Raw genomic sequence first — 1,153,433 nt, 5'->3', positions numbered from 1 at the left:
AGAATTTCTCAGCGTGTGCTGGGTGTTTCTTTGCAGAGCTCCTTATGGTGGCTAATGTGTCAGCCTGGCTGGGCGGGAGCATGCTCAGGGCTGGCAAAGCAGTGTCCCCGGCTCTGTCTGTGAAGGGATTTCCAGAAGAGATGAGCATCTGTACGGGTGACAGAGCAGGGGAGGTGGCCGTCCCAGAGTGGGGGTTTTGTCCTGTCTGCCGAGTCGCCCTCCACCACCATGAAGCACACGTGGAACAAGGGCAAATCCGCTCTCTGTTTGGATGTCCGTCTCCTGCTTCCCAGTGGTGCAGCTCCAGGTTCTTGGGCCTTTAGATTCGAAGGGTTATACCAGGGATGCTCCCCACCCCATGTTTTGTCCTTCAGCCTCTATATTGGGGGTACCTGATCTGCTCCTGTGGCTCTCAGGCCATTGGACTTGGGGTGAACTGTACCTCCTGCTTTTTGGAATCTCCAGCTTGCTTATGGTAGATGATAGCACTTCTCAACTTCTCCCCATCTCCCTCTTCCTGTCTCTCTCCCTCTCCTTGTACATGTATGTGCTTGTAGGTATATACATGTATATGCTCTATGTATATACATGTATGTGTTTGTATGTACATGTATGTGCTTGTATATACATGTATGTGTTGGTATGTATATACATGTTTGCATTTATGTGTACCTTTGTGGATATATATGAGAGTACTTCAAAAAGTTCACATAAACTGTAAATAGGACTTTTTGGTGCCAAATATTTGAAATCTATGCATACAAGGGATTTTTCGGAAGTTTACGGAAAATCTGTATTAGGAAGAAAAACTATACATTGATTTGAAAAATTTTGCACTGGAATAAACATTTTTAATTCCATATTCCATGAATTGCATGAAGCACCATCATGTGTGGGTACACAGAGACAGACATGCATGTTACGGGCACGCACACAGCCTTGGTCTGTTTGCCTGGGGACTCCGATCACACACACCCCCATGAGAGCCCTGTGGCTTTTCTGAGGCTCGGAGTGCAGTGACTTCGGGGGCTGGCACTGGAGCCTGCTGTGATGTTGGATTTCACACGGCTCTGGGATGCTGAAAACATGAGCCGTCTTTGCTTCTGCGTGTTGCATAGGTGCTTCAAAGGAGGCCGTGGTGAAAGAAAACAACAAAACATCACATTAAAGGAAAAAAAAAAAAACTGTGTGGAGGCGAGGTTCTCGGACCTGTGGCCCGCCGGCAGCACGTTCCTGGTTGCTCTTGTTTTTCTTGCTCTGAAGGTTTTATCTCATGCATGTGGGGTGGAAACGTGTGCACTCCAGAAGCAGAGGAGCAGACCTGGACAGAGCGCTCCAATGCACTGGCTGAGTGTGGAAACGCCAGCAAAGGCAGGGGACTCAATCCTGATCTGCCACACTGGGGTCAAGGTCTCCCCTGCCTGAGCCATGCTTCTGTCCCCTGTGCCCCCAAGACCTGCCTCAGCAGGAAACTGGACTCAGTAGCCAGAGCCGAGACTGGAACCCGGGGAGTCCCATGTGGGATGCTGGCATCTTAATAGCTCTAACACCTGTCCTGCTCTGGACATGTTGAATGCTGTGTGTGTGTGTGTGTCTTGTGGTTTTCAGGGTCACCCCATGATGGACTGGGTGTGGCACCCCCAGTGTCCAGCCGCTGCTGCTATGACAGCTTTGTCTTCGCCAGCTGTGGCAACCCACACAGCCTTTTGTACTTTGCTTGCACACTCTCCCGCTGTTCCTAGAAGTATCCTCCTCAAAGTAAGTCAGCAGCCTTCTTCCTGGCATTACCTGGCACTGAAGATGCTGCAAACCAGCCCATTCTGAAGAAAGTCTGCAACCTGTGAGGCATTTGCTGCCTTTACCCAAAGCCCAAGCCAGTGCATGCTCACTGTGTCACAGTGGATGAGAACTTACTGTCCTGGAATTTGTAAATTCTCTTTGGACGCTGACCACTTTGGAACACTTCCCAAGACTCACAGGAAGCCATGGCATCTCCTGGGCCCATGTCACCCATATCCTGCCCTCTCATTAAGCTTCCTGTAGGAGCTGTTTATTTCCACCAACATAGATTTGCATCTGCTTTTCTCATCTCCTTGCCTGGCAAACCTACAGATATTTTTCAGGGTGAGAATAGGAGCTTGCACGCTGTTAGCATCCCAGCCAGTCTGTCCTGGCTCTAACTGATGATGTACTTGTGAGACTATAGAGGAATCCACTTCACTAATGATGGGGTGGGATACGTTTCTTTCTAAGTGCTGGCTATTAATGAATAAAAATAATTACATGGTGTGGTCCAGAGCCAGTGTGATTGGTACTGTATAACAAGAGACACAATTAGCACGAGGCTTAGACACTGTAATTGTGATGAGTATTTGGTATGAAAAGATCATGAGTTTTAAAAAGGTAAAGGAAGAGGAGACTTGATAAGCCAGTTGGTGTCTGTAGACAGGATAAATGGCTTAATTATCACTGTTAGAAATCAGGTTCTGAAACTAAAGGACAAATTGCTGGGGCTGAACTTGGAGTGGATATCGCTGTCATCAGAGAAGAGAAGGGGAAAAGGGTAGGGTTAACGGGTGTGCTCCTGGGTCCTCTTCCCTGGTTCTTCTCATGGAATCCACCTAACAGCCTCACATGCCATTGATGGAGGCAAGCAGCAGAGTGTTAAAGATGCGGGGGGAGATACCAGGGGGCCCTGTGCGAAGAGAGGTGCTGAGGGCTCCTCGACAGCTGGGCTCAGCGGCGCCAGAGGGCAGGCCCCTTCTGAAGGCAGGTTGCAGCCTCTGTCCAGCTCTCTGCTGCGCTGGGAGGGACCTTACTCTTCTCACCCTCCAGAGCCTGCTCTGTGATCCCAGCAGCTTCGTCTTGCTCCTGAGCTCTCCTCCTGGAATCTCCCGCCCTTTGCAACTTTAAACCTAATCCTCCTCCTAAATCCATTAGAGGTGCATCTGAGCAGCGGGGATTTCCTGCAGAATCCTAGCCCACGGCGGAGCCCTCTGTCACTCTGGTCAGTCATGGCTGTGGTTCATCGGTGCTGTCCTATCATTGGCACTGTCTCTTCCACAGTTGCTTAAGCATTTTCATAGCAAGAACTGATCTAGGGAAAGAGGAGATGGATTGGGGCTCAGTGGGAAAGATGTGGAATGGGGGGGGGGGGGCCTCAGTCAGAAGGGATGGGAGACCCAAGCTGATGGTGGTGTAGGAAATGAGGGGATTGCTCTCTGTGTAAGCGAACTCAGTCTAGGGCTAACGTAATGCTTCTGTCATTTCAGAGACCTGGGCTCCTTCTACCTTGTGGCTCTTCATGTCTGACTTCCATTGCTAATTTCGGGATTCTGATTTATTTGATCTCTTTATGGAAGTAACAGTGAACATGTATGGAATAACTTCTGTATTCCAGTGGTCTAATTCTCCATCCCTGAAAAGCAGAAAAAAGACAAGAGCTTGCATTTGGGAACGTGGTGTTAGGGAGCTGTGTGAGGGCCAAGGCTGAGGGTGATCCGTGTGTGACACACTCAGGCTGGTGGTATTTCAACCCCTGGGACTTCCAAGGCTTCGACCTTGACCATTGCAGGTTTTGGGGAGTGAGTCAGCAGACGCAAAGCCTTCCCCTGCCCTACTTCTCCCTCTGTCTTCCCCCTCCCTCCCTGCCTCTTTCTCAAATCAATAAAACATTTAAGAGAGGGAGTGTGAAGAACAGACATGTTGACAAATCAGGAATATTAACATGAATGTGAAGCAGAAGCAAAGCTAGATTTTCCCTGGTGGGAAACTGAGTCTTCCGGACTGGATGGATTCCAGTGGTTTGTGGACACTGGCTCTTTGCCATTGCTGGCAGTTGTCTGTGATGGACAGGACCTAACACCGTGTGCAAGGACTCGGATAAGCCAGGGGCATCCTGTGGGGTCTGACTATACATCCATTCCCACAGGAGGCTGTGTTTTCCCTACAAACCCTGGGGAGATGCTCGGGAATTCACCCTGCTCTCAGAGACTGCCTGCCACCCCTGGGTCGCACCTGGGAGCATCAGCCTCTTTCCTGCCAGCGCCCCCCACCACGTTGGCAGTGAAATCTGGGTGCAGGAAGCATGAGAGACATGGTGCATGCTTCAGGTTACATCGCCACAAAGCTGGCCCGAGTGTGCATCGACCTGTTCACGGCAGCCAGCGCTGAGACAGCAGGTGGGGCCACAGACATTTGCATTGGCCACTTGCCATGTGTTACACCAGTCCTTCAGATCCCACTGTTGTGCAGACAGGAAGGCTGGGGCTCACAGGGCTTGCGTTCAGTTACCCAGGGGCACATAGATAATTCAGTGTGAGAATGCAGGTTCAAAGCCACATGGTCAGACTGCCCAGCCACCATCACCACTCTTGTGTTCACCTTGCTCTGAAATTGTGAGGCCAGATCCGAACTTGAGCCATTTCTTGGGCTAGAGTTTAAGTTCCTAATCTTGATGATTGCCACAGGGCAATCAAAGAAACTCTCCCGTGGCCAACCTGTTAGAACATCAGTGGCCACACTGATTGGTGTGGCCTGTTCTCAGAACCCTGCAGGGTCCCCTTGTCCCCAGGGCCTTCTCGGGGACACCTGTGTGCTTCCTCCTCCCAGAATGTACTGTATATGTGCGAATGGAATCTCTGGAGAGAGGAACAAGTTCGCCTTGGACAGAATCGCTCCAGCACCTTGGAATGTCTCTGTTAAAGAGAAACGTGAAATTGATGTGGCCCCTGTTGTCCCCAGCTGAACAAATGACCGCCCCAGTGTGTGTGCCGTGGAGCCGGGATGAGGAAGCTGCTGCTCGCAGAAGCGCTGGGTGATTGATCACGGCTCTCTGAGGATGTACAGGCTGGGCCAGGGGACACATCGAGACCTGGCTTATTTATCTGCATGCCGTAACTTCCAGATGGACTGTATTTATATACCTTCTTTTACTTTGTGATTTCTAGTCTTCTTGGGAAATATTTCTCAGTCTAAAAGTTATTTGAAGGGCTCAGCGTATCAGCCTCCTGTGGCTGCCCTGTGTCAGGTCACTTTGAGAGCAAGGTCTACGTCAATATTCATGACCTCAGTGCCACACAGCGGGTTTCAGCAAGCAGAGCCTGTGGAATGGAGCCATCTGGTCCCTTACATGGGAGCTCTGCCCTGGGCCAGAGACCCTGGTGCCTTCACCACTGGTGGATACCAGAGCTGACAACACTCACTGCCCTCACAGGGCCCGGAGGAGCATCCAAAGAGAACACTCTGGAAAGCACTTTGTACGCTGCAAGAGTGCCTCGAAAACTTCATAGAAAATGGGTTTTAGAAGACTCCCCGGGGATTTTAGGATTTTTTTGGTACCCAAGTAAACTTTTTTTTTTTTTTTTTGACAGTGAGAGGGAGACAGAGAGAAAGGTTTTCCTTCCATTGGTTTACCCGCCAAATGGCCGCCACGGCCGGTGCGCTGTGATGATCCGAAGCCAGGAGCCAGGTGCTTCCTCCTGGTCTCCCATGGGGTGCAGGGCCCAAGCACTTGGGCCATCCTCCACTGCACTCCCGGGCCACAGCAGAGAGCTGGCCTGGAAGAGGAGCAACCGGGACAGAATCCGGCACCCCAACCAGGACTAGAACCTGGGGTGCCAGTGCCGCAGGTGGAGGATTAGCCTAGTGAGCCGTGGCGCTGGCCCCAAGTAAACTTCTTGTGGTTCCATCATCCCATGAACTTAGAAAAGCCCCTGCGTGAAGTGCTGTGTTGCGTGAGATTTCGCCCACGCTGCACTGCGCGGATGGCACAGCAGCGGAGCCACCATTAGGAGGCCTACATCCATATTGTGGAGCCGGTTTTCCGTCTCACTTCCCCTTCCAATTCCAGCTTCTTGGTCATGCACACCACAGGAGGCGTCAGTACCTGGATCGCTACCAGCCGTGTGGGAGACACAGGTTGGGTTTCTGGCTCTCTGCTTTGGGCTATCCCACCTTTGGTGTGGGCATTTGGGGATTGAAGTAAGGGATGGAAGGACTCTATCTTTTTGCCTTTTGAATAAAAAAAAATTAATGAATGTTTAAAAATTGGGCAAATTCTGACATCTTTCTCTCTGACGCTCAACAAGAAAATGCTGAGGTCGAGGTCAGGAGGCAGGTGCACAGCCGATGCCACTGGGGTCTGCATTGAGTCACAGCGCCACCTAGGGGCAGGGAGGGAGGCACGCATGATTGCTTGTCTGGAAGGGCACTGGACGATCCAGTGACTGGGTCATTTGACGCAAACGGGCAGCGAGTGAGCAGAAAAAGCTGTGGACATGGTGATTCCGCCGGTGCCACGTTTCCCACTGGTGGGACATCTCCCACAGCTTTGGATTAAGAGAAGCAAGCACAGGAAGTGTTGAGACTGTTGTGGGGTTACGAAGGCCGGAATGCAGGTTCGCTGTGCCCACCAGGACACGGCACTGTGGGAACGCACCAGCCCTGTTTTCACTTCCTTTCCCTGGTGGCAAGCGCCATCATGGTCACAGATAGTTCAAGAAAATGGGAAAATTCCCCAGCATTCTCCATCAGACTGACTCAGAGGAGAGTGTGTGGAAACCAGTCTGAACCACCCATGCTCCACTGGAATGCGTGCTTGGTGGGAGGCACCGGGAGTCCCCTGGCTCTCCTGGTACTTGCTGTCAGAGCAGTGTCGGTGAATCCTGGCCGGGGTGGGCAGGGGGGATCTGCGGCGTGGGGCAGGTGCATCGGACGCGGTAGCCGTGACCAGCATGCTCTGATGTTGCTTCCGTCTCGCCGAGCTGCGAACAGAAATTTTCCCAACTGTGGATCCCTGGCCTTTCAATTCTTACAGCATTTACTTGAAAAACTTACAGTCTTTGTCTGCGCCCTTGAGAGGTGACCCTTCTCCGAGTCCTCTGCCAGTATTACGACCGGGAATGCCCTGCCGTGCTTCCAAATCCCATTGCATCACTGAAGGTTTGTTCAGCTTTCGGGGTCCACTCCCCTGTTCCCGTGTCCTGTACTGAGAGCATGCGACACCATCTTCCTGCACATGCTCAGTGCAGTTTTCCTTCTGCAGTGGATGGAATATTCCAGATGTTGACCAGGGCCTGGTGTTGTGGCCCAGTGGGTAAAACTGCCGCCTGCGATGCCAGCGTGCATGAATGCTGGTTTGAATCTCAGCTGTTGGGCTTCCTATCCAGCTCCCTGCTGGTGCACCTGTCAAGAGGCAGAAGAAGCCCAAATGCTTGGGTCCCTACACCCATGTGGGAGACCCTGATGGAGTCCCTGGCTCCTGGCTTCAACCTTGCCTAGCCCTGGCCATTGTGTTTGGGGAGTGAACCAGTAGATGGAAGATCTCCCTCTCCCTCTCCCTCTCCCTCTCCCTCTCCCTCCCCCTCCCCCTCCCCCTCCCTCCCCTCTCCCCCTCTTCCCCCCTCCCTCTCCCCCTCCCTCTCCCCCCTCCCTCCCTCCCCCTCCCCCTCTTCTCCTTCTCCCTCTCTCTGACTCTCCCTTTCAAATAAAATAAAATAAAATATTTTTAATAAAGAGCATTGACCAATAGGAAGCCATCCTGGCCTTGTATCTTTACCATACCCCTCAGTCAGTCCTTTAGGATGTTGGCCTGGCTCTCCTTCCAAAACCTACCTGACTCTGACCACTTCCCCCATGTTCCCATGTTCCCCTGTGTGGCCCTGGCGTGAGCTGCCATCCCTTCCTGCCTGGATTCCTGCACAGCGTCTCTGCTGGCTTACCTGTGTCCACCCTCACACCCATCCCCGTGGTCTGTGCTCCACGAAGCAGCCAGGGTGAGGCTGACTCCACTGTCTGCATGGAGACCCCCTGCCCCCATTGCCCCCCACCTTCCCCAGTGGTTCTCACCGTTTGGGCCTGGACTTACAACACCAGTGTCACCAGGGATGGCTAGAAATGCCGTTTCTCAGGCACCCACCCCAGAGCCCCTGAAGACTGAATTCTGGGGTGGGATCTGGTGATATGTGCTTTCCCAAGCCCAACAAATGGTGCTGAAGCTGGGTAGCCTTGGAGAGCCATTGCTCTGTTACATTGGCCAATGGACAAATCCCTGCCTGTCTCTCCACAGCTCTGGCTCTCCTGCTGCCTTGTGTACAGGAATTTCCCATCCTGCTTTGCTGTTGCTCGTGCCTCGGTTGCCCTGCCTCCCATGCTCCCTATTGGTATCTGACTTATTGTCTAATGAACGTGCTCCTTGTCTACTTAGGTTGTGCCTTGTCCTTCACCTGCCATGAGAGCCAGAATCCTGTATGTCTGTCTTAATTGATTATTTTTATGTATTTGGAAGGCAGAAAGAGAGAGTGAGAGCGAGAGCGAGAGAGAGTGAGAGCAAGTGAGAGAGCGAGTGAGCCATCTTTCATCTGCTGGTTCAGTTCTCAAATGCCTGAAGCAGCTGGGACTGGGCCAGGCTGAAGCCATCAACTACATCTCAGTCCAGTTTCCCACATGGGAGGCAGAGACCCATGTCCTTGAGCCGTCACTGCTGTCTCCCATGGGTGTTTTAGCAGGAATCTGGGTGGGATGCAGAGTTGCAGCTTGAACCCAGGCACCCTGATATGGGATATGGGCCATTTCCAGGTCTCCAGGGGCCTCCTCACCGTTTTGTTTGTTTGTTTGTTTGTTTGTTTTTTTGGACAGGCAGAGTTAGACAATGAGAGAGAGAGAGACAGAGAGAAAGGTCTTACTCCATTGGCTCAACCCCCAAATGGCCGCTACGGCCAGTGTGCTGGGCCAATCTGAAGCCAGGAGCCAGGTGCTTCTCCTGGTCTCCCATGCGGGTGCAGGGCCCAAGCACTTGGGCCATCCTCCACTGCTTTCCCGGGCCACAGCAGAGAGCTGGCCTGGAAGAGGGGCAACCGGGACAGAATCCGGCGCCCCAACCGGGACTAGAACCCGAGGTGCCGGTGCCACAGGTGGAGGATTTAGCCTAGTGAGCCGCGGCACTGGCCCTCCTCACTGGTTTTGTTCACTTTCTCTGCAGGCATCAAACACAGTCCCTGGTGTGCTGCCCACTTGAGAGCAAGTTGGTTAATGAGCTCTTAAGGAGAAAGCCACAGGTCGGATTAACACCTTTTAGCTCTTCTGCTGAGTTCTCTTTTTAATAGATCAGAGGTGGGTGTCTGGTATAGTGCCCATATCAGGGTTCCTGGGTGCACATGGCTCCTGGTTTTGGCTTCTTGCTAATATGCATCCTGGGAGGCAATGGTGATGGCTCAAGCAAATGCATTCCTGCCACCCATGTTGGAGACCCGGACTGAGCTCCTGGGTTTGGGCCCACTTTGCCACAGCGAGGGCCCCTTATCGATGGTTTCACACCACAAGCATCTTTGTGCTGGACAACCTGGGAGCAAAGTAGTCAGTTCAGAAAGAATCCCCTTCCGCCAGCAGCATCTGCATCACCCATCTTGGAGCTGAGACACCTGCCTAGTGCCTGTTGTTACAGAGCACTGTGTTAAACACCTACTGTGTGGCAGCTGATGGACCCTTTGTGCTAACAAAAATACGGGGCTTAAAAAACCCAGTCATTGGGACTTGGGCTGGCAGGGCATTAGAATGTCCTGGCCTCGCCTGGTGTTTCTCCTTTCCACAAGACGAGGCCAAGCAGAATCCCAACAAAGGCCAAAGGAGCTCAGACGTAGGTCAGCCTGCCTCCCACGCCCTCCAGGGAGAGGAGATCGCTGGCTCTTGTAACCTCCATTGCCTTTTGCAGTGGTGGGTGCTGGGAAGAATCAGTCCCCAGGAATCAGCACTGACGATGACGGGCAGTCCCTCGGGAAGTCTGTGCGTTAGTCAGCTGTGCCCTGGGTGCCTGGACTGGTGCCGGGGCAGGTGCACAGGACCAGCCTTACTCCTGGGCGACTCTGCACCATGGAAATGCAGAAGGGATTTTCTGTCTCCTTCTCAGAGGAAGAATTCCCCTCCTCTTCTTCCATCGTCTCGTCCTCAGTATTCCGTCTTCTGCCCTGTGCGTTCCCTGAGTTCTGTGTATAGTTCGGTGTGCCCACCGTAAAGTGGCGTAGAAAGTTCGCGGTCCAGGAACCCCCATTGGCCGCCTGCTGCTCCTTGTTCTCTGCCACCATCCCGGGCTGCCCCACTTTATCATGGACTCTTGATTGTCCTTGTTGCTTTAGGGCAAGTATTTCCACTCGTCCCTTTTTCCGGATAAGGAAAGCTGAGCCTTGCAGGAGTTGACTCAGTTCCTTGAGACCACGTGGCTCCTGGCTCAGAGAGAGGACATCACAGCCCTGCTCGCTTGAACTCTTCAAACTGGAGTTGCAGCAGCCTATCTCCCAGAGGAGAGCAGGAAGAGGCCAACACCAGCATCCCAAGCTGCTGTGCTGAGCCCAGTTCAAGGCACAGCCTCGCCTTCCTGCCTTCCTTGGATGGCCTAGGAGTGATGGCTTCAGTTTCGTCTGGGTATCAGCCCAAGCCGGGGAAGGTGGATGGAGGAGGCACAGTGAGGAAGCCGACTCTGGAGAAAGAAGATGATACAGAACTTCTCTCCATGCGTTAACTCGGCCCGTGTGTGTGTGTGTGTGGGGGGGGTCCCTGCTGGTAAGGACACGCCCCAGAGTTTGCTGTTGCAGCCTCGCTGAGTCCACATTTGGCACACACAGACAGCAGCAGCTGCGAGGCCTCGTGGTAGGTAAATCCTATCGCCAGCATATGCTGCCTGCCCTAGGCTGGGGGCCTTGGCCTTCGTTTTGCAAATCAAAACCCAAGCCAAGCACTTGGAGTTGCTTAAAGATTGATCCTCCGAGGTCGCTCAAAGCTGCTTAAGTGAATGTCCCCGCTTCCCATCTGTCCCTCTAATCACAGCCCCTGTGCTGCTTTTAGTCACAGCGAGTCCCCACACGGAGCGCGTGGGAGTGGGCCGGACCCGCGCCTGCCAATTCTGTGTGCGGCGCAATTTTCCGAAGGCTTCTGTCCAACCTCACAAGGAACCTGGAGCTGCTGGCTGGCATTCAGGTTCCCACTGCAGCGACTCAAAGCTGTCGTGTGGTCTGTACTAATTAGACCCGCCAAAGCCATTACCAAGGCGAGCCGGAGCGCTTGGGCAATTAGTGATGCCTTGGCCAGTGTCCACCGCGGCCAGATGGCCTCTGCGAGTTCCCTGCGCTCTCTGCAAAATTACTCGTGGAGGCGGAGCCGATGTCCTGGCGGCGGCAAGACTTGCAGTGGGAAGAGGAGCTGCTGCTGGGTCTTGGTTCTGCACAGAGCAGTGGTGATGTGCTGGGCTCTGAGCTGCACTGGTCACGCATCTGAAATCCCAACACCTACCCTGTCGCATAGCTGCTGATAGGATCCCCGTTGTACTGAAAACCGTGGCCTTGGTCCAGTGTTCAGGGTCGCCCAAGAAGAACAGCTGGAGTTGAGATTGAAATGCAGGTGCAGCAGGCTGGGATCACAGAGATTACTTAGGAAACCTCACTTCATTGGTGACGCTCCCTGCACACACAGGGCTTTTGATTTACGTGTTTACTGGGGGAGTCCTTCTCCTGCCCCCTGCTCCACTGCCCTTGTGCTGGGTTCGTGAAGGCAGGACTTTGTTTTGTTGTTTGGTATCCACCCCTAGAGGTCTGTACTGTGCCTTAGATACCACGGGTAGTCCACAACCACTCTGTTAGAGAAGTCGTTGTTTGAAACAGGCCAGGGAAAGAAAGAAGAGAGGAATCATGGGAGGATGGAAAGATAGTTGCCTTTCATATTTACCAATATGTAACAGTAACAGTGGTGTGCAGGTAAACCAACTCTCTGGGGAAAACTCCCCTGACTTGCTGGTTCCAGAGGTGTGGATCCTCCCTCCACAGCCCACTTCAGGCTCCCGATCTGATGTTGCTGAGTGCAGAGGTGTGAAGAGAAGCATGGGTTTGGCCGGAGACCAGGGGCCACCAGCTTCCCAGTTTCTGCTCTCTCCATCCTCTGGATTTGGGATTTCCACGTTTCCGCCATTGCCTCTTACCTCTGAGAGTGTACGCACAGTGTTTCCTGTTACTTTGTTCTCCCACTACACTGAACCAATAAGGATGGAGACCCAGACCCCAAGAAGGTCGGGGGAAGGGCTCAGAATACAGGGGTCTAGCACGTTGGCTTCCTGAGGGTCTTTCTCGGAAACATCTCCCAGTCCCTTCCAAAGTGTCTGAAGGAATCCAGCTGTTGCTTCCCTTGTCACATGCAGCTGCACTGCACAGATTTAAAAAACTGAGCGTCGTTGAATTTTGGAAAGCTAGCACTTAGCATTAGAAAATAGCTAAGGACAAAGCATCTTGCTACACTGCATTAGATAGGCATAGAGAGTTAGACTTTGTGCATCTGAGAAAGAGACATGGATGCAGTGGGCGTAGCTGACATCTCTGTCTGGTGTATGCCTTTGTGCTTAGCTAACCACTCCGTCTCCTCTTCCACCGATTCCTCCAAAGCACACAAGATCGCCACCCCAAGGGACACCCAGGGTGCTGCCTAGCACTGCACGGAGGCCAGGACACTGTCCGTGCACCTGCAGGATGCCAGAGCTGTGTTTCTGCCTCTGGAGTATTTACCACGGGAGCCCCTCCGTATCACAGGGCTGCTCCGTCACAAGGAGGAGGTTCAGCTCGCAGAACATTCAGAAAGCTAGGTTTGCAAAAACAGAGTTCTTTCAAACAGATGCCGTAATGTGGTAGCGTGCACAGAGAGCCTGTTTCCAGGGGCATGGGGATTTGGAGATGGAGAGTGAGCTGTGAGAAGTGTGCCCCCTTGCAGTACTGAGGGAAAGGGGGCCGTGGTGGGGTGCTGGCAGTCGCCCACACACTTAGCTCATTAGATCTTTCGCCTTGAAGTTTTTTTCCACCCTTAGTCCATAAGCATAATGCATTAATTTCACATTCAAAAGCAGGGCGCTTTGGTTGAACCATAGCATTTAGCAGCGTGTTAGCGTGGTGGGGAGAGGCACAAGGTGAAGAAAACCCAGTTTCTTTCCTCCAGTTGCTCTCAGTATGGCACCAGAGCACAGGGCTGTGGATGAATGATCCAGGAGCGATATACCATGGATGCAAATAAAAATATGTAGCAGATGGCCAGCGCCGTGGCTTAACAGGCTAATCCTCCGCCTTGCGGCGCCTGCACACCGGGTTCTAGTCCTGGTCGGGGTGCCGGATTCTATCCCGGTTGCCCCTCTTCCAGGCCAGCTCTCTGCTATGGCCCGGGAAGGCAGTGGAGGATGGCCCAGGTGCTTGGGCCCTGCACCTGCATGGGAGACCAGGAGAAGCACCTGGCTCCTGGCTTCAGATCAGTGAGATGCGCCGGCCGCAGCGGCCATTGGAGGGTGAACCAATGGCAAAGGAAGACCTTTCTCTCTCTCTCTCTCTCTCTCTATCTACTCTGCTTGTCAAAAAAAACAATATATATATATATATATATATATATATATATATATATATATATATATATCAGAAACACAGAGCTTTGCTACCTAAGTTCGGGAGAGAAGATTCTGGATTCGGACTTTGTTTCCTAGCCATGTAACCTAAAAGAAATTACTGGATCCTTCCTGTCTTCAGTTTTCTGGGGTGCAAATGGGATTGAAATAGGCGTGCCTGTCAGTCAGTTTTCAGGGTTGCAGGAGGTGATGCAGGTGTAACGCAAGCCACGTTCTGGACTCGTGGTGAGCACTTGATAAATACCAGCTTTTATCGGTGGTTGTCCTTGGGGGTAGCATTTGGAGTAAGAGCAGTGAGAGCAGTCATGGGTAGGAATGAGGATCTGGAAAGACATTGAGGTCACAGTGACAAAGATGTGAAGGCGTGCAGGAACATGGTACATCTGGGTAATAATAGGCCACGCTATTCCAGTGTTTGAGTGGGAAGGGATGGAGCTGGAAAAAGACCAGGAAGATTGTACAGGGTGGGCCTGATAGAGGGAGTGACCCAGCCCGAGGGCCAAGGCTACCCACTGGCACTTTGAAGGCAGTGGTTGTGAATGTGTGTCAGGAAGTATGTTGGCATGGTTCAGTGGATTGCTTGGGGGAGGGAGTTTAGGGTAGACACACTTAAGAGGAATTTGTGGGGGCCAGCACTGTGGCGTAGTAGGTAAAGCTGATGCCTGCAGTGCTGGCATCCCATAAGGGTGCCGGATTGAATCCCGGCTGCTCCAGTTCAGACCCAGCTTTCTGCTATGGACTGGGAAAGCAGTAGAAGATGGACCAAGGTGCACCTGCAGGGGAGACCCAGAAGAAGCTTCTGGCTTCGTATTGTCTCAGCTCCAGCCATGGTGGCCACCTAGAGAGTGAACCAACAGATGGAAGAAGACCTCTCTGACTCTCTCTGCTTCTGCCTCTCTATAACCTTGCCTTTCAAATAAATAAATCTTTTTTAAAAAATTGAATTTGGTGAGGACTCTGAACAGTCAGGGTGAGGGGTGCAGGATCCACCATGTCAGGTGAACAGAGACGGAATGGCTAGCAACCCTAATACAAGGGACACTTTGGGAGCAGTCAGCGGAGAGCTGAGGAACAGGAAGACAGCCTGGCTTCACAGAGCCAAGGCAAGAGGTGTCTCTGGGAGGCTGGGGTGGATTAGCAGCACCAGCTACCATGCTGATGTCCATAGACTGAGACTTGCAAAGAGGCCAACAGTCAGGCAGTTCGTGGTTCCCCGGTGGTGGGGCTGGAGTGGCTTGAGTGGAGTTTGACATTGCAGCCAAGAGAAGACAGGGGAAGGAATCAGCAAGTTCCCAGATAAGGAAGAAATAGACGATGTCGAGGACAGAGAAAGGGAGACATGAAATAACTTAAAAGCACTGAGATTCTCTAACAGCTTTGAAAGCAAAAGGGTTGGTTTCAAAAGAGGAATTGAAAAGATGGAAAGAAGGCATGCAGAGCCCATACTAGGGAAGACCCAGTGCTGCAATTGGACAGCAGGTCTCCAGAGGGCGGGGGACCTCTCCCTCTGGGTCAGCAGGGAGTAAGCGTGTGTGGTAGGATAGCTGAAATGGCTGAAATCAGAGGTGGTGGCCTGCTGGCCTGCAGGGACAGGGAGAGTCTTCCCAGAAGAAGGAGGTGGAGCCAGGTGGCTTGAACGCACCAGGAAACGGAGGAGCGGCCCCAGTGGCCAGTGTTAAAGAATGGGAAGCAAGGTTGAGGAGAGGACTCACTCGGAACCTTACTGAGCAGGCAATGGGAGGCAGCAAAGAGGGCCCTGCAGGAGGGGTTCGCTCCTGCCTTTGTGGTGCAGTTGCAGAAAAAACTGGCACATAGCATGCACTCAGCCCTCGTGATTGGCAGGTGGCATACACAGGAGAGACTGTGACAGGGTGATGGACTGGGGATCCCTACGTGGTTATCATCCTATGACTCACAGTTTGGGGGGGTGGGGTTAGGAGAAGTTGAGGGATTATATGCCAGGCGAATCAGGAATGGTTGAGAGATGTGCACATGTCATCTCCCCTCTTTTTCTCTCAGGACCCCCCCCCCCAACAACCTCTCTCTCTCTCTCCCATTACCATCGAACAGGAGGAAGTGATCAGAGAAACCCAGTGCTGCAGAATTAGAACTCAGGGCACTCTGCTAGTGGAGGGCACGAGACTTACTCACTGCGCAGGCCGTGGTGCCTGTTGGAATGCCGAGAGCTGTCACGGAGTCTCTGCGGGGAAGAACAAGCCCTGCACTCAGTAATCTTCTTGTTTGATTTTTAGTAGCTGCAGAGGGCATCGTGTCTTAATTTTTTCCATTTTGTTTCTTCTCAGCATTTGCAGGTGGAATGTACCGGCGGGGTCTCTGACACATGGCCACACAGGGCCTGAACACTGTGAGAGGGACCAGGCAGACTACCTGGCCCTTGTGTATCTTACCAGCCATCCCAGAAACTGCTCTGATGGTGAGTCCCAACCTGAGGCCAGGCCTCACCCTCTGGCTCTTCCAATGCAAAGATGCCCGGGTAGGGTGGAGTTGTCCCATCACACGTCGGGGTGAATGCATTCATCAGATACCTTCAGACATCTGAGGATTGCCTGCTTCTTACTAAATACAACCGTGTTTTGCAGGAGGACTGCAGAAGAGAGATGTCTTAGTAACAGAACACGATGGTGCCATTCACCCTACTCTTTCTGGGGAGAGAGGGGACAGCAGTGCCATCACAGAGTACCCAGGAGGGACGAAGGCTTCTTGAGGTTTGGACCCACACGGGCACCGTTTTTCTCTTCCGTATTCTCTATTCAGTTAGAATGAGTCCGTGCAGCTCTGAGGGCGATGGCCTTTGCCACAAGGCTCTGCTTCTACAACTTCTAAATCATAATTGCTGTTGGAGCGATTGTTTGGGGAAACTGTGTTTGCTGTCTGAGGCCACAAATGACCTGAACGCCTTTGGTGATTAACCCAGCCCTGCAGCACTGGAGGGACTGGCCTCCTGGTACGTGTGTTGGTGATGTTTTGTTGTCTCTCTCTTCTCGGGAGAGATGTGTAGAGGAAGAACATGCTGTCGTGCACAGGGGAGCAGGTGTCCAGGATGGAGGCCGAGGGAGTCCACACTCCTTATGGGGTATTGCTTTTGCCCGGAATGAGAGGCAGTGTTGCAGGGAGGGTTGTCCGGAGACAGAGCACACAGGGTACCTGTGTGCATTTTTGAGGAGCTATTTCATAGGGGTTGGCTTGCATGACAGTGGCAGGTGGAAGTGTGGCAACAGGTGGTCTCTGGGCCAGGGGCCCTGGGGCAGGGATCATGTGGCTCGGTCTGTGTGCAAGGAGAGCTCGAAGGCTGGGGCTGAAGGCCTGAGTCCGGGCAGAGGGGCTGCCAGTGCATGTCCAGGAGTTCTGCCGTCCACGGCAGGAGATGAGCAGGTGCCGCCCGTTCTTGAGGGGTGCTTGTTCCCTCCTCGGCCCCAGCTGATGGGACGCAGCCTGCGCATGTGGGGGCTGGGTCTTCCCCCCTGGTCCACTCAGACTCCAAGGCTGACTTCTGGGAAGACCCTCAGACATACACAGAATAACGTGTTTCTGGTATCGGGGCGGGGTAGGGGTGGGGGTCCTCACTGCAGCCGATCCATAATCCTAAAATCAGCATTACAGGGACAACACTGAATTCTGAGCGTCTGAATAATTTCTTCTGCCCTGAGAAGTCCTCAGTCATCTCACACTGATCTTAGTGAAAAGTCTAAAGTGTAACGCTTGGCCAGAGACTGTGGACCCACCTGTCCGTTTGGTCTGTGCAGCCTCCTTGTCCAGAGCATCCCATCTACACCAGTCTTCCTTCAGTGGCTCAAGTGCCACACGTGGTCTATCTCGGGACCCTGTTGTTGAAATCTTCACTTTATTTATTTGAAAAACAGAGAAGAAAAAGAAAGAGATCCAGGGCAAAGCCAGGATCCAGGAGCTCAATCCTGGTCTCTCCTGTAGCTGGCAGAGACTTGAGCCATCCCACACCACCTCCAGGGTGCCCGCTGGCAGGAGGCTGGATTCTGGAACGAAGCCACAAGTCGAACTCAGGTGCTGTGATGTGGCACGCGGGCGCCCAGCTGCTTCGGCCGAGGCCTGCCCTTGCCTCGGGATCCTTAAACTTCTTTTTCCTTCTGCCTGCACTGTCACGCCTCCTCCCATCACGGTTTCCATTTCTCCTCCTTAATTTCCCGCTCAGGTGCCATCTCTGCAGATATGCCTTCCCTGGCTCCTCACCTAAAATGCATCTGCTGCTGTTATTTTCATCCCACTGAAAGCCCTGTAGGATTCCCATCCTCACCACACCTCCTGTGGCTCGGAATCACTCTGAGACAGGATGGAAGGAACTTGTCCTGTTTTTCCCACTCTCCGTTCTTCTCACCCTGGAATCTGGTCCCATGGAAGCATTGAGTAGCTGGGTGTTGAGTGAGCGGTGCAGCAGTGAGAGTGACAGTAACCATAACCTTTCCGCACAGCGGGTGCCAGGCAAGGTGTTGGCACGTCTCCAAATTTCGGGCAGTTCCATCAGCATGTCCCAGGGAGGCTGCTGGTGTCACCATTACATGGAGCAGTAGGCAGTCACAGAGAGAGGACTTCATTTCCCCAGTGACTTCAAAGTGGCTCACCCAGGGTTCCACCTTTGACTGTTGTGACTTCAGTTTCTACCATCAGCCACCATGCTTTACTGCCATGTCCTTAGAATATCAGGTTAGAGACGCAGGTTCACGTAGTGTCCATCCGGAAATAGGCCAGTCTTTAAAATCCTGCAATTTTAGTTCCCCAGCTTCCTCAAATGGGCCTCGCTGTGGTGGCGTGGGGCCAGTCTCAATACTGAGTTTAATTATTGAAGCTGTTTCCTGCGGCATCTTCTCTCCTTTGATTCACATCTCATCTCTCTGTGGCCCACTGAGGAAGTGCGGTGACGCAAACAATGATCATGAAATGCACACTCTGATATCTGATAGGGCTTTCCACAGCACCGAGCTCACACGGAATTCTGAGAACACAGCGGCTCAGCCTCTGCAGAGCGAGTGTCGCTGGCATGTCGTCAGCCTGGGTTTTAATTCCTCCCAAGAACTCCCAGTCCCTGGAGCTGTTTTAATCTTGGTTCATTAAAAGTTAATATAATTTCCATTGGAGCTATTCATTTGGTTTCTGTCCACCTCATTTACCCAGTTCAGACCGGGCTTCTGGGCGCTGCACGTATGTGAAACACGGAGGGGTCCACTTTCCCTTCACTCACGGTGCGGACCCAGGCGGGAGCAGTCAATTGCTGATTGTTGATAAGTGATAATCATTACACAGACTGCAGATTCAGATGCCAGCCACGGAGTAGATGGCAGCTGTGTGCTGTGGGGTAATTCAAAGATGTCAGGGGGTAACAGAGAGATGGCTCTGCTGGGGTCGTTCCCAAGCTGGGGAAAGGTGTGCTGGACATTAACACTTGAACTGTGAAAGCACCAGGACCTTGATCCACAAACAGGCTTTGTAAAGGAGGTGGGAGCCTTCGGAAGCCCAGACGGCTTGGGCATAGGCTACAATTGATTCCTTAGGTTCATAACGCCCTGTCGCTGGTCAGTGTGCCCTGTCTGATGCCTGCAGTACTGGCACTGGTAGAACATTGATCTGGGGAATTTTTACTCTTGGGCATTAGATGGAGTGAACATTGGAGAGAAAGAGGACGGGAAATGCCGTATTTTTAGATTGGAGAGCGACATTCATTCATACCGTGCATAGCTTCCTAAGTGCTTAATACCATCTTCCTAGGGACCCATTGCATTTATTTGTCTATCTACTGGTCCATCCAAAACAGTGTGCAGAGCTCCTCATGTATCCAGACACTTACCATAAATAAGACCGAGATACAGATGCCTGTTTTTAAGGGAGGTGACTGATAGATGTCAACATAATAGTTGTAAGTACCTTGGGATACATGATAGAAGCTCACAGAAACTATCGGAACAAAACCTGAGAGTGTGTCTGGGGAGGGATGGGAGGTGTCCTTTGGGAAGAGAATTGAGATCCTGATCTTGATGCGTGAAACCTTCTTCACTCACCAGATGGGGAAGATAGGCAGTTTGGGAGCAGAGGGCAACCGCAAAGGCTGCTGGGATATGAGCAAGCCAATGCACCTGCTTGAAAAATGACAGTGTGTGAGTTGACAGAGTAGGGACTGAAATTTGGATAAGCAAGGGAATAGCACCATGCTGAGGAATGCTGTCTTGTCTTCTGGTGCCTCGTGGCCCTTGCAGGTTTTTCAGACAGGGAGTTGCTTTCTCAGGGTTTATAGGGAGCACCCCTTGACAGGTGTGCTGGGTGGACGTGGTTATGTCTTTGAAGCGAGGGCTTTGGGAGAGTCCAGCCCAGCACTGACACTTGGAGAAGCCGGGCTGAAGATGGAGGACACGGAGGGAACACAGGAGTGAGGGGGGAGGGCAGGGTCTGGAACAGGAACACGCTGCGTGTGACAGCACTGCGGGGCTGCCTGGTGGGGACGGAAGGGGGAGGTTGGGAGGCAGGAAGCAGTCTGAAATCTGCATCCCATGTCTCCTGATGGCGGATCCAGTTATGGAGCGAGGAGATCGTGGGTAGGTGAGCTGAGGATGAAGGATGGGGCTGAACAGTGGCCGGGAGCTAGAGGAACCCAGGAGAGGTGCTCCTGTCCCACGGCCGCGGTAGGCAACAGCCCAGTGAAGACGAGCCCGAGTTCGTGCTGTCAGAGGCTCTTAATGTAGATGCATGGCACCTACATTTCAAACTCTAGTCCAGATTAGGCTGAAACCAGTGGGAACGCAGGTCTCAGTGTTGCAGGTGGCATGCTGGGACTGGCTGAGCTGGGATGTTCTGTAGCCTCCGTGCACGCTGCTGGAGCCCTGTCTACCTCCCACACCTGACCGGTAGCACACAGGTGTTGAAGGCCTAGGATTGCTCCAGCCTCAGGAAACCTGGCCGCTGCCCCTATTCCCACTGGGCGTGTCTGGATACTGGAGAGGGAGAGCCGTGCTCAGTCGATGTCAGATGCTGCTGACTGCTTTGCAGGCGCGGGGCACAGCGAGGGGCAGACTTGACAGGCAGCCTTGGGCTTCCCAGCAGGAGCCTCCTGGGCCTCAGGTCTGTAGCCTGGGCAGGGCCCTAGCACAGAGCACCAGCTCTGAGCAGCGGCTGCTCTCGGGGCCCTGCTGCCTCCTCTGCTCTCTAGCACGTGGACACCAGTGGTCACTGCTCATGGACCCCGGGAACTCAGAGAGGTCCTCTTTGCCTTCCCAGCATCCTTCGTCTCCGGAGGGGATGTTTGCATGCAGCTGGCCGGCCTTAGCTTTCAAACATCCCAGAGAAAGGACAGCGTCCCGTGGCGCCCTCTCGTGGCGGATCTTTGCATCTCCTGCTTTTCTGTTTGCAGTGTTTGTTTCTGGTTTAATGTAAAAGACTTCGAGAAATGGTGACAGGGAGTGAGTGAGAGCATTGTTAAATAGTTTCTTCTCCTAGATGTTTTCCCCGGTCTCTCCCACATTCAATCTCCTCCCTTAGAACTGCTGCTAATAGTTTCTTTTCCTGTATTTGTTCATAGATGCATGACTAAGAGGTAGACTTGGACCCATTTGTACAGCATTCAGGAGACTTAACACTCTTGTTGTGTGAGCATATATGTGCTTCTGCGTTTTTGTCTTAGCTGCTCAGGAAGCACTATGGGAGCTGTGTGGGTCACCCAGCTAACAAAATCACGCGAGCTCGTCAGGGTTCCACACAGCGCCAGTGCAGTGGGGCTAACAGACCTCAGAATGTGCAGCCTCGAACATGGCAAAGCTGACCCGGATGTGGTCCAACTACAGAAGAAACTGTGATGTCAGCAGCCTTGCTTTGTGTCTCCAGTCCCCCCAGGTCTCCACTGTTGCTCATCCCCTGGTTTAAGAGAATCCCAGAGAAAACGTACCTCCTGAGATCCTGCCTCTGGCTGCCTTTCTGTCCTGGGAAACCGTGTCCTTCCTCATCCCAGGCCTTAAATTACAGAGGTTCACTTGGCACGCTTCAGTTAATTGCTCCTTCTTATAAATTTGCTTTTACAAGGGGGAATTTATATAATTATATGTGGAAAAAACTATGCATTCTTATAAATGAGCTGCAACTAGAAAAAAATAAATGCAATTAAATATTATTATTGAATTAACAGCTGGATTCCATTGTCTGCCAAGTCTCTGAGTCTGAAGCCTAATGTTTCTTTGTGTAAAAGAGAACAAAAAGAGGTATTTTTCCTTGAGGTCTTCAGAAATATGAAAGGAGATTTCAGACAGACGGGACTTACAAACACCTTTTTGGGATGCGTGGTGTGGCAAAGTGGGTTAAGCCATAACTGGGATGCCTATATCCATAGCACGGTGCTTGACATCAGTCCCAGCCCCACCTCTGTTCCATCTTCCTGCTATTTTGCACCCTGGGAGGCAGCAGGAGTTAACATCTGTAGCAGAAAATGCCTGTTTAACGACAAAAGCCCATCATAGAGCAACAGAGGAATAAAGGTGTCAGGAGACATCCTAGGCGACTTCAGCATTTTTGCACAGAAATGGACATCAAAGGTAATAAAAATACGAACACGGTCTCAGTATAACCTCCATGGAGTTCAAGGCACATGTTAGTGGCAATGCCCGTTGTTTAGCCCATTCACAGAGAGCTGAGGGTCCCGAGAACTTACCATCTCAATGAAGTCTTTATTACATCATCAACTGAAAAAAAGTGGGTGCAATTTAAAGATTTTTTTAAGATTTATTTATTTATTTGAAAGAGTTACACGGAGAGAGGAAAGGCAGAGAGAGAGAGAGAGAGAGAGAGAGAGAGAGAGAGAGAGAGTTCTTCCATCCCATGGTTCACTACACAAATAGCTGCAACAGCTAGAGCTTGGCCAATCTGAAGCCAGGAGCCAGGAGCTTCTTCTGGGTCTCCCACATGGGTGCAGGGACCCAAGGACCTGGGCCATCTTCTACTGCTTTCCTAGGCCACAGCAGAGAGCTGGATTGGAAGTAGAGCAGCTGGGTCTTGAACCAGCACCCATATGGGATGCTGGTGCTTCAGGCCAAGGTGTTAACCTGCTGTGCCACAGTGCTGACCCCTGCGATTTAGAGATTTTAAGATTTAAAGATAGGGAATCAGAATGAAGTCAGAAGGAGCCAGATCAGGACTTTAAGGTGGGCACCTAGGGATTTTGTCTCGAAATTCTTGCAAAGTGGTGCTTGTTTTTTTGTGTGGACTGAACAAGAGCATTGCTGTAATGGAGAAGGAAACCCTGGTAAGGCTAAAGCCTTGGCAGGTTTGTCAAAACCCCGACTCTCTCTTTTTTAAATATTTACTTTGTTTATCTTTTTTTTTTTGACAGGCAGAGTAAGACAGTGAGAGAGAGACAGAGAGAAAGGTCTTTCTTCTATTGGTTCACTCCCCAAATGGCTGCTGCGGCTGGTGCGCTGCGTCGATCCAAGCCAGGAGCCAGGTTCCTCCTCCTGGTCTCCCATGGGGTGCAGGGCCCAAGCACTTGGGCCATCCTCCACTGCCCTCCCAGGCCACAGCAGAGAGCTGGACTGGAAGAGGAGCAACTGGGACAGAATCCGCCGCCCCGACCAGGACTAGAACCCGGTGTGCCGGTGCCGCAGGCGGAGGATTAGCCTAGTGAGCCATGGTGCCAGCCTATTTTATTTACCTTAAAAGCAGAGTTACAGAGAGAGGGAGAAGGGGTGACAGGTTTCCATCTGCTGGTTTCACCCCCAAAATGGTCACCACAGCTGGGACTGGGCCAGGCTGAGCCAGGATCCAAGAACTTCATCTGGGTCTCCCACGTGGGTACGGAGACCCAAGTAGTTGGGCCATCTTCTGCTGCTTTTCCAGGCACGTTAGCAGGAAGCTTAATCAGAATTGGAGCAACAGCAACTCCAATCAGCAACCATGTGGGATGCTGGCACTGCAGGTGGTGGCTTTACCCACTATGCCACAGCACTGGCCCCTCCAAACCCCCTCCAGCAGCTCATTCCAGGGCCTTTGCTCCTGAATGGTTAACCTCTTGATGGGGCACTCTCTTCCTCTTGGAAGGTTTTACGTTGTGCTGTGTCTTTGGAGTTGTGCCTGTAAAGCCATCTTTCACCTCCTAGACTGCTTGTTCCAAGGAATGCCTCAGGATCTGGATCCCTGTTGCTCAGAATTCCGGTTGAATGCTTTGCTGTTTGCAGCTGACCTGGGTGGAGCAGCTTTGGCACCTGTTGAGTCGGTTAGCTCTGCACTAGCTTTTTGGGCAGAATGGTGTAAGCTGGAACAGTTGAGATGTCTACAGTATTGGCTATCGTGTCTGCTGTTAATTATTTTTGCTCCATGGGAGCACAGTTTTTTCTTCACAAATGGGTGAGGTTGGTCTGTGCCATGATCTTTGTCATCTCATTCTTCCTGGAAGTGAGTTACCATTTATAGATTGCTCGTGTCTTTGGAGGCACCGTCCTCATCCACTTTGTGGAGCGGCAGCGACTTCACCATTCTGCCACCGAAGCGTCTCCACCCATTTGGTGTTTGCTCCTGATCCACTCTCAGCAGATGGCGTGTTGCTCTGGGAAGGGGCTCTTTCCAGCTTGAGGCCTTCTCCTTCCTGCTGCCTCGGGCTCCATCCTGTTCAGACGATTACAGCAACTTGCAATGACTACCTTCATGGAGATAATTTTGGAATCTGTGCATGTTTGTTTACATCATATATACATATTTTTCTGTGAGATTATTGAAGATCCCCTTATATAGAACATAGGATAGTAACATGTCATATATAAATGTGAACTTGAAAAGTAATTATATTAACTATGAATGAATTAAGCATTCCAATCAAAACCCAGAGATTTTTATTTAAAATTTATTTTAATTTAAGGTCAATCAATTTCACGTAACTCATATATACAGATGAAGGAACTTAGTGATATTTCCCACCCTACCTTCCCTCCTGACTCCTCTCCCATCCTTCCTCCTCCTTCCTCTCTTATTTCCTCTCTTAATTTTTACAAGAATCTACTTTCAGTTTACTTTATACTCATAAGATTATCCCTACACTAAGTAAAGAGTTCAACAAAGAGTAATAAGTAAAAAAGAAATATTCCATCAACAGTAGAAAAAATGGGTGTAAACACTCATAGAATCTCAAAATGTGAATTTCAGTCCTATATATGACACTTCTGTTAGTTATCACAGATCATGGAAAACACATGGAATTTGTCTTTTGGGACTGGCTTATTTCACTAAATATAGTGCATCCACTTTGTTGTGAAAGATAGGATTTCATTCTTTTTAAGGCTGAGTAGTATTATATTCTCTCTCTCTCTCTCTTTCTCTCTCTCTATATATATATGTTTATATATATATATATAATACATACATATATATATATATATATATATATATATAATACACCATAATTTCTTTATCCAGTCATTGGTTAATGGACATATGGGTTGATTCCATATCTTAGCTATTACGAATTGGGCTGCAGTAAACATAGGGGTACAGATAATTCTTTCATATGCTGATTCCTTTTCATTTGGGTAAATTACCAGAAATGGAATTGTTGGGTCATCTGGTATATCTATTTTCAGCTTTTTAAGGAATCTCCATACTATCTTCTACAGTGCCTATCCTAGTTTACCCACCAACAATGGATTTGAGTACCTTTTCCCCTACATCCTCGGCAGCATTTATTGTTTATTGATTTCTGTATGAGAGCTGTTCTAGCTGGGGTGAGGTGAAACCTCATTGTGGTTTTGATCTGCATTTACCTCATAGCTAGTGATCCTGAGCATTTTCTCATGTGTCTGATGGCCATTTGGATTTTCTTTTTTTAGTTAGTGAAATAAGACCAGTTCCAAAAAAAGATAAATACCATATGTTTTTCCTGATTCATGGGAAGTAATAGAGTACCTAAAAGATAATCTATAGAAATGAAATTGACAGTTTATTTGATGATTATTTACAGCCCTTATCTCCACTGCTGAGGAACATTGTTTTTTTTTTCTTTATACTAATTTTATTAATTCTTTACTTAGTGTGGGGTTAATCTTATGAGTATAAAGTTTACTGAAAATAGATCTTTGTAAAAATTAGAATGGGAATAGGAGATGGAGGAGGAAGAAGGGTGTGAGCACAGGTGGGAGAGAAGGAAGGGTGGGAAGTATCTCTAGGTTCCTGATCTGTATATAGAAAATACATGAAACTTCTATTCCTTAAATAAAATGTAAGAAAATAAAGAAAAATGGGGAAATGCCTGTTGAAGTCATTTGCCCATTTCTTAATTGAATTGTTTGCTTTGTTGTTGAGTTTCTTGCGCTGTTTATAGATTCAGGATATTGATCCTTTATCAGTTTCATAGTTTGAGTTATTATCTCCCATTCTTCACTTTGCTGAGTGTTTCTTTTGCAGTGCAGAAGCTTCTCAGCTTATTTGTCTATTTTGGCTTTGATTGCCTGTGCTTCTGAGGTCTTTTCCAGTAAGTCTTTGCCTATGCCAGTGTCTTAAAGAGTTTCCCCAATGTTCTCCTCTATTAATTTGATGGTATCAGATTGTAGATTTAGATCCTTGATTGATTTTGAGTTGAATTTTTATAAGGTGTAAGGGAGGGCTCTTGTTTCATACTTCTGCGTGTGGAGATCCATTTTTCCCAGCACCATGTGTTGAAGAGACTGTCCTTTCTCCAGAGATTGATTTTACCTCCTTTGTCAAAGATTAGTTGGTTACAGATGTGTGGATTGATTTTTTGAGTTCCTATTCTGTTCCATTTGTCTACATGTCTATTTTTCTGCCAGTACCAGGATATTTTGATTATACCTGCCTTGTAGTAAGTCTTGAAATCTGGTATTATGATGCCTCCAGCTTTGCTTTTGTTGTATAAGGTTGCTTGAGCTTTTTGGGGTCTCTTGTGTTTCCATACAAATTTTAACATCATGTTTTCTAGATTTGAGAAGAATTTCACTTGTATTTTGATTGTGATTGCATTGAATCTGTAAATTGCTGTCAGTAGTATGGACATTTTGATAGTGTTATTTCTTTTAATCCATGAACATTAAAGACTTTTCCATTTCTTGTTTCTTCTATTTCTTTCTTTAATGTTTTATAATTTTCATTGCAGAGATCTTTCACCTACTTGGTTACATGTATTCCAAGGTATTTAATTTTTTGTAGCTATTGCAAATGGGATTAATCTTAGAAATTCTTTACAGCATGACACTGTCTGTATATACAAAGGCTGTTGATTTTGGTATGTTAATTTTATGTCCTGCCACTTTGCCAAACTCTTTTATGTGTTCCGATAGTCTCTTGGTTTAGTCTTTTGGTTCCCCTATGTATAACATCATCTCATCTACAAATAGAAGTACTCTGACTCCCTCCTTTCCAATATATATCTCTTTGATTTTCTTTTTCTTGCCTAATGGCTCTGGTTAAAACTTCCAGAACTATATTGAAAAGTAATGGCAAAAGTGGGCATCCTTGATCTTAGTGGAAATAATTCCAGCTTTTCCCCATTCAGTGAGATGCTGACTGTGGGTTTGTCATAAATTGCCAAAAAAATTGCCTTGATTGTGTTGAGGAATGTTTCCTCTACACCCAATTTGTTAAGGTTTTTTTTTTAATCTTGAAAAGATGTTGTATTTTATCAAATGCCTTCTCTGCACCTATTGAGATAATCACAGGTTTTTATTCTTCAGTTTGTTAATGTGATGTATCACATCTATTGCTTTGCAAATGTTGAACGATAAAGTGGACAAATACCACTTGGAGCAGGATCTTTCTGTTGTGTTGTTGGATTTGTTTAGCTAGTATTTTGTTGAGGATTTTTGAATCAATGTTCATCAAAGATACTGGGTTGTAGTTTTCTTTGTTGTATCATTTTTTGGTTTTGGAATCAAGGTGATGCTGGCCTCAGAGAAGAAGTTTGGTAGCATTCTCTCCCTTTCAGTTGTTTTTAATAGCTTGAGACGAATTGGAATTAGTACTTCTTTAAAAGTCTGGTAGAATTCAGCAGTGTCACCATCCAGTCCTGGGCTTTTCATTGTTGGGAGGGTGTTTACTAGTGATACAATTCCCTTTTTGGTTATTGGTCTGTTTAAGTTTTCTATGTCTTTATGACTAAATTCTGGTTGATGGTGTATGTCACAATCTAGCCATTTCTTCTAGATTTTTCAGTTTGCTAGCATATAGCTGTTTGTAGTAATTCCTGATGATTCTTTTTGTTTCTGTGGTATCCATTGTTATATATCTTTTTTCATCTCTGATTTTATTAATCTGGGTCTTCCTTTTATTTTCTGTTCAGGTGGGTGAATGGTGTATCAGTTTTGCTGATTTTTTTTTTCAAAAAATAAAACAACAACAACAAAAAAAAACCAGCTCCTCATTTCACAGATACTTTGTTTTTTGGTTTCAATTTTGTTTATTCTCTAGTTTGTCTTACTTCTTTTCTCCTATGAATTTTGGGTTTGGTTTGTTGTGGCTTTTCTAGGTAAAAAATCATAGATTTGCAAAATATATAGAAAATACTACTTTATACTATCTGAAAGAGACATACCTTAGGTTCAAAAATAGACATATAAGTCACTGGAATACAGTTGGGGGTCCAGAAATTGATTCATAAATTTTTGATAAACAGATTTCTATAAGTGTAAGAAGACTCAAGAACAGTCTTTTAAAAAAGCTTTAAGGTAACTAGATAACCACACAGAAAAGAACAGTGATAAGTCTCCGTTCATACCACACACAAATGTTAACACAGAATAAACCAGAGACACAAATGTAAGAGCTAAAATGATAAATCTGTTATAAGACAATCTTTATGTAGAACTGTGTGAAATTGGATCACAGAATAGTGTCAGATATGATATCCAAAGTGTTAATTAAAAAGAAAAAATGATAAATTGTTATTGATCAAAATAAAAAGTTTTCAGAAGACACTCTTGAGGGAATGAAAATAGTACAAACAGAATAAGAGAATATCCTTGCAAATAATATCTATAAGAAGGGGCTAGTATTGAGAAAATATTAAGTATTCTTATAATAAATCAAGATGAAAAACCTAATAACTTAAAAATGATCAGAGGACTTGGGTAGACATTTCTCCAAATAAAACATTCTCAAATAAGCCCATGAAAACATGCTCAACACCATTATTCGTTGTATAAATGCAGATCAAAACCTAATGAGTTACTTCTGCAGGCCCTCTAGGATGGCCATGTTGTTAAACCATATATATAACAATAAGAGTTGGTGAGGATGTGCAGAAATTGGAACCGTTGGCATTGCTGGTGGCAATGCAAAAGATGTAGCCACTTGGAGAACAGAGGCAGTTTAGAAGTTAAATAGTTGCCATGTAACCCACAGTTCCCCTGAATATGTATCCAAGAGAGCTGACAACATAGGTCCACTGAAAAACCTTATACACAGATGTGCATAGCAGCATTATTTTAATAGAAAAAAAAATGGAAACCGTGAGCGTCCATCAGCTGATGAATGGACAACCAAATTTGCTCTGTCCATAGAGAGAGATGATTGAGTCGTAAAAGAGATGGGTGTTCTTCTGATATTGCTGCAACATGGCTGAAGCCAGAAACCTAATTTCAAATAAAATAGGCCAAACGCTGGAGCCCTCATTATGTATGATTCCATTTATATAAAATGTCCAGAATTTACAACTTGATGGAGACAGGACGTAGTGTTTTCCAGAGACTCTAGAGACAGGAAACAGTGAGGGCTTGCTGTCGGTGTGGGAGTGTTTTTGGAGGGTCAGTGAAATGCTTCTGGAACTATAGAATGGTTATAGCTGCATAATTGTGTGAATATAACAAAAATTACTGAGCTGCATGCCTTAACTGTGTATTTTCTGGTTTATGAATTGTATTTCACTAATAAAATCATAGGATAGGTAAAAAAGGTAAGGAGTGAGTCAAATAAAAATACCGAGTTTGAGATGATCTTAAAACTCGACTTCCGGGAAAGACCACAGGGTTGAAACACATGAGAGGCACAGTGCCTGCCTCATTGGCTGTCAATTCCGCATCTTTGAGGGCTGCCCACACCCAGGAAGCTGAGAGTCAGCTCCCGAGCCCAGGAGCTGTGGGAGCAGAACGATGTAAGCCTGCTGGGGGCTGAGGTTTCTCCGTGGGAAGGTGAACCTGTGGCTCACACCCTCCAGGCAAAAGCATGATGGTCCATTTGCAACCAGTAGGCTGGAGCAAATGTCCCTGTCACTTCACATAGCAGTGACCGTAGCAGAGCACTGGTTCACATCCTGTTACAAGCCAGATGTTGCCATTTAATCCCTGATTCAGGTCATTTAATTCTTAGGGTAATCCTATCATATAGCATCCTGCAGCACAGTGATATAGAGAAACAAAATTGTCTATGGGGCCAGACCCTAGGGGAGCCCCATGTCCCCACCTCCTGGTGTGCATGCTCAGTGAGATTTCTTCTTGAATTGGGGCAGCGTTGCACTTTGCTCTAAGAGATGGAATGCAGCAAGGGTGATGGACTCGGGCCTCCTTGATGCCAGCTGTGCACCTGGGGTGCTGGGCACCTCCTGATGCAGCAGGACTGGAAGGTCCGTCAGCAGAGAACGTAGGGAGGGCAGTGTTCAGCCAGCAGCCGCGAGGAAAATGAAGCCTTCATTCCTTCACCCACAAGGAAATGAACGCAGCTAACATGCACATGAGCTTGAAAGCTCAGACCAGAGATGGGGCCACAGGCCTAGCTTGTTCCTGCATCATGGCTGGTGACACAGAAGAGAGGACCCAGCCCTGATTCCTGACTTAAGCCTCTGTGTGAGACGTGGTTTGTTGTGCAGTGATTGTTTTCCATGTACCTACCTGTTTGGGAGCAGGACACCTGGGCTGTTTTGTCCAGCAAAATGTCACTAGTCACAGGTGGCTAGTTGTCCAGCCAAGCCCCACAGAGCAATGTTCAGTCAATGGTGGGGGGCACGCACAGTGGTAGACCGTGAAACTGTACTGCCCAGTGACATCATAGCCACCTCAGTCTGGGCAGGGGTCCTCTGTGATCTCACACTCTGATGTTATCTCCTGGTGACACGTGTCTCAAATGTGTCCCTGGTGTTAAGTGATACCACACTGTAATTTAGAGTTGTCTTTTATTGAAATTTTCTAGGCCACCCCCTGCACCACCAGCATCCCGTATAGGTGCAGGTTCAAGTCCTGGCTGCTCCATTTCTGATCCAGTTCCCTGCTGATGTGCCTGGGAAAGCAGTGGAGTGTGGCTGAAGTACTTGGACCCCTGCACTGATGTGGGAAACTTGAATGAATCTCCTGGCTTCAGCCTGGCCCTACCCCGACAATTGTGGCCATCTGTTGAGTGAACCAACAGATGTTAAGATCTCTCTCTCTCTCTCTCTCTCTCTCCCTCCCTCCCTCTGCAACTGTGCCTTTAAAATAAATTTTTAAAAAATCTTAAAAATTTTACTTAATTTTTTATTAGAATTTAAGCATACAAATCACGTTATCCTTATTTGTTCTGTGTTTTTGTGCTCAGTCACAGGTGGCTAGTGTCCACTGGACACACGCAGTTGACTCAGGTTCATGGCCTTTGTCATGGTGAAGTCACCTTGAACCTAAATTAGTGAATGCTGAACCACTACTTCCAGGGCAGACACAGGGCTGGGTCCCTGTGAGCCTCTGATGGTAACACTTTCATCTCATATGGATACATAATTTTGTTTCGAGTTTATTTCTGTTTAAAGAAAACTTATCTAACCCATATTGTTGATTCCTTAACATTGATCATGGCCAATGCCACGGTACCTGACGCCTCAGTGAATCTTCTGTAATGTACTCCACTGCTCCTGGCACTGGGCACACTAGTCAGCACGTGAGCACGACCCTTGGGACCATTGGATTTTATTTTATTTAGAGAGAGAGGGCACACTCCCACCCACTGGCTCACTCCCCAAATGTCAGCAGTGCTCTTGAGAGCAGACACATGGCTGAGACCTAACTACTTGAGTTACCAGTCCTGCCTCCCAAGGAGTATGTTAGCAGGAAGCTGCAATCAGGGGTGGACCCTGGAGCCACCCCCAGGCACTCAAATGAGGGACAGAGGCGTCTTAACTGATGGGCCAAATGCGCACCCCTTGGAGACTCTTTTTTTAAAGATTTAGTTATGTATTTTGAATTGCACAGTTGCAGAGACAAAGGGAGAGACAGAGTTCTTCCATCACTCCCCAGATAGCCTCAATGGCCAGCACTGAACCAGGCCAAAGCCAGGAGCCAGGAGCTTCAGCTGAGTTTCCCACATGAGTGGCAAGAGCCCAAGTACTTGGGCCACCCTCTGCTGCTTTCCCAGGCCATTAACAGGGAGCCGGATCGTAAGTGGAGCAGCTGGGGCTTGAACTGGCGCCAGCATGATATATTGGCATCACAAGGGGTGGCTTTAACCATTTCGTCACGACGCTGGCCCCCAGGGACCGTTTTAAACAGGAAAGCCACCACGAAAATGTTCAAAGCTGCGAGAAACATAGCAGTAAAGAGAGCCTGGCAAGGATATTTGTTTACAGTAGGAGAGCTTAAACAAGCAGGCAGGGCTAGGAGGTGTGTGCGGGTAGTGACACAAAGTCCCCGCTCCCTTCACATGTGGCCACAGCACCGCTGGTGCGTGGGACTTGGAGATTCAATTAAGTTCTTACTGGGTTGGCACATTTGCCAGTTCAGAGCCTGGGAACGGCGAGGGCCTGCTGTGTTTCCATCAGGGCACACATCTCTGTTGCAGGCCCTGGTCCAGGGAATCCAGTGGCTCCTCCCGGCTGCAGGTCCCCAGCTTGAGCCCTGGGGGAGAAGGGAGTGAGGAGATGGCCTGTGTGGGGCGCAAGCAGCTGAAAAACCCAGGTCTGCTCCACTCGCACACTGTGTCAGGACGCCTGCACGTACTCCTGCTAAGCTCATTTGCCAAGGGTGGCCCACCTTGTCTCCAGGACTGTGTGGAGAGCTGTGGGGCTCTTCCAGCTGCGTTAGCAAGATAAGCGTCCTCTCTTCCCCAATGGACGGAGCTTCAACTTCAAGCTCACCTTTCATAATTACGGTTGTAGCTTGCTAAGCCTCTTTTTTTATTTAATCTCAAGTTCTGTGATGATGTAGGAAACAGCAGGCAGTGTTCAGCTCACGTTTGTGAAGTGTTTGAACTCTAAGAAGTGGTCGTCCGGCTTGTGGGCGTGTCCCAGACATCCGAGGAGTAAAATGCAGATTCCTAGGTCTCTTCCTTGAGTTTTTGGCTGCGGTGGTCTGGGGTGGGCCTGGGAACATGCATTCCAGCGAGCTTGCCCAGTGATCCTGACGTAGGGCAGGCCCACGGAGCAAAGTATGAAAGTCTGATTGAAATGTGGAGGGCTGCTCAGAGGGAGGGCTCACACGTCGTTTACAAAGTACACACGAAGTGACCAAAAGCAGCCTATAAAAGGGGTGTTTCCGAACATTCTGAACACAAGTGCTTGTGACAGTTCTCTGTGCTTCCAGGATGCATTTTTCCGATGCTGGGATTTGGGAATCATTTTGATGGTTCCTGGATGACAGCGCCAAGTAATTGAGATTGGAACAGCTTTAGGCATCCAGTCACGTGTGCTGCCCCGAGCTGACAAAGAAGCCTCGTGAGCACTGGGGAGCCTGGGGGGCCTGAGCACGTGTCCAGCTCTTGGAAAGCATCTCTCTCTCTCTCTCTCTCTCATTCATCAGTGATGTCTCCCACATCCCCAGCACCTTGGTCTGCAGTTGGCATAAGCAAGCATTCATTAAAAATGTGCTGAATTCAATCCCACTTTCCTTCCCCTGTTCACCTTCCCGTGGTTATGTCGTTAAGCAGTAAATTAATCCGAACAAGCCAAATTGGGGAAAAAGAAAACCGAAATAAATTACCCAGAGAGAGGTATGTGGGTCGCTGGCGTTCCCCAGATCACTCCCCCAGCCACCACTTTAGTCTTGGGGGAATCTTAGCTGAAGTCGCGTGCAGTGTGGTTGCTGCAGGGAGCCCTCTCTCCCGCATGCCCCCAGGGAGGCTGTGTGGCAGTCAGGTCCCTGGTTGTGAACCTGGGATTGCAGGAGTGTCTTCTCCTGGCATCAGCCTTGGGGATTAATTGAACAGTTCCTCCCAACCGTGGTTTCAAGCCCCGGGATGCCCTGCACGGATCCGCCTTGACAGGGTTTACAAATCAATTTCCTGCACAGACTTGGCGCTTTGTTTGGAAACTCATTTATGTGTGTGTGTGTATATTTTTTTCTTTTGTTCCTTTTGTTCCTTTCTGGCACCAATCCGAGCAGCGTCTTGAGAACAATGATACACCTAATTTGCTCCTGCAAATGAGAGCAATTAAAATAACTCAACAGAAGTGATGAGGCCTCTCCGATGATTTACAGGCCGGGAGCGAGCTTACCAGCTCCATGGGTCCCTCTCTGCCTCACCAGCTGCTGGGCAGCCCAGCGGGGACGTGCTCCTCACCAGCTTGGACTTGCCGGCTGTGGTGTGACCTCTTTGTGCAACACCACGGGGTCATCTTCATCGAGAAGCTCGGGCGGGTGGTGGGGATCTGCTCCCGACCTGACATAGGGTGTGTGTGTGTGTGTGTGTAAGAGAGAGAGAGAGAGGGAGAGAGGGAGGGAGGGAGGGAGGGAGATCTCAGTTGCCTTTCCTACATGTACGTATAGAGTTGAAAGAGCCACGCGAGCAGACGGGCCCTCCCGTTGGCTGTTTCTGGATTCCAGTCTAATCTTGGTCCCTTCCCTCTGGCTTCTTCGGCCGTGATACTTGACCGCTGTGCACCTTTGTTTGCTTCGTGAGCCGCTGGCCCTCATGGGCGCTCAGTCTGGGACCCTTTCTCCACTTCCTCAACTGCTCGCATTCCCTGAGCTACCCTCCCTGCTGGAGCCTTGTCCTTGTGCCTCCAGCAGCCCGAGGTCGGTCTGCCTCGTGCACTCACCTGTGCTGTTCCTCCTGCTGGCATCCTCTCTCCTACCCCGACTCCACTGCCAAACAGCCCCTCACCCAGCGCTCGCTGTTACCCACCTGTTGGTTCTTGGAGTCTCTGCTTCAAGACACCTTACTTTCATCCATCTTACCTGATATCCCCTCCCCCAAGTCTACATCAAGTTTAGCCTCAGTGGGCCAAGGATGGAACCTGTGCCACCTAGGTCCCTGGCACCACCTCTCTCCACCGGGTGCTGGGGAAGATGCTTCAGGCACTGGAGGGGTGAAGCGATCTCCAAGGGCACAAACTGAGAAGCCAGGCTGCAGCAGGTGCAGCGACACTGTCCACTGAGAGGGGACAGCAGTGACCGAACCTGACCTCCTGGGGGCTGGAAGTGGTTCGTGAGGGGTGCACGGAGTGAGTGCAGCTGGAAATGCTGGAGCAGCTGTCTACACAGCCCTGGCTCATACGAGCAATTCATGCCACGTGACTTGTGCTCTTGGCCTCTTTGACAGGAACTCAAGGTAGCAAATACAGTGGAGGTTCTGGACTCAGCCCTGCAAGATTTCGCGACTGAAACATCCAGGGCCCTTGGGATATCTCTCAATAAACACACTGGTGTAATTAACTGACAGCAGCAGTTGAAACTGGGATGCCTCATCCAAACACGTAGACTGCTGCTGACCTCCAGCACTGAGGATGTGGTGCACGGACTGTAACTTCGTCATGCCCGCCTCTTCCAGACAAGACTGGCTGCTCCAGGAGCTCATGGTTTTTGGTTTCAGATAATAATCTCACATTTCCTGATAATTTTGTTTCCTCCTCATGTTTTCTCTTTCTTGTCTTCCTGTTGGTCAAATGCTTCTTGGATGGATCTTCCCACTATTCTTAAATTTCATTCCAATTTTGCATCTAGTTGTTGATTTATTTTGTTTTCCAAGAGACCTTACCATCTTTATCTTTCAACCCTTCTGATGATTCTTCCCTGAATCTTTGCGATATTTTTTTTTTCATTTTCCAGAGTTGTTTTTCTTCGAAGCCAGAGTGATGATCTCTCATGGGTGTGCACCTGTCTATCCCTCTGGCAGGAGATTTGTGATCTGTTTAATTCTTCCTCCTGTCTAGATTGCCTCCCCCTCTCGTGGGTTCTTTTACTGCGTTAGCATTCTGCCATTGCGTGGTTGGATGTCTGTTGGTCTTTTGTGACACCAGGGTGAGGCAGGGCCTGTGTGTGGTCCTAAGACCTGCATGTCTGCAGGGAGCAGGCAGAGGGAGCTTGCTGAAGGGTGGGCTTCTCCACGGACTGATCAGACAGCTGCTTCATTCCAGGACCTGCCGGAGACAGCTGGTCTTGCCCAGAGAGGAGCCCTGGCCTTCTCACCTTGGGTGTCCACGTTGGGGCAGGAGCTGATCTCTCAGGGCTCTGGGAGCTGAGCTGCACAGAGTGGCTGAGGCTGTTACTAAGCTTTCACTGAAACATTTTGCGTTTCCTTCCAGATCTCTTCCCAGCCTTCTCGGAACTTGAATCTCACCGTTTAGAGCACTTCTGACTTAATTTCCCCATAGCTGAGGAAAAATAAAATAGAAGTTGCCCAGTTGCATTTGAATTTCAGATGAACGAAGAATCGTTTATAGTATGTCCCACGCAATTACTCACTCTCTGAAATTCAGATTTCCCTGGGCCAGTAGCATGTTACCTGGCAACCCTATCCAAAGTGTGTATCTGGTAGTGAGGGGAGGAGGAGGAGGAGAGGAAGAAGGTTCCATTCTTGTGGGAGGTGGCAGGGGTCTGAGGGGGTGCGTGCTTCTGTCCATCAACTTGTTCCCTCCCCACCTGAGGCCCCCTCTTCCCCTCCACCCTCGTGATCTGCGGTGCCCCCCAACACCCTGCCCCCTCTGAAGTTCTGATAGCTCAGGTTCCGCTCCCTCATGCAGCAGACTGGAGACATCCATGTTTCTCTGTCCTCTACTGTGTTTTCTTTCATCTAAGTTGTGGTAGATTGTAGGATCTGCCAGTCATTATCTAATGAATCATCAAAGAAGGAAAGAGAGACGCTGCCAATTGTGATCGCCAGATACCGCCGGTTGTAGGCATCGTCCTAGCTCAGAAATGGGAAGATGGGAGGAAACTGCTGCGCATTTTAGAACTGATGAGATGAGCTCAATCCTCCCTTGCCTCTCGCTCTTGCCAAAATCAATTAGCATCTCTCATTTACTGTTAGCCCTTCTTCCCCACTCCTGTCCCTGTTGGTTCATGCCTTTTTAAGAAACCCGTATTTGTCTCAAGATAGAACAATTCTTGAGCATGGCAGAAACTCCTGCGTGCATTTATCACCTTTGTTCCTTTGCTGCTCTTTCACTGAATGGTGATTTCGGGTGAATGTGGTATTCCTAATGAGGAGGAGGTACCGGCTCTGACTGTGTGCTCCCTTCATCATTCCTGCAGGTGTGTGGCAGCTCTGTAGGGGACAAGGTGGACCTAGAGCCCCTGCCCAGGTGTGGTCTGGCCTCACTGGGTGTCACCAAGCCCCAGCTGCAGCTCCATGACCCCCATGCCCCTGGACTGCTCTGTACCCCTCCTCTGTGCTGAGACCCTAACACAGTGGCACAGCAGAACTGCGAGGTCCGGGCCACGTTCTGTTGGGAAGGGACTCAGGGCAGAGGGTGGGATAGATGGGAACCATTGTCTCACTCTGCTTCATTCTGCCCTCTTACAGGCCCTCGTGCTCCCTTCCTTGTGCTCTCACCTTTGAAGTCCTCTTGGTATCTTAGTCCCCAAACTTGTCCCTCCTGCTTGGTATTTTCCTTTCTTATTCCTGTCCCTGAGTTGGCCTTTATTTTTTCTCTTGCATTCATTCATTTTCATTCCCTGGACTGCTCTGGGTGTAGTGGCACATCTGTGACCCAAACAGACAAATTTGACCACTCACAGGAGCTTACCTCCAGTGGGGATGAGGGTGGGGTGGAGGTGGAGACAGAGAATGGAAGACCAAGACATGTGGTGCGTTAGGAAGAGATCCGTGCTGAGTGGGGGAGAGCATGTAGGGTGAGTAGACATGACGGCTGGGGCCTTGCTATTACAGCAAGGCAATCTGGACACCCTCTCCCCAGGGGTGGGGACCTCTGAGGAAGGGGAGGTGAGCCAGAAAACGGCAAAGACAACTGCTCTGAGGCAGGAGCCTGCGTGAAAGTCAGGAAGAGCCTGGGCTGGCTGAGACCCTGGTTGGAAGAAGCCAGGACGCTGGTGATGGAGCATGACAGGAGAGGTGACCAGCGGGGACATGGCTCTGTTACCTTTTGACGTGGCTCATGTCTTCCTTATGATACTACTCGAGAGGCCCTGAGATGCTACCTCTGTCCATGTGAGGGCTGACCTAACCTGTGCCTTCTTTGTGTTTGTGTGGGACAACCGCAGTTTCTCTCACTTTCTAGAGATACTCTTCATCCTCAAAGAAAACAAACATGGCCATCACTTTCCATACCGAGGTCTTCCCTCTCAGGCCAAACCCAGTGCCTGGCTCAGTGACAACTCCAGTTTCAGAAAGTTAAGTTTATGTTTCTTCAGTCACCCCAGGGATTGAGGGTCATGAAGAACTTGTCCAGGGCCCTGGCTATGTGGGGGTATTGCTGTCCAGGTAATTGGCTGGCCATGTGTGGTGTAGCTGTCCAGGGTGTTGGCTGAGTGAATATTGTCATCCAGGGTCCTGGTTGTGTAGGTGTTGGTGTCTAGGGGTTCTAGCCACGTGGGTATTGCTATCCAGGGGTACTGGCTGTATAGTTGTTGTTATACAGGCTGTGTGGAGTAGTGCTGGTGTCCAGGATCCTGACTGTGAATGGGCCCTCTTTGTGTATAGGATATCACTGTGCAGAGCTGTAGCTATGGGGTGTCGCTGTCCTGCGTTCTACCCATGTGATGTTGCTATCCTGGATTCTGGCTGTGTATGGTGTTGCTGTCCAGGGTACTGGTTGTATGGGTATTGTCCTGAGTGCTTTGGTTTTTTTTTTTTTTTTAATGATTTATTTATTTATTGAAAAGTGTTTCAGTGAGAGAAAGGGGAGATTAGATAGAGATCTTCCTAGCACTGGTTCACTTCTCAGACGGCTGAAATGGCCAGTGTTGGGCTAGACTGAAGGCAGGAGTCAGGAGCTCCATCCGGGTTTTCCGCATGCCTGCAGGGGCCCAAGCACTTTGCCATCCTCTGCTGCTTTCTCCGGGTGTTATCAGGAGCTGGGTCAGAAGTGGGGCAGCTGGACATGAACCAGCACCCATATGGGATGCTGGCATCTGAGGTGGCAGTTTTACCCACTGTGCCACAATGTTGACCTCCAGGGTGTCATTATAAACCCAGATCTAATCATCTAGTGTGTACCTGATATAAACTCTGCGCTTGGAGAAGGACTTGATCAACAAGTGAGGCCTATCTTATATGTTGTCTGCCGACATTGATGATATAATAAACAAAGCTTTTACGGTTTTCTCCACCATGAGAGAGGGGCCACAAAACTCTTTTGGGCAGCATTCATTCAAGGACCAGCGTGACAAACCAGAAAAGACCAACAGAACAAAGTCCCTGGTGTTAGTCATTCCTTAGAGCCTTCTTCCCAGGGTGTGATCTCACCACTTAGTGCAACGAGGCAGAAGCGAGGCCTCTGTGGAGACAATGGCTCTACACTTGGCTGGATTTGGATTCCCCTGTGCTCCTCTGTTTCCTTATCTGAAAAGACAATTATAATAAAAATAATACTCCTGGTTTTCAGCTTCAAGCCCCACAAACCTAGGGGATGGTTTCTTGGGTGTATTCTGGCTGCAGAATCCTAGACAAAATGAAAAAAAAAAAAAGAATTCACTCTGCACATCCATTGCTGATACTGGCTTGGGGTTGGAAACTAGGAGTCTGAAGCTTTGGCTCAGCTCCAAGGTGGGGTCAGCAGAGCCACTGGATGGAATGCCCATCAAAATGTCATGTCCTGGCTCTTTTACATTTGCTGACCCAGTTGAGCCTGTCCCAATTTACTCTGGGTGGTACAAAGAATGGGAGTTGCACCTTCTTGTTCCTTCTCTGTTGTGGGTTCTGTTTCTTTCCTTTTTTTAAAAAAATTATTTATTTGAGAGGCAGAATTCTCAAGGTGCATGCGCATGCCTGCACACACACACACACACACAGAGAGAGAGAGAGAGAGAGAGAGAGAGAGAGAGAGAGAGAGTCTTCTATCTGGTGGTTCACTCCTCAAATGGCCACAACTGCTGGATCTGGGTTGGTCCAAAGCCAGGAGTCAGGACTGTCTTCTGGGTTTCCTATGTGGGTGCACTTGGGCCATCCTCCGCTGCTTTCTCAGGCCATTGCAAGAAGCCAGATCAGAAGCAGAGCAGCCAGGACTCAAACCGGTGCCCATGTGAGATGTTAGAAGGCAGAGGCTTAACCTACTATACCACAGCACCTGCCCTGTGGGTTCTTTCTTTGATCAGTGTTCCCCTCTCTCATGGTGGAGAAAACTCATGGCTAGAGGCACATGAGAGGCCCTTATGTGTCTTCTCTGGCCTCCCAGACCTGAGTCTCAGACTGCACTCTCCTCTCAACCACTGTGGCTGCTACTGAGTTCTGCTGTTACTATAGAGATGATGATTTTGTTGGTGGTTAGTGCCCAACTCATCTTGCAGCAGGTGGGGATACTGTCAAGTTAACAACAGGTTGTACATGGCTATGGTTACCCAACCTTCCCTAGATGGTCTTTATCTCTGACCCCACTCCAGGTGTTGGAGTGAACATAATTACCTGCAAGCCAGCACAACCACTCAGTTTGAGGCATCCAATTGAGTGGCCCCTTAGTTATGTTCAGGAAGAGAAAAGCAAGAAAGCTCCTGCTTGCCATGACACTAGGAGCACATAAACCATCCATTTTTCATGTCTTTTGTGTTTTCAGAATAGCTTTCAATCCTCCTTCCTGCAACAAATATTTAATGAGCACCTGCTCCGTGCTTGGCATTGTACTGGTTATTAGAGAGTGGTAGTGGTATTACAGATATTATCTCTGTGTCTGGGATTTTTTATGAGAACTGGATGTTTCTGCAGACATTATGAGCTTCCTGAAGAAGTCAGCCAGACCAGGAGGAAGCACTCAATGTCCCGTATGTTGACAAAGGTGTAGAATCTTGGGTTAAGAGGAAGATTGGCCTCGGGAATCTCATCCAATTTGCCTCCTTCAATCCTGTCTTAAGTGGTCTTCTTATCCCACTGCTATGAGTAAGATGCCTGATACTAGGTTCCTCTTTATTAAAAGTTTATTTATTTTACTTATTTTTAAAACCTTATTTTAAACAGTTGGTTTAGTTGTTTTTTTATTTATTTTGTAAGAGAGAGAGCTATCTTCCATCCTCTGACTCACTCTCAAAATGCCTGAAGTATCAGAAACTGAGCAAGGTTCAAGCCAAAGCCAGACATTACATCCACGACTCCTATGTGGGTACCAGGGACCCAACTGCATGAGCCATCGTCTGCTGCCTCCTACATGCATTAGCAGAAATGTGGATTGGAAGCAGAAGTCAAAGTGTCTCAATCTCAGACAGTCTGATGTGGAATGTCACCATCCCAGGTGGTGGCTTAACCCTCTCTGTACAACACTCACCCCTGCTGCGTTTTCAGAAGTCTGCAGTTTCCAGAGAAGAATCTCCTCTGCTTCTACTGGCCCTCTATCCTCACAGCATTCACTTCTCCCTTCTGGACCAATGTGGAACAAATTTGCTGTAACCTGTGATTTCCACCTGCTTTTCTGTTGGAAGCCAGATCTCGTGCAGTGAGGAGCTTCACCTTTGGAGAACAATTGCTTCAGTCCTTGCTCCTTTGGCTTAGATTGAAATTCCCTGAATGTCCTTTTAACCATTTGTTTGCTAACTAGTAGGTAGGGAAAGAGAGCTGTGCTGTGCCTTCTAGCTAATGCTTCTAGAAGATTCCAGGAGAACACTGCTACATCATGGCAGAAAATAAAACTTGGAAGTCTCATTAAATTGTATTCATTTCTGCTATGCCAAATAACATAGGATCTTGACACTTCAGAGAATTTCAGAGATAATATAGTCATAGACTGATTTTGTAGGAGAGAAACTGAGGCCCATGGAGAGGAAGTGCCTTGACAGACCATATGCAGAATAGAGATGACAGTGGTAGAGTTGAGAGTGAAACCACCATGCCCTGGCTGCAGCTCAGGGCTCTCCCCGTGGTGACACACTGCTCTTCCTGCCCCTTGGTGCTAGGCTCCAGCTGGGTACGTAGTTTCCCTAGTAAGCTGACTGAGGAGTGCTCCTCACTGGTGGAATTTCTACTCCTTTGAGAAGCACACAGCCTTGGGAAGGAGGCATTGGAGCATCAGGAAGGAAGACGCCCAACATCAAGCCAACCAGCTGCTGTGTTTGTACAAACAGATGGGGAGCTGGGTCTTCCTGCTCTTGTACTTCCGTAGGCAGAGTTTGGCAGGCAATAGCCTTTAGGCCAAAACTGCCAGTGTTCTGTTTTTATAAGCAAAGTTTTATAGGAACACAACTGTGCACGTCCACTTATGGGTTACCCATAGCTTTTTTTGATCTGCAACAGCAGACCTGATTATTGGCCATGGAGACCATACAGCCTTCAAATGAGGACAGTTTTACTCTTTGGCTCTCTGCAGAAATACACATTCTGCTGACCACTGCCTTAGGAGGTGACAGTTGTGTTTCTGGTCTCAGTCTTTGCATTTCTGATGGTGGGATCTCTATTGGAGTCCATGAATATGACCCCCGGTAATGCTGGTTTAATGCTGTAATTTAAATCACTGTGTGGAACGAAAAGGTGGAAAAGAATGTATGCTGTGGTATAACTTATATAGAAGCAGTAATCAACGCTCTATCTTATATGACTATAAGTACATTTATGAAATTGCACAAGAATGAACTGCCCAACTTTAGGGCAGTATTTCCTGTAATTGTATGACTGGGAGAGCAGGAATGGTGAGTTAGGGGTGGACGTTGGGAGCGCTGGTTAAGACATGCCTGCACCCCCGATCTTGTGCTTCTGGTCCGGCCTCCTGCCGATGCACATGTTGGGAGGCAGCACCTGATGGCTCAGACCTTTGGGTCCCTATTACCCATGGGGAGACCTGGATCGAGTTCTGAGCTCCTCATTCCAGCCTGGCCCAGCCATGATTTTTTTGAGTATTTGGGGAGTGAGCTGGTGGAAGCTCTGTTTGGTCTTCCTATTTCTGCCCTTCAAATAAAAGTAAAAATAAATAAAAATTAAAAGAAGATGGGTTCAGGTTGGGGTTCACTTTGCTTTAATTTTTGATTGGAAAGAGTTTTGAAGAAAACCTAATGGAAAGCAAACACGGGTTATCATTGGCCTGTGCGTCCCATTTTCTGTATTTGTTATATGTTATAAATATGTTATAAATAGAAGTAAAAACTTGGAGGAAGTCAGACAAGCAGTCACTCGCCCAAGTTATTCAGTGTTTTTGAGTTTTAGAGAAGCCTTTTAGGTGAAAGGTTTCCTAAAGTTCTTGATAGTGTTTGTTCCTCTAAGGAATGTGGGGTGACAGGTGTCACATTAATGAGAAAGAAATCTCTGTGAGCCGCTGTGTGCCTGGGTGTGTGTGATGCTCAGTACTTGTTCTGTGCATGCCTGCTTCAATCCCACTTCTCATCCCCAGCTCCACTGGTGGTGCCACCACGCATGGTGTTTAATGCAGGCCCTGTTGCCTCATTGCATACTTTTATGAATAAACAGACACATCTCCCCAACCCTGCCCCATTAGTAAGCATATGTTGTGTGTATTATTCAAGGACTTGTGTTATTCTAGGAGATACTTCTAATTTGTAACATATGTATCTAACTTTTTCCATATAACAATTCCAGAGCATTTCAGAGAAATGAGGGGAAAATATTTCTTTGTTGTGGGGCACTAGGATGCTTATCTGACCACGAAAAGTCCCAGCATCTGAAATACGGTGCTAGCTCATTCCATCATGCCTGTTCTGTTGGTTTCTTTGCTGAAGACAGCTAAAGTTGAATGGATACACACGCATACATATTATATATAAAATTAATGTTTATAAAAATACAAAGACTTTTTTCTACCTTTGCAAGAGCTCCTTGTTTTAAAAAGAGACTCAAAACACATCCTAGTTACCTTTCTGTTTCCCAAGAGAATTTAAAAGCTGTGGCAGCTTCTAACAAGCAGATTTGAGAAAGGTTTGTTTCAAAATGCTGATACCGGGACTTGTGCACAGTGACAGATGTAACTGCATTGGATATAGATTGGAAAGGATCTGTGACCGAAGAGAGGGCAGGAAATGCATAACTAAACCAGAGAGAAACCCTAAAACCCCAAATAGTTTCCTTTCCTTTGTAAAATGAAGCTTCAAGGGTATGGATTTAAAACAGAGAATATCCTCCCAAATTAATTGAGAATGAGGCAGGATTTAGCTCAGTGATGGTTGCCTAGCAACCAGGCTCCATGCTGGAAAGAGGATGAGGGTATTTCAACCCCTGGGTACCACTTAAGGTGCTGAGTGCCCTGAAGGATGTGAGGAAAACTCTGTGCTCTTTTGTGAGTCTCTCTTTAAAGATGTCATGATCTGGACTTGGGCTGCCTTTCCCCATCTAAATCAAATTCTGCATTAAATTAAATTATTTTATTGTCTTTTCCTCCATGAAGCATTCCCTGACTCTCCCGAGGAGCCCCAGATTCTGGGGCCACTGATATGCTTCCTCTGTGTCCCCTGATCCTGTGTATTTCATTACTGTTGTAGTCATCACAGCATCCTGGGATCTTCACTTGGTCACGTATCTCTGCCTGGCTCCCTATCCAGCCTCAATGCACTTAGAAACTGTCTCTTTTTCCTCTTTGTATATCCCGTGTGCAATCCCATGCTTTGTACTGACGTTGTTGGGTGGGTGGATGGAAGGATGGGTGACAGGCGCAAAAGCAAATGGCTGCACGAGCAAATGGTAAACTCCAAGCAGACTTCCCAGGGCTCATTACCGGGGTGGTGGCTGCATGGAGACCGCGTAGCGTGCATCAGTGCAACAGGAAGCCTGCTCTTTGGGATGAGTTTCTCTCAGGTCAAGTTCTGACAAGTGTGTGTGAATTAAGCTGCTTTGCCCTTATTTTCTGTTCTCTGCCCTACGGCTGCCTCAGTACTTGCGGCTGATTCTTGAACTGAGTCCACATTACCATCCAACTGGCCCTGATCCCTCATCCCTAGGCAGGCTTCTCCCTGCTGATCGGATGTTGCCTGTGGCTTATTGCTAGGTTTATTATTACTCAAGTGCTGCTTCCGCACTTTCATCCTGGCGTGAAATATTCTTCTTCTTGGGTTAGCACAAGAAAGTTTTCTTGGAGGACGTCGTGATTCCCTGTGGCTGTTAACATGTTTATTTATGGCTGTAATAACCCTCGAACTCCTTAAAGAAGACGCTACACCCAGGGCAGTTTCCTGGGGGAGCGAGCTGATGAGGAAGTTCATCTCTCAGACACGGCTCCTCACAGCCAAAGCATCTGAGGGGCTGTGCTTTGATGAGAGTCCTGGCAGGGAGCAGAAGGCACACAAGTTGTGTCATTTGAGGGCAGCTTTAGAAAGCGCCGAGGCAGAGGGAAACCAGGAGGGATGGGCACCGCCTAGGGCTGGAAGCAGTGTAGGTCTGAAAGAGGAGGAGAGCGGATGGCTGCAGAATCCCAGAGAAAAGGGAAATCGACGGAGCAGGAGAGTTGCAGTGGGGGGTGGGAGGGGCGGGGGTTGGCCAGGCAGGCGTGCCCTTTATTCCAGCCATGGGGTCCCTACACAGAGGCATCTGGGGGCGCAGTGCCCTGAGTAGCTCTCCTTCCTCTGGTCTCCTGCTGATGCGCGCCACTGGCCAGTTCCCCTGGGAACAGCTTACTCCTGCCAGCCTCTTGGAGCACAAAGCCAGCAGTGCAGAGAGGGTTCTGCAGGGATGCATGGGAGATGCTGCACACAGCCTCTGGGAGGGGTGTAGGTATAATGCGAGTGGAGGCCAAGTCTCATTTAAAAGAGGATTTCCAGGCTGGCGCCGTGGCTTAACAGGCTAATCCTCCGCCTTGCGGTGCCGACACACCGGGTTCTAGTCCTGGTTGGGGCGCCGGATTCTATCCCGGTTGCCCCTCTTCCAGGCCAGCTCTCTGCTATGGCCCGGGAAGGCAGTGGAGGATGGCCCAAGTGCTTGGGCCCTGCACCCGCATGGGAGACCAGGAGAAGCACCTGGCTCCTGGCTTTGGATCAGTGAGATGTGCCGACCGTGGCGGCCATTGGAGGGTGAACCAGCGGCAAAAAGGAAGACCTGTCTCTCTGTCTCTCTCTCACTATCCACTCTGCCTGTAAAAAAAAAAAAAAAGGATTTCCAAAAGTTAATGGAACATGGGATCAAAGAGTATGCTTGCTTTGGTGCAAAAATATTTGAAATCCATGCGTACTTTGTTTCATGATGGGGATTGTCCATGAACTCTTGGAAATACTCTCATAGCTTCACTTCAAAATAATGTTAAGGGGGGCCAGCCTTGTGGCATAGAGTAAAGCCGCTGCCTGCATTGCTGGCTACCCACACAGGCAACTGTTCATGTCCCAGCTGCTCCACTTCCCATCCAGCTCCCTGCTTATGGACTGGGAAAGCAGTGGAAGATGGCCATGTAAAGTGCCACTTTCCCTATGGAGGCCAAGCTCCAGCAAGGGAGGCGGAGTCTGGGTGTCTGGTCATTTTGGTGGCCGCCTGTCCTGTGGCAGGGCCCACTACCCAGGTCCCATGTTGCCCTTCCTTTTATCATCCCCAAGTGCCAGTTATGTGGGAAACCAGCATGAAACTCCTTGTTCCTGGCTTTGACTTGGCCAGTAGCCAAGCACTGGCTGCTGTGTCCATCTGGGGAGTGAACCAGCAGCTGGGAGATCTCTCTATATGTATATCTCTGCCTCTGTGTCTCTCCCTCCCTCTCCCTCCCTTTCTGTTACTCTGATTTTCAAATAAATAAATAACCCCCCCCCAAAAAAAAAAACCTCCAAAACCCAAAAATAACATTGAGGGACACTCTGACATTTTCTTACGTATCTTCAACAACTTCTGCAGATTTTTTAAATCTCGTTCCTCATTGACATTAGCCAACACAAGGATGCTAGCCCTCTATAAAAACTCATAAGCACACACTTCCTTGGTCTTGCTGTTGCCTCCAAGATAAAGTCTTACCTGAGTGTGGTATTTGAAACTCTTCAAATTCTGGCCCCAACTGTGCTTTGTGTGGGTAGCTCCTCTGCGACTCTCAATGCTTACCGACATGGATGTGTACTGGTTACAAGTGAGAAATCCACATGAAGCCGTGTGGGAAAGAGTACTGAGCTAGAAGGGCAGGTTCCCAGGAGGTCTGGAGTTTCAGCCCATAAGCTAGGAGCTGTTCACTAGAACACCAGCATTGATCTGAGCAGCTCCGCTCACCCAGGGTCTCTGTTTCAGTTCAAGTCCTCCTGGGAGAGAACCTCATTGGCTCAACTTGTGTTTGGGGTTCACCCTCAGTACAGTCAACAGAGATACAAAGTAGTCACCTTGTCCTTTGGAACAAGGTGATGGTGGAGGGGCTGGGAGTTCCTAGCAAAGAGAAGACCCCTGCTGAGTTGGGCGGATACTTTAAAAGCTTGTCTCCCACAAAGATTTCCTTACCTGAACTCTTTTTCATTGAGTTCTTTCCAGCTTCTCTTGGAAAATTCCATATCTTTTTCTGTTGCATACCTGCCTTGTTATAATCTAAGCTCTTAAACATTTATCTGTTGCTCTCCTGAGTTGTGAAATCAAGGCAAGGGACTGTATCTTATTTGCCTGTGTGTATAGTACTTTGATCATCGCCTTGCTCTTGGGGAGGCAAGTGGGCGGAAACCCTAAGGGCATTGGGAGCAGAAGGCTCACGCTGTGTTTCTTTATGTGTGCACTTGAGACTGCTGATGAACCCAGCTTTAAGCTTTCCAGCCCCAGTTTCTCCATCTTTAATAACAACCACCTGTAGAGGAATAAAGCTGGAGTCGTGTACTCACCAGCATTAACCCATAAAGGAAGGGTTTAGTTGTTGCGAGATTAAGGTTGTTTGGGACCAGACGGACTTGTTCTTGAATGACATCATTACTTCTTGTTTGGCATTGAGCAAGTCACTTCACTTTTGGAACCTCTGTGAGCACAAAGAAGATCACACTGGCTTCTTAAAGTTGTGATGCATATTACACTTGATCACCTGTCCAGTAAAACCCTGTCCTAGTGCTCCATGATTGCTCATGCAAAGTGCCACTTTCCCTATGGAGGCCATGCTCCAGCGAGGGAGGCGGAGTCTGGGTGTCTGGTCATTTTGGTGGCCACCCGTCCTGTGGCAGGGCCCACTACCCAGGTCCCATGTTGCCCTTCCTCTAATCATCTGATAGGGTCTTCCCCCTAAGCAACTCAGCCTGGGGAATTTCTTGCTGTCCCTGGACCTTTGTGAGACTGGGCTTCCCCTGGTGGCTCCTGACCTCCTACGGGAACCAGAGCATCAGCGGGTAAATCTAGAATCAACTTCTGATTGCATCATGAAGCAGAGTCATGGAGGCACATGTCTCAGGCCTCCATGCAGGGCAGCTTTCTGAGCACATTTGTGGAGGTTTGGGATCAGTGCAGCAAGGTGACTGCCTTTGGAGGTGTGCAGATGTGTGGCTTGGCCAGCGGGTGGAAGTCTGGAGACACATCTGCCTCTCGGCGCCCACAGATCTCCGTGGAGGGGAGCCGAATGACCCAGCTCGAGTGTCCTTTCAAAAACTCTTCTTCCTTCTCTAAGACAGAGTGGATTTTGGCATCATTGGAACAAGATGTCAGGATGTTTTCTTTGAGAGCGATAATGTTCCCTACTATCACAGCACAGACCTATCTCACCCTAACTGGCCTGGTCTTGCCATCTGAAATGGGGCTGTACCTCCATCCTAAAACATCTCCTGATAGGATAGTTGTGAAATCCAAGTACAGCACACCTGAGGCATTTTGTTAAAATGAAAGGACGTCTAGGACACGTTTCTGAAAGCCTGAAGTCCACGTATCTCAGAATTCACAGGGGGGTTCTTTAGTCTGTAAATGACGAGTCCTCAGATAGCCACCCTCCGCTCGCAAGGAGCCCCCTGGCCACACAGCATCGCGTTCCATGTTTCTGTGGAGGAAACTGACTGAGCCACCCGGGTTAGTGTTGCTGTCACGTTTTATCCAGGCTTGCCGGGGTCTGCAGCAGCCATATTTGCCACTTCCCCAAACTATCCTGTGTTTTGATGACATTAAAAAAGGAGTTTAGTTGTAAATGTTAGCAATACGACTTTTCTGTGTAAGTTTATTATAAATGTAGTTACATCTGGAGTCAGTAGCAGCTACAACTTGTAAAATTCCTTTGTTGATTAAACCAAGCCTTTTCCACAGTTTGCTGCAGAGTCCCAAGAGGTAGTTCACAGACTTCAATGTCTCGTCAGCACGGAGGTTTACGGGTCAGGTGCATTTAAACAAATTCTTCAGTAAAGTGACTTGAGGTTGGTTTCTTCACTTCTTTGCATCAAAGGACAGAAAATACCACTGAGGAGCTCTCGTGCTCGTAACTGAAGCTCTGCCGTGTTTCTGCCCTGGCTGGCTCCTCACCTAGCCGTGGTTCTCCGTGCCTGCATGTTGCAGATACTGAGCCTGTGTCTTCTCCATCAGCACAGCTGTGGAATTTAAAACCAGAGAACACCGGGATTTTCCCATTCGAGAGCCTTACTTCATGGGTTCCTTTCATTGGAATCAGTTCCTCTTTTCAGGAGAGATTCATTTTTCTGGTTTTGCATTTTCCCTCAAGCAGGGCACTTGTAATATTCTGCATGCAGGAGAGTAGGTGGGTTTTAAAGTATTTACTCTCTCGTTACTCCTTTGAAACCATTCTTCCCTGTGCTACCCAATTTGGGCCCTTCCTGTGCCCATCTTCTGCTTTTAAAAGGAGTGAGCATAGAGCTGTTGTGGAATCTGCAGAGTTAAATGGATGGACAGCAGTGAGCTACGGTGCTGTGTGGCACAGGGTCTGGGCTCCGTAGGCAGCCCCTAGTGCTGCGGTAGCTGCTACTGGCATCGCTGTCCCCTTTTGTCTTGGGCGCTTTTGGAACTTGACGGCTCATCACCCTGCGAGAGCATGAGTATCTGTAGGCTTCCTTTGTTTCATGCCTATCAGAAAGGTTATGTCAGCTGTGGGAGGGCTGTGGAAGTGAGGATGAGGTTGGAGCGCAGGAAAATTCCATTCTTTGGGAGACTTCCCCTTGAGAGGAGAGTGTTTGGAATATTCCAAAGCAGAATAAAAACAGTCCCTGGTCCTTTTTTCTCCGTTTCCTGCAGTTTTCCTGAGCCAGAAGCAGCTCTGGATTTTATTGTCGCTTTGGGATTCCCTAGCTATTCCTTTGGGCACCTTGCCTGACGCAGTTATGCTTTGTAAGTTTTAAAATATGATTGGAATCTGCATATGACTTTGTCCCTGAGTCTGAAGACTTTAAAGCTGGACAATACAGACGAAGCCTGTGTTCACTAAGACTCAGTTCAGCTGTGCATAGGGCTCCAATAACACTGGGTTAAGTAAGACAGACTTTTTTTTATTGCACTTACTAGATGTCCAGTGGTTGGGAGTGCAGAGTTAGGATGGTCCAAATTGACCAAGGACCCAGGACCCAGGCTTATCTTGATGTTACTTTAATTTCAAGGTGGCCTCATGGTCTTGAGGTGGCTATTAGAGCTCCAGCCATCACACTCATGTTCCAGTAGCAGAATGAAGGAAGGGGTAAGGGCAAAGGTAGGATATCCTACTCAGTGGGCTCCCATTTTTTGGAGTTTTTTTTTTTTTTTTTTTTTAAGAAACTCCACACTTCTGACATTTTTGCCTTCTGTCTACAGGGGAGACAGGAAATTCTTGTTTTATCTGTAGTTTGTCCAAAAGCCTTCCCAAGTTTGTAGAGTTAACTACACCATCTATACGAGCTGACCAAGCCAGAGCTGTATTTCTGGGCACAGTGGAACACATGGACTGTGGCATCAAACCCATCTACATGGGTTTCTGGCTCGCTCTCTGCCTGCCACTGCCCAGATGTTTTTATGAAAATCAGGGGATTTCTTTGAGATTTAATTTTTTCATGATTCATATGGAGATCACAATAGAGCAGCTCCACATGCTTTGGTACAGACTGGAAGGACTTCTGACCATGACTTGTGATCCTGGTGAACAACTCCAAAAAGAGAACCAGTTATTGCATTTCTTTTCATGCTCGTTGCAGGTCCTCAGCAAATGTCACATCCCCTCTACAAGCCTTTAAAGTGTTGACAGGTGCAGGAACCGGTATAAGCAGAAGGAGCTAAGGAAGTTGACTGTGCTTACATGAATGTGAAGCACAGAGCCCTTGCTCTGGTTTGAATATGGTTTGTCTTCCCCAAACTCATGTTGGGGGTTGGTCTGCAGCGTAGCAGTGTTGGGGGTGTGGGGCTGTTAGAAGAGGTGAGAGCTTTTCTGGAGGGACTTGGTCTTGTGGGACTGGATCCACCAGCATCAGTGTGTGTCATTGCACAGTGAGCGTGGTGCTGCCCTTTGGCCTCTCCTCCACAGCTGCTCTTCTGCACTCACCTGATCTCCATTTGTGTTTCTCCAGCGTCAGGTGATCTACGATGCAGCCCTCACTAGGACCCAGGCAGGTGTCAGTGCCACGCTGTTGGACCTGTAGATGTATGGTCCCAAATAAACCTCCATTCTATATAAATAACCCAGCCTCACCCACCACTAAACAGTAGCAGCACAAAAGCCCGGATCTTTCTGACTTTACCAATGTTTCCTTTTTCCTTCTAAACTCCATGGTTTCTTTCAGACCCAGGTTGCAGCTGACTCCATGGTGCTTTAAGGTTGTTACAGTAACAAACTGGATTCTAATAGCATGTAGTTCACAGGTTAGAGTCACTCAGCAGGTATCAGGAGCTACCGGAGGTGGTGAATGGGGGTTTTAAACCAAGACATTGGACTGGTTGGGTCCTGGGGAAAGAAATAGTCCTGATGCAGCAGAAAACTCAGAAATAGTTTTAGCTGCAGGTGGATTTCAAAGTCTGGCTCCTGCAGTTTGTGCCCTGATGACACTTGAACCTTCAACTCAACTAACCTGGCTGTGTTGCCAAATCCTGTTTCTCTTTCTTTCTCTCTCTTTCTCTTTCATCACTTATTTGAAAGACCGAGAGACAGACAGGGATGGTTACTGGTTCACTCCACAAATACCTACAACAGTTGGACCTGGGCCAGTTGAAACCTATGATCTGGGAGCTCATTGTAGGTGTTGCATGTGGATGGCAGAGACCCAAGTACTTGGATCATCCCCTGCTGCCTCCTAGGTGAGGTATAATTAGCAGGAAGTTGGAGTTGGGAACAGAGCTGGGACTTGAACCCAGGCCGTCTGATATGGAATGTGGATGTCTCAACGTCTAAGTGTTAAGCAAATTCCCGCCCACATCTTCTGATGTCAGTTCAGTATGAAAAATTATGAGTGGAGCTTCTGCTGTGCCAGTCTGGAGGCTGAGATGCACAGATAGGAGGAGTCCTTGGAAGACCTAGACCACACCCCTGTGATCTCCGTAGGTGGTGACAGCCACCATGATAGAAACGTTGAGGATTCTGTCAGTGCAACAGAAGGGTTCACTGAACTCACAGCTGAGAGTCTGAGCAGGGAGATGGATCTCGAACCTGAGATGGAGGCATAAATGGGAATCTCCCAGAGGCAGGGGTCTGGGAGAGCGTCCCAGGCCGAAGGGGCTCTGTGTGGCTTTAACTCTCAAACTCTGACGTCAGGACCCCCATTCTGTCATGATTCCTGTCCTTCCCTCTGACTTCCACCTTTCCTGGTAGAGTTGGCTTTTAGCCTTTGCAAATCCCACCATCAAGCTCGGAGGCTGCCGCCCTCCATTGGAAACCACTGGGATTTTAGCCCGGGAAAGCTAGTGCTAAGAAACCATTCTGCAGGCTTGCTTTAAAGCGAGCCAGTGGCTTTACATCATTCCCTGTGCCAATGCTCATAGCTTGCTGGTGGCAACCTGGGCAGATCGAAAGGACACTGAAGACCAAAGGAAAGAGTCCTACAATTAATTTCTGATGCTTCCTTAGGTTCAGATGCAGAATTCTGACCCAAAGGTGCTGGCTGGCTTTCTTGGGTCTAAAATTCTCTTTGCCTCTGTTCATTATGTTTGAACGGAACTGGAAAACTTGCCAGAGAAGCAGGGTTGCCAACCAGAGAGCACAGATGAGAATACCTCCCATCTCTTACTTGCGGTTTTTCCAACCCCAGCTTGGAAAACTTGACCCTTGGCAATGAAAAGCCACCTCTGTGTTCCCTGGGCCCTCTCCATGGGCCCTGAATTTTCAAGTGTCTTCACAGCCATCTGCTGTCCCTCACATACCTGCCAACAAGAATGCACCTGCTGCAGGGGCCGCCTGTGCGGGGCCAGCTGGGAAGAGTTGTGAGTATCATCAGAGGTCAAGACAGGAGATTGATGGTGGCCTGGGTGGATTTGATCCTGGGGCTTCATCCTGAGACACATTCCCTGATACCCCATGGAGGGACGAGCAGTTGACAGCATTCTCCTGTTGTGGGGAACATAGTTGTCTGATGAAAACTTTTCACTGATGTTATTCTCCCATGCCACCCCCTCCCACCCCTACATCTTATATTCTGCTTCCTAGCAGCATAAAAAATTCAAGTTTTCTTTCCTCTGTGCCTGTGCATCTGTTCATTATCCTCTACTAGAACCCTCTGCAAGCCTACATATGGTTGAACCGCACATATGGGATGCATCCTTGGAGGGAACAGACCATGTTCACAAGATCTTCACAGAGGGAGAAGGGAACCAACGTAGAAGAACTTTGGGTGCATTCCGTGCAGTGGACATTGTGACATTGTCCATGGAGGCATTCCTGTTCAGCTCCCAGATCTTGCTGGTCTCCCATCCTGCCCAGTTTCTCTCTCCCCAGGGCCATCTCCAGGCTGCTGATGGTCTTTCCTTATTGCAGAGATTGTCTCACTTGTAAATGAATCATTCTCCCTAGGGGAAGTGAGTTTCTCCAGGGGAGGGAGTCCATCACCCTTGCATTCCAACAGGTGCATAAGCCAGGTCACCACCACTTCCACTGGGGAATTTAACTTCCTTGCCAAGGGCAAAAAGAGTAAATTTCTCTTTATCTGCACTTTGCAGTGGGCTCCATACACGTCTGCTGGAGTCAGGAGACTTGTGGTTAATCAGACACAGAGTTATCTCCTGTTTCCTGTCTTCATTCTTGAATTCTTTCAGTCCGTGGAATCCACTCAGGAAAAGAAAGCCTGCATTAAAAGTCGACATTTTGAATTACTTCTCTGCAGTATGGATGGGCAGGAAGTGTTTATTTTTCCTTAAGATTTTTACCAAAGAGCTTTTATTTTTGTTTATCATAACAGGGCTTTTAAGCAACATCTTGTCTAATTATGTTAATTGAATCATTCAGATTTCTCATGAGTTAATATTATCTTATCCTTTGTTTCCAGCTCATTAGCTAATAACCAGCACCCCAAGTAATTAGGGTATTTAGCAAATGAATTTGATGTCACTCACTCCTTAATCTGTGGAAAGATTGGGAAGAAAACACTTGGCTTTTGTTTCCTATCTGGGCAGTCTGCATGGCCATGGCCACCTTCTGGTTCTCTGCTTCTCCCATTGTCTGCTGTGCTGTTTGAAAATTTGTGGTCAGGGTCACAAGAGAGGAAGGGATTAGATGATGAGGTCCCACACGTGCACATTTGCTTGTTTTCTTGCCTTTCAGTGTTTGATCAAGACAAAAACTGGTCTGACCAAAGTGACCTAGACACCATCAGTCTCTAATACAGAATAAACCTGAGTTTCTTTTTAAAATATTAGAATCACAGGCATGCCCAGAGCCCATCGTGTGTGATGAGAGAGGGCTCTGTATTTAAATTTTATTCCTGTGGATATCTGGATGTCCCCAGAGAATGCGTAATGACTCCCTGGTCCATGCCATCATTGCCCCCTGCTTCCTGCCTGGCCCTTGACCCATGTCCTCTTACACTGGGTGAGTCCATTGTTGCTGCAGCCATTCAGGCCAAGGACTCCTTCTTCAGCCACACCAGGGTCAGGGCACTGCCTCTGTCTAGTTCACTGCCAAGATCGCTCCTACAGGCCACAAATCCTGTGAACTACCGGAAGAAACTGCGGGATGGGGGTTGGGTATGAGTTCAGCCACTTCAGATCACAGGATGCACCTGCCCCTCTTCCAAGGACAGAGCTGAGTAGTTGCGGCCAAGTACAATGGTCCTAGAGCTGACAGTGTTACTGTCTGGCCCTCTGTCAGTGGTGGCTCATGGTTGCTCTCCGCGGTTCCAGTCCTGGGCACAGGTCTTGCTTGTTGGGTCTGCTCAGCACGCTTGCCGCATCCCATAGGACAGAGTACGTGGTGCTGTAGTCAGGACTCTCTCCATGACAGATCATGGAAATCCAAATCAGACAGTCCAGGGTGAGAGTAGAATTTGCCTTTGGGGATGACTTACTTTAGGTATGGAGGGATTCTCAGAGCCACGTTCCGTCTTCAAAAGAGTCTCCCTATCTTCCTTCAATCTTGCTAGGTCTCAGGCACCCAGGATTGCAGGTTGACCAGCAATCCCAATGGACTGATTGCCTCTGTGTCCCAGCAAGTCTAGCAAGACTTCCAGCATTCAGTATTAAGGGATCATTAGGTGTCTTTTTCTTTTTTTACTTTTTCTGACCAGTGTTGAGACTAAGGGGTATAACCAGCCTTGCTCAAATCATGGATTCTTCTCTGTAACCAGATGTAGTCAGTCCCGTCCAAATTATGTGAGGGTAATTATGGGGAAGACCTAATTCTCTTAAGTGCTCTCACCTGGATTAGAGATGGATGAGCTCAGTGGACATTTAAGGAGTGTCCAGTACCCCGGCCAGTGGGGACTCTAAGGCGGAAGAGAATTGAGAGGGGTGGAGGGCCTGGTCCCTCTAGGTTCCTTTCTAGGTTCCTGACTCAGTCTTGTGTCTGGCCAGCCATTGCAAGCCAGCTGAGAGAGCATCAGGGTTGTTTTGGATTGAGGTGCGAACAGGAAGGAAAGCGTGATGGGTGCAGGACGCCTCCCAGCTGTGCGAGGCAGCGTGTACTGCTCATAGCTTTGCAGGCTGTGGTTTCAACCCAAGAGTTTCTCCAGTGGCGCTGTCCCCGTGTCCATGCTGAAATGTTGTGTGATGATGCACCATCACCATAGACTCAATCGAGTGAGGGCACTGAAGCTCTGGAGAGGGGCTTTTCTCCATCATCTGCTGGAATCATGAGTTAAATGCCAGCTCCATCAATCCACAGAGTCACGGGTTCCTGAAGACCCCAACGTCACAAGGAGTCGGATCATGCCACACGGGGGTGAAAAACCTGGATTAAGTGTCAGCTAAGCTGCCACCATACTCTACGAAGGTACAAAAGTGTGGCACCTCCTCGAGCCTCACTTTATGTGAGATATGGGAGCATAATTTCTGTCTTATCAGGTCACTGGATTTTGAAAAGATGAGACATAAAATAAAAACAAATGCACAATCCTACGATGATTTCATGGTGGCTTTTCTCTGTCTAAATGGGAAAAGCCAGCAGGCTCAACCAGCGTAGCATTACAATATAAATACTTGAGTGAATCCCTTACATGTCTTTAATGATAAACCATGGGCGTCCTCTTTTTATGGAAGGTCCCCTCTGGTGCGAGGTGATTGTGGCAGCCGGGGCCGGTGCCATCTTTCTAGCAGATTAACTGCTTGTCTGGTGAGCCCTGGGGGGCTGGAAGCCTCCCTGTTTAACTCATCTGTTTTCATCTCTCGTGGTGAGAAGCCACTGCTGTGCCCAGGGTGTCGCTGCTCTCTGAAGGCTGCAATACTCATTTTACACACAGTGGCAGGTGGACCCTTCGATCCTCAGCTGAGGACCTAGCTGCCTAAAGACGGGGGAAGGAAATGACATTGGGAGTTCAGCTATTGTAAAACACATTGGAATGCCTTACACATTGGGAGTTAAACTCACTATCTCTCTCTGCCTACTTTGGGCATTCTTCAGTGTAGTGTTGGCAGCGTGCATCAGCGGTCATCAAAGTGGAGTTCTCAGATCATCAGCATCACCATACCCTGGTCACTCACAGGAAATGCAAATCTTTGTATGGAAAATCAATGCCTTCGGCAGCCCAAGTTGGGAGCCAGGATCTTCATCCGGGTCTGCCATGTGGGTTGCAGGGACCCAATTACTTTAGCCATCACCTGCTGATTCCTACGGTGCACATTACCAGAAACGTGGAACTGGAAATGGAGTGGGGACACCTTGAACCCCAGCACTCTGAAATGGAATTTGGGTGCACAAGTGGCATCTTAACCCTCGTGCCAAATGCCTGTCCCTGGAAACAGAAATCTTGAGCTGAGGCCTCGATGCTGTGAATCAGAAACTCTGGAGGTAGGGCCTGTGTTTTAACGAACATTCTGTGTGTTGCTAATGTGTGCTGAGACCTGAGAGGTAAAATAGAGCTCCAATTCACTCATTTCTGCCCCTTTAAGTAAGACAGGGACAAAAACAGTAGCACAGTTCACCTCCCTCCCTCCCTCCTCCTCCCTCTTTCCCTCTCCCTCCCTCCCTCCTCCCCTTTCCCTCCCTCCCTCCTCCCCTCTCCCCTCTCCCCTCTCCCACTCTCTTCCTCTCTCCCCCTCTCCCACTCTCCCCCCCTCCCCCCTCTCCCCCTCTCCCCCCCTCTCCCCTTCCCCCCTCCCCCCTCCCCCTCTCCCCCTCCCCCTCTCCCCCTCTTCCCCTCTCCCCCTCTCCTCTCTCTCTCTCTCCAGGTGTTTACTTAGGATTCTTCATCCAATATTCTCAAACTTGCTCATGGAACTTAATTGAATTAATCAGTTCTATGGACAGAGAAAATCAGGTGAAATCTTGAGGATCTAATGTACTATAAAATTTTTTTTTAAAACGTGCTGTCATATTCAGTTGGAAAAAATATTCTGAAAGATATGTGTTGGGGCACAGCACAGAGGTATGACCACGAGAGTCAAATGAACTAATCCTCTTGGGAAAAGAAAAATAAAAAGAGGTAGAACTTGCTTATACCAGGTCACTGCAGTCACCATTGATTGAATTTCATTTCCTTCCATGGTCACATCCAGTATGTGAGCAGATCCTTGCTTCTTCATCTGCAGGATAGATATTCGTCTCATTCACTCTCCAAGTGCACCCTGCCACGCTCAGGTCAAAGCCATTGTCCCATCTCCCTGGGCCACGCCCGGCCTCCCAACCTCCGTTCTCAAGTTTATTCTCCACACTTTCCGAATCACCTTCAGCCTCTACTCACTCGTCTCCAGTGCCTGTTCTTTGCATTTAGAACAAACATAGCCTGCAGACCTTGGCCGCACCTCCTGCCTACCCACCCCTCCCATCGTCCACTGCCCTATAGCTATGCAGTCTGCACCACCAGCGATGCTTGTTTGTCCTGGGCTGCAGCTGTTTTCTGTCACTCCGGCGTCCCAGGCTCCTTCTGGTCTCCAGGCATTAGCTAGTACTCTCGACTCTCCGTAGGGTGCCTTTTTCCCCTGAGTTCCCAGCCAGCCCCTCTTTCTGCTCTTGGGGGTTCTTTCCAAGGTGAGTTTCCACACACCGACACAGGACTCAACCTTGATGCCCCCTTTATTTCAGGCGCAGCGTTCGCCACATTTTGAAATGAAGGGTTTCTCTTTTTTTTTTTTTTTTTTTTGACAGGCAGAGTTAGACAGAAAGGCCTTCTTTTTGCCGTTGGTTCACCCTCCAGTGGCTGCTGTGGCTGGCGCACTGCGACCGGCGCACCACGCTGATCCGATGGCAGGAGCCAGGTGCTTCTCCTGGTCTCCCATGGGGTACAGGGCCCAAGCACTTGGGCCATCCTCCACTGCACTCGCGGGCCATAGCAGAGAGCTGGCCTGGAAGAGGGGCAACCGGGACAGAATCCAGCGCCCCGACCGGGACTAGAACCCGGTGTGCCGGCGCTGCTAGGCGGAGGATTAGCCTCGTGAGCCGCGGCGCCAGCCTGAAATGAAGGATTTCTTTCTTACCCTCTTAAGAAAGGTAAGACCACATCAGCTGGGCTCACAATCATCTTAGTCATGGTTTTGTCTCCGCCCATGACATGGGGATGGGCTCAGAGCACGGACTCACTGAGTGTTCAGATTGAATGGAGGAATTTGGGCATCTTTTGTGCTACACCACTCTGTAGGCATGGGGGCTGCTTTATTCTGCCAAGGGCCGTCTGGATATCTCTAACGTCGGACATGAACCTGCTGCTAGAGATTCACTGATGTTTCGAGTCCTCCCCACACTTGCTGTGGCAGGGCCAGGCCAGATGATCTCACGGGCCCTCCACAGCCTGCAGGCCAGGCGCTCCCCTCCCCTGCTTATGGCAGGTAGAATTCTTTAGGGAGTTTTGTGTTCTGGAACAACAGAACGATGTGTAGTAATTCTGCCAGTGCTGCTCTTCCAGGTTCTAAGCGAGATGTGTCATAGATACCCTCAGTGGTGCTAGAAGTGGCTCTCACTGACGGGGCCTCTCCCCGAGTCTGTGCCCTCGTAGTTGGGTGCAGCGTGAAGCCTGCAGTGGTGGGGGTCTCCACACCATGGAAGTCAGCAGCGGTTCAAGACTTCCCAGGGTGCTAAGCATACATGAGATCGACAGAGAGAGGCCTCACGGAACGTGGTGAGAATGAGTTCCAGGGAGAAGATACTGGTGCGGAGAGCAGATGCGGGGTGAGGCAGGAGAGAGGAGCAGGCAGGGATGTGAGGTCGGGCTGGGCCGCATGGAGCTGTCCTGTGGCTCAGTGGCATGAGGAAGCTTGGCAAACAGAGCTCAGGAGTGTCTGTCACCTGTCAGTCACTCGTGAAGGGCTGCCCCTTGGGGAACATCTACCTGTAAGCCCACCCTTTATCTGGTATGAAGGTAGAGTGAGTTCTGGCAGCCAGAGGGCACGCCTGCAGCAGAGACACTCAGATGCCCACGCGGGAGGGAAGAGCCGCAAAGGGAACCCAGGCTGACGGCCCTCCTGCCGACCCCCAGGCTGCGGCAAGCTTGCCTGGGCTGTGTGGGGCTCAGAAGTGGCAGATCTGAGGCTGTGCTTGGAGTCTGCAGGTCTCCCCAGTGCCCACCAGAGGCTGTTGATGGGACTCATGAACCACGCTTTGAGGAGCCACGTGCCCCAGTGGACCTTAGCGTGTTTTGTACCAGAAAACCCAGTTTCTTTTGGCTTGTTCAAGTCGGTGTTTAAGAAAATGGTTTACTGAAGAGTTTGAAATGGAATCGCTTCCCTGGAAGACGGGGGGCCATGCCACTGAATTCCTCCAACGTCTTCTCATGGCTTCAGATGTTCAGTATCTGCTCTGCAGGTCTGCGAGGGAGGGCGCAGGTGCCCAGCTCCTTCAGAAGGGGTGGATGAGACAGGAATCTGCCTAAGCCCAGCACAGGGCCAGTGGCCAAAGCTGGTGACAGGATTCCCAGGGACGTTCTCCCCCTGGATTTTGGATTCAAGCTCATTCATACTTTCAGCCAGTATCCATGGAGACCTTGTTCCTTGAAAGTCACTATGGACAGTTTCCCTGGGGACTTGCACACACACATGGATCAAATAAAAATGGCTCCTGCCCTCTGTGGCTTTCAGACTGGGGTGTCTGCCCGCAGAAAAAGCTGGAGAGCTGGTTTCAGATGCACCCAGCAGCTGCTGTGTCTCCCTTTGCTGGCGCTAATGGATGTCAGAGCTTGAATTACCTGAGTTGTATTTGTCTGGTACAGCCAACCGTAAGATGTAAAGTGGCTACATGTGACACAGTTCAACAAAGAAATAAAGTAGGAAATTATTTTTAAGCTTCATCATTGGAGATGTGAAGGCATAAACAATTTTTTCCTGCTAACTATATTCTTTATTTTTATATCCTTCAGTGAATGCTAATAAGACTTACCAGTACAGACTGCCTTGGGCAGAAATAAATATTATGCACTTGTGGTAATTAATTTATGGCAAAGTGTAGTCAGCAGAGTAAAGTGAATTTGTGAAATTCTCTGAGTTCTTGACAGCTTCTCATTGAAGCAGAAATAAAATGCTGTCACAAGATAGAAGAATGCTGAGGGAAGTATTTAGTTATCACCGCAAGGATTGTATTAAGTAATTGAGGGGTTCTTTGCTGGCCTGCTCAGCCCAAAGGTCACACATTGGTTTTATTGCAAAGTGAAAGCAATGTTTTCTCAACTCAGTCAATATGGAAGTGAGTGAAAGTGGGCTTCCTAGAAGGCTTTGTCCTTTGGGAATGGCTTTGCTCTAACAGTATGTAAGGGAGCTTCTAGATTTCTACACAGGCTTCCACTCAAGTGTTTGAGATCAGAGAATATCAGCGAAGAGCAGCTCATAAAGTATCATTTCACAGTCGTGTGAATGGGCTGGCAGTGGACACAGGCGTGGTGATTTTGAGTATGTCCAGAATTCCTTACCCCTAGCTGTGCACTCTTACTTGTCTTTTAAAAATATTTATTTATTTGCAGGGATGGAGAGAGAGAGACATCCCATGCTATCCTGTGGTTCACTCCCCAAAATACCTCCAGAGGCCAGGGCTTGGCCAGGTCCGAGGCTGGAGCTGGGAAGTTAATCCAGCTCTCCCACGTGGGTGGCAGGAACCCAGTGACCTCGGTCATCACTGTTGCTTCCCAGGGTTTGCATTAGGGGAAGCTGGAGTCGCCAGCCAGCCTGGAATTAAGCCCAGGTCCTCCGGTGTGTGATGGGCTATGCTGAGCAGCATCTTCATTGCTTGGCTAATGCATGCTCCTTCTGGGTCTTAATTCAGGTCCTCACAAGCAGAACCTGAGAACGGGGAATCTCCTGCAGTGGCTTATTAAGGGACTAAGCTGGAGAGGGGGGAAATGAAAGAAAAACTAGGAAAAATCGTGTTTCAGGGTAAGTCTGGCCTGACTTGACCCCACAGGGAGCTGTGGACTGTCAGTCACACATACCCTCATTGACCCACCTTCGGGTCGTGCTCCACTCCTCACACCCCCACATCAGGGGACCACAAGTGACTGCTGAGTGTAGGAAACACAGTGGCTCATTTTTCGCCAAGGACACTTCTCAGGAGGGCAAGCTCAGATCCAGTATGACAGCTGGCGGAGGGGTTGCCAGCCCAGCCCCTCGGCATCAACCCCTCTACTCGCATAGTGAGGAAAAGAGAACACACAGCAGCTTGGTTTGTGACCTAAATCCTGTGCTAAAATAGCAAAAAATAATGACCCTGCAATGATCATCAAGTTTGGCCTCAAGACTAATTTGATCCCTTTGTATGAGTAACTGTTTTTTTTTTTTCCTAAGCAAGCTACGAATTCATTCAATAATGATTATGCATGTCTTTGAGCAGCATAAAATATGCCAATTGGAAGTAAGTTGGTGGTTTTGACACTGGGGAATGTGAACCGTAAGGTGTGTGCTCTGCATCGGAAGGCAGAGTGGAGGTGAGCACTGTAGCAGGTCGATCAGCCCTGGGGCAGGAGTGGTGCCCCTGGCCCAGCCCACCACTTCTGTTCTCCATGGACATTGCCCCTGGCCCGGCCCACCACTTCTGTTCTCCATGGACATCTATGAACCAGACTCCTTAGACATCTCAGGAATAGGAGCTGGAGCAGGTACAGCCTAGGTTTCTTGGTGATGAAGGTCATGAATGCTTTGTTGTTGTCCACAGCCCACCCCTCCCCTGAGGGAGCCCCTGCGTGGTGAACACCCCTGCCTGGGAGCGTGGGTGTAAGAATCGGGGACATTTTTACCCTTGTCAGTGAAACTGCCGTGAAATAGTCATTGTCTCCCTTTTACAGGATCTCCTGGGGGTGAGAACTGGCAGGTGTATGCCAGGGAGAAGTCAGATGACTGCTGCCTTACGTGGTCGTCTTGGTGGCTTCCAGGGCGTTGGGAACCCCACTGCATGCTGAGCCTTGGCTTCTTCCTCCCCCTCCTCTATTCACCTCTCCTTTTTCTCTCTCCTGTTTTCTTTCCTCTCTCCCTCTTTCATAGCTTCCCCCACCCCCAATGACTTTCCCCCCTCCTCTATCCAGGCCACTCCTCTCCTTTCTTCCCTATTTCAGCCCCCTCCTTCCCCTTGTGCCCATTGCCTAGCTTGCATTTCCTCTGCCCACTCTGCTCTCTCCTTTCCCTGCTGCCTCTCCTGCCACCCTCCACAGCCCCTTGCTTCTGCTTGTTCAGTCCCCATCTTGCTTCACTAGCTTCTCTCTTCTTCCATTTCCAGTCTTAGATTTTCACAGTGAGTCAGCTCATCCCCAGGTAGCCAGGACACCTACCACACTCAGCCTGAGCCTTTGAGCCCTGCCTGACACAGAGGTTCAGCACAGGTAAAGGGTGCACTGTGTTTAACTGGGCACATGGCATGGGTCCTCATGATCTTAACATCCGTGTTTGTCACTCAGGGGAAGACTCTGAGGACAAGAGCAGAGGGCAGGTCACTCAGTAGGGCTGTGGCCTTCCTGCCACAGCTCCCTAGCACAGGCTTGGCTCCATCGGCCCTGATCTGCTGCAACCCAATGTCTGAGACAAGCCATTTCTTCAGGCGTCAAGATTCTTTTGTCAGATCCCTCAATTCTCAACGCTAGGTGTTCCATGACAGGTTCAGACAGTGCTGATATTGGACCCCACAGCCAGCTCCGAGCACAGTGCTCTCAGGAACTGCCCTTTGAGTGCCCGCTCTTCTGTCCCTCATGCTTCTTGTGCCAAGGAAGAACTGCACCTGTTAGACTTCTCATGATACTAGCATGATCATACAACCTCTAGGCTATCAGAGCCAGGAGCCTGGAAATAAAGGGTCCATTTCATCAAGGGCTTTCCCCTTAGTTTTAATGCCAAGGAAGAAAATGATATTTGTTGGAGAGCTCCACGTGGGAATAAAACACACAGAGTCACAAGTACAGACACACACTTGCACGCCGTGAAGATTGCCTTTGTCAGCTGCGTTGATAAGCTTGGAAATAGCATCACCTATCACAGGGTGACATGTTGGGCAGTGAGCGTTCACATGTACGAAGGTGATCCTATGGTGTGACAGGGTGTTGGCTTGTCCAGGTGTGTACAGTGGTCTCCCCATAATGACAAAATCACCCCGACCACATCCCTCACAGCCTCGTCACTCAGCGACAGATGACCACATTGCTTGTCTTTTGGGAAGAGCCTGCCAGTACCATTAACTGATTTTGTGATTCTGCAAAGTTGTACTGTGACGAAGGGCACGTGTCTGTGTATAAATGGAAGAGAGTTGTGGACACTGTCTCTTTTACGACAGGTTAGTGATACCCACTGAGGGATGTGTTAGCCATAAGTGGGAGTATGCGCTGGGTGAGCAGTGACCTCACACCATTTGTTGGCTGTTCTAAGAAAGCATCATTCTAGAGGCTCCTTACTTAATAGATCGTTTTAATGATCAGGAGGATGGAACTAATGAATACACAGTAAACTCTTGGGACAAATGGGCATGAGTCTGTGGCACACATGGCCAGTGTTGGGCACAGAGTGTGGTGCGAGGGAGGAGTAGGCTTTGGAGAGACTGGAGGAGGGGAGCTACAGGTGCGGAAGTCTGCTCCTCAAGGCTTGAACCCCCCAAACACACCCAGAAAATCAGGAGAGCTCTGCACACGCCCACAGGGCTTTGTTTGCTCTTTGCTGTCTTCAGGTTCCAGCCTCTAGAACTGGGCTGTGATGCACAAGCTGCCCGCAGCAAGTATGGGTCCTCCGGCTCCCGCAGTGTGGGGACATTGCCAGGACCACAGCCCTTTCCTTCCCCATCTTCCCTGGGGCCAGAAGTCCTCTGCCTCTCTACTTCCTTCATTTGCTGTCAGGAGAGGAGAGGCTTCTCTGATTGGCTGACATGGGAGCTGTCACGAGCACCCTCCAAATGGCATTGTTGGGCATCAGATCTGCATTTTGGCACAGATCTCCTTCCACAGCAAGTCTTCTAGTCTGTCCAGACCTGGGTGCCCGAGATCAGGAGACAGCTTCTTACTGGTTCACTTGGATCATGTGACTCCCTGTTATCCAATCAGCTGTGACCAAGAGATGGTGTCGCATGGTGAACCTGTGGCTGTTGAGTGGGGGTGGGCACGCAGTTCTCAGCACACTCAGATGTGGCTGGGAAGGCGCCTGCCAACACACCTGCCATGTCACTGTCGTGTTCCAACGGTGAGAGGAGGAGAAACGTCAGGATGGTGACAACGGGATGGGCCAGTGAAAGCTGAATTGAAATGAGGTCTTTTTATTATTAAAAGGAATGATCCTTGGGCCTCAAACTCTGTGAAGCTTTGTGGGTTGTACACAAATTTTAATTTATGGGCATTTACTACAATTCTCCACTCTTTGGTTAAATCTGATTAGTATTCAGAAAGGCAAACACATTTGATGCTAAAGCAGTCAGTATAAAGTTAGCAAATGTGTATGGTCATATATATATATATATATATACACACACACACACATATATATTATTTCCTTGAACTCAACATTGAGCAATATTCCCAATTATTTTATTCTGCCTTTAAAAAACTCTCAGAGCATCTACGCTGTGTGGCTTTCTCATTTCCCAACTCTCAGCATTTCCCTTGAAGACATTGGGTTTAATTCTCCACCTTTGAAGTTGACTTCACGGCTGAGCCAATAGCTTCTTAAATAACACAACTGACCTGCAGTAAACCCTGAGATATGAGTTTTATCAATAAAATCTGTGCTGTCATTGCTGCCTTTCATTCAAGCGGACAAACCCATAACTCTTCTTTGTCCAACCAGAATCAGCCAGCACGTCCCGCCACTCTGTCTTTCAGTAACTCTCTCCATCATTTGTGTGCGCGGCTGCTCCGTGAGGATTCCCAAGGCACAGTCTTGCCTTTGTCTCCTGTGCTACACACTTTGGCTCACCGTGACTTCAGAGTCATCACCTTTGTCACCACCCTGACGTCCCAGAATCTTCACGCTTCTCACCGTTACTCTGTTTCTTAGTAGTCTCTTTGCTAAACTACTCACGGATGCACTTGGGCATCTAGTAAAGCCAGGAGGCCAAGCAGTGTGCCTAAGACATCCTCAGAGGAATTTCACGCTTGCTGTATTTTTCGAGATTATCAGAATCTCCATGAGGAAAATGAAGACTGGTGGAGTGGATCCCCTTACACTTCTCTCACAGTTCAGTTTGGAGCTCGTGTGCATTGCTTATGGCCCACAATCACTGCCCCCTTTCTCGGAGCTGCTGCACGTCTTCCTTGGAACTGCTGCCTGCCCCTCTGCTTTTGTGGTGAGGTGCGGGACTGCCTGAGGTCCTTCCCTAGCCTGCCCTGCTCATCCTGCGTGCCGCTTCGTCTTGGAGGCTTTCCCAACCCATCGCCCTGGCTGCCCCTTAGGATTTCTGTGTTGCTCTCCGCTTTCTGAGTCCCTCAATTCTAAGACTTATGACTGCAAGGCAGGGGAAAGGGGCTGTCATGGTTTGACCCACTGAGCCACACCCCTGCCTGAAGCTGCTCCCTCTGACGGCTTTGTGTCCTGATTATCTTTTACGATGCGAAGACCCCTCACTGATGCCAAGATCCTGAGCCGGCAGTCATTCCCTTCTCTGTGGGACGATGGTGGAGATGGTAGTCCTTTGCTCACAAGGTGACGGTGAAGATTAAACAGGATCCTGTGTTAAGAAACATTCAGGGACCGGCGTCATGGCGCAGTAGGTTAATCCTCTGCCTGTGGCACTGGCATCCCGTATGGGTAGCAGTTCTAATCCCAGCTGCCCCTATTCCCATCCAGCTCTCTGCCATGGCCTGGGAAAGTAGTAGGAGATGGCCCAGGTGCTTGGGCCACTGCACTCACATGGGAGACCCAGAAGAAGCTCCTGGCCCCTAGCTTTGGATTGGCTTAGCTCCGGCCATTGCAGCCATTTGGAGAGTGAACTATCAGATGGAAGACCTTTCTCTCTCTGTCTCTACCTCTCACTGTCTGTAACTCTACCTCTCAAATAAATAAAGTCTTAAAAAAAATCCAGTGCAACAGGTTTAAAAGCTGGTGGTGTTGTTAGGTGTTGTTATTTCAGAAACAGAAGGGGTCAAGAGGTTGGAAACCACATAGTGCAAAGTGGAGTCCAAAGCTAAATCTGCTCATTCGGAGCCTTGATGTCCCTCCCCTGGAATGCAGGTGTGAGAGTGAGATTCCTCTTGAAATGTTGCTTCTGTCATTTCTGGAAATTTCTAGAATCACAGGGCGTGTAGGCAGCAGATGCTGCTTGCCTTCCCCTTCTGTCTCCCACATGCACGGGACTCCTGGATGGAAGGTTGCAAATAGGACCTCACTGAAAATGAGTGGGAAGAATTGTGCAGGAGCTCCACTCTGAGCTCACGTGTGTATCATGCTGTTTCGTCTTTTGGATCAACCTTATTCCCTTGGAAGCATCCCCAGTGTGTGGAGGAGAGGCGGCGTGACGGTCACAGAAATACAGGTGGCACAGCTGGAATTTGAAGGCACATCTGTTAGATACCAGAGCTCTTAGGTACCTTGCGTGAGGACAGAATTGAGCAAGGCATGACCTTGGGTGGAGCTGGGGCCGGCTCAGGTGAGGAAGCTGGGTGAGGAGAGGCAGGCCCCCCGCTGTCTCATGTACCTCATCTCCTCTTTTTCTTTGTTGGCACTCCAGTCCAGGGAATGATCGCAGAGCTTCCTGGTGTGTTCTCAGTGAGCCTGTGCACTGCTAGGACTCCTTATCCGTACCGTATCTCATTGCTCCCTTAGGGGAGGAGCAGGAAGGCAGTGTGCCAGACTTGATTTAAAAGCTTTTCCTGCATCTCCTCTTAAAATTCCTGGTTCTGCAATAAATGTTCGCTTGCATTTGCTCATAAAGGTGTTTTATACAGGGACTGCTTGGCAGTTATTTCATTATTTTTCCAACTATAGAGAAGATAAATTTTGATGTCTTTGTTTGTTCTTATATGGTCCTACATGTACATTTAAAGTTTTTTTTTAAAGAAAAGGTAAACACATAGTGATGGATTCATGTATTTCCGGAAAGAATTAGGGTATTTCTGGCTAGTGGTGGGGACGAAGACCCTGCCTGCTGAGTTCTGGCCCTGACCCCTAGATGCTCCCACACTTGCCTCTCAGTGAGGGGTGCGGGGATGGGAGCTGGACACCGTCACCTTGAAAGCATCTTGAAGTCCCAGCTCCTCTGCCCTCTTGAATCGCAAATTTGCAACCTTTGTAGAGTGGATGGTACTTGCCATGGATTCATAACAAACAGCTGTTTGGAACACCTACCAAGGAGTTAGGCTAAGGTTTCACTCAACCGTTACCAAATTGCAAGTCTATTTCCTACTAATAGCTGAGATCCTAACAGGTTGGTTATAGACTCTGAGTGCTTGTGGAAAAGGGTGTAGGGATAGAATACCAGCCAGACAGAATGCATTCTGACACAAAACAGTGACCAGGGCCTCAGCCTTTGCCTGTCCTGGCCTTTCCTACTAATTATGCCAGCGCAATGTAGAAACAGGCTGCTGTCCAAACCCCACTCAAACAGAACAGGCGCTCTGCACAGGATGTACTGAATGCTAGAGATGCAGCTGGGCACAAAGCAGGGGCTCTTCCCTGAACATACCCAGGATCTGTCAGGTGCATGGGGTGAGGAGGAAGAGGGGACCCATGTGAGCCAATACGTGTGCGCGTGTGAGCCCACCTCACCCTTCTTCTGCCCCTTCAGTCCTCCAACCTTCCTCCCAGTGCAAGCGGAGTGTCCTTTAGCATAGAACTTCTGGAATGTCCTCCCTGGGTGGCTCTGTCTCTCCCTGCCGCTCAGTCTACCAAATTAAAAGTAATAATAATAAGGGCAGGCGTTTGACCTGGTGGTCAAGATAGCAGTTAAGATACCAACATCAGGATGCCTGGGTTTGAGCCCTTTCCCCCTGTGACTCCAGGCTCATGTTAACGGAGACCCCGGGATGCAGCAGATCATAGCTCAAGTGGCTGGGTCTCTCCCGCCCACATGGGATACCCAAATGATGTCCCTGGTGTCCAGCTTTCTTTTGGCCTAGCCCCAGCCATTGTAGGGTTAGTGGAGCGAACCAGAGGGAGCTCTGTCTCTCTCTGCCACTCTGCTTCTCAAAACAGAAAAAAAAAATTTATCTGGGAGCTACAACTTAAGACGTGATCAATATTTCTATTACTTCTGATATGATTAACAGCCCTACGTAACCACTGACTTTTTAATATTTATGTGCCAAAGACTTTTTAAGTGCTTTATGTATATTATATCATTTATCCTTAAAATTACCCTGTGAGGTAGTTATCCTATTTACAGTTAAGGAAAATGATAACAGGAAATGTTAAGCAGTGTCCTCCATAATTGCTCAGAGACTTCATCTTGTAAAACGTGGGCTTTGTCTGCTTTGATGCCAGATGTCTTACTGTCTCAACCACGGGCACACAGGGCGGTTTTCTGTGGCCAGGGACTAGGTGAGGGCGGAGGTGTGGGCCCAGGAAGGGCAATAAGCGAAAAGTGGCTTAGGGGTGCCCATGCAAAGAGAGCCCGGGATGCCCTAATAAAGAAGCCAGGCCAAGAGTGGAGACATGGTTTGGTTTTGATGTCAAGCCCCTCTGAGCTTGGCTGGGGCCAACAATGATTTCTTGGGATGGGCTACCTGGGTATTGTGGTGCCTGTGGCATGTATCATTCGGCATCATTAGTCTAGAGAGAGAACTTTGGGGAGGAACTGGTCAGTTTGCTTGGCTTGAGGTTGGGATATGGGGGAGGCTTCTTGGTGGAGGTTGAGCCAATATTTACCCGGCAGAAACTGGGGGTGGGGCAGGGCATTTGTGCCGAGCAACAGCATGGGTGATGGCTCGGGGTTGGATGCTGTCTAGAGCGGCTTCATGAGCAGTGTGCCTCGATGGAGTTCACCCTCTGTGAGTAGGGCAGCTGAGCTCCGAGCACCCTGGAAACCACATTTTAGACTCAGACCAGACAGCTCTCAGGGACATTTCAGCAGAGGGGGCATCTGGCTGCATTTGGTTTCTAGGATGCTCTCTGGAAGGGTCCAGAAGATGGCTGGGGAGATACAGAATGCTTCTGCTTTGCTCCTGACTCCAACACCCCTCTGTGTACCCCTCTCAACTGGTCCTGACAGCCACGGAGTCCAGGGACAGCAGGTGCACGTCTTTGTGCCTTTGAGCTTCTCCATGGAATGGCAAACTGTCTGCTGCTCCCAGAGCTGCTGGAAGCTCATTTACAGTCTGTATGTGCATCTGTGAGGTGTACAGATGAGTAGGGTCAGTAGTAATTCTGTTGTGTGTTCTGTAGGGGTGTGATGGCCAAATGAAGTCAGCGCTGGTTGTAAAAACAAAATGTGCCACTCCTTCCTAAAGCCTTATTATTGAATGAACAGACATCAATGTCATGTTTACTTCATGCTGAATGGATACTGTACAGGGCACTGTGGAAGACACCAGAATTAATGCTTCTGCTGTTGATAACGATCATGGTAGGAACAGTTACTGAGGGTAACTCGTCAGACCTTTTGCTACATATTTTCTATGTCTGGTCTCACCTAACCCTCATGGGAACACTAAAAGACATTGTATTTTTATTACACTATGAGAAGACTCACCCAGAGACATCCAGTAGGAAATTACACAGGGAGTTGAAGGTAGAGCTAGGATTTTCATTTCCTGACACACAGAAGAACCTGAGCTATGAACATGATACCCAAAGACTGTGCATTGTAACTGGGGCTGTGAGCCAGTAAAGGAACAAGTAGAAACAGCCTCAGAAGATAGAGATGGACGTTCTGAGTTTGGGAAGATCCAGGAAAGTGTTGAGTGGGAGATGGTACCGTGTCTGAGGTTGAGTTTTGTTAGAAGTTGACCCCAGGGTAAGGAATGAAATGTATCAGGGCTTTGGCTGCTTCTGTCTCGTCCACTCAACTCTTCCACCGCTGCGTGAACTTCATGTCAGCTTCGCTCTCTTCGTGGTCCTAGGATGGGTGGCAGGAGCAGCAGGGGCACAGGTTGCTACGTTCTAGCAGAGGGAGATTGGTCCTCTCCCCAGCCAGTGGACGAGTGTCCCTCCCTGCTTTCTCACGGCTAACTCGCATGTGGCTCCTGAGCCACTCGTGGGTCTGTGGTGGTCACCAGGAGATTTCCCAGGTAAGTTTGGCTCAGGCTTGAAGTGCCTTCCGGGTCAGGGGTGAGAGGATGGCCAGCCATTGGCACCGTGTCATCCAGGAGCACTTCTGGAGGGGGAGATGGGCTTAGTTACAGGAGTGCAGGGAAATGCTGTAGGAAATCGTGACTTTGAAAGGCAGGAGGAAAGGAAAAATAATGTTAGAGTAACCAGCAGAATATTCCCTGTACTGTTCATTCTATCTGTTCTTCTTAATAGCCCCCAAACATGGTGCAAATAATTGCTACCTTTTTTTAAAAAATTTATTTTGAAAGAGTTATAGACAGCGAGAAAGAGAGACAGAGAAAAGTCTTCCTTCTGTAGGTCCACTCCCCAGATGGCCGCTACAGCTGGCTCTGTGCCGATCCGAAGGCAGGAGCCAGATGATTCCTCTTGGCCTCCCACATGGGTGCAGGGCCCAAGCACTTGGGCCATCCTCCACTGCCCTCCTGGGCCACAGCAGAGAGCTGGACTGGAAGAGGAGCAACCGGGACTAGAACTGGTGCCCACATGGGATGCCAGCGCCGCAGGCGGAGGATCAACCAAGTGAGCCATGGCACTGGCCAACTACCTTTCAAGGCATTAATTTCCTTGAAAATACTCACGTGAGACAGCTCTGTGTTGTCCCCCGTGTATGACCTGGGGCAGTTACTGTACAACCCTGCGTGTTATGTCATCTGTACAGTGGGCATTCTAGCCATCACCCCTGCCTTGGAGTGTTGTGCAGATGCTCTGAGGTGATGGTCTTTGCAGAAGCCTTGGGGCTTCCCTGAGCTCCTGCTCAGAACCCATCGACATGAGCTGGTGCTGTTACCTGTGTGCTCAGGACAAAAGGCTTCTACACCACTCATGCTACTGTAGAACTTGGACTTGTGATGTGGAAAGGAATTTCTGCCTCTAAGATACCTTTGGGAATTGGTGCAATTGATATGAATTTGAGATGATTCCCCTTAGATGTCCAGTTTACAAATCTAGGTTTAGGAAACGCAGTGGAGGCATTAAAGAGAGCTTTTCTGGTATAAATTCCTAACTGGGACATTGGACTTTCCAGGAACAGATGGGCTGAACTGCGAATGAGTACAGTGATAATGTGAGTGCCATCAGTGAGAAGGCATAGAGACACTGGGATTAGACTGGGCATCTGCAGAGTTAGCGGAGGCTCCACATGTCTGCCCTACGTGAACCACAGATCGTTAGTGGAGTCTGGGCTGGAAGACCTGGGGGAACCAGCTTCCCACGGAGGGTGCTGTTGCTTTTGCCAAAAACACCTCCAGCCGCTCTGCATCTTTGCACGTCTCTCTCCTGAGAGGGTGGGAAGATACGGTTTAAGGCAGTTAAGCCCACTTAGCTGCTAAAATGGAAATGGAATTAAAGGAATTGGTTTTATGGCCCCCTCCCACTCATCTGTAATAAATCATGCAGAACCAGAGTTCGGCATTCATCACACAGGTACTCCCTTTCTTCCTAACTGCCGCACTTCAGTCTTTAAACACCGGAGAAATGGAGTCACGGTCTGCAGCCTGTGAAAAGCTGGTCTTCACTCAAAAGCAGACAGCAAGGAGTCCTGCCCGTGCTGTCCAATCAGCACTTGGCTTTGGGCATGGGTGGGAGGACAGGGTTCAAACCGGAATGCACTATCAGCTCTATCCTCTGGATGTCTGTTGGCCACGCCCATCTAGTGGGAGTGCCTGGCCCCTCTGCCAGCAAAGCTGCATTGCGGGTGCATCCCTGTCTCTGTCTTTTCCCACGTAACTTCTATGGGAAGCTGGAAGCTGAAGCCTGGGGCGCTCAGGGGCTCTTGAACAAAAGGACAGTCGTGCTGGAGGGAAGACAGGGAAACCTGGTGCTGGGGCACAGCCTTTCATGTGTGATCTAAAAGGCCTGAGTGTCAGATGGGTTCATTGCTACTTCCCAGCCGCGCTAAGCCCAGCGCCAGGACCAAAGAGCCTCTCCGGTCTTTAGAGTTTGAACAGCTCCTTTGCTGAAGCTAAGCAAAGAGAAGGACTCTGGGCAAGAATGTGAGAGTGGTGGTGTTAGCCTGGGGCCATGGTTTTCGCTGAGCTCCATGGCGGGGTTGGGGGAGTTCTGACCTGCTGTGCCACCAAGTCTGCCTGGATTTCAGTATGGAGCATTTGTTCCCCCTGCGGGATTGTGTCTCAGCTAACCAAGGAACCAAGACAGTGCGTTAAATACACGCGGCTTTACCGTGCCCACACGAGGAGATCCTCACAATCAAGCAGTCTCAGGCACCCTGATATTTTTTCTGTCTTTTCACCTCCAGCAGCTGACCTGTAGCCATCAATAGCGTCAGCTTTTGTCTGATCTCCTGCCCCTTCGCATTACAGCACGGGCTGATCTGCGACCGGGGACTCAGGCTGTGTATAATGTGGGATGAGAGCAGGTGGTTGGGTAGTGCCGGCTGCCTCTGTCCCTTTTGAAAAGAAAGGCAAAGCTTCCCGGAATCCTCTTCCTGAAGATTCCACATCACGCCCAGCTGCGGGTTCAATGTCAGAAGTCTTCCCTTGCGCTTGGACCACATTTCCTAGCTGCCGTTGTAGAGCCACAGCCTGAGGGTGAGGACGGGGTGCTCTTTGTCTAGTTGCTCCCTCTTCTGCAGAGTGATTTAAAGGGACGCCATCCAGCCTCCGTGGGCACCCCTCAGCCCCCCTGATCTTCCACCAGGAGGGACTGAGTCATCAGCCTCTCATTCTCTATGTGAATTTCTTCCCAGCATGTAGACATGTAGAGGGTGGACAGTGTGGGCCACGAGGGGCCCCCCCCAGACCCTTCCCCAGCTCCGTGCTCCTGGTGCCAAACGGTCTCATGGCTTCAGTGCTTTGCGAATGACCTGACCTGACTGGCAGATTTTTTGCTCTCATTTCTAACTCGTTCTTCCTTACTCTGGCATTCTTTCCATGCCTGGTTTTCCCATGGAGATCTCCCCGCCCTTGTTTCCATTTCTGGAATGTTGGGTGCCGCACCCCTGCCCTAGGGTGCCCTGTGCTCCTGCTCATGGAGAGGCCAGCTGCACACAGAATACTTTTTGCAGGTGAGTATGACAGCATATAGGGGCTTACTTTTCAAACTTCAGGTATGAAACTCAGAAGTAAATATTGGAGCCGGCACTGTGGCCAAGAGGGTAAAGCTACCGCCTGCAGTGCCGGCATCCCATATGGGCGCCGGTTCTAGTCCCAGCTGCTTTTCTTCCGATCCAGCTCTCTGCTATGGCCTGGGAAAGCAGTAGAAGATGGCCCAAGGCCTTGGGCCCCTGTACCTGCATAGGAGACCTGGAAGAATCTCTTGGCTCCTGGCTTTGGATGGTGCAGCTCTGGAGATTGTGGCCAATTAGAGAGTGAATCAATAAATGGAAGACCTCTCTCTCTCTCTCTCTCAGCCTCTCCTTCTCTCTGTATAACTCTGACTTTCAAATAAATACATAAATCTTAAAAAGTAAATAGAAATAATTTTTTCAGAAAAAAATAGAGAACTATTTTCTCCTGTTTATTGTCTTTTTGCTTTATGATTTCCTTTGCTGTGCAAAAGCTTCTTATTTTGGTATAATCTCTCCATTTTTGCTTGCTGTTGGGATCTTATTGGAAAAGTCATTGCCTAATATCTTGAAGATTTTTTTTGCTATGTTTTCCTCTACTGGTTTGGTAGTTTTGGTCCCTAAGTTTAGATCCTTGATCAATTTTTAGTTGATTTTTCTGCATAGGGTTTAAGGTAGGTATCTGTTTTAAACTTCTGCATGTAGAAATTGCTTTCCCAATACCTTTTGTTGGAAAGACACTCCTTCCTCCCAGGAGTCTTAGATGCATTTGTAAAAGGTGTCTGTTGTAGGTGTGTGGATTTATTCCTGAGGTTGGGATTCTGTTTCATTGGTCCATGTGTGCATTTTTATGCCAGTACATTGTGGTGTGGTTGTTAACAGCTTCGTCGTATGTCTTCAATGTCTTGAAATCTGCTATTGTGATGCTGCTGCTTTTCTAAGCATACTTTTTTTAAAAAAAAATATTCATTTATTTATTTGAAAGGCAGAGTTACAGAGAGGGAGAGGGAGAGGGAGAGGGAGAGAGAGAGAGAGAGAGAGAGCTCCCATCCAGTGGTTCACTCCCTCAGACAGCTACTATGGCTGGAGTTGTGCTGATCCAAAGCCAGGGGCTAGGGTTCCCAGGAGCTGGGTCTCTCATGTGGGTGCAGGGGCCCAAGCACTTGGGCCAAATTGTGCTGCTTTCCCAAGCCCTAGTAGAGAGCTGGGTTGGAAGTGGAGCAACCAAGACGAACCAGTGCCCATATGGGATGCCGGCACTACAGGTGGCGGCTTAGCCACTATGCCACAATTCCAGCCCCATGCTGCTGGCTTTGTTTTTAAAACAAAGATGGCTTTGCTTATTTGAGGTCTTCCATGTTTAGATGTGAACTTTAGTGTTGCCTTTTCTAGTTCTGTGAATTGGTATTTTGATGGAAATTTCATTAAGTCTGTAAATTGCTTTCAGTATTATGGATATTTCATTATTAACCCTTCCAGTTCATGAAAATGAGTGATTTATTCTTTTTGTGCATGTGTCATCTTGTATTTATTTCATTAATGTTTTGTGATTTTTCTTGTACAGTTCTTCCACGTGCTTTGTTAAGCTTATCCCAAGGTATTCTATTTTTTATTTTTAGCTTTTGTCAATGGGACTGGTCTTATCCGTTCTTTCCTCCTCAGCCACACCGTTGTTGGTGAACAAGAATGATGCTGATTGCTGTGTGATGGTTTTGTATCCTGCAACTGAATTTGTAGATAGTTACGTAGTCTCCTGGAGAAGACGAGCCCTGTCCTTTGCCAACAGGGATAATGTGGCTTCCCCATTTTGATTTGTGTAACCTCTCTTTCTTTCTCTTGCCTGATGGCTTTGGCTAAAGCTTTCAGAATTATATTGAATAGAAGTGGTGGGAATGGAATCCTTGTCTAGTTCCAGATCTTAGTGGAAATGCTTCAAGCTTTTCCCCATTCATTTTGATGTTGGTTGGGATTTGCGGTGTACAGCCTTTGTTTGTTGAGGCACTTCCTATTAATATTTTACTTTATTTTTAACAATTTTATTAATATAAGGAGGACATATTTTATATATTACATAGGTACAATTCTAAGAAGATAACCATACTTTGCTCCCTCCATCTCTCCCTCCCTTAGTCCTCCTTCTCCCTTTCTTTTCCTTTCCCCCTTTAATTCTATACCTAATTTTTATAGGTTTTTTTTTATTTTATCATGAATGGATGCTATACACTATTTATTTATTTGGAAGGCAGAGTTAGAGAGAGAGAGAGAGAGAGAGAGAGAGAGAGAAAGAGAGAGAATCTTCCATCCACTGGTTAACACCCCAAATGGTTGCAATAACCAAGCTGGGTCAGGTTGAAGCTGGGAGCCAGCAGCCAGGAGCTAGGAGCTTCATCTAGGTCTTCTGTGAAGGCACAGTGACCCAAACACTTGGGCCATCCTCCGCTACTTTCCAGGGCACGTTAACAGGGAGCTGTATCAGAAGTGGAGCAGCCAAGACTAGAACCAGTACACATACGGGGTGCCAGAGTCTCGGGCAGTGGTTTAACCTGCTATGCCACAATGCAGCCCTCCTTGCCTGACTGACGCAGATGCTTTCTCTGCGTCTCTTGAAATGATCCTAGAATTTTTTATCCTTCATTCTATTGCTGTGATGTATCACATTTGTTGATTTGTATGTGTTGAGTCATCCCAGCATCCCTGGGATAAATCTCACTTGGGTAGAATGTGCTATCTTTTCGATGTGTTGTTGGATTCAGTTTGCTAGTACTTTGTTGAAGGTTTTTACAGATACTGGTGTGTATTTCTCATCTTCTTGTATCTGGTTCATCTTCTGGTTCTGAAATTAAGAAAATAATAGCATTGTAGAGTGAGTTTGGAAGCATTCCCTCCCTGTCAATAAGTTGGAATAGTTTGAGAAGAAAAGACATTTGTTCTTCCTTTTAGTTTGATAGAATTCAGCAGTGAAGCTATCTTTTGTTTTGTTTTGTTTTTTGAGAGGCAGAGTTAGACGGTGAGCGAGAGAGAGACAGAGAGAAAGGTCTTCCTTCCATTGGTTCACCCCCCAATTGGCTGCCACAGTCGGCGCGCCGATCCAAAGCCAGGAGCCAGGTGCTTCCTCCTGGTTTCCCATGCAGGTGCAGGGCCCAAGCACTTGGGCCTTCCTCCACTGCCTTCCAGGACCACAGCAGAGAGCTGGACTGGAAGAGGAGTATCAGGACAGAATCTGGCGCCCCAACTGGGACTAGAATCCGGGGTGCCGGTGCCGCAGGTGGAGGATTAGCCTAGTGAGCCATGGTGCTGGCCAAATCAAGCTATCTTGTCCAGCAATGCTCTCTGTTCAGAGACTTTTTATGACGGATTCAGGCCCATCATTTGTTTTTTTCTGTCTTCATGACTCAATTTTGGTAAATTATATGTACAGAAATCTATCAGTTTCTTCTAGATTTTCCAGTTCATTGGTATGCAGTTGTTTATAATAGTTCCAATGTTTATTTTTATTTCTCTGGTATCAGTTCAGTGTAACCCTTCTCATCTCTGACTTTATTGATGGCAGTCTTCTTCTCCCTCTCCCCTTTTATAAAGATTTATGTATTTACTTGAAAGAGCTACAGGCTGGTTCTGTGGCATAGGAAGTTAAGCTGCCTGTATTGCTGGCATCCCATAGGGGCACTTGTTTATGTCCTGGTGGCTGAACTTGCAGTTCCAACTCCCTGCTGTTTTGTCTGAGAAAACAGCAGAGGTTGGACCTTTGAGTCCGCATGGAGACCTGGAAAAAGCTCCTGGCTCCTGGCTATGGTTTGGCTCAGCCCCATTTATTACATCCTTTTGGAAAGTAAATCAGTAGATGGAAGATCTCTCTCTCTCTCTCTCTCTCTCTCTCTGTGTGTGTGTGTGTGTGCCTCCTCCCTTCTCTCTGTAACTCTGCCTTTCAGATAAATAATTAAAAAAAAAAAAGAAAGAAACAAAGAATTACAGAGAGAAGGGGGAGATCTGTCTGGTGGCCCAATCCCTAAATGGCTGCCATGGCCAGGTAGAAGCCAGGAACCAGAGACTTCAGACGTGGAGCAGTCTGGACATGAACCAGCACCCGGATGGCAGGCTGGACTCGCACATGGTGGCTTTTCCTGCTATACCATGAGGCTGTACCCATTCTTCTTTTTTGGGGGGAGGGATGTCAGGGGTTAATCTAGCTTATGGTTTATTAATTTTGCTTCTTTTAAACATCATCTCTTAATTTATCTTTGATATTTTCTAAAAATTTTCTCTTTTGTTTCTTCACTAATCTTTATTATTTCATTCCTTTTTTTAAAGATTTATTTTATTTATTTGAAATTCAGAATTACAGAAAGAGAGAATGAAAGTCCGAAGGGGGGTCCTCCATCCACTGGTTCACTCCTCGGCTGGTTGCAATGGCTGGAACTATGCCAATCCGAAGCCAGGAGCCTCCTCTGGGTCTCCCACGTGGGTGTGGGGGCCTAAGAACCTGGGCCAGTCTCCACTGCCTTCCCACGCCATAGCAGAGAGCTAGATAGGAAGTGGAGCAGTCAAGACTCGAACCGGTGCCGATATGGGATTCCAGCGCCCCAGATAGTGGCCCTACCTGGTACGCTACAGTGCTGGCCCCTCACTCCTTCTAATTTTGGTTTGGTTTATTCCTGTTCTTCTAAGTCCTAAAAAGGTGCTTTTTAGGTGATTTATTTGGTCCCCCCCCCCCCCATTTTTGATGTAGGCTCTTATTGCTATAGACTTTCCTCTTAACATAGCTCGTGTTGTATGCCATAGTTTTCATATGTCACCTTTCCACTTCCATTAGTTTCAAGGAATTTTTAAATTTCCCTTCTGATTTCTTCAATGACCCACTGTTCACTCAGGAGCATGTTGTTCAGTCTCCCATACATTTATATAATTGCTAAGATTTCTTTTCTTGTTTATTTCCAGCCATACTGCATTGTGTCAAGAAAAGATGCCTGATATGATTTCATTTTTTAAGAATTTGTTGAGATTTGTCCTTGCTAGTGCATGTCCCATGTGATGATGACAATAATATATATTCTATACCTGGATGGATTGTTCTGAAAACACCTATTTGGTCCATTTGGTCTGTGGAGTATAGATTAACTCTGTTGTTTCTTTGTTGATTTTTTTTGTCTGGTTGATCTGTGCATTGATGAACGTGGGGTTCAAGTCCCCTGGCATTATTGTATTGGAGCTTATGTTTCCTTTTTGATCTATTAATGTTTGTTTTATGAACTTGGGTGCTCTGGCCTCAGGTGCCTATGCATTTACAGTAGTTTGATCTTGTCGTTGAATTTATCCTTTGATCTTGACAGCATGATCATCCTGCTTCTGTCTGGAAATCTATATTGTCTGATGTAAGTATGGCTACTGCTCACCTTTGATTTCCTCTCGCATGGAATATCTTTTCCCATCCTTTCAGTCTTTGTGTGTCTTTAGTGGTGAAGTGTGTTTCTTGTATGCACAACATAGTTGGATCTTTTTTGTTTTTTTGTATTCATTCAACCAGTCCATGTCTTTTAATTGGGGAATTCAGAATATTACATTCAGGGTTCGTATTGGTATGTAATGACTTGCTCCTGCCATTTATACTTTAAAATTGCTGTTGTTTGTTTTGAATATCCTTTGCTCTTTTGTCAGCTGGTGTCCTGCTTCCACACTCTGTTATGATGCTCTATGCCTCTGTCTGCTTCTGTACAGAGTACATGCTAAATTTCATTTCTAAGGTGACCGGGCAGTAAGGGATTCTTTCAACTTTTGATTGTCTTGGAAGATCTTTATTTGACCTTCATTTATGAATGAGAGCTTTGTGCGTGAAGTTTCTGGGCTGGAAGTTTGTTTCTTTCAGAGCTTCAACTCTCTCTCCATTCTCTCCTCACCTGTCCATCTTCTGTTCAGAAACACACTGTCATCTAATCCGAATTCCTTTTAGGGTGACCTGGCTCTGTTTTTCTTGCTAACTTTAAGATACTTGCTGTGTGTTGTACTTGCTAAAGTTTATCTTGTCATGATGAGGTTTTATTCTGATCATGTCTATTTGGGGTCCTATGAGCTTCTTGTGTGTGAATGTCCATATCTTTCTCCACATTGGAAAAGTTTTCTGTTGTTATCTTATTGAATTAGTTTGTAAGTAATTCTTAGTTTCCATTTCTTCTAGAATCCCCAAGACTTGAATATTGACGGATTTGATGGTATAGCAGAGAGTTTCCTTCTGTGCTTTTTCTTTCTTTCTTTTCTTTTTGTTTTATTGCCCTGTTTCAAGGACTTCTCTTCCAGATTGGAAATTCTTCCTTCTGTCTGGTCAAGTCTGTTGTTAAGCCTTTGTACCTTACTTTTTATTTGAGTTATTGAGTTCTTCATTTCTGATGTTTCTATTTGGTCCTTTTTCAGTATCTCTGTCTTGCTGAATTTCTCTTTCCTGTCTTGTATTGATTTTCTAATTTCATTTAACTGTTTATCTGGATTCCCTTTGTATCTCTTTGAGTAACCTTACAATCGCTCTTTTGAATTCTTTTGTTGGCATTTCATTCATCCCCCTGTCTTCATGGTCTGATAGCAAAGCTTTATTTTTTTTTTTTCCAATGAAATCTTTTATTTAAGGAATACAATACCCTTATGCACTTCATAAGTACAACTTTAGGAAATAGTGATTCTTCCCACCATACCCCCCCTCACACCCCCACTTCCACCCCTCCTCCTAATCCTCTCCCATTCCCAGTCCCATTCTCCACTAAGATCCATTTTCAATTAACTTTATACACAGGAGACCAACTCTGTACTAAGTAAAGAGCTCAACAATTTGCAAAGCATTATTTTGCTCCTTTTGTAAAGCCCTGTGGTGTGGCTGATTCATAATGTGTATCTGTGCTGATTTTTGCACATCTGGGAGATCACTTGTTTCTGTCATTTTTAGAAGACGGTTTTAACTGATTGAAGGCTCTTTCCTGGGGAAATGCTTTTGGCTATTGGCTTGGCAGACTGCGTTAGCTGTGGCTCCAGCTGGATTTTTGTAGTATCGCTCTCCTGTACCTTTATTTGCTATGCTGGATGGTGGTGGTTGTAGGTATCTGGGGTGTCACTGGGCTCCCAGTTACACAGATCCCAGTCATCTTCAGAGAGGAACCTCTCCGGGGTTGGGAGCAGGCCCTGTTAGAGCCCTGCATGTGCCTGTCCTAGACTCCCAGCCAATATCGAAGTCAGAGCTGGCACTGCAAGGCCAGTGCTGACCCCAGCTCCAAGTGTGGTGTCAATGCTTAGAAGGGGAGGCAGGTCCCATAGACGCTGCTGTGAGGGTGGTTGGATCCAGGACAGAGACTTTGAAGCTGTGACAGTCACAGGCTGCTCTCTGAGGGTTGCCTGCTGGGCTGGGTCTGGTGCAGGATCCGAGGCCTGAGCCGCAAGTGAGCAGTAGCACCCAGAGCCTGGAAGCTTCTGTGTGAGGTTCTGGAGACCTAAGCCTCCTGCTGGGAGCAGGTAGATCATGCAAATTCTGCTAGTAACCCTAGCAAGCTGGGGTGATATGCTGTGTTAGGAGTGGCACAGAGACCCCAGTTCAAAGCCCCAGTGAGCAAGCCACAAGGTTGGGCCCGTTAAAGCCAAGTCAGAGTGGACAGGGAGTGTGCTCAGTGGGGCCAGAAATCTCTGGCAGCTGCTAGTGGGAGCCGTAGGAGAGCAGAGTGATAGCAGAGACAGGCGTGGGGCAGTTCCTCTGGCTACTGCCCATGGGAGGGGCTGGAGCCGACTGCTTTGAGCATAGACACCAGCCCTTCTCTATGCTCACATTGGGAGCAGAGTGAGTACTAGGTCCCAGGTGTCTTCACCCTCCCACACATGCACAATCTCCATCGAATTCAGCTTGTCCTGCAAGAACCATTTTCAGTGTGCCGGAAGCTCTGAGCCTCTGGAGGCAGACCTGGCAGGAGCATCGGAGCCTGGACTGAGTCCTGATATGCACAGGTTCCAGCCACAACTCATGTTTCCAGTGACTGGGGGAGAGGAGGCAGTGGCAAGGAGGCCTCGATATCCCAGCGACCCTTATGCAGGCAGGGAGGCAATGAGGAGGAACTGAGGCCCACCTGCATCTGCAACACAGCCCTGTGTGCACCACCAAAACTGCCTTGCGTGCAGACTCTGGTGCCTGGGATGTGCCAAATAGAAATATGCAACATGGCTGCAGGCTCAGCATTCCCACTGCTGTCTCGCACCTTAACCCCATTCCCAACATATACCTAGTGCCATGATACTTCCAAGATTTCCAAAACAAAGAGGGGGGGCATGGAAATGAGTGGTATTCAAGTCCCAGCCAAACTCCAGACCCTTTATATTCTTCTAAGCCCTGCTCTGGGCATACATGCTATTCTACAGAAGCACAACCCCAAGCTTTGTTAGTTAATATCCCCCTCCCATGAGGTTTCCCAAAACTGGCTTATGAGTGTGTACTTTCCCACGGTCTTCAAGTAAAGCTTGCTTTCCGTCTCACGCTTCTCTGTGTGGCATCTTTGAATTCTGGAGATAGGAACCCAGGTAGGAGAACCTGGATTGAGCTGAGCTGGGAGCCTCTCCTGCAGCAGCCCTGCCCCGCGTGTCCACGGAGGTGCAGAGCAGTGTGTGCGCTGGGTCGCCCCTGCTCTGCTGGGTCCCATGAGTCCCGCAGGGCTCCATTGGCCTTGCTGGAATGCAGGGCCATCCTCAGGGCCCCTGAGAAGGAGCTAGGGCAAGGCCCTTGTCTCCTGCTGCGTGCGGCTTGTAGTAGTGACTCCACTCAAGATGGAGCCGCAGCCCATGCTTTGCGGGTTGGGGCAGGGAAATGGGAATTTTCTCTCTGAAGCAAAGAGGAAATAGGTTTTTCAGGACTCTCTCCTCCCTGAGCTGCTGGTCTGTGGTGGCTGATTCTGCTGAGGCTTCCTGCTCACCTACTCCTCCCCAGCAGGGAATCCTCAGGCCGTGGGGCTGGGAATTCTGACGTTGTCCTTGGCTTGGCTGGGGCCATGCCTGGGTGGCGGTGTCCTTCTGTGTTTCCACTGTTCTCTTTTATTTATTTATTTATTTATTTATTTATTTATTTATTTTTTATTTTTGACAGGCAGAGTGGATAGTGAGAGAGAGACAGAGAGAAAGGTCTTCCTTTTTGCCGTTGGTTCACCCTCCAATGGCCGCCGCGGTAGCGTGCTGTGGCCGGCGCACCGCGCTGATCCGATGGCAGGAGCCAGGTGCTTATCCTGGTCTCCCATGGGGTGCAGGGCCCAAGGACTTGGGCCATCCTCCACTGCACTCCCTGGCCATAGCAGAGAGCTGGCCTGGAAGAGGGGCAACCGGGACAGGATCGGTGCCCCGACCAGGACTAGAACCCGGTGTGCCGGTGCCGCAAGGTGGAGGATTAGCCTAGTGAGCCGCGGTGCCGGCCCACTGTTCTCTTAATGCCCTGAGTTACTCTTGGGCACGCACCCCACAACATAGCTGCTTGGGTTTTCTCCAGAGAGGGTGAGGCAGCCATCTTGAATCAGAGCTCCTCTCTGCAGCTGTCTTGCATCAGTCTCTCTGGAGGTAAAGCTTCTTCTGGGTGAACACTGAAGGAATGCAGAGTTAGACCAGGCAATGCTCCTTGCTCCGGGAAGCTGTGCTCTGCAGAGCTTCTCTCTGATTGGGCATCTCTGCAGGCAGGGCTGGCTGCTGGCTGACTGGCGGTTCTGCTCCCCCCGCCCCACCCCTGTAACATTTGCTGCTCCTGCTTTGCACCCCAGCCTCTCTCATTGCTGTTACGGTCTTGATGCTGAACCTCCCTCCAAGTGCAGATCTCTGCCGCTTCCACATCTTGTTCACTGCCCATCGCGTTCCCTGGAGCTCACCAGGCACTCCACAGATACCCTGACTTTCAGTTTGCCTCCCATGGCTTGATATTTTTTGGAATACTCCCAGTTCATATTGACAGCACACTAATTATACTAGGGCAACTGTGCCTTTTCCCAAAGGGCTTGACTAAGCACGAAATCCAGACATTGGGAAGGAAAGCACACAATCTGAAGTGGAGAGGCCACTGGACCCGGTGCCAGGTGTGTCTCCAGTGCCTGGTTCTTCAGGAAGATGTAGTGGATGCTCATTGTCTAGCACAGTCACTCCTGGGAGATCTGCCTTGCCCTTGAACAAGGAAGGCTTTCATTCCACCTGGGCCTTGTTTTGTGAGAGGTCTGTCATCTCCTGTTTTGATTTCCTCCCAGTTTGCAAACAAGGGCTTGGAGCTCAGAATCCAGTTCAGGTGCCTTTCCTTCCCTAACCACCGTGACCTCCCTGGTGTCGTCTTAGCACCCACCCCCCTCTGGGGAAGGATGACACCCAGAGCCCCAGAGAGGCTGAACCTGTTCTCCAGGTACAGGTTTCAGATGAAGAAATGAATGGTGGGAGTGCCCTCTTCCAGCCACAGCTGGACTCCAGCACTCCCCTGGGCCTCCCGCGTTTATGGGCCAGCAAGTGTCCTTTGTGCTTGAGTTGATATTTTGTCATTGACAAATGAATAGTGATGACAGAATCTGTGATCAGATGTGAAATCGTCGTGACATAGTTGACGGACCGGAAGTCCCTTCTGAACCCCCATGGCCGGGGGTGGGAGGAGCGGTTCCCACCCAGACCACAGGAGAATCTGTTCTCAGCACAGGGGCCCGAGGTGCCAGGGGCTGAGCACGAGGTGTCCGCGTTGTCCGTTTCCTGTGGCCCTGCGTCGCCACAGCTTCAGACACAGTCACGCGTTGCCTTTATTTCTGAGGCTGGAACTGCCTTCAGGACAGTGGAAGGGGACGACTTTCTGGAGATTAATTCTTCAGACAACAGCTTGCCGAGACGGGTTTGCTGAAAGCCAATTTGTCAAAAGTCAATGTAAGTTTTAATTTAAATTCAAAAGTGCATGAAATAATTCAGGATTAGATAAAATATATCATATAATAAATCAAGATTAAAGGAACATTTCCATATCAGCTCTGACATTTTCGTTCCAAATGATGAAATGCATTTTTCTGAGTCACAGGCAACATTGAACACTTCTGTTGAAACAGACTTTTGTTAATGTTTGCAGAATTACGGGGAGTGCATTTGGCCTGGAGATCCCTTGACAGGGTTTTCTCTGCTGACCCAGACAGCCAGTCATAGGGTGACAGGGGTGTTTGCCTTTTCCTTACACTCCCTCACCCCAAGTGAATTTGCACACAGAGGTGGGATTTCTGTGGACAAGGGTTAGTCTAGCACTAGTGGGAAATGGTTGTGGGTGAAACAGTCCACTTCCAGGGCACGATATCCAATGTGCAGCTCTTCACACTTGGTCTTTCCTGCATCCACTTCACCCTGTCTCCAACTTTTTTTATTATCTCTTCCATTTTTGAGATAATCTTTCTTTGGTAAACATCAGGACCAACTCAGCCATTACTGTTCTGGGAGTTTGTAAGAGTCAGAATCAGCTAGGCTTTGCTCTGGTCAGGAATACTCCCACATCTCAATGGCTGCACACCATGGTGCTTTATTTCTTATGTATTTTCCACATCTCGCTGGGGTCATATTGTCACTGATTTCCCTGAGAGTTCCCCCCGAGGGCCACCAGCATGGGCCTGCTGTCTCTCAACGCCTGGCCTCTGTGGTTAGCTTAGCAGAGGAAGAGGGAATAGGGTTTCCAAGCTTCCTCTCACACTCTGTTGGCCAGGGCGTGTCACCTTGTTCCGCTTCAAGCACGCGAGGCGTTTTCATCCTCTTGGTCCCAGATTAGAAGAGAACTAGACATTGGCAAATGCTCCTCTTGTCACCCACAGATGATTAACTGTTCTGCCCCTCTGGTAACTCATCTGTGCTATCAGCAGGATGATGTCCCTGTCACAGATACTTGGGAAGTATGTAATGAATTAATGAAGGTGTGGAAACCCAGCCTGGTCCTGGGGAGTCAGAGACCAACCTCATTTCATTATTGCTGTTGAGATCGGTACTGTCTTGAGGGGAGACTGTTAGACTGAGTAGCATCATCTTAGCTTATATGTATGTATACAAACTACATATATGTTTATAAAGCATTTCTTACATGTGAGGTTGGATTAATTGCTTTTCTTGGGAATAAATAAGCGTCATGATGATCAAATCTGGTTTTTTTTAATCAATGACATCATCATCCACCCATCTGGAAACTTAGGCACTTCCCCTTCCCTCCCCTTCCTAATTCAGTCACTTCACGGAGTCCTGCCAATGCCACTTGTTTTTGTTCTCCATGGCCACCACCTAAGGCAGAACACCATAATGCTTACAGGCTTAGCTTTCCTGAACCCTTCCCCAACCCTGAATTCATATAGTTGAAGGTGTAATGCTAACGTTATGGTGTTAGGAGGTGGGGCCTTTGGGAGATAGCTTGGGTTATAAGACATCAGGGGGGCAGAGCCTCATGATAGGATTAGTGTCCTAATAAGAAGAGAACAGGATTCCAGAGCTCCCCTACCCCCTTCAAGGGAAGACACAGCAAGGAGGTGCCATCTGTGAGGCTGGAAGAGGGTGCTCCCCAGAACCTGGCCTCAACAGCCTCCCCGCCCCAGGCTCCCCTCCAGGGATGGGAGACACCTGCTGCTTTCAGCCCCCATCCGTGGCTTCCCTGGACTAAGCAGAAGCCTCCCCAGTGTTCTCGCCAGCGTCCACTCTCCCTCTTCTCCAACTCCTATGTCACTTAGGAGGAGGCACAGAGAGTTTTGAAATGCAACATGGTCCAGCTTCTCTAAGGTTCTATTCTGAGATGATTTCTCGTTTAGTCTCTCCCGAGGTGTACGAGGCAATCCATGGGCCTGGGCAGTCCTTCTGCATAGTGATGTCTCTGCTTCCCTGGGGGTGAGGGACTTGTCCTCGGTTTCTCCAGCTGCTTTCCCTGGATTCTGATGCATGCAGCTGGGGGTCCTGCTCACATCCAGGCTGCCAGGCAGGGTCATTGCTTCTTTCAAAGCCAACCGCAGCCAGCATGAGGTCAGCCAAGCCTGAAGACCTGGTTTTCCCAGTGGCTCCAGAGCCCTGATGTACTCAGCACGGACAGATGGAATAGTTTGCACCAGGAGCCCCAACTTCCTGTCTGAGGACTGCAAGCGATAGTGTCCATGCAGACGTGGGCCCACTGAAAACTTCAGTCAACATCTCTTTGTTTTTAGCCTGGCAGAATCAGACACAAGACAAATTAAAAATGATCGCATTTTACTTGGTGCCATCAGTCAACTTGGCTCAGTGTGATCCTGCAAGAAATAGTTTCTCCTCCCAAATAGGTCACACTTGTCACAACCTGACATTCCTAGTCTCGGCAGATCTGCAAATAGTTGTGGCTGTAAGCTGTTCTTTTTGCCTGAATTAGCTTTTTTTTTTTTTTTTTTTTTTTTTTTTTTTTTTTTAAGAGAGATCTATTGATTGTCTTGAAAGTCAGAGTTACAGGGAGAGAGAGAGAGGTCTTCCATACACTGGTTCACTCACCAAATGGTTGCAATGGCTGGGGCTGGGGCTGGGCCAGGCTGAAGCTAGGAGCCAGGAGCTTCTTCCAAGTCTCCCATGTGGGTGCAGGGGCCCAAGCACTAGGGCCATCTTCCACTGCTTTCCCAGTGTGGGAGCTGGATCAGACAAGGAACAGTTGGGACATGAACTGGCACCCATATGGGATCTTCTGCCCCTTTCTCAGTTCTCAGGTGCCTTAACAGGGAGCTGGATCACAAGTGGAGCATCCGGGTTGCAAACTGGAACCCATATGGGGGGCGGGCACTGCAGGCAGCAGCTTTACCCACTATACCACAACGCCAGCCCTTTGATGAAAATTTAAAGTAATATTATTTCTTTGGTATAATTAAGTATGTGCTACTTTGTTGCTTATGTCTACCAAACAAAATAGGTGGTATGGGCAATGTGTGTGGGGTATAAATGAGCAAAGTGATTTCTGCCTGGAAGACTCTGCATTCCAGGTGGGATGGATGAGTCCATGTGAATCCAAGGCTGAGTGGTGTGGTGCTCACCAGCCGTGAGTCAAGAGATCACAGAGACTGAATACTGGGCTGTGGTTGCCTGGGAAGCAGGTGGGGGTCTTGTGGACTGGGGGGCTCCTGGCTAGACGTACTGCAGTTCTTCCCTCAGTGAATGAAAGAACTCAGAGGTGGATACACAAAGAGGCATAGCAAAGCAGGATTTATTTGGCGTCAAATCAGAGCGTAAGCTTAAGAACCAAGTCATGCATGACCAAAACAGTCAAAAATGCAAAAAAGAAACAAAGAAAAACCGCTCTCCAAGGAGAAAACATACAGCAGTGAAAAAGCTTTCCACAAAGGAAAAAAAAAATCCTCAAAAAAAAAAAAAAGGAAAAAGCCCCATCTATGAGGTAGGGCCTTTACACCCTCCAGAGGCACAGAGGCACAGGGGTGATGCCTGGGGTGGAGCCTGATTGAATATTCAGAAGGGTCCAGAGTTGGAGGCGGGGCTTGAGCACCATCCATTTGCATGACTATTTTAGGAGATATTGGAAGTGTGGTAGCATCAGGTGCACAGTGGGAATGGGTGTGCCTTCCATGTTAATTTTATTATAAATGCATTTTAATGACCTATAGGTTGTAGAGTAGGGGAGAGAGGGGCTCCTCCTGCAGCCATGTTAGATTTGTCCAGCTTGTGCTGTTTGCAAGTTCACAATGCTGTGGAACTTGTGGTTTCCACTACTCAGACAGGGGCCAGGGCTTGCTGGTGCCTCAGAGGTGGACCAGCACCATCCAAGAGAAAGGGAGGCCTGACTTGAGCCTAGAAAGGGGAGGTAGCCTGGCTGGGGCACAGAAGGGGGCCTGTCATGTGGGCCAGGCCAGACTGTCACATAGGCCCAGCTGCCAATGTCCCACAGCAGTTCAGCTGTGGCTGGAGCCAAGGCCCTCCACTGGTCCGCAAGGGGCTGTCCACAGCGGTTTGGCTGGAGCTGTCAATCATGGAACTACACCCTACTACCTATAGCTCCCAAAAGGGCCTTCAAAGTGGGCTCACAGTAGGGGAGAAGATACTTCAGCATTGCTTCCCAAAGCAAAGAGCAATTGATGATCTGTTGGGTCAGAGTGGAGCTCAAATATGTGGACTTGTGGTTATTGTGTGAACACTGCAAGTGCGCATGTGGGGCTCACTCTCTGCTTGTCCGTGGTGGGGGGTGGATCAGTGGCTCCCATGAGACGGGGCACCTCTCATCATGTGGGTCCTGCAGGAATGCCTGCACTTTCTTGTGGATAGATCTGGGACAGTGATACCACATGATGTGTTTTTCTCTCAAGGATGTGCTGGGGGTTCCACCTGGCTTTTTCACTAGACCCACATCCAACAGATCCTGCCTTAGGTGATGGCTAATTGGGTTTCTGTGTTGCCCCTTCTTCTACTCTTCCTTGCCCCTAGCTCCTTGGAGAAGTTGTTGGGACTGAGAGTCCAAATTCACTGGCCATGACATCAGCAACATGCCACCCAGATGCTACCCTGTAAGTCCTGAACTAGGCTAAGATAGACCTTTTTGATGAGAAATAAGAACAAAGTGTGAAGCTTCAGACCATGCAGAGTTCAGTTCCAAGTTCACTGCTCCTGTAAGATTCAGAGTAACAAAAACAAGTCAGTTTACAATCTTTCATGTAGTGTTTCATCTTCAACACTTGATACTGGTAGCAAATTTCAGATCCCCTGCCTTGGACATCTGTAACCTGCTTTGTTATGAAGGCAGGCAGGAGCTCGAGGAGAGGGAGGGTCCAGGGCATCCCACCTAGTGTTGCTTGTTCCTTTAGATCTCCCGAACGCCTTCCCCAGTGTAGAACTGCAACAGCTCTATCATTGTCTCTCGTTGGCTGTTTGAGCAGGGAAGTGCAAAGTGCCTTTCACTGCCTAATTGTCCTTCAGTTCATGATTAATGGCTGCCCTGAGGACTCAGACGTGAACATCAAGGGCCAGTGCTGTTGAGCAGTGGGTTGAGCTGCCGGTTAGTGTGTCTGAATCCCATAACAAAGTGCTAGTTTGCGTCCTTGTTCCTTTGCTTCCAACACAGCTCCCTGCTAATGCACTCTGGGCAATCATAGATGGTGGCCCAAGTCCTTGGGCTCCTCCCACCTCTGTGGGAGACCCAGATGGAGTTCTGGGCTCCTGGCTTTAGCCTGACCCAGCCCTGGTTACTGAGGGTGTTTCCCCAAACACCCTTACTGGAGTAATCCAGTCGATGGAAGACCTCTGTCTACATACATATCCACAAAAATCTATCTCTACTTTCTCTTTCTCCCTCTCTCCTTCTCTCTCTGCCACTCTGCCTTTCAAAAAAATTTACAAAAAGATGAGGTTAATCAGAGCCTAGTGTGACAAAGCCTTGAGCTTGATTAGTAATGTCTGCCATGGGTGAGCACAGAGTGAACGGAGGCTGATTTTGTCACTCACCAGAACCTTCAGTACAGGTGGCAGCCTCTTCCTGGGGTCCCAGGGATCAGCTGGCTGGGGAGGACTTGATGTAGAGGAGCTTTAGCAGTGGTGGTAACCATTTATTTTCCCAGGCTGTCAGAAGGTTTAAACACTGACGGAAGTGGGAGCGTCCCTGTGAGGGAACTCCATCATTGTGCTCGGCAGGTGTGACGGTGGCTCCCGGTCTCTAACTCACTTTCAGTGCTGGAAATATTTTTATTTCTCTCTCATGGGCCACAAGAGCCACAAAAATATTCCATCTCAGGCAGAAGCTTTTTATTCCAAGGCCTCAGCACTGCAATGGGTAAATCCTTGGAAGATGCCTGCGGGAAGTGAGCAGCAGCAGTAGCTCACTCGCTCTCAGCCTGTTAAACCCATCCTGAACCTTGTAAATTGGAGGATGCCTTGCCCCCAAGAGTCTGCTCCTAGGTTGCCCCAGCTTGTAGGAAGTAACCCAGCAGAAGTAAACTCAGTGCCTGGGAAAACTGCAGACGAGTTTCAGCTGAGATGCAGAACACAGTTGCTTCCTTTGACGAGTCTGTTGGCAGACAAAGCCCGGGATCATGAAGCCAGCAGCTGGACCTGTTTACAGTCAGGGCCTTCAGGAAGGAGGCAGCTTTATCACCCCACAGAGTGATGATTAATAGCTCACCAGGATTGGAGAAGGTAGCACAGTGGGTGGGGACTCTTGACGGCTCATGCCACCGATTACAAAGCCACAGAAACCACATAAACACAACGAGTGCTTTCCTTTTATGTTAATTTTTTTTTTTTTGACAGGCAGAGTGGACAGTGAGAGAGAGAGACAGAGAGAAAGTTCCTCCTTTGCTGTTGGTTCACCTTCCAATGGTCGCTGCGGCTGGTGCACTGCGCTGATCCGATGGCAGGAGCCAGGTGCTTCTCCTGGTCTCCCATGTGGGTGCAGGGCCCAAGCACTTGGGCCTTCCTCCACTGCTTTCCCAGGCGCATTAGCAGGGAGCTGGATCAGAAGTGGGACAGCCAGGATTGAACAGATGTGTATATGGATGCTGGTGCTGTAACCTTCTATGCCACATTGGCAGCCTCTTAATGGATGTTCAGTTGGCTGGTGAAAAGGGACTCCTAGCAGGTTTAATGATGGAGGTTGATTCTGCTTTGCCAGTCTACCCCATCTGACAATAAATGTGTCTGTATCATATCCTTATTTCAACCCCATCTCTTTTCAACCTATGCTTTTTCAAGACTGGAGTGAGGAACTTGCCTAAGCTAGGGGGCCTTTGAAGTTGTGGCATGATTTTGGCAAGGCAGAAGGCTTGCCTTTCCTAACGCACAGAACGAATTAGAGGAATATTCTTGGCAACTTGACTGTCCTGACATTAATCCCTAGGCTTAGGCCAGTGTGCGAGGAACCTTTACTACTCAAGTTTTCATTACATGTGGTAGCAGTACCCGCGTTGGCTTCCATCACAGGCTCCAGCCGAATGCCACAAGGATATTTCAAGTTAGATTTGTTGTAATTGGAGCGAGAGTAGAACAGAAGTGTCATTTCAAATGCCAACTTCAAGCGACTGGTGTTGGTCTTCTGAGGCCCTATGTGGCAAGCCCAGACTCAGTGGAAAAAGTTAGGATCAATTAGCAGTGTCCTTCTGGGCAAGGGACCAGGACCAGGGACTGTGATGGGCATCTCCAGCCTTCCATTCGAGTTTGCATCCTTTTTTTTTTTTTTTTTGACAGGCAGAGTGGACAGTGAGAGAGAGACAGAGAGAAAGGTCTTCCTTTGCCGTTGGTTCACCCTCCAATGGCCACTGTGGCTGGCGCAGCGTGCTGATCCAAAGCCAGGAGCCAGGTGCTTCTTCTGGTCTCCCATGCGGGTGCGGGGCCCAAGCACTTGGGCCATCCTCCACTGCACTCCCTGGCCACAGCAGAGAGCTGGCCTGGAAGAGGAGCAACCGGGACAGAGTCAGGTGCCCCATCTGGTACTAGAACCCGGGGTTCCGGTGCCACAGGCAGAGGATTAGCCTATTGAGCCATGGCTCTGGCCCTTTTTTTTTAAAAAAAAAAAAAAGAATTATTTATTTATTTGAAAGGCGGAGTTACAGAGAGGCAGAGAAAGAGAGAGAGAGAGAGAGAGAGAGAGAGAGAGAGAGAGAGAGGTCTTCCATCCCCTGGTTCAATCCCCAGATGGCTGGAGCTGTGCCAATCCGAAGCCAGAAGCCAGGAGCTTCTTCCAGGTCTGCACATGAGTGTGGAGGCCCAAGGACTTGGGCCATCTTCCACTGCTTTCCCAGGCCGTAGCAGAGAGCTGGTCGGAAGTGAAGCAGCCAAGACTTGAACCAGCATGCATACAGGATGCTGGCACTGCAGGTGATGGCTCTACTGGCTGTGCTGCAGCACTGGCCCTGAGTTTGCATCCTTCTATCAGCCCAAGAGCTTCTGAGGACAAAAAGTCTATCCGACCTCCCTTGGTAGCCCAGCCCAGGCCCTCAACAGTTGCTCCCCCAGCAGCTAAGGTCACTGGGTCTGTTGTCTGAGCACTTGGGTTTCGTGGCCATCTTTGTGTGCTCATCACTCATGGAGTGGGCTTGGAAACATTTTAACATGCCTGTGGTTCCCCTTCCTCTTCTGCAGAAGGGGCATGAAGTGAGGTCTTCATTGCCAGGGTTGTCATCAGGGTTAAGGGGAGTAACACCTAGGACGTGCTGGGCGTGGGGCTGGGACTGAATCCATGCGGAAAGGAAGAGCATTGCTGCGCGATGTCTCCCTCGGGGCTTAGTTTCTATTTCTAGCCAGGCCTCGGAGGGAAGCAGCCGGTGCAGCCTTACAGGTGTAGGCGTTTACCACCCAAAGAGGTTCTGCTGTGATGATGTGGGCCAGAGCCTGATTATACCTGGCTGTGAGCTGATGTGAGGCCATTTCCGAGTTTGGAGAGAGAGCAGTAAATGGAGAGGCCAAGGGGGTGCAATTGGAAGTGGACTCTGTGGAAGAGGTTTGGCACGCTTTTGTGTGCCTTTTATCTCCGTGTGCACACTCCAGCTGCGACACCAATGTGAGTGACATCATTGTGCTGTGTTGTCCTCCTTGGAAAACAGGCACAGCAAATACCCCAGGCAAGGCTTAGCCGACAGCACCTGGGGCGGCCACCCACCTGTTGCCGCCGTGGCTGCCTGTCTCCCCCAAGGGTGCCTGGTGCCTCCTGCTGAGCTTGTGTCATTCTCCGCAAACCTGTATCATGGCCTTTCTTAGCCTCCTTTCTTTCTTTTTTTTTTTTTTATAAAGATTTATTTATTTATTTGAAAATCAGAGTTACACAGAGAAAGGAGAGGCAGAGATCTTCCATATGCTGGTTCACTCCCCAGATAGCCGCAATGGCGGAGCTGTGCTGATCCGAAGCCAGGAGCTTCTTCCTGGTCTCCCATGCAGGCGCAGGGGCCCAAGGACTTGGGCCATCTTCTACTGCTTTCCCAGGCCACAGCAGAGAGCCGGATTGGAAGAGGAGCAGCCAGGTCTCGAACCGGCAGCCATATGGGATGCCGGCGCTCCAGGCCACGGCGTTAACCCGCTGTGCCACAGCGCCGGCCCCAAGCCTCCTTTCAGAAGTAGGGAAATGGAGGCCCAAGGTTGAGATGCTGTCCCTATTCCGAGAACTGTTACTGCCAAAGACCAGGTGGCTGCTCACTCCCGCCATGGAGCAGGAACTGGCTGATGGCAGAGCCCTGGGCAGCCAGAACCTGGGAGCAGACGCCAATCACCTGGCCACGCCAGCCGCAGGTCGGCAGAGAGCCCACTCTTCACCTGTGACACAGTGACAATCCCTTGGAGCTGTGAAGCTGAGGAGAGTCCACGTGAGGAAAGTGACGTAAGACAAAGAGCAGTTCACAAATCGGCATCTCCCGGAGCTAGAGCAGGTTGTGAGACCTGGAACTCTGGACGGGACTCCAGCATTTCTACAGACAAGGAGCGAGAGACAGAAGACAGCTTCAGTGGCTACAGCTGATTCAGTGCACCGGTCAGTTATGGCTCAGCTAGTTAACTGTTTACAGCTTAGTTAACCGGCTGCAGGGCAGCTGCCCGAGCTCAGCGGCTGTGATAAAACTCAGCTTCGGTGTGGTCCATGGAGCTACGTGCAGGAAGGGGCCTGGTCCCAATTTCTTGGCTTCCAGTGCATTTTAATTAATGCTTGTTGAAGTTACCTGTGCGTTCACTTAGGGGTAGGGACAAAGCCGGTTAAACGACGTTTTAAAGCAAATTTCGAACATGTGAGTACAGAATCATTTTTTAGAATCTGGGTTCTGTGCTTCGTTGAATTCCAGCCCCTGCTTCCGTGAGGGCTGGATTGGACATGGCCTTGACCGGGTTATGGGTGCAGGCCGCTGTGGGCGGGGCTTGGGCTCAGGGCTTGCACAGGGGATGTGCCCGCCCCCTTCGGCTGGCACGGGATGACAGTGATTGGCGGGCAGCCCGGGCGTCTGTGAGCGCCTCTGCAGACATTGGTGCATGAGTGGGGCTCCGCCCCCCCCCACGTGGGTGGGGACCGTCCAATGGGCAGCGGGCTGGGCGGGAACCGGAAGTTGGAGGAAGGCCAAGTTCGGGCCTGCTTCCTGGAGCTTGCGGGCCTCGGGTCTCCCTCCTCAGAGCTGCCAACTCCGAGCTTTGTGGGTGTGGAGCCCGGTGGCCCCGGGGCTGAGGAGGAAGCCAGCAGCTTCGTGGGTTCTGAGTCCTTCGGGCGTGGTCTGAGCCTGGCTCCCGGCTCTCCTGGGACTTGGCAGCCTCCATCACCAGGTAGGCCAGTGCGGCTCCTCGGTCCTTGTGCTGCCTCTCTGTGTCCTGTGGCTCTGTCTGTCTGGAGAGCCGGGGCTAACACAGATCCCGAGGCGGGAACGTGCGTGGGAATCCTGCTGGCCGTGCAGATTCAGAGGAGGCGGGGCTGGGGTTTCCGCAGGTCCGGGAGTGCCCAGGGGGTGCACGGGGGGAAGACTTGGGGGGGCTGGGCGCAGACCCTTGCCTTGGGGTACGCGGCTGGGAGGGGGGCGGCAGCTGCCGGTGGCCCAGGCAGCCAGGGGCTTGGCTGCTCACTGACGGGCAGCGCCTTCCACACTCGCCCCGTGGTGAGAAGCACCTGCTGGTTGGAAGACGCAGTCCCAGGCATCAGGTCTCAAGAGTTGCAGGTGTTAGAGATCGCGATGGTTTCTTTTGGATCCTTGTAGCTGCCTGAGGCTAAGAACAGGTGCAGGAGGAAAAGCCCACAAAGGAGGAGGAGGTAGAGACCTGGGCAGGAGACACCTGTGTGAGAGCCGCCTCCTCCCAGATGGGGCAGCTGGAGACAGGATGTTGACCCGGGCGTGGCTGGGTGCCGGCAGATCTTGATGTGGGAACAGTAGTGGTTGGCCTGGGGTGGCACAGGAACCGTGGCTAACCGACCCCTGGAGGGAGGGCTTCCTAGGCGCTGCTTGGTGCCACTGCTCGCGCCTTACCTGTAGCACACCTGTGCCTGCGGTGTCTCCGAGTCCCATCACCTTAGGGGAGTGTCTGTGCGCTGTGGAAGTGGTGTTCCAGAATGTTCTGGCCGTTGGCTCTGTTGGTGGAGTTTGTGCTGCCAACGGTGATGGGCATTGAGTAAATGCAAAAAGGGCTTTGTGGGGCCGGTGCTGTGGCACAGTGGGTAAAGCCGCTGCCTGCAGTGCTGGTATCCCATATGGGCACCGGTTCGAATCCCAGCTGCTCCACTTCCGATGTAACTCTCTGCTGTGGCCTGGGAAAGCAGTGGAGGATGGCCCAAGTCCTTGGGCCCCTGCACCTGCATGGGAAGCCTGGAAGAGGCTGCTGGCTCCTGGCTTCGTATTGGCTCAGCTCCAGCCATTGCGGCACCTGGGGGGTGAACCAGCAGATGGAAGGCCTCCCTCCCCCGCCCCCTCCCCCTCCCTCTCTCTGCCTCTCTGTAACTCTTTCAAATAAGTAAATAAATCTTTAGAACACAAAACAAAAAAGCTCCACAGCCCAGTTCCTGTGTGCTTGGAAAACAGCTTGTCATTCAGAATATTAGAGTGTTTTATTACGGATTTTTCTCTTCACAGGGTGGTTGTTTGAGTCTGTGTATTTGCAAATACTTACAGGGAAATGGAGTTTGTATTCTCTGTTTGTCTTTTCATACTGGTACCTTAGTTCCCAAAAGCATTTTAGAGCCATTATGCGTTATAAAGTATTTTCTGGCTGATGGTAGGATGCGAGTTTGGAGATTGTGGTGGTTGTTTTTATTGCTTAGGTTTTAGATTTTGTTGAGATTTTCATTTAATGGTGACAGAGTGGGAAAAAGGGAGGTGGGTGGGGGAGAAGAGAGATCGATCTTCCTGGCTATAACAGCCAGGTCTGGGCCAGGCTTAAACCAGCTAAAATAGAATATTACAAAAACCAGTGACAGTCACACATGAATTTCATTGAAAATGAGAGGCAAGGCAACCGATCGGGACTGGCAACCGAGTTACACAGTTTTTTATAGTATTCTGTCCACTAGGGCTCACAATTTTGAACTGGACCCCTGGTATGCAGTGAACAATAAAAAGAAAACCAGAATCAGGTTGTTAAATAACAGTTAGCAATAACAAACCCAATAACAGATCCAAGATATGATGGTAAGATAACAGTGAAGGGCACACTTGTGTCAACCTAGTTCCTGGGAATGTGGGCCCCCATAGTTTCACAAGATCCACCCTTAGCCGTTAGCAAGCAAAGCTAACATGTACAGAAGCGAGAGATCTGTGATCAGTTTTTAGCCACACTCATTCCATTTTGATTTTGACTTTACACTAAGTGTCAGCTTAACCTGTTGTACCACAACACTGGCCTCAGCTCATAGATTTTATTTTATTTTAAAGATGTGTTTATTTTATTCGAAAGGCAGAGTTACAGAGAGGCAGAGAGAGAGAGGGAGATCTTCCATCCGCTGGTTCACTCCCGAGATGGCTGCAATGGCTAGAGCTGCGCTGATCTTAAGGCAGGAGCCAGGGGCATCTTCTGGGTCTCCCACGTGGACGCAGGGGCCCAAGGCATTGGGCCATCCTCCACTGCTTTCCCAGGCCACAGCAGAGAGCTGGATCTGAATTGGAGCAGCCAGGACCTGAACCGGCACCCACAGGGCATGCCAGCACTGCAGGCGGCGGCTTCACCCACTATGCCACAGCGCCAGGCTCTAAGCTCATAGATTTTAAAAACTAGTCTTTAATTATTTTTAATTAACTCCTTAGAAAGACCTGGGTTGCTAAGTCTTCTTTGTATTAACAGTAATAATTGTTGCAGAGTCATTTTCTGATTGTAGTCTGGGTGAATCTGCACTGGATTCTGGATGAACTTGCGTTAGGGTGACCGGGAGTTCGTTTTGCTGCTTAGGGCCTGGCTGGGGTGGGCGGATGCCTGGGGGATTTAAGAACTGGACAGAGAGGTGGGTTCTGCCACATAGGGAGGAGGAAAGCACAAGACCCTGTTGTCTGGCCGGTGTCACACTGCCTTTTCCATAGATTCTGAGAATTCCTCCACCATCCCAGATGACAGTAGCGTCTCCTTTGTCAACTGCTGTAATGGGAATATTAGCACAAACTCCTCCTTGCCAGCCAGCCCTGGGTCCTTTGTTCTGTGTCCTCAGTCTAGCAGCTCGCACAGACCCACTCTGTAGCATTCATCCTGCGTCCATCCAATTTGCCTTTCACCCTGGAGAGTGACTCACATCTTCACACAAATGAAACCTCCCAGTGCCTGGGATTTTCCATCCCCTGCCGCCTTTGACCTCATTCCGGAGATTCTGGGACTTGCCAGCTTTTCCAAGATTCAGTCTCTGTTTTTGTTGAGACTGCTGCACAATTCAGATTCCCTGTAACTTTCAACTGGACAGAAAAAAAAAAATTAATAGGGGAGAAGGGTAACTATTCGTTGCCTACTTATTCCTAATTTTTCCTAAATATGGGTGTTTTTAGTCAGGACATGTGATTGAGAACACGCTGGACGCAATGATCATTTGTTACTTGTTGGGGGCTTGTTCTTAGACCTGGACAGTCTTTGCACATGTTGTATTGATGGGCTTCAAGAGCGTTGAAATTCTCCCATACTCAAATCAAGAAGTTAGTTGCATTACTCAGTTCTTCTGTGTCTTTGCTGATTGTTTTTCGTCAGCCTTAGCTCCAGGTTCCTGAGGGAGCTGTGCCCTGTGCCAGAGCCCAAGGCTTGGGTGGTAAATTGTTGATTTCTCTGCAGTATCTTCTTGAAAACGTGATCACTGATCATTAGCTGATGACTTTCTTAGCCCTAATGATACTCCTTGATCTAAATGTTGTCTTCACTGCAGTCAATACAAATTGCCCAACTTTGAGCTGTTAAGTTTTTAAAACATTTTTATTGATTCTTAATTATTTGAGAAGCAGAGAATGAGCTGAGTTCCCATTTGCTGGTTAACTCCGCAAATTCCTGGAAACTCGAAAATGCATCTGAGTGTCCCATGTAGGAGCCAGGGACCTGCCCCCCTGGGCCATTGCCTGCTGCTTCCCATGCGTACATTAGCAGGGAGCTAGAGTTGGGAGAAGAGCTGGGTCTTGAACCCAAGCACTTGAGTCTGTGTTGTAGGTATCCCAAACACTGTGCCCCACACCTGCCCCTCACTGCTCTTTTTTTTTTCTTTTCTTAACTTTTATTTAATAAATATAAATTTCCAAAGTACAGCTTATGGATTACAATAGCTTTTTCCCCCCCACAACTTCCCTCCCACCCACAACCCTCCCATCTCCCGCTCCCTCTCCCATTCCATTCACATCAAGATTCATTTTCAGTTCTCTTTATATAAAGATCAATTTAGTATATATTAAGGTTTCACAAGTTTGCACCCTTACAGAACATAAAGTGTAAAATACTGCTTGAGTACTAGTTATAGCATTAGTTCACATTGGAAAACACATTAAGGACAGAGATCCCACATGAGGAGTAAGTGCACAGTGACTCCTGTTGTTGACTTAACAAATCCACACTCTTGTTTATGGCGTCAGTAATCACCCTAGGCTCTTGTCATGAGTTGCCAAGGCTATGGAGGCCTTTTGAGTTTGCCGACTTCTATCTTATTCCGATAGGGTCATAGTCAAAGTGTAAGTTCTCTCCTCCCTTCAGAGAAAGGTACCTCCTTCTTTGATGGCCCGTTCTTTCCACTGGGATCTCACTCACATTTTCTTTCATTTAGGTCTTCTTTTTTTTTTTTTTTTTCCAGAGTGTCTTGGCTTTCCATGCCTATAATACTCTCATGGGCTCTTCAGCTAGATTCGAATGCCTTAGGGGCTGATCTGAGGCCAGAGTGTTGTTTAGGACATCTGCCATTCTATGAGTCTGCTGTGTATCACATTTCCCATGTTGGATCATTCTCTCCTTTTTTATTCTATCAGTTAGTATTAGCAGACACTAATTTCTGACAGTTGTGGATTTGATATGCAGATTAACAGATTTTGCTTGTTGCATTTTCTTTCTTTTCTTTTTTTCTTTTTTCTTTTTTTTTGTCAGGCAGAGTGGATAGTGAGAGAGAAAGAGAGAAAGGTCTTCCTTTTTGCCGTTGGTTCACCCTCCAATGGCATCTGCGGCCAGCACATCGCGCTGATCCGAAGCCAGCAGCCAGGTGCTTCTCCTGGTCTCATGCGGGTGCAGGGCCCAAGGACTTGGGCCATCCTCCACTGCCTTCCCGGGCCATAGCAGAGAGCTGGCCTGGAAGAGGGGCAACCGGGATAGAATCTGGTGCCCTGACCGGGACTAGAACCCGGTGTGCCGGCGCCGCAAGGCTGAGGATTAGCCTGTTAAGCCACGGCGCTGGTGCTTGTTGCATTTTCAAGGTGGATTCTTTCAGGGTTGTTAAATCCTCTTGAAGTGACCCTTTTAGCACTACAAAACGCGTTTCTTTGGTAATGTTCTTTGCTACCTCACTGCTCTTTTTAATAGATGTCTTTCCATGGGTTCCCCTGTCAACTTCCTTATGTTTAAGAATGTTCATTGCCAGCCTAGAGCAGCGTTTTTAATCCAGTCTTTGTCTTTTAAATGGAGGTCCATTGTTTAGCCTGGCTTGTTTCAGGGAGGATGGAAGGAGATCTTCCATCTGCTGGGTCAGCTCTCCAAGATTGCAGCTGAGGCTGGGCCAGGCTGAACCCAGGAGCCAGGAGAGCTATCAGGCCTCCCACGTGGATGGAAGACCAGGCGGACGATATTTGGGCCATCGTCTCCTGCCTTCCCAGGTGCCTAGGCAGGGCAGTAGGTGAGGAGAAGAGTGGCCAGGACTCCATCACACGGGGCAGCCTAACCCTTTGCACCGTCATGCTGGCTTCTACTTGTCTTCTCTCATTTTCCTTAATGTTTTTCTTTCTGTTCCAGTGTTAAATGCTGTTTTGACTCCCTTTTTGTCTCATCTGATGTTGATTTTTTAAAAAAAAAAAAAGTTCTTTATCAGTGTGAACATGGCATTGTTTGTTTTTACCTTGACGGTTCCCCATGCCTTCTTAATCTTAACATATCCATCATCAATCACAGTCTTTTTTTTTTTTTTTTTTTTTTAGATTTATTTTAAAGACAGAGTTAAAGAAAAAGGTAGAGACAGAGAGGTCTTCCATCTGCTGGTTCGCTCCCCAATTGTCTGCAACGGCCGGTTGCTGTGCCTGGCTGGAACCAGGAGCTGCTTCTGGGTCTCCCATGCCAGTGCAGGGGCCCAAGGACTTGGGACTAGAACCAGTGCCCGTATGCTGGCACTTCAGGCCAGGGCTTTAACCCGCTGTGCCACAGCGACGGCCCCTCAGTCACAGTCTTGACAACATTTCCTGAGCAGTTCGGAGACGTTGTGCACAGGCACTGTTACTGTGCCGTGTTTGGAGGTCTTCACATTTTCTGTTAAACCCCACACCCTGTGTTACTGAGTGACACGCTCCGTGCCTGTGTGAGGCACTCACGCATTCCTTGGTCTGCTTTGCTCATGGTTCGTTACCGCCATCTCAGTCGTCTCTGCCTAGTGTATTATTTCTTCTTCCAAAAGTCAGTGTTTCAGGAGTTTCGTTAAGGAAGATTTGCTGTGGCTGAGCTGTGTGTTTCGGTTGATGTGAAGATAGCCTTTTAGTTTTTTCCTATGAGAAATGTTGGTTGGAGGCATCCGTACATCCGAAAGGAGCAGTATATGCACTCAGACCTTTGAACATGATATCCTGTTGTGTTCTGACATTGTAATTCTTTCTTCTTTTATGGCATCTGTATTTTTTTTTCCCTCTGCAGCTGTTTTCAGATCTTGGTCTTCAACATGCTTCAGTTTCACTGTTGACAGGAGAGGGGGAGACCCACTCTTCAACCCCCCCCTTTCTTAGGAGGGCTCTTTGGATGTATGAACCCATGAAGTGGAAAGTGTACAAGCTGCTTTGTCATGCACATGGGGATTTTCCCAGAGACAATAAGGTCCAGAGAACATGACTGAAGCAGGATGCATTTTGTTTGGGGTACAGCACTAGTAGGACAGAGGGGGCAGCTCCGCCTAGGAAACTGGGCTGCCAACAGGAGGAGCCTTTGCAAAAATTGGTGAAAAATTTATTTTGGTGCAGAATTTTAAATTTCCTTAAATGCTTATACAAGTGTATATGATGAGAAACGAGGCATGAATTTCAAAGTGTTTTTTTTTTTTTTTTTTTTTTTTTGCACCAGAACAAACTTACCTTTGATTCCATCTTTTAATGAACTTGCTGAAGTGCCTTCATATGTAGGAAGAATGTTGTAGATGAAGGCTTGTTTGAAGATGCTCTTTTACGTGGCTCGGAGCTGATAAAATTTTATTCAGGGAGAAAGAATTTCTGATCTGTCTCTAAAGAAAGAAAGAAAGAAAAAGTCTCTAGATTCTAACATTCTTCAGTTCAGCGCTTATCAGAATAGAGAACTCTGTGGCTTTCCTTTAATACGAATGTCAGTGGTGGGCTTGTCATTTAATTTTCTCAGTGTTCTTCGTGCTTCTAGAATCTGGAAATCTGCATTTTTCTTAATTGTGAAATTCTCAGACATTATTAATCTGTCCTGACGAACTGTGTGTGGTTGAAGTGCAATGTGTATTGGGTCAAGTGTGCTATGTTTAGTTCATGAGAGGTCAGTGGCTTGGTGGCTTGGTCCAACTGCCCTGTATTCTTGCTGGTTTTCTGTCTGTCAGCCATAAAGCTGATGACCATCTCTCAAACAGTGAGCATAGATACGTCTTTTTCTCTGCCTGGTTCTCTTAGTTTTGATCTATTTCAAAATGATTAGGTTCAGCCACATTTAAGATTTTTATATGCTTTTATAAATTGACTCTTGTTAACATTACCATATACCTTGGTTTTTATCTGAATTGAACAACCTAGCCAAATTCTATAGGTCTATCGGTGATACCCAGTTTGCTGATCATTAGAGGTAACATGGATTTATTTTAGACTTGATGTAGTTGAGCTTTGATGATGCTGGCTGAGACAAGATATCCTCCATGTGTTGATCTGAGAGGTACCGTGTAACCAGTTTGCAAGCCCGATACCCTATCTCTTCTTTGGATGAGAATTGGTCCAGAACGTGCACTAGCAGTGGCAGGCCCGAGCATGGGTGGCGTTCAGCAACATGGTGCTCAGCTTGGCAGGTGTCGCCTCGCTGCCCAGGCCCTGTTTCAGCGTTCGTCCTCAGGTGTGCTGCTCTGGTTCTGATGTCCAGGGCACTGACTGAAGTTGAGATGAGTCCGATGAGAGCCGCTGTTCGGGACTGGCTGCTTGTTTCAGTGGCTTTTTACAGTGTCACCTCTTACAGCCAGGCCACTCCTCAGAGCGCCAGAGATTTTACACAGCTGCTGACCTGGGCGGTGTGAAATCAGGAGGTTCAAAGGCCACGACTCCCTTTAGAGGGAAGAGAATACCTGCTCCTGTGCACCCGTGGGTCCTGTGAGGTGCCATCGCCTGCATTTGGGTGGCGCTGCTACCATTGCCCCTGAGTTATCTCTCCTTTATGGATCTGCTGAGAAGGGCAGAACAGTTTGAAAAATCCTTGGCCATTTGGTTTGGAATAAAAAATGTTGTCCCCGTTTTTGAGGTTGAAATTACAGAACTCTTCAGAGACCAAGAAGCTCACCGGATGTATTAAATCTGCGTTTACTATAATTGAGCTGCAAATGAGTATCACTGGTTATGCATATACATGGGTTTTGACTCATGTGCTGGAAAGTCAAAAAAAAAAAAAAAAAGTCCTACAAAGAAAGAAACCTGACTTCTGCTTTGGAGTCTGACTGCTAAGATCCTATTTGACCTCTGACAACTAAATTTAGGAGGTCCCTATATCCGTACCTGTTAAATAATGTTCTTGAAGTCGCTGGTCTCCCACAGAAGCTTATTCTTGCTATCTCAACATAGGCAAAAAAATAAAACTGTGAATATTGTCCAAGGTTGAAATTAAAATTCTGGATTTCTCATAAATCTTCTCTCCTGCGATTTGTTTTTCTGCTTTAGCAATGTTTTTCCCCTAAATTCAGCGTGATGACTTCATGATTTCTATGCTGTTGCTCCACAGCTTCTGCTTGGGAGAACTGTGTTTTTGGTACTGTCTGTACGTTTGCGTGCATGGTCTTCAGAAAACATGGTTTTTGTGCATTCTTGGTTGGGTCTTTGACCTTTCCTGAGCTGACTGGTGGAGTTTGCCAGCTGCCTGTGCCAGTGCACGGCTCAGGGCCACAGAGAAGGCTCATGGATGGGAACATTGCCCCATGCAAGGAGCCCTGCTAAGGTGAAGCAAACAGTGTGTCACATTCTTAAAAACAAAGGCTTCGCTTAATTATCTTGAAGAGCAGTCGTGGTGTTGAATGTGGCTCAGAGATGGGGGCCCTGAAGCGTGACTTCGGGAAGTTAGCTTTAGACCCCAGGAAGAGACACCTGCTTTGCCTCACTGAACATTGCCTCTTCCATGTCAGTGGGAACCACAGAATCTAAATCTGTGCAGCTGTTCTGAGGTTAAGTGACCTGAAGAATGGCAAAGCGTAGCCTGTGTGTGCTAAACTCACCTAGTTGGGACTTAAAATATGTTAATTTTGTCCTTTTATCTCTTTAAAGAAATCACTGACGGATCCGGTCATGAATTGTGATTATCTCAGTTATTTGATTTTTTGAAAGATTTTCATTTGTTTTTACTTACTGGAAAGGCAGAGGGACAGAGACAGATCTTCTGTGTGATAATTCACCCCCTGGATGTTTGCCGCAGCTGGAGCTGGGCCACGTTGAATTCACCAGGCCAGAACTCAGTCCCGTGTCCCAGGTGCGTGGCAGGGACCCAGCCACTTGAGCCATTTCCTGCTGCCTCCCAGGTGCATGTGAGCAGGTCACGGGGACTGGAACCCAGGCACTCCCATAAGGGACACAGGCTGTGGTGTCTTAACCAGTTTGTGGAAGGACTGTCTTTGCTTTTTACATATTGACCTCCCACTTCGGGTTTGCTGCTTCCTTGTCCTGAGGTTGTGTCACAGGACTCATAAGTAAAAGAAAGAGACAGCTGCTTTGGAGTGTGTCGGGCCAAGGGTTTGGATGAAGGTGGAACTGTGTGGCTCTCGTACAGTCACCATGACGTGTGTCGGAGCAGCAGGGGTGGCCCCTTTCCCAGCATTCCGTGCCACCTGCTCGTCTACCCCTCCTCCTCTTTGAGACTTTGTCTTCCATTTGCGGATCTGAGTTAGATGCTAGTAAGTTCACTCCAATCACAAGCATCTCACTCTTGCCTTTGATGATAGACGCTTTGCTAGTTTTCTTTTTTTTACTTTATTTTTTTATTTGACAGGCAGAGTTAGAGACACAGAAAGGTCTTCCTTCTGTTGGTTCACTCCCCATATGGACACTACAGCTGGCCTGCTGCGCTGATCCGAAGCCAGGTGCTTCCTCCCTGTCTCCCATGCAGGTGAAGGGCCCAAGCACTTGGGCCATCCTCCACTGCCCTCCCGGGCCACAGCAGAGAGCTGGGCTGGAAGAGGAGCATCCGGGACTACAACTACAACCCGGCGCCCATATGGGATGCTGGCGCCACAGGCGGAAGATTAACCAAGTGAGCCACGGCGCCGGACCCAACACTTTTCTAGTTTACTCCTGCCTTGCTGCGTCACTGCCAAACGACTTGGGTCTTAGTCCTCTTATTCGCTGAACACGGCTGCCCTGGGAGGTTTGAGCCAGTGCTTTTTTCCGTTACTTCTCACATTGTTGCTGCCCTCTCTGGTCCCTGAGCTCCAGGGCAGTACATCGAACCTCCTCCCTGATGTGCATACTGGACAATGTAGGTGGCCCCTAACCTGGGGCATGGCCAAGCCAGATGTCTGGGCCCCCATTCTCCTTCCGTCAAACCTTTCTCCCTTGCGGTGTCGCAGAGCCCCTGGTTTCTGAAGCCGAAGACCTAAGAATCCACCTCTTGCTCCCTTGCATTCACCACCCCCATTGAACTCAGCAGCAACTCTCATCCAATCTAGAGTTTGTCTTGACCCTTTTTTCTATCTGTTCTGTTGCTCATCTTGATGAAACCATTGTTGGTTGTCACCTGACCTTTCACTGTGACGTCCCAAATTGTCTCTGAACTTGAGTTCTTGTTTCCCAAGCAATCTTTCCTGTGTCTCTTAACTGAGGGATAGGTTTAAGAATGAAATCTTTGCTTCGCCACACCACTGTGTAAAGCTCTTTATTTGCCTCTTATTGCACTGAAAATACCTACATTTCTTTTCTTTTTTTTTAAGATACATGATTTGAAAGGCAGAGTGATGCCCGCACACACAGAGAAAGGGACAGCAAGGGCAAGAGTGATTGAGAGAGCACAGAGACCATGGTGGTGTTAGGGTGAGTAAGGAGAACATCTTTCATCACTCTCCAGGTGGCTGTAATGGCCACGCTGACGCGAGGAACCTGGAACTCCATCCTGGTCTCCCACATGGGTGGCAGGGGCCCAGATACCTGGACCATCTTCTTCCCCAGGAACAGTAGCAGGAAGCTGCATCAGAAGAGGAGCAGCTGGGACTGGAGCCTGCACTCTGATCCAGGGTGCAGGCTTCCTGTGTGGCAGTTTAATTTCTTAGTCACACACCTCGGGCCCTGTGTGGTGGGCCTCTGCTGACTGCTGTACCCTGAAACAAGCAGCCCCTCCCCTCCGTAGACTGCTCCGGCCGCTCTCCAGAATTTTCCTTTTTTCTGTTGTTGCCTCCGACGCTGCCTCCGTGACCTTGGCAGAACTATCCAACTGCCCTGGCACACACTGGGCACTGGCAGGAGATGCCAGGGGCTGACGACACAAAGGTGCTTTCAAAGAGTGACAGGAGGGGAGGAGAGTTTGTTTTGAATGTTTCCTGGGGAATGTGTAAATTTAAAAGTGCAGTTACGTCAGAGACAGAAAATTCCTAAAGTTAGGTGATGATTAGGAAGAAAATGTTCAGGTGATGTATTGGACACAGGGTGGGTATTGATAATGGGAATGTGCAATTTGTTATAAAGAACCTAGAAGAAAGCATTTTGGTTACTAGTGCCATGAAGAAAGGATTAATATGTGAGGAGGTAGGTACGTGTACCCTCAGTGGGTCATGGCATGTTGCGTGCGTGTGTTGGGACGTCACGGGATACCCCGTGGAGAGCTGCACCTTGATTGTGTCCCGTACCACTAAACAGGAGCCATCAGAAGCCGGGGGCAGCAGTACACGATGGGAAGATGAATAGCAATTCCAGAGACGTCCTCTTGAGGGTGTGACAGAGGAAGGAGGACCAGGTTCCCACAGCCTCTTCAAGAGAAGCAGTGATGGCGTGAGCCCTGGGGCACAGCCGGGCAGGGGCGTTACCCAGCGGAAGGGAAAGCTGGGTGGAGTCCCGCTGCCCTAGGCAGTTTCCCAGCTGTCCTGCCCTGGGCAGTTTCCCAGCTGTCCGGTGTTTTAAGATCAATTTCTAGAGAGCTTTGACTCCCGGAAATGGATCCAGTGACAGGGGTAAAGAGCTTATGCTGGTCATGGAGCATGAATACCTTGGGGCCATGGGGCGCTCTCCTGTTCAGGTTGGGGCTGCTTCAGGGATGTTGGCTACAACCGGTCAAGTGCGTAACCTTCAAGTGGGTTGTTGCCAACTTCTGTCTCATCGACTTTGAGAAGATGTGTAATGATTGCACAGGTAGTGATAGCTCCTAGAGAACCTCAGACTAAATGAATCTGACCACACATCGTTTCATGCAGTGTTCTTTCTTTATTAGAAAGGCAGAGTTACAGAGAGGGAGAGGCAGAGGCAGAGAGAGGAGGTCCTCCACACGCTGGTTCACTCCCTAAATGGCTACAATGGCCAGGGCTGGGCCAGTCTGAAGCCAGGAGCTTCATTCAGGTCTTCCACATGGGTATGGGGCCTAAGGACTTGGGCCATCTTCTGTTGCTTTCCCAGGTGTATTAACAGGGAGCTGGATCAGAAGTGGAACAGCCAGGACTTGAACCAGCGCCCATATGGTTTGCTGGCACTGCAGGTTGTGGCTTAACCTGCGATGCCACAGTGCCGACCCCTAATGCGATACTTGTAAAATTTGTTCACCCCGCACAAAAATAGAACATTTGAGCAAATAAACACATTTGAAATTAGTAAAAATATCCACAAAAGTCAGAAGCTCAAGTGACTTTTCTTTTTCTTTATTTTTAAAGACGTACTTGTTTACTTGAAAAGTAGAGTTACAAAGAGAAATGGAGAAACAGAGAGGGAGGGGTCTTCCATCTGCTGGTTTACTTCCCAGATAGTCACAATGGCCATGGCTAGGCCAGGCTGAAGCTAGGAGCCGGGAGCTTCATCTGGGTCTCTCACTTAGGTGTACGGGCATAAGTACTTGCACTGCTTTTCCCGGGCACATTAGAAGGCAGTTGGATCACAAGTGGAACAGCTGAGACTCAAAGTGGCATCCACGTGGAATGCTGACGTTGCAGGCGGCTGCTTCACCCACTATGCCAAAACACTGGCCCTAGGTCAGGTGATTTTTTAAAAAAAGTAACAGTAATTGCATCCTTAGGGAGATAAATTCTGAAGGAGAAAAATATAAAATAAACTTTAACAAGTGTGGAGTAGTTACATTTTTGGAAATGTTGATACTGCAATCTGGAAGTCAATATATTTAAATCACAGAGCATATAGATGTATTCCTGTAATTAGAAACCATGGTTACCCTTGCAAAAGAAGGTGCAAGTATAATACAGAACTCTTAGGTGACAACTCCTGGTGTTTAGTTGTTGTTACCTGTGTCCCATTTCTCATTGAAATAACCTCGGCTCTTGGGGAAATGGCAGATTTCATGTCTGCTACACTGGGTGTTGTGGTTATTCCTGGGATGTCTTGTTGGACTACAGAGCAGAGGATATTTAAAAACTAAAATGGTCCTTTAAAAAGACACAGAACCAATTTTCCAGGACTCTTAGTGTTCAAAATAACAATAAAAATGACTATAACTGATAAAAGCATAATTAATATATAAGATTACAGAAATTTACAGTCTTTCTAAAACAGAAATGCAAAGTAAAACCAAATAATTACAGCAATAAAAAAAGTCCCTTAGAGCTTTCAAGGCTAAGAGGTAAGTATTGATTTTGCCTTTTGTCTACAGACTACACAGTAAGGTGTCCAAATCCCCACGTTTGATGAGAGAAGGCTTAATGAAAAACCAGAATTCTAGTGGGCAGTAAACATAAAAGGAATGAAAGAATTGGAAAAAGTATCCCTTTGGAATCCCAAAGGCAGTATTGAGACAGTCCGACATCATCAGTTACACCATGTCATCAGTGGCGTGGTTCTCCTGGTGGGGAAAAGCTCCCGTAGTCCCTGGGAAGATGATCTAAGCTGCAGGATAGTTCAGTGTTCCTGCTGGAGAAGTTGATGTGGGCAATAGATTTCAGCTCAAGATAAGAAACCCAGATCAAGTTTCTGGAATGATTTCCAGGTAACCGTAGTCCCTTGGGATACTTGTTAATGCTGTGCAGCGGTCAAGCCCTGTGCCTGTGCTCCAGGCTGCTTCCAGCTCTCTTTCCAGATGCTTTGTGAACATGCGTATTCAGTGCTGTTTCCAAGTGGTGTCGCGGGTCTTCCCCTTCCTCTGCATCTCTTCCGCAGCCCCCAGCCCTGTACACCAACCATGTTTTCTTGAGGAAGTACAAGTGTTGGTTGCACCACTCTGAAGAGAAGGACGCTGTAGGCTAGATATCACACAAGCAAGTTCTCCTTAATGTGCACCTCTGTTCTGGGATTGGGATCGGGTGAGGTTGGCATCATGGCATAACCGGTAAAGGCTATTAGCAGCACCCACATGGGTGCTGGTTTGAGTCCTGTATGACCCACTTCCAATGCAGTTCCCTGCTAATGTGCCTGGGAAAGCAGCAGAAGATGGCCCAAGTGCTGGACCCCTACACCTGCACTGGAGACCAGATGAAGCTCCTGGCTCTTGGCTTCGATGTAATGCAACCCTGGCCATTGTGACCATTTGAAAGGTGAACCAGCAGATGCAATATCTCTTACTCTCTTTCCCTCTTTGTAACATTTCCCTTCAAATAAAGAAAATCCTTTAAAAAAATTGGGATGGGTTAAATATTCTAATTATCATCATTTCACAAGTCACTCTAATATTTAGTGGCATAAAATATTTGATCAAAATACATACAGGTCCACAGTTCCTAAAGTGTGCAGTTGGGATACTGGCCTCTGATGATGGTAGGAGCCTCAGCTTGGAAGCTCCTGTGGCTCGGATCATAAATCAACTAGAATTTGCTGATTCATGTGTCTGAGTCAGGTGGACTCTATTGGGACATTAAGCACGGTGCCTCTGTGACTTCACTGGTGGCTCAGGCTTCCTCACAGCACGGGAATGTGTGGATAGCTGGACTTGTCACCTAGGGCCTCAGGGCTCCCAGACAGCGTCCCAGTGAGCAGAGCAGAAGCTGTCGGGCCTAGGCTGGCACGTCTCGCCGTGTCACTTCCACCATCCTTACCTAGTAGTGTTGGTTGGAGCAGTCTCCAGTCTGCGCAGGCTCAAGGGGAGTGGGCTTGGATTTCCCTCTGGGAGGGCAGCCAAGAGTGTAAACATGCTTTAAAACTGCCATGCTTGGAGAAATGGTGCACAATCAGGAATACTGCCTGGGAATACTGATTAAAATTTGAGGGGACTTGGTGGGGGTGGTTCATAAAGTGTTTGGAACAGAATCTCACCTCTGTATCAGAGTCCCTGGGTTCAGGTGAGCACTCGACTGCTGATCCAGCCTGCTCCTGTAAGGAGGTGGTTAGATCATTGCCCAAGTACCTGGGTGTCTCCCACCTGCACGTAAGCCCCGCATTGCTTTCCGGTCTTAGGCCTTACCCTGGCCCATCCTCGGCTACTGGGGACATTTGGGAATGAACCAGGGGGCGGAAGATACCTGTCCCTGTTTGTCTCCCTCTGTGTCTCTGCCGTTCCAATAAATACAACTTGATAAACACGAGAGGACTTGAAGTTCTTGGAAGATGGCATTAAAGATAGTTATTTTTGGCGCAGAAATATTTTAATTCCAAATGTAATGTTCTTCATAGTAAGTATTCCCTGTGAACTGCTTGAAGATCCTAAGAAACAGGCTTACTCCCTGTCGTAGGCAGACTTGATTCAGAAGAGCAAGCCTGCAGCAGGGTTGTGCTCTGGGTTGCCTCTCAGTCAGTGAAGAATAGTGTATAAACGTGATTGTGACATCCCAGCTAACTACACTTTGCGGTGGGGAGTTCCAAATGTGGCTGCATCAAATACTTTAAAATCAGAGGGCAGATACATCAGCAGATCATTTGCTCAAAGATCAGTGGGCAGTGAATCTCTGATTCTGCGCTCGGTTTCTTGAGGAAAAGTCTCGAATGCCTTGTGTCAGCACCTGTAACCTGGAGCCCGTGCTGTCCGTCATCCAGTCACGATGCTTCGGTTGCGCGATGTTGGCCTCCCAAGGGGCGAAGCGCAGAGAGGGGTTTTGCCGGTTGTCCTGACGGCCCCGGCTAGTGAATCAGTTCTTGCCCAGCCACTGCCGATGCTGGCACACCTGTGCAGTTTGACAGGGCCTCTAACGTCCAGCCCCTTCAAGGAATGCTGTCAGGAAATTGCCTGCTGGAGAAGTGGTGGGACTCAGCTGGGTGACAGGCGTGTCACAGCAATCAATGCGGGGACAAAAAAAAAATCAAATATTAATGAAAGATGGATTTGTTCGTGCACAGGGTTAGTATTTTTTGGAAATGTCATTTTGTTTCTACTGCCTCCCTTGCAGTCCAGGCTGAGTGGAAGCACACTGACACTAAACTCAAGGTGACATTTCTCATTTCAATTATTTCCAAGAGCATGGTCCTGCTCCCCCTCCCTCTCCCACCTCTTGTCGGGAACTGCCGGCAACATAATGAGACACTCCATCAGCTGTGGGGTCGCGGGTCTGGAGACACGCAAGGGGATTTGCCTGAGCTTCCGAATGCAGAGTGGCTCCTAATTTGTAAGCCAGCAGGAGGCTTTGGGGAGGCTCTTGGCCTTGAAAATAAAATGCTATCAGGATGGTTTAACCTTGGAAGGAGCCCGGATTTCTTCGTGGAAAATTAGCTGTTAATTAGGGATAAGTTGACAGCTTTGGAGACAAGAATCTGAGGGATGTTTGCAATAATAGCTAACACTTCTTGAGTGTTTATGCTGCGAGTGGTTGTAGGATGCTTTGTTGTCTTTTTTAAGATTTTTTTTTATTTGAAAGGTAGAGATAACAATCTTGCACCTGCTGGTTTACTGTCCAAATGGCTGCATCAGTGAAGGCTGGGCCAGGCTGAAGCCAGGAGCTTCATCTGGGACTCTCAAGTTGGTGCAGCGGCCGAAGTACTTGGGCCATGTTCTACTGCTTTTCTCAGGCTAGCAGCAGGGAACTGGATGAAAAGTGGAGCAGCCAGAATTTGAACTTGCATCCGTATGGGATGGCAGCACTGTAGACAGTGGTTTAACCCACTGTGCCGGCCCTGCAGATTTTGTTTTCTAAGGAATTGGTGGTCATTTCTAATCAGTTGTGTATATGGAAACTGCTATACATTTTGTTTTTGATTGGCTATTTTATGTAATGTGACAGCAAGAAATTGCTGGAGGGACAGGGGAGGCAATGAGAGGGATCATTTAGTGTTTTGTAGCCTGACAGTGACGTGGGGAGTAGTTTCTGATGAGATGTGTTGACTAGGTGGAACTCAGTAGTGTAGGCACTGTAGACCCACTGAGCTCATTGATTGCATTAAAACGAGCAGATGCCCCCTCTCTTTGGAAGCATGAAATAAAGTGCATTGTAACCATTGGGGTCAATTTCCCAAGGACTCCTGACGTTCTGACTAATCTTGATTACAGATGGGTCATAATGACTCATTGTAGCATGGCATCATGAAAATGGGGTCGTTCTTGAAGTCTTTGAACAATGACTCAGTAAGACATGAGGCTGGGCATGGTGTTCCGGTCCCTTCAGTTCACAGGGATTGCAGCTGAGGACGGGAGTGGCAGCAGGTGCTAGAGCAGGTGGCGTTTGGGTGGAAGGCATTTTTGGGCAACCGGGTTTCAGCGGTGGCCCAGCATAAGAGAAGAGAGTGCTTGGGAGGGAGACTTAGACTTTTCCTCCCCTCCTGCTTCTCTGGTTCCTTCTGTTTATCCCTCAGAGAATCCTGGCCCATCAAAGTCATCCACTCTCTAATCCTTAGGCTTGTCACCTTAGATGATGAGAGGGGCTTCGCAGATGGGATGAGTTGAGGATCTTGACGTGCCAGGATGGCTGAGCTCCCCGGGTGTGCCTGGAGACCTTTTCCAGAGGGCGGCAGGAGAGTCGGATTTCTGGAGAAGGAAACAGAAGAGGTCTGGGAGGACAGAAGAGGTCAGGGTCAGGCCGAGGTGGCCACAAGCTGAGAACCAGAAGTGGCTTCAGAAACGGGAAGAAGCAGGGAGCATACTCTCCCAGTGCTTCTGCGAGGGAGGGCCCCCTGACAGCACCTTCTTCTCAGCCACGAGGGACCTCGTTCTGGATTTCTAACCTGCAGAGTTAGAAGATCATGAATCTGTTGTTTCGAGCCACTAGGTTTGTAGCCATTGACGATAGCAGAACCAGGAAGTCAATACCTTCTCTTCGGCACACCCTGCACGCTCTCTTCCAGCCTCCCCTCCCTTCTCACTTGGTCTGGTTCTCTCCCCTTTACCAGTAGTTCTGCAAGTGCACACCAGCGAAACAACGATTAGGACTGCTGCCTTTGTGGGTGCGTGTCAGTGCTTTGTAGTGAGCAATCCGTGGTCTGTGGCAATTTGCTAAGGAGGTGACGTGGTCGGGGCAGCCTCCACGCTGCTGGAGTGCCGTGTACACAGGAATGGTGGCTGGGTGGGGTGAGTGAGCTGAGGGTGTCGCCCGTCTGTGCAAAGAGCAGGGGCCAGCGAGAGGCTGTGAGGAGTAGGCAGGGCGGTTGGGGCTGCTCTGCAGGCCTCACACTCAGTCTTGTCGAGCCGTAATCATTCTTTTAACCTCCGTGAGTAGAAAAATCAATCTCCCTCTTACATGGGATTTCAGGCTCTCCACATTTAGCTCCTGCTGCCGAAATTCTTGTTCTTTAAGAAATGGAAACAGTTTGATGACTTGGTTTGGTTCCAAGTCCCATTCTCTGCTGGGCAATCACGTCTGGTAGAGTGGGGGGAGGGGGGAGTTGGCTGGCTTGGCTTTGAACTTGCTTGTTAAGGAAAGCAGCTTTGGGTGCAGCCTCTTAGCTTGTGCCGGCTGCATAATTAGGAGCTTCTCTTCCTGTGGTCTTTCTACCCTCATGCTTCAGTCCTTATTTGTGTGAGAGGTCTTTAACAGGACAACAGAGAGAGGTCTTCCTTCTGATGAACAGACTGGTCCCACTTAGGGTACTGGGTTGAGGATTGCGAATCCACTTCTGAGCCTGTTGGCATCTGCTCTCAGCGCCACCCCTCTCCTTAACAAGTGGAAGAAGGAGCAGATAATCAGGGGTCCTTCAAGTCCTTGAGCACTTTGGTTTTGTGCCATCCAGTAACTACCGCACGGGTGATTTCAGCCTTGAATTACATGGAGAAGCACCTTCGTGTAGCTGGTTCTGCTTCATACAGTTTTTGCTGGTGGGACTTCCCGTTAGAGGAGGTAGCAAGGTGTTGCGTGTATAAATAATAGAACAGGAATAACTTGGCAGTAGGTCAGGTCACTGACAGTGTCCCTTGGCCTCGGTGACTGCTGTTTTGTTTCTCTGCCCACTGCTATGTTGGAGACATCGAGTCCTGGATAGTGATGGTCAGTCCCACCGGCTGCTTCCTCTTTGCCTTCTCGTGTTTGCTCCAGTCACTACCTCGGGGGTCCCGGAGACCCTCCTGGTGATGACATTCCCTAACCTGCCACCCCGCAGTTCTCCTTACTTCTCGTTGTTCTTAGACATGACACTGTAGGGGGCTGCAGTGGCAGGACTTCCAAGGCGTGGTGCTTGGAGTCCTTGACACCCGTGATCTACAAGTGCAGGCCTAAGAAAAAGCTGTGGATTAGCTCACTTGGGTGCGTAGATCTACCGGGCAACGGGGTGGAGAGTGTTTGTAATCCCCTCCTGACCATGCTTCCTGTCCGTAGCTTCTCTGATGCTTTGTTCCTAACATTTCCTTACTTCCCTGGATTTTGTCCTTTGTCTCTAAACATTCATTCTTTGGCCCTTCTTCTACCCTTAAATGCAAGGTCTCCTCTAGGATCTGTCTTTGACTTTTTTCCCATATTTTTATACTTTTGACCTGACAACCCCATAACGTATTTCTCTGTGTCCCTCACTGGTTTTGCTTTTCTCCAAGTGTGAGTTCTACTGGGCTGTGTTTCCAAATGTCTGCAATAGACATCCACATTCAAGTTGCATCCTGCTGCCTGCCAGGGGCTTGCAAACACTTTCCACTTAGCTCCTCATTAGATCCAGCCAGCTAAGCGGGCACTTGTATGTCTCAGGCTGTTAAATCCCTACCTGTAGATCTCCAGGGCCCTGTGGCTGTAGTTCTAGGACTCTAAGCACCCTTTCCTGGGAGTTCTGCCACTGGGGCCTTCTGTATGTCAGTCAGCTTTTTGTTGCTCCAGTGAAACACTGGAGTCATCCAACATTGTAAAGAAAGGGAGCTTATGGGGCCAGCGCTGTGGCATAGTAGGCTAAGCCTTTGCTTGCAGTGCCAACATCCCATATCAGGTTCATACCTGCTGCTCCTTTTCCCACCCAGCTTTCTGCTTGTGGCCTGGGAAAGCAGTAGAAGATGACCCAAATGCTTGGGCCCCTATGCCCATGTGGGAGATCTGGAAGAAGCTCCTGGCTCAGGATCAGCCCAGCTCTGGCCATTGTGGCCATTTGGGAAGTGACCCAGCACATGGAAGACCTTTATCTCTGTCTCCCCCATCTGTATAGCGCTGCCTCTCAAATAAACAAATAAAATCTTAAAAAGAAAGAGAAAAAGGGACATTATTCTGGCTCATGATGCTGGAGGTTTGTAGTCCAAGACTGAGCGGTCCCATTGCTTTGGCCTCTGGTGACCACGTCCCTACTGGTAGAGCTGGAGGCGACCCAGAGCATCACGGGCTGGGGGAGTGTGCCTGCCTTGGTGTGTGTGGAATCTTTAAAAGCCCACCGGGATTAAGTGATCAGGGGTCCAGTGCAGTCACTTCCCAAAGCCACGCCTCCAAACTCCATTATCAGATAAAGGTTCAGCTTTCTGAATACATTGAGCATGAGGTCTTGGGGGCCACGCCCTGTGGGGGTTATTCCACATCCACACTGATTCCGAAGACAGGGTCTACACGGCAGCAGTCCTCTCTGCCAATGATGCCAGGTGTTGGCCCATGTCATTCTCACAGCACCACATGGTTGTAGCACCTGCTTGTAGCACTGTGGGCGTTCCCAGTGGACACATCACTGGCCTGAAGATGGGCCTGTGCTCCACCCTGTGCGTCTCCTCCCTGGTCATTGTTGATCTGTGCTTCATCTCCCTGCGCTGCTTCTGGTCACGGGATTTCTGTGTGGGGGTGGGAGAAATCAGGGGCAGTCCTTTCTGGTCTCTTCTTTACAATGACAAAAATTGGAATTTGAGAAATAGGCACTATGAAGACCTGCCCATCATGGACATGGCCCTAAAGCAGGCTTTTGTCTGTGTACTTTTTTTTTTAAAGGTTTATTTATTTAAAAGGCAGCGTTATAGAGAAGCAGAGGCAGAGAGGGAGACAGGTCTTCATCTTCACTCCCTAAGTGGCTGCAGTGGTTGGAGCTGGGCTGATTGGAAGCCAGGAGCCAGGAGCTTCTTCCAGGTCTCCCACGTGGGTGCAGGGCCCCAAGGACTTGGGCCACCTTCCACTGCTTTCCCAGGCCATAGTAGAGAGCTGGATTGGAAGTGGAGTAGCCGGGACTAGAACCAGCGCCCACATGGGATGCCGGCACTGCAGGCGGCGACTGTACCTGCTACACCACAGCGCCAGCCTCCTGTGTACCGTTGAACTCAGTAGCCCTCTCAATGCAGTAAATTTCTTTTTCCTGGTAGACTTCCTAAGTGAATGCCTTATTCATTCTTGAATATGTTGTTTTGTTTACTTGAGAGGGGACAAGGGAGGGAGTAGGAGAGAGACCACAAGCACAAGACGGCTCCTGTCAGCTGCTTGGTTCCTCAAGTGCCTGTGACAGGAGGGACTCTGCCACACTGAATCTGGGGGGTGGGCAGTCAGTCTGGGCCTGCCAGGTGGACGGCAGGACCCATCTCGTGAGCCCTCACTGCTGCCTTGCGGAGCATGCATGTATGGGAAACTTGACGCAGGACTGACATCAGAACTCTATTCCAAGTACTCCAGTCTGGGCTGCCAGGGTCTTAACCACAAGGCCGGGAGCCAGCCCTGAGTTCATTATCGGCTAGTGCAGTTACGTCTGTCATCCGGTCGCGTGCGCTGTGGATGGAAGCTCTGTCTTTGCTTCCTATTCAAATGCTACTGAGATGCCCTCGCTGGGTGATAAGGTTCTGTGTGCGCCAGAGCCATAACCGAGGGAAATGGAGGGGAGGGACTAGCGCAGCAAATGGCCGATGCGTTTAATGAGACTTGAGAGTTGGTTATGAAGAAAGGCTGAAGGGACGGGTGGCACTGGACAGCAGAGGCCGTGGTCACTGGGCCCTTATGTGCTGGGCAGCAGTCCAGGTTCTGCGCGTCGGAGATCCATGAAGGGATTGCATGTAGGTTAATGCTGCAGTTTTAGCCTGAACAGGTGGTGGGATCAGTGCTGCCCGGAGGAGGGTCCACAGATGAGTGTGGGTGCAAACCCTTGGCACACAGCTGTGACAGAGCGTGCAGAGAAGTGGACAGTACACACATGAAGCGATTCTGGCAAGTGGACAGAGTGGCTTTGGTAAATATAGTAACACAGTTTTGAGTTCTGTATTTTATGCTATGGCTTTTCTTAGCACTGCATCTGTAGTGCTTATGTTCATGTCGTGTTCTCCTAGCAAATGTGGGGTCTCTGGGTCACAAAGTAGATGATTGCTTCTGGTATCCTAGCACCTGTCCCTTGGGTGCACTCATTTCTGGGTGACACTGCGAGAGCAGGAGGGGAACCCTGAACTTAGGAGCCTTAGAGCAGAGATGGGGTGACCAGAACATGGACCTGGCCTGTGAGAGGGAGGGGAAGAGAAGTCGAGTGCTTTATTCTGGAATATTCTCCAGGTAGGCAAAGGGAATGATGTCTACAGCTTGCTTAGTCTGGAATAGGAAGCTACTTCAAAAAGTTTCTGGCAAAGTGAGGTTAGAAACATAAGCTTTTTGTGCAACATGTATTGAAGGCTGATACATAGTGCTTTTCAGAATGTGGGTTCTCCGTTCAGAGAGTGCTTGTGGAAGTCGGGAGGCACTCGGTGAGTTTGGGAGGGAGAAGAGCAACTTTGCAGGGCCATGGACAGCCTGCCTCTCCCGATGCACTGAGTGAATCTGTGCTGTGAAATCATTGATGACGACGAAATCTGAAGATATCCTAGGGGACTTGGCCCCATAGTATGAGTCCAAGATACAAGGATCAGTTTTAAGAAAGTCCCTCCATCCCCCTTCCCAACTTAGTAGTTTGAGAGAAGTGTACATTGTTTAAGTGGAATAAGGAAGAAAATAAAATACGAAACTCAGTTTGTTGAGGGGTAGGGCGAGGGATTAATTTCGATGATGTGTTCTGGACAGGCACTTCCAGAGGTTGGAGGAGAGGCGAGACAAACTTTTTTAAGATTTGTGTTATTTGCTTGAAAGAGAGAATAAGAGAGTAATAGTTATCTTCCGTCCACTAGTTCACTCCCCAGATGGACTCACTGGCTGGGCCTGAGCCAGGCTGGAGCCAAGATCCCACAACTCCATCTAGGTCTCCCACATGGGTGGCAGGGATCCAAGTACTTGGGCTGGCCCCAACTGCCATGCCAGGCCCATTAGCAGGAAACTGAGTCAGAAGTGGAACCGCTGGGCCTGGACCTCTTGCTCTGATATGCGATGCCGGCTTTACAAGTGGAATCACTGTGCTGGCCCCAGGCTGGACAGACTTCTGTGAAGTCATCAGAAGAAAGATGCTTGAGACAAGGAAACGTGGAAGCAATCTCCAGTAGTCTGAGAGGGAGGGAGAGAGGGAAAGCAAAGTCCATTGAGAAACCTGGGCTTAGCACTGGGGCTTGAGAAGGCAGTGAGGTGGGCGTCCGGGGGGGGGGGGGGAGCTGAGCAGATGCTGCAGACGGAGCCTGCTTCAGTCCCTCGCTCTTGGTGCAAGGCCACCCTGACACTGCAGAGCCCCAGCTGCCATCCCTTAGACCTCCTCCTTGGAAACCCTGTCTGCTGGGGTGTGGTGGTTCTCCCGGGGGTGGCCAAGCCTTAGACAAGCTGCCTCTGGCCAACACCTGAAGATCTGGAGCTTTGTCCTAAAATTTAACCTTCTTGGCCTTCCTCTCTCAGACCAAAACAGCTGTGCTGGGCCAGCATTTACCAGCAGGTGGGATGTCTGTCTGCAGGGCTCCGAAACCCTGGCGTGTTTGTGTACACATTGCTTTTCTTCCATCATGCTGGCTTTAGTTGCTGCCGTGACTGGTCGGCCCCCTTTCATGTATGGTATTTTTCTTGGAAGTTTTCTTTTTGAAGTGTATTTGATATCTTTAAAAAAAAAAAAGAAAAATGTCTGCAAAGCTTGATGCCACAGTCTCTTCTGGTGGCCTTTAAAGTACTGAGTTGTAGATCTTGGCTCTTGGCCATGGCGGCTCTGGGAGGGAGGGTGGGTGGCCCCAGGAGCTGAGGACCCTCTCTCTCTGTGGAGGGTGTACCTGTGGGGGAAGGGCACTCAGGCGCCTCCCATCAAGGCAGAGCCTTGTGGTTGGTGCTGGGCGGTAGAATGCCAGAACCAGCACTAGAAATGTCTCTTTGTCTTTAAAGACTTTCTTTCTGTAACTGAATTTTAAATACATAAGTAAGGGAGAGATAGAGAAAGAGATAGGGAGAGAGGGAGGGAGGGGTAAAGAGAGAGTGATCTTCCATCTGCTGGTTCACTCCTTAGATGGCCACAACAACTGCCAGTCCTGGGGCCAGAACTTCATTCAGGTCTCCCATGTGCGTGCAGGGGCCCAACATCTAGGGCCCTCTGGTGCTGCTTTTCCCAGGCCGTTAGCAGGAACTGGGTTGGAAGTGGAGCTCCTAGGACATGAAGCAGCACCAGTGTGGGATGCTGGTATCACAGGTGACAGCTTCAATTGCCACACCACAGTGCTGGCCTCATAGTCCTAGAAATTTCTAAAAAATTGAGTTTGTTTTCTCCACATTCCGTGCATATCAGTAATGCTCTCCTAGGCAATGTGTGAAAGCATTTAGCTTCCGAAAATGCACTAATCACTGCGCTGTTGAGTCATTTCATGAAAATTGAGTCACTTGACCTAAAATATTTATTTATTTTTTAAAGATTTACCTATTTATTTGAAAGGCATAGTTAGATCTTCTGTCCATTGGTTCACTCTCCGAGTGGCTGCAACAGCCAAGGCTTGACCAGGCTGAAGCCTGGAGCCAGGAGCTTCATATGCATGTTTCTCATGGGTGGCAGGGGCCCAGGCACTTGGACCATCTCCTTCTGCTTTCTTAGGCGCATAACCAGGGAGCTGGATTGGAAGTGGAGCAGCTGGGACTTGAGCTGGCGCCCATACGCCATAGTGTCATAGGTGGTAGCTTAACCCACTACGCCACAACGTGGACCCCGGACCCGGTACAATTTCACTTTGTTGGAGGGGTAAATACATGGTTTTTGCCTAGTTTGGTACAGCAGTTGGCCTCTTGGCTGGAACACCAGATGTATGACTTTGGGACGGGTTACTGCAATTCTCCGTACCTCAGTTTGCTCATCTGTATAGTGGAGGGGTGAACACAGAGCTGTGAGTATCGACTGGAGGGAAGTCGGGTTAAGCATTTAGCAGAGTGGCTGCCAAAGAGAAGACACTGGAAAGGAAGTCTCAGTTCTCGCCACTTGTTCATCATTATTTCTGCTTCATATACGGGACCAGAGCCCGTCTTTGGGGAAGCAGCCGGCATTCTCTTTGTTGCCAATGTGTGATCAGACCACAGAACCAAGTTAGACAGCACCTGTGATCTAACTCCAGAAATCCAGGCAGACATTTCCACGACGAGACTGGGAATCCTGTAGCCTGTGGCCTAGGATCTAGGCCATTGGGTGGCTCATTCTCAAAATGGCCTTCCCCATCTCAATTCCTTGCACTCCTTGGGCTGGGCTTATCCAGCTGTCAAGTTGATGACCAGTAGGGGAAAGTGGGGCAAACGCCACTGAAAGTGGACACCTCCTATTGGCATTTTCACCGAGAGCCTGCACAGCAGCAGGATGGGTAGGAATTGGTCATCGTCTCGAGCGTCTTACTCAGATGAGGTCTTCCCTGTGACCATGACACGCAGCGAAGGGCTGGGAGCCTCCGTGCAGGGACCTCTTCTCCCTGGGAGGCTTGGCCGATGGCTCGGGTCTCCCTGACCCCGGTTGTACAGGATCGCCACATTTTCCCCTTCAGCCCTCCTTGGTGTCATCCATGACCCTACAGGTGCTGGCGAGGGTGGAGCTGAGGAGCAGCACTTGGTGAAGCCTCCGGTGATGTGCGGAGGCACTGGGAAAGGAGGGTGGGCACATGTGGGTGGGCGTTCTCCATGAAACGCCCTCAGTGTCAGGATCCTGTCCCTTAGCGCACAGTGCACCTGTCTCTCCCTGTTGAAGCTGCATGAGCACTGCGAGGTCGTGAGCTGGGATCCTCGTGTCCATCATCCCTTTCTTTGTCCTCAGCAAGTTGCTTTGAGTTCATGTTCCATCCAAATTAAATATAATGGTCTTTGCCTTGATTTGATTAGATTAGAAACCAGCCCTGGCCTTATGTAAGCAACAAGGGAAGATAGAATTGGCTGACATGGACATCTCTGCATCAATGATGGATGGATGGATGGATGGATGGATGGATGGATGGAGTAGAGGACCACAGGCAGCTTGAGAGCACTTGACCCAGCCCATAACCCCCATCAGCACCCATAAGGATCATGGCTGACACCAAGGATGGTGGCATAGTGGAATATGGACGATGCAGAAATTCTGTCCCTTTGTCCCCACCATGTTCCTTAGACTGGTGTCCTCCCCAGGTGGCGTTGGGAAGGAAACCAAACGTATGATCAGGATGGAAAATACTCACCAGAGTTGATGGTTGGGGCACCTGAACTCAGGCTGCCAGATAAGTTGCTGCCTTGTTTAGTTAGACCTATAGCCCGGTGAAAGGCATTTCTATCTGAATTGGCTCCTAACTCCCATCAGCATGAATTTAGTAAAAATCACTCAGCAGACACATCCAACAACTGGAAAATGAGCCCAGACCCATGTGTGTTGATGTTGATACTGGTGGCTAAATAGGAGATGGGTCATTGATGGCAACGGGTTGTCTTTGCCTCTTACTCCCCGTCCCAAATAAAAGTAGAAAATCATTTTCCAGCTACTAAGGGCTTGACACCTGAACGAGGCTAGAGGAGCCCTGAGTGGCTTCGCTTTGTGTTGCTGTGTGTTGGTCGTGGTTTTCTTGCTGGGCTTCCCTCTGGGGCGAGTTTTTGGTCTGCTCAGTACCCAGCGCTGCCTGTGCTGCGTGGCTTAGCTCCCCCGGGAGTGCTGATGCCGCCTCTGCCTTTGTGGCTCTTAGGACAACTCCAGCCTCCTGAACTGTCACGAAACGTGGAGTTGCAATATAAGTTGGTTTTGGTACAAGAAAATTGAAATCTCTTCAAAGTTTTGCCATGATGAGTGTTTGCCATGATCTGTTTGAAGCCTGCTTAATATTTGTGGATTTCATTTTTTTGTTGTTGCGCTACAGTAGACATTTTGTGTGCCATTATTCATGAATGTTTTGAAGTACGCTCACAGACAGGCTCCAGATAGGTCAGTATGGAAACACCCTGGAGACCCCACCTGTCAGGATGCAGGTGGGAAAACACGAAAACAGGGACCAGAAACTTGGTACCCTTAGGCCTCTGGACATCCCAAAATGCAGCTTCCACAAAGATAGGTCATAGCATGTACATCAACCAGGTCATCTTTTACATTATTTATTTGTTTTTAAAAATATTTTTTTAGGGACCCAGAGAGAAATAAATGGAAATAGCCCGTATCTGCTGGTGGACTCCCCACATGGATACAGTAGCTGGGCCCAGGCCAGGATACAGCTTGGAGGCAGGAGCTGAGTCCAGGTCTCCCACGTGTGTGGCAGGGACCCCATTATGTGAGCCACCACTGTTGTCTCCCAGAGTCTGCACTGGCAGAAAGCTGACATCAAGAGCTCGAACCAAGAATCAAGCTTGAACACTGCAGTGTAAGAGGCAGGTGTCTAATCTGCTATCCTAAGCTCCTACCGCTATTCCGTGTGTGTGTGTGTGTGTGTGTTACTGATTTATGGCTGTTTGAAATGCAGAGTGACATGCATAGACACAGACAAAGAATGAGCTGGAAAGGAATGTTTGGTTCACTGGATCATTTCCAAATGCCTGTAGCAGCTGAGGTTGATGCAGACTGAAACCAGGAGTCTGGAACCCCATCCAGGTCTTCCACGTGGGAGACAGGAATTCAGATATGCGACCCATCACCTGCTGCCTCCCAGGATACTCAGCAGGAAGCTGGACCGGAAGGAAAGTGAGGATTTGAACTCGGACACAGGACATGGGCACCTGTGTGACATCCCAACTGTTGGACCACAACTCTGCTCTGTTTGGTTTTAAGTCAGGCTCAGCAGACTTCTGTTCCAAGAAATAGTTTGTCATCTGAAAATGTAAGTAAGAAGAAATTCAAGAGTTCTCTACAAAAAGTAATTGTAGCCTGAATATTAGAGAAAATACATACCCTTTGCAAGTTAACATATCATTTTCAGGAAGTAAAAAAAAATGGCCTTCTTATAAATACAAGATAAACAAGCATTAGTTTTGTTTAATTTATCAGCAAGGCGAGCAGTGAGGTGATAAAACTCTGGGGCGGGCTGGCGCCTTGCACAGCAGTTAAGACACCGCTCGGGACGGCTGTGTTCTGTATCAGAGAGCCCGAGCGTGAGTCCCAGCTCTGCTCCCGGTTCTGGCCTCATGCTGGCGCATGTCTTGCGAGGCAGAGGATGCCCCAGTTATCGGGGTCCCTGCCTCCCATGGGGGAGACCTGGCTCCTGGATCCTGGCTTCATCCTCTCCCAGTCCCAGCGATTGTGGGCGTTTGGAGAAGCAACCAGCACATGGCAGATCTTTCTTTCTGTATAATGTGAGGAATTAGGAGTTTAAAAACAGGAGCCTATGTTTGCTAGGTTTGACATGAAGCTGGTTAATGCTCCTCAGGGCAATGGCATGTGAGGGTACATAAAAAACTAATGAAAAATAGAATTAAAATAAGATAACTTAGGGTGGATGCAAAAATTTTGAAATGTATGCATAGTTGTTCATATATATGATTTCTTTGAGTCTTTTAAAGATCCTAGTTCTCTACTGGACGTGTCTACAAGTTAACATGTAAGTCAGTGAGTCTGGGCACCAGTCAAATGATAAATAGTGTCATCAAACATGGGTAGGGGCTTCTAGAGACAGATGGCCGTGCGCCACGTGATCATGGTTTGGTGGATGCTGGATTTTGTGCACAGCCGTGATCCCCTGAGATCCTACCACCCAGTGTCATAGCGGCTGTCTGCGATTGTGTTCATGTGCGCAGTGATTAAGTGACATTAACACTCCCTTCATGACCATTGCAGAATAGCATTCCATCATCACCAACACGTGACAGTCATCTTTGAGCTGAACTCACAGGGAAGGCCCGCCTGTGTCACTGCTGGGACCCGCCCCCTCTCCTGCCCCTCACCTTCCCAGATGGTGCATAGCAAGCAGATTGCCAAGTTTGGGGTCGAGATCACGGAGCTTGGCAGTCCCCCTTGGATGTTCTGCCTCTGCCTTCCCATTCTCTGCACTCAGAACCTTGGCTGCTGCGGACTGCCTTTCCGCTCCTTCTCCCGAGGTCCTTTCTCTTCCTTCCGCCAACTCAGGAATTCTTTCCCTGCCAGTGATAGTCTCACAGGCCCCTAGCACTTGGCACTGTTCCTCCTGTCCCGGCCACTGATCATTAAGGCCAAGACCAGTTATGCTAGAAACAGTTTTGGGGTGAAGATGAACAGTGGGGTCAGAGCCCGAACCTCAAAGCTGAATTGCTCTTGTGGAAGGCAAAAGGCCGGGATCCTTACACATGAGGTGTCGTCCGTGGCTAATTCCTGCCTAGCAGTGGGTGGGTCGCTCAGATAGATGGAGTTTCAGAGGAGCCGAGATGTTGGATTCTCTGATTCCGGGGAGCATCCGCCTTCACGTTGCATGAGCTGCGAGCCTTTGTGAGTTAGTCCTGCAGTGGAGTTCCCAGGACATTTCCTGGCTTTGAGTAGGAGCCTTGTGGGCTGACGGAGTTCCCTTGTATGGCTCTGTGTATTTGCATGCATCTCTAATGATTGTTAACCGCTTGGCCTGTCTAGGCAGGCGGAGACCTCAGTTGCCAAGGCGAGCTTCAGTATTTGGAGGAAATGTGTTTTTGAAGAGGACGCTTCGTTGGATTCCTCATAGGATCTAAGACACAGAACACATTTGCTGGGTATAAATAATTAACAACACGTCTGCCTTCACAGTGTGTGCAGCGTTCATTTGCTTTTGAAATAGATCAAGGAAGTAGAAGGGCTGTGGATTTTGAGGTTGGAAGACCCAGGTTGTCATCTAGGGAAACTTTTTTTTTTTTTAATAAAAATGGTATTTGAGAGAGAATTATAGAAAGCTTCCAGATGGGTTTCCCAGCCCACTGGATGCAGTGGCCCTGGCTGGGGCTGGGACCAGGTACTCAGCCCAGGTTTCCCGTGTTGTTGGTGGGAACCTAACTGCTTGAGCCATGCATGCTGCTGCTTTGGATTTGCGTTAGCTAGGAGATGCAGCCACGGGCTGGAGCTGGGACTGCAGTGCAGGAACTCCACAGTGGGGGACGCAGGTGTTTTACTGCTAGGCTACAGACTTGTCCTTATCTGGGGAGTCTCGCAGGTAGCTCCGAGAGAGGAGGCAACTCTGGCTGTGTGTGTGTGGAGCAGCTGTGGGGAAGCGGCACGGAAGCTGGCTCTTGTTTGCCAGTGTGCCTCATCTGACGGTTTGCACTTTCTCTCTGAGCAGTAGAATCGAGGGCTCTGCAGGACTGTACTTCCCTAATAAGCCTGAAGGAGATGGCATTTCCCTGTCCCTAACAGAGCTGTTTTGCTACTGATTTGCAAGGGCTCCAGGAGTGGGCAGTGGGCAGTCCCTCTGGGAGCCCCGACTCCTTTCCACTCCCTTTTATTCCTCACCCCTGAAGAATTGTGATGTCGAGTGAAGGGACTAGTGAGGGGCCCACCATCTCCTTCCAGAAAGTGCTGCACGTCCCCTGCCTGGCTGCGGTGTCCGCGTGTTGGCAGCATCGCCCCCTCCAGTTGCTGGGCTTCCCCAGTTGCTCTGTCTAGAGCAACTGCAGACAGGGCCTGTGGAAGTACGCACCTTGGCACCTGCAGCCTGTATCGGCGACATCCCATGGCCTCCAGCACAGTCATCTGATGGTGTTTGCCCACAGGAGTGAGTTACTCACTGAGTTACAGTTTTGGGGGCCTGCTAAGTGCCCAGGTATGAGGCTCATGCCTGCTCTCCATCTCAGTCCAGCCTCCTGCCCTGGATTTGCAGCCGTTGGACGGCTTCTTGCATCCTGGAGATTGGGCGCTCGGCCACCTCCCATCTCCCTGTGCTGTGTGCCTTGAGGCTCCTGGGATACCTTGGCTGTTAGAATGTGTGCAGGTGAGCACGGTGCACTTACAGGGCCTGTGGTGTTTGAGGCTTCTCACGAGAGAAGGATGCAGGCTGTCACCCTCAGTGACACTCAACAGCCTCTCCGAGGCGTAGGCTGGGGTTTAAATTTTCTAGTTCATTCCAGCCTAATATTTAAAAGAATACAGAAATGATGAAATTTAAAAATACGTAAAATGAGACATCTTGTTTTCTAAACTGTCAGACTTGGCCGGTGCCGCGGCTCACTTGGCTAATCCTCCGCCTGCAGTGCTGGCATCCCATGTAGGCGCTGGGTTCTAGTCCTGGTTGCTCCTCTTCCAGTCCAGCTCTCTGCTGTGGCCCGGGAAGGCAGTGGAGGATGGCCCAGGTGCTTGGGCCCTGCACCCGCATGGGAGACCAGGGGGAAGCACCTGGCTCCTGGCTTCGGATCGGCACAGCTCACCGGCCGTGGCGGCCATTTAGGGGGTGAACCAATGGAAGGAAGACCTTTCTCTCTGTCTCTCTCTCTCTCACTAACTCTGCCTGTCAGAATAATAAAATAAAAAATAAACCGTCAGACTCAATAGGCATAAAATTGTTCCTGGAGGTCTCTGTCATGGTTTTTAAGTGTTAGAAGGTATTTTTCTCAGCCTCCTCCTCACCTTGCAGCTGACCCCTGGGAAGCCCCTGCAGAGCAGCCCTGGGACAGCCCCCCCTGGGGTGGCTGACTATGAGGAGTGCAGCTGGAGACAGTCTCCAGCCCAATGCGCCTGGCCTTCTCCAGTGCAGGGGGAGGTATCGGAAGGTGTGGGCCTTTCGTCAAAGCTGCGAGTTCCTGCACCCTTCCCAGCCCTCCAGGGATCAGGACTCAGATGGGGAGACTCTGTTTCGTGCATCCACAATTCCTGTTGATGAGTGAGGGTCAGAGCTTAAAGGACACTGGAAATCTGCTGGAAGAAGGGAGATGAGAGCCTTCACCACCCCGACACCTTTGATGTTTAGGAGTCTTTTGCATATTTCTTTGAGGTTTTTTTTTTTTTTTTTTGAGTTTTTTTCCCCCAGTCCAATGTCAGGTGCCTACATGACAGAGAGTAGGTTTGTGCAGTGAAGCCTTAGCTCAAAGGCTGCTTACTGGCCTGGCTCTGTGGCTTGGTGGGTAAAGCTACCCTCTGCGATGCTGGCATCCCACACGGACACCAGTCTGTGTCCCGACTGCTCCACTTCCCATCCAGATCTTTCCTAATGGCCTGGGAAAGCAGCACAAGATGGTATGGGTATGGGCCTCTGCGTTCACGTGGGAGACCTAGAAGAAGCTCCTGGCTCCTGGCTTCGGCCTGACCTAGCCCCATCCCCAGCCATTGCAGCCATATGGAGAGTGAACCAGCAGGTGGAAGATAAATAAACCTTTTAAAAAAGAAGCCTCTTAAAGGAGGGAAGCAGGACTAAGGATCCTGCAGATGATCTTAGTAATCCCGTGTTTCCCGAACAAGCCACTTAGAGAAGGATGCAACTATAAATGCTGTTTAACATATAAAGACACCTTAGTAGGAGCCAGGTACTTTTTATTTTTAATTTACTTACTTATCTGAGAGGTAGAGTTACAGAAGGAGAGAGGGAGAGACAGAGAGAGAGAGAGGTCTTCCATCTCTTGGCTCATTCCCCAAATGCCCACCATGGCCAGAAATGGGCCAATCAAAAGCTGGGAGCCAGGAGCTACTTCGGGGGCTCCCATGCAGGTGCAGGGGTCCAAGCATTTGGGCGATCTTCCACTGTTTTCCCAGGCCATAGCAGAGAGCTGGGTGAGAAGAGGAGCAACTGGAACTTGAACTGACCCCCAAATGGGTTGCCGGCACCACAGGCAAAGGCTTAGCCCATTAGGAAACTGTGCCGGCCCATGTGCTTTTTATTTTTATTTTTTTAAAGATTTATCTACTTTTTTATTTGAAAGAGTTTCAGAGAGACAGAGGTTGAGAGAGTGAGAGTGATAGAGGTCTTCCCTCCTGCTGCTTCATTCCCCAGATGGCTGCAGTGACCAGAGCTGTGCCAGTCTGAAGCCAGAGCTTCCTCTGGGTCTCCCACACAGGTGCAGGGGCCCATGGACTTGGGCCATCTTCTACTGCTTTGCCAGGCCATTGCAGAGAGCTGGATGGGAAGTGAAGCAGCCAGGACTCAAACTGGCACCCATATGGGATGCCAACACTATAGGTGGTGGCTTACCAGCTATGCCACAGTGCCATTCCCTGGCCCCTGTACTTTAAAATTTAAAGAAGCCGATGACCTGAACTGAGTGTTCTACACAACAGCCAGAATACTACATTCAAGGGAGGGAGGAGAGGGAGAGGCAGAGAAACAGCTGGAAGTGGAGCAGCTGATGCCCCAGGAAGGAGGTGGACTTGAAGGGTCAGTCGTCATCTCTAGGTTCAGCATCATTAGTGTGTTTATGTACCCAGCAGAGCTTACGTTTCTTTGCTGCTCTCAGGAGCACGCGGGGTTAAGACAATGCATCACAGCATTAGCTGCATTCGGTGTGTTTGCTCAGGACCTGAAATCACTGCCTCCATCAAGGAGACGGCTGCTGGCTAGGTGTATAATGGGGGGAGTTACTTCTGAGACTGGACCTCCGTAGATGAGAGCAATAAACTGGAAAGCTAAGACAGTTATGTGAAAAACTTACGTGGAAGAAAGTCTCAGAGATGAGGCCATGAACTGTGGTTTGGGGAATCATTGAGCATGGTTGTCTACATCAGCATGTTGTGGACAGTTTGTGTTGATGCATTACATAACCTCTTACGATCTATGTCTCTATCTAGAGAGAGGGTGCACTCCCATCTCCTGGGTCACTCCCAAATGCCTGAAATGGGAGCTCAATGCAGCCTCCAACATGGGTGACAGGACTCATGTATTTGAACCATCACTGTCGGCTTCCAGGGTCTGCACTGGTAGGAATCTGAAGTCAGGAGTCAGAGCTGGGAATCAAACTCAGATTATTCAATGTGAGTTGCAGGCATCTTAACTGCTAGGCTAGTCTGACCAGCCTTACTCTGCAAGACTTAATAATAATAATAATAGGGCATGGGATGTCTGCCTTTTTGGAGCCCTTACAAAACTGACAGCCTGTTTCACGTTGAGACAAATCATATGCTAGACCTGACGGTATAAAATGCTGTAATAGAATGGACAAAGTCTTGCTCTTTCCACTTTTTCTGAGCACTTGAAATTGCTTGGAATGTTTCAGTAACGTGGATTCTAGGGCCCCAGACCCAGATATCATGAGTTGTTGGATGTACAGAGATGTACACTGCCTTCCCAAACGTGCCAGGTGAGTCGGCGACGAGTGGCTCCTAGAAGGTACCTTCAGCGTCCACACGACGTCCTCACTGTGTGAATGAGCAAGTGGAGATTCCTTCACGCACGCCCTTGGTGAAGCCCCAGAACTTCTCAGAGGCAGAACCACGCCTGGAACTCAGAGCTGCTGTCCTGCCCCCGGGGTTTCTAGCTCAACCGCATCTGCCCAGGTCTTGAAACCATCCGTATCTTTCTGACTTTGCAGCAAGAAGGGCTTGCCGAAACGAGGGCCGGTGAAGCAGGTCAAGTGCGTAGGAGGTCACTGAGGTTGCTTTTCAGCTCTAGGCTCCTCACGTCTGCTGACTGCCTCGTCACACGCAGCCCACGGAAGGGGCGTGGGGAGACCACCTCTCTTTCTGTTCTGGTTGGGTGATGTGGAAGTCACAAAAGGCAGTAACAGAACCCCACAATTCCCAGAGTCAAGTTATCAGTACGTAAAGGAAGGGTCAGAACCAACACTGTTTGCTGTCCAGGGCCCTAGAATTCAGTTCGGTGGTCCCAGAGACTGCACAGAATTAGCACAAGCAGTTTCAAGGGCTCAGGCACACCAGCCCACCCCAACTTCAGATGGTAACCCCGAGATCCGTGTGCCTGTCCACAAGCCACTGGTGCTTTTGCCTAAGCGGCTACAATTCGGGAAGCTTCTGTGAACTTTTCTCTTCAGGTCCGATGACGTCACTGAACTCAGGAAAGAGCTACCTGAGGGTCACACTTGTGTTTTAAAGAACGTAAACCCAGTAGAAGTCAAATGGCGCAGGTGCAGAGGGCCACACAGGAAGGTGCGCGAGCCTCCCCACGTGCACTGACTTCTGAGGACCTGAGCGTGTTCACCCCCGGAAAGGTCTCCACGCCTCATGTCCAGGTTTTTGTGGGAGTTTGATTTCAGAGGCACGATAATTGAAATGACTGGTCATGTGATTGAAATGTCTGCAGTCTGTCTCCCCTCCTCAGAGACTGGAGGGTAGGGCTGACAAGTCCCATTCCCTAAACACGGTAGGACTTTCTGATAAACGGTGCTTCTCTTGAAACCGTGTGGGAGCCTTGCCCCGAGTCACCTGCCAGAAATCACAGAGGTGTGATCTAAAGGTGTTATTAGAAAAAACTAGGAGATTCCAAAGCTTTGCTTGGAGACAGAGTAAATATGTGTTTTTATTATATCCCGTCTTTGAATTACGTTTTGAGTAAGTCCTGTTGTCAGAGCAGGCCATTTGTCTTACTGAGCAGTTGGCCGCTCTCGGTAAGGAGGTGTTCACTGCCTTGGTCTGGGATGCTGTGTAGAAGAGCGTTAGACATGATTATGTATGTAGTTTGCATTTCCTGTATTAAAAATGATGAGAAACAAGATGGCCTTATAGATTATTTCCTAACTGCCGAAATGCTATTACAATAGAGAAAGAAGAATAGATTTATGCTGGATGGCGCGTTACCTTATTGGGCATACAAGGCTGTAGTAATAAATTATACCCAAGTGGCACTTTCCAGTTTATAATGTATGCTCGTATCCTGCCTAATGATGACTCACATTTGTTGAGTACATCCCCGAGTCAGGCTCCATGCCAAGTGTTGTTATGTGTGACAACTCTGGCTTCTAGATACTGTAGCTCTGTTAAGTAGATGCTGTTATTCTGCTGTTCTGCGAATGAGAACACTGAGGTGCCCACAAGACAGAACAACTTCTCAAGGTCACAAGTTAGCATCACAAGTTGAACCCTGGTTCGTCTGAGCCAGGAGCTTTGAGTTAGACATTGGGTCTCTGAACTAGAACTTGGATATAGAAGAGGGAACCCTGGACTGACCGCCAGGATGGAGTCCAGCTCCTGTACAGATCTGTATCTGACCTCGTGTGATTCACTTTTCGGGAGGGGTGCCAGTGGAGGTCGATGCTCTCTGACGTTTTAAGTCTGTCTGTTTGTGTTCTGATTGCCTGCCTTTGGCTTTTACTATGCTAAGAGTGATGACTGACCAGTCCAGAGACTTGGGGGGTGAGGGGCAGGTTCCCTGAGATACCCCACAGCAGTGCCCCTAGCTCTTTGAAGGCCACAGCTCCTCATCCCACCGTCCTTACTGCCAGCTTATTTATTTTCTATTTTTCTCTCTGAATATAAGTAGGGAATGTAAGTGATGCAGACTTAGATTTTCAAAGGAGGAGTCCTGGAGAAATGCCATCAGATCTCACTGGTTTAAAACTGACTTTTTTTTCCCACTGAAGGTCTTCATCTGGAGTATTGGGTGTCTGCATCTCCCTCTGCTCTTGTAGAAGACCAGGTTTGTTCACATATGCTGGGGTGCTTGCTTTTTGCATCTCCTCTGCTGATGGAGTTGACCCTAATTAAGTGACTTCACTGCTCTGAACCTGAACTTGTTTGTGTTAAATGACAGCCATGGCACCCCTCATGGTATTACCAGGAGGACTGATGAGGTAGCTCACTGTGGATGATGGGTAAGGTGAACACATTGCATGTATTCCATATACAGAGTTAAGAGCATACTGATCCTTCCCCCAAGCTCCCACCTCCCTCCGCCTTCATTTCTTGTTTTTTCTTTTAGTTTTTTACAGTAACATATTTTGAGCTTATTTCATAATCACAAGCTTGGACCCTCTTCAGAATCATTCTTTGTTGCTTTTTCCCTTTTTCCTATGCTTGCACGTGGGCATTGCCCAGGTGGGTCTTTGATGGACATGCTCACATTTCCAGCTTAACCCACACATCTCCCCAGTAACCGTTTTAGAGATGAGGTTACAGAGAGGATTCTTCTTCCTCACCTCAGGGACAGAGCTCATCTCTGCCAGGGGTCCTCGCCCGAGAGCCTTCTGATGGCCTCAGACGTAGCCAGATGCTTGCTCTAAGGGGTCCTGATCTTCTGGTAGAGTTGATGTCATCCGAGGAAACCTGCGATGATATCGAGGGTTCTGGCTTCCCCACAGGGTCTCTTTCTCATAGCAAAAGGCAGAAAGTCCAGAGTCGTCTAGCTAAGGAAGGACCGACGCCTCGCGGTGAGGCAGTGTGGTGAGGACTTAAGTCTTTGGCCTCAGATGTCCTGGATTCCAGTCCTAGCTCTGATGCTCTGGCTCCATCGTCTTGGGCCATTTATTGAATTCCCTCATGCCTCACTTGTTCATCTGTACATTGGGGATGACAGCAGATACTTCGTAGATTCATGGCAAGGATACTTGACATGGGTCAACATAGGATTTTGCTACTACTCTTAGTATTTGCATCAGTATTGCAAAGGGAGTTGATGTTCCTCTCATTATGTTGTTTCAGTAATAAATAAGGAAAGTACGACCGAGAATCAGGCAACTTCGGCAAAATTTTACTTAAATCAGTTTCTCCAAAGGCAATATTGATGATGGCTTTGGATAATAGAAGCACACATTTTCTAATTTGGGATTGATGTTAATGTTCTTGGAAGAAGCACAAAAAACATACCTACTCCCTGAATTCATGGGTTTTCTTGGGATGAGGCTAAAGTGGTGTTGTGAGAGTGAGCCTCAGTATGCCTCAGCAAATAGAAATATCTGCTGAGAAATTCAAAACATGACGTGTTCTGATCTCAAATTACGGTTCTCTACGTGCAGAAAAATCTTGAGATGCAGAGTACAACAGAGGAACAAGTTGTCATTGAATTAAAAAAAGACAGAATCCTGGCATTTTAAAAACGACCTCACAGAGTACTTAGAATAACGTCACCCAAATTGGCTTAAAAATAAACTCAGATCCCTCCACTCCTGAAGTTGAGTTTCGTTAACTAAACTGTTACTCTTGGCCCAAGCCTGATCCTCAGATTCAATAGAATCCCTGTCATTTTTGCTGAAATTCCATTCCCTAGGAGAAATTGCCATTTCAAAGGGGTGTAGTGCAACAGGGGCTGACTAAAGGACAGGAGAGTTTGGTATGGAGTTGAGTCTACGTTGGTGACGTGGCACAGAATTGGGTCTACATTGGTGACATGGGACAGAGTTGGGTCTAAGTTGGTGACTTGGGACAGAGTTGGGTCTACATTGGTGATGTGGGACAGAATTGGGTCTAGGTTGATGATGTGGCATGGAGTTGGGTCTTTGATGATGTGGTGTGGGGTTGGGTCTATGTTGACAGTTGGTACTAAGTAGGATCTGTGTTAATCATGTGTTATGGGATTTGGGTCTGTGTTGATGACGTAGTACAGGGTTGGATCTGTAATGATACTTGGTACTAAGTAGGATCTGTGTTGATGATGTGGTACGGGGTTGGGTCTTTGTTGATGACATAGTACAGCGTTGGGTCTATGTTGACCCTTGGTACTAAGTAGAATCTGTGTTGATGATGTGGTATGGGGTTGGGTCTATGTTGACCCTTGGTAATAAGTAGGATCTGTGTTGATGACATGGTACGGGGTTGGGTGTACATTGACACTTAGTAGGATCTGTGTTGATGACATGGTACGGGGTTGGGTGTACATTGACACTTAGTAGGATCTGTGTTGATGACATGGTATGGGGTTGGGTGTACATTGACACTTAGTAGGATCTGTGTTGATGACATGGTACGGGGTTGGGTGTACATTGACACTTAGTAGGATCTGTGTTGATGTACATTGACACTTAGTAGGATCTGTGTTGATGACATGGTACAGGGTTGGGTGTACATTGACACTTAGTAGGATCTGTGTTGATGACATGGTATGGGGTTGGGTGTACATTGACACTTAGTAGGATCTGTGTTGATGACATGGTACGGGGTTGGGTGTACATTGACACTTAGTAGGATCTGTGTTGATGACATGGTATGGGGTTGGGTGTACATTGACACTTAGTAGGATCTGTGTTGATGACATGGTACGGGGTTGGGTGTACATTGACACTTAGTAGGATCTGTGTTGATGACATGGTACAGGGTTGGGTGTACATTGACACTTAGTAGGATCTGTGTTGATGTACATTGACACTTAGTAGGATCTGTGTTGATGTACATTGACACTTAGTAGGATCTGTGTTGATGTACATTGACACTTAGTAGGATCTGTGTTGATGACATGGTACGGGGTTGGGTGTACATTGACACTTAGTAGGATCTGTGTTGATGACATGGTACGGGGTTGGGTGTACATTGACACTTAGTAGGATCTGTGTTGATGACATGGTACGGGGTTGGGTGTACATTGACACTTAGTAGGATCTGTGTTGATGACATGGTACGGGGTTGGGTGTACATTGACACTTAGTAGGATCTGTGTTGATGACATGGTACGGGGTTGGGTGTACATTGACACTTAGTAGGATCTGTGTTGATGTACATTGACACTTAGTAGGATCTGTGTTGATGTACATTGACACTTAGTAGGATCTGTGTTGATGACATGGTACGGGGTTAGTCCATGTGATGACCTAGTATGGCGTTGGATCTTGGTGGCTGAGTCACCTCTGATTTTTACCCCGAGGATGTCCTGGTTCTGGGCTGTGCTGTGATGTGCTAGGAAAGGACTTGCCAAGAAAACCCGATCAGTTGCCTTTTGGGGCCGTGATCTGATGTGGAGAGTGTCATGCTGGGAGAGACCCTGGGTTCCATTTCCAGTTCTTTCTCTTTCTAAATGCCTGATTTGTGGAGCCCCGTTTCACAACCTCCAGAGCAGGAGGCTCTAAGGCCAGCACACAGGCTCAGGCATCACACCTGTTCATCTTGGGTCCAGGTATTGGATCTGAGAGAGCAGATTTCCTTCTGTGCTGCGGAGAGTTAAATGTAAGGAAACACTGCCTGCCAGACCTGGAAGACGCTGGGTCCCATGTTCCCGGGCAGTGCAACTCCGCAGGAGCAGGGTCTCAGATGCCTGTATGAGGTGTGGATCCTTAGTGCCACCACCCCGTCTCAGAGTGGCCTCCTGGAATCCATGACAGCACCTCGCTGGCCTCTGCAGGGGTGCAGTCTTGTGTTTTCTTGGTTGCTCTGGTATCTGTTTCTTTCTTCTTGGCTGCTTCAAGAACAGGCTGGGTTTGCTGGGTAAGAGTTACTAGACAAATGAAGCAAGCTCATGAGTTCATCAGAGTTTTCTGTATGCCCCTATTGATCCAAACTGTGACAGTGAACTCTAAGTTGTGTTTACTCTTTTAAAACTAGAGGTAACCCCCATACATAAAATTGATTTGCCATTTTAAAGTGCTGAGTGTTGATGTAGCTCTTAAATAATATCCAAATATCTTTTATTCTCTTAAATTATCAGTAAAGAATCAGAACTAACTTAGAGAAAATAAGTAGTGGAGGAGTGAGGGAAGCCCTGGTGTTCACTGTTCCGTCCTAATGTGTTACCTGTCTTCTGTCTTTAGGGAGTCCAGGAAAATGTAATTTCTTTTTAAGATTTATTTATTTGAGAGAGTTACACAGAGAGAGAAGGAAAGGCAGAGAGGGAGAGAGGTCTTCCATCTGCTGGTTCACTCCCCAATTGGCCACAATGGCTGGAGCTGCACTGATCTGAAGCCAGGAGCCAGAGCCGCCTCCAGGTTTCCCACACGGGTGCAGGAGCCCAAGGACTTGGGCCATCTTGTACTGCTTTCCCAGGCCATAGCAGAGAGCTGGATCAGAAGTGGAGTAGCCGGGTCTCGAACCGGTGCCCATATGGGATGCCGGCACTTCAGGCCAGGGTGTTAACCTGCTGTACCACAGCACTGGCCCCCAGGAAAATGTAATTGTGGAGGACAAAGGCTTGAGGTAGAATGCAAAGCTACCAGATCCAGAAAAAGCAAATGAGAAGCACTGACTTAATAATGGCATATTACGGTGTTGTGTATTTGTACCCACGTAGTTATCATGTAGCACAATCATATAACGAGAGCTTGTTTGTTGTCATGCAGGAAGTAGAATCAGGCCCACCACACCCTTGACTGTAACTTGGGCACATGCTATGGGATACAGATTTCTTCGAGAAATGTATTTAACTGTTTGACTATGTGGCGGGCAGTGAGTTCAGTATTTGCCAGACTCTGTTCAGCCGCTCAGCGTAGTGTTCTGGGCTCTCTGCTCAGCCAGGTGGAAGCAGTCTCCAGACTGGGTGTCCAACGGGAGTTGCCTGGGCTGTGACACTGATCCCTGTTGGGGCCGCAAGGGCAGTGAGCCCTCTGAGCCCATCTCCTGCTTTCTAAAAAGGACGAATGACAGGACTTGGTCCCGAGACTACAGAACTGGTCACGATCATTGTTCAGTCACCTTGTCTGACCTCAGGGGATGTTTGACTGCTGTCTTGAATACAAGTGCTCACAGTGGCTCACAGTGGATCCACGCTGCTTCCCACCAGCACTGCGTCGCCACGCTTGATGAGCACAGGCTTGTCACATTAACCCTCGCATCTGCCCCAGCCCCTACCTGCTCTGCATGTGACAGATGATGTAGCTGTCTGCTGCCAGAACTTTGTGTTTTGGTGACATTATGAGGCCTCAGCTCACCTGACCCGGCCCTGTGGCATAGTTAGGACTGGTGTGGGCGAGGGTACCGCTAGTGTAGACAGGAGTTGTGTGCCTGGCTCTTTGTCCCGTCCTCTGCTTGCGTTGGTGTCAGGTTTTTGGGATAACCCCACCCTTCTGGGTTGTTAGGAAGGATTGAACATGCGGTGAATGAAAACAGGCTACAGGAATGCAAACTCGCTTTCTGGATCCAGAGCGGGCAATGAGGTCGGAAGTGAACCCTGCCTCTGAGATGTATGTACAGAACTTAGGAGCCAAGCAGAGAGGAGCTCTCACCCAGAGGAGCACCAAAGCCACAGAGTTCACCTGAGTGACCACATCGCTTTCAGCTTCAGTCTTTGAGGCTACTACTTGGGGTCTCAACGTAATGCCTAACTTGGTTAAATAATAATAGTAATAATAATGTGCTGATGGATTACCTGTAAGGGCAAAGAGAATCGTTAGCTCTTGGTTTGGATTCAAAGGAAGTCTGCGTACCTACTGTATTCCTATTTCTGTACAATTATCGAAGGTATTCCTTTGTTGCTTCTTTGATTTGTTTGAGACTTTGTTTACACTTGATTTTAGCTGTGTTTGTTACAGGCACCATATAGCTAACTGTTACCCAGCCTTTAATAAAAGGATACAGTAAAGTGGCTATTCAGCATTATGGTGACTTCGATATTGTAGGTCTTTCTTCTTCCATGACGTTTTACTGATTCTTTCTATTTTCCTTACATTTGCATTCATAAGAGTGATGAGCGCTTTTTATTCTCTACTGTATTATATTCTCTGAATTTTAGCTGCCAGGCCATAGCAGAGAGTTGGATCAGAAGTGGAGCAGCCGGGTTTTGAACCGGCGCCCATATGGGATGCCAGCACTGCAGGCGGTGGCTTTACCGCCACAGTGCCGGCCCCTACCCGTTTGATTTTGAATTCCAGTTAGTGGCATTGCCTTCCACCGGCTATTCTAGAAGGGAATGTGATCTCTCTCTAGTGATGGTTCCCTTTCCTGCTTTCTTCTCACTGTGAGCAGGTTGGTGAATTCTCTTTATGGTGCTTCCAGTGCTATCAGGAGCTCCTGGCTCCTGGCTTCCGATCGGCAGAGCTCGGGCTGTTGCGGCCATCTAGGGAGTGAACCAGCAGATCGAAGACACCTCTCTCTCTCTCTCCTTCTCTCTCTCTCTCTCTCCTTCTCTCTCTGTGTAACTGACTTTCAACTAAAATAAATAAATCTTTAAAAAATAATCAAAGGAGTAAATTCTGAGTGAGGGAAATCTGGAGGCAACTCGATGTGGGGACATCACGACTTTCAATACCGAGGGGACATCAAGGCTGGTGCATCCTGGAGGCTTTGAGGTGCTCCAGTCTGAGTAAGGACAGAAATATGACTTAGTTACTTAGAAATAAATGCCAGTTCTGATCGTGTTAATTCCTTACAGCCCACCATGTAAGCGGATCTCATTGTTGGAACAGTGCCTGCTTTATCTTCCCACAGCCTTCTCTTCTCTTCTCTGGGTCTTGCTACAGAGCACATTTGGCCACTGCTGTAGTCACCTTAAAATTCTCAAGTGTGAACGTTCCTGGGCCTCTTTATTAGAACCATTTGTGATCCTGCGCCTCCATGTGTTTTGGGCCGCACTGTGCATGGTTGCCTGTACCCGTCACCTTGCCTGCTGCACGGCCTTGGCACTCACCATCCTGCAGATGCGTCATGTCCATCAGCCCACCACACCCGCTTGACCCTCTGCCCTTTTGTAACTTCCGTTCAATTGGTCTTGACCATTGCCACTCAAACTAGCTAATTCCCACCACCCCACCCTTCCAGATTTAGCTTAGAATTGACTTGGGATGGGATGACTTTTTGGGCAGCACGTTTGTACATTCTCTAAAGTTATATGGAGAAAGGAACAACAGATTCCTTATTCTGCTGTCAGTTCTCACTCACTCTCTTTGGAAGTTAAGGTCTTTGGTTGTAAACAGGCTAAATATGGACCAAACAGAGTGACATGACCTCCTGCTCATCTCCTATTCATTGCTGTGTTCTTGGATTAGCTTCCGTGTGCTGGATACCACCCCAGGCACCTGGCCAAAGGTAAGGCAGTAGCCCTGTTTGTGTGGAGCTCATGTTAACTCCCCAGCAGACAGAATTCTCATCAGTGGAAGAATTAGACAGCAAAGTGAAACAGCTCTTACTGAAGGCTTGGGAATCCATGAGAGTGATGGTAGCCAAGTACCACTCATTACTGTCTGTTTAGGAAGAAAAGTTTCTCCACTTAGTTGGACACACTGTGCATGCTCGTTGTGGGTTTCTCTGCCTCAAGGGATGTAACTCACTGTCTGCTCAGCGGACTGGCTGCTGTCCCAGCAGGTGGCTTGGAGCTGAGTGCTGGCCTCTGCTGCCTTTGCCTGGGCTGGCATGTGGCACGGGTCCTCTCCAGGCTGCAGGCCGACCACCTGGAGGGCTTTCCAGAGCTTCTCCCATGAAGGAGGTGCTGGGAGGGGACCTAGAAGTCACTGCCTTTCATCTGTGGTTCTCTGAAAGCAGAGTTGCTGCTTTGCAGGGTCTAGAAGCAGAGTTTAAGGGAGAGTGTGTGCAGAGGCTGCTGGCCCCCAGGTAGTCCAGAACCCCGAGGCACATGAGAAAGTGCGTTGATTGGCCACTGATCCTATGGCTGTCTCCTCATTTCAGCTGGTTCACTGTTTCCCTCCCATCTGGGGTTCAGCTGAGCAGTGCATTCCAAACTGCTCTTCCATCAGTGTTCCTGTCTCTGCTCAGTGTTTGCATGTGGCTTCATGTTTCCTCCTGGCATTTATCAGCCTCATTTGAGAAATACATTAAACTGTGATTCTTTTCTTTTCCTTTTTTTAATCATATTTTTAATGATTTATTTGAAAGAGTTACACAGAGAGGAGAGGCAGGGGAGAGGGGTCTTCCATCCGCTAGTATGCTCCCTAGATGGCTGCAGTGGCCGGAACTGCGCTGATCTGAACCCGGGAACCAGGAGCTTCCTCCAGGTCTCCCATGCAGGTTCAGGGGCCCAAGGATTTGCACCATCCTCTAATGCTTTCTCAGGTCACTAGCAGAGACTGGGATTGGACGTGGAGCAGCTGGGACTTGAACTGGCGCCCTTATGGTATGCCGGCACTGCAGGCAGAAGCTTAACCCACTACGCCACAGGTCTGGCCCCACCCTGTGACTGTTTTCTTCTGATAGCGTTGCCTACTCCTGGGTCAGATTCTAGTTGTGTGTGGCCCTGTGTGAGTTGAACTCTTCCCTTAACTACATTAACATCAGTGTTCATGTTAATAAAATTGAGAGAAAAACATTGTCCTCTGTGTCTACTGAGAAGATGGAAGTTAAGTGTGCAGGAGACCTCTGCAGACTGTGGGATGCTTGCCACATGTTCATATTCTATTAACGACATGGTGGAGGTGACACTTTAATATCTCAGCTATGACTGAAGGAGAAAGCCTAAGTAGGTGACAGGAACACAGGTTTTTAATGGTGCATACACCTAAACTGGCTCTCTGGTCTGCGATTCGGGGCTGGTGGTAACTGGGTCGCAGAGTTGACACACGAAGGTTAAGGAGGTTGTGCATACAATTGACATAGGTCTTGACTCCCATTTCAAGTCCTCAAAGCTCTAGGCAGATGACCTAACTTCTGTGAGCCCTCACCCCCTCATTTTGACAAGAAGGAGGACACAGGCTTTTACCCCTGTTGGGAGCGCTCAGTAAGATGCTGTACGTAATGTGTGCGGCCCGGGGTAGGCTTCTCGTAGATGTGAATTGTGGTTGTCCCTTACTTAGTATAGGAATATTTCCGGAATATTCCAAGGGTTCCAAGGGCTGGGGTGGGGTCACAATCCCATCTTTGCCCTTTCTAGTTTCCATGGGAGTGCCCTGCTTCTAGGAAGCTGGTTTCAGATGGAGTACAGAGATCCCGGCATTCCTGATGGGATGGCTCTGGGTGGGCTCTGTGCAGCGAGTGTCGGCAGTCCGATATAACAGTGCCATTGGCTGTAGGGCCATTATGGTTCCAAGTCTGCTTGTACTGTTCCCAGTTAGCTAATTCGTTACCTTGGTGCATTCAAGCATTAGCCTGTAGCATCTTGGGTGCAACAAGACCTTGCAGCACCTATCATGTAGCCAGTGTTCAGTTCTGGAGGTTTGCAAAGGTTGCTGTGAACACTGTGCAGGCAGTTTGATGACCTTTGCCCTGTGTTACATTAAGCCAGGATGATACATGGCAGGTCTGATAAACATCTCCTCTGGATAGTCAGCGCCTAAGGACTTCCAATTGTCTCTAAAAGCTTATTCTCCTTCTTGGTCCCCCATCCCTGCTATGCATCTTTGTTATAATCACCTGTTCTTCAATACGTATCTTAAGGTTGTTTGTTTATCCATTGTTTTCTCGCAAGTCCCACATGTTTATGAGTGATAGGATTTGAACTTCCCATTTGTTGCTTGTAGTCTGAAATAAGTTGAACCTAAGAGAAAAATGGAGAAGCGTGAGAGTTAGCATTACTTCATGAGAGTTACCTTACTCCACATCCCCCAGTCTACCGGCAGGGTTTTGACTCTGTTTTTTCCCCCTTTCTGTCTCTGTAACTCCCTTCTTCAACAGGGAGAAATCTAGTTGTTGTGGCCCATCCTTGGTTTTGTCTTTGAGCTCGGCCCCAATCTCCCGAGTCCCTGGGGTGTGGCTTTTCATGCTTTCTTTGTTGAGGCTTCAACCCTGGTAACTGCCAAAAGCAGAGGAAGAAGTCCAGGAGGTAGGGAGGTCGACCAGCTGAATCCCCACATGTCTGTAAATCAGTATTCAAAGTACCACATCAGCACAGACTTGAACATGCTCTTCTGTCACTTCGCTTCCAGGCCATGGTTGGGAGAAGCACCTTAACGTGTCTTCTCCCAACTTCTCATCGTTGAGTCTTTTTGTGCTTTTGGTATTTATAGTTTCCCGACCTCCAGGTCTGATGGGAGTGGTTTAGGCTGCACAGAATTGGAATCTTAGCAATCAGCTCGCAACACCCTCTTCTCATTAGCCTCTACATAGTCAGTGTTCTCTTGCGGAGTTGTGGAGGACTTTCTAATCATCATCTGAGCATCACAGAGGCTCCTAAATGAACGCTATGGCCTTGACCTGCATTAACCCCGTGATCCCCTATCCTACTGAACTTTGGTTAGAATCATGGTCCTGAATCTCACTCTTGGGAATGCTTTGCCTTGCATTCTGACAGTTTTGATACATCTACATGTACCTCTGTGAAGGACACCTTTTTCCCGTTGGTTCACTCCCCAAATGGCTGCCATGGCCAGCACTGCACCGATCCGAAGCCAGGAGCCAGGTGCTTCTTCTGGTCTCCCATGCGGGTGCAGGGCCCAAGCACTTGGGCCATCCTCCACTGCCCTCCTGGGCCACAACAGAGAGCTGGACTGGAAGAGGAGCAACCAGGACTAGAACCCGGCTCCTATATGGGATGCCGGTGTCACAGGTAGAGGATTAACCAAGTGAGCCACGGCACTGGCCCCAGGACACCTTTTAGTTGAATTGCGTTTTCCTTTATGGAAAGTGTGGTTCTGTTTGTTGTGTGTCATTGTTGCTGTGTTTCTGCTGTGCATCCAGCTTGCCATATGCCGTTTGCATGTGAGCTTTGTTTATGTGAACATCTTGTCATGTGTCCTGTAAAGATACAGGCGCAGGGTGGCAGCTGTTAATCTAGGTGTGGAATTACGTCATCAGATGGGTCACTCTTTTCCTTGAGCACAGGGTTCATCAGACTTGGCACTGTTGAGATTTGCGGCCAGATATCTTTGTTTTCGGGGTTGTGTGTGCACTATAGGACACTGAGCAGTTTTCCCGGTGCCTACTCAGGGTACCACTCCCCTGTAACATCACCCTGAGTGAATGCTGGTCACCTCTGCTGACGGAGGATCCCTGGTTTAAAAGATGCAGCTAAGGTAGTTTTCCACACGGCTGTACCAGTTGAAGCATTCAGTGGGAATGTGAGCATATCCCATGGTCCACACCAGCTGGGGCCCTTGGTTTGGTCACCCTCATGCATTTTTGCCCGTGTCCTTCAGTGTGGCAGGTTCACCAGAGCTGTCCTCATTTCCAGCGCTGCTCTTGTTCTGTGCTGTAACTAACCAGCCTGTTCTCTCTTGGTTAAAGCAACCCAGTTTTCTTAGTCGTGTAGTGATCCTGCAGACACCTGAGTAGCAACTTCTCGGGCGCGGGCCTGGCTTGGGAGCAGTGGTCACAGAAGCACGGGCGTTCCTGCCCCCGTGCTGCTGGCACCCCCATGGAGGACAGGGCAGTTACTGAGTTGCCATCCCGTTCACTGGACAGGGATTTGGTACTGAGACCTCCCTCTTGCAGGGAGCAGCAGAGGCAGCAACACACAGAGGAGGGACGAGGCCAGAGTTTCGTGGTTGGCAGGGGCAGTAGGGTGTAGGGGCACCTGTGGTGTGGGGGTGCATTTCAGGCTCTCAGCTGTGAGACAAGCAGGTCAGGTCTGATGACCATGTCTGTTGGGGGGATGTGGGGGGCTGTGCCTGGGAGGCCTGCGTAGCCCAGTGCGGGGCGTCTGGGAATCTGTTACGAGCCCTTGCCTGTATTCCTGTTAAACTCTGCTTAGTGGGATAGTAAGCCTTTGATTATTTTTTTTAAAGATTTATTTATTTGAAAGTCAGTGGGCTGGTGCTGTGGCCTCACTTGGTTAATCCTCCGCCTGCGATGCTGCATCCCATATAGGTGCCATGTTTTAGTCCGGCTGCCCCTCTTCCTGTCCAGCTCTCTGCTGTGGCCCGAGAGGGTAGCGGAGGATGGCCCAGGTCCTTGGGCCCTGCACCCGCATGGGAGATCAGGAAGAAGCACCTGGCTCCTGGCTTCGGATTGGCGCAGTGCCGGCCATGGCGGGCAAAAGAAGGAAGACCTTTCTCTCTTTCTGTCTCTCTCACTGTCTATAACTCAACCTGTCAAATAAAAAAGGATTCAGTGTGGAGCAGCTCTGTTTAGGGCTAGTAACAAAAATCAGTATATAAGAATACTAAAAAATGTCTGTACAAGGGGCCAGTGTTGCTGTATAGTGGGTAAAGCCACCACCTGCAACACTGGCATCCCATATGGGTGTCAGTTCAAGTTCCGGCTGCTCCACTTACAATCCAGCTCCCTACTAATGTGCCTGAGGAAGCAGTAGAGGATGGCCCAAGTCATTGGGAACCTGCACCCACATGGGAGTCAGAGAAGAGAGCTCTGTTTAAAAAAAAAAAAAATTACAGAGAGAGAGGTCTTCTATCTAATGGTTCACTCCCCAGTTGGCTGCAATGGCCAGAGCTGCACTGATAAGGAGCCAGGAGCTTTTTCCAGGCCTCCCACATGGGTACAGGGGCCCAAGGACTTGGGCCATCTTCTACTGCTTTCCTGGGCCATAGCAGAGAGCTGGATTGGAGGTGGAGCAGCCAGATCTTGAACTGGCGTCCATATGGGATGCCGGCACTGCAGGCCACGGCATTAATCTGCTGTGCCACAGTGCCGACCTAAAGGCTTTGATTATAACGTAGGTCTCTGATCCATCTTGAGGTGAATTTAGTGTATGGTGAGAGGTATGGGTCTAATGTCATCTTTCTGCATGTGGACATTTAATTTTGTCAGCACCTTTTATTGAGAGTCTCCTTACCCCATTGTATGGTCAGGGCACTTCTGTCAAAAGTCAGTTGGCTGTATGTACATGGATTAATTTCTGAGTTCTGTATTCTGTTCCGTTTGTCTATGTGTCAGGTTTTATGCCAGTGCCTTGCTGTTTTGATGACTGTAGCTTTGTGGTAAGCTTTGAAGTCGGGTATTAGGATGCCTCTAGCTTGATTTCCTCTCAAGATTGCATTGTCTATTCTGGGTGTTTTTTGATTCTGAATTTTAGGGTTGTTTTTTCCAATTCTTGAAAGAAAGTCATTGGTATTTTGAAAGGGATTGCATTGACTCTGCAATTGCTTTAGGTAGCATATGCATTTTACTGATGCTGATTGTCCTAATCCATGAGAAAAGGACACGGGCCAGGAACTCAAGGCAGGGGGAGGAAATAAGACCTCCGGAGGGGCTGGCCATCGGCTGTGACCAGTGTATGCTGAGTGTGTGTTGAAATACTGTACTGTAGCCCATAAAGCTGTGCAGGTATGACCCGCCGGTCCCAGATTTGAAATTACTCTACACTTTGTCTCATCACTGATTGACAGTCTTCACAGTCGTAGCTTACACTCAGTCCCAGATGTGTAAGTTTCTTTACCTTATCTGCTGGCAACGGGGTGCTTCCTTGATTTCCTTTCCGTATGACTCACTATCAGTACATAACCATGCTGCTGGGTTTTGAGTGCTGGCTTTGTGTCCGGCAGCTCTGTTGAGTTCATCAGTTCTGTCGGCTTTCTGGCGCAGTCTTTGGGGTTTCCTGTGTGTGAGAGTGCATCATTTGCAAACAATGGCAATTTGGCTTCCTCCTTTCCAATGTGGTTGCCTTGTATTTCTTTCTCTTGACTCAGTGTACTAGCTCGGATTTCCAGCAGTATGTTGAATAAAGTTGAGTGTGTGTGTGTGTGAGAGAGAGAGAGAGAGAGAGAGAGAGACAGACAGACAGAGAGAGAGAGAGAGAGAGAGAACGCACACACAGGCTGCTAGACACTTAACTTGCTAAGAGCTGATTTTGGATACGTTGACCAACACCAAGCAAGCTACCTGTGTGAGATGGTGGATACGCTAACTTCCTTGACTATAAAAACATTTCACTTAGCACAAGGCTATCAAAACATCATGTTGAGTATTTTAAATACATGGAACAACAAATACTGCATTAAAGTAAGAAAAATAAAAGCAGTTTTATTTTTTTAAATGCAAGGGAAGCTGTTTGCACAGATGAGCTGCTTCGCGGCAGGCACTTCTCAGAGGCAACTGGAAAGCAGCAAAGCTCTCCAGCAGTGCCGCCGGTCGGAAGATAGGTCACAGTAAAGTCTGGGCAAGCACACGAACAGAGTCAGTACGGGGCCTCCAGTGCAGACAGGTGCCATCTGAAGCCACACAGATGGCGGCAATCCTGTCCCGAAACAGCGAGGAGGAGCAGTGTCACCAGCCAAAGACTGAGGAGTGTCCGTGTAGCAGAGGCAGTCCCGGCTCAGCAGGCCAGGAGTCTTCCCCATCTCCTGCCGAGCAGGAAATTGGAAATGCACCATTTGGTGAACGATCACAGTTGCTTGCCAGGAGGTACGCAGTGGAGTCCGTAGCATGGATTTGACCATTTGCAACTAGCTGTTCTGTTTAATGATCTTCAAAATGTCCCCGGGTTAGAGAACTCCCAGCAGTGCCACGGGGAGAACCTGATGGACCCCTAAGTGGATCATTAGAACCCAGACTCTGGTGCTGACACTGGGCAAGTCATTTCTGCCCCTCAACACAAACAGCCTTCGCGTGTTTGTGACGTTGATTGTACAGAGAACACACTGCTCTGTTCGAGTGGATGCTGGCCGGCCAGAGCCGTTCTTCTGCACGTCCAGACACAGGTTTCTCACAGAGCAGCAAGCGTTAGATTCATCCCAGAGTTTCTGCAGGAGTGTGCACGTGGCAAATACCATCTATCAGAATGCAAATGCCTGTGTATATATTTGCACATGCACTTAGACTGTATTCATGAGGGAGGAATAAACCTGAGCAATTGCACCGAGAGAGATGCTATTTAATATTGCCTAATACATGTCAGCTGGCAGACAGAGAGGCAGAGCAGTGGGAGAAAATTAAGGCGTTTTGGAGTGTCGTAAATTAAGGCACAGTGTAGCTTGAAGGACTGCTAGGAAGTGGAGAGCGTCGTTCATCCTCTGTCTGGGAGCTCTCAGTGGAGCGCTGAGGCGTGCAGGTGGGCCGGTCAGGAGAAGTAGAGCCGCATTGCCTCCAGGGAGCCAGTCTCCATCAGCCGGAGCTGGGTGTCGCGCTGCTCCCTAGCGTTAGATGACAGGCACGGACTTCCCGGGGGCTCAGGGCACTCTTGTCGGCTGCTATGAGGATCTGCTCACGGTCTCACCTCCTGAAAAGAAAACTGCGTTTCCCCTCAGTCCCTCCCTGCTCGTGTTCAGGTTGCTAGGGGTGTGTGTTGCATCCGTCTAGCACGGACGAGGTGGCTTATACAGCCCGGGTTTGTTCTACAGCGCTAGAGGCTGCACATCGCGATGCCGGTGCCAGCAGGGCGAGTGAGCAGCAAGGCCCCTCTTGTAGCTGGTGGACGGCTGCTTTCTCCCTGTGTCCTCACGTGGTGCTTTGCTCTGTGTGCTCACTTCTGGGGACCCTGTTCTTAGGACTTCGCTTATCCTTAATTGCAGCAGCCCCACTTACCTGCAGGGGGCGCATTGCAGTGCCCTCCGAGCATGCGTGAAAACGTAGGCAGCAGTGACTCCTGTGTATCCACTGCTTTATTAGACCTGCGTGCCCGTGGCACAGTCTAATTTACCCAGTAGGCACAGGAAGTAGAGCTGCAATGACAGTACCTTGCAATGAACATTATGTGAATGTGGCGTGGCTCTCAGTATATTTGGGGACCATTTTTGACAGTGGGTGCACGACTGCACAGCAAGTGAAACTTCATAGGAGGAGACAGAAACCGCAGACACTGGGGCCTTGTGTGCCGTACAGTCCCGTGATGGGGAGAGGCTGTAGCCGCTGCACTGGGCGTGGGGGATGGGCCAAGTGGCCCTTTTGACAGAGGCAGGGGTTTTGGTGGTGACCAAAGAGTAAGGCGGGAATAAAATGCTCAGCTCTTACTGGAACAGTGGCTCAAGGGGGAGGGAATGGCTCAGCTCTTCCTGCTTTTCTGGGGTGAGGGCTCCCCAGCCTTCTCCTGTGCACCTTGCATTCTTCTCTGGGATCACGTGGTATTTAAGTTCCCAGACTCATCCTTGTTCTGCCTAATGTGGCTCTCTTTTTTCTTTTATTTATTAAAAAGAGGTCTGTTTAATTCATTTGAAAGGCAGAGTTACAGGGAGAGAGGGAGAGAGAAAGAGATCTTCCATCTGCTGGTTCTCTCCCCAAATGGGTGTGGCAGCTGGGGCTCGGACAGTCTGAAGTTGGAGCCTGGAACTCCATCTGGGTTTCCCATGTACCTGGCAGGGATCCAAGCTCTTGGGCCGTCTCCCGCTGCTTTTCCAGACACATTAGCGGGGAGCTGGATTGGAAGTGGAGTAGCTGGCACTTGAAGCAGTGTGCACGCCTGACCCCGATGGCTCTGGGTTTGATTCCCCGTTCCGGCATCTGATGCTATCTTGTTGCTAAGTGCACACCAAAGGAGGCAGTGCTGATGGCTGAGGTAGTTGGTTCCTTCCACTCCCTGCAAGTCCTTGACTGAGCTCCTGGTTGCAGCCCCTGCTGTCGTAGGCATTTGGAAAGGGAGCCAGCAGGTGGAGCATTCTCCCACTCTTTGTCTCTCCTCCTTTTCCTCCAGTTGAAAAATAAAAATAGAAGTATATGAGTTGATCAACGGATGGGTACCTGGGCACTGGCTGCCAGCCTGGCATACGCAGCCCCTTTGTGCTTGCTCTGCCCACGCAGTGGTTCTCCTGTTCTCCATGTCTGTGCCCAGCTCCTCCTTAACCATCCTTTCCTCACCTACCCCACACTGTCTGAGGCACATGAGCTCCCACTGCCTCAGCGGTTCCTTCCCCAGTTCACCTGGACCTTCTTCTACCCTCCCGGGAGCAAACACTTGGCCGTTTTCTCATAAATCTCCATTGTCAGCCTGCACGCCTCTCCTAAACCTTCTTCACAGTGCCAGTTGCCTGGATCAGAGGCTCCTCTTCACTCAAACTTAGGATGTTGGAGGCCTCATTCCTCACAGCCCTCCATACTTCCCAGCAATCTGTTAGCGGGAACATCGTGACTGTTGTTAGTAATCCTGTTTGTTAGCGGTTTTACCTCCTGGTCCTGGAAAACAAATCTAGTTTAAATTGCGATAAGGAGCAATAACGAAGCTTACCTGGTCCGTGGGAAGTATTCATTTTCCTAAGGAAGAAATGAGAAGGAAGGGGGATTACCTTCAGAGGTGCTGGCCAGCGCCTCGGCACGCTGTGGTCCTGGGCATGCTCTCTGCATTGCCACCGTCTTTGCCTTGGAGTCCAGAAAGCTGATTCTCTGAGACAGAGTAACCTTGAATATGTCACACAGCAGGTGCGTCGTGGGGCCGCCTTCCAGATCTGCATCGGAAGGATCATTTTCCATCCCACGGCAGGATGTCAAGGCCACCTTCTGCTCCAGAAAAAAAATAATAATTTGGGGTTTTATGGAGTTGGTGTTGGCTGAATTTTCTTTTCAGAAATATTTGTATCAATCAGAATTGCCCCAAGTATGCTGGGTTTGCCATGACTATGGCGGGAAGGCATCACTCTGCCTCCCTGTGCTGCAGGAAGAAGAAATGAGGATCACGCGCCCCACAGCTGGCCTTTGTTGACTGATCTGCTGCAGAGGTGCCCTGCCGGCTGCATGGCCCACAGCTTTACTTTTTCTGTCTCGACACTTCAGTGCTGGCTTTTTGGAAACTTTGGCAGATAAAGACAAGGAAGCTTAGAGAAATTGTAGTAATTTTCACGTAGTGACTTAACTAGCAAGTGATATGTAGGGGTGCCAATCTGGAACCTTCCACTGGAACATCTGTCAGCAAGAACATGCTTTTACGTATTGATCAGCCCCCGCTGTACGAGGAGGGGGATCTGTAACACCTCCCAGTTTCTTTGCCGGACCTGTTCCCAGGATGGCTGCTTTAAACCCATCTGTGTGTCCCCACTGGTTCCCGGTGTCCCCGACCACTTATCAGCGAACTCCTGTGGTCCTGCCCTGGCTATAGCTTAATGTGCTAGGGAAAGGTGTTACTAATTTGCTTCCTGGCTGGCTATGCCAGAAACAGTGGAATAACATTGAGATTTGGTGCTGTTGGTGTGGACTGCAGTGGTTGATCTTGGAGAGAAACGGACCCTGAGCCAGGGTCTTGAGCAATAGATGTTTGCAGAGAGCAAAAGGGCATCGGACATACCGGATGCTGAGTTAGTAGGGAGGTGTTCGGGAGGCAGTGAGCTCACGCTGATTTGCGATGGAGAGTATCTAGGGGAGAAGAGGCTGGACAAGTGCCCGTTCCACAGCGAGACATGTTACTCAGGGCCTCCGATGGGTGGGTCGCTGATGTCCTCATCGTCTTTGGCCCGAGTGGCAGAGGAGGGTTCAGCCCTAGGGCAGCCGCTCTGAGCGTCGGTCCCATTCATGCTTCTGCAGAGCACTTGGCTCTCAGGTTTGCAACACTGCTTTCCACCCCAGTCTTTATCACAGCAGGGTTGCTTTTGGTATAAACCTAAGTGGTAAATCCTCTGAAATGAACGTAAAGCAAAAAAATGTGAAACCCTTCTCAGAGCACCATATTGGGTGGACGATAAATTGTTAAAGCCCGGAAAGCATAACGGATGCTGGTGTTACTGTGTTAGCACTGCTGTCTCGCAGGTGCACCGCTTGAACTGCTGGAGTGGAGAGAAGCCCCTCCTGTTCTGCGCCCACGTGCCCTGGGTGGTCCACACGTCATGTGATGGTGACGTTACGAGAGCCCTGGCTGTGACAGCAGTGTCCCGTGTGCAGTACTCTCTGTTAGCCCTGGGAAGTGTGTCTGCAGTGTTAGTAAACCTGGCCTGGAAGTTGATTTTGTGATGTAAGCTGACCAGCAGACACTGCAAAAAAACAGCAGCCGGAGTTGTTAAAGAGGAAGTTATTACATTGAGTGCAGACTGATGCTTGGGTATTTGTTTATTCAATCATTTATTAGTGATTTTGAATTAATTGGTGGCACATGTGAAGTCCTCAGCAACGCAAGCATCATGTGTGATCACCGTGTGCATCTGAGGAAGGGGCAGTGCTCCCCGCATGGGTGTCACTCCTCACAGTACAGATTTTCCCATGATGCCTTGCTGGCTGAGGGCGAGGAGCTCAGCCTGATGTAGCAGACACAGATGTCTATGCTGGAAATGTGCCCATTGAGTCCTCACCTACATAATTTTTCTTGCAAGGGTAATCGGACATAAAACTGTCTGCAAACGCCCAGGGAGGAGCCTGTTCTGAGATAGACCTTGTGAGCACCTGCTCATGAGCCCAGCCCTGTGTCACCCAGAGGCCTTCATCCTTGGAAGAGAGCAGAAGGCATCGGAACCCTACCTCTCTGTCAGAACTTCGGATGCTCTTTAATTATTCAAAGTTGATGCCTTGGCCTGTTAAGAACCATACGAGTCAAAGAGGGAGCAGTGCCTTGGGTTGGGTCCTAACTTCTCTGGGGATGGGGGACCTCTGATTTGTACATCTTCCTATCGCCAACATGATCATGCTGCCTATGCAGGCCCTCCCTGATTTTTATGCCTTTTAGACAATATTGGTAGAAGACAATTATTTCCTGATATTTTTTTCCTTGACTTACATTTTCCCTGTGGTGAAAGTGTAGCTGCACGGGTGCAGATTCGTCCTGTGATGATGCATAGATGCTTGCCCACTCTCACTCTATGACGTTCACATGGTGTGACATGGCTGTAATACAGATGTCTGACCTCTGCAGCAGTACCTCTTGGCTCATTTGTAAAGCAAGGTGAGAGACTTGTGCCGTGCAGGAGCAGAGTTGACTGTGGCTCTGGTGATGCTCAAGTTTGCGTGAGCCACAAGCATGTGGGAGGCGTGCAAGTCAGCACTGCAGAGCCTGGCTCGTGTCTGGACCATCACAGCGGAAGTCTGGGGACTCGGGCAGCCTGGGCTGGTGGGTGCACTCAGCAGGGAGGTTTTTCAAGTGGAATGAGTGAGGACAAGACAGGCATGCTGCAGCTTCAGAAGACCACCCGGAAGTCAGACTTGGGGGAGTGGCTGCAAGGTCTTGGGGAGAAAACAGCTCCAGCGACAGGCTCTGCTTTCGTGAGCGTGTGATGAGGCGCGTGGGGTGTGTCCTGGTCAAGCCTGGGTCTCCCTTGCTGGGAAGTCTTCACTGCAGTGGGCAGTGGAGTAACGGCAGCAGGCAGCCCTCTGCTGTGCGGCCTCAGCTTTGCCTGACTTGTTGCACAAGCTCCGGGAGAGGTAACACTGAGGGAATGCCCACTTTACAGCTGAAGAAACCGAGGCTTCGAGTGTCTGTGCCAGGACCCACACTACACAGGCAGCCAAAGTAGAGTTGGGGCAGAAATCTCCCTCACTGTGTTCTCAAAATGCAGGCCATCAAGTAAGACTCTATGTCGGTTTGCTCCAAATCGTTTAAGAGACAAAAGGCTGCAGCGGCCATGAGGATGCTGGCACAGTGCCTTGAGTGTGAGTCAAGTACATGCTGGCACCTCTCTGCTTCCCTCCCCCTCCTCCTCCTCCTCCTCCTCCTCCTCCTCCTCTTTCTCCATAGCAGCTGAGTCCAGGCTCACACACCCCTCCAGGCATCAGGCATCAGTCTGGGCATTCTTTTTTTTTTTTTTTTTAAAGATTTATTTATTTATTTTGAAAGAATTAGATAGGGTAAGACAGAGAGATGGGGAGCAATTCCATTTATTGATTTATTCCCCACATGGCCACAATGACCAGGGCTGGGCCAGGCCAAAGCCAGGAGCTTCTTCCCAGTCTCCCATGTGGGAGTAGGGGCCCAAGCACTTCGGCCATCTTCTGCTGCTTTCCCAGGCCATTAGCAGGGAGCTGGATCAGAAGCGGTGCAGCTGGAACCCGAATCAGTGCCCATATGGGATGTCGGCATCGCAGAGAGCTTTACCTGCTTCCCCTAACCACCGGCCTTTGTCTTAGCATTCTGGAGCAGACCCCTCTTCGCTGCACACGTAGGAGTCATATGTCCACGTCTTTACTTACCCGGGTTCGTTCTCCATCCTCAGCCCCAGCATTTCTTACCCACTGGAACCCAGCCCCACTGGAACCCAGCTATTCACACACCACCAGCAGCAGGTCTCAGCTCTGGCTGTTCTTATGCGAGACGAGGTTTCAAGGGCTCGGATCTGCATCCCTGGAAACCTTTCCTGGAGGAGGCTTGGACCTCCCCGCTCTTAGCCACGGCAGCAACTCCGAGAGAAAACCTTCAGTGCAGACCAAGGCAGAGCAGAATCAGTGTCCCTACTTTGGACAGATTGTGGTGTTCCGGATTTTACAGAACTGACGAGACTGCTGCTCGGATGGGTCACGCAGACGGGTCGCGGCAGCTCCCTTGCTTCAAAAATAAGTCACAGCCAGAGGTTTGCTCCACATGCAATGGAGGGTTTTCCCACTGTTGAAAGATCATTAATGATAGAAAAAACCTGCATGCCCATTTCCAATTATCTGCAATAAGTAATGATGTTTTTTAAAAGGAATCACCAAGTACAAAGTGACAATAAAGGGACGAGCTGGGTAGGACCCATGAGCTGGGCACTGTAGACTCATGCGTACTGCACCCGTGCCTGCCCACGCTGGGACCAGGGCTCCTGTGCAGCAGTGAGACCTTGGGGGTGGCTGTGGTTGTGCAGGTGAAGTCACCCGTGCAGCGGTATCTGTAATGAGGGTGGCTGCTTCTTTCTTAGAATAGCCAGAAGTTAGGACACACATGGGCTTCAACTTTGAATGAAACTGGCCTTTGGATGTTCAATCTCACCCATTGGAAGACATCCAGTATCTTTCTGGCTATTTGAAATAAAACTGCTATACAAATTTGTACACAGATTTTTTTATCGGGTTCACTTCTTTTTTTTTTTTTCCAGAAAAATGCCCATGACTGAAGTTTGAGTTGTTTAGTAGTTACTTGTTGGTTGGTTTGTCTTTACGTAAGGAAATCGCCAAACCGTTCTGCAGAGTGCCTGTCCCCTCTTAGTTCTTGCCAGCACTGGAAGAGTCCCGTGTTGGTCGATTTAACCTAGTGGCAGCATAACGTCCTTTCTTGATGTTCCACCACGGTGTGTTATGAAGCATAATTGTCATCTCATGCCATAGTAGTGCTGCATGGCAAATGGTCCCGAAACTGAGTGGCACGCAGCAGTAAACACTCAGATCCTAGGTGCGTGGGTCAGCTGTCTTGTCTGCCTGGGGCTGGATGCGGCGCCGCAGCTGTATTTGAAGCTGCAGGGTCGCATGGTTAGCATCTCACTGTCTGATGGGGCCTGGGCTGGCTGCTTGTGTTCTGTCCAGTTGCCAGCTTCCCACAGATTCTGAAATGCTGTTATTGAGCCCATTTGGAAGTAGTTACTTAGTTGCACAGGGTAGTTCTCACTTGAGCATCCCTGTGGTGCTTCTAGGCTCCTCTGATGTGAGGGTGTGTGAGTAGTATTCAGTACTGTTACTATGGGATGGGGTTTCTCATTTTAAATCCTGGACGCGGTACATACTAGCTAAGCGGGAGTTGTACTGCTTCACACTATGTACGTGAAGGACCACGTCAGTTAGAAGGTGGAACAGCAATGCTTTGTGTTTGGTGTTAGTGCTGGATCAGTTGCTTTCCACAATGAATGTGTTTTTTTTCTTGATGTGACCTCATGGTTTTCTTTCTTTTTAAATATTTATGTGAAAGGCAGAGAGCTAGAGAAAGAGATCTTCCATGTGCTGGCTCACTCCCCAGATGGCTGCAGCAGCCTGGGCTGCACCAGGCAGAACTCGGGAGCCTGGAACTCCCTCTGCATCTCCCGTGTGGATGGCAGGGCCCAAGGACGTGGAGCATCCTCTGCTGCCTTCCCAGATGCAGGAGCAGGAAGCTGCGTCAATAGCAGAGCAGCCAGACTCAAACTGACACTCTGCCATGGGATGCCAGTGTTGCAGGCGGCGAGTGAACCTGCCATTCGACGACACAGGCCACACTCATGGTGTTCTTGCACTGTCCAAGCCAGGAAACTGCACCTCAGGAAGGAGACAGGAAAGGACCCACAGTTGATGAAGGAATGGGCAGTCTGTGAGGCCATAAACCTTTACATTTCGTGTTGTTGGAGCTTAGGAGACAAAATGATGTCACCTTGATGGATATGAGTAGGTTCACTGTGACCTTCTTTGTTGCCTCCAACACATTCTGAGTACCCAGCTCTATTTATTTATTTGAGAGAGTTACACACAGAGAGAGAGAGAGAGAGAGAGAGACAGAGGCAGCAAGATCTTCATCTGCTGGTTCACTCTCCAAATGAAAGCAATGGCTGGGGCTGGGCCAGCCTGAAGCCAGGAGTCAGGAACTTGTTCCAGGTCTCCCATGTGGGTGCAGGGGCCCAAGCACATGGGACATCCTCTGCTGCTTTCCTAAGCACTTTAACAGGGAGCTGGATGGGAAGTGGGTCAGCCAGGTCTTGAACCTGCACCTGTATGGGATGCTGGCATCACAGGTGTGGGTTTAGCCACCATGTCACAGCACTGGCCCCAAGTGCCCAGTGTTGCAAGTGCCCTTCTTGAACTTGCAAATGCGGAGTCCATGGCTGCGCTGGCACTAGTGCTGGTTTCCCCAGTTGATGGGGGACTCTGTTTAGACTCGATGGTTGCTGTGGTGTGAACAACATTTGGCTCCCAAACGTAGGCAGGTGTTTTAGCCCCCAAAGTTGTGCTGGGCAGTTGGAGACTTAATCTAGTCACAGCGTTTAGGAGGTGGGCCTGCCAGGAAGCCTCCAGGCCACTGTGGGTAAAGCCTTCAGGAAAGTAGATGTTGGAAGAGGATTGTGAGAACAGCCATGCCGAGCCCCGTGTCTGTGCCTCCTGCCACGCCACGTGGGCTTTCCTCCACCCATGCCCTGCCATAGTCTTCTGCCGCCTTCACCAGAGATCCACCCCGGGGGGCCAGGCACTGCCAGACTGGAGCCTCCAGAGCTCTGATCTAAATCGACCTTTCTGGTATGCAGTTAACTGCTTCCGGACTTATATCATAGTAGGGAAAAGCTGACCTGTTCCGTGGTTCTGCAAGGTGTGGTTCTGCATTCTTCATAGCAGTTGTCATTTTTGGTCCATCCTGGGTAGACAGGAAGACTGATTTTTTCTGGAATATGCATTTTCCAAGCTGCAAACAGAGCCCTATAGTGTCTCAAAAATGAGGTCTAAGTCTGCTCAGGCCACTGGCGGGGACTATGAACTTGGGGCTACCTGTTCAACCTGGGTATTGGTCTCCGGGATGTAGAAATGGCAGGGTGTAGCTTCATGGCAAGTGGGATCCAAGGTCCTGTGAATGTGCAGGGGGTTGTCAGAGCACCGTAACTGGCTTTCCTGCAAAGGATCATAGAGTATCAGTGAGTGCATATTCATTTTTCAGAGTGTGGTTAGACTAAGAGGGCTCAGATCCAGTCTTGGTCAGTGAAAGTAGGCTTGGAATCCAGTTGGATGATCGATCTTGCTCCTGAGACAGTTATTCAAAGCTTGTCTGGTCATCATACAGCTTGGCTTGTTTTTGTTTTGTAAATTAGACTTTCTGGGTATGTGTGTATGTGAGAATCATCATTTTACTTGGTGGTTCAGGATAAATTTTAAATTGCAGTCTTGTTCTCTAAACCAATACTTAAGAAAATAGTAAAGGACTAGTTTGTTGTTGTTTACTTTGTTTTAATTTCCCCTCTCTCGGAGACCTATACTTAGGAAATCCAGTGTTTGGATGTTGTGGCTGTGCTAAATTGCTATAAAACTTTCTAAATGCTAACTTTGAATTTTGTACATTTTCTATTTGCATATATGCATGGATCTCTTTCTGGATCCTCTAATTTGGTGCCGTGGGTATATTTGTCTGCTGCCGTACTGCTACTATAGTGTCTGAATTACCATGCTTTTAAAATGAGTCTCAGCGCGAGCTGCCTCTCCTCTGAGAGTTATTTTTCAGGAATCACTTGGTTATTTGTGGCTCGTCCATCTGAGTTGTGGAAGCAGCCCGTTGAGCTTTACAAAGAACCCATATGATTTAGACTCTTATGATTCTCTTACCAGTTTGCTAAGAATTTTGATATTTTCAATCATGTCGTATTTATGAAACTCGCATCTTTCATCAGTGAATTAAATGTTGGTGTTTTATAATTTTCCCCAAACTATGCACATATATTTTGTTTGTTCCTAGGTGGTTAATACCTACATTGCTATTAAACATGGCATGTTTTGGGGGTGGGCATAGAGAACAGTGGAATCATTGTCTCACTGATTTTCAGTAGAACTTGCTGAAAAATATCTCAGCCTCTCTCTTTTGAGAGTGTGTGGGAATACTGGGTTGTCTGTTTTTATTTAATTTTGTTACATTGATTTTTCTAGAAAAAAGTCCATTCTGGCTTTTTTGATTAATATTTATATGAAAGGTAGAATTAGAGGGAGGGAGGGAGAGAGAGAGAGAGAGATAGAGAATATGAATGAGAATTAATCTCTTCCCTTTGCTGGTTGGCTCTCAAATGGCCATAATGACTGGGTCTGGGCCAGGCCAAAGACAAGAGGCCTGAGATTCTTCCAGGTCTCCAAGTGGGTGAAGCAGCCCAAAACGCTAGGGCCACCCTCTGCTTTTCCCAGGCTATTAGCAGGAGGCTGGATCGGAAATGGAGCAGCCGTGACTCGAACTGGTTCCCATATGGGACGCTGGTGTCGTAGGTGACAGTTTAACCCACTATGTCACAATATTGTCCCTGATTTTGTCTGTTTTCATATTAGCATATAGAATTGTCTGGAAGCATAGATTGTGTGTTTTCAAACCGTAGAGCTGTTCTTAAGCCTTCCTTACAGTTCCTACTGCATCTCTAACTGCCTGCTCCTCTACAGATGTCCATGCGGTGGCTTCTGATACAGATGTTTCTTTTACCTAATTTTTAGTCTATATGCCAGATTATCTGCAATTTCCTGTGTCTATTGACAAGAGGATTGGGCTCATTTTTTATTATTTCCACTTTTCCTGTTTAATTGTTGGTTAGGCTGAGGGCTCCCTGGGTAATGTTAAATGATACAAATATTTTGCCTTTGCTGTATTTCCTCTAGTGTTGAGCAGTCATCGACTCAGAGGGGCGACTGGGGATAATGGCCCTTCTTGGACTTCTCCAGTTGCTGCTGGGATCTCAGTCTCAACATCGACTGGCCTGGTGGCCTTTGTTCCCCTAGGACACACATACATGGATCTTAGCAGTCGGCCAAATACAGCTCGTTACAACGAAGGCTCCCACTTGCACACAAGCAGAATGGAATTAGAATCCTGCTTTAGCAGCCTCCTCTTTGGGTGCTGTAAAGCAGGGTGTCACCCCCGTTCCCTCTTTTGTAAAACGAGAATGCGGCTAATCTCACGTGGTCTCCTGTGTGCCACCTTGGAGTACGTGCACAGCAAATGTTCTCTCTGTACCCTGAAGATACCAGGGTCTGCTCTCACAGCTGACTTACCGGTTTGATGTTCATGCAAAATTTACCATGTAAAGTCTTTGCAGGCCTTTCTGCTCCTGTAAATAATCTAATTAAGCTAAGTTTATAGGAGTAAAAGAAGGGGAGGTACTTTCTCTGCCTCTGCAGGTATATATTTTGAGGTGGAAGAAAAATCGAGATGTCACTGTGATAAATCTAGCTGCTTCTGTTTCTCCATATTTTACTACCTTTTCTTTCAGGAATAGTGGCTCCTAATCTCTTTTGTGTCACATACACCTTTGGGAACTAAGTTAAAAGCCTTCATCCTAGCAGCCCCACGATGAAAATTTGCACATTCTTTTATATGAATTATGTATTTGGTATCTTGTGGCTGGAGACCAGGAATTGAGGGATAATAATCCACTTTTGACAAAGTGACAGCTGTCTTTAAGGCTAACCAAACATTGCCTTTTTTAAAAAAAGATTCATTAATTTGAAAGGCAGATTTACAGAGAGGCAGAGGGAGAGAGAGGGAGAGAGAGGGAGAGAGAGGGAGAGAGAGGGAGAGAGAGGGAGAGAGAGGGAGAGAGAGGGAGAGAGAGAGAGGTCTTCCATCTGCTGGTTCACTCCCTAGATGGCCGCAAGGCCTGGAGGTGTCCAGATCTGAAGCCAGGAGCCAGGAGCTTCTTCTGGGTCTACCACATGGGTGCAGGGGCCCAAGGACTTGTGCCACCTTCTGCTGCTTTCCCAGGCTATAGCAGAGAGCTGGATTGGAAGAGGAGCCCATATGGGATGCCGGCACTGCAGGTGATAGCTTTACCTGCTGCACCACAGCATCGGCCCCCAAACATTGCCTTTTTGACAGCCGTGGTACTCCCGTTTCATCCAGACTATCAGCCTGGGCTGGAGGACGAGCTTCGCGGGGACAGGTGGATTTTCTGGTGCTGTTTTTCGTTATGGTGTCCATGTTGATGACCTTGAGAGGAAGCTTGAAACAGCTCTCGACTGGGAAATGATTTGTCGATGCTCAGATGTTCTAAGAAACACGCCCTTGTGACATCGCAATGAGTCATCAATTGAACACGTTTAAAGCTTTCAAAATCTTTTTTTTTTTTCTTTCTTCTTACTTTGGATTCTGAGTTATCCAGCGATGACTTTGTGTTAAAGCAATATTGAAGCCAGGAAATAATTAGTATGCTACCAATAGGAATGGAGCACCCTTTATTCTTGTTTCAGAAGCATGTAGGGTATTGTTTAATTACCACATGTGCACACACAAATACACCAGAGGGAGGGAGGGAGCAAAAGAAGGAGAGAGAGAGTGAAAATACTGTTTTTTCATTTTTCTCTAATTCTCAGAAGTAGAAAAAAAAAGTCTTCCTAAAATATTCTGAAATCACTAAAATAATGAGATATATACAAACACATAAAATTTAGAAGAAATACATTTGAAGCCTTCAATGTAAAACAGAATTGGTGAAGATGTAATATATTAATGGTCGCTGCTTCATGAGCTCGTCGTAAGGAATAAATGAGAGGATATCGGTGCATGTGTTTGGCACAGTACATAGAGCAGGCAATATTATTCCTACTGTTATTTAGAAATTGTTTATTTACAAAGCAGCTGGCTTGATTTTCTTTTGTTGCTTCTTTTGCAAAAGAAAGATTATGATGGAAGTAATTTTCCTGGGGGAACAATTAATCTTCTCAAATAAGCTATTTATTTCCTAGGATTTATTTTTTTATAGATAGGGCCATCTGCATAAGAAAAAGTATTTGCTAGCTAAAAAAGACACCTATATCCATTGCTTTCCATAATAGCACAAATTGTAGACTGGTTTTCAAGGATCTCTGGATATAGGATTAAAGCTCAGCGGATATTCAAATGCAGCATCTGAAAGTCTGAAGTGGAGGCACTAGAATATTGGCTGGAGGCAGGTGCAGGGGCAGTAAACAATGCACTTCACAGAAACAGTCATTGATGTAAGGTTATCCTTCTTAGACTCGGGAATTCGTAATAGAAACCTCAGGAGCAAGCGCTTAGCCTCGTGTGGCCCACATCAGAGGGCATGTTTTGAATTCCCAGCTGCAGCTTCCTGCTCTTGTAGACCCTGCAGGCCATGTGGATGGTTCAGCTGGTCCGACCCCTGGCACCAGCACGGACGACCTAGGACGAGTTCCCAGCTCCCAGGTGCAGCCTGACCGGCTTAGTTGTGGACATCGTGGGCATTTGGGGAGTGCACCAGTGGGTGGAACACTCTCTCCCTCTCCACCCTTCAGTCTCTCCCACCCTCCCTCTATCTGTAACTGCCTCTCAGGTAAATTTGGTTTTCAAAGTGTGTGTCACGAAGGACCTAGATGAATGGTAGCCCCTAGATTGTTCTATTGTGCAGAATGGCAGGTAACCCCTGCTAGGCATTTGTGTTCCTAGCTTCTTAAACAAGACCTTTAGCTAGGGACTCTCTTAAAAGAATGAAAAGATACTGTTGTCTTGTCGATAAAAAGACAATGTTGACCTCAGAAACAAGGTCTCCTCCTTGCATCCCATTTGCTGGTGAGTGTCTGTGGGAGTGTGTGTGAATTATGTCTCCAAATCTGAGTTCAGTGGGGCTCTGTATGTATCCCATACATGCAGATCAGTTGACATTGTCTGCTGTTGTTGATATGGTTATTGATCATTTAGATGTGAAGGCATTCTTACACCTCAAGGTAATTAGTTCAAAAAGCAGTTTGAGGGAAAGATAAAAACTTAAAGCAGTAGGAATGTTTATGTAGAGAGATGTAAGCAGGAGCATTGCATGCATGAATTGCCACACAGGGAGAACGTTGGAATGCTTCAGACAGCAGGGAGAGGTGAGAAATTCACCATCAGTTCTGGATGGGGGAGGGAAGTGAGGTTGGGGAGCTCCCCAGCTTCCAAGAAGTGACCCCTGGGGGCCTTAGCAGGGGTGGTGTTCCCCAGGGACAACCCCAGATGTCTTCCCATTCCTTCGTTTTTGTCACATCACCTTGGAAAAGTCACATGGTATCATTGGAACGACTATGATGCATGATGCCTCCGTCGGGATATGGTGGTGGTGATTTCCAAAGATCCTGTATCACTCGTCTTGAGGGGAAACCACGGCAGATACATGGGAATATTGTGAACTATTCACTACCTCTCACAGGAGAGCTGGGGTGGATATTCCTGTTGGTCAGCAGCTCGTGGCCTGCATGCTGACTGTGCTAGACACCTTCAGTGTCACCGCGAGAGCCGTTGATCTTGGCAGCCATGCTTGGGGTGCAGCAGTGAGCAGCCAGTGTGAGACCTCTCTGTGCATTGAGGGGCACCTGCTGAGGAACTTTGTGTTTGGGAAACACAAGTAGGATTTATTAATTTATGCATAGTAGACTTACAGGCTGTTGTAGAGCTTGCTATGCCCGCCAGATTCAGAGCCTAGCACAAAATAACTTGGCTTTAAAAAGAACAATGAATGTTACACTACAGTAGTTCTGACAATCCATGATTAATTTAGAATCTATTGCATATGGGCGAAATGGTCCCTTTTCCATCCAGTTATTGTTTATCGCTGTTGTCTATATTCCCAGTAAACTAGGGCCTTTTTGCTTTTTTACTTGTTAAACTTTTTATTTAGTGAAGTATTAAGCCTTTATACTGTAAGCGTAAAATGTTATTTCAAAAGCCAAAAAGGAGAAGGAAAGATGGTGGGAGGGAGAGCTGGGGAGTGAGGAAGGGAGGAAGGGCTATCATTATGTTCTTAGAATTGCATCTACAAATCACACTGAATCTCTTAAAAACTAATTAAAAATTAAAATAAAAAGTCTGAGAAAAAATGATACCAAAGCGAGAAATCAGTAAAATAGGACTTCTGGAAAGTGGTGTTGAAGTGATGGTCGTCACCTTTGCGGTCCATGTCTGTCGGGCATCACCTGAAACCGCCTGGACACTGAAACCTGCGCTGATTGCATCAGCAGTTAGTAAGTGCCTTCTGTGTACTAGAAAGACAAAGAGTGAGTGGCCCGCAGTCCGGTGCTGCTCCGGCTTGTAAGAAATTGGGAACCTGGGATGTGTGCAGTGTCAGAGGCTCTGGGGGAGTCTGTAGCCGCGGTGCCTGACTCTTCCTGAAGCAGCCACAGAGGTTTCCCAGTGGAGGGAAAGCCCCGGAATGATGTGTATGATGGACTGTGACGTGTACTTTTTGTGACAGTTTCTCATGACTGCACGTATCTGACCTTGCTACAGGAGTTGTTGTTGTTATTGTTGTTTTAAATTAAGGGCTACAAACGATGCATTCCATATACACAAATTTAGGAATATAGTGATACTTCCCACCCTACCAGGAGATTTTTAAAATAATTTCAGTCTGAGTTTGGAGATTCCTCAGAAACCTGAATATAGCCCTACCACACAACCCAGCCATCCTACTCCTTGGAATTTACCCAAGGGAAATTAAATTGGCAAATAAAAGAGCTGTCTGCACCTTAGTGTTTATTGCAGCTCAATTCACCATAGCTAAGACCTGGAATCAACCTAAATGCCCATCAACTGATGACTGAATAAACACATTATGGGATATGTACTCCATAGAATATTACACAGTGGTAAAAAATGAAATCCGCTCATTTGTAACAAAATGAAGGAATCTAGAAAACATCATGCTGAGTGAAATAAGCTAGTCCCAAAGGGACAAATATCATATGTTCTCCCTGATCTGTGACAACTAATGAGCGCCTAAAAGGAAACCTGTAAAAGTGAAACTGACACTATGAGAAGCAATGACTTGATCAATCCTTGTCCTGACTGTCAAAGAACAGCTTTTTTTTTTTTTTTTAGTATTTTCTTTTTCTACTAAATACCATTGGTTGAACTCTTTAATTAACACATAACTATTCTTAGGTGTTTAAATTTAACTGAAAATTGTTCGGCATAAGCTCACTTGGACTTACTCCTAATGGTAGAGCTAGAAACGTGCCCTGGGACTCCAAATTCCCTGAAGTTGGCATGTACCAATGCCATCTTACTAGTTAAAGTGACCAGTTTAAGTTCATAATTGATCATAAAGATAGGATTAAGTGTTAAAGGGATCACGTAAATAAGACCAGTGTCTGCTAATAATAATTGATATAGGGAACTATCCAACACAAGATGCAGGATACACAGCAGACTCATAGAATGGCAGATGTCCTAAACAGCACTCTGGCCTCAGAATCAGCCCTTAAGGCATTCAGATCTGGCTAAAAAGGCTTCCGTAGCCTTGGCAGCTCACGACAAGAGGCTCAGGTGATTACTGACATCATAAATAAGAGTGTCAGTTGTTAAATCAACAACAGGAGTCACTGTACATTTACTCCCCATGTAGGACCTCTGTTCTTATTGTGTTGTACTATGCGAATTAACAGTAAAACTAGTCTTCAAACAGTACTTTATAGTTTGTGTTTCTGTGTGGGTGCAAACTGTTGAAATTTTACTCAGTATAGAGTTGATCTTCTGTATATAAAGATAATTAAAAATCGATATTAATGAAGAATGGGATAGGAGAAGGAGTAGGAGATGGGATGGTTTGCGGGTGGGAGGGTGGTTATGGGGGGAAGAACCACTATAATCCAAAAGTTTTACTTTGAAAATTTATATTTCTTAAATAAAAGTTTTCTAAAAATATAATTTCAGTCTGACCAGCTAGCATTGAGGTCTAATGAGTAAAGCCGCCACCTGCAACACTGGCATCCCATATGGGTGCTGGTTCATGTCCCAGCTGCTTCATTTCTGATCCAGCTCCCTGCTGGTGTCCCAGAGAGAGCAGTGAAAGATGGAGCAAGTGTTCAGGCCTCTGCCACCCATGTGGGAGAACCCAGCTGAAACTCCTGGCTTCTTCTGCCCCAGCCATGGCCATTGCAGCCATCTAGGGAGTGAACCAGAGAATGGATGATATTCTCTATCTCTCTCTAACTCTGACTTTTGTATAAATAAATGCATATTTAAAAAGTAATTTCAGTATGACATGTTGAATCATTCAGAGTAAGTCTTGGAGAATCCTGAGGAAGATTTAGCCAGGTTAAACAATGGCAGTGTAGCAGCGTTTCCCAAGCCAAGGCCATCGGGCCAGTGGAATCTCCAGCCCAGTGATAGTCAGTACTCGGACCCCACACAATTCTTTCTCATGGGAGCTTGAAGTCTTGGATGCACAAGTTGAGGCTGTATGGTAATCACGGCCGGCTGAGGGTGGTCCTTGGGCGCCATTGCTCTGAGTGTCGTCTCTGCCTGGGCCCTGTCTCATTAATGGCCATGTGTCCATGTGTGTTGCTGGGCCTGCTGGACAGCGTGAAGTGAAGTGAGGCAAGCCTGAGAGGAGAGGTCCCAGCCGCCCACCATCGCATCAGCACCCCCCGGGCATGTGTTGCATCAGGAGGCAGCCCACAGCCAGCATGCCTGTGCGTGAGGAACAAGTGTGTGTTGCAGAACACCACTGACATGTGCGGGGTCACTTGTTCATAAAGCAAACTGTGGTTGCAGCTGGCTGTTAGGGTACGCTGTGTTTGGTGAAGTTGAAGGTTTTAGTAGGTACACTGTTGGTGAGCTGCAACATAAGTAGAAACTTGAGGATTTTTCACGGTGAGAGGTTTAACACAGGAAAGAGCCCTGTGGTGTGCACCCTGATACAGAACATTGCCAGCAGTCCAGAGCGTGTCCTCTCCTTTCACTTTAGGGGACTACCTGTTCCCTAAAGGTAACTGTTGCCATGGTTTTTAATACAACACAGCAATTTGAACTTTTTTATAAATGTAGAAATTGTTATGTACTCTATGTCTGAATTCCTTCTTTAAAGATTTATTTATGGGGCCAGCGCCATGGTGCAGTAGGTTAATCCTCTGCCTGTGGTGCCGGCATCCCATATGGATGCTGGTTCTAGTCCTGGCTGCTCCACTTCCAGTCCGGCTCTCTGCTATGGCCTGGGAAAGCAGTAGAAGATGGTCCAAGACCTTGGACCCCTGCACCCATGTAGGAGACCCGAAAGAAATGCCTGGCTCCTGGCTTTGGATCGGCGCAGCTCCAGCCGTTGTGGCCATTTGGTGAGTGAACCAATGGACAGAGGACCTTTCTCTCTGTCTCTCCCTCTTACTGTCTATAACTGTCAAATAAAATAAATAAAATCTTTAAAAAAAATAAAGATGTATTTATTTATTTGGGACCCAGACAGGTTACAAAGATACAGAGAGGATGGGAGGGAGTGGTTGATCTTCCATCCAATGGTCCGCTCTCCAGATGACTTTAATGGCAGGGTTGGGCCAGACTGAAGCCTGGAGCCAGGATCTTCACCAGAGCTTCGCAGGGGCCCAAGCACTTGGGCCATCTTCTGCTGCTGTTTCTAGGCTGTTAGCAGGAAGCTGGATCAGACGTGGAGCTGCCAGGACACGACTGATGCCCATTCGGGATGCCAGCGTTGCAGGTGGTGCCTTTACCTGCTGTGCCACAGTATTGACCCCGTGTGTGTGAATTCTTTGGCCAACATCTGTTTGTAGAATAATCCCTTATTTCCGTTGTCTGATGAGCTCTTGCTGGTTTGTGATCGTTCCAGATAGTGGTGTGACTTGTTGGTCATGCTGAGCTGGATGTGTGCTGAGAAGCTGTGGAGGTTTTGCCTGTGTTCGCCTTTAGTTGGTACTGCCAGGAGAGGTTTGGAGCCTCCGTTGCTTCCAACCATTTGCCATTGCGCATTGATTTTGCTCTTAGCCTGTCGAATTCACGTCTGTAGTAGATTCTCTCTCTTTCGTTTGCATTCCCTCAATGACAAGTAAGCTTGAGGAATCTTTAGAAGTACTTGTCTGCCATTTGAATGTCTGCTTTTGTGAAGTCTGTTCTACACTATTGAATTGGATTTCATCTTTTTCTTATGGCTTGGAATAACTTTGTGTGTACTCTAAATATGGGATCATTATCAATTCAAGGTGTCATGGACACTTTTCCTTCACTTTGGCTTTTTTTTTTTTTGGACAGGCAGAGTGGACAGTGAGAGACAGAGACAGAGAGAAAGGTCTTCCTTTTTCCAATGGCTGCTATGGTCGGCGCACAGCAGCCAGCGCACCATGCTGATCCAAAGCCAGGAGCCAGGTGCCTACCCTGGTCTCCCGTGCGGGTGCAGGGCTCAAGGACCTGGGCCATCCTCCACTGCCTTCCTGGGCCACAGCAGAGAGCTGGACTGGAAGAGGAGCGACCGGGACAGAATCCTGTGCCCCGACTGGGACTAGAACCTGGGGTGCCGGTGCCACAGGCAGAGGATTAGCCTAGTGAGCCACAGCGCTGGCCTTGGCTTGCTTTTTTTTTACTCTCTTGATAGTGTTTCAAGAAACCTAAATTATTTTTCTGGAAATATTTCTTTCTTTATTTGAAGGGCAGAATTACAGAGGGACACAGAGAGGCAGAGAGAGAGACCAAGAGAGAGACAGAGGGAGGGGGGGAGAGAGAGAGAGAGAGAAAGAGAGAGAGAGAGAGAGAGAGAGAGAGAGAGAGAGAGAGAGAGGTCTTCCACCTGCTGGTTCACTCCCCCAAATGGCTACAATAGCTGGAACTGGACCATTTTGAATCCACGAGATGGCTACCCTGTGGGTGCAGCGGCCAACCACCTGGGCCATCCTCTGTTGGTTTTTCAGGCAGAGAGCTGGATCAGAAGTGGAGCAGCCGGGACTCAAACTGGCACTCTTACATATGAAATGCCAGCACTGCAGGCAGTGGCTTCACCAGCTATGCCACAGCGCTGGGCCCGAAACCTAAATGCTTAAGTACAATGTTGTACACTTTGTCTACCTTTTTCACTTTGACAGCTGCCTTCTGCATCCTGAGGAAGGTGTGTGTGTCACCTTCGTGGACACAATATGTTATACTGCCGTTTATCTTCAGTTTATTTTGTGTATGGAGTTATTATACACATACTGTACACATATCGTACCATACCCAGTGGACTCAATTAGATTTATCCAAACTCCATCTATTCTTCCCTTCTCTATAGCACCCTTATTTTTACCATACATTAACTGTAAAGGCAAGTGAAAGTTTATTCATTTTTGGCATTTATTCAATTCTGGCATGTTGTTCTGTCAGTACCTGCAGTAATTCTATAGTATTTTATAAGTTATGGAAGCCTAGTTATCAGTGTAAATCCAGTAACTTTATTCTTGATAATTATTTTGTGTCATCCTGCTGTCTGTACTGGAGATAAGACTCTTTCCTGATTTACTTGTAATTGCATTCTGATTATATATATTGGCCTGAAGAGAATTAATAACTTAACAGTGTTTGTTTCCAGATGTCAGGCAGGGTATCAGAGTCCCCTCTGGAGCTTCCATTTCTCTAAAGAGTGTTTTGCATTCTGTTTGGATTTGATTTGTGTGAATTTTCTATGTAAATAACCTGCCAGATTTTCTTAGATCGATTCCTTGCTATTTGGTGAAGGACTTTTTGGTATTGTTGAATGTTTGCTTATTCTCCTATGCAGAACTACTATAACCTTAGAAGCAGCAGTATTCTGAAATTCATTTATTAATACGGCGGAGTTTGTTTATAGAGTCTCAACATTTCTAGGTGAACAGGGTGATAATCAGCAAACAGTGATCCTTTTAACTGTTTTTAAACTTTGTAGTTTGGAATAATTGCAGACGTAGAAAGAAATTGCAGTATGAATGTGGAGAAGACCCACAATACCCTTCAGAACAATTATTTCTTAACACTTTGTCCTGTTCTATTTGCTCAATTGTGAATTCTCAGTCTCTCATTATATGTGCATGGTAATTCTTCCTAATAAAATTGAGAGTAAGTTACAGAGATCGTAGACGTTTACCCCTAAGTACTGCGTGTTTAAGAATATGAGCCATTGTGGGCAGACTTTGCAGCACCAGGGTTAAGCTTGCATTTGGGACTCCTCCATCCCATATCACAATGCTTGGGTTTGAAACCCACTCTGCTTCCTCTCCACCTTCCTGCTAATGTATTGCATGGGAGGAGGAGTCGATGGCTTACTTGTCTGAGACCCTGCAGCCCACCTGGGAGACCTGGATGAGTTCCTGGCTCTTGACTTTGGACCAGTCGAGCCCTGGCTATGGCAGGCATTTGGGCCAGTGAAACAGCAAATGGCAGATGGATACTTCAGATTAATAAAAAAAAATTTTTTTACAATACAGTGAGTCATTGTCCCGTATAACAGGAAGAAGGTGCACGTCAGTGAACAGAATGCTTTAATTTACCAAATGATGGCAGTTTTGGTGCTTGACCCAGAGATTAGCATTTACAACACGTTTTCCTTGTACTTGGGAAACCAGTCTGTGGTTGGGAGTACCCTTTATCTCCATGTGTCATTCTCGGCTCTGATACCCATTGGTGCAGAAACCTCACTTCTTGCCTCTTGTCGTGGACATGTCTCACTTGGAGTGTGTCGGCTGAGAGGTAGGGAGAGGAGCTGTGTGCTGGTCAGAGCCTCACCTTCGGGGGCACTTGGCGCTCATGTGCCTTTTGTGGGTGGTGCCAGTTCAACCCCTTGGCATGATCTCCGATTCCTCCCCTGGGCAGTCACTGTGTCCCCTGTGAACTCGATGACATTCTGTGGGGAGATGTGTACAGGTCCAGTGCTCTGTTCCTTGTCAGAAGCCTCCGCCGTGTTCTGCATTCGTTGATGATTCTTGCCTGAACCATGGTTTCCTTTGACTGCTGTGAACGGTGATTGTCCAACACTGGCGCGTCTCCACATGCTTACCTGATGGCGCTCAGCACCTGTAGGAATGCACCCCTCTTCCTACCCTTTTATTCTTGCATTTGTCCATTCGGCATTGTTCTTGGACACCTCAGTGCTTGTGCTGGTTTGCGTTTTGATTTTTATTGTTATTGAATTATTTCGACACTCGTTTTGTCTCAGATGTGGCCCCTGGGACAGCTTCACGCTGTTTTTTGTCTGCACTGCTGCTGGCGCGTGTTGCTGCCTGTCCAGAGCCTTGCTGTCCGCAGCAGGGAGGGGAGGGCTGTTGGGTTTTACTTTTCTACTCTTAGGTAATGATGATAAGTAAGGTTTGTGTTTGCTAGTAAAATTCAAGGCATAGCTCGTGTGCTGTTCTTGACTGAAAGGTAATTTTGGCGAGAATGTAGGAATTTCCACATCAAACAGCTGCCATGTTCCCCCAAATTTATAAACCTGACATTTAAGATATTTCCAGTAATAATTACTGTATTTTTTCAAATTTTTGATGTTTGTTGATTGCATTTTCTTAGTATACAAGATTTCAAGTAACACTGGTAACTAAAAATGGTATCACAAGTTCTCACTTCACTGTCAGTCTCGGCAGGTTAGATGTAAATATTTCTCCATTAGTCAGAGATTTTCAGTAGAGAATCATCACTGTAAATCATAGCATAAAGTCGTTGGGTAGAAACTCATAATTAGGTCGCGGGAGGATCATTGGCGCAACTCTGAGCCCTGGAGTTTGTTTGATGCGAGGTGTTTTTGTCTGCCTCTAATTTCCTGGTTGGTACTTTTTTCTGAATAGAAGTCTATTCAGATTATCTCTTAGGTGAAGCTTAATGTACATTAAATGTGTTTTCAGTACTTCATTAGATTTTCTTAGTGGCACACAAGCTTGTGTAGATGAAGAATTTTCACACAGTTTATGGAAAACGCACATTGTTAAACTATGCATGTACGTCAGAAAAAGTTTTATACTAAAACAAATTCATCTTTATTTCCAATTTCACAAGCTTTTAAAGTACCCTCAAATATATCATGTGCAGTGTAATATTTTGAAGTACACATGCAGTGTATGATAATTAAATTAAACTAATTAATGTATTCCATCACTTGATTATTTTGTGATTAGAATACACAATATACACTCTTCTTGAATTTTCAAAAACACAGTGTATCATTACTAATTATGGCCGCCCTGCTACCTGATAGATCTCCTGAGGTTTATTCCTCCAGTCTAACTGCACATCCTTGGGGCAGCCTGTCCCTGCCTACCCTTCCCGTAACCCCTCTGGCCTCTGGGAATCCTCATTCTCAACTTTGTTGGGACCGGTTTTCAGCTTGCACATATAGGCGAGATCATGCAGTATTGGCCTTACTTTGACTGTTTTTGCTTGTGGATAATATATTCCAAATTGCTCTTGTCTTGTGTCCATTGTTGCAAACTGAAGTTGATTCCATATTATGGCTATTGAAATTGTCGCAATAAACTTGTGAGTGATGTCTCTGACACACCGATTTCAGTTCCTTTGAACATACATCTGGTGATGGGATTGCTGGATAAAACAGAGGTTCTGTGTCTAAGCTTTGAGGAGCTTTCCTATTGCTTTTCCATACGACTGTTGTAAGTGACACTTCTGTCAGGAGAAGGTTCTCCTGTCTCTGCATCCCGGCCAGCATTTGTCATCTGTTGTCTTTGTGCTAATAGCCGTTCTATCTGGACGACATTCTATCTTACTGTGTATATGTGGGTTTTCTATTTTCTTTTTGTTGTTGTTTTTAAATTTATTCCTGGGGCCAAGATTTCAGCACACAAAATTAAGTCTCCATGTGGGGTGCCTTTTCCCATGTAGGAATGTCCTGACCCCTCTGCTCCACATCCTGCTTCCTGCTAATTCTTCCTGGGAGGCAGCAGACATGGCTCAAGAGCTTGGGCCCTGCCACCCAAGTTGGTGACTCAGATGAAGTTCTGGGCTCCTGACTTTAGCCTTGTCTAGCTCTTGCTGTGTTAGCATTAGGGGAATGAACCAGCATATTAAAGATCTGTCTTTCTCTCTTGCTCTGCCTTTCAAGTAAATGAAAATAAACAGACATTGTAAAAGTAAAAAAAAAAAAAAATTTGAGAAGCACAAAGAGATCACTACCATCTATTGGTACATTCCCTAAATGCCCACAATGACCCTGCTTTGAAAAAACTACATTGTCAATTAAAAAGCAACAAAGAAAAACTTTGCCAAGATATGTTTACCTTATACATCCATGTTCATAAATTTTTTTAAATTTACTTTTTTTAAGATTTTATTTATTTAAAAGGTAGGGTTATAGACAGTGAGAGGGATAGACAGAGAGAAAGGTCTTCCTTTCATTGGTTCACTTCCCAGATGGCCACAACGGCTGGAGCTGTGCCCATCTGAAGCCAGGAGCCTCTTTCAGGTCTCCCATGTGGGTGCAGGGGCCCAAGCACTTGGGCCATCTTCCACTGCTTTTCCAGGCTACAGCAGAGAGCTGGATCAGAAGAGGAGCAGCCAAGACTAGAACTGGGCCATAAGGGATGCCGACACTGCAGGCAGAGGATTAACCTACTGCGCCACAGCACCAGCCCCATTAACTTTTTAAAGTACCCTTAGATTTTGAATGTAGGTAGTGTTTCATCTGTAGCTTTATTCTTTGTTGTCAGTACTGCAGAGATTGGTAGTTCCTAGGAATTTAGGATTTTTCCATTTTTGTGAAACTCGTTGGGATTGGGATAGGATAGAGTGGAGTCTGTAGATCACCTTGTGCAGTATAGTTAATGTAATAACACCTGTTCATCTTTTTTGTTTTTGCTGTTTTGTTTTAAAGAATGTATTATTTATTTGAGAGAGAGTTACAGTGAGAGGGAGAGACAGAGAGAAAGGTCTCCTGTCCACTGATTCACTCTCCAAATGGCCACAATGGCCGGAGCTGCGCTGATCGGAAGCCAGGAGCTTCTTCCAGTCTCCCTCATGGGTGCAGGGGCTGAAGGACTTGAGCTATCTTCTGCTGCTTTCCCAGGACTGGAAGAGGAGCAGTCAGGACTAGAACCAGCGCCCCTATGGGATGCTGGTGCTGCAGGCAGAGGAGTAACCTGCACCACAGCACTGGCCCCAATACCTGTTTTAATCCATGCACATAGCATGTCTGCCCATTTTTTTGTGTCTTACTTACTTTTCTTCATCAGTTTTTCATCTAGAAATCTTTGTCCCCTTTGGTAACTTTTTTTTTTTTATTGGAGCTGTTATAAATGGGATAGTGTGTTCGATTGTGTTTTCTTAAATATTTATTTAATAAAAAGAGAGCAAGAGACCGGATGGGGGAGGGGTTGGAGAGACCTTCCCTTCATGATTCACTCCCCAAATGGCTGCACTGGCAGGAACCCAGAGCTCCATCTAGGTCTTCGTGTGGGTGCAGGGACCCAAGCACTTGGGCCATCCTCTACTACTTTCCCAGGGGCATTAGCAGGGAGCTGCATCAGAAGTGAAAAAGCTGGAGAGCTGCTTAGCCCACTGCACCACAGCGCAGGCTCCTGGCAGAGTTACAGAGAGCGAGAGTCAGAGAGGTCCTACATGCGCTGTTTCACTCCTCAAATAGCTGCAATGACCAGGGTTGGGCAAGGCTGGAGCCAGGAGCTTCTCCTGGGTCTCCCACGTGGGTACAGAGGTCCAACCACTTCGACCATCCTCCGCTGCTTTCTCAGGTGTATTAGCAGGAAGCTAGATAAAAGTGGAGCACCCAGGCTTCGAACTGGCACCTACATGGGATGCCAGTGCCACTGGCCAGGGCTTTAACCTGCTGCACCTCAGTGCCAGCCACATCCTGGTTGCTTTTTTAAAATAGTCACTGTAGTATATAAATAAGCTACTGATTTTTCTGTGGTACTTACATACTTGATCCTAGCCAAAAGATGAAGCAATTCTGTTACTTTTGTGTTCTACAATTTTACTGAATTTATTTGACAATTTATTGGTGCAATTTTAGGATTTTCTGTATAAAAGATCATCTAAAATTCTTTTTAGCATTTTTAGTCTTAATGTTGAGTAAAATTGAAATGTCAAGAATGGTGTCCTTGTCTCATTCCAGGTCCTGGAGGAGAATCTTTGAAATTTTCCTCATTCAGTATTATGTTAGTTGGGGTTTTGTAATTCATGACTTTGTATTGAGCTCTGTTCCTTCTGTGTTGAATTTGAAGACAGTTTGCATGATGAAGAGATGGCAAATTATGTCAAATGGTCTCTTGGCATTTGCTGAAATTTGATAAGGCTTTATAATTTTATAATAATTCTCTAAGGCTTCGTTCTACATTGTGTTAGTATGATCTTTGAGGTGTGTTGATTTGCATAGGTTGAACAATCATTGCAAAGTCTTTCAGGTCTTTAGGTGCAAGGACTTCTCAGACGAATTCCTGTTGATCATGGTCAATACCCTTTTGAATGTGTTACCTTCAGCGTGTCACTATTCTGTTGAGGATTTTTGTGTCTGTATTTGTCAGGGGTATTTTTCTGTAGTTTTCGCTTTTTGTTCTACTGTTGTCTGCCTGTTATCAGTGTAATTTTGGTCTCATAGAATGAGTTTGGAAGTACTCCCTCATCCTCATGCTTGGAACCGTTTGAGAATAGTTGATATTGATTCATCTTTAAATGTTTTGTAGAATAACATTGAAATCATTGGATCCTCAGCTTTTCTTTGATAGGAGGCAATTTTATCAATGATTAAATTTCCATGTTACTGGTTCGTTAAGATTTTCTGTTTCTTCATAATTTGTTTTCGGTGGATTGTATATGTGTAGGAATTCATGCATGTTAGGCTATCCTTTTTCATGTATAATTTCTGTTAACAGTGTGTTAGGATACTTTGCACTTTTGTGCTATCAGTTGTAATGACTTCATTTAAATTCATTAACCCATTGATCAGAAACATGTTTAATTTCCATGATTTATAAAATTTGTCACGTTCTTCCTGTTATTTCTATTTTTATACTGCTAGAGTCAGAAAAGATAATTGGTGTGATTTCAGCCGTCTTGAATTTGTTAAGACTAATTTTATGATACAAGACTTGTTCTATCATGGAGAATTTTCCAAACGCAAATGGGAAGAATGTGTATTGTGTAGCTTTTAGATGAGATATTCCGTAGATGTGTATTAGATCTGTGTGCCCTGGAGCCCAGCTGATTTGACTGTTTCTCTGTTGGTTTCCTGTCTGGGTGTATCTGTTGCTTAGTGCAGTGTTAAGTTCCCTACCATGAATACATGGCAGTCTCTCTCTCCCTTCAGATCTTTTAACGTTTGGATTTTATATTTTGGTGATCAGATGTTGAGTCCATATACGTTCCCAAACATGACATATTCTTGCTGAACTGATCCCTTTGTCATTATATAATTACCGTTTTAAAAACGTCATTTATTTATTTGATGGAGTTACAGTCAGAGATACTGGAGAGACATCTTCTATCTGCTGGTTCACTCTCCAGGTGGCTGCAACAACCAGTGCTGGGCCAGGCTGATGCCGGGAGTCAGGAGCTTCATCCAGGTGTCCCTCATGGGTATCGGGGGCCCGAGTGCTTGGGACATCTTCCACTGCTTTTCCCTAGGCCATTGGCAGGGAGGTTTTTGTGTTTTGTTTTATTTTCTTCAATTTTTGCTACACCTGTTGCGGGTTTTTGCTTTGTGGTTGCTGTGCGGTTGATTATAAAACACACTACTCTGGAGCCAGAGCTGTGGTGCAGTGGGTAAAGCCGCTGCCTGCAGTGCCAGCATCCAGTATGGTCTCCGCTGCTCCACTTCCGATCCAGCTCTCTGCTGTGGCCTGGAAAGTGTAGTCTTAGCACAGGAGCACTCCCTCAGTGGTCATGTGGACTGTACATAAATGACAGAAGGCGTGAGTGGTTGTGTGATACCAAAGTCTCACATCTCACATCGTGGGTGCCGACTCTTAGTAAGGGACTGTGACTTTCTTCCTTGGTGCTGGGTTCTCCCTGTGGTGAGCTTGCGACATCTCTTTCCATGCTGTGCTGCCCTGGATTGCTTAGCTCTTGTGAAGGGGTTTTTTGTTGTTGTTGTTGTTCAGGAATAGTTCAGATTAATGAAGGAGGTACAGTTGCTGGGTGATCCTATGCCACCATCTTGCTCCATTCCCTGGAGAGTCCCCAGGCCATTTCAGCTTTGTCATGTCCTAGGAAGAGACAGCTGACATTTAGGAAGCAAAGAATGTGTGTCTTGTACTTAGTAGATTCCATGGCAGTATCTTTCCAAATATTGCTATTGGCACATTCTTTGTCTTTGCATTTTGTGAAAACTCTGATAACTTGAGTTACACCTTTTGACTGCACAATGTGTTTCTTTTGTTACTTACCGACCTTTGGAAAATCTCTTTCGGCTTTAATCTTAGTGTTTTGTACTGCATGATTTCCACATTTACAAATTCTGTCCTTTATTGTATTCAAGGCATCTAATTCCAGTTATTATACTTTTCAGTTCTACCATTAACATTTGGAGTTTTTTACAGTTTCTAATTATTTTCTGAAAATTCTCATTAAGTCTTCTAACTTTTGGGACTCACCACTAAGTTAAATGTTGTATGGCTCCAATGTCCAAGCCTCCTTTCAATCTTTTTTTAATCAAGAAATAGCTGCTTTTTATGCTCTTATCTTCTGACATGTATCATTGACCCCCTACACGTTAAGTCAGGTTTTAAAAGCTTTTACTCACCGTCAGGTACCGTGTGTGAGTCACTGAGATAACTCAGCGATTGGATCATTTCTTCTTGGAGATAAGGTTTCAAGTGGCTTTTAGTGCTCAGCTGACTAGGACCATGAGCCTCCGGAGCAGTCCGGGGTCGAGCTGGTTTGAACTGAGCTTTAGGCTTTGATGGTGCTGACTTGTGCTTTCCTCTTCCCCAGAGAACCCCGTCAGACGGCCCAGCTCAAAGCGCGCCCTTTGCTGATGACAGACAGCTCTAAAGGCTGATGTTCCCTTCACAGGGCACTGAGGTGGCCTCGTGTTCCGCTTCACGCCCGTGGTCGCCCTCTGGACTTTTCCTTGCACCCCCGCCACAGTCTTCATGCCCGTGGTCGCCCTCTGGACTTTTCCTTGCACCCCCGCCGCAGTCTGCTGCTCGTACAATTGGCCTGTGGGTTGCCAAGTTGAACAGGCGGAAGGTTGGCCTCAGCTTCAGGAGCACCTCCATATTCAACGTTGCTCCATATCTTCTGTCTTGACACTTCAGTCCCCACTCCTTGATTGCTCAATACTTTCAAATATGTAGTTTTAAAAGATTTTAATCCTCCTTTCCCACCCCCCCACCCCCCACCCCGCCCCAGGCGTAATTGATCTACTCCAACCTAGTTTGCAAAAGCTGGAACCCAAGAGCACATGGCATTCTTGGGGATAATTCTGATTATGTTATGTTACGTTAGCGTCCTGTTAGATGGTTAGGGTTAGATGGAGTAAAATGGAGGGATAAAGGGGAACCCAAGACTAGCTAGAATTCTGCACAGAAAACCATGTTGCATTTCAGTTCATTGCAGATGACTTTCATTAAAACTAGTGCTTTAAATCCTGTATAAAATGAAACCAACTCAGCTTCCTCTTTTGTGAATACTCAATCTTTATTTTCTAAGGCGAAGTACAAGTATTACTGCCCTTGATGCCATTTGATAATTTAAAAGTATTTTTAAATAAGAGATGAGCCTGATTGTGTGTGTGTGTATCTCCATCTCCCCATGGGCCTCTGAAATCTTGGGAGGACTACGTGCCTTTGTTTTTTCAGGCCCAGCATTCCAGGAACTACGCGTTTTTAAGAGATGATTTGCTGACACTTCAAATCTTGAATCCGGGCTGCTGATTCATGCAGTTTGAAGTTCCGGGAATTGCTTAAAGTTACAGCTTCCCAGGAAATAATCATGTTGATGTCAGAGAAAGTTTGTAGAGCTATGAAGAATTGTAATTGCGCAGTCTGCTGCCGTGCGCCGCAGTCTGATAGATAAGGGACAGTTTGCACAGTGGTGCTGGCAGCTGAGCCGTTATCGATCTTTTGTTTTTAAAGCTTGCAATGATGTAGCGTGTGCTACCAGCGCGATCCATAACCAATAAATATGAAGTTGCTAAAGGGAGACTGGGACACAGAGCCAGCAGGCTGGAAAACGTGCCCAGCTGTGCACAACCACAGAACACCAGTGTGTCACTGGTGGAGCCATGATTGCTCGAGACTGTTAGGCCACGTACGGTGTGTGTCGTACACTTCACAGGGCGTGAGATGTAAAATGCAGCAGCCACTAGATGGAGTGTCAGTCAGTCATGAGCTTGGGGCAATTTCTGAGTGTTCCATGAGATTAATAACTAGGTAAAATGCCTTCAGAACACCAGATGTGCCAGGTACGTATTGTTTTCAGAATTTTCTCTCTCTCAAGTGGGCACGTGTGTTTCGGTCTGCTGTGTTCTGAACTCCGACACTGAAGCCCCATCGCCAGTGTGATAACACGAGAGGGGCCGTGAGTCTGATCAGGGCACCAGGGCTGAACCTCCTGCCTTCCTGATGTGACCACACAGATATGCCTCACCCCTCCCCCGTACAGAGACACAGCAAGCTGACCATCTGTTGAAGAGGAAGATGTCAGATCGGCTGCCACCTTGGTCTGGGGCTTGCCTAACTCCAGAACTGTGAGCAGTCAGCGACAGCTGTTGCTAAGTCACCTTGCCGGTGAGGTTTATAGAAGCCTGCGCAGACGAAGCCACGGTTCCTGTTGTTAACTCTTTATAACTGAACGCTACAGAAGGAATCCTGCTCCACTCACAGAGTACACTGGTGTGTGTAAGAGGACGAGCAAGGGTTTCCATTCATTTTTTAAAAACATTTTAATTTTGTGTGGATTTACTTGTATGAAAGGCAGGGTGACAGAGATAGATTTTCCATCTGTGGGTTCACGCCCCCAGTAGCTGGACCATTCAGGACCGGAGCCAGGAACTCCATGCATCTTCCTCTGCATTCCCAGGTGTGTTAGCAGGAAGCTGGCTCAGAAACACAGCAGCCAGGGCATTAACCCACACTCTTAACGGGGATGCCAGTGTCACAAGCAGTGACTTAAACTGCTGGGCCACAACACCAGCCCCCAAGGGATTTAAGCTTTGCTCATGAACCATGCAAGTTGCTCGCTCTTCCATGAATATCCATTTTGAGGTTAATTTATGTAGATGTATTTCAAGAATCTATTGCCACATAGATCAGACATGAGTAAACCTATTCGTATTTCCCTTCCCCTGATCGTAGGCATTCAGGTTGTTGGCAGCGTTTTCACTGTTGCAGACCTCGTGTAGCGAGTGCTCTGCCCACCTGCCTGTTGGTCCAGGCAGTTCACCTGAAAGGGGGGCTCAGGCAGAAACACCCCACTTTGCTCTCTGAAGCAGCTGTAAAAATTGATGGTCACATCTGTACGTCATTTCTCGTTTCCTCAGTAGCCACTCACAGATGGCATTGTCCAGGATTAAAAAATAAAGTTTTAAAGAGAGATCTCCCAGTGACCTTCAAGTAAAAAGGTATTGTAAGCCACATGCAGAAGCTTGAAGCAAGACCCATACCTATCACCTTACACAAAAATTCACTCAACATGGATTAAAGACTTAAATCTACGACCCGAAACCATCAAATTATTAGAGAGCATTGGAGAAACCCTACAAGATATAGGCACAGGCAAAGACTTCCTGGAAAATACTCCAACAGCACAGGCAGTCAAAACCAAAATTAACATTTGGGATTGCATCAAATTGAGAAGTTTCTGTACTTCAAAAGAAACAGTCAGGAAAGTGAAGAGGCAACCAACAGAATGGGAAAAAATATTCGCAAACTATACTACAGATAAAGGATTGATAACCAGAATCTACAAAGAAATCAAGAAAATCCACAACAACAAAACAAACAACCCACTTAAGAGATGGGCCAAGGACCTCAATAGACATTTTTCGAAAGAGGAAATCCAAATGGCCAACAGAGACATGAAAAAATGTTCAAGATCACTAGCAATCAGAGAAATGCAAATCAAAACCACAATGAGGTTCCATCTCACCCCGGTGAGAATGGCTCACATTCAGAAATCTACCAACAACAGATGCTGGAGAGGATGTGGGGAAAAAGGGACACTAACCCACTGTTGGTGGGAATGCAAACTGGTTAAGCCACTATGGAAGTCTGTCTGGAGATTCCTCAGAAACCTGAACATAACCCTACCATACAACCCAGCCATCCCACTCCTTGGAATTTACCCAAAGGAAATTAATTTGGCAAATAAAAAAGCCATCTGCACATTAATGTTTATTGCAGCTCAATTCACAATAGCTAAGACCTGGAACCAACCCAAATGCCCATCAACAGTAGACTGGATAAAGAAATTATGGGACATGTACTCCATAGAATACTATACAGCAGTAAGAAACAACGAAACCCAGTCATTTGCAACAAGATGGAGCAATCTGGAAAACATCATGCTGAGTGAATTAAGCCAGTCCCAAAGAGACAGATATCATTTGTTTTCCCTGATCGGTGACAACTGAGCGCCAAAGGGGAAACCTGTTAAGTGAAATGGACACTATAAGCAACAATGAACTGATCAGCTCCTGTCCTGACTTTAGATGTACAATGTAATACTTTGTCCTTTTTAGTATTTGTTGTTGTTGTTGTTGTTCTAGTACTATTGGTTGAACTCAGTAATTAACACACAATTATTCTTAGGTGTTTAAATTTTAACTGAAAAGTGATCCCTGTTAAATCTAAGAGTGGAAAAAGAGGGAGGAGATGAACAATTTGGAACATGCTCAATCGGACTGGCCGCAAATGGTGGAGTTAGAAATGTGCCAGGAGATTCCAACACAATTCCATCAAGATGGCATGTACCAATGCCATCTCACTAGTCCAAGTGATCAATTTCAGCTCACAATTGATAGCCTGATAGGTCTAAGAGTCAAAGAGATCACACAAACAAGACAAGTATCTGCTAATACTAACTGATAGAATCAAAAAGGGAGAGAAAGATCCAACATGGGAAGTGGGATACACAGCAGACTCATAGGATGGCAAATGTCCTAAACAACACTCTGGCCTCAGAATCAGCCCTCAAGGCATTCAGATCTGGCTGAAGAGCCCATGAGAGTATAGCAGGCATGGAAAGCCAAGATATCATGGAAAAAAAAAAAAAGACCTAAATGAAAGATCTCTGTGAGTGAGATCCCAGTGGAAAGAACGGGGCCATCAAAGAAGGAGGTACCCTTCTCCGAAGGGAGGAGAGAACCTCCACTTTGACTATGACCCTATCGGAATAAGATCAAAGTCAACGAACTCTAAAGGCTTCCATAGCCCTGGCAACTCATGACTAGAGCCTAGGGAGATTACTGACGCCATGAACAGGAGTGTCAAATTGTTAAGTCAGCAACAGGAGTCACTGTGTACTTACACCCCATGTGGGATCTGTCCCTAATGTGTCATCTAAAGCCAAGTGATGCTATGACTGGTACTGAAACAGTATTTTTATACTTTGCGTTTCTGTGTGGGCACAGACTGATGAGGTCTTTTCTAATTATATACTGAAGTGATCTTCTGTATATAAAGAGAATTGGAAATGAAAAAAAAAAAAAAACAACCTGGTGTTAAAATGGAAATGGCATAGAAAATTAATTAATTTGAAAAAAAAATTATGTAGGATCTCTGTCTTTAATGTGCTGTACATTGCTATTTAATGCTATAGTTAGTAATCCAATGGTAGTTTTTTCACTTGATGTTGCTATATGGGCAAACTGTTGAAATCTTTACCTAATATATACTAAACTGATCTTCTGTATACAAAGAGAATTGAAAATGAATCTTTACATGAATGGAAGGGGAAAGGGAGCGGGAAAGGGGAGGGTTGCGGGCGGGAGGGAAGCTATGGGAGGGGGGAAGCCATTGTAACCCATAAGCTATACTTTGGAAATTTATATTCATTAAATAAAAGTTTAATAAAAAAAAAAAGGTATTGTAAGCTTCAGGACTAAAAGAAACAAAGGCACATGCTTTAATTGTGAAATACTAAAGAAAAGATCGCAGCTTTCCCACGCACACTCTGCCGGTTAACAAAAGCAACACCGTATCTCTGCTGGCCGGACCTGCTGCTGTAATTTCTGTGTATATTTATCCAGTGTGTTTGAGAGAAAGATGCAGAGAGCTTGCATCTGCTGGTTCTGTCCCCAAATACCCACAGTGGCTGGGGGCTGAGGCCAGGAGCCAGGATCTCAGTCCGGTTCTCCTACATGAGTGGCAGGAACCCAGTGCCTGGGGCTGTCATTGCTGCCTCACAGGTTCCTCCTTGGCAGGAGGGTGGAGTTGGATCCAGATCAGGGATGGCGACCAGGCACTTGGATGTAAATATGGCATCTTAACCACTACGCCTAAGGCCTATTCTCCACTCTAAGCATTTTATCTGGTAACAAAATCAGTCACTTTCCCCTCAAACATGGAGTGACTAACAAATAGTCAAGAAATTGCCATTGATAAGTGATAGAATGAGAAAACCTGTCTCATTTTCTTTAACTTTATGTTTCTCAAGGTTTAAAAATAGTTATGTGAATCCCAATGGTAGGGACACCATGGGAGAGACCAAACTCCCTCCAGCTGCTACCAGCACACGCTGAACATGAGAAGCTTGGGCTGAAATCCAGATTTTGTCCTTTATCTTGCGCCATAACCTGTGGCAAGTTTTTGACTATTTGTGAGTTTGAATGTGCTTTCCGCACAAGCCTCAGGTCTGCTTTACCAGTGAAGTTAACTGATGAAATGGTCCGCCCAAAGCCCCTGGTGTGACCTGACGTGTCCCTGTCATTCCCTGCATGCAGCAGTAGCCTGTGTTGCCGGCTTCTCTGGAGACTGTTGCTGTCGTTTGAACAGGCCCCGACTCCCCCATTTATGCAAGTATTTAACCCCCCAACTTGTAGGTTGATGGATGAAGGGTGGAGACTCCATCCACTTATGCTTCTAAAGGTCGGCCCTTTGGGGACTGAGTGAACTGGCTTGGGTTGCTGGCGTGGAGCCCTGTGAAGGAACTGTGTGGCTTTATAAGAAAGAACATATGGACACGCGTGTCCTGTGTGCCCCTGCTCCTCCGCTCTCCATGTGGTGCTTCTGGGATATGTGTTCTGCCGTGCGTGGCTTGCATCCTATGTCAGACTTATGAGGACCCCGTAATCTCCCACAGAGAGCTGTGTAACCTAGAGCCAAAATAACCTTCAGGCGGCACCAGTGTCGCGAGGCCGCAGGTGAAGTCCCTGTCAGATGCTGGCTCCCATGTTGGAGAGCCGGTTCCCATCCTGGCTGTCCTGCCTCTGATCCAGCTCCCTGCTAATGTACCTCGGAAGACAGAAGATGACCCAAGTCCTTGAGCCCCTGCCACCTATGTGGGAGACCAGGAAGAAGCTCCAGGCTCCTCACTCTGACCTGGCCCCAGCTCTTAAAACCACCTGTGGAGTGAACCAGAGGACTGAAGACCTCACTTCTCCCTTTTCCCTGCCCCTTTGTGGTGGAATGAGGTGAAAAGGTCATATCTAGATGGCTGCTGAGGTGAAAAGGTCATGCCAAGATGGCCGCTGACAACAGAAACTGCCTGGCAACAGGTCGTGATTGGATGGCTTCAGAAACCACATGACAACAGAGCCTGACTGACAGCAGGCCGTGATTGGATGGTTTCAGAAACTGCCTGGCGACAAGAGCCTGACTGGCAACAGGCTGTGATTGGATGGCTTTGGAAACTGCCTGGCAACAGGCTGTGATTGGTTGGGGCGTAGACCGCCCCTTGACTGGATTGGCTGGTCTTGACTATATATATAAGCTGTTGTACTAACTGAAATAAACGAGTCTGTGGGCTGCTTGCCTCAAGCCCACGTTCACCCAACTCCCAGGGTCTGTGTGGTGACTGCGCCTCTTGCCCCAACCACGCTCCTCCTCTCAGAATCGAATCCACTGCAACATTGTTGAGAAATCAACTGCAACATCCCCTTTCTTTCCTTTTTATCTCTGTCATGTTGCCTTTCAAATAAATACGTTAAAAAATAACAAGCCCTCTTTCCTAAGTAGCTTTCTCAGGTATTTGTTACACTGCTAACACAGGCAGTATGTCTCTTGAGTCTTTGTCCTGCAAGGTCACCCCTGCCGTGCATGTACACTGTGGCTGATGACATGTCCAGTGCCTAGGAAATCATCTTGGTTTGTAAATGTTGGGAGCTCACTCATAAGGGCCTTAATCTTTGCAACCTGTCCTACCTGGTCAGACTCGGGGGTTTCTTGAAAGCGCTTTAGCTTCTTAAGATTTTCTTTGAGTGTTCTGTATGTTGTTTGGGGACAATAAGGAGTGCATCCCCTAGTTTTTATTTCTGAGCCTCATAGAGCCCTCAAACTAAGGGACTCCTGCTCTAAGAATACCCACTTCCCTGTTGGTAGAGAAGAAATGGAGGTGTGAGCAAGGGCAGTGGGAACATTGTCCTAAAGGAAGGATCCTGTCCTGTGGTAGTCCCAGGTGGCGTGGCGTTCATCATGTGTCAGGGCGGCCACCCACATGTAAAAGGAAGAAAAGCCAACAGTTCACTCCAGCAGGTGATGGGAGGAATGGGAGGTGGTCCAGCACCAGGCAGGTCCGGAACGCTGCACAAAACACCATCATCATCCTGGAGGTGACTGACTTGGCATCACCTCTCTCTGCCCCAGAAGTCCCATGAGTTGACTGATGGTTTAGCTTCTTCCCAAGTTCAAGTTCTGGAAGAGTTAATGAAAGAACCGCGCTGACGAGGGTGTTGGATAGAAGTCACGATGTTGTGTTCCAGTTAGAAATGCGTCACATTAACTGCCATCAGATGCTCATCTCAGGAAGGTGCCTCTCTGCCTGGAACTGGGTTGAGCGTGTGTCTCTGTGCTGAGCGTCCTCCGCTGAGCTCCGTGTTCCCGCAGGTCAGACAGCCATAGGCACTGGCTCCGACCTTTCCTAGATTAGAACTTTTGCTCTTAGTGGTTGGTAGGAATTGAAGTAGGAAAGCAAAGTCCCTCTAGGCACAGAACTCAGTGTCAGGAGAGAGGGGTCAGTAATTCCATCACTGGCACACCTGATGGCTCGTGAGTTCCTGCGTGGGACACATGGCGATGCATGCGTTATACTCTTAGTGATTTCTGGTCACTCCACAGTTTCAGCATTTGTATGAGAGGGAACTGAGGGCTCCTAAGGTGGGCAGGGACCAATACCTTGCTCGTGGTAGGTGCTGGAGCAGGAATCTCAACCCAGTTTTGCTCTGACAGCACAGTCCCTGGGCCAGCCACTCTTGGAGTCTGTGGGAGGTGGGATCCATGGTCTTGATGCTTTTTTGTCACCATCCTGGGTTGAGTGCTCAGAGACTTAAGAGTTTGGAAAGTGGATTATATGTTCCCCATTGACTCCCAAAAGGTGGACTTTAAAATCCACATTGAACCTTTCAGAAGTCAATATGGGTTTCTTTTTTTTTTTTTTTTTAAACCTCTGCTGGTATAAACGTAACTTGTGCCTCTAGCATATTAATGTGAGAGAGCTTGAGAAATTCATTTACTCCTCATGCTAACCCTATGAGAAGTATATAATTACCCCCTCTTGAAGTGTGGGAGCTTAGGCATAGAAATAGCCAGAGCAAGGGCCTACAGCTGACAAGTGCAGAGGCCAGGATCCAACACAGGCCGTTTTCTTAGAAAGTTTCTGCTTCCAGGACTGGCGCCGTGGCTCACTTGGCTAATCCTCCGCCTGTGGTGCCGGCACCCCATATGGGCACTGGGTTCTAGTCCTGGTTGCTCCTCTTCTAATCCAGCTCTCTGCTGTGGCCCGGGAAGGCAGTGGAGGATGGCCCAAGTGTTTGGGCCCTGCACCCGCCTGGGAGACCAGGAGAAGCACCTGGCTCCTGGCTTCAGGTTGGCGCAGCGCTGGCCATAGCAGCCATCTGGGGCATGAACCAACAGAAGGAAGACCTTTCTGTGTTTCTCTCACTGTCTAACTCTACCTGTCAAATAAGTTAAAAAAGTTCCTGCTTCCACCAAGATAACTGTGATGCCTGCAGCAGACATGGTATCAACAACATAAAAATTAAAAGTGAGGAACCGCTGGCTCCAAGTAGCATATAGCATAGCGAGTTACATGCTGAATTGACTGGGTTTCTGATTGATAGCCCACGTCCATTCCTACCCGAAACTGCCGCTGTGTCATCTTAACACTGTGGAAGATTGACAAGTGCATTGACGCTCAGATGATGGAAACCAGAATTGAGTTCCTCTGTATCCCTAATGTGATGGAAAATGTTCTGTCTTCACTCGTGATTGATTGGCAGTAACCGGGCCCAGCGTCGTTCCTGTCTCTAGATTCTGCAGTGCGGGGAAGCAGCGGAGTGGATATTACCTGCAGAAGAGATTCAGAGCAGGCTTTGGGAGGCGTGGAGCACACGTCTTAAAGGCCCACCGGAGAATTTCCTGGGCTGGTGAATGTCACAGTTGAGGACAGAGGGCGAGGTTACCCCTCCGGGATCTCTGCCACGGCTTTGGTGCTCCTTCCTGGTAGCGTCGGCTTGGCCCAGCAGGCTGCCCTTGTGTCTGTAAGGGCTCTGGGAATGGGCGCTGGTGTGGACCTTCTTGCCTGTTAAAGAAGGCTCAGTCATTGGCATGATTGACTGAAATGAGCTTTCGAGCCAGAGCCGGTCGCGAAGTGCGAGGAAACAGTGCTAATCCTCCACTCTGGCCCCGTGTCCTGTTTCTGTTTTCTCAGGTATCTACACCCAGGAATAATAGTGCAGTCCCATGTTCCTGAACAAGATGATGTTTATGATATTGGGTTTCCAGTCGCCTTTGTAGCTTCTTATATATTAACATGGCCTGGAGTTCCTAGCAGATATTCTGTGTCAGCTGCAGGTGTGTGTATTTGTTCACTTTTAAAAATGCAGCAAATCTCTCAAGCTTCACAGCTTTAAGACATCACCCAGTTGTTCAGCTTGTGCCTGCTCAGATTGATGACTTGGATGGGCGGTAGCTGCTTACTTTGTGTGGTTTGGGCTGGGTTCACTGAGACACCTGTGGCCAGAAGCTGGATTGGCCAGGGGTGGCTGGACTCACATGGCCTCAGCTTGCACAGCTCATCTCTGCCCACGTTATCTGATATTCCAGTAAGTTTGCTTGCACACAGGCATGTAAGAGTTGAGCGTAAGCTTGAAACGTTTTTAGGCTTGGGCTCAGAACTGTGAAAATGTCATTTCTGCCCAACTCTCATGTTTTTCATAAGCCAGAATACCAGCTTGGATTCAAGGAGAAAATAGACTCTCTAATGATGGGTGCAGTGGCTGTAGGAGGGGGTGGGGTTCTCTGCTGCCCTCCGAAGGATCACAAGTGAACTGACAGGAGACAAGGGACCCGGAGCAAGGGCTGCACACTCATTGTGCAAGCAGAGGGGGATGGGAGAGTGATTGCTAAGGGCCCAGTGTGGTGCAAATGTGTGCGTACCCTTCTTCACCGGACACAGGGAGGTGTGGAATGTAGGTAGCATGGAGGGTGAGTAAATGATTTCAGGGGAGTTGGGTGAACCAGGAGACACGGGGAGCTTGGGAATGCTACGCTTCGGAGGCTGAGCAGGCAGAAGCTCGTGCGTGAGTTGTGGGGAGCAGAGGGGCAAGGCTGTGCTGGGAGCAGAGGTGGTCGCATGCAGATGGAGTCTTCCAGGTAGTATTGGCGCAGCGCTCAGGACCAGTGCAGGGTCCGCCTGGGCACCCAGGGCTCTGCGGCCCCTCTCTTCTCTAGGGGTCAGTCCTTCCTGGATGCCTAATGAGATGCCTTGGGCAGGGCCTTAGGGCTACTGCATGATTATAGAAGGCTCCTCGGGTAAGGGAATTGTACTGACAGCCTTGCTTTATGCTTGCAGGTGCAGGGGCTACAAGGGAACACGAGAGAAAGTCTCTGGTTCTGAGGAGCTTCTAGGGTCTCCTGGTGACTTCTGTTCAGTGACGCTGCATGAGCTGAGCAAGCTCACGTTGCACTATGGCTTTCTGAGCCACATCACTGCAGACACGCAGTGCGGGGCTTTCTCTGCCGCGCTCCATCTCTGAGCCGTCCTGTGCACTGACACTTGAGGTTCCTGCTGCTGCTTGGTTCCATAGGACTAGTGTGGGTGTGTTGGGGTGGAGGTTGAAGGTCATAAGAGCAGGTGTCTCCAACGGGCAACCCCTTCCACAATGCCCTGCTCTGTGACGCCAGCTCTGTTGACATGCCAACTGCAAGGAACCCGATCATGAGTTCATTCTGTTGCTGCAGCCCACCAGAGTGGCTCACAGAGGGTCTCAAAGAACTGCTTCTAAAAGTCATGGGCACCCTGACGAAGATGAGGCCGGGGACCTGTAGGAGTGAGGGCACTGGAAGGAAACTGGGGGCTGGTAGTGCCTGGAGGGGAGGTCTCAGGAAACTGCGGCTAAGCCAAGGCATGAGTGCAGCACAAAATAAATTGGTTTTATTTGGCTCCCAAATGCTGAGCTCGTCATAACAAGTGGGAATAACATGAGTTGGATGCTGGCTTATTATGTGGAGTCATGTATTCTAGGCCAGGAGGGCTTCTTGTAACTGGAGGGTGGTGTCCTCTGTTAGTTAATGGTGTGGCAAGTCTGGAGGCAAACTAACGGGGTTCAGGTCTTCCCTTCTGTGTTTCCTGGCTGGCTGTGACCTTGGCTGGCTATGACCTTGGCTATGTCGGTGAACCTCCATCATCTACGGAGCCATGCTCTTCAATGATTGCACCTTCTAGGTGTGAGAACCCATTGCTGTATGTATGGAGATCGCCAGTGTAGTACCTGGCAGGGTAAGTGCTCCATAGTTGAGAGTGAAGATGTGTGTACCCATATGTCTTCCACTAACCAGAGACCTCAGTCAATCTCACAGGCAGTAGAAAGTGGCAGTGTTTGGGTGTTTCCTGAGCAAATGACGTCTGTCTGTGCTCAGTCTCAGATTGTGACTTATTGCAGTTACTCCTGGGACCTCAGTAAAGATCCATGAGAACACCTTTTTATTCTCATTGTTACATTTTCACCCAGCTTTAATCACCATGCATTGCAACCCTATTTTGTCTTGTTGGCGCAATCAATAGTGCCTACTGTGCAAAGATACCACTTCTGACTATGACTATCTGAGAAATCATTATTTTAATGATCATAACAGCTCATTTTCTTCCTTTTTGCCAACATCATTCTTTACCAGATCGTTGCTTTAGGTGACTTCAAAAAATCAATTGGGGGCCGGAAATGCAGTGTCTGCGGGAGAGCTGGGTGATGGTAGATGGCGCCCACGGCAGTGGCTTCGATTGCTGACCCGCTGGAGTGGGGCTTGGGATTGGAAACAAATAATTCAGCCAGCGGCTGCCTGATCAGTTTGTTTGTAAATTGGGGCTATTTGAGTCCCAGAGCTTGGCAGAGCTTTAGCCATGCTCCTAAGGTGCTTAGGGGACCGGGATGAAAGATGCTAATAGCATTACCAGGGCAGCCAGGGTGTCTGAGTGATCGCCTGCTGACTTGTGTTGATGTTGGCCAGCAATTGGGAGTATTCAGTTGTAGCAGAAGAAAACATTGATTTCTTGTATCCAGCCTACCTTGCTTACAGGAAACACCTGTGAAAATTCCTACTCCATTCATCAAGAGACTACTGTAACAGTCCTTTGCATAATAGCTGCTCTGTGTTTATGTGTGGGGGGGAATGTGGGTGGGTATGCCATAGCCATCATTTTATAAAGGATACCAGGAAAGCTGCCGCGTTGTTGCGTAGTGCTAAAACCTACTTAGAAGAGATAGGGATTGCTAAAACGAAGCTCCTCACCAGGAGCAGCTGTGTGCTTGGCTTCTCTGTGCTCTGAGGCTTCATTGTAAGACTCCTTCCAGGGAAGAGATGCGCTGACCAGGGGGCCCTGGACACTGTTGGCTACCGAGCAAGTGCAGTGCACCTCTTCCAGTGGAGGTGTGAATATAAAGTGCATGTGGCGTTGTGTAGACATAGTGCAAACACCAGAATGCATTATTGATGTTTCCCAGATTGGTGTAGGGATGAAACTATTTCAGATTTATCGGGTTAAATAAGATGTTTAATCAGCATTGGACCTTCCCCTCTGCAGATTCTCCCCTAGCAAATGTGTATTGTGTGGAGGAGACCACAAAGGCTGTGTGTGTACTGAGCATGTGCGGATGTCTTTTCCCTACTGCTATTCCCTAAGTAATACAGTAGAAGGATTTGCGTTGGGTTAGGTACTATTAGTAACCCATAGATGATGTCAAGTGCACAGCAGGAGAAGTGTAGGTTATCTGCACATGCTGCGTCATTTTATGTGTGGGACTTGAGCGTGTGTGGAGTTTGGGGACAACTGTGTTGTGTCAGCAGAGTCTCTGTATCTTTTGCAAAGTCTGCCAGGACCGTGGAAATGCACATTTGCTCAGTGATTGTGAGCCACGTTTTGTTTCTGCTGTGCAGCGCTGGGCCACGGCTTTCTGACTCAGAGCGGCACCCCCAGACGGTGGCTTCAGCCTCCCCCACGTGCCTACTATGGTTGCACAGTCCTATGCCTCAGCCCAGTCCCGCTGGGTCAGAATCTTCACTTTGACAAGTTCCCCCTTCGGTCCGTGAGCGCACTGAGAGTTCAGTTTGTCCGTGCAAGGGGCTGTAGGGCTGCCGTGAGCTGGTTGCAGGAGAGGCTTCCAGAGAATCCTTCATGCCCTGGCTTCACCTGCAGTGCTGCTCTGACTTCTTGGCTTCCTCTGTGCAGTCTTGCCCACACACATTTTCCATGACACTCTTTTCGTGGTTTCGTAATGGAAAAAAACGTGCCTCCAGTACCAGAAAATTCACCATAGACACTTAAGCAGAAGCTCCTCCCGAAAGCTGTTTTTCCGCTGCTGATTTTGTCTTAGCTTTTTCTGGAGTGTTCTGTGTGATCCTTCCACAAGGGGTGAGGCCCAGGACCTGCTGCTCCCTGGTTCTCTCCATCTCTGAGTGTAGACTCTGGTTAGAAAGGCCTTCTGTGGCCAACTTTGCCTCTTCCTCCAGCCACCTGCTCCGCAGCATGTGAGCCTGCTGGGCCTTCAAGCTCTTGTCTGCTCATGCCATCTCGGCTCTTTCCTTCCCTGCTTGCTCCCCAGGCTCCTGAGGCCAGGGCATCTTCCTTGCTCATCTCTGCAGACTGTGGACCCTGGCTACCTTGAGCCAGGCCATGTGCCAATGGCATGGTTCCCATGAACTGCCTTTCTTCAGATTTGAGAGTCTCCAGGTCCCCTCCCTTCTGACCAGTTGACCACAAACTTGGCAGTTGGAGCCAGCTGATTGAGCTTGATACTTTGCTAAAATGACTCGGAACCATGGGGCCTGATGTCCTTAACTGTTAGTGTTACTGTAGCAGAAGGGTAGGAGCTGGAGCAAGGCACAAGAGATACGGAGGGTGCAGTCTGGGAAGGCCCAGGATATGACACTTCTCCTGTACTCAGTTCTCGTCTTCTGGCACTCACATGGACGCTTGATTGGAGTTTCGTTCGTGGCAACATAGATGAAGTCGCTGGCCATGACCTTGAGCTCGACCTCAATTCCTACCCTTTTCTGCAGAGGCCACTTGACATCTCATGACCCCAAGCTTCTGTCCTGTAGTCGCCCCCCTCCCAAGCCCCCTTATTAGCCTAAGCTAGGTAGGGACCTTGCTCACGTGTGGTCAGTGTGGTCTAAGGGGTCCACCATGAATGATGGCTTAGGAAACTGCAGGGGTTGAGATGCACCTGTGCACCCCAGGAACTGGAGACAAAGGTCAGGTCGATGATTGATTGGCCAGGCTTCTCCAACCTTACCACCCATAACAGTGCCTGGCAGGTAATGAGCACTCTTCAGACAGTTGAACGTATGAGCCCAGGTGTTTGGCACAGTGCTTTGCTCCAAATGAGTGCCTACTGAAGACATGTTCGTGGGGTGCTGGTGTATTTAACTGTCCGGCATACTGTCTGAGAGGCTAGCCAGAGACTGGCTCTTTGCAGGTAGCCTTTGAATACCATATAGGGATGCAGCATTGTTAAACAGAATTAATTACTATAATGGTGGCTAAGTATATAAACTTTTTACTACTTGTTCCAATGCCAGTATCCTGTTAATGGAAGGAAATCAGCTCTGTAAAATGACTATAAAATGGTAGTGGGCCTTTTTCTCTTGTAATTAATTATTGAGAGTTTATGCTCATTACACACACATTCGGGGAGAAAAACAACACCAATTATTATTAATACTTCCAGAAAGCTCACAAATGAGCCTGGGGTTGCTTTTCTTGGATGAATATTTTGTTGTCTTCAGAAGGAACATTGCCGCATCAAGAAATGGTTGTCACAGCCTTTCCGTGATTGCCAAATTACTGGTTGGCATGGCTGAGATGCCGCCTCTGCCTGTCAGTAGAAACAGCAAGGAGGAAAAAAAAAAACCACACAAGAGTTTTCAGCTTATAGAAGATTAAACCAGGCATGATATTGGATTGTGGCCCGATAGAGGTTCAGAACCCCTGGTGATTTCTGTGAAAGTGAGGGGAGTGCAGAGGAGCAAGAGCGGCATTGGGATGAGGGAGAGGGCAGACTGCCTGGGTGTCCACAGGTTGATGGCTTGGGATGCAGCTGCTCAGATTAAACCTGTTAGGAGGTTCAGGACACATACGGGTGTGGGATCCTTCGGTGTTCCTGAATCTGAATGCTGGCTCTAGCACCTGTTAGCTGAGTGACTTGCTGTAAGCTGCCTTAAGCCAGCCGCTGGTATTAGTTTCTTCATCTGTAAATGGGAAGAATAACTCCTGCCTGACAGTAGCATCTGTGCCATAGCATTGTTAGGAGGGTCCGTGGGGTGGTGCACATGGGGTCCACATGCAGGGTGTGGCACAGAGTTGCAGCCCAGGCACCGTCAGCCCTCCCTGGAGGTCCCAGCGTTTCCTGCATTATTTTATTTATACTTCACGGATGTGTGTGGTGAACTGTTTCCTAGAAAACTCATGGTTTCAGACCCTGTTTGTTGCCATGTTTCTATTCATCTGTCTGCTCTTTATCCCACTGCTACTGTTGGAAATATTTGCTCCCAAGAACATAAAGGTTTGATCCTCCAAGTCTTCAGTTAATGGTACTGAGAAGGTGGGAACATAGTCCAGTTGTGGTATTTGGGGGTGGGGGTCTTTGGAGGATGATTGGATTCGGTCGCTAACGTGAAGTCCCTGTGTTCAGTGCTGGTGAGAACGGAGATGACATCTTGATGCATTCCTTAGCATGTGGTAGCCTGTGTCATCACAGTGCCATGCCAGTCCCAAATCTATCACCCAAAGGCTGCACCAGTAGGGCAGTGAACTGCGCAAACTGTGGGCTATATAAACCCTTCCTCTTTTTAAGTGAAGTTGCCTTAGGTGTTTGCTTAATTAAAAGCCAAATAGCCTACTACCCTAGTGTAAAATACTGATGTTGATCTGTTTCTCTGAGCATTCGTTTCCCTGTAAGTTCTCTCATACAACGTAAAACCTAGATAAGCAGATCCTATGCTTTACTCTTACTGACCTGGCTTTGGTTTTTAGGGTTTCAGCCATGAACTCAGGATGGGTGGAAGGAAAGACTCGGGCACTCCTTCAGCGGCAGTGCTGGTCCATCTCCAGATTTCCAGTGGTAGAGCTAGCTAGCCACCTCAGAACGTCATTGTGTGCACAGTGGCTTAGCTCAGCTCTCAGCAATACTGAGGATGAAAGGGCTGGGGCAAAGCTGACCTTGAGCCATCAGGATAGGGGCTGAGGTCAAGGAGAAGGGGGCAGTGGCTGGGAGTCGTGCGTGGAATTTGGTAGAGAATGCTGCACTGTGCTGTCTTGGTTGGAGGAGGCCGTGAGTGGCTAGCTGAGGAAGTGCACAGTGGTGCAGGAAGTAGAGCTCTGCAGGAGAGAGCTCGAGTGGGCACAGCAGGGATGTGGGTAGGATGGGCTGACGGAGGGGGAAATGTCAAGCAAGGCTGCAGCAAGACCCAGAGCCCCAGTCGGGAGCAGATTCTTGACTTGTGGGGAAATCTGATAGACAAGTGGAAGGCAAGCACCCCAGGACTCCCTTTAATACTGGGATTTCACTGTTGAAGGGGTTTATAGACCACAAAGCAGGAACACAGAGCTGCAACTTGTTTCCAGAAGTGAGGCTCAGGGTGAGGCTTGTGTACACGGGAAGTAGTGAATCCCAGCTATTTCTTTGGTGTTGCCAGATCTCCATGAACATGGTATGTGGAGACATTGAGCCAAGGTCCCCTTAACTCCCTCTCTGGCCATTGACCACAATGATCAATAGAACTGATTGCCAAGGGGTATCAAAGTGTGGTTCAGTGGTTTCCTGGGGCGTGAGCTAGTTTTTTCTCTCTAGCATCCTCAGTCTTGGTAGATAATTCATGTGATCTTTGACATCAGGACGGGGTGTTTGGCTGAAGCAGTGTCACACATTGCATCCCAGGATTTTCCTTTTGTGGCTTTGGTTTTCCTGAGGCCAGTCTCTGAAAACCTCACCCATGACTGAGGGACGTAGCCCCGGTGCAGAGATGATAGGGGCCTGAGGACCTGTGGGCAGTGGGAACCCGTGGCCTTGACACTGCTCTGGGATGATGAGCAAGTCTACTAAGAAGAAAAAAACCTGAAATAAACCAAGAGGAGCACTGAGTGACTCCAGGGGGATCTGTGCCCGTGACTTCCTGTCTCCCTCTAGCCTCCCACTGCCCTTGAGCTCTTTTGAATTTACAGATAACTAATTTGAAGATAACGGATTGTAATGCAAACGTTCTTGGCCGTATCTGTGGGAATAAATTCTGTCCAGTGTGGAGTCCACAGCCTCCTCTCTCTGCTCCTGTGTCTACTTACAAATGCATTTCACTATCCTTTACTGCACATACATGGGTGCTGCTTTGACTTCTCCTTTGAACTTACAACATCTCAGCAAACCCTATATTAATAATGGATTCAATAAAATCTTTAACATGTCTTCATTTTGTATCAGTTCTTAAAAAGTCAAGTCAGGATTCTGCCTGTTTTGAGATTCAGCGTTCAGCAGTACGATGGGGCATGGCACCTGCTGTGCATCTAAGCAGTATTCCACAGGTTGCCGTTGCCAGCTTATCGTAGCTACTGGATATTGGGTTACCATTTTCTTTAGCTACATATCTGATTTTCCTTTTTTTTTTTTTTTTTTTTTGTTTTATTTGACAGAGTTACAGGCAGAGAGACAGAGGGAAAGGTCTTCCTTCCATTGGTTCACTCCCCAAATGGCTGCTATGGCCGGTGCTGCACCAATCCAAAGCCAGGAGCTAGGTGCTTCTTCCTGGTCTCTCATGCGGGTGCGGGGGCCCAAGGACTTTGGGCCATCCTCCACTGCCCCCCTGGGCTACAGCAGAAAGCTGGACTGGAAAAGCAGCAACAGGAACTAGAACCCAGTGCCCATATGGGATGCCGGCACTGCAGGCAGAGGATTAACCAAGTGAGCCACAGCACTGGCCCCACTGATTGTCCTTAACAGCTATGTGGAGAGGGGAGTTGGTCTTCCCTCCACCATGCTACTGGAGAACATGGTCAGAGGGAATTTGTCACTCACAAGAACAGTGTTGGTAAAGAGGCATGAGAAGAGAAGCCAGCTCCTGAGCACTCACTGAAGTGCTCCCTTGGTCCAGCACCTTGCACGAGATGGCCACTTCGCAGCAGGTGCGCTGATGGTCTCCTCATGTCTCATGGTCTTCTGGGTGGGTTAGGTAACGATGGTTCTCGGTGGAGGAAGAAAGACATAGGGGCAACTTGATCACCCTCACGTAGGAGACCACTGCAAAGTGTTTAAACTGCTGAAATCAACAAATCCTCAGGTATTGCCCATTGAGGGCAGAAGTGCGGATTCAGTTTCTCTGGCCACCTTGTGTTCTGGCTCTCATCCTTGCACCAGACTCCTGCTGCCATAGTTTACACCGTTTACCAAACCTGTTGTGGGCCGTTGAGATGCAGATGCACAAAGCACATCTTGTGGTTGGTGATCTGAGGGTGAATTGGCACACCCGTGTCACATCACACTCTGCTTACAAAATGTAAGGATCGTGGAATGGTGGCGTCTTGTGATCACGTGCCTCTAGTCCTTTCCTGTCCCTTTTCATCTCCTGGGATTTGTTGAGATGCATTCGTTGGCTCTGAGCTCTGGGATGGGACCTGATCCTGTGGAATTTTAATAAACTTCCCAGTGCCGCTGGTATTTCTGGAACATGGATCACACTGGTAGCAGGAGTTGACAACGCGGATCTGCCAGCTTGTCTGTGAAGGGCTGGGGAGTATGCTTGCTGGGTTTGTGGCTCCTGCCATCTCTGGCTCAGCTCTGTCCTTACCGTGTGACAGCAGTGCTCCCTGGGATGTGAATGAATGGACCAGACCGCGTTCCGATGTGAGTTAAAAGAGGGTTGTGTCTGGCTTGGAGGTCATGGCTTGCCAGTCCCTGGTTTGGAAAGAAGCATCCTGGCCGTGGGTGTAGGTGGCAGGAAAAAATGGAGGTGAGACTGGAATCAGGTAGCCCAGTGAGCAGGAGGGAATTTGAGCAAACACTAAGAACTGTGTAGGCGAGGGTGGAAGGATGGGGCTTAGAAAGGAGAGGAGCTGAAATTGGCCTTGATAGGGGGAGAGAAAATATGCAGTGCTGACATCAATCTTGGATGGGTTGGAGGACCACAGGTAATAAAATGAAGTCCACCCATCCCTGGGTGCGTTTTGGGAGCCTTAGCTCTTGGTCTGTCGCTTCTAGGACACGGCAGCCTGCATTAGACAGCCTTCAAGATTTACGGAAGTTCCCACAGCTTAATGCTCCCATTAACAATGCACAATTGGAAAGTTTTCAGGTTTGGGAGAAACAACATCCCAGCTAAGTCGTTTTAATACAGTAAAAGGCACATGTATGTTTTCTACGTTGATGGCGGCATTCAGAGTTGAAGAATGGATTGCAATTATTAGCCAGCTGAGTTGCTCTTCTGCTTGGGAGCTTCTGGTGGCTGGGGAAGGTGTATTCCCGAACAGGCACTCAGAATGTGTTAAGTTTCTGTGATGATTAAAAAGGTGCGCTGGACAGCCATGGCTGACACCTGAGACACTTGGTGTCTGGGTCGGGTGAGGGTTGCGGTCTGCATCCCTAAGTGAAGTAATAGACGCATTAGGTTCTCTTCCAGCTGGGACCCGTGGAATGCCAGTCCCACACTTCAGAATTCAGGAAGCACTGGTGGCCTGTTGCAACATCCCACTGAGGAGAAGAAGAGCACCCGCTGCTGCATGACGCTGATGCTGGGTTTCTAACTTCCCTTCCGGATTGCCTTCATAATCCCTGTAAAATCTTTGATAGTTTGTTTTAAAACTGGGGCCTGGCATCAGCTGCATCTGGTGGTTTCATTTCGAAGTCCAGTCTTTGGTCAGCGGCATCAGCATCAGCTGGGGACTTGTTAGAAGGGTGCTTTCCTAGGCCCAAGGTCAGACACTTGGGATGCCGACAGCCACCTGTGTTTGGAGACACCGCCAAGCCCTTGACGTTCAAGTCTGGGAAGCATGGCTCCACCGTGGTCTTGGCTGCATAATAGAATCACCCAGAGATGCTTTAGGGACCTAACATCCAGGTGCACCAGGCCGGGAGGATTAGACACTCTGGGTGGTGTTAGGAAAATGGCGCAGTTTTATCAATGGCACGATCTACATCTTGACACCATCCTAGGCTCTAGTCCCGCCGCCATTGCTGGAAGCCAGGTGGCCACAAGGCCCAACTGCTGGTGTGAAGCTTCACCCCCATCCTAATGGGATTCGCTGCTCCTGCTTCCCTGCCTGCCCTCAGGCAAAGTTTCAAAAGACGCTGTTCCTGAACACCTGGCTCTCTCATTCTCTCTCTGCGTGCTCTGCTCTGCTCTCCTCTCCTCTCCTTAACCCCTCTTGTCTCTCTCTTTACTGCATGCTCTGCTCTCCTCTCCCCCTCTCATCTCCTCTCGCTCCTCTCCTCCTTTGTCTTTTCCCTTCTTCGCCCCTTCCCTCTGGTCTGCTGGGCTTTCTCCAATAAACCCTTTCCCTTACTCTGGTGTTTGGTGTGTTTTGTGACTCTGTTACAGGTGGGAAACTTGGTCTTCCGCATTTTCCCAGCTCCCAGGTGGTTCCACTGCACAGCTAAGACCAAGGACCCTGGTTTCCATGTCCTTAAGCTTGAACTCTCTTGCCTTCTCTTTTATCTTACTAATTACCTTGCCTAGGAGGCCTGAATGTATACTTTGTTTAATCCTAGGTTTGCTTTTTGATCCTCTGTGGAGCATCCCATTTGAACAAATGAAAGGATAAAGCTTATGGTTGTTGTAATGCCTTCCCACAGTCACTCTAGGGTTGAATATTTCGTGCAAATGAAGCAGAGCATATTGCAACCATCGTCTTGGACTAAATGGGTATGCTTTTTAAGAACCAAGTGCGTCCGCTCTCTGCCACCTATTTGTTCTGTCTGCTAAGCCATATTATTACCACTGTGGCTTTCAATTCTGTTTTTCATTTCCAAGTTGATTTCTTGTGGAAAATCTCTTGAGAATTTCGCCCTTCTCTTCGTGGGTTTTATCAGCCATCTCCAGATGGTGCCCACTCATCCGTTTCGCTCACCTGACTCCTGTATCTCCAGCTGTGTTTGTTAGAGGATTTGTTTTCAGCATCTCATCTGGCCTTCCTGTGAGTCCAGTGGTGCCTGCCTTCTCACACATTCTTCGCCTGCAGTCAGTACAGATTGGGTGGCAGGCAGGGTGGTGGTGGGAGGGGGGAGGGTACCTCTGAAAGCTGAGTCTTTGGCTTCTACACTGACGTCACACTGAGTTTTTGTTCAGATTTGCAGGACAAAGCTGTGTAGTAGAGTTAATGTCTCTACATTCTCAAGGAAATCTCCAAGTCTCCTCAGGCGGGCTGTGTGGGTTTTTTTTTTTTTTTAACCCAGAACTCAGCAGTTCTGGGATATTGTACAGGGGGAACAGAGGGGTCAGGCAGAGGAGATGTGCATACCTGTTGGTAGTAACAGTAAGAAGCAGTAAAGAAAAATGTCGCACACTTGGAAGTCAAGTCAGGACTTGTGGACAGATGTAAAGGGAGCTCATGCTGCTGACGGGACAGCTTTGCCTCAATGAGGGGACCAGACTGGCAGTCGACTGGGTTCCTGGGAGAAGCCTCAGAGGCTCAGATGTACACGGGACATAGGAGGGGCAAGGTGAACATGCCCATGGGTGTCCACGAGCCCCTCCCCAGGGGAAAACAGGCAAATTCAGCTGAACATCCCGGGAGTGGCATCCCTCTAGGTCGAAAGGTAGATTTGTTTTATGTTACCATCAGTATTCATAACTTGGGGGTTGTAACAGAGCTGGAGGGCATCCACAGGCTAGAAGCAGGTAACTCAGCAGGTGGGCTCTAAATATTACACAGGATTGCACTGCCATCATCGGTTGTTCTTTTTGATATTTCCAAATGTCCTCACTGTGATGCTGTTTCTAAGAAACCAGGTGGCTCACAAGGCCCTTGGAAGTAGGTGTTCGGGCCATCAGCCACCTCGAGCTGTTTGGGTAGGCTGGGGGGTTCTTCCCCGAGCTTAGCTCTGGGAGGGGGCTCTAAATGCAGGCAGCAGCGTGCTGTATGGGGCAGGGCCTGCTCTGTAGTCTGTGGCTGTTGCATGGTCAGGAGGCAGTGACGGGTTGCAGTTCAGAAGGGGGACTTGGAGGTGATTCTACACATTGCTCCTCAACTCCCCTCACCTGTCCAGTGAGGGCATCATTACGACCAACCTCCTAGTGTTTACTGGAGGACAGGAGTTAGTTCGGATTAAGTGCAAGGAACAGTGGCTGGCTCAGTAAGTCCTGTCTTCAGTGGTCATTTTTGCTTGAGGTTTGAACATGGTGCCTGCTCTGCTGCAGCCTCTGCCAGAGATGGGGCTTGGTGAACCTGAGATGCATTGTTTGAAAAGGTCCCGATGCAACAGTGTTTTTATTTATTTATTTATTAGCTTCAGTGGGCTCTGTGGAGTGCAGGTTTTGCGTTTGCACCTGAGGAGACGGTTAGCCCTTAAGGAGACCCTTTCTTCTCATCCCATTCATCTCCTTGTCTGAGTGGAGCTGGCTTCACTGCGCTGGGGCAAAGATGAGGTCTGCCGTCGCCCAGTCCCTGCCACTTGATGCGGCTTTAGTAGAACCTGACCGGATCCTGCTCACTCTCAGGAGGGAGTTCGGTGAGAGTGGGCCAGGGGTCGTGCTTGGAAGGTCTGGTGATAAGCCACCTGCAGTGCGAGTTGGCTCCTCACTGAGCTCATCTGCACAGCAACTCTGGGGAACAGGTGTCATGGTGGCCATTACAGATGAGGGCCACTGGGGCCTGCAGTGGTCAGTTTCAGGCTGAGCAGCTAAGGGCTGCCCACAGGTCCGGCTTTGTGCTGGAAGAGATCAGCGTTTGAATGAGTAGACCAAGTAAGCAAAATCCTCCTCTACTCCCGCGGGTGAGCATCATGCAGCCTGCTGTGGGTGCACACAGAACAGAGAGGCAGGGGGCTTTGTCCTCCTTTCCTGCCCTTGGGCGACAGATCTGACTGCAGGACTCGGGCCAGGGCAGCTCTGCGACTTCCAGCCTCCATCGTTCCACATGCCAATCCCTGTAATCTGTCAGTCAGTCTCCTTCCTGACTTCCCTCTGTTGGTCATTGTCTGTCTCTGTCACAGTGTGTGTGTGACTGTATGTATGTGTTTGTGTGTGGATTTAAGTATGTGTGTCTGAGTGTGTGTGTGTGTGTGTATGGGTATCTGTGCATTACTATCCATCCTATTTGTTCTGTTGCTCAGGAGAACTCCAACCATCACAGGCCAAAGGATGTTGGCTGAGCAAAGCTGGGCTAGAATTCTGCGTCTGATTGCCATCGGTGCCTCTGGGGACTTCTCTGCCCCTGCTCATAGTGCAGCTCGTCCTGCGAGGCCCACACTGTGGGACAGTGGGGCAACGGCGTTCTTCGACAAGAAGCACCAGAGACAAGTTTTGGTGAACATGGCCGTTTATTAACGATCAGGCACAAGCTTTGAAAGGGCAAGCCAAAGGGAGTAGCTAGTTCAGGTAGCAGCGCTAATTCTATAGGATAAAGCAGATACTGGCGCCTCTACACTTCTCCATCAGCTTGAAGGTCACGTAGCCTATGTAGCCTTACAGGTGGTCCTAGGGGTCTCAGCCACACCCAGGGGCTGTTTACCTAGTACAAGGTCCTTCAGAGTGTGGGGGTGGGGGAAATGTACCTGGGGCCCCTGTCACCTCGCAGTCAGGGCCAGGCCCATGATCACCCACATTCATAGGAGCCTTGTGACCTGAGAGCTCAAGGGGAGGAAAAGCACCTGGCTCCTGCCTTCGGATCAGCATGGTGCCCTGGCCGTGGCAGCCATTGGAGGGTGAACCAATGGCAAAGGAAGACCTTTCTTTTTGTCTCTCTCTCTCTCTCTCTGTCCACTCTGCCTGTCAAAAAAAAAAAAAAGATTGGACAATTGAGCCCACGGCAGAGGCCCAGCTGCAAGAGTCGGGCCAGAGCCGTGAGAAGAGTGAGGTGCAGCGCTCAGCCTTCTGAGTGCTGGGTTGGAGCTGTTTGAGTCCCGCTGGGCCAGCATGGCTGAGTGCTGGGCAGGCCCTGGGAGGAGCCTGCGGAAGCCCGGCCGGGTTGGTCTCAGGCCGGCAGGATCCCTGAGAGTTGGTCTTGAGCAGCAAAAGTGGCGTCAAGTCCTCACCACACCAGGGTGTGGGACAGGTAGATGCTTGATTATGGAGAATTACTGGGGAAATGTTGGTGGTGCTGTGATTGACAGCTGCCTGCCGTCCATATGTTACCGGAGAAGCAAAGGGTCCTTGTCTTCGTGCAAGAAAAGAATTCAGGCTTGAGACAGAGAGCAGGGGAAAGCAACACAGCAAGGTTTATTAGGGTAGGGACGTCCCTATGAACGGATGGGCACCTCTCCAGACAGCCGGAGAGAGAGTGCGCAGTGCACATTTAGGCTGGGGTTTTTAAGGGGATGGGTCCTGACTTCCTGCCTCCTCTTCTCCCGGAACAAAGGACTTGTTGGCTGTAAATACAAACATTTCTTTCTGAGTTTTTCCCATGGAAGTTTCAGACAAGGGAAGCCTGGCTGGCGTTGCCCACCTTAGAGGAAGGATGTCTGTCAGGCCAGGTAGAAGGGGCAGGACCCCCTGCAAGGTCATCAGGATCAGGGCAGAACTTTTGAAATGTAGATACTGGGCTGCACCTGGAAGCTTATTGGGATGACTTTGAGATGCGGATGCTGGACCACTGTAGATGCCAATTCCTTAGGCCTTTGTCACACACACACAAGCTCATTTCTGACTTCCTACCTAACGCATACATCAGGGGAGAGAGGGTGGGTGGAGTAGATAGAGACGTACTGACATCCTCAGGAAAGAGGGAAATTGTTGGATGAGATGGAGGCTGCTCCGCGTGGCTAAGGCTCTAGGAAGGAGTAGAAGCAGGTGTGTCTGTGAAACATGTTCCCGGCAGGTGGCTGGGGGCCCTTCCGGACGTGGGGAGGTGTGAGGACAGCCTGGGAGGTGCTGTCACAAGGCCGCCAGCTCTGCCTCTTCTTGGAGGCTACGAACCCTTGGCCTCTGGTGTGGGTCCTCCAGGCTGTTGCCTGCTCCCTTCTCTGTAGCCCACACTGGAGTGCAGCCTTGCTGAACGTGGCAAGTTTGCATTGCCAGTGTTTGGTTATGTGCTTGTAATAGGCACACAGTCTACCCATGAGGAGAATAGGAGTGTGTTCTGACCCATGTCACACAGCAAACCCAGCAGGAGTGAAAGTCCCTGGGGTGTGGGCAGCAGTAGCGGCTGCCGGGCTGCCTGGTGGTGGTGTGTTCACCAGCCTTTTGTTACTGAGGCAGCCTCGCTTTATGAAGACAGATGTCTTGTCTTTGACTCACAGCTGTGGAGGTTCACAGTCCAAGATCATGGGCCCAGCTGTCTCCGCCTCTGATGACAGCTGCGTACTGCCAGCATCCTGAGGTGGCACAGCACAGCTCCTGGAAGAGATGGGAAGTTTGTGTGTGTCCTCACACAACTGCTGGCTGATCACGGGGGCTCCACCCCAACAACCCAGTGTGATGTAAGGGCTTCCCAAGGCCCCACAGCTAAACGCCACAATTGGTTTACATTTCTACCCCCAACACCATTGACAGCAGAGCTGCATTTCTGTGTTCAAGGGGACAAATGCTGCTTCTCTGTCTCATTGCTGTTGCTTTTGGTTTTCTGTCAGGCTTCTTTCTCCCTGGGCTAGTTTTCTTCTGCTTTCTTTGACTGCTTTGAGAAGAAGTTTGTTCAAGACAGAGAATAGGAACGGGGCTCTTGGATCTGCTCCATGCCCTTGTGCCGCTGCCCCTACCTGGCTGACATCCATAGACCCTTCTGCAGGACGGGCTCTGGGGCTAAGCCATCCACACATGTGGGATTCTGGAAGTCTAACCAAGTGTGTCCCACAGCTCCCCTCTGCTCAGCGTTCCTGAACCCAGCAGCATCCAGGGTTTTCCAGGAAGGACCTTAACTGACGTTTTTGTCATCTGTGTTGTCATTGTTTGGTCCTTTCCCCACAGGGTCTGCTCTGAACAGCGGGACCCAGGAGGCTGCAGCCGCGAAAGAAGGGGGCGCGCTTTGCCCTGCTGGTGGAGGAGCCTGCTGGCCTCCTAGAGCTGGAATAGCATCGTCCTCTTGGCTGCTTTTCCCAAGCATCCACGCCAGGCCTTGAAGGTGAGTGAGGCGAGCAGGGCGCTGTGCTTAATGTGTTCTGAAAGTCTTAAACCCTTCTTTAAAGAGTAACCCCCCGCAGAGGACAGATCCTGTCTTTTAAGCTCCTGCCCAGCATCTGAAACTCCCCACAGTTCCCTCCCTCCAAGATGATGGTGCAGGGGTCATCTTTGCGGCAGGGGTGCAGAATGGGTATTGATTGATCCCTTTCATCCACACTGATCTCCAGATTGAAACAAGTACAGCTTCCCGGTGGGGGATGGGATGAGGCCCCACCATCTTGACCTTGAATTTAGAGACTCTTGTTGGCCAGCATGGATTTACCTCTTCCACCCAATCTTGGCGGAGTCTCGCCTCCACACCGTCCTCCCTGCTGGTCTCAAGCCAGACGTCTTGTCTTCAGGATTTAATTACATGTTTCGTTCGAGGGGGGTTTGAGCTTTGATTGATGGAGAAGAAATTGGAAGATGGCATTCATGGTTAGATTTGGAATTAATCTTTGTTGGTGGTTAGCCATATTGATTGCACCTTTTTAAAAACCATCGATTTCTGTATGATTGCTCTGCTGCTAGCTTTAAAAAAAAAAACATTTTAATATGTGGGAAACAATGCTCCTGAAGATGGGAGATATTGCAGACACTGCTGCAGCTTTGTGTGGAGATGCCGGCCACTGCGGACTGCTGGGCAGCTTCGAGGGAGCGGCTGCCTCTCAGTCGCTTCATTCTTTAGAACTGATGACATGTGCTCTTACTCGATGTTTATTTTGCTTTACTTAAACAGTGTCACGCTGTGTGCACTGTTGGCTCATTGGCCTGTTTTCCTCCAGTTTTATTGGAAATGTGGCACTGCCCTTGCCCACTGTGTGTTTTGCTGACCTGTCGACCCGTTGCTGGGTCCCTGGGCTGTTAGGACGTGTTTGGGAAGCTGCAGAGAAAAGAGTTGCTGTTGAGTGTGTGCGTGAGCCTTCTCTGCCATGCGGAGCAGAGTGACCCCGGGCCCCGAGGTCTGCCCTCCCCAGTGTTCTGGTTGAGGTGTGTGCGTGGACTCTCTCTGCCACGCGGAGCAGAGTGACCCCGGACCCCCAGGTCTGCCCTCCCCAGTGTTCTGGTTGAGGTGTGTGTGAACCTTCTCTGCCACGCGGAGCAGAGTGACCCCGGACCCCCAGGTCTGCTCTCCCCAGTGTTCTGGTTGAGGTGTGTGTGTGAGCCTTCTCTGCCACGTGGAGCAGAGTGACCCTGGACCCCGAGGTCTGCCCTCCCCAGTGTTCTGGTTGAGGTGTGTGTGAACCTTCTCTGCCACGCGGAGCAGAGTGACCCCGGACCCCCAGGTCTGCTCTCCCCAGTGTTCTGGTTGAGGTGTGTGTGTGAGCCTTCTCTGCCACGTGGAGCAGAGTGACCCCGGGCTCCCAGGTCTGCCCTCCCCAGTGTTCTGGTTGAGGTGTGTGCGTGAGCCTTCTCTGCCGTGCGGAGCAGAGTGACCCCGGGCCCTGAGGTCTGCCCTCCCCAGTGTTCTGGTTGAGGTGTGTGCGTGAGCCTTCTCTGCCGTGCGGAGCAGAGTGACCCCGGGCCCCGAGGTCTGCCCTCCCCAGTGTTCTGGTTGAGCTGTGTGCGTGAGCCTTCTCTGCCATGCGGAGCAGAGTGACCCCGGACCCCCAGGTCTGCCTCCCCAGTGTTCTGGTTGAGCTGTGTGCGTGGGCTTTCTCTGCCGTGCGGAGCAGAGTGACCCCGGGCCCCGAGGTCTGCCTCCCCAGTGTTCTGGTTGAGGTGTGTGCGTGAGCCTTCTCTGTCACGCGGAGCAGAGTGACCCCGGGCCCTGAGGTCTGCCCTCCCCAGTGTTCTGGTTGAGGTGTGTGTGTGAGCTTTCTCTGCCACGCGGAGCAGAGTGACCCCGGGCCCCGAGGTCTGCCCTCCCCAGTGTTCTGGTTGAGGTGTGTGCGTGAGCCTTCTCTGCCGTGCGGAGCAGAGTGACCCCGGGCCCTGAGGTCTGCCCTCCCCAGTGTTCTGGTTGAGCTGTGTGCGTGAGCCTTCTCTGCCATGCGGAGCAGAGTGACCCCGGACCCCCAGGTCTGCCCTCCCCAGTGTTCTGGTTGAGGTTTGTGCATGAGCCTTCTCTGCTACGCGGAGCAGAGTGACCCTGGGCCCTGAGGTCTGCCCTCCCCAGTGTTCGGAGAGACTGCTCAGTTTCCTGACTCCAGAATGCCGTGCAGAGGGTGGCAAGAGTGACTGTCTAGGAATTGGCTGACCCCAGAGGAAGGCGGTCTCTCCAGGCTCAGCAAGGATCCAGCTACTAAGCAAAGCCTCAATATACCGACAACAGGAAGATGCTGTTAACAGCAACGGGTGGATGGATCAGCAAAACACACACAAAAAAATATTGCTGCTCTCCACTCAGGAAATGTGCTCTTGTCTCAGCCCTGACACGTGTACCCTCAGCCCAGAAGGTTCTTCACCAGTGTTCATAGAAAAAGGAGGAAGGAAAGTAAGTTGGGGAACTGGCCATGCTGAAAATGTCAGTGTGCTGCTAACAGAGTGAATGCTTTGTGGGAGATGCTCACGGCCTCACAGGGAGTGCGGAAGGCACGCGGGTGCATTGTCCTTTTACAGACAGCGTCTAGAGATGGAAAATGACTTCCCCAGTTGGTGCAGGAAGTTCTGGTCAGAAGCAGAACAGATTTCCACCCTCCTCGGTCACTGGCTCTGAGGATGGTGCTGGTGACAAGAGCACGGCTCTCGTCTTCCCCATGATCACCATCCGGGGTTGGGGGAGAACGGTGGTTGCCATTTTGTGAGTTTCTGCTTTTTCCAGGATTATCTTGGGTGCTTAGCACATACTCTCCAAGGGCTAGAATGGGGAGGGAATTTGGTGCTGCAGGTGATATGTAGCTTGGAGTTACGCGCCCCGTTGCAATGCCTGGGTTAAAGTCCAGGCTCTGCTCCTGATTTCCAGCGTCCTGCTGTTCACACCGTGGGAGGCAACGGGCCACAGTTCACATAATTGTGTCCCTGCCGCCCACATGGAGTGGAGTTGCAGGCTCCTGGCTTCAGCTTGGCCCAGCCCTGGCTGTTACAGGTGTACGGAGAGTGAACCAGCAGATGGGGGATTGCTCCATCTCTGCCTCTCTGCGTTTCAGGTCAACAAAATAATAAATCATTTTTAAAGGTTCAGCAAACAGAAGCCTGCTCCCCTTTTGGAAGATAAAGCTCGGCTGGGACGCAGCCACGCTGGGGTGCCCGCGTGTTGACTGCCGAGTTGAGTGCTTGCAGCAGAGAGCATCTGAGACTGTTCCTGCCTGGCCCTGTGCCAGTTTGCTGGCTCCTGCTCTGTGTCAGTCTCACGGCGGAGTGGGCCGTGCTGTGCCCTCTTCCCAGTGAGCAAATAGAGGCCCACAAAGCAACATGGCCCCATGTCAACACGCACACCGGAGTGGGGATTCTGTGCCTGCTGTTCTGTCCGTGATGAATCTGAGTAATCACGTGGATCATGTCTTATTGTGGCAATAGAGTAGATTATAACACGGGGACGTTTTTTCTCCCTTAAAATAAAGTGACCTTTTGGAATTGACTAATGGGAACTGGTCTCTAAAGGATAATCACATCTCCGCACCCTGTTTACGCTGAAGAATAACTCATGCTTTATGGAGTTGGCTATGTTAATGAAGTCATGGTACCACCGGCTAAGTGGGTTGTGTTATCCCAGGCTTGGTGCACCGCCAGAATAGCACCTGCGCCTGTGGGCAACGAAAGAACTGGAGAGAGATCTGAGCCTGAGGCCTGGGCTCTGTCTGCAGCTTTGCCTGCTCCTGGTGCCCTGGCAGGGGTTCTGGGTTGCTTTCGTCATTTCCAGCTCAGTCCTGGAATTCAGCCGATCTTACTCTGCGTTGTGCATCACAGTCACTGGAGTCTTTTTTTACGAAGTTAATTGCAAGTGTTGAGGAAGGTGTCAAGATGCCACCAACAGTGACTTCAATAGTTGAGGTTGTGTGCCCTGGTTATGGTCCCTGAGAGCCGGTGAAGTTAAACCCCACTTCCTGGAGTGGGCAGCAAGGCAAGCCACATGTTAGCTGGAGGCCCTGACCGCCCACTCTCCACATCCTCCCCTCTTTGCTTCCCCACTGGTCTCCGTTCCCTGGATGAGCCTAGGACGCTACAGCTTGGGCAGGTAAATTAGACACACACAGCTGTCAACTGTGGGGAGGGAGAAGTTTGTGCATGATGCAGATCCCTCCGTAAGTTCACACGTTGTTTCTTTGTTATTAGTGGTGGCACTGCTGCCTACAGCTTCCTAGGTTGCTTGCCACGCTGGCGGTTCCTGAGCCCTACTCAAGACTTGCTGGATCAGGATTTCTAGGAAGATGGTCAGGGCACTTTGTTGGGTGCTGTAAGGGGTAGTTCATGTCCTAGGTGTGGGTGTTCTTACATGGAAAGAGAAAAAGTAAGGGAAAGAGGCATGTAACCCTGCTTAGCAGGTGGAATGTCCCATTCACTGTGTCATGGACGTGTGCCTTACACTTGCACACGTCTGCGTGCACACACATACATTTCACAAGGCCATGAGATCAAGCACAAGTGCACTCATTCATTTGCACTTGACCTCTATCTTTTTTTTTTAAAGATTTATTTATTTATTTGAAACTCAGAGTTAAACAGAGGAGGAGAGAGAGGTCTTCCATCCACTGATTCACTCCCCAGTTGGCTGCAACAGCTGGAACTATGCCGATCAGGAGTCAGGAACTTCCTCCAGATCTTCCCATGTAGGTGCAGGGGCCCAAGGACTTGGGACATCTTATGCTGCTTTCCCAGGCCCTAGCAGGGAGCTGGATCAGAAGTGGAGCAGCCAGAACTCAAACCGGGTTGTTGGCACTGCGGGCAGCGGCTTTACCCGCTATGCCACAGCGCCGGCCCCCTGAGCCCCCTCTTGAACAGCTTTGCCTTCCTCCTGTTTTGCTCCAAGACGCAGCTCACGGTTGCTGCTCCAGAAAGTCCGGTCTTGCCTGTTGCGTTCGGTATATAGCAAACAAGTCCCTTACCTTTCTTCCTCCCGTGCTCTGTGCCTCTTGCCGTGCATCCTTGTAGCTTGTTTCTTCGCTGGGTGAGACCCATGTCCGCTCTTTGAATGTGGTGTGACCATTCTGAAACTCTGATATGGATGCTGAGCCCACAGAGGCCATGCATGCTTCCCTTGCTCTCTGGGAATTTGTTCCCCAGTATAAATAAGAACCAGCCAGTCTGCTGCATGTTGAGAGACACTGCCCACCCAGCTCAGCCAACCTTCAGATAGGTCAAGGCAGTCCTGTAACAGCCAGCCAGCAGGCCCTGTCTCACTTGACTGTAGTTTTTTTTTTTTTTTTTTTTTTTTTTGACAGGCAGAGTGGACAGTAGAGGGAGACAGAGAGAAAGGTCTTCCTTTTTGCCGTAGGTTCACCCTCCAGTGGCCGCCCCGGTATCCTGGTCTCCCATGGGGTGCGGGGCCCAAGCACTTGGGCCATCCTCCACTGCACTCCCTGGCCACAGCAGAGAGCTGGCCTGGAAGAGGGGAAACCGGGACAGGATCGGTGCCCCGACTGGGCCTAGAACCTGGGGTGCCGGCGCCGCAAGGCGGAGGATTAGCCTAGTGAGCCGCGGCGCCGGCGCTAGACTGCAGGATCTTGAGTAAGCCCGATCAGGTTTGCCTGTGCCTGGCCCAGATCTGCAGCGAGCATCCACACACCCTCATTCACCAGAAGTGAGTGGCTATCACGAGCTATTTAAAGGACATCCCATGGCTGGCTTACCCCTGGCAGCAGCATTCAATACCTAGAGGATGATCCGGCTCCTTTTGCTGGTTATCCCCTGACAGTGTTTCTCTTCTCTGGGTTGTGGGCTCTCGCCTCTACCTGACTGTTCATGCACAAGTGATGGATGTCAGGGAGCACCTGCTCTTGGGAAGCTGCCTTCTATCGTGGGCAGCGGAGCTCCTCTGATAACCCCTGGTGTGACCTCAGGCAAATCACATAGCGTTTCTGCGCCAGCATGGTGGTGGGTCTAGTGTAAGAATAAATGATGGAATCCACGTAAACCTGCTGCCCAGAGATGGGATACAGTTAAGAGTGCGGAAATTCAAATAGGGGTGTTGTTTCTGTTGGCATCTGTGATAGCCTTATTCCCGGAGAATAATTTTGGACAAAATTAGAATTACCAGGTTTCTGTAGTAGGGTCATTAATAGTACCAAATTTCAGTAGTGAACATTCCAGCCTGCAGTAGGCTGGATGCTAAGGCATTTTATATTCTGAGCAGGGTGGTCCTTGTGACATCCCCCATGAAACAGGCAGGAGTGTTTTCTGTTTTGAGGCTCCGAGGGGTTGGCCACCTTGCCCAAGGCCGCACAGAGTAAGCCAGGGTTTGCATCCAGGCAGTCTGAGCAGTTCTACCCATGAAGGAGTCACAGTGTAGCAAGGGAGAAGACCCCTGCCTGGGACACCTGGCTTAGCTGTGTCACTGCTGCTGTGGGATGCTGGGAACTCAGGTGTGTGCAGCACCTCTCAGCCCGGGACAGGTTTACACGCAGGCAGCCTCCTTCCCTCCAGGCTCATGACAGTTGGGAGTAAGGGGCTCTGTGTCTCCAGCAGTCTGGGAACTCAGGGTGGGGGAGAAAGTCGCTCACGTACTGCAAATCCCCCAGCTGCTCCGGGATAGCCCTGTGATCCTCTGGAAGCTCTAAATCCAAGCCCTACTTTGTGTCTGGATGAAGCTGTGCTAATGAACCAGCATTAGGTTACAGAGAGTTCTAATTTGCTTTTTACTTGATTTGAAAGGGGAGGAGGAGGAGGGAAGAGGAGAGAGAGAGAGAGAATGAGTGTTAGAGTTTTCTTCCATCTACTGATGTACGTGCAAATGCTTTCACCAGCCAGGGCTGGCCCAGGCCAGAAGCAGAAGCCTGGAGCTCTATCTGTGCTTCCCACGTGGGTGCCGTAACTCTGCCTGCCAGGATCCGCCTTAGCAGCCGGCTGAGTCAGAAGGGTAGACCGGGACTGACAGGGGACTTGGGCTTCGCAAGGAGCATCCTGAAGGCGGTGCCCAATGCCCCCACCCCCTTCCTTGCCTTTTTGACTGGCGTTTATCTAACTTTGAGTCTGTAACATTTGGAATGCACGCTGAGCAGTGTTTTACGATTTAGGCCAACAGGCTTCCTTAAAATGCATTTAGGCCTAAAATAGCACCTTGAAGAGGAGGGTTAACCTAATGAGAAGAGTGAAATATTTGTGGGGACTTTGGAAAACTCATTGCCTATATCTAACTAACATGTAATAGAGATCAGTCTTTAAAATCTGCTAATTAAACAGCATCTATAGCGAGGTCCTAATTCGACCTCTTGGTCATAGTCTAATTTCATACATTACAGAGCCCTGTTTTTGAAAAGGCTGCTGAAGGCAGATTTTAGATAGGAAAAACTTAATTACTGAAAAAGTCAAAGTCCGTGGAACTTGGAAAGATGTGGCATTGCTCAGATTTTACTTAAGGTTTATTTTTTTATTTGAAAGGCAGAGATAAAGAGAGAGGAGGGGGGAGAGAGACAGTGTGTGTGTGTGTGTGTGTGTGTGTGTGGCTGCAAGGGCTGCAGTGGGCCAGGCTGAAGCCAGGAGCCTCTTCCAAGTTTCCCACATGAGTGCAGGGACCCAAGCACTTCGTCCATCTTCCACTGCTTTCCCAGGCGCATTAGCAGGAAACTGGATCAGAAGTTCAGCATCAGGAACTCGAACTGGAGTCCCTGTGGGATGCTGGCACTGCAGGTGGCAACTTTCCCTGCAGTGCCACGGCACCAGCCCCATCACTCAGATTTCTTAGGGCTTTTCAGGGTCTTTACTGTGTCCTTGCCTGTGAGGAAATTCTGGAAAGAAAGCAGACAGCTGAGCAAGTCTGCTTGGCCATGGAAGCCCTGGCCTGGGGCGTGGCCAGCTGGGGCTCCCAGGTCAACCTGCAGCCTGCTGCTACTTACCCTGTGAGCCAAACAGAAAACATACGCAGTGGATCTCCTAGGGGAGTACAAGTGATCAAGAAAACCTGGGAGGGCTTGGCTGGGATCCGCAGAGCCTGCACTGTGTACTGTGTGGCCTTCTGATGGAGAAGCCGGTCAACACCGCTGGATCCTGCAGCAGCGGTGTCGCCGGCACCCTCAGCCCTTTCGCGACCTTGGCTGCACGGGAGCTGTGCTGACCGCCTCCCCCTCTCACCTTGCGTGCGGACATTCCATCCGGGGCTGGTGTCTGTCTCAGCATCCTTGGGCCGGGCCTGGACTCTGAGTTCTCTGGCAGTCTGGTGGGAGTGAGACTGCAGCAGTCGTCGGTGTAGCTGTTCAGCAGCTGCGCTTGGCACCTTGTCCCTTGGAATTCTGCTGGGGCATGTCAGAAATTCCACCCCGCTCCATGTGGGAGGGGTGGTCCTGCTGAGCCCGGCTCTCCAACTGTCCCCAGCCAACTTCCTAGAGGCTGGCCCAGATGCCAACAGGTGCCACTGTGGAGCCCTGTCTGAACAGACTACTGGGGAAAATGCACGTGGAACGTCCCAGAATATGAAAATGCAAGGCTCTCCAGTCTGACCCCTGTGGAGCACCAGCATGACTCCGGAACAGGGGACTTGGTTTTATGCACAGAATTATTAAAACTGCAAGGTTACATTCTAGGTACCAGTCCCTGTGTATGGCGTGAGACATCAGTGAATCTCCCATGTAACTGGGGCCTTCAGCTCCAGGACCTCCTGTTGTGTGTATGTAGATTTTCTGAAATTGGAAAGAAAGAAGAAAGTCTGGAATCCAAAACACTTCTGGTCCCAAGCCTGTTGGAAAAGGGGTTTTCAACCTGTAGTTGGTCTTTGAAGCTGGCCCCTCCTGCAGCTCCTTGTTCCACAGCAGGAGGTCAAAGACCCCCTCCCCACACCCCTCCCCCTCTCCCTGTCACCCCGTGCAGGTCATGTGCAGGAATAGTGGCACATGGCCATCCCTGGAGGCATTCGGCTCTTCACAGTGCAAGCTGCCTTTGCCGTTTTGGGGTTTTCATTAAGCCGTGTGGACCCTCCTCTCAGTGGCCTGTGTGGGTGAGGTTTGCCTTAGTAACTACCATCCTGTCTGAGGCCCTTATAGAGAAAGGAGATGTCAGATGCAAAGATAGGATAGCGGTACTCCTGAACCCCGAGGTCCTGCCTCCTCCCCACCTGTTTCCTGTTCCGAGGAGGAGCAGCTATCACAGTGCTCAACTTGCGCTGTTTCACTGTAGCGAGCTCTCAGTAGGGCTGTATGGGGTCTCTGCAGCAGGAGGCAGAGATGTGTGTGTGTGCCCCAGAGCTCACAGGTAGCAGGTGCTCAGTGATAGGGTCACGTGGCTGATTCAGAGTCAGGGGAGCGTCGTTGCTTCGCTTCTTGACGTTGGGGTGTTCTCCCAGCTGTTGATGACTCCGCTGTGTAGGCCGTGTGTGAGTGTGCCCCTGGGCACACCTGGATGGTTGCCTGTCACTGGTCACATTCCTGGTTATGAGCAGTTAGGTCCCTACGCTCAGTAGCATCTCCACCTTCTTCAGCTGGGCACCGCTGGCTTCCACAGTCCAGCCTACTCCCGCATCGGCTGCCTGTGCTCCAATGCTGTGAGCTTGTCTCTGTTTCCAGTACACACCACAGCGTCTCTGTAGCTCGTGACCGTGTGTTTTTGCACCCGCTTGTCCCTCTTCCTGCCTTATTCACACCTTGTCCACTTGCGAGTCTGCTGCTCGGCTTTTCAGTCTGCTTGGGAGCATCTGCCTGTCGGGCATTCATCAGTGTCTGGCTCAGGGCTTGCCTCTTCTGTTAACCTTTAACCTCTGGGGCTGAGTTACACTTTTCTGGGCCTCATTTTTTTTTTTTGTTTGTTTAGGTAGGATGGACATCCCATTGCTTCCCCTCGGGCTTGTTGGAAGGCCCAGACATGCGTGGTGGCCAGTGTAGGATCCCAGGAGTGCTAAGGAGAAGGCCCTCTGGACGTCTGGGCCAGCTTCCCCTCGTGTGTGTGGTGGGCTGTGCTCCGTCCTCCCCGTTACATAGTGAGCTGCTCACGGGCAGGCAGGGCACCTGTTGCGGTCCCCACCCACGTACCTGGCAGTGATGGGGCACTCAGTAGGTCAGTGTGGACCGCATTCTTTCTGGTCTGGGCCTGCCAGCGATCTGTGGGGGAGACCTTTTGAGTAGGAAGTGAGTATTGGGCTGTTTGGGAGCATTGTGATGTAGGGGAAACACCGTGGCAGATCCGGTCCTTGTCCCTCCATGATGGCAGCTATGCACAGGCCCTGTCTGCCATGAGTGAGGGTCCCTGGTGCGGGAAGAGAAACTGGGCCCACTCCCCACTGTTCTCCCAAATGGCTTGGAATGCCTTGCAAAGCAGGAAACCTGGAGACATAAGGGACTTAGGTAAGAATCTCTGGTTGGATTTCTGCGTCCTTGGGTCCCTTCTGCATGTGGCACGTTGGGATACAGCTTCGCTTGAACCTGCTTTGCTTCCTGTTGGTTGGTTCTGCAGTGCCGTGCCCTTTTTCTGCATATCACTTATTACGAACTCAGCCGAGGTTTTCTATATGAGGCTTTGCATTCTAAAGCTCTGTGAAGTGACTCAGGCTGGATGCCAGCGAGAGACACTAGGAACAAGTTGGGTTTGGGGGCACAGGGTGACAGAGACCTGTCATCCCTTGGCATTCTTCAGACAGGTGCGGCTGGGCCCCAGTGCAGCTGGCTGTGCAGGAGCAAAAACACTTGCTCCCTTCTGTGTCGCCTTTTCTGATCGGGCCAGGGAGAGCCGAATCGCCTGGACTCCAGGCAGCGTAGGCCTGTGTGCCAGGAGATCCAGGAGCTGCCAGCAGGAGTCCTGGGTCAGGCCGCCCTGCAGTACGGAGGGCTGTAAGTGCAGGGTGGGTCCCGTGGGGAGCCGACTGTGTCAGTGGCCTTCCAGCTGAGGCTGGGGAGCTGGCGTCCCAGGAAGCTGGGAGCCAAGGAGTTCGCCGACAGAAGCTGGGGCCGTCCTGTCTGTGGACAGCCCTGCTTGTGCCCACGTGCATGATGTCGTCATACTCTGCAGATGGCATCTGTAAATCCAAGGCCAGGGGTTCTCGGATTCTGTAAACATAGAGTACAAAAACCAGGCTCCGGGCAGCCTGTATACAATAAAATGAGAGTTTGTGTATTTTATCACTCACTGGGCGCCGTGAAAGGGAGCTGCAATGGCGATGGATTTAAAGCGGAAAGCTCACTCTTGGACGGTGTGTCGCTCACTTCCTTTTGCACATTCTTGTTACTGCCTGTGATTGGTGTGTGGCTTCAGTACTGGTGATGCTGGCACAGTAGTGTCTCAGTGTGGACTGTTGAGTGTGTGCAGTATGAGGCTGGAAGTTACTGTCAGTAGGATACCCTCCGTATTCACTGCCGTAAATGGGCTGAGTTGCTGGCCCGAGAGGGTATTGGCCGTCAGCCTGGTGGACAGTTCTGGGGCTCTGCTCACTCTCAGCCCTGCTGTTGTAGTAAGTCCTGGCTGACCTGAGCTGCCAGCATCTGCTTCCCACTAAAAGTCTTTAAGATGTGTTTATTTGAGAAGCAGAGAGAGAGAGAGAGAGAGAGGAAGAGAGAGCGCAAACTCCTGTTTGTCGTTCACTCCCCGCATGTTGCAGGTGGCTGTGGCTGGGCTGGAGCCACAGCCAGGAGACTGGAACTTAATCCAGGAGTCCCGTGTGGGTGGTCGGAATCCCATTACCTGCGCACCCACTGCTGCCTCCCAGGGTCTGCCTTAGCAGCAAGCTGGAGTCAGGAGCCAGAGTCGGGTCCCAAGCTCAGCTTCTGTGCTCTAGGGGCTGGGCTCCTAGGCTCTAGGCCAAACACCTGTGCCTGGGGAGCTCAGGGTCTGTGTCCTGGGGCTGGGGTCCTAGGCTCTAGGCCAAACACCTCTGCCTGGGGAGCTCAGGGTTTGTGTTCTAGGGGCTGGGCTCCTAGGCTCTAGGCCTAACGCCTGCCCCTGGGGAGGGCTTTTCCTGGTAGCTGAGGCTATTCTGTTCTCATAAGAGATGAAATCAAAGCCCCCTGAGACCAAGAATGAGGAGGAGTGGCTGGGCTCTCTGGTGGGGGCGATCTGGGGGCCTGGTTCTGCAGTGGTTCTCATGGTTCCTGGTGTGACGTTGCTCCGGTGACTCCCAGCAGGGCCTTGTCCATCACACACTCTCATCAGCTGCCTGTCCGTCTTGGTCTCAGGGCTCCGTCAGGCTGGTGTTGCATGGCTAGTGTCCCCTCCCAAGTACACCTGTCCTCTTTGTCTCCTCATAGAATCTGTTCTCGGGGAAAGCAAACCCAGACGTGCCCAGTGAGGAATCCGGTGTAAGAGCCCCCACATCTCAGAAGAGGGCCCAGGATCTAAAGAAACCGGGTGGAGAGTCCCTAGGGAGAGTGAGGTGACTCAGAGGCCAGCTACAAGAGGACAGCAGGTGTTGCCCTGATGGTCCCCAAAATTCTGAAAACAAGGCCGCTTTTGAGGCAGAGGGGACCTTTGTGGCATCTCCCAGGGGCAGCTCTGCAGGTGCTGCCTTCGCAGGGTATGCCTCTGCTGGCTCCTGGGTCCCCTCCTCCTGTCCCCTGTGGTTGGGGCACTGCACTACGTTGCCACCTTAGTCCCATGTGCCAGAGAGCCGTGCCTTTTACTGCAAAGGCGCTCCTGACATAGCCCATTAATCCATTCATTTCTGGGTAGATGCGTGAACTCACAGGGGCAAGGTCTCTAACACCCTTCACCTCCCCAGGTGCCGCCTCTGAACCCCGCCTTGTTTGGGGACCAATATTCTGATGCTTGCGCTTTTCAGGACTCTAAGCAGCCTGAGTGGCAGGGTGGAGTCTGTCTGTCCTCCCTCCCCTGTGGGTTCCCCAGGTGCACAGGGTAGTACCAGGTGCAGAAGTGAAACATTGACCCTGCAAAGAGGCGGCAGGCCTGCTGTTCCCAGCAGGGTTTCCCCAGGTGCCCTTTGCAGGTAGCTGAGGGGAGATGCTTCCTCTGGCTGAGGGCCAGTGCAGGTGGAGATCCCCGTGCTCAGGGTTTCCACTCACAGACGACTGGCTTTTGAAGCACCAGCTCTGTGGTGAGGTCCCAAAGAGAAGGTTCCTGGATATTCAGAGCACTTTCGAGACGAAACGTAAGCTGGCGTGACTACTTTAATGCCACACAGGTCTTTGTTAGTGATGATCTCTGATATACTTTAATTTTTTTTTAAAAGATTTATGTATTTATTTGTGAGGCAGAGTTAAAAGCAGAGAGGGGCAGAGACAGAGGGAGAGTTCTTTCATCCACTGGTTCACTCCCAAAATGGTGGCAACAGCAGGAACTGGGCTGATCTGAAGCCAGGAGCTGATTCTGGGTCTCCCACATGGGTGCAGGGATCCAAGGACTTAGGCCATCTTCTGCTGCTTTCCCAGGCTGTAGTAGAGAGCTGGATCGGAAACGGAATAGCTGGGATTCTACCCAACACCTGTATGGGATGCTGGCACTGCAGGTGGAGGCTTAGCCCACTGTGCCGCAGCGGCAGCCCCTCTGGTGCACTTTCTGATTGCTCAGTTTTCTCACCCCTGTTGCAGCTTACGACTGCCATGCTCAGAAGCCCCACCCCCACCCCACAGTCTCCCCTTTGCTCAGCACAGGGCTCTGTTTTATAGGACAGGACCTCAGAGTTCATGGAAGATAGAATTAAAAGATGAGTTTATTTTGGTGCACAGTATTTCAAATCTGTGCAGACTAGGAGTCTGAAAAGTTCATGGAAAACAAGGATTATCAGAATTCTATATGTGAGGCCGGCGCCGTGGCTCAACAGGCTAATCCTCCGCCTTGCGGCGCCGGCACACTGGGTTCTAGTCCCGGTCGGGGCACCGATCCTGTCCCGGTTGCCCCTCTTCCAGGCCAGCTCTCTGCTGTGGCCAGGGAGTGCAGTGGAGGATGGCCCAAGTGTCTGGGCTCTGCACCCCATGGGAGACCAGGATAAGCACCTGGCTCCTGCCATCGGAACAGCGCGGTGCGCCGGCCGCAGCGCGCTACCGCGGCGGCCATTGGAGGGTGAACCAACGGCAAAAAAGGAAGACCTTTCTCTCTGTCTCTCTCTCACTGTCCACTCTGCCTGTCAAAAAAAAAAAAAAAGAATTCTATATGTGACTTTCAAAAACTCTTTTTCACCAGGATAAACTTATCTTTAATTGCATTTCCTATGAACTTCTTGGAGTGCCCACATGTGGATTTCCCAGGGTACCACTCACCCTTCTTGCCAGGACAAGCGTGAATGGGACCCTGTATCTTGGCCAGCAGCAGATTCCAGGTCAGGGGCTGGCCATCTGCTCAGGCACAGACATCTTTCTATGGGTGTGTAATATCCCACGATGTGTAGAATGGCACATTTTTCGTACCTGCTCATCTGCTGGTGTATGTTTTGTTGGGGTCTGCATCTTGGCTGTTGATGACGGAGCTTGGTAGGCACAGAGTGCAGGTGTCTCTCTCTGGAACCCAGTAGAGGAACAGCTGCACCGTGTGGCCCTTCAGCCAGCTGTCTTGTAATGTCACTCTGTATCCACTCAGGTTTCGTCTGTCAGTTTGTCAGAAGCCCGGTCCTCTGCCTATGGAAACCCACTCTGCTGACCAGAATTTGCAGATCCTCTCTTGGGAGGTCCCGGACAGCTCACTCACAAGACCTTGCGGCTATAAAAGGCTGGGCTCAAGCTCTAGGAAGCTGAAAAAAAGCCAATCACAGCCTTTGAACAGCACTGGAAAGGTTCGGTGCTGGCTTTCAGGTGCGGGACTGTTGCCCAGGCGCGTTCCAGTTCAGGATCCGGTACCCTACCTGATTGCCCAGGTCCTCTTCTTCCCTGCTTGGTCGCTCTTGTTCTCTTTCCTTTCTTGCCTGGTTCCCAGGAACCTGGCCCACAGGTAAAGGGTTTATCGAGATGGGCATCTGTCAATCTGTTTCTGGCCATGAAGCTAGTCCATGGTTGTATCTCACTGCTGTGGATGGGGCACCTTTTTTTCTGCCCCATCCTTTGGATGTTTACAACACAGATTGAGTGAATTTCGAGTCCCACCTGAGTTTGCCCTGGCCTGATTTTGCAGGCTTTATATGGCTCATGGTCTGGGTGTTCCACACCCCTGCCCTCCTCTTAGAACTGCAGTTCTGCAGGAATGAGGTGAACCAGCTCAGGAAGCGGCACTGCCTCCGGCCGGGGTGGGAACGTGCTAGTCCGAAGTCGGACAGAATCTTCTAGGCGTGCTTCCAGTTTCCGGTGTGTGCTGGACCTGGGTGGTCTCCAAAATGGCCATTAGTGCTAACAGCCTGCTGTGCTCTCCTTGGCACTGGGTTCTGATAATTGCCTGGTGTAGACCGGCAGGCAACTTGGCAGGCGCCACTGTTGTAATGATTTCAATTATTCACTCGTTAGGTGTTTCTCAAGCCTCTTGGTGTGCACAAAAGATCAGGTGTTTGCAGGGCCAGGCTCCCTTTGGCGTTCCCAGGGGAGAATCCCTTGTCTGCTTCTTCCAGCTCCTCGGGCTGCAGCGTTCACTGATTTATGGTTGTTCACTGCGGTCTGCCATGATCCCTTTCTCATCTGTCCATGTCCCCCAGCCACCTGCTTATCAGATAATATGAGGTGACATTTGGGGCTTTCCCTGATAATCCACAATAATCTCCTGTCTGTAGATACTTAACTCCCCCCTGCAAAGATGCCTGGTCCAGACACAGTCATAATTCCAAATGTGGAGGGGGACCCGGTGCTCTCTGTCCAGCCCCCCATACAACCTTTTATTCTCAGACTGTCTGTGCTCTGTATTTAAGGAACGTAAGTTTTAAGTAGCTTCAAGTTGTTTTTCTGGCAGTCTTTGCTTTGTAATTGGTGTAGTTGTTTCCCATTCCAAAATTACCGAGTTGTCCCGTAGGTTTTAACCACCCGTCGCTACTCGCTTTCTTCCCAGGCTTTCTATAAATGACAGCGGTAAGTTGTATTTTCCCCGCGTTTCCTGTCAAAGTCCCGTGTGTGTGCTTCTGAAACGTGAAAACAATTTGCATCCAGAATTGGAGCTGCACAGGCAGGTGGGGACTGCCTGGCGTTCAGGTTTTCTGCAAGCCCCCTGAGAGCAGGTGAGGAAGGCAGATGTGAGAGGCGTCCCCAGGGCCCCTCACCCAGCCCACCAGTTAGCAGCACTGAGGTCTTTCCCACTCCCCTGTCATCATCACACAGCAGCAGCTACAAAGTATCCGTGGGGTTTCCTGAGCAGATCGCCTGGGGGCCTGGGGAGGGAGTGTGTGTGCCCTGGCATGGGGCTCAGTAGTACACACAAGCACTGATACTTCCGTAATACAAGGGTTCCTGAAAACAGCGGACTCATGGACAGTGGAGTTAACACATAAGTTGATCTGGGTGCAGAAAACTGGAAATTCGCGTACAGGCCCTTGATGATGTGCGTTTTCCATGAACTTGTTGAGGACCTCTTGGATTCAGTCTGCAGCATGGGCTACGCTGGGAGTCGCTGTGTGGCTTCTGTTTTGATGTTGAAGGAGTATCAGGAAGCCTTGGAATTACTAAAAAATGCACATCAAGGGTGCCTACAAGGTAGGAAATGCAGAGATTTTCCAAATCGGTGGATGATCTGGGCAGGCACAGACGAGTCTGTCTGCACCATGCATTTCAGGATCACGCATGTGATGTGCTCTGCTACTTTTTGCATGGAGACCTTGTGCTGCAAGTGAGACTGAAGCCTGATCGCATTCTCCACGTGGAGCACAGGGAAGTGGAGTAAGCAGAGGGGAAAATTGGTCCTATGCTGCATTCTCTCCCAGGAGTTGCAGTACAAGCCGCAGCCTGAAGTAGAACTGTCACTGTGAGTCCTTGTACACTCCTCCCGAGATGAACTGGCGATTTGCCTTAAATGACACAGAGCAGTGGGAGGGCATGTGGAGACAGTGCCTGCTTCCCAGAGAGCAAATGAGCTTCTGAACCAGCCTGGGATGATGGCTGTGGAGTGGGTCAGGGTGCATCGCGCCAGCCGTGAGGTTTGTCCTTGGTGAGTTTTAGATGTACTCTTTAAGATGTAATCACTTGAAAGGCATTGAGAGAGAGAGAGAGAGAATGAATGAGAATATGAATGAGAATATCTTGCATCCACTGTTTCACTCTCCAAATGGCTGCAACAGCCAGGGCTGGACCAGGCTGAAACCAGCAGGCCAGAACTCCACCTAGATCTCCCATGTGGATGCAGGGGCCTATGAACTTGAGCCATCCTTTGCTGCTTTCCCAGATGCACTAGCAAGGAGCCAGTTTGGAAGTGGAGCAGCCAGGACTTGAACGCGTGCCCACATGGGAAGCTGGCATTGCAGGCAGCAGCCTCAACTCGTCACGGCACAATGCCAGCCCCTCTCTTCTCACTTCGAGGCTGTTGCCTTTCAGAAGGGGCCACAAAATGCTCCTGGATCCAGAAAATCGTAAAGACTCCAAGGTGAGATTTCTCCTGCAGAAAACCACAGAGCCTCCTGCAAGAGGGCTCGGCTTGGAGTGTGGGTGTGGTGTCTGGAAGTGCAGCAGCCTTTTTATGAAAGTGAGGATGAAAGTCACACATCCAGGGGTCGGAGCAGGAGAAGAAAAATGACGCAAGAACCAGCTGCAGCAGATGTCCCATGTTAGCCTACATGCTTTGTGTTTGCTTTCCAGGAAAAAATGTTGCCTGAGTGTTAACTGAGTTTTCTGTTGCTTGTGACGAAATGCAGTCTTTCCTGATACAGTTCATTGAATATTTTCAGCTTTTGTATCCAGATCATCTGCCTGAGTGCTGGGAGCCAAATCCTGTTCAAAACCAAAGCAGATACAAATTAGTTCTCTTACGTAATTCCTTCCCAGATCCTAAGGGAAAACCACCGTGCATTTTAAATGAAAGAGTTTTGATGTAATCCCAGATATGCCTGAAAAAAGTACATTTGAAACTGGATTTTTCCCCCTAAAATTTTCATACAAAGCTTGGCAGAATACAGGGTAGAGAAATTATGTGGTGAACATTCTGTGTGACCAAGTGTCATCACGGGATCTTCACCTCGTGTCACTTGGGAGCTGGGAGGGTGTGCCAAGTGCCACTCCCTGAAGATGAATGGAGCCCCATGTTTGTATGCATTAGGATCTGTTAAAAGCTGGGCTGGCAGCTGGCACTGTGGCATAGCAGGTAAAGCCACCGCCTGCAGTGCTGGCATCTCATATGGGTGCCAGTTCATGTCCTGGCTGCTCCACTTCTGATCCAGTTCTCTGCTATGGTCTGGGAAAGCAGTGGAAGATGGCCCAAGTCCTTGGGGCCTTGCACCCATGTGGGAGACCTGGAGGAAGCGCCTGGCTTCTGAGTTTCCAGCCGGCGCACTTCTGACCGTTGGTACCAATTGGGGAGTGAACCAGCAGATGGAAGGCTCTCTCTCTCTCTCTCTCTCTCTCTCTGCTCCTCACTCTCTATGTAACTCTGACTTTCAAAACAAATTTTAAAAAACAAAACAAAACAAAACTGGGGCCAGTGTTGTGGTACAGTGGGTTAAGCTGCAGCTTTCAACACCAGCATCCCATATCTTATCTCTGGTTCAAGTCCTGGCTGCTCATCTTTCGATCCAGCTCCTACCAAGGTGCCTGGGAAAGCAGCAGAATATGGATCAAGTTCTTGGGCCCCTGCATCCACATTGGAGACCTGGATAGAGTTCCTGTCTCCTGGATTTCGCGTGGCCATTTGGGGAATAAAGCAGTGGATTATTCTCATTCTCTCTCTCTCTGGCTTTACCTTTTCAGTAAACAAATATTTATGTATGTGCAGCTCCTCCAGGTTCCCTCAGTTGAGGAGCCTGGGCCTTGTGTAGATGGAGAGCCCTGAGCTTGGGAGAAGGCATTACTTCGCTTCCCTCTCTAGAGCACTGTTCTCGGGCTATGATGCTTCCTGCACAGGCTCAGCAGTGGGAACTTGCTGGAACGGCAGATTCGTGGGGTTTGTGGCAGTGCCACAGAATCAGAGCCAGAGCCTGCCCATGAACCCAGCAGCCTGCCCGTGAACAAGCGTGCGCTCATAGTCCGTCCGAGTTGCTCTGGGGAAGCACCACCTCCTGAGTGTCTTGCCCACCGCAGGAGTCCAGGTCTCAGAGGCCCCTCCAGTGGGAGCAGAGCTGCCCGTCTAACCAGCACTGGTTCTGTGGGACAGTGGCAGTGGCTGTGACAGAGTTCACTGTCAGGCTTCCCGAGGCAGCGTGGCCTAGTGAATAATGTGAGAAACACCCTAGTCATGTCATTCACTGATGTGCAGTGGGAAGATTAGGGCCTTTGTTGCATTGGCCTCAACGGCTCTTGAGTGAGTCTCCATCTTTATGATACGTTGTGCCGTCATTGTTGACCCGAGCTCATCTGCTTTTCTCTCTGTTTCTCTGTTGCTGTCGAGGGAGATCTTGGTATCCTACACCACATCCGGGAACTCTGACAGCCTCAGAAGTTCACACCCATCTACAAATGTCTTCCTTCTTCCTTCTCCCCACTTCTGTCAAAAGTTCATCATGTTCCTGAATGGTATGGTCTTTTAGGCCTTGCTTTCTTCACCCTGAATGAAACTGACCTGGGTGATGTGACTGCGCGTGCTGCTACACAATATTCCATGAATGACTGCCCTGTGGTTTATGCCTTTTTTCCATTAATGAATTTAGGACTATTTCAAGTGGTTTTTTTAAAAATTTATTTTATTTATTTGAAAGGTAGAGTTACAGAAAGGAAGACGGAGAGTGAGAGAGAGAGATAGATAAAGAGATAGAGAGAGATCCTCCACCTGTTGGTTCATTCCCAAAAGGCTGCAGTGGCCAGGACTGGGCCAGGAGTTTCCTCTGGGTCTCCCACATGGGTGGATGGGCCCAAGCACTTGGGTCATCTTTGGCTGCTTTTCCAGGCCATGAGCAGGGAGCTGGATTGGAAATGGAGGGGTAGGGGCTGGAACAGGATGCCCACATGGGATCGCAGGTGGTGGCTTTAACCCAGTATGCAACAGTGCTGGCCACAGAGTTATTATTATTATTTTTTTGATAGTAAATACTACAGTTACTTTATAGACATCCTCACACTGGTGACCAGGGACATTTAAGAGAAAGTGCCTTTTGGGTCAGTGCTAACCAGGGTGCTGCTGGGTCTTGGGGAGCGCGAATGCTGAACATGAAATAAGAACTGCTTGCCCACTGGTGGTGATGAGGAATTCTCAGGGCAGCAGCAGGGGAGAGTTCTTTTCCTTGGCCACATTTTTTTTGTCACAGCCAGGTGTATGTCGGGGATGTAAAAGATTCCCTCCTGGTGGTCTTGCTGTTCTGCTGCTCAGTGGCTGATGACGGTGAACATCTTCATATGTTTCTCAGTGCTGGGATTCCCTGCGCTGTGATGGGCTTGCTCTTTGCACTGTTGTGTGTCTTTATCGTCCCAACTTGTAGGGGATGTAAATATTCCTAGTAATTGATGAGCACAGAAGTGTGTGTTTGCATGTGATCCCTACACACACAGTGCCTGGTCACCTGTACCCGGGGTTGGCCTATAGACAACAGTAGGTGGGCAGTCCACGGTTACGGATCCGGTTGGCCAGTTTGTTGGCGGAGACCCCTGTCCTGCTGCACAAGCCCCCGCTTCTTGCTGCACCTTCACACAGCACAGTCAGGGAGCTCTCTGGCGCCCCTTACAGGACACTGATTTTACTCACGAGGACTCCACCTTCACTCACTGACCCCCACCCCCCCATGGCTGTGGAAGGCGGGGTCTCAGTGCACAGGCAGTGTGAGGGTTGTACCTGCTGTGTATGATGTAGAAAATGTCTACGTACGCACGCACGCACACACACACACACACACACGTTCCTCGTAGTTGTCATATGTGTATTCCTAATACAGGACTCTCATATTAACCCTTTACGGTATATGCATTGCATGGGTCTTCTCCCAGATTGCAGCTTTGTTTCCATTCTATTTAAAGTGTTTTCAATGAACGGTAGCAGCCTTCATTATAAAGTGATCAAAATTAGCCATTGTTCTTTTCTGTTTTCTTCAAGAAACCCTTTTCTAGGTCTAAGGTTGGAGAGAGACCATCCCCCCACCCCGTTTTCTCTTAAATACGTTCCGTGTCCTGCCGTCTGCATCCTTGATCCATCTGGATCGAATGTTGTGTGTATCATAGGAACAAATTGTCCGAGGATTTCCCGCATGATCAATCGCTTGCCATGGGACAGGGTCTCTGTGTTTCTAGGATCTTATGGCCAAGGGGACACTGGCATCTCTGCCTGGCAGGGTGTGCCACAGCAGATGCGGCTGTGGGTAGAGGTGGTTGTCATTCCTTAGCCTCAGCATCCCCGCTTCTCTCAGGAACGTGCTCTGGGGAGGGTTGGAGACCTCCTCCTCCAGTTTCTGGGTCACCTCCTCTGGGGCAGGGCCCATGCCAGGGCTGCTTTCCCAGGGCCCCTAAACAGCTGTAATGTGGCGCCACATCCCGAACGCCTGCTCTGGGTCCGTGTCGAGGGCTGGCTTGAGAGCCAGCATCCTGTACCGTTCACCATCTTAGCAGCAATCTGCAGAATGATCGTGCAAGTTAACTTTTGCCCTGGAGGATGAAAACAGCAAATGGAAAGTACGGGGAAAATTGAGAATAATAATTCATGATCATAGAGCTTGTTTGGTGTGTTTCTTCCAAGCCATTTCCTGCTGTGGGTCTGCGTATATTTGTAGCTGAGATCGCTCTTGACAACGACTCTGAGCAGCATCTGTTTCAGGGAACACTTGTAACACTCAGCAGTCTGTGCTGTTGTTACCGTGCACTGTCCGTGTATATAAAACTCTGCTGTAAGGATCTTACTTCATCTAGTCAGAAATGGAGTGTAGTGACTGTAATTGTTATTCTTGGGTCAATGAGACATCACGTTCTGGGCGTTAGATTTTCGTGAGGAGTGCAGCATCTGGAGACCTTGATCAGCCATGTGGTGCAAGGGGAATTCTTCCGCCAGTCTGTCCTGCCTTCTGCTCTTTGTAATGAAGCTGATGTGGGCGCCTCCTGCCCGTAGCCTTTTTCATGATCACGTGGGATGGTGCCTTTGAGTTGCTTGGCACTGGGCTGAGCACACAAGTCCCCTGGGAGCATGTCTCCACGCCCCAGTCACACCAAGGGCAGCTCAGGGAGCGGTGTGGCTTGCGTGAGCCGGTTCCTGTTACTGGTGACCGGCCACAGTGCAGGAGGCAGCTCCGAAGAAGGACCAGGCCATGGTTCCGCTCAGCGGCCACGTGGGAAGCCCTGTTTGTTAGAAGGAGAAGGTGAAATAAGACAAATGCCAGTTACTGCAGCAGTGGACGTCGCGAGCTGGCTGGCTCCCAGCCTGCATGCTCCGGGGGAAACTGCCTTTCTCGCAGGGAATGCCCTCCTGCGGTTGCGAGGGAGGGCCATTTCTCTGCTGTGGGCCCAGGAGTGTGGACAGCGGGGGGTCTGAGTGCTCGGACAGAAATAAGACAAGGGCGTGTGCGGGGGGACAGTGGAGGAGCAGGTGGCTCAGAGCGAGGAAGGCACAGCCTGAGTCATACTGCTGCGCACAGTGCATCTAGAGGAGGTGTTCGTGGTGAGAACAGGGCCTCTGGGGGGTGCCGGGCCCTTCCTATAGAGTCTGCAGGGGCAGAGGCCTGGCTTCTTCTAACAGAGCCTGTGTCCAGTAAATGTCCAACCTCTGTGTACCGTGACACCGGGGACCAGTACCAAGGGAAAAAAGTGCTTTTCTGGGCCTCATGTGGCCCAGCAAGGAGGACTTGGAGAAAATGAACTGGGAGGAAAGAACACAGCGAGGCCGGCGCTCTCGAGGTAGGGGCAGGAGCCTGGGCACAGTGTGGTAGAAAGGTAAGGCTCCGGAAAGGATTTCAGATGGACAGAACCCGAGAGCTGACCTAGGGAGGGAGTGGGCAAGGCACTCGGGGCAGGGCTCTGAGTGCTTTGTTCTGAGTCCCAGGGAGGCTCCAGGGTGACAGCGAGGCTGCAGGCACACTGCTCAGGGAGGCAGGTTTCAGGACTTGCCCCACAGCTGTCAGGGAGAGAACACGGATGGCTGCCGGGCTGAGTCAGGGGTCCACTGGGAGGGTGTCGGGAATCCTGAAGTCCGGAGTGCAGGGGGTGTTGCAAGTTGTGTTGGAGCCAGTGAAAGAGTCATTGGCAGTTTCCTGAAGCACAAGGCCGCATGTGGGACGAGCAGTGGGGTTCCTTGGCTTTGACCGCGTCTGGTCCCTGGACCACCAGCAGCAGCAGCCAGGAAACAGTGAGAAGTATGAATGCTTGGCCTAACCCCAGACGTACCCAGTTAGATCTTGGGAGGGGCTCTAAAAGTGGGGGTCTTTATCAGCCCTCCAGAAGGTCTTGCTGTGTAGGAAAGTTGAAGACCTGCTGGACTGCAGTGTTGATTCTCGGGTCTACTCATTGACATCATCTGGGAAGCTTCTGGAGACAAAAATGCCCTATCTTTACCCCAGACTGATGAAAAAAAAGTTTTTTTGGAGTGAAGCCTGAGAACAATGTGTTTTTCAGAAAGATTTATTTATTTGAAAGGCGGAGTTACACAAAGAGGAGAGGCAGAGAGAGAGTCTTCCATCTGCTGGTTCACTCTCCAAATGGCCACAATGGCCAGACCTGCGCCAATCTGAAGCCAGGAGCTTCTTCCAGGTCTCCCATGTGGGTGCAGGGGCCCAAGGACTTGGACCATCTTCTGCTTTCCCAGGCCACAGCAGAGAGCTGGATTGGAAGTGGAGCAGCTGGACTCAAACTGGCACCCATATAGGATGACTGCACTGCAGGTGGTGGCTTTGCCTGCTACGATACAGCACTGGCCCCTACAACGTGTATTAAATTGCTAGAAATTCCCAGAGGCCATTGTCACAGACAAAGCTCCTGTGCTGGGCCAGGCTAAAGATCACAGTGCAGTCCCGTGGCCGCCCCTGAGCTGTTACTGAGCTGGTAAGTCAGGATTAGGGATGCAGCAGCCAGATCGCCCACGTGGGCTGCATGCAGCCAGCCTGGCAACAGTGTTCCCTCTGCCTCCATTCTTGCACGCCAGAGGAAGCCTGACGCCCCCCTGTCGGCTCTGTTGCTCCTGTTCTGTCTCCCTTTCCCCATTGTAGGGAGAATCTAACTTTGAAACACCAGATCCACTGTCCGTGCATTCGGCCTTTTCTCGGCTCCCTGGAAAGCTTCCTCTGTCGCCAGGAATGATGTGTTGCGTGATGCTAGCGTAGAGAACGAAGCCCGGTATGATTTTTGGGCCCCGTTGGTGTGACTGCCCCTGGCCGCTGGAGTGTGCTGTCAGCTGGGCGTTCCGATTCTCGGCCCCATGCTTCTGGCTGTCATACCTTCCTGCCTTGTCCCCGACTCCTGCAGGAGGGCCTGTGTCTGCTTGGGAGTAGCCAGCTGGGTGTATGGAGTTCCCACCTTATTTCTCAACAAGCCTGATGTATCCTCTGCTGGGAGGAAACCCACCTAACGTGAGAAGTAGCTCCACTGTCTTGTGCGAGGCTGGCTGTAAATGGCTCCCTTTCTGCTTTCTTCCTGTTGATCACCTGCCTTTGGTTTGCCCTTCAAGTCCCAGCTCCAGGCCCAGCGGCCAACACAGCTGCTCCGGCCTTCCTCTGATTTCTGTTCCCTCCCTGACACCATGTGTTCATTGTTCCGTGGGCTCACTCCCAGGTACACGCGGAGTGCTCCTGCTCGGCACGCAGCGAGCCAGTGCTAGGTTTCGGCACAGCAGAGGATATAGGGTCCCAGGTCACACTGCGGAGGAGAAAGCACGTCTCAGAAGTGAGAAAAGCCTGAGTGTGGTGAAGATAGGGCAGGGCAGTGGATGCGGTCAGGAAAGCTCTCAGGCATCGGGGATGCTCCAGAAGAAACTGGAGGAGGCTAAGCCATGTGGACAGTTGGGGGCTGGGAGGCAGGGAGCAGGAGAGCAGCATGCTGAGACTTTGGGGTCAGGTGGGGTTGGCGGAGAGGGAGAAGAGCAAGAAGTGCGTAACTGCAGGGGAGTGGGCACGGGTCGGGGTGCCTGGTGTGGGAGGTGCTTCCCGACAGCTACGCCCTGTGGCTGCAGACCCTCTCTCACTCAGTGCCCGGGGGGAGGGGAGGTGGAGTGGGGGAAGGCAGAACTGCGTATGGGAACGGAACACGTGGCTGTTCATAAAGCACGCATTGCAGGGAACGCGATACACATACAGGATGTGTGTCATGCTCTGGAGTTTTCTGTTTCTTTGCCTCCTGCCGTTATGATCACTGTGCGCTCCTTCCTAGCTTGTGGGTCCAAGGATGGAACAAAGGTCTGGCCGTCGTTTTACAGTGCAGCAGGCCTGGTGATGCAGGTGCTGGGAGCAGTGGCATTGGTGACCCTCAGAGCTCATCTGCATGGAGAGGGAGTCCTTTGTCAGGCATTGTTCTTAGCGTTTGCCCGAGTGTTCTCTCTTAACCATGGCAAGCCTGTGAGGTATTCTGTAACGTTGGAGGAAGTGGGACGTTGAGAAAGTTCCTGTGGCTTCCTCTGGGACCCTCAGCAGGAGCCAGAGTTGGTTTTAGGCTGGTTTGTTTGGCTCTATAGCTTGAGTATGTGGGCAATCCCGCACCCATTCTGCTCTGTTGGAATTTGTTCTGCAGGCTGTTGGTTGAGCAGTGTTCAAGAGAGAGGTCCATCTAAGGAGTATATTTGAATCTCTCCGTGTCACTTAGGAGCAAGCTTCCTGTTTTGTGTACACACTTGAGTGAGGCCGAGGGAGCTGAGGGGGCAGCCTCAGGAGTTGTGCAGGTGCCGGAGCTGGGAGGCAGATGCGGGGTTATTACTCCTGGTAGAAAATGAGTCACCATTGGATCCTCCATGGATTATCTGAATACATTTTGGATTTGGGAACTTGCTGTCTGAAAACACACAGTCCTTGGTGTTTCTCGAATTGAATTGATGCATGAGGACGTTTGTTACTGTTGACATCTGGGACGCCCGAGTCTTAATCTTGGCATCAGCAACAAGGCGTTGTACGCACTTGGAAACACAGACACACAGATCATAGCAGTCACCTTTACTGAGTTGTGTCCTTTGGTTAAATTCGGTGGAGATACATACCATTCCCCAAGATTACTGCCTGGCTACTAGGTACTACAAAAGCAAATAGTTCTATTTCATTTTCTTCTTCTGCCATTTTCTGTGTTTTATTTAAAAACTTCATTTACTTGAGAGCCAGAAAATCAGCAAAAAAAAAAAAAAAAAACCAAGAAGCAGAAAGAGAGAAGAGCACCTTTCCACTGGTCACTGGTTCACTCCCCAAGTGCCCACAGTGACCCCGGGCAGGGCCGGGTGAAAGCTGGGAACGCAGTCCCGGCCCCTGATGTGAGTGGCGGGAATCCACCCACTGGAGCCATCCCTGCTGCTCCCAGGATCCACAGCAGCAGGAAGTTGGAGTCAGAAGCCAAAGCCAGGATTTGAACCCAGGCTGTCTGATGGAGGAGGCAGGCGGCTTCCCCACCCCACCTCGGTGTTTGCAGTGAGAAAGTCGGGTCAGTGTGTGAGCTGTCACCTTCCAGCTGGGGTCAGGAAGAAAACCGTGCGTGAGGTTTGTGGTAGATCTGTTGGCGTCAGACCACAGCTCTGTAGGTGTTTCCTAAGTGTTTTCTGTGATTCAGAATCCGGTTTCTCAGGTAAAGCTCTCACAGTGTCTCGTGTAAAAGGTTTCATTCCCAATGTGTCCCGTCAGTGGTACTAAGAAGATGAACATGGGTCCCCTTATGCTTTACGGGTGTGGGCCATGGGAGGTGATTAGCTTGGGTCAGGTCACTGGGGCAGAGCTCCCTCATTGAAATCACTGTGGGTTTGTAGAAGCATAGACACCTGCTACATCTTGGCATGTGATAGCTCTGTGCTATCCAGCAAGAACCCCATCCCAGGGCCCAAACCAGTGGGGCCCTTGGATCTTGGGTAGGAGCCTCCAAGAGTATGAACTAAGCAAATCCCCTTCCTTTGCAAGTAGCCTAGCTAAGGTATGTCAGCGCAATAACAGAAGGCTGAGTCATGTTTCTGCTACCGGCTGTAATAGGGAATTGGACCAGGCCGCTTTGCCGAGGCTCGTCGTCCACCCTGCTCTCTGACCTCAGTCCTGGAGGAAGTAGAGTGTAACTGAAAAGGGGAAAAAACAACTAAAAATATTCAATGCAGGAAATAAAAAAGTTAACCAAAGTATTTTATTGATACATTCTTGGACAATATCACAGAATTGAAAGATAATGGAAAGAGGGAATTTTTCGGCAAAGGGTCTTTTTTGTTTTTTGTTTTTTGTTTTTTTTCACTAAATCGGCACATAAGCAGCAAGATTAACCAAAGTACTGATGACAAACAGTGGAAAACATCCATGCTTTTGTTAGAGTCCTTTGTCACACCGGTCAGCTGTGGAGCAAGAACGAAACGTCAAGACGTGGGAAACCCATAACCTGTCCTTCAAATAGCTTTACAAGTAATAAAATTATTGCAAAATATCCATACTCCCTAAGTAAAATAACAGAACACAAATACAAATATTGAACAGAAATGGTTGACGTGTACTATAAAATACGTTACTGGCATGCATCCGAAACATCAAGACCTCTATTCGGTTCAGCCCAGACCCGCCTTTTGGGCAACCCATCATGGACCAAATATAGGTGGGCAGCCTTTCTCAGCACAGTTTTTGGTCTTTAAACATCTTTTTTTTTTTTTTTTTGTCTTAAAAAAAAAAAACATGATTTGCAGTGGTGCTGTCATCGTAATGACACAGTCATGTACAGATGCATCACTTTTTTTTTTTTTCAGTCTGCCGAGATCTTTTGAAATTCTTAATCGTTCCAACACTTCCCCCTCTATTCCGCCATCTGAGAGAATAGGGCTCTATGAAAACAGGGCATTCGGAAACAAACAGTGAACCGAGGTACGACATTGGGTGGCAAAGTGCAAAAGTCCTCACAAACTGTACAGAAAAATCTCAAAACCTTGCAGCCTAGAAGTACAGACGTGGACAGACAGGGCAGCCCCACGCCGGTCCTGCAGTGCCCAGTGGTTCATCCCAAAGAGGCTGGGTGGGACTTGAGTCTCAACGCTCCCCTGTGTAGGGAAGGTCCAACATTAGCAGCCGGGTTGGCAGTGCTGATGCCAGTGACTTATTAAGCCAAGATAAAAGAAGGGTATTTCGTAAAGCAGCTGTTTAGGACACTTGGATCCTCTAACGTTGGTCTCCCGGCTGGGGAAGCTCCTCCCGTGATGTGAAGCGGGCGGGACCAAGGGAGTCCTATGCCAGGTGGGTGGCCGAAGAACTGAGGGTTTGCCCCCGTGGTTCCGTGGAATGGAACGGGTTAGATAACCAGGTTGTTATAACTGACATACTTCTTTTTTGCAGCAGGGCCTGAAACAAAAGAAACAGGCAGAGTCAGTTGGGGCAATGAGCCAGTTTCCCAAGCGGAATCTGAGTTAGAGCTGGGATGAGTTGAGATGCAAGGACGGGGTAGACTGGGGAGAACACGCACGTCTGCCTGGGCTGCGCATTTGTCCCTGACAACCTAAAATTCCCAGTGAATCTCTGCCTCGATGTCTCCAGCCACCCTCTTTATGCTCTGAAAGGTTGGAACATTTACCTTCCGTCTGCAGGCTCTCTGAGCCAACCCTGAGGGTACAGGGCCCCTGCGTGGGTCAGTGTGTTCTGCTGTGTGATCTTCCCTGAGACCTTTTTGGAACCGGTAGCCCTCGCTTGAGCAAGCTCTGTCCCGGGTCTCTGTGACTCGCGTAGGTTCACTTCAGCGTGCCTTCTCCAGGCCTGGCCCCCATAATCAGTGTGAATGGACTGTCCTCACACAGCCATCCTCAGTATGTTGCAAATGGTCGCTTGCACAAATGTTTCCATCGAGGGGTGACTCGCAGCGTGCACCCTGCGTGTTGGTTTTCCTTGGGTGCAGAAGGAATGATTTTTCCATTCGGCACAGTGATCTTGAGACCGGCCTCCACTCACTTTGTCCCTTGCTGAGTGAAGACGTATCGGTCACCTCCCCCAAACCACCGACACAGAGCTGGGCACTGGCAACTCTTTCCTGTCCTCACGCTGGGAGCAAAGACGCCGAGATCCAAGGTGATGGCCCTGCTTTCAATTCCGGTTCTCAGTGCCAAGACAGAAAGTCGCTGTCGTGTGGCCTTCTGAGATGCCTGACTTCCTTCCTGTTCTTAGGTTGTGAACAGAATTGTTCACTCAGTACCTCTACCACCACCAAAGCAGCAAGAATGCCTTCAGAACTCAAGAGGACTCTGGGTGTGGTTTCACATTTTTTGGTTCATTTATTTGAGACAGAGAGCACACGAGTGCCCACTGCGATTCATGAGGAGTTCACTCTCCAAAATGCCTCTAATGGTTGGGCTGGGCTGGGGCCAGAACCTCGAGCTTCCTGGGAATGCAGTCCAGGGATCGCAGGAACCCAATCACTTGAGCCAGTGCTGCCTCCCAGAGCCTACATCAGAAGGAAGCTGGAGACCCGAGCGAGAGCTGGGCGTCAGACGCAGACACCGCACTGTGGGATGTGGGCGTCTTAACCACTCGGCTCATGCGTGGTTTAGGAGGAACGGAGATCCTGCGTAACTCGCTGTGACAGTCGGCGTCTGAACTTGGCTGCTTCCCCCGTGTGTCACAGATGTGCGCACGCCTGTGTACAGTAGACAGAAGAGCGTACACTGTACAGAACAATGGAGCTGATGTCCTGATTGAAAGTTAGGACTCTCAGGGCTGCCGTTGTGGTGTAGCAGGTGAAGTTGCTGCCTGGCATTGCATATGGGCGCTGGTTCGAGTTCCCACTGCTCCGCTTGGGATTCGGCTCCCTGCTAATGCTCATGGGAAAGCAGCAGAAGATGGCTCAAGTGACTGGGCCTCTGCACCCACATGGGTGATTCATACTAAGGTCCTGGCATCGGCCTGGCCCAGCCACGGCTGTTGAGGCCATATGGGGAGTGAATCCAAAGGGAGAAGAACACACACACACACACACACTTTCTCTCTCTCTCTCTCTCTCTCTGTCTGTAACTCTTCCTTTTAAATAAGTAAAAAATAAATCTTAAGAAATGTTAGGAGTCTCCCTTCATTCTGATTGGAAGACTCATTTCACTGTTACATCATCACTGTTAACGTTATACTGTGTTCATTAACTTAAATGACAGAAAAGAATTACAGGGTGTCGAAGGCTCTCTTGGAGAACCCGGTCGGTAGGCTGGAGTCAGGGTGGCTAGACCCAGGGCCTTGACAATGGCCATGACTTCCAAGACGCTTCTTGGTGTCACCAGCGTGTCTCTTCTTTGGAAGTGTGCTTGCTTCGGGTACAGGGAAGGGAACCTTCCCGAGAGCTTTCTTGGCTCCGAAGCTTATTGACAGAGCTGTAGCTAGCAAGCGTGGGCTGATGGCTGAAAGGGATGAGGCCCGGTTTGCCTCACTACAAAAGGGGGCAGAGACAGAAAAACCGGAGGCTTGTTCTGACCCCTCTTCTGTGCAGTTCATCAAGGCTGTTTTCTATGGAAAACAAAACTGCCAAGGGAACAAAGCTACGGCCTTGGATTTCCCCACATAGGCGCTGTAGAGTGCTAGTCACTTTATCCAAGGGATAAGCAGTTACAGCAATGTTTTCCCTGTGCTGTTAAATTCATATCCCAACCCAGAAAAGATGAGGCTTCGTTTGAAAAACACGGAGATGATAATACAGGGACCTACTGATACTGCACAGGCTTTGTCTCACGTCCTCACGTAACCTGAGCTGGGCGTCATCTGGGACCTCCATCTGACACAGGGGGCCTCTGAGATGCCACGGAGCCAGCGTCGCAAAGCAGGCCCGGCAGGTGCATGGACCCGTGCCTCCCTGCCTGTGCCTGCTCAGACCGTGCTGCCGCTGAACTGGCCCTGCGTTTCGTGAGCTGCATCCCAGCCCCAGGCCAGGGGGCTGAGTTTTTCGGAGACTTTGTAAAATGAGAGAGTGATTTTTACCCTGCAGGGTGCTGATAGCCTGAGTGTGTGGAATATCCCAGTTTCTCATAGGGGGCTAAAATATATATATATGCATTTCTAAATTACTAAGTTCTGCACAAATGATAAGCTTCTGTGTATGCTTTCTGGGCAGAATTGCTCAGGAACATTGCAGGGAAATCGTAATGAAGTTTGCGCTCTACCTAAAATGGCAGTTTATGTACTTTTCGCAGCAATGTCCAATGTATTATAGTGCTTATTTTTAAACCATGCTAGCCTTATGAGTAAATAAAGTAAGTGCCCATGGGGTCTGATAATTCCATTTATTTTGAATATCAATGTACTTTATGGTCCAGGAAATAAAATTGCTTGGCTCAAAATAGTTTTCCAGTGAAATACTTGCCATGGAAACACACTTTTTAGTTTAAAATAGCTAACAGTTTTTTTTTTTTTCTTTTAGAAAGTTTAAGATTTAAGGAAGGGTTGTGGCAATGGCCCTGTCCCTACTGACAGTTTGAAGCCCTCTGATCGGTAGGTGCGAAGGAAGGAAGTGTGGGTGTCTTCCTAGAGTTCTGCATATGAAATGCATGAAATCTCCTTTTATATTGGTAGATTTTTTTTTAAACAAAAATACCAGAGGGTGTTATGGAGGCCTGGTTTTTTTGCACAGATATTTCGGGGTCCCTGGCTGTTGGGGGCCAGGACATGGGCACCTTTGCTGCTTAGGGAAGGTGAGCAGCTCGAGCTCACCCCGGGCGTCTCGTCCCCATGGGTGCACACTTTGAGGTGCCCATCAGCGAGTCAGTGTGGCTTCTCTCATGTTCTCGGAGCCCTTGAGCGAGTCACAGGAATGCTCTGGGTTCTCCGAGTGTTTTATCCTGTGGTGCATTCACAACCCAGAGTGAAGGAAGTGAAGACAACGAGGGGGAAAAGTGAAAAGCAGGAAGTGTCTCCTGGCTAGCGCGGTGTAAAAACGCCAGCCATACTGAACAACACTCTTTGCTCAACACGCTCTGTCATTTCTCTTGTTAGTGATAATTTCATCTTTCCTTAGCTACCTGCTACGTGGTCTCCAGAGCTGCTCTTAAAAAAATCCAGTGAGGGGCTGGCGCCGTGGCTTAACAGGCTAATCCTCCGCCTTGCGGCGCCGGCACACCGGGTTCCAGTCCTGGTCGGGGCGCTGGATTCTGTCCCTGTTGCCCCTCTTCCAGGCCAGCTCTCTGCTGTGGCCCGGGAGTGCAGTGGAGGGTGGCCCAAGTGCTTGGGCCCTACACCCCATGGGAGACCAGGACAGGCACCTGGATCCTGCCATCGGATCGGCGCAGTGCGCCGTCCGCGGCGGCCATTGGAGGGTGAACCAACGGCAAAAAGGAAGACCTTTTTCTCTGTCTCTCTCACTGTCCACTCTGCCTGTGGGGAAAAAAAAAATCCAGTGAGAACCTGTAGAGGTCTTTACATACAAGTGTGTGTGTGTGTGTGTGTGTGTGCGAGAAACGATTGAAACATTCACGAAAAGTGAAACCACATTGGGTCACAGCCCTGAGTGTGGCACCTGTCGGTGTATTGATACTTTCCCTTGAGGAATGGGTGAGGCCCACCGAGGAGCTGAAGGAGTGGGACGCCCCCTGCCCCTCCCTCCCTGCCCAGGGTTCCCCAGCGCCACCACCCCCCACCCCCACCCCCCCGCCGCCGCCATTGCCTCCTCCCTGAGGGTGGTGTGGACCCTGGGACTATGTGTTAGGGCAGATTATTTGCCATGTAGTAAACCAACAAAGGAGTGATATCCACGATTTTTTAAAAGCATGTGTATAGGAGTAAATAACAGGCTACCTAAATTGTTCAGAAAAATATAAATAGGTAATATGTATGATAAGAAACACAAATGCATGGAAAATATTCTACATCAGTTAAAGAAATGCGAGTTAATACAATTGTAAGACAGCACTTCTTGGCCGTGCTGTTACAAGAGAAAAGGCAGAGCAGCGTGAGACGCGGCGGTGGGGAGGAGCGGAGGTTCCCTAGAGCACAGCTGTGCGGCTGGCACGCTTGCCGTCACCGGTGGCCCTGTGGAATGACCCAGGAAAGCTGAGGCAGCAGCTGCACTTCCAGATCGCACCTGACGCTGTTGCACAGGGGCACCCAGACCGGTGTCGGTCTCCCCAGAGCTTTCCCCACATGACTCGGCTTTCTCGGGGCATTCTGTGGGCTGGGACCGCGGCGTGAGGGGCTGGAGTAGACTGACTATGCGACATGAAAAGCAGTGTGGGCCTTGTGACAGGCACAGTCTGTGCGGGATGCTCCCCAGGGCCCCCTCCTTCCTTCCTTCCTTGAGAGAAGCGGGACTTGCATATTTTTATGGTAGAAGTTTGCTTTTATACTCGGCCACCCAACAAGTTTGTTTATTGAGCGCTGTTCTGTTCAGGTTTTAGAAGTGGGCTCAGAGTCTTAGTATGGCATCAGTCAAGACAGCACTGGAGGCCATAAGCCAGATCGAGGCTCTGGGCGGGCCCTCGGCGATGCCCAGGCACCATCTCCGCCATTTCCCAAGCCTACTGGGTGTCACGGCGCTTCCTCCGCCTCCTTTCTTGAAGGAGCGCGTTGTACTGCCAAGGACAAACATCGGGCATGTCTTCACTGATGCTGCCAGCGCCGTTCGCCGTGTTCCACGCTCGGCAGATGCTGTGATGCTGGGGTTCTGGCCTGTGGGCAGGTGTCCAGGGCCCCTTTGCTGCGAGCCCATTCTGAGCACTGCCTGCCCCCTGCCACCCGCCACCCGGGGCTGCTGTTCACTGACCAAGTAGGATCCTTCCTGCTGCAGCCGGCAGTGACTGGGAGACACAGAGGCCTCTTAGGCCACTACTTCTGTGGTCAGTGGTCTGTTTCCGGCTCACTCCCGACACGAGGGCCTTGAGCCCTTCCCCACTAATGGCAAGAGAGCAGCTTTTGCCTTCAATTGTTAATTTCTTGCAAGCGACAGAAAGACATGGATAAACTTCATGTATTTTTGTAAAGCAAAAGGAATTTATTCTGTAATCATCTCCCCCAAATCCTTCAAGAGCAGCTCATCACTCAGCCACACAGGTGCACAGCAGGGCAGGCATGGAAAGCAGTTTACTGGGGAGTGAGGTTTTCACAGGCACTGGTCCACTCTGGACTAAGACACTGGGGTCTTCAGCCTCTGCAGCAGCTCCCAGGGAGGGTGTACACTTTTGTCCCCATCTTTCCCATCTTTATCAGTAGGGCTCCTGGACACACGAAGTCGGCTGTGGTAAAAATGCACCAAACGGGTATAATCCAAATGACCATTCGTTCTCACCTGATTGCAAACTCTGGGCGTCTTCCATCTGTTCAGCCATCTATCTGAGAAAGACACTGAACACTGCGTTGTAGGCAGTTACCTTCCCAATCAGACCTGGAGTCCATGTCCACTTCTCATTCATTGTCCGTTACTGTAACACATGGCTGCCACCTACCCTGAGCCATAGAGTGACAGTTTCTCCTCCTCCTCCTCTAGCTCCTCCCCTTCCTCTTCCCTCCTCCTCCTCTTCTTCATGTGACAAGAGTGAGTCCTGCATCTCACAAGGAGAGGAAACCCAAGGCCCTTTGTACCCTCCGCAGTACTGAGTGACGGAAGTGGCTTCTGTGGGCACTGGGTTGGCCCAGGAGCTGGGAGCTGGGCTCCCTATTCACCGACTCCCATAATCCAGTTCCCACAGAGGAAGCCGTGGCCTCGGCAGCCATCAACAAACCTGGACAGCCTTGGCTACCCTGTGCCCAGTGCTGCTCCTGTTAGTACCAGGACACAGAAATCGGCCAGCTGCCATCTCACCCGTGTCCCCAGCATTGGGACACGGCCTGTCTAGATGCCAGACACTTCCCTTGTGCTTTGGAGTTTAAAAACTAAGTTTACTGTGGTGCAAGAAAACAGTTGGTTTCCTTCCTAGTGCGCATTTTCCATGAACTTTCTGAAGATCCTTTTGAGGGGTCGGTGCTCTGTGTTGGTAGCCGGGGCGCCTGTGGAGGGCCTTTGGGCTCTGAAGTCCTGGGCAGTTCTCAGTGCATCTTCAGAGAGAGGAACCGCGCAGAAACGTGAGAGATCCCGGACTCGCCACCTTGGCCCATCTGCTTTCAGTGTCCTGCTGCTCCTGCATTCAAAGGGACCTGTCCCCCTTAAAGGCCTCACTTCCATTTGTAACTTTCAAATGATACCTGGTCACCCTGCTTTCGTGACACAGGCAGGGCCGAAACAGCCTGGCTAAAATAGAGAAGTGGGTTTTCAGTTCCGCCATAAAAAGAGTAAGTGATGTTCTGGTGTTTGGTTGTTAACAGCGTCCAGTTTGTACTTTCAGGTGTGAGTCATCAAGGAGAGGTTGCCAGGGTTCTTGAAAGATGTGTTTGAAGCAAATAAAGTCCGTCTCCTGAAAGGTCTTTAAGCTTGGCCAGGTGCAAGTCTGGCTGGTTGGATGGAGGCTGTGTATGACTGCTCCGCAGGAACCGCTCTTCTGGCACCAAGCACTGGGCCTCAGCTTGGCAAAGCTTTTGTGCGTTGTGTGTCCCTGGCATGTCGTGGATGCGCTGCAGTAACGCACTCAAGATGGAGGCTCCTCTCCAGGGTCTGTCTTAAGGCTGATGTTGCAAATAGGCAACAGAAGTAAAAGCTAGCAGAGTGGTACTTGGTGTTTCTGGGTGAAAACGTCCTACACAGTCCAGGCCTTGGTATTTGGGGATAGGAAATTCAGTCAGTCAGTTCTGTGCTTTTGAAATTATCCAGTGTTCACTAAGAGCTGACCATGTGGGGCTGACTCTGTGGCTTAGTGGGTTAATGCCCTGGCCTGCAGTGCCGGCATCCCATGTAGACACTGGTTCAAGACGTGGCTGCTCCGCTTCCAATCCAACTCTCTGCTATGGCCTGGGAAAGCAGTAGAAGATGGTGGAAGTCCTTGGATCCCTGCACCCGCGTGGGAGACCTGGAAGAAACTCCTAGATCTTTGGATCGGCGCAGCTCAGGCCATCATGGCCAGTTGGTGAATGAACCATCGCATGGAAGACTGCTCTCTCTCTCTCTCTCTCTCTCTCTCTCTCTCTCTGCCTCTCCTCTCTCTAACTCTGACTTTCAAATAAATAAATAAATCTTTAAAAAGAAAGAGCTGACTGTGTGCTAGTAGCTTGACTGTTCACGAGTGGCACAAAGGTAGGGAAAATAATCTCTTGGAACAACGTTTGGTTCAGGGCAGTTCAGCCCACATGTATGAGGCACCTACTCTGTGTCAGACACTCATCTAGGCAGTAGGAATATACCTGTGTACCAGCACAGGGACAGTCCTTGCTTATATGGAACTTAAATTGAGATAATTAGTATTAATAATTGGGGGCTGATATTGTGGTGCAGTGGGTTAAGCTCCCACTGGTGACAGTGACGCTGGCATCCCATAGCCAAGCTCTGGTTGTATCCTGGCTGCTCTGTTTCCACTCCAGTTCCCTGGTCAGGACCTGGGGAAGCAGTGCAGGAAGGCCCAAATGCTTGGGCCCCTGTCACCTATGTGGGACACTGGATCCAGTTCCAGGATCCTACTTTCAGCCGCGATCAGCCCCAGCTGTTGCAGCCAACTGGGGAGTGAGTCAGTGGGTGGAAGATTTCTTTCTTTCTTTCTTTCTTTTTTTTAAAAGATTTATTTATTCATTTGAAAGAGTTACACAAAGAGAGAAGAGGCAGAGAGAGTGAGAGAGAGATCCTCCATCCACTAATTCACTCCTCAAGTGGCTTCAGCGGCTGGAGCTGCACCAATCCAAAGCCAGGAGCCTCCTCCGGGTCTCCCACATGGGTGCAGGGGCTCAAGGACGTGGGCCGTCCTCCACTGCTTTCCCAGGCCACAGCTGACAGCTGGATCAGAAGTAGAGCAGCTGAGTCCCGAACTGGCGCCCATATGGGATGCTGGCACTGGCAGCGGCTTTACCCACTACACCACAGCGCCGGCCGCATATTTCTTTATCTCTGTGTATCTCCTTCTCTCTGTCACTCTGCCTTTCAAATAAATAGAATCTTTAACAACTAACAATAATAAGCAAATGCAGCCAATTCTCATTTACCGTAATATGTTTTGTAAAGTTGCCACACTCTGAAACAGCAAATACTGAACCATCACTCTTGGAAGCAGTAGGGGGTGAGGTACCTAGGAGCCTGGAGTCTGTACAAGACCTTGTTCTGTGTGCATATTTATTGAAAAACAGTGTTTCATGTACATGGTTGACTCACTAACGTTGAACTTGGAGCCAGCTAGTGTGTGCATGGAGCTTCCCTAACCCACGTTTGTTTTCCATGAACCATGCATGGCAGACCTGTCTCCACACTCGGAAACACAAGATAGCAGTTGTGTACTGTGCTGCTTAGAGTTCTTGAACTGCAACACAAGTATCGCCATGAGAAAGCACAAAAAGTACAAATCATGTATTCAGAGGACTGAGGAAGGAGCACTTGGTCACCTGTGCAAGCTAAGGAAGACGCCCACCTGTGCACTGGGGACTCAGACGCAGGAGTGTCACTGCCCCGTGCATGTCTGAATGCCAGCACAAGGGCCACGGTTGACCCCCTTAGGCGTGCTTTCACAGTCATGGTTTCAGTCACTTGGCCAGAAATACTGAATGGAAAATTCCAGAAATAAATGATTCCTGAGGTTTAAAGTGCAAACAGTTCTGAAAATGATAAAGAGGCACATTGTCCTGCTCTGTCCTCCCAGAGTTGGGAGCCATCCCTTGTCCAGTGTATCCGTAGACTGTATGCTACCCTCCCATTAGTCCCTCGGTGAATTCATCATTACACGCCCTGTATACAGGTAACACGTGCCTGTATTCAGGTAACTTTTATTTTACCTGAAGGTGTCCCAGAAGTGCTAAATTTGTGATTCGGGCAGTTTGGGTATGCCAAAAACTCTCAAACGCTGTATCTACAGAGTTTGGTGCTATCTTCCAAGCCAGACCGCCTCTGGGGTCTTAGCTATGGATAATGGTTATCTATTTTGTTGATCTCAGAGTAAAAAGTGAATTTTAGCAATCGTGTGAACGTACAAGTAAGGAATCTGAAAATGTTAAGAATCGACTGCAGCATGAGGCCAACCCCCAGTTCTGTGATGGGTGGGCTGTAAGAGGATTAAGTCACGGTTACTGGCATTGCCATCATAGGCAGGGAGGAGAAGATCAGAGAGGATGATGCCTGAGTGGAGATACGAAGGAGGGCACAGAAGCTCTGCAGAGTCTTGGATTGGAGAGTGAGTAGTGCAGGTGCACAGTCCAGAGCTGGCAGCTGAGAAGCTGGGCAGGTGGAGCAGCGTGATCAGGGATGGTGGACGTGGAGACTCCAGCCCTGGCCTGGGTGCTGCTGCACCACACATGGGTGTGGGGAAGGGCCAGGGATTGCCTGTGGAGCGAGGGGATATCTCAGAGGCGGGCAAAACCGAGCTGCCTCTTGAGCAGGGATCATGTGGACGTTTTCCCAGCAGGCAGTAGGAGCTGGGGGCACAGCCAATGTCGCAGATCGAGGATGCTGTATCAGCAAACGAATAACCAAAAAATTGCAAGAAGTTTGAATGTTGGCGAGCACAAGGTTGATTCAGAGAGAGAAAGAATGCTGGCAAAGAGATGGCAGTGAGGGGAACCCGAGGTTGCCAGGGACATTTCACAACCCCTGCAGGGTTCTGGATGTTGGGACCGCGCGGAAGGAGTTGAGCAGCATCGGAAAGGAGAGAGTTTGCTGTGGTAGCCTAGAAGACAGACTGCAGGTGGCTGTGGGCATGGGCATGGGGGAGGGGTCACTGCCGAGGAGGCCAGGCAGGCATTGATGGGGCGAGCGGGACGTCGTGCTCCATCAAGTCCGGGCGAGGACTGCCGCAGCGTGTCACAGGGCTGCCCTCCGTGTCACCAGCTCTGTAGTTGTTCAGTGGGGATAAGGTGGGTGAGGAGCTACTGAAGCCAGCCCGTCAGGGAAGCCCCTGAGACCCGAGTCTCTTTCTGCCATTGTTTGTTGGTTTTGTTAGTGTGAGAAGGAGATGTGTGCCCTGACATCAAGTTCAGTGGTCTCCTGTTTAGAGGGCAGACCTCAGAGGACCAGGCAGGCTCCAGTGAGAAAACCGGAAGGCCCCAGGCCTCAGGAAGAGAAAGGATGAAGGGGACCTTGAGTTTCCTTCCTCCCTGGAGCCCATCTCGGCCTAATCTGCTGGGCTAAGGCAGGGGCTCAGATCGCAATCCGCTGTTAAAGAGGCTGGAGAGCCCGAGGACTGTATATTAGGGGATCCATGCAGGTGGAGGGATTGGAGTCCAGTCCAGAAAATAGATGCCAGACCAGGTCTCCCTACAAAAATCACAAGGTCACTGAGGTTTGGACACAGGTTGCTTAGAGTTCAGAAGGAGGAGCCCTGTCTCTGTCCTGAGTCAGGACTGCTTTGCGTCCTGAGTGAGTGCCAAGTTTGAGAACCGAGCCCCAGCTGGGCCAGGGCTCCTGCCCTGGGGCCCTGAGCCACTCAAGCTCAGACCCAGAGCTGATGCATCGGTCTCCACAGAGAACTTTGTGGTAATGGAGACTTCCTTGTTTCCTCTATTATTTGCATACTAGTTTGTTACTTCTTTAAACAGTAACATCTCTTTATAATCAACGAGGTCACAATGAATTAAGTCCATTCTAATGTGTTTTTTTTGATGGGGACTTTTCAAGCTATTAAAAGTGATGGTTATTAGTTCTGTGGGGTAACCTGGAAAATGCTTATGTGTAGCATCAATGATGTTTAGTATAAAAAGGTTGCAAAATTTCGATTATTCTGTGATTAAAACTGCATCACAAACCTAGAATAAAGTAAATCATATTATTGAAAACTGTTGGAGTTTTCAAATATGTCGACATTGTAAGAGATAGAAAACCAAGAAAAGAAAGTTGTGGGCAGTCTGATATAAAAGGAGACTGCAGGGCCGACACAGCAAACGCAGGGCAGGATCCTTGATTAAATTCTGGGAAAGCTGGGAAGGTCTCATTCTGACTTGCCATTAAAGGATACCATTGCACTAGTACGTTTATTGGATGTAAAACGGTATTGAGGTTTTGTGGGGCAGAGCTAATGAGAAACCTCTGCCCCCTGACGTTGGCATGGACACAACCTTAGCAATTCTGTAACTGTTGAGCTTCTTTATGAATGCAGGCTTTAAACCTCACACATCACGTCAGGCTTCCGAGGTGGGAAGTGCCAGGGTGGACCGGCGATGTGTGTTCAGAGTAGGAAGTTGTCATGCTTGCCAGGGTGTTGTCCACTGTGGTCAAAGCCTCGCTTCTCCCAGCACACTCTCTCTTGTTTGGATGGAAGCCAGCAGCGGGGCACCCCTATGGCAGGCCTTTGGCCTTCCATGGACAGGGAGGTACTGGGCAGGGGTGAACAAGTGTGAGTTGTACACCGTGGCTCAGGGGGTCCTCACTGCCCATTATCTGCCCTGTTATTTTCCAACCCAGGTCCTTCACTCTGAACCTGTGTTTCTGTCGTCTGGGGAATTGACTTACTCAGAAGAACACTGTTAAAGATGGAGAAAACCTAGAAATGCAAGAGAGAAGCAGGAAAAACTGGTGGGGTCCCAGAGTTCTTAGGGAGTGAGGGGCTTCTTGATAAAACTGGTGCTGGCATCATGTGTGGGAGGAGGTGGCTGTGTAGGTCATGGCGTGGTCTGCTCCCAGTGTTCCTGGGGCGCTGCCTCTCCATCGTCAGGTTGGGTCTGAATGATGCCTCTCCTCGGCCATGCCCCCTGGACAGTAGAAGTCACCAGCTCCCAGCTGCGCTCCAGCAGTTGACAGCTTTTTGGTTGTCATCATTTACCAAGCTCTGATACGTTCTTGTTTGCTTGTGATCCCTTTTCTTTCTCGTCTCGACTCTAGACCATAAACTTCTCCTGTCTTAACTCGATCACCGTTGAGGCCACAGGGCCTGGACAGTGCCTGGCACACTATCACAGACAGGTGAATGGCAGCAGCTGGCCGATCCGTGGGTGGAAGGTGGTACGCCCTAGGTTGGGAATCACTGGAGCTGCTGACAGTGAAGCAAGCCCCAGCTCTGGTCTCTGTCTCAGATCCTTAAACCCTTCTGCCTTTTACTCTTTTCCCCTTGGTCTTCACTTTACTGCCTGCAGAGACAGAGGCAAAGTGTCAAGGAACCTGACAGCTCTGCCCCAGTCTGCTTCCTGGGGTGGGAACAGCTTCTGCCCTCCTAGCTGCTTCACAGTTCTTCTTCTAGATCCCCAGTCAGGGGGAGTGGACAGTGGATCGTTTATCCCCAGGCATGATCTGGCCTCGGCACAGCTGATCATTGAGGGCAGCAGGAGAGAGCCTGTTGGGCTCAACGTTGGGTGGAAAAGGTCCTAAATCCTCCGTGCTGGAGAGAGGGAGCACTGCTAGAGGAAGAGAGTAGCCTGGGAAATGGTTATGGCTGAGGGTGTTTGGAGCACGGTGAGGTGCATGGAGAATGTGAGGCCATCTCTGCCTTGGGCCTCACTAACTGAGTTACACATTCAATCCCATTATTACTGTGTTTTGTTACTTAGTGATGTGTAGGAGCAGGCTCGCTCCTGCAGCTATGGAGGTTCGTGGCCAATCAGAGCCACACAGCCTGTACCTGGCCACAAGGGCTCATGGCGGGTCTGTGTGTTCATCCTCAGTGCTGTCAGTGGAAATCCTTGATCCTTTGCTCCTGCAGGTGGCCAGTTAGTTGCTGCCAACTGAGCACAAAATCCCGGAAGGATGGGTAGAGTGATCCTGTGCCTTCAGTGAATACGTTAGCTACATGGAGTTTAAGACAGTTTAAAAAGCCCGGAGGTATTTATGCAATTTCGATTTTGGCAGTCATTTCTTTCCCCACACTGTGTTTGCTGTGTTGATATCTCACGGACCTGCTCTCACTACCCATTGCTTCTTGGACTCAGGCCTTGACTGTTTGTGGTGGGACGTGAGGACGTCTCACGGGAGCCTGAGCTCAGCAGGTGACTTGTGGCGATGAGCAGCTGGCTACGCTCGAGGCCTGGGTCTGCAGACTGAGGAGTCAGGGGGACAGCCTTGTGTCCAGGAGAAGAAAACCAACCCGAGGATGGGCGACCACGGAGCAGGTGTTGAATCATACTCTGGAGTTACTGTGCTCTCGGTTGGCTGTGGCAGTGTTATCATAGCCGTGTTGGGGACCATCTGTAGTCTGTGATAAGCTGAACCACTTTGGAGTAAAGTGCTGCTGTGTCTGTAATTTCAAGTAGTTCAAGACAGATACACATCAAGCCAACAGGGGGAGGTGTCTGCTGCTGTTCATCCTTGAAAGAGCTTTGCTTGGCTGTCGTTTTAGTTTTCCGAATGTTGGAAAAGTCGCACGATGAACTGGGGGCCCAGTGTCTCCAAGGAAGCCATCATCAGCCACGGTAGCATCTCCGTGGAAGTCTGATGTTGCAGTCCTGTGCTGTGAGAGGTTGTGTTACTCGACAAGATCCAGAAGTGGATTAGGGTTTGAAGCATCTATTATGTCAGCAGTGACAGTTTCTTCCTGTACAGAATGGTCTTGGACACATAATCAATAGCCATGCTCCCTTCCACACAGTCCTTGTCGGCAGTGTGCACCGTTGGATCTGGTGATCATTGATTCCAGGAACCCTCATTGTAGAACGACTGTGTTATTTGTAAAATCAATCGCTGGAGATTGTAGATGCACCTTTATTTGTATATCGCTTGTATCCATTTTGGCTTAATAAATTGGATGTCTACTGCATAGTATCAGAAGAACGTCAGATTAGCTGACATGGATTAGCTCCTGCTTAGCCACTACCCAGTTGCACGGCTGAGAATTACTGTGTCTGCATTGATAAAGCAAAGTGAAGATGCCGACGAGCAAGCTGATGCCGTTGAAAAGACTGCAGCTGAAGTTACCTGCGTGCGTCTGTGGCACACGCCTGTATGTGCACGTTGCTTCCGCATGATCCATGCTAGCTATGCAACAGACTTAGCGGCCACTCAAAATTCCACACACCCGAGGAAGCTTTTACGTACCCATCATCCAAAACAACCTTTTTATCCCTGAAGGGTGTCTCCCTTAAACAATTTGGTCAGAAGTTCTGTGGAGTGAATGTGTTCAGAATTGGTCAACATGGCTCAGACACAGGGACCCTAAGCAATAGATTCTCAAAAGCGCCTGTTTCCAAGCAGCTGCAAAGTTAAGTGTGGGTCCTGAATGTGGCAGCCGATGCTTGGGCTCTGACGGTAGCAGGATTTGTTGAGTGCTTGCAATGTGCTGTACACTGCGCCACACACTCGATGGTCACAAGCCCTTTGCATGATTGCAGCCAGCTCTACGAGTGGGTGCTGGTAGCATTCCTATTTTATGAGGGAGACCTGAGGTCCGGGAACACATCTACTATCATTTCAGAGAGCCCCATTGTAGTCTCTGGTGCTCATAAAGCCAAAGGAAGCTAAGAGAAGGCAGCACGGCGAGAATCCCGCTCGACACCATTTCCCACCCCTCGACTGTTTACCAGACTGCGTCTTGCAGTCAGCTCCAAGAGGTTCGGAACAGACTCCGCTGCACATTGCCTTCTGTCTGCAGCACCTGTTGCCTATTGGTTTCTTGCCTGAAATTCTGCCTCCCTGACTTCCATCAGCATCCAGCTTATCGTGGGAAGCAGCGGCTCCTGTGTGGTGCTCAGGACGTGAAGGTGACCTAAGGGTACTGAGAAGCACACACAGGTGGCCAGCAATATCCCTGACTCCGGAGCCTGGCAGGAGCCACTCTGCTCTTCAGCGTCACCTTCCTCCCCAGGGATCCAGGGCAGGGGAGACCCCTGGGTAGGACATGCAGCATTTGCTTGGACGTGGAGGGGACATCTATTTAAACAACACGGTCACTGGTCATTCTGTAAACTCAGAAAAGGTGCCAAATGGAAAACCAAGGTGAAGATCGTCTCGCTTGTGTGGTCCTTGAAAGGAGAAGCTGGGGTTGCCTCGGTCACCCATGGGAGAAGCCTCACAAGGTCATGGTTCAAGTGTGGCTGCTCCTGTCCACCTGCCTGGACTGCAATCCGGGCTTTGCTCCATCAACTCTGATAGTGTGACAGATTCCTAAGCCTCAGCTTCCTTGCCTTTAAAAGGTCTACAAAAAATCAGGGCAGTGATAACTTGGGGAGTGGGAAGGGTGCTTTGTGATGTGTGTCAGGTGTTGGGCACGGTGCTAGCCATTCCAGGAGGTCCTGCTCTCCTCTCCATCCTCACCACCACCACCTGCATCGGCTCCATAGCGCCACCCCTGGCTTCACCATACAGCTGTTCTCTGTTAAAGCCAGCCACCGAAGGTGACCTTGGAATTCAGAAGAGTGAGCACGGCACAACCCAGCTGGTTGGTTCACAGAATGAACCGTTTTCATTCACAGGATACCATTTCCAGAGGAAACTTGTGTGACCCTTGGAACAGTTGGGCTGTTACGTTCTGGAGCAGAGCAAGCTGTGAACCTGATCTTCAGTACAGTCCCTTTGGTTGTGACTGAGTGGCTGTGCGTGGGGAGCCTGAATTTTTGCAAAAGAGAGAGCAGGCACACAGTTACACTGGAGACTGCATCTCCCTTAGAGTAAGAGTGGCTGATATCTTTCCATGTTAGAGTTGGTCTAAAGAAGTATCTTATTTTGGAGAAAAAGCATTTTTGTTGATAGCAACACAAAATTCTTAAAATCAAGGTCATCTAGAATGTTTTGGTTGAGAACAGCAGTGCCTTTCCAGACAAGCACTTCCAAACAGTGACTCTTTGCTGGGATGGTTACTGCATCTGGGGACAAGCCATTGTCAATGTGCATGCCATTTCCGTCACCACAGCTCCTCATCTCAGTGGGCTAGGAGGATACACCTGTCTTCATCCAGTACATTTACCAAACCCTTGGTGCAAGTCATGCAGGACCAGGTGCAGGACTGTGGCGGATACAGGAGCATGGAGATCATCCCTGCCCTCAGAAACCTGGGAGACCTGGACCACGTGCACACATGTGGAGACTGTTGGACTTAGCAAGCTCTTCAGCAGAGACCTTGCTGTGCCCAAGGCAGTAGCTTAGCATAACTCAGTCCTGCCTCAGCTTCTTCCCAGAGACATAGATACCAGCCTGTCCACCACCTCCCAGCTAGGACGTCCTCCCTGTCTCCTTGCCTAGAGCCCTTGAATAAGTGTCTTCCTGATTAACTAAGCTTACAGTTTTCTCTGTGTTGACGATGCTCCATCACTGCCATGGCTTCAAGTCTGAGCCTTGGGTTCTCAGTGTTGCCTATTCAAAAGTTCCCTCTCTCATTATGCCGCACACCCAACCAGTTAGATACTTAGTTCTTTAGTCTCTTTCGAGAAAAATGTACAGAGAAGGAGCATAGGGGATACAGCAGGGCAAGCCCTCATGGGATATTAGCACTCAGCCATGGTACCCAAGCATTGTAGAGCAGTCACGCACAACGCTCTAAGAGGAGGCTTCCATTCTCCCATTTTGCAGGTGGGAACAGACACACAGAGTTTGGTACAGTTCCTAAAGTCACACAACTGGCAGATCCCAGCTGCCTGACTGCAGGGTACCTGTCTAAAACTCTGGGCACTGCTGCTTGTCCTGGGGGATATCACGCTTGCTCACCTCCACGATCTTGGAAAATGGAGCTTTTATAAACCAGAGTGGAGACGTGAGCTTGGTGGTACGTCACGTCCTTTCTGCTACTGTGCCCTGGCTTGCCTCTGATGCCACTGTGAGAACTTAAGGAATGATATGTGCTTTGAAAACCAGAGAGCAGAGTGCTGTCCACAGCGAGCACCCTAGGAAGGAGTGTAAGTCTTGAAAGCCCTTGGCCCTCCTCCTGGCCTCTGGCAGAGCTCACACTGGGCTCTGCATCTCCTTCCTGTCCAGCAGGGAGGCCTCGCCTTAGCTGTCGCTGGTGGACATTGCTCCTGCCAACAGATACCCAAAGCAGATACCTGACTTTGTGGATGGCACCGGGATTTTCTGGGTCTTTGACCACTTTGTGTGTGAACTCTGGGTCCATTCAGCATGTTCCAGATTCTGCATCTGAGGGTACCTGTGCTGCCTGTCTGCAGAGCACTTCAGAAACATGATAGATTGGAGCACCGTAGTATGCAAATCCTGCGGCTGCACGGCTGGCTCTCTGTGGGCTCTGAAGGGGGGGAAGGTACCAGTATTGTGCAGAACTTCGCTTATGCCTGCGGAATTGTGGTCTCTGGAACAGCAGTCTGCAAGAGGCTTGTGCTGTGGTTCTCTCCACCGGCAGACACATTTGTGTGATTTCATTATTTTTGAAGATAACGGTTTTGGAAGTGATTCCTCTCCAATTTCTTTTTCGCTAAAACTTCAAAATGAAAACCCCAGTTGGCTTATCTATAATTCATCTGTTTTTAGATGGGAAAAGAGAAAATGGATCAAAAATTCGTTTTGGAAAGAGAGAGGGGGAAGAATGGTCTGGCTGCCGGGAACAAAGAGGACCCCTGCTGGATGCCCGGTCCTCTGGCCTCTGCGTGCCGTTAGCACCAGGGGTCAGGAAAATGGACCCGAGGTCTTTCCACAAGTCCCACCTGGATAAAAATGATTAAGTAGTGCTCAGCCTGCTTCACCCAGTAAACAGAGATACATTTTTTTGAAAATGAGAATTTCAGCCATGAGGAATGAAACAAAGAGAGGTTATCAGCTAAGCCCAAGTCAACCAGAAAATTCAATAAACTCTAAGCACCCAATTTCCCTTGTTCACTCCTAAATCAGAGTGTTACTGGAATCAGTTTGAATGAATGCATTGCTTTTCAACTGGCTATTTTGATGTCCTGTAAGTACAGGCATCAAATATCAATTTCTGTAACAGAACCAGCCATAAAAATGAGATCGATAAATAATGCCCTTGAACCCACGGGATGAGGATGTCCAGATGAACCACGGTATGTGTTCAAGTTGGACCGAGCCTGTTTATTTTTCTCCGGCTCTTCATCCTCCATGACACTCCCTGAGCAAATTCTGGCCATCACTGCTCTGTCTGTGCCATATATTCTTCTTCATGAAGCCGGGCAGCTGCTCTCCCACTCCTAATACACGCCCTAGGCCTTGGGTCGTTGGCGTGTGAAGGACCCAACACTGCTCTCACTTGTGCTGGAAATGGATACTATGGCTCATGTTGCATTTGCAGACCCTGATCCGTATTCTGGGAAAGGATTATTTACCTTGTAGGCATTTTACAGTGGATCACAAGACAGAGACAGCTTGTGGCAAATGGGCACTGTCGTGTCCACACCATGTGTCCCCAGCCAGGGAATCATCCCTGTAGCCTGATGACAAAGCTCCTGAGTGGCCAAAGGCCACCTTGGAACTGAAGCTCGACTTGTCTCAGAGACCCCTGCATCTAGAGCGTGTGGAAGGGGCGGGGACTGTAAGGACTCTGGGGTGGGGGGTGGGGCGACACTGGGGGCTGCCCAGCTCCTGTGTACATTGTAGGGAGAGATGGAAGAATGCAAAGGAGGCATAAACGTGAATGGGACGTGTGAAGAAGGACTGGAAAGATGAATTTAAAAGGCCGAGTCGGCAGCCTTTGAGGTACAACCTATTTCTCTCTGAATATGAGACTCGGAACCAGAGCCTGGGCGTTAGAATCCCCGTTCTGCCACTTGCTATGTGACGTCTCTGTACTTTGGCTCGCATAACCATTCCAGAACAGCAACGATAGAACCTGCTCTTGTAGTGGTTCTGAGGATGTGCAAATCCTGCGGTTAATAAACACGCTGAGTACGCATCGGAGAAGTCCCTTGCGGTCGTAGTTTATCAGTACTGGGAAATGTTCACGTCTTAAGTTCCCTCTCTTCACTGCTTTGTTTCTGCCGTGGCACAGTAGGAAATACGGTAGAGAAAAAACTTTTTAATCACGAGAGAGGCACTACCAGGGTGATAAGGATTGTGGGACCAGTTTCCTTGTTAGCTTGCACGAGATCCTGAAGCAGTTTATAGGAAATAAAAAGAATGAAAAATGCATGCATTTTTTTTTAGAATGGCTTTTGCACTAAAATAACCATGCTTCCTAGTTAGGTTTTCATAGTGGATTGCAGAGTTCACATCTGCTTCCTGTGGGCTGGGTCTTGTGTTTGTGGATCTGTGTTGGCTTGTGTCGCAGTCCCTGGTGTCTCACCTGGCGAGTTAGGCCACAGCCTGGCCTGAGCAGATTGGCCTGGGGCAGCCTAGGTAAAGCTGGGAGCCTGCTCAGCGTGGAGTGGGTGCTGTGAGGATTTGTGTGGTTGGAAGTTTCTGGGTGTTCATTCAGGAAACGGCTGTGGGTGTCTGGGCCTGGGCTTTGACCTCTGGGAGCACCCAAGGCTCTTCACCCCATCCTGACTCTCCTGCTCCCATGGGAGATGACATTTGGGGGTGGTCACTGGGACGAGCAGATGCTCAGAGCAGTGGCATTTGAGACTTCTGTCCCCTCACAGCCTAGCAGCAGCATCATTGTCTTCATCATCCTCCCCCCCCCCCCCAATTTCCCTTCAGAGCCAATGGCTCTTCCTGCACATGGTATAGAGAACATGGAGCAGAGGTTGCTCCGTGGGCCAAAAGCCCTGGGAAGGACGGCAGAGCGGGTGGTGCTGTCGGTCAGAGCAGGAGCCGTCTGCTGCCCAGTGCCTTCCTCACCTCTGCCTTTGGCAGGATGCACGGTGCACCTGCTTCAGCTGCGGTTTTTGCACATGGGTGGATGACACCCACCGAGCGAGGGACCACCGATGATGTCCCCCTGCTGTTGGGGTCAGTGAAACAAATACAAGTGCGTTCAGGACTCTGTGCCTGATCAACACAAGGCGTTCATCTTTCTTCTTAGCCACCCCTTGACTTTATTCAGAGGTAGAGGCAGATTATCATCTGGTGGTGGCGTTTACCCATTGCTGTATAGTCATGGCTGACTGAGTGATGATCCCTGCAGAGAAAACAGGAAGTTCTTGTTCGAGTCCTTTAAGCTGCATGGCACACAGTACCGCCGTGGCGTGCATACGGCACTAACCCTGGGTGTGTGGCGTGTCAGGCTCTGAGAACCCTAGGACACCGCATTGGGTGTGCTGTGATCTGCGAGCAGAGAGAGCTCCCAGCTACGTGAGTGAGTTCCACGAAGCCTCTCCAGGAAGCTTCTACACCCCGGGAAGTATTTGTTGCTGCACTACAGTCATAAGCCACGTTTGTATTCAGATTGCTCCAAAGTTCCCTGTCACATCTCGAAGGAGGAGCTGTAGTATTTCGCTGATTCCCTTTGTAGACCACTGTGTGTGACTTGCCCCTGCTAAATGCACTGTTGGCAAGGAACTTGGTTACAAAACAAATAATCCTCTTAAATACATCCTTGAAATTTGAAAAATTTACATTCCATTATTATTTCTAGTCCTTGTCTGTATTCCCACTAAACTAGGGTCTTGCTGCTTTCTGTTTGTTCAGCTTCCTATTTGGTGAAGCATTAAGCCTTTTTACTGTAATGTAAATTTAAAAGGTGTTATCTCAAAAGCTAAAAAAGAAAAAAGAAAAAGAGGGAGGGAGGGAACATCATTATATTCTCCGAGTTTTATCTACAAACTGTATTGATTCTGTGAAAAACAAAATAAAAAAATTAAAAACCAAAAATTAATAAAAAGAAAGTTGGCAAACTTTATTCCTGCAAAAACCATTGTGTAAATCAGAAAAATGCAGGATGGAAATGAATGGGTTGCCAGCACAACAAAAATCAGATTGGGAGTTTAAGGGAGCAACCATCAGTGGCAGGTGCATTATTTTAGTAAGAAGGAGATTCTGCATCTTGCTTGCTGTAAGGGCTGAAAGGACTCTTCAAAAAGTTCACAGAATATATACGTTGTAAAAGACTATGCATTTGGGAGACCAGGAGAAGCACCAGGCTCCTGCCTTCCGATCAGTGCAGCGCGCTGGCCATGGCGGCCATTGGAGGATGAACCAACGGCAAAAGGAAGACCTTTCTCTCTGTCTCTCTCTCTCTCTGTCCACTCTGCCTGTCAAAAAAAAAAAAAAAAAAAAAAAAAGGACTATGCATGGATTCCGACCTTCTTTGTGCCACAGTACACTTCTGATCCCATTTTCCCATGGACGTTTTGGAATCCTCGATAAGTTCTCTCATCTGTGAGAAGTCCAGAAAGCGAAGTTTGTTGGAGGGAACAAGTTTGGGTGAATTCATGTTTGGCCTGCTGGAGGTCACAATGCCTTTAGGTTTCAGGTGACCCAAGTGTATCCTGGTGTTTATGTAAAGAACTGTGACGGAGAGAGGGAGAGAAGCAGCATGACCAGTGGGTACATGTCCCACCAGTCATGGGAGAGTGGGCCTGAAGCTTTGTCCCTTGAATGATGGGAAGAAGAGGTGAAACCAGTGCAGACAGGGCTCTGATACTGGAACCTAACACCAAAGAATTCCCCGGTGAGCGGTTTACGGAGAATCACCTTAAACCCCACCGAAGCAGTGAATTGGCCCTATCTCTGCCCCTGTTGGGAGTCTTGTCTGTACTCCTAGGAGAACAACTCCGGTGGCTGCATTGCTGACCGAGCAGGGAGTCTCCCCAGTGCCTCCCACATCCAGGCAGTCAGCTCTGGTGTAGGTCTCCCCACACCACTGTGGAAAGTCGAGTGGCTACCCTTCCTGTTCAGAGTCTGCCCTGAGCACCGGCCCCTTCCTGCAGCTCTGACCTCTTTGCTGTCTCCTGCTCACCTGAACACTGTGGTCTCTGGCCTTGTCATTGGCCACGCTGACCTTGCAGCTGCCTCGGGGGCTTTGAACTTGATCTTCAGCAGGCTCTGCCCTGACTGCCTTGACCCCCGCCCCAGAGGTTTTGCTTGGATTGTGCCTTCTCGCCTTTATGTCACCTCCTCAGGGATGCATTGTCGAACAGAGCCATTCCCAGCCCCAGTCTGTCTCCATAGCTGCCTTGATGGTTTCCTGAAAAGAAATCCTTTTTTAGCCACTAGAACCCACGGACTGTGCGGGTAAGGGCCTGTCCTAGACATTCTGGTAGTGGTACCTGCCACTTGGGAAGCACTGACCGAGGACGAGTGAAGGACACAGGATGAGCCCAGGAGGAGAGTGTGTGAGAGGCAGGTGTGGGGCTCAGGGCGTGGATGGGGGGCACTCTAGTCTCAGGAAGGGACTGCACACAGAGGCTGAGGCCAACACCAGGTCAGCAGGTGAGGAGGGCAGGTGCCGGGCGGAAAGTGGTCTAGTTGAAGGGTTTGGCACCAGCACCGTTCAGTGTGAGTACAGGTGAGGACCTTGGTGTCGGGAGATGAGACCAGGGCAGGCTTTTTCAGGGTTTCTGTCCCCCTCACTGAGGAGTTGTGGCAAATACGCCAAACACAAAGGAATAGTACTACCAGGATTGTACCCCGTGAGCCCTGCCATGCCCGTGCCGGTCCTGACTTGGGCGGAAGCTGTCTGGCCTGGAGGGCTCAGCTGGACCTTGGATAGATCTTCTGGGGCTGAGGTTCTAGTTTATCCCTGGTGGTAGCGTCTGGCACGGTCCCAGGGCCGTGAGTGACAGAACAAGGCCTCCTGAAGCTCTTGTAACGGCAGTGACTGGTGACTCCCAGGGTGGCTGCGCCGGGGAGAGACGGAGCTCTACTTTGGGCAGGGCCTTTTGCTGCAGCAAAAATGGGCCCTGTAGGGTTTTCCTGTTCCGTGTTTTTAGTTTGGGATGAGAATGGCATCAGAGTTTTAATGTCCACATCCTTTGCTTCAGTAGTGAGGCTGATTACAAATATTTTACTTTTGGGGGAAACATGCTAAAACTCTTAAAAAATGGGAACGTGAGTCAAGATGAGAGCAACAGCACAATCCCTGTGCTATTGAATAAGAAGAGTATACTTCATGCGCTGTGCTGCTATATTAAATATTCAGGTACAAATGGGAGTAAAAGTATGACTACTTTGGTGCTCATGTTTAATAATATATGAAAGACATATTATGAAAAAATCATGCATGGATTTCAAATTTTGCACCAAAAAGGCATTCATATGTGAAAATCCATTTCCATGAACTCTCTGCAGATCCCTCTTAAGTCTGTAACATGCATGTGCATGTGTGCATGTATGTATAAAACTTAGACTTCTCAGCACTTAGATTCCAGAGGTTCCCCAGCCATCATGAACCTGGGGATCACCCACAGGTCATGGGGGAGGAAGGAGTTTGGGCCCTGTGCAGATGGGCGTCACAGCGATGGGGTACGGGGAGTGAAGGGGAGCGCTGGGTGCCCAGGTGCTCGGTCCTCCTACACACATTGAGTGCCTCCACCTGGCAGCTTCTGTGTCACAGAAGAGCCCCCCTCCCCAGTCTAAGTTCCCGCAAACTGATGCGAGGCGTTTGAGACCTTGACAGTGACTGTTTTCCAGGAGATCGAGAACACTGGGCTGCTTTCCGAAAGGGGAGAGATTTCAGACTTGTTTGGAAACCTAGCAGACATGAAGCCCACTCGAGACCCCAAAACAGCAGAGGGTTGGGAGGTTGGCGTGTGTGACGCCGAGGGGCGGAGCTCCCTCAGCCACCTGCTACCCTGACCCCTCCTCTTCCTGCAGACACAGGTCGAGTGCACCGTCTGTAAACTGGGTACACACAAGTGTGTGCACAGACACACAAGTGAAGAGTTGCACAAAGTGTACATTTGCTGTAATCAGATTTGCAGTTTGCTTGTTATATGTATAAATAGTTTAGCAAATCATATTATAAATTATTTAAGGGAAGCCAACCTAGCCGCCCCCTAAGCTGTGCCTCCCTGGACGTGCCCCTGGATCCACAGCAGAGTGTAATGGGTGGGGGGGTCCTGCCCCTGGGTCCACAGCAGATTGTGATGGGGGGGGGGTCCTGCCCCTGGGTCCACAGCAGACTGTGATGGGGGGGGTCCTGCCCCTGGGTCCACAGCAGACTGTGATAGAGAGGGGGGGGTCCTGCCCCTGGGTCCACAGCAGACTGTGATGGGGGGGTCCTGCCCCTGGGTCCACAGCAGACTGTGATGGGGGGGGGTCCTGCCCCTGGGTCCACAGCAGACTGTGATGGGGGGGGTCCTGCCCCTGGGTCCACAGCAGACTGTGATGGGGGGGGGGTCCTGCCCCAGGGTCCACAGCAGACTGTGATGGGAGGGGTCCTGCCCCAGGGTCCACAGCAGACTGTGATGGGGGGCTCCTGCCCCTGGGTCCACAGCAGACTGTGATGGGGGGGGTCCTGCCCCTGGGTCCACAGCAGACTGTGATGGGGGGGGGGGTCCTGCCCCAGGGTCCACAGCAGACTGTGATGGGAGGGGTCCTGCCCCAGGGTCCACAGCAGACTGTGATGGGAGGGGTCCTGCCCCTGGGTCCACAGCAGACTGTGATGGGGGGCTCCTGCCCCTGGGTCCACAGCAGACTGTGATGGGGGGGGGGTCCTGCCCCTGGGTCCACAGCAGACTGTGATGGGGGGGGGGTCTTGTCCCTGGGTCCACAGCAGACTGTCATGGGAGGGTCCTGCCCCTGGGTCCACAGCAGACTGTCATGGGAGGGTCCTGCCCCTGGGTCCACAGCAGACTGTGATAGAGAGGGGGGGTCCTGCCCCTGGGTCCACAGCAGACTGTGATGGGGGGGGGTCCTGCCCCTGGGTCCACAGCAGACTGTGATGGAGGGGGGGGTCCTGCCCCTGGGTCCACAGCAGACTGTGATGGGGGGGGTCCTGCCCCTGGGTCCACAGCAGACTGTCATGGGAGGGTCCTGCCCCTGGGTCCACAGCAGACTGTGATAGAGAGGGGGGGTCCTGCCCCTGGGTCCACAGCAGACTGTGATGGAGGGGGGGGTCCTGCCCCTGGGTCCACAGCAGACTGTGATGGGGGGGGTCCTGCCCCTGGGTCCACAGCAGACTGTGATGGGAGGGTCCTGCCCCTGGGTCCACAGCAGACTGTGATGGAGGGGGGGTCCTGCCCCTGGGTCCACAGCAGACTGTGATGGGGGGGGTGGTCCTGCCCCAGGGTCCACAGCAGACTGTGATGGGAGGGGTCCTGCCCCTGGGTCCACAGCAGACTGTGATGGGGGGGGGGTCCTGCCCCTGGGTCCACAGCAGACTGTGATGGGTGGGGGGGTCCTGCCCCTGGGTCCACAGCAGACTGTGATGGGGGGGGGGGGTCCTGCTCCTGGGTCCACAGCAGACTGTGATGGGGGGTCCTCGCCATCACTATGCAGTGATTGCCAGCCCTGGAGCTGCTCTAGAATGCTCCGTCCCATCCGCACTGCCTCTTTTCCAGGCACCTGCCTTGGCTGCTAGGCAAGAAAGTGCCGGCTTGTTCTACATACTCTCACCAACTTCCTGCCCATGCCTGTGAACAGCACAGTATCCTTCCTAGCTCCATTCCCGACTATCACTGTATCCCACAGACTCCAAGCTCCTCCCCGCCAGCTCCTGGTCTCCCTGTCCTTGCTGACCATGCAGAAGGAGTTCCTCTCCCCTGTGTCTGTCCACAACCTCTGCTTGCCAGACAACCAGCTGCTCCACCACCTTGCTCGCTCTTTCCTTTACTTGCTAGTGCTCTGTAATATTACTTTTCACTGTGTTCTCTGTAGTAACCTGAAATCAACCCAAACTCCATCTCATTTTACATAACAATATTCATAGACTTAAAATAAAGGAAATAAACCTGTACAAAATCAAAACCTAGATATGTGGTGTTGGACTTGAAAGTCAAAAAATAAAAAAGAGATTTCCAAGGAAAAGAAACTGGCATAAGAGAAACTGGCACATTGTGTGAAACCCTGTAATTATGAGAAATTAGCCAGCGTGAGTGCCCTGTGAGTTTCCCCATTTGATACGCAGCTAAAAATTCAATTTTCTGAAGCTGGAAAAGTCAATAAAAAGCTTGTTTTATAGAGCATGGGAAAGGAGGAGAATTGAAACCATTACAGCAGTGTGCTCTGTTGTGCAGTCACAGATGTGGGACTCGTGGACCAGGAGCCCACAGTGGGGGCTGCCACTCGATGGGGACCCTGGGGGAAGAGACAGCATGACAGGAGCTGTGAAAGTCTGTGGCCGATGCCAGGGATGAAATTCGTTCCTGGGAATGCATTGGAGGCATCTGGCCTATGTGATTCTGGAAATTTCTGGTGACCATGAAGTCTCTACCATCTGCTAGTGTTTGGCAAATAATATTTTCAATCTGCTGCAAAATGGATAGTTTTAATTACAAAGAATTTTTTTTAAGAAGATGCCAGATCAGTGACCGTGCCAACCTCACATGGTGCTCCTGATAATCGCAGCATCACTTAAGCCTTGTGTCCAGCATCAGTCTCCATGGAAACTGCTAGATCTTGTTGAATGGAGTAGTTAGAACATAACTGCTACGTAACACGCAGAGGTTACACTTAACAGATGATCATCCTGCTGTCGAGTTCCCTTCTAGCTTCTCCTCCAGTCATGGAAGGGAAGCCCCTAGGAGCTGGACGCTGCCCAATTCCACAGGAACTAGAGTTCAGAGAAGGGTGAAGGTGCTAATGGGGGGGGGGGGCTGTGTGCATCTGGTGCACACACTAGATGCCACACCCCCTGTCAATATGCTGGATTTGAGCCCCAGCTCCTCTCCTGACACCAGCTTCCTGCAACCTGGGAGGCAGCAGGTGATGGCCTAAGTAGCCTGGATGAGTTCCAGATTCCTGTCCAGTCTGGCCCAGCCTTGGTTGTTGCGGGCATTTTAGAGAGTGAAATAGCAGATGGGAGATCTCTCCCTCTCTGGCTCTCGGTCCCTCTGTCTCTGCCTTTCAGAAAAATATTAAAGTAAATCAATTAAAACATCTAAAACAGTGCTGTTATTAAGCCTGTTTTTGGCAGTCTTTTCAAAGAATGCATTTTCTAAATTGACCAAAAGAAATAGGATTTTTGAAGCTAGCAAGGGACAAGAGAGAGTCTTAGAAGATGTTTTCTATCTTAGAGAATAAAGGCTAATTCTGGGGAAGGTGGAATCTAATCTGAGTTAGTTCATACTGCTCATTAGGAGAAGAGTAGTGTATTTCTACAAGCCTGCATACCAATTTGAATACACTGTTAACTGGTATGTCCTTGGTATATTGTTCATCAAGAATTGCACCATTCTCCAAAGAAGTCTTAGACTCTGTGCTCTCCTGCTAGCTGGGCAGTGGCAGTGTTTTTTAGGGTGGATGCTGGTCACGCAGGAGGGGATGCAATGAGACTCGAGGTGGATGCCTTGGAGCGGGCGTTCTTAGTTAACGGGAGATGGGGTGAATCACTTGTCAGTCACTGATCACGCGCGCAGAATGGAGCACCACGAAGCGCTCTGAAGACTGAGGCTCACGGAGCCTCCCTTGTTGGCAGTGCTCTGTGTGCTTTGAGACCCAGATGCACGGGGTAGGGTGCCCCCAACTGCATGGTGGGGAGGGACTCCATGCTTATTGCCTCTCCTGGACTCTTCTGCGTGCTGCTTCTGTGGCTGATAATCTGTATCCTTCCCCAGTGAAAAGCTATTGTGGGCGTAGCAACTTTCAATGAGCTTAGGGAGTTCTTCTAGCAAATTGTGAAAAAGGATGGTTTTGGGAAGCCGTCCAGGTTTGCAGTTTGTATGAGAATTGCAGGCGGTAGAAAGTTCACCCGTACTTTATCACCTGCGCTCTTCACACACGGACGGCAGGTCTTCGCCAAGTCCACAGAGAATGCGCGTTAGGAAAAAAACTGCTTAGATTTCAATTTTTTAGCTCCAGAGTAAACATTTTTTGCAGTCAAGTTTCCATGCGTTTTTTCCAGTTACTCCCGTATACAAAGAGCTAGAGGTATCCTTGTAAAGGTCTCAGGACAGCAGGCTTTGTGCGTGAGAGAAATCGCCCTGGTTTTCATAATGTAAAATCGCCTAAATTTGGGCATTACATTGCCATCAGTAAGCAGTCGAACTACTGAGTTTTGTGACTGTGGCCTTAGAAGTCCGTCTGGCATGCAGGGAAGTCCTGAATTCGCAGTGGGTAGCGTTTCTTGTGGGTAGAGAGATGGGCTGAGGTGCCCGGAGCTTGTTGCTCTGGAGGCTGAGATACTTTACTTCCTCTGTCTTCTCACTGTCTCTACGGCCTCTGGGGCCAAGGTCAGCTTCATCACCTCCACTAGCAGCACAGAAGTCTCGTCCTGATCGTCTGACCACTGCCCCTACAGCTGCTTGGGTAATTCTCTTCAGTGACACAGGTCAAGCTACTCTATTCTCTCATTTCCTCATCCATTCTATTTTTTTTTTTTTAAGATTTATTTATTTCAAAGGCAGAGTTACAGAGAGGCAGAGGTCGAGACAGAGAGAGGTCTTCCATCCACTGGTTCACTCCCCAGTTGGCCGCAACGGCTGGAGCTGCGCCAATGTGAGGCCAGGAGCTTCTTCCGGGTCTCCCATGTGCGTGCAAGGGCCCAAGGACTTGAGCCATCTTCTGCTTTCCCAGGCCACAGCAGAGAGCTGGATTGGAAGTGGAGCAGCCAGGACTCGAAGAAGCGCCCATATAGGATGCCGACACTGTGGGCGATGGCCTTAGCCACTACCCACAGTGCTGGCCCCTGATCCATTCTTTTTTTTTTTTTTTTTAACAGGCAGAGTGGACAGTGAGAGAGAGAGACAGAGAGAAAGGTCTTCCTTTTTGCCATTGGTTTACCCTCCAATGGCCGCCGTGGCCGGCGCACTTTGCTGATCCGAAGCCAGGAGCCAGGTGCTTCTCCTGGTCTCCCATGTGGGTGCAGAGCCCAAGGACTTGGGCCATCCTCCACTGCACTCCCTGGCCACAGCAGAGGGCTGTCCTGGAAGAGGGGCAACCGGGACAGAATCCGGCGCCCCGACCGGGACTAGAACCCGGTGTGCCGGCGCCACAAGGCGGAGGATTAGCCTAGTGAGCTGCGGCGCCAGCTCTGATCCATCCTTAAATAGATCTGTATTCTTAGAATAAAGGCAAAACATTTCAGGTTTGACCTACAGATGATGTGAGCCCTGGTGCTCATTCCTCTGCAGGCTTTCTCTTGATGTGCTTTCTGGGTCTCCTCTCTGTAGCCATCGCGGATGAGCTTTGGGCTTTGGGATTGGTTGCACATCACCACAGGGCCTTTGCACGTGTTCTTTTCTTTGTCTAGACGGCTTTCCCCCCAAACTTTTTTTTTTTTCTAATACCTGTATGGCCTCCAGGCAAACGTGTCTGAAGAAAGTCATTTTAAATTTCCACTGCTGCATTTTTAATCTCTTTCTCTTCTTACAGACTTCTCACAGTTGTGGTTGCTTCTTTGTTAGGCACTGTTGCGGGTGTGTGTCCCCAACTAAGCAAAGCTCTTCTGGTTTGCGTGCAGCCCTGGTTCTGCTTTGTACAAGAGCCCCAGGTCATTTTGATGCAGGTAGCTTCAGACTGGACTTCGTTCCGACAACGAACGTGAGGCAGGGTGGGAGCAGCCGTCACTTCTGCACCGGTTACTAGTTGGAAGCAGAGACCCCAGAATGCACGTGGGCAACCACAGTCGTCGTTGGCCTCTAGGAAGTGCCTTCGGTGATGTCCACCTGCTGAGTTTGTCCCGAGACATGTCTTTCCGAAGAGCTCCTGGGCATCCTGAGCAGAGAAGGGTCTGCTGGCTCGTTCCGGGATTTCTGTAGCTGAAGGCACAGGAATAAGGTTTGGCTCTTGCTACTCTGCCACGGAACATGGCCATGGCACATGGCCACGTGGGCAGGAAGGGCACCGTAATGTGTTCCCGTGCTGGCCAGGAGGCCCAGGGATCTGCAGGAGGAGTTCAGTCATGAAGTGGCCCAGAGAGCCAGGTGCGAGCAGACGGCAGGGCAAGACAGCTGGAAAAGCCCTGTGACAGGCCCAGGTCCTGATGTGGGTCCCCTGCATTTGCGTTCACTCGTACATTGGACACATTTCCATTTGTTACTGAGGGGCCTTTTCGGTGACACCCTTGGCTGTCTGCATGGTCATTGTTCTATCTAGGGGCTGGTGCTGTGCCTTAGTGGGTAAAGCCACCGCCTGTAGTGCCAGTATCCCACGTGGGTACTGGTTTGAGTCTAGGCAGCTCCACTTCCAATCCAGCTCTCTGACTATGGCCTGGGAAAGCAGTAGAAGTCCTTGGGCCCCTGCACCCATGTGGGGGACCTGAAAGAAGCTCCTGGCTTCGGATCAGTGTAGCTCTGGCAGGTGCGGCCATCTGGGGAGTGAACCAGCGGATGGAAGACATCTCTCTCTCTGTCTCTACCTCTCTGTAACTCTGCCTTTCAAATAAATAAATAAATCTTTAAAAAATTAATATATGTAAATCACAATCACGATTTAGCACACTGAGAAAAAATAGTTTGAACTGGATTAGACATTCTTTCGTAGTATCAGGTGACATTATAATATGACAACTTTTCAGTAAAGGGGACACTGTTGGTTTCTTACACTGTTTGCTATCTACCCATACAGAGTTTTTCATGTAGTTTTTAAATGAAGAATTTGTAGATAGCGAAGAAGGTTAAGAGGAGCATGGTGGTTCACAGTGTCTGTGGAGGGTGATGGGAGGCACAGACGGGAACAGATCAGTTAACCCATGCTGCATTGTAGTTGGGTGGGAGACAGGAGTTCCGGCATTCTTTGGCACAGTGGGGTGACTGTAGGTAAGGGGGATGTCCTGGGTATTTTTATAAAAAGCTGGAGGATTGCAAATGTTTTCATCATCAAGAAAGGATGAGTGTCTGAGAGGAGAGAAATGCTGACCTTGGCTGGAACATTACACAGTGTGTGTGTCCATTGAGACCTCATGTGGTGGTTCATAGATTTGTGCAATCTCTTTCGGTATCAGCTAAAAGTAGAAACGGAGAAGAGGTGTTCACGATGACGTGTTGACAAGGAACTGTTGCTAGCTATCCAGGCGCATGAGCTATGAAACAGCAAGCCCGAGTTTTCCTTTCAATATTTTGAAAATACTCAATTTGGGAGTTTGATACAACTAAAATGATGTATTTAATATGTTTTTGAAAACATCTGAACTCGGTTACTGTAAATAACACAAATTTTGTTTCCAGCAAACCTCACATGAGTGTCTGCATAGCCTCTGGATGCTAACACTGCAGGGGTCAGTGCAAGGGGTCAGTGCAAGCGTACCTGAGTCCTCTTAGAAAACTTCCTATAGGCTTCTTCCCAGTTAGCCTTGGGAGACGGAAAATACTGGGCCAGGAGGAGGTGGGCTCCGGGGGCGCAAGGTGTTCAGGCGTTAAGGGAGATCACATTTTGGGAGCAATGTAGCCCTCCTGAAGTTCTTAATTAAATAAAACTAAGATGCCTTCCATCAAGGAGATCTTAGGTTAGAAGTAGCATATCTGTCTTTAGACTGAACATCCTGGAGAGAGGCCACTGATCAGAACAAAAATGTCTCAACATCCAGTCTTCCCGTGGATCTCTGGAAGGGTCCTCAAGTAGGAACACTGAGTAGGGTCCTTCGCAGGACAGAACTTGTGTAAGAAACAACTCGATGAGTCCGAACCCCAGGGTTCTGATTCCAGTCTGGGCCAGGGCTCAGGAATGTGCAGTTCTAGGCAGATGCTACTGGTTGTAGGGTGGCAGTTGAAGATCTCTGTGTTAGAACAGTGGTCTCAGCCCCGGCTGCCCTGGAGGCACCTGGGGAGGAAGCTCATCCTCAACCAGTTACAGAGAACCCTGGAGGACATGCCCAAGCAGGGGCACTGTTCAAAGTGCCAAGTAATTCCAGTGAGCAGTCAGAGTCGCAGCTACAATGTCACAGCACCCCTGATTCACAGAGTGCTCATCTTGCTACGAGACTCCTTTGTTGAGTTAGCTGTATTAGCTTTTCTTTAAAAAAAAAATAGTTATCTTTATCTCTTGGATTTCTGTTTTAAAATGTAACAATGATATTTGAGAAACAAGAATGTTTTTGTACTGAGACTATTTCTAAGATAAGCTGAGACCTTCCTCCTCCCAATTATTCAAGACCTGACTTGTGTTCACAATTAGATGAAAATCTGTAGTCTGTAATTAAGATCCGTACATATGACAGTGTAAATGGGGTTTGGATATTTTCATTATTTATGCTTTTATTCCTTGAGGTGTTTTAAGCCATTGTACTTAGAAGAATAGCTTAAAACACCCCCGAAGTGGCATTATAACTTGCTGTATTTTAATGTTTCATGCTGAGAGACAGAACCACCTTCAGGTAACAATAGCCACTGAATCACACCAAGATTTCACATTCACTAAGTAAATGGTGCAACGACTCTGTGAGGTTAGATTGAAGCACTTATGTGTGGCAGACTCACATCTTCCATAGGGATTAGGATTTTTAGTTGGCATGCATAGTAGAAGTTGGGCAGAGTCAAAATTTTCCTTCAGGACCCTTTAAATACACCATCTCCCCAAGTGTGGTCCAAAAACCAGGAGTGTGGTCCTCCCCTGGGGGCCACCGGGGAGGTAGCCTCAGCACACTTTTCAGTTCAGTCCTGTTCTAACAAGACCCTTGGGTGATGGGATGGGCATTAATGTTTGAGAATTGCTGCCTTAAGTTATTCATTGATCACAAAGAATGCAAAGAGGATCCAAGTCAGGATTTCTGGAGTCTTTAGCTACTGAAGCCTTAGCCTCCGTGATTTATGAACTTGGATTCTCTTCGCATTTTTGCAAGCCTTCCCTCTCCCCATTGAATAGAGGCCTGGCTCGAGGCTGATCATGGAAAGCAGGAAGAGAAATGTTTTTGCTTGTTTGTCTCCTCTTTTCCACTCTTTCCTTATTTAAAATTTATGTGGCTCAGTGACGTCACATGGGTCATGTTAGTTACAAATGCATGCATTGAATTTCCCCTGTATTTTCTGTGCTGGCTCAAAAAAAAAAAAAAAAAATGGATGGCCCATCTAGCACGTGCGCAGGGCTATGCTGGAAGAGGAAAGTCCAGTGGCCAGGAGGAGTAGGCAGTGTCTGCTACCGTATCCAGAACTTAGGGGCTGAACTCGTCTACTCGCAGCTGGTGCGTGATGAGCAGGCCTGCAGAGCGTGAGTGATGCCACATCCTATTGAGCCCAGCGTCTGGCTTCCCAACACAGGCACGTCCAAAAGCTTGAAGAAAATTGGAATTGAAAGATGTTTTTTTGATGCAAGAAACTTTTTGTGATCCATACATGTGTTTCATAATGTGGATTTCCCGTGAACTCATTGAAGACCCCTCAAAGTTCCAGTAGAGAAATCTGCCATCAGGATTCCATCATCCGATGGTTTGGGATGAAAAGGAATTTTCCACTGGAAGCTCCATCACCAGTTAATGACAGTCCCTCCACTTTCACTGAGGTCAGAAGAGATGTGTGAATCAATGATAACTTGTGTGTTCTGCATGAGCTTCTAGAACCAGGCCTGCAACAGCCAAGGGAGCTAGTGGGCACTGCAGAAGAGAAACATCTTCACTGAAGGGCTGGGCTGTTTGCTAGTTCAGTCGCATTGTTGCCCTTGGGTGCCAGAGCCGCTCACTCTCCACCGGTTCCAGGCACGTCTCAGAACACTGCCAGCCCCACCGCTGCAGTCCCCGAATATTCTCAACGATTTCATGTTCCCGATTCCTGAGGGAAAGAGGGAACAAAGGCCTCATTTCCACCGCCCTGCTGGGGTTCTGGCTGCTTGCTTGCTCTCCCGCTCTCCTCTCTAGATTGATCCTAGAGAAGAAAGCAGTTTTGGTTTTTTTTTTCCTTCTTCTTAAGGGAATGAAGGAAGCACCTATGAATGGAACACTTAGTGGTTGATCCTATGATCTGAATTTCTTCCGTACATCCTAAGACTGTTTGCATTCATGCCAGCTGGTCACTGTTCTTAAAACACCATAAGACACTGCGCAGTGTCCTCTTTCCCCAACCAGGCATGGCAGATGTTTGGGGTTTGATGCCTTTAGATCCCTTGCACCAACGAGGAAATTGTGCTTCTTGCTGACTGTGGCCACTGGATCATGGTTTATCCTGCATAATCAGATAGTGCAACTGGCCTCCGAATAAGAGCAGCAAGCACATAGTAGAGGACATTTATGACTAAATCTATTTACCATTTATGACGAATATAAAAGCTTGGTGATCCTTTGCAGCGGCAAAGCATAAAGCTCGAAGAACCTCCAGTGGTTTACAGTTTCAGCTTCTTAGCAAAATGCCTGATCTAAACGAAGTCCTCCACCGTGAGGAACATTTTTAAACAAAGCTGTTGAAAACCATTTTCACTATTACTGTTTGTTCCAACTGCAGCGAAAGCTGAGAGCTGGTTGGTGTTCTAGGAGAGCTGCTGATGTGAGATGCTTGGATCATGAGTTTCCAGCCTGCACCATGTCCCCAGGCTGCCACCGAGACCACAGTGAGGTGGTTCTTAGGGGCAGGTTTCCACCTGGAATGGAGGAATGTGCACATTGTGTCTGGATATGCTTCTACCAAAGGCAGACCGCTTCCCTGTCTGAGTTCGGGAGGGATTGCTAAGATGGTCCATGGTATGTCTGATCCCCGAAAGTTCTCAGTGATTCTCTCAAATACAGTAGGGCTTCGTTAGGGCTATTAGTGACTGCCATAACACATCCCAGGAGCTTGGCTTGTGCCATTGTCCTTGAACTCAAAAGAACTTGTGTTGATAGAGGAGGCAGCTGAGTGGGAAGATCTTTGTGTTTGAGTGAAGTCGTGTCCGACCTCAAGGACAGGGACCCTGGACTGTGGCTGGCTGTCCAGCTGTCAAGGCTCTGCTCGCTTCCTCGGGGATCAGTTAACTTTTCTTAGGCAATCCAGTTCACTCTTTGGAAGAAAACATAAAGTCGGTTAGAAGCTTGTAGCTGCACTGGGTTCAAAATGGCCATGGCAGCCCTGTTACAGAGGGCTAAGAAAATATTTGTCTCTAAGCCTTCACAGTCATGTTATCAAGAACTTGATGGACGCCCATACAGGCAGTAGAAAAGGAGAAGGCTGCTTTGCAAAGCCCTGAATTAGGCGATTTAGTCCATGCTCTCAACTCGTCATATGATGTATGGTTCTTTGATTGATTTTAATTATAAAACCTGATTTAAAAACATAAGCTAGATTTTGTTTGATAAAAGTAGCATGTTCACTATAGAATATCGAGTGGATGACCAGATTTTCCTATCTTGGTACAAGGGAGCTGCTGTGAAAACCCATGAGGTGTGAAATTGTGTTGATGCAGAGGTGGCGGGAGAACACGTGCAGGCTTTCCATTGTCACGGAGCCTCCGGGAAAGAGTTCTGTCCACGCAGCTCCTCGCACACTTGTGGAGTAGGGTTCCCCTTACATGATGGCGTGAGGTCCAACACCACAGGGCCTTCCAAGGCTGAGCCGCCCCTTCCCCAGTTCACAAGCCTTCATACTGAAATCAGACTTGCAGCTTTCAGAGTCGGGACTGTGGCTGAAACATGTCCTTCGGGGCAGGATTCTTGCTCTCTGTAGCTCGAGGAATCACAGACTGTGAGCGCATCGTGTCCTGTTCGGAGGCCTCAAGAGTGCCTGTTGCAGCTCTCACAGAGGATACCCCCTCCCCGCCCTGCACCACCACCACCCCAGCCAGCAACTCTGACCCTGATCTTGTCTCCTCCGCAGTTGTTCAGACCCACGTGGTACCTTTCTCTCTAGAGGACTCATTCCCATAGCCTTCAGAATGGAATGTGAGGCCATTGTAGGCTACGTTTTTGATACATATGCTTTTCCTTTCTCCAGTCCTACATATCACACCTAGCCTTGTGATCCTCAGCTCGAAGCAATTTTGCCCCCAGAAGACACTGGGCGATAGCTGGAAAAATTGATGATTTTCTAAATGGTTTTGATGCTTACACCTCCAGGGTAGACGTTTTGCTGGCATCTACCGGGTAGAGGCCAAACACACCGCTAACATCTTGTAATACGCAGGTTAATCCCTGCAGCAAGGAACTGTCCAGCACTGGACCCCCTGCCACACGGAAGCCCCATGTCCAGGTATAATGAGAAATGGACCTATCTCACACCACAGGTCCCTGTCACCAGTGGCTAGTCCATTGTTAGGGCCTCTGGGCACAGAGAGCCTGCGTTTATCTCCAAAATCCAGTACTTGTTCGCTGTGCAACATTGGGGAAGTTGGCATTCAACGTGTCTGTGCTCAGCTTCCTCGTCCGTAAAATAAGCCCAATGATGTCGATTCCATGAAGTCACACAGTTAAATATGTTAATGCAGATGAAGTGCCTGGTGTGGCAGCTGGTGCATGGGCGCCACCCATGTTCAACCCTGGACGGGACTGTTGCTGCCACTGTTTCATGCACTCGATCTTGAAGTAGGATTGTCTGGCTGCATCCGTGCCATCTCACCTGCTGCCTCGGTCACTAAGGCGTGGGTGGAACGTGTCCTTGAAATGGCTACTCTCAGTCTTCTTGGCCCATCTCTTGTAGGCGTGAACACATACCGTGGTACAAAGAGACGCTTTCTATTCTGCCTCCTTGGGGCTGTGGCTCCCTGCATCTCAGCCTGTTGGCGAGTCCTCCGTTTGCTGGTTGGTTTGCAGTCGTGGTCCATGTTCTCTGTTCCCTAAAATACTCGCAGACAAAAGAAAGAGCAAGGTGTTTCCTTTCCTTTCAGACTGGCTGTAAACTTTAGAGTTGCCCGCACAGTACTGCTTGTTTGAAAATGAGGACCCTCATTTTACATGGGACGTTTGCAGTGGCTTTGTCGAGTGTGCAGTAATGTGGAAACGCTCAGATGGTTGGTGCTGAGAGGCGAAAGATCTCAGACACACTGCTCTGGACCACAGCCGTTTCCGCCTCCTGGCCCTTGAGAGACACGTAGCATACGTCGCTGTCTGGAGTCAGTAATTCACTCCTTCGTGGCCATCACTCTTCATTCTCCATTCTGAGCAGAGCTCTCTACTCTCTGCAGATAAGGGGACAAGTGGCCACTCATTGCTGCTGATCACCGGTGGGTGCAGGAAAGGGAGATATTTCTTCCAGACAGCACTGTAAATCTCCATCTTCTGTAATGAAAGCTGGAGGTTGTTGTGGTTGGACTCTCCTTGGCTCCAGATGAACTTGTCAGTTCAAAGATATTGCAGCTCCTTAATGAAGAGACGCCAGGGAGTCATGAGGTCGGGAATGAGTTCTGAAGCACTTCTGTCTCTAAGGCCCTGGGTGGTTTTCCTCAGCTTCTGGGGCCGTAGTTTGTACGTTGACAAATGAGGGTGAGGTGCCTGCCTCTGTGAGATGCCCTGTAGTTGAAATGAGGTGTAATGCGTGCAAGTAAATAATGAAGCACCAGGATACAATGTTGCAGAAGGGCAGGTTGATTGTAACAGCTAATTGGTGATGCAGTTTTAAAATAATTAGATTCTGTCTTTTTTTTTTTTATTATTTCTGGGCTGTAGCATCATTGACACTGCCTTATTGCCACGATTCATCAATACAACCGTTATTTTTCCTTAAGAGAAATGAATAGCTTGCATGCAAGTTGACGGGACGAAGGAATCATCTGTTCTCCCTCCCTCTGCCCTTACCTCGCCATGGTGTTGCCTGAGTTCTGCCTGGCTTGAGCACTCGCTGTCCAGGCACAGGTGTCGCCTAGCTGTAGCCTGCCCAGCTGGGTTGGTAGAGCAGGGCTGGCCTTTGTGTCTTACTCTGGCTCATAATCCCAGTTCTGCAGGCTTCTTTTGCCATAGGAGTTCATCTGGTGTCCAGTGATGACTGACAGCTGGGCCTCTTCTACCTGACGCCTGGCACTTCTGATGGTTCATGATTGACGTAACACTTGGGCTTGCTGGAAACAATGGCCAGGTCCCACTCTTTCCTAGGATTTTTGCCTCACTCTGAAATACGATCCAAATGTCCAGCAGACAGTGATGCACGAGACAAACAAGACCCATTCCCATCGGCATGGCTCCTGAGGGAAGGGGTTGGGCCTTTCCCGAGCAGGTGGAGAAACCCCAGATGGGCTGATCACAGGCAAAGCATGCCTGGGCATGCCCTGGTTCAGGTTGGGTAGAAGACTGTGTTCATACGGTTGAGGGATTAGCTTCATTTTTCTGTTGGCGACACACATGAATATCTGTAGAGTACAGGGTTCTACTGCAAGGCGGGGGACCTGGTCCTTTTCCAGAATCGTGTGCAGGGTCAAAGCGATAAAGGTGGGGCCTTGTAGACAACTGGACAGAAAACTATTTCTGGCAAATATTTTTCTCTCGTTAATTCTCGACATGCAATGTATACTGCTCAGTGTACACCGCACTTTAGGAAAAGACACAAAGCAATGGGTACCCACGTCCCAGAGACAGCCTGCAGCTTCTTCTCACAGAAGATGGAGGAGGCTGAGGACACACGGCACGTCTTCTGGGGAGGAGGTGCTTTTCCTGCCTTGACTTGGTCCAAGCCATGTTTCAGCTCTGGCAAGTGGGACTCTGTGATGACGGGAAGCTTCTGTCTCTTGTCTGTCGGGTGCAGTGGGTACAGCTGTGAGGCTGCTTCCAAAACTTCATGGAAAGGGGAATTGACACATAGATACTGCTGCAAAAATGATTTTCACATCCATGCACAGTCTTTTCATAACACAGCTTCTCCATGAAGGTTTGATGTGCCCTCATATGTTTGCCCGTTAAACCCTGGAAATGTGGCAGGTGCTACTGAGGAGCAAACTGTTGAGTTTCCTGGAGCCGCAATTCATTTAAACTAGATAGCCATATGTGGCTCATGGCTGTTTGTGGACTGACAGCCGTAGCTCACTTGGTGACAGTGACAAGAAGAGGAAGTCTAACAAACTGTGTAGCATCAGATTATACCCCAAGATTGGTATTCAACATTTTATATGTATTAGCTCATTTAATCCAAATGCCACTCCAATGATAGGGTTACGCAATGTTATGCCCAGTTTGCAGATGAGGTATAAGAAACACTCCTCCACGTTAATCTAGACCACAGACCTGTTGGCTTTGGCTTCCAGGAGTCCACACTTTAGCATTACCCGTCTTCACCTGGGTGTTGTGTGGTCTCTCCACAGATCATGGCTAACTTGTTCAGAGCAGTGGTTGAAGAAGATGATGTTCACCATTTTCACTATTCGATTTGGGCAGAAAAGCATAGACACCAGAAGTGAAGATTGACACCCAGTAATCTTTTAGGAGAGACGAGGACTGTGTCATTGCAATGTTGTTCGACTGTACTCAGTAGAATGCTTGTGTCAGGATACCTCCACTCACAGCACCTACAAGATGCACTTTGGCCCACATAGTATAGGAAAAAGAAACACTGACCTAGCTCAGCGTTGGAGTTACCCTGGGGACGTGGCTTTCAGCAAAGATGGCACTGGGTTTTCCTGCCCCAGACAGCAAGCCCAGCAGGAGGCCTCTTCTCTAGTCTGCAACACCAGGCTGTGGAGCCTCTTGGAAAGACCTTGAGCTAGCTTCTTGCAGAGCCAGCAGACAGCGCAAGGTGACTCCAACGGCATGTGCTCGATGCCACTTGTGAGATGAACCCAAATAACTTTTCAAAAATACAAAATTTTGATGTCCTGGAAGCACTTAAAAGTGATTGCCAGCACATCAATAGCACGTGAGTATTAGGCAAAACTGAAAAAAGAAAAAGAAGAAAAAAGTTTCGCAAACCTGGATCAAAATAATGGAGGAAGCATCCCTAATACAGGTGACCTTTTGGTGAGCAGTAGGTTGGGGGGACCAAAGCAAACAATTTAAATTAGACTGGCACAGCTATTAAGATGTGTTGCAGAAGATCAGAAGATTTTCTCCTGGTAAATTTTCTGCCATAAATAGGATTTTTAGAACTGGCCCTTTGCATTCCTGTAAATGCCTGAGTGCTAATATATAACCCTGCTTTAATAGAAACATCACTGTGATGTGATATCTTTACTTCTAACATCAGGAAGTAAGTTCTCTGTTACGAAATTAAATGAAATGTCATTGTGTTCGAATCAGGTCTTCCAGAGAGCTCGTTTGATAGTGCCGTGAAATGCTGGCTTTAAGGCATCATTGTTCCAAAAATGGTCAATAGTTAATAGGTTGAAGACAAGATAGGAGACATATGGATGTTTCAGTGTGGAAATCCTGCCGGTGTTTCCAGACACAGAGCAGTTGCACGTAGATGTCTTGACACTCTCAAACTTTATTGTTTATGGTACACAAGGGGAATGGGTACAAGAGAGCAAATGGTAGAGAGGTTGGAATCTCCAGAGGTGCTTCCTAGAAGAAACAGAGACAGGAAAACCGCGTGAATCCAAGGTGGCACAGTAACGGTATCCGTGGTGAACTTGCGAGCGGCTGCGGTGCCCAGCTCTGTTCTAGATGCTTTGCCTTTCCTCGGCCCTCACCACTAGCATGTGAGTTGCATTTCCCAGATCAGGAGACCGAGGCACAGAGAAGATCTCTTCTAAGGAGTCAGCATTTTCTTGCTTAGCATACACGATAGACTCACATGCTGTTCCCTTACTTAACCTGCCTTTTCTATAAAGGGGAGTAGGGTAGGTACCCTTCAAGGATGCTGCTCTTCTTGCTCACTTAACCCAAATAGACCAAGGATCCAGTACACTGTAAAGACTGGCTTTGTGCTCCGTGGCATCCACAGCTTCCGTAAATAAGCTCCTAGATAAGATTCTCTTGTGCCTGGTCTCAAGACCTGTCTGTGGGCACTTCTGTTATTTTGGGGAATTGAGAGGACAGCGCTATCACTGGACCATGAAGACGAACGTCATGCAGGCTAGACAGGGTCTCTCACTGACTGAGTTCATTGCTGGGCTACATAGCAAAGCTTCCTTAGGACACTTGAAGAAGGTAGAAAGACACTTGCCTTCGGCTGTGAGATCCAGGGGCCACGTCCAAGTGCAGAAGACACGTTGCCGTCACCCCTTTTACCTAAATAGAAACAACAGCTCGAGTCTCAGTTTGGACTTGGGCAAACCACAGGACAAAATGCACATGAAATCTGCAAGCACAGCATGGAATGAGGTCCCTAGAGCAAGTGCCCTGGCTTTTCCCTGCTAACCCTCAAAGGCCAGCTTCACCAAGGTTTCAGTTCAGCCTGATGCTAATGACCCAGGTGGTCGCTCTCTTTACAAAGCTCCGCTGTGGCAAAAGCAGAGTCGTCGGTGACGAAGCTGGGGTGGGAGCTAGTTGGCTCTTTTTCCTGTTAGTTCTGGAAATTGGCAGTTTTTAACAGTAGAGATCCTCTTCCAAGTCTGATGACTTTGGCTCTTGTCCCCATGCCAAGTTCCACCATCTTCAGCAGAGGTGGAGTCTGCGTGTGTCGACCCTGAGCACATCGCGCTCAGCTGAGCATTGCCTGTAGGCCTCATATGTGCTCCTCAGTGTATGTCAGTGAATTCCCACGAGTTAGACCTTTCTACCTCTGGAATGCCATGCTCATTTTATAAAGATAAAAAGTAAATGGTTTTGATTGATTTGAGAGGCAGAGATGGTGGGGTATGTGTGCTCCAGAGCTCTCTGTGCCATGCACTGGTTCAAACCCAAATGCTGGCACCCGCCAGAGCCGGGCCAAGCAAATGCCTGGAATGAGGAATTCAATCTGGGTCTCCCAAATGTCAGGAACCCAGCCATATGAGCCATCGCCTGCTGCCTCTCAGGTGATGGATTAGCAGGAAACCGATAACACGACTGGAGCTGGGCCCTAAGCTCCGTCGCTCTGAAATGAGTGTGGACGTGTTGCGCAGCTTCTTAAATGCTCGCTGCCCAATGCCTGCACCAGGACCCTGTTTTTGGAAGCAGGGACAGCAGCACTTAATTTTTCAGATCACCACAAGAATCCAACAGGGAGTGAAATTACGTCAAGTGGTTGTAGCACTTGCAAGACCACAGAGAACAAATGGAGGGTCCACCTTATTCCACAGTGGCCCTGCAGTCAAATTGAGATTTTTGCCTTGGGGGGGGGGTGTCCAAACCTTCACTAAATTCAAGTCCTTTAGAAGCGACTGCTGAGGACAGTAAATGCTGATGGGACGTATGATGTTCTGTCCTGCGAGGTTTGGGAGCAGGGTCCCTGAGCACAGGACCTGAGTCTCTGCTTTGGCCGCTCACTGGCGTGTGGTGCTAGGAGGATGCCTCACAGCTGCAAGCCTTTGTTTCCTTGTGTGTCAGCTGAGCGGATGGACACCCACATCCATGGGTCCTTGAGTGCTGCCCAGGCTCTGCAGCAGCGGGGACCCTAGCTTGCAGCTGTCCTCATTGTCACTGATACCGTTGTTGCTATTATCACTTAACTGCTGCATAGTACCCTTCTGGGCTGTAAGAATCAAGGTAAATGAGCGCCATCCTCAATGGCACTTCCTTGTTGGGTAGGTTGGAGAAATACTGGGCTTGAAAGTATCAGTGAAGATTTCTCAGAGGTTTTGCAAATTGATTTTGCTGTATCCTGGCCTCGAAAAGAAACCAAATTTGTTTTTACAAGGACACATTAAGGGCCTCTGATTCATTTAGTCAGTACTCCATTGTTCACGATGAACCCCAGAACTATGATTTGTAGTTAAACTCTCCTAAGCTTGCCAGCTAGCGTGCCTGTCGAAGTTGATTACATGGAGTGGTTCGTATATCAGGTGCTGCGAGTCTCTCTGTCCCACAGCAGCCTTGCTGAGTGACAGATCGCTTTCTCTGTGGATTTCTCCAAGCTGAAAGACTTGTAATGACCTGTCAGAAGACCACGGTGACTCATCTCAGAACCAGAACTTGTATCTAGAGAACAGACTCCTCAACTCCACTGCCAACCGAGATGTCATCCCTTCCAGCTCTGATGGTTCATGGTAGATGAAAGTGTAACCACAAAAAAGGAGGAAGGGAAGTCAATGAAAAGAAAACCTAGAGAGCTGAGCAGGGGCTAAGGCTTCCTTCTGTCTCCTCACGCAGGCACAGCCTTTGCAAAGGAGGGCTTTCTCCGAGAGGACTCGGAGGAGGCTCCGCAGTAATGCGTCTAGGAAAGGTGGCTTCTGTGTGACAGGAGGGGAAGATGACTCCCCCCGCCCCACCACAGGGACTGGCAGACAACCCCAGAGGGGCAGGGAAAGCCTTCCAGGCCACTTTGCCTTAGTTTGGGCCGAGGAACAAGACAGCAAGCACAAGGTCATCTGCAGTGTGTGGGATTCCACTTACAGAGAGCGAGGCTGTGGCTTCGTGCCCTGTTCTCCCGCGACCTGGCCCACTCAGCAAGAGCAGGCTTTTCAGCTGTTGCCTCCATGCCTCTCCTGCAGGCCAGGATCCTCGGGGGTCACGCTGAAGGAGGGCAGAGGGAGAAAGGGAATTCAAAACCAATCTTCAAGTTGAAAAGGAAAAAGTAATGAGAATATTCATGTAGATGATAAAGAGAAATAATGATTACCTTTGATTCCTAGAGAAAGTTAATTTAAAATGCATCCAAGCTCCACTGTACAGCCAAAAATTAAAGATTAAAAAAAAAAATCCTGCGAAGTTGAGCTACATCTTTAGTAGTGGAAACAAGAATCAGCATTAGCTGGATACTGAAGACATTCATTCGCAATAATTGGGGGGAGGAAAGATTTCAGTGATAAATTGACCTTGTTTTAGGATATGTGCTTGCTTCTTTTTCTGTGCAGCTGATACTTGGGAACCAAAAGACAAAAATCAGTACACAATGCGAGTCTCAAATTAAATGCACTCATAAATCAGAAAATTGCAACTCTGTTTTAGTTTTCCACTAAATCAGAATCTCTAACAACTTAAGGCAAATGCTTAGGATTCATGTCCAACGGGAATGGTCACATGCACTTGTCCTGTGAATGAAAATAGTCCATGGAAGTCAAGAAACAGCCTCTTGTACATGGGGTTAGCACACCCAGAGAGAGACTTCTTACAGCAGTGCAGGTGTAGCACTGACCCTAGGTGTAGAGTTGTGCGTAGAAACTTACGTACATCAGGCTAAAATGCTGCCCTTTCTAGGTGCTCTTTGTGACTGCAAAGGCTTTATCTGCAAGCATTCAGTCCCCCTGTGGAGGTCGCAGACTCAGTATTTTAATATTTTAGATAAGTAATCGTTTGTAGGTATCTACTGTGAACCTACCAGGTTCTGGGTAAGACTCATAGTCCTGGATCTAGGAGGTATTGGATTCTACTCACTCCACACACATTGTCTGGGGGTCAGCATTTGCCAGGCCCTGCGCTCAGGGTGCAAAGATAGAGAAGACCCAGCCCCAAGCTCTCAGGCTGCTTCCTGCACGTCATCCCCTGAGAGCCTCTGGCCCCAGACCCCAGACCCAGACCTCAGCTTCATGGAGCTGCATTCAAGGCTCAGAGCAGTCCTGTTCTCCTGTACCCCGGATTCATTGTGCGTCCTCTTCCCTGCCTCGGCGGCCTTTCCTCTTAGGGCTCCCCGGAGTCCTTCATCCTTCAGATGAGCTCAAGTGCAGCTTCAGATCACCGAGTGCGAACCTGCACCAGGAGCTCCTGCCACGCTGATGTGTTGTCGCTTCCTTCAATCTTTCCGTTAGCTCTCAGCTCCCAGAGGCACCGTCTGCTGCTGCCCCATTCCCAGTCTGTGCAGGGTGACCCATAGGACAGGTGCTCAGCAAACATTTCTTTCATTGGCCCAACTCAAGAATGCCCTTCTGCTTGGTCAGTCTGGACACACAGTGCAGGGTGAGCTTGAGCTGAAACCTTGATTTCATTCTTGTGACTTAGGGACATGATGTATGCCTCCCTCGTAGGCTAAGAACTGGTAGAAATGCCACCACGTGAACTTCGATCCCATTCCTTTAAGTCGAGCTCGAGTTGCAGGACAGAGATGGCAATTATTAATCACTTTTTGAGGAGACGCTGGGATAGCAAACCCTGAAAGGAGAAATTGTGGTGTTTCTCTGAGCTCTTAGGCAGAGGGAAATATGCCCAAAAGATTTATGGTTGCATTTATTTCTAGGGTGATTGAATGTCAGAGGTCAGATAATATATGAGTATATTCTTGGCTATGCTATACTTAGAGTGTTTCAAAGTGGATTTTAAATTGCACTGGTCTCCAGTTAGGGCAGGGACAGCACACTGAATGTTAAAAGGCAGAAAGACTCAACCTGATATTAAAAAAAAAAAAACTTGCACAGTTCCAAAATACTGAACATTGGCACATAATCTTGTTATAAGAAATAAGAGATCACTATTTTTATGTTACCATCTAATAATAATATGTCAGTAATGTTATAATCCATGCATTTGATCTGAAGAACAAAGCCCTGGGTATACATGGCTCATGGCTGTTTTGGCTCTGTATTTGCAAGGCTGAATTGAGTTCAGAGTCACTCTAACTAGAATGCTGCTCAGTGGGGTGAACACTGGCCTTCTCATAGTCTGTTTGGTGACCTGCTGATGATGCCAGGTGAGTCATGTTTTTTTTTTTTTTTAAACTTAATTTCATTTTTAAATGAAAGTCTTCAGATAGCACTTGGGCGAGTTATAAAATTTATAAACATTCAGATGCTAGATGCAGCTGTTGTCCGGTATGCTGATGTGCTCCTAGTGTCCGTGCAAGGCCAGTGTTTTCCAGTGGAAGTGTGGAGGAGTGGAAGGCATTTTCAGACCACACTAAGGTTCTTTGCTGTCTGCATTTGAACCTGTTTACTTTATCCCCCTTACAAATACGTGTTTAATTTGTTGTACATGGTGTGTGCGTTTATTGGGACACGGTAGCCAAAAGGGAGGTTTTAATTGCAGGTATTACAAAATTCACTCTCCAGTCTGTAACTTTCCCTTGCCTATTACGTAGCCCTAAACAAAATGAAATTTTTTTTATAGTTTTATTTATTTATTTATTTATTTGACAGGCAGAGTGGACAGTGAGAGAGAGAGAGACAGAGAGAAAGGTCTTCCTTTTTGCCGTTGGTTCACCCTCCAATGGCCGCCGTGGCTGGCGCGCTGCGGCCAGCGCACTGCGCTGATCCGAAGCCAGGAGCCAGGTGCTTCTCCTGGTCTCCCATGGGGTGCACAACCCAAGCACTTGGGCCATCCTCCACTGCACTCCCGGGCCATAGCAGAGAGCTGGCCTGGAAGAGGGGCAACCGGGACAGAATCCGGCGCCCCAACCCGGACTAGAACCCGGTGTGCCGGCGCTGCAAGGCGGAGGATTAGCCTAGTGAGCCGCGGCGCCGGCCACAAAATGAATTTTTACTCACAACATTAAGTGACTTCTCTGGCCTTCGGAGTTCGAGTCTCTTGGTTGACCTGAACAAGGTGATTCACCTGCTCTTTGAATAAAAATAACTCAGGACAACTTCCATTCCCAAATATTGTAAGCAGTTCTTCAAAAGGCATAGCACTAATTTGCAAAGCACATTTAAACTGGACAGAAAAGGACAGCAAGTGGCTGTACTACTTGTGTTCAAAATCCCACTACAGTAGCCAAGAGTGGGAGAAACAGACAAGAGCTAAGAAGGGCCTTGTGGTGTCAGCACCAGAAAGACAGTGAGTGGTCCACGTGGCAAAGCCGAATTTCCCTGATGTGACCTCGCTGCTGCCTGACCTCACTGCTTGCACTCTTGGAATCATTCCAGTCAGAGATCATTGAAGGAAGACAATTTTAGCAAAAAGCTGATTCCTAAACACCTCTTAACAGTATTTTTCAGCTGAAATATTGACTTAAAATATTTTCATCTCACTCCCTTTTAAACCCAAAGGCATCAGCTCAGAATGGACCTAAAGAGAATTTTTAATGGATTGAGATTAAATCTATCATTTTTACCCTGGGAAAATTCCTTCTCATTTATTCTAAGGCAGTCTCATGTAAAGGAACTATTAAAGTGATGAGCGACAGTGTTTTGACAAGCACTCATCCTGCAAAAACTTGAAATCTCACTGGAATACAGTTACGTATTTGCTCTGGAGAAGAATGCCCTATTGAAAAACTAGGACAGATCATGTTGATAGGAAAAAAAGGAGTAACTGTGTGAACAATACATCCAAAATTAAAGACTGAGTTACTGGCATCCATCTAAAATCAACAGGAAATGTAATTACTCTTGGAAAGCACTCTTGTCCTGCCTTAGAGTGATAAAGGAATTTTTTGTAAAAAAAAAATGAGCAATGTATTATTTGCATTCAAAGCATCTCCCCAAAACAAAGACGGAAACAAAAGGAGCGGCAATCTGATGGCCGCCCAGTGTTAGCCATGAAAGGGACAGTAAGACCGACCTGCCCAGTCCCGCGATAAGACCTCCCTGCTGACTGTCTTGGAGTCTCCCTAGAGACAGGTCTTCCTGGCTGCTGTACAAGCACTGTAGGAGGTTTAGAGGAAGCCAATAAGGATGCCTGCCTACCTTCCCCAGCCACTCCCTGTGCTGCTTGTTCTTTTTCCACCCCGTGGGATGCCCTGCCTGCAGCCAGATGAGGGTAGTTGATGAGCAACTGCTGTTTCCCACTCCAGCCTGACACTGCTCAGGCTGAACCAGGACAACGATGATCGTCACGGTGATGGCTGGCATTCAGAGCGCCCAGTCTTCCCTGAGAGCCGCAAGACATAAACACCCAAGGCCAATCAGTTACTATTTTTATGCCAGTCCATTCGTGTGGCTGGTTCACATCGTGTGAATGGCATGGTTTTCCTCTGAGCTATCAGTTGGAATACCCTTTTACGTCCTGGCAATTCCTGGGTGTGTCTGCAGAACCTGGTGATCTTTCAGGAGCTCCTTGCCTGTCCCTCTGAGATGAAGGAAGTTGGTTCTGTTTCTCAGAGGCAGACCATGAGCCACAGATCATCTCTGATTCACTGGCAAACCGAGCCCGTAAACCTCTGCTATTTCTTTGCTTCGAGAAAGGAAGCAACTCACCAACCAACCAAGCATACACTTGGATTTACAAGAGAAGAGTCATACAAGAGAAGAGTCATTTGTTCCTGTTTGGATGGATACATTTCTGGGAATGTGGACATTTCTTTGAAGGTGTTCAACAAACATCAGTCAGAATAAACAGTTTCACTAGGATTGTAAAACATCTCCCTTACACATTGGAAGTTTTCAACATTGCCAGAGTGTGAAAACATGCACTTAAAAATAATTTAAAATCGAGCACACATCAGAATTGCTAGCTCCCATCCTGTGCCGTCTCTGCCTGGCTGTCCACGACAGACAACTATACCTACACCCACAAATATTTTATCTGAAAAATGAGTCAGGCACAAGACTGAGGGCAGCTGTTGGCACAGAAGTATCAAACAGATGATCTCTACAAAAGCATTTGTTGATCTAGATAGACTGACAGGCCATCATGCACAGCTTTTACGGGAACATCTCTTATTGTCAGAGTAGACAAGAACACGCACACAAATAGAAATGAGGCTGTTGTCTTACCTTGTAGAAAGCGGTCAAAAGCTACACTGTTGGTGGGATAGTGTACCAAGTGACAGACTTTTGTACACTCTTTCTTACTGGTGGTATACAGTCTACAGGAAAAGTAAATATACAGCAAGTATGAAACACATGTGCACACAGCATTCCTTTCTGTTAGTATCATTGCTTCTTGCTCATTTGGAGAGGAGGCTGCGGTAGAGACCTTAGGCATTGGACCTACTCTCTGAGCAGGTGTGAGGGCCTTCGGCAGCCCCGTGCATCACAATTCAGGTACCTCTGAACATGGGAGTGCTGGGACCCCTTGAGGCCAGGCAGCTGGGTTTTACTTGATTGAGCTGGAGCCGAGGAGGGACCCAGCCCCAGGTCCTATCTGTCTGATTCAAGAGTTACTTTCTTCTGTTTCCCTTCCTTTGTGTCAGCCTAGTCCAGTCTTGCTGGCCAGCCTGCGTGGTGGTGAGTTCAGAAAGATGAAACAAGTAGCATAATGCAGAGAATGCCGGGGACCCAAACAAATGAAGAAGCCAAACAAAACAAGAGCCGTAACAGATTCACACAGCACGGGAGTAGGGTCTGGGATTTCCTAGGCATCACTTCTGTGTAGGTTTTGGTACCCACATCCATTTTCCAGCGGTCTAAGAGTTTAATTTATTTCTGTTGTGGTGTTTGTTAAATTTTACTTTTAACCAAATACCTGCTTATCTTGAAAGCTCTAGTTTATATAATAATCCCTTGCTTTGAGAACAGCCCAGTTTTTTATTTACATATTTTCTTTATAGTAGCTCAAAAATGGTAGTTAAACAGCATCAAAATACCAACTATACAAACTTGAATTGAAAAATAACTTATCCTATATTTTAGATGCACACTGTAACTCTTTCAATAGGTGCTTGACCATACAATGTGTTCATTGGCTTAAATCAGTCTTTTATGCAGTATTATGTCCAGCCTCTCTCCCGTGGTCATACATTGTCACAGCCACGGAAGGGGTGAGTCCTTAGCTGTCCACCTGCCTTCTGCCTCCAGATGCTACCCGTTGGCCACAGTGAATTGCCTATGACTGGCCAAGTATTTGGGGTGTCTTTCTGCACTGCCTGGCTGAGAAAATGGATGGTATCTTCAGATACAGGTAGCCCAGAGCCCCCTTGCAATTATGCATCGTCATCCTTTACCAAGGAAAGCATGTGGCCAGAGGGTCACTCACAGGGTCTCCCGAGCATGACCGGTCCAGGTGCGGAAGGCAGCAGGTCATACGCACTCATCCTGGCAATGCCACGTGGCCTGTGGTTTGATGCCACCCTCCGCCTTGACAGGAATCAGAGGGACCATTGGTAAACTGTGGCCAAAGCACAGCCCTCACGTTCCTGCTAATTGGGCATCTACATGTTGGCCTTGAACTTCCATCTGCAAGTCAACAGACCATGCAGGGGATGTGCCTGGACCAGGATGCAGGTGGCAGGGTCAGTTCAAGGTCCCCTTCTTCTTGGAAAGGAGCATTGAAGAGGCCTTGTGCTGACTAGCACTGCAGCTACCCAAATGCAGCCAGCCTCTTCTGCACCTCTCATGACAGAAATCTTACTCCTATAAATAAGCACTCAGTGTGCAACCGAACTGCATGCCGGTGCCCTCTGGGCTTGAGCTTTTCATGCTGAATTCAGAGCTCAGCAAACATTGACCCAGCTCTGAACCCATCTGATGTCAGAAGTCACAGATACTGAACATGTTGAGAAGTTGTTTTCTCCTTCAAACGATGGCATTTTTAACTGAAGAAGCAACCTAAGAGGAAAATCAAACTCCTTGAAGAAAAACCAGGCAGTCCTGGGATGGGTTTAGTGTGTGCCCACATGAAGCCAACAAGCAAATTCTGTTTTATGTAGATGCGTGGTTGCACGTGGAGTTGCATGAGCAAAAGCGCGCGTGCACCGGATGGCAGAGTGCGGTGATGGAGCAGAGTGTTCGATGAAAACACGGAGAGTAGAAATACACTGAGACCAAGTGTTGAGAGCACCAGTGAGAGAGGCCGTCTGTGGTCCATTAGTTCCCTGTGTTTGTCACTGTCAACTGGACTCCCTCTCAGACACCCAGAGTCCCTGGTCATACGCATGATCTGTGTTCTTATTTGTAACCAGATGGCTTACATTCAGGCAGTCATTCCTTTGTCTCTGTTACTAATGTTCAGATGCTAGAGATAATGGGAGCTCCATTTAGCTTTAAACCCAATTTGATGACATTTCCTAGCTCCAGGCTGGCTTTGTCCATTTTCCTTTATTGGATTTGTCAATAGTGCTTTTTTTTTTTTCATATGCATACACATTTTCACATAGATGGAGTCATTGTAACTAAGTGTAATTGTTATCTAGGATATCATTTTTTTTCCATCTGAATGGCTTTTTTGGGAGAATCTTCAATGATTATCTGTTGCATTTCTGTCTCAACTCATCTATCTTTTCCCAGAAGTGGTAAGGCTGTGGCATCTGTGTCCAGTGTGCACTCAGATGGAATACTCTAGAATGAAATCCTTGCCCATGAAGATGAACTAAGTGTCAGAGCTGTGCGCACGCACTGGGCACCAGCCCAGCGGCTGTGTGAATTAAAACAATACGCAGCACAGCTCAGTTGGCCTTAGCTAAAGCGAGTGGGGACATGTGCTCTGGCATGCACAGCCCTGGACAGCATGGGTACAGGATGCTGCAGTGGCTTCAGGAAGCTACAGGCTGAGGTTTTTTTCAGTCTTCCTTGGGACCTGCGAGAGCGGAGTCAGCAGAAACCCCAATGTTTGGAGGTACATGAATCTCCTCCTGTGTTTCAGTGATTAGCTCAGCAAAGTCACTGTGGTATTTTAGGGAGTGTCTACATAAAATCAGGCAATCTCAGGCAGCTTTTTAAAAATGCAGACTGGTTGTAGGACAAAGGCTATATTTGATTTTTTTTCTGAAGTATTTTTCTTGGCTCTGTGTAGACACCAGAGTAATAGCCATAAAAACCCATCCAAACTTTTTCAAGGATAAAAAAAACCACCAAATGATTCCCAAATGGGACTCATTCATTGCCGTGATTGCAATAGACAGCACAGTATTAGATATTTGACTCAGTAAGAAGCCTCTACCTGCGCAGCCTTCCATGAGCTCAGTTTACTCTTGCCTCTGTGGGCAACACAACAAGCAATATTCCGCATTCCATAGCATATTGAACTCAGTAACTTCCCTGCAAGCATCATTCTGTGCCACAAGTGGCCTCACCAAACCGGGAAGCTGGCTTGCTGCTCCTGCTCCGAGAACAGGGAGCCGAGAGGAGCTACCATGGTTCAGAGGTCAGAACTGGGAGCTGTCCAGCTTCCGCCAGTTACCGGTGACTGCGGCGATTCACCTGATCTTGCTGAGACCAGTACCTGCTCTACACACTGACTATGAGGAATAAGCTTCCAGAGCAAGCATTGACGTGATGCCTCAAAGGGGGCAGGTGCAACTCTTAGTATTAGCATTAGTATTTTAGCATGCAGTATCACACACCACAGGACACAAGGATTAGGCCTCGTCCTAGGAGTTAGTCACGGGAGAAGTGTCTGAAAGTAATTCTTAAGTAGTATAGCACTGAATTGTCCAAATTTAAACCCCCTAATTTAGGCCATTTTTTAAAGTACATGCCGACTTCCAACCATAATTTCTGTTTATTGATTTTGGGAAGTATCTCGTTAAATTTGTGTTGTGTGCATTCATGGGTGTGTTTGTGTCTGTATGTATGTGTACAGATATCTGAAATACCAGTGTTACAAGACATTCTAGAATAAGCAGCCAAAGAGGTGTAAATATGGAGATCTGTTTACCATCACAGGTATAGGTATAGGGAGATGCAGGTATACCTTGTTGCAAATACTTGTTTTCGGTACAAGTTTATCTGCCTGTTGGTGTATAGTGTGTTGCAACCACCAATGTGTCTACTTAAAAAAACCACACTGAAATTTGCTTCTATGCAAGGATTTTTCTTTCTCCTTCACATGGAATGCTCCAGCAGTTCACCCTTCTCTCAGCTGACAAACAGCTCCGCACAACCACAGAGCCCATGCAGAGGCCCCTCCCATCCTTTAGCTTTATCTCAGGGTCTCTCCTGTGGGAAGGGCAAAAGGCAGCCCATACATTGTGAGCTGACCTTGTGCACTTGTTTTTAGAGTTCCACAATATTCACTCAACTGTTTACAAATGGACAGAGGCCACGATCCCAGGGCCTTTCTACCAAACTTGTCAGGACTACACACGGAGGCTTGAGGCCTCTTGGTTTTTAAAGGTCAGTCTGTTCATCTCCCCGGCAGGGCAGAAAGGATTCCCTCGGCCATCTTCAAACTGGGGAATTATATTTTAGCTACAACAAGGTCAGTTCATAGTTGAAAAATAGTAATAGTAATGGCCTAATGGAAAACACACACTGGACTCTGCCACTAAGGGACTGGCTCACATATTCTTGAAAAATAAATACTAGAACCAGTATGTTAAATCTGAAATGCACGCTTACTAAAATTAGCCATTGAGAGTTCTGTGCGTTTCATCCCTGAGCTGTTCTGTGTACACATTTCTGTCTGCATGCTGATTACATGCGGGGTCCTTTTCAGGCATGAAGAAAGACTACGGGATTGTTGCATAAGCCACGTAGTAGCTTACTGCATCCACACTTCTTTTAGCCCTAAGATTTTGTCTTTAACAGAATCAGAGTCTACTGCAGTGGTGTGGGTGGTGGTTTTCCTGCATGGTGATTCCATTAGCATGATGGCGTCTGGGGTGTGTACTTCTGTGGAAGTTTGACTTCATCCAGTCTTTTGTGTCTTTCTTCCTAGAAGACTTGTTCAGTTAAAAATGATAACTATCTCCACGTGTGTGTGCTACTGGAAAGAAATAGTGCTTGCAAAGTTGTTAAATATTCTAGTTTCTGTCCTGCTGTTAGAGATTGTTAGGTTGGATGTTTCTCTAATAGGAGGTCATTTCCCTCGTAGGAGGAGGGCAAGGAAGGTAGCTTACACCCCGACAGGTGTGCTCGTAGCTTGGGTAGCAATGCACAAGAAGCCGAGACAGAGCCTTCACATCACTGAACTCTATAAAAGCTCTTTCAACATGGGACAGTAAACTCTAGAGGGACTGAAACTCTGGAAAGCAGAAGTCAGCATTCCCCATGACATTCCCCAGTCAGTGAGACCAGAACGGTTACAGTATTACTCCATAGAGAGCCAAGCACACCCCACGTTCTCTAGAGCTCTCTGAAGCAGAATGGGAATATGAAAGGCCCTTTACTTACTGTTTGGGTCTACGTTTTCACAGAGTTCTGTCTTTGCCTCACCGTTGGGTCTGTCACTGGGTTTGTGTGACAGCCTTGATGACATGGTGGCTGCTGTGACTACCGCCTTGAAGCTTCGCTTCCGTTTCTGGACGTTGAGTTCAGGGTGGAAAATGATGATGTACACTTTCGGCATGTATAGCATCCCCAGCGCCACCGACGCACTTAGGTTCATGGAGATGGTGAGCGTGGTAGTTTGTATGTAGAGCTAGGAGACACAACACACAAGGCACTATTACAAATCAAATGACTGCAGAGAGAGTCTGGACACTTTTAAAGCGATGTCAACAGTGACTAAGAGAGAAAACGTAGCAACCTTCCGGACTTTCTTTCTTTTTTTGACAGAGTTAGAGAAAAAGGTCTTCCTTTTTCTGTTGGTTCATTCCCCACCCCCCCAAATGGCCAGGAGCCAGGTTCTTCCTCCTGGTCTCCCATGTGGGTACAGGGCCCAAGCACTTGGACCATCCTCCACTGCCTTCCCGGGCCACAGCAGAGAGCTAGACTGGAAGAGGAGCAGCCGGGACAGAATCCAGCACCCAGACTGGGACTACAACTCGGGGTCCCGGCGCCGCAGGCGGAGGATTAGCCAAGGGAGCTGCGGTGCCGCCATCCTTCAGGACTTTCCGATTGAAAAGAAAGACAAAACAATTCTGGGAGAGTTTGTGCATATCTTAATTGGATGTCCTTAGGTAAATCCATTCGTATGCTTGCCCTGGAGAAATCTCTTACTTGGAAGGTCAGGGCTGATCATTAATCAGATTTAAAGTGCTTTGAATCATAATGGCAGCTGAAGAACAAGATCATAGAAATTCATAATCGTGACTAAGATGTGGATTTATTTTTAATCCCACACTGATACGTAAAGGGGTTAATGGTACATGGCTGTTTACAACACAGACATTCTGGGACCTCATCTGAAAGGTCTTTATGCAACTGTATGTGCGTTCTACTTTGTGATGGTTGAAATCCATCCTTTCCATACCTACTCAGTACCGAGTTCAGTTTTGCTGAGAAGTAAGCCGTTCGTACACAATCCTGTCTCTCACAGAACACACCCAATAGCAGGCGCTAAGGATGTTGCCATCTCCCATTTCTGCACATTGACACGTTGCTAGCAGGACCCACTGCCTTGCTTTATGGTGTGACTGGGAGTCTGGAGGGAACCTTAAGAGGTGTCCTCGTCTCCTTGTGTCCTCAGGAAGTCGGTGCATCAGCTGCCGGCTGTGGTCCAGGGTGTTAACTCACTGCCTCGGCTGTACATCCTCATGGGTACTGCGTGAGGGGTGTGGCCGGCTGTGTCTGCTTTCCTTCTTAGAGCCACCATGAAGAGGAAAGCCACAGGCGAGCTGCGTGGTGCATTTGGGTTTCTCACGTGCTCTCATCATGATCTCGGTCACGTGGTTCTCCACTTCTCCATCCAGGTACTAAGCTGCAGGAAGGCAGGGGCTGCCTCTGGGGGACATGGCCATGTGTGCCAAGCAGGCCAGTTGTAGGCCCCTGATCCATAGAGGACAGCTGTGCCCAGATGCTGGCACAATGGACCCCTCTTTTCTGTCTAGGACTCAGGGGTAAACAGCCTTTCTCTACGTAAACAATGTCTGTGCGACCCGCTGGCTCCTTGCACACTTCTGATCTTTTTCCTTTACATAGAGGCCCCGTGAGATTAAAAGCAAGTGTGCCATTGTGTCTGGCAGGAATACAGTTTGCTCTCAAGCCCCAATTTGAATGGCGAGGGGCTGCCAGCTGCTGACTGGGTGACGCTCGTGACTGTCGAGCCGAAAGGCAGCACTATAGTGACTCAGTGGTTGCTGTGTTGTGAACGAGGCCACGTCTGTAAAGGTCCTCTCCAGCTACCACAGCGCCTTCAGACTTTCACTGTGATGTCGCCTGCTCGCCCCTGCTGGTCAGGCGAGGCTTACGAGGCTCACAGAGCTCTGAGCACCTGCGGTGCTCCCCTTCCTTCCCTCCTGGTCCCGGCTGTTAGCTCCCTCGCTAGGGCTTTACAAACCATGGTTTCCATGGCATTACATGTTATATTTCTGTTTTTCTGCTTATGAGCATATTTTTCAGTTGCAATGATCACTCATGGAGTTTTTATTTTTCTTCCGTATATGTGGCTCTACATTACCTATATATGGTTACATATATATATATATATATGTATATATATATATATGGTTACATATATATATATATATAGTTACATATATATATGTATCTGTGTAAAAGGGTCTGCAAAAAGTTCATGGGAAGTGTGTAGTATGCAAAAAGCATGGATTTCAGCTTCCTGTGCCACAGTGAACTTAGCTTTTCATTTCATTTTTCTAAGGTCTTTTTGAAATATCCTTGTATTTGTAGATGTACATACTTTTCCTTAACAAGCACTATTGAGTTATTGAACAAAACTACATTGTTTATTTTATGACAAATTGAACAACCATTATTTGCAAACTAGAGTCCATCAAAACTTTGATATGTTTTATTGATTTTTTCTTCAGTCTCTGGGGATGCTTGAGAAATGTGTAAAGAGTGAGACCAATGTCCCTGAGCCAGATCCAGTTCCCGTCTGCTCCCTACCTTTGTCCCTACTATGAGGATCCTCTTTTTTCTAGAATACTGGTTAAGGAAGACAAATCTAGAGCTAGTCTGAGTTCAGTTCTCATTTGCTTGTTTTGTTTTTTACTTTTTGAGGTTTTCCATGAATTTATTGCAAAAATAGTGCAAACTTAATAAGTTCTAAAAACAAATGTGAAAGGACCCAGCTGCGCTGACACACACAACAGCAAGCGCTCTGGGGCACGGTGCTGATGAGCCTTGTTCCCCAGCTGCTCGTGCCCATCAAGACCTCTCCCCATGGGAGGCTGGCCCTGGGGACACCAGCTTGGTCTGGCCACCAAGCTCAGCAGCACCTTTGGGGCCTTGGTGTTCACTCCATGGCGCCTTGGTGAGGTCTGCGTTGAACACGGTTCAGATGCTCTGAGCTGTGACTCTGAGCTTTGAAGGAAGTTCCCGCACCTCTGGGTGACAGGGAGATGTGGATTCAGTAAGCAGCATGAGCAGAAGGGACTGGGAACACTACTGTCAAACACAGGAAACATCCGTTCCCCGTGGGGTGCATTTGGTAAAGTATTATTCTAACTCGGGGCAACTGTGGAACCAGATGGAGCAATAGGCTTAAAAAAAGATACTATATTGCTAAGAATAACTTGAATATTTCTTTCAACAGTGTATTGGAGCCCAAAAAGCTCATATATTTAAACAAAATAATAAAAACAGAACAAAATGCTATATGTAAGAGCTAATGAAACAAAATGCAGTAGATTGAGGTTTTTTCTTGCGGTACCTGTACATTTAATCACTACCCCTAACAAGTACTCTTGTTGGATGAGAAACAAAACACTAGCTGATGAGCTAACTGTAGGTGGAAGGCAGCTTACTCTTTACAAAGAAGACCTTAAGAATCAGCCTGATGGAAGTTAGGAAATTAAAACATTTAACCATTAGGAATGTTGCTTCTCTTGAAAAATTCAGAAATCACTCTCTTTTTTTTTTTTAGACTGGAGTACCATAACATTCTTGACCATTGGTTTCACAAAATTATAAAACAACTTTTGCAAAATGATATTTGCAGCAATACTGATATGCACATTTCTTTTTTTTTCTTTTTTTCTTTTTGTTTCTTTTCAAATTTTAGTTCCCACATGTAAGGGAGAACATGGGATATTTGTCTTTTTGGGTCTGAATTTTTTCATTCAATGTAATATCCTCCAGCTGCATCCAATTTGGTGCAAGGGGCAGAATTTCATTTTTTTTTATAGCCAAAAAATATTCCAGTGTGTATATCTGGCACATTTTCTTTATCCATTCATCTGAGGATAGACACCTGGATACATTTCAAATTTTAGCTATTGTGAACAGTGCTGCTATGAATAGGCTGGAGCAGGTATGTCTTGCAGACATTGTGTTGAAGTATATTCCCAGGAGTGGGATTGCTGGATCCTATGGCAAGTCTATTCCTAGTTTTTTACGAAGTTTCCACACTGTTTTCCACAGTGGCTGCACTAGTTTACATTCCCACCAACAGTGTGTTAAGTGTTCCTCTTTCTCCACATCCTCGTTAGCATTTGCTACTCCCTGTGTTTTGGGTTTCAGGCATCCGACAAGGGTGAGGTGCTATCCCGTTGTGGTTCCGATCGACATTTCCCTGATGGCTAGTGATGTTGGGTGTTTTCGCATTTATTTATTGGCCAGTTGTATTTGCTCTTTTGAGAACTATTAAAGTCTTTACAGATCTAGAAAAAGAAGTTCTAACATTTATACACAATCACAAAAGATCTAGAACAGCCAAAGTGATCCAAAACAAGACAAAAATCAAGCTGTAGGCATTCCTAATACTTGACTTCAAAGTATATGACAAAGCTACAGTGATTAAAACAGCTTGGTACCGACATAAAAAATGATACATAGGTCAGTGGAACAGAATAGAAAGCCCAGAAATGAATCCACATATATAAAGCCAACTAATTTTTGACAGATGTGCTCAGACCCTACAGTCAAGTAAGGATAATCTCCTAAACACACAGTGCTGGCAAAACTGGATTTATCTGTGTAGAAGAATGAAATTAGATCCATACCTCTCTCCATATACAAATATCAACTCAAAGTGGATCAAAGACCTAAATGTAAGACCTGAGACTATGTTGTTGCTGGAAGAGAACACTGGGGAAACAGTGCAAGACATTGGTGTAGGGATTACTTCTTGGTCAAGAACCCCAGAACAGGCAACACAAGCAAAACTAAGCGAGTGGGACACTTATCAAATTCAGAAGCTTTTGCCCAGCAATGGAAGTGATCAATTGAGTGACGAGACACCCAACAGAATGTGAAAAATATTTGCAAACCACCTATCTTTCTGACTAAGGATTAATATCCCAAATAAACCGGCAATTAAGGAAACTCAACATTGACAACAAGAACAAAAACCAACCAGTGTAGTTGAGAAATGGGCAAAGAGCTTCAATAGATGGATCTCATTCCCCGGTTTTGTGACCCTAAGCAAATTGCTTTGCCGCAGCTCATGCCTCTCTCAAATGGGAACACATGGGATCTGCCTCACGGTCTCATCCTGATGACTACATGAGGGTCTGTGAAGTACCTGGGATAGGACTTATGTAGGAAGCCTTTTTATTTTAATTTTTCACTTTATTTGAGAAGCAGGGAGAGAGAGAGAGGGAGAGATTTTCCATCCACTGGTTGATTCCCCAAATGTCTTCACCAGCTGTGACGAGGCCAGGCTGAAGCTGGGAGCCTGGAACTAACCACATTCAGGCCTTGTGTGTGGGTGGCAGGTGCCCAGGTGTTCGATCCATCCTCTGCCGTGTCTTAGCATGTGCAGTAGCAAGGTGCTAGATGGCAACATGTGTGTGGGCGTCCCAGTTGCCACAGAAGCCACTGTGTCAAATGCCCAGCCCTAAGTCTTGTTTTAAGTGCATAGGTAAAAGATGAGAAGGCTTTGCAGGGCAGCCATCTGGTGCAGGGATTAAAATGCTGGTTGAGACGCTGGCTTCCTCTGTTGCACTGCCTGGGTTCGAGTCCCACCTCTGCTCTTGTTTCCAGGTTCCTGCTAATGTGCACCCTGTGAGGCAGCAGGTGATGGCTCCAGTGCTTGGATTCCTGCCACACAGGACTGAGCTGCCAGCTCCTGACCAGGACCCATTCCAGTCCTGGCCAATGCATAAATGTGGAGAGTGAACCATATGACTGTCAGTCTATTTCTGTCTGCCAGTCAAATTCATTAATTAATCAGTCAACATTTGAAGAGACAAATAAAGGGTTCTGAGAGCAGGGAGCACACAGGTGCTGGTCCACAAGGACCCGCATGCCCTGAGCCTGGGAGAGGAACCAGAACCACATCACAGCCACCTTGCCTGCAGTCAGCAGCTCACGTGAAGCTCCACGTTGTCATGGCCATGTGCCCTCCTGTACTTCAACAAGCTCCAACACATTTCTGTATACCCTGTGATGGCTCCTCTTCCACTGATGCTTGCTCAACAGTGCATGGCCCTGTTTCTTCCTGGCTGTTTCACACTATCTTCTTGTTTGTGTCATTTCTTCAGTCCAACATCCAGTCCACTTTGTTGGAGACCACAGGGATCCTCAGAGTCATACTGAGCTGAAGCCTTGTCTGGGGCTGGCACTAAGTGAGTTCTGCCCTGTTGGGCCATCTGAGATCACCCCTGGTGCAGAACTGAGCCCGTCCCGCTGACCCAGTCCACAGTGGCTCCGAATCGTGGGAGGCAACAGATGGCTTTTGAATGTGCATGTCTTGTCACATAGAGCTTAGTTAATCCTCAACCTCAATGAATTTCATGGATCTAGTTTCTGCTCCTGGGTTGGATGTGGCTTTAACGATATCCAGTGTGTATGATTTAGGTTACAGAAATACAGAGCACTTAGGCAAGAAATTCGCAGTGAAACCAGGCTTGAATTGTTGATACATTTGAATGTGTGCTGTAACTAATCTCAGTTTCCTCATTCATAGAATACAGGCAGTAATAATTACTGTCTCTTATTATTGAATCGACAGTCTAAGCTAACTAATGTATGTAGGGGTGGGCATTGTGACACAGCTGGTTAAATCACTGGAACACCTCTGTCCCATATCAGAGTGCGGGTTCGTGTCCCGGCACCTCTGCTTTCGATGCGGCTTCCTGCTGAGGTATCGTGGGAGGCACCAGATGACAGTTCAAGTGCATGCATGGGATCCTGCCGCCCACATAGGAGACCTTGATGGAGCTCGGGCTCCTGGCCCTGCCCTGCCAGTGGTGGGCATTTGGGGAGTAAACCAGCAGAAAGGAATCTCTCTGCCATATTCTCTTGTCTCTCTCTCTCTGTGTCTCTCTGTGTCTGTCTCTCTCTCTCGCTCTCTCTCTTGCTCTGCTTTTGAAGTAGATGCAAAGAAATGAACAAGCATTTAAAAATGACTTAGCAGAGTACCCAGAAAATGTGAACTGATGACGTGTTGGCTGCTGATGGTTGTTCTCTGGCACAATGGCTGTTGGGCTGCAAATGTCAGCATAAGGCTGTCTCTGTAACCACTCTGAAGCCTTGCAAATACGTGTTGCCGAGTAGCCCGGCTATAGTGTCAGCCACGTCCATCCCTGTTCATGTCTCGTCACAAATATACCTGCCAGTGCACTGAAGGGATGGCCAGGCGTGTGGTCAGTCCAGTGCCAGGCAAAGCTCAGCTGTGATGCTGCCCGAGGATTCTCCCCTTGGCCTTCATGTTTGCTTGTTGTGTAAAATGGAAATGGGATCACAAGCCACCTTGTTCCTGCTGTGCCATGTCCTGCTTATGGTTGAGTTTTCCTTGCCTGATATTTGACTGCTAACCTTTCAGGGAGCTTGAACACTTACAAGGCGGTGCTGGTGAGCAGCCCGAGAACTGCCAGCTCCCCTGTGGGAGTTCCAGAAACCAGTGTAATTGCGGACGATTCCGAGATGGAAGGCACGCCGCAAATACCTGCACGAGTTTCAAGCTTTAAACTTTGAAAAATCAGAGGACTCTCAATGCTGTTCAAAAAGGACAAGAAAATGAAAGAAAAGCTCCCGGGGCACGAAGCTAGATTAAAGGCTGGAATTCTCGGGGAAAATGCAGTCTCCAATTGGGGGTTCTCAGGATAGCGTCTTAGAATAACCAGTGTCTTTCACGATGATCGCAGGCTATAGAAACAAGTCAGTGATATACTCATGAATGCCCGCCTTCGTCTGTGTTATAAACTGGACTGTTGAATGGCGAGTTCTGTAGAGTTGGTGGTGTAACATCCTGCTAGGCAGACTTGCTTTCTTGATGGCCATGGATGTAAGCCTGGGGTTAGTTCTGCTGTCCAGGTGGTGTTGAGGAACCCACGTTACACATTCATCCACTTAACACTTCACCATTTCTGTCAAGATACTGCTGAGTACCGAGCCGGCCCAGGTGCTGGGCACACGTGGTATAAAGGACAAGAGGGCCCTCTGTGTGTGGGAGCTGCTTTGTGGCAGCAGGAGGAAGGTGACAGAGAGAGATCACACAGCACAGTGGTGGGCAGTGGTAGCAATGCATTCGAACACGACTAAGAGAGCCATTTGCCAGTTTCTTTGCTACAAAACGGTACATGTATGAAGTGGTGCATGAATTAGCGTGAGTTACTCATGGTACAGTGTACATAAGAGACCACATCACCACAGTGTGCACATGAACCTACAGCTCCTACTTATGTCTGTCAGTGCAGTGAGGGATCACACAGTCCTTTTTCTCGCTCTGACCCTGGCTCTGGCCTGCCCTTCTCCTGGGTGCACCCAGTCCACCTGCCTTGCCTGTGACACCCAGCCTCTGTGCACTGCTCAGTCCCCTGGCCCCGTCTCTGGAAAGCGTCCTTTGTTTGGCCTGTCCCCAAGTTTGGCTGTAGTAGCACTTAACCCTGTCCTCCGAGCAGAGAGCAGCCCGCTGTGCTAGGAGGCTGGCCTGGAAGACAGAGATTCATTCAAGCAGAACAGTGCCATGGGGGACGATTTGAGTGTAATGCAGTTTGTGATTGCATCTGTGATTTTGTGTGTGGCAGGCACAGGGGGAGATACACGCCCACACACAGACACATGCCACCTGCAGCATGGCCAGTTTAACAAGAGGTCACCAGCAGCAAGCCTCCTGGCGTCCACTTCCAGGGGGAAACTTTGGGTCATTCATATAAGCTAAAGTGCCACGTTCATTGTGGCGTTCATGCACTTTGTAGTCATTTAAGCTGTGTTAAGCATGCCAGAGACTTGCAGGTCTTCTTTTGTATTTTGTGTCACTTGGTGCCATCTTTCCCTGTTGGATCACGTGGCGAGTGCTGAGAATACACGTGCCGTGGTAGAGAATGAACATAGTGTCCACCACGGGGCAGCAAGGTCCACACTTGAAGCAAGTGTGAGGTCGGACAAATGCCCGTGGAGTCCAGCACTGTGGATTTGTGTTCTGTCACCAACTGTTTTCCTAGGATTCGTGTGCTTCTCTGTCGTCATGGCTGCAGAGGGGAAAATGATGATGGGACCCAATGAGACAGCCAGTGAAGATACACAGATGGGTGCCCGGTGCGTTGTCACCACTCAACAAAGAATACTGCTGTCCTTGACTGATTGATTGGCTGTCACATGGAATAACTTGTTTTCTACACTGTTCTTTTTCCTACAATCTTAACACATTTTGAAATGCTTGTCTTTCTTGCAGAATCCACTGAATAACAGCCCATTTGGGGGAAAAATGTTGCATTTAGTTGCTTCTTATTTGTTTGAAAGCATACTCAGATCCCTCTTTGATCCATCACTGGCTTTTTTTTTTTTTTTTTTTTTTTATAAGACATAAGCCATTTTGTGTGTTCCCTGGTGACAGCTGCGAACTGGGCCAAGCAGGCCTTAATGGCATATTTAGGGTGAGACGAGAGAAGCTTCGTAATTGTCACGACATCCTCAGGTCTGGGTAATAAAAATGACAAACGTGGCTCACAGCGGGCTAAGAGGAATGGTGCGTCATTACCTGAGAGATGTCTGACGCGTGGGCGTGATGGCATTGAAGCAGAAGTCTGTGGTGGGGAACGCCACTGTCTGCCATCCGTACCACCTGTGCCCCTCGCGTCTGACCCACAGTGGATGCTGGGGAAGATGGACAATGGCAGGTGGTGTGGAGGGAGGCAGGGTGCCCGGCAGTGGGATTCACTGAGCCATCGGGATGGTCAGCACACGGCGCGTTTTCTTGATGGTGAGAAAACACACCATGAGAGAAGGACCCAGGGTTGGTGGGACTTTGAAACGGTCTGTGGAGGCCGTGGAGCACAATTTAAAAGACAGGTCTCTCCTAGGGCCTCGTCTCTGAAGCCTTGAAGCCTCTGCATTGCTTTTTTTTTTTTTTTCTTTCTTTTTTTTTTTTTTTGACAGGCGGAGTGGACAGTGAGAGAGAGAGACAGAGAGAAAGGTATTCCTTTTGCCGTTGGTTCACCCTCCAATGGCCGCCGCGGTAGCGCGCTGCGGCTGGCGCACCGCGCTGTTCCGATGGCAGGAGCCAGGTGCTTCTCCTGGTCTCCCATGGGGTGCAGGACCCAAGCACTTGGGCCATCCTCCACTGCACTCCCTAGCCACAGCAGAGAGCTGGCCTGGAAGAGGGGCAACCGGGACAGGATCGGTGCCCCAACCGGGACTAGAACCCGGTGTGCCGGCGCCGCAAGGCGGAGGATTAGCCTAGTGAGCCGCGGCGCCGGCCTCTGCATTGCTTTTGCACAGTGCACAGTTTTCAGAGGTTTCAAGATTGTTTGAGCCTGAATGAACTTAATTCTGTTTTTTGAGGAACTTGTTAATATACTTTCATAGACTAGGCGGGGAGGGGATTTTTTTTTTTTTTTTTTGTGGATGACTTAGATGGTTTAAAGGGAAAGATCTTGTTGTTAGGACAGATGGCAAATCCCGGCCTTGGGCAGGTGGTAGTGGTAGATGGGCTGGGGCAAGTAATCTAAACTCTAGGAAGTTGTGGCGTCAAGATACAGAGAGAAGCGTTTTGTTGCCAGAGTGTCTGGTCCAAAATCCTCCCCTGTGCTGCTCCTACCACAAAGCTCTGAAAGCTTGGAAGATGAAAGGAAATCATGTTTGAAAAGTATCTGCACATTTAAACATCACATTGTTCCCCATACGTCTGTAGCAATGTTTTGTGCCAATGAAAAATAAATGTGAAAAATAGTTAGCACAGCACCTGGCATTTATGGTGGCTGGCCAGAAAATGCAGGTATCACTATTGGAATCAGGCCCTGATACTCTGCAGATAACGGGCACGCTCTTCAATACAGACCTCCTAGCTTGGAATAGAAGACTGAGAGATGGATCACAGACAAAGAGACACACACCAGGTCACCTGTGCTAGGCATCTGGGCACATCTGTGCTAATAATGGCGGCAACTGGACCTCATGTCACTGTACCTGTTCTTGCTTTAACACCTCCAGGCACACCTGCTAGGCAGCACACACCCCCTTGTAGTATTTATTTGGATGGATGCAAGGCTGGCGCTCCAGGTGAATGCCAATGGGTTTCTGGAGCATAAGATGACAGAGTGACCCCCTGCGTCTCATTCCCCCGCTGCCCGCATCAGAAACCTGATGCTGTCTGTGTTCCCCCACGGCACCTTCAGAGAGACATTCTCCTTGCAGTTCACTATATCCTTGGAACAGCTCAGTGCTGTGCTCCTCGAGTCATTCTAGCAGGCTGTGTGTCCCCACAGCCGTGTGTTCCAGGCAGGTCGCTTTGGATTTGTGTGTGTGTGAGCAGGCACAGCCCACACAGGCTGATGCGCAGAATCTGCACCCTCAGGAAGTGTGGAGTGTGCTGCTAGGGGATTCCGTTCCCAGCCTTTGGCTGCATCCCTGTGTCATCTCAGAGAATAGACAGCCGAGCCCTGTGTGATGGCGAAGGAGAAGCAGCCCAAGGCGCACAGGCCTCACAGGGAGAAATTCCCAGCTCCCTGGAGGGAAGAGACTGCTGTGTTTGGGGTGGGGGTTGGGCGTGCTGCAGTTTCTAACTCGTCTTTCATATGTTCACTGACCCCCGAGAGCCTGTGTCCACAGTGGGAACCCAGCAACTCTGCCCCTCGGGGAGAGCTTGGAACCTTCTTTCCCAAAACCTAGGGCTCACACTTAGGTTAGCAACCTAACTGTCTGCTCACCATGGGAAATGGGTGGTTGCCATGACAATGCAGAGACAAGTTCTGGCATTGAGTATTGTATTTTTTTTTCCTGCATAGAGCTGCTGTCTTTGACTTAACTGAGGCCTCACATACACATGTTTTGGTTCTGTAGTTCTCCGTCTTCATCGAGTTTTTTGAAATTATGAATAAATATTGTTTTAAAAATCAACCTTCTTTAGGAAATGCAAAAGAGGGGGCCGATGCCATGACTCACTTGGTTAATTCTCTGCCTGTGGCACTGGCATCCCAAATCGGCACCAGGTTCTAGTCCTGGTTGCTCCTCTACCAGTCCAGCTCTCTGCTGTGGCAGTGGAGGATGATGGCCCAAGTACTTGGGCCCCTGCACCCACGTGGGAGACCAGGAAGAAGTACCTGGCTCCTGGCTTTGGATTGGCCCAGTGCCGGCTGTAGTGGCCATTTGGAGGTTGAACCAACAGAAGGAAGACCTTTCTCTCTGTCTCTCTCTCACTGTCTATAACTGTACGTGTCAAATAAATAAAAAGAAACGTAAAAGATATTTTAAAAAATGGTTAAGTGACAAGAATGCGTTGAAATTACTCTCTGCACAACCCAGAAACTTGCTTCAGGTCCACTTCCACAGTCACAACCCAGCTTGGGTGAAATTAATTGTGGCTGTGGAGCAAAGCCTTGTGTACAAATAAGGCTGTAGGGACTTGCTCTCCAGAGAAAAGTAGATATATACTGTAGATTTAGTAGATGTCCCATTGTCATAATCCTACTAAGTATAAGTGAAGAATAGGCAACAGATAAATGGGTATGACCTTAGTGTTTGAATGAGGCTCATGAAGAGAGTACGTACAATTAAACAAATAACAAACAAATAAAAGACAAACTTCTTAACACAAGTCTGTTGTTTGACCTGAGTGCTCAAATAGAACCATATCACACTTTGGGGTAACTTCAAAATCAAATGGATACAGTCTTTTTTTTTTTTAATTTATTTTTATTTTTATTTTTATTTTTTTATTTTTGACAGGCAGAGTGGACAGTGAGAGAGAGACAGAGAGAAAGGTCTTCCTTTTGCCGTTGGTTCACCCTCAAATGGCTGCCGCGGTAGGCGTGCTGCGGCCGGCACACCGCTGATCCAATGGCAGGAGCCAGGTGCTTCTCCTGGTCTCCCATGGGGTGCAGGGCCCAAGTACTTGGGCCATCCTCCACTGCACTCCCGGGCCATAGCAGAGAGCTGGCCTGGAAGAGGGGCAACCAGGACAGGATCGGTGCCCCAACCGGGACTAGAACCCGGTGTGCCGGCGCCGCAAGGCAGAGGATTAGCCTAGTGAGCCGCGGCGCCGGCAAAATCAAATGGATACAGTCTTTTAAAAATAATTTTGAAGGCTAATTTTGTCTTCAGTCTTAGTTTATGGAATCGCTATATGTTTTTAATTTATTTTTTATGTAGAAAGATAGCGCTTCCATCCACTGGTTTACTCCCCACGTGGCTGCAACAGCTGAGCTGGGACAGACCAATACCAGTAACCAGGAGCGTCTTTGGGGTCTCCCATATGGCTATGGAGGCCCGAGTACTTGGGCCATCCTCTGCTGCTTTCCTAAGCCATTAGCAGGGAGCTGGATTGGATGCAGAGCAGCCGGGGCTGGGACTGGTGCCACATGGAATGCCAGTGCTGCAGGCAGAGGCTTAACCTTCTGCAGCACAGTGCGGGCCCCCACTGTATTTTTTACAAGAGGAAAGAGAAGCAAAACCTCAAAGGGCTCCTCCCCCGTGCTCCCAGGGACCCGCCTGATGGGCCGGCCCACCTGTCACAGGACCTGCAGTGGAGGTCCTGGGGAAGGTGCTCACGGTTCCGTGCACATAGAAGAGTGTGTGATTTTTTTCTTTTTTTTTTTTTTAACTTTTATTTAATGAATATAAATTTCCAGTGTACAGCTTATGGATTACAATGGCTTCCCCCCCCCCAATAACTTCCCTCCCACCCGCAACCCTCCCCTCTCCCGCTCCCTCTCCCCTTCCATTTGCATCAAGATTCATTTTCAATTCTCTTTATATACAGAAGATCAATTTAGTATAAAGATTGCAACAGTTTGCACCCACATAGAAACACAAAGTGAAACGTACTGTTGGAGTACTAGTTATAGCATTAAATCACAATGTACAGCACATTAAGGACAGAGATCCCACATGAGGAGCAAGTGCACAGTGGCTCCTGTTGTTGACCCAACAAATTGACACTCTAGTTTATGGCGCCAGTAACCATCCTAGGCTGTCGTCATGAGTTGCCAAGGCTATGGAAGCCTTCCAAGTTTGCCGACTCTGCTCATATTTAGACAAGGTCATAAAAGACAGAGTGAGGATAGTAACCAATGATCCTAAGAGTGGCATTTACCAGGTTTGAACAATTATACAGCATTAAGTGGGGAAGAGGACCATCAGTACACACATGTTGGGAGTAGAGCCATTGGTGGTAGAGTAGAGGTTATGATTACAAAGGAATGAGGCCCAAGTGCACTAGACAGGGCCTAGAACAAAGGACAGAGTCATTATTAGAGGAGCTAAGAAAGGTGCTGTCTAAGCTACAATTAAGTTTTCTGATTGAGAGGCAAATAGAACCTGATAGAAGGGGCTTGATAATAATCTGGTGGGCTTTAGGCCTTGTAAATTCAGAGGCCCAGACCTATCTATCTCTTCACATGGGGTATATCCTAAGGGAGGTGTGAACCTCCTAGGGGAAGGCACTCTGTTGACTTTCATTACTTGGCTGGCCTGGGAGGAGAGCTGGCCAGGTAAAGGCAGGGGGCATCTCTAACAAGAAATTTACAGTTCTGCCTGCAATGTTGCTGACCCTACTTGACCATCCCCTCAGCTGCAGTGGTCACTTTGGAAGTTGGGCTGAGTGAAGGGCTTTTCAGCTTAGAGCCAATAAGATCTGTGGCTCTGACCTGGGCATCCTTCGACTCCAGGGCAGGTCCATTTCCAGTGATCCAACTCTTGGCAGAGCTGCCAGGGCTCTTCACAAGCTGACTTCTGCTGAAGCCCAGGCTTACCACATTGAAAGCCACTGCAGTGGACTGGCCTGTTGGGTCTCCTTGAGGGCAGATCACTGTACAGATCAGCCATGAATAGGCCTGCCACCCATTGCTTCTGATGCCAAGCTTTCTTTTCCTCCTGGTTTGTGTTAAAGCAGACCAGAGGATGCAAGTCAAGGGAGTGCCCGTGTCCCATCTCTAATCTTTGGTGGCCTGAACTACAAGTCTATAGTCACAGGGATGTTCTGTAGTAGTTTTTCTAAGGTAGACAATGCCCATGAGGAAAATTATATTCTCACTTTAAAACTTTCTTTCCCTTTGGTCTGAAAGGGAGGTTTTTTCTACTTACTGTATACTTCGCTGATGGCGAAGTGAATCTAGCTATGAGATTATTATTTGAGTTCTTATTTTGGCTATGCTATTGCAGAAAAATGTTAGTCATCTCTTTTATAAGGTCTAAAGATTAAATTGTGCATCCTACAGATTCCTTCATAATAGAATTAGTTTCCTACCTTGGAGAGAATAGAGAAATGAAAGAACAAGTTGGGCTTAGAATAGAGAAATGAGGGAGCAAGTCCTAGATCGCTTGCTGACAATAGCAATATCACATGAATACTTAGCAAACCGTTTCAACCATTAGATAACAACTTAAGAAAACATTTACCAGAAGGTCCAATGCCTTCTATAAATTTTAAGAATCATGTATTTGAAAACACCTCTTAAATATCTAACATGGTGTAGTTTGTTTAGCCAGTAAACTTAAGTACAACCATCTAAAATGTTTTTAGTTTCTTTCTACCAACAAGTCTAAAACATATGATACATTTGATATATTTGAGAGGTAGAGCTACAGAGTAGGAAAGACAGAGAGAGGGGTCTTTCATCCACCGATTCACTCCCCAAATGGCCTCAATGGCCGGAGCTGGGCTGAGCCAAAGCCAGGAGCCAGGAGACTCTTCTAGGTCTCCCATGTGGGTGTAGGGGCCCAAAGACTTGGGCCGTCTTCCACTGCTCTTCCAGGCCTTTAGCAAGGAGCTGGATCAGAAGACGAACAGTCAGGCCTCAAACCCTCATCCATATTGGATGCTGGCCCAGCACTGGCCCCAGATGTGTGCCCAGATGTGCGTCCTCTTTAATGAAGCCTTTTCATCTCCACCTTCTTACGTCAGTGTAGACACTCAAATGAGCATCTTAATGTTGAATACGGAGTGGGGTGCCTGGGGCAGTGTGGTGGTGTAGCAGGTAAAGCCGCCGCCTGCAGTGCCGCTGTCCCACAGGGGCCGCAGTTCAAGTCCGAGCTGCTCCACTTCCGGTCCAGCTCTCTGCTATGGCCCCAGAAAGCAGTAGAAGATGGCCCAAGTCCTTGGTTCCCTGCACCTTCTTGGGAGACCCGGAAGAAGCTCCTGGCTCCTGGCTTTGGATCGGTGCCAGGAGTAGCTATCTGGGGAATGAACCAGCGGATAGAAGACTTCTCTCTCTCTCTCTCTCTCTCTCTCTCTCTCTCTCTCTGCCTCTCCCTCTCTGTAACTCTGCCTTTCAAATAAATAAGTAAATCTTTAAAAAAAAAAAAAAAGTTGTGTGCCTCGTGCAGGGGCCTGGTAATCTGGGGCACAGCTAACAAGAAAATGTTGATTAGATGCTAAAGCTCACTCTATGTGGTGTCACTTTCAACGGAGAAGCCGAGTTAATAAAAGAGAAGATGGTGCAACTGTTTAATTTTTCATCCAGTAAAGCTTTAATTGCCAGTGCTTGAAAAAACAAACAGCCCCAACGATTTCTAAAGGGAACTGACAGAATATTCTGGTTCTTTGCCATAGTTTGCATAGCTGTGTATTATATTGAAGTCTGTATTCCCCACTAAGAATAATGAGCAAACATCCTCTGTATGCAGTCAAAACTCTCTGGTTTCCTTGCCAGAGCCAGCTTTGCAGCTTCCTGTCAAATGAAGGCAATGTTGTGAGCTTGTCCCCCAGTTGGATACAGCCTTACTTACACCCTGCCAGACAGCCTCAAATGAAAAACTGAAGTGCTTAAGCCAGGCACGTGGAGAAACAGATGAAAAAAAAAAAAGTAACACAGCAATGCAATGGAGATGTCTCAGGTGGCAGTGGCTAATGGTTCTGTTCACCTGTGGCTACAACACAGAAAGGTTTAAGTTGAGAACAGAATGGAGAAAGGCATTAGGCACTGAGGAAGAGAAAGGAGCTGATGCCACAGCGAGAAGATGGGAAGGAGTTCTCCAGCATCTTGATTATCTTCTGTGTGTGCCAGGGCCGCTTTGTGACCCTTCTAGCTCTTGAGCTAATGCAAAAGATGGAATAAAAACAGAGAGTGTTTGTAAATTCCAGAGCCCAGACTCTTGGGCAGTGTCACGCAGAAAGAGAGGTGTTCAAGGAGTCCCAGCCCTGACCCAGGAAAGGCCTGTTCCTTTACAGACACAAGGACTGGATCTGAGTTGAGGGAATGCCTGTGCCGGGAGCTGGGGAAAAACTGCTGGTGCCCTGGAGAAGGGGAACCAGGGGGGATTTATTGCTTCATGACAACGAGAGGCAGCCTTGGGGGGTGCCCTCAGAGGGAGGGCCTCTCACTTGTCACGGAGCTGAAGGATTAGCTGATCTGGGGAAGTGACCCTTACACCCATACTTCTGGTTCTGGGAAATGTGGATCACTGATGACAGGGTGTTAGGTAGCACGATGGCTAGCATCTTCCTTGCACTAGGAAGCTGGAATGTGGACCTTATGCTCCTCAAAGGTGTTTTAGGACAAGCTTACCCCGCCTTTGTGTCAGATACTTAAGCTTTGGAGCCAGATATATTCACGGTGTAGGGCTGGAGTGGTAGGACTTTCAGGTATGAGAATTCTGAATTCTAGCTTTTTCTTTGTCACTTAAGAATTGTGGGGATTGAGACGAGGCCATTAGTCAACCCTCATGTGCCACTCTGTGGTTTCCACTTCCCCTTTCAGCGTCAGAAACATTGTGTTCTTTCTCCAGCTGTTACTTTTCTCCTTTTTGATAAAATCCACAGTTTCCATATCCTGCTACAAATAGAGGAAAGTGCAGCCATGTGTTGGGGAAAACTAGAATTTTGCAGTAACTTAAATGGTAACAATGTTTAAATTTTATAAACACCTATATGCTGAGTATTCAATGAGCACTATTAACAGTCATCTCTGTGTGGACAGCCCTACCAAGACACAGAAGCCTTGTGTCTTGGATGTTACACTGCAAGATCCAGCCTTCTCCCTCCAGGACCGAGGCCACATTCCCACAGAGCCTGGCGTGGTAGTTGGGCTCTGCCTTAACTGAACAGCCTCAGACGTCCTCAGCTCACATGCCCTTCCCTGGGGCAGCTGCCAGCAAGCCCTGGGAGAGGGTGGGATAGAAAGGCCAGGTTGCCCCATGAGGGGCCAGCCCTTAACACAAGTCTCAGAGCAGCTGAGCCCTGCTAACTCCTCCTGCTTCCGCTGCCCAGTTCTTCTTCTTTCCCTTCTGCCCACTGATTGAGGTACGAAGGGCACGCCCAAATCCAGCCCCTGTCCCCTTGCCCCCTGGAAGCCCGGCCTGACTTGGGGTACCATTTGGGACCCTCAGAGGCATTTAAGTTCCAATCAGAATCAAGCGTTTGTCTAATTAGCATCTGTTCTCTAACGTCCTTTCCAGCCGTTGAGCACCCTACAGGTTGTTTGGCAGGTGGCAGGCAGGGTCAGTGTCTGTGCCGTGAAACTGCTTCCCTGTCCTTCTCAAATCCACGTGCGTGCAAACAAACACCGTACCTACACTTTCCCCAAAGTTTTACTTCAAAAAAATCCATATTTTCCGAAACTTTGGATGAAGGCAAAAAAAAAAAAAATGTGTATTTTCTTATCCATAGAACAATTTTTCTCTCTTTCATTCTCTTTCTGTTAAACTATTTAAAGGTTACATTCACCGTGGTATTTCACACTTTGTTTCTGCATGCATTGTCTAAGGAAATGCTCATACCCGTGAGGCCACTATTACAGCTAAGAAGAGTAGCAGTCATGGCGCAGTACCATCCAACACACGGAGCCAGTTTGTTTCAGACATTTCCATGTGATTACCCTGTCCACCCCCAAACATTTTAAAACTCAACCCAAGTTCATATGTGTTTAGTTTTGTGAGTTTAGTCTCAGTCTAGAACAGTCTCTCAGGTTTACTGAATAAAGTATAAGGTGCACCTACCTATTTAGAGAATAAAATCTCATCAAGTTACCGGGACTGAACCCATGGAATTCCCTTTTCATTGCCTTTCCCCCCTTTCTACCACCCCCACCACATGTAACCATTGATCTACTTTTTGCCATTCTAAATTGGTTTGCATTTTCTAAAAGTTTAAGTAAATAAAATCCTACAATATGGTTTTTTTAAAAAAATCAGCATGACTCTTTGAGATGCAATCATGTTGTTAGGTATGGCAATAGATCATTTGTATAACTTCATAATATTCCATTGTATGGATATACCACATTTTTAAATCCATTCGTCTGTTGATGAATGGTTGGGTTCTTTCTAGTGTTGATGGTTATTCTTCTGAATATTCATGTCCATGAGTTTGTAAGGATGTATTTTTAAGGAGCTGAATGGCTTGATCATGATAGTTACATGCTTAGACTTTGAAAAAAACTGAAAAGTATCAATGGTGCTGTTTTATAATTTTATCAGAGTGTATGGACGGTTCCACTTCTTCCAACACTTGATGTGGTCAGTCTTCATCATTGCAGCCATTTTAATAGGTATGTGATACAATTGTATTGTGGTTTTGCCCTTTTCCTATTCACTGGTAACATTCATGTTGTTATTTGCCATGCATGTACCTTCTTTAGGGACTTGTCTATTAAATATTTTGCCCAATGCTTTGTGCTGCTGCTGTTAGGTTTTCCTTTTGCTGAAATTTGAAGGTATATTCAGGACACAAAACCTTAATCAGAAATGTGTTTTGCAAAGATTTTTTCCCCTTATCTGAGACTTGAGTTTTCATTGATGTAACACTATGCTTTGAACAGCAGAAGTTTCTAATTTACCAGTCTGTTCTTTTAGAGATGGTGTTTTTTAATGTGATATCTAAGAAACCTTTGCCTAACCCAAGGTCACCGAGATTTTCTGCCATCTATTTGAGAAGGCTTTTTGGTTTAAAAGAAGTGCGTCTGTGTGGAGTGCAGTGTGAGATTCAGTAAGTCAGTGCCATGTGTACTGATGAGATCAGGGTTATTTTCCCCTGCTAATACTTCAGTTGTAGACACCTAGAGCCCCTCTCTCCTGCTTATTCATAAACTGTAAGAATGCATTGTGAACTCTGTGCTTTGCAACACTTGACCCTCTATTCTGTTCTTTCTGTATTTTGTTCCATTGGTCTCCGTGTCTGTCTACATGCCAGTATTGTGCTCTGTTGGCACTATAGCTCTGTGCTTTGTCTGAATGCCAGGCATTGTGATGCTTCCAGCTTTGTTCTTTTGGCACACCATTGCTGTGGCTACGTGGAGTCTTTGTTCCCGTTGAAATTTTGTGAATATTTTTTCTAGCTCTGGGAAAGTGTAATACCACTTTTGTGGGAACTGCAGTGAATCTATAAATTGCTTTGGTAGTATGGATCGTGTGCTAATACTGTTTTCAATCCATGAACGTGGGAGGTTTTTCTATTTTTGTGTCTACTTCAGTTTCTTTCATTAATATCGTGGAGTTTTCATTGTAGTGTTCTTTGTCATCCTTGTTTACATTTATGGCTAAGCATTATTATTTGTATCTATTGTGAATCAGACTGCTCTTAGAGTTTCTTTCTCAATGAGTCTGTTACTAGTGTATAAAAATGTTACTTTTTTAGAAAAGATTATTTTATTTACTGGAAGGTAGAGTTACAGAGAGAGGTAGAACCAGAGAGAGAGAGAAAGAGAGAACCATCTGCTGGTTCACTCCCCAAATGATTGCAATTGCCAGAGCTAAGTAGATCCAATGCCAAGTGCCAAGAGCTTCTTCCAGGTCTCCCACATGGGTGCAGGGGCCCAAGGACTTGTGCCATCTTCCACTGTTTTCCCAGGCCATAGCAGAGAGCTGGATTGGAAGTGGAGCAGCCGGGACTCAAACCAGCACCCATATGGGATGCTGGCTCTCCAGGCTGTGGCTTTAACCCGCTGTGCCACAGTGCCAGCCCCCTTTACTTGCTTTTAAATACTGATTTTTTTGTTAGTTTACAAACTTTATAAAGTTGGTTATACATGTCTAGCTCTAATAGTCTCTTGGTCAAGTGCACTGATTTTTCTTTATAGAAAATCATGCCACATGCAAACAAAGTTCTTCATTTCCTATTTGTATGTCTTTTATTTGTTTCTCTTACCTAATCGTTCCAGCTAAGATGTTCAGAGCTCTGTTGACTAAGAGCAGTGTTAGCGGATATCTTTATTTGGTTTTCAAATCTTCGTGGGAATGTTTTGGCTATGGGTTTGTCACATACAACGTTTATTATGATAAGGTCTGTTCCTTCGTACTTAATTTGTTTAATGTTTTAATTATGAGTGGGTGTTGAATTTCCCGAATGGTTTTCTCATCAGCTAGAGACACGATCACCTGACTTGGATGCTTCATTATGTTGTTGTGATGTGTTACATTCAGTGATCTGTGTATGTTGAACCACCCTTGCATCTCTGGGAAATATTCAACTTGATTATTCATATAATCATTCAGATATGTTGTTGGATTCAATTTGCTAGTTTTTGTTTTTAATTTGGCATCTGTGTTCATGAGTGAGACTGGTGGTATAGCTTTTTGCTGTTGTGCCATTTCCTCTTTTTTGTTGTTTTTTGTTTTATTCTTTTGGTATCTAGTTAATGCTGAACTGAAGGAATGAGTTTGCAAAGCCTGCCTCTCTTTCACTTTTTTGGGATCATTTGAAAAAAATACTGTTCGTTCCTTCTTACGCTCAGCATTGCAGCTGGGAGAATTTTTATCACAGACTCAGTCTCACAACTCGCTATTGGCCTTGTGAAGTTTCCTGCCTTACTGGCTCACTCTGGAGGTTAAGTGTGTGCAGAAATGAATCCACTTCTACATAATGCAATTTATTGGCATATAGTTGTTCACAGTAGCCCCCAGTGCTTCTTTATTTTTCTCAGTATCATTTGTACTGCCTCTTTTTTTCACCTATATATTGTTTATTTGAGTCTTTGTCTATTTGCCTCTTGTTTTTCTTTTGATGAGTCTGGTCAAAGGATTATCTTTAATCTTTAAAAAACCACTCTTCATATCACTGAACTTTTTACTTATGAATTTTTTCTTATTTTATTTATGCTCTGATCTTTCTTGCTTCTTCTGTCCCTTTAGTTGCATTGTTTGTTTCTGTGAAATCTTCGTTTCTTTCATGTGGTTGCTTCCTGCTATAAACCTCCCTTTCCGAACTCTCTTTGCTGCATACCACAAGTTTCGTTACATTTTGTTTCCATTTTTGGTTATATTAAGAAAACTTGTAATTTTTAGCTTCATTTTTCATTCAGCGACCCAGTGTTCATTCAGAAGCATGTTGTACCATCTCAATACATGAAGATACTCCACATTCTTCATGGAAAAAGGAATTAAAAGATACATTTATTTTGATGCTACACTTTTTGAAATCTGTGCATGGTTTTCTCATACTATGCCTTTTTGGGAACTCTTTGAAGACCCCATATGCTCATGGATTTCAAAAAGTTTCTCCACTTAACTAAGCTCAGCTTTGAGTTATTTTGTCCATGAAAAGAAAAAAAAAATATGTCTTTATTTGAAAGGCAGAGAGAGATGGATCAATCACTGGATGCCATGCCCCGGTTCGGTCCCCAGGTGGCCTTAGAGCAGCAGGTCGTCCGGGCCTGCCCAGTGGGTGGCAGTGACAGGGTCACTGGGGTGAGCACCTGCTGACTTCCAGTGGACACACTAGCGTGCAGCTGGAATCGGCAGAGCCAGGACTCAAATCAGGCAGTCCCACAGCGGAGGTAGGCACCCCAAACGGCATCCTAGCCAGTGTGCCAAACACCTACCCTCTACAAAGTTTTTTTTTTTTTTTTTTTTTCTCTTTTGACTTACTGAGTTACTCGTTTCCAGGATGGCTGTTTGGTCTTTTTCACGATCTCTGTATCTTCTATGAATTTCTCACTCACATGATACAGTGATTTCCTAGTTTTGTTAACATGCCTCTCTGCCTTCTCTTGCGTCTCACTGAGTTTTCTTATACTCATTCTTTTGATTTCTTTATGAGGAATATCAGCAGGCTCATTTTCCTTGGAGTCTGCCGCTAAAGAGCTCTGACTTCTTTGGAGCTGTTGTTTGGCTTGGCTGTTTCACACTTCTTGTGTGCCTACGTTGATACATGCATATCTCAAAGATACATTTCTGTATTGCATTCAAAGGGTGGCTTTTGTGGATGGAAGGCTTTCTTCAAAGATGTGCCTTTGAGTGCAAGTTTGTTAAGCTACTTTGACTCCGGTTCAAGCTGGATGCTATAGTGCAGTGTCTTCTTCCACTGGAACTGATAGCAGCCATGGTAGGGGCTTGGGGCACTTGTTTTGAGTCCCTCTGAGGTTGCATGTATTTGACAGGCCAGGGTTGCAAGCGTGCTGACTGGCAGAACTGCTGTACCTAGATCCTGCTGGGAAGGAGAATTGTGCTGAGTGGCACAGGGAAGGCAGAGTGGAAAAGAACAAGTTCCAAGTCCAAGAGGGCAAGAACACCTGCTTCCAGTGTGCTGGGGACAGGGTGCCCCTCCTGTTCTGAACTCTCTGTCTCTTGTATCACAGGGTGGTGGATTGGTGAGGCTTTTTGTTGTTTTTGCTAGGATGGTGGAATGTTTGTGCATGACCAAGGGTGAGGAAAAGTGGGGACTTTGATGCCCAAGGGGAGTATGGATTTCAACAGATGGTCCTTCTGCAAGATGGTACTGTACTGCTATGGGCTGTACTCTAGGATTTGGTTAGGAGGCAGTGTGAGTCCCTTCTCTGAAACAAAGCTCTTGTGCCTACAGTAAGTATAATTACAAGTAAATAGCTTTCTTCCAGGCCTCCAAACCTGTGCTGAGGATCCCTCCTCTGGCTAGGAGAGTTGGTGTCCCACACCCGTAGATACTGGCTCTTCTGGGGCTGTCCTTTTGAGCCTTCCCTCTGCAGTGGCATTTACCTCTGGTCTTACTCTTTTTAATTGTCACATCGTGTTAGTTGCGTTTATTACATTTTCATGTTGATTTTAGAATAAGCTCGCCAGTGTCTACAGCAGGTGCGTTGCACAGAATTTACAGAATCCTTGGGGAGCATTAGCTGATTAACAACACTGAGTCTTCCAGACCATCAGGAGATCACGTCTCACTATTGCCTGATGTCTGCCTTGGTTTCTGTGGGTCGTAGTCCACAGTTTTCCATATACTAGTCTGCCACACTTTTCAGGTTTTGGAAAGCTTTCATGCCCAGGAGAGTGCCCCATGTTCTGGACTTGGCTGTTTTCTCCTTACTCAGTTGAGGTCAAATGCATTTGCCAGAAATGCTTCATGGGTGCTCATACTGTCGGCATTTGAGTTCATCCTGGCCAGAAGCCACGCCAGCCTGTCTCTACTGATGAGGCTAGATTCCATGATGTGGTTAAGGAGGAGGGCAGCAGGTCTCACAATTATTATGCTGTGGTTACCTTTGGAACTGGGAAACCATCTAGGGATGACACATTGGGACAACTTTTTGAAAAATTAAATCATCAAGTTTTACTTCATACTATATTTTGTTTTTATTTATATTATATGCCTCATATAATTTGTTTTAAGCTATATATTCTCTTGGTGGGTATGACTCTAGTTTTCTCTGTATATTAGAAAAATATGGTAGTACTTCCTTTACCTTTGTTTGGCTTGGATGCAAGACTGCCAGGAATAATATGTACGAGACATTGTGCATAAGTAGTGTTACACTTACATGAGTATAAGTGCTTATACTATACAAGCGGTGTGAGTTTGGAGGGGTTTTCTGGGGGAAATCTGGGATTAACTCCCAAGATACTAGGCTGTTTAAACACCTACGTACTATGTTGTCAATCCACATTCAGTTCCCTTTTCAGCAATTTTTTTTAGCATTGTGGGGCCAGCAAGAGTGTGATCAGTTTTATAGGTTTCTAAACTCTAAACTCTAAAGACATCTATGTTATAGGCTGTCAGTCAGCATCACACAGAAAATGGAGGAATCTGGAAAACATTATGCTAAGTGAAATAAGCCAGTCCCAAAGAGAGAAATATTATATGTTCTCCCTGATCGGTGACAACTAATCGAGCACCAAAGGAGAAACCTGTTAAAGTGAAATGGACACTATGAGAAACAGTGACTTGATCAGCCCTGGTCCTGTCGATGAACAACTTAATCCCTCTTAGTATTTTTTTTTGTTTGTTCTACTTAATACTATTGGTTGAATTCTGTAAATAATACTCAGTTGTTCTTAAGTGTTGAACCTTAACTGAAAAGTGATCCCTGTTAAATATAAGAGTGGGAATAAGAGAGGGAAGAAATGTACAATTTGGGACATGCTCAAGCTGATTTGCCCCAAATAGTAGCGTTAGAAACATACCAGGGGATTCCAATTCAATCCCATCAAGGTGGCATGTACCAATGCCATCTCACTAATCCATGTGATCAATTTCTGTTCACAACTGATCATAATGATAGGACTAAAAGTCAAAGGGATCACATAAACAAGACTAGTGTCTGAATAATACTAACCAATAGAATAAAAAAGGGAGAGAACAATCCAACATGGGAAGTGGGATGCACAGCAGACTCATAGAATGGCAGATGTCTTAAACAGCACTCTGGCCTCAGAATCAGCCCTTAAGGCATTCGGATCTGGCTGAAGAGCCCATGAGAGTATTTCAGGCATGGAAACCCAGGACACTGTAAAAAAAAAAAAATGACCTACATGAAGGATCTCCACGCGTGAGATCCCAGTGGAAGGAACGGGTCACCAAAGAAGGAGGTACCTTTCTCTGAAGGGAGGAGAGAACTTCGACTTTGACTATGACCTTGTCTAAATATGATTGGAGTCAGTGAACTCAAAAGGCTTCCATAGCCTTGGCAACTCATGACAAGAGCCTAGGGTGTCTACTGATGCCATAAACAAGAGTGTCAATTTGTTAAGTAACACCCGGAGTTACTGTGCACTTACTCCTCATGTAGGATCTCTGTCCTAAATGTGCTGTACATTGTGATTTAATGCTATAACTAGTACTCCAACAGTATTTTCCACTTTGTGTTGCTATGTGGGTGCAAACTGTTGAAATCTTTATATACAGAAGATCAGTTTAGTATATATTAAGAGAATTGAAAATGAGTCTTAATGTGAATGGAAGGGGAGAGGGAGTGGGAAAGGGGAGGGTTGCGGGTGGGAGGGAAGTTATGGGGGGGAAAAGCCATTGTAATCCATAAGCTGTACTTTGGAAATTTATGTTCATTAAATAAAAGTTTAAAAAAAAAAGAAACAAGTGTCTTACCTACATAATGGTGTGTACTGCTATGGGTACATGCTGGTTTAGTAGGTGATCAGTTTCTTAGTAGGCAAGTTTCTATCTATTGAGCTTCTACTGTGTGTTATGCTGGGTGCTGTGGAATTTAACATAATTGTCCGGTCGTTATGGGAGCCACAAAAGGTGTTGTTGAATTGACTTCAGGCCCCTTGTCTTCTCCCATGGGCATCCTTTTCTCCACCCAGTACCTCATCACCCATCACTGTAAAGTGTATTCCTCTAAAACGTGTCTCCAGCTTGAAGCTGTAAGGATATTTTGCTAGGCGCTCCTGCCTGACTCCTTTACATCCTTGAGACCCAGAGTAAACAAGTGCAGTGCCAGGTACAGGGGGGCAGCAGGATTAATTTTTGCTCAAGGGGAAAATTTCCAAGATTCAGCAAGTTACAGCTCACTTCCACTTCGTTGATTTAAACCAGAGCAGATCTTAAAGGGTGACAGCTCTACAGAAAAATGAGCAACTCAGACAGAAGAACCCTCGGTAAATTAACTGAAGGATGGCTACTGCTCTCACTATTAAAAAAATTGCTTTGTAGAAATCTTAAAATATTTTATCAAAATGCAAAGAAATCTTTGCTATCAAATACCCCCATCATTATGGTTATGTAAAATGGTTAGTGTTGAATTTTACTTGGATGCCTTATTGGCTTTTTATAAATTAGCAAGATTGAAAAAAAAATACAAAGCTGACTTCATTGTCAAGAAAAACTGATGGGAAATTGTTGGTGGAGCTGGAAGACTTAAATGGAGGTCTCACAGATACTATACTACTTACTTGATTTTATTTAGAGTTTGTCATCCTGTAGACTGTACTATAAACAACCATATGGATTTTTCCCATGATATGCCATTACTGTTTACAGACTGTTGCCTTCCCTCTTTCAGGGACCCATCCTTAAACCATCTCTGCACATTTTTCACAGAAGGTATTGCTAACTTGCGTTCTGTCAGCTGCCTCTCTAAACACTGAGTCAGTTCCACTGGGTTTCACACATCCCTGCCAGCCCTATGCATTCGCTTTGCATCTGTCAATATCCTTTCCTTCTACTCAAGGCGTTGAGACACCACAAAGGGATGACTGTAACATTCACCTTGCTGTAAGTGCATTCTATTATTCCCATGTGTAACTGTGACATTATGGTGATGTCAGCAGGGGAGAATTGCAGAGTCCCACTTGCCAGGGAACCGTGGTGTCTGCAAAGCTCAGGTCACCACTTCTGGGCACACGTGCAGGAAGCACGGACATGGTGTTTATTTTCCTAAGCACACACTTTGCATTCATGTAGCACTCATGGCCGGGGATGCTCAGTAGTTTGTATGAAGCTCTGGAATTAATGTCCATTGTAGGTTATCTAATGGTTCAGCTGGTAGGGAGATAAGGCAGAGTCAGAAAGCATGGTGTTTCCTTGGTTTTTCTGGGCCTTTTATTGACTGCTTTTGTTTTTCAATGCCTCCCTTGCAAAATGACTTTCCTGAGTAGCTGGTGATTTACTTCTAACCAGAGGATCAGGTGGCTTGACTCAGGTCTCCGTGAGTGCCTCTGTGGGGAGGTGGAGTTGGACCCCTTAGCCAAGGGGCACGTACAATACTCCTGCCTTTCTTTTCTGTGTTCCGGCCACACACCCTGCATGCTGTAGGAGTACACACTTAATTACAGGGACACACACGCTGCACACATACACTTGCAGGTTTAGCTTATGGGGAGATGCAAACATCTAAAGACAGGAAGCAGGGCCGGCGACGTGGCTCAACAGGCTAATCCTCCACCTTGCAGTGCCGGCACACCGGGTTCTAGTCCCGGTTGGGGCACCGGATTCTATCCTGGTTGCCCTCTTCCAGGCCAGCTCTCTGCTATGGCCCTGGAAGGCAGTGGAGGATGGCCCAAGTCCTTGGGCCCTGCACCCGCATGGGAGACCAGGAGAAGTACCTGGCTCCTGGCTTCGGATCGGCGAGATGCGCCGGCCGCAGCGGCCATTGGAGGGTGAACCAACGGAAAAGGAAGACCTTTCTCTCTGTCTCTCTCTCTCACTATCCACTCTGCCTGTCAAAAAAAAAAAAAAAAAAAAAAAAAAAAAGGAAGCAAGCATTTGGTGCAGCAGTGACGTCACCAGCATTTCACATCCGAGTGCCCGGGACAGAGTCCTGGCTCTGCTTCCGCTTCCCGCTGATGTGCACCCTAGGAGGCAGCTGGTCATGGCTCAAGTAGCTGGGTCCCTGTTGCACATGCAGGAAAGCTGAATTGAGTTCTAGCTCCTGGCTTTGGCCTGGTGTGACCCTGGCTGTTGTATGGGCATCTTTGGAGTGAGCCAGGGCAAGGGAGATCTGTTTGTGGGTCTCTGGCTCTCTCTGTCTTTCTGTGTCTCTGCCTTTAAAATAAATAAAAAGAAAAGAAAAACATTTTTAAAAGCAACTGCTGTGGTTACATATCGAACAGCCACCGCAGGCCAGCTCTTGAAGATGCTGTATCCTGTGCCAACCACGGTACTACCTGCTTTTCGTGTATTCCCATGTCAGTCACGTGATAGAACACTCTGCTCATCCCGTGGGCTGGTAAGCTGTGGTTCTTATATAGAGTGGATATGGTCACAGAGCACGTTAGAGGAGGCCGCATATCTGTCTTCCACAATTCCTTGATAAAGAAACTGTGCAGATGGATCCCTTTATGTTTGCGTTTTCCCCCATGTCCGCATTTCTGTGGAGGGTGTGGATGAGCAGGTTTCTGCGCAGGGTGAGAACTGCTTCTCCAATTAGAAGCCATATATATGGTGCTTTGGGAAAGCGGAAGGTCACTGTGTCTCTTTTCTGTTACGAAATCCGTGTGCAGCAGCCATGGCGTTTGGCACACCTGCATGGCAGAAGTGACGGGAAGAAATCCTGGACCCCACTTCGTGGGCACCGCCCTTCTCCAGTGATAACCCCGAGTCCTGAATCCCAGATGCTTTCTCAAACTGAGCAGGCATTTGGGAGTGGGTGAGCACAGTGGCTCAAACTGTGCCCTACATCCAGAGATAGATCCTGGGTCTTCAGAAGTGACCATGCTGGGAAGAGTGTCTTGACAAATGTCATTAATTGTTGTGGCTCTGAATTGCATTTCTGGGAGTGATTTTGTGCCGGAAAAATCCTCTAAGCATCTCCCTCTAGTCATAGCGAAGGACAGAGCTAAAGAGTTGAGAATTTGTCATAAAAATTGTGCATTTGTATGGGAAACCATGGGATGATTTTATACATGTGTGTACTATGTAATATCCAGTTGGGGTAAAAATATATCCTCAAGCTTTTTAAGAACACATTTATATAAAAGGAACAAATTTCAGGTATATCACATAAACAGTTTTAAGAGACTATGTGAAAACTGTCAAAATTCTTTCTCTTAAATTTTTTTTTAGAGAAAAATACAGTGTATTATCACTGTCTCTAGTTACCCTACTATGCAGTACACTAGAACTACTTACTCCTTTATGACTCCTGGTATCCATTTCTTAATAAGCTCTTTCCTGTCCCATCCTGCCCTATACCCCTCCAGAGTGTAGTAACCAGCATTACATTCTTAAGTTCTGTGAGATCATTTTTTAAGGTTTTACATGAGCAATAGCAAGGGGGTGCTAGCCTTCTTTTTCTTTTTTAATATTTGTTTAATTTGAAAGGCAGAGGGACAGATTGAGAAGGAGAAAGGAGATATCTTCTACCTGCTGGTTCTCTCCCTTGATGCCCAGAGCAGCCAGGACTTATCAGACCCAGTCCTGGAGCCTGAAACTCCATCCGTGTCTCCCAAGTGAGTGGCAGGGACCCAAGTACTTGGGAGGTCATTGCTACCTCCTGGGATCCACAGTGGCAGGAAGCTGGACTGGAAGTGGAGACAGGACTCCCCCTAGGCACTCTGAGATGGGATGCAGGTGCAGGTGTCCCAAGCAGGGGGTTAGGCTCGTGCCCCACAGCCCTCATCCTGTGCTCGTCTTCCTGTGCTTAACACATTTCAGTTGACCTTGTGACCTCCAATGGCATCCACATTGCCGCACATCACAAGACTTCATCCGTCTCATGGGTGAATCGTATTTCACTGTGCACATACACTGCGTTTTCTTTTTCCATTCACCAGCTAATGGGCACTTAGCTTGTTGCTTCCATTTCTTGGCTGTTGTGTGTCGTGTAGTAAACTTGGGAGTACAGCTGTATCTTTGACAGAGTGATTTTATTTCCCTCGGATAGATATCAAGCAGTGGGACTGTCGGATCACATGTTGCTTCTACATTTACTTATTCACAAAATTGGGTTTGTTGGTTTATTTATTTATTTATTAGAATAGCAAGGAAGCAGAGCTTTGCAGTGTGCCAATTTTCTTTCCAAAGGCCACAGTGGCCAGGAATTGGGTGTCAGGCAGCCTGTTCAGGTCTCTGCATACATGATAGGGATCCAAGCACGAGAGCTGCTATCTGCTGCCTCCCAAAGTGTGTGGTAGCAGGAAGCTGGGATCAACAGCAGAGCTGAGCCCCAAACATCAGTTATTCCAGTATGGGATATGGGCTACGATGCCCAGCGTCGTAACAACTGCCAGAACCAAATGCCTGTCCCTGTTTGAATTTTCATTGTTGAGGAACCTCTATGCTGCTTGCACAGTGGCCGTGCTAATTGACATTCCTACTTTCTTCACTGGCACATGATAACTTCCGTCTTTCTAATAATAATCACTCTAACTGAAGTGAGGTGTACTCACTGTGGCTGTGATTTGCACTTCCCTGGCGATCGGCGGCAAGCGTCATTTCATGTACCTGTTGGCCATTTGTATGTCTTTCTCTTATAAATGCCTGTTTAAGGCCAGCGCCAATGCTCACTAGGCTAATCCTCCGCCTGCGGTGCCAGCACCCTGGGTTCTAGTCCCGGTCGGGGCGCTGGATTCTGTCCCAGTTGCTCCTCTTCCAGTCCAGCTCTCTGCTGTGGCCCAGGAAGGCAGTGGAGGATGGCCCAGGTGCTTGGGCCCTGCACTCGCATGGGAGACCAGGAGAAGCACCTGGCTCCTGGCTTCGGATCGGCAAAGTGCGATCATCCCACTTGGGGGGTGAACCAACAGAAAAAGGAAGACCTTTCTCTCTCTCTCTCTCACTAACTCTGCCTGTCAAAAAAATAAAAATAAAAAAATAAAAATAAGTGCCCGTCTAAATCTATTGCTCATTTTTAAAATGGGGTTACTTTTTTTTTTTTCGTTTTATTGAGTGTAGTTTCTCATCTCTTGCAGCATTTGTCCACTGTCAGATATTTACATTGCACATCTGCTCTCCTGTTCTGTAGGTCTCTTCACTCTGTTGGTCATTTCCTTTGCTGTGCAGAAGCTCCTTAGTGATGCCTTTTTTATTTCTGCTTTTTTTTTTTTTTAAATTTTTGACAGGCAGAGTGGACAGTGAGAGAGATAGAGAGAAAGGTCTTCCTTTTTGCCGTTGGTTCACCCTCCAATGGCCGCCGTGGTAGGCGCGCTGCGGCCGGCACACTGTGCTGATCCGATGGCAGGAGCCAGGGGCTTATCCTGGTCTCCCATGGGGTGCAGGGCCCAAGCACTTGGGCCATCCTCCACTGCACTCCCTGGCCACAGCAGAGAGCTGGCCTGGAAGAGGGGCAACCAGGACAGGATCGGTGCCCCGACCGGGACTAGAACCCGGTGTGCCGGCGCCGCAAGGCGGAGGATTAGCCTAGTGAGCCGCGGCGCCGACCTACTTCTGCTTTTATTTCCTATGCTTTTGAGTGCTTAACAAAAAACTCTTGCTGGTTCCAAAGTGAGGAAGCACTGTCCCCAGGTTTTCTTACAGCAGATTCAAAGTTTCTAGTTGTAGATTTAAGTCTATAGTCCATTGACCGTTGATTTTTGTACATGGTGAAGCGTGTGTGCAGAATCCATCTTTGTCTACATGGAAATATCCAGTTTTCTCTGAACCACTTATTGAAAAGACTGCTTTTTCCATTGCACATCCTCATTACCTTTGTACAAGATCAATTAGCAGTAGATGCATGGGTTTACTTCTAGAATCCCCATTCTTTGGCATTAGTCTGTCTGTTTTCAATGGCAATACCAGGCTCCTCTACTTAATGTTATGTTTGTAATGTATTCTTTTGTCCTTTTACTCACAATTACTTGGTGCCTTTCCACAAAGTTTAATACTTTTTTTTCTAGTTTTATAAATAATTTGGTATTTTGTTAAGGATTTCATTGCATCTGTGAATTGCTCCGAGTAGAATGGTTACCTTATTGTTACTGATTCTTTCATTCCATGAACATGGGATATCTTTCTATTTGTTCATGTCCTCTGATTTCTTTCATCAGTGTGTTAGTTTTAATTATACAGACATCTAACCCCTTTGATTAAATTATTCATATGCTTTTTTTAGTTCATGCAAATGGGATTGCTTTTTTGATGTCTTTTTCAGATAATTTGCTGTTGGGGAATAATCTAATTACTGTACACTGATTTTAGTGTAATGCTGGTGGTTTTATTTATTAGTTCTAATAGTTTTTGGTGCAGTCTATATGTAAATTATTTCATCTGCCAACAGTGAGCGTTTGACTTCTTACTCTCCAATTTGCATGCTGCTTGTTTTTTCTCACTTGTGTAGTTTTTCTTTCAAGTGCTGTGTTGAATAACAGTGGTGATAGTGGCCATCCTTGTCTTCCACAGGTCATAGTGGTAAAAATCTTCAGCACTTTTCCATTTATTATGATGTTAGCTATTGGCTTTTGCAGGTGGCTTTTGTTCTGTTGACATGTATTGCTTCTTTCCCTGTTTATTCAGAGTTTTCATCAAGAAAGCATGTTGGATTTTGTCTGATTCCTTTTCCGCGTCTGTTGATGTTTCTGTAGGACTCTGTTCTGCACTCTGGTGATGTGATGTATCACGTGTACTGATTTGCTTATGCTGAACCATCCTTGCTACACGTGGATGACTCCCACTTGATCATGGTGAATACTCTTTAATGAGCTGCTGGGTTTGGTTTGTTTGTATTCTGTTGAGGATTTTCAAGCATATCCACCATAGCTTTATCTTGTTGATGTGTCCTTGTCTACTTGGGTATCAAGGTAATGCTGACCTTGTAAAATGAAAGAATTTCTTTCTCTGAAATAGTTTTAAAAGATCTTAAAAGGAAGAGTGACAGGGAGAGTGGGAGGGGGGAAAGGGAGAGAGAAAGGAGTGGGGGAAGAGAGAGTAGGATCAAGATATCACTTCCCAAACGGCGGCTGCAAAGCCAGGGACTGGGCCAGACTGAAGCCAGAAACTTGATCCAGGTCTCCCACGTAGTGACATGGGCCCAAACACTGGGGCAGTCCCATGCTGCCTTCTCAGGAACACTAGCAGGAAGCTGGATCAGCAGTGGAGCATCCAGGACTCGATCCAGTGCTGTGATACGGGGTGCTTGCATTGTCGTCAGTGACTTCATCTGCTTTACCACAACCCTGCCCCTTCCTCTTCATTTTTTGGGAATAATTTAAGAAAAACTAGTGCCGGCACCACGGCTCACTAGGCTAATCCTCCGTCTGCGGCGCCGGCACCCCAGGTTCTAGTCTGGGTCGGGGCGCCGGATTCTGTCCCAGTTGCCCCTCTTCCAGGCCAGCTCTCTGCTGTGGCCCAGGAAGGCAGTGGAGGATGGCCCAAGTGCTTGGGCCCTGCACCCCATGGGAGACCAGGAGAACCACCTGGCTCCTGCCTTCAGATCAGCGCGGTGCGCCGGCCGTGGTGGCCATTGGATAGTGAACCAATGGCAAAAAGGAAGATCTTTCTCTCTCTCTCTCTCACTGTCCACTCTGTCTTTCAAAAAGAAAAAAAAAAGGAAGAAAGGAAGGAATTAAGGAAGGAAGAAAGAGAGAGAGAGAGAGAGAGAGAGAGAGAGAGAGAGAGAGAGAGAGAAACTAGTAGAATTCCATAGTGAAGCCATCTGGTTTTAGGCTTTTCTCTGAGGGGAGACTTTTTATTACTGATTTAATCTGCTTACTCATTGGTCTGTTTATATATTCTATTTTCTTCATGATTCAATCTTTGCAAGGAATTTGTCCATGCCTTCTTGGTTATCAGATTTGTTGGTGTGCAGTTGTCATAGTAACCTCTGGTAATCCTTTATTGTCCTATGGTGTCATTTGTAATACCTCCTCTTTTGTCTGATTATATTGTTCTTTTTTTCTTAGTTTGTTGAGACTGTGTGAATTCTGTCTCATTGATTTTTTTATTATAGTCATTTAAATCTATTTTATCTATGATTTTGTACCATCTTTCCATCTACTAATTTTGGGTTTCATTGGTTCTCATTTTTCTGATTGCTGAAATTACAGAGCTAAATCATTCCTGTTGTTGATGTAAGCATTCAGTGTTACAAACTTCCATCTTAGTACTGCTTGTGCTGTATCCCATAGATGTTGGTGTGTTTTGTTTCTTTGCTTTTGTGTGAAGGAATTTTTACATGTCCTCCTGAATTTCTTCCTTGATCCATGGGTTGTGAATGGTTTATGTCAGATGTTTACTGTTACGGCACATTCTGCATTTTTCTGTTGATCTACTCTTCCCACTGAATTGTGTACCTTCTGTCACTGTCTTCTCACCCCTTAGCATCTCTATCAGTTTGGAGCCCTGCCTTTAGATGTTATCTCAAAATAGGTGCTGGGTGGTGACAAATTCTCTCAGCTTTTGCTTGTGTATATCCTTCATGTTTAAAGTGCAGTTGTTCTTGGATTCAGATTCTTGGCTGGAAGTCCCCCTTCCTTTACCTGTTTAGTGCTGTGAAAATCCCACCCTACTCCTTGCTTGCTTAGCAACTCTCTGCTGAGAGGTGTGCAGCGTCATGAAGAGGGAGTCATTTACGTGTTCTTGATTTTTTGTTGCAGCTTTAAGAATCCCATTTATCACTGACTCTGGAGACCTGGATCATAAATTGTCTTGGACCAGACTGAGTTGAGTTAAATCTGCATGCAAATCTCTCCCTTTCCTGTACTTAGACAGTTGTATCTTTATCTAAAGTTTGGGATTTTCTATTAGTATATCCTTGCATACACCTGGTATCTGTTATTGTCAGACCTTCCTGGACCCCTGCTACTGAGATGTGTGTTCCTGTTATGCTGTCCCAACGTTCTCCTAAGCTGTCTTCCTTGCTCATCTCTTTTATTTTGTCTCCTATGTCTGCTTATTTTCAAACAGTCTGCCTGCAGGATCACTAATTTCTGCTGCTGGATTTATTGTATTAGTAATTTCTCTTGTGTTTTACATTTTGCTGGGGTGCTTTTCAGTTAAAAGTGTGTTTTCCTTAATTTCACTGAGTTTCTCCAAAATTACTAATTCACACTCTTTACTGGAGCTTTTGACAATGTTAGCTCCAAGGTGGCTGGTTTCTGCAGGTTCATTTTGTTAGGTGGGGTCATGGTATCATGTGAGTTCTTGATGCTTGCTGGTATATGTTGCCACCTGCACAGGAAATTATTTTTTCCCAGTCTTTATAATCTCAGTTTGTGGATGTTTTGTTCTAGAAACGGTAAGCAGTCTCCTTATTTTTTCCCAGAATGTTAACTCTTCCCCTACTTCAGCACTAGGTGGCACCCTGAGTCGTGGTTTGCTAAAGCTGGCTGGTAGTGCACCATCACTGTGTCAGTGATGCCGTGAGCTCAGATTTGTCTCAATCTGCCGTTCAAGAATGAACCGAGGAGCCCTCCATAAAGGGGCTGTCTGTCCTCACAAGCTTGCCCAGGGGCAGGGCAGACCTAGACACTCAGTCCTGTACCAGCAGTGCAATGCTGCCTTGCACATGGAGCCCACAGCCCACTGACAGCAGAGCGGTATGAGAACAGGACTGAAGCCCACACTGCCATGCTCTGTCTCCTGCTGACACGGACTCATAGCCCATGGCTGATGCATCCAGCCACAGGTAATGCTGCCTGGAATGTAAGTCCACCCTACCGGGACCACAGGATTCTGCTGGGCACCACGGCAGGTCAGAGGCCATGTCCACGGCACTGGCCTCGGGATAGGAGACTATTAGGATCCACCTGATGCTGGGTGCTTCCATCCCTGTACTGAGTCTCAGGACACAGTCCTGTGCTTGCTGTTGTCTGCCCAAGGACTGGGGGTGGGGAGTAATAAAAACAGCCCTTTTTCTACCCAGTCTTGTACTAAGCTAGGACATGCTTGGATCTCATAGTCATAGGCCCTGCACTGTCTCGGGGGGGCGGGGGTGCCAGGCCAACCTGAAGCTGGCAACCACCGTATGCCCAATCCAAGTCTGTCTCAGCAGGATACAGGCCTCCATCTGATAGGAGGCAGCGGGTGCCACCTGCAAGCACTGTTCTGGGAGCAGAGGCCGGATGTCACAGCAGCCCAACTCCATGCTCCCAAGCAAGTCCTGAGTTCCCTCCCTGTTACTTCCCAGTGCCTAGAATCTCACTGTGTGCCATAGGCAGGCAGAGGTGGCCCGTGAGCTGCCTGGTTAAGCAGTTAGTCTGCAGGTAGCAGCCTAGGACTGGGGCTGAGCAGCCTTTTGGGCGCTAGCTTTTGTCAGGTGGGGGCTACTATTGGATTTCAAGTCTAAGATCTAGATTTAACTCGAGATTTATCTTTGTGCTGTGGGACTTGGAGCTGGGGGAGGGCGACGTGGCCCCTCTTTGCTTTCGACTTCCTTTGTTGAATCTGGTCTTCCTCTTCTGCTACAATGAGGCACTGTGGTCTCACAGGGCTTGTTAAGCTCTTGTTGAGGTGATTTGGTGCAGGAACAGGTGTTCAAACTGGTGTCTCCATGGATAAAGGATGCTCTGAGCAGCTGTCTCAGTTACCATCTTGTTCCATGTCCACAGTTGAACTTTGTACCTTGGGTTGGACATGGATGTCTGGATGGTCAATATCATGTAGCACTATGGCTGTTTGATTTATTTTTTAAGCTAGAGATCTTCCCTCTGCTGGTTTACTCCCCAGATAGCCAGAACAGCTGGGCCTAGGCCAAGCTGACAGCAGGAGCCTGGAACTCCATCTGAGTCTCACACATGGGTGGCAGGGATCTAAGCACTGGAGCCAGCATCTCCCGCTTTCCCAGGCCCATCAGCAGGAAGCTGGATCAAAAACAGAGCAGCCAGGACTTGAACCATCACTTAAATGTGATGTCAGTGTCACAAGTTGTGGCTTAACACACTGTATCACCACACCAGGCCCCATGGATGTTCTTAATCCTTCGTAGAACATCAGCGTACCTGTGCGTTTCCCCCCATAGTCACTTCCAGAACAGGGCAGTCAAGTTTGTGGGATTTACCCCTGAAGCAACTATGGACAGGAGCTGCTGGGATATGTGTGTATTCTGTCCTATGTCCTATATGTGTGTATTGGTTTCCCATCACTAGAAAGGAAAATTTGGTCCATAATGGCGATTCTTCAATGTGGCATGCATAGCAGTTATTAGGAGCTAAATTCATTTCTACCACCTTCTTTAGTTCACTGGGTGTAGAGCAGGACTGGACGTTTGCATTTTAAATGATCCCATCATGTCTTGGCCAGTGGAGCTTGAATAGCGTTTGGAAAGAACCTGGCTTGGATCACTCTTGTCTGTCTGCAGTTCTGTCTGGACTCCACCTTCCTGGAGGGGTGTGGACCATCTTGACGGAAAGCATGGAACACCCACAGTATGCTCTGGTCTGTCCAGCACTGCCAAGGCACCTGCAGGCAGGACTCGAAATCCAATGCATCTGTAGCAGGCTGCTTGTCAAGTTGATGATGTTGTATGGTCCATGAATGCTGTGAATATGCGAATGGCCCTTGGCAGAAAACGGTTCCCTCCCCCGTAGGTGCTTAGTGGACATGGTCTAATGGACCTGGCAGGTGATGGGGCAGTCGTCTTCCAGAACCAGCCCTTCATGTCCACCATGATTTTTTTTCAGTCCACCTCCTGGTTTCAGTGGAGGGTGACCAGATTCCCCAGCCCTGACCCTCCATGGTTGCTGGGCCACGGCCAAATGGGGTGCTGTCTGTGTGCCTCCATTTCCTCTTTGTAAAATGGCTGTGAAGACGACTCTGAGGGTTGGCGGCTGGGACATCACTGGAATATCTGACACAGATGAAAGGCTGCGCCCCGCGCCCTGCTGTGGCTCCTGTTCCCGTTGCTGCTGTCCACTGCCCCTCCCTAGGCTCTCTCTGCCCTTCGGCTGTGACAGTCAGCTGCCCCATGTCTGCTATGCTCTCTGCAGGGATTACAGCAAAGGGATGGCCTCCCTGAGTCTGGAGAGCGCCTGGGCAGACGGGAGAAAGTCCCTAACACAATGCAGGCTGAACCCGCAGTGCAGCAGCCCCAGGCCTGGGAGATTTGCTCCCAGTAGGCTTCGGAAAGAAACTTGCAGCAAATACATTGGTGGGGGTGAATCATTAGAGAAGCTGAACAAACAGGCCTAGTAGTCCCAGCTTTGGGAATTTTATTAAAAAAGAATTCCACATTCTTCTGCATCAAATTTGACTGTAAATCTCATTTACATATTTGCTTAGACGGCAAAGAAAATCTTTTTTTGGGTGAAATTTTATCATCAGTGTACCCATTTTTCTACTTTTCTGCCCAGCCAGGCAGGATGTGGGCCTGTCCTTAGGCAGCTTCTTTGGTTCAGTTGCATCAGTTCCTAGAGTTGGAACTCGGGGACCACGGAGGGAGTGGTTAAGAGGGCCTTTCTGTTGCCATGAGCAGAGGGAAGGGAAAGGGAGTGAATTTCCCGTGTCATTAGAGGATGGCTGACCACACATACAACATTAGCGGACAGTCCTGGGGCTGTTTTCCAATGCAGAATTGAGAGGAGAGCAACGGCTGCTATTGCATCAGAAGAGTTACTCACGCCACAGTACTGAGGTGGTTACTCGGATGCAGGCCCTGCGCCGTGTACGATGCGCGTGATGCCTTAGCTCATGCAGTGCCACTCAGCTCATTCCCACGGATGGGGCCACAACGGTGAGGTGCTGGATCCACATCCGCCTGGTTGCTTATTTGGGGTGGGAGAAAAGGGGCAGGTTCACTCTCAGGGCTGCCAGGTAGCAAAGCCCATGCCTCAGGTTTTCACTTGACTGATTGCAAGGAAACATAATCTAAGAGAAGTGGATGAAACGGTGCAGCGCCAGTACCTGATGTGGGAAGCCAGTTTGTATGCCTCTGTCTGATCCCTTATTTTAAGAGGAATAAAAAAAAACTTATCCCCAGAGCCAAGGCAAGGTAGCAGTAGTGATTGGAGTTCGTGCTACTTTTAGCACAGAGGCCAAAGATGTCACTGGGCAGATGGGCGAGCGACAGAGGAGAGCAGTTATGGAAGGCTTTGTCCCTATTGTGTGTATAGGCAATGTGTTGAAAGGACAAACTGGAGTCCAGGATCCCTGGCGTTCGCACAGCATCAGTTCCTTTGCAGTTTATTTATGTGTCCTGTCTACTGGCACAAAGGTCTTTTTCAAAGATGTTTTGAGAGCCCCAGAAAAAAGCATTACAGAGAAAGGGGAAGTAGGCTGAATGGGAGCCCACGGTGGAGGCGCCACCAGCTCTGAGCGGCCATGGGTAATTCTGAGTCTCCTGCAGACAGAGAGGAAAGAAGCAATGTCCTATGTATATGCAGAAGGGTTAAGGTAGGGGGGCAGGGAATAGCCAGGGCGGGGGGGGGGGGGCGGACAGCAGACGCTGGAGAGCTCACCAGTGCCTCGAACCCTGGTTCTATCTCTCAGACGAGTTGTTTGTCTGGTTTATTTCAACATTGGTCCAGTGGGTAGACCAGTACCCCCTCTGCCTGCCCAGCGCTGTGGACACTTTAGCAAGTCCCACTCGGCAGGCGTGTTTCATTTTGGCGGGTACATTCTTGAGGTTTGAATGTCTTTCCTCAGAGCTTGCAACATCCACTTAAAATTCAGTGCTCATCCTGTTTTACATCCCACTGCTCCAGGAACCCGGACTCAACTCCTGGGGTTTGATGAAATTAGCCAGCCACGTGATGTGAGCTTCTGGATCTGTTTAGGTCCCTTGGCCATGGAGACTTGATAGCCAGGGTGCAGGGCAGGGCTGGTTGTGTGGACAGGGTCTTGAGGCAGCCTGAAGGTCTGGGTCAGAGCAGACCTGACCCTCAAACAGAGGGCTCCATCAGTGCCCGAACGTGCGTGCCCTGATAGGGTGTTTGGTGGTCAATCTGAAGTTTCTGACCTGGGGCCATATTTTAAACACTTTTAAAGACAGTGGCTCATTATTGCAAAATTTATAGCTGCTATTCCACACAGTAAGTTATTTCTCTCAGATATTAAAAAATATTTTTTAAAGATTTATTTATTTACGTGAAAGTCAGAGTTACACAGAGAGAGAGGTCTTCCATCCGCTGGTTCAATCCTCAATTGGCCGCCATGGCCGGAGCTGCATCGGTCCGAGGCCAGGAGCTTCTTCCAGGTCTCTCACGTGGGTGCAGGGGCCTAAGGACTTGGGCCATCTTCTACTGCTTTCCTAGGCCATAGCAGAGAGCTGGATAGGAAGTAGAGCAGCCAGGACTGGACCCGGCACTCATATGGGATGCAGGCACTGCAAGTGGCGGTTTTACCCGCTACGCCATAGCGCTGGCTCCAGAGTACATTTCTAAGTCAGAATTACATGTTTTCTGAAGACCAGCAGAGAGTGATTTTTTAAAGTTATTCATACCAATCATAAACCCTACTATTCATTGAGTGCTTGTCCTAGAGGCCTTTACAGTTTGAATTGCAAGTTCTTCTGCAGAGTGAGGGGCGGGCCTCTGTTATCTGCAACCCCCGGTTCCAGCCTGTTCATAATCACAGCGTGGAAAGCCCCTCGTGGTGACAGCTGTCAGCAACGCTGCGCCCCCCAGACCCGGGGCAGAGGATTCGTGGCAGGGATCTCTGGTGAGGTGTCTATAAATCTCCCACTCCCTGGCTCAGCATCGCTCGGCGCCTCATTCTCAGACCCAGCCAAATGGGCTCGAAGAAGCCTATAAATAATCATCGTAGCCTCACATATTGTGCAGGCGCACAGGGGCTGGCGCTGCAAACACATCAGCGGGCAGCCCAGGGACCGCGCAGATGAATCCCAGGGGGGCGGCTGGGGCGAGGCGTGGGGAAGCTGGAGCCGCTCTTTTTCTCCCCACTGTCTGCTCTGAGAACCGCGCCCCTCCGCGGGTCTGTGCCCCTCCATTGCAGCTGCATCCTAGAGATCACCCCCCAGGAGGTTTCCCTCCCCCCACCCCCCAGGCTCAAGTCCTAAGGCAGAGAGAAGCCCCCGAGTCCCTGCTCTGAGGGGCCGGCCGTGGGCTGCATGAGCACCCTGAATGGTTTCTGCTTCATCTGTAGTCTAGAAAGTAAGCCGCCTCCTTCCTCCTGCGTCTCCGGACAGCAGGGTTGCAGGCAGAGTGGAGGCCGGGGCTGGGATCAGGTGTGTTTTCCTTAGGGCCCTTGCTGCCGTGTTTAGGGCCCCTCTGCCTTTCTTGCGGGCTGATGTTGAACAGGATCAATGTTACGGAATGCACAGATAGCACTGTTCTCATTCTCCGTGGGTGCCTCTGAAGCAGACCTGGGGCCAGTGCTTCCCTGGGTTTGGAGGAAGAAGGAGCCCTGCGCTTGGCCAGCAGCAAGGGTTACGGAGAACTGACCCTCGCCCTGAGCAGAGCTGCCCCCCCGGCAGGACAGCAGCTGCCTTTGCTGGCAGGCTCAGCGCGGCACCCACAGCCTCTCTCTCAATCCCTGCCTGGCAGAGGGGGTCGGCACACTCCCAGGCACCGCGGCTCTCAGTGGAGTATGAGGCATGAGGGCTCTGAGGCTGGCTCCTTTTCTCAGGGTGGGAGCCATGCTGTGGCAGAGACCGCATTCCCACTGGGAGTGCCGTGTGCGTACAGCAGGCAAGGTCTGGAGAAACACCAGTTCCTTAGCGTCATTGGCCTCAGAGCATCAGTTCTAAAGTGACCTAATTCTCCTTCCGCAGGATAAAAGGTTTCCTGCCTTTGCTGAGTGCACTCAGTATCTAGATGTATGCATTCAAATACAAATAATGTGGAAAAGACGTAAAAACAAATAACTCACCCTATAATTAAGGCCTCAGATTTTCCAAGGGAAGCCTAGATAATGATGTGCTATAATCATTATAAAAATAACAATCTATTATCACCACTATGAAATTAACAATTATTACAGAATTCATGTTGGCATGGAACACCTCTCCTTGTTAAAAGAACATCACCATGCTCTTTTTTTTTTTTTTAACCAGCAGTAGAATTGAATTTGTGTGGAAAATTACACAACCCATATTATATGATGAGGGAGAATTTGGAGAAGGAAGGTGGTAAGCCTTGGGTTCACTCAGAAGGACAAATTATTTACAGTATAATAGAGGGAAAATAGCTCGTGGGAGCAGATAAGGGGCTGTGTGCTAGGCTGTGCCTTGGGCTCACCTCACCCACAGGTCTGTGCTACCTGCGACTTAGAAACGAAGACATGCACCAGGAGGAGGCAAGCAATGTGGATTTTCTGAACATTTCAGTAAGAAGGTTTATGTAAGCACCCCGGTCAAATGAAAGACGCTGTTGGTCTCTCCTTGTGGCATGAACTGGGCACCCTGGGGCAGACACGGAGCCAGCAGGCCAGGGTCGCAGGCCGCTCCTGTTGCGGGAATCGCTGGCATCTGTTCCAGCGGGGTCCCCTGCCGGCCCCGCCTGCCTCAGGTGACAGCACACTCTGGCCCTCCTCACAGCCCATGAGAACTAGTTTGGAGTCTTCCTAAGGCTGTTGTTGGGAACAGTGTACCCTGTAACGCGGCTGTACCGAATCTCAAGAGCGTTTCCAATCTTCACAGAGTAAGACTCCTCTCTGGGTCCCAGGGGAGATTGGCCCCTTCTTGCTTCTTCCATCCCAGATCTTTCAATCTTGTTCACACTATCAAAGGTTTTTTGCTTTTTCATCTGTCCCCTTGGTTCCTGAATCTCCACTAAAAATACGGTTTTTCTATTACAAATTCAGCAAGAAAGCAACTGCTATATTGGTAATAACCTGAAGCCATGGCCACATTAAGAGGATGGGTTAAGGGATTCTTCCATCCATTTCTTTGTTGGAGCATCTTTTAGGAACTGCCCCAAAGTCTCAAAGGAGACAGAGAGATCGCAGGTTGCTCTCTGCTAGTCCCTGCTGCTCAAGCAGCTTGTGTCCTGGTGTTCCCAGGTGTGCTGTTGAGCACATGGGGCGCTGTTGGAGGATGGTGCAGAGGGGGTGTCGGGCACGTAGCTTTGCTCCTCCTCTGAAACCTAAGCCAGTTTGTACAAGGTTAGCAATGGAAAGGGGTGGAACTGCAGACTGATGCATCCCCCATCCTGCGTCCCCCAAGTCTACCTCTCCTGTAGTCTGCCCTGTCTCTTTAAGTCGCGAGGTCATCTGCTCAGCCAGTGACTGTCCATCATCTCCTCCCTGTCTTTCACCAACACTTGTTTATTCCTAATTCACAGCTGGAATCTGCCTCTAGTGCCAGCATCCTTTGTCACTTCAGGACACCCCAGTGGTATCCCTCCTCTCTCCTGTCACCCATGCCATAGGAACAGAGTGAATTTGTTCCTTAAATGAAACCATGGACCCCCTTTGTTGAAAACCTCTGTAGTCCTGCTATGGTGTTTACCTTGAATTCCAAATTCTTCCATGCATGCCACACACTTCTGTATAGTCTGACCCTGGCTGCTTGTGCTGTGTCCCAGGACAACAGTGTCCTTGTCATTTTTCTAACCCTTCAACACGGTTCCTGGTTGAGTACATTGAGGGGGAGGCTTAGGGGGATGTGCTGTGTCCATGGGAGAGTTTAGGGAAAGTGAACAAGAAAGCTGCTGTCCGAGAAGGGGGAAGAAAGCAAAGGGGAGTGACCAAGGAAAACTCCATGGTTTGCCTCTGACTCTGGGCTGGGAAGCAGAGGACAAGGTCTTTCCAGGGTTGTTCTGAGGGGCTGGGCGGCCACGCCCTTCCTTTCATTCCTACTTGAGTTCTTTTTCCCTCCATCCATTGTCCTCTCAGTAAACCTCTCAGAGAACGCTACCTATGGGCCAGAAAGGGGATGTGCCGAGGGACCACGAGGGAGAGAGGATGTCTGTGGACAGCTCTCTGCCCGTTGACCTGCTCATGTCTCCCAAGTGCCTGCGGGTGGTTCAGATGTGAGGGCAATTGGTGGAAGAGCGGCGGCAGAGAGAAGTGTATTGTGAAGCAGAAGGTATTAGGAAACTATGCTTAGCTGTTTTTCAAGTGTATATTTTTATGAAGTTTCTGAAGACCGCTGGTGTATGTGGATTTCACAAACAGCTGGACTTCACACAACACCCTGGGGTAGTGCTGCCTTATTCATTCACTGTGGAACTGTATTTTTTTTTTTTAACCAAAAAATAGTTGACAATCCAATAGTGAATGATTCTGGATTGTCAACTATCATCAAGTTTCCAACCCTACGCTCCCTCTTCTTATAAATCTACTCCTATACAGAAAGTCTCCCCTTCAAACCAGGGCTCCATGCAGGGACGTGGGACTAGGCTGGCTTCGCTGAGCTCAAACCAGGGCTCTGTCCAGGGACGTGGGGCTGGGCTGGCTTCGCTGAGCACGGGAAACCTGGTGGAAGCTGTTGGCAAAGCATTACAAACTTGCTTTGGACCTGCGTGTACTATGTGACAGTAACAGGGCCCATCAGGAAGTTGGATGCTGGATCTGACAGGACCAAGTGCATCATGACTGCGTGAAAACCAGCCAGGGTGCACTCAGGTAGACACATGGAAGGAAGGGGAGAAGCTAGGAGTGAGATGGGCATGGTGCACGCACCCAGCACTGACAGACAGCCTCTCTGGGCCGTAGGTTAGGAAGCCGCTCATTAGACTACATTTCAAAACCAAGACGCAAGCCAAGAACTACAAGATCCTGGTAGAGCTTTGAATATGTTTATGAGGGCACAGCGAAAAGACCTTCTGAGTTAAAACCACCAACCGCAGGCTGCCCGCGCAGGGACAGCATCAGCTCCCTTCCTTACACAGGGAGTGCTGTGATAAATTCCATCTCGGTGCTCTTCTGCATAGCAGGAGGCCTTGGACAGGAGAGGAAAATTGGGGTCAGGTTCGAGAAGATGACCACCTGCCGGGGCCAAATGGGAGGCTGATGGCGGAGTCATAAGCAGGTCCAGGAGGGCTCATTTCCAATTTTCTGTCCCAGCGGCACACAGGCCCATGCCGCTGCTTCCAGCATCGCACTCTGGGAGCCAAGGCGTGGGCTTCATGCGCCTGGGAGGACAGGCTCTTTAGCTTTCATTCTGTTTTCCCAGGTACTGGCAGTGGGGAACTCGGCTTCTTTGGTTCCTCTCTCAGGGTACGGAGGTGCTAAAGACAGGGACGTTGTCGGTGGCTGTTGAGGCAAGGTCTGAGCAGTCCGTTCAGCCCGGGGGTAGGAGTGAGAGCAGGGGGAGGTAAGGACGTGGGACTCGGCTCCTTCTCGTCCTCCAGTTGGATGCTAAGCTCACAAGCAGAACAGCGCGCCTGCAGACGGGGATTATGATACGGAGGAAGCGAGGAGGGCAGCCGTGAGAGTCGGAGTGGGAAACCCCAGCAGGAGGCTGGCTGGGGGGGAGTTCAGCAAGGACCACTCAGCCTTCTGCCCAATACATGTGGCCCAGGAAGGGGGAGCGAAGCCAAAAAATGTGGAAAAGGAAACCATTTGCCTTGTAACTCAATACAATTATATAGGTTGTGTGGATGTTAGGAAGAAAGCTAGAAAGTAGCCTGTGTGTGTGTAAGGGGCCTACAGAAAAACAAGCATGTGTGGACAGGAAGGTAGGAGCCATGGAAGCAGCAGAGTATTTTACACAACGAACGTGGTTCCAGCACCCCAGGAACGTGCTGTCTGTCTGCAGCCAGGCAGGCTGCCCAGGCGGGTGACTCTGAGAGGCATTTCACATCAGGGAAGCCCTCGGTCTAGGAGGAGAAGGAGGTTGGGGGCGGGCACAGAGAAATGGTGGGGATCCGTGGATCCCACTCTCCTGTAGATCCCAGTCTGCAGGGCGCCTGGCTGGACGCCCTGTCTCAGATTCCCCTGGAGAGGCACCCACCCATTCTGACGGGTGTGCCACCTCATTCCACAGGGCTCCCGTCCTCACCCCTACTCTCGCCACATCTGATCATCAATCATCTCCACTAGAATCTCGATTGACAAAGCCTTGGGTGAGTTTCCCATGTAACAGAGATCCTAGAAAAACCTAGCTGATGGTGGTGGGTGTCTGGCAGGAGAAAGGTCTATATTCTTCTCCCTCCAGCTGGCGCTGTTATGACTTCCTTTTGCAGGGCCGTGAAGCAGGTGACCAGGGAGAAGTAGAGACCTGGGACTAAGGAATCATTTCTCAGCCTCAGCATGTTTTAATATTCTGGGGACTTGTCTGGGAGAGAATTGAATTATTCAGATAACTCGATAAACGCGCTAAGAAAAATCATGTTATTCTCTGGCATAATATATATCAAATTGTGACCAGGGGCAAACCGAGGGATGAGGTCTGTGCTATTAGAACTATTTGTGCAAATTAGATCATGAGAAGGTCTGTAGTCATAGCTACCTGTGCATGCATGCCTGTAGCATCGTCTCTACCCCTCTTCTGTGTGTTCTATTGGTATCTTGGCCATCGCACATGCTTAACTCTACTTTGTATGATTATCACCCGTGACCCTCTTAAGGGTTCCAATCTCACCATTTTCTCTGCAAGGCCATGGGTAGAAAAGCAAGACCAGGGCAGGTGCATGGCTCACTTGGTTAATCCTCCGCTTGCGGCGCCGGCATCCCTTATGGGCACCGGGTTCTAGTCCCAGTTGCTCCTCTTCCAGTCCAGCTCTCTGCTGTGGCCCAGGAAGGCAGTGGAGGATGGCCCAAGTGCTTGGGCCCCTGCACCTGCGTGGGAGACCAGGAGGAAGCTCCTGGCTTCAGATCGGTGCAGCTCCGGCTGTAGCGGCCAATGGAAGGAAAACCTTTCTCTCCTGTGTCTCTCTCTCACAGTCTAACTTTATCTGTCAAATTAGAAAAAAAAAAAACAGACCATAGGGTGACCTAGCCCTGTAGATGACCATCCATTCACTTCTCACCTAGGAAGCAGATCGTAAGTGAAGGGATACTGCTTCTGCCGTCAGTGGGCAAATGAACTTGGAAAAGAAAAAAAAAATCCTCCTTTTTCTCCTCTTGAACACATAACACACTTAGGCACAGTAGTTCAATGATTATGATAATGGTAATTATATTAATAGCCTCTTACTTTGATGCTTTATGATTTATAAAGTGCTTTGCATTTACATTATCTCTGACCCCTGCCACCCAGCCCTGCATAGTAAATGTGATTAGCCTCTTTGGCAGTTAAAGAGAAAGAACAAAGCTAAGCTTTAAGATAGGGTTCGTCACCCAGTGGCAAACGGATGGCTTCTGGCCTATGGAACAGCTTGCACAGTCCATTTGAAAAACTGTGAATGGGTTCACAGTGGTTTAAAGTCCGAAAGGGTCATGTAAAATGCTAGCTTTCCAGCTTCTTAGCTGCAGTCTCCGGTCTGGACCCCCACTGCTGAGTGGAGGGGAATGACCCTCGCACATCAGGCCAGGGTCATTCACTCTGCCCCCCGGGACTGCTCTGCTGGCTTCCTCCAGCGCCCTGCCTGGCCCTGTGCATGTGGGGTTTGCAGTCCGGTCTCTGGAAGATCAAGGAAGTGATAAATGGCAGGAGTGGACAGAGAAGCAGAGCTGCAGTCCCAGGCCTCCTACCTGTGCTCTGTGTCTGTGGCATCAGATCTCAAACAGATTCACTTGCTTTGTCTGCTGGAGTTCTGTGCACTGGGTCCAGGGATCTGTATTTTGAGTTGTTACCCAGGATATGATGCCATTAAACCACCATCTGACAAAATACAAGGAGCACCGTGCTGAGCAGGACATTTCCTGGGTCACTGGACTTAAATAAGTTGCCTTTCTTTATTGAGTCCTGAAGAATTTGGGAACCTGGGGAGTCAGACTCTTTCTGCCCCAGATGCTGAAATCATGCATCAGTAAAATGGGCTCAGAACATTTGCCGTTGCTGTGTAAGTGAAGCTTATGAGCTGTTCCTCACTCTTTGATTGTAGGTAACTATCGACTGCCTCCCTTGGGCTTCCGGGATCAATGCGACAATGAAAAGGTGGTCATCTGCTCAAGCTCTCCAACTCCTGAAGCCAAGGCGACCAAGGTAGGGCCCTGGGTTGTCCGGGAAGTCCTTGATGTCTAATGTATGTTGAACTCACATGTTTAAAACCACCCTGCACCCTCTCTTTCAAGGGAGCCATCAAATATTCCCAGTTACTTCACTAGAGGTCATCTTTTGCAAAAGACCACTCAAGGATTTCATTTCCCAGACAGTGCAGTGTGATGTAACAGTTTCTAGAAAGTTCTGTGGTCTCAGAGTTTCAGGAAGAGGTAGGAAGACTTGGGTTACAGTCAGCATTAGGAACCTGGCCGTTCCCTGATGATACTGGGTAAGGACTGAGTCAGTGACTGAGTGGAGGTGGCCTCGGGCAGTCATGGCTGCAGACAGCTCCGAACCTCCTCCTCCGTCCTCACAGAGGCTGCGGCGCTGGCTCTGCTGCTGGGTACGGGGACCAGGGGCTGTGGGGGCAGACCTGTGGGAGTCAGCTCTGCCTTGGCTGAGCTGCGGTCAGAGATGTTGGCACTGCTCCCTAGAGCCCTGCACTGAAGTTAGGAGACAAAACAGCGAGTCCTCTCCCCTTGAAAGCACATCGCTGCAGTAGGCTTCTCCCATTTCCACCCTTTCTCGCCGTGTTGAAGCTCTGTTAGACTGGCGACCAGTACAGAGGCTTACGCTTCAAGAGCCAGACTGCAGCCATTGCTATAAATAATCTCTCATACTTGCTCCACATTGACTTTACACAGAAACTCAAAGGGCAAATGGAATACATTTTCCTTCAGAGCGTATGCTTGACTGGCATTCAGACTTTGCAATCTTCAACTTTCATCACATTCTATTATTATTCAAGAACAAGTAGACTTTTTGACATTTCGGTTTGAGATTTGTGGTCATAAAACCCATGGAATTCAGGGCATGGTAATCTATCCCAGGCACGTGGTCACGTCAGGATGCAGAATTTCCCTCCACAAGGCGCTGAGTCTTTGCTGTCAGTCCTGGTGGACTACTGGAAGGTGCTGCAGGTGTTGCACCACGCCCAGGCAGCCCTCCTTGCTGTCACGCACCTGTCCCGCCAGCAGGGTGTTCCACACAGGACACACTGTGCTGCCTATATTTTTTTGCTGCTGAACTCTTCTGGTGATCCAAGAATGAAATGGATCGTTGGCTCATTTTAGGTCAACAAGTATATGTCAGGCATCGACTACACCTGAGAGGGGAACTGTAGGAGACGGCAAGGTAAGGTGGTTGCAGACTTTGCCCCTCAGAGTAGTCGGTCAGAGGTGAGAGGGAAAAAGACCACGGAGCGTAAGAAGCTCAGTGCTATGTGCACGTACTGACATGGCTCAGTCTCAGCCCACCATTGAGTACAGAACCCAGACACTCGAGGGTAGATACTGCGTGACTTAATTCGTAGGCTGTTCACAAGCACCTGCAACCAACCACCTGGCTAACATGGTGCTTGCACAGGAGATTGGGCAGTGGCTCAAAAGGAATAGAAGGGATTTTCAGAGTGATGCAAATGTGTATGTGGATATAGGTGACAGCTACACAAGTGCACACCTTTTTCTTAACTGATAATGGAATTTTTTATGTTTTTCAACACTTTGATTCATTTCATGAGTTCAACAGAAACTTGAAATCAGCACCTCCAAATTCTCTCTCAGAAAGACTGGAGCAGGTGAATAGCTCTCAGGAAGAGAGACCCAGACACTCTCAAGAAAGTGGCAAATAAGATTTGGAGACATGTAGAGCAACTCAGTGTTATTATTTTCTGTCATGCAGACATTCGCAATTGAAAATAGTTATATTAACAAGAAAATGAGTAAAAATCATCATACGGAGTAACTACTTTCTCATTTTGATAACACTAAACATGTGGCTCCTACAATTACTATTTTATACTCTACTTATATATTAGCTTTCACATCAGAGAAAAAAAAAACACAGAATTAGTCTGTGTCTGGCTTAATTCATGTAACATGGTGATCTACAGTTCCCTCCATTTGGCTGGAAATATCAGAATTTGATTCCTCTTTGTGGCTGAGTAATACTCCCACAGTTTCCTTAGCCCATCATCTGTTGATGGACATCCAGGTTGATTCCATTTGTTTGCTACTATGAATTGGGCGGGCACGTATCTCTTTCATATGCTGATGTCAGTTCTTTTGGCTATATTCCCAGAATTTGAAAGGCTGGGTCCTGTGTGAAACCTATTTTTAGATTTCTGAGGAATCTCTCTACTGATCTCTGCAGTCGTTGGTACTAATTTGTATTCCTATCAGCAGTGTATTATGCCACCCTGTGCTCTGTACCTTGCCAGTATTTCTTATTTTTTGACTTTTGGATGTGAGCCATTCCAGCTGGAGTGAGATGACGTGTCATTTGCATTCCCCTTAAGACTTATCTATTGAAACTTGAGGAAACATACAAGTATTTGCATGCACCCAGACATACATGGGAGTCCTTAGAAAAGCTTGTGGAAAACATAGAAGGTTAGAAATGTATTTTAGTGCATTTGGAAATTTATGTATCATTCTTTCATCGTTTTCTGAGGATCCCGAGTGTGTTTGTTTGCATTGCCAATGTAAAAGGGGGTTGTAATAGCTTAAAGAAAGGAGATGGTAGTTGAGGCAACTTGGACAACCTTGAATAGGTGGTGGATATGCGTGAGCTTCGTCGGGTGAATAGCACCTAATGCAGAAACTTTGTCTGAAAGTACAGAGTGTTCATGGAAGGATTAGCAATTCTATGAGCCTGGCAGGGTCAGCAACATTGTGAAAATACTACCAGGAATACAGCAATGGTATAGACAGAAGGGTGGCTTGGGGACTCAGAGTATCAGGTGGTGGGGAAGCCTCACTGTGACTCTGCTTGAACTAGATGTGTCTGTTGGCAATGTGTCTGTCTCACAGATGGGTCCAGGGAGAGAGGAGACTGGTAGACATAAGTTAGGCATCTGGTAGAGGTTCTAAGCAAGCAAACTTGGTCTACTCTTACGGAGTGAGAGTGAAAGAACACATTTTTTTTTTATGCACCTGCTGAGGATGCTGGGTTGTCTGGAAGTGAGAGGCTAGGGAGGCAGGACAAAGGTTGTGAGTGAAAAACAGGTCTGAGAGTGTTGTTGGACTTTGTTAGAAAAAAACCAGGGCAGGCACGCATCAGACACGCTGTCTGCAGCGAGCAGAGCCAGGAGACTCGGAATAGAATTTTGGATGGGATTGTGCCAGCTCCATCACTCTCTGTTCTGCTTGATTTCCTTTGACTCCCAGTCTGTGGCAGAGCCCTGGGATGCTGACCCAGCAGGGAACAAGAGCTGTGTCTGTGTTTCCATGTTACCTCTGCTGCGTGCCCTCTTGGTGTCGTGACGGCTCCGCTGTCAAATGCCCTGAAATGGGCCCCCAGCTGGACGACAGAAACAGTCTACCCTCAGTGGTGGTGGCAAGACAAGCTCCGTGAGACAGAGACCTCCCAGCACCCGGTCTATGCTCAAAAAAGAGAAGGGGCTGTCTTTCCCTGGTAGGCATCATTGCCTGTGTGTGGGCTGTGTGATCCAGGAGGTATCCATGGACCGCATTGGGCATCCCACGTCTGTGAGCTTGGGTCTGCCTTTTACAATCTGAGCTTTAGTTTCCTCTTCTGAAAAAAAAGAGGACCTTGATGTCTGCCCCCAGAGTCATTCTGAACATCACCGTTAATTGTGTCAAAATGCATTATGAAATGTGAATCCCAGTGGCACAGTCCCTGGATTTGGGGAGGTTTGACTTCCTTTATCAGGGACCGCATTCCCAGGACCTTGCAAAAGCAGCTGAATTCTGGAACTTAACCTTGGCCATCTCTACAAGCGTGTAGGCCTGAGAGAGTGAGGAAGTGAGGGAATGGGAAAGAAATGGCTGCTGCTGGTTCTCACAAATGAATCCGCCTCGGGATGAATTTCTTTGTCCTGCTTTCCTCTCTGGTGCCTGAAGTTTTGAAGATATGTCGGAGCGAAGTCCCCAAGCCTTGCTCCAGGGAGCACTCGGTGCCCAGGCACTGCAGTCCCCTCGTGGGCAAGTACAGCAAGGGTGATGTCACCACTGTCAGATCATGTTCTGTGCCTGCTGCCCATGAAGAGAGTGCCAGGGAGGCTCCCGCGGGAGGAGCTGCCTGTCAGTCTGTGCATTTGTGCTGTACCTGCTAATACTGTGCGAGCTGTTGCTGTTACTTCTGCACCAGGTTTACATGCTCCGCGACGGGCCCCCAGTGCTGGTCAGGCTACCCAAAAACGTCTCCACAGGGACGGGTGGGCCCCAGATGTCTCCAGCTAGGTGTGTGGGTGTGCTGTGTCTCCTCTGGATATTATTGAGAGATGTTTCATGTGAGACACACTGTTTTTAATAAAGTTTATTTTTCTTTATTTATTTGACATGAATAGAGAGTGAATGAGGTCTTTGGCCTACTGGTTCACTCCCCAACTGGCCACAACAACCTGAGCCGGGCTGATCTGAAGGTAGGAGCCAGGAACAACTTCTGGGTCTCTCATGCAGGTGCAGGGACCTAGGGACTTGGACCATCTTCCACTGCTGTCTCAGGCCCTAGCAGAGACCTGGCTTGGAAGAGGAGCAGCTGCGATGTGAACTAGTCCCTGTATGGGATGTTGGCACCGCAGGCTTAACCTAGTACACCCCAATGCCATCTCAGAGACCCACTTTTTAACAGGGAGTAGTAGCTGGACAATCAGAATGGAAGCCCTATGTGCTTTGCCTAAATGGCTGACGTAATCTCATTGCCTGTATTCTGTTCAAGTCACTTTCTAGAATGTCTGCTTTGCCAGGGGAGGGGGGATATCTACCCATCCGTTCCATTGTGCTAACCCCTCTTTTGATGCTCCTTGGGAAAAGATAGACCAAGAGGTGGGGATGAGTCAGGTCCTCGGGAGAATCCAGGGGAAAGATGATCTCAGTGAGGAAATGGCTTGGCATTGTCAGAAGTTGCCAATAACCCTTACAGGTCTACAGGGACTTGTCATCCTGCCACGGTCTCTTGCTGACGGCCTGGGGGTCACACTCTGTGAAAGAAAATGGGTGTGAGTCTGCATTCACCGGGGTCTAATGAGCAGGGAAAGACAAAGCAGCTCCCTCGGTGTTTCCAGCACTGTTCCGACCTTGAGGGGGAACCGGGACAAGAAACAATACTGCAAAGGATCCAAGACTCAAAGTAAGTTTGGAAGGAGGAAGAGGAGTCGGTGCAGTTGAGGCCAGACCGAAGCATGCATCAAGATCAACAACCTATCGTCAGCACTTTCCATGAACTTCTTGTTCTGAGATTTGCTGTTTGTTTTTTTGATAAGGTAGTGTATTTTTAAAGCGATGAATAAGCTGGATGTACTCTTTGTGACAAACTGAAATAGCTGGTAGAGATGTGCAGGGAGCTTGGCTTTGGATCAAGATGTAGCAAGGCAGAGGGCTCCGCGTGAGCAATTCCCAGCAAAGATCAACATAATTATCTACTGCAGGTGCCGCTCGCAAAGGAAGCAGGGCAGTGGAGAAAGAATAAATTAAACACTAGTGATGGTATCATCTCAAGAAGTTAATGAAAGATGTCATTTTTATTACAGAGGACGGCTGGTGTGACAGCCCCATGCCTCCAAGTTCTGGAGGAAATGGGCGCAGTGTTTAACATCTCTCAAGTTTTCTTGACTTCCGTCAAAGGAGAGATTTAATCCGTGTTCATCTCCCAAGTCCCCTTCATCAGGATTTCCAAATCCCGTCTATTCATGGCCTGCTCCACTACCCGTCGCTGTGCTGCCGGGCCTGTTTCAGTGTAAGGTGGGCACGATGATAGCTTAGTCCCTGCAGACTAATGCTCAATGTCCACACGAGGCCGTGGCTTCCAGGGTAACCGGAAGTTCCCTGGGCAGCCAAGGAAGGACCGGATAGCGAGTGTGCCCTGAGAGAACCCCTACCTCCCGTGAAGAATCACAAAGGTGCCAGGCAGGCAGATAAGCAAACTGCAAGCCCAGCTGCCTGGCTGAAGGGGAGCTCCTCATTGCTGGGAAAGAGTAAGTAGAAGCCCCACTGACCCGTACTGTCCCTGGAAACCAGCAGAACTGACCGCTGCACCTTCCTCCTAGCATTAGGATGAGACCAGGATGCTGATGGGGATCTCAGTCACTGCTCGGATCCCACACACAAGGAGCCTCCCTGGACCACATTAGGAATCTTTGGACTCCAGCACGGTCTCCAGGACTTGTACGCATAGCTCAGAGAGGAAGCACAGGCCCCCTGCGGCAGCAATCATCCCTGCAGGGACATGGTGAGTTCCCCTCCTTGTCTTGCTGCACCGACCTTTCACAGCCAATGCACAAGCCTGGTGGCCTGTCATTCTTAGCATCAGCTGCTCACCCTGGGGACGGCCCCATCTGCACGATGGGGGCTGCTATATGCTCCGTTGTCACCCATAGTGCCTCCAGGAGACATGGAAAGGGTATTTTATATCTTCTGGCCCTGCAAGCATGGTTGTTGTGGTCACAACCCCCAACATCACCAATGCTTACCTAGCAGGACCTGAAGACAGAGTTATACAACTACAGCACTTGAAGACATTGCTGCTTGTTACAGCCAAGGAGCTAATAACCCACCAAACGGAACTCCACATACTCCATGAACTGTACAGGTATCAACAGAGGAGCATAAGAAACATGAAGACCACCCTGCCAAAGAGATCCTAACTTGCAGAGAGGCTAAGAAATGCCTGAAAAAGGACTCACAACACTATCTTAAGGAAATTGGACAAAATGCAAGACAATAATCAAAGAAGTGAAGAAAAAAATCTCATGTGAATCAGAAATCCAAAGTTATACAAAAGGAATCTTGGAACTGTAAGCTACAGTTTGTTTCAAAAAATATCAAGTTCAGATATTACTTCTGATTCAAAGGGAAAAGATTACAACAGTGAAGAAAGCCTGACACTTAGGAGAGCCCACTGCATGGAGTAGAAGACAAAGTGAAGAGCATGGAAATCCTGTGTGATGAATTAAGTACTGAAAGAGATACGGACAGGCCAAGGGACCCCTTACCGGAATGACTCAAAAAGCAAGGGGGGTATGAATCCTGCTACTCCTGACTCTGGGAGGCAGTGGTGACAGTAATCCTTCAACCCTGGGTAGGGCTGTTGTGGGCATCTGGAGAGAGGTCCAGCAGAAGGAAGCTCGCTCTCTACTTGAAGTCAGGGATGTGGGAGTGAACTAGTGCACAGTAGCTCTGTGCCTCATTGAACAGACGCTCAGAGGAGACCAGAGCAGGCATTGTGCAACAGTGGGTGAACTGCTGCAGTCCCCACCCCTTCCCCTCCAGCTCTGGGCTGATGTGCCTGGGAAGCCACAGATGATGGCTTAAGTCCCAGCTGCTCAGCTTCTGATCGAGCTCCCTGCTCATGGGGGGATGGAGGTATCCAGTAGGAATTGTCCATACACAGGGCAGCCAACCGTACTGTCCACTCAAGATGCCCAGAACAGCAGTAGAGCAACACCCTCCACTTACTTAATGACCACCACCAGGGAGAACACTGCATGGGGCTAGAAATGCAGACGCTCTGCTGTAACTCCTGGTTCCCAGGGAGATTGTCTTTAATGTGCCACCTGCATTCTCTTATAGGACACTCCTCGGGACAAGCTCATTCCACATCTGGATGCCTGCCTTCCGTGCCAGCTCCTGTGCGCCCTACGAGGCCCCAGCAGTCGGACACCCAGATGCAGTCTGCACTCCTGGCTTTGGCCTGGCCCAGCCCTGACTGCTGGGGAAGGCAGCACCCGATGGAAGACGGATGTTTGCCATGAAAGCGGAGTAACAGATGGAAACAGCCTCTACAAGTTAGGGACAGAAAGTATATTGATGCTATGGGTTTGTCATATATAGTAGCGAATGAGAAAAAACTAAGAGCATTTCCTCTAGGATCTAGAACAAGACAAAGATGTGTATTTTCACCACTCATTCACTACAATATTGGAAGTCTTAGCAAGAACAATTATATAAGAGAAAGAAAGGATGAAGTCAACATGACATTTCACTGAGAGATACACTCATGGTTTGCCAACATGCAAGTGACAGGTCACGTTCCCTGAATGACCTTGAGGACAGAGAAATCAAAAAGGGAATTCCATTCACAACAGCTACAGCAACCAAGATAGTGAAAGGTCTTCATATGAAAATTACTAAACAGTAATAATAGGTACAGAAAGCATAGCGTGTCTGAAATAAATTTTAGACACAAAACACAGAAAGCTAGGACATATTCTGATACTTAAAGACTATTGTTAAGGTGATCTACAGATTCAATGTATTTCCTATCACAATGCCAGTAGCATTCTTCATAGAAAGAGGAAAAAGCTAGCCTACTAGCTAGAGTATTGGAGGCATCCCATTATCTCACTTCAAAGCATAATACAAAGTAATTTATTGGCATGAGAGCCCAGAAATCAATTCACACACATAAAGCCAACTGCTTTTTGACAAAGGTAGCGAAAACATACACTGGACGAAGAACACTATCTTCAATAATGCTGTCAACGCTAGATAGGTACATGTCAAGAAACGATATTAGATCCCTACCTCGCAGCTTACAGTGAAACCAACTCAAAGTGGATCAAAGACCTAAATGGAAGGCCTGAACTATGACACTGCTAGAATACAGTAATAGCAGAAGACACCTCAGTAGAGTAATACAGGCAGAGATTTTGTAGGTAACGTTCGGACACAGGTCACAAAGGTGAAAACAGACCCATAGCATTCTACCAAACTGAGAAACCTCCACATAGCAAAGGCACAAAGAAACATTTACAAACCATTCCTGTGACAAGGAATTAATAACCCAGAATATATAATCAGCTCAACAGACCAAAATCCACAAATAATCCAATGGTAAATGGGCAAATTATCTGAATGGGCTTTTCTCAGTGGCTACCAAGTTGATGAGAACAGGCAAATACAAATCAAAACTATTATTTTTGATAACAGCCACGACTCAGTCTAGACACTGGCAAGGGCAGACAGAGAGGAACTCTTCGGTTCTGTTGGTGGGACTCAAAATCGGTAGAACCACTGTGAAAGACAGAAGGCAGAGTGCTTTAAAAACTGTACTAGATCCCCCCTGTGCTCCAGTCACCCCGCTAGTTGGTACATACTCAAAATAAATAAAATCAGTGTATCAGAGAGAAGCTTGCATCCCTGTGTTTATCTTGGCTACTTCCGCAGTAAACAATCAGCCACAGCGTCCCTCAGCACATGACTGGATAGAATGGGATACACACACGCACAGTTTGTCTAGGCGTAAAACAATGAAATCTTGTCCCTGGCAGAACAGGGGGTGTTGCCCGTGTGCAGTGGGAAGTGCTAGGCCTACGAAGGCAAGGACCACATGCTCCCGTTTGTGCAAGCCACCCTGCAGGCTGGGGAGGCTGCAGAATGGGGGCCCTCTCCTTTTCTGTCTGATGGAGAACCGCAAGAGAGGGCCTCGAAGCCTCCACACAAAGCAAAGCTAAGGCAACGCAACAGCCAACACCCCTGCTGTGCTCACCTGTTGGCCCATCAAGCTGGGTCCCCTAAAATATACCCTATCGACACTTTTTTAGTCAAAGAAACTATGAAACAATGCCAGACCTTTGTGAAAACTTGACCATGTGCTGAATGGAATAATTTTCCAGTCTGCAGTGGGAAAAAAGACTTTCACAAGCTCCTTCCTGACCTCAAAAACAATGAGATGCTATTTGCCAAACAGCTGATGAAGCGGCCACAAATCAGAGTTAAATTAGGAGAACTTAGCAGCTTTCCTGCTCCAGGGCTGCATCTGCATTACTGTTACCTCAGCCAACTCATCCTGAGCAATGTCAGGCACAGGAGGGCAAGTGGCGCATACCTGTGCACAATACCGGGTACTGGGCACCGTGCTAGCATTTCCACAGGAGTGCACTCTGCAATGCTCTTCCAGTACTTAGCACATCTTGCTGAACAAAAAGCTAGCCCACCACACAAGACGAGAGGGGACAGCTCCTCTTAAACTGCTGACAGTGTCTCCTGCTGCATGTGCATTCCAAGGTCAAGGACTGGGACGCTGCTAATTACGAAAGAGCCCTATCCACTGGAATGTAATTAAGATGAGAAAAAGCTGTAACAAAGGAATCCAAAAACAAAAAAAAAATTAACCAAGAGAAGCAAGGGTCAGCTTGAAAGGGTTGTGTTGATAAGCGATGGAACACACAAAAATAAAGACACTGGTCTGGCCCGGCGTTCACAAGCCGACAAGAGCAGTGAGCAAAGGCGACAGTACCTGCAGCTAGGGTAACTCCAGGTGCAGGCTCCGAAGTGCCCACACACATCCTGTCCTGCACCGTCTCCACACACTGTCTGTTCCTCTCTTCCCTCTTCTGACTTGCAGCTGTAAACGTTAATGTGTAAGGCACAGCTTCTGATACGAAGCTCCGTCCATGCACGGTTCACTCCTGCATCTGCCAGCGGTGTGCCTTTGGCCAAGTTTCTGAACTTCAGGTCCTCAGCTGGCTCCTCCCAAGAATGAGGGTAATAATATCGACCTCACCTGGCTGCCGTGAGCCCGAGAGGACTCATGGTATCAGGAGTGGTTCCTGGGGCATGCTAAGTGCTCCCCAGCCTATGCCATCTTTAGAACAGTGCCCAGTCTTCTGTAAGGCTTGGCAGCACTGGTCCATAAAACCACGCCATGGCCCTGTGATGACCGTACGAACGCACATCTCACCTGCTGCACGGGCCTGGACCATCTCTCGACTTCCACACCCACTGGTTCCCAGCTCCAACTCCTACTTGTAGATGCATTTGTCTGTCTTTCCCAGATAACTAGTGAGAACACAGTTCCTTTTTTATTGTTTCTCTAAAAATATAATCCTGCCGTCTGCTCATCATTTTATGAAACTCGAGTCTGGCTACCAACACTGCATGAGATATTAAGAAGTAAAATTGTTCCATTGAAGGATTCCTTGCTCTGTAATTAATACGCTCTTTTCAAGACACACTGAACTATTTCTTTAAAAAATGATTTAAATGTGAACATTCATTGTAAAATTCAAGACAGAGCAGATGGATCTGAAAGATACATCCGAGGGAAAACTTGATATTTATAGGTAAGGAGCTCATGGTATTGTTCTTAATGGCAAGAATTAAAATACTCATGGCTGTAACTACCATTTTATGATGTGTGTCTCGCATCCCAATAAGGCTTTAATTAATTATGTCAGTCTTCATTAATTCCCGTGTAATACATTCCACGTTCATCTCCATGTCACTGAGTGGCAAACAGCCTCACAGCAGTATTCACATGGATCTGCACGGGCAGCAATTCTGAGTGTCGACCACCAGCATGTCAGTGGGAGTGTGCTATGTGCTGTGCTGCTGTGGGGATGACCAGCATGTGCCCTCCCGAGTTCCCTGTGCTGCAAGTGGGGTTCCCGCTGGGAGCAGTGGAGCTCTTAAGAGCTGTGATTGAGCCACTGCGGCCCCTGCATCCCTCTTGCTGCTCCCTCTGCCATGCTGACAGGCCGCGAAGAGGGGGTCCTCACTGCAGCCCAGTAGGTGGGGCTCCCCAGGCCTGGACTCTCTTCCTCCAACAGCGTGACCTGAACCAACCTCCCTTCCTTACCCTAGCCTCCTGTGTTTTGCAGCCACAGCAAATGGACTGAAACGGTGTAGCAGATTAAACTGGGCAGCAAACCCCTCTCCGCCTCCGGCCTTCACTTTCTGTTTGTCCTCCAAGTCCCCACCCTAAGTCTAACAAGAAAACGGCTGGCGTGTGCTCTCTGTACTACGGATGGGGATCTGTGGTTCTAAAAATGCCAGCCACGCCACATCCCTTCCTTGATGCAGAGTCTCCACAGACTTCCTTCCTACCATGACGAGGTGGGAATCCTTAGAGCCAGGCCTAGCCTCCTGCACAGACCTGCTGGAGTTCCCCGAGACCATGTCTGTCCTGCACATCTGGGCACTGTGGTCTTGCTCATTCCGGAACATTCCTGCATTCTCAATTCTTCTTAAAGGGATCGTCCCTAACCCGCACTGAATTAGGCCCATTCTCTGATCTCTCTCACACCTAGTGCTTGCTGTAGCTCATAGATACGCACATACAAACTCGTACTTACTTTGTTACTTTCCCCGTTTCCCCCTAGCTCAACCAAGGCCGGTTTGCCTCTACCCTGCCTGGGTAGAGGCCAGCGCTGGTGCTGCGTATCTCACGGTGCACAAGCCAGTCCCCTCCCTCTGTGCCAACAAATGATCTGGCCTAAACAGAATGTTAGCAATGCCCAAGTGGATCTGGCCTAGGTCCACCATCACGCTCAAGGGTTCAGAAGGCAGGGCCCATTCCTGACGTGTGCAACATCGGAGTTGCTAAAAAGCAGAGATTCTATCAGATGGAATATTGAAAGGAAAAATTAAAAGCGAATGAGGTACCTAACTTCTCTGGGCCCTGCAGCGGCTGCCGAATGGACACTGGGTCCCATTGCAATGTGGTGCTCCCTGTGAACATACGTGTCCTCCCTGAGCTGCAACCCCACAAGCTCCTCAGTGTCTGGCTGCTTCTACCCCAGACACCAGGCAGCCCGCCTGTGGTACCCTTGTCTTAGAGCAAGCCGGATATGTAGCTCAGGTTTCTCCCAAAGTGAGGACTGCAAGGCCCTGGCTGGTTGAGTGCCCCCTGGTGGTCAGGAGCAGTGCTGCACCACTGCGGGGACTTCACTCTGCACCAAGAGCAGAAAAGGCCTCCCAGGAATGCTTCCTTTTTAACAACGTGCACATCATTCAACAGAGAATTCCTTCTTTACCAACTGGACGAGACACTTGGCAGCACGATCAGTGATCAGACACAGAAACCCAGTCTCACACATTGGACGCCCTTGAATGCTGAGCCACGGGGACCGCTTCGCTCTGTCCTGAGACAGTAGAATGTTCTCCCCAGTCCTCCCGTCTGTGGTCTGGGGAGATGGGTTGGGGGCGTGACGGCTCTAGGGAACATTCCTCTCTCCCCTGCCATGCAGACACAGCCTGGCGTGGCTGCTCACGTGAAAAGCTCTCACGGGAAGCAGAAGTGCTGAGACGAGGGGCCCATCTCAAGAGCCACGAGGGACAAGCCACACTGTCTGGCAGCTGATTTCCCAGATGCAAGAGACAAGACGTTCTGGGAAGCACCTGTCTCTCCCCTCGTCAGCTTCAGTCTGGGTGTAGCGGGAAGCAGAGTGGGCTGGTGGTCCTGGCAGGGGGGTGGTCACACCAGGTCACACCACCTGTACCTGCCGTGACAGTCACGGCAAACTCAAACACCGGGCAGGTGCTGCAAACACTAGCCGGGAGAGGTTCTGTTGGCACCCTTCTCGCGTCAGACGCAACATCTCTGGAAGATTGCACAGCGTCACAGCACAGAGGAGGACCTGATGGCCACACCCTGCGATCCGGCTTCCTCGGGGTCTGTCTTTCCTCAGTCTCCTTCCTCCCCCAGCCCAGATTATTTGACCTTGAGCTTAGAAATCACACTTATCATCTATTTTATTTAAAAAAAGTAAAAATAAAGCAAGCCGAGTGTCAAGTTCACGTGTGGCCGTGCGCCGCGGGCTACATCTGAGGAGCTGGATTATCCTAGCAGTATAACTGCTGTTAAATACCACCTTGTTCCTAGCTCTAAAGATAGTCTAATGATTAATTTGCATTAAACTCCTCCACAGCCAAAGTGGTACATGTTAGAAAACACGAAAGTGAGCCAGCTGAAGAGAAAACGTCATTTTCCCTACTTATTAGCTATCTGTTCGGGAGACAGGCCGAAGGTGCTAATTTCCTGGGCTTCGTTTGTATTTTAACATTCTCAAAGGGACAGAGAGAAGCCCACCAAATGCAAAAGGATGTTCTCTTCTTGGAGACAGCATTAACCAACCCGGTCCTATCGTCAGACCCGTACAGGCTTGTGAGATACTGTTCTGGGTTCAGGCTGCAAGCTCCATGGGACGCGGCTTCCAGCTATCCCCTGAGGAAGAACTGAAGTATGTCTCCCAGCACGGCCCACCCCACCCATGCTAAGGCTGCCGCCCCAGTGCCAGGTGATGGCAGATGGGCCCTGAGGCAGGTAACAGAGATTGCATAAGACGACACGGGCCACGGGCCCATGCCCAAAGAGGAAGAGACCCCAGCACTCACGCTCCCTGTGATGCACAGAACAAAGCCCATGTGGGGACACAGCAGGCAGAGAATCACCTAACCTGCATAGGAGGCCTCACCAGAACCCAACGCTGACACCCCGATCTCCAACAGCAAATCCCAGCTCTGGGGAATACATGCCGATGCTTAATCCACCCAGCCTGTGATACTTTGCCGTATCAGCTTGGACTCACACAGGGGCCTCCATCTTTGCTCTGCACAGAGGGCAGCGTTCAGTGAAGTCTCACCCTTGGACCGGTGGCATAGAGATTTTTAGCCTCCCGGAAGAGCCGGCGTTACATGATGAAAGTGGCTCTCTCGAAAGACCAGGTATTTCAAACTCTGACAGCCACCCTAGCGCCTTCCTTAATGGGGCCTTCATGTACCAGTATCTGTTAGCCTGCTACTACCATCCTGTCTTCCCCTTTATGTACTATTTCAGCCTGCAAGACTGATCCTGTCTTTTCTGGATTGTGCCAAGGTTTTGGGAGGGGCTAGCAGGAGATTCTGGATCTATACGCTCGTGCCGATTCTCAGCAGCACAGCAGCAGCGGGTGAATGAGAGCAAGGCACAGACCCTACTAAGGACACTGACCTCACGGGGAAATGGTGCCAGACAGCCATATAACCCTGTGTGTGTGAACACCGCCTCTGTGTGCTCCTGGAGGTGAGCAGATGCCAACAGGGTCGCGTGAACCGGGGTCACGTCTGGGGAGCACACCTGAGTTTCTTCACTGTTGATCCTTTCACTGCCCCAGTCACCCCTCTCCTGGCCCTCCTGAGCCCCCCCCCCCACACACCTTCTCCAGGAAGGCTCCTCTGATTTCCCCAGAGTCAGGTGTGGAACAGTCCAAGAGCGAGTGCCTTTAGTGATGTCTCATCTAGATCACTTCTTTGGACTTTGAGGAGCTAAGGCAAGGAAGGCTGTGGGCAGTGCAGGACGGGGCCAGCACTTGAGCCAACTCCCGCTGAATGGCGACACCTGGAAATACTGACATTCCCATTAAATGCAGTTCTTAGAAACGCAGTTGAAATAGAAAACTGTGTAATGGGTGCTGAGTGCCAGACACCAGCAATGCAGAGATGAAGAAGAAATGACTCTAGGGCTTGCTGCAGGCGTGGACTAAACACATTGCGCAGCACGCAGAGGCTGTAAGAACATGGACTTGATCTGAAGACACTGGTGTAGCCCCCAGACTTGGCCAAAACTAGACCCTTATCTAGTTTTGAACAAATTAGCTAAAATCTGCAACAGGTTTCCAAACCATCTTGGGCACTGCGTATTACAAACACACCGTGCCTGGATCTTAAATTTTTGGGACCAGAGTAAACATTTAATTCCATTTTCATCAATCTTTTGAAGTCTCCATGTGTAACAGAACTGATTTATACACCACTCCCTTTATGAGGAAGGAAGAAATATCTTGATATATTAAAGAGAAATTGATTCAAGCTTAATAAACATCCTGTGAGCTATGCTCTGGGGTACGAATGTCAATGAGTGAGTATATTTCACACAGGCAAAGGTAAAGGACGTGGACTTGTTGGGGGCCGTGAGGGCAGAGTGTTAAGAACTGAATTTAATCTCCCAAAATGCCCGTGATGAAATCCTGCCTCCCAGAGCCTAACAAGAATGCGACGTCGTTTCTGCAAAGCTCATGAATTTAATCTTAGGTCACTGGTGGGGGTGCCTGCCCGCTGTGGCCCATGACCATTAGAGAAGAGGAGACTGGCGCACAGCTGTATGTGGAGGGAAGATGTCAGGGGGATGTGGGGACAGGATGTCCATCTGCAGGCCAGGGAGAGGCTGCCGAATCCAGCCCTGCTAGCGCTGGGAGACCTCCAGCTTCCAGGACGCTGTGAAAGCGCATCTCTGTGCTTTGAGCGCCCGAGTCTCTGGAGCTCTGTTGATGCGACCCTACAACACAGTGCAGTAAGGAGCACATGCCCTGAGCTGCAAGGGTTCTGTGGCAGGTTGCAGGAATACATTTCTTCTCTGAGCAGCTGAGAGTGACGGTTTCAAGTCCCTGCGAGTGCCTGCCATGCTGACCCTCCCACATCTGCAGAGAAAACTGTCTTCATGAACATGGGAGCTGTTCTCTCAACAGCGAATCATTATTTCCTAAGACATCTAACTTTAGTAAGCTAACAAGAGCCTCTGGAACAAGGGACAGGCGCTCTACTGCACTGGCACAGAGAGCTACGGTGTTAATTTGTACTTCAGGTAACATTTCTCAGACTAATTTGCCACTTCAGGCATGCACTTGATTTCAACCGTGTTCATCGGTAAGAGGGAAATTTCTTCCTGGTTTTGTACATATAAGCACTAAGGGATTAAAGAGCATGTTATTTTACAGCTCTTCCAACCTCTTCAGGCACTGCATTTGAGCCCTGCCTCTCTGACTTGGGAGGGTAAATGTGCAGCTTAAGGAAGGGAAAGATGAGGCTCACGGCCTACCCACAGCATGGGAGCAGCTCACGTGGGGCTGCAGGCCACGGATCCTTCTCCTGCCCACCCATCAGAATTCTGTGTTTGCCGAAGGAACACAACCTAGTCTTTGACTAAGAGCTTCTAGAAAATGAAAAAATGAAAGGAGGCATTGGGACCTGCGCGACTGCAAGATGTGGATGTCAGATCCTGACGTGATGACGATTCCGGGCTTCCTCACCAGTGGGACTGTGTCCTCCCAGAGTGTGGACTTTAACATCCCATGCCACGGTGTCTCAGAACGCAACCTTATTTACACACAGAGTAGATGTAGGCACCCACCGAGGGAGCACACCGTGGAGGTGAAGGCAGGCGTTGGGTGCTTTTCCTCCAGGGAGAGGCTGAGGGAGAAGCCAGGCACAGGTTTCTCCCTCACAGCTCTCTTAAGGAGCCAGCCTTGCTACTACCTCTCTTCCTTTCATTCTTCCAACCTCCAGACCTGGGAGACAGCACACTTGGTTACCTTGTCAAGACAGCTCTAGAGGCCCAAGGCGGCCTGGACCTCAGGTGCAGAGCTGAGAGGGAACCGCCTGCAGACATTTCATTCCCACTTCTGCACTGACCCTAGAGCACTCCCGCCAAGCATGTGCTAGCGAGCCCCTCGTCCAGGGCCCTAGGACGAAGGAAGGATCTCTCAGTAGGAGATGCGCTTGGCTTGAAGTTGACTTTGAAATTACATCTGGCCGGCGCTGTGGCTTAACAGGCTAATCCTCCACCTTGTGGTACTGGCACACTGGGTTCTAGTCCTGGTTGGGGTGCCGGATTCTATCCCGGTTGCCCCTCTTCCAGGCCAGCTTTCTGCTGTGGCCCGGGAGTGCAGTGGAGGATGGCCCAAGTCCTTGGGCCCTGCACCTGCATGGGAGACCAGGAGAAGCACCTGGCTCCTGGCTTCAGATCGAGATGTGCTGGCCGCAGCAGCCATTGGAGGGTGAACCAACGGCAAAAAGGAAGACCTTTCTCCCTCCCTCTCTCCCTCCCTCCCTCCCTCTCTCTCACTATCCACTCTGCCTGTCAAATAGAATAAAAAAAAAATTACATCTGGACATAAGTACTCACTATCGCATGATACTGGGAAGCCCAACACTTAGGAAAGCCACATACTTGCTTTCAGAATACGGAAGGCCTTGGATTCTACAAACCTGTGAAGCACAATTTACAGGCATGCAAGTTTTGTTACTGTCACAATTACCTGCCACAACCCTGGTAACATCGATCCATCTTGGGTTTTGCATTTACTAAGAGGACTTCCGTGTAGCAGCTGCCCCCTTGGAGGAAGCAGCTCAGAGCAGGGGCTCCCTTTGCTTCCTGGTTGTGGTTTGGAGATCTGCACTGGCCCAGAGAGTCCCCCCTTTCCTTGGAGAATGGCTGTCTCGTGCCCAACAGCCTGCAACCCAAATGCTCGCAGAATGTCCACTCACAGCAGCTGGGTCAGTTTTTAAACTGATGTCTCCTCCCTTCTTAGCTCGCTTCTTGTTCTTTTGGAACCCTAAGCCCATGCTCAGCCTCTTCTCTTGCACCCTTCGCCCATGTCTTAGGCTCAGTGTCTCGATACAAATGCCTGTTCTGGCTCCCTTCTCTGGAAATCCTAGCGTGGGAACAGACAATGACACAGCTGTCCCATGAGGACTGTAATCTTCCTGCAAATCTTGGTTGGTTGTTTGAAAGGCACATCGCGTACCCTGGCTCAGCATTCCAGAAGCACCACCAGTTGGCTCACCACAGCCATCAGCTACCTTAGGACACCTGAGAACATGTCCCCATCTCCAGCTATATGCAAGGCATGTACAAACTTTCCTCTCTGAATCGTTGTGCTGTTCAACTCCTACAAGGTGGCCAGCCAGAAGATTCTCAGGACGTCCGTCTGCAGAGGGTCTCTAAGATAGGTTCCTCCACATGGGCTAAGCCTCTTGAACGTTTTGATCCTGGGTTAGGCATTCATTCCATACACATTTTCTCATTAAATCTCCACAAAAATAAAGGGGGAGATTTTATCAGAGTTGTGACAGCTAAGTATGACAGGAACTAAATTTGCGTGCCTACTAATCATGCCAGCATCTCAGGAGCCTTACACATCCTGAGTGCAGTATATAGGTTTTAGCAGAAACTGCTGGAAATGTCCGTGTTATCAGACACTGATGATTTAAATCCAAATGGAATTACATAATTCGTGTAAAGCCAAGTGCAAATGTCCTACAGTTTGAGTCTGTGTCTGAAGTGTGACTCTGCAGATCCCACTGCAGATCCGCTACACCTGACTTCCTGACCCCCTCACAGTTAGATGCCTCCTGTCTGGAAGGCGTTTCTATCCCGGAGAAAGCAAGGACTCTGCTCTCATCCTCTGCCTAGCACGTCTTTGCTTCGGAGCAGTCATCACGGCCAACCTTGTACATCTCTCTCTGAATGCAACCCTAGAACAGTGGCTGAAACCAGTCACATGCCCTATCAGAAGCTCAAAACAACCTCATCAAATGGAAATGTTCACATCTGGGTTATAAAGAGCTCCACACCTGACTCACGACTGTAACCCCACCCTGGTACACGAGGCCCAGACGCTTGCCTGCTGCCCCACAGGATGCCCTCACAAAACCATCGCGCACTGCTCCCCCAACACTGGCCCATGCAAGTTCCCCGCCACAGCTGCACACACCAACACACATCAACACAGGCGAGACACACATGACTTCCAGGTAACTCAGTTACCCCTTCTTTGCTCCATAGAATCAACTCCACCCATAACTTATAGGTGCCTCAGGCTTTCTGTTCTCATGTGGTCATGTGTAGCCGCCTCTCATAGATACCATCTCTTATCAATAGCATCACATGTGTACATCTGATCATGTTGGCAAGACAACAATGAATGCCTTGGGGGCTGAGATGCCCTGTCCGGCTTGCATCCTGCAGGGATGGTGTGGAAGCATCGAGGCAGATGGCCAAGGGAGCAGGCTGCAGCTGCTCCGCCAGACTCGCTGGTCCTGAAGCCGCCCTGCATTCCCTCCCCATGTGCACCCAGGGACCGCGAGGCTGGTGCTGCTCTGCTTAAACGAGTTTTGATTCAATTGCACCTTGGCTTAGCTTTAGGCAAAGTGTGCTGGCAGGACTGCAAGACAGCGCTTCAGTGAGCTGCAATGCAAAGCAGGGATCATTCCCTCGCACCCCAGATCTGGATGGAAAAGACACCAAGTCCACAGAGGCAGCCACCTCTGAGAAGGAGCAGTCCCTGAGCCCCCTGAATTTTGCCTGCCGGACCCTCATAGTCCCTGGGCAGCCACATGGCCTCCTCTAGGCTGAGGCCTAAAGCAAGTTGTTATCAAGACTGCGAGGCGTTGGCTGGGCTGGCGTGAAGCACGCAGCCCACACACGTCTCCTGAATGATTTTCAGCTAACGTGGACCACAGGAGATTCCGGCATGGCCCACAGTCACCTATCTCCCCGCACTGCTCCTCTGACTCATGGGCAGCTGTGTGCATGTCCCGCCCTGGGACCTACGATCAAGGTCAGGTGCATCCTATTTTAGACCCCATCCCTCTCCTTCATAGCACAAAGGACCGCTGAACTCGCCATTCATGTGTGGTATTACACAGTTGCCTCTTCTATCTGACCACAGGCGTTAAACACAAGGTCCAGGTCTGCTTCACTCACTGCCATCTCCTCGTGGGACCTGTGCACTCCACTGGAGTCAGTGCCCTCTCTGTGAGCATGGAACAGACGTGTTCACAGGCAGGCTCTGTGTTGCATTCTGGAAGATGACCGTGTGCTGCTGTAAGTCAGAGGATATGCTACATTGTTGCATATGGCTACATTGTTTCTGATCGTTGCCTTCCATGTGACTACCAGAGAACAAGTGTGAAGCAAGTGTTTGTTGAGTGACTACACAAACTAGCACCCCTAAATTTCATGCTGAGTTGTTGATACAGCTCTGCTGGGCCTTCCCTGGGACAGGAGTTCCCCTGGCCTGGCAATCTGGGGTAAATGGTTTGCACTTTGCCAGCCTCAGTCTCCTACCCTGAAACAAGGAGACAGCATCTCCCTGTAGCACTGCACACAGCTGACAGGCTGGCAGGTAGGGGCTCATGCAGTCCAATACTCTGCATTTGCCTGGACTGCTCGGCAGAGTCTAGGAACCCCGTCCTGGCTGACCTCAGCCCAGTCTTGTGTGTTCCTAAACTCTCAGTGGAAGGTGCACCGGGCCCTCAGGGATGCAAGCCTGTCGCCGGGCTGCCACGGTTCTGTCTGTGTCAGCCTTTTCCATTATCAACTCCTATTTTCAGCCTCTCAGTGTGTCTGTGGAGCGTCTGTGGCTTCATCATTTTCTGTAATTGCTGCGAGCTGCTGTGAAACTTCCCCTATTTTCCTGGGCTGAACAGCAATAATAATAATAAGAAAGGGTTCCACTGATCAGTGCCGTTGTTTGACATTTGCAAACACACTTTAAAAATAAATGATAAAATAGTCCCATATAGATATGCGTAACAGAGACAAGTCCGGAGCCCGTGAGCTGAACCTCTGCCTCCCCTCGCCCTCCCAGGCCAGCCGACAGGGACCTGGCAATCCACATCTTACAGGTGCATTTTGGGGGGGTGCTAATTCCATCTATAATTCTTTTGGCAGAGTCCGAGTTTGTGTTTAATTACCTAAACAACCGGAGCCATCCGCATCTTGTTGCTACTAATGTATCACAATTAGAGCACACGGTAGCCATGGAAACCAGCGGCTCCATCGTAACTCGGCAAACAAGGATGGCTCACTTCTGAGCCCATCAGAGTGCCGTCTCGGCACAGCTCACGGTGATCGCTGAGCGGGGATCTGGTCCCCGTGGAAAGTAACGTGTAGCTCCTCGTTGCAAACACATGCCATCATGAGGTGTCTGCCATCTCACTGCCGTCTGCCAAGTTCCTGTCTTCCCACATCCCTCATGTTTATGTTCAATTAGGGAGATACTGCAGCCCATAAAAAGAGATAGGAATTCATTTCGAGGGTGGGGAAATGCATTTCTTTTCCCACAGTATAAAGAGAGAAAGAGATAAAAATCTGTGTGTTAGGTGGAAAGTGTGACAACCTTGGAATGAATTATCCAGCTCTTCCTGGAGATGAGCTTTCTCCCTACTCCCCTGTGCCGAGAATATTTCTCTCAGGTTTTTCACCAGCAGGGTCTGCCCCACCGCAAAAAAGAGCAGAGGTGCACTACTGACATTCCAGACGAGCCTACGAGAGCAGACAGGCAGGAAGATGGAGTCCAGGCTCCCAAGCAGGAGCCGCTAACCGGCAGTTTAAATCTGGGTCGCTGAGAGCAATTTCTGGGCTCTCAAAACACATAGAAAGATGAAGAGAAAAGTAACACGCTACATTTCTCCAACAGCAAATCGAAGTCACTCTGGAAATACACACCCACATGTAGTTACATGGTTGCATATCCAGTATCAGTGCTGGACCCAAGCACCAATCAGTCCCCTGCTGAGTGTCAGCTCAGAGGACATCTCTGCTCGACATTTGCTGCAGCTCTGTTCCTGACCGTAGACTATGGTTCTAAGTCGTAATAATTTACAAACAAGGTCGCTTAATTTACCTAGGGGCTGCGCTGGGCCATAGCAGGGGAAGCCACTGCCTGTAATGCCAGCACCCCATGTGGGCACCAGTTTGAGTCCAGGCAGCTGCACTTCCAACACAGCTCCCTGCTAATGGTCTGGGAAAGCAGTAGAGGATGGCTCACTGCTTGGGCCTGTGCACCTGTCTGGGAGACCCAGAGGAAGCCCCTGGCTCCTGGCTTCAGCCTGGCCCACTCCTTAGTGTTGTGGCCATTTGGGGTGTGAACCAGCAGATGGAAGATCTCTCTCTCTCTGTTTCACACTCACTCACTCTCCCTCTCTCTGTAACTCTGCCTTTCAAATAAAATAAATTTTATCTGAAATCCTAAAACATAATACTCTTTTCCCAAACTCGTGTTTAGCAGAGCAAATTGATAAAATAATTTATTTGCCCAGTGACATGGTACATGACCTCGAGTTTAAATTCTCAGATAAACAACCATTATTAGTTTAAGTATAGCCCCAGTAATACATATTTTGTACTAAAAATTCATCTTTTCAAAAAGAATAATTTAATTGGATACTCTATATTTTCATTTGCTACATTTGGCAATTCTTAGTTCTATCCACTTTGGTGCAAATATTAGGGTTAAGAGAGGCTGTGGAGGATGCGATCAGGGTGGTAGAAAGAGGTCAGGTAACAGGGTGCCAAGGTCAGTCAGTTCCAGGGGTCCCACATTACGGAGGGGTGACTGCAGTTCAAACTCAAGATAGTATGATTTTCCATATAAATAAAGAGAAGAGCTGGTTGACTCCAAACACAAAGGAAAGGTATGGAATTCGAAATGCTAATCCCCTTAATTAAGCGACTACGTACATGTAGTGTGTATCTATATACTACATGTACATATGTAACCTATATACACGTAGAAGTACCCCATAAACATGCACAAGCATTACACGGTAATCACACATCTGAAAACATTTTAAACGACTGACAACTCAGACGTACAAGGAGAGCACGTACCCTTTCCCTCTCTCCTGAGACACAGTTAATGGGCACTGTGTCTCTCTCTGCTCTCCTACTTCTTCCTTCAGTAGCCAATCCTCAGCTTTCCCCTGGCCAGGCAGCGCCAGGGCAGGGGCAGTGAGGCTCTGCAGGAGGAAGTGCAAGGAGGGCTCAGGGATGTGTGCTGTGGCATCAGCTCTCAGCTGCCAGATCTCAACCAGGCCAAGGCCAAGCTCGCAGAGAAATGGCGCTGCCTAGGAAACACGCGGCCAACATTGCCCACACTCATACAGACGACTGAGGCCAGACCCAGCCAAGACCGACAAGGTGCCCTTAGCTGGGAGGTGGCATGGGGAAGTTTCTTAAAATACTTGGGGCCTTTGACACAACACAACGTTTCCATCAGCATTTGTACTTGAGCCTATGACAACTCATTCCGAGGGAATGAGTATGGGATGAGAAACTGAGTTCTTTAAGTCTGCCTTGAGCGCGTCCTCCCTGTTCCGTGCAGCTACCAGTGGACCTCCATACCACACAGACTGTTCCTCTAAAATTAACCTCCAGGGAATTCTGTGTTCCCTGCTCTTGCTCAGAAGCCAACAGAAGCGACAGCAACCGACAGTGAGCCTGGCGGGAATGGCCACTCTGCAGCCTTGGAAGTTATACCTAACGGTTGAGTGTTGGTAGACAGTGAACAGACTCCATTGTATTTTGCTGTTGGGTAAACAGGCCCCAAATGTTGTGGTCTTAGGCTAGTCTCCTGAGACCAAGCAGATATTTCTATGTGAAAGCCAACATTTGCATGAATTCCATTCATTTCTACCAACTTTGTATCTGCACACAGGCTGACTCAGAGCCCTGGAACCGTCCAATTTAGACTTTTACTGACACCTGCCATTTGAGTAATAGCCCCACTCCTCAGTTTCATCAATTAGGGCCAATTTAGTCCTCACATTATGTTGATCACCGAAATTGTTAGCAGGAGCTGTGTCACCACTGGAGAGGAGAAACTTGTCTTCAAATTACATTTAATTGCCTTCATTAAGCACTCCCGCGTTCCCTGACACCTATTTGCAAAGTGGGCCGGCTGATACAAGCTCAGTGCATCTCATTTCCTGAAGATCTCCAACGTTCCTTCCTCTCTGTCCCTTCCATGTCTCTCCTTGTCCTCTGTGGCCAAAGGGGAAGCCATGCGCACACTCGCCAGTCAAAGGAGGACCGTTTTCTCAAAGTCAGTTCTCTACCCCATTCTGGACCTCTGAGCATCAACATTTATCTCCAGTAGCATTTACTGCAGTCTGCAGAAGCATCCTAAGGGAATAAAAGCGAGCGGTTTTAGCAGATCAGTGTTGAGGTCTGCAGATCTGCTCCTCCCAATGACCCCTCTGCACTATGGCAAGGAAGCGGCTGCTGACATGTCCAGCCTGCTGTAATTGGCACCTTTCAAGGGATGTCCCCCAGGGGAGTTCAGGAAGCAGCTGCTGGACAGCTCCTGGGAACACAGGGCTTGGTGGGGGCTGATCAGGCTGAGGGGTCTGGGTGACAGAGGAGCCCGCCAAAGAGTGTTCATCCAACTCAGGTTAATCTGTGCTTGCTCTATTCGCAATATTTCACTGTGTCCTTTAAAGTTCCAGTTGGCAAGTAAAATAAAACCCTATTAGCTACAAAAAGGGCAAAGAAATCAAGCTTTCCTGTCCCCGTCTCACTCACTCACAAAACGGTCACATTTCCTAACTGTTCTTTGCAGCGTTTACGCTTCTAGTCTTGATTGCCAGAAATATTTTTGGCTAGCTACATGTCATATTTTTCTTTTAACAAACACACACATGACACTTGCTTCATGCCATGCAAATGTGGAAATGCACCGTTAGTTTTCTGCACGTGTGTCCATGAAGAAAATGAAGCGATGAAGATTGTGATTTACTCAAAATACACCCAGCTCCTTCATGCACAGCTGGGTTTCAGTTCTTGCCTCCAAATGAAATGGAAGCACCAAAGTCATAATTAAGTCAGTCAATAGTTATTAAGGACTCGTTTGCCAGCCACTGAGGTAAACATTGTCCTTTCTGTTTTTTTAAAGATAGGCAGAAAGGGAAGGAGGGAGGAAGGGAGGGAGGGACAGAGGGAGTGAGGAAGAGAGAGAATCTTGAATCCCCTGATCTAATTCCCAAATGGCCACCAAGTTCAGGGTTGGTTAAGCTAAAGCCAGGAGTTAGGAACTCCACTCAGACCTCCCGCATGGGTGGCAGAGGCCCACGTACTTGGGTCATCCTTCACTGAGCTTGTTCAGTCAGGTAGATCAGACGTGGAGCAGCTGAGGCTTGGATTGGCACCCCTATGGGTTGCTGGCACCACAGTTGGTGGCTTACCCCATTCACCGCAACACGAGCCCCCAACATTACACATTCTTATCTTCAACAGAACTGCGCTACACCATTCCTAACCACCCTGCACCCCTAACTTTGCATGTGAGAACCTTAAGGCACCGAAGGGCTTAAAAAATGTGCCCAGGCTCTACATTTTCTTCTGCATACAATAGGTGAGCACCAGCATCCTTAACATCTGGAACCCCAACTTTTTTTTTTTTTTTTTTTTTTTGCCAGGCAGAGTGGACAGTGAGAGAGAGGGAGAGAGACAGAGAGAAAGGTCTTCCTTTGCCGTTGGTTCACCCTCCAATGGCCTCCGCGGCCGGCGCACCGCGCTGATCCGAAGGCAGGAACCAAGTACTTATCCTGGTCTCCCATGGGGTGCAGGGCCCAAGCATTTGGGCCATCCTCTTCTGCCCTCCCGGGCCATAGCAGAGAGCTAGCCCGGAAGAGGGGTAACCGGGACAGAATCCGGTGGCCCGACTGGGACTAGAACCCGGTGTGCCGGCACCGCTAGGTGGAGGATTAGCCTGTTGAGCCATGGCACCGGCAAACCCCAACTTCAAACAGAGTCCTAAGCTGTTTACTACTGCAGTTGGGTTTACTTACAAAAAACTTTATTTATTTATTTATTTATTCAAAAGGCAGAATTATAGAAATAGAGGTAGAGGCGGAGAGGTAGAGAGGCAGAAAGAGAAAGAGAGGAGAGAGGAGAGGAGAGAAAGGAGAGAGGAGAAAGAAAGAGAGAGAGAGAGAGAGAGAGGTCTTTCATCCACTGGTTCACTCCCCAAATGGCCACAATGGCCAGGGCTGGGACAGGTCAAAGGTTCATCCAGACCTCCCACATAGTTGGCAGGGGCCCAAGCACTGGGACCATTTTCTTTTGCTTTTCCCATCTGCATTAGGAGGTAGCTGGATGGAAAGTGGGGCAGCAGGGACTCAAACCCGCACCCATGAGACTTAACCTGCTATGCCACAGGTCCAGTCAATCCTATTCATTAACAGTGTTCACATTTGGCAGGTGTGTCACAAAGGCTCCACTGAATCTGGTCCAACTCTTCCCTGCTCTGGTAAGACAGTGTCTGCCTACCTCCAATGGCATTGTCTTTACAGGGTTCACCAGCCATGACACCTGGCGCAGGTGAGTGCTGGACACCTGTACCAAGTGTGTTCTAGTCCAGTGGTTTGCTCTCCTTGGTGTATTGTGTTTTCCTCACTTGCAGGAGTTGTTTCCACCTTGCTTCTCTTTCTTCCTTTCTTTGCTTCATACTTTTCATCCATTCAGCCAACACTTTGCTTTATGACTTCTTATTTTTATTTTAGATATTTCTGCCCATCCTAAAATTGTTCGGACTCCTATGCATGCTATTTTTTCCTGAATCTGAGCTGTTTTGTCTGTCCATAGATTCCTTTCTCTGAAGATACAAAGTGTGGGTGCTGGGTTTTTCCTTCCACAATGGCTCTCCAGCCCACCGCACATGATTCACTGTGTACAATCATCTGAACTTCATGATTCATAATGACACATCCATTATAAGCCAGCTTATCCCATTTATATGCATCTCTTGCCATACTCTCTCTTCTGCTCCATTCAGCTATTTGTCTACCCTTACAACAGCATGGCAGCATTTTAATTATGTTAGCTTTACTATATACCTTGTCAAATGATACACCAAGCCACTAACACTCCTTTTCCCAACTTGTCTTCATGGTTTATTCTCTTCTTCCTAGTGGATTCCCTTTAGAATCCATTTATTGACTGGCATTACTATTTTATCAAAATAATGTTGAGTCTACAAGTTAGTGTGGAACGGACACTCTTTCTTCTGACATCATTAATACCGGCAATAAAATGGAAGGAAACAAATTAACTAAATAAGGAGAAGATTTTAAATTCATCAGTGCTTCCAATCAGCCAGTAATGGTAAGATTTCCCGTGGTTATCATAAAACAATTTTGAGGACATTTTTAACTTTGCATACTTCTTAAAATGGTTATTAGAAATGCAAAGGAGATACCAGCTATGTGGTCTGATAAAGCAAACAAAACACAGGAAATGGAAGCATGTGAGCAAGTAGTCAAAGGATGAGCGCAGAGTCGTTTGCACTGACACTCGGCGTGGCTGTAGTCAAGATCGGCTACAGCAACGATGGGCAATCAGCCAGGTCCTAGAAGACCCAGAGAACATTGTCAAAGTGTTCATGAATTGTCAAAGCATCGTCTGACGAGGGGCACCTTGCAGTCTGCACTGGCATCCTGCATCTTTGTGAAGTCCAACACACAAACAAGACACCGATTCACATCCTCTGAGCCGTTCTAAGCTGTGAAGGAAACCACTGGAGGGTGTCCAGTCCATCTCACATTCAAAGATCTCTGTTTTTTTGGTGAAAAACTTAAAAAATATGCATGACATAGTGCAGTAGTCAAGTGGTTAGCTTGTGATATATACTCTATTTAAACAGTACATATCTTTACTTTAAATAGCATAATATCTACATGAGCATCTCTTACAAATCGTATTTCAGGGCATTCCTGCTGATAGCATACGAGGTAATGTCAGTTCAACGTTCCCATTGAGGACACGGAGAAAAACAGCACAGTATTAAAACTGTCTGCCCTGTAGATGTCTGTGCATGGGTGACATCATTCCACATGTGTTTTGGCAGGCAGAGAATTATGGAAAAAGGAGCCCAAGCCAGAAGGGAGTAAAGTCAGAAAGAGGTAATCCTGGTGTTCTGGGGAGTTTTCCTCCCCTTGTTAACGGTCTCCCCAACAGCCACCAGCTTATTCAGCAAAGCCACATATAAATCCAGACTTTGCTTTGAGACTCACGTGTTAGCGAGGATCAAGGACACACAGGTGCATCCACCCTCATGGGGGTCACCCTTGCTCAGGAGCAACAGCCATTCCGCTCTGGGTAAACAGCATCAGCCACTCCTCCACACTGCCCGCCTACCAGCGCCTGCACCACCTGCAGTGGGTAGCCGTTCTTAGGTGCTCAAGGTGAGACTTGAAAAAAAGACGGCACCAGATTCAGAACTTAGTGCACAGGTTTGGGGGTAGCTTAGGACACAAGAGGAGGCAGATGGACTCAAAGGTTGAGCAAAGGAAAACAAGACTCCAGGAAGACAGGAAGAAACATATGGAAGTCTGAGGAACGCAGTGGGACCTTCTGTCTTATTGAAACACAGGGTCCCAGGATCAAATAAACGTGTCAATAGAGAAGAAGTAATACTGAAACAGAAAATGAGAATTATCCACACTGGTGAGACAGTGAGAAACTGTCGACCCTCAGGCAAAGACAATGTGCACTAATATACATACAAAAAACATGCAGGATGAAACACACACTCATATAACATGCAGTTATGTATCACATACATATACTATAGACACATATGTAACAAGGACACATGTAACACATACATATACAGGCACACAACACATACACATACACATCACATACATGTACACAGAAACATGTAAACACATAACATACATACACATATAGACACATAATTAACACATGCATACAGGCACATAAATAACACATAGTCACACAAACGCATACAAAAAACACATATGCACATGAACCCTTAGACAAGATGACGTATAAACATATGGCCAAACACAAAAGTCTGATAAAACCCAGTTGGAAACATAGAAAGCAGATAGAGGAAATGAAAGACATACGCTCATCAAGGAGGAAGACTCTGATTGACTTCTCAGTAAAAAACAATGCAGTCCAAAGATCCCAAATGATATCTCAGACAGCGGTTAGTGACCATAATATAGAAGGAGCAGAACCAACTCAATAGCAAACAAATAATCTGATTAACAATGGGCAGCAGACATTTCTCAAAGAAAGGCACAGCCGGCATATGCCTGAAGCAAACTCAGCATCACTGACCCCAAGGGGAAGGCAAATCAAAGCCACACGGGAGAGACCTGCCTCCCGGGAGATCGGCTCTTGCAGAAAGACAAGGCGATGCGAGAGCTGCCGAGCACGTGGAAGAGCGAGAACCCTTGCACACTGTTGGAGTGAACGTCCGTTCACACAATGAAAACACGGAAGTGTGTGGAAAACAGAGTGGAGATTCTGTAGGATCCACGCGTCCCCCTGCTGGGTGTGAGTCCAACAGGAAGGCAGTGCGTGTGTGGCAGGATGTGAATTGCAGCACGGTGATGGGCACAAGGAAGCGAAGCAAGTGTGTATCCACCTCTGAATGGATCAAGCAGACAGAGCACACACACACTGTAGAAGACCACACAGCCTCAGATAGGTGCAGTCTTCTCCTTCACCATTATGAGTGAAACAAAGCACCTGATGTCACTCATTTGTGGACTCCAAACAATGGTGATCTCATAGAAGACTAGAAAGGCGGCTCCTGGAGGCCGGGAGAAAATGGGGAAAATTATTTATGGGGGCCTGGCTAACAGTTACGTAGTGTTCTGTTGCACAATAGCATTACTACAGAAAATGATAATTGCTGTACGCTTTTCTAAAAAAAAGAAGGATTTTGACTGTTTTCACCTAATGAAATGTGACATGTTCGAGGACAGAACAGGTGTGCCCTGTGCCCTGATTGACACTACACATGTAGGTATGTGTCACCACAGGACATGAAATTGCCACCTGCATGCAGGATATTTGTGCATCAGTTAATATTCTAAAACGATTTTAAACACCAGCAAAAATAAACTGGAGCTAAATTCCTACACAAACATTGAACTGCCCAAAAGGTCTGAGGTCAAAAGGATGAGCATGAACCTCAGATCACACAGTTCACAGGTTCAGGTAGAAACAAAGAGTCAGAAGGAACACAGAGATGAAGGTACAAACGAAGCTCCAATTCATTGTGCAGTAATTCTGACTTCAAGCTTGAGATGCAAAGCACAGTGGTGTATAAATAAGATAGTACATACAATTACTTTTCTCAACTCCAGTATATTGAGAAAATAGATGAAAGTAATAATTTTATTAGAATTAATTCAAGAATGACAATGAATTATAATTGCTGGATAAGTAGAATCATGTTTAACAGGTTACTGTGGAAGAGGGAAATGAAATATTCTGTTACTTTCTTGAGTTCCTTTGGAATAGTCAAGAATGACAAAGTAAAATATGAAGTTTATCAGATGAGATTCTAAGACGAAACCCAGCTGAAATGCCTTAAGTGTAAAGGTTCAGAAATTAGAGAGTCAAAGGGTAGAAACAGATACTGCTCTTGAATGTGGCCATTTACTCCACACCCATGCAAGCAGTGGGCTGGGCCTGTGGCTCCAGGGCTCCTGTCTCCACCTGGCTTGCTCAGTTGCTATCATCACCCAGGCCCACCCCGGGGTCAGGATGGGCAGAAAGCCCTGGGGTGACCTCTGGGAGGCTCATCATGTTCTGACATTTCATCTGGGTGCCTGTGCATTCGACTGTTTTCACTAAGCGTCTGTATGGATCAGGCACTTTAATTAACCATTTACGTTTTAAATTACCATTTTCCACAAGTGAAACAGCAGTAGCGAGGCATTCTAATCCAACCATGTTCTCTCTGAGTACTCCTCTGATGAGTCAAATTATCAAAACGTGGTGGCAGAAGTGATGATGGCTCTCTGGGTGGTTTGCCAACTGCTCTCACCACATGCTCACCTGCAAGGGGCCCTTCGAGGGATCCTGAGTCCAGGGCACCCCACTTTCCCAGTCAGAGGTCAGAGGAGCTTTGCCAAATTGCTAAAATACATCCTCTATGATTGCAAAAGCAGAATGTAAGCATGGTGCCACTTCCGGGGGAAAACCAGTGTATTTGCACACTGGAGGATGTGGACATTTTCTTCCACACTTCCCCACCCTGGGAGAAGGGGTGCCTTATGTTTATCTTCCCAGAGTCATGGATGAATAATGCCGCATATGTAGAGTGTTCACCAAAAGCCCAGTCACCATCTGGGCTGAAACGTAGCTGCCTTTACAAATATTTTGTCAGCTGTAATTGAGTCTGGTTGAAATATGCGTGACATATGTACGTTATGGTTGCAACTCTGCATGCAGAGACTGATCTCTCGCTGGCAGTTTGAGGACAGCAGTGGAGCTGAGTCGATCACTGATGGAGTAAGGCAAATATTTCTATTACGCATACCTTTACTCTCTAAGGACAACCTCAACTATGTGGTAGCCACTGAAGACAAATTTAGGTCCATTCTGGTGTGGTGCAAGTGGTAGAAGGTAGATGGATCATAGAAAATGGTAAATCCACCAGGAGATCATTTTTAAGGCTCTCACATCACCTTGAATATTTTTTTTAAAAAGATGTAGAAACACTAATTACATATTCATGTAGCTGATAATTTATATGTCCATATTATCTGTTCATTAAACCAGCTCATTAATTTACTCTGAAAAACTAATTGGTTTAAGTTACTCTGCATATTGCAAAGAAATGAAATCCTGCTTCCTTGAAGATAAGCAATGGATCTTTCATTGAATCTCATTGTCCTCGCCACAAACGAATTCAAATTTGTACAGTTATACTGCAGTGGTCCTTAAGAATTCTTCCTTGGCGCTCAAATTACTTTGATCCCTCTAGAGAAGTCTTCGTCATCTCAGTGGCCATTTCCCAAATCTCCACCAGTCACCCATCCCAAATCCCTTCACCCTTCATCTTAATTCTTCCCTTTGATGCTCCGGGGAGAGACCTGAGCCTCTGCACCCTGACAGCCCATTGTATTTGGACGACAGCTATTGTGTCTCTGCGCTGTCTTATCTCCTCCAGGTTAAATATACCCCGTTTCTCCCTGGAGTTAGACGCTGCTGTTTGTGTGATCTCCTTGACCTGGGCTGCCTTCTCTCAATCCAAGCCTCTCCTGCTTCCAGCAGTTCTCCAGGATTTCTGCTCAGAGTCCCTTCCACAAGGCAAACACACCATCCGTATGCTCACACCCCTGACCAGGGCCTGGCATATGAAATGCATACTATCCAATGGCTCGAAGTTCCCTGTGGTATTTATCTCAATTTCATTATGAAAACAATCTCAAGGAGGTAGCTACTACTGATACCGTACCCATTTGAAGGATGAAGAAAGACAAGGAGAGGTTAAAGCATCTCAACTAAGAGTGTACAAGTGCACTTCAAAAAGTTTGTGGAGGCCGGCACCATGGCTCAATAGGCTAATCCTCCACCTGCGGTGCCAGCACATCAGGTTCTAGTCCTGGTCGGGGTGCCAGATTCTGTCCCGGTTGCCCCTCTTCGAGGCCAGCTCTCTGCTGTGGCCCGGGAGTGCAGTGGAGGATGGCCCAAGTGCTTGGGCCCTGCACCCACATGGGAGACCAGGAGAAGCACCTGGCTCCTGGCTTCGGATCAGTGTGGTGTGCCGGCCGCAGTGGCCATTGGAGGGTGAACCAATGGCAAAGGAAGACCTTTCTCTCTGTCTCTCTCTCTCACTATCCACTCTGCCTATCAAAAAAAAAAAAAGTTTGTGTGATCCCTTTGACTCTTAGATCTATCAGTTGTGAATTGAAATTGATCACCTGGACTGGTGAGATGGCATTGGTACATGCCACATTGGTGGGATTGTATTGGAATCCCCTGGCACTTTTCTAACTCCATCATTTGGGGCAAGTCCAATTGAGCATGTCCCCAATTGTACATCTCCTCCACACAAACAAGATTAATGTCTGCTAATACTAACTGATAAAAAAAAAAAAAAGGAGAGAAGGATCCAATATGGGAAGGGGGAGACACAGCAGACTCATAGAATGACAGATGCCCTAAATAGCACTCTGGCCTCAGAATCAGCCCTTAAGGCATTTGGATCTGGCTGAAGAGCCTATGAGAGTATTTTAGGCATGGAAAGCCAAGACACTCTGGGGGAAAAAAAAAAAGAAAAAAGGAAAAAGAAGGGAGGAAGGAGGGAGGAAGGAGGGAGGAAGGAAGGGAGGAGGAGGAGGAGGATCCTCCCACTTTGACTATGGCCTTGTTGGAATAGGATCGAAGTCGGTGAACCCTAAAGGCTTCCATAGCCTCAGCAACTCATGGCTAGAGCCTAGGGAGATTACTGACGCCATAAACAAGAGTGTTAAATTGTTAAATCAACATCAGGAGTCACTGTGTACTTATGTCCCATGTGGGATCTGTCCTTAATAGGTTGTCCAAGGTGAAGTAATGATACAGCTAGTACTGAAACAGTATTTTTACACTTTGTGGTAATGTGTGGGTACAAACCGATGAAATCTTTACTTAGTATATACTAAAGCGATCTTCTGTATATAAAGATAATTGAAAATGAAAAAAAATACCCTTGGTTTTAAATTGGAAATTACATAGAAAAATAATCAATCTTTTAAGAAAATATCTTGCAGGATCTCTGTCATTAATGTGATATACACTGTTATTTAATGCTATAACTAGTACTCCAACAGTATTTTTTCACTTTGTGTTGCTATGTGAGGGCAAACTGTTGAAATCTTTATATATACTAAACTGATTTTCTGTATATAAAGAGAATTGAAAATGAATCTTGATGGGAATGGAAGGAGAGAGCGAGTGGGAAATGGGAGGGTTGTGGGTGGAGGGGAAGTTGTGGGGGGGAAGCCTTTGTAATCCATAAGCTGTACTTTGGAAATTTATATTCATTAAATAAAAAAAAAATCTGAAAAAAAAAGTTTGTGGATAATGAGACAAATTTTATTTTGCTGCAAGAATATGCATTCTATGTATACAAAGGGTCTTTAATACGTTCTTAGAGGTCTGTAATATGAAGAAATGTTGAGCGTTTCAAAGTTTCTTTGCAGCACAATAAACATGTAATTCCATTTTTCCGTTCACTTTTTGAAGTGACTTCTAATCACCCTAAAGTGATGACTCAGTCTCGACACCTTTGAAATCTGTAATCCATGCTCGCAACCACTACGCTACTCTCTATCCATCCTGCCATGCTGTGTCATCAGCACTATGACTACAGAATCACCGGGCAGGACCCTGGGCAGGCTGCGAGCAAGCACCCAGTGCAGCCACTCAGGTAAGAGAGGGAGACTGGGACGCCAAGGGACTCCAGGCTAACAGAAGTTGGATGGAAATTCCGGGCTACTGGCTTTTAGTGAGATGCCCATCTGAAATCTTCATGAGAATTGCGCATCTTTACAAACGTGCTCATGTCTTTTTCTACCTTCGGATTTCTCTGTTACTCTACAGTGAACTGACTGCAGGTTCCACACCTCAGGACTTCTCTTTGCAAAGACTTCTGGGCCTTACAGAGCCATGCATCTGCACCTGTCACAGGCACATGGGGATTTTCATCAAGTAGGACGCAGTGTGGCCTTGGAGACCGCATTTCTACAGTGTTTCCAGATGATGGCAATGAGGGTGGGCACAGCTATGCAGGTTCTGTGAGATCCACTTATCTTTTTCCAGCCTCTAGGAGGCTCGACCTCAGAAATCACAAAGGCCCCTTCCAGCTCGAGTCAGTCTGTGGCAATTTCACCTGCTTCCCTCTGGCCTTGTGGAGACAACTAAAACACTTTCTATCCCCGCCCCCCCCCCCCCCACCACACACACTGCCAATCTTTCATAAGATGCAGGCTCAGCCTCATCACCTGCCTCAGAAAACCTGCCTAGAGGGGCCGGTGCCGTGGTTCACTAGGCTAATCCTCCACCTGCGGTGCCAGGTTATAATCCCAGTTGCTCCTCTTCCAGTCCAGCTCTCTGCTGTGGCCCGGGAGGGCAGTGGAGGATGGCCCAAGTGCTTGGGCCCTGCACCACATAGGAGACCAGGAGGAAGCACCCGGCTCCTGGCTTTGGATTGGTGCAGCACCAGCCGTAGCGGCCATTTGGGGGTTGAACCAATGGAGGGAAGACCTTTCTCTCTGTCTCTCTCTAACTCTACCTGTCAAATAAAAAAAAAAAACCTGCCTAGAGGCAGCCAATAGCTTCATAAAGCTCACCACATGCACTGCCATCCTCGGGGGACAGAGAGGCTGCCATCACCATGACCCACCAACACACACCACTGCTCCTTTATCCTTAACTCAGCAACAGAGACAAGGATGGGTAAAGCCACCTTTTTAAAGGGTTTATTATTAGGTATTTATTTATTTGAAAGGCACAAAGAAGGAGAGACAGAGATCTGCCATCCACTGGTTTATCCCTCAATGGTTGCAATTGCCAGGCCTGGGCTACATCAAAGCAGGAGCCACGGAATCCATCCAGGTCTCCCAAGTGAGTGGCAGGGGTCCAAGAACGTGGGCCACCGTCTACTGCCTTCCCAGGTGCTCTAGCAGGGAGCTAGATGGGAGGAGTAGCCAGGACTCAAACAGAGAGTCTAATATGAATGCCCATGTAGCAGGTGGAGAGGCTATACCTCAATGCCTGCCCCAGCAAAGCCACCTTAAAAAGAGGGTAGACCAACACGAAAGAAGACCAAGAAAGACTCCAGGGGGCTAACAAACATCAAAGAAGAATGGGGTCACCAGCAAGGGAACTGATTTTCAAGGGAACTGGAGACAAAACATGACTTAAGAGCATGTTGGGGGCCGGCACTATGGTGTAGTAGGTTAAGTCTCCATCTGTGCTGCCAGCATCCCATGTGGGTGCCAGTCTTGTCCCAGCTACACCTCTTCCAATCTGGCTGTCTGCTTGTGCCGTGGGAAAGCAGTAGAAGATGGCCCAAATGCTTGGACCCCTGTACTCAGGTAGAAGACCTGGAGGAAACTTCTAGCTCCTGGCTTCAGATCAGCTCAGCTCCAGCTGTTACGGCCATTTGGGGAGTGAGCCAGTGGATGGAAGACCTTTCTGTCGCTCCCTCTCTCTGTCTGTAACTCTACCTCTCAAATACATAAATAAAATCTTGAAAAAAAAAAAGAAGAAGAACATGTTGTTGATGTGTCTGATTCTCCTGGAACAGTATCCTGCCTTAGGGAAGAGAAAGTTACTGGGTTAACTCAACCAAAGCCACCTTTCTGACTCCAAACCATGATTTGCTCATCATCAGGAAAGACAACACACCAGCCACTCTGAAACGGATATGCTGGTGCAGGGACAAGTCTGTTATCACATTGCAAACGAACACTCTGTATTCCAGTTCTAATACATCAGGCTCGTGAGTCTGGGTAATGCGTGTGAACCTATTACAAAGGTGATAATGGAATCCAGCGGCCACGGAGTTCACAGAAGCAGATGGAATTTCATCCACAGATGAGTCCTGTGGAGCTGACACAGCAGGACACCAGGACCTGCAATGATGCAGGAGGACATGAACCTGGTGCGGGGCGGGGACACTGTCCACAGTACTCATGGAAGGCTTCTTGGGGAAGAAGCACAAGTATGGGAGATGCTCCAGGACACCCCTAGGAGGTAGGCATGGCTGTACAGTTCATTGGGCTGCTGCTGGGGAGACCTGCATCCCATAATGAAGTGCCACTTCAAGTCCTGGCTACACCACCGCTGACCTAGCTCCCTGCTAGCGCACCTTGGAGGCAGCAGAGGAAGACCCAACACCGGGGTTCCTAGCACCCACATGGGAGAGACCCCCATGCAGTTCTCATTGCCCAGCCTGGGCTTGGACCAGCCCTGGCCACTGCGGCAATTCAGGTGCAAACCAGCAGATGGCAGATCTCTCTCCTCCGCCTCTCTGTCACTCTGCACTTCCCATACACACATATTTGTCCTTTTAAATCAATACAGCATTTCCTGTAATAAGCAGAGGGTTTCATGAGTACTGTGCTCCAAGAATAGAAAGAGAAAGCTTGGGAAAGAGACGGGCCAAAGCGACAGCTTGTGACTGTTTGCTTAAAGGGAGATAGGTATGGAATCCCATGGGGCCTTGTGTTCTTTTAACATTCTACACCTTGATGGACGGATACTGAGTTATAGCCAGATCGGAGTGGGATGTTCCAGGATACTCGTGCACAGGACGATGAAGACACTCAATGTAACTGTTTATTTCTCTATAAGAAACTGGAAGATAGGAATTTGGGATGTTTTCACTGTAACAAAAATGTTAACTGTTTGAAAGGATAAATGTATGTACCATGAATGAGACATGTAGTACACTATATATATATATATATATATATATATATATATATATATATAAATTTTTTACATCTGTTAAATGTCTTTAAACAATTCCAAACATGACCACACAGTGCAGTCAGGACAATGGACAGCCACTGGAAGTTTTAATGGGATATAAACCTAAGCTTGTGTATTGACAGAAAGCACTCTCACTGCCCTGTGTCGAAGGTCAGACAGCAGTAAGGAGAGGACTGGAGAAGCCAGTCCAGAAGTGGTCGCAGTGACGAGGAAGGCAGCAGTCTGTACCTGGTGGTACCATGGGAGACGGCGAGAACAGGTGGTTTGCAGAGATGTGTTAGAGGAGAACCGGCTCAGAGGCCATTTCCTGCCCAAGTGTTGTCTGCACCCACATAGTTATTTCCTCCCATGGCACACAGCTCATTCCTGCATGTATCACGGCTCCCAGGGCCCAGGCCCACTCCTCTACCAACCAAGTGGCCCCTGCAAACAACAGGGCGTGGCTGTCAGGACCAACTCTTGGCCAGGCGCTGTTCCAAGGAGTCTAGGTGGACTCGCTCATTCAGACCCTCACAAGCCAAGAAGAGAAGCACAGCAAGGCAAGAAGAGAAGCCCTCTTAGCGTCCCCACTTCACAGAAGAGGAGCAACAGGCTCAGCAAAACGACAGCCAGGTGAACAAGGTGTGGAATCCTCCCATGCATTTCTAGAAATAAACGAGACATGGTCCATGGGACGGAGCCCAAGGCCTTTTTATACAAGGGAATCACACAGCCAGCCTATCAGTGCAAAACTGTTTGGAATCCATGAATAAGAGAGATCTTAAAAAGCTTGTAGAATACGCACATGGTGGGCAGATTTCCAAAGTCATTTTCTACCACTTAGCTTTCCAGAAATTTCTGATGTACCTTCCTAGATTCTTGAAGGCAGCTTTGTATACAACTTCTACCGGCATATTTGAAGGTAGATAGTATTCTATTAGCTCCAGCAAGCCTCTGTGACCAAAATCTATGACGACATATTAAATAGCCTCTTAACTGTTATTTATTTTTACATTTTCGATGGCCAGCCCAGAGTGGCATAGGGAATGTGTCAGCTATTTCCTGTGGGTTGCAGTCTCCCACTCCAGTGCACAGTCTGATGACTACAGGGGAAACCAAAACACAAACACAAAAATATTTTACCTCAAAGAACATAGGGCCTTGGGGACTCTCCAGAGGTCTGGAAGATAAAGTTTGGATTTCTACAGGGACAAGAGAACTGGCCGGACGTCATGGCCTGAATTCATGAAAATGAGAAACAAAATCTCAAGCTACCTCTTTCAGATATCCCTTGAGCCTAAAGCCATCTACCACCTTCACAGAGGCTGACTGGGTTTTCTTGCTCTCAATCTTTCTGCTAGGCCAGTTGCCCTCTGCAAATCCATAGTTGGCCATTTAATTGTGCATCGTGGTATCACGGGCACAGCCTGTCCTTTTGATAGAAATGAGGACACAAATGGACAGGCCGGGGAGATCCAGAATGCTCGGAGAAGCATCCCTGTTGTGGCCAGTTCCGCATTCCACAGAGAGTCCACGCACGGCTCTGCACGTACTTAAACAAATTGCTCCTAGAGAGAACTGTCACCGCCAGGATTCAAATCCTGAACGACTTCACACTCAACATTCAACAGCTTTTTGCCCAAGGCAGGTAGCCGAGGGGTATTCCAAGTGCCTTCCTTCCGCCCCCCTCCCGTAACAGAGAGGACTCTTCACACTTGCCAAATGACCATCTCTGTCTCCACACAGGAAAACCAGAGCTGAAAAACTAACAACAAGCATACGCAGGCAACAGGTGATTCGGTTTGGTTGAAGTGAAACCAGGTCAACCAACGACCAGCATTAAAGACTGGGAATGTATTTGGCAAAAATACCCGAATAGAAATAGAGTAAGAGCACCTAGAACTGATTTCTTTCCACTGTCCCTTGTTGCATTATTTAGAGGAGTGATTTGCAAGTGGGGTTCCCAAGTTGGCTGGTTTCACTTCACAGTCACCACTGATGACTACAGATGAGACCCTGGTATTCCTGAGTCACTATTTCTAATCCTATGTGGTTCTGCTCTCCGGTGACCGTTTCAGTGCCCTCATCCCTGAAGGGCCCAAAGCTTCCTTCCCTGTACTCACTGGATGGCTTTGCTCTGTATTTCGCAGAATAGAAACTGTCAGAAAAAGATCCAGCAGTGTCCAACTCTGCACTCAGACACCTACCCACTCATGTGCAGTAGGGAAGCTGATACTTTGCCCCTGTAGCCTCGGTACCTGAGGCTGCTGGAAACACTGGCACCAGAAGAAGAACCATTACAAAGTCACATGATCACGGTTGTATGGGACATGGGGGCCTTCAGAACGAAGACCCCAGTGGCCAGGGTGAATGAGGGATCCGCTTCTACGGTCAGGTTCAGGGAGGCCCCGACAGCAGTGTAAGGAAATGATTGGACAAGGAGAGGTGCTCTAACAGATGATGGGGGGACCCTGCAAGGCTGAGGCCTGTCCAATTCTTCTTGGCCTCTCTGGACACCACTGTCTCCTTGGATATTTGAGAAGCAGTGGCAGGAGGTGGGGTGGGGTGGGGGTCGTCTTGACCTACAGTCAAACAAGGCAGATCACAGAATCTGTCCACAGACAACACCCACACCTGTGCTGAAAGGCAGGCACGGTCTGAGCCACGTTTGCAGGTTTCCTGGCTACTTTTGGGAGTTGGGGATCTGGTATCTACAACTTGCCTTGTCTGAGACAGAACAATTTTACTGTCTGTGGCTTGCCTGGGACAACCGTGAGGGGTGCACAAGAAGAGGGAGGAAGGTAGGGATACAGTCTGATTTGAAGGCCACTTCTGAGAGCCCAGCCTGGGACTTCCATCTCCTGAACCCTCCCTCTGACTGTGCACCCCCCCCCCCCCCCCGTGGCATGCCTGTCCCTGCCCAGTTCCGTCAGCTGCTCCGCCTGTGTTCTAAGCACCTCTGTTCTTTCCCATTCTACAGTCCCAGCATTCTCCACTCTGATTGTCCATCATCAGTTTCTGCTCTTCTGTTATCATCACCATCTGTCTCAATTCTCCCAACGCTAAATTTCATAGACCGACCCTCATTCCCTCCTTGTCACCATGCTACTTCCCAGCTTCTCTGTGGCGTGGGGGTATCCACATGATTTCTAGCTAAGAAACAAACACCCAACTACTGATGCAAGTGCTTTGACTTCCTGTGTTCAGGACCCATCTTAAGCCCTTTGGGCGAGTGTGCCATTCTCACCGCTGTGGGTCGTACATCACGGGCATCAAGGAACAAAGTGTGCCTCCCTGAGAAAATCATGAGGAAAAGCAACGTACGCTTCGGGAGGCTGTTAGGGGACCAGGACTCAGTCAAGTCTCCGGTTTCTGCCTCCAATGTGAACTCTAGGACTACAAGAACCATCCACATCCTCTCATGGGCACTGCAGCAGCCAAGTTTGCTTAGCGGTGGTCCGAGTGATCACCCAGCCCCGTGTGAGAACGGCCTGTCTGCACCGGTGAACAGTGGCTTCTCCCAGGTCCTCCACCTCTCTTTCCCTTTAAGACCTCTGTACGTGCATTTGGGAAGCACTAAGTCAGAGTTCTTCAAGCCTGTATCTTCGGAAGCGCAACGCCTAAGACTCCAGATTAAATTCTTTGATAGTTCCTGAACCTGACCTTGACAAAAGTTAACTGTGACCCCGAGTTCCCCGGGTCTGTGATAGGCAGTGTGCAGGTAGCCACCCTTAGTTTTCTCTGAAAGAGTGGCTATTTACTGTGGCCGCAAACAGTAATTAATCTAAGTGTCGCAGATCCTACTTCATAGCACAACACTTCAGGAAAACCTTTCAAGGCGAAAGGTAGTTTTGTTCCAAGGCGGTGATGGTGTTGTTTTTGTTTTGCTTTCGCACTTCTCTGCACTCCTGAACTGCTTTATATTCTTTACTTGCCTTCACTCTTAAAAACTGTTGATGCCTCCAAAGAGGTTTTATCTGTTGGCTGTAATTATCGATGCCACATCAGAAACTGCAAGTGAGCTATTTTTACAGGGCTTATATAATGACTCATGAAAGCAGTGCATATTAATAACATCCCATAATAGCATAAAGTTATTTCCAACATTATGGGCCCTCTGAGATCTGTCCTAAAAGAAAAGTGTCAATTTGTTGCAGTATGGGAAAGACGGCCCTAATGCACAGGACTGATGAAGTGAAACCTGTTTGCCTTGTCTTTCAAAAACCTCAATCCAGAAATGGATAAAACGCATTAAGTTATTAGAGCTCCTTCCGTTTTCATGGGCTTATTTTCTTCATTTAATAGTGAATGTTTTCCCAGGCCAGATGTTGTTCACTTTCTTTCTGTGCAAGCTGCCTAGATAGTAAATGTTCTTTTCTTACCAGAGGAACTTCTGTGCTGTGTGCTGACTTTGTTATGCCCTGGGTTTTTAAGAAAACAAGCAACTGTCCCTCTTTTTTTTTTAAAAAATAAGCTTTTACAGTTATACTACCCTCTGTGTACATTCATGCTTAAAGTTCCATCTTCATCATGAGTTCAAAATAATTTTGAAAAAAATTTTTAAAATTATCTTTCTCCATTCAGATCCTCAAGGGAGGAAAAATGAATAAAACACTCAGGGACTCTTACACCTACAGCTATCTTTGAGTGCCCAAGGAGGAAACCTGGGGGAAAAAGGAGGAAACTTTGTTCATATGATTTATAAAAGGGAATAATTAGATTCATTTGCTAGGCTAACAAATATGAGCTGCCCATCCTCCCCTAGGTTAGACTTATACAGGAGAAACGTAATTCACTCTAAGTATTCAGAAGTCCTCTACTCTGCTGGAAGTTCTGAGAGGCTCGTCAGTGTCTTCGCTGCGTGGGGTCTGATTCTATCTGTCAGAGGCCTGGCTGTGCTGTGTCTGACCATGGTACAGAGTCCATGCAATACTCACATCTGCCCACCTGCCAACCACAGGCCCCACTGCACGGTTTTTATAAATAAAGTTTTGTATTGGATCACAGAGAAGCTCAGTTGTTTATTTATTAGCCATGGTTGCTTTGGCAATGCAGTAGCAGCGTTGACCAAGACTTTATAACCCAGGAACTCACATATTTACCTGCTGCTCATTTACAGAAGAAGTGTACTGATGCCTGGGACGGTAGAGTCATTTACCACTTCAGTTACTATTTAAAATACGTCACTACAACCTCCCTTCTGTAAGGTCATTCTGGTGCTCGCTTGGCCAGTGGATTCCGTTAGGAAAACACAGAGGCATTACTGCAGGCTTTGTAAGAATGAAGATAGGGAGGAGCTCCACCAACTTCCTCCCCTCACCCCGTGCTGTGTCCTCACTGAGCTATGTACACTATGCCCTGGGTTTACTATGAGTTAGATATATCAAGGTTCTAGTCTATAAAAATTATGTTCATTCATCTGTACACATTTTATGTAGCTCCCCCCTCTTCTTTCAGAGTGCCCTGGAACATGATTTTATCTGAAGCATTTTCTGATTGGCTTTATTATTTTGCCTGTCACAGAAACAAGCCAGTCTCCTTGTCACTTGCATTATTCTAGACCTGAACCTTCACCTGGCCTTCCATGTCTGCACGTTGCAGTCACGCATGACCACAGCCCGCCAGGCACGCTGCCGCTGCACGTGGCTTTTGTTTCTCTCCCGCTCCCCCGGAAGGCTCTCCGAGCCCCCAAGGAAAGAACCGAGTAGGATGCAGTCTGGACATTATCAGACCCCTCCAGCTTTTCCAGGACTCTCTTTAAAGACACAGCAGGCAGCTTCCTGAGCCTGCTGCCGAAAGAGCCAATGGAAAAAGCATTAACTACCTAGGACCGAACGGACTAACGAAAGAATCTTACTGCATTACCTGCTCACAATATTACTGAGGTTGTTGTGCCTGAGCGAGTATGAATAAAGGAGCTCCATACATTGATAAAATTTGATGGTCCTTTATTTGCCGGCGGTGGAGAGTGGGCTCATGCCCTAAAGAACTCTCAACCCTGAAGCCTAAAGCAACAGGTTTATAAAGGCAAAAACCACAAAATCGGGAGGGGAATTCATGGTTGCTAGGAACAGGGGGGAATACATGGTTACCGGGGTCAAGCTGACCTAAAACCTATGCAAAACTAGTATTAATTATAATCTTGACAATACCAGTTACAATCTTATAATCCTGACATTAATCCAGGTATTGGTTTTAGTTATATGTAGGACATAGACAAATTACATTTTTATCATTAACCCAGGTGCAACCTTTTTACTTTTAAGCTTGAACAATTAGGGGGTTTCTATGCTCTGCCAAGTGTGATGTAGTGGACTGCTATTGTTCAACTGTTTTAGATCATAGTTTCAGACCAGGGTCTCACAGTGGGGGGGGGTGCTTTCCCAGAATGGAGTCTCAGTGCTCCAAAATGGACTCCCTACCTGTCAAGGTGCTACTTCAAGGTCACCCTGGTGTCTTGTTTCTAACAGATAAGAAAATGCGTTCTTCTCAAGCCTTTGGAAATGCACAACAAGTTGGCAGACAATGCTTTTGTCATCTGAAATGAAGCATTGGCAAGCGATCCTGGATTTTCACTTGGTCACAAACTAACTTTACAGGATGCACAGTTATGTCCACAGATTCAGTAAGAGGTCGCCCTCCTTCTTCCACAATGTAACAGACAACAATGGTTGTTCCACGTGAGGATGCTACTCACTTGGTCAAACCACCTCCAAGGAAGGAAAACAGACTTCCGGGGAGGCCTTGAGCGACAGCGAGCCTGGTACCTGGCTTCCAGGTCTCAGCATCACAGATAAAGAACGCTTCCTTCTAGCAGGCCACAAACACTGCAGAGTTTGATACCCGTGAGGAGGGAGAAATTTGCTTCACCTGATGGACAATGCGGGAAATCTGGCAAAGTGTCTGGGGTTGGACTCTGTCCCCAGCATGGAAAATGATACAACTTCTCAAAGCTCCATCTAAGATTTCTTGTGAAAACTTCCAGCAAATCAACTTGCACAATCCTATATACTACATCAACACCTGCTGCTCCATGTGGACAACAGGCTAAACTTAAAGGAATCAAACTTATTTTTAGGTTGTAAATAATTTTATGGGGTTATTTTAGGTCAGTAAGAGGGAACACTTTAGGAAAGTTAGCTATAAGCAAAATAATTACTGGGATCTCCAATGGAAAAATATGTATTGTTCAGAGAAAGCCCTTCTAAGTTATCCGATCATATCGTTCACTGCTTTTGAACTATTCCACAAATCTGTGACTTACTGTCAATTTGATGCAAAATATTGTGGTCTGAAGACCCAGATATATCTGGTCAGGATTTAGTAAGGTCAATTGAATTTTCTACCCTAGTCCTATAGCAAAAACCAATTTTTAAAAATATATTTGCATATTCATCTTGACTTTCCTTATTCCACATAAATTTATGTTTCTTTGATATCTCCTTTTAATGGGCTGCAATGCCTTCATTGAAAATGAGTTACATAATAAAATATTAAACATGTATTAATTTAAAAATATTTTCAAAGCTGAATTTTCAATCATGTCAAGTTAACTCAAACATCTCCCTACTTAACCTAAATGTGTGGCCAATACAACAAACAACAATAACCACAAAAGTCGGGAGAGAACAGAAAAAATCCCATCACGCTACACCTTGCTCCCTACAAGAGGCAAAGGAGAAATTCATCAAACAAGCACATGTCACTTAGTACATTTGAAGGAATGGGAGCTGTGAAGATAAATAAAATACCCCACTCTCTTGAATGAGTGCTTGGAAACTTAGTTGACTAGCAAGTTTTTTCTCATGGAAGTAACACAACCAGAATGATGGTGCTTGGACTTAGGACCTCTGTGACATGTGAGGGTCCCTGGAGAAGTTCATGGTCAGTGGAACTCAGTTTATTTTGGTGCAAGAGAATTGAAATCCATGCATAGTTTTCTCTTAATATGTACTTTACTTGAGCTTCTTAAAGACCCTTTATGTGCATGGATTGCAAAAAAATGTTTGCACCAGAGTAGACTTATCTTACATCAAAAGCCAGCAGAAGTTTGGGTTCTGGGGACAATGAGAAACCACACCCATCTCCAGTGACTGACACAACCCAGGGGCTGGTGATGGCTTTCTATTCTAGCGTGTAGTTACGAATGCTGATTTGGCAGGCATCTTGACTTTTTACTCATTCCACAAAGAAAGTTTGTATGCCCAGTGTGTGTCCAGCTGTTTGGGAAAGAAATCTAGGTTTCACTGCACCAACTGAAAACTGACACATTCGATCAGAAGGCAGCGTATCTGGGTATTAGGGCAAAATTCACTGGTAGTCCTATCTCGGCATAATGTCCTGTTTTCAGGTATAGAGCATGTGACAGACTCCTGAGACATCAAACAGCTGTGGACTTACATCCTATTTCCCCAAATGTACTGAGTTCACAAAATATCCCCTTTTGACAGTAGATGCTTTGCTTGTCGGAATAATCCATAACTTTTTTTTTTTTATTTCTGACAGGCAGAGTGGACAGTGAGAGAGAGACAGAGAGAAAGGTCTTCCTTTTTCCATTGGTTCACCCTCCAATGGCCGCCGCGGTAGGCACGCTGCGGCCGGCGCACCGCGCTGTTCCAATGGCAGGAGCCAGGTGCTTATCCTGGTCTCCCATGGGGTGCAGGGCCCAAGCACTTGGGCCATCCTCCACTGCACTCCTGGGCCACAGCAGAGAGCTGGCCTGGAAGAGGGGCAACCGGGACAGGATCGGTGCCCCGACCGGGACTAGAACCCGGTGTGCCGGCGCCGCAAGGCGGAGGATTAGCCTAGTGAGCCGCGGTGCCGGCCGGAATAATCCATAACTTTTAAGAGCTTCATTTGCTAACTCATCCTCAATATGCCAGGAAGCATCTAGAAATGGTCTAGGTGGCTGCACTAATTGATAACAGGTGGTAGGGATGGCAGAAGCTCCTGGTTTGATGTAAGGAACATTAAAGCCCAACACTTGCAAGCTTCAAAGAATTCCACATTGGCTGCCAGCCTACCTTAGAGAATTCTAACTTACACAAAGTAATTTTTCTGAAATAACGTCCATTATTATGAAACAGTAGCAGGCAAATTAGCTACAGTCACATCTTCATACACATTTCTATTCTAGGAGCTAAATTTTGGAAAATGCAAGGGAAGGCTAATTACACATAGTAGTCCCAGATGCTGACCGCATGGGTACAGGGGACGACATGCAAAGATGTCACCTCTGTGAGATACCATCCTTCCTTCTGGGGTAGGCACAGAGCTCTGTGAGTAATTACAGAAACACCCTGACTTCTAGCTCTTTGCTTTTCATCTCCTCTGTGGTTGATAATCAGAGAGATTGCTCCTGGATGAAAAGGAAGAATAGAGTATGAAAGAACAGAAGAGAAGTGCATTACATTTGGGTGCTCCCCCAGGATCCTTTATTTCATAGCGTGTCAAACATGACTCGGAGTGACACCTGTTCCCGTGTTGAGGTGTGTGTGTGGGGGGGTTTGGAAAAACAAGGAGCTCCTGCATCCCCTGCCTGTGCCTCTCCATAACGTCGTTCTGACAGCATCAAAAGCAGGGCTGCTTCAAAACACAGAAACATCATCCCCACACTGGCAAGCCTCTCTCTTAACCTGTATTCCAAAACTGAGTTTAACAAACAAAATGACATTTTTTGTTTCTGCTACTGCTTGTCTCCTGTTGCAAACACATGTGTCATTCACACTGACGGCTGGCTGTCCAACATCACAGCCTGCTTTCTTTCTAACAAGGAGTATTGTCTGCCTCCCCTCCTGAGCTGCCGAGATGGATGGTGATTCGTCATAGCCAATTAACACATGGCGGTACCCTGGCAACTGCTCTGGGCCGGGAGTGCCATCTATTCCAGTCTGGCTCAGGGATACTGAAGGGAAGGATACACTTTCCATGGTTGGGAGTGAGGATCTCTTCTGTGCCACGGAACAGACACCAAGAAGCTGGTAGTCCAGGGGCTACTGCCCAGCTCTTGTGAGCCTCGCACTGTGGACAGCGACAGAGACAAGGCAAAAACTCCTGGAGTTCTTCATGGAAACCCGAACTCCACCACACTTGGAGCCTGGCCGCCTATGGCCATCCTATGCATGACAGCATACATCTCCTTGGCATTCAAGCTACCATCAGCCAGGTGTCTGTTCTTTGCAGTCTAAAATGCTGTCATTAGATACAAGGTTTGATGTGCTTTTTCTTGCAAGAATTAAACCACAGCGAGTTACAGCCAGTGAGCAGATCTCTGAATGATGGGCCATCTTCCGGAATCTTCTGTTTCTGTATTCATTTACCCTCCATGCATTCATGTAATACCTGAAGTCTGCCAAGAGCTTTGATGAGCACAGATGCAAGTCATCTCTGTCACAGAAGGTCTAACACACACATTCCTAAGGATTTTGGTGTCAGAATCCTCTTTAGAAATCTAAGGAAACCTGTGGACCCCTTCTCAAAATCATGCCTTCTGATGATACAAAGGAAGCCAGACAGGTTGAAATACATACACCAAGATGCTTCCCATATTGCGTTATTCATATATGAACAAGGTTTTCTATACTGCCTTAAATAACAACTTCAAGCCAGCAAGTCTAGTAAGTGGCATAATTTCAGAGTAGTGGTGAACAGAAATGGTATTTTCAGACAGGTGCAGAGTGATGTCAGTGCATCTGTGACCTTTAACACGTTCAGAGATTCCACAGCAGGATACAACAAGGCAAATGACAGGCCAAAGGCCGGTGTGGCTGGACACAAATGCAGTTGCAATGCTGCACACCGACTGCCTCTTTCCCTTTCTCCCAGAGTAACTGCAGTAGGAAATCACATCTGAATGTGGAAAAACAACACATACAAGGACAATGAAACACATGCATGAGGAAGCCATGGTGTGGCCTCCGAGATGGATGCATCGATTCAGTTAAACCTGAGTTTTCCCAGACGCTAACTAGTCATCTATAAAGGGGCTTCCAAAAGTTCACGGAAAAATGGAATAAAAGATAAGTTTATTTGGATGAAAAAGAGTTTTTGGAATGCATGCAGTCTTTACCTATAATGCATTTTCCATGAACTTTCTGAAGAAATAAAAACATCTTGATTGAGAAGAAATGGGCAAGTGCTAAGAGGTTTTCACAGTTAAACTCCTGACTCACAGGCTAAAAGGCAACTTTGCCATCCATTTTCTGGGTCAGGGAAGCCGATGCCCAGGGGCCAAGGAGACTGCAGAGGGCACGCCTATGGACCCTGGGAGAGCCGGCCCGAGTGCTTATCCCTTCTACCTGTCTCACTAAACTTCCCAACACACGGTGCTGCAGGACAGCCATCACCATGTCACCTGTGTTGCTTCCCAAGAGCTTTTATTGACAACGAAGGGCCAGAAGCAGAAATCCTAACAGAGTTATCAAGATCGAAACCGGTCCTTCTGTTCCATCACACATCTCACCCCTGGGAAGAAGAAGGGGAGTTTTATTTGGTGTGTCTCATTTATGCTGCATTTCTGTGTGATAAAGGAAATCTATTTCCCACTAAATTAGAATTGCCTTTTCATCCTAACAAACACAACACCCCTGGTACACACCAGGATAAAAATAAATTGATTTTTAAGTAGGCATTGGAAAAAAGAAACAAGGAGAAGCATAAAAATCATGGTGCCATTGTGTGCCTTTCCAAGTGTTTAGCTAAGGAAACGGGGTCTTGTCTGGAGACAGCCATAGTGTTGCTCTGACGACAATGTTTCTGGGCGGTTCAGTAGCTCCCGTGACAACGTCAGTCTTCCAGATATTCTGTGTGAGCAACTTCTGTGACCTGCAGTTGGACTGTTGCTAAGGGCCAGGACAGTTAATGAGATATACCATTGCATCACCCTGAACAGCTTGGCAGGCTTATCTGCTCACTAGAGACTCCCCAGTGGTGTACAATGGGGGCCTGAGAAATAAACATTCACTGTGATCTCCTGGAACCCCAGCAGGCAGGCAGCAGCCTTATTTGTGGCTGCAGGGTTCAGCTTGTCACTGGCCCACTGGAAGTACCAGGAATTAAGAATTTGTGTCAGCTCATCTTCGCTGTCCTTCCGACAAGCCCTGCTCCATATCAGAGATGCAGAAGACATCAGCAGTCACAGACACTTAGCTCTTGGTGCACTGCACTGACAGTTATCCCCCTATCAACCTGCGGATGGGAGGCAGAGACAAACTCTCACCCCTGAAACTCACACAGCAGGTGTTACTGCAAAAACTAATGCCAATGCTGTGAGGAGCTGGATCCCCCATGCCTTGCCCAGGATTAAGTTTTAAAAGACGTCCACAATGGATCATCAAGTGATGCTCTGAGCGTCTTTGCAGTCATACAAGAACCAGGATCACCATGGAGGAGCTCTTGTGTCCAAGCAAGAAATACCTGCATGTAGTCCACTTTGCAGCACATCTGGTTACAAGCAGAACCATCAGCAGCATTTTCAGAAGCTTTAGAAAAAGCCACAGGGTTTTTTTAAAAATTAATTTTAAGGTGGTTCTGAGGATTACAAAGTCCTACTTTACTTAACACCTTATGGGCCAAATTCCAGACCCTTGTGACAGAAGCTCAGGAACCAGATTCCCTTGTATGCTTTGACAATTGAAGACTGACGACAACGTTTGAATCACAATTTCTGTGCTGTCGGACAGGGGTGGGAGGCAGGTCTTGGGTGGAAAGAATGCTGGATGACTGAGTGGGACATGAGTGTGGGGGTTGCCTGTGCCATATAAGGACAAGTTGCTGTAGTTGCCATAGGCTGGGGCAGAGGCTCTGTCCACCAAGTGCCCTTGGCTCCCTTTCTTCTTCCAGGCACTCTCTCTCCCCCTTCTACTCCTGCAGGCTTAGAAACTGAGGAGCTCAACCTTAATCACCCCGCCCTTGTTGCCACAATGTGGGATTCCTCCCTCAGTGCACCGTGCCCCCACTTCCACAGACCCTGGCACTCACCAGCTCTTCTGAGAGCAGTGTTGGTCTCTTCTAGGTTCCCCGGCTCTGTGCATCTCACCTGCCACATGTTAGTTACTACAACTGAAGAGCAGAATCCTGAGATCCACAGAGGCTCTGACATGTGTGCAATGTCTGTGGCTTGATATGACACAAACACGTGCATCCTTTGGCCAAGGACACTGTCCTGCTGGTCTGTGGAAGAATCACGTTCCCTCTCCATTCAAGGCAGTAGGCAATAAGAGAAGGGAAACTGACTGTGTCACATACAATGACACATACAACCAGGGGTCTGCTCCACCCGCAACTTCCTCTTTGCCTCATGGATGGAGTATTCTGCTCATTTACAGACCACATTGCATCCTGTCCTCGCTCCCTCACTCCTGGTATTGGCCACCACAACACAATTTACTTACTGAAAGTTGTAATTCTAACTTTTAATCTCTTCTAGGAATGCAACAAAAAACTTAAAAATCTCATCCTCATGGGGAAAAAAAATGAGCCACACCAAGCAATTATAGCACCATGGACCAGAACCACACCAACAACTACAGTACCATGAACCAGAACATGCTGTGCACTGTGTATGGACAGGGCTGGGATCTTCCACAGACACAGCTGCCAGAGCTGGCACGGGACAACCTGCATGGCCAAATCCAGTGAAGAAAGTCACTGAACAGCCCACGGGACAGCAGGGGTCCGCAGACAGCCACTGGGTGCAATCTCCCTGGTGGTCTGTTTCTATAAGCTGAGAATGGTTTGTCTGTCTCTACAAGGCGGTAAAAACAAGCCATAAACACTAAGCACGTACCACTGTAATAATGATCCCATTATTCTTTCAAATTTTGCTTATGCTTTTACAAGATGATTGTGTTCAGCAAAAACATGTTTAAAGACCCCTTCCTTGACCTTATAATCCACTCTAGCAACTGTGTGGGTCTTTAAAGCTGCAATTGTGTTCGACAGAATTGTGACATTAAAACTCCTGGCAAGAATGGGCATTTATCTTAGGAGTCCAGGTGCCTGTTTTCCCACATCAGAGTACCTGGGTTTGGTACCCAGCTCTGGGTCCTGACTCCAGCTTCCTGCTAACTCAGGTCCTGGGAGACAGCAGTGATGGCTCAAGTGACTGGGTTCCTGCTGCCCAGGTGGAGTGAGTTCACAGCCCCCAGCTCGAATCTCAGCCCACTCTGGGATTCTGCAAGTTGAAGAATGAACCCATAGAGGAAGCATTCTATTTGTCTCTCTCTTTACTCTGTGTGCATGTGTGTCCAAAGTCAATAAATAATTAAAAAGAAAAGTGACAACTCCTTGTCAGCCTTTGCCATGCTCCCTGACAGTCTCGTCACCAGCTCTGCTCAGGCCATCACTTCCACCGCTCCATCAAGCCACTCTTTATAGTTTCCAGTGTTGAGCCCACTGCCCAGTCAACAGTGAACCCTGCGTGCACTTACTGATGTCTCCTTCCCTGTCTTTCTGGGCCACTGTCCTTTCCGTTTCTCCTCCTCTCCATTTGCATGTCCTTGGCCAACTCCTGTGCCCCTTCCTCTCCTTCCTGAGCTCTGCTTACTGGGCACCTGGGCATTGTCCTGACGGTTCTGTCTACAGCGTGTCTGAAGCGTCTCATCTCAAGATCCAACGAATCACCTGTGGTCTGACAAATCCCAGCTCCTCTCCTGAATTCGATTCACAAATCCAACCCTACTTGGCATCTTCACCCTGATTCAGAGGGATCTCCAAGTTCATGTTCAACATCCCTCCTCCCTCCCCTAGCGTCTGCACTTCAGAAACGACTACCACTAACCAACATGTTCACACCAACAGCCAAAGAGACGTTTCAGTGGATGCATTTTGCCTGTACCTCATGTGGGGTCAATTTTCAAATTGGATCCAGTTCACTGGGAGGAGGAGAGAGATGAGAAAGGGGAGAAGTAAGAGGAAGAGGAAAAGGAGGAAGAGGAGGAAGAGGAGGAGGAGGAGGAAGGCAATAAAGGACATGGAGAGGATGGCACTCCGATGGGAATGAGTTTAACAGATATTGGCTGCCCTCTGGATCCTTCTCATCACTAACTCAGCTTCGGTATCTCATCCCCTCTTCGGTGACTGGTGACTTCCCTTTCGATGAAGTCTGAAGACGCTGTGTTCTGCAGACATCTTATTCACCCTCACCAGCGGGACTCTCTTCAGAGCTCATACCAAATGATCTAGTAATGCTTTCTCTCCTGACTGCATTTGTTCCTTGGAACTACCAACCTTAGCAGCACTGTTCACTGTCCCCAGACCCCAGACAGGGCCAGGGACCAAGCTGATAGTCACATTGTGTCCAGCCTTAATGGATGGATTAGAGAATCCTGAATCCTTCAACAAAGGATGAAAAATTTCTTTACAATGAAAGGTACCGTGTGGAACAGAATGGAAAGTGTGGACCACATCTCTCTCTCACACACACACACACACACACATACACACACACAGAGAAAGGCGGGAGGAGGCAGGACATGTTCTGGCTCCATCCACACTGATGCTGAGCCCTGTGAGAGGCCAGCAATTCACCACCTGCTGGTTTCTCCAACATTCAACCTCTCCTCTCGCTCCTGGAGAAAGGACTCTGCCCCTGGAGAGCAACCTGGAGGTATCTGAGCAGAGGCCCAGCTGGTGCCGTGGGTGCCCCTAGAATCTCCAATCAGTCTGGGCTGCAACCCACCTGCTGCCTGCCACACACACTCAGAGGTTTTGTGTCTTTGGCAATATGTCCATGCTGTCTGCCTAGCCACTTGTGCTTTGACATAAAGAGCACTGATTATCAAACGAAGTTACTGGAAAGTGAAAGCAAGGGTAATCAGTGGAACCCAAGTGTGTGGTGAGCCGCAGCACTGCCTTGGCCACCTCTATTCCCAGGACGGGGCAGAGTGGTAGGGGTAACACATACAGTTGTCCAGGCAACACACCTCACAGCCTCACGGAGCCTGGGGGAAAAGAAGAGCCTGGCCCTGTGTAACATGCCAACTGCACGGCCTGCTTTGTCACACCCGAGCACATCAAGGAGCCCGAGAAAACTTCCTGGATGAAGAGGAAGAAGGGAAGCTGCAGGCTGGAGGGCAGGTGCCTGGCATCCAAAATGGCCACATCGTTTGGGGAAGAAGGAAGAATGAGCTGCATCAGGCTAGGGAGCCCTAGGACGCTGCCCACAGGGCCTGGTTCCTTCCTGCAAGCTGTAGACCAGGCCCACCTAGCTGATGTGCTACAAGATACAAACATGTGACCCTTATTTTGTGAACACATCACTTGTATTTGGCTTAGTTTTGTGGCTGCTTCTGTGGACGGTGCCGGGGATGTAATTCCAGACAAGCTCCATGAAATGCTGAGGCGCTTAGGAAATTTCCACCTGGCCTCCTTTGGCCAACTCTTGCCCTGCTACAGACGTCTCCGTACAAGCAGCCCGGGGGGGAGGGGTTCTGAAGTGAGAACCAGGCTCCAGTGTCCTGCTGTTTCCCAGCTTGCTGGATCACACTGACTTCCCGAACCTTGTACAAACCTCGCAGACAGGCTTCTGTCTCCGGACCTGCACACCTGCTGCTCCCTCTGGCTGGAACTCTCTTCTCCTAGCTGTCCCCATGGTTGCTTCGTCATGTCTCATGGTGAAGGTCATCTTCCCACGGAGGCCCCTCTCTGCTGACTCACGGTGGTCAAGACCCACCCTGCCTCCAGCACCTCCTCTCCTGTTTACTTGGTTCCTCACTACCTGTGCCAGTGTGGCATCCTCTGTAATAGTCACTTATTTAAAGTCTGTCTTCCCTGCACTAGAACACAGATTGGGCAGTCTAACTCTTTAGCTGGTTCCCCAGCACTAACAAGCAGCCCTGGCATACACACTGCCGCCCACCCACTCACACAGAGACACTCACGAGGGCTTGCTCTGTGCATATTCCTATGGAACACACACACAATGTGACAACTTACTCAATCCTCATGATAACCTGGTATGAAAATGCTGCTGAAATTCTTACTTTGCGAATAAGAGGACGGAGGCACACACAGATCCAGTGATTTGTCCAGTACCAAAGAAACGATGCTTTCTATTGACACTTTCTGCTATCCATGTCCGCCTATGAGACCAGTGCGATTTTGTAAGACGGATCTAGCCAGCAACTTTCCTTGTGCCTCGCTGGCTCTGGGACCTTAGCCAAGTCCCCTGACCTCTGTAAGGCTCTGTTTTCTCATCTGTAAATGGGGATGTTGTCAGTTCCTCCTCACACACGGTGTGGAGTCCCAGTGAAACAGGGCACGGTGAGTGCTACGTGCAGGGACCGACACAGAGAGAAGGGCCAGGGACCAGCGGTCCAGACTCCACTTCATACCGTCAGCTGTAGGGCTAAGCTGTGTACTGGACAGTTCTCTACCATAAGGTACTTAACCACTTCCCCTTGGTTATTTAGGCTGTGGGAAAAGGTCTGGTACCTCCTCCTGTGGCAATGTTTCCAGATTCCAGGTTGTTGCTGAACCAGAAATGGAATGGCTCGGTGAGAAGTTTTCACATTCTGAAGGCTCTTGGTGCAGAAAGATTGGACCAGGGACAGATCCTGCTGTAACTGGTAAGGCTCTCCATTCCCCACACCTGCACCGTTACTGGGTCCCGGGCTCCTTTTCCTCTTCACTGATCTGACCACAGAACACAGTGTGAGATCTCTACACATGCACTGGTGAGCAACTCTCATAAATCATTTCAAAATTGACTCCTTCAGTTTTGAAAGCCTTGGTTGTTTCCCGGGGCCTGGCCCTGCTTATGGGGGAGCCTCGGCTGTGCAGTCTTCAGGAACATACTCCCCAGCACGGGGGCGGGGGTGAGAGGCACGCTGATATCCTGGAGTCGATCTGCTTTCTCACGGCTTCACTGACTGCGTGGCTCCCTCTACTTCTATTCGCTGAGGACAAGGACACAGATCTTACTCCCAAACTCACTCATCCATTCATTCCACAGACACTGATTGAGCACCTACTGAGTACCAACCGCCATGAGGAGCTCTGGGGATACAGAGAAGAACCAGATGGGCCAAGTCCTGGTGTTCAAGGTCCCTACACTGCAGTGAGGAGATGCAGGTGAACATCAGGTGAACCCTGACTGACAACAGGAAGCCACGGGAGGGGAGGTGGGTGGAGGTCGCTTCCACTTTGGGTGGTGAAGAGTTAACACCTGTGTGATGCACATCACTGGGCCAGATCTGAGCGGCAGGAAGGACGCAGCACGAGAGGGTGTATGGTATGGACAGTGTGGCTCCCTCCATCCCAAAGTCACGGACTGAAGGTACTCAGAGGACTGGCTTGATCCAGTTACAGTGTTAAGGATGTGGGCCTAGCAGGTGTCCGGAGGTCACTGCAGGTATGCCCTTGGAGTGCGGTTCTCAGGATCAGGTTGTTGAAGTAAGCTCAAGTCACACCCATTCCTTCTTTCTCTGTTTCCTGGCTCACTCTGGGACCCTCCCTCCTTACGTGTTCTGTTCTCTGCCACCCTCAACAGACAACCGATCAGTACGGCTGCCCAGTCTTGGGCTGTGGGAATCTCTGAAATTATGAGGCAAAACAAGGATTCTTCCTATCTAAGTAGATTTCCCTGGTATCTGTTGCAGTGACCAAAAGCTAACAAATTACGGAAGGTCTGGGTGACAACACCCTAGACAGAGGCAGGTGCAGTGCAACGACCCTGGGAAGCCCCTGGCCCTGCTGTGGTCAGAGGCAGACACAACATTAGCAAGACCTAAGAGAAGCCATGAGGATAAGAAGAACAGGAAATGGAGACTGGGAAGACAGGACGGCACCAGGGCCGCAGATAATCAAAGGCAGTTCTTGTTGCAAAGGCCCCGTCTATGAATATTGTCACTTTTGCAGGTCATATGATCTCTGTCTCAGCTAAGGAGCTCTACCTTGCAGTGTGAAAGTAGCCACTGGGAAGTCACAACGCAACACAGATGTGGAACAATGAATGCATGTGTTCTGATGGTGACTCCTTAGAACAGGCCAACAGGCAGGGCTTTGGATCCTTGATCCTGGCCTCACAAGCTCTAAGAAGAATGTAAATCCTGCTATAATTGTGATGGTGGCTAGAATGCAACATAGTGGTATCAGTGGGAAGCCCCTGGAAGGTAGAAGTAATTTGATCTCCAGTAGCTGGGGTCCCAGGTCATGTTACAGATGCTTAAAGTAGATTCTTAACTAACAGAGCCATTCTCAAAGAAAAGGAAACCACTTTAAAACCTGCTCACAAAGGATCTATCCCAGGGGTGGCATTCACTGGAAGAAGAAAGAGCAGCATTACGGGCGGGAACCCAAACCGTGCCCATTTGCTGGGTAAGTCCATCTACCAGTCAGGGTTTTTCTGTTGTGTAATGGGAAGTCTTGGGTCAGCAAACTCACAGCTGGATTCTACGCCAAGTCATCAATGCCAACGTGAAAAAGAAAACGGGCCCCCAGACAAGTTCCGGAGATGAGTCTCCATTTCCGGCACTGTGCCACCCATTAGAGATGCTTCTGACCCTGTGTCGGGTGGACGGACTGTCAGCGCCACCCTCTAGGAGTCATTTCTTACCTTCCCCCCTCCCTCCCCACAGCTGGGTAGCAAGCAGGATTTCCATGACAAATGGAAACCATAGCCTCCTCCATTTCCCAAAGCTCTCCCTGAGCCTGCTCAGCGGGAATCCTCACTTATCTTAGCTCTGGGAAAAAGTAGGGGTGCTGTGCCTGACATGAGCCTTTCTAGTTTTCAGTTCAGTGGCTGCATTAGCAATTTTCTTGTTTCTGGTTCATCTGTCAGATTTCTGTACTATAGCTTCAGCATCTGAAGACTCCAGTCCACTCTCTACAACATTAACCAGGAAACATCTCCATTTGGAGACAACTACAAAGGTACTGATATTCACAAAACACATACTTAACCCTGCTTACCTTATAAGCATTAGCAGGATACTGGATTCAGATTTCAATTACATTTCACTACCCAAATTAGAAAAATCTCTGTCTTCTCAAGCCGTTCAGCTGAATTTGTTGTTTTTTTAAAAATGTACCAGGAAAAAAAAAAAGCTGGTTTGCATCCCGGCTGCTCCACTTCCCATCCAGCTCTCCTCTATGGCCTGGGAAAGCAGTAGAAGATGGCCCAAGTGCCCCTGCACCCACATGGGAGACCAGGAAGAAGCTTCTGGCTTCTTCTTTAGACCAGTCCAGCTCTGGCCAGTCATGTGCACTCATTTGGGGAGTGAACCAGCACATGGAGGATCTCTCTCTGTCTCTCTGTCTCTCCCTCTCTCCCTGTAACTCTGCCTTTCAAATAAATAGTCTTTTTTAAAAAAAACACACTAGGTACTTCTACACTACCAGATCTTCAACTGGCACGCCCAACGCGGCCCTGAGCAGAGGTGGGGACGACCCAAAGCAGAGGTTAACTGCCCGGCCATCTGAAGTCCCTATGTCCACGCACATGGCACCTGCCCTGAGCTCTCAGCACCCACTCTCCAGGCCTCAGAGGTCAGCAGCAGTGCAGGCGCCTTGCACAGGAGCAGCTAGTGCCGTGGCAACACGCTGAGGAGACTCCCTTCAAGGGAGGGTGGGTGTGTACAGCACTTCCGGCACACGGGGCCTCCTGGAAACAACTCTTCCTAGGACTCCTGACTTAGGTGTGCCCGGTGCAGGGCAGGGCAGGGAGGAGGTGAGGTTTGCCGCCTTCTTTCCTGCTGCCAGCTCCCATCCCGACTCTCCTCCCAGACTCCTCATTTCCTCCTTCCCTCCACCTGTTGTCCACTGAAAGCTGAGCCCAGACCAAGTTCATTTCCATCCAGCCTGGGAACTACTGTCTGTCTTCCTAGGACAAAATTCCACATATTAACTACTGGCACAGTCCATTCCTCATGAATAATGGATAAGCTTTCTAGAGCATGCCCCAACCATGCCCCAACCTTGCCCTACACACAACTGCAGCACCCTGCACCCCCAAAATCAAGTCCCAACGCCTTGTCAGGCATCCTCCAGGATTTCAAGTCTGCTCCTCTGCCCAGTAGCCAGCTGGTGTCACCCACAATCCCTGCCTGTATTCCAGCCACCCTAAATATGAGAATCCTCTATCCTCTGCCCCTCTTCCTGCTGGTGTCTTCCCAGTCACCTCTGCCCAGGAGAGCCTGAGGCCGAAGGCAAAGTTCTTCTTTGCTGGCCACTGGCTATGTGCCACTGCCTACCGCAAAGCTCCCTCCGCACACTCAAAAATGTACCCCAAATCACTGTAGCAACTCTCAACGAGGGCAATCAGTATGAGGGTGCTCGATGATGAAGTTTAAGGCAAGGAGGAAGGGGGATGCGGAGGAAGGGGTTCCATGGGATTTTTAACAGCTCTGCGGAGGTGGAACTGATACTTAGTAACCAGTGGATCAGAGTCTACGTGGCGATGCCTGTCAAAGCATCACCAGGCGAAGACAATCAGTGCCTCCCTCATGCCCAAACTGTCCTCACACCCTTGGGAATCCTGCATTCCCACCCTGCCCATCAGTAGCCAATGGCGGATCTTCCTTCTGTCCCTACGGATAAATTAGAATTTTTTTAAAAAACCGATCTAAATGCAGTCATTGAGGGTGCTTTGTATTGTGTTCATCAGGGTTCTGTCTCTCAGCCTGCTTGCATTGGGAATTCCCAGTGTTGCTGACTGTGTCAGGGCACCACTGGTGCACATGGTGTGGTTCCATTTTACACACTGATCCAACCTGTTTATCCATTCAGCTGCTGCTGAATGCTGAGGTGTTACTGGGTGGGTGGGGGGGGCACTGTTACAAATAAAACTCCTCTGAGTCTCTGCGTAGACACACTGCTTCCCTACTTACGGGTACCCAAGGAAGAGGAAAGGCCAGGCAGACACGACAGGTGCACAGCTCAACTTGTTAAAATCCTGGCAAACTCCCCCGAAGTGCAGGTGCCATGTCTGATCTTCCCAGCAGCAGTACATCAGGGTTTCAGCTGTTCCTCATCCACCAGCACCAGTCATATCAAAACTTAGCAAGGAGTTGTGCTGACCAATGTCAAGGTCTCCTGGGCTCGGAAACCCATAAGTAGGGATAACTGGGTCCATTGTGGGGTGAAAGAACAGAGGACTGAAGAAGGAACATGGCTCGTACAAAACACACACTGCTAAGGTCTAGCACACTGCAGGATGCGGGGGGCGGGGGGGAGGGAAGCCCAGGAAAGGGCTACCCAGCCAGCTTCAAGGTCAGAGGAAGCTTAGAGGGTAAATGGGGCCTGGAACAAAGGGCAGGTGGACAGTACTGAGACGTCTCACAGGGGTCACAGGAGCCCACAACTGGATTGGGCAGTTGCCTCACTACCCCTGGCATGCTATGTTGTGCTGGCTATCCTGTGGTCTGAGAAAAGTTTTTTCTGAAAATTAAAGGTGGTCGGTGACTCTCTGCAAATAGCCAAAGGTCAGATACCGGCCTGGCTATCCTGGTCCTCCCAGCTCTCAGGGCCTGGGTTCTCGGGGCAGGGTCTCTTTAAGGCTGAGGCAGACTCCAGGGGGCGCTCCTGGTGGGGGTCATGGCGGATTCAAGGTTAAAAAAAATGATGAGGTCTTTACTAATTATATATTGAAGTGATCTTCTGTATGTAAAGAGAATTGGAAATGAAAAAAAAAAAAAACAACCTGGTGTTAAAATGGAAATGGCATAGAAAATTAATTAATTTGAAAAAAAATTATGTAGGTTCTCTGTCTTTAATGTGCTGTACATTGCTATTTAATGCTATAATTAGTAATCCAATGGTAGTTTTTTCACTTTATGTTGCTATATGGGCAAAATGTTGAAATCTTTATCTAATATATACTAAACTGATCTTCTGTATACAAAGAGAATTGAAAATGAATCTTTACATGAATGGAAGGGGAAAGGGAGCGGGAAAGGGGAGGGTTGCGGGCGGGAGGGAAGTTATGGGAGGGGGGAAGCCATTGTAACCCATAAGCTGTACTTTGGAAATTTATATTCATTAAATAAAAGTTTAATAAAAAAAATGTTCCAACTGGCACACAAACCTGCTCTCTTCTAACCCATCAGGCATTTATCAAACTGATGCTATCTTTCATCTATCTGCTACAATAAACATGCAACTTTCCTCTATCTGCTACAACAGACATGTAACTTGTTTACTTACCTCTAGCTGCTTCTCACCCTCATTTAGCCTAAAATACTACCCCCGAAATTGCTCGTGCCAATTACCCTCCGCTCATGCTGGTCCCCCACTCCCACTCGGTGCTGGCTATCCAGGGCTTGGAGGAGGAGGCCCCATCACAATGGAACTCTCACGGCTCTGACTGCCCTGCTGCCTGGGAATTGTGTCAGAGGGAAGATGCGGAAAAATTCAACAAGAGCTGAAGGCAAGATTTCCCCCTCAAGAAAGGACGGTGTATGTTTTGGCTTCCAACCTGCAGTCCTTAAAATGAACTTGGCCCACCACACGGAAAAGCTATGACGCTTGCCAAATGCTTCATTTGGGAGGGAGCTGTGAGAATTCACATTGTTTCGAAACTTGCCCAGAAAGTGAGGCTTCACTAATTTGTATTATATTCTCTCCTGTCTAAGAGAGCCACAGTTACCTAAGTGTCATCTTTTCTGTGCCTTGTGTCAAAACCCCTGCATCGGACGTGTGATATTATTTCTTACCGGGTGTTCACGTGGTTTTCTTTTGTTCACTGCAGCCCCCTTGTCATGGTTTTCATGGTGCTTTGGTACAAGCTGCTCCTCTGTGTACCTGTCTATCATTCTTTGTGGTGCGACTGCAGCCATGCCTCGCACTAGTCACAGTTTGCCTGAAGACCTACACGGATCTACGTTTTGAGTCCCTAATGGACATGAACAACGTCTTCCGAACCTCGCTCCCATAGAACCAGGAAGGGTAGCTGTTTTACCATACTCAGCTCAATGGTTGAAAGACCATGTGAAAATTTTAATCAAATCAAACATGGCAGAATTGTAACACATTATCTAAGAGAATGAGGACTGCTCCTTTAGGTACCCCGGTTGGCAGTCTACGATCAGAAACAGTAATTTTCTGATTTTCTGAGCTCTCCTTTCCCTTTAACTTGATTAATCTTAATGAAGGCCTCTCATTGGTGCTCTCCCAGTAATGTAAGCAGCTGGATGGGACATGTGTCAGGGACCATTGATGGGAGGCTGAAACTAAATCATAAACAACAGCTGGTTTTCTAATCCAGCTGGGACTGTGGTTACCTCTAGACTGTGCTGAGAAGGATTTCAAGACCACACCCAAATCCCAGGGAATGGTGCCAGGATTGATTAGTGATGTCTACCTTGGGCACTGATGGAGGAATATTCAGCTACATGCCAAAAGTTTCTTATCTGTCTGTGGAAAGCTAAACTAAAAGTTGAGTCTCTTTGGTTGTGAAAAATGTTGAAATCCATGCCTTGATTTTTATAATAAGCATTTTCCACGAACTTGTTGAACACCCTTTGTGTTTGTCCTAGGCCGATCTGGCTCTGTGTTCAGATTCTGGGAGACTCCATGTCACATGTGCAAGATCACATAATCTTCAGTCCTAACAGCCTCTCAAGAACTACCCCTGGGAAATACTCCCGCCTGCTTGTCCTGTTGCTATCCTTGGTCCCAGGGCCGGGGCCTTGCTTCTAGTTTTTCAAAGTCTCTGGCCCAAACCTTGGTGTTGAAACTTCATTTAGACCCCGGGGTCCTTGACTTCTGCCTTTGATCCTGGGTAGAGTCTCTCTGATCTCCTGATTACTTGATCCTTGCACCTCCTCTTTGCTTGGGATGGGAATTAATGTTTCTCCCAATGATCCCTAAAAGCAGAAATCAAGGGACTGCTCGGAGGCTGTCCTCTGCGGCTGGGAGGGAGGCATGAGGCCGTTTTAAGAAGTCTGCTTGATCTCCACTGGCATTTTCCCAGCAGACTTGTTAAAGATGAAGGCTTTTATGCTTTATTTTCGACCTATGGACTCTGCTGGGGGATGGAGGAGGAAGACATGACACAATTTTGAGAACCACTGAGTTAAGCATCCCAAACCAGGTCAGAAGTTTGACAACGGTTGTCCTACTTCTGTCACTTAGTGGCGTAGTGCTCCAATGGACATCAAAGAGTCCTAGCATTTGAGTTTGTTTTACATCCTGGTTCTTCTCTTATGTATGCAGAGGAGTTGCCCACGGATGCCCTTGTGAAAGATACACTCCTTCTTCCACGGCACTACTCTTTTCTAGTAATTTCTTCTGGAACCTCAGTTACTTCACATTTTTTTTTTCCTTTTTCACTTCTTATTGTCCTCTCTCCACACAACCGCTCCTGACTCAGGGCAGCCCTCTGGGGATCTCTGATCTCACTTTTATTCCAAGATCTACTGTCCTGGGCAGAGTCAAGTGGCACGAAGCCTGTCTCCCAGCCTCATGTAGGAGATGATGTAACAGGTTGTTGCCTAGGGAGCTTTCCAGACATCTGGCTAAGATGCTTTGGATGAAGGTGTCCTCCGGAAGATTTTCCGGATCCATCATCCCTACCTGAAGCATGCTAGCTTCCTGCATGCACAGTTCCCTGTGGAGGTAACACCCAGAAGCCAAAGACGATGATGGGGACCGGAGCAGTTGGTGCCAGGACATAGTAACGGACGTTACTGCTCTGCACTAGCCCAGCCAACTCGTGTGCTGTGGTTGTACCAGCTGGAGCCTCTGCCTGCACCATCACAGTCCCCTAAAAATACTTTCTGAATGATGGAATCATCTCTTGCAGCTTACTTTTCACACTTGCATCCCTAGCCATCTTGCAAGATCCTCACGGAAGAACTCCCAGGCCAGCAGTGATGGATCAAGGTGGCAGCGACCTCTCCCACCCTCCTGACGACAGAGAAGTAAATTCCATGGGAGCTGACGTTTCTGCAATGAACTAACAGCTTGCTGTGCCCATGCATTAAACTGATGAGAAATTTCACAAAGACATCCTTAGCATAATCAAGAATGAATTCGATTTCCAGAAAGAGAAAACAGTCACTACTGAACTCACTGACTAATCTTTACTGCTCTGCACTGTGAATTTCTTCCATTTAAAACAGTTAAACTGTTAGATCTGCCCCAAAATGGAAGAGCTTGGGTTCTTTAAGTTGCTAGCTTGGCAAAAAGATGGCTTTTGCCATGATCTATTTATAACATTTGGCAAAGTGCTGCCTTCTACAATTTGAATGCCATGGTTTAATGTAAGCAAAGTGATATTTTTTAATGGATTGCTCATGCTTATCTTGCCATATGCCTATCATTAGGGTGGGTGCATTTTTATATATCAATTCACTGCTGCCACGTGGCAACTCAGTACCTTTAACTGTGGCAGTCAACCATGCAAAACACCCTCAGTTTTCGAGATGATACAAAGGAAAACGTGGGCTTTCTGAAACTCAGATCACAGGCGCACTGCCTGGACACAGGTTACTTCTTCCCGCAGCTCGATTCTCCCAGCCCAACAAACTCTAGAACAAGTAGAACGGATGGATGCCAGTTCTGAAGCCTCGTCTCACTTCCAAGTTTTTAAATGAGCCATTATGCACATGACCTTATTGAAAAGATACACAGTCAAGACCAGAAAGAGCCAGAGATGCAAAATGACATGGAAGAGATAGAACCTGTCAAACAGGCGGCGCAAAACAGGATTCATTTAGAAAACACCGCAACTGTTTGTCCCTCTCATTCACTTAGAGGAAAGAAGTCCTGATGTCCTAAACACGTTACATAGGTGACCGTTTGCTGTAGTAACGTGGTAATTACTCCCAAAGGCCTGGATGGCACTACCACGTCCCAGAGGATGCCCAATACTTATCAATCTACCATCAGACGCTGGAGACTTCTTTCCCTCTCCACTGCATTTCACTACTCTGACTTACATTTTATTATTCTCCTGGCCCACAAGGAAATGGAAGAAATAAAATGAAATTCAAGTTGGTTTCACAGACAATAAACATGCATTATGAATTTGAAACATATATACTCAATGAGCATGTATTTTAGAAGAACTTACTCAGATACTTTATGGCTAAAATTACAATCTGGAAACATTTATTGTCTTTGATATTAGAATTCTGAATGATTTCATAAACTATTCACTTTTATTTTGTGAAAGATAGCCAAAATCTATAGCTTCTGAATCACACAATTTAGGTAACACATCTTTTCAGTTGGAAAACCAGCCAAATGCCATTACTCCTTTATATGCCTTTACAGAGAACAAAGTTTAGAATGAAAAATCAGATTCAGCTAATGCTTGGAATTGTAGCCTTTTGTAGATTTTTAAACATTCCCAATTTAATCCTTCTGTTTTTTCATTAAAGAAAGACATTTTTGAATGCTAATGAGATGCATTCAAAGTAATATGGAATGAAGTTAGACATCAGAAGTAGTGACACCTGATCAAGCTAGAACTCGGGTCTCTCCTACAGAGTGCCACTTAGGACTCTAGATCTCTGTCCCCGCCTCAGTTGCACCAGCCTGTCACAGCCCACATCTGGGGAGGACACTACAACTTATTAGGATTAACAGATCATGCTTGTAAGATGTGCAAATATACGAACCTACAGCCAGACTAGGTTATGATCAGGAATCATACATACATCAATCTTATCTAACTAAATATAATACTTCAAGTTTGCTAAATTAGCATGCATGTCAAACCTAGAGCTAGAAACCACATTAAAATCCACACAGGAGGGCTGCCTAATTTATGGATGCTTCAGCCTATAACTATATTGGGGAACTGTATCTTAGACAAACACAGCGTAGCCCCACATACTGGAGACCATGAACTTTGAAAACCTTGAACTTTCACAGCTGGATGACACACAACATCTCCCTTGGCAAGAAAGTTGGGTCTCTGATCTCATGATGCATTGCTTGCTGTGCTTAATGGACGGGTAGCTGTGAGCAGTCTAGGGTAGAATGATAACCAAAGCTTTTCTTCATTCACTCGTTGGGCCATATTTTATAATACACACTTGGCAACTCGAGTATGCTGTAGAGCTTATACATAAGATCCTGTTCACAGTGACAGCAAGGCAGTCACTAAAAAAGTGACAGAACATGACAGTGATTACCACGACACACTCCCCACTGCAGAATACGCTACTGTGGCTGTCTCCTCTCATCATAAAGAAATATGTGTGCAAGCAGAGGGGATATACTATGAGCAAATAGCATGATTTAATTTAGATAGATGAGATCATTTTATAGTAGATAATCTCTTGTTACACTGAATAATTCTATAGTAAATATAATTACCTTGAAAAGACCACTTCTAGTTGGTTTCCAGCGAGATAAATAGAGCACAATGATGAGTTTTAGACCCCTGGAGCATTCATGCCTAGTGACCCAAGTATTCCCAATTCCTGGAAATATAATCTGGTGCATGTAAAACCTCCAACTTGACACAACCCATTGGGTTTCAGTAATTACAAATACATTTTTGAAACGTATGATGAGCTGTGCATTTTCACTTACCTTTTCCGCTGACTGAGCAGTGCCGAAAAAAATCGGGATAAAGGCGAGCCACACTATACACGTCGTGTACATAGTGAATCCAATGGGCTTGGCTTCATTAAAGTTCTCGGGCACACCCCGAGTTTTGATGGCATACACGGTACACGTGACCATGAGAAGGATGCTATATCCCAAGGAGCAAATGATTTGGAGATCTGTAATGTCACATTTGAGAACTCCTCTGGCCTGGTCAGGGTTCATTGTCTTATGCTCGTCATAGTCTATGATGATGTTGGGTGGGTCAACGCCAAACCAAATGAAAACACCCAGAAGCTGAACTGATATTAAACTGGAAGTGATTGCCAGTTGAGACGTGGGGCTTATGAGTCTGGGGGCTGTCACTGATTTCTTGCCCTGCTCAAATATGCGATAAATCCGATTGGTTTTTGTCAAGAGGGCCGCGTAGCTGATGCACATACCCAACCCCAAGAAAACTCGCCGGAAAGAGCACACCGCTATGTCGGGTTTGGCTATCATCAGGAAAGTGATGATGTAGCAGAGAAAGATGCCTGTCAACAGGACGTAGCTGAGTTCCCGGCCAGATGCGCGGACGATGGGCGTGTCATTGTAGCGGATGAAAGTGGCCATGACGAAGATGGTGGCGATGATGCCCAGCATTGCCAGGAACACGGGGATGACAGCCCAGGGGGAGTGCCATTCCAGTTTGATGATGGGGATGTTCTGACAGCCGGTCCGATTCTCATTGGGCCGCTGGTCATAGGGGCAGTGCTGGCACGTCATCTCATCAAACTGGTACTGGTAACCATCGCAAGGCTCACACGTCCAGCAGCATGGGGTTCCCTTTTGTGTCTTCTTCCTTTGTCCAGGCTTACATGGCAGTGTGCACACAGAAGGGGGGATTTCCCGGACTCCTCTACCCCACTGCATGTCCTCTATCTGTGTTGTCAGAAATAAGAAGACAAAACAAGTTTGTTATTCAAGAGAGCAGAAAACTAACCATACAGCAAAAACCGTAATAGCAGTGAACACTTGTGAGGCCTGATGGAAGTAGCTTAACCCCTGTGAGTGAGAGCTACAACCATCATTTCACCCCATGACATATAAATGGATTAACAAACAGGACCCATCTTTATGCTGCTTGCAAGGAACTCACTTGCCCTATAAGGATACACACAGACTGAAAGGGAAAGGAGGGAACGAGATATTCCACGCCATTGGAACCCAAGAGAAATCAAGAGTTACCATACTTTCATCAGATTCCAGAGACTTTAGGTCAAAAGCAGTAATTGCAACAATCTAACAAAAGGAATTAACACTTACATACCCAGCCAATATAGCTCCAAACACAAAAAGCTAGTACTCATAGCTCTCAATGGATAGGCTCAATACAATAAGAGCAAGGGGCCTGAGCACCCTACATTCAGAAACATAGATCATCTCGACAGAAAATAGACAGTAGAGTTAAAATACACCCTAGATCAGTTGAAGCCACAGACATCTACAGAACTTTGTATCCAGCAATTACAGAATACACACTATTCTTAATGGGACACCGAAGGTTTTCTTGGAAAGGTCATAGGTTAGGGCAATAAACAAGTGTCAACAAATTCCAAAGAATAGAAATTATATCAAGTATCTTTTCTGACTACCATGCAATACAGCTTGAATTCAATAAGAAGAAAATTTATGGAAACTAAACATGGAAATTCAACATCTTATTCCTTGACAGGGGATCCAAGAAGAAATCAAGGAGGAAATAAAAAAAAATCCTGAAATGAATGAAAAAGAAACATAGTATACCAAAATCAAAAGCAGTACTAATGGTAAAGTTTATAATGATCAAAATTTGCATCAAAAACCCAGAAAGATGCCTAATAAGCAACTTAGTACTATACTTTAAGGAGACAGAGAAACACAAACAAATAAACCCACAGTTGGAACAAGTGATGATCCAGTAAACCTTGAATCCCCACAAAACACATAAAGACTAAAAATATACAAACAATGAGAGATGAAGAGTGGTGTACTTAAAGCAATAAACAAAAAGTACAAATCCTTAGCTAGATGAGCCATGAAGAGAGGGTTCAAAGACAGAGACTCAGAGGTGAAAATGGAGACATATTGACTGACACTACAGTAAGACAAAATGTTGCTAGATATTCCTATGAACAATTATATGGCAGCAAATTCAGTAACCTAGAAGACATGGACCGATTCACATATACCTTACCAAGACTGGTTCATGGGGAAATAGAACGCCTAACCAGACCAATTTTGGTTAGAAAGGCTGAATCGGCAATGAAAATGTTTCCCAGCAAAGAACATGGCCCCAGAAGGCTTCACTGCTGAACTCCATCAATGTCTGAAAGAAGGAATACCACCAATACTGCTATGGTTATTTCAAAAGTAGAAGAGCAGGGGTTCTTCCCAATGCATTCTATGAAGTCAGCACTAACTTGATAGCCAAAGCAGACAAGGACACAACAAAAACAGAAGCTATGAATCAATACCCTGATGAACACAGGAGCAAAAACCCTCAACAAAATACTGGCAAGTTGAATCCAACAGTACAAATTTGAAAAATCATCCACCATGATCAAGTGGGATTCAACCCAGAAATGCAAGGATGTTTCAACATTTGCAACGCAGTAAGAACACTATACCGCCTCTTCAGAACAGAGGACAAAAATCTTATGATAATCTCAACAGATTGAGAAAAGGGTTTTGATAAAACTCCACATCCTTCATGATAAAAACTCTGAACAAACGAAGTACAGAAGGAACACACTTCACATAGAACAGTGCACATGTAACAAGCCAACAGTTCATATTCTGAATAGGGAAAAGCTGAGGTTCTGCTCCCTGAGGTCTGCAGCAGCCGACGTCTGCTCACGCTCACCACTTTTTTGCATCACAGCATTAGAAGTCCCAGCTCCAGTCATTGGGCAAGAGAAAGAAAGGAAGGGGATTCACATTCAAAAACTAGAATTCACCTGTTTGCAGCTGACACGACCTTGTACAAAGAAAACATGAAAGACTTCACCAAAAAAACTGACAGAACTAATAAGCAAATTCAGCAAATTTGCAGGATACAAGTCAACAAATAAAAACCAGTAGCATTGTTACGCACCAATAGTGAATCATATGAAAAAGTAATCAACAAAACAATGCTATTTCCATATTGTTTCATAAAAAGGAAAAAAAAGAATATTGGTAATAAATTTAACCAGAGAGGTCAAAAAATCTCTACAATGAAAACTCTAAATCATTGATGAACGACACTGGAGAAGACAAAAGCAAATTGAAAGACACACATGCTCATGAATTTTAAGAGTAATAATGTTAAAATGCATACACTACCCAAAGCCACAAACAGATTCAACACAACCCCTAGCAAAACTCCAATGATATTTTTATATTGCCAGAAAAAATACCAAATTTGTATAAAGCCACAAAAGGGGCCAAACAGCCAAAGTGATCTTGAGTAAAAAGAACAAAACAGGAGCTATTACACTACCTCCCTTTAAAGCATACTTCAAACGTATCACAAAGCTAGAGTGATGAAGTACTAGCACGCTGTCAGTGTAAAAAGAGATCCACAGACCAAGAAAACAGAACAGAGACTCTATTTTTTAAAGATTTATCTATTTATTGGAAAGGCAGAGTGACAAAGAGGCAAGGCAGACAGAGAGAGGTCATCCATCTGCTGGTTCACTCCCCAGATGGCTGCAAGGGTTGGAGCTGGGCCGGTCTGAAGCCAGGAGCTTCTTCTGGGTCTCCCATATGGGTGCAGGTGCCCAAGGACTTGGGCCATCTTCTACTGCTTTCCCAGGCCACAGCAGAGAGCTGGATTGGAAATGGAACAGCCGGGTCTCTATCCAGGGCCCATACGGGATTCTGGAACCACAGGTAGCGGCTTTACCCGCTATGCCACAGTGCCAGCCCCAGCATACAGACTTCAGATATAAACCCAGGCATCTGCAGCCAGCTGACCTTTGCCAAAAGTACAAAGAACATGAAACTCAAGAAAAGTTTTACAAAATAAATGGTTTTGGTAAAGTTTGATATCCACATGCAGAGGAATCACAGTAGATCCCTATCTCTCTCACCATATACAAAAATCCACTCAAATTGGATTAAAGACCTAGATATGACAGATGAACCCTGAAACTATGAGACGAACATACAGGAAAAAAACTTCTGGACATTGGAATGGGCAAGGATTTTTAAGCTCAGATCCTAAATGCAAGGGAGATATAAGTGCAATTAGACAAATAGCATTCCATCAAGCTGAAGAGCTTTTCCACAGCAAAGCAAATAGTCAAAAGAATTGAGAGTTAACACACAGATTTGGAAAAAATATTCCTAAGCTACACGTCTAATAAGTGGTTACTAACCAGAACATTTAAGGAACTGGAAGTACTGCACAGCAAGAAACCAAATAATTCAGTCAAAAATGGGCAACAGAGCTAAATCAACATTTCTCGAAGTAAGATATACAATGGCCAATGGTACATTAAAAAAAAATCTCATTATCAGTAATCATTAGATAATTTTATGCAAATCAAAACCATGAGATATCATCTCACTCCAGTAGTATTGACTATCATCAAAAAGACAAAATACAGCAAGTGTTGTCCAGGGTGTGGAGAAAAGTGAACTCTCTCACACTGAGAGTAGGAACGTAAATTAGTACAGCCATTGTGAGAAACAGGAAGGTTCCTCAAAAACTAAACCCAGGGGCCAGTGTTGAGGCTTAGCAGGTTAAGCTACCACCAGCAGCACCAGTGTCTCATATGGGCGCTGGTATGAGTCCCAGCTGCTCCAGTTCCAATCCAGCTTCCTGCTAAGGTGCCTGGGAAAGCAGCGGACGATGGCCCAAGTTTTTGGGCCCCTGCACCCATGTGGGAGACATGGATGCAGCTCCTGGTTCTGCCTGGCTCAGAACCAATGGATGGAAGCACTCTCCTCTCTCCTCTCTGTCTCTCTTGTTTTCTCTCGCTCTCTTCAACTTCATTTTTCAAATAGATAAAAAAAATACAAAACACTAAAACTAAAAATAGAACTACCACCATATGATCCAGTATCCTATTCTTAGAGATAAATTAAAAGGAAATGAAACCCATTTCTGGAAGAGATTTCTGATCTCTCCTGTTTATATCTTCTGGCTGCTGTGAATAGGGCTGCAATAAACAATTTAAGTGCCCAGCCACTGAACAATGGGTAAAGAAAACAAACACAACAGAATGTTAATTGCTGATTCATAAGAAAAGATGAAATCTTGCATTTGCAACAACCTGGGTAGAACTGGAACTCATTATGTCCAGTGAAATAAGGCAACCACAGGAAGACAACTAGCACACAATCTAACCTATATGCAGAGGTTAATAGGTGACCTCACAGAAGTTAAAAAGTTAAATGTGGTTCCCAGAAGCTAAGGAGAACAGAAGGAACGGTTGACTGGTGAGTGCTAGGTTACAGCTAGAGAGGAGAAAGACGTTCTGGGATTCATTTGCACAACAGAATGACCACAAAGAACTTACTGAATATTTTTTTCTATTTAAAAAACTTAGAACATAGGATTTGGAATGCTTTCGCCATAAATAAATATTAAATGCTCAAGAGAATAAATATATTCACCCTGATTTGATATTACACAATTTATACATACAATGAACATTATAAAGTACCCCATAAATATACCTAATTTTTATGTTTGTTAATTTTTACAAAGATTGATTTATTTACTTGAAAGTGTTATAGGCGAGGGAGTGAAGGAGATAGACACACACACACACACACACACAGATTTTTCACCTGCTGGCTCACTCCCTAGATGGCCACAATAGCCAGTGTTAAGCCAGGTTGAAGCCAAGAGCGTCATCCTGGTTTCCCACATGGATGGAAGGGGCCCAAACACCGGGACCATCTTCTGCTTTTCCCAGGCCTTTAGCAGAGAGCGGGATTGGAAATGGAGCAGCCGGGACTTGAACTGGCGCCCACGTGGGATGCAGGTATCAGAGGCAGCAGCTCGGCATGCTACACCACCATCTTGCCCTACACGTCTGGGGATGTTGTAATTAAAAAATAGTGACAGCAGCTACACCTGAGGCTCGATGAAGCACTGATCAGCCCCCCAGTACTAGTGAGAGCTGTACCCATAATTTGACCCAACGTCATCCGACTCTACAGCCTCACTCTTCACCGTGCCAAGTTATGTCCAAATACGCCAGACTGCGAGAACCCCCTGAGATGATGCACAATCCCGGCTCACAACCCTAGCCTGCCACGTCAGAACACCCCGAAAACGAACGTCAGCATCTTTATCACAAGCACTGGAGGATTCCTGTGAGCAGACAGGGAACTCGCTGGTCTGAACTCTACTGCCTCCCCTGGATAAGAAGTGTAACTGCTACAGTCAAGTCACGCACACACACACACACACACATATATAACTCACACATGAACACATGCAGACACACACACACCAAACATACACACTCAACCACATACACACACCACATACACATACACTCACACACAGGCACACACATACCAAACATACGTAACTCACACACGTGCACACATGTGCACACACCACACACATTCACACAAACACACGCACTTACACACATGCACAAACTCACACACACAATATACACACATACCACACACATATACTCATACACACCACACACAAACATGTAACTCACACACAGGCATTCACACACACCATATACTTACTCACACACATGCACACACACCACACATATACTCACACACAAACACATAGACATCACACACACACATACGCTTGTAGTAACGGGGAATACCACACCCATCCCCTGTCAGATGCTGCCACCAGACTTTGTTTTCCAAGCGCTACGGTGACACTGCAGCACCGAACGCCCTCTCTACAGTGCTGTGGGCATCCCCGCCGTTTCCAAGGGGACCTGTGACGCTCAGTGAGGCTGCTCTGTCACTCATCTCAGGGGAGCATAATGGCGGCTCCCACAGTACGAGAACGCATCCCCAGGCTTCATGAAGCATCGGACGAGAAGACAATGTGCTGCGGAGACTTTCAGACTGGCCGGCCACCCATGTGCAGGGAAAATCTCAACTGGAACCCTGCATCCTAGAGAAGGGGCTGTGCACGTGCTGAGTTGGAGCACCGGCTTCCTGGAGAACTCACGACCAGCACGTAGGGAGAAACCCGGGCAGCTCCCTGCTGGGCGAGGCCTCACTGCACTGGGCAGCCCCTCCTCTCCCCAACTTCAGTTCTTCGTGGCGTTTTTTGTTTTTGTTTTTTTACTCTGTGACCTTTCTGTGGAGTTGACCTTCGCTGTGGGGTAGAACTTGAGAGCTGCACACAGGAACCAGACCTGGCCACTCAGTACCCTGCTTCATTCTCCAACTTCAGGACACACCAGGAGCGCCTGCAGGACTTCGTACCACATGGTCTGCTCACCTGTGCTCTGTTTTCAGATCCACTGACTCTGGTATGGGGCCTAAGAACAGGCATTGCCACAGACCCTAGGTGATGCTGCTGCCGGTTATGCAAGGATCACCCTTGGGAACCACCAATAGAGTCCACCTCACAGCCACGTGTTTCCCAGGCTGTACAGTTTAACATTTTACTGAGGTCACACACAAAAATGCTTGTGTAAGTTGGACTTGGAGTTCCAGGGATAGAAGGCAGCTAGTCCATGTGGATGCAAAAAGTAAAGTTTGTTAGAGCAAGAAGCCAACAGGAAGAGAGGAGAGGGAAGAGAGAAAGGTTACTGCTGGGCTTGAGCGCCTGGATACAGCTGTCCCTGAAGGAGGGGTGGGGGATGCCCGGGACTGAAATCGCTCAGCCCTGCCCTGCCCTGGCATGGCAGCTGCAGGCAGGACTCAAATTTCAATCCTTCTAGAGCAGGCCAAGTTTTCAGCTGATAATTATCAGTATCCAAATGGCCCTTGGGAGAAAAAAATTTCCTACAATTACAGATTATGCCTACTAAAAAGTCACAGGAGTCACCTATTTGAAAACACAGCAAATTTCAGTTCTCTTACTTGAAACCAAGAGTCCTGAGCCATCTCCGTGTGTGTGTGTGTGTGTGTATACACACATATGTAATATACATATATACATACATGTTCATATAACATACATATTAGACACCTATACATATGTGATATATATACAAATAAAATACATACACACATACACTAAATAAACAGTTTCAGAATCTAAGATATGAAAGTTGAAAAGATGTACTGACAGCAAATTATTTTACAGAATAAATTGCAAGTAACAAATACAACTGATTTTCCTCATGCCAGTTAATTCAATTTTTTTGACAAGCAGAGTGGACAGTGAGAGAGAGAGACAGAGAGAAAGGTCTTTCTTTACCATTGGTTCACCCTCCAATGGCTGCTGCAGCCTGTGTGCTGCAGCCGGTGCACCGCGCTGATCCGATGGCAGGAGCCAGGTGCTTCTCCTGGTCTCCCATGCGGGTGCAGGGCCCAAGGACTTGGGCCATCCTCCACTGCACTCCCGGGCCACAGCAGAGAGCTGGCCTGGAAGAGGAGCAACCAGGACAGAATCTGGCACCCCGACCAGGAATAGAACCCGGTGTGCCGGCGCCGCAGGTGGAGGATTAGCCTATTGAGCTGCGGTGCCAGCTTGATTCAATTTTAATATAACTGAACAAAAAAAAATAAATTAAAAAGATACTGGAAAGTTTGGAATTCTACATATAAGACATATATGTGTATATACACGGAAAGGAAACCACAACTGTTTGCTCATTAGAATCTCAGTGTTGTTTCAATACAGAATACAATGCACAGGAGGGTGTAATGTTGACATCCGTACTTCAATGTCAAATACATTCAAATATCTCAACAAAAAGTAGCTTTCTCTGAAAAGAATGGCTCCAGGGTTAAGCTTCATAAAATATCCTACCCTTCTAATTGGTGAATTTAAACTTTAACCAGGACCCAGGAATCTGCGCTTGACTTCAGTATGAACTCATTTGCCTGTACACAAAACCCAAGTCAGCACCAATAAATCTAAGTAAATCTAAACTACAATCATTTCTTTCTCTACATCATCATTTTTAAAGCAGTAAGTCACTGGCAGACATCCCAAAGTCATTAAGGAAATAACTTGTAATAAAGAGAAAAAGATACGCATTCATTTTACAAATGTCAAATTTCAAGATGTAGGAACATACAAATTGCTATTATTAGTACAAATGTTTCCAAATGTCAGCTTAAAAGGCCCTCCTCATGGTTGCTAGCAAAGATTAACACAAAAACCAATAAATAAATTTCATTAGCTAACTGTGACATTCCCTAATCCAACACTAGTGGATAGTGATGTGCCGTAAGATTAAACTTGATCTATGGGAATAAATACAGAGTTTGCAGATATATACAAATGATCACAGTATGCAATATCTTACAGCCAATTTCAAATGCTGCCAGCTCACTATTTTTTTCTTCTTTCAGAATAAAATAAAAAACCTGGGAACGCTGAGCAGATTTTTTTCCCCTTCAACTTATCCAAATACATACAAGAGCTGCAGCCACAGTGATTACATTGACTGATTACTGAATCTGTTTTCAGTTTTCATTTAAAGTAGATCTCAGCTCAATTTAATTGTATATATTAAACCAACCACGTTGCCTTTGCTTCAAATGCACAAAAGTCTAATCTACTTACTTTGCCAATAAAAATCATTAGGGAAAATATAATCTGTGTCCCGTGAAAGTACCGACTAACACGTAACGGCTGGAGTGAGAATTTTGCCGGAGAGACGGATGTGATTTGTGTGAATCCACTGCCATCAACACAGGCACAGCGCTTCGTCTGCCCACAAAGAAGCAATCTGCTCCATGTGCCTGTGGGCATCTATTCAAGGGAAGATAATTAGGGCTATGAGATAGCAAGAATCATGTCAATTTAGGCTCCCAGAAGGTTAGCAGGAATGCAAATCTCTTTGCACACTCCTGCAACAACACTGCATTTCCATGATCCGGAAAGCCAAAGTCGAGGTACAGAAAGCCTGGGACAACGCCTGGGCTGTCTGATACGTGCAACATGAGAAGATTCATGCTGACACTCTCTCTGAAGTACACATGTTCATCCTGGGCACCCAACATCTGGACTTACTGGGTACCTGCTATGCTCAGTAGCTGGCTACTGAGATCCCAGCTCTAGGCAAGATGACCGAACTTAACACCTAGCACCCCCAGTGAACAGGATATACCACACACAGGTTGTGTGATAGGTAGACCTTCGGTTTACAAAACAGCAGATTATGCAGAGTTGGGCAGGGAACACAAGGTTAAGCCTGCTTTTGAATCCTAGGCAAATGTCCTTAATTATTACAAAAGTGATCCAAAGAAGCAATGTGCTTTGAACTTTGCTGTGTGCAAATACGATGCCTGCGGCTGCGGCAGTCACTTCATTACCATGCAGAGACAACCCCAACAGAACATCCCATCTTCTGTATATATGCCAGCAAATGCAGGTTAAAAAAAGCATTTGAGTACCTGATGGCGCAATGAAGTCACCAGACTGAACCACTCCTGATAATACTCTGCCTTGGGGTTTTACACACCCAATTACAGACTTTCTCCAATGGCTAATCCATTTTTCCTTGGTGTCTACTAATTACAATCAAGCATTACAATACTGTACTCTATTCTTACATCTGCATTTGGCACATCCCATCTTCTGAGACTGGTAGGCAATTTGCCAATAACTCAAGTTCTTGCATGGATAGCAGATCACCATAGGAGTAGGAAGACAGGAAACGTTAGAATCACAGTTGATTAAAAACATATGTCTTTGTCTCCTGACAATGCTTATAAAATTGGGATGGCAGAAAACTAGATGCAGAAAAATCCACTTGGACTCCACTGCTTCTCATTTAGACATCTTCCAGTGAGAGTTCTCCAGTATTTGTGTTTGGTCGAAGACAGAGACAGAGAGAAATTTTCATTTTGTTAGAAGAAAAAAAGAGAAAGGGATTGATTCCAGAGGAGAGAGAGAGAGCCAGTCCACAAAAGATGTGCAGCCCTTAAAAATCACTGGATTTTACAACTGAACCAATTAGAAGCTGTCTCACTACCAAACGCAAAAACCGGGGAAGAGAATTGTTAAAGACACTGCACAGTACATACGTTTTTATCTAGCAGAATTCTGTTCCTCCCCCCCGCCCCATTGTGAATCCAGGGGAATCTGTCTCAGTGAAATTCTGTGTGTATTTTGGCAAAGCTTCCACTGCAGACCTCGCTGCCTAGAGCTTTTACTGCCGAATTCTCCGCCGTGCTAATCTTCCTGCTTGGAACCTTAACAGAACCTTCCTGGTTAGAACCTTAGCAGAATGAGCTAACTTACAAACAGCTTTCTTAGTTAGAATGCCACTTGTCCATTATAATGCATTTGCCATGTGTAAAGTATGGATAACACTTTCTTAGAACAAAAAAAAGCATAAAAATAAAATTTTCAATGGTAGGATGGACCAAGGCTTCCTTTCAGGTGCAGAGGAAATGGGGGAGGGGTGTTGGGGTCCAGGAGAGGACAGAAAGAACCTGAGGGGGTATTCCGCAGCACCTCAGTGTCTTTGAACTCAGCCCTGATTTCCAAACCTTACACAGCAGGGCAGACTGTGGACACAGGTGCAGGACTTCCGTATTCCCATAAAAATACCTGTTCATTCAGATTTTTTGCCTTTCAATTTTTTTTTAATGAGAGCAGTCAGCTTTTTATGTACCCTATAGAGAAAGTGTTGGGTGCAGTATATTAGGAATGCACTTTTAAGATGATTTTAAGAGACAGAAAAATCGCATCTATCTCTGTGGTGCCCTGGGACGTTCTGAAGCATGTATACTTTGTGTCACGTTCCAACAGGATCAATGTGGCTATCTTCTTCAACTTTTAACAGTTCCTTATGGTGAAAACAGTCACACTCTTTTCGTCTAGTTTTTTTTTTTTTAACTTTAGAAACATACACATTATCATTATATGTAGTCATCCTACTGTGCGGAACACAAGAACTTCTAACTGCTATCTAACTGTAATGTAGCGCCCACTAAACTCTCCCATTCCTACAGCCCCCGCCACTCACTCCCCAGCCTCTCTGACCCCCACTGGACTTGGAACTTCTAGGAAACAAAGCTTCCAAGTTGCCATGTATGAGTGAGATCATGTGATATTTGTCTTTCTCTGTGTAGCTTATTTCAGTTAACAGGATGGCCTCCAGTTCTATCCATGAAGTCGCAAATGCCAAGTTTCGGTCTTTCTAATGGATGGAGAGTACTCTGTCATGTAGATGGATATTTTCTTCATCACTTCAAGTTTGGGTTGTTCCCACCTTTGGCTACTGTGAACAGTACTGCAGAAAACACGGTAGTGCTCATGTCCCCTGGACAGAAGGATTCCACTTCACTTTGGTACAATCATGGGAGTGAAACGCTGGACAATATGGCACACCTGTTGTGGCGGAATGAGAAGGCCATGCCAAGGTGGCCGCTGGCAAGCGAGCGTCAGTTACTCAGGAATGGCTTTGAAACCCATCTGGCAACAGAGCCTGCCTGGCAACAGGCTGTGATTGGATGGCTTTGGAAACTGGTTGGGGCATAGACCGCCCCTTGACCGGATTGGCTGGTCTTGGCTATATAAGCTGTTGTACCAACTGAAATAAACAAGTTTGCGGGTTGCTTGCCTCAAGCCCGCTTTCACCCGACTCCCGGGGTCTGTGTGGTGACTCCGCGCCTCTTGCCCCCACCACGCTCCTCCTCTCAGAAATCAATCCACTGCAACATTGTTGAGAAATCAACTGCAACAACCTGTTTTGATGTTTTCTTAGGAACCCCAAAGTGTTTCCCATAATGATTGCACTAATTTAAATTCCCATCAATAATGTGTAAGGATTCCCTTTCCACCACATTCTTGCTAGTGTATCTTATCTTTTGACTTGGATAGCAGCCAGTCTTCCCAGAGGGACATACTGTCTCCTTGTGGTTTTGATTTGTCTTTCCCGGTCGATAACTGATGCTAAGCATTTTTTCAGGTACTTGCTGGCCATCTGTATGCCTTCATTTTAGAAATGCTTCTTGGGGCCAGCCCTGTGGCACAGCAGGTTAATGCCTTGGCCTGAAGTACTGGCGTCCCACATGGACGCCAGTTCGAGACCCAGCTGCTCTGCTTCCGATCTGGCTCTCTGCTATGGCCTGGGAAAGCAGTGGAAGATGGCCCAAGTCCTTGGGCCCCTGCACCCACATGGGAGACCTGGAAGAAGCTCCTGGCTCCTGCATTCTGATCAGTGCAGTTCCGGCCATTGAGGTCAATTAGGGAGTGAACCATCAGATGGAAGACCTTTCTCTCTCTCTCTCTCTCTCTCTGCCTCTCCTTCTCTCTCTATGTAACTCTTTCAAATAAATAAATCTTTTTTTTTTTAAAAAAAGAAATGTTTGTTAACATCTATTTCCTATTTTAAAGCTGGAATATTTGAGTATATGCTATTGAATTGTTTAAGTTCCTTAAATATTCTGATTACTACCTCTTATCAGATGTGGGGTTATGGGATTCCACTCCCTTTCTGGGAGGTGAGTCTCCTTGGCTTGTACAAGCTCTTCACTTTGATGATGTCCCATGTGCTTGGTTTTACTTCTGCTTCTTAGGCTTTTGGGATCAGCTCCACGAACTCCTTGCCCATTGCAATGGCCTGACACGTTGTCTGTTCTGCCAGTTTCAGAGTCTCAGTTCCTATATTTCGTCTTTGATCCATTTTGAGTTGATCTGTGTACACTGAGAGAATATTTTTAACTGCAGCTGACCCTGGGCATTCTGAAAGGGATTCAGAATCCCATTTGCCCTCAGAGCCCCTGGAGGCTGAACATGCAAAAACCTTGCTGTGTCACTGAGCCTGGAGTGGGAATTAAGCCAGTGGTCCCAGACGGGCTTGCACGTTGGAACCAGTTGGGAATAGTTCTTAATTCCAAAGTCTGGATCATATCCCAGGACACTCTGTAGGGTGGCTATGTTTTAAAGTTGCTAAGTGATTAGTGTGCAAGCAGATTTCATAAATACTGACTTAAGCTCTCCGCAGGACTGGGATGAAGACAGATCTTGACTGTATGAGGTGCCCCCTCTCATCAAAAATCAGAATGGATCACCTAAATTCTATCCACCACTCCACTATGATTGAATTGAAACGTAAGAGGATATTGTGTTAGAATTGAAGTTTTGCTTTGTCAGGAAGGTCTGCACTTGAGTTTCATTTTATCATTGGTCGAACAACCAGAAGTGGCTACAGAAGCCAGGGGCAGGAAGTAAACAAATCAGGTGAGTGTAAGAAAAATTTCCACTCCAGAAGACAACTAAGTGTGAAGGCAGACCGCTGTGTTAAGGTTTAAGCCAAGAACACGTTTCACTGTGGTTCCAGCTACATGGTCAGTATTTTCTGTTTTAACACTTGCGTTTCCACAACAGGAAATGGAGTGGGGGGTCTTGCTGAAATCTGCCTCGTTCAGTGCTCCCAGCTGATTAAACAGTCTGCCTCAACACTGAATCTACATTCCTCCCTCTCTCTCATGAACTCTTCCCATACTGCCAACTAAAAGAGGCCAGCGTTATTTGGTTTTAGAACTTCATAGTTTTTGTTTGCTTTTTTTGTTTTGTTTTCAGAAGAATCAGGATAGCCTTATGTGGAGTCTCTCTCTCTCTTTTTTTAGTTTTGATTGGAAAAATATTTTAATAACACAATATACTGAGACGGCCAATGAATCTGTGACAGCACTTAGCCATCTTTTTCTGGAGAAATATTGTCACTAGAGGAGCCGTCACTTCACCAACAACTGATACACCAACTACAAATGAACCCTCATCTCTCCCTCCAGCCCCACATTTCCTTAAAAGATATTTACCAATTCAGATGCGGATTTTGTTTTAATTACTGATAACATTTGACAATAGTTGTTTTTCTAAAGTCTGGAGTTAAACGTAATAGATAACATAAGCATAATTCACATAGACACCTCAAAAATATCTCAAATTAAATTCCTACAAAACAATTCAGGATTTGCACCAGTGGCTGGCAAACGATGGCCTGTTTGGAAACAGAGCTGGAGGCACACACGCCCATACTCCATGGTCTGCATGTTATCTGTCACTGCTTTTATGCTAAGAATGGTTGAAGGCAGCTGCTGGGGAAGGATTTGCTGAAAAGCCTTCCGTGTGTACTATCCAGCCTCTTACAGAAAAAATCGGCACACTCAGATCCAAACACAGCAGAACAACAAATACCAACTGTGTGGCAACAGCAATTTCATACGCACGAAATCCAGGCAGTTGAGGGGCCTTCAAAAAGTTAATAAAAATGAGAATGATGACCAAAAAACTATACAAGTATTGGGAAACATCTAAGTAAACTTATATTTTCATTCCATCCAAGTGAACTTATTATTTTAATTGCATTTTCCATGAACTTTCTGAAGTAACTTCATACGAGATGGGATACAGTCTATTTCTCCAAGTCATAGCAAGTTCTGTGGACAACCACCTCCCTCCACTCTGTTCATCTTGGAAGCAACCTATGGGAGGGGGATCGACAGCCCTGCTGGGTAGAATGGAGAAAAGATGGTGTGACTAAAGACCAGACTGCCCACGCCTCCACAGTGATTGTCCCATCATAATGTGAGTTGGACTGTAATTAGTAATGATGGAAGGACCCATAATTACTCATGTTAGTCTCCTCTGTTTTCTGGTCATTTATTCCACATCTATCTATAGCAGGAAGGGTTGCAGTTGAAATGTCCTTGGCATTTTCTTGAGGGAAGAAAGGGAATTAAACACGGGGCACTCAATTGCTAGGTGGAGGGAAAATGAACACAATTAGCACACCATGGAGCAAGAGAAAAACAAGTCCTGAGCAATCTGCAGCCAAGGACAAAACCTGATTCCAGTAGGTCCCTGACTGTTCTCTGAACACTTTCCCTTTTACAAAGCTGATCCTCAGCTCAAAATAGCAAAAACCTGAGCCGAGAAGTCAGCCTCTGCTGAGCACCAAGGCTGGCTCCATCACCTCCACACGGCATGGCCAAAGGCAAGCAGGTAATACACAGTCTCATCTCCTCGAACTGATTTTATGAAGACTCAGAAGACATGTCTAAGGAAGCATCACGGCCCCTGAAACACAGTAGCTTCCCCAGTGATTAACTGCGTAACATCTGACAGCAACAGAAACCAGACGACTGCGTGCGAAGAACTCCAAGGTGCTCATGCCCAGCGCTCTGGGAGCTGAGCTCCCCAGTCAATACCACCAGCATTCGATGTCACAGTGTCACCTCAGACTCTCCGTATCTCATACCATGTGGCTCATCTTCCTTCTCTGTGGCTCTTTCTGCGCATACCCCGGCCATTCCTGGTGTACAAGAGTAGCCCCTGCTCGTGAGCGTTACAACTTAATGGGTATGGGTTCAAATGCTAGCACAGTGACCCTAGCCAGTTTAAGCTCTCTGGACCCCATTTTTTTAAAAATCTATGCAATGGAGATATTGATTACCTCCCAGAAGAACACTGCCTGAAACAGAATAAAAACTTCAATAATTTTGTGAAATTAGTACTGACAGTAAGCTCATCTTTGACCTTCTCTATCCCTGGTCCCTCAGAGAACAAATGTGTCCATGTTTGTTCCCATCTTCTTCCACAAACAGCTTTCCTGTCTGTCCCCTGAATTTGTTGGTTTTTCATGATTTTGCTTTAAAGACATTTATTTATTTGAAAGGCAGAGTTACAGAGCAGCAGAGGCAGAAGTGGGGTGTGGGAGAGTCTTTCATCTGCTGGTTCACTCCCCAAATGGCTGCAAAGGCCGGAGAGGGGCCCATTCAAAGCCAGGAGCCAGGAGCTTCTTCTAGATCTCCTACATGGGTGCAGGGGCCCAAGGACTTGGGTCATCTGACACTGCTTTCCCAGGCCATAGCAGAGAGCCGGATAGGAAGTGGAGCAGCCTAGATTTGAACCGGTGCCCATATGGAATGCTGGCACTGCAGGTGGCAGCTTTACCCACCACTCCACAGTGCTAGCCCTCAGTTTTCCATGATCTTAACGGAAACTTGTAAGAGTTCTTCCAGGGGATTAAAGGTTGGAGGTTACAGTTCAGGATCTGGTGGCCTCATTAGACTGGCATCTGGCAGAGGTTGGCCATGGTGGAGCAGGTGCAGAGGGATGATCAGGTGGTGAGCCAGGAAGCTGACGGAGAAGCTACACCAAACTTGGCTTAAATAACCAACCCCCGGACACCCAGTGACCTACTGGACCCACCTCTCAGATGCCACAAATGCATCAAGTCTTTGCCAGAATCCATCAGCCATTAGCATCAATCTAGCAGCAATTAGCACACAACTTTATGTTTTAAAAATCTGCCTGAGTTTGGGGCGCCAAGTCCTCTTCAGTCCTGAATACCACCACAACACTGATCTACTAAAACCATCACTCCAGGGCCTTCTTCACGCCGTCTCTGATTGTAGATCTTCTCATTCATTTCTTACTCCTCGACTTCAGTTCTCTCCATAGCAACAGGCATTTGAAATTAAACGTCTAGGTGTTTGCTTGCCTGTCCATCTCCCTCCACTAGAACATAAGCCGAAGGAGGAGACACCACACTTGTGTTGCTTCCTAGAGTTCACTCTCTAAGAACAGCAGCCTAAGATAACTTGTTCTCTGAGGTTGCCAGATGCCATTTTGGGCAGTGAACAGGAGTTCTACTTCACCCTGGATTGAAATCTTGAATGAGTCTACTGCCTAGGAGAGGGAAGCAGCATCTCCATAGAGGGCTCCAATCTCTGAAGCAGACCCCTCTACCTCCACTCTGCATTCATCCCCGTGTACTTCCCGCCACGCCCATGGCACGGGCTTCCTTTAGCACCTGTTGGGCCCCTGCAAGCACTATCCTGTTCACACCCATCTTTTGTGCTCTCATTCCTCTTCTATAATTACTCATCACCTAGCTTATATGGTCCAGATCTCTGAAGCTCGGGAGGGCCCTGCTGTTCCACTCACCCTTCCTCTACTCACACTCTGAGAACCGGGGTCACATCTATCTTTCAAAATCACCCATGGAGTCTAAAAGGTGCTATGAGACCTGAGATGGATTCCATCTCAACAAAGAAGCTTCAGGATCAGGATATAAACGGAGAATTCTTTAAGGGGAGAAAAAGAGTTTGCTTTTCTGCCCTTGAAGATTCATTCTACTCATTATTCTTCCTTTTTGTCTGAGCCTCCCCAATCTGACTTGCTTTAAATTTGACAAACTGTATAAGCAAGAACAATTGAAGTCCTCTTTCTGATACTAAATCTCCTTTCCTAACCAGCTCTGCCATTCATCTTGGGTTTGCACACTTACAACCACTTGCAAATTGCTGTTCGCCCACTCACCTGGGGTGGGCCACACTCCATGCCAGGTAAGTGGAGAGGAATGCTGATTGGTCAGTTTAGGACTCAACATAGGAAGGCTTTCATTTTCTTTCTCTTTCTCCCCCCACCCCTTCCATCTTTACTGTCTTAAAGCTCGGGATCTCTTGCCTTCCTTTTTTCAACTAGCAAACAGAAACTGTTGTTACATAGATTTTGGGGAGAGTATCTGTCTCTCATTTCACTCTAATGCATATTAGCCCTGCAACTTAACTTTCTGAGAAACAGCCCTGTCCAGTGTATACACGTGAGGGATCTAAGGTCCATATTAGCTTATTAAATGTCTTGAGATATTTTGTTATTCAGCAAAGACTAGGCTACCTGGGTTTCAGCTGGTGATTTCCAGTTCATGTGAGCACAAAACAAACAACTTTTTCTCTTCCTGTTTTATGATTAGCCCAGCATCAGGCAGGATCTGGATTCCCCTGTAACGCTGTGGAAAGGCGAACACTGCTTAATTAATACTCTGCGATTCTGGCATCACCTTTCAAGTCACTGCCCTTTGGGGCTAATAGAGCCTGCCACACCAGGATATATTGGGTCATGGGAAAATTCTAAGAACTAGAACTGGGTCGTCACTGCTCTCCATATAAGCTGGATACCCTGGGGCCAGTCACTTCCCTTTTATGAGGTTAATTCCCTCACAGACTTGCTGCAGAATCAAATATGATTATGTATATAAGAATGCTGTGAAATGGAACTCATCATTTAGAATGAGTATTTTTATATCTTCTGTTTTTCATGATAAGAGACAGAGTAAACTAACATTTCCTGGGACTTTTAGCTTTTATCTTCCTTATCACCTCCATGGTTATATTCATACAGCTCCTGCCGAATGGCACAAACTCCCCTCCCTCACTCACATGATCAAGACTCAACCAAACGCTTCCTCCTCATGGCCAAACCAAACTGTTAACCTCTGTCTTACATGGAAATGGGTTACTTCTCCTTCCCAACTGCAAACAGGTTAAACATATTTTTTAAGTCTATGCTGTCCAGTGGCAATGTGAACAATCAACCTGTTAACAGCTAAGGCAAGGAAATGACTCAAATAGTTGGAATGCCAATCTCAGTTGCCAATTCAGAGTATAAGTAGTGACTGGGTTGGGTAACGGACCTTTGATAGGTAATATCACCTCTAACCAAGTAGCCACCTACTGCCACCGCACCCTTCCCCACACACTAAGGAGCTTTGCAATAGGCTTCTGCGCTCCACGTGTGTAGATGGTGGTGTCCAATTCCATCAACATTTTAAGAATTCAGTTAAACTATTTATAAAATAAACTCAGCTATCTCACAAATTCACAAGGCTCAGAGAGAAGTGGTTGTAACCAAACCAAAGATTCACATTTGCTTATTTGTCACTGAAATGCAGCTCAACATGAGAACGTGAGACAAATGATGTGTTCATTTGATCCTCACTGTCTTCCCAGGATGCCTGGAGGGCTCACGGACTGTGAAAAAAACGCCTTCATCAAGAAAAACTGCCTCTAGCACCATGCAAATGAGGGAACCCCAGAGGGGTCCTTCATGCCATTTTAGGGAACACAGCACTCTTGATGTCATCCTCCTGATGTCATCTGCCATTTCTCCTGCCCGGAACTCCAGGGCCATTCAGTGAGCATTTCTGTGTCCTGTGTGCCACACTAAACATTGAAATGAGACATGAGCACCAGCTACATCGTGTCCTCAGGGTAGTGGTGTTTGACCGCCTCTAAGCAGCCATGAGTTAGGCTTGAAATGTGCATGGGAACCCAGCGAAGTCAATGTCATTGAAGACACTGAGACCTTAAGCACCCTTGTCTAGAACACTGGGGCAGAGTCTCTGAGATCGGTCCACTTCAAGCTTGAGCAAACGCTAGGAAGAGGAACCCGTGAGACTGAGGATCTGGGCTGGCGGGGAAGTGTGTAAGCCGCTTTAGTTGAGTTGCAATTCTAAGTGCCAACATGGAAGGGAGGAAGAAGATAATGGTGGAGACCCAGACACAGGCAACCACACTTCAGCAGTTCTGCAGTGGAGGCCAGGTACGATCTGCTGTGATCCAGCCGCTGAGCAGGACGGACAGAACTCGGAGCTCCAGCAGCTCAGAGGGGGACACGCCGAGCCAAGGGCACAGCAGCACGCACTGGAACAGCCGCGCAGCAAGAAATACATACAGGTGGGCCTTGAGCCACACGCAGAGTAGGGGCACCAAGCCCCCTTCACAGCTGAAAAACCTGAATATAACTCAAGACATCCTGCCTCAGCAAGGAGGGGGCCGTGCACTGTTCCAGGGGCCCAGTGTGAATCACAGCTCATTTTAAGCAGTTCTGATTTAATACAGCCTCACCTGCCCCATAACTCTGCCTTTCAAATAAATAAATAAATCTTTATAAGGGGGGGCTGGCACTGTGGCATAGCGGGTAAAGGCACCACCTGCAGTGCCAGCATCCCATATGGGCACCGGTTCTAGTCTCAGCTGCTCCTCTTCTGATCCAGCTCTCTGCTATAGGCTGGGGAAGCAGTGGAAGGTGGTCCAAGTCTTTGGACCCCTGTACCCGTGTGAGAGGCCTGGAAGAAGCTCTTGGTTCCTGGCTTTGGAATGGCACAGCTCCGGCTGTTGTGGTCATCTGGGGAGTGAACCAGTGGATAGAAGACATTTCTCTCTCTTCTCTCTCTAACTCTGCCTTTCAAATAAATAAATAAATCTTGAAACAAAACAAAACAAAAACAAAAACCACAGCATCCAGATGCTGACTGATAGCTTTGGGATCCGCATGGAAGGCCGGCCTACACTTCCGGGAATGGAGAGGCTACTTCCGGGGAAGAAAGTCCTTGTCAAGGTCCCTGCAGGTGCCTAAAGGTCAACCAATGAGGATCAGACCCGCGTCAACCTTTAACCCCCATGCCCTGGATGTATAAAAGGAGCCCTCCCAATCTCTGACGCACGACTTCCCCGGCCCCCGCTCTTGTTGCTCTGTTGGGACCGGGGAACCTCGCCCGGGAGCGGAACCCCAATAAAAGCCTGTGAATTAATTGATTCGTCTGCCTGGGAAGATTTGTTACGCGCCGGACACCTTACAGAGATGCTGGCGACATTTCTCTCCAAAGCTAATAGCGCCATGTGTTTGTGTGTGTGTGCATGTGCATAAGTTTTGATAAGCTAGAACTTTTTACAATATATATGAATATATTTTATGGTAGCAAATGATAAGACAGACTACAATGTACATGAATGTACACATTCAAGACACACATAAACTTTTCCTAATTTTTTCAATATATCTAAGGTGCATTTATCTGCACATTTTCTCAAATTATTGCAACTTTAAAAAAATTTTCACATAAGTGGACTCATGGAATTCAAATGTGTGGTGTTCTAGGATTAATTGTAATATGCTAATAGAAAGAAAAACAAGGAGGAAACTCCTTTAGACAGGAGATATATTTATTTATATTATGGATTTGAAAGGAAGAACCATGTGCTGGTTCACTTTCCAAACGCCCTTAGTAGCTGGACATGAGCTAGGCTGAAACCAGAAACTGAAACCCAATCCTGGTGCCCGTGTGGGTGGCAGGGACCCAAGCACTTGAGCCATCACTGTCAGCTACCTCCCAGGACGCACATTAGCTGGGACTGGGAGCAGAGCTGGCCATCGAAGCCAGGCACTCTGATAGAGGATCCTCTCTCTGTCACTCAGTCCCTCTTTCTGCCTCTTTCTTTAAAAATGAGAAAATGTGTCCAGAACTATGGATGAGAGTAACCCCAGCCTCCTTGAGTGCAGAGGGGAAGGAGATCAGCTCAGGATGGGCAGGTGCAGAGCTGGGAAGGATATGGGGACGGCAGGATTGAAATCCATTCTCTTCTCTAATGGAGACTGACTAGGGATGTGGGAGCATGCTCCACAAGGCAAGAGAAAGCATTTGCCCAGGCGAGTTACCTTTCTTGTCTGGAGACAGATGAGTCATTCGCAGATCTAATTTACTACCCGAGGTTAGAGTGTGACCTGAAGGCAAGGAAGGGCCGGAGGTGCTACTGGAACTCCCATGCCCCTTGCTGTTTTGCTGGGGTCTGACAAAGCGCAATTCTTGAATTAACAGTACATTCCAATGCTGTGGGTTATGGATAGAGTCACAACCCCTACGAAGTCCTATGTCCAAGACTTAAACCCCACTGTGGCTGGATCTGGAGATAGGGCCTATCATGGATAAAGAAGCTTACATGAGGTCACAGGGTGGACCCCTAATTCTGGGGTACCTGCAGCCTCATAAGAAGAAACACTGCAAGTGCTCGCATGGAGGGAAGGCCACAGAAGTCACAAAGCCAGCCGTCTGCACGCCCAGAAGGGTCCTCACCAGGAACCAGCCAGCGGACACCTTGGCCTTACACTGCCAACCTGAAGAACTGTGAGAAAATAAATTTCTTCTGTTTAATCTGTGGCATCCTGTTACGAAAAGCCAAGCAACCAACACACAGACCCCTGAGCAAGAAAACCAGACCTGCTAATCCAATCCTGTGGATTCACTCAAGTTTGCAGAGGGGTGGGGAAAGAATTGTGCAGATGACTGACAGCCCACAGCAGTGGCCCTCTGCTCAGATTCTGTAGGAGACTCGCATCCACATTGAACTCACGACAAATGGGTTCTGACTGCATTAGTGACGGAAGGGCCCAGGGTCAGCATGGATTCAAAGCTTCTCAGAGATAAGACAGACAAATATGAGGGTACTTAAAAAAAATCACAGAAAATGGAATTAAAAGACAGGTGCAATTTGGTGCCAAAAAATTTTAAAAAGTGAAATCTAGGGTTGGGCATAAAGCAGTTTAGGCGGCCATGGCCTACGTCCCCTGTGAGCGCCAAGCTTCTCTCCCCAGTTTTCAGCCAACATGGACCCTGGTGTGCACTCAAAGTGTCCACAGTTGGTAAAAGAAAGAACATGGAAACGAAACCTGAAATGATTTTGATCAATGCTATTGGGAGGCTGAGACAGGTTTGCGACGTAGAAACCAGCATACATTCCGGGCTGGTGTGCAGTCATGTCAGGACCAAGCGAGTTCCTGCAGGACTCTGTTAACCCTCAAGGAGCCGGGCTCCCCTACTCCTGTGGGAGATGTGGATTGCGTCCCTGGACGTTCTGGGCATTTGGGAAGTGAGTTAGCAGGTGGGGGCTCTCTATGTGTCCGTCTCTGCCTCTGCCTCTCACATAAATAAAAAACCAGAAAAGCCATACACAGCTGTTTCATCACAAACTTTGTGAAGACTTCCCAAATGCAAGGATTTCAAAGCAGTTTGCTTCCAAATGAGCTCATCTTGTGCTTCCATTTTCCATGAGCTGCTTGAAGTGCCTTCCAGTGGGTTAAGTAAAGATTCTACAGCTAACTTTAGAGCTGGAGGGTGGGGCAGCGGGTAACGTGCTTCCAAATAAACCCAAGGACACGCACTTTGGTTTCTGCCCCTCTCCAGACCTGCTAAGTAAGAAAGTTTCCCTTCAACGTTGAAAGCACTCACACCTTTGGAGCTTCTGGTTTCATCTCCAGTGAGAAGCCAGGCAACTCCACTGGGGAGCACATCCCATTCATACTCTCAGAACCAGTCCCCAGAGTGAACTCCCATTTTCATGCAAATGGTAGGTGCCACATGTGTGTATTACTAAAACACACTCTCCTGTCTTTATTGCCAACCTGCGCATTTCCTTATAATAAGCCCATTTTTCAGAACTCAATTACTCAGTAAATTTTAATGAAACACAATCAGTACCCAAATAAACCTATCTGGGTGAACTGACATGTTCTCGCTGGAAAACTAACCACTTTGCTGTTTGCAGTAATGGGCTTCCCCAATTTTACTGGCCTTCCCTGAACACAAACATGGACACATGCACCCAAGACTAACGGTCACTTGCAGACAGCTGTCACGAAATGGCTATCACATCAGCAATTCCAACAGTATGGAAAGAACCACAGTATTCGTAAGAAGGGGCAACTAGGAATTACCTATTAAAGCCTTGTAATTACTTTCTTAATCCAGAGCTTGAAAATGATAATAACTTAATGCCTAGGCTATGTCAATAACGTTTAGGCAACAGAATCGACTGAAATCCATGAACTCTTCTTAACTGTCTTATGAAACACACAAACAAGGATAAAATGAGCTGGGCCTGGGTCAGAGAAAAAAAATACATGGGCATAGGGGCTTGCGCTGTGGCCTAGTAGGTTAAGCCTCTACCTGCAGGGCCAGCATCCCGTATGGATGCCAGTTCACGTCCCGGCTGCTCCTCTTCTGATCCAGCTCTCTGCTATGGCCTGGGAAAGCAGTAAAAGATGACCCAAGTGTTTGGGCCCCTGCACCCATGTTGCGGACCTAGAGGAAGCTCCTGGCTTTGGATCAGCCCAGCTCTGGCCATCGTAGCCAGTTGGGGAGTGAACGAATGGATGAACCATCTTTTCTCTGTCTCTCCCACTCTCTGTCTGCAACTCTATTTCTCATACAAATAAAGAAAATCTTTAAATATATATATATATATATAGTTCTAATAATTACCCATTATTTTATTATTATTTTACTAACTTTGTTTCTTTCATATGAAAATAACTTTGAAAACTCGTAGAATTCTCCCCGGCCTAGAAGCACTGTAAGCAAGGCGGGAGGCTGTTCCCTCCCTCTCCAGTCTGAATGCCAGGTAGTATATTTAACCGCGAAGCTTATTCAGATCTAAAACTTGGCCAGAAAGTTGGATTTCACCACAGACTATCAAAAAAGGCTTCCACTTTTCAATAATACAACTGCGATTAAACGTGCACTCTGCGCCGTGTATTAAGCATGCATTATCTCTGATCCTCATTGACAATCATGCCAGTTAAGAATTACTCCCTGAGCCCTCAGCTCAAGTGCTAAGTGTCTACATGCTCATCTGTCTACTTAAAGGTTTATGTCTCGCAGGCTGCAAAGACAATGGGCATTGAAAAAGTATTTATGGATGCGTCTTCTCAGATCTGCAGAGCTGCCAGACCATAACCCACGACAAGGCCGCCTCCCTGCTGTCCCTGCAGACACCAGCTACAAAAGCAAACACCTGACCAGGCACAGGGGCGCACCTGTGCAGTGCCAGGAACAGCTCCACAACTGCACTGCCTGTGCCAATCACACGGCCTCTCTTCCCTCTGCTCCCCGGAAGAGGAACAGGAGTGAACGAGAAGCTCACCAAAGGCCAGCGGTGCTGGGTGCTGGCATCCCACAGGAGCGCGGGTTTGCCAGCTGTGGCGCTTCCAGTCCAGCTCTCAGCTGCTGCACCTTTTTTTTTTTCCTTGCAAAAACCCTCGGCTCACCCGAGGGCCGGTGGAAATTTATTTTTTTTTCCTTTGTCCTTTTCCATCTTTCCCCAAGTGGCTTTTCCTTGCAAAACGCCTGACATGACACCAGAGGGGAACCGGGGGCAGGGCAGACCCCGCAGGGCAGCCCAGGGCGTTAAATACACGTCAGAGGGCAGGGCAGGGCAGGGGTGGGACAGGTGAGACAGCACAAGGGACATGGCTTCTTACGTGGAGACCGGAGGTCTGCTTCTCGCAGAAGCTGTGCCACAGGGCAGGGGGCTGGAACCAAGGCGGGAGGGGTGGGCAGAGGCCCCCAGCCCTGGGCTGCGCTCAGAACCCCCGGAGAAGTGGCGGCGGGGGACGGGGACAGCCCAGGTGTCTGGGCCCTGCCACCTGCACAGGAGACATGCACAGAGCTCGTGGCTCCTGGCTTCAGCCTGGCTCAGTCCTCAGCCAGTGCGGCCATGTGGGGAGTGAATTAGCAAACAGAAGTTCTCTCTCTTCCTCCGTCTCCTTCTTTGTCTTCCTCTCCCTCTCCCCTCCATCTCCCTCTCCATGTGCCCCCCCCCCACTCTTTCTCTCTCTCTCTCTGAATCTAGATTTCAAATCAAATCATTTTTTAAAGAAAAGCTCTCAGGGTCGGCGCTGTGGCTCACTAGGCTAATCCTCCGCCTGCGGCACTGGCACACCGGGTTCTAGTCCCGGTCGGGGTGCCGGATTCTGTCCCGGTTGCTCCTCTTCCAGTCCAGCTCTCTGCTGTGGCCTGGGAGTGCAGTGGAGGATGGCCCAAGTGATTGGGCCCTGCACCCCATGGGAAACCAGGAGAAGCACCTGGGTCCTGGCTTCGGATCAGCACGGTGCGCTGGCCGCAGCAGCCGCTGGAGGATGAACCAACGGAAAAGGAAGACCTTTCTCTCTGTCTCTCACTGTCCACTCTGCCTTTCAATAAATGAATGAATGAATGAATGAAAAGCTCTCAGGATAAAGCTACCACCTGCAGTACCAGCATCTCATATGGGCACCAGTTCAAGTCCCGGCTGCTCTACTTCTGATCCAGCTCTCTGCTGTGGCCTGAGAAAGCAATAGAAGATGGTCCAAGTCCTTGGGCCCCTGCACCCATGTAGGGTAGATAGGAAACTCCTGGTTCCTGCCTTTGGATTGGTCCAGCTCCAATAGTTGTGACCATTTGAGAAGTGAGCCAGCGGATGGAATACACCTCATTCTCTCTCTCTCTCTCTCTGCCCTTGCCTGTCTGTAACTCTGCCTTTCAAACAAACAAATAAATTTAAAAAGACAAAACAAAACCAAATCTCTCCACGTGACTGCAAACATCCTACAAGGATACCGGTCCTACCCAGGTCCACTCTGCAGCCCTCTGAGGTTCACACTCAGATGTGAAGGGCTGCCCCCGTGGGAGAGCACAGGCTGAGAGTAACGGAAAAGAGAGAGAGACAAATCCATGCCTCTGTTCAGAATTATTTTTACTGACACTCATTATAAATTATTTGAAGGTGCTTAATGAGCTTCAGGTTTTTGTTGCTATTGTCAATAAAATTTAATTTTTTGTTTTGCTTCCTGTTGCCATGGCAAACTTTGCCTGCCAACGACAGCTATCAGCTCTGGAAGCTGTGCCCTCTCTTCTCTCACTCCCTCCTTCCTCACCTTCTTGTTCTATGGGTCCATCCACCTCACAGAGTCTGGGCGACACCATCCCTTTCCCGCATCCTTGAACCCACTCAGAGTCTGTCATTGCTAAAAGGGGTGGAGCAATGGCAAACCACCCGTGGGGCTTCATTGCACCTCCAATGGGGAATTCTAACCAGCATCCCCGGAGAGGTCACGGCCATTCCCCACCGGCAGATATCCAATGCTGCTCTCATGGAGTGAACAACTAGCAGATACCAAAGGAACTGGTAGGAGGACTGTAGGAGAGTACGGTGCATAGGAAGCTGCCGGAAAATACCGGGTGGGCAGAAGTGTGCAGTAGCTTTCGCTTCCATTAAAACACGGAACCAAACACTTATTTCCTTATCATCTACATATGCTCAGGCCACTCCATCTCTCAACCCTTTTCTCATCTGATTGATGAGACGGCCTGTGCCTTAGAAGTTTTCCCAGAAGCGGAACAAGATAAATGAGAAGGACTCAGTGCATGGGAGGTGCTGAATTCATGGTAATTTATTCTCGTGTTCTTTCTCAACATAGTCTTATGAACTAATGCTGCTATTCTAATTATAATCTTAGATAAATATGAATTTGGAAATGCATTATAACTTCAGAACTGCATCACGTAGCGTTTTCCTGTATGGGGCAGCATCTTTGAACGAGGCATTAGTGAGGTTAGAAAGTCAAAATCTAGGGTGAGTAGCTGGCCTAGGGGTTAAGATGCCCCAGTGCTACATCCGGGTGCCTGGGTTCAAGTCCTGGCCCCACCCCAGGTACCAGCTTCCTGCTAAGGAAAACTCTGGGCAGCAGCAGCCATGGCTCGAGTAATGAGGCTTTGCTACTCACGTGGGAGACCCAGACTGTTCCTGGCTTCCAGCTGCAATCCCAGCCTAGCCCCAGTTCCTGCAGGCATTCAGGGAGTTAAACAATGGATAGGCGGTCTCTCTCTATTTGACTATCTTACCTTCTCGCAGTCTCCCATCTTCCTGCCTCATAAAGAAGTGAATTTGACAGACAGGAAAGAACTATCTGGGCCTCCCACACTCGCCTCTGCTCATCGTCCATCACCCTGTCTCAGGGTGCGACTCTCTAGAGACTGTCATGGCTGCCTCCATCTCTCCCCTCTGCTTATTCCCCAGAGTGGGTCCCTGAGCATGTCCTTTTTTGATTTTTAAAGATTCACTTAGTTATTTAAAAGAATTACAGAAAGAAGGAGGCTTCACTCCCCAAATGACCAATGGCCACAGTGGCCCAGGCTAAAGCCAAGAGCCAGGAACTTCCACATGGGTGCAGAGGCTTGCATACTCGGGCCATCTTCTACTGCTTTCCCAAGCCATTAGCAGGGAGCTGGATTGGAAGAACAACACCAGGGACTAGAATCAGCTCCTCTAAGGGATGCCATCATCTTAGGTGGCAGCTTTCCTGGGTTGCCACAATACTGACCCCAGCTCTGAACATTTCTGCAGTAGTCCTGGGCTCTCAGAAGAGTGTCTACCAGGCTCCACACTGACCCTCTGCAGACGCACATCTCACCCTGGCACAGTAACCACAGCCCGAGTGCTCAGAACACTGTCTTCTCCCTCTGCTGGATGCTTCCCTTCCTCTGGTCCAGGCTGGTACCTGCCTGTCCATAGCCCTCAGCTCCTGGTCACTCCTACAAGGACACCCCTGCTTGTCTCCCAGTAGAGGTGAAGCTCCATCCCAGTGGAATCTGACATGTGTGTTCTTCCTCCACCATGTCCCTGAGGATGGGGATGGCGTCTCCTTTCACCAGTGGTCACCGCACCCGGCGGAACAGACAACCAAACAGGTGCCGACTACCCCACTGCTGGCTGTTCACAGCAGGAGCCAGCAACGACCTAGGGTTTTCCATGTGCTATGCATGTTCTTGGGCCCTTCACAGGCAGTGTCTCACTGGACCCCTCCTGGGCTCCATCAGACAGACCTGCAATAACTGAAACACAGGGGTTGCAATGGTCTTACATCCGTATCTTCCCCCAGATTCATACAATGAAACCCATTACCAATGGGATGACAGGAGAAGGTGGGGCCTGCGATGGTTACATCATGAGGGTGCAGCCCTCCTGGGTGAGATGGGGGCCCTTCCGGGAGATGCCCAGACACCTGGCTTGTCCTGTCGACCATGTGAGCAGGCAGTGAGGAATCACCACGTTCACATGAGAAAGAACAGACCATCTGTAAACCAGACAGCACAGTGACTGGTGTATTAACCTTGGACTTCCCAGCCTCTGTTACTGTGAAAGATAAATGTTGTTTATTAGCTACCTGGTTTGCGGTATTCAGTCAGAGCAGCCTGAATGAACTGAGACCAAGATTAATCTGCATGAAGTGGCCAAAACGCCAGTTCCCCTTGGATGCTTCTATTAGAAGTATGCTTTGATAAGCTCAAGAAGGCCTTGGTTCTCCATGAGAAGCAGGCTTTTCAACACACGGTGAAATGGCTGTCCCAAGGGTAGAGCTAAGAGCTGGAGCCTCAGGATACAGGAGGACAAGAGTAAGCAGGAGAAAGACTTGGGCTGCTGCTAGCTGAGACATTGCTATACACACGGACTCTGCTCTCTAAGTATCTGCCTTAAATCCCACCATCAGCCAGTGAACATATTTGCCAGTTCCACATTCCCACTGCTAAATGCATGACGTAGAGCTGAGGCAGTCGCGATAATGTTTTAACCTTCCATTAGATGGTACACACAATGTGAGACCTAAGAGGAACCTTTTCCAAGAGAGAAAAACAAGAGCTATTTGCAAAATGTGAGTTAAAACTCAGTGTCCACATCTGTCCCCTGTGTCCCCTGGCTAGCAGGCCTGTCTGGGGAGCCTAGGACAGACAGGGAGGGTCAAGGTTCATGGAGATGGATGTACCCTGCTTAGCAGGCCTGTCTGGGGAACCTGGGACTGACGGGGAGGGGTCAAGGTTCATGGAGATGGGTGTACCCTGGTTAGCAGGCCTGTCTGGGGAACCTGGGACTGACGGGGAGGGGTCAAGGTTCATGGAGATGGAAGTGGGGGAACAGTAACAAGTAGTACTGAGAATATAGTGTGTTCTGCCCCAATGATTTGAAATTTTCAATTACTTCTAAGTAATCCTATGATCAATTTTTTGAATTCCACTTCTGGCATTTCTTCAGTTTCATCATTTTCACAGTCTAGTACTGAAGTGTTGTGTTCTTTTGGGGGTGTCATATTGTCTTCCTTATCCTTGCTTCTTGAATCGGTGAGTTTGTTATTCAGCATTTGTGGAGACACTTGTCGGCTTCTCTGAAATTATTTCCTTCCACGCTCGTCCAATCATGACTAAGGCCAACCACAGAAGTAGCTCAGCAGCAATAGACTCGGCAAGAACCCATCAAGCCCCACGCTCAGGGTCTGTGGATGGCATCAGGCACTTGGCTTGATCTCTCAGAGCTGGGGACTCCTGCCATCCACACGAGAACACTGAGCAGAATGACGTACAGGGAGGCTGAGCAGCTCAACCACAGGCTTTCACCAGCAACTAGAGACTCGGGCACAACGACGCCCTCTCCCAGGAGAGGCCTCTCCTGACCACCTTAACCCAGGAAACCCCTATTGTCTGCAGCTCTACCTCTGTGCAGAAGGCAAGGGGGACTCTCAGCACTCAGCTGTGCCCCATTTCCAAGCTGCCCTGGTGCCTGAGCTGTGAGCTGTGGTGGTACGGGTTCAGTAACATAGACAGATAGGTTCACACCACAGCTGGCTATGCCCTTCGGGTGTTGAGACCACCTGAACACATTGCCTTTAAAAATGCAATTAAAGAAACAAAAACACTAAAGCGTCATAGGACCAGGGCATTTTTTTTTTTTGAGACATCAGCAGGCAACTTCATGTGTCACTGTCACTTTGCAAAACACAAGTAGCTCAGACCTAAGAAAGCAGAGCCCGGATTCTGGCTGTTTGTTGAATGTCTGCTCTCATCATCTTCTCATGGTATCTTTTTCAGAATAGGGGATTGTTTTGTCCTCATTTGATTTTTTTGGGAAACCTCCCTCTACATGTATAGTAGGGAAGCTGCCTAGGGCCACGACCAGCTCTCTGTGGCATTTGCTGACTTTGATGCCGTAACTGATGGCAGGTGGCCTCTGATGTCATGAGGCAGCCTGGCATGTGATACCAGTGTTTCTACCACACAGTCTCCATGGCTGAACATAACCTCCACAACAGAGATGGTTACGAATGTAGTGAAATGCTTCGGCAGGTGCACATTCCAACATTTACTACTTCTGCTTTTAATTTCTTGTAATTAGTAAGTTGGTGTCATCCGACTTCAGTAACAGGCGTGGATAAAAACTCCCACAATTGAACATGACAGTCTGCTCTGCTGCGTGGGCACAGGGGTCAGGTCCACACCACAGCCAGATCCTGGAGCTGCCCTCAGGGATGGTGCTCCCTGAACACTCTGCCCATGAAGATGACTGGGGGAACTGCAGAAGACATCCCAGGTGCATGACTGGATGCCAAGAGTCATCACGTTGTACTGAGCCCACACAGCACCAGGCACCATGGGAGGCGCTTTTAGCCATGATGTTGCTCAATCTTAATGTGAGCTTGGCAAAGCTCCCGTCCTAGATTCTAAGGCAAAACAGGGAACAGAGGCTTGATGCCCTACAAAGGCAGTTCAGGAAGGGCTACAACCTAGCCAGGCTCAGGAATGCCCTACACCTCACACTCAACAGCTTGAGGTGACTTCAAGTTAATCAAACCAGGGTGGGTAAATGAGAAGGGACTCCAAGTGCTCAGAGGTGGAGGAGACCACAGAGGGCTTTGCACTGCTCAGCAGGAGATATGCCTCCCATCCTCCCCAGCAAACACCTCTTTCTTATTTCTTTTCTTTTCTTTTTTTTTTTTTGACAGGCAGAGTGGACAGTGAGAGAGAGAGAGAGAGAGACAGACAGACAGACAGAGAGAAAGGTCTTCCTTTTCTGTTGGTTCACCCCACAATGGCTGCTGTGGCCTGCACGCTGCGGCCAACACACCGTGCTGATCCAAAGCCAGGAGCCAGGTGCTTCTCCTGGTCTCCCATGCGGGTGCAGGGCCCAATCACTTGGGCCATCCTCCACTGCCCTCCCGGGCCACAGCAGAGAGCTGGACTGGAAGAGGAGCAACCGGGACAGAATCCGGCACCCCGACCTGGACTAGAACCCAGTATGCCGGTGCTGCAGGCAGAGGATTAGCCTATTGAGCCGTGGCGTCGGCCCTCTTTCTTATTTCTAGAACGTGCTTCCTGCTCTTGGTTTTCCACTTAAATACAACCAGGATTTTTCACTCAGAAGGGCATTTCTTTGGGTTGAAGTGGGCAGTGCTGGCTACCATTGTTTGGGATCTATACTAGTCCTCATTCAGCTCTGTCCACTGACTTTTTTTCCCACTATGCTATCTCACTGGGTCTTCCTTCCACAACCTGCAGGGTGCCCGCTGCCTTTTGCAAACTCGCTGTTCAGGAAACAATGTGCAATTAGCCAAATAATGCACTGCACACATCGAGTCAATTGTATTTCAGAAGGATGAAGGAGGGTGGCGTTTGGCCCATGTGGGAAGCCTGGGCTGCATAACTGAGTGAGAGGTTGGAAACCTGGCTTCCTTCCTATCTGCACTCAAGCAGTCTGATTCCAGCCAGTCATGTGGGAGATCAGGACCGAGTTCCTCAAACCCAGCTTCAACCCAGCCTGGACCCTGCCGTGTGGACATCTGGGGGTTGAATCAGCAGATGGCAGCTCTCTCTGACTCTCAGACATCCTCTCTTTCAAAAACACAAACAGTAACAATAATATAATAAACAGCCAAAGAGATGATACTGCTCACAATGATAGGTGGTTGGGGAGACTTCACGCTTTGGGTTGGTTGGTGGCTTTTCTTGTTATGCTTATCTTTTATGTAAGTTTACAGGGAGTTGGATGCATCTCAAGGAGTCTGCAAGGCCATTGTCTCAGAATCTTCCAAACTCTGCTCCACACTGTTACCACTGGATGATCTGGAAAAAACCCCTCCCTGGTCCCTTCTAATTCAGTTGACAGTGTGTGGGACCTGGGTACTGGGTCTTTTTTAAGGGCTCATGGTAACCGCTAAATACAGCAGAGTTCAGTACACACTGTTCTAGCTACTGTGGCTCAGTGCTCTGGGTGGCTGTTCTGAGAAAGACCACTCTTGGTGGGCTTTTCTTTTGGACCCATGGGGGATAGGTTCATCAGTTAACATCTCAATTAGCTGAATTCTCACCAAACTCTCACTCCCTACCTTGGACTTCATGGTCTGGAAGGCTCAGGCTGATTCAGTCTCCCAGTGCCTCCACACCCTCCCTTGTACACCCCCAAAGGGTTGTCTCTTAGCATGCAGCTCAGAGGGCAGAGGAAGATGTTCCCCAACAGTATCTTCAGTTACTCAAACACAGGCCTCTACAGGCAGATAATTAATGGGTCAATTACAAATTATTTGGTTTTGTTCATTAAAGCAGAACCACAATTTATTAAAGCAGGGACCAAAACAAATGCTCTTATTGTACACATGATACATAGTCGTTACAGGAAAATTAGGATGTATAGAGTCAGCGTGTCCGAGCGAAAAAAATGACTCCGGGCCTTTCTATTACCCATTCAGTGGAAAATGAGACCCATTCATGGTCAGCATTAATTCACAGCTTCCAAAGCACTCAGGGAGAGTTCCCATCTGCTGAATTTGCTGTTGCCCAGGCTAAGGCCAAGGACAGCGAAGGCGTTGTTTTGCATTTGCTTCTGGGCAGGACACAGCAGCCCTGAACCTGTGTTATCTGCACTTCCCCCAGCAAGTTCCTTTGTTTATGGACTGATGAGAAGCAGGAATGTTAAGACTTGGATTATTCAACACAAAGAGGCCCCATCCAGGTTGGTCCGTTTGGGCCGCCTCACTGTCCCCAGAACTGTGAATCCTTAGGATTCTCCGTTTCAGGACCACGGACAGAGCACCCAAGTGTTGGTTAAGGCCGGCAAGATGTTGGAGGCTAGGGGAACCCTCATTTTACCCTGAAATTAGACCCTCACCATGCATAAATGTGTTAACACTGTCAGTCTGCTCTCAATAAATGTGTGCTAAGTCGATGATAGTAATGGACATGGACAAATTAATAGTGAATAAACAGTGAACCAGGCACTGTCACAAGTGATTGATATGCTGTGATTTTTGAATCCTCACGACAGAATTGTGAGGTAGGTGCTGGTGTTTGCTCTGGGTGACCACAGAGGAAACTCAAAAATCTGGGCGGAAGTGACTTGCATGAGCCCCCAACAGTCTGGAGGTTAGGAGTCTCCCAATGGCTTCATTATCACTGTCTGAACTGATGGGGATGGTGCATGTACAGAACAAGACACCAATCACAGGTGAGTAGTTTCTGGATTATCTCAAGGTGAACATATCCCCACCAGCAGTAGCCAGGTCAGGAAAGAGAACTTTCTGGAACTCTCTAAGCTCCCTAATTCTCCTACCCAGGCACTACCTGCCTATCCCAAATCATTCCCTCTTCTGGCTTCTGCTGCCACAGACTCAGGGTCTGGAGCTACATCTTGCTAAACCTAACTCCAAGGGCAGAGTTCCCTTATTAGCAAAGTAGTGGCATTCTCAACTCTGAGGCTTTCTGGCTAAAAAAATGCAGTGAATAACAGGTGTTCACCCTAGCTGTCAAGATGCCTGCTCATACCTGAGTAATGGGTTCTTTCCCTAGCTCTGGCTTGTGGCTCTAGCTTCCAGCTAGCGTACAGTCCTGGGGGGCAACAGATGATGGCTTAAGCAGTTTGGTTTTCATCACTCACATAGGTGACTGGACTGCATTCCTAGCTCATGGCTTTTATCTGGCTCAAGTCTGTAGACATCTGGGTGGTAAACCAGCAGATGATTTCTCTCTCTCGCTCTCTCTCTCTGTGCGCGCACACACACACACACACACAGATCTGTCTCTCAGCCTCACAAATAATTAATTACAACACTTTTAAATGCCTTGAATAAGCTTCTGCTCTGATTTGCCTGGTGGTGCTAGCTCATGTCTTCCAAGCATTCCTCCAGATAGAAATGCTATGAGCGCTAATCCTCCGCCTAGCGGGCCAGCACACCAGGTTCTAGTCCCAGTTGGGGCATCAGATTCTATCCCAGTTGCCACTCTTCCAGGCCAGCTCTCTGCTATGGCCCGGGAAGGCAGTGGAGGATGGCCCAAGTCCTTGGGCCCTGCACCCGCATGGGAGACCAGTAGAAGCACCTGGCTCCTGGCTTCAGATCAGCGCGATGAGCCGGCCGCAGCAGCCATTGGAGGGTGAACCAACGGCAAAAAGGAAGACCTTTCTCTCTATCTCTCTCTCTCACTATCCACTCTGGCTGTCAACAAAAAAAAATGCTATGAGCAAACCTGTGATGCCAGCTTTGCTAGTGCAGGGACCACCAGACTCTGAGGATCATTCTGACCAAGGGTGAGCTGAACTTTGCATTTCCATCCTTTGTTTCAATTATTTACCACTGGATAGTCAACAGAGTTGGGGATAGCAGCACAGCAGACAATTGACATATGCCCTCAAAGTGTCAGCATTCAAGTAAGAGACGAAAACATGGAAACGATGATCTAAAATGATACTGATCAATGCTTTTAGAAGGCTGAGACAGGCATTCTGAAGTAGAAGGGAATGTGTATTTCCTGATTCGTACGTCGTAATCATAAGACCAGGCACCTGGTTACAGGATTCTGTTAATCCTTACTCATTAGCTGAGTCACCCATTGACCTATGCAGTGATTCTCAATGTGCATCTCTGGGCACTGGGGACACTGTGCTCAATGAGACAAGCATTCCCTAATGTGTAGCTTGTTGTGCACGTCATGCCTTCTCAACAGGGAGTGGCAAACCCACAAGGGATCAAAAATTGGTTCTAGAGAGAAAACAAATTATAGATCCTGCAATGCCTATTTCAAAGAACTGTGGGGCAGAAATTCATATAGAAAAGTAACCTGAGTTATAAGAACCTTAGTGAGAGAGGCAGATGATTGGGGCACAAAAGTAAAAAATAAAATACTCCACAAGAGGTAGTAATAAAAAAAAGAAAAAAATGTTTAGGAATAATGGAAGGAGGAGGAAGGACAAGAATAGCAGCTGGCTTTGAGTATTAAGAGAGGAGAGGTACAGGGAACTGTGAGAAGAGACATCTGTAACCCCCTCTCTAAGTTAAGACTAGAGAGTGATCATAGGTTGCCATGGAGATTCTTAGCACATCAGCACCTTTGGTGTACAGATGGGACATGGCTGGGAGCTACCCAAGTTCTCCCATCTAGGAAGTCCAGGGCAAAGCTGACTTCAGAACTGGGCCCAGTATGCATGATGAAGACCAAGAGTAGGGGGGCTTTGTTCTAAGAGAAGTAGAATTCTACCTCATGTTTGTCCTCTCTGGATCCCCAAAATTGAACATACTCTCTCTCGGTTATAAATCAACCCTCACATTAATCTTAAAAAAATTAAAGGGAGGGATACACACACACACACACAGTGAGAGAAAGAGAGTGAGAGAGAGAGACAGATAGACAGGCAGACAGACAGATTTGCCATCTAGTGGTTCACTCTCCAAATAGTCAAAACAGCCAGAGCTGGGCAAGGCCAAAGCTAGGAGCCTGAGATTCCATCCTTGGGTCATCTGCTGCCTTTTCAGGCATACCCGCAGGTAGCTGGCTCAGAAGTAGAGTGGCTGTGACTGGAAATGGCACTGTGATATGGATGCCAGTGCTGTAAGCCACGGAGTGGGGCCGCTTGTGTTGTCTGTCTTGATGTAATAGTGCAATTCACCTAATCAGTTTTACATTTTTAAAATTTATTTTAAGGTATTTGAAAGGCAAAGATACAGAGAAAGAGACAGAAATGCATAGAGGAAACTTCTCTCTATGGATTTACTCCCCCAAAATGGCTACAAAGGAAGGAGCTGGGGCCCGGATAAAGCCAGGAGCCCAGAACCCAATTCAGTCTCCCACTCAAGTGGTGGGGACCCAGCACGTGAGTCACAACCTGCCACCTCCCGGAGCGTGCTCATCACCATGAAGCAGCAAACAGAAGCAGAGCAGCAGCCTAACTGAGGCACTCTGACATGGGATGCTGACATGGGATGCTGACATCCCAAGCGGTTCCTCAACCACTGTGCCCAATGTTGCCTCCAGTTGGCTTTTAACAGTGAAATCCTCTTATTTAAGGGAAATCTACCTTGCTTGCCCAAGCAGTACTGTCAGAGCCAGCCCTTACTGGGTCAGGATAAGCCTGGGGATGAATCTGTGCATCCTGTTTAAAGCTGACTGAAGTGCAGCACCATCCCCAGACACGCGGTTTGTCTTCTGTCCCTGGAGGCGAGCACTCAGCTCGGCTCCAGGTTTGTGTGTTGATTTATTGCTGCCTAAAGGGACACCCACCGAATTCTCTCCTTCTATTGCATTCTGGCTAATTCTTCCTTCACAGCCTTTTGCTAAATGATCTCCATAAAATCAAAAGTACGGATATTGCCTGCTCTGGCCTGCCTTCTTCTCACCGGAAGGCTGTGAACTATTACTGGAATGAGTGATTTCCAGGCCTGCAGCCCAGTGACAGAACCACTGCCTGACAGTCAGAGGATGTGCCGCACAAAGTGGCTCCAAGACCATGCCATCCTGCAGGTTTTTAGAGCACGTACACCAGCTGGGCGAGAAAAGACTGACTGGTCTTTTGGGGACTTCCTGGCTAGCCCCAGCTTACGTCTTTGCTTTCTGATAAATTCCGTAGCTATCCTTGCTTTGTCCCCTATGCCACCACCCCTGTGCCTGTGTTCTAGCTCCTCCTCATTCATCAAGCCGGAGAGGTGCTGTGATCAACACTGCTTCACACACAACACACTGGGGGCGCGGAGGACTCAGCGCACTCTCAGGATCACATGGTAACTGGCTGAGTTCCAAGGCCTGCCTCTTGTTAACCCTTCTGCTCCTAATCACTGACGCAGCACTGACTCCCTGGTAGTGATCTGTGTGTCAGAGAGGACCCACCACCCTCCATCCATTTATCCATTCCAGAAAAACATTCTGGATACTTACTATGGGACCAGTACTCTGCTACAGTCACCAACCAAAAGGTCAAGACCGTGGTCACTCAAAGAGAGTGCATGTGGGGATACAGTGGGGTGGGCACGAACCAAACATGGACAAATAATTAACTATTCATGGGTTATTTCTGTTCATAATTTAGCTACAATGCACACATTGCTATAAATGAAACTGCAGGGCAAAGAGCTGGGAAGAGCAGTTTTCTACTGAATCCTTCGGTCCCATATTGTGCTGCCCAGAGCACACTGACCACCTGCACACACAGTCACCACCTGCACACAGTCACCACCTGCACACACTGTCACCACCTGTACACACACAGTCACCACCTGTACAGTCTCTACCCGCACACAGTCACCACCTTGGCATGAAGTGAGGTCTCTGGGTTCCAGTCCTTTTATCTCCTGATCTCATTTTGAGAATCAAACCCCTCAAAGTGACCTTCAGAAGCCTTTGAAGAAGAACTGAAGTTTCTACCATCTGGAAAGGGTCCAAGGGATTTGGAGATGGAGGCTCTGAGTGTCCCTCTCAGATGAACACTTCCAGAACAGGGCAAATGCTACTCTTCCCTCACCAGACATAAGCTGACTCCTAAGTTCCTGTTCTGATGGTTGTCCTATAGGCCAGATTCATTTGGGTTTTATACACTTGATATTTTACAGAAAGGACAAATGCAAAACCAACATGGTCCGTGGTAGGTAATGCTCTGATACCTACAACATAGCTCTTTAAACATCAAACACCTGCTAGGTAGGGGTGGATGCTGATGCACTGGTTAAGAGGCTGCATGTGATCCCTGCACACTGCATCAGAAAGCCTGGGTTAGAGACCTAACTCCACTACGTGTCCCAGCTTCCTGCTGGTGTGCACCCTGGGAGGCAATGCCTGACAGTTCAAGGACTTGGGTCCCTGTCATCCAAATGGGAGACTCAGACAGTTCCAGCCTCCAGCCTGGCCCAGCCCTGGCTTTTATGTGCATTTGGGATGTGAACCAGAGGAGAACTCTCTCTCTTTGCCTTTCAAATGAATAAATAAAAAATTCCAAATAAATTCAATTAAGCTGTTTAACTGCTATTGTGATTTTTTTTTCCTTTCTGGGTACCTTGGTACAGGGTATGGTTGGACCAGCCCCAGATGTGACAACCATGGGATACTCAGTGATGTGGCCAGCGTGCCCACAAGTATGCCTTTACCAACCAACACCGTGAAGTCAGTTCATCTTTGGTATTTCTACACTGGGGGATAGGTGAGCACATCTCCTGACAGTTCCCCCAGTGTGAGTGACAGTCAACATAGGCCACAAGAAACGTCCCACATCTCAAAAGCCATCACTGATGGCCATCACTGATCCAGGCGGACACGGCTGTTGGACTTGTGGCATCAGCATCAACAGGCTGATGAAAAGCTGACACCTGGGTAAAGGTCAGCGACAGCTACTGGGCACACTGCTGTCCAAGACCACCCTGGCCTTCCAAACCAATCGTTTCATAAATAAAAACACGGAAGGATGGAAAGGAGAGTGCAACCAGGAAGTGGAGAAGCAGGAATGCAAAAGAGACAAAGCTCAGAGGCGTGAGCCATCCCACTCAAGATTTCACAACTCATGTGGCAGGCCTGCCCTCTCTCCCGGTGTGCCCCACAGGCCACCTGCAGCTGCAGTGAGCAATCCCAGGTGTGCTGTAAGCATCCTTCCATGAGCACCTGTGCCTCCTCTGCCTCATGACTTTCTCTGGCCTCAGGAGTTTGGTCCTTGCAAGAGGTGGTTCAAATAGATGTATCTATTGCTGTCTCCAAATTATTTCAAACTTAGAAACTTCCAAAGATTGATCATCTCAATTCCCGAACTGGATGGCCTGTCTCACAGTATCTCATGAGAAGGTCACAGGACTGGCCAGGGTAGCACACACGTGGATTCCTCTGTGATCCACTGTGAAGTTCACTGAAACACAAAGCTGTGTTGGAGCCCAACACAAGCCACAATTTGTGGCTTCCTGAGCAGCAGTTGGTTTCTCCCACACTTGTGATCAACCAGAGAAAGCAAAGCAGAAGTCATGGTGTCTTTTACAGCCTAGGTGGAGTGGTGCCATCCCATCACTCTGCCACACTCTATCGGTCACACAAACCAACTGTGATGGACCTTGAGGCAGATGATTCAAGGGTATAAAAACCAGAGACCAGGAGGCAGGCATGACCAGGGGTTATCTGGCTGGCAGGCTACGCTAAGTCCTTAGGGTTAAGTCTCATCTCAGGAGATAGAGGATTCACTGGATTGGTTCCTGATGAAACACTTCCTTTTTCTCCTACAAAGCTAGCACTTCTGATAAACCCTGGTAGAAGGGCAGGAACGACTTCTGTTGGCTTCCCATGTTCTCTGTTCCCTCACCAAGTGCCTGGGAATACCTACCAAAACAAAAACAAAAACAAAAACAAACAAACAAAAAACCACCTTTTCTAAAACCCTTGAGTGAGGAGCGCAAGCCAACTGACTTTAATTAACAAGTCTCAGCACGCTGTTCCAGAGCCCATGCTGTGAGTCATGACTACTGTGGTACAAAGACTGGGAGATGTGAGTCAAGCATCATAGCACAGTGTCCCCACTAAGTCCCAGGGGCAAGAATCAGCACCACACTTCAAGATCCTGAGCTGCAGGGCTCCTGATCACCCACATGGAATCTACAGAAGTTTTTAACCACAGGCCAAGCTGTGTTGATGTACAACCCTGGATTCATGGCTTGGCCAGGGCATGATTTCCCTGTGGGGTGATGTCCGTGGTGTGGACATGAATATCCATCAAGGTGCCTGGCCTGGGCAGTGAAGCTGACTCCCTTGGTCCTGGGGTTTGAGCAACCTTGTACAGTCACTTCACTGAGCACAACTCCCCAGTAAAGGTCTCCTGCACTCTTGGGCGGTTAGAGTGATATTCACTGCTGGTATCCCTGGGCACAGATAGTGAGCAGTCCAAATTTTTAATGTGTGACAGCATCCAAGCGATCTAAGTGTGCAGGCAATGGAATCAGGGCACATGGAGGTTAAGCGGTTAGCTCAGGACAGCCCAGGTGGGAAAGGGTGGAGCTGTCATTTCACCTGCTGAGGGAGCCAGGGGAATGGCAATAGCACTGCTTCTTGCCTCTGTGCACCTGAGCTTTCCTTGGTCTCTTGTGACTCCTGAACTCTCTCCATCCCCAGCTGTGGTCATTTCAGCCAAGTCCTAGAACCACTTAGTAACCACCTCAGCTTCATCCCTAGGGCAATACACTCGTGTGTCTCTAGTGTCCTTTGTCCTCCTCCAGCCTCTCCCACATAGAACCCTGGTTTGTTAGCTCCCCAACCTCCCCTGGCTGTCTCAGTGCTGCTCCTAGGTCCTCTAAGTCTATTATGGTTATCACTTCCTGAAACACTAATTACTTGGGGGACTAGTTAACAGATTCTGACCAAGCCTTCACTTGGGTCTTCAGAGACTACCTAGGTGAGGTTTGCTGACATTATGGACAAAAACAGGGGATGGCATTGTGGCATAGCAGATAAATCTGACCTCTGAGATGCTGATCACATATGGGCACTGCTTTGTGGCCCAGCTGCAACACTTCTGATCCAGTTCCCTGCTACTGTGCCTGGGAAAGCAGCTGAAGATGGCCCAAGTGTGTGGGCTCCTGCCATCTATGTGGGAGACCTGGAGGAAGCTCCTGGTTCCTGGGCTTATATCTGGTCTACCTTGGCTACTATGTCCATTTGGGAGTGAACCAGCATAGAGAAAAATCTCTCTCTCTCTCCCTCTGTAACTCTTTCAAACAAATATTTTTAAAAAGGAGGAGGAGGAGGAATTGAGGAGGAGAAGGAGGAAGAGGAGGAGGAGGAAGAGGAGGAGGAGGAGGAGAAACAGACTCACAGAGATGCATTCGGCCCTTCAGTACCTGGTCATTTCTGGAAGTAACATCTGACACTCCAAAAAATGCTTTGTAATAACAACAGACGAGCAGGAGCAAAATGGCAAAGTAAGAGTGGGAGAGAAGAAAATGGGAAAGACCTCATGAGGCTGAGCCACTTAATACATCAGTCCCAAACCACCCTGTGTAGGCCGTTGCTACTTGTGGGAAAATTCATCCCCTTATGCCTTTGCTCAGTGTGAAACCTTGCTTTCTGTTGGCTGCAGCAAAGGGCGTTGTAATGGATTCCTCATCGGAGTCCCTTCTGCATCCCCACGCGTGTGCTTTGTCCCTACTCATCACACTGCCACCCACTCGATCACACACTCATAGGTGCGAGATCTGCATCGCTGAATTTCTCAGGGCACAAAATACTATACCTGGCTACTACAGCCCCTGAGTAAGACAATGGAGACCTGTGCAATTCAACTCCTGTTTCAGAGGAGCTATGGACGGTGAGATGAAGCACACGATGCACGCACTAACTGTGTGGTCTCAGGAATGCCATTTCTGAGCTTCAGTTAGCTCATCTGTGGAATGGAGGGCAATTAGGCACACTATTGATCTCCAGGATGTACAACCAACCGGACTCGGGTTTAGATCCTGACACTCTAGTGCTCCCACTGAGTGAGCCCCTTCTCCCTGCCTCAGCTTCCTCACCTGTATGATCATTTGCTAAGGTGCAGCTGGAAATGTGGTTGAGGGCAAGTATGTAGCACCTTCTTGGCCAACACACAAATCTCAGTTTGAAACTCACTGGCTGAATTCCAAGTGTCCAGCATGACACCTGACACACAGTAGGAACGCAGTCCATCACCAAGGGACCAATGACAGGTGTGAGTGTCAGCCGTGAGGCTGAGCGAGGCTGGCTCTCATTACCACTCCGAAAGGGGGAAGCTGGCAGCTGAATGCAGGCACCGGCAATCCCTCCTCCCTGTGGGAATTAAATATTGATTCCATTTTCACTTCATTAAGTCTCCTATCGATTTCAACAAGGCAGAGTGGAAGATGACAGTCAATCACCAAACAGACACTCAGGGAATATCAGGAAGGTTATTTTTCTAGAGGACCGGGGCTTCCTCTGCAACACCAGAGCCCTGTGAGGAGGTCCCAGGGTTTGTAGAGAGCCTGGCTTGCTGCTTAGGACCAAGCTTACAGTGCTGACTCAGCTGTGATGGCTTCTGAAGGACCAAAGCCCCTTGGCCTCCTGATCTGAAGATGCAGCCTATTGCTTGTCGTAGCAGGATGTGAGAACACCAGGACAGGGCTTGTGTTAGTGCCAGGACTAAGCATTTGATTACGACACTGAAGATGGAGAGTAGGGAGCAAGGTGTCAAGGCAGGCTGCTCAACCGAGCACTGGGATTTGGCGGTGTAGGATGGCACAGAGGCACTGGTTGTGCGGCTTTGCTATGGGAGCCCAGAGACAGCCTGTGATAAGGTGTGGGCAATGTGCATACCTCAAAGGTCTCTATGATGTTAAAGACCCTGACACAGTAACCCCACTCTTCAGACTTGGTCCCAAGCAAACAGTCACATGGTTGGGTTCCACTCCGTCATTCCTGGAGGGAGCTGTCAGCACAGCCTCTCTCCTTCACTTCAAGCAGCAGGTCCATGGCATATGCCAAGCCAGACATGGAAACCCAGTCCCCTGGCCACAGCAAATAGAGAGTGGACAAGATAGCGATCTCCTATCACTCCCGAAATCTGGGGATTTGTTGGGAAAGGCTTTTCCCTAACTTCTGCTCAAATTACAAGGATGGCAGTGATCGTGTCTTCAGACTCAGAAGAAGCTGGCCTGAAGAGGTGAGAAAAGAGCACGAGAGACATGGGGGGGGGGGGGCGGCAAGCAAGAACCCGGGGGCATGGGATCCCAGACTCCAGGGATTCTGAAGAAAGCCACACCTGTGTCTCTCCCACATCTGCATCATGCCAGTCAGCCATCTGCATCTCTTTGCTTAAGACACTGAGTTAGATTTCCACTATTAGCTGTAGTAATACCCTAAATGGTCAAGATTACACTCAGTTCCCAAGAATGTATTAAATTCTTAAAGAAGCCTTAAGTATAAAACCACAGCCTTTTGCAGAGATGTCGTTAGGGCAGGGTCTGGCCAATCTTGAGATGAGCCACATGTAGCCACGAGAATCCTGTTTCTTAGGGAAAACATCACCAAGGACACTTCCTACACCAGACACAGCGCAAAAGGCTTCGTCTGCAGGATCTCATGGAATCCTCACCAGAGCTTGTTGGTTCGGAACGGTCAGTCAGGGGAGGGGGGGAGGGGGAGCGAGAAAGGGAGGGGGGGTGGGGGAGGAGAGGGGAGAAGAGGGAAAGGCGGAGGGGAGGGGAAGGGAGGGAAGAGGGGGAAGAGAAAGGAAGAGGAGGGGAGGGGAAGGGACAAGGAGGGGAGAGGGGAGAGGAAAGGGGAGGGAGAGGGGGAGAGGAAGGTAGGGGAGGGGGAAGGGAGGAGAGGAAAGGGGAAAGGGAGGGGAAGGGAAAAGGAGGGGAGGGGGAAGGGAAGGGAGGGGAAGGGGGGTAAAGGAGGGGAGATGAAGGGAGAGGGGAGGGGAGGGGAGATGAAGGGGGAGGGGAGGGGAGGGCAGGACACACACACACAAGGTCTCTGGCATGTCTTCTTAGGAGGGCAGTATCCCCATCACAAAACCCACTCCTTACCACCTCATTTGACCCTAATGACCTTCCAAAGGCCTCCTTTGGAATGTAACCACATGGAGAGTTGGCACTGCAACCTAACAATGTGCAGGGGGCACCTTCCACTCTGCGTCTGTGCCCTGAACAGGACATTCTGCCCATCGGCCAGCTTGTGAGCTACCAACGGGCCTCCAGGTGGAGACAGGAGCAGCAAACAGCACAGATAGAAGCACAAACCCAGCGATATCTCAGGATCCCGGGAGACTTGGCAGACCAGATCAACCATGAGAGGAACCTGTGTGTGCCGTGTGTAGCCGGCCTCTGGAGTCTGCAGACTCTGTTTCTTTAGCTGATGGCAGCTGCACTTAGGGATGAGGGGATACGGCACCACACAGGAGTCAAATTCCAAAGGTGCAGAGGGAGCGCACACTGCACACCTCCACTGACTCATGTGAACACAATGCTTTGTACCCCACAGTGTTTGGACCGATATGCCTACCAGAGCTGAATGATCATCTTATCCTCTGTTTGATTCCCCCATCCAATACTTTGCTTACTAGGAGCAACGAGACCTGGCTGAGACCACCTGCAAGTGAGAATTTAAAGAGGGCACAATGGTCAAAGGAAGAGGGACCTTGGACACGTTAGGAAGGGAACCCCCACGCTTTGATCATATCATCAGGTGGTGCAGCAGGTGTGTGGAAGCTACCGCCACCTCACAATTCAGCGCAATAGCGAGAGCTGATGGGAGCATTGCCGATGCCCCACTGGGGAAAGCAGGCCATTTGGATAATCCCCCCACCAGGGAAACAGGATCTATTTTAAATGGAAATCTGGATGCTCCAATTACAGCTCAACTGTGGACGGAGCAGCATCATAAGCCTTAGACAACGGCAGGAAATGTACCGAGCCCTGGGGAACATGGCTTGCACATCCTGATCGCTCTGATCGCTCTTAAGGCATGAAAGGGAAACAATCCACAGAATGTGAACATTAGCTGAGGTCCTTGTTGGTGGACTCCTCACTTTATGTGTGTGGCTGCTTATTTTTTATTTATTTATTTCATACTAATGGACAGCATTAACAAAGGTTGTGTTTTTTCACCACACAGGAATTCGGGACATAAAGAAGGCAGAACTGAGAAAAAGTGGTGTGAAGAACACCAGAAGTGAGGGGGATTGATGGAGGGCATATGTACTTGGACGTGCACCTGGCTGACCACACATGTGGCCCTTAAGTCCTTGAGTCCAACAAGAACTTACCTGCCTGCCTCTTCCCTTCTTGCCTCCAGCATTCCAGAAAGCACAGGCAACTCAATGACCACGCTCTTCTGGGGGAAGATGTGCCCAAAGCCAGGCCTCCCACATACTCTGTTTATGACATAAGGGCACTCTCACTCTCCAACTGCTGCCATCCAAGCTCTCTGCTCTGGGATGCGGGTGGGATATTGGGATTATCCTGGCCAAAGAGGAAGAGGCAATGATGCTATCTTGGTTTTCAAAGCTGGGTTTTGATCAGGAGCTCTATATCTTTCCAATAGTAATTCCTAGGGCACCTGCCCTCAGCAATCAGCAACCGTGCTTCGAGTGAACACAGAGCAGTCCACATGGACAGATGACATGGAAGAGCCCACGGAGCTCCCAAGGCAGCAGCTAACATGAACACCGGCCAGCGAATCAGGCTTCTGAACAGTGGAGCACTGCCTTTGGGAGCCACTGCAACGCCAAGCTATGTTTGCCCCCAAATGAACTGATTTTTAAATCCTATTTTCCCCACAAACTTTTTGAAATGTCCTTGAATATTTTCAGGACAAAGGGAAATCTGGTGGCCAAATGCCCATTTTATAATGGAAGTAAAAGCTCCTGCATTCTACTAAGAAAGCACTTAGGAGAATAAAAACAGCCACACATTCACAGTGAAAAAAAAGCTGGGTTGACCCTACTGCACTGCCATTTCCAGCTGACCACAACATTCACTTCTCCAGACTTGTTTCCTTGAATGACCAGGTGGGGTGGGGCTAGAACCCCTGAGCACCGGTTCTGGAGAGTTGTAACTAAATGTGTTCACACCAAGTACTCAGTTTTTTTGCAACTACAACAAATTGACCAAATTTTGTTTTAAGTCTTTGTCAAGTCAGTTGCTAAGAAGTATGTACTGCTGTGGTTTTAACGATTTTGTGACAGTTTCAGTGTCCATGAGTGAAGTTGAACATCTTTTCAACCTGACTATTGTTTATAGTCTTTGCCCATTTCCCCACCAGGCTACCGTCCTCTTAACTTTTTACTGAACTCTGTTTTTCAAAGCCAGTATGTCTTTGACTATTATGTAAATTAATGTTACCTCAAAAAATCTGAAAAAAAGTACTCAAGATAATTACATGAATGAGAGTTATGAACAAGTGCTTTTCAAATGACACTTTATAAAAGGAAAACTAATGGCCGGTGCCGCAGCTCACTAAGCTAATCCTCTGCCTTGTGGCGCCGGCACACTGGGTTCTAGTCCCAGTCGGGGCACTGGATTCTGTCCTGGTTGCCCCTCTTCCAGGCCAGCTCTCTGCTGTGGCCCGGGAGTGCAGTGGAGGATGGCCCAAGTGCTTGGGCCCTGCACCCGCATGGGAGACCAGGAGAAGCACCTGGCTCCTGGCTTCGGATCAGTGCAGTGCGCCGGCCATGGCGGCCATTGGAGGGTGAACCAATGGCAAAAGGAAGACCTTTCTCTCTGTCTCTCTCTCTCACTGTCCACTCTGCCTGTAAAAAAAAAAAAAAAAAAAAAAAAAAAAGGAAGACTAATGTCAAACGCAGCCAGCTAAATCTTTGCGTTAGAGGCCTCGTTCTCACGAAGGACTTCTGTCACTCACCTACTCCACAGGTCACTTTGCACTTCCTGTCTGGGCAGCTGTGAGTTTAGCTCCACCTGGCTTCCCAGAGTTGCATCAGCTGGTGTCCGGCTTGTAGCCAAAGCGTAAGCTACTGGACACCTGGCCTGGCAGCTGTGCCACTTGAAGTCTAAAAAACCCAGCCAGTCCACAGGTATCTTTCTGCATATTATCACTATCAATGAATTCACATGCAGGGACAGGAGCCAAACACAGGCGGGAGAAACCTTGGACATGAAATCTCTTATCGAAGAGCCGTGTGGTTGGCATCGTGTCACACCCTTGTTTACAACTCACTGTGATTGCAGGAAGAAGACAGGGCCTGGCGAGCACCCCTCCTCCACACGCCCTAACGCAGGCACAGCACATGCTGCTGACCTAGAGCTGTCCCCACCTGGGCCTGCTTTGAGGAACTTCCGGTGACACAGTCAGAACTTCCGGTCACATTGTTAACACGTAAGGGCGGCAGAGTCAGAATTTCCGGTGGCACCGCTTAGAACCCTGGTAACACAGTTGGCCCTGGCCCTGCCCCAGAGCTGCCGGGGCCTGTGAGAGAGGACCCTGGAGCCTGGTGTTGAACAATGTTCACCCCACAGCCCGCCTCTTGCGGGGCTCAGGTGTCAGAGCCGTAAGGTCCTGTAAACACCCACTTAATGAAGCAGGTGGGAGCCCACTTTTGGTTCAGGGCAGCTGGGCAAACTCGGACAACTTCTTGAGTTAAAATCTGATGATAAAAGAAATTAAGACTTGATTGAACTCACAGGGAGGTCAACTAGAATAATCCTGGTGAGGTGTTCATGTCTGGTCCAAAAAGATAACACAGCCTCCAGAACCATCAGCAACAACGGTCAAAACTGTAGTGACTGTAACTCCCACAATAATGTCAAGTGTCTATTTGTGCCAACCACGTAAGTTTCCATTCAACAAAGTTCGTCAAATGTTAACTAACTAAACCAAAGGCAAGGCAACCTCTGTGAAATTGAAACAAACACCAAGCCACTTCTATACTGCCGTGCGGCTGGGCACTCAGTGTGGTTTATGCAGGCCTGGCCTGGCCTGTTCCTTCCTCTGCTACCTCCTGGAGGTCATGTTAGTGAGGCACAGAGAGGGAAAGCTTGCTATTTTGGCCAGCTTGGGAGAAGAACATTCCAGAAGGGAGCAGGGAAAGAGAGCATATAGCTACCTACAGTGATTCACAGCCACCACAACGCAAAAACAGGGCGCAAGTCTAACACAACCATACTTATATGCAGATGCTATGCTGTTAGGGGGCAAACTGGTCATCAGTGGAAGCTCGGGAGGAGTCAGGTGCAGGGGTGTATGTTGGCGAGTCCCCTTAAAGAACTGGCCAGCAGCCTTGCAGATGCTACACATCAGGGTGGCTGGATGGCAGTATCAGACGGGCAGCCAGATGCCCGGCAACACTGCAGAGTTCTCCTCTGTGCCCTTTGTCCTCATGCATGCTCACCAAGTGCTTTCCTGGTACCTATTAAAGGAATCACGAGTTCGGATCACACCAACATGATGGAGGCTAACAGGTGACAGGTTTTTCCCAATAAGAATGAACAACCTAAGCATTTAATTTTTATACCAGCAGCACACAGGAGACATTGTCTCCTAGTCTACACACAAGGGCCACTGAGCCCTACCTCAGTAAAATCTGGGACTGGCCAAGTTTATGACCAGGGCTTTCTGAAAGCTGAAAATCTCACCTTTGCTACGGGGACATGGACTGCTAGGGTACCCTCCAGGTAACAGGTCAGCCTTTGCTTGTTGCACGCCAACAGTGAGAGACTTCAACTCCCTAAGGCCAAGAACTTTCCAAAGGATAGCCGTTGCTGCTGTCTCACACTTCCCTTCCCTTCTTGCTGTTGGTTTGGTAAAATACTGGTGAGGTTTGATCTCTCAGTTCTATTTCACCATTTAAAGCCTTACAACTACAGGCAAAGAACGAGGACAGTGACGATTACTGGACTAATCCCTGCCCTCCACAGGGCAACTTCTGATTGTCCCACCAGGGAGTGCCACTGAGGGTCCAAAATGCTGCTAACTGAAAGCTGCTACAATGCACAGGGAACCCCACCCCCCCAACACACAGACTTAATTATCTGACTCAGTGTCAACAGTCCTGAGGCTGAGAAACTGTAAGTTAAGAGACAATATGCAGTATCTGCTCTGATTTTTTTCTTTTCCATCCAATATTGCACTTGCTATTCAAAGGAACAGAAAAGTACTTCACACGAGAAACCAGTGCATTCAAGGTGCGCTTTGTTCTCACAAGACCGTCTGAAGGACTGATCGGTATTTCCATTTTACAGATGGAGAAAGCAATGCCCAGAAAGGCTAGGAACTTCCCTAAGGCTATACACTCAGAACACAAACCTGAATCCCTTGCACAACACAAGGACCCCTCTCCAACTTGACAGTCCTACCTGAACCCAGAGGAAAAAGTGAAACAAAAACACCTACCTTCCAAACACTGCAAAGTTTCGTGATTCTAGCATTTGAGCAAGGTTTCACTGTGCATGACTCTGGAGAATACAACTGTACTCTTGCATCTCATGGAAATCTCCACAGTGGCTTCAGGTCAGGATAGAGCATTCAGTCACGGTCTGTACTCAGAGTCAAGTCAGGCTGCCGCTGGACTTCCGTCACACCATACGGTGCTGTATATCAATGACTCAACTCACGAGAGAGACCTGGAGTTCTTCTAGGAGAAGCCCAGCCAGAGCTTCAGAAAACGAAGCCTCAGTGGTCCGCACTCTTGGGGACAGAAAGAGGAAATTTCCTTTGATGCCAAAATGAGTAAGGCTCCTAGTGGAATTTACTGGGGACTTTACCCAGTTTTACCAACTGTCCAGGGCCAATACTTTTCCTTTGACAGAACCAACAAAAGTCATCTTGCATCAGAATCTCCTGGGAAGCTTATTAAAGACATAATATTTTCAGGGGTGCAAAGCCAGGGAATGAGGTTCCATCCCAACATGCAACTGTATCAGGCACTTCAAGTAGTTCTCCTACGAGGAGTCCTTCACATAAACACTGCCCTAAGCCAGTCCCTACTGAGAGCTACCAGGAAGGAGTCTGCCTCCACATGCCTATTTCTGTCCAGTCCTGAGATTTTAAAATAGAACGATGTACTTTTATGTATGATACGGTTCAACAATTTCTTTTAAAAAGGAGAGAAGAAGGGAAAAAAATATATTAATAGGGGCTGGTGCTGTGGCCTAGTGGGTAAAGCAGCCGCCTGCAGTGCCAGCATCCCATATGGGTGGCCATTCGAGTCCTGGCTGCTCCTCTTCCCATCCAGCTCTCTGTTACGGCCTGGGAAAGCAGTAGACAGTGGCCTAAGTCCTTGGACCCCTGGACCCATGTGGGAGACCTGGAGGGAGCTTCTGGCCCTTGGCTTCCAATCAGCCCAGCTCTGGCCGTTGCAGTCATCTGGGGAGTGAACCAGCAGATTAAAGACCTCTCTCTCTGCCTCTCCTTCTGTGTAACTCTGACTTCCAACTAAATAAATAAATCTTTTTTTAAAAAAAAGTGCTACAGGGGCTGCCATTGTGGTATAGTGGGTTAAGTTGCCTCCAGCAATGCCAGAATCTCATTTTAAAAAAAAGCCATCATTAGCAGCTGATGCATTTATGTTCCAATTCCACACCAGAGCTTTTCCTGGAAGCTTCATTTGCATAGTCCTTCATACTCACCACAGCCCATGCATGACGTCACCGCTTCCCCCTCCCCTGCCCCGGCCTCACTATGAAGGCGGTCATTCATTCAAGGCACACAGTAGTGAAGAGGTGGGCTGAGCTCGGCTGAAATGAAATACCACCCCAGAAGAACTGTTAGACTCCGTGAAAGATGAGGAAAACGTGTGACGAACGACAAGCAGCAGTGAGGCTCAGAGAGCGAGCGACCTGCTTCGTACAGGAAACTGAGAGACAGAAAAGGGAAGACGTCGACCAAGTGAGGTCCAGGTGTTCCCTGGCGGCCGCCCCTATTCTGAGAGCCCTGCCCCTATGATCAGGAAGGGGACAAGAGAAGAGTATGGACGCCGGTGACACCACTACGGCACGGTCTGACAGCTCCACGCTGCAGCCTGTGCAGGTGCCCTGTGTGTGTGTGAACACCCGAGGGGCTGAGCTCCCTCACAGCTTCCCTGCCATTCCCCGAGGGACAGGAAGCCGTTCCCTGCGCCCTCCACTCATCTATTTCCTACAGGTATTGCCTGGCTGCCACCTGTAACTGTGAACAACAGTTCCATCTGGGACAATTAAAATTGATTTTCCATTATGCTGTTGTGCCAAGAACACTAAATTAGTATTCCTACCTTCGCCACAGTGATGAATGTTTGAAACACAGGGATGAGTGCCCGTGAGGGCAAAGGCAAGGCCAAGTTCAGACTGTGTCACCTGCCTGCTCTGCCACCCTTTGCCCCAGAGCGCCCGTCTCCCCTTCTGCTTAGAGCAGAGCTGTGCCATTCTTTCCCTGGGTGTCTGCAGCACCCAGGGAGGGCGCTCTAGTAAACAGACTCTTACCACACCCTGGAGCGGGAGAGGGGCACTCACGGACACTCTCTTTCCGGTTCCCCAAGAATCTTTCCTCAGCTCAGAAAAACAACCCAAAATATGAACCCAAAAAGATGAGTGAGTGCCCCGTATAGCCACTTCCCCTGTAAAGCACTTTTTAAAAAATATATTTATTTTATTTATTTATTTAAAGACAGAGTTACAGGGAGAAAGAGAGACACAGAGAGAGAGGTCTTCCATCTGCTGGTTCACTCCCCAGATGGCCACAATGGCCAGAGCTGTGCCAATCTGAAGCCAGGAGCTTCTTCTGGGTCTCCCACATTGGTGCAGGGGCCCAAGGACTTGGGCCATCTTCTGCTGCTTTCCGAGGCCATGGCAGAGAGCTGGATCGGAAGAGGAGCCGTCGGGGCTAGAACTGGGGCCCATATGGGATGCTGACGCTTTAGGCCAGGGCTTTAACCCACTGTGCCACCGTGCAGGCCCCACCTGTAAAGCACTTTTAAAACCTCAAAGTGTTTCTTCTTGCCTGGACCCTGGAAACAGGGACAGCTGTTCACCTTCATTCCACACACACAAGCCCATTGTCCTCGCCCACTGTGTCTGCTCGCTGTAGAAACCCCATTCGTAGAGACACTTGCAGGAAGGTAGGCCCCTCCCCTTCCACTTCTCTATCACAGCTCATTTTCTTATTTTTACAGTAGTAACTCAATTTTACCTTTGTCGGGCTCAGCAGTGTTTCATGTAAGCATCCCTCAAAAATAAAATGAGAGCATTGTAGGCATGGAAAGCCAAGATACCATGGAAAAGAAAAAAAGAAGAAGACCTAAATGAAAGATCTCTGTGAGTGAGATCCCAGTGGAAAGAACGGGGCCATCAAAGAAGGAGGTACCCTTCTCCAAAGGGAGGAGAGAACTTCCACTTTGACTATGACCCTATCTGAATAAGATCAAAGTCAGCGAACTCTAAAGGCTTCCATAGCCCTGGCAACTCATGACTAGAGCCTAGGGAGATTACTGACGCCATGAACAGGAGTGTCAAATTGTTAAGTCAGCAACAGAAGTCACTGTGTACTTACATCCCATGTGGGATCTGTCCTTAATGTGTTGTCTAATGTGCAGTGATGCTATAACTAGTACTGAAACAGTATTTTTATACTTTGTGTTTCTGTGTGGGCACAAACTGATGAGGTCTTTACTAATTATATACTGAATTGATCTTCTGTATATAAAGAGAATTGGAAATGAAAAAAAAAAACAACAACCTGGTGTTAAAATGGAAATGGCATAGAAAATTAATTAATTTGAAAAAAAATTATGTAGGATCTCTGTCTTTAATGTGCTGTACATTGCTATTTAATGCTATAATTAGTAATCCAATGGTAGTTTTTTCACTTTATATTGCGATATGGGCAAAATGTTGAAATCTTTACCTAATATATACTAAACTGATCTTCTGTATATAAAGAGAATTGAAAATGAATCTTTACATGAATGGAAGGGGAAAGGGAGCGGGAGGGGGGAGGGTTGCGGGCGGGAGGGAGGTTATGGGAGAGGGGAAGCCATTGTAACCCATAGGCTATAATTTGGAAATTTATATTCATTAAATAAAAGTTTAATAAAAAAAATAAAAATATTGAACTAAAAATAAAACAGAATTTGCACTGATGGCTGCCAATGCCCAGCCTTTCCAAGGACACTGAATGGTCCTTTGTATCTTCAAGCTACAGCCCCTGTGGACGCAACACCAGAGGTCCTGTTCTCCCCGCTCCCATCTGCTTCCCCCTCTGTAGACAAGCACTCAAGCCCTTGCAGTATCATTTAGGGAAATCCAATGTAACTGTATTTTAAAATTATTTTTATTTTATTTGAATATAATGGGGGGGGAGAGAGAGAGAGAGATGTAGAGAGAGAGAGAGAGGGAGAGGGAGAAAAAGAGTGTGTGAGACAGAGACAGAGAGATAAACATTTGGTTTTTCCAGGTCTTTTAACGTCCCAAATGCCTACAACAGCCAGGGCTGGGCCGGGTTGAAGCAAGCAACCAGTAACTCAGTCTGGGTATCCCACCTGAGTGGCAGGAACCCAGGAATTTGCACCATCATCTGGTGCCTCCCGGAGTGCACACTTTCAGAAACACAGTAGCCAGGATTTGAACAAGGCACCCAGAGGGGTAACTTAACCACTGCGCCAGACACCCATCCCCAGTGTAGTTTGACATATAAATGGTTAACAAGAGTTCTGTAACTCACTTGAGAACATTAAGACATAGTTTTCCAACCTCCCCTGACTTCCCTTGGTGCTCCAGTGCGTTGGCCTTAGGTGGTGCACGTCTGGGCATGACCAGCCTGGACACAGTGCACCTGAAAGAGGAGAGCTGACACTTCTGATGGATGAGGACACAGCGTGGAATGAGGAGCCCACTCAATCTTAATGACAAGAGGTCACAGTGTCAGGTGTGCACCCAGTGCTGCTCAGCAGCCTCTGATGTGACCAGAGAGCAAACAGCGTTTGCTGATCTGCGGAAGGCGAAGGGCGGTGGCTCTGCCCTGAGCTTATGCTGGCATCTGTGCTTGGGTTTGACACCGGACATCTGCTCGTTTCCTGAAGTTTCCATACGATGGGGGCATTGGTCTAGGGCCTGGCAGGTGACCTCAGCCAGGCTACTCAGGCCTTGTCATCCGGAACTGGAAAACAGGGATCCATGGTGTAGGATCACTCTAATGCTGGCAGCCTAGATGACGTCTCCCCCTTTCTCCTGCCTGTCTTCCCACCACCACCCTTCATCCTGGATTTCCCAAGTTCCCAAGTTTTTCCCAGTCCAACTTGGATTCCACAAATCTGGGGGTGGACTCGTTTCTCTATAAAAGATCAGGCGGTAAGTAATCTAGGCTTTTATGTATCACTCACAACTATTTCCCTCTGCTGTTTGAATGCAAACACAGCCAGAGACAATTTTTAAACAAAGGGAAGAGGCTACGTTCCAAAGAAACTTCGGTTATGGACACTGGAATTTGAATTTCATGTCATGAGATAGTAGATTACTTCAAAAAGTTCATGGGTAAATGGAATTAAAATAATGTTTGTAACACATGCATGCCAGGAGCCTTCTAAAAGGCTGAGAAAATGCGTATTATATAAAAAAAAGAAACTATACATGGATTTTCAAAGATTTTTTTTTTTGCAACCAAACACACTTTTCAATTCCATGCATCAGTGACCTTTTGAAGTGCCCTCAATGCACTGCTAATTTGTTCAAATATTTGTGAGTGTAACAACTATTCTTATGTCGCTAGCATGTGGCTGTACCAACACAGGCCACAGAACTGGCAGCCCCTGACTCCTGAGCTGTGTCCTTGGGCTAACACATCGTCCTCCGATAACCCCTCCTTCTTGGAGTCACTTTCTGCTGCCTGCTGCAGCACTGAACCAACTGCACTGTGCACCAGACTCTAGCATATCAACAGGGGAGTGGCTTCCAAGCTCTCTGGCTGGCACTGTCCAAGCCTGTGCATGGTCATCAACACCTTCCCTTGGTACTCAAATCCGTTTTGCTAAAGACACCCCTAGGCCAGCATGAGCCCTGCCTTATGTGGCCACTGTCTGTGCAACAGGCTCTGCCAATCCTGAAGAGAAACACAGGAGGCTGCTCAAAGCAGCACAGCCCACCCTGGGGAGCTTGGGTGAGCAACGCACCTGTTCAACAGTCAAAGGACAAAAGTGACAAAATCCCAAACGGTAATCAAAGCTGTTCACGTGCATGGAAAACAGAGGATGTAGGCATTTCTGCTCCTAAATGGCACTTCTGGGAGCAGGGAGGCTAAACTTCTGAGGCGAGAGTGAGGCACAAACTGCCCAAATCCCAAACACAAATGCAAAAAAGATACCCTTGATGCTTGGTTAGTTGAGTGGTTAAGGAGGCTACAGTAATGACTACACGTGATGCTAGCTTACTTGCATAGTTTTCCAGATGTGAACAGAATCCCGTGCAGACAGAGGGATCTATCTAGCTCTCCTTGTTCAAGGTAGCGGTGATTAAGCAAGCAGAGAGCTTTCGCTCGTCAAGTCCTCACTGCTGATCCTAGCTCCTCCTGCCGCTCTTTAGTTCCTGACATTTAATTCTGGGAGGTCCTTCGTCACATTAAAGCAGCTCTCTGCAGTGAGAGCATCAGCCTGGCCCCACGGGTCACGCCCTCAGAGGCAGTCAGTCCTGGCTGCCTGCTCTCCCACACCTGTCTCAGTGCTACCAAAGACAGACTGCTACAAGGGTGACCCAAAGACCAGCATTTTCTGGGCTTAACTGACTTGGGCGAGTACCCCTCTTTTCAGAGGAATTATAGTACAAGTCCATCGCAAAGTAGCTGGTCAGAGCACAGGCTGGATCCCACCCTAGGAAACAGAGAGACCAAAGCGCTGCCTCTTCTCGGCATGCCAGGGAGACAGACGTACTCCTGCTGCATTCCAAGCCAGCGTGTATGACCTGCATGGGAAATACGTGAAACCCCCTGAGCTGGCTCCACCAGGACATTATCGGTGCCTTCTCAAGGTTCTTGGACATCCCGAACCTCACCTTTCTTTTTCCTCTCCTCTGCTTCTCCTGCAGTAAATGCCACAAGAACCATTGTCCCCAAACAACTTTTGTGTTGACTGAAATAACAACAAATGGCCCTAACCAACTTGGCTGAAAATACCTGTAGAAATAAATCGCAGCCCCATCAAGACTCCACTCATTAATGAAGGAGCAAACAGCTGCAGAGAATCTCTCATGAGCACTCAGCACAGAACACATTAATCTCTTTTAAAAATGACATAGTTGTATGTCATTATATATACATACAAATATAAAGATAGATAGGTTTGTGTACTTATATATGTCCGTGCTTGTACTACAAAACATTAATGCAAAATAGAAAGAAAAGCAGGGGTTGTTGGGTGCAAAAAGATTTTGAAGCCATGCACAGTTTTTGTAATACACATTTTCCTTGAACTTTCTGAAGATACCTCTTCTATATACACGTAAAATTATATGATTTTTAAAACACAACTATTAAACTTGATGTTTAGTGTTCATATTTAAATGTAGGGATTTTTTTGGACATGCTCAATCGGACTTGCCCCAAATGGCAGAGTTAGAAATGTGCCAGGGGATTCCAATACAATCCCATCAAGGTGGCATGTACCAATGCCATCTCACTAGTCCAAGTGATCAATTTCTGTTCACAATTGATCATAATGATAAGATTAAGAGTCAAAGCGATCACACAAACAAGACTAGTGTCTGCTAATACCAACTGATAGAATAAAAAAGGGAGAGAACAATCCATCATGGGAAGCGGGATACACAGCAGACTCATAGGATGGCAGATGTCCTAAATAGCACTCTGGCCTCGGAATCAGCCCTTAAGGCATTCAGATCTGGCTGAAGAGCCCATGAGAGTATTTTAGGCATGGAAAGCCAAGACACTCTGGCAAAAACAAACAAACAAAAAAACCAAAAAACAAAAACAAACAAACAAACAAAAAAACACCTAAATGAAAGATCTCTGCGAGTAAGATCCAAGTAGAAAGAATGGGGCCATCAAAGAAGGAGGTACCTTTCTCTGAAGGGAGGAGAGAACTTCCACTTTGACTATGACCTTGTCTAAATAAGATCGAAGTCGGCGAACTCAAAAGGCTTCCATAGCTTTGGCAACTCATGACTAGAGCCTAGGGAGATTACTGATGCCATAAACAAGAGTGTCAAATTGTTAAGTCAACAACAGGAGTCACTGTGTACTTACTCCTCATGTAGGATCTCTGTCCTTAATGTGTTGTCCAATGTGAATTAAAGCTACAAATAGTACTGAAACAGTATTTTACACTTTGTGCTTCTGTGTGGGTGCAAACTGATGAAATCTTTACTTAATATATACTAAATGGATCTTTTGTATATAAAGATAATTGATAATGAATCTTGATGTGAATGGAATGGGAGAGGGAGCAGGAGATGGGAGGGGTGCGAGTGGGAGGGAAGTTATGGGGGGGGGAAGCCACTGTAATCCATAAACTATACTTTGGAAATTTATATTTACTAAATAAAAATTTAAAAAAATGTAAGGATGAAAAAATGCTATGTCCTACTCTTGAAAATTGTTGAAAGAAAATACATACATGCATGTTAAATGTGATTTTTATTACTTTGAAAGGCAGAGATACAGAGAGAGGGAGGGAGGGAGGCAAAGAGAGAATATATTTTTTAAAAAATGACAGAGGTATCGCATGTGTTAAGTAGCATGTTTTAGCCACTGCACAATGTACACAAGTATTATTACATCTGTTATACAATATATACATTATTTGTGCCAATTGAAAATGTAAAAATGGATGTAACATTGCCTGAAGCAACATTTCAAGAACTAGAACTTGAAGGCACACACTGGTGTCTTCTCTCCCAGTTCTCGAGCTTGTCACCCGCAGCTGAGGGTCTGCTCTCTCTGTTCCCAGCAGGGAACATGCTCTTCTGTCACGCTACGGCCAGCCACAGATTCTGATGTGGACAGAATGACCACAGCCGTAGCCTTCACCATGTCCACTGACCACAGTGACCAGGGTTGGTTATCTGACATGTGTCAGAAAACGACAACCCCTGACTGGAGTTTTCCGTACCGAGAATTTCCAAGTATTTCCCTTTGCTGTTTAATTCTCTACTTTAGATAATTGATTCTTATTTTTCTGTCTGCTCTCAGAGACTGCAAGTTTGCTCTTAGGTGGTCCTATGGGGCAGCAATAACAGTCCAGAAGAAAGAAACAGATTTCCAGGGAAACAGAAACACAGGTTAAACAAGCAGGGGCTAACCAGGAATTATATATCCTTTTAGACCAAACTGAGACATAATTACGGCAGGAATTCTACCTTGTCTGGAATAAAGCTGAACCCTAAATTACACAGCATGACAAAGAGAAAAGCACGGAATTATGAAAATGAGATATATTGTAACAACTCAAACACACCCAGCATAATCCAGCACTTTCTCAATTATAAGTTAGCAGCAAATGCAGGCCTATTCACTCTGTCTCACGGCTACGAAGCTAGGGGAACTACACCAGTTCTCAAAGTGCACTCTGTGTTAACTGGGCACCTGACCTCAGCTCTTATCTGCTGATGGGCTAGTCGGCTCCAATTAGCGGCCACGCCTTATCAGGGCCCCTGAATCCTCCTCAGTCTAAAAGATCTCTGGAGTACACCAGGGGTTTTCCCAGACTTAGCCTTCCCTGTAAGACAAACACAAAACGCTGCGGCCTCTGTGCTTGGGGGGACTTTTGCCAACACTTCTCCAGATGTTGCTAACGCTTTGAAGACCAAAGATATCGCTGGTGATTCTTTGTCTCTGTAGTTGTTATGATCGTACGTTCCCTGTGATGGGCTCAACGCTCTGCTTCCTGTTTCCCAGTCCTCTAGACAGCACTATTTCTTGACTGGATCTCCAGCTACACACACACACACACACACACAATCAATCAATCAATCAATTTAGTCTCCCTATGCTGAAATTAACCAGAGTTGATTTCTGCTACTTACAAAAAAAATGATTTATTCAATCAATTTTTAAAAAATTTGACAGGTAGAGTTATAGACAGTGAGAGAGAGAGAGACAGCGAGAAAGGTCTTCCTTCTGTTGGTTCACCCCCCAAATGGCTGCTATGGCTGGCGCTGCGTTGATCCAAAGCCAGGAGCCATGTGCTTCTCCTGGTCTCCCATGCGGGTGCAGGGCCCACGAACTTGGACCATCCTCCACTGCCCTCCTGGGCCACAGCAGAGAGCTGGCCTGGAAGAGGAGCAACCGGGATAGAATCCAGTGCCCCAACAGGGACTAGAACCCGGGGTGCCGGCGCCACAGGTAGAGGATTAGCCAAGTGAGCCATGGTGCTGGCCCTCAGAGGATGGGTTTTAAATGTCCAGGATCTCTTAGGCATTTGTAAATCACTGATGGGCAAACACCAAGTCTTTGTCCATAGATGCTCACAGCCTAGAACTGAAGTTGGTAACAACGGTGACGAGGCTATGGCATCTGTGGTAGGAGTGTGGGGTATGTTTAGAGATGGTGGTGGGGTGATGATTCTAGGAGAGGGTAATCTTAGAGCTCAGTTATCACCAATGAGAAGAGCATTTCTTGAAGAGCTAAGCCGTAAATACCTTATGAACAGGTACAAAGAGGCAGGGAACCATGCCAGCTTCAAGCAAAGTGGCTGAGCCTCCTGACCTATGAAGTGAGCCCTGATCTCTTTATCTTTCTTATCAGTTTCCTGTGGGTAAAAGATTTCTTCTGCAGCAAACTCTCTGCAAAAAATGCAATCCCCTTGCTCTAAAAATAATTACCACCCAATTTTTACTGATTCTCAAATTCTTTCACTCATGTGAGGCCAGTATTCCAGGACAATTTTATATTCTTTCTGGGCTGGAGCCATATGAGACAGCGTGTTTGGATCCCCACACTTTGGGTACATGGTGTGAATCCCACAGAAGTGCGCTGGTTAATAATCTAAGTGCCCACCCCTGAGAAAAGGCTCGAGTTCCTCCGGTCCCACATGTGACAATAATGCCATAGATGGTGCAGCGTTTCTCTCCATGGGCCGCCTTATTTCTGCATTCATTCATTAAAGCAATTTGGATGGTGATTCTTTATATAGCCAGTGTAGCCTGAAGAACGCTGACAATTCAATCAAATTCATCAGCTAAGTCCCTAAAGTTACAAGCTCTTATAATTAGCAACTGACTTCAGAAGATTTAGCCCACAATGACAAACATGGCGACATTCTCAACCCCTTCTGACACACAGAAATGCTCATCTTTAATACACCATACATTAGAACCACACACAAAGAGGACACACAGCACACTACCAAGTCAAGATCCAATCTGCAGTGGGTGATTAAGAGATAACACATCACTAAGTTCCTAAACCTGTATATATGAAATTCACAAAACTTGTTTGCCTGAAAATTTCTTAAATAAATTAATTAAAATAAAAAATATTTTAAAAAATAAGGAAGGGGGTGCGGTGCTGTGGTGTGTTGGGCTAAATCTCTACATGCAGTGCCGGCATCCCATATGGATTCAGGTTCAAGTCCTGGCTGCTCTACTTCTGATCCAGCTCTCTGCTCTGGCCTGGGAAAGCAGTGGAAGATGGCCCAAGCCCTTGGGCCCCTGCACCCATGTGGGAGACCCGGAAAAAACTCCTGACTCCTGGCTTCGGATCAAATCAGCTCAGCTCTGGCTGTTGTGGCCATTTGGGGAGTGAACCAGTGGATGGGAGACCTCTCTCTCTCTGTCTCTCTCTCTCTCCTTCCCTAATAAACATCTGTAAAAATTCATTTTTAAAAATATAATATTTCCAGTGCAATTGATTTTAAAAAAATAAAGGAATGCTCACTGGAGATGTGCCAAACAGTGGCTATACGATTTGTCTAGAATGATCCTACAAGGAAAAATAATCGAAGAATAATGCATTTCATGTGACAAGCAAGGAGTCTCAGGTAAACCTAGGACAATTGTTACTTCTGTATTCCCCTGGTGCCAGCCACACCTTGAACCCATTCCCCTCACTCAAGAGAACAGGAGTAGGGGAGGAAAAAAGAAGGAATTAAAGGAAGCACTATGTCTAGGCTATCTCAGGTGTTCTTGTTTTGCTAGTGAATTCTGAAATTCTTTAGGCTGTGCTGCTTTCCTGTCTGAAACACTGCTGTGCGGGATGTGCCTTCCCTGGGGGGACGCTATGGCATCACCATCCAGGGTTTCCCAGACACTCCTGGTGATGGCAATTAGGCACAGCACAGGGACAGCAACAGTGACATCCTCAAGGGCAAATGACACGCACTGATTACGACAGAGTCTGCTGTGTGGGCAGACGAGTGGGGCAGGAATTTAAACGGAGACTCCTAAGACACAACGTTGTTCTAACCCAACCGTTTCTATCTCATGGTGCGGAAACTGAGATGCAGAAAGAGAACAGACCTGCTTTGTGTCTTGCATACTCCTACTTGGTGTTAAAAGTCAAGTGCAAGAAGGTGTTCTGTTCCAAGTGTGGTGTTTCTAACAGTTTTGTCTTCAAATGCAAAACATGTGAGCGAAAATGATCAAGCGAGATCCACCTCTCTATGGGATAATCTATGGTTACATAACCCACTGACGATGTGTCGGGGAAGCCACGGAGCTCAGGGCCTTAACACGTCTCACTCTTGGTTCTCCAACAGTGGAAGGTAAGCTGAACCATTACGAATCCACAGATGAGAACTGTGAGGCTTAGAAGGCTGACGTGGCTGGGGCCAGCGCTGCAGTGTAGCAGTGCCAACATCCCATGTTGGTGCCAATTTGTGTCCTGGCTGCTCCTCTTCTGATCCGTATCTCCACTTATAGCCTGGGAAAGCAGTGGAAGATGACTCCTGCACCCTCGTGGGAGGTCCAGAAAAAGCTCCTGGCTCCTGGCCTTGGACTGGCCCAACTCCGGCCATTGTAGCCATTTGGGAAGCGAATCAGCAGATGGAAGACCTTTCTCTCTGTCTCTCCCTCTCTTCAACCCTGCCTCTCAAATAAATAAATAAATCTTTCAAAAAGCACAAAGGTGTTGTGGCTTGCTGAAGTGCTATGAAACTGGCAGCAGGGCCAGAATTCCTGACCCTTTGAATCCAAAGCCAAATACTTATTTATTAACCATATAAAGCAATCAATTCCTGCATAGGACAGAAAGTTCGAGTGGAAGTTCCACACAAGACCCCTTCCACCCTTACTGCCCATGACCATGAGACAACAAAACTTAGGTCTTCTGGCATTCAGTCCGAATTCTTCCCAGTCATTCCCATTGCAATGCAGAGAGCGTTGGATACAGTGTACTCTAAGTACGTGTTTCTGTGACCAGTACTCAGGACAACTGTTTAAATACCTCAAATATAAAATACCGTGGATGTGAGCAAGGTATGGAATCACGGCAAATGACATGGCAAAGAAACCGGGACTGGGAAGACAGCTCTCAGTGGTATGGATGAGGTCAGGTCCTGTATTTGAGTTCGCCAGCAGTCACCAACATGCTGTGTGACCTTGAGTGCACTCCTGAACTTCTCTGGATCTCAGACGTCCCTCTGTAGGGGGATCGCGTTAGTAGCAAGCCCAGATGGGTGCTGCGCACTAAGGAATATGATCAAAACACAGGTTGAGACAGCAGTCAGTACACATCAGCCTTAGCCCAGGCTCTTTTAACCACGAGGACAACAGTAGCTTCCAATGGGACACAGGCAGAAGAATCAGTTCTTAAAAAGCAGCAGCTGTCGCCAGTGCTGTGGTGTAGCCAGTAAAGCTGCCGCCTGCAGTGCCACCATCCCACATGGGCACTGGTTCAAGTCCCGGCTACTCCACTTCCTATCCAACTCTCTGCTGTGGCCTGGGAAAGCAGTAGAGGATGGCCCAAGTCCTTAGGCTCCTATACCTACATGGGAGACATGGACAAAGCTGTTGGCTTCAGATTGGCACAGCTCTGGCCATTGCAGCCAATTGGGGAGTGAACCAGCGGATGGAAGATGCCCCACCTCTGCCTTTCCTTCCCTCTTTAACTCTGACTTCCAAATAAATACATAAATCTTTTTTTAAAAAGGCAGGAGCTGTCAATGTTCCCTAAGAATTCCAGAGACACCTGTTTTTCCGATCCTGACAAGGACATCAAAATTCCACTTGGGTGACTTGTTCAAAAGGGTCCAATTGGATGAACTTTCCTAATCACTTTAATCCAAGGTGAAAAGCAGCTCTAAGACCATGGATTGGGGACAGTTACAGTGTTCACTTTGTGGGTTTGCTTTAGAATGGAGAGGTAATGGAATGTATTACGGTGTTGCCTCCTACCATGCTGGAGATGTTTCAGAATAACAGTAACTGTACAGCAGTCGGCACCAGGTGGTCAGTAAATGTTACTGCTACATTTGTTAGTGGTGTGAAACAGAGGTCTCACCTACTCAGCAACAAGCCAGGACCAACATTTCCCAGCGCGCTCACAGATCTGCCGTCGATCCTTCGGCCGCGATCGCCTGGCTTAGCAGGGCAGTTCTGTGACCTGAACTGGGAGGTCTGCAGGTAGAAACAGGCCACAGGTTGGGCTCGAGTCTCTCCTGTGTCTACCCCTCTCCCGGTGTCACGGTGTGTGTCTGGCTCACAGGTGAATGCCGGGAGCAGAGGCAGAAGCCACACGGAGTCTCTGTTCCAGCTTGCTAAGTGTCCACGCAACAAAGCAACACACTTAGCTCAACCCTTGTGAGTGGGGTAGAGCACTTTTTCTCCCCCAGTAGATGAGCATAAGAGAGAAGGAATTGACAGATAATAATCGAACCCATCATAGTTAGTGTTCATGATCCTGACAGGTGAGTTTGATTAATACGCTCTAACTGGAATGCCACTTCCTCCAGGCCTCGCCGTAACCTCCAGGTAAGCAGATAAGGGGAGGTTCACTTCTAGCTTGAGGTCCAGCAGGTCCCGTTAAAGGAAACTGGCCCCCAGCAGCAAGGCTACCTTCAGAATCCCAAAGCCAGCAAGCCTGAGCACGGACATCTTAGCCGAGCAAAGCGAACGCCAACCCCAAACCCTTATTACTGTGGAAAGGGAATGACACGTTCAGTTCATCTCATGTGAAAGGGGCTTTGCTTTCACACCCAGTGACGGCTGATATATGAGTACTGTGCATTTGATGCCACAGAATATTTTATATACACTTGACCCAAAGGAGGCTTAAAAGCAAAGACAAGAGCTCATATAAGCTTCGCAGTGGGTTCCAAGGGACACTTTAACCTGGTTTGTCAAAACAGGTTTGCAAAATGGTTTATAACGAGTAACGCAGGGTTAGACATAAAAGGGTACTATGGCCTAGGAAAGTCAGAAAGGAAAGTGTCTAAAAATCCAACTACCTAATTCTAACTCATTGACTGATTCCTCACCTTCAGTAGCTTCATCTTGGGAGCCGTCCAAAGCTGAGTTTTCAATTCCTGACTCTGCCTTTAATTTCTTCATCATCTGGGCACTTTTAGAGTGGATGACTCAGTTTTGTCATCTGAAAATATGTATCTGCTTTGGCAGGGCTCCGTGAGAGTTAGGATGGCAGGGCACGGCAGAGAGAGATCGGCCATGAGCCATGACCTCTACTGGTCTGGCAGCATGACTGTCACGCATAGTGTAAATGGATTCGCTCCACCAGGGTTTGCTAGTTTCACGACAAGTCCGCAAACTCACTGGCCCTCAGGAGGTCACATCCATGTCTTGTCCCTTTGAAACTTGTGTGGTCATGGCTACTGGAAAAGCAGAATATTGTTGAAAATGCTTGCAGCTTTGCTGATGGCTGCTGGGACACCATCTCGGAGACTTCAGTTACCATGTAAGTAAGAGACCTACGGATCCTGAAGTCATACATGGCAAACCACACCCTGAGGCCTCAGGAAGAGAGAGAGGTGCCTGGGTGCCCCCAGCTCTTCCAGGCCAGACTCAAACAAGGAGCAAAGAATCCTTCAGGGATCCCAACCACCATCTGAGTATAAATGCACTGTGGAATCTGAGAGAGCTGCCTCACTGAGCCCCGTCAACCCCAGATCCGGGGCAAAGTCAGTCACTGTCAGTGTCTTCAGCCCCTGATTTCCCGTGGTGTGTTACATACCAGGAGACAGCCCAATCACAGAGATTCTGTGCAGTCACTTTGCAGGCACCCCAGGGAAGGAGACGGCCAGCCTGGGCAGAGACGGGAGCTCTGGCCTCACCTCTCCAGGTCAGCTGAACCGTCCTTTTACTGACTGCAAGTCCATCCATTTTTATTTAGGAGAAAAAAATGTTTCCAGCACTGAAATGAAGAGTTTGAAAATCGCTGGGCTAGATGATGCCTCAAAGGCCCTCCAGGTACAGTTTCATAGACAGAGCTCATGTCAAATAACAGCACGTGAGTGCATGCTGCAAGCCTCACACTGCACAAAATACTTTACGGCCTCTGCATCAATCAATTGTTATCGAGCCCCATCAACCCAGGATCAACTATCTGAAAAGTAGCAGAGACAGAATTTGAACCCAGGTGGGCTGGCTCAGCATCTACACCCCTAATTAAAGCATCAGAGCTGAGCTGTTTGGCCAAACAAAGAACAAGGCTCATTCTTCTTAAGGACAGCTGTGGACAAAGGCCAGGTCTATTTGAAAGTTGAGCGTCTGCTGCACAGCCCAAGTGACTCAGAAAATATAGCTCTGCCCAAATTACTGTCGTCAGCTCTGTGTTCCCCAGGGTGAAGCCACAGCATCCACCGCCATAGGGTGAGGTGATTTATTAAGTCATTTTCACACATTAATTTCTCCAGTGGACAAGCAATTATCAATGCAGAGTCAGATAATGAGGCTGCCAAGGTTTACTGGTGGGGAATTCTGGGGAAACATTTCCCATGCATAGAGCATAGACCCCCAAAGGCTGCTGTGTGTCCTGGGAGGGAGGACAAGGGACAGAAGGATCCTGCTGATGACTGGCTTGGACAAAGTTGGGACCAGACGAAACCAAAGATGGCCGCAACTACCAGCTATGAATCTTTTCAAAAGACCAGCCATCTTGGAATAATGATCAATGATACGATATTCACTGTCTACATTTTCTATTTAGTCTCCATCATGTCCCATCATTTAAAATCCACTATCTTTAATTCTTACAATCATTCTACGAAGCAGGCATTCATATTCGCAGAATCACATACAGGAGGACTCTGAGGTTAGACGCCCTCTGAGACCACAGAGCTAATACATGATGGAGGCTGAACCTAAATCCAGGATTCAAGGACTGAGTTCAAATCTACCCTCTTCTTAGGGACATCAGGGATGAGAATGTCACATTTCATGGATACAAAGAGGGCTTATGTATTTACAAGCACCTATCTCTCTGGGTAAATGGGCAGAAGAAAAAAAATTACATGAGACAGAAGATGAAGTCAAGTTCTGTGAGCTGAAAATGCCACCTGGTCATGTGTAAGAAAAGGTGAACCGGGGAGAAAAGATAAAGTGATCCAGGTTCTAAAATACACCTGGCTGTAGACAATGACTACAGGTGGAGAAATCTAGGATCAAAACCCACCAGGGATCCATGGACGCAGTAGATCCTAATGGGCAGTGTATGTCTCACAGGAAGACTGCTGGTAATTCTCACCACACCATAGGCAACCCTGCCATTCGTACTCAAGGCTGTGAGTGGCAGCTTGGCTGTGTCTGGACACTGCTTAAGTCTCTCAGTACTCATGGAGATGACCTAAATCTCAGGTGCCCACATGAATGGAAGTAGCTCATGGACCTTTCTACTTGTCCAAGGGTCCTTAGCCTCTCAGAACCTGGCCATGACCATGCGGCCCAGTCCATGACCAAGATGGGCACCTCATGACCAAAACAGCGACCTGATGGCCATGCCGGATCTGGCCAACTGCTGAGGACGCCAGTGGTGTGCTCTTGCAGCTGAAAAACCTTGTGTGGGCAAAGCAGGGGCCAGGATTCCTGTACTCAGCATCCTCTATGGTGTCTTTGAGACCAGATGTGAACCCTAGCACTAATCACATCTTTACCCCTTAATATTTCCAAACTTACATTACAGGTAAAACAGTGGTGAGGCAAAGTCCACACATCATTTAATACACTGTTAGTATTTGTTAATATTCACCACGTCCTTTTTCACATTCTCCTTCTCCCTCCTGCCTTGTGGTGTGGCCTCCTTTTTTCCCCCTTTTATACTTTATCACACCTGTCCTACAAATGGAGAAATTCTTACTGAACTACAACAAAGATAGCAAATCAGCAGCTTCAACACTGACACACTGTGTTAATCTACTCTATGCTGCAAATACTTCCACTGCCCACTAAGGCAGGGACAGCGTTCCTACTGCTGGTTTTCCATTATGAGACCCAACCTTGGGCCCTGCATTCCTTAGATGCCAAGTCTCTGCAGCCTTTTTCCTTTTTCTTTCAAAACATTGTCACTTTTAAGAATATGGCCTTTTTAAAAAAATAGAGATGTTCATTTTAACACAGTTTCTAATTCCCTTGGGATGAGATACAGTTCAGCTTTCTCATCCTCAATACTCCCAGGTGCTCTCGGTATAGCACATCCAGAGGCTCCCAGTGTATCACTGATACGACTTTTACATCCCCGAGTCAGGTGTATGCACTGAGGGAGGGGGGAGGCATTTTTCTCATGCAGTGAATAAATGCCCTGCATTGCGACCCTTCAGTGCGGCTGGCTCTTGAGTACAGCACCAAGGCTGGGAACTCCCACCCCTGCTACCAGAAACCTACTGATCTCAGCCCCAGAAGCCTCCACATCCCCCTACTGAAATGAGGGAGGTGAGACGAGATCCACAAAGACAATGTGGTCATTGCTTTGTGTAAAAATTTCCCAACAAAAGGTAAACTTTGCAGTTTCCCCTTACAGCAGCTGACACGGGTCCCTTTTTCCCAGCTATGTCTCGCTAAGCACAACTACAAACCCTGCAGTTGGTACAGGACAACCTAGGAATTTTGAAGGGTGATAAGGGGAAGGTGACTGGGTTTGAGAACCCGAGACAAGAGAAACATCACAGAGGCGGGACCCCTTGTGTCCCCCTAACCAACAGAAGGTGACGTGACAGACCCAGCGTTTCTCAGCTCATAGTCTAGCAAAAGGAGACACTGCAAGTAGGATTCTTCCTCTTTTCCTCGGAATAGCAGTGCCTCGACACACCAGACGAGTTGGGCGTCAGGCAAGGGAGATGTACTGGGAGTCCCAGGAACCAAGGAGTCACCTCACATTCCCTGGGGACCCTGCGATTCCTCCTTTCGCCTTTGAGATACCGAGAGAGCAAGGAAGGCCAAGCCATGCAGGGCAACCCGCTGAGCAAAGGTTTGCAGAAGGCAGCCTCTGGGTCCACAGGTCTGAGTCTCTTTGTCACCACCTGGATGGGACAGGGCAGTTGAGTGAGGGGCGCAGGAACAGAAAGAGGGTTGGCTCCAGTGGCCTCCGTTTCCCTACAGACACAAGCGTTTCCTGTTTCTTTACTGCCCACCCTAGAGAAGCCTGGCAGGGCTGGAATCTCATCAACATCTTCACTACCAACAACCCTGGCAGCCTGGTCCAGGACTTGTGCCCCACCCAGGCAGCCACACAAGGGACCCATGGGGGCCCAAGCAGCAAATGATATTCACTGTGAACAGCACTACAAAGACTGAAAACTGAAGCTACCGCTCACGTGGGAGTCCACATGCCCAAGCTTAACACAGCAATTGCCTTCCGCGTCTTCAGCACAATCAACAGTATTGTTGGGATTTACATGAAAATCACCTGTCGTACTAAGAACTGAGAAAATGAGAATAGGAATGAGCAAAGACACCAAGTGCTGCCAACACGGATATGAGTCTGATGTTGGGATTACAGTCAAAACAACAATCACAAAAGTGATTCAGAAATGTATTACAGATAATTGAAAAATAAAAGAAAACTGGTTTAAAACCTGCAAATAAGTCAGAGAAATAGAGAACCAAATAGAAACCATACAATTAAAATGACAATGACAATGTAAGAATACATTGGCTAGAGAAACTCAAAGGAGTGCAGATGACAGAGCACAGAATAAATAGATGTAACCACACACTAATGTAATTTATCTAATTTGAACAATAAATAATAGATGGAGAAAACAGAGCTTCAGTCAACTATGTGATAATAATGAATGATGCGTATTTGTATCATATGAGTCCCAGAAGCAGAGGTAAAGAGTGACATTAAAAAGTCCTGGAAGAGGGGCGGCGCTGTGGCACAGCAGGTAAAGCCCCAGCCTGCAGCACCTGCACCCCATACGGGTGACGGTTCAAGTCCCGGCTACTCTACCGCTGATGCAGCTTTCTGCTATGGCCTGGGAAAGCAGTGGAAGACATCCCAAGTCCTTGGGCCTCTGCACCCACACGGGAGACCCGGAAGAAGCTCTGAACTCTTGGCTTCAGATCAGCGCAGCTCCAGCTGTTGTAGCCAACTGGGAGGTGAACCAGCAGATGGAAGACACCTCTCTTTCTCTCTCTCTTTCTCCTTCTCTCTGCGCTTAACTCTGACTTTCAAATAAATAAATAAATCTTTAAAAAAAAGTCCTGGAGGAAACAATGTCTGATCACTTACTGGATTTGATGAGAGACACAAACTGACAGATTGAAGAAGCTGAACAAGCCCCCAAAAGGATGAGGCCAAAGAAATACAAGTTAACCAAAATCATCATTAAACTCCTTAAAACTATATATGGATTAAAAAATATAGCATGACAAGCCAGAGAAAAATAACACATGACTAATAGGAGAACATCGATTCGGAAGACCCCAGAGCTACCCCTGAACCTGTGGAAATCAGAACCGCACTTCCGAGGATTAAAGGAAAGGATGCTAACTGAACTCTAGAGCTTCCACAAGCACCCTTGAGGAACAAAGATGAAATGGAAAATTCCCAGGATAAAGAAAACCAAACAAAATTTGTTACTGACAAATTTACTCTAAAATGAGGTTGTTCAAACAGAAACCAAAGGATAAAAGAAGGAGTCTTGTAGGAAGAAGGAGGGAGCAACAGATAGCATGGAAACATGGAAATATATAACATTGTATCTTTTTCCTCTTCTGTTTTATGAATCCGAGTTGCTAATCAACATACAATTATTCTGATACACAGGATCATGACGTGGAAATGTGGGGAAGGTCCCAAATGGAAGTGAGCCAAGTATCAATGACAGTGGTACAATGCTGACTCCAGGAGACTGCTACATGTGCATAATTCTACAGAAGAACATTGTGCAACATATGCAAAAGGTTACACCCAGAGACACTGTTAAAGAAAGATCGAACCTTGAAAAAAATGCCAGCCAAAGGAACACATAAAAGAAGAACAGATGAGCAAGTGCTAGAGAGAATAAAAACAAACGATAATGTGGCATAATGAAAGATCAGATCAACACATCAATTAGCCAAAGTGTAAATGGTCTCATGTGTCAATCAAAGAGACTAGCAGAGTGAATCAAATATTTGACCCACTCTAAGTTGCTGAAGAGAAACTGACTTCAGGGGAGGGTACAGTGTGCAGTTTGTGTCTTACCACTTGGGATGCCTGTATTCTGAGCTGGTGTGCGAGGTCTGAGTCCTTGCTCTGCTTCTGACTCCAGCTCACTGCTAGGGCACACTAGCATGTACACAGTTGGTAGATGTAGCATGTACACAGCTGGTAGATGTAGCATGTACACAGCTGGTAGACGTAGCATGTACACAGCTGGTAGACGGAGCATGTACACAGCTGGTAGATGTAGCATGTACACAGCTGGTAGACGTAGCATGTACACAGCTGGTAGATGTAGCATGTACACAGCTGGTAGACGTAGCATATACGCAACTGGTAGGCATCAGATGATGACTCAAGTAGTTGAGTTCCCGCCACCCACTAGTAAGATGGGATTGATTTTTAGGTACCTAGCTTTGGTTGGTTCAGCCCTGGATGTGAGGTAGCAGATGGAAGCTCTCTCTCTGTTTCTTTCAAATAAATAAAAATAAATGAACACAAAAAATAGAAAATCACATCAAATTTAACTTCATAGGAATGTTCAAAGTAAAAAACTTGGGAAACTTTTTTTTTTTAATGGAGAAGTGGTGTTGTTAATATCTGAAAAAACATGTGACCATTAAAGATAAAGAAAAACCTTATGGGCCGGTGCAATGGCTCAATAAGCTAATCCTCTGCCTAGCGGCGCTGGCACACAGGGTTCTAGTCCTGGTCGGGGCGCCGGATTCTGTCCTGGTTGCCCCTCTTCCAGTCCAGCTCTCTGCTGTGGCCCGGGAGGGCAGTGGAGGATGGCCCAAGTGCTTGGGCCCTGCACCCGCATGGGAGACCAGGAGGAAGCACCTGGCTCCTGGCTTTGGATCAGCGCGATGCGGCCGCAGCGGCCATTGCGGGGTGAACCAATGGTAAAGGAGGACCTTTCTCCCTGTTTCTCTCTCTCTCACTGTCCACTCTACCTGTCAAAAAAAAAAAAAAAAGAAAAGAAAAGAAAAACCTTACAATAATGAGAAGAATTCCTCAGGAAGACAAAGATTTTAAATGCATACATAAAATACCTAAAACAAAAACTGACAGAGCAAGAAGAGTGATCGATCAATCCACATTTATAACTAAAGTCTTATAATATTGTGTGCTGGAACTGACTGAACAACTAGACAGAAAATCAGCAAGAATACAGAAATTCTGAACAACACAGTCAACCAACAAGAAGTAATTGGTCAATTCCAGGTACTTTCACAGAGTTTGTGAAAACGTGGAGCTAAAACAACGAGTTTAGGGGTGAGCACTTGGTACAGCAGCTCAGATGCACCTCAGGATAGCAGCATCCCACAGTGGAGTTGGAGATTCAGCTCTACTCCAGGTTCAGCTTCCTGTCACGTGCACCCTTGAAGACAGGAGTTACAGCTGCAGAACTGAGCCTCTGGCTTCTGCCTGCCCCCAGCCGACTTGTTACATGCATCTGGGCAGTAACCAGCTGATGGGAGATGGGAGATGGCTGTTTACCTGTTTGCCCATCTCAACTGCTCGCTCGCTCGCTCTCTGTCTCTCTCCACTCCAACACTTCCTCTCAAATAGTTTTTTTTAAAAAAGAGTTTATGTCTATGCAATAATTCATGCACAGTTTCTTCATAATAAACACTTTCTGTGTATTATGAAAAAAGTGCCAAAATGAACTCCTCCTTTGTTTCCATTTTCATGGCATTTCTGAAACGCTTTCCTGCAGAATGTTCTACCAAATAACAGAGGAGCAAAAACTTTTTTCAAGTGCCCTTAAAACATTTACTAAGGCAGAACATCTCAGCCATAAACAAAACTCTTTTTTTTAAAGAGTCAAGCAAAGAATAAACAACAAAACTTTTCAAGTGTAGAAATCAGACAACACAAGTTTAAATGATTCAGGAGATGAAGAAACTATCACAAAGCAAATGGAAAATAACTCAAAGGGAATGGAAACAAGCTTGACATCAAAATTTGCATGATTCAGCTAATGTGTTACTGAGAAGGAAATGTATAGTAGTGAGTAATTACATTAAAAATAAAATTAAAATAACAACTTGCATCCTGACCTCCATAGACTGAAAGAAGAACAGAATAACTCAAACAAATAGGAAAGGAAATATTAAGGGCAGAAACAAATGAAAAAGAGAGTAAGTAACCCATAGAGAAAATCGTTCAAATATAAAGCCGACTTAAAAAACAACCAGCGACCTTGATGAGATGTTAGTCAAACTGATGAAATTGTAAACATTGAAATGAAACAAAATATAATAGAAATCCTACCATCATTAAAGTTATGTGAATATGACCTATAGCCTGATACACACAAATTCAGCAACTTAAAACAACAGATCAATTCCTTGAAAACCAATTTTTACCTAAATAGAATGAAAATGCAGTAGAAAACATGACCAGTCCTATAACCAAGAAATAAAATGAATCTGTAATTTAGAAGCTCCCATAAAAAAAAGCCTTTTGGCCCAGATGGCTTCTTGGGAGAATTCTATCTAACATAAGAGTAAGAGTTAACACCCACTTTACCCAAACTCTTTTAGAAAATACAAGAGGAACAAATAATTCCCAGCTCATTTCATGGAGTCAACACTTCTCCACTACCAAAATTCAATAGGCGGTATATAAAATAATAGTGCATAAAACAGACCACTATCTCAGTATCTCAGATGCAAAATCCTCTACAAATGTTAGAAAATAAAATCCAACTGTGTATATAAAGAATTTCAGGGACTGGCTTTGTGGCCTCACAGGTTGGTTACACTGCTCCCTCAAAGCTTGCATCCCATATGGGCGTCAGTTCAAGACCTGGCTGTTCCACTTCTGATCCAACTCTCTGTTAATGTACCTGGAAAAGCAGCAGAAGGTGGCCTGCATTTTTGGTCCCCTGTGCCTACATGGGAGACCTGGAAAAACCCTAGTTTCAGCTTGTCACTGTCCTGGCCATTGCTGCTCTTTGGAGAGTGAACTGGGGCATGGGAGGCCTCTCTATCTCTCTTTCACTCTCTCTGCCCTTCAAATAAATAAAAATCTTATAAAACTAACCCCATGTAATGACCATATACTGTGGGTTTACAAGTGAATTAACCCATGTGACCCACCCACTCAACACATTAAAGAGGAAAGGCAGCTCGTATCTTGCTGTCACTGTGTTAATGTTGGTCCTAGTCAGGTATGACAGGGAAATCCAAGACCATTTCTGGGAAAGGCCTATTCCTTCAAAGATGGCAGTTCTTCTGAAGGTTGCTTTTCATTAACACACTCTCTAGATACCTTCAATGTGCAAAGCACCACACCTGATTTTTCCACGATTTATTTTATTTAGTCCTTACACATTTACTTTTCAAATGAAGAAACCAACCCAAAGAGGAGAAAATGATTTGCCCAGGTCATACAGCTATCACACAGAAGAGTTATAATCCAAATCCAGCTCTCAGGTGTACCCCTCTCTCTAGAGACCACCACTAGAGGAGTGGAAAGGAAAGAGAGAGTTGAAGAGAATCCCACTGTCGATGAGAGGTCGGTGACATTCCTACGAACACCTTCCCAGGAGCCCATGCAATTCACAAATATTTTATGTAAATTACAAACCAGAAAAGCTCTTCTAGAGGACAAATTCCTACTAAAATTGTCATATATTATATAGGCCATCTAAATCATCTAGTTTATTTTACAACAACTGAAAGACCAAGAGAAATAAAAACAGTTAAAATAAGCCACCCAGAGCTCTGAAACCCTAACTAATCAGCTGTTTGCTTTCTTCATATTTCTTTCTATCCTTTGTGCACCCACACATGCTATTAGTACAAAATTTTCTACACAGTTAAGACTCCAAAGACTGGGCTGTGGGGTTACAAGGGTGTAAGCATCACTGGGGCACTCACAAATACTGAGAAATGGATTTATGAAATACCTGTCCCACTTGACACAGTGAGCAGGAAGACAAACCAGGTCGTACCATAAATGTAACGACTTCGTATATGACCGCCATTCATAAAACTCTTTCAACGGGACCTTTCCAAACACAAGCTCAAACAGAAAGTATAATCTATACCCATGTCTTGAACACTCAACTTCAACAAGTATAGTAGCATTATCTTTTAATAAAGATTTATATATTTGAAAGGCAGAGAAGGTGGGGAAGAAATAGATATATAATTAGGTAGGTAGATAGATTGATTGATTAGATAGATAGATGATAGACAGATACCTTCCATTTATTGGTTCACTCCCCAGATGGCTGTCACAGCAAGGGCTGGGCCAGGCGGAAGCCAGGAGCCAGGAACTCCTTCCTGGTCTGTCTCCTGGGTGGCAGGGACCCACAACCTTGGGCCATCTTCTCCTGGGTGCCTTCTGTGAAGCAGAAGTAGCTATGACTTGAACCTGTGCTCCAGCACGAGACAACAGTGCTACAAGTGGCATCTCAAGCCATTGCACCACGACGCTGATCCCTGGTCGCATTGCGAACCCTATCTTTCACGGGTAGGGAGCTGGCAAGACTGTTACGTTTTCTTCACCCAAAATACAATAAATATGCTGTAAATGTTTTTTCACCACTAGTGTTTCAGGCTAAAACAAATTCAACCATTTAGTCATCAAGGCCACCTTCAGTTAGAGAGTGCCTTGGAGAGACAGCTGAAGTCCAGGCCGTGGTTGGGTCAGGGTGGTGGGGGAGAACGGTCTCTGACTCTCCAGTTCCCACGGGATTTGCTCCACTGCCCTGTTTCCAAGTGCTCTTGTGTGCAACCTGTACTTCGCCCTCATGTCCGCATTGTCCAGACTGGACTGATTTCTGAATGATGTTTACCTGTGAAGTAACTTAGGTGGTCCCAAAAACACAAACACTGGGAAGAAAATCGCTTCTAAAAACAAAAAAGGATGAATATAATAAATTATTACATTTTATATATAATCCCACGTACTAAATTTCAAATGCCAGTTGATTATTTATACGAGCTTGGGGGGGGGGTGTTCAGCTGACATTTTTGTCATGTTTGCTCAGTTGATGTTTTTGTCATAATTGTCCAATTGGGAACCATTCATCATAGTTTTCATATTTTCCTATTGATATCATAGGGTATGTAATATTAATAATGTACCACAATAATATTAATATACATAGTGCAAGTAAGTTTGTTTAATAAATCATCCATAGTATGTTCTTGTGTGCAGCCTGTCTGATGTTACTTTTAATAGTTAATGGAAAAATGGAATTAAATATGATTTTCCTTTGGTGAAACACTTGAAATCTATGCATGGTTTTTTTTTTTCGTAAGACACATTTTTCATGAACTTTACGAAGATGCTCTCATATTTTCTCCTGCAGCTTCCATATTCTGTGCAATACTTTTCCTCCCAAGAAGCCTAAGCACAAGGTAACTATGTAACCCTATTAAATGAATATTTGAAGAACACATATTAATAATACATGCTCTCTAACAAATTGAATTTTTGTCACATTACAGTCTATATTAATCCCCATGCTAAACACACACACACACACACACACACCTGGAATTATCACAGGGCAAGCGGCATGATCGCCTGGAGCATCAACCTTGGAGACAGAGGCCAAGCTGGCCCTAGCAGCTCAGTGCAGTATGCGGGGAGCCTGTGCCTGGAGACTGACAGATGTGCATTCAAATCCTGACTGTGTCTCCTATCAATTAAAAGAGCAAGCATCCGGCTTCTATTAATTCTCTGAGCTACTTGTCTTAAATAGAAACAACAAGGATGACGTAAGTCTGTGGATAATGAAGTAGATCATGTAAACGGGTCTCTAATCAATATATAAGCGATGCCGGTAGTAACGGATCAGGGAAAAAGGAAGAGGGGAAAATGGATATTATTTGCTTGTCCAACCATGCGAAGATACACCAAGGATTCCCTCTGCACACCACGGGGAGGGCACTCACTGGGGCAGGAGTTGGCCAGAACCTTCATATTGTGCATCTGAGACTCCAGAACCAGGAGAAATAAACATCTTCCGTTTAAGCCACCAGTCTATGCAAGCCCACCAGAGCAGCCCAGGCTATCATAGACAGCAGTCTCCCTAGTTTGCTGTCACTTGAAAAATACAGCAGCTTTGCCCTCATTTGTAAAGATTCTAAATCACCAAGGAACTCAGGAATTCTTCTTAAAAAAAGTGGAAAGCACAGAAAAGACTTCATTTTCTGCAGTGTGTGTGTTTGTGTGTGTGTGTGGTTGGGTCCTACTATGAGATGTATTTATTATGCACAGGTCCAATGATCGACAAGGGCTGACAATAATTATGGCCAGCTGTCATGGGTGCTGCTGTGATGTGGCGTGTCATCTGACATGCCCTCTACATCCATCATCCACATCGCATCTTCTTCAGGGAGAGATCTTTCTCCACCAGTGACGGCCAGAAGTGCAACAACAGAGAGGAGAGCTGAGTCTGAGCAACATGGCCCGTTCTGCAGTGTGCCCAGGACCCAACAGCAAGTATTCGAGTCTTCCTGTCCACTTGTCATCCTCACCACCACCACCATCGTTTCTCATAAGGCAAGCACACCTAGAGGTGGGCTCTGCCCAGGGATGAAGCTGCTGCTCGGGAAGCTGCCATGGCCTCTCAGAGTGCCTGGCTCCAAGTCCTGGCTCCACATCCAGCTCCAGCTCCCTGCTGATGCACAATAGGCTAATCCTCCGCCTGCGGCGCCAGCACCCCGGGTTCTAGTCCCAGTCGGGGCACCGGATTCTGTCCCGGTTGCCCCTCTTCCAGGCCAGCTCTCTGCTGTGGCCCAGGAGTGCAGTGAAGGATGGCCCAAGTCCTTGGGCCCGGCACCCGCATGGGAGACCAGGAGAAGCACCTGGCTCTTGCCTTGGGATCAGCGCGGTGCGCTGGCCACAGCGTGCCGGCCACGGCGGCCATTGGAGGGTGAACCAACAGTAAAAAGGAAGACCTTTCTCTCTGTCTCTCTCTCTCACTGTCCACTCTGCCTGTCAAAAATAAATAAATAAATAAAATCCACATCCCTGCCTCACCCTCTGACCCTGGAAAACTTTAAAGCACAGTGCAAAGTACATGAGAATTCACGCCCACTTCTAGCAGAACTGACCCCACAGAACACACCTTTTCATCTACTTGCCTAACTCACATTTGCTCATGTCTCAACATGGTAAAGGCACCTCGATGTACAGCTTTTCTTAACTATGTAGGAATTGATGGGGAAAAAGCAAATATTTAGGAGCTTCTTCTCTGCTTTACTCTTACATATGAGTAGAGTTTGTAAACATGAGCTAATAATTCTGCATCACTAACTTCCTATGTGGTGGCACCAATGCTGAGAGTACTTAAAAATACATTTTATCGGGGCTGGAATTTTGGCAAACCAAGTTGCCAGCATTCCATACAGGCACGGGTTCAATTTCTGGTTGCTCCACTTCTGATCCAGCTCCCTACTAATGCACCTGGAAGACAGCAGGAGATGACCCAAGTACTTGGGCCCCTGCCATCCATGTGGGAGACCTGGATGAAGCCCCTGGCTTTAGCCTGGCTCTGACCTGGCCATTGGGGTCACTTGCAGAGTGAACCCATGGATGGAGGACCTCTCTCTCCCTCTCTGTAGCTCTATCAAGTAAATAAATAAATCTATAAGAATATGTTTTTCAGTCACCTTTAAGAAAAGCAAAACCTAACAATGCAAAAAGACTCTCTTGGAAAACTGGAGCTATGAACACATACATTAAAATGATCAGCGATTTCAATTTCTTTAAGTACTTTGTAATGCTTTGGGGTGGAGTGATGTTTATTCTGCTCTTGAATGGAAATATAAGTATGATGTATTTACTTTTCTTGAAATTAACTTTTCCAACCTATTCAAACAGGAGAAGGCAGGCACATACTGAAAGGCATGACAGACTGTGACGAACAGGTCATTCTACCAGAAAGTCAGGGGCTGATGACCTTAGAAACGAGGTCACTGATGAGGCACACAGCACAGCCTTGCCGAGCAGGTGCGTCTGGCTGACGTGCCCAGGTCCTGCTCAGCAGGTAAGCTGAGAAACTCACTGAGCATCATTTCAATGATAGATACATCATCTCTATCTCTCCTGCGAATGTGTACATATGAAAAAAAATGTGAAGCCTTAGGAGAACAAGGCATATTAGTTATCTACGGGTGCAATACCACAACACACACCCATGCGTTTTCTCAGCTTGTGTGATGAGAAGTCTGGACACAGGTTGGAGGGGTCCTCGGGTTCAGAATCCTGTGTGCAGCCAACGTCGTCAGCTGGGACCAAGCTCTAGCCTTGGCTCTGGGAAGACCCCTTTATCTGCAAGCTGTGCGCCTGTCGTCAGAGTTTGGTCTCCTGCAGCTGCAGAATATGGCCCTGGTTTCCTTCTGGGTCTCAGCCTGAGGACTCAATTCCTGGACATGTGGGTGTCCCAACAGGGCAGCTCATATCCGACAGCCAACTTCTCTCAGACCAAGCAAGGGAGGGAGCGCCCAGGACAGACACCACAGCCAGCCTGTAATCTAGTCTCAGAAATGAGTTCCCAGCACCTCCCTCTGTTGCACCTGTTAGGAATGAGTCAAGGGCTCTGGTACTCAAATCCCGACAGACAAGGGCCACCCAGGGCCATTCTAGAGGAAGGGGTGGGGGATCCATGTAGTCCCAACCCCCCAACACCAGCAGATTAGAAGGCAGTGATAGAAATACACAACACTGATACCAGATACATATGTGTGTGTGTCCGTGTATGTGTGTGTCTCTGTGTGTGCATGTCTCTGTGTGTGTGTCCGTGTATGTGTGTGTCTGCGTGCATGTGTGTGTGTGTGTCTGTGCGTGTCTGTGTGTCTGTATGTGTGCATGTCTCTGTGTGTCTGTGTGTGTTTGTGTATGTGTACATGTGTGTCTCTGTGTGTATGTGTGTCTGTGTGCATGGATGTGTGTCTGTGTGCATGTGTCTGTGTGCGTTTGTGTGCGTGTGTCTGTGTGCATGTGTGTGTATGTCTCTGTGTGTGTGTCTGTGTATTTTCTGTTTCACTTTAGCCCCCAGTTCTGGGAGCTGCACCTGGATTGGTCCGGATGAAGTCATGAAGAGAGGACTTGCCAGGCTGGGGCCCTGTATCCACCCTCTCCAGTGGATGTCTGGGGATGAAGTCTCCACTCTGCTCTCCCAGCTCTGAGCAGCAGAGGATACACGTTTACATAGCTGATGGGCGTCGCCACGTATTCCACTTACAGTGCAAATTAATTTATTTTTCAGTGTAAATTAGTGCTGTCCAGCATGAATTAATCATCACAGTATGAACAAATCATCTCCACGAATACTCATAATGGAACCCTGGCAGGAAGAAACTAATATTACTGTTGGTGCAAGCAAACAGTCAGCAGCCCCGTGAAAGCGGCTAAGGAATTCTGCCTTTACAGGATCTGAAAAACTCTGCCAATAAGTAAATGGCAAGGCGGATAACGGGACACACAGACTGTGCCCCTCTTGCTCAAACCCACTCAGTGCGGTCCTCATTTAACAACGGCATATGGTTACATAGCAGGTGCAGCTCTAAACATTCCTGGGAAGAAGCTCACCTCCACAGTAGCTCAATCAGTCTTTGTGTCAGCGAATGTTCACCCACATTTTTTTATTAAAATATAAAGGTATATTCAACTATAAAAGGCAGTCTCCAAAAAGTTCATAGAAAATATGTATTATGAAAAGCTATAGGTGGAGTTGAAAAATGTCTAGCACCAAAATAAACTATTTTAATAAAATTTTCCAAGAAACTTTTGAAGAATTCTGGTATTACTCACTAAAATATTAATAGCATTTTCAGGAGTAACATTATAGTGAGAACAAACTGTCTTTTAATGCGATAAATTATAGAAAAGATTTGTTTCTTCTTAGCTGCTCCTTTTAAATATCTATTTTGTGTGTTTTCTAACACTCCTAAGTAACAGCACTACAGTCCATGGAAAATATATGTCCAAGGCTAACATCTGTATGTATTATTTATACACAAATATATAGATATAGGCACGTATTTGTACCTACATACCCATCTATCCACACAAAGCGAGTGAGAAGTCTTAGGTGTGTTTCTACTCTCTGCGATTTCCCATTGAAAGACTATAAACCACCATCCCTTCACCTAAGACAGTAAAAGCCACCAGCCTAGTGGCTTCCTATCTCTTCTCTTCCTGCCCCCAACTCCATCACAGCGCCCAAACTCAGACATGACCCAGCTGATCACCTGACCCTCAGTGGAATCCTGGCCTGGCTTCCCTTTGTACTTTGAAGAAACCCCTGATGCTTCCCCAGGCACAGACTCCTGCCACTTCGTCTTCGTCACCTGGCCCCTGACTCCTACCCACGTCACCCAGAAGGAGGCTCCTACAGTTCCCAGGACACAGCAGCCTCCTCCCGCTGAGAGTTCTCTGTTTCCTTCTGTTCCTTCCGCCATGCCCATACTGCCCGGGATCAGTGTGTGTGGTTGGAGGTCACTCACATGGCAGCCCAGCCTCCATCCTGTCCAGCAACCCCTGGATGCTGTGTCTCCCTGTCCTACTTTGCTCATCTCATTCCTGCCTGTTTTCCTACTGGCTTCCTGGCTGCTCTGTGTGCTGCACCGACAGGCTCTCCCTGCACCCCCTTCCCCAGGTCCTATCCTGATGGTTAGAGCTCCGCTTGGCACACAGTAGGATAACTTAGTGAAAACCAACTTTCAGAGAGAAATGCTGCACACAGTAGGCCAGGATTTCTGTTGTCTCCCCAAGGAATGTGTATTTCATTGGATGTCACTTTTAAAATTTCAACAAATGACTCAATACCACACCTTAGCAGGAGGAGCCACAGCCCTGATCTTTACCCAGGGCACTTGCGTAACCTCCTACTTCATCCACGTGAATTTCTTCTAGGAAAACCTCTCTCCCTGGATCAGCTGTATTCCAGAGGAGAGGCCAACCACCCTCTTCTGGCATCAAGGGTCTTGTGCACAACTGTAACCCAGGAGTGAGCTGTGTTAGCCATGACACCTGACCCATCGTCCAGCCTCTCCACGGTGAGTGCTTCGTAACCACTGACCAAAGGTGTGCTGGTTACTCTTGGCCCTGTCCACGCTCAGCATCACTCACACTCACACTCACACGCACACACACACACACACCAGCAAGTCCTGGCCCTGCCTGCACTCAGCATCACACACTCACACACACACACACACATACACACACACACCAGCAAGTCCTGGCCCTGCCTGCACTCAGCATCATACACACACACACACACACCAAGTCCTGGCCCTGCCTGCACTCAGCATCACGCATCACACACACACACACACACATACAACAGCGAGTCCTCTCTCTTCCCTCCTTCTTCCAGGCACAGTTAAAGGGCTAACACCTTGGGGTAGCTACTTATCTACATATCAGTGTTCCTGGCTTTGGATCAGCTCAGCTCTGGCCATTGCGACCATCTGGGGAGTGAACCAGCTGAGGGGAGACCCCTCTCTCTTTCTGGCTCTACATTTCTCTGTAATTCCTTCAAATAAATAAAATATATCTTAAAAAATACCAAAATGTCATTTGTTTCAAAGGCATATTCCTGGGGTTGTGTAAGTTGCTGATGTAGCAAAGTGAAAATAAGGATTAGAGTTAGTGAACGCGTCTGTACGTTTCAACATGCTTTTAGCCCATGCTTTTTTTTCTTTTTATTCAGAGACAGCAGTGAACATACTGGTTATGGAGCACAAGTTTGAGTCCCTGCTTCTCTGCCTCCAATCCAGTCCCCTGCTAGTGCGCCTGGGAAAGCAGAGGAAGACGGCCTGAGCACTTGTGGCCCTGTCACCCACATGGGAGACTCGGATGAAGATCTGGTTTCCAGGGTTCAGCCTAGCCCAGCACCTCCTATAATGGCCATCCTGGGAGTGAACCAGTGAATGGATGGCAGATCTCTCTCTCTCTCTCTCCACTCCCACTCCCCTTCCCCCCCTCCCCCTTAACTTTGCCTTTAACATAAATAAGAAATCATCTTAAACAAGAACACAGTGGTTGTCAATGACACAGTTGACTTCTGGGGTTCCTCTCTACCTGTCTCGCTGCTGTCCTATGATCCTGAACCCCCAGCACTGTAGGGGGCCTTGGTCTGTCACCTGGGAAGGGAAACTAGAAACAGCAGCAGTGGCGTGAGTGAGGGAGTGAGTGTGAGGGCTGTGTGAGGAAGCAACAGCTAGGCAGGCAGTGTGTCTGAGCAGCTACCACGATCATGGGTCAGCAGCTGATCTCTAAGTGGCCATGGGCTGGACACAGAGCAGCTCTTGTACATACATTTTCACAACGACTCCAGGAGATTGGCGTTTGTGCAGGTTTTGCGCACACCCCACTCAGCATAGTTGTCCCCCTTTAAGGAGGCACCGCACAAACAGATGCACGGCCTGGCCATGTGCTGGCTTGGCACTTGGCATCCCTCTGCTTGACATTGGTCTCTGGACTCTGTCTGCCATGGGTGTTGGAAGAGCACCACCCACGGAGAGACCCTAAGAGGAAAAGGCACAGGAGGTGCACATCAGTCCCCTGGCTTCCCTGCCCCACTGCTGAGGCTGTTCCACACCCACTCTGTGCCTCCCCAGTGGTATTTAGCTCCAGGAGACCTGAGTGACAGCCCGCTCCTCAACAGTGTGTTCTGGCCTCTTTCCCCATCTTGCCTCCCTCAGCTACTCCCTTACACGTTTGCTGGGCTATGTGGTAAGGCAGTGTTGATATCCCCACTCTACAGAGAGGTACACAGAGGTCCAGCAGCCCCTGACTTTCCTCTTCTTGGCTGCAACCATGTACTGGTACTCAGAATACGCTTTCCAGCACGATTCAATCATGTTTACTGGGCACTTGGGACAAAGGAAGGTTCCTAGAGCAAATACATTAGGAATTCTCTCTTCAAAGATGAGTGGTGACTACATGCCTGGGGGAGGCGGGCAGAGACAGGACCAACAGCCATTCATGATGGTTACATGCCTAGGGGAGGCAGGTAAACACAGGACCAAAAGCCAGTCATGAAGCTTACATGCCTAGGAGAGGTGGGCAGAGACAAGACCAACAGCCATTCACGATGGTTACACGCCTAGGGGAGGCATGAAGAGAGGACTAAAGCAACCGTCTGCAGAGAAATGCCCCTATGAGCTGCCAGTGAGGAAGGACACTACCTCCATTCCTGTGTTCCCCACTGCTCTATATCCCAACTCTCTTGAGGTGCCAGAAGCCTGCCCTGACCCAACAACTCGAAGCTCAGCACAATAGGGGATTCTCAAAGTCCTGGCCAGCAAGAGGAGGTGACGGGACCCAGTGACTGCTCTCCAGACCTCACCAACTATTAAACTTTGAAAGGAAACCCCCTCAGTGCAAGGAAAAGCACTAGCAAAGATTTCACTGATTAGTACACCAGCTTCTTCCTCTGATCTCTCTTGCAAAATGCCTCATTCATCTCTCAGCCGAAAACAAGCATCTACTTGAAAGATGAGCTAACATGCATTTTTAATGCCATGAGCTATTGCCCAGATACTGTGCTCCTCAGGGCACCAGCGCTCAGAGCTGAGCGGGGAACGCATCGGCTCAGACAGCAGAGGCACATGGTCTCCCAACAGGTCTGGAGTTCCCCAGATCTCCCTCCCCTCGGCCAGGCAACGATGAAGCCTGAGCATCCACGGCTGCTGGACAGCACTGGCCACTGAGTCCAGTGAGGTCATCGAAGGAATGGTCTGCGAGGGAGCCGGAGCACCAGGGATAAGCAGAGCCCCCCGAGTTCACTCTCAGTCACAGACTGGCGTTCTCCCCATCCATGAAGCCGTCTTTCCTGACACGCTGACCTTCGTATTCAGAGAAGAGCCGGGCCATGGGGCGGGATGCAGGGTGAAGCCCTCTGATCCGGGGCCGTAGACTGGAAGCTGCTAGGTGATACAGTATGCTCGGTGTAGCTGAATGGGAACTGACTTTTGAGGCTCCAGAAAGAGGGGGAAATGAGTGATCCCGTGAGAAATGGCAGGAAGATGGAATACAAAAATATTCAAATGGGATTTCAAAAGGCATACTTAAAAAACAAGCATATGATGAGTTTTCTCTGTGTTATTCCCAGCAAAATGAACCAAACACGACAGGTATCACAGAAAGGAAGAAACTGAGAGGCAGGTTAGTAACAGCCCAGAAGTCCTGGGCTCGGAGGGGGTCCCATTCTTGAGGTTACCGGGCACAACCACATCGGTCACCTCTGGGCACGAGCCTGTGGGTGGCTTTCTCAAAGTGATGACCATGGGTGCTAACTGTGCCCACCTGTTCCCCCTGGAAGCCAGCTGACAGCAAGGCTGATGTGTCTAAAGACAAAGCCGAGCTGGCCATGGTGGAAGAGACTCGGGTAATACACAGAATGATCCCTGCCTAAGGAGGACTTCAGGCCCTCGATGTCCTCTCCAGGGTGCGGTAGAGCTGCAAAACTCTGGGGAACGCATGTGCCTGGGGCATTTGTGGCTCTTGCTGTACTAATGCATGTTTCGCATTTGGGCCAGAGGGACTTGAACAGCTCTCAGTAACGAGCCCTCTCTCCAAACTGCTGCTGCAAAAACTCTCCTGACAAACTTGCGTCCAGCAGAGATGCCTACGTTTTTGCTACTTTACTGTTTCATTCTCAAACACTGGTTTTGCTGCTGCACACAGCGCTAGGCCCTGGGAGACACCGGAGAGCTCCATGGAAGGAGTTAAAGACATGAAAAGCTGTGTGGGGCCTTCAAAGGCAGTGCGATGTGCCAGGGGCTGGCGCTGAGTTGGCGATGGAATAGGCACTTCAAGTGGCACACAACACACACACATATCAGAGCAGATGGGATAGACTGGGGGAATCAGAGAGGTGTGTGACACACAGCACAGGTGAGCAGAGACAAAAGGGCAGCGAGGTGAGGGAGAAGGCAGAAGCTGGGATGGGGCCATCTCGGTCCTGGAGGAAGGCGAGAGTGGCAGGAAAGTGGGCACAGAGGAAGAATCGTAGTTCTACAGGAACTACTGAACCAGCCACAGCGCTCAATACTTTTCACAGTCAGTTCCCATCACAGTCCTACAGGGTGGGGACCATTTTAGTCCCCTTTTATGGACAGAGTGAGGCACAGAGGCTGAATCACATTAAGTAGTAGAGCCGGCAAGTTAGGAAACTTAGGACTTAAACCCAAGCACCCTGGCTACCCTGCTTAAGCACCTCCTCACAAGTATCACAACACACGTGTCAATATCCATCTACTAATTTCTCTCTACTTTTCCAGAAAGAAAATTAATGCAGAGAAGGTAGCTCCAACTCAGGAAAGGTCACCAAGGCGTCAGAGGTATTTTCTGCCATCAGCTGTTGTAGCTCCAGATGTCTGAAAAACATTCCAATGTGGAGCAGCGACCAATGAAAGAACACAGAGCAACAGGAGCCCCTGCTCTAAGCCTCCACTCTAAAAAGGCTCACAATCCTGGCTGTGCCCAGTAAGACACCTGACAGCTGGATTTGCGAGGCATCCGCACATCCTCAATAGCTCTGGCACGCCACTGTCAGGGTAATGACTGTAAAAGCCAACGTCTGCAGCTCAAACCTCTGTTCATCATAGACAGGCATCCTGCGCAGCAACGACACTCATCTGTGTAACAATAACAGTGATGAGGAAGAGAAGAGCCCATGGTCCTGTGGTCCCGCCCCTTCCCACCACGCTCCTGACACTCTAATCCGGCGCTCTTGATTCCATCCCATAAACTGGCATTTACAGCCACAGTGATCTATACCGTTAATGGAAAAAATGAACGATCAGGAAATATGCGCACAAATCATGGAAGTGACTATTTACCAACTCCGACGCCGGCTTCTCATTGAGGCATAAACGATTGCAAGGCAATCTCAACAAGCCACTTCCCTTCCCAGTGCCCATCCATCAGGGTGCTGACTCGGCCTTCAGAGGAAGCGTCGACCAGCAGGCAGCGTGTTCCCTGCTAAGATAAAGGCCTGGCATCCCAGTCAGTCATTGTGAAGGCTTCCTTGCAGGCCCGCCTCGCCATCAATCAGGAACACATCTGCTGCGTATGAGACACTCAGACTGCTTTGTATTACCCCCTACTCCTGTCTGTCTCTCTTGTTCTGCACTTGCTACTTCTTCCTCACTGTCACCTTCCGGAAGGCTGTTAAATAGAGCCATGGAAAACAACGCTTGTATCTGAAATCTTTGGGTCCTGCTGAAGGGACTACGAGGATCCCACGCCTACTGGCCAGGGAGCTGTGTGTGAGGGGAGCATTACCTTCAATGCATGGGAAAGGGGCACAGCTGGACGCAAGCATTCCTAGGCTCCTCTTGCCCACTGCCTCAGCAGGACAGCAGGTGCTCACTCCACTCTAAGGGCGAGGGGTGCATGCAAAGGTTACATCACAAAGTCAAAGGCACCACTTATATGCTTAGCAAAGGGAAATTAACAATTTGTTACAGCAGTGAGAAGATCGGTTGCGGGGGGGACTTGGAGATATATTTGGGAATGTGGGCGACTGGGGGCTCAAACAGGTTCTTGCTCACTCTGGTTTTTTTCAGGCATGATGTGTTACTGCTCTCAACTGTGGATTTCTGGAGAAGCTATTTGTAGACGTGATGCAACGTAACGTGTTAGGAGGAGTGGAAACCTGAGTAGAATACCCACAGGAAGAGCAGTACCTAAGTAACAGGACTGGGGTTGGTGGTGGTGGTAGGTGGGACTTGCAGGTGCACTACCCAGAAAACTAAATTCACACTGAACCCCACTTAGGCCATCTACACCATAATTAAAACAGAGCGGCTCTGTCAGCAACAAGTATGGAGCAAAAGTAGACTGGAATGACACACAGCTCAGCGGCTCAGCTGCTTGGGGTCTGAAAAACGGAAGGATGTCGAGAAGGCAGGAGGGTTCGTCTTCCTACCACTGGCTAAGGCAGGCCTAGTTACCTGAGAATGTGGCCCAACGCGAGGCCACCAAACAGCCCAAGGGCAGTGCCAACAGCGCCCTCTAGAGGTTCTCCCAGAGCACAGCTGCACTGCTGCAGACCACAGCCCCCAACTCCGTGAGCCTGGGCAGAAGAACCTGCCTTGCCCTGGCCCAGCATAACTGGATCAGGGACCTACAATGTGCACACAGACCCACAGACCGCACTGCTCCTGGGAAAGCCATTCTTTCCCAGGAAGATAAAGTTGCAAATAATTATATGGATTGTTCCAGGAACTTCCTGAAAATCCACCGACTTGAACATTTTCAGGAAAATAAAAAAATAATAATACATGTTATCTCCTTAAAAGACAACTGCTCATCTCCTGGGCCTAAACTTGCGATCCAGCAATTATTTACTCATAAAGACTTGCTTCAAAACTTTTCTTGCTGTGAGAGCAGCAATTAAATAAAAATCCACTATCACAAGGTTTGCCGAATTCTGACCTAGTATCCCCCATGCAAAGAAGTTCCCTAATCCAGTCCCCCAGGTCGCACAAGTGTCCCCCCTGATGTCCGCCTCAGTGCAGGCGGTGTTCTGACTGCTGCGTAAGCTCAGACCATGACCCTGATGTCGCAGTGGGTTACCTGGGAGCTTTATCAGGGAGTTGGCTGTCAACCCTCCCAGTCACGAGCTCTTAGTTACTGCTGCCAGAGCACTATAGCAGGCAGACCCCAAGGAGGAGAACTGCGGATCATATGGGAGCTCCATGTTCAGCTTTTTGAGGAATTATCTATTTGCTTTCTCTGAACTTATACCGTTAGCTAAGCAGAGCTAGTATAATTTCAGCAAAAGAGTCAGCGATTTCCATGCTAAAACGCAAACACTCACAGCACATTCACTGGAAAACGGAGGACTGGGAAATGCCAGGCAGCCTGAGGACTGTGATCCCATACAGGGGCAGGATTTGACACAGTGACGACAGCACTGCTGGGAGCACCTGCACCCCACATCAAATTGCTTAGGGTAGAGTCTTGGCTTGACACTCAATTCCAGCTTCCAAGCAAGAAACAGCTGATAGACAGTGGTGAGGGCACAACTGCTTGGGTTCCTAACACACATCTGGGAGGACTAAAAGGAATTCTGGGCTCCTGGTATTAGCCTGGCCCAGTATGAGGATTTAGAAGTAAAGTAGTGCTGGCATATGGGCATTGAACCAGTGGTAGCTCTCTCTCCCTTGCGTTCTCTCTCTCCTCTCTCCCCTCCCCTCCCTTCCTCTCCCCTCTCTCTCCCTCCCTCCCTCCCTTCCAGATCTCTCTCTCCAACTCTTGGCATTTTAAAATAAGTAAAATAAACAACGTTATAAAACCCATTGTCCCATTATAAAATAAAGAAGAAAGTGGGTTACTGTTGTGTGGCACTGGGGACACAATGGGTGCCAAGTGCCACTCTCTTCCCCAAGTTGACCAGCCCCACAGTGAGAACCCAGCAGCCTGACCTCCCATCACCTGGCTGTGTGAGTTCTCGCCATGGACAGGGAGCCTGAGAAAAGGCGGGGGCTACCTGAATGGTCGCTGGAGCTCGCCTAACCCTCCAGGGGTCCTGGCATCACATCCTCACCCTGCTAATTCCAAATGTCCTCCCCAACCCCAGACAAAGTCTCTGCTTTCCAAGTAATTCGGGGTTCCTGCCAAGACTTTCAAGGAACGTGAACAGAACATTTATCAAACAAATCTATCTGTGCAGTTAAGTACCAAAGGTGTTTATACCATAAAGATCTTATCTTGGTGTGCGCACTTGGCCCAGAAGTTACGGTGCGAGGTTATCTGCCATCTTTCAGAGAAGCCTCCCTCATTCTGGTTCGAACACCCAGGAAATGGCCAGAGCCCTCGTAAGAGAACAGATCCATTGGACCTGAACCCCTGCCAGTTTTGACTTTTCCTCCAACGTGGCTGTACAAAGCGCCTGGACAGGTAGTAGATGCAGTTGGCATCAACAGTCCCACTGTGAACTCATTTCAACGAAAGCACACGCAGCCAATGACTCATGCAGCATTGCTCCAAACAGGTGTTCTGCCTCATGTGTTCAGACGGCCCCGAAAGACTTCTGGAAAGAAAAGCCAAGTGGGAGACAGCTACAACCCATTCTTCCATTCTCTTTTTCCCTTTTCTTCTGATCTTCCTATCATTCAAGACAACACAGCCTAACCCTGTGATCCGACCAAGCCAACAGGCCACTCTGTTAGAGACGAGTGCAGGACTCTGCTTGGAATCTATTCTGAATCACAGAAAGCTGGTGAGTGGGGTAGAATTCTAAATCAATCCTCTCTCCCATCCATCCAACAGGCACTGGGGATGCTGGACCAGCGCTGGCATAGCTCCTGCCCTCAAGTTATGTGTATAATTCAATTCTCAAAATACTCTACCTACACAACAGAAATGGACATTTTGAGCTGTAACCAATGATGTGATAAAGGATGGGAAAATATAGTCATGGTTGTTGTTACAGACAGCATCTGCTGAGTGCCTATCACCTGCCGGGTATCGTTTGAACTATGTTATGTACGTTATTCTTTCCAAGTTTAAGAGGACCTCCCTGGAAATGGTACTGTGGCAATACAGCTCCATAGCTGGTAATGCTGGAACTGAGAGACAGAGCTACTGAACCAGGTCCGAAGCCCAGTCTGCAGGCCTCATGATGAGCAACCAGGCTATGAGCTGTGAGAAGAGAGCTTTTAGTTATGATAGCCAACAAGGTGGCCGCATAAAAGAAGCCTGCAAATAGAAGCTGCAAGACTCGATTGTGACAACATGCACGTTTTTTTTCTTTGCCAACATAGTTTTGACTATAGCTATTACCCCAATTTCATCCAAAACATTCTAAATTTTCAGTGTGATTAGATTTTCAAAACACTTTACTGCTGCAATTACAAAACAATAGAATGACTGCTAATTTTCTAGGCTGGTATATGTAAGTATTGATTTGGGGATCTACAATTTTATTAAACAGTAATTTTGACCATAATTCCTTACATCTTTAAATATCGATGAGAGCCAGAATTCTCACCAATGCGAAAGACTCAATCAACAAAAAATTGCAACTTTTGAAATCCAATTGTAATCACCTCATTTTAATTAATACTTCTGCTTATTAAAGGATCACTGCTATTTTTTTTTTCTTTCTTTCTTTCGCATCCTGGGAACAACAAAAGAAAATGTTTTTTTTTTTTCACTTTTGATCACTTGAGTGGAGGGGACGAAGAGTAAAGAGAATCTCAACCACACCATGTTAATCTACCAGGAGCAGAGCAGTCCTCCTAAGAGTGTATGAGGACTTTTAACAGAGGTTCCCTGGCCTCTGAAAAGTGGCCAGAATCTCTTTGCTCTTTTCTACTTTTGACTTCTCTTCTCTGGAGCTCCTATATGGCAGCCTCACAATGGCTCCCCTGGCTCCAAAAGATGCCTCCAACTCGAAGAAGCAGGTGTCGCTGTTCCTGATTGGTCAGCAGATGTCCAGGGGCTCATCCTGATTGGACAAGCTTAGGGTGGGTGCCCACCCCTGTCATTGTGGCCACTGTGATTGGCTTAGACTGAACTACTCTGAATCCTTGGAATTGAGAACCAGCCACGGGAAACCACAGGGAACACAAGGGAACACGGGCGTTCCTCTCAGGGGAGCTGCAGGCAGTATCCACCACTTGAAAGGGCCCATGTTCAGGACAGACAGTTTTATTCGCGCCTGTCAGTGGTCCGAACACAGTCCTACTGCAGCGTGCAAAGCCACCAGCACAGTAAGACTCTGCCTCCGAGGAGCTGTGGTCTGCAGCAGTGACGTGTGAGCTCGGCAGGGAGCCCACGGAACTGCTCTGTCCTGCAGAACCACATCCCGGAGCCACCCAGGAAAGGTTAAAGCATCTTTGAATTCTGAAGATTGTTCAGCTCCCAACAGGCGGCCACCACGACAAACAGCTCCCTTCCCCTCCTCACTTTATTAATATTTTGCAATTTTAGCAACTTCCATTTATTTGACAAATTAACATTTGGGGCATATCAACATTTCCTACCAGTTCCAGATAAATGAAAGATGATGACAAATAATAATTATGAAAAATCACCTTTGTTTCTATCACTGACAAAAAGAATATAACTCATTTTTTTCACCATCTGCATTGCATTTCTTGCCTTTTCCCTAACTTATTCCCCTACTCTGATTTTTAAATATCACCTCATTTTTCATCTGAAAGCACTGTTTTTTCTTTTCTCCCTCTAGGGAATCACCACTTACCCTTCAAGACCTAGCTCAAATATAACCTGCAGGTACTTTTCCCTAAATGGATGCCCATCTGCTAGCCTCAAAGACCCACAAATGCTGAATGCAGGGTGTGCAATTGGTTGGAGGGCACAGACCTGTCTGCTGTTAGTCCCAACACCTGCTAGTGGTCATCCCGCTCAGCTCACCGTAGAAGAGCTTTGTGCACCTGCAACCTTGTCCCTCCTGCTGCTTTCCCCCAGAAAAGCATTGCATGGAATCACTTGACAGAACAGAACCTGAGGAATGAAGTCAGGGGCACATCTGTGGGGGTTGCAGTTGGAGAGTAAATAGCAGCTCTCTGCTGTGGCCCGGGAGTGCAGTGGAGGATGGCCCAAGTGCTTGGGCCCTGCACCCCATGGGAGACCAGGAGAGGCACCTGGCTCCTGGCTTCGGATCGGCGCAGTACGCCGGAGCAGCGCACCGGCTACGGCGGCCACTGGGTGGTGGGGGGGGGGTGAACCAATGGAAAAGGAAAGACCTTTCTCTCTGTCTCTCTCACTGTCCACTCTGCCTGTCAAAAAAAAAGAAGAAGAAGAAGAAAAAAAAAAGTAAATAGCTTTGATTCCCTTCTAGTCAAGTCTTGTTTGTGCCAAACATCCTGGAAGGGAATTGTGTAGTTCAGGCACTGAGTAGACATGACTCAGGGCTACTAAGGTGGTAATGAGAGTGTGTGTGCTGTTCTGTGATACACAACTCACTGCTAGGCACCTACATTCCTCAAGACTGGATACAGAGTGACACAGACACCTGCCTACAGCTCTGGGACTTGCAGAATCGAAGATGGAGTCACTGGCTCAGAAACTCATTTGCAGTCACTGACCAATGAGAGTCCTGCAAATTTCACTTGCGAGAGAAGATGTGGCCAGGAATTCAAAGAGCACCCCTGAGCCTTTTTAAGTTTGGAGACGTGCACTCATTGCTTCGAGTGCTTTGTTCTGTCCTGCCAAGCAGAAGAAAGAAGAACCTACACTATGTTTTCCCACATCGCACTCCCACGGCATCTGCAATGCAATCAAAATAATGACAGCAAAAGGAAGACCTTGGGCAGGGTGACAGTGGACAGGACACCACTCACTGCAAGGGATGCGTGGGATGTGGTCTCCAGCCGAGGGCTGGGTGTCCTCCGGCCGCTGTACTTACCTTCTCTTCCTTATGTTCTTCCACTGGAGATGTTTCAGATTCAGTTTAATAATAAAATGTGTCTAGAGGGTGGTTCTGTATTGAAACTGGGCGTCTCAGCGGCCACAGACAGTGCTTGAATTAAGCCATCCTCTCATTTTTCTAAAAGTGGTCCTGCCCAAGGCCAACTTAGGGTCCACCCGACAGCAAATACAAACCGAGGCCTCTATCTGAGCTTGTAGGCAACTCACCTGCTCTTCCTCCCTCACCAAGACCAAGGAGAATTAAAAAAAAATGCCCCACTGTGAAGTCAAGCGTACCCCTGACCCAGCTTCCAAAACCACAACCACAACCCCAAAGGATAAGGTCAGCTCAACCCTGCAGGCCAACCTGGTGTCGTCTTTCAAAGAAGGGGCCATCTGTAGGAGTTGGAGTGGCACTGGATCACTTCCTGTGAGGTTTCCAAGGCCAGGGTTCTGCATTATTCTGTGCTGTTCTCTTTCCTCTCTTCCTAGTGGATTTAGAGGCCACTCGCATGTTAACAAATCCCCCCTGCCCTGCTTTTAATACCATAGATTAAGACTTTTTTAAGGCTATGGACTTGCACCCATTTTATTCTGATCTATTTCCAACACGTCACACATTAAACACTTGGCTTCTTGTTTTTCACCTGTGCCCCCAGCAGGCCTCCTTGTCTCAAGATTTTCCATTATTCAGCCAGCTCTGAAAGTTACTGGTACATGAATCACTCATTCAGCTCCCTCCCCACTCTCAGCACACATCTCGGAGAACACAGTCTATCAGCAGTGCCCAGGGACTTCTTATCAACAACAACAGTCATTCAGGACTCCCCAAGCCCTAGCCGTTGCACATCCAAGATCAGAGATTTTGGTGTTGTCTGTGTATTCCCAGGCTTTCCACGGACTCTGATGCTCACAGAAACCAGAGTGCCACTTGACACAGCTGTGCTGCTGTAGCTGGACAATTACACAGACTCTTAATTGGTCCTTCCACTCCCACTCTTGACCCTTCCAATTCATTATCTCCCCAGAAGTCAAAGTAATCATTACTCCCAAATTCGATGTAGTTATTCCCTTGCTTAATATCTCTTAATGACTTTCAAATGCTCTCAGAATAAAATTGAGTTTTATACTGGCCTGCCATTCCTACGATCCTTAGCTCTTGCTCCACCATCTCCTGCATCCCCTCTACCCCTCTCCCTTAGCAATCAGACCCCTATCATCTCAGCCTTCTGACCTGCATGATCACGCCTACCTGTCACATTGATGGCTGTCCCCATGGTGCATCCCTCCCTCCCTACTTCCATTATTTCCTGTCCCACACCTCTTTTGGCACACTGTGGAATTTCCACACAGCTATGAATTAACTGGAGTAGCTAGTACCTCCACCCTCGATGGCCAAGTGTGTGAGCAAAGGAACCACACAAGCATCGTCTCCATTGCACACCTTTGCAATGCCTCCCCAAGCTTCTCACATGGTATGTGTTGTGGTGTGAACAGGGTTCACTCCCCAAAATCACACAGATGTTTAATCCCTAAAAGTCTAATGCTAAATAAAGGTTAATGAATTCACTTTGATAGCCGATGCATTTAGGTGGAAGCTTGATCCAACTGGGTTCTCGGAAAGCCACTGGACTGGATCAGGGTAGTGAAGTAGAGCCCATGAGCACATCGTGATATCCTTAGAGAAGAAACGCAGGGACCTGGAGGATGGCACTGCTCCCTGGGTCTCTCTGCTTTCTGGCTCAGTGTGTGATCATCCAACCACGACCCTCCAGGCTCACCAGGTGTCTAAGCCAACAGGGTCACCTCATCCTGGGCTGTGACCCTCTTAATTGTCAGGTGCAATAAATGTTCTTCCCTCCTAAGTAGCTTCTCTGAGCTAGTTTACTTAAAGTACTAAAAAGCTGACTAACAGAGTAGGGCTTTAAAAAGAAAACACAGCACAGTAGCAACAAAACCCTGTTAAGTGACCAATCAAATACAATTCTTACGAGGGATAAAGTACAAGCCAAACAAAGAAAAATAAGATCAGCATCGGTATTGGTCCTTAGCACTACTTTTCCTCAGTACCTGGAGTTGGTGAATGCCGGGTGGGAATTCCTGTGTATATGGACAAATGACCCATGCCAGAAATTTAACACTGGTGCAGGGCTTATGCCAGCAAAGATTAATGCTCCTATGCAAGCTTTTGGATTTCAACTCAATCCCTGATTGAGTTGGCCTCGACTCTTCACCTTGAGTCCTGGCTGACCCTCCCTTTTTATCTCACAGCAACACCCAATCAAAAGGCACCTTGTGTATGGCAGCCAGGTCAGCTGCTTTGATTTTGCCTTGGACAGTCACCCTTGGATTTGTCTTTGAGTTCTTCAGCTTGTTTTGCCTTTATTTTCTCTTCTTGCTTCCAAGTGCACAGTGTTTCAGATTCCGGGCAATTTTAGTTTCTTCTTTGGCTTTGGCCCTCTGTGTTCATCTCAGTCAAATCTGGCCCTGGCTGTCTGGCTCTGTCCATTCCCGGACACCAGCTTACAACCCCTGGGATTCAATCTCAGTGTCACCTCACTGAGACACTGAAGCTCCACTAAGGTAGAACTGGCAGGCACAAGCAGAGCCATGGCCAGGCCAGGGCACGTGGGGTAGCTGGCCTGGGGAACCCCCGACCAATCTCTGCTCGCACAAACCTTCTCCTCTTAGAACCTGCAGCACAGATCTCCACCCCCAGGGCCCCGGCTCTGCACCCCATTTCCAAAATGTCTTCTTGTCATCAATTGTCAGTGTTTCTAGGGTATAAAGGGGGGCGGCATCATTCCCAGTGTCAGAACAAACACAGGGAAAACAGGGAGTAGGGACTGTGAAGGCTGATTTTCTGCTTTACTGGTTTGGACCATTAGGTGAGCTGACATTTGGCCCGACATTCTGCATGTGTTTCTGCTGAGTCTAACTTCTGAGTCATTTAAGGTAAGCAGGTGGTTCCCCAGTAGATCTGAGTCCCCCTCCAGAACTTCTAAGGCCCTAGTAGAACAAAAGGCTGAGTGAGACAGAACCGGCCACCAAGCTGAGGCACCTGCTGTTGGACTTGGGCATCACTGTATACGAGAAAGTGGCTGCCTACCCAAGTTCACGACTGACAGAAGAAGAGGCTATGGAAAGCAACAGCACTGTAGTTACCCAGATAAACTTATTGTAAAACCATGTGACTCACTGATCTGCATTAAAAATGCAACAAATTATCACCACCAAATTAAGAATGTAGGAAGCAAGGAAAGATGGGAGGAAGAAATCAACACCCAACTAAGAGAACGATCTAGCGAAAGCATTAGCTGGTCCTTTGTTTCCTAAGCAGTAAGAGGCTCAGAATAAAAGAATTCCTCCATAACGGCGCAGAGCATAATGTCTGGTACAAACTCAATGCAACATTTCCCATCATCATCATCATAGCTATATCATTTCCCATCAACATCGTCACAGCTATATCCAAACTATTTGTGGCAAGTTGCATGTTCACTTGTGAATGCACCCAAACACACACCCGGTGAACACTCCCCTAACTGAGCAAACTGAACGTCTGCTCGTTCTCCATTCAAGGGGAGAAGAGGAGTGAGGAGAACTCACGTTGAGCTGAAGTTCATCCGTCCACTGCCCAATCAGACGGTAACCGGGGTTGGTGGTGTTTGTCGTCTGGTACTGGAAGATGTCGTAACGCCCAGGTGCGTCTCCGTTCTTGTTAAACATCACTGGGGTGCCAGCGCTACCTGGGAAAGACAAGAGAAAGACAGACTTTGAGAGTTCCCAACCCATCTACTGACAGTTCTACAGATGACAGTCTTGAGATCCGCTGAGGATCAAGGCAGTATGTAGATATCCCCGCGGATTAGGAGGGTCCCCACAATGGTCCCTAGAACTCATGTGCAGAGACAGCCTGGGGATGGCAAGTGCAGAGGGAAGAAATCCTGCCCGAGCCCCAGGTCTTAAGTAGTTTCCTCTATGCATCCATAGGAGAAGGACTGGGAGAGCAGAAAAATTAGGTTTATTACTCACAGAGAAAGGACAGCAGGGTGCCTCAAGGGCCTAGGATGGGGAGCAAGAGAGGGAGAGGAGGGTGGGCTGAAGCCTTTATACAGTTCACGGCATTACCTGGGTGGGTTTCCTGGGCCAGGGGTAGATTTGGTGAACTGGAGAGAAAGTAAGGCTAAGGACAGGAACTTGGGGGTTACAGGGTTGAATTTACCAGGCTTAAAGCAGAGTCAAGTGGACAAGGGGTTCAGGTACAGGACCATATCACTCTAGAGCATGGACTTGGGGACTGGGTAGGTACCACCCCAAATGATGCTCAAGGCACGGCAGGATAACAGGGTGCATGCTGAAGGAGCGTTCATAGGATCTGGAGTTATGACTGCATCCTACCTGGACAGTATGTACCTGGAAAGGAGAGAGGGGTGTGCAGAAACAGTTGGAAAAAACACAGGAAGGAAGGAAGGAGGGAAGAGGGGAAAGGGGGGAGGGGAGGGGAAGGAAAAGGAGGACAAGGTAGGGGAGGTCATGGAAAGGGAGGAGAGGAAGGGAGGAGAGGAGAGGAGAGGAGGGGAGGAGAGAGGAGGAAGGGCAGACGTTAACCCTTGAGGAAGCAAGCATGGTGTTGAAAGTGACTCTGCCGATGTGATCACACTGCACGAGAAAGAAACTGGACTAAAGGTCTAGAAAGAACAGCAGTGTACTGGGTCAGCAGAGGCATCCAAGGTGGAGCCTGTACTCAATGTCTCCCCCGGCAGAGGCAACTCAAAGTGACAGGCGGGCAGACAGATGCCGAGCCACAAAGGACCGTCCAACAGCTGCCTGTCATGAGGTTCTGGGCTAAAACAGGAACCAAAGGCACCCCGGAAGCTGCCTCAGGAGGAACGTGCTCACGGGACCAGGGACTAGGAAGTAGGGAGATGGCTCTGGATGGGCACAGGGAGCCCAAGAGAACAGCAGAGGTCCTCCCAGACAAGTGACGGAGGGAGGTGTAGATGCGCTAAGAGACGGAGCGATGCAGGAGTCCCCGAGCTATGGGGAGCAGTGGCCTCTACAAGCTTGAAAAGGCCAGGAAACGGGCCTCACTCTGGGGCCTGCAGAGCCGCCAGCCCTGCCTTCTCATTCACGAAAGCCCACGGAGACCTGTGCTGGACTTGCGGACGACAGAACCAGAACATCAGCTATTTGTGTTGTTCAAGCCTCAGGCTTTGTGGTCATCCTTGACAGCGGCAACAGGAAGTTAATAAAAACCTGGATGGGTCAGGATCTCCAACTGCCCAACCTCCCAGGTGAGAAAGTCTACATGGGTCTGGGGGAGGGAGGAGAGCCACTCACCCCAGTCACTCAGCTACCTAAGTGAGCAAAGCACTTTCAACAGGCTTTGGAATTTTCTAGAATGGAGTTGAACAACCCTGAACTGTGTGACCTTGACAAGATACCTGGTCTCATTCTACTTCTAAGCTGCTGCCCGTAATACCTTCCTCGTGGGATCAAAGTCAATGATGGGGGGAGCTCATGAGTTCTGTGCCTGTGAGTAACAGAAGCTCAACAAATGGCCAGGATGCTTGAAAGATGTAATTTTGATCAGTCTTGTGCTTGCGTGTATCTCAAGAGCAGCGAGAACACATGGCCTCAGTTATCTAGACCGTCATCTTTTCTAGTGCGTCGGTATGATCTCTCCCATGGCTGTCAAATTTAAATATCTCCATGGGTATAAACAGCTTTTGTCTTCCCAACAGGCTAGAGTGCATTTCAGGAGAGAGCTCTGAGCTCCCGTGAGCAACAGTGCTTCTAATCCATGACCTTATGTCCAAGCCACCCTTTCAGTTTCTATTTCCTAGACTCTACCCAGAATTTATCTCCACAGACCAGGAAGGCATCCACATTATCACAACAGGTGCCTCTTAAACTCTCTGTGTAGCATCACATGCTCTCCCTGACAACAAAACACGAATAACGAAACAGTGTTAAAATCATGGGCTCTGTGCTTGTAGCCAGCCTTCCTGGGATATAAAGACAAGAAATGGAATCTGGATTTCACATGTTATTAGCAAGAAAATGAGGACAGTGTCATTTTGCAAGAAGACACTCACATTCATCAGATATTCATCTTTCTCTTCTCACAGTGGAGGCTAAGACTCATGTTATGCTTTGCTGTCAGTCTATAGCATTGCTTCCTTAAGTAAGGCAACTCAAGTTTTGCCTGGAGTTTGAGAGGAAGCAGAAAGAGTACTGGCCCGGGGCCCCAAACAATCTCAAAATCACCAGCTCAATATTCATCAGAACGGGACTTTTTTGCCTCGTCTCTTTCTCTCCCTGCTTATAATCTTTGCTAGGAAAAATGACTCTGTCGTGCCCTTTCCATTCTCATTAAAGTTCACATTTAAAAAAAAAATTAAAGAAGCAGAGCTGAATGCCTGATCCGCGAGATGACTTGGAAGACCACATTGTGTGGCTTGACCTTCTTGATAGATAACATAATGCAAGTGCCCTATTATTTCCAACCTCCCTCCACGTTTTTGAAATAGCCCCCTGAACTTCCTGAAAGAGAAAGAGAGACATTGTGTCCAAGGCACTCTGTATCTAAAAAGAAATATCAAAGGAGTCCATGGGGAAGAAAACGGTTATGAAAGGGAAAGTCATCACCTGCAGAGATTCTCACAGGGCGTGAGGGCTAGAAGGCTAAGGAACAGGAGCCCTGGACAGGATGGGTGGCAGGAGTCAGGGATGACAGACTCTGCTCCAGCCTGCAATCCGCTCCACCAGACAGGAGGACCTCACTGTGTTCTCTTCCTTCCTGGACAGGGGGCTTGGGTCTGAAGATGCCCAGGTATCGGACAGTCCTGCCCCACGGTTTTTGCTGTCCTCGCTGTCTCAGTCCACAGACAGACCCTAGACACGCAGCACTGACCTGTGCTTCTGTTAACCCTTTCTCCACCACAAACCACAAGCGGAGCATGCATGAGAGGACTTGGAAAAGTTCATGGGAAGCAGAATAAAGAAGGTTTACGCTTATGGATAAAAGTTCAAAACGCACGTCTGGCATTTTCATTTGGAGACACACATTTTGGGAACCTTTTGTACTCCATGGGTACTTTGCAGCTTGGTCTGGGTTTGGTGAGGACAGCATCTCATTGGTGAATTTACATCATCGGGAGCAGGTGGACGTGGCTGTCAGGTGGGACCCTAGCTGGGGCTGCACAGGGCGTTTGATGTGGTCTGTCGAGGAGACCACTGGGATTCCCCACAAGATAGTAGCTGAGTGCACGGGATGGATGTGTCAAAGGAGTCATACAGAAATCCTGCTGCCTGTTATGGCTTAGTGGTCAAACACTGTTACATCCCAAGTTTGCACAGGCTCCTTCAGATCCAGAGGGGGGAGACACAGAGCTCACCCTCGAGGTCGACAGAAAGTTACCTTGTCACAAGCAGAGCGTGTGTGATGTGCCATCTGTACAAAACACACCCTGCCTCAATTTGGAAACCAGCACAGACCTGCCTCATACTAAATGATTCATGACGTGGCAACCCTTGAAGATTTTACACCCAGGACACTGAATTTGTTAAATATACATTTGCAAGTGTTGCCATCTGGTTGGATGGCCGATAGAGAGACAAATTTAAGCTCAAGACTTATCATTCACTGGCGATGCAGGAAAAATAAAAATGGCCAGGAGTGAGAAAGACTAAATTGGTCATTTCTTTCTCAGTGCAGACGAGGAGGTTAAGTGCTTGGCAAAGCTGTAGTGATACTTTGAGGACACGCGATTATGATTTCCTAAATTGATGCTTTGGCAAATGGGAAGCTCAGAGTTATTAAACTCTCATCTACTGGTCTGGAACAAAACTCCGAAGAGCACAGCAAATTTTCCACTAAGGTAACAGAGGGGCATGATCACACTTACTAGGACAAAGAATAATCAAACTCTTTCTCAAACAAGCACAACATTGACTAAATTCTTCACAATCAGCTGGAGAGAGACCCGAGCCTCTGATTTCTCCTTGCTGTCTGCTGAAGTCTTGCACAAGTGGTTTCTACTCCTGAGCACTTGATTTCTATAGAAAAATCAGGACCATGAGTGAGTTAAGCTTGGTAAGTTTCTTTTCACGGTAACACTTGCTGACTAAGTGGCGCTGATCCACTGATTACATTTGTCACAGCTTCTTCATGTTACAACTCTCAACCCTGCTACAAGCAAATGGGGCAGTGACCCAGGATCCAGAGTGTCCTGGATGCCCACATGGAAGAACTTGATCCTCCACAGAGATCATGCTGACCAGCGAAGGAGTCCACCACGCTAACAGGGGCAGACAAAGCCGGCTCTGCCTGGGGACTCCCGTGGAGCCTCAGGTCTGAGTTGGGCTAGGATGGCACATTCTTTGTTCAAAGGCCAGCTGCGGCAGGTCTCCTGGGTTTCTTCCAAGCAGAGCATCACCACTACCTACCTGCAGGGATTTAGGCATTACGCTTCTCATTTCTCTGTGAATCTGTTTCCTTATCAGTCAAAGCAGAGAAAATGATACTATCTAAGCCACCATGATGCTTTGAAGATTAACTAAGCCAGTCCACACAAGGTGCTTAGCAGTTTCTGATAGCGAACCATCATTTGATATACCAGCCTGCAGTCTACCCCCAAGTTCAGCAACTCCGACCCCTCAGAGGACAACCCTGTCTTTATGAACAAGTCCACAATCACTGGCTCAAAGATGAAGTGGAAAAATCATCAAGACCATTCTGAAAACGATTTTCTTTTAGTTACCAGGGTAACAATGGCCATGTATATCCATGGACCACAACCCAGAGCACACAAGAGTGACTTCAGCATTTGTAACGAAGGGCTTGACAGACAACAAAATCTCTATTTGGAGAGTTTGGGGGAAAATGTTGTATATATTTGGAGATTTCTTGAAAACTAGGAAGACACTACAGAAAGAAGATAATCTGATAAAGTGTGCTGTGGTTTTATATGGGGGTGATTTCTGTGGGCTTGACTAGAATACTGACCCCCAAATTGAACATGGTTCCTGTTCATCCAGATACTAGGGAGCCCCTACAAAAAAGAACTACTCATATGGGTTTAAAAGGAATAATACTGACAACCAGAAAAGCAAAAAAGAGCATTTTTAACTCATAATGTAACTATCTAAATTAAGAAATTAACATCGATATCCTATTAGAACTAACTAATTCTTTTCCATACACGTATCTGAAAGTCTTCCATGTCACATCAATGTCATTTTTTTTTTTTGGTAGAGCATCATTCAATATTCCCCTGTGACAGTCAAGCCTCCTTCATTCCTTCCAGCGTGGAGCAGCTCCTCAGCTGCTTTTCTCACGACAGGACATTCTGAAGAACTCCGGCAAGTGATCTGGTAAAACACCCTTCACTTTGTTCTAATGTCACCTTGGGGTTATTGTTAAATTCCATGCTTTGGGCCGTGAAGAAACTGCTGTGACCTGTCCACGTCTCACATCCACAGGCACACGCTGTCCACAAATCTCCTATCAAGAGACACGTGAGGGCCACATGTCTTAGGATGGCGATGTTAACCTTGACCACTTGATAAAGGTGCTGCCCACCAGTTTGCTGTAAAACTATTACTTTCTCCTTGGTAATTGTTACCTAGCTTCTGGAAAACCCTATGAAAGGATGTACATATATTGTCTGTCATCACACCTTAATGCAAGGATTTGGGTTCCCATCAGTGATTCCTGCCTGAACCAATTACTTCTGAGGTTTTTGCAAAATGGTTATTTTGTTTTCCCACATTTCCACCATTCCATCATGCAGCTCATGCTCTTGCAGTTTGTTTATTTTTATCAGTATGAACTTACAGATCTTGGCAGTTATAATCCATATGGTCCCTTGCTGCTCAATGGGATCTCTCCCAGGATACTTTCTGTGCCCTTTCCACACGACTCCTTCAGTTTTCCAGCATGTTCTAAATTTATAATACGACTTGTCCCAAACTTGCCTTGTGCCTTCCCTGACCAGGTTCTCAATCCAGCAGTTTCTTTAGGAAGTCTTGGTTCCTTATGTTGGACAAGGGAATTTCTAAGTATGATCTAGGTGCTAGGTGTACTTCTTTCTAATGCGTACCAGCCCTTCCAGGAAATATAAATATAAAATACAAACATAAAACACACATATGTGCACCTATCAACTCTTACATCTACTCATTTTCATATATATTAAAGCCATGAGTCTTCTATTCTAGCCCAACCTAAGAGTGTTCATTCTAATCTTCTCTCATGCATTATTAATAATTTCTAACCCTGCAAGTAAGAAACGTGGCTGTTATTATCCACAATATGTTTAATTATTTATCAGTTTTTATCCCACATCAATTAGCTACAGAACTGTGAAAGAAAACCCATATATGTACAATATCTATGTGCAATTATTTCTGCCTTTATCTTTAGGTTACAAAGTCAAATGCCATCTTCCAAAATAACTCAAATTCATGGATTCTTCCTGCCTACCCTCACTGTAGTTACGCCATTCACCTGCAGTAAGATTAGGGTTATTTGTAACGGTGCTGGACTTTACATGACACAGTTAGATTTTCTTATATAGATTATCGAGTTGGAGGTATGTGAAGTTTTACAATAGAAATCAAAGCTACAAAAACAACATACAGCCAGCCTTCCGTCTTCTTGGGCTCTGTAGCCCTGAATTTGACTAATCGCAGAAGGAAAATATTTGGAAAAATAAATTGTTTCCATACTCAATCTGCACAGACTTTTTCTTGTGCTATTCCCTAGCCAGTATCGTACTCCAACTATTTCACAGTGTGTGCATTGTGACGGGTATTTTAAGTAATCTGCGATGATTTAAATCACACAGGAAGATGTTCATGGGTCATAAGCAAACACTACACCGTTCCATGTAAGCGACTCGAGCTCTGTTCAAGGGGTACCCTCAGGGGTGCTGGGGCCATCTCCCACAGGTGTCGAGGGACAACTGCACTTGGGAAAAGGGTGCCCTCTGTGACCCCCAACCTGCTGACTTTCTCACCTGCCAACACCCACTGCTTTTAATTTTCAACCTAGTCGATACTTTGAGACATAAGCTTTTAACCCAACATACGGTTAGTTTAGCAAACTATCATCAATCCTTCAACTGCTCTTTCTGTCTTTCCTCTGCCATTCCACACCCACTGACATTCACAAAGGAATATTCCAGTTTTGTGTTCAACCCTCTTCACTTCGAAAGATGGGTAGCAAACCATAACCAGCAAACATGTATTAATTCACTCATCCGCTCTTTCATGCACTGATTGGGTTATGCGAAATTATATGCATATCAGTTTTGGACCCATCATCCGTAAACTACATTGCAACAACCCAAGCTAGGAAACCCAGGTGCCCACACTGAGGATTCTAAAAGGTGTGGCTGTGTGCAGACTCACCATTGAAGTTAACATTGCGAATGTACTTCAGCAACTTCTTGCCCCCGGCCTGCTCCATCTCCGGACAGACACCCCGGTAGTCAGCACAGAGATCCTTGTTCATCTGGTGAAGGGCGTGAGCCATGGCGTAGACGGCGTCAATCACGAACTGAACCTTACCCTCCTGCTCATAGTTGGAATCTTTCCCAATTCTCTCCTGTCCTGCACATTAAAACAAGAAACACATAGACACAAAGTGGTTGCTGAGTACAACATGGAAAACGTCATTAGCTTTCAATGACACAGAAAGAAAATCATGCATTCAGGACTACAACCATCTCAGCCACACAGCCGCATCCGGCCACCATCACCAGTTGTTCTCGCAGTTTCTGGATTTTCACTTGGGAGCCCATTACCCTAACTTTTCTGATGTCGAGACAAGTGTTAGAAACAGCACTCTTGGCCGGCGCCGCGGCTCACTAGGCTAATCTTCCACTTTGTGGCGCCGGCACACTGGGTTCTAGTCCCGGTCGGGGCGCCAGATTCTGTCCTGGTTGCCCCTCTTCCAGTCCAGCTCTCTGCTGTGGCCCGGGAGTGCAGTGGAGGATGGCCCAAGTCCTTGGGCCCTGCACCCCATGGGAGACCAGGAGAAGCACCTGGCTCCTGCCTTTGGATCAGCGTGGTGCGCCGGCCGCAGTGTGCCAGCTGTAGCAGCCATTGGGGGGTGAACCAACAGAGAAAGGAAGACCTTTCTCTCTGTCTCTCTCATTGTCCACTCTGCCTGTCAAAAAACATTTTAAGAAACATGAAGTTCCCTAAATTCCACCCCTGGCCTCACTGGCATCTGCAACAGTGCTTGGCCTCCTGTGTCCAGATCTCAAGGGTTGTTACTACTGGGGACTCAGGTGCTCGGATGAGGAATCCTGGTATCCTTTTTCATTCTCTCAGTGTTAATCCTGCCCACTCTCACACTGCCCACGTCTGACCAATCGCTGAGTGCCATCAACTCAACCTCTGAGATAGCGAACAGTTCCAGGTGCTCTATCAACTCCCTACGCACGATTCCCACTAACATTCTAACACTCAAGGGGACACTCAGCCTCAGAGCGAGCCAGTCACCTGCCCAAGGTCACAATGTCACCAGCAGGCAGGGCCACGGTGACAGCATCCGCTCATCACTTCCCAAAGCCCCGAGTCTTCTCACCCATTGGCCCTACCCGTTCTCTATGTCTATTTCTGTTTCTCTTCTTCCTGACATCGGTGTCTGCCGTGCTTAGAGTTCCCTCGCTCAGGCTCTCTGTTAGGCTGGGGATGCCCATACTCCTTGCTTTCCTTCATTCTAACTAAGTTAGAATGTGAAGATGCAATCCAAACGCTTCCCACACCCAGCCCCTCAAGTATGATCCGAGGTTTCCGACTGACGCTTCAAATTACATTACGGCATTAACAACAGCTCTTCCGGTAGTTCTCCCAGACACTTTTTTGTTTCCTTCTGTTTCTTAAATCCCCACACTGAACACAGAAGTTCGCATGTAGCAGATACTCAACAACACCTGTAATACATCATGCGTTCGTTAGCTCCAGGACACTGGTGACCTGAGGCCTCCTGTTCTTCTCTAAAGAGTAATTATCCACACACTGCATTTTATTTTCATGCCTACATTCCCCCAAGTGTCTTCACTGCACATTTGTGTAGCAAAGGAACAGCATGAATTCTACGGCCTCAACTCCACCCCAGAAAAACCGACAGCCATTGTGTGAACACACAATGACGAGACTTCTTCACTGGGGGACTTTTTCAGAGCACTTATAATGGAAAGTATAACCTCCACAGCAGAAAAATCAGCGCTTAACAAATCCACTGACCCTCCTGTGCTAAGCCTGCATGAATGTCTCAGTGTGAGATACCATGGGTTCCATGCGTGTTTCTCTTAACAGCACTCAGCCTAATGCTCACGGTGCCACTCCATCCGGGGTTTTCCATGGAGAAGACTGTTAGTTTTGTAAACCTCATTGTGGTCCTGAATTCATACTGCTCCTTCCAGTTCACTGAGTTGTGACTCAACCACTACACTCTTCCCTGCCTGCTTTCCCTACAGGGAGAGCCCGGATTTTAATGATACTGTTGGGAGCACCCACTCGCTTTCTCCGGTAGTCCACACATAGTACTCCTACAATAGCAGTCAAGGCTAACTCACAACCTAAGGAGCTCAGCGTCCCGACAGCCTCACACCGACACCCTCCAGTGTTTCCCTGAGAACACGGGGCACAGACTTGGAGAGGTGGGACTGTTTGGTGAAAGGGTGAATTTGTGCATCATTTCGCTCTCTATTCTACATTGTCCTGTATAGCGGCAGTGGCCTCTTGCTGACCCACCTTGGCAACTAGGTACGTACATCTTCTGCTCCTTGCTTTTTTTCTCCATTTCTCCTTGTGTATATGAAAGCTACATTTTGTTTTGTTGTGATGTTTTTATTATTGTCCAACTTTCTGTGACACAATATTTTAAATATACAGTAAGGTTAACAGAACTTCACAGGCAACCCACCAACTACATTTTAACACTAACATTTTACTATACCACAGGACTTACTATTCTGACATTGACATGTGTCTTACTTTTTAAGGTCATTCATATTTAATATTAATTTCATTACATGCTATTTAATGTCTCTTCTTTGCTAGCACTTGGAAAAGCCAATGTGCGAAGCCTTGTGCCCCCAGTAAAATATAAAGCATGAAATGGATTCACACTCATAAATTAAGGGAGCAGTTTCTAAACTGCATTAATAAAGGCATTCATCCCCAGAAGATTGACTTGAAAAGTACTCACACTATTTTCACTAACGACACAGCTGATTCTCTGTGAGACATTGTAGGTTCCCTCCCTGAACAGACACCAGCCTCATTAGCATATTGGAGGCTAGGAGAAGCGTTTAGCATACAATTTGTCTTTGGAACTAACAGGACTTGAAGACTATGGATTGCTATCAATAAACCTGGGAGAGGTAAGTTCATTAAAAAACAGACAGACAGACACTGAAGCGTCACATTCCCTACTGTGTGACTCTCCGTGATTGTCAATTTCCAAGTCACTCCCTACCCTCTTCTCAAGGACTCTGATTCCACTCAGATACTGACGGCCGCCAAAGGGGGTCAAGATTCCTGGGGTTCTCCCAGAGCCTCCCCGGGTCAATCCTGATGTTCCTTTGCCAATGCCATCGCCTCTGCAGGGACTGCTTGTGGGACACACTCGGGATACAGTTCCAGCCGATGAGATGTGAAGAAGGCGTTTGTGTGATGCCTTCCAAGGAAGCTTACACACTCTTACAAGGAGGTGGTCCCAGTACACACACGCTCCCTGCGGTTACCCCAGTCATCCTGTGGTCTCAAAGCCATCACACAGCATACTCATAACAACAGAGCAAATAGGGGGACGGACCTGGGAAATACAGCTGTGATGCCACACAGCCAAGCCTGAATTCAGCCGTGTTCCTTTCTCCATGTGACGGACTGAATGGCTAAGTATTTAGCTAACTACTACAGCTTCATACTCACCACCTCCAGGCTGAATGAGCCACTACACTTCTCACCCAGGTGTCACTTTACAGCGTTCTAAGGAACCAACACGAAGCACACACATTAGCTGTGTTGAAAAATACTTTCAAAATAGTTTGAATGAGAAAAGAAAAGCATTTTCTTTACATTTTTAAAATTTTTATTGTAATTTCTTTGAAAGGCGGAGAGACACAGACTTGTGTGCACACGTGCTCACACATACACACACATCTCTTTCCTCCTCGGGTCTACTCTCTTGCAACAACTGAGACTGGTTCAGGCCAAAGCCAGAACTCCATCTGGGTCTCCGAGAACTTTGAGCTATCACCTGATCACTAGCAAGAAGCTGGATGGGAAGTGGAAATGGGACGAGAATGGCACATTCCTGCTGAAATCAGGTTTGAGCATCCAAAGTAACATCTTAACAACTGTACCAGCTGCTCACCCAAGGAAAAACAGTTCCAATTAATGCTCAGCTGACAGTCATTCTTTCTGATTAAACGAGATAGTGTGACATTCTCACTCAGATGCAGTACATCCTTTTCATCACGTGTTATGGGAAGGAGTCTGTCATTCAGATAAAGTGAGAACCTGAAAGATTTACCTCCTGGTTCTCTGCGTGAGAAACAGCTTACTCCCCAGTCCGCTGATTGTCTGCTCCACTGTGGTTTCTACCAGAGTTCAATATTCACCTTGCAAATGCACACTCCTTTAACCTTTTGTTGAACCAACTGCCGTTTGTCCATATGCTGGAATAATATGAAACCTCTTTTGCTATCAGAACATCTAACCTTCTCTCTGCTGGTGAGATCTTCTCTTGGAAAGACCCTCTGAGCCTTGTTGTGTTAACATACTGCTTTCTCAGAATAGATGCTTGGTTAGGATGCCCAAGGAAATTAGGAGTGCAGAAGGAGGCATGGAAAATGGAAGCTATCACGGATTTGACATGATATATAGAAACAATCCTGCTTCAATGAGGAATCCCAAAGGGAGAGATGGTATGGGGGAGGGGACAGGCGAAGGCAAACCCCAGCTTTGGCCAATAGACACTGAAGCAAGCAGATCACAGAAAGTCCCAGGGAGCTGAACAACCGCCCCAGGCTAATCCTGTGTTTTCAAGGCAATGAAAATGTATAATTTTTGTTTCGATTTCAAATATCAGTTGAAGTTATTTGGCCAGCAAGAACCTCTCTGAAGCCACGCAAGCTCGCTCTGACTGCTTTTAAAACAGATTTACTGGGGCTGGTGCTATGGCTCAGCATGTTAACACCCTGGCCTGAAGTGCCAGCATCCCATATGGGCGCCGGTTCGAGTCCTGGCTGCTCTACTTACAATCTCGCTCTCTGCTATGGCCTGGGAAAGTAGTAGAAGGTGGCCCAAGTCCTTAGGCCCCTGCACACACGTGGAAGACCCAGAAGCTGCTCCTGGCACAGTTCTCTTTAAATATTTAAAAAAAAAACAGATTTACTTTACTAACTGTATTGCCCCCAATTTAGACTGCACATGACTACCGTCCTAAAGTATTTAGCATTTGTTCCTTTACAGAAAGTATTTGCTACACCTGGATCCAAGCCTCTTGGAAACAGAAAGTAGGAGGAGAAAACTAAACTCAATGTGGACACAAAAAAGAAAAATCAGGCAACAACAGGAAAAATACAAAAAAAAAAAAAAAGAAAACAAACAATGCTGAAAGTAAGGGCAACACGATTTATTTATGTAAGAGCAAAGAACCTGATAAATTTCTAGACAAACTATTCAGGGAATAATGAAAGGAGATGTATGGATGAAGGATGAGACATTACTGCTGATGCTACAAATCCTAAATACACACTAACAATGTTTTGCCAATAAATTAAATAACATCTGTAAAATGGAAATTTCTTGAGTGATAGAAACTACCAAGCTGACTCAAGAACAAATATGAGCAGTCTTGCAGAAGTAAAATAAAATAAATATCCCATCAGCAACTACTGGAAGGAAAATCTGAGGTTGAGATAACTATCCCAGTAAATTGTTTTTTTTTTTAACTTTTATTTAATGAATATAAATTTCCAGTGTACAGCTTATGGATTACAATGGCTTCCCCCTCCCATAACTTCCCTCCCACCCGCAACCCTCCCCTCTCCCGCTCCCTCTCCCCTTCCATTTGCATCAAGATTCATTTTCAATTCTCTTTATATACAGAAGATCAATTTAGTATAAAGATTTCAACAGTTTGCACCCACATAGAAACACAAAGTGAAACATACTGTTTGAGTACTAGTTATAGCATTAAATCACAATGTACAGCACATTAAGGACAGAGATCCCACATGAGGAGCAAGTGCACAGTGGCTCCTGTTGTTGACCCAACAAATTGACACTCTAGTTTATGGCGCCAGTAACCATCCTAGGCTGTCGTCATGAGTTGCCAAGGCTATGGAAGCCTTCCAAGTTTGCCGACTCTGATCATATTTAGACAAGGTCATAAAAGACAGAGTGAGGATAGTAACCAATGATCCTAAGAGTGGCTTTTACCAGGTTTGAACAATTATACAGCATTAAGTGGGGAAGAGGACCATCAGTACACACAGGTTGGGAGTAGAGCCATTGGTGGTAGAGTAGAGGTTATGATTACAAAGGAATGAGGCCCAAGTGCACTAGACAGGGCCTAGAACAAAGGACAGAGTCATTATTAGAGGAGCTAAGAAAGGTGCTGTCTAAGCTACAAGTAATTTTTCCGATTGAGAGGCAAATAGAACCTGATAGAAGGGGCTTGATAATAATCTGGTGGGCTTTAGGCCTTGTAAATTCAGAGGCCCAGACCTATCTATCTTTTCACATGGGGTATATCCTAAGGGAGGTGTGAACCTCCTAGGGGAAGGCACTCTGTTGACTTTCATTAATTGGCTGGCCTGGGAGGAGAGCTGGCCAGGTAAAGGCAAGGGGCATCTCTAACAAGAAATTTACAGTTCTGCCTGCAATGTTGCTGACCCTACTTGACCATCCCCTCAGCTGCAGTGGTCCCTTTGGAAGTTGGGCTGAGTGAAGGGCTTTTCAGCTTAGAGCCAATAAGATCTGTGGCTCTGACCTGGGCATCCTTCGACTCCAGGGCAGGTCCATTGCCAGTGATCCAACTCTTGGCAGAGCTGCCAGGGCTCTTCACAAGCTGACTTCTGCTGAAGCCCAGGCTTACCACATTGAAAGCCACTGCAGTGGACTGGCCTGTTGGGTCTCCTTGAGGGCAGATCACTGTGCAGATCAGCCATTAATAGGCCTGCCACCCCTTGCTTCTGATGCCTAGCTTTCTTTTCCTCCTGGTTTGTGTTAAAGCAGACCAGACGATGCAAGTCAAGGGAGTGCCCGTGTCCCATCTCTAATCTTTGGTGGCCTGAACTACAAGTCTATAGTCACAGGCATGTTCTGTAGTAGTTTTTCTAAGGTAGACAATGCCCATGAGGAAAATTATATTCTCACTTTAAAACTTTCTTTCCCTTTGGTCTGAAAGGGAGGTTTTTTCTACTTACTGTATACTTCGCTGTTATCCCAGTAAATTGTACCAAGCATTTAAAAATATGTGAGATGACCAGCTCTGTACAATCTCTTCCAGAGAGAAAAAGAGGAAGGGACATCAACCCATTTGTTTTTTGACACCAAAGTTCATCTGATATCATCAGGAAAAAGATTCTACAAGAGAAGAAAACTACAAACAGTATCATTATAAAGTGGGATGTAAAACTCATTAACAAAATATTAATTGCTTTAATCAATACATAATGATCAATGTGGTTTATACTAGTACTGTATGACTGACTTAGTGATTTAACATTCTGTTATTTAAGATTTGTTGAGCTATTCAGGGTCTCTTATTTCCATATGAATTTCAGTGCTATTTTTTCTAGATCTGAAAACAATGTCCTTGGAAATATGATTGGGATCACACTAAATCTGTAAATTGTTTTGGGTAATATGGGCATTTTGAGGTTATTAATTCTCCTAATATACTGTTGCTGGGAATGCAAATTGGTATAACCATCATGGAAAACAGTATGAATATTCCTGAGAAGTCTAAACAGATCTACCTTATAACCCAGCCATCCCACTCCTGGGAATATACCCAAGGGAAATGAAATCAGCATGTGAAAGAGTTTCTAGTACCCCTATGTTTAGAGCAGCTCACTCAACAATAGCTAATATAGGAGATCAATCCAGATGTCCATTAGCTGATTACTGGATATATACACAATGGAATGGTCCTCGGCCATATAAAAAGAATGGAATCCTGTCTCTTCCAACAAAATGGACCCAACCGGAGACTATTATGCTTAGCGAAATAAATCAGATCTCAAAAGACAAATATCACATGTCTTTTCTGACATGTGGTAGCCAATATATACAATAGGAAACAACTTTAAATGAGAGAAACTGACATATTGGGATTCAATTATTGTTTATACCCCTGTCCATATTCTTGTTGAAGAGTTCTCTTTCTACTTTTAACTAGTTGAACTGTTTATCTGATGGAGCATTAAGTCCTTTATTGCAGTATACATTTAAAAATATATTGTCTCAAAAGCTAAGACAGGGGGCCAGTGCTACAGCATAGCGGGTAAAACCACCCCCAGACGTGCCTGCATCCCATATGGGTGCCTGTCTGAACCTCGCTGTTCCACTTCTGACCCAGCTCTCTGCTATGGCCTGGGAAAGCGGTAGAAGATGGCCCAAGTCCTTTGGCCCCTACTCCTGGCTCCTGGCTCCGCCACTGTAGTCAACTGGGGAGTGAACCAGCGGATGGAAAACCTCTCTCTCTCTCCCTCTCCCTCTCCCTCTCCCTCTCCCTGCCTCTCCTTCTCTCTCTGTATAACTGAGACTTTCCAATAAATAAATAAATCTTTTTAAAAAATCTAAGAATTAAGAAAGAAAGAGGGAATGGAGGAAAGTAATAACATTCTTTTCTTAGAATTTTATCTACAAAGAAAACTGAATCTGTTCTATTTGTATTACTATCACATTAATGTGAAAAATGGTAAAAAATAAAGAATAAAAAAAAATTTAAAATGTAGCCTGACAAACAAAAAAGCAAGCGTTATATCTCTAATGATACAATTGTTGATAAGAGGAATCCAAAGAAATCTAGAAAAGGGCTATGACAAGTTCAAGTATGGGCAGAGACAACCTACAGCATTCTATGTCTATATACAGGACATAAGTTTGTTTCAGTGAAGTCACACTAAAATATGAAAAAAATACAAAGATATTATATCATTCAGTAGCATTATAATAAAGGATACTTAAGTTTAAAAATATATATAAAACCTATACAATAAAAACAATAAAGTTTGAGAAAAATTCAGAGACTTAAAGAGGCATAAGATGATCATGAATTGAAAAAACTGTATTAAGAAGTTCACTTTCTCAAAATTTCTTAAAAATTGATTTACAGATTTGATGTAATTAAAATAACTTTAGAGTTTTCTCACTTGGAGCTGCACTCAAAATCCACAGGTGTCAGACGATGAGAGTAGTTCCACATGATTCTACTTTATTTCTTTTCTTTCTTTTTTTTCTTTTTTTTTTGACAGAGTTAGACAGAGAGAGAGAAACAGAGAAAAAGGTCCTTTTTCTGTTGGTTCACCCCTCAAATGGTCGCCAAGGCCGGTGCAATGCACCGATCCAAAGCCAGGAGCCAGGAGCTTCTCCTGGTCTTCCATGCGGGTGCAGGGCCCAAGGACCTGGGCCACCCTCCACTGCACTCCCCGGCCACAGCAGAGAGCTGGCCTGGAAGAGGAGCAACCGGGACAGAATCTGGCGCCCTGACTGGGACTAGAACCCAGGTGCCGGCGCCGCAGGCAGAGGACTAGCCTAGTGAGCTGCGGTGCCGGCCCATGAGTCTATTTTCAATCTTAGTTCTAGGAAGCAGATGATCAATATTTCTTAGGGACTGTATCTTAGTTATTTCTTTTTTTTAAAAATTTATTTATTTTACCTTAAAGTCACAGTTACACAGACAGAGAAGGAGAGGCAGAGAGAGAGAAGGAGAGGTCCTCCATCTGCTGGTTCACTCCCCAATTAGCTGTAACAGCCAGACCTGTGCTGATTTGAAGCCAGGAGCCAGGAGGCTCTTCCAGGCCTCCCACATGGGTGCAGGGGCCCAAGGACTTGGGCCATCTTCTGCTGCTTTCCCAGGCCATAGCAGAGAGCTGGATTGGAAGTGAAGCAGCCAGGACTCGAACCGGCGCCCATATGGGATGCTGGCACTGCAAGCGGAGGCTTTACCCACTATGCCAGAGTGCCAGCCCTCTATAAAACTGTTTTTCAATATTTATTGATTTCAAAGGCAGTGCATGAGAGAGAAAGAGAGACATAGAGACAGAGATCGAAAGTGGGACAGGTAGAGGGAGAGGGCAACTTCCATATGTTGGTTCATTCCCCAGTCGGTCACAAAGGCCAGGACTGGGTGAGGCCAAAGCCAGGAGGCAGGAACTCCATCCAGATTTCATGCCAACAAGGGTGGTGGTGACCAAAGGACTTGAGCCGTGTTCTGCTGCCTTATTGGGTGCGCTACCAGGAAGCGACATCTGAAGCAGACCATCTGGGACTTGAAACGTCACTGCAACAGAGGATGCTGGGATCGCAAGCTGTGTCTTGACCTGCTGCACCACTGTAAGAGCCTGATTTGATCAATAGCTGTGGCGTGAGTGTCTTCTATCTAGAACAATCCTAGAAGAAATGTCTCGTAAGTGCTTCAGAAACAGTATTGGGCCACCACTCACATTGGGCCATCACTTTACGATGTCACTCACATTATTCTTCATCAAATAACCTTTTCTACAACATAGCAAGGTACGATGATAGGATTCAGTGGCCTTCTCACATACTATTAAACCTGGAAACCGTGGCCTCTGCTGTTGATAGAGATGTGACGATAATATTCTCTCCAGAGGGAACAAAATAGGTCCCAGTGAACTCAGAGTGGGGCCTGCTGCTTGTCCAGCGTAAGCGAGTCTCTCTCTGCCCTTGCTTCACAGTGGTGACCAACGGCGCTTTGCCCTGATCACTTTTGCTCTGTTTTCTCCTGCTGGGCAGACTTCATGGCTCCCTGATCCCTCAGTTCTGGACACGTCACCACGGCTGCTTCTCCATCCCCAGAAGTCACACGGAGACTCACGGCTGAGGAAGGCTACGCTCACTCACTTCGTCCACCATGATTGTCAATGCTTTGCGTCTTTACCATCCCGGGCTGCATTTTCTTTGAGATCTATGTCTTACATCACGTGTTCTCTCCTTGCACCTGTTTTTCAACACATCCACTGAACACTTCCTCAATTTTTTATAAACTTTTGTTAATTATACACTTTTGGGGGTGGATTTCACTCTTACCCTTCCAAATATTTTATACACTGCTTTATTCTGAATACAGTATTTCTGATGGCTTTTAAAAACTAGGGACCTTGGCAGACTTGCATAACTTATCTTTATTTCTGCTGGCGTTCACTCTTGCGGGTTTTTTTTTTTTCTTTATACTTCATCAATTTCCATTATGAAGCAATACTAGTAGATTACTGTTAAAAACTGTTGAACTTCTGGAGCCTAAAGCAGGCACTGTTTCCTTCTCAAATAATTTCCATTGAGCCAGGAGACAAAATCCGAGTGCTATTTGTTAAAACAATTCTAGCATGGCAAATGCATCTCAGCTTAAGAACTCTATGCTGAGGATCCTATCAACTCCTTGCAGAACCGCGTTGTTCAAAGGCAACGTTAGTCCCCATCCTCAGCTGCCCAGCCCACGAGGCTTCTTCTCAGGTCTCTGGAAGAGTAAGACCATGTGCCAGGCATTTAAGCCTGAAGAGTCTGCCCATGAGGGCTTATTCTTTCCCTGTAATGGAACATCCATTCATCTCTCTCTCCCTCTCTTTTCTTCTTTAAAGATGCATTTATTCACCTGAGAGCCAGAGCCACAGACAGAGACAGGGAGAGACAGGAAGAGGTCTTCCATCCTCTGGTTCACTCCCTAAATGGCTGTGGTGGACCTGGGCTGATCCAAAGCCAGGCGTTTTCTCTGGGTCTCCCACGTGGGTGCAGGGGCCCAAACACGTGGGCCGTCTTCCACTGCTTTCCCAGGCCATCAATAGAGAGCTGGATTGGGAAGGGAGCAGCCTGGACGCAAACCAGCGTCTACATGGGATGCCAGCATGGCAGGCGGAGGCTTAACCTACTGCACAACAGTGCCAGCCCTGGGAGATCCATTTCTACATTGGATAAACATTTCCCAAGGAGCTTGCAAACTCAGGTTGTCTGGTATTTGTTGATAGTGCTACAATGAATCACAACAGTTAACCCTCACACACTATTTTCTATTTTCCAAAACAAATTCAAGTACCATCATTAAATCTTCCATGTCATCTCAGGTGGCAGTTGCTATATTATTTTTAAATATTATATTCGCATTTAATACTTACATATTTCCACAGTGGCATATTCTGATGCATATACATGATATAAAGCAAACCAGGCAACCACTTTGATTTGCTTATCTGTTTTTAGTGTCCGGTCTTACAGATTCTCTCTCCTAGTTCTCCATAGTGTGTGTGTGTGTGTGTAATTGAATACACATATATTGAATGGAGCATATTATGCACACAGTGAAATGCTAGGTCATATGTAAACTATTTGTCTTGATAAATGTATATAAACACACAGGTGTTTATCACCACAGGAATTCTTGTTCTTCTTCATAGTAAAACTTTCTAAACTAACACTACACACTGATCTGAGATTGAGGAACGTAAGTTTTTTATACTCAAAAATTACTAAAATATATCATCAGGGGTTTCTGGGTTCTGACTTTACTCAATCCAATTTTGGGGGGATTTATACATTTGGTAACAAGTATCACATTTATCATTTCTTGAGTAACAATTATTCTTCCAATGGCTTTATCAGAATTTCGTTATTCACTTCCTGAGACAGACATGGGGGCTGTTTCTACTTTGGGGTGTCTGTAGAACAGGCAGGTGTCTGAGATTATAACCTGTCAGCCTGCCACAGTTTCATGGATGGAGACTGAAAACGGGTGAGCCTGGGTCAGAGCCAGGTACAGGAATGGCACAACCACGACATCTCCACTAGGCCACTGCAGGGCCCACGGACTGACGCAGAGTGCTTCAGGTGGGTGCCACACACACCGTGGGTTTACGTTCCAACTGTCAATCTCTGAGCTTCAGGAACCCGACTTTGTGTAACAAACTCAAAGCACACCTACCTGGCCTGTGCTCCCAAGTCAGACATTATCTGCACTACATTGACCAATTAGGGCCGGCAACGTGGCGTAGTGGGCAAAGCCACTGTCTGCAGTGCCGGCATCCCATATGGGTGCCGGTTTGAGTTCCGGCTGTTCCACTTCCGATCCAGCTCTCTACTAAGGCCTGGGAAAACAGTAGAAGATGGTCCAAGTCCTTGGGCCACTGCACCCGCGTGGGAGACCTGGAAAAAGCTCCTGGCTTCTGGCTTCAGATCGGCACAGCTCAAGTGGTTGTGGCCTTTTTGGGAGTGAACCAATGGATGGAAAACCTCTCTGTCTCTCTGCCTTTCTGTAACTTCTTCTAAAAAAAAAATCAACAATCTTTTAAAAAAGTATACTGACCAAAGAACAAACGTTCCCTACACTCCCACGGGGCCACACAATCTCTCTCTCCCAAGGCTATCTGCTACAAACACATACTGAGAGGATCATCGGCACATCTGCTTGCAAGGTGAGCGCAGACAAGACCCACCCAGAGACGGCTTCCCCCAGCAGGGCTGCTGTGGCTGAGGTCCCCGCGAACGTTTCCACCCGATGGCCCTGTGGACACACCGCTTCATCTCCTACAAGAACACTCGGCAGCAGAGCTGCACAGCGCCGAGCGCTCTGAAGCAGCTGTACTCTTTTGTACCCACAGCCACAGCAAAGGGCGCTGGCTTTTCTGCATCTCCTCGAACATTCGACCTCACCAGTCTTTGTTTTTACCCATGTGTAGGAAGATCTCACTGTGGCTTCATGTGCGTTTCTCTAGTGAACGATGATGGTGGATGTTCTTCCAGGTGTCTAATGGCCACCTGTCCCAGACCTAGCAGCCTTCCCTAGAGAACAGAACGAGGGAAGTGCACACCAGCGGAGGCAGCAGGTGATGGCTTGGGTCACTGGGTCCCTGCCACCCATGTGGGAGACGAGGACTGCCCTCTGGGTTCCTGGCTTAACCTGCTCTGCCCCAGCTGTTGTGAACATTTGGGGAATGAACCAGTAAGCAGAAGCTCGCTCTCTCTCTCACTCTCTCTTTGCCTTTAAAATAAAGTGATAATAAAGAAATTTAAAAATAAAAAAAAGAATACTGAAAGGAAACAACTCCCAATATTCACATTTTGGATTACGAGGGGACAGCAGTCCAGGACGCCAAGATTATAAAGTCCCAAAAACATGTCATTTAAAAATTACTTTACAGGCTACCACCATTACATTTTATTTTTGATAGTCTACGCATACTTTCAACATCTCAAGTGTATCTAATTCTTTGTCATTGGGTAAGTCTCTTCAGGTTAACAAACGAGCTAAGGGAAGTAGCTAAGGGAAGTAGTTCATAAAATGTGCAAACATCTCCCAAGCCTTTCAGTTTTGGCAGGGCAAAGCTAGGCAGTGCTCTGTCTTGTTTTGGGAAATAGAGTGTTCACCTTTCTGTGCGGGGGGTGCCACTCTCAGGAATCACTGCTCGTGACGGTCACGCAAACCTGTGTTGGTTCAAGTCGCCTCCAGCAGATGCTGGCGGCTGGGCAGGGGACTTCAGGGCGCCTCAGAGCTTTGCCTTCCTCTCCCTCTCCAGCAGACTGTACACACCCTCCGCCCTGGTGGCTCCGCCGAGGTGTAGGAAAGATGAAACAACACGAGGGCTATCAAAACAATTTAAGGACTCTGAAGTGCATCTCATAAAATGGATAAATCAGTCCCCAGGACATGGAAAAAATACTCATTCTTGCAAGTTTTCCAAGAAGTGCAAATCAAAGCAGAGGTGGCATTTTGCTAGGTTTGCCAGCAGCTGAATAAATTAGTCCAGTCTGCAGAGAACGGCTCCACAATACCTCTCAGCTGCTTATGATCTCTGAATCCTCCTTTATACAGATGACAGAGTTTCATCAAGCAATTATCACCATCACCAATGCTTCCAAAAGTCACTTATTTTAGGCTTCATAGCTAGGATGAATCAAGTTGAAATTGTGTTAAGAAGACCTGGTGTCAATGACCTCACTCTCTAGTGTTCTACTTCATAGCTTTTAAAAATGTATCCCAAGGAAAATATTTTTTAAAAAAAATTTAACAACAGGTTTATGGTATCTCCTTAGAGGAGGGATCTTCAAAAACAGAAGGGAAATAGAATTACAGAATAAGTTTAATAAGAATAACAATCCCTGCCCCTCCTCCCAAAAATACTGTACCACATTCTTATATGGGGTCTTTAAAAGATCAAGAGTCCAGCCCTGCTTGGCACATCCCATCTAGCAGTGCCTGGGTTCAAGTCCGGATCCCAATCTCCTCTTCAGCCTGCTGTCAAGGCACACCCTGGAGGGCAGAGGGTGCAGGTAGCTCGGCTCAAGTCCCTCTACCCATGTAGGAGACTCTGACTGAGACCTGGGCTCCCGGCTTAGGCCTGGCCCGATCCTGCCTATTGAGGGCATTTTGGGAGTGAATCAGCAGATGGGGGGGTCTCCCTCTCTCTCACGACCTGTGTTGCTTTGCCTTTCAAAGAAGCAGAAATAAAAATAAACTAGTTTTTAAAAGCTCACGAGTTTTCTAAAAGTTCATGTAAAACACCTAATAAAAAAAACAAAAAGCAAACAAAAACAAAAATACAGATTTCAGATTCTTTTGCATCAAGGTAAACTATCATCTCAATCCCATTTCTTGGCAGCTGTGTTAAATGCTCCTCTATATGTTATATGTACCTGCAGAACTGGGAAGTACAAGTACAGTTTCAGCACTGATGGTATATCAAGTTGCAGAGCTGTTGTCTGTAACTTAAAACCATCAGGATAACTAAAAATTGGTGCAGGTCTGATGAACTATAAAATTACAAGTAAATGCATTAAGAGGTACCCTGAGTTCTTAGCATCACAGTGACCAAAGGTCAAGTTCCCAGGCCAGCCCTGGAAGTGTTCTGCAGAAACACGTAACGGTCTGCACACACCTGGGCCCCGTGAACGGCTAGCCAAGCTCACGAACACCAGGCACAGCCATGGAGAGTGTGGCTTCCCTGAGCGCTACTGAACTTGACACTCAGTACTGAAATGAATGTGCACACATTCTGGGGTCAAAAAACAAAAAAAGATGAAGACGAGACCATGACTGTTGTCCCAGGCGAGGGAAGCAGCCTTGGTGCAGACCTACTGGGTCTGTGACACGTGCCCCGGTTCTCCATCAGAGAAGCATCAGGACATTGTCCTTTGGCCACACCGTTTCCCTCTTCTTCAGTGGAAAGGAACTCACTCACGGGATGGCAGACACAGGCTGCCTCTAGGGACAACGCGGCAGGGCTCAGGGCTGCCCTCAGAAACCTGAGCTGCAGGTGCACATGGAAGCCTCATAAGCCTGTGGTCACAGCAGTCCCCCGGGCCCCCTGCTAAGGCTCCCAGAGGTATGTGCTAGGTCCTCATTGCCATGGGTGCAGCCTGACCCCCTGTTCACCTGGACTCAAACCAACCAGCTCAGGGCAGGAGCAACAGGCACATTGGGCCTGGGGTCAGCTTGGCCTGGCTGCTGGCTCTGCTGTCCCCTACCCAGGAGATCCTGAGCATTCCCTGTGCAAGTCCTCAGAGCCGCACGTGCACTCATGTGACCCTGGGCCAGGGACTCAGTTCTTCTGCTTCCATTTCCTTACTTACAGGCCGCTGTGAGCAATCACAGAATTCCTGTGCATTTCATTTTGTGCAGCTAGACATGGAAGATAACCACGCCACACCCTTTTGAAACGATGGCTGTTATCTATGCAAGGAGCGCTAGCTACTCACTGGCACACAGCCAACGTGCAATAAATACTGCCGATGGATTGAGATGCTCCAGTGGCTGGTCCTGTGGAGCGGTGAGTAAAGCCGCTGCTGTGCCAGCATTCCATGCAGGTGCTGGTTCGAGTCCCGGCTGCTCCACTTCCAAGCTAGTTTCCTGCTAATGCACTCGAGAAAGCAGCAGAGGAAGGACCACGTTCTTGGACCCCTGCACTCACATGGGAGACCCAGATGAAGCTCTGGCCATTGTGCCCATTTCGGGGGTGAACCAGCAGATGAAAGATCTCTCTCTCTCTCTCTCTCTCTGTCTCTCCCATTATCTCCCTAAGTCTACCTTTCAAATAAATAAATAAATCTTTAATAAAAGGTGCTCGAGATCAAAATCTGAAGTGAAGAATTTGCAAAAATATTACAAGTCCATTCATTCGGATTTGTATTCACCTGTATGCTTGCAGGAAGAGGATTAGTTTAGAAATTAACTAATAAACCATGACCATTGTTACTTTTACTTCTAAAGTTTTAAGTGTATTTATTGATTTATTTGAAATGTTCTCACACACACACACACACACACACAGTGAGAGAGATATTCCATTTGCTGGTTCCCTGCCCAAAACTTTCAACAGCTGGGGCTGGACTAAGCCAAAGACAGGAGCCAGGAGCTCCATCTGGGGTCTTCAATGTGGCTGTTGGGGACCCAAGTTCTTAAGCCACCCCCTGCTGCCTCTGGAGGTAGGCGTTCACAGGAAGTGGACTGCAACAGCAGCGACTCCACAGCAGCCTCCTCCATACGGGATGGGGGTGTCCTCTGGCTGCACAAACGCCCAGCTCACACTGACGGTTCCCCCCTGCACCCTATTTCTCCCCCATCACACCCGCAGCCTGCAGCTCCTCGGCGTGAGCGTCACAGACATCAGCAGACGGGAGGACACAGCCCAAGCCGAGGGGCTGAGGCTTTGCCCAGCCCTCTGTGTGTGATTCTTTCTCCGTTACTAAAGGAAGGAATGGCCTGGACATGACATCTGATTGGATTTGGGGTTTCTCACATCTTCCATGCACAAGGAGCACTTGTCAACTCTCACCAATGCAGCTCTTTCCATTTTCCTTGTATGTGTCTTACAGGAAAAATAAGACATAGGAAATACTTAACATGCACAGTCCAATAAGCGTTATACAGGCCCTGGTTCCACCCACTGGCCCAGGCTGACTGTGGAGCCCAGAGCCACCACTTCAGGGCCTGTAAGTGCACAGCTGGGTGCCTTGTCCAGCTACAGTCCCTAGCCTCCTGCTGCTCGCCTCCAGCCAGATCCACTGCGTGGAAATGGGTTAGAAGCAGCAGACCGCTTTTGTCTTCAGTGTGGAAACAAAGATGAATTCCCTACCAGTGACTTGCAAAATTCCTGGTCTCAGCCCAGCACGGGGCAGTGGCTGAGAGCGTGGATTCACCACCCAGAGACAGCGATGAGGCTGGCACCAAAACAGAGCGAGCGAACGTGGGCAGAGTGGAAGGTGAAGGACTGCCCTTTGTCCCTGCCTGGGCTCAGCGGAGGCTTCCTGGAAGACCTGACAGGGAGAGGTAGCAGGTGAGTGAGCGCTAAGGCGTCAAAAGCCATGGCAAGGAAGAGGACTTCCAGGCAAAGGTTCCGATGCACCAACAATCCAGACGCCGTCACAGAAACCAAAAACCAAATGCACAGGAGGGTGAGACAGGGCACTGCCCCCATGAGCAAGGGGCCAGGGAGAAAGTTTCAGTCGTCCTCCTACAAACGGTGTGCAGCTCCTAGCGGTCTCAGACACTGGGGGTATGGGATTAGTTTAGCAAAATAAAAATGCTACCGATTTCTGAGTGCATCCAATTCAGTAGCGCGCTTTCTGCCATCTCAAAGCTGCTCCAAGGGATAAGAGAATCGAATGATATACAATCTGCACAGAGGGTGTGATGTATGCGCTCACAGCGACAGCCAGGCTGTTGGACGTTAGAAGTGCAGCAGTTACTTGTTAGAGCAACGCCTGTGCCCTCCTATGCACACGAGGCAAATGGCTGCAGCTTGGCTGTCGGCACTATTATTTTCTTTGTGGTGTTTTTAAAGAATTTCCTCTAAAACGCAGCCATTTGTTATAAACTTGCCCCGAACTTGCACATGACAGTTGCATTTTTCTCCAAGCCACTAGCAATGGCATCCGGTAATTCAACATTTCCTTCCATGGTATACTGCCCACTTCTGCCAGAACAGCGGCTACTACGCTAGCTCAGCCTATAACTCTGCTGCAATACTGATGTGAGTTTCCTTAAGAGGATTATTTCCTGCTGCCTTGGTTTCCCACGGTTGCTGTCTCCCCCAGGTGCTTTGACAAAGGCTGTCAGCCTGGGTTTTCCCCACCTAGAAAGGACAGAGCCACAGGAGCATGAAAATCACCCAGAGAGAATTGTAAGACCCAGCCTTGACTTCCTGCTGTGTAACGATAACCCGACGAGACTTTGAACCACCGTAACAGTGTGAACCGAAACTGGAAGCTACCGTGCCGTTCTGGAAAGGAGAAAGGAATGGAAGTCAGCAAGTTTCTGCATGGGGCTATTTTTTCCTGGACACTGCGACGGATCAAGACGAGAGCAGCATCACAGGTGTTGCACCAGAGTCCCTACGTCCCCGGTGCCGGAGAGAGAGACGAATGCTATGTAAGCAACACCAGCATGCTTCTCCCAAATCCCTGTTCACGTGCAGTTTGCTAAGGGCCTTGGAGAACAAGGAGACACAGAGGAGAAAGGGCCTGGGCGAGCATCAGCTACACTCACCAGCAGGTGGAGCCACCTGAGCCCGGTTTCATCATCCATGTAACTGGGATATAACCAGCCCCACACAGAGAGGCTGCCCTGCCGATGTCTGCCCACCGTTCACAGGTGGTCCTGCAGCAGTGGTTGAACCACCATCAAAGTGCCCACAATGACTGGAGCTGGGCCAGGCCAAAGCAGGAGACAGGAGCTCCATCAGGGTCTCCCAGGTGGATGGCAGGGATCCAAGCACTTGGGCCTCAGCTGCTGCTTCCCCAGGCTCCTTAGCAGGAGACTGGGTGGGAAGCAAAAGAGCAGCCAGGACTTGGACCTGTGCTCTAACAAGGGGTGCTGGTGTCCCAAGGACCAGCTTGACCTACTGCACCACCACGCAGCCCCTGAGTTTTGATTTTTAAGTGACAGGATCAGATACCAACACCACCACAGCAGAAGCACCTCGACCCACCGAGCCCTCAGGATCTCCGACAGGCACTTCTGTGCCCTCTCTTTTCGGCGATGGCCCCACAGCAGGGCTTACTATCACTGTGATTTCACAGAGGAGGGATGGAGGAGGGGCGAGGATGGCATAGGAACCTGGCCAGGGCGGCACAGTAACTCAGAGCTGTGACTCGAAGCCGGCTCTGAGCAACACTCCCGGGGGATGTCAGCCATCGGCACACAGGCCTCCGGGCCAAGGACAGCAAATGAATGCACTCTGAGGATGAGGACGAGGACCTTAGCTCTTCCTCATGTTCTCCCAAACACCTGCTTCCTGCTTCAGTAGGAAGGTGATACGTGGCTCCAAGCATCTCTATGAAGCCTCCGTGTGGGCCTAAATCCAGGGTGGATAGTTATTCTGCAAATTGATTTTCCTGCTCTAGACAAATGCACAGGATACAACACACACTGTAAAAGCCAGTAACACCTTTGTTATTCGTATTTCTCTCCAGGAGGGCGAGGGGAGTGGGAAACTTGGACTACCGATTCTTCCTAAAGGCCGCCTGCCCCATTCTAACTGGCTCCACGCGTCTTGGTAAGGCATTCGACAGCCCTGCTTTCAAAACGGGAAACTAAAATCCAATTAATGATGCTTCCATTGCTTCCAAGAGGCACTTGGGTTCTAAGAGCTGCCGCTGAGAAGCCACACACACATTCCTTCCCCTAGTTCAGGAATTCCTTGTCATTCATCATTCACCATTAGACTTTGCAAACACAGGGAGGCCATAATGCCCATTTTTCAAGCCATTGCCTGCTGCAGTTAATGAGAGAGATGACACAGCACAACTAAGGACAAATTCCAGAAAATACAGAAGCCGTGTCGTCTGCCTTCTTCAAGGCTTCCACTTATGGAACCTGGTGTTCCACCGCCTGGCTTGAACCACACAGAACTAAACACCATTACTGGGGATGCCCGGGTGAGCCGCATGGCCAGAGAAATGGAGGGAGTGTGGTCTGAATGAAAACAGTGGGTGGCAGAGAGCTCTTCTTGTGCTTTGTAGGTGGTGGAAAAGGAAGAATGCCCATTCTGCAGGTTTCACCTGCAAATGTCTACTTCCTGAGGCTAAAGGCAGTCCACCTCCACCTTGGTGTCTGGTTGAAATTTCAGAAAAGGAAATGGATGAGTTCAGACAGGGCCTGGCCTCCAACCATTCCTTCTATTCTGTGCTTGCATTTTGGTTAGGGTTGTGTGTTGATATTTTAATCTATCAGCATATAATGGAAATTACAATGCCTTTCATTTCCCTGCTCCCTAAACGTTTACTGTTTTGCTTTGTTTTATTATGGTGGCTTCAGAACTTGTTTTTGTTGCTTTTGGGAAGGATGGTTGTAATAAAATACAGGACTGGGTAAATTAAAAAAAATCATCAGCACAGGATTGGGCCTCGAGTTTTACAAACTAATGTTTTGTGGTACATACTGGGCTCTGAACTCCCAACGCTGGAGTCCCGACAGGTGCAGGACTTAAAGTGCACACCATATGAACTGAGAGGGTGGGGGAGCCGAGTTAGTCTTCGTCTCTGGTCTCTGAGATGCACATTCAGCAATAGAAGATGGAAAGGAAGTGGCTAAGGGGACACGGGGAAGACAGACGCTGGGGTGAACTCCTGAGAAGGGGTCTCAGCCCTGCACCCTCCCCCAACCACAGGGACTGGAGAGTTCCCAAAGTTGTCAACATCAGAACTGACCCTGGGCCACACGGAGGCCAGGACACAGCATGCAGGCAGGAGGAACTTGGATGTCTCCAGTACTAAGAACAGGAGTCCACAGGTGTGTCCCTGGAGATGGCATCGTGGAGGTAAGACAGATGCCACAGTGCTGGGACTCACACACTCACAAACAACGTGTGTGCCTTCATTTCCTCAAGGCCCTGGTGACGAATTTCTATCGCCATGGACCAAATGGCAGGTAACGACTGGTAGGTAGAGACTGAATTTCTAGAGAATGCTAGAGCACTGATTTGAAAATCAAAGTAGGTGCCAGTGCTGTGGTGAAGCAGATAAAGAGTCATCACCTGCAGTGCCAGCATCCCATATGGGGGCCAGTTCGAGTCCCAGCTGCTCCACTTCTAATCCAGATCCCTATTAATGCTCCTGGGGAATCAGCAGATGGTCCAAGTGCTTGGACCCCTGCACCCACGTGGGAGACCCAGATGAAGCTCCTGGCTCCTGACTCTGGACTGGCCTAATTCTGACCACTGTAGCCATCTGGGTAGTAAACCAGCAGATGGAGGATCTCTGTCTCTTCCTGTCTTTCTCTCTAGCTCTGCCTTTCAAATAAATAAGCCTTTTAAAAAAATCACTCTAGAGGAAATCCAAATGGCCAACAGACACATGAAAAAACGTTCAGGATCACTACCAATCAGGGAAATGCAAATCAAAACCACAATGAGGTTTCACCTCACCCCAGTGAGAATGGCTCACATTCAGAAATCTACCAACAACAGATGCTGGAGAGGATGTGGGGAAAAAGGGACACTAACCCACTGTTGGTGGGAATGCAAACTGGTTAAGCCACTATGGAAGTCAGTCTGGATATTCCTCAGAAACCTGAATATAACCCCACCATACAACCCAGCCATCCCACTCCTTGGAATTTACCCAAAGGAAATTAATTTGGCAAACAAAAAAGCAGTCTGCACCTTAATGTTTATTGCAGCTCAATTCACCACAGCTAAGACCTGGAACCAACCCAAATGCCCATCAACAGTAGACTGGATAAAGAAATTATGGGACACGTACTCTATAGAATACTATATAGCAGTCAAAAACAATGAAATCTGGTCATTTGCAACAAAATGGAGGAACCTGGAAAATATTCTGAGTGAAATAAGCCAGTCCCAAAGGGACAAATACCATATGTTCTCCCTGATCGTTGACAACTGAGCACCAAAAAGGATACCTGTTGAAGTGAAATGGACACTATGAGAAGTGGTGACTTGATCAGCCCTTGCCCTGACTGTTGATGAACAATTTAATACTTTATCTCTTTTAATATTGTTTTCTTCTACTTAATACTATTGGTTGAACTCTGTAATTAATACACAATTATTCTTAGGTGTTTAAATTTAACTTAAAAGTGATCCCTGTTAAATATAAGAGTGGTAATAAGAGAGGGAGGAGATGTACAATTTGGGACATGCTCAAGCTGACTTGCCCCAAATGGTGGAGTTAGAAATGTGCCAGGGGATTCCAATACAATCCCATCAGGGTGGCATGTACCAATGCCATCTCACCAGCCCAGGTGATCAATATCAGTTCACAATTGATCACGCTGATAGGTCTAAGAGTCAAAGGGATCACACAAACAAGACTAGTGTCTGCTAATACTAACTGATAGAATAAAAAAGGGAGACAACAATCCATCATGGGAAGCGGGATGCACAGCAGACTCATAGAATGGCAGATGTCCTAAATAGCACTCTGGCCTCAGAATAAGCCTTTAAGGCATTCAGATCCGGCTGGAAAGCCCATGAGAGTAGAGTATTTCAGGCATGGAAATCCAAGACACTGTGGCAAAGATAAATAAATAAATAAATAACCCTTATGGAAGATCTCTGTGAGTGAGATCCTAGTGGAAAGAACAGGTCATCAAAGAAGGAGGTACCTTTCTCTGAAGGGTGGAGAGAACTTCCACTTTGACTATGACCTTGTCTGAATATCAGAGTCAGTGAACTCAAAAGGCTTCCATAGCCTTGGCAACTCATGACAAGAGCCTTGGGTGATGACTGACACCATAAACAAGAGTGTCAATTTGTTAAGTCAACAACAGGAGTCACTGTGCACTTACTCCTCATGTAGGATCTCTGTCCTTAATGTGCTATACATTGTGATTTAATGCTATAACTAGTACTCAAACAGTATTTTACATTTTGTGTTTCTGTGTGGGTGCAAACTGTTGAACTCTTTACTTAATATATGCTAAACTGATCTTCTGTATATAACGATAATTGAAAATGAATCTTGATGTGCATGCAAGGGGAGAGGAAGCAGGAGAGGGGAGGGTTGTGGGTGGGAGGGAAGTTATAGGGGGGAAGCCATTGTAATCCATAAGCTGTAGTTTGGAAATTTATATTCATTAAATAAAAGTTTAAAAAGGCACTATCAACTAAAAAGAAAAGTTACAGAAAAGGGTTAAAAATTATTAGTTTTCACTGGCGACTTTGAGGTTGTTTTTCCCTCTCATAAGACAGAATGAGAGGAAGGACTACACGGACCACTGCTCCCAGAATCAAGCACGGTCTAAGCACTGTGTATTTTGTCAGATTTACCTGGTGCATTAGTGACTACTGACATAGAAGGTGATACGCTGCTCTTTAAAAAAAAGGTCAACTTTTTAGTACTTCAACTCCTTTTAAAATAACCTTATTGATATTTTAAAATACAAGACAAATTTTCACACCTACATGAATTTAAAACAAAGCCACAGAATTAACATGGCATTTAAAGAAGACTGAATGCTACAATAAAGATAACTATCATTTCTTGTGACTATTTCTTGTGGGAATACCAATTCTAGAAACATAATCATCTTTATAGACACAGGATTTTCATCCAATATCCCATGATTCCAAGAAGGATTTAAGGAGGTTTTGCATGAGCCATGAGGATTTCAGATGCAACACTTAGATCATTTTGACTTGGGGAATCCCCTATCAGCTGACCTACCATCTGTCTAAATTCCATCAGAAAACTCACCCAAGTTTCTGCTGCACGATGCCTCACTAAGTCCACGGAGTTATGTATCTCAGCCTTGCTGCGATGTTCCTGACATGCAACACTTAATGTTCACTTAAATAAAACCAACTATTCAACGCCTAGCAATCCTGATGTGACACGTTTCTAGTTCCTATGAAGAAGGGGAAGATGGGCAAACATTTAAGGACAAGGGTGGCTCCAGAAACAACAAACAAGATGTGGGTATTTACACATCAGTCAGATAATCAAAAATTTGACAAAGCATTAGCTCAGCTCACAATCCTAGCAAATAAGCCCATAGAAATGAACCCACAGAAAGCTGTGTCAGTCTCTGTGGACAAGTGCACTTTGTACTGCTTCTCCCAGCAAGGCTGTTAGAAGTGTTCAGGCACCACAAGGCTAGACATGATTCATCTGTAACATTTTGATGTAGATTCTTCAATCGTGCTAAATAAATTAGGTGCCATGATACATCTATATAACAATTAAAGGTCAATTCAGAATAGAATAATAAAAATGACAGGAAAAACTAATTAGCAGACTCATAAATTCTTTCTGCACATATATTCTCAAAGCCTTCGCCTTCCTTTGTCTTGCTAACAAATGGCAGAGCCGTGGGCAGGGCCCCAGGGAATGATGTGGTTTACTCCTGGAGATTAACTGGATTTCCTTAGCTCAGCCCTGAAGAAGAGAGCTTTATGTTAACTAGGACCTTGGAGAAACAAAGAGTAAAGGCAAACAGACCTGAAGGGTTGTGACCCTCCCAAATGTCCACACTGACCGGACTGTGTACCATAGCCCTTGACATCTCTCTACAGCCAACACTGGTAGGGACCCAAATAAAAACAAATTTGCATCCTGTGTGCCTGGAAAGCAGTAGCAATGCAACACAATGGGTTGTTACCAAAAAAGGGGACTAAGCAAAAAAAGATGTCACTGATGCTTGCAACCTCCACCATCTCAAAAGGCCAACGAAGTTCAGAAAGCCCAAAATGAACCCTGGGAGATTTCTAGACACTCAGCACCTGCTACTCAGTGAAGAAGTGACTCTGGTGAGATATTCACAAAGTGCTCGTTGGCAGAGCAGTGCGGTCACTCAGACCAACGCTCTGTGCCAGCTGCAAGGGCAGCACAGGGGAGGCTGGGGTTGTGGCACAGCAGCGTAACCACCACCAGGGATGCCAGTGTCCCCTGTCGCAGCACGGGTTTGAGTGCCGGCTGCTCCACTTCGGGTGCGGCTCCCTGCTAAAGCACCTGGGTGGGCAGCACAAGATGGCCCAAGCGGTTGGCCCCTAATACCCAGGTGGGAGATGTGGATGGGGTTCCAGGCTGCTGGTGTTGCCAGGCCCAGCTCTAGCCACTGAGACCATTTGGGGAGTGAACCAATGGATGGAAGGTCTCTGTCTGCCCTCTCCTACCTCCCTGTAACCCTGCCTCTCGAGTCAATAAAATAAATCTTTAAATAAAAAGAATGGCAGAGTGACAACTCGGATGGCTGCCACAGGGCCACAGATTTGGGTTCTCAGAGCCTCCTCTCCAGTGTAAAGAACATATGTGGGAGCTAAGACCCTGAGATGTAAGGATGAAACTCATCAGGGCAAAACGGATGACATTTATGTTTGAGGGGTTGAGCAAGCCCAGGGCCCAGGGACACTTGGTCACACACTTGGCACTGTGGTGCTCAAATTTCACAAGCCCTGAGCTTCCTGCTCTACTTACCATATAACAGGTGCAAGTCTGTCGGAAGCGCTAACTCTGCAATACCTCACTGTGGAACGCGCCCCCAAGGGAAAAGCCGCCATCTGCACTCCAGGGCTTATGCAAACCTCTGGGTTCATCTTCCCGTGGGAGTGTGCCAGACAGTCTTCCTGAGGATAGATGCAGGTGGCGGGATCTTCGTGAGCACCTCCAGGCAACAGCGTCAGCCAGAGGAGCAGAACACCATTCCCATGGCCAGCCCACTGCGAGGTCCAGTGCTATGTGCCATTTCCAACCTGAATGACCTCATTGAAGCCCCCACCACAGTTTTGGACATGAGGTTTCACTATTCTCATCTCAAAACCAAGGACTGGCTTCTAGAGGTTACATAACCCTTCCCCAAGCTCCCGCACGCAGAGGCCAAGGGAGCCGCAGATTTCAAAGCTAAGGTTCTGCTCAGCCACTGTGGGTTAGTGCACTTCCGGACTCCAATGTGACGTCACATCCTGTGTGCAACTATAGTGTTTTCCATGGCCTCGGTATCTTCAGAAATGAGTAACCCTCAAAGAGGACACACTCTCCAGAGGTGTTAATGCCAATGGTGTGCAGGCAAGTTTCTTACTTTTTTTTTTTTTTTTCCAGGCAGAGTGGACAGTGAGAGAGAGAGTCAAAGAGAAAGGTAATTTGTGAGAATAAAGATTTCATGGCTGCTCAGTTCAGTTTCTATAAGAAGCAAAGTATATTTAGCCACAAGTAAAATATAAAGAATGCACAGTTTATTCCCCGTTTCTTAATACTTTTTTTTTTTTTCAACAACTGCTCTTCCTCTCATGACCCCTTACTTTCTGGGAGATTCTAGAACTCATCATTATATCCTGAGTCCACGAATTCGCTTTCTCCGAACCGTATGCATCTCATCTCTCATCTTTAAACTTGTCCTGTCAGATGGCTGATTCCATCTCAGTCTATTCAGAGCTAATACATAACAAATAGCTCATTATGTTGAAAGAGGCTATACAGCTCAGTAAAAAAAAAAAAAGTTTGCATTTTAATTGGCACTTACGTCCTCCCAAGTGACTACTACAGGCAATGCTTGGTTCCTTGCTCTTCAGCAGAGGCCAGTCATAGAAAGGGATGCACGAATGGATGACTCTACAGTATCCAGGTCAAAATTTCTGCTCTCTGCAGTGCCAGACCCCTCTGCTCGGCTCCCGCCCAGATGCTTCTTCGTAAGGTGCCCATTCCTTTCATGTCGCCAAGTCTGGTTACCAAGGCAGCTTTCCCTCCTGTCACCCACATTCTTCAACTCAACAGTGCATGTCTCTCTGGTTCATCTATTTGCCGCAGTAAAATTTGCTTTCTCAGCAATTTCAAAGACTCCCAGCGACACAGAGGAATCTGTCACTTCTCTCCACATCTTCTCCATGCGGCTTTTCTCCAGAGGCCACTTCCAAACTAAGGTGTACTCAAATGTCAAGTTATTTAAAATAGTGTTGGGGGTGGGGTCGTCACTATGGCATAGTGGCTGGGCCAGTGTCACAGACACCAGAATCCTATATGGGCATAGATTTGTGTCCCAGCTGCTCTTATTCTCATCCAGCTCTCTGCTATTATCTGGGAAAGCAGCAGAACATGGCCCCTGCACCCACGTGGGAGACCCGGAGTAAGTTCTCTCCTGGCTTTGCAATGGTTCAGCTCTGGCCATTGTGGCCACGGGGACTGAATCAGCAGATGGAAGACCTTTCTCTTTGTTTTTCCCTGTCTATAACTCTAACTCTGAAATACACACAAATTTTTTAAAAAGTAGTGTTTTGGGATCATTAGATCTAGATCCATGTTTAGTTGGCTTTTGAAAAAAAAAAAAGACAAAAGCAAAACACACACATGCACACACGCACACATGACCACTTGCATATTCATGGCATTCATGTGCAGAAATGCCATAGAATGAGGTAAGACGTTGGGGACACTGCTTTTCCTCCACCCACCAGGGCACTGTGTAAGGGCTAAGAAGGAAGCAATCTACAAATGATCTAGGATCACAGGACACGTACACCGGTGATCCCAGATCATTCGTGTGGAAGGAGTATGGTAGGGAGACAAAAACACTGCTATTTCCATTGTTATAATTTAGTAATTTGCAAAACTTTTTATAAACCTCAAAACCTCAAGGATTGGCCCTAAAATGTGGTTGCCGATCAAACAGCCTGTGTCAGGCAGAGCAGATGAAAAGACAAGGAGACAAGGGGCTGGCCGTAGGAAGGGACACACTTGATGGCCACCAGGCAGTGCACGCCAAGACAGACACTCAGCCGGACGCCAGATGTCAGAGAGAACACGGAGCACGGTCATCAATCACCCACGCGCTCCCTCACACCTGACTGTTTGCTGTCATCCAGACAAATTATCCAGATGTCAAACTAATTTCTTCAAGTTTCCACATGAAAGCTCTGTGTCACCTGGGTCCAGTCAACAATGAATTAATCCCTACCCCCGACCCTGCACCGCCAAACAAAGACCATGTTTCTGAGAGCACTTTCCTGTGATAAGACATGGACTGGATAATGGCTAACGCGCTATTGTACGGCACCGAGTTAGAGCTCCATATATGATCATATTTATAGTATATATATAGTATACATATATATAGTTAGAGCTCCATATATGATCATATTTATAGTATATATATATAGTATACATATATATAGTTAGAACTCCATATATGCATCATATCGATTACTTTATCTACTTTGATTGGTTCTGTGCTCTCATCTTTAATTTCCTTGTCACAGAAAACTCCTTGAGTGAGAAGAGCACACAGAAGCTTCCTACAACCTTACATGGTGCTCTTGGTAGCACCGACTCTGTACGTTCCACCTGACTGGTATCTGCTTGTTGACTAGCTGCAGTTCTCAGATAATCGATACTGAAAGGTCCTACAGCAAAGATAAACTAAATGCTGGCATGAGAACAGGGCTCCAAGAGGAGCGCCCGTTTGCTGAAGGCACTCTAGAGCTCTCAGCAAAACCATCCCGCTTGTTCTCTATGTGCCCTTTGCATTTTCGTGTTGTGATATCCTCAGAGGTACAATAATTCTGCAAAGAGCCCTGCGGCAGGCTTCTACTCCAAAGCCTCCAATCCAGACTTCTTTCCTGACCAGCCAGTGCCCACTCCTGCTCGAGATACCAACTCAACCGTCATTTCCTCAAGAATGTCTTCTGAGACAAGGGATTTCGATATGCATGAAATCGCTACGGTGTATGCTCTTAGAATGCCCAGAACCACATGGCACTGTACACCTGTGTGTTCAGAGAGAGATGACTGAAACAAGGTCACATCTCCTCCTGCAGACAGCAGTGAGCGTGGGAACAGCATCCAAACCTGGCGTTCTGCGTCAGAACGCCAGTGCTAAGCACAGGGGTTACAGCAACCAGCGCTCAGCAAATAGTTGTGAGTGAATGGACCCTTGTGCACGCTTTTCCTCATGACTGCTCAACACGGGTTTTAGATCTGGAACATTCATGCAAGCTTACAAAGGAGAAGCCGTGACTACGTTGAAGTCTATTTAAAACAACAGATGATCTGTGAACTCAGACGTTATGAAAATCATTAGGAATTCTTGTTATTATAAACCCATACTAACGGTTAAAGCTGGTCAGGGTATGGAGTTTGTCAGATTTTTTTTCTGTTCAGAAGTGACTTCCTACTTCTGGATGGAGCACGGACTAGTATTTATTGATAAAATGTCCAAAGCAACATGATCTCTTGTGACTTCAAAGGGTCCGTGACAATGTCAGCTGCTGCTACATAGAAGGAAGACAAGACTGCGTTCTCGCCTGTATTTCTCTTGTCCCTTCCACTTATGTTCCTGTTCCATTACCCTCAACAATCCAGTAAAATTCAATCTACTCTTTCAGTTCGTCTGCAGCCACGCTTCCTCCTGTCAGCTATACAGACGTTTCGATGCTGGCCACGCGAAGTCACGGGAGAAGGACAGCGAGAATGCCATTACCTGTGCACTTACGGTCCGTGTCTTCCTTTTTGGACCCACTGATTGTCAACTTGCAGTTGAAGTTTTCCTCCCAGTACTCAGCAAACCACACGTTTCTTCGGTTGTTCTCGAGCGTGCGGGATGTGAAGTAAGCATCGAACCCTAGAACGAGTTAAATGAGGAGGTCACTGTTTGGGGGATAATTATAGCAAATCAAGAAATAAAAATATCACTGTTGAATTTTGGGGATCAGTACACTTGATGCTTTTTTATGTCAATCAAAATAATGAAGAAAAAAAAAAAAAACCTTGAAAACATATTCTATTGGAGACCTATGGATAAATGTCCAGTTCCATCTTCCAGGCACATGTGTGGCCTGCAAATGATATTTCCTTTCCAACAAAAGCTGCAGGTGAACTATCACGGCATGCTTTGAATCTCGAGAGAGCTAGACCAGAAATCTTGTCTTTAACATCATCACCAAGAAGCTAACAGAGACAGGGGGAGGCATCTGGCCTCGAAGTTGCTAGGATGCTACTTGGGGTGTGTGCATCCCATCTCACAGTGCTTGGCTCTGAATCCCAGTGGCACTCTGATTCTGGCTTCCTGTTAACATTGCTCCAGGGAGACAGAAAGTGATGTTTCAAGTAGTTGGGTCCCTATAAGCCACGTAGGAAACATGGATTGAGTTCCAGGTTCCAAGCTTCAGCCCTCTGGCCACTAGGGGTATTTAGGAAGTAAACCAGTGCATGGGAGTTCTCCTGTTCTCTCGTTCTCTCGTTCTCTCTCTCTCTCTCTCTCTCTCTCAGAAAAATAACAAATCTCTATTAAAAAGATAATAATGGGGGCTGGCACTGTGGTGTAGTGGGTAAAGCCACTGCCTACAGTGTTGGGATCCCATATGGGCACCAGTTTGAGACCCGGCTGCTCCACTTCTGATCCAGCTCTCTGCTATGGCCTGGGAAAGCAGTAGAAGATGGCTCAAGTCCTTGGGCCCCTGCACCCACGTGGGAGACCTGGAAGAAGCTTCTGCCTCTTGGCTTTGGATAGGTGCAACTCCAGCCATTGCAGCCAACTGGAGAGTGTACCATTGGATGGAAGACCTCTCTCACTCGCTCACTCGCTTTCTACCTCTCCTCTCTCTGTGTAACCCTGACTTTCAAATAAATAAATTAATCTTTAAAAAAAGATAATAATGGATAATTTCAGGGTTTACGACAGGTCATATACTGTGGTATACATACTTTCATTTCAGTATCCTACATGATAGCTAATATCACTATTCCCTCTCTGCAGATGAGAAATTAGAGACCTAGAAGAAACAACATCTCCTAAGTCCCTCATTACCTCACAGTCTGCATCTCCGACCTTACCAGCTGCTTGTCTTCGCAAGTCTTTTTAAGAACGCTCTCATTTAGTGAGGTCTCATCCTGTAACTGACTCTTTGGATAAAAGGAATAAAGATTTTTGGAGAGACCACTTATAAAATGATCCAACATAAGGCTTAATGCTATGCATCAAGGATGTCCAGATGAGCAGACGCCTAACAGTCCAGGTGCCCCAAACGATCCATCTGCCTCTTTTGGATCATGTCAACATCCCATGGAGGCCATGAGGTCTTGTGAGAATCAGAGTGGCAAGAAAGCTAAGACTCGGTGTCACAGAGCAAAGCTCCAATCCCAGCCCCAACAGCCTCGCCAGGCCACGGAAACATGTGCACGTTCAAACCTAATCTTTCTGAGCTTCCCCCACCCACCCATAAAAACGAAAACCAAGCCTTCCCCACGGCATCCTGACTGTGGCGCTGGGAAGACTTTGAAACCCAAGAAGGTGAAAGTCAAGATCTGTGGGACAAACAGACTCATCTCCACACGATTTAAATTATTCCTACCTTTCTCCTGATTTTAAAGCCACAAAAATCACATCAAGGGTTACAATAAAAAACAGTAAATGCTTTATATACCTTTTGCCAAAAAGTGCCACATCACCCCTACTGAGACCGTACTGCTCCCAGCCGTACCTTCAAGGCAGAAACAAAAACTGAATTCAGGCCTGAGTCGGCCTGACTCCAACCCTGGGTTCTGAGTTGCAGGATCCAGAGCTACAGTGAACCTCCCTGGTGAGACCCAGACACTAGAAAAGGGGGCAACCCATCAAATGGCAAAATCGGCTACAAGGTGCAAGAGCTAGAGCAAAAAGCCAGTTCCAAAATACAGAGCTTGTTCCAGACAACCCAAGGCACCAGGAGCAGAGGCCGAACAGTTATTACCCAACTTGGTTCCTTCCTGCTAACTTACCTCTGTTTAGCAGCCAGATTTCTTTCAGAACCTATCAATTTATTCATCTTTGTTAGAGCTACAGTCAAAACACAACAAAACAAAACAAACCTAGGAGACTCTTAGGTTCCCTCTACTCATTTTCATTCATAAAGAAGAAAACATCCATGAGATCCTCAAGTTTTCAGAAGAGACCTTACTGTAGCCAGGTTTTAATGTTGCCCCGAACAAGTCTGGCAGCTGGGCTTATGCTGCGGCCCTTCTTAGTAACCAACAGGGAGTTTCTGCTCTGTGGGGCTTCAAAGCCTTCACCATACCATCACGACAGTTCCTGCAGCCCAGAGACCCTCCTACCTAAGTCGACAACAAGGCTATTCACTGTAGTACATAAAACCACCACCAACGTGGAGCCGAGCATCAGGAAGACATGAAAAATTTAGACAAACTCCATCAATCCAGCCAAATGACACACGTGTATGAATGCAACTGCATCATGAAGTTCACAGGAAGCGCGCATTAAAAACGCTGCATGGGTTTCCATTTTTTTCTGTGCCAAACAGACTTATTTTTAAATTCCACTTTGCATGGACTTGCAGAAATACTTGGGTGTGTCCATGTGTGCATATTTAATAGTGAACTGGAAATTTCTTCCCATCACTGCTAAGGCTCAGAAGAAAAGTAAACTGGACATTCACCTCATTAATAATGACCAGAGTACGGGTTTCAGTTTCCAGGAATTAGAGTCAGAGTTATGCTGAAGAAGAAAGATTATTCTTTCACATGGAGCAGACAGGGTTCTTAATATGAAACTCTTGCGTTTGTGGACAGAAATGTTTCATTTGTGCACTTATCTGGGTGATTTGGAGGCCAGCACCCCATTGGGGATATGTTGAGTAACCGTGCTGTAGTCTTAGAAGTAAACTTCAAATAACACAGGAGACACGGCTAGGGCGCGGGTTGTTATTATCACTACACTTACCTGGTTCTTTCTTCTTTTACCTGGGGTGCTGCCCTCAAACACTCCTTGAAATTTGTGGCTGAGACACAAGTGTGTGAATCAATAGAGACATAATTCATCCCAGGCTGCGTGTTTGGGAGCTGACCTTTCTGGCTGAGAGGGGAAAAGGCTCACACCACTGTGTTGTGTAAAAGGAGAGTTATCAGAGTGTCAAGAGGAGGTTAGAGGACACACTGGCTGCTCTGCCTGGGCAGAGAGGGGCTGACAGATACTAATGGAGCTGCAGGCAGCCTCAGAATGTGACCAGTAGCCCGGAGTACTGCTTTCCCAGCTAGACACATGCACGCAGCTGAGAAGCGCCCTAGCAGGCTAAGGGGCTGTGTGCAGCCACAGCTTCTCCTCCCCAGACTATGAAGGGAAGGCTCTTGGCATTTGCTGCCCATTTCCAGTTAAGGATCGATGGGCTAAGGGTTCAGAAGCACATGGGTTCGTGACACCTGATGGGATACACACACACACATACACACACATACACACACACCATCATTGCCACTCACTATAACAAAGAGAAAGCAAGACAGACAAGGCAATGTTCGGTATCACTTAGATTATGTCAAACCCAGAACTGGGCATTACTAAGCCCCATGGTTTAATGAGGCAGACGTGGGTGGTTAACTATGAAGAAGAGCAACGCAACCATAGGATCATCAGAAAACAGGCTATTGCTGGTGGGGGAGTGGGGAGGCAGCAGGTGTCCATGTCTCAGTCCTGCTATTCGTGCTCTGAGGAGGAAAGGCTGTGCTGTCTGGGAGCCCGAGCTCCACAGCTCACAGCCCTTCCCCAGCACCCCTGCTGCCTCCCACCAGGCCTCCTGGCCCGTGAGTGAGCTGCGTGTGCTCCTCAGGACAGACACTGGCTCTCTACCACTGGGATCTCTCTTATCTGACAATCCTATGATCCAACATGAGTAAGGTGCAGACTCCAATGATCCAAGAACTACCACTGCAGGTTGCTGCAATATGTCCATGGTAAAAGCTGCTAAAAAAGTTCGAGAAGGAACAGAACATAAACACGGAGAAACCATCTATCATTATGAAGGCAAATGACCATCACTTAGGAACTGTAGAGGAAAGGACCACAATTAAAATAATTTTATAAACAATAGCTTTTCAAGAACAAATGGTAACCTTCCACTTAATAAGAGCGACTCTCATCTTTCAAAAGGAGGGTAAGTTTTCCTTATGTCATTTCTTTCCAAGTGAATTTCTAAATTTTGGGTGAACTCAATAAATATAGTGACATTTTCTTCTCTAGAGCTAGATAAGGTGCTTTTGCAGTTCGAATGAAAAAATATCTAAAAGCCAAGGGTGCTGTAGAGAGAAGAGCAAGAGAGCCTGAGTGTGGTGTTGGAGAAGGGAGTAAAGAGGAAGCGGGAGAACCCTGCCAGGCAGGGTATGAGAGCAGGCTGGGGTTCCTCTAGCTCTGAGACCCAGGAACAGGTCAACAGAGCTGTGAAACCTAAGAGAACCCAACACACAGAACCAGCAGCACACAGGAGTGTAGAGAATAAAGGTAGCGTTCCAATCAGCAGGAGACAGTCACTTCCTACACTTGATTAGCTATTGGGCAGATGGTCAAGTTCAATCCTCCTTAAAAACCCAACAGCATGAGAGGGCAGGTTCTGCGTGGCTGTGAGAACTCGCGTCCTGCACCCTTGACTCTATCTCAAGAACCTGGTGTGTGGCCCTAAAGTCCACGCAAGATGCTGCCTGCATGTCCACAGGGATGTGGGCAGCCCATATTCTTTCTCTCATGTGAGGCTTTCAGCTCCCAGAGGCCTGATCCTCCCCAGCTTCTAGAAGTTACTACAGACGTGCCAATCCACTTGCCAAGATGTCACGGTGACCTCGTGGGATGAAGCTAGGCTCTCAGAGGAGGCACTCACAGCTTCTCTGACTGTGTCTACTGAGGGAATTAAGTTTGCTACACTATGGCACGAAATGCGTCCGGGGGGCTGCTGCAATTTTCCTCAATACCCGCACACCTACCATCTCTTTTTCCTTTAAAGTGCATGGAAAGAGAAAGACGCTCATGTAATGTGAACATACTTCGAGGGGCATAAATACACGCACAAACGACACGTATTAAACTGACAGCGACTGGGTAGAAGGAGACTCAGAAACTGGAACAGGAGGGTTTATCTGCTAGCTTTGCCATGTGCTAGTTAGGGGACCCTGGGACAATCATCTAATCAGTCCTTCTCCGTCTGTAACATGAGGATGATGGCAACGCCCAGTTCAGAGGGCAGGTGACCCAATCAGTGTCGGCAAAACTGTGAACGTCTGCTTACTTAAAGCAACACAGACACACAGGGGAAAGAAGAGAGGCCGAACAGGAAGAGAAAATGTAAGAAGAAAAATAAACACATGGGATGTGGATGAGTATTTGTCAGTCAAGATCTGGCTTTGCAGTTGGATGTATTTGCTTGGATCCTGGCTCTGCTGCCAGCTATGTTATTTAACTATTATATTATTATTATTATTATTATTATTATTAATATTCATGCCCTGTCAGTCACTTCATTTTTATTGGTTTTGTTTTCATGAACTATACATTTTTAAAGCTTTTTCTTTCTTCATTCTTTCCAGTAAACAGTTAGAGGCACACCCACGTTTCCTCAACTATGAAATGAAGATTGTCCTACCGACCTCATAGATGGTCTAATGTTGAAAATAGTAACATTAAGCCAATTTACATTTAATGTTGCCAAGGAAATGCATGCATCTTTCTTCTTCTTTCGGTTGTGCAGTTTTCCTGTGAGTTCCAGGTTACACATTAACTACCCTCCACCCATGGAAACCCAGTTTTCCCTTGCCATGTGCAGCCAAGCGTGTTGAACAGCCCAAGAGGTAGCAGTATGGAGAAACTCAGGAGGTGCACAGTCAGCAGGGATGGAAGTGAGATGGGGTGGGGAACTTTTTTTCTGCAAAGGATCACTGCAGTATTCCTAACACAATGTGCAGCCTGTACAAAATTATCAACTTAAAAATTAGCCCGCTGAAGATGTATTCAATCGTGAGTCCCACCTGTGGACGGTTGTCTTGGCAGGGCCAGACCTTCTACAGCGCAGGGGCAGGACATTCCCCACCCTTGGGTGACACTAGCAGCGGCTACCGCCCACCTGCAAGGCTGCGGCTACAGGTGTGCAGTGGGGGCTGAAGCAGGGTATCGCAGAAGGCACTGGCTCTCCCTCCATCTACCCCACCTCATGAGCCTCGGCTTCAACCCCTGCCACCAGGGCCCAGTGTTCAGCAGGTGCCCCCAGCAAATGGTCGTACTCAGCAGTGTCCATCATGTCCACAGTTCTAACTGTCAGAGTCCTGGGTTCTTAAGGTTCATGTAATTTCTTCTCTCTACTTTCCTATTCGTCTTCCTTCTGTCCTATGTGGTGTTCAAGCTGTCCACGTTTCCATGTCTTCTCCCCTCCACAACAAATCTAAGAATCATCATAGTCAAAGCATGAACCTGGGACAGGAATGGCACCTGCCAGTGAGAACCCAAGGTCAACCCAAAAATGCAGCCTCTTGACCAAGCCATTTTGCTTTGTAATATCTACCTGAAACAAGCAAGTATTCTCAAAAATAGTAGTATAAAGCACTAGGTTGTTTTAAGAAACTATTACTTTTATTGGATGTGATAAGAGACTGATTTTGTAATTCAAAGACTCTTATTAGAGGTACATTCAAACACATAGTGAGTAAAATTAAATTTATTAAGTGTATTGAGTAAAATTAAAATATTAAGTGAAAATATGTAGCATATGGGATTTGATCTGAAATACCCCCTGACAATGAAAGTTCAGTGGGGACAGTGAAAACACAACTAGTGATATAATGATGACATTCAAACCTCAGTATTTTGTTCATTAGTGTTCACTGTATGATCTCTCTACTTTTATGTATATAGGTAGTAATTACTTTGGTAGAGAGCCTAAAAAGTAGTTATGGAAGTCATCAGTTGAGCACCATTCATATCGACGAAAACTTAGAACCACTGCAAATGCTGGAATCACAAGACTGAATATCAATACAGTGAAACACTTTGTACCTATCAGAACCTGGGAGAGCAGAAAGTATAAATTTCAAGAGCAAACCCAAGGAACCAGGACTCTGTAATTGTGTGCTACATTCACAAAGTTAGAGGGATGGCGAATTCTACAGTGGGTTAAGCTGCAGCCGTATCAGAGCCAGTTGGAGTCTTGGCCGCTCAGCTTCCATTCCAGCGTTTTGTTAATGCTCCTGAGAAGGCAGGGGAAGGTAGGCTCAGTGCCTGAGTCCCTGCCACCCATGTGGGAGACCAGGATGCAGTCCCTGGCTCCTGGCCTGGCCCAGACCTGGTTGCTGTGGCCATTAAGCAAGTCAACCACTACTTAGAATAACACCCCCCCCCCCCCCAACCCGGCTTTCCCTCCTGCTGTAGCTCTGCCTTTCAAACAAACAAACAAACAAACAAACGTTTTAAAAAGTCAGAATACACTGACAGTATGACTAATTACTCATTGGCATTACTGAGCAAGTCTTCAAATACTGATATATCCATAGTGGGTGTTTACTCACAGTGAGTGATGCTTACTGAATCTCATCTATACTTTCTACTTCTTTATATACACACATATATCTGAAGTAACAAAGAGACACAAAAAAAGCATCCATGAGTTATTTTCACTAAAATACAGGGCCATTCCTTATAATTTTTAGGATTTTCCAAATAATACAAAACTGTATAGAGCAGCAGTTATCTTGTAAGATAATTCTCATTTCCATGCACATCTAATTTTCTTTTTTTTTTTAGAGAGAGATTTTATTATTTATTTCAAAGTCTGAGATCCAGAGACAGAAAGAGACAAGGAGAGAGATCTTGCATCACCTGGTTAATTTCCCTAGATGGCTGCAATGGGTAGGAGTGGGCCAGGCCAAAGCTAGGACCCAGGAGCTTCTTCTGGTCACCTATGTTGGGGCAGGGGCCCAACCCCTTGAGCTATCTTCTGCTTTTCCCACGCCAGTAACAGGAATCTGGATCACAAGAGGAGCAGCCGGGACACGAACTGGTGCCCACATGGCATGCCGGCATTGCTGGTGGCATCTTTATCCTCTAGGCCACAGCACCAGCCCCAGACACCTAATTTTCATAAACATAATCTTTGAATGTATCATTAAACTTCATCCAAAGAAGGTACAGGAAGAATATGTCACCTTCTCACAACTCCAGCCTAATGGACTTCCAAGTGCATCATGACATCAGTCTTACTGAACCTGGTCTCACATCAATCCGACTTCTTTAATATAGAACTCCTGTGCCATCCTTCATTTGAAAGCATATTTTCAAGAATTTCCTGAGATTTTATTTATTATATATCAAATACCATGCTTAGATAGGAATATTTTAACAAGTTAAGGACAACACAGGCTACAACCCATCCCAGACCTTTGATTTAAATGCCATGCGTGGATTTTAGATACTGGACATACTGTTCTCTGCTGCTGTAGACTAGCAGTTCAACAGCTACTCCTGGAATAAGGAAAACACAGGGTGCTTTATGTTTAATATACTCTGTCCATAAATATCATGAATAGAAGATGGGATGGCTGCTGTGGATTGTCTTCATAGCAAAGCAAAAATAAGAAGGTGTATTCTACCCACTGCTTACTGCTTACTCGGGCCTGTGGCTCAATCCTGCTTGCATTCAAGATTTTTTTCTTTCTGTGAATTCAAAATTGTTCAGGATATTCTGTGATTGCCTCTGGGCCAGCAACAGGTGGGAGAGAAGGATGATGTTTGAAAGGGACCATGTCTTCAAACACACCCTGTATTTCTTTATGGTAAATTCCACCGGCCATGCGTCCTGGTATCATACTTCTGCTGCCAACAAGAGTTCAAAACTTATTTAAGATGAAGATATTCCAAGGTAGTCCCTTTATTAATCTTTAGTGTTTTTTATAAAAAACGAGGCCTTGAATCATCAGTCATCTACCACTGTTTCTCTTCTCTGTCCCCTGAACTTTAAGCCCCAATCTGAGCTTGTATTACTTTCTCAACATCTAGGAAGAAATCTGCTGGCCACTTCTCAGAAAGGCTGTTGGCCCAGTTAACTAGCTAGAGAAGATTAAGGGCAATAAAAATAATCACTGAGAACCCGTCAGGGAATTTCCACAGTGAGATCTGCCTTTCATATAAGATGGCCTTTGGAGAGCAGAGAGGGCTCCAGGACCTGACAACAGCCGCAAGTGCACTTCCCAGACTGCGCTCGAACAGCCCACACATGGCCATTTGTACCTTCTTTCCAGGAACTCTTCCACAGAGTACTGTGTCCAGGATGGCAGTCCACAGCCCTGACTACACATGGCCCCCATGCGTGGAATTAGAAGGGAGTGACCATGCCTGCACTCTAAGCCAGAGGACAAGGCCGGCCTCTGCCTCAGCAGGTTCAGACAACGCGGATAATTCGATGTGCTGTCAGGACTGACCACTCTCCCCATGCAGTAGGAGCCAAGCTGATCACTTGTGTGTGCAATTCACACGTGGCTCCCGAGAGCTGTATTGGAACAGACAAGACCCCCTCAATCTGAATACATCTGCTTTGTTTACACATCCCAGTTACTTACATACCGTCACCTGCTACTCAAACAACATCGTAAATGTCACATAAGCAGAGTTATGTTTCCCACTGCTGGTGCATCTCGGGGCCAGGCCTCAAAATTGTTATTTGTTAACTGCGAGGTATCTAAAACTGTCACCAGTAGTATTCTGCATGCATGCTTATTCATGAGTCAAATCTGTATTTCCAGACCATGTGAACATGTGTAGATCACATGAACATGTGTAGATCATATGACCACGTGTAGACAATGTGAACATTTGTAATGGGTATCTTTTATGAAGAAATGTTCACGGAGTTTATCTTTAACAACCAGATTAAATGACCAGATTTATATTCATATGTGTTTAATTTTCAACAATCATAATATTTGAATATCAATTTAACACACGGAGATTACTGATCAGCTCGGCAAAGGAACCTACCCGCCTTTCCAAGTAGTGCCGGAGCAAAAGGCAGACAAGGCCGTCAGAGGATCCCTGGGCACTGGGGAAGCCTCAGCCATGTGCCAGAACCATGTTGCTTAGTTACCATCTTCCCTGCGCGCTCTGATCTAAAAATGTCTCAGCAGCCAGAAGCCGTCTGGGAGCCTGCACCTAAACTTACATAACCCGATATCCCTAACAATCCAAAAGAAACTTCACCAAAATGATGTTTCACTGTCTTCCTAACCACAGAGGCAACCAGCAGCCAAAGACCAAGAGGAAGAAAGGAATTAACATGCGGACAAAGGACTTTATTTTTCAAATGTAGATCTCAGAGGGGAAAAAATAGTAGAAAAGGAAACAGAAAATCTAAAAAAAAAAAAAAAAAAAAAAAAAAAAACAAAAAACCTGATGTCCCAAATGTATGGCTACTTAAGATTCAAATTTTCATGGAAATGTAAAGGTGACAAGTATTTGGACAACTAGAAAGGCTTTCGTTGATATTTAAGATATAATTTTAAAATGTGTGGACAGAAATCATTTTCAGCTGTAGCTTTGTAATTTGAGCAGAACAAGTTAACACCTCTGTTTTCTGATCTCTTTTTTGGTAACTCCTAAATCAAGCAAAGCGGATGTAAGCCACTTCTGCACGCATTTCTTTTACACACCCATGAAGACTTGATCATTTCAGAAGTGCCAACAGATTAAACGTGTGAACAAAGGGCTTCACGTGAAGAACCAGTTCCAGAAACAAATTCAGACCATTGTATTCTCCTACCACTTGAGCTACTAAGGGGTCTCTGAGACCTCCATTCAGGAGCTGTCGTGGGAAGGGCTGCTTGTCCTGAGACAACTACCTCCCGCCTTCTGGGAGCCAACGGCACCTATAATAGGTGCTGATGAACTGGATTAGGAACCGGCACCTAATGCTATCTGGGCCAATCGGATTCCCTTGCTTGGAAGGAATGAAGTCCCACTTACCCAGGACTGCTCACTTTCACAGCGAGATGGGAGCTGTTGGCAGCAGCCGGGCTGGCTGGGAAGCAGAGAGAGTCACTTTGCATTGGGAAAAAAGAACGAGTCAATTAGAGGCTCCGCAAGGAGACAAACAGAGGGCAGAAAAGCCGCTTGGATTTCCTCCGGTGCGCAAGTGCCTGCTTCCAGCGTGCGTCCGAGGCCCCGATGCACCCCTTTCCTGTTCTGTGAGACTCCCTTTTATTCTCCCAACAAACCAAGGCTCCTCTCCCTCTTTCTTAATGCAAATCCCAAAAGCTGTCTTCCACTGGCACTGGTAAGGATTGTAAGTAATACTGACGGGGACACTGCAGGAAAGGACTCTGTTTCTTGGGATCTCTAAGGAGTCAGAAACGCACAGGAAATTTTAACAGAGGTGAGAAGGATTTCGAAGCTACAGAGATTAGATGATTGACTCTTTCCCAGGAAGAAGCAAACAATGCTGATTCTGGACAAACGCCTAAGAAAAGCTTCGGAGAGCAGTGGTGCTCAGCAAACTTGACGATGCCTAGAATGGTCAGGTGTCACGTAATTTTGTGTTGTTGTTCTAGGTGGTTGGTGTTACAGGACTACAAATGGAGTCGGCTGTCCCTGGGCCCCACATGGGCCTCCTTGCTTTTCTCTAGGTATGGAACAGGATTGGAAGGGGGGACTCACATGTCGGAGGTCTGTGATTAATGAAGTGGACTTGGCATTCCATCCGCAAGGCCCTGTCATCGATGGGCTTGTGCCCTGGACCTGTCTCCAACAACAAACCACGCTCCTCATTGCACTACAGGTGCACTAAGAGATTCCTGTTCCAGCCGATGGCAGCCTGCACACTGAGTGGCAAATCAGAGTGTGGCGACAGTGATGGGTGAAACCTCTGCGTGCTGCTGGAGTCAGTGACATTACCCAAAGGAAATACCGTTCCGTTTTAGTCACCAGGGACTGCTTCTTTGTCAGAAAAACCACAAGCTTGTCTTCAGTAAAATCATGAGATACACAATAAAACAAGTAACTGCTGCAGAAGTCAATTGCAGCAAAATTCCCTATGATCAGCAGATGCTACAAGCATGTGATGCAAATCCCTTCCCTAAAATATCACCAACATTTTAGGATAGAAAATATAGGGGCTGGCGCTGCGCCATAGCAGGTAAAACCACTGCCTGCAGTGCCGGCATCACAAATGGGTGCCGGTTTGAGTACTGGCTGTTCCACTTCCCATCCAGCTCTCTGCTGCAGCCTGGGAGGGCAGTGGAGGACGACCCAAGTCCTTGGGCCCCTGCACCACCATGGGAAGACCTGGAGGAAGCTCCTGGCTTTGGATTGGCATGGCTCCTGCCGTTGTGGCCAACTGGGGTGTGAACCAGCGGATAGAAGACCTCTTTTTATCTCTGCCTTTCCTCCTCTAACTCTTTCAAATAAATAAATATTTTTTTAAAAAAAAAAAAGAAAATGTAGGCCGGTGCCATGGCTCACTAGGCTAATCCTCCACTTTGCGGCGCCGGCACACCGGATTCTTGTCCCGGTCGGGGCACCGGATTCTGTCCCGGTTGCCCCTCTTCCAGGCCAGCTCTCTGCTGTGGCCAGGGAGTGCAGTGGAGGATGGCCCAAGTGCTTGGGCCCTGCACCCCATGGGAGACCAGGAGAAGCACCTGGCTCCTGCCATCGGATCAGCGCAGTGCGCCGGCCACAGCGGCCATTGAGGGGTGAACCAATGGCAAAAGGAAGACCTTTCTCTCTGTCTCTCTCACTGTCCACTCTGCCTGTCAAAAAAAAAAAAAAAGAAAAAGAAAAGAAAAGAAAAAGAAATAGAAAAAGAAAATGTACATATCAATAAAAGCATAAGGGTGTTGCCATACTGGGATACCTGCTTCAGCTCTGGCTCCTCCACTTCCGGTGTAACTTTTCTAACACAGTTCTAGGGAGGAGGCAGGTGACGGCTCAGGGTCGCTGACCCTGCCACCCAGCCAGGAGACAAGGAATGAGTTCCAGGCTCCTGGCTTCAGCCTGGCCCACTCTGCAGTAAGGGAGCTAGTGGATGGGTGGTCTCTGTTGGACTCCCTCTCTCTGCCTTGCAGATAAAATTAAATACTTTGAAAATTGAACGGGTACCACGTCAGTAAAAGTTGAGGGAGAACACACCAGGACGGGGAGGAAGGTTCACATTTGTTGAGTGAGATTTCTATAGAGATATTCACATATGTGGTTTCCTATAACCCTGATGACACCCTGGGAGGTTGAACGTACTGTGTCTATTCTTAGAGGACTGAACTAGCTGTGAGAGAAGCTACCTCACTCAAGTTCACCAGATGGAAAAGACAGAAACCACACTCACTCCTCATCTGTGTGCTCAAAAGCCTTTACTCCAAACTACTCAATACAGAAAATAGCACAAGTAAGGGAGGATTGCAGGGCCTGGCACTGTGGTGAAGCCGGTAAAGCCTCAGTGCCGGCATTCCATGTGGGCGCTGGTTCTAGTCCCGGCTACTCCACTTCCAATCCAGCTCTCTGCTATGGCCTGGGAAAGCAGCGGAGGATGGCCCAAGTCCTTGGGCCCTGCACCCATGGGGAAGACCTTAAAGAATCTCCTGACTGCCAGTTCCCAGCTTGGGATCAGTGCAGCTCTGGCTGTTGTGGCTATTTGGGGGCTGGAGCAGTGGATAGACCTTTCTCTCTGTCTCACCCTCCTTCTGCCTGTAACTACCTCTCAAATAATATTTTTTAAAAGAAATACTGTAAAGCTGTATAAAAATCAATTTTATTGAGTACTATTTTTAGTTTCTAAGTGGCGTGCATAATTTATTTCAACCTCCTGATGTTGCAGAAGATCTGCTCTCAACATTCCCATATTACAGGTGGCAATGAGGTGGCAGGTAGCTCGGGTTAGCTTCAAGAGATGAGACCTCATTAGGAGCTGCAACTCCGGAGTTGTGTTCACGGTTCTGCAATGGGCCCCTCAAACAGCAACAGCTGACTCTAAGACAGTAGGCATGGCAGTGGTCTGAATTAAGAAGTTTTGCAAGGACTGACTGAAAATGAGACGGAGGAGGAGGAAAGGACTTAGGGTTTTGAGGAACAACACCAAGGCTGGATTCAAGGGATAATTATTATTATTATTATTATTTGACTATTTTCTTTTAATAGGAAGATGGTCTGAGTGTTGAGGTGAAGAGGTGAAGGTTTGAATTGTGGATGAACAGGTTCTGAAACACAAATAAGGTGAGTGTGAAGCCTCACACATGCCTGTGAGCCAGCCAACGACACATCAAGGCAAAATCAAGAGGCAGGAGAGGTGGGGATGCCCCAAGAGCTGCACAGGAGTCCCCAGAGGAATAGAGAGAGGGCCTGGGAGTTGGGTATCGGGCACCCGAGGCTCTGCACCTTGCGGGGCCAGCTTCAGGGGTCACCACCCGAGCACTCACACGGGGCCCCTCACAAAGGCCCTGCAAGGCTCTGACGCTGCCATCTTGAGCCACATGCTTCATAGAAGAGCCTCTCACCCTTTTTTCCCACGCACAAAATGTGTGGCCAGTCCTGCCATGACTCCAGGAGTCACCATCTCCAATTCCCCACTCAATGCTAAAATCTCTTTTAAAATTTGGCTGAGCATGGGCGATACAATTTCTCTCCAAACGTGGAGTCACAGCGTCTTGCCCAGGCGTAGAGGTCTCCTGCTGCGTTCCCACAGAGACACCAAGGTGGGAAAGCTCTTGCTATAGTGAACTACCATCTGTCTCTTGGTACATTCCTGGGCATCCACCCTGGCGCAACTCCTACAGGAAAATCATATTCGCACCGCCAGGTTATCTGCAAGTTTGATGATTTACCTGTTTCATGCACCCAACAACACTGAGGCACTAACGTGATTCCGAACAGCATATCCTAATGGTTTCTAACATGCAGAAGATACACCGTAATATATTTATTGGCCAAGCCCTCTGATTTAAGAATTCTGCACGTGATTTACGTTGAAAGTCAAAGTCACCGCCACGCGGCTCTACAGAAACGCAGAAGCTAGTCATCGTCCCTTTGCTGCATCGTCTCATTTTCTTCAACCTTTGCTGCAATTCTAACAAGCACAGATTACTTATCACCAGAGTCAAGCATAGCTTGGCCGTGTCCAGGTGTGTCGAGTCCTCTTAAAGTAATGTCCTCGGTCTCCGCCCTGTCGTTGCTGTAGACAACAAGCTCTGTGCACCATACAGTGTGCAGCTGCACTTCTGACCTCCACCCACTAGATGCCAGCAACAGCATTGCCCAACCTGAGACTTATCCCAAGTGTCTTCCAAGTCACAAAACTCACCCTCAAATGAAAACCACTGACTTCAAGGAAAGCGATTTGGGGGCAGGCATTTGGCCTAGTCTGTAAGATGCCTACATGTCCTATCAAACTACATGGGTATGAATGAGACCTCCTGTTGCTCCTAACTCCAGCTTCCTACCAATGTGCACCCTGGGAGGTAGCAGGTGACTCTGAAGTAATTGGATTCTTCCCACCCATGTGAGAGACTCGGACTAAGTTCCCTTTTGTCTGTGTCTCTTCACCGCTAGCAAATACATTTTAAAAACTAAAGTAAAGCAATTGCGTGTGTGGGTTTTGAGTGAGTGCACAGTATGTCTCTTATTGAATTGTAGGACTTTCTTCCACAGCTCTTCAGAAATTAATGCAAGAATCGGTGTGTGGCCGGCGCCGCAGCTCACTAGGCTAATCCTCCGCCTTGCAGCGCCGGCACACCGGGTTCTAGTCCCGGTCGGAGCACTGATTCTGTCCCAGTTGCCCCTCTTCAGGCCAGCTCTCTGCTGTGGCCCGGGAAGGCAGTGGAGGATGGCCCAAGTGCTTGGGCCCTGCACTCCATGGGAGACCAGGAGAAGCACCTGGCTCCTGGCTTCGGTTCAGCGTGGTGCGCTGGCAGCAGCGCGCCAGCCGTGGCGGCCATTGGAGGGTGAACCAACGGTAAAGGAAGACCTTTCTCTCTGTCTCTCTCTCTCACTGTCCACTCTGCCTGTTAAAAAAAAAAAAAAAAAGAATCTGTGTGTGTCGTGTGAGGTGGTGTTCCCCAAATTGTGTGCAACAATTAAGGCACCCGGAAGTAGAGTTACCAAAATTACATCCAAGCTCTCTAGGGGATGGTCGTAGTTTCTTATTTTTATCTCTTTTTCTTTGGTTTAGTTACTCATACAATTTTTCATACTCACCTCATTTTTAGCAATTAAAATGAATACTTTCTGTAACCCAAGACACAGTACTGGCACTTTAAAATCAAATAAGGAACAAACAAGGGGGCAGGAAATGCGATTTGTGGGTACTGACGCATTCAAGGGAGACTCGTGAGACAGGCTCCTGGGGTTCTCTGTTCTTGAGTTTCTCAAGAACACGTTTCCTGCAATTTATGGGAAGTAGAATACTATTAGATTCCAGGAAGTCCTTGTACTTCATGACACAAAACTAGTTTATATACACATAGGAGGAACAAGCAGAAACAATTAGTCATAGGTGGTGCTGTTGAATGAAGAATTCAAGAAAAAAACTCCTTTCAAAGTAGCAAAGAGGTACTTGTGGGATCAGATATCATAGAAGGAACACGGTAAGTGTAGCTCTTATGAAAGAGGATACCATGGGGCCAGCACTGTGGCGTAGCGGGTGAAGCTGCTGCCCGCGGTGCCAGCATCCCATATGGGCACCGGTTCAAGTCCTGGCTGCTCCACATCCGATCTAGCTCTCTGCTATGGCCTCAGAAAGCAGTGGAAGATGGCCCAAGGACTTGGACACCTGTACTTATGTGGGAGACACAGAAGAAGCTCCTGGCTCCTGGATTTGTATCTGCTCCAACCAATGCATTCATTTGTGGAGTGAACCAGCAGATGGAAGACCTCTCTCTCTCTGCTTCTGCTTTTCTGTAACTATGCTGTTCTATTAAATAAATCTTAAAAAAAAAAAAAAAAGAAAAGAAATAGAGCACCTACCCAAACTTGTTTCACACCTACCAGGCCAGGCAAAATATATCCCTCAAACAGCAAATGTCAACCAAGTTCTGGTCTTGATCACACACACACACACACAAACACACACAGAAATGCACAAACCAATCCCCATGCGTTCCTATTTCAACTCATCCTACCGGGCCTCCTACCTAAACAACAATAAAAATATAAAACCTAGTTAAACCAAAATGCCTGTAATGTATGTTAATTCACAATGCAAAGGATGAGAATTGAGTATATCTCAAAGTAAGCTAACTGGTCAGCTGTCTTTTTTTTGGCACATAAAATTTGCTTATAAAGAAAAGTAACAAAAGCAAGTAAGTTCAAGGATTATAGTTATTTTTTCAACCACTTGATAAATATCTGTAGAGATTCATGTGGCTATACAACCGTAGACTGACACGTGACCATGAGGGTTTTTAAGTGTGATTACCAGGAAATTCATTTCCTCCACAATTCTCACAGGCTTACGTGGGTCTCAGTGACAATTCTGATGTAGCTTTGCCCAGAATGGACTCTGCCAAGGCCAGGCCACTAAGCCTGGGCCAAAAGGAAGCTGTAACCTTGGTTTCATTTTCTCAAAGAGGGAATTGAGGAGGAAACATGGTCTCCTGCTCTGTGAAGTGGACTCTGTAACCAGCTTGGGAAAGAGTAAGGAACAAACCAAAGAGCTGCTTTAGGTTTACCATGAGAATAAACATGTAGCCTCTGATCACTTCCATGTGAGTCCAGCAGAAGTCACAAGGCAAGTGCGGCTGTTCAAGGTCTGTTGAGACCACATCGCCATACAAAAATCTACTTCCTCTGGCACAGACGAACAAAATGCCACCACACAGCCAGAGAAACCCCAGCTAAATGAGGGTGGAGAAAGAGGGAAGATCATCAGGAAATCAAACTCAAAGTGGGACCCCCTGTACTGTGAACAGAGTTGATGGACGGGAACAGGACAATCAGACATTCAGGAAAACTCTGAGAATTACAGGGCCACTGTGAGACCCAGGCAGGACAGTGTATTCCTCCTTTAAAAAACGGGAGAACAAAGCAAAATTAATGGTGGAAGAAACCTAGACACCATTCTGCAGAAAATGTCTATGCATTTCTAGAACAATTATCAAGTGACCAACAGCCAGTAAGTTCAAGATCAGCAGGAGTGTCACGGCTCTACCAAAACAAGGTGACACCAAGTTTCTCTCTTGCTGACAAGGCTAGGTGACCATGGCAACATGGGGAACACTCCTCATGTCCTCCCTGGATGTTATTTGAGTGCTATCTTTGAGTTTCTTTCCCAGCAGCTACAAGGAGCACTGTGTTGATCACCCCCTTGGAGACATGTGAGGAGGGTGCATTCACAGGTGGCTGAACTGAAGATTTTTTGCAATGGCTCCAAGCAAGGCAGGGAGGCAGGACAAAGGATAGAGACAGGGACACATCTTGGAATCAGGTGTGCTAGGTTCCCATTCAGGTTCTGGTCTCTTGTAGCTCTGTGGTGCCGGCATGTTGCTTTTATTTTCAAAGCCTGACTTCATGTCTAAGATAGGAACAGTGGTAACTAAGAAGGGACCTCACCTGATAATTCTATGGTAAAGATGATACAACACGGTACAAGTAAATTACAGTGTCTCACCTGACAAAACCGCTCCATCTCACTGCCATGATTCTAACTACGAGCAGTAATGCTACTGCTTCAATACCCAGCTGAGGAGGGGGTCTCCACGGTTGTGTCTCTAGGTCTCGAGTTGTCTCTGCAGAGGGACTTGCAAGTGCTAGTGTTTCCAACATTTTTGTCAATAGTTTTTTTTTCTTTCTTTTTTTGACAGGCAGAGTTAGACAGTGAGAAAGAGACAGAGAGAAATGTCTTCCTTCCGTTGGTTTACCCCCCAATGGCCGCTACGGCCGGTGCAGCACCGATCCAAAGCCAGGAGCCAGGTGCTTCTCCTGGTCTCCCATGTGGATGCAGGGCCCAAACACTTGGGCCATCCTCCACTGCCTTCCAGGGCTACAGCAGAGAGCTGGACTGGAAGAGGAGCAACTGGGACAGAATTTGGCCCCCTGACCGGGACTAGAACCTGGGGTGCTGGCACCGCAGGCAGAGGATTAGCCTAGTGAGCCGCGGTGCCGGCCTGTCAATAGTTTTTTGAATTAAGACTTAGTAGAAGCTTTTACCTAATTGCTCGAGAACTCAAAATTTGTTAGAAAGCTAACAGTATGATAGAACATACCTAAGTCTGAGATAAATGGGATGCAAGTGAAATGCAGCAACTGTGCATCACACAAAGCCACTTGATGGTGAAGTATAATGTGCTTAGGAACAATGACACAAAACTGAGCCGTGTGTATGATGATTAATTATAAAACAAGCATCCATGCAATTCACATTGAAGCCAGGAAATACATTCTCCCAGGATCCATATCCCTTTATCATCAAACTCCCTGCCTCCATTTTTATCTTGGCTTTTATAATCATCATTTCCACTTTTCTTCATCGATTTAGCACAATGAACACACCACTAAATTCGTATATTTTTCAACGTAATGTAGATGGATTACACTGCATGTACTTTGTGCTGTTTGTCCTGTAGTCAACATTCACTTTCCACGTGAAGTCACTCCTGTGGATGCACCTCCTGTAGCTCACTCATGCCCGTCGCTGGGAGTTTGCAGGCAATGGGAACACCACAATGCGTTTCTCCACTCCATCATCCATGGACAGTTCAGTCACTGCCAACGAGGATGCGTGTGTATGCGTGCCTTGTAGAGCATGCAAACACACGAAAGAGTACTTATGAGAAACATATATCCAAGTTATTACTTAAGTTATTTTTGTTATATCCCATTGCCATGCATATACAATTTAATCCCTACAAGCTCAAATTAGCTATTATTGACACTTTGGCATAATTATATTTTAGTTAACTTATTCAATTCAAGAGATAGAGAGAAATACACATAAACACACACACACACACACACAGGCAGAGGCTGCTCATTCACTGGGTCAATCCCTAGTTGCTAATGGCAGCCTAGACAGAAGTCAGGAGCCAGTAACTCAGTCCAGATCTCCCACATGCATGGTTTGAATCAGTTCCTTGAGTTGTGACCTCCAAGGGTCTGCATTCTAAGGAAACTGGAGTCGAGAGCCGGAGCTGGATATCAACTTCAGGCAGAGCAGTAAGGGACGAGGGTGTCTTAACTGCTGGGCTAAATATCTACTTCAACACTTCCGTATTTAAAAAGCTTTTTAGAGGCAAGACTCAAGAAACTTTAACAGTAACAGCTGGGGCCGGCGTGGCGCAGCAGGTGAAGACTCCGGCTGTGACATCAGCGTCCCACGTGGATCCTGCTTTGTGTCCTGTCTGCTCCACTTCTGATCCAAATCCCTACTGATGGCCTGGGGAAAGCAGCAGAAAATGGTCCAAGTGCACCCATGTGGGGGGCCCAGATGAAGCTCCAGGCTCTTGCCTTTGGCCTGCCCCAGCCCCAGCTGCAGCAGGCATTTGGGGAGTGAACCAGCAGATGGAAGATGCCTCTCTTCCTCTCCTGTAACTCTGCCTTTCAAATAAATTTGAAAATAATACTTAATAAACAGTAACTGAGGGACTGATTTTGCATTAAAGATTCAGCAATGCATATTGACCACAAATAAGTACATTTTTTCTGAAAATCTGTATCTAACATATATCTTTAAGAAAAAAAACCCCTACATTAAACTGTCACATTCTACCTGGTTAAATCTAACATCATTTAATCTCCCAGAAGGTATTTTCTGCCTTCCTCTGATGAGGAAGGCTTTTCAAGGTATTGTTTGTTTGTGAGAGAGCCTTGACATCCTTCCCTCTGCCCTAAGGGGAAAGGCAAACTCGGAATACTGCTGGGACAGTTTCCAGATGAAAAGGTTTCCAAGTCAGTTTACAAAGGAAGGTGAACTGCTACTTTTTTAGTATGTCATCTAATGTTTAAAATGTACGTGTAAGAAATTTGATCTCCAGGGCTGATGCTGTGGCACAGTAGGTTAATCCTCTGCCTGTGGTGCCGGCATCCCATATGGGGACTGGTTCTAGTCCCGGCTACTCCTCTTCCAATCCAGCTCTCTGCTATGGCCTGGGAAAGCAGAAGATGGCCCAAGTGCTTGGGCCCCTGCACCCGCATGGGAAACCTGAAAGAAGCTCCTGGATCCTGGTTTTGGATCAGCGCAGCTCCAGACATTGTGGCCATTTGGGGAGTGAACCAACAGAAGGAAGACCTTTCTCTCTGTCTCTTCCTCTCACTGTCTGTAACTCTACCTCTCAAATGAATAAATAAAATCTTCTAAAAAAAGAAATTTGATTTTCATAGCACATTTTGTAGTTTCTTGCATTGGAAGAAAGACATCATAGGCAGAAAAATGAGGTTTTTAGTTTTTAGTGGGCAAAGGTGGTGATTGCTGATCGAGTGGCTCAGCCATGTGCAGTTACTGAAACACAGGAAAGTGATGAGAGCAACTGTGTGCTAAACATAGCCACGCTCAGGGCTCTGAAGAACCTGGTGTGAAACACAGAATGAAATACACCTCATTTACAATTTTTCTTATTGATGATATTTTGAGTTGATAATTCCCTGGATACTAACGGTTAAATAAAATATATTTTCCAAAGGCAGAGTGACAGAGAGAGGGAGAGACAGAGACAGAGAGAGAGATAGAGAGAGAGAGAGAAACAGAGAGAGAGAGAGAGATGTATACCATCCACTGGTTCACTCCCCAAATGGTCCTACTGCCATGACGAGGCCAGGCCCTGGTCAGGAACCTGGAACTCTGCCTGGGGCTCCCATGAGGTGGCAGAGGCCCAAGTACTTGGCCTGTCTTCTGCTGTGTTTCCAGGCACATGATCAGAAAGCTGACTGCAAGGGGAACAGTCAGGACTGCAGCTACAACGCTGGCTCAATAATATATATTTTTAACATTAAACCCAAAGATTTATTTTTATCTTTTTTTCCTACTAGAAAATAGAAAAGTGTGTGTTTTCAGTATGTATCTACTGCACAGAATTGGGAATGACTAATAAATCAATTAGTCCAAAAACTCAGTAATTTTTTTGATAATCCAGGTATTGATTCTATGTTACTTCACAAATGGATGTAAATTAATTTTTGGCCTGGAATGTCATAAAACTTTCATTTTTACTTCTACAATAAGGTATAAATGACTGTTTATTTCTAATGACCATTACTAATATGATTTGATAAAAAGTAAACTTCACAAAGCTAACAGAAGGCTAAACAGATTAAAGTTCCATTTAAAATGGTAAATATTAAGGTTAATTAGAATAAATCTTGCGGTAGGCGTCATCCATCCCACAGCAGTATGAGAGCACTTTTGTATTTAACTGGGTTAATGTTTGGAAGACTTAAATGTAGACATTTCTGTTTTTACATCTTTGCCTTCTCCATGTAGCAGGGAAGACCAGGAGATTAGTGTAAGATTCTCTGAGGGAACCGGTGACATTTCTCACTGATCTACTTCTTGAAAGTATCTTAAAATCATCTGCCAACATTTGTTAGTCTTCAGAGTATTTCATCTGATAGGTAAATATTACTCTGGAATAATTCAGTAGCAAAGTATATACAAGTACACTTAGAAAAGTTCATGAGCTACATGGAACAAGTGTATTATGCAAAAAAACTATGCATGGATTTAAAGAGAAATTGGCAGCAAAACTAACTCATAAATTTCATTTTCTGTGAACTTATTGAAATCTTCTCATACAAGCAATAACTCAATGTATGTGGTTACATACGCAAGTTATAATCATCCAGTAACACAGGAATGGGCTTTAAGTTCATTTGTTTTGTTTGTTTGGACCACAAAATTTAGTTTTTGCCCATCTAAAAATCATCACACTCGGGGCTGGCGCTGTGGTGCAGTGGGTTAATGTCCTGGACTGAGGCACCGGCATCCCATATGGGCGCCGGTTCGAGACCCGGCTGCTCCACTTCCAATCCAGCTCTCTGCTATGGCCTGGGAAAGCAGTGGATGATGGCCTAAGTCCTTGGGCCCCTGCACCCATGTGGGAGACCTGGAAGAAGCTCCTGGCTCCTGACTTCAGATCAGTGCAGTTCTGGCCACTGCAGCCAATTGGGGAGTGAACCATTGGACAGAAGACTTCTCTCTCTCTCTCTCTGCCTCTCTCTCTCTCTCTCTCTCTCTCTCTGTATAACTCTCTCTCTCTCTTCTCTCTGTATAACTCTTTCAAATAAATAAATGAATCTTCAAAAAAAATTAAAAATCACCATACTCATTTCCATATTGACTGCGTAAACTCAGCCACCACAAGCCTATGGATGAACCAAAGTTGTATAAAGGATGAAACGCATCCCTCCACCCCACAGCATGACCGCACCTCGGGCGTCAGACACCGCACCAGTGTAGTAGGCACCAGCTCTGCAAGGAACCACTCCCCAGAGGAACTCACAGACAAGAGGAGGACAAGCTCTTTCCTTCAGGGTCAGTGCCTTTGGGAACCGACAGCTTCCCTCTGAATCCTGGAGCAGGTGCGGGCTTGGCTTGGGATGTCTGTTGTACTGAGATCAAGACCACTCACAGGGAGCCAAAGAGAAATCAGTGCAAAACACCGCCTACCTGGCCTGCTTAAAATGACCCGCTCCAAGGCCCCAAGTGGACTGAGGTTGTGCCTTGCACTGTGGTCACTCAGATTGATAGAAAGCCTCCATCTTCAAGGCCCCGAGTGGACTGAGGTTGTGCCTTGCACTGTGGTCACTCAGATTGATAGAATGCCTCCATCTCCAAGGCCCCGAGTGGACTGAGGTTGTGCCTTGCACTGTGGTCACTTGGATGGATAGAAAGCCTCCATCTTCAAGATCTGCTTCCTTAAGCAGCCAAGGGAAGTTTGCCCAACTTTCATCGGATGCCATTTCACTTTGGCCACTGTCAACCAGCGGGTCACTACACCAAGCATGCTTACTCTAAGTTATTTTTACGTCTTCATTTGTTTTTTGTTTCTTTTTTAACCAACACACTTTTATAGAATATCTTCCACGTTCTAGTGATTGTTCAAAGGAAGCTCCAACATTTATGCTAAAAAACAAACAATTGCTACGGTGCAGAGCTCAGATTCCTCTGAGTCAGAAATGGTTTTGCTGCATGCAAGAATAAGATTCTGACGGCTGGAAGAGACTTCCCTGTACAGATCAGCACCAAGGCAACGAGGTGTCGCATGACCGCCCTCTTCTGCACGAGGACGGACAACCTCCCGTTACAGGGAGAGAAGCAAAGGTGACAAGAGGCAGAGGATCAGAAAGGAAGACAAAGCCAGCTTGCTTTCCACAGAGCAGAGCTTTGTAAGCAGAAGTCCCACGGTAACCCAGAGGCTGTGCCGCGTCATACGCTTGTTTGGTAACTATCAACAACTTGATTCAGAAGCGAACGATGTCCCTTCTTACCAGTAAAGACACTACAGAAATGCCCAAAAAGTCAGTGCACAATGCGTACAAGAAGCCTTGACACACTCAGTGGGCAGGTGGCGGGGAGGGGGGTGCAGTGAGAAGGTCAGGATCACTGTAGAAACGTTTATGAAACATCTCTGACGGACAGATCCCCCTGTCCAGTGTGCCCAGCAGCATCTGAGAGGTGGCGATCGTTAGCACATGTCCAGATACAGACTGAAGTAAGATAAAACGTTGACTGTAAACTGTGGCTTCTCATTCCAGAGACAAGTGCCACACAGGACTCACTGTGGCATTTGGAAGAAACCTAATCCACTTTGTATGAGTGAAGTTCAGCATCTTTTCCTTTGATTGTTGTTTATAGCCCTCATCTATTTTACTGCCACAATCTATTCATTTCTCACTTTGTGTTTGTTGAACTACTTAGTCAGTTAAGTCATTAAGCCTTTGACTATAATGTAAATTAAAAATATTATCTCAAAAAGTAATAAATAAAATATTAAGCTAAGAAAAAGTTGTGTACACAATAAATGAAGAACCCTGGTCCCAGCCTGAATAACTGACATCTCTCCCCCACCTCCACTGGTTGCATGTGGACAATCTAATCAAGATCACAGAGTACTGGATCTCAGTCCACCATATGGTGTTGGACTGTATCTAGGCACACCATTGTCCCTGGTTATCACATTTAATCTTCATGAGTCACTCCTATGATTCCACTCTACAGATAGAGAAATGGAGGCTAAGGGACCCACACTTCAGTGTGGTCAGGGTACTCAGAAGCACCAGGGATCTTGAAAAAGCCTTTGCAAAAATGAGTAAAAGAGGAAATTTACTGGGGACAGTGAGATGCAGTGGTTTAAGCTGCTGCCTCTGATGCTGGCATTCCGTACCGGTGCCGGTTCGAGTCTTAGCTGCTCCACTTCTGATCCAGCTCCCTGTTAATGAGCCTGGGAAAGCAGCAGAGGATGGCTCAGGAGCCTGGGGCCCTGCTACCTACATGGGAGACCCGGAGAAAGCTCCTGATGCCCAGCTTCGGCCTTGCCCAGCTCAGGCACGTGAGGTCATTTGGAGAGTGAACCAATGGATGCAAGATTTCTCTCTGTCTCACTCTCTCATTCTCCCTCTGTAGCTCTGCTTCTCAAATAATAAAGAAATCTTACAAAGAAAGAGTCAAATTATTTTGGTGCCCAAAGTTTACTGAAATCCGTTCAGTTTCCACAGTATTTATCAATGTTCCATGGTAATTTCTCATAGCACCACGTGAATATCATTTCTTCACTTTACATTTATAGGTATCATGGAATGATTTATTAGTTCCTGCCTACCCCAGTGAGCCACAAACTCCAAGAACAGAGCCCTTAATGAGTTTTTTCGATCGGTATAGCCCTATTCCATCCATGTGATGTAAGACTCAGTTTCACCAACAGATATGGACAGAATAAATTAATGGATCGGTGTAATAATGAATGGTTATGAACTACTGTGTGCAAAATTGCAAAGCTTTTCAACTGAAAAGCTTGAATCCTGCCCAGATGTACATGGTCTTAAACCCCTACATATTGTCGACGAAATGATACAACAAATGAAAAGGAAGACTCTAATATTCTTCTAAAGTAAGAAGAGGTGGATTTCAACAAGAAATGTACTAAGTAAGAGAATGAAGTCAGGGCGTCGTGAGATGGAACATAGATTGTGGAGAAAATAAAACTGACTCGCAGCCTTCCACTGGCCAAAGCTAGGAGAGGAAAACGTATTACTTCTGCTTCCAAATGTTTCTCTACCCATAATGCCTCTACTACCAGAATCCCCCATTTTTACTCACCCCGTCTTCTGACTACGATATGCAATCTTTCACTTTCTTCATCATCACAGAAAATGTCCACAGGGACCCTGATGTTCCAGTGTAAAAGCAGCTTCCACAGGGTGAAGCCCCGGATGGACGACATCAACAGGAGCAGACCCGGCTCTGGCTCAGAAGTTCCAACAGGGTGGAGCGGGTTCTGTCCCCAGGGCTGAACCCTCGCAAGTGGAACTGAGCGGAGGCACACTCCTTCAGCCGTGTCTGCACTTCCACACTACCATCCTTGCAGCTAAGCTGGCATATTCAAAAGCTGGTACTCCCCACTTAGGCATGCTACAAAGGGCATAGCCCTCACCATGCTCCTCTTACTCAGCTTGGACGAGTATCTTAGAGCCAGGTGATTCGCCCATCTACAAAGCAGCTGTGTTTCCTGTCGATGCATACTGCATCCCATGCCAGAGCAAAGGCTGAGAGAGCAGAACCATCCTCAGAATCCGCCCATGCACCTGATGGTGCCGCCCACATTCTCCATCAGGAAACAGAGCTTCACTCCCCCCCCCCCCCCACCACCACGATGCCTGCACCAACAGCACGTCTTGAGCCCCGAGCCATAAGGTATGCACAGGTTGCAGGTATGCTCTTTTTCGATTGCTCCCTACAAGAGCCCTCACCTTAACAACAGACATCCCAAGTGGAATGTTAAAGCCACTTAGGGCTTTGTCCAAGCCAGGCCATTCATATCATTTCTTGCATCTGTGGGCACACGTTCACAACTTCTCTGTATTATTTATTTTTCCAGAAGTCTTTCAAGCATTCATCACTTGTGAAATGACAAAGGACTGCCCACATTTCTACATCATGCCAACTCACTCAGTTAGTTTCTTCTGCAGGTTTCCATAGTTCTGAAATATCATGGACAGAGGCCAATACTGTGGCACAGTAGGTTAATCCTCCACCTGCAGTGCGAGCATCCCATATGGGTGCCGGTTCTAGTCTCGGCTGCTCCTCTTCCAATCCAGCTCTCTGCTATGACCTAGGAAAGCAGTAGAAGATGGCCCAGGTCCTTGGGCCCCTGCACCCACATGGGAGACCAGAAGGAAACACCTGGCTCCTGGCTTCAGATTGGTGCAGCTCCAGCCTTTGTGGCCATTGTGGAGTGAACCAGCGGACGGAAGACCTTTCTGTCTCTCCCTCTCACTGTCTATAACTCTATCTCTCAAATAAATAAATAAAATCTTTAAAAAAAAAGATAGAAATATTGTAGACAGCCACAGTAAGACAAAAACTAGGTACAAGCTGCATTTTTACAGGGTCATCTGTCAATGGAACAGAAACAAGGGCAGGAAGAAGACTGGAGAATGGGAGTCCCTGGAAGGCAGCAGGCAGGGAAGCTGAGCTTAGGAAGCAGATATGGAAGAGAATGGCCTCAGCCTCCATGGGAAGATGGTTCGCCAGGTAATGCAGGGCACAGAAAGCAAGGAGGGGTCGCCTGGGGCAAACCAAGCAGGAATTTAGGGTAATCCCATATTCCCTGATGCTGAAGGGACATATTCAAAATACATTCCCCACTTGGCTTGTTTTAAATTTAAAATCTCCATCCAGGGAACTTTTTTATTATTTACAGATTTATCAAATATTTGGTTAATTTCATACTCCCAAATGATGTAAAAACATGAGAAGTCAAATAATATCACGGATCCCTAAGTCTTATAAGAAACTGAATCAAGATTTTATTCATGAATGTGCAGGAATGAATGAGAAGGTATTAATCAGTCTAGGGCTTAGGATGCTCAATGTGAGAGCTCTCTGGCGACTCGTCCACAGTCTCGATCGTCCAGAGCTGTGAGGACAGGACACAGATTGTGTCCAGATGTCCAAAACATACTGTGTGCCCAGTAAACAACCTACATAAAACTGGTGCTACAAAGGTACAGCATTCAGAAAAATGTGACAGCGGACTGTGTAGCATCTCTGTACATTGTGGAAGCAGCACTGCTGTCATTCTAAGAATGTTCCTAATCCTCAGAAAACCCAGAGAGGCATCAGGGGAGAAACCTGATGCCTGGGCTCTTCTCTGGAACTTCAGTAAGGAAGCAGAGAAAGAAAGATGCATCCCATGTGGCCCAATCCTCCTAACCGTTGAAAGCAGGTGATAGAGTTTACTGCACTGTTTTCTCTACTGTAGTCTGTAACTTTCTCACAAATAATACTGCATTTTATTTATTAATATACCCTATTATTATGTGATAATATACATTATTTTAATACTTAGTTGATATCACTCAAGTCAGTATTATTCAGACACAGCTAGTGTTTACAGCCTCTAGCACATGAACTGGACTTCATGTTACAAATATGAGAGATCTTTGAGCAGTTTGGAGAAAACGAGTGTCATGAAAAAGCAACTAGTGGATTTTAAACATCTTTCTACCAAAATAAACTTATATTTCAATTCTATTTTCCACGGATTTCTTGAAGCCTGAAGGACGCCACACAGCACATGTCCCCCAGGGCGTTCGTCCATCAGGAGAGCCCTGGACCTTAGGGCCAGCTTCTGGGAACAGCTCCCAATGGCACCAAGTATCCATCCACCCCCAACGCTGTCATAATCCTTCCCACCCACTTATTGCAGCCAGTTGAAAATGTTCCATGTAAGGGTACCTGCCCAGATGTGCAATCCAGTGTAAGTGTGGAGGATTCAGGACAGAAAACATCAGAAGGAACATTTGGTCTTCCACTCCGTAGTTTCACATTTGAGCCCCTACAATCCCCCATGCTCCCAGACTAGAAGACACAGGAGTAGGTCTCTCGCCATAGAAATCCAAGAGTCCATTGGCTCTACCTGGGTGATGCGGTTGTTCTACCCCCAGGAGGGTGTGTGCAAAGGTTGCCTCCTGAAAACCCATGGTTTTGCCTAGAATTCGGATCTGAGTCAGCTCCACTAAAACTTCATGGATTGAGACAGGGGACAAAGGACTCCCCAGAGGGTGCCAGACACAGGTGACAGAGAGCAATCAACACCTCCATATAATTGACAACCACCATGGCAACCTCCACAGCTAAGAGGAAAAGCCAATATCTTTGCAAAGAAATTTTAAGTTAACTACGTAGCAACCTTCACTGATGTTGAGACTTTAAGAGATGTTGAGACTTTAAGATTTCTGTGTTCTGTTAGCACAGCAAGTATCCTGTATTTTAAACTCTCCTTACATAACTTCTTGTTATGTAAGTATTTATATTTGGTTTCTTTGAGTTGTTCCTTGAAAGCTGGACCCTGTCTCTCATGCACAGACCTAGCTCAGATCTTGCAGGGGAAGCAAGCCTGGGTTTCAATCACGTCAGCGTGCAGGGACTCCAACGCCTGACACCACTTCAATGGTTTTGCAGGCCCAGTGCATGCTGGTCTTCACGCTGCTTTCCGCCATTTCACAGAATGCTTTGTGAACACTAGGTTCTTCTCTCTTCTACTCCTCCTCCAACCCTGCCACTCTCACTGGTGCAGGATCCTAAGAACTCACTAGGTGTCTGGCACTGTCTTAAGTGCTTTCTAAGAATATGACAACATGTAATCCTAACAGCGTTTTACAAAAGATGACATTTAGGTTAAATTATAAAATAATTTACCCAAATTGATACAGCTAGTTTGTTCACCAGGCTCAGATTTAAACTCCGTTCTATCGGATGTCACAGGAGTCTCATCGATTCCAGCCCAGCCTTGCAGCCGTTCAAGGGGTGTGCGCCACTGGACTCGAACCTCTGTGTGGAGGAGAGCAACAGTAACTCAACTGGAATCTCTCTCTGCTTCCCCCTTCTGGCCGTGCAGATAAAACATATTCCATGTGGGTCACTGAAATCTTTACACTCCGTTTGCCAAAGCCAAATATACAGCTGGCAACCCAATGCCATGCACTTCACTGGTTGATTTGCTGAAATGTACTGAGGTCTATCTTGCGTCCATCAGTCATTCCCAGCTCTAAGTCATGTTCCCCCCTAGTGACATGTGGCCCTGTCTACAGACACTTTGGTTATCACACATGGGAGAGTGGTGCTACCAGCACCTGGCAGGCAGGAGCCCAAGATGCACTAAACTTTGCACCTTGCACACAACAGCCCTCACTTCAAGAATCCTTGCAGGCCAGCCTTGCAGGCCCCGTGGTCTCTGCGGCGGCTGGTCAACTCAGGTGCTGCAAATACAACTTCACTTACATATGCAGATATACACAGCAGTGGGTGCAGTGTGTCCTGAGAGCCACACATGGTCAACCGTTGGTCTACAGGGGCTCCAAGGCTGCCCGCTCTGAGCGCAGAGATTTCTGAATGCTCCATTACAAGAACTCCCAGGAAGGCTGCACTGTCACATGGGTAACCCTCTGGTCACAGGCAATCAGGGGGTTCCACCTTACTTGAACTCTTCCACTGCACTCTCCTTAGGGAAATCAAACCATTCTACATCACAGGGGGAAATGCCTGCATGGCACTCATCAGGAAAACAGCTCGTTCCGATGATGATGGTGTTGGTGAGTGGACAGTCAACACGGCAAGGCAGACTGCAGCAGGGGGCGGAAACGTCCCATTTGGAATGGACTCGTCTAACCCACAAGACAGCCAGGGCCACAGGCGGGGAGGCCCGTGCTTGTCCTAGTGTGCATTGGCAGGATGCAGGCACCACATCGGCAGGAAGTCTTAACTAAAAGACTGCCACCTTACACGGATGGAGCACTCTGGCATCTTGAACATGCTCTCCCTGTTTTTCAGAGTCCCCAAGACAACCTCATCCAGGCGGTAACCTTCTCCAAGCTGCAGCTCCAGACAGGTGGGTTACAACCGTGCATGAGACTTGAGCTTTTCTTTCAGTGGGGAAGACAGACACGGGGACCAAGATTCTTGGCACAGGTTCCGTGAAAGATTGACATGGGGAGGAGGCGCAGGACACAGCCAGGGCTTGAGATGGCACTAGGGGACACTGCTGTCGTTATTCCTGGGGTGATGCTAAAATAATACACAGTCACTGTAGAGACTGGGCTGGGGCTGCCACTGAGCAGAGAGAGGGGGCTATGGAGAAGCAGACAAACCAGCAATGGGGTGCAGAGGAGGAGAACGCTGTGGGTACTGAAAAAGCAAAGCCACAGGGCTGAGAAGCAGCAGGTGGCCAAGCCAAGGGAGGGGAAGGACAAGAAGTCTGGGGAGGCCTGAGGTGAAACTGACAGGAGGGAGCCTACTTCAGAGGGAGGCTGCCTTCACAACTCCTGTAGGTTTCCCTTTGGGGCCTAAGAGGCTTGCACTTGACTTTTTTTTAAGGTTTATTTCTTTATTTGAAAATCAAAGTTACAGAGATACACATGAGAGACAGAGGGACAGAGAGAGAGAGAGAGAGAGAGAGAGAGAGAGAGAGAGAGAGAGAGAGAGAGACACCAACCAACCGAAAGAGGTATTATACCTGCTGCTTCTTTCCCAAAAAGGCCACAATAGCAGGAGCTGGGACAGGATGAAGACAGGAGGCAGGAGCTTCCTGCAGGTCTCCCAAGTGGGTCCCACAGTTCCAAGCACTTGAACCTTCTTCCCTGTTTTCCTAGACCATCCGTGGGGAGCTGGATCAGAAGTGGAACAGCCAGGACAGGAACTTGCACCCCTGTGGGATGCTGAGAAGTAGAACCAAACTAAGGAAGTGCTTACTAGGCCACAGAACAGAGTTGGAAAATCCCCCAAGGTAGGCACGGCAGGAACAGCCACATCACTGGGGTTCCTCTAAGCCCTTCATCCCACACTCTTTCTATACACAAACACATACACACACGCACACACACACACGGTACCTCAAAAAGTACATGGTTTGGGAAACTAAAAGGTAAGTTGAGGTTGGTACAAAAAGACCTCAGGAAGTTCACAACAAACACTCCTTAGGAAAAGCTGTCAGGATTTCAAAGCTGTTTTGCATCACCACGAACTCCTCTTTTCATGTGGCTTCCATGACTCCCTGAAGCATCGTCTCACACATTCACACCCATGGTCTTCTGGTGTTCATGGTGCCGACCTGTGCTGCACAAACAGCCAGTTGCACTCGTACCATACGTCACTGCCACATCACATAGCAACACGTCTTACGAGCCCTTTCTCCAGTGGGCAAAGTGACATCCAGAGACGTGTGTGACACAGAAGGGCCCAGGGACAGTCAGGGAAAAACCAGGTTTCCACTAGGCTAAAGATTTCTCTCCAGGGACACATCGCTGGCACGACTGCTCTTCAGAACTGCACTATGACAGGGTGGATACACCCCTCTTGTTCACTACTCCATTTCAAACTAGAACGAAATCCGCTGGCACACAGGTCGCATTTCCAGGGTTCCGTGTTGCACTATGCAAACAGACTTCAGCCATCACCACAGGATGCTCCACGCAACAGTGTGGCTACTCCCGAACACTGAGCCCCAAGCACGTTCGGTGCATGCCACTACTGGAGTGGCAAACTCAGGGCAGAGGCTTTTGGAGCCAGCCCAGAGAGGTCGTGGATCCGCTGTCCTCTGGCTGGCTTTCTCCACGTTCCTCTGTGGCTGTTGCAGCGTCATTTGTAGTTTAAGAATTGTGACTTAAACCAAGGACGAAGTAGAAAGGAATAATAGAGCTTACGCAAAGATGCTCCAGATGGGTGACGCGCTGGCCTCTTGGTGCTCTGTTAATAAAGAAGTTTACTGGAAGCTGGAGATCAGTGGGAGGAGACTGACACGGGCGCCCTACCCAGCAAGCATCACAAGGCGGATTCAAGCTCACTCTCACATCCACACAGTCTGACTTTCTTATACGCTTACGGGGACAGAAACAAAACAATATTGTCCAAGACAGAAATAATTGGAGAAAATGTCACAAACAAACTCTAAAGACACGATTCCATTCTGAAAAGGAGTGTCTCAACACCTACGTGCCAACCGTAATAGCAACCTGTGCTTCCGTAAGAGAAACCTCTCAGAGAGGGCTGGGAAGGCAGGGGGTGGTGGTCAGCATGCTGGGGGCCACAGGTAAGTCAAGTACGACGCGGAGGGCACCTGCTCTCTTTTGAACTATGAGACTCTTTGCAGAGGGTCCTGGAAAGACAACCAAAGACTCAGGGGTTCAGATTTCTCCAATGGCTGGATCCTAATTCCAGATTTCGGCAACACTACATACGCTGTTCTAATTATGCTTTCCAAGTGGCAAATTGAATTCTATTGGCTTACTGGGAAATTACAGAAGGTTTCTTTCTTTTCTTTTTTGAAGAAAAATGCATTCAGTGAGAGAGAAAGCAGCTTATACCTGATGTTCACTGCCAAGGTGAAATTTTGTGAAAGAGGCGTTTTACATTGCTTTCTTTTTTTATGCCCCCCTCCCCATTCTGTACCCTGTCCTTGTTCCCACTGTGCATAAAATCTGTATGCAGGGGAACTGTGGTGAGATGCAACACAATCTGAAATACAATGAAGCCCTCAATGTTCTTGAGAATCACAAAAAGTTATCAATGTATCTCTCCTGTTTTTTTTTTTTTTTAAACCAAAGTGCACAATCCTGAGCCACTTGTGGTCCCAGGCATCTTTAATTCTGCACACCACCACACAGAAGGATGACCTGATGTGGGAATGGTGCAGAGCCGACCCTGTGACCCAGGGGCTGCCACAGCGTGCCCGGTGCTCTGGTGGCATCAGGACTCGTAGGGAGAGCCTATCATATATGTGGACTGCTTTCTGCGCTTCTCACTGCAAAGGCCTCTTTAAGAGAAGACTCTGCTCCTCAGCATTGGCTGGATTCTATTTGGTGCTGCTCAAACTGTGAACACAGGGTGGAGCTCTCCAGCACCCAGCAGCGTCTGACCCCATGGGGAGGTTGACACACGCCACGTGGTCACACTTCTGTGCTTCTGCCTCGCCAGCCTTCAGAACCCGACCAACCCCAGAGTGAGCACTGCCTCCCACCCAACTTCACTCCTCCTTACCAACGGGGCCCTTGGATAGCTAGGGAAGTGGCTTCCCACCACGCCCATGCCCTGGCCCACCTTTGTCACCTACTTCTACAGCTTCTGGAACCAGGCAAATGCTCCTAACAGTCCCCAGGCCCCTGTCCAGGTATCTCCTCCTGCCCACCAGCCTCCCCTGCAGCAGATACAGGGATGGGTCACCTCCACGTGTCTCTGTGTTCTTTGGCCACCTCCATCTTTTCCTCATGTTCCCCTGTTCTAGGATAATGCCTTGCTTCTACCCAGCTCCCTTGCACGCAGACCCACACCTCTGCTCACTCTACAAGTCTCTCAGAAAAGATACCCTGTTTCACAGTGCGATTCTTTTGGGTAAGCTGTTTTCTATAGCAGATCAAACAGTTTGGGATACCCCAAATCCCATATTGAAGAGCCTGCATTCAAGTCCTGGCTCTACTCTTTTTTTTTTTAATTTTTTATAAAGATTTTATCTATTTGACAGGCAGAGAGAGATAGAGAGAGAGGGAGGAAGGGAGGGAGGGGGAGAGAGACAGAGAGAGGTCTTCCTTCCGTTGGTTCACCCATGAGGGCCAGAGCTGAGCTGACCCGAAGCCACGAGCCCGGAGCCTCTTCCAGGTTTCCCACGTGGGTGCAGGGGCCCAAGGACCCGGACCATCTTCTACTGCTTTCCCAGGCCACAGCAGAGAGCTGGACTGGAAGAGGAACAACGGAGACTAGAACCAGCGCCCATATGGGATGCCAGTGTAGCAGGCAGAGGATTAACCAAGTGCACCACCCTTGCTCTACTTCTAATTCCAGCTTCCTACTATTCTGACAATGGCTAGAGTACTTAGGTCTGTGTCACCCATGTGGGGAACCCAGACTGAGTTCTGGGTTCCTGATATCTTCCTGGCTGGGCCACAGGTTTTGCAGCCATTTAGGGAGCCAAGTATTAGATGGAAGACCTCTGTCTCCCTTTCAAATAAATATGAAAATGAATCAATAAAAACGTTTGATCTTTCCTTCCAAGCCCGTGGCAGAGACAGAGTATAAACCCAGGGGCTGGTGGAGTCAGACATGGTGCAGTCCCCAGCTCTATTGCCTCCTAGCGTCTCTACAGGCAGGGGCGGGAGGAGGGACAAGGCAGAAGTCAGAGCCCACCTGCCCAACGCTGGCTTCCAACAGTACTTACGTCACTGCACATTGTTAGGAATTATGCTACTTTATGCCTTTAGGATAGTCCCTAGCTCATCATAAACAATCGACAATTAATAGTTTACTAATTGCTGCATTCTGGACATTAGTTTAGGGCCCACTGCGTTAGAGCCTTGGTCCTCAATTCTTACATTGATTGTCCTAACAATGTGAAAACTTAATCCAGTTACGGAAGTTAGCCAGGGTCCATCAGGTGGTCAGCGTGTGGCCCTCCTGACCGAATCGTGAAGGATGGTGACTTTAACGGGAGACATGGAGGCGGACACGTGGGCCCTGTCTTGCGATGCTCGAATGGCTTTGGGACTGTGCCACCAAGAACAGGGTCACCAGAGGTTGAACCGATGGGGCTGAACCTTCTCAAACCGTGCACCTTCAGGACCGGGGACTAAAAACAAACCTCTGTCCTTGTGAAGTCATCTGGATCAGGTACCTTGTTCCCGTCACAAGAAGCTAACACTACCCACAACACTGAGCTCAGCCAGCTGCTATTTCACTGCCGTCTGGCATGTGAGGTGCTGCAAAGGCTCTACTGCGATTGTTATCTATTTTAGTTATAAATCCATTATGCCCAAGTCTCTCACCAAGTTGAACCCCCCTGAAACGTGGACTACCTTTCTGTATTTCCAACTCCTATATGAATACTTTGAGAATCACTTTGTTCCAGGGTCCACAGCAAGGTAACCTCAGGACTTGAATCAGCTTTCGGAAGCTCCCCTAGCAATACACCAAGGCCATAACATTTCTATTCTATTTTCTTATGAAATGTGTTTAATTACTTTTTTTAAAAAAATAGAGGAAGACAGACAGGTACACACATACACACATACAGGTCTTCCTGCTACTAGTTCACTCCCCAGATGGCCCTGGGCTAGGACAGCCCAATGCCAGGAGTAAGGAACTTCATCCAGGGCTCCCATGTGGGCAGCAGGGGCCCTAACTCTTGGGTCATCTTCTGCTGTTCTTTCCAGGACATTAGCAGGGAACTGGATTGGAAGTGGAGCAGCCGAGACACAAACTAGGACCTGTATTGGATGTTGGTGTCATAGGTGTAGGCTTTACCTGCTATGCCACAAAGTTGGCCCCTGTACTCCATTACTTTGAAAACTAGTAATTTACTATAGGTTGGGCTACACTTTTCTAGACTAAGTAGCCCAGGAAATGACGTACAGCAAATGTTCACTGATTACTAAACGGGCTCTGTGGAAAGGAGGCACATACATGCAACACTGTTTTCCTGGAAATTTCTGTTTGTGTTCAAATTCATAGCAGAGATACATAACTGATACATCAAGCTTCTGAAATAAAACATCAAGCCCTGAGGAAAGCGAAGCACAGATTCATTTACTGAATGCGGAATTTCAAAAGCTTTTACAATACTGATTTTACAATATTTTCTACCTATCTGAGGTGCACTTCTGCCTGATAGGCAGAAGAAACATGGACTCTCAACTGCAGGTTCACCAGCATCAACAGCAACACCACAGCGGCAGCGCCAACCCCAAGGCTGATGTTCATGGATCCTTCTAGGATGAAAGGTGTGGTGTGAAGGTGAGGAAGAGGAGGACAATTCCTGGTCTTAGTTGCAGACTTTCTGTTTGACTTTCATCTACGGATCTTTTTGGAGACGTCCAGCCCTTTCTTGAGCTCCCACAGGCACGGTCAGCTGAGCTTCTTGGGCACACAGCTAGGAGGAAGGGGTCCAGTGAGATACTGCCTCACATCTGACACGGGCAGCCCCTGGCAAACTCAGAGGCACAGGACTTGCAGCTGAACAGATCAGGGTAAACGTTAAAAATCTCAGCATCAGCCGTTTGGGTTTTGGCTTCAGACACCAACAATCCTTTTAGTTCTGAGAGCTAATTGGACAATTTTATTTTTAACCGTAGAAAGCAGGATCATTCAACAGAATCGGCTTTGCAAATTATGGGGTCTCCCCATCGCCTGTGCAAGGCCCAGTGGCTGTGACCACAACATGCCCTGCTGTCATTTTGCCCAGAGATGTTTCCTATGAGCAATGCTAGTATTTTCTCAGCTACTTCTTTCATGTGTGGCATCCTTGGTTTGTTCAGAATATAGGTAGGGAAAAATGGAGAACAGGGATTGTTATTCAGAGAGCAGCTACCCTTTCGACAGAAGCTATTTTGCCTTCTGAGTGATCTGCATGGATTCTGAGGCTGTTCATCCATCCACCAATCATTAACGAAGCACCTGCTATGCACCAGGGACCATGACCCGCAGTACTGATATAATGATGAAGAAAATGTATTTCTTTCATACCAAAACTCTTATCTTTAATGGGAAACACAAAATCAACTGAATTCACAGCTATCGTTCAGAGAAAACAGGACCCACAGGGTAATGTCACGTATGCTAATCATATCCATGCATTCCTCTTTGCTCCAAACACACACAAAATACACAAACCATAACCATGCAGCTCTGGAAATGAAGACCCAGCTAAAGGAACATTTCTCAGCTACCCGTGTCATTGTTGGTGGCCAACTGGCAAAGTTCTGTTCAGGGGGAAAAGCGAAGTAAATAAATCACATCTCTGGTAGGAAATGCACGTGTGTCACCTTGCCGGTACCTGCCCCCTCCTCCCAACTGACTGAAGAGAGAACTTCCCAGACAGAGGAGGCTCACTGTGGGTGCATAAGTGGCCCCACCACCCACCCACCACTCTCCAGCTACTGAGAGGAAGCCTAAGCTTGCCCTGTTGACGTGGGCTCGTTCCAGGCTCTGTTGGTACACACTTTCACTACGACAATAAAGCGTGGGGGTTTATGTGACAGAGAACAAACTATCCTGAGGTGAAGGCCATCACGGTGGGAGGCAGGAGCTGGGCCACCCAAAAGCTCTGTGAGCAATTTTTCTCAGATCCATATGCAACATTCTTGTGCATATTCTTTACAAAGATTTCTCAGGATGCACTAATATGAACGGAGAGCAAAGGCAAAGAAAAGTCCGGATGAAAATGAATCAAAGATGGTTGGCACTAGGCAGAATTTTGCAAAAACAATGGGATGAGAATGGTGAACTCAGGAGGTACACAGAAAACACTGATTTTCCTCATCTCTGTTCTGTTTCACACATCTTTACCCAACTGTTACTACCTGCTAGCACTAAGCTTTATGTTGCAGGCATGGTGGGAACAAAGAACAGATCAGTGGACAGCTGGCTGGTGCGGTGGCTCAGCCACGGCTTGGCAAGGCCACATTCTTCACCAGAGTCCTTGGATGCTAGCCCTGGCTCCACTCCGGCTTCCACCCGCCTGCTCAGGCGCACCCTGGGTGCTGAGGTCAAGGTTCAGGTGGTCAGGTTGTTGTCACCCACGCAGGAGACCAGATTCAGTTCCTGACTCCCAGCTCGGGCCTGCCCAGCCCTGACCACTGTGGGCATTTGGGGAGTGGAGCAGCAGTTGGGGGAATCTCCCTCTGCTTGTCTCTGAAACTATACCTTGAAAATAAATAATAAAAATGTGAATAAAAATGATGGATGAGTCCCTGAAAGCACAGGGCTAGGGAACCAAGGTACACCTGCACCAGGAACACACTGCCCACCGGGGACACACTGCCCACCGGGTCTTTGCCATCACCACACTCCAGCACTCATTATTGCAACACGCTGACACAGGAGGAGACGTGTATCAGGTAAGTTTTAAGTTCAGGGATCTATATTCAACTCGTCTGTTATTAAATGCTATCTTTTCTCAGCTCCATTTTGTAGCTCCCAGAAGAATACTGTGAAACCAAGAAAGCAGATAAGCTCTGTTTTCTGCAGAAAAAGGCTACTGCAATCCAACGATGTAAGTTAACATTGTGAATAGAAAAAAAAGCCATAGAGTAAGTTATCTATTAGTACCAACTAAACCAGTGTGATGGTGCCATTTTCCCTGTTGCCAACACATAATCTAAGAATCTCATTTCTAAAAGAAAACAATTAAGCTTCATATTAAAATAGTGTTTAAAGAAAAACATGCCTCTTTTTAAGATGTGATGAGCAAAGATACTTATGTGTCGTTCCAGTTTTGCAAATCATTTCCATTTTTTAATTACTGGTCTAATTATCAGCTCCACCACAACAGTCTCACCACTGGATCCCAGGGAACAAAATACCCACCCACACCTGCTTCGTCTGTCAGCTCCGGGGGCGGTGTGAAGGCCGCGCAGGTGCTGTGTTTATCCCAACACTGTCACACTTGCTGAGCCGGTCCTCTGCTCTCCAAGCACATGTTACTTCTTGGATTCCTTAAGCCTTCTTAGAATTCTGATTTTAGGTTTGTTGATGTTTAATTTGTTGGTTGTTTTGAGAATTGCTGGACCCTCCTGGTTCCGGCACGGGGACACAAGGAGAACATCTCAGTCTAGCCAAACTCACCAATCAGCTGCCCACTGGGCTCTGTCCTGACCGTGGAGTGTGGGTGGGGGGATTCCACTCTCTGGATTCTCCTGCATTTTTTGAACAGTGAGTGCTGTTTTTTAAAAATTCCCCTGTCTTAGAAATGTCATGTCATACTGTATTATTCACATATAGGTGTCTTTCTTAAAAAGATAGTGGAAGGAATCTGGGGGGCTTATCCCCACCCGCTCCCCCAATAAACTATTCAAGAGGTGGGTAAGAGTCGACACAGCAGTTCTTTTTTTTTTTTTTTTTTGACAGAGTTAGACAGTGAGAGAGAGAGAGAGACAGAGAAAGGTTTTCCTTTTTCCATTGGTTCACCCCCCCACGTGGCCACTATGACAGGCGTGTTGTGCCAATCCGAAGCCAGGAGCCAGGCGCTTCCTTCTGGTCTCCCATGCGGGTGCAGGGCCCAAGGACCTGGGCCATCCTCCACAAGACAAAAAGAAAGCCCCTTATTTGGAATGACAAGTACAGAAAATAAAATGCGTTCTAATAAATGAACCCTCACCCAAAGGACTAAAATCAGATTAAATACAGATGAAGAGATAATCAATGAAATGGAAAACAGCTGGAGCTAATTTCACAGCACTTGGCAGAGAGATGAATACAGGAACAAAACCAAGGCATGGCCACAGACGTGGGTATGCCGAGTCCATGAGGGGCTCAGAAGAGAGGAGAGCAGTTTCAGGGGTGAACATCCAGAAAGACATGACTGAGACGTCCTGAACTTAGTAGATACCAATTCCAATTTGCTAGGCTACACCAAGACCCCTTAGAAACCACGTGTAGCTGGCACAGTGCCATCACAGGCGAGGAAGCAGAGGAGGACAAGGCAGCCTTAGGCGATGTCAGAGGGGCAGTGAGCTGCTTTAATGAAGGTCGATGTGACGGACAGCAAACCCACCACAGTCAGCGGAAGCACAGGGACCCACAACGCTCGCTCCAGGGCCCTGAGGGGCCCAGACTCCTGATCCACACTTCTGTGCTGAACTCAACAGTTAATCAAGAATGAGGACAAGGCAAGGGCAATTTTACACACACACTGCCACGTACCCTCACGGAAATGTGTGCGGAAGCCTGTGTATTGGAAGGAATGAAGTAGATACATGGCCAAAATGCAGAAACTCAGGAACTTTATTCCCACGGGGGTGAATCTGAACAAAACATGGCTGTAGAAAACCCCCCTGACGTGAGGACAGAGAGCAAGAGATTTGCAAGTGTGGATTTTTTAAAAGGAGAGCACAGAACCAGGAGAGAAGCGCTGTGGCCTTCCAACAGCTCGTATTCTTCCAGGGGAACAGAGAGCAACAAAAATGCTTCCATTTCCGAGTCCCGTGTGTCTATTAGATCTTCAGAGTCACCAACAGATGAACAGAGGTAACATTTTTAGCTTCCTACTGCAAGGAAGGAAATTAAATTTAAAAAAAATTACTCCAACAGCAGCGGGAAGGAGAGAAAAGGCAAATAAAAGTTTAAAAATACAGAAAACAGAGAAGAAAACAGTAGAAATGAATATAAATATACTGATAATCACAACAAAGGAACACGCATAAACTCACTCTGGAAAGCAGAGACACACAAAGGAATATGAAAAAATCCAGGCAGATACTGGTTGCAAGAGGCCAACCATAAACTTAAACCAAATATTGAGAAATACATCAAAAATAGAGAGAATACGCATATGGAACAAGGCAAAATTCAAGACATGAATCTTCAATAGGGTTAAAGAAGTCCCTAAAGCATGATGGGAGGCAAAGCTCACCCAGAAAGCATCAGTTTTGAATGTGGGATCAGCCAACAAGGGCACCGATCCCTCTCTCTCCCCTCAGCCCTGACCCTGCTCAACTATGAGAGGACTACACGGAAAAATAAAATAAAAACGATAACCACGATGAGGAATTTTAGCACTGTTTTCTGAAAAGTATGAAGATTAAATCAGTATGAACATCAAAGAAAGCTGAAGTCACAGAATTAACCATTAACAAGCTTTTTCCAAAATACACAAAGAACTCATCTTTTCAGAGCTGGGGGACAGCCTTTCGTTTGAATCCGAGGTAGCTGCTCCATCCTCAACAGATAAAGTGAATAATAATTTAGGGAAGAGAAAATCAGACTGAAATATACAAACACTGCACTAAGTGCTAATCTTATCCATCACAATGATAGAAAAACCAGAAATATCTACTGCTGTGATGTATTTGTTCATTCTCTGTTGCTATAACAAAGTACTGGAGGTTGAGAACTTTATAAAGAAAAGAGGTCTGTTTAGCTCCTGGTTTTGGAGGTTCAAAGTCCAAGATCCATCTGTCTGCTCTATGCTGAGGGCCCTCACAGCCAAGAAGTGGAAAAGCAAAGGGCTGTGTGCAGAACAAGGGGTCACATGTGAGGCAGGAGGTCATGGGGTGAGGCCTGCTCTCTGGGGGAACCGTCTACACTCCTGTGAAAACTGCACCCACTTTGTCTGAGGGTCAGGCCCCAGGGACCTCCCACTAGGCTGTATCTTTCACCCCCTCACTCCAACTCAACACAGCCACAGTGAGGACCAAGCTTCCAGCACACGCACCTCATGGGGCGGGGGGGTCCCACTGAACCACAGAAAAGAGGGTAATGAATTAGAGGTGGCTCTGTGGACTTCCAGTGAGACGAATCACTCCACACTGTCAAGTCAGGACTGACGGTGTTTGTGTTGGGTGAGACCCAATAATCCCCTTTTGTGCACACAAAGTTGCTCATCAAGTTCATCAAGCAGGACAGGAGCAACTGGAGAATACAGCAAGTATGCTTCCCGTCGGGGCATGGAAGAGCGAATTCTGGTACAATCCTAAGTACTCACAGAAAGTGAATATACTAGATATAAACACCATTTCCCTGAAAGCAAGGTTGGATGATTAAAACAACACACAGAGGGGGCCGGCGATGTGGCGCAGTGGGTTAATGCCTTGGCCTGAGGCGCTGGCATCCCATATGTGCGCCAGTTCGAGACCTGGCTGCTCCACTTCCTGTCCAACTCTCTGCTATGGCCTGGGATATCAGTAGAAGATGGCCCAGGTCCTTGGGCCCCTGCACTCACGTGGGAGACCCAGAAGAAGCTCCTGGCTCCTGGCTTCTGATTGGCACAGCTCCGGCCGTTGCGGCCATTTGGGGAGTGAACCATCAGATGGAAGACCTCACTCTCTCTCTCTCTCTCTCTGCGTAACTCTGACTTTCAAGTAAAATAAACAAAAAAATCTTTAAAACAACACACACGTGATACGAGAGACTTAAAAGAATATTCACAAAGTTTCGAGCCACTTAAGACTTTGCTCTGTGTTGATAAATAGAAAGGCAGAGCTGAAGGCTGGACACCACTTCACGGCATGGGTTACTTCTGAGGAATGATTCTCCCAAGAAACACAGCAGCAGTGTTAATAAAACAGCGGGGACAGATGTGGGGAGTGAAAAGCAATTCCACGTTAATGCACCTTCCGTTGGTTCTCGGCCCAGACACACACGTGAGGAGTCGAGGAGGCAGTATCATGAGATGTAGCTCAGCTCAGCGTGAGGAGGAAAGTTGACAAGACGAACTAGGAGGCGGTGTGAAGGTCTCCCAAACCCTGCCATGCGTCTGTCATTAAATAGCGGCCAAGATGTGACACAACTTGCTCCTTCCACCAAGCAGTGAATACTGTCGATTTTTCTCTACCGTTGTGTGATCATCCTCTCCTGAGTGCCTCTGCTACAGTTATTGTTCAGAAGGCACAGTCAAGTGATGGGATTAAAGCCATGGGATTAAGACAATACAGCAAATGTGGCTTTCATGACATGGACAGATCCACCTAAATGCCGCCATAACGTCAAGATTTTTTCTTTATCATTGTCCATACATTTGACTATAAGAAATGAAAATTCAGCATCTAGGACCTATTCAAGTATCAAGCAGTGGAACCGATTCACGTCTGAGCTAACACACTGTCTTGCTACATCTGGCATAAACTTGGGGGTAGAAGTTTATGACAATTATATACATTGCACTCAAAATTTCTGCAAGAAAGATTCATCGATTTTTTTTCCAATGAACTGGAACAGTTGACAGCTCAGCAGCTGTAGATCTGACCAATGTCTGTCAAGCAGACAGATGCGTAAGCCAGCAGAGCAGAGTCAATTCACAAAGAAATTAAACTGAATTGAAAGTAATTAGCTGTTTTGCAACAGGTACTTGACACAGAGTTTAAGATGTCTCCTGAGATACGTGTTTCCCATTTCACAGTGTACAGGTTCTGGTCCTGGCTCCTCTTCCAATTCTAGCTTTCTGCCAATGTGCACCCTGGGAAGTGGCAGAGGATGACTCTAGCACTTGGGTCTTTGTTACCTACGTGGGAAGCCTGGGTTGATTTCCTAGCTAATGACTTCAGCCTGGTCCAGCACTGGCCATTGGAGGCATCTGAAAGTGAACCAACAGATAGGAGCATCTCTCGCTCGCTCTCTCTCTCTCTGCCTCAGAGAGAGAAAGAAACACAGTTTAAAGTTTGAAATAACTGTCTGTGGAGAGAAAAAACATTTTTTCAATGTTTCTTGACAATTTTGTGTATGATATCTATATTGTGTGTAAATTTTATGGAGATAATGACCAATGAATAAAATGGTTATTTTGCCTCATTTTTATTTTTGACAAAAGATACAATATCTTTTTTTTTTGACAGGCAGAGTGGATAGAGAGAGAGAGAGAGAGAGAGAGAGAGAGAGAAAGAGAGAGAGAGAAAGGTCTTCCTTCACCCTCCAATGGCTGCTGCGGCTGGTGTACCATGCTGATCCAAAGCCAGGAGCCAGGTGCTTCTCCTGGTCTCCCATGTGGGTGCAGGGCCCAAGGACTTGGGCCATCCTCAGCTGAACTCCTGGGCCATAGCAGAGAGCTGGCCTGGAAGAGGGGCAACCAGGACAGAATCCAGTGCCCTGACCAGGACTAGAACCCAGAGTGCCAGCGCCACAGGCGGAGGATTAGCCTATTGAGCCACGGCGCCGGCACAATATCTTTTTAAATATCTGACCATGTATTTTTAAAACAGGACTATACCTTTAATGATGAGAACCTGCTATGCTGTGTTTAAAAATGTTCAAAATAATTACCATTACTTTGTACCTGGCCTCCTACTGGAGTGCTGATCATATACAGTTTCAACTTTCACTCATCCATGTCCCTACGCACATTAATCATGCTGTTTCAAATGACTTGAAAAAATTAATCATTTAAAAAAGCATTTCAAAGAAAATACCCTAACTCTCCAATTCTAGCTTTAACCTTTTATTTCCCAGGCCAGTAAGAGAGACAAAAGCATGACAGCACAACACTACCCACCAGCTTGAGGCTTCGGACTTGAATAACCTCATGGCTATGCACTGGCCTGCATGGTACCTGATGGACAAACACTGACACAAGCCCTTTTACTCCTTTGGATCAGCAGAAATCCTCCCCAGAATCCTCCCGGTCTAGGCTCCCTAGCTACAAAGTAATTCTGGATCTGTTACACTTTGTAAAGAATACTCATCCCAATCTTCTCTGTTTCCTAAATGGAAGATTCGGGGAACTCACCTGGGGCCAGGTAGGAATCAGCAGTGGGAAGAACGTATCCATAGCTTCCTAGATTTCTGAGCAACGACAGTCTGCCTCTGTGGAGTTTTTTTCCTCTCCACTTTGAATGACTGAATTGATCTCTTTGCTACAGAACTTCTTACTCCTCTCCACTCTGAGTCACTCAACGGATCCATTTTCCACAGAACTTCTAAGCCTGCCCTTGCTGCTGCTGTTCATAACCAGAGGATCCTGAAGGTACAGCAGTGCGGATGGAGCGTCCCCTCTTCACAAAGCAGAAGGGAGTCTAGAAGTACGCATCAGTTCACGCCCAGAAAACAGACACACCAAGCAGAAGATCTAAGCCATAGCCAGAACTGCTTAGCCAACTGGAAAAACCAAATAGTGATGCCAAGTGCAGAGAACCAGAGTGAAAAAAATGCTCATGACAACAGCTAGCAACCTCAATGTCCATCAACTGGAGACTTGAACAAGAAATTATGGGATATGTACACCATGGAATAATACACAGCAGTAAAAAAAAAAAAATGAAATCCTGTCATCTGCAACAAAATGGATGAAACTGGAAAACATTATACTTAGAAAAATAAGCCAGTCCCAAAAAGACAAATATCATATATTCTCCCTGTCTGTGATAACCAATCGAGCACCTGAAAGGTAATCTACAGAAGTAAAACTGACACTTTGAGATGCGATGGTTTTGAACAGCACTTGCTCGACTGTTGAGGAATGGTCCTTTTTTTTCATACTATTTACTGAACTCTTAATACAGAGTTACTCTTATATGTATAAGGTTAATTGAAAATAGATTTTAGTAAAAAATAATGGGAATAGGAGAGGGAGGAGGAGGAGAAGTGGCAGTGAGAGAAGGGGGTGTGGGTAGAGTGGGAAGAATTACTGTGTGCCTAAAGTTGGATTTATGAAATGCATGATGTTTATATTCCTTCAATAAAAGATTTCTGGGGGAAAAAGGGAAGGGGGAATTCTTGTTATTTTCATATTGTTGACCACTTTTTTGATCTTAGTCTTTAACAGAGACTCTCTCTCTCTTTTTTTTTTTTTTTTTAACAGGCAGAGTTAGTGAGAGAGACAGAGAGAAAGGTCTTCCTTCCATTGGTTCACCCCCCAAATGGCCGCTACCACTGAAGCTACGCTGATCTGAAGCCAGGAGCCAGGTGCTTCCTCCTGGTCTCCCATGCAGGTGCAGGGGCCCAAGCACTTGGGCCACCCTCCACTGCCCTCCTGGGCCACAGCAGAGAGCTGGACTGGAAGAGGAGCGAGCTGGACTGGAAGAGGAGCAACCAGGACTGGAACCCAGGGCCCATATGGGATGCCGGTGTCACAGGCTGAGGATTAACCAAGTGAGCCACTGCGCCAGCCCCTGTTTATTCTTGTATTGTTTTACTGCATTGCATTTGTCTACGTTGAGAGCCAAACAGAGGCTTGACAAATAGCCAATTCAGGCTGAGAAGGAATAAAGTATGCCTTTTTACTATGAGGCTTAAAAAATTTTGAAGATAGTTTGAAGAATTTCGCCTGTAGCCACTTCTACCTTGCAGCTTACATTACCCTGAATTCTCTGTACACCAGCAGACTAAAATGACCGAAGGCAGTGTGGACCCGCATCAGGAATTATCTGGAAATCTATGTCTGCTGCATAAGATCCTTAGCTGCCTTGCTGACCATTCTCTTCTCTGTAATTAGAAGAAATGGCCGGCTGTGGCAGCCATTTTGGGGGTGAACCAACGGAAGGAAGACCTTTCTCTCTGTCTTTCTAACTCTGCCTGTCCAATTTAAAAAAAAAAATAAACAAAGAAAAAAAAAGTAACAAGCATTTACAAGTTCTGTGCGAACACCAAGCTCATCAGAAGTGATTATTCTTTCAAGTTGAGAGTTTGGACTTAGGCACCAGGGTAAGAAGTGACATTAGGTAGAGACTTACTCCTGAAAAAAGAATACCCCGGAAGGGATTCCCTTTCAACATGAATGTAGAGAAATGTTGATTTCTCAAAATGCAGACTCTTAGAGGAAAAGAACAAAAATTAAAAAAAAGAAATGGGAGGAACAGAGAAGAAGGAGAGAGGGAAGAAGAGAGGAAGGGGAGGGAGAGGTGGACAGGAAAGGAGCCGGGCACTGGGGGTCACTTCAGCTGAGAGCAGTGTGCCCGAGTTGCCCCACACTCCGGCTGCATCCTTCTAAAACTGCAGCGCTCCTGACATGTGCCCCAGCAGCAACCTTCAGCAACCGACAGAACCAGCCTGAACCGCGGTCACAACCTTACTCATCCACGCGGGGAAACCGCTAAGTAGACCTCAGTGATCAGACCAGAGCACCCTGAGTCACAGATGGACCCTGGTGCTGGGGCCGGGAAGGGAGTCACGGTAGGAAAACGTTCAGTCTGTGGGACTTACTATTGTGATCATGGAAGATTCTAGAAAGACGACACATGGTAACTGCTGTGTTAACAAACTCTTTCTTACCTTTGGCATCTCTCATTTCCCCAGAGCGTTTATTTGTGTATTTTTATGATTTTTCACTAAGTTTAATTCCCTTTTATCCTCCAAAATCTAAAAGAAGTTTTTTTTTTTTGTTTGTTTGTTTGTTTTCCAACAGATTTCAGGCTTTCTTTTCTGAGTACTTGCTGGTAGCACTCTCTTCCCTGATAAAAATGGCTCATGAACACAAACGTATCGAGGCTGATGCAGAGAATCCAAGCAGTCACCAGTCTACCGCTCCACACACGCGTGACGGTACACACACATCAACGCTGAAGCATTCCCGTGCTTGTCAACATTGTGATTGTTCTACATTTCTGGATACAAACGAGTTCTCCTGGCTTCAGAGTGCATCATGAGTCAGGACAAATCCAGTCTCTATCAGCAGTCAGAAATGTTTTTTGGAAATCTATGTCTGCTACAAAGCTCAGCAACTGATAAAATCCATAGCTGCCTTGTTGACTGATTCCATTCTCAGCGATTAGAAGACGACTCAAGGAGACTCAGCTCGGATCAAGAACAAGTCGTCAACAACAGGAAGTAATGAGGATCACGGGAGGGTGCCTTACGTATCATCAAGTTTACACTTAGCACAGCTCCTCAGACACTTCCTAGATGTGTGTGTGTGCGCGCGCACTGGGTTATGCAAAAGGAAGTAAGGCAATAGAAAAGTTTATTCCCGGGATAGAGACACGCAAAAGCAACAGGGAACAGTGACTTTTCTTAAGGAGCCTAATGAACAGAGAATGTGACATCACACAAACACTGTGAGATAGTAAAGGCAAAGTCACGTACACAGGGAGCCAAGGACACAGCCTGAGCTCAAGTTCACAAAGAACCTGCATAATTGAGGAACAGACTCATAAATAAACGATAAAAGGGACAATCATCAATAGAAATCATCTGTATGCAACAGGAACATTTATCGGAGAAACCATTAGCAGGAATATTAATTCCACAGGCAGCTGAACATGGTTATTTGCAAACAGTTCGATGATGAAAGGCATTTTCCAAACACAAAATTAGATTTTTTACTTCACGACTTCTCTGAGCCTTTATGCTATCCAAACAGGTTGTGAATGCTTCCAGAAAAACTACAGAATAGGCGTCTCCAAATGTTCTTGGCCTTGGGACTCCTTAAATAAAGGGCACTTCCGTACTCGTGTCCCATGAAGCGTGCTTGGGAAACTCTGGTCTGCATGATCAGCGAACCCCTTCCACCTCCCTGAATCTTTGTTCCTTATCACACGGCCACGGTCACACCCTCCTGACCTCAGGAACCAGATCGCTGGCACCAACCTCACGCTGTGCTTTCTCACTTTGCCATGACTTCAACTCCAGCATTGCAATCCTTCTTGACTTAAAGGAATCTCCCTTCTCTCTCTGGGATCTTTCCGGATTTGTCTTCTCCTGGCTCACCACAGACTTTGCCTCCATTACTCAGCTGATTTTCGACTCCAAGCCCCTGAGGATAATTGGTGATGTGCAGTCTTGGCATAGGTTGAAAGAGGAGAAGAGTAAGAGAGGAAGAGAGGGAGCCAGCTAAACTTCATGCAGCTGTGTACAGAAGCCATGATTTCAAAGGCTTATAGGAACCCAGCAAGCAACCGACATGAGTTAAGCTCCGGAGCCTGCTATTGGCTTACTGAATTGGAAGTTATCTTTTTTTCATAGCTGCAAATAGCCATTACTTGTAACATACAACAGTGGTTCCATTTCTCACTTTTGATAAAGACACAGAGACAAACGCTTTCTTACTACGGGAAGCAATGAGGGTGTGCAAGCTCTGAAACCTGGTGACCTGTCACCGTGAGTGTCGAGATGGACAGGGCCAATGAAGAGCAGCGCGGGCACACTGTGAGACAGGGGGACACACCCTGCTGCAGGACACTGAGCTCTTCTCTGGTCAGCCAGGAAGACAGGCAGCGTAACAACGTGCTCTGATCTTATTTCAAAAGCCCCCAGTAATTCATGTCCTAGGGGAGGTCTCTGATGTTTAAATTCTGTTTCAATATTGCAGTAGCAACCTGAGAAAGAAAATACGTCTGCAGGGACTGTAAGCTTGAGATGTCACATGTGTGAGGAAGGGAAGTGTCACGGCACTGGGGACATCAGACATTTATAAAAATCCTCGTCATCAAGTGGTTCTGAATTGTGTGAGCGCCAAGAAAACTGGTTCCAACAGAGAGAGATGAAGAGCAGTGTCACGGAGCTTTGTAAACTGCATCTCCTTGCAAATCTTCTAAGGGCAGGAGCACAACAGTCATAACAACATCCCTTGTGACTTATTCCTGCCTACTTGGACAGTGTGAATCAGAGCTTCCGCAAGGCTGCCAGCACAGGAAGTCATTATTCCTATGATGCTGGGAGAGGGCCGAGCAGGTCTAAGTCAGCTTCGCGCTTCCAGGAAAAAGGCAACCACGTGAAAGGTGAGGGCAGCCTGTCGCTGCGTGACTTTGTGCTCTCTTGGATACAAGACAGGTGCCTTCCATTTACTCCACACTGGAGGAAACATCACCTTTCTCTGCTGTAGAAAATGCCTGCTCCCGTTAAGATCTCTTTACCATGAGGACAACAGAAAAATGACAAGCACAGGAATGAGACCATCCTGGATCTGAGACCCAGCTTTGCCCTTTTCTGCAAGGAACTCTGGGACAACCAGATAGGTCTGGTAGCTTGAGCTTTGTCTGATGCACAGGAAGCCACAGATGCTTCTCGCAGGCTTGACGTCAGAATAAGCCAGGCTGCACATCAGTGTTGAGAGATTTTTGATCTTCTACAGACCTCAGAGGTGATGCCTCACATTTTATCACCTGGCCACTCTGTCTTTCCTTTTACGGCTCCTAGTGCAGGGCACCTGCTTCTGCCTTTATCCACAGGACATTGTTCCTATGACTGGACATTCCCTGGTCTTGTTTGTTTGGAAAATAAGAGCCTCACTGGGAAACACTGTAACCCAAAACTCTCAGTCAATGCTACTTTGGGGGCATTATCAGATTCTTTAAAAGAAGAAGAAGAAGGAAAAAAAGCACAGCCCATAAAACATAAATTCTATAGGCATTAACAAGCTCAAGAACATCTCTTCAAATTCATTTTAGAAAACTATGCACTACTTGATGCCAATGTGGAAAAGCACTGTGATCATTTCAAGAACACAGGAAAACTGCAAATAACACCAATCACAGTCGCCCTTCTGTTTCATGTCTTGGCCCTTACACCGGTGAACGGTCCCCAGGAGAGCCTCATTCACAGACTAGAAAAGCCTGCACTTCCAGCAAGGTGGGTGGAAGGAAATATCCTGTGGCAAACCACGAGATGATTCCAACGGCGGAACCAGCAACAACAAAGGAACGGGGCTAATGGATGTGTATGAAGCATCTGAGTGTAATTACTTTGTGAAAGGGAAAAGAAGGATGCTTTTAATTTACTACACCATTCGGTAAACAAGTATGCATATAGAACAATTTAACAGTTTCAACTTTACAAATGGATGTGTGACTATTTCTTATACATTCTCGCAGTTACAAATTCAACTGCCCAAAAATAAGCACCTTGGAATCTTGTTACAGGGAAAATGGAAAAACGCGTTGGGAACTAAATGTTACAACTCATACCATCACAATTTGGCCCTGTACTGTCTCACCCCAGGCTCTCCAGGGCCGGGCTTAGAGACGATAGCCAGGGTGACTTAGGAAGCTGTGTATGCGTGGACAAAAAAGGAGGTTGCACTCCATCTACTTCAACCCCGTGAGCTAAAAATCAGGCCCTCCAGGCCGTGAACGCCTTCGAAGACTCGAGTACCAATGGGTGTCAGCGCAAGATGTGTGTGGGGAAGGCCAGGTTCCAAACAAGAGACATTTCTGCTATGCGGGAGAAAGGGTCGCCCCAACATTCCGAATTCTCTCAGCTTTATGCTGAGAGAAGGATGCTGGCGTGGTGCAGCTCCCTGACCCCGAAAGGGCCAAGCACTTAATGAACAGAGAAACAAATGTGTGTCACGCTCTCATCAAGTCAAACGAGGAAGGAAATCAGATCACAACCAAGAACAAAGCACTGATGATGCTCACCGCGAGGAGTCCAGCTGACAGACGCACAGAGCCCATCACACTGCGCCCTACAGACTTCTTGAAAATCCAGAAGGCAAGACATCTCTTAGGAGGCCAAGGCCAACAGGTGTCCTTCCACAGGGACCATCATATCCCCCATGCACGACGTCACAGTCATTCCACTGGCTCATCAACAAGACATGGTGCAAGTGAAGTGTGTCCTTTCTCAGTCAGTCACTTCAAGAATCATGCTTAGTAGGTCTGCATTCCCTTTGAATTTCCACCAGACAGACGGAGACCACGGTGGGGCTGCAGAGTAGTGATCCTCAAACCTCAATCTGCATCAGGAGGATGTGCACAAACACAGCTTGCTGGAACCCACGGGGCAGCCACAGGGAACCTTCTTGGGCCAAGGGCTGTTTGAGTATTCATTAGCATCATTCTCAGGCTGATTGGACATTATCAATTTAAAGATTAGCCTGCTATAGATGGACTGAATCTCAAGCCCCAGTGTGGTTGCCATGCCAAGGCCAGAACAAGGATTTCATGCACTTTCTACATCTCTCAGGCCATAGAAGGCATTCCTCACCCTGCATATGGGATTCAGGATGATCACCTCCCCACAGAACAGCTCCAACATGATGCTTGTGTTGCTGGTCAAACGGCCACTCTATCAGATGCTGAAGTCAAGTGATGAGAGCAACGGGGTCCTTGAGTCCCTGCGTGGACAGATTGCACCTGATGAACATCAACTGATGCTTCCACCTGATAGCAAGTCTGCACATTTGCAGATCTATCACCTGAGAAGCCAGGATGGCAGAAGCATTTAACTGGAACTTGAGGAAAGTACATCAGAGGTGTCCCTGGTGCTGTGGGGGAGCAAATGCCATCAAGGAACCATGGGAGGGAGGAGGGAGCAACGCATTCGACGTGGGAGTGGCAGCAGAGAGACCGGTGCAGCCAGTAAGGTGGCAGAGTTGGAGGAATAAAAGGATGCTCAGGAGCCAATAACAGCGATCTATGTTTTGAGATGAAAAATAGTGTCCATGGATAGATGGTCTGGAACCCCAGCCTCAGAAGAGATCTCAACTCAGAAGGAAGCTCCTCAACAAGAAGGGATGCCGGCCAATCGACATCAATTCTTTTGTCAAAGACTGACAGCAACCAGCACCATTGCCTTCAACAAAGACTGCCTGCGTTCTGCATTGGAACCAGAGCACAGGAAGCCCACAGGCACTTAGGAGACTGTGGCCAGCACCCAGGTATTGCAGATGTGACTTTCAGAATGAGCGTGGTACAAGGCCTGGAGGCCACTTAAGGGACCAGTACCATCGCCAGAGTCCTAAGGCTTGACTGCCAAGCATGACACTGAGACAAGTCACTCTGTCATTCACAGTCTCAGTTTTACCTTCTGGAAGATGGGAGTGTCAGCGTTGCAGGATTAGAAGCAAATGCTCGTGTGCGCCCTTGTTGCAAACCCACAATAGCGGCAGGTACAGCTAAGAAGCGAGACAGAGAAGTGAGCATGAGTCGGGGACTCCACCAACGAGGCACAGAGAGGACCCTGTAACCAACCCCAGCCAGAGAAGGATATGCAGAACTCCAACTAAGCCATCTACACCAAGGTGTGGGAGAAGAGAAAAAATCCTGAGTATGGGAGGAACGACGCACAGACAAGAAGTTTGTTCTCTAGTTTTTTTATCCCTTTACAGTTGGTGTACACAGGGTCAGAGATCGCTAAGGGGATGTCTCATGGACAAAAACCGATCACTGGGATGTTTGGATACTGTGGATCCCCAAACACTTACTGCAGAAATTGATGTGGGGCGTCTGTGTTGGGAGCACCTGCTCCCAGTCCACGCAGCAGTCCTCATGAGAATGTCTTCTAGGTAAAGTGACTCCCTCCCAGGCACATCTTCCTAGCCTGTCTGCAAGGCCACGTGTGATGCCACAGGAGTCCAGAAAGCAGTTACTGGTGGATTCACTAACGTCTGCACAGGAGGCTCAGAACAGTCATTGCAAGGACACAGGAGAGCTAACACAGAGCAGGCAGGGGGCCTTCACCACCAGGGCAAAGCAGCCAGGAGCCTCGCAGGTATCAGCGTGGGTGGGGGGTGACAGCACCAGAGCAGGTGCACTCCATGGACATTTCAGGGCCACCCCTCTTTCTAAAACACCCAGGCCTCTTTGAAAACATGACGATGTTTTATTGATTTCACAGAGTAACCTGGATTGATGAAAACTTGGGGAAGCTCCAAACACTGTAGGTCCCTCAAGGGCCTATGTCCCTGCTGAACGCTCTGTTTTTAATGCAGTGTTTACATTCTCTAACCCAAATGCCTGACCATTTTGTCTGTTTGGTTTCTCTTGAGCAGTCCAGGCACAGTACAAGGTCTCATGTGCTTTGAACTCTAGTCATTCAGCTGGGGGCTGCCTCACACGTTCAAGACTCCAAGCTCCTCACTTAGGGACTTTGGTCTCAGTGCCAGGGCAGAGCAGGGATTCTCCCCTTACTACCAAGCATCAGAATAGACAAGGTGGACACCATTTAAGTCCATGAAACCACGAACAAATGCGGAAGAGATTTTAAAAGGGAAAAGCATTTTGTTCGCTGAGCTCCCTGGCAATACTTTCACCAGAGACGAGAGAGGGTAAAGGAAATACAAATCTCACAATTAGCCATTTGCAGAGGGGAAGTGACTGAAAATATGGCATTCTCTTTCCTCCCACACCACTGCAGCCATGTCCAGAAATTCTTCGGAGTGATTTTCCTCTTAGCATCCCTATAGAATGTAACTCTACTCACAAGAAAATGACTCACAGGAGACATCAGACCATCCCAGTGACATTCATTAGGCTTTCTTCCACCTTTCTGTTCTCAGCTCAGCTCCGCGGGGGAAGTCGTCTTCTACTTCCCAAAGGACATGAGATGGGGAGGCCCTCTGAAGGCTGACGGAGGCCAAGTGACTGCTCCCAGCCACAGCTGACACACTTTCACCACCTGCAATGACAGTGCTGATCCACCCTGAGAGCACGGACATTACCCGGGCCTGGACACAGTGGGACCGCAGATGAGACAATTATGTAATAAGCATCTCCCCCCTCAACGATGGCCACCATCACCCAACTCAAATAAAAGACAATGGGAGTCTCACGTCTGAAAGGTATTTGGGATCTGCATCAAGTGAGCAGAAAAAGGAATTAAAAGATAACTACTTTGGGGCTGGTGCTGTGCCATAGCAGGTAAAGCCGCCGGCTGCAGTGCCAGCATCCCATATGGGCACCAGTTAAAGACCTGACTGCTCCTCTCCCAATCCAGCTCCCTGCTGATGGCCTGGGAAAGCAGTGGAAGATGGCCCAAGTGTTTGGGCCCCTGCACTCATGTGAGAGACCTGGAAGAAGCTCCTGGCAAGACCTCTCTGTCTGCCTCTCCCTCACTATAACTCTGCCTTTCAAATAAATAAAAAAATGAATCTTTTGAAAAAAACTTAAGTGCATTTTAGGGCAAAATCTTTTTTGAAATCCATGCATAACAGGGCCTTTAAAACGTTCAGGGACAATGTGTTATGTAAAAATAACATACAAGGAATTCAAAGCATTTCTGTACCAAAAACCCTCCACTTCGATTGCCATTTTCCATGGATTTCGTGAAGTTTCCTCGTATGTGAGTGGATAGCTAGTGGCTCACGATTTGTAGCTTCTACAGTTCGCAGTCGCTGTGTTTGGAGGAAGGAAGACGGCGAGACTGGCAGCACATCCCGACTCCCGTGTAACGACTCTGCTCTTCACAACGCTTCTGGGCTCTGGAGTCCTAGCTTCCTGAAGGTATCAACATCTTCAGGATGGAAAACACCCTCCACATCGACCTTGGCTTATCACTGCAGGAAGGAAAAACTGGGAGCTCCTGAAAGCAGTGTTCACCTTCCCCATGGTAGCGACTGCAACCAGACAGCTGGTGTTGAACACTTACCGTGTGTCAGACACTGTGCCCAACCCAAGCTGTGAAAAAGCCCTGCCACCATCACCAAGCCGGAATAATCGTTACACACCGACACAGTGGATGAGTCACAAGCAGAAATCACCATTCAGAGGCAATCCCCGATCATCAGTTTGACTTCCGGTCAAGTTCAGACGGGGACATCTACGAAGGGACATTCAGATGGGCTTTCTAGCGTCCAGCATTCCATCATGGCCACACATCTTGGACAGGTCCTCACCACCTTCTGGATGCATATTTCTTATTTTCAGTAGACAGGGTTTGGTAAAGGCAGACCTGAAGTTATGTGCAGCTTTTTGATTTGCAGAAGCTCACAAGTCAGAGAAAGGAAGTCTTTGCCAATTTGAGAGATTGGCTAAGTCAACCCTTAAGGTGTCACTTCTGTGTGGGCACCAGCTCCTCTCCTGTGGCTCTCATCCCTTGCCTTCTGGATGCAGGCGCTGGCCACGGGGCTCAGGAGTATCACGGCCACTGAGTGGTGTGGACACACGAAGGAATGATCAAAGGACCCAAGGCATCCAGGTGACAGATTTCCGTCACTGTCCGCAAAAACGCCAGTCAGAAAACCAAGCCACAGTCTGGAGGTGACACAATATTTCTAGGGTTTCTCTCTCTCTGTAAAGATGTATTCTGTTTTACTTTTGAGATGCGATGCAGAATTCTTCCTTCCTTGTGACAAGGGTTGGCATTTTTTGGGGGGAAGCATCAATAATTGTGATATAGTCTCTGCCTCTGTGCACCAATTTCACGATCAAAAAACCCAAACAACTGGCACCCTACTAGGTGGACAAAGAACCCCTCGGAGAGCTGTCAGCTGCTACAATCCCTTCCATCACAGTGCCGCTAGCAGCTTACAGGGCCCCAGTCAGGTGTGCTGCTCTGTGCCTGGCTGCTGAGCCCCAGGACACTGAGCCACACCAGGCACGGAGCCCTTACATGGGTTCATAGCCACAATGAACAAGGAAGATGGAGTGAGATTTCCTGGCAACCTACTCGAGTTCCAGGTCCTCTTGTAACCACTGAAAATCAGTGAACTCCCCCAATCCTTGGGAACCTCATGTGAGAGGCTTTCAATGCCAGACTTACAGACGTGAAACTGCAGGACTTCTGAAGTTCAAGAACTTGCCCGAGGCCCAACAAGTGGCAGAGCTGGCTTTGAGGCTGGAAATCTGGCTCCCTAGCCCATGAGCTCAACTTCAGTGTTCCTCATTCGACAACACGATTTCCCAAAGCAGACACTCGGCCCAGCAGCGTGAGCAGAAGCTGGTCAGAAACAGAAAGGCCCTGGACCCAATCAAGACAGAGTGAATCAAGGTGGAGGCCGGGAATCCGCTACAACTTCACACTGGCTAAGCAACAGTGCGGCAGGCAAAGGCTGACAACAGTCTGGGGCAGGTCCTGTGTCACAGCCAGTGATGTCACTGCTTGACATGCCTGCCTGCTGTACCAGATATGTTGGACATACTGGGCAGTTCAAGTCCAGGCAGCTCCACTTCTGATCCAGCTCCCTGCTAATGCGCTAGAAAGGCAGTAGATGATGGCTTGATATTTGGGTCCCTGAACCATGTGGGCGATCTGGATGGAGTTCCTGCTCCTAGCTGTGGTCTGGCCCAGACTCTGTTTTTCACAGCCATTTTGGATTGAATTAGCAAAAAGCACATTCATTATCTCTCTCTCTCCTCTCTCTCTCTCTCTCTCTCTCTTGCTCTTCCTTCCCCTCTCTTCCTCCTCTCTCTTTCTCTAACCCCACCCTACTGCAACTATGCCCTTCAATAAATAAGTGAATATATTTAAAAAAAAACATGTGAATTTTTGTCCCCAGTAAGCTTTTCAGATATTAGATCAGTGTTAGCTCTCATGGCAGTGGTAAAACCATGATGTGACCAAATCCAGAGCTAGTCAGAAAGCAGGTTGTGACCAATGAGCGATGTCTGGCATGGACGTGGAAGGGTGGACAGTCAGGCAGCACACACACCACACGCTCTTCACTCATCAGACTTGAGAGAATCCAACCTTTAAGTAACTTCTGATGTTTGTTGGCCAGTTTTAAGGTCTGGATTGATGGCACCGGCCCACCTAAGAAAGGCAATGGAAGCCAGGCTCAATGAAACTTAGAGTTTGTCTCAACAATCATCATGTAGGAGATCAGGGACAATTCTTCTGGGTCCCTATGTCACCAGAATGTCTCACATCCAACAAATGTCTCTAGAGTCTCTCAAGGAGGCAAGACACAGGTGCAGCAGAGATGTGACGGGGGACCCTGACTGCAGAACTGGTGCAGCAGAGGATCCTGCTCCTGTCAGCACCCATACACACCAACACTCAGTGCGCACAGAGCCTGAAGTCATCTACCTTCTCTTAAGGCTCCATCTGTCCATATGAGCTCTGATTTTCACTTTGCTTTCTGTGGGTACACCTTTGACAGCACCAAGAGGAAAGGGCATTGATACTGGACTCAGATGGAGTTTAAATCTCAGCTCTTTGTATTGACGAAGCAAACTTGAGCAAGTTACCAAACTTCTGAGTTTTAATTCTGTCCACACAAGGTCCTCAGACAAAGGTGCCAGCAAGTTGCACGTGTATTTTGAGGGAGCTTGATCCTGGTTGACAAAGTGGCTGCAGTAGTTTGCATTCACATCCAAAGTACATTAGGGCTCCCTCTATGTAGCATCCAGAGGAGGAACAGGGATGGGGAAAGGGAAGATTTCATCTGAGAGTGCAACATTTCAGTTACACTGCAAGATTAAGATTTCATGATCCATTCGTGTTACGCTGACCACAGTTAACAATAGTCATCATGATACCTGACGTCAAAGCATAGTACAAGACTATCGTAACTAGCATAAAAGCTGACACACAGATCAGTGGGACAGAGCAGAGAGCCCAGAAATTATTCCCTGTGCCTACAGCCAGCTGATACTTCACACAACTGCCCAGATCACACACTGGAGAAAGGATACTCTCTTCAATAAATGGAGCTGGCAAAACTAGACATATGTAGGTAGAAGAATGAAATGAGATGCCTACGCCGCTGCCTCTCTCCATATAAAAAAATCACTTTAAGATGATTCAAAGACCTACTTTTAAGACCTGAGACTGTAAAATTGCTAGAAAAAAGTGTAAAGGAAACACTTTTAGACATTGGTGTAGGTGATGACTTCTTGGATAAGAAACTGGAAGTACAGGCAAAAAAAGCAAAAATCAAACAAATGGAATTATAGTAAAATCAGAAGCTTCTGCAGAGCAAAGGAAACAATCAAGAGTGGAGAGGCATCCACAAAATGGGAGAAATGTTTGCAAGCTGCTTATCTGACAAAGGATTAATATCCTGAATATATGAGCAACTCAAACAGCATCAGCACTAACAACAAAGCCCAGGGAAGAAATGGGCAAAGGACGTGAGTAGACAGTTCTCGAAGGAAGAAATCCAAGTGGCCAATAAATATATAAAAAACTGCTCAGTATCATTACCATGAGGAAAAAGGTAAGTCAAGACCATACCTCTGAATGGTGAGGATGTGGAGAAAAGGGACCTAATACACACGGTTGATGGGAATGTAAATTAGTGCAAAAATGTGGAAAACAGCTTAGAAATTTCTTTAAAGAGCAGAGACCTGCCATATGATCCAGCCATCCCAACATTAGGTATATACCCAAAAGATGTGAATCCATTCTGCCAAAGAATACCTGCTTTCCCATGTTTCTAGCAACACCATTCACAACAGTCAAACGTGGAGTCTTCAGACAAATGGGTAACAAAAATGTGCTATTATTGAGTGGCAAAATCTTTTTGAATTACTAAATGAGGAGCTGGTGCTGTGGCGTAGTGGGTAAAGCTGCCGCCTATAGTGTCAGTATCCTATAGGGGCACCAGTTTGGGTCCTGGCTGCTCCACTTCCATTTCAGCTCTCTGCCATGGCCTGGGAAAGCAGTAGAGGATGGCCCAAGTGCTTGGGCCCCTGCACCCATGTGGAAGAAGCTCCAGGCTCCTGGCTTCGGATTGGCTCAGCTCTGGCTATTGTGGCCATCTAGAGAGACCTCTCTCTCTCTCTTTCTCTGTGCCTCTGCCTCCCTGTAACTCTGCTTTTCAAATAAATGAATACATCTTTAAAATTAAATAAGTAAATAAATAAATTCTAAGTGAATGGGATTTTACTATTCTTCCCACAAAAAAAATGTTGCTCAAGTGGTGGAAATACAAAATGACCGGAGTGAACCTTTCTACAATGTATCCACAGACCAAAACATTTCATCCTACCTTCTATGCACAACTAGTATTTCTCAATTCAAAATTAATAAAAATTAAACAGATGTGAAATTTAAGTGGATCACTAAATAATTATTAGCTCTAAATAGGACATGATAAATTCATTATTGGGATACAAATTTTACCTCTCCTTTGTAACTTTCTTTGAACGAGATGGTTTAAAAGCACAAAAGATTTCTGGCAAATTTTTGGTAATTAAACAGGATGCAGAACACACAGGTGATCAAGTTCACGTCTGTCTACTATAGGGGACATCCTTGTAAGAGAGAGACATGACTTCAGGAACTTCTGCAATCCTGGCACCCATCTTGACTCATTGTGATCAATACATATTAAATAAAAAGGACCCTATTTTAAATATCAGCTACGAAGCCTGTGCATACTTCCAACTTCCTTTCAATGCTGTTTTCCTGTTATTGCCTGGAGCTAATCTGTTCAATTTTCACCTCAATGTCATGCCTGGAAGTGCCTGCAAGTCAGAGCAAATGTTCTTCCCCAACACACCCATCAGCCATGGCCTATGACTTGCCCCTTGGAAGCATCTCACATTGGTTCAGTAATTCTTTGAAGCTGCGTTCCCCTAGCCAGAACTTCTATCAGAATTAACCACACTAAGAAACAAAGAGAAGCACCCGTCCACGTGGCGTTTCTGCATTCCCGGCCTTTTGTGGCATCTGATTAGGTTTGCTCCCAGGCAGAGAAAGTGGTGAGAGGCACAGTTGCTTCCCTGTGGAGCCTGGCCCAGCAAGGCAACCAGCAAACCTCGGCCCTCACTGCTGGCTCAGGGCTTCCAGTAACCACAATGCCTGTCCTGGAGCCACGGGGCACGCTGCAAAGACAGCTCAGGTGGCTCTCATGATGGAATTTTCATCTCATTTCAGACTCTTGGTCAGAGCTCTGAAATTACAATTCTCCCGCTCATTGTAGGTGTATTTTTCCCGTTCTCTACAATAAAACTGAGTGATGACCCAAAGCTGTGCTGACATCCCGGCCGAAGACAAGAGGTATTCTGGGAATATCCTCCATGGGCGGATGTCACAGGTGTGTAACACCAGAGGCTTATGGGAAATTTGTGTTTGTGGGTACAGTGAGCCTGAGTACAGGCATTCACACACACACACACACACACACAGAGAAATACAGCACCATTCATGTTCAGAAAGACCTTACATCCTCGGGACTGGAATATGACCACACACCAACATAATATCCCCCTTGACTTTTTGAGTGTTAGAGAAAATACAATCTTATGACCTTACCCCGGGTATTCTAAAATTCCTTAGCAAAGTTGTTTCTCAACTTCAGAAGATCCAGACTCCCAGATAATCATCTTTTGAGCCAACAATTTCCTGCCCCCGGCTTACAGTTTTCCTCTTCTGCTATCCAAATGAATGTAACCAGTAAACAGTCCCTGGCCACTTGCACTTGGCAGAACACACTCTTTGAAAGAGCTGAACAAACACGACTGCAAAGTAATTTAGGAAACACAGCGGCCACAGCTCTGAGCGTTTGGGGAGACTCTGCAAAGCTCCTCAATTCACCTTTCCTATCCTTACCTATCCCCAGCTAGGAGCAAGTCCATGTCCCTGTGGGTCAATTTCTCTATAGCACAGAACCTGTTCACCAAGCAGACTGAACTTGCCAGCACGTCCGCTTAGTAAGTGTTCCAAGTGATGTCTCAAAGCCTGAGAGAAGCAGAGTCCACAGCCCCCGGGAGATATCCATGAAACCACCACCACTGTGCTGGGAAAAGGAACACTGTCCTAAATCCACAGGGGGAGCTGTACCTGTCAGAGACACACAATGCATGTGGAACGCCCATTGCAGCAGGCATCCAGGCCCTGTGGCCCATCACTGCACTTGCTAGGAGGATGCATTTCCCATTCTATTAAAGCCTGCTTGAGAAAGCATGGCAAGCCATCAGGGGAACAAAGGAAATGCTAAGAGGGCGGCGCTGTGGCTCATTTGGTTAATACTCCGCCTGCGGCGCTGGCATCCCATATGGGCACCGGTTCTAGTCCTCGTTGCTGCTCTTCCAGTCCAGCTCTCTGCTGTGGCCCAAGAGGGCAGTGGAGGATGGCCCAGGTGCTTGGGCCCTGCACCCACATGGGAGACCAGGAAGAAGCACCTGGCTCCTGGCTTTGGATCAGCACAGTGCGCCGGCCCTAGCAGCCATTTGTGGGGGGTAAACCAACAGAAGGAAGACCTTTCTGTCTCTCTCACTGTCTAACTCTGTCAAAAAATAAGTTAAAATAAAATAAATCCAAAGGAACTGGTACCTCCCATCTACTTGGATTCTTTCCTTGTGATTGCTTTGCAGACTCCCCCAGGAGACACACGACTCAAACAAGCTCTCGTTGTCCACAATGACTGTGGCAAACCATAAAGCATGCATGGACGGGTCCAGACATTATAATTCCTTAAAATCCAGTTTTTACTACCAAGTCTCTGCTACATAGAATCCCCCATAGCTTGGAGAGTCCAATGATTTTTCAAACATCATTTTGTGAATTCTTAATGATTTTCTGAAAGAGATGAACATGAAAGAATGATGGTGTGGAGTTCTAAGTTCAGATGGAGAATTCTCCACCCTTGAAAGCTCTATTTCTGGGACTGGTGCTGTGGCACAGTGGGTAAAGCTGCCACCTGCAGTGCCAGCATTCCATTTGGGCGTTGGTTTGAGATCTGGCTGCCCCACTTCCCATTCAGCTCTCTGGTATAGCCTGGGAGAGCAGTAGAAGATGGCTCAAGTTCTTGGGCCCCTGCACCCATGTGGGAAATCTGGAAGAAGCTCCTGGCTTTGGATCGATGCAGCTCCGGCTGTTGTGGCCAACTGGGGAGTGAACCAGCAGATGGAAGGCCTTTTTCTCTCTCTGCCTCTCCTTCTCTGTCTGTGTAACTCTGAGGTATAAATAAATCTTAAAAAAATGTAAGGACTATTTTTTTATAACACACAACGTTGAACTCATTGAAGGCCAAGTTTATAGCCTAACTTATTTCTACAATCAGAAGCCATATGGAGAGAACCTATCAATACCAGTCAACCATGACTTCACAGGCTTTTTCCAGAGATGGGAGCCTACTTTTACGTCTGCAGTCATGACATCAAGGGCGGGGACTCTACTGGCTTCTATACCAGTGGACCAGGGACCCCACACAACACAGGGAGATTCACAGAGCACCTGGGGCACTGAGCATCAGAGGAAGAATGTTCTCTGTGTGGACTCCTGACTGCCAGCCGTTGCTAGCCGGTTGACCCTCTTCCAGTTCAGCTCTCTGCTGTGGCCCAAGAGGGCAGTGGAGGATGGCCCAAGTGCTTGGGCACCTGCACCCGCATGGGAGACCAGGAGGAAGCACCTGGCTCCTGCCTTCAGAATGGCGTAGCTCCAGCCATAGTGGTCATTTGAGGGGTGAACCAACGGAGGGAAGACCTTTCTGTCTGTCTGTCTCTCTCTCTCACTGTCTATAACTCTGTCAAAAAAAGAGAGAGAGAGAAATAAGCCCTGAAAAGGTGCTTCAAGACTCGGATGTTACCAGTCCTGGTAAATTCATGCATAACACACGGGAGAAGATAGAGCAGGTCTAATTCCATTGTTCCTTTTGAAAATATGGTTATTGACAATTCTAAATTTATTTCAGTATTTCCTTATATAGTAAGTACCCTAGAAATAAAAAGGAAATTCTGTTCCCTCATCATTTCAGTTTCCTTACGCTCCTTAGAGAGACACTGAGGCACTTTATGGTCTGTGGCCAGATGGTCTATGTCTGACCCCAGCTTAGCTTCTTCTGGGTGGCCATGGGAGGCTCAAGCCCTCCCCCCACTATTACTCAGCACGTGACCACAGCTCTGAAGCTTTCTCTGAAAACATGAACATTCACTACATCGCCCCGCCCCAGAGCTTTCAGAAAACCACTCAGGATGGAGAGGAGGGAGGAGTTTTGCACGCTGCAAACCTTTTCAGGAACCAGAGCAGCAGTCACTCGGGACCCCTGCCCTGGAATTTGGCCCCTCTTGCTGAGATGGGGCACCACTGGCATTTGACCTGGTGATACAGGGGTAGGATTTCCACTCCAGAGCACAGGAGAACTCCGGCTGCACGAGTCTCCATACTCTACAACTCGACCACCTTTCCCCACGGCCTTCGCACTACTGCCCTGGCTGGAGTCACTGTCACTGCATCTACTCTATAAGCTCTGACATACTTTTCCACTCATACTCTGACCACTTCAGGTTGGTCCACTCCACTCGTCAATGCTATGATACATGGGAGCTTTTATTTTTAAAGTTTTTGTATACAAAACAGCATTTTAAAAACATCGTTACTTGTCTCACCAACAAGACTGGCGTCCACTACACCCAGAGACACACACAGGCCAACACCAAGATTCCTGTCGTCCAGGCCGGTCCTCAGCACCCCCGCCCACCCCCTGGAAGTGGCCTTCCTCCAAACTCACCCTCTCGGTGTCCTCCGCAGGCACTCCTCACGCCCTACCTGACCCCAGCCTTCCTCAGGGCCCCAAGACAGTGGACAGAGCCCTGGGGCCAAGACCCCTCCTTCACTGGCCAGTCAGTTCCTACAGCACAGGCACAGACCCAGACTCAAAGGGGCAGGGCAAGCAGGTAAGGGGAGGGGCCATGGGAAGCTCCTCCCACAGCAGTCGCTCTTCCAATGGGACCCATCCTACCCAAGGGCCCCCAATTCCAGGAAGCCCCCAGAGCCCGCAGGATTGGGGCTGGGCCCCTTGCTCCAGCACCCTCAGGAAAGCAGCAGCCCCCGTGGGGGCCAGGAGCACAGCAGGGCAGGGCCTGGAGCGGTAGACACCAGAAAGGGAGGGGCCGGGGCGGGCAGAGGGCAGTGGCAGTGACAGTGTCTCTGCGCTGGGAGGTACCTGGGGGTGCTGGAGTTCCAATGTGCGTGGCAGCAGGGGCTGCTCAGGTGCTCACCACCCCTCCCCCGGAGTCACAGTCAGCTCAGTAGGGACCCTGGAGCCGTGGAGCCAGGTTGGGGACCCAACAAGGCCCAAGGGAGCAGAGACGACCCATGGGCACCAGAGCATCCTCAGGGCTAAGACCTCCAGGCTACTACACTTACGTGGCTACCCCCAGCACCCCATGGCAGGCTCAGCCTAGGGAGGAATCCCTTCAGGGAGGGGAGTGTGGCTGGGTCACAGACAGGCAGGTATGGAACTGGAGGCCTGGCTGCCTTGCCTCTGGTGCCCCTGCCTGGACGATGTGGCCCAGTGGCCAGAGGAAGGCCCAGGGGCCAGAAGAAGGCCCAGGGGCCAGTGTGAGGCTAGGCTGTGCCCCTCCCTACCCCCGCCAGGCCCCCTTGTCTATGACCCCTGGGAGCCATTCATCCCTGCATGTGTGAGGTCTGGGCCTGGACTCCTTGTGGGAAAGGACCTAGGGCTTGCCTCTTCACTTCTCCACCCCCCCACCCCAACACATTCTTTTTCTTCTCCGCCTTTGGCACCTCAGGGGCCTGGCTCCTGTGCTTGGGTGGTGTGTCTGCTTGGGTGGTTCTCCGTGTGGGTCTTGAGGATGTAGTGCTTGACACCAGTCTCGCTATTGAACTCCTTGGGAGCAAGCAGTGATACTTCCCCCATTAGGTGACCTCCCTGGCTGCAGGTGGTGAGCTGGGCCTTGAGGCCAGACAGACTGCAGTAGACAGTTTCCCAGCTGTCCCTGGGGCAGCTGACTTGGCCTCGCTCCTTCAGTTGGCTCGTCCATGCCTCTAGCAGCTGTGGCTTCAGCGTGGGCCTCGTGTGTCATTGAGCCGTGCTGCTTGGGAACCAGGTCATCTTTCACATGCTGTTTGGTCCAGTCTCATCCTGTGCGACCTTCTGCAGGTGGAACACAGCCACCTAGGCCAACGTGCAGCAGATGCAGCCACTTGAGGTCTGGTCCACACACAGCAGGGGGCATGTCCACGGGCTCCTGGGAGGCAGGGCATGCACACGTGGTAGTCGTGGCCACTCTTGTTCCTCCTGCTCAGCCTCCCCGGAGCCATCAGCATCGGAGGGCCTGGAGCTGTGCTCGGCCATGGTGTGGTAGTTGGGGCCTGCCTTGGACTTGAACTGCTTGTATCAGTGCAGGCACATGAGCACAGCCTGCAGCTTCTGGCACACCTCCAGGTGCAGCCTCAGCCCTGCCAGGGTTTCCGGAAAACCACGCTGTAGGTGGGGCACCCACAGCCTCCCACTCATGGAGGGCACACTGGCACTGCTCCTCAGCGCCACCTGTGGCTTAGTGGGCGGGGCCTCCTTGCTGACAGTGGTGGGAGGGGCGGGCACCTTCCTCTGCCGGTCCTTGGAGCCTTCCTCCTACTTCTTGGAGTGGTGAGTGCAGGCCTTGTCATGGCAGCTTTTAAAATTATTTTTTGACATTGAATTATCTGATATTCCCTAATACTTGAATGCTAGAGCTGGGCTGGCAGAGCCCAAGAAAGGCACCTCTGCACTTTTCACATTTGGGGAAACAGACTCACTGAGACAGGAGACTCCTCTTAGGCCACACGATTACAAAGCATGCAACAGAGATGCATCACAAGGGCCTCTGTTCTATAACACAGTTCCTCCCATAAGCCCATGCACAGCTATGGAATAGAGAGGCCAACACATCCACAACTCGAGCCCAAGAGCCCCAAAGCTCAGGCTAGAGAGTCCCTGACGCTGTCTCAGGGTGAACGCTTCCATAGCCGCTGAAAGAGAAAGGCATGGTGCTTGCAGAGTGGGATATGCTGCTCTTCGGCATGGATGCATAAGGTGATTTCCAGAGGATGGAAAAGGTTCTTAAGACGATCCACGACAACAGAGAGGGAGCTTTTCCGAGGATTCAAGGTAGAAGGAAACCCTTCACCAGCCTCTCTGAAGAGGTTGCCATCAGGCAAGACAGAAACGGTATGAGTGTGTCAGCCCTAAGGAATTAAGGGGAAAGACGACAGGCAGACAGAGCCTGCGTGCTCCAGGACCTACAGCGGAAGCCAAGACGAGCACTAGCGGAAAGGGAAGGGAGCCGTCAGTAGGTACGGGAGGTGAAAGCAGGCCACGAGGAGCCGAGGATGGACTTGAGCAGGGAGTCCTAAGACACAGCACGGACACTCGGGTGTCCTTTCAGCGGGGACAGGAGTCACCGGCCAGTTTCTCACAAAGCTGTTCCTTCTGGTCCTCTGGGACCTGCGAGCAGGTCCATCATGGGAGACTGTGTGGTGCTAATGGTATTTTGCTCAATGAATAATCCACCTAGAAGGGGATCCATACAGAAAACAACAACGTAAAACGTATGTGACCAGTGTCCTGTGGGGGCATTTTTATGAATTTTTTCAAAAGGTGTCTTCTACCTGAAGCGGATACACCATGTCTCAAGCTCTGTAATTAGCTAACATCGCCACGCTCTTCGGTGCTGAATGCTGGTATTTCTTCACACCAGTGGCACTTCTTGGAGTGTCAAGTGCAAGTATCCAGTGTTTCCCAAATACCAGTCATTCGGGAACTATCTCCAAGAGTTGTTCTCAATCCATTCATCATCTACACTACTGGCTAACTCAGTATTTTCTAAAACAACACATTCTGCTCAGATGAGTATATTTACAAGGGAGATGGCGTATGTTTAACGTGTGGGTACATAGACACTTGTACAGTTATGCAGGCATACATTTTCCTTTCTCTCATACATGAGTTCCCCAAAAAAAATCTGTAGGAAAAGAAACTTGTCATTTAAACCCATATTTCCATGATCTTTTTAAAGTAATCTCAATGCTCACTCACAGACGTGTAAATCATGCTAAATGGAAATACACACATGTATATACAAAAGGAAAAATACTGAATAAAACATCAATTCATGGATTGGTATATACCATATGTTTTTAATTTACACATGCAATTCCTATCTGCATTCTTCAACGTCCATTTACGCACAGCTCATTGCTATCACCTCACCTCATTGCTATTGCACCTATCACCCAATTGGGGCCTAATCCAGCCACCTGACTTCGGTCTGGAAATCCTAACTCTCAGCTCCTCAAAGCAGGTCAGAAAGAGAAGCCAGTTGGCAGAGGCTGCACACACTGCTCACAAAGAATCAATCAGGCGGTGCCTTCAAACTACGAGAGACACGCTCTCTCTCTGCAGGTCAAGTGGCAGCTCGGAGGTCCAGTGCGCATGGGCGGCAGCGCTGCACCACTTAGGCGAGGCACAGCCACAGGTCGGATGCAGTGGCTTCCGCTCTAACCGCCTGGCTTGCCAGGGGCACCGTGGGAACGCCTCTCCCGCGTGCACTGGGGAAGCAGGAGTGAAGCCACAAAGTTTAGGAGCGCATCTGTCATCGCAATGTCCCCCTTGTGATTCCACAGCCGTGGCGGGAAGACTCTGATGGCATCTTCCCTGGCAGAAAGCAGGCTATGATTAATACTGATGTTGCAGAGCTAACACCCTCCACACAGGCCAGGTTATAAATAGGAAGGGGCTGGGATCTGCTTTTATTTTATTGTCTGTATCAAATATCAGCCTCGGAGAACGGTATTTTATGTTCAGAAGCAGGAGCACCTGTGAAGAGACTAAGAGGCTCGGTGGGACAGACTCCCTGGAACATCACCGCACACACCCTAGGCACTTCTCCCCACTAAGTGCCCAGATGCCTCTACTATCTATGAAACTCAGTTCTATGCAAAGAAGTGGGGAATAAGACACCACTCGGTGAAGATTTTATGGCAATGCTTGAGATATTTGGCAAAATCCGTGCCAGAGAGGAATCCTCTTAGCACAAAGTAGCAGAATCAGGGACTCATGAGACAGACAGAGGTATAACCTTCTTTGCCAACAAGGATTCTGCGGGCATCAGGTGTGGGGCAGCTGCCGACTCAACCATCAGAGATGCTGTGCTACTCTGCTGCTACTGCCCTGCTGGCACACGCGCTCCCAGACCACAGCCATCTGCAAAGCCCGGTCTGGTGGTCTAGGGCCCAGGGCTCTGCTCCTGCTCACACCCCAAGTACCTGTTCTCAGCCCCAGGGCCTCCTGCTGGAAGCACGGATGCTCAGACACCAATGGGAGGTGGCCTGTCAGGCTGGGAAATGGGATAGGGGTGCACAAATCAATACGTTGCTACTTCAAACCCTTCTTCCAAAACTCCTGAGCTAGGCCACATGAATGGGGTAGACACAGGGTTACATTATGTTACGTTATGTCACATCACGTTACATTGTTATCACCATCATCAAGTGGCTCAGGACAGGAAATCCACAACAGGAAGTCAGAAATATGTTCCTAATCCATTATCCTTGATACGGAAGCCAGCCCTGTACACCACATCTTTCTATAGGAAAATCTTGGTTAACTGGAGCACAGATAAGCCACACCCACTGAATTTCAGTAGGTGCTTCTGTAGCATGACAGACAATGAGGTGTTTCCGTCCTTGGAACGTGGTAGCTGATACCTGGGCTCAAACTACAACCTCTTGAAACCTCATTTTTCCCATTTATATAACAGTCAATATCACTTACATTTTCACCGATTTCTTATAGGACTCAACATGTTCTTATATATTATTTAATGTCTAACATGAAAATCAGCTGCTGGTGGAATCAGTTGAGTTTAATATCAAGATCGGTGTCACTCGAAGGATTCCTTAGGCACAAAATACAGTAAATAATAAGGTATCCCTTTAGATGCAATCAGAACATCAGGTGATAGAACTTAGCTATCTTTACATTTTAATAAGCTTAAAACAGATTAAAATGCAAGCTTGGTACGAAAAATCCAATATCCTATTTCCTTCTCATGGCAGAAACATTTTCCACAAGGGAACAGGAGTATCTGTTTTGATGGTAAAGGTAAGAAAATCTTGCACTTTGACGATACTACAGGTCAAAGGTTTTGTTTTGTTGTTTGTTTTGTTTTGTTTTGTTTTTTGACAGGCAGAGTTAGACAGTATGAGAGAGATAGAAAGGTCTTCCTTCTGTTGGTTCACCCCCCAAATTGCCACCATGGCTGGTGCACTGCGCCAATCCAAAGCCAGGAGCCAGGTGCTTCCTCCTGGTCTCCCATGCGGGTGCAGAGCCCAAAGACCTGGGTCATCCTCCACTGCACTCCCAGGCCACAGCAGAGAGCTGGACTGGAAGAGGAGCAACCGGGACAGAATCTGGCGCCCCAACCAAGACTAGAACCTGGGGTGCTGGTGCTGCAGGCAGAGGATTAGCCAAGTGAGCCGGTGTGCCGGCTTCAGGTCAAAGTTTTGAAAGACATAAATAAATATATAAATGCATATGTTATCTTGGAGGTTAAGACCCATTCTTCCTGTAAATCTGAAGTGAATTTAACTTCAGTGAATTATATCCAGACTGAGGGAAGAAATCGTACATGCTGCTCTCTTCTCTGCCTCTCTCTTTCTGATGGGACTAATACTGATTTCAGCTGGAAAAATATTAACTGTGGGAGAATGTTTACTCTGAGACCTGGAGCTAAAGGTGGAAGACACCTGCACGTTAACTCTGACCCCTTTTGTAAAACTGTGTAAGAATAGGAGGGGCTTCAGAACATCTCTAGAAAAGTAAAACAAGCTTATTTAAGGCAAAAAGTTGGAAATCTACATTTAGATTTTTCATTAATATGCATTTTCTGAGAGTTTGACAAGCCCTGGTATTTGTTTTCAGAGTTTATCCTTGCTTGATAAATTTATTGTAAGCCACAAACAAGCACTTCATTAGGCACACCAGGATTCATTTAGGTCAACAGATATTGGTTGTTGCAGAGAAACACGTTAATTAATGAACACACTATTTTCTTGAACAGTTTTGTTCAGCATCGGTTTTATGCCAAGAACCAAGCTCCTGACAGAGATATGTGATCTGTGTTCTCATGAAACGTGAATTCTAGGGACATGGATGGACCAAGTATCTGTATCAGTTGGTATTGAAAAATGCTGCTGTAATAATTGTGGTGAAGACAAAATATGGGTGTCCTAGGAGAGTTATGAGGGAAGATGGACTTTGGGCACAGCAATCCCCAAAAGGATCCTAAGGGAATGCTGGAAACTCAACACCTGGGGGCCCTGTGCTGTGGCGTAGTGGGCTAAGCCTCTGCCTGCGGCACCTGCATACCACATGGACGCTGGTTCTTATTCCAAGTGCTCATCTTCCGATCCAGCTCTCTGCTATGGCCTGGGAAAGCAATGGAAGATGACCCAAGTGCTTGGGCCCCTGCACACACGTGGGAGACATGGAGGAAGCTCCTGGCTCCTACCTTCGGACTGGCCCTGCTCTGGCTGTTGAACTATTTGGGTAGTGAACCAGTGGATGGAAGACTTTTCTCTCTGTCTCTCCCTCTGTCTCTAACCCTACCACTCAAATAAATCAACCTTAAAGAAAAAAAAAAAAAAACAAACATCTCAACACATGAACAGGAAGAGATGCTATTTGAGATTCTATATAAACCAGCAACCTCCAGGGAGACCTGCAAGTCCTGTGACCTCCAAGGCCCCAGAGCCCAGATCAAATGTCACACAAATTACAGGACAGACAGTATTTTTGATCTGCAGAAAGCAAAAGAAATGGCCAAGATTTCAGTCTTTCACGTGTGGCACACACTCCAGATACAACAGGTGCAGATGGACAGGGGACAGAAGGCCAGCCAGAGCAACAAAGAAGAAAACAAAGGAGAGGGGCTAGTGTTGTGGCACACCCTAGCTAGTGGACACACACACCAGCTGTGCCTGCTGCCTGTGACACCGGTTTGTGTCCTGGCTGCTCCATTTGCAATCCAGATCCTTGCTAATGGCCTAGGAAAAGCAGCAATGGATGCTGCTTAGGATGGTCCAAGTGTTTGAGCTCCTGCCACTTAAGTGGAAGACTCAGAAAAGCTCCTGGTATAAACTTGGCTCAGGGATGGCCACCACAGCCATCTGGGAGGTGAACCAGTTGGGGGACAATCTCTACAGTAATTAATAAATAAACAAATAAATGATCTTTAAGAAACAAAGAAAGAAAACAATGGACGATGTTTGAACTGGTGCAAGTATCTCAGAGAGGACCATGGTTACCAGGAAGACATATGTGTGTAGGCAGGCGGGGGGCTGCCGAGGTGAACTGTACAGTGACTGTTGGGAGCAGTGTGACTGTCACAAACGAAGTAGACGCAGCTGTTTCCAGGTGACTTGCATGTACTATGTGCCATGGTTACTGGCAGTAAACTCAAAGGCTCCCCACTTCCCAAGTCCTTTCTCTTAAACTTGAGGACACTCCGAAAAGTTCGTGGAAAACAGAATTAAAAATTTGATTTTTGGTGCAAACTTTTTTTTTTTTTTGATAGGCAGAGTGGATAGTGAGAGAGAGAGAGACAAAGAGAAAGGTCTTCCTTTTCCGTTGGTTCACCCCACAATGGCCGCTGCAGCTGGTGCAGTGCACTGATCCGAAGCCAGGAGCCAGGTGCTTCTCCTGGTCTCCCATGCGGGTGCAGGGCCCAAGGACCTGGGCCATCCTCCACTGCCTTCCTGGGCCACAGCACAGAGCTGGACTGGAAGAGGAGCAACTAGGACAGAATCCGGCGTCCCGACTGGGACTAGAACCTGGGGCGCTGGCGCTGCAGGCAGAGGATTAGCCTATTGAGCCACGGCACCGGTCCAGTGCAAATGTTTTGCAAACCCCCCAGCCACACACACACACAAATGATCTTCAAGAAGTTCATGATAAAATTCATTTTATGAAAAAAATTGTAAATGGATTTCAACAAGTATAGCAGCAAAATAAATTGATATTTTAATTCCACCTTGTCCATGAACTTTTTTAGTATTCTCACAGAACTGATCACAGTTTCTAGAAAGCTGCCTGGAAGCACCCACCTGTCCAGTTAACAAGGGACAGGACCCTGCTGTCGGCTGCAGTACAACAACAGGGACATCATCACAGACCACCTGCAGCGACCGGGCAAAGCACACTGAGTGCGCCACGTGCAAAGCCGAGGGGACAGCCACACGTCCTTGTCTCCCAAAGGAAATCTCAATCAAGCAGGAGGGGTGGAGGTGACACTGAAGGGTTACCATAAACATCCCGTGGCCACTAGCACACCCTGCGCTTCTTCATTATACTGCTGTGTGATCACATTTACAGCGTCTGAGGGTATTTGAAAGAGTTCGTGGGAAACGGGAATCTTCCGAGTGCCTGTGTTCCAGGCCTGGCTCTGCGTCTGATTCCAACTTCCTGCCAAGGTGCACCCTGGGAGATGAGAGGTGTTGGACTGCTCGAGTGACTGGGTCCCTGCCACCCACATGGGAAGATTTGGGCTCTTGCCTTCAGTTCGATCCTGTCCCAGGGTTATGGGAACTGGAGAGTCAAGCAGAAGATAAGATGCTCTCTGCCCGCCTGTACGTCTGTCCCTGTCTAATTCTCTGCCTTTCAAATAAATAGATAATCCTCCTTATTTAAAAAAAAAAAAAAAAAAGACACATTGGGGCCAGCTCTGTGGCGCAGTGGGTTGACGCCCTGGCCTGAAGCACCGGCATCCCATATGGGAGCCGGTTCAAGTCTCAGCTGCTCCTCTTCCAATCCAGCTCTCTGCTGTGGCCTGGGAAAGCAGTACAAGATGGTACAAGACTTGGGCCCCTGCACCTGTGTGGGAGACCCAGAAGAAGCTCCTGGCTTCGGATCAGCTCAGCTCCGGCCGTTGTGGCCAACTGAGGAGTGAACCATCGGATGGAGGACCTCTCCATTTCTCTCTCTCTGCCTCTACTCTCTGTGTAACTCTGACTCAAATAAATAAATAAATCTTTTTAAAAAAGTTTTTTTTTTTAAAAGACACATTTATTTTGTTCCAAGTTATTTTGAAATCCATGCAAACAATAGACTTTTGAATCAAGGAAAATATGTATTATGAAAAAGTTTGCATTGATTTCAAAATTTTTCAGCAAAGTAAACTCATCTATTTTCCCCGTATGTTTTGCAGTGCCCTCACATGCTCACCTGGAGTACCCTCCCCCTCTCTCCAGGCCCAGATGCACATGCTGCCCACCCACTGGAGCTTGTCCTGCCCCTCTCCACCAGGTGTCCCCATCTCTTTCTCCTTGTGCATTTCTTTGTATCACTCCTTTCATAACTGCTCACCATGAACCCATGCAAACCTCTGCCCTCCTGCTCTGCTCTCAGTCCGGCTCAGTACTCTCTCTCTCTCCCACCCCCCTCTCTCTGATGGTCCTCCCTCCACATCTTTTCCCTTGCTCCACGTGGAATGCTTCATTAAACCTCATTAACTAACGATATGGCCATTAGCTAACAAAATACTGCGTAGGAACACCTTTGACATTGAGCTCCTTAAAGAACAAACGCCAGCAATCACTCTGTGCATCACCATCTGTAGTCACAAGGATTGTGAGAGCAATGCACCTGCTGTTTATCTAACAGGTTCTCAAGGCAAAACTAGCCCAACACAGACAGAAATCCACCTCCTTTCCAATCAAGTATCACTTGAACTTTGAAGCAGGCTCCTCACAAGAAACCACTGATTCAGGCTGCTGTTTTATTCTCAGAATAAATCATTTTTTTCTGGTCACTGTTGTTCACCAGACTCTGGGAACTTTAATTACTGTGGCTGTCACTTCAATCTAATTCCAAAGTTCCTTCTGCTGTGCCCAGAATGAGGTGGTGTTCATGTTTGCAGAGGGAGCAAGGGTGGTTTATTTTCTCAGACAAATTGGATTTATTTTTTCTACAGATGTCCCCTTAGGCAATAGCTCATTAGGATGGAACCATGCTTAGTGTGGTTTCTGAGGTATTTTTTATCCATGAGTTGATTTAGACTGTGACAACTGCCCCATGCGCACATACACACACTCACAAACAAAGCCATGAGTTAGAAAACAAACAGAGTCTTGGCCCAGGTCTCGCTCACAGTGGTCCATGAAGCCACATACTAGTGGCTTCCTGGTTCCAACTATGAGGATACTTGTGGAACAATGTGGAAAATGGAGTTAAACGTACGTTTTGTTTGCAGAACTTTTTAAATTCATGTATGCTAGGGGTCTACACAAACTCCATTTCATGTATATTATGAAAAGAAACTATATGTGTTTCAAAACATTTTGACAGCAAATAAATTTACCTGCTCATTCCATTTATCCACATACTTTCTGATGTCCCTTTGTTCATAACTGGGATGATGTGTGTTGCACACTTAGGGATCACTGGGCCACTCTTCGAGAGTCAAAGAACGAATGCACGGTATGTGTGCCCATTCATACCCATGGTTGTCCCAATAGTCTGGTGCAGGGTTCTGTGTGCCCATTCATACCCACGGTTGTCCCAATAGTCTGGTGCAGGGTTCTGTGTGCCCATTCATACCCACGGTTGTCCCAATAGTCTGGTGCAGGGTTCTGTGTGCCCATTCATACCCATGGTTGTCCCAATAGTCTGGTGCAGGGTTCTGTGTGCCCATTCATACCCATGGTTCTGTGTGCCCATTCATACCCATGGTTGTCTCAATAGTCTGGTGCAGGGTTCTGTGTGTGCTCATTCATACCCATGGTTGTGTATGCCCATTCATACCCATGGTTGTCTCAATAGTCTGGTGCAGGGTTCTGTGTGCCCATTCATACTCATGGTTGTGTATGCCCATTCATACCCATGGTTGTCTCAATAGTCTGGTGCAGGGTTCTCTGTGCCCATTCATACTCATGGTTGTGTATGCCCATTCATACCCATGGTTGTCTCAATAGTCTGGTGCAGGGTTCTGTGTGCCCATTCATACCCATGGTTGTGTATGCCCATTCATACCCATGGTTGTCTCAATAGTCTGGTGCAGGGTTCTCTGTGCCCATTCATACCCATGGTTGTGTATGCCCATTCATACCCATGGTTGCCTCAATAGTCTGGTGCAGGGTTCTGTGTGTGCTCATTCATACCCATGGTTCTCTCAATAGTTTGGTCCTTAGAACACCAGCTGAATCATGCCAGGTCATTGTGAACTACTGGAAACCAAACCATGTTGCAGCTTCAACTGTAGCTGCTGATTCCAACTTGGCATGGTCTGCAGAGCAGATGAACAAAGTCCCAGTGTTGTATACGACTACATGTGGAACGCAGTGAATGTGATCTGGCAAATTATCTCTTTTCCCTTCAAATATAACAGAAAAGAAAGTCAACAGCACTTGGTTTTTCCCATGAGAAGGACAACAGTAGACACTGAAAACAATATGTTACGTCGCTCCAGGGCTATGGTAACTTTCCTGCTGTCTGCTGTACTACGTTGCTGTTATTTTATAGTTTTAATTTTTATTTAAAAGGCAAAGGGACACAGAGAAACAAACAGATACGCTCCATCCACTGGTTCATTCCCCAAATGCCTCAAGTTCTTGGGGCTGGGTCAGGTGGAAGCTAAGAATCTGGCCTTCCATCTGGGTCACTCACACAGGTGGTAGGGAGCCAAGTACTTAGCTGGGGCCTAATAGAGTCCAGGATGCACAGTAGCGTGAAGTTGGATGGCAAATGAAGCAGCCAGGACTCAAATCAGACACCCTCACTTGGCACACAGTTGTCCCAAGCGGCAACTTAACCATTACACCAAATGCCCAAGGCACACTTGCCACCTCATCTTAACGATGTAGATGTGAACATTCTGCAGAAATAAGGGAGACTAGCTGTACAAAGATGGCTTCTTAGCTGTGCACGTGGAGCAGCAAGTGGTACACTCTTCTGCAGCCTCCGTGAGACCCATGAGCACCAGACAGTGGGGACCACACACTGCAACCACTTAGGATCCTCGTCCATTACTCAGGCTCTTACAGGACTTCACTGGACTCCGACACACCAGGGCTAACCTCTCACAGTAAGACAGAAGTTCGTATTATGCCTTTCCCCACCCACTCCTAGAAAGGCACACAGAACAGGATGGCGGCTAATGACTCACAGCCTCGCCCTTCTCCTACGTCCAAACAGAAGCTGCACCTGCACAGTGCTTTGTACCCCATGCTTCTGAGTGGCCCGTGGTTAATGCATAAACAATGCTGGCATACGCATCTCCATGCCTCTTGCCTTTTCGCGGAACCAAGTGTCTAAAGCCATTCATCCTCCAGCTCTCTCCATGTTCTGAGAGAAGCGAGACTCCAAGCGTACTCACTTCTTACGGAGTGCTTTCCCTGGTCCTCCCCTGCTGTCTTCCCTCCGTAAAACAAGCAGATTCCTTAACCTAGACTCTGCCTCCAAGGAACCCAATTTAAGAAACAGACAATATTAAGATGAGTTCATTGCCAACAACCAAACATCACAGTCAAAACCTCCCAAGCTGTAGCCTTCAAAAACAAAGAATTTTTGAACACTAATTTGTTCAACCTCCTTTTCCCTACATAGAATATAAAGAGCACAAATCACTTCAAAATGCTCATATGAAACTGAATTAAAAGGTAAGCTGAATTTGTTACGAAAGCTTTAAGATCCTAATTATGAGTATTGAAAAATATTCTGGTAAGTGCATTTTATGCAAAAATTACTTACGAGTTTCAAATATCTTCACCAAAAATATACTTAGCCTTTAATTCTATTTTCCCATGAGCCTTGTGAAAAACCTTCATACTTAAAGACAAGAGAGAAGAAGTTTTAAAGACAAGAAGAGAGAAGTTTTGTTATAAAAACCAAGTTTCTTCAGACATTATCTTATGTAACATTCGGCAAGTTATCTAACCCAAACATCTGCATGTTTTTTTCAGTGCAAAAAATGTTCTTTAGAAGAACTCTTACTTCCAGGGTTGTATTTCCTAAGACCTGAGCAGTGTCTAACAGAAGTTCACTATCAATGTCACTGTTGGTATTGATGTCAACACTTCCATGAAAATAGCCTATTTCAGTTAGCACTTATCCATGAAGCTGAAAAAGTCAAGAATTCCATTTCCTCCCATTTAAAAATATTTGCACAGCTAATTTCAAGGAAATTCTGTTTTTACTTCACTACTGACTACGTTCTTAACATTCTTGGTTTCTTTCTTAGAATGCCATGTTATTTGGCTAGAGACCATTTGTAGTGACATTGGCATGTGCAGGCCAGAGAGAGCCCGACCATCACACAGGTCACCAGTGCTGGCATGAGCCATGCTGACAGCTGAAACAATCAGCCAAAGACAAGGACACTTCTTGGAGTATCAAAAATAAATGCCACTACTCTGTGCTCTCCTTGGTCTGTATCTAAGACGTTCCATAAAATCATCAGACATTTTTATAGCTCAAATTATTCTTGAAAAGCAAATTCCCTGGGGTTAGAATACATAAATGTCAGTGTCAGAATGATTGGCTTTTGGCAAACTGGTTTGTGATTAAAAAGAAAAACAGCAAGGGTCATAAACACCAGTGTTAACTATGAACTAAAGTGGGAAAAGTGAAATTGCGTTCTCCTGTGATTTGTTTTGTAAAAACGGGCATGAAAAATCAAACAGACCAGAGAGAACACAAATAGATTAAATTTTTTTTTTAAAAAAAGGATCCATTTCCTGTGGAGCAAAATTACCCATTTCTCTACTTTTGGAACTGGTCAGAGGTCAGTTTCTGTATTCATCCAATTCATCAAATAATTGAACTCTCTACTAAACATATATTGATGCATATACACACAAAAGTCATGAAGCAATCAAGTTTTCCAGTAGAACGATAAATAAAAATGCCATCTGTATTTCAAGCCTCTTAGTAACATCATTAATATCAGAACCTCGTGAACTCTAAAATATTTATGACAACTCAAATCATAAATAATCCTTTCAAATACCGCCTGTATTGCACAGTATATCATTCTGTATTATTTGACTTTCAGCTACATTCTAGCCATGTTATTTCCTTTGTAACTTTTCTTATAATGGCAACAAAAGTTTATCAAAGGATCCCAGGGAGAGTCATGGAAAAAAGCCCTTGAATATCTTGTTAAATGAGACGTTAGCTGAAAAACGTGCAAGAGTAAGAATTTCCCCACTAAGACAGACACGCTCTTCTCAAAGTAATAAAGTTAACAGGGATCTTTTACCGTAACACAATCAGCTTTAAATAGGAAGCACAAGGGATTACATCTGCACAGCACCCATAAGCCCAGTGTATATGAGGCAGCAATGAATTAACACAGTGCAGTGTCTTTGAATAATGGAATATTACATAGCAATATAGAGCAGACACTACTGCTACATGCAACACTAAGGATCTATTGCCTGAACGTTATGTCATGCCAAGGACATCTCCCTCCCCTCCAGCTACCATGTCCCTGCCCTATTTCTAGTTTTTAAAAAAAATCCCCTATCTGTTTTCCACCATTTTTGCACACACACATACACTGACAGAGTTTAGGATTTGCTGCTTCAAAACACAGCATCTTGAGGAGAGAACCAAGGGAGGGTGCTCTCTGACCTTCTCCCATCTCTTTCCCCTGAAGCAGGCTGGAACAATCTCATTCATGGAGGCTTGCAATGTGAGGCAGCAGGTCAAGCCGCTGCCTGTCCTGCCATCCTTTCATATGGGTGCCAGTTCGAGTGCCAATTGCTCCAATTCCTATCCAGCTCCCTGCTAATGCCCCTGGGAAAGTAGCAGAAGATGGCCCAAATCCTTGGTACCCTGCACCCATGTGAGAAACCTGAAGAAACTTCCAGCTCCTGGCTTCAGTCTGGTCCATGGTCCACCCCTAGATGTTACAGCCATTTGGGGAGTGACGCAGCTGATTCAAGATCTCTCTCTCTTTCTCTCTCTCCCCCCCCATCTCTATCTCTCTGTTTCTTCCTAACTGACTTTCAAATAAATAAAATAGAAATCTTAAAAAAAGGATCCCATTCATGAAGGGAGTTCCTTATACCCAGGAGAAGGGGCTGGCCTATCTTTGAAGAAATAAGAATACAAGGAAGACCCTGAACCCACAGACCTTGCCAACGTCACCTGAGTTACACCAGCTCACATGTCTTTTGCCCATTCACACTTCTTTACTGACAGTCAGTTATTCATCAATTTTAGCATAAAAATACAAAGGTTTCCATGCTTGACTGGGTCTTCAATTCTGAAGATTCCCAGCTAACATAGAAATTATAATGAAATATAGTTGAATAATTTATCTTGTTCATCTCTTTTTTTCTCAAACATGTCTCAGACACGATCCTAGTCATGACTGAGGAAGAAATCTTTCCTCTCATACAAAGCACGTGCACACACACACAGATACTCCATGTTCCCATACATACATGATAATCCTATGAAATTCAAGAACAGTGAAACCTATTGAGACGTAAATAAGAAGTTCCATTTGTATCATGTGAAAGAGAAGCAAAATTCATCTCTATGAGGATGGTAGGATAAGCAAAAGGCAAGGGGGGCAAGGAAACACAAGTGGGAAGGAAATACCCTCTGTGAATTTGTGCAGTTGTTACCTAAGTGTCCATATATATAGAAAAATCACTGAGTGGTGTACTTAAGATCTGCATCTACTAGTTGATGCAAATGCACTCCAGCAAAAAGTTACACAATACTAGTGACCAACATGAACAGGACACAAAAGCACTCCCTCCATAGATCAGGAGGTGCACCTAGAAACGGCGAGATGAGAATGGCGTATTGTGGTGGCTTTTTCTTTAGCCATGGGAATTCAAGGAGCCTGCTGGATTTTGCAGCAAATTTTCCAAGCAGCTTCAGGCAAGCTGGAACTAACTAAATACACGCAAACGGCACATCAATTGTCAATCTTTCATTGCACCATAGCCACTCTTATTCTCGCAGAATAAATCCCATTAGCTGTTAAAGGGAGACTGGACTCAACTCTGGGTTATCACGCCAAGAACCAAAAATTGGATGGCTCTGATTGATTCAGCTGTAGGTCCTCAGGAAAAGACACCTGCAGGCTCTTCCTAACTTGAGTCCTGCATTCACGTGAACACCTACATAGCCTCCAGCTTGCTCTGACACTTCAACATGGTTTCCTACTTCTGGCCATTTGCAAATTCAGTTCCCCTTAACTATGCATCTCCACCCATGGTTAATTAGGCCAACTCACACTGGTGCTATCTCCCTTTGTCAGCTAATTCTCTCTACCCACTGGTGTTCACACAACCCTCTCCCCAGGTTTAACTCTGTTTTTATATTCATCCTTGAACATGGTAATGGTCTGATATTTTTTGTCTGTTTCCCAAGTAGACAGTGAAGACCTTTTATACTGGGATGGGATCTCATTCCCTTATCCCTAGGATCTATCACAATTTCTAGATTGAACTCAATTCTAGTTGGCTGAAGATGGGTTCAATGATAGAAATTCCAAAACTTTCATGGGTTGGGACCACCCTATGCCTTTTGTCAAAACCTTCTACGATGCCCCCAGACAAACTGATCCTTTGGCTAGAAGTGTAAATTCCAAAAAAGAAAGCCGTCCAGTCCTCTAACAATACCAAATAGGACAAAGTAGGTAGAGGTAGAAAAGCTAGTTTCTAAGTCATCTTACAAATACATCTTACAAAAACAGAGTGTCGATCATTCCCGCTCACAACTAAGAAAAAACATTTCTGTGTATAGATAGAGTTCCAACACAGCTGCAACACACAACTAATACCATGCACATAACGAGTGAGTTGGGACAAAAATAAAACTTTCCGTCATTTATAGATTTCATTTTTCCCTTAATGGGCTGAAACGTCAGACTTCAAACTCACCTAGGCTCTGGTGCACCTGGGACTTAGAATGTTCAGGTCGTTCTGCTAAAAATGTTTAGAAACCAAGTCACAGAGAAAGATCATTTTGAATGAGAATTTGCCACATCTAGAGAAGATTTCAAATTCATGCAAATATGCAGTCCTTGGCATACTCAGATGTCACAAGATCTAACAGAAAGACTACGATAACCTCTTCAGGTTTACTAGGTCTTCTGGCCCAAGTCAGACAAAGACAAAGCATCACAGGGAAGATACAGGCTGCAGGCACTGCCCTTCGGGTGAGAGTACTAAGTGTGCACCCAAAGAGAATGATCAGTGTTGGTGGTTGGGGGTACCCAGCACATTGTGGACTGGGGCTGCAATGAACTTGGTTTGGCACAAACAGTACAGATGAAGACAACCTTCAAAAGTCTAATCAGTTGATCTGGACCTTGAAGAATGAGTCTTCTCCAGACCACAAAGAAACAGGGACAAGGGAAGCACTGGTGGACTGAAGGCAGTGAGAGGACCTCATAAAGATACAGGCCAGAAATGTACCACAAGCCAGGGAGCCTCGGGTCACTGACCCCAACCCAGGTACTCCAAATCTTTATCTTGATCTGTACGGTCCCCTCTCCCTGGTCTGCTTTCATCCTTCCCACCTCAGCTATCTGCATGCTACCTTAGGAAAAAATGCATTTAATAACTATCCTAATAAAGTCTTACTCATTTATGCTCTTTATTAACTATCATGTTTTCTATCAATGTAATACTGGTCCTATCTCTGGTCTAGATTTTCACTTGGGGCATCTCAGCGTGTCTGATACATGGCTGGGACTTATAGCATCAACATTTACAAAAGACTCATTAAAGGAATCTGTCATGACAATGAGCGTGCCCTATCTCATCACTCCCCTATTAAACATGACAGATGTAAAAGGCATACACATCGCACAGAAACAGTACTAAGGTTCAAAGTTGTATTTTCTTTCTTGCATTCATTTAGCAAAACTCTGTAACCCATGTGGAATGTTCCAAGTAATCAAGCAAGGTTGAAAAAGGGTGCATCTAAATTGGAGCCAGAAATACTCTGTTTCCTTTACAAAAACTGGCCCAAGAGTATTTATATTATTTACTTAACTTTGTCCATTCCTGCACAAATTGCAGCTTTAATCCGGGCATCAGACTGCTATCTCACCTACTTGAAAGTCAGCAGCAGTTGTGAGAGCCTCTGCACTCAGCCCTGCGAATGCCTCCCTCATCACAGCAGTGTCCTAACATCCATGGCTGGGGGAGAGAGGGAAACAGGCTCTTCCAGGAGCCTTGTGGGATGCTGGTTGAGGAAGCCCAGCGAAGTGACTCTCAGACAAACACGGCGCTGGGGAGGGTGAAGATGTGAAGACCACGTGGGTATCTTTTCTCGGAGGACCACCCGGGGCTGGAGAGATGACTGAGCATCCTCGTGCGTGGGGCTGCACACCAAGAGGGAAATGCCAGGAGCCCTTGGTTTATCAGAGAGCACAGGGAAACCACAAATTACACAAATGCTTTGGCTCAGGAGCTGGAGAGGAGCTGCCAAGCCCTGCAGACATCCCCAGACCTCCCCTGAACGTGGGGCAGCCAGCAGGACCACACCGACCTTGCCAGGATTCTGCTCCCAAGGTCGTTACACTAAAAGGGAGAAAACGATACTCTTGGCTAAGAAACAGATGCAGCGCATTCTACAAATGCAGAGTAAACACACAAAGAACATAAAACAATGTTTCAAAGCGAGTGTCACAGAGACCATGTATCAATGCAGTGTTATACTCTCGCACACACAGAAAATATCAGCCAAGAAATCGAGATGTTTGCTGAACATGTACACAACATGAATCTTGAGGGGCTAAGTATTGATTATTGATTGGCTTTTTCCATTTACAATCTAGGGAACAACATTATACAACAGAGTCAAAGAAAAGAGGGATGCAGGAGAAGTATGCCTACTTGGAGGAGGCTGTAGCCCAGCACAATCCACAAAAGGACAACAACAAATTCTTGGCAGGACAGCAAAGCTTACTTGTCCCATGGAGAACATGTTCCATTACAGATTTATTTTACATACTCCATAGCATCAATGAGAGATCACGGTACAACTCAACACCTTATTTTTCTCAGTTTCTTAAGAGAAACACCACCAACGTGCTGCCACCATGTTAGCATCCAGTCTGCTCTGAGTGTGAACCAGCCTGGGTGGTTCTCCATAGCACCAGACCTGGAAGACCCAGTTCACAATTTCATTTTGTGGCTGATTTTGTGATTTTATCTGTCCTCATATACATGGAGAAACATCATTTTTGTTAAAAAATGTATAACGGCAGGCGCTGCGGCTCAATAGGCTAATCCTCCATCTTGCAGCGCCAGCACGCCAGGTTCTAGTCCTGGCTGGGGCTCCAGATTCTGTCCTGATTGCCCCTCTCCAGGCCAGCTCTCTGCTATGGCCGGGAGTGCAGTGGAGGATGGCCCAAGTGCTTGGGCCCTGCACCCCATGGGAGACCAGGAGAAGCACCTGGCTCCTGGCTTCGGATCAGCGCAGTGTGCCAGCTGCAAGCGTGCTGGCCGTGGCGGCCATTGGAGGGTGAACCAATGGCAAAGGAAGACCTTTCTCTCTCTCTCTCTCTCACTGTCCACTCTGCCTGTCAAAAGAAAATGTATAGCACTTTTGAGATAATTAGTAATTTCCTGAAAGGAACATCCCTGGATTTAGTGGGCTCCACGACTCTCTGCGCCAGCTCTTAGAAAGAAACCATGCGTCCAAATGACCGACTTCCCTCCCCCACAAAGACATGGCAGTAGATTCCAGCCCCCAGAATTTATCATATACAAGCTCACTGCTGCTCCTCAGAACTCAGAAAAAAAATTATAAACTCTTTAATGTAGTTTTAAGTCACACTCCTGATGCAAGTGACCCACTTTACGTGGTCTGCCATTCTTCCATCTATCCAGACCTACAACCAGCTACAAGCTGTGTTTGCACACCTCTAATATCCAGGCAAATAACGCAGGGCTGGGGGACAATGGTGTATACGAGAAGCCTTCTAGACAGAGAGGAGCAGAGGGAGTTAGACTGGTAGGGGTAAGAAGGGATCGCAGCGAATCAGTGGGCTCCTCATCCAGTCTTGACGGGTGCAATGGCTACCAATGGCTAACAAGCAGAATTACGACAGGAGCAGAAACTCAAACACAGAGCAGGAGTCCATCAGCCCAGCAGAGTCCTCCTGATGTCCTGAAGGCAGGAAGGCTTTTAAAGAGCTGGAGTGGGGGGCTGTGCTGCAGAATGAAGTACCTGCACCTGCAGCTCCCCCGGGAGCTTCCAGCCCTTGGGGTGGTTCTCCTGAGAACATCGGAAGAGCTCCCAGTCGCCACTCCAGACACTCCACCGGTCACCTCCTGTAAGCAGTTTTCCCCAAGCAAGGGTCACCAGCCAGAGACATCAGACAGCAGCTCCCTGCACCCTCCTCCTCTGGTCACTTGGCTTGTTTCTTACGCTCTGTGAGTGGAGCCATTGGCTCCCTCCCGACAGCCTCACTCAGCTCTGTGTGCTTTGAGGTCTGTTTTGTTGCTGTTTTCTTGATCCCTAGCACAAGGCAAGACACCTGGCAGGTAAGCAAGATTCTGAATGGTCAGGCGTAGTTAGAGTTAAAATGTTATTTTTCGTTTGTGCAGTCTGTGAGCAACTGCATTGTAAGGCAGGCAATTTCCCCTGGACATGTCTCGGAGAATGAAATTAATTCAAAGTCCCTCAGTGAAACCCTGCGTGACTCATGGGATCTCTATCACCTCCAGATAACAGAGAAAGGGAACAGTGACAGAACCACAATCTGATTTGTTTGAAAAATCTACACAGACCACACAGCCTTCTGGGGGGAAATAATTAATTAGACTGGAGTGGAGAGAGGAAAGAAAGAAGTGTAAATATTTGATCCTTTCTGAGTGAGAGCACAGAGTTCTGTTGATTGTGCAACGCATGTTTTAGGGAATCTTCAGAGATCAGACTCTTCAGAAAACAGAACCCAAGGCAGGACCTGTATCCGCGGAGGAGTTCCTTCTGCTTTGCACAGTGCCTGCTTTTAGAGACAATTTTTCTTCTGAAGTTAAAGAGCGTATCGCAATCAGCGAGCTTTGTTTCACGAGAAGAACTCAGGATACACCCTCTGTCTCCCAAAAAGTCTCTGCAGCAAAGAAAGGGGCAGGGATTCGGGAAGGCCACAGAGGGGAAAGACGGAGAGAGACCCAAAGTGGGTAGGATGGTGAGCAGGCTGTGCCCTCGGACCCAGACCACTGAACAGGGAGGGACCTTGGAAGCCATGAAGGGAAGGATCCGTGCAGTTCTTTGCTAGGGGGATGCTTTTATCTGATGATGCTGCACACTCACGGCTCCTCGGAAGTGCTATGATTTCACTTCTTTTCATCATAATTCTCACCTTTTAGAAAGCTCCGAGGCATGAATGAATACAGGACTATATGCAAATTGCATGCTTATTATGAGAACAGTATCTTCTCCTCCAACGAGGAGTGCTGCCTTAAAAACATACCAGGTGTGGCTTCATTTGCATCTTATGAAACCACCTTGCATCCATTACATGAAAAAAACCCAAATCCTCAGACAAGCACATGCTATGGCCCAGTGACAGCACTGGCTACAGCCGTAGCACACAGTACCGGTGCTAAACGCCATACCTTCCACAGTTGCTCGCTTGGGCTGAATGGTGATGGCGCCTTCTGCAATATCTTCGTGCTGGTGTAGTGGGTTCACTTTGGATCCCCAGCTGTCAGATCCCACCCAGAGAAAATGGCCCACTTGGTCAGCTCTCTTGGCGGCTGCAAGGATCTGCCTGAGGAAGAGAACGTGAAAAGCATATTAATGACCAAGAACTGTGCTCAACACGCACACAGGAAGCGTGCAGAACTACTCATTTCCACAAAGCCCACACCAACAGCCAAACAGGATGTCAATGTGTCTACATCCCTAAAAGGCCAACAAGCATGGCACTGGATGATTCACCTACAAAGTGTGTCGTTAAGTACACATATCTCTAAAATGTATACCAACAGTATGCATACAGCTAAGGCATTCAAAGTTTTAAGAAAAAAAAATTTAGGGTCTCATAAAGAATGTAATGTCAGAATATAAAAGGAGGGGCCAGTGTTGCGGCATAGTAGATAAAGGTGCCATCTGCAGAGCCAGCATCACCTATGGGCACCAGTTTGAGACCCAGCTGTTCCACTTCTGATCCAGCTCTTTGCTATGGCCTGGGAAAGCAGTAGAAGATGGCTCAAGAGCTTGGGCTCCTGTACCTGTGTGGTAGACCCAGAAGAAGCTCCTGGCTTTGGATCGGCACAGTTCTGGCCATTGTGAACATCTGGGGAGTGAACCAGCGGATGGAATACCACCCCACCCCGCCTCTCCTCTCTCTGTAACTCTGACTTTCAAATAAATAAACTTTTTTTTTTAAAGAAAAGGAATATAAAAGGAGAAACATCAATGTTCAAAAACTTGTTCACATCCATCAGCAAGGAGGGAAATGCTAATAATGAGGACAGGACACTAAATCCACTTCTCCTATTGGCCAAAAGCTTTGTTTGGGGGCTTTGGGATGCAAAAGTAGCAGAAGACAAAGTTACTCCCAGGGCTCCTTTACTGGCCACATTACAAGAGAAGTGGCATGTTTATCTTTTAGGACCTAGAACTTCCAGCTATCTGCCCCACAGGCACATGGATTAACAAAGAAGCCAGAGCGGGAAAAGCGAATGAAACGGCAAAACCCCAGCTCGTCTCTTTCCTCCAGGCAGGGAATGGTGTGGTCACTTTCCTGGGAGGCGTGGTGCGTAGAGGAGGTTCTGACACTGCGAATGCCCTAACCATGAGGCAGATGGGAACAGGCGGGCGGAGATGAGAGGGGCTGCCCGGAAGCTCAGGACCAGTGTATTACAGTCACAGGAACCCTAACCTCCTCACGGGAGGCAACGTGGGGGATTCTCACTCCACCTCCGGCAGCAAAGAGATGTTCTGCAAAAATGGGAGTCAGCTCAGAGAAAACATTCTAGATACCAACACAGAGAACTCATCGAATGGAAGGGCCAAGCTAATGCCTGTCCAGTCCCCGGGGGACATAATCGGGTGCCAAGTCCTCCCCAACACAGCCCCTCAGCATCTTACTGAAAACGTGAATGGCCAAGAGTCACGTGATCAGCAAGGCAATTCACCCCCAGTGTGAAATGGGAAAGCTAAAAAAGGACAGGACAGTGTGGGGGTGGGGCAGAGACAGTGCCCAAAGGACCTGAAAATCACGCAAACAAATACACTGAGGATTACAACATCCGTAACCGTGAGATGAGAGGAAAGGACAAACTGCATGAAAAAGCTTTCAGCTATTAAAGATGTGGAATCAAAGTGATGTTAGAAGAGATAAAGAAGAAAGTGATGGAAATTCTAGAAAGCAAAACAACAATAAAAAGTTAGAAAATAATTAAGAAGGGGCCAGTGTAGGTTAAAGCCACTTCCTGCAGTGCCGGCATCCCATATGGGTGCCGGTTCGAGTCCCGGCTTCTCCACTTCCAATCCAGCTCCCTGCTAATGCAACTGGGAATGCAGCAGAGGATGGCCAACTCCTCGGGCCCCTGCCCCCACATCAGGGTCAGTGATGGAGTTCCAGGCTCCTGGCTTCAGCCTGGCCCAGATCTGGCTGCTGCAGTTGATTGGGGAATGAATGAATGAATGAATGAATCATGAATAATTTAAAAAGATAAATATGATTAAACCACTTGAAATACTTGTGGTAGGAAAACTGACTCATATGTAACATGAACTGCAACATGTGACATAAAAAAGGGGCCAGTGCTGTGGTGGAGCAGGTAAGCTGCTGCCTGCAGCTCCACCATCCCATGTGGGTGCCAGTTCAAGTCCTGGCTGCTCCACTTCCAATGCAGCTCTCTGCTACTGGCCTGGGAAAGCAGTGGAAGATGGCCTGAGTGCTTGGGTCTCTGCACCTGCTTGGGAGACCCAGAAGAGGCTCCGAGCTCCGGGCTTCAGACTGGTCCAGTTCTGGCTACTGTGGTCATTTGGGGGGATGAATCACCCAATGGAAGATCTCTCTCTCCCTGAATCCCCTCTCCATTACTCCGCATTTCAAATAAATAATCTTTCTTTTTTTTTTAAAAAGTGACATAGGGGCCGGCACTGTGGAGCAGCAGGTTAAAGGCCTGGCCTGAAGTGCCGGCATCCCATATGGGCACCGGTTCTAGTTCCAGCTGCTCCTCTTCTGATCCAGCTCTCTGCTATGGCCTGGGATAGCAGTAGAAGATGGCCCAAATCCTTGGGCCCCTGCACCCACGTGGGAGACCTGGAAGAAGCTCCTGGCTCCTGGCTTCGGATTGGAGCAGCTCCAGCCGTTGCAGCCATCTGGGGAGGGAACCAGTGGATGGAAGACCTCTCTCTCTGTCTCTATGTCTCTCTGTAACTCTGTCTTTCAAATAAATAAAATAAATCTTTAAAAAAAGTGACATAAAATTCTATATGGTACTGATTCTGTTAGGAAAAACTGTGTATATATAAAGATGTATGTAAACATTACAGCAGATGTTGTTAGTGGTTTCCTGAGTATGGAACCACAGGTTTTATAGAAAGTTATTTTAACTTATGCTTTGCAATTATTGTCTCTAGCCTTTCATTTTTCTAGACAAGCAAAGCAAAAATAAAATTTAAGGGTTCCTATTATTTTTTAGATGACGATTTTCTTTATTTCCCAGTGGGGTTTCAAAAGGCAGGTGTTGCTTTGATAATCAGAACGAAGTGTTTCAGAGAAAGAATTTTCTCTTCTCTAAAACCCAAATTATCAGTCCCCACATCTGATTTAGCACTCATCTGAGCTTCAAAATCTAGGTGTGAGTGTGTTCGCAGTGCTACCCACTGACAAAGCATTTGAAGTTAATGTTCCCAGAAATCTCAGTTTCCCATCTACAGTGTAAATCTTCTTAAAAAGAAGAAATAGCACAGCGTTGCAGGTTCTCAGCACTCCTCATGTCAGCATCTGAGATCACATTGTGGAAGAATCAAGCCCTTGAAGTTGATCACTGAACTCAGCGATGATAATGACTTTCACAGCTGTGAAACACAGCATGCAGCGACACTCAGCACACACACCCCGGAGCCAGGGAAAACACGGTCACCCAGGGAACTGTGTACGTTCACTCTCCAAAGTCCTACCTGACGCTGCCTCCAAGTGGAGAGCAGCACTCCTCCAATCCATCACAGGGCTTCTCTTACATGCATTGTACAAGGTACGACATATCCTACACTTTTGCAAAACAGGTGGCAAAAGGATGCATGAGATGATGAAGAAGGGTGTGGGTGAAGCTAGAGAAAAAATTGGAGCAGAAAGATGAGAATCATCACAGCACAACAAAATCTCATCGGCGGCTAAAATGCATTGTGAGCACAAGACAATGTCCTCACAACAGAACCACCAGCTCTTTGCAAAGAGAGGATCCATGCACAAAAGCAGTGATCAGAAGCAGGTCCCTGCCGAAGAGCATGTCTGAGACACAGCCTGGACCACAGACACAGCCCAACAGGTAGCAAAGGACAGCAAAGACAGGAAGAGCAAAGGCTATGCCGGATGTGAAACCGCATGAGCGTAGGTGAGGCCGGAAACGTTCAGTTTGGACCTCACTTTAATACATCGTAAAATCCACAAAGAGAAATGTATAAGCACATTCTCCAGCAGAGCGTGTGTCATTCATTCCCTGGGTGCCATTTATGGAGTGTCCACCCTGGCCAGAGCTAGGCATCATGGTCACAGTGGAAAGCCCCTGTCTCTGTGAGAACACAGCCTGCAGACCAGTGTAAAAGCACAAACTGTAATTAAATGGCCCAGCAATATAAAATGGCACAAGTGACATAAATAGTGAAGAGACGACGGAGAATTCTCCAAAGTTCAGTGAGCGCCCAAGAACCTGACACTGGAGACGGCCAAGACTGGGAGGTGAGATGCAGGAGGAAAAGCATTCCAGGGAGCTGAAAGAGAAGCAACAAAGGCTTAGGGGAAAAGAAACTCTAAGGACCCCCGCACCTGCACCCCACAGAGGTTAGGGGCTTGGGATGAAACCAGATGAGGAAGATGGGACAAAGCCAGGTCCCCCTCAGATGAGGTAGAATGAATTTCCATTTCAATGACAGGTGATATGATGCCCAAAGAGGTTCGCAGGCAGGAAGAGAGCTTACCCAGGTGAGACTGTGCTCTCCTAGGACAGAAGGCGTCCCCTAGAACAAGGCCAGTACTCTGTCGACAGTCCCACCTCGACACCGGCAAGCAGAGACCCACAGTGGGAAGAGGGGCACACCCAGGAGTGGCGTGGAGGAACACCCCGAGAAGGGAGAGGCTCGGCTTTGGGAAGCTGATGATACGGACAGTGCACACATCCAAGCAAGAAGCAACAGTAATGCACACCCTGCCATTTCACGTAATAAGGGATGTTCATCCTTAGATAAAATGGGATGTTATTCTGAACTACAAGACAGCTAAAGATTAATAACTCACACACCCAGATCTTTCATATCCGTGGAGTTGCAAATTCCCATGGCTTCTTTTAAAGAAAAATTTGTATTCATTTAAGTAGGCACATATCTTTGTCTTAGAAGCTTTCTTCCTGGGAATTTATCTTCTAAGTGCTTAGAAGATAAACACATAAAATTATTTATTTTGCTATTGCTTTATATTTGTATTAAATATTATATGCTTATCTTTGTATAAAGGCGTATTGAGATTGTGGTTTTTTATACTTATATTTGTGCACAGAAGTTTGCGGAAAAGGAAGTTAATGTCTATATATATTACCCTAACTATGTAAATATATTGTCTCATCTTGCTACTTATCCTATATGATATTTACTAAAACTTATGACTGATCATAATAAGGAACTGCCTGTACTACTTCACAATTTCTGTTTTATAAGCTTAAGACAACTCAATTTAAGTTTTTAAAAATTATGTAAATGCAGACATTTTGCCCAGGCCACCAACAAAATACTAATAATGCTATTCTTTTAAAAAATTTGCAAGTCAACCAATATGGGAGCAGCAAAAAAAAAGTCCAGTGTATGTGTAAAATATACTCTGGAAAATGGAACGGTTGGATCAGTATTGACATCCAGGGAGCTCCATGATGAGACCGCGAGTAGGGACACAGGTGCAGGACAGGAGACACACACAGCACACACACACCAGAAGAAGCTCCTGGCTTTGCCAAGGCCCAACCCTTGCCATTATAGCCATTTGAGGAGTGAACCAGCAGATGGAAGATTGATATTTTCTCCCTCCCTCTGCAATCCAGTCTTTAAAATAAAATAAATCTTTTTTAAAAAGTCTAGTGCTTTCTCTTTGCATTTAGCTTGCTGACGGAAGGAGCACACATTGACAGCACACACACTGGGACCTCCACGGCCGACAGCAGAAATGGGGGGAGGGGTGTGGGCAAAGCAGGCACTGCCTTGGCCCTGATGGAACAGCAGCTCTCCCAGGCCAGCTTTTCCCCTTCTCTGCCAGCATCCTGATCTTTGCATCTCTTCAAGTTGCGACATGCATATCAACAAGTGTTACCAGTCAGCCTTACTTTATATCTTCATCGTTGGCAAAAATCACCACGGCCCTGGAGTTGGGGGTGTCCAAGAGCTGTCTGATAATTCGATCAAAGTCAATGCTTCTGTCTTTGCGCTCCTGGGGGATTCTCACAGACTGGGCGATGCAGAGGCCACCTGTTCGAGAGAGAGAGCGAGCAGAGCATGAGAACGGTTCCTGCAGAAATACCAGAGTCAGGGACGCGGGCTGGGGAGGAGGCCCTACTGAGTGCTGAGTGCACGATGCATCCTTGGCGATGGTTCTGGGTGAGAGTGATGCTGAGTCCCGGGCTACTCTTCAGACATGGTGCACAACACACCCACTGCACAGCCTGATTCTCCTTGTGATACACATAAATGCCCAGGTTTGCTGGGAATATCAACCATACTAATCTTGGAGAGGTAGGTATAGCTTGGCAGACAGAGTAGGTAGGATGGACAAGGCCCTTAAAATCAATTTAACAGGCTACATTGAAACCACCATGGGTAAAAATCCACACTTATTTCTTTGACTTTTTATGTGTTAACAATTGTTTTTTTCTTTTTTCCCTTCACATCCATCTCAACTTTTAAAGCTCAGTGCCAATGACATAATCCCAGAATAAAGCAAACAGGAATACCAACATCATGTAACAAACTTTACTGAAGTGGCTACAATGGAGCTGGTATTGCAGCACAGTGAGTTCAGCTTCTGCCTTGACACCAGCATCCCATGTGAGCACCAATTTGAGTCCCAGCTGCTCCACTTCCAATCCAGCTTCCTGCTAATGCACCTGGGAAAGCAGGGGAAAATGGCCCAGGTGCTTGGACCCCTGCAATCTACATGGGAAATCCTGTTGCAGTTCCAGGCTCCTGGCCTCAGTCTGGCCCAGCCCTGCCATTGTGGCCATTTGGGGAGTAAACAGGTGGATGGACAATCTCTCTCTCTCTCTCTCTCTCTCTCTCTCTCTCTATATATATATATATATATCTCACATATATACAAATATATCATACACACATATATACATATATATATATATATATATATAAAACTCTTCCTTTTAAATATTTTAAAAAAATATGTACTATGTGCCCAAGCCATTATTTCATGTTTTACATGACATCCTGTTCAATCCTCTTCAAACATGTATAACATGCTCTGTATTACCCATTTTATATTAGAGTAAAGGGGACAATAAACAGATGAAAGATTTGTTTTCTGCACACTTCTCAGAGCCACTGTGACACAGAATGAAATCTTGAGTTCCAAGGTAGGGAATGAGCAGCAGTTCATCAAGAAACTGGTGCGGGTCCTACGGCTCCCTCTGTGCCCAGTAATTGTGCCTGGAGCCAGTGTTCTGCAGAACACTTTAAGAAAGCCAGCACGCGTCAAAGGGTTAGGAAGGACACAACTAAGAAAGACCACACAGGCCGTCGAGGGGCAGAGAATGGGGCATGGAGACAAGAGGTCCGTCTTTGTCTTCTACAAGTGTGTCTGGGTCTTGACCTACAATGCACACGCTCACTGCACAATCTGGACAACCAGGTAAGTGCCACTCAGCTTCTACAAACATGGAGAAAGGAACACTGGAGTCCAAAGTGCGCTGCCGCGGTACTTTCATCTCCATGTGGGCTCCCTATAAGGGGCTCTCAGCCTTCAGCCTGTTTACAACACAGACTTGGAACAGCAGTGTCAGCCAACCTGACCCAACTGACCTTTGTGGTACAATCCTCACAGCTACAGGAGAGCAGGCACTGCTTTCAAATGCAAATGAGCCATTCACTGAGACCACACTCAGGGACACAAGCCACAGATACACAAACACACACACACAGACACACACACACACACCTAAGTTGAAAAGCTTAGCTGTCAGGCAAAGCACAGTACAGAAAAAGTAGAAGTCAGTAACAGCTAATAGGACAATCTCCAAAAACTTGGGCATTAACCAACACACGGTGTAAATAACCCATGGATGGCGGTAGGGAGGCAGTGTTGTTGTGCACTAGGTAAACCGATAGCTTGTGTTGGCAGAGGACTGGTTCTGCTTCTGATACAGCTTCCTGCTCTGGGAAGGCAGTAGAAGATGGTTCAAGTACACAGCCCCCAGCCAACCATATGGGAGACCAGAACGAAGTTCCTGGCTCCTGCCTTGGCCTAACTGAGCCATGTGTGTTGCAGCCATCTCAGGAGTGAGCACAAGATAGAAGCTCCCTCTGTCACTCAGCCCTTCACATGAATGAATAAGTAAATAACCAACCGACTGACCCATGGGTCAAAAACAAAGCATCAAGTCCAATTCAAACAGTATTCTGAACTCTGGGGCTGGTGCTGTGGTACAACATGTTAAACTGCCACCTTGGACACTGGCATCCCATACTGGAGCGCTAGTTCAAGTTCTAGCTGCTCCGCTTCTGATCCAGCTTCTTGCCAATGCACCTGGGAAGGCAGCAGAAGATGGCCCAAGTGCTTGGGCCCCTACGACCCATGTGGGAAACACAGATGGATTTTCTGGCTTCTGGCTTTGGCCTGGGACAGCTCTAGAATTTTCTGTCCATTTGGGGAGTACAACGGCAGATGGGAGATCTATGTGTCTATCTCCCTCATTCATTCTGTCACTCAGTCCCTTCCTTCATCAGTGTCTCCCTCTCTTCAAAGAAATAAGAAAATCTTAAAAAAGCAAGTATTCTGAGCTAACAGAAAAAAATGCAGCGCATCGAAATGTATAGGTTGCAATTACTGAAGTACATGAAAAAATAGCACTACACGCTTTTATTTAGGAGAAACATCTAAAGTCAGCAACTAGAACCTGCCCATTAAGAAGAGAGGAGAGCAGAACAAATATCCAAAAAAAGCATAAAGACACAAATGTTAAAAAAATCAATGAATCTGAAAACAAAAACAGTGAAAGCAAAACCCATTATTTTTAAAAGATCAATAGAAATGCATATACCCATAGCCATAGGCAGGCTATTCACAAATAAAGTAGTCACAAAGGACCACAGGTGGAATAAGGAGTGGTAAGACTGCTGATGTCATACTTTCCAATGATACATCAGGCTACCCAAAGGAAACAGAAAACTTGTTAGTAGTTACAAGCTATCAAAGGCAAACAAATAATCTGTGACCTAAACAACCCTATAGAAATTAGAAATGCCAAATTCACAGTATCAAAACTCCCACTGTTCTCGTTAAACACAACTTATGCATCAGTGAAAAAGAAAAAAAAAACACATTTAGTATAAAATACATACATTGCTCACAGGAACATGACAAGAGGATCAGCGGCAGCCTTTGGAGAAATGCATGCTGAATGTGCAGCGATTCACCACCACACATCCATTAGAAGAGCCCAGGAGAGACAGCAAGTGGGGTAGGTGTTTCAGCCTGGCAGCTCAGACCCCAGCGAAGGCACCCCAGTCACGGTTGGGAGAAACTGAGCTCAACACTTCACCTGGGTTCCTGACCTGTACGAGACAGCGGGTGATGATTCAAGTATTGGGTAAGTGCCAACCACAAAGGAGACCTGCTATGAGTTCCCAGCTCCTGGCTTCCCTCAGCCCAGCCCTGGTCATGGAAGGCATTTATAGGGGGAAACATCTAACTCTATTTCTCTCTCTGCCTACTAAATAAATTAATATTTTTTAAAAATTTAAAAACTCACCACCAACCAACCAAAAGCACCAAAGTGTACAAAGGAGCAAGTCACAGGAACTCTCCCTCCATGCTGCTGGAAGTGCCAGTGTTTGGGCAGCCCCCAGAGTGTCACCTGGTTACCCTACCACACAGCAGTTTCTCTCCTCGGTTTTTAATCAAGCAGAGTGAGAATTTACACTTGCATACCTGTAGTTACACTATGTCTAACAATTCTACAGTCACCAAAACTGGAAGCATGGAACCTTTCAAGAGATGAATGGGTGAAAAACTGGTCCCTAAGACAGAACTCTACTCAGCAACAAAAAGTAACCTAAACCAACTCTGTTAACTAACAGAAGCCAAACCCAAGAGGTGACACATGACGTATGGTATAACTCTATCTTACATTGTGACCCAGGGCGAACCGCAGAGGTGGAAAATGCAAAGGTGCATTCCATGGGCTGGAGAGGGAGAGGCCGACCACACAGGGACTACACAAAGAATTCTAGGGTGACTGAAACGTTCTGCACACAACTGTGGCACAGATTCAAGACTGCAGGCAGCGTCAGAACAATACACAGCAATGACTTAATTGTTGGAAAATCAGCCGGGATATCAGGGGATCCTATATGGAACAATGACTGTGACAAATGGCTCCACACATTTGGAACATTTCAGGCGATCTCACTGAAGGCATTCTGTTGAAACAACAGCTGACTTAAAGTAATGATGACTTTAGCATTTTAATCAGAAATAATACATGTAAACACAAAAGGCTGTACATAAAATGGCACTCTGTTTTCTAAGTTGATTGTGTCACAGAGATACGGGTTGGCATTTCTGAAACTGCTTTCCATCCTTGAGATGAACAAGCAAACTCAACTAGAAATAACAGAAGCCAGGTTCCTTACTGTGGGAAAAATTTGTCTATCCATCAGCAAGGAGCCAAGGCCAGAAACCACCTGTGGTACCGAGTTGGAGGCAGTGACGTCACTATAAATTCACATTGCAGAGAGCAGGTCACACTTCCATACAGGGTTTATATATAAATACAACAGTACTTCAATAAGACTGTAGGAAACGCATTAAGAAGTAAGTTTATTTGGTGCAATTTTTTAAAAAAATCTATAGCTATGTGTGTATCCAACAGGACCCCCCAAGAAGACGTGATGATACCCCCTCACAAACTCAATTATTGGTTTTGCAACACCAGTTTCAACCAAAAGAACCAGATCCCTAGCTAAAGTGCTGATGCTAAGCTAGAGCTGGCATACAAAGAGGAACCTGGATCATTCTGCAGTAGGGGCATGCAGGAGGACACAAGGACAACTCAACAGGAAGGCAAGTGAGAGACACAGGCACGAACCTCGAAGAGTCTCCAGTGGACAAAACCAGATCACAGTGAACTACACAACAAACAACGATGGCAGGAGGGTGTGGCCCAGAGAAAAAATAGACATCCAGGAATCTATACTGACATAGCCAAATGCTGCAGTAAACACAGGACAAAGAAGCAGATCTGCAGAGCAATTCAAAATAGCAAATGCAGAAGCAACGGAGGGAACAGAGTGACATCATTAGGACATACTAATCATCGAAGTTTGTGAGGTCCATGGGGGACTAGTTGTTGAGGTGGATTCGTTCTGAGGAGAGGAGCAGTGTGGTTGGGGCAAGAGGCGCGGAGTCACCACACAGACCCCAGGAGTCGGGTGAAAGCAGGCCAGAGGTGAGCAGCCCGCAGACTCGTTTATTTCAGTTGCTACAGCAGCTTATACAGCCAAGGCAGCCAATCCAGTCAAGGGGCGGCCTATGCCCTAACCAATCACAGCCTGTTGCCAGGCAGACTCTGCTGTCATTTAGTTTCCGAAACCATCCAATCACAGCCTGTTGCCAGGTAGTTTCTGTTGCCAGTGGCCATCTTGGCATGGACTTCTCATTCCACCATAACTACTATGTCTATCTATTGTACAACTTACCTACTTACTCAACTGTCTACTTGCATGTCCAGGTCTTAGCTTAATAAATTCTTACTTGGAGCAGGTTCAGAAACCTGAATTTTTAGCAAGAGCTGGAGGTGAGCGATCCTCACACATTTGTTGACCTGGAGAAGTTGACCCATAGGTTTATTCTTTTTGCTTCTAGAAGTTCATATTGAGTAGAATCTGCACCTCTGTCAACCTCCCAGGTAATACTGATGCTGTGACCTAGGGACCACACTTTGGGAACCACTGAGCCAGGCAAGACTGCTGCCGGGTTTTTGGCTCAGGAGCTGATACTGAGCAATGTTCACTTGGATGTCTCCATATCAGTAATCACTAGAACACTCATCTGTGCTTTCATATGCTAGCCAGCTCTGTGCATGGAGCATACAGGATGGCGACACAAAGAGAAGAAAGAAGGTAGACTATCTAATTGTGCTACATGGGCATGATCATGCAGGGAGCAAGAGAAGTTTCCCCAGGTCACAGTGCCCACATCCTCCCTGTTCTCCACGCCTCAATTCTTGCAAGTCTGGTGCACATTAAAGTGTGGAGAGGGAGGAAACCCTCTGCAACCTCTCCTGGGGCTGTTGGAGAGAAGAACTGGCTATGGCACAGCAGGCAAAGCTGTTGCTTAGCACACCAACATCCACGACAGCGTGCCAGTTCAAGTCTCGGCTGCTCCATTTCCAATACACCTTCCTGCTAATGGTCCAGAAAGGCAGCAGAAGATGGCTCAAGTACTTGGGTCCCTGCCCCTTATGGGCAAGATCAGGAGAGAGTTCCTGGCTCCTGGATTCAGCCTTGTATGGATGTGGATGTTTGGGGACAAAGTAAGCAAATGTCAGATCTCCTTCCTTCCTTCTTTTCTCCCCCCCGCCCATTTCTTCCTCACTTTTGATCAGTCTGCCTGCTACCTGTCAAATACATAAACAAATTTTTAAAAAACAAAGAAATGGCCATTTCACCACCAGCTTGGCAGGACAAGGGAGCCATTCTAGATAGAAACCCAGCATCCTATCAGGATTCAATTACAGCTGAGTGATTAAGTAAATGAGGACAAACTCCATTTGGCCATCTGATTAGCGGACAGGCAGCGTGCACTGCTGGATTAAGGCTCACCCAGCGCACATTGGGGAACCCATGCACAGAGTTTCACGACTGCAGAATTAAGAGGTTCATCTCTTCTTATAGCGAACTGCCCACAGGTGAACAAAATCAAACACTTCCACAGAAGAGATAAATTGGCTATTAAGATGCTAATTGGAAAACATATTCATAAAACCCACAAGCAAAAGAGGATGAAGATTGGAAAACAGGAAGAGAAGGAAACATGCTGTTTGGTCTCCTCACAGAAGGCTTGAGCTGCACCTGCTGGAGAGACAATCAACATTGACTTCAGAACCATAAAGGAATTGGCTAAGTTTAAAAACTCACTTGTATTGCAGGTAGATGACTTCGACTCAAACATTCAGTTCAGAAGAAGCCTGTGGTGCCCACATGTGTACGGTGACAAAACCAGCAAGTTCTCTGTGTCTATCAACAAGGAGCTGAGCAATGGACCAGTACCCACACAGAGAGACAACATCCACACACAGTGCTCAGACTGCAGTGGGCTTACTTCTTAATAATGGCAAAAACTCAGTGCATCTCATTTTCCTGACACATAACAATCTTGATATGACAAGTTTTCACGCTATTGAAGGCTAACATCCCATCTCTGGTTCTGTTCCAGCTGAACCCCACATGGTGACTTGAACACACCAGCATCTCTGACACTAGTGGTCACCCCAGCACAAAAACAGGCTCCAGTGAGCAAATGTTGGTTGACAGCAAGAGATGAGGCATCAGCCTTCGGAGGAGCATTCCAGGTGCACGTTAAAAGCCACCTGGGGTTTATACCAGTTGGTGTTACAACTCGCCAAGCCATGCACACTTCCATGGGGAGCCAGCCTGCGGGAAACATCAGGTAGTGTCAACATAAGCAGTGTACAACAGCCATGTCACAGACAGAACCACTCCATTCGTGGTCCTCCCTTCCATCTCTTAACTCTAAGAGAAAGCACTTCAATGGCTAGAGGAGATACACACCACTGAACTTGGGGAAGGAACTTCCGAGTCCCGCAGTCAACTGCTTCTTGATTCGGAGCAGGGAAGTGGTCAGTGTCCTGTCTCCTTGTGCTGGGAAGGAATGTGAGTAAAGATCATTTCTAATCAAGTACTTTCCTCTTTCAAGTGATCATGGATTTTTTTTCATCTCATAGGCAGATGCAACAGGAAATGGTTTAAAGTCTGCAACCTGATCCTATAATAGCTCATATACAGAGGGGTTCTACTCATGATTTGGTCTATGATTTAATTTGCTAATTCAATTTTGCAAGTATTTATTAAGACTCTATTATGTGAAATACTCTGCAGCATTTTTTTAAGGAATCACATACCCATATGGAAGAAGTAGACAGAACCTTAAAATAATCTTAACTAATTCTCCATTACAAATGGGGAGACTGAGCTCCACAGAGTCTGACAGTGACAGTATCAACCATAGCTGAAGGACTGGGTCTTGCTGACCTCTATCTACAGCTCAGATACCATTCTAAATTCTTTATAAAGATGAACATGTTCAATAAGCCCACCACCCAGTGGAGCAGGAGGAAACAGTTATTAAAAGAAATAACTTACCCCAAAACACAAATTTAATGGCAGAACAACACCAGGACGATGTCTTCTAGCACCTCATGTCAGATCACAACATAGTGTTCTTACAACATAGTGTCCCACTCCACAAACGAGAGGCAAGGAGATAAATATTCTACAAGGAGTCAGACATGAGCAAAGCACGGTGCAGCAGAGCTCCTACTGCAGGCTTTACAGAAGACACTCCCAAGTTTGGCACAAATGGAAGGATGGGTACTTACAGGAGTGTAAAGAAAGGTCGTGGTCACACTACACAAGACTGACCAGCCTCCATCCCCTTCCATCTCTCCCAATAGAGGACTGGTTCTGCTTAGGGTGGTGATAGACGGAGCTCTAAGCAAGAGCTCTTCATTGGTAACAGCCGAAGTGCTCAACAGAGATCCTCATGTCTCAGACTTCTGAGAAGTAGGGATGACACGTGACCAATGCAGCAGGCAGACACGTGCTGGAGACAGTCTCAGAAAACTTCAGCTGTCTTGGGGAGAAGACGACGTGGGAGAGGGAGAGAATGGCCATGGGTCTTCCTCCAGCCTCTTATGTCAACAACTCTGGAGCCTGGTGGGCTTTGGACCCAGCAGTTGAGACACGGGTTAAGAGAACCATGTGACACATCAGAGTGCCTGGGATCAATCCCTGATTCTGGCTCCTGATTCCAGCTTCTTGCTGGAGGCAGCAGCTGATGGCACAAGTAACTGTGTCCCTGCCACTTACTTGGATTTTATTCACACCTCTAGGTTTCTGCCTGTCTGTTCTAAGTACTTAGAGACAGAAAAAGGCTACAGAAGGTATCTCCCTCCTTCTCTTGGACTTTCTGACTCTAGAATAAATCAGTATTTTGAAAATAAGATGCCTGGAGCTTGTACTGTCCTGTTGGCACAAGTGAAACGCTCAGAATCAAGTCCTGAAAACTGTTTTACATCAGAGTTCCTGAAATCACACATCTCCTAGCAGCAGCAAACATCTAAATCCGGGTACGGGAGAGAACAAGACATCCCCCGTGTAGTCCACCAGCAGTCAGTTTTCCACTCTTTCAAATCAGACATACTTCTGAATAACCATGGCCCTCAGAGAACTGACAATTCAGTAGGCACAGGAGAGAAAACTCCTGAACGTGAACATAGGTCATACAGATTTCAGAGCAAAACCGATACCAAAGGGATGACCACTGCAGTGGAAATGGTGGGCAAGTGGGGGTGAGCACCCTGCATGGACATTCGGACAAGTTCCCTGGGTGGCTGGGAGTCAGTGTCAAAGAGGCAGGTAGGCAGACACTGGAAACAGCACGTGAGCTGGGGAGGGGTGGGCAAGGATTTTCTGCTGAGTCTCTGACAACTCTTTATCACTTTTTTAAAACATTCATTTATTTATATTAAAGTCAGATTTAGACACACACACAGAGACAGAGAGCCCTTCCATCTGCTGGTTCACTCCCTATATGGCCTCAATGTCCAAGCCGAGACCAGGTGCAGGAGCTTCTTCCAGATCTCTCACGTGGCTAACAGGGGCCCAAGCACTCAGACCATCCTCTACCGCTTTTCGCAGAGCTGAATTAGACATGGAACAACCTCGGGCCAGCACTGTGGCATAGTGGGTAAAGCCACCACCTGCAGTACTAGCATCCCATATGGGGACCGGTTCGAACCCTGGCTGCTTCACTTCCAATTCAGCTCTGTGCTATGGCCTGGGAAAGTAGTAGAAGATTGCCCAAGTCCTTTAGGCCCTGCACCCTCGTGGGAGACCCAGGAGCTCCTGGCTCCTGGCTTTGGATCAGCACAGCTCTAGCCATTGCAGTCAACTGGGGAGTGAACCAGCGGATGGAAGACCACTCTCTCTGCCTCTCCTTCTCTCTCTGTGTAACTCTTTCAAATAAATAAATTACAAATCCCATTCTGGATGGGAGGAAAGAAGGAAGCCAGGACAGACAGACAGTCCAGGCAGTCTCAGGAGTCAGAACACATTCAGGTTACCGGGGGGCTTGCAGCAATGACGGTGGCTGCAGCCAAGTGAAGGCAGGGTGGACAGGCAGGAGGGGTGGCCTGCCCCAGCCTATGTGAGACAACCACAGGGGCCTGTGTTCCTGGACCAGGCAAGTCCTGCCTGTGCCCTGCCAGGGAGGTCTGCATCTCTCACTTAGAGCCTCTCAGGTACACGCGCTCATCAGGAGCTGGTCCATAGTATCTTTCAGCCAAGGATTGTGGGCAGCGAGCCGACAGACAAGGTCACCAATGCCAGTGTCATGGTTGTACCTGAGAAGCATTTGCCTCCCACGACGGGACACACTGAGTCCCACAGAAATCAAGGGCCAAGCTGTGCATACTCTACCTGACTTCACCTTGGAATCTAAGAACCAACAGAACCCTGAGTGCAAACCCCCTATTTTGCAGATAACGGAAAATGTTCAAGAAAGGGCAAAGGGCCAACCAACCTAACCCCAGAGGCTAAAATTAAGCCCACTGGATTCCTGAGCTCATACCTTCAGTTCATGATGGTCCACTGTGAGTTACTCTCCTGGCTTGTTGACACTCCGTGTTTTTTCATTCCCTCTTCTAAGAATTCAGCGAGAAAGGGCCATGTTGCAGGCACTGTTTCAGTTGCTGGAAGCACCAAACAGCCACTCACTTGCAGGGACTTGCATACTAAGACAGCCTTCCTTGTGATGGCCTCTGCAAAGGCTTGAGCTTCCCTTGCAAACAGCTTTCTGCCCTGGAGCATCAAGTTCTGAAAGGCTGGTGTCCTGCCTATTTTAATAAAAATGCACTCTCCTAGGTTCAACAATGCTCACTCCAATTCAGGAAGCCTTTGGAAGGCAGGCTGCTCCTTTCCCTGAGTAAGAAAGAAGCTGTCAGAGAACTGTTCTTTCCAACGGCTCAAGCAGCCTGGACAGTGGAATCAGTCCCTTCTAACTGAGCAGGTTCTGATGTGGATCCGTGCAGCTTAAAAGCAGATCAAGTCACGGAGCCAGAACAGGACAAATACCAGTTTCCAAAATGCTCTTCGTGTAGTCAGCTCTTACTTGAATGCATACGGGGGAAATGGAGCAGAATTCTTTTATGACTCGATTTAAACCTTGGAGATAAGGAGATGAAAGGATGCTGTGTCTGTGTGGGAAACCCTCCTGGGAACTTCACTTTTGGGAGGAGTTGGGAGTAGGCTTAGAGTCAAAGGAGAACTATCTGATTATACTTCCATGGCCGTGGTTCTGAAGCTATGAGTTTACCTTCATGAGCTTTCTAGCAATCTCTGTGCACGTGTATACAAGCATCCATAATATATGCAAGCATCCTTACTGTTATTTTCCATGAATGGACCAATAAGTGACTTGGGCTGTTCTCCAGTGGTCCCCTCACAGAAATACTGTCTTTTCCCCATCCCAGCTCCTTCATTTGCTCTGCATTTTCTAATGCCTCCCTTCTAATTTAAATACTACCAGGTTATCTGAGAGATGGGCAGAAGTAGAAGCATGGATCCCTGTTCAAGGTGGGTAACCGGAAACTAAGCTGGCATTCCCAAGGCTATATAGCCAAAGCTGATATTGGGGCAAAAAGTTATGACACCTGACCTTTGGTCCATAGTTATTTCCTTAACAACTCGCAGGAATACATGAATTCTCAGGTGACTTCCCTCTCCCTAGCCGAATCACGTTTCTCCCAATGAATCATAAAAAGAATCAACAGAATGCCTGTCACTCCATAGTGGTCGCTGGGGCTATCAATTCTCTGTGAATTTCAGACATTTCTGTGAACTACTTTGTAACAGTGCCTTCCATTTAATGGATAAGGCAGACAACTTTTAATCTGAACTCTCCAGCAAGCAAATACATATCCCTTTGTACCTGCTTAGAGGAGAAACCCGACTTTCCATCCTGTCCACTAAAGTGAGCATCAGCTCATACTCAAACCTCTAGGCTGCTTCTGTGCTCTTGATGGAGTGCTTGAACACACAGAATTATGCCATGTGAAGGAGCAGAGAACGCATTCCCTTCAAGCCATTATACTGTTAATTTGGGTAACAATCTGCCACTGGAGATATCAAAGTTAGAGTCATCTGCGTATAATGTGATTAACCGTCACTTCAACAGTGACCTCTGCTCAAGGACAAAGGAAGCTCAGCTTTGAGGACTGTGCTGTTTCTCAAGGTCTTGTTCTGTCGCTCTTTTCCCTCTGCCCCTCAGTGTTTGCTCTAAGACATATCAGAACTGCAGCAAGCTATTATCCCTCTTAAGACTTGGACGAGTACGCTTATCAATAAAAGCCATTTTTTAAGAAACGGACCATGTATCATTGTTACGGAAACCTGCCTATTCATCAGTGTCCTGTCTCAAGCCAAGGAAGTGGAAACGCATGAATCTCACATTTAATGGATGCAGAAACGTGTCATCCTCATCCTTTGTCACCAACGCCGGGGACAATTCTTGCCCTTCCTCTGCGAAGAGGGCTGCACTATTTAAAAGATGTTTCTGGGGCTGGTGCTGTGGCATAGCAGGTAAAGTTGCTGCCTGCAGTGCCGGCATCCCACATGGGTGCTGGTTCAAGTCCCAGCTGCTCCACCTCCGATCCAGCTCTCTGCTATGGCCTGGGAAAGCAGTAGAAGATGGCCCAAGTCCTTGGACCCCTGCACCCACGTTGGAGACCTTCAAGAAGCTCCTGGCTTCGGACTGACGAAGCTCTGGCCATTGTGGCCAATTGGGGAGTGAACCAGCAGATGGAAGACCTTTCTCTCTCTCTGCCTCTCCTCTCTCTGTAACTCTGACTTTCAAGTAAAAATAAATAAATCTTGAACAACAACAACAAAAGAGATGTTTCTCTAAGCACAGAAGCCCAACCAAGACAGGAGCTAACATCATACAGCTGCTCTCCAGGAACGTGGCTCTGAGCTTTGCATAGAGGAAAACATTTAAAGGAGATACTTCCTTACCCCAGCTAATGGGGCTGCCCTGGGAGAAGCCTTGCTCTTCCTTTCCTCTCCCTGCTTTGTTTGCAGAATCCCCACAAGAAGTCCAGCCATGAGAGGGGCCATCAGCCTTGGGAACTCAACAGCGAGGCTGTGTAGTCATTCTACAGAGGATGAGAATTTCCTGCGGTCAACCTCCCCATTTGAGGTTAGTGCGCTCATTTGCACAGAACTCGTGAGCGCACACACAGGATTATTCTCAAAATTTGCCACAATCTTCTCCCTCCCAGAACCAGCCATGCAGCTCCCTTGTGTGTAGGAGTAGGACACAGCTCAACTGCAACTGTCTTCTAACTGCTTTACCCCAGGATGCCCCAGATAATGCTGAGGTCCCCTTCCAATAAGGTGTTGTCAGTATCGAACCAAGACAACATGTTTCTCACATAGTTCCATGTACACTCAACTTTTTAACATCATTTTTGTGTTTTGATAACAGAAATGAGAACTTTTTCATTCTCAAACATGGAGTGTATGCTAAAGAAAAGCTCACACTTTAATGGTAGCAATGTAAATTTGATCAAGGATTCGCAACACGGTCTTCAAAGAAGGGAGGAAGAATCACGCAAACAAATATCCTCAAATCCTAGAATTCACCTGATTAAATAAAGCAAGGACAGTTCCTAAGGCTTATGTTTTGCATCACACACACACACACACACAAATGAGTGAGAATACAGCCTTCTTTTTACTTTTGCCACTGTATATTCTAAGGGTTACTATCACTTACTAAATGAGGGGGGAGTGCTATTCCCAACGCATACAATGAAACCAATGCTTTGAAGCAACCGCATCTTCAAATCATGCCAATCAACTGCTTCTGATAAAGAGAGGTCACACCAACCACCAGAAACCAAAAATGTGAGGGGAGAAATATTTGTCCAAACTACAGAACTTCTACCTAGGGATTAAGAAGCCAGAAATCACAGGGTCCTGCGGTTTTCCAATTGGCTTGACAAATGCCAAATGAAGCCCTGAAATGTGATTACACAAGACGCTTCCTCATCAACCAATGTTCAATGTTTAATGCAAAAATATTAAGGAAAAGCCTGTAACCTTGTAAGAATGAATACAGGTGTTCATTTAGATTAAAGCAAGTGATCACCTTCCTGATTATGTGGGACCTGAGCATCAAAGTTGGCAGAGTGCCCTCCCAAGAGGGGAAGACGCGCATCTCTCCTCATCCAAACGCCTTCATAACAGACTAGGGACATAGCTGGCTTGCTGCTTCTTTGATAGTGCTGGGAATTAAAGAAATCAAAGGAGTGAACACGATCATTCCCATCTGAAGCGATTTACTATGCTGCTGTGTGGCATGTGGATTCGGTCCACGTTACCTTCTAAAGAGACCCCGAGGGGCCATGCTCCAACAGCGGCACCCACCTCGAAGTCACCTTGGGCTTTAGGAATTCATCTGACACAGAGGTGCGAAGAAGAAAGTTCCTTAAGCAGTAACAGAAGCAGGAAGGTGGCCAACACCATACTTTCCCTTCCACATGTCCAAGTGAAAAACCAAACAGTCCATCTAAATTTAAAACAGTGATTATGGGAGGCTCAGAAGGGGTTGAGAGGTGGGATAAGAGGTACAAAAATGTAGTCAAAGGGAAGTAATGAGTTCTGGTGTTCTGCACACAGCACAGGGCTGTCAATTAAAGCTTAGCAAAATACATTATACTCTGTCTACTGGTGTTGATAGGTTCCAAACAAAGATATGAAAACAGGCCCCACAGAACATACAAGTATTACAAGTAAGCCCCCAAAATTTAAAAATAATGAATGAAAGAGGAGGGTGGGAAAGCATGAAGAATCCAGAAGGCTGTTTTTTTTTTTTTTTAAAGATTTATTTATTTATTTGAAAGTCTGAGTTACACAGAGAGAGAAGCAAAGGCAGAGACAGAGAGAGGTCTTCCATCTGCTGGTTCACTTCCCTGTTGGCCACAACGGCCGGAGCTGAGACAATCCGATCCAAAACTAGGAAGCAGGAGCTTCCTCGGGGTCTCCTACACAGGTGCAGGGGCCCAAGGACCTGGTCCATTTTCCACTGCTTTCCCAGACCATAGCAGAGAGCTGGATTGGAAGTGGAGCAGCCAGGACTTGAACCAGCGCCCATATGGGATGCTGGCACGGCAGGCACCGGCCCCCAGAAGGCTCTCTAGCATTCAGTGCATGGTTAGAGCTGATTCAGAGGAGCTGGAATCATGCTGTAAGCACAGAGGCGAAGGCCCGTTTCACAAACGCGTGCATCAAAAATCTCAGGAGGCCCGGGATGCATGCAGTCCAGGTCAACCCCAGGCAGCATCAGAGCCATGTGGATGATTCCAGCACGTGCACACAGCACCAAGTGACACGAGGCCCCACCCTGCAGTTCCTCTGGGCCTGGACATGTGGGGACCACCGTCCCTATCATCTGCAGGTGCAAGCGAAGCCCTGAGTGTGGTACTCAGCTTGTGCTTCCACCAACAAATTCCCAAAACACCTCAGCTCTAATCAGAGACAGAACCAAAACCACACAGCAGAAATCCCCAACAGGGATGGAAGGAAACGCTCCTATTCCAACATCGTTTGAAGGCCTCAGTCAAGAGTCAGTACACCTCTGCTGTCAAAGACCAGACAATGACCATTATACAATCTGTAGACCATAAGGCCCCTGTTAGAGCTCCTGACAACTTATAAAAATATGATTATTCCAAAAAGTAAATCATACAAACACAGGCAGTTGGACAGATTTAGGCTTTAGGACAAAGCATCTGACCCTTCACCAAAGTTCTAAACACCTGCTACAACTGGGTTAACTTTGAAAACCACATAACTCAGGTTCAAATCTGGACCCCTGTTGCTGCTTACCCCTTAATGAACACTGCATTCTACACGGAGGTAAGGGAGAAAATGCAAAGCTGTTGGCTCCTGATTCCTACGCAAATTCATTTCAGGAGTGAGTTTATGACAAATTGTTCAAGCTCATGTGAGGCACAGGTCATGCCTCTGCCTTCCATAAAATCATACAATTTTGCCTTTCCATATTTTGAGATCATCTACAACAGCACAATGATTGAGATGAAGAAGAAATCACTAAATGCTGTCAATAATCCTAGAGCAACATATTAATGACAATGTTTGGTATCAGTCACCATTTTTTGCTATTTTTGCAGAAAAAGGAGTTACAAAATGTATTCCATGCATGATACATATGTATGATGAATTTTTGGACAGAGATATTTTATGGAAAGTTTCCTCAAATGTGGAGGCATGTGCAAAGTAATAACCAAATGGTATCCAAAGAAAAATAGCCATGGATGGATTACAATTTCTGAAATTCATATAAAGTAGGAATTACATATATTTTGATGAAATACATTCATCTTTCAGAATTTTACTACTTGTGACCTATTGCTTCTTGCAGAACAAAGCCATTTTCAAATAAATAATGTTTTCTCCCAACTACCTTGAACAAATACAGATTGGCAAAATCTGCTAAATTGTCATTGCAACAGGCACATACAGAAGATTGGTTCTTGCCAATAAGTGACAAATTTGCAAACATCACACAGTGCTCCATTAATGTGAGCATATCTGTATGTTTTAGTTAGCAAATAAAAAATGAAGGATAGTAAAAAAATGTATTCTTTAAAAATAATTTTTAAAAATTAAAAAAAAAATTGCATAGGCAAAAGCTTCCCAGTAATAGCCATGGGGCTATGATTGTTACAGGTCAACCTCTACCTTTATGTTGGTGTATGTCCCCCTGCCATTTTATAAAACATAACATTTAAATTCAGTATCTCTTAGTTTCCTATTTTTATACTATTTATTTGTGATTTATTACAAAAGAATACAAATGAATTAAAATGATCACATTTTACATTTGCTTTCTGCCTTCATTACTCATTTCAAACCATGGTTACTGGTTGTAATTTTTCTAGGTAAAGCAGGGGGTTACTAAAAAATGAATGTCTTTAAGTTCAAAGTACGGCCTTGAGGTAAAAGACAAAACCGGAACAGAAAGGTGAAAAGGGATTTTTCCTAGGACCAACTTTAAGGCAAAAAAAAGTCCCATTTCAAAACTAGACTTTATTATGTAACAAAACAATTTCATTATTTCATGATAATCCAGTAGAACAACTGCGATGGCTTGGCGTCAGTAAGAGTCAGGGAAGGAGAAGCCAGCCTTTTGGTTTCCTGCCAGGGATTTATTGGGTGTTGATTAAAAATCTAGACTGTAATAAAGAGGCCAGTGCACTCATCTGGTTAACCTTTCCCAAACTGTCTCTCCCTGTTCAAAGTAAATGACACAACCCACTTGGCTAATTATGTGACGCTGTGCTGACATTTCAAAACTGACCTGTCCATGTGGACCAGTAGCTTTAGGCGATAGCACTGGGCGCACATCTGAGAGTGAGCGCACCCGCACCCACACCCACACCCACACCCACACCCACACCCACACCCACACCCCTTCTCCTGAAGCCAAACTCTGGTCGCTGGGTAATAAACAATTTGTAACTGCGTGTGCCTGTGATTATGAGTATTGTGATTTCTACTTAGCTAATTAAACCCAGGGAAATCAGTGTGTTTCTCTCAATTTCCTTCTCAGCTCATTTTCCCATCACTACTTAATTGAGTTATTAGATTGCGATAGAGACAAATTAAGATGCCCGATTCTGTTCTCTCCTCTCAGGAAAGACAGACACTGCCACTCCACCTACATGTGAACTGTCACGTCACAAGGTATAGACAGAACTTTTAATTAAAGCCCTGATCTTCTGAATTGGTTTGATTAATAAGTTATTTGAGTCAGCTTTCATATAAGATTGGATGTATTAGAATTTTAAAACACCAGGTCAGGAACCTCTCTTATTTTCTTTCTAAAAAAGTGCTGTCATATTTTTGCACGTGTCAGTCAACAACCGTTCTCTGTGAACTTTTCACCTGCCAGTGAAACGCATGTGTGGGGCTGTAGAGAAGCTTCTGGTGACTTGCCCCAGGCAGGCTACAATAATTCTCCCGATGAAGTATTTCTGCCATCTAATGCCACAGATATCTCTAAAATCGACTCTTCTTTACCCAACAAATACCTCTCCAGTACCACCTCCTTCGCTGCATTTAATAGTAAAACTTAAAATTCATTTTTTAAGCAATTTGTTAGTACATGAGATTCACAGGGTCGCAGCAAATGGAAGACAATTATTACATCACAATTTTCATCAATTCCATGCTATTGGGATACTGCACGAAGAGAACAGATGCAGTGTAGTAAAGACACGATTCTAAGAATATAGTCACGCTTCCCTCCCTCCCTCCTTCCTTTCTTCTTTAATATTTGACATCACATTTTAGTTGTCATTACTGTCAAAGGCTTAACATTCCAATAAATAAAGAGTTCAATAAGTAAAATGTAAGAAGACCATAAGAATGTAGGCAAAGGCAATAAACAATCAAATGAAAAGTTGTCCATTTCATTTACAGTAAATTTTAACCTAATCACAGATCATTGAAATTATGGTACTATTTATATATATGTAAATATACAACGTCATTATATAATACAGGTCATGTATTATGCATTACATATATATAATGCATATGTGTATATAAATCAATTACCACAAATAAGAGAGAGCAGCTTATATTTTTTCTTTTGGGGTCCAGTTTACTTCAGTTGGCACAAAGATCTCCAGTGTCATTTATTTGGTTGCAAATGTCAGGATGTCGGTATTTTTAATAGCTGATTGATATCCCATTGTGTATATATTTAGTTTACCTCAAATGAATTCTTTCATATCCATTAAACCAACATTCTGATGAGGAACTGGGCTAATCCTCTTATCCTGTTTTTTTCTCTACTTTTACACAGGCTCCTGGAATGGACAGCTATTTACTGAGCACCACCGCCGCCCAAACCTCATCAAAACACTCCCAGAGACGCAGTTGGCACCAGGTGTGGCTTCAAAGTTCTCTAAACGCATGATCTGCTCTAAATTCACAAAAATTTCATGAGGTTGAAACTCCTCTCGCTTTCACTTTGAGGAAATGAGAAAGCATAAAGAGAGTAACTGTTTTTTGGAACGACATGGCCCTCACAGTGGCCAGTGCTGGCATCCTCACCAGCTGGCTGGCGCTAGGATTCAGGTTCTGAACTACTCTAGACATTTTGCAACTTGGGAAGTAATGTTCAGAGAGGTTAAACCAAGGTCATGCAGCTAAGAAGAGGCAGGTTCAAGGCGTGAATGCAGATGTCCTAGTACAGCAAACCAAGCTGGAATAGAAGAACAAAGCCATGTGTTGACAGGTTCATTCAGGGACGAACACTTGGTCCTCAACCTCCAGCCCGGGGATGCCTTACGTGTTAGTTCATCTTCAGATACAAAGGAAAGGGACAACATTTAAGGCTTCTGGTCCTCATTTCCTACAGGAGCCAAATAAGATCCCCTCTCGTGGGAGGTTTTAGTAAAACGGTCCTCTGACCAAATACTTAGCTACAACCCCTAGGGCATCTTACTCTTGATGTTTCACGACGCAACTTCAATCTGTCAAAGATTTTGAGAAATTCTGCAGACAGTACACATTTTAATTATCCTTGATCAACATGGCCTCCATTTAAGATCCTAATGTGGCAGGGAGAAGAACTATATCCTGGGGATCCCCACACCTCACTCCCCAGAACTTGTAAATAAGTTATGTTGGCCAAAGAGAAATAAAGATGCAGGAAGTGAGGTTGCCAAGCAGCTGACTCTACGAAGAGTCGATGAGCCCACAGCAATAGAAGGGTGATTACAGGGCAGAGCCAGTGAGGGAGAGATGCGAAGGGACCACACCCTGGTTCTGAAGACAGAACAAGACCATGACTGAGGCCAGGATACTGCAGGCAGACTGTGCGAAAGGTCAGGACTGGCTTCTCTCAGAGCTTGTGGAAGCAACACAGACCTGGCAACACCTTGGTTATCGACAAATGAGACACAGTTGGGTGAGGTAATGCATCTGTATTAAGTCACCAAGCAGATAGCAATTGGTGACAAGAGCAAACAGGAAACTAGTAGATTAGTTTTCTTATGATTCCCACTGTGAAATTTCGTTTTGAAAATACTGTTCCAGTCCATCAGGCTGACTTGAAGAGACAAGCTCTGAAAGCAGGGGGAAGATGCCATTCTGACATTTGAACATAGCACTGCTACATGGTGATTGTGCACAGGAGCTGTGTAGGTGAATTTTAGAAGTAAAACTGGTTCAGCAGGTGTTAGGTGGGCCTGGAAGTCTGAATTGCTAACAACCTTATTGAAGACGCCTTCGCAGCTCATCTGACAGCAATGCACAGTTTAAAGAACACCTGAAAAAATGCCCTGCCTTCCAGGTAAACTGCAGAAAAGGGCGTTTCACGAAGTTACAAGCAAATATACTTGGCTGCAATGAATGATCATGGAAAGAGATCACTAAGTATTGCCCCATCCATCATGATTTGTAACATAGAAAGACTTCCTTCAAAAAGAATAGACGGAAAAAAATGACAGTGAGATCTCCCATCTCATAACGACTTAGACACAATCTGTGTTGCTCATATGACAGATGACGGAGGAAGCCCAAAAAGGAGGTTTTATGAAATAGTCTCAACTGGATCAAAAAGCCATAGAAAATACCTGTTTTAGCATGGCAAAGATAATTGGATTTACACAGAACAAAATTTTAAATAAAAAAAAATCTGATTATTTCTGCACTGTTCTCTTTTCCAAAGGACGCTTTAAAACACATTCTGTGTCCACCATTTTATACTTGCTTTAGATATAGCCAAGTGCAGGGGACCAGAAAGTCTCATCTGTCATCCTACCTCTTACCTGCCTGGGAGAGGGAAGAGAGCTTACGTAAATGTCTGAGAGCCAAAGAGAACCATTTTGTACTCTCTCTGCCAGCACATAAAGAATAGGTACTATTTTTTTTTTCAGAGTAAATTTAGCATCTCTGAAAGGTGCCAACTAAAAATCCCTGGACACGATAGCATTCTCCTGAGCTGAAAGTCTGGCTGTGGTGATAAAAGCCTTTTTTGTACCTGCTTAGTCCTGCGGGAGAGGAGAGTGTCTGTGTCTCTCTGTGTGTGTGTGTGTGTGTCTGTATGTGTCCAGTTCTATTTGTCTCTAGTTAAATAAGGAAATTACAGGCTACACCATTAACAAGTCCTCAATGGTGCACACTTGCAGCATTAACTCCAAAGATACTGTTTCTTGCCTTGAGAACCCTTTGTTTGAACATGATCCCATGTGCACAGCGCTGGATCTTCCATCAACAACATTCCCAGGCTTGCTCTGGGTGCCAAGTACTAGCTGGCTTTTCATGAAGTGCATCATGTGCCTAATGGTGTTTGCTTCTTGTGACAGCCGAGGGTGTCAGCACTACTGATCATTTTAATCCTTCAGGTACACAACGTGAAACAGAGACTCATCCCACACATGCCTGCTGCCTGTGATCATACTACTAGTGAGAAGAGAAACCAGAACTTGAATCCAGGACCCAAAGTTATGATGCAATTCTTCTCACAATTCCAAGATGTGGAATACTTCACATAGCCAATGAAAAAACTAAGAGGGATCAACATAAGCCCAATGTCACTCCAAAAAAAAAAAAAGATGACAGGAATTCATATGAATTGATCTTCTGTTGTCTTCAGACACCAATGAATTTCCACTGGTTCTGGTACAACGGCTCAACTTTCTTCCTCGTACACATTTTGGATCATGTGTCTGGATTCAGCTTCACCAAGAACAATAAAGAAATGGTAAGCCCTCTTTATCTTTAACCAGGATATCAAATGCTAAGTAGGTCTGGTTATTCAACTCAACAATAAGGTGCCTTTTAACAACACAAAAATGCCTATTTTTTTTTTAGGAATTAGTCTATGTCTTTAAAGCAATGCACGCTGGGTAGAGTGTTGAGGTCACCAATCTCCCTTCTTAAACTCCAGTCCACATGGTCAGGGTTTCTGGGCAAGTTTCCAAAGGCAGGAGATGTCCAACCAGGAGCATGCACTTGGTAAAGCTCTCTTAGTGGCCAAAGTCTTAACCCTGATGGCCCTGGTGATTCAGAAAAGTGGTTCTTTAGGTTTCAATTCCTATACCCAACTCAAGTCCTGCACTGGTCCCTGCCCCATGTTACAAACACACAGATCCCATGGGTGTATGCAAACAAAGTTTGACTGTCTCTGTGGAAGATCCCAGGCAGCCATCATGGACTCTGCCAGTGTAGGGCTGCACCTGCAGGATTCTGCTCTCCACACGGAGCCTCCTCTCTTAGAGCTGCTGCCTCCTGCTTCTTCCTCACTTTAGCTCGCTCACCCTGATTCAGAGATGTGGGGGCTGACTCTCAGGGCCCAAGCCATGGTTGACTGACAAGGTCTGTCGGTCCAGTCCCACGCAGTTTTGTCAAAGGTCCACCCTGCATACAAGGAGCTATGCAGCGAGGAAAAGCCAGTGCAACCTTTGCAACAAGTACTGGTATCCAGTCCCCCCCGCTGGGGCTCACAGAGGCAGTGAGATGTGGGCAGCACAGTCACATACAAGTCCCTGACTTCACAGTGGTGTACTGCATCCAGCATCTTTGCATCTCATTATTCAGAACCAATGGTTAGGGGCCGGCGCTGGGCTACAATAGGCTAAACCTCTGCCTGCTGTGCCTGCATCCTGTATGAGCGCCGGTTCTAGTCCCGGCTGCTCCTCTTCCAGTCCAGCTCTCTGCTATGACCTGGGAAAGCAGTGGAGGATGGCCCAAGTGCTTGGGCCCCTGCACCCACATGGGAGACATGGAAGAAGCTCCTGGCTCCTGACTTTGTTCTGGTGCAGCTCCAGTCGTTGTGACCATTTGGGGAGTGAACCAACAGAAGGAAGACCTCTCCCTCTGTCTCTCCCTCTCACTGTCTGTAACTCTACCACTCAAATGAATAATTAAAATCTTTAAAAAAAAAAAAAACAATGAATAGGGGCCGGTGCTGTGCTGTAATAGGTTAAGCTTCTGCTTAGGGCACCAGCATTCCATACGGGCACCTGTTTGAGTCCCAGCTTCTCTTCTTCAAATCTAGCTCTCTGCTTACAGCCTGGCAAAGTGGTGGAAGGTGACCCAAGTGCTTGGGCCCCTGTGGTCACATGGGAAACCCAAAAGTTGCTCCTGGCTTCATATCAGCCCAGCTCCAGCCATTGCAGCCATTTGGGGAGTGAACCAGCAGTTGAAAGACCCCTCTGTCTCTTCATCTCTCTGCATCCCTGCCTTTCAAATAAACAAATCTTAAAAAAATAAATAAAACCAATGGACATTCCCTCAGATTTTCAGCCTTGCACAGAATAGGATTTTTTCACCATTACTTGAGAAATGACTCCAGTATTTAGTGAAGCTCAACACATTTTTTCTGTGAACTTGGTAGTCAATAAATCCATACTGTTCTATGTTGAAAAATCCTCTATTACACTAAAGTAGACAATAACATTGTAAATGCTCAGGGTGAAAAGACACTATGGAGATCATCTCTACTGGACCTGACACTGCTTCCCAAGACCAAAGAAGTGAGAAGTCACAACCATGAAATCTGTAGTCGTTGCTCTACCAAAGAGATAAAGGATAATTTTGTTCAATGCTTCTCTTTTGCGCTCAAATTATCCAGCTCTATCTAACCCATTCAGAGAAATTCTGAGAACTTGCTCTGTTCCAGACACGGGGGAGTCCGGAGACCTAATCTGCTAACACGGATACAGATTCAGTCTCATTGTGGTTCATCATTCAAGCTCCATTGTGGTTCTTTGTCTGATTTCCAACCTGCTCAGGCATCTTCCAAGTGCCTGATGAGTACAGAGAACGATGTCTTACCACATCTGCAAGTCCTGCGAACCAAGCAGCTACCTAGCGTGAGTAGGTACTGAATTACTATTGGCCAGATCAATAAACAAATGAATTAAAAATCTACCAATTAGGCCGGCACTGTGGCTCACTAGGCTAATCCTCTGCCTTGCGGCCCCGGCACCTCGGGTTCTAGTCCCGGTCGGGGCGCCGGATTCTGTCCCGGTTGCCCCTCTTCCAGGCCAGCTCTCTGCTGTGGCCAGGGAGTGCAGTGGAGGATGGCCCAAGTGCTTGGGCCCTGCACCCCATGGGAGACCAGGAGAAGCACCTGGCTCCTGCCATCGGATCAGCGTGGTACGCTGGCCGCAGCAGCCATTGGAGGGTGAACCAACGGCAAAGGAAGACCTTTCTCTCTGTCTCTCTCTCTCACTATCCACTCTGCCTGTCAAAAATTTTTTTTTTAAAAAATCTACCAATTAGAAAAGGAATGAATGAATTCAAATACAAAAAAGTGTAGAACAAAGGGAAAAGATGGTCTTTGCTCTGCAGAAGCTAATCACTGTGAGTTAATAAAAACATGACATCATTTTTAAAAGCTAGGTATTTTATGCAGTTTTTACCAAAAGTACATGTCCTCATCATTTCTGATCATTGATTTAGTCAAATAAGATAAATCAGAGTATTGATTGGGTTTGTAATTTCTTTTTAGATTGATGTTAATCATAAAAAATTCAAGAATAAAACAAAATTGAACATCTGATCCTGCATGAAGACTCTGAGTTCAGGAATCACTTGAAGACATGTTGTTATAATTTTGAATATATGTGAAATTTCATCTTAATGCATTTTATCACTCTTAGAAGAGTATTTTTATGTCAAACTGTCCATAAAGCAGCAATGCCACTGTAGGCTTTAAGAACCACTGAGACACTGAGTAAAACTCAGAAGCAAATACTGAAAAGACAGCACACAAGCAGTAGGTACTCATCTTCAGCAATAATTCAGGACTCTAGAACTCCCAAAATCTTAAAAATTCATCAATTATTACTGAAATCGCATAGAGAGCTAAGGAAGAAATAGTCCTTGGCTATTACCCATAACAACATAAAACACGCCCACAGCTCCCTCACTGTCTCCTTTCTTCTGGCTTCACCTTGTTCTCTATTTCCTTTCCTTTCTAATGTTTCTGGGTGCAAACACAACCTGTGAGAACACACACAATACACTGCAAACGTACAGTGTACAGGCACACTTCCAGCCAGCCTCATCCGTACCATAGGAGTCTATAGCCCCGGCCGCTACGGATTCATCCAGAATGCTGGTTTTGATTTCAACTGGAAATATCAATCAGCCCTTTTTCATGAGATAATACTAGAAGGTAAACATAGATTTTTCAGAATTAATCTTTCTTAACAAAATAAAGCATGGTCAATTTTAAGTTCGTTGACCCAACTTTGTCTTCTCGGGAATCTTTCAGGTCTGTATCATCCAGCGGTTTAGACATCACTTTACTCAGTTTTTACTTTAGTTTCAGGGACTCAGTCTTTGATAGAAGAAAAACATGAAGTTAAACTGGACTCCAGGGTAAAATGTGGGTAATAAAGCATCAGTGGTGAGTTCCGAAGAATTGGTGGATCCTTTCAAACAGAGGTAATCTCAATAGTGGTTACAGTCCATGGTTTGACCTTGAGATGTAAAGTCTGCTTTCTCTGGACTAACTACTAATTATGAGGTTGTATTTAACTGGCTCAAGTTGAAAACAACTTTTTTTTTTTTTTTGACAGGCAGAGTGGACAGTGAGAGAGAGACAGAGAGAAAGGTCTTCCTTTGCCGTTGGTTCACCCTCCAATGGCCACCGCAGTAGGCGCGCTGTGGCCGCCGCACCACGCGTGCGATGGCAGGAGCCAGGTGCTTCTCCTGGTCTCCCATGGGGTGCAGGGCCCAAGCACTTGGGCCATCCTCCACTGCACTCCCTGGCCACAGCAGAGAGCTGGCCTGGAAGAGGGGCAACCGGGACAGGATCAGTGCCCCGACCAGGACTAGAACCCGGTGTGCCGGCGCTGCAAGGCGGAGGATTAGCCTAGTGAGCCGCGGCGCCGGCCAAAAACAACTCATTTCTAACAGTACCTGACTGTAAGGTAAGAACTAATTGGACTTGCACAACAAATGGTGTTAGCAACAGGGTCTGCTGTATGAACAGTTGTGCCCACAGAGTACACCTCTATCCTGCATTTTTTATTGCCAATAAGCAAAACTCAAAATCAAACTAAACTTAGGGCTTATTCATTCCCAAAGGCTCAGGCTATCTTTCATTCGGTGGACAGATGAGCTCATAATCACCTGACACCACTCTCTTGTTTTAGAATTTTCTAAAACTGTCACATGACATGAGCCAAAAACCGATAGAACTTCAGGAAGCAACAGGTATGTCCACTATTGTGCGTAGAGGCTTCAACTCTGCTCTATCAGAGCCTGACTGACAGCCCTCCTGGACAGAAACACAGATCAGCTACACTTCAACAACATTAACACTTTTTATTCTCATAAAGACAGCATCCAGAGAATAAAAACAAGTCACACGCTGGGAGGAAATACTTGCAGCAGACAAGAGTATCAAGGACCATTATCCCAAGATGCAAGAACCTAAAACTCAGTAATAAACAAACAGCCAACCCAACTCAAACATGGGTGCATGTGTGTGAGAGGAAGAAGGGAAGAGGAAGGAGGAGCCAGAGACTAGGGAAGGAAAGGAAGTAAGGAGGCGAGAAGGCAGACGAAGAGCAAGTAGTCAGACCATGTGAGCCGATCCTATGAGCACAGATGAGGCTTTCTGTGATCAAACCTGTCTGGGATTTTTTTTTAAAGATTTATTTATCTGAAAGAGTTACAGAAAGAGAGAGAGAGAGAGAGAGAGAGAGAGAGAGAGAGAGAGAGAGAGAGAGAGGTCTTCCATCTGCTGGTTCACTCCCCAATTGGCCGCAACGGTTGGAGCTGCACCAATCCAAAGCCAGGAGCTTCCTCCAGGTCTCCCACATGGGTGCAGGGGCCCAAGGACTTGGGCCATCTTCCAGTGCTTTCCCAGGCCATAGCAGAGAGCTGGATTGGTAGTGGAGCAGGTGGGACTCAAACCAGCACCCACATGGGATGCCGGCACTGCAGGCGCTGGCATTACCTGCTAGGCCACAGCGCCAGCCCCGTGTCTGGGATTTAAAACTGCAGGCCGGGCTCTCCGCCACAAAGCTGCCACAATATGGAAGACTCCTTTAGACGGGGCTGGAAAAGTCCCTGCGGAAACAGAAGCACAGACGTGCTTGAAGGGCGCGCAGAGGCTACAGGCTGTCAAGACGTGCTGACTGATGCCACAGTCACTCAAGTGCAGAAGACCTGAGAAAACCGCAAGCAGCTATCTCAGGCTTTGTTTTTGTTTTATTTTTTTCCATGCAGAGATCTGACTGAGGGCAGAAGAGGCTGTGGACAGAGGGAGCAGTGTTTCTTTCACTTCCAAGTGCAGCCCACTCAGCTGGGCCCTGATGGACTAACCCTGGGGTATACCCAGGCCTCTGCATTTCCACTCGGCTCCAGCTTGTGCTGAAGCTGTTCATCCTCACATCCCAGGAGGGTGAAGAATCCATATCAGACTGGTAGTAGCCACTCTTTTTTTTAATTTAATTTATTTAAAACAAAGAGTTGAGAGAGAGAGAATCTTCCATCTGCTGGTTTACTCCCCAAATGGTTGCAATGCCCAGGGCTGGGCCAAGTCAAAGTCAAGAGCCAGGAGCTTCTTCAGGTCTCCCACATGGGCACAGGGGCCCAAGCCCTCGGGCCATCCTCTGCTGCTTTCCCTGGTGCATTAGCAGGGAGCTGGATCAGAAGTGGAGCAGCCAGGACAGGAACCGACGCCGATAAGGGATGCCAGCATTGCAGGCCAGGGCTTAACCCACTGCACTACAACATCAGCCCCTGATGCAGCCACTCTTAAGCAGAACTGAGGCAGCACAGCGATGACTCCTGGGAAGCCAGGAGGCAACACAGCGAGGAGGTCTTGGAAAACTCCACGGGACGTACGTGTTATGAAAATCAGCATGCATGACCTCAAATGCTTTTTTAACAAAATCAACTTCTATTTTATTTTTTTCAATGTGTATTATTTAAGGCATGCACACACAACCCAAGGGACAGAGATACAAATGCAGACAGAGAGAGGGAGAGAGTTTCCACCTGCTGGTTCACTCCTCAAATGCTGACGATGGCCGGAGTTGGGCTGCAGCCAAAGCTATCAGGACGTGCGGACTGACACCATAGTCAAGCATCAGAGTTTCCCACATGGGAGGCGAGAACCTCGGCACTGGAGCCACTGCCCCCTGACCCCCAGGAGCTGCACTGGTAGGAAGCTGATGTCAGGCTCCAATCGGCATCAAACGTGGCATGTGGGCATCTCGATCACTCAGCCAGCTGCCTACTCCCCTTCTCCAACTTTCTGAAGAATCTTCCTACTAATAACTGTGATGCTGACTCTGATGTAAAGGAAGTGAAGGACTTAACACCCTCTGGGAATGAGAGGTCCAAAGATTCCCCAGGGGTGGAAGCAGCAAGACAAAATACCCAGGAAGCAAAAGCCGAACTACAGAGCGCCCGAGAGTCAGAGAGAGTGAGGCAGGCGCAGTGGAAGGAAATGACCTGCTGTGGCCTTCGATAGTAAGGGTGGCCAAATGGCAGCCCAGAGTCTGTGCTTGTTCATAGCTACGTCTTCCTCACCTAGCAGCAAAAATCAACTTTAATTTGAATGGCTTGAAGGAGTAGGAGCCGCCTGCACTGGCATCAGCAGCCTGGCTCCCCAGAGGCCGTAGTTTTGTAACCTCTGCTGAACTGCAGAGGAGGCGTGTTGGAAGAGCAGCAGCTCTCAGGCATGGCTGCACACAGGAGGAGGACCCCGAGCATCAACCAAGACACCGGGGGCGGCGGCGGCGGGGGGGGGGGGGGTTGGTGGTGGGGGGTGCAGCCCTGGCATGGGCAACCCCAGAATGCAGCAAAGGCTGCAGTGCCACTCGGCTCGCAAACTCGCAGGCATCCAAGCCCAGGTTCCGCTGCCAGCTCTTTGATGTTGAAAGCAGCAAAGATCACAAGCGAGTCCACTGCTGCTTCCTTGTTTAAATCCCTACGGCTCACACTGGAAGTTGCTCTGCTAAATTATAGATTCATTTTCATGAGCAGAATGAATCAGGGCTCCCAACACACAAAGGGAGTGAGCAACTGTGAGCTTCTGTGGAAAATGATGTTTACTTTAGGGCATACCTTTCTACGTGGTCTGAATCCAGCTCTCTGGGGACTCTGTCCATTCACTGCCTCTGAGCTATTTTATACGCATAAATTACATGTAACGGACAGCAGGGGAAACAGTTCTCTCCCACAGACAAGCCAGTAAGTTATGACTGGTGGCCGCCCACTGACTACCCCAAGCCAATTGTGCACCCATTGCCAAGTTCATTTCTAATGCTTGGTTCACTCACTGCAGTGTCCATCTCCAGTCCCTTCCCTATTAATTGCTCAAAGAAGAATTACAATGTGTTCATTGGATATCCGCACGGAGAGTTTGATTTTACCTTTCTTAAAAATTTACAGTTCAACAGTGCCACCTTGATTCTGCGTGCTGAGCGCACCTTAGAGATGAGGAATCCTAGAAGTGTCTCTGGTTGCACTAACAGAAAGCTGGTTATAGAAATCACCAACTGGCCCCACTTCCAACCCCCACTGATGCCGGGGCTCCACGAAGCTAGGACGTCACACGGGGACAAATCCACGCTCTCGCCCTGCAAGGATCCATCAGAACAGCACCAGATGCAACTTGTCTGCCGCCAGTGCCCCGAACACAGACGGCAGATTCAGGAAGGTCTTGTGCTACCAACGCAATGGCCCGGCTTCTTCATTAGACGGAGACAGAACCCCCTTCCTCTGCTCACTCTGTGTGCTACCACCTACGGTTACTCTACATTCCCTGCCTATGGAAGACATTGGGTCAGGCCTAACCAACAGTTGCCGAAACATAAGCCATGAACTCTTCCACCTTGTAGCTTTTGGGTTTCTGTAATTACTATCCATCAGCCCATTGCAATCGCCCATGAAGAAGTAATTTCTCTCTTCTTTTGTTTTGCTTTGATTTGAAAGAAAAAAGTTAATGACAAACTCCAAATTCAATATTCAGTTGTTTTTTAACAAACACACAAAAGCACCAGCAAGCAACATCAACAAATACCTCTCCTCTGCTGGTACAAATGAGAACTCGGGGTCCATTAAAACCAGTGAGGGGTTCTGTCCTGCCCACCTCAGTAAAAGGACCAGTTCAGAGTCCGTCAAACAAGCTAAATCCAAATCTGAAATTCAATATAGAAATTCAATATATTTTAGAATGTGTGAGAGAAAGCCAGGGACCTGCTGATCAGCATGAATTATCCAAACTTTAAAAGCCCTGGTGATTTTTACGAACTTTGGCTCAAAAACATTCAGCGGCTTAAAATGTGCTATGATGCTGAGTTTCTGTTTAGATTGTCATAAATTAAATATGTTTTCTAGGTTCTATTAAATTTACACCCAAAATCCTCAGCTGAATGCTCTTGCTGAGTTGGAAAATAAAAGGATTTTGTTAGCTTAAAAAGAAGGGGGCGGGGGGACTTTGCTTTCCTTCTATGAGATTGTCAAGGCTGAGTAATAATAGCGTGCAGGTGCTGTGAATTCACGGAAATTTGTCTGTTTCATATGATTTCTGGGTATGACTCGGGCCATATGCACAGCCCTTTCTGATGTCCTCTGGACTGTCTGGTAAAAAGCAATTTCCAGCAACCTCCACCTGCAGCGACACACTCCATGCTGCACGCCAAGACTCTGTTTCTTCAGGACCAGCACTTGTAATTTCAGTGATCTGGGAAGCACGGGGTGTTCAGACAGAATGCTTTCTTTGGAAAAGTAATGCTTTGCTCAACTGAATCCATCAGTCTGCAGCCAGCAGAAGTGAGTTTTAATAGTATGGGTTTTACATTTTTTTTTTTTTACTTTGAACAACAGACAAGTACTTTCTTTCCCTACTGCACTATCACAGCTGTTTCTGCTTCATTTGGTTATTTGGCCACAATGAGGACTAGCAGAGCTTTGGTGTCCTCTTTTTAAAGCACTTTGCTATCTCATTCATGGACGGATGCACAGGGCACAGGAGCTCACAGAGCTCTCTCGAGGCAGGATTAAGAACCTGCTGCAAGCCCAGGGCTCATGGCTGTCTTACTCACAGGGCCCAAGGAGGCTTCGATGGCTGCACACCGTGACCTGCTCCAGGGCCTGGCTTCCCAGCACCCTGGGGGAGGATTCAACAGATGATGCCATAAGAAGTCTGGTACCTTCACAACAGGGCCATCTTGGCAAACCAAAAGAGAAGAGATATGAGGCTGCCTAGGACTGCAACAAAGGAGGGAGCCTGGCTCGTGCCGGAGTGATGAGCAACTCAGCTGGGCAGGGAACAGACAAGGAGACAGTCTTCCCTTATCCACCTCAAGCTGCGCCCCCACCCCAGACCCAGCAGGCATTTACAATGCTTTCTTCAGATGTCTACTCTTCAGTGAACATCAGCTTAGATCCAAAGGTTAGACCGACAAGTTTCCACCCCCCAGTATCTCCAGAGGCAGCTAGAAAGTCAGTATCAGGGGCCAGCCCTGTGGCTTAGCTGGTAAAGCCGCTGTCTGGGGCACCGGCATCCCAAACCAGAGCCAGCTCAAATCGCGGCTGCTGATCTACCAACGCAGCTCCCTGCTAATGGCTTGGGAAAGCAGTGGAGGATGACCCTAGTTTGGGCCCCTACATCAACCTGGGAGACCCTGAAGAAGCTCCTGATTCCTGGCTTCAGATGGACCCAGTTCCAGACATTGTGGCCATTTAGGGAGGGAACCAGTAGATGGAATTCTCTCTGTCTCTCCCTTCTGTGTCTTTAATTCTACATCTCAAATAAATAAATAAATCTTAAAAAAAACAAAAAACCTTAGTCTCAGGTAGGAAGGTGGCCGGGTGCACCTGTCCTGACATTCTCTGCCCACATGCATGAACAGAAGGCAACCCTGGTCCCTGGGGGTAGAAACCAAAGACCCACAGGCACTCACTCTCCTAGAAAAGGTGCCTACTAAGAAGCATACCAACGACCTTAAATTTACGTCCAAGTGTTTGCCTTCCCTCTCTGTGTGAGGAAAAGAGAGTGCCCCCTTTCCCGAAGGGAGATCATAAAGGGCACAGCTAAGACCCCTAAAACAAAAGACAGCTTAACAAGAGAAGTGCACAACACATTTGTTAACGTACAGAAGTGCCCAAAGCATATTATGTAAGGAAGGGGTCTGGTGATGAAGCTTGGACATCGTCTGCCTAGTGAGAAGGCAGTGGGGTGGGCATGGGCTGTGGATATTTGCAGAGGGGTAGACAATGATGTTCAGAGAAAATGACTGGACCTGGAGACCACACAACGTCACAAGACAAAGTTCTGCGCTCCAGGTGTGGTGTTCATTTTCCGTCCCCTCCTCTGTGCCGTGAGTTGTATCTTCCTTGGTTAATGGATTTGCATGAAGATGTATGACAACTGGGGTCCTCTTTGGTAGTTCTGGACTTCGTGTAGAATGAGACCTGAGGGAAGGTGGCTTCCTACACCTCAGCAAGGAGAAAGGATCACGGGAAAGCAGAAAGCTGGGGCAGAAGTAGGTCACAGAGATCGCAACGCTGCTTCTGTGGTACAGTCCATCAAGACACTGGGTTATCAGTCTCCAGTCCCCAACAGCGCCAGCCACTCAACACAATCCTCACTGAAGAAGCTGCACCCATCTCCAATGCAAACAGATAAGCAACTCGTTTATGAAAGGCTAGCTAATCGTGCAACATCCACAGACCACTGACTGTGTATCAGGCAGGTTGAAGGCAAGCTGCTGTAAATACGGCCCTCCATTTGCACATGGTCTCTTTATAGTGGATCAAGCATCCAAAAGGGGTGAGCTCGGATGTGTGACCATGCACCTGCTGCTGCAATTTTTAGTCTCTGAGATTCGGAAGCTCCTGGCACATTCAACCCAAGTTTACATTTGACCTAAGCCTTTGTTCTAACCCAGCCTCTCGGAGCGTCTGTTAGGTCTTCATCAGCAAAACAGGGTGAAGGGACCTTTGTTAGTGTGGGGCCAGCTCTCCATGACACGGGGATGCTGAGCGGACCTTTCCCTAGCATAGCAGTGACACAGCGGCACCACTGGGCACCTCCACCTGTGGATCCAGTCTCGCAAGACCTACCACATCTCTGTGTGCTCTGAGTATTTCCAAGGATTCCATGACACACAGTCTTTAAAGTAAGATTCTCTAAAAGTCACAGAATTTATCAATGTCAGCTTCAGAATGCCAGTTCACCTTCACTGCTGTCTCACTTGCTGGGCAAATGCTCCAGCATCAAAGAGACAGAAAAGATTCCAATCGAGTGCATGAATGGCTGGGACTGCCAACTGACCATACACAGCGCGGGCTCTACCAGCTCCATCTGGCCCCGCCGGCAGCAGCCCTGTGCCAGCACAGCCAACTGGAACGAGCTGCAGTGGGCACTCCTGGTTGTTCATACATGCCTTACACTGGAGCTGTAAGGTAGTTGGATAAACGCCTCGGGTTTTCCAGATTCACCTGGGAATGCCACATTTAGCATCCTTGCCTTTCTGTTCCCTCTGCACCACTTGGAACCACCCAGAGCCCCATCTCCCGCCAATCAGAGCTCCATCATCCTTCCTTCTGACTCATCACAGGACATGAGGGTGGCAATGATGCACTCGGAGTTGAAAACAGAGATGATTCCCCTGAAACAAACTAGATGGAGACGATCGGTTGTGGAGAGCATCCCTACAACTACTATTTAAAACACAGAGTAACAAACTCACCCCAAGTCCAAACCAGACCACAACAGCCTTTCATGTAGACTTTTTGTGCAAGATTCAAGTGCATGACCACCACCTGGGAACTGGAAATTTCTCCCAAGAATCAGGATTTCTGGCTTCCCTAAGAGAATCAGAACCACACGGACACTTTCCAACTGCTCTGGTTCCTACCACCCTCTACTACCCTCCCAGCCCTTCTGCTATTGAATCCCCTGGCTTGGAGTGGGTGGTCTGAATGTGGACATAAAAGCGGCTCTATTAAAATGTCCACTCACTCCAGGGTCCCCTAGGGTTCCACAGGCTCCTGTCCCATCTCCAGTGATGCCACAACGCATAATACAAATGAAGCACTAAGAAAGCAAGCTAGCTAAAGGACAGGAGAGAAGGTTTAAACCCAGACAAGAAAGCTGACAAGGAAACTGCAGTGTGCCGGTTAAGTCCTGAACTTGGGAGTCACTGAGTGCGGTCTGTGAACTGTTATTCTTCCGTGGGCTTAAACAGCCTCCACTGATCAAAGTACGATGCAATTATGACACCGCTTACAGAGCTGTGGGTGAAGAAGGAAATGAAATTCCCACCACACTGCCCCTGTGCATTCAATATGGCCACATTATGTCCCCCCAAAGGGGTCCCAGTGTGGCGGTATTAAGAGGTAGAGCGGGTAGGTGGTTGGTGTGCACGAGTTAAGTTTTCTCCTGGATGCCAACATACTGGGGTGCCCGGGACTAGTACAGCTATTCCACTTTGGATTCAGCTTCCTGCTTATGCACATCTGGGAGGTAACAGGCAATGGCTCAAGTGCTTGGGCCTCTGCTATGCACCTGGGAAACCCAGATGGAATTCTAGGCTCTTGGCTTTGGCATTTGATACAGCACTAGGGGATGCAGGCATCTCTGTCCATCTCTCTCTTTCTGCCTTTCAAATAAAATGGAAATAAACAATGAAAAAGTATATTAAGAGATGGTAGATATTTTAAGAAGTTGGGCTTAATGCAAGCTGTTTAGATCATTGGGGCACTGCTCCTAAAACAGAGTGATGCTGCTGTTGAGAGGTGAGTACCACATGTGTAGGCTTTTATAAAGCAGCAAACCTGACGCCTGAATCTGTTCTGTCTCCGGCCCACCAGTTGATCTGTTTCACAGGTACCCCTGCCATGGGATGCCCTCTGCCATGAGTCCCTCATCAGAGACCATCAGAAGCCAGCGTCTCGCACTGGAAGTTCCAGAACCATAAGCCACATAAAGCTCTTTGCTTTATAAAACATGTGACCTTAGCTACTTAGTTATAGCCACTGAAAACGGACTAACACAGCACTCAGAGCCTGGATGATTAGTCACCCAAAACTTGTCAAAGAGACTGTAAAGTACCCACCCCTTGCAATTTCTCAAGGAAGTCACCTGATTAGAAGAATCAGGACACACAGGGAATGGGACTTCCACACACATGAACCATTCGGTATGCGAATCTCTCCCAAGAGCAAGGAAATGAAATGTCAATAAAGGTTTCTAAGATTGTGGAAGAAGCAGGTGTACAGGTGAGATAACCACAGTGGAAGCAGTGCTAACTTCCACCAGCTGTTGAGTTAGGGATAAAGTCTGCATGGCCTTGCTAGGTTTCTATGCAAGGTGAGCTGCTTTGCATGACAGATGTAAGCAATTTACACCCACGGCTCTGGCCTCACAAACTGCTCCTGGGACAATGAGAAAGAGCAGAAGCTAAATGAGAGCAGACCAACGTTGCCTCTGAAGGCTGCCCTCCCTCTGGGGTACCTGATGTGGAGTAGGCAGGTTTTAAGGGTTGCTGGGGGGATTTATGCAAAAGACCCTTTTATGCAAAAGACCCTTTTGATCTTGAATACTCAAGGCTTTATGGGTGATGTTGAAGGAAGCAAAGCTGCAAACCTACAGACCAAGAAACAGTCAGAGGGATGTTGCCCTTAGCAACCGACGCCTGTTTCCAGAGAAGCCTCCATAAACACGCCATTCCTCTCAAGTCCACCCTCTAAGCTGCCCCTACCTACAAGGCCTCTCTGGCTTAGGGCTCAAGAAGAAGGGAGCATGGGAGGATTAGGGAGGAGTTGGCCTGCCCTGCTCAGAGCCTCAGTCTCACAGACAGAGACAGAAAACAGGGAGAACCCCATTCTAACCCACACTGTGGAATTCCACACACCTCGAAAGACCCACCTTCCTAGTAGGGCTGCTCTCACAGTGCTGAGTATACACACAGGCACTCTGTCTTGGCTTCTGTCTCCGGGTTTTAAGTTTCAATTAGAAACTTGATCAATGACAGCTTACTTCCTGCACTATCTCTATCTCTCTTTGAGAAGGCACACGTCTCTAGGATACAGGCTGAACATACTCACCTGTGCATTTCCAGAGTATTTTGGGGACCAGTAGGCACCCAGTAAATGACATCTTGAGCACGTTGCTTCCAAACTTGGGGAACTCGGTTTCACTTACTCTGTAGTCAGCAGGGAGGTGGAACTGTATTTCAGAGAAAATAGAGCTCACTCAACCTCAAAGAGTCCTTCGCTACAGAGTTCTTGGGAGGGGCTGGCGTTTGGCCAAGCAGTTAAGACACCTGTGCCTGACGCCAAAGTGTCTGGGTTTGAGTCCTGGCTCTAGCTCCTGACTTCTGCTCCCAAACGATGCAGACCCTGGCAGGCCGCAGCAATGGCTCAGGTAGCTGGACTCTTGCCGCCATGACAGGAGAGACTCAGATTATGTTCCTGGCTCCCAGCGTTGGCCCATCACAGGCCCAGCCAACTTTGATATTTGGGTATTTAACCAGTGGATGAGAGAGCTTGCTCTCACTTTCTCTCCATGTCTGTCTGTCTGTCTCTTAAACAATAATAAGGAAGCAAAACATCCCTGAGCTTCTAACCAAACCCAACAGCAGAAAGCCACACAGACATCCCAGCTGGTATCCAGCTTTCTCCCTGATACTTAAGTGACATAATAAGGAGCAGGCAAGCTACGCTATTTGCTTAAATACGTTCCTTTCAACCAACAGAAGTCATCCTGATTCATTTATTCAGTTATGCATGCCATAAATATTTATTTATTGAACAACTAGGCTGCCTCAAGCCAACTTCTAAGTTCTGGGCTGAATAAGACAATTTCCTATAAAAAATATTTCATTTAAAAAAAAAAGACAATTTCCTACTTCAAGGTGATTTCCTTGTAGCAGGGAAAATGACAAACACAGGAACAAAACAGTAACCGGACAGCTAAACTGAGCCCTGAACACTGTGCACGAGATAGGCACACAGACAGGCACGATGGGTCCAAGGAGAGGCAGAGCTAGGCTAGGACTACCAAAGGCAGTAAGCCCCACAGGTCGGAAGAATGAGAAAAGGCCACCATTGTCAATGAGGGGCAAAGGTCAGGGACAGGTGCACCAGGACTGCTTAGTCAGATAGGCCAGTCCCAAAAAGACCAGGAGTGCCTGTCTTCTCTGCCACATAGCAGTTAATACAGATCACACACAAATAAATAAAACGAAATGTAGAGGCTGGAGGCAGTCGTCTTGGGATTTGATTGCTGTTTTTAGCCTTTGTTTATACTCCTGGGCTGTGACCTTTAAACGTTTTACTTGTTGACTATTATGGTTAGTGGCGCGATAAACCTGCGGTTATAGAATGGACTGAAATTATGCATTTGCAAGAACTTAAAGAAAAAAAGGAATGATGACCAAAGACTAAGCTAGCAGAGAGAGGGGAGAGAGGAAAGTATGGTTATCCTCTTAAAATTCTACCTATGGAATACATGAAACCTGTTCTCTTTATATTAATAAACATTTTTAAAAACACAGAAAGCTGTATACATCATTTAATCGAGAAGGAACAATTCAATCAGGGAGAGATGTGGTTTGATGTATGGTTGTCTTAGATGGCTTCTACAGCTTCAGGGATAAACAGACTGCATAGGATATCCAAGAGGGAATTCACAGAAACCTTCCTGAAGATACTACAGTAACACAGATGGTGATGACACTGCCCTGCCGGTTGGCGTACTTTGTGGAATCCAGACAGAACTCATGTTAAATTATGAGGGAATTACACAGTTGCTGTTAACTCCGCCTACAAAGAAGAAAGCATGCTATTATTACGCGAAATTTCCCGTGATGATCCCATCTTCTCACCACCATCCCTTCCACAAACAGATACAAGCTATAAATACCCTGAAAGAGGAGGAAGATTGATTTTAGGCAAGTTTTTTTTCTCTTATCAAAAATTTTTAAAGCAAATAGTTCTCATTGCCAAGGCATACAATTAAATAGGAACATTTCTAAGCACTCTTTTGTAACACATCAGCTGTAACCCAAAGTCGTGGCTATACGCTGAAGGCAACGACCTGATTCTCTGCTTTGTGTGTGATGGCTCCAACAAGGGAGGAGCAAGTGGGTAGCCTGTTCCATCAAGGAGCTAGGAGAGCGTGCCCTGGAGACTGATCTGAGCACCCCAAGACTCGAGGTCAGTGGAGATGGGATTTAAAGTCGGGCAGTTTCAGAGCCTATGGGCTCAACAGTTATACCACACAGCCCTTCCAATATGAAAAGTGCCCTGTGTACTATTCTAGGCCAGCCGTTAGAAAAAGCTGGGATCCAAACATGATAGGTCTCTTGAACAAAACATACTGGATCTTTTTCCTCCTCGCTAATACCACTAGGCATGGAGCCAGTGTGATTACAACCATTACTTCTTGCCGTGAGACATTTGCAGAAGGAAAATGAGAAAAGCCGGGATATTTTACAGGATCTCTGCTCTTCCTTCAAGATGGATCAAGTGCAGATTTCACAAGATTCTATGTGTCTATCATCATCAAAGTGCAGAGAGCTCTGAGAGTCTGGCAACTGACAGTAACCATCGCAGAAGCACTTCAAGTGCAAGAGTTGAGCTATGCCAACTCAGTACCGGGGTTATACATCGTTTCATTAAACCTTTCCAACTACTCCGTGAAGAAAGCGATCTAATTACCTCAGTTTTCCAGAAAGAAACAAATGGAAGCACAGAGAAATCGAGCAACTTCCCGAAAGTCTCAGAGGTCTGCTGGGGCGAGACTTGAACACGCGCACTCTGGCCACAGAGCCGAGATCAGTCAGCTCCAGCTCACTGCTTATCGAAGTGATAAAGCTTTACTGAAACACAGCTTGGCCCACGCTTCTTGCTGAGGTCAGAGCTGCCAAGGCAGAACCGAGTGACTGCGAGAGAGACTATGGCTGAGAAAACTCCGGTGTTGGCTGTCTGGGCTGCTGAGGTCTGCATGTGTGCTCCGGGTGTCCATGTGCTGGGGTCTCAATCCCCCTTGTCCCATGCTGGCGGTATCTAGGCACAGGGCCTCTGGGAGATGGTGAGGATCATGTGGGGTCATGGGAGTAGCTCCCCATGGCACCATGAGTGGATTGACAAGAGGAAGGGAGGGCTGAGCTCACACAATCCTCTGTCTCGCCCGTGCTGCCCTCCACCAGGTCTTCACAAAGCTTGAGGCCAGAGCAAACGCCACTGCACTCGGATGAACTTCCCAGCATCCAGAACCCTGAGTCAGATAAACCCTTCATCAGTTACCTTCATATTCTGTTCTAGCAGGACGAGGCGCACTGACACACGGCCCTCAACTACACCAAGTTTGCTGCTGCAGTGCCTGTGAACCCAACCTTCTTAAATGGTTACTGTGTATGGGCAAGGTAGGAGGCACCGTTCTGCGTGCTGAACGAACAGGACAGGTACCATCCCCTGCTTCCTCAGCAGGACGTGACGTAAGACGTGTGGGACCCAGTGCAACGTGAACATGGGAACTCTTTCTGCAAAACAATACAGCAACAGCAAAGCGTTCAGCAAAGCCCAGGGTCTTTAAACGGGAGGCTGGCACACGCATTTTTGAACTCTGGGTGAAGCCACGGCCTGGACACACGCCTCCCATACTGGACAACTCGATCAAGTTCTGCTTGCTATGGGCTTCGGATTCAGTTTCCTACTAAGGCCAAGTGGGAGGCGATGGGTGGTGGTCCAAGTATGTGGGTTCCTGCCCCCCATGCAAAAGACCTGGATAGAGTTCCTACCTCCTGGTTTTGCCCCAGCCTAGCCCTGGGTATTGCTAGCATTTGGGGACTAAACCAACAGAGGGAAGATCTGCCTCTTTCCCCCTCTCCTCCCTCTCTGTATCACACCACCTTTTCAATAATCCTTTAAAAATAAGTAAATATTCCGTAGGGTCACTTTAGACTGCACAGGCTCATGAAGCTGGCCCTGATTCTGACAGAGCCATGCTCAAATAGCTGAGAAACAACTGCACTCAGAACAGTCTAACATTATACTCCCAATTATTCATTTTTAAACATCTGCTTATTTATCTTCAAAGTTAGAGTTCCAAAGAGAGAGAGAGGAGAGAGACTGACAAAGAAAGAGCTCTTCCTTCCCCTGGTTAGCCCCCAGCTGGCACTGGCTCAGGCCGAAGCCAGGATCCAGGAGCTTCATCTGGGTCTCCCATGTGGGTGGCAGGTGCCCAAACACTTGGGCCATCGTCTGCAGCTTTCCCCAGGCCATTAGCAGGGAGCCGGATTGGAAGCAGAGCATCCAGGACACACACCAGCACCTGTGTGGGATGCTGGCGCCACAGGTGGGGGCTTTACCCGCTTCACCAAAGTGCCGGTTCTGTACTCCCAGTTCTGGCTATGCAAGGATGAAAATGTCTACCTGCCTTACACCTGCAGTCCTAGGTGAGTTCCTGGCTTAGAGAGCCGAGGCTGGGAGCCCGTCACCATGCGCTGGGTCCCATGATGCTCCTCTCACTTGTAGCAGTAACACCAGGATGAATCACCTACCATTCATAAGCTCTGCTTCTGAGTCACCACTTCTGAGGTTACAGAAATGCTGAACTCCAGTTTTAATGTTCCGATTTAATCAATCATACTGAAGGTTAATGCGGTAACTCAATCTTCCACAAATATCTGTGTGAGATGGGCTTGAAGTGAGGCCTTCAATTCAAGGTCCAAGAAATCTTTGTGACGTCTTTGGAAGTGGGCATAAGGAAGATATCTTAAGCAGTCTACTAGGATCCATGTAAACCAACAACGGGTTAAGGTCAATAAAGGAACAGCGAGGGATCTGAGGAAGGGGTGACTGACCCACGGGCACATCTGCTCCTCAAATTCAGCCATGTGTTCCAAGTCCAGTGCTGCTCTCTCACTTTATAACAAGGAAAACCAGCACCTTGTACCTCTGTGGGACATATTCTATATTTTCAACCTTGACAGCAAATTCACTTTTATTTAAGTACACTGGGTTGGTCAAACAAAACCCAATGGGATGTCTGCCTCCAGTCCAGCATTTTACATGCTTTTGTCTATAGCACTGTTCAGATTCCTCAAAGGGGTGTGAGCATCTCAGGAGGGCGAGACCTCCCACCCAGAGCACCAGGGCTTCCATGTCCCTGTGCAGACAGCAGTCTGGTGCTGACCTGCATCTTGGGGACTGAAGGGCGGGCAAAGGGGACAATGTGCAGGCAAGGGATCAAACTGGTCCTCCCAAGGGAGGCTGTTCACCTGCCAGTGTCAGATCTGTCTCCACACAGTCGCTGAAGCTGGGGAGCCAGCCTTAAAACACTGGCCTTCCCATAACAAATCCCATTCTCTGGCTTCCTATTGAGCTCATCTCCTCCCTCTTCCACAGGGAAAGGCTGCAACTCGGTGTGCAAGGAAGTTAGGTAACTTCCACCTCCCAGGGAATTTGCGGGGGTTGGAGTGGCAGCCCTGTGTTCCCGATGTCCAATTTAAACAGCACTTTAAAAGGTTGAAAGGAAGGTTCTGTTTTGTGCCTCAAAGCTAACGCAGCTTATTCATCCATCTTTGGCCTCCCTTGCAGGAACAAAAACACAGTAGTAATAACTCTGCTTCATAATGGGTGCTTTATAGCAGGTCATCCATACGGCTTCTAATGGATACAAGAGCACACAGGCCTTCAATCCTAGTTTCAGGGAATATGATATGGGAGTGACAATGGTTTCAGGATACGCCACATGTCCGGGCACCGAGAACGAACGCACTGAGTGGATTTGATTTCTCTGAACTGGATGGAGAGATGGCCAATGTGCCAGGAACAGTATGCGCTGCCACCATCTGAACTCAATCCTTAGTGGCGTTTACTGGTCTCACAACAAGTATCAAAATAAAAATAGTAGCATCGTAACAGTCCAACAGTCCTTTAATGTAATTAGCTACCATCTATTCCGTTCTAATTAACCCATAGCAAGGACTGAAATGACTCATGTATATGCAATTTGAGTGACATTTATCATTTGCCAAGTATGTCTATACAGATTTTGAATATATCCCAACACTATCACTTAAAACGATAATGCCTTTACGGTGACAGCTCTGACAAGTAAATGAGTTAAGGTCAGGCATTCCAGGGGGACAGCTATTATCCTGACTCCTAGCCCATGACATCTGTCTCAATACATGTGTCTTTCTCCCCCATACACCCAACGGAAACACGGAAATTCTTCTTGGCTTTCTCGACTTTTGATGAACAGCATCCAAGTCGGCCACATGTCTTCCATTATGTCATTCATGGAAAACCGGTAAAACGATGTTCATCTTTTATCCCCCAGCTGCCTACAGCATAGTTCTAATCCCCCCTCTATTTTCACTTTGGTCATAAAGATCATCTCACCAACCCTCCTTTTCTTAAGCTCCCCTAATTGCTGTTTTCTCACTTGACACATTCAGAGATGACTGACACTTACCCTCAACTACCCAAGTCCACAGTGCAGGGAGTTTGCAGATTCTTACCAGTCTGACACGGAGAAAATATGTGGGCATGTGTGTGTGTGTGCATGAATGTTTAGATTTCACACAAATGTGTACATACTAACAAATTATTCAATGAAACAATGATGTAAAATGAGAGTAGCTTTCTTCCTGTACATTTAAGTACTTCCTGGCAAAATACATAATGAAAACTGTAAGGTCTGGCTGCCTTCACTAATAACTACAAATTCTAACAAAGTAATCCTTTGAGAGGAGCTGCATATAGATGAAAGAATCTTTGGAACTTTTTCTAACTGTTGTTTGTTTTCATTTTGTTTTGTTTTCCCATCTTTGCAAGTCTTATTTTTAGGGATATCTGCTTTGAAATAGGATGTTCTACGAAAGGCAAAATATTTACCTAAGCCCTTCATGGAGGAGAATGAAGCCTACATTTCCCAGCTTCCCGTGGGGCTGAGGGCATGTGGCTAACTTCTTGTCAAGTGATACAGGCACAATGATCCTCACGGTCTCTGGCCACGTCCTTCTAAGGCAAGTTTTCTCGTTCTTCCCATGTCCACCCTCCCTGGCCGAGTGCACACAGGGGGTGTGCCACTCTGACTCCCACAGTGCAGTCACGCTCCCCAGAAGGTACAGAGGACTGAAGGAGCACAGGCCCTGCAGGGAGAAATGTAGACCACGGAGAGACAGAGAGCAATCTCTCTCTCCTGGTTACACCGTGGCTTTCTGTCTCACACATACAACTCTACCTATACTGCAACAAACAGATGAGTCAGTAATTCCTGGTTGATTTTCACAGATTTTTCAAATTAGGAAGCAAACCCAACCTGACCAGGTAACTTGTGTTTGTTAATACTTGTCATTGTGATGGTGCAGCCATTTGTGAAGTCATGTGCATGTTATCTGTGCATCCTATTTCATCTCTCTTGTCAAAACAGTTTCTATGCTGCTGACCTGTTTATTTTTTTAAATCACACAACACTACACGTGTAAGGACAAGCATTCAAACTAAAATTATCCTGTCTAAAATAATATACAGAAGGCTTTAACTCTCCTTACACATTTACCTTTATGCAACAAAGTAAGGAAATGTTAAAGTCTAAACAAAGCACAAGAAAAAATGCAAAGGAAGTTACAGATGGTGTGCAAGTAGTGCCATACACACTCTAAAGTCCTTTGGCTTTATCCTCCAAAGTTGAGTAGTTGCTTAGAATAGAAGCCCATCATGAAAAAGACTTGTAGAGCAGGTGCATATATAATTAATGTTGGGATAGAGTTCAAGAACCTCTACAAGAATCTCAAGAAAGCTAAGCAAAGTTTTAGCTCTAATAATGCACTCAGGAAGCCCCCTCCAAGGGGTGATAAAAATGGAGCCAAAAGTTGCTGGAAAAATTTTGAAATCCATGTGGATTAGTGATCTTCAAAAAGCTCATGGAAATGTCTACTAGGAAAAACCATGTGTGTAGTTCAAAAAGATTTTGCACAGAAATACATTTTTAAATTCCATTTCCATGAACTTTTTCAAATATGCTTGTTAACACACATGCATACACACACACTTAACAATTATTTCAATGAGGTCACTTCAACAGAGTTGCTGAAGGCCAAGTGTGATTCTAGAGTAATAATGCAGGTGTGACATTGTACTTCTGACAGCAAACACAGGGACACATTGCTGACAGCTCGTCCGCTCTTCCAGCTGAGTGGCATCTCTAACCTCAGCTCAGCCTGTCCTCAGGAGTTCAAGTGCCACAATTATCCATACCCTGGGGAGAAGAGGAGAGGATTCGCAAAGAGGGGGAAAGAAGTAGGAGGCACTGAAATGCATCCAGAGAGAAGTCCAAGACGACAGCATAGGGAAGCCAGAGGCTCACCCAAGCCGGACTCTCCCCAGTACAAGAGTTATCTGTGCTGGACGAGGAAAAAAATTCTGGACTTCATATTGGCATAAATACCTGTATCTGTGGCTATCCCTGTACATCTACTTTCTCCTGGACTTTTAGTCTGTTTCATGTATAATAAGTTACTGTGTTCTCCACTTGCAAACAGTGACAAATCTACAGTAACAGCAAGAACCTGTTATCTACTATGCATCAGGGACCAGGTACATTCTGTCTCATTTGAAACTCAGCGTGGGGGCTGGTGAATGTGCGTGGCACCAAGAGTGTGGAAAAGCGGGAGAAACGGTCCTCGTGAGTACATGCGGCTTGCTGCACGCGCGGCACTTTGGGATATCCTGTATCCTGAACGTCTGCAGGAAAGCCAAGCGCACAATGCCAATTTATCGGGGAAATTGTATCTACGAGGGCTGTGCTTGCTTTGCCTCCCCCAGAGGAAGCACTGCTGTGGTCAGAAGGATTTGAGGAGCTCCTGGCCAGCAAATAAATGGAAGCCCAGAGAGAGATCAAATGAAATATCCAAATATATAAAGCCATAGGTGACTCTCATTTCCTGGGCGTGCCTCAGAAGGAATCTGCATACTACTAGGATATTACGTCTCCTAATCCTCAAACACTCATGGGCTGTTTTTACGAGTTTTTTCTCCTTCTGTTATTATATACATCATACTTTTATCTAAATTTATTTTACAAAACACCATCACTGTATGCAGTATTATCTCTGAAATGAGTTCCAAGTACGCTTAGATTTATTCTTAACACGCAATTAAAATAAACATGTAACTATTAAAGTGAAAAAACACGCACAGCCTATCTGAGGCATAGGGAGCTTCCATCACCAGACAAAGGTCTCCATGCAGACACCAAGTAATGATTCAACAGCAGCAGTTTTTACTGTGGAGCCAGAACTCAAAACCACTTCATTATGATGGATACAACTAATTTCTACAGATTAACTTCTTCCTCAATAATGTCCTATTTCTGAACCGGAGAACTGTATGTGATAAGACACTGATTTTGAAGGACAAAGTCGAATAAGCTTTGACAAATGTGTAACCATAAACATACAACTGAACACGTTCTCATCTCAAAGAGGTGATTTTTCAACTCTTTTTGCCTCTTGAAAAGCAAGCATTATTTCTAATCGTCACCCTCATAGGTTAGCTTTGACTCCTCAAGAATGTCATGGGGATTAAATTGTTCACTACATTCTCCTTCAAATATACCTTCCTTTGTTTTCATGTTGTTTTATTCACCCAAACTGCTGCTTGTATTGGCTCAGGTATGCATTGCTTAATGAGCGAGATAAAATCTGAGAGTAGGATTACAGGGCAATTCTATCATTTGTGTAAACACAAACCACTATGATACAGTTCACAACACATGTAAGCTATGTGGCTTGGCTACTATCACACAACGGCAGTTCAAAACGTTTGTAGAAAAAAATACATTTAACAGGTAATTTTGTTGTCAATAATTTTGGGTCAACTCACAGGGTTTCCATAAAATGCAGTTACCATCAACTTTTTTAAGGAAAAGCTATGAAAGGACTTCAAAAATGTTTACCCTAAAATAAACGTATCTTTTAATTCCATTTTCCATGGACATTTGTAAATGCCCTCATATATACATCTACATATTGACTAAAATATTGTCATTTGGCCCATGACAATAATTATATTTGTGTTCCCCCAAAAATCTTGGCTATTTTTCCCTAAAATCTTGATAGCTATAACTAAAATACTGAGATTTATGATTCGGTTTCCTTATGTATACTGAAACCTAAGGGTTGAGGTTAACTTTTAAAATTACATGGTTATTTTATTTGAAAGGCAGAGTGACAGAGAGAAAGAGAGATGGAGGGAGGCAAAGAGAGAGACTGACCATTCATTCTGTTGAGTCATTTTCCAAATGGTTCCAACAGCCTAGGCTAGGCCAGACCAAGAGGAGTCAGTAACTCCACTTGGGTCCCCCATGTGGGTGGCAGGGGCCACAAGGACTTGGTTTGCCTTCTGCTGCTTTCCCAAGGGTACTAGGGAGGAGCTGGACCAGAAGTGGAGCAGCCAGGTCTCTAACTGGCAGTCTGCTGTGTGCGGCTGGTATTGCAGGTGACAGCTTTACCACAATGCTAAGAGCTAAACTTCATCTTTAGAAAAGCATGGGCCGAAAGTTGTTCCAGCAATGTCAACTGAAAAGACTTTGCAAATTCTTTTTTATTTTTAAGATTTCTTTATTTATTTGAAAGAGTTACACAGAGAGAAGGAGAAGCAGAGAGAGGAGGAGAAGATTTCCATCTGCTGGTTCACTCCCCAGTTGGCCGCAACGGCCGGAACTGCACTGATCCAAAGCCAGGAGTCAGGAACTTCTGGATCTCACACGTGGGTGCAGGGATCCAAGGACTTGGGCCATCTTCTACTGCTTTCCCAGGCCATAACAGAGAGCTGGATCAGCAGAGGAGCAGCTGGGACTTGAACTGGAGCCAATATGGGATGCCAGCACAGCAGGTGGCAGCTTTACCTGCTAAGCCAAAGCACCGACCCCTGCAAATTCTACTGATTGACGATGTTGCCTTTGTAGAAATCAGCTGATCAGCATGAGGCTACTACCAAACTCTGTTCTGTTGCAATCATCTATTTATCTATCCTTACACCAGTGTGAAACTCACTTCATCACAAAAGCTTTAGAACAAAGCTTGAAATGTGGTATTTTAAATCCTACAACAATGCTATTTTTCAAGATTGTTCTGGCTAGTGGCTCTTGTGGGCCATTATCATTTCCATAGGAATTTCGGATCTAACTTGCTAATCTTTATACAAGAAAAATTATACTCAGAGTTCAAAGATTGCATTAAATCGACAGATGAATTTGGGGAGACGTGGCAGAGCTCTGTCTCCTGGGGATCTTCCTGGATATTGATGTGTAATTCAGACAATCAAAGCCCAAACTGGCAATGCATGACTGGCCTGCTCCAAGGATGTAGACTGGCAGTGGGACAGAGCCAGGCATTTCTGCTCAGTGAGTACTTGGATTACTCTAATAACCATGAGTAATTTCATCTTGGATATGGCTAGTGATGAAATGGCTCAGGTGAAAGGAAATACCACCACTGTCCACGTGAGGTCCAACTGCCTTCAAAGTCCTCCACGTGTGGGGACCAAACCCTTCTAAAAACTAGACATCACTTTAAGATTCAGACATACGTCAGTGTGCAGGATTCCTCTTACTATAGAAATCCTAAAGCTACATCTTCCCACTCGGCACGCACAGTGCTTCCCAGGGAGGCTCAGCACACATATCTGAACTCCCATTTACTCTACAGTTGCTATTTCATCTTTTTTGCACATTTCTAAGAGCTCACAGCTCGAAAACAACCTTAGAAGTCGAGTCAGTTTTGAACTTCTAATAAAGGTCCATTATAGTCGGATGCAACACTCTGTACACCAAGTTTTTCTACAAGCAGGAGAAAGCATTTTGTTGAAAAGGCACTCACAGATCAGTAACAATAAGCTTCTCAACCTACGGACAAGGTTTACCCTTGCAATTACTTACGTTTCCTTTAATAGCTATCAGGATTATCTTGAGATTTCCAGGATATGTAGACATTTTATTCAGTTTATTACTAAGTTTATGATGTCGATGCTTTTAAAATGGCATATCCTGTGCTCAATTCAACAGCATATATACCACCCTGGAATCATGCAGAGGAGAGTAGCAAAGTCCCCGCATGAGGATGGCACACAAGTCCCTGAAGCTCTCCATATTTTTAGATGTATCTTCAGGAAAAATCATTTATCACAAAAGGAATCCTTAAAAACAACTGACAAAACTGATCCATCTGATGTGCAAATCGCAACCTAAGAACACAAGAAGAATGAGCAAGGTAACATGATACCTCCAAGTAAAACCAATATCCTTTTAGCACAGACTCCAAAGAGAAGCCTATTGACAACATACCTGACCAAATACATTCAAAAGCAGGATTATATGAAAACTCAAGGACATAAAAGGGAATACAGACACACAGCTTAATGCAACTAGGAAATCAAAGCATGATATAAATGAGAGATTCAGCAAAGAAACAAAGATTTTGAAAAATAACTGAACAAAAACCTGGAAATTAAAAAAAAAATTGGTTAAATAGCAACTACAGATGAAAGATTCAATAACCAACCAGATAAATTAGAACAAAGAATCTCTGCACGTGAAGTTAGATCCTACGAAACATCCAAGTCACATAAAAAAGGTATGTATAATAAATAATAAAGAATACAGTCTTTGAAATCTTTGGAACTCCTTTAAACAAACAACAACTTTGAATCATGAGAACTTCAACGGGGAAGAGAATGGAAAGATACAGAAAATGGAACAACAGGTTCAAACTCCAGCCTTATAAATGATATGGGTATCTTGGTATGGAAGGCCCACTGCATCTCAAATAGACATGACCAGAATATATCCTCACTGTCACACATAGCCAGTTTGTTACAAGTGCACACAAAGAATCCTAAAAAATGCAAGAGCCAACTGCCAAGTCAAATTCAAGGGAATCTTCATCACACACAAGGAACAGGTGTCGTCAAACTCCTCACAGGTCACGAGGGAGAGGAATGATATCATCTACACTCTGAATGGAACGAAAAGTCAACCAAGAACACTCTACCCTGCAAAGCTATCCTTCAATAAATGCAGATTTATCAAGACAAGCAAAAACTGGAAATTCTTCACCATCAGACCAGCCTTACAAAAACTCTCTAAGAAATCCTAAAGACAGAAATAACAGAAAAGGAAACAGAATGGCAGATATGCAAAAAGGAAAATAAGAATCAAGGCTTTCAGCAGGATGAACCAACAAATTTAACCAAGTCTGTCAAAGATTTCTACAATGAAAAGTATAAAACAGTAAAAACAATACACACAAAAAATGGAAAAATCTTCCATGTTTGTAGGTTGTAAGAATTAACATGCTATCCAAAGCAATTTAAAAATTCAATGCAATCCCAATCAAAACACTAAGCACCTTCTCAGATCTACAAAAAAAAAAAGCTCCTAAAATTCATATGGAAACCCAAGAGCCCCCCAACAAGCTAAAGCAATTTTAATAAAAAACAGAGCCAGATGCATATGAAAGCAGATCTCAAGACATACTGCAGGTAATTATACTCAAAAGAACCTGGTACTGACATAAAAATTGACATATGGACCAAAAGAACAGTAAAGAGACCCCAGGAATGGATTAACACTTCTACAGCTAGCTGATCTTTGAAAAATGAGTTAAAATCACTGCCGGAAGAAAGGACAATCTCATCAACAAATGGTGTGAGGAAAATTGGGTCTTCACATTATGAAGTATGAAACAAGATCCCTACCTTACACCCTATACAAAAATCTATTGAGCAAGGATCTATATGTAAGACCCAAAACAATCCAATCACTTGAGAAAAACATTGGGAAAACACTGCAAAATATTGGTATAGGAAAAGACTTCTTGGAAAAGACTTCATCAGCATAGGCAATAGAAGTAAAAACAGAAAATGGGATCCCATCAAGCTAAGAAACTTTTGCACAGCAAAGCAAACATTCAGCAAAATGAAGAGGCAACTGATTTGAGAAAATATTTGTGAACTCTTAAATCTGGTATAGGATTAATATGCAGAATATGTAGGGAATTTAAGAAAACAACCACAACAAAACAAACAATCCAGTTAAGAAATGGAGAAAGGGTATAAATAGTAATTTTTCAAAGTATGAAACACGAATGGCCAAGAGACACATGAAACAATGCTCAGGATCACCAGCCATCAGAGAAATCCCAGTCAAAACCACAATGAGGTTTCACCTCACTCCCAGTCAGAACAGCTATCATTCAAAAATCCAAACAAGGGGGCCAGCGTTCTGAGTAATAGGCTAAGCTTGCACCCGCAGTGCTGGCATCCCTGTATGGGTGCCTGTTCAAGTTCTGGCTGCTCCACTTCTGATCAAGCTTCCTGGGAATGTGCCTTGGAAAGCAGTGGAAGATGGCCCAAGTATTTGGGCCCCCACACCCGCGTGGGAGACCCAGAACAAACTCTTGGCTTTGGACCTGATCGACCCCAGATGTTATGGCCATGTGGGGAGTAAACTGGTGGATGGACAATCTCTCTTTTTCTCCCCTCACCCTCTCTCTCTCTGTCCCTCGTACCGTCTTTCAAAAAATTAAATAAATCTAAAAAAAATTAAAGTAAAAACAAATATTGATGACAACATAGACACACAGGAACATACTGTTGTTGGGAATTTAATCTAATATAACTATTATGGAAGACAGTATGGAGATGCCTTAAAAATCTGAAAATAGATCTATCAAATGATCTAGTCATCCCATTCCTGGTAATATACCTAATGGAAATGAAATCAGCATACAAAATAATCATTTGTACTCCATGTTTATAGCAATTCAATCCACAATGATTAGTGAAATACATCAGACATAAACAAAAATATCATGTGGTAGTTTATACATAGACTATATATTAAAAAAAAACAAAACAAAAACAAAACAAAACAAAAAAAACAAAATAACCCTAGGGGCTGGTGCTGCAGCGTAGCAGGTAAAGCTGCTGCCTGCTGTGCTGGCATCCTATATGGGTACCAATTTGAGATCTCGTTCCATTTCCAATCTGGCTCTCTGCTCTGGCCTGGGAAAGCAGTAGAAGATGACCCAAGTCCTTGGGCCCCTGCACCCACGTGGGAGACCCAGAAGAAGCTCCTGGCTCCTGGATTCGGATCAGTGCAGTTCCAGCCACTGTGGCCATCTGGGGAGTGAACCAGTGGATAGAAGACCTCTCTCTCCCTCATACTGTAACTCTGCTTCTCAAAAATAAATTAACCCTAAAAAACAAACAAACAAACAAAAACAACAAAAACAAAAACTAAATGTTTAAGAGTGAAGCTGAAATCTTATGATTTGATTATTGTAGCTCCTGTCTATATTCCTATGGAACTGTGGTCTTTCTACTTGTTACCTGCTGAACACTATATTTAATGGGAAAATAAATAAAACATACCACAAATAAGTCAGAGGTATGACAACACCTGATTTCAAGATATACTCCAGAACTATACTAAACAAAGTAACACAGTACTAACATAAAATAGTCGCATCAATCAACGGAGTGTAACACATATCTTAGAAATAAATCCGTGTGTCTACAACAAACTCATTCTCAGCACAGTCACCAAAAACATACAATGAAGAAAGGCCAGATTTTCCATTAAATGGTGTGGGGAAAATTGGGTGTTACATATGACTGAACGTAACCGCTACCTCTCATTCTTTACAAAAATCAACACAAACTCAATCAAAGAACTAAATATAAGATTTGAAACTATCAAAGTCCTAGAATACCACAGAGGGTTAGACATTTCAAGATACTGCTAAGAATAATGATTTTTGCATAAGATCCCAAACACAGGCAAGTAAAGCAAAAATAAATAAATCTAAGTTTACTGAACCTATATATGCTTCCTCATAGGAAGAAAATCAATCTATGTGTTAAAGAGTCAGCCTAAGATTGGAGAACATTTTTTCACCCTATTCATCTAACAAAGGATTAGAATCAAAAAAATACAAGTAACTCAAAAAATTTAAAATATTTCATTAAAATGGGCAAATGATATGAATATATACTTTTCATAAAGTTATTCAAATGGCCAATAGATTTACGAAAAAGAGCTTAAAATAATTAGCAGTCATGAAAATGTAAATCAATTCCAATACCTGAACTTCCACATTTATTGCTGTATTATTCACAAGAGCTGAGATATTTAATCAACCAAGATATGCATCAATGACCTAATGGATAAAGAAAATAGTGTGTCTATTCCCAACAGAATATTAGTGAGTGATAATAAACAATGACTTATCACATATAGCAAAATAAAATGAGGGATGGGGTCGGCGCCTTGGCGCAGTAGGTTAATCCTCTGCCTGCGGTGCCGGCATCCCATATAGGCGCTGGTTCTAGTCCCAGCTGCTCCTCTTTCAATTCAGCTCTCCGCTGCAGCCTGGGAAAGCAGTAGAAGAAGGCCCAAGAGGTTGGGCCCTGGCATGTGCATGGGAGACCTGGAAGAAGCTCCTGGCTTCTGGCTTCAGATCCGCACAGCTCCAGCCATTGTGGCCAGTTGAGGAGTGAACCAGCAGATGGAAGACCTCTATCTCTCCTTCTCTCTAACTCTCCTTCTCTCTGTATAACTGTGTAACTCTGACTTTCAAATAAATAAATAAATATATGTTTAAAAAAATAAAATGAGTAAGTAATTTAAGTCAGATTCAGAAAGATAAAACTACATGTTACCTTTCACATGCAGAAGAAGATGGAGAGATAGAGACAGAGAACTTCCATCTGCTGGTTCAGTCCCCAAATACCTGGACTAGCTAGGGCTGGGCCAAGTCCAAGACACGCGTCAGGAACTCCATCTAGGTCTCCCATGTGGCTTGCAGTGATCCAAGGACTTGGACCATTACTGTAGCCCGCTGAAATATGCATAAGCAGGAAGCTAGAATCAGAAACTTGAGTCAGAGATTAAACCCACATATCCTAATATGGTACAGAGATATCCAAACCAGTATCTTCACTGCTGGGCCAAAGTGTTCCACTCCCCTTGTATTTACTGAGTTTCCTGTTCTATCTTCGAGTGTGCTTTGTTGTGGCGAATTCCACCAACTTTCATATTTCTGAATGTCTTCCTTTCATATTGATTTATGGATAATGTTTTCTTTAGGATCCAAAAGAGACAAGGATTCCCACTTTTCATCATTAATCATCAAAAGTTACGACATGACAGTTGTAATAGAATCAAAACAAAAACAGACATTTAAAACAATGGAACAGAAGAGAAACCTCAGAAATTAATCCATGCCCACACAACTGATAATGTTTGACAAACGTGATGAAATTACTGCCTAGAAAGTGGACATTTTCTTCAACAAATGGTGCTGGGAAAACTGGATCTCCCCATGGAAAAGTAAGAAACAAAACCCTTATATACAAAATAAAAATCAACTGTACATGGATCAAGGATCTAAATGTACAAACTGATCCTATCCAAGTACTAGACAGAAACCCTGCAAGTCACTGGCACAGGGAAAGATTTCCTAGGTAAGATCCCAGAAGCACAGGCAACAACGCAAAAACAGATAAATGGGATTTGGATAAAGAAAATATAATACATACACATGATGGAATGCTACTCAGACAGAAAACAGAATGAAACTGTCTTTTCCTACAACACGGATACAGCTGGAGAACACTGTACTTTGTAAAATAAGCCAGTCTCCAAAAGACAACTACGTTCTCTCTGACATGTGGCAGCTAATACATGGAGTTAAAAGAAAAAAACCCTCAACGCAGGAGAGTGAAGCTGACGTCTTATGATTTGCAAATTATTTATAGTCCTTGCCTATATTTCTACTTACTGCTTGTCAAACATTATTGTTAGTTGTGTATTAAGACTGTGATTATTAAGAAAATTTTATGTTATTGCAAAAATTAAAGTGAAAGAAATAAAGAGAGGAAGGATGGGGGCTGATGGATTGAGGGAATTCTATTTATGAAATACATGAAAACTATTCACCTTATATTAGTAAAAAAATTAAAATCTATGAAATACATGAAATCTGTACCCTTTATATAAGTGACATTTTTCAAGATTACTAAACAGATTTTCTCCGAGTTTTCTTTTTCTCCACAATTTAGATTTCAAGGACGCCCCATGTTGTGACACCTCCACCAGCCCCTGCCCACCACGGCTGCCCTCCCATTCATTGTGTCTCTCTCTTCCTTGTCATCCTTTTAGCAAGCCTCATTTTTATTCGATTTCTAGTTTGACCATAATGTGCCTAGACAGGTGTTCAGTGCTATTTATTTTTAAATCCTGCCTCAGATTAATTCAGTTTCTTTGATCTGGACATTGGTATTCATCATCTCGAGATATTTCACCATTATTTACTCTAAGACATTTTCTGCCCCTTTCTGTTTCTCTTCACTTTTTGGGATTCAAATAGACATATGCTATGCTATGTGACACTGCCCTGTAGTTTATTTAGGCTTTTTTTTTTCCCCCAGTTCTTTCACTCTGGGCTTCAGTTAGATGGTTTCTATTGAACTTTCCTCATGCTCACGGATAAAAAATATCTGTTATGTCCAAACGTACTATTTTAAAGCATAGTGTTAATTCTACCTAAAAAAAAATTAGACATTAGATCCTGCACTATTCAGTTTTAGTTCTCCATTTAGTCTTCTGTAAATTTAGACCTTTCCCGAAAATTTTCATTCTTTCATCCACTATATCCAACTTTTCCAACAGATCTAGTTATTTCTTATTTTTTAAAGATTTATTTATTCATTTGAAAGAGCTACAGAGAAAGAAAAAGAAAGAGAGAGAGAAAGACAGAGAGAAAGAGAGAGAGAAAGAGAAAGAGAGAGAGAGAAAGAGAGAGAAAGAGAGAAAGAGAGAGAGAGAGACTGACTTCCATCTGTTGGTTCACTCCCCAATTGGCCATGACGGCTGGAGCTGCGCTGATCTGAAGCCAGGAGCCAGGAGCTTCTTCCAGGTCTCCCATGTGGGTGCATGGGCCCAAGGGCTTTGGCCATCTTTACCACTTTCCCAGTCCAGAGCTGGATTGGAAGAAGAGTAGCCAGGACTCTTAGCGGCGACCATATGGGATGCCAGCACTGCTAGTGATGTCTTCACCCACTATGCCATAGCGCTGTCCTCTATAATGGTTATTTCTAAGTCTTTGGAGGCTAACTCAGATATTTTGTCTTGACTTACCTGGTATCTGCGGGTCATATCTGTCCCATTTCTTCGCATAATAAGCATGTATTATTATCTATTGGAAACTATGGCTGTTGTGTCCTAGAAGTCATCAAATCAGGTATTTGTCTGTGAAGTGTTGTTGTGCTCTATCAACAGGCAATCATTGTGGACCACCTTGACCTTGTTGAAACCTGGTGTCAAGCCATCACTTAACTGAGCCATTGATGCTATCAGTTCTAAAATGTGAATTTTACTTCTTGTGGGGTTTCAGTAGTAACACGAGGTTCTGGTCAAAACTGCTTAACTGCAGAATTTGAACTCTAAGCATCTCCCCCCACTCTGAATATGGAGTTTTAGAAGTGCCTGCTCTGTCCTTGCAGGCTTCAGCTACTGCGGACTCCAGATCTAGAATCTTTCCTGGAGCCAGCACGTCAGTGCAGGGGTTCAGGCGCCACCTGCGATGCCAGCATCCTACATGGGTGCCACTTCATGCCTTTGCTGCTCCTCTTCTGATCCAGCTCCCTGATAATGGCTTGGGCCCCTGCCACCCACATGGGAGACCCAGATGAAGTCACTACTTTCCTGGCTTTGGCTTGAACTCAGCTCTGGTTGTTGTGGCCACTTGGGGAGCAAACCAGTAGATGAGGGAATCTCTTTCTTTTCACCCCATCTCTCTCTCTCTTTCTCTCTCTCTCTGCAACACTTTCAAATAAGTAAATCTTTAAAAAAATCAAATTTTTAAAAAAGACAGTGTCCCCACTCATGCATATTCTGGGAGTCGGCACATGGTTGGCACATGTTTCCACTGCCGCAAACTTTCCAATCCTTTCTTTGCTAGAATTCTACCTCCCCTGACTCTACAGCCACTTGAGAAGCTTGGCATCCCAGTCGCACAGGGCTATGCCACCTACAGCACGCTGGGACTCCCCTGCAGAGTTTTATTGTCTTTGTGTCACGGAGACGTAGGGGCATCCTCCGAGGAAAAGGCAGTCAGATGTGGCTCTCACTCGATGTACTTCCCTGCTCTCGGGATGTGAGTATCCTCTGGATTTTCTTGCACTTGGTCATCCTCCACAACCTTAAAACATTTCCATGAATGTTTCTTCGTAAGTTAAAATTGCTGTTAACCAGTTCATGCATCTGATGCGAGTCCCTTCACAATGACTAGAAACTGGAGTTGTAATTCAGGTCTGCTTTATATAAAGGCCGTTTTTCCAGCAAAGGAGAAAACTAAGCAAGATTGACCACAGGATGCTGCTGTGGTGTGTGTGTCCCCTCTTAAGCTCACGTGGAGCGCCGTGCTGTGCTAGTGGTTGGAGCTGAGATCACGAAGAGGAGCTTAGGTCATGAGGGTCCTGTTCTCATGACTGGACCAAGGCTGCTGTCCTGTGAGAGGACGAGTTCTCTCCGGTGGGATTTTCACGGAAGGCACTTCCACATCCTTGGCTTTCTCTTGCTCCCATCCTTGTCTTTATCACGTGCACTCTGCCCTTGTGGTGCCATTTTCCACATTATGATGAAGCAAAAGGGCCCTCACCAAACATGAGCACCTTGTTACTGGAACTTCCAGCCTATTAAACTGTGAGGAATTAACTTATTTTCCTTAGAAATGATTCGTCGGGTGACATGCTATTGTAGCAGCATGAGACAGATGCTGTGTGTGTCAACCCCCAACATTTGAGATGGCTGTGTAGGACTTCTGCTAAAAGTGGAATCATAAAGACATGTTTTAATAAAGAATAAAATTTTCCCCACACTGAGGTTTAAAAATGGTCACAAACACGACCAAAATGGCCATTACTGTGGTTGTGCTAATAATTCTGACTTATTTAGTGCTTGCAATAAGTGTTCATACAGAGGGTACGTAAAACTGCTTCTGCAATGCTGTACAACTTCAATAACAAACAGCAATTTTGACCATTTTAATGAGGAAGGCTGAGGCAGGCATGGTGACTCAGAGGGGGACGCGGTCACTGTAACATCTGTGTCCCACATCAGAGCATCAGCGTGAGTCTCGGCTGCTCCGCTTCTGATCCAGCTCTGGACTGGGAAAGCGGTAGAAGATGGCGCAAGTCCTTATGTCATTGCTTGGGAGGCGATGGATGATGACTCAAGTGACTGGGCCCCTGGTACCCACGTGGGATAACCCAGTGGAGGTTTTGGCTCCAGTCTTCAGACGGACCTAGGACTGGGCATCATGGGAGTCAATCAGCACATGGCTGACCTCCATCAGTTTCTTTCTCTGCGCTGCTCTGATTTTCAAGTACATGAAACTAATTTTTAAGAAAATGAAGAAGACTGATTGCTGTAGTAAATTTAATCATGATGCTTCAAAAATAATGGGTCTTGAAACAGATGTGTACAGAAAGTAATAGCTAACAGCACAACTGATGTAGTAATCACAATGATATACAAACCAGAAAACCTAAGCTTTCATTAGCCACCACTCACCCTCCTCTCTTTTGTAACTGTAGCTTACTTTGGAGAGTTCCCTTTTTCCTGATCCTACCCAGGCTCACACGGACTCCAAAGGTCAAGCATGTACAGAGACCTCAAGCAATCGGCGGACTGCATTCCTGAGTACAACTCTTCATTTAGGGGTGGGTGCGTGTTCTACTCAAAACCAAAGAGACGCCAGAGCAATTTCCAGGGAACCTGGCAAAGCGTCTTTCATTGTTACACTTGTAACCTGTAAGTCAGAACAGTCATGAACTGGTGAAACCATGTGCCATCCTGAGATTGTCACTCTCCTGAGAATGGGTTGACCTGTGTGAGAGGCAAGAGCCCCTTTGAATGAAGGAATATGATTTCAGGTGAACCTTGACCTACTGAGTAAGTCTCAACCTTCCTAATATTGCATGAAGTAATAAAGGTTATTTTATCTGATGTCAATAGCAACTGAGCTATTGGTTCCACTACCAGATAAATTCAGACCAGAACTGTGCAAACCGTCTATTAGGGAATGTTCTCTAAGTGAGCTAAAATGAGCTTGCTTAACAATCTTTCAATCTTCAGGAAGGCCAGAAGAATCCTCCAGACTCTGGACGCCTCGGGCTGGTCATCTGTAGCTGTGAACACCCTTCAATGTTAGCTTGGTGTGCCACGCAAACAGTACCACCAGAGCCATCTGTGGCACAATACGAAAATGTCTGGAAAGCACTGCCTTAAGCAAGCCATTTGCTGTTTCTGAGCTTCATTTTTTTCAATGGGAAAAAATGGGAAAGTTGCAGTAGGCCATCTTTGAGCGACTTTTTTCATCTATACCATTTTCTGAATCTACACTGGCAGTTTTGACAGAGTTCCAAAAGAAAAGTCCAAAACCATATGGCACAATCACGAGGGGAAATGGGTTATGTCTACACTGAAATAAACAAATGGAAAGGCATAATTAATTGGCAGACACTAATGCACAACCCTGGAATTAAAAAAAAATGGACCCGAGGTGCATCTTTCTGAAAACAACCCTAAAATGGGCCAGATCTGCACGTCTGAAACACAGCACGTTTTAATAAATTCCTACATCTGAAACCAAACAAACCGAAATAAGTGGAAATGGATTCTTAGTGTCTATCAACATGATCTCCACTGACTGACTCACGGTCATCAACATTCAGCATTCACATGTGTGCAGCAAAAATTACTTAAGGTCGACAAAAGGCAATGCTATTCACACTATTGCCTTTCAGTCTACTACACGAGACAAATAGTTCGGATGTAACCAGACTGAATTCCATGGAGCAAGAAGCAATGTTCTATACCTCAACAGAGCACGTCCAACCTCCATTCCAACCCCGCCCTTTCAACGCTGTAAAGACTGTTTGAAGCATCATCATTTGCTGATGGACCAAATACCTTCCTTTACCACATTATACTTATCAACGCCCATGTAATTTAGGTTCATACCCTCTGAAAGGCGCCATGTTGTGAAGCCCTTGGCTCCCTGGGAATTAAGCAGCATGTGCTATTTCTCTAAACCATTTAGCTGCAAGCAGTCAGAGAATCATTATTTAAGTTGACATCTCTGCTGAATCTTGTCCTGGTGCTAAGACACATCCTGGAGGGAATCAAATAGCAAGATCTGGCACAAAAAAGGGTTATAAGTTAACAGCTCAATTGATGGTACCAGTGACTGTTCACTTTCCTCGAAGATAAACATATATCTGTTTAATCTCACTGAATTTCCAAAAAATGTCTCATAGGTAAAAACCAAGACTTTCAGCAGGGGACAGAGGACACAGGGTAGCTACGGTCCGAGTGTGCCAGCTTTGCTGAGAAACCTGCTCCTGGCATGCAGTGACTGAACTGGGACCCTCAAAGGCTGCCAACTTCCTGAGACTTTTTTATAACACACATCTGTGCATAAACACACACAGAGCTGTGTCCTGGAGAAGTGGTTTAAAGAGAATCCCAAGACTTAGCTGGCTAAACTGAAACACCTGCCTGCTTCCTAAGCCTCTTACTGGTAGAAGGACGGATGGGCTTTGAAAATTCACAGCTTCTCCTCCATTCACTGCTGTATGCATAGGCTCACCTGAGCGTGAAGTCCTGCATTTAGGAGAGTGTCTAGCAGTGAGTGGGTAACCAATGCATCTTTATTAAAATATATTTGTTTAAAGTAAGAGTTATGAACAGAGATAGGGAGAGGCAAAGACAGAGCGGGGAGGGGGAGGAGGCGAGAATCTTCCATCCGCTGGTTCACTCCCCAAATGCCTGTAATGGCCGGAGCTGGGCTTATCTGAAGCCAAGAGTCAGAAGCTCCTTCCAGGTGGCAAGGGACCAAGCACTAGCATCATCCTCTGCTGTTTCCCAGGTGCGTTAGCAGAGAGCTAGATTGGTAGTGGAACAGCCGGGACTTGAACCGGTGCCCATACGGGGTGCCAGTGTTGCATGCAATAGCTTTACCTGCTACACCACAATGCCAGCCCTGCCAGTATATCTTGATTAGATTTATTTCATACAAAGTTAGAGCTGTTTTTTGAGGTTGAGTTTTTCCTGGCTTTACCTCAGGTTTGAGAGACAGTCTTACTTGGTTTAAAGTTTTCCGATTTTTTTCACCAGAACTGTAAAAAATAATTTCTTCAAGGGATGACAAGTAATGCCATTGACGAATAGTAGTGAAACCCTCAAGACAGTGCTTGGCTCACAAGTAAACACTATGAGGATGAGGACACACACAACTACGACAACTACTGTTCTTCATTTGTAATCCCTATCTTTATTTTCAATGCCTACACAAACCAAAATCCAACATTCTCCATCAAAGTCACACACAGTGAAGAAAGACATCTCAAATCTGAGATAAAGCAAGGAGATGTCAACTTCAAAGTCAACTTTGGCTAAGATCTCTTTTGCTTGATTAAAAAACACACAACAGCAGGTTGTTGTGAACCAGAGACCGCTAAGAACCACGCTACTCTCCTCTATCAGAGAAAGACAAATCGATGAGCGGTCAGAAGCCAGCCTGAAACCTCCCTGGAAAGTAACCGAGCACTCAGAGTAATCTTTTATGATTGTGAAAAGTGGCAAACTCGGGTTACTGGTGGGTGTTTCAGGCGTGAGGGCTGAGTCAGAAGTATGTGACAATGGTTCTGACAAGCTCCATCTTCAATAGGTGCCAACATTTCGGCATCTATCCATCAGTTGTCACACTGTTCCCTCAGCTCATCGGGTAAACAGCATCTGCTCTGGTTAGACGTTACCTTCAGCTGGGAATGGAGAACTGATAAAAAGATGGAGGGCTTCCACTCTTGAGGTGCTTATTAAAATCTATGGAGATGCTTGTAGCCAAAAGCAACGGAGCTACGACTGGGAGATCCAGCCACATGGTGCCCTGCTTTGAGGGAAAGGCAGAACCCATCTTGAGAGGAAAACCACGATGCTGAGAAAAAGAGCAAAAAGCCATATCCCTTGTTTTTTGGTTCCCGGTCTTGGCTTTTAGAAAACCATTCAAACCACAGTATCTTCTGACACTCCAAGATCAAATGTGTGTCGCTCCATCTGTAGACCCCAGGACCAGAAGTTGTAGAATCAAAGATGTTGGAGAGGGGTTGGCAATATGGTATAGTGGGTGAAGCCTCTGCCTGTGGTGCTAGCTTCCCATATGGGTGCCTGTGTGTGTCCCAGCTGCTCCTCTTCCGATCCAGCTCTCTGCTGTGGCCTGGGAAAGCAGTGGAAGATGGCCCAAGTCCTTGGGCCCCTGCACCCACATGGGAGACCTGGAAGAAGCTCCTTGATGTGAGCTTCGGATTGGCTCAGCCATATGTGGAGTGAACCAGCAGATGGAAAACCTCTTTCTCTCTCCATGCCCCCTGCCCCTCTCTCTAATTCTACCTCTCAGATAAATAAAATCTTAAAAAAAGATGTTGGAGGTAGGTGAGGGAGTCAGGAGACTGCAGAAGCTTCAAGTGTAGAAAGGAGAGAAATCCAGATGTGAGGCAGGGGCGAGGACCAGAGATGAAGCAGAAGATCCACCCTGCAGAAGGACATCCTGCGCTTGAAAATGGCGAAATCTGGCAACCAGAGCCACTGGTGTTGTAGCACGGTGACTAAGCGGCTGCTCTGGAAGCCCCCACGCCCCACACTGTAGAACTTTCCAGGTCCTGGCTACTCAGCTTCCAATCCAGATTCCTGCTAATGTACATAAGTCTTTGTCACCCACACACAAGGATGGAGTTCCAGACTCCTGGCTTTGGCCTGGCCCAACCTGCCTGCTGCAGACATCTGGGGGAATAAAAGAGAGAATGGAACATATCCATTCATTCTCATTCATTCTCTCTCTCTCTCTCTCTCCCCCCCCCTCCCTTATCTATCATCTCCCCTTCTCTCTGCTTTCAAATAAGATAATGCTAAATAAATGAAAAATATTTGGCAAGCAAGCAAATGAAGAGCTAATCGAGAAAAAAAGATGAATGGAAACCAGACAACACTAAAAAAAAAAATCGCACTCCAGATCCAAGATCCAGCAACCCAGAGCTCTCAGACTGCTTGCTTATTCAATTTAAATAGGGTTTCCTTGGAACAGTAGCCCCCATTCTATTTGACGGAGACCACAGCTGTTTTGCATTAGTACAACAGAGCTGAGTACCTGTGCAAGAGACCTCCTGGGTCTTTAAGAAAATTTTACCCACACGGGCCCGGCATTGTGGCTTAGTGGGTGAAGCTGCCGCCTGCACTGCCGGCATCCCATATGGGTGCTGGTTCTAGTCCTGGCTGCTCCAATTCCAATCCAGCTCTCCGCTATGGCCTGCAAAAGCACTGGAAGATGGCCCCAGCCTTGGACCCCTGCACCCGCATGGGAGATCTGGAGGAAGCTCCTGGCTCCTGGCTTTGGATCAGCGCAGCTCCAGCTATTGTGTGCATCTGGGGAGTGAACCAGCGGATGGAGGTTCTCTTTCTGTCTGCATCTCCTCCTCTCTCTGTGTAACTCTGACTTTCAAATAAATAATTAAGTCTTAAAATAAAAAAAAAAAGCTATACCCACAGCAAATGCTACTCCTACATAATTTATTAGCTTTCATATGGACAGGGAGAGGTGTCAGAGATAAGAAAGAAGTTATTATACTGAGATCCTATTATAGGTCAGTGTATTAGGGTTCACCAGAGAAACAGAACCAGCGGCACACATAAATACTCAGATATACATATCTCACATAAAATCACACATGAACAGCTTAACCACAAAAATAAAATGATATGACATATATATATATATATCTTCAAAATGTTCAAGTTAAATGATGAAATTATTTTGATACAAACATTTTTAAATCTCTGCACAACTTTCTGTAATAATGCTTTTTGAATGAACTTAATAACGTTCACAAGAAGGTACAAATGATGATCACAGGGCTGCTCATAAATACATATTTCATAATTTGACTTCTCTTTAATGGCATCAGAGGGTTAGTGACAAAGCAAAGAAGAGCAGATCAAAGCACAAGAGCCTCGCGGTCGGTCGGAGAGCTACTGCTGTGTAACTGACTATCCTAAACTCAATGGGCTGCACAGCACTGGTACACGATTTGTGTTGCTCAGACATGAGTGCGTGGGTTTGCTGATGTGGGCAAGCCCGTATCATTTTTGGGGACTTGACCATGGTTATATGATCAGCTACTGCCCAGACTTGAGGGTGGGAGTTCTGAGAAAAATAACCCTCATGTGTCTCATGGTTGACAAGAGGGAGCAGTGACTGAGCCCGGAATCTCCTATCCAGCAAGCTGGCCCCAGCTTGCCCTCACAGCTTCTGGTCTGTGTTCAAAGACAAAAAGAGGAAGGGGACAGGTGTACTGAGTGCTACCACCACATCCTGGCGTCCCAGGGAGTCACAAAGCCAGCCCCTATTTAAGCACTGGGGAAAATTTCATCTTCTGATGTGAGGAGTTGTTAAGGCATATTGCACATGGCATGGATATAGGACGACAATCAATCTCCAGTCATTTTCTTTGAAATAAGAGGAAGACAACTGTTTTCAAGGCTTGCAGTAAAGATAAAATGCCATAGAAGGCTTAGAAGATCTACAGCTCTAGGTACCCAGTAATGATTAGTGTCTACTGGAACAGTGCTTGTCCCTCTCAAATCTGTGCTGGAACGCGACACCCTAGGCAGTAGCGTTAGAAGCAGGGATATAGGGGTGATTAGGGGATGAGGATGGAATGCTCATGAATGCAAATTATTTCCCTACAAAAGGGTATAAAGAGGGAGTCTTTTCATCATGTTCTTGGGGACAGAGGTGGAATGAGCCATCCACAAAGCAGACCTCACCAGATGCCAAAGCTGCCCACACCATGACCTGGGCCTTCCAGATCCCTGAACTGTGAGGAATAACTTTCTGTAGTTCACAGAGAACTGGTCTAAAGTGGTCTCTGAGACACACTTGCAGCACCTTTGTTGGACTGATCTCACTTATGTATCACCCATTAATCATCTTCACAAGCTGGATTTTTTTCTTCCATGCCAAAGTCAAGTCCAGTAGATGTGATGGATATTGTCTATATAGGTACCTCAAACAGAAGCTCTGATTCCATTGTGAGCAGAATGTACTTAAAGCTTTTCTGTGCTGTCCTAGACATTGCAGGCCTGCAAGGTGCTTTTTTCTGAAGGTGGAGGCACTGCTGTTACCTTCACTCCACCATTCGAGGGCTAGAGACAAGTAGCCTTGCCATGTTTAAGCCTAAAGCGGTCCCTAGAGTAGCTCAGCAGGACCGTAGCAGCACCTGTTTTGGTACTGTCCAAGGTTCCAGGTAAATACATCCCCTCCAAGAAGCTTGGGAAGCAACAGATTCTGACTCCATCTATACATGCAAAACCCAACCCCAAATGTGGCAAGTTACTTTATATACACGCTAGGAATTAACAACGCCGCTCACAGAAGCAGAAAACGGCAGAGGCGCAATCACATAGGGCATCATATAGACACCCAGGGAGAGGCAAAGGGAAGCAGGGGCTGACCCCGCCCTTCATTGTCGCATGGGTTTACAATGACCAGAAAGGTTAGAATAGCTCTACACTCCCATGTTTATCGCAGCTTAATTCACAATAGCTAAGGCATGCAATCAACCTAAAACCCCTCAACCAAAGACTGAATAAAAAATTATGGGATATGCACACTATGGAATACTACACAGAGGTAAAACAAAATGAATTCCTGTCATTTGCAACAAGATGGATGAATCTGGAAAACATCATACTAAGTGAAATAAGCCAGTCCCAAAGGGACAAATACCATACGTTCTCCTTGAATAAGTTATCCTTGTGATAACTAATAGAGCACCTAAAAGGAAATCTGTAGAGGTGAAATTGAAACTATGAGAAGCAGTAACTTGAACAGCCATTGTCTTGACTGTCAAGGAATAGTTTTCATTTTCTTGATACAATTCGCTGAAATCTTTACTTGTCATAGAGTTAATCATATGTATATAAAGTCAACTGAAAATAGATCTCAGTAAAAAATAAGAGTGGGAATGAGAGTGAAGATGAAATTTTTAACTATAAAGCTGTACGGTTCTGCATGCATTTCTATGGACTTACTTCTCTGGGTACAGTTTATAAACTTGCCATGGGACCCCAAGTCCCATTAAGCTGGGTGATAAAAATGTTATTTTAAGTGTTAAAGTGTTCACAGTAAGTATTAAAATCAGATATATAGGATCAACTGTCTGGTAATAATAACAGAGATAATAAAAAGGAGAGAATGATCCAACATGGGAAGCATGCCACACAGGAGACTCACAGAATGACAAACTCTCTAAACAACACTCTGGCTGTTTTTAGCCAGATATTTAGATCTGGCTAAAAAGCCCATGAGAGCATTTCAGGCATGGAGAGCCAAGACACTGTAGCAAAAAAATATCCTACATGAAGGATCTCTGAGTGAGACCCCAGTGGGAAGGAGTGGCCATCAAAGAAGGATGTAATTTTCTCGGAAGGTAGGAGAACGTCCACTTTGCTTATGGCTTTGACTAAATACTGATGGAGTTTGTGGATTCAAAAGGCTTCCATAGCCTTGGAAGTTCATGTCAAGAGCCTTGGGTGGTCACTGATGTCATACATAAGAGTGTTAGTTGTTAAATTAACAGTGTGTGTGTATGTGTGTGTTTGTGTTTGTGTGTGTGTACACACATGCAAATTGTTGAAATCTTTAGTTAGTATAGATGTGGTCTGCTGTGTATTAACTGAAAATGAAACTTAATGGAGAATGGGACGAGGGATGGGAGAGAGAGCAAGAGGTAGGGTTGGAGGGTTGGTATGGTGAGAAGAATCACTATATTCTGAAAGCTGTACTTATGAAATTTGTACTCCTTAAATAAAAGGTTTCTTTGGGGGAAAAAAAAGAATCCTGACTTTGACTTTACATTAAGACTGAAAATCTCACTTTGTATTCTCATGAAGGAGGTATGTAGGAAATAGTTAAATATCAAAATGGATCTACAGAAAGGTGACATACACAAATAGCATAAAGAGTTAATTCTTTGGAACAGGTGTTTTTTAAATTTTTATTAATATAAAGAGAACAGGGCCGGCACCGTGGCTTAACAGGCTAATCCTCCGCCTTGCGGCACCGGCACACTGGGTTCTAGTCTCGGTTGGGGCGCCGGATTCTATCCCGGTTGCCCCTCTTCCAGGCCAGCTCTCTGCTATGGCCCGGGAAGGCAGTGGAGGATGGCCCAAGTCCTTGGGCCCTGCACCCGCATGGGAGACCAGGAGAAGCACCTGGCTCCTTGCTTCGGATCAGCACGATGTGCTGGCCACAGAGGCCATTGGAGGGTGAACCAACGGCAAAAAGGAAGACCTTTCTGTCTCTCACTATCCACTCTGCCTGTCAAAAAAATTTATATATATAAAGAGAACAGATTTTATGTATTTCATAGGTATAACTCTAACAAGATAACCAGACTTCCTTGTCTCTTTCAATCCACCTTTTAAAATTTTTTATAAAAATATAATTTCAGTCCACTCTATATTAACAGGATTAATGCACCATTACCCATGGTACTCAACAAGTAAAAACAGAAAGATCAAAGTTCCACAGGAGTATCAACAATGGCAAAAAACAGCAATCAAATCTCAAGATGTTTGTATCTTTCCTATACCATTTTTGTATTCTGTATTAGTTACCACGTATCAGGGAATACATATTCTATGTGTCCTTTGGGGACTGGCCTATTTTACTAAGCATAATGTTTTCCAGCTACATCCACTTTGTTGCAAAAGACAGTTTCATTCTTTTTTATGGCTGAGTAGTATTTCTGAGTGTGTATGTGCATTTTCCTTATCTAGTCATCAGTTGATGGGCATCTAGGTTGATTCCATACCTTAGCTATTGTCAATTGAGCTGCAATAAACAAAGGGGTGCAGATAATGATTTCATATTGTGATTTCATTTCATTTGGGTGAATTCCCAGGAGTAGAATGGCTAGGTCATATTTTCAGATTTCTGAGCAATCTCCATGCTGTCCTTCATAATGGCTGTGCTAGGGTACATTCTTAGGGCAGATACTTAGCCCACCAGTTAAGATGCCAATTAAGATGTCTGTGTCTCACATCAGAGTACTTCCATCCATGCTGAGTATTTGGGGAGAGGGCTGTTAAGTCAACAATTCGGAGCTTAGTCAATGACTCACGCAAACTCTCTTCCTCTCCCAGATAAATATGAAAAGCAAGTGCTAAGTCTCATTACTGTTAGCACAATGGGAGATGAACGTCCTACACCAGAGCTGAGTCCTAAAATGGGTCATAGGAAAAAAAACTGACGAATTTAATGAAGGCCTCTTTGATCTGGAACCTTCTGAGAATATTAAGTAGTACAGAAAAACATCATCCTTGTGGAGAGAATATCCTGGAAAAAAATGCCATGAATCTGTTCTTGTCTTCATTATTACATTAACAAATTACCCCGCATTCAAAGTGTTCAGCAACCGATTAGTGTTTTGTAAAGTGACGTTCATTGTCCAGAAACACAAAGCAGCAATTTTCTTTGGTAGAAAAATATGTGCAAATATACAACTTGTATTTGTTTTCTGAGGCCGTTGAAATCTTCGTGATGATCTACACAATCTCTCCTTAGATGAGACGCTTGACACGTGAGTCACCAGTAACTATTTATGGAACAAAGAGTCTATGGAGGGCTGTTTGTGAACCAGACCCACTGCTAAGTAGTTTATAAAGATGATTATAACCACAGAATAATCCTAAGAAGCAGACACTATAATTACTGCTAAGGAAACAGGACCAGAGGGGTGAGGAAGTCTCCCAAATTGGCAATCTCATGAAAAGGAGCAGAAACAAACAGAAATCCACACCAAGCCTCTGAAATCCGCATCTCTGGGTGATGACTAACACTACGGAGCTAGGTCCATGTTTTCAGAGGAGCCTCAGCCCACAGGTTCAAAAACCTCGTCTGTTTTATGTTTCTGGAAGTTACCTCATTTTTCAGTATTCCAGTGAAACCTTGTTCCTGGGCCAACATTACACAGTACTTTATTTTCTTAATTCCTACTGCAATTTATTGAATCTCTGGGGCCGGTGCTGCAGCACAGTAGGTTAAGCCTCTGCCTGTGGTGCCAGCATCCCCAGCATCCCATATGGATGCTGGTTTGTTTCCTGCCTGCTGGTCTTCCAGTCTGCTTTGGCCTGGGAAAGCAGCAGATGATGGCTCAAATGCATGGGCCCCTGCACCTGCTTGGAAAATCCAGAAGAAACTCCTGGCTCTTGATTTCAGATCGGCCCAGCTCCAGCTGATGTGGCCATTTGTGGAGTGAAGCAGTGGATGGAATCCCTTTCTCTTTGGCTCCCTCTGTCTGTAAATCTCCCTCTCAAAAAATAAATAAAATTTTTTATAAAATTCTTTAATCTTACCATTCTTTGGCTATTAAGAAAATCTGTATTTTCTAAAATGGTATTAAAACAGCTGAATTGTAGGGTAATAAAATTAGGATGAGTGGGCAGAAGTTGGAGGCAGGAAACTTCTAATGTTCCCAACTATGCAAAAAATGCTATGAGCTGCTTTATGGTATAATAAATTACTGACTACACCAAGCATCCAAGAAAAAAAAAAGCAGGTAGCTACTCAGAGAGAATGTGGCAGATTAGAAAGTATTAATGTTTCGGTTGAGGAAGGATTAACCACCTCTTTTCAGCCTAGAGATTCCAGAGAATCCTACAACTAAGAGTCATTTTCTGAGATTCTCACCTGTTTGAAAGTCACACTTTGTGCAAACCAAGTACAACAGACATAGTCACCGGACACTTCTCTTCTCTCAAACATGGTGTCCCAAGGAATGCCTTTGCTGTAATATTCATTGTAGGCACAATTGCAAAGCAATCACGGAGTCTTCCTGAACAGCTTCTACAGATTTTAATTCCCCGCCTTTAGATTAAGTACACTGCAAGGTGTTAGATTGTGAAATTAAAATAGCTGTTACGCATCCTACCTCTCTCTGATTCAATGTAGTTTCTGGGTCTTTCTCCTTGTATTTCCCAACAAGTATAGCAGTGGTGACTTCCACCTACATCAGAGGATTAGTCACTGATACTTAATCAGTGAAGGGATCATAATTAATCCAGATGTCCATTAGAATAACTTGCCAATGATCAGGACCTTCTAGCCTTCTGATAAATCTTATCTTGGAAAGCTGAGAAAAGCAGATTAAATAAATGGAGCTTTCTCTATTTAATGTAATTCCGTAACCTCAGTGATAAAGTTTGCCAGAATCCTAAGTAGGATATATATTTTCACTATTTTAAGAACAGGAAATCAGTTTTGGAAATAAAGAAAAAATCTTTTGAAGTGATAGTCTAAACCAAAGCTTGGTAATAGGTTTACAGTTATCCAACACGAAGAACTATTTCAATATCATCTTCCATACAATTGTGCAAATAGAAAGGCATCTATATTATACAAGCCTTCCATGAACTACTGCCATCAGCATGGATACACATCCAGGATTTTCTACCTTAAGAAGGAGGTCACCCAGAGATCATGATAAGACTGTTGTAGGAGCCTGAGAGCCCATCTCAAGTGGTGTTAAATCTTGCATTCTTCATCCTACTTAGTAGCTGTGTCCCTATCATCTGCAAAATACTGCTAATAAAAGTATCTTCTGTGATGCAGGTGTTTGGTACCATGGCTGAATGGCTACTTGGAATGCTCACTTTACTGTATTAGCATGCCTGGTTCTAGACCCAAAACTTCTGATCCAGCATCCTCCTGATGCGTATCCTGGGAAGGCAGCGGAAGACAGGTCAAGTATTTGAGTCTCTGACACCCAAATGGAAGTCCTGGGATAAATTTCCAGCTCCTTCCTTATGACTGGCCAGCCCTGGCTGTTGCAAGCAGAAAGAAGATGTCTCCCTCCCTCCCTCCCCTCATCCACTGCTCCGATTTCCAAATACAATGCAAATACGTAAGAATGGAAACACTGATTGCAGTCAAGTTGCTGAGTAGGCAAACTGAACTCAATCTTGCAAAGCACCAGATACCATGCTCTGCATGGTGTCTTTTATCGCATACTGCAAGAACCCCCTACACTCATGTCCTAGGAATTACAAAATTTCCAAACAAAAGATGAATGACTTACAGGTTTGTCACACACACTGACCTTTCGGAACACAGCCCTCCTTTCCTACCTGTTGTGTGGTCACCTCATTCCGACCTAGGTTGCTGTCACTTGGCCTGGTCAGAGTCACTCTTTATACATATATACACGTATATAAATACATTCACACACACACACACACGCATGCACGCATGCACGCACATACACAAACCCCAATTTCCACAGTAAAAAACTCAAACTCTGAAAACTGCATCTATATTTTAATTCAATCCAAAGACTACACTGTAAACTCAAGTTCTGGACAAGATCTGAGTGAGAGAAAATCTTGGAAAGGAGTCACCCATGTACTCAAGTCACCCAAATACTTAGGCTATCACTTTTCCTTGTCCTTAACATCCCATGGCTACTTTTTTTGGCCAATAATATTCCTTCCCATCATGCATCACAATTCTTACTCACACATCAGAAACCATGTCAGAAGCCACCGCGACCATAAAATCCTTCATTTTCTGCTTCCTTATCACAAGTTAATCACTTATTTCAAAATCCAAGTCATTCAATTTCCGTGCACCTCTGTACTGTATCATGTATAGTTATTCATGTATACAACTGCAATGAGATTTCTTTGGATCACCAGCACCTAGTACAGCACCCAACATAAACTTGGTCCTCTTCAATGTGGAACTGAAACCCTGACTCCCTGGAGGGCAGGAGCAAAGAGGGCAGATTTAGAGTTGCAGGGCCCAGGTTAATCCCAGTTTGTGACCCTGGTAAGTATTTCAGCATTAAATGGCTTCACCCCTTCATCTAAAAAATCAATGGACAATATGATTTATCTTACAGAGCTGTGTGGAGTCTGAGATCCATCAGGGCATGCTAAGCTCCTAGATGGGTGCCTTCTGCATACTATGTCTCCACATGCCAGCTGTCATGAAATCTGTTTTTCCTCTTTCAGTGACTTGCTTCCATACAACTGTAAAGTCACATCCAGGAACATTCCAGAGATGTCTTACTGGTTAGCCCTGGAACTCGACCAACACAGAGAGTGTTTCTGGAGAAAAGATTATATATAATCCAACATTTTTAAAGAAATTATTTCAGATAAAAATATTCTAGAATGCCATCTGTTCATATGTTGGAGATGGCTGGTTTGATCAAAGTCTAAAGAAAGACATGTAGATGTGGTTATGGTTTCTGCTGAAACTCATGTTGAAAGGTGGTTGTCACCTGAATGTTGCTGGACAGTAGGGCCCAGGAGAGGCGGTCAGTTGGGTAAGAGGGATGCCTGCCTCTCTTGTGGGACTGGGCTAATTCTTGTGCTAGTAACTGAGTTCTTACTCTTACGGGGTTGGTATATCTAACATGAAAGCGAGCCGTTATCTAGTAAGAATGTCCCTCGTGTTTCGGCTCTTTCCAATGCATCTTCTCATCACTCTGGCTTGCACCATGACACCAACAGTACAAGGCTGTCCCAGGATGAATTCACCAGATCTCCAACTCCCCAGTGACCTTTGCCTAAATGAACCTCTTGTCTTTCAAGTTACTCAGTCTAATGTTCTGTTCTTGCAACATAAAACCAACTTAGACAAATGCTGACAGTGTACAATCAGAGACATTTTTTATTTGCTATTGATTTTACTGAAATAATCTTTCTATGGGCCATGTTCTTCAGACGGACATAAGAGCAACAAGAAACCCAGCTGGAATTCCAGAGCCCAGGACGCAGCAACTCTTACCCAAATACCTGATTCAGTGTCTAGTCTCACTCCCAGAGCCTTTTAGGGACTGGGCTATGGTGGTGGTGGTGGGGGGGACTTTAAACAACAGCCTTCCAATCCCCTTGCCCCATACATAAACACAAGTTCAAGTTTAGACATATGGAGTGGGTAGCTTTTTACTATTCCTGTGAATAAATGAATGGATGGCTGGATAGGTATGTGGATGGATGGGTGTGAGTGCCTTCTCTTGTGGTCCAGTTGAGGTCATAATGACCTAAAAGGATTTAATGCAGCAGCTGCTTCCCAAACCTACTCCTACAGCCACCTCCTCGATTCACTCCATTATTTCTTCCCTGAGGCATGCTTAATGCTGTTTGCAAAAATGTCCTAACACATCAGATTTTAAGTCTTTCCAGATCAGTGTCAGGTCACGAATGCCGCTGAGAAGAAAAAATATATAAACAACACAGTCTTACAGCAACAAAATCTTTTTTTTTTTTTTTGACAGGCAGAGTGGATAGTGAGAGAAAGAGAGACAGAGAGAAAGGTCTTCCTTTGCTGTTGGTTCACCCCCCAATGGCCACTGCGGCTGGTGTGCTGCGGCCGGCGCTTCTCACTGATCCTAAGGCAGGAGCCAGGTGCTTCTCCTGGTCTCCCACGCAGGTGCAGGGACCAAGCACTTGGGCCCTTCTCCACTGCACTCCAGGGCAAAGCAGAGAGCTGGACTGGAAGAGGGGCAACCGGGACAGAATCCGGCACCCCGGCCGGGACTAGAACCCGGAGTGGCGGTGCCGCAAGGCAGAGGATTAGCCTAGTGAGCAGCGGCGCCGGCCAGCAACAAAATCTCTTTAAAAGCTACGTTAAGCCACCAGCCCACATCCAGCTTCTAATCTAAGATTCTCCTTATCTGCCACACATCCTCACTGACTTCGAATGACTGCTGGACAAATCCAAGAGAAGAGCCACAGGTAAACAAACTGTCTCTGTCTTACAAGAAAAGGAACCTACCATCAGGGTGAACCACCCAATAGCTTCTTCATCAGGTGCATCCAATTCAGGCAACCGACCACCTAAGAGCACTTTGTCAACCTTCACTAGAGTACGGCAAGGCCTTGCCTGCTCTCGAGATACACATTCAGACAAAACCATAAGCATCTCTCTGATTCATCATCTCCATTAGCTCTTAACTCCCTCGAAGGGTAGGTTGTAACTTTCCGTCTCTTTGCATTCTAAAATGTTTTTCAGCATCTATTTATCTTACTATTAACTTAATCATTCTGAGTAGGTAATTTCTTTCCTACACAGGAGTTCAAGTAGACGATGAGGAAACGCTGATCCATAAAACCTAGAAACAAAAGAAGTATTAAACATCTGTCTCCCAGGGAAAATAAGACTCTGTCCATGGTGACCAGGGTTGGGTTAGGGGAGAAGCTCATTGACTTTTTCTGTCTCTTTCCACTGTTTTGTTTTCTTCTCCAGAGAGTATTCTCCATTAAAATCTATCTACTCCTCAATTACTCTCGCAGACTATTTCAACTGTCTCAACATTTTCAAAACTCCCATTGAGACTACAGTAGAGAATAATGGATAAATGATTAGCATCTTTACATGTAGATGAGAAGCAGTTTAACATAATACTCACACAATGCAAGGCCTTGAATCCCAGCCTGCTGCTTCCAGATAAGGTGTTCGAACAGCTGCTCACTGCTCCTGCCTCCCTGTTCTCAGTTCTAAGGAGGAAATCATCAAAAGAGCTACCTCACAGGGAGTAGCAATTGCTCCTAAAGTTATCTCACGTTGAAATTATCACTGTGGTTATCTTGTCTCTCTCTTACTGTTATGAATGTTAACACTGAAGTTTAGTCCATTAATTACCTCTGCCTTGCTTAACTCAGTCAATGAAGTCAAGACGATAAAGGGACCCATTCTAAGGGGTCATGGAGTTGATCACAATGGATCTCAAAAAAAGCTCTGGAAACCAGTGCTTTTCCACTTCGTAATAAGAGAAAAGCCTAAGTTTTCTTCTTAGGCTGAAACACATTCACTACTATGTGAACACCTGTAAAATTGTTAAATGAAATTATTACTACTTCACCAAATCAACTGCAAGTTGACCTCATCTCCATCGTGTCATTATCAAAGCTATTATCATTTTTCATTCCAGACATATGGAGTAGGAATGGATAGCATTCACACTGAGAAAGCCAGTAATACAAAGGCTAAGTGAAGCGGGATAGCGCACACTTCTACAGGGTTATGATCAACATCCCCAAGCACCTGATTCCCAGTCTCATAAATCCCACGTGGAAGGGGTCCCCTTCCCAAGCATGGAGAACAGACTGGGATCTGTCTGTTGCTCTTTCTGGTCCAACATCCATTTCCATTTCTTTTGATAACAGCTCTTCAGAATTCACGCCTCTACCACTGGACATATTCTCAGTAGTGCTCTCACACAGGACTCCATCATGATTTTCCTCTCTACACACACACACAAAGCCTAGAGATACGGCTCAAGCTAAGCAAACCGTCCACTCCTCCTCTTGAATGTGATTATTCATTGAAACAATACAATACTTGGAGCATTAAGGTTAATAAGTCCTCATTATTATGCTTAAGATTCCTTAAGCAAGGGGCCACCATCTGTGCTTGGTAGATTCCTGAAAACGCTGTGTCCTGTAATTCTAGAATCCGGTTTCTCTACCTGTTCCCTCCGATTTTGTTTCTAATCCTCTAACATTCCAACAGACATGGTTTCTGTTAGTGCTACTCAGCGTGGACAGCCATTCCTGACTACAAATAAGCAATCACCAATGCAAAGGCGGCATGTGCAGAGCTGGATGGAACCATGGGACACCTGACACGGACACCTGCTACTGGTACCAGTGCTCCCCCAGTCATTCCCTGGCCCTGTGCCTCAGTGTCAATCAGTCTGGCTTAGGGGCTCCTAGACTGAAACATTCATATAGTAAACATCCCTCACCACCAGGACAAGCTCATGAACGTGTCCATGGCCTGAGCTGGTAACACCACAGCTGACCAAAGCCAAGAGATTGCCTTCACAGTGCCTAAATGATGATTGTGCATATTCAAGTAGACACAGAGATTTACTTCTGAGACAGCGTTTCAGTTGGGAGATGGCAGTGCCTCTAAAACCAGGAACCACCTCTGGGCCATTCTGTCACCCTTCTCTCTCTTCTTATGGTTATAGTCCCGTCATTTAGAATCAAAGCTTTATCAGACAGCAAAATCTCTTCTCATAACTTTCATGTAAACAGTACAGGGAGGAAATTCTGCCCCTCTATGCTTTTGAATGATTGCATTTAAAAAGAAAAAAAATGCTCAACCTCCCACTTGCTGAGTTCTTACTAACCATACTCTTATGGTGATAAGATCGTTTGTTTACCATTTTCTTCCAACAATATTAACAGTCATGTGAGGCAGGTATTCCCATGCCACAGAAGAAAAAATGAAAGGAAAGGATAGTTAAGTACTTTATCTAAAGTCATACTCAAAAAACAGGCCTAGGATAAAATCTTGTATCTCTGTGAACTCAAAGTGTCCTTCCCTTCTCAGAAAACCAAGTGAATACACCAGAGGGGGTGGGGAGGACGGCACAGTAGCACAGGGGCTCCAGAATACAGAGCTACCATCTGCTTGAATTTTAATAAACATGTGTCCAGATGCTAGATGATTCTGGAATAAATGGATTACCCTTAACTTTCCAAAGGCTGGACTGTGAAAATTTAATTTCAAACAGATTCACAGAAATAATGAAACTTCAAATGGCCAAAGGTAACACAAATGTAAATTCTAACTACTGCAAACAATTAATACACAACACTCAAGTAAGTCTTCTGAGGGTCAACAGGCTGAATACTGCAAGACAGAAACCTTAACTTAAATGATAGCTACAAGAAGATACTCCAGCATCCTAATCCTCCCGTGACTTCTCAACCTGCAGCCAGTCTTAGCTCTGTCAGCAAGCCCTGTGAATGGGCTTCATAAGGGGCATTTATTTATGGGATCACATCAGAGCAATGCCACAGTCACGTTCTGTATAAACACAAGTTCACAATGAAGTAACGCAAACTCGTAAAACAGTTTTATCCTCACATAAACGCCCCAGGAGCAGACTGAGTTCTCACACGGCATGAGAACTCACACAATACCACAGCGGATACGGGAGGGTAGCGATGGAACACAGAGCCGAGTAGGGAGGGAAAGATGGGTTTGCACAACACCCAAGACGGCACTCAGACTTGCTGATTCCCCCCCATGGTGGACACTCAGGCAGCTCAGTGAGTCCCACTGCAGCACACAAGTCCTTCCCCTGAATGCTATCCAACTTTGAACTTGGCATCCAACCAGAAGATTTTGGCAAAAGTTATCCTTCATCTTCTCCAGCACTGCATTCTATTACACAGGAATCCAGCTGAACAGACAGCAAATGTGAGAGTTGGCCATTTTAACGGGAACTCTGGGGTCTCTAGGAACTACGGTCTTCTCTACCCAACAGCCAGAGGGCAGCAGAGTCTTCAGTCTCCCAGCCACAGGACACGAACTTGGCAGCAACCTTACTAAGACAGGAAGCAGACCCCTCCCCAGGCAAGCCTCCGATGACAGTGGAACCCAGGTAGACAGCAGGCAAGCAAAGCTGCAGCGTCAGTCGACTTCCCCTCTGCACCCACTCCAGGTGACAAAGCTGGGTTACTGGAGCTTGCTAAGCGTCTCACAGTTTGTTACAGACACAGAGGAAAGCAGAACACCACCACTCAGCTTGTTACACAGGGAAGCAAAAGTAGGACGCTGTCTACACAGTTTGTCACACCACGATAGAAAACCAGGACACCATCTGCTCTCAAGTTCCTGTGTTTCTGTACTGGATGACTCAGGGGCTGCCCTGTAGTAGGTACACAGTGTGGATTTACTGAGGAAAGAAGTCAGGGCCTTTGTTTCAAATCGGAATTGGAAATACTACCTCGTTAATGGAAGGGACCAACGCACTTTACTTTAAAAATGTCATGAAGGGGGCCAGTGATGCGGCGTAGTGGGTAAAGCTGCCAGCAGTGTGGGCATCCCACATGGGCACCCGTCCGAGTCCTGGATGCTCCACCTCCAATACAGCTCCCTGCTAATCTGCCTAGGAAAGCAGCGAAAGATGGCCCAAGCGCTCAGGTCCCTGCACCCATATGGGAAAAATGGAACAAGCTCATCATTCCTGGATCTAGCCTGGCCCTGCCTCAGCTCTTGTGGCCATTTGGGGAGTGAAGCCATGATGGAAACTTTCTCTCTCTCTCTCTCTCCATGTATCTGTGCCTTTCAAATAAATAAAATAAATCTTTCAAAAAAAAGTCATGAACATTAGACATGAAGCTTGTCAACTGTTCACACCTTATAGTCTAATTCTCATAGAAACCAGAGTCCTTTTAAGCAGATTATCAGATGATGGTGATATGCTAGGGATCACTTGCAGATTAGTGTTTGAATTTCAAAAATGCAGAATTGCTCCTGAAAGAGTTTCTGAGACATCACTAACTTGTAACTGAAGGAAGAAAGATGTGCGCTGATTCTTTGAAGCATTCTGCATCTGCTTATGGTACAAGCAAACTCTTAAAATCCTATGAAAATTGTCACCTTGGCAACATGGAGGTTCCCATCTATAGTTCATTAATTTATTTTAAAATACAAATGAAGTTAGATCTGCTAAAGTCGAGGTCAAAATGTTATAGTGACACATTGCTGAGAATGGTGCAATTGGTACAAACAATTGGGTAAGCAATTTGAAAAGTGTAAGGGAAGATCATGGAGATAAAACACACACCTTATGGCACACTAATCCTATTTCTTCTAGAAATATATAGGATTAAAAATGTCAAGAACACACTAGAACATCCTTTCTAAATCTTAACAAGGAAAGCCAAACAGCAAGATGTGAGTCAGTGAAAAGGTAGTTTAGCCTGCAAAACCACCAAGAGTTCTATTAAATGGGATTAGGATGATAATCCTAACAAGAAAAGCATTAACTATTTTCAGTACACAACATGAGAAATGCAAGACACAACAAAGGAAGTGACCAGAGTGACCTGAAACACTGCTCACTGTCCCAGGATGCAGGAAATATTCTATATTTGGAAAATGATGACGACTCAGGGACACATGTTTAGTCATTCTGTAGCCTTCCTCTCTCCCACAAGATGGGGCTTAACATACATTCCTCATTCATTTCTTTGATGAAAAAATTTTAAAAGACCTCTAAAAATTACACTTACATGTGGGGTACTATGTGATATTTCAATACACCTATGTGTTCTGTAATACTCAACCAGGTAAATGCATTTATCTCTTCAAACATTTGGATTTTCTCACAGTGAGAACATCTAAAATCTCAGAATGAGTAATTTTTTCTTTTTCAAAATGGAGAAACACACAGCACACAGTCGGTCATCTCCCCACTGTGAGACAGAACCCAGGACTTCTTCCTGTGGTTCAGCTGCACTCCAACCTTTTCCCTCCACATCCTCCTGGAAGCACCACTATACTTTCTTTTGACTTTTTTTTATTTGACAGGTAGAGTTGGAGACGGAGACAGAGAGGAGAGAGGAGGGAGGAGGGAGGAGGGAGGAGGGAGGAGGGAGGAGGGAGGAGGGAGGAGGGAGGAGGGAGGAGGGAGGAGGGAGGAGAGGAGAAAGGTCTTCCTTCCATTGCTTCACTCCCCAAATGGCCACAATGGCCAGAGCTGCACCTATCTGAAGCCAGGAGCCAGGTGCTTCTTCCTGGTCTCCCATGCGGGTGCAGGTGTCCAAGGACCAGGGCCATCTTCTGCTTTCCCAGGCCATAGCAAGGAGCTGGATGTGAAGTGGAGCAGCCGGGACTAGAACCAGTGCCCATATGGGATGCCGGCGCTGCAGGCAGAAGATTAACCTACTGCACCATGGCACTGGCCCCAGCACCACTATATTTTCAATTTCTTTGAGATCACATCTTTTTTAAGACTCCATAGATGAGCTCTTGGGTTCGATGAAATCCCATTCCTTAAATTTCCCTTTGGTGTCTGATCCAGGAAATCCTTGTCCATCCTCATGTCTGGTAGCATTTTCCCTATGATTTCTGATGGCAGTTTCAAAGTTCCAGGTCTTACATTTAGGTTTTTCATCCATTTGAGTTTATTTTTGTACCTTACGTTCATGGATTTCTCATTCTCCCAGCACCACTAAGAGAAGACAGAAAGTATCCTCTGTGCCTGATACAATGAAAAACTTGAGTCTGAGATTCTCTGCTAGAGGTAACGCTTCAGAGAATGATTTTGAACTTAATTTGTTCAATGCATACCCTCTTCCCCACACCAACTGAGAGAGGAAATTAGATGACAGAGGAGCTTCAGCAATACACAGGAGAAAGCATAGAGAGATCGAGCTTCCCCGCACAACTGGAGTTGCTGCCCTTGTTTCTTGCCTGGGAAATCTCCAGACATCCACACGGGATGACAGGACAACGCCAAACATGCGTTTGTGACAATGATATGGGCATAAGGGGCTCTTTGTAGACGAGATCAGGCTGCCGTAGACACTGCTACGTAGAGATGCATAAACAGAAAATACTCAAAGTCAGGCATGAGCAATTCCTACAATACAGGAGAAAACAGTACGTATAATTCAAGAGGGAAGAGCATTTTGGTGAAAAAGATTTATTCGGGAAAAATGAGACGGTTGGAGAGATCACGCCTGCTTACTGTAAACAAATTTAAATATAACAAACAGTACAAAGTCCGGTGTTCTGGTACGGTGTGTTAAGTTGTGCATTTCAGTGCCAGCACCCCATGTCAGAGTGCTAGTTCGAGTCCCAGCTGTCCCACTCCTGATCCAGCTCCGGGTTAGTGGCCCTGGAAGGGAAGCAGAGGATGCCCCAAGTGCTCCAGCCCCTGCACCGACATGGGAGATGAGGATGGACTTCCCGGCTCCTGGCTTTGGCCTGGCCCAGCCCTGGCTGTAGCAGCTGTTTGGGGAGCAAAGCAGCAGAGGGAAGATCTGTCTCTCCCCCTCTGTCACTCTACCTTTCGAATAAGTAAAATAAATATTTACAAAAAGGACACATTACAAACTGAGATAGGAAGGAGAAAACAGACTGACATTGTCATGGCCAAACGGAAAGGAGCATGGGGACAGAGAAGAAAAGGAACAGCAGAGCTGTGCCACAGTGGGGCAGGCCAGAAGCCCAAGAACCCTTCCTGTGTGTTCAGGGGAAAGAAAAACGCTCAGTGATCTAAGATCAGGCAACCTGTATGGATAACAGGACAACAGACGAACTGAGATAATCAGTGCCCTCGAGTTCAGAAAAGAAGGAAACTGAACAATACTTACAACCCAATTAAGAAATTTTTTTCAGTGCTGATACAATGATCTTACCTTCCAGATGGCAATATCATTGGCATAAACAAAACACCTGGATATAATTCGGTCAACATAAAATCTGAGTATAGAAGTAGAAAGAAACAGGTTGTCAAGGGGTAACCACACATGGTTCTCCAACATCAGCTTAGCAATGTGAATCATATTATGAGAAAGAAAATGTGTGATTTCAAAATTCTCTATCCAGATACATTGTCATTTATGTTGATGTCAGGAGAAAAATACCCTTACATATTCAAGTGCAAAGAAAACAAACTGGCTACAATTACTAAAAGACTGGCAATGAACAAAAAAACACTTTAAATACAAAATTCTTTAAAATTAACTTGTGAAATTTAGCACAGGCCTGGAGAACACATCAACAAACCTAAGACGGTGCTTAAGGGAAACAAACTGAATTAATTCCACTGCCTGCTACGTTGGTTTCCTATCACTGCTACAACAAATCATCAGAAATTCCACAGCTAAAAGCAACACAGACCTGTAATCCCATAGTTCTGGGGTCTGTAGCCTGGTGGGCTCACCTAGTTTTTCTATTACAGCCTCAAGAGGTCAAAAACAAAGCTTTGTCACTGCTGTGTTCCTTCTTGGAGTTTCTGGGGATGGATGCTATTAAACTCACTCAGGCTGTTGGCAGAACTGGGTTCTGGTGGTTGCAGATCTGGGAAATTTTGCTGGTATGAGCTTTGGAGCTATCATGATTCCACGGCACAAGGACCCTACTCCCTCCATCTCCAAAGCCAGACATAGGGGGTTATGTCCTTCTAACCCTTCCTCTGTCATCCTCCTGCCTCGACTCACCTCTGCTACGTTCTCCCTACCCTGTCCTTTTTATTACATCTTCTTTCCCTCCCACATTAAGGGCTCCTGTGACTCCACAGAGATACACATCATCTAGGGAATATTTTAGTACCATCTCACTACATCTACAGAATCTCATGGCACCAGGAAAACTATTTGATGAAAACTATTGTTTGATGCAAAGACCAGGGCATGGGGTCCTGGGAGCCATCCTGAGATTTCTATCACGCAGACATACCACCATGTCACTGGTGACAACTCACAAACATACCATCGTGGAAGACTTTTTTAAAGCCCAATGAAAAGTTAAGTAAAGGATGCAGACTGACAGTTGGCACAAAAACACACAAATATTTTTAAGCATCTGAGCAGCTGTTCAACTAAATTTATTCATAAAAAGAAAATTTAAATTACACCAAGATTCTATTTTTAACCTATCAGAGAATTAAAAAGACATGCTTGATACAAATCTTTAAAAACACAAATTTCTTATTCTGTTCATAGGAGTAAAGATCCAGAAATCTCAATGGAGGGTTCCTTGGAAACTGAGCTTTTTATTAAAGATTTTCTACAGAACTTTTGCATTTACAGAAAAACTGAAAATCGTAGAGCCTTCTCACCTAGCTTCTCTGTTATCATCTTACCTTAGTACGGTTTGTCATGATTAATCAATGAGAATTAAGAATTCCATGCACAAACACTCCCATTTCTTATTCAATGCACTTTTTATGCTCCATGATATTTCAGGTACTAACTCTGTAGGTTGTGTTCATGTTCTCTTAAGTTCCTCTGGGCTGGATCAGCTTTGTAGATGACTGGAGGAGTACTGGTCAAATATGTTGTGCAATGCCCATCAACTGAGTTACGCCTAGTTGTGCCATGGTTCACCTGGATGTGTACTTTTGGAAGGAGAAGTCATTCCCAAGACACTGTAAGAAGAGTGTGGAGATGACACTATGATTTAGCACTACTGATGGTGTCCTTAATCACTTGAGACACTGTTTATCAAGTTTCTTGACCATGAAGTCACTTTTTCCTCCTTTGCATACTGTACTCTTTGTTTCTTTTCTCTTTTTTTCTTTCTTTCTTTTTTTTTTTTTTTTTTGGTCATTCTTCATTTGAAAGGTAGAGCCAAAGACAGAGATAAATATTTTTCCATCCACTGGTTAGCACCCTAAATGCACACAACATCTGGGGTGGACCAGGCCAAGTCCAGGAGCAAAGAACTCAATCTAGGTCTCCCAAGAGGGTGTTAGGATCTAAGTACTTGAATAAGCACCTGCTATTTCCAGGGTGTGCATTAGCAGGACAGGACGGGAGCCAGGCATTCTGCTACAGGGTGAGGGTGTGACAAAGTCAACCTTACCACTGTACCAAATGCCCAGTCCACATACCTCTGCTTTGCAGGGGAGTCACTATGTGTACCCTACGCTTCAACAGGGCAAGGAACGGGTCAGCACTGTGGTGTAGCAGCCAAAAACTGCTGCCTGCAGTGCCGGCATCCCATATGGGTGCTGGTTTGAGTCCCAGCTGCTCCACTTCCAATCCTGCTCCCTGCTAACATACAAAGGAAAGAGGTAGAAGATAGCCCCAATTCTTAGGCCGCTATACCCATGTAGGAGAGCTGCATGAAGCCTCAAGCCCTTATCTTTCGCCCGGTACCACCCAGGCTGTTGCAGCCATTTGGAGAGTGAACCAACATAAAGACCTCTCTCTCTCTCTCTCTCTCCCTCTCCCTCTCCCTTTTTCTCCTTATCTAACTCTGCCTTTAAAATAAATAACATAAATCTTCAAAAAAAATCCAAGCAAGCAGTCTTCAAAAAGTGCAGGGAATATATGTATTATGAAAACACTATGCACAGGCCTCAAAACATTTCCAAACCAAAATAGTCACCTTTTAATTTCATTTTCAACAAACATTGCACACTACTATCATATACAGAATGTATTTGGAATTCTTCTGTTTGGGAGATTTGCATATTTACTTCCAGTGATTTTTATTAAGTCATTTTAAAGTTTAAGTAATTTGCTTTTATTTATTTGAAAGGCAGAAAGATGCAGGCAGAGACAGAAGCACAGATTTCCTATCTACTCATGTTTGCTCTCCAAATGCAATCAACAGCCAGGGCTGGCCCAGGCCAACACCATAAACTTCAAACTCAATCCCTATCTCCCACTTGAGTGGCATGGATCCTACTATTTGAGCCATTCCTCCCAGCGTGCACATTGGCAGGAAACTGAGCTCAAAGGGAGAGCCAGGACTAACCCAGAAACCCCATTATGGAATGGGAGCATCCCAAGAGGCATCTTCAATCCTGACCCGAAAGTCTGACCCTAAGACATTTGGATGTATCTCTACAGTCTCATGAATACTTATTTTATGCTTCAGGTTATAATCCAATACAACTTTATTTTCTCACTCAAATTAATTCTAGCTGTTGACATTTAGAACTGAATTTGTTCCCGTACTGCTGTGGCATACTGTTGCAGTGGGATGTTTTTTCTTATTTTAAGTGTTTCTTTACTTTCTAGCACTGTATGATGCTCGAGGCTCAACCTGAATATTTTCAGCCCCAATCATTAAATCAGCCAATGCTCCCAGTAGCCCTGGTTCATTGATTGGATGGATAATGGTATTAGTAATCAAGATGTAGATGTCTACTGTGCTTGGGCTCCTGACGTATGGTTGCTTCTAGGCTGAAACGAACAGCACAAGAAAATTCCCAGATACAAACCTGTGAACAGATACCATGTCTCAGCATTTTTGCACGTAACTATGTGCAGCTATGCGAAACTAAACGTGAGTTCACACCACTGTCTTTGACTCTAACCCACCACCGCCAAGGTCACAAAGCCTGCCATTCACTGATTGCCTATAGCCTCCTGCTCAACTAGGTCAAGAAACATCCTTTAAACATAAACACACACTGAACCATCTGACTCACACAGGCTAATGGGGCATGTACAAAATGACATGTGTACAGATGTGTTCTCTGGGAGGAGGAAGGAGGTTTAAGAGGTGGGACCCAGGGGAGGTCCTCTGGTCACTGGAGGTGCCGGCGAGCTGTCTTGTGACCCCTGGGTAATTCTCCTTGGACAGTTGTGATGAAGGCAGCAAGTGTGACTTTGCTCTGTGGCCCCACATGTGGTCTGCCACTCCCACGTGTCCTTGCTATTGCTACCATCCTTGAGGTTCAACAGCCAACGGGAAGCTCTCCTCACAGAGGCTGGGCCAAGCTCTTTGCACTTTGAATCTCTTGAACTGAATACACAATGAGCCTTAGCTCATTACAGGTAGCTGCTAAGCTATTTCGTTACACTAATGCAAAGCTAATACAATCATCAATAGGTGATTAACTCCACGAAATTTTCCAGATGCAACCGTTACTTCAGTTCTATACATTCTGACTGGCAAAGATCTTCCAGTTGTAAGGTTCAATACATGAATAAATGAACTTGTGAATGAGAGTTAAATCCTAGAAATCAAAGACGAACACAGGAAACTATGAAATTTAGAAAGCTTTTTAAATATGGTAGAAAATTCGGTTGGTGAGAAAAACAAAGGTTTGGTTCCCCCCGCCCCCAAATTACACCCAATAATTAACGTGAGAAGGACTGGAGACTCAGTGTGAACAGAGAGCCTGTGTGCCCTTGCACACACGCTTGGTGACCCAAAGGAAAGCTGGTTCCTGCCACGCATGTCCAGATACCATGCAATCAATAGCACAAATACCAGTAATTTCTGTAAGTGGCAAAAGCAGCAAACGCAGCACCAAACAAAGGGTGCTTTAAAACAAAACTATACTCGTAATGCACAAGACAAATCAATACTATAAAAGCTGATAAATACACACAGACAACACAATCAAAATGTCAACAGACAGCATAAATGCAAACAGAACAATTAGCAGCAGAGCTAATTCGAATGTCCAGTAGGCAGCTGAGAAGACACACAAACCGAACCCGTCTGGAAAACACATTAAAAACTGCTGTGTTAAAACAAACAGAGACTCCGCCATCGATACAGCTGCCCTGGGGTGGGGGCAAAGTGATCAATTTTACAATTTTTCCTTAACCTTTTTTTATCATTGGATTCTTATAATGAAGATCTTTTATTTAAATAATCATTTGTTTAAACAAATAATCATTTGTTTAAAACGTCTCCGTTTAAAAAAAGAGGGGAACCTAAGCGTGGTCAGTTGTGATATGAGTTGTTCTATGAGACACCACAACGGTGGAAGATGGGTGAGGTTTATAGATTACGACAAACACATCATACCAACCTAAGACTTTAAGAACAGGAGAAGCTGTATTGGCATGAGAACTCAGTATCATCTCAAAGGTTGTTTTGTAAATTTAACACTATCCTGAATTTAAAAGCAAAAAATTTTTAGACACAAAGTTATACAGCCATCAAAAAGTTCCAAGTCAAAATAGAACGTGGGCACATACAATTCTCAAGAAAAAAATGCAAATTGAAGACAAATCTGTGAAACACTTTAATTTCACTAGAAGAATTGTCAGTCAAGAGAAAACCCCTCACCACCTAAGAAATGTTCAGCAATGATGACAGTGAACAGGCGCGACTGTGTACACTGTCAATCAGTAAGCTTCTTGTAGTCATTTAAAATCTGTATCAAATTTTTTAAACATGTATGTGCTCTGTAATCAATGATGGAACTTCCAGGAATTTAAGTTGAGGGAATCATCTGGTATTTTTGGAGGCTTATCTCTAAGATGTGCTACTTGGTAGTCACACCCTAGACATTGCTGGCACACAGTTAGATGAAATCCTGCCTCTTGACAAGGTTTGGCTCAACACCTCCTGATGAAGTCAGGTAGCACCTCCAATGCTACATTGTACTCAATCAAAATTGAAAAAAAAAATCTTGAGTAAAAAGGATATACAATGACAGCCACAACATTTTAAGTGGTAAAAGAAAATTCAAAAACTCCAAATGTAGGATTTTTAAAAATTTTATTTATTTTCCTTTGAATGGCAGATAGAGAGGGGACGAGACGACAGATAGAGATCTTCCATCTGCGGCTTCACTCTCCAAATGCCCACAATAGCCAGAACCGGGCAAGGCTTAGACTACAAACTCTGAACTCCTCCCAGGCCCGCCATGGGTGTGGCAGAGACCCACATCCTTGGGCCCTTACTGCTGCCTTCCAGGGTAGGAAGCTGGACTGAAGTGCAGCTGTCCAGACTCAGGACAGGCACCCCCACGTGACAACCTGTGACTCAATTCCCTGTGCCAAACACCTGGCCCAGATTTATTTTATTTTAAAAACATGTATCTGTATAGCTCCATCATTATCCCTATGAAAACATGAAAAGTAATGACCTCTGAGTTTAGGGATTTTAAAAAGGCTTAAATGTATTTTATGTTACAAAATACTTTATATTTTTAATATTAAAAATATTTAATGTTTAATAATAGAAGTTGGAGAGATTTCATAACATGTACATATCACTTTTATGATCAGAGTATCTGTATGTGTGTAGAGAAGAAGTACTTAATCCAACAAAATAGAGCACTATGGGAAATCTATTTGTTGGCTTCCTTATTATTAACATTCATTTGCATTGACAGTCTTGGTGATTTATCTATTTTTTTTTTCAGATTGCAGGTACAGATTGTAATTTCCATCTGAGGAGTCTGTGTTAAGTCCCTGAAGCAGAGGACAAAGTCAGCTATGGGTAATAAGCAGCACAGGATAACCAGGAACCCACAGGATAACCAGGAACCCACAGGATAACCAGGGACCCGCAGCCAAACAGAAACCAGCAACTCTGCCGTGGCACGGGTTTGGGTCAGGCAGCAGGCACTGGAGTCACATCCATGAGGCCCAACTCTCATTTGCCTGAACACTATCCGGAGCCTTGCCCGTGGCCTCACTGTAATTCCAGGACATCACATTTCATCATTCCCTCTCTCCTCTGTGACATCATAACCCCCACTCCCCTCTCACCAGCCCCCTATGGTTAAGAGAGCAATTTCACGTATTTATTTTCCATGTCTTTCCATGTCAGCACCTGTCAGGCAGACGTGTGACCTCTCAGCTACGCCCGCTCACCTAAGACAGCCATGTCCTCAGCCAGGCAGCACCTACACGATGTGACAGCAGAAATCACCGGAGAACCTTGCGTTCAGCTGGAAGTCCTGAGTCACATCACATCAAAGACGGAAGCCTGGATTCTGACAAACACGGTAAAATGTTGATTTTGCAGAATTTCAGACGGGCACCCTCAACACCACCTGTCTAAAGCAATGTGGGCCACGTGTGTTCCTGATGAAACCAACAGTGACGGAGAGAACAGAAAGAAAGGACCCTAACCTGCCCAGGCGTCCCGCGTGCAGGGCACACGGGGCAACCTGAACCGATGAATAATCAGACATTTCTGTGAAGACAGACAGGAGTTTGCTTGGGGCATTTGTGCATTTAAGAGTGTGGTCACCAAAGACTTGCTATCTCCCCATTGTAAACAAATCTCTGAAGCCATCTCATTATTTTACACATGAGGGTACTTCCTGGGAAATCTAATTAAAAGGTAAACTCATTTTCATACCCACAAATCCTGGAATCCTTGCAAACAAGAGGCGGGGCCATCCAGGCAGTGCTAGGGAGCAGGTGCAAGGCACAAGGAGTTAACCCACTGCTGAGGATATCTGCAACCCACGTTGGAGTACGTGGGAACCAGTCCCATCCTGGCTTCCAATTCAGCTCCCAGCCGAGTCCCCCAGGAGGCAGGTGACAATGAGCCAAGCACCCACAGAAGAAACCCACATGGAGTTCCTGACTCCTGGCTTCAGCTGGCCTGGCCCTGGACACTGTGGTTGGAAATCTCTCTGTGCCCCTCTGCCTTTGAAGTAAGTCGATCTTCAAAGGAAAATCAGTTACTGCAAATACGTTTCATGCATCTATTTCAATTCTTCTGCACTAAAAAGCCTATCTTCACTCAATTTTTCTTCATCAACTTTTTGAAGAACACTTCTATTATACAGAACTGGGACAACCTCCCCTATTCACTTAACGGCAAAGCAGTATTAAAATATTCTGTTATCGGGTCCAGTACTGTGGCACAGCAGGTTAAAGCCCTAGCCTGGAGCATCGGCATCCCATATGTGCCTGGCTGCTCCACTTCCTATCCAGCTCCCTGCTAATGCTCCTGGGAAAGCAGCCAAAGATGGCTCAAATCTTTGGTTGCCTGCTCCCACAGCGGGGACTGAACCAGTGGATGGAAGACCTTTCTACCTCTCTCTCTGTCTCTAGCTCACTTCCTGTAACTCTTTCAAATAAATAAAAGTTTAAAATATTCTGTCATCAGTTTTCTTTGATATGCACAAATTTGATCATTTATTGGAAATGAAAATGGTAAAAAAAAAAAAAAAGAAAGTTGCAATGCCCCCCCCGCCCCCACACATACACACTTGCTCTCTATCTACAGTCCAGTACTCATACTGTTTGTATTATTTTAGCCACTCATAACGATGATTCAGGGACGTTTGCAGTATAAAACTCAGATCTTCTCTGCTGCTTCTAAATTCCAACAATGCAGGAAGGGAACTACCTGTTTAACTGTGCCCATTGCTAATGAAGTCACAGGGATAGCAGATGGAGACAACTTTCTAAGGCATTCTCTAAAGCTTTTGGAAACAAAAGTACTATTAGAACTGGAAAATAAATTCACAGAGTTTCCAAGCCAAGAGCACAGACAGACAGGTATACTTCAGAGGACAGAGGCCAAATTCACGTGATCCTACTGATCACTTCCCCAGAGAAATCTATTTCTGAGTAATAAAATCTGGTTGCACTAGAGTAGCTAAGAAGTTTCTTTACTGAGCAAAAAAATGGTCATGAAGCTGGGGTGAGGGAAGAACAGAGCCAAGGAAGCCAGAGTGAGCAAGCTCTGCCTAAGGCAGGCACGACCAGGGTGCCCAGTGGGGGGGAGCTGGTCTCTGACTTCCCTCCACAATAGCGTACGCTGTTAATCGGGGAAATCCGAGGCACGAAAGGCACAGCTGCTGCTACTCCTGGGTGACAGCCACCATGGAGAATTTTTCTTCTTGGCGTGCTTAGCTGTTGTTTAGAGGTTTGGAGTGTAAAAGGCCAATTTTGGATGCTGCAAACACATTTACCTTTTCAAATAGGTTTACATAAAATCCAAATCAATGAACAAATCATGTCTGTGGATACTCCACCAGTGAAGGGCAAGGAGCAGAGGAAGCCAATAGCAATTAGGGTGTAAGGTGGTACCATCTACTCTCGAGAACCAGACAGGAGCCATCACACAAAGCCACTATTCTCTTTGATTCTCTCGCTTTCTGAATCAAGATCCCAGAAGGTGCTAATTTCATGTTGACGTTTTGCAGGCTCTACCTGTAAACAAGCAGATTTTTGGGTGCAGCCAGGGCTTTCTACAAATCTAACAAGCAGTGCAACGTTCAGGATGCACTGTACAGTTGGCGAAACTCCACCTGAACTTCAACAGAATCAAGGAATTAGCCCTTTGTTCGCTGGCATTAAGACTACTTGATTAGGCTGGTGCCACGGCTCACTAGGCTGATCCTCTGCCTGCGGCACAGCACCCCGGGTTCTAGTCCTGGTCGGGGCACCGGATTCTGTCCCGGTTGCTCCTCTTCCAGTCCAGCTCTCTTCTTTGGCCTGGGAGTGCAGTGGAGGATGGCCCAAGTGCTTGGGCCCTGCACCCGCATGGGAAACCAGGAGGAAGCACCTGGCTCCTGTTTTCAGATCGGCGCCAGCTGTAGTGGCCACTTGGGGGGTGAACCAATGGAATAAGGAAGACCTTTCTGTCTCTCTCTCTCTCTTACTAACTCTGCCTGTCAAAAAAATTTAAAAAAAAATTTAAAAAACCCTATGTACTGCCTTGCATAATTAAAAAGAAAGAAAGACTACTTGGTTAAATCACAAACGCACTTTACTCACAGGGAGTTACTTTAACCACAGGTGAAGCAACCAAAAGTGCTTTGTAAAAATTCATGCCAAATATCCCACTGCCAACAATCTCAGGAGATCAGGAATAAACATAACAAGGACTAACGACCTGGCTGGTTATTTATTTATCTATGGCACTGACTCTTCACTTGGGAATGACACTAATGGATAACGTTGCTTCCCGTGGTTTGTGTTAGTGACAACGCTGCCATCTCTTCTCACGCACCACCTTATGCCTCGGGTACCGTCTTGGGCTCTGGTCCCGTCGCCATCCTCTGAACTAAGTTTTGGTTTTTCCAAGGTAAGTTTCAGTTTTCTAAGCCCTACCTGGCTTCCCAGAAATCAGGGGACCAAATGGCCCAAACACAGTTGCTGTCTTCACTCCCCGCAACGGAATTTGCTGCGCTTACGTCCTTATCTCTGCTAAGCTATACTAAGACCTGTCCACCTAGGACAGGCTGCTCTTCTCTCCTGTACAGGGAGGCAGCCTGTTGGGTTCCCCTTCAGCACCCCAACAATAAACCTTTTCCCTTACTCTGGTGTTTGGTGTGTTTTGTGGTGGCCTTGCAGTTAGGCAATGCTGGGGATAAAAAGCTGTGCATTTAATAAGGGATTTATCAATTTATCAATTATACCTCATGATAGTTTCCATCAACTGAAGATGCACAAGGCTCAAAACAGAACATGGAATTTTCTGCACAAGGCAATAAGGACAGTAATGTCCCCATCACTGTGTCATCTTTCCATGGCCCATCCCAGACCTGGGGCCCTAGAGGACTCACAGGTGTCTGTAGGGGATTTGCGTGGTCACCCAGGCCCTCAGTGTCAGATCTGACACCAAGATACTCAGCTACTGGCTTTTAGAGAACCTCTCCTGAACAGTGCCTTCATTTCTGCAGAAAGCAGGCTCTTAAATTAGAGGAAGCTTCAGTTAAAATCCCATCTGTGGTGCTCTTGGCATTTCCATTCCCGGGTTGATTCTTAAACACACGTTCCCTCCAACACCTGGTCCTGTGCACAGCCCCGCACTCCCCAGGGTTTAGTTTTTCTTTTTCTCTTAAATAATACTAAAGCTCTATTTTAAGAATAACAAATCTTCCAAAGATAGCGTGCGCTCATTGGGATGCTGAAGACAACAGTAAGGTTTTAGAAGAAAGCGATAGGAAAGCTTCTTAGGGTCCGTTTCTAATGGCTATGAAGCCACTGCAGCTAATAGCTGGGCACTGAGGAAATCCTGCATTTGTTTAAGCTGATAATGCTCCTGCCAGCTCCAAGTGCAAAGGCACTGTTTGAAGTTCCTGAGCTCAGATCTGCTGATGAAGCACCCACGCCACTACCAATTACCGCAAGCAACGTGACCAGAGTTCATTACAAAGCGATCTCTTAGGTGAACTATGAACAACCAAGGAAGACGAGGCTTGCAGAGACACTGCCCGGCACATGCCAGAAGCAAGCCTTCTGCAGGGCAGTCGGGAGTCAGTAGGTGCTGTTAGTCCCTCAGGCTCAAAAGATGGACTGTGTCTGCCTTCTCGTTTCTCGTATTCATTCCCCATGCCCCTGCAAGATGAGATACACACCCATTATCATGTGCAAACCAACGACCTCTATCCTCAGCAAAAACATACATACAGACTGTGCTTTGGGATCCAGCCTTCTTCTGCTTCTACCCACCTCACCTCCCATCTCTTGTTACATTCCTGGCGAAGTTCATGTGGTTCTACGTTCACTGAACACCTTGCATCCACCCACTGTCCCTCCTCTTCTATCCCAAACCCTCACTCCTCCAGGGTCTCCCCATGTCCCTGAGTGACCCCTTTGACGGACAGCTCCTTGGTTCCACACACTTTTTCAGTGTATTCTACATTATCTATGCCTGCCACTGCACAGTCCCTGCCTGCCTCTTGACATTTTCTGAACTGGGCCATCATTTAATACTTTCCATTACATGCTTAGTTCTCTGGCAACAACCACTCTCACTCAACACATTCACTGTTTGCTCCCTCTCCTCCTTCCAGCTCAGATCCTCCATTTGACTCAGTGATTCATTCAAGGCTTTCTTGGCGCTCGGTGTTTTCCAGGCGTTACTCATCCCTGGGATCACAGCAGTAAAGGGCACAGCCAGGATTCCTGGAGCTGGGACGCCACCTTCAACCGTGGTCTGGCTGCAACCTCCAACCACCTGGCCTCTTACCTGTCACAGCCTCCTGTGAGCATCCTGCCCAGGATCACACTCCATGTGCTCCTCTTTCACTCCTGCACACACACACCTGACTCCTGCTAGGGCAAACCAGCGGCAGAGGGGTGCGGGGTGATGTCACAGTTCCCCCAGGTAACCTGTCCTGTGGGATTCTCATCAGATACATCAAGGATCACTTCTCAGCCTTTTGGTTAACATCAAGTGCAGATGTATGAGGAACCACTGACAACATCCTGAATACCCCTAGGGCCCAGGCGATGAGTCAGATACCCTCAGAGCAAGCCTCCCTCCTGTCTCCTTCTTGCTTTCCTCTCCACCAACTGGCACAGGCACCTGATACACAGAAGGTGTTCCAAGCAGATCTGTTGAATAAATAAATCTGTATCTCACAGATGAGAAAATCAACACTGGGAGAAGCTGAATGGCTTGGCCCAGGCTACATGCTAGGTGGGAAGTAGACGAGCAGCAGCATCAACGTGAGACCGAGCTCCACACCCTCCTCTCCAGTCGCCCCCATACTCTTCTCTGTCTGTTCATCACCAACCGTCACTGGGGAGCAGTCTGGGCCACCCAGGGCCTGGGCCGTGTCGCTTTGGCTCTCCGCTGGTGTCACTACCCCTCATAGCCATCACTGAACAAATAGATGAACCAGTGAATGAATGAATACATCTTCCAGAGAGAGAGAGAGAGAGAGATCACACATGGGGCCCACAGATTTATCCTGATTCCGAGAAACAGCATTGAACATCTTGCTGTCACAGCCCTGACGCCTTTCTCTAAGGACCGTCTCACACGTGATCGGGAGGAAGCCATACTAACACAGTGATGACTGGGATATCCATGTGGTCCATTCAAAGCTCTCGTCCTTTGTACCTTCCACTAGGTATTACAAGTAACAACTGGAGTGAATACACCGATTTTCATGCAGGAGGCACATGAAAGATGTTAACATGTCATTTCCACGTGAAGAGATGCACCAACGCTGCTTTGATTTGGAAAAGTTTAGCAGCAAACGAGGGAAATTAGACCATGAGGGTCCTAAAAACTTGTAGTGTGCACTAGCATCTCCCATCTCTTCTTACAGAGGTTCATGTCATACAGGGTGTGTGTCCAAAGCTGAAGCCAAGGAGACAGAAGCTTTGACATGTTAGACAGGCAAGCAGGAGGGCACCGGGCACCGCATTGATTTCTAGAGCCGCCCTCCTCCCTCCTTTGTACCAGAGAGGGTAGGCCTGTGCATCAGGACACACAGAGGTCATGTGGGTTTGTGCTGGGAACAATGGATGTGGAGGGCACAGGCTGAGTGTGAGTTATCAACACCACACACAGGACGGATGGTGGCATGATACGAATTTCTTCTTTCAGAAGAGTAGTTGGCAAATAGGACTGTAGATGAGATCTACTGGGGCCACTTGAGAAACTTCTGACACACATGCTCTGGGGGCCCAGCTAACTCAGAACCACTGGGAGTGGGTTCTGGGCGTCAGCACACGCTCACACTCTCAGGTGCTCAGTGGCCAATCAAGGCGGAGAAGCACCGCCCCTGAATGCCTGGCAGGTGCCTGCCCAGCCTAGCCGGGATCCTGGCTGCTTGCAGGGGCCAGTGATGGACTTGGCCAGCACCTACCATGGTTCCCTTCCATTTTCTGCTATTTCTCCTCCAGGTTACATTTAATTTCTCCTGCTTGCATTCTTCCCTGTCATTACTTACTTTCATCCCAACAGTTCACAGGTAAATTATGTTCAGTTACAACTCCTACTTCACGCAGCAGCCACATCCTGTCCGTATTTTCAACCAAACTCCTCCTTTGGCACTCTTTCCACCCAAGCACACCGCCCCCCCCCATGTCAACCCCTGGGGGTGCTGCCCCTCTCACAGACATGGCCCCCTGTAGGGAGGCGGGAACCTATAGGAGCACAGGCTGCAATACAGGAAGGTGGGGATGGGTTCACATTTGCACTGCGTCACCTTCCTCTCTAAGCCTGTTACAGTCACACTGTCACAAGGCAGGTCCTGAGAGCTATCGACACCTCTGCATTTTCTCACATGCAAACTCTCCCGGTGCTTTTCCTGCATAGCTTTAGCAGATACAAAGATAGACTCTCCCGTCTTGCACCTCACAGAGGACAGGGTTATTTTTTTCCTTGTCCAAGATCATGCGATGCAGCCCTTGGGAGCACTGTCGAAAGTTCCAGGGCTTTGGGAGGTCATGGGCCTTGCTTCGATGAAGAGGAGCTTTGTTAAATTAATAACACTCGATTCCCTTTCCAGGAGACTTTTTAACCATTAACACAGAAAAAGCACATACGGCATAATTAAGTTGTATAATAAATTGGTTTGCTCAAATTACTTATCAATTATTAATCAATTAGTAGCAGATAAATAAGTCACACATATTATTCTTCTACTTCATTTAAGCCAATACCCATAGCTTCTTTTCCCACGGAATATTCAACAGGAGCCATGGGCAAGTTGCAAAAGTAGACAGCCTGACTTTGCTGACCTACGGGTGTCCCAGAGCACCTGCTAAGAATGATCTAATAAGCAAGGAAGCAGATCTCAGGATGCACTGAGAAGCAGAAACAGAAAAACAGGAATGAAAGAACGCAGGAACCCAGCAGTGACTGCAACCCCATCCCTCACCTCCCGCTGCCCACAGTGACGGCCACATCAGAGGTTCCTCTCCGGATCACAAAACCTCAGTGCCGGCCACATCAGAGGTTCCTCTCCGGATCACAAAACCTCAGTGCCCATTTGAAGAAGAATCAGGACACAATACAACATCGAGTACAAAGAGAACCAGGTTGCACACAAGGTGTCTGGGTGACATTTTAGGAGTGACTACAAGATGCAGAGCACATTTCCATTAATTCCTCCTTTAGCCATGGTGTTTAAATCGACATAAAATCTCAGGCCTTGAAAATGAAACCTTCTTCTCTGTTGTAATTAGCAGATGGCCTCCTACACTCCTCTGGAAATTCTCTTAAAGCCGCTTTTCCCATCACACATGCAGTGACTTGGATTGCTGTATACTACCATCGCTTTTCCCCACTGCCCCACCAGATTACCACACTCCCATCATGGTTTCCACCCATCTACCTCGCCACAGAAGCTAAAAACAGCCACATAACCCAACAGGTGCTATGCTGAAGGTTTTGTCTTTTTTTCCAATGTTGACTCCATCCTTACGTGAAGACTGGCCATCTAAAGAAATACTGACATTAGTGGGGGCTATTATTTTTTTTTTAAAGTGAGAAAATAAACACAACATCGGTGCATTAAAGAGAGGTGATACAGCTCAAGTGCCTCACGAGCTGTGTAGGTCCAGACGAATGAGGCGGCGCTGAGCGAAGGCCAGCCCTAGCAATCACATCTCCCTCTCTCTGATGCCAGCAGAAGTGTGGGGCCCCAGGTGCCTGTGCTATGGATTGCAAACAAACAAAGCGGGGCCAGCGCTGTGGCGTAGCTGCAATACCCGGCATCGCATGCTGGTCCCAGCTGTTCTACAACTTCGGATCCAGCTCCCTGCTAATGGCCTGGAAAAAAGCAAAAGACCACTCCGGTGCTTGGATTCCTGATGCCTACATGGGAGCCTGGAAGAAGCTCCTAGTTCTTATCTTTGGCCTGGCCCAGCTCCAGCCAATGTAGCTATCTGGGGAGTGAACCAGTGAATGGAAGATCTCCCTCCCTCCCTCCCTCCCTCCCTCCCTCCCTCCCTCCCTCCCTCTCTCCTGTAACTCTTTCAAATAAAAAAAAAAAAACAAATCTTTTTTAAAAAAAGAAGCATGTAGTCCCACCTACATATTTCTCTCAAATGATTAATTCAGAGTTACAAGGCACAAAAGGAGATGGGGCACTAAATTGAATGCCCCTTTCAAGGAGCCCCAGGTAGTCAGCCCTTTGGAATCCTTTTCTAAACAAATTTACAAAACCAAGTCCTGTTCATCCACTTCCTAGGGACACAAGCATGGACTTAGAAAGATGTTACAAGGTCTTTGGAGTCAGCTTTCTTACGTGGTAAGCAAACACAGAGAAAGAGATGTGACTGGAGCCTTCACATTCACACTGCATTCCAACATTCAGAATCACCTGTCCACCTGCTCCTGGCCTCCTGCACTCACTTGGACCTAATACTTAAATAAATCACCCACAAAGCAGACGGCTGCTGATTATTTACTTCTCTGGAACCAAACGTTTTGACTTTTCACTGAATTACTTATTGACTCAGAAATTCTCCAACACATTGACCTAGAACACCAAAGTCACACAGAGCTGCACTGAGTGCGATTTTTAATTTAAAATTCATTAAAGCACAGGGAAGGATACCCAGTGCTCTACAGTTAACACAGGACTAGCGCCAGCATTTTCTCTTTGCTGCTAAGAAGCAATGGTCCCTCCCGGAGTCCCACCAGAGACGTCAGAATAGGACAGTCAGCACAGTGGAGGAGAACACTTCTGACTTTCGGCCGAGACTCTCTTCCTACCGCCTCTGGGTGGTTCACCTGCTATACCCGTGTCTGTGTACCTGTACTTCCCTCCAAGGGAGCCTCTGAACCTCAGAGCTGCTCTGACCACCTGACCTGATGAGGCTGTGAGCACCCACTGAGTCTTTGCCAGTGATGAACTCGGCAGACACGAGGCTCAGCCAGCTGGTTTTGTTGCACGTTACCGAGCACAGAGACTGGGGAAGCCATGGGCAAGCAACCTCAACTTAGCTCATTGAACATCACAGACCTTTACTCTAGACATGAAAAGGCAACTTCCTCTCTCTGAAGAAGCAGTCACTGGAAGAGACAATCTCTGCTCCCCAACACTGAACACAGGAGGAGGCAGACGCCTCCCACAAGCACCATCCTCTCCAAGGATCCGTGGCCACCTGGGGTACTGGTCAGACCATCTCACCTATGTACACACCTCAGTCTGTCTTCTCTTTTTTAACTGAAGCAATCAACTTCCTTAAGTAGTTTTACATTTTCTTTCTTACTATGGATAGCCCAAAGTACTCCGAAATATTCTTCAATTACCAATACCGTATTGCAGCTCCTAGATGTTAGAACGTCTGTCTCCCAGAAGAGCCTTTCTCCACTCTGAGCATACTTGAATTTTTTCCTTCCCAACACGTCTTTTCACTTAACCTATCACCAGTCTAATGTCCGGTATCTAAAATGGCAGGGGTGAGAACATGCGAATACAGCAGTATTTATTTGTGCATGTCAGTACAAAATGTTTATCTGGTGAACACTGTATTCAGAAGTGTCATGATGGACCAAAGTCTATATCCTCTGACATACCAACGCATTTGGAAAGGAGACTTCAAGAAGAATTAGGCTTCCGAAAGCCAGTGGGCATCTGAACCTAGGCAGCAGGAATCCGGATTGTGAGAGTGAGCATAAATACAGAGGCTCAAACTCCCAAGAAGACACCAGAAGTCTTCCTAAATCCCTTCCCTGGAGATTTGGACACAAAAGGTCTGGGATGTGTTTAAGACAGGTGATGATGCCTGTGATAAAGCTGAGAATAAGGAATACAGAAGCACCCTGGCGGGCCACTGCTGTTTTAAAATGCATTCTGTTTTGGCTTGGGAGTTGACATTGCGAAAGGGCAATGACAAAAGGCTGCTGGAACCTTTACCTAAATGCGGGATTTAGTGAGAAGCTAACAGTGGACAAGGAGAGCATTTATCTTCTCCAAGTATCAGGGAACAGAGTGAGACAAGTCTGTGAGCGACCTTTGGTTTGACTCAAGTGACGGTGGATGTTGTTTTCCTGTGAAAAAGCGTTGCTAGTGAAGGCATCAAGCTGTGACCCTCACATCCTAAAAGCAGGACAAAATGACTGCATTGAGTTCCAATAAGGTTAAAAAAATAAACACACACACACCCTGGCCACGCAGTCAACAGAGGAATATTACAATTGCCAGCCCAGTCATATCCTATTAAGGAAAGATGTTAAATGCTATTCCAAAACATTGTCTCTATTATTTACATGGAAATGGCACTGTATTTGAAGGACTTCTCTAAGAATTAGTCTTTTGTAGCCAGCTTTAAACATGGATGACCATATCCTATCTCTGAGATATCAGTTATCCATCAGATCAGAGAGGGTGAAAATGTTGGCTATGGCGTCACCCAGCTATAGGATTTTGGCCTACTGTTTTCAATGGAATGTGTCTTCATTTCCCCCGTATGTGTTTGGAGATAAAGGAACTTGCTGCTGAAGGGATTACCTAGTTAGCTGCATGAGCTGGCCTTGGTACGCAATTTAAGGAATGCCTACCATACAAAGAAAATCCAAAAAGTTCAGTGTGGTCACTACTAGGAATACCTTGTCTCCACACTGTTGGCAGTATCCAGTCTGTAGGTAATTCCTAGAGAGAATTTCATTGAAAAAACTCAGGAAGAACTGAGTGGCAGACCCTGAGAGAAAAAAAAAAAAACACTTCTCAAATAATGCTTCAGGTTCTAGAATATAACCCACTGCCACCTGTAGTAAGCATACAAAGTTGCTTTACTCTTTTTATATTATTTGATATTTCAAAATAAATTTTAGAATTAGAAGTAAATTAAACTCCTTATAAAATTTCCCTTATTTTTCTAAATTACACAGGTTCCTCTCCCAACTTCGGATGGTCTAACAAGTTCGCTGGTCTAAATAATCTTGGGAAACTTATACCAACAGAAATAAAGATATAGAGAGTGAATGTAACTTAATGTATCATACAATATCTTACACATTTTAGAAGCTTTAAAGATGCAATGTACATGTACTGTTGATGTCCATTCACTATCTCATGGAGTCTATGCATTGTTTTTGGATTTTATAAAGAATTAGGAGCTTTGCAAGAAACAGAGGAAATGAGAGGTCTTCCAACTCTCTGACCATGCCAAAGAGTTCCAAAAGCCAAAAGGTTTCAAGTTACATCACAAAATTCCTTACTTTACAAAATATATTTGTTTTCTTGTATTTGAATTGTAGAGAGACACACAGAAAAGGAAAGAGATCTTCCATTTGCCAGTTAGCTCCCCAAATTCCTACAACAGGAAGGGCTGGGTCAAGCTCAAGTCAGGAGTGCAGAGTGAAATCTAAGTCCTCCACCTGGGTATCAGGAACCCTAGTACCTGAGCCATTGCTTGCTGCCTCCTCAGTGTGGGTTGCAGGAGGCTGGAATGAAGACGGGAGGCAGTATTCAAACCTCACACTCAGGGCGTGCTAGCACCCCAAACACTGGCTGAACCAATGTACCAAGTGCCCAGCCCAATATAAGCTTGTATTTTCATCCCATCTTTTCATGAACTTTTGAAATATCCTCATCCTTGTTGTCGCTATGATGCTTCTCCAGTTCAGAGACACACACTCCCAAATCTATCTATCCATTCCCCCACCCACTTACCCATCTACTACAGTGGATGATCTTACTGGAGTTAAAAGACAACAGCGAGAGGTCTGAGAATGACTAGGTCCTGTTTCCCAACTCACCCTGCGATCTTGACTCTGGTTACGCCGTGTCACTGCCTTACCAGTCAGCCAAACCAAAGAGACCAAATGTTTTCCAAGGCAGCTGCACATTTCAGATTTTTAAGAGCAATATGGAGGTTCCAATTTCTCCACATCCTTGCAACATTATTCTCTGTCTATTCAATGACAGGCAGCCTAGGGCATGTGAAGCAGTTTGTCACTGTGCTTTGAATTTGTGTGCTTATTTGCTTACATATTGGTTATAAAAATCCTTTATACATTCTGACTCCTAAACTGTTATCATAGACATGAGTTGCAACGATCTCCATCATTCTGCGGATGCAGTACTTTTTCTCGATCATACCCTTCGAAGCAGGCCAATTTACCTGTGCGTTTCTTTGGTTGCTTGTACTTTCAGTGCTTTATTTGACAAACCACTCCTCACTGCAAAGTCTTGAAGACTTCTACTTGCACTTTCTTCTAAGAATTGCGGAGTTTTAACTCTTACATTTATGCTCATTTTTGAGTTCACTTTTGTATATGGTGTGAGGAGTCCATCTGTACTCTTTTACCTGGTTTTCCCAGGATCCCAAGAGGCTGTTTTTTTCCCAATGTAATCGTCTTGGCACCCTTTGAAAAATGAACTGACCGTAAATGTATACTTCTGGACAATTCTATCGCGATAGTCCACGTGTCTACCTATCAGCTCCTCCCACTCAGTCGTCATGGTGGCTCTGTGGTAACTCTGCAATTGAAAAGTCTGAGTCCTCCACCTATGTTCCTCATTTTCAAGATTATCTTGGCTCTCCTGAGCCTCTCGTATCTACACGGGGATTTTAGAACTAAGTTGTCGTTTTTCCAAAGAAAAAGGACTGTGCACAGTGTGGGGTTTTGGTAGAGACTGCACTGAAACTCACAGTCATTCAGGGAGTGCCGCCACACAACCTTTATGCAATCCATGAACACAGGACAGCTTGTCATTTACTTAGCTCTTCTTTAATTCTATTTTTTAGTATTTTACAGCCTTCAACAAATAAGAATTACAGTTCTTTTAAAAGTTGATTCCTAAGAATCTTAATCTTTTGTTTTGCTATTGAATATGTAATCGTTTTCTTACTTCAGACTGTTCATTGTCCATACAGATGAATATAAATTATTTCTGCATACTGATCCTGGGTCCTGTGTTTTGTTATTTCTAGTAGGGTAAGTTAACAAAAACACACAGATGAATGTTCTTACAGAAACACAGGCATTTTTCTTATATAAATGTTCCTGGGACTTCTACAAGAATACATCATGAGATTATCGGTTGTGCCCAAGTCCTGAGCGTGAGAGCAATTTTTCAGAGGAATGAGGTTCAAGCAAAGACTCACGGAGAAGCAGGGGCCGAAGGATAAGCAGTAATGAGCAAGAGAGGGGAACACAGAAAAAATGATCAGAAATTCAGGAAAACAGGAAAGGTGTAACTTCTGACTAAGAAAGCAGCACTGATGAAGATCAGAAGGTAGAACAGGTGCAGCACCTACAGCATTATCTCAGGGCAGGGTTGGCACAAAGTCTCATTTCCCTCGACTGAAAAGCAGAGAGAGGCTACTAAGTGAAAAATACCATCTACTATTATCTCCTTGAGGCATCTGGCTGGGCAGAGACACAGAAAGGCTGAGCAATAAAGAAAACTGTTCCAAGTCAAAGGAGAGATGATTGTGTGAGATGGAGACGATTTGAGCTCATTTACAGGCTGGGTAGAAGGAGTCAGCAGTGAGGGAGAAATTGGAATCACAGGAGAGAGAGATCTGCGGGTCAATAGCCACTGAAGCCAAGAGCACAGAGCAGTGAGGGGTCAGCTGGGAACTAGGGTGGATGAAAAGCATGCAATCCAGCCCAATTCTGCCTTTTAAAGAAGAAGTAGCAGTAGTTGAAGAAGAGTACATCTAATAGCACTATTTTTCCAGGGGACAAAGGCAAGGCCAACTAACTATTGGGGGGAGTGGAGCAGGCAACCTGAGGAAGCTGGGGCAGGTGTGAAATACCCACGTGGAGAATGAGAGAGGAAGTGAAAAGCAGGAGTGGGCAGGAAGAACAAGTGGAGTTGGACTTTGCCTTGGGAGTTGTCAGCTCAGTGCAGTTTTTAAGGGTGTTCCCCCACACACCTGAGGGCCATGTTCCTGGGATCCAAGCTGATCACACAGGTTCTGAACCCCACCCCAGTGCCCAGCAGGTCCTCTCTGCTGATTATGTTAATAACTCAGAAACCATGCACCTAGAGTAGTTTTCCAAACTTTCTCAATCTCGGGATTCCCCAGCCTCCTGCTATAGAACAGATTCTCAGGCTTCAGCCAGGTCTACGGAACCCACTCTCACTGGCAGTCTGGGACTCCGCCCTGCTATTGAGAACACGGGCGCTTTTAATCTTCAGTTATGTTTAAGAAAACAGCCTTTAGTTTATGCATGGTGCCAGGTAGTAGGGCCCATGAATTCCTCCCTGATCACCGGGCTCTGTAAACAGCCTCGTCCTGTTCTCTGGAGAATGTGACGTAAACACACATAAGCATCCAGCAGCAGAGAATGGTTTGTTTCACACCGGGTAACGCCTTTGACATGATTGATCCTTGTATTTTTTTTTTTAACATTTTGATCCTCTTCATTGAAGAGTAGTACTCCAAGTATTTCAAGTTTATTCATTCATTTCCCAATCTAAAGACATTTGAGTTGTTTCCCATTTCCACTGTTAGGAAAAATACTTCAGTGAACATCTGTGCACAGATTCTTATACTAACATAAGTCATCACTTTAACACAAACAGCTACAGTGGGATTTCTATAAATAATAATTTCTTAATTCATTCACAAATAGTGACTGAGTTGCTACTGTGTGAAACATGGAGCTTTATCCACAGACGTATAAAGCAATTATCACAGTCGATTAAGATGCAAAATGAACTTTGCGTTCAGTGGAAGCAATGGACGAATTCAGTTACCACAGGGCAAGGAGAGATAGGGTGAGGAGGCAGAGCTTCCTGGGGAAGGGCTATGTGGGGGTCACTTTCTCCTTTCAAGGTCAAGGCTAATACTGCAACCTGTAGACTGAAAAGTCACGATCAATGTAACCCAAATCACTCAAAACCTGTTTACTTGATTTTGCTTACCACTGTATCCAAAAATTAGTAGACAGTATGTAGCCAGCGAATGCCCCATGGAGAAGTGAGGGAGGACTCATGCCCACATAAGTGTGAGTGGAGTGAAAGGTCAGTGGGTGGTGATTCAGACCATTAGTGCTGTAGGCAGCATGAGGAGATATATTCACACTAATGCCAGGCTGTGGAATCATGATCTGAGGCTAACAGAAATAGATTCCTCATCTCTGGTACAGCCTTTCTAAGATGCCTGGTTATTCCCACCTAGGGGGAACTGGCAGTGGCATAGACTTTCCTGTAAACTCAGCAACTAAACTTAGTGCACTGTGTGGTAGCTGCAGATTCAACTGCAGGCTCTCAGGCTGGAATTTTGAGAGGAGGGGGATGCTCGACTACTAGGAGAAGGAACGCTCACAGAACAGGGATGAGTCTGACAACTGGAGAGCAGAGCCTTGCCTCACGCTAGCAATCAGAGCGACTGGAAGAACAAAGCACCTATTGCTAAGAGCTCAGCTGTCCGGGAACAACTTCAAAGAACCAAGCAAAGTTCTCCAGGATGTGCAAGGATCAAGGCAGTGCCGAATATGCTTCCAAATCGGAATACACATGAGGCTGTAGAATCTACATGGCTGTAAAAACAGGAAAATGGCCCAGGACCACGTGTTTAAAACCAACACACATGTGTTCTGAAGTCTGCTTCCGAGTCTTGTTCCAGATGAACACAACATCCGGGCACACTTCCAGAAGATACAGAGCATACTGCAGATAACCAACAGCGAGCCTTCAATCGGTCAAGGAACAGTAGGTTCACAGCGCCGCCAACAAGCTCAAACGTCTTCCTCCCTCTCAACCGCAAGCTAACATCACACACTCAACAGGACCACTGGGGAAGCAGAGCGGCATCTGCAAGCTGTGTCAGCAGAAGCATAAATTAACGCAGGTGGAAGCACCATCCAGACCTGGTTCCTGGCTCAGGGCACAGGACAGAAACAACGGGGAGAGCAAGAAGCCTGCAGCTCATCAGCTTTGCAGAGAAAAAAAACCTGCTGCCTGTGAGAGGGGTTGGTGCAATATGTAGTTCTGTGTGCATGTGTGTGTGTGTGTGCAGCTCGCTTTTACAAATGCACGAATAAGTTAATGTGGACATATACATGAATGCATGTTTACACATACATGCATGCAATATGTTTATATATACACATAAATTTATATACACATGGGTACTTCAATTCTTGGAAAAAAACAGAATTAAACCTAGGTTTATTCTGTTACAACTTTTTTTAATCCCTGCATATCATTTCATATTGTACATTTTCCACGACCCCTTTTAAGACTCATCATGTGCATGGATTTCAAGACTTCAGGCATCAAGATGAACTTACCTTGCAATTCCATTTCTCACTGAACCTTGTGACAATATCTCAGGTGTCTCAGTGTATCACCACACGGCTTTTAGCTCCACTGCCATGGAAGGCAGTCACCTTCCAGCTGAGATAATGGCCACCACTACCTGTCCCTCACGGAGGGCATCTGGCCCAAGGCTTGAGTCTGCACACTAGAGCTGTGACTGGCAGCCAACACGCGGGTGGCACAGCTGCACAGCACTTCTATTTGTAGAAGAGACCACATGTGGACAGAACGGAGCAAATGGAAGGGGCCTGTGCCCTGAAAACCAGGGTTAATGAAAAGCATGGGAGCCTTCCTGCCTCTGCCCTTTCACTGTTTTGATGCAATGATGATCAGGTGCTTTGGGCTGTCAGGGCCACAGGAGGAAAGGAGCCGAGTCCTGAGTCCTTGCGTGGGAGAAAACCGCGCACAGGCGACAGCAGGTGCCTTGGGTCGCTGTCCACAGGGTCTTCAGGAAGTTCATGGGAAACGTGCTGTATCAGGAAACCACACCTGGGTTTCCAAAGTGTTGGCAATAAAATCATCTTCAGATGAACTATTGAGCTCAGCTGTTGGAACCATGTACTCCCTGAGTCCCACCAGGTTTATTTCAGGTCTTTGCTTACCACCTCGCATCTCTCCCCCGAAAGGAGAGGAAACTTCTCCTGTGAATGCCTGGAGAGCAAACCTGTGGGCTTCGAGGGCCACAGAAGGCCTGCTGCATTTTCTGCATCATTATAAAAATAACCCTCTAATAGAATCTTCACTGGGTAGATCTGGCCCCATAGGCCACCACGCACCTACCTGTCTCCTACAACACCGTTGGCAAGCGAATTGTTCATTATCCATTATAGCACACAGCCGCTCAGGAAGCTCTTTGGAGCCTTGAGCTATAAAGATCTGTGGCTTGAGCTGTACAGAGCTCTGCCTGCACTCTGGGCTTTGCTTGAGGCTGGCCATGCTCACCTCCTGCTACATTAGCAGTTCCTGCATAAATAAATCCGTCTCCTCTTTCTCCACACATGGCTCCTCCTTGCAAGTCCTGCCCTTCTGAGTGCAGCTCACTCCACTCTCCTGCCCAAGTACAAGGCCAACACCACCACCAGTTGGCACACACACATCTTTCCACCAGTAAAAATACCAGCAGGGAACTCTGGTCCTTCTAGGCTCACCTCTCTTCTGGGCTCTCAAAACAGTAATCTTTCACCTCAGTATCTGGCAATTAACTGAATTCCTGGGCATCAACTCAGAGTAACAAGGCTAAGTGCTGAGACTTCAAGAATGAATACGTCACATCCCCTGCCCTGGAAAAACCATGGAGGCCTAGAATGACAACCAGGTCATGGCCATACAGGTTCTAACTGGTCTGCACGTGATTCACAGAGAGGAAGTGCAAGCATACCGGAGATACTTTGTCTGAAGCCTTTTTTTTAAATTTTGGTTTCAAAGCACATGTTGCTGTCCAGAGAAGAGGAAAAGGTCATATGCACATGTGTGTGTGCACGTGTGTGTGCTTTGAGTGTGTGTGCGCGCATGTGTGCGCGCGTGTGTGCTTGTGTGTTTGTATGTGCTTGTGTGTGTTTGTGTTTGTGTGTGTGTGTCTACTCTCCTACAGCATAATGGCTGTGTTTCAGAGAAGCGGTCAGTAGATGCAGATGAAAATCAACTGCTACCTTCGACAAACACACATGAAAGGGACTATCTTACTTGGTTATACTGTGGAAAAATAAAACATTATTTAGGATGATACCAGCCCCTAGAGAAGCTAGGAACTGCTAACAATCAAAGACAAATTAACATCAGGATGATAAGAATAAAAACTGAAAAATAATACGGCGCAGGGGAGACTGTAATTATATTCGAGAAAGACACTAAATGTGGTCATTACAATGGCACATTAACTTGGTCTCTGAGCAGCGCAGTCACCAAGACAGAAACATGCACTAGAAGGATGTGTGTGTGGAGAGACAGGCACTGCTTCTGGTAGAGGAAAGGAAATCAGGGAACCAATGCAACGGAAATGACCTGGCGAGGTACTGGTCTTTTTTTTTTAAGATTTTTTTTTTGACAGAGTGGACAGTGAGAGAGGTACTGATCTTTACAACTAGCTATACTCTTACTGATTCTAACAAACAACCAGGAATGACGCCAGGCTCAACTTTCTTGAAAGTCAAACAGGATAACTAAGCAGTCATGTTGAACCAATTTTTAAGCAAATCTAGAAGAAAGGCATAATTGTAAAGTACAAACCTACAAAAAATACAGAAAAATAAATGTCTTAATAGAGGGAAAAACCTACACAGATGTGCCTACCATACGGTCAATATTTATTGATTTAAAATGATATTGTTTTTAAATGGTTTATTGATTTAAAATGGATAAGAGCAAAACAAACCAACCAACACAAAGCCCAGTTGAAGTATGGGTGGTTATATAACTCACAACAGTGCATTCTTACATGGCAGTGCTACCAGAGTCTGGGGCAGGTTCCAGTGGCTGCTGTTGAATTGTCTAGCTCATTGTGGACCCACTGGATGGGAAGCTTCATCTCCAGATTGCAGGAGACAGCAGGCAGACATGCTCTTCAAGAAGCTCACATCTTGTAATTCAAGATCCTGACCTGTATTTTTTTTAACTTTTATTTAGTAAATATAAATTTCCAAAGTACAGTTTATGGATTACAATGGCTTCCCCCCCCCCCATAACTTCCCTCCCATCTCCTGCTCCCTCTCCCATTCCATTCACATCAAGATTCATTTTCAATTATCTTTATATACAGAAGATCGATTTAGTATATATTAAGTAAAGATTTCATCAGTTTGTATTTTTTATTACACAGAGGACACAACTTCTCCCACCACCACCTCCCCCCAACCCCATACCCCGCCCCACCCCACCCCCACCTTGTATACAGGTTAGAGACAGTAAGGTGAAAAGTAGAATTACAAACACAACTGATTTAACTTCCAGGTAAAGAATGTGTGTATGTCTCCAAATATCTAAGTCTGAGGATTAAGTAGAGACTCTGAAAGGCGAGCATCCCCAGTCAGCACTGCCAACCCAATGGACCGATTCTCACATGTTGGCCTATACAGGAATGTTCTAGAGAGCTTCTGACCGCAGGTTGCTATTCACAGCTTCTGAACTAACGAGTGGGATGTGAGGTCCACGAATGTGCATTTCTCACAGGCTCTGAGGTGATACCAATGTCTGGCCATCAGACCTTGAAAACTGTCTGCCATGGAACAGCAGGATGACCACACAGCATGTCACATTACCCCTGTGCACCACCTCACCAGCACTGGCATACACGACACCACACCCACAGAACTCCACCGGAAACATCCCAACAAATAGAGCATTACAGCAGGATCCATCTGAACACTGAGGAAGCCTAACAAAACGACGATACTGGTTTGGGCATCAACTGCCTTGAGTTGTCTTTAAAGTTCTTAACTAGTCCACAGGCTCAGACGAACTTACGCACATATTAATACATAACACTCCCAAGGCCACACAAAAAAATCCATTTCTTTTTCTAGGATCCCACAGGGAATGACACCAGGGCATAAACCAGCTCTTGCCAAGTCCCCATGCAGGTGCTGAGAGCTATTTTAGACAAAGTGACTCTCACAGGATGAAAGCATGATCTCCTATCACACAGCAGAGTAATTAAGGGCATGCAGTTTGCACTCCCTGAAAAAGGATTGAAACCTTGGCTACTGCACTGAGTAAGGCAAGATGTGCCCAGGAAGTTCATGGGAGGTGTGTATCGTGAAAAAACTGCGCACAGATTTCAATTTTTTTTTTGCACCAAAATAAACCTATGATTTAATTCCATCCTTCAAAGAACTTTTTCAAATTCCTCCAAAATTATATTCGCCCAAGCAAATAATTTTCTTTCCCCACCCTGTTTCCTTAGCTGTAAAATGCTTTTATGTTTCAAGATTTATTTTATTACTTGTTTCAAAGGCAGAGAGAGAGAGAGAAATCAATTGATCAATCTTCTTGTTCACTCCCCAAATGGCTGCAGAAGGCTGGAATTACATAATGCATTAAAAACAGTACACTGACGGATCCACAGTATATATGTCATAAATTAATATTAAAATTCTTCTGATTAGTAACCTTGATGGGATTGTATTGGAATCCCCTGGCACGTTTCTAACTCCACCATTTGGGGCAAGTCCAATTGAGTATGTCCTAAATTGTACATCTCCTCCCTCTCTTATTCCCACTCTTATATTTAACAGGGATCACTTTTCAGTTAAAATTTAAACACCTAAGAATAATTGTGTGTTAATTACAAAGTTCAACCAATAGCACTAGAACAAAAAAAAAAATACTAAAAGGGATAAAGTATTACATTGTATTTCAACAGTCAGGACAAGGGCTGATCAAGTCACTGTTTCTCATAGTGTCCATTTCAGTCTAAGTGATCAATTTCAGTTCACAATTGATCACACTGATAGGTCTAAGAGTCAAAGGGATCACACAAACAAGACTAGTGTCTGCTAATACTAACTGATAGAATCAAAAAGGGAGAGAAGGATCCAACATGGGAAGAGGGATACACAGCAGACTCATAGAATGGCAGATGTCCTAAATAGCACTCCAGCCTTAGAATCAGCCCTTAAGGCATTCGGATCTGGCTGAAGAGCCCATGAGAATATTGTAGGCATGGAAAGCCAAGACACTCTGGGAAAAAGAAAAAAAAAAGAGGACCTAAATGAAAGATCTCTGTGAGTGAGATCCCAGTGGAAAGAACGGGGCCATCAAAGAAGGAGGTACCTTTCTCTGAAGAGAGGAGAGAACTTCCACTTTGACTATGACCCTGTCAGAATAAGATCGAAGTCAGAGAACTCAAAAGGCTTTCATAGCCTTGGCAACTCATGACTAGAGCCTAGGGAGATTACTGATGCCATAAACAAGAGTGTCAATTGTTAAGTCAACAACAGGAGTCACTGTGTACTTACTCCTCATGTGGGATCTGTCCTTAATGTGTTATCCAATGTGAAGTAATGCTATAACTAGTACTGAAACAGTATTTTACACTTTGTGTTTCTGTGTGGGTGCAAACTGATGAACTCTTTACTTAATATATACTGAATTGATCTTCTGTATATAAAGATAATCGAAAATGAATCTTGATGTGAATGGAATGGGAGAGGGAGTGGGAGATGAGAGGGGTGCGAGTGGGAGGGAAATTATGGGGGGGGGAAGCCAATGTAAACCATAAACTGTATTTTGGAAATTTAATTTACTAAATAAAAATGTATCTTTAACAAAATTCTTCTGATTAGTGTGATTAGGTATTGGAAAGCACAGAACAGCAGTATGGAACATAAGGAAGAAACAGAAACAGATCAATAGAGGAGATATCTCAGCCATACAAGGCTGTCACATGAATAATATAACTGGTACACATCGCATCACGGCTCATAAATGCAAAAGTATATTTGAATACATAAATATTCATTAGGCGCTGACTGTTTAAATGTATTAGAGTTCATGTGATGGAAAAGCACACGGTCATTAAAAATGATGTTGTAGGTCTAACTTGTTTATATGCAAAGACACTGATGCCTTCTGGGGAAGAAACCTGCAGTTGACAAAACAGAGCGAAGGAAGCAGGGGAGAGGGGAGAAGGGCCCAGGTTTCATCAATGAGCGTATACACCACGGTTTTCAGAGTATTTGCAGTTCAGCAATGGAATCAATAATGTATTTCCAGGTATGTATTTTTCTAGCCATTGTAAGCCTTTGAAGTTTATGTAGGAAAAGTCAAACTAATTCTGTTCTGAAAAGTGACACATAAATTTGATAAAAACGTGGAATACAGGGACTTTATAAGAGAAAATGTTCACAGCAGGGAGTAATTGTCTAAGAAAGGTTAAACACAGACTACACTCACAAGACTTTTTTTTTTTTTTACATTTTTAGGGATAGGTATAGCAGATGTATAATCTATGCTTTCTGCTGTGGAAGTCAGCTGTACCATACATCATGTCCTGAATGAAATGGTTCTGTCTCCACTCTCTCTCCTGTAGCACGCCAATACCCGTCCTCGCTCGCTTATTCACTATTCCCAGCACTGTGTGGCTAATCATCCCAAACACACACCTGATTCTCCTTTCTTTTAATATATTTTTTGACAGAGTTAGTGAGAGAGTGAGAGAGAGACAGAGAGAGAGGTCTTTCTTCCATTGGTTCACCTCCCAAATGCCCGCTATGGCTGGTGCGCCCCGCGGATCCGAAGCCAGGAGCCAGGTGCTTCCTCCTGGTCTCCCATGTGGGTGCAGGGTCCAAGCACTTGGGCCATCCTCCACTGCACTCCCAGGCCACAGCAGAGAGCTGAACTAGAAGAGGAGCAACCAGGACAGAATCTGGCACCCCAACCTGGACTAGAACTCGGAGTCCTGGCGCCGCAGGCGGAGGATTAGCCTAGTGAACCGTGGTGCCGGCCTTGATGCTCCTTTCTGAACGTTCCGTCAGGGCCACATCTGTGAACGTGGCATTCAGGAGCTACATTCGGTATCGAAAGCATCATGTGTTCTCTCCCTTCAACTCCTAATGCATCTTCTTAGGTTTGAAGCATACCCATCATCTTCTTTGAAGGCTTCCTCCAGCTCTTCACCCTCAACCGTTTCCACCGGTGTCTCCCCATACCAGGGGTGTGCACATCTGGCTTAGTAGTTTTGACTGCTTCCTGGTAGCAACCACATCGGATGGTCGAAACTCAGGTCTTACTCACTGAGCACCTACCACAGGCCATGTTCATGACAAGAGCTTTGTGTGCATCCCCATTTCTCTTCGTCCTCTTAGATATCAGGCACCAAGTGGGAAAGATGTGACACCAAGGGACTCCTGTGCACAATGAGGTACTGCCACAGGTTCTTTCTCCATCCAGGGCCTCTGAGTTCAAGATTAGGTCGTGGGCACTTTCCCCTTCAGACCCACTGACTATATATATATATACATTAAACTTTCACTATACACACGCTCGGCACATCCTGCAAATAGAGAACTAGATTCTCTGGAACAAGGGCATCATTGCACACGACGGTGCGCAGGCCGACTATGAGTCACGCCACCCTCCAGGTCCACCGTGCTTGCTGAGCTGCCGTGCGTGCCCCTGCACTGAGCCCGAAAACCACTACAAGTCCAAGACTACTGCTGTCGTCTTCTTCATTTTAAAACTCAAGTCATGGCTGCTCCACTTCTGATCCAGCTCTCTGCTACTGCCTAGGAAAGCAGTAGAAGATGGCCCTGTGTGGAGACTCGGAAGAAGCTCCTGGCTCCAGATCGGTGCAGCTCCGCCTGTTGTGGCCATCTGGAGAGTGAACCAGCAGGTGGAAGACCTCTCTCTCTCTGCATAACTCTGATTTTCAAATAAATAAATAAATAAAAACATTTTTCCCTTAAGTCTGCACCTGAGATCTATCACATTGCATGGTCACGGCAAAATCTAGGATGTAAAATTATGTCTGGTTTCATAAAATATCTTGTTTCCCTGGCTTCGGTACTGGAACAATAAACATCTTCCCCTGGTGAATCTGTCCTATCTACTCATGGCGCCTCACTGCTGTGAGATGAGCAGCTGGGTTCCTCAGGAGAAAGTTTGTGACAAGTGAACCTTTCCCACTTAAGAACTTGGGAGAAGAAACAGAAGATGGAAGCCGTTTTACAGGGCTGGTACCTTTTCTAAACTTTCCGGAAGTTAAAAATATGTATTTATTGATCTTGCTTTTTGTGTGAAGGGCAGAAATAGACAGAGTCATAGAAAGAGAGACAGAGACAGAGAGAGATTGATCTTCCATCTGCTAGTTCACTGCCCACATATCCTCAACTACAGGTGGCCCAGGTAGAAGTTAAGAGCCCAGTGCTCAATCCACATTTCCCATGCGAGTGACAAGGATCCATGCAACTGAACCGTGCTGCTTCCCAGGGTACATATTATGAGGCTAGGATAGGGAGTAGAGCCGCGCTTTGAACCCAGACACACTGACACGGGACGTGGGTGTCTTGAGTGGTATCTTAAGGGCCTGATCAAAACTCATCTCTGGGCGTGACGCTTCGCAAGAGCAAAGTACAGAAACAAATTTTCAGATTTACTGTGTTGTAACTTCATTTTGTAAAGTTTTCTCTAGAATTCCTTCTGTATGAATTCAGAGGAAGAGATAAAAGATTAAAAAAATACAACAAATAGAAAGCAATCCTATTCAAAATGTTTCTGTGGAAGCAATCCTGCTTTTTAATGGACTAAAGATGAAACAAGGAGGAAAATTTGCTACCCATTCAAAATCCTAAGTACAGGGCAGACAGCTCAGGTAGAGAGCTTGGATGCTGGCACATCACACACGGACAGCCTTGCAGGGACCTCAAGGTGTAAACCAATCAGGACACACTCTTACTGGAACAGTTATGTTGCGTACTAGTAAAAGCAGAGAGAATAGTTTTTATTTAATTACCACTTCTATCCACATCATTCAGTGGACATGTGTCTGTCAGAACAAGGAAAACCGAATAAGTGGTAAAAAACAAAAAAAGGGAGTCCAAGTAGAAAACAGTTCCGAGACCCAGAATCAGGCTGACTCAAGCTTGCACTATTCTTTAGCTGTGAACTTGGGAAAGAAACCAGTTGCATCAAGGTCACTGATCACCGGACTTGTACACAATTACATGCATTAAATCCACACCCTGTCTTTCCTTAGGTTGTGTGTAATGTGATGCAATGCATTCCAATATTTTTTTAAATTTTTTGACAGGCAGAGTGGACAGTGAGAGAGACAGAGAGAAAGGTCTTCTTTTACCATTGGTTCACCCCCCATGGTTGCTATAGCTGGCGTGCTGTGCCGATCCAAAGCCAGGAGCCAGGTGCTTCTCCTAGTCTCCCATGTGGGTGCAGGGCCCAAGCACTTGGGCCATCCTCCACTGCACTCCCAGGCCATAGCAGAGAGCTGGACTGGAAGAGGAGCAACTGGGACAGAATCCTGCGCCCCGACTCGGACTAGAACCCAGTGTGCTGGCGCCACAGGTGGAGGATTAGCCTATTGAGCCACAGCGCCGGCCTCCAGTAATTTTTTGAAAATATTACTTTGGCAGACAGGGATACAGTATTTGCTATTTCACAATGGCATTGCACAGCATGCAAAATATAGAGTTTTGCTTTTTTTACTTCTAGTGGTTTAAAAAAAAAATATGGGAAGATTGAGAACTAAAAATCAGCCAGTGAGTCAGTACCTGAATTTCTTTCATTTGGTTTCCTTAAATATGTATTTACATATCAGAAGTGGCAAAGCTGCCATACTTACTTCATATATAAACATTATATACATAGATACTATTTATCCTGAGAGCAGGAATATCAGTATCACATACCACAGCGATATGGGGGAACCAGGCAGGGAGTCAGGGAGGAATACGTGAGCTGGCCTGTGTGCAGGTCCTGTGCTCTAACACTGTCCCCTTAGCTGTCAGTCTCCTAGGCCCATAATGCACCTGTGTCTCACCCAGGACCACAAAGCAGGAGGCTCCGAGATGGCCATGTGGAAGTTACACTCCACATGGAAGCGCTGTGGAACACCCAGAAATCATCACAGGCTAAACTCCACCCTGTCTGCATATTCAATTAGGGCAGCACACCCTAACTCATAGAAAAGACTGATGACAAAGCGAGAGCACTCCTTTTGCTCTTGACCGTGCTTGGAGATGGTTCTCTGGCCTGCCCCTACCCATGCATAGGCAGCTCTTTGCCTATCCATGATGGGCATTGCCCCATGTGGGATGGTCCACACTGATGCATGAATGCATCTTCTATCTCTTAAGTAAATCCTCTTCCACTAAAGCACTGTATTTATGCCACTTGAGCGCTGTATTTATGCCTCTGCTAGGAATTCTTATCTCTGTGGGTGCAAGAGCCTGGAAAAGAGATTAAGATCAAAGGCGCATAACAATGGGATTTCCCACAGGATCATCAAGTGAGGAAAGAAGGGTATATTGCTATGGTCAGGGTATAATTCACTGAAGACAACATTTGTAACCTCAGGGCAACGTTGCAGAAGCTGGGCTCCATGAGAGTAAAACATTGGCAAGAAGAAATCTGCCCAGAGATAGACAGATGTAAATGAAGAGCCTCTAACTTAGGCCTGCAAAGAGTGAGAGGCAAATCAGGACACACCAAGGGGCACCATGCATCTCACTGCTGCAGAGCCCGCCAGGCACCGTAAGGAGACACGGGAACAGCACAAGATTGAGCTTCATGGTAAGCGACACATACAATGAGCAACCGGAGAGAACTGTAGGCGGCAGTAGGATCTTCCTTTGTGCATCTATGCTACAAACTTGGCAACAAGGAGGTGGGGGTGAGCGGGTGACTAGCCTTTCTGGGGTAGCTTCTGATATCTGAAGGCCTGCAAGGGATGGTTTGGTTCATCTTGGGGCTCTGCAAAGAGCTGACCCCCCAGCTGGAACAGGTTCATGTCAGTTTAGGGTTCCAAATCTGACCTAGCTTTCCTACAGCTCATTAGACACCCACTGTAATGCATGAGCACACTAACACACACACCAGCTGCCAACAAAGAAATGTGCAGGAATCCAAGAAGCTAAGAGGGTGACAAGTCAATCCTGGGAAATCCCCACCTATGTCCCAGAATAACCATGAGCACCACTGCCCTTAGTTAGAACACACCTCCGCTGTCATCAACCAGCCCCAGAATGCTGAGCCCAGCTCAGGGACAGGACCAATCCCCACAGAGGGAGCCTGCACTGGGACTGTGGACTGTGTGCTCTGGTGTCCTCAATCAAATGCTTGCTGCTGGACACTTGATATTCTCCAACTTGCTCTTGAAGTCTTTCTCAAGGAAAAGTAAAAAAAAAAAACAGGGTACCGTATGGTGCTTGCTGTCCAGTGCCAGAGACCATGAAACCATACCAGAGTGGGGAATAATCTGAGATTTTATAATCCCAGAAAATCCCAACAGTTTGCTGAATGGGAATCACTATTTAAAATATATCATAGGACACTTCATCCAATTCAAAATAAAAATGACATCCTGAAGGAAGATGTGAAATTGGCAGTGTAACAAGCACAAAACTGAAAATCAAAGTCCAAGGGCAGTGAAACAGGATGGAAGTATACACTGGAAACAATGATAAGGAATGGACACAATGGCTCCATGTTAGCTGCATCTCCTATGGAACACAACAGTTCCTTGTAGCATTCGTAATCGAGAGGTCTTCTAACCTGGCACAGACTCTTAGGAGTCAGATACTTAGAGATCTAAGGTCCTTCCTCACCTGCTGGGGTGCTTTCTTGCTGGCAGGAATTATTTGGGAAACCCTTGGCTTGCACTGGGGTTTTTTACAAAGAGCCCAAACCTTGAAGTTCAGGATTTGAATCCAAGACTTCAAATGGGAAGCTGCGGTAGAAATGAATTACAGCTGGCAGTGGTGTCTGCTCCGTGTGTGACCAGACTGGAATGCACCTGCTGTGGGACACTAATATATCCATCGCCCCTAACACCATCCCAAGCATGCACAGCCTCAACGCCAGTCTACCGCAGGGCCACAGGTGGTTATTTGAAGTGTGCCAAGCTGTTGTATCAGCCTCTTGCATTTCTTACTCAGATACGACAGCCCTCAGTTCACCATGCTAGACTAGATAGGAGGCAAGTTAGAAGATGTGTGTAATGTAGAAGTGTTCAGCTTGTGTTAGTTGGAGCAAGTCATTCAAAAGTATCAATATGATATTCAGTTATGCATCATATTTTCAAACAGCGACCCAGGAGCTATGTGATATCAACCCTGTCTAAGGCTCTAGCCAAAATTAAGAACACACACACACACACACACACACGAAGTCTGAGTCATCAACATCTTGAAAATAAAGCAGGGGTCTCAAGATCCCAGTGTGGCTTGTTCCTTAATAAGTTGTAATGAGTGAAAAAGACATTTTAAGATCTGATTATTGTTTACAGCCCTTGTCTCTACTATTGTGTTTTTTTTTTCCTTAACATTGGTTGAATTTGTTACTTAGTGGACGGTTAACCTTATGGTTATAAACTAAACCAAAAGTATGTCATTGTAAAGGTTAAAGACCAAGAAAGGAAGGAAGAGGGAGGGTGGAGTGTGGCTGGGAATAAGGGGTGGGTGTGAAGTCTCACTATGCTCCTAGATCTGGGTGTATGAAATACATAAAATTTGTTCACCTTATATAAATAAAAAATGAAAACAAATATTTGAAAGGCAAAGTTAGATAAGAGGAGGAACAGAGATCTTTAATCTACTCGTGTACTTCCCAAAAAGCTGAAACAGCCGGAGCTAAGCCAGGCCCAAGTCAGGAGCCAAGAGCATCATTTTGGTTTCCCCACATGAGTGCAGGTGCCCAAGCACTTGGGCCATGTTCTGATGCCTTCTTGGGAGCATTAGGAGGGAGCTGCATTGGAAGCAAAGCAGCTGGGATTTAAACAGGTGCCAATATGGATGCTGGCATCGCAGGCCAGCCCCAATAGCTCATTTTTAATGTAATTATTTTTCTGTTTATTGAATATTTTCTCTAGGTTCTACAAATAGGTATGTTAACAAAAAGACATAGAAAAATAGAACAGGATGGACTCCAAGGCCAATTAAGTTCGGGAAGTCATGAACTGTTTAAAAGCATTGCTGTCAGGGCAGTTTGAGGATGCTGATGTGCTGAAGGACAATGAATAAGTCAACTCCAATAAGGGGGCAAAGCCCAGATCCCTGCTCAAACTGTCATTTCTGTGTAACATTTAAAAAAACAGAAGCAAACCGAGTGTTTCCCTTTGATTTTTTTATGCAGTTATTCCTGCATCCACCAGCTACACCATTCTCCATTAAATGTGGAAGGCAAATTGTTCAAGATAAGCAGTCAATTTCTTATTAGGATATCACAACAGCAAATCACCAAGCTGGACTGGGTAGAAGGTGCGTTATAAGACTTCTACAGACTGAAAGAGTTCAGCTCTTGTTCACTGAAAGAAGTTACTCCAGTCTACACAGGTAGGTGGGTAATATCAACCGCCTTTTTTTTTTTTTTTTTTTTTGAGGGAGTTGAGCTTCCTTCAAATGAAGTAACTATTCTGAATTAAAAATGTAGAGCCAGTGGTTGCTATCTACAGTCTAAAACAAAGTTGTGAACAAAATCGACAAAGAGGCAGCCTGTGGATGTCCACACGGAAATCCTGGATCTCATCTTGACAGATAGGCACTAGAGTTCCTTGCGTAAATTAAAGGTCTGTTCTTGGAAACCAACAAACTGAAATGAGTAGGAGGGGACAAATGGAACAGTTAAGATCATTTCCACTTGCTCATGCTCTTGGCATTGAGGTTGGGGAGGTTGTGGGGCTGCTGCTGGGGTTAGGGGAATCAGGAAGTCAACAACCCAACACACCATCCAAGGATTCCATACATCAAGTGCTTCTATTTCCAGTCAAGTTGACACTCTATTAAATTTGATTCCAGAGTATCAAGATGCTATGTTCTTCATATAATATCACTTAAATAGGAACAAGCACATTCATCTGATGCTCAGATCTGCTCCAAAGCTGGAGGGAAAACTCTGCTGTGTTGGGCTAATTCAGAAATCTCTTCATCTGCAACTTCACCTTTCCTTCAGGGTTTCCAAGGGTCATTTTGATGATGGAAAATTATGCTGCATATGATGACCCTCGGATCTGACCATCACGCTTGGTTGATAAGGCTGTGTATGCCCAAGGACTCGGAAGAGATGAAGCACAGCTAGAGGCTTAGATAACAGTGAGCAATGCTGGTTACACAGCTCTGCGAGGATCCAATGGATGCCGTGTACCTAATAGAAGTGCCAGGTCACTGCACCATGTAAAATGCACAGAGCAGAAATGAAGGCGACATCCGACAATACGTGGTTAAACAAATCATGTGTGATAAATCTGGAGAATGGCAAAAACAAGGCTTTCACTTAGGCCAGAAAGATTTCTAGAGCAATTTTTATCTCAGCACCCAACATATTATAGGCGTTGCTTTGAGAGTAATTTCAATGAATGCACAATCATCCCTAGACATCCTACCTAGATGCTGTGATGCCATCACAGGACTTTAGCCTCGAAAAATATATATAGAAGTTTATTCTTCAAGAATCTTGGTTCCACATTATCTCACAGATACATTTAACCAAAATATTCAATGAAGTGAAGAGTGATGTGCTAATAAGGAAGTCAATTAATCAGCAAAACTGAGCAGGAAACAAATTAACCCAAGAAACAAGTCACTTTCACATGTAACCCAGGACTGGGAATTTTTATCAAGATTTTAGAGGAGTTAGTTCTGAGAGGCAGAGAACATTCTGACTGGAATGAATATGCTATTTTAAAAGTCTCTTCATTTGTGATAGATTTAATCAAACTTGAGGTCTTAATTAATAGTCAATTACAAGTGATAAGAAAGTGTCACTCTCACATCCTAAGAGCCTACATTAAGACAAGTGATGTACCAAGTCCTAGTATTAAAAATACACTATATTTTCTGAATCTCAAGATTTAAACACGAAAAATCATTTCCTTCTTCCCTTCCTCCTTTCATTTATTTCTGCAAATAAATATAAGGTATCAACAGGGCAGCTGGATGAATCAAACACTGTACCCTGTGTCAGTAAAAGTGGAGGCAAACAGATACCAAGGTGAGGCAAAGGGACTCACTAAAGCCACCACGAACTCCCATTCAGGCAGCAGAGATAACACTAGTGCCTAAGACAAGTGGCACCTGATGTTCTAGAAGGAAATGGAAAACACTTCTGTGCAGAGGACAGAGTTGTCACTTCTACTTTGATACCGCAGCCCCAAAGGCTTCCCAAAGGCTGTGCATTTTGGTTCCAATTCCAACAATGACTAGTTTGAGTCCCCAAAAGATTAAATAGGAGGGCACTTTTAAAATTTTACCCAAAATTGATTTGGAAGTCAAGTTTATTTGCAGACAAAAATTTTGAAATCTATGAAGAGTCATCAAAAAGTTCACAGAAACTCAGTAGTATGAAAAAACTATGCATAAATTTCAAAATAATTCTGCAGGGGGCTGGCGCTGTGGCTCACTTGGTTGATCCTCTGCCTGCGGTGCCGGCATCCCATATGGGAGCTGGGTTCTAGTCCCGGTTACTCCTCTTCCAGCCCAGATCTCTGCCATGGCCCAGAAGGGCAGTGGAGGATGGCCCAAGTGCTTGAGCCCCTGCACCTGCATGGGAGACCAGGAGAAGCACCTGGCTCCTGGCTTCAGATCAGCGCAGCGCCGGCTGTGGTGGCCATTTGGGGAGTGAACCAGTGGAAGGAAGACCTTTCTTTCTGTCTAGCTCTCTGTCTGTAACTTTACCTGTCAAATAAATTTAAAAAATACTCAAACACATTAGAAAAAAAATAATTCTGCAAGACTAAATTGTCTTTTAATTCTAATTTTCTGTGAACTATTTAAAGTAACCTCATTACTCACTATTCTGCTAAAAACCTAAGGCAGGCTGGGAAGAGAATTGTGAGCCTATTTATTCCCATGGTTCCCTGTTGTGGACTCTACAATGTTTGAAGATGTGGTTGTGATGTAGCCAGGGAGGGAGGGAGGCAGTGAGGAGGAGAAGCAGAGGCCCTCAATCCCTGCCTGCTCCAGGCAGCCATGCCTGTGCTGCCCCACCTGCACTGCCCTTTCCCTCCCCTCTGGACACTGAAAAACTGCTGCTTAGATCAGCAGCTAAAAATATCCAACATGGCTGCCAGCTCCACCCATGCGATGGCTTTCAGCTCATTACAATGTCATTCACACTCCCAGACCCAACGTGCACCTGACGTCATTACACATCCAAGACTTCCAAAACAGGGCATAGAAACAGATTGTCTCAAGCCTCACGCAAACCCTGACTGAAGTCCCACCCTAGAAGCCACTCCCTGTGCCTATGGATCCTATGAAGCAACAGCCCTGACCCGTGCTGGGGGCAGCTCTCTCCTGAGCATGTGGCTCTCCTCCCTTTTGCACTTTCACTCTGCACGTAAACGAATCTCACCTCTCTGTGCATCTTCACCTGCATGTCCTTCTTGAATTCCTTCTCGTGTCAAAGACAAGAAGCTGGACCCAGTCACCCACGACAGCGGCATTCCAACTCACAGAAATGTAGGAGAGTAGGCGGAAGGGGGCAGAACATACGTACAGGGCGATCTAGGAAACTGTGGGATCCATGTGAGAAGAAAGACAAGCTCCCCGTGGTTGGCACTAATGGAAAATGTCAGGACCTGAGCAGGCCTTCCCACCTATGACTTGCAGTTCTCTAATCTCTGCACATGAAGACAAGTCTTCCCCAGGCAATCGTGCATCGCAGGACTTGGAGGGTCATGAGGAACACGGATTCACGAAGGGACAGGAGTGAAAGACCCGTTTGTTTATCTGGGTGTTATAATAGTTGCAGTGAGGAACTAAGATACAGACAGCAAGAACGGAAGAACAGAGAGTAACCGAGATATAATTAGCCCAAACACTCGCCCACCAAATTCATCCCAAAAACACCATGAAGAGACACAAATGGAAAAATACTGCAAGATTTCCCAGTTCTGGTAGCCAGAAGGGTCATTTACAAATATTTGTTTTATTCTTCTAGGTCTCATTTTAAAAAAATGACTTGATACACAGCGACTCTTCACAACAACAGTTATTCAGGTTTTGCAGAATTTAAGTTGTCAGATGCATTTTTTTCTTTGAAAGGACAAGGATACAAGGATGAATTTGCTCAACTGTATAAACATGAACACAGCATAAACCCCGAGTTGTGCGTGCACACACATCTGTATCCAGCCAGCCAAACAGTTGGTTGTTGGGTGATGATATCTCTAGGACAGTTAATGTTTCACTCTTGATGATCTTCATTAATGTGAATTCCAAGTTGAGGCAAGCTATTACTCATCAACTGTTTTCATGTTTGTTCCGTACACTGTGCTAAGCACCAAATTAAAAACTGACATAACCTCTTCATTACTAGCAAAGCCTCTGACTGTTTGGCTTGATTCAACGGGACACTAAAGCACTGTCATCCAGGCTAAAAACGTAACTGACTCAGAATGTAAGGTTAGAAATATTTACAAGATAGCGACACTCTTTGAAAACCACACTGTGCTATGAGCACGGATGTGGGCCCGCTGAGGGCAGCTGCTCACTGCAACACACAACTGTCTCCAGCGGAATCGGGGAAATTATTTCCACTTGAGTTCTCAGGAGTTTAAATACATGTTCCAAAAACGAGAACTGAAAACGTCAATTCACAGCCAAGTGTAACGCACACTGCTCTTCTGCACTCTCCTTCTCCACAACCCTTGTGGCTTCTGGGTCCTGTGCTCTCTTCCCCTAAAGGATGGAACCCCTTACGGTCTCAGCACCGCCGCGGTGTGTCCCAGAGAGCACCATTACTCTTTATGACAAATACGTATGTTACTCATTCTTGTCACCCTTATTATACTCAAAGGATGATTTGTGGGTTAGAGCACACAGCTCGACCGGCTGACAGCTCACCAAAAGTTCCAACTTGTGTTTGTGTGCTTGAAGGTGACCTGGGAGGCAGCTGCAACAGGCAGGAACCATATTTCACAGCCCCCTTCTCATGGAGACCAGGCCAGACAACGGGTATCCACTCATGGAAGGTAGGGCTAGTGCTCTGGACAAGTGGGCAGAACTTCCCCCGTCCCTCCTGCCCTGTTAGACAGCCATACCCAGAGGACTCAGGTGTGGGACTACAGAACCACGAGACACACAGACTCAAGCACTCCTAACCACGGACCCCAGTTTGGAACAACTAAAATAAGCTTTCACTGTACCGAGCCACAGAAACGTTAGGATTTGCTATTAAAAAGCACTGCTCTGTGTAACACACAGCTTAAGTAAAACTCCCAAAGCCAAACATGAAGTAAAGACAAGACTGAGGCCGGCACAAGGGCTTTTTAGGCTAATCCTCTGCCTGCGGCGCCGGCACCCCAGGTTCTAGTCCCGGTTGGGGCGCCAGATTCTTTCCCAGTTGCTCCTCTTCCAGTCCAGCTCTCTGCTGTGGCCCAGGAGTGCAGTGGAGGATGGCCCACGTGCTTGGGCCCTGCACCCACATGGGAGACCAGGAGAAGCACCTGGCTCCTGGCTTCGGATCAGCGCAGCACACCGATCGTAGTGGCCATTTTGGGGGTGAACCAATGGAAGGAAGACCTTTCTGTCTGTCTGTCTGTCTGTCTGTCTCTCTCTCTCTCTCTCTCTCTCTCTCTCTCTCGCTGTCTAACTGGCCTATCAAAAAAAAAAAAAAGAAAAAAGGCAAGACTGAGGATCGAACCCTAAGCTGTCTGGTTCTGAAACACTCGTTTTAACCATCCCGTGTCAAACAGTGTCTCCTGCGTCACTGTGACATCACTGTCATCCCTGATACTTTCAGTGGCTTCTTTCTATTTCCGGAAACACAGCAGGACTCCTGGCTCCTCAGTTTTCCCTGAGCCTAGTTTGTCAGATAGATCTTTTGATCATTTTGTCCTACTCTGGATTCAAACACATTTAGGCTTTTCACCAGATACACAACACTGTGCTTCTTTCATGAAGATTTCAGTGCATTTCTCCTCCCTGCGAAGACTCATCTACTGCCCCCGAAATGAGAAGTCAGCCAACCATTAAGAGACAGGAAGTGCCGCCTTCTCTCTGCTGCTTCCTGCCTATCTCAACAGAAATACTGCTCTTACTCCACTCACTCAACAGAATTCTCCAGTTCAGCTATGTATGACTTGCATGCACAAAACCAAACATAAAGAACATATTTCTATGCTCAGATGCTCATTTATTTATTCATATTTATTTAAAAGGGAGAGGGAGGGAGAGGGAGAGGGAGGGAGGGAGGGGGAGAGACAGAGAGAGAGAGAGAATCGATCAATTGATTGACTTGTAGCTTCTGGTTCACCCCCCAAATGGCTGCAATGGCCAGAGCTGGGCCAGCCTGAAATAAGGAGCCAGGAGTTTTTCTAGGCCTCCCACGTGGGTGCAGGGACCAAGCATTGGATAATCATCCTCTGCTTTCCCAGGCACATTTGCAGGGAGCTGGATTGGAAATGAAGCAGCCAAGACTTGAATTGTTGCCTATATGGGATGCTGCCATCGTATATATAGCTTTACCAACTATGGTGCCCCTTCATTTATTTGAAAGAGTTACAGGGTCAGAGGGAGAGGGAGGGCAGAAGAAGGAGGGAGAGAAAAAGGGAGAGAGAGGTCTTTTCCATCTGCTGGCTCACTTCCCAGATGGCTGCAACAGCCAAGGTTGGACCATGCTAAAGTCAGAAGGTTCTTCCCAGTCTCCCACATGGATGGCAGGGACCCAGGCCCTTGGGTCATTTTCCACTGCTTTTCCTAGTCTATTAGCAAGTAGCTGCATTGGAAGAATAGCAGTTGGAAAATGAACCAGAGCCCATATGAGATACCAGCGTTGCAGCTCTACCCACTACACCACAATGCCAGCCCCAATGCTTGCTTGTTAAACAAGAGAGACAGACAAACCAACAAAATAGTAGCTTAATAGCAATTAGGAGAAAAAGCACACAAAAAAGCAGGAGGCTATATCAAAAAGTTCAAGGAAAATTGAATGAAAAGCTGATTTCTGAGGGTGCAGACTTCTGCCCTAGCAGTTGCAATGCTCGTGTCCTATGGGAGAGCCCCCGGGTTCATTTTCTGGCTCGGGCTCCTGACTCTGACTTCCTGTCAGTGTAGACCCTGGCAAGCAGCAGCCATGGCTCATGTGTTTGGTTTCCAACCACTCACACGGGAGACTTGCATTGCTTTCCTAGACGTCAGCTTTGGCCCCAGCCAAAGGCCATTGTGGGTAACTGGAGAGTGGAACAGTAGATGGTAGTTTCTTCTCTCCGTGTCTCTACCTTTCAAGCCATATTTTTCTGAAAAGATCATTTTTGTACCAAAATAAGCTTTGGAAATCCATGCATAATTTTTTTTCATAATATGCATCTTCTAAGAAATTTTTGAAGACGTTCCCTCTCCTCCCCATACGCACTGCTAAGATCATCTGAGAATGAGGAAGCTTAGAGGAGTTCTGGTGTCCTGAGACACCCGAGCACAACTCCCAACAGCAACTAGGAGTCAGCTTGGCAAAGGAACAGGAGACAGGACTAGGGAAGCTGGGGAGAGTATGTGAGGCAGAGGGAACTGAACTCACCAGAACCACAAATCTAGAGCACCATGGGCTATATGAGCAACACACAAGACCAGTGGGGGTTGAGCCCTGAAAAGCAACAAACAGGTCTGAGTCAGGCAGGGCCAGGTCAGTCGGAGCCTTATAAAGGTGTTAAGCAGCTTGGCGCTCATCTGATGGGAAATGGCAAAACATGAGACAGCTTCAGGGAACTGGGACACATGACGAGCATATCTTGAGATTGTATGGGCACCCCATCGTGAACCAGTGGGAGGAGGAGGGCAGAAGGCTCAAGTACTTGGACCTCTACCATCCACATGGGAGACCAGGCTGGAGTTCCTGGTTCCTGGCTTCCAAATGGCCCAATCCTGGCTGTGGTGGCTATTTGGGGAGTGAACCAGTGGGTGGAAGATTTCTGTCTCTATCTCTCTCTCTCTCTCTCTTCCTTCCTCCCTCCCTCCCTCCCTCCTTTGCTCTCTCTCGCACTCTGACACTCTGCCTTCCAAATAAATAAATATACCTCAGGAAAAAAAAAAAAGCTAAAACATTCCATCTCACGCTACCAGTTGATGTAGACCTTCAAAGAAACTGAAAGTTTCCAAATAAAACTCCATCTATTTATGATTCTGACACCCAACACCCAGAATGTGTTGTTCCTTCTCCAAATACGACATCAGGAACCATGTTTATAACCACTGACACCATGCCCAATGACGTCACAATGGATAAATTTGTCATGTTACATAATGCATGGTGGAACACTGTGTATTGACTTTTGAGGGGGTTGTGAGCTACAAAAAAATGTAAGGATTGTTTGGAAAGTTTCAAGTTAGCAGAAAAGGATCAGGCCAGCTCTGAAAAATAAGCAAAGGTTACCGAAACTTACCAGGTCTGAATTAATGCCGTCATGCCACAAACACAGGAGTGCAGATCATCCAGTTCATCCATGCATCTTTGCAAGGACTGAGGCTAAGACGTGAAAGCCACAAGGCAGATCCAAATATTTTGTGTGAGAACTGAGTGTCTACCACATTGCACTGCTAATACCATCACTCCACCCAGATTTAGCTCTCAATTCTGTTACTTAAAAAAAAAAATAGAGATTTGCTATTTAAAATCCCAGAGGGCATCTCACACATTCCTGTGGCAAATCCTCTGGGTGTTCAACAGCGCACGTCACACTAGCACTGTATTATTTTGAAAATTTTGCGTTGGGGGAATGTGTATGAAGATGGAACACACTGGCAATTTCCCATGCAAACACAGAAGTCCTTCTCCCACCTGAGTGCTGAAACGCACGCACATTTCTAGCTAGAATGTACTCTACACCTGCGTCTGCAGCCAGCTAATAGGGCGCTGGGAAACGGTATGCTGTTTCCATTTCACCGATGAGGAATTATTTTCCTAAGGGAAGCTCAAGTAGAGAGAAGTCTTTAAACTGGGCAGCTTTTCTGACTGCACATCACCCTCGCCCAGCAATATGGAGCGTGGATGTTTGGGGAGGCGGTAATGTTTCCATTTTATGCATCTGAGTTCTTATTAGGTCCTGCAGTGTGCGTCTAGGTGCACATGATTAAGATCAAAAGACTTAACCTGGTTTGCAGGGCTCTAACCATTGGGTTATATAACTTCATACACAAGGGCACCTTGTTAGGGGGCATGATGTCCTGGGAAAGCAAACACAGGGCCGTGGAAGGAGCAGTGAGGTTCTAACCATGATCCCTCTAAAACAGAAACAGAGGGTGGGATGACATCTATTGCTGCTAGCTGAGCTGTTTTCCCAATACATACATATATATACACACACACACACACACACACCCCAGAGTACCAACCTCCAGGACCCCACAGTGTTTTATCTGGAGATAGATTCTTGACAGAGGTAATCAAATTACCATGAGGTCATTAGGGTGGACAATAACTCAGTATGGCTGTTGTCCTCATTACAATGGGGGACGTTTGGACACAGAGACAGGTATTCATAGAGGGCAGATGATGTCCAAGTCCCAGCTGAGAGGCCTGCAACTGGTCTACCCTCACAAGGATTCAATCCAGCAGACACCTTGCTCTCAGACAAGACTGTAGGACAGTAGGTGCCCACTCCCCCCTCCCCAGCCTGCACTCTGCAGGACTGGGTTCCAGCAGTGAGGGAGGTAAGGCAAGGTTTCCAAGAGCAGGTGGCAACAGAGCTGAGAGCTGAGCACTGATCAGAAGCAGAAGAGGCTGTGTACTCCAGGTATGGCAAACAGCAGGTGTATGAGGCAGGTGTCTGTGCGTGCAATGCATGCATCCATGCAAGTGATTCTCTTAAGGGCAGCCCACAAGTCTAGGGCGGAAGGTTCCATAGGAAAATCAAAGGCAAGCTCAGGCTGCAAACTGACGTCAAAGTCAGATGACTAAGGGGTCACATCTGCCTCATCGGCAATTTCTGGTGTAGCTCAATCTTCTAGCTTCTTAGCACAGGTGATATGAAAGACCTTTCTCTCCCTTTTCTCCCAAAAGGAAGAATTCACCCATCTGTGAAACCTCCCTGCAGTGGAGCTGTTTCCTGCGCACGCATGCCCTCTGTGATGACCTGTCAAGCCTTGTTAGCATCATTTCCATAGCTTCCTCCATCTCACCCGGACGTATGCAGGCAAGGATCAATCATCAGAGTTCACCCTATGAGAGTGAGCTTCAAAATTCAGCAACTGGAGGAAGACGGCCCCACACAGAATTCAAGCAATAGGCTGGCATTCAGCAAAGGCAGTAGTTTAAGGCATGCCACTGGTGTTGGGATAAACATGAGAAAATCTGCAGCAAACTTAGGCTCTCGGTAGCTCTGAAACTGTGGCAAACATTCCTTACTTGTGTTGTGGTGTCTGTCTTATCACTGGGCCACTTGTATGATATGAGTTGGTTCTTTCTGGAAAACTGACCACAATGATCTCACCATGATCCACCCAAAATCCACAGACTAACTCCATTTTGATTTAAATAGCTAAAATCTACTCTTGAAAAAGCACAATTCACTCATTTCCCTAAACACACCCAGAGCAGAGAGGGCTGGTCTCCATCAGCCCTGTGTAAGTTCCTACATTACCAAAGCCTGGTCTGCCAGGCAACAGCACCAGAAATCCCTGGGAATCAGTCAAAAACACAATTCCTGGGGCCCACCTTAACCTAACTGCAGCAACTGCAGGAATGGTACCCAAGAATCCGGCAGCAAGCAAGTCCTACAGGTGATTCTGATGCTGACTGAAGTGTGAGAACCTCTATACTTCATGGATGTCTAGTTTTAACATTGACGTGAATCAATATGGTGTCCCCCTACCAGACATTGAGTCCCCCAGTAGAGCTACCAAGTGTTCTTCCTCCTGATGCCCTCAGTGTTCAGGCTAGACTGGCCACATGGCTAAGTACTCAATCAACAGCCACATTCGTCTTTGGTTTTTAACAAAATGGGCTCATTATTATCGCCAAGAACTCTGCCTCCCCTGCTTGCATCCAAAGATGATGAACAACAGATATATCGTCTCCCCAGCAAGCAAGTAAAAAACACACTTAGAGCTTCACCTGGGATTCTACTTACCTTAATCACTCCTGCTACCACTTTATCCCATTTTTATAGCCCAGAAAAAAGTCATCCCATGTATTTCACTCCATGAGTTAACTGTCATTAAGTCAGCAGTGCCTCTCACTATCCCACGTACTTCCCATTTATTCAGCTTTCTATACGGTATTGGGGTTCAAGGACTCATGTGAGTGACGCTTCCACTAGACAAGCCCATGACGGCACCACTGCATGACTGCAGCAGGGCGGCCACCTGGCTACCACACTTCCCCTGGGCTCTAGGGGCTCAAGTGAACCAATCAGAGAGGTCATGATGTAGATCACTTGAGGACTGACCGAGGTCATTAACATGAGAACAAAAGCTCTTTCTGCAAATGGATGCCCTGTAGTCGAAGGTGGCAGAGAGGGCCACACCTCTGCTGTCCCCCTGTTCCATCCCAGAGAGCATGGAGTCCAGAGACACTCACGCCCAAACAGATGAGATTTCTCAGGAAAATGAGCTTTGTCTGAATCAGACTCTTGGCAAAGATATTGAGAGAGAAAAGGGCCCGATATGCGGTGGACTTTAGGGCTTAGGAAACAGATTTTAAACCAGAATCATCTCCCAAATGCTCCACTTCCAAGTAAGATCACTTTGGGGCCCAAGACTTCCCCGGAGGATTGGAAAACAGACCAGAGCCCACAGCAAGGCTGAGGAAGCTCAAGAATGGAAGTTCTGTAATCACGACCAAACGACAGCTTAAGTGCGGATCTATGAAGTCCTGCGTGCTGCAGCAGCATCTGAAATGAAAACACAGCGCTGCACAAGCTGGACAAGTACGGGGCAGCCGCAGCCAGCAGGAAGTGCCTTCTCAGAGAACACCCACCACCTGATCCCTGAATGACTACCATGCTGTAACCTGGCCAGGCTCGCTCAGGAATTTGGGCTTTGAAAAAAAAAAATTGTGATGGGCCAACTAACCATTACGGTTGAGCCATTTTATTGACACCATCTACAAAGGGATGCCTAAGGGCCTGGCAGTCACAGTCCAGGTAAGCTTTGACCTTGCCTTTTTAGTAGTCTGCTTATTGTTGACTGCCTTGAATACTGCTGACACAAGTCATTATCTCTTCAATAAACTCAATCCCCCCTCCCCTAAAGTTAACAAGAACTGATCTCTGTTCATGGCATCCAAAGACCATCCATCACAAAACAGGACACAGGTGGAAATGTGCAACATTCCCCACTTTCATCACAAGTAGGTAGACACGAGGACGGGATCATGGTACACAGACTCACGTGACCAAGGCTGCACAAGGCACCAAGTCTCCAAACTGCAAGCCTACTACGTGTGACCAAGGTCGCCCAGGCTTATTAGGGACAGTGTTTCTTACGTTGATAATAATAAAAGCCAACAAGGCTGCTATTGTATTTTTGCCTAGAGTGCTGATCAGGAAATATTTGATTGAAAACAAAACCTCTTCTTTTAAGTTTCTATTACCAGTAGAATGGTGAATATTAAAATACAAACAGCCATGCTTTCTGTGTTATTAAAAAGTCTGCTATCTTTTATCACTTCATTTGAGGTATAATGAGCTTCCATCTCATTTAGCTGGGCAAAGCTGACCTCATTTTATAACCGAAATGCATTATTATACAAAGGTTGCCATGATTTACAAGACATTTCATTTAAACACAAACAGCTAAATTTTATTCCTTTCCTGAGGCCAGATAAATAGCAGGGCAACACAGCCATTTATTATTAACAAAGCAGTGAGCAGGAATCCTGGGAGAGCGCTCCGAGTGGTGGCTTCTGCAGAGCCGAGGGACTGACTCAAGCAGAATCCTTTCCTCTGATGGATGTCGGTGCCATCGAGTGACATCTGTTCGTTAATAAGCAGCTGCCCTGGAATTGGCTTAGAAAATGTAGGGATTTGGTCTCCACGGTCAGGTGGTTAGAACTGCAGACAGAGGCCACAGGGCTGGGCTCCCGTCCCAGGGTTCTCTCTGGCTCGGCTGGCTGTGTTGCAATACAATTTTTCCATGAGACAGCCCAACAGTCACCCACTCCGGGTGGAGACAGCGGCTGCAGTGTGGCCAGGGAAGGTTAACACCAATTTGGCAGTTAGGAGAAAACATCTCCGCTCACTACTGAATTGTTCATCCATCAGTTAATCGGGAGGACTGGGGGGGGAGGTAGATTCTAACACTAAAATATGTCTCCAAAATGCTTGTCTAGGCTACTGGAAAAAAATGGCACATAATTATTCTATTTTTGAAAACTATGACAGTGATAGGCATAAGGTTAAGGAAGATAATCCATTTATGCCTCTACTATAAATTCACAAACAACCTTCTCTATTTATATTCAGCAATTGATTTGCTTCTTACACGAAGTTCATAATTAAGCACCGTCTTTGTCTTCAGTGTGCCGAGACATCTGATTATACAGTTACATAATCTCTCCCCAGTGTATTTAATCTCCAGTTGGTGATGATAACCTTTTGCCAAATCAATGAACTTTCACAGTAACATGTATCACAGTAAAGAAAAGGCTATATTCATGAAAATACTGCTGTCTTCTCTATCGTGAAAGTCAGGACATTATTTCCAAATACCTGAGAATTTGAAGCTAATTTAAAAGCGAAATTTCATTTTTAATTATTGAGCAAATTCACTGAAAATACACACCCTAATGGTAATGCCAAATAAATAAAACAGGTATGGGGATTAGCATATACATTTGGCAAGCCATATTATAAAGAGAATTTTTAAATGGAGAAATAAAGATTTAAAGAATCTATCATTAATATATGTTAAATAGTAAAGGCTTTAAAGTATTTAAGCCCTGGAATTTTGACAAACTCTCAAGATAATCAATTTGGTCGACAGTACACAATCTAAATGGCATTTCCACTGCTACTTTTTTGCTAGTGGAAGATTCTTCTGCCTCCTCCAGTGTATTTTGGGTCTCTCATTTTAGAAAATGACACTGAATTTTTTGAACCAAAAACTAAAGCCAAATCCGATCCAACTAAAAATATGCGGAAGACACAGGAGCTATCTTCAAAAAGTTTATGAAAAATGCATTCAATGAGACAACCGTGCATTGATTTCAATTTTTGCACCAAAATTAGCTTATCATTTAATTCCATTTTCTACGAAGTTTCTGAAGGACACTTGGATCTATATTTTCAAGTGCTAAAATGAATGGACTACAGGAGACACAGCATGTGCTTTTAAACTGCTCTGCTAGTTTGTCTTCAAGTATTTTCTTCCCTGATCACATTGCACCAGGAAGGAGCCCGAGATTGGCCCTCTACGCGCTAATCAAGCTCCTGACTGCTCTGTGCAGCAGCCCTTGTTCTCAATCGGTGCAGGGGTCTCCCTGAGAGAGGCTGTTGATGGAATACGGCACGGAGCTGGGGCCCGGAGGAGGCTGGTACGAGTGGCAAGGGGGACGTGGAAATGCCTCCAGTGTCTCAGGTGAGACACAATGGACAACTACAGTGGGATCAGTTCTGTGTACCTCGCAGGCCTCTGTCCCCAACATCCAGCCTGTGTATGAGGACACGGATAGGTGAGGATGGCAATAAACGCACACGTCCGTCTTCTCACCCTGGAACGCAGGGGTTCCTGTAGACGCACCTTGTTTCCTTGTCTTTTTCCATCTCATTCCTTCTTTTTTTCTGTTTTCAGCTTCATCACACGTTATACGACTGTCCCCAGGATGTGAATAAGAAATCTTGGGGGCCACCTGTGCGCTCTCTCCCAGACCTGGTCTTTGACTCCATATTACACGAACTGGAGACACGTTCATGGTCATCACCTCCAGCTACAGGGCCAGCGAGAAGTGGTGACTCCCACTGAGCTTCCAGGAGATAACTCATCCTTACTGACTTCCTGACTGGTTAATGCCAGGCTATTTCTTTATGTGTAAGCCAGTTCCCACTGTTAACAGCCAAAAGCTCTGATTGATTCCCATGGCCACAGCAGTGCCAAGGGGAGAGAGGAGGTGGTGGAGCATCAGGCCTTGCAGTGGGCAGATAACGGCCCCTGAGTCAGGGGTCACTCTGGATTCAGTAGAGACCTCATGTGGGACCAGGGGCTCGAGTCCGGATGTTAACAGAAATGCAGTTTGGAACAACAAAAAAGAAATCTTGGCGGGGCTGGCACCGTGGCATAGTGGGTGAAGCCACCACCTGCAGTGCTGGCATCCCATACAGGCACCAGGCCGAGACTCAGCTGTTCCACTTCCAATCCACCTCCCTGCTATTGCCTGGGAAAGCAGTGGAAGATGGCCCACGTCCTTGGGCCCTTATACCCATGTCCTTGGGCCCTTGTACCCACATGAGAGACCTGGAAGACGCTCCTGCCTCCTGGCTTCTGCTCAGCCCAGCTGTGGCCATTGTGGCCATTTGGGGAGTGAACCAGCAGATGGAAGATTTCTCTCTCTCTGCCTCTCTGTAACTCTGCTTTTCAAATAAATAAATGAATCTTTTTCAAAAGAAAAAATCTTTGTATTCTTTTTTCCTTCACCTCTGCAATTGCCCATGGCCCCACAGAGGCTAACTCTGACTCCGCACTTCTGGCAAACATGGTAACCATGGAATGGGACCTGACAACCACATGGGTGTTCCCCCACAGAGCCACTAAGGAGGCTTCGGGAAGGAGCCCTGGTAGTGAGGTCAGACCAGCACCTCAGGAACCAGTATGCTGTCTCAAATATCTACGCACATCTTAAGAAGAGATAGAGTTGACCAAAAAAAAAAAAAAAAAAAAAGACACAGGTGTGGCCTCAACTCCTAAGTACCAAGACATGTCTCCATCGACCTCTTTGAACACTGATGTTCTCTTTGCCTAGAAGGATTTCTCTCAAGTCTTCACAGGGATCAATTCCTCCCCTTATTCATCTGTTTAGGCAGCTCCTGCTCACAGAAGATTCCGCAGACACCCTACCTAAAGTAACATCTGTCTGTCACTTGTTCACTGTGTACACCCATCAGCCTAAAACCCATGGGCACAAAGACTATCACCACAGATGACTCAAAATCTCCAACAGTAACAAGCAAACAGTGGGCACTCACCAAGCACTCACAGAATCAGCACACGTAGGGGCAGGCGCCGTGGCTCACTTGGTTAATCCTCCACCTGCAGCGCCAGCATCCCACATGAGCACCAGGTTCTAGTCCCGGCTGCTCCTCTTCTAGTCCAGCTCTCTGCTGCAGCCGAGATAATCAGCACATGTAGATTTCTGTCTCGTGAGTTATGCACAGGTCTTTGAAAGAAGGGCAGAGCTGCAAGTTACATGCTCTGAGCAAGATCTCACACTCCCATTTCATTAGGACCAGGAAGCAAGCATTCCTCAAAATCATCCGAGAAAGACACCCCGGCTGCAGCCTTGGGGACCCTGCTGAGCCACCTCCTGGACACTTGTGAGCCTGCCTCACAGCGGACATGCTGCCCGACCATGGCCACCACCTGGTTCAAGACATTGAGTTCCACAAGAGACGTGTCTGGGTCATTTCATATCTGTAACCCCTACCCAAAGTGGTCCAAAACATCAGCATCTTGGACCCAGAAGAAGACAAGGAGGAAGACAGTGGTAAAAAGAGAAGAAAGAATTCGAGGAGTGGGAAGAACAGTGGAGTAACAGTATGAAAAGAAGCTGAAAAACACAAACTTGTCAAGATTGCCTTCCCAGACTCCTCACACCTCCAGAGACTCCGATTCTCCCTCTCCATCTGGATGCCTGTGGTTACATCTTCTGCTCAGTGCATCCAAATTCTTGCCTCCCAGTCTTTCTTTCACGAGCCTTCCCCGCTGTGGTTTGGCCTCAGGGCTGTGCTCAGACTTCAGGCTTTGTCGTCCTTGATCTTCAGTTCATCTCCACTCCCTTCAATGCTGCTTTCCTGTGACTCTGAGTCACCATCTTTTCTGATTTTTTTTCCCAACTCCACAGACATTTTCACCTTGCTAGTTCTATCACTGATTCTAGACCTTGGAATATTCCAGAATCCCAGCCCCCAGGCGTCTTCCCTGCAGAAGTGACTGCCTCCCACCTCACAGGGTCATAGATGATTGAGGATCTTGACCTGAGGCTTACATCTCCCTTAGCTCCAGTTTTGTCCACTCACCTGCCTGGACAGCTCCTCCACTTACACGTATCAGACATTCCAGTGACACAAGTCTAAAGGCTCTCAAACCTTACCCCATTCTCCCAACCTCCTCCCACTTCACTAACATTCATCACCCACCAACGAGTGGTAGACTACAAAACCCTCTGGGTCATATGTGAACGCCCCTCTTACCCCACAGCATGTAACCAGCAAGTCCTACTGGTGCTACCTCGAAAACATCACCTGGTACTCATTGCTTCTCACCCTATTCACCAACTCACTTCATGTGGTGCCATCATTATAATGTAATCTTCACAAATAAAAGAGTTCTGCCCTTAGTGTTCACTGACAAATCCCCAACCCCATAAGACTCCTCTCCTTAGAATGGGCAGACAAGATCTAGGTCTACCTTGTTCACCCCTGGCAGCCAGAACTGGGCTGGATACCAGTAGGCACTCAAGAGATAGTCAATGAATAAGTAAACAGAAACAATAAGAACAGAAGGAATGCTGTTGTTATTAGCACTATCATTAGGGTCATCATTAGTATAATAAGAATTAGAGTAGCTAATGCTTATAGATTGTTTATAATAGGCCCTGCACAAAGCACTTGCATGCATTACATATCCCATTATTTCTCACAAAAGCCTTTTAAGGAAAGAGTTAGTATCATTTCTCTTCTACAAACAAGGAAATGGAATCTTGGCAAGAGTCATTAACTCACATTTCCAATACCAGTGGAGCTAGGATTGAAACTTGGTACACATGGCCTCCAATCATACTCTTGACACTAACACAAAGAAAACAGAGAAGGAAGGAAGAAAGGCAAGAGGGGCAAAGGGACCACCAGCTACCCAGCATTTTCCCATCTCCCGGGAGCCATGTGTATGAAGCTCCAGGTTCCCTCCTGGCTGTTCCCATTGGCCATGGAGGAAAAGAACAAAGAAGTGAGCCTCACCCTGGCTGCCCTGTGCTGGTAGCATCCAAGTCTCAACTACACAAGAGCAAATTCAAGTTCATTGTAAACTAGGTAACACTTGCGCCCTATGAAAAATGCATTCCATCTGAAACTTAATGTCTTACTGTTTCACAAGCTAATGTGGCTCCTTATAATTTATGTGAGAAACACTCATTTTGCATCTCCCAACTCAACAGAATCAAGTTTGCCTTAACTTTCTGGTTTGAACCATGTATCTGATGTCATCCTCTCTCATGCACATAAAAAGGAATATATAAAAACCTTCTTCATGCATTGAATGCATAAAACAAACCTGTTAATCCATTAGCTGAATTAGTTTAAGTTTCAATTTTAAAAAAATCATTACATTAGGTCTTGCTTTAACAAGCTCAGCAACACAGGCAACAAGGAAATCATCAATATTACAATCCAAAAACTAGGGTTAACATTGTGAAAATTTTCTGATCTGCCATAAAATTGCAGCCACAACAACCATAAGGGATCACGAAACGCATGTTTCTCTGTGAGACCGCCATGCCAGTGGCGCTCTTACCCAGCATGGGGGAGAAAACAGGCTCTCTGGAGGGTGAGAGTTATAGCAATGAAAAGGACATGCACATTTATGGGTTTCACATGATAGAATTTTATGACAATTTTTTTTTAATAATTGGTGTCTCCGTGGTTCTCTGTCTTAAACTCTAGAGGAGACCCTCAAAGGTTTCAGCCCTCTTCTGCATTTTTTTTTTTTTTTTTGGACAGGCAGAGTGGACAGTGAGAGAGAGAGAGAGAGAGAAAGGTCTTCCTTTGCCATTGGTTCACCCTCCAATGGCCACTGCGGCCGGCACACTGTGCTGATCTGAAGCCAGGAGCCAGGTGCTTCTCCTGGTCTCCCATGAGGGTGCAGGGCCCAAGCACTTGGGCCATCCTCCACTGCTTTCCTGGGCCACAGCAGAGAGCTGGACTGGAAGAGGAGCAACCGGGACAGAATCTGGTGACATCCAAAGAGATCCCCCACCTAGTGGAGGGAGGAGCCTAGCACTCAGTCGAGGTCTCAGGACCTAATCTCTGGAGCCAGGACCACCTGTCTCAGGGTGTGCACTAGCAGGGAGCTGGAGTCAGAAGCAAAAGTGGGACTTGCTCCTAGGTACTTTCCTATGCAAAGTGGGTGTCCCAAGAGGCGGCTTACCTTGCTGGGCCACACCACCTGTCCCTCCCACAATGTGTGAAAAGCCCTTTTTAGACCACACAGTAAACTCTGCCAGCAGAGCCCCCTTCCTGTCCCTGTCATTTTTGCTTCTCAGTGAGTTCCCCTCTCTTGGGCTTCAACACGGACTGCTCGGCCAGCTACAAAACCCACGTGCATGCGAGCAAAGATGGAGAAACAAAGTGCGTCTTCCTTCACTTGTACATTGCAAAGACAGTCTGTGGACTCCCATCGTCAAAAGCCAGAGCTCTGCTGGGAGGAATTCCGTGAATGTATACAAGTGAAATAATATTCTATTTACTAAAACTCTGAGCACAAAGAAGCAGAAGTCAGTGTCATCCTGTGAAAATGCTCCTCTTGACTCCTATCGACACAAAAGCACTCCCCTACTGTGGGTACAACCACCTCCCCCTCACCCCACTACACAACTCCTTAAGTCATTGTCTGCAGGGAGCTCAGTGGATCTACTGACGGCTGAAATTTGGCTCTGAAACAGGTGTAGACCTTGGGGAATCACACTTTATGTCTCTGTACACTTACTGGTTTGGGAAAGCCTCTACAAGGGTTTACAGTTGTAATGGTTTATTTGTAGGATCTGACTAAAACGAATGAAAAGAAAATTAGTACTTCAAAATTTTAACAGAACCGCCTCAGTTGAATTGGATTTTACGTAATTAATTCTTCTTTTTCATCCAAACCTCCAATACTGAAGAAGCAAATTGATTTCACCACACTTACTCTTGCACGTTTATCGACACTCTTCTACTAGTTGCCCTTTCTATATCGACGTCTCCAACAGTTATCTCGGGATATCTACAATGAATCCCAAAACCGTTTTGTGGAAGTATCAACCAGGGGCCCCACGTTCCTATATCCAAGGGCTGAACACCGGACCAACAACAGACCCTGGAGTACTTTCTCACTCGATTCCGAACTTGAAGCACAGAGTTCCGTCCTACCTGGAACGGAGCTACCTCTGCATGTGGGTGCACCCTGGGAACACAGTTCATCACGTTCTGCTGGCTGAATCAGGGAGGAGCCTGCTTCCTGCTTCTGCCAAGCTTGGTTCTCTCTTATTTCCTCTAATTCTTTGAGTTGCCTTCAAACTTCCAAAGAAGGCCTTGTACTTTTCTCTTAAGTACCTAAACTTGGTTTCTGTTCCTGGTACTTAGTTGTTCTTTAGGAAATTCTCCCCATCCCAGTTTCTAAACAAATGATTTCAATGTCCAAAAAGGACTAAACAGAAACACCGACAGCAATACCCCACTGATAACAACTTCAAAAATAACCAGGCATCACAACGTCATCATGACGGTTACAGTTCCCCCTTCGCGAGCCTCAGATGAGCACCTGATACACAATTGCACATCCTGTTTATTTCACAGTAAACAAATTCATGCATTTCACACTTGGGAGGCTGACTCGAAGGATGAAGCATCCTTGTGAACACAGAGCTGTGAACAAGTTTTTCAGTTTCCACAAGGGGTAAGTGAAGACGTTCTCCATGCACAGGGAGTGGACAGAAGCCAAGCAGCAAAGAAGCAGTATCAGTCGTCGAAGTCAGCAGCCAGCAAACTGGCAACCAGGCAGCTCAGGACGACTGTCTGAAGCTATTGATTCTGTTGCCATCCACAGCCATTATTCTCAGGGGATTGGCATTACTGAGCTTTGAACGCATTTGTTCAAAGGAAAAAAATCCCATCAACCCTCACGCATACTGGAAGAGGAAGCGGAAACTTCTTGTTCAGTTACATCAAGGCAGCTTTTGGGAATGCCACCATCTACAGAAAGAAAGCTGATTATCAAGCACCCTGATGGGTCTCGGACCCACAGCCTTCCTGCTCCCACGTGGCACCCCGGGGTACTGTCTCAACCCCAGGGATCTATGTTTCACCATGGTAGCATGCCCTAAGCATCTACTGTCACTCTTCTCAACAAGGGTTTATTTATAAATTTACAAATAGCTGGCACAGAGGGTTACCATTTGGTTGACTGCCTCGCAGAGAGTTAATAAGACATGTAGAATAATAATCAAATACGTTGAAATTGATGCAATCCAATTCTTTAGAGAAGCAGTGACTTGGTAAATATAGATGTTTTAATTACAGAAGATGCTAGTTTTATTTTCTTCTTCCCAATTGAGATTTAGTTACACCAAAGCCATCTAGTATCCTGTTTTTTAAGACTAACGTATATACAGGTAAACCCTAAAGCTGGGTGTGATCTGGAAAACAGGAACCTTCTTACTCTGCTTCTCTGCTTAATTACCCATTGACTACTAGTGAAACAAGCACTAAGGAGAATAAAATACAAAGTTCACATAATTCATCCATAACCACAGGCGGTGGAACATGTACTAAGTGCACCCCCATATAACAGACTTTCGTAAAATTGCACTTGTAATTCTGAAATGCAACTAAGCATTACCATTTTTGTGCCAAAAATATTCATTAGTACCACGTATGATTTCTGTAATTTCCACAAGCGCCAAGACTTTAAAAACAACACCTTTTTATACACCTGATGACTGTTCACTCTAATTTCTACTGGAACAGTTCTGACAACTTCATCTTCCTTAAAAGAATGCATCATGATCTCTGAAATACACCTGCTATATGTGTATGTTGTTCATTTTAGTGGAACTTTTTAATAATTTATATAAAGTAGACAGATTTCATGTATTTTATACATACAATTCTAAACTCATAGTGTTATTTCCCCCATTATGGCCTCCCTCCCTTCCTCCCCTTCTTTCTTCTTCCCTTTAAAACTATGCTAAATCCCAAAGCACCACTAACACGGTACAAACAATCTTTTGTGACCTTGGATACTATTAGCAAGGATTCTTTCACTTTTTGAGCCCTAATGTAAACCTCTAATTTTTCATCCAATGAAGACCTTTCTCATTGCTAGGATGGCTTCACTTTCTTATTTTCCCTTTCGTATAAAAATCTACGTTGTCACTTATCACACTATTCTCAGAGGGACATTCTAATATCACTATTTATAGGGAATACAAAAATAACCAAGCAATGCCTGTTTAAGTAAGAAGATATATTCAAAAAGATCATGGAAAATGCCTATTGTAAGAATACAGTTTGAAGAGTTCAAGGAATTTTTTGCACCCAAATAAATTTATCTCACAGGCAGGTTTGCAGCATAGTGGGTTAAGCTGCCTTTTGGACCTCCTGCCTGCCCTCACACCCCTCCAACCAGCAGGCCTGGCTTAAGTCCTTGGTACCTTACACTTCAGATCCAGCTTCCCCCGTAAGCACCTGGAAGGCTGTATCTACCAGTCCAATTACCTAGTCACTGTCATACACATGGGTGACTGGGCTGAAGTTCTTCATTCCTGGCTTCGGCCTGGCCTAGGCTCAGATTTTCTGGGCATTTGAGGAGTGAACCAAAGATAATTGAAGAAATCTATCTATCTCTATCTCTATCTCTCTCTCTATCGCTCTCTCTCTCTCTATCGCTATCGCGCTCGCTCGCTCTCTCTCTCTCTCTCTCTCTCCCTTTCTCAGCAACTAAGCCTTTCAATTAAATAAGTCTTTTTCAAAATTTATTTTTGAATTTCTAAATTCTATTTTTTTCTTCAGAATTTTTGAAGTATCCCAAGAACCTTGCTTGACAACAAATGCCCACTATGAAATACTGATATAATAGAATGACACTGTCCAGTGATTACCGGCTATGTGCTTTATGTCTTTTCTTTTTGAGCTGTCTAGCCCAAGAGTAAGAAGCAAGGTAAATACCAGGCAATAGACAAGCTACTCAAGTCCTGAGTTTCCCAATGTCAGCCAGTGCAGCCCGTTTCAGTGAACATGGCCACCATCAGAGCCAGAGATCCTGGTCCTCTCCCACCCAGTCTGTCAGAGTGCCTGAGGTACTGATGTGGCCAATTTGGTACTCTGCAGAATTTCCTATTATGTCCTCAGAGATTAAACAGCAGGGACTCATTTACCAAAATAAAGGAAACAGAGCCCCTCGTGTGGGTCTCAAAGAGGTTATATTTATACCCGTCAAGTTGTTCAATATGCAAAATAATGCGGAGATGCACTGACGCCAATACACAGATATTTTACAATCAATCCTTCACTGAACGTTTCCTGGACTGAGGCTCTGCTTCTGTTTCAGAGGGGTCCAGGTGAGTAACCGCAGCGTATGCTGCTATGTTTTTGTTTACTGAGTATTTGTTGTTCTTTATGGACACCTGTCAAGCCTCTTTGCTTGCTTTGCCCAGTGGAGGTGGATGAGAACACTGGGAAGCCACCAGCAAGGCAACAGAGACAATGGCATTTGCTATACTGTGGCCAGAGAAGTTTGAACTAGAACACTCAAGTTCATTGGGACATGTCTTTACCCCACTGAACATAGCCCTACAGAGAACCAAACACCAAGGTGTCCCAAGCTGCCACATCCCAACACGGGCAAGTGCCCTACAGATAACTGACATCCTCAAGTGAGACATGGAAATGTGAGCAGAGTGAAATGGAGCACATTTTGGACTCCAATTCAGTAATGCCTCCAGACATTTATTCATTGTTACTACCCTAAAACTTCAAGCTAACCTAGATTGGGTGACCCTTCAGCCTTGCCCTGTATGAGCCCTTCCAGCTTTATCAACCAATATTCGTCATATACTGTTTCTTTTTCTGAATGAAATTCATCACTCTTGCCATAATTTAGAAGAACCACTGATAGCCTAACCCATACATTTCTCCCAGGAAAGGTTTTTCATGAAGTATGGAAATAGGAGGTTTCACCAAGATGGCTGAGTACTGCCATATTAAGTAGGTTAAACACAACACTTCCCGATGCCAAAGTTTACTGACTATAAGGATGCTTTTACAAACACCCAGTTACTTCCAGACAACAAAGTCGTCTCCCAACCCTCATTCAACAAGACATTCCACTGTTCAACAGAATTCCTGATTTTTGAGTGTCTACCCCTCTGTTTATGGATGGTTCTATGCTACTTTTTGCTACAACCTGAGCCTCTGTGTCACCATCCCATGCTCCCCCCCTCCTCCTCAGCAGAGCCAGAGTCACCTCCACCTTCATATGTGTTTATTTCCCCTGTATTTCCAGGTACACAGAAGGCAGGTGGAAGAGACGCAATGAGAAGGAATTTCTGAGACTCACTTTGCACTGCTTTTGCACACAACAAAATACAGTCATTATCTGCTTCTAGTCTCACACTAACAGTGATGATCTACTACTGCTCAGGAGGGACCCACGACTTCCAATCAGGATGATATGCACCTGAGAACAGTCTAAACCAAGAGGGATACATTTTCTCCCGAAGTATGTGATGACTTTGCAACTCAGAGAAGCAATACGCTGGCTCCCAGGGTGTTACTAGAGAAACTAGGGCCAGGAAATGAAGCTCTTGGCTCAAACATCAGAGCATTTTCTGGGATGAATATCACGGTTCTTGGAAGAGAATTTTATATCATATGAATTCAAGAGTCATAAAATATTTCAAAGCCATGGCATTTCTTCAACAGCATTTAAAGATTGAAGCAACACTGATGACTACTACTCTGGGGTTTTAAAACACTTCTCTCATTCCAGAATGTCACTCACAACCCCCTTGAGGACAGCCTTGCCTGGCTAACTCTGACTGATCTTTTAATACCAGTAAAGCACCTAGGTTTCTGCAAAGTCTCTCAAAGCAGTGCCTAGCCAGGCTCTTCTCCTGCAGGTCTACTCTTAGAAAGCATAGAATTTTTTTTTGTCCTGCTATCACTATTTGTCTTTTTTTTTGTCCTTCTATCACTATTTATCATTAAAATCCTGGATCAGGACCTGTCGCAAAAATGATGCTTAGATACTGCATGAACAAAACCAATGAATAACTCGCCCCGTGCACTCCCTCCCATGCGGGGAGTTTATTACAGTTGATTAGTGATCACTCACAGAATTGGACAAAGTACTAACTACAGCCTTGTGGTTAATCATCACTTGTACCATTCACACATTTTCACATTCACAGTGTACTTACTGACCCTATTCTGTGTTGGGCACTGCCCTCGGCATACAGGGCCAAAAGTCAACTACAACATACCGTTCACCTTCAAGAAATTTCTCATGGGAGACAGCAACAGTGCACATGATTACCATGGAATACAACCAATCCTATGATAAATTTAGGCATGAGATACTACAGAACTCAGAAAAGAGAAACCTCTAATTAGATTAATGAAGGCTGAATGCAAACCCCAGATGGGAAGACCATCTAGAATCAGCAGAAAAATCATTTATTTCAATTATATTAGGTGGCTAAAAGAGTCATGGGCAAGGCTAGGCAGCAAAATCCTAAGATGAGCAGAAATGAAAGCTGGCTAGGCTGTCACAATCAAAGCCAGAACCTAGAAGTAAGATGCCAACAAACCAACCTGGCTGGGCACTGCTGCTGTTTGTCCTGGAAATGAGAAGCTGGAGACGATGCCACTTTGGCCAGCTGACACTAGATATCACACCCACCCCTGCTATATGGGTGTTGCTACTGCAGCTGCTGTGAATAAAATGGGCTTTCCATTGTGCCTGCTTCTGTGTGTCCCTCAATCGTGGCCCAAATGTGTCTGATCAGTCCTGATGGGGCCATAAGCCTGGGTCCGTGCTTCAGGGAGGATTAGGGGACTTATTCATCTGGTATTTCGGCTGCACCTTGCAACAATCTCAGTATTTCATCAAAATGTGTGTGACTGGTCATCTACCATGCTTCTATCCACACATCGAAGCTTACCAACACTGTGCAAACCAAGGGACAAACATACGCACCACAATACAAAACAGGACCCTTAAGGAAAAAAAAATTAAAGAGTTTGCTTTCCCCAAGGTGTCATGTTTTGGAAAGATAACTAGGAATCAGGAAGAAAGAGGAACACACGCACAGGGAGTAAATACCCCGATACCCACCCAAATTTGACTGTGGTTGGGTAGAGTGTGTGTATGGACGCTTGAGGTGAGAACTGAGGATGTCAACTGTGGACTCAGACTTGAGGCTGAAGCAGACACCAGTTCATAAATGCCTTGAACGTCAGAGTTAGAGAAAGAGGGACAATCTTCCATCTGGTGGTTCACTCCCCAAATAGCCAAGGGCTCAAGTATGTGGGCCATCTTTCAATGCTTTTCCCAGCTCATTAGCAGAGAGGTGGATCAGAAGGTGAGTAGCTGGTACACAAACCAGTGCTCATATGTGATGTCGCCAACGCAAGTGGCAGCTTTACTCATTATGCCACAATGTCGGCCCCTGGGTATTTCTTAATCCTCTGTGGAATGGGAAGTCAGAAACAGACACTTAAACACTACGTGGAATGGCAACTAGTTTATCCACACAGCAGAGGAGATATCATATTGGAAGGCTCTGCGGAAGAATGGGTAACAGTAGCTATAAATTAAAATGAATAAAATGGCCTCCAAAGTAGAGAAATAATATTGATGATGGACAAAAGACCATGCACAAAGATGCTACAAAGCATGGAAGCATAAAATCTAAAATGTGCTGACCAACAGGGAGTCAAAAACATTCACCGTCTTTTCTAGAGGATTCCACAGATTCATTGTATTATTTATTTATTGAGATTTATTTTTTTGAAAGGCACAACTATAGACAGAGGGAGGGAGAGACAGAGATCTTTCATCTACTAAGTCACTCCTGACATGGCCACAACAGCTGGGGCTGGTCCAGGCTAAAGCTAGAAACCTGGAACTCTACCCTGGTCTTCCACATGGGTGGCAGAGACCCAAGTACTTGAGCCATGCCTGCTGTCTCTCTGGTTGTGCGTTCGCAGGAAGCTGGAATCAGGAGTTGAACCAGGTCTTGAATGCAGGCACTCCAGTATGTCATTGGGGCATCTGGAACCAATCCGGATGATGCCATCAGACAGAAGCACCAGCCTTTAATGGGTGCTGTACACTCCGCTAGGTTTTCAAAAGGCTATACAGCATTTCTCTGAGCCAGCCAAACAAACCTCAGTACTTCTCCATGTAGTGTCCTGGAAGATTTAAGTATGCATGCATGCTGCTCCTTGCTGGGCTTTCAAAGAAGACTGTGCCATGGTATCTCAGAGGATGAGATTCTGTAAAGCTGTCCTATGCCTTTCCCCAGCCTGTCAATTTATATTTTTAAAAACCTGCAAAGATTTTGATTGTTTTTGTACAGCATCTGTAGCAGTCCCACATGGTTACTTTTAAGTTGTTTTCACTGATTTGAAAGACAGAATTACAGACAGAGAGGGAGAGAGAAAAAGACAGAGGTCTTCTATCCACTGTTTCACTCCCATAAAGACTGTGACAGCCAGGGCTGCACCAGACCAAAGCCGGGAGCAAAAAACTTCGTCCTGTCTCCCACATGGGTGCAGGGGTCCAAGTCCCTGGACCATCTTCACTGCTTTTCGTAGAGTATTAGCAGAGAGGAAGACTGGAAGTAGAGCAGCTGAGACTTGAACCGGCGCTGATACAGGATGCCAGCACTGCAGGCAGCATAATATACCACACCAACGGCCCCAACAGCTTCATTTCAAAACCCCTTTAAGGTAAGCAATAATCTAAGAGTTTGAGGATTTTGAAGTTCATCAGTCAGCTTTTATATGACTACAACAGGATGCCCAAGGCAGGTCACATACAGAGAGAAACTTAGCTCCGCTCTGCAGGGTCTAAGAACATACAGCAGAATGCAGCTCCTAGAGAAGGCGCCATGTAGCGGGGCACAAGCAGACAAGGGTCACATAACCAGGAGGAAGGAGGGAGGGAGCCAACGACAATGGACTCAGGCCCAAGCTGAAGCATTTCTAATGACCCTGCTGTGAGAACTGCGAGGGCACAGCCCCCAGAGACCTAAGGACTGCTGCTATGGCCACCATGCAATGCACACAGTGATGAAGCACATCGCACATCACAGGAGAGAGGAGCACACGGTGACAGACATCTGCAATAAGTGAATCGAAGGAATTCCTGAGGTCTACAAAACTGAATGCCAGCTATTGGTTATGAACAGTCATTTCATTTCACCTAATTATTCTAGGAAAACACATTCCTAGCCAAGGTAATGGACAGAACAAATTCTAGAGTCTATGTGGATAACAACAATTACAAGATCAATACTTGTAACTGTGTTAAGTGATGGCCATGAAATACCCAAAAGATGATGAATTGTTCATGGAAGCTTCGTAAACATGGCACTCATGAAGATGCCATGGCTGTAACATCTCTCCTATTTGTTGCCACATTGTGAATTCTCCTGGAAACTGTGCCACACTGCAACCATCACAGATACGACCGACACTGTTGCAGTCACAGAGCTAATCCTATCTCTGACAATTCTTGAATCAGACGTAGTTCAAGCGATCTTGAATTTATTAAGGCCACAAGCTGTCCTACACAATGATCTTGACTCTCACAAGAAGGGATGTTTATGTTTAATTTAGGCAGTTCCTGTTAGCGTGTGAACCCAGATGTTAAAGAATAGCGGGCTAGTGAGAATGAATTTTCTCTCATTCCTGGATCTATCAAGCTACAAATTGCTTTTGCTGATATTGCACATGCATTCATTCAAACAGGATCATTTACACAAATAGGGCTCTTCTACAAAATCTCATCAACGGAGGTTACCACAGCACAGTCTTCTTCAAAAGCCCAACACGGAGCAACGCTCATGCGTACTTAAACCTTCCAGGACTGTACACAGGTCAGTACTGAGGTTTTCTTCGATCTCTTAGGTTAATTTTGCACAGCTTTCCAAGTTCCCAACAGAGTACAGAGCCACCACTGAAGGCTGGCTTCTTCTGTCAGATGTCCCCCCTCTGCAATTGTTCTCTCAGAGCACAAGAGAGGGCTCATACACCTGCCGTGGTTCTGTGCATGGGAGAAGACACCTCAAGCTTCAGGTCACAGGTAGCCTGGGCCTCAGGGTTCAAGCCCAGTTAAAATCTGAAAGTGAAGTATTGTGAAAGGGGAAAGCCTCTTGGAAAGGGAAAGAATAATAATCTTCAAATTCAAACTGCTAAGCTTGGAAATAAATCCTTGCAAGCAACTAGCAGAATAAACATGGCAAAGCAAGGGTTTGTTTTCCCACGTGCCTTCTTCCTCTCTCTCTCTTTCTCTTACCCTTCCTTGCTTCCTTGCTCCCTCCCTCCCTGTGTCTGTCTCTCCCTCCTTCCCTTTTTCTCTCTCTCACCCTCCCTCCCTCTCTCTCACCATTCTTCCCTCCCTCCCTCTTTCTCTCACCCTTCCTCTTTCCCTCCCTCCCTCCCTCCCTCTCTCTCTCCCTCTCTCTCTTCCTCCCTCTCTCTCACCATTCTTCCCTCCCTCCCTCCTTCTCTCACCCTTCCTCCCTCTCTCTCTTCCTCCCTATGTCTGTCTGTCCCTCCTTCCTCCTGTTTTTCTCTCTCCTTCTCTCTCATATACACATAAATACACCCACAATACATGAACATACACACCAATGCCACAGACACAAGACAATGTGTACACAAGTTCACTTCCTTTTCTTCTTGTACTTCTCAAATTACACTTCTCACAGCAACCCAGTTACATAATAAACCTTGTGATTGCAACTGAAGGCAGTTATCCTTTGTCATTTGTTGGTTTCAAACTTTTCAAATCCAAACAGCAACTCTATTCACAGGAACCACTAGGATACACCAGGAATCAAGAACTGGTGAGTCTTAGATGATTGCCTATGCGCCATCTTGTTCATTTCACCAACCTGATGGAGCAGGGATCGAAAATATCCAGATGAAGTGTGCAAATTGTTACATTAACGATGGAATGGAGTCCACTGATCAAATCCGCGTCTTGCTGACACCACACCCAGTGTGATTTCTGGTCTTTCCGCCACACCAACACTGTTGCATGAGCCTAGCAGACTCATGTCTTCCTTGAGTGTTAAGGACTAGCACGAGTAGACTAGGAAACATGTGAAAACTTGAACTTACTCTTGGTAACTCCCTGCCCAGAGATCCAAATGGAGCTTCACGCTCCTGGCTTTGCCCTAGTACAGCCCTAAAGCCCTGATTACTGCAGTCATTTGAGCACTGAACCACCAGATGGAACAACCTTTTTCCTCTGTCTCTCCCTATATTTCTATAAATTCAAGTAAATTCACAAGATCTTAAAAAAAGAAGTGTGACCTAGCCCATTAGGGCTCTCTGGCTCCCAGTAGTACCAGCTGGTAGTACAGAAAAGCTCACCCTCCAGGACAAAGACTTCAAGGGAAAGGACAGCATGCAAGGTGATGCCACCGATACAAGCTGCTTCTCTCGGCTGCACCACTTCCATGTTGCATTAGCTGCAAACATAAGCTGGGGAGTTCAGACTACATGTAGGGGCTTCTGTATGTTCAAGAATTATTGTGCACCAAACCCTGATATTCTAATTTTCTACCTAATGATGCCAAGCCAAAAAACCACCACAGGAAATGGACTAGGGTATATATAACCTACTAGAAAGACCCAGAAACACTCTTTCCTAAACCTAAGGCAAGGGAAGTTCTTCACTGAATTGACAAGATTTTGACTGTGTGAGCTCTGTAAATGTTGGGACACAAAGAACACTGTTCTGTCTTTGCTTTGCACAGTACCAACTTCAGTGTTCATTGTGAGATGCACTTGTAGCTATTCCATGGTGCAAGACAGCACGTCAACTTTATCTCTCAGATTCCTCTTCCTGCTCCACTCATATTTCCCTTCATTTTGGTCTTACTTATTTGATTCTATCCCAATGCTTTAGATACAGCCCTAACTTACAGCAGGATTCAAGTAACAAAGAAAGAAACCAAAAATGCAATCAGCAAAAATGATTATTTCCCTAGGGATTCCTGAAACCAGCCTTGAATGAATCTTAAACATTACAGTGTACCACAAGCCCAAAGTTAAGATCAATTTCCTAATCATAAAATGTACGCTGTGTAATAGGAGACATTTTCCTCTTTGCAACAAAGGTTTTGAGTTAAACACCTGTGATCTGCTCTAAAAGTTCTGGGGAAAAATTAGGAGGTAAAGACATAACCCATTTGATGAGTGCAGTGGCAGAATCCACTTGGGAATCAACACCAACCCACAGGACACAGGAAGTGCAGGGCCAGAAGCAGCACTGGGAAGGAAAGTTAGCCACTGCCATGAGGTCTCTTTCCAGTTATGTGAAGGTTAAGAAACGTTCAGTGGGAAGGAAGAGCCTAAGAATGACCTGGAACAATAGGAATTTCTGAAACTACAGCTCATGTAGCAAACCGAATCATAAGCACAGGATGTGCAAACAAGCTCAAACTCCCTTCTTTTGACTGCCACGTGCAGATACGGCCTCGGAGACTCAAGTTTTCCACGCTTGCTCATGCAAAGTTCTTCTGTGTCTGTTGCCTTACTTGTTGGTTGGTTTTGAAAAATCACCTATTTTTATTAATAGCAGTTTGAATTAGATTCAATTCCTATAAACAGAACTGAGCAGCTGATTTTAGTCTAAGAATTGTACAGCAAAATCCAAGTGTGCATATTATACATTCAAATATAGTCTATTCAGTATTTCCACACAGGAAAACCTGAGACCTGAGTACTACTATTCAGGATTCCCAAGCGTGAGGATTTTGTGGTATTTCACATAACCTGCCCCGTGGACAAGAGCAAGCCCAACATCTCAATCCAGCACCCCTAATATGAGAAATAAATGCCCTGAACAATCTTCTGCTAGTGCTACTGAGTATGACTGCCTTTCTCAAAACAGAAAGCTGGAAAGGCTACTTGCCCAAAGACTTTATACTGCTTGGATAATTTTATTTTTGCCAGATCATTCCGAGGTAGCACTGTCAATGTTCCAATCTGAGTAGCGCTGTGATGGGGCTCGTGCCATTTTCGATTACCCCCCTTCCCAAGAGGGGTAGAGAGGAAGAGCAACCATGGGGAAGCACATGTAGCCAAATTGTCTCAGGCTGCATCGTACAGGCTGGGATCTACAGTCATACAACTTAAAGGACTTCAGCATCACACCTTGCAAAATCCCTCCAAAAACCACAAAGTGCTATACAAGGTGACAGATGGACTTCACAGGACTTGGGGAACCTCAGAGTAGAGACAGGGTGATTATCTGCAGTGTTTACTTATCCGGCTCTCAAGAGGACCCCACAACGCAGACATGTGACGTGTGAAACTTAAGCATTGCAAGATCTTCCTACCTGCCTCTTTGGAAATCTGAGTGAAGGATTCCACACCTTTCTCTCCGTAACTTCCTTCAGACGCAAGAGTAGACACGTAATTCCAGCCCAGGGCCTTCACAATGTCCACCATGGCCTGGGCTTGGAAGGAATCGGGCGGGACCACACGAGAGAAGAAGTCGTAGCGCCGGTCGTCACTGAGCTCGGGTGCCGTGGATGCGTAGCTGATCTGGGGGATCTGAAAAGACAGGAAAGCACCATGTGAGCACACACTTAAAGGATGCGAGGGGCTTGCTGACATGCCCAATAGTCTCCCCAGAACAGGCTGAGAGCTGCAAAGGACCCAAGAGCTTTGTCACACAATTGTAGACCACCTAACGACAACCACCTCTTCTCAGTAGGATCAAACCGTTGGCCTCGTGCTCTGTGCCTTCATTTTTTCCTCTTCTTAAGGGGGAAGGAGGTGGCCATGGCAACTTTAAGGTCAGGATAGGTAGGAGAAAAAGGTCATAACCATTCTTCTAAACATTGGGGATCACAGCTTTATTTCCGTGCAAAAAACACAACAACCTCACTGGAGTGTCCAGATAGAGTGGTCTAGATGGCACAGCTTGTGAGCCCTCCAGAGCAGCATCACCCATCTAACACTGACTGATGTCAACCAAGTATGTAAGCAGGCTGCATGTGCGACCTAATTCATTCTTCTCAAGACCACTGCAAGGCATCTTGGTAACACCCCAAGACCCGGGGAAGGAAGGATGCTTCCTTCCTCCAAAATTCTCTCCCAACAGCCCTTTCACTTTGCAGGGGCTTCCTTAAAACTCTCTCAACCCCTCCTTGGGTGCTGGAGTCAGCTGGTGGTGCTCGCTCAGGAGATCCCACAGGTGCCTCTTAGCCGCTTCTGGACCCTGCAGCACACTGACCCTCGACTCCAGGACAGATGAACTGGACATCGGAAGAGTTCTAACACTCACGCCTGTAAGGATTATCCTTGGGCCTCGCAGAAGGACACAGCCAACAACCCAGTCACGTGCATAAAAGAGTACCTTATTTGTTTTGAAGGATCCTTTGAGATTTAGCTATCTGAAGAGTTTTTAACTATCAAATTACCTAGAAAGACAAGATGTTTTAACAAAATCGAACTACCTAGAAAATAAAAAAGCTACAAAAACCATCTGCCTGGGATCACGAATGCTCTCTGGGCAGCCTTGAAAGGAGTCACCGATGAGGAAACTGCCCTGGGATCTGACTTCAGGACCTCCTGCAGAGCCCAGCACCTGTTCTTTCTCTTCACTCCAGCAAGCTGCAGACCAGCAGTGGTGTAACTCATGTGCACATGCAATCATTTCTGACAAAACTGCTTGCCAACTCTCCCAGGGTTCACACCTCCTCTATTACAGCCATTGCTCAAGGGTCTAAAAGTGAGTTTTGATCTTTGCTTATAGGAAGCGGAGCAGCTCAGCTTGGTTAACCCATGTCCAAGGTATACTCAAGTTGACTCACTGAGCCCCGAAATTGCATCCAGTATTAGCCTGGTTGTCTCCTAAGGAACATTTGCTCATAAACCTCCCAGGTTAGCATTGTAGTCAAACCCAACCTGTTCCAACAGGAGCCTCCACTGTCCAAGCTGCAGTTCTGGACTGTGACCACTAGGGGCAGCTCTCTGTCCCTTAATCAGAACCCGAGGCCAGTTTAAGAAAGGCACAGTCCCCCTGCAGGTCCGTCCTGAGCAACCTCTCAGTGGCAGGGGCAGTGAAGTGCCCAGAGAGAAGATGGGTTTGTTACTGGTAAGATCTAGACTCAGATCACGGTATTTTGGTGGACTACTCTTCATGTTGGTGAAGTTATCTCACTTCCACGACCTCACGGCTGTGTGAGAGGCAGGGATAAGCAATGTGCACTGCCTAGTGTACTTCCTGGAACAGTGGGGGCGTTTCATACATGGGGGCGGGGGTGATCACAATGATCATAAACAATCAGGTTACTCTTTCCACTGCATTTCACTTCCTATGTTGTCTGCAACCCATGGGATCATTCCCCACTTGTTCCCAGGCACAGGAATACTTGGCATATTCCTATCACTTGTTTAGGATATTATTATTATTAGTTATTACTTATTATTATTAGTTACTCAACTCCTTATTGTGAGAGCCAGTAGTGTTTCCAAGTTGTGGGTACCCCGCCTTATCTAATCAACACACACACACACGCTCTTCTCCTCTGCTCTAGGTTTGACCAAAATAAAAACCAAAAGCTTGATGCAGAGTATGACCTGGCCTCCAGTCTTAAAGCAGCTGTAAAACACAGAGCAAGGCTCCAGCCTCAACTCTTCAGGATAACACCTCCTAAAGTCTTGCTCAAATACTTGAATACTAAGTATAAGAAAAGGAGACACAGTCCAGGCTGATCTCTGCACACAGAACTGACAATGTAGCCACTGTGTGACGGGGCTGGTTACTCTTATCCTACAATTCAAACCTTCCATGTAAAGCTTCTACAAACATCTCAAGAGAATGACATATTCGTGTGTCGGTTATGGTTTGGATTTTTAGGTTTTAAGTAAAGAAAACATCAACTGAACAGAAGCTTTGGGAAGAAAAAAAAAATGGAAAGAGAGGGAGGCCTCTCACAAGAAATCAGAGGGAGAAGTCAAGCATTTCAACATATTTCCATCCCTCACCACTTGTGGAAACAAAATCTTCACGCATTGCACAGCGGCCTGCCCTGCCCAAACCCCTCCCTAGCTTTGAAAGGCTGCTAATAAAGACACATCCAGCCTTTTCCTTGCAGTTGAATTTATGCAGCTTTGGTAAAACACCAGCATTGTCAAGTTCCCCGATGCAAATGAGTTTCTGAACTGTGCTGTGAATTTTAGGAACGAAAACCATGGCAAAACAGATTTCTCTCCTCATCACGACGCACCCTCAGAAAATGATCGCTCTCGGCCGGCGCCGCGGCTCAGTAGGCTAATCCTCCGCCTTGCGGCGCCGGCACACCGGGTTCTAGTCCCGGTCGGGGCACCGATCCTGTCCCGGTTGCCCCTCTTCCAGGCCAGCTCTCTGCTGTGGCCAGGGAGTGCAGTGGAGGATGGCCCAAGTCCTTGGGCCCTGCACCCCATGGGAGACCAGGATAAGTACCTGGTTCCTGCCATCGGATCAGCGCGGTGCGCCGGCCGCAGCGCGCCTACCGCGGCGGCCATTGGAGGGTGAACCAACGGCAAAAAGGAAGACCTTTCTCTCTGTCTCTCTCTCTCACTGTCCACTCTGCCTGTCAAAAATAAAAAAAAAAAAAAAAAGAAAAGAAAATGATCGCTCTCTGTGGTCCACTCCTTCCAGTGCAGATAAATATCAGTTCCCAGCTTAGGAGTCATAATTCTCTTTAGGATCATACACACACCCTCTGTCCACAAGCACTTATTTCTACATTATGCGTGTAACTGCAGATTGTTTGAAAAAAGAACGCAAAACACCAAGAATCTGAGATTCAAATTAGGCTTTGTAAGATGCTTCATCCCCTCCTATTAACAAAGATGAAGGACAGAAATGATTAAAAGTATCTGCAGTAAGAAGCTGGGTATTTACCAAGCCCTTTCACTTTATATTTAGTTTGCAAACTCATCTTTCCTCTGACACAGTAATTATTTTGCGCTGTGTGTTACCACTGGCATGTACAACCAACCAAATGAGTATTAGCCACTGTTAGTGATTTATTTCCACCCTCTCCTTGGTCCTGAGCTATAATTTCTCCTTCTGCTATGGGAATCCTTCCCTCTTGCCAGTCACTTGTGGAAAAGGAGAATTGATCTTGTGAGGACAACCGAGCATAGTAACAACTCAATGCTAAAAAAACATACTCCATCTCTTACTGAGGCTTCTTTGCATAATTAAAAAAAAAACATGTTATCTCAAAACCTAACAAAGAAAAGAAATAGAAGGGAGAAGGGAGGAAGGAAAATATTATTATATCCTTAGAACTGCATCTATGACCTACGTTAGATCTGTTCTCTTTGTATTAATATCATATTAACATAAAAAATAATGTATACATATATAATCTTTAATAATTATAGTACAACTAAAGTCTCATATTTTGTTATTCTTTTCTCATCATAAGAAGTTAATAGAGTCATGTTGTTAATAATGACAGTCAGACAGAATTAAAACAATTATAACCTCCTCTGTATGGAATGTGTTTATAGTTTTGCTTAGAAAATCACCTAAATAGAAATCACAAAAAATGTAGAATAAAATAGGGTAGTTTTAAAAAAGTATTTATTTGAAGGGCAGAGTAACAGAGAGAGGCACAGATACAGAGCTTCCAACTGCTGGTTTAATTCACCACTTCCCCAACAGCCAGGGTCTGGCCGGGGTAAAACCTGGACCCTGGAACTCAGTCTGGGCCTCCCATCTGGGAGGATGTGGCCTTAGATCTATCCCCTGCTGTCTCCCTGGGTACGCGTCAGCAGCAAGCTGGATCAGAAAAATGACAGCTGTGACTCAGCGGTATTTCAGCTAGGGTGCAGGCATCCCAAGGCTTACTCTCTAGCACTACAACACCCACCCCCAGTAAGGCAATCTTAACGCCTGACCTTTAAAACCATTCTCTATCGTCCGTGTGTGTTCTCACATATACAGAGAAACAGTCTCTTCCTTTTTCTCCCTCTCCCTCCCCATTATGGTTGCAAAGGATTCTGCTGTATGGACATTTAACCTGCATAAACCTCATCTCCAGTGCTATGCAGTAGCATTTTTCCAGTCTTCACTACCAGAGCCCAGGAACACCTGCGCACACATCCGTGGCTGTGTCCCTAGCACGATGCTCTGGCTGCTCCCCATGCAGTGGAGATGAACCTTCCTCCACAGGGAACTGACTTGGGGTTGCAATGTAAAGAACAGTGCACTCCTTGCCCCCGCATTAATTGTTAAATAACCATTCTTTGCCTTGCAGGAAACGCCCTCTCCTGTCCTGTATCCTTAAACATCCTTGAGTCTTTGCAGTCTGCCACTTCTCTGGAGGCTCTGGCTAGTGTTCGACTCATTTGCTCTCATAATCTTAGACTGCCATAAAGCTTTGCTCCCATCAACACAGTCCCTCTCCATAACTGCTTTTTTTTTTTTAATTATCACAACTATATGTGTTAAGCTTGCCACAGAAACTTCTGAATAATTTTTTTCCAAGTTCATAATAAAGTCCCATGAACAATTTTATGCAAAGTAGATAACAGCTACAAATTAATGTGGGGAGAAATCCTATTTACAACATTTCATCGGCTCCCACGGGACAACGTCTGTTTCAATCGATTCAGTTGCATATTCTTTTCTAATTGCCTACAGGTAGGCCTTGCTCACTGTTAACTTTATTTCTAAATAATAGTTATTTTCCATTTCATTATGTGTGAGAAAAAATGTTCATTTTGCTATCTATTACCAGCATACAGGAATTTATTAACTTTTATATATTTGCTGTGCGACTTATACCCCTGTTAAAAATCGTATTAGTTCTAATTGCTTCCAGTTTATTTTCTTGAGATTTCCGAGTAAGCAAGCCATTTATTGAGTCTTTTTTCTAATTACATCGGCTAGACTTTTCACAAAAACTAGAGACGGTGAGTAATACTCCTGTCCCTTATCCTCAGGGAACACTGAAAGCCACCAACGCATTCCGGATGTCTTGCCCTGTAAAGATGTATGGGCGAATGGAACATTACTTTTAGCATTTGAAATTTAATTTGTGAATTCTAAAGGGTTAGGGAGGACCTACAGTGCATTGCTTTAGGTTCCGGGAGAGGCATTTAGAATTGGAAAGCAGCTTCTGTCCTGAATCTCCGCTCTGTGTCTAACTCCATCCCTGTCTGGCACAGTGCTCTGAGGTCAAGACTGGATCACTGTGTCCCCCCCACCCAGGCCATGTGTCTTCAAAGCTCTTCCTTACAGTTCATGCTCACTCTGAGTGGGGACACAGGGACTTCTTCAGGAAATCAAACTACCCAATGAACAACACGAGAATCCCCAAAACCACCCTGAGTACCACCTCGTCACCGATAGGATGGGTGTCATTCAAAAATCAAAAGATAATAAACGCAAGTGAGGATGTGGGGGAAAAGGTTCTTAACACACTTGTACAACCATCATGGCAGACAGCATGGAGATATCTCAGAAATCTGCAAACAGTTCTCCCGTATGATCCAGCCATCCCACTCCGGGGGATTTACCCAAACACAATGAAATCAGCACGTGCAAGATTTATCTGCACCTCCATGTTTGCTGGAGCTCAGTTCACAACAGCTAAGATGTGCAATCAACCCAGGTGCCCATCAAGTGAAGACGGGATAGAGAAAATGCGGTATGCAGGCACTACGGAATACTACTCAGCCACAAAAAATGAAATCTGTTAATTTTCAACAAAATGGATGAAATTGGAAACCATTATGTTTAGTGAAATAAGCCAGTCCCAAAAGGACAAATACCATGTTTTCTCTGATTTGTGGTAATTACTATAGAATACAAAAATATATAGGAATGAAATGGACATCCTTGTGATTTGATTGTTGTTTTTACCCCTTGTTTATACTCTTCACACTCTTGTGGAACTGTGGTTTTATTTTTAACATGTTGGGTATTATAGTTAGTGGTGAATTAGGCCCATGATTGTCGAGTGGACTGAACTTATGTTTTTGTAAAAATTTTAAAAATAAGGAAGGAGAAGGGGAATTGAGGGAAGGAGAGTGGAGGGAAGAGATGGAAATATGGTTACATTCTTAGAACTGTACCTATGAAATACATGAGACTGTTCTCTTTATCTTAGTCAAATTGTGTAAAAAGAATTCTAAATGGCCTGAAGCAGCATTCCCGTGCTGTCCACCTGAGAGCCACCACACTAAGTGCTGTAATGTAGCAGCTCATTCCCCTGTCCACAAGGTCACCACAGGCTCACTTCTGGATTTCTGGTTTTACCAACAAGGGAGGCACAAAGGCGCCGAAGGGGCAGGAACCACTTCGACGCCACCATCTGGGTGCAGCTCCCACAGTCTACACCACCCGAGACTATTCTGTGTGGCAACCCTGCTTCCTCATACCGCCACTCACAGGAAGCTCCCAGCTCCGGGTTTCCTCCCTTCCTGTATGTCCTGCTCTGTCACCGTCGGACTCCACACCATCCTTCTTGCTGGGAATGACTCACCACGTCACATTCTTCTCTACATCCAGGCCTGTGAGTTCCTACTACACACCTTGACTCTTCCTACTTCTTATCTAGAGGACAAATTACAATTTATCTTCTATTTCACACCTACTCAGGAAGGATCCTCTCTACACACCCTCACCAAACTACTTCTATTTTTATTTTTTTACTTTTTTAACTATTTGTCTATTAAGATTTTTTTTTATTATTAACAAGAAAGGCCAAGATAAATAACTCGATTTCCCATCTGCTGGTTCATGTCCCAAAAGCCCACAATAGCCAAGACTGGGTCAAGGAACCTGGAACTCAGTTTCGTTCTCCTACAACGACTATAGGGACCCAAGTACTTGAGGCATCGCCGGCTGTCTCCCAGGGCATGTGTTCACAGCGAGCTGCAATGCGAAGAGCGGCCTGCCTCAAACCCAGGCACTGTGGCATGAAATGATGGGTCCCAATAAGGGCACAACTCCTGCCCTTATAGTCTTTGCTACGGTAGCCATCATCACAGACATCGTGGGATATCCCATCTCAGTTCTGACTAGCATTTCCCTTCTAATTAGTAATGTGGGCCGGCACTGTGGCTCACTGGGCTAATCCTCTGCCTGCGGCGCCGGCACCCCAGGTTCTAGTCATGGTTGGGGTGCTGGTCCTGTCCCGGTTGCTCCTCTTCCAGTCCAGCTCTCTGCTGTGGCCCTTGAGGGATACCCCAAGTGCTTGGGCCCTGCACCCACATGGAAGACCAGGAGGAAGCACCTGGCTCCTGGCTTTGGATCGGTGCAGCGCGCAGGCTATAGTGGCCATTTGCGGGGTGAACCAACAGAAGGAAGACCTTTCTGTATCTAACTCTGCCTATCAAAAAAAATTAGTAATGTGAGCACATTTTTATATACCTGGTGGCCATCTGAACGTGTTCTTTAAATCAGTATCTGGTTCCTTCACTCACTCTTGCTTCAGGCAGTTTTTCCACTGTCCAGGTCTGTGAGTTCCCTATATAGTTGCAATAGTAATCTTTTATCAGATACAGTGTGCAATGATTTTTCCCATCATGAAGAGTGCCTCTTTTCTTTATTGATTGTTTCTTTAGCTGGATGGAGGCTGTTAAATTTGATGTCGCTCCATTTGTTATTTTTGCTGTTGTAGCCTGGGCTTTCGGCGTGATATTAAAAAATCATTGCCAAGGCCAAAGCCAGGGAGACTTTGCTTCTTCCACTCTGATGAGGCACTGCCCATGGAAGCACCTTGATACCTTCGGTGATGCTCACGAGTCACTGACGTGTCTTTCCTTGGAAAGACTTCATCACATCACACCCATGACTTCAGAGTAAAGAGCTCTGCCTGGATTTTTACACCTGCCATCTCTACTTCCATATCCAGTATTCCATTTTACAGAAATCAAGTTTTCCGTTAGGGTTTTTTTGTGTTTTAGTTGGTGCCTTCTTCAACACGTGAGACTTTTTGGCTTCTGTAACAGTAGGGAACGTTAAGCACTCATTAAACCAAGCTTGCTGTGTTGTGCTCGTCTTTGAGTCCCTGTGCTGTCACCTGTCACTCCGTTCTTCATGCTGGGATCCTTTTCCAGCCACGGCAGGACCCACTACTTCGCTGTTGTTCCATGCAATAAAGAGAAAACAGGGAAGAACGCTCACATCTGAAGGCTTCTTCCCCATTTTATTCACTGGTTTTAAAAATTGGGGATCACTTGCACTCAGCCAAATCACTTTGGAATTTAAATAACTATGTATCTACACCAACACAGCAAATGTGATTTTTTTATCACACTTAACAACAGTCCTTTTTAAAATAAATTTGTTTTTAAGATTTTCTTTATTTGAGAGGCAGAGTTACCGACAGAGAGGAGGAGAGAGAAGGAGGTCTTGGATCCGCTGGTTCACGCCACAAAAGGCCACAACAGCCAGATCTGAGACTATCTGAAGTCAGGAGCCAGGGGCCAGGAGCCTGGAGCCAGGAGCTTCTTTTGGGTGTTCCACGTGAGTGCAGAGGCTGAAACAGTTGGGTCTTCTACTGCTTTCCAGGCCACAGCAGAGAGCTGGATTGGAAGTGGAGCAGCCGGGACTCGAACCAGTGCCCACATGGAATGCTGGTGCCATGGTTAGAAGCTTAGCCCACTACGCCACAGTGCCAGCCCTAGTCATTTACTTTCTTAAAGCTATCTAAGCATGCCATGTATACCTTTCCTGTCTTTTGGGATTTTAATAGAAAATAAGTGCAACTATTTAACAAAATCCAACTTGGGAAAATGTTACTAGTTTCCTGTACATTTCATGATCTCCTTCACTGAATTTAACACTGTCTCTGCCACTTTGCATTTTAATAATGAATATTATTATGTTGGTGAGTAATAATGAATAATAATATGCCAGTGTGGTGGCACAGCCAGTAAAGCCGCACCCTGCGATGCCAGCATCCCATTGTGTCCCAGCTGCTCCACTGCTGATCCGACTCCTGCTCATGGCCTGCAAAAAGCAGTGGAAGATGGCCCACGTGTTTGGGCCCCTGCCACCCATGTTGGAGACCCCGAAGAGGCTCCAGGCTTCGGCCTCCCCCAGTCCTGGACACTGCAGCCATCTGGGGAGTGAACCAGCAGATGGAAGAGCTCTCCCTCTTTGTCTCTCCTCTCTGTAAATCTTCCAAGTAAAAATAAAATGGAGTTCAAATGTGAGTTTTTCCAAAAAACCTGAAAATCATGCATATGAGTTTTCAAAAAGTTCATTAAAATGTGTATTATGAGCAACTATGCAGATTGCAAAAATTTTTAGCAGCAAAGTCAGCTTACTGTTTAATTTTCATGTATTTAGTTTTCCAATAATGTAGTCCTTATCTGAATTAATTGTATTCTTTATTGCTAACAATTTCCAAAAAGGAAAACTCAGCTTTTAACCTGAATGTTTTCAATCCATAGTCATTTGCAAACATAACACACATACTATATATATTCATATGACCTAATCCATTTCTGTTCAAATATATTTAGGCACAAAGTTTTTTTTCTAATCTAACACTAGACTTATAAAATAGTTACTTGCTTATGTATTTTAATACAAAAGATGAATATGTAATTATTATTATGCATGTTATTTTTGCATGCAGAATCATTTTTTTAGGATTTATTATTTCCACGTTTTACCTCACAGCTTTCCTGTTTTCCACAGTGAGAAGTATGGTCTGTCATGTTGATTGTACATGTTGCCACCGAGATTTCATTATTGTGTATTTACATAATTGTTTTTAAGAGCAAACACATTAATGTATCTATAATCTATTTTGCTGTTGTTTTTTCCAGTCCAATGAACAGTCTTCCCAAAATCCTGAAACAAAAGCTATTAACAGTTTCATACATTTTATATAAAATTATGTTCACATAAATAGGGGGATTATAAAATGTAATAGATCAACTTTTTACAATGAATATAAAAATTACTCTTCCTAAAAAATTTGCTGTTTCTTTTTTTCAGCAAGTTAAATCCAGTAATGTACATTACTAAGATCCTGTTTCTCAGTCTGCAAAAATTGACAATAATTTGGCTCGCTGCAGAGTGGGCACCCATTTGTTCCCATAGGAATCTGTATGGCATTCCCACTTGCTCTTAGGGAGCATCAAGAAAAAAGCACATTAATGTGCATCTCTCTTTCACCCTTCTGTTACGGGAATGTGGAGATCTACTTCCTAGTTCATATACAGGTGGCTGAGAGTTTACATGAAGCCTTATTAGATCACAGAAGTTGGGCAGTCTAACAGCTCTTTGGAGACAAGCTGGATAGGTTTAAATCTACCCATATTTCTGTTAATCAAAGAAGCCAAGTTTTTGTGGCTCTTTGAGATTTCCTTAGGACTTGAAGCATGGCTGAAAGATCAAACCAGGGAAATGGAAGAGATGGAAACTCCTTGCCTCGCCCCTACCTGCTGCTCACCCTGCTCCCCTGCAATAGCAACAATGCTTGGCTCCCCCTCAACAGCCACCACTCCTACCGCAGGACAGTGCACTCCTGCATCTCCACTGTCTTCCACGCGTTTTCGTCCTCCCATAGTTACACATAAAATTCATTTCTCTTCTCTGTGGGGGTCTCCCAATAGCCAAAAAGGACCTCCCCCCATCAGGTGTCTTCTGCAAAGAAGTTCTCAGTTCTCTCCCCCAAGACACAGTCACACGACTCACGTAGCAAGCTGGACAGCAAATCTCCCTGCTAATGCGCCTAGGAAAGCAGTGCAAGATGGTGCAAGTGCTTGAGCCCCTGAACCCACACGGGAGACCTGGAGGAAGCTACTGGCTCTTAGTTTCACCCTGGCCCAGCCCTGCCTGTTGCAGCCATCTGGGGACTGAATGAGCAGATGGAAGATTTCTGTCTCTCCTTCTCTAACCCTGCCTTTCCAGTAAAAAAAAAATAAATCTCAAAACAAAAAGAGGCAATAAGAGCCACCTTATTTCATCCCACATGAGATAGCAATTTCCCAGTCATACATTACTTTTAAGACAGAAAAAAGGTCCAGTCGTTTTCAGAATCAAAATATATACACAAATTTATAGTCCAAAAGTTTTTATAAATATACAATAAACAACACTAGGAAAAATCAAATTTCAAGAGAATTTTAAACAGACATGTGAGTAACTCAGATAATAGATACGTTTCTAAACGGCTTTGGGATCCCAATATTCCTATTTGCCAATAGAATGACTGAGGTATTTGAATTATTTTGGTAGACTGAGAGAGTAATTAGGAGTTATATTATACTCCACTCAGGAGGCAGAGCTGTGGTGCAGTGGTGCAGTGGGCTAAGCTGCCGCCTGCACTGCCTGCCTCCCTTATGAGCACTGGTTCAAGACCCGCCTGCTCCACTTCCAGTCCAGCTCCCTGCTAATCCACATGGGAAAGCAGCAGAAAGCGCTGTAGTGCTTGGGCCCCTGCCCCCCTGCCACGTAGAAGGGTTCTGGCTCCTAGCAATCTCCTAGTCTACCTCTGGCATTGTGGCCATTTGGAGAGTGAACCAGTTGATCCAAGAACTCTGTTTCTGTCTCTCCCTAACTCTACCTTGCAAATAAGCAAATCAAAGCCTAAATCAATAGGCAAGCTACAATTCATGCATCCATTAGTCCTAACTAGGTCTTCAAGATTCCTAGCTCCCTAGCACTTGCCTAAGGAAGGTTGACTCAGGAATTCATCTGAGACACAGTTAAGTAACAGGATTCACCGTGCTAACAGAACAACCATCCACATCATTATCTTCTTCCCTTCCTTCCTTGAAGGGATTTAACCTCACGGAGGGCATGGACCTTATTCCTCACTGATTCACCCCTGGATAGCACTCCACCATGAACAGAAGAGGGACTTAGTCTTTGCTCAATGAGTAAACCAGCAAATGAATGAATGAATGAATGGATGGATGGATGAATGACTGTAAGAGGCCAGAGACTCCTGGTGCGTCCTCATCACTCTGAACCAGCCCTGCCCTAGGGTGGGTCTGTGAGGAGAGCCTCAGGCTGAGCACCGTGAGCGCTGTTCCTTGTCCTTTGTCCAGTTCTCTTGGGATTTCTTTCTTCATCCCTGGAATATAGGATAAGTGAGTCTGGTATCTGAAGAATCCTTCACCGGCAAAGTAAGTCACTGAGCAGCCTACCCATCTCCTTGGTCCTTTTAAAACTGGAGCCTTGGGGCCGGCACTGTGACAGTGGGCTAAGCCTCCATTGCTCCTCTTCCGATCCAGCTCTCTGCTATGGCCTGGGAAGGCAGTGGAAGATGGCCCAGGTGCTGGGGCCCCGCACCCACATGGAAACCCAGGTAAAGCTCCTTGCTCCTGCCTTTAGATAGGCTCAGCTCCACCTGTTGTGGCCATGTGGGGAGTGAACCAGCGGATGAAACACCTCTCTCCCTGTCTGTAATTCTGCCTCTCAAATAAATAAAATCTTAAAAAGGAAAATCCTGGACCCTCAAAACTCTATGCCACCTGGTACCTTTGGTTCAGTCTAGCCCTGAACCATCAATGAGGATTTGTCATTTTTTCCCCAAAGATTTTTATTTACTTCTTTAAAAGGCAGAGTTATAGAAGGAGAGAGAGAGAGATCTTCCATCAACTGGTTCACTCCTCAAATGGCTGCAGTGGCTAGCACAGTGTCAGGCCAAAGCCAGGAGCTTCCTCCAGGCCTCCCACATGGGTGCAGGGACCCAAGGGCTGGGGCCATCTTCTGCTGCTTTTCCAGTTGCATTAGCAGGGAGCTGAATCAGAAGTGGAGTAGCCAGGACTAGAACCAGCGTCCATATGTGATGTTGGCATTGAAGGCGGCAGTGTAACTGGCTGCACCGCAACACATGCCCCAAGGATTTGTCATTTTAGTGAGGCCGATTCTCCCTGTTTCTCTTTGTCTCCTCTCCCCTGAGGAAGCAGACTGTCAGATGCAAGCAGAAAATACAGCATCTGGGGTCCTGGGTGCTTGGTTCTAACCAAACGCGTTTACCTTACATTAACCTTGCTACCGCCACATCCTAAGAGACAAAAAGGACAAATAAAGGCGTATTTTAAACAAATCTAGAGAAAATAATTCTATGTCATTTCTAATACACACAAAATGAACCATGAGTGTGTGACGCACTTTCACCTCTGAACACTTGCTCACAGGACTGTGTGCCTCTGAAATACATTTTATCCCATAGTTACTACACAGGCAACCACTATGCAGCTAAGAGATCAGCATCATTTACCATCCACACCCCTGAAACCGATGTATTCTTCATTTAAAAAATGATCTTAGAAATCTGAACGGCCACCACCACTCCAAGACAATTTTAATTGTCATCACAGTGAACACCTGAATATTCACACAAATGAAGGAGCCATCCACTTAGAAGCAATGGAAAGGGCTGACACTGCTTTCACACACACTGGCCTCCATCTCTAGTCTGCTCTTCCTCTTTGTAAGGGCACAGCCTAGGACAAGGTCAAGGTTACCCCTGGGGGACTTGTGTAGCGAGGGACCAACACTTGTTTCAATGGGCACCTTCCACAAAGGCAATTTTTCCAAGTACCATGTACAATTAAAATACTGCCTCTGGGCACCTGTTGAGATATTAATGAACTCCCAGTGGGGTCCTTTTAAGCTCACAGTTAGCAGTCATTTCTCTCCTAGTTCTTATTAAGCTTTAGTGATATGGATCCCCTCACAACGGGAACATTATCACATAACCCTTTCACATTCATTCTTGGAAGCCTATCTCTCTCGGGTTTGTATTTACATCTTCCTCAGACTCCATCTCTGGTCGAGCAGCACTTCAGACTTTTGGTACTCAGTTTATTCTCAAGTACTAAGCAATGGCTAACAATTTTAAATCACTTTAATATCTGGAGTTTCACACAACTTAAAAGTATGACAGAGGTGCCAAGTATCACAACTAATGTTCTTTCATTTCCTCAACTGGATAGTAACAAATAGATTCAAAACTATGAGTGGGATTAATCATTTTCTTGAGACACAAAGAGTTCCACAATTGGACTACAAGTCCCGTTCGTTATAGCACACGATTCAAAGAATGCTAGCTGTTAAGGGTTGGGATTGCTTTGCAAGTCTTCATTCAGACCAGGGATCACGACATGCTGTACCTTACACATGAGTAAAGGAATTTACAAGGAAAAAGCAAATGGAACAGAAGAGCAATAAAACCATCACATTTCAAGTCACGTTGTCCATGAAGTTTTACAACAACGAATAAAAGGTACAAACATTATCATATGCATGTTTTATCCATCCTTATGAGGATACTTCAAAAAATTGTGATGTTGATGAACAACTTAATACTTTATCCCATTTAGTTTTTTTTTTTTGCTCTACTTAATACTATTGGTTGAACTCTTTAATTAACACACAACTATTCTTAGGTGTTTAAATTTAATTGAAAAGTGATCCCTGTTCAATATAAGAGTGGGAATAAGAGGGGGAGCAGATATACAATTTGGGACATGCTCAATCAGACTTGCCCCAAATGGCAGAGTTAGAAACGTGCCACGGGATTCCAATTCAATCCCATCAAGGTAGCATGTACCAATGCCATCTCACTAGTCCAAGTGATCAATCTCAGTTCACAATTGATGACTCTGATGGGTCTAAGAGTCAAAGGGATCACACAAACAAGACTTGTGTCTGCTAATACTAACTGGCAGAATGAAGAAGGAGAGAGCAATCCAACATGCGCAACGGGATGCACAGCAGACTCATAGAATGGCAGATGTCTTAAACAGCACTCTGGCCTCAGAATCAGCCCTTAAGGCATTTCAGATCTGGCTGAAGAGCCCTTGAGAGTATTTTAGGCATGGAAAGCCAAGACATTCTGGGAAAAAAAAAAAAAAAGACAACCAACCAACCTAATTAAAGATCTCTGTGAGTAGGATCCCAGTGGAAAGAACAGGCCATCAAAGAAGGAAGTACCTTTCTCTGAAAGGAGGAGAGAACTTCCACTTTGACTATGACCTTGTCTAAATAAGATCGGAGTTGGCGAAATCAAGAAGCTTCCATAGCCTTGGCAACTCATGACAAGAGCCTAGGGTGATTACTGATGCCATAAACAAGAGTGTCAATTTGTTAGACAGGCATCCTACTGAGAAGGGAATGAAGGGCTGTGTGAGGAGGGGGAGCTGATGTAAATGACCTTTCTAGAATAATCCATCCTCCCATACCCCCTGCAGATAATGATACAACAGAGGCCTTCCCCTCCAATGAGGTGAACAGAAACCATTGACATACAGTTCACCAGACGGGTATGAAGAAGCAAATTGGGAAATGTCTGTGATGACCTCTCAGGGTCTATGAACGGTTCAGTGCCTAAGAACTGCCTCAAGTTCATTACCTAGGATCGTTCCCTAAAGATACCGAGAAACAGAAACTCAGCAAGCAGGTTTCTTCCAACATCTCTCACATTAATTACACATGATCCTCAAACTCTCTCAGCCTGCACAGGCTCAGGACACATTGTAGCTATTTTTTAACAGACACTAGCAGCTTACTCATGATGTCTTCTGGTAGCAGCCCCAATGTCAGCTCTCTGGAGCACAGGTTTTTCTCAGACCAGGACAATGGACACCTGGGGCCAGGTCCCGCTTTGCAGCTGGGGGCACTGGGACCATACAGGGTAGTGTAGGATGCTAAGCAGCATCTCTGGTCTTGTCCACTAGAGAGAGGTTGGTAGACTGCTCCCCAGTGGTCAAGCACAAAATTCTCTCTCAGGAATACACAATGTCATCTGTGGATTGCAGACTAGGAGGTGAGAAAAACTGCCCCAACTGGGGACATGGAGGACGGGGCTCTGGGCTAAAGAAAAACGGCCATCAGAACGCCATGGCCACAAATGAAAACCAGGAAAGGAACCGTGTTTGGTTGTACACTCTGTGTACTTCCCGCACTTGGCTTCCTACTCAATGGCTTTTCCAAATTGTCAGATCACTTGCTGTTTCCAGCTACCACCATCATCCAGTCTCGCAATGGAACGCAGGACACCATGGCAGCCATGGTTTGCTGCCCTCCATGTGGACGCTGCCAGGAGGGAATGGGATTAAAGCCAATTGATCGTCTCACTCAACTTTCGCTGATTTTTTAAGGACAGTCTGCCATAATAAAAAATCTTGATCATTCAAGATGGTTGAAAATGGAGTTATAGCATACTGAGTTTTCTAGTAAACTATCTTGTATGGATTCCAATTTCAAAAAGTTAGGGGGCTGGTGATGTGGCGTAGTGAGTTACGCTGCCATCTGCAGCAATGGCATCCCTTAAGGTTGCTGGTTCAAGTCCCAGATGCTCTGCTTCCAATCCTGCTGCCCGCTAATGGCCTGGAAAAGCTGTGGAGGATGGCCCCTGAGTCCATGTGGGAATCCCAGATGAAGCACCAGAGTTTTGCCCTGGCCCTAGCCACAGGTACTGCAGCCATTTGGAGAGTGAACCAGCAGATGGAAGCTCGCTCTCTCCTCCTAATTTTAATAAATAAATCTCTTTAAAAAGTTAACAATAAATTACACTGCACAGAAAGGGTGCTGAACATGATGCAATTGTTCTTAATGATCCAGGAGCCACTTTCAAGGGTGAGGGCAAGCCCTGCACACATACAGTCTTCCTACAGAAGACCACAGATGTCGATGTTCCAAGTCATGTTAAATCATTGTCAATCTCCGTTCTCAAAAAGAGGTTTGCTGGGCCCAAGTTCCTTATTTACTCTGTTTCTGTATAAAAATTAGAAAAGCTATGCTTAACTTTTTGTAAGTCTCAAAGAAAATATGCATGCATTATCTATTTGCCACTTTAAAGAGGATCATCCGTAAGATTCCCTCATGATGGGGCAGGTGTTGTGGTTCAGCGGGTTAAGCCGCTGCTTCTAATGCCAGCATTTCATACCACAGCACCTGATCAAGTTCCAGCTGCTAGGTTTCCTATCCAGGTCCTTGCTAATGTGTCTGGGAATCATCCCATGATGGCCCAGTACTTAAGTTCCTGCCATCCATTGGGCAGTCTTGAATGGAGTTCCTGTCTCCTGGCTTCATCTTGGCCCAACCCTGACTGTTGAAGGCACTGAACCAGTATATAGAAGTATCTCTTTCTGTCACTATACTTTTCAAATAAATAAATAATGAAGAAAAAGATTCCTGCATGGGAATTAACTCTCACCATCTAACACAGATAATGCAAGGCCACATGATTAGTGTAGGGCCAGAGATACTGCTGTTTTAATCTGAAAATTCTAAGCACAGATAATTGATGATAGCCCAGTGCTATACTTTTTAGAGGCACACAGACAGCATTTAGAAAAGGCATAAACAATTCTTCGAGTGCGTTTGTGCACTGCTACTCAGCAGATGCGGAAAGGGATGATAACATGTAGTTTTTACAAAGAATATGTGACCCACAATGCTGTAGCTCCCCACAGTACTTATCCTAATCTGCTTGCTTACTGTTTTCCAGAAATCACTTGCAGGAGGGCACTTGTTTAGATAACATACTGACAGGTCACTGAAAAGGAGAACCAGCAGCCGAAGCTGGGCTTTTGGGAAGGATGTGGCCATGAGCATTATTCAAACTAACAGCGTGGAGGGAGGGAGATTTCCTCCAGCAGAGGAACAAAGGAAGACCTTTCCCCAAATCAGATCAGTGCAGGGAGAAATGAAGATTGGGCTCTTCTCAGGAACAGGGAGAAACTTACCTGCCTTGAGAGGAGTAGCTAAAACACCACTTGACTTCTAGCCAGGATGTGGCAAGCAGATGAAGTAAACAGAATTCAAACATAACTAAGTTTGCTTTGTTTTTTTCTATTACACTAAGCACTCTTCTAGACTAGTAAAATATCCTTTTTTTCAAACATGTGTTGTCAAACACTTGCAAGACACGGACAGAAACCTCCAGAACTACCAAGTCCCCAGCACCCTCACGGTCGTAACTAAGAAGCCACTGCACGCAGAAGTCAGCACCACTCAACAAGGACTCTACTGGAGCTACGGTGAGTGTTCCTGATGATTCAGCCGCATCTCTATGACAAAACGTCTCTGCTGTCGCATTTGGTGCCTGAAGCAGGCTCCTCCCCCAGTTGTTACAAGAACAGGAAATCTGTACCCTGTGACAGTAAGGAGGTCTTCTGCCTACAGATCATAGGAACCGGTTGCAGGAGCAGAGCTGTGCATGTCTCTCTGCTTCCCTCTCTCAGTCTCTCCTCCTAGCTCTGAGATGGGCATCTACAAACAGAAAGGGAAAAGCTGAAAGTAAAGCTTTTTAAAGGGGAAGTCTTGGCAGGCGCCGTGGCTCAATAAGCTAATCCTCTGCCTGTGGTGCCGGCATACCAGGTTCTAGGCCTGGTCGGGGTGCCGGATTCTGCCCTGGTCACTCCTCTTCCAGTTCAGCCCTCTGCTGTGGCCCAGGAGTATAGAGGAGGATGGCCCAAGTACTTGGGCCCTACACCCACATGGGAGACCAGGAAAGGCACCTGGCTCCTGGCTTTGGATCAGCACGGTGCACCGGCCGCAGCGGCCATTGGGAAGTGAACCAACGGAAAAAGGAAGACCTTTCTCTCTGTCTCTCACTGTCCACTCTGCCTGTCAAAAAAAATAAATAAATAAAAAATAAAATAAAACCAGTGTCAGTGAAATTCATCCAGGCCTAAGAGATCCTGAGGTAAGTGCCATCCGTGTGTGAGGAAATGCCTCCTCCCAGATTCCCAGCGTACTTTTCAGGTTGGAATACCATGGTAGATTCTCTTCAGCATACATTATCAGAAATACTGAGTTGCAGAATTTAACGTGTACGGTTTTCCTTCCTCATATCCCCGACTTCTGCTATACCATCACCTGCCACTGTATCATCTTCCAATTACCATGATTGCATCTTTTTTACATGTAATTGCTTTGCAGGCTGACTGATTCCTGTGGAGATGGAAGGAGAGGGAGCACAAGTCATTACTGGCGATACTGCTGGCTGCAGGGGAACAGGTTTGCTTTGGGGCAGATTTAAGGAGACAGCTGCTAATCCCTGCCATAATAACACATGGATTCTTAGTGCAGGTAAATCTGGGCTGTAATCGGGCATTCTGTCCCCTGTGATTTCATCCTTTAGATAAGAGGTTGTGAGGTGCATTTTGCCAGAAGGTGGTACTGGAAAGATCAAGGATGGGATGAGAGGGTGAATGCAGTCAGATAAGTTCTACAGCATGAAACAGTGCGCAGGAAAGGAAAACACCTTACCAGGCACAGCACTGCATGGTGAGCAAGACACAATTTCAATCCCACCTTTTCACTCAATCCTATTGTGATGTTTCCCAAATTCCATGCTGTTCTGTTCAAGTATTTAGTTCCTGTGTGTATTAAGACTTCAAAATACGCTGGACTAAATGATTCATCTTGATTCTTAATCGATTTCAGTGATGAACCAGTTTGATCAGTTGACAATCTATGCACATAAGTGTATTTCTCACATCAGAGACATTACTGGGTTAACAGCACAGAGCCGATGTGGCCATCTTGGCCACAGAGACCCAGGTTCCTGGCATTTCTGCTCTTGCTTGATAGCATGCCAATTCCACCCTTGATGACAATCACACTCACGTAGGTCCAGCCATCCTGGGCTCATCCCAGGCAGCAGATCCAGGCATACAGACAAGGACAAGGGGCAGTAGAGTCAAGTCTTTCTTGTGCCTCATCTTCTCAGCTTTGTAAGGCTTAAACCTACAAATCTTTGTTCAAGTAAGTCTCACAGGTCACACTTAGCAACAAGTAAAGAATTTTCAAAACCATTACCTTTTAGCAATGTGCATTACCCCAAATAAAAGAGAAGTCTACTACTAAGGAAGAGAAAGGAACAGAGTGGTTGTCATCTGCCGCAACCCTGAGGAATGGGTTAGGCATAGCACTTGGCCAGGAAAGTTTAAAATACAAACAGCTGTGGTTAACTGACCTTTAAAATAATTTAATAGGAGGCAACGATGACAAAGTCAGCAGCCCTAACTCCCCTACGATGATACAAATTGTGTATTGACTAGAGATGATAAAAAACATCAAGAGTGCTTACACTAGGATCATCTTGTATTGACCCAAAATAGTGCTTTATTTCCAAGAATACACAAATATTCTTTGCAACTTTCTACTCTTCCGGTATAAACACCCATTGACTCTAAAGACCATGCCACTTTCTTCTACCCAAGATACATTTTGAATGCTTATAGTATGGATGATTTTAAGAGTTATTATGCACTATGGCATAGCAGGTAAAGCCACCGCCTGAAGTGCCAGCATCCTATATGGCTGCCAGTTCAAGACTCGGCTGAACCACTTCCAACCCAGCTCTCTGCTATGGCCTGGAAAAGCAGTAGAAGATGGCCCAAGTCCTTGGGCCCCTGCACCCACATGGGAGACCTGGAAGAGGCTCCTGGCTTCAGATCGATGCAGCTCCAGCCGTTGCAGCCAACTGGAGAGTGAACCATCAGATGGAAGACCTCTCTCTCTCTCTCCCTCTCCTTCTCTCTCTGTGTGTAACTCTGACTTCAAATAAATAAATAAATCTTAAAATAAAAACTTGTGACAACCAATTGGCTATATGGAATTTAGAATCAAGAATATCATATCTTGGCTTCAGATACGTATAACTCTGGCTATTGCGGCCATTTGGGGAGTGAACCAGTGGATTGAAGACCTCTCTCTCTCTCTCTCTACTTCTCCTGTTCTCTCTGTGTAAATCTGACTTTCAAATAAATAAATAAATCTTTAAAAAAGATTCATTAGGACAATAAATTTTCTCCCAATTTCAGCTAAAAGTAGATTTGAAATAGTTTAGTAGGTTTTCATTTATACCATGGATTAAAAAGATAACTTTTTAATTCACTCCACTTCAAGCAATTCAAAGTCAGCATTCTTTTTTTTAAGACTTATTTATTTACTTATTTGAAAGTCAGAGTTACAGAGAAAGAAAAGGAAAGGCAGAGAGAGAGATCTTCCATCTGCTGGTTCACTCCCCAATCAGCTACAATGCCTGGAGCTGCACCAATCCGAAGCTAGGAGCCAGGAGCTTCTTCCAAGTCTCCTACAAGGGTGCAGGGGCCCAGGGACTTGAGCCATCTTCTGCTGTTTCCCAGGCCATAGCAGAGAGCTGGATCACAAGTGGAGCAGCCAGGACTCTAACTGGTGCCCATAAGAGATGCCAACACTGCAGGCGGTGGTTTTACCTGCTGTACCACAGGGCTGGCCCCAATGTCAGGATTTTTTTAAGTCCTTGTTATTAAAGGCAGGAGCACACTTAGCTTTCTAGCACCATCATCCCCATGAGGAAGCCTGAGATTCTGTAGGAGATCCTGGTCACAACAGGCATCCAGCAGCAGTGCTGGAAGGATGTGAATTGTCTATTCCCAACTACCAGATGGGAGTTGTGTTCACATTCACACACGTAGTAGAGGAAGAAAGAGAAGATAATCTCATTGCTAAGATGTCATGTACAGCAATGAAGATTCGTTTCTCATTTCTTACAGCAAATGGGTCTACTCTGAAGAATCAAACTGTCACAACCAAGTTTGAAATGGACTCTAGGAAATCAATACTTTAAGAATCAATATTGGCCGACACTGTGGCTCACTAGGCTAATCCTCCGCCTTGTGGCGCCGGCACCCTGGGTTCTAGACCCGGTCTGGGCGCCAGATTCTGTCCCGGTTGCCCCTCTTCCAGGCCAGCTCTCTGCTGTGGCCCGGGAAGGCAGTGGAAGATGGCCCAAGTGCTTGGGCCCTGCACCCCCATGGGAGACCAGGAGAAGCACCTGAGTCTTGGCTTTGGATCAGTGGGATGCGCTGGCCACAGCTTGCCAGCCACAGTGGCCATTGGAGGGTGAACCAACGGAAAAGGAAGACCTTTCTCTCTGTCTCTCTCTGTCCACTCTGCCTGTCAAAAAAAAAAAAAGAGAAAAATCAATCTTAATCTATCTCTCCCTCTCAAATTGAAACATTGCTATACCAAGTAAAGAACTTCTTCCAAATTAAAAAAAAAAAAAAGATGCAGAGATCTCAATAGATGCAGAGAAAGCATTTGATAAAATACAACATCCTTTCATAATAAAAACCTTAAGCAAATTGGGTATAGAAGGAACATTCCTCAACATAATCAAGGCAATATATGCCAAACCCAGACCAGCATCACATTGAATGGGGTAAAGTTGGAAGCATTTGCACTAAGATCCAGAACCAGACAGGATGCCCACTTTCATCATTGCTATTCAATGCAGTCCTTGAAGTTATAACCAGAGCCATTAGACAAGAAAAAGAAATCAAAAGAATACAAATTAGAAAGTGCCAAGTCAAATCATCGCTGTTTGCAGATGACATGATCCTATAGGTAGGGGAGCTAAATGATTCTCCTGAGAGACATTTGGCATTCATAAGACAGTTTTGTAAAGTTGCTAGATATAAAAGTAACACACAAAAAGCAATAGGCTTTGTATACACAAACAATGCCACAACTTTCTAAGATCAATTCCCTTCACGATAGCTACAAAAAGTTTCAATAACTTGGAATAAACTTAACCAAGAAGATGAACGATCTCTATGATTAAAATTGCAAAATATTAAAGAAATAGAATATACAGAAATGATTAAACTGTGTATTGGAAGAATTAGTATTATCAAAATGCCTGTAATACCGAAAGCAATTTCCAGGCTAAATGTGATCCCAATCAAAATATCAATGATACTCTTCTCAAATCTAGAAAAAATGATACTAAAAATCATAGAGAAACACAAGAGGCCCCCAAATAGCTAAAGCAATCTTACACAATAAAAACAAAGCCAGAGGTATCACAATACCACAAGCTGGTACTGGCACAAAAATACACATATAGATCAGTGGAACAGAATAGAATACACAGAAATCAATCTATGCATCTACAACCAACTCAGCTTTGACAAAGGAGCTAAAATCAGTCACTGGGACAAGGACAGTCTCTTCAAGAAATGGTGTTAAGAAAACTGGATCTCTGTATGCAGAAGTGTGAAGCAAGACCCCCCTACCCTACACTTTTTACAACAACCATCTCAAAATGGATCAAGGATCTAAATCTAAACCTGATACCATCAAATAGAGGAAAACATTGGGGAAACTCTGCCCAAGAATTTGGCATAGGCAAAGAATTCTTGGAAAAGACCCCAGAAGCATAGGCAATCAAAGCAAAAATAGATAAATGATATTACATCAAGTGGAGAAACTTCTGCACTGCAAAGGAAACACTTAAAGATGCAACCATCAGAATGGAAGAAAATATTTGCAAACTATGAAACTGATAAAGGATTAATATCTGCAATCTATCAAGAGTTCATGAAACAATAGTAACAAATAATCCAGTTAAGAAATGGGCAAAGGACTTGAAAAGGCGTTTTCCCAAAGAGTAAATTTATTTTTTAAGATTTATTTTATTTATTTGAAAGACAGGGTCATCTTCTACTACCTTCCCAGGTCATAGCAGAGAGCTGGATCAGAAGAGGAGCAGCCAAGACTAGAACCGGCACCCACATGGGATGCCAACACTTCAGACCAAAGCTTTAAACTGCTGCACCACAGCCCCAGTCCCACCAAAAGAGGAAATTAAAATGGCCAACAGATACACACACACACACACAAACGCTCAGGATCACTAGCCATCAGGGAAATGCAAATCAAAACCACAATGTGGTTTTACCTTAACCAAGTTAGAATGGCTCTCATTCAGAAATCAAAAAACAACAAATACTTCCAAGGATGTGGGCAAAAGGTATTCCAATCCACTACTGGTAGGAATGTTCATTAGTAGGGGCATTCTGGAATACAGTATGGTGAATCCTCTGAAAACTCAAAGTAGATCTGCCCTATATATAATCCAGCCATCCCACTCCTGGGAATTTGTCCCAACAAAATGAAATCAGCACATTAAAGATTTAGCTGTGCCTCCATATTTCTAGCAGCTCAATTCACAATATTTAAGATAGAGAATCAACCCAGACACTCATCAACCAATGACTGGATTAAGAAAATCTGGTACATAAACACTGTGGAGTATTATTCAACAGTAAAAAGAATGAAATCCTTTGCTTTGCAACAAAATGGATGCAACTGGAAACTATTATACTTAGTGAAATAGGCCAGTCCCCAAAATACAAATGCCACATGTTTTCCTTCATCTGTGGTAACTGAGTGTAAAATCATATATAATTATTTGCATTCCAATATACATAAAATTTTTCCTGTGCATAAACTGTTCAGAGGAAATGGATTAAAGTCTACATGAACTTAATTATTACCTTATAAATACATAGGAAATATTTAGATATTACATTGTCATTGGTTGTAGTTGTACTTCATTGAAAGAAATTATAATGACTAATTGACCCAAAACACCATGTGTGAGTCATTTAAACATTCAAGTATTGTTTCTGGCCATTGTCTATATTCCCAATAATCTTGAGTCTTCTTGCTTTTTACTCTTTACACTTATTTAGTAAAGTATTAAGTTTTTTAATATAAATTTAAATGTTATCTCAAAAACTAAAACAAAAAAAGGTAAGGCAGAAAGGAAGAGAATGGTAAAGAGGGAGGTACAGAGGAGGAGAGTATCATTATGTTCTTAGACTTGTACCTGCAGATCATAGCGAAGCTGTTAAACATCAATTAAAAAGAAAATATCCTGGCGTACCATAATATTGGCCCTAAATTTTTCACTAATAGTTGCCATTTTATTTCACATCCACCCATTTTTAAGCAAAGGACCTCATATACATATTAAATTTTGAACTCCCCTACTTTTTCCTTATCTTTTACCTCTATCTCTACTTGAGAGAATCCCAATGACCCAGTGTGACACTGACTGACACACGTCTGAGAAAAAAGAGTTCACTTTGCAATTGGATCCTCGTCTATTGCCACAGTGAAGTCAGTGAGAATATTAAGGAGCTTTGACTTCATATGTGACAGAATTCATCTAAAGCTTCCCATACTTGCAAAGTCATTCTTTGGGTAAGGCCATCAGCCCTGAGAGCAAAAGAAACTTCACAGACTCCTCAACTACTTTTACCTTCTCAGATGTAGAACACTTAGATAATGGAAGTTGACTCAACCTGTACAACAGGAGTATGCATATTTTGCCCCTTGGGTTTGAAGTAAATAAAACACTTGTGCCCATCTCATTCATGCATGTAGTAGCAGGAGCATAATTTATTATACTATGTATATAATAAATTGCAAACACAACAGATATTATAAATAACAAAAATTCAATTTCTCAGAATTAACAAAGCAAACCTAGGAACCTTTAATGCACCCTAAGGAATGCTCTCTCTAGAAAATTCTTTAAAGAATATTAGCACTGGAGTAGATAGCAGGCACCTTCACTTTATTAGTGCTAGAGAAAACGAGTGTTCAAACAGTCATCCTAATTCGTAAGCGTGGACAGCGAAGCACTGGCTTCAGCATTTTCTGCTGCCCACCGTCTCTGTGATGGGTCTGGACCCTAACTCATTATGTAGTCCAGCCCTTACTCAACGTGGGCTGCCCGCTGTGTGTGTCACTGAAGCTCTGCTGTGGGAGACAAACGGGCGTGATGAGATGGGGTCTCTCCTCTTCAGGCACTGGGGGCACAGAGAGCTGTGTCTCTGTGACTGTACAGTACATGTGCCTGCATTGTGTGACCACAAACAAGTCTGTCTCACCAAACCTCTCCTCTCAGCTTTGTGGCAGAAGGCCAGAGTGTCTGATGATTTCCCAAGTGGCGTCACACTCTAGCAAGTGATGAATCCCTTTAAGCCAGAGGTCCTGTTCATCCGGGGTCGTCCGCAGCTGCTCCTCACAAGCCCCTGAGCCTGGCCACTGCCCAGCTTGGCTTACCTCCTCCTGAAGTTGAACGCTGAGGTCGGTGACACGCCCTGGACTGCTGAAAGAGAACTGCCTGCCTTTTCCCATGTACCTCTCACCAAGATGGGATCCAACCCAGCTCCTCATTGTGTTCATTAACCAGGAAAAAAAAAGAAGGGGAGTCACAGCAGTGATAAACAGAGACAGACCCCAGTGGAGAATGAAGAGATCAACAAAGGAAAGGCACATAGGAAGGGTGGGACGGGAGAGAAGAAAGCAGACAGAGAATTGGGTTAGCCAGACGGTTTCTCACAAGGCCAGCAATCTTGAGCTTGGGATGCCTAACTTCCTAATATTTAAGGACTCTTGTAAGCTCCAGGACGCTCACAGGGATTAACTCAGCCCTATTCCTCGGCGCACAGACTCCTGGAAACAAGCACAGTGTCCACGTGTAAAACAGGCAATGGACACCCAAGAAGCTGAGACATCCCCAGGCCTCCTCATTTGTTCAACCAGCTGGCCCTTCCCATCCAAGTCAACAAAACCTTCAGGATCCCCTCTGTGACCAGCAGTACAGCCTTACTTTCCAGAGTATGACAGTGAAACAGGAGAGGGGACTTCCCTCGCACAGCTCCAACCCTGCGCTCCACACATTCATCCTCCCTGGACCATGGCAACGTGTGGTTTAAGGACCAAGTTCTAGTACTAGATTGCACTTTGAGAGAGGTGATTTCCAGTATTAACCAAGTGCCTGAGCACTGGCCTATTTTGAGATGGATACCTCTGCACCCATCATAGGTCAAGCTCACTCAGGGCTGGCAGCATTTGAACCACGGGGCAGCCTGCCCCCATGGCACCACCTGCACAGCCAGCATGTGCCCTTGAATGATGACCACTCTGACTCCTCGCCTCTGAGGCCATCCTGGTCCTGTTTGCTTTGCAGCACACACAGTATGTGTTTCTATTCTTCCACTTCCCCGTATCACACAGAACCAATCATAATTGGGAAACCACCTGAAGAGGAGGTGGCAATGCAGCTGCCAACTTTCGAGCAACACAGGAAGGCAAACCTTCTCATATTCAAAACAAACTCTTCGGAGACTGTGTCATCAGCTGGCTCCCCAGACTCAGGAGGGAGCCATCGTGAAACTGAGAGTGACTGCAACAACAAAAATGAGAACAAAAGCCAAGCTTCTCACTGTAGATCATTTCTCTGCTAACAGGTCTTTGCCAAAATACCCCTTCCAAGTTTAACTAAAAGCTGTCAAATGTGCACAGCAAGTGCTGCCCAATAGGGCACCGAGAGATAAGTGGCTCTAAATGTTCAAAAGGCAGAAAATTAGCAAATATGCAACTTGGAGAGGGAGTATTTATGCTGCGCAGCCTTGGTATGAGATTCTAGTTTGGACTGAATTAAGCTGTTACAACCCTCTGATTTGTCATCATTTGGATTCAAGCGCTGAAGATTTGTCAACCAAAGGGATTTAAAAAAAAATCTCAGCTCAACTTATCCAGTAACAGGCAATGTTTATACTAGACATGGTGTACGAAACACATGTGAGTGAAGCTAACAACAAAGGAAGCTGTATAAATGAAAGATATTCATCTACTATCAGCAAAGTTAAGCTATCACTCTCTTGGGTTCATTTCGAGGAGAAAGTGGTCTAGACAGAAGTCAGCTTAAGACACGACTGAATCACAACCTATTACTAAGAGCATGTGCAGTTGCTATAACCAAGAGATTAGAAAAGAAATGGTGCCTGTATTTATCCTAGCAACACAATGGTCATCCTACCAGTTATTCAGTAACAATAGCTGGAACAGTTCACACTAACCAGATTCCAAATGTCGTTTTCAACCACCCCATCTCACGAGCCTTGTGATTTTCATGAACAAGAAGGCTTGGATGAGCAGCACAGAGGGAGGCCTCCACATAGGGTAGGTATGTGCTCGTGGCAGAAGTCAGCCAGTCCTGGATACAGGAACAGCCGAGAAGCCGCAGCTGGAGCGAGCAGCAGAGTGCGCAAAGGATGAGCCATCTTGCAATGAGACTGGGTAGGACGCAACAAAGACCTGAAGATAAGGGGGGGCCCCCACTGGGACCCCGGCTGTAACCATCTCCAGTGAACTCCATCTGGAGAGTCAGGAACACCCTCCCGGACAAAAGCCGCCCCGTTTCTTCCAGGGGAAGCCCCTGAAGCCCTCAGGCTGGGCAGTCGGATGCCAGGCCCCCTTTCTAATATCTCAAGGTTCCATAGCCTACCGCTGTCTTCAACAAAGTAGCTTCAACGAAGAGCAGAACACACGTGCATTAGACATTCTCAGCAAACACTACTGTGATGACAAAGAGAGAAGTTTAGTGGAGACGGAGGAGGGAAGAGTGGCAACGAGCAGACAACGGGCAAATCATCTGGGTGGATGGTACACTTACTACTGCCACGTTCCAAGGCAATGCGGCTCGATTACAGTGATTCTAATTCACCAACTTGACAGTGAGCCAGGGCGCACAGTGTCCCTGTGAGTCTAACCAGGGAAAAGGGAGACTTTCCAAAAGCCTTTTTTAATGCTTACCCAGTGTTCCCACAGGGATATTCAAGGTTACACAAGGTCCCTCCCACAATCAAGTGCTTGCTAAGAGCTTGTTAGATGCTTTCACTAGTTGATTAGCTCAGAGTTAAAAGCTAAATATTATTTTTGCAAAGTATTTTGGCTCCAATAGCAGGAATCTACCCCGGCAGATGTCTGCTAAATGCCGTGTGCTAGATACGGAAAGTGTTCTCTTGCTTTTCTGAATAGTCTTCAATGTGAACAGTGCAGTATCCAGGGCCAACAACTATCCTCAAAGTAGAATAAAAGTTAGGTAAATACTGCTGCACAGCTAGTTCAGCCCTGTATTTCCCACTAGTTTTCATGTTTATTTTTTTGCAAAAAGAAATTATCCTCGTAAAATATTTAGGCTTCAAAAGTTCTTTTTTGTCTAGTTTGAAAGAAATAGTCATATTAAAATACAACTAAAATATTTAAAAATTTTTAAATAACTATTGAAACAAAATTTATATCAATATTAATCACTTCAAAAAGTTAACGGAAAATGAAATTAAAAGGTAAGTGAGCATATAATTAGTAAAGATCACATCAGTTTGTACCCACGCAGAAACATAAACTGTAAATATACTGTTTCAGTACTAGTTATAGCATCACTGCACATTAGATAACACATTAAGGACAGATCCCACATGGGATGTAAGTACACAGTGACTCCTGTTGTTGACTTAACAATTTGACACTCCTGTTCATGGCGTCAGTGATCTCCCTAGGCTCTAGTCATGAGTTGCCAGGGCTATGGAAGCCTTTAGAGTTCGCTGATGAGATCTTTACTAATTATATACTGAATCGATCTTCTGTATATAAAGATAATTGGAAATGAAAAAAAAAAAACCTGGTGTTAAATTGGAAATGGCATAGAAAATTAATTTAAAAAAAAAGATTATGTAGGATCTCTATCTTTAATGTGCTGTACACTGTTATTTAATGCTATCACTAGTACTCCAACAGTATTTTTTTCACTTTGTGTTGCTATATGGGGGCAAACTGTTGAAATCTTTATCTAATATATACTAAACTGATCTTCTGTATATAAAGAGAATTGAAAATGAATCTTGATGTGATTGGAAGGGGAGAGGGAGCAGGAAAGGGGAGGGTTGCGGGTGGGAGGGAAGTTATGGGAGGGGGGAAGCCATTGTAACCCATAAGCTGTACTTTGTAAATTTATATTCATTAAATAAAAGTTTAATAAATGGAGGAAAAAAAAGGTAAGTGAGCACAAGACAATGTTGACACCACTGTAGAGTTTTTTTCTGATACTGACTTCCCACAAAGTTTCTGAAGACGTGCCACATGCTGTGACTGTGGACCCACAGGACCAGTGTCCTCTGGGCAGTGCATCCATTGGGCAAGCACTGCCGCAGTCAACGCCCGACACTTGTATCGTCTCCCCAGCTCCCTGTGCACATTCTTAGCATCCAGCCCTGCACTGGGCTCCTCCCCACCTAGCAGGCACTCGGCTGGTATTGCTCTCGAATAGGTTTGATCATCTGTATTCTTGCTGTCTTCTTCCATTCATCCTAACCTTTATGACCTTCATCTATGTTCTTTCTACTGTTGGGCAGCATTCCATTTATGTTTCTAGAGCAATCCCCATCCACCTGTTGACGGCCTTTTCGGTTGCCGCAAACTGTGTTGTTCAACCTGCTGGATTCATCTTTTAGCACTGAGAGTAACTCTGCTACCATGGGTCATTATGAATCTTCCCAGCCCCTCACGGCCTAAAACTGTTCTTTGAATCAGAGTTTGACAGTGGTAATTGGTTCAACTGCATATTTTGCGTGGTTGATTTGGTAAATATCCCAAATTTTGGGCTCCTATGGAAAATCTTTTTTCCATCCTGGACACGTAAATATTTCCATCATTGTGTAATCCGCTTTTTTGTACTAGTAATTACTTCTTTGTTTCCTCTTCCAATTTCAACCTTGCAACCAAGTATCTCAAATGCTTTCGGTTTTCCTAAGTATTGTGCAACTTTGTGCTTATTCTACAACTCGGCTTCCTGGGATTTGTTTGTATGATGGTGAGGGGGGAAAAAGTCATCACCACCACCTTCATGAAAGATTGTCATCTCTCGAAAAGCTTTTGTCATCTCTGGTAAAAATCATATTAAATCAAAGCAAGACAAAAGCCAGGCACGCACGTTTCATGAGGGGGAGGAAATGAGCCGCTCCTATCAGAGGCGCCCAACATCTTCCAACCTGAGTCTCAGTCATCCGCTCACGCACTGACCTGATTTCATCATCTTTGAATAAACTTGATGTGCATTCATCTTGAGAATAAGGAAACTGCGTCTGTGGATAGTCAGCTAACGCCCGATTCTCACTGGAGCAGAGGAAACGCTCACAGGGACATCTGGGCTAATCCTTTAATATTCAGGATTTGGCCTACCACCAGTGCCTACAGGGGAATACTTAGTCCCAGATTATACATGTTAAAGCTCATTTCAAATAATCCATTCCAAATACTCATGCCTAACTCAGGCATCCAAAAATGGTGAAAATGTGAAGCATATTCTTGGGAGGGCACTTGTTTTCTCTTGGGCAATACTTCAGTGTTTGCATTGTATGGTCCACTAGTCTAATCAAGTTAGTGACCCCTCTGGTAAGCATGATAAACTGGAAACATCAGAGAAGCCAGCACACTGAGATCAAGAGCTATCAAACCACAAGAAGAGAATTTTTAGTATAATCATCGTGCAATTGTTTTCCGAGACAAATTTCTAAAGACTCTAGGGAGGTAACAACGAATCATGCCCCCAAACCCACCTCATAAAAATGTGAATGCGTCATATGGGAAAACACTTGGGAATTTTTATGAAAATGTGGGAGCATGTTGTGTAGCAGTTGAAAAGGCTTAGCAACACTGGAATGATCGGACTGACCACACATACTTCTGATAATGGACAAAATGGTTTCTCATAAAGGGTGGAGAAGAACTGGGACATTCAATTCATTTTTTGCTCGAGTATTTGGAAGGAACGTTGTTGCTAGGCTTCAAATTCCAGAAACAGCAATGCTCCCAATTATAAGGAAAAACAGATTAATTACTGTTTTAAGGAGAGCCAAGATGTGATTATCTATGTCACACTTTCAAGATATAAATGCGATCTCCCAGGAGGATAAAATGCAAATGATTAATAATTTGGGGAGGTGCAAAAGCTGATATTCTCTTGATTAAAACAACCTATTTACTGTTTTATATTCAGTGTTTTAGGATCTAAAATGCCAAAAACTATCTGGAGGGATTTTCCAAGTGCAGGGCTCCATTGTCTTTAGAGACACTACCACAGACAACATTTTTATCTCATTAGAAGAAAGTTATCAGGTTTATTTTTAAAGATTTAGTCCTTTGTGTATCTGAAAGGCAGAGTAACAGAGATGGGGAGAGGCATCTTCCAGGCAGCGGTTAACTTCCAAAACAGCTCCAACAGTCAGATATTATAAGTTGTTTTCTTGACTCTCTTGTCTGCTTTTGTTCTTTGGGTTGGTTGGTGATTGATTGATTGATTGATTCCTTACCCAGTTTCTTTGCAGACTTCATGCTACCCGGTATTCTATCAAGAGCAAGTTATTATTTTCTTCTCTGTTGTTGCAGTCTTGTCTTTGTTCTTCTTTGATATTTTCGAAGTTAAACATTTTGCCACATTCACTTATCATATAGACAGCCCGTACACACACATATATACTATTTGTCCCTGAAAACAGTGATTAACATCACAGATTGAGATTTGTGACAATGATTTCAATATGGGGAAAGCGTATTGTCATTTACATAAGATCCAGTGATGCAATATATATAAACACCCTCTGACAGTACACAAAAGCCAGGTATTGTTTTCTGTACCTCATTTTCCGGAGAAGAGGGTCTTCAGACACTTCTTGGAAAACACGCATTGTCCTGTAACACCATTCCCCAACTTTTCCAGTCCCCTCACTGTCGTATCTTCAAAGTGTTTTTTAACCGTGAAGTTCTACACTTTGAGGGACAACTGTGCATAGGAAAGTATTTTTACCACTGCCTGCAATCTCCCTCCTAATACTGTATTCACTGGTGAGTTACATTTTTTTTGATACTCACAAAACAATATGTTAAAGGCTCAGGGTCTTCAGGTAACAGATTAAAAATGAACCACCAATGTTTCTGATCTCTTTAGATGCCAAGAAACTGTGGTTTCAGTTTCACACACACACACACACACAAAAAAAAATTCCAAGTAACTTCTGTAACTTCTGTCCACCTCGTGTTTTGAGGGATCTTGTACGTTTACTCTTGACCATCAGCGTGAGTGTAGTTAGCCTTGATTTATTTTATGATGATCATACTGAGACTTACGTTGACTAAGAGTTTCCACAAATTCACAGTCCCATAAGCATGAGAGCCAACATTTTAAAATGATCATCTTCATCTTGAAGGCCACTGCTTGGACAGATTTGAGAGCAACTGGTGGTCAGTGATTTTATTTCCCTCTGAATGCCCTTAGTCGACCAGTTTTCCTAGCCTGGAATGAAACCAGTGTTCAACCCAAGGACTGTGTCTAATCTACTACCATTCTCTCATACAGTTTCAAACTTACAGCCAAGAACTGAACTGGGTGAGCCCAAGTTTTATTTTCCAACTTGAGTTCAAGTTTTAATTTCACACACAAAGTGCTCAAATATCTCTGGGCAGAGCAAATAACCCATTTCCATAGCCACAAGCAATTGCAACCTCATCACTGAGGGAAACATTTATTTACTGCTCACTTTCCTCCTTAACAAGAACTAAAAATAAGAGCATTGTGTTGTGTTAATGAAGTTATTTTATAGGAAATAAATCTTGGCTATTTTGTTTAAAAAGAAGCAACACAGCATCATCTGCAAGGATAATGTTTAGACTTTGCTTCCAAAGAGGGAAATCTACAAAGTACAATAACCACGGAGAATCCTATCTCGTTGGTACCATTCCAAGTTATTCCTTTTCTATTTTTCACAGAGCAATTGCCTTTTGTAATGGTAAAGTAGTCATATTACTTCTTTACAAATACAATAAAGCACACTTTGAAAAATAACAGCCTAAAAAGACATCATGATTCAGACACAGCAGTGAGGGACCTCAGCTCCAGAGCCAGACCCGGTCCGAGGTGTGTCCTTTGTTCCTCAGGTCAGGTGCCTCACTCACGTGCGGCCTCTCTGCAGGAGAACTGGACGACAGGCTGTATAGGCTCAGGGAGCAAATGCAAGCCAGCTGTCAGCAACGGTACCTGAGACCTCACAAGCCCGGCATCCAGCTGAGCTGCACCTTAGCTGTTGTCATGGCTGCATGAGTTCCCAGTGCATTGTCAAACAGTAGCCCACGTGCAGAGGTGCCCGACTCAACAACCGTTCCTGTGGTCCTGGGGCAGTAACTGACCATTCTACAAAGGAGGAATTCCTTTCACCGCCATCACCACACCCTGCTGGTACAGTTTCTAAGCACCGCACCCAACACAACACGCAAGCGCCCTTGGAACCCACTTATCGTGAGTCTAGCACAAACCTCCCAAGAGACAATCTCTCACTTGTACAATCTGCACCTGCACTTCCAGGAGGTTTCCCTACCAGTCATTTGAGGAGTCTAAAAATTCAGAGTGGCCCAGATGAGACAAGTAAAAAGCACTGTAGACACAAGGTCATTTCCGGGTCCTTGTCTTACATCCAGAAGAATTAACATCAGATAGTTAATTTGCTGGAGATAGACTATTCCAGGAAACAGCAAGTTTCATCTCAGGCTTCTGAAATTTTACATATATATATATACACACATATATGTATTTTATATATATGTACACACACACACAAAGTGCTTCGAAGTGTTCGGACCTGTATTATGAAAAATATATCTATTGTTTTCAATTTTTCTCCAAAATAAATTTTTCTTTTATCTCTATTTTTTTCCAAGAACTTTTTCAAGTTTACTCGTAAATTGATCCATGTTCTCTTTCCAAATCTTCCATTTGCTTAGAATTATCAAGAATTGATTAAAAAAGAATTGATTTTTTTTTAACAAACTTACTCATTTATTTAAACACATACACACGGATTTTCCATCTGCTGGTTTTACTCCTCACATGGCTGCAATGGTCAGGGCTCAGTCAGTTCTGTAACTAGGAGCCTGGAACTCCATCCAGGTCTCCCACACAGGTGGCAGGGGCCCAAGAACTTAGCCATGATCTATTTTCCCATGCACGTTAGCTGGAAGCTAGATTAGAGGCAGAGCAACCACGACTGAACCAGTGCTCAGGTGGGAAGCCAGTGTTGCAGGCAGCAGTGTAACCTGTCGATCCACATCACCAACCCTGAGTATGGATGTTTTCATTCCCTCCTGGCCTCTTCCATCAGCAGGCACCATTGATTAGATGACGTGAGTGACCCAATAACATTTACCTGCATGGAACAGCCTGCCAGGCCGTCCACAGGGAAGATAAATATTTGCAACAGGTGCGCCCACTGTTGGCTTTCAAACACATACTGGATTATCATGCTGTAGACTTCCCTAGACCCCATTGCAACAGGTCTTGTCAAGACCCTCAGCATTCATCTGTGAGCTTACTGTTAGCACATGGGCAAAAAGTTTTGGTTCCGAGGACAAATTTCTAGTTAGGACCACAGAAGAGACCTGGGAGAGAAATTAACCCATCCTGAGTTGCTGGGATTGTTCAGGCACTGGACCAGCCTGTCTGGCACGTGTTTCTCTCCACTTGCCTTACACACCTTGAGGACATCTATTACTGCTGGTCTTATGACAGGGACACCCATCGCAGCACACAGCACTGTCGCAAACCACCCAGGGAGACCAGAGACTATCCTTTCTGAAGCTCTCACATGCTGAAAGGTAGCACCATGGTTATGACTGTGTGCACTGCAGTCTGGTTGGACTCCAAGCACCACTGGCCCAGAAGTGGCTGTGTGACCTTGGGAAGGTGACACACCTCCTCTGTGACTGCGAATCTTTGTCTGCAGGGTGGGGTCATCTGACTCAGACCCAGAACATCAAAGATGGTCATAGCTCAGCACATACGAAGTGCTCACCAAATGCTGCCTTTCACTACCCAACCCAAATTCCTCCCCGTGAACAGACACTGATGGAAACCAAGGGCGGGGGAGAGTAGGGCGGGGTATACCACCAGGGGACAGCAGAGCATGGAGTTGTTGGGTAACAACACTGAAGCAGGCCCGAGACCAGCAATGAGAACAAACTCCCCTGAGTGCCATCATGAACAGATCCACCTTGGTGCCTGCTGGATTTTGACTGCTCCATCAAACTAGCTATACCGCACACACACCTCATTTCTGACCAATGACAACCTCCAGCTTCCCCATCAAGAGCTCTGACAGCACCAAGGAGCCTGAATTCTGTGGGCAGCTCCAACAGAGCCAGGGAAGCTCTGTGGCCTCAATGGGGCCAAGACGGACACTGCATTCCCTAGGTGCACACAGTAAATCCTCAACACATTTTATCTATTCCAAATTTTTATTCTGCTTGGTTTTGGATCAAAGTTTTTCAGTTTATGAGAGAGGATGTGGCTTCCTTACCTACAAAACCCAAAGCTAAACATCTAGAGAAGAAGTTCTGGTAGAAGGTTAACACTGTGCTTTTATTTCTGTTTTTTCCTTTTTTATTATTATTGCTGAAGCAGATTTTGTATTAAGGAATGCAGCATCTTCAGAGGGGGCTGCTTTGTGTGACGACCTGGTTGCTCATTAAACCACTAACGCTGAGCAGCCAGACAGCGCGATCTGCCTCTAATGAATCTCTACTCCTTGCCTACTCACATACGTGCGCTAGAGCAACCCAAGCGTTACAAAAGCCATTGGACTCCTCAATGTTTTTCTTCCCAGAAGTTTAAGCTTTTATGCCCATTATGTGAGACATACACTGCCCCGACACAACCAATTTCAAAAAAAGTCTGTCACCTACTATCTCAGAGCCAGTGTGCACACAGAGCTGTGTCATCATTGCAAAGACTCTTCCGCTTTGCAAGATAATTTCTGCAGATGTTTGTTAAAACAATACCCACAAATGACTTATCAGAATACTGGACAGTTAGAGTGTTCAAACATTGACTGCCATTTTTTTTACCCGAGATCATGGACCGATATGCTGTACAGTCCGTGTTCAGTGTTCTGGTGCTGGCTCATTAGTTTCGTGTGGGGGATGATAATGTACTCATCACATCTGACACCATCGGTAACATGCACCAGTAGTTACTACAACACTAACAGCAGCAACACAACCATGAACAGCAAACAGGTATTTTCAAAACCCAGAAAACCTGCAATGTCCAGAGTGAGCCCTAAAATAAATTATGGACCCTTAGTCATGACATTTCAACCTAGGTTCATCTATTTGAACACATCACTGGAATTGAGGACATTAGTCACAGGAAGAGTGTGCATATGTGGTGTTGTGGGTGTGGGACACATGAAAAATCTCTACACCTTCAGTTCAATTCTGCTGCAAACTTTAACTTCCCTAAAAACGAACTCTATTAAAAAAGGAAGTCACTACAATTGAACTACAATGCAATGTGTTATTACTTTGAAGTGTTTTGTATTTAAGTAACTCCCATACATTTCTGGAAAGAAACATTTTCACACGCAGTAAATCTCCATGTGCCCTCGATTGGGTTGAGAAACATCGGTAAACAACAACAGGGTTAAGGTATTCATCGAACTTCATCACGTTCAGGAACTCAGGCCTCTCCATCACTTCCCCTCTGGTAATTACCAGTGTCTCTTCTTCACTGTTTTCTATGCAATGTACACAATGGTCATCTAAATCCCTGTGTCAAGTTTGGAGGCTGGTACTTGCTCTCCTGAATGAAGTCAGTTCTGTTTCTTCCTCTTTGGAGTCACAGGCCACTGGGACTGGGGAGTTAGGGTTCAAAGTCAACTGGAACTTGTGCCCTATTGCTTGACGTGATGAGTTAGTCAAAGCAGACACTCATTCCTTTGCAATTGTTCTCCCATTCTCAAGGATGGGACATGTCATCCTACCTTTTGTGACACTGCTTAGTACATAGCATCAGCAGGTACAGCACCGACTATGCACAGCATTCCATCGCATGGTAACAGTCACAGCTGATATAAACAAGTGAGTGTTACCTCATAACAGGCTGATGGCAGCCAGAACTCAACCTGCATCACAAAATTCATCTCTCTGTCAGAGATTCCAAAATGAGAAAGAGAAAGTGTTTCTAAAATTATGGACTATGGAATCCTCACTGACAAACCAGTAAGGAACTTCTTCCATAAAAATTGCCTGTTGTGTCCTTTATCAAGTCATGGCCCAACTGGTAACACTTGCTTTGAGATGCACTGTTTGCCACACGCAGTATTAACAGTGTCAATAAACTCCCACCTTGTGTGCTCCTGCCAACTTAATTTTCAATTTCATCAATTCTTGCCCCATGCCAACAACAGTGGACAATCAGGGATATACTTTTTACAGGAAGTCAATTCTATGTTTAGCTTTAAAAGCTGGTGAAACTGAGTTTTCTGGGGACTGCTGGTAACATTACACTTCTTCCATCACTCGCTTGCTGTGTGGACTTCAGAAACCACCGAAGCTGTGTACAAATCCTAAATCAATGGATGAGTGGATTTTTGCCTGTAGTGAAGACAACTATGTAGCTATGATTTGTAACATCACCGCATGTATACAGATTTACTGGACGCTGCAGTAGGTCATCTATTAATGTCTTAAGAATTGAAGTGAATACCTAAATACTGTTGGAATTGGGAAGGGACTTCCAGCAAGAACCTCATTGCAGTATTTAACCTGAGGCTAAGTAAGCTAATATAATTAACGTATCTTTATGTCTTTATGAGCATTTTTCCCTACTTCCTATTAGAATCTTAAACTGCTATTATATTTTACATTGCAGCATCCTTCAAGGAACAGTACATAGTCAATGCTGCACAAGTACAGTGTGGATTGGTTAGACATCTGCCATTAGGGTCTTCCAAAGTTTTCACAGTCATCAAATCTGTTGGACATTTAGGGAGTCTAGTACATTTCTTGGCTACAAAATGATTTTCCACTTGCAGTAGACAGAAGTTTCAATGCTTCTATATTTTAAAAAATGAGATTCAGTCTCTAAGGTAGAAAAACCACATCATTCACACACAAACATACATATTTATTTTTTAAATCACTCTTTACCCTTAGAAAAGTACTGAAGTACATTTGTAGATGGGTTTGACTCTGATTTTTATTCATCTAATTTAAGGAGGGCTAAACAGATTTGATTTAAACGTGTAAAATAAAAACAGATAAAAAGAAAGGTCGATTCCAGATGAGAAGGTAGTGTTCACAATGCAATTACAGGCTTGTTCTCAGCAGTGGACAGAATGGGGGAAATGATAACTTCTTGCACGGTAATGGTTTTCTCTAAATTGCTATTACTTACATATATTTCATTTAAATGGACAGATGGACATTCCATTTTCCTAGCCTACAAGCTGATTTATTTAACTCCATCCTTTATTTTAACACACAGGACTGAATACAGCAGAGGAAACATAAAGGAGTCCAAACCCCTGCACGCTGAATTGGAAGAGTAGAGGAAAAAGACAAAACGCCACTGGGACATGGGCTTGCGCATTCCTACACAGGATGTCTCCTGGCCATGGTTACTCCTCCAACAGGGAATGCTCACCTGAGCACAACACAGCTCAGCCCAGAGAGCAGACAGACTCAAGTGAAGCCCGTGTTGTGGATCATGGTCTCCTGAGGTGCAGAGGGACAAGTCACATGTGTCATGTCTGACACGGAATAGTCACGCAAAAACATCCAAACAGCAGCAACCACACAAAGTCAGCTTCTGATGGTTTTCACATTCTGATTTGTCTTCACAGCTTTTGTTGCTGATCAAGTTTCCCGGAACCCACTTCCTCCAACACAAACTTTCCGCTGGGTTCTGGTTCGGATGAGCCACCATGAGCCACAAAATTGCACCAAACTACACCTCAGCCAAACGAACAAGTAGGAAAAAAGAGAAACGCAGTAAGAGTGGAGGCTCCTCCTCGGGCCACGCCTGAGCACACACAAGTATGACAACCACACGAGGACTCACTCGACTCAGACCATCACTTCCTTAGTCCCTGATTGAACTCCCTAAATTAAACAAGAGGAAGAAATTCCTCTGGGCAAAGATACTCAGGGAACCTCTAAGTGCACGCTACCCCAGACACACATCTGCTCATGGATCCTGATAGTCAGCTGCATCACGCCAGGCTGCAGAAACCGAGACCTTGACCTGTGCTGAAACTCATGCATAAAGTGACCTTAACTCTCTATGAATAAAACCCCTCTGGCCATTTCTTCACCCTCAGTGGTGTGTGTGTATGTGTGTGTGTTATTTTGACTACCAATAAATGAACAAAGAAGCTACTTCCTTGGTTTAAGTAGCGAACACTCCCTCATTTGGTCCCAAGAAGCCAAACAAAGCAATTCACAAGGAATGGGACCAATGGCACCGTTCATTCCTCTTGCACGAACTAGAATATAAGACAGAGAAGTCAGGGCAAGGATAACTAAAGATTTCAAGGTGACAAAGAAACAAACACACAAAATAGGTAGGGGTGAGAGCAAAGCACAGTAAGACCACAGCAGCAGCAAACACCTCCTTCTACAGGAGAACAAGATGACCGGTGGTAGTGGATCTACGCTCAGTAACCAATCTGTCCACACGTGCACCCAGACTCCCATGTTACTCACATCACCTAAGAGACCAGCCTCATCAATTCTCGCCATCAGACACTCACAGAGCTCCTGTACATCAAGGCTGACAGTCCCTTTTGCCGCTGAAATACAAAATGGAGAAAAATGGAGAAGATGCTATGGGTGGTTGAACACTATTACACAGCACTTATGTATAGAGCCAAACCAGCTCTGATCACAGCACAAACAGCATTTCCGGGAACATGGCGCTGCCCAGGCAAGCAGCCCTATTGCATGACTTGATGCATAGCGACCAGGAAGCTGCTCCTCCCCGAGGGCCATGCCTTCTCTTCCACCTGCACTCCTACTGTGACTTTCTCCATCACCTTACGAGGACTCAAGCACCTGTCCTGTTTTTTTGTTTTGTTTTGTTTTGTTTTGTTTTGTTTTTTAAATCTTCTAGCCCCATTCTCCAAAAATGGCCTTTGGCAGGAAGTCACCACTTTTCCCAGCATAGCAGAAGGTCAAGGATCTCCTAATTCACAAATGTAATGTTTAACTCATTTTTTTTTTTTTAGTTTAATTAAACCTCAAGAATTTCCTATATTCCTGATTCAGGGACAATGGTACTTCCCACCCCACCCTCCTTCCTGCCCATACACCCAACCTTCTTCCTTCCTCTCCTAATCCCTCTATTTCTTATGATTTACTTTCATTTTGTTTTATACTCATAAGATTAACCCTACATTAAGTTCAACAAATGGAAGAAAAAAATACTTTCTCAACAATAGACAAGGGCTGTAAAGAATCATCCAATCTCATAATGTCAATTTCACTCATTCGCATTACATTTTCAATACTCGAATAGTTATCTCAGATCATTGAAAACACATGGTATTTGGCTGGGGGTAGGAACTGGCTTATTTCACTAGGTATAATGGTTTCCAGTTGTATCCATTTCACTGCCAAAGACAGGGTTTGATTCTTCTTGATAGCTGAGTAGTGTTTCATACTACAAATATATACACCATAATTTCTTTATCCAGTCATCAATTGATGAGTATCTCAGTAGATTCCGTATCTTAGCTACTGTGAACTGAGCTGCATTGTGTAGCACAGCTAACTTCATTACACTTCTTCTCTAAGCTCTCCAAGGAATAGCTTTCTCCTTGAAAGCAATTCTTGCCAATCCAGGGTATTACAAAACAAGCTTCAAGGAAAGTTTGTTTTACTGGTGCCTGTTCATAAAATCCAAAACCTCTTGATCGCAGGCTGCACTGGTTCCTTGCTATCAGCGTCTGTTCAGAATTTTTGTGGGCAGTGTTATTTCCCCTGGGATAAATGTCCTACCAGGTACACATGTCTGTTATATTACTCATGGAAAAGGGTACCATAATTTTGACATTTGCTATCCTTAAAAAGCTCCACTCTAAAAAATGTTAATCCATATAACAGATTTATGGGACAGGCCCACACGAGAAAACCTGTCCAGACTTTACCAATCTACTGCATGAATATCACTCAACACAAAGCTATCAAACTGCTGCTAGGCCCCAGCCCCCTATGTAACAGGCATGAAGACTGGACTTTATGCTCTAGGAGTGAACAACAACAAATAGTGCCTATTTTTCTCCCCACGGTTTGCTCACACACATTTGGATTTTAACAGAGCTGCCAAACATAGCAATGTCCAAGAAGTTTCAAAATGGAGTCATGTGATGACTCGTGGGTGCTCATTAATGATCTAATGAATGGAAGAAAATCAAGCTGCATGACCTGAGCTGGTCCTGTCAAACTCGGTTTTCTGTCCCTGTCCTTCATATGTTAGGTTGTGTGAGTGCAGAGGGTAGCTCCCTCCTAACCCAGTATGCTAACAGTGGTTTGTTTTGGTCACCACGAGATCCCTAGCCTACCACTCAGCACTGCATGCCCACTCATCGCATTTGTTCAGTGAAAGGCATGATCTCCTCTCATCATTAGCTCAATGTTTTCTTGGGCAAGCAGTCCTGGGCAGGACCTCCTCACTGGCAGGCACACACCATCTGTCTCCCCACGGCCATTGTCGCCAGGAAACACAACACACATTTGCGTTCGTCCACACAACCGGTCCAAGTCCATCCCACAGATAGTTTGTCAAGTATCTGAAAGCAGCAATGACCAATGCAGGTGGAACTGGGTCACAGGCAGCAGTGAAATTCAGTCCAAATGCCAGAATGAAATGAACCCAGTGCCCAATTACTCCAACTGCCGACTTGCTTCAGCAGGTGCATCCTGCCTGTGCGCCAGCTCAGCTGCTGCCCTGATTCAGGGCTGGTTGCAGCCCCATTCTGGGGAGTGCACAGACATCCCATTCATTTGGGGCTTTGTTTTCTTGAAAATTGTCACACACATTTGGAATTTTTTCATCGCTGCCAAACATAGCAATGTCCGAGAAGTTTGCAAATGCAGTCATTTGATGAAATAAGAATTGGACCATGAGTGGGGTCAATGATGAAGCAGAAATGGCCCCTGAAAGATCAAAAGGAGGAAAATGTCTTAATTGCTTTATTAGAGTTGGCAGTGACAACTCCAACTGATCGCCTAATTTAATTTTCTCAGAAATCTCACTGAAGAAAATATTTGATATTTAATCCTGAGATATGAATGGACATATTTAACATTTTGAATGTATGTCACTGTATGAGTATTTTTGATCAAGCTAATTAACAAAGAAGTAAAAAGACTGGATGGAGAGGGGGCGGAGCCAAGATGGCGGATAGTGAGGACGTGTGCCTTAGTTTGGGAAAATAAACTTTCATAAAAGCGGAATTACTGTAGCATCAGGAAAAGACTCAAGAAAAAAACTGCAGAGGAATCGCTTCTGGATCTTGTGGAGGAAACACAGAGGACTTACAGGGAACCCACCGCGTGGAAAACCAACCGAGACAAGCCGAGCGGCAGCGGCGGGAGAGGAGGCAGAGCCACAGAATCTCGCCAGCGCGGGAACGGAGGAGGGTAAGAAAGACAAAGACCTGAGAAGTCCGAGACATTGGGGGGAGGGGGAACAGAGGCCTCTCCCTTCACTCACCAAGCAAAACAAAGAGCACCGCGATTTTACATATGTAAAGCTCAGCCAAACTCAGTATCTTTAGCGAAACTGGAGAACACATTGAGGGCTGCATAAAGTCTGTGTATGGTCCCAGGGGTAGATCAAACGAATACTCACAGAGGCTAGATTTCAACTACCCTCAACCCCACTCCCAACTAAGTCAAAACAAAAAAAAAAAAAAAAAAAGAGAGAGAGAGAGAGAGCGTCCCAGCAAGGAGCAAATAATCTGGGAGAGTCGCTCTTTACACAGCCTTAAACCTCAAGAAACAAGCATAGCCCTCTGACCACACCCATCACAGCCCCTAAGGCTCCAACAAAACAGACAGCTCACTTAGAGGCATAGTATAACGAGAGAAAAAAAACAAAAACAAAAACACCACAAATTATCTCTAACATGCCAAGCAAGAAACATAGAAGCGGAGGTACCAAGAACAAGGAAGGCACTATGACGCCCCCAAGTGAACAAGACATGCCAATGCAAGATTATGAAGATGAAGAGATAGAGCAAATGCAAGAAGCAGATTTCAAAAAATTCACAAGAACATTAAGAAGTTCTCAAAAACAAATTCTTGAACTACAGAAATCCTTAATGGACAAGATAGAAAATCTCTCCCGTGAAAATGAAATATTAAGGAGGAATCAAAATGAAATGAAACAACTAGTGGAACAGGAAATTGCGATAGTGAAAAAAAACCTCAATGAAATGAAGAACTCAATAGATCAAATGGCAAACACATTAGAGAGCCTTAAAAACAGAATGGATGAAGCAGAGGAGAGAATATCGGAATTAGAAGACAGAGAACAGGAAAGGAAACAGTCAAATCAAAGAAAAGAAGAAGAAATCAGAAATCTAAAAAATACTGTCAGGAATCTACAGGATACTATCAAAAAACCCAACATTCGGGTTCTAGGAGTTCCTGAAGGCATGGAAAGGGAGAAAGGATTAGAAGGCCTTTTTAGTGAGATACTAGCAGAAAATTTCCCAAGTTTGGAGAAGGACAGAGACATCCTAGTACAGGAAGCTCAGAGAACCCCTAATAAACATGATCAAAAGAGATCCTCACCACGACACGTCGTAATCAAACTCACCACAGTGAAACACAAAGAAAAGATCCTAAAATGTGCAAGAGAGAAACGCCAGATTACTCTCAGAGGATCTCCAATTAGACTTACAGCTGATTTCTCATCAGAAACCCTACAAGCCAGGAGAGAATGGCGAGATATAGCCCAGGTACTAAGAGAGAAAAACTGCCAGCCCAGAATATTATATCCTGCAAAGCTCTCATTTGTGAATGAAGGTGAAATTAAGACCTTTCACAGCAAACAGAAATTGAAAGAATTTGTCGCCACTCGTCCAGCCCTGCAAAAGATGCTTAAAGACGTGTTACATACAGAAACACAGAAACACGGTCACCAATATGAAAGAAGGTAAAGGAAGGAAACCTCAGAGCAAAAGATCACAGGAATCTCAAACCAGATATTAGAAAATATCTTTGGCAAATGGCAGGACAAAGTTACTCCTTCTCAATAGTCACATTGAATGTTAATGGCTTGAACTGTCCAGTTAAAAGACACCGATTGGCTGATTGGATTAAGGAACAAAACCCATCCTTTTGCTGCTTACAAGAAACCCATCTATCCAACAATGATCCATACAAGCTGAGAGTGAAAGGCTGGAAAAAGATATACCACGCCAACAGAAATGAAAAGAGAGCGGGCGTAGCCATCTTAATATCGGACAACATAAACTTTACTACAAAAACTGTTAGGAGAGACAAAGAGGGGCACTATATAATGATTAAGGGATCCATTCAACAAGAAGATATAACGATTATCAACGTATATGCACCTAATTACAGGGCACCAGCTTATTTAAAAGACTTGTTAAGGGACTTAAAGGGAGACTTAGACCCCAATACAATAGTACTGGGGGACTTCAATACTCCACTCTCAGAGATAGACAGATCAACAGGACAGAAGATCAACAAGGAGACAGTAGATTTAAATGACACTATAGCCCAAATGGATCTAACAGACATCTACAGAACATTTCATCCTACATCTAAGGACTTTACATTCTTCTCAGCAGTACATGGAACCCTCTCTAGGATTGACCACATACTAGGCCATAAAGCAAGTCTCAGCAAATTCAAAAGAATTAGAATCATACCATGCAGCTTCTCAGACCACAAAGGAATGAAATTGGAAATTGGCAACTCAGGAATCCCTAGAGCACGTGTAAACACATGGAGATTGAACAATATGCTCCTGAATGAACAACGGGTCATAGAAGAAATTAAAAGAGAAATCAAAAATTTTCTGGAAGTAAATGAGGATAACAGCACAACATACCAAAACCTATTGGATACAACAAAAGCAGTGTTAAGAGGAAAGTTTATATCAATAGGTGCCTACATCAAGAAATTGGAAAGGCACCAAATAGATGAGCTTTCAAGTCATCTCAAGGATCTAGAAAATCTGCAGCAAACCAAACCCAAACCCAGTAGGAGAAGAGAAATAATTAAAATCAGAGAAGAAATCAACAGGATTGAATCCAAAAAAACATTACAAAAAATCAGCCAAACGAGGAGCTGGTTTTTTGAAAAAATAAACAAAATTGACACCCCATTGGCCCAACTAACTAAAAAAAGAAGAGAAAAGACCCAAATCAATAGGATCAGAGATGAAATGGGAAACGTAACAACAGACGCCACAGAAATAAAAAGAATCATCAGAAATTACTACAAGGACTTGTATGCCAGCAAACAGGGAAATCTATCAGAAATGGACAGATTCTTGGACACATACAACCTCCCTAAATTGAGCCAGGAAGACATAGAAAACCTAAACAGACCAATAACTGACACAGAAATTGAAACAGTAATAAAGGCCCTCCCAACAAAGAAAAGCCCAGGGCCAGATGGATTCACTGCTGAGTTCTACCAGACATTTAGAGAAGAACTAACTCCAATTCTTCTCAAACTATTCAGAGCAATCGAAAAAGAGGGAATCCTCCCAAATTCCTTCTATGAAGCCACCATCACCTTAATTCCTAAGCCAGAAAGAGACGCAACATTGAAAGAGAATTACAGACCAATATCCCTGATGAACATAGATGCAAAAATCCTCAATAAAATTCTGGCCAATAGAATGCAACAACACATCAGAAAGATCATCCACCCAGACCAAGTGGGATTCATCCCCGGTATGCAGGGATGGTTCAACATTCGCAAAACAATCAACGTAATACACTACATTAACAGACTGCAGAAGAAAAACCATATGATTCTCTCAATAGACGCAGAGAAAGCATTTGATAAAATACAACACCCTTTCATGATGAAAACTCTAAGCAAACTGGGTATGGAAGGAACATTCCTTAATACAATCAAAGCAATATATGAAAAACCCACGGCCAACATCCTATTGAATGGGGAAAAGTTGGAAGCATTTCCACTGAAATCTGGTACCAGACAGGGATGCCCTCTCTCACCACTGCTATTCAATATAGTTCTGGAAGTTTTGGCCAGAGCTATTAGGCAAGAAAAAGAAATTAAAGGGATACAAATCGGGAAGGACGAACTCAAACTATCCCTCTTTGCAGATGATATGATTCTTTATTTAGGGGACCCAAAGAACTCTACTAAGAGACTGCTGGAACTCATCGAAGAGTTTGGCAAAGTAGCAGGATATAAAATCAATGCACAAAAATCAACAGCCTTTGTATACACAGGCAATGCCACGGCTGAGGAAGAACTTCTAAAATCAATCCCATTCACGATAGCTACAAAAACAATCAAATACCTTGGAATAAACTTAACCAAGGACGTTAAAGATCTCTACGATGAAAACTACAAAACCTTAAAAAAAAGAAATAGAAGAGGATACCAAAAAATGGAGAAATCTTCCATGCTCATGGATTGGAAGAATCAATATCATCAAAATGTCTATCCTCCCAAAAGCAATTTATACATTCAATGCAATACCCATCAAGATCCCGAAGACCTTCTTCTCAGATATAGAAAAAATGATGCTGAAATTCATATGGAGACACAGAAGACCTCGAATAGCCAAAGCAATCCTGTACAACAAAAACAAAGCCGGAGGAATCACAATACCTGATTTTAGGACATACTACAGGGCAGTTGTTATCAAAACAGCATGGTACTGGTACAGAAACAGATGGATAGACCAATGGAACAGAATAGAAACACCAGAAATCAATCCAAACATCTACAGCCAACTTATATTTGACCAAAGATCCAAATCTAATCCCTGGAATAAGGACAGTCTATTCAATAAATGGTGCTGGGAAAATTGGATTTCCACATGCAGAAGCTTGAAGCAAGACCCATACCTATCACCTTACACAAAAATTCACTCAACATGGATTAAAGACTTAAATCTACGACCCGAAACCATCAAATTATTAGAGAGCATTGGAGAAACCCTGCAAGATATAGGCACAGGCAAAGACTTCCTGGAAAATACTCCAACAGCACAGGCAGTCAAAACCAAAATTAACATTTGGGATTGCATCAAATTGAGAAGTTTCTGTACTTCAAAAGAAACAGTCAGGAAAGTGAAGAGGCAACCAACAGAATGGGAAAAAATATTCGCAAACTATACTACAGATAAAGGATTGATAACCAGAATCTACAAAGAAATCAAGAAAATCCACAACAACAAAACAAACAACCCACTTAAGAAATGGGCCAAGGACCTCAGTAGACACTTTTCGAAAGAGGAAACCCAAATGGCCAACAGACACATGAAAAAATGTTCAAGATCACTAGCAATCAGGGAAATGCAAATCAAAACCACAATGAGGTTCCATCTCACCCCGGTGAGAATAGCTCACATTCAGAAATCTACCAACAACAGATGCTGGAGAGGATGTGGGGAAAAAGGGACACTAACCCACTGTTGGTGGGAATGCAAACTGGTTAAGCCACTATGGAAGTCTGTCTGGAGATTCCTCAGAAACCTGAACATAACCCTACCATACAACCCAGCCATCCCACTCCTTGGAATTTACCCAAAGGAATTTAATTTGACAAATAAAAAAGCCATCTGCACATTAATGTTTATTGCAGCTCAATTCACAATAGCTAAGACCTGGAACCAACCCAAATGCCCATCAACAGTAGACTGGATAAAGAAATTATGGGACATGTACTCCATAGAATACTATACAGCAGTAAGAAACAATGAAACCCAGTCATTTGCAACAAGATGGAGCAATCTGGAAAACATCATGCTGAGTGAATTAAGCCAGTCCCAAAGAGAAAAATATCATTTGTTTTCCCTGATCGATGACAACTGAGCGCCAAAGAGGAAACCTGTTAAGTGAAATGGACACTATAAGCAACAATGAACTGATCAGCTCCTGTCCTGACTTTAGATGTACAATGTAATACTTTATCCTTTTTAGTATTTGTTGTTGTTGTTGTTCTAGTACTATTGGTTGAACTCAGTAATTAACACACAATTATTCTCAGGTGTTTAAATTTTAACTGAAAAGTGATCCCTGTTAAATCTAAGAGTGGAAAAAGAGAGGGAGGAGATGAACGATTTGGAACATGCTCAATCGGACTGGCCGCAAATGGTGGAGTTAGAAATGTGCAGGGGATTCCAACACAATTCCATCAAGATGGCATGTACCAATGCCATCGCACTAGTCCAAGTGATCAATTTCAGCTCACAATTGATAGCTCTGATGGGTCTGAGAGTCAAGGAGATCACACAAACAAGACAAGTATCTGCTGATGCTGACTGATAGAGTCAAGAGGGGAGGGAGAGATCCAGCATGGGGGGTGGGGTGCACGGCAGACTCATGGGATGGCAGATGTCCTGGACAGCACTCCGGCCCCGGAATCAGCCCTCGGGGCATTCAGATCTGGCTGAGGAGCCCATGGGAGTATAGCAGGCATGGAAAGCCGGGATATCATGGGAAAAGAAGAAAAAAAGGACCTAGGTGAATGATCTCTGTGAGTGGGATCCCAGTGGAAAGAGCGGGGCCGTCGAAGAGGGAGGTGCCCTTCTCCGAAGGGAGGAGAGAACCTCCACTTTGACTATGGCCCTGTCGGAATGAGACCAAAGTCGGCGAACTCTAGGGGCTTCCGTGGCCCTGGCGACTCATGACTAGAGCCTAGGGAGATTGCTGACGCCATGAACAGGAGTGTCGGATTGTTGGGTCGGCAACAGGAGTCACTGTGTACTTGCACCCCATGCGGGATCTGTCCCTAATGTGTCGTCTAAAGCCAAGTGATGCTATGACTGGTACTGAAACAGTATTTTTATACTTTGCGTTTCTGTGTGGGCGCAGACTGATGAGGTCTTTGCTAATTATATACTGAAGTGATCTTCTGTATATAAAGAGAATTGGAAATGAAAAAAAAAAAAAAACAAAAAACAACCTGGTGTTAAAATGGAAATGGCATAGAAAATTAATTATTTTGAAAAAAAAATTATGTAGGATCTCTGTCTTTAATGTGCTGTACATTGCTATTTAATGCTATAATTAGTAATCCAATGGTAGTTTTTTCACTCGATGTTGCTATATGGGCAAAATGTTGAAACCTTTACCTAATATATACTGAATGGATCTTCTGTATACAAAGAGAATTGAAAATGAATCTTTACGTGAATGGAAGGGGAAAGGGAGCGGGAGGGGGGAGGGTTGCAGGCGGGAGGGAGGTTGTGGGAGGGGGGAAGCCATTGTAGCCCACGAGCTGTACTTTGGAAATTTATATTCATTAAATAAAAGTTTAATAATAAAAAAAAAAAGACTGGATGGAACAGGAATTAAGCTTGCAAAAGGCCTATGTGCATTTTCCAAAAAGAGTGTTCTGATACGTGAGTGGTTTCACAAGAGAGATCATACCATGTAATTTGAATGATGAGGAAAACACCATTATACCTATATGAATTTCCAAATGAAAACATTTGAAAGGCGAAGTTAGGTCATGCCAACATGGTTACCAAATAGAAAAATACATAGCATGCTGTTATGTGTATTACTGTGCACTTTCAAAAATAATCCGAAGCATTCATTCTAATAATCTTGACTGCTATATATAAATGGAAATTAGCAAGGAAGGTCTTCAGGGTAGTATTGCAAATGTGTTTAAAACTTAAAAATGGTCAAATGTCACGAGAGAGGTAGAATTACAGCCTAGAAAAAGAAACTACCAAAGAAACCAGACATAAATTCTAGACTAAAAACAAAGCATATAAAATGAGTATTTACTGAAATGGCTAAACAAAACACTTCAGACAACCAAAGAACTGTCCAATGCAGCAGAACACAGATCAACAGACGTAATTCAATATCAAGAGGAAACCAAAATATAGAAAAAACAGGATGAGCACAGCTTTCCTAACGCATGGAGTCACAGAGTTTGTCAAACAACGACATAGGATAAACCAAAAGGAACTGTAATAATCTTGTGAAAAATTGGAATTCAAAATATTTTGGAGAAATTTGAAAACCATGCAATTTTCATAATACATCTTTATAGTCTGCAAGACATGTTAAGCAAATAGGTGACCATCTCCTAATTCAAGGAAAATGTTAAAGTTCACAACTCCAGGGAGCTCAACAAACTGCAAGCGAGATAAATACAAAGGCAATCACTCCCAGGGCTATCATGGGTATACTTGTGAAAACCAAACTCGGTGGCCACAGCTGTGTTACAGCAAGCCGGTTAAGCTGCTGTCTGTGATGTCAACATCTTATATGGCACCAGATTGAGTCCCAGCTGCTCCACTTCCAATCTAGGCTCATGAACCTGGGAAAGCAGAAGACAGCATGAAAGCTTGGGCCCCTGAACCCATGTGGGGGACCCAGATGAAGCTCCTGGCTACTGGCTTTAGCCTAGACCAGCCCTGAGCATTGTGGCCATTTGGTGAGTGAACTGACAGATCAAAGATATCTCTCTCTCATTATATACTTATAGTCTGTAACCCTGCCCCTTAAATAAAGATACAAAAAAGAAGTCGTCAATCAGCCAGAAAAATATACCTCTCAATTTAACAATGAACCCATATTTGTAGATACACTGACTTATCTTCAAATACAATGACGGCCAGCAAACATTGGAGCAATATCATAAAAGAACTGGAAACTGTTCACCAAAATTCAATTTTCAGGAAACAAAGTCCATGTGACATCAAAATGTAACACACAGGACAACAACAACAAGGGAAAGAAAACATTAGCAAGTGAAAGATAGTTAAGAAAGTTGGTTCACGACAACACTGCTTACAAGAAATGCTAAAACAAGCTTTGTCAGGCTCAAGGTAAGCAGAAATGAGTAGAAATGGCAAAGGCTAATACATAGGTACATATGTATTACATACCTAACTATATTCAAAAAGCAACATACTAACATTATGGCTTGTTGAAGATACACAGATGTTAAAGGATTGATGACAGCATCCCAAAATATACACAAAGGCTAAATGAGTTCACACTTTTGCAATTCTATTCCATTTCAAGTGAAGGAGTGCTATGCTATCTCTGAGTGGACTGTGATAAATTAAGGATGCACACTGTTATCTCCAGAATAGCAACTGAAAATACACAGATATGAACCAATGTAATCAGTACTTAACTGTACCAATAGGAGTCATAAAAATATACTAAGAAGAATATGGCAGGCTTGGTGTCAGTGCTGTGGTGCAGTGGGTTAACACCCTGGCCTGAAGTGCCAGCATCCCATATGGGCACTGGTTCTAGTCCTGGCTGCTCCTCTTCCATTCCAGCTCTCTGCTATGGCCTGGGAAAGCAGCGGAAGATGGCCCAAGTCCTTGGGCCCCTGCACCCATGTGGGAGACCGCAAGAAGCTCCTGGCTTCTGGCTTCGGATTAGCGCAGCTCCAGCCATTGCGGCCATCTGGGCAGTGAACCATCGGACGAAAGACCTCTCTCTGCCTCTCCTCTTTCTGTGCAACTCTTTCAAATAAATAAATCTTTTAAAAAATATATGGCAGGCTTAACTACAATCATACATTAACTTTATTAAACATTCAGGACTAAACACAAGATCCATGGTTCCACCCATGTGCTGTATGAACTTATATATAAAGGCACAGAAGCATGATGGGAAAATGAATATATCATGGAAATAGTAAGCATGAGAAAGGTGGCACCACTGCATTTGTACCAGACAAAAAAGGGGTTCAGAGAAGCACAAATTAATGCCATATATGCCCCTCTTGGAAAGATTAAAATAAAAATACCAGCAGCATCAACAGTGGGAGAACCTAAGAAGCAATTAGAACTCTTGTGGATAGCTTCGGAGAAGGAAGAATGGTTAGCAGTCTAGGAGTTCTTCATACCATTGAACGTAAGCTACCTTATGACACAATGACTGCACTAAGTATTTGCAAAAAAACAAACAAACAAAAAAACAAGCATTGAGAAGGCCATCTGGTACAGAGATAAAGCTGCTGCTTGGGCAGTATGCGTCCCTGTTCAAGACAATCTCTTGGTTCAAACCCCAGCTACATGCACTGTTGGAGGTAGCAAATGATAATTCAAGTACCTGGATCAATGCTACGCACATGAATGGCCTGTTCAGAGCTCCTGGCTCCTAGTTCCTATCTTTGAACAGGCCCATCCCCAGCTGCTGTGGCCATTTGGAGAGTGAAGCAATGGTTAGATCAATCTCTGTCTTGATCCCTCTCTTTCTCCCTTTTTGATTCTGTCTGCCTTCCAAATACATACATAGTTCACTGAAAACATATGCCTACAAAAAGAGTTCAAGGTGGTTCATGATGGCTTTACTTACAGTAATCAAAACTGCCAATAGGCACATCCAACAAGTGAAGCCGGGAGACAATCTGTAAAGCATTCATGAGATGGTATGCAACTCAGCAATGAGGAGTTGCAAACTACTAATGCACATGTAACACAAATTTCAGAAATACCTGATCAACTGAATAAGCCAGATATGAAAGAATACACATTGTGTTATTTCCTTTGTGTAGTTTCAAGACCAGGAAAATCCAATTTATTGAGATAAAAATCCAAACGTCATTAGCTTTCGAACAAGGGGAATTAGTTCTGATGGGGACATGGGACAATTTTTTTTTCTGATGATGTTCTACATCTTCATAGGAGTCACGGTTAGACAGACTTCTGCTTTATATGGCTTCCTGACACTCAGATTGCTGCTCTCCTAAGATCTGAGAATTTGACTGCATGTAAATTTTTCTTTAATTAACAAAGTCACATTTCTCCAGAAAGACAGAGCCAGAATGGGAAAGCTCATCTAAATTCAAGGCCCATGCTTCCCGCCTCCCCCCTCCCCACCACCACCCAACTATTTCACACTGCACTCATTAACATGATACTGTGGCAAGAATTTTAGACAATGATTTAGGTTGGTATTTTGGGTTCTGAAAAACTACCCTATTTTTGTTTTTCTAATAGCAACATGTTCACTTTGCAAAATCTTCTTTCTGAGGGAAAAACAGAAAGGATCCCCTTGGGAAGCAGCATCAAGCTCTTTAAAACTGCAGGGGCGCCAATTAACACAGTTCCAGAAAGTGCCTGAACCGAAATCCCGGAGAGATATTCTTGTATTACCCAAGTGCAGCGGCCATGAAACACCATGGTGTTTCATAACGCGTATCTGTCCACAGCCATCTAAAAAAAGTGTGTTACAGTGGTTTAGCTTCCTTAATTCTGCCCCATTTTTTCAACAGCACATTTTGTATGCCTTCAAGATTTATGTCAACAGTCCAAGGGCAAGTTTGGGTGTTGTGGTGCAGCTGCTTAACCTGCCGCCTTCAACGCTTACATACCATATGGCCACTGGTTCAGGACCGAGCTCCTTCACTTCTAAACCAGCTCCCTGCTAATGTGCCTGGGAAAGAAACAAATGATGGCCCAAGTCCTTGGGCCCCTGCACCCACCTGGGAGACCCAGATGGAGTTTCACTTTCTTGACATTAGCCTGGTCCAGCCCAGGCTGCTGTAGCCATTTGGGAAGTGAACCAGTGGATGGAAGATCTGTCTCTCTTTCTAAGTCTACATTTCAAATAAATGCTTTTTTTTTTTTAAAGAACTCAAGCCTGTGAATTTCTGTGGGTAAAGAATTATTTATGCAGACATTTTGCAATTGAGTTTGTGAACTTCTCAATGGTATTTTTGTCCACTCCCAGTACATTCATTCATTCATTCAATAAGAGGTACTAGATTACTACTAATAAAGTAACATAGTCCTGTCTCAAGTTCAAACACAAAAAAGACACAAGCCTTGGCTTTAAGAGACTTAGCTAACACTGGTAATAATAATTACAAAGATGAAGCTAAAATGCCCATCAGCATTAGGGAGCACATCTGACAACTGTTTAAGCATGCTTGTGCATCTATACCATTTCTCAATGGGAAAAATAAAGTAGTGTTGATCTAATATGTATGCACTCCAAGGCTCATCGCTGCCTTAAACGGAAAATGTATCATATGCGTAACTCGATACTCTGAACACCAAGAACAGATTGTGACAGCCCCTCGCAGTACAAACAAATGGAGTCCATCAGACCATTAGTACCCAGCTTAGAATTTTTTTTTTTTTAATAAATGGCACCTAAAATATTCCTTAACAGCTTTTGCCACTAGAGCTGTAATTGTATTTTTACTGAAGAGTAAAACCAAAAATTCAGGACATATTTTCACCTTCAAGTTCCTCTTTATATAATGTCTTCCATACTGTTTGGGAGAATTATTATATATATAATACATAAAGAGAGAAAATAATGGACAGAACTGATCCATAGATGACAAAAAAAAAAACAACAACAACAAAAACTTCCTATGTCCATCTAAGCTTCAGGGATTAGTGAAGATTTCTTACTCCTTTATTCTCATTTGTTTGACAACTCAAAATTGACCCTGCAAACCACTAGCTCATCTGGGAAATTGTGTTATATAATTTCAGGTGGATTAACTAGGTTTTAAGCATGCATAATCCATATTTCTATATTCCTCTACCGAGGTTCTACTGCCGGAAGTTACACACTTAAGAACTCAACAACCAACCAGTGCAGCTGAAATTATTAATTCACTTATCAAGTGATTTGGATTATGTTTCCTGGGCTATCATTTCAACACTCATGACGCCCAACGGTGAAGCCAAACAAGATAGAAGCGGCTGTTGGTAGAGAAATAAGGGAACCGCATGAGGAATGTAAAGATCAGTCTGGATAATTAGTTTAAATTGTAGGAATTAACAATTACTTTAAAAATACAAAATATTTACATCCAGGCTTCATTTTGCTACTGTTTCTTTGTTATTAAAAAATATAGACATAGTGAGTCCCCCCCCTCCCATCTCCTGGTTCACTCACCAAATACCTACAACAGCTCGGGCTGGACCAGGTGATGGCAGGCAGCACAAACTCAATCTTTGAGTCCCATGTGGCTGAAAGGAGCCTAAATGCTCATCTTTCAGCGCCACCTCCCAGGGGCATCATCAGCAGGAAGTTGGAACTGGGAGCCCAGCGGGGACATAAACGCCAGTGCTCCAGGACGAGATGGGGGTGTCCTAACAGGCACCTCAAGTTCCAGGCCAAACACCCCTCTTTGCCATCTCAGTCTTTGGAATCAGGAGATAAACAGCTGAGAATACACAGTGTACGGGATTCCCACAAGTGACCCATCTGACTGAGGTTAAGTTCCCGATTCTTTTCCCCAAGTGGAAATTTTAAACAATATTGGGTCATGCAAACAGGAGCTGCAAATGTTAAAAGAGGTACGTGAATCAAGGATTTGGCCATGGAAGTTCTGGTGAGCACAAATTTTTAGGAGTTCTGAGAATGCGTTAAGTAAACTGAAAGTAGATCTTCATAAAATTTAAGAGCGGGAACAGGAAAGGGAGGAGGGACAAAGGTTGGAGCATAACCAAGAGGGAGGGTAGGGTGGGAAATACCACAGTGTTCCTAAATGTGTATATATGAAATACACAGGCCAGCGCTGCAGCTCACTAGGCTAATCCTCTGCCTGCGGCGCCGGCACCCTGGGTTCTAGTCCTGGTTGGAGCGCCGGATTCTGTCCCAGTTGCTCCTCTTCCAGTCCAGCTCTCTGCTGTGGCCCGGGAAGGCAGTGGAGGATGGCCCAAGTGCTTAGGCCCTGTACCCACATGGGAGACCAGGAGGAAGCGCCTGGCTTCTGGCTTCAGATCAGCTCAATGCGCCAGCCTTAGTGGCCACTTGGGGGGTGAACCAACAGAAAAAGGAAGACCTTTCTCTTTGTCTCTCTCTCTCTCTCACACTAACTCTGCCTGTCCAAAAAAAATAAATAAATAAAAATAAAAATACACAAAACTTGTTTAAAATAGTAAAACAAAGAGTGCACAGACCAAAGGGGCAAGGATGATGGGAAAACGAAGGCGACTGAGAATACTTGACTTGCTTCCCCTATTTAGTAAAGTAAGAGATCCTTTATTTCCATATTTAATCTGGCTATCCTCACTCTCTTCTATTACACACTACTCTAACAGCATGGATGGCACTGGTGCTACCTTCCGAGACTCACAAAATGGAGGCACTGAGCGTACACTCCACAGGAAAAGCACACATTGCAGGAACTGTTGATGGGCTCCCTTATCGTACCTTCCAGCTCAAGCTGCAGAGACAACCAATCCAACTGGTCCAAGAGACCAGCATCCACTGATTCGTATTTTTTTCCCTGAGTGCGTCAGCATTACATTCAAAAACAACAATTGCCATTTTCTGGTTGTATCCCAACCTCTCAGAACTGCTTATGGGTAGTCACGACACTCAACTTGATTATCAACCTCCATGGCATGGAGATGGGATCCTGCCCCACCAATGAGGGTGAGGTCAATCTACCAGGCCCCCTCTTCTGCCCCTGTCTGTGGGCAGGTACCAGTGTCGAATTGTCTGCATGTCTTGGTGACTTCCATGTGAACGGGAGGTGTGAATGTCCCAGGTTCAGACCAGTTCCTCCCTGCTGCAAATTTATGCCTTTTGTACTCCTCATAGTCACTATTCAGGTAGAAGGGGTCAGGGCTGGATTTTACACAATCCCACTATTGATGGACACTTGTTCTTGACCTCATCCCTCAACTGCATAATGGCTCTGATACAAAGTATCTGTAGGAAAGTAAAGAAAAAAAGATAAATTTAGTCTTCGTTCCTGGTTCCTAGCAAATCCTTGAAAAAACGTTGGCCTTTCCAGATGGATCCGCATGTCTTTCCTACTCTGGGGGAACTCAGGTTAGGTTGTCACCCAACGAACTTCTGGATGGAGGTCGGTCAAGTCAAAAACCACCAGTCATGTGACTAAATATTGGAAGTCAGACCCAACCTGACCTGGGAGGGAAGAGATGGTGGACACTGAGTTTAATCAGGTGGTCAAGGATTTTATCAATCCTAATGAAGTAATGATAACCACCCCCAGCCCACTCTCCAGAAAAAAAAGCAACGCTGGACACCAGAGTTCAGGACATTTTTTGCTTACTCAAAACAATGCTGAGCCTGGAAGGCAACAGATTATGAATAAATGGGGAGAAGGTATAACAACTTCGATCCCTGCTATCCCTCATCCCAAGTGCACCCCTGATCCTGAAGCTATAACCCTTAGGACAGCACTTAGTTCTATTCTGGGAACCACTGCCTAGGCACAGCCAGGCCCTGAGAATTGCAGGTGGCCTGTGCAGTCCCACAAAAGGCAGCCATAAAGAAGACTGTTCCCTTGATGTGTGCAGTTTGCCATAACTGCAGTGGATGGCATCACATCATGCTGGCACCATGGCACTGAGAGTTAAGGTAATGTCTGTGATGCTGGCACTGCATGTAAGCAGTAGTTCGAGTCCCGGTGCTGCACTTCTGATCCAATTCCCTGCTAACATGCCTGGGAAAGCAGCAGAAGACGGCCCAAGTACTCAGGCCCTGCCACCCATGTGGCCATGTGGCCTGGCCAGTCCCAGCTATTGTGACAATTTGCAGGGTGAACCAGCAGATGGAAGATCTGTGTGTGTGTGTCTGTGTGTATGTCTAATCCAGCTTTTCAAATATATCTTACAGTGTACAGCTGTGTACCCAGTTCAGTTCCCAAAAAGCTCATGGTATTATAAAAAAGCTATGCATGGATGTCCACATTATTGGCACCAAGAAGAACCTCCATAATTTCATTTTTGAAAGAAATTCTGAAGTACTCCCTTCTACACATGTATGTAAATTGTGTGTACCGTTTTCCCTAAAGGTGTCTTTCAGCAGTGGTTAGGGTATTCGATGAGTAGCTAATTTTCCTTGAGCATTTGATCCTTTTAGAGGACCAGAAGAGAATTGGGGAAGAAAACAACCAGTAGCCAAGAGAAAATGTCAGTGCATGCAAAAGAGAATTCCTCTGAGCACAGAATGCTCAGTGCACTGACAATTTTTATGTTTATCACTCCATGAGGGTAACACAGGATATTCTACATCAAGACAGTAATTATGAACTACAAAATGCTTATCCCTAGTAAAATAGACAACATTAACTCCTTTTGAAGCAGTAAGTGGGGGCTAATGCTATTTCCATCTCCCAACACGTCACGTTCCCCAAAACGTATATATACCCTCAGGGTCAAGGAGTACTTATTACACAAAATATTCAGAGCAAATAGAGAAGGAAAACACAAAATGACAAACAGGAAACACAATCATCCTTAAGAGCGCGCATCGGTCTGTTGATGAAATGCATGCTGTCATTCCAGAAAAGGCTTTGACAGAAGAAGCCAAAGTATCACGTCTGAGTGCAAAGATGGCGTGAAGGCTCTCTGAAACCCGAGGGGAGGAGTACAATCGGGGTACTCACCGTCCCCACTTCTGCGGGAAACCTAAGTCGTCCGCCTTCTGTTCAGAGGTTTAGAGAACGTTAGTGTGTTCCCTGAAGCATGTTCATCATAAAGCAAATCTATTCTTGGTCTGAGCATTACTCGAAATCCACACTGGAGACCAAGAGTTCCTACTGCAGTAAGCCAAGGGCATAATGCTAATGACACACAAGAAGAGACAGCGTGAGGATGAGACAAGAGTCCTCAAATTAAAAAAAAAGCTATCTTTGTCCTTGGTAGAAGAGTGCCACTTTTCTCTTATTCATCAAACAGTAATGAATGGTCCCTAAGAGATTCTGTAATGTATTAATGAAGTGTCCTTGATTAAATAACGGTCTAATTTTTTTTTACTTTACATATGTGCTAACTGACTTGCAGGCATTAACTCATTTCATTTCCAAACTCTAATTATTGAGTACACTTAATTCTTTCCATTTTTTCACATTAGGGAATGGAAGCTCAGCACATTTAACTGTTCTGCCCCAAGTTACAAAGCTAAGAGGTGGCAGAGCTAAGACATAAACCCTGTAGCCTGTGGTCATGGTTTTATTTCTTACGTAAGCAATGCAATGTTTGAGCATCTGCAAGTCTGAACTGCATCTCAAGCCAGTTTACCCCATGTGTTCCAGCAGGGACAGGCAACATCCCTCAAACCCATTCAGTCATCACCAACCATCTTAGCTTGTATCACCTTCACTCTTAGCTTGCCATCTGCTGACAGATAAACAGCCTGGAAAATACTCTACAATACATATACTCTTTGTTCTGGGGTTTTCCTACTACAAACAAAAGATACTTGCTGTGGGAGACACTGTCAAGCCATCATCTGCTCTCATCTTGGTATGTGTGTGTTCCTCTTTATAGCGTTCAATGAAGGAAGAAATAGACAACTAAACAAGATGTCTTGCCATGCTCAGAAAAATCATGATTTCTTTATTTTTAAGCTAGTTTTATTTGGCTACAGAACCACTGTCACCAGGTAACATGAACTTAGTTATCCATTTGTTTGTTAGTTGTCTTTCTCTTGAACATAATTTTATTGAGGTCAAAGAATGTATTTATATTTATACTATGCCCTGTTTTATTCCTAGCATCCACAACAATTCTCAATAGTCATTTTGAATCAGTAAGTTAAAGACAATTGTCAAAGAATTTAGTTTCAGGATGCAAGAAGGCTACTTTAACTGCTTGATGAGTACATAACAAAAAATTGTGTATGTGTATACATACACACACGATTGTATTAAATCAATAGAATTTTCTAACTTCTGTGTTTGAGCACAGCAGCTATGAGAGTCTTCTAGGCTACTCCAAGATCCCAAAAGTTACTGCAACAGAAAACACAAAGAATCAATCAAACCTATCTTTGAACACTCACTGTCAGTCAGCACGTGAGCATTCAATGTTCTTTCATTGAAACTCTCCAATGAACCCCATTAAAGAAAAGCAAACTGACACAAAATGTATCCACTGTCCAAAACCACCAAAGTGGAAAATAATGGATTCAGGATCCAATCAAGAAGTTTGAACAGCAAATCTGTCTCATTTAAGATCAGGTAAGGAACTTCGTCTATTTGAAAAGTCAACCCTGAAGAGAGCTAACTCATCACTAGTTGTGGACAAGATTAACTCAGCAGTAACCAGATTCTGAGCAAACGCATGATCAATTCCTGTAATGCATGGCTTAAAAACCTTGAAAAATAAAAACTCAATCTACTCTTCCATTCTACAAATGAGAAAACTGAGGTTACAGGCAGCCAAGGGATCTCATGTGATGACTCCGCTTTCTAACTGTGACATGGGTCAGCAAAGAACTTCCCTACATTAAGCTAAGACCAAAAAAACACCACACAGAGCACAAAGGCACATCAAGGTGCTCCTCTGTCCTTTAGAGTCTCCAAAACTATTCGGAGTTCTTAAACTCAGTCTGCACCGTACCATCAGAAACATTCATTCCTGACATTCACTGCCTGGCTCCAATTGGGTTATTTACTTAGGTTTTCCACCAAAGGCATTTGTTGAAAAGGTGGAGCATTCCAGAAACAAACTGAGCTTTTTCTATTCACTGCAACATTTCCCCTCCTGTTCATAAATGACTTAATGAGATAATGGGGCTCTGGGAGGGAGCACAGATCCTGAAGGCAGCAGACACTGCCAAAAAGTCATTTCTTGACACCTGTGGCAAAGGAAAATGCTGAAAATGGGCCGGCATAAGCACAGCAGGAGCTGCTTCATAATGTGCCGTGCAGCCATTTACAAGGTGTTTTATGTGGTGTGTTGGATGAAAATAACAAACATCTTCTATCAGAGGGTAGAAATGATGTCTTACGGTTCTTCAGCTGCTGCAGTATCCCTTTCTGTCACTCGACAAACCTAGGGAACGTGTAAGTCTCAAGAGAAGCCTTTAGCTGTCAATAGTTAGCAAATTCACCAGCTGCTCCATCGTGGCTTGGCTGTGGGGGTTCGGTGTGTCTTTGCTAGGCTTGCCGATAAATCCTTCTGACAGCTCATCATCTGTACCATTCTTCTGCCCTGCCTTCCGCAGAACTAAAACATTCACATCATCCCATCAATCAATTCGTACATAATGCAAATTCCAAAAAGGTGATCCAACAGCATAAGCATACAATGTCAGCATCTTGAGACCAGGAGCTCACTACAGGAACACTCCACGCGTGAAACATTCTCGTCACGGTCACCTCACAACACCCCTTCAAGTCCTACTATTTTTTTTTCAGTGCAAAATTTTTTTTAATTTAACTTTTATTTAATGAATATAAATTTCCAAAGTACAGCTTATGGGTTACAATGGCTTCCCCCTCCCAAAACTTCCCTCCCACCCACAACCCTCCCCTTTCCTGCTCCCTCTCCCCTTCCAATCACATCATGATTCATTTTCAATTCTCTTTATATACAGAAGATCAATTTAGTATATATTAGGTAACGATTTCAACAGTTTGCCCCCATATAGCAACACAAAGTGAAAAAAAAATACTGTTGGAGTACTAGTTATAGCATTAAATAAGAGTGTACAGCACATTAAAGACAGAGATCCTACTTGCCCCAAATGATGGAGTTAGAAACGTGCCAGGGGATTCCAATACAATCCCATCAAGGTGGCATGTACCAATGCCATCTAAATAGTCCAAGTGATCAATTTCAGTTCACATTCGATGGCTCTGATAGGTCTAAGAATCAAAGGGATCACACAAACAAGACAAGTATCTGCTAATACTGATAGAATCAAAAAGGGAGAGAAAGATCCAACAAGTCCTACTATTTTCTAACTATCAGCCTTTATTATAGCAGCATCTCCCCAGTTCCCTGACAACCCAAACCAACACTCTTCAAAGTCGTGGACCAGCTTCCAACTGTTTAAACGCTTTAAGACAGTCCGTATTGCAACTTTCCTTCTCGAATGCCTGTCTCATTAAGTGATTGCATCAACAACCAGGACTGCCTTCAATTTCAGTTCTCTGTAGACGTTGTCCCACATCTCTGCATGAAGAGCAGAGGTAACATTTGCAGCCCTTCCAGTTCTCCCAGAGCTCACAGTCAGCATTTCAGTTGTGTATCAACAGTCAATCGAGAAAGAATCTATCTTTCAAGTATGTTTAGAGAATTATGGAAGAAACATGAGCAGCCTTAAAAGGAAGTAGATCTACAAAGCACGATTTGATACAGAAACTGCAACTGATGCAAGAAAACTGAATAACATCCTAAGTCTATACTTTACCTTTCTCATGGATTTTATAACTTGATGTTTTAGTTATAATATTTCTTTATCCTATTTTCTCTCCTGTAGATTTTATGCTTTCTCTGTTATCACTGAATCCTTCAAGGCAAAGGATTGCACTGCCCAAAATGAAGTAACTCCCCTGGGTCACACTGGAATTTCTCCAGACTTCTGACCAAAACCAGTGGAAAGTGATAGTTGCTCACCCCATGTGCAGAAAAATCTCAGTTCTGCACAAAAAGACCAGAAACTCTAGGATTACTTATTCTGGGTCATCACCCATTTACCTGTAATGTATTCCTTTTGTTGTTTAAAAATTTCTTTTAAACTACAATTCTTGTTTTCACAATCTGTTTTGAATTTCTGCTTACAGTTTCAATATTCTCTTGGCTTCTCCTTTAAGATGCACTTGAAACACTCTTGGCAATCAGTTCCACACACGCCCCTGACATTGGCAACCAAGAATAACAGAAGGGCCATCCTCTCCTTCCAGTGTGAGTGCCCGCTGTGGGGCCGGCCAACTCTACATCCTGCGGTGTGGAAGGGCACTGATGTCTGGTGAACTGGATTGTGATGGCCACAATACTTAATGTCTGTGGATCACCCACAGAGGCATTATTCAATGCTCCACCTTAATCTTCCCAGCCTGAGTGTTAGTAGAAGATATGAAAAGAGAGCTTCAGAAATGTTAAAGACTTTGACCAAGAAAACACAGTTATGAAGCAGTGGAGAATTCAGCCCTGTGCAGATGCAAAATTGATTCATGCTGTGGTCAAGCTCACTGGACCAGGCTGCCTCTCTCGATTCAGCCAATGTTAGCTAACTGGTAGAGTTTGCATACCAACACTAATAAAGTCATTTCACATTTTCATAATGATTTAATCCTCACAACCTTTGAAATAGGTTGGCAAGTTATCATTTGTATGCTACAGATAAAGGGATTATTTTATAAACCCTACTGCTCTAGAGAACTTGAACCACATCTGTGGAATGACTGCCCTCACGAGCTTTCAGCTCTTGGAAAACACTTTTATTGCTTCTTCCATCTCATGTAGTCAGGGCTTTGGAACAGAGAGTCTTTCCCACAGCTGCGTCTTTAGAGTCCCCTGGTCTTGAACGTCTTTCTCTCTCAGCTGTACATAAACTGGTCCATTTCCTATCAGCTGGAAAAAGGATATGAGAGCTGTTAAGAACTTCTCACTGGGGATAAAAATGTGGAATCTTTTCAGACATAGAAGATAGACAGTAACTTAGCAGACATCTTGGCACGCATTGTAGATACTCATTAGTTGCACCTTAAAAATTTAAAGATTGTGGTAAAGAAAGCCATCTGTTTGTAGGATGAGATTAACATGTTTCACAAATTTTAATATGCTAAGATTTTTTAATCCAGCAAACCAAGATGAAGTCTATTGACAAACCAAATCTCTTAATCATCAAATATATCTCCTGATCCTAAGAAAAGGCATGCTTGTCAAGTTTGTTATGTTTTGCGATGCAGAGAGAGGAAGAGTAAGGCGGAGAGCAAGACTTGCCAATGCCCTGGTTTGCTTCCCTGGTGTCCCCAACAAGTGGTGAAGAGCCAGACTGAAGCAAAGAGCCCAGAACTCCAGGTATCCCACCTGGATGTCAGGGACCAAGGGTGCTACCCCCAGGGTGAGCACTAGCGGAAGCTGGAACCCAGAGAAGAGTACTTGAACTCAGGTAATCCCATATGGGATGTGGGTACCTTCACTGGTGTTTACAGCCAGGCCTACCACCTGCCCCAAAGGTTATTTTCAAACCTAAATCCTACACTTACAAGACAGCTTTTCACTTCCTCCTATTTATTTTCATTTTGGCCTCCTGAGTGCCTTCCCTTATGTAGCAGCTGCAGCCTCATTTAAGAAAGCTGTCTGTTCTGCGCCCTTTCATACCACTGGAGGGAATTCAGAACAACGGCCACAGAAACCAAAGTCCAAACCAGCTGTAGACCCGGCAGTGCTGGCTTCCATTTGCCCACAGCCCGCAGCCCAAGAGTGGCCCAAGAACATGAGCAGCAACTTCCACTCCTGGGTTGGCAAGCCTGGATTTTTCCTCTTCCCATTCTTTTACTCCTTCTTTAACAAGCCTAACATCAAAGGACAAGTATTAAACTAACATTTCTTTTCACACAGTTCAGAGACACAGGTGGAAGCCTCACAGCTTTCTGCTCTAGCCGACAAGATGCATGGAAATGTCTTTGAAAAAAAATGAACAAAGCCCTGAGCAGGAGCAGAGCAACCAACCACCAGGCCCCAACTCTTACCAACACCTGTGTGCAGGGAAGCCACCAAGGCATTGGGCAAACATCATGAATTATGTGAACCACTTCTTTGGAAATAATTTATTTCCTTCTTTGCCATGACATTCACATCTCCCTTCAGGAAACCCATGCTGTAATGTGCCTCTCTCATTTAACACAAATCCTGAATTTCGCATCCATCTAAGATCCAACGATATGTAGTTAAAAATGAATAGTGTAAAAAAAAAAAAAACCTTTTATCTCTATAGGGCTTTAAACATCTTTAAGTAAGCACTTGCATACACATTTTACCCACATATACCCTCTCACACAGATTTTTTATTCTGATTATGCCTTGAATGCTCTTGCTAGGAAACATCGCGTACAGACAGCGGCTTTAAGGAGCTCTCTAAGATCCACTGGTTGAAGTTGAAAAACAAAAAGGACTCAACAATAGAAAGTGTTTCTAGCAGACACTTAGCCTACAAAGATTTCTTACCCCCAGAAAACAACAACATCTTGACAATGACCAATTCAGAATGTTGCAAAAGGTGTTTATAGAGGACAGGCTGAGATGGTTTGTTCGAATATGAGAATTGTTAGAAGTCCTAAGGTTTGTGTTTCTATTTGTTTTGCCTGATGCCTGAGGTGATGAGAGCTGGGGTTTCACTCCCAGGTGACACTCAGAGAAAGGCTGTGACAACAGTAGTTGCTGATCCAAACTAGGGAAGAGGGGCCGAGTCAATGCTCACTGCCTCTTCCTTTTATTTTCCCAAAAAATCACCCACCCCCATGCTATGTTTCCTGCAAAATAAACACACGCACTGCTCAAATGATTGCTAGGGAGAAAATACCTTTCTTTTAAGGATAAACTGGAGGAGCACCTGAGCATGAGCTATACATGCTGAGCAAACAGTGGGACAGCTTTAAGAACACACAACCTGTGCCAATGACAAATGGCCCAATAAAAGAAGTCTTTTTCTTATGAGATCAAATCCAATTCAAATAATGGAAAAAAAAAAAAAAAAACCACTTAGCCATCCCAGTTACTTACACAACATGTGTATGTATTTGTGTGTATATTTACAAACATTCTCTATATATTTCATATTTACATTAAATTGATTTATATTTAATATTTATTTCTTTAAGGTTGCATTTTTTGAAATGTGTAGCAAGGACAGGCCTTCAGCCTACTGGTTAACTCGTCAGTTAGCAGTCCCCACCCTGCACTGCGCTGCCTAGGGTTGAGTCCTGGCTCCAGTTCCTGACTCCAGCTTCCGGTTTTCACACACCTTGGAAGGCCGCAGTAATGACTCAAGAACTTGAACCCCTGGTACTCATGTGGGAGATCTGCAGTGAGTTCTAGGATCTGGCTTTGACCTCAGCTCAGCCTTGGATGCTGTGGGCATTTGGGGACTGAATCATTAGATCTGAGCACACATTTCTCTTTCCCCTTCTCTCTCTCTCTCTTCATCTCTGTTATTCTGTCATATAGATATATACGGTAGTATGAGTACATATATTACAAATACTTATTATATATTACATATAAATACCTTCCTTTGTAAGATTTGTAAAGTAACTATTTTTGAAAATTTTACTTGTATATTCAATGTTGGCCTCATCTTCACCAGTCCCATGTTGGGATACATTACTCTGAAGTAAGTCGTCATCTGACATGTTTTTCAAGTATGATACACACTCAACATAAGGTAAACACTGCCTCTGAAAATTTTACCCCAAGACATAGCATGGAATTCCATAATTTCAATAAATCAGTCTGTATTTTTCCATTAAGTATATAACCATGACTACTACAAGATAACTATTTACTATTTTTATAAACTGAATTTGAAGACATAGAATGATACCAAATGTCTTTAATTGTTAAGTCATATGTTCACAAGTATATATCCAATAAATGTTAATTTCTTCTCCTACCTTTTCTTTGGTCTGATTATACAACATCCATAAACATTAGAGATGAAAATGCATTCAGGAAATTTCAGGCTACAGCCTGCAAATGATGCTTTGTTCCTCTCAGTAAATAGATTAACCTACATTATGTAAGGCTCTATAAGTAAACCAATATGCAAGACAGCCCTCTTTTATTTACAACTATTATAAAACCTGATCAGCCATTTTGGATTATATTTATTAAACTGAAAACAATTCTCAGGTCACCATTTCTTTCCGATCACACCTTCCAGCTCCAACTGTAGTAGTCAACATCTTGACCTCCCATTTTAACACCAAAAAAAAGACTGTGGTCCATTTTTCCAACTAAACTAGAAAGCAAGTCTTTCGTGTCCAGCGATGTAGAGCAGACCACCATAGAGGTCTACAAAACCCAGCCATGCGTGTGAGCATTTTCACAAACATCACTTTTGAGACTGAATGCCCGTTAAGTGCCAGGGCAGAGTCGAGTAAGAGAGCCAGAGCAGCAACACAAAAGTGGTTTTCTCTGAAGCCCACAAACCGGAGGGACAGCTGCACGTCCCCTCTGCTGAATTCAAGTTGCAGATATGCAGAGCTCAGATGAGTACAGAAGAGGATGGTGGAGATCCCAAGAAACCTAGGGGCAGAATCCATGAGATCACCAGGAACTCACTATGCCCACACGCATGTGAGCAGAACTGAACGCAACAGTGCCACTGGATCTGCCCTCAAATAAACAACTTCAGCACATTTTAACCTACGAAAGAATTCAATAGTCTTACAACTCAAAACCAACTCCTTAAAACTCAACATTTGCATTATTATTTCTATCACATGTTATTTGATTATACACCGTGCACTGTCTTTTTTATCTGATTCATACATTTCATCGTTAAAGCCCACTGACATTTTAACAGATTTCAACAGACATTAATGGTTTGCAACAATTAAATAAGGATCATGTTGCAAGTGATGGTGCAGGTTCTACTTCTAGAAGAGAGGTAGGTATCTTGTGTGAATGTGTATGTCCCCAGCAAAAGATTTGAAGGAAGCACTTAACTATCCAAGTATATTGAAGCAAATAGTTGCTATACTGACCACTGAATTCCTTCCTACATAGTAACCAAACTGATAGAACTGAGCATATTTTGTTCAACTTCTAAGATTCTTAGAATACTTATTGCTAACATCCATTTTTCCTGCTCCATTTGTTATTACAAAAGCTCTCAATCATCGAAACATACCAAAACCATAACTTAGGAAAGAGCTATGCAACTGCTTTGCTCATGATTAGAAGACTGTTATTAGAATAAACAAAAATAACACTATTAATCACATGCTTAATGCTGTAACAGATCGTAATAAAACTACTTATCCCATTATAAAGCTAGGTAGATTATTAGCTGAAGAACCAAGAACAGCTTGGTTCTTTAAATACAAAGATATATTATGTTCCAAACATAAAGGAAGGTAGATAACATGGTATATAATTCAGGTATCAGATTTAGAAAACCAACTATCAGCAGCCAATGTAACTTGGAGCCTCGGCTGTTCAAAATTGAACGAACTGATGTGAATTAGGCTGAGCTCAGTCTGATAATGTATGACATGAAACAGATTTCACAGGCTATATGAATCCCTGTACTGTCTCTACAAACCATTTCTCAAGACTTCACAAGCAACCTAGCCCCTTAGCAAGCTATTAAATCAGATAGTGCATACTACCTGGGGATATGAAATGCTCATGACATCTATGTCTCTCAAAGTACTAGGAAACGGGTTTCATTTCCAGGCTCATCAAAATACACTTAGTCATTGAAGAGATGCTATTAGGTGATCCTTAGCATATAACAACTTGAAGGAATTAGTCTTGGGAAAAAGAATTCACTCTTTTTCTTCTTAAAAATTCTTAAAAAGCTGCCCTAGGTACTTGTTAAACCTCTACAAATCCTCTTTTAATTCATGAATTGAATAGAGAATTCCAGACAGCAATACGTCCTTGTACACACAGCTAGAAAAGACACAGTCCACACTGCAACTGCCAGCTACCTAGTCCACAGCCTTGCTTGGATGGCTAATAGGCTCATTTGAATGGATACACCTAGGATGGAACCTATCTCCATTTCAAATGCTTCTCCCAGGTCTTCTGTTAGTGGGCAGCAACCAGATTCAACCAGTGCCTCAACTGACAAACCTGAATGCTACACACACCTTGTATGTAATTATCAGTAAAACTACTTAACTCGGACTTCAGCCAACGCCAACTGCATAACCACTTCCTATCATCATCATTGGTAGGCAAGACCTAGAGAAGAGGCTGTTGAACTTTGGCAATCTCCAGCCTTTCCTGGATAGAGATCCCATCTCCTTAACCTCCAAACTCTGTGTCTTGGGAGTTCTGGGGAAGGACTCTGTGATACTGACAGTGCTACTCCAGAAACCACCGCTCAGAACCACTGTCCTGAATGCAGTGGCCATCCTCTCTTACACACAGTGCCTCATAACGTCTCTGGAGTTTGTTGTCCAGGAAACAGTCAACTTTATTTTCTTTACTTCCAAGTCAAACCGTATCACTTCCACTCTCATATGGCTCTGACCACTTCGTTGCCTTCATACACGAAACAGAGGAATCTAAACTCTCTACAGTAACCCACACAGCCTTTCCACACCATCATCTCCCAACTAACAAAATCACCGATCATTCTCTGACTGCACTAGGGCTGTCTCACATCCACATTTTTCCAGCTTAGTCTGCTCAGTTTGCCTGTGGCGTCCCTTCAATACCAACTCCCCACTTTGGCACAAAACATTCCCAACTATCTGGTCACAAAGATCTTTATTTTCTTTTTTTTTTTCAAAGATTTATTTATTTATTTGAAAGAGTTACAGGGAGGAGAGGCAGAGAGAGAGAGAGAGAGAGAGAGAGAGAGAGAGAGAGAGAGAGAGAGAGAGGTCTTCCATCCGATGGTTCACTCCCCAACTGGCTACAATGGCAGCAGTTGTGCTGATCCAAAGCCAGGAGCCAGGAGCTTCTTCCAGGTCTCCCACGTGTGTGCAGGGCCCCAGCAGAGAGCTGGATTGGAAGTGGAGTAGCCGGGTCTCCAACCGGCACCCATATGGAATGTCGATGCTTCAGGCCAGGGCATTAACCCACTGAGCCACAGTGCTGGCCGCAAGATCTTTATTTTCTTAACAATGACAGAAGACACTCAGAACTTAGTAACTGCATTTGCTTACTTCTTTTCTCACTCTCCCTAAGAAAATGTAAATCACAATAGTAGACAGCTTGGCAAGTGGCTTTACTGCTGCAATGGTACTTAAATCGCAGTAGATATTTATGTGTGATTAGAAAATCAGCAGAAAAAAAATCAATGGTTATTGGCCTAGAGATGATAGATTAACAGAGAACATCTATCATGCTTTTGCATCAAGTATCATGTTAGACACTCAAGAGTATTATTTAAATCATTGCAAAAACTATGTACTACAGTTTTTTCTACAAATGGTGCTAAAATGACAAGAGGCAACTCGGGCAAGTTTTACCATCTGCTTCAACAGCAGGTCTAAGAAGACCCTAGGAATCCCAGTCTTTATGATTGTGTAGCACAACTGGGCAAGACTAACTCCTTTCCAAACAACTCAGTGTCACATACCATGCTTTCCTGCAGGATTGAACACATGTAATTAAAAAAAAAAAAGAATTTAAATTTAAAAATTTAATTTAATTTTAAAAAGCTTCCATATATAATTCAAAAGAGGAAAAAGGTAATACAATTGGACTACGTGTCCACAAGTGTCTGTGTCTAATTACAAGCTGACGTGGAGCCTAACAGCCCCAGGAAAGTGGCCTGCATAACAAAGGGCCTTGTGCCACAGTCAGGAATTTGGGTTTCATTTGCTACACATCAGACACCAGTGAAACATATGAAAAGGCAAGGAGCACCTCATGTTGAGAACCCATCAAAGCTGGGATGAAAATTGGACTGTGAGGTCCCCTTTTTGAACTTGTCATAAGGTCAATGACTTCAATCTCCAAAACAAAGTATCTATAGGGAGGGGTGAAGGGAACTCTCTAATCCAAAGCTCAAAGGACCAAGTGTTTCATGAGAAAAAAATGCATATTGAGACAGTGTCATCAGGGCAAGGCAGCTTTCTAGGATGAGAACTCCAGACACAGCCCAGTAATCTTAAAAACACAGTGTATTTCAGGACCACATTTTGGGGAAGAGTTTTGTTAAGAAAAAAAAAAATTGGGGGGGTGCTGGCATCCAGCTGTATGTGATGTAACTGGGATCAGCTTATTGGAAACCCATGACCACAGTCTCTACTGAGCATCAGGGTAGTTTATTCAACACATTCATGCCAAACGGAATTCAAAGTTTAATTTGGCATAAAAGATTTTCAAAATATATGCATCAGTTTTCTTAAAACACATTTTCCATGAACTTTACAGGGACATCTGCATCTTATCCAAACTCCTGTTCCATCAACTCCCTTCCAAGTCCCATCACAGGCAACTCACCCTGATACAGATCTCCACCCTACTCCTGCCTACTCATCACCTCTGGCTGTGTGCTTCCCTCAAGCACTGATTAAACACCAACAGGTGCAGAACTGCAGGCTTCAATCACCCAGCCCTGATTGGAAAGTAACCCAGCATCAGCATGGATTGTTTTTCATGTGAACTCCTCCAAACTGACCAGTCATTTGTGCAATTTGCCGTTTTTGGTGGTAGCAGTCATGGCTACCCTGTTGAAAGGCTTCAGTAAAGTCTTCAGGTTGCTGTGCTATCTTGGATTTATATGGCACCATTCTTTCAAAGAGCACAGTGACCTTTATCATCTGCCTCTCAGTATCTGCAGAAGAACAGGCATTATTCTCATTTAACAGCTGACAGAACAGACACAGAAGGTGAGGGGACTCTGCGAGGCTGCTCCTTTATACTCTTGTTAGCAGTGACCTCACGCTGCTCAGTTCTTTATAGAATGTGTGCCTCTAAGGAAAAGGAGGCATTCAAATTACAATTAACTCCAAAAAACGATGGGCCTGGCCACTACTTTAACGTGAAACTGAAGGTTAACTTAGAAAACTGCAGGGTCTTAGTTCACCTGAACGAGGATGGACTGGGTCCTAGGAAAGGTAAGTGTGCCGCTCGCCCGTTCCCCAGCCTCCCAATCCCGGAGACAGTCAGATGCAGCGGGGAGCCAAGTCTAGTAGCAAGAACTTATTTACTTCATGCGAAACAGAACCTCTTATAGCACAAAACTGCAGAGTCATTGGGGCAGGGCTAAGGACCAACCGATCACTTAAAAAATCACCTTACGGGGGGATTTCTATAGGACTAGCCATATGTCTATACACTTGTTACTGGTTTTGTTACCTCCCCTGATGTTGTACAGCTAATTAGTTTTAGTGGTAAACAACTTTGGATTCTGCCCACCTTACTTCCTTTGGGCACCATCTTTAAATTGTTTCATGTAACTAATTTCCCCACAGAAAACATGCAGTTCATTGACTGCCACATAACATATCACAGCAATGTGACACCCATACTGCCTTACGTTTCTGATGAACTAAGAGAACTTCAAACACACACACAAAACAAGCTGAAACATGGCATCCCATCTCTACTTCTTTCTTATCAGAGATAGCAGCTACCAAATTCTAACAACATCTGCGAATCAGATCTGTGAACAGCTCAGTCATGAAAACCAACTCAGGGTTCTCAGATAATGAAGCCATGTCAACAAGAAGTAGTCTGTATTCCACCCCCACCACGCTCTCCCAAAATCCACCCACTCATTCATTATTACGTGTTCGTCCATTACTTACAAGTGAAGACACTCAAAGTGACTCCAGTAACTTGCACACCTTTTCTATGACTAAATCTCATTTAAGGGAAATTTTGTAAATTACCTTCCTAGCTTTTACTAAATTCTGAACTGAGAAATCCCAATATAGTCATGTTGAAACAAAACAACAACAACAACTGAAGGACCCCAAGTTTGGGAATCCAATGCGCTCAGGTGGTCGCCCAAAGACCCAAACTCCAGACCGGTAGATGCAAGAGCAAGAGGATTTTTATTCACAAATGGGCTCCCTATCACCAGAGGCGAAGAGAAGCCCGAGCAGCAGTTACAAGCAACTTTTAAAGGCAAAAACCACAAAATTAACATATTTCGCAGGCTTTGGCTTGATTGGCTAGTTACCATGAGTACTCATTGGGTCCTTTAGATGGGGAGTGGCTGCCCCGGGCAAGAGTTACAATTAGTTTCTTTTCTAGGGAAACCGAAACTTTTGGAGAACCGAAACTCTCAGGAAATCAAAACTTACAGAGTGTCAGCTAATCTTGGGGGAGGGACATCTGGCGCTGGTTCCTTGTTCCCGCACATGGGTTTTTTAAAATCCTAGTTTCTAAAGTTTTACAAGATTCATCCTTTAGGCATTAGCAAGCAAAGCTAATGAGTACAGAAGCAAGAAATCTGCAATTAGCTCTTAGCCACACTTGTCACAAAGCACACCAAACACCGGAGTAAGGGGCCCTCGGGTTTTTCACAACAACAACAACAACAAAAAAAAAAAATGAAGGGAGCAGTCATGCAGCCTACCAGGTAAGATGCCTGCGCCCAACAGCAGAGTACCTGGGTTCAGTCACTGGCTCTGGCTTCTGACCCCAACTTCCTGCTAATTCAGACTCTAGGAGGAAGTGGTGGTGGCTGAAGTGACTGGGTTCCTGCCTCCCAAAGTAGAGACCTAGACTGAGCTACTGGCCCTTCACTCAGTCCAACCTGGCGGCTGCAGGCATTTAGAGAAACAACAGGAAAAAGTTCTCTGTCATTCTGTGTACATATGTGTGTCTGTCTTGTTGGCATCTTTCAATTTAAAAAAAAAATAGAGATTATTTTACTTAGTAAAGACTTTAAGGATACCATCACAATCATGCATGCAACCCAACATCCCTGTTCCACAGGTCCTTTCACCACCATCATTCACCTGCAGGCTTCCCTGACATTCCACATTCCACAAGGAGTTTATCATCATGCAGATGACAGAGCTGGAGGCCTCCGGAGGGCCTAGCAACCTGCATTCCTGGCAAGTTCCTGGGTGACAATGATGGGAAATTCACACGTGCAGGTGGCCTGTTTCTCCTCAAGGAAACTGAATTTCTGTAATTGGCAAAGACCACATGGCTACTACTGGTACAGAATTCACCGTTGGGGGATTTCCAGCCTGCACCCATCAGGATTCTGCCGGCTATGGCGTGAGGGAAGCACCAGGAGACCACAGGGCCCATCCCATTACCAGGTGCACGGGCTGCATCCCTCTCTGCTACAGATGGCAGAATCTACTTGGTTGTGACTGTGATGATGGGGACAACAGTGTGGGGGCAAAGCATAAGATTTTTTTTTAAAGATTTCTTTGGGGGCTGGCACCATGGTGCACTAGGTTAATCCTCTTCCTGCGGTGCTGGCATCCCATATGGGCCCCAGTTCTAGTCCTGGTTGCTCCTCTTCCAGTTCAGCTCTATGCTATGGTCTGGGAAAGCAGTAGAAGATGGCCCAACTCCTGGGGCCCCTGAACCCGTGTGGGAGCCCCAGAAGAAGCTCGTGGCTCCTGGCTTCAGATCAGCCCAGCTCTGGCCGTTGTGGTCACTTTGGGAATGAACCAGAAGAATGGAAGACCTCCCTCCCTCCCTCCCTCCCCCTCTCTCTCTCTGCCTCTCCTCTATGTAATTCTGACTTTCAAATAAATAAAATAATTATTAAAAGAAGATTTCTTCGAAAGGCAGGGTTAGAGAGGAAGAGGCAGAGGTAGAGACAAAGAGGTCTTCCATCTGCTGGTTCACAGATGGCTGTAAAGGCCAGAGCTGTGCCAATCCTAAGCCTGGAGCTTCCTCCAGGTCTCCCACGCAGGTACAGGGGCCCACAGCCAGAACTCAGACCAGCAGCCATATGGGTTGCTGGCACTGCAGGTGGTGGCTTTACCTGCTAGACAACAGTGTGCTCTTCATTAGGACAGCTAATTGTGCTTTTCATTTGTATAATCCCAGAGCCATATACAAAGTGCTGTGACGGCAGGTACAGGCTTCATCGGTTTAGAATGACAGCTCCCAACCTTGACTTCCTGTCATTGCATCTGCAACCTTCATGCAACACTGTTTGCTACTTAGGATGAATTTAACTGCCATCTCTTTTTGTTTTTAAGGCAGAGTTAGAGAGCGAAGAGATAGAGAGAGGAAGACAGGAAGGGAGAGATAAAGGGAGAGATCTTCCACTCACTGGTTCACTCCCCAAACAGCTGTAATAGCCAGGACTATACCAAGCTGAAGCCAAGAGCCAAGGTCTTCATCTGGGCCTCCAATGTGGGTGTGGGGGCCGCAGCACTTGGGCCATCTTCCACTGCTTTCTGATCTGGGCAGGGACACAGTTCAGAACTGGAGCTGCCAGCACTCAAACACGCACCTAGATGGGATGCTGGCACTGTAGGCAGCAGCTTAGCCAGTTACACCATAGCACCAGCCACGTACCTGCCATCTTTAGCATTTCATCTTTGAGCAGTGGCCTCCATGTTGGGTCTATTTGGCCAAGGCCTGTGCACAATGGTGCACTCTGGTGCCTGAGAAAACTGAACATCTAGCTGTATTTCTTTGCACATTGTTCTATCTAAACTTCTGCTTGTATATGATTTAGGATTATTTCTTATGTGTATGGCAATGAGAATCCCAACAGATATAACAGGAGTAAATATCCCACACTGCTATTTTCCCCTGGCCAGGACAGTACCTTTTACAAAGCAGGTACACAGTAAATCTACAAAATCCTCATTCACTCTGCAAAGCTGTGCTTTTCTTTTAAAATCCCAGATGAGTTGACAGTCATCAAGGTTTCACATTTGGTGATAGAGGACTATGGGAGAAAAATATAAAGTCATCTGGCAGCCAGGAAGGGAACAGTCTCTCTCCTAAGCACGTGGCATAGACAGCTGATGAGAGATTGATTACCGTGTAAACCACGATAATCTGTGACACATTCCTTCTAGAATGTTCCATGAAAAAATGTGTGGAAGTCCCAAGTCCTCACCAAAGTTTTGTCTATGCTGACTAGGTGGAACTGAAGTAGGGTAACCCAGGGTTTCGGAGGCGGAGGTGGGAGGAAGGCTTTCAGGAATCCGTAACAATGGACAATTATGTTCAACTCCCGAAGGCAGCAACTGAGGCTGCTCAAGTAGGCTGGAAGCCTCCCCTGCCTCCTGTGGCTGCAAAGTCCTGGGGGCTGAGGCCCAGCCTCTACTCTGACAGCTGAAACCCTCTGGGTGCCAGAACCATCAACCCACAGCACCAGCCCTCACCATCAACTACCGCAGAGGACTGATCTAGCACCTCTCTGCAAACACTTGCTTTTGAAAAAATAAAAGAAAAAAAAAGAATCCGTATAGGGGCTTTCTCACTGAGTTTTTTATTCCACGTTTCAATTATGAAAACAGACCGGTGGAACTTTGACAAGGTCACCTTCAATACTGTTGGTCAGACCTAAGCAGTCATTGGTGTGAAAACCAATGGCAGTCCTGTTAAGCCGTTCTTGGCTTTTATTCTCATCTTAGATTTGAACTCACTGCAGAAATAACAAACTAGTAGAGCAATGAAGATCTGTATTCCACATTGGTACATCTCAAACTATTTGCTGGAAAATACAAGACTTTTATTTTAAATTTTTCATACAGTTATTGAGCATGACAGAAAATATTAAAAACCAGTCCTAATAAAACTATATAGATAGGACTGGTGTTGTGGTGCAGTGGGTTAAGCTGCTGCCTACGATGCCCAGCAACCCATATAGGAGACTAGCTTTGAGTCCCAGTTGCTCCACTTCGAATCCAGCTCCCTGCTAAAGTTCCCGGGCAAGCAACAGATGATGGCCCAAATGCGTGGGCCACTTCCATCTGCTTAGGAGACCCAACTGAAGTTCCAGGCTCCTGGGTTAAATTGGGACCAGCACTGGCCATCGTGGCCACTTGGGAAGGAACCAACAGATTGAAGGTATCTCTACCTCTCCCTTCTCTAACTTTGCATTTCAAATATATATATTTATATATGTTACATCTATGTTTATTACATGTACACATAGATACAATTTATTTATAAATACATGCAAAATATAGAACCCTTTTCTGTTGCTAACAAGATTCCACAGATATAAAATTACTATCAAATTTCTGCAAGAGTGTGCAACAATGAAGCTTAAGTTTGATATTTATATTGTTCCTAGAACAGTGACACAAACAATTCCCAGACTGGCAGAATTCCATGGAACAGGGCCCTTCTCTATACCCAAGTCTTCAGGGAGCAGTGTTTTTCCCACTGCAACCCACAGAGGAAATTTTCCCTCCTACCTCCTCTTGGTGAGCTCAGCATGCCTTACGGTTCACCCTCCATGAACTGAAGCCTGTGCTGACGTATACAGTCATCAGCAACTGTGCATCTCAATTCCCCGCTCCCCACGAGGTCAACTCCAGGCAAGCTCTTCCTTGGCTAGGCCTCAGGGTCCCTGGCTACCGCATTTGAATACTGACAGCGCCAGCTCCACCATGTGCCACTGACACAACGCATGCAAAATGAATGCATTTTTTTGTGCATCACAAACACTCAGGCATTTGCTGCTGCTCTTATTAACAAACGCCACAAAATCGTCTTCAGCCTAACCTCTTTCCTTATCCTCTAACAAGATGAGGGGTCTTCAAAAAGTTGGTGGAAATGCACATTAGTGACAAAAAAAAAAAAAAAAACAACTATGTATGATCTTACTTTCTCAACAACATCAATTTCTCTTCTAATTCCTCCTTTCCAAGCTCTAGCTGATGTTCCCTCCCTCATTCAGAGATCTTTGCTTGATCTATGAATCCCAACTACGCGCTGACCTTGGGCTTTCTGTATCATCTCATATTCCTCCCTGATTTTTTGAACCCACCAGAAAGCAAGCATTTATGGGATGTTTTATTTCCATGAGAGCCTCTTCCCACCTCCCCAAGAAGAGCCAGGCAGCTCGACTCTGAGGCCGTGCCCGTCCTTGGTACACACAGGCATGGAGATCGGGACTGCATCGCGACCTTCATCTTCAGCTGTGAACATGCTGAACAGATCCGTCAGCACTTAGTCCAGTCACAAAGGCCAAACCTGACATTTTACCATCAACTCTCTACTGGCCCATGGGTCTTGTAAAGCCTGCGAAGTCTTGGGTCTGACCCTGCCAAAGTAATCCCGAGCAGGCCTGGAAAGTCAGTCTACGTCGAGTAGGCTCATTTGTGATAATTCTGTATGTCCTGCAGATGAGGTCAGATTCAAACGACCCTTGGCAGAAAAACCATATCCCCACCCCTGCACACATGAGTCTGACAGAACTCATCTGACTAACACAGCCTGGTTTCCATCTTGCAAATCAAACTTTAGATTTAACAACCAATTGGCAATCAAAGAATTCTTCAGATCGGACCTGAAAAATCAACTATTAGGGGAAGATTTAATTTTTCTTCAAATCAAAGACAGTCCACCTGTCTGCATTACTAAGTCTCATGGCTTCCAGGTAACAAGTGGATTAATCAGACACCCTGAGTTCCCATTCTGTTTCAAGAACTTCACTGAGTGTGTGGAGTTTAACTGTGTTGCCATCACTAAAAAGCACGTTTCGATAAGATAAGAGGTATGGCACGTGAGGAACTATTTTGAGACATAAGAAGTAAGGTACTCAAAGTGTTTTCTTTGTATCATGAGAGTCTGTTTTATCACTGTGTCGATTTGAAAGCATCCTTCCCATGTCGACCATGTTCTCTATGTACTTTTCCTTAACATGAAAGCAGTGCCACATGACCATTCTTTTTTAAAAAAACAAATGACAAGCTCTTCTCTAGCCAGTGGAATCATACCAAAGCATATCCTACTCTCACTAGGTTCATTAACTATCTTTAAGCTTAGACAACAGAAGACTTGTCAATTTCTACTTTTGAATCCCCAAATACTTCTTCATTATCCACAAAAGTGATTGCAAGCATGCACACAGAGTACTGTTCTGTACTCTGATAAGAAGTTAGTTGGGGGGGCCGGAGCTGTGGCGCAGTGGGTTAACATCCTGGCCTGAAATGCCAGCATCCCATATGGGTGCCAATTAAAGACCCGGCTGCTCCACTTCCGATCCAGCTCTCTGCTATGGCCTGGGAAAGCAGTAGAGGATGGCCCAAGTCCTTGGGCCCCTGAACCCTCTTGGGAGACCCTGAAGAAGCTCCTGGCTTCAGATTGGCACAGCTCCAGCCATTGTGCTCAATTGTGGAGTGAACTAGCTGATGGAAGCTCGCTCACTCTCACACACACACACACACTCTCTCTCTCTGTGTGTGTGTGTGTAACTCTTTCAAATAAATAAATAAATCTTTAAAAAAAAGATTTAGTCAGACTTCAGCCAGAATGGTCTAACAAGAAAACAGAGTTCCCTCACACGAAGAACCACAATGTAAAATCCCAAAAACAAACATCCAGAGCGTTGCTATCCGTATCCTCCTGCAGACATGAAGGGTTGGGAGGAGTTTCAGAACACCTGAGTGAGGTCTCTAGAGATGCCTTATCCAAAATCAGGCATGGGGAAGTTCTTTCTGTCGAGGGCCATTGGGTATTTGTAGTATCGTTGAGACACCATGGAGAAATTACCAACTTAAACATCGCCCTGCTGTGGATTTACTGAGTTTCAAGTCTTGCCTGCAGTTGCCTTGGCAGAGCTGAAGCAAATGATTGCATGGGCCTTACACAGCGCGTGGGCGGACATTCCCCACCCCTGCTGGATCAAAGAGAAACTGACAATAACTGAGCAAAAATACCGAGGCCTCAGCTGTGTCCCACGCGCTTTCCAGCCCCATAGAGAGACATTGGGATGCCAACAGAGCAGAGCAGGAAGAGATTACGCCCCCACACCACGCCCACCCCCAGCACATGCTGCAGCTCGTTCCTGCATGAAAACCTGCCCTCAACAAGAACTGGACACGCCACCGTCACCTGCCGTGATCCAGAGCCACCATGGACAACAGCACCAATGCATCCTGCGAGTCCATCCACAGAAATGGAGACATACTTCCTCCTGCCTGGCAGTTGTCATAGTAACAGTGGACCGGAGCTGAACATTTCACTCAAGCATTTTTTCTCTTTGGTAGACAGTTCTTTCAGGTTAAGAAATACCAAGTAAGTATTAAATATTACTATAAATCAGTAGCAATGCTTATAGGAGCCAACAGCATTTGTTCCCCCAGGATTTCAACATTAACATTACCAACCAGTTTATCATAGAAGGCATCTTTTAAAAATACTAGTGGATACTCAAAATCATACTTGATACAACAGCTCTCCAGACAGCCAATTTGCTTTGACTCCAAATCCATAAATACTTCCCATACTCACTAAAGTCTTTGCTAGCTTTGTGGTTCCTTCCGCGACATAACTCCCTCTGCTCCTGGTCAGGGATGCACAGGTCATCCCTTCAACACAGCTCGCTCTGATGTCATGACAGGGGTTGTCAAAGCAGGAGGCAATGTGCAGAAAGTGGGGTCGGAGTTTAAAAAATGGAGATCATGTCCCAGAGCCCATCCTGTGTACTTTTATATATATACACATAGGTGTGTGTGTGTACGTGTGTGTGCGTATGGGGGGAGAGGGAGGGGTGGGGGGAGGGGGAAGAGGGGCAGGGGGCCTGTGCTCCCAGTTTGGGAGGATGAAGGCCTGAGATCAGGCAGTCCCATGCGTTTGACCTTCCGTGTTTGCCTTCGTCAGTGCACATCAGCTGTGCATGTGCAAACACTGGGTAACTCAGCACACATCAAAGACTCCAGAAACTGGGGAGGGGCCAGATTTGCTCTTGAGCAATGAGTCAGTCTTCTGAGAATGAACCCACTCCCCAGCCACCCACCCTACCCTGTGACACCAGCATTCGCCCCTAAATGAGGGCGGCCGTGACCCAGTCATCTCCCTGGAGGCCCCACCACTTACAGATCCTCCCACTCACTCATCAGTAGCATTAAGCTGGAACCAACTCTCCAGCACATGAGACATAGCCAAGCCCAGCCACAGCTGGAGCGCACCTGCTACTCAACAGCCGGCACAGGTCCTGGGCACATCAAACCCGCCACATTTCCCAAGGCATGGTGGTCCTTTCAGTGGGGACTATCGGTAAAAGGAGAATGCCACCTACTTCATTATCAACTTTTCCAGGTCCTTTGTAGACTAAACTACCCCCAGATGTGGGGAGGAACCTGAAACTAAGTACCTGTGCTGAGATGCACAGGTTAAGTATCAGACAGAAAGGAGCTGCCATCCCTGGCCAAGCCTCATTCACAAGGCACTGACCATCTGAGCTTTATTCTCTCCAAATAGGAGGCTAAGGTTTGCTCAGGACAAGTGCAGCCTGTTTTTGCATACAGCATGAACATTGTGTCTCACCAGGGGATTAAAAAAAAAAAAAAAAAAAAAACAAAAACAGAAAGCCCTCAGCACTCTTGAAAAGCAAAGACTTCAAGAACAATTTAGAAAACCAAGTCAAGAAGAAAGGACTGTTTTTAATGAAGCTGAACTCGTTGACCGTTGCTGAGTTGAGTGCTATAAAAGGATTCTTGGAAATGTGTCTTTGGTATATCAGCGAGCTTCTAGCTCCTATTTGGTACACAAAGTGTGCATTAGTTCTCTCTGCAATTCCTGGTTCTTCCTCTCTATCATGTTGCTTCGCAGTATCACAAGGCTGAACAAAACCACGTGAGCAACTGACAGTGCAACGGCATTTTGAACTCCCTGAAGGCACGAATCCCTATGGGAAGGGGGAAAGGAGAGGCAGACAGATCAGCTTAACATCACTTGCTTCCTCATAATGGCTTTTTTAAAGATTTATTTATTTATTCAAAAGTCAGAGTTACACAGAGAGAGGAGAGGCAGAGAGAGAGAGAGAGAGAGAGAGAGAGAGAGAAAGGTCTTCCATCCGATGGTTCACTCCCCAACTGGCTGCAACAGCTGGAGCTGTGCCGATCCAAAGCCAGGAGCCAGGAGCTTCTTCCATGTCTCCCATATGGGTGCAGGGGCCCAAGGACTGGGGCCATCTTCTACTGCTTCCCAGGCCATAGCAGAGAGCTGGATTGGAAGTGGAGCAGCCGGGTCTCAAACCGGCACCCATATGGGATGCTGGTGCTTCAGGCCGGGGCGTTAACCCACTGCGCCACAGCGCTGGCTCCCTCATAATGGTTTTTTAAAGAACTCTTTGTCATAGGCTCGTTATTTCCTTCAAGCAATAATAATAATAATAATAATAATAATAATAATAAAATCCTTCCTGAAAATCCATTTGCTAGGGGCTCACATTCCAAGTGTTTGTAGACTACTGCCACATTTTTCTGCAGTAAAGACTGTTCAATAAAACAAACTTATTAGCAGCAAGTTTCCATTTTTACCATTCCTTTAGAAATGTACAAACGCCCCATAAGGAGGAAAGGAGTCAGCCAGAGGAACACACATGTTGACGCTACGCCATCTAGCCAGATCAGCTCTCATTTTCTGCAGCTGCCTGCAGAACGCTACACCAAGTATGTTCTGGAAGCCAGCTCACTGACAAGCTATTTTCCAGATTCTGAGACTTTGAGGACATTCCATGTTTGAGTGGGCACGAGGATGTGTTCCCTCCTCTCAGGTCTCCGGGAAGTCACACCTCACCCGTGCAAAGGAGAATACTGGGCGAACTCACCTTGCATCACCCTCAGGATGTCCTCTTCCTCCTTCTCCTTCTCTGGGGAAACTGAATACTTTGATTGTACTGGTTGTGAAGTTCTTGTAAGCAACTAGGCTACCTCAGCAGTGGGGGGTAACTTATCTCTTACAGCCAGACACTGTCATCAGTTTTCATTGGCTTTGTGGGTCCACAACAATGTTTGAGAAAACTCCTCCCCAAAGCATATGTTTTTGGTCATAAACAATTTCCTGAGTCTGATAAGGCATGGGGGTGGACATTCCCCACCCCTGCTAGAGCAAAGAGAAACTGACAACAACTGAGCAATACCTAAGGGCTCAGTTGTGACATACATGCTTTCCAGCTCCATGGAGGCTTTGGGATGCCAACAGAGCATATCTGGCAGAGATGGAGCTCCCACACCAACTCACCCCAAGCACATGCTGCTGCTCCTTCCTACATGAAGACATGTCCTCCCCAAGCATTGGACATGCCAGACATGCCACTGTCACCTGCTACGACCCAGGGTCACCATGGGGAAATGGGGCAACAAAAGTGGTTGTTTCTTGAGAAATCTGTATTCCTGATGATACTGCTAATCCCACGGTACCGACATCCATATGGACAAGGTTATACAACCAGAAGATCAAATGTCCCTGGCCACCATGTATGCACCTGTCAATCAAATATAAACATTGAGAACTTTCTCTGAAAATCACATGAAGCCGCTGGATTGTCGGACACAACAGGATCAGGCAGCACTGTTAGATACTCTCCAGGTCCTCTCCCCTGCCTCATGGTCTCCTTGCTCTGTTCCCTTGATAGCCAAGTTCTGAGGACTGTGTCAGCCTGAGTCTCTTATAAGGCACTGTAAGATTTGAGAAAAAGGAGGACGGACATAGTTTTGCCCCTCCTGGACTGCAGGTCGGCAGTGACAGTGTGTCTCTATGAGGGCTACGGCTCCAATAGGGTGGCCCTCTCTGACCACCACAGTCCTCACCTGCTTTTTTTTTATTTGACAGGCAGAGTTAGACAGTGAGAGAGAGACAGAGAAAGGTCTTCCTTCCATTTGTTCACCCCCAAAATGAACACTATGGCTGGCACTGCAGCGATCTGAAGCCAGAAGCCAGGTGCTTCCTCCTGGTCTCCCATGCAGGTGCAGGGCCCAAGCACTTGGGCCATCCTCCACTGCCTTCCTGGGCCACAGCAGAGAGCTGGACTGGAAAAGAAGCAACCGGGACAGAACCGGTGCCCCAACTCCGGCATAGTACCACAGCCTCAGGCAAAGGATTAGCCTAGTGAGCCGCAGCACTGGCCCTACCTGTTCTGCCAACATATCGAAACACCCACACCCCTGTCTTGCCACAGCCCTGAGTGCCACACTGACCCTCCACACTATTAACATGCCTGAAACTTGTCAACAGCTTCAACATCAAAGGGTCTTTATCCATCCCTTTGACTGTGCCCTTTCTTTCTTCCAAGGTACTCCAGATGGATATACATGCTGACACCATGAGAACAAGCATTAGGCTGGTAACGCTCACTTACCTGCCTTGGATAAAGGCCATGCATTCAGTCTGAAGTCCACTGAGAAAAGTGGAGCTAAGAGATGAAGAACAGATAGCTACCTATGAAGTGTTGTGTAGTGCAGGCTGTAGTCATGCCCGAAGCCAAAGAAGCCCCTAAGCTCTCCATTTGTGTGCCTTAATACAGTTTCATTTTCTTTGGGTTTCTGACACTTGAAACAGAAAAGAGAGGAATATTTTCTATAATGGAATATATGAATGCTGCAAATACCATACTCTGCAAACACCAAGAAAAATCATTTATGAGAAAAACTGGATTGAGGTCAGAGCATTCAAAACCTATGCAACTGATGCTATCAAGATAATGCTAATATCCTTTCACTCCAGTTTAACTGAGAGACCGATTTCCACTGCATATCAGCCACAATAAATGATGATAAAAAAAAAAAACACACTCATGGCCAACATGGGGTCTTGTAAAAGACTGTGAAAGATTGCATGCAGTTGGGGAACAGGTTTCTGCCATCAGCAGTGAAGTCTAGTTTGTGTTTCAACTACTCACAGACCCTTGACGGACTGACGAAGAACATATATGAACCAGTGTGACTTCCATACGATGCTGACATCACTACCCTACTGCCAAGCAGCAGGATTTAATTGACACTGCAGAAGTGCATGCTGTACCTGAACAGACTGGGATCATGGAGAGCCATCCTTTTTCCTTTTCTCACTGTTCCACTCAAAAAGGCATACTTGCTGCATTTCTTCTATTAGTAATTGCCCTCAAGTATCCGAACCCATCCGATTCTGGTTTTCATTCCCATGCTATCTTCCAGTTTCACATGGTGGGTCATAAAGGCTTCTTGTTTCAGTATCACAATTAACTTATCTTTATATATCATGAATTATCCCAAATCCTTCCACTTCTTTTTCTAAAGATTTGTTTATTTGAATAAGAGTGGGAGAGGGAGAGAGAGAGATGGATCTACCATCTACTGGCACACTCCCCAAATGGCCACAACAGCCAGGGATGGAACCAGAAACCCCTGTGGGTCTGCCAATTGGATGGCAGGGGCCTAAGTACTTGGCTCATCTTTCACTGCTTTCCCAAGCACATTAGCAGGGAACTGGATCAGAAGCATAACACACGTGACTCAAGCTGGCGTCACGATATGGAATGCTGGTGTCGTCAGCAATGGCTTACTGTTGTGCCACAACACCCATCCCATCTTCCAGTTCGTATCGTTATTAAACCTGAAGACAGAAGTTGTTCTTAGTAGTTTTCCCGAATAGCTGACTGGAGTGTGGAATGACTTCAATACCCTATGTTAACAGAGGGGACTTTTAAAGTAGTCCCACACTAGACACTGATGTACCATGGCATCAACTCCCTATCTCTGAGTATTTCCTCTCCTTCTTCCTCAATCTACACCGTATTTCTGAGCCTCTTTGCTGTCAGGCATAGCCTCGCAACTGAGTTCTAATCAACATTCTTTGCACATAGGTGACATGTGAGCTTTGCAGTCTTGTCCCAGGAACCTTCCTTCTAATCTCCTACATCTCTCTTCCCCTTGAATCTTAGCCACTTTCCAACAAACCGAATCATGCATGAAAAATGGCAGATCCTTTGTCGACAAAGTCTCCTTCCCTCATACCAATTTTTGCCCTACATGAATTAGCAATACATTTCCATTGCATTAAGCCAAAGATTTCTGAACTTGTCTATTATTGCAGGTTGAGCTGCCTCAACTAGGTTGAAGGTAATTTGAATTGTTCATGGGAAGATGAGTTAAGCTTATTTTGGTGTGGAACATTTTGAGATCAATACATGTTTTTTCCATTATACACTTTCCATAGACTTTTTGAAGACCTCTCTGTCCATCACTTCCAGAAATTTTTGCACCAAAATGCATTCTTTATTTCCACTCGCCTTGAGTTTTCTGATGCACCCTCATGTGGTAAGCTTCTGCAAGATGTTACACAGGGTCTGATTAAAGAACTGTGGTTCAGATGTGGGAGAAATAGGAGCATTATATCTATCCTTGTATTGCTTCTCAGGTAATAGAGCACTCAAGTGGAATAGGAAGTGATGTAGATTCTGTTCTGACAATGAGTTTTACATACTTACTGATGACTTTCTTTACTTGGTATGCATTTTATCTAAGACATAGATGGTCACAGGATCATAAACCTATTCAAATTATTTCACATCAAAGAAATTACTTTAAGGGACATATATTTTGTTAAATTCATGAGCAAGAGCGTGAGCTTTGTACAAAGAAATGAGGTTTTTTGAGGAACTGAGCCATCTACAGCCTCTGAAGTAGAGCTGGTCTCTTGTTACTGCTGTCTCTGAGTATCCAACACATTCTTTCTGAATTACTACAAATGTCATCTGCTTTATCGTCACCAACAAAATCATCACATCACGTAAGAGCAGTCTGAGTTCAGATTACAGAGTAAAATGAGTGGCTATGAATAGATCTGATAATATTAAAATAATTTCCAAATTGGTGGAGACCTTTGTAATAAATACCATGTCTTGATTGTGCCTTGCATTCCAACCAGACTGTCTGCTAGACCTACTGCTACTCCCTGGAGATGGCTGGGTCCCAAAACCACACACGTGTACCTGGGAGTATCTTCAGGACGGGCAACAGTGAGCATGTTTACAACCCAACAGTAGACAGCTGAGCTGACCTCAGTGGCCCTTTTCTGCCACTACTTCTCTAAGTGGTTTCCTGCAATGTGACTTTCTGGTGTCTACCACAACAGCACCAGTGGGAATGAAATATCTCCATGAGCAGTCGTTATTCCTTTCAACTGCAGATTGTAGTGTAGTTCTTCTTGAAAAAATAGCCAAGGATAAACTCTTCCTCTTCTCAAGCCATTCCCCAATGAAGAGGCAGAGATAAGAAACACCAATTACAAAACTCAATCTCTTAGGCTCTAGGGCAATTATACATTAGTGGTGACAACCACCCAATATCAGTAAGGGTCTTCTCAATTTTTGCATCAAGTAATGACTTAACCAAGGTTAGATATGGGAAAAGAGAGCCAGAAAGTACTCTGAAAATCAGTTCTACTTGGAATTCCCTATTGCTAATTATCACTACCATATTATACCTTCATTTAATCAATTTTTTTAGCTACTTTTCTTACAAATGGCAAAAGTAATTTGCACAATTAAAGTCCTGACTTCCAAGGATCACATTTTCCACTTCTATGCATTTATTTTTAATGCCTACCTTGGCACATGGACTGTATTTCTTAGCTCATTCTGATTCTCTCTTCTTAGAATGAAACTCCTCCCTTGTCATGGCTCCATACTTTTGCTTTTATTTGCAGATATGTGCTCCCAAGTTTGATCCTGAGCTCCATCCACTAAGCTGCTATAGGGTCTACTGGTAGTCCTTTGAAAAGATACAAATTCTCCAACATAAAGCTTGCTTCAGTCCATGAAATACCTGTTGCTGGATTTCCATGTGTGCTCTCTTGCATCATCTCAGATCTTCATGCTATAAGCAACCTAGGGGTTGATTTTTACTGTACTAATTGTTTAAATATTCCCAAACTAATCTGTTTTAAGAAACTTCCTTTTTGTCAACTGACTAAATAATGGGTGGGGTGGACTGGGGAAGGGGGTAGGGAGATGGAATGTCTTACCTTGTATTTTGAAAGGTCTAATTCAAACACAGCTCTGACAATAATACTAACTCACTTAATAGCTGGAGTGGAGCAGAGAGGAACAGTGTACATAGCTGTTTATTTTTAATCCTACCCTGGATAACTCTTAACAAATTCCTACTACCCCCAAATCTGAAGAGAAACAAAATTAATACTTTCCCTCTACTGACCAAATTTAAAAAATCAGGCTACTTGAGCTTCTTGGCTTTAGCTGACTTGCGTTAAGATTCCATGGAAAAAATATTTTTCTGAAAGGTTTGGGGGAGGTAATTAAAGGGGCTGTATATGCAAAGTGGTTCTGCTTTTCTATGTCTAATTTTTCACTTATCCTATATCCAGAGTTACTGTTCCTCATTAAATTCCCATTTTCTTTTCTTTGCTGAAGCATCTCTCGTTTGTCTACCGAGTTCTTCCAATAAAGGAAGACCAGCATTTTAAGCTTTGATTCTTTGCTATCACAAATTCCAGGTCTTGATCAAGATGTATGATAGTAACATTATAGTATATGATCATATCCAGGTGTGAATACCACATAGCATCTGCAGAAATCCAGGCACATTGCCACCTCTTCCTCAATCGAATTCAGGGGAACGTTTTCATTGTACCTCCTATGTGTTCAATGTAGAACACATCAGTCATGAACTACGGACAACAAATGCTGAGTTGTGTCGTGAAGACTGCCAGGACCAGCGGCACAGCCTTGCTTCAGGGAGGGTAACTGCTCACGACCTATGGAAGGAGTACACCCGTATCATGCTGAATTTTCACACACAGCCTTCCTGGGATTTATCTCAGTTCATTCAAATCTTAACATGAAGGATGTGCTCTTCAGTGGTCTGCCTGCCTATAAATGTTTCCATGAAAGCACATCCAACGATGTCTCCACTAAATAATAGTGACTTTCAAATAAAGCTTAAAGGCCATTCAATTACACTCAGAGCAATTGCACAGGGAAAAGCTTACACAGTTAATAGCAGTGTGTTCTACCCATCAGTCACCCAGTTTGACAACATGCACTGTGATAGGGGACGATGCTGTTCAGAGATGGGGAAATTGCTGCAGACATAAACAATGCGATGTAACAGAAATCTCAACACAGGCTTCCAAGATCTGCCTGTATCTTGCCCCACACTATTTGTCTACGCTTTTCTACTCTTAACAAAAACAAGGGTATTTCCTAACTGACAAGCCCAAGCAAACATATCTAGGCAGTAAACAAAATAATCCTTTTCTTTTTTATGAGATAGGACTAAGGCAGAAAAGCCATCTGAGTCAGCATATAAAGAAAACAATCAGAATGGCTTTCTTTTATGTATCACTTCCATAAGATAAATTAGACGTGTGCTTATAGTCTATGGGTCACTCTAATCCTTTCACTGTGAAGGGAGATTGCTAGGGCCACACACTGCCCTGCAGTGTAGTCGACAAAGACAGAAAAGAGAAAGGAGGTAGACAAGATTCATCTCCTTCTTATCAACTTGTCCCTACATTGTCATGACCTTGTTGTTCCTCCTCCTCCACCACACCTGAAGACTGTCATGTTGTCCTATTCAAATGACAAGGAAGTACTAGAGCAATAAAGGTGGCATGGTGCAAGCAAGCCTACTCCAGTAGTTCACACACAAACACCACCAAGCAAGCACCCATCTTGGGCCACATGTTTGGTGGCTTGAGGCACTGAAGCAGACTCTTGGAAAAAGAATCCAAAGCCTCTCCTGTTCATCAAAGGTGTTAGCTCTAGGAAACAGGAACAGAATCCAAGTGGAAGGGACCCTATGGAAAGCTGCACTGGCCTCTTAGGGTCTGCTTTCTAGGGTGCAGAAGTGATTGGGAGAGTTGAAGATCCTGACTTCCAAGACCACACTTCCCACTCCATAGAATTTAGGAAATCATATACGATACAGGAGCAAACTGGTGCTAGTCGTCTGCTTCAGTGTATTCCCTGTGCCCACTAAGAAGGGTGTGCTACTCTGTCCACAATGCTTATACCAAGGACTGCAGACTAGCTGGCTTATGCATCACACGATATGGAATCTGCAAGGTTTAAGACCACAGCGCCAACAGATTGAACGTGAAGAGGGCTGATTTCCCAGTTCACAGGCACCTCTGTGCCGGGTCCTCTTAGGGCATAGTCTCTCTCTAGGTTCTCTGAGTCCTTTGATTCCAGTAATAAGGCTGAACTCTTCCGAGTCCTTCAGCCCCCAGGGCTTCCATTTGCTAATGCAAGCACATAACGGACCTTAGGTACGGAGTTCAAATTCTAACACCCAAGCTTTATGGTACACAAGCGTGTAGACCATACCAGATCCAAAATAAACTATTTCAGACACAATGATGGTGGCTTTCAAGACCCCAACCACCCTTTGCAGGAGGCTCAGCACTAGTGACAACCAACAGCAACACGAGCAAATCTTGCCCTCTTCTGAGTCATCATCATCTTGTCTTATGGCCAAAGGACCTAGTGGGAAGTTTTACTAAGATCCTCCCAGATACGAGACCTGCAGACTAAAAATAGTGAGAAATGAAAGTGAGGTAAACACCACGTAGGAAGAAGTTAACATTGGCTTTTAGGTTCGTCTCATTGAAAACTTGTGATTTAAAACCAAAAAAAGCCAAAAATCTGAGGCAGGCATTTGGCCTTCTGGCTTATCAGTGTACCAGAGACCTAACTCCTATCAACTGGCCATTCCTCAAATAAATTTTTCAAAAACCTGAATCAAGATAAAAATCTGTTTTTCCAATCATGAAAGGATTCACTTTGTGGTACTAAAAATATGTATTAATAAAACATCAGGAAATAAAAATAAACCCTAACCAAATAAACAGCGATACTACCAAACCCCAGAGGATCTCAGGTACCTAAAAGCATTAAGTCATAGCTCATCCCCATCCACAGAACAAAACATAGCCAACTTTTTCCCAGCATAAATATTCGATATTCATCAATGTAATATTCTACATTAACCAAAGAAGCAAGGCAGAGAAAACTCTGGCAGACTATTTGTGCTAAATGTTTCCAGTTGTGCTGTGCATAGAAGATAAAGCTACAGGCCGGCGCCGCTGCTCAATAGGCTAATCCTCCGCCTAGTGGCACCAGCACACCGGGTTCTAGGCCCGGTCTGGGCACTGGCTTCTATCCCGGTTGCCCCTCTTCCAGGCCAGCTCTCTGCTATGGCCTGGGAGTGCAGTGGAGGATGGCCCAAGTGCTTGGGCCCTGCACCCGCATGGGAGACCAGGAGAAGCACCTGGCTCCTGGCTTCGGATCAGCATGGTACGTCAGCAGCGGCGGCCATTGGAGGGTGAACCAACGGCAAAGGAAGACCTTTCTCTCTCTCTCTCACTGTCCACTCTGCCTGTCCAAAAAAAAAAAAAAAAAAAAGATAAAGCTACAATAAAAATTATTTAGTTGAGACTTCAGGCCAGAATGATAGAACTTCATGGAGCTGGTTTTCTAGAATGGTGTAGCCTAGACAAAGAAAAATCTAACATGTCCAATCATTTCACAAACACCAACAGACTCAGTGTGTGGACTTCAACAAAAGGCTGTGTGAACTCACACAGGGTAAAACGCTGCATGTGTCACACACATAGAAGTTAACTTACCAGTGACTCCCCTGGTTCAAATTAGCCTAACAAAAAACCTTCACAGAACTGCGTGAGGTCAACCAGGGAAAACTGCTCAAACGCTAACATGAAGTCACCACCACACAGAACATCTCCTGTTCACCTGCTCGATGGATCCACTACCCATGTGGCAGAACAACTGTCCAGTCGTAACTGAAGCAGTGGAGACCAAGTTACTAGGCACAGGAGAGATGCTACAGCACAGTGTGGGGAGCATCGCATTACATCACCCGTCCCCAAATCCTCAGTCTCACGTTCTCCAGCTAGAAAACTAGACTTGGAGATGGACACAGCAGGTAAAGCCTCTGCTTGGGACACCCACACCCGGTATCAAGTCCCAGCGGCTTCTCTTCTGATCCAGTTCCCTGCTAATCCGCCCGAGAGGCAGTGGATGATGGTTCAAGTATGGAGTTCCTGCCACCCACATGGGAAATCTGGCGAGGCCCTGGCTCCTGGGTTCAGCCTGGTCCAGGACACCTGCTGCGGCCATCTGCGGAGTGAACCAGTGGATGGCGGGTCTATCACCCTGCTTTCCAATAGACATTCAGAAGAAACAACTAAAATTTGAAAATTATTTAAAAGATCAGTTCCTCCGACTCACATGAAGGTATCCTCAGCCTGGTCAATTCAGGCCATTCCTTCCCCAGAAATACGGTACTTTTTTTTTTTTTCCTTTGCAAAATGTGGTCATCTACCACAATTTAATTTTGAAGAAAAAAAACATTCCATTTGCTGGCAAGGCAGCCTTGGGAATTTTTATGTGTGACATTAGAATATTATAGGATGTACAAAACCAGTCCCCTAATAGAGAACAAGAAAACAGAGCACCCAGTCCTACTGCCCAAGCAACTCCTGCCTTGCTCTGGGTCTCTGAATGGGAAGGGACATCCATAAAACAAAAGATATGTATAAATACAGGGGTAAACAGATTTCAGAGGTAATAGCACAATTATCATAATTAAACAAACTTACCAAACATCCCCTTGAGCGCCCAAGAAGCCTTCATTTGCATAGAAATCAGCCACATGTTAATGGAGAATCTTTCCTGTCTACTCATTCCAAGGAGAATCCTGGGCTTCTCTCAGGGGCAGCACTGCGCTGCTGGAGCTTTGGAGCTTTTCTGGTTTTTATTTATTTATGAGTGAAGCGTTTCAAACCAGCCTTGAAATGAACCTTACTGAAATTCTTAGTATTTTCAGTCATTCTTACCACATGTACAGACCTACCCTACAAAGTCCAAATTAGAGTGCTTAATTGTACTGCAGCATCATTCAGAGAACCGAATTAGATAAGAAAATGCCATTTTCACACCCTTAAAACTAATAAGGACATTGATGGAGTCTTCAGCAAAATCAAGCACTAAATTGTAACATGAATGTAATGAAGGCATCCAAACCCAGGTTAATGATGTGATAAAACATGACACTATTTTTAGGAGAAAAATACGTAAGGTTTTTCTCTTAATTATCTCACTCTTAGAAAACAAGTACAAAAAAAACCAACCAATTTTCTACAAAAGGAGGTAGAAGATACAAGGGGATATTTGTGGGAGGAAGGGGAAGGAGGTTGGGGAAGGAAACTAGGAGAGTTGTGGGAGGCATGGGTAGGGGAGGGGCAAGAGGGAGGGAGGAAAAGGTGGGGGGGACAGGAGTGGGGGAGGAGTGGGAGTAGAGGAAAGCCTAGGGACAGGTTAACAGGGAAAACCACAAATGTATATTTGGCCTAAGCAATAAGGAACCCATAGGAGGACACTGAGTTTGAGACAAACTCCTCCCCAGAACTCTGAGGGTAGCAGAGTCAACAGCAGGGGCTCTACGGGGGAACTTGATGCCTTCTGTTTGCCTACAGCCCAGAGCAAAGGGCCTCTTCCCACCACTCCCTGTTCCCAGCTTTCCTCCTGAGACCACCTCCCCACACCGCCTTCTCAGACTTTCTTCCTATGAGACCACCTCCCCACACCGCCTACTCAGACTTTCATCCTCTCAGACCACCTCCCCACACCGCCTTCCCTCTGAAGCGGGGACAGTGTTCCCTCGGTCACCTAAACCAGGATCATCGGCCACAGCCTTGAGAAGCTCTTGTCCCACAGGAAGCCCCACGCACCTGCTTCATATCCCTTTGTGGGTGCGACTGTGGTTATCGCAATCTGTCCAAACCACAAACACAGATGCGTTCAGAAGTAACCCGTCTCCTTCAACAGAAAAAAACCTGAACAATTTTTTCTTTGGGGTCAAGATGGGATCAAAGAAGATGAATTAATGCACCCATCTGGACGGATGGAAAGCTGGAATGGGCACTCAGCTATTATGAGCAAATCAAACAAGGGAGCCCCACAGTCGCCCTGGCTCAGAGCTAGGAGCCAGGACAAAGCCCAGGCCATGGCTCATGCAAGGGGAACCCACGCAGTCTGCCAGCCTCACTGAACTGAGTCCCTGGGTCTAAGTTTCAGGGAGACCCACAGCCACGACACCCAGACTTCCACAGACAGTAGAGAGAGGAGCTCCGGGAGGAGGGGGAAGAGAGGCATAGAAACGAATCAAGAGAGAAACAGATTGAAGAACTCTGGAGAATTCTCCCCCCGGGGCTTTGGCAGAACACTGATCTGGACAGGTTTCCGGGGCAATGAGCAAACCTGAGGGAAGCAGCCCCCAGGAGCAGGTGAGGAATCCCGCAGGCTGACCACGGCACTGACAGAATGGTGGCTCAGCCACAGCAGCCGAGGGCCAGAGCTGCCCGGGACTGGACCCGATGCAGGAAAGCAGGCTCATCAGAGTAAAGAAATGAAAACAAAGAACACTACCCACATGGGAATTCTGTAGGCAGAAATATCCCAACTGAAATATAGAGCATGCGGTATGGAGAAATTAATGAGAATAATCAAAGTGACTAGGTAAAAATGGAGATCACTCAAAATCAAATAGTAAGAGGAAAGAGTTCAAAAGAAAAATAAGTGGCTGGCGCTGTGGTATAGTAGGCTAAGCCTCTGCCCACGGCATTGGCATCCCATATGAGTCCAAGTCCTAGTAGTACCAGCTGCTCCTCTTCCAATCCAGCTCCCTGCTATGGACTGGGAAAACAGTGGACGATGGCCCAAGTACCTCAGCTCATGTACCCACATGGGAAATCCAGAAGAAGCTCCTGGCTAAAATCTTTAAAAAAAAGAAAAAAAAAAAAGAGGGCAGAATATTGGGAACTCTTCTAAAATGTAAAACAAATGAACACACGGAGAACACGAGTATAATAAAGAGAGAGAGGAGACAGACCAAAAAAAGAAAAACCAAAGAAATTATCTAATATGCTGGGAGGTGACACAAACTCTAAGCCACAGATCCAGACGCATAATGAAACTACAACAGAATAAACAAACATAAAAATCCCCTCAAAGCTGTTCATAAGGAGAAATTTCTTGAAGCACTAATAAATGTCTATATTGAAAGAAAACCTAAAACCACAGCAGCAGCTGCCCTCAGACTATGCAAACCAGATGGTTGTTAACAGTGATATATAATATGTGAATAAAGTGGGGGGGATCAGGACATTATAGCGCATCCAGCAAAACAATCTTCAAATCTACAGGCCAGCAGCTCATGTCCAGCCACGGGGTAAAGAGGCCACTGCTGACATCAGCGTCCCGCATCTGAGACCTGAGTTTGATACCTGGCTCCAGCTGCTGCCAGTGCAGAAGGGAGGCAGTAGATAGAGCTCACGTCATCAGGTTCCTACAACCAATGTGGGAGACCCAGACTGCGCTCTTCCGAGCTTCATCCCCACCCCCGGGCCACTGTGGGAATTTGAGAAGTGAACCGGTAGGTGGGGACTGTCTTTGTTTTTGTCTCTGTCTCTTTGCCTTTCAATAAAAAAAAAAAAAAATTAAAACTAAGGCAAAATAAACCTATTTTCAGACAAGCTAAATTTCAGAGTCTTCTTTTTCTCAGGGCCTGGAATTCAAACATCAGATGTTGAAGAAGTCCTTCGGTCAGAAGGGAAAGGACAGGGGTGGAAATCAGGGCATTCAGTGGGAGAGAAGAGCAACAGACACGAAATAGCAGAGCAAGCACAGAAATTGACTAACTTCAATGTATTTCAAGTGATTCAAGTCACAGACAGCACAGACTCGGAATATATCAGAATTCTTCTAGAAATCTAAAGAAATAGATAACAAGAAACTCCCCCAAATCAGAAATTAAAAAGTAGAGTTAACAAAAAAAAGTCCAGTCCAATGAAGTTGTCACAAGGCTAACTATGGAATTCCTCAAACTAAATGGAGGAAAAAAGTGAATCTGTAAGTATTTACGGGGCGTATGCATCACACGACTACTCACAGAATTAAATGCTTCTGGCAGAGAAGGTGAGACATCCCAGATAAATCACCTGTTTCCACTAGAAACTAGCACAAGAGCACATTAACCCTTCCTTACGAAAAACAGCAGGAAGAAAATAATACATTAACAGCAGAAATCAATGCTTTTAAACCGAGAAAATTAATGAAACGAAGAGAAGATCGATAAGATTGATAAACTGCTAACCAGACCGAACAGGCAAAGTAAGAGAAGATGAGCTGTCACTACCAGGAATAGAACAGGTATCACTGCAGATTCCACAGATGTAGGAGAACAAGGGAGTATTTCTTAAAATCTGCACAAGTATGAACTTTTTTATAAAGTGAACTGGCAGGTCCAACATGATACCTCTTCGGGGTGTAGACGATGTCTCTGTCAACATAGAGATTGTGTAATGGCTAAGCTGAGCTACTGCACATATTCAGGACCTCACTGATCTTTTCTTTGTACAATGAGAATCTTTAAGATCTAACCCACTTTCAAGTGTGGTCTCTACGCTGTACCATGGCGCCCTTGAACTTATTCTTGTCTTAGTCAAATTCTGTGCCCTCTGATCAGCATCTCTGCCCAATCCCCTCGCTCCCAGTCTCTGTGAGCCACTGCTTTACTGATTCTACAGCCTCAGGCTTTGCCACGCTCCCATCACGGGAACCACACAGTACCTGCCATTCTGCTCAGTCTGCACGGGCATATTTTAACTCATGTCCTCAGGCTCATCGATCTTTCTGCGATGGACATTGTGTCCTTCATTACTTGACTGCTTATCTCTATCGCACTCCTATGCATTCAGAGGTCAGTGACCTGGCTCAGCCAGTGTGAGCAGCGCTGCAATGAACATGGGAGTGCATGTATTTTCTGACGTGCTGATTTCATGTCCTGTGAATCCTCAGCTCAACTCCTGGGTCATTGGCAATTTTTAATATTTTGAGGACACCATACTGTTTCCCATCATGGCTATACTCATTTGTATGCCCACTCACAGTATACAAGAGCTCCATTTTTCTCAACTTTATTTATCATTATCTGTTTTTTAACAGCCATTCTAACACATGAGGTAATGTCTCAGTGTGTTTTTAACTTACGTTTTCCTGATATCTAATGATGCTGAACAAGCTTTTTTCTGATAACTGTCGGTCATTTGTACACCTTAGATAACTCGAACACAACCTGAATAATCTTATGACCATAAAAGAAATAAATCCTTAATTAAAAACCTTTCCTCAAAGAAAACTACAAACCCCACCAAAAATGGTCAAAGGAGCAGTGCTGACTCAACAATAACTCATACAACAAAGAAGCTACAAACCCTCCCCAACTTAATCCACAAAGCCAGTACCACACCGATAATAAAATCAGACATTACCATAAAAGATAACTACAAATATCCATCACTAATGTAGAAGCAAAATCTCTAAAATTTTTTTATCATGCTGGATTAAGCAATATTAATAGGATAGTATGTCAAGTGGAATTTATCTTAAGAAGTACTATGTGGGGGCCGGCGCTGCGGCATAGCAGGTAGGGCCGCCGTCTGCAGTGCCGGCATCCCATATGGGCACCGGTTCAGGACCTGGCTGCTCCACTTCCGATCCAGCTCTCTGCCATGGCCTGGGAAAGCAGCAGAAGATGGCCCAAGTGCTTGGGCCCCTGCACCCATGTGCGAGACCTGGAAGGAGCTCCTGGCTCCTGGATTCGGATTGGCACAGCTCCGGATGTTGCAGCCAGCTGGGGAGTGAACCAGCAAACAGAGCAAATAGAAGGTCTGTATCTCGCTCTCTCTCTGTCTCTCTCTCTCCCCCCCCCCTTCTCTCTCTTTCTCTCTCCCCTTCTCTCTTATGTGTAACTCTGACTTTCAAGTAAAATAAATCAATCTTTAAAAAAGAAGTAATATGTGGATATCAATCAATGTAATTTACCACATAAAAGAGAGAGAGGGAGATACAGAGGGAAGATTAAACCAATAAGAAATCCAATACATGACCATCTCAATGCACACAAAAGCTTTGGACAAAAATTTAGTACAGAATAGTGGCTAAAAATCTAACTTCCTGAAAACTAGGAATTCAGGTGAATTTTCCTAACGCAACACAGCACTTACCAGAAAGCAGTCACAGTGAGTGTTGACAGAGTCCATCTTTTCCCCACAAGAGAGTCATGAAGCATGACTGATGACGTCACACCTACCCAACAGTGTGGTACCAGGTATCACACCCAGTGAACCAGGACAAGAAAGCAAATGTCCAGCGCATACACATCACAGAGGAGGAGACAGGAAGTCCTCATTCACAGACCACCTATTCAGAAAATCTTAGAGAATCTACAAAAAACCTTACAAACAAGTTTATTTCTAGGGTACAACACCAATGTACAAAATATGAAAAGTGCCTGCACATGTTAGCAACAAAGACATGAAAGCTAAATAACCATGTAGCAGAAAAGCATAAAATTGCTGAATGTTAGGGATATATGTGTAATTAAAGAAATCCAATATATTGTGCTTACTGTTGTTAAAGCATGAATTCATATAAAGTTCATTTATCAACTTATTGTAATCCTAATCAAAATCCCCAAAGGATTTTTTTGGAGAAAGTGATAAACACTCTAAATACAGAAAATAAATACAGAAAATGCAGGAAAGCAAAGAGTTTATAATGGAAAACAATATTGGGGGAAAAAATAGAAATAGAGGGACTCTCACCATCTGACTTCAAAGCTTGTCTTAAAGACACAGTTATCAGAACAGTGTGGAAATCACATAAAGATGTAATGCATCAAATGAACAGACGGGTAATAGAGAAATAAATCCACCATAAGTGACAAATTGATTTTTGAAGAAGGAAGGCAGTTAATAGAGAAAAGATAAAATTTTCAACAAGTATTATCCAAAGAAATGAAAATCAATACAGGAAAAACACCATCATTTCCTGTACAACAGATTAAAAACGTAAGTGAAATGGATTATAGGCTTAAGTAAAAGAATGCGAACTATAACTGTTCTAGATGCAAACAGGAAGATTTAACTAGGTAAAGAGCAGAGAGCCTACATTTTAAAGACCAAAACAGGGATTAAGGAGTTTATCAAAAAAAGTCTGAGTACTCTTTATGAGACACCACGAGTAAAATGAAATTTAGAGCTCTATTCCGGCAGCATATGTTGTAAAATATATGCCTAATAAGGGACACATACTGATTATAAATCCTCCTTACAATTCAATGATAGTAAAATAGTCAAAATAAACAAATGAGATAAGGATCTCAATGGACACTTCACCACATACACAAAATGATAATTACATGAAAACATTAATATTATGCTTTAGAGAAACACAAATTAAAACTGTCCTTATATACCAGTAACACCAACTAGAATGACCAAAATCAAAAGAAACAAAATACCAAGTGTCACTGAGGATATGGTTCAATTGAAATTCTTACTTGATGCTGTGTAGAATACAAAATGATGTAGCCACTGTGCGAAACAATTGAGCTGTTCTTATGCAATCAGACATATACTAACCAGAAAACCAACAACACACTTCTAGGATTTGCCCAAGAAAAATTAAGACATATGCCCACTGAAACACTTGTTCACAAGTGTTAATGACAGCTTTATTCTTAACAACCCCAAACTGGAAAAGAACGCAAACATCCATTAGCCAGGGAATACACAAACTGTGAGGTCTTGAAAGGCGGCAATACCGCTCAGCAGCGTGAGCAGTCTTCTCACACTTGGGAGGAAATGCGCACACACCAAGGGCAACACGCTGCAGGCACGCAACAAGATACAGACCTACAACTTCACTTCCCTTATTGCTACTGCAAGAATTCAAAGTTGGCCAGTGGTTGCCAGAATCCGTGTGTGTGTGTGTGTGTGTGTGTGGAAGGGAAGACTCTAACAGGTGATTTTCTAGAGTCCCGGAAAAATTTATCTCATCTGTGGTGGTGCTTTAAAACTACCACCGCTCTACAACTGCACACTCCAATTATTCCTAATTCTTCCTACGGGCTCACATTTGGCCATTCTCAGAATCCAGTGTTACCTGTTGTAGGTAACATGCTTTCGGCGAAGCAATGAACAGGGAGGGTGGACAGGCAGTTCCACCTGCGTGTTGTCCCTTAGGTCGTAACGTCCACAGACTAAAAGCTGAGACCATCAAGCCCCAAGGCCAACATCATTGCCTCGTAAAAACCTCTGCATCCAAATAGCCAGGCTTAGGTCTCTGCAATTTCCAAACTCCGCAGCTGGACCCCTGCAGGTGAATGTAAGAGCAAACACCATTTCTGAAGCATGAGCTGGCTCTTCCCCCAAATAGCACACTTCATTTAATTATTAAATCCCTGTAGTTCTGTGAATGGGGCTGAAGCATCATCTTCTAGCACAAAGGAAAACTGAGAACTGTAAAATGTACTTATAGAACAGTTGAGTAGACTAGGTTTGTTTAGCTTCTTTTTAAAAAGATTTGAGAGGTGGAGGTGCAGAGGGAGAGACAGGGACAAAGGTCGTCCATCCACTGGGTCAATCTCCTAATAGCTTCAATGGCTGGAGCTGGGCTAACCCAAAGCTGGGAGCCTCTTCCAGGTCTTCCACATGGGTGCAGTGGCCCAAGCACATGGGCCATCCTATGCTGCTTTGCCAGGCACACTAGCAGAGAACTGGATCTTAACTGGAGCCGCCAGGAAATGATCCAACACCTATATGAGATGCCAGCGCCACAGCTGGTGGCTAAGCCTACTGTGCCACAGTGCTGGCTGTGATTTATTTAGCTTTTAAACTCTTAACACTGTGCAAGGATATAGAGGTTGTAGCTTGATCTAGCAGGTCAGACTCTAGTTTTTATCACCCATTGGAATCTTTCTGAAAATACTTTTCTAGCTGAAATGGATAGGAACTATTGCACAGTACAAGAAAGGCATTTATGCTCTAAAACCATGTTAGATGGCTGACTTCATTTAGATCTCTAGAAAAATATTGAAAGGGATGTTTTGAATCTTAAGCACGGGGAGGGTGGAGAAAGGGGAGGTTCTGAATTACCTAACTCCTTCGGACACCTTATAGCCATGTGGGATCACATCCTTTGCTAAGCACCAGGTGTTTAGATAAAAGACAAAGGTGCCCAGGATGTAGCAGTGAGCACACGTTGCAGGGCTACCTGGGCTGTCTTTAGCCTGCAGAGCAATGAGGGAGGGACGGAACCACAGAGTGGGGGTGCCCAAAACTCCCGTCTGGACTGCCCTCCATAGCCACATGTCCACCTGTGTAACTCTGCTGTTCTCACTGAGCTGGGCTTTCTATACTTCTCTTCTTGGATATGAACTACTACAGGACAACCAAGACTCCCAACGAGCTAATCAATCTCACAGGAAGGTGGTGATGACATACAAAAGCAATGTGAGCATTTTTTGTAAAATTATAGCACAATGGTAAAGAAGCTTTTGATTCTGCACACCTCATGCTGGAAAATCCCATTTTTCAACTGCAAATGCTTTTTGCATTTTGCCTCTAATGAAAGCAGTGTAATCTCCAATCTGTAAGCCTATGTGCATCTCTGCTTACTTCAAAAGGGTTGTGGAAAATTTGAATTAAACATATGATTTGCGTGCAAAAAAGCTGTGAAAGCTACACACATTTTTCATAACACATTTTTCATCAAGTTTTAGGGTTTTTTATTTATTTTTTATTTGACAGAGTTAGACAGTGAGAGACAGAGAGAAAAGTCTTCCTTCTGTTGGTTCACCCCCCAAATGGCTGCTGCAGCCAGCACACTGCGCCGATCCGAAGCCCGGAGCCAGGTGCTTCTCCTGGTCTCCCATGCAGGTGCAGGGCCCAAGCACTAGGGCCATCCTCCACTGCCTTCCCAGGCCACAGCAGAGAGCTAGACTGGAAGAGGAGCAACCGGGACAGAATCCGGCGCCCCAACTGGGACGAGAACTTGGGGTGCCGGCGCCGCAGGCAGAGGATTAGCAAAGTGAATCGCGGCACCAGCCCATCAAGTTTTAGGATACATCTTATACACATGGATTTCAGAAGGTTTTTGCACCAAACTAATCGTTTAGTGTTGTCTGTCACGAACTTTTTGAAGTTCTTTTTAATTGGTATTTAAAACTACCTCCAAAGGCTGGCTGTTGACACTGCACAGCAATATTCAATACAAAAACGTTTGTCAAAACCACCCTGAGTCTCAGCTGCAATTGGAATGGGCTTTTGTGGCTTCCCTCTGCATCTGTAGATGTCATGGTTTTATTTGTGAGCTTTCCAACTGTCCTTGAAAATAGGGGGATGTATCCTGCAGCACTTCTGAGACTATACTCCATCATCTACCGGGCCGCCGATTTCTACTAAAAGGATGGCACGAAGTGGGGACTGCTTCTGAGCCGACTGTAGTGGGTGGAACATGGATTCTGAAGTGAAGCACACACTTCCATTTTGTTTCTATGCTTACTTTTGTTTATATGATTTGGGAATCATTCAAGTCTTCCCAATCTTGGTTCCTTTATATACAAAATAGGATTCCCTTATAAAGTGCTGATGTGGTAAACACCACACAGTCTGGTGCTTGCAAGGCTTCTGGCTAAGAACAGACTTCGACACTCACTGCTTTCTTCTCCTTCATTAAAATGTAGACCCGTGCCTCACAGACGGTCCCAGGAGTCAAGTTCATGGCAAGGTCGAGTCAGGAGACTGTGGAGGGTGACGAGCCACTCCACTGCACACGCCTCTTACCAGGAGCTTCCTCAAAGCCCCTCCCATCCTTACCCAAGCTCCACTCATCACCAGCCCACCACCAAGAGTGGTTTTTCAAGTCCCACGCGTGTAGCTATGTTACATCCTGTTGTCATTCATCTCCACGGCCTGCATCAGCTTCTTCTGATGCCAAACAAGGTTGGCAATCTTCCCTTTCGGTTCTTTGGCTAAGCCTTGGTCCTCAGCCCTCCACGGCAGGTCCTGGTTACAGGCAAGCAGTCTGTGTGCGACTCTCTCCCACTTTCTCCACCACATACCCTGTTACTGTCACTCTGTTAGCTTTCAGATCCCTCACCTAAGAGCCGTGACCCTATCCTTCCAAACACCTTTCTCAGGGTGAAATCCTATACTTGTTTTGTGGGGTTATATTAGTAAGAGATGCCTCCCTCATAAAATATACCTCATGCTATCTGAGAACAGCAGCATAGGAATTGAGTCAACGTGTCCAGGCTGAAGCTAGGACCACAGTAGATTCTCAATCAATGTGTGTTCAAGAAGCTGAGTGTGAGAACAACGAATGGGCACGGCTGAAATGTTTCATGTCAGGACTCCTATGTTTGCTGAATCTCCAGGACAATCCACTAACTTTTCTCCCTGAGAACGCAAATTTAATTTAAATTTGGTTTAATTAAATAAATTAAAGTGGTTACCAGGAGCTGGTTAGGAGTTTAAAATTTAAGAGATAAATGGAATAACCCAATGACTTCAGTTAATAACAATTTTGACATTCCGTAATGCATATATGTATTTAAAATATCATTTTGTACACAACAAATATATGCAACTTTTGTCAACTAAAAACACATTTTTAAAACTGGAGACAAATATCCCTCACCTTTTTCAACTGATAAACCTAATATAACTTTAATTAATATAGTCCATCACGTCCTTTTTCATTTCCTTGAAATATGAGAACCTGAACTTCCTTGGGTCAGCAAAACCAACAGGCAAACATTTAGCATTAATTTCCTTCAGCTATTATTACATGTGAATACTTCAGACACTAATTTTCATGGCCATGCATACCCCCTCATTATAGACAAAATTACTGCAGACAAAAATCAAAGACTAAATGGCCAATTCTCTAGTGTCAGTTGCCAATACAACTCAGAAACCTGAGCACCAACGTAGAAAAAAGCCATGGCTCAGTTCAGCCTCAATTAGAAGGGAGAGAATACTGTATGAAGTCTGTTGCTTGGCTTCTCTCTCATGCTTAACAATGTAAGTCAGAGATAATTAAAAATAAAGGAAATCAAACTTTGGTGGAGGACTTTAATATTCCAAGGCCTCAATGCACGCATTCAGCTGTGTTCCACTTGATTGCAATGTTGAACTCAGAGGAAGGATCGATAATTATGTGCATGTCAAAGGAAGTGATTTCACATAAAATCTTCACATTGTTGAGCCTTTTGAAAAACTACAACTAAACAGAAGTATAACTAAGCACCAACACAGTGACACTGAAGACACATTGGAAGGTGAGCTCTCAAGATTATATAAAAACTCAAATTTTGAGAGCAAAACCTTCCTGGGAGTTCTTCCAAGCCCTGAAGCTTTATGGCCACATTGACCCAAATGCCTCTGCCAGGATCTTCATGCAAACAGACTGGCCTTTAGTGCCTGGTGCCACGTATCGCAACAGACGGGACCTAGGCAGAGAGTGCCACCCAGCTCCATCCCTGCTTTCGCTCCAGCAGGTTCATCTACTTAAATGCTGCCCTCCAGTTCCCAGAGGTCAAGACCCTATCCATCCTTCACTCCTGATTCTTTTGTCCTGCTCCATCCTCCTCCTTCACAAGGACCTATCCACTTACCCCAAGTCTCCATACCCCACAGCACTAATTATGGCCCAAACGTAACCCTCGCGGCCAATGCCTGATCCAACACTTTTATTTCATATCTTCTTTTCCAGAAACTAAAGTGTAATCCATCAGAAAAGGTTTTGCTCCCAGGCTCTCCCACTATCTCACTGTGTCTAGATCCATTCACCCGTCTCAACCTCACCTGCAGAATAAACCTCTCAGCTGGTCCCTCACGGTAACTGTTAAGGCCTCTCCAAAGGGGGTGCCTTGTGTAAAAAGCCTGCAATTGAAAAAAAGAAAATCTAACAAGACCTGGAAGATGCCTGTACTAGATGGAAGAGAGACTCCACCGGGAAGAATGAGAGACAACATTTGATTTAACTCCACACCCCTGACTGTTCCACCATGGAGTTTGTGCCACCTGTCCTGGCTGATGAACGTGCAACTTAGGAAATTCAACCTCCTGACATTTCCTGGTCAGGAGTAAGATCTGGCTGAGATCGCAAGCACACCACCCTTTCCCACATGCACACGCAGCTCAGGTGGTCCCCAGGGCACTGGAGCGCAGCTCTGAGACCTCACCTTTCTCTACTTTGCCTTTCTGCAGAAACAGCAACAAACAGGAGAAACAGAGCCCAGGGCCAGGTACTGAAAGGTGAATATCCACACAATGGAAGTGACATCCTTCAAGTGATTTCGCCTCAAAGCTTCTGCCAGGAGACAGCCCTCTTTAACCGTTATTTGTAAATCGAGCTGAGAAAAACATCAATGAAAGTTCAGTGAAGAGACAAGAAAAACAACAATCAGGATCTGTGTTTGTGACCTTCACCACACACAGTCCATGCTGCGCATTTTAGGGACATTAAAATCCAAACTGCTCAGCCCCAGTTACTGCAACCTGAACTCTAAGAAACACAGATAAAAGATCAGCACAACTCTGCATTTCCAAAGGAGCTAAGAGCTCTAGCCAAGATTCTAGAAAAGATAATTAAAACGATCTATCGTTAGCCTTTTCAAGTGAAAATGTGATCACTTGGAGTTACAAGGATTAGCTAATAAAACGTCACCAAAGACCTCCTTCTTTATCCCCAAATCATCATCCAAACAGTAGACTGGGGGATGCGGAACACAAACAATTTTTAAAATGATTATCTTGTATTGTAAGAATATACTGATAAAGAAATGACAAAAATATTTTTAAACAACATTTCATCCTATCATCAGCAAGCAGTCACCACCAGCATTTCCACGCAGCTCACATTTGTATGCATTGCCAACACCAAACCATTTCTGGTTATCATTAAGGCTACCGGCAAGGATTTGACTTCTCTCCCTAAACAAGTATAAATTTATTGGCCACAAAGGAGGGGTAGAGAGGCGAGGTTGATTTGTGATTCAGTTAAATGAGTCACCACCTTCCCTTCCGATCCACAGGAGGTGGCTGAGAGTTGGTTCCAGGTCCCCCTACAGATACCACAGTTCTTAGATGTTCAAATCCCTCACATTAAAGGGCCTTGCATTTGCATAAACCTATGGACATCCTCCACACACTTAAAATCATCTCCAGATTACTTGGTACAATATATGTACTATGTAAATATTTTATTGTATCATTGAGGGGATAATGACCATAAGATAGAATGCGTACTTGTTCAGTACAAAGGCTTTTTTTCCCACTATTTTTTATCTATGGCTGGTTGAATCCATGGACATAGAACCAGTGGATACAAAAGGCCACCTGTATGTGTTAAACAAATTCATAGATCAGTCCCAGTCTGGGAAAGAACTCAGGTAAAGATTCCCGACACAACTGTGCTCAATATTTTCATCAGTGACAATGATACAAATTGGTGGCATATCATATTTGCAGACAATGTGGAACTACATGTTATTTCTGAAATAAGATGATGGGATATTTTTCTCAAGTGTATTGGCTGCTTTGAAAGAGCTACTGAAGTCAAGGAGATGACGATGAATCAACACATTAAGGGCAAAGGCTTTTCCTGGGATTCCAGAAAAGAACCACGGCAGAACTGCCGTAAGAATGCAGCCCAACACTCACCTGTTTAGAACAATGGAGGCACCAGGGCAGGGCTGGTGCCAGGACCACGCTGTTGCGTTATCTGGGGATGGTCAGCCCAAAGCAGAAGCCCAGGCAGGGCAGAGCAAAGCCGCACAAAGTTCTGGGATTCCCAAGTTTTCATGCTAACGCTGTCTGGTCCTGGCCAAGAAGGGCTGACAGACGCTGGGTTATGCCACTGATGCTTTCTCCTGATATGACAGCTTGGAAAGTTCATCTGAGGCTTTTTTTTTTTTTCCCCAATCTTTGGTCAACAGACCACGAGGGCGTTGAACTCCCAAAGTCGGAAATGAAGGAGTCTGGACTGAGTGTCCAAGGAGAAAGGCAGCTTGGTTTATAAGACCCCTGCCCAGGGACAGAAGGGTGAAGGTCTTCACTGGGCCCCACCTTTTTCAGGACATAGCTTAGCACTGCCAGGGTCAGCAGGGTCGTGAACCTTCCAAGTCCAAAACTCAGAAAGGCAAAACTAGTTGTGGTTCCTAAGAGCCAAAGTTGACACCTTCCTGATTGGTAAGGGATTGGATGGAGTTCTCAGAGGAGCATTATCCCTGAGAGTGGAGCAAAATTAGCTGCCTGCTAAACACTGATCTAGTTGCACCTGCATCTAGCTCCATATGATCTTGGAAGCTGGAAGAAAAATTAAGATGGGAAAAGTTGCAAACGCATGTTCTAATGATAATTTCTAAGATGAAAAATACTCTGTAAGTAAGTAAAAGATTAAACACCGTGGAACACAGCACTGGTCAAACTGAAGACACACCTGTAAAAACCATACCAGTAAATGGAGAGAAAAAAACCAACAGGGATGGGGGTGGAAGGTGGAAGGTGGGGGTGGGGGATGGGGGATGGGGGCAGGAAGTATGCAAACAAAAAACCATTGAAATATGGCACTAAGTTCCGGTATCTGGGTACCCTACTGTGGATCTTTGCTCAAAAGGAATCCAAGTATTTGTTCACATGGAGATTCATACACAAATACTCACAGCATGTTTCATAGAAATTTGGAAGCAACACAGGCATCCACCAAGAGGTGAACGGTGCCCCTACACACCAGCACTTCCAAACATTGACTGATGGGGACTTTTCCTCTGCACTGACTTTCCACCTTGATTTACTGACACTTGCTAGGTGCCAAGTAAGCATCCGGTATTACCCACGTCACAGGGACTTGCCACATTGTCACCTTCTGGAGCAAATGATGCTGCTCTGGTCTTATTAGCATATGCATTGCTGTCTTCCCTGAAGGGGGATAACCTGTCACAAGCGCTCAGCACGAGCCAAGTTTCTTTTCACCTCGGCATGCTTCATTAGAGAAATAAAGACATAAACAGAATTACTTAATCCATATAGTAACTGTCACAAGCCATAAGGAAACCACTTTCTCATTCAAAACTAAGCCAATTTTCTCCAAATCACCTGCCTTCCTATCTGGTTACAATCCTAAGGCTCATGCTACAAGTAACAAGAATTCACCAGCCTAGGTTTTCTCTAACTTTTCCTCAACAACTCCTTCTTTCTTGGAAGGGAACTTGCTACCTCCATCCTCACAGGCATGCAAGAAACCCAACATCCTTGAATTCTGAGGCTGCCGTCTGATCACTGCACTGAGCTGTTTATGTTAAAAGATGAAGCACTGCAGAGAGAAGCCACGTGGGATCCTCTACCTTGCAGCAGAATGACCTGGGGACTGGTGGACCACAGAGGGCTTGACCATACCTAGGCACTAACTAAGGGTCTTTGCAAATCCCTTCAATCCTGCTCCGTGGCATTCCCACTTTGAGAATACCCCAGGCATGAAAGTTGAGAACATGGGTGTTCGTATGGAACAGAAACAATGGCGGATACTGTATGATTAGGGTGTGCTTCATCTTCCAGAGCTTCATGTCCTGCAAGCTGGGTCCCTAGGGGTGTTAGGAGTGGGTGGAACCCTTAACAGATGAGATCTAGCGATTGCTAATTAGGTGTGGAGGAACGCCCCATGGAAATGATTAACACCTGTCTCTCAGGACTGGCCTGGGTCTGCAAATACTGGATGAGGTACAGTGACAGCCTTTGGGATCACACGAATCCGTCTCAGGCATGCAGTCGCACAAATCTGCGAGCTGATCTCACACAGGCCCCAGGTATGTGATGCCGCCCCCCCCGGGGTGATGTAGTCAGGGGTGTCGAGAGGCAAAGCATGATCCAGAGCCACCACGTCTTGAATTTTCAGCAGCAGAGGACTTCAAAAAGTTAGCACAAAAGTGCAATTAAAAGGAATGTTTATGTCACTGCCAAAAACTCAATACCATATCCAGCTTGCTCATCACATGTATTTTCTGTGAACTTTTTCCGAAACCTCTCATATTCACGGTCAGGTGTTTTGTTAGACCAACAGCTAATGAAGGCAGACAGTGTCAGTACTCACTACCATATGATAAAAATCTTCCAAGGCTCAGTTTCCTCACCAGTTAAACAACTGTCAACCTCTCTGTACTGCAGGGAGAACTGGAACAACGCTGATCACCAAGCCTGCCTGGAACAGAGGCTCTGGGCCAACACATCCCCTGCACAGGTGTTGCCGGCACAGAACCCCATACGGGCGCCCTCTGGGAAGGGCACCTGGAGTCTTGGTGCCAGGCAACTAAGCCGAGTGCTCTCATAGCTCTGCCACCTACAAAGCTTCTCTCTCTGGGGGCTCCGACTCCAAGCTGAGCATTTCCTTAGGCAGCAATCTATGTCACTAAGCTCTGCTGCAGCTTCTCCTCTACTGCTGAAATCTACTCCATCCAGGGCCCAGGAAAAGGGGGATTTGGAAAAATCTCTCTCTAGTTTGCAGGATGGCAAGGATGTCAGTTCAGAGGAAGGTTCCCGATTCCTACGAGGGTTCACCTGAGAGGTTCTGTGTTAACAAACACGTTGGAGCTTCCCTTTCTGTCAGGCTGGGGAGTGCAAGCTGATTGAGCACAGATTTGTCACAAATATGACCCAAAAGAATTTAAGATTTAAATACTGGAGCCGGTGCTGTGGTGAACCCAGCAAAGCTGCCACCTGCAATGCTGGCATCCCATATGGGTGCAGGTTCAACTCTCGGCTGCTCCACTTCCAGTCCAGCTCTCTGCTATGGCCCGGGAAAGCAGCAGAAGATGGCCCAAGTCCTTGGGGCCTTGCACCCACGTGGGAGAACTGGAGGAAGCTCCTGATTCCTGCCTTCGGATCAGCCTTGCTCCAGCCTTTGCGGCCACTTGGGGAGTCAAACAGCAGATGGAAGATCGATCGATCTCTCTCTCACTCGCTCTGCCTCTCCTCCTCTATGTAACTCTGACTTTCAAACAGATAAATATTTTTCAAAAAAGAGTTAAGTACAAGAACACACTGCAGAGGCAGGGGCATGGACCTGGGTCTCCATCTGCAGCTGGAGGTGCCAGGCACCTGTTGGGGACCGCCCGTCTTTGGACAGAGGCGAACTCTCCATAGAGTTCAAGAAAATGTCTATTACTTCAAATACCTCTTTACTGACTTAAATGCTGTTTATTAGAGTTTATCAGAAGAGCAAAATGGGGTACCTATTTAATATGGGGAGCAATTAGACTACTTAAATCAGCAGAGTGGAACTTGAAAAGTGTGTGCTTAGAATGCATTGCCATGTTTACAAAGTCTCAGTTCACTGTTTAATAACCAGAGACTTGGAACTCTGAGCGTAATTTCTCCTTTGTGGTTTCTATGACGACTCACCCCTTTATTTTGTGAATACATTGTAGTCACATGTGCAGCTCTCACTGCAGTCACAGGCTCTATTTCATGAGGCAATTAGGGCATCTGTACCAAATACATTTCCCCTGCTCCTACAGGCATTTAGCACATACCAAACCCACTGCGTGCTTTTTGGCTCCTCCTCTCATTCAGCCGCGGTGGGTTTCCGTTCCTCAGGAGCTATGCAGAAGCAGTTTTTTGTCTCTGCAGAAAAGCAATGGCTGCAGCCCACCAAACACCTGCTGTGCCTGGCACCTGTCTACTCCCTTGGCACACATGAACTTGCTACACCCACAGCGCAGTCCCAGGACACAGTGCGTTATTCCTGCTTTTAACACGAACAAACTTAGACGCCAGCAGACTAAGGAAGTTGTCCAGATTCATCACTGAAGTGGCAAGTGACAAAGCCACAGTACAGGGCCGGAGGAGGCGGGTCTGGGATTTTCCAGAGCCCTTGACCTACCAGGCTGGTAGACTCATGAGGAAGCCAAGGACTGCTGTTGGCTGCTATTTCCTTTTCAACAGCATGTGAAATAAAACATATCACCCAGGTTGCTTCTCACAGAGAGCACCTTCTTATGTGGCTTTCTGTATAGGGCTGGAAATAGAACCTTCCATTCCATATTTTCCCCTGTGTTTTTCACACCTTGCCTGTTCTCAGGGGACTACATTTTATTTCAACAGCAACTGTACGTTACTGGCTGGAATACCTGTCGTGTCCTCTTTTCCAAGTGAGCAGCAAGAAACACACGCTGGGGGTTCCGTGCTTTGCTTTTGCTGCAACCATTTTGGGAGGCTGGAGCTCGGGTGTCTCTAAGCACAGCTCCCTCATCTCAGACAGGGTTACTCCGGGACAAAGAGCCTTCTCATTTCTGCCACAGAGCACAACAGTCCCACAGCGGGTGCACCTGCTCAGTCCCCAAGAAGCAGCCTATACTAACATGCCTGCTACCTGCCACCCCACATTCACAGGCCTCTCCAGGACCCCAGCAGGGTCAGCCCCCGGGACGCCCTGGTCTCCATGCAAACCGCAGACTCACAGGGTCTTGGTCCTCCGAATCCTTCTCTTTTCTCCGGGTCTTCTCCTCTCTCCACGTCTGAGAGCCGTCTCTCCCTTCCGCCCCGAGTTCCCTCCTGAGGGATCCTGGGAACGGGGACACCTGCATGCAGCTGAGGTGAATTCAGCAGAAGCCCTGTAGCAGCCGTAGCTTTCGACCCGACTCACTCGTTTAATTGCCCTTCATCACCAACATCTGTTCCTGGCCCCGAGTTTCTATTTACCAAAGGTGAGACGGGACCGTGGATTTCATGACTCAGAGTTCTTGCCTAGCCAGTGCTACAAGGGTTGTAGGATGCACGTTTTGGTGGCTCCAAACTGCTCTTGCCAGCACTGGCTGATTATCAGAATCACCAGAGCTGCCCTGTCCTACGCACAGATTTCCAGTTCCCACCGAGAATCTTTCGTCCAAAAATCTCCCCAGGTGATTTGCACAATGAGCTCAATTGAGGAACACAAAAGCCATGATGGAATGAAATCATTGAAGGCACCTGGTATGGTCTGACCCAGAGGAAAATCTTTGCTAAGCTTAGCCTCGATGTGTTCCTGTACGACTTTCCCGCTCAACAGAGACGAGGCTGTGCGACTGAATTCACAACGACCCTCTGCTGAAAGACCCCAACCACCTGCATGCTCTAGGCGCAGCTGAAGAGAAGGCCCTTCAATGCGGCAATCAACACTCTCTCGTACTTGGAACAGAAGGCAATGCCCAGCAAGATGAACCTTCACAAAGATGGTGGAAGAATGGAACTGAAAGTTTACTTGGTTGAAGAACAATTTGAAATCCACACAGTGTTTGCACAGTACCCATTTCTCGGGAATGTTTTGAGACTCTTCCTATGATCAATTAGTCAGACAGTTCTACCCTGGCTCCTTCATCCTGCCACTCCAGTGAGTCGCTTTCTCCAGACACCCTTCCTGGGGTGACCAAGTGTCCCAGGTGACTTGGGATGGCTGGGTTTCCCTGCCCGTGGGGATTCCACCGAACTGGAGACAGGATGGCAAACAGCAGGTGTTGGCAAATGGTTTCTTACAAACAGAGGAAGGCAACCGAGAGTCCTGGAAAGTAAGTCTACCTGAATTTTAGGAAGAAAACAGCCCCTGAAACAAGTAGTGGGTGGCTCAGTTACACAGGAGGTGAATCTCCTTAAAAGAATGAACCTGAGGACTGATGCCTTTACCATGAGAAAGGCTGCTGTATTTTGAAAATGCTTGGGGCTGGCATTGTGGCGTAGCGAATTAAGCCTCTGCCTGCAGCACCAACATCCCATATAGGTGCCAAACGAGTCTCGGCTGCCCCACTTCCAAACCAGCTCTCTGCTAATGTGTCTGGGAAAGTAGCGGAAGATGGCCCAAGTGCTTGGGCCCCTGCATCCAATGTGGGAGACCCTGAAGAAGCTTCTGGCTCCGGGCTTTGGCTTGGCCCAGCCCTGGCCATTGCAGCCATTTGGGGAGTGAGCCAGTAGATGGAAGACTTCTATCTCTGTCTCTGCTCTGCTCTCTCTCTCTCTCTCTAACTCTGCCTTTGAAATAAACAAAACAAAATCTTAAAAAATGCTTTCATAAATGTTGCACTGGGTGTTTATACTGAATAACACAAAAAACACAGCAAACTTAAAGTCTTCCTTTAAAATCATTCAAAATCTTGTGAGTTGAATATCCTAATGTTTACTTCATGTCCACCTGGAACCTCAGAATTTGACCTTTTTTGCTAATAACGACTTTGCAGATATAACTAGTTAAGGTGAACATGTACTAGGGTGGAGCTTAAATTCAATGACTGGTGTCCTGCTTTGTTTTATTTTTATTTATTGGAAAGGTAGAGAGACAGAGATCTCCCATTCACTGGTTCACTCCCCAGATGCCCAGCTCTGACTGGACCAGGCTGAAGCCAGGAACCTAAAACTCAATCCTGGTTACCTCCGTGGAAGGCAGGGACACGAGTCCGTGAGCCATCACCTGCTGCTCCCAGCATATGTGTTAGCATGAAGTTGCCATCAGAAGTGGAGCTGGGGTGTGAACCCAGGCATTCTGGTATGGGATGTGGGACCGTAACCCCTGCACCAAGCACCCACTCCAGCTCACGTCCTTACAAAGAAAAGATAAAGACGGAGACACAGAGCAGAGGGTCATCAGAAGACTAAGGCAGAGACTGGAAAGGTGTCAACAAGTCAAGAACACGGAGGACTGGAGTTCACCATCAGATGCTTCGTGAGAGCACGCAGGAGAGTCTCCCTCGGGACCTGCAGGTGGAAACTCCTCTGCTGATGCCTGGACTCCGGACTTCAGTCTCTGCAAGTGCAGGGAACACAGCTGCCCTCAGTGGGAGGTGGTCCCTGAGGGTGGTCCCGTAAGAGAGCTGGAAGACTAGACACAGTGGCAGGGGCTAAGTTAAAAAACAGGTGTAAAGACCCCTGAGGGAAGAGAGCACAAGTGTAGGTTCCAATCCCTGTTCACTTAGAGTCACTGTGTTTCTTTGAATACATTATTTCCTGAGTTCTAATTTCCTCCTTTGCAAACTAAGAGCATGGACTAGAGGACTGCCAAAGGATTCACCCTCATCATCTACGATGTGAATCTGAAAGAATATTCTTACAACTTCCATCTTATCATCATGTGGATAGTTTCATTCACCACTTGCTTAGTGAGAGCTTGTGCAATAGTATCTTTGAAGAAATCATTTGAAATCTTAAAGATCTATGAGCCGCTATTTTAAAAAGTACACTGAGAATTTGACCCAAAAACATGGCTTGGGAAATCATTCTCATGTGATGTGGAAGAGAGAAGATGTGTCTCCCACTATATTCCTGGCTGATTTTTCTCTTCCTCACAAGAGCAGCAGTAATAATAATAAACATTTGTTGAACACCTATTAGGTCCTACAGTCCTAAGTGCCTTTCATCAGTATCTCCTTAAATCTTCACACAACTTTACGGCACTTAAGTTAAACCGTATGAAGTTGCTCACATCCACCCAAATAACTCCCAGGATAAATTCCAAGAGCATATGAGGACACTTTGGGCTGTACTGCACACTTTCCCACAACCACTTAACCAGTCATGCATTTGGGGTGGAGCATAGATTCCGCGTTCTCACCAGCAGAAGGCCTCCATACATTTTAGGCAGCAGAATCACCATTTAAAGCACAAGAACATACTGCTGCTCAAGCTGGCTTGTGGAATTAGCTCCCATAGGGGCTGACATCCACGTGAGAAGCGGGAGGGCAGTCACTCGCAATGCAACATCCTTCTACGAAGCCTTCCTATAGTCACAAAGCATTGATTGTCATTTCCCTTAATGCCTGATCAATGTCGGAGGACAGCCGGGCCACCGGAAAGGGCACCGATCGGGAGGCTGTGCCAGTCTTCCGACTTGACTTCCATGGCCAATTCCTGTCTTGGGTTAGTTGGTTTACTTCCATCATAGACCATGGCACTTTAAAAAGGTCATGGAAATATGAAACCAAATGATGAATTCATTAAGGTACAACATGTTTGAAATCCATGCATATGATGGGTCTTCAAAAACTTTATGGCAAATATACGTTTCAAAAACATATACATGGCTGGTGCCATGGCTTAACAGGCTAATCCTCTGCCTTGCGGCGCCGGTACACCGGGTTCTAGTCCCGGTCGGGGCACTGGATTCTGTCCCGGTTGCCCCTCTTCCAGGCCAGCTCTCTGCTGTGGCCAGGGAGTGCAGTGGAGGATGGCCCAAGTGCTTGGGCCCTGCACCCCATGGGAGACCAGGAGAAGCACCCGGCTCCTGCCTTTGGATCAGCGCGGTGCGCTGGCCGCAGCGCGCCTACCGCGGCGGCCATTGGAGGGTGAACCAACGGCAAAGGAAGACCTTTCTCTCTCTCTCTCACTGTCCACTCTGCCTGTCAAAATAAATAAATAAATAAATAAAAATAAAAAAACATATACATGCATTTCAAAATAGTTTTTGCACCAAACTAAGGTTATCTTTTCATCCTAATTTTCCACAAATTTTTCAAGTGCTGTCATATTTTCTAATGTCTGTGCTAGGTCTGCTACATATTAGGAATAAATTAATGAGCACAATGCAGTCAGATAATTTGGGGTTTGGGAGAGGTAGAAATTCTTTAAAAATCATATTATATGTAACTTATCATGTTACTATTAACATATAACATAAAAAATGCACTATTAGCAATGGTAATATAAAGTAAGAATATTTGCATTAACATTTGGAGCCCAGATTTTAAGGAATTAAATCAGAGGAAATTTATCCTAGGCCGAAAAAATAAAAGGAAAATTAGGTATGGTGGAATTTAGCTTTTTTTGAAGAAAATTTTTATTTTTATTCATCTTCCACCTACTGGTCCACTGCCCAAATACCTGTAACACCCACGGCTGGGAACCGGGGACGGAACCCCAGTACCCCGTGCAGAGGCCGGGACTTGAGAGCGTGAGCCATCACCTGCTGCCTCCCGGGTGCACGTCAGCGGGCAGCTGGGGGCAGGAGTGCAGCAGGACTTGGACACAGCTGCTCCAGTATGGCTCCAACGTGTGGGCTTCCCGAGGGCAGTGTCTTAACCTCTGCACCAAAGGCTGCCCCTACCCAAGGACTTTAACTGGGAGGTCAGTCACCAGCTGGAGGGGGAGACATGGGGCAGTGGCTGTGCCGAGTCACTGACCAGAGGACAGAGGTGTTTAGTTCACACTGTTTTCTACCTAAGGAATTTTGGGACAGTGTTTACGAATGTGCTGCATATAAAGAGCAAATTAAAAAGTATTTTTGACTATAAACATTTTTACAGTTAGCACATCATAGTGTCTTTTTTTTTTCTCTTCTAGGAACTGTCCAAAGACCATGAAGGGAGGAGAGTACTTTAACGTTGTACCTCCAGAGAGCCAAAGTTTGGGTAAACCTGATTCTGAAGCATTTGCTTCTAAATAATAGATGCTAGACAATTTTATGGCAGACATATTAATTATTCATTGGGATAATTTAAATTGATTTCAAATTATACTATATCATTTTCTATTAAGTTGCAATAAGTCTGCAAGGAATCCATTAAATTCCAAATCATTATCATTAATTTTCATTAAGATGCATGGACACCAAATGTATGCCATATCCTAAAGCCAATGACTTCCAGAATCCACTGGATCAAATTACGGTGAGAAAGCTCCAGGTCTTGGAGTGTGCCTTCCATAAATAACAATGGGGTTTGGAACAGAAGCCCAGTCCATACATAAAGATATTCTTGGATCACTATTATATTAGACTTACTATTTTTAACAACCCTTATTGTGCTACACTGAAAAAAAAAACTTCATATATTTAAATTGTTCAACCTGAACATTCTGAAAAATACTTTTTATTTCTTTATTTTGTTCATTTGAAAGGCAGACAGAGGAAGAGAGGGGTAAAGAGAGAGAGAAACCAAGAGAGAACTCCCATACATGGACTCACTCCGAAAATGCTCCCTGGCTCAGCCAGTTAAAACCAGAACCAGAACTCAATCCAAGCATCCCACACTCCCACAGGGGTAGCAGGGATCCAACTCCTTGAGCAATCACATCCTGCCACCAGGGGGCGTATCAGCATGAAGGCAGAACGGACAGTGGCACCAAGATTCAAACAGGCACTCTGATATGGGTCTCCAATGCAGGCCTCTCCAGTGGTGGCTCAACCCCTGTACCAAATGACCAACGCTCGCCTCCCCCGAACTGATATTCTTGCCTAAGTACATACCCTTGGGAAAAATCATCCAAATCAAGATGATGAAAATATCCACACACACAGTTTTTTACTGACTTTTAGGAATTCTTCCACCCAGTCTTGTCTCGGTGTCATCTCCCCTTGCAACCCTGTTTACAAACATCAAAGTGTACTATCAAAAGCATGTAAGGGACCAGTGTTGGGGCGCTGTGGGTTGAGCAATGCCAGTATCCCATATGGGCACCACTTCAAGGCCCAGTTACCCTGCTTCCAATCTAGCTCCCTGCTAATGCATCTGGGAAGGCAGTGGAGGACGGCACAAGTGCTTGGGCCTCTGTCATGCATGACAGAGACCCAGACGGAGTTCTTGGCTCCTGCCTGCAGCCTGGCACAGCCACAGCCATTGCAGCCATCTGGGGAATGAGCCAGTGGTTGGAAGATTCTCTCTCTCTCTCTCCCTTCCTCTCTCTCTCTCTAGTGGTGCCTTTTACATAAATGTTTCAAAAAATGTTTGTAGGAAAGTGGAATTAAAAATACATTTATTTTGCTATAAAAGTCTAAATTTATGAATAGTTTTTAATAATATTCATTTTCCATAAAGTTTTGAAGACCCCTTTTTATGTACAAATTTCATTTTTTTGGCAAAAAACTAACTTTATCTTAGCACAGCTGGTACAGCTCTGCAAGCCACCATCGATCTGCCCCATGTCACCGTAGATTAGATTGCATTTTCTAGAGCTTTATATAAATGGCTTTACGGAATGTACTCTCTTTCCATCTGCCTTCCTTCCTTCATTTACCACAGCTCTTGCAATGTGCCTTGGCTCTGGTGTGTGCCTTTTCATGGCTGGATATTTTATTCTGTAGGTAAACCTCTATTTGCTTGGCCATTTACTTATTGGTAGCTGTTTCAACTGTGCCCAGTAGTTGGCTATTGTCAGTAAAATTGCTGTGAGTGTTGTTGTACAAGTTTTTGTTCAGAGGTATGCTTTCTTTTATCTTGGATAAAAACCTAGAAGTGGAATAGCTGGATATTATTGTAGGTGAGTATCTAACTTTTTTTAACCATGATTCAAACATACACAAGATAAATTCCGTTACAGTACAGTGTGAGTGTACAATTCAGCAGCATCAGGTGCCTTCATGCTGCTGAGCATCTATCTCCACCCTGCAAAGCCAGAATATTCAACTCCCAAACCACAACTCTGTACCCAGCAAAAACAAATTGCAATATGGGGCTGACCTTGTGATGCAGCAGGTTGAGCAGCTGCCTGCAACACCACCATCCCGTACAGGCACCCATCTGTGTTCCAGCAGCTCCACTTCCAATGCAGCTCCCCAGTAATGAGTCTGGGAAAGCAATGGCAGGTGGCTCACATGTTTGGACCCCTGCGCCCACGTGGGAGACCAGGAATGCAGTCCCAGGCTCCTGGCTTCAGCTTGGCCCAGTCATGGCCTTTGCGGAGTGAACAGAAGATCTCTCCAACTCTGCATTTCAAATAAATAAATCAATCCCTAAAAAAATAGTAACTTTCCATTCTTTTCTCCCAAACCAAAGCCCTGGAAACCATCCTTCAACTTTCTTTCCTACGGATGCCATGTTCTAGGAGTTTCATCGAGTTAGAGTCATTAAGTATTTTCCTTCTGTGTTTGGTTTATTTCACTTAGCAAAGCTTATCAAGGTTCATCCAAGCTGCAGTGTTTATCAAGACTTCCTTACCTGAAGGCTGAATGATATCCTGTTGATATGCAGAGATCACAGCTTATTGATCCATTCATCTATGAGTGGACATTTGGCTATTTCCACCTTTTAACTACCGTGGACACCGCTGTTAACGACACTGGCACAGAAATTGTCTGACGTTGGCGTCCAGTTCTCCGGGGCACGCACCTATAGGTGGAATCGCCGGATCCTATGGTGATTCTGTGTCCTCGCAGCACCTGTGCCGTTTGACGTTCCCACGTCCTCTAGCTCACTTTTAGAAACTGCCCCACTGTTCCCTAACATGGCTGCCTTTCCACTGGACCTCGTGATTTCCTCCTATCAACGGAAACACTTGGCCTGGTCAGTCTTATCTGTTGTAGCGATTCTAACAGGTGTGCCCTGCTACTTCCTGGTGGTTTGCATTAATTAGCATCCCCTCAGTGACTAATGATGGTGACCATCATTTCCCACATTTAACTGGCCAGAAGCCTTCGCAATCAGCAGGTCACACCTGCTTGTTTTTCACCCTCAAGAAGCTGTGCCCCTAGTATTCTGACGCCCGGTCTTGTAGCTCATTGTTTCATATATTTTGTGTCTGTAAATTTTGTGTATAGACATATGAGTGTATATGAAATAGGTGGTTGTAGGCAAAAACCAATGTTCCTATTACTCCATATTGCCAGAAATAGAACTCTTGATTTGCTATTTGTGGGCCAAGGTTACTATTATCTCAAATTTTTAAACTAACAGATTCTCTGAAACTGGCCTCAAATCTAATCTGAATCACTTTATAAATGCATTGCCAAATCTCTACTGAATGTCTATAAAAAACATTATACCTTTTTTTTTTTTTAAGTGCCTAGCTGGGTATTTATCTCAAAGATACTTCTAAACCCAGTAGGCAGAAAAAGCACAAGTAGCTACTGTGACATTGTAGAGCAGGTGGTTAGAAATGCTTGATAAATGACTGACACCAGCATCTGCACTGGGAAAGGAAGCAAGGAGAGACCAGGTCCCATCCCAGTCGAAGAGGAAAAGCAGGCATTCGGATGCCTAACTAGGATCCTACTAGGCATGAAGGAAAAGGAACAGACTTGGATAGTAGGGCAAGAAGTGGTGAAGAATAAGAATGGGATAACTTTTTACAGGGAGATCAGGTAAGTCCTTAGGCCAAAATGATGCCATGAGCCAATCAGGAAGAGACCAGGGAACCAAAGGAACACCCAACGGGTGAGCAATTGGGCATGCTCAAGAGACTGGCTGAAGTCACTGCGGCTTCAGACCCAGGAGGAACCTGGGGAAATTTCAGGGGAGCTGAGGGTCCTACGAATACACACTTTCTTTAAATATAGTGGCAAATCGGGGGGCATTTTCTAGAGGAATGAGAATAACTCTTGTAACTCTTAAGTATTTGTGTTTTTACCGTTCGTCTGCATAGTTTCCATCTTTGTATTTCTTCTTTATCTTATGCCACGACCAGCGTCTATGTGCAGAGTGGGCAGTAGACAGAGGAGCAAAACTGATCTGTAGGTATTACTGTGTCCTCTGAGAAGCAAACCCAGAATCACACGAATGAGCAATGCTGGTGGGGTGCCGTCAGGAGGAGTGGCCTGAGCTTGAGCAAACCCTGGAATACATTGCCTACGGCGCAGGACGGCCGTCTCTCAGTTGCGGCCAGTTGTCACCATGCTAACTGCAGGCACAGTGTGGCTAGCTAGCTTTTGTTCCTTTCACAGGTCCAGACACCCAGAATTTTAAGATGTCCTAATTTACAAATATTGTACAGCATGTCCCAGAATGTCTGGGTGACAGGCCAGCTGTGTGGGCCAGTGTGTGGCCCCTGGTACCAGCTACCAGCACAGAAGAGATGGATGGCAGATGGTGGGCACCTGGGAAGGGAAGCAAGCACATCAAGTGCTGTGACTTCCCCTGATTAAAAGTTCCCCACAAGTAGATGGGGTTCAGGCCTGGCTTCGTGGAGGAATGTCAGCTGGTCCTTGAGGGTTGCGTGTGCTAAGAAGGAAGAACACAACACAGTGGGATGGCGAGCTCAGGAGAGAGAGCGTGGCATGAACCCAGGCAGTGAGTTCTGGAAGAGAGGTCTGGGGAAGATGAGACAAATAGATGTGTGAGAAATTTGGTAATGGAACAGAAATAAATGAAGCAGGAAAGGTAGACAGCGTCAAATGTCAGATGGGAGCTGCAGGATTCAATCCGGAATTAATGCAGCAACATCTCACATTTCCTAATGTGATGCAACTGGGGAGAAGCGACTCAAACATTAGGCTGTAAGAATGACCTTAGAGTAAGTGTTCACTCTCACTGAGTGAGCGGAGAGAGAGAACTTTCTGGAAGAATACTGAGTTGATAATGTCAGGGAATATTCTCACATAAGAATAATTTCTGCGCTTGTGTTTCTCATGAGGGAGAATTTTCTTTACTTTTTCCTGGGCGCTAGAATGATGTTTCTTTTTTATATACAAGGAGTCTTCAAACACCTCATGGATGAAGCACATAGCGAAAAAATGACACAGAGGGGCCAGCATTGTGGCATAATGGGTTGAGCTGCCACCTGCGGTGCCGGCATCCCAAATGGGCACCAGTTTGAGTCCTGGCTGCTCCACTTCTGATCCAGCTCCCTGCTAACATGCCTGGAAAAACAGTGGAAGATGGCCAAGTCCTTGGGCCCCTGCACCCAGGAGAGAAACCTGCGTAAAGCTAATGGCTATTACCTTGCCTAGCCCCAGCCATTGTGGCCATTTGGGGACTGAACCAGCAGAGAGAAGGTCTCTCTCTCTCTCACTCACTCTCTATTTCTCTGGAACTCTACCTTTCAAATAAATACAATAAATCTTGAAAAAAAAAAAAAAGAAATGATGCCTGGATTTTGGAGTACTTGTACCAAAGTCGGTTTATATTTCTAGTCCATTTCCCCACAAAACTTTCAAAGGATACTTAAAGTTTTCAGGACAATAAAAAAAAAAAAAGACAAAGTACTTCCATAAGGACACATACAATCCACCCACCAAAGACACAGGAAACAGTGGGTCAGAAACCTGCCTTAAATTTCAACACCAGCAACCTCCTTATCTGAGTTACATTTCTAAGCTGGAAAAAAGCAAGGGGACCTAAAAGAGGCATTTTATCCCTGATGCGATCATCTTTCCATGAACGTGCAGATGAAAACTATGCATCTGATGGCATTTCTTTTAGACACCATAGATGTGTCAAATACCGGGTGGTCATTGCTGGTTACGCCGGCCACAGGGTTCTGGGCAACTTGTAGATGGTACTGATAACAAACAGCTTCAGTGATGCCTACAATGCAACCCGGGTGTCTTAGACCCACAGCTATATGAGTCATGGTCCCCGTGTCAAGCCCACCATGCTCTCGGAGATGACGGATCTGACACTGTCAGAACCCATCGCTTCTCCCTCCACCCCCTTTCCTTGGGAATAAAGGAGGTGATGAGCCTGAAAAGCCGAAATATAGTCATTTTCGGGGGTGTTGAGTGATGACAGACAGTGGTAGTCACCTAGCTGCATTCCCTTAGCCATGTAAGGTTTTGCAAGGCAGGTGTCATGAGATACAAAGGCTATACATACATCAAAATGCATGGATTCACTGCTTCTGATATGCAGACTTCTCCTGCTAACTTGTAAGTAAATCATAGGTTCCCTTGCAACGTGGAACTTGTCTTTAGATGAAAATGCTACAAATGCCACTCTCTTAGTCATGGTCACTTGCTAATCTCCTCTAACTAGATTTCTGGGTAATGAGGCATCTAAAGGAACATAGCAAACTATTGTTAGAATGAGATGCAGGCAGAACAAAACAAATGCATAGGAAGCCTTTCAGAAGAAAATGCCAGGGAAGACACAGAGTGAGAAAGCACAGACGAGCGCATGGAGGATCCTGTTGGAACAGCCGCACACGGCCAGGCACAGGACTCCAGCAGTGGGAGTCCCTGCTTCTGCAGCCATGGGGGAGAAGAAGTCTGAAAAGCTGAGCATGCTCTGAAGACTTCTCAAGGTCTGTCCCCACCTCTGTGTCATCACTTACCTTCTGCTACACTCAGTCCTACAAGACACTACCCCATACCTTCTCACCATGACAGTGCTGAGCTGGCCTAACCCACTCCTTTGTTTCTGCCTTGTGATAGGCAAAACTCAAGGCCTCTCCCTAAGCAAGTCCACATTCTAACTTTGGACCCTGTGAATGTGTGTGTTCTACGGCAAGGGAGAGTTAAGGCTATAAGCAGAATTGTGGTTCCTAATCAGCTCATCTTGAGATGGGGAGATGATCCTGGGTGGCTCAGATGGGCTCAATGCCACCATCCAGGACCCCTCAGGGGGAAATGGGAGGCAGATAAGAGACAGAGCACTGGGAACAGACCAAGACCAAACCAGCCATACTTGATTTTGAAGAGGCACAGGGGCCGAGAAGCAAAGCGTGGGGGTAGCTCTTAGATGTTGGGAAAGGCAAAAAGACCGATGCTCCCCTAGAGCTCCCAGAAAGCTTCACGGCCCCACCAACCTTTACAAGGATCTCGGTCGGAGCCCGTTCAACTCCCGACCTCCAGAAATAAGACAAGGAATTTCCACAGTTGCAAGCCACTGAGGTTGTGGCAATGTGTGACCACAGCTACACGCAGCCAATAGACTCCCACTTCTACGCTTGAGCGTCTGCATTGTGAGGTCAATTTAAAGTGCGGAAGGCAGAGGTAGTACTAGGAGATACTTTTGGGTAAACTCAGGTCATAGGAACATGATCTAACACACAAAATCTGCTCTTGCCCGGCTTGTCAGCCCCTCTGCTGTGGCCACCCGGACTGTGGCTGGTAAACATGTCATTCTTCTCTGAGCTCTGCATCTCTCTTCACGCTGGCATCTTGCCCCCCCCCAATCTCACTCTGTGCCCTGCAATCTCCTGTTCACCCTCGAACGCTAGTCCCAACAGCACTTCCTTCCGTTTTCATCATCTTGCATCCCTGCTCCGTGGCGTGATGCTAACGTCGTCGGGGTAGACACAGCCAGGACCTGTGATTTGCGTGCTTTGGTCTCCTTGCCTCTGCAGGCCAGCAGCCTGGTGCAGATTACCCCTCCCTCCAGAGAAGGTTTGAACACTAAGCCTTGCCTGACCTAGATAAGAGAAAACTAGCTTTTTCATAACTAAATATTCAAGCTTTGCTTTAAGGAGGTCTGTTGTCAAAAAAAAAAAAAATACAGTAGGAGGATTTTGGGTAGGGACCACTCTTAAAAGGCACAAGAAGGGGGGGGGGGTAATACTTCCCAGAAAACTGAGACCAGACTGCAGGAGAGGACTGGGCAGGAGTTATGGGAACAGGTTGTCCATGGGGAGGGGTCTACTGCCGAGGATTGCGTCTCCACTGCTGGAGATACCAGAAACTTCCTGATGAGAAGGAGCTCACCCACTGCATCTAGGAAGACTTCCAGGAGCTTCCCACTGGCTGCTCACCATCAGCACTGGCACCACTTAGGCCAGAACCATCTGTTTGCTGACAAGTTGTACTGAGAAGGGTATTCATTGGCTGCCAGCTGTGTTAGACCCGCCTCCCCCGAAGGCGGGGTGAAATGCTCATCCCCGGGACCATCAGGGCAACTTCATTTGGAAATGGGATCTTCACAGAGATAATCAAGTGAGGGTGAATTCTCTCGGGTATGCCCACATTGTATATGCCCAGTCCTTATAAGAAGAAATGTGGAGAGAGACACATGGGGACAAGTCAAAGGCAGAAGTGGAGTGACAGGTGCCACCCAACAATGCCAAAAATCACCAGCTGCCCCAGTAGAGTCCAACAGTCTGACTCCTGGGTTTCTAAACTCCAGGACAGTCACAGAGTCAATTTGTGTTGTTGTAAGCCAAGCAGTGTGTGGTACTCAGTTACCAGAAATTAGGAAAGAAAAGCATGATTGCTCAGAGGGAAGGCTATGAGCCAAGGCTAGGAGAGGCGGCCCCAGGACCCTGCAGGCAGGCATGGGAGAGGCCCCGGTCTGTGCAGTGATGGCTGCATTGTGCCCTTCTTAGGCCTCTTCTTCCATAGAAAATGTTAAAAATGACAATTCACAACTGCATTGATAAAAATGCATTTGTAATTGCATAGGTACAAAGACGAAAGCCTCCATAGCATATTCTCAAACGTTTTCTTCAACCTACAGACTCAGGGATTTTTCGTCTTGTTTGTCCCCACCAAAACTCAAGGTGAAATTTGTTAGCTGTCAGAGCCAGGCTGGGAGGTGGGACCTTGAGGGACCATGTTTCTTGTGCAATGGGATGAGTCCCCGCAGAAACAGCTTAGTTCTCCTCCTCCTCAGACCAGGCTGCATAAATGCCGTCTGCTCTCCTTGGCTTGCTCTTTTTTTTTGTCCAGAGTGGACAGTGAGAGAGAGAGAGACAGAGAGAAAGGTTTTCCTATTCTAGTGGTTCACCCCCCAATGGCCGCCGCGGCCGGCGCACTGTGCTGATCCGAAGCCAGGAGCCAGGTGCTTCCTCCTGGTCTCCCATGGGGTGCAGGGCCCAAGCACTTGGGCCATCCTCCACTGTACTCCCGGGCCACAGCAGAGAGCTGGACTGGAAGAGGGGCAACTGGGACAGAATCTGGCGCCCCAACCAGGACTAGAACCCGGTGTGCCGGTGCCACAGGCGGAGGATTAGCCTGTTGAGCAGCCGGCTTGCTCTTCTTACTCTCCCCAACATGACCTCCCTCACAGGGCTGCTGCCCCCTGTGGCTTCTCCACCACAGTGTGACACAGCCTGAAGCCCCCTCTGGATGAAACTGCCCAATCTAGAATTCTCCAGCCCCCAGAACCATGAGTGAATGAAACCTCTTTTCTCTAAAAGCTATTCCTTCAGGCGTGCCATTTCAGCAGCAGAGCGTGGACTAAGACTTGAGAGTACTTGAGGCAACATGGCCACACCCAGTGCCAAGTAGTGCTAATTGCTATGGAAACCACAGATGATGGACTGTAGAGGCTCAACAGCTGCCAACTGTGTTAAGAGAAACTGGGGTGCGGTGGGGAGCCGTGGTGTAGAGTGGTGGATAAACACGCGGCCTGCAGTGCCGGCATCCCATATGGGCACCAGTTCCATCCCTCGCTGCTTTACTTCCAATCCTGCACCAGATTCTGCACCAGAATTTTTAGATGTCAACTCACTCAGTCCTGTAGCAAAGACCACACAGGTGACTTGCACTGTTGAGGAAGGGCTTCTATCACTCAACATCCACGATATTAACATTTCATCCACGTGACCTTCTCCTCAAGGGACAATTCTGAGTCCTGCTTGTTCCCAGCTCACATCAGTGGCTGCCATCCCACTAAGACAGAAGTGTGTATCATGTGAACATACACTTTTTACAATCTATTTTACTTATTTGAAAGGGTGAGAGAGAGGCACGGCGGCTCACTGGCTAATCCTCTGCCTGCAGCACCAGCACCCCGGGTTCTAGTCCCAGTTGGGGCGCCAGATTCTGTCCCGGTTGCTCCTCTTCCAGGCCAGCTCTCTGCTGCGGCCAGGGAGTGCAGTGGAGGATGGCCCAGGTGCTTGGGCCCTGCACCGGGAGAAGCACTTGGCTCCTGGCTTTGGATCAGCGCGGTGTGCCGGCTGCAGCGGCCATTGGAGGGTAATCTAATGGCAAAAGGAAGACCTTTCTCTCTCTCTCTCTCTCACTGTCCACTCTGCCTGTCAAAAAAAAAAAAAAAAAAAAGGTGAGAGAGAAAGGGACAAGGGAACGGAGGGAGTGGGGGATGGCCCAGGTGCTTGGGCCCTGCACTCATGGAGTCCTGAAGGAGGCTCTGGGGTCCTGCCCCTGCCTTCAGCCTTGTGCAGTCCCAGCTGTTGTAGCCATTTGGAGAGTGGACCAACAGAGGGAAGATTTCTCTGTGTCTCTCCAGCTCTCTGTAATTCTGCCTTTCAAATAAATAAAAAGTGAACCTTTGAAAAAAAACATGCAGGCAATGATCTTTGAGAGAAGTGTTATTACTGGAATAGAGGTATTGACGCTTCACCTGCATCCACAGGGAAGCAGAACATCAGGTGACGGTACGCATATGCTGGCAAAAAAAAAAAAAAAAAAAAAAAAAAAAAAACCTAGCAGAACTGATGAGACTTCTGTATCTATTCACAGAAATGCACAAGAGGGACAAGTGTGTCAGAACGCATCACAAAGAAGCAAAACCTGAAGTGGGAAAATACACGGAAAGACGGGTGCAGTGTGGTTGAGGTGTTAACCATAGGAAACAGAAAAGACAAAAGGAAGGGCACGTCGGCAGACTGAGAACTACAGAAGGCAAAGCCATCGGTAGCAATGTACTGCTGTCCTTTGGCTCTTAATTCATTCAGCTCATAAGACTGTGGGTAAAGTGGGTAAACAGGTATGCATTTAAAACAAAGAACAATTTGAAAATAAGAAAACATTGACTATGAACTTGACGATGTTTAGCCATGATGGTGTTTTGATTTTTCTGAAGTTTTTATTAATGTATTAAACTTACTCTCAAGGTAGAGGATGAAGGGCAGAGAGAGACAGAGATGCTGTTGCCACACCCCTGCCAAAGCCCACAACGTCAGGGCTGGGCAAGGATAAAGCCAGGACCCTGGGACTTCACCTCCATCTCCCGCCTGAGAGGCAGGGCCCAGTCCCTGGGCCGCTTCCCAGGGAACACATGACAGGAAGCTGGAATCAGCTTGGTACTGACAGCAGGCACCCAGACAAGGGAGGCGAGCATCCCAGGTTGTGTCCCAACCACTACGCCAAACGCCTGCCCCTCGATTTTTTTTTCCTAATATACATCACTTTGAGAAATATACTGGAAACATTACAGAAGAATTAATATGATATCTGCAGGGAAGAAGAAAAAATGTGATTTTGGAGGGGAGAAGGAAGATGAGAATGACCACGAATTGACAAGTCACACAACAGAGCGTTAAGAGTAAAGCAGAAAAAAATGTCGTTTCTCCCACCAAGCCCAGTCCACAATGGAGGTCCCTTCAATAAAGCCTAAATGAGAGAAATGCACACTAATTTAGAAAGAATAAATGTTAGACGGCCTAGGAGCATTCATGAAGACATAGAAAAAATTTATTTTTAAAGATGTATTTATCTGAAAGGCAGAGCAACAAAGATGGAGAGAGGAAGGGAGGGTGCGAGAGAGTGAGCAAGTGAGCGAGCAAAATTGTTCATTGGCTGGTTCACTCCCCAAACGTCTCCAATAGCTGCGTCTGGGCCAGGGTGAAGGCAGGAGCCTGGAACGCCATCTGGGTCCCCAACATGGGTGGCAAGGGCCCAGGTGCTTGGGCCATTGTCTAGTTCTTTCCAAGGTTCCTTAGCAGGAAGCTGGATTGAAAGCAGAGGAGCCAGGATTCTCAAACCAGCACCCTGACAAAGGATGCTTGTAGTACAAGGTCCTCTTATTTTTGAAAGTCTATTTGTTTTTATTATTTGAAGGGGGGGGGGAGAGAAAGAGAGAGAGGAGACCTTTTATGTGTTTTTTATCTACTGGTTCATTTTCCAATGCCTGCAATAGCCAGGGTTAGGGAGGGCACAAGCCTTTAGTCAGGAACTTGATCTAGGTCTCCCACACACTGCAGTCATCAGCTGCTGCCTCCCCAGTTGCATATTAGCAGCAAGCTGAATTAGAAGCAGGGGGAATTTGATCCAAAATGAGATGCTGGAGGTACAAGAAGTAGCTTAACCCACTGCACACAGAGCCTGCTGCTCTTATGTATGTTTTGTATAGATGCATTTCGTTTTATTGAGCATTATTTCATGCCCACTCTGCAGATATCACATCGTTTACAAATTGAAGGTTTGTAGCAAACCTGCTTTGATCAAGACGCTGGGTATCTATTTCCCAATGGCAGGGGCCCGCTTCCTTTCTCTGTGCCACATTGTGGTATTTCTTGTAATACTTTCAACTCTTTCATTATATTGAATCTGCTCTGGTGATCTGTGCTCAGTGATCTTCTGATGCTGCCATTCTGTTCTGGGGTGCATGATCTGCCTCCATGCCCGATGAGGAATTTAATCCATAACTGTGTGTTTTCTGGCTGCTCCCCTGATTCTCTGTTCACCATTTCTCCTCCTTTCGTCAGCTTTCTCTGGGCCTCGAGGCACAACAATGTTGAAATTAGGCCAAGAGTCACCCCGCAATGGCTTCTAAATGATCAAATGAAAGGAAGACTCTCTGACTACATCAAGAGCTAGAAATGGTTTAGCTCAGTGAGGCGGGCATGCCAAAGCTCTCACAGGCCTCCTGCACCAAACCAACTTGTGAAAGCAAAGGAAAAGCTCTTAGCAATAAAAGGTCACTCCAGTGGATGCGGGAGTTATAGAAAAGCCAAGGCAGAGTGGGCTGGAGAGCACATGGAGCATTCCAAAGCCAGAGCCTTCTCCAGAACTGAGGTCTCAAGCCCAGCAGCCATGCTGATCAGTCAGCAGCCACCAGCAACGAGGCAAGTCTTTCCACCAGCAAAAAGGTTACCATGTACTGAGAGCTGAGACGGTTGCTAGCATTTTTTAGCAAACATGCATTTTTAAATAAAGTATGTACATTTTTAGATGTAACATATTGCACACTTAATGGACTACAGTATAGTGTAAATATAACTTATACATGTGCTAGGAAATAAATTGTACAAAAATCCCTTTGTGGTAGACCTTGCTTTATGGTGACCTGGAAGGGAAACTACAGTATCTTGGAGGTATGCCTGGAGGAGGTGCGCTAAGAACCAACAGTTGTGGGAAAAGGTGATGGGGGTAAAAGGGTGTGATTCAAGATTGTCCACTGCGGGGAACTTAGCGAGTCCTGGTTGTTGGGAATCTTTTCTGTGTGTGTGCATCTTTGGGAATCAGGATGTTTCTTTCCTTGGGGTACAGGGAGACCACTGTGCACGTGAGGGCCCATGACTGGCTTCAGCTCCTTCAACGTGAAACACTCCATGGCCAGGGCTGCACATCTGGGGTATAGACACGTGAGACCCATTAAATATTAGTTCCTGCTTCTCTCTCTGTGTATTAGGAATTCCAATGAACGGTTCTCTTCAACTAGGAGACTCCCATGTTTTGAAATCCTCTTTCAACATGCAAGTGAAGGGCTTGGATGCAAGAGCTGAGGCTGTCTCTTGGGAAGGGACAAGATTAACCAAGGGCCCCACCATTCCTGTTTTTCCTCTTCCTCTGGCTGCACTCAGATACTGGATCTCCCTGGGCACTCAGCGCATCTGCCCTCCGGGGAAACAGGAAGTCCATGTGGCAAGGGCAATGCTCTGGCAGAGAGAGGAAACCAGACCCAAACAATTCTCAGGCAGGTCAATCTCACTCAGCAGTTTAACCTCTTCCCCAGGTTAATTCCAAAGCTTTTTTTTAGAGGAAAGCACTTCTAAGAGCCTTCATTTGCAACACAAAGGACGGACTAAAATGAGCCACAGATACCCAAATGGCTCATTTGCCATTTCCTAAGGCTTTGTGAAGCTCAAGTATAAAATGATACCTTTCCCATTGTTTCTATGACAAACTCACTTAACATGTTAAAATCACTAATCCTTCAAAACCAAAGACAGGACTCCCACCCTCACAGGCCTGGCTCCAGCACAGGACACTGGGCCTTTTCTGTTACTAGGTTTGCTTTCAATTGTTAGTCAATTATAGGAATAAGTTATTGGTGTTATTAAATGGATTTCATTTTAGATAAAACCGATTTTGTAATACTAAAACCACTGGCTTTAAGCGATAGCCATGTAAATGAAAAACAGGAGATAATTACCAACGATAAGAGCTGTTGTTTTCTGTTTTAAACAGGGTTTAAAAATGTATGCAGAGACTAAAAATGGCCACAAAGGGTCCTCACAATGGTCAAATCCTACCAACGACATACAATGTTCTTTTAAATCTGAGACATCTCATGGGACACGAGCACATCATCTCTCCAGATGCAATAACCCTCTTCAGTCTGCTTGGCCAGTTTCTACCCTGATTCTGATCATTCCTCTCAGGAATTTTCCATCCACTGACCCAGCCCTCAGCCCCTTTGCTGTAAATCCCAACCTTTCCTTGCTGTAATTGGAGTTGAGACCTAGCTCCACTCCCTACTGGGAAACCCCATCCCAGTGCTCCTTGCACCTGCTGTGTTGGTAGCAGATAGCATTTGCCTACCACTGGACAACATTTTTAATGATGTTCTTAGGTTGTATGTGTAGCTGAAGATTCAGCAGTTCCTACGCCGAGTCTAGGGAAAAGGCTGTTTTGGCCAAGTTTAGAGTTGCTAGAGGTATTGCTACAGAATCTTCTTGGCTTCTAACACTTTGGAGTCCAATTTGAGAGTTTGTGCAAGTTCTTTACCTACCACAACCTGCGGCATCAGATTCCATGGGCTTAAACTCACAAAGGCCATCCAAAAGACTGCCTACAGGTCACTGGGTTCAGGATTCCTACTCTTGTGAATTCCCCCATAGACAGGGTCCAAAGGAATGTGACAGGTTCTGGGCTCAAGACTGCTCCTGTGATTATCACATAGGCAGAGTCCAAAGACAACCATCATTTGTCAACACCAAGGGCAGATGGAAACATCCACTCTGCCTGCCCTGGGCAGGCTCTGCCACTCACCAGCTGGGTGACCTCGGCCCATTGTTCCACAAATCTCAATTTTCTCATTTCTAAGTGGTTTTTTTTTTAGTAATTCTTGCATCACCATTGTTTGGGGAGTTAATTACATTGTATCATTTAATATTTAGCATTCAAGATATACTCAGAATCTGTTAAAATGATGATATGGTGATACAATTAAAAACATACTTCAAAGATTCCACGGAAAAATAGAATTAAAGATAAGTATATCTTGGTGCAAATAAAAAAAAATGAAACCCATGCCTAATTTTTTCATAGTACACCTTTTCCATGAATTGTTCGAAGACTCCTGACACAATCATTACTGCCACCATCTGACAGTGGCTTAATAAAGGCAAGGACAGGATGAGGAGAGTTTAGGATAGTGAGCAATGATGTACATGAATGAAGCAGTCAATTCCCAGGGATAAACAAAGGCCTCCATCACAGCACTAATTCCTGATTTTGAAATTCTTTCCTTCAAGAATCCGGTCTCTATTGAGAACAGGGACTCACAGTATGGAGAAGGTCTCTGGGTATTCATAACCGAGGCACGCAGAGTGACTTATTCCCTCTTCTTGCCTGCATTTTTCAGGTGAGCAAAGTGAGCTTGAGACAAGAGGGCAGTGTGAGTTAAATGTGTCTAACAACAGACTGCCCAGCCAACACTCAGTCCTACTCACGGGCTACACGCTCATCCTGAAGACAAAGAGGATCACGAACGGGAGAAAAGCACCATCGAGAAGGCTGGGGGACACACCAGCTCCAGCCCACAGCGCAGTGCAAACAGCTGAGACTTGGAGACACAGTGTGCATTTGAGATACAAAGCCATCATCAGGTCGGTTCTGGGTTTTTGTTGTTGTTGCTATGCACAAGCCATTTTTCCTTAACAAGATGGCATTTTCATTTTATTTCCTTCTGGTTGTTGGAGGTGACACAAATTTCCAAACAACTGAGTTTTTCTTTCAGCAACTCTCTCCTGCTTGAGCAGTATTTTCTTAATGAAATGGAAACACAAGTGGCTAAGCCGTGCCCTAAGCATCTCCAGCCCCCCCCCCCCCACGATGTACATCGTCATCAGTTCCCCATCATTAGGAGCCTCTAATTTGAATTCTAAATGCCTTCCTTAAGAAATGGGCCCTAAACCAAGAAGCAGTTCCAGCCTTCTACAAGCTAGGCAGGCTGTTCTTGACAAAGGGAACAGATATCTGGCAAAACAATGCCACGAATGTACCAGCAGGTCGGATACTCAGAGCCAATCAGCTCCCTCACCCCTTCTGGGTCAGGAAGGGGCCTTGTCACAGTGCAGAATCCATTCATGGTAAGGACTCCCTGGAGTGGGACCCAGGACAGCTATTGAAGACAACACTGCACTATCCATCATTTACGGGCATAATCCAAATAAACACCAAGGCAAGTCTATGTCTTCTTTCATTCCTTGTTAGATGTTAAGACTCTGAGCTTAGAAAATAATATATGCTTTACCGTAATTGTGATTTGAGTCAGAAAGAGGAGGAGTATTCTGAATGTTCTTTATGTGCCCAGTATCAGCAGTTCCTGTACGAGTGAGAACACAGGTGTCCTCAGTGGGTCAAAGGGTGAACAACCCATTTCCCAGAGACTGAAACCCATCAAGTGTGTGTACAGTGTCACAACTGGACTGAATGTGAAGCTACTGCTAACTACTGTGTGATGGATGTGTAGTGTTTTCCTCTCAGGAAAGGAATACCCGTGGATGACCTTGGGCATTTCATGGGGCATAGGATCACATGAAACTTACCGACATCTACAGCAAGAGGAACGACCTCAGACAGGAATCGGTAGCTCAGAACTTTCCAAAGAGCACAGGAGGTTAACGTGCTCAGGGGCCCTGAAATATTCTAGACACTCAGTGATATTTGCTCATAGGTTTCCCTGGATCTTCCCAACGTGGAGATGCAATATCTACTAGCAAAGAGCTAAGGCTACAGAGGAGACCGCCAAGACCCAGCAATGGCTCATGTTAGGGTTGATGCACCCACTGCTTTACAAAACAGTATGTCCCAGGGCCTGCGCTTGTGGAGTAGTTGGTTAAGCATCTGCCTGTGGTGCTGGCGGCATCCCATATGGGTGCTGGTTCATGTTCTGAAAGCTCAGCTTCTGATTCAGCTCCCTGCTGACGGCCTGGGAAAGCAGTGGAGGATGGCCCAAGTGCTTAGGCCCCTGCACCCACATAGGAGACCCGGAAGAAGCTCCCAGCTCCCGACTTCGGTTCAGCGCAGCTATGAACATTGTGGCCATCTGGGCAGTGAACCAGCAGATGCAAGACCTTTCTCTCTGTCTCTCCCTCTGTCATTCCGCCTCTCAAGTAAATAAGTGAATCTTTAAAAAAATAAAAATAAAAATACAACCCTCAAATACTAAGAAAGAGAGAGAGAGAGAGAGAGAGAGAGATATGGAGGGTGAATGAGGAAGGAAGGACAATCGTATTCTTAAAATTCTGTCTATGAACTATACTGACTATGTTCTCTTTGTATAAATATCACATTGACATGAAAAAAAATAAAGTATCAGATAGTACAAAACCTAAAAAGATTAAAAAAAAAAGTGCCTGCAGGTGAGGTGTGGCCCTCCAGGGGCAATAGGGCTTGCTCAAGGACACAAAGCAGCCACTACATGGCAGAGCCAAAGACAGGAGCAGATCACCTGCCTTGTTCTGGGATTTTTCTCAAGTAGCCACAGGGTCAGTAATCACTGGAGAAATCCGGTTTAGGCTGCAGTGTTCAGGAAAGACCCCCATGACCAGGACACTCAGCAAGTGAGTGCCATCAACCATCAAGGCTTGGTGCTCTCTCCGGTAAACAACTGTCTTGTGCACCTGCTGATCAGTGGCATTGTCTGCAGTTATTTATATCTCAATAGGGATTACTGGATGACTGCATCAAAGGAGCACCACCCTTTTTCACTCAGACATCTCCTTCAGATGCTAACAGAGTACTTGTTCAGCAGGTGCATGGTCAACTTGATCATTAGAAAAATTTCAAGTCTGCAGTTAACCTGAAATCCATGTTTCTTAGCCACATACACACATGTAACACATATTCCATGTATTCTCGTTATCCATCTATGTATCTATAACACATACATATATGGTTGGGTGTCATGTGAGTATCATATATGAACTGTTTTTCCCATTACTAACAAAGTGAATAAAATTTTCTGTTTTTTATCCCAATATGATTTAGTGTAATTTATACTATTATTTTAAAGTCATATACTGACAGAATCATAAGGGAGGCAGGATTTAATAGCCACAAAGACTACTATTGCTGTGATAATACATTAACTTTCTCTCTGAACTTCCTCGCAGCCAGTGTTGAGAGGAAAGATCATTAGAAAAACAATATTTACAGTTTAATGGAAGGAAGCACACTAATTTCCCAAGAAATTACAGTAAAAGGGATTTGTTCTGTGAGAATTCCCAGCAAACAGTGCTCTGAGTCTCAGAGAATGGGTCCCAGCACATAGACTGTTCCACAACACTTGCTGGATGCAGCTGGGGTGACTACAAAGCTCAGGACGTATATGCTATGTTTCAGCAAAGCTTAGGACACCAACCATTTGCCAATCCATTATCACACTGCTCCAAAAAAGTGATGCAAGCTACAACAGGGAACAGACCAGGGTCTCTTCAACCATTTCCTAGGGAACTCTGTCAAACATGCACCCAGAGCCTTATTATGAGACTCAGAGCAGGACACACAATGAACTTGAGGGTACAGGGCTGGGGAATGTCACACGTGTCTATCTTCCTTCTGGTTACAAGAACGCGTCTCTCCTTTGATAAATCATATGTCTCCCATATCCTAGCCATTTAGTTGAAGGGGACTGCCTTAATCCCCTTCAATGCCTATGTATGTACTAGATAGAGTTTTGGCCAGAGAATTTTTCTCCATGAATGCACTGCCTGGATCAGCAATGAGACAAGGACACTCAACACTAAGCCTTACATTGGCACTATTAGGAAGGAGACACCCCTTCTCGTCCAAATGTGTGCTGACAGGAAGCAAGCCTGGGGATGGCTATGAAGAGGGGTAGCAAGAGAAATGCTGGGTGTCGGGGCCGGCACTGCGGCGAAGCGAGCGAAGCCGCTGCTTGCAATGCCAGCATCCAATATGGGTGCCAGTTTGTGACCTGGCTGTTCCATTTCTCATCTAGCTCCCGGCTAATGGCCTGAGAAAGCGGCAGAAGATGACCCAAGTCCTTGGGCCCCTGCACCCAAGTGAGAGACCTGGAAGAATGTCCTGGCTCCTGGCTTTGACCTGGCCTGACCTGGCCTAGCCTGGCCATTGGGGCGATCTGGGAAGTGAGCGAGTGAATGGAATGTCTCTTTCTCTCACTCTAACTTTGAGTTTCCAATAAAATAAGTAAATCTTGAGATGCTGGGTATCACCAAGTGATGAGCTATCATTTCTGTGCTTTGGGATTCTCCTGTACCTGAAGTAATTCTCAATTTTTAAGTTGTAATTGAAGTGTTGATACCAGCCATTAAAAAGTCAGACCTAACAATGTCTAATTACGTCACGATTAGTTAAGTCAGAAAATCACTCCATGCAATGTTCTCATAAATGTTCCAATATTTCTGCAACTACTCAAAATGGCACATATTTCTGTTGACCATAAATACAGTATTACCAAAACGTCTCAGAGGTCTTCAGAACTGAAAAGATGCCAAGGTTGTAGAAAGAAGTTGTGCATCGGATTCCTAACAGGAAGAGTTCTGATGAACGTGTTCGGCAAACGCATCATTGTGCATGTATCACCCAAGGGTGTAAGTCAGTCATCAGATAGGAACTCTTGATACAATCAAGAGATGCAGTCCACAGGAGATGAATCAGGCTGCTGCCCACATAAGGCATACTGTCCTACTGTCAACTTCTATGTAGAAATTAGAACGTTCTGTACAATAGGGGCTAAAAACATAGCCAGTGCATAAACCAGAGGCGTCGTCATACACTCCTGTGATCAAGTACCATGCAGTGCATGTGTGTGTGTGTGTGCGCTGTCATACGCCTGGCAGCACAGCAGGAGTGTTCACACCAGCAGCAGCACAAACGTGAATGACGTGCAGGGCTGTGACACTGCTGGCTACAACATCATTAGGAGACAGGAACTCCTCAGCTGCACAGAGCCATCGCTGTCAGTGCAGGTCGTAACTGGCTGAGGCATCATTATGTGGTGTTCATGCTACAGATGAGACGTGAGTTTGCCGGGAGACAGGCCCCCAGAGAGAAAACAGTCAGCCAAACAACACCTGGGTGGGCACCTCCAGCCATGAGCAACCTTAGGTTGGAGGTAATGCTGTGAGGAATGGCTGAGTAATGCCCTGGTCCTTCCTGGCGGTGACAATCATACGTGACGCCAGCATGTGCTGCTCCATGTTGGTGTGGTGACTGGGCAGGGCATAAACTACCAACTGGCCATCTATCTCAAGAGCCAGCTGCAACACACGGGCCCCCCACTTTGGAGAGGTATAACATCACATTTCTCAGAGCACCCGGTGTAGCATCACATAACACCATGCTCCTCAGAGCACCTGATACAGAATCTACATTCGGTCTGTACAGGGGCCAGGGCATGGGGACAGCCATCACAGACCGTTGATGCGCACAGCCCCAGCCAGTGTCCTGACAACCAAGTCTGGTTGCACACTGATTTCCCTGTCCTTTATTGGATGTAGGTTTTGGAGGCATTGTCTGATTTGCTTTTTAAGGAACTGCCAAGCTCACCCTAAGTCTGCTAATCCAATAAGGCAGCACATACTATAAATTAGAACTTCAACATTATTTTGGAACACTTGATATAAAAAGAAAAAGGCTGGATTTTAAACCCACTCACATTATCACAATAAATGCAAAAGAAAGAGCTGTTATAATCTTTGAACATAATTTGATATAAGTTTTAAATTGTCACAAAAATGATTTTAACTATTTTTTATCTACTTGTAAAACATCTTCAACAAAAAGCTTCAGTTACAAAGACTTTGATGAGACCGTTATAAAGAAAGTCTGCATCAAAAATTTCATGTAAGCATTTCAAGCATAAAAGTAATTCCTAGAAATAGTTTTGTTCTCAAAGAGAAGTTCAAGTTTCTCACTAATGATAACCTAAAAAGAGTTGAAGTTCAATTCACTGTTTTCTATCTACTCTAGTACTTTCTAATTCTAATCAGTTATATTATATACAAAGATGGCAGGCTGCATGATAGCACAGTGAGTTAGACCTGGCTCATGATGGCATCCCTTGTCAGCCCACGAGTTCAAGTCCCAGCTTTTCCATTTCCAATCCAGCTGCTTGCTAATGGGCCTGGGGAGGCAGTGGATGATGGTGGAAGATGGCCCAAGTATGGAAACCCATGGCTTCCTTGCTCCTGGTTTTAGCCTTGCCCAGAGCTGTCTATTGTAGCCATCTGGTAAGTGAACCAGTGGATGGAAGATCTTTTCTTCTATCTGTCTCTCCACCTTTCAAATAAACAAAACCTATCCTTATGGTTCATCTCTGTGTTTCGGGGACATAAAATATCTATTTTTACAGGAGTAATCAGCCTCTAAAATGGACCCAAACGACATTCAGGTCATACTCAGATCAAGTCCGTGCCTGTTCAAGTGCAGGTAACCAGTACAAACAGGAGGTGCTGTATGAGCCAGGCAGTGTGGCGTCAGAGCTCGGGTCATCCATGGCCTCTCAGGCTTCCCTGTGGGGTAATTCACATTCCAAGGCACCCAGACCTCTGTCCCAGAACCAGCACTCAGAAAGCTCATCTCTAGTTGGCATCTAGACAGCAACCTCAGGCGATACCCTGAGTCAGAGAAGCTCTCTGATTCTTCTCGACTCACCAAGGACGCAAAGTCATCAATGTGTCCTGTCACTTTAAGACACCACATGGAAGTGAAACTTTCCATCCAAGAACATGTGTACCACTGGATTCCAGCACTCGTATAGTACCAGAGTAGCAGCCACCCCGTATGTAGCCAAAACTGCAAAACAAAATCACAGCCAACGCTTAACATAGACCAGGCTGGCGCACCAGCTCAGTGACTCATTCCCACCCATCGTTCTTAGAGCGAGAAAAAGCAGTACTTCTACCCCAGCAGCATTTCGGAGGTGCGATCCTTTGAGAACCACCCAGCAACATGGAATCATGGCACAGCCACACACCGTCTCTTGGGTGTGTTTGGTGCACAGAATGCTAACTCTTTACATTTCCCCATCAAACAAAAACCACACAGATTTTGTCTATGTCTACATCCATGATGGCTAGCTCAGGATAAAGTAGGTGTTCATAATATCTTTTAACGTATGTATTCAAAACATACATTTAAGCATCACACATGTGTTTACTAGTGATACTTTGTCAGTACTATTATAGAGTAACATAGAATCTGTTAAATGGTATGTAATATAAAAGTTATGTTTTCATGAACAACAGTATCTACTAGATACATAGTTCTAATTGACTTATCAGAACAACACTATCACTATCATATTGAGTTTTTTAGATGAGGAGCCTAAGTCTTGTAAAGGGCATATAAACTTCCCGTGACACAAATCTGAAAAGCTGTAGAATCAGATTAGAAATGAGACATCAGTCTGATCCACAGCCTGGGTTTCTAACCAGAACACCTTGACTGTATCCGCCTCCCTGCACAGCTCTCAACAATCCAACCTCCAAAGAGAATCACCCATCTTTCTCCTACTTCGGAGTTTTCCAAAACTGCAAATCAGATACATAAGGACGTTTTCCAAATTAACTGGAGTGTTTCTCACTAATTAAAATGGAATGTTACCTCTGTAACCTGAGTGTTTCCCCCACTGATCCACAGTCAGTATTAAAGATGGAAACGTGTTGTATATCTCATTCATGGGACTGGCAATGAGTCCAGGCACACAAGCATTGCCTGCAAAGTGAACACATGGGCAGAGAGGATGTGCACCTGCCCATCTGCCTGTGGTATGCGATTCACGCGTGGAGCACAGAAAAGTTTGGTGCAGGGCTGTCAACGGGAGAAATAAAGTTTTAAAACAGCTTTGTTTTCCATTCAAAAGACTCAATCCACAAACAAATTAATGAACAAAACCTACACTGAGCACATTCCGCTCCAAAGTAAATTAATTTCAAAGCCCCTAATTCAGTTCTAAAAAGTGGAAACACTTTAGTAACTCAATTTATGTGTAACTTACTCCTTTTCTCAATTCAATTTAAAAGTTCATCTTATTATATTTTAAATTCTGAAACAAGTTGTTCTTCCTATGTGGCCAGAGCATTTTGCTGGTTCACATACAGCAATGTTTTATCCCTTTAGGCTTAATAGATCTCCAAACCAGTTTAAAATTAAGTATCTCAACTATTAATGGCATATGTGTAAGACTAGCATGTGCACTGCCCAACCCCAGCTAGACTATGTTCACACACAAACACAGGCTTCAAATTGGCTTTGCATGACTACAAATTATCAGTGATTTTCTCCATTTTGGTTTACGTTGGGTAGCTAGGGTACCTGCTGAGCAGCCTCCACTCTGCTAATAGCATCAAGACCTAAGAGTGTTGTTCCCATGATAAGCCAGTCTTTCTTCTCCAGGCATGTGTGCCTTGAAGTCTCCTTCTCCTCAAAGTACCTTCCCCCTGCCCTATCTCCCCTATCCCAGTCAGGCTCTCTGGGTGCTCTGGCCATAGGACTGTGCGTAGAGGTGACACAGGCCATGTCTGAGCAAGAGTTGGGGGTCTGTCTCTTCCTCTGTCTCTTCCTCTGTCCTACTACACAGCAGGGGCTGTCCCCAGCAGTGGCTACCCCTTGAGCCTGAACCTCAGAAGAATGGGCAAGATTGAGATCTACTGGTCAATCCATAGCTGCCAGCGTGTCTTGGAAATGCCTGTGGTCAGGAGCTAGGGAGAGCTGCAGACTGTTCTTTTACCACTTGACTGCTAACAATCACCTTTTAATAAGGCTGTCGCAAACCTTCAGTGAGACAATGCTTTTGGAAGGGAAGAGAAATCGCCATGGCATGACTGCCCCCATCCCATTTCATCCGGGCAACAATTATATGGTGTAGGAATTTAAGCCCTGGCTATACAAATGACAAGAGTGAGTTTCAGAGAAACCAAGTGGCCTCAGATCACAAAACAAGCTTGAACTTAAACTCAGCCCCTCCGGGCAGTCCAGGCCGCCATGCATTTTGTATGACCCTCTGAGACCTCCCATCGGGCTTTGTCAAATGTCAGACCTGACACCGTGACGACTATGGTTGCATTTCTGCAGAGGAAACAAAGTTGCAAAAACCTTTAACACAAAAGAACAAATCTGAAAAAATATTGTGTAAGCTCCTGTGCTGTATTCAAAGGGCATGTAAGGCAACCCACACAGTTTATTACTGAATATGAATATTGTATTCTGCAGCTTAATTTGAAAACCAAATTAATAAACCTTTTATTTTAAATATAGTCATCATAATCACTTAAGCCATTAAAAACATTAAGCCTAAGTTTCTATTCAAAGGAGATTTTAAAAATTGCTCGTTTCTATAGAAAAACAATCTTGGTAGTGGCACCTGACCAAGAAAATATTGTTTATTACAGCTAATAAAAGCACCTTTTAAAAATGAATAATAATAAGTTCAGTCTATAAATATTAAATTTTTACTCTCCCCCCCAGAAAGAATAAAACAGTAACTAACAAGATTCCAGATTTACTCACATATCTGCTATTTGTGTTTTAAGCATGACTTTGTACACATTTGCAGGTCCCTGACGACTTTCTTTTCTGCGGAGTCGCATCAGCATGGGGTCTGTTTATAAGGCCAGGAACCCAATGGGTATTTTTCCTCCCAGACATCTTTCTGTGCACCGATTTCCCAGCTTTTCACTGAGCTGCCAGGATTTGTTTGCCAGGGATGGTGACTGGGGTGAGAAAGACCCTTGCTGCTCCCATAAGGAATCCTTGGCTCAGGTTTCTGCTGGCTGGGAGCAGAGACTCAGCCACGGGAACCACCGAGGGAGATCAGAGAAGAAGGCTGCAGGGAGGAAAGATACCGCACCTGTGCGACAGAAACCCTGAGCGATGTAGGGCACTTGGCTGATGGGACGAGACACTGGGACGTTTCCTCATCAGACAGATATCTATACATTGTGACACTTGGCCCAAAAGAAGTACTTGTTTAGAAAATTTGACAATTCCGGAGCAAACTCCCAACACAGCACTGCAGAGAGCCTTGCCTGTATCACAGCAAGCTCAAGTTCACCAACAGGGCAATCACGTCAGGACTCAGTCTTTGAACCACACCGCGCATTTGTTATGTAACACGTACAAAATGATTGCCTTCACTTTAGCTGTTTAGATAATTAGACTTTCAAAGCCTATTAAGTTCAGTGTAAGATAGATGCAGACACGAACACGGGTCAGGGCTGTACAGATGGGTTTGTATACAGTGGGTGCACCCATGCAGCCAGCAGCAGCCCAGCCTGAGCCCGGGAACAGAACACCACTGCCACGCCTGTCTCTACCTCTGCCCAAACCTCTGCAACCACAACTGGAGTTCAATCATTATTTGTTTAGTGATGTGAGCAAAGTTGAGAAATGGCCTCCTGTGGACCCCGGCTTACGACAGCACAGCTCCTGGGGCTCCTCTCTGACATCTCCAAGGCTGGCAGAAAGCATTTCTCTTGCTGTTTTTTTTTTTCCTGTGGTTTACTTTTCAGGAAAAATTCTGGAAGTGTGGCTCACTTTTCCTCCAATAGCTGTGCCAAGTGGGTAGCATCTCATTTTTTTTTTTTTTTATTCCTTATGACTCACTTACAGTAAAGAATGAACCCACGGTCCTGTTTTACCAGACATTCCCATAGAGAAATGCGACACTTGCTCTGTATCTGTTAGTTCTGGAACTCTCTCCCTGCAAAGCGCAGTTGTGGCTCTGCAAACAATAGAGTGGGGTCTGTTGTTACAGATCCCTCTCACTCAGCAGCCTCAACAACTCAGGGGCTGAAAGCAGCTGTGAATTAACCATGCCCCAATGTCTGAGTAAGGCTGGTGCTTGTGGCTGTAAATAAAGTTTTATTGGAACACACTCAAGCCCATCTGTTTACTTTCTGTTTATGATTGCTTTTATATTTGCTACAGTTTGTACAATATTTGTCTCCTCAACTCGCTCACTTAAACCTCAAAGTCTGAGGTTAATGGTTAATGGATTAATGTTAATGAGGGTAGAGTTGGTTCTGATTACGTTATCTAGGAGGTGGCCCTTGTGGGAGGTCTTGAGGTCAGCTAGGCTGTGTTGCTGTGGGAAGGTTGACTGTTCAAGCCAATCAGGCCTCTGTCTCGCTGATTCCTGGCTAGCCCTGTGATTCTCCCCCTGCAGGCATTCCACTGTTCACTGCCTCCTCAGACAACAGATCAACTGGGTCCCTGATCTTAAACTGCAACCCTCCAAAACCATGAGCCGAAATAAATCTGACTCTTAAGTAGCTCCTCCCAAATACTTTTTATAGTGATGGAAGCCAGACCAAGAGTCCAACAGTGACCACAGCAGAGGAGAAAAATAATGGAGTCTATGCTATCTACAAACCCCCCTCTCGACGCTCCTGTCCAGTCACCTCTGCTTACATTGACAAATGTTACCTATTACTCATGTCTCATAATGACCATGGGGCAGTGAGAGAGACCACGTTCCTTATGGTCACTCAAGGGCCAGGCATGAGGCCCCATCCTGTTACGTCATCAGCAGGACTGGCAGTTGGAGCAGAAGCTGGCCTGGGGAGCTGTATTCCCACTTGGAAACATACCCCTCCCTTTCACCTTCCACCGGCCCAAGCGAGTCCTGTTACTGATTGAAAGACGGAGAGTTTGTGCAGTCGGTGGATCACAAGAAACAGCACTGGCTCATCCTAAAATCAAATCTGCTGTTCAGCATGGAGATCCAAAACCCAACTTAATCTCACATCTGGACACAAGATTTCATCATGAATGGCTTCAGGGAAACATGGAAAATTATTTCTGAAGCATCAAGAATCAGGCACTAGAGGTACTAAAAGGAAGAGACAAAGACCCTGTGTTTGTACCACAGGTCCAAACCCACAAAGGTAAAAACTGGGCTCAGTAAACAGAGGATGTGTAGTTTTAAAAGCTGTAATATTTTAGATTTTGGAAAGAGTTAAACATATCCAGGATAGACATTTCACAAATGTTTCTAATGTCCTTTTAAGATTTTCAACAGAATAATAATAATAAAAAAAAACAGCTTTCAGTTGTCTGCTTTAAGTATGAACACATTATGGCAACTTAATAACTCGCCGAGTCACTTTTAGAAAGTAATGTCTCCCTCCTGTGGATTCCCAGCATACTGTGATTACATTGCATTAGGGACGACTAACACCGTCTTCCATTAGCAGTAAACAGGCAGAACCTGGGAGAGCAGCAGCACAGCCAGTGCCCTTGGGTTTCCTCTGTCAGAGAAACCAAACCACACACCTTGCCCAGCTTCCTCCCTCATCCTTGTCTCCACTTCCCTAAGTACCTGGCAGAGTAATTGATTGAATACCCAACCGACAGTCTTTCTCAGGCTTGGTTCTCTTGAAGCATATTTTACCTTGAAAATGTGCCTTCCATGGCTTCCACTGCCCTGGTACTTTCTCTCTCTCTTCTACCTCAAAATATCCCTGTTCTATGCCTTGCAGTGGCCCCTTTATATAATCCTATTAGGGGATAGTGCTTCCCAGGTAGCCACTGTGAGTCTACTATTATTTCATTTCCTATCATCAAACCTGATTCACTTTTAGGCAGCTACCATCTCTACCCAGGTGAGTGCCCAGAAATGTTCAGACTCTGTCCGTGACGCATACCCACGTCGTCCACCTCCCAGCACAAGTGACTAGAACTGAACCCACCCTTCCCTCCCTCCATTCCACGTCTGCCAACTTGGCTTCCTTCCTCAAGCTACAGAACTACACAGATTACTGAGGTTCAAAGGATTTGTTGCACAGCTCCATCTATGTCTAAGCCACTGTTATGTTCTATGAGGTCTAGAACCATCACGCCCTCTTTCCCCGACGACAGCCAGCATCCCTTTCGGACGCACACGGTAGCTTATCTCCATTTCTGCTGTACACTCCTGACTGATTTCAAACCACAATCTCCACCTCCCCCACACTCTGCTTTCTGACACCAGATTAACTTTTCCAACCTCCTTCTTGGGTCAAGACCACGTGACCATCAACCACACTGCAAGCCACTCAGACAGGGATCTGATGCTTCCCTCTGCCCTCTCCCGAGGGCTCTTATCTGACACTTTCCACGCCCTCCTACTCAGCCTGTCTGAATCATTGCCTTTCACTCGCCACTTCCTTGTGTGCTCTCAATCTGCTGGGACTCCTGTGAAAGCCTGCCACGGTATTGTGTCATTCATGCTCCAGGGTTTGCATTGTTCTGTGTCCTACTTGCGCCCTCAACCACCAGTCCCTGCATGCTCCACGGACTGCAGGATCTGGCCATGCAGAGCAGTGGACTCCAAGTCTGGGACAGCCCCGGAAGGGTACAGGAAGAGGGAGGAGGACAGAATGACGAGGGCTGGAGGAGCTTCTTCCTCATCCTCTCCCTGCTTGGAGCCAATTCTTCCAGCACTGGTTATTTTTTCCATGGTTACAGCTCCTGTCAGGTGGCAATCTCCTGGCACCTCCATCCCTCATTGGGATCGAAAAATCACCACTTCCTATCCTGATCTCTCCAGGGTCAAGGGTGCTATGAACTTCCTGTGATCCCTGGCCAGTTCCATGGAACCCACCCATACCGTGGTAGGCATCTTCCTCACTAGAATTTCCTGAACCACTTCCAGTGGATTCTGTTACATGCTGGTTACCGTGTTGATACTAAAGGGCGACATTTCCCACTTAGCAGCTCCCACAGGCAACTTGTTTCTGTATGTGTGACTTGTGTCTGATTCTGCACTGCGTGTCAGTTATTTGCATTGCACATTACCTCTTCTATATGAGTGTGATTTCAGGTGAAGTATTTGTCTTTGGAGACTCCAAACAATCAAAGCATAGCCACGTTTATACAGAGACTCAAAAAAACACTTATTACGTGGAATCTACTGAAAAGTAATGAATCATGTCCAAGAGACAAAGGTGGAATGCTAAGAAACCTTTCTGGATACATGCTGTCCACCTTTGCCATGTGGACATAGCCTTTTGCTCATGGCCCCAAGCCTGCCTCTCACCCTTGTTGCTGTACCTCAGCCTTCCCTCTCCAGGGAGGTTCTCTATTCCTTTCTTTTTCCATAACTCTCAGCATCTCTCAAGTTTCCTCCCAACTGGGGAAATCACAGAAACCAGTATGTCTTTTTAAAACATTTCTGGGTTCCCTCCTAGTAAATATCAAGACATGGATACTAACAGTTACCTTAAAACATCTGGATGCCTACTGTTTTGGTAAGAACAAAATAATGTACAAATAAAATTTTGTTTTCATTTATATGAAATACCTAATTACAGTTTTGGGAAGACGTCTGTTTCTAATTTTTAAAAAATGTTTATTTGAAAGAGTTACAGAAAGAGAGAGCGAGTGAGCGAGCGAGCAATCTTCCATATACTGGTTTACTTCTCAAGTGGGTGCAATGGCCAGGGCTGGGCCAAGGTGAAGCTAGGAGCCAGGAACTTCTTACATGTCTTCCATGTGATACAGGGGGCCAAGCACGTGGGCCGTCTTCCACTGCTATCCTAGGTACATAGCAAGGAGCTGAATAGAAAACAGAATGGGCAGGACTCAAACCAGCACCCATGTGGGATGCCAGCACTAGAGACAGTGGCTTAATCTGCTATATCACAGCACCAGCCCAAAGATGTCCATCAAGTAGCACTACTAGATTTGTTTACCTGCTTTTTTTCCCAAAGGAAAAATATATTAAATTTATTTGAAAGAGAGTCAGAGACAGAGACGGAGATTTCTCATCCACTCTTCCATTCTCCAAATGCCCACAACCTGGCTGTGACAGGGTGAAGCCACCAGTCAGGAACGAAATCTGGCTCTTCAATATGGACGTGACTGACCCAAGACTGTGGGAGCCATCTCCTGCTGCCTCCCAGGGCGTGCATCGGCAGGAAGTTGGCGTCTGGAGCAGAGGGAGGACTTGAACCGCAGCACTCCAATGTGCGACGTGGCTATGTCCTAAGCACTGGCTTTACTGCTTCAACGAAGCCTTGCCTCTCTTTTGATTTCAATGATCTCCTTTTATTAACTCTCAACTATTTAAGGGAGCAAAGACTAAAAGATGTGTCTGGAGAACCAACAGCTTTCAAAGATTTGGGGACAATAACACAAATGTCAAGTACTACTGCCCACCTTCAGCTTTCACAGAGTTGAAGTTAAAGGGGGAAGCTGGGAAGGCCTGTGTGTCTCCCTCACGCAGGAAGTCCACAGTCGGCAGCTCTGGCAGACACACAGCCCTCCAGGAACCCAAGAATACAGGGAACCAAGAAGGGAAGCCGAGGGTCAGCTGGCACTCGTGTTCTTGGGCGTTACAAATCAGCATTGACAGAGAACCAAGGAAATGAAGTGAAGGAATAGCTGTCCACATGCTTGGTGCTAACCTGCCTCCTGGACAAGACTGACCACCATGTGGTGGACACAGGCTGCTTCCTCTTCCACTCTGCAAAACGCACTTCTCTTCACGGACCCCAAGATCATATGAGAACTTCTCACAGTGATGTTAGACCAGTGATTCAGGCTGAATGGCCAATGAAGGCACCACAGCCTTCCAGCAATGACTACTGGCTCTCTGAACCTGAAGGGTGGACTTTTCCTCTACCTATGCTTAGTCTTGGTGTCTTAGATTGGCTCAGTTGCTCCTGTAGCAGCCTTTCCTTGGAGATTCAGATGTCTTACGTAACTGCCATCACAGTGGCTCAGAGCTGCATGGTCAGGAGGGAGACAATGGAAAAGCTAAGAGGGGCTATGAGGGACAGAAGGAGTATGGGACCTGAACAGGTTTTCGAATCCCAGATGGCAGCCATGAACCGAAGTCAGAAATACAGAGTAAGAAGTAGAATACCAGGCCCCTCCCGTGATATGCCATGCAGACAATGTTCCTAACCATAACAGCTCTGAGTTTTCTCATTTATAAGATAAGGGCAGCTTCAGATTAAGTTTCTGTCATCGTTTCTCAGCCTATGTTGTCTTTAGAGTGAAGACTGACCCGCCAGGCCACTACATGACTCTTCAGGCTCGCTCTCTCAGTGGCTATTCCACACAGCACTACCTGGACAAGCTTTGCACAGGAGGGTTCCCTGGTGAATCTACTTTGAGGAAGGTGGTACATTCCATCTGCCTCTGCTCTCGAAGACTCTCATAGCACATTTTCGCTCAGAAGGATTTCAGAAATTGAATTCTAAAGAAAACCAAGCTCCTTTAACCTATTACTAAAAAATGATGAAAAACAGGAACTTGCGTTTTGCAGTAATATCAATGAAAATCTCGAGAATCAACTTGAGCTTTTGCAAAACAGCATCTTAGGAACATTTATTTACATGGGTTGTGATAATCCTCCCTTTGGCGTGTAAAGAGCGATGAAATAGCTACTTTCATATTGGTTTATAACTCAAAGAGAAAATATAAATGGCTGGGAATTTATACTCCAAACAAAGATTCTTGCAAAGCAGGAGGGCATGTTTGCAAGATTTGAAAATAAAAATTAAATGTGAGCATCTCAGTCTCTGTTGCTGTCATGTGAGATGGGAAAATGTTATAAAATACGACGTTTAAATATGGGAAAAAGAGAACCTACCAGCGAGCGGGTTTCACAGTGGGTTCCTGAGCTACAGGGGAAAATCAGTGACACTACATCAGCAACCTTGAGGATAACACCAAGACCCCTAACAAGGGGATTCATGAGTGGACAACACCAAGAACCCGAACAAGGGGATTCATGAGTGGGAAAACACACACAGCTATTTGAGAAAGAAAACTCCCTGAGTGGCCGAGCAACATCTGTGCAGGTCTAGGTTTCGACCTGTGAAAGCAGGAGGGGGTGCAGCTTCCCTACGCAGCAGCCTGGCTCAGGGCCAGTTCATGCAGGGCAAGCGCCACGCTCTGTGGGCCTGAGCTGCTTCCTCAAGGCCACGCTGTTCTCCTGGGAGGAGGGCTCCTGCAGAGACAAGGGCTTCCGGGGAACCAGCATCCTGCTGAACAAGCGGAAGGCAGCCCAGCGAAGACAGTGAGAGTCTGTTCCTGCAGAGAGTTCCAAAGGGAAGAAGCAGAATGAGCTCAGAAAATCATCGTGGCTACTTGCACGATCACGTGTGAGGCAGAAGCCAGGGTGGAGCCTTCGGAGCCGAGTGAGGAGCGAGGAAATACCTCAGAGGAAGTGAATCAGGAACTGCATCAGTAGTACATTGAGACTGCTGAAGGTGGCTTTCCCTTAAGAGTTTTATTGAGATATGAGCAACACCTAGTCGTACGTTTTTTAACCCTGGGCATATGTGCTCAAAAGCACGTCACCTGGAGATTCCATCAGGGACGGAACAGCCTGTGCTGACACTACCAGCGTGCTGCAGGTTGACCACACGGGGTGAACTCTGGATGCTGCAGAGACGTGAGGCTAAGAGGAGACGGATGAGACTGCAGGCAGAACTCGGCACTCTCCCAGTCAACTTGTTCTTACTAAGTAGCGAGTACACGGTCAAGTCAAGATGGACAGTCTAGCGCATAATGACCTGGGAACATGCTCATTCACTATCAAGTAGTGTGCACTACACCAGTTACACATGCTGTGCTGTGATATGACCGGCAGCACCAGGAGTGTGTTGACACCAGCACCACCCAACCACCGGTGGAAAACGTTGCACTACGGCATTTCTGCGGACACCATGACACCAGGTAACAGGAATTCTTGGCTGTATTACAATTTTACGAGATCCCTGTTGTTGCATCAAATGTTTTCATGTACTCCTTGATGGCACAAAACAAAACCCTGCACATGTTGAATGCACACAGCTTGATGAGTTTGCACATTGGCACACACCATGATACCACCACCATAGCAGAGGTTAATAAGCATATATGTTATTTCCAACGATTTCCTGTTGTATGTTCATGCTGTTCTACTTTTGCTTTTGAAGAAGTTACCATGAGATACAACCTCCTAAATTTTCAAGCTTGCAATACTACGATGTTAACCATAGGTTCTGTGTTATACAAAAAGAATACAGTCTAGAGGTCTACTGTGTAACTGCAATGTTATTTCCACTGTGGCTACCAGGTATATACACAAAGGAGCGCAACACTACTAACCCTTGGGGAAATGTACATCAAAGTACAAGGACATATCGGAGCCATTATAAAAACAAACATAGTATTACTGGGAGTTTTGAAAGCCTTCCAATAGGTAAATTCCAGTCTTACTAACATCCTTGGTCAGGGGCTTCTTACACATTATTTTAGATAATTTTAAGGTGCCATATAAGTTTTTATTATTTTTACTGTCAAGTCCACTCCTAGAGTTAATGACACATCCTTGACATTCATTGGCCAAATTGCTCTGGGCGGGGTCAAGCATCCCTGTGTTACCACCTCAGCAACACAGCCATAGAGGACTGGAGTGAGAGCTTGATTCCAACTGGAAGATCGGGGTTCACCTGCAGGGTCCACCTCCTATCGGCCATGTGGACCTCAGCAAGTCGTTTCAGCCTGCTCCTCAGTTTCTTCACCTACAGCAGGGGATTTACCAGACAGACCTGCTGGCACATAGTAGAGAAGGGGGTGGGGGTTCAACAGCATGGTGTTCATTAAGACGGTTTGACGATGACACGCTGAAAACAGGAAGGAAGATGGAGAGACCACAGGTGCCTGCCAGTCTGGTGTGTAGGGCAGGGCTGGCCAAGTCCTGCTGCTCTGTCTGAACGGAAGCAGCAGCTGAGGACCTGGATGTGTGGCTCGTCCGCACCACACTGAAACATCCGCTCTTCTGGCCCATGACTGCCCCTCAGACACCACGCACGGAGCCAGCAGCCGACTCCGCTCCACTCCGCTCTGAGACACCTTTGTCATAGTGGGGACCTGATTTTCCTCGCACTTCCTTTCCCAGCACTCCGGGCTCAGCCTTCTGGAGCCATCAGTGCACCTGCATGGTGGTCTGCCGATCTCTCTCCACGAATGCTACCAGAAACATCTGGGATGATGGCAACATCCAGTAGGATTTTTGCCCCACCACAACACAGACGCAGATCCAAGACACATTAAGATAAACTCCTGTATGACGTTCATGGGGTGGAAAAATGGTATCCACATAGATAGAAATAAATTAACTTCTCTAGTAAAGATATGGCACCTTTCAACATGACTACTCTTAAATGTTTGTCAATTAAACATTAATTACCCTTGAGTCCAGCCAATGCTGATGGAATGAAATCTCTATCACTCTTACTGGGTCACTGTGGGGCAGTCACTTTCACAAGAGCAAAGAGTACACATTAGACACAGGACTGACAACACAAGGGCTTGAGTTGGACTGATACATATCACTCTTTCTCTCAAAGTTCTCCACTCTGCTTTCTCTCAGAAGGTCAGCGCTTACAGGAGAGACCACAAAGACAGAAGAGTGTCTACATTCACCAAGCTCTGGGCTGGGCAGCGTGCCTCGTTCACCATGAGATCCAAGATGATCACCTCCAAGACAATATGCCAGTGAGCTTAAGTATACTTTAGCAGGGCTTCCCTAAAGACAGAGCCTCAAAGTCCCCAAACATCAAATGTCCTTCAAATCTTGCCAGTGAGGTAATCACTTGTCGGTATGCCATGCCTGGAATGAGCTCTTGCTTCTAGGATATTCAGAAAACAAGCCATACATGGGCTACGTTTCATGATTTAGGATTAAATGAGATGGATGCTTCAGAAAAATTTCAGAACATTGAAGATTAAAAGAAAAAAAATTCAGGGACCAGTGCTGTGGCATGGTGGGTTAACGCCCTGGCCTGGGGCACTGACATCCCTTATGGGCACTGATTCAAGACCTGGCTGCTCCACTTCTGATCCAGCTCTCTGCTATGGCCTGGGAAAGCAGTAGAGGATGGCCCAAGTCCTTGGGCCTCTGTACCTGTGTGAGAGACCCGGAAGAAGCTCCTGGCTCCTGGCTTCTGGTGCAGCTCTGGCCATTGCGGCCATCTGGGGAGTGAACCAGTGAATGGAAGATCTCTCTCTCTCTCTTCCTCTCTCTCTCTTTCTCTGCCTCTCCTTGTCTCTCTGTGTAACTCTGATTTTCAAATACATAAATAAATCCTAAAAAAAAATTTGGAGTAAATTTCATCTGAGATTAAAGAATAGAAAGGAATGACTATACTCAAATATATGACAAGAAACTCGGAAAAGTGGAGACCTTCTATAGTTTTTGACTTACTGATAAACTGCATCATTCAATATCAAGCCAGAAGACAGAACAATCCCTTAACAGAATACAAGTCCATGGTGCAGTGGCAAAATATGAAAACTCACATCTTTTTAATAAATCTTGAGTTCATTTGCTGTTTGAGAATCATGATGAATAGTAACCAGACCCTAGGTATATATCAAGTTCATACAAGGTCATCGAAATATACACGTCTGACCCCTCGACAACCCACCTCCTAAAAACATCAGGGGAGGAAGCCTTCCTTCTACCCAACCCCTAAACGTTCTTTCCGACAAAGACCTTGGGAGCTATTGATGGGTGATACTTCCTGCTTTCTCATCAGAAAGTGGGTGTGACTTGTTTACAATTTCCATGTCAAATATTCCTGGATAGCTTCATGGCTGTGCCGAAATTTCCCAGAAAAATCTTCTTTTTAAAACCCTTCATCTGTGCATAATGAAATCAAGGACAAAGATAAATAGAAACAGATAATTTCTCAAGGAAAAGTGAAGAAAGAATTTGTTAATTATTATAAATAATGAGAATATCATTGCTCACTGCATTTTTTTCTTCCAAAGCCAAGGTTAGAAATTCCATTCCCTGGCATTTACTCCAGAAAAGTGAAAATTTATGTTCATAATAAATCCTAGAGGCCGGCGCCGTGGCTCACTAGGCTAATCCTCCACTTTGCGGCACCGGCACACCGGGTTCTAGTCCCGGTTGGGGCACCAGATTCTATCCTGGTTGCCCCTCTTCCAGGCCAGCTCTCTGCTATGGCCCGGGAAGGCAGTGGAGGATGGCCCAAGTGCTTGGGCCCTGCACCCGCATGGGAGACTGGGAGAAGCACCTGGCTCCTGGCTCCTGGCTTCGGATCAGTGAGATGCGCTGGCTGCAGCGGTCATTGGAGGGTGAACCAAGGGCAAAAAGGAAGACCTTTCTCTCTCTCTCTCTCTCTCTCTCTCACTATCCACTCTGCCTGTTAAAAAAAAAAATCCTAGAGATGAATGCTCCTAAAATTTTTATTTTTAACATCCCTGAACTGGGAAAAACTCAAGGTCCTTTACTGGCTGACATAAGCACACTGGTATACCCTGACCTCAGAATACTATATAGAGATAACAGAGAATGAGGTCTTAATGCAGGCAACCATTTGAATGAATCACAAAGGTATTATGCAAGTGAACAAAGCCGGGTTGATACTAGAAGTTTGCCTGCGTGTCAGAGTCTCAAAAGGACAAGGCTAGTGAAAGAACAGGCCAGAAGCCGACGGTTCTCACTGGAGGAGACTCACCATACAGCGGTAACACAAAGGAGGTTTCCTTTTTTCCTTTTTTTAAATCGGTGCATTTGCTGTGCATCCTGATTCTATGGAAGCCTCTATGATCTCTTTGTGTATTAAAATTCATGGAACTGCACCCAAAGAAACAACTTAGAAAGTGAAAGTTGAGGAAAAACATCCTAGCTGTTTTGAAATTAGCTGTTTTATTTCAGATTCTATTTTTCCCCCTGCCGATTTCTTGACAGCATCCATTGTGACAGATCAAAACGTTATGTCAGGGGCTGGTGCTATGACACAGCAGGTTAGTCCATCAGCTGTGATGACAGAATCCCATATCAGAGGGCTGGTTGGAGTCCTGGCTGCTCACTTCCAACCCAGCTCCCTGCTCAAGCACCTGGGAAGCGGCAGAAGTTGGCTCAAGTACTTGTGCCCCAATTACCAATGCGGGAGACCAAGATGAGGATCCTTGCTCTTGGCTTCAGCCTGGTCCAGCCCCAGCCATCACTGCCATTTGAGGAATGAACCAGCAACAGACTATCTCTTTGTCTCTCTATCTCGCCATCTCTATCGGTGGCTCTGCCTTTCAAATTAATCAAGTACATCTTTTAAAAAGTGTTATTTCAATACAAACCAAGCAGTCCTTGCCCTAAGTTGGGAAACAGTGACTCAGAAGACATGGATCTGAGGAAAGCTAACAAAATCCCTGTGAGGGCGATGCCTTCTCTGTGTTAGAGGAATCAGGGGCCACTAAGTTCCTGCCTCAGGGTGCAATTTTTGCACTGACGACAACAACCGGAGCCAGCGTGAGCTCTGGGTGCAGTGCCTACAGGTGTTTATACAAAGACCAGGAGAAGCACCTGAAGCCTCATCTCCCGATGCGTGAGCAGAGATGAGGACTCTGTTGTTCTCTTCTGCATTTCTCATTCAGCTTCCTCTCCCAGAGAAAAACACCCACTGCCAAGAGAGCCCAGGAGTGGTGGGGAATTATGTAACGTGCCTAAATTTAGACCGTGCATATAAATACCCCAGAATTCTTACAGCTATTTTGCTTTAAAAGAACACATCTGAATTAAAAATTGACTCAAACGTTTATAATTTAAACATGAAAAAAATCAGGTCCAGAAGTGCACTGGCTTCCAGCATCCCTCAGCGCTTCAGTGACACTCCATTATCCGTACCGCATTTGGCAGCCCCCATGGTTTGCTGTCAATTCGCGGCAGAATCCCTGTGTTCACTTCTGGGTCCCTCCTAAGTTGGTTGTTCGTGAAGCAGGCTCAAGGTAAAGTTTGTCTCTTACAAGCTTTTCTTTCTAATGGAAGAAAAGCTCCCTCCTGATATAACATTTGATAACTTCAATAATTTCGTGACTATTCGCCGTGGGTCACGGGAAGGTGCATCTCACTCAGTCTACCGCCTTTTTCCTGCCTCCAGTTTCAAGGATTTCTCCCCACCTTCTCTCCCTTCCTCTTTGGAGTAAGAAGTCTGTCTTCCTGTAGCGGGGACAGCCCCTCTTGTGCCCCCAACTCTCCCACCCCCATCAGGTTTCCTCTTCTCTAAGAGCAGCTACAAGTGAACATCTCATTATACATGCATTGGGTGTGTGCTGGATCACCACTGACAATATTCAAAGCATTTAATCACTATCTACTTGTAAAATTAACTAAATGTTGCCCTATCACCCCCAAACGGCAATGGGCACATGCAGAAAACTGATTAGCTTTGTAAACTCACTGGGTTAATGCTATGGGGGCAGAGCAAGGGTTCTCAGCTTCCTGATGGAGCAATAGACAAAGGAGCCTCACCCCTTAGGGTTTTCTTCCATTACAAAAGATTTGTTTGGAGGGCAAAAAAGAAGCAATTAGCACCACAGACAGGTAGGGATACAAAGCTGTCACCTGCCACTGCCCAGAAGAATGTAAGTAGAGCCTTCAGACTGCTCAACCCAGGAATTCCTGACACAAAGTCAAGCCAGTGGATCCATGTGGAGCGTCAAGCAGTTCATGTTCACCGTTTTCTCCCCAAAACAGCTTTCAGAATCTTGTCTCTGCCTTTTTCTGGAGAGACCGTCAACCATTTTCACCTTTAAAGTTCTTTAACTGCAAACATATTAAGCAAAATCAAACTAATCATTAACACTGTGTTCTGAATTTTTAAGTAAGAGTTTTGTTTGCATCTTCTTCCCATGAATTCTTCATTATTAAAATTAAGAAAGAACAACACAACAAAAAGGAGAAGGGAGAGGGGAGAGTGGGGAGAGAAGAAAGAAACAGAGGGACTGAGATGCATATTATCAAGATGATGACAGCAAAATACATTTCTTTTTAACATTTAACTCTGGAAAGCATTAATTCTGAAATACTAGAAGCTGGATGGTAAACCAAAGAATCCTAGTTGAGATTCACAGGTGTTTCGATAAGAATTAACACCATGCCTCACCCATATGTCTTTATGTAGCAGAATGCATGACCTCTCACAGAACCACACACTCATCAACATATCCCGGAAAGAACCAAGAAAGCAGCAATCACCCAAAATCAGATTGATGCGCACAGACAATAACCTAGTTGGTGACTTGCTATTTTCTCTGCACGTGCATGCTTTAAGAAGATGAGACGACACAGTAAGTACTGATTTGTCATCCTCTCTGTCTCCGTCTCCACAGGTATAGGTCTCTGTAATCTTCTTCCACTGCTGTCGAATATCCCGTGATTGCCATGGGCAATTGTTCAGTTAATTTCTACACTGTGATGTTAACGTTATTTTCATATATATTATTTGCTAAACCACACAGGCAATTCTAGCTGCATCACTCAGAAAGCCACTAGTCCTGAAAGTGTGGTTGTCGAGGAGCAAGATCCTCAAAGCATATGGTTGTGGACACGTTGACCCTGTGTTTTCAAGAATGCTGGTGGCACCATGAGTGCCAAGAGATGGTTCTGCAAGGCTGCTCCAGACAGTGTCACTGTGCACATCTTAAGGAGCACAGTGTGACTGGAGAAGGTCACAGGGATCACACAGCTCTGCTGCCAAGGCTCACACCCATTTCCTTATCTGAGGAGACCAATGCAGGGTGCGAAATCTCAGATCACATGGTGGTTCATTTGCATCGATTTCACTGTAAGATATTTTAGTGAGGATACTTCAAGATGAACTTCAAGATGTGTTGAAAGTATCCAATTCTCCCTTTAGAGTCTCCCTGTTTGGCCGAGTGGGCTACTGAGAAACACGTATTCCTCCTACTAGCAACTTCTGACTATGAGAACTTGGGTGGAGTGCAAGAAGATTGTACAAATGTTCACACCCCTCTCTCCAGGCTCCCTCGATGTGAAGCCGCTCTCAAGCGTGAGCCCAGCAGCTACGTGAACTCTGGGTTAGTGTTCCCACTTGTTAACAAAGTCTCCCCCACCATTTTTCATCAGGAAAAATGTTCTAAGAGATCTTTTAATTTCCTGCCATGCTGCTATGTTCTTCTCTAATGGGGATGATGTACTGAACTCCTCACTCACTGCTGTAAAAGAATATAGCAGGATAAAAATCTTCATTTTGCAGGGTAATTTTGCCTAACCGAGTCTTCATTTGACTCAATCACATCTCACTTTATAGAAAATTATTCTGGAAAAGTGGCCGAAGCCATTTAGATGTCTGGATTAAGTGGGGTGGAGGGAGGTACTGTAGCACTAATTCTTACCGAGCTTGCTGCATTCATGTCTCTGTGTTGCAGCCCAAAACAGAATTACCATAAACTCAGTGGCTTAACACCAAAGACAGTTATCGTCCCAGGGTTCTGAAGCCTGGAAGTCCAATCTCAAGCTGTGCAAAGGGCTTCCTGGCACGGCAGGAGTCCCCCCAGCCTCTAGGGGAGAACTTCACCTGACGTCCTGGCTTCTGACAACTCCAGGGAATCCCATGCTTGCTGATAGGGGCTCCACCTCTGCCTTCTGCCAGGCTCTGTGTGCCCCTCCTGCCATCCTGTGTTCATCACCCTCTGGTGTTCTCTTACAAGTGCACTTCTCACGGACTTACAGTCCCCTCAGATAATCCACCTTGACCTCAACAGCCTTAATTATTTCTGCAAAGTTCCTTTTCTCCCCCAGTAAACTCACATTCACAGGTTCTGGGGGTGGGAGATGGACACTTCTCTCTAGGGCCACCTTTCAACCCACTATTCTTGCTCGTATGGGACTTCTTAAAGAAAATATAATAAGCTTGTTAGCATAGGGCAAGGAAAGAAAATGATTTTCCCAGCTCATTTTTAAGCAAATATTTTATATTCCTGAAATCACTCCACCATTGGGCAAAAACTATTAGGAAAGACAATGTTGAAAGAAAGACATTTTCCCAGTAATAACTGATGGCTCATTGACTGGTAGATGTTGTGCGTCCTCTCAGCATTTGGCACTGCCCCTGTATTCTAATACTGCTCTCATCTTCTTGGTAAGCCCACACGTGGACACATACTAGTACAATCCACCAAGGAACTCCTCCACAGTCTAAGAATGAAAACATGGGATATCTTTAAAATTATATTTATGGTTGGTTTTCTGGCTTCCTTGCTTGTTTCATGGCTTTGTCTGTGGTTCTGGTGCATTCCCTACACTTAATGGTGAGTTGGCAACGCTGAGTCTAAACAGAGGTGCCCCAGCCTTCAACGAACTCTAGTGCTGAGGAAACCAACAGATTATTACAGTAATGTAACAAGGAACAAAGTAATCATGAAGACCTACTTCAACCATGTAACAGATGCAACACACACACACACACAACACACACACCAGCTCAGCATCTGCCACTACAGGTTTGGGACTAGGATGTCAGTGTGGGATGCAGAGTGAGGGCACATTTTGGACTGCAAGCCTCTCGCTTTCCTGAGGCTGAATTCCCATCTCTGCTGCTCAGTTTTGATGCTGACCACAAAAGTCAACAGCAGCCACTGATTCCCAGGCTGCTCCATGGCTTCCCATCCAGCCAGCAGTTTCTTTCATCACTCCTTCCTGGCTTGCCAACAGCTAGGGGTGGGAATGCATCCTGTTTCTGGACAGATCAATGAACACTTGTTGAAGAGTCCTTCTGATCAGTTTCCCCTGTCAGTCACCACAAATCTCTGGTTCTTCTGCGCCGTGTCCCTGAGCTGCGTTCCAGGAACAGGACTTCTGCTTATGAAAGCAATAAGGAGGAAGAAGTATGACTACAAATGAGAGGGTCCTGACAGTCCACCGCATGTTGGAACTTTCTCCTGTGTTGTCAATCTTCTTTTAAAGAGTGCTAAAACTCATTTCACTTAAGTAAATGGTGTTGGCTACAGATTCTGTTTCAGTTCGTTTACAAGAGGGAAATGAGCCATGCGATTCAAAGGCAAGAATGCTGGCCCAAAAATAAGATTAGGACCCCAAATTTTTAGTAGTTAGACCATGAATGGAGATTGATAGCAAGCATCAATGGTATCTCTGTCTACTGATTTCTGAGTTGTTGGGCAAGCAGCACAGAATGCAAACAGGTGGTGTCCAAACCATGACGTTTAAGTGGAAAATGGATGCCTTGATTAACGACTGCACACAAGAACCAGGTAAACTGACATCATCCTCAACAAGGTGAGGTTTTGCCTCTCCATGTGCAGTAGGGTGTTTCCTGACATCTGACTTCCAGGCAGGTACCTGACTTCCTGCCCCATTAGCTCTGTGTAAGCGGACTGGGATCTGCCTGAAGGAATTTCTTCACAATCTATTTCTGTACAATTCTAGGATAATACCAGGTGATCTTGTACTTTCTGACCTTTCGTCAGGGAGATGGCTTCGTCAGTGCTGGGTTAAACTCCAGCAGAGTTTGCAACTTGTGCACCTAGAGGGTGAGTGTAACTGACCAAAGACAATCAGGTGGGCCAGGTACGGGGAGAGGAAACAGACTGGAGAACCCAGGAGAGGCCAGGCCACCAAGGTTTAGCCATGCCAAGCCAAACTGTGGAGTTGCCCCAGTCTCGGTCACTAGCCTATTTTTTAAAGTGTCGGCCTGTGGTTCAGCTCCAGTTTCAGACTGCAAGTTCAGAACGTGCCTACTGGGACCGAGGTTACTTTATCCTTCATGCTCTCTCTCTGAGTTCACAAAATCTCATGATTAAAGATTGATAGGCACTTACAGGAGAAGGTTTTCACAACCCAAGGGCTTTCACACTGGATTGTGACCCAATAATGGGTGGTGAGCCTATTTTGCAAGATGAGCGACCAGGCTTAAAACCAATAAACAGCAAAGTGAAGCTAAAGTACATCAGAATAATTAGGTTACACACAGAGGAGGAAATAGCAAGAACTACCACATGCATAATTAATGCATTTTTTGAACTTCAGTTTTACAAATATACACATGTGCCTATCAACATGTGTGTTCAGTGGGCCGTGATGCACACGAAGGAGAAGTGTGGTAAAATAAATGTCAAAGGCCTGATTTTGCTTACTTCCTACAAATTCAAGAGACCTCAGAGGTAAAATGATTTTTTAAATCTCAGAGAGCTAGGAAACAGGAGAACCGGAACTCAAGTTAAAATTCAGGCCTCCCTTGTAAAAATCTCTTACTTAAAACTCTTCTTTTAAGAACTATAATAGGACAGGTGTGTGCCCAAACTTTGTATTCTCAGCCAGTGTCCTGTCCTTGTCCTAATCCCCACCACCCTCCATGTGCTACATCCCAAGCCCTCACATGTACAACGATTCCTCCTCGAAGCATGTTGCTATTCTCTCCAACACACACTGGAACATGTCAGTACATAAGCATGCTCCGAAATTTCCCATCTGTGTACCATGACCCCCAAGCCCAATTTGTTTGTTCTACATCTCCCTCCCCCATGACCTCATTCCCTTCTCTCCCTGTCCAGCCAGAATCCTTGAATCATTGTTCTATGCAATTCCCAATTTTCCTCCTCTTTTCTGAAAAGTACAGGTTGATCATGTTCCCACCCCGTTCCCACCCCGTCTGCCACTTTGTCCCAGCAGCTCCTGTCTGGGTCACACAATGCTTTCCTGTGATGGACCCAGTGAGCCCTTCTCTGAGGGGCAGTAGCTTGTCACAGGCTGAGATGTCCATCTTTCTTGACACAGCTCTCTCACCAGAACTCCGGACACAACTTCCTCTTTGTTTTCCACCTGTCTCACAGAAGGCACCTGCACAGAAGCCATTACTGACCACTCCCAACCCCTTGCAAAACGCTGAGCCCCAAGTCTCCCTCTTTCTCCGTCTTCTGCTGTCACCCCAGGCTCCATGCCTTAATGATATCGGCATTCCCATTCTCCAGGCACTACAAGCCACCTGCCAGTGGATGGCTCCCTCACCAGCATCCTCTGGGCTCCCGAGTTCCCTTCCTCAGTGCCCACTCAGTCTCCACTGGACTGACCAACAGAACACGGCAAAACATTTGTCCCCCAAACTGAGATCCCGATCTTTTACCAGATTCTGCCTCTGGTGCTTGCCCAAATGTGCTGTCCACCTATCATGTTCCATCTCTGCCATGGCCTTCCTAGCTTTCAGACTGAGAACTTGAAGGGGTCATCCCTGCTCTTCTTCTATGGTTTGCGCCCTCTTCTTGGGGTACTACTGTTAACTTCCCACCTACCACGTGTCCAGAATCCAAGCCCTTCAATCCCGTCATTACAAATTCAGCATGAGTGCCCTGGTCTGAGCTCCTAGCCCCTCTCTCCTGGATTTTTGTACGGGCTTTGTTGCTGGCGTCTCAGTTCAGCTCCTGTGCTCACACAGTCTGCTCTTCACACATCAGCCCCGCTCGGCTCACATTCCTGCAGCAGCCTCCCTGCCTGGATCACAACACAAGCCCTGCCTCCACTCCGGCTCCAGGATGGGCCCATTCACTGCCTCTCTCACTTCTTTCACATCCCCATCGCTTGCTCTCTCTCCAACTGCATCTCCTGTCGTGCTGTTTCTTGAACGTCACACACATATTCCCACCTGGGGCCTGAGTACCTGCTGTTCTCTTTGCCTAATGGCTCCTTTACCAAGAAGGCTGCAAGACTCACTCTTACTCCCTCCCTTCATGGCCCCAATATCACTGGTACAGTGATACCCACACATCTTCTACCTTCTTCTCTCTCCACTCAGACTGGGGTGTGTGTCTGTCTGTGTGTACCCCTCCCCAACATTGGTAGGCAAGTCTGCTAGGCATAGGACCCTGGTACCCTACTGTGCTTCTATAATCTTCATTCCAAAAATGAGGACACGCAGGATTTCAATGAAGGGTCACTACATTCTTTTTGGTTATAATAATAGCAGCTCTGTTATTCATAATAATAACGGTAATTCAACCACCAAAGTAATCATTCAAAGCATGTGTCTATGCCCTTGTAGTGGACGCCTAGGCACTGCCTCGTTTGGATCTTACTGATGTTTTTATGTCATTGCTTTCCATTATGTTCCCATTTCTTACAGAGAAAGTTTCAAATTGCCCAAAATACAATAACCAGTTAATGGAGAAGCCGATACTAGGGCTCCGATTATTTGACTCTGAGTCCAGTTTCAGTTTCCTCCTGAAATGGTCAATCTATCACCGGGTGACAGGCGTGGAAATGTGCCTCTGAGCTGCCTCTCAAGAAAGGACCCGCTGTCCAGCTGCTGGGCCGGCGGTTGGCTCGCAGCCTCGGCGTTAGCTCTCGCAGGATCGCCCTCAGCTTTACAGCGGAGCACAAGCTACATCGGGAGCCATTTCTGTCCGATACAAGATGGCTCTCAAGGGACACCTTGGCTGCAAAGCTCTCCATTGACCTGGCAGACCCTTGGTCAGAGCGAAGCCAGAATCTATGACCTCTGTCCAGGTTCCTCTCCAGTAAGAGTCCTGTTCTCTCCATCTCAGCTTTCACCGCCCATGCACTCAAACCAGCAGCACGCTGCACCGGGAAGCACCAAGGCATGGGAGCAGGCCAGCACCAGGGGCCTCCCAAGCTGTGCTGCTTCCTCTATGTCTGGTTGGCCCTCAAGAGGGACCCAAGACTTCAACACCTGCACCTGACCCTTTTCATCAGAAAAATCCAAGACTTGGGAATCACAATCCCAACAGCAGAGAAAGCCTCAGGACTGCAGAGGTTGGAGACAGGAGCTGTGAATGCAGAATCTAATGCAGAGAAAAGTCATGGGTGCCTTATTATTTTTTTTATGACAAATTAAGTGACCTCCCACTCTGCCCTCAAGGTGGAATGACAGGGCACGCTCTGAAGTCACTGAGTCAGCCAAGTGAGGAAACACTACTGAGTACAACTACTGAGTACAACTACTGAGTACAACTCACATCACTCAGAAACACACACTCATACCACGAATGACCCTTTTACGTATTCGGCTGTGTGGGATGACAGGTGGACAGTCAGGGACCTCCTCTGGAAAACAGGCATAATCACAACACCAACACCTGCTGGTCAGGCTGTGTGAGAATTAAGTAAGGTAACACCCGGGACAGAGATTAAGACGATGCTCCCCGAATACTGTTTGCTATCATTACCGTTAATCATCTCCACACTAAAGGAAATGGACTAAATGAAAAATGATTTTTAGAAGACAGCTAAGATTCACATTTAATTTTAGTAAGACACCTGTGGGATGAACTCTGTAGATAATTAGCGAAGTTGCTGCTGCCCTAATTTTATTCAATAGAATTTTCTCTCTTCATTGCCCCAAGGACTTTCTTAATCCACATTATCTAGATCTCAATAAAGGGAATGGAACAATAAGGGCAGCAAAATGTATAGCAAGAAAACAAAGAATTTGAGCCTAAATACCCACACAGGCAAACATGATCTATAGCTGGTACTGATTAAACCAAGCACTACATTAGATTATTTTACTGTAGAGGACCCAGTGGGGCAATGGGTGAGACCTGAACCGGGGCAGAGGTTTAGGGAGTAGGTATCTAGCAGCGTCAGACTCCAGATTCTGATAGCTGATATGGAGGTGCCTCTGACAACCACCCCTGAAAATAGGAATGGAGTAGGAGAATCAGGCAGGCAGTCCTCTCTCAGGTGGTTCAAGACCCAAAGTTCTCTGGACTGTTCTCCCAACTTTTCTGTAATTCTGTGACTTCCTAACAGTTTCAAAATAATCACAGAAAGTTAAACACTGACACTATGGGAGACTGCTTTTGTAGGTATGTAGTTTCTATTCAAACGGATTTTAAATATGCATCTGGATGAGGATTAATTAGCAAAGTGGTTTATTGTTTCTGGTGTTTGTTTTAAACACAGCAATTAGCTTTGACTTAAACTGGTAAGCCTGAACACAGTGATTTAGCTGGGAGGCCCGGCAGGCGGTGGTTGGATGGGTTAGCAGCCCCTCATTATCTGGGTACAGACTTAGCTCCAACCTGTGGATCAGCAGGGGGAACGTGGGAGTGGCTGGAAGGGAGGCGCCCCCTCCAAGCTCACAGTGTCTGGAGTTACCCCTTACCGGAAGCCAGGCGAGCAACAGCAAAGTCCTCCTAGGGAGGATGGATTTGAGACGTAATTTTACTAAGCGACGCACCTCCTGCCCTGGGTTCCTGCGTGCAGAACTCTGGGTGTGAAGGGAGTATTTATTTGGCTCCTCCACAGGACAGATGTACAGGATGGGACCCTGCACTCTTGCGCTCCACATTCAGAGGTGTCATCGAGAAAGCAAGAGTCAGTGACCACGGCTGCACCCAGTCCCAGGAGTTTCTGGGGCATCTCTCATGTTCTAGGAAAACACAAGGAGTCAAGTCTGTGCAGAGACAAGAGATCCACTCATCACTACACCACCACCTCCACGTGGCTCAGCCCCACACCTGCCTGGCACTGTCACCTGTCCAAGGGGAGGTGTCAGGGAAAAACCACAGGGTGTTATCACAGAGATACCCTAAGCACTCAAGAATGGACAGGTTCACACTGCCTGGACCCATTATCACTAACCATTCATTAAAGGACCAATGAGCTTATTTCAAAAAGTGGGAAAATGGAATCAAAGGTATGTTCATTTCAGTGCAAAAAAGGTTGAAATCCATTTTTCATGAACTTCGTAAAGATTTCTTGTGTGCATGCATTTCAAAATTTTTAACACCAAAATGAACCTATCAAGGCCAGCATTGTGGCGCAGCAGGTTGTTGGCACCCGCAACGCTGCTATCCCCAACTGTAGCACTGACTGGACTCCCAGCTGTTCCACTTCTAACCCAGCTCCCCACTACTGCACTTGTGGAAACACTTGAAGCTGGCCCAAGAGCTTGGGCCCCTGCCACACCTGTGGGAGACCCCAGTGGAGTTCCAGGCTTCTGGCTTTGGCCTAGCTCAGCCCTGGGCACTGTGGTCATTTGAGGAGAGGAATGAACCCACAGATGGAAGCGCTCTCTCTCTCTCTCGCTCTCTCTCTGCTTCTCCTTCCCTATGTATGTTTGTCACTCTTTCTAGTGAATGAATGAATGAATAAATGTTGATAAAAATAAACTTACTATCTCAGAAGGCCACTTTCAGTCAAGTGCTCTCACACTCTACAGTGTTCTCGTGGGCTCAATATGAAATGCGTCACATGAGATTTGGGCTCAAGATTCTAGCCTGCATTCGTTGAATCATTGAGCGTTGACTCACTCCATGACCTCAGGAAGTTTAACCCTGCTGACAACTGGTTTCTTCATTTATACAATGCAGATAATGGTAAGAACTTCAAGATAAAAACAATGTAGATAAAAATACACTGCAAAACACTATTTTATGTATAATGATCTACTGCAGTCAGCACAGGTATACAATCTGAAGACATTATTAACACACACTTCATATCTTCTGTTGGGGACAACTTTAAGAGGCACAAATTTCAGAAATAACACAAAAAACAAAAACAGGGTTGTGCTGGTAAATTTTTAATTATGGGTTGAGCAGAAAAAAAAATCAAAATGAAAGAGCTTGCTGACTTTGGTGGTGTAAATTCTCCATCACGGCCAATTTCATGGCACTAACCTAAGATTACTGAAACTGAATAAATCAAGGATTTAGGATTTCACATACAAATTCTATTTTAGATATATCGAAAAAATCAGCAAACTTGGAGAAGCCTGGGCCCACGGTACACCTACACAAGTCCCTGCTCAGTCCGATTATAAATAACTGACAACAGATACCAAGGAAGGAAGGAGCTCTACTTCAGCTCTAGGTTTTGGAGGTTCACAGTCTGAGATCTAGAACCCCATGAATCTGGGGTCTGCTGAGTGGAGTGAAAGGTGGAATGTGTGTGGAGGAGGGTCATGTTGCCAGAAGCAGACAGAGACAGGGAGCAGGCTTCTCCAGGTGATCTCTGTAAGGGTCATCAGGACTGCATCACGGGGCTCTACCCAAGCAACCTCAACAAATGCAACCACTCTCCAAAGTCTAAGGCCTCTGAGACACCACGAGTGGATTCAGTTCCATCTTTAATCCATTAATACAAGACAGGATGGATCAAGATTTTAACACATGGAACATCAGGAGACACCCAAACTATTATGCCAACCACAGCAGTCATCCCCCAGCCCCAAAGGCTCATGTCCATCACACACAAAATACATTCATCCCATCCTTCAAAGTTCCAGAGTCTTAGTGTTCTACCATTGCTCAACGTATAGACTCATCTGATACTCAAGGCAAAATCCAGCCAACAGCCCCAAAGAAAACCAAATTATCTTCTTGCAAAATGCAAGGACACAAGGTATAGATTTCCATTGCAAAAGAGGAAGACAAACAGAACAGATTCTTTAGGCCAAATCAAGACCAAAACACAGCCAAGTAAGCACTGAATCCCGAAGATCCATGCTTAGCATCTCTGGCACACGGTGGCAGCAGCAGGGCCAACTTGATGGTTTTGCCGGCCACAGCTCTTGCTTCAGGTCCTGTGGGTTGAAGTCTCATCTCTGCAGTTCTACTGGAACCGCCCTGGGAGGGACTCTCATCAGCAGTTCTGACCCCACATCCTCATGTGGCTTGGCCCTGGGGACAGGGGAACGTCTTCCCTGCAGCGTCTCTTCCCAGGTTAGGTCTGTGTTCCCTCCAATTTGTCCTGACATCCGTTGATATCTAGGTAAAGGCTACCATGCCTCTACAGCTCTACTGGACTTGGCCCCTACGCCTGCTCTCCGAGGCTGCACACTGACATCGCTGGCCTCCAAGGTCTGCACTCCATGCCGCTTGCCGATGTCCCTGGTGGGTCTTCAACACTGCTGCCATCTCTAACCCTTCTGGGGTCTACACCATGGCTTGACTGCCCAGCTCCATCTGGCATCATCCTATCATCTATGCAGAAGCAGGTTTTTTTCTGGTCTCCCAAGCTTCCCTTTAGACTTCATTGAAAGTCATTATGATGCCATAGCTTGCTTTCCCTGTGCCTGCAAGACCAGCACCACACAGATGCGGACGCCAAGGTCTGCCATCAGCAAGAATGTAGCTCCACATTCCTAAATCGGTCTGCAGCATCTTCCAAGCATTTCACTGCCAAGGAGAACCAGGAGCTCAGGCTGGGTGAGCACAGGAGGCCCCTCGGGCTCCTTCATGCAAAGATTCTGCCCTGGCAAACCTCTCAGTGCCAGACCTCTAATGACTTGTGATGGACAAGCTGCTTTCCAGAGCTCTGAAATGTCTTCTGGATGTTTCAGCCCCATCTCTTGCCCATTAGTACATGGCTCCCTTTTCCCTGCAATCATTCTCTACTGTACTCTGTCCTGAGCACCGTGCCTGTCGGGGCCATGCTGAGAAACGTGTAAACATTGCTCTGCTCCTCTCAGCTACTGACTGTCATTGTGCAACTTATTAACAGTAGCCACCTTCACCCATGCTGCAGCCTGAACACCTGGCGGCCTAGACAAGCTACTCAGCCCAACAAGCAGTCCATCATTTTCAAGTTCAGGCTCCCACAGAGCCCCTAGACAGGGACACCGAATCACCAGGCTCTTTGTCACCACGTCACAGGGATGGCCTTTCACCCAGCTCTCAAGGGAATTCTTGTTTTCCATCTGAGACCTCTCCGCAGAGCCTGTAATGTTCACATTCCCACCAGATTCTGGCATTTGGAGTACTCATTAGAATCACTCACCATGCTGTACCTACAGCCTTCCGAAGTGCCTCGTCTGATCTTTCCAAATCAGCTCATTTCTACCTTCCGTTGCAGGTAACCAGCAGTGACCCCACTTCTCTGGTACCAGTTGTGATCCTGTAACAAACACCTGAGAGCAGCTACTAAGGAAGGCAGAAGCTTCATTTCACCCCCGTTTTTCCAAGTCCTCAGTCTGAGATCCAGCAGCCGCAGTACTCTACCATCTATGAGGTTAGTCAATACTGCAAGGCCTGTGGAGGGAATCTCTCTAGCCAGGAAGCAGAGAGATGGAGAGCAAGCTCTTCCAAGTGGTCTCTCCTTAGGCCTCCCAGGATTCAGCCATGCACCCCCGCCCCCAGCCTCTGCGAGCATGATCACTCTTTACGGCAGGCATTTGGTGCAGTGGTTAAGACGCTGCCTGGAAGGTCTGGGTCTGCGTTTCATACCCCTGTGCTTAGGTTTGACTCCTGCATCCACTTCTGATCCAACTTCCCACTAATACGCACCCTGGGGTTCAGCAGGTGATGGCTCAAGCACTTAGATCCTGGTCAACCACCTTATAAACCTCAACTGTTAAGCTCCTGGCTTCAGCTTAGCCCAACCCCAGCTGGTAGGCACTTGGAAAGTGAGCCAGCAGACACAAAATCTCCATTATGTCTTTGTGTCTCTGTCTCTCTGCCTTTCAAATAGGAATAAATACATACGTTTAAGATTTATTCATTTATTTGAAAGGCAGAGCTACAAAGAGACAGAGGGAGAGGGAGGGAGGGGAGGTGGGAGAGGGAGAGGGAGAGAGACAGAGAGAGGGGGAGAGAGGGAGGGAGCAGACAGAGAGAAGTCTTCCATCCGCTGGTTCACTCCCCAGATGGCCACAATGGCTCAAGTTGTGCCAATCCCGAGCCAGGAGCCAGGAGCCAGGAGCTTCTTCCAGGTATCCCAGGTGGGTGCAGGAACACAAGCACCATCTTCCTCTGCTTTCCCAGAGAACTTGATTGGAAGTGGAGCAGCCGGGTATTGAACCGGCGCCCATATGGGATGCTGGCAGTTCAGGTGGCAGCTTTATCTGCTACAGCACAGCGCTGGCCCCAGTGTATATATGTTTGGAGCAATCATTTCCTAAGGCTCTACCTTAAGAAACCCTCATTGGAGATAATTAAATTCCACCCTTAATCCATTCCCACAAAGCTATGGCGACCAAGCCTTTCACACAGGGGGTTTCTGGGGCACCCAACGACTATTTAACCTCAGCACCACCCAGCAGCAGGTGCATCCTGGAGAAAGTACTGAATGTGCAGCAGTAAGGAGAAGGCTTCCTGCTATGGGACACATTTCCCATCAGTTCTGAACGAGTGTGCATGTCGGGGGCTGAAACTGTTGTGAGTGAGCTGCTCCTTCTGGAAGCGGCAGTAAAAATCTCCTCGTGAGCCACAGGAATGCAGAAGGCTCAGCGATTTCCCTTTACAGGGACAAGAAAAAGAAAGGACGACAAGGAGCGTAATAAATAGAACACAATGTAACAAGAAATGATCCCAAGGAACAATATTTACATAGCTATTTCCTGAGAAATATGACAATAAACAATCTGACCAAATGAACCCACTTTATCCTCTAAGCACTGAAATGAGCATTGCAATGAAAAGGGAATGGTGATGGCGCCACTTGCCAGGTGCATGTACTTAGTATTTTTTTAAGGATTTATTTATTCATTTGAAAGGCAGAGAGTTATAGAGAGGCAAAGGCAGAGAGAGACAGAAGTCTTCCATTAGCTGGTTCACTCCCCAGATTGCTTCAACAGCCAGAGCTGTGCTGACCCAAAGCCAGGAGCTTCTTCTGGGTCTCCCACGTGGGTTCAGGGGCCCAAACACTTGGGCCATCTTCTACTGTTTTCCCAGGCCTTAGCAGTGAGCTGGATCAGAAGAGGAGCAGCCAGGACCCAAACCGGCACCCATATGGGATCCGGCACCACAGATGGTGGCCCTACCCGCTGCGCCACAGCGCTGGCCCCTGTATTTAGTCTTAGGGATTGAATTGTGCATCTCCAAAAAGATATTTGAACTAATGCTCAGTATCTCAGCACACAGTCTTAATGAGAAGTAGGGTCATTATAGCGGCAATCAGAATAAAGTGAGGTCCTTAGAGTAAGCCCCCACCTAACATGTTCCTATGGAAATGGAAAACTTGGACACAGCTGCAGAGGGAAGAGAGGTGAACAGCGGCTTCGAAAAGCCTGGGGCTGCAGGAGGCCACCAGGAGCCAGGAGAGGGACTTGGGTCACTTTCCCCAGTGTCCTCAGGGAGCCACAGGTCCTGCTGGCACATGAGATAAGGCATTTTGGTTTATCACAAGTCCCAGTTTGTAGTGCCCCGAGTCTCAGAGAAGGCCTACCAATGCCCCTAAGACACACAGCGTTCTATTCTCAAGTGGCTGCTGCAATTGTGTTTTTTTGTTTTTAAACAAATAACGATGCCTCCTCCATTCCCCACCTGCGATGCTGGTTTACCTGGCCTAGGCTGGGGCATCCACAGGGCGTTCTGATGCATCCAGGTTTGAGAGTCATGATGAAAATGCAGAACAGGGATCTCAGCACTGCCCACCTGGCCTCCAAACCCTGCACGGCAGTAATGGCCAGCACCCAACATTTCACACAAGTTATAAGTTCCATCCTTTCATATCTGTTCTTTACCCTTAGATAGCATTGTCCATCCTAGTGGGTAATGTACATAAGCAACCCCCAAACACTGAGGGGCCAGCGCTGTGGCACAGTGGGCTGCTGTGGCACCAGCATCCAACACGGGCCCTGGTTCTAGTCCCGGCTGCTCCTCTTCCTATCCAGCTCTCTGCTGTGGCCTGGGAAATCAGTTGAAGATGGCCCGAGTCCTTGGGCCCCTGCACCCACATGAGAGACCAGGAAGAAGCACCTGGCTCCTGGCTTCAGATCGGCTCAGCTCCGGCCGTGGTGCTCATTTGGGGAGTGAACCAGCGGATGCAAGACCTTTCTGTGTTTCCCTCTGTTTCTAGCTCTACCTCTCAAATAAATAAGTAAAAAACTTAAAAAACAAAAGCCCTAATGTATGACAAGGGTTCCATAATCTCCATCTACTTATGACCATTGAAGAGAGAAGATACTTGTGAGGAACAAGAGTCACTTCATGAGGGGAAACCAAGGCAACTTTCTGACGGTCTCATTATGCTTTAGCAATGAAAGCAATGTCTATGGTGCCTAGCAACATTGGTGGAGGGCCTGTAAAATTCCCTGGTCACCTGATACCAGTCAATCAATTCTAATCCCATACAAGCCTGTCAGGTATCATCATTCTTCTTTACCGGTGAGATATTTGATGACTGATAGCACGAAGCCTCATGGTCAAGGTTCACAAGAGAACCATCAATGGCAGATGTCTCTCCTGCTACACTTTTACTCACAGCATCACGTGTAGACTCCACTTAATTAATTTTATTACTATTTTATCATCCTCATTATTATTAATTGTATTTTATTATTGAATCCTCCTTGCCTTATTGATTCATTAATGCCAGTTTCCATGCTGAACTGGAACAATGTGACTTTAAATGGCTCGTCATTGGGTCCCATTTCATAGGGCCGCGATGTTTTGATATTCTGATAGATTTATCACCTATCAGAAAGGGACATCAATTCTCTAAAGCAAATCCATAGAGTAGGGGGATGTTAGACACGAAGAGTAGGAAATAGTCATAGAATTCATGATCAATCAGAGTAGGAACGACATTCAAAAATCTGGCCAATTAGTAAAATCTGTTTCCTAAGAATATGGATTCACTGTGAGAAATGACAACTGCACAACTATGACAACCTCCATTCACTGGCTGGGGTCCCCAGCACACCCCAGCTGAGAAGGAATCTCATTTATTAGCTCAACTCTGCATTCTCTTGTCTTTACTCTCCTACACACATCATTCTATCTTGATCTGCAGAAGGGAACAGCCAATGTGAGGCAGGATTATACTGTCACCACTCTCACCACCTGCCTGCTCTAATTATGTGGTCTGATAGAGATTAAAAGGATGCCATCCAAGTACACATACTGCAAAAGTTTGAAAAAAAAATCAAGTACTGGTGGAGCCACAATAAATTCTTATTTGTGATGAAAGAACCAGGAATTGAGTAAAATTACTGGAGATACCCACAGTCCCTCAGAAACATCCCTACAGGGTAACTCTGCACCTGGGTTTGAAAACCTCCCAGGGCACTCTGGTGCAAATGATAGGGGCAGTGATACTCCAAACAGTATTTCTTGAAGGTAAAGCCGTTTCTCAACTGGAGTGCAACTTCCTTGTGGAAATGTTGAAAGGAACAAGCTCATGGCCTGTTCATCTACACAGCTGTAGATTTAACCTCCATTACTCTCCAACGTTGCACCTCCAAACACTGCAACTGCCCCCTTCCTGCCTCACCAGGGAGACCACGGGGGGCACTTCCAGGCCACTGCACTGAGCAGACACAGCATGGAAAGGACAGAAGTAGCACCAGGCTTACAGCTTTCCTTCTCTGGATTTTCTCGCTCTAAGTCATTAGCAGAGATACATTCTTCTCGCCATAGTCCACCCAGATAGGCTCGGGCATGACACAGCCACACTCGCCTGGATTCCAGCACGGCTGCGGCACAGATGCTGTTTAATTATACAGCAGGTACATGGAGCAGCTGAGCTCCAGAAAGCAGGAGTCTCAGCCAACAAACGTTCTGCAGAACGTTCAACTTCTCAGCTTTCTACGCGGTCCTATCTTGGGCAAACAATTTACTTCTCTCCTGGCAGAGAATTGCACAGTGCGTGTCTATGCTGAGGCAGCCACCTGAGAAACATCCTCGAACACAACAGGCTCCCGTAGACCATCAGAGTGCTTTTCAACTGTATTGATGAAAGCTGCAATTTGCATGGCACAGGCACAGGAAGAACCATCCGTGGCTCCCTCGGCAGCGTTCCCAGGATGCAGGCCAGTCCTCCGCATGGCAGCTTGAAGCGAGCCTCCTCACCATCAGCCCGTGATGGATAATAGCTGGAGACAAGCAAACAGCTTAAACCTGAAAAGCGAGATGATGACAGCCTAGGGTCCTACTAGGCTCTCTGCTTTCTCCACTCTTGCATTGTGGGTCTTTGTGGCGTGGCTTGAAGCACTCCCTCCTTGACTGCTTTGAGAACAGAATCTGAGCTGCGACTGGCACAGTGGCACGGGCTAAGAATGTTTCCGTTTTCAAATCTTTCCGGATTTTACTTTTTGTAGGACGCTTGTCAGACTACCTGCGCTAACTCAGCCCTGCCATGTTTAACCCCTTGTTACCTGCACTCGTTGTAGCACTGTAGGAAGACAGATATGTATCATTTATTTGAAAGAGTAGCAGAGAAAAAGGGAGACACTGGAAGAAAGATAGCTCTTTTCTTGGCTGGTTTTCTTTCCAGATGCCCACAAAAGCCAGGGCTGTGCCAGGCTGAAGCCAGGAGACAGGAACTCCATCTGGGTCTCCCACAGGGGTGGCAGGATCCCAAGTACTTGGACCAACTAACCCCACCTCCCAGGCAGGTTAGCAGGTAGTATTACCCCTGTTAGTGTTTTTTCTTCACCAAATCCAAATGTTTTAATATTTTTACATCCCTCAGCTTTCATCTTTGTAATTATAGCTATTTTTTTATTTGTGATTCCCTATTTTTTTCAAACCCATTGACCTATCAGTTTCCTACTGAGTTCTGTTTACTTTGTCACGTTCTCCTTTCTCCAGATTCTCTGATCAAGTATCTACAGATGCAATTCTGACCGCTGTCACCAAACCATGGCAGAACCGCTTCTGTTATGTATTAACTTGGCGACAGTGGATCCAGCCTCTGCCCTGTGCCATGATCATTCAGGGCTATGAAAATTCAGACAGGGCGAGCAATTGGTACAGTCATTAGGAAACCACCTGGGATGCCTGCACCACTTACTGGAGGGCCTGGGTTCCAGTTCCACCCCCTTAGCTTCCAATCCAGCTTCCTACAAATGCCAAGTGTGGGAGGCCTCAGGGGATGGCTTTAGTCCTTGGATCTCCACCACCGATGTCAGAGACCCAGAAGGAGTCCATGGCTCCCGGCTCCAGCTTAATCCAGACCTTGGCTGTTCTGGAACTTTGAGGAATGAACCATAGGACTGGAGATCCTTGTCTCTCTTTCCAATGAAATCAACAGAAACTTAAAATCAAAGAAAGCTCAGAGACAAATATACCCTGTGTTCCCAGAGTTCAAGCAGATTCCGCTGTGATATGATTCATGTTTGAGGTGAGCAATGAGAACCAACAGTCAGGTGGGGCTGGATGGGAAACCTGGAGATCGAAGTTCGATGACAGTGGACTCAGGCAAGTCTGGGGCTCAGAGGAGCTGGGACAAGTGTTCCAGAGTTTTCCTATATAGCAGTAGAGATGAGGGACCCTGGGTATAGAAGGCTGTAAGGAGTTCTTTCGCTTTCTAGATGGGATGATGTAATGCAAGCAGTTAATACTCCAGCAGGGATAACCCTGCATGGACTGAAAACACTAGTGCACAGAGGAGAGAAGCAACAGCACTCATGGGGCACCCCCCTGGGTAGAGGGGAGGGACTGCTGGAGGGGGTGGGCAGTCGACCCTAGTAATAAGGACCAGGGAGCATCTTCCACCTTGATGTGCTGCTGGGTTAGCCTGAGTGGCAGCCTGAAGACAAAGCAGTTTCTTCCAGCCACATCCAAGCAGACTCACTGAGAGTAACTAGGAGGTCCAGGTGATCCCAGTGTGGGAAGCCAGCACACTTGGGCATGTTTCTCAAGACAGATTTTGCTACCCAGGTTCAGGGCTCCACTTCCCTTCAATCCTTTCAGGAATTGCTGGCTCCTCAGGTCAGTTAGGGAAGTGGAGTCATTGGGCAGGTCAGGTTTTTACTCATCAGAAAATGAAGAAGGAGGTGGGGGACTCTTTAAGATTCAGAGATGCACGTGGTTAAGAGGGAGTACGTGGGGTACTGAAGGATCCTGGGAAGCTAGGCTTGGGATAGTTCCACAGTGGAATGGGAATGGGAAGGCAGGCATGGAAGGGTCATCCTAGCAGTCAGCTGGGAGAGGCAGCAGCAGGAACGCAGGCAGAGAGGGTGGAGAGATGTCATCTGTCATCAGGGGAGTGCTGAAAACACTCAGGGCTCAGCAGGCTGCCAAAGTGCACGATGGAATCCCAGGGCAGGCAAAGTCTGCATCAAGACCCCAGGATTCCTTGGGCCTCTCAAATCCCAGAAAGCGAAAGGCATTAAACAGAATTGGGATGGTAGGAACCAGCTAAGACAGAGAGACTGGGAGGCCAACAGGAAGGAGCTGGGGGTGCTGCCCTCAGCTGCTGCCTGGACTGCACTCGGGGGCACACGCACTGTCAGGGCGCCAGCTGTGGGCCTGCTCAACACTCATGTGGGCAACACCTGAGCTGTGCTTGCCATCACAGCAGCCCACCCCTCTCAACCACCAAAGACGTCTCTCAGTGGAGAGCTCACGGTGAGGAAGACGAGTGCTGCTGGGGCTGGAAGACCCTGCCCTGCCGACCCAAAGCCCACCCCTTCAAGAAGACGAACAGGCTCTAGACGGACGTGGGGACTGAATCTATCGACACTGTGCCACTTCCTGTGCAGAGACAATGGGCTGTAACTTCTTACAGGCCTTGGGCTGAGCCCGTATGAGGCAGTGCACGCTCTGGTCCTGTCGTTCTGTGCTGACTGCGTTCTGGCGAGCATGGTCTTTTCATGCTCTGTCAGGTCATCATAAAAAGCAGTGTCATCACCAGAAAGCATGTACAGAACCACTTTATTCATCTGTCATGATTAGTCAATACATGCTTGTACCTTAAGTACTATTTCAGATGCATTAGCTGTGTTTTTTGTGGAATTCACTTACACAAGTGAACACAGCATTATTTGATCTTTTCTTGGTGACTTAGACCGGGTGGGCCGAGGTCACACCAAAGATCTACATGACCAAGGCCAAGGTGTCTGACACCACTCAGGTTTCCATTTCTCACTTTAGAATCCATCAGCATCTACCTGATGGTCTCTCTGTGAATTAAATGAGATAATGCAGAGAGTTCCATGTCAGTTCTGGATTTTGCACACAGCCCAGGCTAGCTGTAACTCTGAGGAGTTTCATGACGTCAGTATTGCATTCAGGCCATCGAAATTTCCTTCCATCTCAATCAAATGATGCCAATAGAGCCATAGCCCCTGGACACAACAGCCCTAAACTACTGAGTCTCTGAATTATGAGTCCATGTGTTTCTACACTGCCACACTTTGCTGTGCCATGGGCTTTCACATATCTGCATTAATTCTCTTCCACGACTGGATTTTCTGCTTCTAATATGCTACAGTCTAAGAAAAGTGGCACCTGGGTTTCCTAGGACTGTATAGAGTAAGGGTAAAATAGTTTTCAGTGAGAGCTTTCTGAACAAGGTCATGGATTTTCAGGTATGAAATTGGTGATATCCACACTGGTCATTAGGAGAGCTTTCCAGAATTTAGTTCAGCTCAGCTTCAGCTCTCAGATAGGTGTCATATATCCATTATGTAAGGTCTACATCGCTACTGCTGCCACTTATTCACTGGCCAAATGTCTTACACAAAGAATTCGTATATCTCAAATTCCACTCATAGATATTAAAGAAAACAACCTAGGAAAATAGAGGTCAAGAATTCACACAAAAACTTGTTGACAGAATTTCTGAGCTTCCTCATCTACCATGTAAGTCTGAAATCAACCTAACCGTCCACCAGCAGGTGAATGAATAAAGATGTGGTATAGACTGACAGTGGGGGACTAGTCAACAAGAAATAAACAGCAATCGATCAATCAACCAAAACAGCCAACTATTAATATATGAACAAAATAAATGAATTTCAAAATCATAATGCTGAGTAACACAAAAAGCATAATGTTATTTTTATAAAATTCTAGAAAATGTCAACTAAAGCATAGTGATTAGGAACTAGAGTGGCAAAGATCACCCACAGCATCGAAAAACTGGGAGCAGTAATAGACTTGACATTTTGAATGTAAAATACTTTTGTGGGTATATACAACTACAAAAGCTCAACTAATACACTTTAAATACTGGCAATGTATTGTATACAAATGTCTAAGTTGCCTCCTCTCCATTCTTGTTTTATCACAACAGCCTATACTTATAAAATGCATCCAACTATGTTTTACACCTACTGGCGGCCTGTTGGTTTAATGTCCCCTGTCCAGGTGAACAGGGCTATGTCCCACTGTTCCTCCAGTTTCCTCAACACCCACACACTGAATCAACAGATGACACATGGGAGACCTCACGTTTGCTGGGCTAGGAGAGCATTTCCTCCCTTGTCATGTCAGGTCTTCCGGACAGGGCAGTACGGGATGGACCGATGGCAGATAGGACGAGGCAATGTGTCCACTTCCTGTCCTGTGAGACGCCAATGTCAGTGTCAGGGCAGCAGCAGTGACTGTGGGCGAGGTCTGCAACAAGGCTTTCATGTGGGAAGTACACAGAAACCAACCAGACATCCACAGGGATACACAATGCAATTAAAATATCTTATGCAAGATGTGCAGCCTGTGAGGCACCAAACACCAAAGCAGAGGCTCTTCTGTCTGTGTTGGAAACACACGTGCAGGGGGCAACGTTTGTGCGTACATTACATACAGCCTAGGGCATGCCCCGGTCCGAAGGAAGCGATGCCGTGGCATCCATGGCCACCAGCCCACGCTCAGACCTCGCTGCCCTCACCAGAGAACAGGTGAGATGTATGAGCCGAGAATGCAAAGTGCTAAGTCCTGAAAGAGACTCCTTCACTCAAGAGATCAATTAAGTTGAATAGATACAGCTGGTGGGATAAAATGAAGAATGAGCGTTTATGGGGCATCTTCGCCTTGTGCTTCATGGTTGTCCCCAAACGGAACACATGGGTCCAAAGAGAAGCTTAAAAAGGTGCTCAGAAGGCACTGAAGAGACCACTCTGCAAAGCAAATTCTAATGGGCAAATTCCCACACGCTACCTGCACAAACAAGGGAGAGGTTGAGTAGTTACCAAGCTAATTTTAGATAATCAATTTCATGCAAACTTGATGCTGGTCTCAGCAGTGTTTTTAGAAAGCACCACCACTCGTCATCTTAATTGAATTTATATTTACTTAGCCTAAGTATTCATGACCATGGGTTCCAAATTGTAATTTAAAGCACACGCTAGGTCTGTCTTCAAGGTTTAGCCTCTCCCTCCAATGGCATTCGTCAGCCCCTGTGCTCTTTGAACAGGCACAGCTACACTATCATATGCAATCTGCCTATGAACATCAACCAGAACGACAAACAACTGTCAGGTGTGCAGACCGAAGAGCCCTTCAAGTAAGGAGAACTCTGCAGGATGGTTAGAATTGGGGAACACAGAGAAGTACCGAGGTCCGCCCAAAGGGTTAGAGGGAGCTGCTTGCACAGCAAGACTTCGCTGTACTAACAGAACGGCATCCGAGCAGAGCAGGTCAACAGACAGCCCCTGGCTCAGTCCTCGACCTCAACACCATTACAGATTAAACCATGTTCCACTGTTGACCTCAGCTGGCCTCAGCGTCTTTTCCAAAACAGTCATGCATGGCCTTTGGCCCATCAGGCAAAACCTATCAGCTGCCCTGCCTCGAGGCATCTGTACCTCTCTAGGATCACCCGGGAACGTGGTGTTCCATGGCATAGGCTCAGCTGTCCCACTTTGGAGTTGATTTTGTCAAACCCTAGTAGGGTTAGGGTTAACCCTAACCTGGTGCAGTTTTATAAACTCATGGAGAGTACTAATGCTGTGATTATGAAGAGCACTATCCAGGCCTTACAACGTGGTGCAGAGATGTCACCACCCAAACTTAACAATGATCTCCACCTGCAGTAACCTAAGTGGCCGAACCTTTCAGGAAAAGAGTGCCATCCTATTCTGACATAATGATGTTATATACAGGGCTGTTCTTCACGATTGCCTCAAGTTCTGTATTAATATTGATTAGGGCAGGCTGAGTACAAGGAATTATTTATGTGAAAGGAAGATCAAATTGCCTAAGGCCACGGATACTTAAAAAAACCAAGAACTTCACCAAGCATTAGAAACTGTGCCGGTTCAAGGCAGGGTTCTACCCACTGTGACAGATCTTGCAACACAATCACTGTGTTAGCCCTATGGCGGGGAGGGGGGAAACCTGGTCAACATGGGCTCCATTTTATCAACAAGAAGGCTGAGGATCAAAAGTGAAAAGAAACGGATTCCTGACATCATTGAGTCACGTGACTCCAATCCCACTGGGATGATGATACCATAATCATCATTATGGTATCATTCACTGTGACATTTATTTGGCACTAGCCATGTGCCATCTCCTCTACTATGTGCTCACATATATTCTTGCATCCCCACTGTAATGCCCTTGGGGAGAAATATCATGGGCTAAAATCTCACAGATTTGCAAACAGAAGTTGCTCAAGTTCAGGCAGCCTGTGAGCTATGGGACCGAGATCTGACTTGTACGCTGAAGGCCAAAGCCATTCACTGGCGTGCCTCCCTCTCACTGTCTCCCACCAGGCCGGGACATCCTAAAGCAAATTCACTTTCAGCTGTGCACAGCTTATCCGGACTTGCAAGAGATGAGGTGGAGAGTGTAACTCAGTCCCTTGAGGAATCAGACAGCCAACACACAGCAAAACCCAATTAGAAGTTGGTTGCAGAAAACAACCCAAGATGAAGATTTTCAACGTATTATCACAATGCAAAGAAAGACACTGAAATTTTTGCTTAATATCCAGCCCTTAATAATTCCAAGAGCTTCAATTATAGATCGCTTTCTATGTGCCTGAGCCCACGCTTAGCACTTTATCTAAATTAGCCCACTTAAGTCTCAAAACCACATCATTTGGTTTATAATGTCTGCATGTCAAGCAAAGGAGCAGTGTACATACTGCAAAGAAGTCCAACATTAGTGGCCTACCTGGCTGGAAGCGAGCCGAACGGGTCTTCTGCCCCAGTGCATTGCAAGCCAGTCTTGACTGCCTTTTAAAGGGACGCCACCATTGGGCGATTTCTCACCAATCACCTGGTGCGGGGGAAGGCATGCCTTTTATCCACACGTGGGAAAAAAAAAAAAGCCCAGGGTGCTGTGCTTGTTGTCAAAAAGACGCAGGTGCCTGGGCAGCAGGAGTGGATGCAACCCAGAAGACACCTTAGGCTGCTATGTTGAAGGATGGAGGAATTGGCACATTTTACGAAGGACTCAGAGACCACAAAGTTCTCTAGGTTTGCCCACAGATGCTGAGATACTCAGCTGAGTTAGCTCCCTTCCTCAGTGTGAACCTGTTGCAAGGTGCTAATTTCCCAGGGGCCCCCACAGCTGCCTGGAGAATGGGGCACTGAATGCCACCCCCAGGTTGAGGTGCTTACAGAAAACAGCCCTTACACTGCTCTCGTCTCCTTCCAGCTGCACCAAGAAAGAAGACAACATCTCCCCAGTCTTAAGACATAACAGGGCCAGGAGCTCAAGGAAGCCTGGATTTTTGAGTCATTTCATGCAAAAAAAGCTCTCAGCAAATCAGAAACACCGTGTGCAATTACTTCCTGAACAAGAAATAAACTTCTTTTCATGTTAAGTCACTACAGACAATGGCTGCTCCCCCAGCTTGTATCACCCTCACTAATCGAATGTAGGAAAGTGAATCTTCTTTATTTCATCAAGAACAGATGTTGCAGTGTGCAGTCAGTTATCCATTGTGGCTGCAATGCTGCCTCCTGACTGCATTAGGGAAATCCCCAGGGAAACAGGAGACTTCCTTTTATCCATGAGGAAGTTGGCAGCAAAGTCATAGACGAAAGTAAGTCGCACGGTACCAAGGATTCAATTTCCTTTGCCCACATGCTCCCTAATCTAGCTAAAGTGGAACGTGAGGGGCTGGGTTGACCCTCACCTGAAACACTGAAAGAAAAAAAAAGAAGGAAAAAGATATGCAGATGTTTAAGCAATTGGGCATTAAGGTCAAACAGGAAGCCAGTGAGGTGACTGCCCCAGCTCAGCGCCTGGGTAGACCTCTTGGTGCACACAGCAGGAAGGGGAACCAAGGCAGAGCTGGGCAGACTCCCAGAAGTGAGGAGAGGCAGCGCTGAGTCTACAGAGATCAAGACTGCTAGACAGGAATAGCTGTACACAGAGAGGGTTCCAGAGATCAGCAAAAAGTTTACCCCCCAAGTACTTGTCAGGGTGCTGGAAGGTTTAGAAATAACAGAGCGAGGTGCACACAGGCCCTCCAATAGTGCCATTCCCATTCTCAGATTGGAAAACACCATATTTCTCGGGCTACTGGGTAGAGGTTCTGAAGGGTGTTGCCTCATTGCAGACAATACCTAGCCTTGACTGATGTGACTGTGACTATGGCTTTCCTAACAACTCTTGTAGACAAAAGCAGAAAGAATGCAACAATTTCCAAAAAAGACCACCACATCCCAAGAAAGCCCAAGAATATTTAAATCCCAGGACATAGAATGAATGAAACGAGCAGAAAACCAAGAGAAAGATGATGAGTTTCTGCCTGACAATACCAACAGCCACTCATCAAAGGACGCAGAGTGGTTCTGTTAACACCAAGTTTTTAGAACACACTACTACCTTGGATAAAGAGGATGAGATGATAAAGAAAGAGGGTCAGTCAAGCACACATAGCAATAGCAAATGCCTGTGCAAACAGTATCAGAGCTACAAAACACACAAAGCTCAGGAGCTGAAGGAATCGAGAGAAAGAGAGGGGCCGGTGCCGTGTCACTTGGTTAATCCTCCGCCTGCAGTGCCGGCATCCCATATGGGCGCCGGTTCTAGTCCCAGCTGCTCCTCTTCCAGTCCAGCTCTCTGCTGTGGCCTGGGAGGGCAGAGGAGGATGACCCAAGTGCTTGTGCTCCTGCACCCACATGGGAAACCAGGAAGAAGCTCCTGGCTTCAGATCAGCACAGCGCCAGCCGTGGTGGCCATTCGGGGAGTGAACCAACGGAAGGAAGACCTTTCTCTCTGTCTCTCTCTCACTGTCTATAACTCTACCTGTCAAATTAAAAAAAAAAGAAAAAATTAGTAAAGGTAGCCCAGACTTTTTCTACACTATTGTTAACTAGCACTAATTGAAATTGAAAGAACACTCGACAATAATAAAACATATTTTTTTTTATGGAAATGCACTTGGAACATTTATCAAGATGGCTGTACTCTTGCCCATAAACCAAGCCCTCAGTAAATGTAAAAAGATACAAGTTCTGCAAATTAAAAATTAAAAACAGAACAACCTCTGGACAAATCCAGATATTTGTAAATTAAATAATATGCTTCAAAAACCAATAAAAGAAGATATCACAAGGGAAATTAAAAACGATTTTAAGCTAAATGGTAATGATTATGCAACATATCAGTATTTGTAGAATGCCCAGAAACAGGACTTAAGGGGTAATCAGTGACTTCAATTTTCACACCAAGAAGCTACAAATATATGTGTGTGTGTGTGTGTGTATCCATAGTACGTAAGCTAGGAAAATAATAAAGTTTAGCCTGAAAATACAAATGTAAAAATACATACAGAAAAATTAGACCAAAGATGAATCTTTGAAAAAATCAGTAGAACTGATAAACTACTGGTGATACTGAACAGGAGAAAGAAAAGCCAAGGGAGGTGACACAAATGCCCTGCATTAGCAACGAAAGAGAGGGGCTGGTGCTGTGGCGTAGTGGGCTCCGCCTCTGCCTGTGGAGCTGGCATTCCATACAGGCATCATTTCGTGTACTGAATGCTCCCCTCCCATCCAGCTCTCTGCTATGGCCTGGGAAAGCAGTAGAAGATGGCCCAAGGGCTTGGCCCCTGCAACCATGTGGGAGACCTGGAAGAAGCTCCTGGCTCCTGGCTTTGGCGGGCTTAGCTCCAACCTTTGCAACCATTTGGGGAGTGAACCAGCGAGTGAAAGACTTTTGTCTCTCTCTGTATTTCTAACTCTCAAATAAATAAAATATTTTTAAGAAAGAAATGAGAGAGGTAACACCTAACTAAGATTCTTCAGATAATAAGAGTAATAAAGAAGTATTATGAATACTTAGCCAATAAATTGGAAGCTTGGATGAAAGACACAAATACCAAAGTTCACATAATACATACAAAACCTAAAGAGAGTTCGAGTTTTTCTTCTTTACCAGTTTTTTGTTGTTGTTGTTGTTGTTGTTTTTTTTTTTTTTACTTATGTAAAAGGCTGAGAGAAGGAGACAGACAGATCTTCCATGTGGTAGTTCAGTTCCCAAATGCACTTGGCAGTTACAATTGGACCAGGCTGAAGCCAGGAGCATGGAGCTCACCTGGCTCTTCCACCTGGGTGACCCAGTCCCAGACATGCAGCCATCACCTTCACATTAACAGGAAGTTGGAATTGGAAGAAGGGGCAGGACTCGAACCCAGGCTCTCTGAGATGGGATGCAGATGTCTCCAGCAACACGTTAATGATTACACCGAACATGTGGCTTTTATCTAAATGGATATCAGTTTGTGATGACAGACCCCCTCACCAGAAAACAACAACCCAACAAACAACACACACACACACACACACACACCCATGACCCACACTGATTCACTGGTGAATTCTGTTCAGGACAGGGATAATAGCAAGTGTACTAAGTCCAGAAAAATTAGGGAAGTGAGCAAGCTTGCCAACTCGTTCTATGAGGTTAGCATTCCCCTGCTAGCAAAATTAAGAGAAAAAGGGAAAATACAAGAAAAGAAAACTACAGACATTTATTTCTCATGAACACAGTTGTAAAAATTCTTAATTGGAAAAGTTAAATCAACCTGCATATAAAGAGGATCATATATCATGATCCAGTAAGTTTATCCTAGGTCTACAGGTTTAGCATTCAAAAATCGATCTATGTGATGTAATATATTAACAAATTAAAAAACCCATAATCTTCATAGATGCAGAAAGATCACTTAACAAAACCAGGGTCATTCTTGATGAACATTCTGAGAACTTTCTCAAACTGATAGAAAGTGGCTGGAAACACCTGCAGATGACAGCATCTTTAATGAGGAAAGACAAGATCTTCCTGCAGATCAGGGACCAGGAAGCAGCATCTTCTCCTGCAGGTCCTCTTCAGCCAGGTACTAGAGGTTACAACCAGCGCAAAAAGGCAGAAGAGGAAGTGGAAAAGTAGAAAACGTCCAAACCGAAAACAGAGAGATTGACCTGCCGAGATGCAGATGGCATGATCGCAAGGGTAAAATTCTGGATAAAATTTAAAGAGGAAAAAAAAAAAAGCTGTCAACCTATAAAACCAATTTACAGAGATCACGAAATATAAGATCAATATACAAACCAAATGTATTTCCTTCTGCTAGAATAAAAAGAATTGATGTTTAAAATTATTTAAAGCTATCATTAGATGTGTGTGACATCAAGATTTTGAAATACTTAGGGGCTGAAGTGACAAAATATGAGCTAGACATGTGCAGTGACAACTACCAAACATCACTGAGAAAATTAAGAAAGTTCTGAATAAATTCAAGTATCTTTTTCATCGAACTGTAAGCTCAGAATTATTAAGAAGACAATTTTACTCAAAGTGATCAATAAACTCAATGCAATCCCAAATACACAGCAGCAAATGACTTTTTTTTTAAGGAGAGAGAGCTCTTCTGTCTTCTGGCTCACTCATTTTTTTTATTTTTTATTTTTAGACAGGCAGAGTTAGACAGTGAGAGAGAAACAGAGACAAAGGTCTTCCTTCCGTTGGTTCACCCCCCAAATGGCTACTACGGCCTGCGTGCTGCGCCGATCCGAAGCCAGAAGCAGGTGCTTCCTCCTGGTCTTCTATGCAGGCGCAGTGCCCAAGCACTTGGGCCATCCTCCTCTGCCTTCCTGGGCCACAGCAGAGAGCTGGACTGGAAGAGGGGCAACTGGGACAGAATCCGGCTCCCCGACCGGGACTGGAACCTGTTGTGCTGGCATCGCAGGTGGAGGATTAGCCAAGTGAGCCGCGGTGCTGGCAGCAAATAATTTATCAAAGCTGACAAGCAAATTCTAAAACTCATACAGATGTGCAAAATAGAACAGGAAAAGGAACCTTAAAGAACAAAGATGGGTGATTTGCTTTACCTGACATCAGCATGTGTTATGAAGCCACAATAACCAACCGTGTGTGATACTAGCATAAAGTTAAACAAACATACAAATAGAGAGAAGAGACAGTTTATACATTAACACACATATGCATAGACAACTGTTTTATTTTCTCTTCAGCATGTACAAAAACGGTGCTGGAAAAATTACATGTCCGTACACAAAATAATGAATTGTAATCCATAACATATACCATATAGCAGAAATGAGCAAAAAGTAGACTATAAACTTAATTACAGTCTGTAAACAATTTTACAACATCTAGATAAATAACTATAAGCACCTAGATGAAAATATAGAGGAAAATATTGGGACTGAAGTAAGGCCAAAAAAAAATTAGTACAACACACCAGTAATATGATCCATAAGAGATAAAAAAGTTATGTGTATATATGTATATATACACACACATACACACATATATATTTATGATTTTTATAAAAAAAAACTATGTGAAAAATTGTTAAGAACATGGAAAGTTAAACCACAGCCTGGAGAGAATATTCACAAATCGTGTTACATCTGATCGAACATGTATCTGTAGAACCTATGACATACTTCTCAAAACTCAACAACACAAATGTGGCTTAACAAAAAGCAGAAGAAAATCTGAACACATACTCAATCTAAAAAGACGTAAGGATGGCAAAAAAAAATCTCAAGAGCTATTCAGCATCATTCATCATTAGATACATTCAGATGAGAACCAGAGTGAGAGCCCATGCCACACTTAAAGAGGATGGTGTGACTACAAGAACTACCAGAGAGATTGGGATATAGTAGAATTGAAAGAAGCACCAACATTAATCTCTTTTTGACTGTGTTAGGCCTTTCTGAGTTTGTATTTAAATGTGAGTATCTCTAAATAAGTTCAAAATCATTCAAATGATAGAATTAAGTCAAACATTTAGAGGTTAGTTGTAGAAGAAAAAGCAAAATATTACTACTACTAATGTGTCTACGGTATTGTTCATCCTCGATTCTCCCCATAAACCTCTCTGACTGACACCACCTCGAGCCCATCTGTAATTGCTGCTTCCAACCAAGGGCCTTGTCCTCCTGCTGAAGATCAATGAACAAGTATGTGTTCCACACAACAGTGTTTTCAGCTTACACGCAGGAGATCAAGAGAGGAGAAAACAGACAAACGCTGTTTCTAAGCTATTTCAAGGTTCGTCAAGCCTGTTTTGAGTCACATCCCTAAGGCAGGTGGCCCTATCTGGGCAGCTTCCCGACTTGGCTGGGAAAGAAAGCGTGTGAATAGGGAATGGGGTCACGATCCACTCACCTCTGGGGCTCTGTGGTGGAGACAGGCCTCCCCAGAGTCCTGGGACCATTCACACCCAGCCACGAGAAGCCTCTCCAGGCTCCCCAAGAGGGTGACCCAAGGGAGGAAGGATCTGTTGGAGGAGGGTGGAAGTGGCCGCAAATGGCAAGCACAATGAGCAGCATCCATACTCAACTCCTGCAATGGCCAGCGGCCGATGCTCACTGACCACGGGACAGCAGGAATGACTCAAGCTCCAGGGACGAGGTGTCTGTGTACCACCTAATGAAGACACGCCTGCATGGTAGAGACCCTAGTTAGACAGAAATGGGGATTCTAACACAGCCCAAGTCCTTTACAAAACACTAGGGTGTTTTAAAAATGCTATGAAAAAAAGGAAGAAAAAGATAGGATTAGTCTGCTACAAAAAGATTTGGAATTCATGCATTTTTCATGATCTACATTTTGCATGGATTTTGGAAGGCTTCTTATAGAGCCCCACCCTCGGGGTGACTAACTTATTAAAACAACATCAAACTTTAAGTTTAATTTCACATACATTATCATGAGGAATTGCAAATTTTTGAGTGAATGCAAAAAATATATTAAGTTCTTTAAAAAGTGTTATTTATTTGATTTGAAAGGCTAAGTCACAGAGAGAAGGAGGGAGAGAGAAAGATATCTTTCATTTGCTTGTTCACTCCCTAAATGGCCACAAAATCCAAGGATAGGTCAGGCCGAAGCCAGGAGCCAGGAGCTCCAGCTGGGTCACCTGTGTGGGTGCAGGGGCTCAAGCACTTGGGCCATCTTCTGCTGCTTTTCCAGGTGCATTAGCAGAGAGCTGGATCGGAACTGGAGCAGCCAGGACACGAACTTATGCCCATAAGGGATAGCAGCGTCAACAGCAGTGGCTTTACCCACTATGCCACAATGCCAGCCCTGTAAATCCTTTAAAAATAAACTTATATGTTGCTGAATGGTTGTAAAAAAATGAGAAAGTATTGTCGAATGTAACTATGAAAATAGGAAGAGAACATAATTAAATTATATTGACCAGAATTAGGTATGAGTTAAATCTGAAAATGTTATGGAAAAAATTAAATTGGTGGAAGCAGGAACAAATTTCTCATTTAAAAATTAAATGCATTATTTGGAAGTTTTATGTAAATTAGGCATTTAATATCTTCCCAAACACTATATATTTAGTTTTTATTATAGTTCTTTAATTCTAAAGTGGTATAATATGCTTTCCACCAAGCCCCATTTAAATCCCCTCCAGTTAATATAAATATTACCATTTTCTAAGTATGCCAGGGAGCACACACAGGAAGGAACTGTGCAGCCTGCTCCATATTAATATTCACAACTAGACACTCTGCTCCAGATTCACAGGGGCAGACCCAGAAGACACCCTCAGCCTTCTGATGAGGTAAACACTCAATGGAAGATTATGTCCTCCTTAGGCCACACAAACAGAAAATAAATACCAGGATAATGATGGGATTTGAGTTCTGCAATTTCATCTGGCAATGTAGCCCTTAGGGCAGCAATCCCTGGTGTTTCGTGCGCTAATTGCCTACCATGGAGCCTTTTGACACAGAGGAGAAATTAATTTCATGCAACTCTCTATTCTAAAACTTACTTACATTTTCATGACACATACAGAATCTAAAGATTTATAAATATGGAATAGATACACTTTCCATTTAAATGTGGTTTCAGACTACTGCTCTGAGCCCAAAATAGCAATGTGAATAACTCTGGTAAAAAAAATATCAGAATTCCAGATTTATTTAATTTTTGATATTTCTTCCCTCGCCCGTGTGTGTGTGTGTATGTGTGTGTGTAGTGTTACCCTCTGTAGCCAAGCCTAGTGCTCTGTGTTTGAAGAATAAGATTTACTGGCCGATGGAGAAATGGATGAATCACAAAACTGGGACGCAGTACAAATCAGTATTTCTAATTACAGCTCCTTGATGGTTTTTTGGTTGAGTGTATATACACATCAAACCACCTCTCTTAACTGAGCTCAAGTTCTCTCCTCTATAGAAAATGATCGCGTTAAACATGTATTGAGTCCTCTTGACCATCTTATAATTTTGTGATCCTGTATAACTTGTGAATAATGAAATTTAAAACACAAGTAATCCTAACATCAGCTATTTAAATATTCAAACAAGGGACGATGAAGGGTTAGATTATTCAGTGAGTTCTTTTGATTTCATGCCCTATTGCCAACTAACAAATAAACAGAATGTGGCCTACAATAAGATGGGATATCAACAGATTACCCAAGTTTGGGAATTACTATGTAGGGCTGACTTCTACTTGAGAAACACAACTTTATGATTTGCTACCTACTCTCCCTCCTATGATTTCCAGCCCCCTGCATATTTCCATCAGATTTGTCAGACACCAAGCAGGACACTCATAGTCGGGAATTCCATGCAAGTGGCCCACACTCGAAGAGCGAGATTCTAATCAAGAAACTTGGAACACGCTGCACGCAGTACTCCCTGCAAATGTGTCCCTGTTCCCACTACCTCGTTCTTGCCTGTCTTGTGCTAGAAATCATGGTGTCTTGGGTGTCAATGCCTGTCCCTGCTATGCCTTCTAACTATTCTTAAATACCCTACAAGCCTGCCCTTTGCATATTACAGGTTTTATTCTCCAGCACCTCTCTCTTAGTCTTTCTAGACTGTGGGTTCCCCACTGCAGGCCCGAGGATCAGAGGGCAACAAAGGAGGGGAGTCACAGCTGGCCCAGAAGAAGCTGCAAAAGCCAGATTTCACTTCATCTGCGACTTCTGCATGAGCCCAGGGGAGAGCACTGTACAGGTGATTATTTTCTGGCTAGGTGCAGTGACGATGCAAACAGGCTGCCAACAACTGTGTTAGGACACACAGCACCATTCAGCCTGAGGGAAAAGAAAAGCCATGCAGTTGAACATGATCGCAGAAGGGGAAGAAGACCACAACTTACCTATCAGCCATGGGGCACTGTTTCTTTAAGACTCTACAGGAACAAGAGAAGAAAGGAACTGAACGATGGTGGAGGAAGAATGTCTTTAAGGCCCAGGAGTAGACTTGTTTCATCCCTAAGAACAAGGAAGGCAGAACAGCACAGGGCCCAAGCCACCGTCCTCGGAGTCAGCTTGATATGTGCACCTGCTCAATAGGAAGGTAAACGTGTGATCGCACATAGATCCCTAACTTTTTTTTTCCTTTGCCTTCTTCATCTGTAAAATGGAGGTATTATTGGTCCCTTTTTTTCTTCTTTGGCAATTAACCTATTGCAAGCTTTGTGCTTTGTGAGGATTACTCAAACTAATCCACAGACAAAAGACACACTGTCCACACAGCTGGTGCTTCAAAACTGGACCTATTTTTGCCTATAATGACCTCGGTTGTGGCAATGGAGTTAGGTACCTGTTTTTATGATTACATTATAACAATCCACAATGTATGTTCTATCTTCTTAATGTTATATGATGGGTCCAGCGCTGTGGAGTAGCAGGTAAAGCCGCCGCCTGCAGTGCTGGCATCACATATGGACACCAGCTGATCCACTTCTGATCCAGCTCTCTGCTATGGCCTGGGAAAGCAGTAGAAGATGGCCCAAGTCCTTGGGCCCCTGCACCCGCATGGGAGACCCGAAAGAAGCTCCTGGCTCCTGGCTCCAGGCTCCTGGCTTCGGATCAGCGCAGCTCTGGCCGTTGTGGCTAACTGGGGAGTGAACCAGCAAATGGAAGACTCTTTCTCTCTCTCAAAGGCTCAGTTAATACTGTTGCATCTACCAGCTCATTCAGAAAACCTCTGTACGCATATCCAAAGCATGGGTGAACAATGACACCCGTGTCAGGAGCAATCTGAGGCATGTGTGGTCTTGGGAGGACTGCCTCCACGTCCTTCCTGCTGGGAGAGGATTTTGTATCATGTCCAAACAGTACCATTCCCTGGGTGTTCAACTTGACCTGAAGCATCCTGAGCCGGTCAGCGATGTTCATTTAGCTCCATAATCAGGGCTGCTTCTACCTGGGGTGCAGTTATGTCAGGGGAACAGGTGGCCACACAACAAGGGCTTCCAGCTACAGGCATCTTCCCTGGAAACACAGCGATCAGCCAAGCTCACCTATCTGAGGATGTCCAGGTTAACACGTCACTTTCTTTCTCTACAAACTGGAGAAATGATCCACAACTGGATCATTTAATCCTCCCCCAGTGACCATTCTTATGATGCAGTAGGTTCCCCAGTTGTAAAACACAAGAGACTCAAAGAATAGCCAGGCATGGCTTATAATTGATACATAATAATGAAATCTCACATTTGGATTCAGCTTCTGTGTTAGATGGGAGATTTTTCAAACCCTTACTATGACATTTTGACAAGAGATAATAATGACCAGGGCTTTTTTTTTTCTTGTACTTCTGTCTGATGTTTCATTTTACCACTAAGTAAAATGTTCACAACTCACCTGGAATTCTATAAAGCACTCTGTTCTTCCTCTGCCTCTGACCCAAATGTCCAAATGACTGAGAGTTCATTGTAAGGCCATCATTATGGATGTGACCAGAAACCTTTGTTCAAGGATGTTACAAGAGCACTGTATAGAACTAGACAACAGCACTCTGGGACGTATCTGATGATAAGGAATGGAAGAAGAATGCATGTAATGTCTACTGCTATTAGGGACTGCTATGAAACCATTAAAACAAAGATGCATAAACTCAGAATGCTGTAAGTCACCCATGATTCTCCAAAAACGAAAGAATCACACACACATGGAAACACATGCGGACACACACATGGACATGCACACACATGCACACACATGCACACATACATGCACACACGAACACACACACATGTTAGAGTAGGAGACTTAGCATCATGGGTCCATCCAGGAAAGAGCAATCACACAAAGCTTCAGCATGGAAAGTTTAATGTAAAGTTGTCTTTAATTATGACTCAGGACTGAAGTAGTGAAGGACCAGATAGTGAAAAGCAAAGGGAAGTGAAAAAAACACACACAGAGGAATAGCAGATACTAACAGCCTCTACTCAGGTTGAGAATGACTTTGCATACCTGGCTAGAAATATCCAGACTTGTATGGAGAGAATGTAACTCTAGCCCACAGGAGGGCAGAGAAGTTCCTATGTATCATGCTGAAAGAACTTTCTGGAAATGTCCATTGTGGAAATCACTGGAAACCCATCTTCTAGATTTCCAAGGAAAGCTAATCATAGGAAGTTCTCAACCGAGGCCGTCTACAACGCCAGCTCTGGATGGTGTGCTGGGGCGCTGACAGCTTCCCTGAACTCTGAAGCTGCCCATGGGGGTTGAGTCCGCACATCAGCAGGACCCCGAGCCCTGTGTAGCAGGGGCTGGTTGCTGGAGAAGATGTGCTGGGGAAACCAGGCGCCACTGCAGAGCTGTGCCCTGGGAAAGTCACAGGTGCCGCAGGAGTCGGGCGCTGCAGAGGCCACGAGAGGACTTCCCAGCAAGCACACTGGAAACAGGAAGTCAACTCTTTCTTTCTGCCTTGCTCTCCCCAGGGTCACTGCTGAGAAGTCCCACTGTCATACTACCCAGCAATGGAAAGAAGACTCGAGGTGCCCAGGTGCATCCACAGAACATGTAAGAAGGATAAATGAGAGCTGTGGTAAAATAAATTTGAAAAAAAGACAAATATTATATGCTAAATTTAGCTAACTTACATACTAAATTTATATGCTAAATGGCTACTTTGGGGAGGGAGGTTACAAGCTAATGTTACATTAATCTTTTGGTACCATCATATTTCTACAAAGAAGGTGTAAATAAGTAGGTTTCCTTTGTTGAGGAACAATGATCAGTTATCTTCACAGCAAAACCAACAGGACAGGACACTGTGGGCACTGCACAATTCAGGGCACAATCACTCACTTTTACTCATTCTGGGTACTGGCAAAAGGAATCGTCCAACTGCCTCTATTGATGTCTTCTGCATTTTGCTACCTAAACCACCCCCTCCAACTAAAGACATAAATGTGAACCAAGCTCTAGTTTTTCCAAGCCCACTATGTTTGACGTATGCTCTGGAGTTGGTGCTGTGGGGCTGGGGGATGTGAGATGGAGTAAGTTTGGGAAATGACCGTGGAAGTAGATTTAGGCAACATTGAGCTTCTCAGGACTGCTGAAACGCTATGTTCACTGGGTGGGAGCCCCCTGACCTTTGCCATAAAATTCTATCTTGGGGAAGAGCGCCATCTTCCAACAGTCCATGTTCTCAGGGCAGAGTATTAACATCATGTGAGGAAGAATCCAGGAGTCCCCCTTGTAAACAGCCCACCAGATGCAAACTTGCCAAGTCCTACTCATTTGTGTGATCCACGTGTGTTCTACACTGGCCAGCTCCTCTCTTGCCTGTACTCAGAAACCTACTGATGCCTGCTGTCCCTCTCCTGCCCAGATCTCCCTGGGACTAGGGCCAGTCAAGCCTGTTCCAGTGACACACACTGTTACAGAGCTCTGCAAAGCCTACAGATGCTCACATGGACTCAACCCAATGTCTTCCTGTCAATTTCAGTTAAGGGCCATATTATTTTTAGGATTCATTTACTTTCAAGGCAGAGTGACAGGCTGGGAGTGGGAAGAGAGAGGTAAATAGATAGAGAAAGAGATAGAGAGAGAGAGAGAGAGAGAGAGAGAGAGAGAGAGAGAGGGAGAGAGAGAATCTTCCATCTGATGGTTCATTCTCTAAGGAACTCAACCCACGTCTCAATCCAGGTCTGCCGTGTGGCTATCAGGAACCCAAGTACTTAGGCCATCATCTGCTGCCTCTCAGCACATTAGCAAAGAAAGCTGGACTGTAAGTGATGGTAGGACTCAATCCCAGACACTAAAATCATAATCTTTAATATGGACTAAGCCTGAACTATAATGAGATATTCCTTAGTTGACTTTGATTTTAAATATTACTCTCTCCTAATAAATTCCTAAACAGTTATTAGTGCAGGTCAGTATTATATCCATGTCCATATCAGTCCTGGAAGAGAAATAATTTTTTAAGATATATTTATTTATTTGAAAGGCAGAGTTACACAGAAAGAGAGAGAGAGTGAGAGAGAGAGATCTTCCATTCGCTGGTTCACTCCCAGATGGCAGCAATGACCAGGTTTGGGCCAGGCTGGAGCCAGGAGCCTGCTGCTCCATCCAGGTCTCTCAAGTGGGTAGCAGGAGACTGAGCACTGGGGTCATCTTTTGCTGCACCCCCAGGGATAGCAGCAGGGAGCTGGATTGAAAGTGGAATGGCCAGGACTCGAACTGGCACCCATATGGGAGCTGGATTGAAAGTGGAATGGCCAGGACTCGAACTGGCACCCATATGGGCTGCTGGATTGAAAGTGGAATGGCCAGGACTCGAACTGGCACCCATATGGGATGCTGGCATCATATGCAGCAGCTTAACTCACTGTGCCACAACGCCTCTCAGAGAAATAATATTTTTAAAATATCTCGTTAAATGATAAATGAAATGAAAAAGATGGAAGAAATGCCAGAAATCTCTCTTCATAAACAGACTGTATCATCAATCCATTCATCTAACACGTGGTTACTGACGGTCTACTGGGCCTAGACACCATTCTAGAAGTTCTCTGACCTTCCAACCATAAGGAATGCATGACCAGTAACTGCAACCAGACTAGGACATCATCACTGTTCAGCGCTACCTTGGATTTTGTGGAATGAATCGTGCCACATACAGGTAGGCAGGCAGAATCAGCCCACCCATACTTAGTAGGTAAATTTTCCATCTACTCATTGGAACTGGTTTAGCTTTGAAACAGTTCCTTATTTTCTCTCATTTATCCCAACTCTGTGCTTACTTAACTTGTTTGGGACCAGCACTGTGGCTTAGTGGGTTAAAGCTCCCACCTGCAGCACCAGCATCCCACGTGTGCACTGGTTTAGGAACGACTGCTCCACTTCTGAGCCAGCTCCCTACTAATGACCTGGGAACACAGTGGAGGTTGGCCCAAGTGCATGGGCCCCTATACCCTCGTGGGAGATCCAGATGAAGCTCCTGACTTCAGCCTGGCTCAGTTGTGGTTGTTGTGCCCATCTGGAGAGTAAAATGGTAGATGGGAGAGTTCTCTCTGTATCTCTCCTTTTCTCTCTATTTAACTCTGCCTTTCAAATAAATAAATCAATCTTTTAAAAAAGACCCTTATGTTTCTAATACCATTGGCTCTTTCTCTACATGACCATTTAGTTAAAAAAAGTTCATAAATCAATATTTCCTGCCATCTATATTGGCCAAATTTTTAAAAACATGCTATTGTTTTGGTTTAGACTTTTCTGAACAACAGTATGGATTTCTGAGTAGCACTCTGGCATAATTTTATACCTGACTTGGAGAATGATTGACAATATTTGTATTTCTTGACAGTCTTTCCTAAAAGACCATGTTTTGGAAAAACATGGCCTGTTGGATTACATGTAGTAGGCATAGTACTGATGATTATTCTTTCGAGAAAAAGATGAAAATTTCTGGTTTCATCTTGTGAACCATGGCTTGCCCCTGCCTCTTCTTCCCTGATATTCTGACTGTAAGTTAGCTGCAGGATGCATTTTCTATCCCTGGGCTCCCGATATTCCAAGCAAAACAGGTGCTGAACATGGCACCGGTGCACAGATTGCTCACCCTCGACTTACAATTCCGAGGTCGATTTCACCCTACAGGCAGTGCTCCCATTTGATCTCAGTGCTGCTTCTGTTCCTCTCTGTACTTGCTGTGTGGGTTCACACTTCGCTGCACTCAGGTTAGGGTCCTATAAAGCCGGGTTGTGATCCTGGGATGGCAACCCAACTGATGAAATCTCCTGGGCACACGATGGATCAAGGTGAATGACCACGTTTTGAGGAAATGATAGAGACTGACACGCAGCACTACATCTCTCTCAAGGTCTCTAATGTAATTACAGAAGCTTTTTGCTTTTAATGACCCTTGCCTTCCAGACTCCCTTCCTGGATTTTATTAAACTCCACCTGCCTTCAAATATGATTTAGGGAAATGGTTTTCCCCATTCTTTCTCCATGTATCCCTCCTTTTCTTTTCCTGTACCTTATAAAAAATAAATTAACAAGCCAAAAGACTCCTGCTTATTTCTGAGAAGACTTTAATTGGGAAGTGAGATGTTACCTTCTGTTGCAATGATTATAATACTTAATAAATTATCAGGAAAGCTATAAAAAGTTAGTGGCACAGTTAAAAGCATATTTTATTTTAAATATCCCTTGTCGTACTAGTAATGATTTTTCCTTTATTATCTTCAAATTAAGCATTCAAATCTCAACGACAAATATCACTTCGCTCCTCTAAATTATTCTACTATAACCACAGGCTCCCAACCCACGGGAGATGCTTGGGGTACATTTTCTGCTTAAAATTTCAGAAGAACCTACATTAACATAATCCCCCGGAACCTTGTGCATGTAGGCCAAGGACCCCATCAGGGCTACTGCATCGCAACAGTAAATGGATATAACAGGTGAAGAGCAGCATAGAAGCTTAAGGAAGACTATCCTCGAAGTGGAAGTCTGATTGCATGCCCTCTGCAGGCAAAATAGCCATTTACTTTCTTTTTCAGTGCTCCAAGGATATTACAGATGCATGACAATATATCTGGTAATCTGACTTGAAAACTACAAGGTTCACAGTGAAACAGCATCCAACTGGAGAGCGTAAGTTGTAACGCTGGACTTTTCCTTAAGGAGAAACTTCACTGAGGTACGTTTTCACTTCCTGCTCTTCAGAACTCATTTTCTCATCTGGGGTGGCATCCCAACTCCGTCCCCAATCTGAGCAGCAATGAATAAGTGATGTACCAAGGAATAATTACATACCCATACCATATTTTTTTTAAAAAAAGCTTGCCTTTTATTTATTTATTTATTTATTTGTTTGTTTGTTTTTGACAGGCAGAGTGGACAGTGAAGGAGAGAGACAGAGAGAAAGGTCTTCCTTTTCCGTTGGTTCACCCCCCGATGGCCACTGCAGCCCGCGCGCTGCGGCCGGCGCACAGCGCTGATCCGAAGCCAGGAGCCAGGTGCTTCTCCTGGTCTCCCATGTGGCTGCAGGGCCCAGGGACTTGGGCCATCCTCCACTGCCTTCCCGGGCTACAGCAGAGAGCTGGCCTGGAAGAGGGATAACCGGGACAGAATCTGGTGCCCCAACCAGGACTAGAACCCGGTGTGCTGGTGCCTCAGGCAGAGGATTAGTCTACTGAGCCGCGGACAGAAAGACAGAAACAGAGAGCACTACAGTCAGAGAGGGATCATCTCTCCCTCTCTTCAAAGGCCAGCAACAGCTGGGGCTGAGCCAGACCCGGGCCAGGAGCAAAGGACTCTGAGGCTCCCATGTGGGTGAGCCATCAGCTGCTGCCTCCCAGGGTGTGCTCTCCCAGAGCGGGAACTTGAACCAGGAACCACAATCTGGAATGCAGGCGTCCACAGCCATGGCTTACCTGCTGCCCTACACATCAGCTCTGTATCAAGCCTACTGCACAACAGACGATGGTGATGTGACACAGAACAACCTGAGGGAGGTTCTTAGGGCCATGGGGCAGCATGTGGAGTAGAGGGGCTCTTGGCAGGTCATTCAGACGGAGGAAATACCGCATGGGAAGTCTGAGTCGGGAGGATTTCATGGTAAGTAACAGGGAGTTGACGTGACAAGTGCACAGTCTGGGAATGACCCAGGCAGCAACCCAATGGGACATGGCCCGAATCTCCAGCAGGGCCCCTGGAGAAAGGGCAGTGGAGGGAGCCCTCTCCGTCACTGCTCCTGTTCCTGCTGTCTTGCTGCTCCCACAGCAGACATAGCTAATCAATGATGGTATCCTTCCTCAGGCAACACAGAGCTGGGCTTTTTCCTTAACTCTTCTGCTAAGAAACACGAGTGCTTGCCACTACCAGTCTCTCAAAAAGGGGCCTGTTGAGTCAAGTGGTTAGGATCATTTTTAACTAATGGGTGAAGGGGTGACGTCTGTTTGCAGAGCCCATGGAAATGGGACTAGCACACACGTAGCAGTAACCACTGTGAACGGATTGGAGGGCTGGCTCGCTGTAGGTGCTGAGCTGACAGGAGTGACTATGGTGAGGAGGGAAGGGATGGGAATTAAGTCGGAAACATCAGGGCATCCCAATAACTGGCAGGAGTTTGAATTTGAGGCTGCTTTTGGGAAAGAGAAAAAACGAGCAGGTTGGAAGCACTGAGTGCCTGTCAGAGCTTCTACTGGGTGCAGCACCTGTGCATTCCCAAAATGCAAGAAAAGACGCACTCACGAAATGAAGACCATGTGAAAGTGCCTGTAGCAACTGGAGACTAGCAACCTGATCTGACCCAAGTACACCCAGAAATGATGAAGCCAGCAGCTCCACAGACTCCAACCAGCTCCTGCCTGAGACCAGAAGCCATCCCAGCCAGTCCAACATACCTCCTTGTTCTCCACCCTGCCTCTTAGGTATAAAACAACAGCATTTATAATTTAGCAAGAGCCAAACTCAGAAGTACTCGGATGCATTATTAACAATGACTAATCAAACACTAAGAAACCAAAGAATTACATAATTGTACTTCTAATGGCTTAGATTGGAAACACATTGCCCCTGCTGCATACTGAGAGTATGTTTGGATACAAGTTGATGTGTTAAGACCTTTAGCTACAGGAAACAGCCACACAGTGAGCTGAGCTCTTTCCGACTGGAAGTTCTGCTGATAAGTTTGTATTCCACATGGATTCAGTCCCGGATGGCCTCTTCTATGAGTTATAGACACAGCCATCGCTTTGGTGGCTTCTGTCTTTTCCACGCCAGCACCGTGCTAGCCTTCTTGCCTAAGCTATTTCTAATGCTGTCAATAACACTGCATGGCCCGACCCTGTTTTTCCTTAACAGGCAAGGCAATAGCCACTAGGAGAATTTAAAGAACTTGTTGAATGTATAGAACTGAGTCAGCAGGGGGGCTGGGATGTAAACACCGTCCGCCTGCTGCAGTGCTCACTCTCCCACCACCGTTTGTGCACCTGCACATCCACTTCATTTCGTTGCAAAGCCAGGGATGGGGAGTGAGTTAGAGGATCTCTCCAGACCTGGCTGAGAGCCTGCCTTGCAGAAAGCACCAGAGGCTGTAACCTCAGGGAGAAAGAACTGCTCCTGCCTGGTACCGAGAAGACACAGGCCTAGGTAGTAGCACCTGGGTAGTATAGGCCACCTGCACACCCTCAGGTTGCCCAGAATTCTACCCCAGTCTTGATTTTCTGATGGATGCTCATGTTAACAGGTGGGGGACCCACGCGCCGTCCATTCACCTTATGGAGAACCAAAGACTCTGTCTGTATCCTCTCTTCACCATCTCTCACAATTACAGAAAGTCTGAACTGTGAGTTCCAAGTAGGAATAGGCTGAATGCAATCTGCTGGCTTTCCCTTGGGACAAGCATGCCTGTTGCAGCAGTGTGGCCTCCACCACCCTCAACAGCACACCAAGGCATTACAACTTACTGTCAGCCCATGGGCCCTTTCATTAGACTCCCGATTTCCATTTTACTTTGCACAGCTCCTAAAACACTGATTCGTATTTCAGAGGTCGGGCCCTGGGCTCTCAGAGTCCTTTCCCACAGATATCCCCAAGCAAAGCCGGAGAGCAACAGCTGGTAGGTAGGGGAGGCATCCAAGGAAGAGTGGAGCTCCAAACAGGCCAGGGCAGGAACGGACAAGTGAGGGTGCTCCTGCCAACGAGATGTCAACCAGATGCACCACCTTTATCAAGCAAAGGGACTCCCTGCTCACCTGGTCCTCACCTGCCTGACTCCTGACTCTGAGGACTCAGCTTGTGCTACAACACCAGCATCTCACTGAATGACACAGAGATCACCGGCCTTCCCCCAGCGTTTTTCAGTTTGCTGAGCTGGCTGTGAGTGCTGGTATGCACAGCTCCCCCCCTTAGGCTCAGAGTGTGAACACTGACTGCAAGCCAGAATTGCATATAGAAAAGTCACCTTAAAATGTTACAACTTGCATTGTATGAGCCCAGTCAAAGGGAGGGGAACCTAGTCATGGCGGATGACAAACAAGGGCCCATAAAGCCAGTGCTCATTAGCACGCTCCAGTAAAAAGGGGATTTTCTAATGGTAAATACAGCACAAGGCTACAATTACCACCTTGCAATGATTGCAATCCCTGGAAAAGCCGTTTAGTGATAAATTGGAGAGCAAGGGAAGATCATCACCTGCTTAACTAGGCTTCCGTTGATTGCATCCGAGGTGTGTGCTTGGCAACACCAGCTATCATGAGAAAGTTGAGAAAAGATTCATTCTTCTCCTATCTCAACATTATTCATCAGGAGCATTCATTTTGAAAGGTATGTGGCACACTGACTGGCAGAAAAATAATTGTGCAGCAACTGCTAATTATGCTTAATAATAAATAATATTTATCATTTGCATACTTATTTTCACATTTAAATCATCTCACAGCATTGGCTTCTTCGTACACTGTAATGCATACATGGAGAATCAAAGTGACTGTGCAAGTAACACCACGGTACTTCTGCAGAACCAACCCTGAGTAGTTAACTCTGCTGGGAAAACACTGGGGCTTAATCTTATCTGTGTGTTTATCAATCACTTTGTCTGTAGTATTTCTGCACCTGAGGATAGGAGCAGTACTGAGTGACAATCGCTGAAGGAATCCAAGGGTCTCTTTAGGAACATGCCCAGTTGATGCAAAAGTGTGGAGCCGGCGCCACGGCTCACTAGGCTAATCCTCCGCCTTGCAGCGCCGGCACCCTGGGTTCTAGTCCCGGTCGGGGCACCGATCCTGTCCCGGTTGCCCCTCTTCCAGGCCAGCTCTCTGCTGTGGCCAGGGAGTGCAGTGGAGGATGGCCCAAGTGCTTGGGCCCTGCACCCCATGGGAGACCAGGATAAGTACCTGGCTCCTGCCATCAGATCAGCGCGGTGCGCTGGCCGCAGCGCACCTACCGCGGCGGCCATTGGAGGGTGAACCAATGGCAAAAGGAAGACCTTTCTCTCTGTCTCTCTCTCACTGTCCACTCTGCCTGTCCAAAAAAAAAAAAAAAAAAGTGTGCAAAGTGTTTAGAAGACACGTTTATGTGAGAGAGCAAGATTACTGAAGGATATGCTCAATTTACAACAGACCTCAACAGGCTGAAAGTAAGGAGCAAAACAATAAAAGGGAATCTAACTGAAATAACTGTGAATGCAAATGTCAGAACTTAGACTTTCTAAATTTTTATTTATTTTATTTATTTGAAAGGCACAGAGAGAGGGGGAGAGCTCCCAATCCACTGGTTCACTCCCCAGATGTCCACAATAGCCAGGGCAGGACCAGGTGAAAGCCATGAGCTGGGGATTCAATCCAAGTCTCCCACATGGGTGGCAGGGACCCAATTACACTTGAGCCATCATCTGCCAGGACATCTCCAGGAACCTGGAATCAGGACCAGAGTAGGAACTCAAATTCAGGCACTCTGATGTGGGCACCCCAAACAGCATTTTAATCTCAGCATCAAATATCCACCCATGGATACAAGTTTTTTAAAAAACATTGTTGGAGGGGCAAGTTGCATTTGTGGCCTAGTGACTGCATATTTAGAATTTGTTCAAAGTATATAGCTAGGAGCAATCACACAAGTCCATGTAAAATGACATTGATTGGAGTACCATTTATAAAAGAAAAACTGAGAAACAACTTAAGTGTCCAACAACAGGGAATTATTGCCATAAATGAAACCGTATGTTGGAATAGAAAGCAACTTTCAGCCAAAAGAAAGATATTAAATGATGTGGGCCAGAGCCGTGTTGTAATGGTCATGTTACATTAAATGAACATGTAACACAGGTAAATTATGTAAGCAATTCATGTAACCATTATATGTGTATAAAATATCAGTACATGCAAATCTGTATGCATGCATTTGCATACAAAAGTAGGAATATTTTTTAAAATAGCAAAAAATATTTGTTTTCTCAAAGGGACTCATATATGTACATTTATTTTCCTCTACATTTTCAATGGGTATTACAAAATTTATCCACATAAAATATTAATTGAACGACTTGATAGTTTTGTAACAACTCTATTTTTGTTTGTATTTTATTGTATTTATTTAAGGTGTACAACATGAAATGTGAACTTTATTTTTCATAAAGTTGTTTCACAACAAAGTTGATGGAAATGCATATTATGATAACGTTATGCCTGGGGGTCAGTGTTGTGGCACAGTGGATAAAGCCACTGCCTGTGAAGCTGACATCCCATGGGGCACCAGCTGAAGTCCCGATTGCTCCATTTCTGATCAAGCTCCTTGCTAATGTGCCTGGAAAAGCAGCAGAAGGTAGACCAAGTGCTTGGGCCCCTGCATCTATGCAGGAGACCCAGAAGAAGCTCCTGACTCCTGGCTTTGCTCTGGCCCAGCCCTGGCTGTTGTGGCTACTTGGGGACTGAATCAACAGGTGGAAGACCTCTCTCTTCTCTCTCTCTCTCTCTCTCTCTCTCTCTGGCTCTGCCTTTTAAATAAATAAAATAAATATTTAAGAAACAGAAAAGAAAAAAAAATCTATGCATGGATTTTAAAGCCCACATTATCAATTAAACATCCTTTAGTTACATCTCCCAGGACATTTGAGGTCTCTTCAGAGAGTGACCAAACTGCTGCTTATGAGAGTGGAGTGAAAAAAGACAGCATGGCTTTGTCAGCCCGATGATGATCAGAAAACAAAGTTTATTTATAAAAACTGCTAGTCCATTTTAGCCTAAGAATTCTACATCCAGTTGAGGATTTCATAGAAGGAATTTATCAAGTATCTGTGTGAATATGTTTTTCAAAGGTTTTTGCTACAACTCCATAGTTGGCGAGAAATGGAACCAACCTTCAGTTCTAGCAAAAGGGATCTGCGGCCCGAGTTCCGGCACACCTGCGGTCTAAAATCCTACAACTGTTCAATGGGATGTGCAGGGAACAACACTCAGCTCTCCAGGAGGTTCTCACCAACAGAGCCCTTTGGAAAGCACCTGTCACACGGCTTCCACCAGGATCAAGGCAGGCTACAGGGCCAGCATCACCCCCTTATCCCCTCTCAAGAGAAGCTGCAAAACCTCTGGCTTTTAAAATTTCACTGCAGCCTGGACAAAATAAAACATTTGTGAGCTGCATTTGATTCTGGCAGAAATGTGTAAACTTTGATGTAGAACTAAAATTACAGCCAGGTAATAACGTCCAATATTTGTAATAAAGTTTAAAACACAGATTAGAAATACTGCACACGTTTTTACCTCAAAATAAACATTTAAACATCTTTTAATTCAATTTTTCCATAAGATTTTTAAAATGTATGTAAGAGGTAGAGACACAAAGAGAGAGGGAGAAGGAGGAGGAGGAGGGAAAAGGCTTCCTTCTAGTTGTTCATTCCCCAAATCACACAAGAGCCTGGGAAGCTAGGAGCCTGGAGTTCCACTCAGGTCTCCCACATTGGTGGCTGGCACCCCAATACTTTAGGCAGCACCACTGCCTCCTAGGGTCTGCACTGGAAGGAAGCTGGAATCAAGAATTGGGGCCTGGAAATAGAAGCCAAGTTCTCTGATGTGGGACCCGGGAGTCTTAACCGGCATCTTAAGCATTTGGTTAAACACATGCACTTCCACCAACTTGTTGATGGACCCCTGTATGTCTGTTTGCTGATGTCCACAGCAATGAGCACACACCAGACACTACAGGGAGAGAAAAAGAAGAGAGGGAAAACTACTGGAAAGGCTATGAAAGTGCTTGTCTTTGGCTAGTGGGTGGTTTTGAGTATTATTTTTATTGATGAAACAAATACGAGTGGGTTTCTGAGGTAGGCATTCCATCTAATAGCAGTGTGGTTTTCCACATGGGTGTCACTCTGCATCAGATGGAGCACTGGACGTAGGGTCTTGGCACTGCTTTTTTAACTTGGTACAGTTACTCTGGTAGACAAGATGCTGCAGTGCTGAGACTCACTTTGCCACCGGGATGTATATGCTGAGGGAAGGAAACTCCAGTGCTTGATGATGACCTACAGACAGCTGAGAGCCAGTGTGTGAGACAGAATGTTTTCTCTGTAGTTCTGCAGGGTCAAAGGGACACTAATAGTTGGGATGCTTCAGTGAGGCAGAAACAAGAGAGAGTAATAAATGGCAATTATAGCTCAAGATGGTTTAAATCATCTAGAACATCCCAAAATCCACGAGAAGTGCTCAAAAATCAAACTGGGTGACAACTACTTGGTTTTAGAGTAAATTGTTGCATTGGGTCAGGTGACAGAAGACGTGTGCCCACAACTTCTAAAATCAAGGTCATGTTTCCTTTTGAGGTCTAACAATGTGCTTCGTAACTCTCTCAGGTGTGGTAGGAAGCAGGTGACTAACTGGGGAAGGTTAGGGTTAGGATTAGGGTTAGGGGCATGTTCCTGAACCTTAACCCTAACCCTAACCCTAACCCTAACCCTAACCCTAACCCTAACCCTAACTGTCTCATTCATTCAGTCAGTCATTCACTTATTTATTTAGTCATTCAAGAAATGCTTCCCAAGGGACCGTCCTAAGTGCCTGGAAGCCAAGCGAATAAAATACCAGTGGAGGTAAAACTCCCTATTTAAACAATGCATAGGGAAGGGAAACTTTTTTCTTTATTTTTAAAATTATTTTCATTTTAATTGAAAGGCAGAGCAACACAGAAAAACAGAGTTTTTTCTCACCTTCTGGTTCACCCCCAAAATGCCCACAACAACCAGGGATGAGCTAGTCTGAAACCAAAAATATGTAACTTCTTCTAGGTCTCATCATGGAATGCAGGCTCCCACTTACTTGGGCCATCACCTGCTGCTTTTCAAGGTGCGCATTAGCGGGAAGCTGGATCTGAAGTGCAGCAGGGACTTGAAACAATCAGTCTGATACAGGATGTGGGAGTCTCCAGAGGTATCTTACACTGCACCAAGCATCCACCCTGAAGACACATGACTAAATGCGTATGTGCAGCCCAAAATGCTCCGTGGAAAGCAGGACAGATTAAACATGGAACTTTCCACACAGATCCGTCTGATTTCTCTTCCTTTTCTCCATCCTCCCCACTAAAACTTCTATTTCCTCCTCGAGAGAAAGACCTTTGGTCCTTTCTGCTCCTGGCAGAAAGGCAATCTCAGGCGTCAGTTCCCTAGGCCACGGTGGGACTCTGTTATCACACAGTGAGTCCTCCTATCTGGATCCTCAAAAGGAGTCCCCGGGTCCCTTCAAGGATTCAGGCTTGGGGGTCCTACATCACAGGCCTGCAATCCCCTCTACTGAGAAGCACCTTGGAGATGCGGGTTTACTGTTGACACATGGCGAGCTCCTTTCATAGAGTCTTGTAGCCCTCCTGTAGTTTTGTTCATATATATACTGGCCATCATTTTCAAGCAAAATTTCCACAGCACTGCTCACATTCGAGATGCCCATGTGAAGCACAGAACCACTCTGCCAGAGCACCCACTTCTGCGCACGTCAGCCATACAATCCTAGCATTACGGCAGCTTTCAGTCTCTACTGAGAATACCAACATATCAGACAGCCCAACACACTAGAAAGCCATATTCACTTGATGTAAGTTACAGTCTGGACTGTAAGATGTTGAAAAGCTCCTTGAGAGATCCTAACCCATAATCAGAGTTAACAACTCAGATCAGCAGTGATCACTCTCCAACTAAGAAATCAGAACCCTTCTCTTTTTTTTAAGGATTTACTTATTTGTTTGAAAGGCAGTGTGTTTGTGTGGGTGGAAGAGAAGGGGAGAGAGAGAGAGGGAGACAGAGAGAGAGATCGAGAGAGATCTTTCATCTACTGGTTCACTCCCCAGATTCACATCAACAGCTAAGGCTAAGCCAGACTGCAGCTGGGTCTCCCACATGGGCAGCAGGGACCCAAGCACTTGCGGCATCTCCTGCTGCCTTCCCAGGTGCTTTTTCAGGGAGCTGGATCTGAAGCAAAGCAGTCATGACTCAAACCCCTACTCCTATATGGGAAGCCAGTGTCCTGAGCAGTGCTTAACTCACTGCCAACAATGCTGGCTCCGCCTTCTCACCTCATCTTAGTTTTGGGTGCTCGTGCAGGTGTTCATCTATCTCTTTTATATAGGTCTCCATAGTACCCTGGGCAGTTAATATTTTTTTAAAAAGTAAATATTTTCAAATTTCTCTCTCAGGGCATTGGCTGGCACCACGGCTCACTAGGCTAATTCTCCACCTGCGGCACCAGTACCGGTTCTAGTCCTGGTTGGGGTGCCGGATTCTGTCCCGGTTGCTCCTCTTCCAGCCCAGCTCTCTGCTGTGGCCCAGGAGTGCAGTGGAGGATGGCCCAAGTGCTTGGGCCCTGCACCTGCATAGGAGACCAGGAGGAAGCACTTGGCTCCTGGCTTCGAATCGGCATAGTGCACTGGCTGTAGAAGCCATTTAGGGGGTGAACTAACAGAAGGAAGACCTTTCTCTCTCTCTCTCTCTCTCTCTCATTGTCTAACTCTGCCTGTCAAAAAAAAAAAAAAAAAAAAGCAAGCCCAGGGCAAACCTCCAAAGTAGATTAAATCAACGCAAGTATTTTCCCCAACACAACAACCAGTGCATGGGAGACATTCTCCCTCTCCCTCTGCCCCTGCCTCTCCCTCTCTGTTCCCCCCCTCCCCTTCCCTGTTGTAGCAGAGGGGTAGACTTACTTTCCTTTATGTCTACCACTGTAACCACGTTGTATGATGGGAAGTTATCTCCATTTGGGTAAAGGAGGAAATAGGTGAGGTGAACACTGCCATGAAGGTGGCAAATTTAAAAGCTTAAGGAAAAGTTCAAGTCTCCTGCTCTACCTTAAGTGAGCCTCAGTTGTTGTAACTCTCCTGTTACTCCACTGAACTACTGTCATAAGAGAGCAAGTTAATGAAAATGGAGCAGGCCTATGACAGAGAGACAGCTAGCTTCCTTCACACAGAAGACATGATGTGTTCAGTGACTAGAGCAGTTCAGCTGTATTTACAGTCCTATAAATGGGAAGACATTTTATGAATCCACACCAAATGAAATAAATAATGCATGGATAGAGCAGAGACCACAGAGTTGACACTGTTAACAAAGCATCTAAAATAAGCATCGATGTATTTCTCCAAGCCACCCATCCACCATCAGTCCAGGTGCAAAGGAAAAATACAACTATTATAGATGTACTAAAAGTTACACAAACAGTGAAAGCCAGCAGTGGAGATGAATCTAAACTGACCATTCTATGAACAACCCTCAAAATATTTCATTTTCCGTGTTAATCCAGTGTCAAGGCCATTTTGGAGTTATAAGAACATTTTTATGGTTGAAATTATGCATAAATCAAATTTAGATGCTTCCAGGAATGGGTGCTGGGCCTAGCAGTTAGGCCCAGAGGCTATGAAATTGATGAGCTACCCATACCCCACATCAGAGTGTCTGGATTTGAGTTTGATTTCCAGCTCTGGCTCCTGACTCCAGCTTCCTGGGAGGCTGTGGCAAAGGCTAAGCTAGGTTTGAGTTGAGTTATTGCCTCCCACAGGGGAGACCTGGATTAAATTACCAGCTCCTCGCTTTGTCCTGGTCCAGCCCCAGCTACTGCAGGCATTTGAGGACTAAGCAGATAGGATCCGTTTCAATATTCATTTAGAATATATTCTCCAGCACATCAGTTGTCCCCTGGTTTCTTCTTGAAGTCCTGTGTTCTATCAGTGTTAGAGTTCTGAAATTTTGTTTGTCTAGCCCCCCATCTCTCTCTCTCTCTCTCTCTCTCTCTCTCTCTGTGTGTGTGTGTGTGTGTCTTCTTTCTCTGCCTTTACTATTAGAAAAGATGTAGATGTATCTAGAACACAGAAGTAAAGATCATCCAAGATTATTAAAGAACTATGGTCACCCCCTTATCGTACAGGTGAGAAAACTGAGTTAATACCCACTTGGAAGAGACAAAAAGTCAACCTCATTCCTCTCCATAGCCAAGGCAAAATTAGAATGCAGGTCTCCTATGTCCCCTTCACTGAATTATTCAACATTCTTCATCCATTTAAGCACAACTAATGCACTGCTGCCTGAAACCAGACCATGCCCATGGCAATCGAGGGTCTTGCCTCAATGGTAATCCCACTGTCTATGAACAGAACATTAAACAACTGACAATCAGAACCTGAAGTTCCTTCCAGAAGAGCTATAATGTGTTAAGCTCTGTTTCAATATTGATTTATAGTTTCTTACACATTAGTCTCCCCCAGTCTCTTCTTCAACTTCCATGCTACACTCATGTCAGAATTCCAAAATCTTCTGACCTGCCCAAGGATGCTCTCTCTCTACCTTGTCCAACAATGCAACAGGAGTCAGTGTGCCTAGCAAGAGAGAAGAGTTCATCAGTTTGTAAACTGAAGTCTTGTATTTCATTCCTTATGAAAAGCAGGAAACAATGTTATTTAGAGTCTAAACTCTAGAGACATCTATAAGGGTACTTCAAGAAGTTCTCAGAAAAACAGAAATAAAAGACAAATGCCCAAAATTTTGAAACCCATACAAAGAAGAATAATAAAAAATTCATGGAAAATGCATATTATGGAGATCCAAGAATGGATTTTAAAATATGCTACTCCACAATATACGTTTCAATCCATTTTCCATGACCTTTTGAAGTATCCACATGTTGAGCTTAAAGAGACACAGGATTCTTCTGTGGAACATCACTCTTGGAGAATTCTTGGCTACTTGAGTCAAGTGAGGCACAGCATTAGTTGTTTGCCATTAAAAAGTGAAAGCCCTCACTATAAAGAAGGAAGTGATCACCCAAGGTAAGGGAAAGGTAAGCGCATTCCACGTTTACTTATGATTGGTCATCTCTATCATCAAGCGTGGCTCATGGGAGGGAAAAGAAGATCCAGCCCTACTCCTCTCCGTCCTGCTGCAGGGAGAGGAACTGCTATGCTAGTGGCCAATCAACAGAACGTTAACTGAGCAGTGAGTGGACCTGCTGCTCTGAAAAGTGACAAACGAACAGGTCAAAGGTGTGCCCCAGCCACCCAGGCTGTGAGTCTAGGAGTAAGTCACACTGCCCCTTAGGCTGTTCCCGTGGTCCAGTCATAGAGAGAGACAAAAGAGAGTGAACAATATTCCTTACTAAGAAATCCAAAATGATGGCTTAACAGGAGCTAGGGCATTACTGTTAAAAATAACACATTGGTCTTATCTGGCTGTTATTCCCATGTGTAGTGTCCTTAGCGGGAATCTTCCATACCTATCAGAGAGGTATATTCTTACATAAAGCATGGTGTGTAAAATACACAGTGCAACGCCTGATGCCCAAGAAGTTGACAAGGAATACGAGCCAGATGGCTTTGGACACACATGGAAACTTTCGCTGTTAAATCAGCATCCGTGACAACAGTCATCCTGATACTCACGATAAAGCAGACTGACGTGTTCTCCTGGAAGCAAAGGCCTCTGAAACTTTAAATAACAGGTGAAGCAGAAGCTGCTGTCTAGGCATTCCCTTGAGACATGGGGACTTGACTGCAGAATTGCTTGGGGTGTTGATACCAGGACATCAGTCCATGGTAAACCACAGCTCGGGCACTGCTGCCTCCTGCTAAGCAGAAGGCTCTCCTGCTAACAGCCGTCTGGACTTTACCTGCCGTCCGCCCAGCTCTCCTCCTGCAGACAATCTTTCTCAGTCCACAGGCACACTCTTTGCGCCAGGCACACTCCCAAGCCAAGCAGGTTGTTCCTCAGCAGCCTTGCCCCTTCTGGGACTTCGAATCCCAGCAGCACACACACACAGGTCCAAGTGGGGACACAGCGTGAGTTAACATATTGGCTGGATGAAGAGATTCCTCTAGACAACAGGATGTTGCCTTTGGAACTGACATTCAAACTGGTTCACATGAGGATATTGGCCTGTCTCCAGAACGTAGGGGCTGCTATTTTAAAACTGCCTGCTTCTATGGACTTTGCTGAGGCTTCCGGCATCTAGCAAGTCTCTAGCTCATTCTCCTGATCTTGGCTACACACATGTTAATGATATATTAGGATTTATGATGCTGAACCCATGCATGGACACTCTGACAAAATGAAATGAAAATTTAAAAGAAGTTCCTACAGAAGTCATATCTCAGAGACAGGGTTGCCTTATATCACATGCACACAAAACAACTCAGCCCGGCCTGCAGATCTAAAGGGAGAACCAAGGCCAACCCCAAGTGGTGAGAATTACTTAGAGTGGATGAAAGTAGATCAGACATTCAATCAGATACACCATTAGAGACTACAGTGAATTAACTTGATGTGATCAGCACAGACATCATCCTATACATCTGTAACAAAGTCATCAATCTCCAAACTTCTTGGCTGAGTGAGCGACACAAATTGATTATTTATTATTGCTTTCTTGCTAATTATTGCTTAGCAATCTCAAAACCCTTCTGAATTAACAAAGAGTTTGAAATACTCAAAATATATTAAGAAAACTATGCCTTATACTTAAAGCATACTCTACCAATGTACTGGCTATATGTTAATATGAATTAACTTGGAAGGCCAAGGAATAGAACATGGCTTTTTGTCTGATTCTTAGCCATTGCATTTCAGTCCGTGCCATGAAAATCATGATAAACACCTGCTGAATAATCACTACTGGTGCAGCTCAGCCAGTTGAGAAACAAGTCCTGAATGAACAAGCAAGTAGAAGGAGGAGGTATGTTTTAGTTAAATCTTAATTTCCTACTATGGCTAAGTATAATCTGGAAACTTCTGAAACTTACTTTTATCCATATTATCCCACTAACACTGATGATGGTCATTCTCCTACATCAAGCAGAAGAGTCCCCAGCTACCTTATACCTGAAATTACAATTTTAAAGAGTTTTCTTCAGACCCTTTTTGCCTGGATACAGAGGGAAAAAGTAGCTGATTAGAATACTCTAGTAGAAAAATTACAAATAAGAAAACAAAGCTTCTGTATTTTTTGAACCATAAAACTTAGAACACATCTCTTTTGACATTCCCCCCCCTTTTTTGTGACTACATTCCTAAAGAATCAAAATTAAATTTATTACATCAACAGGGTAAGAATTATGAATTGAAAGGATAATGTCTGCCTGATATGTCAATGGAATAAAATTAATTAAATCATGAGTTCAAGTACAAGTTCAGCCAGAAAATTAAACCATGCTGTGACCCCTTCTATAAAGAGGGGGCATGGAGAATGATTCTGTTCACAGCCACACACTCATACACGGTAATGTATCAGATGCTCTCCATGTCACATCTTTTAATTCAGAATAAATGAACCCTTGGAGATATGTCTGATTATTATCCTCATTCTCCAGATCAGGAAACTAAGACTGGAAATAGACTATGCCCCAAATCACAACCCAGGATTCTAAATTTTTCCAGACCCACCTCCAGGAACTGCACAGGAGCCCTTCCTGTCATCTCTGTCAGCTGAGCCTTTCAACTTCTCCTAGGGTCAGTTCAAGTCTTTGCTCCAACCTCTCCTGACCTCTGCGGGAGACTGAAAATCTCTCACATTCTTAGCGGGGCTCTTGACATGTGACAGGTGCTTAATCAGTAATCACCGAATGAATGAATAAACGTAAGATAGCATTAACCTTTTACTCAGTGGAAGCAGAGACAGGCTTTGAGAGGTTGAGTAACTTTCTCCATGGATACACAGCTAGTAAGTAAAACAGCTGGAATTCAAATTCCAGAGTGTATGTGATCAATCCTTAGGCCAGGGGATGTTCAGCCAGAATCCTTCCACTAGACTCTAAGTAACACGACAGAGACAGTGGGGGTCCCAATTGGCTTCAGAATTCTCTATGGCATCCAACAGGGTGATGGTAAAAATTCTTGAGAAAAGATGAACTGAAGGTGTAGGCTTCCCGTATACTGAACTCTGAATCCTTGTCGAGCTTTCATAATGACCTTGACCAAGCAGATCCTCCGAAGCCTCTGTTACCTATTTTGTGAAATACTGTTGTTGAGACTCGCTCTGTCTGCTTTATGGAGACGCACACTCATATGTATCCAGCACTTTGGAAAATGCAAAGCCTTCTCCAAAAGCAAGCAAATATTTTAAATGTCAGTGTTATAGGATTCCACGAAAGGGGTTTTTTTCTCATGAAAAGAAGTCTTAGCTTATCAGTTGTGCAGGTAAAACACAAGGTTTATGGCAGAAAGTTCACAGTACAATAATATGCCCAAACAAATCCCTCTAGTGGGTAAGTAAAACACTCATTACTGGATTGTTTTGACTGAATATGGGGCATCCCTGAGAAAGGTACAGAAATCTAGAACATGCAATCCCTGGACAGAAGCTGACATTTTTCCCCTTCACTTCTGACAGCAGCCTTGCTATCAGTTCGGTTGCAATGTAATATATTACTGCATTGCATTTCTAGGCAAGAACATTATTTACCCACAGGAGAAATACTTTCCCGAGGAAAGACTGTCTCTGGGAACTTTCAAGGACATTTGAGAAATACTTCAGCCCGAGCTGCCTGATCACGAGCATTTGTTTCTGCCTCTGTGTTCTGAGGGAACCATTTTTTTTTTCAATCTTTCATTTAAGTTTATTACAAACATTTATCTTCCCTTTCCCAAAAAATAGCAATTAACTGAACTTCACTGATCTCCAGTCTTCCTGAGTGTCGTTTGGTAATACATACATTTGAATCAATTCACATCACCATTTTTGCCTCTTTCAAGATTTTTCTTGTCTCCACATCTGAATTTCCAATTTGTATGGAAAGTTTTATTTATCCCTTGTAATTTACTTTGAATAAATCTGTTGTGAGCATTCTTCATCACTTAATTATATTTATTTTCCTCAATCTACTTCAAATTTAACAAACCATGAGCAAAAACACCATGTAACTACAGCATCTAAAACTGACACGGTGTAAGTGCTCGGCAGAGCCCTCAACTCTTCTCACTCAACCCAACGAGGTGAGAATCTGGGACATGACCACTGGAGGTGACAACACAGAGACACAAAGAGCTAAAGTTATCAGTATGAGGATCACGGTCAGGGACTGGCACTGGTACGATGGAGACTCCTCTGAATAGAGTTACAGCAGGCATGTGAAGCCACACCTCCCCACACACACCAACAAAAGGGAGACATTTGTATTTGACGTGGGGAATCCTGAGGGTTGCTTACAGTGGCTCTTTTTTTTTTTTTTTTAAATCAGTCTTATCCTGCAATCCCTAGTCAAGCTGCCACTTGGATTTTGATAAACCTTCCTTTTTTTCTTATATCTCAGGACTAACCACACAGTATGGACACATAGTAGCTTCCAAATGGAAACAGAAATGAACCAATACACTTCTTTGTCTACAATGATATGAACATTTCTGTCTCTCCAAAATCCATTGAAATCAAATCCTCAACGCAGTAGTAAGGACTGGGTGTGTTCTTTGTGAAGAAATTAGATCATGAGGCCAGAACCCTCATCTGTGGTATCAATGCTTTTATAAAAGGGATCCCAGGGGCTGGAGCTGTGGCTCACTTGGCTAATCCTCCATCTGTGGCGCCAGCATCCCATATGGGTACCAGGTTCTAGTCCCGGCTGCTCCTCTTCCAGGCCAGCTCTCTGCTGTGGCCGGGGAGGGCAGTGAAGGATGGCCCAGGTCCTTGGGCCCCTGTACCCACATGGGAGACCAGGAGGAAGCGCCTGGCTCCTGGCTTTGGATCGGTGCAGCGCTCCGGCCATGGCGGCCATTTGGGGAGTGAACGAACGGAAGGAAGACCTTTCTCTCTGTCTCTCTCTTACTATGTAACTCTACCTGTCAATAGAGAGAGAGAGAGAGAGAGAGAGAGAGAGAGATCCGAGGCAGCTTGCTCCCTGTCTCCACTGTACTAGGATACATAGCAGCAGCATCTAGGATGCAGAGAGCCTGCAACAGACACTGCAACTCACGGAACCTGAATCTCAGACTTCCCAAGGTTCTAGAACCGCAAGAAACACATTCTGTTTTTTTTTTTTTAATTACTCAGTCTAAGGTACACGGTTCACCAACCAAAAATGACTAAGACCATATCCCTGTATTGCTCATTTATCCCAATAACTCAACTTACCGTCATGGCCAAGTTAGCACATCCCTCTCCACTTAGTTCAAATGGTATTTAGAGAAGCCTTGCTGTGGGCTCCTGCCAATACTAGGTCTCCTTTGACGTGCTCTCATAGTACCACATATTTATTGTAAACCTTCCATACGTGTGTGTGTGCATGTGTGTGTGTGTATTGTTGTTAATGTCTGTACTCCTTCTTCCTATGTATACCTTTAATGTTTTCCAACTCTGGACTGTGTCTGTGTCACCCATCACCCATCAACCATAACCCATCACCCATCAGCAGGTGGCACATAGTCAGCCTCCAGAAAGTGTGCAGAGTGGATGAACACAGGACTTGTTAGAACAACTGTATGACCGCGTCAGTGAATCTGGTTGACTGAAACATAAACAGCAACAGATTATGTTCAAATGTACCCTGGACCTTCTGCAGGAGCCTTCTCAACCTAGGCTCTTGTTTGCTCTCCAAGTGACCAACCAGAACAGATATGCCCAACCAGCTCTGACTCTGCCATTATGCACAAAGGCTGAAGCATAAGTGCTAGGTTCAAAGACAGGTAAGGCGAAGAATTATTCCATTGTCTAAGCGATAGAAAGATCTGCTTCAAGTCACACTTCTACCTCCTTGATATGTGCACCAGATAACTGTGGCAGTTACAGACATCACTGATATTGATTAAAACAAAATTAATTATTCAGAGGTTACACATCTGGGCTTACCTAGAACCAAAGCCAAAGCAACAAGCCAAGTGATACACTTCATTCCACTTAAACAAAAAATCATTTGCCAACAAAACCTACTCCATAAGGAAGCAAGGATTATCGCACTAGATGTGCAGGTGTCAACGTAGGGACTCAGGTAGCTGAAGACCAGGGAAGTGTAACACCTCAAAAACAGTTCTGCAGAAAATGACCCTGATCTGAAGGAAAACTGTGAAATGCCTGAAACAGAATTCAGTGTAACAACCCTAAGGAAAGTGAAAGTGATGAAACAGAACACAGATAGTATAAAGAAATGAGGAAAATAATAGAGGACATGGATGACAAATTCACTAATGAGACAGAAATCATATACAAAGAACCTAAAAGAAATGTTGGAGCTGGAGACTTCAAGACACAAAATAAAAAATACACTTGAGAGCTTCAACTTGAGTATAGAGCAAGCGGAGGGAAGAATTTCTGATGTGGAGGACCAGACTTCTGAAAGAACCAAATTCTAATAATAATCTTCACTCAATATGTTTAATTGAAGGGAGAAATAAGGGTATAAATCTCATTAGCTGTTGTATTTAATTCTGTCATTCAGCTTCCACATTCTCTTCTATGAACTGTGAAGCCTTTAGGTCAACCTCATCAAAGTATTTATACCACCTTGTTGAATAGAAAGTATCCAAGGATACCCACCAAGAGAATTTCCCAAATTTTGCAGAGAATATTTTAGCATTAATTTCAACACATAACACTGAGTTTAGTGGGATGTACAGAATCATGTGATTTGTGTTAACAAGACAACTTCATGAGGAGATGGAGCTTGAGAAAATATTCTCAGTTTTGAAATCAGTTAATCGGCAATATTCGAATGAGTACAATTTCTTCATATCTGCCATTCAAGAGACTGCACAAGTCAATATTTACCCACGATGTATTAAAAGCATTTTGTGTATATTCTACTATGAAATACGAGTAAAACTTGCCCCTTCGTATCTAAGAAAAAATAGAAGATAAAACAAACACAAGAGGAAAAAATATAACATTTCCAACTATTAAATTTTTACCATCATAATTATGAAATAACTCCTGCCTTTGTAAGAATGAACAATAAAATTTTCAAAATAATTGCACTGTGAATACTGATGTTTATATTTGCACTCTGAGTATTTGTAAATACTGATGATTATTTTGTATGTGATTCATCACAAAATCATAAAAGTGAGACACTTCATTGAATATTTGAGGGTACTTCAAAACATCTGTGGTGGAAAAACTAAATCAAAAGATATTCTGATTATTTGGGGCTGCTATCATCAAACAGTATACAAAGAAATAGTCTACACTGTCCTTGAACAGAAATGGAGGGGACTTGGGGGAGTTTGCTTTATTCTCTAAAATATCAAAGTCAGATTCATTGAACACTCACAAAGTAGAAAACAAGACACATAAGACTGAAAAAACAGATAATATATGCTAAATTTCATGGCTTCAAAGAATGATATCCCAGAGATATCAAAACACATGAAAAGAACTAAAATAATGAAGAATATTTTAATATGAACTTAGAAACCGAGTGATTATGGGAGCAATTTAATCATTAGAGAGGCTGACATTGTTATTCGGGATGGAGGGGGAAAAGTTTTTTAAGGCACCCTATGAGCCTATTAGTGATTAGTGGTTGGCTGGCTTGTTGCTCTTAGAAAGGATCAGGGGTTTAGTCTGTGGAGAATTTGAAGGCACTTTTTTGCAGAGGGTACAGGGACAAACTGAACAAAGGAGAATGAGCTCTTCTCCAGGTACCTCAGCACAGTCCTGGTAGATGGATGTTCCCTTTGTGAAGGAAGGACACTGGGAGTAAGATGTAAGTGCTTGGAGATAAGGATCTTGAATACAAGCATGGGAACTGTGATCTTACACAGCAAGCTGATAAAGGTTGTCATACCCAAGAGGTTAAGGTCAAGAAAAATTGTTGGTCAGAGCTGTGAACTCCATCATCCATTCTGGTCGCTTATTGATCAGGTGCATGAAGCTGATGGAAGCAGGGTAGATGTAACACTAACACCTACTCACCTACTCTTGTTACTAACACATCTGAAACTCCTAATCTTCAGAAGAAACAAACAGAAGATGAAACCAAAATGTCCATCAACTTAGAATCTAGAAATGAGAAAGTCCACAATAAGTCAAGATGGCAATATTCTTAACTGGCACACCAAGGATGTCATCATTGAGAAATGGAAAAAAAAATAACAGATGAGGACATAAAATCTGTGGAGTTCATTCATACTGTATTTTGCACATAAGTTGGTTGCTATTGAGAAACTTCATTCATTATCTATATCTACATTATCTACAGTTTTAAGCTGCCCAAAGAATCCAGCCATTCTAAGTCGGTCACCTAACCATCTTGTTTCAGTTACTCACTGATGTGAACATGGTATCATACAACAGACATAGATGTAAGTCAATTTCAAACAACAATTACAGATTTTGAAGAAAGACTACCATGTAACCAATGTTACTAATACCAGAAATGGCTAGAAGCAACACACAAAGTCACTGCTAAATGAGAACTTGCAAAGATATACAGTTAACTAACTAGCTAGCTAAATAAATAAATAAATGGGGCTGTGAAATAAATTTATTGGGATATTCAATGATTAAGAGAAGACCTCAGGAAAATTGATGACACTCTGACTGAACATTAGTCAGAATTATCCTGTTTGATTTGAGCTGCTAATGTTGAATATTCAGCATGGATAAACTTCGGTGCTAAAATCTAGTTTTGTTGAATAATCACTCATCCTCACAAATATGCAGAATTATAAACCAGCTTATATTTTATTAGACTTAAGAGAAAATTAGCTGGTTTTATTTATTTAACGATATTCAATTATTATATAAATTTCAAATCAAGTTACTTTTTACAAAATTATTTTAAATTAATCTTTGGTCATGATTTATAGCTGATTCCAACAGTACTTCTTTTTCTTTGTTCTCCAGGCACTTATCATTGTGAACAGAAAAGATTCTTCAACTTAACTAGGAGTTCCTTAATCTAGAGATCAGATCCAGGTCCCAAAGGCAAACATTTAGAAGGCAAAATTTTCTAACTGTAAAATGCCCATAAAATTTCCCAGCGGAAGAGCATTCCAACTATAGATACAGCCTATTTTTAAGGGACTGAACTTTCTGTTATCAAAACATTCAGCTGCAGCCAACCGCGCCCATAGCACAGACACCATGTAGATTTCTGTTCTGGAAATGGAACCGAGCTAGTCTGTGGGCCTCCCTCCAACTGCAAAGGTTTCAGCAGCTCGACTGAGACCAGCCGGTGCTTCCCAAAGTCTCTAGAAACAAGACTTCTCTAACATATTCTACCAACAAAAGGTGGTGTGTCCCTATGAGGTTGACAAGCACTTGACAAGCAAACCATCTTATATGGAATTCATGGAGCACAGGATGGCTTATTCTAGGTCTCGGAAGTCCTGGAGTCAAGAATCATTTTATCCAGCACAGCATTTCTCAAACATATTTTCTACAACAATCTTTTCATTTTTTCCCATTCATTTAACTTCAATTAACATCTCAGGGAGCCACAGGTGATATATTAAAAATATTTAACAATGTCTGGGGAAGGCACTGAGCATTTAGACAGCTGTCGGACTAATTAGAATGACCATGAAATTAGAGTTGTTTGAGATCTACCTGAGAGTGAGGAACAAATATGAAACTGAGAATTGGTTTAATACTCTCATGTTATCCATCTGCAAAGTTACCTTAATTATCACCTTGTTTTGCTTGCAGTTGATGGATGTGAATGCAACAGATACATTGCAAATAATTTCAAAAAGATCATATGCCTATCATTACCACATGTTCCTGGTTTTATATCTATTTCCCTAAGCCTAAAATAAACTCCCTTTAAAGAAAAACATTTTTTTATTTTTAGCCTCTCAAAACCAAATACATTGTTTGAGACAAACAAACAAAAAGGTTAACAGTGAGTGGAAACAAGCAAGAACTAAAGTAGAAGTTGTTCATTAGCTATGAAAAATGTCTCCTCTTACATCTGATTTGGAAAATAAATAGAAAACACTGGTTATTAGATTACACCCTCTGGTGATGGCCCCTTGCCACAGTTGTACAAACATTTACTTATCTGACTTGTCCCAGGTTCCTGCATTCATAATTTCATGATATAAAAATCTTCGTGACATATTTTTATGTATTTGCATATATCCAACAAAAACCTGCGATGGGTACATGATAACTTAATAGCTGTTGTTTAGAAAGCTGTAGGGGCTCTGAAAACTGGTTAGATGAGGGAATAGAAATCCCAGAAGGAATTTCTGTTTAGAAATATCTCTCTTAATCTCTCTCTCTCCCTCCCTCCCTCCCTCCCTCTTTCTCGCCGTTTCCTTTTGTTTTTGGTCAAGGATGAAAGGAAACTCTTAGGGAGGGGATGGTGTGTGCATAAGTAGATTGCTCAGATCCAGCACTAGGTACTAGAAATCACCCATGGCCCAAGAAAAGGGAGTAGTCGGGCACCATCATCAGGATAGAGCTTGGTAGTCACACGTATTTGCTGAGTTACTAAATACATGATAAGACTGTACTTCCTGTCCATAGCACACAAGCTAGACTGGTTCTTTCCAAGGGATGGTTTAATTTATGACAACAGGGAACTCAGTAAGGTGGGTCAGGGCTCTTCAACAATGAGAAATCCATCTTCCCAAACTCCTCTTTTCATTATCAGCAAATGCTGCTCTTATCTGCCACAGACGAACTATCTTCAACCAACCCCAGACCATGAGATGCAATTAATTTTCCTCTTCTTGGGTACACAGGCCTTTTACAAGGTTACCTCAAAAAGTTCATGAAAAATGAAATTAAAACATCTGTTTATTTTGATACAAATGTACTTAGCCATCTGTACATCAATTTTTCATGGTTTTTCAAGAATTCTTGTATTTGGGTGAAATTCCTGCTTTGCATTCTATTCAAAAGGAGAAGCCTCCAGCAGGAAACCCTAAGCGTGGCTATCTGTGTTCCGTTCTGCTGTAAGTTAGGAGACTATGTATTTAAGACAACTTTCCAAGGTGGGAGAGACATGGGATCCTGATTCACTACTTGAAATGACCTGCTAATAAAGGGGTACCTGATGCACAACGCTCTTGATAAATATAAGTTGCACCATCTGGATTGAAGGAGTATTTAACGCAGCAGCAAGCATGAATCAGCCTAATTCATTGTGAAACTGGCACACTGGTGAATAGCACGGGTTTCTGATGAGTGCACTGAATGCCAACCTTCTCCATTCCTCATGGTCCATTTGCTCTACCTACCCGAAGTTATTTTTCATGTACTGTTTCTTGATGACTGTGCCAGTCTGGAATTATCCTTTGTACCTCTCCATCTGTTCCCCAAGCTTAACTTCCTAATAACGAAAGCCACATTAAACATCTAGACAGAAACAATCCTAGAGGAACAGGCATGGATACATGGCATCTAGAGGGATTGTTCTGCAGGCTTCGTAGCCTGCTCCGTTACACCTTGGGTGCACTTGCAGGATGAAAGTCAAAGTTAACATGACCAAACATTTCCCCTCACTGAATTATTACTGAGTTATTTCATGAAAACTATTTTTCCGTTCTATACAAACATTTTTTTACATAAAAATGGCCACTTTCCCCAATGTTTACATCAAGGAATGAGGATGGAATTTTCCTTGTACCACACTCAAAGCAAACTCAGTGATAGAAATATTCTCTGCAGAAGGATCCTATGGTCAAGTCTAGAAACAAGAGGGAAGAATGTCGGGATAGATGAGCCATGGTTCTAAAGAACACAGTAAGGAAAAGAGGCACCACATCTTCTGGGCATCCACATCTCCAACCCAAGTCACCTCCTTGTTTGACACAGAGGGAAGTCAGACATTAGTCCTCTGTGTGCTGTATGAAGACGCAGAAAATACAGCCACTCAGCTAACATTTCTAGGCTGTCAATCAAGAAAGATTGAAAGAGCTATGATCCAGAAGGACAGTGAAAACTGAAGGTCCATATCTGTCCTGAAGGGGCACATAGAGGACGCTTTAACCTACACATCAGTAGCCCTGGACATAGGGGATGGTGCCAAGCACAGCACGGTAAGATGCTGTCTGCAATGTTGGCATCCCAAATGGCCACCGCTCTGAGTCCTGGCAGCTCCACTTCTGACCTAGCTCCCTAATAATGGCCTGGGAAAGCAATGGAAAGTGGCCCAAGTGCTTTGGCCCCTGTACTCACATGGGAGACCTGGAAGAAGCTCCTAGATCCTGGCTTCAGATTAGCTCAGCTCCAGTCATTGTCACCATTTTGAAGCATGAACCAGCAGATGGAAGACCTCCTACTCTCTGGCCCTCTCTCTATCTGTAGCTCTGCTTCTCCAATAAACAAATTAGAATAGTAGTCATGATGGACACAAGATCTGCAGATGCTCACATGGGTGGTTCACTTTATTGTGCACACGGGAACTAGAGAGAGCAGAGAGAACACTGAAGAGTTGGGCGGTTTTATTACGATGGCTGATTTTGCCGTAGCCACTCATCGAGAGGCAGACTTGGTAGCCAGAAGTGAGCACCTTGCTAGATAATGACAAAAGCTTTCTCTCAGTTCTCAGCTCCAGGTTCACTCCATGGAGAGCCAGCCTCCTACGTCAGAGGTCAAGTTCTCGTCCCTCCGTCAGGGAGATGATTGAATACATGCCACGAGCTACCTCCTGGGATGTCACCCAGGGTCGTAAGATTTGAATCATGGCAGGTTTTAATGAGTTGGGCAACTTCCTTGGCTGCAAATATGTGCAAGGCAGATGATGAATAGCGCTGAGTTATAATACACGGTGTTGGTAATGAATTTAAGGCTGCGAGAAACAGGAGAGAAACAACTGGCAAAGGGCAGCAACGCGTCTCTGACTCCCTTGGCTCTCATTTTAGCACTGAGACCACAAGACATGTCTTCAGTTTCTGCGAAATCCAGTTCCAGCTGGCTCTAATGGGAAAACAATCCTAATGGATGGCTCATGTTTCTCCTACAGAGCAGCTGTGGGATTTCACCGGGGGCAGAGTCAACAAAAAAGACTGGTCCTTTGTCACAATATTCTTTGTGCCTGGTCAGTCTTGTCACAGTCAGAGTGTCCTAACAAAGGGACATTTCAGCTCCTCCATGTGAGGACAGGCACGGGGCCTTGTAACAGTCACATTGGACCAGGGAACAGAGAGAGGGCAAGCAGATAGGGGTGCTATTCCTGGCACTCACATCACCTCCAAGAGTGACCCTGCGCTGAGTCATTCAGCCTCTTTGAACCCCAGTTTTCTCATCTGTGAAACCAGGGAAAGAACAACTACACCTTTGCTCCGTGTCGGGATGACCGGAGAATTAAACAGGGCAGAACTCTGCAGGGAAGAGCACAGAGCCCACAGGAAGGAGAGGAGACATCACCTAAGCACACAGCACTGTTTCCATGCAGTTATTAATTTCCAAAGGTGAAGATGACCTTGTTAGAGCACCACATAATCTGCTTGTTCCCTGGGAAACAAAATCAAGGCTCAACTAGCATCCCTGCATTCGAAACAAGAGCTGCTAGCCTTGAATCTCCTTGACAAACCTGCTTGATGTTAGGAAGGACCCAGGAGTGCCTTTCCTTCTTCCAAGATTCTGTGACTGCCACATTTTCTTAGTTTCTGTCCTCTTAAAAAAATTGAATCTATTCAGGGGGTTTGATGCTAGGTTGGTATACTTAAGGGATATGACATCCTCTTCTTTGTTCACTAATAACAGCAAGCGATTAAGGAAGAGAGGAAGGGAGAGAGGAAAAGACAAAGGACTGAGTTAAGAACAAACTAACATGGCTAAAGGAAACCAATTTCTGAAGACTTGGCAATTATTTTTTTAACAGGCAGAGTTAGACAGTGAGAGAGAGAGAGACAGAGACAAAGGTCTTCCTTCCATTGGTTATCCCCCCAAATGGCTGCCATGGCCAGCGCGCTGCGCCGATCCAAAGCCAGGAGCCAGGTGCTTCCTCCTGGTCTTCCATGCAGGTGCAGGGTCCAAGCACTTGGGCCATCCTCCACTGCCCTCCTTGGCCACAGCAGAGAGCTGGACTGGAAGAGGAGCAACCAGGACAGAATCTGGTGCCCCAACCAGGACTAGAACCTGGGGTGCCGGCGCCACAGGCAGAGGATTAGCCAAGTGAGCTGTGGCACCAGCCAAGGCTCGGCAATTTCAACATGTAAAATACTACATTGTACAACTGCACTGTTTAATGGGTTCCTGGGGCCAGTGTTGGGCAGCGGCAGGTTACGCAACCGTGTGGAATGCTCACCCGACACCTCAGACTGACAGTCCCAGTCCCAGCTACTCTGCTTCTGATTCAGCATCCGGCTGATGCACTTGGGAAACAGCAGAAAACGGCCCAGGTACTTCAGTCCTTGACACCGGGGGGCCTGGATGGAGTGCTTGGCTCTTGGCTTCAGCCTGACCCACCCTCAGTTGTTGCGGCCATTTGGAGAGTGAACCGGTGGATGGGAGCCATCTCTCTCTCCCGTTCCCTCTCTCTTTCCCTCCCCCCCTCCACCCTGCTCTCTTTCCCCTCTCCCCCTCCTTCTCCTTTTCCCTCTCACTCACCCCTCCCCTCCCTTTCTCTTTCTCCCCTCTCCCCTCTCCTTCTCTTTAACCCTCACTTTCAAATAAATAAATACATCTTTTTAAAAAAAATGTGTTTTCTCCAAAGAGGGATTCCTGGTTTCCACGTTCCTGACACAAAACATGAGAAATGGGTCCCAGGGACCTCCGTGTTCTCTTGAGTCCTAGCCACAGTTCTCTGACCCTAGGCCACGCTGTTAGAACAATGCATCTGGTCAACCATGCTCCTCCCTGCATTGTGGATCAGAGTGGTGCTTATCTTCCATGATCAAACAGCACCATGGTTCCTTAGCACATCTCCTCCTCACACTTTAAAATCAATATCCTGCCTGGACACTAGTTTCTCCTTAAAGAGAAGACAGGATGAGGGAGAAATTCCTCCTCTGATGGTGCCAAGATACTGTTTCAAGCATTTCATTTTTTAATTAAAAAAAAAATGAGTACAACACTAAAAGCTAGTGGTGGGTACTGATTGTAAGACACATCAAGGACATTTTGGGAAGTTTGGGTATGGCTGTTACCTTGCTGATGTTATCCATATTAAGAAATAGAGGGGCCAGCACTGTGGCACAGTGGGTTAAAGCCCTGGCCTGCAGTGCTGACATCCCATATGGGCACTGGTTTGAGACCTGGCTGCTCCACTTCCTATCCAGCTCTCTGCTGTGGCCTGAGAAAAAGAGGGCCCAAGGGCCCCTGTACCCACATGGGAGACCCAGAAGAAGCTCCTGGCTCCTGGCTTCGGATCAGCTCAGCTCTGTCCATTGCAGCCATCTGGGGATTGAACCAGTGGATGGAAGACCTTTCTCTCTCTCTCTCTCTGACTCTACCTCTCTCCGTAATTCTTTCAAATAAAGTAAATCTTTTAAACAATAAAGCAAATAGAATTCACCTTTTTTTTTTTAAACTTTTATTTAATGAATATAAATTTCCAGTGTACAGCTTATGGATTACAATGGCTTCCCCCCCCCATAACTTCCCTCCCACCCAACACCCTCCCCTCTCCCGCTCCCTCTCCCCTTCCATTTGCATCAAGATTCATTTTCAATTCTCTTTATATACAGAAGATCAATTTAGTATAAAGATTTCAACAGTTTGCACCCACATAGAAACACAAAGTGAAACATCCTGTTTGAGTACTAGTTATAGCATTAAATAAAAATGGACAGCACATTAAGGACAGAGATCCCACATGAGGAGCAAGTGCACAGTGGCTCTTGTTGTTGACCCAACAAATTGACACTCTAGTTTATGGCGCCAGTAACCCTCAAGGAGACCCAACAGGCCAGTCCACTGCAGTGGCTTTCAAGGTGGTAAGCCTGGGCTTCAGCAGAAGTCAGCTTGTGAAGAGCCCTGGCAGCTCTGCCAAGAGTTGGATCACTGGAAATGGACCTGCCCTGGAGTCGAAGGATGCCCAGGTCAGAGCCACAGATCTTATTGGCTCTAAGCTGAAAAGCCCTTCACTCAGCCCAACTTCCAAAGTGACCACTGCAGCTGAGGGGATGGTCAAGTAGGGTCAGCAACATTACAGGCAGAACTGTAAATTTCTTGTTAGAGATGCCCCCTGCCTTTACCTGGCCAGCTCTCCTCCCAGGCCAGCCAAGTAATGAAAGTCAACAGAGTGCCTTCCCCTAGGAGGTTCACACCTCCCTTAGGATATACCCCATGTGAAGAGATAGATAGGTCTGGGCCTCTGAATTTACAAGGCCTAAAGCCCACCAGATTATTATCAAGCCCCTTCTATCAGGTTCTATTTGCCTCTCAATCAGAAAACTTAATTGTAGCTTAGACAGCACCTTTCTTAGCTCCTCTAATAATGACTCTGTCCTTTGTTCTAGGCCCTGTCTAGTGCACTTGGGCCTCATTCCTTTGTAATCATAACCTCTACTCTACCACCAATGGCTCTACTCCCAACATGTGTGTACTGATGGTCCTCTTCCCCACTTAATGCTGTATAATTGTTCAAACCTGGTAAATGCCACTCTTAGGATCATTGGTTACTATCCTCACTCTGTCTTTTATGACCTTGTCTAAATATGATCAGAGTCGGCAAACTTGGAAGGCTTCCATAGCCTTGGCAACTCATGACGACAGAATTCACCTTTTAAGACAGAAAGTTAGGAGACAACTATCACAGTATGGACAGGTAAGCCAGTACTTGTGAGGTCGACATGCCATATGGGCTGCCTGAAGACAGAAGATGGTGGTCCAAGTGCTTGCGCCCCTGCCACCCACCTGGGAGACCCAAATGGAGTTCCTGGCTCTGGGCTTCTGCTTGACCCAGTCCATCACTATGGCCATCTGGGGAATGAACCAACAGATGGAAGATCTCGATCTCTCTCTCTCTCTTTCTCCCATTCTTTCAAATAAATAGATAGCTTTAAAAGAAAGAAATCTTTTAAATAAGAGATAGAGAACAAACAAAAGCCAACTGTTTATACTTATAAAGGAATAACACTCAACTTCAAAAGCCAGAATAGACCTCTCTTAAGATTTAGCATCGGGCCGGCTCCGCAGCTCAATAGGCTAATCCTCCGCCTTGCGGCGCCGGCACACCGGGTTCTAGTCCCGGTCGGGGTGCCGGATTCTGTCCCGGTTGCCCCTCTTCCAGGCCAGCTCTTTGCTGTGGCCAGGGAGTGCAGTGGAGGATGGTCCAAGTGCTTGGGCCCTGCACCCCAGGGGAGACCAGCAGAAGCACCTGGCTCCTGCCATCGGATCAGCGCGGTGCTGTTGGAAGGTGAACCAACAGCAAAGGAAGACCTTTCTCTCTGTCTCTCTCTCTCACTGTCCACTCTGCCTGTCAAAAAAATAAAATAAAATAAAAAAAGATTTAGCATTATGTCTTTTAAATCCAATTTAATTTTCCAAAGCTGGTTTTTAATTGGCTGTGAAATACTGGTCAGCCTTCGAGGTGCAAAGCGGCTCAGTTTTCTCCAAAAGCATATTCAAAGTTCTCGCCCCCACAATCCTGGACTCTGGTGCAGGTGTGTCTGTGTCCACGTGTGTTCAATAAGCTCAGATGTTCACACTGAGCACCTTGCCATGTGCTAACGAACGATGAGCAAACCAAACCAAAGCTCAGGAGCAAGCCGGAAAATGCTGCTTGGCGGTCCCCCAAGCCATCAGATGACCTGCAGATGGGGCTGTGCAATTCTGCTTTGCTTCCAAACACAGTATATCATGTTTTTTTTCCTTTAGTGGCATTGAAAAAGAACAATTCTTAGTAGCATTTTGCAGCTCACAGAACGGATCACACAATCATGAGCCAAGAACATATAAAATAAATGTGTGTAAGCATTTGAGGCAGTGAACTTTCACCTCTAACCTTTGAACTAATTCAACTTAGATTTTCTCTAATTCAGGTTTTCAACTGCAAGCTACAGTCATATTCCACAATAACACTAAAAAGATATAGATTTGGGTATGGATTCTCAGCTTTCGATCTAAATTTCCAAAAGTTTAACACAGTTGTAGACGTGGCCTAAAAATTTTGCTTGTTTGTACTCAGGGACAATCCTGCTTTTGAGACAGTTTTCAGTGAAAAATAAAAAGTGAAAAAGACAATTCTCTCTAAATAAAGCACAATAAACCTCCCCTGGATTTGGAGGAAACCAAGGCAATGCCATGTACTGGGGGGAGGTTTGTGGTAGACGTTAACCTGGTGGTTAAGAATAGGCAGTCTGGGGCTGGCACTGTAGCACATCCAGTTAATGCCCAGGCTTGAAGCACCAGCATCCCATATGGGCGCTGGTTCAATTCCCGGCTGCTCCACTTCCAATCCAGCTCTCTGCTGTGGCTTGGGAAAGCAGTAGAAGATGGCCCAAGTTGTTGGGCCCCTGCACGCATGTGGGAAACCCGGAAGAAGCTCCTGGCTCCTGGCTTTGGATCAGTGCAGCTCCAGCCATTGCGGCCAATCAGGGAATGAACCAGCGGACAGAAGACCTCTCTCTCGCTCTCTCGCTCTCCCTCTCACTCTCCCTCTCCCTCTCCTCTCTCTTTGTAACTCTGTCTTTCAAATAAAAAAATAAATCTTTTTTAAAAAAGAAATAGGTGGTCTGTAACTGGCTATGATCAATTATTTGTAATCACCACTGCACTCAGGCAAACTCTGAAAGACATTGGCATAGACAAAGATTTCTTGGAAAAGACCTCAGAAACACAGGCAATGAAAGCCGAAACTGACAAATGGAATTACATCAAATTGAGAAGCTTCTGTACTGCAAAAGAAACACTCAGCAGAGTAAAGAAGGAACAGACAGAATGAGAGAAAATATTTGTAAACTATGCATCTGATAAAGGATTAATATCCAGAATATATAAGGAGCTCAAGAAACTCAAACAACAAACCAACAATCCAGTGCAGAAATGGGCAAAGGATATCAACAGGCATTTTTCAAAAGAGGAAATCGAAATGGCCAACAGACACTTGAAAAAGTGCTCAGGATCACTAGCCATGAGGACAGTGCGAATCAAAACCACAATGAGGTTTCATACAGAAATCAACAACAAATGCTGACAAGGAAGTGGGGGAAAAGGTACCCTAATCCACTGCTGGTGGAAATGCAAACTGGTGCAGCCATTGTGGAAGACAGTGTGGAAAAACCTCAGAAGTCTGAATATAGACCTAGCACATGACCCAGCCATCTCACTCCTGGGAATTTACCCAAAGGAAATGAAAGTTACCTGCACCCCTATGTTTACTGCAGCTCAATTCACAATAGCTAAGACAGGGAATCAACCCAGATGTCCATCATCTGAAGCCTGGATAGAGAAATTATGGGATATGTACACCATGGAATACTACACAGTGGTGAAAAATGAAATCTTGTTGTTTGCAAAAAAAGGATGCAACTGGAAACCATTATACTTAGTGATAGCCAGTTCCAAACAAATACCATATGTTCTCCCTGATCTGCAGTAACTAACAGAGTACCTAAAAGATAATTTATAGAAGTAAAATTGACACTTTGAGATGTAATGACTCTGAATAGCCCTTGTCTAGACTATTGAGGAAACTTTTTTCTTTTATATTATTTGTTGAACTTTTTATTTAGTGTAGGGTTAATCTTTTGAGTATAAAGTTAATTAAAAATAGATCTTACTAAAAAAAAAAGAAGAGGAATAGGGGAGGGAGCAGGAAGAAGTTTGGGCATATGAGTGGGGAGAGGGGAAGGTGGGAAGAATCACTATGTTCCTAAATTTATATAAATTAAATGCATAAAGTTTGTATGCTTTAAATATAAGATTTCTAGATTTAAGGACAGAGATCCTACATGAGGAGTAAGTACACAGTGACTCCTGTTGTTGACTTAACAATTTGACACTCTTGTTTATGGCGTCAGTAATCTCCCTAGGTACTTACTCCTCATGTAGGATCTCTTTCCTTAATGTGTTGTTCAATGTCAATTAATGCTGTAACTAGTACTGAAACAGTATTTTACACTTTATGTTCTGTGTGGGTGCAAACTGATGAGATCTTTACTTAATATATACTAAATCGACCTTCTGCATATAAAGAGAATTGAAAATGAATCTTGATGTGAATGGAATGGGAGTGGGAGGTGGGAGGGCTGTGGGTGGGAGGGAAGTTATGGGGGGGGGGGGCACTGTAATCCATAAACTGTACTTTGGAAATTTATATTTACTAAATAAAAGTTTAAAAAAATTTCTAGATTTAAAAATTTGCAAAAACTAAGCAGCTACACATATCACAAAGTCACAAAGAATTAAAAACCCCTTCATTACTAAAACAAAAAGAATAGCGTGTCTGTAGTAGGCTACACCTCCGCCTGCAATACCAGCATCCCATATGGGCATAGCTCGTGTACTAGCTACTCCTCTTCCAATCCAGCTCTCTGCTATGGTCTGGGAAATCAGTAGAAGAAGAAGATGATCCAAGTGCTTGGGCCCCTGCCCCACGTGGGAGATTGGAAAAAGCTCCTGGTTCCTGGCTTCGGACTGGCCCAGCTCTGGAAAACCATCTGGGGAGTGAACCAGTAGATGGAAGACCTTCCTCTCTGTCTCACCCTCTCTGTCTTTAACTCTACCTCTCAAACAAACAAATAAAAAATCTTTAAAAAAAAGAATAGGTAGTCCAATAAAAGTACATAAATCACTTCAAACACATTTAGGGCGTTAATTCACTTTGTAACCAAGCCACTGCTTTTTCATTAAAAAAACATCGTTTTACTTTCTAGTTTAAGTCCAGGAAAATCCCCATAAATCTTATTCCATGAAGCAAAAAAATAAAGAGTTCCTATATGGACATATTCTTATCAAATGAGCAGAAAATTAGAAATGCTCAAGAAAAGAATAGTCTAAGGAAATGTTCAGCAAATAGAAATTTAAGAAGATTTCCCTATGAGTGTAATTCTGAGAAAAAGAAATTATTTCTAAACCGAAAGACAATTGCAAGCAGTCAAGATTAAAGCTAGAAAAAAAAATTACAAACAACAGAAACAGTAGTCAGGACAAAGTTATGAGCTCATTTATTTTCCAATGCTACTAAAGACCTCACAAAAGATTTTACCCAGAGGCCGGCGCTGTGGCGCGGCAGGTTCATCCTCAGCCTGTGGGACTGGCATCCCATATGGGCGCTGGTTCTAGTCCCAGCTGCTCCATTTTCGATCCATAGCTCTCTGCTATGGTCTGGGAAAGCAGTAGAAGATGGCCCAGGTGCTTGGGCCCCTGCACTCACATGGGAGACTTGGAAGAAGCTCCTGGCTCCTGGCTTCAGATTGGCCCAATTCCAGCCATTGCAGCCATTTGGGGAGTGAAACAGCAGATGGAAGACCTTTCTTTCTCACACTCTCACTGTCTGTAACTCTACCTCTCAAATAAATAAATACAATCTTAAAAAAAAAAAAAAAGCTACCCAACCCACAAGTCAAAGCATAACAAGAAAAAGGAAAACATGTTTTTTCCAAAATACTCTATGTAAAGTAGTATGAAGAGTTATTTTCAAAGAATTGAATTATACCTATCACTATCTGTACTTCTCAGAGGGATCCCATTATATTTAATAGATACAATTAAAAAGGAAAACATGAGCGCCAGTGCTGTGGTGTAGTGTGTAAAGCCACTGCCCGCAATGCTGGCATCCCATATGAGTGCTGGTTCAAATCCTGCCTGCTCCACTTCCAATTTGGCTCACTGCGAATGCGCCTGGGAAAGCAGCTGGTAAGATGGCCAGGTCCTTGTGCCCGGGCACCCTCGTGGAAGACCCAGATGAAGCTCTTGGCTCCTAGCTTCAGCCTGGCCCAGCACCAGCCATTGCAGCCATGTGGGGAGTGAACCAGTGGATAGAAGATGTCTCTATTTCTCCCTCTCTTTCTGTAACTCTGCTTTCTAATAAATAACATAAATCTTGTTTGCTGATTAATGATTAATTTATTTACTCATATTTAATACAGAACTCCCCACTCCCCTTAACGGATTCCCAAAGGAAAACAATTGGAAATATAATAGTCTTCATAGCATTCCCAGCATTGGGTGCCAAGTCGCAAGATTTGGGAAAGCTCAACTCGGAGGATAAACTTGTTTTTATGGACTTCGCAGTGTAATGGTTGAGGACGGTTCGGTTTGTGCAGAGGAGACAAAGAAGAAGCAAACCAAAGGATCCTTTATGCCGGGAATGCTGTGGGTACCGCACTGGGCCGTGTAAAAATAGCCCCGGTTCCCGCCCTGCCGGCTCTGCGTCGGTGAGCTCTACAGTAACACCTGGCCCTGATGGGACCCCTCGGGCCAAAAAGCTTTCACCTGCGTTATTCCATTAGCCTCGCTGCACCGTGATGGGAAATGTGTTTATTTTCTGAAATGGCATTCAAATGCATCTCTAAAAGAACACTTTAGGTCTCTACACACTTTACATTTTTCAAAATCAATAATTTTCTAAAGCACCACACTTCCAAACTGTAGCAGCCAATAAATGTTAATACAATTTTTGCAAGAATGCTATCTTCTTAAGTGTCTGTGCCCTCACCTTTACCCTGACTACTCAGAGCAAATGTTACCTTCCCATTCTTTAAAACAGTACCAGCACCATGGATTTTGCTCACTTTGAGTTTGAAAATGATGTTTATGTGTTAATTTAAATGAAAAAAATACTTGGTAGTGTTCACCGTCCAGTTAAATTAATTCATATGATTTTAAAACAACTTCTTTCACACTCCCCAGAAAATTTTAAATACTAAGCAGAAACTAAGTTTACATGGGTGTAGCTTTTTTGCAAAATTTCTATTTTTTTTAACTTTCATTTAATGAATATAAATTTCCAAAGTACAACTTTTGGATTATAGCGACTTTTCCCCCATAACCTCCCTCCCACCCACAACCATCCCATCTTCCACTCCCTCTCCCATCCCATTCTTCATCAAGATTCATTTTCAGTTATCTTTATATACAGAAGATCAACTTAGTATATACTAAGTAATATTTCAACAGATTGCACCCACACAGACACACAAAGTATAGAGTACTGTTTGAAGACTAGTTTTACCGTTAATTTGCATAGTACAACACATTAAGAACAGAGATCCTACATGGGGAGTAGGTGCACAGTGACTCCTGTTGTTGATTTAACAGCTCACATTCTTATTTATGACGTCAGTAGTCACCCAAGACTCTTATCATGAGCTGCCAAGGCTATGGAAGCCTCTAGTGTTCGCCAACTCCGATCTTATTTAGACAAGGCCATAGTCAAAGTGGAAGCTCTTTCCTCCCTTCAGAGAAAGGTACCTCCTTCTTTGATGGCCTGTTCTTTCTGCTGGGATCTCACTCACAGAGATCTTTCATTTAGTTTTTTTTTTTTTTTTTTTTTGCCAGAGTGTCTTGGCTTTCCATGCCTGAGAAAGTCTCATGGGCTTTTTAGCCGGATCCAAATGCTGATTAAGGGCTGATTCTGAGGCCAGAGTGCTGTCTAGGGCATCTGCCATCTGTGAGTCTGCTGTGTATCACGCTTCCCATGTTGGATTGCTCTCTCCTTTTTAATTCTATCAATTATTATTAGCAGACTGGTCTTATTTATGTGATCCCTTTGACACTCCTATCTTTATGATCAATTATGAATTTAAACAGATAACTTTGACTAGTAAGATGGCACTGGTACATGCCACCTTGATGGGATTGAATTGGAATCCCCTGGCACATTTCTAACTCATCCATTAGGGGTAAGTCTGAGTGAGCATGAGCCAAACTGTACATGTCCTCCTTCTCTTATTCCCACTCTTATATTTATATTTAAGAGTGATCACTGTTCAGTTAAACATCAAAGAATAATTGTGTGTTAATCAAAGATAGCAACCAATGGTATTAAGTAGAATAAAAAATACTAAAAGGAATAAAATAGTAAGTTGTTCCTCAACAGTCAGGACAAGGGCTGATCAAATCATTGCTTCTCATAGTGTTCATTTCACTTCAACAGGTTTCCTTTTAAGTGCTCAGTTAGTTGTCACCGATCAGGGAGAACATATGATATTTATCAATTGGGACTGGCTCATTTCACTCAGCATGTTTTCCAGATCCTTCTACTTTGTTGCAAATGATCAGATTTCGGTTTTTTTTTCTTTTTTCTGCTGTATAGTAGTCTATAGAGTACATGTCCCATAATTTCTTTATCCAGTCTACTGTTGATGGACATTTGGGTTGATTCCAGGTTTTAGCTATTGTGAACTGAGCTGCAATAAACATTAAGGTGCAGGCAGCTCTTTTATTTGCCAATTTAATTTCCTTTGGGTAAATTCCAAGGAGTGGGATCTCTGGGTTGTATGGTAGCGTTATGTTCAGGTTTCTGAGGAATCTCCAGACTGACTTCCATAGTGGCTTTACCAGTTTGCATTCCCACCAACATTGGGTTAGTGTGCCTTTTTCCCCACATCCTCACCAGCATCTGTTAGTTGATTTCTGTATGTAAGCCATTGTAACCTGGGTGAGGTGAAACCTCACTGTGGTTTTGATTTGCATTTCCCTGATGGCTGGTGATCCTGAACATTTTTTCATGTGTCTGTTGGCTGTTCAGATGTCCACTTTTGAAAAATGTCTATCGAGGTCCTTGGCCCATCTCTTAAGTGGTTGTTTGCTTTGTTGTTGTGGAGTTTCTTGATTTCTTTGTGGAGTCTGGTTATTAATCCTTTATCGGTTGCATAATTTGCAAATATTTTTTCCCATTCTATCGGTTGTCTCTTCACTTTCCTGACTGTTTTGCAGTAGACAAACTTCTCATTTTGATGTAATCTCAATTGTTAATTTTGGCTTTGACTGCCTGTGCCTCTGGGGTCTTTTCCAAGAAATCTTTACTTGTGCCTATATCTTTCTGCAAAATTTCATTCTAGGATGTTGTCTGTACATCAGCCCTGTATTTTTTTCTTTATTGTTGCTGTTGCTCAACCTATAGACTCATGCATGAAGGCCCCCAAACTTCTTGATACCTGAACTTCCATTTTAGGGAACTCCCTGTTTTCACATTGCTATCTCTAACCCCCTGTGGTTGATCTTATCCTCCATCTAGTTGAATTTATGCATTCTCTTAATCAATAATGGCTTTCCTTTTAACATCTATTTTCAGAATCTTAAAATACCTATCATACATGGGTCCCTTATTTCCAAATTTATCATGCTGGACACCTTTTCCTGGAAGTACATTCATGTGATACATTTTTTAAATATTTATTTTATTTACGGGGCTGGCACTGTGGCATAGTGGGCACCAGTTTGAGTCCCAGTTGCTCCACTTTCTATCCAGCTCTCTGCTATGGCCTGGGAAAGCAGTAGAAGATGGCCCAAGTCCTTGGGCCCCTGTGCCCATTGGGGAGACCCAGAAGAAGCTCCTGGCTCCTGGCTTCAGATGGGCCCAGCTCCAGCTGTTGCAGCCATTTGGGGAGTAAACCAGCATACGGAAAGTCCTCTCTCTCTCTCTCTCTCTCTCTCTCTCTGCCTTTCAAATTTACTTATTTGAAAAGCAGAGTTACCTGAAGGGCAGAGGTCACCCTCTCCTTAGGTACCCGTCTCCTTGGATGAAACCCTTGAACGTTCCAGGCGCTCTGTATGTTCTACAAAGTGAGTGGGTAGAAAGTGTGAATATCATGGCCTCTGAGCTCTTGAATCTCAGCTTGGGCATGAAACTCTCGCAGGTCCAGAAAGGTGTCCTAACCTCCAACATCCGCCAGTTTCTCTAAAACAGACGACCATTAATGAAGCCAACCTGTTCCTTTTTTTTTTTTTCTGGCATTCCGTCACCGTTCGTGTTCCTGGTGGACACACTCTTAGAAGCCTTCTACAGCCTTCTGGGCCTCTTCTACAGTTCCCCTTTTGTGAGCCTGGTGATCTGGCTTCCCCTGTGCTGTGAGCAACCTTTGCGCCATTCCCTGGTGCGAGGCCTCTGTGCTATCCAAGTACATCACACTAACGCCACCGCACCCCCTCCGAAGTCCCCAGCCTGTGTTCTGCCTTTTTATCAATATTTCATCAAAAGTTGTCCAGTGGGGTATTTTTATGCCCAGTTCTTTGTCAGACATCTTGCGTATCCTGTGTTACAAAGCTGGCGGGTTCATTAAGAATTAATTTGCTGGTGCATTTTCTGTTTGATTCTTGCCTCACAACCGAGTCATCAGTGGTGTCTTACTAATAGGAACAGATAAAGCGAAGTGAGAAAAGACACCTAAAGGAACCAACACCACATCAGACACCTAACGAAAGTCCGACAGATGAGAGAGGTTATTCTCAGCATCTTTGTTATCACCTTAGCTCGTGCGTTCTGAGATTTCATTAGGAGATGCAACTCTTAAGTCCATTTCACAGTAGATCCTCTCGCTGAGGCTTATAGAAAGTGCACTGTCTTCATTCTCCACCCTGAAGTACTATGGCACAGAGAGGCTAAGGAGCAGAATTAATGTCACAGACTCTACAGTTAAGCCCGAGTTCAAGAGAAGAGTCAGGTCAGGATGTCTGTCTCTTGGGTTCCTCTCTGCCACACTGCTGAGGGCTGCCTGCACCCCTCACCTCAGGGTCACAGCTGCTACAGGATGGTCCTTTCTACACAGAAATGCCTCCCTTCCTCTTCCCTCGCCAGGCCCAGGGCGACAGACGTGGTGGGCTTTCACCGATACCTTCATGCTGCACCAACTTGCGTCCCAACACCCTCTTCAGATTCCTCGTCTGTGTGCCTCCCTCCCTTCTTAGTAGCTAAAGATCACTACTGTACTCCCCTCTTCTATGAGATTGGTATTTTTAGCATCTCTGGATGAGTAAGAAAATAAGGTATCTGCCTCTTTGTGCTTGGCTTGTTTCGCCAACATCTTTCTTCTGAGCTGCTGATTTTATAAATCACACTGTTACATTTATTGCATGTGTGTCTTCAGGATGAGTCAATGAGCTGCCTGAAGATAATGATAACAGCAAGCATCCATCTGCTGAATACGTACACTGTTTCAGTCACTCTCCTGTGTACACTGAATGCATGAATTGAATGCGGCTATCAGAAAAAAGGCACAAAGACGTCAAGAAGGTGCCGGAAGGGCTTTTGGAGAGTAACTATCTCAAGTGGAACTGGGATCCAGATCTGTAAAAAGCTCAAATTTTACTCTCTTGCTCTGAGCAGTGGTCCTTAAACTTAAGCTTGCATCAGAATAACGCAGAAGGCTTGTTGAAGCACAGGCATGAGTACTGAGGACCCTCCCATCGTGTCTGACTCTGCAGGCTTATGGTTGAGATCAAGAATTGGGATTTCTAGCAGGTTATTCACCAATATCAATGTGCCAGTCTGGGTAACACACTTGGAAGACTGTTACACCGTGCTAGGCTGCTTCCCAAACAAAATGACCCAAAAAGCTGCCAATCAATGTGAAATATAAAAAAAAAAAATTAGAACTAGTTTCCAGCAGTCTGTCAATTTGAAATTTTGGAAGTCAGAGAACAAAGGGATATTACTGTATAGAATACAATGGATCCAGCGTAGACAGCATCTTACAGGGACCGGAGTAATTTCCTGATGACGCCAAAAAGAAGTGTGGCACGCGCCGACTCCATTCCTACCAGGCACACAACAAATAGCAGATCAGCAAATAACTGCGATGCAATATGACAACTGTTGCAACAAAGCAGATCTATTTATAGATGGATGAACAGTGCAACACAGAAGACAGAGAAACAAATTCTCCTGGTGGGGGAGATAACACACTTATTCGCGAGGAGCCAGTAACAGCGGGAAGAAAGATGGTTGTTTAGTAAAACAGGGGGTGGCAGGCACAGAAAGCAGACCTTTCCGCACGCGTAGAGACGACGGAACACAGAGCAAGGTGCAGCAGCCAGTGTCTGCGGTGGGGCGTTTCTCTAATGGTGGGAAGTGAAACCTGGCTGACAGGTGTGCACGCACAGTCCACGGCAGCCACGGCTCTGAGCCATGGTGACAGCACACGGTGCAGTGCCTGTCCCCAGGGAGCTTGTATTTTACATGATGCGCCTTGGCAAGATACCCTGCCCAATGGACAATACATGGAGTTAAAACTCGGGCAAAATATATTTACGATAGGGACCCAGGAGTCATAAAGTACAAGAACATACTTTGGCAGGCCTGGGACCTAGGGAAGATTATTTTACATGCCAAGCTAGGCTTGGATTAGAACACATACTTCCTCCACGCACAGTACATGCACTAACTGACAAACAGGTAACTCTTACTAAAACAAACCGTGCTTCCGTTCTGAAGCAGCTAGAAGCAGGGGAGGGGTGGGCACATTTTCATCAGTAGCTGGCCCTCTCCAGTTGCTCAGCGTGGCTCAACTCACTTCCTTCTGAAAAGCGTCCAAACCAAGCCATTTAACACAGTGATGAGGAAAAAATGGCCCATTAATCTTACACTACATGCTGTAAGATAACCCAGCATTTAGCATAGGAAAATACTATTTGCAGTGATTTAAAATCTGCTTTGGAGCTGCATATATGATAGGCTCAGAACCCTTTAACATGATTGGCGAGGCTGACGTCAGGGTTTCGCAGGAGGAGCACTGTCAGAGCCATGGCTCCTTACATTAGTCCAGTCTGGGAACCTGACCCAGGCCAAGTGACTTGGCATCTCCAGGATGCACCTCTCAAATTTCCAAAGTGGAAATAATTATAGAATCTGAGTTGCAGTATTAAAAGAAAACGACAGACAAGAGCAGCTACTTGAACGGGCATTAATACAAGTGCTGTCGCTAAGGTTCTTGGAAACCCGCTGTGAATTCCCTGTTCCAATTGCAAGAAGTTTAAGGCAGTTTTCCATCCTTACTACCAATTTTACCTCTAAAATTCTACCACACATGGGCAAACACATCCAGGCGTTTCTGGAGAACGGGCCACAGGGGTGACCCCTTTGGTGCACTCACTGTAACGTGCAGCACACCTGTCGTGTCCTTCTTTGGGCTTCCACTCACTTCCCACTGGACCCATTCTCAAAACCCACCTCCATGCTGCTCCCTCCACCCAGGAGGCATCTGTGGCCTGGACGGCTGACACATGCCCTGGTTGAGGGATGGAAAGCAGAAACCCAGAAGGCGAGTTGTCTTTCCCGCTCCTGCAGTTAAGAATTCTGAATGCAGACAACAGTGGGTGGAGTACGAGACGCAAGCAGCTACAAATCAAAGAGCAGTGGCCCTTCTTTGTGACAGATTTCTCCAGAGACACCTGTTCATGTAGTGGAGAAAACAGGTGTCTCCACACATGCCGAGCACTGGGATAGCCATCTGGGCATTGAACAAACACAGGTTTAATCAATCATGCCATTTCCCTTAGCTGCAATGTTCCTCCTCCTAAGTCACACGGACTGACCGGCTGAAATGCTTTGTTTTCCCCTAATGTCAGAACCACAGAAACTTCTGGAAAGCTGGTGACAGCAAACATCTTCACTGTAACACCTCCTCTGAACACAAACTTGAACATCACAATGCTGATACATGTGTGTGCCTGCATGTACATGATGGGGATTCGGGATGTTTGTGCAAAGTCGAGCTGGAGGATAACAATTTGGTCTAAGATAGTTTTGAAATTCAGGCATATTCAGGGCCAGTGCTGTGGCACAGTGGGTAAAGCCACTGCCAGCAGGGCCAGCATCCCATATGGACACTGGTTCAAGTCCCCGCTATTCCACTTCCAATCCAGCTCTCTGCTATGGCCTGGGAAAGCAGTAGAAGATGGCCCAAGTCCTTGTGCCCCTGCACCCACGTGGGAGACCTGAAAGAAGCTCCTGGCTCCTGGCTTTGGATCGGCACAGCTCCAGCTGTTGTAGCCAATTGGAGAGTGAACCAGCAGATGGAAGACCTCTCTCTCTCTCTCTCTCTCTCTCTCTCTGCCTCTCCTTCTCTCTCTGTGTAAATCTGACTTTCAAGTAAAATAAATAAAACTTAAAAAAAAAAGAAATGCAGGCATACTGCTTTTCCTAATACACATCATCGGTAAACTTTCCGGAGACGGCATGGACGGGTGTGTGTTTCTCCGGTACAGTAAACCTCGGCTCTCCCTGACCAAACCAGGTTCCTCTGTCGTCACAGCGCCTTTTACATTTTTATACCTTCCAAGTCATCCAGAATAAAGTCATTTCTTCAAATCGCGGCTGCTCAACAGAAGCGGCTAATGAAGTACATTGCAACACGATTGTCTTTTGAGATGTGTCCTCTGCATCATAAGTCTAGGGAGAGGGGCCAAGAAGAGGATTCGCAGCAGACATGCGTGGGGACTGCTGCACGTCTCACAATTCACGGTGACGAAGAGGCTGTGAAGCAAAGAAACAGCTTGCCACTTTGCTTAGCCCAGTATTTCCCCTCTCTCATCTACCCATCTCTCACCTATCTTTCAGTATAGCCTGCTTAAGCTATACAAGATGGATACAGCATATACTTTATTTATTTAGGTAGAATAGTTACGCACTATGATAGAAAAATGAACAGACGCATTAAGAGAAAATCATTTTAAAATAATGTGCACACGAGCTACACTGCTACAGAAAATTCATTAAATATAATGGATACTAAAGACTATGATTCCAATCCAAAACAAGCATTTTAGTTCACTTGTCCTTACTTCCTGATATTTTTAGGATACAGACAATTTATTTTCTGCCAAAATAAAACATGACCTGAAGAACTACATTTTATTAGCTAGAAATAAGATTTGCTTTCATTACTATATTTGATAAAATAAGAACATCCTTGGATTTTTTTTCTTATGTGACTTCCAGTGCATCCAGAATTGACTTTCTTTCTTTCTTTCTTTTTTTTTTTGACAGACAGAATGGACAGTGAGAGAGAGACAGAGAGAAAGGTCTTCCTTTTCCATTGGTTCACCCTCCAATGGCCACTGCGGCCAGCTCACCGCGCTGATCTGAAGCCAGGAGCCAGGTGCTTTTCCTGGTCTCCCACGAGGTGCAGGGCCCAAACACCTGGACCATCCTCCACTGCACTCTCAGGCCATAGCAGAGAGCTGGCCTGGAAGAGGGGCAACTGGGACAGAATCCAGCACCCCAAGTGGGACTAGAACCCGGTGTGCTGGCGCCGCAAGGCAGAGGATTTGCCTAGTGAGCCACGGTGCCGGCCCAGAATTGGCTTTCAAGATTCAGCTCAAATGTCCTATCAAGTGCCTAAGCTTCTTAATTCCTGATTCTGCTACATATTTTAATCTCAATATAGCAATGAAAACAACAGAAAGAAATAAAACACATGTACTCAGCATCAATCTCTACAAATACAATTTCCCAGAATTTCAGAGGAAATTGTACCTCTTCTACAAAGATTTTCACCACAGCACTTACAGTGGTTGAATTTTTCAAGGAGCAATTTTTTTCATTGCCAAGAAAATATCCATTTTGATTGCACCATTACCTAAAAGTTTTTCACTTTTCCTTTTCTGGTTTGCCCTCTGGACTCCCATTTGCCCAAATGGAAGTTGCTCCCACACCCAGGTTCATAGGAGATGCCATGGGAGTGATCCCAAGGGAGTCCTTGTCCCAAATGAAGGAAAGGTATCGGAGATTTTCCAATCTCCACCTCACGTGTCTGGTTTATTTTCATGACTTTGGAATGAAAGCATGAAGTCTAAGGAGTTTTTCAAAGGTCTCTAGCTATTAGCATCAGTGTTAGATTAAGAATACAATAGTCATATGTACAAATGCCATGAGAAAACTCTTATTAAGGGCTAAGAGGGATTAACAACATAGAAAGATAAAAGACGGTGATAGTAGTTCTTATCCTGAAAGAATTATTTGCATGTCTGTTTTACCCTCTCCCACTCTGGCCCTGCACAACTAAGGGTATCCACAAGAGGTCTTCAACATGTTCACAGAAAATGCCTATCACACGCACAGAAAGAATGGATTTCATGATAGTTTGGAAGGAACATAACGTTATCTTTTCATTTCATTTTTCTGCAGAGACGGAAGCACGCTTATATTCGAAAAAGGTGAGCAGGTTTGCATGTTCCATTTGTGTCTTTAGAAAACGACAGCGATAACTGTGTCAGTTGGGTCACACATGAAATTGGAGGTAGGCTAGACAATGCCCCAGGATTCATGTTACCATCAGTATCAGCGGTTACCATCAGTATCAGCCACAGGTAGGACAGTGCCATGCAATATGCCAACAAAGCAACTTCCCTTGAAGTTCACTATCATCTCTAAAGCCTTAACTCAACCACACACTTAACTGCTTTGCTGTAACACGGGAGCTTCCGAGATGAAATCTGCCAGAATTATGTACATATCCCGTTGCTCTGGCAATGAACAGTTCCACCTTACGCAATGCAATCCATGCAGATCTGGTGTCCAGCCCTTGTTGTTCTAATGACCAATTGTAATTCAGGGTGAATTCTTCCGTTTTCATGAACCATGAGAATATTGAAACAATAATAATGCTGTCTTCCCAGGGTTGCCGTGGAGACAAAAGACCAGGAAGATGATGTGCCTTTCAAAGAGGAAGTATCCATAAATGTCATTGATCCAATCATCGTGACACCTAGAGAACACACGGACACCCGACTTCCCTGGGCGAGGCACACCTTTCTCTCGCAGGACACACGTTGCATGTAAGGTTCTAAGGCTGCCAGGTGTATGAGCTCTTACACCTCTTTTTGCAGCCAGTGCTGGCATTGTTGGCTCCTGTCCATTTCTACCTTGGTCCAGCCTACGCTGGTCAAACAGAAGGAGCTGCAGCTCAGAGACGGGAGTGATGCGGCAGCAGGGGACAGAAGCATGAGCGAAGCCCTTCACTCGCGGGATGTCTGCAGCACAGCTCAACAGCCCTGTGGCGGCCAGCACTGGGTTTAACTGGCCTGTGGGTGACTGGACAGAGGGGCAGGCTGCCGAGCATGGGGTCTGAGAAAGCTAGCTGGTCACAAAATTGTAACACAAGCACAATGTTCCTTCCCCCACCACTCCCATTTTCAGATGCTTGGAGAACGTTTGTGTCCTTTGCTTAACCACCCAAGACATGAAGGTCACTGCGTATACGACAGCCACCTGTTCTACTCACAGGACAACCCTAAGGTCCCCAGTGGGTGCCTCAACCAGGGAGAGTACCCAACCCAGGTCTCTACCACCTGGGGTAACATTTCACTGAGAAACCAGGTCCAGCAGGAGATGTACAACAGGAACTCATGATACAATGGAACAATTACAGAAGAGATGCCACTCAGAGCCAGGCACAGTCACAATTTACTGTTTGAGACCTGTTTATCCCTGAGTTTTCTCCTAGGTGTTTTCACATCGCTATTGACCACCCTGAAATCACAAGGAGGTGGCTGGGGGCGCCGGACAGAGGTCCAGCAAGAAAGTTCTTCTTTGGAAGATACAGAGCTGGATTTGCCTGGCTTGCACACAAAAGCAGCTTTTTGAAAGCTTCTTGGTTAGAACTCGGGAACTAGAGTCAGACAAAAAACAGAAGCCAAGTGATAGCACTGACACCAGAGACACAGGCCAAAGGGAAGGTCAATGTCCCAGCTTGCCTTGCTGACCCAGAAGGCACGGCACACTGCAAGCTGAGGCCAGGGACGCTGCCAACACTGGGATCCCTGGGGAGCACCCTCTGCCATGCCCGCCTTCTAACACTTGTTTCTCATTCAACACCCTGAACACGGGCAGAAGTGGTCCACCCCAGGGGACCTGACAGCCTTCCACATGGAGGAGAGGCTGAGAGACAGTGGATAGAGTATCTCGAATTGTTAGTACAGTGGAAGCAACTGCTTCCCCTCACCAAAACCCAGAAAGTGGAAAATTTCCCAAATAAAGAAAGTAATTTCACAGCAGAGGCTTGGAAGCCAACAACAACAACAACAACCACAAACAAAATGAGAAGTAGAATCCTAGACACTCCGCGGTGCAAACACGTGTCTCGAGTGATTCAGATCTGACTTCACATCTGAGCAAGCTATCCCATCGCTCCAAGCCTCAATGTCACCACAGACAAACACTGCAAAAGATGCTATTTACAGAGTGATGGGATCCGGATTACATGAGAAAATGTATGCGAAGTGCTCGGCACACCCTAAGCATCTTATGAGCCTGTACATTATTCGTCTTATTATTGTCACTGACTACTCAAAAGATTGCAAGAATTAACAGGGAGAGTAATGATCAATGCTAATACCATGGCACACGTTACAGTGTTATATTTTATCTTAACTGAGCATCTGCTGATTCAACAAACATCCCGCATCCCAGGCGATAATGCTTTATACATTGTTAGGGAAGAATTATAAATATAAAGCATAGGGTGGACAAAATTCACTCACTAGGAGGTAACAGAGATGAGAGTCCAACCCAGCATTATCCATAACAATGCAAGGGCTCTCAGATCAACTAAGCAGCACACTGACTATGGCTGATAACTCCGCACTGCTTACTTGAAATGTAATGAGAGAGATCTTAAGTGCCCACCCCACCATACACACACACTGGTAAATATGTACTGTGACAGATGTGCCAATTAATTTGATTGTAGTAATTATACTACAATGTGTACATATACCAAATCATGTTTTACACCTTGAATATATACAAATTTTCAATTACCCTTCAGTAAATTCTGGAAGAAAAACCCTCAAACTAACTTGAAAAATATATAATAGCTGTCAATATGTTATGATTATAAAGTACTTACCAGACTGCAGACATTAAGTGAATGGTGTTTATTATAACTATAATTACTATTGACTATTATTTGTGCAGCGTAATTTGCTTCCAACTACTACTAATCCAGAACGCCAAAGCCCCTGTAGGCAGCTGTGGGGTAGACACAGTAGGAAGGAGGTCTCGCCTGTGCCAACATAAAAACAATCCCTGAAGCTGCGCTTCATACCACCTGCCTTACACTGTAGGAAGAAAGTCTTTGCTACTTTTGCACTGGGCATGGGAATTTATCCCTATTTCTAGGTGTGAATGGAACCTTCACGTAGGTTCTCATCTACTTGGACAACTTATATGAAACACCATTTATTCCAACATGGAAACTATTGAGGCATGAAAGGGAGGCGCACACTGGTACAGAAAGTACTGGAAGAGTTCACAACCACCACCATTCATTTCCCTGAAATTCTAAACGCATGTGTTACTGGGTTCATTTCACATGAGGAAAACACTGACTTTCCCAGGAGCATACAAATGGGCTACAGAGGAGAACAAGGCATATTTTAGTGGTCAGAATGGTGATGCTATTATCACTAGAAAATGATAGGTAATCCAATGAAGTATTTAAAATTGTGCTAATATATGGGTAGGGTTTATTTTATTAACCTGGATGTCTTAGTGTATATAATATTGCAAAGCTTGTAAATATGTTCTTCAATTTGCAGGTCACACAAAACTACTTTAATATTCACAGGGACAAGGAGCAAGGTAGCTGATGAGACGGCACCTCCTGGTTTGGACAACTCCAGAGGCCAAAAGTGAGAACATCTTGCTGCCTGCAATACCATCTAGTTCTTCCTGAAGGGATACAACACAACAAGGAGCCACTACTCTTGACAAATGGATTCAATTTCAGTTTTTCAAAATGTTGAGTGTCACATTCATTCATTGTACCAAATAGATGTGTCAAATGGCTTTGCCCATTCACCAACAGATGGCACATTGCAAAAACAGGTTGGGTCGTTGAAAGAACTAAATGTCACTTCAATGATACTCTCGTCGATATGATTCATATTGGCATTTCGGCTCGCACTGTCTTTAAGGGCTAGGGGAGCTCAAAATCTCCAGGCAAGACAGATCACCCTGTACTGCATGGTACTTGCTGCTCTGTTCCGGATGGGGCCAAGGATGACCCCTTGGACATCACCATCCACTCCCCTGCCTGATAACTCATTTGAGCTGAGCTGACTGGACCAAGGCGCCCCCAGCAGGACACCCACAGTGTGACGCCCTAGCTGTCAGTCGGGGGGGTGGGGATCAGAGACTCTCCTGTGCTTCTCATTTCTGTTGCTAAGCCCATCTCAGGCCATTCTTGCTAATATTAACATTTCATGCTAAAAATTAATTGTGCATATCTGATGACAAGTACACAACCTTAAATGCCAGCTTTATAGGTAAGTAAATCACCCATGGAGCGTGATTTATGGCTTCTTTATCCCCGTGCATCTATCCTGTAAAATCTCCCTTCACTGCAAAAGGGAAGCCACAGTTCCCTTCAGAAGGCATTGATCATGTTCAACCATAACATAAATGAAGGGAATTACAGTCTCATACTGCCCAAGAGGAGACAAACTGATTACGAAAGTGACACAGTGACTACTGGTATTGCCCATCAATGTGCTCGTTCAACTTTCTAAGAAACAGATTGGACACTATTGAAGATTTCTTTAAGTACTAAGTAAGGGCTGACAAATTAAAATAAAACAGGCAAACTGCACTGGCAACAATACAACAAAATTATGCACAAATTATCACCGTAATAAACAAAAAGTTCTTAAAATCAATATAAAAATGGGCAGAAATCACACCATCATGAAAGACAGACACAAGCATCAATAATTATCAGGGGGCTTCAAAAAGTTTGAGGGATATGAATTAAAATATAACCATGTGGATGCAAAAAAGTCCTGAGATCCATATATAAGCACATCTTCAAACTGTGCGTAAAAATAGGTACTGTGGAAAAGCTAGGCATAGATTTCAAAAGAAATTTGCACCGAAGTAAGCATTTTTTATTTGATTTTTCCATAACCGTTTTGATGTTCCCTCATATAAGAAAGCAACCTCACCCTTGCTCAAGAACCATGATTAGGGTTGCTTAGGTGTCTTAGTGTACGCATCATATTGGCATACACAAAATCAATGGATAATGCTGGTACTGGTGAAAGTGTAACAAAACATGCAATATGGTAACTCACAGCTAGAAATACGAGGCAGAGTAACCCTTCTGGAACACTATGTGTCACCTGTACCAAACCCATGGGAAGCTATTCTACTTCTCTTCATAAAAACATTTTGTTTTAATGTCAAAGGTACAGTTACAGAGAGAGACAGACAGACAGACACAGGGAGAGCTTCCTTCCTATGGGCAGCTCCAGCTCCCTGCCAATGCCTCCACGCAGGCAGCAGATGGCCCCAGTGTGTGGGCCCCTGCCACTCCCATGGGAGACGTGGGTGGGGATCCAGGCCAATCTATTTCTACAAGGGTCACTCTACAGAATGAAGGAACAGAGGCACACGGGCAAGGATGCTCTTCTCACTTCTGGTAGCAAATATGGCACTGGAACAAAGCAACGCCGAGCAGCCGGGGCCCGGATAGACAGATGCTGGGTTGCTGCTCAACCATTAAAAATGTAAAAACACAGCTACAGAAGAGTCTGAGGGTTTGATCTGATCACTGCAGGAGTCATTTTTCCGCACTTTGTCTGTATACACCTCCATTAACAAAACAGTCTCAAAAATGTTAGACACGATTTATTGGAAATGGGATTTTCAGTTATAGTCATTTTTCCCTCTTTATGTTCTCTTAACTTCTAGAGTTGCTATTACTTTGACAATCAAAGATATTTTAATTTTCAATGAGAAGACTTATATTCCTCTAATTTTCCAATTATTTTACATCATGGCTCACTTTTACCAATTTTGAAATGACAAATTTGTGGGCAATACATTTATTTTTTATGTTTTATGGTAGTTAAGAGTTAATATATAGGCTACAAAAAGTGCAATATGCATGAATGACTGACACCCTGAGATCTGATTCCTGTTTACAGCCCTTGTCTACACTCCCAAGGAACAGTGGTCTTTGTTCTTTCCACTTGTTGAATTCTTTATTTAGTAGAGGATTAAGATTGTGCTTATAAAGGAAGTTGGAAGTGTGCTATGCAAAACTTAAAGAAAAACAAAAAGGAAGAAAGAGGGAGAGTGAGAGGGAGGAAAGGAAGGGGGGAAATATTGTTATGTTCTTAAAACTGTATATCTGAAATACATGAAATATGTTCTCTTTAAAACAATACTCTCCACAAATTTGTCATTCCAAGTTGGTAAAACTTTTTGGGTATGGACACTCTGTAGCTTTCAAAGCATCGGTGACCTTAGAATAATTGTTTCTAAGTTTTTATCCCACTGATGCTAAGGTGGGTGTGAGGGGCAGGTGACACGAGAGAGTGATTGTCCTGAATTAGGAGAGGCAGCAACAAGAGGCACAGTGTCTGTAAGACAGAATCCCCAGGTGTCCTTTCATACACGTACACCTGTATCCACAACACCCAGGCCAGGAACACCCACGTGTTCCCATCTTCTGCCCTCGGGCTGGGGAACCCTTTATTTACCAAAGGCTATGTGGATATTTATAACATCATTCACAGGCCAGACAAAGCTATCAACTTAAAAATTAGACTTCTATAGATTTATTGAATTTCGATGCAAGGCATCTGTGGTTGCCTTGGCAGGGCCAGACCCAGCGATTTCGCATGGCATGCTGGCCAGGGGTTCCCCACCCCGCCGACTAGCAGCTCACTCTGCCAGCCACAGCCAGCGTGCACTAAACACCTGCAAGCCCTCCAGATGGTGGAGACGTTTCTAGAACCTGGCCAGGATCGATCCTGTGCATCTCCACTTTCCACGCAGGGTGACCGTGTCATTGCTTACTGGCCCAGAGACAATGGCAAGAAACAACATGACGAACTGATAGGATGTGTGAGATAATCATGTTATAACTGAGCGAGCGATTTCCCCTCTGCTTTTCCTTCTGAGACAAATGTAGAGCCCCATGATGAAGATGGCAAACCTTGATCCGCCAAAGCAGGGCAGACCACACTGGATGACCCAGAGAGACTGAAATAATGCCCTAAATTGCATTCCACTGGTGCTCAGGGCTTATCTCTCTCGGTGCTTCTTTACTGAGGGCATTTTGGGACTCCAGTTCTTTTCTGAAAAATGACGTGTTTGGATGGAATCAACCCTGTCCTCCATCGCTTACACGTCTATCTAATTTTCAGTACTCAGTAGCATGCCAGGGTGTGTTCATATTTTAAGGTCATGGACAGCTCTATCCAGGTTACAAATGGAAACACTCTACGTTCTGGAGAACCACACCAGGCAGCTCATTAGTCAGAGCAGTAGTCCAAGCATGAGAAGAGAGAGTGAGGACACCCAGAAATGCCTTCACAACGAGGAATGAGAAGGAGAACGCTGGAGAATTCTCATGGATAAAGAATTCAGACATGGGGTCTGCACTGTGGCTTAGTAGGCTAAGCCTCTGCCTGCGGTGCTGGTTCATATCTCAACTGCTCCTCTTCCCATCCAGCTCTCTATTTATGGCCTGGGAAAGCAGCAGAAGACGGCCCAAGTGCTTGGGCCCCTGCGCCCGTGTGAGCGACCTGACCAAAGATCCCAGCTCCTGGATCTCCTGGATGGAAGATATCAAACCCATGTGTCCAAAGACATGTTTGAACATCAGTTATTCCAGAATTTTCTGAAGTGCTGGCATGGCCTCCTCATTCCACCACACTGAAGCGTCCCAGAACATCTGCACAGAGATGGACGGACATTCCAAGGTAATCAGTTGCAAGTTATCAAATCAGGATCAAAGCATCGTTAACCCTGAACACATTTTCACAGAGTTTTTAGGAGGAATGGGCTCCCTAGGGGGCTGCACACTTCCATTCTCCTTCCCTTCCTAAGAGGCTACTTACAGACCAGACACATTTCTCCATCACTCTTCAAATCAAGATATAAGGGATAAGGCAGTGTTGGGCGCACTCACTGGAGGCAGTGGGCAGGCAATCAGCAACCACTGCCCTGTTGCTTGCTGCCCAACGCTGCACCTGGGAAGCCCTCCGTCTTCTCGGAGCCATGGTGGCTGGGTTGAAGCCCGGACTCAGGAGAACCAAGAGAACATCCGAGGACTTTTGGCAAATAAGTGACACCAGGATCTAAACTCTGCCTTTTGCTTTCCTTTGTCCCAGCCTGAAACAACATTGTCTGCTGCCGTTTGCGTTACAGTGACAAGCAGGAGAAGGGGGATGGGAAGACAGAGGGACCTGGTCCCTCCCAGAGGCCCCCCAGCAGCCTGGGTGCCAGGAGGGGGCTGTTCCGGAAAACACAGCCCAGGCACTTGCTCAGTTTCCAGTATTTCTGCCCAACTGAATTCTAGACTCTCCCGGCTGCCTTCCCACCCCTTACTCCTAATCTCAACAGCTTTCTGATCAGACTTCCTAAGAGCACACGTGTGGAGACAACACATTCCTGTGGAAGCTTCTGGAAGCCCTAACAGGGTTCGCAATTTCTTCCCAACAGTGGCATCTCGACATCCAGTCCCCACCGGTGCTGCCCCGAGAGCTTGGCTGCTCCAGGAGCCTGGGCTGAATCTGCACCCTGCACAGCAGCATCTAGGCTGAGAGTGGCGGAGTGTGCATCCGAAAATATCCAGGAGCAGACTTCAGATGCATCCACACATAAAATGTCAAGGAAGTGACGGTGAGAATTGCAAGCCTCGTGATCCAGAAACCCTGGGGCTGGAGTCCAGCACTTCAACAGGACAGACCAGAAGCAGACACATCTGAGGACGAGGAGAGCATCCTATCTCCCGAGGGATGAGGGTGTGCAGCTGGAGCAGCTGTGAGGACCTGACCTGCGTGGACAGGGGCGCAGGAACCTGCCCGCCACGTGGTGCCCAAGCCCACGCACCTGGGAGAGCCTCTGCTGTGAGCCGTGGGCGGCTTCTTAGTCTACTTCCCAGAAGGCTTTTCTTCCCTGAGATGATTCAGTGTGGTTGTGGTTGTTATTATATTAGGAGGAGGAGGCCGTATCCGGAACTCCAGACTCTCTAGGCTACAATGAAGTCTTAGGCACAAAGTAGTTGCTCATTAAACTGAGCGTCCCAAAAGCTTTGGAAGATTTTCAGCATTAATTTCTTCAGAGATGAAACACTACAAAAAAGTCCACCCTTTGGAAGTTTCATTAGCTGAACTTCTAGGCCATTTACTGAGTTTTTGGTAATTTTGTGAAGTATATGTTTAATTTTAACTTTCTGCTTTTTGGTCAATGTTGGCTATCTTTACTCAGAATTAAAGAAAAAAATAAAATTAAGTGTTTCTTTTTCAAAATTTAGAACTATAGATAAGTAAAAGGACATTTTTAAAAATACACTTAACAGTGTGCCTGAGGCCTCCAGAGGCCGGCCTCAGCCTCTACGTAGGACTTGGGGCCCGTTTGGAGCTCCGGGCTGGCTCTTGCGTGCCCTGGGGCTGGCAAGAGGCAGACCAAGCCCAGCGCGGCCAGGCCTGCTGGCCTGACCGCGGGCAAAAAAAAAAAAAAAAAAAAAAAAAAAAAAAAAATACACTTAACAGCAAGCAACATACTGAATGAAAGCTGATCAACCCCTCCCCTGAGTGTGTAAGTGTGAGTGTGTGCACAGCGCCAAATAATTTCACTTGCCACTTGCTAGCAGAGGCCCGGATTTCTTCAATTCAACATCGTTTATTAGGTCTGGTGTTGCAGCACCACTGGTAACCTGCTGCTGGCAATGCCACATCCCATAGGAGCACTGGTTTCAGTCTAGGCTGCTCCACTTGCAACCCAGCTCCCTGCTATACACCTGGGAAAGCAACAGATGAAGGCCTGAGTACATGGGACCCTTGCAACCACCTGGGAGACAAGGATGGAGTTCCATGCCCTTGGCTTCAGTCTGGCCTGGCCTGGCCCCAGCTGGTGCAGCCAGCTGGGGAGTGAACCAGCAGATGGAAGGTCCTCCTCTTTCCCTCTCTCTCCATAATTCTGACTTTCCAATAAATAAATGAATAAAATTGTTCTCAGATACCTAAATAAAATCTTAAAAGAGGGAACTTGTATCCATTGGCCTGCTTTTTTCCCCTCGAATCTTCAAGGGACACATTTTCTGTAACCCTCCAGACTGCATCGTAAGTTTTCAAAGAGGGCATTTGAAAGTCCACTGCTTCCACCAGTGATGCTCACTAAGGATGCTGACTCCACGGCCACGTCTGAGGCTCAGCCGGAGGACAGACAGGCAGGTGTCTGGGTTGTGTGTGCAAAGCAGGGGTGTGGGTAGCCGGCATCTGCAAGCTGATGGTGCACGACACCTATGAATAGGCCCCCAGGTGCACCCACTTCTCATATCCAAGCCCAAAACCATTTTATCATTAACCCCAGGCCAAAATGGCAAGACTCGGGTGCTATCAACATGCCTGTGAATTAATGTGAGTGTTGGGGTTGTGAGTGCGAGATTGGCTAGGTTCCAGCTCTGTCCCTGTACCGGGCACACCCATCTAAGACTTCTTTGTCTGCAGGAGAGAGACTGAGGACAGGAGCTCACTCCCCGGGGCCTGCATGTCTAAACGCCTTCATGTGGTAGACGGTCAATGTATTTTGAATGAATGAATGAATTCTTGTCAAGAAAGCCAACACTCACGCCTGAGGAAAATACCATTCCACAGCTCAAATTCCTCGTCCATTCCTCTCCACCCCATATAACTTACAACCAAAGACTTAATTCTGAAGAGCTGAGAAAATTATATACACTGTCTAGGCCACCCTACGACAGTGACACAACTTGGATTTGGCGATAAAAGCCTCCGGTTGGCAATGAGACCCAAGTGCAAGTTCCCCTCTGCCATCCATGAGCACAGTCACAATGCCACTTCTGGGGCTCAGATGTATGTGTGCATGGCGAGCAGAAAAACAGCCCATCTTTTACAGGTTGACGCAGCTCGGTCACAGTGCCCAGCGATCACCCAGGCACTGGTATCTGAAGAGAGGAAGCAAATCGGCAAACGGAGGGCACTGGTGCCTTGCTGACTTCCCTCCAATCAGCTTCCTCCCATGGAGATGGAGGAGAAGATGATAAACCAATCAGGACAGGCCTTCTTAATATGGTTTTCTGTTAATTCACTAGCTATGCTGTTAATAACGGCATAATTAACGGCATAACTAGTACTCAAATAGTACTCTATACTTTGTGTTTCTGTGTGGGTGCAACCTGTTGAAACCTTTACTTAGCATATACTACATTGATCTTCTTCTGTGTATAAAGATAATTGAAAATGAATCTTGATGTGAATGGGATGGGAGAGGGAGCGGGAGATGGAACGGTTGTGGGTGGGAGGGAGGCTATGGGGGCAAAAGCTGCTATAATTCACAGGCGTACTTTGGAAATTTAAATTTAATAACTAAAAATTAAAAAAATATGATTTTCCTCCTTGAATGAGTGCAATTATAGATAGGGGGCAACTGATGCTCTCTGCAGAAATGTGAAACGACCATAGTCCCTTGTGTCGCTTTTCTAAAAAGCCAATATACAGGAGTTAAGACTCCCCCCAACCCCGATCCACTGCATTTCCTCCATGAACAAATGATACCACTGCACATGGATCAGTCCACGGTGGAACCAACAAGCTAAGTCCTGGGCAGAAGAGACGAGGTGGACTTAACAGCGGTGACACAGGTGCAGCAGTACACGATGAATAACGCAATGCGGAGCATCGTCTGAGCCTGTTTTCCCCAAAATGCTTGGATTCAGAGAGTTCTAGAGTTCTGGGTGTTTTAGGATTTTTGAATGTTTGCATGTACACATAAAGTTGTCTTGAGGATAAGACCCCAGTGCAAACAAGAGATTCATTTATGTTTCTTCTGCTCCTTATCCACGCAGCCAGAGGGTAATTTTATGCAGCTTTTTCAGGGCTCCTGTGCTCTGAGTGTGACTTGTCACACTGGTCAGGTGTGGAATTTCGCACTTGTGATGTCAAAAAAGTGTTCAGTTTCCTGGTTTTGGATTAATAATGCTCAATTTGTACTCTCCAAAGAAACATCTGTAGAACCATGCCCTCTGTAATTATATATATATATATATATATATATATATATATATATATATAGTATTATATTGACTATTCAGTAAAAAAGGAATGCTAGAGATTTACTAAGAGTGTTTCCACTATAAGAAAGCTTTTTATGTCTAACTTCCAATGTAGTATAGATGAAGTCAATTCAATACAATTCATTCAAACATCTGCGGAAGTTCTACCAGAGGGAAAGTGCAGAGTTAGAGGCTGCCGGGGATAATTGTTTCAGGATGAGTAAGACCCCACGCTTGACCTCAAGTAAATCAGCTTTAAATAGAGTGGCTGAGTCATGGACAGAATGCGTGGACTCCAAAAGGTCAAGGTAAGAACCGAGAGGAAGATGTGGGGATGCGGAAGAGGGAAAGAAAGTCCTGGCTGGCAGGAGAGGCTTCAGGGAGCAGGTTCCTTTGGCTGGGTCTCTGAAGAGGTCCCGTCTCTACCTCCTAGGACCCAGGCCGGGGTGGCACAGGGAAGTGAGAGCTCTGGGGGTCAAGAACCAGCTCTCCCCTTACAGGACTGGCTGGGAGAAGATCTTAGCAGGATGCTGCAGAGGATCAAGCCAGCGATGGCAGGGTTCCCCAGGCCAGAGAGGCAGCAGGTTGGATAACCTGAGTCCAGCTATCTCTCCAGGGGCCAGTTTGCTTTTCCTTCCCATACCTCGTGTGTTTCTCGGCAGAATGGCAGGAACCCTCCCGCCTGAGTGGGGAAACATGAAGAAGTAACACACGTGCAGGCCTGAGCTGGCTGCGTGACACACACACCAGGCACTCAGCAAGGTCACTGGACAGACGACGCCAGCAATAGTGACAGTGGCAGTGGTGATACTGATACAGCGCCCCAGGCTGCCTCTGACTCTGAGTGAGCTGTGAGGACTCCTGGGTTCTGAGGCTGCACATGTGAGTGACGCTTCGCTTGACAACCGTGAGCCGGTTGTCCAAGTTATCTTGTGCGTGTGAACAGGGCAGGGCCTATAGTCACTTAGTCACCTCAGCAGTGGAAGCATGTACCACAGCTAGCATTTGTGGATGGCTTAGCAGATGCCAAGTTATGTGCCTAGCACTAAAAATATTGACTCATTTATTTTCCACAACAATAGCATGTAGAAGTCTGAATATTATTATTGTTTTCTTCCATGTGTAGATTCATGCTTAGGGAGGTCCAAGCAAGCACCCAAGATTCTCCTCTAAGTATGTGATTGAAATGAGTTCAAATCCATTGTGACGTGTTCCCATTCAGCACAGTGCCCTCTGCCCAACACGCCTGCTGGGGATGAGTAGCTCACTCAGTGCCCTGGGTGAACAGGAGACAAATCCTTCACTCCTTGGCATGCCTCAACACCCAACTTTCCTTCTCAAACCAGACTGTCTCCATGAGAAGTGAAGAATGGTGCGGCCGGGCCCAGCACCAGTGAGGACTGAGGGTCAGATACCAGCAGAGCAAAATCAGTGTGATATCCCAGCCCTCCGACGGGGGCATGGCAAGGATGGACTGGTGGGGAGCAGGTTCACGGGCAGACAGCTCAAGGCGAGGAGAGACAAGCAATGCTATCACCAAGAAGAGAGCTGACTGTGCTGCAGGCTCTGCGCCCCGCCCAGGACACGGATGTGCTCATGTCACCCACCGACCAGTGCGAGGAAGACGGAATTCTCACCACCACCCTCTACAGATGTCCACCCCTAGTGGACAGCACAGATCTGAACGACGCTCAGCTCCTCTGCTTGTGACCACTACATCACACCTCACCAAAACAGAAAAAAACAACCACGCCCTTTCTTCCCCATGTGTGCACTCCACACATAACTAAGTCAATGGAGTGAGTGCAAGACCGAGGGAGTGAACGCGGGAACTTGTAGAGTGACAGATGTCACAGTGTCGGTCATGGCACATCCATGTGCTCTGCCCTACACAACACAGCCAGACCGTCTTTGCAACCGATCACCAGGAAACAGGACTACAAGTGTGTTTCAGCTCACAGGGACAGCCCACAGCATCCTTCCCACTCAACTGTTCCAGAAACTGAAGTCCCCCTAGGCAGACAAGGTAGCAGATCTCGCCTCTTAGATCCAATTGCAACATTTCATTTCCTTAGTCCCACTCTTCTTGTGCCTGGAACTCATTGGCTGGCCTCTGTCTTTCCCTACTTCCTTATTAAAAGATGCTAATTCTTTGCTCTCTGATGTGAGCAGGCTGAATGGGGGGAGCCATGGAACACATGTTTTTCCACCTTAATTCTATTATGCCAACTCCATTGAACTTAATTATAGTGAACAGAGAATGACACAATTACCCTCTGTTCACTGCTTCAGATGCTACATTTTGATAAAATTTACTACATGCTGCTCTCTCCCTGAAAACCAAAAATGGATGCGAGTGGATATAAAATGTGTTATAATTATAATTAAAATATAGCTTACATAATGACAGTGCTGAAATAAGGTTATAGATGTGTGCAGGCAACATGGCCATGCATTTCTAGCACAACAGCATGCTCAGTCCAGTATCCAGTGGCCAACAACAAGGAACAGAATTTTGGAACAGACACCGGAGGCTGCTTAAGAGTCTACAAAGATCTAAAGGAAAATGGAAACCTGTGAGATGAAATTCCCCCACCATGCTTCCAGTTTAAAAAGGAAATGAGGCTGGCGCTGCGGCTCACTTGGCTAATCTTCTGCCTGCGGCGCCGGCACCCCGGGTTCTAGTCCCAGTTGGGGCACCGGATTCTGTCCTGGTTGCTCCTCTTCCAGTCCAGCTCTCTGCTGTGGCCCCGGAAGGCAGTGGAGGATGGCCCAAGTGCTTGGTCCCTGCACCCACATGGGAGACCAGGGGAAAGCACCTGGCTCCTGGCTTCGGATCGGCACAGCGCACCGGCTGTGGTGGCCGTTTGGGGGTGAGCCAACGGAAGGAAGACCTTTTTCTCTGTCTCTCTCTCTCACTGTTTAACTCTGCCTGTCAAAAAAATAAAAAAATTTTAAAAATTTTTAAAAAGCAAATAAAAGATGCCTAGTAAAATTGTTCAAAGGACCTATTCATATGGATATTTGTAAAGATTTATTTATTCATTTGAAAGTCAAAGTTACAGAGAGAAAGGGAGAGGCAGATAGAGAGAGACCTTCCTCTCATTGGTTCACTCCTCACCCGGCCACAGTGGCTGAGGCTGGGCTAGGCTGGAACCAGGAGCAAAGAGTTTACCCCAGGTCCCCCAAGCCTGGGACCATCCTCCACTGCTTTTCCCAGGCCATTAGCAGAGAGCTGGATTGGGAATGGAGCAGCAGGGACTCGAACCAGCACCCATATGGGACGCTGGTGTCACAAACTACAGCTTAACATGTTATGCTATAGCACCAGATGCCAATATGGAGATTTTTAAATGAGCCCATGATAATAATAGATTATTACAAGAACTAGCTTGGAACTGTTTTTCATAGAATTACTTTATTAAAACTAATGCAAACCCTACAGAATATGGTTATAATTATGAAATCAAAGAGAAAGGTAGGAAACTGAAACATTTCTTCTAAATGTTTGTCACTGTACTATATGATTAAAACAGTCATATCACAAATATTAAAATAATGAGATGCTATTTTGTTCAATTTTCCTGCAGAAACAAACTACAGGTGTTTTTATTCCATTTCAGATCATTATTTTTAGCTAATAGTTATTAAGTGCTTAAGAGCCTATGGTGCTAACTGCATTGGCTCATTTAATCTTTAAAACAACCCTTTCAAGTAATTACTTTGAGTATCTGCACCTGATACAAAGGTACCCTCAGTCCAGATCTTGCTCCAGGAAACCAGACCTGACAGCCAACTGCACATCAAACAACCCTCTGAGGATGCCAAGAAACCAGTCCAAACCTTCTAGCTCCAAAAAGGGACTCTCACAGGCCACGTCTGCCCCCACCCCGGCCTCCTCCTTCTCAGAGGACTGTGATCTCGCCCTATAGCTGTCCCAAATGCATCCCTTGTTGGATCTCCAGGAACTCCTATCTCAATCACCACAACCTGGTGCTTCCTGGACCCTCTGCTGCTGACACCGTGGGTCCACCAGCCCAAAGTCACCATTAAATGCTTCCCGCTTGCTGTCCCCAATTCCATTCTCCACTCTCACCCTCAGGACCATGGACAGAGTTATCTTTCTAAAACCCAAGAGCAGCCACGCCACCCTGCAGCTCACACCCTACAGGGGCTGCCTAGACGCAGAAGACACAGAGAAAGCTCATGAGGCCTGCAAGGCGCTGCACCATCCGGCCCCATCATAGCTCTGCCCACGAGCCCTCTGGACACCCTTCCTCCCCCTACCCTGCTCTGCCACAGTGGCCTCCCTGGGGATCGCACCAGTGCTAGGCTCTTGTCTGCTGTGGAGTATTGCCAACAGTCATTCCCACGCCAGGGAGATGTCTGCCTTCTCCATTCTGCCAGTTCTTTGCCTCAAGTCTGGTCAAACATCCCCTTTTCAAGTCCACCCTGCCTATGCCATTTCACACCAAAGCCCACATCACTGGCCCTCCAGCGAGACCCACACAGGACTCTCCTGAGTTCCACATCCATTTCCTTGCCTTATCCCATAATGCTCAACCTCGAATGCACCAGGGATCTGTTTATGAACACCCACCTGCTTCCAGGGGTGACAGTGCCAGGTGAGAGAGAGGAGGGAGGGGACAGAGAGCCCACGAGAGAGAGACACGCTGCTGTTTCACAGATGGGTCCAAGCACTTAGCAAAGTGCACATGGAAGGGGCTCAGTAAATACGTTTAACAAAAAATTGTATATGAAGAAATCAGGGGGAGCTCTGGAAACCCGTGAATAACTCAACCCGGCTCTTAGTTAAGAAAACAGCTGGTCGCAATGGACCTCAAACTCAGAGCCGACTTTCACTGCTGTTAGTGTCTGCACTCTCTGGAGTTCGTGGAATTCATGGTTTATTTTCCATCACTGCCATGAAAATCCTCATTCTAGGGAAAAGCATAAAACAAGTGTTTCTTCCTCTCTCTCTCTCTCTCTCTCTCTCTCTCTCTCACACACACACACACACACACACACACACACTCCAGTCTCTAGGTATATGTTTATATTTTGTGTGTATACAGAGTTTCTTCATTTAACAACTGAGAAGAGTGTAATCCAGCATGCTACTATAGTAATTTTACAGCAAATTTAGCAGTGGCGGGATTACTCAAGCAATAGCGACAGTTAATAATAGAATAATAATAACATGATAGAATAATGGCTTTTAAAGTTATTGAACATTTATAGCACCCTAAATTCAGGGCTATGATATTCACACACATACACATTTCACATTTACTCTATCGGGCTGATACTTCATGCCCATCTGAAAGATAGGGGCATTGGCAAAAAGACTGCCAAACTCGGTACCTGTTTGATCAGTCACACTGTAAGCGGAGAGTGTGGCTTTAAATCTTGGCTTGTCTGACCCCAGGTTTTAACTCTGAACCCCTGGACAAGAGGCCTGACAGCTCCTCTGACAGAGTGTGTTTTTTCATGGCAAAATGCCCCATGAGCTCTGCAGGGACCAAGGCCTGGAAGCACAGTCAAGTCCAACAGTGGCTAACGTGTCTATGCAGTGCTTTAGCACATGGAGCTCGTGTCCGTGGAATAGCGGGGTGGCAGAGCACGCTCCCCGCTGCTGCCTCCCAGACAGAGCAAGAGTGAGAACCAGCAGCGGCAGGACAGAAAAGGCCCAGCACCCAGAGAAGGAAGAGGTGGTAAATGACCAATTACTAAACTATGAAACTGCAGCACTTGGACAGCAAGAGGCCAAATAACTCACAAACCAAAAATTCTCCTACCCGTCCATCCACAGCTCCCACAGCATCAACGCCACATGCATTAGGGTGTTCTTCCCCTGCTCGATCAACTTGACCTTGAGCGACAGTATTAATACGGTGCTCTCACTTTGCACATACATCCGAATGATGGATCTCCTCCCTTCAGGGTGTAGGAAGAGTGGAGTGAATGAAATAAAGTTTAGGAAGAGCTGTCCTAATTCATAATGATGGGCACTGAATCAAAACAAGAAGAAACGTCTATTCTCATTTGTTTGAATGAAAACGCTACTGTGTGCTCACTGCCGGCACACTGGGCTGCTTGCTGAATAATGCCGAATGAGTTTCTCTCATGTGGACCTTAGAGTCCCAGTGCTCAAGTTTCAGTGGGTGGGGTGGGCAGTAAGCCGAGCATCTAAGATGTCAGTTAGGAGGCCGGCATCCCTCAGCACGGTAGCTGGGCTGCAGTCCTGGCCCAGGTCCTAAATCCAACTTTCTGCTAGTGTAGACCCTTGGAAGAAGCAGTGACAGCTCAAGTCGTTGTGGCCCTTGGGGAGGTGTCATGGCACCGCTTAGGGTTCAGCCGCGGCTTGGGGCACCTGTGGAAGCATTGGTTCGAGTTCTGGCCACCCTGCTTCCAATCCAGCTCCTAGCTAATGAGCCTGGGAAGCAGCAGATGATGGCTTAAGTACTCGAGTCTCTGCCACATGGGGGCCTCAGAGGGAGCTCCTGGTTGCTGGCTCTAGCAAAGATCAGCCAGGCTGCTGTGGTCATTTAGGGGACACTAGGTCTCCCCCTCCCCACTCTGGCCACTCTGCCTTCCAGAGAGGTAAATAAGTCTTGTTCATAAAGTGATTTGGTCCCTGCCACCTACAAAGGGGACCCTAAACAAGTTCCCAGAGCCCTGCTATGGTCCTGGCCCAGCCATGGCCTTTGTGGGCTTTGGGGGAGTAAGCCAATGGATGGAGGAGCTTTGTCTCTCTCCCTCTCTCTCCTTCCCTTCCCCCCCCTCCCTCCCTCTCTCTCAATATAAACATGCTAAGACCCACACATTGATTTTGTCTTAGGACTGAAATCAAGTATTTACTTCCGCAAATAGAGACAGGTAAACTATCAGCCACTTTGATCTCTTGAAACCACTATGATCTCAGGGTAGACAAAGCTGTGACTATAATTATTTCGGCAACAACTGAGCATGGTGCTTGGTAGTTGTTAGACACATTGACCTGTGTGCACACTCTGCATTACCAGCCGTATGACTTTGGCCCAGACAGTCACCTTCCCTAACTGCACACTGTATATCGCATGACTACTGTTGAGATTAAACGAGATGAAGTGTGTCGTGAGGCCTCAGATTAGGACAGTCACCACCACTGTTATCAAAAAGAAAGGAGTGGGGCTGACACTGTGGCCCAGCAAGCCACTGCCTGCAGTGCCGGCATCCCATATGGGCACTGGTTCAAGTCCTGGCTGCTCTACTTCCAATCCAGCTCTCTGCTATATGGCCCAAGAAAGCAGTGGAAGATGGCCCAGGTCCTGGGGCCCCGGCACACATGTGGGAGAACCAAAAGAAGCTCCTGGCTCCTGACTTAAGATCAGCCCAGCTCTGGCCGTTGTGGCCATTTGGGGAGTGAACGACCAGAGGATGGAAGACCTCTTTCTCTCCCTGCCTCTGCCTCTCTGTAATTCTTTCAAGTGAAATAAATAAATCTTTAAAAAAAAGGAGCATGTCTCATAAAATGTGCTTTGTATCTTTGATAATTGTTAGTCATTTATTTTACTTTTGGCTTTATAATCTAATAACTTGATTCAAGGAACATTTAATAGGAAATATAGTTGAAAGGAAGTTACTTATCAAACATGGAAATGCCATAATAGTAAGAACTGTGACAGAGGATTCTTTTCGAATATTTACCTGTAAAAATGTTGTACTGATTCTACTTTTTTAAGTGTAGAAAACATTTATGTAATACACACACGCATACACACACACATTTGCTCAACCAATTTGCAAAAGATCCATTAATTAATTAGGCTAAGTCCACAATGCACAAATGTCCTCCTACCTAGTAATCCTATATGCATCTTTGTTGCTGGGAAAATGTAGTTTTCAACTGTTCTTAATTGCCTATTTAAAGTGAAAGAGGATGTGGAATAGTCTTAGGCTTGTTGCCTACTGTACAGGGACCCAGGAATTTAATGTACTTTGTACTCCATTATGCCACGAAAATGCTTCTATGCCCTGGGGATAGCAACAGAAGATTTGCTTTAATGAAACGAACTGAGGACGGCTCCAAAGCTTCCGGCGAGGAGTCCTAGAGGCTGCTGTTGACATCGGAAGAACCCGCCCTCTCGGCTGCATCAGGATTGGAAAGAGGCACTCACAGATGCCTGAAGCAATGACAGAAAACGCCAGCAAGAATGAAAAAGGACGCAGGGTTCCGAACATCCCCAACCCGAGCTTGAAGGATCAGGTTTAAAGGTAAAGAAAACAGGATCTCTTATTTTCCACTCCACCAATGCTGGTCAATGACCCTTCCGTTAATGCAGGCAATCAACCGCTAGCTGGGACAAAAACAGGGAAAAGACACTTTTTTAAGGCACGCACTAGAAATTGTGGGATGTGTGCAGATTCAGACGCAGGAGCTGCACGTGGGAGTCCCAGAAGATGAGCAGAGCTCCGGCTCCTTGCCACTGCATCCTGCCTACCTCGGTGAGCCTTCAGGCTCCATAGGTCCCTCCCCTCATGCGGTAGTCAGGGGGCACTCCAGAATCACGTCTTCCCACTGACACACCCAGAGACATGAGAACAGAGCCCCATTTTTCTCTAACAGAAAAGTCTTGGGGAGGTGTCTCATTGGCCTGGACCAGGTCAGATGACCATCCTGGAGGCATGCACCTGTTTGTTGACCTGGGTTAGGCGATTTATCCCAACAGCCAGAAAGACAGCCAGGATATCATCATTTGGCCATTTTCCAAAAGGAAAGTCCAGTCTACTCGTCACAGGTAAGGGGACAGGAAAGCTCTAGGTGCACCTGTAAACTAACAATTCTAATTCTTGCCTGCATCTCCAACCCTGAGGCAGGCTGACCCCGGAGGTCTTTTTCCCTACACCAGCCTTGACATATAGCACTGTGTGTCAAACTGGCAAGAGAAGCAAGGGAAAGATTGAGTCTGGGAAATCCACCAGGCCAGTTGTGACCAAGGCAGCCGTGAGAAGACACACTGTCCAAGCCCGCCCCAAACACGGAGGCCATTCAAGGTGGGAAGTGGAAACACAGTGTCAGAAACTTTCCACAAGAGTAGCTTTTCCCCAAGCCTATCATAAAGATTGGAGACGTTTAGAAACGACATTTCTTAAAGAAACAACATACAGTGAAGAAAACACAAACGAATCCAGGGAGGACAACCAAATCTAGAAAATCCAGTGACTTGGTGAGAACCACAAAGCTGGTGGATGGCAAGACGGGCAGGAAGTGCGCCACCAATTGGCCATGGTCTTACCAAGACATGGCAGAGCCTGTGCACATATAAGGAACCGAGCACTTGGGATTTGATCACCTCTAAATGTCGGTGAAGTCGAAGTGCACGCACTCATAGCTTCACTTGTTCATGAGAAGAGAATGGAAGATCCTCACTGGGTGGGTGTGTATGTAGGACACACGAGGAGAGATGCACACAGCTTCATTCTTCTCCTCTTTGCTCTTTTAAAAAATGCCCCTTTAAAAATTCCCCACTCACCATCTGTTGGGTAAGTTTCCTACAAGGCAGCAAGTGTGCAGGCAGAGACGGTTACAGAGATTATTCCAAATGGCAGGGACACCTGTATTTATGCAATTGGCAAAAGAGTAGGTTAGAGTTGCCTTTTTACTTTAATTTCCTCCCTGTAGTAACAATCACACTGTCCCAGGAGCCGAGTTCCATCTGATTACGTAAGATGAAGGGGGCGGGGGAGAGAAAGAGAAAGAACAATGAAGAGAGGAAAAACCCAGGTACTCATGTATAAACGTTGCCCCGATAGCTTGAGATGACATGCAAGGCTCAACAAAAAGAGGCAAACATTGACAAGCGTACGAATGTGCGGGATAAAGTCTACAGGCTCAGATTGGCATGGTGCCCCAGTGAGGGTGGAGCAGACCCTTTTCCCTCAAGCTGCTTTTAGGGAAATAAACAAGTGACACGGATGCCATGGGGTCCCCAGTCTAGGGCTGGAACCACATCCGTGCCCATAAAACACAGCTCATTCCAAGTCAGGACGGAGAAGAGTAATTTATACTCTCAGAGTGTTTGCTCTCAAATCAATAACAGAAACCTTGAATAAAAACATTCCCATCACTTTCCACCATAATACACCTTACTTATGGTCCATAAAACAGTGGCCAGGGTACATGATTAATCCTTTGGCCACTATATTACATAACCTCTCCACATTAAGCCATCCTCATGCTGTGGTTATTTTTTAAAAATATGTTGCTCAGAGTCCATATGAATTTATGCTTAATCCCTCTTCGCATTAGGAGAGCATTATTTTGCAGAGGCTGGGAAGCCAATCTCCAGAAATTGCCCCCTGACGCATCTGTGAGGCTGGAAACCCGGAGCAGGGAAGCTGCAGTGATTCGATTCTCATTGGCAGATCCCCGGCCACCCACCAATTTCATCAGCCTCAAATTCCTGGATTTGAGAGACCCAATGGCTGTGTGTGACTCTTAGGCCATTTAGGAACCAATTCTGTGTGTGCATGGGGGAGACTGGGCTTGCTCAGCTCCTTGCTTTGACCTGGGACCCGCAGGAGGCCAGGAACTCCATCTCCCAGCCACTATTTTCACCTGAGCAGTGACTCCTGCCCGGGTCTGATTGCTAGGGGGGAACTTCATCCCGGACTCTGCAGACAGGAGCAGCATCTGCTAAGTGTATTCCTATCCTCTTTCTCCCCGCTGCCCCCAGCACAAAGTACCCCCCACCACACACACACACTTAAGACCCTAAGTATTCCCTCCCCCAAGCCAGACCCTTATCTTACCCTTGAGTTACAGCTCAAGTGATCAGCTCAGTCTGGTTCCCTGTAGTAACCCACGGGGCTCCCAGGGACAAGGAAACCTGGCATTCCGGATGAGCCAGTCACTCAATCACTTGCAGAAGTTTACTGGAGGATACACTCAATTGAGCCGAACCCCTAAATCCCAGAGAGGGTTCACCACGGTCCTCTTCCAGCTCCCCCTCCCAACAGATGTGTTTCAGAACAACACATAGATGTGCCACTTTCCACTCATTATGTATAGGTACCAAGGCTCAGGAATGGGGGTTTGGATTTGCATGCCAGGATCGTATAAGAAGGCATGCAAAAAACAAACAAACAAACAAACAAACAAAAAAACACACCACTGGAAGGAGCCCAGGTAGATATTCCTGCATGGGCAGTGGTTGGCCAGGATGCCACACCAATAGCGATGGCTAGCTTGCAGCACCAGCTACAAGTTGTTGCCTTCCTCCTCTTCCCAGCCTCTTCCCTGTCAATGCAGGTGAGAGCCAGGCTCCTCTGCTTCTGCTTTTGAATCCAGCATGCATAGCTCCAACTGGCAAATCAGAGGGAAAAGGCAGTGTTTCCTCGGAATGGCTTTTGTCCCGGCAAACCAGGATAGCACCAGCATCGGGGTCCTTTCGCCCGTAGTCCAGGGAAGGAGGGAACTGAGTGTGAGGCCAGCTGCCTTCTTTTTATGTAATTTTTTTCCCCTTGCGAGTTGCCTCAGGTTCACACACCAGACACCAGAGAAGGAACCAGCTCCCCCTGGAATCCTCTTCAGCAAGCACAGTCCCTCAGCCTGATAGGGAGCCCTCCCTCCTCCTCCTAGCATCTCGCTCCGCCAGGCAGGCAGGCAGGCCCGTCTGCAGCAATGCCCCTGCTCCCAGAGAAGAGCGGAGCAGGCAGGAGAGCCCTCTCCCAGCACTGAACACAAAATGTGGCCTCAAGCCCTGGGCCCAGGGGCAAGCCTGCCCCCAGCTCCTTTCAGGGGATGTCTGATGTCCTCTCTCCCCGACTCAGTCCCCTCAACTTGCCCGGCTGTGAGATCAGAGGTGAAGAACCTGCTCCTGGGGTGTGACTACCCACAATCCAGGGTTTTTGTAAAAGCGAGCAATGCAGGGTGACCGCCACCCTCAAAGCACTAGGCGTTTTCAGGCTGGCACCCTCAGGGGGAATCAGGGATGCTCGCACAGACCATGGTGTGGGAGGGGGCATGCCAGGCTGCAACCTTCCCCTGGCGCCCCGGCTTTCTGAAGGCAAACTTCTGGAGATGACTCCGCGACACCCCAGGCCACACACGGAGTCCCCTCCTGACACCCAGTACCCCTGGAGAAAGCATTCTGGAGGAAGGTGCTTCTTCACCCCGTGGAGTGCCGGGGTCAGCCTGCGCATCTCTGGAAGGGATGCGCTGGCCTCAGGCGCCAGCAGCCAGGGAGAGAGCCGCGCCTCGGGAAGGCTTACATGGAGACCCAGGGGAACCAAGAACTTGGGAGTGGGGAAAGAGAAGGCAGGCAGGGACCGAGAGGGAGGGAAAACAGGGAAGCAGGCAAAGCGAGGGGTCAGACACAAGGGAACCCACAGTCACGGAGCCCCTGGACACAGATGTCTGAATCCTAAAGCCATCCGTTTGGAGCCAATGCAGCACCGGAGCAGCGGGGCACAGGCTGCCGGGGAGCAGGAGGCGAGAGCAATGCAGTAGAGCCCACCGCTCAGCGGCCTGGAGCCGCCTTCCCCTCGCTTTTGCGCTGCTGTTGTCGCCCGCGGCGCCGGGAGAGGCGGCCCGCGGGCCCTGCTCCGTGCGCCCACCGCCCAGGCGCCTGTGTGCCTCTGTGCCCAGCCGCGGGGCTGGGGGCTGTGGAAGGCGGGTGGTGGGCGAGGGGCGGGGGCGGCAGGCGGCGAGGGCGAGCTTGTCTCGCAGTTGGCATGAGCTCATCTCTGGGCCGAGGTCTGAAGTATGGGGAGGCGAAGGCTGACCGCCCGGCTCCCGCCGCCTGCAGGGCTGCCAGTGCGACCGAGAGGGTGCAGAGCAGCGCCCACAGCTAACCCAAAGCCGGCGGGTCCCCACGCCTCTCTCCCCACCACAGGTCGGGGAATCCCACCCGAGGGAGGGAGACGGGCAGGGGGCAGTCCCCGCTGGGTGAAGCTGCGCCCCGCGTTCACAAAGTGCTGCCTCCAGGTCTTCTCCCGATTTTCCAGGGGGAGTGCAGGGTCCCCAGGTGGCTCGGGGGTGGGAGCAAGGGAGGAGGCAAATGCCAGGCTCCGGTGCATCTTCTGGTATTCCAGGTGCCGACCTGCCTGCCCAGGAGCCCGGCGCGTCCCCAAGCCTGTGTTTGGACCATAATTCACTCTAAATGCAAACCCATTTAAATCATCGCCTTGTTTTTCGCAGATCGCTTCTTGCAAATGGGGCCATAAATCCCCGGTGTCGGGCTGGATGGAGTGGAATATGGACAGGGGAGCGAGGGGAAGAGGACGGAGGGGGGAGACCGCGAGTCGGGAAGGTCTCTCCTCGTGCGGCATCTGCGCCGCGGAGGCGAGCGGGGGACTGACCTGGTCCCGCGCCCCCGGGGGTTCCAGGCAGCTTTTAGCGCTAAGCGCCGCAGGGAGCCCCCGCGCGCTCCTCCCCGGAGGGAGCGCCCCCCCTACCTGGAAAAGCCTCAGGATGTTGGCTACCATGATGGACACCGAACTCCCCGAAGCCCCAATCACTCCGACTACTTTCTCGGGTTTGACGAACACCGGGGGCTCGCCGTTGGTGCAGCGCACGTCGGAGGTGTCCTTTTGGATGAGCGCCTGGACGAAAGTGAGCGACTGCTCCAGCGCGTAAGTGTCCCTGGAACAAGTGTCCAGGATCCGCGCGCCCAGCGTCACGTTGGGCAGCAGGCTGGGATCGCTGTTGATCTGGTCCAGGGCGTAGAGCATCGCCTCCAGCCTGTGGATCCCGTTCTCCCTCTTGATGTCGCCGCAGGGCACTCCGCTGGGACCCTTGGCGTGCACGGGGAACAGCCCCCCGAGGGTGACGTCCCCCTCGATCCGGATCGAGTGCGGGGCGTACATCTCCTGGCCGCGCGTCGCCGCTGCCAGCGCACACAGGAGCACCTCCAGCACATAGCAGGGGAACTCCATCCGAGTCAGGACGCCCAGCAGCTTGCCCAGCCGGACCATGCTGCCCGGGCTGCGGCTGCGGCGGCGGCGCTGGAGGGGACCGTGGCGGGCGCGCAGAGCTCTGGGCCCCTCGGGGTGCGCGGCTCCGGGGAAGCCCAGGGGTGCCCGCAGGCGCGCGGCACGGGGGCGCCCAGGGAGGGGCGGCCGGTGAGGCGCGGGGGTCCCGCAGCGCCTGCCAGCCTGGGGCACCTGGCGCTCTTGGGGTCGCTGGCCAGCGCGCCGCGCTCCCTCCCTGGCTGGCCGCTCACGCTCTCCGACAACCCGGCTCTGGGAGAGGGCAGGGATTGCTATCGCTTTAAATGGTCGCTCGGCTCCCTCTCCTCCTCCTCCCACTCCTCCCTCCCTCACCGCGCGGCTCCGCTCCCACCCTGCCAGGCGCGCGCCCTCCCCACTGGCTTGCATCATCACGCAGGGAGGGGCTGCGTGTCAGGGCGGGGGTGCGAGTGGGCGGCCGGGGAGGGCGGGTTGCCTCGGAACACGCGAGTCTCGAGGTCTTTGGGGAATCTGGGGATTGTGGGTCGCGGGCTGGGGCGGAGCGCGGGCCCCCGACTCCCCGTGGGAGCCCCGCGGACCGGGCAGGAGAGGCCTCAGTCCAGGAAAGCATCGGAGATATCTGGCGCTGGCAGCTCCTGGCCCCAGGGTCCGGAGCCTGGCCTTTAGCTCCTGGGCGCCGAGAGGGAGGAGCGAGGCAGACAGAGGGCGCGAAGGAGGCGCATGGGGTCCCTGAGCCTCCCGTGTTCTGTTTTCCTGGGGACCACGCGCAGACCCCAGGACCTAAAGCACTGGACCCAAAGACTTCCCCAGATGGGTGCCAGGCCGGCCTTGGAGGGAAGTAGAAGCGGGGAGAGGCACGGGTAGGCGGGGAATCTCTCCTCTGGCGCCGCTGGGGAGCGAGCCTCCAAACTGCGCGCGGTCCTCCGCAGCAGGTCTGTGCCCGGCGCTAGGACGCGCCTGGTGCCTCGCCTGCCTTCCACGGCGAGAGATGGAAGACTTGGCAAGTGTGCAGGCGCGCTAGCTCTCCAGTGCTGACAGGTGCAAGGCTGCCTCCTTACCCATGCCCAGGCGCTCTCTGCGCTGGTGACAGCCGGACAGAGGGGAGGGTAGGAGGAAGGAGGAGCGCACGGAGACTTCTCCCAGCTTATGGCTGGGGCCTGGGTGGGGGGCAGAGTCCCCAGCCCAAGAGGGCTGTGGTACCAGGACGACTTTGTTTTTGGAAAGCGCTCCCTCCTGCGTGCTCAGGCCAAGCAGGGCTGGTTTAATGCAACAAGTGGCCCCGGTGCCTATATAAGGAAATTCAAGATGTCTGTCTGTGGGGGAACTGAGGAGATGGGCTGTAGTGCTGGGGAAGCTGTCTCCTAGAGCCCACCCAAACCATCTTGCAAACAGCGTTCCGGGAGAGAAAACCAGAAACAAGACTGTACCGTACCTTCTTGGTGACATCACAAAGAAACCACCCCTGTACCAAAAAATAAGTCAAGAGCAGGGACTGGTGGAGTCGGCCACCAGCTACCAGCAGGTCCTTGGCACTGCTGGTCCCCTGTCTGGATCTTAAGTTCCTCCATGTGGAAAATGAGCAGACGGAATGGGATGCTTTCCAACCTATTTCTCACCTCTCAAATCCTCTGTTAAAATATTCCATGTCCCTTAGGCCACCCTGCTGTTTTTAGACCAACAATCTCTGGTGGGTTACATGGAGGAAACACACTTTGGATCATCCATATTTCACTTCAAATATTTCCTGATGCAAAGCACTTTTTCACTTCTGTTTTTTTCTTGCCCAGCATCTGTTCGTCTTCCTTTGGGGGCACCATCCTTCCATTTCTTTTCTGACCTTTCCATGCTTGTGGTTTGACAACTGACCCCTCTTCTGAGATCCAAACCAGACTAATGAGAGCCTCAAATCTTTTGGCTGAAGCACTGAGTGTGAGATAGGGCAAAGAGCTCAACCAGAGTCCATGAGGACCCTGGACTTTTGCTGGGAGAGTCCACACAGGGCATAGGGCAGCTCGTGAGAAATGCTTGGTTTGTTTGTTGGAAAGTGGTGCTTTTTGACCTTGTAAGAACGAGATGTTTGACTGTCGTCTTCCAAAACCTATGCGATAATTCGTATGCAGCTCTACCCTTGACTACAGTGTGAATAGCAGCCTCCCTCACATTCGATGCAGTAAGACATACATGCACAGTGTACACTGGCCGATGCCTCAATGGTCATGTTCCTTCCTGCCAGTCCTGCAGCCACAGAACCCTGTAGCTTTGCCAGGGGCTTCCAGTGAGCTGGGAGATACTCAAAACTCGGAGGGGGGGAGGAGAGAGGGAGAGAGGGAGAGAAGGAGAAGGGGAGAGAGGGAGAGAGGGAGAGGGAGAACAAGGAGGAGGAGGAGAGGAGGGGAGTAGAGAGAAAGGCAAAGAGAAGAGAAGAGAGGATGGGGGTGGGGAGAGGAGAGACAAGAGGAAAAGTGAGAGAAACACAGAGACAGAGACAGAGACAGAGACAGAGACAGAGGCAGAGTGAGGCAGGCTTGATGAGGACCTTTGTGCTCCCAGACCCCGTGGAACAGCTGAAGCAGAGAGCCACAAGTAGCATCAGCTAATTTAGCAGTGACAGCCAAGAAAGCAGTGCAAAGGATTGTGGGAAACAACAGCCTGCAGTTCTAGTGCTTAAGCCTCAGGACCTCAGTCCATCTAGGAAGAGACTCTGTCCCTAGTGAGTTCTTAATTTCAGCTGCTTATTAGGAATTTGAGGACAAAAACGTTGGACAAGGTGGCTAGAAAGTCGTGCCACCTGACTCCTCACCTGTGCGTGCCTCCAGCCCTGTCCCATTTTGGGCAACTGCTCGGTAAAGACTCCCCGGTTGGCTGCAGAAGGGCGCACTTCACTCTGCTCCTTCTCCCCACACATCTGGCCATGGCCACTATCTTGCTTGCACTGCAGGCATGTGTAAGCTCCTTGAGGGTGAGAGCCAGGTATTCCTTCTGTTTCTCTCTGAGACGGTGTTTTGCGCTCTGTGTTGTGGCTAAGGAGCACTCACCTGTTGAATGAATCCGAACTTGCTCTGTCGCTCTGCACAGCCTTTATTTGACAGTGACCTGAACTACAAGTGGGCAGAGCAGCAGCGTAGGCAGATAAATCGCTGTGCTCTTGTTTAGTCACCATAGACCATGTCTAAAACTTAAAGGATATATAGTCGATTGTGAGATAATTTTGTTTGGAAAAATGTCTAAGGCTGAAGCACTTACTGCACTTTGATTAATGCATGGAAAGTTCAGATTGCTGCCCCCCGAGTCAGTGGCTCACATCCTGACCAGTCATTGTGATTGTTGGCCACAGGCTGGCTGGGGGAGGCTGCACACTTAGACCCAGTTTTCTGGCCAGACACTAGTGCCACCTGAACCACACGGCAAGAGAAGCTGGCAAATGACGCTCAGCTTATATAATCAATACATATCCTGTACCCATGGTATTTCAGTTCTCTTGAAACCTGTAGACACAGGACATAGGAACTGGCCCATCACAGAGGATGGGGTGTATATGTATGTATGTGTGTGTGTGTATGTGTGTATTGAGACTATGAACTGAAAATCTCTATGTGAGACTGGTTCATATAAAACTGAGCCAGTTGGGGTCTGCGCTATGGCATAGCAGCTAAAGCCACCTCTTGCAGTGCCGGCATCCCATATGGGCACTGGTTCAAGTCCCCGCTATTCCACTTCCAATCCAGCTCTCTGCTATGGCTTGGGAAAGCAGTAGAAGATGGCCCAAGTCCTTGTGCCCCTGCACCCATGTGGGAGACCCGGAAGAATATCCTGGCTTCTGGCTTCGGATCGGTGCAGTTATGGCTGTTGCAGCCAGCTGGGGAGTGAATCAGTGGACAGAAGACAACTTTTTCTCTCTGCCCCTCCTCTCTCTGCCTTTAAAATAAATAAAATAAATCTTTAAAAAAAAATTGGGCCAGTCAATATGCAAGTGTCAGATCTGATAAGAGGAAAATCTTGATTTAGGTAAAAAGTACATATATAAAAAGTACAATTGCAGGCTGGGTCCATTGAGGGAGCTCTGTCCTCTCTCTCCCATTACTGAGATATGTGACCCAACTTCGGGTCTCAGACTTGACTTACATCCTTAGCATTTTGTTTTTGGATCATATTGTTTAATTTTTTCTCTATTGTTCCACTGTTTGCTCTTCCTCACCTGGGGGGAAATAGTGTTCCACCTACAGTTCTCTTGGTATTCAAATCCAATTTGTTGCTAGCGAGGATGTGGGGGAAAAGGCACACTAACCCACTGCTGATGGGAATGCAAACTGGTAAAGCCACTATGGAAGTCAGTTTGGAGATTCTCAGAAACCTGAATATAACCCTACCACATGACCCAGCCATCCCGCCCCTCAGAATCTACCCAAGGGAAATTAAGTTGACAAATAAAAGAGCTGTCTGCACCTCAGTGTTTATTGCAGCTCAATTCACAATAGCTAAGACATGGAATCAACCTAAATGCCCATCAACAAAAGACTGGATAAAGAAATTATGGGACATGTACTCTATAGAATACCTCACAGTGGTAAAAAAAATGAAACCCAGTCATTTGCAATAAAATGGAGGAATCTGGAAAACATCATGAGATAAGCCAGTCCCAAAGGGATAAATATCATATGTTCTCTCTGATCTGTGACAACTACTGAGCACCTAAAAGGAAACCTGTAGAAGTGAAACTGACACTATGAGAAGCAATGACTTGATCAGCCCTTGCCCTGACTATCAAGGAACAGCTTACTATTTTATTCTTTTTAGTATTTTCTTTTTCTACTTAATACCATTGGATGAACTCTTTAACACACAATTATTCTTTGGTGTTTAAATTTAACTGAAAAGTGATCCCTGTTAAAAGTAAGAGTGGGGGCTGGCACCGCGGCTCACTTGGCTAATCCTCCGCCTGTGGTGCCTGCACCTGGGTTAAAGACCCGGTTGGGGCTCTGGATTCCGTCCTGGTTGCCCCTCTTCCAGGACCACTCTCTGCTGTGGCCCGGGAGGGCAGTGGAGGATGGCCCAAGTGCTTGGGCCCTGCACCCGCATGGGAGATCAGGAGGAAGCACCTGGCTCCTGGCTTCGGATTGGCGCAGCATGCTGCCTACAGCGCTCCAACCATAGAGGCCATTTGTCGGATGAATCAACGGAAGAGGAAGACCTTTTTCTCTGTCTCTCTAACTCTGCCTGTCAAAAAATAAATAAATAAATAAGAGTGGGAATGAGAGAGGAAGGAGATGTACAGTTCGGCACATGCTCACTCGGACTTACCCCTAATGGTAGAGCTAGAAACATACCATGGGACTCCAATTCAATCTCATCAAGGTGGCATGTACCAATGCCATCTTACTAGTCAAAGTGATCAGTTTTAAGTTCATAATTGATCATAAAGATAGGAGTGTCAAAGGGATCACATAAATAAGACCAGTGTCTGCTAATAATAATTGAATAGAAATAAAAAGGAGAGAATGACTCAACATGGGAAGTGGAATACACAGCAGACTCATAGAATGGCAGATGCCCTAGACAGCACTCTGGCCTCAGAATCAGCCCTTAAGACATTCGGATCTGACTAAAAAGCCCATGAGACTTTCTCAGGCATGGAAAGCCAAGACACTGTGGACAAAAGTGACCTAAATAAAAAGATCTTTGTGAGTGAGATCACAGTGGGAAGAATGGGCCATCAAAGAAGGAGGTACCTTTCTCTGAAGGGAGGAGAGAACTTCCACTTTGATTATGGCCTTGTTTAAATAAGATCAGACTTGGTGAACTCAAGAGGCTTCCATAGCCTTGGCGGCTCATGACAAGAGCCTTGGGTGATTACTGATGTCATAAATAAGGGTGTCAGCTGTTAAATGAACAATGGAATTCACTGTGCACTTGCTCCCCATATAGGATCTCTGTCCTTAATGTGTTGTACTATGCAAATTAACGGTATAACTAGTACTCAAACAGTACTTTATACTTTGTGTGTCTGTGTGGGTGCAAACTGCTGAAATCTTTACTTAGTATATACTAAGTTGATCTTCTGTATATAAAGATAACTGAAAATGAATCTTGATGAAGAATGGGATAGGAGAGAGAGTGGGAGATGGGGTGGTTTGAGGGTGGGAGAGAGGTTATGCGCGAAAAACTGCTATAATCCAAAATTTATATTTATTAAATAAAAGTTTTCTAAAAACAAAAAACAGACAAACAAAAAAAGCAAATCCAATCTGTAACATAGGAGGCTGTCGTGCTCAGCTGCTGGTCCCTCTGCAGTGGCTGGTCATGCACTATGCCTATTCTTCCACTCCTCACGTCTCTCTTCATCCACATCTTTTAAGAATACAGTCTCACTTCTTCCTTGCTCGGCTGAGTGGGGGCCATTTTCCCTTGCAGAGAGACAATATCCCATTTCCTGTAGTAGTTTTCCGATATATTTATTTGCAGGAGACATACTTTATGGCTTAACGTTCATTCATCTGTTTCCTGGTCCCGTTTGGTTAAGAGACTCTGACAGTGTGCAGATAAACTCATCCCACCAAGCCTGGGAGAAGTGGGTTGGAACTGATCCCTACTGGTAATCCTATCTTCCTTCCTAATAGTTTGTTTAGGGATCCATGCCAATGACACACAGAGAGCAGTGTGATGGGGAATTTGGAAGCCACTCTTGGGCTCCTGCCACCTGGCATGATTTTATGTGGATATGAGACAGGGATGACTATGGCCCTTTCACTGAAGAGGAAGCCAACATACACAGGTTCCCTGAGCCATGCCATCCAACCAACCTCAAGGGTCTGTATTTAGAACTCCAGTTACATAAGCTAAGAACTCTGCTGTTTGATGAGGAGATTTTCATTTGAATTTTTGAGTTTTCTGTTAGCTTATGGTCAAATACAATTATTAAAAGTATATCATTGAGACTGGCACAGGGGCACAGTAGGCTAAGCCTCTGCCTATGACTCTGGCATCCACATGGGTTCCTGTTCATGTCCCTGATGCTCCTCTTCCAACCCAGCTCTCTACTATGGCCTGGGAAAGCACTGGATGATGGTGCAGGTACTTGGGACCCTGTATGGTGTGGGAGACCTGGAAGAAGCTCCTGGATCCTGGCTTTGGATCAGCCCAGCCCTGGCCACTGCAGCCACTTGAACAGTAAACCAGTGGATGGAAGATCTTTCTCTCTCTTTCACCCTCCCTCTGTAATTATACTTCTGAAATAAATAAATAAATAAAATCTTTAAAAAAGTATACCATTGTTAATAAATGCCATGTGAATGCATTTAATGTTTAATGTTATATATAAAAATGAGATTAACCAGGAGGTTGCTTTTTCCAGGTATCAAGCATCATGTCTGCCGACTCCTTCCTCATGATAACCACATCTGGCATCTATCACTCATTATCATCATCCTAACAGATTAGGGAATGGAGACCCAGAAAGATGGTAGATGTTCTTAAGTAAAAACACTGCATGCGTCTATGCCTCTGGGGGCTCCCCTACTATCTTCCTGCCTTGAAGCTTTCATATCTTAAGTCTGGCTTTGAGATGCTCCATCTGAGATCTCTCATCAGGTATACTCAAGTCCTAAAGCCCTCAGCTGTAACATCTTTCACTCTTCTTGACCAATGGGAATGTGGTGAGCAGGAAGCCTGGAGGAGAATCTGACTTCAGAACCAAGGAGACCTCCTGCCTCTGTTTCCTTTCTTCCCAGGTCTCAAAGGGTCCCCTGGTTCCTCCTTCCAGGGCATATGAAAGACACCTTTATCCTGGCCTTGGCAGGAAGGGGTGTGACAATGACCCTGGGGAAAACCACAGCTATAAAAATTGTTTCTCCAGGCATAGCAACCCCCCCCCACCATGCTTCATATTTTATGTTGTCATTAGAAAGAGACCAAAGCAATTCTTCTTCCCAGAGCTGTGCATCAGAGCAAAGTGATTTTCTCTTAACAAGCAAAACCAACTCCCTTCTTTAGAGTTTCTCTGCAATACCTGTCTAGAAGATCTGGCACCAGGTCCCTACAGTCCCGTCAGTGTCTCCAAGGTGACCTGTGGCAGGTAGAGGATAGAATGCCCCTTCCTCTTCCTTTAGTGGAAGCATCAGCCATTCTTTGGGGGAAAAGCCTCCCTCATTTTCCAGCCGTGAGATGCAGCCGTCCATCCTAACATCCATCCCCTCATACACGCTGTGAGATGTGGGCACAAATGCAGTTGGCCCAGATGAATTCCCCCTTCCTCTGGTGTGATGGATGACTTCATAGATGGGTGGAGGTCCTGACATTTGATGTGTTCACTTTGAATGAAAGCAGATCTATTCCTCTCAGTTACGCAGATGTGAAGGTGAGGCTTACAGTAGTTGCCGTGTCCACACAACAGAGAAAGTCTGTCCGAGAATGAATCAGCCCACATAGCGAGGCAGACTCAAGATATGGATGGGAAACTACAGCCAGGACAAGGTCATCAGAGACTGTTCAGTAATGCCTGATGATGTACTGACCTACAAACATTCTATCTTGTCACCCAGTATACTCATATTCCAGCATATTCCATCAACCTAGTTGGGTTTCTCAAATTGAGGGTGCTAATTTAGATGGAAAGTACTTAAGGATCATGGGTAATTAAAGTACAGCTACAGATCTTTCTACAATGAGCTGGATAAAATTCAGAGACCCATGACCCAGAGTGCAATGACTCAAGATTCAGCTCTTGATGTGATTTCAGACCCTGAGGGTAGAATACCAAGCTCCAGATTACAGTAATTTCAAATGGCCAGCTGAGCAGCGAGCAAAAAGACACTTAGCAAGCACTGTGCATAACCAACAGGTTTTTAAATTGTCTTAAAAACACCATGTACTGGCCGGCGCCACGGCTCACCAGGCTAATCCTCCGCCTTGCGGCGCCGGCACACCGGGTTCTAGTCCCGGTCCGGGCACCGATCCTGTCCCGGTTGCCCCTCTTCCAGGCCAGCTCTCTGCTGTGGCCAGGGAGTGCAGTGGAGGATGGCCCAAGTGCTTGGGCCCTGCACCCCATGGGAGACCAGGAGAAGCACCTGGCTCCTGCCATCGGATCAGCGCGGTGCGCCGGCCGCAGCGCGCCTACCGCGGCGGCCATTGGAGGGTGAACCAACGGCAAAAGGAAGACCTTTCTCTCTGTCTCTCTCTACTGTCCACTCTGCCTGTCAAAAATAAAAAAAAAAAATTAAAAAAAAACACCATGTACTATGTTCATCTCATGAGAATACATGGATAGTACAGGGCTCCCTCTCTCTGCCTTTACTTCTCTCTGATCTAAGTAGGGTGTGATAGTTTACCTATTTTAAATTAAATTTACCTATTTTAAATTTCCTATTTTAAATAAGCTAAGGTAGTACAACTTTCCTTATTAACAGAATGACATGATATGGCCCATATTTTCAAGACTTGCTTATGTAAGGGTGATGGAGGCAGGGGAACCTACTGTTTGAAATTCAGATATTTCTTGAATCACCCCTGACCAATGCGTGAGGATTGTTCTGTTTACTGAATACCGACTGTGTATTACACACTGAAACACCAATTTGTATACATTTAGTCTGTGTACTGAATTGGTAAAGGTGTTACAGTTATTGTTATTACCCTCATTTTACACAAGAAATGATTATAACAACCATTACTCATCTGGCACTTTGATGACATTTATCTTTCTCTGAGGATGTAAACATTTGTTGGATCCTCACAGTGAATTAGCTAATCTCATATACATGATGCAGATCTCATGTAGCTATATGGTAGATTTTATCATCACACTTACTTTTCAGATGAAGCAACTGAACACAAACAGCTGCTTGGTTACCACTTTAGTTGTAAAAATTTGTTCAGCTCATTTGCCCGTGAATGTTTGTATCTGTCACTTCATTTAAGATGTAGACATTATTCTTTAAGGGAATCACGTATGATCACCACAAGCTTTCATAACTTGTGGCTTACCCCATTATCTGATCTGCTCTGAAATGGTGCAGCGCAAGTTGGTGCTAGGGTCTCAGCCATACAAGTTCTATATCCTGTTAAAATTTTGATTCTTCAGTCTGTCATATCCTACTACAACCCTCCTGCAAAAAACAAACAACAACAACAACAACAACAAAGTATCTGTAAACCATAAGAACTAGAAGCTAGTCTCAGTGCGGTAGGGAGATGGTAGCCAGGAAGCACTTGTGGACTTTCTCACAACCAGGCAGTATCCAGTCAGGACTGCAGCTTCTAGCCATGATCAACTCACCATTCCCAAAATCCTTCTCACTTACTGCCAATCATCAGAAAATCGGACGATGCACACACACACACATGCCTAGAAGGGACTGAGCTGATCTGCAGGTGACTTAATGCCCATGAGAACAAACCTCAACCATTTTTAGGGAAGATAATGACAGGAAGACACTTGGCCGTGTTGCATCCCATTGTACAGTAAAAGGCATGCAAACCGCAAGAAAGAAGTAGTCAACACAATACAAAGTTTGGAATCACGGATAAACAAGGCAACAGTCCAACCACATTATGGGAGTGCTGTAAACGTGGAGACTTCCTTCGGCTGATTTCATAGGAAGAACGCAGAGATATTCCATGCGCCAGGAGGTTTTGACACGAAACAGTCTCTCTTGATAAAGGAAGCAGGGCAGAGAGTGCCCCGGGAACTGGCTCGTCCCAGAGGACAGCCAGCAAGGAGGTGGGGACACCAGCTCTGCAGGTGCAAGGAGCTTACTCCTGGTAGGAACACAGAGGAGCCTGGACATGGATTCTTCCCCAGGTAACAGCACAGCCTGACTGACACCTGGATGTCAGTGTTGTGGAGACAAAGAAAATAACCCGACTGAGCCTGTCCTACTGAGGACCTGCGGAACTGTGAGAAAAATGACTGTAGCTTTAATTCACTAAATGTGTGCTAATCTGTGCTCAGCACATAGGAAACAAGTCTAAGCACATGCTGCAAAGATGTGCAAGAACTGGAGAAAAACGTAGACATAATGAGAAGTGGAAACTTAAAAATAACCAAATGGAACGTCTAGAGCTGAAAAGTTCAAAGGAGAAATATAATATCTGAGATACACTGCCTATGCATACCAAGATTTGCACATTGCAAAAGAAAAATCAATGAACTTGAAGATGCACAGAGCAGTGATTAAAACAGACCATATACTGTTCATTAAAACACATCTCAATACATTTTAAATTACAGACTTCATTCTAATAATGATGGAATTAAATGAAAAATCAGTAACAAAATGTTAACCCCCCCAAATCTCTATTATTTGAAAATTAAACAACACTTTTAAAATAACCTGCAATTCAATTAAAAAATATTTTAAAATTACCAAAAACAAAAAGCCTGTGTAAATACACAGAGTGTTGCTAATACAGATCTTAGGGACAAACGGCTAATATAAATTCTTCTATTAGAAATGATATTCACATGCATGAAAAACTAGAAAAATAAAATATATTAAATCTCAGGTAAGTGGAGAAGAAATGCTAAAGAGTATAATTCAATGAAATAGAACATTTTAAAAACAGAGAAAAAAATCAATAATACCAAAACCTGTTCCTTGAAAAGATTAAACTCAATGTCCCACTGGACAGATAAGAAAAAAGAAAGGAGAGACATGATCGATGCAAAATCAGAGACCATTCTTCTGGGGTGGGGAACATCTGGCCTGCAGGTGCTGTCAGACCAGAGAAATCACTTGGTCCAGCCCTGCCAAGGCAGCTGCAGGTGGGACTCGGAATTCAATAAATCGATAGCAGGCTAATTTTTAAGTTGATAATTCTGTATGGCCTCTGAGTGATGTTGTAAATATCCAAATGGCCCTCGGCAGAAACACATTTCCCTCTTATACTCTGAGAGAAGATCCAGATCCGCCCTGAGAAGCTCACGTCCACACAGCAGACTGGTGCATGCAAAGGGAAAACTCATAAAAGACAAAATCCGCCAAAGCTAGCACAGAAAGGAACAGAAAATCTTAAAAGGTTTATGTCTCTTAAATTGACTTATGTGCACAAATATTTGCACTGCTGCCACAGGCCGGTGGCCATGGGACGTCACTGCACAAGGGCATTAGGAGAATGGAAATGTCCTATAACTGATGTATGCTCATGGCTGCCGAGCCTGGTGAAGTTAGAAAAAATTATTACAAATTGATGGATTTCTAAAATGTATCTTAATAAAGCTGTTAAAATAAGATAAATAAAATAATATAATAAATCTTTCCCACAAGGAAAATTCCAAGTCCAGATGAATTTAATCAAACACTCAAGGAAAAAATATCAATCTTTCAAAGACTCCTGCCAAAAATAGCAGAGGGCAAGTACAATGAAAAAAAATGGCACAAAACATGTATTTGCTAAAGAACTTGTATACAAATAGGGGTATACAGCATACAGCACATACACCCTGAGGATAGAGAATATATATGGCCACCAAGAAGATATGCCGATGACAAGTATATGGAAAAACTGCTCAGTATCATGACTTACCTGAGATAATCAAATTAAAACCACCAAGAGATAGGACTCCTACTAAAAGAGCAAAAATAAAAATGACTGAATATGCCAAGTGCTGACATGTATGCGGGAAAAGCGATAATTTTATACATTGCTGATATGACCACCATACAAAATTCTGTGTCAGGTCCTTAAAAAGCCAATCACATGAGGATTCCTCAAAAAAAAAAAAATCTATGAAGATGCAAATTAAGAAAAATGCTTGGGGCTGGTGCTGTGGTGTAGTGGGTAAGGCTGCCTGCCCACAGTGCCAGAATCCCATATGGGTGCTGGTTTAAGTCTCGGCTGCTCCACATATATATATTTTTTTTAAGATTTATTAATCTATTTGAAAGAGTTACACAGAGAGAAAGAGAGGCAGAGAGAGAGAGAGACAGAGACAGAGAGACAGAGAGAGACAGAGATAGAGAGACAGAAAGAGAGAGAAAGGTCTTCCAACCGCTGGTTCATTCCCCAACTGACCACAACAGCTGGAGCTGCACCGATCTGAAGCCAGGAGTCAGGAGCTTCTTCCAAGGTCCCCCACGTGGGTGTAGGGGCCCAAGGATTTGAATCATCTTCTACTACATTCCCAGGCCATAGCAGAGAGCTGGATCAGAAGTAGAGCAGCCAGGACTAGAACCATCGCCCATATGGGATGCTGGCACTGCTGGCACCGGCTTTACCCGCTATGCCACAGTACCAGCACCACCATGGCTGTTCCACTTTCAATCCAGCTGTCTACTCTGGCCTGGGAAAGCAGCAGAAGATAACCCAAGTCTTTGGGCCCCTGCACCCAAGTGGGAGACCAAGCAGAAGCTCCTGTCTCCTGGTTTTAGATTGGCACAACTCCAGCTGTTGGGGCCATTTGGGGAGTGAACCAGTGGATGGAAGATCTGTCGCTCGCTCTCTCTCCCTCTCTCTCTTTCTCTGCCTCTGCCTCTCTGTAACTCAAGTAAATAAATAAATCTTTAAAAAAAGGAAAATTAAGTGTGAATTTCAAAACTTTTGTACCAACAATGAATTTATTTTTTAATTTTTCCAAAAACTTTTTGAAACACCCTCATACACTTGCCAGGAAATTTAATATTTCTACTTCTACTCAAGGAAAGAATAAAATTTATGCCAAAAGAGACTTCCATAAAAATGCTAATAGCAATGCTATTCCAAAGTGAAATAAGCCAAAAATCTATGGGTAATATATAGAGATATATCTATATGGTAGAATGCTGCTCAACTCCACAAAGGAACACACTGCTGATAACACATAACACAGATACATGTCAAATACATTATATAAAATACAGGAGTCAGATAAAAAAAATAGTGCTTACTATATGACACTCTTTGTAAACAAATTCTAGAAAAGTCAAAATAGTATGTAAGAGAGTTGATCAGACTAGGTCTGGGGGTAAGGAGTTGCTGGAAGATACATGTGTACTAGGTACCTTTCCAGGGTAGTAGAAACAATCTATAACTTGACTGCAGTATTGTTGTAGATCAAGTTTTATGTTCACTTTATATATTTACAACTCATCAGCCTGTATACTTAACGTATGTACATTTTTGTTTAGCTAAATTATAGCTCAGTCATTGATATAAAAGGTTTAAAAATCTCATGATCTGGGACCAGCACTCTGGCACAGAAGGTTAAGCTTCTGCCTGCAGTGCTGGCATCCCATGTGGGTGCCGGTTTGAGGCCCGGCTGCTCTGTTTCCAATTTAGCTCCCTGCTAATGCATCTGTGAAAGCAGTGGAAGATGGCCCAAGTGCTTGGGCCTGTGCACCCATGTGGGAGATCAGGAGTTAGCTCTTGGCTCCTGGCTTTGGTCTGGCCCGGCCTTGGCTGTTGCGGCCATTTGAGCAGTGAACTACCAGATCTCTACCTCTACCTCTACCTCTACCTCTACCTCTACCTCTCTACCTCTCTACCTCTCTACCTCTCTACCTCTCTACCTCTCTACCTCTCTACCTCTCTACCTCTACCTCTACCTCTCTACCTCTATCTCTCCTATCTCTGCCTTTCAAATAGATAAATAAATCTTTTAAAAAATCCCATGACTTCTCCCTTGAGTTTTCACATTTTTTTAGCCCCAATATCATGCCATGATTCTTAGACTTAATGATAAAACATAAACTCACATCAACTTTCACACTTACATTTGGGTTCCTTCTCATAGAACACATTATTTTCCCGTAGATCTAACAGTGGTTAATACGGTAACTCACAGCTGAAGCAGCATTGGTCAAACTGCCCCTGGGAACCCTTTCCAACATAAGTCTTGTGAAGCTGAGGCCACACCCAACTTGCCCCTATTTTATTGGGTCTAAAGAGAAGTGTAGCCCTTAGAAACCTTGGAAGGAAAACACAGCTTGCTTTTTCTACTTCTCACTCTGGATCTGCCACAGTTAACGTTCCCTGGTCTTATCTCAAACGGCCTGCTCTCTGCCACAGGCAACTAAGTCAGGTCAGGGTTCTCTTCATCTTCTCACATGCGTTTCCAGGGAAGTTGTTGGTTTCCGTGTTTTTCTGGTCTGTGTATTTGTGTGTGCGTATATGTCTTTTTCTGGGGGTAGGTTTAAACATTCTCATGTTCCTACTTAGGGGACAAGTTTGCAAGTCCATGCAGTGGTTTAACTGCATTTCCTACTCATGCCTGCCTAGAAAGATGGGCGGACAGACAGCCCGTCTGTAAGAGGCATACCGTAGAATCCAATAACGCTGACACAGAGAGTGCTTATTCCAGGACAACTCTGAGTGTGCTAAGTCTGTGGATCTGGGGCACTCACAACTCAATTATAACTGAAAGAATTCTTCAGGGACTTCTAGAAATGAAAAGACTGAATTAAGAGCAGTGAAAACAACGTTACAGGGTTGACAGAAAGGTGCTACATCTTCACTTGGGTAGTGGTTGTGTGGGTAAATTAAGCTGTCATAGTAATGGCTTCATACACTTACAGCACATGCATTTTCTACATCTCAACTCTACCTTTAAGAAGTTAAGAATTTGGAAAGGGTAAATTTACATTAGAGAGACACCAAAACTGTCCGTCAGGCAGGGGCGTCCCTCAGGCCGGGGCTCAACGTTGAGCAACACTGAAAAGCAAAGTGGGACAGTGCACACCAGGCACCCGCAGTGTGATGAGACCTAACAGGCACTCTTCTAACACTGTCTTCTTCTCCAGAACCCATGATCCCATCTTAACCATGAGAAAGCCATCAGAGAAATCCCAACAGAAGGACATTCTACAACCACCAGGACAGCAACTTCTCAGAAGTCCATGTCATTAGAGATGAAGCATGGCTCCCAGAGTGTCCCAGCCAAGAGAAGCCTTGGGAAACAGGACAACTGAATCTCACGGCGCGGCGAGGACTGGAGGTGAAAACCGAAGTCACAGGAATAAAGCATGGACGTTACATGACAAATTAATGTAAGATGCCGTAACAGGGAAAACTGGATGTGAGCACGCTGCAACTCTCTGAGTATCTTTACAACTTTATATTCTTTTTAAAAAGCCTTAAAATCACTTTGATTGAAAGACATGTATTAAAACTATATGAATATTCATTTATAACAATGGGGGAAGCACTATTGGGGTGACCACATTTTAGAGTGGAGACACTGTTAATAATTGTAACAGGATACAAGGCATACACTGGCATATAGCCACCCTAGGTCAAAAGCATACTTAATAGTGAAGCCAGCTTCTGCGTCTCGGTCCAATGTCTGGCATCTGTTAGTTGAATAAGTTACCTTCACAAAATATCATTGGCAATTTTGGAAGGTAGTAGTTACCTTAAACAATTTGAGATAATTGGGGCTGCTGTTGTGGCACAGTGGGTTAAGCGGCTGCTGCAACACTGGTATTCCACCTAAGTGCCAGTTCAAATCCCAGCTGCTCTACTTCTAATCCAGCTTCTTGCCAATGTGCCTGGGAAAGCAGTAGAAGATGGTCCAAGTGCTTGGGCCACTGCACTCCATGTGGGAGACCCAGATGGAGTTTAAGGCTCCTGGCTTCAGCCTGGCCAAGCCCCTGTCACTGTGGCCATTTGGGGAGTGAACCAGCAGATGGAAGAACCTTCTCTCTCTGTGTCTCTCCCTTTCTCAGTAATTCTCTCTTAAAATACATAAATATTAATTTAATCAAATGCAGTGATATGATGAAAGTGTTAATGCAATGCCTAGAACATAATCAATATGTGATAGATGGTGATCAAGTTTAAGCGTTTACTTGTATGCAGCCTAGAACATGATAAATAGTCTTTACTGATAGTTAATATCTATGCATACATAGACCTTAAACATTTTTCACAAAGTTAGGTAGTTACACAAAGCTTTCTACACTAACGTATCTTCTCAGTGTTGATCCTAACCCACTGGTGATCATGTGAACACTTAACAAGGCACAATTGTCACCTGACAACTTCCATGTCCCACCCCAGAAAACAGTAGAGTTGAAGACACAAGCAGATGCTGGCTAGAGAGCATCGCTCACTCTGCCTGATGGTGGCGTGTCTGCCAGTCTCCTGACTCCAACACTGATGACCATACAGTGCCTGGACAGCTGGAAGGATGTCCTCTTAGGTACAATTGTCACTTTAGCAATGAGCCTAGCACCCAAGCAGACTCCATCAGAGTCATTTCTGGACCCTTGACCTCTCATGATGCCAAGCCAGAGCTCCCAACAGAAGACATTCCCCGAAGATCAGGCCAATGAAGAAGCAAAGAATACTAAAGCGACAACATACAGACAGGCTCATGAGGTCACGGTTTGAAGCTATGCTGGAGGCACTTCCTGTACAATTTCCCTCCTACTTACCCTAGCTTGAATCGCTGCCAGGGTTTTTGTTTTTTGTCACAACTGTTCCGTTCTATTCTTTGCTTCCCTCCATTTCTGAGTTGCTGCACTGTGCAGGTTTTACTGAATAGAATGGCATCCCTTTCCTTCCCGCCTCTACTAGCATCTCTCTAAGTCCAGGTCTTCAATCTGCAGCAGGCAAACTTTTAAGTTGATAATTTGCTATGCTTTGTGCATGTTGTTGTAAGTATCCACATGGCCCTTGGCAGAAAAAAAGATTCCCTCACCCCTGAATCTTTCCCTCTTGAATGATGACTTATAAATGAAATCTGAAAAAATAAATCATGTAGTTTTCACCTAGAGGAATTAATGCTTTGCCCTCCCATTCCTGGAACTTGCAAACAGCAGGTGAAAAACAGGATGGAATCCTTGGTTGGATTCTGGACATCATTCTTCTCCGGTGCTGCCTGCATTTCAATCTGCTGTGAGGTCATTCTGCTTTCATAGATTGACCGTCCCTCAGGAATGGAACTGTGCTCCCTTTTAATTTGTTCATTAGCCCCACATTAAGGTCCACAGGCCTTCTGTGCCTCATTTCTTTTTAATCTGCTGTCCTCTCATCCCCCTTTCTGATCGTCTTCTGGCTCTTGATGTTTGGCGTTTCTGGTCCAGTGTGCTCAGAGTCCTCACTAATTGACCAAGGACGCCCCTTTCCACAGTAAGCAATGGAAGCCTAATGGGAAGTACATGAAGCAAAAGGGTAGTTGTGTTGACTCAAGTCACTAGATGGCCAAGAGAGAAGACCAGCGTCAGCGATGGCCACATCCAGGCTCTTACAGGAGCCATGAGACTCGGGCCTTCGGCTGTCCTTGACTTTGCATTTCTGTGTGTTGGTTTGTTTCTGTTTGTTGACACCGGCAACCCAGACAAGAAAGCACGTTACCAGCTGCCTTACAGAATCCTTAAAGACCAAAATCCAAAAGTGGCAGTGAAATCCACACCAGTGTCCCACAGAACAAACATGAACACTTGCAAAATTAACCTGATTAGGCAAAACTGAGTGATACTTCCTGCCACAAAGTGCTCAACCGCTGCAAATGTCAGACTCACCAGAACCATGCAGGTGATGGAGGGGCGATTTTACAGTGGAAGTAACAGGATTTCACTCACTATAAGCCCAGAACCAACCCAAACAAGTCTATAAGCCAACACATATCTTTATTCCACCACAACTATGGCAAGCTGATTTACAGATCTCCTTGTACTTAGGTAGTAAAGAAATACATTCAAGGCAGACGCTACCCAGAATGCCATAACCCATTCTGCAAGGCAAACTTTCCTTCACCTGTTCTCACAGCCAAACATGTCGGGACAGCAAAATAGCAAGATTATCAGAGCCCTTCTAGTGCCATTCCCATACCCTACTTGGAATTTTGCCTTTGTTCAGTTCTTTCTCTGGACTGCCTTGCTCAGATATCAAAGACAAATACTTATTTTCTTTCCTGCTAAATATTTTATAGGATGACACAAAGAGGTTACAGAAAGCTTAATTATATGAAATCAGGATGTCAAATATTTGTGTTGACTCACTGCACCCATCAGGGAGAGAATGAATGACAATTCACGTACCACATCATCTCTATCTATTAAGTCTTGACTCCTCCACCTGCCTCCCTAAAGTGTTCCAATGATTTTCCTTAGAATATGTAAAATATCTCACTATATTGCCAGAAACCTGGACACAAGCATCTACACATGAAATTAACATGTGGGACCTAACTAAAAGGTCAGGTCTCTCGGTTCTGATTTAGATTCTCTGCCGTCTCTTCAATGAGCAGTGACATTGGCCCCAGTGGATATGTGACACTGACTGGAGATGTCTGTGACTGTCCTGAGCGATCTCTCCTGGAGTCTAGTGGGCTGAAGACTAGCACATTACTCCACATTCCTGTGCAGGACGTTCATGTCACTCAACAGTCTACAGTATGCAGGACAGTAAGAACAGGGACCGATTCAGCCCCACACTGGATTCTGGACCAAATTATTACATTAACTACTTCACTCACCATGAACAGCATCCTCAAAAGATGGGGAAGGACCTGCACAAAGGCACAGTTCAGTAGAGAAGAATATTCACTGATGATCTCAGTCACTTTCTAACCATTTTCTCTAATTCTTTCTGTTCTCTCTCAAGATCTCACGTTCTGTGACAGCATTCTGGTCTGACTCCTAAGTTTTTAATGGGATAGAAGAATGACTAAGAAACACATAGCCCACAAGTTCAAAAAGCTCTGGTCCTAATTGCAATTTTGTTACAACATAGGAAAACCACTTTTTTCTTTTAATGTAATAAAGATAAAACGTAAGAGGAAACCTGCAGAAAGGTGGAAGCAAAATCAAGGAGCCTCAGCCCGAACGATTCAGCTTGCCCTTTTCCCCCAGATAGGAGTTTTTTGTTTTGTTTTGTTTTGTTTTTTTCAACTCATCTGTGGCAGCTAAATTCAATGACCTCTACTTTCTTTGCAAAATTTAATATTTGATGAATGTAGCAAGAAATCTGTCCTAGGTCCCATTTAAAAATGTTTTGTTCTTTATGAAGGATGAAAATCTCAGCTAATTAAAGCACAAGATCCTGGATGGCATACTACAGGAACACTCATGAAACAGACACACAGAGTTCTCTCTGGCAGGTGTTCTAGAACCCATGATCACACACAGAATGCCAGTGTGGCACAGGTGACATTTTAGGTGAAGGTACCACTTTGCTTCTGTCAAATTATGTGAGAAGATGGCTTATTCAAGACTTGCCCGAGAGGGACATCTCTAATATGTCAAGCTGTAGAAGAAACCATGTTGCAGAGACAGGGACAAGTGATAGAAGGTCACTCCCGACAGTATTCAATTCATACAGTGAAAAAATGTGTCTGGCAAATAGCAAAACCCTTCTGAATCCTAAAATAATGAAGCAAAAATGGAAATTCCAAAACACATCTTTCCTTGTTAACCTGTGGATCCCTCAGAACCATGTTTACGTCAATATCTGCAAATAGGATTTTTGAATGTAAGACCAGCAACAACGCTGGCAAGATTTTTCTTTCTTTGCTCTCTCTCCACGGTCCCATTTCTCTCTACCATCCTTAGTAATTATGTTTGGCTTAAGAGCATCTGCTAAATTTCTCTTTTGTGGCGTATCCCCTTGATGTCTTTGTCAAGAAAATGAAAATCAATGGGAATTCTCGGCCGTGATCCTGAGAATGTGTGGGTGCATGTTGGACTTCAAAAGTGCTTTACTTACATTGCAACCTGACAAGTAATGGTGGTGTGCACAGCAGAACAGGAAGCCTTGCCTACTGAATGCAGGAGGGACCCTCTGAGCGACCCCTGGGGCAGGTAATGCAGCCCACAGATAAGGGGTCCCTGTTTCATCTGGACAATGAGGGAATACTTAGGTCCAAGGCCAAGGGAAGTCAAGATAAACCTCAGAGATGAGGGCTTTGCCAGGTTTTCCCACATTTACCTGCCCTTGGCTCATGTCCCTTTGTCCTACCACATTTTTACAGAATTTTCTTCTCTTCTTCCAACCTAGTCTTAAAACATGCAGGTTTAACCATCGCTTTGGGTTTTATAAAGTCTCCTGTGTCACCTAAAACTTAAATAAATAAGAATTTCTTTCTCTGTTTGTCTGTCGTTGCAGGCTCCAGCTGAACCTATAGGAACAGAAGGGGAGGGGCTGGTGTTGTGGTCAGTGGGTTAAGCTGCCACCTGCAATGCCTGCATTAGATGTGAGTGTTCAGTTCAAGTCCTGGCTGCTCTGCTTGAGATCCAGCTCCATGCTGATGGCCTGGGAAAGCAGCAGCAGACGGCTCAAGTCCTTGGGCTCCTGCTACCCATATGGGAGACCTGCATGGAGTTCCAGGCCACCTGTTCAGGCTGGGCCTAGCCCTGGTTGTGAAGGCCAGTTGGGAAGTGAAACAGAGCATTGCTTTCTCTGTAGCTGCTTTTCAAGTATATAAATACATCTTTTAAAAAAGAAGAGGGGGAAATAAAAGGTTTCCCTTCCCTACAGGTCCTAATTGGTCATTATGTTCCACCCAGAGACTGCAGGTGAAATCCACGGCCTTTCACAAAGCTGCCTCAAGTAGTGTTTCTCATGAAGTCGCGACTCCTGAATTTCCACGCACAGGGTCCCACGCAGACACTAGATCTGAATCGTCTCCCTTTCCACATTTAGCCTACCAGGAGAAAAAACTGCTTGGAAGTATTTGTGGTTTGGGTATTCTGGGGGTATTGGTCCTCTCTCTCTCCCAGCAGCCGCTGCTCTGTCAGTCTCCTTCTGGGTGGTGAGTTTGCCTGTGTAACACATCTGTCTCTGCCTGCAGGGGGCAGGGTGACTGGCCACAAGTGTGGGCTGTACCCCTTGGCAGCAATGTCCTGCTGGCCACTGCCAGCCCTCAGGATGCTGTCTTTGCCTGTCCTGCCTTCTACTGCCTTTGGGGGTGGCTCTGGTTGGTGACGATGCCTGCTAGTGTCCCCTCTGTGGGGGATGCCTTTGTGCACCTTTGCTAAGCTATTGGCATATTGGCTTTGGATTTGAGTTACAATTGGAACAGGTGTAACTCTGAAGATTCGGACTTGTATATCTACGTGTTTTTTTTTTTTTTATTGTTTTAGAGCTCTCGCTCTTTTTCTAAAGATGTATTCAAAAGTCAGAGTTACACAGAGAATGGAAGAGAGGGAGAGAGAGGAAAAGTAAACACACAGAGAATGGAAGAGATAGAGAGAGGGAAGGAGGGAGGGAGAGAGGGCAGGCATTTCCATCTGCTGGTGCACTTCCCAAATGGCCACAATGGCCAGGGCTGGGTCTATCTAAAACTAGGAGCCAGGAGCTTCTTCTGGGTCTCTCACATGGAAGCAGGGGCCCAAGCATTTGAGCACCTTTCATAGCTTTCTAAGCACATTAGCAGGGAGTGGGCTTGGAAGAGGAGCAGTCAGGATTTGAACTGGAGCCCATATGGGATGCCAGCACTGCAGGTGGTGGCTTTTCCTGCTAGGCCACAATGCCAGCCCCTGGAGTTCTCATCCTTAACAAAGGTATTATTGGAACTTTCAAGAAGACTGGATGAAAGAAAAAATGGAAAAGGGAGAATTCCTTAGCTGGTCTGAAAAAACTAGCAAGCAAACCAGCAAAACACCTCCCATAACAAGGAAAGGGGCTGAGATCAGTCTTAGAAACAAAGTTGGGAACTGCAAAAGGCACTCATAGACTCATCAATGCTGAGAGCCAGAAAGTAGCTGCACCACAGCCCCAGGAGGACGTAGTGAGGCAGTTTTAATGTTCCTGATAAATCCCACTTATTTCTTGAGACTCTGATCAAAGCTCTGTAGCCCTGAGCTTTCCTATGCAAATCACTTTACAAGTATGTTCTGCACAGCAGCCATAAGAATTCACAGGGCTGTACAACACCAGAAGAAAAGAGTCAGCGACAGTGACCCTGGGCTGGGAAATAAGCAAATATCCTCCCAATTCCTTCCTGGAGAAGCCCACCTTTCTTGGTCACCTGGAGGTATAATTATACCATCTCTTCAATATGCAAGCTCCCCGAGAGGTGACTCCGGCCTCCCAAACTGAACAGGGGCCAGCAGAGGTTGTCTACAATCAACTTTCTACTGGATATCTCCAGGAGAGACCGAAAATTTAGCCCACAGACCCTTATGATTTTTTTCAAGGGTAAAGCAAAATCCTCGAAGTCTTTTCCATAAATATCAATAAAAAGCCTTAGCCACAACTGAGAGGAAACCTTGCCTTCTTCTAACTGCCATCAACATCATAATGAGGCAAAAAATGAGAAAGGACTCTCAGGAAATGAGTGAATATTGTATCTCTGTACTGACCCCCGAAGCATGTCTCAGAAGTAGAAAGAAAGCTGTCTCCTGTCTGTGTGTGAATTTGTGCTACGGACACACATTCCGCCCTCTGGATGGTGGCCTAGAGTGGATTTATAAAATCCCCTAACAAAGTTCTATCCAAATTGACTTTGAGGAATCTGAGCATGTATAAGAATTAATTATTCCTGAAAATCTCAGAAGCATAGGAGCTTTTTACATTCATAAAACTTGGGTAAATCTTTGTAAAATAACATTTGTTTAACAGTGTACATTAATAAAAACAGTTCTGTTTGCTGAGTTAAGATGAACATTTTTTTTTTCGTGTTTGGGTTTGCTTATCAAATAAAACTAAACAGAGTTGACAGAGAAATAATGACTGTGAAGTGAAGGCTGGCTTTGGTTGGTGTGATGTCTATCTGACAAAATGCGGCTTCCCAAATCATTTTGGTGATTTTCATTCTTAAAGTCATGCAAAAATAATTTAAATAGTAGGTATGCATTCCATGTCCCATCTCAAAGATGAACTACTGAAATGGTGATTACTCAGTTTAAGTTTGTATACCTTCAGCATCTTGTTTTTACACAGCATAGAGGAGCTAAATCCATTTGGGGCTGTTAACAAACAAGAGGACGAGTGCACGTGGAAGATATGTCTGTGGAAGGGTGAGAAGTTCTCTCCACCGTGCGCTCATGAATGCAGTCATCGCAACACACAGTCCACAACTGTCTACTTGCTAATCTTCGCTGCAAAAGAAAGGCTACTAACGGTGAAAAAGTATACTCAATATCAGAAACAAAGCTACCAAATAAAAGGGGGACAACTTTATATACAAAGTATGCAAGGATCATAGGCGTGGTTTTGATTTTTAAAAGTACACAGGATAGGAAGATAGGTAATCATAAAGGAAAGAAAAAAGGAGTAATTCTGTCCCATAGTCAGGAGGACTGATCGTTCTAAACTGAGAGCAATGGAGGCAAATGCTGCACAGAAATCTGTACAATGTTTGCAGAGAAAAGATCTCATCCCACACACTTACACCAACAGAGATGTGAAAGGGTTCATTAGAAAATGAGCTAAAAGCCCAGCGGTCTACCTATGCAAAACTAAAACTTGATTTTCTTTGACTGTGAAAGGGCAAGGTTCCGTTGGATTCTTGCTGAACACTTGTATTTACCCATTGAGCTATTGGCCTAAAAGGCAAAGAATTTATCTTTTATCAAAAATCGTTTTCCTGTGCTTGTTGTTGCCTTTATCAGATCTTTACTTCTTAAAAACCCCTCGATTGTCTCAATATTACAAGAGCTCAGAGGGCTGGGCCTTTGGCCTCATGGCTGGGATGCCGTATCCCACCAACAGTGTTTAACTTTCATGTCCATCTCCAGCGCCTGGCTTTAGCTTCCTCCTGGTGCCAACCCAGGGGGGCAGAGGGGCTGGCTCAAGTGGTTGATTTCCTACCCCTGTCATCATGGGAGGCCCAGATTCAGCTCTGAGCTCCTGGCTTGAGCCTCAGCCCCAGCCCAGTAGTGGCCCCGGCAGACACGTGGAGTGTGGGCCAGGAGAGGAGCTCTCTTGGTCACTCAAGTAACTGACTTTTTAAACACTAACATGATGTTTGCTTTTTCCAACTGTGCACCTTTCTGTATTTGCCACTGAAATACTTAATTGTCACTTTGGTTAAATGGACGACTAAGTGTTGCTTAATAATAATCTGTGATTCCATTTAACCAAGACTTCAAGGCTTTTAGTATATTTTTACAAAATTCCGGAAGTCCAATTTTAAATTAAGTCTTTTGATCTCCCACTAAGTTTGAAACTTCCCAGAGGGGCTCTTAGGAAATCTCAGAAGAGTCTGTCTTTTACCATGTGAAAAGGAGATGTTAAATGAGTGGGACTTATTTGTTATGTTAAACCTTCTGGGTAGCCGGTATGAAATAGGAAGTGGTGATAAAGCTTTTTACGGGATACTTGTGTGGATTGATGCGACCTGCATGGACTTCAGAGAGCTTGGGAATTCCTAACCGTGTCCGTGTTCCTCATTGTCCACGTAAGGGGTCCTGAGTCCAGATACCTCTATACGCTGTGTGCCACAGTGCAGTCAATGCTCATCAGACCTTGCGCCATGATGGCTTCCTGCCTCCCGGCACTCTGTCCTCCGTGGTGCTCACAACCTGCTCCAGGACCCTGCAGGGCTCTAGTGGACAACCTCAGGGGTTTCTTGCAACTGCTGGGTCATATTTAACTACATGGGGCTGAAGGGGCTGAGGGAGGATGAGGACTGTTAGGGTCTACTTGGTTAAAACAAGGCAGTTCTTCAACGTTTCCTTTTCCAGCTCTAAGCAACTCCTTTGCTCTTTTAAATTCTCTTTAAGAATTGGGGAAACCTGGTCAATTATCCCCTCAGAAACAGAAACAAAGCATTTGGTTCTTTGTCCCTACTTGATCGCTCCAATGTTCAGAAACTATTATTGAGTGTTCCTGTTTTCATGGCTCTATCGCTATTGTGCCCAAGTGCAGTGAGAGTCTGTTCTCCGTGCAACGGGCAATAACAGTGACACCGGTCGTATCTCCAAGGCTTGTGGCCGGGGTGTCACACTGGACAATGATGAGCACACACTCAGATACGAGCAGAAAGCTGAAAGGAACGAAGGCTGACATGATGCAGCCACTGCTTACAAAACCCTGTGGAGAAATCGGTCAGTTGCGTGGCTGACAAGGCTCCCAGCCTTACAGGTGCATTAAAAATGTGATATTCTGAACGTCAGGAAATGGCAGGGACCTTAAGAAGAGAATTCCTGCAAATCTACGCTTGGCTTCCTAGCTTCCAAAGGCTCTGAAAAGTCTTATCTGAGATTCGTTATAGAAATTCCCAGCAGGGCAAACTAAAGAAAGATCCTATGTAGCTAATGACAGCTCTTGATGCGTATACATAAACACCCAGGTCAAGTCTAAGGAAATGACATATTCTGCAAACAAATTAGTCCTATCCTGAGTCTCTCTGAGAAATGGCAGTGACTGCGGAGAGAAAAATTGCATTTTTATGAAAGAGTGGAGCATTCCCAGTGGGTTGTTTGCTTTTCCCACCCTGCTCCTCGTACTCAAAGTTTCATTATCCACCTGTAAACTGGATTGGATCCTGCTTAATTCTCTTAGCCTCCTATAAAACCTGGCTTCAAATTAACATTTTGCACCGTTCTTTCCGCCTCTTGATTTGGCACCACTGAGAGCTAAACCGGACTGCTCAGATCCTTGCTGAAAATACCTGAAGGGTGCCTGTAAGCCGAAGGTGGACAGTTCCATGGTCTACTCCGAGACACAGCCACAAGGATGCCTCCACAGAGGACGTCACGATAAAAACCAGGCATTCACTGGGCACCTCCCGCTGTTCTCTGTTCACTACCCGAGGAGCTCCTGGTGTTCCACGTGCACAACTCTGTGTGAATGCACTCTGGACCCAAAGCAGAGTTTAGAGTTTGTTTTCACCTGTACCTCTTGTTTTCTTGACTTGCCAAGGAAATGCCTCTTCCTAGAGGGCCGTTCACACTCTGTAGAAGCCTCAAGTCAGTGCGCACCCCACTCTCACACACATGACTGCTCCAGACACAAGACACAACCATCTCAGTGGCCTGACCTCCGGCCAAGGCTTAGAGATGTGCTCACTGGGGTGGGCACCTTCTGCCTCTTCACCTCTGGACTGGCAAAGTTCCAACCAGGAGAAGCATGGGGTTCTGAACACACGATGCCTAGGTCTGGTGCCTATCGCAAGTTAAACCAAAGGAAGCTGAGAGGCAGCAGGTCCAGGAAGGACCGCCGACCTTCTCCTGCAGTGGTCATGAGAGCCTGATGGGAGCGGTGCCCTCCCTATGGCCAGGAGAAGGAGCAGCCTCACCTGTGAAGGCAGATGAAGGCTGGGCGCGTCTGAGCTGGCTTGCCTAGCTCCTATCAGGCTCCTACCTTTAGCACACACCCTCCCTCCCGCCTCACTCTGCAGCGCTTGCCCCACCCATCAGCTCCAACATGGAGGCACTCAGGTTGCTCTGCTACTGGCAGGCAGCAGGGTGCACCTTTGTTTCCCGATGAAGGCTCTCTGTCACTTGATCAAACACGTATGTGTGCCCTGTCGCCCTGTCTCGTCTTACAGGCTGCAACGGAGATCCCAGAAAGGTTGGGGAAACAATTTGTTTTAGTCTCCTTTGAAATTAATGAAATTACTTTCCAATCAGAGCAAAGCTATCCAGGACAGATGGGATTTCGCTCTCAGCAAGGATTCCATTCCACTCCCAGATCCTTACACACCCTCACTCTTATTCCAGCAGGAAATAGCTTGGCTTTTTCTTTTTGTTCCCAAATAAAATTTTTAAGGGACTGCCATTGGCTGCTAATTCCATAACATGGATGTTCTGGAGCTGATGTTGTGGCATAAAGAGTGAAGCTGCCGTCTGCACTTCCAGCATCTCATATGGGCGCTAGTTCAAGTCCCAGCGGCTCCACTTCTGATCCAGCTCCCTGCTTGCGGCCTGGAAAAAGCAGTGGAAGATGGCCCAAGTAATGGGGCCCCTGCACCCACTGTGGGAGACCTGGAAGAAGCTCCAACCTCCTAGTTTCTATCTGGCTCAGCGCTGGCCACTGAGGCCACCTGGGGAATGACCACCAGATGGAATACATTTTGTCTCTGTGTCCTTCTCTCTCACAGTAACTCTGGCTTTCAAATAAACAAATACAAAAAAAGACAAGAGAATGGAAAATTTCCATTCCCAATTTTGTCAAGTAAATTTTCTGAGAACTTCTTCAGTTACAAAAATTTTCCACAAATCATTTCACTGTGGTGTTCTGTCCCAACCTCCTCCTTTTCGTCTTCCAAGCGATGGCTCAAACGACTGTGTAAAGGGCAGAGCAACCATGGGAAATGCTCGCTGTGGATTTTTTTTCTGTTTTCTTCGCCTCCTTACCATGCATTTTGTGATCTGCACTGTGACCCCTTAACACACAAGCGCCCTCTTACACCTCTCCAGTCATTCTGGTTCTCTTAGTCTAATGTTGCTTGTAATTCTGTGCCCTGAGGGTGTCTCCGTAATGTATCTAAGACCACTCAGCCCTTATTTCTTGGTTTTTCTGTCCCTTGATTTTCAAAACTGTTGATGCTAAATTCACCCGCGAATGCCTCTCCCTGGAGTACATCCCCACCAGGACTTCATCCTTGGCTCAGCTACTCTTTGTGTCTTCGTCCCTTTTCCTGCAAGACCTCATTCACTAACTGGCTGCTACCAGGACAACATGATGATGCTCATCCTCAAGTCTGTGTCTACAGGCTGAGGGAGCTCTCAGTGGTTCCCAGTTCTACTTCAGTCACAAACTCCTTTTAGGTTGGGGTTTCTGTTTTGTCATCTCTTTTACAGCTCATCACTTGCTATGGTGCCTTTATCACTACACATACCTAATATATTATGATTACATAAAAGGTTTAAACCGATTACATGGATTAGTAAAACATCTCAGTGCGTAAAGTCAGCCTAATGCGTCGTTGGTCAAATCAGTTAATTTTTTAATTGTTACTTTCATTTCAAAATCACAGAAGATGGAACAATGACTATGATCTCCACTAAAATAAAAATTTCTGTCTCTAAAATTCTCTATTATTTCCCTTTAGAAATGAAAATAAAAAGATGTGTATTTGGTCCAGTGGTTGACACGCCAGTTGCGTTACCTGCATCCTACACAGAATACTTAGTTCTGAGTCCTGCCTCCGGCTCCTGACTCCAGCTCACTGTAACGCAGGCCTTTGGAGGCAACAGATGATGGCTCAAAGAACTGTGTTCCATTAACCCACATAGGAAACCCGGAGTGAGCTTGAAAAGTAATCCAAATTGTTAATGGGATCAATAAAGGAATGCGAAAAGCTAAGATCTCTTCACAATTTTGAAACTTACAATAAAATCAATCTTAGTTGCAAAGACTTAGAACAGAGTCCTTCCTCAAAAGCTATTTGGACTGTTTGAACCAATAAATAAGGATTTCATGTTCTCTTCGCCGTAAATTTCAAAGAGATGAAGGAAAGTCTATGATAAACTAATACCGACATGACACTGATCAGAGCTGCAGGAAGACCAAAGCTCTCTCTCCATTGCGATGGTGCACAGAGAGGTCATGAACAGGACGTACAGTGTGAAGCAGCTGACCAGCAAAACCCATCTGCACAGCGTGGCTGCCATCCACCGCTGAGTCACCGCATCGCTGAGGAGCCACGCATGAGGTCATGAGTCAGAAATCTCAGAAGAATGAGAGAGAATGAAATTTAACCCTGCTCGCATTGAAGTGGGGAGCAACAATAGCAAAACTCAGTGAGTGCTGTGGTGACCAGTAAGGGTGACGGCACACATGGTTATCCAGCCATTTCCATGTTTCCAAAATCCACTTGAAGTTATGCAACAAATACAGCACAAGACATTGGAAGAGAAGGTGACAAAAGTAAGTGAGAAGAGGCCTGTTTCTAATAGTAGGAGACATATATTTTTATTTTTGTGCTTGACAGCATTTAAGACATGGACTTTAGATGAGTGATTTTTTTTTCTAATCTTTTTTTTTTTTTTTTTCAGATGTTCACTGCATCCAGGAACCAGTCCTCACTCAACCTGGTATATTCCCAACACATAGTAGAGCATGCGCTCATTGCACAGTGTGCTCGAAATCTGCTAAATTCAACTAAGCTACAAGAAAAGGTCAGAAAAATACGATGTATGTGTGATGCGCGTGTGTGTGCAGCAAAATTTCTTTAAATTTTGTCTTGAGATGCAGGATGGGGATAAAGAATGGAGAAAGAAGAGAACATTAGAAGGAGGGAGGGAGGGCGGGAAGGAGGGAGAAAAGGAGACACCCAATCCACTGGTTCCCTCTTCCAGGGCCCACAGTGACCACAAAAATCCTGGGGCTGGGGCTGAGCTCCAGGTATCTCGCGAAAGGGGCAGAGACCCAACAACTTCAGCCATCACCTGCTGCCTAGGATCTGCGTTAGGAAGTTGGAATGAGGAACCAGAGCCAACACTTGAACCCAGGCACTCTGATATGGGATTCAGGCATCATAAGCAAGAGGTCAAACCGTTAGGCAAAATGCATACCCCAAGTAGAATCTCTTTTTAGTGGTCTCCATGTAATTAACCTACCGGATTAACTAAGAATCATAATTTCCACTGCAAAATCTGTAAGTTCATGACCTCAGGACTACTCAAGGCTACTTACGTATGGTCCAATATTATCACATTTTTGCTCCCATTGAATAAGCCACATGCTTACCAAGGGTCACTTGTGTTTCTCCTCAAAGCTTTTCTTTGCTAAGTATATAACCTAATGGAATAGGAGCTTGGGAGAGAGCAGTTACCAGGAAAACTATAAAGGCAAATGGCAACAACTGCTCTTGATTTACCATAGAAGAACAAATATAAGAACGATGTGGGGGAACATAAAATCTAAGAAGAGCTTAATCTTGGATTTATTTTGCAAATATGTCTGTATTTTCATTTCACTTAAAAATATAAATCTAGAAATAATAGACAATACATTATGGGTATCCAAGAGAAGGAACAGAGCTGTTCAGTTAGGAAATTCATGCTAAAAAAATAAAAAAAGAAATATAACCCTGCTTCAAAATATTGGAAATTGTATGACAGCTAAAACAGTAAATCTACATAAAACATTTTTGAATTCTTTCTGTAATTAATTAGGCCATCATGTCAAATAGAAGGCTTCTATGAAAAATAAGTCCAATGTATGATACCACAGAGCTATTATGAAAAACACTTTCCCAGTTTCCTCTGCTTCCTGGTAAGCCAATTTCTTTGCTAGCGCTCAGTCTGCCATAAACTCTTGGCCACAGAGTTTATCATCCTGGGTAGAAATTGTGTAAACCTCGCTCAGAATCACGGTTTTCACTCAGCTCAAAGGTGACCTGTTCATTGTGTGGGAAAAGTAATCACTGTATTGTGACTGTCTTGATAATATCAGGATTTCAATATTCCAAAGAATCTTATGTTAACAGGATAAATGCCAGTGTTGTATTGCAAACTATAAATCAGATGTATTTAAGTACTGGTTTAACAGTCACTGAGAGACAAACTTAAAGGAAAACCTGTTATTGAAAAAAATGTGCCTAGAACATTGTGTTTGGGTTAAAAAAAATCACATGGTGATGTCTCCCTGCTTGTTAAGCACCCTGGAAACTCTTCTCTCCAAAAAGGCTTTGCAGTCATTTGCAGCTGAGGACAGAGACAGTAGCTTCACATTCTAAGAAGTTAGCAGACACACCGCAGTGGCAGGTGCACACAGAGCGAGGGAGGTACCCGGAGGTCTGACATGTCTTCAGGAAAGCCGCTGAGCCTGCTCAGAGGCTGGATTCTCCAGTGAGGGAGCAGGGAGCCTTGGCCAGGATGGACGGTCTGTGCTGCGGCCTGGACAGGGCGAGATTCTGAGACCCAGACGAGCTCACCAGTGTGAGTCACTGTGTTCTGAACACTCCGTGAATGACGAATCCACAAGCCTTACAGCTCAGCGGTAAGTGGAGTAAGATGTAAAACGGTGGCTCACCTGCTTTATGGGTCATCTGGAGTTCATGTGAAATGAGAGAGATGAGGAAGAACATGTCTTCCAGGGGCTCTGTCCCCAAATCAGGGAAGACAGACAGGCACCTGTGCATACCTACAGCAGACTAACCATGGGAAGGGGAAGGATGGAGCCCAGAGAAATGTGACGGATAGAACTAGCGACTCGGACCACAGATGGTGACTATGACTCGACCCAGGGTGGGTGAATTAGCAGCTGCAAGTTTTTCTGAAGCTCTCTTACAAAGACAGAAGGAAGCACTCTTTTATTTACTGGACATAGATAGCACCAGTCTTCACACATGCACATTACCTAACAATAGGAAATCAAAGTGCCTGGGAAGAGAGCCAGTGTTTTGGTGTAGTGGTTTAAGGTGCTCTGTGTGACACTGGCACCCCATGTCAGAGTCCCAGTTCAAGTCCTGGCTGTTCCACATCGGATCCAGCTCCCTGAAAATGTGCCTGGGAAGGCAGCAGAGGATGCTCAAAATACTTGGGACCCTGCACCAACGTGGGACACTGGGTTGGTGTTCCTGGCTCCTGGCTTCTGCCTGGACTGGTCCCAGCAGTTATGAACATTTGGTGAGTGAACCTGGAGATGGAAGCTCTCTTTTTCTCTCTCTCTTCTTGTCATCCTACTTTCAAATTGACCAATAAATACATCTTCCTTTCTTTTTGTTTTAAAGAAGGTAACTGGGAAGAAAACTAAGCTTATCTCTTTTCCCGAGAAAGCATTATCTGTTCCATGGATTCTACGGAAATTCCAGTGAAGAAAACGTAGTCTTTGCTTTACTTATTACAATGATTCCTGTGAAGTTTTGAAAAATGAAAACTTACTGTGCACCCTCACAATGTTTTCAGAGAGCTGTGAGAACTCCCTTCCCAGATGAATTATTCTAATACACGTAAATATCAACAGCCTAAAAACATATGGTGGCAGTAAAGATACTGAGATTTATTTTATGTTTGAAATGAATTTTGGTCTCATCTTATCCACCTTTAATCATCACGGCTGATGAATTAGGTCAATATATACACACACCCTGGAATACTACGCTGCCCTAAAAAGAATGGCCTTTGAAACAAAACAGATGCAACTGAAAAGCACTATGCTTAGTGAAATAAGCCAGTCTCCTAAGAACAAACATTATACGTTTTCTTGGATACATGGCAGTTAATATAGACTATAAAATATATCAGGAATGAAATGGACATCTTTTGATATGATTATTGTTTTTAGTCCCTGTTTATACTCCTGTGGAACTGTGTTCTTCCTACTTTTTGTTGAATGTTAAGGTTAGTGGTGCATTAAGCTTGTGACTATAGAGGGGACTGAAATTATGTCTTTTCAAAAATTAAAGGGAAAATGGCTGGAGCCGTGGCTTAACAGGCTAATCCTCTGCCTTGCGGCACCGGCACACTGGGTTCTAGTCCCGGTTGGGGCACCAGATTCTATCCCGGTGGCCCCTCTTCCAGGCCAGCTCTCTGTTCTGGCCCGGGAAGGCAGTGGAGGATGGCCCAAGTCCTTGGGCCCTGCACCCCATGGGAGACCAGGAGAAGCACCTGGCTCCTGGCTTCGGATCAGCGCGGTGCGCCGGCCGCAGCGGCCATTGGAGGGTGAACCAACGGCAAAAAGGAAGACCTTTCTCTCTGTCTCTCTCTCTCACTGTCCACTCTGCCTGTCAAAAAAAAAGGAAAAAAAATTAAAGGGAAAATGGAAGCAAGGAGGAGACTGAAGGGAGGAGAGGGGACAGGAAGGAAGTACGGTTTTGTTCTTAGAACTGTACCTGTGAAACTTAGGAAATCTGTTCTCTTTATATCAGTGAAACATTTTAGAAAGGAATTATGCCATGTTACAAGGAAACTTTTATTGAAAAATTGTTTCTGATGAAATGTATAACATGCTCCTAAGAGATATGACTCCATCTTCACATGACACAGAAGCATTTATAGAATCAAGTATACAGCAAACTGACAGCTCCACCTCTTTCCCCCCAACTGCCAGTTCCACCTCTTTCCCCCCAAATTTACGTGATTCTTCGTTATCTGAGAGCCTTTGCTTTCTTTAAAGCAAATGATCCTCACCTGCTCTGTCGTTAGAGCAGCAGAATCTTCCGCATCCAAGTTTCCAACTTTGTTGGTTTTTCTTCCTTCACTTGAAGTTGCTCAGTTTTTCAAAATTCTCATACAATAATGTCAGAGAAATATAATCTTGAGTTTGAAACAAATTCAAGAACTGTAAGGAAATACTCCTTTTCACGAACACGGTGACTACGAGCACTTGCGCCTCACAGCCTTCGTTTCAATAGTGCTCAGGTGTTTTCAAAATATACCCTTCAGTCGGTTATATCCTTGAGTGTTAAAATTATACTTCTGTAGTTACTGCTTGAGAGGGAGAGAAACAGACATTTAGAGATAAAGGGAAGGGGAGAGGGAGGTGGGAGGAGAGGGAGATGGAGAAGTCCCGTCTGCTGCTTCATTCCCCAGGCGCTCACACGGCCAAGGCTGGGCTACAGCCAAAGCCAGGAGTGCAAAACTCAACTCCAGTCCTCAGTATGGCGGCAGCTGCGTAAGTACATGAGCCATCACCACGGCTTCCCAGGCTGTGCATCAGCTAGAAGCTGGAATCAGAGGCTGGACCTGGGAACCAGACAAAGTTGGTGCCCTGATGCATTTCTGAGCTGCTAGGCTGAACACCCACCCTGGGTCAACTACATGTGATTGGGTGAAAGTGAGAATTGCAGGTTTACTGCAGAAAAATCTGAAGGGAATAAAGTTCTTTCAACGAAGTTATCATCACTAAAAGTAATTTGTTTTCACTTTGATGTATGTCCCATCACTGTTCACAGACAGCAGATACAACATTCTCTAGTTGGCGTTTATTCTTTCCAAACACATTTTATTCCCTGACCTAATGTGGAAAAAGCAGTTTACTTTGTCACTAGCGTGGCATTTCCCAGGCAGCCATGCTGTCCCGTGAGGTTGTGACAAAAGCAGAGATAGCTTGTTTTATGGACTCGGTTCTCGTCACAGCGGCTCAATCCAATCTTTCCTTTTTTATTAGAACGTATGTTCTCAACTTCTATAAACTGGCGACTCAGACTTCAACACATGGAGCTCATTCTGGGTTTTGCCGCTCTTATATTCCAGTGTAGGAGAGAGACAAAAAGGTGTGCCCAGGTTCTCATTTTAACAAGACTTAGGGGAAAGTGGGCTGCTGGGGCGAATGATTCCTGAGAGTAATGTGGAGAAACATATTTTGGGTGGGCAAGGAAGGTAGCTCAAAGTAAGTGGTGCGTCTGGTAGCACCTGACAGTGGGAAGGGTCTTAGGAAGACAGAAAAGAGGGAAACAGAAAGAAAAATACGTGTTTCCATCTGAGGGCAAAGAGGTGGGGCTAGGCGTGGGAGAGGAGCTTGGTTGGTGCCTGTGAAAACCAAACATGCGGCCAGCAAGGACAAACTGAGCCACTGCACAGCAGCCAAGACCCCGGCACAAGAAGACCCTGCTGTGACTGCAGCACGGATGTCAGGACATTTTGGAAACTGAAGGTGATCTGACAGGGCAACGGGTTCTGCAATGTCTCGAGAATTCTGCAGTCGGGTGCCTCCTGGACTCCCAGAATGCTTCCTTCACAAACGTATCTCTGTCTACTGGTGATGCCCCCTCTTCCGTTAACCTTCACAACGACACCAGGACACCCTGCTGCCAGCACTGCAGAGAGGTTCTCTCCTCCTGCCAATGCTGTTCTCTGGACCAGCAATGTCCTGAGGTCAGCATTCTGAGCACACCAGAGTCACGTCAGGACACAGCCCCGGCCTCACCCCACATCCAGACCACCGTCCTCCCAAGCGTGGTCCAGCAGACCCCAGGCCATGACGCACCCTGCAGCTGCAAGGTGTGTACCCACGCTCATCTGCTCACCCAGTGCACACTTCTACTCTCTCATCCTCTTTTGGGTCAACAAGAAAAATCTTACTTTATACTCTATGAATAGCTTTTCTCTTTTTCCATTTTTCCCAGTCTCACTTGTCTAAAGACAACTTATGAAAGCATTTCCAAGAACAGACAGCAGGAATTGTGTTAAACATCAGAGTTTCCAGCAATGTTCATTTCTGATGTGCCCCTGGCATTCTGATGGAGGAGGAATTAGGAAGGGACTGGAAGAAGTCGCAGATTTCAACCTACTTATGAGGAAAACAACAACAATAATGCAAGGAACCTTAAGCACTAAAATCCGACAGTGAGGACAAGTTCAGGCACCCAAGAGCTACCACTAGCAACAATAAACCCTAATGTGCACTGAAAGTAGACTGTGCTCATTAACTCCATGCACACATAATAACCAGCAGGTCTCAGCATCCTCTCACTGGAAGGCTGGGGCTTCATTTTGTGGGGTCAGATTGCACCTGGCAGGTGAGTGAGGCCATGGAAAACACTCTTAGGGGAGCTACTGAGTGCTCGGAGATTTTTCTCCTTCCCTGCATCCCCCTTTTCTTCAAGTTCTTTTCTTAAGCTATTATCCAGCAGTAGATAAGCTGCTTCACAATCTGGCTCAGGCTCAGTCCAGCCAACCTAGTTTGACTCCAGATGTGCAATGAAGAGTGAATAGCCAAGAGCACTGAGCTAAAAGTAAGCGGAGCGAGCAGCATCCCGGATGGGTCCTAGCAGGTAAGCTGGTTCTGTGCACGCCATGTTTTAGTGTGTCCCACAGTCCGTAGGTGTTCCAGAGACTGATCCTAAGACATACTGTCATGGATTTTTTATACTAAACGTTGCAACGGGTGAAGAATTATCAGTGTCAAGCGAAGAACTAAAAAAAAAAAAAAAAAAAAAAAAAAAAGAAAAGCCCCACCAGAGCCCAGAGATGAACTGGCATTCTGATTATCATTCCTGGCAGGGAGGCAGTGCATCCCGCAAGTCTAGGCTTGGGTCACAGCAATTATCTCTTGGCTGGAGTCAGGATGGGCAGAGATCCAGGTGTCACGGCTCCATGACACTGAGAAGGGAGTGACAGGTGGTGACTGAATCAAGCAAAATTCTCATTTTTGATTCATGGCTCTGCCATGCATTTTGGACAAGCTAAGAAGTGAGTGTGCTCCCGCGCATTGGTCAGAAGGAGCAGCCAGTTCTTTGCAGGTGGTCTCCCATCAGGACCTGGAAAGTTCACTACTCCCCAGAAATGGGCAGCCATTCTAAGTGCATCGACACATACATTAAATTGGACAGTGCCATGGGAACCACTGCAGGAAGTGAACCCAAAACACTGACAACAGTGGATCCTAAAACACAAAGCTGTGGGTCTGTGTTAAGGACCCCATAATCACTTACAGAGAACCTTCAAAAACATCCTCTTTTTTATTTATTTGACAGGTAGAGTTATAGACAGTGAGAGAGAGACAGAGAGGTCTTCCTTCCGTTGGTTCACTCCCCTAATGGCCAGTACGGCCGGTGCTGTGCTGATCCGAAGCCAGGAGCCAGGTGCTTCTTCCAGGTCTCCCATGCGGGTGCAGGGTCCAAGCACCTGCACCATCCTCCACTGCCCTCCCGGACCACAGCAGAGAGCTGGACTGGAAGAGGAGCAACCAGTACTAGAACCCGGCACCCATATGGGATGCCGGCGCCGCAGAGGATTAACCAAGTGAGCCACAGCACTGGCCAACATCCTCTTTTTTCAAGAAAGATGACGGGGAGATTTTGCTGGCTTTTCCTCTGAAGTTGCCTCTCCAGTCTGATTGTTGCAAGAGCCTTGAACGTTCCTGCATCCACAAATGACGATTTCCTAGAAGTCTCATGCACCTCACAGTGAATTACACCTGCTGTGCTTCCTAAAGGAAAACAGGGCTGAAGCCAGAATGCGTGAAGGGTTTTTTCCCTACTGAGGAAAGAGTGTGGAAAAGAGGGAATTGGTTAAGAAGGAACATAGCAAGTAGCTGTGTTGTTTATCTAAGGTTTGCTGAGAGACCTGTGAAGTGTCCTTGCTACACACATACATGCTATATACAACAGAGCACACACATGAACATTCATGGTACACACACGAATGCTACACACTTGCTACACACACCAGTGCACACGCATGCACATACATGCTACACACACTGGTGCACACACATGCCACATACCTGCACACACCAGCACACACACACACACAACAGCTGTGTGTTGCAGGGGCGTGCTGCTCACATGGATTGTGGTCCACGGTGCACAATGGAGGCACAGGTTGAAGCTCCCACTGTACTCCTTAAGCATGCACAACTTTCCTATTTGCTAATGCCAGTGTACGTCAGTGACCTTGGAAAAATACATGGATAGAGAAACAAAGAAGGTATGGGGTGGGGAAAAATGGAAAAGGAGCTCAGGGAAAGAGAAACAAAATAAATGTTTTCTGAGCACAAAGTGGGTGGCAACTGCGGTGCTGAGGACATAGAAGTGGCTGAGGCACGGCGACCCTGGCTCCAGCAAGGCTACTGGTCATGCCTGTGATGACCTGAGACTGAGCCAGTTTGGGTGCCCGTGTGAGTCTCAGCTGCTGCACTTCCAATCCAGCTCCCTAATATTGCACCTGGGAAGACAGTGAAATACGGCTAGAGTCCTTGGGCCCCTGCACCCATCTGGGAGACCCAGAAGAAGCTCCTGACTACTGGCTCCAGCATGGTCCAGCTGGGGCCATTATGGCCAGTGGATGGAATCTCTCTCTCCCTAATCTTCCATCTGCAGGTTCACTCCCTAATAGCCCACAGTGGCCCTGCCTAGGCCAGGCTGAAGCTGGAGACTGGAAACTCAATGCAGGTTTTCCATGTGACAGACAGGGAGCCCCATAAATGGGCTGGCCATTACTTCCTGCCTCTGAGGGTCTGCACTCACAGGAGGCTGTAGTTGGTAGCAGCGTTGATCAAAACCAGGCACATTGATACGAGATGCAGGTGTCTTAAATGCAAAGCTAAACACCTGCCTCTGGTTGTAAAGCCACAGTCCCAGCGTCCTGTGCCAGTCTCAGGAAGTAAGGGGACAGGAAAATACATACATGGATTCATTATTTAATTGGCACAGGCTGTTATTAACGATAATGTTAGATTGTGTCTCATTTCCGTCTGCACAAAAACCTCATTGCCATTAACAGATGATTACACCAAAATATGCAGCTTATTTTTCCTATTATGCATTTAGCAATTATGAATATAATTACGAAGGAAACATAAGGACATTTATAATAGTCTTCATTGGAGAATGCTGAACCACTTTATACATTATTGCCACTGTCACACGTAAAATAACACAACTTTAAAACAATACAAGAAACGCATCCGAGCCACATGCACTTTGTAAAAACACATAACCTGAACAAAATCCACAGTGCTCTGTAAATAACCTCTTGCCTCCCTTCACACCTGTGACATCTTCATCTATTTTGCAGGATAAAGAATGATTCATCTACGTTGACCTTTGGAGTCTACAAATTATGCTGTCTTCTGTGATTTAATTTGTCTCTCTAAGACCCATGCATTGGGCGGACCAGGCGTCCCCAGGCCCTCCCAACCCGCGGTACCAACGAGGCTACACTTGGTCACAGGCTCCTGTCCACACACCTTGCAGCAGCTGGCACCGTGAAACTGAGCCGCGGGTCCCTGGCTCTGAGTCCACATCACAAGACAAGAAGGGTGGCAGGACCGGCCCACGTGATTGGCAAAGATTCTTTAGATGTCAGACTGAGGCATGCGGACAATCAGCCAGTTCTTAGGAGAAAGGCTGATGCCCAGGCCCCGTCAGCAGCCATCCCAGTTCCACAGGTCTGGTGGTGCTGCGCTGGCTGAGCAAGACCAGCTGTGTGTGACAGGGAGGGCTGTGACTGCACCCGGGGCTGATTCCTATGTGAGGAATCGGGGAAGCGAATTCATGGGGTACCCATGAAGCGTACCACGGGTGCCCCATGCAGTTCATTTCACATCCATTTTTCCTTTGTATAATGCACCCCCCCCACACACACACACATGGTGCATCAAAGTGTTCCTAGGAAAACGGATTTAAAAGATAAGCTTATTTTGGTACAAGAAGCTCTTGAAATCCATGCAGGTTTTTTTCAAAATATGTATTTTCCATTAACATTTCGAAGACCTTTTGTATGCATGGATTTCCAAAGTTTTTACACCTAAAGAAACTTATCTTTCTGTTACATTTACCTACTGGTTCTGCAAAGTACTCTATGCCTGTGTATGGACCTATGTATATCGACTACGTCTTTCTATTAAATACACGAAGAGTAGATGTCCTCATGGCAGAAGGAGCAGCATGATCTGCGGACTGACGTGCGTGTCCTTAAAACTCCTGCAGCAGCCCTGGGCGATCTGTGCTGAGATGCCCCTCGTTGTACAGATGAGGAAACCAACGCCCAGGAAGTTCAGTCACCTCCCAGGCTGGACAGTGGAGCAGCTGAGGTTGAAGGTAATCTGTTTAGAGACCGGCACTGTGGGGCAGCAGGTAAAGCCATCACCTGCAGCACCGGCATTCCTTATCAGAGTGCCAGTGCCATTCCCGGCTGCTACACCTCGGATCCAACGTCCTGCTAACGTCTCAGGTAAGACAATCAAAGATGGCCCAAGTAGTCGGGTGCCTGCCACCCATGTGGGAGACTGGGATAGGGTTCCAGGCTCCTTGCTTCGACCCGGCCCAGCCCTGGGTGTTGTAGGCATCTGGTGAGTGGACCAGAAGATGGAAGATCTCCCTTTCTCCGTCGCTCTGCCTTACAGCTAACTAACTAAATATTTCTAAAAATAATATAATTTGTTTAGCTGTCAGGTGTAAAATGGTGTTTTTGTGGGCCTATTAGTGGAACAATAAAATATAAGAGGTTGTTGTAAAACAGAGAAAGTGTATCAAAATCACTTCTTTTTAGGAATCACTTGCAATTGAACTGAGTAGGGAATACTTCACTGCTTTGGCTTATACTGAGTTTATCACCAAATAAGAACAAAATTACAAAGGCGAAAATGCGGGCTGGTGCCGTGGCTCAACAGGCTAATCCGCTGCCTTGCGGCGCCGGAACACCAGGTTCTAGTCCCGGTTCAGGCGCCGGATTCTGTCCTGGTTGCCCCTCTTCCAGGCCAGCTCTCTGCTGTGGCCTAGGAGTGCAGTGGAGGATGACCCAAGTGCTTGGCCCCTGAACCCCATGGGAGACCAGGAGAAGCACCTGGATCCTGCCTTCAGATCAGCGCGGTGCGCCAGCCGCAGCATGCTGGCCACGGCGGCCATTGGAGGGTGAACCAACGGCAAAGGAAGACCTTTCTCTCTCTCTCTCTCTCACTGTCCACTCTGCCTGTGTAAAAAAAAAAAAAAAAGGTGAAAATGCCATCCGTCTTCCAAAGAAGAGCAGAGTAACGCTCACTGGTTGATTTGGGCTCTGGAATGGGACAAGGCTGACACCTACCCTTGTCCCAGAGGAAACCTTTGGGAGGGAAACACCTGCACCCAGACTGAAAGCAATGGTGCTGAGGAAGAAGCGCTCGGGCTTCCAGGACACTCTTTTGGCCAGGTTTACAAGCCTTAGTAGGGCAATTCCTTGAGCCTTTTTTCCCTCCTTTCACAAACAATATTTTAACCAAGCTTATGCCAGGCGCAGGGATTGATTGGAATAACCTGGTGAGGCCTCTGCTAACAGAGCTCATGTTCAATTAACTCCTTTACTGCCGACTCCTGCCCAGGACGCCCCTAACAAATCACCTTTTAGGGACAGAGAAGATTACTTCTGCAGGGGAAGAGATTGTTACAAAGATGTCTTCACAGAGAAAGCTCCAGATTTGCTGAAAAAAAATATCAAGCTGATTTTTAATGTTTGCTCTCTCTGAGAATTTGTGATGCATTCTCTTGGTCTTTTGCGCAAGCATCTCCAGGGTGTTCGGACACACTTGGAGCTCTGTATCTGACTTTATCAGCATCATGGCACCCAGCTCCCACTGTCAGGAACTAATTTTCATACTGTGAAACACTAAACTTCAGGCAGGAAAACTGACCTGCTTTCATGAAATCCATGCTCTTTCCACTCTCCCCGGCACCCAGAGATCCATGGATGTGCTTTCCTGTTAGTGTGAGTGAGGCCTGAGTCAGGAAGTCTACAGAGATACCCAGGATGTGGGTGATCCAGGACAGGGACTGTGACACAAGTAACGATGCTGAGACTCGGGTCACCCACAGCCTGGCTGAAGGGGCACCTGGGGACCCTGGACCTGGACATGGGAGCTGCAACAATGCAGGGCAGTCTCTGGCACATCAGGGACCAGGTCCACCTAACTATGGAGGAGGGGGTGCTGGGTGTCCACAAACAGTAAGAGCCACCATATTTCTGTCTGAAACTAAACAGTAAGGGCCAAGGTGAGCCAAATCACCATGAGGAATCTGAACTGACAAACTACTTTTTATACATATAAACATTAAAAGGTCATTATAGACAATTTTAGGTGTGCAGATGAGTGTGTGTGTGTGTGTGTGTAGTATTAATGCCCAGTTATTTCCCAGATATTGGGTAACCAGTATGGATTATGTAGAAGCACAGAGACTTGGGCATTAGGAGATCTTATTGGAGGTTCTGGATCTCACTAACACTCAGCTTCCTACATCAAGATACAGCCATAAGGATAAAATATCAACGTTTTAATATGTAGGAGATAAAATGGCCCACATTCTGCAACTTTCAAGAATGAGGCCAAAGGTACAGTGTATATGTGTTCTCAGATTGGCAGAAGTATAGTATGTCTAATATAATATAACATAACAAAAGTTGAGTGCCATCCTATTCAAAACGCCTTATGAGAGTGGGGAGAGATACGAATGAAGGACGTTTGTGCCCGTGCTCATCCCGGAAAAGGGACTGAGAATTTTTCAAGTAGATTTCCAAACGTGCCATGATGTCTAACAGTGATGTTTCCAGCCTGGCCATTTTCCTCATTCTCCCTGAGTTCCCCTGATACCACTATCATCCAGTCCATCGAGGGCTGCATTTCCGGCATGGCTGGCCTCTGTGTGGGACAGGGTCACCGCAGCACCTGCACCTGGCTCAGAGCTCCTCTCCTGCACCTGCCATGTGGCTGCCCCTGCTTCCCTGCACAGAACATGAGGAGTAAATGCAGAGGAAAAGGCCTGCCCCAAGTTAAGGACCAGGAGGTAAGAGCCACAAACTAAGGCTACCTGAAAACAACGTCCCATCACTTATTAACAGGCTTCTATCTCGTACTCCTAAAACCTGCTTTCATTGCCAACGTCTCTTTATCTTTGATGTGTGCACAAGGGGTCTTGAAAAAACTCATGGAAAATGCATACTTGGAAATAATGCACACGGTTCCAAAGGTTTTCTTGAACCAAAACAAGCCTACTTCTTGAATTCCATTTTGCCACAAACTGTATGCAGTACCTGTGTATGTTTATACATGTGTCTGCTTTTGTATGTGTTTTGTAAAGTCAAAATCATTTGAGACCAAACAAACAAAAAGTGCCCAAGTCATTAGCTGTACAACACAACGTCTAAAGGGAGGGATCACCTGGGTGTCAATATTCCCCTGAGAGAGGTGAACCTGTACCTGCTGCTGAGACACAGAAGGCATCCCCAGCAGCAAATGTCATTCACACCGAAGATCCTCTGGGGACAGCCCCCAAACACACCGGAGCCACCCTGAGAAGATGCTGGAATTAATACTTAAAAGATGTAGTGTAGATGAGCCCAGGAATCCTTCCTTACATTAACACTTCCCTGGCCCTGCTCATCACGCTGGGGAACTCCGGATGCTCTCACTCCACCCACTCCTCTCTTCTGAGCCCAGGGAGCATTCACAGGCATGCGACACCCATCATGTAGGATTCGGATACACTGTCCATGTCAGCCAGTGGGGGCCACACCTGTACCAGGAAAAAGGGAGTCCAGGGCTGGCATTTATCTGACAGGCAAGTAAACACTGATCATTTAGATCACATCGGCTAGGGCCAATTACCCTTTTCACCGATTATTTGAAAAATTCAGACCAAAACAGATTTCAGATCTAAATTATCAAATAATTAAAAACAAGACTATGCCATTTCAATGAGAAGCCAGAGGGTACACGTAACCTGAAAACATTCTGGATTCTGTTCAACAGCCACAGCTTACACCTGATAGTACTGAGGACAGTAGTTTGGTTGTATTGTTCTAAGTTTAGGATCAGAAAGCATCTTCTTGTGTGTTAACTATCAAATATAGAAATCCAGGACAGAATTACCTAGCTTGGCTAACTCATTCATGTATCTATATCTATATCTATATCTATCTACCCAACACAATTACTCAGAGTTGCACCTGTGCCTGTAGGTAAATCTTTTGGTCCTGTGTTCAAATGCCATACAGCCCTGTGGCCCTGACTCATCAAGTCCTGACTTGCTAAATTCTACATCAAAAAAGAGAAGGCACAATGTCACAGTCCATATCTGAATAGACCTACCGAGCTTTGTAAAATTCCCTCCATCTCTATGCACCTGTCTCCGTGGAGACGGTGGATATGGTGCCCTCTGAAGCCATGCCGCTCTGAACCTCTGGTTCACCCTCTTCAGTCTCATGTGATAGTTCACTCACTGTTCACATCCTGTTGACTCTGCAAGGTTTCATTCTGAGGCCAGAGACCAGTGTCCAGTGGCAAAAGCAGCCCTGTGGTCTTTATTGTCTGCTGGTATTCCCCCAGCCCCTGTTCAGGTCCACAAGAACCTGCTGTCTTGTGTCAGCCTCATCACCTTGGCCCCTGCTAAGGATCACATCCATGACAACGCTCAAGACACGTCAGTATTTACCGAGAAAAGACACAAATGCTATTTGGTTACACCATGAATTTAGAAGGAGTTATTAAATATTGAACTTGTTTTTTGGAAAGTGGCATGTTGTAGACCCTCAGTAAGCATTCGTTGACTAAATGAATGAGTATGCTAATCAGCAAACAAAAAAGTTTAACACAAAGCAGTACCTCAATTTCTAGAGAATTGAGAGCAGAAAATTCATTCTCTGCCATAAGCAGTCTCTCTTGCTTCCTCAAAGGACCTTTTTTATTTTACAATATACTCTAAAGAGAATCCCCACTAGAAATCAAGAGAGACTTCTTGCTTGACAAAGGCAATGTGTGCATGTATGTATGTGTGCCCATGCATGCCCGTGTGTGTGTGTGTGCGCCTGTGCTCACATTTGCCCATGAGTGCATGTGTGTCTTGGAGGAGAGAGATGGGAGAGTAAAGACAAATGAAGCCAGCTTGACAGACTGCAAGGTTTGCAGAGATAGAAAAACAAGAGCCAACGACTGTTTGCTTGGAGGGGAAGTGAGAGAGAAAATTGTAAGAAAAATGGATGCTTTCTGATCTTTGGTCACGTGGTACCTGATGTAGACTGTGTTTTGCAGGTATTCATGCAATAATCAGTCAACAGATGCAGTCCTCTCTAATACAGTGCCGAGTGAGCTGTTGCTAGGGTCGGTCAGAATGCTAAAGTCTGCCTCTCGCAGTAGAGAGAGTGGAGCTTGTCACATTTTGGTGATGGATGGTCATGGAGCTGCCAGCTCCAGGCAATCCCAGAGAAGCCAAGCTCATTGCACCTTTTATAGCAGCTCCTTTGGTTTTTAACTTCCTTCAAATGAGAAATAGAAATATCAAGCAATGGCCCCTCCTCCCAAGCCCTACCACAGGCACACGGATCTGTCCACCTCAAGATGAACCCCACAAAGACTGGGGAGCTATTGCTGGAGGAGAACACCATTAGAGGTTCCAAATCGGATCAAATGTGCTGGATGCCATGAACATGCTGAGGCCAGTGAGGTGGGGGTCTGAGAAGACCTAACTATTGGGAGGGTTTGAACTGAGGTTTGTAGTTACATCGTAGTATTTTAAAATGTATTTATTTTACTCATTTGAGAGCTATAAATAAATGTCCTATGCAATGAGTTACTCCCCAGGTTCCCCTAATATTTAGGGCTGGGTCAGACCAAAGCCAGGAGGCAGGAACTCAGTCTCGATCTTCCAGATGTACTGCAGAGACCACTTACTTGAGCTATCCCCTTACTGCCTCCCACACACACATTAGCAGGGAGCTGGATAGAAAGAGAGTACTTGCACCTGAGTATTTCAATATGGAATGTGGGTAGCCCAAGCTGTATTTTAACTGCTCACTTAAACACTCACCCCCATTTAACTGTTTTTCTGTGGGTCAACCCAATATTGGAGCTTTTGGAATGCTTCCTTGAAAAAGGGAAGGGACAGCTAACACACTTTGAAAATAAGACTTAAACTGAAAGAAATCTGTAATACATCCTAAAGTACACGGTATTAAGAATGCAAGAACCAGGAGCTTAAAAGTAAATGTTAGTAAGGTTACAATAAATTCAAATCATGTCCACCTGCACACTTGCTAGCCTATGGCCAACATGGCAGAGCTTGACAAATTGTTTAAATGCATCCAAAGTGAGACTGATCGCAGTACTTGCAGAACTTAGCCAAGAATAATAATCACTAAACAAGATGATCACGTCACCTCTGAGAACTCTGCTTCATTTCAGAGCTGAGCAGCTAAGTTTGTGTGTAAGCCATGAATTTTTTAAAACTGTATTTCAGAACACTTTCAAATTTATAAAAATTGTAAAGCAGTGCAGAGAGTTCCCATGTACTCCACACCCAGCTTCCCCTACTGTTAACATTTTATGACGTATTTGTTTAAGTGAATGAATTACACCCAAATTCCCCTACTTCCTTTTCATCCAAACTCCCTCTACCCCTCCACTAATTAGGACTGTGTTTTCATATTGAGAAGACTTTCTGTTTTGCTTTGTTTTAGCTCCTCCATACGAGGGAGAACGTGTGCATTTGTCTTTCTGTGTCTAGTATGTTTCACTTGATATATCCTCTAGTTCCATCCATCTTGCTGTAACTGGCAGGGTTTCATTTTTATGGCTGAGTAGTACTCCACTGTTTATATATACCACATGCTCTCTGCATCCATTCACCCGGTGGTGGGCACCTTGGTTGAGTCCATAACTTGGCTGTGATAAACGCTGTGGAGCAGGTATCTCTCTGATACAGTGATTTCGTGTCTTTTGGATATATACCCAATAGTGGGACTGCTGATCCTATGGCAGTTCTACCTGTAGTTTAAACAGAAATCTCCATCATGTTTTCCACGGTGACTGTACTGATCCACATTCCCACCAAGTGCATCTCAAGCTTCCATTTCGTTGCCCACTCACCAGCATTTCTTACTTTGCCTTTTTCATTATAGCCATGATGACAGGAGTGAGGTGGCATCTCACTGCAGTTTTGATTTCCATTTCCCTAAGGGCTAGTGATACTGAACGTTGTTTTTGTATGTTTGCTGGCCATCTGTAGTTCTTCTTTTCAGAACTATCTATCAGGTCCTTACTGGATTGGTTGTTTTGTTGTTGTTGTAGTTGTTGAAATTTGGGGGTTCTGGTATATTCTAGTTATTAATACTTTGTTGGATAAGGAGCTTGCAAATGTTTCCTCTCATTCTGTTGGAAAACTGATTCCTTTGCTAGGCAGAAGCTTTTGAGTTTGGTATAATACCATTTGTCTAGTTTTGCTTTTTTTCTTGTGTTTTTGGGGGTATTATCCAAGAAATCATTGCCCCCACCAATGTTTTTTCTGTATTTTCTTCTAAGAGTTTCACAGTTTTAGCTCTTACAGAATGGTACTGGCATAAAGCATACAGATCAGAGGAATAGAACAGAAAACCCAGAAAGTAATCCATGCACATACAGCCAACTGATTATTTGTCAATAATACCAACTATATACATTGGAGCAAGGATAGTGTTTTCAACAAACATTGTGGATAAAACTGGACATAAATCAGAAGGAGAATGAAACTGGATCCCTACCTCTCACCATACACAAAATCAAGTCAAGTTGGATGTAAGCTATATATCACAAGAAAGAGAATCTTCTGAGTGATATTGTTGCTTTGGTATAATTTATGTTCACTTAAATAAAATCTGACTTCTTTAACAATGACAAACTAGTTCAGCTATTTCCATACTTCAGTCCTCATAATTAGCTAAAATTAGTGACTTTCTTATTACTTCTTTTATGTATTCAACAATATTGCCCAGACATTTTGGTAAGCACAGATTCTACATAAACAAATCACATAGAACTCTCTTGAACTCACTAGGTATCAGTATAAATAGATAGAAACAATAAACAAAGAAATGTAGCAAATATTATTTCAACATCCCCTACATGCCAGATATTTTCTTCTTGGGACTGGAAACATAACTGTTAATGGAAACCAAATTTCTATTCCAATAGCCTTAAACCAAAAAGAGTGTGTCAGTGCTAAAATCTAGACATATTCATTAAATTACCAAAAAGGAAAGCTTAAACTACTTTAGTTTCCTTGTAGAATATTATGGAAACTCCAACTGAAATTCTCAAGAAGCCACAGTCATTGCTGTCATATCCCCAAGGATACTGTGTAATGTGACAGAGAAGAGTGATGAACATCACTCACCATTGACATGGATGTAGTTTGTGCAGCTCAGTAACTTAACATAGCTAGGTCACTCTTCCTTCATCTATTTTATCTGAGAACAGGAACGTGAACCGACAGCCTCTATGATTTCTCTGACATGCAAACTCAATGTTACTGAAACCAGAGATATCAGCTGATCCACAGATGAGATGTGCGGTAGTTTTAAGGAGTAAGGGAAAATGGGGTAGGTAGAATGCATGTTCTGCTGGCAGGGAGAGAAGGATCTTTGAATGTAGTAGTCACCGGTTATTGTACCTCTTTGGGAATCTTCCTTGTTTCTCTCATCCTGGACCTAGGACCGGATTGCACTTGAAGCTGGGCTGGCCGTTGCCTTGCTGAGTTTATTTTTTGAAAGCCATTCCTGGGTGTTTGTGATGCAATTTTTTAAAATGAACTTTTTGAAGACCCTTGACACAGTACGTGAGCAGGAGTCTGTATGAAGTACAACTCTTCCCTTTCCTTACGTCTGCCAAGGAGACAATGACGTTCCCATGGTGAGGGCCCATCAGCCTGCGTTGCTGAGAGAAGATGACGGTAAGCAAAGACTTCTGTGGGCCTAAGATGAGCAGAAGGCATGAAAAAGACCTTTGCCATTTTAAGCCACTGAGATCTGCAGAACTTTGCTTTAAACAAAGGAAAACCACGCTCATTCCAACTGATGGCAAAACAGACGTGTTCTCAGCTGTTCTTTGTATGCAAAGTTCAAAAGGTTGACTCCCACTCTTTTATGTATCTTAATTAAAAGGTTAGGAACATGCTGATCTTATTCTATAGCAGTTTCTTAAGAAGTTCACACATAAAATTGTATATATTTTATCCTTTATCCTTAAACTGATTTTGGTCAACATAGTTAGGTTCTATGAAAAATGCTCATGTATATGGGCTTAAAAATATATATTGTGGATGGAGAAACTCAACAGGAATGTATCAGTGATCCTGGATCCAGAAATCCGATTTTCACCCCTTTTAGAACCATGAAGAATGCACCTCCTCTTTATAATATTTTTCATCTCTATTAAAGATCCTTCTACAACTAAAATCACAAAGTTCTTGAGCCCCAGAGCTAAGTCATAATTATCTTCCAGAAGTTTCTTGAACCATGTGCAAGTGCCAAATCTGTATCAGGGTGACTCACACGGAGCCTGCTTGTGGCTACACCACCCACCCCTAACACGCAGCACAGCAACGCCAAGGTGGATGCTCCCACACACCAAATCCCGGAGGACAACACTCCACCCACAGCGCAACACCTGCCTGCGACATCATGATGGTAACACACCCTGCTCAGGTGCTGGCCACAGCACGAGGAAATGACTGTGTTCTGTGATATTTTTATGGCTGGTTCTTAGCAGAAGCAACGGTGGGCCACCCCAAGTTGCTGGTGAGTGCCCCTTTCTCATCTGCTGCCGGCATCCTGGTCCGAACCACGAAACCCATGGACCGGCAGAGAGGGAAGTAACGACCCAGCTCATCAGCCCTTACCAATAATTCATGAAGTCTAAACCCTGCTACCCGTCATGTGTCTTTTTACGCCAGCTTTATTTCTGCTGGTAAACAAGCATCCACTTAATTACAGAAATAAATCCGCGACACCATCACCATGGACGCCAGAGTGAGAGAAAAGCTTAATAAAGTCAGTCCCGGAAATGCAGAGCTCAGTTAGACGCCACTCTCTGGGCTCAGCACCTCCTGACTCCCCTAAACACAGCTGCCCAGGGCACATCACTGCTCCTTCTTCTCGTCACCAGTTTCCATTTCTGATTTGCTTTCTTGTAACTATTTAGTTTCTTATTCGTGGCAGACTCCTTGTTGGGCAGCCTGAACTCTGGGTGATGTTTTAGTATTTTTTTCCTCTTTCTCCGGCCATTTTCCCCTCCATTTTTCCTATGATCTTATTGTCCTAGAAAAGGTAATTTCACACATACTGAATTACTGCAATTTAGGTCAGAGAGACTAGGTACCATGAAAATAAGTTCTTTATTTAGAAAAAAAAAAGTTTCTGATCTATTTTTTCCTGTGAAGGTTGTGAATGTCTCACCTTCTCTTGTGCTATGGGTAGGGTGAAAAGGATATTTTTAAAGAACCCTCTAATAAAGTCCTAAGAGATAGCAAATATGATAGGGTCTTTTCATAATGTTTCCAGGACAAGCAAACTCACTGTGAGTGAAACAGGGGTTCTGGTTTGGACCCTTCAGTTATCGTCACTGGTAAACCTTCTAGGATGTGGCTCCAACCAGATCTGCCCTTCCGCCTTTTATGCTGAAGTCACCAGGAGTTTCAGGAGCGGTGACTCAGCAGAAATGACTACACCGAGTGAAGGGAATCAAGGGGTCTTCCTGGGGAGAAGCGCCAGGCCTGAGGCTGTGCAGCAGGCACAGGGGGCTGGAGTGGCTCACAGCCTCTTCTGCAGCCAGACTTGCCCTGGAGAGAGAGAGAGCGAGCAAAGTACACACAGAGAAAGCCTTTTTTCTCCTTGGCCGGCTCTGGAGGGACTGGGCACTGACTGCATGAGGTGGTTTGCAAGGTTTGATTAATATTATTAATATAATGACTACTGCTAGGTTCAGTCACTGGTTCCTGCCAGATGACTCAAGCTCTTCCGAGGACTACAGAGTGCAGGGACACCTTGAGGCGACAAGAACAAGCAGAGAAGCAAATGAAGAAGTCGGAGAACCCAACAGAAAACGGCGTTTCCACTTGTGAATGATGGTGGTGCTTCTCTCTTGTTAGGAGTCAGAGAGACACTACTCTAACCCCTGCACCAACGCCAGTGAAGAACCCACTGCAGAGACAAAGCCCCCTGCCAGCTTCAGAACCTTAATCTGAGAGCCTGTATTAGGCCAATGAATGCCTACTTCATATTCTAATTTGTTTATTTACAGCAAAACACAGGTGAACTCTCAACTTGGTGAGTAACTTCAATTCAAACAGGATTTAAAGTGTCTTAGAGGAATCAGTCATTAAAAATATTTGTAATTAACTGACATAATGATTAAACATAATTATGGGATCCAGTGTGGCATGTCATGATGTGTATACAATGTGGAATGCTCAGATCAAGGTAAGTGCTGTACCATCATCTAAAATTCTTATCATTTTAATGTGTTGCCAACATTCAAAATCCTTTCTTCCTGCCACGTGAAACAGACAACTGGGTGTTGTCAGCCATAGTTATCCTACTGCACTACAGAACATCAGATGCTATTCCTCCTATTCAATGCCGAACCTAAGTCCCTATGTCAGCCTTTCTGCACCCTGGCCCCTCCCTTCCCAGCCCAGGGAACCACTACGGGACTTTGCCTTTCTGTGAGATCAATGTGTTCAGCTTCCACAAGCTGTACTTTACGTGACTTATTTCACAGGACAGAACGGCCTCTACTTCCATCACCGAGGCTATGAATTACAGGATTCTATTCTTCTTTATGGCTCAGTAACATTACAGAGTATAGAGAGACCACATTTCTTTTTTTTTTTTTTTAATTAAAAAAAAATTTTTTTTTGACAGGCAGAGTGGACAGCGAGAGAGAGAGAGACAGAGAGAAAGGTCTTCCTTTGCCATTGGTTCACCCCTCAATGGCCGCTGCTGCTGGTGGGCTGCGGCCGGTGCACCGTGCTGATCTGAAGCCAGGAGCCAGGTGCTTCTCCTGGTCTCCCATGCAGGTGCAGGGCCCAAGGACCTGGGCCACAGCAGAGAGCTGGCCTGGAAGAGGGGCAACCGGGACAGAATCCGGCACCCCAACTGGGACTAGAACCCGGTGTGCCAGCGCCACAGGTGGAGGATTAACCTAGTGAGCCACAGCACTGGCTGAGACCACATTTCTTTATCATTTGTTGACAGACACGTAAGTTGACTGCATATCTTGACTGTTACGAATTGAAATGAGTGTGTATTTATTTTAAATCCCTCACAGCAAATCAGAAGCTAAGTTAGAAGAATTCTAAGTAGTTTTTTAAGTCAGAGATACAATTATGGGGCCAAAATCCTCTATGATCAATATGTAAATAAGTATAAATATCATTGTACAATGTATTCTTCCTCAAACCCATTCATCTACATCATGCTTTCATTGCCATTCAACAAGATAAGGAGAAAATGTCAGCAGGGCAACTGCTGGTCAGTTCTGCCATGAGAGCAAGCGGAATGCTTAAGTTAGAAGATATGGGGATGGAACTGCTCTCATGCTGGCTTGGGACCGAGAGCCTGAAACCTCCACTCCCGTGTTGGTGACTTGCATTTGTGTCAAAAGAACATGTAGAAAAGTACGATAACAAGGAAAATCTTCCTTCCCTTGACTTCAAAGTTTGGTAATTTCAACCATTCTGGAAGAATCCAAGAAACACTTGCTGCTGGTGAGGTAATCAAGAGTGACAGGAAACGAGGGTCAATTTTTTATTCTGAAGGGCGACTAGATTGGACGCTTTGTTTTCATTTCAACTAAACATAATTACATGTGATACAGAAAAGAGACTTAGAACCCCTAGCTTAGCCTGTCACACAGATTATGTTGTAATGTTTTGTCTCTGAATAATATTTCTTAAAAGACTTATTTATTTATTAGAAAGGGAGAGAGGGAGAGAGAGTTCTTCTGTCTGCTGCTTCACTTCCCAAATGCTGGCAACAGCTGGGCCAAGTGATAGATGGGAGTATGGAACTCTATCTAGGTCTCCCACGTGGGTGGTAGCAGTCCAAGTATTTCAACCATCATCTACTGCCTCCCAGGCACATCACCAGCAAAGCAGATCAGAAGCACAGAGTAGCCAGGGCTCATACAAAGGGTCTCCGGAAAGAGATGTGGGCATTCCAAACAGTGGCTTAATCTGCTACACATGACTCCCCCTCCAGCTGAATATATCTTACAAGAATGCCATGGAACTTACATCCAAGTAGGCAACAATATCTCAGACTGCAATGGAGAGAGAGTAAAACACTTCTGTAACTTCTGAGAGGAGCCACTGCATTGGTGGCCTTCTCCCTATGCAGAGAGTACTTAGAAATGATGGTGTGATGTTTGTACAGGTTTAGATAGGGGCACTAAATCCTTTAAATTCATGATTCGATGCTCAACATTCTCCTTGATTATTTTAATCACATCACACAGAGAAGTACTTCAGTCATGCAGCATCTCCCAGGAGGCACAGCCTCAATTGCGCTCTCTCATCTTTCTGGAGCACCCTCTTGTGCTACTGTTCATTAATTAAACACAGTTCTGCCGCTGCTCCATTTGGATGCTGTTCCCCCAGAAGTGCCGGGGAGCTGATCATCATATCATTCCCTTCATCCTAACTGTACTGGTTCAGCATCAATTATTTTCCTCTTTCAGAACTATTTTCCTCCTTATGATATTCTGTGACGACTTGATAAACCTTTACAATCAAATTCCACCTCATTTATTCAAATTAACACTCTCAAAGGCACTACCAATTCTGCTTTGTAATCACTTTTTTTTTTTTTAGCTCCCAAGGGAGAGTAAAATACCAGTATCGACTGTAGACACCAGAGTCGGTGCCCATACAATTACAAGCCTTGAGCCCAACTGTATATGACAAATCAGTGGCAAGTGGAAAGGGTGAAGGGAGAATGATGATGTATTCCCTTATTTTCATCCATTGAATTTCTTTGAACAATGAATAAGTACTTCTTAAGCAGCTGCTCTGTCAGACTGGTGACCAAAGTGGAAACAGCACTTCTAACAGAGTGTTTCTCAGAGACCATGAGCTTGACATTGTCCCAGTAGAGAGATGATGGTCTGTGTTCTTTCCCTCTGAATATGAGTGGGTTTGCAAGCGTGACACAGCCAGTGCTAACTCTTGAAGCAAGACCAAAGGACCAGAAAGTGCCTGCCTGGTTCTCTGGGACACTCACTGAGGACCCCTAAGATACATGGGAAGTTGTCGTGGAGACCCTAAAGAAGGCTGAAAAGCAGCTGCCAGCTCACAGGGCCCCTCAGCTTTGACCAAGTTCACTGCCAACAGCCATCACAAGCTTCTTGGCCATTCAATGAGCCCAGCTCATCCTCAAGCTGGCATGGCACAGAGCAGAGATGGCTCATCACCACAGAGATCTGCCTGACTTAGAGGTTCACTGGCCACTGTAGTTCTTTCTTAGAGTTGTCTGTTACTCAGCAACAGGAAACAGATACAGCCAAGACCTCACAGCACTGACGGTCTACAGTGGAAGAGAGACGTTGATGCAGGTTTCTGCTTACACTACCTATTGTGATAACATATGTTTTCTCACACTCCATCATACTGGGCCAGTTGGTAAGAGCAAAAACCTCAGGGAGCAACACTTAAATTTGGGTATATGAAGAGGGTTGGCTGCTTCCTCGTGTAATGGGTCACCATTTGCTGGAAAATTGAGCTCCCAACTTAGGTGAGTGCAAGTCCTCTTAGTGCTGGGTGTGCACAGTAGTTATGGTGCAGAATAAAAACTCACACATAAATATGCTGGAGACCCTGGTGTTCTCAAATGTGCGGCATTGCCATTCCTAAATGCTGAAACAGAGAACCAAGCAACATGTGCACCAATGGCTCAATGGACAAAGGAGATGTAGGATATGCACAATACACAGCCTTTTTCAGCCAGAACAAAAAAAGAATGGAATCCCGATGCTTACATTGAAATGAATGAAACTGGAGGTCCTTAGAATAAGTGACACAAACAGAAAGACAAATACTGCACTTTCTTTGTCACATCTGGAAGCTTTAAAAACATTGATCTCAGTCCACAAGAGTGATTACTGTAAGTTGTAAAGGTAGATGGATGGAGAGTAGTAGACTGAGTTTGGTTAACAGGTACTGAAACAGTTCACAGCACAGAAGGTAGGACATGTGTCAATAAATGAGAAAGAGGAGCAGGCTCCAAAGAAGTGACAAGGAAGTGGAAGGATTCACTTCTTGATTTGGTTGATGTATGCTGTGCATATACTGAAATATTGAACTCTACTCCATGAAAACACACATTTTTGGAGTCAAGTATTTTTTTAAAAGATTTATTTAACTATTTCAGAGGCAGAGTCACAAACAGAGAGAGGGAGAGGCAGAGAGGGAGAGGGGGAGGGAGGGAGAGAGGGAGGGAGGGGGAGAGAGAGAGAGAGAGAGAGTAAGAGAGAGCGAGAGAGAGCGAGAGAGAGCGAGAGAGAGTGAGAGCGAGCTAGCTTTCCCACTGGTCACTCTCCAAATGGCTGTGATGTCTGGAGCTGCACTGATCTGAAGCCAGGAGCTTCTTCTGGGTCTCCCACATGGGTGCAGGGGCCCAAGCACCCGGGCCATCTTCCCCTGCTTCCTAAGCCATCAACAGAGAGCTGGATTGGAAGAGGAGCAGCCAGGACATGAAATGGTGCCCACATGGGATGCCAGCACTGCAGGCAGAGGCCCAACCCAACATGCCACAGTGCTGGCCCTGTATTTTGTGAACTAATTTTTCAAAAGGAAAATAATTGAATCCCTTCTCCAAGAAACACTTCCAAGACCTTGCTTCAGTCATGACCCATCTGTTTCAATGTTGGGAAGCTTTGTGTCCAACATCTAGATCTGGATTCTAATGATAATAAGAAAATTTCAACTTCTGATGTGCACTTTCCCATTTAGTTATCCAATGACCTTAGGGCATAAATGCTAAGGTCCCCAACGTCTAATGAGAAGTCAAGTGAAGCACAGTGAAAGGAACTCAAGTGCCTAGTGTCAGACACCTGGGCAACAATGCCCCTGTGCTTGAAACCAGGTGCCCTCAAGGCACACACACAACCTTGAACACAGGCAGCTTACTCCCCTTAACTGCCCAACTGATGGCAGGCGTAAGCATCATGTCTCTCTATTTTCTCTATATCCTTTAATGAAGTGTCTGGCAAGGGTCTAATTGGTTCTCAGTAAATATTTTTTACATAAATTCACAAAGCAATAAATTTTGTAACTCCTCTTTTCCCCCTGGGCTACAATAAATCTCCCAGGAAGACGGAGAGTAACCACAATGACCAGGATTAACTCCTTCAGCTCACAAATCCCAAGACGCACTGACCTCAACTCCCTCTCAGGGAAGCAGGAGCTGAGCATTTTTATTCAATTCTGCCTCATCTCCAAATGAGAAAATAATAAAACTTTGCTAGGGAAACGGCCACACTGGCTCTCCTTTGCTCAGAGCTGGGGACTTTCTGTGTAACTTGAGCTCAATAGTAGATCACAAGGGCTATAAACAATCACCAAACATGAAAATGTCTATTTCATTCCAATACACCCTTGTCTCTTCCATTGAGGATCAGTTTTTTCTTTCTTTTCATACTATTTTTTGAACTCTTCTACGTAGAGTAGGATTAACTATGCAATCACTAAGCATACTGAAAATAGATCTTCATAAAAATTAGGAGCAGGAATGCACAGGGAAGGGAGACAAATGTTTGGAATGTGGGCAGGAGGCAGGGAAGGGTAGGAAGGGTCACTGTGTTCCTATTTCTGTATATTTGAAATATATGAAACTTGTATAACCTACATAAAATTTAAAAAAAAAATAGTAGAGGGGCCGGCGCTGTGGTGCAGTGAGTTAAAGCCCTGGTATGAAGTGTCAGCATCCCATATGGGTGCTGGTTCCAGTCCCAGCTGCTACTCTTCTGATCCAGCTCTCTGCTATGGTCTGGGAAATCAGTAGAAAATGGCCCAAGTACATGGGCCCCTGCACCCACGTGGGAAACCCGGAAGAAGCTCCTGGCTCCTGGTTTTGGATCGGCACATCTCCGGCTGTTGTGGCCATCTGGGGAGTGAACCAGCAGATGGAAGACCTCTCTCTCTGTCTCTACCTCTCTCTGTAACTCTTTCAAATAAATAAAATAAATCTTTAAAAAAAATAGTAATCACATATGCTGGTTTCTCACAAGCCACCAATAGGAGTCCCGCTTATGCTCCTCGAGATGGCAAGTCCTCTTAGGGCAAACATGGGTCAGAGCTGGGAAGCCTTTATCACTCCTCTGGTTTCATGGACCATCAGGGAGTTCCATTCAGGACCACGGTGTGAACCACAAGATCAGACAAATGGGCAGGGTTAGCAAGTAGCACAATGAACAGCACTTATACACCCTTCCAGGGCTGGGGGATGCTGAGTTTCAGGAGGGCGATGACCCAGCCCTGATAAGTTGTCTACTTTTGTGACTTTAATTTTGTGACTTTTTTATTTGGGGGAAGGGGAAGGGAGGTACTAAGTTCACTGCCAAGCAAATGACAGCACAACTCCCTGTTGGAGCTCTCACATGTGAGAAGCAGTTTTCTGTCCCAGTTTCTCTGCTCCATTTAAGCCATCAGTCATCAGAACAGTCACTTTTTCCCCCTGATAAACTAGTATCCCCCCCCACCCCACTTTGCAATTTACAGTCTACTCTGCCATATAATTTTCCTGGACTTCCTGGGTTGTTCTATTTTACTATTTCCTCAGCAACGATTTGAGAAAAGGAATTTGGTATCTACATGACACAGTTCATGCCCTCCTTTTCTTACTTTATATTCTTGCCAAGCTGTCTGGAAAATGAGTCATTTCCCTTAGTAGCTAACACAGTCAAATCACAGCTACCCTCACAGGGAGAAAGAAGCAGCCTCAATCAGCGGAACCCTGTATGGATGGAGTGGTTGGTAACTGTCAGTGCGACACTGTAGCCATTTCAATGTTTTCCCTACACTGAAGCATACATATTCTACCACTTTCCTATCGAAGCCACCCATCACAGGGCTTCCTTCTGTTCTTGTCATGTGTCAAATACACACTTGCTCTATTGCCGGCACATTCTCGCGTTCTCAACCCCTGGAATTAATAACGCCTGTGTTGTCACTGTGACTTTTCTGGGGCTTCCTGGGTCTTAGCACACATCCTCACGAACCCTTATGAACACTGACATACTGTATCTGTTGTCATGACACTTAGAGTTTGAAACGATCTTGCACATGTTCTGTCTGTTGTTATGATGGTAACAGACATTACTGATCAGGGAAACCTTGTGTCTATTGTTACAGTGGTGACAGGCATAACTGTTTGAACATCCCATGTATTTGCTGCTATGATGCTGTTAGGCAAAAGTAGTTGTGCACACCTTGCATCTGTTGTTAGGGTGGAGATAAGGGTAAGCGACTGTGCATGCCCTGCGTCTGTTGCTAGGAAGTTGATGGGAGTAAGCCTCTCTGCACACCTTGCACCTGCTGCTGCAGTGGTGACAGGCACCATGATTGTGAACAGCCTGCCAAGAGGATGCCTTCTCCTAGGGTCACCCAATCACTCCACTCTATTAATCTTTGGACATCATCCAGTTTCCTCCAAGAGAATATGAGAAAATACTGAAGAGGTGATTACTGTGTTTCTTCCCTTTTTGGTTCCTCCTCTGTCTTTAACAACTGCACCCAACCACCACACTGTTCCCCTTGTCTGCATGGCTTGTAACTCTTAGGTCAGGTTTGACTCAGATTCATTCTGTGGGATGCACATCACTCAGAAAGGAATTCAGGGGTAGACAGCTCGGTGCAGAAGTGCATGGAAAACCGGAATGATGGTCACACACTGTCCTGGGGCCCTGGTTCCCTCGTTGCTGTCAGTCTCTATCCTGAATGGAAACGTGGGGCTCATTGCTTGGTTCTGACATTGAGTATTTGCCAGAGTTCGCAGTACTTGCAGTCTCCCAAGGAAATCTGACTGCACAAATCTTGCACAGACACCTGTCATGCTGAATTATGAAATTTGTGAATCGTGTGGATTGCCTCTTTACTTCCTCACCTACGTGAATATCCCCTCCTCCTTGTCCTTCTGTTGGTTCTTCAATTTTCTGTCATATACTTATTTAGCTCCTGCTACAAACCACGTTTCATTCCAGACACTAGATATAGCTCATTCAAAATAAATAAACATGAGATTATCAATGAACATATATCAGGAAGCCAAAGAAGGAAAAGCCCAGAAAACAGTGAATGACAGTAAGACACAAGCAGGGTAACTACTAATGGGGATAAAGTCTGTAACAAAAAATATCAAGGGTGATATAACAGAGATAAACTTGGGCAAGCGGGACAGTCAGAGTAGACTTCCCAGTTGGGTTAAAGCTGTAACAACAGGCTTCAATAAGGGCATTCCAGGCAAAGAGAACATTACATAGTGTGATGTGGGAGAAACTTGGCTCAACAACAACAACAACAAAACCTGCAGAAATAATACAACCAAATGGCAAAACCCAACTTGACAGGAAGAAGGTATTACATCTCACCCACGCCACTCAAGGTGAAAACAAGGAGAAGGGAGCAGCGGGCCTTGCAAAAGGCAGATTGTCCACTTGTCTCCACAGTACAGGATGGAACTCGGTTTAGTTCATTAAATATCGAACTAAGAACCTGCAGAGCTGTCATCAGGTAATAAATGCAGTGTATTTGGTTCTAGTATGTTAACTAGTGCTCCTTAGTCAACAGTTTTTATGGAAGAACATCTTTTAGTGATTCTGCAGGAGCACAGGTATGGGATCAGTTTAAGCCTCAGGACACAGAAATGCATGCAACTGTGTGCGGAGACACAGGTATGAACCTGTTCAGAACTGTGCTCCTCCCAGCAAACTCCAAATAACACTCATACCAAGGTAAATAAAGTCTATGGTAGTCCTTCAGTCAAATGAGTCGTGGAATGTCTACACAATAGAATGAGGAACACCAGAGAACACCACAAACAAGTACATAAACGAATGTTACGCAGTGAGTGAAGGAAGAGACAGACACACACCTGCATGCATATATACTACGGCGATTCAGTGTTTTTGAAGTCACAAAAAGCCCAAAAGTCAGCATTTCTGGTTGTACAGTACTGTAGTAGGGAGGTGGGAAGGAAGGAACTGGGTTGGGCTTAGCAACTCTAGGGGACAATCGTCCATTTCCCAACATGCGTGACATCACATGTGTGCTATCATTTGTGATAAATCACTGACTTATATATCTCTACGAGCAGAGTGATTGACATGGATGCTAAATTTCACAAAAAAAAATTGATTATAAAAAATAAGGACTAACCTAGTTTGTGGCCTGCACTAAATATTTAATGTGCTAAAGTGGATGGTAGTATTAGCTTGGGAATGACATTTCCCCTTATCTGTGAAGGGATTAACCGAAACATTTCCTAAGTGCCTTTATTGCTCAAAGGGAAAAAAAAGTGACTATTTTAAGAAACAGTTTAACCTACTGAGTCCGCTGGTCTCCTCTGTCCTCGGAGCCTTGTTGAAAGTGAATTCCAGATTCCCTTTCTTCCAAACATTCGCAAATAATAACGAAACAAAAATATATGCCCGCCCTACAGCAGTTTCAACATTCAGAGTACATTTGCCGTATAAAATAAATTCCTAATTTGCATTTTATATATATACATAATTAAGGGATTACTATAACATTTTGAAATGCACTAATTTCCTTGCCAGTCTTAGAAATCCATTCTTATCTTGGAATCCTTGGAAGCTGAGGATATGGTGCCCATTAAGCAGTCAAAGGCGTTCGTAGTTTTACCGTAGGAAGTCATCCTAACCATGGCACCTTGCTAACTCAAGGGGGATTAGCTATTGGAGCAGAGTATACCCTAATGTTCAGGGACTGAAAACAGTTTCACTGGTCCTGCCACCACTGGGGAGGTGGTACACCACGCACTCACTGGGGATGGAGACTCTGCCAAGATGTCTCACTGCCCCTGCTGGTGGGTGGACAGATGACAGACAAGCAGGAGGCAGAGGGCAAAGAATGAGACACCTGGAAGAAACACAGGAAGACCCCTGGGCAAGGTCTGTGCAGGGCAAAGGGCACTTGTGCCCACACTGATCTGAACTGACTCCAGGGACACAATATTACCTGTAGGTGAAGCAAGCTGGCAGCAGAGTGTCTGTGTGACCTGGGGCTCCTTCTCCCCAAGAGGATCTGGTGGAAGACAAGTCCACCAGTGCACCTGGCCAGGGTGGGTGGCTGACTCAGCATGAGGTCTGAGAGGATTTTACCTCCCTCCTCTCCAAGTCATTCTTCAATGCGGCCATCGTAGATGATGGCTTTGGGTTTGAACAAACTAGAGGTGAACCTACGTTGACTATGTTGTGTCTTGCACATTTGTGAGCAACTAATCCTATGGGACACTAGAGAGATTTGCAAGAGACAGACAGGGGGCAGAAGTGCTTGCATGGAGTTGGTGGGAGAGTCTCTGATCATTCAACTCTCAAAGCAGAGAGCACTCTGGTAGAAGACGAGTCTTCATTCTCACAGTCCTGGGAGAACCTGGAAATGACAACCTTGATGCTTTGAGTCGTTCCTACAAAGGACTGCCTCCAAGAGTTTCTCTTTCACATCAAAGTTGTAATTTGCTAAAGCAAACAATGAAATGCTGATTGCAGGTGCAGGCTTGACCTGAATTGGATGCCTTTACACTTCCTGCGAAGTCAGCTGTGGACATCTTGGCTACTTAAGAAAGGAGATTTGAATTTTTTTTTTTTTTATTTCCTAAAAGACAACTCCCAAATGCTGAACGATTACCGAGAATCAGAAATTGTAGAAATTCTCCCTCTGGGAATCCAACTTCGAACTCAGGGAACCGTTAGTACCCTGTGTGACCCAGCACTGGAGTGATTTAAAGACAGGTGACGTGGTTAGAACCGAATCACCGAGGTACTGAGGATTACATGGAATTAATGAATTTTATGCTGCAGTCTCTATAAATAAGCGAACAAATATGCAGCAAAATCCTGAACTGCAGCCTTGAAATCGAGGGCTTAATGTGATTCAGTGCTTACTGGTTGCCTGGAAACTCAGAAGGAAGGGGGTGGGGAAGGTTCATAGGTTTAATAGGGAAATGATTAACTCGGAACAGCCGGAGAGGCAATGTTCATGTTCCACGGACGGCCTCACCCAGGAGCTCCCTCACACACCAGAGCGCGTGGCCAGGGGCCGCAGAGGGCCGGGATCTAGGACAGCAGGGCAGAGGCCAGGGCTCGGGGCACTCACTGGCAGTCAGCCAGCTACATCCTGCTCAGTGCTTTCTGGGCCTCTCAACTCCAGACCATCTCAGTGTGGTGACAGACCCCGGAGCCAAAGCTTGCCTATGCCGTTGTCCTAAACTATCTCCCTAGGAACAGGTAAGGACTCGGACAATGCATGGAAGTTTCTCCCGCTAAGGACATTTTATAAAGCCCATCCTGGGGCGGCAGGAGTGCAGGCGGCGGCAGACTCTGCCATTGATTTCACGTTAGGAAAAGTGCAGGGGATGGGACAGGAGGTGCACAGCTTCACCCCCCCCACATGCAGCCCTCCCAACCCGAGCTTGGTAACAGACAGGCTGCTTGTAGATTTCAACTGCAAAGCTGAGACATCAGTGGTCCACTGGCCTCACCCACATGGGCGTCCCACGGTCAGCCCAGCCTCCTGTCTTTATTCAGGGGTAGAATCGGGGGAGGCAGTGCACATGGGCAACTCAGAGACGGACTTGTAGCCCAGGCGCCTGGATGTGAGAGCAGGGCAGGCACAGTGCAGGCATCAGCACAATGGCCACAGACAGTGGCTGAGGGAGGACATATTTTACCCTAATTATTTTTGACAGGAATTAGGTCAGATTAATTAGCTTAAAATTCAGCTGAACAACACCGTCTTTGCTAATTACTTCAGGGTGATACATAATTCATTTGCAATAGCGAGAAGCCTGTGCATAAGGGCGGGGTGGGGAAGGCTCCCCTCGCCTGCCCATTCCCACGCCTGCCCATTCATAAAAGAGCATTCTTTGATCGGAAGGGGGGAGGGAGCAGAGACAGGCCACAGAACTTTATTAAGTGTGGAGACAAATTCTGATGTATATCGACATGCATTCTATAGAGTCTTAGGTTTCCAAGTCGATGGGAAATATTTAATCCTTTACAGATAATTCAGGGAAATCACTTAGGGTGTTAGGCCAGGGCAGGAGCAGAAGGAGAGATGAAGAGGATGGGTTGTTGTGCAGGGCTCTGCTGAAGCTGTGTGAATCTCTCTGAGGTTCAGGGCTTGTGGCTTTGTTGTCACTGTTCGTTTAGTAATACTGAGAAATAATAATAATAATTATTAATAATACTAATTAGTAATTAGTAATAATATATCATTAGTATAATATTACTAATATTATATATTCGCATAGATAGTATATATTAGTATATATTATATAATATATAGAATTAGTATATATAGTATATATATTAGTATAATATTACTAATTAGTAATAATACTGAGTCTAATAATACTGAGCACACCAAGCACCTGCTTTGCCTGCTGTGAGACTCAAAGGAGAAAAAGGAGAGAAACCCCAGCACCCAGCGCAGAGCAAGGGTTTACTCTTGATTTGTTGTGATCACTTCTCTAGTAGCAAAGGAAATTTTCAGCTTGCCCCTAAGTTACTTTTTTTTTTTTTGACAGGCAGAGTGGATAGTGAGAGAGACAGACAGAGAGAAAGGTCTTCCTTTTTGCCATTGGTTCACCCTCCAATGGCCGCTACGGCCGGCGCACCGCACTGATCCGAAGCCAGGAGCCAGGTGCTTCCTCCTGGTCTCCCATGCGGGTGCAGGGCCCAAGGACTTGGGCCATCCTCCACTGCCTTCCCGGGCCACAGCAGAGAGCTGGCCTGGAAGAGGGGCAACCGGGATAGAATCCGGTGCCCCAACCGGGACTAGAACCCAGTGTGCCAGCACCGCAAGGCAGAGGATTAGCCTGTTAAGCCACGGCGCCTGCCCTAAGTTACTTCTAACATGAATTAGACCTGTTGGCTTGGGTTGCATGAGGAAAGTCCTTTACATGTAGGTCCAGTTCTCTACAGGGCTTAAAAATGGGATCAAATGTTTGTACAGACTAACATCCAGCAATATTAAGTAAAAGGCAAGAGCGTCCAGGAGTGTGGGCGAAACACAGCATGTGGTGTGCATCACCTGTCCACAGTCCCATGCAGAGCTAGTGAAGCTTCCAACATCTCAGGTTCAGCAGGAGGGGCCCAAGCCGGATGCTGGTATGGAATCCCCTGGCATTTCAATGCCTGCTTGAAGATTTGTGTCTTTAAACACACGAAAGGGGCAAATGTGTCTGTGTCTGCACACTGGGTTCTACTTGTTTGGGAACTCAGCTCAGTAGGGGTGGACTGAGAAGCGTCAGGCACAGGTGCACTGAAGACCACTGGCTCTGGCCTCTGACTCTCTTTTTGATCCTAGACTACACTTACACTTTACAAATTAGATGGCCCTAGAGACAGTGTCCACACTGAAGGAAGGAGGGAAACCTTTTCCACAGGGAGACTGTAGTGGACTGCAGGGTACACCTGGCTGCTCCATGCCAACCACCCTTCTGCTCAACACTTGTGGTCACATCACTGTTGCCACTCTCACATATGCATCTTCCAGGCAGAAATGACTGCCTTCTGAAGAGAATCCAGGCTCCCTGCAGCATAGGAGGTGGGAACCCAGAAGGTACAACACAGTTGGCCAAAAATACTGCTTTGCTATGTCCCCACGAGGACTCTGCGTCTCAACATGGCAGCCTGTCCAAAGAGTTTATTGGGCGGCTCCTCCCCCTCAATACCTCACTGCATTTTAGAGCTATGCTCTCTGCTCTGGGGACAGGTTTCCTTTCAAAGTTATAAAACACTTCATTAAAATGAACAACTTAATGACCGCCACTGGAGAATAAATCCCAAACAAACACAGCCTGCTGCATTATTAAAAGAAAAAGATAAAAACCAAAAAGGGTGCCTGTGCCTTCATCTACATGGATGACATACCTGAGTAAGCTTTGGCTATATCAAGGCAAAAATCCAGCTAGGAAAGTGAACAGGAAGTGGGTGTGCGGAGGGCTGGGAGCAATATGCAGTCACCTGAAATGGATGGGGGAGTGACGGCGATCACCATTGGACCGGGCTATTCTTGGTCCTGGTCTTACTTCTTTGGCAGAGCAATGAGGCCCATATGTATCTGCACGTGAGCCATTCCTCTCTGACTGCTGCAGCCTCTGTCCCCATCAGTATCAACCAGCAGTAACTGAGACTTGGTTCCCATTGGCAGAGGTGGCACAAGAGGTGTCTACATGGCCAGACAAGATGAGACAGATACACCTGGAAGACTTTACTCCAACACAGACCATCTGAGATCTCTCCATACAGCTTTAGCATGCACAAACAGGAAGATTTTTAGCAGACTTCCTGATCCATCATCAGTCTACAATTATGGAGAATGCCATTGCTGCTCCTATTGTAATTTTTATCAAGAGCAAACAAAAACATCCCAGCTCTAAATTTTGAGACTTCGGCTTAAAATAGAGAACATGAACATGACACAGGAAAGGAAAAACAGATAAATAAACATAAATAAAACTGCACTGTAGTATTTTACCCTATTCTTGACCATTTATTTCATTTTTTAAACATGAACACCCATTGTTCCTTGCATATGAATTCTAGGTTAAACTGAGTGAGGTGCTTTACAGAGGGAATTTCGTTTGATTATTGCAATATCCCTATAAGATCGGTGTTGTGATAATCCACATAGGAGAGATGTGCAAAGTGAGCTCAAGGAAGTCCAATCACTTTTTCAAAGTCCATAGCTGGTGCCGGTATGGAAATACCCCCATCTCTATGACACGAGGCCAGAGAACAGGAACTTCCACTGTCAGGTCTATCAGACCTCACTATTCAACCTCTGCATTTGTCCAGGCACAATTCCACCAGCTGTGTGCTGGGAGGTCTCTGCAGGCAAAGATGGGGATGCCAAGGTAGAGCACAAGCCGACCAGAATCCCAGTTACCTACGCTGACTGCACAGCAGCACTGGCCACCACTAGGGGGCAGGCTGATGCTCATTCACATTTCAATGGCACTACCAAAAGGAGTGTACTCTTTTTTTTTTTTTCCTTTAGACTAAATAAATAAATGCAATTATAAAGGCAAATGTAATTGGAACTTATACTGATGGGTATGGGGGAGTGCAATTGTAAAATCTTACAGTTACTCTGGAAAGGGCTTTCATAGTTTCTGAGAACATCCAACATGAACTTCACCTACCACCCAGCAATCGCACCCTGAGAAAGCTATCTAAGAGTAGTGAAAACACAGCTCCATGAAGATTTGTACATGAATGCTCACAAAAGTAGAAATGACCCAGGTATCCATCAAATGACAAGAGGATACAATAAATGCTGCATATCCACATAAAGGAATGCAATTGAGCAATCTAAAAGAAGGAAATACTGACAGATGAGACAAAAAAAGGGTAAACCTCACCAACAATACATTAAGTAAAAGAATCCAGATCCCAAGATCACATAGAAGAGTGTTGCACAGGATCCAGCCATCCCACTCCTCAGAATTTACCCAAGGGAAATTAAATTGGCAAATAAAAGAGCTATCTGTATCTCAATGTTTATTGCCGCTCAATTTACAAGAGCTAAGAGATGGAATCAACTTAAATGCCCATCAACAGAAGACTGGATAAAGAAATTACAGAATATATACTCTGACCCCCAAGTTTCAGGGTCATTCTTTCACATGTCCGCACTGGGTAGTATCATGCATCCCATACGTAATGACAGTGACTATCCATCTGCTGACAACTCCAGAATTTCGACCTCCAACTCAGATCTTATTGCTTCAAATTACATAGGCCTGAACCTCTGCTGTCCATCTCATTTAGACTCCTTAAATGATCTCAACATTTTGACCTACAAACTCTTCCTTATGTTTCTACCTTTGATTGTAGAACCATTAACCACTGCTGCAGATTCCAGAAATCTAATTTGTTTCCGTGACTCTTCAACATCACCCTTCTCTACATTCAAACAACCTTGATGCTTACTCAATTTAATCTAAAAATCCCATAATTTTAGTTGCTTCTCTCCATCCCTACTCAGTGAAAGCCTAGTTGAGGCTGACAGCATCTCTCGCCCAGAACCCCAATGGCAGGCTTCCTACAAGTCCTCCAGTCTATGATGATGCCACACTCATCTGCTCATGGGCTCTTCTTCGTGATGAAATGACTGTTCTAAAATATGAACATGATCAAGCCACTTCCTTACTTAAACCCTTAAAACAGAAACACAGTCCTATTAAAAGCAAAAGCAAAATCATCAATATGGTGGAAAGGGATGTCCATGATGTAATTCCAGTTCCCTACACCAATCTTATTATTTCTAATTCCTGTTTCATCCTTTCATGTAGTCTGGCTTCCAGCAAGGCAGACATTCTCTTTATTTTTCAAAGAATTCCAAGCCCTCGATACCTTCATATATTTTAATACAAACCTCTTTGTGACTACAATATTGTCTTCTCTTGGCTTAGCAGACATCTCCTGAACTACTAAGTATTGCCTCTGTGTCACCCTCCCTGAAGACCCTACCTCCCTGAGTTTCATAGAGGATCCTGCAGAATAAAGTAAAAATGAGGCAAAGTGTTGACCCCACCCCTGAATTTCACACTGCATTGTAAATATAACTTTCCTTAACATTTCAACCATTGAACTATAGGGTTAATGGAGGCTGAAAACCAAGGATCATAACTTGAACAGAGCCAATATATAATGAATGAGTTCAACAAATGATTTATTCTATAATGCACAATCCATAAAGTATAACAATTCATATTTTAGCTTTCATATATTTGGAATTACAGTTGAGATGGGAAAGTTATGCACTAGATTTTTGGTTCATAGTACGCATATGATTTTAAAACAGTATTTGAATGTTCAAGATTAAATAAGTAGAAACAGATCAATATTTTAGTGAAATTATTACATAGAGTACTAACATTCTCAGAGCTATGTCAGTATAGACCTGAGTAATTTATATGAAAAGTAATTTTCACATATTTAGATATAATAACTACCACTGTAAATTTTAACTATTTTTACAGGACCACGGATTGAATAAAATTCGTTTTTAAAGAGATATGTAAATGAGTCTTGTTCAAGGTCTTTTATTCTTGTTTCTCACATTCTCAGAATGAATGGTATTTAAGAAGTTACAATGGATATTTCCATTTTGGAAAATACATTTACCTCTTCCAAATGCCATGCTTTTTACTCTGTAGACTTTGGGGTGACCTTGTCTCTCACAATTTCAAGGTATATCCTGTAGTCTTTCATGTAAGCTTTTAAAATGGAACAAGACCCATTTTAATGTGAATATTTACAATATGGACAGAAAGTGCTGTTAGGAATGTACATTAGGACTCTCCAGTTAGAATCTTGGCCTCGATAGGCATAGATAAAAGGGGCCAAGGCTTGGAGCCTGTTGTTATCCCTACTGCTTCTGCAGCCATCCTGTCAGATGATTCAGCACTGGACAGCTCCCTCTGAACTAGACCAGGGTGTGACAATTCCTTCAAACAGGTAGAAAACATATTTCAAGGCATTCTGTCACTGTCACATCATGGCACAGAGCCACACAATTTGCAGAAACACTGGTATGTATACCTGGGTATAGAAATTTATGTTTCTTCAAAATTAACTGCGCCAGTTCATATCCTGGCTGCTCTTCTTCCAATCCAGCTCTCTGCTATAGCCTGTGAAGGAGGTAGAAAGTGCTTGGGCCACTGTGCCTATATGGGAAACCTAGAGGAGGTTCCTGGCTTCAGATCAGCCCAGCTCTGACCATTTCAGCCACTTGAGGTGTGAATCAACATATGGAAGAGCTTTCTCTCTGTCTCTTCCTCTCTGTAACTCTAACTCTCAAATAAATAAATAATGGGGAATGAACCAACGAAGGAAGACCTTTCTCTCTGTCTCTCTCACTATCTATAACTCTACCTGTCAAATAAATTTTTATAAAAAAAGGTAAATTGTGATTTAAGAAATAAATAAATAAATAGATTCAACTTGTGAATCCAATACAGAGGAAAGGGTTTGTCACATCATAACTCAGAATCAAAAAGAGGCTAAGATTTCAAGCTCTCAAGGCACAGAAGTGAGATTCCCATGCCAGGTCTCCAACTTCCCATCTATAAACATTTGACTAATACACCCATATGCACAGAAAGGTCCTCATCTGTGAAATGCAGATGATACCTATGATTACGCTCTGTGTTGTTCTTGTAAGGACAAAAAAAGATGTTTTTTAATAAAATTTTGCATAAAGGCTTCACTTTGCTGTTGTTTAATGAATGTCTAGAACAGCTCTATAACTTCAATTAGCACCACTGTAGATGCTAATGGGTCACAGTGAATAAATTAACCCACAAGCACCCAGAATCACAACAATGCAGTGGAAAGAAGATTAAACTGAAAGACATTTGGTTGGGATCATGAATTCCAGATCTGGGTGGCATTGGAAAAGTCGCTCTTTCTCTGCATCTGTGTTGTTTCTTTCTTTCTTTTTATGATTTGAAAGACAGAGATACAGAGATAGAGAAAGAGAGAAAGGAAAATATTCCAACCACTAATTCATTCCCCTAAAGTCCCTCAACAATCAACACTGGGCCAGACTAAAGCCAAGAGCCAAGAACTCCATCTGTCTCCCATGTGGGAGCAAGGACACAAGTACATGGGCCATGATCTGATGCCTCCCAGACAAATTTACAAAAAGTTGTACTGGTAGTCGAGGCAGAAATCAAACTCAGTCATTCTAATATGGAAGGTGAGTGTCCCAAGTTGTGTCTTACCATGCAAACTACAACTCCTGTACTTGTGTTGTTTCTAAGGAAAGCATACTTTCAGCTCTATAATAATGTCATTCTTCTGTGACAAAACTATGACAAACAATGTTATTCTCTCCTTTTGATTTTCCAAACTTCACATTTGCAAATCAATTTTCTATACTTTCTGTTGCATCAGAAAGTTCCAGCCAAAGGCAGTAAAGAAAATATTGTAAGCATCAGATTCATAGACAGGGGTGAGGAGTGGACCAGCGCAGACCCAAAGTGAGAAGACGAATAAAGGTGATCTTGACTTTAATAATCTCTGCTCATCAGCTATGTCTGAAGTTCATTCCCTAAGATTTTTCATTTTTCATCCACTGAAGCAGTGTGTAACTTACCATTAATGTGCATTTTAGTGAGTACACATAAAATATAAAAATGGGGTAAAATTTAAATAAATGACGGAGGAAACCACATGACTCTGAAACTGAGTTATCACAAATAGCTGTTATGTGAATTTAGTAAGAATATGAGATATGACTCAATACATTAATACAGTCTCTAGTCTCATACATGATGATAAGACAGTGTTAGGAAAAGGGAAAGAGGTGCACCAAGTAACAGTGAACACTTTTAAGAAGGAAATGGGAAAGAGAGGGAAAACATGAAACAGCAACAGTCTTTAGATAAAAGGTGAATGAAAATTGTAACCCTCAGGGTAGGAAAGTTCCTTGGACTGGAAAGTCATGCTCTGAGTGCAGAGTTGTGGGACCTCTGTCCTCAACCCTGTTAGCCTTTCCACAGTTTCACAGGAAATATCACAAGTAGTGTATTCCCTCAGAGTCTAGGCCAGGGGCCAAATTCTGTGCTGCTTTTTATCCCCAAGTTATCTTTGGTTGCTTGCACTGATCTTCATGACCCTTCGTATCAAAGATTTTCTCCCTTCCTAACTTTCTGGAGATAGCCACGTGATACCCATGAGATTTTCAGCTTAGCCAACACACGTCAGTGGTGATCTGCAGAGTGGATGGACATACAGAGGCCTGGGGGCAGGTTTACAGCTAAGGGCAGCTCTGCAGCCCCTAAGATCCCTGGTTCCTTGTCAATGAACTTGCAGCAGAAATGATGAACACTTTGCTAACAAAATCTTTTTCCTATTCATTGCCTCACTTAAGTCGTATGACAACCCTGTGAGTAGATATTGTCACACCAATAGCATTTCACAAAGGAATTAGAAACCAGATGCAGATTCCTAAGAATTTCTGCACTGATAGGAAGTGTGGTTCTATCTAGAGGGGAAATTACTTGTTCTTGGGGAACCAGGCTCTGGCACACCTCTGGGGCCTCCATCACTGTTCTCCACAATAAAGTCAGAGCAGTGAACAGAGACAGAAGGCTCCTGTCCTCCGAAAGCCACCATGTGAGTGGGAGAGGGAAAAGGCCATGCACTAGGAAAGCAAACAACAAACATCACAGAGGAAAGTGGAGTGATGAGGAACACAAAGTGAGTCATGGGATAGGAAAGCAAGGAGGGGGGGGGTCTTGAAGCTGCTGTAATGGTGATGGTCAGGCAAACACCTGCCAAGTAGAAGATGACTGTCCTCAGTGTCTTGAGGAGGAGGAGGCATGCACAGCCCTACGAATGGTCCTTCCAAGCACATGACCTCTCCAGCAGAGTCTGCCTGTTATTCCCAGAAGTTAGTAAGATAAACTGTAGGGGTGGGGGAGAACAACACAAAGCAAAGGGAGAGCGCCAGGAGCCAGAATTCATGGGATCTTTCTAGGTCAGGTTAAGAAATTAGGGTTTTATTCAAATGGTTATACGCATTAAAGCCCAGGAGGAGAAAGGGACAAGTAGTCAGTGGCACACCTAGGGACCAGACATACCTGTTATAGCACAACCTCAAGCAGCCTCCTATCATCAGTGCATGTGACTATACATCCAATGGTTCACTTGTTCACTTCTTCAATCTCTCATTCAGTCAAGGAGCTCCTATTTATTTTGTCCTCATGGTGCCAAGAACTGTAGGCTACAGGTGAGAGACTGAATGAGGCACACAACACTGCCACGTCCCCCTAGGAGCTTGTAGTCTGATTGCAAAAGGTAAAAAAACAAAAGTCCAAGACCTAGAATCTTGCTGATCTAGATCTAAACCACAGACTGAATCCTGCATTGCTGTTGAAATTTTCAGTCATGTAGTTAGTGGACAGCTCCTCAGAAGGCACCATGGAGGACCCTGCTGTACCAGGTCCTCTGTGGGATAACAGAAAATACACGGAACCCAAAATCACGGAGACACACACCTTGTATGTCACGCCTAAGGCAACTATCAGAGCTCACCTGCGACTTCTCCCCCAGATCAGAGACCACAATAGACAGGGAAGATCAAAGAGCTAAACGGATGCCTGTACATGGAATCATCTCAAGTCAGAACTGAGAGGAAACCTGAGGATCAGAGTCTTGTTCTCTCATTTTACAGGAGTTGAAGGGAAACAGGGGTCTGTATGGTACAAAGAAAACACCAGAATTTGTGCTTTCACACGCCCACTCACCTGCTTTTCCATGCTCCCTATCAGTGCAAGATAGTCTACATTTAAAAAAAAATCTTGATTTTTTTTCCTTTATATGAAGCATCAAGCCATTTGAATTTAAAACTAGTTGTGTATTAACAGCAGTATTATTATATCCTCCAAATGTAAGGACATGATTTTAAGACATCATATGTCATAAAACAGATTACAAAGAACACATATACACTCTTCATGCTGAGAACATCACCATTAGAATACCATTGGAATGCATAGTTCTGTTAGTTATTTTACACCCAAATAATTGTATGTTTCTCCCTCATATGACTGTAATCCATTCACAATCTCTGTGTCAATCTGTGTTTTTAAATTCACCCTCATATTTGGACATTAGAAAAATCAGCACAGATGGATTCTCCTTATGATATTAATAGCTACAAGGGATTCATTTAGAGGATTTTTACCACAATTTATTTACTTCTCTTTAAACATTATCTATGTGGTTAGCAAAAAACTGACATCTTTGCATGTTATATTTTTGTGACAGCACTCTCTTATGAGAGATGTTGAATGCTCAGTGCATTTTTGACATTTTTTTCAAAAGTTTTATTTATTTATTTATTTGAAAGGAAGAGTTATATAGAGAGAAACAGACAAACAGCAAAATCTTCCATTCACTGGTTTACTTCCCAAGTGGCCCCAATGATTGGGCTAGACCAGGCCAAAGCCAGGAGCCAGGAGCTTCTTCCAGGTCTCCCATGTGGGTGCAGGGGCCCAAGCCCTTGGGCCATCCTCAGCTGCTTTCCCAGGCACATTAGCTGGTGCATAAGTAGCGTAGCTGAGACTTGAAACAGTGCCCACATTGGAAGCTGGCACTGCAGGCCACGGCTTTAACCTGCCCTGGCCCCAGCATGTATTTCATTGACTTAGGATGGGTTTGTTAGGATATAACCTCAATCTATGTGCTAAATCAGTGATAAATATTGTCAGGTTATCATCTAGAAATAGTTACACCTGCATCAACACTGTCTTAGAACAATGTGTTGGGGCAGAAGATGGAGTAGGAGGGAGGAGGGAGATCAATACCAATCCCTCACAATGACAAGGATCAAGCGGCTGCACGGGCAGGGCTCACGTTGACCTGACTCGTTCATGTAGGTTCAAGCTCCATCTCATTGTTTACTATGCATTTTAACAGAAGAATCCCCTTCTGCTGACACTGCACATACCATGACACTTTTCCACACATCCTTCTCATTGTAATTTCTCAAAAGGCCCCCTTTCACCTTTGCACATTTTCTCCTGCATTATTTTAAACTGTCTTCATCAATTGCAAAAGCCCTTTGTGTATCAGATACCTCACAAAGATTACTAAGATGAGTTTTTAATAAAGCCTCCATGTAAATTGTTATTTCTTTCGATCTTTGTGTACCCTTTCTATTCGATGCAGATGGCAGTGTATGATTTAAACTGCCGAGATTGTATTACTCTTTTCCCAAAGTCTTGAATTAGGTACAGCAAAACAACACTAAGGTCAAAGTTATGAGTGTTGGGTAGGGCGATGATGATTTCCAGTAGCTTTAGAATAAACATCTAACCTTATGCAAACATCATTCTAAGGCCTGCCTTGTGCCTGAGAATCATGACTATGGCTTAAGTCAAGGAAGCCTACTGGGTGGGTGGCACCATGATGTCACTCTCCTACCTCCAAGTGGGTCCCTATCACCTTGGAATACACATAATCACTCCTTATGAACAGACTCATGGGGAAAATGCTTTTAAAGCTTTAAGGATGCCAAAAGTCAGAGATTAAGCTAAAATTTTTCAGAGGACGTTGAAAACGTTATTCCCATAGTCACAGAATCCTTTGTGCAGAGCAAAGTCAATTACTTTAAATAATTATAAATCCAAATTACAAAGTTGTTGAATCAATAGGATTTTGGACTTAAGAAAAAAAAGAAGTCACTCTCCACGTTGGATTCTCTCATTCTTCCTATTGGAGAAGAGACTGGTGCAGCTATTCATGTGTACGTATTTTAAGCAAACCTGATAATGAGGAACAGGCTTGTCATCTACTAAAAGTCTGTGTAAATCTCATCCACCAGTAAATCAGAATACATCTGCTATTAAAAGCACAAGTGTGCCCCCTTCTGAATAAACGAAATATTGAGTTCAGTATTTGCACTTCCAATAACAACCTCCCTCCTCTCTGGACCAAACTGAATAAATGAATTTGGGCAAATATCAGTAGCAAGTTACAAGAAGGCTCTCCCAGAAACACTATGATTGGAGATTTTTTGATAGAAAATATCCCAATAGTATCTGCTGTGTTTTCCATATTTGTTTGTCTTTTTCCACAGATGGAATCTTCTAAAATAGACCTTCCAGAAGAAACTTTGATCTTATTGAGGAAGGAGAATCAAAAGCCAGGGAGCTATACAGCCCAATGTGGAGAGAAGAGAGAGAGATGTCCACTGTGTGGGAAGTGGAACTGTATGGGACATGTCAGGGAGAAGAAAGGCAACTTGCTATGGAGACAGTTCAATCATGCTTAGCACAGTTGGCACACAAGTTAAGGAGCTGTGTTGTCTTCAAGTCCTACTTTTCTCTCTGTGTTCTGCAGCTGAGAAAACAGACACCACAATGATCAAGTGGGGTTTGGAAAATCATGTAATAACGAAGCCATATATTTCTACTCTCCAATTCGTGTGCTCTACCTACAGGAAAGCACAGTATTCCAAATCAACTCCGCTTGAAGTTTAGTATTACCCATTAGATTCTGTCTTCAAAACCATACATTTCATTCCAGATTCTCTTTCTGCAAATTCAGAACCAAGAACAATTTTTGAATAAAATTCAGCACCATGCTGGATTTGATACCATTGGACGCTGTCATTCAGCTTTTTAAAGATTACTATGGAAACAAAATGTGGCAAGCATGGCAACGACAACAGTTACAATAATGAAAATGACAATGCACCTCAAGTTGAGACATTACTACAACCTGATAGTTAAACAACCATTTAAATTATAGTTAAAGGGAGGCCCAGCACTGTGACATAGAGGGTAAAGCCACCGTCTGCAGTGCTGGCATCCCATTTGGGCACCAGTTCAAGTTCAGGGTGCTCTACTTCTGATCCAGCTCTCTGCTATGGGAAGGCAGTGCAAGATGGCCCAAGTCTTTGGCCCCTGCACTCATGTGGGAGACCTGGAGGAAGCTCCTGGCTCCTAGCTTAGGACCAGCTCAATTCCAGTCATGGTGTCAATTTGTGGGAATGAGCCACCAGATGGAATCAATCAATAAATCAATATCTCTCTCTCTCTCTCTCTCCTTTCCTCTGCCTTTCAAGCAAATAAATACATCTGAAAAAATTATAGTTAAGGGGTATCCTAAGTTGTTTGAATTAACAGGAATAAACTTAAAACTAAGATCTCCAATTCACAGTATGGGTGTATGGCCTTTGTCTTATATTTACTGTTACAAAGGCAAAAACAGTTTGTCTCCTTTCAAATACAAAAGTCATATGATTAAACCAAAGCTAATGCAAGAAGTGTAGTGGGATGAGTAGTTTTGATTCCAAAACTTAGTATATCAATGAAGACACAAACGAAGAGACTTTAAAAGTTCATGGAAAGCGTGTATTATGAAAACACAGATTTCAAACATTTTGGCTAAAACAAAACTTCCATTTTTCCAACAAACTTTTAGGGGTCAGATCACATTGACAAAATTTGTTTAAATACTCAGAAGTTTCACAGACATCATCACTTCTTGGCCATCTCACTAAAGTCAAATTTAGTTTTTCATATCACATGTAAAAATCTATGTCTGTGAATCACTCTACTTCCTCTAGTATCACAAAAAATCTCCACACTGATGTTATCAGAACCATGAATTACATGATCAAACGTCTTACATGGAATAAAGTTGGGAATCATTTTAAGTTCTTTTCAAAATCCTTCATCCATGATTCTATAAAGATTCCACATAGAATAATTCCAACACTATTACCGGATAAAGTCTTCAGAATGATGCCTTAAGCAACTTAAAACATGTTGGATTCTTTAAATTGTTCTCCTCAATGGATACAAATGACTAAGGGAACCACATTTGTAATTGTCAGCTGCCATATGGCTTATACTTTTGCTAATGATCGATCCCAAGTTCAAATCAATCACTGGACAAATATCATTATCAATCTGTGAAATGTTCACACTAACGGCTGTTTTCCTTCCCCACACCACATCTCCAACTTGTGCCAATATGTATGGATCTTTAACCTATGTCTACCCTTCCCTGCTGTAAGCTTTAAACTCTTCAGTTACATTTAGAATGGCAACCTATCACTTGGCCAAGTATTCATTTTCAAAGAATATTTATAGAATCCATGCAAATCAAAAGCTGTTTGATTAGATTAATGGGCATTGCACTTTCACTACCAAAAATATGTTCCCATCTAAAACACACACTATGATCATCAACTCACAGAGTCACTGTTGATTATTCCTAACTATGCAATGAACCATCTTGTAGAATAAACAACCTCCATAGTTCTTATTTAGAGAAACTTCAAAAACATTCAGACTATAATTATGTTGAATAATAGCTTAATTTAAATTGTAAATTCAAGTTGAATTGTTTATTTCATTTCCACTGTGTGTTACACTTCACATAGAAAGGAGCTACGCATACTCATGAATCAGTATGGACAACGCAGAATTAATATTGAAAGTAAATGTGCTTTATTTCCATGGCTCTTGAAGGCACAGATACTGAGCTCAGCATTCCGTCTGCCTCTTAGCCCTTTCTCCACTGTACACATGCACCACTTCTTTCTTTCCCACTGCAAATACAAAGTACATGCAAATTGGAATTAAAAGGTAAGTTTATTTTGGCACATTTAAAAAAATCACACATAATTTTTTTTCATTACACCAATTTTCCATTAACTTTACGAAAATCCATCATAAGCATTGATTTTAAATTTGCATCACTGAGGCGACTGTTGTGGTATAGCTGGTAAAGCCACCCCGTGTAATGCTGGCAGCTCATATGACCACTGGCTTGTGTCCTGGCTGCTCCACTTCCCATCCAGCTCCCTGCTGATGGCCTGGGAGAAGCAGAAGAATATGGCCCAAATATCTGGGCCTCTGCCTCCCCTGTGGGAGACTGGGATAAACCTCCTGGCTTTGGCCTGGCCCAGCTCTGGACATTGCAGCCACCTGGGGATTGAATCAGCACATGGAAACCATCTCTCTCTGTCTCTCCCTCTCTATTCTAACTGTGACTTTCAAGTAAACAAAAAATTAAAAATACTCTACATTACATTTTAATTCTACTTTTCGATGAACATTCTGAGGCTTCCTTGTAGCACGTGTTTTTCCCCTGGGAACGACTTAGGTGTAATTAATATTATCTCGCACTGCCTTTCAGGAGTTCATATTTAATTTCTTCTGTGAATAACTTACTTTTATTCACACAACATGTAATTCCCTTTCTGAATTACTGCACATCACTTTTCATTTGTGAATCTACATTGCTATCTTGTCATCACTGTATGATAGAAAGACCTGGAATGTCGGCCTGGCTAATCAGCATATTAGAATCCCTTGACCACAGAGAGTGGCTCAAGGTAGACACCAAATAAAATGGATAAATTTCACTAGAGTCTTGGATTAGAGCAGCTGAAATCTCACAGTGTCAACAGCAAAGTCTGTCTGTCCAGGATGTGGGACAAAAAAAAAAAAATCATCCACTGTGGTAGGAATGGCAATTCCATGACATTTTTTAAGACAGGGCTGCAGGGGCACATGAGGCTAGCCACAGCCTTACCATACAACCGAGCAATTACACTGCCCAGTGTTTATTCAAATAACATACACATGAAAGTTCACACAAACCTGCCCATTAACATATAGAGTAACTTTATTCATAATTACTGAATGGTGGAAACATTCAATATACCCTCCAAGAAATGAATGATGGAAAAACAAACTGGGGGATATCCTTACAACAGAGTATTAGTCAGAGACTAAAGGAAATGACCTACCAAGGCAGGAAGAAGGAACTTTAAATGCAAACTGCTGAGTAAAAGAAGACCATCCTAAAAAGCTACCCGCTGTAAGATTCCAACATGTGACATTCTGGTGACAGTAAAAGCATCGCTGGTGCCATGTGTTCAACAGGAGGGAGGGAAGGGTGGACAGTGGATCTGGGGATTTTTTCATGAATGAGGCTGTTCTGTGGGATGCTGTAATGTAACGACAGATACGTGGCATTACGCATTTCTCAAAACTCATGTTACCTCACAACAGAAAGTGAACACTAGTACAAAGTATGGACCTTAATTAACAATGATATATTAACAGTGTTTCATCAATTATAATAAATATACCCCATTCATGCAAGATGTTAATAGGGGAAACCGTGTATGGGGGAGAAAAGTATTGGGCAATTCTGTATTTTCTGCTCAATTTTTATGTAATCATAAAAGCAACTCCCCATAAAGTCTATTAGTCAACCAAAAAAGATATAATGAAGCATAATTCTGAAAATTCTGTTGGAATTACTTAGGAAATTGCCAAAGAGTCATTGGTGGCTACCATGTGAAGAAAATAAAGCTAGTATCTGATAATCCAAAGTATGTAACAGGAAATGAGAAACAGAAAGAGGCAAAATCTTGCATTTTCTCAGCCTTCTGGAGGCCAGCTGTGCTTGAACCCAGAGCCATCCCTAAGCCATTCATTTATTTCAGCCATTGGAACACTTTCTGGTAGATGGAGCTGAGTTTCCTTCTACTTACGACCCAAAGACTCTGAAACAACCCAGTTGGACAGATGCAGACCAAAACTGAAGCACTAGTTTTAGATTATGAGTTATAATCAGCATATTTTTACAGGGAGGAAAGGGACATTTCCAATTCACACTGGTCACAGACCTCCAGTAAAACCATTGAAGACCAGGAAAGACACTGTATCCACCCAACAGAGCTTTCAACACTGGGTATGGCAGAGCCCTGGACAGTCAGTGAAACTCCTGGTGACCTCCGAAGACCAAGTGGAGCCAACAGAAGACGTAGATCATCCCAGGAAAACGCTCCCAAATGCTGAAGACAGCTTTTCTGTGTGTTAACTACCGAGCAGCTTTGTTACATGGTTACTATTCCTTTGAACAAAGGACTATTCAGTCAAGAAAAAGTTTCAGAATCCCTCCACCAGACTCCAGGTCCTAAAGAAGCAGTAAGCAGGATAGGGAAGAGGTGAATCGTGACCCGGAGCTGAACTGAGTGGTTCCCATGGGGACACCACGTAAACTCGCTGGGTCAGAGTAACCTGCCACCTTCCTGAAACACAGCCACTGCAGCCACAGGGGCAAGCAGAGGCCAGCATGCTGGTGGATCTGTGTTGCTAACGTGGTAGAAACAGGGAGAAAAGAAATGTGCGCAGGAAAGTAACCAGTGCAAGCACCAGGCGACCGTGACCTCGTGCACACCTTGTAGAGGACTAAGGGCTCTGGTCTGATGAGGACTCTCTCAAGGTGCTCTTCACAAACTGCAGCTTTTGTCCAGGACCTTGCACTCCATGGCCCTTGGTGAAACACGGCCATGAATGAACACTGCTCCCTGGGGTTCCTGAAAGCAGTGGCTCTGCTTCTGTCTCAGTTGCCCCGGTAGGACAGTCCGTGATTGCCAGCCAGTATAGGTGGGGGTACTGCCATCTCAACACCATAATTCCAAAAAGCCTGCTGCCAGAGGCATGCTCACTGTCATCAAAGATCCCCTCAGAATCACAGAGCAGCGTCTTCCCAGCCAGCGTCAAGGCATCATTTCCTACCCTAACGTTTTTCAAGACAACGTCTCAGAAATCTGATTCAATTTATTGTTTATATGGAGGTTCATTTCTATTCACTGAATCCATGCTTTCTGACAAGCAGGATTCTGCTTGTTGAAAAGACTTGCATGCAGCTACAATCATGTAGTCATCAATGATGGCAATGAAAGAGTAGGAACAATTAATTCTTGCACCATGCTGTACTTTTCAAAGGCTATGAAGTCATCACCCCATTTTAGGAACTTCTGATTTCCACACAAAACACTAACTCAATTCTCCAAGTTGTCCTGAGGAATCTTACCCCAAATAGCTGTGTATTTATTAACAGGTACAATCGGCTATCCTGCCAACTGGGAATCCTGCTGCGAATGTGGTTTCCCATACAGCTGTGTGGGAAGCAATCGTGACACTGGCTTCTGATCCACCCATGGAAATAGCAGATCTCACAGGCGCCCACCCTACACAAAGCATCAGGGACAGTTTCCCTCTTTTCTATTTGTAAAAAGCAGGAGCAGACGATCTGGGTAACTTGAGGGGGTGGAGATAAAAATTCCCCAGCTATTTCTTGCACATCACAGCCACGAGAAAGGCTTCAAGAATGATTGGAGGCAGCAGTGCACAATTTTGGACTCAGATCTTACCTCCACTGCTCTTTCAGGCAGGGGACGTAATAAGAGTATTTTTCTTTTTATCTCAAACTTCTGGTAAAAGTGTCAGCAAAAGAGGATTAATCCAGTTTCTGAAAAACTGTTTTTAGTCCTAAGAAACATGGAAAGCAATTTTTATGAGCATTCTGAATGATTTTTTTGATGCCACTGGTACTGAAGATGAAAACATAGCAAGTTACAGCTCCACTCTCTTTTTAATTAGTTATATTTATAGGTCGATGTAGCTTTATATAGCAGCCTCTATTCTTTGATGAGTGCTCACCCTTCAAAGAACAGCTTCTGATAAAATCAACTGAGGAAGAATTTTCCTACAGAATTCCTTTTTCACTAGACACTTTGATGTGAATTTGAACATGCTCATTCATCCTTATACCAGTAAGATAATCCACATTAGAGTCCCCTTTTCACTGATAAGATTTTGACTTTTAGGATAATTATTTGCAAGCTCAATATGGTCTTACTGAAACCTCACAAGATGTTGCAAGCAGTCATCAAAACCTACTCACAGAACCCCATGTTCACCTACCCAACTTCAAACACACTGTTCTTTGCAGAGAGACATATGTATTTTTTTTTACTGTTATGCAGAGACAATATCATGTCATATTTAAAACAAAATTCTCACCCTGGATCCTGGGCTCGGGTTGTGACAAAATGAGATCCCAGACTGTGCCTCTATACAAAGGGTTGTTAGAATAATGTCAAAAAAGGCTAAGCAAGAGGTAGCACTTCTTATATAGACTATTTTTAGACCAGCTTTAAGCTCACAGGAAAATTTTGAGAGATGTACAAATCCACACATGCACAACTACTCCTGTTATCAACATCTCTAACCAGGGTGGTTCAATTGCTAACCTGACACATCTGCTTGGACACATCATTTCCATCCAAGGTGTTTGGTTTACATTAGGCTTCCAGCCTGGAGATGTGCATCCCACGGGTTTAGACAGATGCAGAACAGTACAAACCCTCCCTACTAGCATCACACGCCGTATTCTGACAGCATAAGCCTCAGAACCTCCTCATCCATGCTCTCTCCAGTCATCCCATCCCTCCTCACCCAACCTCGCTGCCCACTAACTTTTCTATGGCCTCCAGATTTTGTTGAGTATTTCTTCTACCAGCTGAAGTAGCTTTGCCATTTGAAAAGTCAAACCAATTTCCAGTGTTAAGAGCTGGCTGACATGTTACTCAGAGTCTAACGATTTTTCACTCAAAGGTTACCTTTCAAGAGACAGTAGGTGCACATATTTAAATAGTTCACTATTGCCAGTTCCCATGCTTCCCCCTCACCAACACGTGGCTGCACTGTGACACAGATGAGGTTCCTACCACATGGAAAGCTCTGCTCACGCTGTAAATCCGATCTTTCACTGCAACTGTCCCTGTCCCTGTTCTGAGACACACATCTCCTTGCACAATTCAGGAAGGAGAAGTGGAAATAGTTTATATTAGAATTAGTTCTAAGTCTAACACTGACCCCTACTAAGTCATATTTAATTTACCTCTTGGCATCAGGTCAACCATGTTAGACCCAAAGCAAGCAGACACCACTTCCATTACGACATCTTTAAACAGACGCATCCCACCTACCAGACCAACTCTTCATAGTCCTTCCTTCAGCCTGTGTGTCACACCGTGGCAGGTTCCATGCACTTAATGCACCTGCAACAAGCAAGGAGAAAGAGCACTAAGACATTTTCCTTTGGTAGATGTCTGAGCTAGCGAGAAAGAATTTTAGAGACGCCATAATCTAGCCCATTCAATTTAACAACCGGAGATCCTTAAGCTCAAGCAGGTAGACCTAACTCTTCTTTCTCCCAGTGTCTAACATGCAGCCTGGCGGTGCCTCCTACTGAGTCCTTCAAGCCACACAGGTAGTACGTGTCACTTTAACCAATTATTTATCAACGTCACTGCACAATGTGTAATGAGAGGTGCAGAGGACAAAGCACAACATTTTTGCAATTCTCTTGGTTAAGATTTTCAGATCTGGAGCCAGTACCTCCGTGTTTAGTAGGGGGCTCTGCACCGTACCAGCTATGTAAAGTGCTCGACCTCTCTCTCCAGCTGTTTACTCTCTGTAGAATGGTACTCAGCACCAACCACTCAGGTGTGTGTGCTACTAGGAGCCTGGGGAAGGATCCAGTGAAGGACACAGCATACAGTGCCCAAGAACTCTTACCCACTGTGAACCCTTTTCAGGACACTGTCTGCCATCTGTGTTGGTCTTCACTTCTTGCCCCTTCTTCTCCAGAGTGAAAAGAAAAGGCAATATTCCAGCATGTGTCCTAACTCCATTTTCCTAAACAATTTTCTAAGGAGTGTGCAGGGAGATTTACTTCTACAATAGTGGATACAGTGTATAGAAAGCAATGAATGGGAAGAAAAGTATCAGGGGTAAGGTGCGGAGGGTTCCCTTACAGCCCGACACTGATTTTTGTCAAAGGACTTTGGATTCTCTGGGGAAGTCCTGGTCGATGTCTCTATTAACGACTCTAAAGTTCCCTCTTCCATGGAAATGCTACACAAATGCCACAGTAGGAGCTGACAAAGCCACTGTTCACTGCTCTGGAAGACAGTGTTTGGAGACTTTCCAGGGAGACTATTTTCAGCAGGAAGTGGTATGTCGGTGAAACATTTTCTTCTGTGAAACTCATCGAATCAATTGATAAAATGCATATAGTTACACGAGATTAAATATGAATTTATTGTTATCCTACCAACACCCACAAATGGAAATGAGGAATACTGCCTATCTCCATTCTCCATGCAGTACAAAAAATCTCTTTGGGTCACAACAAGGCAAGCTGAATCAGTGTAACGTTAGTGTCTCTACACTTGAGTACATGGTCACAAACCATAGCATAGTTTTTAAAGATTGTTATTGTTTATTTGAAAGGCAGAGTGATAGAGGAAGAGAGGGAGACAAAGAGCAAGAGAGAGAGAATCCACACTCCCCTAATGGTCACACAGCCACAGCTGAGCCAGGTCAAAAACAGGAGCCAGGAACTTCACTCCAGTCCCCTACAAGGGTATCAGGGATCCAAGCACTTGAGTCGTCAATCACTGTTTCCAAGTCACGTCAGCAAGGAACTGGATTGGAAGTGGAGTAGACAGAACTCACATCAGCACTCAATATGGAAGGTGGGTATCCCAAAAAATGGTTCAACCAGCTGTCCCAGCACACTCACACCTCAAACCACAGCATGTTCATCCTATGAAATGTATACAACCCAACACGCATATATGTCAAAACAAGGGAAAGTGCTAGGGTTGTTTTGTTTCTTTCTGATTGTTTGCTGATTTTAATAAAATTCACATACAAAAGATGTGTGGGTTGTGGGCCAAAAAGGCAGAAGCAGATAGTGATATGAGGAGGAATCGGGGTGAACATCTGGCCTAGCGATTGGGACGTCCACCTTCCACATCTGAGTGCCTGGATTCAAACCCTGGTTCTGGCTCTTGGTCCTGCCCTCAGCTCTCTGATATCTGCACCCTGGAAGGTAGCAGGTGATGGCTCAAGTAGCTGGGGTTACTGTCACACACACGGCAGATCTGGGTTGAGTTTTAACTCTTCAATTCATCCTGGCCCAGTCCTGGCCACTGTGGGCCTTTGAGAGATATCCCAATAGCCCACAGCTCTGTTCTGTCTGTCTGGCTGCCTCTCAGATAAACCAACAACATTGTAAAGAAGAAACAAGGAAACGGTAGTTATCACCTCTGAGTTGTGACCACCAACTTTCTAAGACTGGAAGAAGTTGAAAGTAACCAAGTCACTGGTTTCTACCCCAACTGAGATTCTGCTGTCAAATTTCAAGCACAGTGCTGAGGCTTCTGGCTCTTGGTTTTATTCTAATTCCACTTCTTCTAGATCTAAGCCACAGTTTTCTCTAATTAAATGATATCGAAAATCATATCCACTCCCTAAAATGCCTGGCATACATGTTTTGGGCCTCATTGAGCAGGAAAATACATTCATCTACATGGATTCCAAAAACTCTTGCACAAAAATAAACATCTTTTAATCTACTTTTCCATGAACTTGAAAGTATCCCCAAGCATCCCTATTAATTTTTGAAACAATGAAGAAATGGCATTTTCTCCCCCAGAAGTCAATATGTTTATAATGACCCAAAACTACTATTTTCTCCACCTGCCAGTATTTTTTTTTGCCTTGCAGATTTTGAGATTTTTCATACAGTAGGCTTTTAATATGTATTGAAATTATTTTGACTACTTTTGTATCAAGAAACAGAGAATGAGCTTATTCATTTCATCTTATTTTATATGTGACTATCCCAATTATCCTGTTACTCATTTAAATGCTGGGGGCTCTCCCTCTCCTTACAGAGCCATGAAATTCAACTTGTGCACTGGGGGTATTTAATACTGAACAATCCCTCCAATCATGGTGTCCTGTGCGCTGTGCAGCATCCCTGGCCTTCAGCTCCTTGTCAGGACAAACAATGTCTCTGTGGACTGTGAACACCCAGAGAACGCTGCTCCATCCTGAGAACAGCTGGGTGGACACAGGTCCTGCAGAGTTAGCAAGTCCCAGGTTTAAGTCCTCACTCGGTGCTTTCACCTGCTAAGAGTAAGCTTCCAAAAGAAAAAAAAAAATAGCTTGCTATATAGAAGCTATTCTCTACAGTGAAGCCCTTCTTAGCCTTCTGGTCTGTAGTATGGGAATGGTGAAGGCCACAGGGCAGAGTGGTTTGCATGGCTGTCAGTGGGAAGTGGTGAGATCAGGAGTTTCACTGCTGTGTTGGTGTGGGCACCTGATGTAGGCATGCAGATGGCACTAAGCCCACAAGGATGTAACTGAGGAACTGCCTGTGTGAGACAGGACGGGAATGGGCCCAGGAAAGGCCAGGAGAGCTGAGTTATTAGGCCAGGAAGCAAGTCTGACTCGAGAGAAGGAGGGAAGCATGGGAGGTGGACAGAAGCTTCTGGTATGCTGGGTAACCTAAAGCAGTTTCAGCAAGATGATCGCAGACCTGGAGCCACAACAGCCTAGAGGAGCCCTTCCTGCCTTCGAAGGCCTGCTGTGCTCACCCCTCCAAGGGGAGACAGCCAGGGCAGGTGTGGCTTTGACAGCAACAGTGCAATGGACTGCACAGCGCAGCAGGAGGCCCCTTCATCACTGATACTCCAGGGAGTGGTGCTGAAATCCACACAGGTGCATGCCCCTAACTGGCAGGTCTTTCGCACCGGGCTTACAACAGACTGGGGCAGGACTGTCAGCTATTATTATCATTCTTGTTGGAGAAACCCTGCCACGCAGCAGTCCCCACACTCCCAGGTGTCCCGGGAGCTTCCACAGGAAGTGCTGCCTACATCACCCTCTCAGCTTTCACTGCACATCGCTATCTGAATGTCTGGCAGCAGTGCCCACAGGAACATGCTTAGACAACACGTTCTCAACCCCTGCCCACGCTGGGCCCCCTTGCTCCTTCCCTGACATCACCCCCAGCTCACCAATGGGCACAGTCCTCCCCCTAGGGGCTTGGATCAAAACTCCCAGAGTCCTCTTGGCCCCTCTCCTTCACTTGCTACATACAGTACAAAAGCAAATCTTTGCGCTTGGCCTTTGAAATACATCGTGCATCCAAGCACTTCTGTCTTCCCCGTGCTCTGCCCTTCATCCCACCTGCCAATCATCATTTCTCTCCCTCTCCTCTGCAGAGTAAAAGCTTGCTTGGAGAAATAATCAGGGCTGGAAACGCAGCAGCCTAAGGCTTAACTCCACTGCCTAAGCCAGGAGCCAGCATTTTTTTTTTCTAGAAAGGGTTAGAAAATAAATGGCTGGAGCTTTGTCGGCTAAGAGGCAATGCTGAGACTATTACGTAGGCATATAACTATATCAAGCCATTCTCAGCTCTCAGGGGGCATGAGAACAGGCAGCCAATAGTCTTCCTGCCTCTGGCCTAAATGATCGTCCCTCAACATCGGGTCACGTCTTGACTTCTGGTTCTTCGACACCTCTCTCCACAGCTTAGCAGGAACAAGACTTTCAGCGTGTAAATAAGATTATTTCACTCCATTTCATTCCAACTTTCTAAGCTTCCTGTAATAATTGCCATGAAATTCAAAACTATTGCCTTGGTCTCGATGGCCTGATATGATTTGTGCTTTTTTTTTTTTTAAAATGAATGATTGTACGTATTTTGGGCTCCAGTGTGACATTTTGGTACATGTCTACAATGTGTGCTGATCGGTCAGGGTCAACACTCATTCCCCTTCTGTGATGTTACTTTGGAACTGGAGGCATGGAGCCCCTTTCTTGTGTCTGACCACAGAATAACACTAGGTTATTGTGTACAGCAGTAGTCACCCCAGCTGGCTGTGTTAACACACGAGCTCCCTCCTTCAGTCTCACTCTGATCTGTCTTCCCCTCACTCAGTTCCTCCCATATCACGCTGCTGACGGGAGCTCGTCCCGCAACTACTCTGCTTCCTGGCCGCCTTCATGTGCCACCGCATGTTCTGCCCCGGGGCCTTTGCACTGTTTTAACTGATGGTTCGCTCACTCCACACACCACTCTGCCAGCATCACGTCAGGGAGTTCTCCTAATGATGCTAGGACTAAAACATTGCTGCCCTGGCACTCACTCTCCTCCACCCTGCACCAGGCTCCTCCCCATGCTGCCTGCAGCCCAGGGGAATGTCTGTCCATTGGCCGCTCACATCTTCCATGGGAAAGCGAGCTGCAAACCAGGCAGGGTTTGTACGGATCAGAGGACAACTCTGCTGAGAAGACTTTGAGGTGGCGAGTACCAAGACTCAAGCAGTTTCTGAATAAACACGGAGAGCTTTATCATTCTGAGTCATTTATTAGCCCACCTGTAAACTGCATTGTGCACGAAAGGCTGTGGAGCCTGTCTTTCATTTCTTTGTGTTCTGTCATTCTTGATTCTTATACATAATCCATGCTAAACGCTTACAACTATAAAATTGTGATAACATATCTCAAAGTTACCGGCTTCCTTTTGGGAAAACAGACACATTTCTTTTTCTATGAACAGAAGAACAACTCTCCATTTATTTCTACTGTCAATAAAATCAGGGTACATGAAAAAATGAAAACAATACAAATAAAATATGCAAAAATTGGAGGGTCCCTAAAATCTCATGCCTAGCAGATAATTGGCAAATGAGCTTATCTATTCCTTTAGGGTTTTTCAATCAACATACTCCATCCCTTCATTATGATAAAAATGAAGTCCTTCCTCCATGATGCTTCCAGGTTTTATACACCTTTCTAAAACCAGATGCTGTTGGGGCTGGTGTTGTGGCGTAGTGGGTAAAGATGCCACACGCAACACCGGCATCCCATAAAGGCACCAGTTTGTTTCCTGGCTGCTCCATTTTTGTTCCAGCTCCCTGTTAGTGGCCTGGGAATGGCAGTACAAGATGGCCTAAGTGCTTGGGCCCCTGCTACCTATTTGAGAGAACTGGATGAGGCTCCCGGCTCCTGCAGCCTCAGCTGATGCAGCCATCTGGGGAGTGAACAAATGGATAAGAGGTATCACGCATTCTCTCTCTCTCTCTCTCTCTCTCTCTGTGTGTGTCTGTAACTCTGACTTTAAAATAAATGCAAATAGGGCCAGTGCTGTAGCATAGTGGGTAAAGCCCCTGCCTGCAGTGCCAGTATCCCATATGGGTGGCTGGTTCATATCCAGGCTACTCCACTTCCGATCCAGCTCTCTGCCATGGCCTGGGAAAGCAGTGTAAGATGGTCCAAGTCCTTGGGACTCTGAAATCATGTGGTAGACCCAGAAGAAGCTCCTGATTCCTGGCTTCAGATTGGTGCAGCTCTGGCTGTTGAGGCCAACTGGGGGGTGAACCAGCAGATGAAAGACCTCTCTCTCTGTCTCTCTCTCTCTGTCTCTCCTTCTCTCTCTGTGTAACTCTGACTTTCAAATAAATAAATCTCTAAAAAAGTAAAATAAGTGCATACTTGTTTTAAAAGGCGGGGTCATGCTAAGCCCCTGATACCTTCCCATGCCCGGAACTTAAAATTCTAGACTTTGCTTTGAGAAACACTTGATGAGAAAGAGCTATTAATGACGACAACGTCAGAGTAAATGGCTGCAGAAACGACAAGCCGAGCGCTTTTACTTAGCAAGAGACACTGCCATGTAGGAGGCTGCTTGGGCAGCCACTGAGGTCTACAAGGACTGAAGAGAACAATCTCATCTGGAGGTTACCAGACCACTGAAAAGAGGCGCATTAAGTCCGCAATCCACGGCAGCCAGGCTGAGATCAAGCAGCACAATAAAGGGAGAAACAGCAAAATTGCAACAGAGCAGTCAAACGGATATGCTGTTCGGCAATAATTCTGAAAGGCCTGGTAATGAGAAAGTGGAAAGCGCTAGTGGTTACTGTGTGCAGAGCAAATAAACGAGACTAAATAGCCCCCGTTACAGCACGACGGGGCCTTTAACAATCTTGGGAAGGTTAGGAGGAACGCTTTAGCAAAGACAGATACTTTATGTGCAAAATTAAGGTAAGAAAACTTATTTTCTGGCTAATGTGGAGACGCACATTCCAAGTGCAATGTTGTCACATTTTATAACCTGAATTAACGCCAGTATTAGCTTTTGACCGGGGTGCTTAAGTCTTCGTTGGGGCTATCAAACGCTTTCCCATGACAAGTGATGCATGACAAAATGAAAGCGCAGAAAAAAACCTGTGCGATCTGCAAGGGGAGGGAGTTCCCGCAGAAGTGCTTGCTTGCTTGAGGTGATCGGGGTTTGCATGGCCCGATCCTGGAGTGGATTTCCTTGGGGCGTTCCAGTTGCCTGGCGCTCAGACCCTGTGTTGCTCAGACCCTTGTTTCCTTCTCCGTGCAGCTGTGATGCCAAGTGGCTCGAGGGTGATCCTTTCTGTCAACCTCTGTGCTGCTAAAGCAGCCCCTAGGATACACCTGTGCCCCCACCTCCCAGCCCATTCAGGAAGTGGCTCATGAAACATCCCACGTCTGTACACAGGAAGGCAAGCCTCACGTGTTCAGAATCACGCATCACCCCCTGTAGCCTTGACCTGCCGGAGGTGACCACTCACATCTTATTACAGGATGCCCTTAAAAAGCTATCCATTTCTTTAAGGAAAGTGAAGTGTGTCCTCGGCATATAACCTAAATGGGTCGAAGGGTGAAGTAGAGGTGGTATATACAACCTTAACCTTTTTTTTTTTTTTTTTTTTGCCTGGAGATGATAGCTGTTCTGTGTTATCTCCTGAATCCCTGCTTTCTACGGACTCTGATTTTGAGTGGAAGTCTCACGAGCAGCTTAAGTGTTCTCCGCTGCTTGTACCTCTGCTGTGCATCACTTAGAGGAGACAGCATTTCAAGCACTTAGAGGTTTTCATTGATAAAATTCCTATAACAAGGACAGATATTGTCAGCTTCATTTTCACATCAGGGAAGTGAGGTTCAGAGTGGTACAGCAACCTACCCAAGGCCACAAAGGCAGAAACTGCCAGCCTCAGAACTGCACAGACGAGACGGGCTCGATCATCCACTCCTGTCAGTCCTGAGGCGCCCCTGCCTCCTGCGAAATGAACCCCTCCTATAAGTTGTTGCCATCCCTTTAGCTGCTCCGACATTACTTCTGTGGGATCCACAACAAACCAATGCGCAGCACGGGAACCAGGAACTGACGCCACCTCACACTACAAGGACTGAGGACCTCACGGCCTCCAGGATGTGTCTCTCTGAGACAACAGCTGTGCTGAGAGAATCTTATTGGTTCCTGGCGCACAGCAAGAACTCAACTACAGGAGCCAGGATCTCTAACGCACAATAGGAACCGAGCAACTGTTAGACGGAAGCAGTGGGCTAACCAGCTGTCAACCATGCGGAGATGAAAGAGGATGCTTCTCCTCTGGAGAGGGGAACCCTCCAGCCACAGAAAGCTGAAAGCAAACCAAGTAAGACTCTCAGAAGTCATGACCAGAGCCTGATTAGTTAGGTAGGCAAAGAAACAGGACGATAGCTGCGGGTATTTCAAAAAGTTCACGGACATTTCATTTTGGTGCAAAAAAACCTGGAAGCACATGCACAGCTGTTTCCTAATACGCATTTTCCATGGACTTTTCAACGAGTTCTCAGATATAAGAGGTCTAGATTCAGATCCTTGATGCACAGTGGATTTTTGTATCAACTGTAAGGTAGGGATCCTCTTCCCGACTTCTGCACGTGTAGATCCAGTTTTCCCAACGCCATTTGTTGAAGAGCTGTCCTTTCTCCAGGGATTGGCGTTAGCTCTTTTGTCAAAGATTAGTAGGTTGTAGCTGCATGGGTTAATTTCTGGGGTTTCTATTCCATTCCACTGGTCTACATGTCTATTTTTGTGCCTGTACTAGGCTCTTCTGATTATAACTGCCCTGCAGTATGTCTTGAAATCTGGTATTCTACTGCCTCTGCTTTTGTTTTCGTTGTATAACACTGCTTTAGTTATTCACGGTTCCTTGTGTTCCCATATGAATTTTAGCATTGTTTTTTCTACATCTTAAAAGAATGTCCTTGGTATTTTGATTAGGATTGTATCAAATCTATTAACTATTTTAGGTAGTATGGTCATTTTGATTACGTTAATTTTCCCAATCCATAAACATGTACCATTTTCCATTTTTTTGTGTCTTCTATTTATTTGTTTAATATTTTGCAATTTTCATTGTAGAGATCTCTCAGATCCTTGGTAATGTTTTATTCCATGGTATTTAATTTTTTTTTTGTTTCTATCATGAATGGTACTGATCTTACAAGTTCTTCCTTTGCAATAACACTGTTTGTGTACACAAAGGCTACTGCTTTTTGTGTATTGATTTTATATCCTGCAACTTTACCAAACTCTCCAGTGAGTTTTAGAAGTCTTTTAGTGGAGTCTTCTGGTCCCTCTATAAATAGGATCATGCCATCTATAAACAAGGATAATCTGACTTCCTCCTTTCCAATTTGTATCTCTTTGATATCTTTTTCTTGCTTCGTGGCTCTGGCTAAAACCTCCAGAACTCTACTGAATAGCAATGGAGAAAGTGGGCATCCTTGTCTGATTCCAGATCTTAGTGGAAATGCTTCCGCCTTTGCTCTATTCAATATGATGCTGGCTGTGAGTTGTCATAAATTACCTCGATTGTATTGAAGAATGTTCCTTCTATACTCAAAGCTAAGATTCTGAATCAACTCAGATATCCATCAGCTGACGACTGGATAAAGAAAATGTGGTATACATGGGGCCGGCGCTGTGGCACAGTAGGTTAACACCCTGGCCTGAAGCGCCGGCACCCCATATGGGCGCTGGTTGGAGACCTGGCTACTCCACTTACAATCCAGCAATCTGCTATGGCCTGGGAAAGCAGGGGAAGATGGTCCAAGTCCCGCATGGGAGACCTGTAAGAAACTCCTGGCTCCTGGCTTTGGATCAGCACAGCTCTGGCCATTGTGGCCAATAGGGGAGTGAACCACCGGATGGAAGACCTCTTTCTCTAGGCCTCTCCTCTCTCTGTATAACTCTGACTTTCAAATAAATAAATAAATTTTTAAAAAATGTGGTATTTATACAGTGTCGAATACTACTCAGCCATAAAAAAGAAATGAAATCTTGTCTTTTAAAATAAAACGGATGCAACTGGAAACCATTATGTTTAGTAAAATAAGCCAGTCCCAAAAAGAAAAATATCATTTTCTCTGATATGTGGTAGTCAATATAAGAAACATTCATCTTGTGATTTGATTGTTGTTTTTAGCCCACTTTTGTTTTTGGTCCCACTTTTGACTTGTGGAATATTATGGTTAGTGTGCATTAAGCCTGTGATTACAGAGTAGATGGAAACTATGTTTTTGCAAACATTTTAAGAAAATAAAAAAGGAGGGAAGGAAGGTGATTGAAGACAGGGGAAGAGAGAGAGGGAGGGCATTATGGCTGTCTTCTGAGAACTGTACCCATGAAACACATGAAACTTGTTCTCTTCATATTAATATTTTTAATATTTAATAATATAAATATGCTCACACATGGCCATCTGTGGTGCACAGGTTCAGTGTGCTGCTTCTGACCCTGTACCCCGTATCAAGCACAGGTTCGGGTCCTAGCTGCTCCACTGCTGACCCAGCTCCTGATGTTGCACCTGGAAAAACCGCAGATGGTGGCCCAAGCATGTGAGCCTTTGCCTCCTGTGTGGGGAACCCAGACAGAGCTTTCACTTCTGGCATCAGCCTGGACAAGCCCTGGGTGTTACAGCCACTTGGGGAGTGAACCAAATGATCTCTCTCCTTCTCTCTCTCTCTCTCTCTCTCTCTCTCTCTCTCTTTTTCCCCTCCTCCTCCTACTCCTCCTACTCCTATCCCTTTTCTCCTTCTCTTCCTCTCATCTCTCCCTCGCCTTCTTGCCCCTTTTCCCTCTCCCTCTATCGCTCTGCCTTCTAAATAAATAAATAACTCTTAAGATAGGTTTAACAAGTGGACTTTTGGAGGAGACAATATTTGAGGGAAGATGAGAAAAGAGCCAAACTTGCAGAAGTGGGGCGAGGGGAATCCAGGCTTCAGAGAGGGGGCGCTGGACCTGCATGACAGTGGAGGAGCTCAGGACCAGATGGACATGAACTGATGTCCTTAGAAGTGCCCCCTGCATCTTCGCACCCCCACTCTGATCTTCTCACCCTCACTCTCCCGCTAAAAACTTGCATTTCACTCGAAAGTTTCCTTTCCCCTTAATTAAAGATTCCTGGTCTCAGTTTCTTTTTCTTCATCCCAAGCATGAGAACAAGCAGGTTCCTCCCTTTGGAGAACTGGGTGAGTTCTGCAGATGGTTAACAGGTATCGAAGTGCTCAGAAAAGCCATGGCTGGCTACAGAGATGGCAGTAAAACTGTTAACAAGCAACATCCACTCCTCTCGTTTTCCACAATCCACAGGTGTCTCTCCCATTGCTTCTTCCTGCTCTCCATGTAGATCTGGTCTGGAAGAGCAAGGTCTAAGGTTAGTGCACCTGCCAGCAGCTTAGGGACCTCTGCATCAGCCATGAAGGCAGCAGATGCCGTCCGTGGGTGGTTCATAAGAAGTCGTTTAAACACTGCTGGTTTCCTCTCCTGATGCCATCCAGACTCTCACAGGTGTGCTCCCTGGTCCATCAGCTTCCTCGGTGGACCATGGCGATAGTGTAATTGACAGCAGCCCTTTGTTGGAGCTCTTGAAATCCAAACTCTCAGTAAGCACGGCACTGAGTACTCTTGTCAGTTCTTCCTAGAGAAAGGGCTGGCTTCACCTAACCCCAACCGTTCACAAATCTCATCACTGCACTTACGGCACTTTGTATCTGTCAGTCCCTTTAACTTCACAAAGCATTGGCAGATTCATTGATGTATTTGTTCAACCCAGTGAGTGCACGCCATGTGCAAAGAACAGAGCTGCAGAGGGAGGAACAGCAGCGTGTAGCCCCGCCACCCAGGAGCCCAGTCGGCAAGTTGAGAGCAAACTCCCTGCCCCAGTGTGGGAGGCCCAAATGGAGCTCTGGGCTCCAGGCTTCGGCCTGGCCCAGCCCTGGTCTTTGTAGCTGTGCAGCTGCTCGGGGAAGTGAACCAGCAGATGGATGAGATTCTCTTCTTCCTTCTCCCTCTATCTGTAACTATGCCTTTCTTATTATTCATTTAATTGAAAGTCAGAGTCACAGAGAGAGACACAGAGACACTTACAGAGAGAGATACTTTCAATTCGCTGGGTTCACCGCCTAAATGTACATCATAGCTGGGGCTGGGCCAGGCCAAAGCCAAGAGCTTCACCCAGGCCTCCCACATGAGTGCAGGGGCCCAAGCACTTGGCCATCTTCCACTGCTCTCCCAGGCACATTAGCAGGGAGCTGGATCGGAAGTGGAGCAGCCAGGACTCAAACTGATGCACATGTGGGATGACAGCACTGCAGGTGGTGGGGGTTTAATCTGCTGTCACAAGGCTGGCACCACAACTCTGACTTTCTAATGAATTATCATTTAATGTGAGAAACACTGAGTCACAGAGAGAATGTTCTCCAAAGGGGACACGGGAACATTCTGCTCCAGTGTGCTCTCCCCTTTGGCACTCGATTGTGTAGTTTTCATAGGAAACACGAGCCACTTTCAAAGGGGGTGAGTCTGTTCCCAAGAGAAGATCTGCCAGTGTCTGGAGGTGATTCTGTCTGTCATGACTGGGAGGCAAGCACGACTGTGTGCAGAGCGCTGGCCAGAGACGCTGCTGAGCCTACACTAAGGATGCTCTGGCCCCAAGTATCAAGAACACCCAGGCTAAGGAGTCCAGAAATGGAAGTAGCAGGGGTTTGGGGAGGAAAAATAAGAAGGAACAATGAATGTACCAGAGTCCAGTTTTCAATGTCTTTGTCCTGTGAGTGTTTTGCTGCTCCTGTGTGTCAGATAGAGCACAATGTGACTGCTACACACCTCGGTCATGTGCTGACTTAGCCATCAACAAAGGAGGAAGTGCTGAGACATCAGTGTTCCATCAGCAACCAGTGACTGCACATCACAAGGCAGGAAGTCAGCTTCAATGATCCCACAAAGTTACCCTTTCTTTCCCTCGCTCTCTATTGCTCCTTCCATACATAAAACCCTCATCCAAGCACATGAGATCTGGAGGATACTTCAGAAGAACAAGTGAGAATCTGAAAACTATGACCACTTGGGATTTCCCTGTAAAAACAAACAAGCAAAAAAACCCAGAAAACTTATAAACTATTCACTTATTTATTTAGAATCCACTTTCTTCATGTTAACACAGAAGATCACAGGACATGGCACAATAGAAAAACAAACATGTACAGAGTGCTGTACATATGCAGACACATATGAGACATGCACACCACAGCTCTCCATCCAACACGGACAAGAGGCAAGAGAGGTGCTTTCCGGGGGCCAGCGCTGTGGCACAGTGGGTAAGGCCACCACCTGCAGCACTGGCATTCCCTTATGGGTGCCGGTTCAAGTCCCAGCTGCTCCACTTCCTATCCGGCTCTCTGCTGTGGCCCAAGAAACAGTAGAAGATGGCCCAAGACCTTGGGCTCCTACATCCACAAGGGAAACACAGACAAAGCTGGAGTGAACCAGCAGATGGAAGACTTCTTTATCTCTCCCTTTCTCTGTCTATAAATCTGCCTCTCAAATAAATAAAAAAATTAAAAGGTAGAGAGAAAGTTGTTTTCCACACATGCAATTGCCACAGTACCTGAAAGACAGTGAGAAATCTCTTGCCTAAGCACTGACTCATCTCCTGTCAATCTAGATTTATTTTTATATAAAGAACAAACGGAAATCAAGATGAAATGTTTGAACGAAACTTATTGCTTTCTGCAAAATCATTGAAACAATGGTTTAATCTCATCTTCTATTTCAATCATTCTAAAATTATTTAATGTCTGCATTTGGGGCTTGTCTACCATGAGCAATGGTGAGGAACAACTATCTCCAGAAAGGAGGAATCACCATGGTCAGTGTCTCCTTCACGCTGAGCATCCACCTGTAAAACTCTACACCGCATTTTCTCATCTTCCCACCTCTATCACATTCCAGAGTGTACTGTCTGTGAAGGCACTGACAAGCAGGAGAGGGGTTAAGAAGCACACTGCATTCAGAGGGAGACAACACCATAGCATAAGTCAGCTGCTGCTCTCCATTAGGGAAGAAGTCGGTCTTGTTTATGTATCTTGGGTAGCAATGAAACAGTCGGAAGGAGGCCATCACTACAGACGCTGGAGGCATCAAGCTCTCCTCACCCCATGCTGGCTACGTGCTTCTGAACAAAACCAACAGGATCACAAAGCTCAGATAGCTCAGAAGTTAGACGGTCCTTACATTCTTGCCCTCCCTGGTCCGCAGTCCCTGCCCCAGCATCTCAGTGGGAGTCTGGGCAGACATCCAGGACCTGCCCACACCACCAGCACAGTTTAGGTGTAAGAGCTGTGGAGAGAACTGCTGCACATGCTGAAGCAGGACCACAGGACACAGGCCCAGCCTCAGCCACTGAAACACCTTCATTTCACTTCTGGGGAAAAAAAAAGTTGTGCTGGGGAAAAAAAAGAAAGAATCAAAGATATAGCAAGAGAAGCAGCAAATGTGCTTGTATGTTAAGATGTCGGCTTTGCCATCCCAGGAGACTTTATCAACGGAGTCTGTGGCTGGAACTGAGACACATTCACAGCCCAGAAATAGATCCTGGGACAGCGCCTCAAACAGGGCAACCAGGGCTCCACCATAACCGGGCCCTGGCTCTCCTCCACTCTGCCTCAGCTACGGGTCCACTCCATCCTCACTGTGAAACAAAACAGTGATCTGATCCTCATAGTTATTACTGAACTGATACAAGTATATACATTTAAATAAAGACACTTCTGATCATTTCTGTATAAGCAAAACCCACAGCCCTGGCACAGCTGCAAGGCTACTGAGAGTGCAGGCAGCCATGTGCTGAGTGCTGACCCTGCAGAGGAGTCTCCCAGCCCCAGGTCCAGCGGTGGAGACAGCGGCTGGTATGGGTAACAGGAGTGCTGAGCACCTGCTCGGCTCGGCTGACCTGAGACTCTGCCTTCAGCACTGACAGCGGTTTAAGCACGCAGATTCCCCTATGGAGAGCAGTGTGGCTTAGGGCATCATCTGCTTCCCATAGAGTAAACCCTCCCCCATGGCCAATTTCAGACTGCCAAGGTAGCATGAATGGCCATAGACAGGAAGCAGGTGGCTCCCGGGAGCTTCGAGTCTGGGCCCCAACACCACAGCCAGTAAGTAATGAGAGGAACCAGGAGAGAACGGACACAGGGAACCTCCCCCTTAGGATGCGTCTCCATGTCGTCTAACTCCATTCTCATACTGGGCCTAAAATCCCACTAGATCATCTCCCATGGCATATACAGGTGGGATCTTCAGAAAATTTAACATAGATTTTTAAAAATGGCATGAATTCCTATTTTCTTGCATCAAATCAGACTCAGCCCTTAATTCCAGTTCCCAGTGACTTTGAGAAACATCCCTATAAAATCTCCTTTGGAAAGTGTGTCTTAGGTAACTTAGCGCTGTGGCTGGCGTGTGGTCTCTTCCCAAGTTTCAAGCGTTGGAGGCCAGACCCTCAATATGTGGCAATGGCAGGTGGGGGTTCCATCAAAGGTGGAGTCTTCCAGGGGGCAGGTAGGTCACTGGGTACTGCCCTCTGCAGGGATTCCGTGTTTCTAATGGGAGCCTGGATTATTTCTCACAGAGCTACTGACCCTGTCCAATGCTAGGCTCCTTCTCTGGGACACTCCTGCCACTGTGGTGTCCATACCAACCGCCCTCACCAGAGGTGACTGTCACCCCCAGAACTGTGAGCAGAGAACACCTCTTTCTCAAGGACCCAGCCTCCAGGGCTAACTGCACTCAGGGGAGAGGGTCCTACACACCTCCCAGACAACCCTTGTCACAGGGGTTTTCACACCGAGGCATTTAACAGGTACAATCATGCTACAGGGAAGGTATTCATTTTCTGTTTGAAAACCCAGCTCCTCTGCAATGGCTCCTATGATCCATCTGTGGGGAGTAGATTAAGAGTAGAGATACACATATTGTCAGAAAGAGCGACAATTTCCACGATGAGTAAACATCTCCACAAAGTAAACACAAACGGAAAATTTCCTTCTGTGGGAAGGAAAAGGCACTTTGTCTTCTGAATCTATTAGACTTCCAGCACGCTGGTGTGGCCCAAAGCTTCTAGAAGAAACAATACCCACGTTTATTCTCATTCAATCCCACACATAGAATCTGCATCTGATGTAAGTTTCCTACATCTGTCCAGCTAATTTTCCCACTGTTCTCACATAGAATGTAAACTTCAGAGAGTTCTGTTCGTGTTGATGAATCCTGATGGGGTTCTTGCGCAGCAGAGATGAGGCCCCCAAGGGCGCAGGTGAGAATAACAAAGCTCTTACGTTAAATGAAAAGGCCCCTGAGTGAGTCTCCTCAATGCTGGTTCAACAAGCAGAACCTTAAGTCCATGTGTATGCAACACAAATGTGTAAAAAGAGATACGGAAAATGCCCCAATCCCCTCAAAGCTCTGCCTCAAATCAAATCAGAGAGAAATGGGCAGCTTTGAGACTCCCATGCTCTGTTTCATTGTGAAGGCCTTAGTGACACCCAGAAATAAGACGGCAATGATCAGAACACTGGGAGTGAAACTCAGGGCTGCCACTTCCGTTTTAGGAATTTATGAAGAGATTAAATCACTACCGCCCACTTCGGCTCCCGAGCAGTTCCCGGGGAAGGCAGGAAACCTCTGAGGGTGATTTACAGGAGCATTCACAAGGGCGTAGAGAAGGCCAAATCTGTCAGGGGAGGCTCTTCCGCATGCTTATTTCCCGTAATACTCAACTGAGCGGATATCGTAGAAAGCTGAAAGGCTTCGTTCTGAAGTTCCAAAAATCGGGAAACGGCCTGGGAATAACCGCCACTCCCCAGGCTGCAGCTCCTGCTGCCTCATGGAAATGTGGCCCCTGAATCCACACAGCTCCTTCCCCAGTGTCCGGTTCATGGTGAGGAGAGGCTGGAAGCTGAAGCCAGTGACCGTGGTCAGAGGCAAAGCCTCAGAACTGTCTGGACGTGGCTCCTGGGGCTTTGTATAGACACAGATGGAGGCCAGGCAACGGCTGACCCACGCTCTCCCTGCTGCCGCCCGGACGCTCTCCAGGGAGCAGCTCACTGCCAGATGAGGCGCCCAAACTTCCTCTTCCAGAACCAGAAGTCAGTACAGACTTTTTCTTAGGAAAGTAGGTCCTTCTTCAGGGACTTGACGAATGCACCCCTAACTCATCGGCCCCTGACTCCTATGCACTCCCCTTTGCTGGTGACCGTGGAATCCACTGCAAGTGGGAATCCACGTGACCCCCCCCCCCCCATCTCTCCACAACCTGCAGTGGGCTGTCTGCTGGGACATCACAGTACTTCTCCTCAGACACGTTATTCACACCCACTGTTTGCTAGCGTCAGTTTTCTTGTCCAGGCAACACCATCTCTTGTCTGAACAAGCCCATGGCTTTGGGACTCTGATCTCAAAGTCTGATCCACCACAAATACCCAGAATGACAGAGCTGAAAGCCAAGTGTGACCCTGGAAGTCCCCTGCCTCTCAAAGCCACCACAATCCTGCCTCCCTCCCCCTACGTCTCCTGATTGACCATTTGCTAACCCCTCCCTTCCACCGCACCTGCCCAGGCGGCTGCTCCTGCGCCTGGGTCCTCCTCCTTCTCACTCCCTTGTTTGCCAGGCTCCTTCCTTCAAAGCATCTCTGCTCCAGGCCGTAAAACAAACATCAGCTTACATTTGCATGGCCCTTACTGAACTCCAACGCTTTTCTACTCCTGCCATTTAATTCTCAGTCAACCCTGAGAGGCAGGGGCAATCATCATCACTATTTTCAACAGAGAGGCTGAGTAACTGCCCAAAGCCACAGAGCGAGTCATTTTTATATTGTGGAATTTAAACCTGGTGCTCCTCCACTGTGCCTTGTTCCTCATTTGCTGAAGGAAGTCCAATACCTTTATAACACAGCCACCACCCCAACCTAGCTTCCCCAGACTAGGTTATGTGTGCCTAACATCAGCTCCTATACATCTTTCTATAAATTCACATGCCACATTGTCCCACAACCAATCACTCACACATCTCAACTCAGCCGGATTGTCAGTGACTACAGCTCATTCATCTTCATGTCTCAGTGTCTCTCATTCAGTGACTGTAAGTCACACGTGAATGTAAATTAATAGCCCACATTGTAGCAAAATAGGAGCAGCATACAATGCGCAAGAGAACATAGGATTTTCACATAGCACACTCATCCACTATCTTCTTTACAAATATCCCCAGTATTGCATAAACCCAGATCTCCAGTCAATATTTGTTGAGTGAATGAAAAGGCCCCTGATGGCATTTTAAGGGAAACTACAATCTTTGAAGTAAATATTCAGACTGCTCTAAAATGAAGAAAGAGAATATTCAGTAAATCAAGACAGCTCAGAGCCTCTGGGTCAGAGAGATCATGGGTGCAAATTAAACACTTGGAGGATTTATCAACTGACCTATGCACATGGAGTTCTGCTTCACATATAAATAGGTGAGCCTGGAGGAAACGGTGGTGGATTGTTAACCATGGTTTAGGAAAAACTTGCTGCTATCCAATTATCTATGAGCAGGCCCCCAAATCCACGACAGAAGAACCCACAACTTGCTGACAATCTAAATGCTTTTGGAAGCTTGTGTTTAGTGAAACAATTCAATGGGTATATTATCCTCTAAATGATTAAATGGAGGTATTCTAATACACAAAGGTGATGGAAATTAAAGCTTTGAACTAAAATTCCACACTGTTAAAGTCAGTATAGACTACATTTGTGAATTGCCCACGAAAACGCTCTTCCCTTCACTATTGTTTTTTTGCTACTGGTGCTTTGAATGGATAGTTTGAGCACATGGCATACCACAAAATGATGTCAATGCACAGATAGGGAATCTCAGAGTCACTCCCCTTCCTGTTTGTGTTTGCTTCTTTCTCTGCTACTCATCCTGGGCAAATTCTTGCAGATGTAGTCTAAACCTACACTAGCACATGAATGGTGACAAAAGCAAGTTACACTGTAACAATGAATTCAGTTTTCTGTGGCTGAACACTTGGAGTAAGTAACTGTAACCAACTCTGCAGTAACTGGTCTCCTCCATAAACCTTTGTCTGTATCCCTCACATTCCAGAATTCCCAAAGTGAAAACACCTGGAAATAAATTTGCTACATCGAAACACAGCTACATTTTCAGTTTGCTACATGTTATCAACGTTATGACCCAGCTGACTTGTACAGAAGCTATATGATTTCAGCTGTCACCACAAATTCTCGTGGTTTCTTCTAATCAGCAACAAATGGCATCCCAATGCTTTTCAAGACAAGAAGTCTTCAAAAGCCTTATGGCAAAAGTGTATATAAAAAAAAACCACAAACAGATTTCAAAAATATTTGCACCAAGCTAAATTTCTTTTCATTCTGTTTTCCACTACCTTTTTGAAGTATTCTTACATATATTTATGTAAGCAGGGGTTAGCATCTTTTCAAAAACTAAAAAGACAAATGTTCTTTCACATTTCTCTAAAGCTTATTTATTGCAATGCCTATTTATTCCTATTGGATTCTTTTCTGATAATCAGAAAATTCTTTCTACAGAAAACAAATGAAGAGTAGTCACATTTGTGGCATGTATTAGAAGGATCTTTCTCTAATTTGTTCTCTTGTGTTTTAACACTGCTCATAGTGTATTTCTCCAATGCATAAGAAGGGTTGAATTTACAAGATTTTGCATATTTCCTATGATTCGCTGCAATGTAAGCCATCCTAAGAAATATTTGCCTTGCTTCAAAATAGCAAAAAGTGCTCCCATATTTGCAAATATACATTCAGGTTTTCATTCATATCTTTTCTCTATTTTATCCAATTCTTCTCTATGATATTTACCATGTGCTTTCTTACATTATACAAATCTCATTTTTGTTTTTTATTCTGCTTTTTTAAAAGATTTTTATTTATTTGAAAGCCAGAGTGAGAGAGAGAGAGCGAGCGAGCGAGAGAGAGACCAAGAGAGAGAGGCAGAAACAGAGACAGACATCTTCGATCGCTGGTTCCCTCCCCAGATGGCCACAAAGGCCTGGGCAAGATCACACAGAAACCAGGATCCAGGAACTCTATCTGGTCTCCCACACGGGTGACAGGGGTCCAAGTACTCGGGCCATCTTCCGCTGCTTTCCCAGGCACATTATCAGGCAGCTGGATCAGATGTGGGGTAGTTGGGACTCGAACTCCTGCCTATATGGGATGCTGGCATTGAAGGCGGCTGTTTTCACTGGCTACACAACACCACCAGCCTCTACAAGGTCCATTTCTGACATACAATAAAACTCCTGTGAGATCTGGGTCCATTTCTGAACTGTTGTTGTTACTTTCCTGCTTACTCTGAAAACATTCATGTTATAACTGTGAGAGCTAGGAAACTCATCTCTCCCCACACTCCTTTATACAACCTTTCTATCTTCCAAGTGTCTTTAGAGCCTGATTACTTAATTCCAGTGGCAAATATCCTATTGGCGTTTTTACTGGAATTGAACTAAATACAGAGTCTAACTTGGGGCAAACAGATCTTCCTCATATAAAGTCCATCTACACAGGAACTAGTAATGTTCCCGCCATGTAAGCATTTTCACAGATGTCTCAGTAACATTTTAATGTTCTTTCAATAAACTATGTTTAAATATTCCTTAGAGTCCACACAGGTATGCTATCTTTTTATTTCTACTGGAAATAGAATCCTCCATCTTTTAAAAATGCACTTGTCTGCATGGAGTAAAACTTGATTTTCACCTGGTAATTTTGGCTTTGGTCATGTCACCATCGTCTTTTCTTTGTTCTAAGGAATTATCAACTAATTTTCTTTCAGGTAAGACCTATTTTTGTAAATAATGATGGCTTTATTCTCTTCTTTCCAATTTGATACCATACTTATTTTTCTGATAGTGGACATCTTTGTTTTCTTCCTAACATCAATAGAAAGTTACATTTTTATTATACCAATGATAGGCTTTGGGATAATACATAACCACATAGACACACTAATTTTCTATCCTTTGAACTAAGTGTTTCCATCATTCCTGTTTACCATATCTAAGATTACTCATTTTTTTCTTTTAGTTGTGTCATACAAGCTTCATTTTAAATCAATCCTATACTGTCTCTGTGGGTATGTTTGTAGATCCAAAAGTAAGAAAGTTTTCTCTCCTCCTCACCCCTTTGTTGATGTGACCTTATGTCATTGTATAGTTGAAAATTTTAATAATTTTACTAGTTTCATTTGAATTTGGATTAAATGTCCTTTTTGTTTACACATTATGGAATTTGTTTTATAAAAATAATTTCATTAGCACATAAAAATTATGAACCTCTTCCTCTGGGTAGTTACTGATGATTTAAATTTGATCTTCTTCAACTTGCCATTTATTCTCCTATGCAGTTAATTTTTATTTATTTGAGCTCTCATAGCCAGAAAAAAATAAGTGAGCATCTGTTTTGGTCAGTATCTATTGACTGATTTTCCAGATTTACTGTAGCTTTTTGTTTATGAACAAACATTAATGTATATTTAAGACAGACATTGCTATAAATAGATATGCAGCTTTTCAAAATAATTTCATGTTAATTTTGAATCTCATGTATGAAATGAAATACTAGTGGGAATTTGGTTTCTTGAGGTTGCTGTAGCATCAGCCCACTGACCTGGCCCTTCAGAACCACAGAAATGTCCCATCGTTTGGATCTAGAGCTATAGGACCCTGGCCACTGAACCAGAACTCTTCTTACTATGGGGAAAACTCGTTTTAACTTGATTGGACCTGTCAGATTCTATTTCCAAACAAACTCTCATTGGAACAGATCTGCTTCAGAGACACACCTGAACCCACGGCATCGTTGTCACACTCAAGCCTCTGTCCTGGAGTTTCTCTAGGCTGGGATCACACCATGGTGTCTGTGTGTGCCCTCAGGGTGCTGTTTCCATCCTTGCAACTTTCCTGTGTGTTTCAGACGTAGCCATGCCTCGTGCACACAGAAGCATTGTCCTCTGATTTATAAAACAGTCTGAGATGCCTTTGCTTCCTGAAGTGCACCGCGGTCCCCTCTTATCTGTGGTTTTGCTGTCCATGACTTCAGTGAACTATGGACAATTGAAGTCCAAAAAATATTAAAGGGAATATTGCAAAAACAACAATTCATTGGTTTTAAGTTGCCTAGCATTCTGAGTAATGTCATGAAATCTTTTTTTTTAAAGGTTTATTTATTTATTTGAAAGTCAGAGTTACAGGGAGAAGGAGGCTGGTGGGGGGGGGGCGCAGGCCTTCCATCCACTGGTTCACTCCCCAAATGGCCACAACAGCTGGAGCTGGGCCAATCCAAAGCCAGGAGCATCCCCTGGGTCTCTCACATGGGTGCAGGGACCCAAGTGCCTGGGCTGTCTTCTACTGCTTCCCCAGGCCATAGCAGAGAGCTGAAATGGATTGGAAGTGGAGCAGCCGGGATTCAAACCAGTACCCGTGAGGAATGCTGGCATTGCAGGCGGCGGCCTCCATGTCATGAAATCTTGCTCTATTTCACTTCTTTCAGGCTGGGATGTGATCAGTGCCTATGCCCAGCTGTGGACAGTATTTACCCATTGGCATCTATAGTACAAGGTATTTTGAGAGAGATCTCATTCTCTTAACTCTTAGGACAGTATACGGTTACATTATTTTGATTATTAGCTATTATTGTTAATCTCTTCTTGCCTAATTTATAAGTTAAACTTTATTACAGGTGTGTAGGTAGAGGAAAAACACAGCAGATGCAAGGTTCAGTAAGATTTGAGTCTTTGCACATCCAGGGAGGTGCTTGGACTGCATCCCCTGTGGTCAGCCGGGTTGATGACTCCCAACTATGTTAGACAGATGATTGATACTCATTCTGGAATTGTGCTTCATGCTGGGTTTTCTCTGCTGCTGCCTTAGTGTTCTGTGCCTTGCACACTGCTTTGTGGTCTGAGCAATGGGAACCCACCACACTTCGGTATCAATTTTTCCTGATTTGGGCCACTGGAGTGTTTCCTTTCATACTATAACACGATTTGGCATGCTGAATATATTTGGAGGACACTGGGTAGCAGGATAGGTTGATACACCTTTGAATCCTTTTCCCCCACACGGCTTAGAAGACACCAAGATAAACGTGACTTCTCCCCGTACTGGCTCCATAAGTTTAAGTACACCCAGTCTTTAATCATCTGAACTCTCAGCTTCAAGTAAGACTCCTAGGCTTCACGGATCCACACACTTGCACAACTGTCTAGATGCCTTCCCAGCTCTCATCAGATACATGATCTCCTAATTGTCACTGCAGCCCACGTTATTACTGAACCTATGATTCCAGAACTTGTTTTTTGCTTTTTTGTTTTGACAGGCAGAGTAGACAGTGAGAGAGACAGAGAGAAAGGTCTTCCTTCTGTTGGTTTGCCCCCCAAATGGCCGCTATGGCCAGCGCACTGCACTGATCAGAAGCCAGGAGCCAGGTGCTTCCTCCTGGTCTCCCATGCAGTGCAGGGCCCAAGCACTTGGGCCATCCTCCACTGCACTCCTGGGCCACAGCAGAGGGCTGGACTGGAAGAGGAGTAACCGGGACAGAATCCAGCGCCCCGACCGGGACTAGAACCTGGTGTGCCGGTGCCGCAGGCAGAGGATTAGCCTATTGAGCCAGGGTGCCAGTCTTTTTTTTTTTTTTTTCCTTAACATTACCTTAAAGTGAAAATTATTTTAGGTTCAGGACTCTCCTTTCACCACAAGATCTCTAATCAAGAACACATTGTATCAGAGCAATATCTACACCATCATGTTATAGCGATTTTAAAAAAGAATAAATTCTACATTATGCATCAAAATGGGTTCAACCAGAGAATCCAGACACAAGGACATGTACCTGAGTTCTCCCTTAGATGAAGGTATCACAATTTAAAACACATCAGGGGACAGCGTTGTGGCATAGCAAGTGAAGTTGCAACTCGTGGTGCCAGCACCTCAAATGGGCACTGGTTCTAGTCCCAGCTGTTCCACTTCCCACCCAGCTCCCTGCTAAAGCGCCTAGGGAGGCAGTGGAAGATGGCCAAGCCCATGGGCCCCTGCAGCCCTGTGTGAGACCTGGAAGAAGCACCTGGCTCCTGGCTTCTGACCAGCCCAGCTCTGGCTATTGCAGTCATTTGGGGTGTCAATCAACAGATGGAAGATCTCTCTCTTCCTTTCACATACAATAACCATAAATAAAATTTAAATCACTTTGATGGTGTTGTAGGAAACCATTCATTCTAATTTTTTACATAGTTTCATAGCACTTACGTCATGGGTTCTAAGTGGGTACAGAATGACTTTGTGTGGCACAAAATCTGGGCCAATGAGCAACAACATAGGTGTACTTGTAACAGAGAAGAGAATCTGCTCAGATAAAGACAGAAAAGAGGAGAAAACAACTCGGTAAAGTTTAAACAAATTAAAAATACCAGTGGGTGCTCATGTTGTCATAAGCAAACAAAAAATGTTACTCTCTTGAGTCACCACATGTCGTTAGAAGCCCCTGGGTTATCTAATCTTACCCCACTGTCTATAGGCAATGTTACAAGGAGCAAAACAAATCCTTGGGTAAAAATCTGAATACCAGTAGCCAAGCAAAGGATCAAGGGCTCTGACAGATTTGAAAGAAGCAGAAATATTCCAGATGGACCCAGTAAAATTTGTGATCATCAGATAAAAGTGACTTACTTAATATGTGAAAATAGCAGTAAAAAAAATAAAAAGGGGTAATTTCAAAAAGGCTTTTGTTCTCCAAAAAATAGGGATGTGCAAAATGGTAAGTAATAACTACATGCACAGCTCAAAGCTCTACAGAGCACCCCTGACAATTCAGAAAAGGAAGGAACTCATATCCGCATTTCTAGCCACACTCACACACACATAAACCACAACTTTTAAATGAGCCCAACACCCAGTTCTGTGTCAAAACTTAATTTGGCCAGCACAGATAATGAAACCCTACAACTGATGCAGTAAATGTGTTATCAAACGTCATAACCTTTGATATTTTACATAACTTTTTTGCTTGTTACATATCACATATGTGTGCTAATTTTATGCACAAACATTGTATTAGGACACTTCTGCACTCTCCTAGTTATCAAATACTTTTTTTCCTACAGAGTCAAGGTGAAGTTTAGCTCTAGGAATAATCACACATCAAAAGCAGTGCATTTGAACATCACATGCATAGGAGTCCCTACCCATGCTCTGGCTGTGGCGTAAGCTACCCAAGCTGCCCAATTCTAACTGGCACACTGAGCTGCCCCAAAGAATTTTAAAAAGCTCATACTGAAACACCTGAAGTAGTAAATTATGTACTAATATGAATTGAATTAAAATTAAGAAGCATAATTCAGGAGGAGGCAGTGAAAAAGAGTAAAATTCCTAACACGAATTCAAAAGACTCCATATGTAATCATTTCTTGATCCAAGAAATCCCTCTGCCCTCACAGAATGTCTTAGTCTCAAGAAAATTTTAAGAATTATATGCAATATATAATTGCTACAAAATGTAATACTGTTCAACTTTAAAAATACATAATAAGGGTGTAGATGGCACAAATCAATAAAACTGAGACTTAGAATCCACTTGTAAACTAACAGTGTGATCAGAAACTCAATTTTGGCAATTCTTACATTGCACATGAGGTTCCCTCCTGTATGTTACCATCAACCTCAAATGCGAAACACACGCCCACAGCTGCCTGTTTTTAGTTTGCCTTTACCAGATCAAACCCAATGATACTTTGACAAGATCGACCCTGTGCTCCCAATGCTGGGCAAAGTAAAAGGCAAGACTTCTGGGCAACCTCGAGGCACAGCAAAGCTTTCATGCCAATTATTTTCCCATTTTCTTTTTTAAAAATGTAATTCATTAACCTTGTCGAAAGAGGCCATAGGAGAACGGGAGAGACCGACACTTGTCTGAAAGGGATGGAAAAGCCAAGCAGGGGTAAGGTGAGGACCATGGCAGAGCAGTTGTCAAGGACTTTATCAAAAAGCAAAAGAGGGGAGTGGGAGAGCAGTTGGAAGGGGTCACAGGCCCCAGAATGGTATTTATTTTTAGTTACGCACGTTTGTGTGCTGATGAGATGAGGAAAGAGGTCATTACTGGTTCAAGAATGAGATGCTGTACAAGTCTGCGAATTAGCAAAATGAAACAGGAGCCACGTGCTAATGTGCCCTCACGTGACAGCAAGGACAACTGAACACACCAGGACTGCAGGGAGAGCAGGGGCACTGGTAGAGGAGGAAGAGGAAGAGGAGGAGGAGGAGGAGGAGGAGGAGGAGGAGGAGGAGGAGGAGGAGGAGGAGGACAACGACGACGACGACGTGGAGGAAGTACTGCAGAGGAAGAATGCCATGACTGTGTCTTTCGTGAAGTGACTCCAAGGAGGAGGAGAGAGATTTATAGTAATTATCGCGGGAAGCAGGAAACCACCAGAAAAAAATGGGATAAGACAGCTGAGGATCAAGTTGAAGTCTGTGGGTACAAATTTAAGTGGCATCAGTCAGTTCGGCTGAGCATCCACACTCACTGCTCAGACACAGACAACAGTGGATAGAACTGTGACTGTACTAAGGGCTGGGAGCTTGATAGCCAGTCAACAGAGAGAGGAGCAAGGGAATGGCAGGTGCACGCAAACAAAGGCTTATTCTGCTGGGCTGTGACACCGAAGCTGGGA

The 1,153,433-nt window shown here is 46.3% G+C and overlaps 1 protein-coding gene and 1 non-coding gene across 2 annotated transcripts; one reads left to right on the top strand and one right to left on the bottom strand.

Moving 5' to 3' along the window:
- Nucleotides 1-280,368: 280,368 nt before the first annotated feature.
- Nucleotides 280,369-1,044,127, bottom strand: GRM7 (glutamate metabotropic receptor 7). Its single transcript, XM_062200062.1, has 10 exons — nucleotides 1,043,609-1,044,127; nucleotides 778,139-778,355; nucleotides 628,435-628,576; nucleotides 622,504-622,658; nucleotides 535,737-535,877; nucleotides 505,520-505,720; nucleotides 497,708-497,847; nucleotides 400,173-401,108; nucleotides 285,625-285,871; nucleotides 280,369-280,439 (listed from the first exon to the last, which is right to left on the bottom strand). Exons 1-10 carry the CDS (start codon nucleotides 1,044,125-1,044,127, stop codon nucleotides 280,369-280,371), a joined length of 2,769 nt encoding a protein of 922 aa, XP_062056046.1.
- Nucleotides 676,730-676,835, top strand: LOC133767355 (U6 spliceosomal RNA). The gene has a single exon (XR_009866843.1). It is a non-coding gene; the product is annotated as a U6 spliceosomal RNA (small nuclear RNA).
- Nucleotides 1,044,128-1,153,433: the final 109,306 nt, after the last annotated feature.

The sequence above is a fragment of the Lepus europaeus genome, chromosome 9 (genome assembly GCF_033115175.1).
Source record: "Lepus europaeus isolate LE1 chromosome 9, mLepTim1.pri, whole genome shotgun sequence".
Lineage (NCBI taxonomy): Eukaryota > Metazoa > Chordata > Mammalia > Lagomorpha > Leporidae > Lepus > Lepus europaeus.
Note: the sequence above shows the minus strand (reverse complement) of the source record. Positions and strands in the feature narration are given on the sequence as shown.

Coding starts and splice junctions, on each gene's coding strand:
- GRM7 (XM_062200062.1), bottom strand. CDS start 1,044,127: ATGGTCCGGCTGGGCAAGCTGCTGGGCGTCCTGACTCGGATGGAGTTC. Junction 497,848..505,519: donor TCGCAATGTTAACTTCAATG/GTGAGTCTGCAC, acceptor TGTCTTTCCCAG/GTAGCGCTGGCACCCCAGTG. Junction 280,440..285,624: donor TGAAAACGTAGACCCAAACA/GTAAGTAAAGGG, acceptor CTTTTCCTGTAG/ACTGTATACCACCAGTAAGA.